General features: G+C 47.0%; 3 protein-coding genes and 1 long non-coding RNA gene across 5 annotated transcripts in view; 2 read left to right on the forward strand and 2 right to left on the reverse strand.

Annotated features, from left to right (window-relative positions):
• Positions 1 to 37,998: 37,998 nt before the first annotated feature.
• Positions 37,999 to 84,204, reverse strand: LOC144752043 (C-type Lectin CRL-like). Its single transcript, XM_078639992.1, has 5 exons — positions 84,078 to 84,204; positions 61,790 to 61,962; positions 44,916 to 45,047; positions 41,192 to 41,294; positions 37,999 to 38,274 (listed from the first exon to the last, which is right to left on the reverse strand). Exons 1-5 carry the CDS (start codon positions 84,136 to 84,138, stop codon positions 38,201 to 38,203), a joined length of 543 nt encoding a protein of 180 aa, XP_078496118.1. The 5' UTR covers positions 84,139 to 84,204; the 3' UTR covers positions 37,999 to 38,200.
• Positions 84,205 to 220,236: 136,032 nt separating this feature from the next.
• Positions 220,237 to 836,104, forward strand: LOC144752201 (C-type lectin-like). Of its 2 annotated transcripts, XM_078640149.1 has the most exons (8): positions 220,256 to 220,445; positions 244,960 to 245,007; positions 278,667 to 278,858; positions 498,945 to 499,008; positions 810,576 to 810,745; positions 817,457 to 817,588; positions 830,751 to 830,856; positions 835,304 to 836,104. In XM_078640149.1, the coding sequence occupies exons 2-8, from the start codon at positions 244,984 to 244,986 to the stop codon at positions 835,411 to 835,413; spliced, it is 798 nt and encodes a 265-aa protein (XP_078496275.1). In that variant the 5' UTR covers positions 220,256 to 220,445; positions 244,960 to 244,983; the 3' UTR covers positions 835,414 to 836,104. The 2 variants fall into 2 exon arrangements, with proteins under 2 accessions (XP_078496276.1, XP_078496275.1); XM_078640150.1 differs by lacking the exons at positions 498,945 to 499,008; positions 810,576 to 810,745; positions 817,457 to 817,588; positions 830,751 to 830,856; positions 835,304 to 836,104 and adding an exon at positions 391,033 to 394,997 and having other exon boundaries at positions 220,237 to 220,445.
• LOC144752199 (C-type Lectin CRL-like) lies at positions 508,878 to 548,189 on the reverse strand. The gene is made up of 5 exons (XM_078640148.1): positions 548,058 to 548,189; positions 544,448 to 544,617; positions 529,520 to 529,651; positions 511,258 to 511,363; positions 508,878 to 509,317 (listed from the first exon to the last, which is right to left on the reverse strand). The coding sequence occupies exons 1-5, from the start codon at positions 548,113 to 548,115 to the stop codon at positions 509,205 to 509,207; spliced, it is 579 nt and encodes a 192-aa protein (XP_078496274.1). The 5' UTR covers positions 548,116 to 548,189; the 3' UTR covers positions 508,878 to 509,204.
• A 57,630-nt stretch (positions 836,105 to 893,734) lies between the features above and the next one.
• LOC144752044 (uncharacterized) overlaps positions 893,735 to 1,153,433 on the forward strand; it is a 404,282-nt gene continuing 144,583 nt past the window's right edge. Inside the window, exons 1-2 of the long non-coding RNA XR_013594018.1 lie at positions 893,735 to 893,940; positions 957,916 to 958,093. This is a non-coding gene — a long non-coding RNA (uncharacterized LOC144752044). The remainder of the gene's footprint in view (positions 893,941 to 957,915; positions 958,094 to 1,153,433) is intronic.

Genomic DNA, 1,153,433 nt, shown 5'->3' on the forward strand with positions numbered 1-1,153,433 from the left:
ATCCAGAGAAGGGTATTTCCTGCGCCGAAAGGAGGGAGCTTCGGCTAAGTAGACCACAGACTAAGTTAAATCTCAGAACGGTGACCTAAACACCACCAAGGGTCACCTGGAGAGAAGCTAAACGAAGTCTGTGGCTCTGCCCGCTACCGAGCACCTTGAAGATGATGGAAGCGCCAGATAAGAAGATGATGGAAGCAACAGGAAATACCCACTACAGAAACCCAAGAACAGACAGACTCCACAGCTCAAAGACAATTGCACTCTTCATCACAATCCTTTTCTGCTTTCTCCTCGTGACCACACTCTGGATTATGGAAGAAAATGCACCTGCTCACGAAACATTCCTGACCACTGCTCAGCGTACCACCATGAAGGAACATTATCTGATTTCGCTCTCTCCTCAACTCAGAGAGAGACGAAAGGAGTTTTGGAATAACTCTTTCGTACAGCTACTTCACCAGCACAATCTCGCCACCAATGCCACCAACTGTTGGATCTGTGGGTTGCTACCCCACGCCACTGGACACTCGATACCATTCATCCCTTCACCCTTCTCAGTTCATGGCTCCTGCCTTGCTTGGCTGATCCTCCTGCAAGAAAGCTATAAGGACAATGCCACCTCCAGCAAAACCGTAACGCATTTCTTCCACGGGGTCTGGCGAAACAAAACAAAGACACACTTCTGCCCGCAGACCTCCAACGACTCAATCCACATGGACATCCCTGCTAAAGAGCGAATTGAAATGCAGGTGTTCAACAATCCAACCAGACCCACCTTCTCCTACCTGCGGAAACGAACGGCTGCCACCCTGACTGTGGCCCTGTCAGTCATCAACGTCACAGGCCACATGTGCATAGAAGGACTTGGGACACAGCTGGTGGGCCGCAGTGCTTGCCGTTTTACCAGAACTTTGGACTCCACGGATCCACCTTCCTTTGTGTCGTCCCCAAACATGTATTTCATCTGCGGCACAAAAGCCTACACCTGGCTCCCCAAAGGCTGGGGGGGCACTTGTTTCATCTCCTTCATCCTTCCTCCGACTTATGTGGCCCCAGCGAATCATCATAGACAAAAATGAGCCAAGGACGTTGAACAAGCCGACTCAACAGGAGCGCAGTTCCTCGATGCCATGAAGGGACTTGTTCCCCTCTGGGGCCCGATGGCAAACAGCCGTGCCATCCGACATCTGACTCAGGCAGTTGAGACAACAATGAACATCACAGCTGGTATCTTTGCTAACAACACCGCCGAGCTTCAAGCGGTCCGCTTGGTGGCCCTCCAGAACCGCCTTGTCCTAGATGTGGTTCTTGCGGACCGTGGTGGAGCATGCCGCATTATTGGGTCCAGCTGCTGTACATACATACCGGTCAACTCACCCTCAGTGTACAAAGCCATCGAACACCTTCACAGACTCTCTTCAGAAGTCCACCAGGATCAGGAAGAATGGTCGCTTGGTGGTTGGTTCTGGAACACCGTTAAGAACTGGGGCTGGAGACTGTTCACCATTATCCTGATTCCTGTAGTTGTGATATGCGGTCTATGCTTAGGAATTCAATGTCTGCCACCTCTGTGTTCATTATGTACAAATTGTATTTGCCCTAAGACTGTGGACTTTGGGAACGAACGCATGGGAGCATTATATGATGCCGAGGTTAGGAATTTGATGAAGATTGACATTAAGTAGGCAAGTTGGCTAGATATGTTGAAAAGGGAGGACTGTTAAAAGTTAGGCTGCAAACATCAACATTATCGGCGCCATCTTGCTCTTCTTGAATCCATCCGTGCACGTAAGCGGCAGCCATTTTGAGCACCATGGCCTCCCTGCCCCTCGCTGATAGCCAGCGCGTCTCTCTCTCTCTCTCTCTCTCTCTCTCTCTCTCAACCCCGCACGCTGACGACCCCCCCCCCGCTCTCACACGCCTTGGGTTGTAAACCCCTCTTCAGCACAGCTCTGCCCCGGAATCCCATCCTGTTCCCAGCGCGACACCTCCCTTCATTCCTTTCATGGCCCCAGGCCCTTCGATACAAACCCCCTTTTCCTGTGTGCCCGTTTGTCTTCCTCGTTCCCAGGCCGCCACCTGGCCCTGCGGATACTGTTTATTGCCCCCCCCTACAGTAGGAAGCTTCCCCCATTAAAGGACCCTCGAATTGATCAAAGCCCCTCCCTATGAGATCCGATCAACCCCACACATCCCGTGAATCGGCGGAATATCCAGCTGCGCGATAATCATCACCTGTTGTGACCGGGGTGGGGACTTCAACTGTGAATGTGTGTGGGAACGGGCCTGAAGGGGAGATTCCGAGGATGTCCTTTCATACTTCAAAGCATTGCAAGAATGTGTTACCTGCAATAAAGATCATAAACCTGTGTATAAGAGGCCAGGCCTCAGAGATGCGGTTAGAGCACCTCGTGACAACTTGCTGTCCGAACTGATGTGTTCTCCTCCGGAGAGAATAAACCCTTGTTTCCTGCCTTCCAGTCTCCAGCGCCTGCCTCTTCATTGATTAATATTTTGTGGGTTAAAGAGGTGATACCGCCGGGCAATACTTAAGGATCTTTGTTTATTGGTTGTTCCTGACCCCTTTTACAGCCCCTCTGCTCTGCGTCTGGAGCAGGGCCTGAGATCCTGCCCCTGCTGCTCTGTGTCTGGAGCAGGGCCTGAGATCCTGCCCCTGCTGCTCTGTGTCTGGAGCAGGGCCTAAGATCCTGCCCCTGCTGCTCCGTGTCTCGAGCAGGGCCTGAGATCCTGCCCCTGCTGCTCTGTGTTTGGAGCAGGGCCTGAGATCCTGCCCCTGCTGCTCTTTGTCTGGAGCAGGGCCTGAGATCCTGCCCCTGCTGCTCTGTGTTTGGAGCAGGGCCTGAGATCCTGCCCCTGCTGCTCTGTGTCTGGAGCATGGCCTGAGATCCTGCCCCTGCTCCTCTGTGTCTGGAGCAGGGCCTGAGATCCTGCCCCTGCTGCTCTGTGTCTGGAGCAGGGCCTGAGAGCCTGCCGCTGCTGCTCTGGGTCTGGAGCAGGGCTTGAGGTCCTGCCTCTGCGGCTCTGTGTCTGGAGCAGGGCCTGAGGTCCTGCCCCTGCTGCTCCATGTCTGGAGAAGGGCTTGAGGTCCTGCCCCTGCTGCTCTGTCTCTGGAGCAGGGCTTGAGATCCTGCCGCTGCTGCTCTGGGTCTGGAGCAGGGCCTGAGGTCCTGCCCCTGCTGCTCGTTGTTTGGAGCAGGGCCTGAGGTCCTGCCCCTGCTGCTCTGTATCTGGAGCAGGGCCTGAGATCTTGCCCCTGCTGCTCCATGTCTGGAGAAGGGCTTGAGGTCCTGCCCCTGCTGCTCTGTCTCTGGAGCAGGGCTTGAGATCCTGCCGCTGCTGCTCTGGGTCTGGAACAGGGCTTGAGGTCCTGCCTCTGTGGCTCTGTGTCTGAAGCAGGGCCTGAGATCCTGCCCCTCTGCTCTGTGTCTGAAGCAGGGCCTGAGATCCTGTTCCTGCTCCTCTGTGTCTGGAGCAGGGCCTGAGATCCTGCCCCTGCTGCTCTGTGTCTGGAGCAGGGCCTGAGATCCTGACCCTCTGCTCTGTGTCTGAAGCAGGGCTCGAGATCCTGCCCCTGCTGCTCTGTGTCTGGAGCAGGGCCTGAGATCCTGCCCCTGCTCCTCTGTGTCTGGAGCAGGGCCTGGGATCCTGCCCCTGCTGCTCTGTGTCTGGAGCAGGGCCTGAGATCCTGCCCCTGCTCCTCTGTGTTTGGGGCAGGGCCTGAGATCCTGCCCCTGCTGCTCTGTGTTTGGAGCAGGGCCTGAGATCCTGCCCCTCTGCTCTGTGTCTGGAGCAGGGCCTGAGATCCTGCCCCTGCTCCTCTGTGTCTGGAGCAGGGCCTGAGATCCTGCCCCTGCTGCTCTGTGTCTGAAGCAGGGCCTGAGATCCTGCCCCTGCTGCTCTGTGTTTGGAGCAGGGCCTGAGATCCTGCCCCTCTGCTCTGCGTCTGGAGCAGGGCCTGAGATCCTGCCCCTGCTGCTCTGTGTCTGGAGCAGGGCCTGAAGATCCTGCCCCTGCTGCTCTGTGTCTGGAGCAGGGCCTGAGATCCTGCCCCTGCTGCTCCGTGTCTCGAGCAGGGCCTGAGATCCTGCCCCTGCTGCTCTGTGTTTAAAGCAGGGCCTGAGATCCTGCCCCTGCTGCTCTGTGTCTGGAGCAGGGCCTGAAATCCTGCCCCTTCTGCTCTGTGTTTGGAGCAGGGCCTGAGATCCTGCCCCTGCTGCTCTGTGTCTGGAGCATGGCCTGAGATCCTGCCCCTGCTCCTCTGTGTCTGGAGCAGGGCCTGAGATCCTGCCCCTGCTGCTCTGTGTCTGGAGAAGGGCCTGAGATCCTGCCCCTGCTCCTCTGTGTCTGGAGCAGGGCATGAGATCCTGCCCCTGCTGCTCTGTGTCTGGAGCAGGGCCTGAGATCCTGCCCCTGCTGCTCTGTGTTTGGAGCAGGGCCTGAGATCCTGCCCCTGCTGCACTGTGTCTGGAGCATGGCCTGAGATCCTGCCCCTGCTCCTCTGTGTCTGGAGCAGGGCCTGAGATCCTGCCCCTGCTGCTCTGTGTCTGGAGCAGGGCCTGAGATCCTGCCCCTGCTCCTCTGTGTCTGGAGCAGGGCACGAGATCCTGCCCCTGCTGCTCTGTGTCTGGAGCAGGGCCTGAGGTCCTGCCCCTGCTGCTCTGTGTCTGGAGCAGGGCCTGAGATCCTGCCCCTGCTGCTCTGTGTCTGTAGCAGGGCTTGAGGTCCTGCCCCCGCTGCTCTGTGTCTGGAGCAGGGCTTGAGGTCCTGCCCTTGCTGCTCAGTGTCTAGAGCAGGGCTTGAGATCCTGCCCCTGTTGCTCTGTGTTTGGAGCAGGCCCTGAGGTCCTTCCCCTGCTTCTGTGTGTCCGGAGCAGGGCCTTAGATCCTGCCCCTGTAGCTCTGTGTCTGGAGCAGGGCCTGGGGTCCTGTTCTGCTGCTCCGTGTCTGGAGCAGGGCTTGAGATCCTGCCCCTGCTGCTCTGGGTCTGGAGCAAGGCCTGAGATCCTGCCCCTGCTGCTGCCTGTCTTGAGCAGGGCCTGAGATCCTGCCCCTGCTGCTCTGTGTCTGGAGCAGGGCCTGAGATCCTGCCCCTCTGCTCAGTGTCTGGAGCAGGGCCAGAGATCCTGCCCCTGCTGCTCTGTGTCTGGAGCAGGGCTTGAGATCCTGCCCCTGCTGCTCTGTGTCTGGAGCAGGGCCTGAGATCCTGCCTCTGCGGCTCTGTGTCTGGAGCAGGGGCTGAGATCCTGCCCCTGTTGCTCTGTGTCTGGAGCTGGGCCTGAGATCCTGCCCCTGCTGCTCTGTGTCTGGAGCAGGGCCTGAGATCCTGCCCGTGCTGCTCCGGGTCTGGAGCAGGGCCTGAGGTCCTGCCCCTGCTGCTCTGTGTCTGGAGCAGGGCCTGAGATCCTGTTCTGCTGCTCCGTGTCTGGATCAGGGCCTGAGATCCTGTTCTGCTGCTCCGTGTCTGGAGCCGGGTTTGATATCCTGCCCCTGCTGCTCTGTGTCTGTAGCAGGGCTTGAGATTCTGCCCCTGTTGCTCTGTGTTTGCAGCAGGGCCTGAGATCCTGCCCCTGCTGCTCTGTGTTTGGAGCAGGGCCTGAGATCCTGCCCCTGCTGCTCTGTGTCTGGAGCAGGGTCTGAGATCCTGCCCCTGCTGCTCCCTGTCTGGAGCAGGGCCTGAGATCCTGCCCCTGCTCCTCTGTAATTGGAGCAGGGCCTATGATCCTGCCCCTGCTGCTCTGTGTCTGGAGCAGGGCCTGAGATCCTTCCCCTGCTGCTCTGTGTCTGGAGCAGGGCCTGAGATCTTGCCCCTGCTCCTCTGTGTTTGGACCAGGGCCTGTGATCCTGCCCCTGCTGCTCTGTGTCTGGAGCAGGGCCTGAGATCCTGCCTCTGCTGCTCTGTGTCTGGAGCAGGGCCTGCGATCCTGCCCCTTCTGCTCTGTGTCTGGAGCAGGGCCTGAGATCCTGCCCCTGTTGCTCTGTGTCTGGAGCAGGGCCTGAGTTCCTGCCCCTGGTGCTCTGTGTCTGGAGCAGGGCTTGAGGTCCTGCCCCTGCTGCTCTGTGTCTGGAACAGGGCCTGAGATCCTGCCCCTGCTGCTCAGTGTCTGGAGCAGGGCCTGAGATCCTGCCCCTGTTGCTCTGTGTCTGGAGCAGGGCCTGAGGTCCTGCCCCTGCTCCTCTGTGTCTGGAGCAGGGCCTGAGGTCCTGCCCCTTCTGCTCTGTGTCTGGAGCAGGGCCTGAGGTCCTGCCCCTGCTGCTCTGTATCTGGAGCAGGGCCTGAGATCTTGCCCCTGCTGCTCCATGTCTGGAGAAGGGCTTGAAGTCCTGCCCCTGCTGCTCTGTCTATGGAGCAGGGATTGAGATCCTGCCGCTGCTGCTCTGGGTCTGGAGCAGGGCTTGAGGTCCTGCCTCTGCGGCTCTGTGTCTGGAGCAGGGCCTGAGGTCCTGCCCCTGCTGCTCCATGTCTGGAGAAGGGCTTGAGGTCCTGCCCCTGCTGCTCTGTCTCTGGAGCAGGGCTTGAGATCCTGCCACTGCTGCTCTGGGTCTGGAGCAGGGCCTGAGGTCCTGCCCCTGCTGCTCTGTATCTGGAGCAGGGCCTGAGATCTTGCCCCTGCTGCTCCATGTCTGGAGAAGGGCTTGAGGTCCTGCCCCTGCTGCTCTGTCTCTGGAGCAGGGCTTGAGATCCTGCCGCTGCTGCTCTAGGTCTGGAGCAGGGCTTGAGGTCCTGCCTCTGCGGCTCTGTGTCTGGAGCAGGGCCTGAGATCCTGCCCATCTGCTCTGTGTCTGAAGCAGGGCCTGAGAACCTGTTCCTGCTCCTCTGTGTCTGGAGCAGGGCCTGAGATCCTGCCCCTGCTGCTCTGTGTCTGGAGCAGGGCCTGAGATCCTGACCCTCTGCTCTGTGTCTGAAGCAGGGCTCGAGATCCTGCCCCTGCTGCTCTGTGTCTGGAGCAGGGCCTGAGATCCTGCCCCTGCTCCTCTGTGTCTGGAGCAGGGCCTGATATCCTGCCCCTGCTGCTCTGTGTTTGGAGCAGGGCCTGAGATCCTGCCCCTGCTCCTCTGTGTTTGGGGCAGGGCCTGAGATCCTGCCCCTGCTGCTCTGTGTTTGGAGCAGGGCCTGAGATCCTGCCCCTCTGCTCTGTGTCTGGAGCAGGGCCTGAGATCCTGCCCCTGCTCCTCTGTGTCTGGAGCAGGGCCTGAGATCCTGCCCCTGCTGCTCTGTGTCTGAAGCAGGGCCTGAGATCCTGCCCCTGCTGCTCTGTGTTTGGAGCAGGGCCTGAGATCCTGCCCCTCTGCTCTGCGTCTGGAGCAGGGCCTGAGATCCTGCCCCTGCTGCTCTGTGTCTGGAGCAGGGCCTGAGATCCTGCCCCTGCTGCTCCGTGTCTCGAGCAGGGCCTGAGATCCTGCCCCTGCTGCTCTATGTTTGGAGCAGGGCCTGAGATCCTGCCCCTGCTGCTCTGTGTCTGGAGCATGGCCTGAGATCTTGCCCCTGCTCCTCTGTGTCTGGAGCAGGGCCTGAGATCCTGCCCCTGCTCCTCTGTGTCTGTAGCAGGGCTTGAGATCCTGCCCCTGCTGCTCTGTGTCTGGAGCATGGCTTGAGATCCTGCCTCTGCTGCTCTGTGTCTGTAGCAGGGCTTGAGGTCCTGCCCCTGCTGCTCTGTCTCTGGAGCAGGGCTTGAGATCCTGCCACTGCTGCTCTGGGTCTGGAGCAGGGCCTGAGGTCCTGCCCCTGCTGATCTGTGTCTGGAGCAGGGCTTGAGATCCTGCCGCTGCTGCTCTGGGTCTGGAGCAGGGCTTGAGGTCCTGCCTCTGCTGCTCTGGGTCTGGAGCAGGGCTTGAGGTCCTGCCTCTGCGGCTCTGTGTCTGGAGCAGGGCCTGAGGTCCTGCCCCTGCTGCTCCATGTCTGGAGAAGGGCTTGAGGTCCTGCCCCTGCTGCTCTGTCTCTGGAGCAGGGCTTGAGATCCTGCCGCTGCTGCTCTGGGTCTGGAGCAGGGCCTGAGGTCCTGCCCCTGCTGCTCTGTGTTTGGAGCAGGGCCTGAGGTCCTGCCCCTGCTGCTTTGTATCTGGAACAGGGCCTGAGATCTTGCCCCTGCTGCTCCATGTCTGGAGAAGGGCTTGAGGTCCTGCCCCTGCTGCTCTGTCTCTGGAGCAGGGCTTGAGATCCTGCCTCCGCGGCTCTGTGTCTGGAGCAGGGCCTGAGATCCTGCCCATCTGCTCTGTGTCTGAAGCAGGGCCTGAGATCCTGCCCCTGCTCCTCTGTGTCTCTAGCAGGGCTTGAGATCCTGCCCCTGCTGCTCTGTGTCTGGAGCATGGCTTGAGATCCTGCCTCTGCTGCCTGCTCTGTGTCTGTAGCAGGGCTTGAGGTCCTGCCCCTGCTGCTCTGTCTCTGGAGCAGGGCTTGAGATCCTGCCACTGCTGCTCTGGGTCTGGAGCAGGGCCTGAGGTCCTGCCCCTGCTGCTCTGTGTCTGGAGCAGGGCCTGAGGTCCTGCCCCTGCTGCTCTGTATCTGGAGCAGGGCCTGAGATCTTGCCCCTGCTGCTCCATGTCTGGAGAAGGGCTTGAGGTCCTGCCCCTGCTGCTCTGTCTCTGGAGCAGGGCTTGAGATCCTGCCGCTGCTGCTCTGTGTCTGGAGCAGGGCTTGAGATCCTGCCCCTGCTCCTCTGTGTCTGGAGCAGGGCCTGAGATCCTGTTACTGCTCCTCTGTGTCTGGAGCAGGGCCTGAGATCCTGCCCCTGCTCCTCTGTGTTTGGGGCAGGGCCTGAGATCCTGACCCTCTGCTCTGTGTTTGGAGCAGGGCCTGAGATCCTGCCCTTCTGCTCTGTGTCTGGAGCAGGGCCTGAGATCCTGCCCCTGCTCCTCTGTGTCTGGAGCAGGGCCTGAGATCCTGCCCCTGCTGCTCTGTGTCTGAAGCAGGGCCTGAGATCCTGCCCCTGCTGCTCTGTGTTTGGAGCAGGGCCTGAGATCCTGCCCCTCTGCTCTGCGTCTGGAGCAGGGCCTGAGATCCTGCCTCTGCTGCTCTGTGTCTGTAGCAGGGCTTGAGATCCTGCCCCTGCTGCTCTGTGTCTGGAGCAGGGCCTGAGATCCTGCCCCTGTTGCTCCGTGTCTGGAGCAGGGTCTGAGGTCCTGCCCTGCTCCTCTGTGTCTGGAGCAGGGCCTGAGATCCTGCCCCTGCTCCTCTGTGTCTGGAGCAGGGCCTGAGATCCTGACCCTGCTCCTCTGTGTTTGGAGCAGGGCCTGAGATCCTGCTCCTGCTGCTCTGTGTCTGGAACAGGGCCTGAGATCCTGCCCCTGCTGCTTTGTGTCTGGAGCAGGGCCTGAGATCTTGCCCCCGCTGCTCCATGTCTGGAGAAGGGCTTGAGGTCCTGCCCCGCGGCTCTGTGTCTGGAGCAGGGCCTGAGGTCCTGCCCCTGCTGCTCCATGTCTGGAGAAGGGCTTGAGGTCCTGCCCCGCGGCTCTGTGTCTGGAGCAGTGCCTGAGATCCTGCCCCTGCTGCTCTGTGTCTGGAGCAGGGCCTGAGATCCTACCCCTGCTGCTCTGTGTTGACTCTCGTTGGTGTCAGGGATGCACTGAGGTGCGCCCTGAGAGACCCATCTTAGCAGATATACTGTGCAGCGTGGGGCATGCGCAGTATGTCTGCTAATTGAAATGGATGGTGCCTGTATGAGGGGATCTTAGTTGCATTATGACCCTCACAGCCACAACCCAAACATCCACCATAAAAGTGCTGTGTTTTATCAACAGCACTCTGTGGATGGGTCATACCTCAGCCCCCTGCGTCTTCTGTTATCAGGGGCCTCGAGCAGCCGAGAGGCCTGACATGCACACGGGCAGTGCTCACAAAAAGAGGAAAGTTATCTGTATGTGAACATAAATTATGAAGAGCATGGGCAGAGTCAAGGGGCAGCATGTGGCTGCAAACAGGTGGTAGGGCTGTGCCCTGACGCCCAAATGAGGAGCCAGCACTGCTGTCCCACTTTTCAACTTTTTTACCCACAAATCATTGTTTACAAGTGTGTTAGTCTTATTAGTTCAATGGGAGCAAGCAAGCCTACAACACCCAGAATGCATTAGATGACCAGACGAGGAATGTGAACAGTTTATGTAGTGACCTGGAAAATGTGGCCACTTTAGGTATAACTCACAACACCACTCCCCACCAGAGCAAGCCACACATAGAGATTCACACCCACCATCTTCTCCACTGTTTTACTACATGCATTCATCTTCTCTGGAATTGGACCAGGAATCAGGACTCCACGAGTGATAAAGGGCACAGTAAATCTGGGGCCAGCAGGTTAGTTAGCATTCAGGGCACAGAACACAGTGAATGCACGTTTCAATGGAGAAAATACCGCCAAGAATCAGTGATGCCTAGATGATGGTGGAGAACCCCCTTGGTGTTTCGGTGACGGAAGGACGCCTCACGAATAGTACAGTGTTTATAGTATCTATGCCTCTCCCTCCACTAAGCATGATATGTTATGTTATGTTATGTTAAAAAAAATTATAAAGCGCACATAGACCGATTGGTTTCTGGGCGCTAAACTTGAGGTACTGCTGGGGCCCCATGTATTTAGTTGTCTGCAAAGTCTAGAATTGGCATAATCCTGGTGTGACATTACTATAGCTAGGACCACCTGGATTAAGGCTTCCCGTGTAAATAGTCTCCTAATCTTCCTTATCGTCCTCAGCTGAAAGAAATAGGTGGATGTTACTGCTCCGATCTGAGATTTCATAGTGAGATCATTATTGATGATTACTCCCAAACTTTTAGCTAAGGAAGAAGGGTTGGGTGGGGAGCCTAGTTCATTTGGCCAAAACTGTGTGTTCCAGGGGTTCAGAGGGCCGCCTATCAAAATCACTTCTGTTTTGTCTGGGTTTAAATTTAACTCGTTATTATTCATCCAGTCATGGATCTGTAGCATCGTTTACTGGAATTCAGATAATGAATAAGATTAATTGTCAACAGAGAACACCAGTTGCAGGTCATCTGCATAATTATACGTGCACACCTTCCTATTTTTCAGGGAGTGGAGTAAGGGAAGAAGGTAAAGGTTGAATAAGTGTGGAGACAACGAAGAACCCTTGGGTACTCCACAAGTCGTTGCCATTTTAGGTGCGGAGAACTGGGAGAGACGCACCGACTGGTTACGTTCCTCAAGGAAAGACTCAACCCAACTCCGTGCCACCCCCTTGAGACCGGCCGTCCTGACACGGTCGATTAGGACATCATGATCGACCGCGTCAAATGCCGCGGACAAGTCCAGCAGCACCAAAGCCTGGGGGGAGCTCTTATCAGCTTCCTTTCGAAACATGTCCAGTACAGTGAGTATTACTGCCTTGGTAGAATGGGCTGGTCGAAACCCTGCTTGGTTAGGGTTGAGGTAATCAGACTGTTCAATGAATGCGCATAGACATTTGGCCACATGGGATTCCAATATTTTGGCCAAATAAGGAAGCAGGGAAATGGGCCGGTAGTTAGTCAATATCCCAGGGTCTGCTCCTGTTTTTTTTAGCAGGGGGACAGCTGTTGCCTCTTTAAAAGCTCTTGGAACATAGCCCTGTGCTAGAGAGTCATTAAGAAGCACCAAGGCGGGTCCAGGAAAGATGGTAAAAACTTATTTTCAAATATGGGGCGGCAATTGTCAGTAGGCGATCGTGATTTTACTTTAGACAAAAGATCTAAAAAAGTTTGACTATCTTTTACTTGGAACTGTTCAATAGAGCGAGGATTTTCCAGCATTGAGGGAGATAGTGCACAGTTATCACATTACATTAAGTACATGAGTCAATCGGTGCATCTCTGTGTGTCTGGCTACAAAAAAAACAAGACACAACTAGTGTCAGGAGCCTGCACTAAGCACAGGGCACTAGTGCAGTATTTACAGTGTGTCTATGCTGTCCTACACTAGTCACATGATACCAGTAATGGCAATGGGTACAGTGTGTCTATGCTGTGCTACAGTAGCCACATGATGTGCACACTGGCAGCAGATACAGTGTGTCTATGCTGTCGTACACTAGTCACATGATACGAGTACTGGCAGTGGGTACAGTGTGTCTATGCTCTCCTACACTAGTCACATGATATCAGTACTGGCAGCGGGTACAGTGTGTCTTGCTGTGCTACACTAGCCACATGACGCGCGCACTGGCAGCGGATGCATTGCGTATATGGTGTCCTACGCTAGACACATGACACCAGTACTACACTATGTCTATGCTGTCCTTCACTAGTCACATGATAAGAGTACTGGCAGTGGGTACAGTGTGTCTATGCTGTCCTTCACTAGTCACATGATAAGAGTACTGGCAGTGGGTACAGTGTGTCTATGCTGTCCTTCACTAGTCACGTGATAAGAGTACTGGCAGCCAGTACAGTATGTCTATGCTGTGCTATACTAGACACACTATACGAATACTGGCAGCGGGTACAGCGTGTCTATGCTGTGCTACATGAGCCACATGACGCGCGCACTGGCAACGGATACAGTGTGTCTATGCTGTCCTACACTAGTCACATGATAAGAGTACTGGCAGCGGGTACAGTGTGTCTATGCTGTGCCACAATAGTCACATGATACGAGTACTGGCAGCAGGTACAGTGTGTCTATGCTGTGCTACACTAGTCACACGATACGCGTACTGGCAGCAGGTACAGTGTATCTATGCTGTGCTACACTAGTCACACGATACGCGTACTGGCAGCAGGTACAGTGTATCTATGCTGTCCATACCATTTTGAGGTACAATATATTTCTGGTGGCAGGAATATAAAAGCTGATTGTCTGTTACGTCTACCATGTTCTAGTGATGATCTAGGAAATAATCACTGGATAAACAGAATGAAGATCGTTTGGTAGCAAACATTGTATGGGGTGAAACTACATGTATGAGTGAAGAAATCTGGAGGAAGGAATTAGATCAGAACAGAGTTTTAACAAAAATTTGGAATACGTGATAAAGGGGTGGCACAAAGAAAAAATGTACCTATTACTTTACAACCTTACAATAAGTTACAGTCACAGTTATCAGTTGAAGAAGACCTCTTGTGCAGAGAGGACAAATTGATTCCACCATGCAATGTTAGAAGAAGATTGATGCAACTTAATCATGAAGGCCATTTTGGAATGACCCTTAAGAAGAAAAGGTTAAGGGAAACCTATTGGTGATTGAGTATGGACCGCAACATTGAGAATTTTGTTTAAAAATGTTCTGTAGGTTTATAAAATGACTAAGGACTTAAGAGTGTGACGTCTCCTATGGTGGAATTTGGCAACTCATAGAATATTTGGAGCATAGTAAGCCTGGATTTTCTAGGTCAACTTGGGGAATTGCCTAGTAGCCAGCATTTTGCCATTGTATTGACTGACAATTTGTCTAAGTAGATTGAGGTCAAATATGTGAATGATGATAATACAAAAACTGTAATCACTTTTTGGTTGGATACATTCTCAAGAAAGGGTTTTCCATCGGAGATGATATCAGATAATGGGGTGCAATTTGTAAAGGATGATATTGTAACATTTTTTAAAGATGCTGGCATCAAGCACGAAAGATGCAGTCTTTATCATTCCCAAAGTAATGGACAAATAGAGAGGGCCAATAGATTAGTGAATGAGTGTGTCAGAGGTGAAATAATTGGGGGAGTGGATACTGTTGATGCGGTGCAAGCCATGTTATGGTCCTAGGTCTTATCGCAACACTCCCCATTGTGTGACTGGAATCTCACTTCTTCAAGCACTAAAGGGAAGGTTTCTAATGATAATCTGAAACCTGCATGGTTGAGCAAGTTATCTAAACTTGGATCAGGTATTGATGTCAAGCAACATGTTGGTGAAATGTGTGCAAATTGTGAACAAAATGAATTCAGTAGTAAAATAGGATATGATGAGTGCAGAAGGACGGAATAAATTAATTTTAAGATAGGAGATTGGAGGGCATATTTACAGGGCCCCTGTGACACTGGACCGTCACTTTTTTTACGCTCCTGTGGCACGTAATGCTGAATCATATTTACAAGGCCACGCAAAGCTACCCTGTGTGGCTTTTCTTGGCCTCACAAATATGGCCCCCTTTGACGCATTACTCTGCATGAAAGGGGTGCTCCCTGAGTGTTGCTGTGGTTGTTCCCAGGTAACACCCATGGATTCTGATGCATTCCCAGATTTACAAGGTTTCGTAAACCTGGGAATGCATCAGATTCTAACGCTTCCCCAGGGGAGGTATTGGAGAGGCATTAAAGTGGCACAACAAGGAGAAATACCTTAATTTCTCCTTGTTTCTTGCTCTCTCTGTTTGCTGCATTCTGCAGCACACATAGAAGGAGGAAAACGCCACCAATTATTGTTTTTGTGATGCATATATCCTGCACAAAAACTACCATGTAGGCAGCGAATTTTGTGCACATGCAGAGGTAAGAACAGGAATGCGTTGTATTGCTGTAAATACAATACATCCCTGCACTTTCCTAATGATGCAGCTCAGTGCAGCAAGATGGCTTGCAGTGCCGCGCTGCGTCACTTTCGAGTTCATATTCCCCTGGGTTCGAATTAGGTTACCTAGTGTCAAGGTAGTGAAGCGTAAACTGAAGCATCGTGCACCTCGTCAAGTGGATGAAGTGAATGTGATTGGAAGAGTGGTAAGGCTGGAAAATGGGCAATGGTGGTGAAAATTCCCCATCCGCATGTTTCCAAGAGAGAAAATGAATCAGTGAGTGGGAAAGTGCTTGTGTTCGTGAGAAGCGTGCAACCAAGGTTCTTGGAAATTTAAGGATTTTGTCATGATGTAATTTATTTTTAAGTGCAAAACAGAATGCTCATCATTTATGAGTATTAGCTTATTGTGGGGTACTGCAATATGTTTCTACCCTTGCCTGCATTTGTGTATTCCTTGTCATACCTCTTTATATTTTTCCTGTTCTATATTTTTGTGTATATTGTTGCTGGGATATTTTACTAGGTAAGATGTTACTATTGTGTTATTGTAAATAGGGTGTTTGCCCCATTGCTGTACACTTGCAATAAAGTAATGTGTAAATTTAGCTGGCGTGGGCTTACATTATACTATTTAACCATTTCTAAAGCTCTCTACCTCCTGCAGTTAGTCCTCTATGCACAGCCCTATGCAGGGTGATACACGAATAGATATGTGCTGTTGGTTAATCAGAGCAGGACCGTGGCTTCGCTGTGTTCTATTTGTATTATATTGTTTGTTGCAGTGTTTTAATATACCCCTCATGAAACAGATCAATTTATATTACAGAAGCAAATAATAATCATGGTGGATGCACGACCTAATCAATATCAGTTCATGCTGCACTTATATATTCCGGGAGGACATTGAGACAACTAAAATAAAGAAAAATGAATTATGGGGCAGATTTACAATAACTGGCGCATCCCTGCAAATCAGCAGTGATGCGCCAGTTATTGTGCACCACGGCTCCGCCAAAATGGATGCGCCATATTTACAATGCAAGCGTGACGCAGCTCCAGCAAGGCTCTGGAGGCCCTGTCTTTGCAATGCTGCGCCAATCCTTGCGCCTGCTTCAAGCAGGCGCAGGGTTTTGACGCAGCATGGGCTCAAAAGTGACTGAGTGAAATCTTGTAGATTTCACTCAGCTACTTTTAGGAGGCGTTCTTGCGCCGGAACGCCTACTTCTGGCGCAGGGCTTTACAACGTGACGCATTTCCCAGATGCGTCACGTTGTAAATACCCTGCACCATGGCGCCTCTTTTGCGCCGCCGCTGCGTCACAAAAGTGACACAACGGCGGCGTAAAAGAGGCGCAAGAGGCTTGTAAATCTGCTCCAAAATGTTTAAATTGCACGCTTGTGTGATACTGTACAAGACGTTATTATTGGCCTTGTTTAAGACTCAAGGCACCTTAAACAAGCATCTTGTCGGGCCCTGCTTGGGCGAAGGACCACAGCGCCCAGAGGTAGTTGCGCTCAGGAACGACATGTGGCGCATCACTAGGCTGACAAGCGCCTCCTTCAGCCTTCAGCGAGGGAGAAACAAGCTTCTTGTTGGGCCCTGGTAGGGCGAAGGACCACAACGCCCAGAAGCCCTTGTATTTGGATGGGGGGGGAGGGGCGGCGGGGAGGAAAATCCCTCCAGGGTCTAGTCCGGAATGGGCCACATCCAAGGCCCTGCATAAGAGTTGCCACAACCATGGGTAAGCGTAAGTCCCCACTGTCCCAAGTGGCACGAAGCGCCAATGAGAATATCTAATACTATATATTTTTTTGTCTTCTGCGATCAGGGCTTTTACCGAGGAAATTATATCTTCTTTGGGTTCTCAGACCACAGTCAATGATAGGAGCTGTGCAGCATTGAAGGGGGGCCGTGCAATACAAACTGGGGCTAAAGGCTCAGGGAGGGGGGTGCATGTCTCCTCCCCTTAGATAAAATACAGCAACTGGGTATGGGGACCCTGAGGGCTTGTAGGATCGCGGAGGGGACTGCAAGCCCCCTCTTCAGTAATTAAAAGAGAAAAAAAGAATGTCTGCCTTCCGCTGGCACCCAGAGACCTCAGATTTCCCAACATTCAAGCAGGGCATGAGAGGGGTTTAAGGCGCAGTGCATATTGCTAGACACAATGGGGCAGATTTACAAGCCACTTGCGTCACTTTTGCGCCGTCGTTGCATCACTATTGTGACGCAGCGGCAGCGTAAAACTTGCGGACCATTTACAACGTGACGCATCTAGGGAGATGCATCACGTTGTAAAGCCCTGCATGACATTATACCTGTGTCAGGTATAATGTATGTAGGGTAGGCGTTCCCAAACAGGAAAGCCTCGTAAAAGTGACGCAGTGAAATCTACAAAATTTCACTGCGTGACTTTTAGGACCTCACTGCGTCAAAACCTTACGCCTGCTTGAAGCAGGCATAAGGAGTGACGCAGTGTATTGGGAATAGGCCGCAACATGCATTGCTGGACAAGCACTGAAGCGGGCAGGGAAACAGATCAAAATAATGCTGCCACTTGGAGGAAACAGCATTAGGAACTGCTCCCCTTTATTTAAATAAGTGACCCAGGGGATGGGATCCCCAGGGCCGATAACGGGTCATAGAGGGCGGCTGCACAGCCCCCCCTGAAAAAAATAAACAGCCCTAGAGTCGGGGGTTCCCAGAGCCTAAAGAGGTTCGGAAAGGGGCCGAGCAGCCCCCCTCTCCTTTTATAGATATATATACGGCCCTGGGGTATTGGGTCTCCAGGGCTTAAAGAGGCTCTGGGTGGGGGATGGGCTGCACCTCTCCCCTTTATACAAATAAGTGACCACAGGGGATGAGTTCCCTAGGGCTTAAAAAGGCTCGGGAGAGGCCCCTCCGTGTGGGCCATGGAATAAGATCAAAGCTCCTGTATGGCGGGAGATAAAAAAATGCTCCTGCCAAACGGGAGCAAACACAGATTTCCTTACCCATGCCGGTGGAGGCAGGGAAACTGCAATGTCCCAGGGTTGGGCTCCCCAGGACACAGCTAACAAACTGGCCCTGTGGGATGCGGTCTCCGGGGCCATAGAAGGCTAGGGGAAGGGGGCTAGCTGGCCACCCTACCCTGAAATTTAAAATAACAACTGTGGGGGATGTCGTCCCCAGGATCTTTTCAAGGCAAAGGAAGGAGGATTGTGTGGCCCCCTCCCTTTTTTTGAGCATTTTGGCCCTGGGGGTGAGTTCCCTGGGGCCTTTAATGGCTCAGAGAGGTGGCCCATGTCATCCCTCTCCCCTTTCTTAAAGAACTCGACCCCAGGGAATGGGATCCCAGGGGCCTCTGGAGGCTCGGGGAGAGGGCCTGTGCGGCCCCCTTCCCCTTGAATGCAAATTTTGGCCGGCTGGTGGGCTCCCGGGGCCAATAATGGCCTAGTAGGGCTCCCTCCCCCTTTTTCATGATTTAGGCCTCGGGGTGGGCTCCCTTGGGCCTTTAGTGGTATTAGCTTGGGAAAAATAGGGATTTTTATGTGCGGAGACTGCGCACTTGTAAAGATACTACTCATAAATCCTTTGTGAATAGCAAACAATCATAAACTTATGGTACACTCCCAACAAGTCACTAAGATTGGCCCCAACCAAATGTGCGACTGTTCCTAAATTCAAATGTATGGCATGAGGAGGCCACAGCTTTGTGCTGGGTGCCTCTACTCCCTGGAACAATCGTCCACTCTATATCAAATCCTCTAGGAATCTTTGACAGTCAGAAAATCTCTCAAGACTAGGTTATTTAACTCTGCATAATTCTGACTTTCTTTCACTCTGTGTACAGCGTCAAGACACCCAAGGGTATTCATGCGCTAAATAAATGCATTTAACATAACGTAACATTTATGCAAACCTGTATGTTTATCTTTGTGAATCAGGGCTATAGTGTTCAGTTTTTATCGTGTTTGTACATCGAACCCTACAGTACTCTACCCTAAATCCTGTGCCGTAAATTCTTCTTGACCAGCAACCAGAGACTCGAAACATGCCTCAAGCTAATCTAGACCTGGGTGACAGGAACGAATGAAAAGCTGAACCCGACAAATGCAGAGTTCCTACTATCACCAATAACTCCAAACAACCACAAATCAAAGCTTAGGTGCCTAACATAAACCGAAACACACCCCTCAACTCACAGCAATACCAAATCACTCACATCCACATTTGACACAGACCACGCCTTTAAAAAAGCACATTGATAGGACAACCGAGATAGCAATGGTATCAGCTTTCTCACCTGAACAAATTGAAACTATCCCTTATAGACTGTGATTTCAGAAGTACAGTGCCAGTTTCTCACCTGTGCATTTCTAATGGCCTTGCAGGCGATGCATTTGGTCTTGAAGAGGGTGATTGCTTGGAGGGTGAGTTAATGGCTTTGTAGGGATGCATTTGGTCTTGAAGAGGGTGATTGCTTGGAGGGTGAGTCAATGGCCTCGTAGGGATGCATTTGGTCTTGAAGAGGATGATTGCTTGGAGGGTGAGTCAATGGCCTTGTAGTTGATGCATTTGGTCTTGAAGAGGGTGATTGCTTGGAGGGTGAGTCAATGGCCTTGTAGTTGATGCATTTGGTCTTGAAGAGGGTGATTGCTTGGAGGGTGAGTCAATGGCCTCGTAGGGATGCATTTGGTCTTGAAGAGGATGATTGCTTGGAGGGTGAGTCAATGGCCTTGTAGTTGATGCATTTGGTCTTGAAGAGGGTGATTGCTTGGAGGGTGAGTCAATGGCCTTGTAGTTGATGCATTTGGTCTTGAAGAGGGTGATTGCTTGGAGCGTGAGTCAATGGCCTTGTAGTTGATGCATTTGGTCTTGAAGAGAGTGATTGCTTGGAGGGTGAGTCAATGGCCTTGTAGTTGATGCATTTGGTCTTGAAGAGGGTGATTGCTTGGAGCGTGAGTCAATGGCCTTGTAGTTGATGCATTTGGTCTTGAAGAGGGTGATTGCTTGGAGGGTGAGTCAATGGCCTTGTAGTTGATGCATTTGGTCTTGAAGAGGATGATTGCTTGGAGGGTGAGTCAATGGCCTTGTAGTTGATGCATTTGGTCTTGAAGAGGGTGATTGCTTGGAGGGTGAGTCAATGGCCTTGTAGTTGATGCATTTGGTCTTGAAGAGGGTGATTGCTTGGAGGGTGAGTCAATGGCCTTGTAGTTGATGCATTTGGTCTTGAAGAGGGTGATTGCTTGGAGGGTGAGTCAATGGCCTTGTAGGGATGCATTTGGTCTTGAAGAGGATGATTGCTTGGAGGATGAGTCAATGGCCTTGTAGTTGATGCATTTGGTCTTGAAGAGGGTGATTGCTTGGAGGGTGAGTCAATGGCCTTGTAGTTGATGCATTTGGTCTTGAAGAGGATGATTGCTTGGAGGGTGAGTCAATGGCCTTGTAGTTGATGCATTTGGTCTTGAAGAGGGTGATTGCTTGGAGGGTGAGTCAATGGCCTTGTAGTTGATGCATTTCGTCTTGAAGAGGGTGATTGCTTGGAGGGTGAGTCAATGGCCCTGCAGGCGATGCATTTGGTCTTGAAGGTGATGTGGACTTGGGGGGTGAGTCAAAGTCATTCGTTTAGCATTGGCGTAATATGGCCAAAGGTCTTCTAGTCTTTGAAGAGACATGCCAAAGTAGGATGCCATTTTAGGGAAAGCCCTGTTAATTTCTTATCACTGTGGAGGTAATAACCAAAACCACGTTGGCACCCCTGAATGGTATCCTAATGACCTCTTCACATTTCAGCATGGGTTTCAAGACATGTTTGCACATCACTCTAAGACTAGACATATTCCATTAATTTTCTCTCCACACATCAAGCTGCATCACCTCCAAGTACACCCCTGTCTACCTTGCACAAAAAATCATCACTGCATCATTTGTGCTTCAAGCGCACGCCTATTATTCGTGGAAATTCTTTAGGTCCCTTAGCATGGATAGTATTTTACTTCCCCTAAGCCTAAAACCCAGCGAGGAACTGGATATGTGAGGAGACAGTGTGGAGCATCTTTGGTGAAACAGTGATGTGTTTTACTCTGAACACTCTCCACCTAACCTGAAAACGCAGCAGAGTTATTTTCATTGTCCAGCATGACTCCACTGAGCACATGATGCAGACAGTGAACTGCTTACAGTCTGCCCTTGTGCATGTCTGCACTAAGCACAGGATATAAATAGGGTATTGTTTACAGTCTGACAGAGAGCCTGATTGCAGTATGCACATGATGCAAATCATGAACTGATTACAGCCTTTGTGAGCCTGGCCACACCCGGCACGTGTGCAACTTGTGCATCATCTAGTCGTGTGCCTTGGACGCACTTAGCATGTGACACACGTCGTGCAGGGGTTCCTACCTGGGTATTTGTCTACCTGCACTGAGCAAAATATACAAATATGAATGTTTGAAGAATACAGCATATCTTGTGGGTATTGACAACGCTTGCTTCATGTTGATACTGTTGGTTTTTTTTTATACTGCGCATAGATTAGTCGTGCACTCGCCTCCCTCCCCCGAGTAGGGGGGTCACAGTAACAGGCAATTTAGGTGTAAATCATTAGGCTGCACAAGGAGTAGGGAGTGATGAATTATAAGAAAAATGTATTTATATGAATAAATGTAAATCTACACACAAGACTTTGGGGCTTATTTATGAGACCCCTGCGTCACTTTTGCACCATGTAAAATGGTACATGCATGACGCAGGCTTCTCATAAAGATTTATGAAGCCACACAAGGCCACCCTGCATGTTTCTGAGAGCATTCATAAATCACGAGTAAAGCAACACAGCGCAAATCCCTGCGTCACCGTACTCTGCGGCCAGGAGGCGTTTTATGGGCATTGCGGTGGGTTTTCCCACGCAGCACCTATGGAAACCTATTGTAAATCTGAGGAAGCGCCAAAGCCATACGCCTCCCGAGGTAAGGCATAACGAGGAGAAATATGTTTATCATTCTGCAGCACACATAGAAAGAGGAAAATGCCTCCTAGGATTATTTCTGTGCAGGAAGGTTACCCTTCCTGTTCAAACACAATTCTGCATGCAAAGGAGGCCCCCTTGCACCATGGTGCAAGGGTGTCAACGTCAGTGCTAGACTGCCGAAATGGCACCAGTGTAGGGGAAAAGGACAGGGATGCACCGTATGGCTTAAATACAGTGAATTCCTGCCCTTTCACTTTGGCGTATGGCAGTGCAGCAAGACACAACCCATAAGACCAAACTCACATAAATGAGGCATTTAAACAATTTTCGAAGCCCCCCATTGTAATCCTCAAAGCACTTTTCCAGCAGTAAGTGTCATGTTTTAGGGCTTAAAGGATAAAATCTCACAGAAAGTGAATGTTTCAAATCCGGCTTTAACCAGAATTGTAAACCAGACTGCTGCAAATTACAAAAATGGAGCATTTTAATTGGCTCCTAACCAGTCAATATCTACCCAAGAATTTCTTAGCTAGTACCTGAGACAAGCCTCATTACAGTATTAATCCAGCTATCATGGCACCTTCCCCTCCTAACAAGATCACTGAATTCTAACAAAGGAGAAGCCTGTTCACCAAGTTCCCAGAATGTGGCTGCACTGGGAGACATGCTGCTGGAGAGGGCATGTGCAAGCATTCACTGCACTCTGCAGAAAGCTGACAATTTACAGGAAAATTGCTCTAACATTTGCCTCTTCGAGTTCCAGTAATAAAGAAGCCCCCAAAAAGCCTGCATTTCCATATGTTTGTTTGTAATAGGTATTTAAATATTGTAGTGCATAACATTGTTTTAAAAGCGTTCCCACATTGTTCTGTCTGATTTACAATGTTTCTTATTTTAAAATATATTGAACTAATTACTGTGATTGTCGTTTTTTATAGAACTTTCATAGGAACATATTTCTAGATAGTAAATATATATTTTTAAAATGTTTTATTATCTCCTTATATTTTAACTAATGATAATAATGATTTCGAGTCCAGTACACTTTCATGCAGGAAGATGCAACTAGTGACAAAAGGATGTGGGTGAGGTAAAAAGGAATTGAAGTGGCCCAAACAGACACTAATTTGGAGGAGCACAAATCTATTCAAGAGCTCGGAAGTTTTCAAAATTCTTAAGTGTGGGAACTAAATTCCATAGTGATGATGCCACAGGTAGTGATGTCACACATTGACCATGATGACTTCACCGGAAGTCCTTTCTGTAAAATAGAAACATGAACAGAACCAATGTAAAATTAATACAATCACACCCAAAATGTATGTAAAGTTGGTTCTCAAAGAAAACTGTACTAAATAGATAATATGTGCAGGTGTTCAGCTTAAAAATCTATTGTTGCTAAAACGTGTACGTTTTTGCAGGCGCAATGCAGTTGCAGCATGTATTAAAGTAAAAAAACATGTGCAGGAATCTTGATTTAGGCCTGGGCACTGGGGCACTGTTGGGTCTGCTTTGCGACCAGTCATCTGCCTGGCCTCTCTGTGCACGTGGCACTGCTGGAGTCCAGTAAGTGGGTATGTGGTAGCACGAACCTAGCCAAAAGGCAGCGGAGCTCGGTACGGGTTTAAAGACAAGCATAACGCCAACAAGCCACATGAGAGGTACCTAGTTTGTGAACCCTTCGGGCCGATTTACTATTTACACAACACAATGCTGCGCTTCTCTGCGCTGCGTTGCGAGAAAGGGGGAGAGCTGAAATGTGCCATTCTTACAAATATTTGGTACCTTTCTGCTCTCTCCTAGTGCAGGCGAACTTGCAGCTGCCTAGCACCAATGGAGGCGCTCTTGCGCCATGTTGCAAGGGCGCCTGCGTATGGGGTAGTTTTGTTTTTCTGCAGGAAGAAACACTTTCCTGCATGAAAGCAATCCTTAAAGGCATTTTCCTCTTTCTATGCGTGCTGCAGAATATAGCATGTATACAAAGAGTAAGCAACAAACAGAAATAAAGATAATTCTCCTTGTTATGCCTAGGTTGGTGCAATCCTAGGTTTACATAACTTTGTACAGCTCGGATTGTGCAAAAAACCTGGGTGGATGCTTGGGTTTATCCATACTCCACCCATGGAACTCCTCCCTACGCAAGGTAATGCAAGGCTGTGATATGCGCTGTCTTGAGTTACTTTGGATTTATTAAACCAGCTAAAGCCGGTGACTTTGCGTGGCTTAGTAAATCCCACCAAAGGACTTGCGTTGCCTTGCAACGACTTACATCACACAAGGGCAACCAAAGGAGTAGCAACAAAAATAAAATAACCCCCGCTTTGAACCAAAGCTCTTATGGCACCTATCAAGCAAAGCAAGTCATTGCGATTCTCCCCAGAAGAGCTCTCATGTTTCTTCCTACCAGGCATCTATCCATTCATCCTTTCATCTTTCCATTCACCCACTGATAATCACCATTTCACCTTTACATTCTGTCTAGCATTCATTCTTTCATCGATCATTCTGTCTGTCTATCCATGCATCTGTCCTCTGTCCTCCATACTTAAACCTACCATCCATCCCCAAACCTATCCTTCAAACTCATTTATCTATCCATCCTTTCAGTCATCCATCCCTCATCCACCCTTTCAGTCATCCATTCCTCCATACATCCATCCTTTCACTCATCTATCCCCATCATCCCTTTCATTCATCCTTTCACTCAGCAATCCATCCTTCCACCCATGCATTGATCCAATCATGCATCTATTCATTTACTCTTTTACTCATTCATCATTCATCTATCCTTTCACTCACTGCTCCATCCATCCACCTTTTCACCCATTCTTTCATCCACCCATCCTCTTACTCCTTCAGCCTTACACCCATCCATTCATTCATACATACATACATACATCTAACCAGCCACCCTTTATCATATCCATCCATCCATCCTTCCATCCATCAAGTTGATTATGAGTCTTTGTCTGCACAGTTGCAGACAGAAGAGGCCCATCATGAACTCCACCCCCACTGTAGCTGCTAAAGCACAGGGTTCACAGTTATCCAGTCCAAACCTATCCATCCATCTACAAACCTATCCAGCCGTCCATTAGCCCACCCTTTCACTCATCCATCCTTTCAACCATCAATTCATCCTTTTGCTCATCAATCCATCCACCCTTTCACTCATCCATCCATTGATCCATCCTCCCTTTTGCTCATCCATCCATCCACTGTTTCGCCCCACTGATTCTCCCTTTCACTCATCCATCCATCCACCATTCACTCAACTATCCATCCATTCACCTTCCATCCACCAATCCACCCACCTACCCATCAACCCAACCATCCACTCATCTACCCATCCATATACCCTTTCACTCAGCCATTTGCCCTTTCACTCGCCCATCCACCCTTTCATCTATTCATCCATCCATCCACTCATCCATCAATTCACACTTGTACTCATCCATCCACCCTTTCACTCAACCATCCACCTATCCATCCATGCACCCTTTCTCTCAGCTATCCAACAACCTTTTAATTCAGCCATCCATCCATCCATCCACTCATCCATCCACCCATTCATCTACATCCATCCTTTCACTCATCCATCCTTACATCCACCCTTTCGCTCATTCATACAGCCATCTCTCCATTCACCCGTTCCCTAACTCATCCATTCACTCTTTCACTCACACGTCCATACTTCCTTTAACTCACCTACACCTAACCTTTCACATTAATTATGAGCCTTGGTTTGCCGAGCTGCCCATAGAGGAGTCCCATAAAGTAGTTCACCCCTTCTGTAGCTACTAGAGCGGGGGTTCACGAGTCACGACTCCCTGAGGGCAACGCAAGCCCTTGGTAAATCTGCCCCTGATGCATTATAATGTAGAATTCTTTAAACAGGTGTGCCTTCAACTCTTTCCTAAATTAGAGCAGCATTGAGGCGGTCCTAATGGACATAGGGATGTTGTTCTAGATTTGCATGGATGGAAAAGGATTGTTGCCTTTTTTTTGCTGTTTTTACACTTCTTAGTCTGCGGCCTCGGAGGATCCTGGCTGCAGGTATGCTGAGAAGCACTAGAGATAGTGAGCTTGTATGCTTGATAAGCCAGGGCGCTGGTCGTGATTGCTTCGTAAAAGGTGCAGCTAGTTTCAAAGATAGAGCGTGCCAGCAAGAGGAGCCAATGAAGTTCCATCAGGATGGGAGTGATGTGATCACACTTCCACTGACCCTGGATGAGGCCTGCTGCGGTGTGTAGGATGCCCTTACGAGGGTCTAGAGTGGAGACTAGGATGTCTTGGACCAGAGCTTTACTAGCTGCTGATTCAAGAGTACAAGGGCTAGAAAAGGAGTTCTTAAATCGCTTTCTGGAAAAAAAGGTTTTATTTTCTTCAGAGGAGTGAACTGGTATAAGGCTGTCTTTGTTGTTTTGGCAGCTTGTTCCTTGAGGGTGAGGTTGTTGTCCATGGTGAATTCAAGTGAGTTGACAATCATTAAAAGAGGGGGTTTGAAGCCATCAAGATTCATGTCATCAAGCCAGGTTTGTACAGTTGCTGGTTCTTTCTTCTTGGCAAATAACAGGAAATCTGTCTTGGTTGCATGAGGTGCAGGCAGTGCTTGAGGCACTGGATGTCTGGAGCAGAACCTTTTTCAAGCAGAGTTGTACATTGTTGACATATTGGTGAATCTTGATACCATTGTCTGTGAGTATAGGACAGAGTGGCTCCAAGTAGAGGTTGAGGACCGCATCAAGGGGACAGTAAGGAACCCTGGGGGACTCGGCAGGTGATAGAGATCTTTTGGTAACTGGAGGTGCACATGTGAACAAAGTGGTGTCATTTGGAAAATTAGGAAAATAACCAAATGGAGGACATTGCCAGTGAACCCCATTCGAGATTCCAGGGTGCGTATGAGGGTGGGACGGTGAATGTGTCAAAGGCAGCTGAGAAGTCCAGCAATGTCAGGAGGCAAGGATCGTCTTCATTAGTGGTCAGGAGCGTATGGGCTACGGTGTGTAAGGTGGTAGTAGCTCCTGTGATGCAGCATCATCTGATGCCAGACTGATAGTCATGCTGCAGATGGTTAGCATTTATGTGATCTTGGAGTTGAACAGAGACTGATTTTTCAATGATTTTTCCAATGAATAGTAGGTGAGTCATCGTGCTGTATTTGGTGAGGTCATCAGGGTATAGTGTAATTTTTTTTTAGGAGTGAAAGGATCTGTCCTGCACTGAGACCTTCTAAGACGATTTATTGAGTGAGGGAGGAATTGACAAAGGTGAGTAAAGGTGAGAAATGTCCAGAAAGAGATCTTTGATGTATCATGGTGATTCATTGTAGCATGCTGTTCCTTTCCTCCCCCCAATCCCCTTTTTACATTTTGTAAGACCTCTGTCTGGAAATATGGGCTTTCATAGCAGCTGAAATACCAATTTCAGACATGCATCCTGATGAGGTTGGGAAATCAGACAGATAGACTAACCTGACCTGGCTGCTGCACACAATACTGGCACTGTCCGGAGCTCGATCCTCGTACGAGAGTATTGAAGGTGAACCCTCAATTATGCCCTCCTAGAAAAAATATCAACACAAGAAAATACTTGAAGATAATATGGTCACCGCTGTTGATTTTCGGTTCAGACTTTAGGAAGAAAAGATCATCAAAAGACAATTGAGAGGACGTCTCATCCTTACAAATCAAGGCATGCTTCATCAACCTGTCACTCTGGTGTAGGAACAATACCACCCCAGCAGACTCAACTGAGGGAAAAAAATGCCCTGGGAGTTCTTATAAATCTAGTTTTAGGACAAATACCCAGGTTCTGCTGCAGGCAAAACCAATTATAACATACTTAGGGGTATACTCAGAAGTTTCCTTCATTATTGAGTATCCCTGGTATAATTTAAAATCACTAAAAATGGTCATTTGGTGAAATACAATGATTCACCTGCCCATCATGAATCCATAAGTTATCAACATGTTTCGACCTATACAACAGCGTAAAAAGGTCTATGGGTTTTTTTTGTAGGGTGTGAGGACTCCCTAGCTGTGGTATCCAATCAAAGCATGCAAAAACAAGGAATCAGTAAACCTTACCGGTCCCTCATTTGGATTGGTTTTGAACCTAAAGGAACAACAGAAAATATAAGAGTGACAAGCATAAGTATAAGTAACCCCATTCTTTTTCTAACTACTTTCACTACTAAATTAAGAAAGTGACAGTTATATATCTCAAAATATTACTGCGCACCACATGAAAATCAAATGCAGTAAGTTAATCCAATAGACACAACCATATTGTAAAAATAATTAGACAATCACAAAAAGTAGCATTTTTTGGGAAACATATGTACTGATGTCTATGTACATCCAACTTTGCACTTACCCGAGATATATTACACTACAGGCGTTATAACTGAGTGTGGTGGACGTTTTCTTTGTAGTCTACCGGTCCAGCGAAAAACTGTCTTGGCAGTTCAGGCTGGACTTTTCCCATGAGGAGCAGGGTCAAGACTGATTTGCATACGGCTGGGTCTAAACTGGGGTGGCATGGTGAGAAAAGGAACAATGGATTTAACCAAGATCTCTTGACTGGGGGTAAATGTATGATTTATTCAGCATTCCATCCATCATTTGTTTGCATAGCACTCTCTAAGGAGAGGAACAGTGCCCATCTGGTAGCTTGTGCCCTGCCTCATGCGTACCTCCCTCACGCTTGCCTCCCTCCAAGGAAATAGCCCCCTACCTTATCCCTCTGAGCTGCTCAACATTTCACTATTACCTTTATGCGCATTTCGCCTCTTGGCAGAGCTATTTTACCCTACAAACCACCCACAACTACCTTTGGGTACAGGTGGTCTATTAGACAGTTTCTAACCCATCTCCTTACCCAGATTATTCTTGTGGCCAGGTGGCAACCTCACTCTCTATAATTAACATTATACGCCGGTGACCCTCTGTCAGCCCCTGCACCGCCCACAACTACCTTCTTGCTTAAGTGGCTCAATGGTGGAGTTTTTATCTCTGCCACCCAATACTGACTTTGGCTTTAATTTATAGACCTTGCCTACCAGACAGTGCAAGCTATTTGTTTGCGAAAATACTTATTATCACATTACAGTGGGCTTAGAGCCCTCCCAATGCTTACCATTGGTTGGCTTTAAAGTCACTTTCTTTTGCTTGCATTCCATTAGTTAACTTTCATGGGCTTTCCTTCCTCTTCTTGTATTTTTACCCTATCTTGGAGCATAGCCTCATTACTTGTTTCCTTTCCCTGCTTTTGTTTCAAGCAACACTTTTTTTTCTTTTTGGTTAAGCACTCCTTATGAGTGCATGTGTTTTCCAGCTGACTCCCTTGTGTACTTTCTTCTATCCCCCTGCTGCACTCTCTACCTCACCCATGTGCTTTTCATCCACCCTCCGTGTGATGAGTTACCCCTCGTATGCTTCTCTCCCTTATGTCTTTGTTGCCTCTGTACCTCTCCTCTCCCTATTGCCACATTTTTCTCTCTCACCCTTGTGCTTCTATTCCTCCACCCTCCACGTTGCTCTCTCCCTGTGTTGTGTACCTCTCCCATGCCCTCCCTTTGTTCCCCCCCCAACACACAAGCCCTCTGTGATGTTTCTCTCATCCACGCCCTAAATGTTGCCCCTCTCCCCCAGCCCTCGGTGTTGCTTGTGCCCTCCCGGACCAAGTATTGTTTTCCTCCTCGTGTGTCTTACATATTGCTTCTGCTTTCCCACCCTCAATCTTGCTTTTCCTCCCTGCCCTCAGTGTTGCTTTCCACACCTGTGAAAAAAAAAGTTTTCAAGCTAACTTGTTTCTTTTTGTTTACTGATCGAACATGCCTGCCTGGTTTGCTATCCCACAAAATGACATGTCATAGGCTTTTCTTTTGTCCTCTTAAGCCCTCGCTGCACAGCAACAGGATCCTGCACAGCATTGGTAAAAAACACAGGGCCTCATTTATGAAAAGTGACGCATCGCTGCGTGAAAACAGTGGTGCGTCACTTTTCATTGCGCCCTCCTTGCGACACCAATGATGCGTCATATTCACAGTATGATGCATCATTGCATCAGTATTTCTGACGTATCTCTATGGCGCAAAAGTGACGCATTGCTGGAGTGTGTCACAAAAGTGACGCAACTCCAGCAATGTATCCTTTCACATGGGCAAGCCCCATGTGAAAGGGCCTGCGTCAGTCTTACGCCTGCTGTGAGGCAAGCGTAAGAAATTGACGCATTTGTGTCCTAGAAGGGGTGCAGTGAAATCACATAGATGACACTGCGTCACTTCCATGACCCTTTCTTGCGTTGCAACTCCCCTTGCACACATTATACCTGGCGCAAGTATAATGTGGCGCAGGGGTTTACAAAGTGACGCATCTACCTAGATGCGTCACTTTGTAAATATGGCGCAACAAGGTGCATTTTTTACGCCACTGGTGCGTCACAAAAAGTGACGCACCAGCAGTGTAAAAGTGACGCACGGCCTCATAAATGAGGCCCAAACATTGGGAAAACGTATAGCTCCTAAAGGTGAGTGCTCTTAAATGGCTTTGCCAGTTCTTGTTCAAAGTGTTGGGAAGATGCTTAAAGACGCTTTTCTTGTTATTTTTTGCAAGGAATAATGCCGGGACTTTGATAAAACGCTGTTTTTAAAATAGTAATCATAATAACCACATAAAAAAAGGAAGCCTTAAATATATGTTGCCTCCTCAGAGGTCTGTGGGGGAAGCACGTGGGGTGGCCCCAGAGAGACATTACAGGTTTCTGGGAAGAGAGAGGCGGCGTCTCTAAGCGCCGTTCCCAGTCAATTAGCGTGATTACGGACAAACACCATCAAACATCTCCAGGCAGCCTTCATTATTCATGGCTTCGGGCTGGATCCGCGGATATAAACACATTATAAAATGGGAAAATCAAATATGAATTGTTTAATCGATTGAGGACGGGGGGGAGGGAGGGCGCGCGCAAAAAGGATGAGGCCGATCTCTGGCACCGCCGAGGGCGCTCAGGGCCGTAAACAAAACAAATTAAGTTCATTACCTTCACTTTGTTTGGTTTAAAAGTCAGAATAAAAAAATCTCTGGGTCCTATTTACGAAAAGTCATGGACAGGGAAAGGACAGGAGTGCGCTGTATTTATGGCAATATGGCACCTTCCTGCCTTTTCCCCTCCGCTGGCACCCTTTTGGCAGCCTAGCGCCAACGCAGGTGCCCTTTCACCATGGTGCACGGGTGCCTGTTTCGCGTGCAGGATTGACCGGGGATCTTCCTGCACAAAAACAATCATGAGAGGCATATTCCTCTTGCAGCACACACAGAATGAGGAAGTAAAGAGGAGAAATAAAGACATTTCTCCTTGTTACGCCTTTCCTAAGAAGGCGTATCTTTTTGGCGTATTCCCAGGTCTTCCATTTCTGGTAATCTGGGAATGAGTCATAAACCATGGGAGAAGCAACATCCATGGAACACCTTACCAGGGCAGAGTAAGGCAACGCAGTGATTCGCGCTGCGTTGTCTTTCTCCAGATTTATGAAGTCACTCAGGACCACGCAACGTGGGTTTGCGAGGCGCCATAAATCTTATTAAGGTTTGAGTCGCACACGTACCACGCTGCGTGGTGCAAACGCGACACAAACCATTTCGGAAATAACCTCCCCTGTGTCACTTACCTTCTTAAATTCCACTTAAATTATCAAGAAATATTCTGCGTTCACATCTTGGAGCTTTCACTCAGCGGCGATCACTGCATTCAAACATGCTATGAACCTCGCGTGTGCAGGATCCAGATGGCCAGTACAAATGGTTTCTAGGTCTGGTTGTGACACATGGGGTTTCGGACAATGTGGTATATCTGCACTTTATAAAAGGCACAAGCAATTGACAGAAACCATTAGAGGCAAATGATATCTTGCAAGATTACCTGACCCCTCACAGCCCACTAAACTACCCCGACTCACCCCCAGTCCACAAAACTACCTGACCCCCTCACAGCCCACAAAACTACCCCAACCAACCCCAGCCCACAAAACTGCCTGACCCACCCCAAGCCCACAAAGCAACCCCCGACTCCCAGCCCACAAAACTACCCCAACCCACCCCATCCCACAAAACAACCTCCGACCCCCCCCACAGCCCAGAAAACATTACCCTCGACACGCCCTCCATCTCACAAAACTACCTGGACCCACCCCAGCCCAGAAAACCTCCCCCAACTCCCCCAGCCCAGAAAACTACCTCAATCCACCCCATCCCAGAACTAAGGCCCAGCCCCACTTACTTTGTTGCTTCCTGCGAGTTTCTTCCTGCTTCCGTCCAATGCAGCCAGCAGCTAGACTGCGCTTTGCCTTAACCACACATACGTGTGATTAAGGCATATGCGTGGTTAAGGCAAGCGTGGTTTAGTTTGCAGAGTTGGAACAATCGTGGTTTAACCCCTTGCATGCGGGGGTAATTCCCCCTGCTGTGCTGGGGGGGGGCGCGCACAGCACCCCCATGCTCATGACGAGCTCAGCTCATCATGAGGCACAGTGCTCAGGTGCTCATGACGAGCTGAGCTCGTCACGGCCACACCCGTTCCCATGGAACGTTCAGCACAGCAGGGGAATTATCCCCACGTGTGAGTGTTCCACAGGCCATGACGAGCACAGCTCGTCATGAGCACCTGAGCACTGTGCCTCATGACGAGCTGAGCTCGTCATGAGCACAGAACGGGTTAAACCGCAGTGTTTCACCCATGACATGCCTTTAACGCAAAATACTGCGTGAAAGAGGGCCTTATTTACAAGGCCGTGTTAAGTCACGCAAAGTGGCTTTGTGTGGCCTTGTAAATATAGGCCAGCCTACAGTGGCATCGGAGCGTAAAAAAAATGGTGACACAGTGTACATGTTAAAAAGACACTTGGCATTTTGCTCCTAAACATTTGGTGCGCCACATTCAAACCGACTCTAGGAATTTTGCAAGAGCAAACACTATTACTTGGGTTGTGTCTGTGCTCAGTATCCTAAAGGCATCCAGTTACCTCCTGGTTCCCAGTGACCTACAGACTGGCAATATCCATTTATTTCTTTGTGTAACATAGGCTGGGCAAAGGAATAGGATATGGATGACCTTTTCTTGCGCTCCCATGCAGGCTGGACAAAATTATTTACAACAAGGGGTGGTGAGGGACAGAGTCTCTGAATTAAGCAGAATACTCTCACCCAGTCAAGAGATCAGGGCTAGATCCAACACCGTTTTTTAGCTCATTGCACCATCCCAGTTTCAGAACCTGGCTGTATGCAAATTAGTCTGTTCCTGTCCCAGTGCATGATGGGAACAGGGCAAACCAAACTACCAAAGCCAATTCTTACACTGGGAAGGAAACAAGCTTCCGGGGACCGGTTTCTGGCATTACAGCCGTCTTCGGCCCGGCTTGCTTGAATCCTGATGGTGCAATGAGCAAGGGACTCATGTCTGAGTATACCCTTCCACGCTTAGGGTGGACAAAATTATTTACAACAAGGGGTGGTGAGGGACAGAGTCTCTGAATTAAGCAGAATACTCTCACCCAGTCAAGAGATCAGGGCTAGATCCAACACCGTTTTTTAGCTCATTGCACCATCCCAGTTTCAGAACCTGGCTGTATGCAAATTAGTCTGTTCCTGTCCCAGTGCATGATGGGAACAGGGCAAACCAAACTACCAAAGCCAATTCTTACACTGGGAAGGAAACAAGCTTCCGGGGACCGGTTTCTGGCATTACAGCCGTCTTCGGCCCGGCTTGCTTGAATCCTGATGGTGCAATGAGCAAGGGAATGATCTATGCAGGCTGGGCATAGATCATCTTTGGTTGCTACTTCTGACCTCTTAACAGCCTTAGTTGGTAATGACTTGTATCTAAACTGCATGTACAGTTAGCACACCCTCAGCAGAACTATGTTATCTATAGCGGGCTCATACTGTTGGTAGGGGTTTATAATCCATAAACCCCCCAGAAAGACTACTTTTTGAGCTGCCTTTGGAAACTAACAACAGATCATCTGTGTTTGACCAAAGACTCTCCAATCCCAATCTCATCAATTAAAGGCATGGTATTTTCATAGCCTTCCCTGACAACAATAACTCTCTTAAGACCACCCAATAGGGTTCAAGAGGTGGGAAAGACCCAAAGCCTATACCAGTAGATAAAAATTCTACACTCAATTTCTTTCCCTTATTTTCTTTTGTGCCAAATCAAGGAAAACTGGAACCAGTGGGGTACTCACCGGTAAGGCCAGGAGAGATTTTAGGAGCTTATTTTCAGCTGTCTCCAGGAGTTTAATATTTGCACAGCCCCAAAGTTCTGAGCTATCTAGAACCGCTCCTAATGCCTTCACATTGTAGATCTCAAGAGCTGAGGCCACCCTCGTTGAAAAGGTATTTTTTGCAGTTTCACAATATTGGCAGTTTGATAGGTTGATAATACATATGCTTTTTGGATTTGTAAATCCCAATTAAGGTTAGACGATAATCTAATATCCAGGTAATCAAAGCTGGCCACTTGCTCAATTTGGTTTGAGCCAACATGCGTCTACGGTCTACCTAAGTTCTTTTGATAAGATGGGCCCAAGGCCATGAACTTTGTTTTTGGGCTGTTTAGTTCAAGCCCCCATTCCCCACAAAATGCAGTAAAATCATTAAGCAACTGCTACGACCCCCAGGCGGATTTCAATAGCAGGAGTGTGTCTTCTGCAAAGAGCAAGGCGGGTACCAATCTGCCCCCCCACATCTTTGACGTGTTGCAACCCACCCTTGCCAGGTGATCTACAACCCCATTTATAAACAAAGAGAACAGGTTTGGTGCAAGGACACAACCCTGTCTTACACCTCGATTTACATTAAAGGAATCCGTCAGCTGTCCCTGCCCCCCATCTCAATCTGACACTATTGTCTAAATGAAGACGAATAGGAATATCCTGGAGATTTTTCGGTACGCCCATTTTTTGGAGCTCCCTCCATAAGGTATCCCTAGGCACAAGGTTGAATGCAGCACGCAGATCGATGAAGACTATATATAGTTTGCCTCCACCACTCACTGCAGTGTTCCAGAATAATCAATTAAATTGAAACACCTGGTCTATGGGACTGATGTTGCTGCAGAAACCCGCCTGGAAATCTGGTAATATATTGTTGTCTTGTATCCACAATTGTGAATGAGCCAATACCTGTTTAAAATTTTTTTTTTGAAGTGCCTCAATCAACTGATTGGTCTGTAGTTAGTTGGTTTCTTGCGTGGGCCCTTTTTAAAAATCAGAATAATCTCTGCAGACATCTAAGATGGAGGGATGTCCATTCCCTGTAATATGGCATTGGAGAGTGAATTAATGTAAAGCCCCATTCTTCAGGGTCAGCCAGATATAAATCAGTAGGTAGAATATCTGGCCCAGGTGCTTTAGAGGCATGACACAATTTTATAGTAACCACAATTTCACTGAGCTCAAATTTCATATCACTAACACTGTCTGTCCCACCACTAAGCAAAGGGGCCCCACTTTTCCTTCCTGATACATCTACACATGAATATATGTTACCAAAGTAAGAGACGTATTAATGGGGTTGGATAAAACATTACACATCCCATTTGGCCCCACTGGCCTTGTCCAAGGTGATTTTCCAAAAGGATCTGGTGTCCTTTGTTACTATAGCAGTATACATGTTATGCCACAATTTACTTTCCCACTCTCTTTTTGCTTTATTTAATACTCTTCTATAGACAGCTCTATGTCTTACCCAGTCGTCCCTACATTTTGATCTGATTGCCCTCACCAGATCCACTTTAGCTGCACTGCAGGCTTTGTTGTACCAGGCCATCACTTTGTTCATAGTGGGGCCAACTATTTTATTCTGGGCTGGGAGATCAGTCAATCTACTATAAAGAGTGGTATAAATTCTCTGCACCTCCTTTTGCAACTTTTCTGGGGTAGGTTGTGGATCTTTTCGATTTCAGATTTTACCATGTTGAGTGCATTTTCTAGGGCCTCCGGATGCTTGGATATCCACTCCCACTTAATATTTTTTCCCATTGTTTGTCTGAAGGATATCCCCTACCGCCCTATTTGCTTTGTCTGAATTTCTCAATATCAAGACACCCTCTAAAGACAAGGTATCTGCATTATGGTCACTGTCAATCGCTCTATTTAAGTGCTCAGTGTAATGTCCTTTTTTCTGTCCATGCTGGCGGTGAGGGATGGAAAATAATACTCTGGGAGAAAACTCCTAGTCTATGAAGTTCATTAGTTTTTCTGTTTTTCAGAAATAAACTCCAGCTTTCTGAAAAACAAAAGAAGCTAAAAGTTTGTGAAAGACCATCAAAACTTAAGGAAAGTGTCCATCAAACTTTTTTGTACCTTGAAGCGAACCACCATGAATGCAGTCCCATACAGGGTACAGCAATGACCACGTGGATGCCCGTCATCTCTAAATTTGACATATGGAATACTTTTGGGATGGTGAATGGAATGTCCTCTGACATCCCGAAGGCTGGTACTCAGTCTTTCAGGCCTCACGTTCTGCTTCATTGAGCACCTTGGAAGCACTGCTCAAAAGTATGCAAGCAAATACGGAAGATATGGAGGACTGATTTTGCATAAATAACATCACATTTATTGGAATATCAGAGATGACACCTCATGATAGCATAGACCTTTTATATTGCACTACTGTACTGTTCTTCAACTATCCAGAATTTGGTTGTGTGTTTATTTAGGAGCATTCCACATTGGCTAGCTAATGATCATGGTGCTGGGTATACTATATATCTGACAATGTCCCATATCATCGTAAGGAAGATGACTTTTATTATATGACCTGAAGTGGCAGTGGTCTACGTGGTGTGAAATGTTTATTTTCATCGGGTTCATCCGTCTAAGTCACATGCTCATCACCGCATTGAAAATAGGGGTGGGCCGAACTCATAAAGTTTCACTCCATGGAATTCCGCAGTTACATGAAAACTCAACGATATTCTGTGGAGTTCTGCAAGATTCCATGGAGTTCAGCGAGTCAGCGGAAATCAGTACATTGTGTTGCTTGCGCTGATTTTGTAGCACCGAAAGCTTGTTCTGTGCTGAGATTGCCAGATGGTGCTGCTTCTTTGCTGCTGCTCGAGTAGATTTTCTACTTGAGCTTCAGCTTTTTCAACATGAACGGCTGTGACTGCCCATGACTGCCCGTGTTGGGAAAACCTCACTGGGTGCCGTTCTAGAGCCTCAATTCACTTGAGTAGACTCAAATTCTCATACGCAAACTTAACGCTGGCGAACCGTGTGCTAGAAAAAAACTCTGCCACACAGCTATGTGGCGGAGTTGTGCTGGAACTCCATATTACAAGCGTAATACGGGGTTGGCTAAACTTCACGAACTCTGCCGGTGAGCTGAATTTATCGCCCACCCCTAATTGGAACCCAAGTAGCCAAACCACACATCCTGCCTGGTCTACTGAATCCTGAAATAAATTGCTTTAGTGCAGCACCCTCTGAAGTGCGAGTTGTAACTAAACACTCTGTCACAGTACATAAGGTTTCAGTAGCAAATGTATGTTTCAAGTTTCATTGGGTTGCTAAATGGTCTACTGCACTGGTGTATTCTCAGCCACTGTGTTATCTTTACATTGGTGAGGTAAAGAGTCATGTCGGAGAGGAGGGAACGTCTCACTAATTTGGTATTGTCAGTGTAAGTGGAAGAAGGGTGTTGAAGGGGTCATGAAAAACAGAGAAATGCACACAACTATTGTACCTGTGATACGCAAATATTTTTTTTGACCTGACTCTATATCTATATTTGACAGTCCAAATGCAGCTCGAAAATCTACCTCTCATATCTGATTATTGTCTCTGGAGCTTTTCTTGCATGATGCGCAATTTCCTGTTTAGTTTACTGGTTACATAGTAGACCTGTTTATATACTCCTCAGTTCCATTTTCACATTTCATTTGGCAAATAACAAGAGATTAAGTCAATCTGAGACTGACTAAAGGGCTGCTATGCTCTAAACGTTTTGCAGAATTTGGGAAGAGAGTTTAGCCTCGATCATTAAAGCATCACTGAATTCCTATCATAAACAAACAAATTGTTTTGTGAAATGCAATATTTTTATGTTCAATAGATACAACATGACTCTAGAGTAGGGGAAGAGGACTCCAAAGAACCTCCATGCTATGCTATCATGAGATCTTCTGATAATATTATCTCTGATTCTACAATGTAAGCAAATTGCTGTGGATAGAGCTTCTCCTCCTGAGCTGATGGGGATGAGATGTGTCACTATCAATTTTAGAAAGGTCTTGATGATCTGGAATGTGGCTTGTTCAAGACTTGTACAGAATTGCAAATGGGCCTGCTAGAATATTCATACTGTATATTACATTTAATAGATCCATTTCAAACAGAGAATGCCAGGAGTTGGACAGACTGCCTCTACAGTGCTCTGCACATAATACAGCTTTTGTCCTAGTCTATACATATTTGCTATTTTTTTTTTACCACGTTTTATCCACCTAAAACCATCAGCTTCTCCTTACCCGGTGGTCCTAAACCTTTATCTGCCTCCTTCCCCAAAGAAAATCACCAATTCTAGGATATTTGATATCAGGATTTTATTCAAATGCCAAGCAGTACAAGCCATCTCAGGTGCCAGTGATGTTACTAAGCGCGTACTTCATCCCTAGATATATTGCCAAGTGGACTTGCGAGTGGTCGATCGTTCATAAGCGGAGAAGCATCAGCATGAAGACAGTGGGGCTGAAGGAGCTCAGCGTGGACCTTCTCCTGGTGTGGATCTTCAGTAACTTAGACGGTATTCGCAGATATAGGCTTGCTTCGTGTGACAAGGTAGGTCATTCCATTTCCCGTTACCTGAAAAATAGGAATTGCAACGTCAAGAGTGAAATAAACTTTAAGCAACGGATGTGTGGGAGGGTGAGGATATGGAGGACTTTGGAAGAGTTAGGGGAGACGACCAGAACCTGAGAGGACATCTTGCAGGATTGACATCTATATGTATATGTATTTGTGTTCTATATAGCTCTATACCGTAGATTATACCTACCTACCTCTTATCAAGGGAAATGTTACTATATAGCTTATACTACCTACCTCACTCACTGTATGGCAATGTTTATGCGAAGTATACCCCAATACCATGTATATGTATCTGTGAAGCGCTCTGATACCCAAGGGTCACGTTCGCGCTATATAAACTCTCTAAATAAATAAATAAATCAGTGAGAAAGGAGTGAAGGCATTACCTACTCTCTCTGCAGAGCAGCATGAGGAGACAATAGCAGAACGTTATTTCACCCAAGACCTGGGGAGCAACCGGGGGTTTAATAGCAATAAGCAAGTGAGAGCAGACCTAGAGACCATGAAGTACCTGTGTGTCATAGTGCAATGGTTCTAACTTTCTAACATGCAAGGTATAGAAATATTACTCAAGTGGACTTAAGGATGTTGACAGTCAGTCGTCAGGGCTGATGGTGTGCTGTATCAGAGCACACTGCCTGAAATAAATGGACAAACAAAGCTATTCATAGGAACCAAACGTTGCAGCCATGTGAATAAGGAACTTCTGAAGGCATCAGAGCAAACCTGACTTTTTTAGTCTGCGGTGCGCCTTCCACTCAAGCCAGAAGCTCTCACATAAGTGCTGTTATGTGTCTGGCTGCATTTAGATAGGGTGACACATGAGCAGGTCTCTGGAGAGAGTAGAGCAGTGCTTGTAGGCACTGGCAGTAGGGTAGAACCTGCAGGTCCTCTGTCCTGCTCTAGAATGCTTGTGTAGGAAGGACCTGACTTCACCCATGAATGAAAGAATGACCCTGATAGGTTAGGACCCACAGGCTGGTAGGAAAACACAGACTTGACTTCATCCAGGCGCTTTCTGCCAGACACCAGTCCCAGAAAGTCAGCAGCTGACAGGTTCCTTGATGTTTTTAGTCTTGAAGCCCTTCTACACGAGGGATGGGATTTCAGAAGGTGGTTTCCAGGCCAGGCTTAAAGTTTCTTCATGGGTAGTAAGTTGGCAATGTTCAGTGAAGCACTTCTAATGACAAAGTACCTTGTGTGTGAGTTAAAGGCCATTTGGGAGGAAATGGGCCACACATCCTTGCAGGAGTTTGTAATCCTAGGCACCAACATTTACAGGCCTTCACATACCACGTGTCTTTCCACTCGCCTTTGCACTTCCCACCCAGAGGTCATAGGCATAGATTGACAGGTAGGTGGACCCCAGAGGGATGTTAGGTGACTCTTAATCACATGCATACTGTTCACACCCCCAGATTATTCTGCAACAGATCTCCATTCGGGGAGGATTGAGATGCTCAAGTCCTAGGTGACATGAAGGAAGAGATGGAGCACCCCACCTTACTGATATCTGATGTTAGCATCACTTTTAATGTGTCCTCTCCCAGAGGTAGCAGATCGGGAGTCTCGGTTCCAGGGAATACTGTCCCTTCCCTCTTGCACGGCTGACAGCTGCCACCTCAGTTCTTACTAGGAGTGGGCCCTGGGGGCTGTGACCAAGAGGTGACTCCCCCTGCCTTAGAGGAGAGGATCCCACTGATATTTGCTTCTATTGCTGAACTTACTCCTTCAGCCAGTCACTGATGGTGGCCCATGGGCTGCAGGTCTTACTCTTTTAGCTCATTTGGGGGTCCCCACTTTTTGCAGCCGACCTCCTGATGGAGATGTTCCCTGCCTGGGTCTGCTGCAGGTCTGGGCAGGAGACCAACCAAGGCCACCACCTGCCTGTGCTTCAGGGCCATATGCTTTTATTTTCCCACAGACCCTCCTTTGGGGGTGTGCGTGGGAGAAACAAAATATAATTACGCGCAGGCCTCTATGATGCGGTGGTCTGCCTGGCATTAATGTTTCACAAAAGTGTTTCCGCCATGTTGGGAACACATCCAAAGCACTACTAGGGCTGCTGGTCTGCCCTATGGACAGAGGAGACAGGGCCTCCGTCACCCCGGTATCCTCAGGGTCAGGGGAGGCAGGGCCACTGTTGCCCCGGTATCCTATGGGTCAGGGGACGCAAGTCCTCCTTTGCCACGGTAGCCTCAGAGTGAGGAGACAAGGCCTGTCACCCCGATATCCTATGGGTCGGGCGGTAGAGCCTCCGTTGCCCCTGTATCCTCAGAGTTAGGAGGCAGGGTCTCCATCACCATGGTATTCTCAAGGAGGGCCTGTGTCTCGCCGGTATTTATTTATAAAGTTTTATATAGCGCGAACAAGACCCTTGAGGGTATCAGAGCGCTTTAGAAGGTGGGGTATCCCATTATTGGTTAACAAATGGCAATCAGCTGTTGAAAACCAACAACAGATATCCCACAAGTACATATCAGTAGATGTAAACGGATGCTGTGTTTGGTAAGAAAACTCTTCTTCGTCTCACATTGTACCTGCCGTAATCCACCTATTCTGCGCACTCATTGGTTGCTAGAGGTGCTGCAGAGTGTTTAGGGATGGAAGCCAATCAAAGCCATGCAGCAGCATCTCCCCCTGTACTGGTAGCACCAAATCAAGACCACAAGGGGAGGTTAAAGGTCACTTAATGGGGAAGCCAGGTCACAGATGGACCAGAGTCCTTCAGAGGAAGGGTAAGCATCAGCAGTGAAGTCACACCTTGAAACCTCCATGCTTACACGTCCTGTTCCTCTTTCTCTGGGATGTGGTTACTCTTTTGAAATACCATCATTAATTCGCTTATAATATACTACCCTAAGGCTTGTGAACTAATGTCAGAGTGTGGGGTGTTTCTCTTTGCTCTTACCGAACATCTCCATGCAGAATTCTTTTGCAAGCAAGTTGGGCTCGCCAGTTGACCAGTTCTTGAAGTCCATTTCACTCCCGTCTGTCCAAACATAGCTTTTAGCCTGGGTGCAGAAAGAGAAGGAGACAAGAGGCTTAGAGCAGAGGTGCAGAGAAGTCAGAGGCAGAGAGACTGGTGGGAGAGGGTGGATTTCAAAGGAACACATAAAGATAGTGTAGTGATAGACTTAGTCCTTCATTTATGTCTATGTTTTTTGCTGCTGGCCTCCATTTACATTTTCTGCCTTGCCTCGCACTTTGTTTATGTTTGTAAGTGTTGACATTTGATGAGTCTCACGCACAGCATTCCTTCTCCATGGCACCCAACGACAGCTGAGTTAGTTGGAGGCAGGACATACTGGACATGGACGCCTGTAAATGTGATATTAAACTTAAACACTACTACAGCTGATGTCTCTGTGCTTTACCACAACATTTGGCGACGAGGATGGGATTCACCACAACAGTTAGCCTTGGAGATAAAGTCTGTTGCAGTGACAAAGAGGTCAATGACAATCAAGAAGAAAGGCATTAGTTCCAGAGGTGTCTCTTTCCACCCAGCAGTCATCCATGTGAGTTTTGTTGCCGGAGTGAGTCTCACATGGAAGGTGCCCTGGGCTCGCTGACCAGGATGGAGGCCCTATAGATGGTGCAGGACAATGCTTTAAGCTCCTATAGTCACACCTGACCAGCACATCAGACTGCTCTTGAACAGGTGAGAACAACATGGCCCAAAGGATGTATGACGGTACAATGCGTACAGTTACAACGCGTCCCTTTACGATGCAGTTTTAACAACGCAAGTCGTTACACCGACTTGCGTTGGGGGGGCGCTGATAGTGAATAGTTTAATTTACTATTCCAACACCAGTCCCCGTGGATAGTAGGAAAGGTGTTGGATAGTAAATTAAACTATCCCCTATCCTAGAGCGCCCACAGCGAAAGTCGTTGTAACGACTTTCGTTGTTAAAACTGCGTCGTAACGGTACCACGTTGTAACGGTTCCGTTGTAAAGGATGTTTCCCTGGCCCAAAGATAGATGTATGATTACTGAGGGGGTGGGTAGATAGTGCCCAAGTCAGAGCTAGAAAGGAGAGGTGGTGCGTGAAACTACAGGGGGTCCCCAGCATGTTCTAGGGAAATGAAAAGATAATGTCACATCCTGGTCGAAATAGATACTCAATTTTCCGATAGCAGTATCTCCTGGGTAAAAACCAGACCACTGACTTTAGAATTGCTGAACAAACCACACATCTAGCTACGCCTTGGCCCTAAGGGGGCATTCCCTCTTTCATTCATTTGCATGAGGGTGTGGCCCCATGCAAATGAGGGCAAACTTTGCCTCCGCCCCTGTGTCATACTATGAAAGAGGGAGCCGAGGCAAAGGAGCTGTCAGGAGGCGCACTGAATATGGGCCACAAAGAGGCGGGGCCTCCTGAGACTGCTCCTTGCAAAGGGATAAATGGGGCCCTACGGACCCCTAATACACCCCTCAGGCACTCTTTGCACACACCTGCAGAGGGATCTCTGCCCCCTCTCTGAAGTGAAGGCCACGTTGCCACCTTCACTGTGAAAAGGGAAATGGCGGCTTCAATCAGCTGGTCTGCCTTTCACTAATGCACTGTTCCAAGTGCAGGCGTGAGTTCACGGCTGCCCTCGGGGGCTGCACATTCACTGCTATAGTGCACACCTACCAGGTCTGCACCCGCACACCCAGTTGATGGTGCGCATTGGTGCATGCCAGTCAGTGCGCCCAATGCATGATACTGCCCACATGCCCTGAAGAGAATTTGAATGCTGCACGTTTTAGCTAATCCATTACTCCCCTTATCATAGTCTTCTTTCTCATGACTCCTAGGACCACCATATTTAATTTGCTCTATGCCAACGCCTGTGTGAAACAGACTCTAGACTGATCTCCCTTGTTCCTGCGCCTGTTCCCTTTCGAGAGCACCATGACAGATCTCACTACCCTGGTCCTGCCCTCCCCACCAGCCCAGGCTGCTCATCCTGTGCACTAATATTTCTGTAAATATTTCTATTCATCCATAGCATCTTTGCTTCCTGACTGAGCGGCCTGAGGTTTGTGTGTTTTAAGAGCAACAGGCACAACTTATTCCTGGCAAAAGTCCATAATTCTTCACCTATAACTCAGCAAATCCACTAAATTAGAAAGTCCAAGAGTTGCACATTTATAATTTATGCAAGTATTGAGTAATTATGAATTAGTAGGGTGTAAACAAGTGTGAAGGAGTTGTAGTCCAAGGGGCATCATCTTAAAAAAGGGGGTATCAGCAGGACGGTGGAGGACTTGCGATGCAAATGGTGTGACTGCCTACAATGTAAAAGATTTCAAGTGTACTCCCAAGGGTTTGGAAATGTCATGGGTACCACTTTGGAAATTCATAACTCAAAGGTTTTCAAAAATAGGTCCAAAGCAGCCAGGGTATGTTTGAATGTATGTATATAAGCATGTACATGTTTATGGTATTCTTGCAGCCCAACCTAGCCAAAAAGGCAGTGGAGCGCTGTATATGGGGTATATCACATCCTCTTAGATGCTATAGGGCAGATTTACAAGCCCCATGCAACACATTTACGCTGCCATTGCGTTGCAGCGACGGCGTAAACCATGCACCACATGCGTCTTATTTACAACATGACGCACCTAGGGTGATGCGCCACCTTGTAAAGCCCTGAGCCACATTAAAACTGCATCAGGCGTAATGTATGCAGGGTGGGCGTTCTGACGGAAAAAGCCTCGTAAAAGTGACGCAGTGAAATCTACAAGATTTCACAGAGTCACTTTTCAGAGGCCGCTGAGACGAAACTTTACACCTGCTTGAAGCAGGCGTAAGGAGTGGTGCAGCACGTTAGGTATGGGCGGTCCTGGAACTTTGCTGGAGTTGCGTCGCGCTTGCGACACGACTCCAGCAATGCACCTCCCTTACGCCATCAGATGCGACATGCATTTATCTATCCCTGCACCACGGTGCACCGCATTGTACATGCAACACATCCGTGGTGGCGAAACGGTAGAATTGCATGTCGCATATTTACTGGTGCATCCCTGCTGGATATGCAGGGATGCGGCAGTCCTTGTAAATCTGCCCAAGTGTATGCAAATCCTCGTGATGTGGTTGGTTGTCCTGCAAACCTGGCATGGATTAGCCTTGGTTGGCCTAGGTTAGACTCCCTTGTCTAGAAAGAATTAAGGTTATGTGAAAAATGGGTTGAAATGCATCACACTATGAAATTTGAGATGTGCCTAGGAGGGAGAGGGTCCTAAAGAAATATTGTTATTGCAAACAAGATGAAAGAAAGACATTTAAAATGTAGTACTTCCTAACTCAATGCACGTATCTTATGAGAAAACTCAAAATAAATCTTTCTTCAAGTTACTTTCGGTGTTTTGGTGAATAACCTATTTCCACCTGCTTTTTTCAAAGTAGGAGTTACCTTTGCATAGGTGATATACAAAAGGAATGGTTCTCAATAGGTTAAAATACCTAATGTTTGCATAGACATGAATTCCACCTGTTGCAGTTTATAGATGTTTTCCTTTGTGAATTAGCCCCAAATCATCTTCCAAGAGTGATATATGGACCAAAGAGGCCTTTCCATAACTTCAAACGCCCCCTTCTACAGGTGTCGCTACAATCCTCCTCCTGCTCATTTACATATACCTCATGAAGGTAGAGTCCGCCAACCCAGACACGCGGAGCATTGGCGTGGGTCATCCTTGCCAGCTGTATGTTGTCCGAATAGGAATGAATGGAAGCCAGGCGCCCACCACGGATGACCCCCCTGCAGTACATCTGGGGAAGAAATAGAGAAGTAAGAAGATCTGGAGGAAATGAGACCCACACATTTCCATTATAGCAAACCATGCATGATAGACATCAGCCCATAATTGACCTCACTGAAACTCCATAAATGCCATGGAACATCTCTTGTATAAAGCAGGAGACCTATATTCTGCCTCATGCTCTCCTAGTGTAGACACTCCTTTAGACAATTTTACAGAACATGGCTACATCTGGTGGTGGGATCAGAAACTGCTTCTCATGCCCAGCTACTACCATACAAGTTGTTTGCTCCATGCATGTGCCTGCCTGGGCATGCATGGAATGACGAAACTGTCTAGAAAGATTAGATTTGTGTTACGTTGTTCGAATAAAATAAAAGCAATGTAAAACATAATTTGTCTTTGTGCTCCTTATTCCTTCTGCATAGAAAAATATTTGTCACATGTACAGTTAGCACACCATATTAGGTACAATGCATTAGAAATTTCAAGTAAACATTAACCATAAATATTCATATACAAAAAGTAAATAAGCATTTCAAGTGTTTTTACAAGTGACTGTAAAATAATATGAGACAGATCCCCAAGTATATGCTTATGTACAAACTCTGTTCTAGTTTTAAGAGTGATGTATATAAAGTGGACCCACTCTAACCAGACTGACAAAAAACAGATGCAGTGTTTCGATCCGTTACATTTTTTATTGTATAGCCTTCTTCAGGACAAAAGACCTGCATAATTTGGCTATTCCTTGGTGCTCATTGTGTCACAGAGTTTAATTCCTCTGCTAAGTATGGCCTGGTTGGATGGTGCCCATACATTGTGAGCAATGACCTCTTATATTATTAGAGGTCAGACCAATACTTGGTAGTCACAACTTGAGTAGAACCTCCCCTTCACAAGTCTCGACAGCCGATTAGTCAACAAAGGTCGTTGCTCGAATCCTTCTATTACAGATTGAAAATCAAAAAGTGTCTTTTGGTAGCATAACAATATTAAATGATATGCAACTGACTTCTATATAAAAGATGTATAGCTAGGTTAAAGGGCTTAATTAATCTATGGGGATAATCTCGCTATTAGAGTGTGGTCTGTGATAAAGATTAGCATGGGAAACTTTCATCATGTACAATTAATTTCATAAAAGGTTTATAATTAGAGTGGAACGGTGAGAAAATACAATGTTATCCAGGGAGAAAACAACATAAGAATTTGTTTAAAAATGTTTTATTAACATTATAACTGAATTCAAGTACCATTTGTACATCCAAGGGGCCAAACAGAAGGATAACAAGTCAAGCCTTCTTGGAGACACCTTCTCCCTCATCCATCCCCTTCCATACTTACCCTATCTCATGACTCAACCCTATTGTTGGCCTCCCAGTGTCACCCAACCAGCAATCCTACCGATTATAAAGGTGACTAAAATTCAACCTATAAAACAACTGTATCCACCAATGCAGACAGCTTGGGCTCTGAGATCTGTGAATATTCCAGCATGAATGGAGTCTCCTCTATACTCACTCTTCCTGTAGCTCCACACTGGCAGTGTCTGTCTCCTACCTCTCTCACTAGCACATACACATGCTTCTAATGTCCTACTATCTATTTAGTCCTTTAAAAAGGGGCCCTATACAGCCTCAAACTTGTCTAACTGACCGGTCAGCTGGCAAATTATTTTCACAAAGGATGCCATGTAAAACATTCTTTATCCTGGTTTCAGTCTTTATTCAACTTCCACAGCTTAAGTACGCATATTGTGGCAACTGCGATAGCAGTCGCGAGGCATCTCTTTCCTGAAATGGGATCCATGGATATTGTGAGGTGTCATGGAATACGACAGCCTGTCCTCTCCTGAGACCTGACATTTCAAATGTTCTCTTCAGCACCCTCCATACACTCGCTCAATAATGTTGTTGTCTTTGGCATCCCAACAATAGATGTACTATGTCACAATTATTCTGGGCTCATTGTCACCATTCTGCCCTATAGTAAAGTTATGCCGCCACCAGCTTCTTGGGAGACCAAGGCCATCTTTGTAGGAGTTGGAAGTAACTGAACTTAAGTCAGCTTCTCGGAAGTGTCTTGAGCCTGTGGTAGGTCAAGCCAGTCTTCTGCTGCATAGTCCATTAGTCATCTCCTTGACCATCAGGCTCTTGATTGTGGGGTTACTGAATTGGATAAAATAGATTCTATTATAATCTGGTAGGGCCCTGAAACCACAACATTGTAGGTTTCCCAGGTTTGCAAATAAGTAAGAATCTGTGAGTTTGACAGTTCTATTGGTTGTGGCCTTAGAAGTTTTACAAATACAGTGGGTTAACCCTGTGTCACATGTATGTCATTGCATGAATAATGGGGTTCACTTGCTCATATTTCTGATTGTCCATCATGTAAAGAGACCATAGTCTGCCAAAGAGCTCAGGTTGCATTCTCAGTCTCTGGGTTTCCAGAAAATTATGTATTAATAATCACACTTGCTCCAGCTGAAGGACAGCCAGTATGATCCAGGTGTTGTGATCTCAGACCTCCATGTTTTGGGGCTGCATGTAATTTGACTACTTTGACCAAGTTTCAGTCTTCTCTTTCTTCCCTGACAAATGAAGGTGTTCCACATATTGGCCACTACGTTGAACAGTATCACAGACATACATAATAGTAGCGCTACAAAACTTTTTTTTTTTTTTTAACTTTTCAAAAACCTTTATTGGGTCTTCATACTATACACAGCTCATCGCCCACAACCCGGAGGCCGGCAGCAAATATCCAACAGTTAAACAATAACCACAGCTGTTTGGCCAACAACCTCGGGGGCAGGCAGCGTAGTATTGAAATGTGTGAATGTATTTAGTAATGCGAGTGGAGTCCGCTTATTGCGACATGAAGCAGTAGTTAGTACAGCATCGACAGTGTACATGTCCAGCAGTTAAAATTACAGATTGCAGCTGTCCATACATGATACAGTTTTCCGCATCACACATGTCGTTTATGTGTCTCCGTGGAGGCATACCGCATGTCTCTTACGAGTACCCTCCATTGAATATCCCTGGCTCCTTGTGATGACTAGCCAAGTATGAGTTAACCTGTCTAGGAGTCAACATCTCTCGTTCTCAGCCATTCTACAAATGGGGGCCATATATCTTTCGGTCTAGATCTTTCCGGCATCTGTTCCCAATACCCTTCAAGTTGATCTTTACAGTATAGAACCGCCTTTACCCAGTCTGCTGCTGCCGGGGGCTGTCTCTTCCGCCAGTGTATGGCCACCTGTCTCTTCGCCATCAGCAGCAGCATTGCCGTGAGTTTCCGACGTTTCACTGGAACATCTCCCACATATCCCACAAGCGCCAGGTCGATCGTCCTCTCAACAGTGGTGCCTATTATGCGTTCTATATGTGTGAGGACCTCCTCCCAGTATTGTGATACCCCCGGACATCCCCAAGCCATGTGTGTGAAGTTGGCGTTGTGCACATTGCATCTCCAGCACCTGTCATCCTCACTTAGTCCCATGCGGCGCATCTGAGTAGGTGTGCGGTATAAGCGATGTAGATAATTAAAATGAATGAGTCTGAGCCTATAATTGGGCGACACATACTTTAGTTGGGTGCAGCAATAAGACCACTGTTCCTCTGTGATGTCCAGACCTGCCTCTTCATTCCAAGCCTCACGCGATCTAGGACTTATGAGTGGGTTTTCCTTCTGCGTGATGCTATATATACGCGTGACTAGCTTGTAGGGCGATGGGTTACCTAGAATATTCTCAAGTGCCGGTAGCGAGGTGGGTTCATTTGGGAAGTCCCCATAAGTGGCCCTACAGGCGACTCTCAGCTGGTATTAAAGCAGGGTATCGGATGCCGTAGGGGCCTCCGTTCCGCACATATCCTGTAGTGTTAGGAATGTCCCCGCCGGGTACAGGTCCCTCCCTTTGTGTAAATTGTGCGTCTGCGCTCTTTTCGCTATCGCTTCTTCCATCAGCGGTGACAGCAATGGATTTCCCTTCAGGGGCATCGATGGGGCATATAGTTTGTCAATGTGTGCTCTGTTTGCTATCTTCCTCCAAGCCCACCTCACACTTTCAGCAGTGTCAACATCTTGTCGTGGGTGTTTGTACGGTTGAAAGACTGCCGCGTTTAAGGGGGTAGGGGAAACCCTATCTATTTCAATCGCTACATGTGGTTGATAGGGAACTGGATGCTGCCAGTAATGTAGGTACTGTGCTTGCGCGCTGTAAGCGTAGAGTTCGAAGTTCGGAGCCCCCAGGCCACCCTGCGATAATGGCAAAGTCAAAACTTGCCAGGAGACTCGAGGCTGTTTATTAGCCCATAGTAGAACCAGCACCGCAGTGCGTAAGCGTTTGAAAAAGTGCATATTCAGAGGTATCGGCAGATTTACAAAAAGATATAACAGTTTGGGAAGAATTATCATCTTTGCAATGGCGATGCGTCCCGTCAGAGACAACGGAAGGTCCTTCCATCTCGCCACCTTGCCCTCTATCCAGTCTATTATTCTGCCATAGTTCAGCGTCCACAATTCTTGCAGTGAGCGGCTCAGCTGAACGCCCAGATAGCGCACCCCCTCAGTCGTCCATCCTATAGGAAATTCCGAGGTAACCGGAGCTGTATCATCAGTCAGTGGAAACATAGTGGATTTGGCCCAGTTAATCTGTATGCCTGTCAGGCCACCGTATCTAATGAACTCACGCATGATCGTGTCAAAGTTGTCCCTGGGGTTATTTAGGTATACAGTTATGTCGTCTGCGTATAGGGAAATGAGGATTCCACGAGTAGTGAAACCTATACTTTTATGGGCATGTTGCTGTCTTAATTTAGCCGCCAGGGGTTCCATCGCGATAGCAAATAAAAGGGGAGACAGTGGGCATCCCTGCCTCGTGCCCCTGGTTATGCGGATAGGCTCAGATGTGCGACCATTTACTCGGATCCTGGCAGAGGGTTCAGTATACAATAGCTGAATTTGTTTCAGGAATAGAGGGCTGAAACCCAGCCGCTGCAGCAAGGTGAACAGGAAGCTCCACTCTAGTGAATCAAACGCCTTAGTGGCGTCCAACAGAGCCGCCGCCGCCTGCACGTGGGGGGCCAAATAGTGGAGCATACCAAAAAAAGTTCTCAGGTTATGCGCTGTGGATCTTCCCGAGACAAACCCCGACTGATCTGTTAATGCGATTTGCGGTACCATAGGCGTCAGCCGATCCGCAAGAAGTTTAGCATAAATCTTAGCATCAAGATTAATGAGGGATAACGGGCGGTAAGAGTCTGTCTTAGTGGGGTCTTTATCTGGCTTCAGGATCGTTATAATTATAGCTTCGCGAACAGTGGGCGGTAATCTACCAACCTCCAGCGCCTCTTGGTACATGTGATGTAGCCAGGGAGCCAGTATCTGAGCATATTCCTTATAAAAGGCAGCTGTAAGTCCGTCCGCTCCCGGAGCCTTGTCTCTTGGCATCGCACTAATTACCTTTTTTATATCTTCTATCGTGAACGGTAGCTCCTTGTATTGCCGTGCTCCGTCATTAAACCACGCAAGGCATATCTCATCTAGATATGTAATCAGATCGGCCTGTGTCGGGGATACTTTAGAGGTGTAGAGCTCCGAGTAGTAGTCAGTAAATTCCTTCAGAATGTCCGGTGGCGTACGCACCGTCTCACCCTCCATCGTCTATATCTCTGCTACATAAGAGGCGCCTCTGGGCGCACGAAGTAAGTTAGCTAGGGTCCTACCAGGTCTATCTCCTTCACCATATTTCCTCGCCTGCACGTGTTTATGTATGTATACCACCTCTCTTTCCGCCTCAGTTTGATATTCAGTAAGTTTGGATCTAATGTGTGCCAGAGTGTCATGTGATGGTCTTTCTACCTGCCTTCTTTCAAGGTCTTGCAGTTCTCTTTCCAACCTCTGCAGAGTGTTCCGTATGTTTCGTAGTACCCCTGTTTTCAAGGCTATGCAATCCCCCCTCACCACAGCTTTAAAGGACTCCCATAGCACTCCAGGAGAGTCCACCGAGCCCTCATTGAGAGTGAAGTAGTCTTCAATTGTGGTTCTAAGGCCCTCCCGGAATACCTGATCTCGCAAGGCCTCCGATGGGAACCTCCATGTATAAGGCTGGGCGTACGTCGGGGGTACCCTAATGTTGATCTGTACAGGGGCGTGATCCGACAAAGTGCGGGCAAGGTGTACGGTCTCAGTTACCCACGCATGCAGGTCTCCCGTAAGTAACCAGTAGTCCAACCGTGACCAGGCCCCTCTATGGTGTGTTATACAAGTGCCCTCCCTCCGTGTCGGGTGTGCTACTCTCCATGCGTCTACTAAAAGGAGGTCATCTATTATGTCATGTAGCAGCTCAGCTGCTTTAGGGTGGTGCGTCCGTATGGCACCCTGTCTGTCCAGAGTCGCGGATAAGGGAATATTAAACTCTCCACCCCACAGGATCGCTATAGGGCCCAGCTTCTGAAGTTCATGCCAGACCGTACTATATACCTCAGGGCTGTCAGTGTTAGGTCCATATATGGTCACTAGGGTGATAGCCGTATTATACAGTGCTCCCACTAATATTATGTATCTGCCCTCTTTGTCAGCAAGCGTGGAATGTGTTTGCCAGTGTATACCCTCTTTAGCATTATCGCCACCCCCCTAGAATAGTTGGAGAACCCAGCCGCGACAATCACCTCCCATCTCCTGTTCTTCAAAGTGGTTGTGTCTGTACGGAGTAAGTGTGTTTCCTACAAGAAACAGATATGTATAGCATGCCTGGCTAAGTACGATTGTGTAAGCCTAATTTTCTGGCTGTCGTTAAGACCTCTAACATTCCACGTAAGACATTTCAAAGTGTGCATAGAAGTTGCAGTCGTGCGTTCCGCCATTACATATGCAATACGCTAACATCCGTCGGCGGAACCCGCCAATGCCCCAAGTGTCGTGCAGATATGCCAATCAGCATTTCAAGGGTTTCGCAATTTACATACAGCAAACAAGTCGCATATGTCATGAATCTGACAGTTTCAACGTTCCATTGTATTGGCATGCATGGTTACCCAGAAAGTAACAACAAAGCAAAGTACAACAGTCGCCCCCTCCCCCCTCCCACACCAACCCCCCAACTAGGTTGTGCATCGCTTCCCCCCACCCCAGAACACATCCCATCTTGCAGTGAAATAACAATCACCAGGGATCATTTCAACTAGTGCAGTAACTGCGGGAATCATCCCAGAGGGTACGCAGGGTGTCCACCTACTCCCCTGTACTTGTGACAGGGTGACCAAGCTCTGCTAAGAATACCGCCTCTCCAGGACCCACCAAAGCCATACCGTACATCATGACGAGTGGTTAGTCCAGTCCTCTCCTCCTCTCAGATATGTCTCTCTTCCCTCCGCTCTGGCACAACGTCAGTCAGCGCGCTTCAGAGAATCAGTGCAGGAGGAGCAGCTATCATTCAACATCGCTGAGCCGGTCCGGTGTACTTTGCTCTCCCAGGTTTGTTCTTTGTTTTTGTTCTTTCGCCAAGTGCTTAGCGTATTGAAGTGCGGCCGTCGCATCTACGAAGAACGTTGGCTTCCCTGGGCCCTGTACTCTTAATTTTGCCGGATATATTAACGCATATTTCGTGCCCGTTTGCTGAAATATCTTCTTTGCGGGCATGAATTCTCTGCGGGCTGCCTGTACTTGGAGGGTAAAATCCGGATATATTGCTATATGATTGCCATTGTACTGTATCTTGCCTTTTTCTCTGGATAATCGCAGTATAGCGTCCCGGTCTCTGTAGTTCAGAATCCGTGCCAAGATCGGCCTCGGCGGGGCTCCCGGTTTGGGCGTAGGTCCCAGTGATCTGTGTGCCCTTTCCACCAAGAACATTGAGGACAAGCCGTCGCCAAATATATCCTTCAGCATTGTCTCCATGTATCACTCCATGTACGGAATGTCCGTGGATTCTGCCACGCCCGTGACGCGTATGTTATTTTGGCGCGATCTCGCTTCCAAATCCTCATTTTTTTGTTTAATTAGTTCCAGAACCTTATCCATGCCCCGCACCTTCTTTTCTAGTTCTGTCTGACCCTCCTCCATCTCAGTCACCCTAGTTTCCAGCACGCTCACCCTGCCTTCCTGCTTGTCCATGCGTTTAGTAATGCCATCCATTCGGGCGGCCAGGGTGTCCATTTTAGCATCTATTGTCTGCAGGGTCGTTTTCAGGTCCTGGAACATGTGGCGAATGTCTTCGGCTGGGTACTGTTGTGTGCTTTCATTCCCCGCTTCCGGTTCAGGTTGGTCCTGATTTGGAGCTTTCTGCTTCGCTTTGTCAAATGTTAGTCTCGGCTGCCTCGTGTCTGGCTTCCCCATGTTGCCAGAGGGCCCGTCTAGATGTGTCTCGAGCTGCGAGCAACTCTACGCAGTTATCCGGTTCGGGTAAGGCCGCCTCACACGCACATGCAACGTCCCACAGCAGTCTAAGTGTCTCCTCTCTGTAGGGTCGCCACTCAGAGCACGCTATTCACAAGGCCTACAGTCATCTGAACTGCAGCAGTTCCATAGTCTAAATACGTATACTTTTCCCTCCAAGGGCTTCTGCGTCTGTCTATGGGTGTCGCCGGTATCTACGCAGCCTGGTTTGTTCGACAGTTCTCCGCCTCAAGGCGCGGCTCACCCCAGGTCGTGACGTCTCCTTTTCTGTGGGTCCAGCCAGCCGTTAACTGTACTCCCTGGTGGGGTTCGAGAGGGGTCCTCGCTCCCGCCTCTATTAAGCGGAGATATGGCAGTTTGGCTGAACAGGCCAGTCCGCTCCAACATGGTGGCCCGAGTGCGGCGCTTCTCGCAGGGAAGACAGACCCTGTGCTCTCTTTTTTGTCGACGTGCTGTCCCAAAGGAGCTGATGTCGGCCCCCCGTTAGATCAGCATGGGCTCGGGCTGTTAACCCACTGCTTCCACTCTCCCACAATCACTGCCGGTCTCGTGCAGGGGTGTCGCTCGTTACCGGCTACCCCCGTGGCGGCCGCCCCATCTCCGCCCGCTCCGAGGCTGCAGCTTTAGGTCCTGAGGCAATAGCACTCACCCCTCCTCGCAGCAGTCACAAGGAGCCGCGCTCCGGCCAGCAGCTATCGCTCCACTTCAGTCGCCAGTGGTGATCCGCGGCAGCCCGTATCACAGCCGCCGTCCCAGTCTCTTCTCCCTCGGGTTGGGTGGAAATCCAGTCCGCGGCTCGGCTCCCGACGTAGGCCGCACCTCCTCAGCCCGTCATCTGCCAGCAGAGTCGTTCCCTTGCAGTCCGTGCACCGGGCTTTGTCAGAGAGCCGACCGGAGGATCATACAGGTAGGCAGGCTTCCTTTGGGTCCGAGCTGCAGCACCAGTTAACAGGATAAATGCCGGATTATTAGCTTGGTCGGCGGAGCCGCCGAGTTAAGTAGCCATTTCGCTCGGTGGTCAGACCACGCCCCCCTTGAGCGCTACACAACTTTAATTAAACGGTGGAGCACCCTTCTCCATGTGGACAGGTTTAGTGAGGACTGTCTTCTCAAGCCCCTCCTTGTTTTAGCAATAAATGGGTTCATATTAACTATCACCTTGTTATCCCGATCTCGATTGATTAGGATCCAGACGTATCCCTCGGTAAATCGGCATAGACCCATTCCATGAAACCAGGTAGTCCCGAGGTAGTCTCGAGGGACGGACCCTTGTGACTAAGGCTATGGCAAGGCTTCACATTCATCCCAGTTGATGTGATATCCTGAAAAGACTCGGAATTGGAATATTATTCTAAAACAGTGATTCTAAACCTGCGGTTCGGAGACCCCTTGAGGTCCGCGAAGTCTACCACCGGGGTCCGCAACTGTTTAGAAAAGTACATGATATTAACAGATTAAAAAAGTATATATAAAGAAAGAAGCAAAATGTTAATTTGAACATTTTAAAATGTTCTGCAAATGTGAAGGAATTTGAAATTGGAGGCTAAAAATTAATTTGTTGTCCATCAAAGAATAAGCAGCCTCAATTGAATTTATAGCAGCTCGCAAATTTCCCACTGAATTAAAATGTTGATATTTTTTGTATATTATTTTGTGACTTGAATAAAATGTATCATCATTTGTGTATTTATTTGTAGAATGCTTCTTTCTGTATTTTTGTATATGCGGTACAAATGTTTGGAAAAATGCTCAAACCGAGGTCCCCAGCTTTCAGTAATCACTCACTCAGTGGTGGTCCTCAGATTTCAACAATGATTAAGTGGGGTCCCCAGGTTCCAGTAATGATTAAGTGAGGGTCCACAAAAGTCAAAAGGTTAAGAACCACTGTTCTAATATTTCCAGGTATGATACGTCACTATTATATAATCGTCATCATCAAATAGGGCTCACTGGATGTCATCAGGTGTTGCTATCACCGTTTTCTCCGTACGCCTGCCTATCACCAACAATAAAGGCTTAATGGTTAGTAAAAATAATAAAGGGGAAAGTGGACGGTGCAACCTGGCCCCTCTCCACCACAAAGAAAGGTGACATGTAGCCATTGGAGGTCACCACTGCAGTCAGATTAATATAAAACCACATCTCCTTCCTCATGAACTTTGTTCCAATGTCCATCCATTCCATCTCTCTAAATATGTAGCTTCACTCTACCCTAACAAAGACTTTATTCACATCTAATTAGATTGCGACCCATTCTTCCCTGTCATTGCAGACCTGCCACGATACGTGGGCTAGCGATATCAATGGGCTGTGGATGATCAACGCAAAACTAACCCCACTTAATGTGGGTGGATCAATCCTGGCAAAACAGTTTTTAATTTATCTGCTAGAATTTTAGGTAACATCTTAATATCAGTACTGATCAGTGGGATGGGTCTGAATCCTGCAGATCAATGGGTCTTTAATGGGCCGAAGAGGAATTTTCAGGAATTTCGCATTACACTTGTTACGTGAAGTTCCCCAAATTATGCCATTACGTCACTTTGCATAATCATGCACCATTTGTGGTAAAAATGTACTAATACTGGCACAGTTTGCAGTAATTGTTGGGAAAAAGTGAACACAAATGCCAAGCAGCACCAGCTGTTGTTCATAGTGCAAAAATTGACAAGAGGATGCTCTAATATATAGGCAACATGACGGATTTGCATTTAGCATAATTACTCATAATTCAAAGTAATTTTGCATAATCATGCAAAAGCAAATAACACAAATTTCACACAAGGATAGTCTTTATCCAGACAGTTTTTGACAAGGGCAATCTTGGCTCTGTTAGATTCTGGCAATGAGCTTTAGCCTCCTTTTGCCTCATCAAAACTTTTATGTGTAAGAAGGGGGCCTGTTTTAATTTGTTGACCTTAGAAAATGTAGACGGAAATTCATCTAACCCTGGGGTTTTGCCAAATGGCAATCCATCTATCACCTTAATGATTTCCTTCTTGGTACTATACTCCTCCAGTATCTGGGCAGGTCACTCAAAAATGTTAAGAACATTAAGGATAAAAACTGGTCCCCCATGCCTTAGTATTCCTATGCTCCGAGGAAATGAATGGTCTGCAGAACACCTGGAAGCCCAAATGTGTCTCAATGGGATGTGTAATCATCATGCCCTTATGGCTGGTATACCTATTGTTGGGTATGGTTGTTGCCCTAAATATAAGGCTAGGACTCAACCAACGTATTCTCCCTTCATAATGTCGCTGTTGGAATTGAATAAAGCGTTCTCAGCTAGAGTCTAAAAAAGCTTTGTCAACTGGTAATTGGCTTTTAACAATGATTGTAAGGTATACTGCGAATGACTCCTGCGCCATCTGTACTCTTGGCTTATGTTCTAGAACAAGTTGGGTGCTTTCTTCCACCCGAAAGTAGAGTCCAATATAATCTCTTCTCTTAGGCATGCTTTGTTGACTGTCCACAAAACCTGATGTGAGACAACTGTCAGCATTCTCCTCTGAGTATGTAGGTAACACGAATAGCCACGCCTCCCTTCCAGTAAGATGTAGTGGTTGACCCGTCAATTCCTTCCTGTGCTCTTTTGATAGATTAATTCACTCTTCCAACCAGTCCATTTTAAGCTTCTCACTTTCTGCAGCAGAGAGATGGGTCTCTGGTACCAGGGCTACGTCTTGTTGTATTGTGTGGAGGTAACAGAGGCGTATCTTCATCTTGATATAATGGGTCAAGAGATGAACATTGAGGGAAAGTGCCACTAAAACTTGTGTATTCTGCATACTTTGTGGAGTGGTGAATCTAATGGCGTGTCTCTATTTGACTATATCCCTAGGAATAGTAGTGTGATCTGAGAAGTGGTATACGTGAGTCAATACTGACATATAGGAGGAGTGAGTAGTGTAGGGTAAAAGTCAGCGAAAACAAATTTTAGACAGAGTTCCAGTCCGCTCTGTTGATTGTCCACTGTAGTCAGGCTAACCTGATAACCACTGCTCTGGGTCCCCTTACTATGACTAGAATGTGGTAAACAGTGGTGGAGGCCTTTAGTGGTGACTGGTGTGTGATCGGGCATCGACACCGTAGTCGGACGAGTTGTTGGCAGTCTGGGTCTGACGACCAACCTCTACGAGTTTCATCTAACCATTACTCTTCCCTATCCAACGGGGGGACTAAACTCATACAAGGGGATGTTGGGTCTATTAGAAGTGTAGTTTATGTAGGCATTGTGGGACTCTTAAGTGTCAGTGTAGGAAAGCAAATCAATGCACGCCATGGGGATCCTCCCGGCCGTACCCCAACCAGTGTGTTATAGGCTCCCCTCTCTCGAGATCAATTATTGAATGCAAGCCAACCCTCTGGGCCTAAACCTTTCTCTCCAGTAATGTATATCTCTCCTTACTATCAAAGATTCCAACCTCGCCTCCCATGAGCTTTTCTCTCTTTCTGCAAGCCTGAGCCCTCCCTGAGGCTTCAGAGCTGAATACTCTACAGATCAGTTCTCTTACGTAGTCATTATGGTGCCTTTAGAGGGGATTATGGGCCATATGTATCATGCAAATTCGCAATCGCAAAGGCTGAAATTCGCAGAATTTCTGACTTTGCGAATGCGAATTTGATAACTGGAATGTATGAAGCAAAACTGGTGCAAAATAAGGAATCGCAAAATTTGCGATTCTTTATTTTGCAATTGCATTTAAGGAATCGCAAATTTTGCGATTCCTTAAATGCAATGTATGTAGCAAAATAAATTAGCAAAATGCCCTTAAGGAATCGCAAATTACCACCAACTTCTAGTTGGTGGTAAGTTGCGAATTCCTTGAAAAATGCACATTTTTGCATTTTTCGAAGTGCCATGTGGCACATATTCATGCCCTTAGGGCATGTATGTGCGCCACATGTGCACCCATGCATATTTCAGGGGTGCAACAGGGTGTCCTTTGGACACCCCTGCACCCTTGAAATTATTCTTAATTTGCGATTAGCAAATTGCGAATCGCAAATTGAGAATAATTTCCCATTCATTCCTATGGGCCTCCTCGCCCATAGAAATGAATTGGAAAGTATTCCTTAATTGCGATTCGCAATTTGCTAATCGCAATTAAGGAATTCTAAGGAATCGCAAAAAAATGCGATTTTGTACATACATACCCATTAGCGATTCTCAAATAGCGATTTCTTAAAAATCGCTATTTGAGAATCGCAAATGGGTATCTTGATACATATGGCCCTGTGTCTCTTGCCGGAGGACGAGGACTGGACTGTTAATACTTGGGCTCCGATGACCATTGTCTAGTGACCTCTTCTAGCCTCTTTCTCCTTCAATTGGCAACTGCTCCATTTGGGACTGATTCGCATGTGGACCACCCGTCTCTCCTTGCTGCTCTACTGCATCCAAGTCAGGAGATTCCAACATATCTAGTAATCTTTCCAGGTGTCTCTAAAACCTATGGTATGCTTCCCACAAATTATTAAAATGGTTGTTGGATCTAGCAAGCTATATTGAAGGCCCAGTTTTTTCAGTCTAAGTTTCTGGGCTAGGAGCCGCTTTCGCATTTGCAATGTTTCGTTGGAATAGTCATGAGAAATGAACATTTTGTACTCCCCATATGTAAACGGGCCATGTTGTTTAGATGTCTGGATGGGTTGGTGTTTCTGTTGGAGGTTGTAAAGCTGACTATCACTTGCCTGGGCCTTCTCACCTGTTAGTGGCCTGGGGTTGTGGCCCTTTGGGTCCTTTGCCGCTCTAGTAGTAGGTAGAATACGGAGGCTCTATGTTCTGGTATGAAGCACTTTAGAAAGAATATCTTGTTGTTTCCCAGCTTTCATGGGTTCCCCCAAAAAATTGCTGGTTGTCCCAACAATTTCTGTCCTCCAATTCCATGATTTTCTTCTCCATGTTCCAATGATCTTGCTCCCAGGCTAAGGCGCTTTCCATGTTTTGCTCTATAGTAGCTATCCTATCTCCAGCTGCAGCTGCAATCAGGTGCAAATTTAACGAGGCTGTATATGACATGACAGATACAATGATCGATGGCTTTGACGTGTTCACCTCAACTGAAGTCATGGACATTCTCAGGGCTATCAATTCTTTTTCAATATGGCCTCTTGGGCCGGCTTTTCTGCCATATTGTGGCGCCCTTTGCTTGGGTTTTGGGATTAACCTGCCACAACTTCTGTAAAAAGGATTTGTGTAGCTGATCACAACATCTGTCAATATCACTCTAGGTAGATGGCCAGTCTAACGCATACCAACCACCCAGGCAGCCCCAGATACAATGTCTTAGGGCTGCGGCCTTCAAATGTGTAACCAGTGAATCTCATTTGCCCTACGACATACAGTCGCTGGCTTCAGGGGTGCATCGAAGAAACTTTCCTTTATTTCTTGGTCGGTCCATGCACCTCTCATTGTCCGCAATCATATGGAATCTGGGAGCATGCAGTTGCCTCCTTTAATGAACATGTCACCAAATACCTGCAAAACAATGAGGGCCATATTTATGGGAAAGTCATGCAGTGCAGGAAGTTACCTTGCTGCGCGACTGGGAAAGGTCAGGAATGCACTGTATTTAGAAGAATACAGTGCATTCCTACCTATGTCCCTGCGCTGGGCCATTTTGGCTGCATTGAGTCAACGCAGGCCCCCTTGTACCAGGCTCCACGGGTGCCTGCGTTGCAGACAGGATTGTTTTTATGCAGGAAGTGGCACCTTCCTGCACAAAACAATGCTGAGAGTCGTATTCCTCCTTCCGTTTATGCCGCAGAATGCAGCACACAATGAAACAGGAAGTAACAAAGGAAAATAAAGATAGTTCTCCTCGGCCATTTTGGTAAAGTAAACCGGTCAGGAGCGTAATGTGCGCTTGGGCGGCCAGGAGCGGGGAACAGACACCCTGCAGACTCCAACATGCCCAACAAACGGACAGGAGCGCGGAACCGACACCCTGCGGAGTCCGACATGCCCAACAAACGCCACACGCACAACGGATAGTTACCGGACCTTAGGCGGCGTGTCTGGGGTGCGCGATGCTGGTGAGTACCTTTCACATCAAGTTGTGTCCTGCGTAGTACAACATGCCCAACAAACGGCCATGAGCGCTTACGTTGTGTTGTGCTGGTGCCCAGCCCATGAGATGCAGCGCAGCCGTGTTTGTGGGTGCGAGGTGCTGCACGTCCGAAGGTATCACGCACAGCTCCGCTTCAGCAGCATAGTCTCTTCTGAGGGAATGAATGCCTTGGTGGGGGGAAGAGCTCATGCAACGAGGCAGCTCTAAGCCAGCAGGGAACTAAGGGGGAAGGTAGGTGGCCCGAAGACCTTACAGTCAGGTCACCAACAGAACACGCTTGCAAAAAGTGAATGTAGTGCCCGTGTCCGGGGTGCGCAATGCTGGTGAGTACCTTTCACATAAAGTTGTGTCGCATAGCCTACCCGGACAACGTCGGAACGGGCTGCTAGTTTATTCATATTTGTGTGTGATGCTAATTAGAATCACGGGTGCTTATTGACTTTTGTTGGTGATGTCTAAATCGTTTTAATGTATGTAAGAATTTATTTGTTCTAAGTTGGTTTGTAATTGAACTCCACTGAGACCAATCTCTTCATGTACTATATGAATACCCAGGTCCAGTGGCCTTATAGGTCACCCCATTCATATGTAACTCCGGTCTCTTACATTGGCATTGGCACTAGACGTTACCTTGTCCAAATCAATAATCTGTAAAAGCCACCCATAACAGTGTCTCTCTTCTCCAGTATTGTACTAATAACATCATTTTCTCCATGCCCTTTGCATCCTAGTTTCTGTGATCTGGCTTCAACTGGACCCAAGAGACACACAATACTGTTGTGTGTAGTACACCTCACGCTTAAGATGCCTCAGCAGCAATGTGAATGCTCATTTTAAAGGGTTCCCCTGCAATTGGTAGCTATATCAGGAACCTAAAAAATATTTTGTTCAGCACTTACATCAGCCAGTTTACTGAAACCCCTTGTGCCTGCCCTGGTCCCTGGATCCCTCTCCTTTTGGGTCATTGTGCTCAGTCATGGAGTACTTACATCACCAAACCAACCCTAAACATTCTCACCACCCAAAACAGTCCTCCGTGTTGAACAAAAACCCATCTCCTTGCTAGTTGGGGAGTCTTATTGGCTCTTGGTGTGGATCAATCTATTGGTCTTCTCTTGGGTCGATGACTTTCAAGTAAAATCTTACCCCTACCACCCTCTTCCTGATTTCATTGAAAATTGGAAATCTGTTGGACCCTTTTACATGAAAGCCATGTTTAGCCTCAATATGTGTCTTCAGGCAAGAGAGTCAAGTAGAACCAATGTGTACATACCTCAGCATTGGAGAAAGAGATCTTGGAGGAGAAAATCTGGTAACACGTGTTACCGATTTTGGTCCACCTCTTGATTCCACACATGGGGCACGAGTAGGCATCAGAGATGGTCACTTTTGCGCATGATTCGGGCGCTGAGGGGTCGGCCACAGCATCTTCAGATGTCCTGTTTGCTAAAAACAAGAATGAAGAAGATCTCATTGCATTGCAGCGATTGCTGGTTCCAGTTCATGGCTTGTGCCATTGAATATCACTATTGTGCACATATTCCATATGCTAGATTCTTTTGTACCAAAAAGGCATGCTCCAGGTGTACAACTATCACTGTGAGAAACCTTTGAGGGAGATTCCTCACAAGTGCAGGATACTTACAACTGCATCAATTGTTTCCAACATGCAACATGTTTATCAATAATACCAGCAGGTTCACTGCAGTTCCTGTGGATTTTCCTTGCCCCTGCATGAAGCTGGCAGTCTTGCAGGCACTGGGCAATGCTGTCTGGGGTAAACAGACTGCCTGGCCTTTTCTGATGTACCCACATCACAGCCCACCTCAGGCAACTCCACTGGCTCCCCGTACAGAGGACATGCCAATACAAGCTGCTGAAATACACACACAAGATTCTACACAACCAAGGAACCGCTTACATTAACCACCGCCTGAACTTCCACTTACCGTCGAGAAGACTACGCTCTACCTCCCTTTCACTTGCCCAAACTCCCTGCATCTACTGGAGCTCAAGTAAAGGATTCTCCTTCTCCCACATTGCAGCAACTACCTCGAGGAGCCTCCCCACGCAGCTCCGGACCGTCACCTCACTTCCCGAATGGCCCTCAAGATCTGGCTGTTTGAATAAGCCTCCGGAACCTGCATCCGCCTGGATACCCTATTGGATGATTGAATGAGACCCATTCTCATTGGGGAGTGTCACCAATGTACCTATAGAAGTTGGGTAATTTATATCCATCCAGGAGCTAGATAATGTATAAGAAGGTTTCCACCACCCTCTTGTTAGCATTCCTAGAGCCCCAAAATAGACAACTGCTACCCACCACAGAGGGCAGAAGACTCATTGGAAGGCCCGATGCCAGTGTTTAAAGCCAACTTGAACTCTAGACAAAACTAAAAGACCATCAGTACGGTCCAACAGGGATAACCATACACCAAAATGGTCCATACAAGTGAAGGGACTCGGGAATCATACTTGAGGATGGCCCAGATAGTGAAGCCCCTTGTCAACTGTACATGTGGATGTGTTAGTGTGGGAATTTTACATGAAGATGGTGGGCCCCTGAATATCGAATCAACAATATTGATGGGACACAGTAGCAGCTGGTAGGAAATGGTGGGGGGGGGGGGGGAATTAAATAAATAAAAAAGAAAGCTACATGCTCTTCGTGCCAGTCACCAGTTGTCGCCTTTTCTTCACACGGGAACCAGGAAGCAAGCTCCCACCGAATCACAACACTGCAATGCAGCATTGTGATTGGTCTGTGCACCATGGTTGGGCACTCAGATGAGGAATGGGAGCCTGGGCATGTTCTCCACCCAAGCTGTAATGCAGCAAGTGCCGGCCAAACCTACATGCGCACTTAAGGTGCAGCCACCACTCCTCCCTGTGACGCGGGGAGCTCAGCCCCGCCCGCCGCTTTAACTGCAAGCTGAATACAAAAACAAAAATGATAATAACAGAGCGTTACCATCATTTCATTTTTTGTATTGAGCTTGCAGTTGGAGCAGTCAAAATCCATGTTCATTGAGCTCAATGTCACTGCATGACAGACCCTGCGGATTGATCTTACTGTCTTTGCATCACAATCCATGTGTGGTAAGCTCACATTCACTGCACTGCAGGTCATCTGGATTGAGCTCAGTGTCACTGCATGATAATCCATGTAGATTGAGGTCACTGTCACTGTAATACTGTTTCCTCAACAGGAAAGTGAGACAGATCCTGATAGTGCACCTCCGCGACCCATGCCGGAAGCACTTTTTACGGACGTACCCACCCGTCTTTTGGATCCCGTTACCCCGGGAAAAGGACCAACCCGTCCTTCCCTTAAATTTCTACCTGTACGCCGTTATCCTTTTCCAATTTCTTTTACCCGTCCTGACCGGGTTGAAATTATCACCGGTCCAATGATTCTACCACATTTTTCTTTCATCTCCATTCAGCCCTGAAGAGTCACGGGTGAATACCCAGGTGACGAAACACGTGCCGGCTGGTCAATAATACAATTCGAAATAGAAATATCTACTGGTGTCGACCCTTGCTGTTATTTCACGTATAATTCCATAACTGTGGATTGACACTCTTTAATGTTGCTTTGAACGTGTGCCCAGGACTTGGTTTGAATCACTGTAACTGTAAGACAGCTCGTGTGGATTGAGGTGAATACCACTGCATGACACCCTGTGGATTAAGCACCAAGTCACTGTCTCACTGTCACTGCACGACAGTCCATGTGAGCTCACAGTCACTGCATGACAGTCCATGTGAGCTCACAGTCACTGCAGACAGTCCATGTGAGCTCACTGTCACTGCTGGCAGTCCATAGGAGCTCACTGTCACTGCTGACAGTCCATGTGAGCTCACAATCACTGCATGACAGTCCATATGAGCTCACTGTCACTGCTGACAGTCCATATGAGCTCACTGTCACTGCTGACAGTCCATGTGAGCTTACAGTCACTGCATTACAGCCCATGTGAGCTCACAGTCACTGCTGACAGTCCATGAGTGCTCACAGTCACTGCTGGCAGGTCATGTGAGCTCACAGTCACTGCTGATAGTCCATGCGAGCTCACACTCACTGTTGGCAGTTCATGTGAGCTCACACTCACTGAATGACAGTCCATGTGAGCTCACAGTCACTGTTGACAGTCCATGTGTGCTCACAGTCACTGCATGACAGTCAATGTGAGCTAACAGTCACCGCTGACAGTCCATGTGAGCTCAATGTCACTGCTGAGAGTACACATGAGCTAACTGTAACTGCAGACAGTCCATGCGAGCTCACACTCACTGTTGGCAGTTCATGTGAGCTCACACTCACTGAATGACAGTCCATGTGAGCTCACAGTCACTGCTGACAGTCCATGTGTGCTCACTGTCACTGCTGAGAGTACACCTTAGCTCACTGTCACTGCTGAAAGCCCATGTGAGCTCACTGTCACTGCACGACAGTCCGTGTGAGCTCACAGTCACTGCTGAGAGTCCATGTGAGCTCCCTGTCACTGCATGACAGTCCATATGAGCTTACTGTCACTGCATGGCAGCCCATGTGAGCTCACTGTCAGTGCATTGCCGCCCATGTGAGCTCACTGTCACTACTGAGAGTCCATGTGAGCTCACAGTCACTGCAGACAGTCCATGTGAGCTCACAGTCACTGCTGACAATCCATGTGAGCTTACTGTCACTGCATGGCAGCCCTTGTGAGCTCACAGTCACTGCATGGGAGTCCATGTGAGCTCACTGTCAGTACATGGCAGCCCATGTGAGCTCACTGTCACGGCATGACAGTCCATGTGAGCTCCCTGTCACTGCTGACAGTCCATGTGAGCTCACAATCACTGCTGACAGTCCATGTGAGCTCACTGTCACTGCATGACAGTCCATGTGAGCTCACTGTCACTGCTGACAGTCCATATGAGCTCACTGTCACTGCTGAGAGTCCAGGTGAGTCCATGTAAGTTGAAAGTCACTGCATGACAGTCCATGTGAGCTCACTGCCACTGCTGAGAGTCCAGGTGAGTCCATGTGAGCTCACAGTCACTGCTGACAGCCCATGGGAGCTCACAGTCACTGCTGACAGTCCATGTGAGCTCACAGTCACTGCAGACAGTCCATGTGAGCTCACAGTCACTGCTGACAATCCATGTGAGCTTACTGTCACTGCATGGCAGCCCGTGTGAGCTCACAGTCACTGCATGGGAGTCCATGTGAGCTCACTGTCAGTACATGGCAGCCCATGTGAGCTCACTGTCACGGCATGACAGTCCATGTGGGCTCCCTGTCACTGCTGACAGTCCATGTGAGCTCACAATCACTGCTGACAGTCCATGTGAGCTCACTGTCACTGCATGACAGTCCATGTGAGCTCACTGTCACTGCTGACAGTCCATATGAGCTCACTGTCACTGCTGAGAGTCCAGGTGAGTCCATGTGAGTTGAAAGTCACTGCATGACAGTCCATGTGAGCTCACTGCCACTGCTGAGAGTCCAGGTGAGTCCATGTGAGCTCACAGTCACTGCTGACAGCCCATGTGAGCTCAGTCACTGCTGACAGTCCATGTGAGCTCACAGTCACTGCTGGCAGTCCATGTGAGCTCCTTGTCACTACTGAGAGTCCATGTGAGCTCATAATCACTGCATGACAGTCCAAGTGAGCTCACACTCACTGCTGGCAGTCCATGTGAGCTCACTGGCACTGCTGACAGTCCATGTGAGCTCACTGTCACTCCTGACAGTCCATGTGAGCTCACTGTCAAAGCTGAGAGTCCATGTGAGCTCACTGTCACTGCTGGCAGTCCAAATGAGCTCACTGTCACTGCTGAGAGTCCATGCGAGCTCACACTCACTGCATGACAGTCCATATGAGCTCATTGCCACTGCTGAGAGTCCAAGTGAGTCCATGTGAGCTCACAGTCCCTGCTGACAGCCCATGTGAGCTCAGGCACTACTGACAGTCCATGTGAGCTCACAGGCACTGCATGACAGCCCATGTGAGCTCTCAGTCACTGCTAACAGTCCATGTGTGCTCACAGTCACTGCTGGCAGTCCATGTGAGCTCACAGTCACTGCTGAGAGTCCATGTGAGCTCACAGTCACTGCATGACCGTCCATGTGAGCTAACAGGCACTGCTGGCAGTTCATGTGAGCTCACAGTCACTGCATGACGTCCATGTGAGCTCACAGTCACTGCTGACAGTCCATGTGAGCTCACCGTCACTGCATGACAGCCCATGTGAGCTTGCAGTCACTGCTGGCATTCCATGTGAGCTCACAGTCACTGCTGACAGTCCATGTGACCTCGCAGTCACTGCATGGCAGACCATGTGAGCTCACAGTCACTGCTGACAGTCCATGTGTGCTCACAGTCTCTGCTGACAGTCCATGTGAGCTCACAGTCACTGCTGATAGTCCATGTGAGCTCACAGTCACTGCTGACAGTCCATGTGAGCTCACTGTCACTGCTGACAGTCTATGTGAGCTCACAGCCACTGCTGACAGTCCATGTGAGCTCACTGTCACTGCTGATAGTCCATATGAGCTCACAGTCACTGCTGACAGTCCATGTGAGCTCACTGTCACTGCTGATAGTCCATGTGAGCTCACAGTCACTGCTGACAGTCCATGTGAGCTCACAGTCCCTGCTGACAAACGTTTACGTCAATTGAATACTACGCGGGAGAATTAGAGCATGTACTTTCAAACCAGTATGGGCTCATAAATGACAATCGGTCGAGGAGGATATTTTCAAAGTTACAGAACCCAATTACAGGGCAACATTCACCAACCACCATTCCATGAAACTCGGTTTCGATCTGGAGTTTATAAGGATATGGAGCCATCAGCTTGTTGCGTGTGAATTTTCCCCCCCTTCCACCACTCAGGGGACATCTATAATCCCTTGGTTGCCCCACTCTTTTATTGTCCTGATGAAGACTTCCATGGCCCAGGCATAAAATGACCGTATGGCCCTAAGACGAGTCGAAACGTTGACGCAGTATATATATAAACTGGACCCGATTAATTTTCTCTACATTGATGTGCGAAATTTATGATATATTCATCTACAATGTATGAGAATATTTCCTTCAAATAATCTGGTCGTCAGGTTTTGCAGGATGGGTTAATGATGATCCGTTACTGTTTTGCCAATTAACTTGAATATTTTGTGTCACTATCTATTTGATTTTTCATTTTCTCTCTAATCACTACCCACATCTTTCTTGGCACCCCTTTGCTATGTTGCACGCTCCTTTGGGGCAACCACTATGGACTGTAATGTTTTGCAACCATGCACTTTTGTAAATTTGTTTGACCGAGGAGCAATGAATTAAAAATATTGCTCTTTATAGATACTGTTGTTTATTATTTTTATGCCCAGACCATTGTATTATTTTATAAACATATGCATTTATGGACAGAGCTGATCAATGTATACATGCTCCTAAATTTGTTGAATTAATGAACACGTACTGATGAATTCAGTTTGTAAATTATAGAGGTCTTGAACCATTGTATTCTAATAACGTGTTATACCCAGGTCCTGTACCTTTTTGGGTTACCCCATTATCTTAATGGTTTGACAGTCCATGTGAGCTCACAGTCCCTGCTGACAGTCCATGTGAGATCACAGTCCCTGCTGACAGTCCATGTGAGCTCACAGTCACTGCTGACAGTCCATGTGAGCTCACAGTCACTGCTGACAGTCCATGTGAGCTCACAGTCCCTGCTGACAGTCCATGTGAGATCACAGTCACTGCTGGCAGTCCATGTGAGCTCACAGTCACTGCTGACAGTCTATGTGAGCTCACAACCACTGCTGACAGTCCATGTGAGCTCACTGTCACTGCTGATAGTCCATATGAGCTCAAAGTCACTGCTGACAGTCCATGTGAGCTCACAATCACTGCCGACAGACCATGTGAGCTCACTTTCACTGCTGATAGTCCCTGTGAGCTCACACTCACTGCTGACAGTCCATGTGAGCTCACAGTCCCTGCTGACAGTCCATGTGAGCTCACAGTCACTGCTGACAGTCCATGTGAGCTCACAGTCCCTGCTGGCAGTCCATGTGAGCTCACAGTCACTGCTGGCAGTCCATGTGAGCTCACTGTCACTGCATGACAGTTCATGTGAGCTCACTGTCACTGCATGGCAGTCCATGTGAGCTCACTGTCACTGCTGACAGTCTATGGGAGCTCGCTGTCACTGCATGGCAGTCCATGTGACCTCACAGTCACTGCAGACAGTCCATGTGAGCTCACTGTCACTGCTGACAGTCTATGTGAGCTCACAGTCACTGCTGGCAGTCCATGTGAGCTCACAGTCACTGCATGACAGTCCATGTGAGCTCACTGTCACTGCTGATGGTCCATATGAGCAGTCCATGTGAGCTCACTGTCACTTCTGACAGTCCATGTGAGCTCACAATCACTGCTGACATTCCATGTGAGCTCACTATCACTGCTGATAGTCCATGTGAGCTCACACTCACTGCTGACAGTCCACGTGAGCTCACAGTCCCTTCTCACAGTCCATGTGAGTTTACTGTCACTGCATGACAGCCCATGTGAGATCACAGTCACTGCTGGCAGTTCATGTGAGCTCACAGTCACTGCTGACAGTCCATGTGAGCTCACAGTCCCTTCTCACAGTCCATGTGAGATCACAGTCACTGCTGACAGTCCATGTGAACTCACAGTCCCTGCTGACAGTCCATGTGAGCTCACAGTCACTGCTGACAGTCCATGTGAGCTCACAGTAACTGCATGACAGCCCATGAGAGCTCACAGTCACTGCTGACTGTCCATGTGAACTTACAGTCACTGCTGACTGTCCATGTGAGCTCACAGTCACTGCTGACAGTCCATGTGAGCTCACTGTCACTGCATGACAGTCCATGTGAGCTCACTGTCACTGCATGACAGTCCATGTGAGCTCACAGTCACTGCATGACAGCCCATGTGAGCTCACAGACACTGCTAACAGTCCATGTGGACTGAGCTCACTTTCAATGCTGAGAGTCCATGTGAGCTCACAGTCACTGCATGACAGCCCATGTGAGCTAACTGTCACTGCTAACAGTCCATGTGGACTGAGCTCACTTTCAATGCTGAGAGTCCATGTGAGCTCACAGTCACTGCATGACAGTGAATGTGAGTTCACTGTCACTGCATGACAGCCCATGTGAGATCACAGTCACTGCTGGCAGTCCATGTGAGCTCACAGTCACTGCTGGCAGTCCATGTGAGCTCACAGTCACTGCTGACAGTCCATGTGAGCTCACAGTCCCTTCTCACAGTCCATGTGAGCTCACAGTCACTGCTGACAGTCCATGTGAACTCACAGTCCCTGCTGACAGTCCATGTGAGCTCACAGTCACTGCTGATAGTCCATGTGAGCTCACAGTCCCTTCTCACAGTCCATGTGAGCTCAAAGTCACTGCTGACAGTCCATGTGAACTCACAGTCCCTGCTGACAGTCCATGTGAGCTCACAGTCCCGGCTGACAGTCCATGTGAGCTCACAGTCACTGCTGACAGTCCATGTGAGCTCACAGTAACTGCATGACAGCCCATGTGAGCTCACAGTCACTGCTGACTGTCCATGTGAGCTTACAGTCACTGCTGACTGTCCATGTGAGCTCACAGTCACTGCTGACAGTCCATGTGAGCTCACTGTCACTGCATGACAGTCCATGTGAGCTCACTGTCACTGCATGACAGTCCATGTGAGCTCACAGTCACTGCATGACAGCCCATGTGAGCTCACAGACACTGCTAACAGTCCATGTGGACTGAGCTCACTTTCAATGCTGAGAGTCCATGTGAGCTCACAGTCACTGCATGACAGCCCATGTGAGCTCACTGTCACTGCTAACAGTCCATGTGGACTGAGCTCACTTTCAATGCTGAGAGTCCATGTGAGCTCACAGTCACTGCATGACAGTCAATGTGAGTTCACTGTCACTGCATGACAGCCCATGTGAGATCACAGTCACTGCTGGCAGTCCATGTGAGCTCACAGTCACTGCTGGCAGTCCATGTGAGCTCACAGTCACTGCTGACAGTCCATGTGAGCTCACAGTCCCTTCTCACAGTCCATGTGAGCTCACAGTCACTGCTGACAGTCCATGTGAACTCACAGTCCCTGCTGACAGTCCATGTGAGCTCACAGTCACTGCTGACAGTCCATGTGAGCTCACAGTAACTGCATGACAGCCCATGTGAGCTCACAGTCACTGCTGACTGTCCATGTGAGCTTACAGTCACTGCTGACTGTCCATGTGAGCTCACAGTCACTGCTGACAGTCCATGTGAGCTCACTGTCACTGCATGACAGTCCATGTGAGCTCACTGTCACTGCATGACAGTCCATGTGAGCTCACAGTCACTGCATGACAGCCCATGTGAGCTCACAGACACTGCTAACAGTCCATGTGGACTGAGCTCACTTTCAATGCTGAGAGTCCATGTGAGCTCACAGTCACTGCATGACAGTCAATGTGAGTTGAACAAACAAAAGTGTCAGAGGGTCTAAAATTGCAAGAAGAGTGCTATATGTTGTCCAAAGAAGACTAACAGTGATATACTTCAAAAAACAAACCAAAGAGACATGGGTCACCCTCAACAGAATCTAACTAGTGATCATATGAGGATTCCCATCAGTCACCACACGGAACCGCCCTTCATCATTTGGGTTCCTCTTTAAGGACCACTGATGTAGTTATCTATTGTATTTCTCATGGAGGGTTGCGATGGTAAAAAGCCCTCTCATGGATAAATAGATTAACGTGGTCTTACTCCTCGAATGAAGAGGATGTTAACAGGGGGACTGAAGTCGTAGTGCAAAAAGTAGTGAAACAAAACAAAACTAAATATAAGTGCAATAAAATTGGATGAGGGGGTGCTAAACTTAACTTTATTCTGTGGCTACCCACTCTACCAAGATTAAAAAGTAGACAAAGATAACCCAAATACTCTTGGGTCATCTGGTGTATTCTGGGGTCAATGTGAGTTCACTGTCACTGCTGGCAGTCCATGTGAGCTCACAGTCACTGCTGGCAGTCCATGTGAGCTCACAGTCACTGCTGACAGTCCATGTGAGCTCACAGTCCCTTCTCACAGTCCATGTGAGCTCACAGTCACTGCTGACAGTCCATGTGAACTCACAGTCCCTGCTGACAGTCCATGTGAGCTCACAGTCACTGCTGACAGTCCATGTGAGCTCACAGTCACTGCTGACAGTCCATGTGAGCTCACAGTCCCTTCTCACAGTCCATGTGAGCTCACAGTCACTGCTGACAGTCCATGTGAGCTCACAGTCCCTTCTCACAGTCCATGTGAGCTCACAGTCACTGCTGACAGTCCATGTGAACTCACAGTCCCTGCTGACAGTCCATGTGAGCTCACAGTCACTGCTGACAGTCCATGTGAGCTCACAGTCACTGCTGACAGTCCATGTGAACTCACAGTCCCTGCTGACAGTCCATGTGAGCTCACAGTCACTGCTGGCAGTCCATGTGAGCTCACAGTCACTGCTGACAGTCCATGTGAGCTCACAGTCCCTTCTCACAGTCCATGTGAGCTCACAGTCGCTGCTGACAGTCCATGTGTGCTCACAGTCACTGCTGATAGTCCATGTGAGCTCACAGTAACTGCATGACAGCCCATGTGAGCTCACAGTCACAGCTGACTGTCCATGTGAGCTTACAGTCACTGCTGACTGTCCATGTGAGCTCACAGTCACTGCTGACAGTCCATGTGAGCTCACTGTCACTGCATGACAGTCCATGTGAGCTCACAGTCACTGCATGACAGCCCATGTGAGCTCACAGACACTGCTAACAGTCCATGTGGACTGAGCTCACTTTCAATGCTGAGAGTCCATGTGAGCTCACAGTCACTGCATGACAGCCCATGTGAGCTCACAGTCACTGCTGACAGTCCATGTGGACTGAGCTCACTTTCAATGCTGAGAGTCCATGTGAGCTCACAGTCACTGCATGACAGCCCATGTGAGCTCACAGTCACTGCATGACAGCCCATGTGAGCTCACAGTCACTGCATGACAGCCCATGTGAGCTCACTGTCACTGCTAACAGTCCATGTGGACTGAGCTCACTTTCAATGCTGATAGTCCATGTGAGCTCACAGTCACTGCATGACAGCCCATGTGAGCTCACAGTCACTGCTGACAGTCCATGTGGACTGAGCTCACTTTCAATGCTGAGAGTCCATGTGAGCTCACAGTCACTGCATGACAGCCCATGTGAGCTCACAGTCACTGCATGACAGCCCATGTGAGCTCACTGTCACTGCTAACAGTCCATGTGGACTGAGCTCACTTTCCCTGCCTGGCACTTTACAAAGAGAGATGTAATTGTTGTTATAACGCACTTCAGATTGAATGAGCTCCTATCAACTCAAAGCACTCCACGTGATGTAACCTGACTGCAAGGCAGCATACATATTTTTCATTTTGACTTGTACATTAACTGATGCCGTTGACACTGCATGGCACCTTAGGTGAGTTACTTACGAAGTCGGCACACTGCTACTGCTGGCACTTCACATGCCATGTTTTCTCAGTCACTGTATGGCACTTCCGGTAAATTGATCTCCCTGTCACTGCATGGCACTTCACATTATTTGCACTTCACATTGTGTATCTGCCTGTCATTCACCAGCACTTTACATCGATTTATCTCACTGTGGCTGTATGGCACTTAACAAGGGGTATTTTCACTGTCACTGCCTGGCACTTCCCATGAACAGGTCTTTGCATGGTACTTCACCTGACTTACTCTCACTGCCACTTGATGGCGAAGCCCAGTGATTTATATCACTGGCACTTTGCATGGATGTATTTCACAGGCAGGGAGTGGCACATCACATGGATGTATTTTACTGTCATTGCGTGGCACTTCACATGACTTAATCTCACTGCCCCTGCATGACACTTCACAATAATTGATATCACAGTCACTGCATGGCACTTCATGTCGTTGTGTCTTCACATTGATCAATGTCATGGACACCAAATGACATTTCATTTGAATTGAGCATACAGTCACTGCTTGTCAAGTTACATGGATTGAGCGCACCGTCACTGAATGACACTTCGCAGGGGTAATTTCACTGTCACTGCCTGGCACTTCATATGGATGTATCTCACTGTCTGTGCCTGGCACTTCAACTGACTTGATCCCACTGCCACTTCATGGCACTTCATATGCATGTATCTCACTTTCACTGAATGGCACTTCTCCTGACTTGATCCCACTGCCACTTCATGGCACTTCATATGGATGTATCTCATTGTCACAGCATGGCACTTTACCTGGATGTCTCTCACTGTCACTGCATGGCACTTCATATGGATGTATCTCATTGTCACAGCATGGCACTTACCTGGATGTATCTCACTGTCACTGCATGGCACTTCATTTGGATGTCCCTCACTATAACTGCAAGGCACTTCATATGGATGTCTCTCACTGTCACTGCATGGCACTTTATATGGATGTCTCTCACTGTCACTGCATGGCACTTCATATGGATGTATCTCATTGTCAAAGCATGACACTTTACCTGAATGTCTGTTACTGTCACTGCATGGTACTTCATATGGATGTATCTAGCTGTCACTGCATGGCACTTTATATGGATGTATCTCACTGTGACTGCATGGCACTTCATATGGATGTATCTCGCTGTCACTGCATGGCACTTCATATGGATGTATCTCGCTGTCACTGCATGGCACTTCATATGGATGTTTCTCACTGTCACTGCATGACACTTTATATGGATGTATCTCACTGTCACTGCATGGCACTTCATATGGATGTATCTCGCTGTCACTGCATGGCACTTCATATGGATGTTTCTCACTGTCACTGCATGACACTTTATATGGATGCATCTCACTGTCACTCCAGGGCATTTCATATGGATGTATATCACTGTCACTGCATGGCACTTCACCTGACTTGATCCCACTGCCACTTCATGGCACCTCATATGGATGTATCTAATTGTCACTTCATGACACTTTACCTTGATGTCTCTCATTGTCACTGCATGGCACTCCATATGGATGTATCTCACTGTCACTGCATGGCACTTCATATGGATGTATCTCACTGTCACTGCATGGTACTTCACCTGACTTGATCCCACTGCCACTTCATGGCACTTCATATGAATGTATCTCATTGTCACTGCATGACACTTTACCTGGATGTCTCTCACTGTCACTGCATGGAACTGCCCATTGATTGACATCACTGTCACTGAGCGACACTTCACATGGCTGTACTTCACTGTCACTGCATGGCACTTCATACCGATTAAGCACATTGTCACTACCTGGCACTTCACTCAGTTTTGCTACATGACACTTCACGTGACGTTCTCTCAGTTTCAATGAAACATTTCTCATAGGATGGCCTCTCCGTTACTGCAAGATCCTTGTTACTGTGGCACTGTGTGGGCAAGGAAGGGAGGGCAGGGAACACCCAGTGAAGCCCACAAATGTAAAAAGGATAACACAGACATGATACGTTTTTGGCTGGGCAGTTTCATGCCAAGGTCGTGAGGTAAATATCACAGTGGGTGTTGGGAAGCTGGACTGTAGATATTGTGGAAACAGGAGTAACGTGATTGGACAGGAAATGGGACAGTCAAAACTGTATAAGACGAACAGACTAAGAAATCAAATGTAAGCAGAAGAATAAGTTAAAAGGAAGAGAAGAAAGAGAAGGAAGCCGGAAACATAGCTGTATTGTTCAAAGTGCTTGTAGGACGGACATATGTAGCCATCCAACACTCTGCAAAGTTTTCGTCTACGAGAGAAGTCTTGTGTGTCTCTGGAGTACCGCTCTAACCGCGCATTGCAGAGAATTGTGCTTTTACCCTATTTTTACTTCTTCTGTGCCACTGGCATCATTCTTCCATTCCACTCCCGCCCTTCCTCTCCGAACCCACCAACATGTAAATGTAAAATTGATACTTGTATAGCGCACTACTCACCCGCAAGGGTCTCAAGGCGCTTGTACGAATACCGCTGTGGAACCCATCCTGGCTTTCCCTGTGAGGTGTCCACTCCTGGGCACCCCCAAGGTGGAGGCCAGGCATCCTTAGCGTTGTGGGGGCCGTTGTGGAGATTAAGCAAGCTATTGCCCAGAGTTGCAGCGTGGGACTCCATGATTGGAATAGGCACCGAGGCGAGAATTATCAGGTCCGTGGAATTTTGAGCCCAAGACCCGCCGAGGTAGGGAATTGAACCCTGGTCCCGGGCTAGACCTCTGCATCAGGGTCTGCCGCTCTAACCATTGAGCCACACTTCTCCACTTCAACTGCGGAGTGCCCCAGGGCTCATCGCTCAGCCCCACGCTCTTCAACATCTACATGGCCCCCCTCGCCGCCATCGTCAGACAGCATGGGCTCAGCATGATATCCTTCACAGACGACACCCAACTCATCCTCTCACTCACGAAGAACCTCGTAGACACCAGACTCTGCTGCCAGGAGGGTATGAAAAACGTGGCAACCTGGATGAACGACAGCTGCCTCAAGCTTAACGCAGAAAAAACCGAGGTCCTCCTCATCCTCGGACCCTGCAACTCAGCCTGGGACAACTACTGGTGGCCCCCTGCCTTAGGGAACCCACCCACCCCTACTGACCACACACGCAACCTCGGCATCATCCTCGACTCTTCCTTCGCCATGAACCGCCAGGTGAACGCCGTCGCTTCCACTAGCTTCAACTGCCTGCGCATCCTCCGCAAGACCTTCAAATGTATCCTCCCCCGACTGCAGAAAGACCGTCACCCACACGCTCATAACCAGCAGACTGGAATACGGCAACACCCTATATGCCGGAATCAACAGATCTCTCCTACACAGACTCCAGACCATCCAAAATGCCACTGCCAGACTCGTCCGCGGGACACCACGCCATGAACACATGACCCAAAACCTTCGAGACCTCCACTGGCTCCCGGTCGAGAAGAGGGTCACCTTCAAACTCCTCACTCACGCCTACAAAGCCCTCAACAACGTCGGACCCAAATACCTCAACGAGAGACTATCCTGTAACGCACCCAAGAGGAACCTCCGCTCTGCCGACCTCGCCCTGACAGAAGTCCCCACACCCACAGAAGCCTAACAGGAGGGAGAGCTTTCTCCTACATCGCAACCAAGACCTGGAACAAGCTCCCCGTTAACATCAGATGCTCGCAAACCCTGCACACCATCAGAAAGGACCTCAAGACCTGGCTCTTTGACTGATCCGGAGCCCCCCCCCCAGTGCCTTGAGACCCTCAAGGGTGAGTAGCGCACTATATAAACCCCTGATTGATTGATTGACTGTGTCTGTGCCAGCATAACTCTTCCACTACACCGCCCTCTGTGCCAGCATCTCTTCCACTATACCCCCTCTGTGCCAGCATAACGCTTCCCCTACACCCCCTCTGTGCAGCATAATGCTTCCACTATACCCCCTCTGTGCCTGGATAACGGTTCCCCTATACCCCCTCTGTGCCTGCATAACGCTTCCACTATACCCCTTCTGTGCCAACTTAATGCTTCCACTTTAACCCTTCTGTGCCAGCATAATGCTTCCACAACACCCCCTCTGTGCCAGCATAATGCATCTACTACACCTCCTCTGTGCCAACCAAATGCTTCCACTACAACCTCTCTGTGCCAGCATAACGCTTCTACTACACCCCCTTTGTGCCAACATAACGTGTCCACTATTCCCCCTGTGTGCCCACATAATGCTTCCATTACAACCTCTCTGTGCCAGCCCAATGCTTCCACTATGCCCGGTCTGTGCCAGCATAACGCTTCTACAACAGCACCTCTGTGCCAACATAATGCTTCCACTGCACTCCCTCTATGCCAGCATAATATTTCCGTCATAACCGCATCAGTGGCAGTATAATGCTTCAACTACACCCCCTCCATGCCAACATAATGCTTCTACCATACCCCCTCTGTTCCAGGATATTGTGTCCACTACACTCCCATGCCAGCATAACCCTTCCAATACACCATCTGTGCCAGCATAACCCTTCGACTAAACCCCCCTCTGTACAAGCATAACTCTTCCACTACACCCTTTTGTGCCAGAACAAAGCTTCCACTACACCACCCCCTCGGTGCCAGCCTAACCCTCCCACTACACCCCCCTCTGTTCCAGGATAACGCTCCCACTACACCCCCCTCTGTTCCAGGATAACGCTCCCACTACATCACTCTGTGCCAGTATAACACTTCCACTACACCCCCTCTGTGCCAACATAATGCTTCCAGTACACCCTCTCTGTGCCAGCTAAACACCTTCACTACACTCCCTCTCTGCCAGCATAACACTTCCACAAGACCCTGCCTGCCAGCATTGCTCTCTCTCTGGACTCCCTCTGTGCCAGTATGGTGCTGCATTAGACCCCCTCTGTGCCAGTGTGGCACTCTCTCTGGGCTCCCTCTGTGCTGGTATGGTACTGCATTAGACCCCCTCTGTGCCAGTGTGGCACTCTCTCTGGGCTCCCTCTGTGCTGGTATGGTGCTCCATTAGACCCCCTCTGTGCCAGTGTGGCACTCTCTCTGGACTCCCTCTGTGCTGGTATGGTGCTGCATTAGACCCCCTGTGTGCCAGTGTGGCACTCTCTCTGGGCTCCCTTTGTGCTGGTATGGTACTGCATTAGACCCCCTCTGTGCCAGTGTGGCACTCTCTCTGGACTCCCTCTGTGCTGGTATGGTGCTGCATTAGACCCCTCTGTGCCAGTGTGGCACTCTCTCTGGGCTCCCTCTGTGCTGGTATGGTGCTGCATTAGACCCTCTCTGTGTCAGTGTGGCACTCTCTCTGGACTCCCTCTGTGCTGGTATGGTGCTGCATTAGACCCCCTATGTGCCAGTGTGGCACTCTCTCTGGGCTCCCTCTGTGCTGGTATGGTACTGCATTAGACCCCCTCTATGCCAGTGTGGCACTCTCTCTGGGCTTCCTCTGTGCTGGTATGGTGCTGCATTAGACCCTCTCTGTGCCAGTGTGGCACTCTCTCTGGGCTCCCTCTGTGCTGGTGTGGTACTGCATTAGACCCCCTCTTTGCCAGTGTGGCACTCTCTCTGGGCTCCCTCTGTGCTGGTATGGTGCTGCATTAGACCCCCTCTGTGCCGGTGTGGCACTCTCTCTGGGCTCCCTCTGTGCTGGTATGGTACTGCATTAGACCCCCTCTGTGCTAGTGTGGCACTCTCTCTGGGCTCCCTCTGTGCTGATATGGTGCTGCATTAGACCCCCTCTCTGCCAGTGTGGCACTCTCTCTGGACTCCCTCTGTGCTGGTATGGTGCTGCATTAGACCCCCTATGCGCCAGTGTGGCATTCTCTCTGGACTCCCTCTGTGCTGGTATGGTGCTGCATTAGACCCCCTCTGTGCCAGTGTGGCACTCTCTCTGGGCTCCCTCTGTGCTGGAATGGTGCTGCATTAGACCCCCTCTGTGCAGCATTGCTCTCTCTCTGGACTCCCTCGGTGCTGGTATGGTGCTTCATTAGACCCCCTCAGTGCCAGTGTGGCACTCTCTCTGGGCTCCCTCTGTGCTGGTATGGTGCTGCATTAGACCCCCTCTGTGCAGCATTGGTCTCTCTCTGGACTCCCTCTGTGCTGGTATGGTGCTGCATTAGACCCCCTCTGTGCCGGCATAGCTCTCCCTCTGTGCTGGTATGGTGCTGCATTAGACCCCTCTGTGCAGCATGGCTCTCTCTCTGGACTCCCTGTGTGCTGGTATGGTGCTGCATTAGACCCCCTCTGTGCAGCATGGCTCTCTCTCTGGACTCCCTCTGTGCTGGTATGGTGCTGCATTAGACCCCCTCTGTGCCAGTATGGCACTCTCTCTGGGCTCCCTCTGTGCTGGTATGGTGCAGCATTAGACCCCCTCTGTGCCGACATGGGATTCCCTCTGGACTCCCTATGTGCTGGTATGGTGATTCATTAGACCCCTCTGTGCCGGTGTGGCACTCTCTCTGGGTGCTGGTATGGTGCTGCATTAGACCCCCCTCAGTGCCGGCATGGCTCTCTCTCTGGGCTCCCTCTGTGCTGGTATGGTGCTGCATTAGACCCCCTCTGTGCCAACATGGGATTCCTTCTGGGATCCCTCTGTGCTGGTATGGTGCAGCATTAGACCCCCTCTGTGACGGCATAGCTCACCCTCTGTGCTGGTATGGTGCTGCATTGGATCCCTCTCACCTCTGTGCCGGTGTGGCACTCTCTCTGGACTCCCTGTGTGCTGGTATGGTGCTGCATTAGACCCCCTCTGTGCTGCATGGCTCTCCCTCTGGGCTCCCTCTGTGCTGGTATGGTGCAGCATTAGACACCCTCTGTGCCAACATTGGAGTCCCTCTGGACTCCCTATGTGCTGGTATGGTGCTGCATTAGACCCCCTCTGTGCCAGTGTGGCACTCTCTCTGGGCTCCCTCTGTGCTGGTATGGTGCTGCATTAGACCCCCTCTGTGCCGGTGTGGCACTCTCTCTGGGCTCCCTCTGTGCTGGTATGGTGCTGCATTAGACCCCCTCTGTGCCGGTGTGGCACTCTCTCTGGGCTCCCTCTGTGCTGGTATGGTGCAGCATTAGACCCCCTCTGTGCCAACATGTGATTCCCTCTGGACTCCCTATATGCTGGTATGGTGCTGCATTAGACCCCCTCTGTGCCAGTGTGGCACTCTCTCTGGGCTCCCTCTGTGCTGGTATGGTGCAGCATTAGACCCCCTCTGTGCAAGTGTGGCACTCTCTCTGGGCTCCCTCTGTGTTGGTATGGTGCTGCATTAGACTCCCACTGTGCCGGCATGGCTCTCTCTCTGGACTCCCTGTGTGCTGGTATGGTGCTGCATTAGACCCCTCTGTGCAGCATGGCTCTCTCTCTGGACTCCCTCTGTGCTGGTATGGTGCTGCATTAGACCCCCTCTGTGCAGCATGGCTCTCTCTCTGGACTCCCTCTGTGCTGGTATGGTGCTGCATTAGACCCCCTCTGTGCAGCATGGCTCTCCATCTGGACTCCCTCTGTGCTGGTGTGGTGCTTCATTAGACCCCCTCTGTGCCAGTGTGGCACTCCCTCTGGACTCCCTCTGTGCTGGTATGGTGCTGCATTAGACCCCCTCTGTGCCGACATGGGATTCCCTCTGGACTCCCTCTGTGCTGGTATGGTGCTGCATTAGACCCCCTCTGTGCCGACATGGGATTCCCTCTGGACTCCCTCTGTGCTGGTATGGTGCTGCATTAGACCCCCTCTGTGCCGACATGGGATTCCTTCTGGACTCCCTCTGTGCTGGTATGGTGCTGCATTAGACCCCCTCTGTGCCGACATGGGATTCCCTCCGGACTCCCTCTGTGCTGGTATGGTGCTGCATTAGACCCCCTCTGTTCCGACATGGGATTCCTTCTGGACTCCCTCTGTGCTGGTATGGTGCTGCCTTAGACCCCCTCTGCGCCGGCATGGCTCTCCCTCTGGACTCCCTTTGTGCTGGTATGGTGCTGCATTAGACCCCCTCTGTGCCGACATGGGATTCCCTCTGGACTCCCTCTGTGCTGGTATGGTGCTGCATTAGACCCCCTCTGTGCCGACATAGGATTCCCTCTGGACTCCCTCTGTGCTGGTATGGTGCTGCATTAGACCCCCTCTGTGCCGACATGGGATTCCTTCTGGACTCCCTCTGTGCTGGTATGGTGCTGCATTAGACCCCCTCTGTGCCGACATGGGATTCCCTCTGGACTCCCTTTGTGCTGGTATGGTGCTGCATTAGACCCCCTCTGTGCCGACATGGGATTCCCTCTGGACTCCCTCTGTGCTGGTATGGTGCTGCATTAGACCCCCTCTGTGCCGACATGGGATTCCCTCTGGACTCCCTCTGTGCTGGTATGGTGCTGCATTAGACCCCCTCTGTGCCGACATAGGATTCCCTCTGGGCTGCCTCTGTGCTGGTATGGTGCTGCATTAGACCCCCTCTGTGCCGACATAGGATTCCCTCTGGACTCCCTCTGTGCTGGTATGGTGCTGCATCAGACCCCCTCTGTGCCGACATGGGATTCCCTCTGGACTCCCTCTGTGCTGGTATGGTGCTGCATTAGACCCCCTCTGTGCCGACATAGGATTCCCTCTGGACTCCCTCTGTGCTGGTATGGTGCTGCATTAGACCCCCTCTGTGCCGACATGGGATTCCCTCTGGACTCCCTCTGTGCTGGTATGGTGCTGCATTAGACCCCCTCTGTGCCGACATGGGATTCCCTCTGGACTCCCTCTGTGCTGGTATGATGCTGCATTAGACCCCCTCTGTGCCGACATGGGATTCCCTCTGGACTCCCTCTGTGCTGGTATGGTGCTGCATTAGACCCCCTCTGTGCCGACATGGGATTCCCTCTGGACTCCCTCTGTGCTGGTATGGTGCTGCATTAGACCCCCTCTGTGCCGACATGGGATTCCCTCTGGACTCCCTCTGTGCTGGTATGGTGCTGCATTAGACCCCCTCTGTGCCGACATAGGATTCCCTCTGGACTCCCTCTGTGCTGGTATGGTGCTGCATTAGACCCCCTCTGTGCCGACATGGGATTCCTTCTGGACTCCCTCTGTGCTGGTATGGTGCTGCATTAGACCCCCTCTGTGCCGACATGGGATTCCCTCTGGACTCCCTCTGTGCTGGTATGGTGCTGCATTAGACCCCCTCTGTGCCGACATGGGATTCCCTCTGGACTCCCTCTGTGCTGGTATGGTGCTGCATTAGACCCCCCTCTGTGCCGACATGGGATTCCCTCTGGGCTCCCTCTGTGCTGGTATGGTGCTGCATTAGACCGCCTCTGTGCCGACATGGGATTCCCTCTGGACTCCCTCTGTGCTGGTATGGTGCTGCATTAGACCCCCTCTGTGCCGACATGGGATTCCTTCTGGACTCCCTCTGTGCTGGTATGGTGCTGCATTAGACCCCCTCTGTGCCGACATGGGATTCCCTCTGGACTCCCTCTGTGCTGGTATGGTGCTGCATTAGACCCCCTCTGTGCCGACATGGGATTCCCTCTGGACTCCCTCTGTGCTGGTATGGTGCTGCATTAGACCCCCTCTGTGCCGACATGGGATTCCCTCTGGGCTCCCTCTGTGCTGGTATGGTGCTGCATTAGACCGCCTCTGTGCCGACATGGGATTCCCTCTGGACTCCCTCTGTGCTGGTATGGTGCTGCATTAGACCCCCTCTGTGCCGACATGGGATTCCCTCTGGGCTCCCTCTGTGCTGGTATGGTGCTGCATTAGACCCCCTCTGTGCCGACATAGGATTCCCTCTGGACTCCCTCTGTGCTGGTATGGTGCTGCATTAGACCCCCTCTGTGCCGACATGGGATTCCCTCTGGGCTCCCACTGTGCTGGTATGGTGCTGCATTAGACCCCCTCTGTGCCGACATGGGATTCCCTCTGGGCTCCCTCTGTGCTGGTATGGTGCTGCATTAGACCCCCCTCTGTGCCGACATAGGATTCCCTCTGGACTCCCTCTGTGCTGGTATGGTGCTGCATTAGACCCCCTCTGTGCCGACATGGGATTCCCTCTGGACTCCCTCTGTGCTGGTATGGTGCTGCATTAGACCCCCTCTGTGCCGACATAGGATTCCCTCTGGACTCCCTCTGTGCTGGTATGGTGCTGCATTAGACCCCCTCTGTGCCGACATGGGATTCCCTCTGGACTCCCTCTGTGCTGGTATGGTGCTGCATTAGACCCCCTCTGTGCCGACATAGGATTCCCTCTGGACTCCCTCTGTGCGGGTATGGTGCTGCATTAGACCCCCTCTGTGCCGACATGGGATTCCCTCTGGACTCCCTCTGTGCTGGTATGGTGCTGCATTAGACCCCCTCTGTGCCGACATAGGATTCCCTCTGGACTCCCTCTGTGCTGGTATGGTGCTGCATTAGACCCCCTCTGTGCCGACATGGGATTCCCTCTGGACTCCCTCTGTGCTGGTATGGTGCTGCATTAGACCCCCTCTGTGCCGACATAGGATGCCCTCTGGACTCCCTCTGTGCTGGTATGGTGCTGCATTAGACCCCCTCTGTGCGGACATAGGATTCCCTCTGGACTCCCTCTGCGCTGGTATGGTGCTGCATTAGACCCCCTCTGTGCCGGCATGGCTCTCCCTCCAGACTCCCTCTGTGCTGGTATGGTGCTGCATTAGACCCCCCTCTGTGCCGGCATAGCTCTCCCTCTGGGCTCCCTTCATGCTGGTGTGGTGCTGCATTAGACCCCCCTCTGTGCTGGTATGGCTACTCCCACTACACTCCAGTTTGTCTCTTCCATTAGTTTCTCTGCTAACAGGTTTCTCCTGCTGTACCCTCTCTGTGCTGGTCTGTGCCTCCCATTAGTCGCCTTCTGTGCAGCCTGGTTCCCATTAACATATAGACTCTCTCAGTCCCTGCAGGAAAGCTTATGTAGCATTTCCCGGGTCCTGTAAGCGGCATGGAGAGGACCCTTTCCATCCTTTGGCGCAATCACATGTCGGTCCGGACAGACATTGTGCACTTACCCAGAGTGCCACAGGACACAGGCCCTAGCAGCATGAAGGCTACGATCAGGGGTGTCATCATAGCAGAGTGTGCAGGACCCCGTCCCACGTCAGTGGCTGCAGAAGACGAGAGATGAGTCTCCAACACCCTCAACCTTCTGTTTGACCCCTTCCTTCTTTAGAAGTTCTTATATGGAAGGAATTAGTAGGAGGTCTGAGATGTGTCAACCACAATGCGCCCTTCACCCTCTTCATGATCAGTATCTCCTTCCTGGGAGGCTCCACTGAAGCCCGGCGCTGTCACACCCAAGATGTGTGAACGGGGGCATCTCTCAAACCCTCGGCGAGGGGGGGGTGAAACAGTGCAGAGTGGGCAAAGTACCGCAGGGTGCACTGTGTCTCTGGAGAGCCCTGGCTGAAGTTCTTCAGACTTTTGCAGGCTCTGAATATGGCCAATGGACTGTTCTGAAACTTATGAACTAACCATTCACTGTGTACCTCCCAAATGGACACACAAATGTTCTTTCATTTACAATATGCATTTTCCACCAATATTTATGAACGCACAACTTTGCTTTAATTTAGAATAGGTATTTTGCACCAATATGCAAGCATGAACGCACAAATTTGCTTTAATTTAGAAAAGACATTTTACACCAATATTCATTTAGAATAGACATGTTACACCAATATTCATGCACGCATAAATGTGTTTTAATTTAGAATAGACATGTTACACCAATATTCATGCACGCATAAATGTGTTTTAATTTAGAATAGACATTTTTCACCAATATTCATGTATGCACAAATTTGCTTTCATTTAGAATAGACATATTACACCACTACTCATGTACACACCAATTTGCTTTCATTTAGAATAGACATGTTGCACCAATATTCATGCACGCATAAATGTGTTTTAATTTAGAATAGACATGTTACACCAATATTCATGCACGCATAAATGTGTTTTAATTTAGAATAGACATTTTTCACCAATATTCATGTATGCACAAATTTGCTTTCATTTAGAATAGACATATTACACCACTACTCATGTACACACAAATTTGCTTTCATTTAGAATAGACATGTGGCACCAATATTCATGCACGCTTAAATGTGCTTTAATTTGAATATAAATGTTTCACCAATATTCATGCACGCAATATTCATGCACGCTTAAATGTGCTTTAATTTGAATAGAAATGTTTCACCAAGCCCGTGCCTGGTTTGAGAGTTATCTGACAGGCCGGCACACCTATGTAAAGGTAGACACCCTGGAATCCAGTAAAAACCCCCTTTCCGTAGGAGTTCCTCAGGGATCAATTCTAAGTCCCCTGCTTTTTAATCTCTATCTTACCCCTCTGGCCAACATAATAAAATCCTTTGGTTTTTCTACAGTGTCTTACGCAGATGACACTCAGGTGTTGATTACCTGCAGTTTAGACTTCCTTGATACCCGTTCCAGATTCCAGAAATGTATGATTGCGATAAAGGACTGGATGAGTATCAACAAACTCCAACTGAATTGCAGCAAGACAGAAATAATGCTGTTTGGTAAGGCCAAGCAGATTTGGACACAAGATTGGTGGCCGCAAGAAATGGGACCCTGTCCAGAACCCAAAGAAGTGGTACGTGACCTGGGAATCATGATTGAACCTACTCTTTCTATGAAGTCCCACGTCAATCTAGTGTCTTGTACCTGCTATGGCATTTTGCGCAGGTTGCGTAAAATATTTAAATGGCTCCCCCTTGAATCTAGGAAACCCTTGATTCAGGGGCTCATTATCAGTCGTTTAGACTATGGTAATGCCTTGTTTGCCTCTATAAATGAGGGTCTGTTGACCAAGTTACAAACGGTGCAGAACACCGCAGCTCGATTGGTGCTTGGCCTGTCCCCCAGGTCACCAGCTCTGCCCAGTCTCAGGGAATTACACTGGCTCCCTGTGCGCCAATGAAGCCATTTCAAGATACTGAGTATCGTTCATAAGCTTCTTATGGGAACCGGTCCTTCCTACCTAGCAAAGAAACTCATCTGGTATAACCCTACCAGAGTCTTAAGATCCAGTTCTAAACGTCTCCTGGTCCAGCCGAGGACAAGGACCACGAGAAACGGCTGTCGGGCCTTCTCATACATAGCCCCCCTACTCTGGAACAAATTGCCCCTCCATCTGTCGTCCATGTCTAATCATTTGGCCTTTCGGAGGGGCCTGAAAACATGGCTTTTACTCATGGTTGTTGTCTCTTTCTGCCTAGCGCCTTGAGACCTTTTTGGTGAATCGTGCGCTATATAAGAACTTATGACTTATGACTTATATTCATGCACGCACAAGTTTGCTTTCATTTAGAATAGACATTTTACACCACTACTCATGCACGCACAAATTTGCTTTAATTTAGAATAGACATTTTACACCACTACTCAATTACACACAAAGTTACTTTTGTTTAGAATAGACATCTTGCACCAGTATTCATGCATGGACAAATTTGCTTTCATTTAGAATAGACATGTTGCACCAATATTCATGCACGCATAAATGTGCTTTAATTTGAATAGACATTTTTCACCAATATTCATGCACGCACAAGTTTGCTTTCATTTAGAATAGACATTTTACACCACTACTCATGCACGCACAAATTTGCTCTCATTTATAATAGGCTTTTTGCACCAATATTTTCGCTTTGAGCTGGCGAGCTCTTACCATTGCTGTGCATAGAAGATAATCAGATATATTGATGTAATGCAAAGATTTCCAAGATATCCCAATAATTGATGAAGATCACATCATACAACTGAGCACCCACGAACAGTAGCACAGTTTCTGTCTTGACACTGAGACTTCATATCCTGCACTTCTTTGCTGCTCTGGCAATGAGCATTCATATTAACCCAGCCTCGAGGTTTCTCTAGATCTGCAAACTCAGGACATTTAACACACCAATATGGGAAAAAGTGATGTTCTGGCGGCGCAATGGACTTGTAAATAAGCCCCAAGATGTTTCTTATGTGAAGCTGCCTGAAAACTAAGGCCATCTGGCAAATAGGTTGTGCCCTTTGTTAGCAGCATACTTCCGGTACTGGGATATCAAAGTCCATTGTGCTTCAATGCATTAACTAAGAAAAATAACAAGGTGATGGGTGGAATGCTTGATTTCATCTCAGCCACTGCTATTTACTAAAGGCCACAACTTAGTCCATTTATTTGCCCTCACGGCCGCTTCAGACAGCAAGCAGCCATATGCTAATTAACCTTAGTCTTTCTCCAATAGGAGCAGTGCGACCTGACCCAAGGGTTTCTGCAAAGCCACTGAGGCAGCGCTTAATTTGTGCTAGTGCTTGCCAGAGGTGGACACCAGCACTCATTATTGGGGACCATGATATTTTATCAACAGACTTTGCCACAGAAAAAGGTAAAAGGAGAATGAGTAAGAAAGATAAAGACTGGAAACAGTGAAATGGGACAAATCTGGAATGAAAGAGAACCCGCAAGAGTGAAATAAAGATGCAGGAAGAATAGGGTGGTGGGTATTCAGCAGCAATAGGCTCCTAAGAAAACCTTTTGGCTCCTCCACATATTATTATATAAATTAAGTACTTTAGGAGCCAAAGAGCAAACTGATGCCACTTTAGGTGTCTGCGTAAAGGCTCTACTTCAATGTATGTGCTCCTCTCACCTGTGCTCACCACAACCAAGCAGCGGGGACCGCGAAGAGTATTGGGCAGGAACATGACCAACTCGAGCGGTCCACCACAGATCAAGAGTCGAACCCAAGAAGAAGCTTTTGCAACATCCCTTTATCGGTCAGAGATGTTTGAGTGGTCTACACTCCAGGCTGGTATTAATGGGAAGCTGGGCGAGGTATCTTCAGGGGTTCAATGATCTTAGGGCAGTCCTATCGACACGGTTTCAAAGGCAGACCATGTAACGATCTCCTCACACACATCACGGTAGACTCCGCATGCCGATTGTGAGTATTGTACATCCCTGTTGCAGAACCTGTACTAAATAGTATGACAATACTTACAAGGGGGAGACAACTTTAAAGGGATGTGGTAGACCACCACTAAAGAGCAGAGCAGATTGTGGGGTCAATTAGAGGAGATGAAGATAAGTCTTCAAAGTACTCACATCCAGCGGACCTCGTCTCTTCAACGAGCGCTCCAGCCCTTGCATCGCAGAAGACCTTGAACAGTTCCTCCAACTCAGATCTTCAGGTCTCCAGGTGTTTTTTTCTGAGGTGGGACCTTCTCTCCCCCTATTTGTCACATCCTGGGGACATCCTGGTGAAGAGAACACTGATGGAGGAATGTTTGTGTCTTTAGACATTCCTATCAGGGCTGTTGTGCATAGGTAATGGAAGCACCAGACTCAGATGAGAGCTATGAGCAGCCAATTGTCACATCAGCTATGATGGGGAGGATGAGGGAACTGCTGGAGGATTACTGGGGCAATGCATGATCGAAGAGGTTTCAAGGAGAAGCCTAGGGGGGCTGAAACGTCAAACAACTCCTGCATCATGAGACGCGGTGGGCAGGTTAGGAATTGTCTCTCTTTGGGGAAGACGTATCTGAGGGTGGCTTTGAAGGTGTAGAGAAATGACATTTCAAAAGAGGGTGGGATGGCAGGAGTGAATGTCAGCAGGTGGCTCTGTGGTCCGGTTGGAATTAGATAAAAAAAAAGCTGGGACTGGTCTCCTTGGTGTGACTGCTGGGGCTGAAGCCTGAGATATTTCAGGCAATGTATGGAGACATCACTCATGATAAAGTGTAGGGAACAGGAGGCAATCCAACAAGAAAGAGATTCAAGATTGATGGTCTCTGCTGGCCTCAAAACGCCTGAATAACCTGCCAAACTAATGGGGAGAGTCAATGATGTCGGGGTGCACCAGAAGAGGATTGTACTAAGCAACAAGATCCTTTGAAAGTTTTGTACCCCAACTTTACAAGGCCCTCCCCTGTCACATCAAAGCAATCTCTTCCCTTTTCTAGTGCAAGCTTCCCCTATAACCCTTTGCACTAGAAAGTTGATTCCCTCTACCCTAGTCCTCTTACATTTTCCATTCCACACACACGTTGCCCCAACCTGCATATGCATCGTGGGGCAAATATATCAATTCCCTGTACATTGTTTGTAATATTTTACTAATTGTTTAGTACATTCTGCATTTTTTTCTAGCTACCCACCGATCCCCACCATCGGTGTTTCTGTGTATAGTCTCACCCTAAATTCGTATTATGAAATGCTTTGTTTGCCAAGTGCAAAACTCCTTGTTTGAAGGGATACCTATTTTACAAAAGTTCAACGAGAAATTCGATTTATGTCCCCACTGTGTAGGTTATTAACTGTTTAGCTTCCCATTGCAGTAGTGTCAATTGCTGCAGGCCAGAACACGAGAAGTAAGAACACACAGACCAGAGACAGTTCACAGGAAGAGACGGTCCACAGTCTGCACCAGGAATCTCACAAAGAGAGCTGCAGGGATTCGCCTGTTTTCCCAGTTGTTCATTTCCACAGGAACCTGTTTTTTGTTATTTCTTGTTCGTTTTCAGTCTTTGTGCACCTTTTTCCAAGTCTCCTACATTACAGAACTAGCTAGCTGTAATTCGACAGCTCAGGTGGCTGCAAATAATACATTTACACTTGGTTTTTCCATAACTCTTTCCAGTCAACAGTTAGTAGAGAAACAAGAACTGCCTTATCGGTCGATGGTGTTAAAATGGATATCTACTGATATCTGGAAGAAGAGGAATTCAGCCTAAAATGAATATTTTAAATGAAGCATTTAGCATCATCTCCGAAGACCCTTTGAAGGTAATGACCTTCCAACGATTGGGAATGGAGCCGGAAGATGCTGCATCTTCTTTAAACACCAGTTGCTCCTCTCTTCCTGCCTTCAGCATTCGTGTTTGAGGGCCACGCTGCACCCGAGTGGCCCTGTACCCCCTTTCCACAGACTCAAACACTCTCCCCGGGCAGGAAATGTATTTTGCAGTGAAAGAAGGCGTGACCTGAGCCGGGGATTATTTTGTGATTATAGAATAGGTTTCCACATCTGTTATAGGTCTGCAACCTTGAAATACTCTTACCAGGACCAGGCGGAAATGTTTAAAATGCACAACATGCCATTTAGAGCTCCAGTTATCCTGATGCTTAATACTCACAGGGGTCTTGGGCTGGGATGTCCCTTTGAAAGAGCCCCCATCAAAACTGATAGTTACTTATAGTCATAACATCATTTTATTGGCAAAAATAGCTACACGTGCCTCAAGTTAGAACCTCAGCTACGTGATTCAAATATATCCGTGTCACTGTACCCAATTTAATGACATCTGGCCAAACCTATTCAGGACCTGACAGCTGCCTATGAAAACCTAATGTGGTGAATGGACAGCAAACATTCGAATCTAGGTGACCTTATTTTGAGATTAATGCAAATGTCTTTGCATGTTACTTTGTAAATTATCGAAAAATAGTCTTGGGCAAATATTTGTGAATTAAAAATATAGAAGCTCTTAAAATCCCTTATTTTCAGCATTCCTGCAAAAAAGTGGAAAATACCTACTGTAAAACTGACAAGAAGGAGCCCTGGGCGCCGCCCAGAAGGGAGTTTGGGGGCATATTAGCAGTTTCCTGCCGCTAAAACGGTGATAATTTTTACGAGGTTCTTGCTAAGATGCCCCTTTGTTCTTGAACAGTTGGGCAAGGGATCAGACCTGATACAGGAGAGAACATGACTAACACATGGGTGTCACCGTGGAGAGTACATAGATCCGGCTTGCAACGGGACACAAAATAGCCCACCGCATGAACAACACATGAAAAAACTTCCTCTGTACTTCTTTGTATCTTTTTTCACATACATATCCCTGATCCAGGAGCATGCAACTAGTTGGTCACCTAAAGAGTACAAGAAGATGGAATAGATTAAAATGGAGTAACTGGAAAATGACCGCCCTACACCCTGTGCCTCTAGATTACTGATCTCTGGCCAATCCACAGCGAAATGTCAAACAAAGCAGAAGCCAGGCAACATAAACAAAGGTGAGTTCAACTTGGGCTCAAGGAAAAGTACCTACCACCTAAATCTCAGCTCCACCAGATTTCTAGCACAGCCTTACTTAACCCTTGGATCAGAGGCAGAAATTGAACCTAAGACATCTCAGAGGGACCTGCCGTTTATAGCACCCACTACTGTTTCATCACTAGAAGCCTGACTCAGAGTCGCCATTTCACTTGCTTACTCATCTTTTTAAAGCTCCTTCTATCCGCAAAGTAGGATCCGTGAGAGTTTTGACAATCTTCCGCACTCCAGACTTGCACCACTTTACTCCTCCATCTCTAAGCCGTCCCAGGGTTCGATCCATCTGAGTAGTGGCCAAAGGCTGATACTATTCCGATGCTAAATTCTCATAGCCTCCACCAGCCCCCTCATCCCTTATCTGTACTGCCCCTTACTTTCTCAATAGTAATACCTCAGAGGGCGTGAGAATCCCCCCTCATTTCTGACCTGGACTGCTCCATACTATCAGTGGCGGCTCCGCTGGTAAGGCGGGGGGACGTCACCCCACTGCTCAAAAGGAAAAATACAATAAAAATAACATATAGTTATTACCATTTTATTTTTCCTAGTGCAGTCATTGGTGGGCGGGGCTGGCCAGAGCAGGGGGAGGAGTGGTTTGCACTTCCTAAGTGCCCATGACTGTTTGGCCTGCCCTCTTGGGCCGGGCAAACAGTCATGCGCACTTTGCATCTTCCCCAACTGGCTGCATTACACACTCTGGTGAGGAACATGCACAGGCTCCCTGTCCCTGTTTGAGCGCCAAACCACGGCACTCAGACCAATCACAACGCTGTATTGCAGCATTATGATTGACTCAGGGGAGACTAGACTGGAGACAGGAAGAAGGAAGACGGAGGAGAGGCGGCGGGCCGTTCCAGGTAAGTCCTTTATTTTTTTCATTCTCCTCCTTTCCGCCCCCTCTGGTAGCAGCCACTACTGCATACTATCCAATAACAAGGCCTCATAGGAGTCCTCCAATCCCACTTATTCCTTATCTATACCTCCCCTTACTACTCCAATGTTATGGCCTCACTGGGCTCTGCCAATCTAACTCATCCCTGACCTGTACCATCCCAAACTACCCAATAGCAAGGCCAAATAGGGCACTCCCAATCCACCTCTGTCCCGGCCTCGATCTCCTGCTACTATTACAATGCTATGGTCTCATAGGCCTCTCCCACTTCACCTCATTCCAGGGCTGCAGCTCCCCAAGCTATTAGAATACTAAAGCCTTATTGACCTCCAATGCACCTCAATCCTGAGTGAGGACACCCCTTAGAATCTAATATGAAGGCCTCGTTGGGCTTTGTCGATCTGCATCATTCGTGGACTGTATCGCCCCTACTGCCCACACACCGAGGCCATACAGGACTCTGCCCGTCCACACCACTTTCCAGTCCTGTAGCTCTCATTCACAAACACTAGGAGCTATTGGAGCGCCTCAAACCCACCTCATTCCTGATCTGCACCAAACTATACTGTTCTAGTACTAAGACCAGAGAGGGCGCCTCTGATCCACATTGGTCCTACCCTGTAAAAATCCCTAGTACTTTAGACTTAAGAAGTCTGAAAACTCTGCAAGTGCATCTCATGCCCGATTTTGTCATGACACATTCGGAAATGATCACATCTAAGGAAAACATCCCATCAAAGCACTTAACAAGGCTGTTCTCTCAGAGATGGGCCAGTTCATTACATTCTGACCTATAGACGCCCTAAAATTCAATACTACAACCTTGTCTAATTTTTTTTCTAACCTTTTATAGCTACTAGCATGCAGGACACAGATGCTATACGTTATGACAACCCACCAAAATACTGGCACGTGTTAGAATTACAATTCTATGCCATGTAATGTGTTCCCCCTCCAGCTCTTGAAATGCTGGTACTTTGCAGAGAGCAGTCAATCCATTCAGCAACCAGGTCCAGCCACACTGTCATATTCATTCAAGCTTCACAGCCAAAGAAGGAACATTTCATCCCTGAGCCAGAGCTTCAGGCCCCTAAACACTCCACACTAAAGCCTTGCAGACCACCCTGTTCCTGTAACCCTCCAGCCACCCTTAAAAAAGATCCCTTTACCCTGCCCTCTAGCCATTTCAATGGCATTCCAACAGACATCCCCTCATCCAGAGTTTAGGGCACAGCAGGTCACAAAGTTTATGGTGAGTGCCTTCTGGTGATGACTAGCAGCAGTACCACTCACAGCTAGTGGAGTGGTCGAGAAATAGCCTTTTCAATGCTCCATTTACCACGCAATCCCTTTAACTTGCATCCTTTACCATGCAATGCCTTTACCATGCATTGTCTTAACCACACATGCCAGTAGAATATTTATATAAATAACCTACTAGTAGTTGCCAGTAGGTAGTTATAGTTAAGACCTAGTTTCCATCGGAAAAGTGCTTTTTGACGAACTTATAACTTTGGCACTCTTTCAGGAATCTTCTCAAAATTTCCTCCCAAAAAGTGACCTCCTGTTTCTAGTTGTGAAAGGAACGTTTCAGAGCAATCCGTGAAGCGGGAGCCACGAAAAAAGGGAAGGGGGGAATACGTTTTTTACGTTAATTACCATAGAGATTTTACACAGGACTACAACCCGAACTGCTGAACGGATTTACATCAAATTTGCCAGAGAGGTAGCTCTTGGTCCAGAAAGAGTCCTTTTTGTGATTTGGGGTAAATCCATGCAGTAGTTTACTAGATATTAAAAGAAAAACACATTTGTATATCTAGAGGCGTGAGATCTGATTGCCTGCCAACACTTCAACCAGGAAGTGTTGGCGCCCATTTTGGGACCCGTACTCAGTTTCAAAAAGCTAGAAACAAAAAAGAGAAGGGGACTGGATAGGAATGCCCTGACCCTCTATGCCTTGTGTCCCCCACAGACCCCACTTGGGCCAAAAAGCATTTTTTTGAATTTTCGCAATGAAAAAAGCAACAGATTCGCAAATCTGTGGCAATAATAAAAATTGAAAAAACAAGCGGCATCTCCTACGCTTGTTTTTTTAACCCTTCCCCCAGGGAGGGCCAGGTCCCAAGGGAATTGCTTTTAGTATTACCGTCTCCTTCCATGGTTGATTTCAGTGTCGGTACAGTTGCTGCTTTGCTGCAAGGGCTAATCTTTGTCTTGCAAGTTAAACTGTATTTTCCACATCTGTGACATGTGGGCAAAAGCCCGCTTGCACCAGATGAGAAAGTAAAAAAACATTGCTTGTTCAGAGTGGGCGATTGAAGCTGATGGAGGAGGATCCTTGTGACGGGAGCATCATGCTTTCGGCATTGGATTCAGACCAGTGCTTAATTTGAGCCTGTGGTTTCAGGTGCTCTGCACCTGCACTTAATTGTCAACACCAGTACCCATGACAGTCTGCCACATGGTGCCACATGGTATCCAAGATAACCACAACAACTGTTGTTTATTAATTAAATATACATTAAGAATGACTAATACCTGCTGTGGAAGCCGTTCTTTCAACTTTGGGGTCCTGAAACTGTCAGAATTGTAACACTTGTAGAAGTGTGACTTACTAGTTATGCTGTTACTATAATTGACAACAGCTATAGGCAGTGCAAGTGAAGTGGCCTGCTGACTAGAGACCTGGCATTCAGTAATGTAATTTGAGATGTCATCAGTGATGTAACAGACCATGTCATGAGTGATGTAATATGTGACGTCGTCAGAAGTGCATTGCAATTGCGCAAGTTATAGTTAGTGCCCTCTAATTCACATGCTAGGATGGGTACCCACATCTTCGGAGCTGTGCAAATAACCACTGTTTCTAAACTTCATATGTTGTTCCCATTTCAGAAATACATAGCTTTCCTTGATATCTATTTTTACTGTGTGTATTTTACTAAATGAATTGCTATATAGCCCAGTACACAATGAATAATCATTGCAAGGGGCGGCTCAGTTGTTGGCTCTGGGCACCTTAGGTTCTTGGTGAACCTGCAAGTCCTATATATCCAAGCAACTAGAAGGGTCCAGCAGACATAACAGTTTATTGCTTTTAAAAATCTGTCATACTTAGAAGAAGTTACAGGAGAAAATGCAGGCATGGCTGTTTTTTCAACTCATTTTCAATATTTGTTTATTTCAACTATTACTTTATATTGGAAAACCTTGAAGGATCTACACAAACAACCTCTTGCTGAATTCAGACGTTTTCTGCTTTCCGGAAATGTATAGGTTTCTGGGATCCATTTCTGGTTTCACACCCATTTCTACCATTAAGTGAAAGAAGTTGAAAGCACAAAAAAAATAGGAAAAATAGGCTATGTCGAACTAAAATGCCAAAACTGTGTAGAAAATTAGAAAAAATGTTTTTTCTGATAAATGTCTGCTTGTTCCTGAAAGCTGGGAAGATGGCGAATTTTGCACCACAAATCTTGCGTTGATACCATTTTCAGGGAAAAACCAGACACTTTCTGCTTCAGCACTTTTTTCCAATTTTTCTCCAAAACCCCAAATTTAGCTGCATTTTGGCTAATTTCTCAGTCCCTTCCAGGGGAATTCACAAAGCCTGGGTACCTTTAGAATCACCAGGATGTTGGAAGAAAAGGACACACATTTGGCGCGGATATGTTATGTGGAAAATAAGTTATGAAGCCCTAAGCACATACTACCCCAAATAGCCAAGAATCGCTCAGCGCTGGGAGGGAAAAGGCCCAGCAGTTAAGAGGCTAAATAAACAGACACTCTTTAACTTGAAAAATAAATGAAGTAAAAGAAAAGAGGCAAATAAAAGGTATACTACACCACTTAACTTTTGGAACACATTCATTTTTTAAAACATCTTGCAGCAAATATGTATAACAATGACAAAGTCTCTTCAAAATTCAAAAAGTTTATTCATTAACATGAATAAGCATTTTACCTTAGTACATATCATTATATCAGTGCATTTAGAAGTATTTTTTAAAAGTGATGCTTTTAAAAAATGAATGTATAAACATCCATGCCTTCCCCCAACCTGACAACAATGCAAGTAGTGAACTAAGATTCAAACAGGTTGTCCCACTGAACCCTCTGGGTGGCCTGGGTTCTTATTATACTTGAACATTATTTTAGTTAATCAAATCAAACTCAACAGAAAGTCTTGCACAGTGCATATCCTAAACATGTATATTTCAAGGTGCTCTTACATGTGAAATGAAGAAAAGGGAGGCAAAGTGAAATAAAACAATTGCCTAGGATTACACAATTTGGTCAAGTGAGTAAGTCGGGATTGGTCGTAGTTTTTTGGTTTTACATTGTGTAATACTCATTTCATTCCCATTCAATTATGAGGTTACTTCTTTTTTTACACTTGACTCTCCCATGGTAGTGATAGCAAGTAGAGAAGGCTGGTAGAGAGAAAGTGATTCAAATACTGCGTAACACAGAACTGTCAAATCCATGACTCTTCTAGCGATTAGGGGAATAATTTAGAGGGCCGTATGGAATTAAACCCTCAAAATAATTCCACAACTCACTGGCCACATCATGCATATTCTTTGCTTCCCCAATGCACATCTTGCCCGCAAAGCCTCACTGTAATCCAGCTGGCATCAGTGCGGCCCTCGGGCACACCACAGACCATATTTTGTGGCCCCTGGGAAAATGTTTGTGAGTACCCATGATCTAGACCATCCCTAATGAATTCATAGAAGAAAATGCATAGGCATACTCTCATGGCATTTTATTAAACAATAATCTACTGCACATACTTAAACTCTTAGGTTCTTTCTCTGAATACTCTGCGCTGAGTATTATTTTTACCTCTGTTCACTCTTAAACAAATTATTCTTGACACACTTCCTTCTTGTTGACTTAGGCTTTTTAGAGAACTTACCCAGGTTGCTCTCAGCCTATTTGCATAATGAGTGAGCACTCTAGGCGATTAGTGGGTGAAATGTCAACTCACCAAGAGGATCAGGCACATAATTTGCTTTTTATTCAAGCGCAGTTCATTTGATCTGCGTATGGCTTCAGCGATGTGTTAAAATAATATCCATGTCACTATGACATTTTATTGCTGCTACACACCGTATATTAATTTGAGCAATTCCTCAATTTGAGTGATCACAAGACTACTGATTATTTTTTACTCTATTTTTTTACTTAAATATAACTTTTCACGTATACTCATCCAAATGAATAATTATTTCCTGACATAATAACCACGCCATATGTTAAATCCAGGGCCACTGGAATTATGCAGCAGGAGAGGACCAAAATATGCAGTAGTGTTGACTTATCTTTTTGTCAAGAAAAGGCAAATTATGCAGTGTAATGCAGCACATGTTCTGATACTTTTACTTCACTATTTTGTCATTTTTACAATTGTTAACACTGTTTGGGCATAGGTTATACCCCATTGCTACCAGTTTACATGCAAACATAACAGTAGCAAAAGACACACAATTGAGGGACTGAATGATGAACAAATCACAGCATTCACCCCCAGTCAAGAGATCTGGGTTAAATCCATCCTTCTTTTGCTCACCATGCCACCCCAGTTTAGACCTGGTCATATGCAAATCAGCCTTGACCCTGTGCCTCATGGGAACAGTCCAGCCTAAACTGCCATGCCAGGTCCTCCCTGGACCAGAAACAAGCATCCTAGGACCGGTTTCAGGCTTTCAGCCCTCATCAGCCAGGATAGCTTGAATCCAGTGGCACAGTGAGCCCGAACCCACGTCTGGGCATACCCGGTGCACTTAGAGCGAGAAAGCAAAAGACACACAATTGATGGACGGAATGCTGAACAAATCAAAGCATTCACCCCCAGTCAAGAGACCAGGGTTAAATCCATCATTCTTTTGCTCACCATGTCACCCCAGTTTAGACCTGGCCATATGCAATTCAGCCTTGACCCTGTGCCTCATGAGAACAGTCCAGCCCGAACTGCCAAGCCAGGCCCTCCCTGGACCGAAAACTAGCATCCTAGGACGGGCTTTGGGCTTTCAGCCCTCAACACTTTTCACCCTTAGTGGGATGGGTATGCCCAGACGTGGGTCCCTTGCTCACTTTGCCACTGGATTCAAGCTGACCTGGCTGAAGAAGGGTGACATACCCTTAAACCGGTCCCAGGATGCTTGCTACCTCATATTTCACTATACTCATTTTCAACACTAATCCTTTATGGGTTCCAGAGTAGCGAGCTACTCGCCAGAAAAGCGCTTCAACACCCTTCAAGGGTAACAAGTGCTATATGAATGCAAACCTTTCTTCCCTTTTTTTATCCCTCCGCTATGCTTCTCACTTCAAATAACTGACTAATATCCACCACTGAAATTACCTTCATATTTCACCATACTAATTCACCACTAATCCTTTATGGGCTTCCTGAGTAGCGTGCTTCAACACCCCATCAGGGGTAACAAATGCTATATAAATACAAACCTTTTTTCCTCCTCTATCCTTCTGCTATCATTCCACATCCAAATAACTGACTAACCTATCCACCACTTAAAATGTACTTGCATGTTTCACTATAGTAATTCAACACTAATCCTCTATGGGTCCCGGAGTAGCGTGCTACTCGCCGAAAAAGTGATTTGACGCCTCGTCAGGGGGTAGTAAGCGCTATATAAATGCAATTACAATATATTTGTATATATACCATGCATATGCCATTACCACGCAGGTCTTTACAACAAAATGGTAAGTATTTATAAGGTAAGGTAAGGTAAGTAGAACCCTATATATATATATCATCATCTCTGTCATCAATAGTACGGGTGAACAACTTGCTCAATACATAGATTACTTTCTACAACCGCTGGTGGTAAAGTTGCCCACCTATATTAAGGACACGGGACATTTCTTGAACAAAATCAACAATACCACTTGGACAGAAGACTCTCTTTTGATTACGCTTGACATTGAGGCTCTGTATACGAGCATATAACATCAAATTGGATTAAGGGCTCTCAAATTCTTCCTGAGCACCAGACCTGTAGATTGCTATAACCACAGCAAAATGCTGGTTGCTTTAGCTGCATGGAGCCTTAATCACAATTTCTTCATGTTTGGCAAGGACATTTACTTACAAGAGAGGGGAGTGGCAATGGGGGCCTGCTTTTCCCCTGGCTACGCGTGCTTGCACGTGGGCTATTGGGAAAAGCAGGTCCTCATGGGTACGCATCACGACATCTTTACAGAAAATGTGCAAATGTGGGTAAGATTTGTTGACGATGTGTTTTTAATTTGGAGAGGGGATGAATTGAGTGCACTTGCTTTTATTGACAAACGTAACGCTAATGAGTACAACTTAAGGTTTACCCACCATATCAGTAACAAATCATTTGATTTCTTAGACGTTAGAGTATTCCACAAGTCAGGCAAGTTGGCTACCACCCTCCATAGAAAGGCTACTGCGGGCAATTCTACTCTGCACGCTAGTAGTGCCCATCGTCACCATACAATTGAAAATATCCCTTACGGGGAATTGCTCCGCCTTAAAAGGATTTGCAGCAGTGAAGAGGAATTGGAGAAGTGTACTATGGAAGCTCTGAGCAGGTTCAGAAGAAGAGGGTACCATGTTGACACTCTTAAAAAAGCAGTCAATAAAATGAATCAGAAGTCTAGAGACTGCCTCCTCCAACAGAAAGGACTGAATTCAACAATCAGTGAAGACCCTGAAAAATCAGTGTTGAGATTCATTACACCATACAGTTGCCAAAATAGGAAAATAAGATCAATCCTTACGAAGAGTTGGCCAATTCTCCAAACAGATAGTGTTATCTCACCTGAACTCCCTGATAACCCTAAAATCACATTAAGGAGAGGACCTTCCTTATGCAACCATGTCACCAATCCATTCCCTGAAATTCTAAAACAGAAACCCTGGTTCCCGCAACGTGGAGGTTTTTTTAAATACCAGCACCTACATGACTCCATTCAGTCCAACACCATTACAGATCAAGGGTAATTACAATTGCAGGACGGAGTTTGCTGTTTATGTCCTGGCATGTACTTGCGGCCTGAGGTACGTCAGTAGTACTCGGCTTGCGGTGCATGCCAGGATATTACAGCATCTCCGAGCAATTGTCAATAATGACATTTCTTATCCAGTGGCGAGACACTTCAAGAGTGTGCACAACAACAATCTGGAGTGTCTGAGCTATTACGTTTTGACATCTGCACCCCAACCACGTCGGGGAGGGGACAGAGACAAAATGCTTCGTCAACTTGAATCTAAAATGATATTAGAGCTGGATACGAAGGTCCCAAATGGTCTCACCACCACAGAAGACCTATATCATTTTCTTTAAGATTGTCTTTTCTATATATCCTTACCCTGTTTCTGTAACCCGCTGAGACCCTACAATTTGTGTTCATTTTTTGGAGTTTAAGTCCGCCTATTTGAAATCATACTGACATTTCTCGCAACCTAAAATCAAGATTTTTTGTTCCCTTCCTTTTTTAGTTTTTTTATTCCTCATTTACCCTGTTTATATATTTTCTCATTCTTTGAACTTAGGAGTGAACTCAAATTACTAGTCTTTATTGGACTATATAAAAAAAATAGATCCATTTAGAAAAAAAAAATCTTTTTCTTTTTCATTTGTTTATCTCACTTATTAGATGTTGGGCACACATTTCACTAAATTTGGAGATCAACTATCAGACGTAGGAAATGGGTTTGAGAAAGGAGGGGTTGCCATCATGTTTAGATGTCCCCTCAATATCAGCACCGAGTTGGGGTTGCCATCAATATAAGATGTCCCCACAAGATTGTAAATATGGCTGATGGTTTTTTGTATATATGTATAGTATTTATTGGCGGTTTCTACACATAATATATCATTTATATTGTATAGGTATATATTGTATTTTAGAACGTTTGTTCATAATAATACCTTTTAGTGATATAGTGTGTGTGCTTAGCGACATTACCTTATGCTTACATGCTCTTTTCCGTATTAAGTTTTATGGAGGTCAGTATGTATACATTATGCAGGCTGCTAATATATGTAATTGCCTATGAAGTATATATATATGTCAGTATTTTACCATCTTTTCCATATTTTTTTCAAGCATTTATGCAGAAGCAATCTTGTTTTTACACATTAATGAATTTATTCAGATATTAATTGGTGTTTGGGAGACTCAAAATGTGCATATTAATTGTTTTCCTTCCTGCCCCAAACCCATGCCAGTGATACATAGTAATAGTATTTTTTACTTCTCTATAGTTATCACATGGTGTGCACTAGCACTTTAAAAGTTCAGGCATGAGGGGTTAAGATTTGACTGTGATCAAGGGCATCCGCCCGAAACGCGTCAGTTTTCGCTTCTGCTCAGCTTTGCTCAATAAAATCAACTGCCTCAGATCGGATTCGTTGAGTCATCTGTCCGGCCCTGGGGATCCGGGGCTGCAGTCTGGCTTTTTTGTTCTGAAGATATATATATATATATATATATATATATATATAGGGGTTCTACTTTCCTGATATATACTTACCATTTAGTTATATATATATATATATATATATATATATATATATATATATATATATATATATATATAAAAAGCCTGTTTAGTTGATTTGAATGTACGACGGAACAACACATGCCTTTACCACACGTCTTTACCTTGAAGTCTTTACGAGGCAATGCCTACATCATGCAAATGCCTTTACCACACATGCCTTTACAACTAAATATATATTCACAAATATTGTGCAATGACTAATCAAATGTTAAATTATGAATATTCCCATTAATAATTGAATGTGAATTATTGACTTTATGTAACTATGTATTTAAGACACATGTATCTTTTAATTGTAAATATATTGGATTTTGCACTGTGTAAAATGGCGCTCACCGTTGTATGCAGGTGAGCAGTCCTACCTCACTATCTCTTTTTCTTTTACGTGTTGGGTCCCTTTAAAAATACGTTTCTGTGTTTCACGGCTGTGAACACATTGAGAAAGGGGTTTCCCGAAACGCGTCTGTGTCAAGTTTGTGGAATAAATCGAGTCTTGTGACATAAACTGCCCCACGAGTGCCGCTTCCTTCCTTCCCGGCCGGGATAGGGGGGGTTTTGGAGCCACGATATATATATATATATTATGTGATCAAGGGCTTCAGGGCCCGAAACGCGTCATGGCGGACGAGAGGTTGCACGAATAAAATACTCGCTAAATTTACCTGGTTGGGTCCGGTTCGTTTTTTACTTCCAGTTTCCTGGTGCATCAACGAAGTTCTTGGCATATATATATATATATATATGTAAAGTACCTGTTTAGTTGATTTGAATGTACGACGGAGCAACACATGCCTTTACCACACGTCTTTACATTGAAGTCTTTACGAGGCAATGCCTACATCATGCAAATGCCTTTACCACGCATGCCTTTACAACTAAATATATATTTACCAAATATATATCAGGTAAGTAGAACCCCTATATATCTACTTACCTGATATATATTTGGTAAATATATATTTAGTTGTAAAGGCATGCGTGGTAAAGGCATATGCATGACGTAGGCATTGCCTCGTAAAGACTTCAATGTAAAGACGTGTGGTAAAGGCATGTGTTGTTCCGTCGTACATTCAAATCAACTAAACAGGTACTTTCTCTCATACCCTGCTATGGTGCAAGTGGTGTGCTGGAGGCATACAGACCGCCGAATGCCCCCAGCCTTTCCCATCAACTGTGAAGAGGGGAAGAAACTGCATCGAGCTATGGTCATAGGAACTTTTGGCTCCTTTGTGTCATTGATTAGATGGAGAGGAAATCTTGAGACTGCGGTAGAAGGACCTGGTAATTGAGGGAAGAGAGCACCCCTAGCTAAACCAATCACAATACTTGCTTAGGGTGAGTGTTGTGGGTGGATTGGTTTTTCACTGCCAGGAAGAAGGCATAGCCTGGTATGGTGGTGAATTGGATCTGCATTTGACCCTCAAGGGCAAGGGCTCTCATCCCAATGGTTTCACTCAGCCTTTCATCCTTCATAAACTGGAAAAATTATTCCCATTGAGTTGGGTAACAATAAAGGTCCTTTATCTGCCACTAGCACCAAGTTTCTTTCTTTGGGGCTGAACATGCGCTTTACAGAAATCCCTGTTACGTTATTCCGTTTGGGCACGAGTGAGTGCTGGGTTGACTGACTGATTCAATAACTCATTCAGTGACTGATTCAATAACTCATTCAGTGACTGATTCAATAACTCGTTCAGTGAGCTGTGAGTGAATGCATATAACAAGCAGAGTGGATGACTCAGTGAGAGAAGCCTAACTTGGCCTTGTAAGAGTGCAAGAAGAAGATCGCCTAAAACTTTCTGATACTGTTAACAACTCGGTATTTGAGAAAACATGATGTACCAGAACTGGTTACACCTTCTTTCGCAAGAGAAGAACAGAAACAAGCTAACTCCTGAAAAAGAGGAACTAGATCAAGATAGTTATAAACAACTGGGCGAGTGTGACTGAACCGTGAACAGGAGGAAGAGGACATACAAGAGGGTGTCAAAGAAATATGTGACCTTTTGCAGTTGACATTTGAAAATATATGACACAAGTGTTTAGAGGAGTATAGTTTATCATTACAATGATGTTTCTGCCTCTTGGGCTATGTGTATAATATTAGTGTACTGTGGAGTTTGCATTATGTATTTTATAATGTTTTTACCATTGGAGAATCAAATGTCCTAAAAATGTAGACCCTACACTAATTTGTGTTAAACTGAAAGAAATATTTGAATGTTTTAGGATGATTGCTTGTATGCACCTGGTGACTGAAATAACATTGTGATGAAAGGGTGAGTAAGGTGACTCAGCTAGCGAGTGAGTGAATGAGAAAAATAAGCTGAGTGAGGGAACAATTAAATATGTGAGTGAGATAAATAAGTGAGGGGTGTGAGATAGGTAATACGAGCAACTGACTTTGAGATGACTAAGGGTCTGATTTTGAGTTCGGAGCACGGGCCACCCTTCCTCCTACACAGAGGGCCCCATTAAGTTGGCGGGCGGACTTTCGTCGGTCCGCCACCCTGGCGGTGCTGGGACCAGCGGCCAGTGGTGCGGCGATCCCGCACCGGCGATTCGGATGCCACCACCACCATGGCAGTGGCATCCTCCATTCCCAGCATTGTGTGCTGAGAATGCACTCTGTGCATTGTCATGCACAAGTTGACAGGCACCGTGAGGTGCCTGTCACCTTGTCCATGACAATGCAGGGGGGTACCATAGGTACCCCCCATGTGCACCCCCACCCCCCAAATACCCTGGGGGCCCGCAACAAGCCCCTGTAAGCAAAATCCATATGAAAGGCAGCTTCACCGCCACCATACATTGCCCCTTTTCCGCCCGGTCGACTGATCGACCGGCGGGAAACCGGCGGACGTTAAGACCGCCCGCCGGTCCCCCCGCCAGTCAACCCGTAATACTGATATGCCAGGGGGGAAAAGGGTGGCGTGCGGGGTAGGATGTAGGGCGGATCACCACTGCCTACATCCTAATGGACCCTAGAGTATTGACTCTGTCCACCACGCTGACGGAATTCTATTCGCTGTATTTATAGGTTGTGCTTAAGGCCCACCGGCCATCAAGGCAGAGTTGTCTATGCCAAATGAACCATATTACTCTGTTGTCTGTAACAACTCTGTCAGCATTGGTATAGTATATATCTGTTCACCATATTTAGAGTTGTACTCAAGCAAAGTGAAATGGATGGACCAGAACGACAGAGTATTTAAAGGTTGGATGATTTTTCATGGGATGGACACATCTTTAACAGATTTGTGTATCTTTATAGACACTCAGCTAGTTTGTATCGCCTAATCCAAATCGCCTCCACCTAACAGCATAAAAGCCAACGCTTCACTCATACTTCCCTTTTCTTTCTTTACACTCACACCAGGAGGGGCGTCAGCAGCAGCGCTAAAAATCCCTAATTTGAGATTAGATGTTTTATCTTTTTTGCTCAAATTGTGTGAGAGAAGAGCCTCTAGATTTTCAGAAAATGAATTCCCTGTAATGGTGAATGAGATTGTGAGGGTTGAGACACAGTTCTTTGGAACCCTGGTCCAAACCACACCACGAGTCAGAGACGGCAATTGTAGGGTATCCGTATCCAACACGAGGTGCTCACAGGAGGACATTTGAAAGCGCTGGAAGGGCCAGCGGGGGAGATTAGGACCTCTCACTTGCAGGGCATAATACAGAGATGCCATGGCAACTGGTGGTGGTTGTCCCAGGCCCCTCAAACTCATTTCCTGGAGGAGCTGGTGTTACCTGTACTCCACACTGAAGACATTATGGGAATTCCAGGAGTTGAGACTGGTGAGGCTAAAACATTTCAATATGTGCTGATACCCTGCTACAGATCACATATGTATGCTGGTCTTTAGGTAGCAGGTGGGTGGGTTTCCTATCTCATTCTTAAGCAAGGAATTATGAAAAAACATGCTACTCACACTGGTAGCATTTTGTTCTTGGTGTACTCCAAACTTTGACACTGTGCACCTCACTCCTGAAATTCCAAATAATGACCCTTCCTCCCTGTTCCAGGGTGATGTTGCCTTACACAGTTTTGCTCGGGGCATGAATGCACACCACCACTGTGTTTAAATATTGTTTTTGTTGTTCTCTACCTTCCCACAGTGATTGTATTCTGTGTGCCGACATGAACCAAAAAACGGACTTCCTGTCATAGTCCCCCAGTTTGCAGAGTCAGGTGATTCAGAAATCAAGTTTGAGTTTATCATGAGTCCTGAAGGTATAAGAATGGATGAGAAAAAACTGGCTGCTATAACTCAATGGAAGTCTCTGTTAAATGTAGAGGCTCTTCAAAGCTTTTTAGGATTTGCCAATTTTCACAGGCGTTTCATTAAAAACGTTTCAGCTATCGTTCAACCCACCACTCGCCTCTTGAGAAATAGAGATACATTTACTTGGACAGGAGAATAGGAAGACACATTTTTATACCCTGAAACAACTATTCGTTCAAGGCCTATCTTGAGGCATCGGGATATTAACCACCCATTCATACTTGAAGCAGATGCATCATTTTACGCAATGGAAGGTTCTCTCGCAGTGTCAAGCAAATACTGGTCAGATGCATCTGGTGGCCTATTATTCTTGAAAATTTACCCTATGTGAATTACACTATAAATTCACGGGCAAAGAGTTGTTTGAAGAATGGCACCATTATCTGATTGGGGCCAGACATACCATTGACATTTGTTCTGAAATTTACAATTTTTAAAATCAGTCAGGGCCCTTAGTCCTCAGCAGCTCTAATGGCCCTTATTTTTCTTGGATTTTGACTTTGTAATAAAATTCCATCCAGATTCTCAGAATGGAAAGGCAGATTCCCTTTCAAAGTCTCATGTCACTTCAGTAGAAAACAGGCAAAATCCAGTCTAGAAGTCTTAGAAGTTCCAGCTCCCTCCTATTCATCCCCCTGAAAACACGCAAACAAAAAACAGCAGCCCGCTCTTTTGCAGGCAACGCTCCTAAAATCTGGAACTCCATCCCCGTGGACATCAGAACTACCCCCTTCTTTCTGAAGTTCAAAATCCGCCTAAAAGTCCTCTACCTCAACCGTGCCTTCCCGATCCCAATTACGTGACTCACAAGCTCTCACCTGACAGTCACCAGACTTCACGCACCCTCAACCTACCTCATCCCCTCTCCCCATCCTATTGTATGGGGTCACCACCACTAGGAGAAATTCTCAGGATAAAACGTTGGCGCGTCATCAAGAATACATCCGGACCGCTCTACCTCAATGGCGACCTCAGATCCCTTGATCCCTTTACCTCAACGTCGCACCTCAGCCGCTCAATTCATGTGTACTCTCTGAACACGTATGATTGTGTGTATTTTGCTCTCTTACTCTGTATTTGATTTCTCCACATCCTGCTGTAAAGCGCTCCGATACCCTCGGGTCTGGCCAGCGCTATAGAAAACTCCTAAAATAAATAAATAAAAAAATAAATCCAATTTATGATCCATCATTAATTCTCTCAATTCCAGGAATGGTTCGTAATAAGGTGATGCTCATAGACAGCACACATAACTTTTTAACCAAACTAAAAGAGTGAATATGGAATATTGATAAGGAGACGTGGTTAAAAGCAGACCCGATCAGAGAAGAGAGAGCTGGGCTAGTGTATCATCAAAGTAATCTCTACGTCCCAAATCATGACTTGCAACATCACGTTTTAACCTGGGTACATGATTCTGATATGTGGGAATCCACAAATCTATAGCTACTGCTCAACGATATTTTTATTGGCCCACACTAAATTCTGATATTAAGAAACATATCTATCACAACTTGTGCAGTTTACGCTCAAGGTAAGGCAGAGAACAACGAACAGCAGGGTTGGTAAGCCAAATTCCCATTCTACCTAACCTGTGGCATGCCATTTCCATGGATATTATTGTTTAAATGCCTCTCTGTCAAGGAACCTTAGTCTTTCTACTAGTGGTGTATTACCTAATCAAGATGGGGCATTTCATAGCTTTCACTAAATTACCTACTGGTAGTGAATTAGCACAGATTTTTGCCCAAAATATTATCCGATTACATGGCATTACTAGAGTGATCATAACTGATGGAGGCACTCAATTCCTTTCACATTTCTGGCAAAAGTTATGTTCAGTGATGAAAATAGATGCTCACTTATCTTCTAACTTTCACCTAGAAATTGGTGGTAAAATAGAACCCTTAACTCCTTAACTGCGGCGTAAATTCTGCCGCGTTGCTGGAGTTTTATTAAGTGGGCGGGGCCGCGTCAGCAAACGGACGTGCGCAGCCTTACCGAGGTAGTGCTCTTGACGGCCGTTGGCCGACGCACGCATGCAACGGGTTACGTCAAATTTTAGAATAGTATTTTAGGTGTTTAGCAATCACTCATACTTAAGATTGGAGCAGGTATTTGTGGATGGTCAAGTTTGTTCTTAGTAATTCTGAATTTGCTTCCTTGGGCTATTCCCCTTTCTATTGCACGAATGGTAATCATCCCAACATTCTTCCATTTGAATGGCCAGCAACCTCCAATCACCACACAGTACAGGAGCATCACATGAACCTAGAGTCGAGCCAAAAATCTACTAAAGAACACCTTGAGTTAGCATAAAGCAGGAGTAAGCTTTATGCTGATAAAAAGCATTCCACAGAACCCGAGTATCAAATTGGTAACAGAGTTTGTTTATCCACCAAACAGTTGAAGCCAAAAGCTAAAAGAAAACTAAAATAAAAATTCATAGGGCCATACCATATCACAAGGATAATTAACCCAGTGGCTGTTCAATTGGAACTTCCATAAACATTCCAGATACATCCTGTGTCCAACATTTATTACTCAAACTCTGTCATTCAGAAATACTTCTAGAATGTGCCCCAGTTTCCATTGAAGTAGATGGTGAATTAGAATATGAAACCAGAAGTATACTTGATTGTAAGAAAATACGAGGGCAAGTTCACTTCTTAATTGGCTGGAAACGGTTCGGTCCTGAGGAAAGACCTTGGAAACCAGCTCGTCATCTTCATGCACCACAATTACTTTGCAACTTCCATAGCCAGGATTCCACCAAGCCTGGTCACCCGCCGAGACAGCGGTTATTACGGGGGAACTGTCATGGCCACCCAGTTTACAGAGTCAGGTGTTGTCAGGGGGTTGTTTTTTTTAGGTATGTTTGTGGAGATGCTACAAGTTGGCCCCCAAAGCTTTGAAGGTAGGGGGAGTCACAAGTGTTAAAATGTTATAGAACCGGGGCATGGCCAGCCAAGATGCAGAATGGAAGTGATCAACCGAGGATCTGCTGCATCAGCTACCGAAAATGAGGAAACAAAGTGAAGCACTCACCAATTGAAATCGTGGGGAAGGCACCTGAAAATTGACCATATCCAACACTCAAAGAGATCGTGTGGAGCCATACGTGTGAAGGATGATGGATGCTGTCGAGTGTGACTGTGCTCTCGAGGAGACCCTGCCCACGCGGGCTTAGACTCAACAGTTTGGCAGCCTGGTCAGCTGGTGGATGCAGCCTGCCGTGCCTGTTGGGGGTTTACACCGAGGTAAGCCCCGCACCCTGTGCATGGGACCGGCGAGGTGCAAGATCACTTAAAAAAAATATATCAAGCACTACTGCTTTTTTTATACATCCTGGACTTTGGGGGCCTGTAGCGGGCCCCCCTTAAGCATGGGCACTCCAGTTTTGCACTTGGGGGGCACCCATGTTGCCCCCCAACATTTCCCTTCACCATGTGGCAGGCACCGCGTGGTGCATGCCACATAGTGCAGTGAATTACGAAACCTGCATTTTTACCATTGTGACAAGTGCTGCAGCCAGCAGCACCCTCCGTAATGGTAAACATGCACAATGCGACTGCCACCGTGGTGGTCACAGTGTATTTCCATGTACGGGACTGCCGCCATATAGGTGGCCGGTCCCAATTCCTGTGACGATGGCGGCCGGACTTAAGTCTGTCCGCCATCGTAAAGACCCCCTAAGGTCTCAAAGCCTTTAAACATATGAAAACAAAACTATTTTACAGATTGGTCAAATTGGACAGATTGTGGTCTGCAGAAAGCATGTAATACATTAGTGTGACACACTATTGTAAAGGTCTATTGATTTGAAAATCTGTGTAATTTCACACACAATGTATCACATTTATTTTTTAAAGTACTGCATGGTATATTATGTGAGAAATAATACAACTTGGAATGAAGTAATTATTGCATGTAATGATGATGTTTTGTGATTTCCCCATGGCGGATTACTTTGCGCCATGGGTGCGTGCCAAGGGTGGTGCATGGGCGTTCCCATGCAACTACCCAAGGTTTCTCATGCTAAACCCAATTTACTAAACACAGTGGATTGGGTTTAGTGTGAGAAAACTGCACCCTTTTAAACTAGGAGCAAGGAAGGAGAAACGTTTTCATTTCTCCTTCCTTTTCCGAGTTTGCATGCGTGCTGCACTGTACAACAATTATGCAAAGTGGGAAAAGCTTTCCCTCATTCTAGGCATAGTATTTTGTACATGAAGGGTACCCTTCCTGTACAAAACCTATGCTTCTCTCACACACACACACCCTAGCGCTATGGTGCTAAGGTGGTGCGGCAGCTGTAATCTACGCCAGCGCAAGGGAAAGGGGAGAAGAGAGCCATATCTTTGAAAATACGGCGCTCTCCTTCTTTTTCGCTGTCACGCAACGCAGCGCCGACTCACGGGAGAATGCACTACGTTGCATGGAGATTTGGTAAATCTCCCCCTGTAGTAGAATATTTCAAAACAATTATGAGTGAACATCGGACTTTGTGTTATAATTTGTTAATAAGTGTAATTTTATATTTGGTGTTATTTATTAATTGTATCCATTCACGTATGTGTGTTGACTTTTGGCCACATTAAGAATTCTTTTTAGCTAAAATGACTATAAAGAATGTGCTAATATAGCCAGAATAATAAGGTAGCAGATGGTATTTCGATTTACAAAGGACATGGGCATCACATTTTAAATAAACAAAGTAAATTCTGTGTTATGCCAATTTAAAATATGGTTATGGGATGTACTTTCAAATTCAAATGTGGTATTACTTCCTGACCTGTAGCACTCTACAGTATTCATGTACTAGGATCACTTTGAGCACCTCTAATCAAACTCATTCCTGTTCTGCACCACGCTATACTGTTCCAATACTAAAACCAACAAGCACTGGCGTTGCCAATAGGTCTCGCAGTAGGAAAGTTGTAGCTATTACAATTGCAAATAACAATGCCTTTTATTTTTGTTTTCATTTTAAAAACATAAAGGGCTTTGTCATTTACAAAACCAATAGCTCCAACTTTCCTACTGCGAGACCTATTTTCAACATTGAATGATCCACCTCCAAGACGGCCTATTAATTAAAACAGGCTGGTAACAGCAAACGTGAAATTGTGAGGCACGTTTAAGAAAAGTACTTATAAACAACCAAATCACGAAAGCACACAAAGGAATAAAGCGTTTATTCCTGCTCTCGCATACCAGTAATTAACATTAAACCGCTTTTAATCCAAATATCGGTAGGAAACCCATTTGAGCTACAAATACTGTAACAAAACACGTTCTGAAAACGGATCCGTTCATCAATAATTCACAAAACGCCCCATGCAGCAATCATACCATGAGCTGAAAAGAAAACATGTACAACCGTGATCATACTGGGGCTAGTTCATCTGCCGTAACGACAATTTACATAACAAAATGTGACGTCAATACATTGCAGAAATAACAGACACCCAAGTAAAAAAAAAAAAACAGACCCACCAATCTCATGGTACATACTGTGCACCAAACGGATGTCTACTCATGAAGGAAATGGAACCCAAAATGTACGTTGGCCATCTGCTACACGTCGACTGCTTTAAATAAATATAACTGCGTTTATGCCAGTACTGTTTAATGGTATGCTTACATGTTTAAATTCATGACATCATCTTTGTCAGAATCCAGTATTATCATTCGTTGAGAAGGACATTATTATAGGAACATTTGCGATGCGTGTTTACCACCTTTGTAACGTTGCCTAAATACAATAACAACATCAAGCAAATCTATTATTTAATACACAAGTACGACGAGAGTATACATGACCAAGGAGTCCATTTAGAAAATTTAAAAACGTTAACACTGGAATTCAAAAAGGACCGTATGTGCTCAATATGGGTTCGGTGACTAAACACTGGTATGTAAAAGAAAAAAAAAAAAGAAGCCCTATAATTTATTTAAAAGGTAAAGTACAGAAAGGTTATGCAACAAAACCACGATGGTTAGACATCCTAGGTCCCACAATGTATAGACAACTTTGTATGGGCTTGACTGAGCGCAGACCCACGTAGGCAACCCACTGGGGACCCCCTAGAACCACAGGCAGCGTTAGGCCGCATAAATGCCATGCCATTCAATTTTGAACGGAGTTTATGAAAAGCCTGTGCATAGTGAGATGGTTTTATGTGGAGCTGGATACCACACTAATGCCGTTTCCAATTACACGTGCGTTACTATTATCCAATTTCATAGCACTCAATAACTTACTCTGGAAGTATTGCAAACTAAGCCGACCAAGCTTGGGCCATGAATTGGTGATCAGTGGAAAATAGCCAAGTCAGAAACGAGCATTTAGCGAAGTGAAGCCACTTATATCATCCGACAGAGGGGCCAAATTATGTGACACCGCTTACTAAATTATGCACCACGTTTTGTAGAATAGTAAATTAATTAAACTATTAATTTAAAACTTATAATCCGTTTGAGATAAAAACAACGTTTTTTGTTAAAAATCTGCAGGTTATAGGGAAAATGCAACCAATCCATCATTATGTGAACAAGCATTGGCGGTCCCTTTCAAGTGAAAGCGGGATGTAATTAGGGGGGAGGAGAAGTCTGGGCAGGCAGGATGACTCAGGGGAGGGGGCGGAGCGGGGAGAGCGGCATGTGGATTGTACAACAGACGGAGGGCATTGCTGTGTGGAGGGGGTGTAGGAGAAATGCACAAGGCGGGCAGGGGAGGGGGCGGAGCGGGGTGGGAGCATGTGGGTGTTAAGAAGCCGGGCCTTTGAAGTGAAGCTAAGCTTCACTTCAAAAGGTGTCGGAGGAATGCGGCTGACGGTGACGGTGATTGCGGCTGTGCACGCACTTTTAAGCTCAATGCACATGCGCATTGAGCTTAAAAGTCACGGGCACTGCAAGGAATCGCCACGATTCCTTGCTGCTTAGTTAAAAGTTGTTTAAGCCGCAATAGGCTCGCAAGCTCGATGCGCATGCGCATCGACAGGCGAGACCTAAAAAGGGCACCACAGATGCACCTCATTCCTAATCTTTAAAAAACCCTAATGTTCCAGACCTAAAAAGTCCTAAAGCTCTGCAGCTGCACCTCATGCCTAATCTTACCATGACACATATAGAAATTATCACATCTAAGTAAAAAGTCACATCAAAGTACTTAACTGGCACATTCTTCCAGAGATGGGCCAGTTCGGTACTTTCTGACCTGTAGACACCCTAAAATTCAATACTACAAGCTCTTTTAACTCTATCTTAATCTTCTGCATTCGCTAGCATGCATGAAACAGGTGCTATACGTTATGCCAAACCACGAAAACCCCTAAACCTGGAAGTAGCATAGTTCTAAAGCGCATAGTTCTAAAGCGCCTAGTTCTGTGCGCTATACAAGAGACTATGACCATGACTATGACTATGACTATGGAATGTAATGTGTTTCCCCTCCAGCTCTTGAAATGTTGGTACTCTGCAGAGAGCTGTCAATCCATGCAGCAGCCAGGTCCAGCCATACCACTGCCATATTCAGCCAAGCTTCACAGCCAAGACTGGAACATTCAATCACTGTGCTAGAGCTTCAGACCCTCACACTACAGCCTAGCCATACATCCATTTCCTGTAACCCTCGAGCCACCCATGCATACATGATTCCCTCCAAAATATCTCCCACTAGCGCCACGGTACGACCTTCAGGGTGGACATGCGCTTTACAAATAATCCTCTTCTGTTATTCTCTTAGGACACGATTGAGTGAGCACCGGGACGAGTGATTGATTCAAGGAATCATTCAGTGAGCTGTGAGAACATGCATATAACGAGCAGAGTGGATGACTGAGAGCAGCTTAATTTTCCCTTGTAAGAAGAAGGCTTTAAACATTCGATATTCTTATATTTTTGATATTGTTGAAACGGTTTGGTAGTTCAGAAAAGTGATATACCATAAGTGGCTAGGTCTTTTTTCACAAGAGGAGAAAAGGAAGAAACATCAAATCAAATCAAATCAGGGACATTTGTATAGCGCACACTTCACTCAGAAGTCTCATGGCGCTTGCAGACGGCTCTGATCGAGATTCTAGCTTAATTGTCAAATAGCCATGACTTCAGCTTCTTACGAAAGCGGTTATGATCACGGATCGTACGTAGGTGTGAAGGAGTTTTGTTCCATGATGCCGGGGTGAGAAAGGAGAAACACCTGCCTCCTTTTCTGGCTGTGCGAATTCTAAGAGGTGTAAGCAATGATTCGTTGCTGGATCTATAGGCACCCTACGTGGCTGGTACCAACATAGTTTTTTGGACCAGTATCTCGGGCCTTTTCCATACATATGCTTGTGTGTCAGACAAAGGATCTTAAAGAGAATTTGTTTTCTCACGGGAGCCAATGTAAGGATCTTAGACAAGGGGCAGAGGAAGATCTGGGCGGAAGGTCAAGAACCAGCCTAGCCGCAATGTTCTGCAAGATTTGAAGTCTGTTCAAAAAGTTTCCATTAATTGAGATTAGTTAATAGGGCATTTCCATAGTCCATTCGATTTATTATTAGTCCCTGGACTAATGGTTTCCTATCCTCAGTAGTAATCCATTTGAAAACCTTTCGTAGGCTGCGCATCACTCCGAAACAGGTGCTGATGATGTGGTTAATCTGGCTTTTCATGGACAATTGGTTGTCCATGTAGAAGCCTGTGAGGGGGCAGGGTCGGGGACCACAGGGGATGGTGATTCAGAAACACTAGGATCAGTTTCAAATGAGGCAGAGTCAGGAAATAGTGCACGAAGCGAAGGCTTTATTTTTAAATAGGCTTTTCTCCTCTTAGTAGTCACTCTCAGTCTTGCGAAGTCAGAGGTCTCCGTTCTGACTCCTCTTATAAAACCGGGGCTAGCCAGAATGAAGCAGGGCTGTAGACCAGTCGATCCGCTTGTTCCGGTCGTAAGGTGAGTGGATGACGGTCTGCTGACTGGCTCGTGACTCCGTCCGGAGGAATCCCCAAAAGCAAAGAAAAGAAAGGAAACAGTCAGTGGGGCGTCCGCACTGGACTTACAGGGGCCCGGGGAGTGAGGGAAACCAAGTGCACAATTACAAACAGCCGTCCGTGGTGCTCGTGAGGGGAAGGGAACTCGGCTATACAGTATTTACACTGGGTCTCGAGGTCTCAACGGCTCACTCCGTCCCACCCAGCCCGCAACTGCACCCCGTACCTTGTCCAGCCACGCTCCTCCCGTGGGACCGTGGCAGGGCGAAGCGCCAAATCGGTGGCCTCCTGGCTTGACGACCGCTGGGCTCTCTCCGTAATCTTCTCCTCCGATCTCCGTCTGCACCGCTCTCCGTCTCCACTCCAGTCCACCATCCGCCTCCAGGGAAACGCCGTCCGTCTTCTCCGTCGCTCTTCCGGCTTTTGGCTCTTCCGCGCTGTTGGTGGGCGTGGCCTCGCCGACCTTTAGTCCTGGGTTAAAGGGACCGTGCTCGATATCCGTAGGGTAGTCCCACACACCGGTGTCCTCCGTTGCACACCAGTCCCCTAGTCCTGTGGCATCAGTCTGTACAGGGACGACAGAAAGGGGGGTCAGCGGCAATGCGGACCACCAGTCCGAGGGCATATCAGCATTGTCATCCCCAGAGCCCGCCACCCCGTCACAAAGCCTAAATTTCGTACTGTTGGTTTGGAGATTGGATAAGGGCCAAGGTTAGGTGGCCCTCAGTTGTGGGACCAGTGCTCCTGAGACTTACCAAAAGCATGATCTCCGACTTGCCTCCATTCAGTTGGAGGTGATTGGAGAACATCCACCTGTCGATATGGGACATGCATTTTTTGAAACGCTGCTTTGTTTCTGCGGGGTCTGGGCCGATAGTGATCAGACCCTGCGTGTCATCTGCATGAATGAATACATCAATATTAAGATAAACAACTGTGAGTGAGAGAACTGTGAACAGGGAGGAGAGGACTTGCATAAAGGCTGCAAAGAGACGTGAGAGCTTGTGCAAATGTGTTAGACTGAGGGCCCGATTCACAAAGGTAAACTCAGACCAAAAATCTAAGTTTACGACTTTTGGTATTCACAAAGGTAAGTTACAAGTAGAATCTCTACGTCTACACTTGGGGTGGTGTTTCCGTACTCGGGCCAAAATATCTGATCCTCACCTAGTGCGGACATTCCACCCAGAGTGTGGGAATTCCACCCTGTTAGACCTGTCAGCCCTAGGGTGGTCTTTCCCTATTTTTTCACCCTTGCCTCATTTTTCCCACCCTCTTTTTCGTTGGCCTTAGGTCTCCGAACACCTTCCCATTGCTAACCTATGCTAAGGTGCAAGTGCTCTCTACTTCCAGCATGGCTGCCACAGGCCCCTGCTACTGCGGAGTGGTCTTTTTAGTAGCACCCTAGTTGCTAGGAGCTGGCTGGAACCCTTAAACATTGTTGCAACACCAGCCTGCCTTGCCTGCCGATAGCTAGAGTAGGGAAGCTCCTCGAACCTTCCAGAATAGGGGAGGGGTCTGCTTTTGCCGCCTTAGAGAGTGGTCACCTGACCTGGGCATATATAAAGAAAGGAGGGAAACGTTTTAGTCAGTTGGGGCATCACTGACCTGGGGGAACCTACGCAGGAGACTTAGGCGGCAGGACCTAGTCAGGAACCTATACCACTGGGGGTGACAGGGTTTAGGTGCTGCCCACCAAGCTGTGTGAGGAACACTGAACAAGCCCACTGATCTGGCCCGGCGGGAGGGGAACCCAGGGACCACCTGCAGTGACCTGCTGAGGAATCCTGTCAGCAGCCTTCAACTCAACGCCCCCTCCCTCAAGAAACCAAGAATCCGCTTCCAAAAAGGGAGTAGATACCATCAAGTGCCAAGAGAAACACCTACCTGTGCTGCCAAGGACTACTGGGGATCAACCAGGTACCGGGCTGTGCCATCTCTGCGCCCCTTGCCTCAATTTGTGCCCCCCAGTGAACTGCCTGGACGGCTAAACTGCCTGCCCTACCTACCCAGCGCTCTCCTACTGTGCCCCCTGAGAAGCGCTGTGATTCTAGGGCCCCTTGCTGCCCTGAAGCGCTATGTCCACGAAGCGCTACTGTTGAGACTGCCCCAAGCGCTAACTCTGCTGAGCACTCCCTTCCTAGCGCTCAAACTCCAAACTGCTGTGCCGAGTAGCTCTGTAGACTGCCGACCTGCTGACTGTCAAGCGCTGTAATCTGCACCCTGCCGCCCGCTGAAGCGCTACTGTGATCCCCGAGGCGCTATCCTCATCACGCACCATCCTGCCTGCCATCGGTGTGCCCCAAAGCGTTGTGACCTTGATCCGCTGCCGGAGTACTCACCGCCGCCACCTGGAAGCGCTGTCGACCGGCCCGCGTTGTGGCCCGTGAAGCGCTGCCGGGGAATCTCATCTCTGCGGCCCGGGAGTCCGTGGGGCCGCCGCATCGTCATCGCGACGCGACGCCCCTTCAGCGGAGCCTGCACCGACATCCTCGCCCCCCTTGGCAGCCCTTGGAGCCAGGAGAGGGCCACTGCATCACGAACCACTGGTAGGCCGCACTAGGGACCACTAGGCCCACCGAAGCCTTTGCCAACGCGGCGTCCCCGGCCACGCCCCCATCTGGCGCCACGCAGATATTGGCTGCAGCTGCCGCGCCCACCTTGCTGCATTGTAATTGGTTGCGGAGGCCGAGCCCCCTTCGCGCCCGCCTCCGGATTGGTTCCCGGGCTACTGACGTCACCACAGGCCCGGGAACAGGAATAAACACGACCGGAGGGCTCCGAGGGCAGTAAGAGCCCTCCCCTTCACCTGACACCACCGCAAGGGCTACCCGGAGGAGCCGAAGCACCAGGTAAACCCCCGGGGAGGAGGGTGGAAGGCCACGAGTTCGCCCCTCCCCTGGGGAAGACTGTAGTTGGGCCCCGTTGGCCCCCAATTGTTGTGGAAGGGTGACTGCAGGCCTGCCAGGCCCCTAAACTTGCCAGAACATTGCAGAGGCCCTAGTAACTTTTAAGCTAGAGGAGTAAACCCCTGTTGGGGGATTGGTAATTGATAATGTGACCTGTGTGGATGAAATGTTTACTTCTGCTTAATGCAATGGTTAATCTGGCCTAATGAACTGTTTGCCCTGCCTAATGAGATGCTTGTTCTCTTATAAGGAGATGTTGCTTGTTCCACTACACAAAAGGGGCTCTACTGCTGATTAATGGGAAGTTCATTCCTGCTCAATGAGATGGTTACTCCTATTCAATGAAATGGTTATTCCTGATTAAGGAAATGTTTTACCTATGCCTAAGGAAATGTTTTACTTCTACCTAATGAAACGTTTATTGCTGAGTAATGAAATGTTTATTACTTTAGTGAAATGGTTATAGAAAAATACTCCCTTCTTGAATTGCTCCCTTTGCTCCACTCGAATGAAATGTACTGATGGGATGTTGATACCTTGATTATTGAAAATTGCCTTGAATGATTTACCAGACGTGATCTTGATCTTAGACAAAACTTATTGATTTGAATCAAACTTACTGGTGTGGTCTCAGTCATTGTGTGCATTTCCCGCCTCAGTGGATGTATGTGCTGTATGGTCACTTTACACCTAAGCTTTCGGGTGCCTACCTGCTCGAGCCAAGCTACCCCCCCCGGGGAACTGGTGACCCCAGCTCCTACACACCCCCAAGTACAGACGTAGAGTCACTACATGTAGCTTACCTTCGTAGATACCAAAAAGTAGTAAAGATAGACTTTTGGTCTAAACTTAGACCAAAAGTCTAACTTTACCTTTGTGGATCAGGCCCTGAGTGTTTACAGCAGTAGGCCTGTGCCCATAGCAGATGTATCAATCTGGCTTTCTGCTGCCCATTGTGAAGCCTTGCCTGCCAACCTTCTGAACCTCATCGGGAATAGTAGCCTAGTAAAGAGGAACTCCCAGAAGGGTAAAAGGCATCATCAGCAAGTGTTGTGCCCTGCAGCATCTTGCGGGCTCCAGATGGGCCTGTGTGCCTCGGCTAGCATTGTTTTGTTTCTTGTTTCTCCACAATCCAGCTCTTTAGAGCAGCAGGAGGCTGTAGAGGACCAGCGATAATTGGTGATCTCTTACAAACTCTGTTGATGCCCTTGCCATGGTTGTCTGCATGACAAACAGGGCAAATCTAGCCAGCAACCTGGGACTGGAGGACATAGGTAGTGGAATGGGAATATCCCCTTTATGGTGAAGTGTACTGGCATTGACCCTTGAGTCCTGAATGTGGAACTGATATCCTGACTTTTACTTTGGAACTGACGAAATGCTTAAATGGCATGTGCACAAAGGCGAGTTCCAGGTGCTGTTATGTTGTATCCATTTAATTAAGCACAAGGAATCACACCCAAAGGTGTATCTCGGCGCTTGACCTCCTCATACGTCCGCAAAGTCGCATCTACTCATTAAAACAGCCAGGTTTTTTAACAATCTTTATGATTGAGCAAAGTCCAAACAGCTACGAAGATAGCCTGAAAGCTGAATTCATGCCTTTGGGGCAGTATGGGAGAAAGCTCTGCCCTCATATCTTGAGGCACGGACACAGGGAATGGACAGAAGGGCCTTATCGCTAGATCTCAAAGTGTGAGAAGGGCAGTAATATCATAATTTGTCATTAAGGTACAGAGGGGACCTGCACAATAGAGCTTTGTAGGGAGTACAACATATCTTAAAGATAATGCGCTTTATGACAATACGCCAAGGAAGGGATCTGAGGATGGGGGCAGAAGGGGAGCCAGCTGGAAGGTTACAAACTAACAGGGCAGCCGTATTTTGCACCATCTGTATTTTAGTCAAGAGGGTGTCATTATCTGCCATAAGTAAAGCATTGCTGTAGTGTAAAAGGCTAATTATCAATGCCTGAACCAGCGTTTTTCTAGCTGAGGCAGAACGACAGGGGAAAACATTTCTCAAGAGCTGCATGATGGCAAAACATGTCCTACTGGTGGCGGCTATTTCACTTTTCACAGATAATTTGTGGTCAATTTTGATAGCTGCATTTTTTGATGATTGACCAGAGATGTTGCCCTTTGTTAATAGTAGAACCTCCGTCTTTTCGCTATTTACCTGAAGACAGTTCATAGACATCCAAGCTGCAATGTTCCTCATTAAATCTTGAAACCTGTAAATAGTACCATCAAAGCCCTGTCCCAGAGAAATGATCAGCTGAGTGTCGCCGGCATAGAGGTCTGTGACTTTGAGAAGCACCCCAAGCATGCCCTCATAGTGGTCAGAGAACTCATGTCCCTGTCCTGGGTTTACTATTAAGCGCTGGCGGTAGTGTATTACGTTTTCTGATCATATAGTAAATGTAAATGTAAATGTAGTATACTTGTAAAGCGCACAGCTGCCCCAGCAACGGGGCGTCCCGGCGCTGTATAACTCTGGGGAACCCGTCCTGGCTTTCCCTGTGGGATGGTCCCTTGCTGGGAGTCCCCAAGGTGGAGCCAGGCATCCCCGGAATTGGTGGGGCCGTTGTGGAGATTAGGCAAGCTAATGCCCAGAGTTGCCGAGTGGAACTCCTGATTATAGTAAGCACCGAAGCGAGAATTATCGAGTCCGCTGACCAAGGTCCACGACCCTGCCGCGTCGGGAATTGAACCCTGGTCCCGGGCTGACTTCTGCTCTCAGGCCTGCCGCCTCTAACCAGTGAGCCACACTACTCCACCAGTAGACCAGACCTTTCTCTCTGTGCCAGTGAACATAGCAGTATTCACCTCTCTGCTCTAAAATTCCAATCTTATGTGAAATCCATAATGTAGAGTGCACGAGCGTGTATAGTATGTGTGTACTACCTGTGGAATGAGAAGACTCTGTGTGAGTATGAGTCTAATTACTGATGCCAGCGGGATCCACTGCAGATACCTGTTGTTTGCATTGGCACTGCACAAGACGGAGGCTGAGGACAGCACCCTAGACAGTGGAAGCATATTGCCTGCATTCTAGTGGCTGTAGGGTGGAAATCCAGACACTAAACAGAGCAGGATGGAGACTGGGCTAGAAGACTTGATTAGCAAGAGCTGCTAGTTAGTTCTTCATGAGCACAGCCATTTGGTCAACGGTAGCAGTATGGGGTGGGACTGAGGTTTCTGCTGCGCAAGCTGACGATGTTTCGAGTTCAGGTCTGGGCTTTTGTATATCCCTATTACTGCTTGAAAGGCTGATGACAGTCCAGTGCAGAAAACACATGCTTCATTTTGCCCCGGTCATGAGTGCTCTTGCATGGAAACAGCACACATGCTACCTGCTGTGAGAAACATCACTTTAGGCAAAGGATATGTCTGGAGAGCCATCTGAAAAGACACTTGAAAAGGCCCCAACTCAAACCTCAAAGGTTGGGACAGTGGATGTATATCCCCTGCGTAGAAAATGCGCAACACGGAACATGGTTCCAGTTCCAAGTTTTTCATGACCAAGGAAGGAAGGGAGAGTGCAGTAGAGTTCTCGAAGGACTACTGTGTGTTGAGCGTTGGTGTCAGAATGATAGCCAGTTTCTCAGAGGTGAGGGAATATCACTTGAAGTCTGCAATGTCTTCTATAGTAGCTGAGGGTCTACCTAGTGCCTAAAAGAATGTCTGCCTGCTGAAACAGGGAGTCTACAGGACTGCAGAAGGAGTGACTGGCTAGGAGGAAAAGCCTAATTTGTTCCCTTATTAAGGAACAAACAGAGAAAACTAGGAACAGACTGAGCTGTGAGTGGGCATCCTGGCCTCTCTCTGTGGTATCTTCTGATCACTGCATCCAAAAGACTGCTCAAATTCCACAATTTGTATGTGTACTCCACCTGCCTCTTAGCAGCTGTGGGCTGTAATTTTGCCCTACAACCACTAACGGTGTCCAAAGTTTTGACACTGCTAAGGCCACAACACTGCTAAGGGAGAGGCAATTGGCCTAGAAGGCTGCAACTGCTAGCAACAAACATCTTCTGACCCATATGCCCACTGGGCCCATCTGTAATCAGCCAGTACAGGACTGCAACTGCTGAAGAGGCTGTGATCACTCAATAAGACCCGCCAAGAAATATTCAACGGTTAACCCTGTTCCAAAGGCATGCCATGACTGCCAAAGACGCCAGCTGCACCTTACCACCCCATCAACCACAACAGAACCAATATGCAAGTACTTGGAACGAACTACCCCTCTGCATCAGGTGAACCCCCACACTGCAAGCATTCAGGAAGAGCCTCAAGACCTGGCTCTTCGGATGAGTCGGAACTGCCCGATATCGCCCCCCGCAGTGCCTTGAAACCCTCACAGGTGAATAGTGCGCTTCACAAATCATTGATTTATTGATTGACCGCGAGCTACGCTAGTGGTCAGAACTAAGAAACCGCAGTGCTGTGACTCAAATAGGAGGCCTTGAGAATGTTTATGCCCACATCAACAATGGGGATAAGAACCAACACACTGATTGTCCATTAGTAATGTGCGGAATGTACTGTGCACGCCTGCTTAATTCATGCATCTGCCAAAGACTACCGGGCACTACAACTGACAGAGTCACCTGAATGTGAGTAAGTGCTGGAGCGATGGGTGGTGTAGTCCCCACTGGGATGGTGGGGATATTTATCACTGATATCACCCTGTATTTGGAAATTGATTTGTTAAGTATTTAGTTCTGCTTTGTGATTAAACACTCTTTAAAAAAAAAAAGGCAAGCACTGAGTTTGAAATTAAGGATCAGAATTCTAATATGGCGGGCAGCGCGTTTCTCCACCAGGGTGAAGGAGTAAATTATTCCATCGCCCTGGTGGATTCAGAAATGACCGCCAACCTGGCGGTCATTTCTAAAATATTGGCAGGAACTTCTGTCACATCAGTTCCGGTCAATGCTTTTTGCAGTTTGAGCCCTTGACGTAGCCCTTATCAAACTGTTTTCAGTTTTCTTTTCAAAAAGAAAATACAGAAGCAGGATTTTCTTTTTGAAAATGAAAAAATAAAATCTTCCTCTCACCGTGGGAGTCCTTTCCCATGGCGAGGGGAGCATTTAGCAGTTTTAACTGCCCTTTAGCGCCAGATTATCCTGGAGGTGACGGGCAATGAAAACTGATCTAAATTAGGTGGGTGGAAAAAGATGGCCCTTACTCCACAGGGTCGTCAGAGGGGTTTAATCACTGCGAAGACGGAGTCGTTTCTACTGTGACTAAACCAAAGGTCCGCCCACATCTACATTCGGTGGGTGGACCATTATGTTGGGAGTAACCATACTCTGCAACAGTTACAACGGAATATGTTTACTGCCAACATATAATTTGGGCCCTAAATTACTCTACTTGTTGATTTATTATTAAGGTCTGAAAACTTTCTCCCTAAGAAACCTGTGGCTGTTTGTGCTCATTACCCTGAGAGTCAAGTGCGGAAAGAGTTGTATTTGGCCCAGTTTGCAGAGCCTTGGTAGGAGGGAACCCAAGACACCAATGGCAAATGACTTCAATCACCATGGGGTGCTCAGTAGCCCCTGTCTGCCCTGTGCATCCCCAAATGAGGTATGATACGAAGGTTGCCCTTTTCCATTATGTTCCAACCACAAGATCACTGTCAGATATACGTTCATCTAGCCTCTCTCATCCATCCATGTAGTTCTCATTTGTCCATGAATTTCACATAGCAGACCATTCTCTTTAATCCATTCACTCACCCATTTCCATCACCCATCCAACCAAGCACTCATTCTACTAAACATGCACTCATTCACTCACCATTCATGGCTCTTAACCCATATATTGCAACTTCTACTATATTGCCCTTTCCCACACATGCCACCTTTATTCCCGTCCCATATATTCAACAAAAATGTTCTGTGAGTGGAAATGCAATATAGTTGATAATTTAGGCTGTCTTAGGTTTAGTTATTAAATTAAAAATCAGAACATCTGAATGAGGGTAACAATGCCTACGTGGTTTGAATATATACTTTTGACTTTCAAGTGGGATGTACATTGTGAATGCATATAGGCTTGCAATAAAGCAACAACTTGAAAGCTTAACATTCTTTTAATTTGTGTGCTTCTCAAATGTTCCCTCACAGGTAGGTAAGTAAGTAATAGGCTTTATTTCGATATAATTCATACCTTAAAAAGCAGTACATATGCATAAAAACAATAAAAGCCAGTGTATGGAAGATAAACATACAATTCATAATGCAAGTGACGTGAATAATGTACATAAAAACAATCTAAAATACATATTAAACAAGGTACAAAAGCCTGGTAGATCTAATGCGCCATGCCCAGCCCAGAAATATAGCCAAACCTCACAGGTAGGGGAATCATGTGAGGTTGCTGGAGTTGCGAAATCACATTTTCATGCCCGCTACAGATCCTTCATTGCCACCAGTACACAGTTGCCAGGGTAAAGCTACCCCCCTGGATTGCCTGGCTCCTGGAGCTATTGGACTGAGAGGCCTGCAGGATACCCCTGTGATCTGGAGTGGTATTAAACCTGAGAGACACTGAGTAGAACCCCACTCCCCTCCAAACTGACTTTTCACTCTCTGCCGATGTTGGCGAAGAGTCCAAAAACACATTTGACTATAGCTACAGTGCACTGGCTCTATCAACCCACTACTACCTGTGATTAATTTAAAGTGACTGTCATGTTGAACTGCATATACCATAATTTATCTGGGAAAAATTGCATTCAGGCAAGCAGTGTACTCCCCTTCCCTACGTAAATGCAAAGGTATTATGCCATAAGTATTAACTTTGCCAACATCTGTATTTAAAGAATGGTGTATGTTCTATTGTTTCTTCTTCTTATAATTGTATTGCCAAAGCCAATAAATCTGGCTTATAACTAAAAATTCAAGTCAAACCTGCTGACTTTGTAATTTGTATTCAATATCAGAGGTGGACAGCTCTCCTCAAACAGCGAGAATGAAGACAGGCTGGCAAGAGCAATGCCTGGGATAGAGCCCTGCAGCAGATGGACTGGCTGGCAGCAGGCTAAAGCAAAAAATGGAAAACCAAAGAATTGTAACAACACTGTCAATTTTGGGGAACTGTTGAAATAATTTTCACACTGATGCACCAACATCACGAGAAAATGTGTAGGTTTGAAAAGGTTATTTCAGAGAAGAGCAACTTTCATTTAGCTTTTTAAAAAACAGGTGAAAAGTATTCAGCAAGAATTCAAATCTTTTCAGAAACTGAAGATAACCTGAATGGAACCAAAAATATTGCTGCTCAGTTGGCTAAAGACACCAAAGCCCTCTTAGTACAAATGTGTGTCTTTCAAGGTAAGGTTGAAGATCTTGAGACTTAGCAAAGGATAAATTATTTAAGGGTCCTTGAAATATAGGAAAGCACTGAGAAACGTGATCCCCAAGATTACCTCTGATCTGAAAACTATGAGCCTGATTTATAGTTTGGCAGACGGGTTACTCCATCACAAATGTGACAGATAGCCTGTCTGCCGTATTACAATGTCATTATATCCTATGGAACTTGTAATACAGGGACAGGATATCCGTCACATTTGTGATGGAGTAACCCCTACGCCAAACTCTAAATCAGGCCCTAAGGCTTTTCCTGATTTAACAGATTACAATTTTTCTAAAGAAATTCGGAAAACCCACCAGTTTCCATCACAACAATGAAAACACAATAGCCAGACTGTGATATCCTGTGGTTGTGTTTATAATGTTCCTTTGTACCTGGTTCCTAGCTGTTCAGCCAGAGTGAGTGTTCTGTATGGAATGTTAGTATGATGGACATGAGTGAAATGTTTGGGTGTCTGGTGTGAGTGCTGACAATTGAAGATGGGCTGGGCAGCAGGGAGGCTGCCCCTGGTGGGGCTCTTTACAGGATCTTTACAACTTGTTACTACGACTTAATACATTTTACTTAATGCGATTTTATATAGCGCGAACTTTACCTGAAGGTGTCAGAGCGCTTTACATAAAAACCAGTTGCAAAACATAAGGATTTAGGATTACATGCGTTACATAAAAGATGCAAATAAAAAAAAATTGCTAATGTACAAGATATAAAGTCACACAAGGAAGAGATACAAACAGAAAGAAAAATTGGAAATGTACAAATAGTAAAGTCACTCAAGGAAGAGATACAAATGGATATACTCTAAGAGTCACATAGGAAAGGTAGAAAGTACAAAGGTCTACTGCATATACTAGTGATTAGAGTTATCTCTATATACATAGGGAAGGGATACGAATGGATATACTCTAAGAGTCACATAGGAATGGTAGAGAGTACAAAGGTCCACTGCATATACTAGTGATTAGAGTTATCTCTATATACATATAAACACATAGTAGATTTTCTCAGGTCAATACCCCCCAAAAAAAAAAAAAAACCAGAAAAGCAGAGTTCCATTAAGTGGGGTTGGAGGGGGGACGCAATCACAGTACCAAGGGAGGGTGGGAGAGATACAAGGGTATGGAGAAAAGGCAAAATAGAACAGGGAAGAAACATTTGAGGATCATCAAGGGGGAAACGAGGGAAAAGGGTAAAAGATGAGGGAATGGACAAGATGGCGGGTCGGGGTCCAGAGAAAAACGGCAGAGAACAGCAGCAAAATTGAAACTAAATGAAACTACATCCTGGCCACTGACTTCATTACCACACAGACTCAACCCTTTCCATGTATGACTTTGTTTTACACAATGTTTTATACAAGGCAGCAGGCCCAAGGAATGAAGCATTTAATAGATAACTAGCAGCCCGTCTCAACGTTGTCCGGGTATCAATTGCTGCGGGCCAGTAGTATATTGTTTTGTAGGATTTTGTTTTGATAGCATTTCTTATCTGTGACAGGCCTGTGAAACGCTCCGATTCACAGTGCACTGCTGATGCACTTAAGAGTGCGCGTTCAGTAGTGTGTGAACTCGAGTTTCCCTACTTTATTTTTCCTTGCAATATTATATAGCGCCTACTCGACAACATGGCATGAGCACAATTTACATTACAGAAGAACACATTCATTTGTGGTAGGCACAGGGAGACAAAGCGATTTGCCTGGAATCACAGAATGTTGAGCTGATGCCGAGATTCGAACGTAGCTCCCCAGCTCTAAAGTTCGATATTTCTAGAACTTGTGGTGGGAGGTGTGTCTAAAAGTGTATGTCGGTGTTGGCCATCAATGAGAGAGACCTGTGCATTTTTCAAATCGGTGGTGAAAAAATATGAGTATGTTGCTGGAGATGTGGGCCGCCGTGCCACCAATGTACTTACCGGGGAGGGAAAACACCCATTATTCCGCAACTTTCTTTCCGCATACCATCACTCCGCATACTTTCATTACGAAAGTACCATGACTCCGCAATGCCATTATAATGCATGGCATTACATTTTATATGCTTTTACCACGCATACATTTACAACGAAATTCGTTGTAAATGTATGAATGGTAAAAGCATGTTTTTTTTAATGTTTGGATAAGGTGAGTATGGGTATATGTTTTGGGGTACTGAGGTATTTGTTTTGGGGTGTTTGGGTATTTTAAGGGTTCAGATATAGTTTTGGGTTATGGGGTACAGGGGTAGTTTTAGGGTTTAGGGATAGGTATGGGTTTCAGGGTACAGGGGTATTTTTAGGGTTCAGGGCTAGGTTTGGGTTTTGTGGTATGGTTTTGGGGTACAGGGGTATTTTTAGGGTTCAGGGCTAGGTTTGGGTTTTGGGGTACAGGGGTATTTTAGGGTTCAGGGGTAGGTTTGGGTTTTAGGGTACAGGGCTTCTCGCAGAAGATGGAAGTCCCGCCCCACGACAGGTTTCGTTTTCGTCAGTGCTATGCATGCGCACGTTTTTTTATACTTATCAGGCTCTTTTCTACATCCTCTCACCACTCTTCCCAGTGAATAATCAATCCCACTGAAACAGGACTTTGCACCAGTCCTGGCAGTGAGGCCTTGGGAGTCTTTATCGTCTGGGCTTACGGATCCTGCAGACTGTCTTGCACAACTCCCCGTGCACAAGTACGACTGTATATCGGTTTTAAGGACAATGACGAAAAGTGCAAGAGCACTGATCCCAAAGGTACTGTCACCAGGTGCATGCGAACTAGCGTTAGTTAGGATCGCAAAGGGCAAGTGTGGGTACTGCCAGTCACGGCCACATGCATTAATAATGATGGCAAAGGGCAAGTTGGTATTGGTAGTAACGGCGCTACCACTGGGTACATGGGCACATGCATTAATAATGATGGTATCGGCAAGTGGGTACTGGCAGCGCTGCCAGCAATACATAGCACACGCAATCCCTCAAGCACTCATAAACGTGATTTAACTCCTGGGGGAAGAAGATAGGCTGCATTAATTCCACGTTTGAGACGGAACAAAAAACAGACCCAAAGTCTCGGGATAGTGCCACAGGAGAAGGAAAATGAGACATTCTGTAATGTGGTTATGGCTGGTTTTATTTTGCATTGGGAAGTTTTTTCTTAACATCCGCTTAACAGTAACGCACTTTTACCCCTAATATACAAAATTTGAATGTTTCTCGTCCTCTCCCTCAAGCCCCGTGTTACTTTGCCATTTGGCCAGTAATGTCTCCCATGTTGGTCTTATGTTCCCACCACCTTCCATAATGATGCTTCCGCTCCCTTTGTCTTAAAGACATGCTTTTGCTCGTTTTCCTTTCTTTTTAGTTACAAATTCAACTCGGATTAGAAGGTAAAAAGAAAAAAAGCGCCTTTAACATATTCTAGGTACGCATGCGTGATGTGGGCATCGAATGCTTTTTTGTGTTTAACTTTTGTCACCCGTGGTGGATGCTGTGCAACTTGTTATTGTTAGTCTTTCACAGACGCAGTTCACGTAGACATTCAGAAATGGGGTGCACATTCATGGGATAGACTTGTCACAGACGGAGCTGCACATTTAAGATGAGTGCATGTTCATGGTGAAAAACTTTCACAGATGGTGCTGCACGAGTGCACATTCATGGTGAGAGACTTACACTAATGGTGCTACACATAAGTGCACATTCATGTGTGGTATATAAATAAATAATACCGGATCTATTTTTGGATGAATGAATGAATAACAGATAGCTCAATAAAATAAGAGTCAAGATTCGAGGTAGTAGGAGTTTCTGCAGGTTTATTACAGCATAAGGACGGGATCAGGACAACCTGCATAGGATGACCCAGCAGCTGCTGGGGCCGGGTCTGGGATGAGCGCGCTAACTTTTAATAACAATACATCAACTTATATACATAGCGCAAACACATAGTATTACATTGCAGTAGGCGTAACAGTGGGTGGAGCAGAAGGCGTGACGCGTAGCAGTCGCGAAAGATAACAGTAAAAAGGGGTGTAACTGGGAGTATACTTAGGCATGTGATGAAAACGTAACAGAATATGTCATGAATGGGCGGAAACATAGGAGGGGGCTACCTAAGGAGCCGGGACCTCTAACCTAATGGTGCGCGTAAACTGGCAATGACGTGTTACTAGGAGAAGCTGGGGGCTACGAACTCTGTGCTAGGAGCAGAGACTAGAGTCTGGAGGGTCGGAGCGACATGTACCTAAACCCTATCTGGTATCTGATGTTTAGGGAACATGTTGATATAAACTAGGAGTCATGAGGGGAAAAGCTAACTTGACTCTAAGACTGGACCATGCATTATTCTACATGTAGTGCGTGATGAAGAATATTAAATGACCATTAAATACAGTATTTCTCTAACGTGGAGACGAGAAGGCTAGACAATGACGGAAACTATTGATGCAGTTCAGTAGCTTAGGAATGCAGAAGAGGAGGACTGAACTGATAACTGGAACTATAACATACTTTTGGCAGACTCAGAGGCAGAGCCAAGCTGCACCGGGCACTGCGAGGCAGGAAGTAAGTGAAGGGTCGAGGATACAGGTGGGGGCTGTATCGCTCCTCAGCGAGGCTTTCAGGAGACAGGAGCTGAATCTGATGTCCGGGCCCTTTTGAGGCCTGGAAACGGGGACTTTACAATGGAATAACGTGCACACTAAGAAACGTGGCAACATAACTTTACATAGGCCTGATATTCGTAGTATTCACGAGGACTGGAAAATGACATATCAGAGGTGGACACAACTGTAATTGCGTCATTAATCAGACATGGGGAATAACATATGCATATTGGTCATGCACACATAACATATGATGGATGAGGCGTAGGGACACAGAACATGGCAAAATTTACTTTTCCACATTCCCTCCTTGTCACTACGTTTCCATCAGGAAACATCAATTTTCATGATACCATCTATCATTTCATACAGTACCATTTGCTCGTCTCGAATTGTCTTGGAACGGGATTTAGAACGGGGCTTGGAACTAGGAATACAAGAGGTAGCGCACATGCTGCAAATCGCAGGGCCACATTGTATACAGAGGCAGCAGCTAAATATGATCGCTACTGCAATACCTAGAAAGGACAGGACTTTCCATCCCCAGGCGGAAATTATATTCCAGAACCAACCGGACCATGTCCAGGTGCCTGGGTCTTGGTGTAACAGATGGGCAATTTTATGGAGTCTGGTTATAGCTGAATAAACGGACGGCGCGTTATTTGGAATGAAAATGCAGCAACTAGATCCGATGACTCTACAGGCCCCGCCCCTATCGGCCAGTATGACGTCAAGGACGAGACGATTTTGCAAAACGACAAATCTCATAGCAGATTGTTCTTCGGTTAAGTTACCTAGAGCAGAGGCAGTCTCATTTACTACAGCTTCAAGGGTTCTTGTTAACCTACGGATCAGTTTACTATTCTGGACAGGTCCTACAAAGAAGAAGAAACCTTTATTGAAATCTGTATACTGTTCTAGAGTAGTTTCAGTATAATCGACAATTGGGGACTCCCTTCTATGTCTAATGTGTACTAGATGTGTGTTTCTGTGATAATCAGATGGGGCTAGGAAAACAGGTGGCAGTAGGAAGGCAATGTAACAGGTTCCCTCCCAATCGAGGGGCAGACGGACATATGCAGTTTGACCACAAATAAAATAAGAATGACGTGAAGCTTTGAAAACAGATTTCCCACTGTCACTATACTGGACAACAGTAGTACATTCACTATGTCCTACGTGTACGGAACCATAATTACGGACACATAATTCGCCTTTGACTGGTAGTACTGAAATAGCAGGTAAGTCTGGAGTAGTATCAGACTGAACATTCAGGACCATGAAATTCGACGAATAATTACCTAAATTATATACTTCATTTTCTAGATCTAAACCTGTTCTGTGGGGGAAACCTTGCTTGTCTGGAAAACATGTACTGTTAAGAAAAGACATATCTGTTGAGGATGACGTTAACGTGGACCATGCTCCACACGAACCATTGTGTGAGAATGGATAAGGAAAGAGTGGCAGAACTCCCTTCGGCGTCTGGAAAGGGGGGAGTCGACCACACACCCAACAATTAGTAGCATTGCTGGTCTGGTGTGAATAATGTAACATACGGATAAATGTGTTGTTGCGCATAGCGAGGCGGTATGAATATTCGTGAGGAGGCAGATCACTAAACGTGTGCTCTACTGTAGCATTAGCAGACATATTTACATGAGGAACTGGAAAATACAGATAGAATGCATAGCTGGTGCAGGAAATCATTATGCTGATGAATAATACGAAACTCAGAAAAACGATACATCTGATTGAACTTCGACTGACTCTCTCACTATGGGGGTCTATTTTATACATGTCAGAAACAGTCTAACCGTTTCACCTAGGGGAGGACTTATACAATCAAACTGACTGACTTATTTTACTAGACCTGAGCTTTAACTTATACTCCTGCTGCGGAGTTTTCTCTAACAAGGGAGGGGTTGTAATAATGTCTTGTGCGGGACAGTCCTTAAGAGCAATGTTCTGGCAATCTTTCGAATCCTGGGAAATGTTTTTAGAAACGGATTTCAGTCCTTTAAAAAGTTTAACATGAGAAAGGTGGATCCATCCTTTTCTGCCTTCCAACTTGACGGCGGTACGGGTGGTCAAGAGGACCTGACGTGGCTCTTTCCAACGTGGTTCCAGCGGACTTGATCTGTCGAAATTCCGGACCATCACTAGGGAGCCTGGAACGATCTCGTGCGGTGCCACCTCGGTATTGTCTGGAAAGGCGGCAGCAACCTGTGAACGACATGAGTTGAGGGCAGACATCAAGGAAGCTAGGTAATCTGTCAGCATATTACATGAAACATCAGTAATACTTCGGGGTCTAGGAGTACCCCACATGTTAGGGGGGCGGCCGAATACGACCTCATACGGGGACAGACCTGATCTGGAATGTGCGACCATGCGCATATAAAACAAAGCGACTGGCAGAGCTACTAGCCAGTCCACACCTTTTTCTTTACAGATTTTAGCAATGCGGATTTTCAGGGTCTGATTATGTCTTTCGACTAGACCGGCTGCTTCAGGATGGCGTACACAATGGAACTTCCACTGGTACCCTAACAACAGGGAAACATGCTTCATGAGTTCGGATGAGAATGGCTGACCGTTATCAGAATATACGACTCTAGGGAGTCCATATCTAGGGAAAAATTCACGAACCAACTGCTTGGCAGTGGTCGCGGCTGTGTAATCTGGGACTGGATATGCTTCTGTCCACCTGGACAAAGCGCATACAACTACAAGGACATACTTGAAACCTCGACATCGCTCCATCTGAATATAATCCATCTGGAGGACCTCAAAAGGGTGGTCAGGGGGCTGGAAACCACCTTGTTCCACCGGGACACTTTTACCTGGATTAAACTGACAACATATCATACAGGTGCGGACTTTCTGCTTGGCTGCAGCTCGTAAATGCTTGTTGAACCAAATGTTCTGGATACTGTCTAACATAGCTTTTTCTCCTAAATGTGCTGGACTATGTGCGGTATTGATAATGACTTGAACCATAGAATCGGGGAGAAACCATGTGGCTCTACCCTTCGTTAACCATCCTTGATCTGTCTGGACCCCTCCTTGTTCAGACCATTTCTTGATTTCATCGGGAGTAGCATGTAACTGGATATCTATGACATCTTGTGTAGGGTCCTTAACTGTCATGCATGTAGTCGGATCTGGAGTATGTGTCATGTTAACTGGAATGTCTGGAGTCTGTGCTGTAAGCTTGGCTGTGCGATCTGCTAGATCATTACCTTGAGAAATAATGTCAGTAACTTTCGTATGTGCTTTGCATTTCATGATAGCAATGGATGTCGGTAAATGTATGGCTTCTAACAGGGCTTGAATAAGGAGACCATGCTGAATCTTGGTTCCATGAGAAGTCATGAAACCTCTCTCCTGCCAGAGCACTCCGAAGTCGTGTACAACTCCGAATGCGTAACGTGAGTCTGTGTAAACATTAACTTTCTGGTTCTTGGCGTGTATACAGGCTTGTGTCAGAGCGACTAGCTCTGCTGCTTGAGCGGACAGGGTGTCAATACGGTGTGTCTCAATAACTTCGGTGTCAGTAGTTACTGCATATGCGGCGACTAGTTCTCCTGTACTAGTTCTCATACATGAACCATCCACATAGAGTGTCAGGTCAGGATCTGGTAACGGAATGTCTGTCAGGTCTTGTCTTGGCTTAGTCGTAATGTTGACTACTTCCACACAGTCATGTGGGTCAGGATTTGGATTAACTGATGGTAACAGTGTAGCAGGATTCAGGACGTTGCAGCGTCTAATTTCTATGTGTGGCTGGAACAGTGTCAATTCATAACCTGTTAAACGTGCAATTGTCAAGTGCTGAGTTTGTGTTCGGTTTAAAAGAACTTCTACTGAATGTGGGACTTGTACTGTCAGAGAATGTCCTAAAACTATGGAATCACTTTGTCTGATAGCTAGTGCTGTGGCTGCAACTGACTTGAGGCACGCAGGCAACGCCTGGGCGACTGGATCTAATGTGCTCGAAAAATAAGCACAGGGCTTGTATTGTCCTGCTTGATCTTGTGTGAGAACAGATAATGCTGTACCTTCGCGTTCAGTAACGAAAAGTGTAAAAGGCTTACTGTAGTTCGGTGTAGCTAGAACTGGAGCTTGACATAGGGCTTTCTTTAACTCGTTGAAACTAAGTGTATGGTCAGATGTCCAAGGGAGGACAGTCGATACGGCTGCCTCCTGTGTCGTTAACTGTATCAGTGGCTTGGCTAGAAATGCATACTGGGGAATCCATTGTCTACAATAAGAAGTAAGGCCGATAAAGGCACGTACCTCCTTCTGGGTTCTGGGCTGGGGAAGACTCGCTATTAACTGGATGCGGTCTGGTGTCAACTGCCTACCCCTCTTGGACAGCAAGTGTCCTAAGTATACCACTTGCTGAACACAGAATTGAAGCTTCGAAGGTGACACCTTGTGCCCCATCTCGGCTAGAAAATACAGAACTGTAAGGGATGCTCGCTCGCAAGCACGTTCAGAACGGGCTGTGATCAGGAGATCATCGACATACTGGAGCAGGGCAGTGTCAGTTGGCATGTGAATGTTGTCTAGTTGTCTCTTGAGTGCTTGACTGTAAATACTAGGGCTTTCTGTGAAACCTTGAGGAGCGCGTGTAAACATATAGCTCCTTCCATTTAAACAAAATCCGAAAAGAAACTGGCTGTCTGGATGAATTGGAACACTAAAAAATGCATTCTTGAGGTCAATGACAGTGAAAAACATGGCTTCGGAATCAATAGCAGTTAACAGGGAAGAGATGTCTGGGACAACTGGGTATTGAGGAATAATACATTTATTAAGCTCTCGTAAATCAATCACTAATCGATATACTGGGGGTGCATTCGGATCAGTACGTTTCATGACTGGAATGATCGGAGAATTGCATACATTGGAGTCAGTTTCTACAACTACTCCTTGAGCCATGAGCTCGTCAATAATTTTGGATAAGGCTGCTACAGCCTCGGGTGGCAATCTGTACTGTCTGATTCGGGGTAACACTACACCTGGTTTGAGAGTCACACGATGGGGTGTGATTTGCACATAACCTACATCAGTTGGACCTTGCGCCCATAAATGCTGCGGAACATTAGACAATCTGGAATCAAAATCTCGTAATACATAGTGACCCTTAAAGTCACGTAGGAACAGACGTATTCCCTCTGGGGAGCAGCAAATAACTGCACCTAACTCTTTCAGTGTCTTAATGCCTAACAGATTTTCTGGACATGACTTAGTAAGTAACAGATCAGTAGTGCGGGACAATGGACCTAATTCTAGAGTAACTGGCTTAGATATCTCATTAACTATTGGCTTTCCCGAAAATCCAAGGGAAACATTTCTTGAGCCTGAGAGCGGAGCCCCTGGAACTTCGGCGTGACTAATTGTGGTCCTACTTGCCCCTGTATCGATCAAAAACTTTCTGTCTTTCCCTAATACTTGACTGTGAACATAGGGACCTTCTTGATCTACAGGTATCTCGATGAGAGGCAAGCCTACCTCCCTCTCTAGGCTGTTTCATGAATATGACTGGTACTCTGGATACTCAGACTGCGCATACTGGTACATCTGCGATGTAACGTGCTGTGTTGCAGCAATAGGCTGCGGTGCGGGAACTGTCTGTTGTGCATTCTGTGACTGAGGAATCTGTGAAACTTGTTCTTGTCTCGGCGGACGTGGTCTTTCTTTAGTCTTACCAGTAGCTATATTATGTTTCAGAACTGCACACTCGTTTATAAAATGACCTGGCTGTTTACAATAATTGCAGTTCCCTTTAACGGGAGCTGCAGGATGACTGGCTTGATTCGGACCCCTCTTCTGACTGTCTTGAGGAACAGTTTGTGCAACTAGCACTTTCATTTTCGTGTCTTTCATACGTTTTTTCTCGTGTTCTTGCTCTTCTCTGATTCTATTCTGGTGGTACTGGAGCATCTGGAGCATCTGGGACGGAGTATTTGCTTGCCAGGTGCTTTCGACTTTCAAAACTCGGTTTTTAATTTGTGGACTTGAATTCTCGACTAATTTAGTAACAAAAAGATGAGGGTATGACTCACTACTTGTCTTGAGACCACTGTTAATACTGAAACATTTCTCAAATCTAGAATAAAAATCACTAATATCTTCGTCTTGTTTCTGTTTACAGGCTGAGATTGCATCCCAGTCTTCTTTTCTCGTTGTCAATAATCTGGGTAAAACTTGAATCAATAATTCTGGTAATTCTTTACATTTATCTCCAAGACCGGTACCTGGTACTCGTGCCTTGTCTTCAGCTTCTAGAGCTGCCCAATCGATCTTTTTCTCTCCCACCTCCCATTCTTTTTCTTTTAATTTTTCATATACCCCTGCGGGTAACAGGACCTTTAACATTTTAATGATGTCTGGGTAAGTGTATTCTCCCATACGGAGCATGTCTTTTAATTCTCTATGGAACCCTGCTGGATCTTTATCATGACAGGGAATTAATTTCTTCATTTCAAGAAGTTCCATCTTTGAAATCGGAGTGTATACAAACACTCGTTGCATTACGCCACCCGCCCCTTGGACTGGGTGGACTTCTCGTAACGGATTCTGTCTGTCTATGTAGAATGATTTACTTTCTGGGGGTGAGACATGAACAAAATGCGGATTCAGAAACGTTCTATATTTGTGACGCTGTTCTAGAATGACACTAATTAAATCGGTACCTAGACCTCTCCATCTATACTGGAGTAACTCGTTCAGGATATCATGCAACGGACCTGGATCAGAATGTTGACCCTCATACAGAGTAATGAGGTGCTGGATCATATACATACCCACCAGTCGTTGCTCGGCTGGGGGCAGTTTCAGAAACATTTGTGCCACTATTTCGTCTGGAAAAGTGGTAGAATCAGTAATCCATCGGACTGCTGATCGGGCTAGTTCTTGTTCATGCATGGTACTTAATTCACTATAACCGATTCGTGATTTCAGAATGTGATCGGTAGCTTGAAATACTTGTTCTAGAGAACCTAGTTCTGGTGCTGGATGATGAAAAATAGACTTGTGTTCTAGACGTAAATGGCGATCTGGAAATCTAAATTTTCCTACATACGCTATTCTGGCGGAATTCTCGTCTTCCTCTTCAGGATCAGAGATACTTTCTTTCTCGCTTACTTGTGCTGCTTTACGCTGTTCGTGTATCTTTACTATCTCTTTACGGATTTTCTTGTACATACTCTCCATAGCACCGACGGTCTTGTGCTTACCCTCGGCTATATTATCACTCCACCTTGTCAGGATTCTCATTTCGGCGGAATCTTTAGACGGGTAATCTTGTTCTCTTATTAGACAATTGATCAGGAACTTTAATATCATGAGCTGAATCTCGGCTTTCCTTTGAGACATAATCTCGCCAATACTTTCTGGATCATCCCCTGTACGGATGAAACGATATATTCTGTCTAGATCTTCTTTCATATTCGGCAAGGTGGCTAGATACTCGGTCACTTTTCTTACGCGGAATGAATATAAAACCATATTATCCTCGCCTGGGACTGGATCATAGCAACATTCGGCAAGGGATTTTCTTATTTCTGCAACAGACTGATATCTAGGCGTACGCTGTGATGCTTGTGCATGTAATTCGGCTAATGTTAAACGCTTGTGTGGCGGCGGGGTTTGAGGAAGACCTCCTCCTGCGGCCCCTAGACTGGAATCGTCGACTGAGGCTCTTCGTCCTGGCAGAGTCGGTAATTGTAACGTGGGCTGGACTTGTATGGCGGACTGGACCGGGGGTACCGTAACAGGTACTCCGGTGTCTGGAGGAGCGGGAAGTGCCTGGTTTACAGGGACTGGCGGAGCGCGAACAGGATTTGCATATTCTGGGACTGTGTCGTCCAAGTAGGACGAAATAAAAATATCAGCTGCGGTCGGTTTGTGACGTAGCTTGGTCGGAACTAATGGTGGCGGGAAATTACTGGATGCCTCTGGGGTCGCTTTTGGCACACCCTCGGCAAGAAGAGGATACATACCCTTAATGAGGGCATGCCTCTGTCTGTCTGACTGTTCGGTTTTGACTTGTTCACCTATCTCGATTAATTCTCTTTCTTGGGCTCGTTCTTGGGATTCTCTACTTAACTCTGACTTTCTGACTTCCTTTTCCGTTCTTTTATGAGCTTCCTTACGCCATAACTCGATGGCATCTTTCTGTGACTGTCTGGCTTTCTTTTTCCATAATGCTTCTTCTACTCGCATGATACATTCGGCATCCCATGTACCCGATACGGGCCATCTATACTTTTCTTCTAACTGTTTGGTATACTCTACCCATAAATCTAGATACATTATGGAGCTTATGCCATGTTTCTGATACATAAAATGACCTGGACTGTCCCTAGGTGGGACAGGAACCGCTTCTTCTAACAGACCCTTTCTAGTTTTTAACTGACGTAACTTGGAAAAGAACGGCATGACTGAACTGTAATCTGGACACAATACAATACACAATGAAAACACAAAATCACATCACACTCATACCACAACATTAAAATACATAAAGAACATTATAAATAACAGTTCGAACAGAATATTACCTGAAATACTGAGAACAGAAACAGAACAGATTTTCTCGAGAACGGAACAGACTAGAGTTACTAGATGCACTGCTATAACAGTACGGAACATACCGGTCCCATAAAGGAACGCATCAAGACCCGTATCCACCTAGGTGAACACTTCGTTTGTGAGTCTGGGCACCACCAACCCACGGACCAGGAGTCAATTTAGATTGGTCCTGTCTAGATACTACCCCAGCAATGGTACTCACCGGGCAGCACGGAACGGAAGGCCTCGGACTGGACTGGACGACGGACGACGAACTTCGGACTTCAGTTACGGGTGGGCCTCCGGATACCTCGGACCTTGGACTCTCGGCTTGGGCTCTGGTCGGGACTCGCCGCGTTCCTCCACCGTCTCGTTCGGATGCTGGACCGCCTCCTCCGTCTCCTCCGTGGGCCTGAGGGATACTTGGAGCAGAAATATCTGCCAGTGCACGGTATGGTTCCGTCACGACTGCAGAGGGTCAGGGGGTCGGCGTGGCTTCACCGACGCGTGGGGAAAGGGCAAGTCCCTATTCGGGCGCCATTATGTGGTATATAAATAAATAATACCGGATCTATTTTTGGATGAATGAATGAATAACAGATAGCTCAATAAAATAAGAGTCAAGATTCGAGGTAGTAGGAGTTTCTGCAGGTTTATTACAGCATAAGGACGGGATCAGGACAACCTGCATAGGATGACCCAGCAGCTGCTGGGGCCGGGTCTGGGATGAGCGCGCTAACTTTTAATAACAATACATCAACTTATATACATAGCGCAAACACATAGTATTACATTGCAGTAGGCGTAACAGTGGGTGGAGCAGAAGGCGTGACGCGTAGCAGTCGCGAAAGATAACAGTAAAAAGGGGTGTAACTGGGAGTATACTTAGGCATGTGATGAAAACGTAACAGAATATGTCATGAATGGGCGGAAACATAGGAGGGGGCTACCTAAGGAGCCGGGACCTCTAACCTAATGGTGCGCGTAAACTGGCAATGACGTGTTACTAGGAGAAGCTGGGGGCTACGAACTCTGTGCTAGGAGCAGAGACTAGAGTCTGGAGGGTCGGAGCGACATGTACCTAAACCCTATCTGGTATCTGATGTTTAGGGAACATGTTGATATAAACTAGGAGTCATGAGGGGAAAAGCTAACTTGACTCTAAGACTGGACCATGCATTATTCTACATGTAGTGCGTGATGAAGAATATTAAATGACCATTAAATACAGTATTTCTCTAACGTGGAGACGAGAAGGCTAGACAATGACGGAAACTATTGATGCAGTTCAGTAGCTTAGGAATGCAGAAGAGGAGGACTGAACTGATAACTGGAACTATAACATACTTTTGGCAGACTCAGAGGCAGAGCCAAGCTGCACCGGGCACTGCGAGGCAGGAAGTAAGTGAAGGGTCGAGGATACAGGTGGGGGCTGTATCGCTCCTCAGCGAGGCTTTCAGGAGACAGGAGCTGAATCTGATGTCCGGGCCCTTTTGAGGCCTGGAAACGGGGACTTTACAATGGAATAACGTGCACACTAAGAAACGTGGCAACATAACTTTACATAGGCCTGATATTCGTAGTATTCACGAGGACTGGAAAATGACATATCAGAGGTGGACACAACTGTAATTGCGTCATTAATCAGACATGGGGAATAACATATGCATATTGGTCATGCACACATAACATATGATGGATGAGGCGTAGGGACACAGAACATGGCAAAATTTACTTTTCCACACATGGGATAGACTTGTCACAGACGGAGCTGCACATTTAAGATGAGTGCATGTTCATGGTGAAAAACTTTCACAGATGGTGCTGCACGAGTGCACATTCATGGTGAGAGACTTACACTAATGGTGCTACACATAAGTGCACATTCATGGGATAGACTTGTCACAGACGGAGCTGCACATTTAAGATGAGTGCATGTTCATGGTGAAAAACTTTCACAGATGGTGCTGCACGAGTGCACATTCATGGTGAGAGACTTACACTAACGGTGCTACACATAAGTGCACATTCATGGGATAGACTTGTCACAGACGGAGCTGCACATTTAAGATGAGTGCATGTTCATGGTGAAAAACTTTCACAGATGGTGCTGCACGAGTGCACATTCATGGTGAGAGACTTACACTAATGGTGCTACACATAAGTGCACATTCATGGTGATAGACGTTTTCAGACGGAGCTGCACATTTAAGATGAGTGCATGTTCATGGTGAAAACCTTTCACAGATGGTGCTGCACGAGTGCACATTCATGGTGAGAGACTTACACTAATGGTGCTACACATAAGTGCACATTCATGGGATAGACTTGTCACAGACGGAGCTGCACATTTAAGATGAGTGCATGTTCATGGTGAAAAACTTTCACAGATGGTGCTGCACGAGTGCACATTCATGGTGAGAGACTTACACTAACGGTGCTACACATAAGTGCACATTCATGGGATAGACTTGTCACAGACGGAGCTGCACATTTAAGATGAGTGCATGTTCATGGTGAAAAACTTTCACAGATGGTGCTGCACGAGTGCACATTCATGGTGAGAGACTTACACTAACGGTGCTACACATAAGTGCACATTCATGGGATAGACTTGTCACAGACGGAGCTGCACATTTAAGATGAGTGCATGTTCATGGTGAAAAACTTTCACAGATGGTGCTGCACGAGTGCACATTCATGGTGAGAGACTTACACTAATGGTGCTACACATAAGTGCACATTCATGGGATAGACTTGTCACAGACGGAGCTGCACATTTAAGATGAGTGCATGTTCATGGTGAAAAACTTTCACAGATGGTGCTGCACGAGTGCACATTCATGGTGAGAGACTTACACTAATGGTGCTACACATAAGTGCACATTCATGGGATAGACTTGTCACAGACGGAGCTGCACATTTAAGATGAGTGCATGTTCATGGTGAAAAACTTTCACAGATGGTGCTGCACGAGTGCACATTCATGGTGAGAGACTTACACTAATGGTGCTACACATAAGTGCACATTCATGGTGATAGACGTTTTCAGACGGAGCTGCACATTTAAGATGAGTGCATGTTCATGGTGAAAAACTTTCACAGATGGTGCTGCACGAGTGCACATTCATGGTGAGAGACTTACACTAATGGTGCTACACATAAGTGCACATTCATGGGATAGACTTGTCACAGACGGAGCTGCACATTTAAGATGAGTGCATGTTCATGGTGAAAAACTTTCACAGATGGTGCTGCACGAGTGCACATTCATGGTGAGAGACTTACACTAATGGTGCTACACATAAGTGCACATTCATGGTGATAGACGTTTTCAGACGGAGCTGCACATTTAAGATGAGTGCATGTTCATGGTGAAAAACTTTCACAGATGGTGCTGCACGAGTGCACATTCATGGTGAGAGACTTACACTAATGGTGCTACACATAAGTGCACATTCATGGGATAGACTTGTCACAGACGGAGCTGCACATTTAAGATGAGTGCATGTTCATGGTGAAAAACTTTCACAGATGGTGCTGCACGAGTGCACATTCATGGTGAGAGACTTACACTAACGGTGCTACACATAAGTGCACATTCATGGGATAGACTTGTCACAGACGGAGCTGCACATTTAAGATGAGTGCATGTTCATGGTGAAAAACTTTCACAGATGGTGCTGCACGAGTGCACATTCATGGTGAGAGACTTACACTAACGGTGCTACACATAAGTGCACATTCATGGGATAGACTTGTCACAGACGGAGCTGCACATTTAAGATGAGTGCATGTTCATGGTGAAAAACTTTCACAGATGGTGCTGCACGAGTGCACATTCATGGTGAGAGACTTACACTAACGGTGCTACACATAAGTGCACATTCATGGGATAGACTTGTCACAGACGGAGCTGCACATTTAAGATGAGTGCATGTTCATGGTGAAAAACTTTCACAGATGGTGCTGCACGAGTGCACATTCATGGTGAGAGACTTACACTAACGGTGCTACACATAAGTGCACATTCATGGGATAGACTTGTCACAGACGGAGCTGCACATTTAAGATGAGTGCATGTTCATGGTGAAAAACTTTCACAGATGGTGCTGCACGAGTGCACATTCATGGTGAGAGACTTACACTAATGGTGCTACACATAAGTGCACATTCATGGGATAGACTTGTCACAGACGGAGCTGCACATTTAAGATGAGTGCATGTTCATGGTGAAAAACTTTCACAGATGGTGCTGCACGAGTGCACATTCATGGTGAGAGACTTACACTAATGGTGCTACACATAAGTGCACATTCATGGGATAGACTTGTCACAGACGGAGCTGCACATTTAAGATGAGTGCATGTTCATGGTGAAAAACTTTCACAGATGGTGCTGCACGAGTGCACATTCATGGTGAGAGACTTACACTAATGGTGCTACACATAAGTGCACATTCATGGTGATAGACGTTTTCAGACGGAGCTGCACATTTAAGATGAGTGCATGTTCATGGTGAAAAACTTTCACAGATGGTGCTGCACGAGTGCACATTCATGGTGAGAGACTTACACTAATGGTGCTACACATAAGTGCACATTCATGGGATAGACTTGTCACAGACGGAGCTGCACATTTAAGATGAGTGCATGTTCATGGTGAAAAACTTTCACAGATGGTGCTGCACGAGTGCACATTCATGGTGAGAGACTTACACTAATGGTGCTACACATAAGTGCACATTCATGGTGATAGACGTTTTCAGACGGAGCTGCACATTTAAGATGAGTGCATGTTCATGGTGAAAAACTTTCACAGATGGTGCTGCACGAGTGCACATTCATGGTGAGAGACTTACACTAATGGTGCTACACATAAGTGCACATTCATGGGATAGACTTGTCACAGACGGAGCTGCACATTTAAGATGAGTGCATGTTCATGGTGAAAAACTTTCACAGATGGTGCTGCACGAGTGCACATTCATGGTGAGAGACTTACACTAACGGTGCTACACATAAGTGCACATTCATGGGATAGACTTGTCACAGACGGAGCTGCACATTTAAGATGAGTGCATGTTCATGGTGAAAAACTTTCACAGATGGTGCTGCACGAGTGCACATTCATGGTGAGAGACTTACACTAATGGTGCTACACATAAGTGCACATTCATGGGATAGACTTGTCACAGACGGAGCTGCACATTTAAGATGAGTGCATGTTCATGGTGAAAAACTTTCACAGATGGTGCTGCACGAGTGCACATTCATGGTGAGAGACTTACACTAATGGTGCTACACATAAGTGCACATTCATGGGATAGACTTGTCACAGACGGAGCTGCACATTTAAGATGAGTGCATGTTCATGGTGAAAAACTTTCACAGATGGTGCTGCACGAGTGCACATTCATGGTGAGAGACTTACACTAATGGTGCTACACATAAGTGCACATTCATGGGATAGACTTGTCACAGACGGAGCTGCACATTTAAGATGAGTGCATGTTCATGGTGAAAACCTTTCACAGATGGTGCTGCACGAGTGCACATTCATGGTGAGAGACTTACACTAATGGTGCTACACATAAGTGCACATTCATGGGATAGACTTGTCACAGACGGAGCTGCACATTTAAGATGAGTGCATGTTCATGGTGAAAAACTTTCACAGAGGGTGCTGCACGAGTGCACATTCATGGTGAGAGACTTACACTAACGGTGCTACACATAAGTGCACATTCATGGGATAGACTTGTCACAGACGGAGCTGCACATTTAAGATGAGTGCATGTTCATGGTGAAAAACTTTCACAGATGGTGCTGCACGAGTGCACATTCATGGTGAGAGACTTACACTAATGGTGCTACACATAAGTGCACATTCATGGTGATAGACGTTTTCAGACGGAGCTGCACATTTAAGATGAGTGCATGTTCATGGTGATAAACTTTCACAGATGGTGCTGCACGAGTGCACATTCATGGTGAGAGACTTACACTAATGGTGCTACACATAAGTGCACATTCATGGTGATAGACGTTTTCAGACGGAGCTGCACATTTAAGTGTGGAAAAGTCAGCCCATAACGCTCCTGATGCCCAGGCTGCTGGCTCAAGACGCCTCTTAGTTCCCATCTTGAATGATTACCAAATAAAGAGACGGGCACTGGAAGCAGGAAGACAAGGAAAGAGTTTTATTTCTCATGAGGAGAGCCAGTCATTTGGGACACTCGCATAGTGTCTTCGGGAGGTGCTCTAACAAGTTTCTCTGAGGCTTCGTCTTTTATACACCGGTTTATGGCACACACACATCCTTCATTACAATCAAGACATTGTGAAGTATGAAGATATTCCAACACGTGGCTACAGTAGGGGCCCTTATCCTCCATACAATAGGAGGGGCTGTCACGCAGCTGAGTGTTCTGCTGATTCCTTTGGAATGTGTGCGCCTGGTCGAATCTCAGGGGGTGGGGTGGTCATGATCAATAGTGGCTCCTTTCAAGAGAGGCGAGTGCATACAGTAGTGGGCAATAAACTGTATCCTCGGGCTAAGGGATGACCAGCGGTCCGTGCAGACATTCAGGCTCAGAGGTAGGGGTCATCAAATGAGGGGTATTCATGGAAGGAAAGGAGGTGTTGGTCAGGCGCGGGGGGGGGGTGTTTCTCAGAGACATAGTCATGCGGGAGGGGAGGGCTCATGACTTGTGCATGTGGGAAAGCTTGCAGGGTCAGGGAAGGGGCTGATGATCGATCGCAAACAGAGAGACCATAGTACCTAAAATGGCTGCTGTATATGTGTGTGTATGGGTCTATGCTGGCGGGATAACACAGTCAGTGTTTTGCAATATCCATTCTGCTTACGACAAGAGGTACAGTGAACACAAATGAACGCCGCTTATGTGTATATACATTGCCAATTTCAACAGTCGCCGCTTTTAAACATAGCTAGTACATTTGTGTTTACCCCAACTGATGGAGTGTACATATAGTCATGTGTGGCCAATGAAATAACGTTCGTCAAATGCTAGCAAATTGCGTGTAACCATATGCAGTCGATACAATTGGCGGAATGCGGTACATATGAATTTACATTCGTTGCGTTATTCATACAAATCTAGAGATCGGCATAACACTTAGTCGGGGTCAACCAAGGAATCAGGTTCTGACTTATTCTCCGATGACATCAACATACAGTAAAAGTGCTATATGAGACTTTTGGACTTGAGTGACCGATGAAACATTTTTGAAAGCAATAAAAATTGAGGGAGGAATTGAGTTCGATGCAAACAACTAGTCAAGGGGTGGGTAGAAAGTTCAGGAAGGGGGGGGTCTTAGTGAAAATGTATTTTTCAACGACGAGCCACCACTGGTAGACTCTGGTAGTCCGTTTTCTTTTCGTTGGCGCTTTTGAGCACCGGCGGTGGAGGTATAAGTCCAGCTCGGAATCATCCTTACGCGTTGCAGGGTGCGATCAGTCCTCTGCTGTTAGATCACAGTCCTGTTTCCTAACTGATCTTCTTAGGGGTGCCTTATGCTGGGCACCTGCGTGTCTCTCTTCTTCTGTGGCAAAACCTAATTCTATAGTCAAAGCTTATATGAAAGAGTTTGTTGAATAATCGAGGGAGGAGAGGGCGGAGTGGGGCCAGATCTTCGAACACACCAAGGGACCAAGGGAGCAAAGGACAACGAGCAGGCAAGCCCATCAGTCGGACTCAAAAGGGGGGCGGGGACTTCAGGCACGAGTGGGTCAGCAAGTCGAGGGCTTCAAGGCAGCCCTTCATTCCTTCATCTGCCGAGTTTGAGAGTTGTGCCTCGTCCCGCGTCCCGTTACTCTGCGGCTCCACCTTTGGTTGCGGTCACATGTGCTTCATGACCTGTGGCCAGGCTGTGCGTCACGTCCAGCTCCTCTCCTCCGGTGATTGTATCTTTGAATGGGTAGAAAACAAGTTTTAGAAAAACTGGCAGGAGAAGACATTTATACATCTCAATTCCGTCCCCAATCCTATGTAGGTGGGGGATAAGTTCATCGGTCACGGTCAGAAGTCGTCACTTATGGAGTCTGTAGGAGTGCATTGCTATGGAATTCATAAACCTGTTTGGCGTTCATTCGCGACGTATGGTGAGAGAAATTAGACTTTTATACATGGTGTTTTATATCAAACTCAAAATCGAGTCCTTATGTAGAGACTCGCCCCTCCCTTTAACCCAAGTATCGACAATCTTACATTTCCCTTCGGAGTCGGCTAACTCTTGCAAGCAGGGGCGTTATCGTGAAGAAGAAGGGGGAGGGGACGGATGTAAAACATGCTTTTCTTGGGGAGTGAACGTTAATCAAGGTCATCAATTTCGCTTTCGAGGGTAGATGACATGAGGCTGGGGTTAATTAGGGGAAACGGGGACGCTTTGGACAGGGAGCTGGGGTCGATCGGGAGAAGTGGGGTACTCTGGACATCCGCACTCAAGGGCAGAGGAGCGAAGTAATCTGTGCATTGGGAATTGCATTTTTAGCGAACCGAAAAACAGAAGGCCATTGACGTTATAGTCCCCCCATAAAAGGCCAGATTAGGGGACATCCGTCGTTTTACCTATCCTTTCCTTCATTACCAACTCGGGTTCTATCGTTTTACAGGAAAGGGGAGGTAGTAATATGGCGAGTCACAATCGTTTAGTTCCGGTCAATTTTTCCAAACACCTTTGTGTTCGAGGAGACCCAATTAGGTGTTGTGCCGGGGGGGGGGCACAACGTTACCATACAAGGAAGGAGGGAACGGGGGACTTTAGGGAGTGAGAGAGAGAGAGAGTGAGAGAGTGAGAGAGTGAGAGAGAGAGAGAGAGAGAGAGAGAGAGAGAGAGAGAGAGAGAGAGAGAAAGAGAGAGAGAGAGGGAGAGAGAGAGAGAGAGAGAGAGAGAGACCGCACTCTAAGTGGTCCATCTAGTACACGTATGACATGGAGAGAGAAAGAGAGAGGAAGAGAGAGAGAGAGAGAGAGAGAGACGTGTACAATAATGGATCATTCAGCGCGCGCACAACATAGAACAACAGGGGTTGAGTAATACGGAAACACAAGCGGAGGGATGACGTAGATCCATACATCACGTACACACAAACTCAGACGGGGAAGACAGTACATGTATTATATACAAAAATCCAAGACAAAACATAAAACAGTTATTGGCCAAAATTATCCTTTTCTGTATGCTGTGCATCCTTGTCATCCTAAGCTCTTTTTACCTTTTTCTTCTCTTTTATTCGTCGGCCGCCTTTACTGGTGGCTTTGATTGTACACACTTACGCCGTTGGCAATTGGTCATGAACTGACCTGGTCGGGCTAATGCTCACGGTGGTATTTTCGAGTCATTTTAGCAAACGTGTTTCCAGGCTGAGAGAACAGTTGGTGTCAATTGGAGAACAATGGAGCAGATTTTAGTTACATGTCTATGAGGATGCGAAAAGGAGGTAATAGTTTTTTTTTATATTGGCAATATTCCTAGTCTTCCCGGCGGAGGATACTTGTGTAAACCTTACCTCGGAATATTCCTTAAACTTTCCCTATTTAGTTAAACGTAGGAATGTATTCATTATTGTACGTCATTTTTGGTTGCATTATTCGGGGTTTGTCGCGGTTAGGTACCATGATCAGACCCTCTTTCCCGTCTCTTCGTCCGCTAGATCACCATTTTCGTATATTAATCGACATTCCGATGTGACCTGCAGAGAGAGGGAAAAAGAAGGGGGCAGGGGCTACATTGATAGACACATTAGCGTGCATAAACCCAGAAAGGCTTTTACTTACTGCATATTCGGCCTATCTCCACGGGATGCAGTCCTTGCCAACTGGGCGTTCAAGCCCAGGTGGACCATTAGTGTGACTTTTCTTATACAGGTAGCATATACAGTATAGGCTAAATACCAGGATCTTTTAGCGGTTGCTTTTGGCTGTACAAAAAGGAAAAATACACGACTAAAAATTGGACCCTTCATATTTGCAATATTTCTACGTATTATACTTTTTGACCCTTATCTAATCGCGCTGAGTCATTTCACCTATACCTACGTTATATCGGAAATAGTGGTCATTTATTCGAAATTTATCAATCTACGCGTGACAACTATGTTTGCTTTTTCCAAAAATCTTTATTAAGAATGTCGGTGCACAAATACGGGCCTACAACCCCGTGGGCCGGCCACGGAGCAGGCTGGAACTGTAGATGTGGGGATACTTTATTAGTGGAAAACTCTAATGGAGTCGGTGGTCGTTTATTTCATAATAAAAGTGCGACAAGTGCAATAAAATCATGTCGAGACTTCAGTGTGAGCGAGTGTCATGAGTGTTGGGCTTCCAACTTTCAATAATCATGATGCGTCAAACTTAACAACAATTCATTGTCCGAATGTTCAATCAATACCCATCTGATGTCAATTTACTGTCTGAACACATAATCAGTACCCATCCAATATCGATTCATTGTCCGAACATATAACCAGTACCCATCCCATATCAATTCATTTCCCGAACTGACAGTACACATCCTGAATCAATTAATTGTCCGAACATATAATCAGTACACATCCTATATCAATCCATGTGGTTAAAAAAACCCTGCATACATATCTCACGACACCAGGGCTGGACAATCGGGGTACAACAAGGAGTTGAAAGTTTCATTTTGCATCGGCGCCATTTTGGGTGCAGTCAAGCAGATCCAGGCATAGTCTAAATCTCCACTAACTCGTGGTTGGCCCAGAGCTTCTTTTGGCAGTCCAAAAGTTCCGTTAAAGGGCAAAAGAAAGGATCGGCGGTCTGAACTATCAGTCAAAAAGGGGAGGGAGGCAACAATGTTCCTACCGGGTCATTCTGGGTTTTCACCGGAACTGATCCGAACTGTAGTCTGCAGGATTCTAGTCATTCAAACTGAGGCTGGCGCCAGCATGGGAGCGCCCACGTCCTGCGGCTACATTTCCATCGTTCCGTGGGCAATCATGGCAGTCATTCCCCATCGGGGGTATCTGCGGGAGTCGGGGACTCCCGCGGCTCCTCTAGAATCTTCAAGGACGAGGAGAACTTTTATGATGGTGGCATCCACACGCAACCGGGCCATTCCTTCATGCTGGGCCCGCTCTTGTAAGGTCGACCGTCATTTTGAGAGTTCGGCAGCCACCTGCAATCGCTGGGTCAAATGAGCAGGCGGGCTCCAACCTGCCGGGCGAGGCGTCGCAGCATCGCCACAGTGGACGAACCCTTCGCTGGGTGCGAGGAGCGTTGGGGGTGCAGCTGGGGAGCCTTCACCTGGGGAGGTGGGAGAGACTCGTTCGCGCCGTCTCTCCCTCCCGGTGCACCCCACGGCGTCTCGCTTGACATTTGTTATGGCCGGACCAGGCGATGAGGACGGGGGGGGTCGGAGGCATGTGCAAGACATCCCCCCCCAGTGTTGTCACAGCCATTATTAAAGAAGTGGCGCCTAGTTCATTTCCGGGACGGGCCTCCGGTTGATGGTGGCCGGACGCTCTTTGCCACGGCCCCGGGAACGGGTCCCTTGGTTCATCCTGGGGACAGACCTTGGCGCGTGGCGCCGTCTTCGGGCTGTTAGCGTAGTGGCCTCTCCATCCCCAGGCCTCCCATGGAAGCTGGTCCAGACTGTCTGAGAGAGGGGAGGGTCGAGGACATGAACATTCCCCCCCCTGCAACTCTCCAGGGTTGTCGTAGCAGCCACCGCGGCCGGATCCCGTCGGCCTCGGCCTCTCCTCAGGCCCACCCCATGTGATGATCTCCGGCCGGCGGTTGGCAGCGGGACCCGCCCTACATGTGCTGCTTCCGGCTGGGCGTAGCCGCAAGCCTGTTGCATTTTGGGAGTTTCCAGAATGGGGGCGGATGTCTGCTGACTTGTATTTTTCCCAGGTTGCCGTTATTTGGGCGTGGCAGGCGGTGGGACAGACATGTTTGGGGCAGTGAGGGGCGATGAAGCCTTGCTGCCTCGTGGTCGCCGCACTGTCAAGCTTGGCTTCTCTTATCATTTTCATGTTTCTTATTACGGGCTTATTTCTAACGTTTCTTGTTTCTAGGACAATCATAGGTTTAATCATTAAGTATTGTTATCGTTTCCTTATTCGTTATTTTTAATAAAAATTTCATCAGTGGCCTACTGATTTCGTTTTCCTATTCCTTTCTTTCTAGTTGTTTCATGCTAAAGTTTCTGTTAACAGGTTACAGTGATCACTTCGTTATTATTGTATATGTCCTTTTCACGAGGGGTGCTCTCTGGTCGGGACAGATGACCTACCTCTAGTAAATGGTCCGGGTGGAACAGGTTTATCAATCAGTGGGGAGTAGATAGGCATGACAGATTACAACGGGGGACAAAGGTCCGCATTACCTACCCTTCATTACTTGCAAAGACTAGACAGAATATTTCTATTCCACGTTATTTGCAAACAGAGAATACCTCCAAAAAGAGCCAATTCCAAACAGTCAATGTTCGGACAAACAATCAATCAATGAGGAATGAAATAGGCACGACGGGTTACAATTGGGGGCAAAAGCCTGCGTTACCTACCCTTCACTATCTGCAAAGGGAGAGAGAATATTCCTATTCTTCCCCGTTTGTAGGCAGAGAAGATCCTTAAGAGAACCAACTTCGAACAATTCAATGTTCGAACAAACAATCAATCAATGGGGAGAAAAATAGGTATGACGGATTACAATGGGGGACAAAAGTCTGCATTACCTATCCTTCACTATCTGCAAAGACTAAACAGAGTATGGCGACTCTGTGCTTGTTTGCAAATAGAGAATCTCTCAGAGACAATAAAGTGAGTAATACTAGTATTTTCAAACAATCAAACAATCAATTTCGCAATTTGTCGTGTGTCACGACCTTACCCGGACCAGACCATGTGGGCAGTTCTTCGCCTTCCTTTTTCCAGCGCCCGATCGTTCTCTTTCTCCATGTTTTTACCGCAGCATTCCTGTGGGATTCCAGTCAGGACAATAGGTCACTTGAGAGAGGTCTGTTCGGAATCGGTGAAGTTCATTCAATCGGCAGCCGGACGAGGGCCCTCTCAAGGCAGGTATACTCCAATCATTTAGATGTTCACCTCATCGTCTGGACCTCTCTTACGGGACCTTATGTCGCTGATGGACCCCGCGTTGGGACGCCAATTGTGGAAAAGTCAGCCCATAACGCTCCTGATGCCCAGGCTGCTGGCGCAAGACGCCTCTTAGTTCCCATCTTGAATAATTACCAAATAAAGAGACGGGCACTGGAAGCAGGAAGACAAGGAAAGAGTTTTATTTCTCATGAGGAGAGCCAGTCATTTGGGACACTCGCATAGTGTCTTCGGGAGGTGCTCTAACAAGTTTCTCTGAGGCTTCGTCTTTTATACACCGGTTTATGGCACACACACATCCTTCATTACAATCAAGACATTGTGAAGTATGAAGATATTCCAACATGTGGCTACAGTAGGGGCCCTTATCCTCCATACAATAGGAGGGGGCTGTCACGCAGCTGAGTGTTCTGCTGATTCCTTTGGAATGTGTGCGCCTGGTCGAATCTCAGGGGGTGGGGTGGTCATGATCAATAGTGGCTCCTTTCAAGAGAGGCGAGTGCATACAGTAGTGGGCAATAAACTGTATCCTCGGGCTAAGGGATGACCAGCGGTCCGTGCAGACATTCAGGCTCAGAGGTCGGGGTCATCAAAGGAGGGGTATTCATGGAAGGAAAGGAGGTGTTGGTCAGGCGCGGGGGGGGTGTTTCTCAGAGACATAGTCATGCGGGAGGGGAGGGCTCATGACTTGTGCATGTGGGAAAGCTTGCAGGGTCAGGGAAGGGGCTGATGATCGATCGCAAACAGAGAGACCATAGTACCTAAAATGGCTGCTGTATATATGTGTGTATGGGTCTATGCTGGCGGGATAACACAGTCAGTGTTTTGCAATATCCATTCTGCTTACGACAAGAGGTACAGTGAACACAAATGAACGCCGCTTATGTGTATATACATTGCCAATTTCAACATTAAGATGAGTGCATGTTCATGGTGAAAAACTTTCACAGATGGTGCTGCACGAGTGCACATTCATGGTGAGAGACTTACACTAATGGTGCTACACATAAGTGCACATTCATGGTGTTAGACGTTTTCAGACGGAGCTGCACATTTAAGGTGAGTGCATGTTCATGGTGAAAAACTTTCACAGATGGTGCTGCACGAGTGCACATTCATGGTGAGAGACTTACACTAATGGTGCTACACATAAGTGCACATTCATGGTGATAGACGTTTTCAGACGGAGCTGCACATTTAAGATGAGTGCATGTTTATGGTGAAAAACTTTCACAGATGGTGCTGCACGAGTGCACATTCATGGTGAGAGACTTACACTAATGGTGCTACACATAAGTGCACATTCATGGGATAGACTTGTCACAGACGGAGCTGCACATTTAAGATGAGTGCATGTTCATGCTGAAAAACTTTCACAGATGGTGCTGCACGAGTGCACATTCATGGTGAGAGACTTACACTAATGGTGCTACACATAAGTGCACATTCATGGGATAGACTTGTCACAGACGGAGCTGCACATTTAAGATGAGTGCATGTTCATGGTGAAAAACGTTCACAGATGGTGCTGCACGAGTGCACATTCATGGTGAGAGACTTACACTAATGGTGCTACACATAAGTGCACATTCATGGGATAGACTTGTCACAGACGGAGCTGCACATTTAAGATGAGTGCATGTTCATGGTGAAAAACGTTCACAGATGGTGCTGCACGAGTGCACATTCATGGTGAGAGACTTACACTAATGGTGCTACACATAAGTGCACATTCATGGTGATAGACGTTTTCAGACGGAGCTGCACATTTAAGGTGAGTGCATGTTCATGGTGAAAAACTTTCACAGATGGTGCTGCACGAGTGCACATTCATGGTGAGAGACTTACACTAATGGTGCTACACATAAGTGCACATTCATGGTGATAGACGTTTTCAGACGGAGCTGCACATTTAAGATGAGTGCATGTTTATGGTGAAAAACTTTCACAGATGGTGCTGCACGAGTGCACATTCATGGTGAGAGACTTACACTAATGGTGCTACACATAAGTGCACATTCATGGGATAGACTTGTCACAGACGGAGCTGCACATTTAAGATGAGTGCATGTTCATGGTGAAAAACTTTCACAGATGGTGCTGCACGAGTGCACATTCATGGTGAGAGACTTACACTAATGGTGCTACACATAAGTGCACATTCATGGGATAGACTTATCACAGACGGAGCTGCACATTTAAGATGAGTGCATGTTCATGGTGAAAAACGTTCACAGATGGTGCTGCACGAGTGCACATTCATGGTGAGAGACTTACACTAATGGTGCTACACATAAGTGCACATTCATGGTGATAGACGTTTTCAGACGGAGCTGCACATTTAAGGTGAGTGCATGTTCATGGTGATAAACTTTCATAGATGGTGTTGCACGAGATTTGAGCTATTGGCGTTGCATTATTATTTGCAACGCCAATAGCTCAAACTTTTAGTAATGCAAGACCTATTTCATTGCAAATGCGTTCCCTTTTTTGGCAGGGAAAAACTGTCTTTTGTCCCTTTAGTACAGTTTGGACAAAAAGGAAGAAATACAGGGCTGCACACCAAGCACAGATTCAAATGTGAAATTTCAGAGCAAAAGCAGCCTGCCCTTACCAACTTTCCCCAGGGCTGCTCAAGGCTCACAGAAGGTGGGGGGAACCTAATGGAGATGGCTTTCCTGGGATTCCTTTCCAAAATCGAGCTGTGCTAGGAGGGAGCGGAGGAGGAAAGTCTGGTCAGGTTACTCTGGGCCCAAGCCCAATCAGTTAACCTGAAACTGGTATTCAGAGGGGCACGAACGTTGCTGCCCAGCTCGCACTCTCCTTGGTTGCAAACTGGCCCAATACAGACTTTTCAGTTCCTGCTCAATGCTGCAGGCAAGACCCAATTTAAAGCCACAAAAATTCTATCACAAGCTTTAAAATCCTTCTCTTACCACTCCGAATTCCAGTGTTTTCGCTGCCCTCAAGTACAGGAGTACAGTGGCAGGAGTAAAGTATTTCGTATTTCTGTTTTGGAAGTAGGGGAAGGTGGCACAACGTTTTGTACAATTACCTGTGTAATTTACATCTTACTGGCAGTCCAGTAACCAGGCCACCACTCGTCTTCAAACAAGTGTTCTGTTCATGTCAATGGTATCCAAGCTGTATAATAGTAGGTATATGGGTAATTGAATTGAAATTGGGTCCCAGTATTTCCCTCCACCAAAAGTGTGTTTGGCTTACACCATTAAAGAATATTTGGTGGAAAAAATACCTGCCTGTTTTTAAGTTGTCTGTGTTTAGCAGATTCAAAGACACTACTAGTGTAGTGCAGCATGTGACGTGAGCCACAAAATTGCTGACCACATGGAAAACCTTGGCCCACGTGTGGGGAAAGGAACACAACAATATAATTCCACCATGAAATTCTGTGTCCACTGCGAACACTCCCCGGAGATCCAGCACAATGTGTTTTACGGCGCCACAAGGACCTGACAGCTTTTGGTTGCTTGGTACTTGCAGGCATTGGAAAAAGGCATCTACGGTCAAATAAGACATGTGTAGCAGAGCTGTGCATTAGGGGGCCTATGTCAAAAATATCTAGTTTCTTTTAGATCGGATGTAAGTTCAGGACAGAATACTAGTCTTAGTCAGCCATCCCAAGAGTTCTGCTACCTATTGTATGTAAATTTGCTTGATAAGATTAAGAGGTGTTTTTTTGTGAAGGCATTGGTAGGCTAAATAGGTGTGTTTGAATATAACCATCTGAGAAACGATCTGGCCGAAGAAGGTGTTATTGTTCACAAGGGGGGCATTGATGCCCATGGAATGACATACACAAATTCTAACACAGGCAGTCCCCGACTTTTCTGTACAAACCCATCAACCCAGCTCCGATTTCCTCCAGCCCTTTAATGCTTGTTTTTTTACCTGTCGCCTGCCCAAGATCAGGAAGCAGGCACACCGAACGGGCACCTCCTCACCACTTCTTGTTAGCCAATAGCAACCCCCATGCCCAGCATACACAGAGAATTACACTGCTATGGCACAGCACTACCAACGGTCTGCCTTACTGCCCCTACACTGTTACCCCGCAGTGCAGCCACAGGACAGTGGCTACATTGCCCGTGTCTGCCCCGCAACACGTTGTTCCTGCTATGGAGGTTTCCCACAGCAGGGTGCAGTTAATAAGTACAGGGACCCAAAGATATGTGGCATCGCAGAATAGGAACGGACGTGGTACAGGTAGGCTTTTTTAAATTTATTTATTAGTTTTCACTTTTATATAGCGCAAACTTTATCCGCAGGTATCAGAGCGCTTTAAATCAGCATGCTTATAACAAGCACGACTAGCACTCTATATTACTGCCAACTTTGCTTAGCATAAGCAACAACTAACCATTCACAAACAATGCTTATATACAAATTGCAAATAAAAAAAAAATGCAAAGCATTGTCATTTACAATGCCAGTAACTCAAACTTTAATGCTGCGAGACCTATTGCATTGTAAATGCTTGTTTTATTTTGTCTTTACTCTCCCTTAAATTTGCATGTGACCTGCTACATGCACATGGTTGAAGTTCTTTGAGCACTGTACCACTCAGTGAACAGATTCTGAGACGTATAAAATGGGTACTTTGTTATAATAAGCAAGTCAATTTAAAAAAAAAAAATATGTGTTACTTGGGTGTTGCATGGACGGTCAGTGAGGGAGTTGGGTGGGGGAGAGCTGTCTGAAGGAGGTGGGAGGAGTAAAATAAATGTTATGAGGTGTTTGGGAAGGTTCGGGGAAGAGGAAATGTTAATAAATGTAGGATATTTTCTAATTATTTTAGAATTACAATTACATATTTTTACACAGGATTCTTGTTATACAATATATAGCTTGGAATGCTCAAGAATGAAATGATAGGTCAAAGCAAGAGTGGGTTTATGAAAGAGTCAAATATTTTCCCCCAGACAGCTTATGTCTGCAAGAGATATTTTTCACTAAAGCAAAAAATCCAAAGATTTAAAGCCGCAGCCGCTGGGTGTTGGACAAGTAGCAGTGGCACATCTATTCCCAGAGTTATTACTGTTTTACCTAACACAATGTCGAGAATTGTTAAAATCTAATATGGGCAATTGCTCAAGTTCAAACAGAAAAGTTCCAATTTGCCATTTGTTGTTTGAAGGCTTGCACTACAGATAATTAAGGTTTTTTTCAAGATTTTTAAAGTGAATTAGTGCATTGAGAAACCAACTATTTGTATGTGTAGATTTTAATTGCATGTGCATACAGTGTAAAAGGCTACTAATATTGCTCACACTGGAAGGATGAAAAGGGCAATGGCTGATATTAATGGAGTCGTAAGTACCTCACGACTAATTTATACCAGGTGATAGGAGTACCCTACTTGTATTGAATATACTCTGTATGCTGCCACCAGCATTGCTCCCCCTTGCATGTCCTTGCTCCTCCATTGCTTCCCCCCTTCCAATTTGTTTTACTTTGAAAGCAAGCTTGGCAGCTGCCATCTTGGCATTTTTTTATTCAGTATTATCACCAATATGATTCTTAACCCTGAACTGACTAGAATTGCTAGGTCACTATTTTTTTTTCTTTTGTGTTTAATTCTTTTATTTCAATGGTGTCATAAAACAGACTCCAGCCAACGTGTTTCGCTCAATGAGAATTGAACTTTATCAGGGCTTGATTAGTATAATGTCCCTCAATGTCAAAGGGCTTAACCACCCCATTAAACGCAGGAAGATCTTAGACTACCTAGCCAAAACTAAAGGAGATACAATCCTGATACAAGAGACCAAACTATCCATGGACGATGCCAAGCTATTGAGAGGCAACTGGATCTCACAGATGGCTTGCTCACCTGCCGAAAAGAAGAAGCGAGGGGTCATGACACTGTTATCTAAAAGGTCACTATTTTAATTTGACATTTTTAACAGATAAACTCAAGCAATTGTAGATGCAACTCAAATACACAATAGGAAGGCTGAGTATGCAAAGCCAGTGAAGGTGCACTGCTCCCTCCGGCCGCTCAAATGCGACCTTTGGAGAACTTTACCACAGACCAAATGTATTGGCAAGGATGAAATGGAGGTATACAAAGTTGAATTGTTTTGTAAAAACTCCAACAATATGTCCTAAAACACAGAAATAATGACAAGTAATTTGAAAATGTGGTTTAGTTCAGTTTCTGCTCCAGCAAAATTACAATAATATGTTGCCACTCTTCTGTTCTATTCAGCAGCAGTTATGTTTGTTTTGTTGTTCTCTGGTGTGCTATGTTTATTTCCTTTGTTCCCACCTACCACTGGATTTGGAGTGTGTGCATTTGCAACGCACTATTGAGTCTTCCGGGCATTACCTGGATTGCTACCTTTGAATGCAGAATGCCTCCCATGTCCTTATTGCAAGGGTTCGGGGTGTGAGGGTGCGGGGGGGGGGGGGATTGCTGAAGCATATTGGTGAAGACGGACCACACCAGAAGCTTTGAGCTCATGCATGCTTTGACACCTTTTGCACGCTGATAGTGCAGAGTTAGTTGTACAGCCATGTGGCATTCCTCTGCTTGACTGCGGAGCCCCTAGGGGGCTTATTTATGAGCCCTTGCGTCACTTTTGAGACGCCGGTGCATCACTTTTTGTGAGGCACCAGTGGCGTGAAAAATGCGCCTTGTTGCGCCATATTTACAAAGTGACGCATCTAAGTAGATGCGTCACTTTGTAAACCCCTGCACCACATTATACCTGCGCCAGGTATAATGTATGCAAGAGGGGCGTACCCCCGCAAAAAAGGGTCGTAGAAGTGATGCAGTGAAATCTATGAGATTTCCGTGCGCCACTTCTAGGACACAAATGCGTCAATTTCTTGCGCCTGCCTCGTGGCAGGCGTAAGCCTGACGCAGGCCCTTTCACATGGGGCTTGCCCCATGTGAAAGGAACATTGCTGGAGTTCAGTCACTTTTGCGCCATACAGATACGTCAGAAATACTGACGTATCTGTAACTCCTTGCGACATGATGCGTCATATTGTAAATACGACGCATCCCGCATGTCGCAAGGATGGTGCAATGAAAAGTGACGCATCGCTGTTTTCACGCAGCGATGCGTCTGTTTTCATAAATGAGGCCCCTAGAGAGGTCAGGCGAAGCAGAGAAGAGAGTGACTGTACCTGAAGCCCACTATCCTAAGCCACTGGGGGGCCCAAGTGTGAAAGCATTTTAGAAGTGTAGCAATAGAAGATGGGAAACAGTAGTGAAAAAAACAGGACCAATATCACGACCTATTTGACAAACATTTTCTCTGTTCATAATATATTCTTACAAGTCATAAGAAGGAGTTTGTAAAATTTCTTTTTTTTTAAATACACCTAACTTTTAAAGAGTTAAAGATTAAGGGCCTGGATTACAGTTTGTCAGATGGTGTTACTCCTTCACAAATGTGACGGATATCCCGTCCATCATATTACGAGTCCATTATCTCCTATAGACATCATTAGCCCTAAGTATTATAAAGTACTGCAACCATGCGTTACTCACCGTAGACACTCTGGGGCTCATTAGGATGACGGGCGGACTTTGTCCGCCCGCCATCCTGTCGGAATTCGGGACCGCCCGCCATAAGGGCGGGGGTCCCGTGGGGGGTATTAGGATGTGCCCGCCACAGTGGCGGGCACATCCTGCATTTTTAGCATTGTGGCGGACAGTGCTCTCTGCACCGCCCACAACAATGCTAAAAATGCATTGATGCATTTGCATAAACAAATCGGCAGGCACCGCCCTCTTGGCCCACATGTTTGGGTCCAGCTCCGCTACCCAAACCGCACATAAAGAGTTTGGGAGTGTGGCTTGATGACAAATTGACCTTGAATCACCAAGCCACAATATTATCATCAACATGCTACAGCCTGTTAAGGATGATACGAAAAATTCTCCCTCTACTCCCTTTTGGAGCACGAAGAATTATGATTCAGGCCTTAATTCTTTCCCGGCTGGATTATGGGAACTCCCTATACCTGGGAGCTCCTCTGTCCACCATCAACAAATTACAGGTGGTACAAAACAGTGCAGCCAGACTGCTCCTCCAAGTCCCTAGGAGACAATCGACCAAACAAGCCCTTCGTCAGCTACATTGGCTGCCAATGAATGCCAGAATTCAATTTAAAACACTGTGCATAGCAAAAAACACATTTGGAAAACAGGCCCTAAAATTCTCCACCCATTAATGCCACTCTATCTACCATCTAGTCCGCTTCGATCCAGCAACCAATTTTTAGCCTCCACCAGAAAGATAAAGAAAGCAAGATGGGGGGGCCGCTCCTTCTCACATTCAGCGGCTAAATTGTGGAACGCCCTTCCCCAGTCTTTAAGAGAGACACGTAGCCTGACTGTCTTCCGCAAACATCTGAAGACACATCTCTTCAACTAGTGTCTTCACTGAATTGACACTCTTGGTTCTGAAGCGCTACGAGGCCTCCGGGTAGTTAGGCGCTATATAAATACTCTTTCAATAAGACATGCTCCCGCTTTCATTCATGTACTCCCTGAGTTTATTCTAGTTGTAAACTCGACATGGCACCCAGCAGGGAGGTGTCCCGAGAACACAACCTATATCCCAAAAAAACAAGAGAAGTACATGTATCAAACTCCTCTTTGCATCATGAACAGTTGGTAAATCAGCCCCTTCCACGGACAACTCATCTTCAAGTTAACAAATCATGAGATGCAACGTGAAGTAAAAATAAACCCAGAGATATGAGCCTAAGTATACTGGTAAAAGTGTAGGCAAGCCCCTAGGAAGCCTCCTTACTGTTCCGAGGGAAAGGCCCAATGAAGAAGCATGTCACACACTTCGGTGTGTGAGTGAGGGCAGTTTTCCAAAACAGTTGTATTTTTTTCTGTTTTGTGGTGTTATACGTGTATTTGAGTCTCTCCACCCCTTCTTGTGTGTATAAAGAAGGGCAATGCACAAGGCCCCACCCTAGCAGCCCACCAGAGAAACTCCCGGTGCCCACTATGGCCGGTCTGGACCTGGCAATGCAGCAGGATACTGCCTCCCACACCTCTCTGCAAACACTAATGTGCCCAACATGTGTCCACAGTGATCACAGTTCCTGTGTTTTTTTTTGTCCTACCAGAATTGTAAGGGTTCCATTTGTGTAGAATGCTTGCCTTGCTGCTACCCATGACGTATCTATGTTGTATATGTGAGACGCTAACATTGCTGCTGCCTTTACTGTAGTTAACCTATGCTTGAGGTAAAGTTTGCAATAGTACAGTCAATGCTCTACCTGTTTTTGTGGGTAAAACATCCTTTCACTGTTGCCATCATGCTATTCCTGTACTTTGAATGACGACATATTCTTCTTCTGCTCTGAACAGCGCTGTGACTGGTTTTGTGTGTGTGAGGAAAGCTTGCACTAATGCTGCACTGCTTACATAGTTATACACACTTTCAATTTGTTGTCTGGATGAGGGGTCATGTTCCACTGACTACCATGTATTCCATCCAGTTCTACACCTCAAATGATCTCAGGTTCTATAGCAGTACTGACACCCATCATACACTATTCTCATTCAATGTATAGATATCCTTGCCACACTACCACTTGAAGGTCATATAAAGAGCTGTGTTTTAGGGCTTTCTTGAAGGAGAATCGATTAGACATAAGTTTCAGAACATGGGGCAGAGCGTTTCAAATGAGGGTGGCATAAAGCACATAAGCTTATACCTGAGAGGAGTTTAATGAAAACGAGAAGTGCATAGGCAGATGTAGACAGAGAAAAGTCTTCTAGGTGACCAGTACCTGTTTAATCTTTTTATTGATAAATTGTGGAATCTTTCCATACAGGGATCACTGAACGAAGCGATACAAAAGGGGATGATGGACGGAGCGTTTGAGCAAATCAAACACTCACCCCCAGTCAACTGATCTGGGTTTAATCCATTACCATTCTTTAGCCCACTCAGCCACCCCATTTCAGACACTGAACGAAGAACAGCGCCTTGAAGATAACGTGTATACTACTAAAAGGCACTATGAAAGTACAAACCCAAATTCTGCACGTCATACCCTGTTGGGGTGCCACAAGTCTGAAAGGGGATAATAGACCGCAACGTGGTGTTTAGGACCATCTGCCTCTGGTGTCATTTTGTCCATCCAACGATGGCTTTGGAAACTGGGCCAAATATACCACTTCAGCACTCAGGGTGGAGATGGCAGGCAGTTGAAGCATTCTCAGGAAAATAGTGTGGGGGCCAGGAGATTATTACTCAACAGTCAAATAACAGACACAATAATGCATTATCCAGCCCAGTGATTATCTTACGAAAATATACGTACCTTAACAGCACACCTAAAGATGATACTACACATAAGTATGGAACTCAAAAACAGGATTCTCCAACACTATTGGCTAAAAACAATCTGTGTTAATCTCACACCCAGTTCAAGAGTGGCAGCTCCCGCCCTTCTACATCGGTCTAGTGCCATGGCTAGAGCTGCCACCTGCCTACAGGGACATAATGGAGGAAAACCTAGAGTGAGAATCAGCTCAGGTATTCTTGAGCACGCTACACAGTTTTTGAGGATGACTGCCAGATGAGGGAACCCACTGATCAGATCATTTTGCATCTTGCAATAGAGAGCTTTGCAGTATTTCTTCCGTTCAATATGCAATTCAAGTGCAAGGTACCGTCTATCCAATATGGGCTTGTGTTTACTTGCCCATGTGGAGCACAGGCATGCATTACGGTGAGGGTGATGTGTCTTTGTGGTAACATAGCATTGTATCTGGCAGTTGAAGCAGGGTCACGGTATTGACCCCGCCTCTCAGATCACACCTCTGCAGGTGCAGAGTGGCAGCTTTAGTCTATTGTCAAAATTATTTGACAGTTACAGCATCCAGGCCTCAGGGGAGACCTCTGTAGGCAGCTCTTTGGCAGTGGCAGGCTCCTTGGGTCGCAGAGATGCTGGGCAGCACAATGGTATTTGGAGGTGTTGTCGCTTCTCGCACTTCACAAAGGGACCCTGTTTGGAGGTCAGTTGACTCCTCTCAGTTTGGGTAGGTGCCGGGCACACTCCCACACAGTAGTCCGTGTCTTCGTAGTATTTTCACTCATCTAGACTATGCTTCTCCTCCTGGACAGTCTCTCCTGACAGGTACTTTTCTTTCTTCTCTGAGCAGGCAAGCAGACAAGACCTCAAATTCTCCAGGAAATTGTGTAGAATTCAGGTGATGTCCCCTCACCCAGCCCTGGGAGACTATCTGCCAGACTGACACTTGCATTGGATTGTAGCAGCTCTTTAAGTAACCTGCTGAACATTCCTTTCCTTAGTCAAGGAGAACTTGCAACTGGTAAACCAGTAAGATGGCTTGGGTCCCACCGTGATACTCATTTTCTGGACAAGGGAAATGTATCTCAAGTCCTGAAATAGGAATGAAAAAGTTCCCTCAAGGTGTTGGCTCTCCCATCAGGTAGAGGTGATACTGGCTCCAAGAAGGAGTGTTTTCAGAGCAAACTCAACTGTAGGAATAGACTTACATTATACCTCCGCCCGAGTCCCTCTTACTGTTTGACATCCACTATAGGGTCTTGGCTGTAGGAATAGATCTTTTTTTCCCTGTGTTTGCACTAGCTCGGTCTAAGCACCCAGCAGACCGAACTTACATTATACCTCCGCCCGAGTCCCTCTTACTGTTTGACATCCACTATAGGGTCATGGCTGTAGGAATAGATCTTTTTTTCCCCTACAAACTTCAGGTACATCTGCATAATTAATTATGCATCATTTGCTCAGTTTGCTCGGAAAAGTATTATAGTGGCTGTGGTGTGCGCTCTAGTCTAGGTGCGCATACGCGATGACGCGATGACGCACTAGACTAGAGCGGAGAGGTCGCGCATGCGCAGAGGCGAGGAGAGAGAGGCGCGAAAGACAAGAGCGGCAGTTGGCGACCGGAGCTGGGGACAGTTAGACGCTCGGCGCCCTTAGCTCTACAATACATGCATAAATGTATGAAAATAAACCTGTGTTTATTACTATACTGACTCAGAGTGTTCAGTGGAGGAAACAACATTACAGTGGCGACGAGGCTGGGACTTGGACACCACCCGGTGCAAGGACGACAGCAGACACCCCCACAGCCATCCTCAAGAGTCAGCAAGGCTAATCACCGGCAAAGAAGAGCTAAAGGGCGTGGCAGCAGCGCAGCATCAAGGCAATAAGCTGATCACCAGCCACACAAGTCAGGTCAGTGTGGCCCTAGAATTCAGGAGCCCCCAGGCTGCATCCTGGCAACCAAGGGAGACTCTCCAGAGCCAGAGGAAAGGGGGGAGAGTGCACAGTCTGCGCACAGTGCGAGAAGTACAACCCCAGGGAGTCCAAGGGGCCAAATTGACACATCAGGGAGCGCAGGAGTGTCAGGTGAACCCACTCAAAGGAGGGTCCAGGCAGAAAGACCCAGAGGTGAGGGAAGAATGGCGAATCAGGCGTCGGCCCTGATGGCTCCAGTTCCGTTCCTACCGAGACCAGGTGAACCCCAACTCAAATGGGAAGACTGGAAAGATTATTTCCTAAATTACATTGAGGCCCTGGGTGATGAAAGCGAAAGTGAGTTCACGCCGGAAAGGAAAAAGAGACTGTTGCTTCACAACTTAGGCCCAGAAGGGGTGAGAGTGTTTAAGAACCTGGTGCCCAAAGAGAGGGGTGCAGCGGAGACGGATGTGTTTGCAAATGCGCTAGATGACCTGGACTGCCATTACCGCCCAGCGGTCTGCGTATCGATAGACCGCTATAACTTCCAGCAGCGGAAACAGGAGGCGGGAGAGTCCATTGATGATTACGTGGCAGCCCTTCGCCGTCTAGCAATCACATGTAGGTATGGCAACCTGCAGGATGAGTACATTAAGGACCAGATTGTAATGCACACCACCAGCAGGTCGGTGCAAGACAAGCTGTGGGCAATGAATGAGACAACCCTGAAAGAAGTGGTGGCGATGGTCAAAAAGGCCGAAATGTCGAAGAGAGGTGCAGACGCGGCGAAAAGGGAAAGTGGCCCAAGACAGATGGTCAACAAGATTGAGGAGGCACCACAATCCAGTAAACCCAAAAGTAACTTCGGGGACCCGAGGAAAGATATGAGAGGAGCTGGGAAACAGGTGACTCGCTCTGGCCAGGGATCAAAATTCGCATGCTACAGATGTGGTAGTGCAGCACACGCGGCCCAGGACCGGCGTTGTCCCGCGTTCCGCGCCAGGTGCTCGTTCTGTGGGCTGACTGGCCATTTCGAAAAAGTCTGCCGAAAGAAAGGGGCGAAGTCCATGGTTAAGTGCATAGATGCAGCAGCGGCCAACGTAAGTGAGGAAGACGAAGTGGATGATGATGATCTAGTCCTGTGCATAGAGGACCAAGTTTTGGACGTGTCCGGCAAGCGAAGAGACAAGCCCCGCACCGACATGCTCATAGGGGGTGTCAAAGTACACGTGGCCGTGGATTCTGGATCCCCCTGGACCATTGTACAAAGGTCGATATGGGAAGAGGACTTCGTGCCTGCCATAGGTCCCGACTTGAAGCCGCCGGACATCAGACCCATCTCGTATACCGAGAATACCATCCCCCTGGTTGGGTGCAGGGACTTGGAGTTCGAATTCCGAGGACGGTCAGCCACGTGCACCCTGTATGTAGCTGAAAAAGGCCCATCGGTACTGGGATGGAGAGATGCAGGTGATCTCGGTATCATCCTCAATCCTGGGGGGAAAGAACAGATCCTGCTAACAGACGAATGGCCCCTCTCGAAGGAGGAGGATTGGAAGGTGGCATACTCCAAAGTATTTGAGGGCACAGTTGGAAAACTGGACAAATTCGTGCACAAGATGGTCATCAAGGAGGGAGCAGTGCCAGTGGTGCATAAAGTGCGGAACATACCGATGTCTACGAGTGAGGCGGTGCGCCAAGAACTAATGAAGTTAGAAGAGCAAGACATCATTGAACCGGTGGACAGTGCGGAATGGCTATCGCCCTTGGTGGTAGTTAAGAAGCCGAACGGCAAGGTCAGGCTCTGTGTGGACCTAAGGGAGCTCAACAAAAGCCTTGTAGTGGAGAGATTTCCGCTCCCCAGGATAGATGAGATGCTGGCGAAGACTAAAGGGATCAACCATTTCTCCACCATAGACCTGACGTCTGCGTACTACCAGATAGAATTGCATCCATCGAGCAGGAAGTACACAGCCTTCATAACGCCCTTTGGATGCTATCAATTCAAGAGAATGCCGTTCGGCCTGGCATCTGCTGCGGCCGTGTTCCAGAAACTTATGCATAGGTTGTTCAAGGACATTCCGGGAGTGCAATACTTCCAAGATGACATATTAGTGATGGGCTCCGACAAAAGCGAACACGACAGGAAGCTACACCGCGTGCTGGGAGTGCTGCAAAGCAGGGGATTGACGGCGGAATGGAGCAAGTGTAGAATAGGGTCCCGCTCTGTGACCTACCTGGGGCACGAGATAGGGACGCACGGCATATCGCCGAAGGAACAAAATGTGAAAGCAATAAAAGATGCCAAGGCTCCAACTACCAAAGAGGAAGTGCGGTCATTCCTTGGAATGGCCGAGTATTACAGCCGGTTTGTCAGACATTTTGCCACCAGAACACACCGGATGAGACAGCTAATCAGGAACAATGCAAAGTTCGAATGGGATGCGGAGGCCCAATCCGAATTTGAGTCCATTAAAGACTGCATCAGCCACGCCATCCCGCTGCAAGGGTATGTCCCCACCGGAAAAACAGTGGTGACAACTGACGCAAGTGACAAGGGCCTGGGAGCTGTCTTGGCGCAAGAAAGGGAAGATGGTGCCAAGGAAACGATCTGTTTTGCATCCAGGGCGCTGTCCCCGACGGAACAACGGTACAGCGTAATCGAAAAAGAGATGCTGGCGGTCACATGGGCACTGAGCAAGTTTCGTCAGTACATATGGGGCACAAGATTCAGGCTCCAAACGGATCACAAGCCACTCATCAAGGTGTTGACGTCATCGGGTCATGACACGGCCACCCCGAGGATAGCGAAGATGACCTTAAAGTTGCTGGACTATACATATGATGTGGAATACCTTCCAGGAACACAGAACAAAGTAGCTGATTACCTCAGCCGGGCGGCAGCAATGGAGGAGGCGCCAGGTGAGGCCCAGGACACAGAGGAGATGGTGGCCAGCATGGAGGACCACGAAACGTCAATCAGTGCACAAGAGTGGCAGGCAGCTTATGAGCTCGATGAGGAAAAGATGGAAGTTAGGAAACATCTTACCATGGGCTGGCCGGACAAGAAGAAGCTCAAGGATGGTGTGCGACGGTTTTATGAAATGAGGGAGGAACTATCCCTGAGTGACTCAGGAATATTCTTGTACAGAGGAGAGAAAGTGGTGCCCCCAGTGACACTGATACCAAGACTGCTGAAATTGCTCCATGAGGGGCATTTGGGCATCGTGAAAACCAAGGCGTTGGTCAAACAGATGTATTGGTGGCCGGGAATGGATAATCACATAGAGAGACAAGTGAGGGAGTGTGAACAGTGCCAGGGCGCGGATAAGGTGCTTCGGCCACTCAGACCAGCTCTAGGGAAGTTCGACACCCCACGAGGCCCGTGGGAAGAAGTGGCCATTGACATTCTGGGGCCCGTGCTGGACAGCAGAGGAGTGAATAAGTACATTTGCGTGATAATTGACAAATACTCCAAGTGGCCGGAAATAGACTTACAAGAGTCGATGGACACGGAGACGATCCTCAAGTTTCTAACCTCGGTGTTCCTCAGAGAAGGAATACCAAAATCCATTCTTAGTGACAATGGACCGCAATTTGTGTCAGACAAGTGGGGAAGATACATGAAGAGGAATGGGATCGAGGTGAAACACACGGCCGTGTACCATCCGGCTTGCAACGGCCAGGTCGAAAGGTTTAACAGGGTGCTCATGGGCTCCATCCAGGCGGCCATTTCGCAAGGAAAAGACTGGGAGATGGAAGTGATGAACATGCTGTGGGCTTACCGGATAACGCCCTCGGTGGTGGGGTACAGTCCGTTCCAAGTGCTTAGGGGACGCCATCCCTTCACCCGGGACAATGTGGCCTGGAGGGAGAAGACCATCACCAGCAAGTGGTCCCCGGCGGTGGTGCAACACAACCTGGAGAAGGCCCAGAGGATCTACGCAGCCCACTATGACAAGCGACGAAGCACAAAGGACACGGCATTGGAAAAAGGGGAGTGGGTTAGGATCAAACTTCCCACTCTGCAAAAGAAAGGCGATAGTAAGTTCAGCCAGCCGCTACAAGTCAAGGAAGTGCGTGGTAGGGCGGCCCTCCTCAGTGATGGAAAGGTCTGGTCGCAAGACCGCATGGCCAGAGTCAACAAAATATTAGTTTGGCCCAAGGTTGAGGTGGAAGAGAGTAGCAGGAATGACCAGGAGGCCAGAGCCGTCTCGGAGCAAGGCACGGATAATCATGAAGAAGGCGCAAGGGCCGACAGTGAAATGGAAGCCTGGGGAGCCAGGTTGTCCGAGGGCCGTGATGAACAGGTGAACGCAGAACAGAGAGCAGATGCGAGAGAAGCCGGGGTGTCCCGAGGAGAGACAGAAGTGTCAGAGAGCATGCCGGTAAGACACACCCGCAGTGGAAGGGCAGTTATTGTGCCCTCTCGTTATAGAGACTTTGATATGGAAGGACATTAGATGGTGCTGCTCCCCCTGGGTGGCCCACCAAGACTATTCCCAGTTGAAGGACACCTTACCTGGTGGGAGGGGAGGAACACGCTTATGTTTTCAATTAAAGGAGGGAGATATGTGGTGTGCGCTCTAGTCTAGGTGCGCATACGCGATGACGCGATGACGCACTAGACTAGAGCGGAGAGGTCGCGCATGCGCAGAGGCGAGGAGAGAGAGGCGCGAAAGACAAGAGCGGCAGTTGGCGACCGGAGCTGGGGACAGTTAGACGCTCGGCGCCCTTAGCTCTACAATACATGCATAAATGTATGAAAATAAACCTGTGTTTATTACTATACTGACTCAGAGTGTTCAGTGGAGGAAACAACATTACAGTGGCAGCGATCTTTTTGCCACAGTAATACTGATCTAGACACTATTCCCTCAACATCTATGTCGGTCTGTGTGTATGGTAATTAATGAGTCCGTACCCAACGGTAAGGGGATAGTAAGAATAAAGAAAAATACCTATAAATGGGGTCCGATAACTCTCACAACTGGCAGTCCAATGAACTACAACTCCCATGGACACCTGGGTTATTGTGGCATAGGGCATAGAATATGCATCCCATTTTCGCATTTTTTACACTACTAGCGATTCACACCGTGTTTAACAATTAGCGCTTGGCCACTAGCCATTGAGGGTCTGCCATGAATATGACCGATATTGGGTTCACTAATAATGTGTCATGCTTAATATAGAAGAGAATCATCAGTTTTGGGGTGACGCTATTACTATGGACACAAATGCGGTGTTTGGTTTTTATCAACACCGAAAGCTTGACGTGCGAACATGTTAAAATCTAAACTCCAAATACGACACAGGAGTTTAACAGTTTATGGACGGTTCGAAACTACAACTCCCAATACCACATGGGATGTTTTTGTAGTTTTTGGTCACGTGCACTCGTTTTGTAGTTTTATGGAGATCTAGACTCCAAACAAATACGGAGAGTAAACTCACACCGGCGCCCCCCCAGATTGCTCAGAGGGACGCTCGGTGTACCGACGGAAAGTAGCGAGTGCTACTGACATTTCGTGGAACTTTATTTAGTGGGTGCGAGGTAACGTAAAATCGTTTCTTTAGGCATGTCTAATTCTAATTTAGTTTACATTTTCGGTCCTTATTTCACTTGCATAGAAGTTTTAATGGTAAGTATTTTGATGCTGTACAAACAGCATCAAAATACGTTTTGGGTTTTAGTAGTGGCCAGCTGGGTATTAGTTAGAAACCGGACAAAATTCAAACTTATTCCATGTCAAATTATAACTTATAATGATGTGCAAATGTCGGTGAAAATTTTAATTAAGAGATTCAATCAAGAAAGGGTCGTGGTGCTTGATAGACACTGCGTAGCTATAATGAAAATATTAGTTGTTGAAAATGTGGTAGAGTTTATGGGTAAAGTAAAGGAGTTAGTCTCAAAATTCGATTTAGGAGACCTGGCAGTTAGAAACATTCACGTTCATGTTTTAATATTTATTTCACATGCAAATTTAAAAAAACAATTATGTGTCAGTAGAAATCCAACATTGTCTGGGGTGATGGGTATTGAGCTATTGTTTAAAAACAGAAGATTTTGCCGATGCGGTAAGTTTTCCTTCTATTGGGAAAGAATGTACAAAATTCAAAGAAAAGAAGGTCATTTAGCAATTTTGCATAGGAATCTCAGCCTAAAATGTGACATTGGAACCAAAATGAGTTGGGTCAATGTTTTAAATGATATACATAAGTTTCATTTTTGTTTTAGTTTTAGTTACGGGTGAAAATCATATTGAGGATTTTATATCATCGTCATTAAGGCTCACTGTTCATATTAGGGGTTTATGAGCATAGTAAATAGCACTTTTTGTATCCTTTCTGCATAGGGTTTGAAATGGTTATGTTATACATCTTTAGTTATTTAGCATATAGGTATGCCAGCAACGTGTAAGTTTAACAAAGTCTGTTCTTTGTAGAACTGAGAGTAAATTATTATACATCTTTGTTTATTTAGCACGTAGGGCCGCCAGCAACGTGTAAGTTTAACAAAGGCTGCATTTCAAGTACTTTGCAGATCTGAGGGTAAAATATTATATGTGTTTAGTTAAAGAGCGTAAAAATAACTTTTCTCTTTTTTATAAGTGAATTTTAGTCTTTGCTTAGTTTACTCCCATAGGTTAAGTGCATCTTGCTTCCTGTCAATTCAAGGTGTGAACATTTCAACAATTCTGTTCAAGTTTCGTTCGTAATGTATGATATATTAGTGTTATATATTCTGTACAAGCACATAAACTAGTGTCACAATTTATATCAAATTTAAAAGAGAGTCAGTAGAGGAAAATCTAGTCAGATCCTGTGAAAGTATTTTCAATACCCCTGCTCATCCTCTTCTGTTCCAGTATTGTTCTTTAGCATTGGTCTAATGTGGATACTTGCTTTTCTTATTGATCCTACAGCATTCAGGAAATCGTAGATTAATATTTTGATTATTTCAAACATATTCTTTGCTTTAATAATAGAAGTATCAAAACCTAATTTGATGCGGCAGAAAGGGTTTATATATTATTATTTTTTCCCTCGTGCAGTAAGAGTAGAATATACGTGAGAGGTAAGTATATAGTAGCACGTTGTGATATTTCTCAGTTGATGTTATACTGAAAACCAGGATCTATTGCTCCAATTTATGTTTGGTAAAATTTCTGACAATCTTCTTATATTTATATTTTCATTAATAGAAGCTGGATTGTCATTTTATTGTGTAAGTATTTTCACTGTGCAAGGGTTCGAACAATGGTATTAAGTACATATTTTCAAAAAAGAGAAGTGTTACCAAGTGTTCCTTATTGTGAGCATAAAAGTTCAAGATTTGTGATCTGCATATATATATACTAGATAATTTTACCAGAACAAAGGGATATCTACGTGTTTTTACTTATTTATTTCTGCCTATTAATGTATTTCCATTTGCAGTTGGAATAGTACTCTAATTGGATTTGATGCAGTTCTGGACTTCCTAAACTCGTACTTTTCCACTATGGAGTACACAAATGAACCACATTTTTGATATTTAATCGTCCAGTCGAGAAACTTGGCAAGAAAGATCTTTTGGACATATTGAGAGAAAGAAAATCTTCTTCAAAAACGGAATCCGTATTCCGTGGCACACTACCGGCCTGTTAAGTTTTCTACAACTCTATTATGGACAGTGCCACACAGTTTCTCTCTTTTCTTGTTTATGTAAAGTTCAAGATACATATTTTCTTAAGTTTATTTAGAAGTACTTTACAACACCTTTTTGCGATTTATTAAAATCCTGTTTAGATCAGTTAAGTCAGTAAAATTGTAACAGGTCATCGGTGGGCCTAGTAGGTTTTATACAATCTCTTCCTATTTGTTTTCCTGGTATGCACCCTCACTCATGGGTATTAGTATATATGTGACGTAATTGGGGTTCTGCAACAGACTGCGTGGTTCCTCTCGTAGTCACGCCTCCATCCACATACTTGATAACTTGTTATTCTACACTTATAGGACCAGTATTTGAGAGCTCAAATGGAAATAGGAAATAACTGTTAATTATTTCTTTTATAAAGGGGATAGTCGTGATTAAGCCCATTTTCTTAAGATGTATTACATTATTTACATATTGTATCATCAGTTGCGGGTTAGCAATCGTTAAATAATGTTTGTATAAGATACTTATTAAGTCATACATTGGCTTAGGCCTGTGACATAGGAACTGTTTATGGATATCTTTGTAGCATCAGTTGTATAGCACATTCTAGGTAGTGCTTTAACCTTTTATCATTATATACCCTTTTTCTGGTTCCGTTAGAAACACTGTATTACTTTAATAGATGTTCTGTATTCACTTTACCTACATTCCTTTCCGCATACCTACACCCATTCAACGGTTGTTAATTTGAGCATATCAGATAATATGATCTTCAATCAACAGCTTAAGTTTAAGGTGAAGACTGTAAATGGTTAAATAATAGCAGTGCATTTCTCTTTTCAAATGTTTTCTGAGGATCTAACACTTTTGGGTTACATCTGTATTACCTCCTCCACCTCTTTGCCTTTTAACCCAAACCCCGTGGTTCATCGAGGTGTCTTATCATCCTATATAGGTCTTGCGCTTTTCCCATAGTTACCAGCACTTGGAGGACCATGCACTGATGTATTTCTTTTCATTTAGGAAAGGGAGATGTTGTGGGTCTAGTTCTCATGGCGGGAGCCTAGTTCTTATTGGCTGTTAACCAAACGTCATTTAGAATGTTTGTTCCCTACTTAAATGACGTCAGTGGCACTGTACGAGAGAAATGCTGTGACCTCCCTCACGACCTGCTTCCTTCCCCGCAAGCTCGTTACCTTTACTCTTAAATAAATATTTATATATAAAATACTTTCTCTGTTCGTGTATAATTACCATGACACAACAGTCAGTGACTAAATAGCGGGAGACAGAAAAGTTGTCTTTAAAAATGCCCGAGCTCAGGATCGCCATGAGTAGAGAGTTCTCCTTCCTTATGGCGCTAGATCATGGCTCTTTGTTTTCCTGGCAACATGGCCCCTTTGTTTGTTTTCCTGGCAACATGGCCCTTTTTAAAGGGGGATAGCTGAGGGAAATGGCATTTGCATTCTCACATAACAAGTTCTTTTCGTGTCGAAGGGTTGTACTTGGCATACCTTCTCGTCATTGTACCGTAAAGAAGAGTGCAGAACGATGCTAAAATAGTTGATTTCTATTTTTTGGTTCAAGAAAAAGAGGAGCTTTAGAGGGAAAAGCTAGTCAATAGGTCGCCCTCCACTCAATATGCAACTACTACACAACGAGACCTAGACTATGGAAGCACATGTAGAACTTCACCCTTATTTAGGATATTTCGTTTGTTGCTCTTCGTTAGCAAACATTACTCCCCTTCTTAAATAATAAATTGGGTAGCCGAAATACCTGAGGGTAGTGCTAAATTCAAACAATTGCCTGATTCTCATTCACCAGTAAAATACAGTTAAGAGACCAATCATGCCACACTTAATCTCGTGTCCAACATATATAGTGCTAAACCGAAAAAAAGTGTGCAGGAGCGAGATGGCGCCTCACGGGCGCACCACCAAACGGGGACCTGACTGGTACTCGCCAGGACAGCCCTGTTGTCATCATCGGTACCATCAAGCTCAGAACAGAAAATAGTGTCCAAATACACAAAAGATTTGTGAAGAAAAAGTGCAGTGAACATAAAGCAAAGAAGTGACCACTACAGTGTCAATCAAAACATTAAAACACTCATAACACAACACAGACAGTACAATTTTATTCAATTTCTTGTGTTGTGTATGGAAGAATAAAAAGAAAATAGTAGATGTGGTTATCACCTATTTAACCACTCATACTTTTACTTGCCGACATGTTTCATTGCCTGGTGTTAGACGGACCGGGAGGGTCGGCCGAGGATAAGGGGAGAGGTCTCCGGGGAGAGCCGTCTCCAGTGAATCGTACAGACAAGTAACTCCCCCCCCACAGACGGACACCACACAATGATAAAGTTCAACGATACTTTATAGGCAATTCTTCAAGTACGGTAGAATGGTACAAGGAGGTCTGGACTCAGGGGTCCCCTCTATTCTGGTCTCTGTTTGGGAAAAGGGTAGCGGGACAGTCTTGTTACCAAAGAGATGGAAATAGCTCTCAATCCTCGAGCTCGGTGGTGTAGATGAACGGGCCGCGGCGGAGCCAGCAGGTCCCGTGATGGATGAAGGAAGACGACGGTCCGCGGCAGAGCCAGCAGGTCCCGATGAAGGTGGTGGTTACAAACGGTCCGCGGCCACGCCAGCAGGTCCCGACGACGATGAAGGATAGGGTGGTTCCCAAAGCCGCGGCAGCGCCAGCAGGCAAGACGAGGGTGCACAAGACAGAGCTACGGCAGCGCCAGTAGTCCGTCAAGGATGAGTTCTTCTTTGCGTCTCTCGACTCCAAGATACAACTCCCGTCCGGCTCTGGAGCTGCCCCAGTTATAGGGCTGGTGTGCTTTGATGTCCGGACCCTCGCACTTGGAGGTCGGGAGGTCCGGGATGAGGGGGTTCAGACACCCAGCAGGGGGGTGGAGCCAGCGCCCGGGGAGGCGATGGGCGAGCGGTACTTGGCGGGGGAGAGCCATCGACACCTCTTGCTCCCATTGACTGACCAAGTAGCCCGCTCACCTCCTGGGTGGATGTTGGTGCCGGAATGTCTGAGGCCTGGCCAGGCCCAGGGTTGAGGTCGATCGGGGGCCAGGCGGCCTCGTGGTGGAGTGTCCAAGATGGCGCCCAGGATGGGCGCGCAGGCCGGTAGTGGGTCGGCCTACGCGGTCAACAGGTTCGAGTGTAGGGGTCCCTGCGGGGACGGTGGACGTGTAATGGTGGTGTGTGGTACTTGCGTGGCTGGTTCGGGCCTGGTTGGGCCGGGGGAGAGCGGCCCTTCATGTGGCCTGTCCAACATGCGTCCCCCCCAGCTGAAGGCGGGGAGAGTTACCCATTCTCTTGGGGACTCTTCTCGTCGAGGCGGAAGAACCGGGACAGGCCATCTGCGTTGGCGTGATCTGGCCCAGGCCGATGTTCAACTGTGAAGTCCATCCCTTGTAGGGAGATGGACCAGCGTAGTAACTTCGGGTTTTCCCCCCGCATCTGCATCAGCCACTGCAGGGGTCGGTGGTCGGTCTGTACCCGAAAGGGTGTGCCAAAAAGGTAGGGCCGGAGCTTCTTGAGGGCCCATACCACCGCGAAGGCCTCCCTCTCTATGGTGCTCCAGCGTTGTTCCCGTGGTAGGAGTCGCCGGCTGATGAAGGCCACCGGCTGATCACGGCCTTCGGTGTTCACTTGAGACAGGACTGCCCCAATGCCATGGTCGGAGGCATCCGTCTGGACGATGAACTCCCGGCTGTAGTCGGGGGCCTGGAGCACAGGGGCGGAGCACATGGCGGCTTTCAATTGTTCAAATGCAGCTTGACACTCTGGGGTCCAGTTGACTTTCTGGGGCTGATTTTTTGACGTGAGCTCTGTGAGGGGCCTCACGATAGTACCATAGTCTTTCACGAACCTTCGGTAATAGCCCGTGAGGCCCAGGAAGGCTCGTACCTCGGTCTGGGTAATGGGGGGCTGCCAGGACTGGATGGCGGCAATTTTTAGCTGCAGAGGGGCCACCAGGCCGCTTCCCACCTGGTGCCCGAGGTAGGTTACAGACCCTTGCCCAATTTGACATTTGCTGGCCTTGATCGTGAGGCCAGCTTGCTGAAGGGCGTGCAGCACTGCTCGGAGGTGGCGGAGGTGCTCGGACCACTGGTTGCTGTATACAGCGATGTCGTCTAGGTAGGCGGCGCTGAATCCTTCGAGCCCCGCCAGGACCTGATTGACGAGTCGTTGGAATGTTGCTGGGGCATTCTTCATGCCGAAGGGCATGACTGTGAAATGGTAATGGCCATCGGGAGTGGAGAAGGCAGAACGTTCTTGTGCCCGGGGTGTGAGGCCGATTTGCCAGTAGCCCGCCGTCAGGTCGAAGATACTGAGGTAGCGGGCAGCTCCCATGCGGTCGATTAGTTCATCTGCCCGGGGGATGGGATGTGCGTCTGTCCTGGTGACCGCATTCAAGCCCCGGTAGTCGACGCAGAACCGGAGTTCTGGTGTGGTGCCGGGGGCAGCTGCTTTGGGGACCAGTACTACAGGGCTGGCCCAGGGGCTGTCTGAGGGCTCGATGACCCCGAGCGTGAGCATTTTGGCTACTTCCTCCTGGATGCAGGCCCGTACCCGATCTGGCACGCGGTAGGCCCGGTGGCGGATAGGGGGGCTGTCCCCCGTGTCCACATCGTGCGTACACCAGGAAGTGACACCTGGGGTGAGGGAGAACAGGCTGGCGAATTGTGACAGGAGAACTTGGCACTCCTGGCGTTGCTCTCGGGTGAGGGCCTCTGAGAGTCGGACCCCCTCTACGGAACCATCTTTCTCCCGCGTTCGTAGGAGGTCCGGGAGGGGCTCGGAGTCCTCTTCAGCCCCATTGTCTGTGGCCATCAGGAGGCTGAGTTCTGTCCGTACAAAGTGCGGTTTCAGTCTGTTAGCGTGGAGGACCCGGAGGGGGTTCCGGGAAGATTCCAAGTCGATGAGATAGGTAGCCGGACCCTTGCGCTCGACCACTTTGAAGGGCCCTGTCCACTTGTCTTGTAGGGCGCAGGGTTCGGTGGGGGACATCACCCATACCTGTTGCCCAGGTTCAAATTCGATGGAGGAGGCATTCCGGTCATACCACCTTTTCATGTCCTCTTGACTGGCCTCTAGGTTGGCTTTTGCTAGTCCTCGGAATCGCCGGGTCTGGTTGCGGAGTGTTAGGAGGTAGCGGAAAACATCTGGTGGGTTCTTTAGAGGGGGCCTCTCCCAGCCTTCCTTAACTAGGCTGAGCGGCCCGCGCACGGGGTGTCCATATAGCAGTTCAAATGGGCTGAAGCCCAGGGACTTCTGGGGAACCTCTCGATATGCGAAGAGGAGGCACGGCAGCAGCACATCCCACTGGCGACGGAGGGGCTCTTCCAACCCCCCGATCATCCCTTTGAGCGTGCGGTTGAACCGCTCAACGAGGCCGTTTCCTTGAGGGTGATAGGGGGTCGTGAACCGGTAGGTAACCCCGCACTGTTGCCAGAGAGATTTCATATATTTCGAAATAAAGTTTGTGCCTCTGTCACTGACGACCTCCCGGGGGAAGCCCACCCGGTAGAAGATCCCCATCAGAGCCCGGCCGACTACCGGGGCTGTCACAGTCCGCAGGGGAACAGCCTCCGGGTAGCGGGTGGCGTGGTCCACTAGCACCAGGATGAATCGATGGCCTTGTTTTGTGCGCGGGTCCAGGGGCCCTACGATATCGATTCCGACCCTCTCGAACGGGGTGGTGACCACGGGAAAAGGTTGCAGGGGGGCTTTCAGTTTGCGGCCGCTCTTCCCACTGGCTTGGCACGTGGGGCAAGATCGGCAATGCTGGTGTACATTGTCCCTCATTTTGGGCCAGAAGAAGTGGGTCACCAGGCGGCTATAGGTTTTGTCTTGACCCAAGTGTCCTGCCAGGGGGACATCGTGGGCCAGGTTTAGCAGAAAGTCTCTAAAACGGAGGGGTACCACTAGGACTCGGCTGGCCCCCAGCTCCGCGATTCTTTGCTCACTGTACAGCAGATCATTGTCCCAGTAGACCCAGTGAGTTCCGGAGGTATCCCCTGCGCTTTGGGCTAGCGCTTGCTGGCGGAGTCCCTCGAGGGAGGGACAGGTCTTTTGTTCTTGGCGAAATTGTTCTTGCGTGGGCCCCCCCTCTTGAGGCCACTGGTCGAGGTTAGCGAGGTCTGGAGGTTGAGCTGGTTCGGGGGGGACGTCACGGTCGGTGGTTTCGGCGGGGGCGACCGGAGGCGGTGGCGCCGGCCATTCGAGTTCCTCTGGGCGGGTGTTGGCACGGGCGGTCATGGACCGGGTGGTGACGCACGCCCAGTCCGGGACGCCCAGCATCCCCAGGTGCTCTTTTCGTTCGACTGCTGCCCATGGAGAGCTTTCCAGGTCATTACCCAGGAGGCAGTCTACGGGGGCATCATCTCGGACCGTCACCTTCAACATGCCGGAGACCCCTCCCCATTCGAAGGGGACGCAGGCCATCCGACACAGACTTTCTGAGTTATCGGCTGAACGTACAGGGCAGAGAATGTTTGGTAAGTATTGTTCGGGGGTCACCAGGTGACAGCGGACGGCTGTTACACTGGCCCCAGTGTCACGAAGGGCTTCAGCCCGGCGTCCATTGATGCCCACCCATTGGCTGTACTTCTGGGTATTAGCGGGTAGGGGGACCCGCGGGACCATGTCTCTCCCCCCTAGGCAGGCGAGAGCCATGGCGGCTGGCTCCCATTCTTGGTGTTCCTGTTCATATTCTTCTTGTTCCTCTGAGATCTGTTCCTCCCCCAGAGCAGCAGCGGCTACTTGGCGGGGTCTTGGGCTCTGGTACTGGGGGCAGTTTGGGTCGTTTGCATAGTGTCCGACTCGTTGGCATCGATGGCAGGTAACATTGGCTCGATGTCCCGGTCGCGCTGGGGTGCTGCCCCGGTTGGCCGGGGGGGTGGGGCTGGTAGTGAGGGTGACCGGAGCGTTGCTTCTTCCGCGTCCTTGGCCTCCACCTCCTCGGGGACGGTGCTGACCATTGTTGTTCCGGTTCTGTTCGGAGGACCCATTTCGACTCACTCTGGTGATCTCCCACCGGTCTGCTTCGGCTGCGAGCTGCCGGGGATCCGTTAACTTGCTGTCGAGGAGGTGCTGACGAAGTTCAATGAAGCAATTGTTCGACAGATGCTCCCATACCATAAGATTGAACAGTTGTTCGTAGGTTGTGACCTTGCTTCCTTTGATCCAGCCCTCGAAGGCTCGGCTAAAGTAATTGACATAGTCCACCCAAGTTGTACCTGGGATGCGGGTGCAGTCTCGGAACCTCTGACGGTACATCTCGGGTGTGAGGCCATAGCGGGTGAGGAGTGCAGCTTTCATATGGTCATAGGAGGTCATCTGGTGGTACGGGAGTTGCAGCAGGGCGTCGCGGCCCTCATTGAGGAATCTCCCCCACAGACCGGCCCCCCAATCGCTTCTATCGATCCGGTGTGCAGTCATAGCGATTTCATAGGCCTTAAACCATTGCTGGATGTCGTCCTCTCGGAAGTATTCTCGAACGACATCCTTGGGGATGTGTACCTTCTTCTCTGTTGCCCCTGGAGTGTGGGGTTGCTCGGGCACCCCTGCTTCTTTATTCTGTTTGCGTAGGTCGATTTCAGCTAATTTCCGCTCATGTTCATATGCCAGTTTCTTTTCCTCGAGCTCCCTTTGTCTCTGTTTCTCCTCTCTTTCTTCTCGGAGACGCAGGTGCTCTAAGTTGATTTTCTGTTCGGCCAACTTTAGTTCAACGTCCATTTTGAGCCGGGCCATTTCCAGCTCGTGTAGTCGGGTTCTTTCTCGTTCCTGGATCTCGTCTGGCGAGAGACCCGTTCTTCGTTCTTCAGGGGCCATGGGGGTTTGTGCTGCGATGTCTTGATCGGGGGTTCCGGCAGCCCCGGTTTCTGCCCAAGATTCCAGGGCCTGCTTAAAGTCATCTTTGGTATTTAGTCCGGTGGTAGCGATACCTAATTCGATACAGAACTGTTTAAGTTCACGATGGCTGTACTCGTCCAATTTCTCCATCTGGAATTTCTCCGTTGATCCGCTGTCTTTAGTTGACATCGTGATTCGCCGTGGGGTGAGCTACTCTCTGTACGGTTTATGCGGTGATTCGGATCCCGTCGCTGGCCACCAATGTTAGACGGACCGGGAGGGTCGGCCGAGGATAAGGGGAGAGGTCTCCGGGGAGAGCCGTCTCCAGTGAATCGTACAGACAAGTAACTCCCCCCCCACAGACGGACACCACACAATGATAAAGTTCAACGATACTTTATAGGCAATTCTTCAAGTACGGTAGAATGGTACAAGGAGGTCTGGACTCAGGGGTCCCCTCTATTCTGGTCTCTGTTTGGGAAAAGGGTAGCGGGACAGTCTTGTTACCAAAGAGATGGAAATAGCTCTCAATCCTCGAGCTCGGTGGTGTAGATGAACGGGCCGCGGCGGAGCCAGCAGGTCCCGTGATGGATGAAGGAAGACGACGGTCCGCGGCAGAGCCAGCAGGTCCCGATGAAGGTGGTGGTTACAAACGGTCCGCGGCCACGCCAGCAGGTCCCGACGACGATGAAGGATAGGGTGGTTCCCAAAGCCGCGGCAGCGCCAGCAGGCAAGACGAGGGTGCACAAGACAGAGCTACGGCAGCGCCAGTAGTCCGTCAAGGATGAGTTCTTCTTTGCGTCTCTCGACTCCAAGATACAACTCCCGTCCGGCTCTGGAGCTGCCCCAGTTATAGGGCTGGTGTGCTTTGATGTCCGGACCCTCGCACTTGGAGGTCGGGAGGTCCGGGATGAGGGGGTTCAGACACCCAGCAGGGGGGTGGAGCCAGCGCCCGGGGAGGCGATGGGCGAGCGGTACTTGGCGGGGGAGAGCCATCGACACCTCTTGCTCCCATTGACTGACCAAGTAGCCCGCTCACCTCCTGGGTGGATGTTGGTGCCGGAATGTCTGAGGCCTGGCCAGGCCCAGGGTTGAGGTCGATCGGGGGCCAGGCGGCCTCGTGGTGGAGTGTCCAAGATGGCGCCCAGGATGGGCGCGCAGGCCGGTAGTGGGTCGGCCTACGCGGTCAACAGGTTCGAGTGTAGGGGTCCCTGCGGGGACGGTGGACGTGTAATGGTGGTGTGTGGTACTTGCGTGGCTGGTTCGGGCCTGGTTGGGCCGGGGGAGAGCGGCCCTTCATGTGGCCTGTCCAACACCTGGTAACTTGTAGGCAATTTCATCAGGGCGTCATGTATATTAAAGCCACTGCAGATGGACCCACACGTCTTCACAACTGTAAACACATAAAATCCGCACCAATGTGGTTAACCAAAGCACTTAGCCCGTGTATACTCTAACACACATTTGACCTTCTGATAGTTACCCTCATATGGCCATAGGTGCTCCTACCAGCCGGATGGAACATGGTTGTAATTTAAAAGACATGAAAAATCGCAAGGAGTCGATAATTCACTTCTCCCCTTCAAATTGCTAAAAAAAGAGAGATAGGAAAGTGCACTTATTAGGCAGATTGCAAAAGTGTATATTTATACACGTTGCTCACGATTAACTGGATGGCCCTACAAGTTATAAAACGGACCACCTGCACAACATACACCCGGTTGCGGTGTTCGCAATGCCTCCCGAGGTCAGAGGGCGCTTTTTAGTGCGCACTCCGTGTGTCTCTTACCCTAAACATGAGCCATGAAAAATGCCTCCTGTACCCAGGCGCTTGAACACCCCTTTGTCTTACCGGACAGTAGAGAAGCGGCCGCTGTGTCTCAGCCCGTGCATTATTGCCGTATGGATAGGGGAAGTACTTGTAATGCCATCCGTGGTCTCGCGTGAAAACGCGTCGGCCATCTTGGATTGGGCATATTCCGATTTTACACAATGGGGAGTGCTAAACGCGATCAACATCACGCGAGACTTTCGCGCGTGATCTAGGTCTCGCTTTTTCAGAACAACACAGTTCCAACTTTATGCACATTTCTGCAGACAGTCCCGTCTCGTTTACAGTTTTCAAAGGACCCGTTTACAGTATTCAAAAGACCAATGTGCATAATAATCGTATTACTCGTGGATCTAACAATTATTCACCTTGAATCAATCGAAAGGGAGCCACAAATAAAAACATATTATGAACCATTAAAAATTGAAATACAGCCTTTTTATCTAGTGGATAGAATACAGTTTTTGCTCACATTAAAAATCAATGTGTACATATACACACCAAAGAGAGGAGCCAATGTTTGTATATATATTCTCATGGGTACCTGTATACATACATGCACCAGGAATATATCATACCGCATTTAGAGTATAGATGTACCCTCATACAAATGCCAATACAGACTCAATTCTAATGGAAACCTCAATGTATCTTATTCCACTCCAGTAAATCGTTCAGCCCTCCCTTATCAGACTTCTCTTGAAAAATCCATTTTGCTTCTTTCCTAGCTAACAGGCGTTCCACTGAATACGTGTCTCCTGTCACCTTCTCAAGCACTACCCACTTGAATGCATGTTTGTTCGTGTGGCAGTGTTGCACTAGTTTCGTCGTCAGCTTTCCAGATTTTATAGTGCTTAGGTGTTCTTGAATGCGTGTTTTTATTTTACGTGTCGTAAGGCCTATATACTGAAGGCCGCATTCACAATTAAGTTTATACACCACACTTGTGGTGTTGCAATTGCTGAATTGCCTTAGCTCCCATTCTCTGCCTGACTGTAGGGTGACACGAGTTGTTTTTTCAGTAAGGTGACACACAGAGCAGGTGCCACAGGGATGGTGCCCTGTGAGGTGTGGTTTGCTGTTTGCTCTTGTTGTTTGTACCCGAGTGTGAACCAATTTGTCTTTTAAATTGCTGGTACGTTTAAAAGCAAATGTAGGTTGTGGCATTTTGAAGTCTTTATTGGAAAGAATCGTGTTTACGTATTGACTGTCGGATTTTGGAGGCTAGTGGGTTGAAAGTCATGACTACCGGTAAGCAGTCCTTTCTTTCTTTTTTATTTACTTCTAACAAAGCACTGCGTGGTGTATTAAGAGCTCTCTTTTTCGCAGTTTTAATAGTTCTTGCAGGATATTGTCTTTGTAGAAGTTTCTCTCCCAAGACCTGCGACTGTTCCACAAAGCTCTCGGTGCTAGAGCAATTCCTCCTGTACCGGAGGAACTGGCCCACCGGGAGATTGTCCCTGAGAGCCCGTGGGTGGTAAGACTGGTAAGATAATAAGGAATTCTTATCCGTGGGTTTTTGATGAACGCTTGTGGTCAAAATTTTGTCTTTCACTGTAATATCCAGGTCTAGATACACAGCGGAATCCCTGCTGTAGGACCAGGTGAATCTTAGGCTTTGGTCTTGGCAATTGAGCCAATTCAGAAACTCCAGCAGGGTAGTTTCCTCTCCAGTCCAAATACAGAGCACATCATCTATATATCTCCTCCAGAGATGCACATTGTCTCTGAAGGGATTGCTGGTGGGATAGATGATGTGCTCTTCAAACTGGCCTACATATATGCAAGCCAGGCTCGGTGCCATTGTAGCCCCCATGGAGGTCCCCGTGGTTTGTAGGTACATCTTATCCTTATAGCAAAAGAAATTGCGGGTAAGTGCTATTTCAATGCATTGAAGCACAAATGTTTGCGGAGCATCGTAAAACCACTCCTGGTCCCTCAGGGCCCTCGCTGCTGCCACCAGCGTGGCGTCCTGAGGGATACAAGAGTAGAGGGATTCGATGTCGATGGTGACCAATATTTCACGGGTGGGATCGAAGGAAATTTCCCCAATCACATTCAGGATGTCCATGGTATCTTTTACAAATGATTTTTGCGTGATTACAGATTCTCGTAAGAAGTAGTCTGCAAACTGAGACAAAGGCTCGAGGATGGATTGAATCCCGGATACAATAGGCCTGCCAGGCGGTGGCCGGGCAGGCTTATGGATTTTTGGTAGAATATAAAATGCAGGCATCCTGGGATTCATGTTCACCAGGAATTCTGCTTCTTTACTTGAAATCCATTTTTTCTCCTTAGCATCTGCTACCATTTTTTTGATTTGTTTCTGTAAATCTTGAGTAGGGTCATGTACTAGCGGTTGGTAGTTAGCCCTGACATTTAATAGTCGTAAAACCTTTGCCTCATAGTCTTGGGTATTCAGTATCACCACTGCTCCCCCCTTGTCAGCACTTTTTATAGTTATATTTGTGTTGTTTTGCAGGGACTTAATTGCTTCCCAATCAATTCTGGACATGTTCTTATAACCAGTATTCTGATTAAGAGATTCCAATTTTTCAATGTCCTCTAGGACCTTCGCTTCAAAGACAGCGATTTCAGGTCCTACTACTGCACTCGAGGGAGTAAATCCGGATGGTTTTTTAAGATCTGTATTAAAACCACACTGCTTCTCTTGGGGGTGAGTGGCAAAGAACTTTTTGAGTTTGATTTTCCGAATGGTCTCAAAAAACTCTACCCTACATTGAAAAGGGTCATGTGTAGGAGTCGGAACAAATCCCAACCCTTTGTTAAGGACACGTTCTTCACTTTCTGTAAGCTGGTAGTCAGAAAGATTGACCACAATATTGTTTATTGGGGTTGTCTGCCTCTGCTGCGGGTAAGTCTTGGGGAGTAGGTCTGCCATTGGGGTGGCCGATTGCCTCGTCCTCTTCCCCTTCCTGGTTGCCCTGTGCCCTTGTTGGTCCCCTGGCCTTGCTCTAAAAAAGACCGCAGTAGTGTTCCCAAATCGGCGTTGTTTTGTGGTTGTTCGTTAAACCTTACTCGGTTTCCCTGGGGTCTATCTTGCTCGTCCTCGCTTGACGTATTATCAAAGGACCAGTTGGCCGGAGTACGTTTCTGTTGTTGGAGACAGGGTTGTTGCCTACCTGCCCCACCACCACCTCTACGCTGTCCTGCTTGATTAGTTTGTTCTGGATCAGACTGATAATAAGTGTCAGTTACGTATGGAAATGCCCACTCGTGCGTATATCTCTGCAAGTTTCTTTGTAAACCCTTGATTTTCTGGTTTATCATATAAGTTTTGTATTCTGAGATATCGTCCTGTATTTTGCTCAGATGGTCTTTGGCATTCGTAAGAGTGTCGTCACGTTTAATCAAGGGTTTACAAAGAAACTTGCAGAGATATACGCACGAGTGGGCATTTCCATACGTAACTGACACTTATTATCAGTCTGATCCAGAACAAACTAATCATGCAGGACAGCGTAGAGGTGGTGGTGGGGCAGGTAGGCAACAACCCCGTCTCCAACAACAGAAACGTACTCCGGCCAACTGGTCCTTTGATAATACGTCAAGCGAGGACGAGCAAGATAGACCCCAGGGAAACCGAGTAAGGTTTAACGAACAACCACAAAACAACGCCGATTTGGGAACACTACTGCGGTCTTTTTTAGAGCAAGGCCAGGGGACCAACAAGGCCACAGGGCAACCAGGAAGGGGAAGAGGACGAGGCAATCGGCCACCCCAATGGCAGACCTACTCCCCAAGACTTACCCGCAGCAGAGGCAGACAACCCCAATAAACAATATTGTGGTCAATCTTTCTGACTACCAGCTTACAGAAAGTGAAGAACGTGTCCTTAACAAAGGGTTGGGATTTGTTCCGACTCCTACACATGACCCTTTTCAATGTAGGGTAGAGTTTTTTGAGACCATTCGGAAAATCAAACTCAAAAAGTTCTTTGCCACTCACCCCCAAGAGAAGCAGTGTGGTTTTAATACAGATCTTAAAAAACCATCCGGATTTACTCCCTCGAGTGCAGTAGTAGGACCTGAAATCGCTGTCTTTGAAGCGAAGGTCCTAGAGGACATTGAAAAATTGGAATCTCTTAATCAGAATACTGGTTATAAGAACATGTCCAGAATTGATTGGGAAGCAATTAAGTCCCTGCAAAACAACACAAATATAACTATAAAAAGTGCTGACAAGGGGGGAGCAGTGGTGATACTGAATACCCAAGACTATGAGGCAGAAGTTTTACGACTATTAAATGTCAGGGCTAACTACCAACCGCTAGTACATGACCCTACTCAAGATTTACAGAAACAAATCAAAAAACTGGTAGCAGATGCTAAGGAGAAAAAATGGATTTCGAGTAAAGAAGCAGAATTCCTGGTGAACATGAATCCCAGGATGCCTGCATTTTATATTCTACCGAAAATCCATAAGCCTGCCCGGCCACCGCTTGGCAGGCCTATTGTATCCGGGATTCAATCCATCCTCGAGCCTTTGTCTCAGTTTGCAGACTACTTCTTACGAGAATCTGTAATCACGCAAAAATCATTTGTAAAAGATACCATGGACATCCTGAATGTGATTGGGGAAATTTCCTTCGATCCCACCCGTGAAATATTGGTCACCATCGACATCGAATCCCTCTACTCTTGTATCCCTCAGGACGCCACGCTGGTGGCAGCAGCGAGGGCCCTGAGGGACCAGGAGTGGTTTTACGATGCTCCGCAAACATTTGTGCTTCAATGCATTGAAATAGCACTTACCCGCAATTTCTTTTGCTATAAGGATAAGATGTACCTACAAACCACGGGGACCTCCATGGGGGCTACAATGGCACCGAGCCTGGCTTGCATATATGTAGGCCAGTTTGAAGAGCACATCATCTATCCCACCAGCAATCCCTTCAGAGACAATGTGCGTCTCTGGAGGAGATATATAGATGATGTGCTCTGTATTTGGACTGGAGAGGAAACTACCCTGCTTGTGGTAAATAAATAATTAAATACCGGTTATATTTTTCGGAATAATCAATAAACAGGTAGCTCAATAAATAAGAGTCAGGATTCGAGGTATCTTGAGTTTTGCAGGTTTAATAAAGCATAAGGGACAGGAACAGGACAGCCTGCATGGGAATAGGATGGCAGCTGCCGGGGGCAGGGTCTGGGAGCATAAGGATAAGGATTAACTTTTAATAACAGTGCACAATATTTATAGTTAAACAATGACATTGCATTCAATACAGTAGGCGTAGCAGTAGGCGGAGTTTGTAGCAGTCGCGAAAGATAAGGCATAAAGTGGGTGTAACAAGAGGTGTGTACAGGGCGTATACATAGACATGTGATGCAAACGTAACAGAATATGTCATAAACGGGGCGGAAACATGGAGGGGGCTACCTGAGCAGCTGGGACCTCTAACCTAGTGGTGCGCGTAAACTGGCAATGACGTGTTACCAGGGAGAACTGGGGGGCTATGACTTCTGCACTAGAAGAGGAGACTAAAGTCTGGAGAGCAGAGCGACATGTACCTAAAGCCTATCTAGTATCTAGTGTTTAGAGAACATGTTGATAGAATCCAAGAGTTATCAGGGTAAAGGCTAACAGACACTAAGACTGGTGCATACATAACCCTATATGTAGTGCGTGTGCGGGGAATATTCTATGAATATTAATATAGTATTTCTCTTACATGGAGACATAAAGGCTAGACCATGACGGAAACTATTGATGCGATTCAGTAGCTTAGGAATGCAGAGAAGGAGGGCTGGACTGATAACTAGAAACATAACATACTCTTGGCAGACTGGGAGGCAGAGCCAGGCCGAGCCGGGCACTGTGAGGCATGAAAGTAAGCTAAGGGTCAGGGATACAGGTGGGGGCTGTATCGCTCCTCGGAGAGGGTTCAGGAAACAGGAGCTGAATCTGAGTCCGGGCCCTTTTGAGGCCTAGAAACGGGGACAATTCAATGAATTAACGTGCACACTGTAAAATGTGGCAACGTAGGATTACATAGGCCTGATATTCGTTGTATTCACGAGAACTGGAAACTGACATACTAGAGATGGACACAACTGTAATTGCGTCTTTAATCGATCAGAGGGGAATACATGCATATCGATCATGCACATATAACATAAGATGGGGAACACGTAGGCACATATAACATGGCAAAATTTACTTTTCCACATTCCCTCCTTGTGCCCTACGTTTCCATCAGGAAACATCTATATTCATGATACCATCTATCATTTCATATAGCATCATTTGCTCGTCTCGAATTGTCTTGGAACGGGACTTAGGACTAGGAATACAAGAGGTAGCACAAATGCCGCAAACCGCAGGGCCACATTGTATACAGAGGCAGCAACTGAATATGATCATTACCGCAATACCTAGGAATGACAATACTTTCCATCCCCAGGCAGATATAATACTCCAGAGCCAACCGGACCATGTCCAGGTGCCTGGATTCTGGTGTAACTGATGGGCAATTTTATGAAGTCTGGTTATAGCTGAATAAACAGACGGCGCGTTATTAGGAATGAAAATGCAGCAACTAGATCCGATGACTCTACATGCTCCTCCTCTATCGGCCAGTATGACGTCAAGAACGAGACGATTTTGGAGCACGACAAATCTCATAGCAGATTGCTCTTCGGTTAAGTTACCTAGAGCAGAAGTAGTCTCATTCACTACTGCTTCAAGGGTTCTGGTTAGTCTACGTATTAACTTACTATTCTGGATAGGTCCTATAAAGAAGAAGAAACCTTTATTGAAATCTTGATATTGTTCTAGAGTAGTTTCAGTTTGATCGACAATTGGGGACTCGATCTCCCTTCTATGTCTAATGTGTACTAGATGTGTGTTTCTATGATAATCAGATGGGGCTAGAAAAACTGGTGGCAGTAGGAAGGCAATGTAACAGGTTCCATCCCAATCGAGGGGCAGACGAACATATGCGGTCTGACCACAAACAAAATAAGAATGACGTGATGCTTTGAAAATAGATTTCCCACTGTCACTATACTTGACAGTAGTAGTACAATCACTATGTCCTACATGTGCGGAACCATTCTTTCTGACACATAATTCGCCTTTGACTGGTAGTACTGAAATAGCAGGTAAGTCTGGAGTAGTATCAGACTGAACATTCAATACCATAAAATTCGAAGAGTAATTACCTAAATTATATACTTCATTTTCTAGATCTAACCCTGTTCTATGGGGGAGACCTTGCTTGTCTGGAAAACATGTTCTATTCAGAAGGGACATATCATTTGAAGATGACGTTAACATGGACCATGCTCCACACGAACCATTATGTGAAAACGGATAAGGAAAGAGTGGCAGAACTCCCTTCGGTGTCTGGAAAGGGGGGAGTCGACCACACACCCAACAATTAGTGGCATTGCTGGTCTGGTGTGAATAGTGTAACATTCTGATGAATGTGTTATTACGCATAGCAAGACGATAGGATAACTCGTGAGGAGGCAGATCACTAAATGTGTGCTCTACTGTAGCATTAGAAAACATATTTACATGAGAAATTGGAAAACATAAATGTAATGCATAACTTGTGCAGGTAACCATTAAACTCAAAAATAGAAGAAAACTTAGAACAATGATACATTTGATAGAGTTTTGACTAACTCTCTCACTATAGGGGTCTATCTCATACATGTCAGAAACCTGTCTAACCGTTTCACCCGAGAGGGACTTAGACAATTAAACTGGCTGACTTATTTTACTAGACCGGAGCTTTAATTTATACTCCTGCTGCGGAGTTTTCTCTAACAGAGGAACTTTCAGTTCGGGATTGAGATTAATGTCTGATTTAGAGTCTTGTTTCAGGCAGTCTTTAGAAATGGAACAGTCTTTGGAATTGTCATTAAAAGTCTTTTTTCGGATTCCATGAAATTTCTTGATATGCGACAGATGGACCCAACCCTTGCGGCCTTCCAACTTCACGGCCGTACGGGTGGTCAGAAGGACTAGTCTCGGCTCCTTCCAGCGAGGCTCCAGCGGACTTGAACGATCAAAGTTCCTGACCAGTACTAGGTCACCTGGGATGACCTCATGCGGTTTCACTTCGGTATTATCTGGAAATGCAGCGGCAACCTGTGAACGACAAGAGTGTAGGGCAGACATCAAGGAAGCTAGGTAATCTGTCAACATACTACTGGAAACATCTGTAATACTGCGGGGTCTAGGTGTACCCCACATGTTTGGGGGGCGGCCGAATACGACCTCATAAGGGGACAGACCTGATCTGGAATGTGCGACCATGCGCATAAAGAATAAAGCAACTGGCAGGGCAACTAGCCAGTCTACACCTTTCTCTTTACATGTCTTAGCAATACGGATTTTCAGGGTTTGATTATGTCTCTCTACGAGACCGGCTGCTTCAGGATGGCGCACACAATGGAACTTCCACTGGTACCCTAACAAAAGGGAAACATGTTTCATGAGCTCAGAGGAGAATGGCTGGCCGTTATCAGAATACACGACCCTAGGGAGTCCATAACGGGGGAAGAATTCACGAACCAACTGCTTGGCAGTGGTCGCTGCTGTGTAATCTGGAACTGGATATGCTTCTGTCCACCTGGACAAAGCGCATACAACTACGAGGACATACTTGAAACCTCGACATCGCTCCATCTGAATATAATCCATCTGGAGGACTTCAAAAGGGTGGTCAGGAGGCTGGAATCCACCTTGTTCCACCGGGACACTTTTACCTGGATTGAACTAGCAACATATCATACAGGTACGGACTTTCTGCTTGGCTGCAGCTCGTAAATGCTTGTTGAACCAAAGGTTCTGTATACTGTCTAACATGGCTTTTTCTCCTAGGTGTGCTGGACTATGTGCGGTATTGATAATGACTTGAACCATAGAGTCGGGGAGAAACCATGTGGCTTTTCCCTTCGTCACCCATCCCTGATCTGTCTGGACCGCTCCTTGTTCGGACCATTTCTTGATTTCTTCAGGAGTAGCATGTAACTGTATGTCTATGACATCTTGTGTAGGGTCCTTAACTGTCATACATGTAGTCTGTTCTGGAATGAATGTCTGTGTCTTGTTAACTGGAATGTCTGGTGTCTGAGCTGTAAGCTTGGCTGTTCGATCTGCTAGATCGTTACCTTGGGAAATGATGTCAGTAACTTTCGTATGTGCCTTGCACTTCATGATAGCGATAGCTGTCGGTAAATGTATTGCATCTAACAGAGCTTGAATGAGGAGACCATGCTGAATCTTGGTTCCATGAGAAGTCATGAAACCTCTCTCCTGCCAGAGTACTCCGAAGTCGTGTACAACTCCGAATGCGTAACGTGAATCTGTATATATGTTTACTTTCAGGTTCTTGTCACGTATGCAGGCTTGGGTCAGAGCAACTAGCTCTGCTGCTTGAGCAGACAGGGTGTCAATACGACGTGTTTCTATAACTTCGGTTTCAGTAGTCACTGCGTACGCGGCTGCTAGTTCTCCTGTACTAGTTCTCATACATGAACCGTCCACATAAAGTGTCAGGTCGGGGTTAGGTAATGCAATGTCTGTCAGGTCTTGTCTTGGCTTAGTCATAGTATTAATGACTTCCACACAGTCATGTGTGGCAGGATTTGAAGTAACTGATGGTAACAGGGTAGCAGGATTTAGAACGTTGCAGCGTCTGATTTCTATGTGTGGCTGGAACAGTGTCAGTTCATAACCTGTTAAACGTGCAATGGTCAAGTGCTGTGTCTGTGTTCGGTTTAAAAGAACTTCCACGGAATGTGGAACTTGTACTGTCAGGGAGTGTCCTAATACTATGGAATCACTTTGTCTGATTGCTAGAGCTGTGGCTGCAACTGACTTGAGGCACGCAGGCAGAGCCTGGGCTACTGGATCTAATGTGCTAGAAAAATAAGCACAGGGCTTGTACTGTCCTGCTTGATCTTGTGTGAGAACAGATAATGCAGTACCATCACGTTCTGTGACAAAAAGTGTAAAAGGCTTACTGTAGTTCGGTGTAGCTAGAACAGGAGCTTGGCATAAAGCTTTCTTTAATTCATTAAAAGCAAGTGTATGTTCGGATGTCCAAGGGAGAACAGTCGATACGGCTGCCTCCTGTGTCGTTAACTGTATCAGTGGCTTGGCTAGAAATGCATACTGAGGAATCCATTGTCTGCAATAGGAAGTGAGGCCGATAAAAGCACGTACCTCCTTCTGGGTCTTGGGCTGTGGAAGACTCGCTATTAACTGGATACGGTCTGGTGTCAACTGCCTACCCCACTTGGACAGTAAGTGGCCTAAGTAGATCACTTGCTGGACACAGAACTGGAGCTTTGAAGGGGACACCTTGTGCCCCATCTCGGCTAGGAAATACAGAACTGTAAGTGACGCTCGCTCGCAGTCACGTTCAGAACGGGCTGTGATCAGTAGATCATCGACATACTGGAGCAGGGCAGTGTCTGTTGGCATGTGAATGTTGTCTAGTTGTCTCTTAAGTGCTTGACTGTAAATACTAGGACTTTCTGTGAAACCTTGAGGAGCTCGTGTGAATTTATAGCTCCTTCCATTTAAACAAAAACCGAAAAGGTACTGGCTGTCTGGATGAATGGGAACACTGAAAAATGCATTCTTGAGGTCTATTACAGTAAAAAATGTAGCTTCAGAATCAATAGCTGTTAATAGGGATGAAATATCTGGGACTACTGGATACTGAGGTATGATACATTTATTAAGTTCTCGAAGGTCAATCACTAATTGATATACTGGAGGTGCATTTGGATCAGTACGTTTCATGACTGGAATGATAGGAGAATTACATACATTGGAGTCAGTTTCTACAACCACTCCTTGAGCAATGAGCTCGTCAATAATTTTGGATAAGGCTGCTACAGCCTCAGGTGGCTATCTGTACTGTCTGATCCGTGGCAAGACTATACCTTGCTTGAGAGTCACACGATGGGGTGTGATTTGCATAAAACCTACATCAGTTGGACCTTGCGCCCATAAATGCTGTGGTACATTTGATAATCTTGGATCAAAATCGCGTAATACATAGTGACCTTTAAAATCCCTTAAGAACAATCGTATTCCTTCTGGGGAACAGCAAATAACTGCACCTAATTCTTTCAATGTTTTAATACCTAACAAATTTTCTGGACACGATTTCGTAAGTAACAAATCAGTAGTTCGGGACAATGGACCAACTTCTAGAGTAACTGGCTTTGAAATCTCGTTTACAATAGGCTTTCCTGAAAATCCAAGGGAAACATTTCTAGAGCCTGAGAGCGGAGCCCCTGGAACCTCGTCATGACTGATAGTAGTCCTACTTGCCCCTGTATCAATCAAAAACTTTCTGTCTTTCCCTAATACTTGACTGTGTACATAGGGACCCTCTTGATCTACAGGTATCTCGATGAGAGGCAAGCCTACCTCCCTCTCTAGGCTGTTTCATGAATACGGTTGATACTCTGGATACTCTGACTGTGCGTACTGGTACATCTGTTGTGTAACATGCTGTGTTGCAGCAATAGGCTGCGGTGCTGTAACTGTCTGTTGTGCATTCTGTAGTGGCTGAGAAGTCGGTGAAACTTGTTCTTGTCTAGGCGGACGTGGTCTTTCTTTAGTCTTACCAGTTGCTATGTTGTGTTTCAGAACTGCACACTCGTTTATAAAATGACCTGGCTGTTTACAATAATTGCATGTCCCTTTAACGGGAGCTGCAGGATGACTGGCTTGATTCGGACCCCTCTTCTGACTGTCTTGTGGAACAGATTGTGCAACTAGTACTTTCATTTTCGTGTCTTTCATACGTCTCCTTTCGTGTTCTTGCTCTTCCCTGATTCTATTCTGGTGATACTGGAGCATCTGGAGCATTTGTGACGGGGTATTAGCTTGCCAGGTACTTTCGACTTTCAAAACTCGATTTTTAACTTGTGGGCTTGAATTCTCGACTAGTTTAGTAACAAAAAGATGAGGGTATGACTCGCTACTTGTCTTCAGACCACTGTTGATAACAAACATTTCTCGAATCTAGAATAAAAATCACTAGTATCTTCGTCTGGTTTCTGTTTACAGGCTGAGATGGCATCCCAGTCTTCCTTTTTCGTGGCTAGTCTCTTTATGACCTATGTAATCTTGGCAAAACTTGTATCAATAACTCAGGTAATTCTTTACATTTATCTCCAAGACCGGTACCTGGTACACGTGCATTATCTTCAGCTTCTAGAGCTGTCCAATCTATCTTTTTCTCTCCCACCTCCCATTCTTTTTCCTTGAGTTTTTCATATATGCCCGCAGGCAACAGGACCTTTAACATTTTAATGATATCTGGATACGTGTATTCTCCCATACGGAGCATGTCTTTTAATTCACGGTGGAACCCTGCTGGATCTTTGTCGTGACAGGGAATTAACTTCTTCATCTCTAAGAGTTCCATCTTGGTAATCAGGGTGTAAACAAATACTCGTTCTAGATCGCCACCCGTTCCTCTAACTGGGTGGACTTCTCGTAACGGATGCTGTCTGTCTATATAGAATGGTTTACTGTCTGGAGGTGAGACATGAACAAAATGCGGGTTCAGAAACGTTCTATATTTGTGGCACTGTTCTAGAATGACACTAATTAAATCGGTACCTAAACCTTTCCATCTATACTGGAGTAACTCGTTCAGAACATCATGTAACGGACCTGGATCAGAATGTTGTCCCTCATACAGTGTAATGAGGTGCTGGATCATATACATACCCACCAGTCGTTGCTCGGCTGGGGGCAGTTTCAGAAACATTTGTGCCACTATTTCATCTGGAAAAGTGGTAGAATCAGTAACCCATCGGACTGCTGATCGGGCTAGTTCTTGTTCATGCATGGTACTAAGTTCACTATAACCGATTCGTGATTTCAGGATTTTATCGGTAGCTTGAAATACTTGTTCTAGAGAACCTTGTTCTGGTACTGGAGAAGGAACAGTTTTCTTGTAGTCTAGACGTGAATGTCGGTCGGAAAGTCTAGTTCTACCTACATACGCTATTCTGGAAGGATTCTCGTTGTCTACCTCTTCGGTAGAAGAGTTGTCTTCTTTCTCGCTTACTTGTGCGGCTTTGCGTTTCTCGTGTAACCTTATTATTTCCTTACGAATTTTCTTGTACATACTTTCTATACTACTGAGTGTCTTGTGTCTACCCTCAGCTATATTATCACTCCACCTTGTCAGGACTTTCATTTCGGTCGGATCTTTAGTCGGACAATCTTGTTCCCTTACTAAACAATTGATTAGAAATTTTAATAGCATGAGCTGGGTCTCAGCTTTCCTTAGAGACATGATTTCGCCAATACTTTCTGGATCGTCTCCTGTACGGATGAAACGATATATTCTGTCTAGATCTTCTTTCATATTCGGTAGGGTGTCCAAATACTCGGTCACCCGTCTTACACGCAATGAATATATAACCATATTATCATCGCCTGGGACTGGATCATAACGGCATTCTGTAAGAGCTCGTCTGATATCTGCAACGGACTGATGTTTGGGCGTACGCTGTAACGCACGTTCATGTAACTCGACTAATGTTACACGTTTGTGTGGCGGCGGGGTACCAGGAGGACCTCCCCCCGCGGCCCCTAAACTGGAATCGTCGACGGATACTCTTCGTGCTGGCAGAGTGACTGATGTAGCGGGTACTTGTACTGTAGGCTGGACCGGGGGTACCGTAACAGGTGCTGTAACAGGTGCCCCGGTGGCTGGAAGAACAGGAATTACATTATTTACAGGAGCTGGCGGAGCAGGATTTGCATATTCTGGGACTGTGTCGTCCAAATAGGACGAGAGAAAAATATCAGCTGCGGTCGGTTTGTGACGTAGCTTAATCGGAACTAATGGCGGCGGGAAATTACATGGTGCTTCCGGGGTTGCTTTTGGCAAGCCCTCGGCAAGAAGAGGATACATACCCTTAATGAGGGCATTTCTCTGTCTGTCTGACTGTTCGCCTTTAACTCGTTCACCTATTTCGATTAATTCCCTCTCTTGGGCTCTTTCTGAGGATTCTCTACTTAATTCTGCTTTTCTGATTTCTTTTTCGGTTCTTTTATGAGATTCTTTGCGCCATAACTCGATGGCATCTTTCTGTGACTGTCTGGCTTTCTTTTTCCATAATACTTCTTCTACTCGCATGATGCACTCGGCATCCCATGTGCCTGATACAGGCCATCTATATTTCTCTTCGAGATGTCTGGTATAATCAGACCATAAATCTAGATATATTATGGCACTCAAGCCATGCTTATGATACATAAAATGTCCTGGACTGTCCCTAGGCGGGACAGGGACTGATTCCTCGAGCAGCCCTTTTCTAGTTTTGAACTGACGTAACTTAGAGAACAGAGGCATACTTTAGGCTGAATCTGAACACAATACAATACACGATAAACACAATAATAACTTGAAGAAACAAATCACTCATACCACGACATTGAATACACATTGAAATAACCTATTACCTGGAATACTGAGAACAGAAACATATGAATTTCTCGAGAACAGAACTTACTAGAATTACTTAGATGCACTGCTGAAACAGTACGAAACATACCGGTCTCATAAAGAGACACGTCAGGACCCGCATCCACCTAGGTGGACACTTCGTGTTGGATTTGCGTACCCAAACCCACGGACCAGAGACAAATTAATTGACCCTGTCTAGATACTACCCCAGCAACGGTACTCACCGGGCAGCAAGAACGGAAGGCCTCGGACTGGACTGGACTGCTACGACGACGGACGACGAACTTCGGACTTCAGTTACAGGTGGGCCTCCGGATACCTCGGACCTTGAACTCTCGGCTTGGGCTCTGGTCGGGACTCGCCGCGTTCCTCCACCGCCTCGTCTGGATGCTGGACCGCAACCTCCGTCTCCTCCGTGGACCTGAGGGATACTTGAAGCAGAAATATCTGCCGCTGCGCAGGATGGTTCCGTCACGGCTGCAGAGGATCAGGGGGCCTGCGTGGCTTCTCCGGCGCGTGGGGAAAGGGCAAGTCCCTATTCGGGCGCCATTATGTGGTAAATAAATAATTAAATACCGGTTCTATTTTTCGGAATAATCAATAAACAGGTAGCTCAATAAATAAGAGTCAGGATTCGAGGTATCTTGAGTTTTGCAGGTTTAATAAAGCATAAGGGACAGGAACAGGACAGCCTGCATGGGAATAGGATGGCAGCTGCCGGGAGCAGGGTCTGGGAGCATAAGGATAAGGAGTAACTTTTAATAACAGTGCACAATATTTATAGTTAAACAATGACATTGCATTCAATACAGTAGGCGTAGCAGTAGGCGGAGTTTGTAGCAGTCGCGAAAGATAAGGCATAAAGTGGGTGTAACAAGAGGTGTGTACAGGGCGTATACATAGACATGTGATGCAAATGTAACAGAATATGTCATAAACGGGGCGGAAACATGGAGGGGGCTACCTGAGCAGCTGGGACCTCTAACCTAGTGGTGCGCGTAAACTGGCAATGACATGTTACCAGGGAGAACTGGGGGGCTATGACTTCTGCACTAGAAGAGGAGACTAAAGTCTGGAGAGCAGAGCGACATGTACCTAAAGCCTATCTAGTATCTAGTGTTTAGAGAACATGTTGATAGAATCCAAGAGTTATCAGGGTAAAGGCTAACAGACACTAAGACTGGTGCATACATAACCCTATATGTAGTGCTTGTGCGGGGAATATTCTATGAATATTAATATAGTATTTCTCTTACATGGAGACATAAAGGCTAGACCATGACGGAAACTATTGATGCGATTCAGTAGCTTAGGAATGCAGAGAAGGAGGGCTGGACTGATAACTAGAAACATAACATACTCTTGGCAGACTGGGAGGCAGAGCCAGGCCGAGCCGGGCACTGTGAGGCATGAAAGTAAGCTAAGGGTCAGGGATACAGGTGGGGGCTGTATCGCTCCTCGGAGAGGGTTCAGGAAACAGGAGCTGAATCTGAGTCTGGGCCCTTTTGAGGCCTAGAAACGGGGACAATTCAATGAATTAACGTGCACACTGTAAAATGTGGCAACGTAGGATTACATAGGCCTGATATTCGTTGTATTCACGAGAACTGGAAACTGACATACTAGAGATGGACACAACTGTAATTGCGTCTTTAATCGATCAGAGGGGAATACATGCATATCGATCATGCACATATAACATAAGATGGGGAACACGTAGGCACATATAACATGGCAAAATTTACTTTTCCACATGCTGGAGTTTCTGAATTGGCTCAATTGCCAAGACCAAAGCCTAAGATTCACCTGGTCCTACAGCAGGGATTCCGCTGTGTATCTAGACCTGGATATTACAGTGAAAGACAAAATTTTGACCACGAGCGTTCATCAAAAACCCACGGATAAGAATTCCTTATTATCTTACCAGTCTTACCACCCACGGGCTCTCAGGGACAATCTCCCGGTGGGCCAGTTCCTCCGGTACAGGAGGAATTGCTCTAGCACCGAGAGCTTTGTTGAACAGTCGCAGGTCTTGGGAGAGAAACTTCTACAAAGACAATATCCTGCAAGAACTATTAAAACTGCGAAAAAGAGAGCTCTTAATACACCACGCAGTGCTTTGTTAGAAGTAAATAAAAAAGAAAGAAAGGACTGCTTACCGGTGGTCATGACTTTCAACCCACTAGCCTCCAAAATCCGACAGTCAATACGTAAACACTGGGCGATTCTTTCCAATAAAGACTTCAAAATGCCACAACCTACATTTGCTTTTAAACGTACCAGCAATTTAAAAGACAAATTGGTTCACACTCGGGTACAAACAACAAGAGCAAACAGCAAACCACACCTCACAGGGCACCATCCCTGTGGCACCTGCTCTGTGTGTCACCTTACTGAAAAAACAACTCGTGTCACCCTACAGTCAGGCAGAGAATGGGAGCTAAGGCAATTCAGCAATTGCAACACCACAAGTGTGGTGTATAAACTTAATTGTGAATGCGGCCTTCAGTATATAGGCCTTACGACACGTAAAATAAAAACACGCATTCAAGAACACCTAAGCACTATAAAATCTGGAAAGCTGACGACGAAACTAGTGCAACACTGCCACACGAACAAACATGCATTCAAGTGGGTAGTGCTTGAGAAGGTGACAGGAGACACGTATTCAGTGGAACGCCTGTTAGCTAGGAAAGAAGCAAAATGGATTTTTCAAGAGAAATCTGATAAGGGAGGGCTGAACGATTTACTGGAGTGGAATAAGATACATTGAGGTTTCCATTAGAATTGAGTCTGTATTGGCATTTGTATGAGGGTACATCTATACTCTAAATGCGGTATGATATATTCCTGGTGCATGTATGTATACAGGTACCCATGAGAATATATATACAAACATTGGCTCCTCTCTTTGGTGTGTATATGTACACATTGATTTTTAATGTGGGCAAAAACTGTATTCTATCCACTAGATAAAAAGGCTGTATTTCAATTTTTAATGGTTCATAATATGTTTTTATTTGTGGCTCCCTTTCGATTGATTCAAGGTGAATAATTGTTAGATCCACGAGTAATACGATTATTATGCACATTGGTCTTTTGAATACTGTAAACGGGTCCTTTGAAAACTGTAAACGAGACGGGACTGTCTGCAGAAATGTGCATAAAGTTGGAACTGTGTTGTTCTGAAAAAGCGAGACCTAGATCACGCGCGAAAGTCTCGCGTGATGTTGATCGCGTTTAGCACTCCCCATTGTGTAAAATCGGAATATGCCCAATCCAAGATGGCCGACGCGTTTTCACGCGAGACCACGGATGGCATTACAAGTACTTCCCCTATCCATACGGCAATAATGCACGGGCTGAGACACAGCGGCCGCTTCTCTACTGTCCGGTAAGACAAAGGGGTGTTCAAGCGCCTGGGTACAGGAGGCATTTTTCATGGCTCATGTTTAGGGTAAGAGACACACGGAGTGCGCACTAAAAAGCGCCCTCTGACCTCGGGAGGCATTGCGAACACCGCAACCGGGTGTATGTTGTGCAGGTGGTCCGTTTTATAACTTGTAGGGCCATCCAGTTAATCGTGAGCAACGTGTATAAATATACACTTTTGCAATCTGCCTAATAAGTGCACTTTCCTATCTCTCTTTTTTTAGCAATTTGAAGGGGAGAAGTGAATTATCGACTCCTTGCGATTTTTCATGTCTTTTAAATTACAACCATGTTCCATCCGGCTGGTAGGAGCACCTATGGCCATATGAGGGTAACTATCAGAAGGTCAAATGTGTGTTAGAGTATACACGGGCTAAGTGCTTTGGTTAACCACATTGGTGCGGATTTTATGTGTTTACAGTTGTGAAGACGTGTGGGTCCATCTGCAGTGGCTTTAATATACATGACGCCCTGATGAAATTGCCTACAAGTTACCAGGCAATGAAACATGTCGGCAAGTAAAAGTATGAGTGGTTAAATAGGTGATAACCACATCTACTTTTTTCTTTTTATTCTTCCATACACAACACAAGAAATTGAATAAAATTGTACTGTCTGTGTTGTGTTATGAGTGTTTTAACGTTTTGATTGACACTGTAGTGGTTACTTTTCTGCTTTATGCTCACTGCACTTTTTCTTCACAAATCTTTTGTGTATTTGGACACTATTTTCTGTTCTGAGCTTGATGGTACCGATGATGACAACAGGGCTGTCCTGGCGAGTACCAGTCAGGTCCCCGTTTGGTGGTGCGCCCGTGAGGCGCCATCTCGCTCCTGCACACTTTTTTTCGGTTTAGCACTATATATGTTGGACACGAGATTAAGTGTGGCATGATTGGTCTCTTAACTGTATTTTACTGGTGAATGAGAATCAGGCAATTGTTTGAATTTAGCACTACCCTCAGGTATTTCGGCTACCCAATTTATTATTTAAGAAGGGGAGTAATGTTTGCTAACGAAGAGCAACAAACGAAATATCCTAAATAAGGGTGAAGTTCTACATGTGCTTCCATAGTCTAGGTCTCGTTGTGTAGTAGTTTCTATTTTTTGGTAACAATAATGAATGGGGCTGATTAAACTCCTGAATGGTCGCCACTAGTGGACTGTGCAATAAGACGGGCGTCATAAGGCTGTGAGATCGGCACAGACCGTCCTTCAACATAACGACCTACTTACCTGTGAATTGTGAATGTGAGTCTTGTTTGTTTTGTCTTGTTTCTTCACCAGAGCGGTGCTCCACACACGTGAGCTGCTGCCAGGTGGGGTGATACAATTTTCTCCTACCAAATAGGTAAGTGAGCTTCAATTGGGATAATGGAATTAATCACCATATTCTTTAGATATGCTGTGTTAACGACACTCAATGGTTGATCAAAATGTTAATGGTCATACTGTTCTGTTTCTCTGTGGTTCCCTGTGTTTCCTGTTTGGGCGTAACTTCTTCCTTAGCCCGTTGGAGGAGACTGATTAAGACCTGAAATTATACAGGTGATATCTTTCTTAATTTTTTGCAGTAGCTGTTAAACCTAGGTCCTGAAGAAAGCAGTGGCGTATTTATCGTCACAGATGCTGAAAAATGTTGACCCTACTTGCATGCAGATATTTTGTTAAATCTGTCAGTTTATCACACATTTTTAATGTTGGGAGAATTGAGAGAAATCATTAAAATTGTTTACCTCTACTCAATTTCTACCCAATTTTATAACACTATATCATTTCTTTTCACCACACATCCAAGCACTGCAATTCAGTTACCCAGATGCACTAACTTTTTCGGTCCTACCCATCACACAACTCTTTTATTCATCTTGAGTTGATTGTCTGTCATAACAATATCTAGTGACAGACCACACTCTCTCCTTGGTATGGAGAGCCCAGATGATGAATTGGGCGGTACCGTGTTTGAACTGATGGGCACTTTTTTCCAATTCAGGAATTGAGTGCTGTTTGTTGCACATTTTGCACTAAGTACTTATTTAGTCACATTCCTGTACACACAGTGGAACCCTTAGCCTCTCACTGACCCACAGACATTTCTTTGTTATAAATACGTAGTATTAGGGTACGTGTCTGTTTGGGTCGTTAATCTAGCCCTTGGACCCTTCCTCAAACGTTTGTTTATTGTGTTCAAAACATGTGCACAATTACGTGTGAACACTGTACCTGACTGCCATCAGGCAAAGTAGCAATAGGGGAAGGACAAACGGGCAGGCACTGCCAAAAAACCTCCTTATCCTGAGCAAGAAAATGCTAACTCACTCTAACCTTTAACAACCACCAATTAGCAGTACTTAGGAGGAAAAACTAATCAGCAATCCCTTACTAACAAAATGTATGGGCTTTATGTCGGCCGGGTCCTAAAAAGCAGGTGCTAAGATGGGTCTCTACTGGGCACTCCATTTTTGCCCTCACCATCAGGGTGAAACAAAAAATCTTACCTCTGCTGCAGTAACACCCTTCAGTGCCTGTGATGTAACTTCAAAGAGACTCGTTATAGTTTGTGCACAGTCGCATTTCACACCTGACGCTTTTTCAATATTATATACAACAAAGCCATAGTTGGTGCTTATTTATCTTATGCAAATAACAACCATTAACAAAGCCAATAGTCGGACTGCTGTTAGGAGGCAAGATGGCCGCTGAGGAGTTGTGCTGAGAAGTCGCACTACCTCCCTCTCCTGCTTATGCTTATCTGGAATACCTAAACGCTGTGGATTCTAGATGGCTAGATGGCTGGTGAACACTGGTGGCAGCAAGGATTAAAGGAATACATACGGCTAGTAAAGCGGCTATCCAGGGTTGGATTAAACTGGGACTGGCTGAGAGAGAAGCTGCTACGCTGGGCTGGCGGTGTGGATGGCGAAAAGAATCTAGGGCTGGTTCACAAGATGCCCCCTCGATCTACTAAGCCGGATAAAAGAAAGGAAATGTCGAATTTACAGGCGGCGAAGAAGCCGGTCACCGTGGTTACACCGAGCACTGATTCAGGTACTGGAAAGCCTGGAAAGTCTCTGGGGGCGATACGAAATGTCCCGGCTGTCTTAGCTCCCGCGGTAAAAAGAAAGACTGAGCAACGCGGCAAGGCAGTGGAGACAGCGGGAAGTGCATTAGCAAATAGTGCAGAACTTCGGGATCGAAAAGCGGACAGAGCGGATAAGCCAAACAAAGGAGCAGATACTCCGAAAAGCAGAGATCCAGCGATGCGGCAACCTACCCTGAATTAGGTTTTTTCCGCGAAGGTCCTCGGGCAGACCGAAGGTGCACAGGAACAGCTGGAGGCCGGTGGAAACGTCCTCGAGGACGCTACGGAAACAACGCTGAACACGGAGAGCCAGGTTGCCAGGCAACACTTGGATCCCGAGCGAGGCGCTGAAGCAGAGCAGACACCCGGGCAGCAGCCTGCTGAGAGCAATGGCTCGCAGATGGAGGAAGCGCCAGAGGCTTGTATGGCAGGATCAACACCTAAGGTGGCGCAAACAACGGAAGGAGGTAATGACGAGACTCTGGGGGGCACAGACCAGGGGAATGCGGATATGCTGGGGGCCCTGCTGTTAATGGAAGCCGAGATGAACTCCCATAAGCACACAAAGCAGACAAACAATACCTGGGGCAGTAGGGATAGTCTGATTGGAAAAAGTAAATGGGGGAGAACCGGAGATAGGAACAAAAAAGAATGGGGTGAAGGTGCATCAATAGAGGGGGTGCTTTTTTTCTGCGAATGAAGACACTGGTTCTGAATCCATAATCTCAGGAAGCCCAGAGGATGAGGAGGAGGAGGAGGAGGGTACAGACTCAGGCTCTGATACTTCTGGAAAAAACTCCACGCAACGAAAACAAATCCCTAAATCAAGGAGGCGGGTTTCTGGGTCTCCATCTCAACCTGAAAGACATTTAGAGTGGGACTATTCGGCTACTTCGCAGGAATATCAGGATAATGGTGCAGTTGGAGGCCCCCCTCGTAGTGATTCTTTTGAAATTCTATTTGCCACTCTCAAGCAGATGCAAGCTGAAGCAAGGGCGGATAGCCGCAGAGTAAGGCAGGACACTAAGAAAATCCAAGGATCCCTTAGGAAAGTTAATAAACTGTATAAAGAAGTAGTGGACAGAGTAACCGAGGTAGAAGAGTGTATAGGAAAATTGGAGGATGATGTTGGGAGCTGGCAATCATTTAAAACTGAACATGAAAAGATGGCGGAAGACCTACGTTGGAAGATGGAAGATTTTGAGAATAGACAAAGGCGGAACAATATCAGAATCTTGGGTGTGGCAGAAGGGACAGAAGGACAGGATGTAAGGCAGTTTGTTGTAGACCTGCTAAAGGGGGCCTTCCCAGAATCCCAGTGGCAATGGGAAAGGGAGGTGCAGAGGGCACATCGGTTCCCCTTTGTGTTAAAGAAAGGGCAGGCTACAGGAGGTCAGGGTGCTTTACCTAGGGCAATCCTTGTCAACATAGGGAACTTTTTGTTAAGGCAAGAGATTATAGATAAAGCAAGACCGGACAGTCGGCGATCATTTCAAGGTGTCACGTTTTTCACTAGGCCCGACTTCTGTCACATCACTGTAGAGCGCAGATGGAAAATGAGGCAAATGATAGCACCCTTTCAGGCCCAAGGGGCAGAAGCATATCTTCTTTATCCTTCAAGACTCAAGGTAGTGGTAAAAGGGAAGGCTTGGATGTTTTCCTCAGAGATCAAAGCCCAACACTTTCTAGACCAGATTAAGAATCAGACAGCGGGATCAGGGGTAGGGATGACGAATCCCTGATATTAGCTGAAGGGCTAGTGTATTTTTGGTAATCTTTCAAATTCTGATTCTATGATTTTGGAGAAAATTTTAAAATGAAACTGTTAAAATCTGGTTTGCGATGTCAACATTATCGGCGCCATCTTGTCCCCTTTCAGACTCACGCACACTTGCAGCAGCAGCCATTTTTTTTAAAACCATGGTCTCTCTGCCCACTGCCAATAGCCAGCGCGTCTCTCCCCCTCACTCCCCGGCCCCGCAAGCATCCCCCGCGCCCCGACAGCCCCCGGTCTCTCCTGCCTGGGCCATAAACACACCTCCAGCGCGACCCTGCCTTTGAGCCACATCCCGTGCTGAACCCCCTCACTCTTTCATCTCATTCATAGAACAGGCCCTTTTGATAACCTCTTCCTCCCTGCCCGATTGTCCGGCCTGATCCCAGGCCATCACCTAGCCCAACAGATGCAGTTTTATTGCCCCCTACAGTAGGACCTCGCCTCACATCAAAGGAGCGGGGATTAATCAATGCCTTCACACCCCTAGATCCGACCGATCGCCCGCATTCCTGTTCCCAGCGGAATGTCCAGCTGCGCGATAGCCATCATGCTGAGATTTGGGTGGGGACCCCTACTCTAGATATGTGTGAGAACGGGCCTGAACCGGGGATTCCAAAGATGCCTTTTTCGTACTTCAAAGCAATACCACGGATGTCATAAATGTAATAAAGCCATAAACTTGTGTATAAGAGGCCAGGCCTCAGAGATGCGGTTAGAGCACCTCGAGAAGATACCCTGTTGTCTGATTTGACGTGTTCTGCTCCGTCGGAATAAACTCCTGTTTCTTGCCTTCCAGTCTCCAGCGCCTGCCTCTTCATTTGGTAACCTTGAGTTGGGTGAGAGGCGGCTATCGCCGGGCAAACCTTGAAAAGGGGTAATCGATCTGACCTGCTTGCCCTTTTTCCACAATTGGCGACCCAAACGTGGGGCCCATCAGCGACACGTGGATCCAGTGGGAGAGGTCCCAACGACAGTGTGAACGACTGCAACGAACGGGAAAGAGCTCCTGCCCGATAGACCCTCGTCTGGCAGCCGATCATCCAAACTTCACCGGTTCCGAGCAGACCTCTCTCGAGTTATCTACGGTCCTGACTGGGAACCATCAGGAGTGCCACAGCAATTACGGAGAATAGAGGACGATCAGGCGCTGGAAGCGGAAGACGAGAAACTGTCCATGCGGTCCGGGTAAGGTTGTGTAACACGACGAATTGCGAATTGATTGTTTGATTGTCTTGGAAAATACTAGTATTACGCATTTGATTGTTTGGTTCTGAGAGATTCTCTGTCTACAAACGGGGAAGAATAGGAGTATTCTCCCTTTGCAGATAGTGAAGGGTAGGTAGCGCAGGCTTTTGCCCCCGTTGTAACCCGTCGCGCCTACTTCCCTCTCCATTGATTGATTGATTGTTCGAGCATTAACTGTTCGAAATTGGTTCTCTGAAAGGATCTTCTCTGCCTACAAACGGGGAGGAACAGGAATTTCCCTCTCTCTTTGCAGATAGTGAAGGGTAGGTAGCGCAGGCTTTTGCCCCCGTTGTAACCCGTCGCGCCTTTTTTATTCCTCATTTGATTGATTGATTGTTTGTCCGAACATTGACTGTTTGGAATTAGTTCTCTCTTTGGGTATTCCCTATTTGCGAATACTGTAGAATAGAAATATTCTGCCTAGTCTTCGCAAAGTAGTGAAGGATAGGTAGTGCAGACTTTTGTCCCCATTGTAACCCGTCATGCCTATCTTCTCCCCATTGTTCAGTAGTTGGTTCAGCCCGGACCGCTTATTAGAGGTGGATCATCCGGCTCCTCTGGAAGTCACCCCTAATAAGGATATGTTTTTAAAGTATGGACTAGTCGCCGTAGCTTATAGTAAGTTATGGCATAAATATACTAAAAAGGATCAGGAAAGTCATTGGCCACTGATAGGATCCTTCGATGATACTAAAATAAGCGTGCTGGAAACAGCCCTTCGTAACCATAAAACAACGCCCACTATGCTTGATAGTTTTGGCATGTGGCGCAAAGAAACAGAACAGCAAAAGAAAAGAAATGAAGTCAGACTAGAAAAAGAATTACAAAAAGCAGCTCATTTAGCCGCGAACAAGTTGAAAGAAGAAATAAAAGAAAGAGAGGAAGCTAAACTAAAACAAGAATCTGAAACATCAAGCCAATGTCCCGTTAGAACGCCCGCCACGCTTTACCCTGAGTTACCTTCGAAGCAGCGAGCGAACGATGATCTACTGCTAGGTCCCCCGATCATCTACATGCCCCCTCCATACGCCCCTTCCCAACCCCTAGTGCAACGCACGCAACCCCCAAGCACAGATGAGAGCGGTACCAGCGCCTCGGTCCTCACGGCCTCCGCGCCGGCCGAGCCCCTTGTACTCAGCGCAGCGCAAGCAGCAACAGTAGATGACCCCGACACTGAGAAGAAAGACTCCGCTAGATTAAATCGATTGAGTAAGAATGAACGAGCAGGGATTGATAAGATCGTAAAGACGCTAGTGGAACGGAAAGAAAGCGAAGATTACGTAACAGATATATGCAATTCGTATGCCAATAACCACAAACGACACTTTGTTACACGTTTCTGTTACCACACCCTTAATGCTTATGAAGATCGGTACCAAGCCAAACGTCCTGAAAGCCTAACGACTCTGTATAGAAAAGTCGACATTGGAGACGAAGGTGAGTGTGATGTGACGGACCTCTTCATGCGCACGCTTGAAGTCTCCCGCCACCTCACTGAACAAAGATTAGAAGCTAGCACCACGACCCCTGTAGCGACTGTACCTCAAACCGAGGGAACTGACACCATGATGCCGATAAGAGAAGCAGCTCCTTATTGGGTCCCCTCACGAGGACAGGGAACACACGACGATATTAACCACCAAGATGCAAGGGGGAGGGTAATGTACAACTGGGTCTACCAACCCTGGGATCGGCAACACATCCTGACTTTTCGAAAGTCCTTGCCTGATCTACGAAAGAACCCCACTGCCTTCTACACAGAATTAGGTACCGCCTTGGGGTCGACGATTATGACCCTAGCGGACATCGACTTGTTTTTCGGGCTATGTCTACCAGCTGATGTGCGGAAACTAATCCGGAAAGTCGACCACCTTGAGCTGTTCGGACATACCTGGTTACAACTCGATGGCATAGACAAGCAACGAGAGCCCGGACAGAAACCTTTGAAATCAATTCTAGACCTGCCAGACAAAATCGTACAAAAACTCAAAACCATAGTCCCAGAAAAGAAGGTGGACTGGTCGATAGTAACGGCCTGCTGCCAGAAACCCCAGGAAGACGTATCAGAATATTTTTCCAGGTTCGAAACGGTGTTCTCCGATTACAGCGGCCAGGACATGACCTCTGCAACCGGACATCACTTATTCGTCCAGAATTACGTAAAGGGCCTGACTCCAGAAGTCTCGCAGAAACTGCAGACTAGTGAAAGTAGTTGGGCTGCCTCCAAACCCGCGGCTATCCTTCAGATGGCTCAATACTACGAACGACAAAAGAATGAGAACGACAAAGCGACTGAGAGAAAGAAAAAGGACTTGAAAGAACTAGTAATGATCGCTCAATTGCAAGGAGCGACGATAGGTAGGGAACCGTACAAAGGACACTACCAGTCGACTGCCCCTAGAAATCCACCCCCTAAAGACCGTACCCCCGCGCCCTATGCTGGACGGACAGACATTGACGACAACCAGTGTGCGTTCTGCAAGAGATTTGGGCATTGGAAGTCCCAGTGTCCGGTCCTGTTAGAAATGTACAAAAATAGAGACACAAAAGACGTAGCGGATGGGCCGAAAAATAGAGGACAGGGACGAGGGCACACAAACGACGCTAGCAATGACAGACCAGGCAGACTGAACACTTTTGACCGCCCCCGACAGAACCAATGCCAGCAGGCTGACTATGACGATGCCCGCGACTTCGCATAGGACTGCCAAGGGCAAGGGAGGGATCCAGTCGAGCTCTATGTTGACCAGCAAGGTCCTTATGTCACCGCTAAGGTCCTAGGTACGAAGTCTCCATTTCTGGTAGACACTGGCGCGACACGTAGTGCGTTATCTAAACGACTGATTCCAAGGGCACCCTTGTCTGGCTCACACATAACATCAATAGGTTTTGATGGAACGCCCTCCACTAATCCCTTGTCCGCGCCGATCTCCTTCGACTTGGACAGTAACCCCACTGACACGACGTTTCTGCTTTCCTCCAACACCCCCGATGCCATCATGGGACTTGACTTACTGAAGCATTTCCGAGCTACTATTAGGTGTTCACAGGACGGAGTTCGAGTCATTCTGTACGATAACCCGACTCTGCTCAGACCTTATCCCTTACGACACATGTTCTCCATCTCTGACGCTGACTCATCCTTACTCGACTCTCTACCTCTGTATCTGTGGGCCAAAACTGACGCTGACGTAGGACGCATGATGATTGACCCTGTGCACATAACTGTTCGCCAAGATGCGATACTCCCAAAACTCCCACAGTATCGGATATCGCCCGAAGGTGAGAAGGCATTGGTAAAGATAATTCAGTCCTTGGTAGAGGCAGGAGTGGTAGAGGAAGTAGTCAGCAATATTTGCAACAGCCCTATCCTACCCATTGTAAAGAAGCAGGGTGAGGGAGACGAGAAAGCGTACCGCTTCATCATCGACCTTCGAGAGGTCAACAAAGTGGTTGTACCTCAGTACCCCGTAGTCTCGGATATCACCACCATTCTGACCCTGATTCCTTCCACCGCCACCACCTTCACTGTAATCGATCTCAAGAATGCATTCTTCTCCATCCCCATCCACCCAGACAGCCGCTACCTTTTCGGCTTCACGTTAAAATCCCGCTCATATAGATTTTGTAGAGCTCCCCAAGGTTACACAGAAAGTCCCAGCATCTATAGCCAGGCCCTCAAGAGACAGCTGGACGCCGTTCAGCTGCCGGATGGAGTGGTGTTGATACAATACGTCGATGATATCCTTTTGGCGGCCGACACCACTCCACTTGCAGTCACTACCACTGTCCAACTCCTGCACTTCCTTGCGGAAAATGGCCACAAGGTCTCCAAGAAGAAGTTGCAATTCTGCCAACCCCAGGTCACCTACCTAGGCCACCTCTTGTCCAAAGACGGGAGAAAGCTTACACCCGATCAAATTCAGGCCATTCTAGAAACCCCTGTCCCAAAGACCCAGAAACAAGTCCGCTCCCTGGTAGGCCTCACCTCCTTCTGCCGGCAGTGGTTGCCAAACTTCAGCCTCATTGTAAAGCCACTGCTTTCTCTACTAGCTAAAGATGTCCCCTTCCCACTCCCTTGGACCCCCGAATGCCAATCCTCCTTCAAAGAACTTCGAGACGCCCTTTGCTCTGCACCAGTCCTAGGAACCCCCGATTATACCAAACCCTTCTCTCTCTACACTCACGAAAGGGAGGGATGCGCTTTGTCCGTCCTGACTCAAACCATCGGCCCCAAGCAACGACCATGTGCCTATTTCTCTGCCACTCTTGACCCCGTAGCGAGAGCCTTGCCTGCCTGCCTTCGAGCCGTAGCTGCCGCTGCTGTCTCTATCCGACAAAGTGAGGGGATCGTACTCTCGAATTCCCTCACGGTATTAGTGCCCCATGCTGTTGACACCCTCCTGAACCAGACTAAGACGCAATACCTGACTAGCGCACGACTGACTGGATACGAACTGACTCTGCTTGCACCCCACATCACGCTGAAAAGATGCACCACGCTGAACCCAGCCACCTTGTTACCTCTGCCCGAAAATGACCCAAATGTCCCCCCTATACATGACTGTGTGACCCTCACGGACGAACAGACTAGGAGTAGAGTTGACCTCCGAGACACTGCCTTCCCAAACCCTGACGGAGAGCTATGGGTAGACGGCTCTTGCATTAAACTCCCCGACTGCACCACCTCAGCTGCCTATGCAGTTACCACAGCCCGAACTGTAGTTGAAACCGCCCGCATCACGCAACGATCCGCACAGGCGGCAGAACTGATTGCCCTCACACGAGCATGTATCCTAGCAAAGGGGACGACAGCAAACATTTACATGGACTGCCAGTATGCCTTCGGGGTGGTTCATCATTTTGGGCTCTTATGGAAGGAGAGGGGATTTCTGACATCTCATGGCACACCCATCCTGCACGGAGATCTAGTCTCCGCTCTGACTGAAGCGGTTCTCCTCCCCAAACGACTTGCCGTAATCAAATGCCAAGCACACAAAAAGGTGACAGACATCATTGGACAGGGAAATGCACTGGCCGACATCACTGCCCGAACCACAGCTGAGAATAGGACGACGACTCACATGTACGTGACTAGGTCACAAGCAGAAAAATGGACGGACGCTAGGGAAACTATTAGGGACATCCAAATGGCCAGCTCACCACACGAATTGACTGAATGGGCACGGGTGGGATTAAAAGACGATGAAGGCTGCTGGCGGACAAAAGACACGAACAAATGGTTGCTACCCAACTCGTATCTGATCCCCATACTGACTATGGCTCATTCCCCTGCACACATAGGATCTGCTCCTATGACCGAACTTGTCTCCCGAGTTTGGCATAACGATAGAATTGCAGACTCAGCCAAACGATTAGTCCAGCAATGTCTAGTCTGCCTGCAACACAACCCTGGGAAAGGAACTGTCGTACCCCGGGGAGGGTTTGGGGTCCCCAACCATCCATTTGAAGTCCTACAGATGGACTATATCCAGTTAGAGAGATGTCAAGGACTGAAGTATGTACTTGTTGTTGTATGCGCTTTTAGCAAATGGGTGTAAGCCTACCCGACGCGTGACAACACTGCCATTGCCACTGCAAAAGTACTACTGAAAGAGTTCTTCCCTCGCTACGGCCTTTGTCGTATTTTATGGAGTGACAATGGCCCCCATTTCGTAGCCGAGGTTATCCAGCTTATCCTGAAGGGGCTGGGGGTACGACAGAAATTCCACACAGTTTTTCACCCCCAATCTGCTGGACTGGTCGAGCGACACAACGCCACATTGAAACTAAAACTGGCAAAAATAGTGGCTACCACAGGACTAAAATGGCCAGACGCTCTTCCCCTGGCATTGCTGTCAATGCGTTCCACCCCCACCAAACACCACTTGACCCCTTACGAGGTCGTTTTTGGCCGACCCATGAGTATCTGGTCTGCACCCAAACCGACATCTATTCACGACGTCCCGGACGTCCTAATGTCTGACTATCTGTATAACCTAACTAAAACGCTGTCTGTTATTCATCATCAGGTGCTGCAGGCCATCCCCGATGCTTCCAGGGGCCCCGGACATACCATCCAGCCTGGAGATTTCGTCCTAATTCGGAACTTCCAGCGGGAGAAGAGTCTGGAACCCCGCTGGACGGGCCCCTGGCAAGTTTTGATCACCACCCGAACAGCTCTTCGAGTGGAGGGAAAGCGCAATTGGCTGCACGCACACCACTGCAAGAAGATCTAGTCGAATCTGACAACAACCGAAGGCGTGACCACGCAAGAAGAGCTCCTGAATAAAGATCGACCATCCCTGAGCTGCTACCCGGAAACAGACGTGCTTGAACTGACAACATATCCCGACCCCACTGTGCCATCCAGAGAAGGGTATAACCTGCGATGAAAGGAGGGAGCTTCGGCTAAATAGACCACTGACTAAGTTTATATTCTCAGAGCGGTGGCCTAACGCTACTAAGGTCGCCAGGAGAGAAGCCAAACGAAGTTTGTGGTTCTGCCCACTACCGAGCCCCCTTGAAGATGATGGAAGCGCCCGATACGAAGATGATGGAAGCACCCGACTTGAAGATGGTGGAAGCGACCGGATATCCAAAGACCCACTACAGAAACCCAAAGACTGACAAAATGCACAGTTCAAAGACTATTGCCTTCTTTGTTACCCTTCTCTTCTGCCTCCTCCTCATGACCACCCGCTGGATCTTGGAAGAAAGCTCACCAGCACATGAGACACTTCTAGCCACTGTACTACCTGTCACCGTGAAGGAACACCACCTGATCTCTCTCTCACCTCAACTCCGAGAAAGACGTAAGGAGTTCTGGAATAACTCCTTCGTACAACTTTTGCACCAGCACAACCTTGCCGCCAATGCCACCAACTGCTGGATCTGCGGGTTGCTTCCGCATGCCACTGGACATTCCATCCCTTTCATCCCCTCACCATTCTCTGTTCATGGCTCCTGCCTCACCTGGTTGATTCTCCTGCAAGAGAGCTACAGAGATAAGACAATCTCCAGCGAAACCATGTCACACTTTTATCAAGGGGTCTGGCTGAACGAAACAAAAAAAGCGGCTGCACCCTTTTGCCCACTGACGTCCAACACCTCTGTTCACTTGGACATCCCAGCCAAAGAGCGTGTCGAAATGCAGGTGTTCAACAACCCGGCCAGACCTACCTTCTCCTACCTCCGGAAACGAACAGCAGCCACCCTGACTGTGGCCCTATCTGTTGTCAATGTCTCGGGCCTTGTATGCATCGAAGGCCTCGGGACACAATTTGTAGGTCACAGTGCCTGCAACATCACCAGAACCTTGGACACAACTGACCCACCCTCTTTTGTCACTTCTCCAAACATGTACTTTGTCTGCGGTACGAAAGCCTACACCTGGCTCCCAAAAGGCTGGGGAGGTACCTGCTACATTGCCTTCATCCTTCCTCCGACCTATGTGGCATCTGCAAACCACCACCGACAAAAACGAGAGAGAGACATTGAACAAGCCGACTCTGCCGGAGCACAGTTCCTGGACGCAATGAAGGGACTTGTTCCACTCTGGGGTCCAATGGCAAACATCCGTGCCATCCGACATTTGACCCAGGCAGTTGAACAACCATGAACATTACAGCTGGCATCCTCACAAATAACACGGCCGAGCTTCAAGCGGTCCGCTTGGTGGCTCTTCAGAACCGCCTTGTTCTAGATGTGGTTCTAGCAGATCGTGGAGGGGCATGCCGCATCATTGGGTCCAGCTGCTGCACCTATATACCGGACAATTCACCCTCAGTGTACAAAGCCATTGAACATCTCCACAGACTTTCCTCAGAAGTCCACCAGGAACAAGAAGAATGGTCGCTTGGCGGATGGTTCTGGAGTACTGTAAAGAACTGGGGGTGGAGGTTGTTTACAATTATACTGATACCCATTGTTGTGTTATGTGGGTTCTGCCTAGGAATTCAATGCCTGCCGCCTTTGTGCTCACTATGTGCAAACTGTATCTGCCCAAAGACTCTGGACTTTGAAAAGGAACGCATGAGAGCATTGTACGATGTCGAGGTTAAGGATTTAATGAAGATCGATATCGACTAGACAAAATGGCTAGATATGTTGAAAAGGGAGGACTGTTAAAATCTGGTTTGCGATGTCAACATTATCAGCGCCATCTTGTCCCCTTTCAGACTCACGCACACTTGCAGCAGCAGCCATTTTTTTGAAAACCATGGTCTCTCTGCCCACTGCCAATAGCCAGCGCGTCTCTCCCCCTCACTCCCCGGCCTCGCAAGCATCCCCCGCGCCCCGACAGCCCCCGGTCTCTCCTGCCTGGGCCATAAACACACCTCCAGCGCGAGCCTGCCTCCGAGCCACATCCCGTGCTGAACCCCCTCACTCTTTCATCTCATTCATAGAACAGGCCCTTTTGATAACCTCTTCCTCCCTGCCCGATTGTCCGGCCTGATCCCTGGCCATCACCTAGCCCAACAGATGCAGTTTTATTGCCCCCTACAGTAGGACCTCGCCTCACATCAAAGGAGCGGGGATTAATCAATGCCTTCAAACCCCTAGATCCGACCGATCACCCGCATTCCTGTTCCCAGCGGAATGTCCAGCTGCGCGATAGCCATCATGCTGAGATTTGGGTGGGGACCCCTACTGTAGATATGTGTGAGAACGGGCCTGAACCGGGGATTCCAAAGATGCCTTTTTCGTACTTCAAAGCAATACCACGGATGTCATAAATGTAATAAAGCCATAAACTTGTGTATAAGAGGCCAGGCCTCAGAGATGCGGTTAGAGCACCTCGAGAAGATACCCTGTTGTCTGATTTGACGTGTTCTGCTCCGTCGGAATAAACTCCTGTTTCTTGCCTTCCAGTCTCCAGCGCCTGCCTCTTCATTTGCTAACCTTGAGTTGGGTGAGAGGCGGCTATCGCCGGGCAAACCTTGAAAAGGGGTCATCGATCTGACCTGCTTGCCCTTTTTCCACAAAACAACACAGCATAGCTTTAGTTGGAATAAAGCAGTGGAGGGAAGCGACTTGCACAATTTGATGCAGCCACACATAGGTCTTACGACCTATTTGCCTGTAAGGGGGTGGGAGGAAGGGGGGTGGGGGGAGGGAGAAGAGAGGGAAGGGCGGGGGAGGGCAGAGGGGAGGGGGTAGAAAAGGTTCACGAAGGTTTGGTGATTTAAGTTTGGCACTGCGCACTTGGACAGGAAATATGATAACATATGTACAAGATATACAGGATACAGAAAGAAATGTATGGTATCAAAATTCATATTCTTTATCATGCAGACTAGCAGAGGTACTTATTGGTTACAGAATCAACCCCAATGGCGTGTAGAATAGCCTCAATAAATGTATGCGGACTGAACGATATAAATAAAAGACTTAGAGTGGCTGCACTATTGAATACGTTGAAACTGGGCCTGGCCTGTCTACAAGAGACGCACATAGAAGGTATTAAGGCATATCTTATGGAACAGCTGGGGTTTGTAGTTTTAGCAAAAACTAACCAAGGGACAAAAACTAGAGGGGTGGTAGTGTTGGGTAGAAATAAAGACACAGAGGTGAAAAGGAAAAAAGAGGATCAATGGGGGAGGTGGGTACTGATGGAACTAGTCTTTAAAGGGGAGACGATTACGTTGGTCTCAGTTTATGGCTCCACCGAGGATGACCCGGATGTCTTTCAGTACTTGGATCTGGAGCTGGCACAATGGCCTGAACCAATTATTTGCTGTGGTGACTTTAATTTGCATGACCCAGTGAGCTCATTTTTGCAATCTGGGTGCCAATATCTAGGTAGGAAGAAAAAACCCATAGAGCTTTGTCAGAGATGGTGTTTAATAATGCATTAGAGGATCCATGGATAAAATGGCACCCGAATTTGGATGGCAGTACCTTTTTTTCAGCTCCCCATCAGGTTTTAGTTAGACTGGATTATTTTTTAATTTCAAACAGTTTGATAACCGGGTCAGAAATAGAAAAGCACCCACGCATTATATCGGATCACAGCCCGTTAGCACTAACAGTTAAACTGGGTCAAGTCCAAAGGAAAGAGATACAATGGACGTTTGATAGGGCCCTGCTCCAGGATCAGGAATATAAAGCAATCATGGCAAACTGAATTAAGTGCTTTTGGGATATAAATAGAGAGACAGCGTCCCCAGGAGTAGTGTGGGATACCTTTAAGGCTCAGGTAAGAGGGGAGACAATGAGCAATGTTTTCTCAAAACAGAGGAGGGAGAAGTTGAAGGCAGAAGAGATGCGTAGAAGCATCTTCAGAGCTGAAGAAGAGCTAGCATTGGCTATTAGACAGCATTCCCCGTTAGATCAGATACTGCTTAAGGGTATAGTACTCAGGGCAGAGGCGTTGGAAGGGATTGCCAAGAAAACAGTTGAAAAATATCTGGCCAAAAAGGAGAGCGTTTATGAATTCAGCGAACGGGTGGGACACATCTTAGCCGTTCGGACCAGGCCGAAAGGAGAGGCAGCGGATATTAAGGAGATCATAGATGCACGGGGAAGCATGGTTCAAGAATCAGATCAGATAAGGGAAGTATTCAGGCAATTCTACTCAGATCTTTATGGGTCAGATACTACGGCGGGTGTGGTAGATATAGAAGGCTATCTGAGCGAGGTACCCCCCTCAAAGCTTTTATTTGAGGATAAGGCTCAACTAGAAGCTACATTTCAGTTAGAGGAGTTTGCTACGGCGTTAGGTAGCCTACCATCGGGGAAGGCCGCAGGCCTGGACCAGATACCGCTGGAGTTTTACAAGTCATTTCAATCAATCCTTATGGGGGATATGTTTAATATCATGATATTGGCACAGAAGGGGGAGTCGATACCTGAGTCCTGGGGAGGGGCCGACATTATAGTAATTGCAAAGAAAGGCAAACCGGTAACCGCTCCAGGCTCATATCGACCGATTACTCTGATGAACTCAGATGTAAAGATATATTCCAAAATGTTGGCTAAAAGATTATCAATGGTTGTAGAAAGTCTGGTTTCTCCCTCCCAACATGGATTCATTCCAGGAAAAGGCACAACACAGCATATAAGACAAGTAATAACCATGTTTGATGCAGCAAGTACCCTAGGAGACCCTATGGCAGCGCTATTTTTAGACGCCGAGAAAGCGTTTGATAGGGTCTCCTGGGGGATTTTATGGTCAGTCATGAGGTGGAGTGGCATAGGGGAAGGCTTCATAAGAGCTATACAAACTCTTTATAAAAATCCAACGGCCAAGATCAGAATTAATAGGGGACATTCAGCAGCTGTTAGAATTAGCAGAGGGACCAGGCAGGGTTGTCCATCATCTCCCCTACTATTCGCGTTATATCTGGACCCTTACCTGCGTAAATTAGAAAGAAATACAGGCATACCGGCAATGAGTATAAATGGTTGTAGGGTAAAAACACTGGCATACGCGGATGATGTAGCTATTTTGACACCAAATCCCATAGATGCAATCAGGGCGACGGAAGTAGAGGCTCAGTGTTTTGGAAAGGTTTCCGGATACAGCTTGAATAGAAGTAAAACACAGATCATCGAGAATAGCTACCTGGACTGTAAGGATGATAGGGTTGTTGACTCAGCAATATACTTGGGGGTGGCAATATCAGCAAATTTGGATCAGGTGGTGGGAAATAATATGACCCCCTTAATGACGCAAGTAAAAACGGATCTGGAGAGGATGAATAATATGCATTTATCACTGGTGGGGTGAACCAATGTAATCAAAATGATAATCCTGCCCAAGTTTCTTTATTTTTTTAGCTCAATCCCCTTATTCTTCGAGGCCAGCTGGTTTAATACTCTGGAGGCCACTTGCAATAGATTCATCTGGGCACAGGGTAAGACATGCAGGGCTTATAGGTTTATGACCCTACCTAGAGAGAGGGGTGGGTGGCGTGCCCCGGATTTCAGACTTTATTATATGGCAGCCGCCCTACAATATATGCAGGGGTTGATAGGTGGAAATGATTGTGATCCAAGAGTTATTAGCTTCTCCACAAAAATATATACAGCGGTAGTAGGGTTGGATGTCGGAAACTGTTTATTAAATTGCATAGACTATGGATACTTTAAAAGAACGAAGTTCAAGACAATTTTGGCTGCTGTTAAAGTATGGAATACGTTTCTGAAAAAGTCCAAACAGGGGAGATATAATCGGTATGTTAGAATGTATAAAAACAGGTCATTCCCCCTGGAAATATTTGGAGATCAAACTATGTTGGATTGGGCAGGAAAAGGTATTGTACAAATGGGTGATATTCTGAAACCGGAGGGGATGGTGCAATTTATGGATCATAGAAATAAACATGATCTGAGCTATAGAGATTTTTTTAAGTACCTCCAGATCAGGAGTTTCTTTGTCAATAATCTAGGAGGACCAGTAGGATTTAACAAAAATGAAATTTTGGAAAAAATAAGAATAGCAGGGGATCGATCGATTCGTTCCTTTTATGCGAGCCTGCTAAAGGGGAAAACCGATGACTTGGAAAAATACAGCAATAGGTGGGTGGAGAAAACAGGTGGGGAAATATGCTGGTTTCAGGAATCATTAGATCTAGGTCGAACGATATTGTGTGCATCCCCCCTTCAATCTCAGCATTACAAAACCATATATTCACTTTATTTTACTCCAGCCAGGATAGCACAATGGGGAGGTACTACGGGAACTACCTGTTCGAGATGTAATGCCGCTGAAGCTGATAATATACATATATTTGGCACCTGTCCGCAACTCCATACGCTGCTTAGAGACATTGAGGGGTTTCTGGGTAGAGCATTAGGGATCCAAATTAAGATTACCCCGTCTTGGATATTATTAGGGGTTGGCAGGGATAATGGTGTACAGCGGGAATTCATGTTTGTGGCAATGGCGGTATATAGATTAATAATAGCTAGGGCCTGGCTGGATAAGAATCCGCCGACAATGGAAAGTTGGCTCGCTAATTTATTATCAACATATAACATGGAGAAGAATATATATGCTCGAAAAGGAAGGAGAGGGAAAGCGATGGGTTCGAGAATATGGGATCCTATAAGGAGATGGAAGGAGGGATTAGGTTGAAGGGGAGTTGAAATCGGTAGGGGTAAGATCGTCTTTGTAGATAATTATAAATAAGATAGCGAAATGTATTGGATACTGTATATCTGTATATCTGTGATTGACATGAATTAATGAAAATTTAATTAACGATGAATAATGTATAATGTTTAAAATGTGCGTAAATTGGAAAATAAAAAATATATTTAAAAAAACAAAAAAACAAAGCCAATAGTCCTGGCTTGTTGTAGGTGTAATGTTACGTGAAGTATTATATATCTGGATGCAATGAGAGAAACAGAAAAATACAAGTCGAGCGGCGCACTATGCTAAGCACAGATTCTTAGCTGACTTGTTTTAAGCCACGCCCTTAATTACATGGACCACAACACTTTGAGATACCCCCCCCAGTTTTTTCATCCCACTTAAACCCCTGCCAAATTTTATACGGGTAATCCTGCCTCCATCGTCTTTGACTTTTTGACTTCAGTGTCCGGTTATCATCCCTTCAACTTCAAACATTTCCTCCTTTTTGGCCATAAGAAACCAGGGTCTAAAAATAAATGATCACTGATCTTTGCAAGCAGACTTTTAGCACAACACAAAGTCCTACTGCCAACCATATAAAAATGCAACCACCCCCACACACACAGAAAAAAATCTATCCAGTGCTATCATTTCACAAAAATCAACAGCTACCACTACAGTTTCCTGTCAACAACCCAGAACGTGAACAGTGGTCTAATGTCAGATAAGATGGAATATGTGGTGCTTCCTTCCAGGTCACACATATTTTGGGCCTTGGAATCACCATGTACACTTGTACTCTAGAGAATGGTGCAAGCAAAATTCAGGATACCGGTTCGACATGCCATCGGGTCACCCAAAGCACGGATTACTTTTCACCTAAAATGCCCATTCATTGACTGGCAGCATCTATGTAGCACATAGCTAGATTCTGAAATGTATTGTGGGGGAACACAGAACAATTAGACCCTAACCTGTAGGAAGGAATGACAAAAATTTGCAATGCAATAGGTCTCGCATTTGCAAGAGTTTGAACCATTGGCATTTGTAAATGGCACTGCCTATGTGTTTTGAAAAACTGCAAGCCGCGTGTAAACACGCACTTTGTACTTACAGTTGTTGATTACGAGAAGCAAGGCTGGCAGTAACTGCACCTCTTTTACTGCCAGCCGTGCTTGTCGTAAACAAGAACTATAAGTACATAGTGCACTTTTATGCGGGCCACAAATTAATTGAAGTTCAGTGGGTGAAATGATAAATAACACACTGATGATATTTATGCGGTATTATGACTTTCTTTTAGAAGCTATTCAATCTTGAAGAAAGACATAAGGAGGGAAAAAAATGAAAAAGTAATAAAGGTTAACAAGAGACATGAAACATGACAAGAAAGGAAGAAAGATGGAATGAAAGAATGAAGAAATAAAGTAAGGAAGCCGGGAAGCAAAAGGAGTAAAATATAAAACAAAACAGGGAGAAAATAGGAAAGACAAAATGAAACGCAAAGTGATGGAATGTGGAAATGGGACAGAAAAAGGGGAAGAAAGGAAAGGAAGAAGAAAAGGGGTAGAAAAGAAAGAAGTCAAAGAAGAAAAGGGTGAGCAGAGGAGGAAAAACATGAGAAAAGGAGAAATGAGCGAGTGAAGGAGTGCAGGATATGGGAGAGAAGACAAAAAGAGGAGAATAAAAACGGAGAGAATTAGAGAAGAGAAGGAAGATGGAGATAACGACGCTTTAGCTGTGACCTTAAAAAAGGACTTTAATTGTTTCTGCCACTTTTGATGTATTGACTTACACTCACATAAATGTCATTTTTTCCGTTTAAGCGAGAGGAAATTGCCTACGCGCCAAAACTTGCGGGACTGCCCTCGTATAAAGCAGCATGCTCAGTTTGAGGTTGAGCTACACTGTGTGAGCCAGAGGGAGTCTCTTTGCAGCGCGCGGATTTGCGCCAGCCAATGACAGGGCTTTTCTTTTCAGGACTGCCATCTGCCTCAGAGGAAGATTGCTGCTGATTGGAAGGCAGGCCTTTGCGCATGTTTTTCGGTGAGAGGACCGTTACGCACGTTTGTGAAGCGCGCGGCCTTCTGGGATTGGAATATTTCTGTGAACGCATGTTGGGGCCTGGTGCCTTTTCTGAAACCAAACTTCCTCTGCGCTATGTTTATCAACGAATTTCATCTGGTTTTGGAGCACTCGTTAAAACTAAAAACGTACTGGCATGGCTCAGTGACTGCCTGACCCGGAGGTGAACTGCCCCCTTGAGGTGAGTGGGTTAGACTATGCGGTAAGCTTATGTTCCTCTGCACATTTACCACACTGAGATACCTGCCCACTTCTAGTGTCAGACCATAGCCACCATAAGTAGGGTGACCAGAATTTTAAAGCCAAAAACGGGGACATTTCACAAACATAGAAGAAGGACTACAATATTACCTCAAGCGATGAGAGAGATCCTCAGCACTGAATTACAGAAAAGGCAGTAAGAACATAATTAAAATGCTATGTTTAAACCCGGTAGCTTGCCTGTTAATTACATTGCTTTCTTGAAACAACTGCTAACTATCCCTGCTTTGTAAAATATAGAAAACACCTCCCACCATTTTTAGTCGACCCTCTCTAAAAACCGGGACATGAGCTAAATTTCTTGAAATCTGCTGGGACAGCTGGTTAAAAAGAGGGACCGTCCTGGCAAAACGGGAACGCCTGGTCACTCTAACCATAAGGAACTCCATACAGCATGCCACTGTAAAGTTGTGGGCGAAATAAAGACATTGACACACTGATTGTGGTAGCTGGAACTCGCCTCAGCACGTGCACTCATGATCTTATATTGGCAGGATCACCTGACCGCTGCCTGTGTTGTATGGGTGTGGGGTGGGTGTATGAACCAGTCCTCTTGAGAGAGACTGGTAAAAACACTAGACTGTGTCCAGCAAGCAGGACACATTGTTCCTCCCAAATTTTATTTAAAACATAATTAAAAAAACGAAAGTCTAACCTGTAGGAAGGAATGACAAACATTTGCAATGCAATAGGTCTCGCATTTGCAAGAGTTTGAACCATTGGCATTTGTAAATGGCACTGCCTATGTGTTTTGAAAAACTGCAAGCCGCGTGTAAACACGCACTTTGTACTTACAGTTGTTGAAGCAAGGCTGGCAGTAACTGCGCCTCTTTTACTGCCAGCCGTGCTTGTCATAAACAAGAACTATAAGTACATAGTGCACTTTTATGCGCCATTTACAGGTTTTCTAAATATATTAATAAGATGCATTAACAATGCCAATAGCTCAAACTCTTGCAAATGCAAGACCTATTGTATTTCAATATGCACCAATATGTGCATTTTGCATTCTTAGGTGTACACACTTATAGAAGCAGGGAATTCTTGCATAAATATGATGGTATCAGAGGAAGCGCAAATTACACAATAAGAGGATGTGTTATTCTCACAACTTGCGATTGATCTTGCCATATTCAGGAACTATTTTGCTGTTTTTTTACCTAGAAGTAACTGCATATAACATGTATGGCACATGTATTAAATAACAAATAAATGTGAGTTACGCTTATGTGTTGGAAATACATGGCTTCACTAGAAAAGCTCAATTGGTAAGGCACTGATTTGAATCCTGGTTGGCAGGTTGAGGAATAGTAATATGCATTTATTTATAGTGCTATGAGCGTCCAGCCCAAAAAAGAAAGCACTGTGAATATATGTCGGGATTTCAAATAGTATTACACAAGGGCTACCAAAGTTTAGAAAATAAAATGTATTACACACAGCAGAAGACAAGCTGCATGCAGTATAAGAAAGGCTGCCACAAAATGTGCAAAATGCTTCAGTGTGTAAATGCTTACATGGCCTTGCAAAGTTGAATAACAAAGTTCAACGAGCATGGCAACGGCAGAGAAGTGTGACAACAGGGGAGTGAGAGGATAATGGCAGAGGGACGCAAGATGGAAGGAAGGGTCATGGAAGAGGAGGTGGTGGTGACATTAAAAAAACTGTTGACAAAGCGAATAACAGGAGAATGGTAGCAGAGAAGAGAATACCAGAGCAGGCAGTTGACAGATATGAAGCGTCTTGAGAAATGATAATGCAAAATTCACCACCCTAGCTTTTACCTATTAATAATCAACAACTTTATGTGCTCGGTACAAAAGCAACATTATTAATAAAGCGCTGAACGTAGTGAATCACCAATATACATCCTATAGGAAACAGAAAAAGGAAAAATAAACATATGGATTTTACGAATAGCTTATGAAAGGGATGTGCTGTCAAGCAAACCCCCCTAGATGGATGAAGCTAAAAGTATAGCGGTGGCGGCATAGCGCTCAATTGCACCAGGCACCTGGGCAACGTTACTGCATGCACTCGGATTCCTGCTGCACCCAAGTGCTGCACCCTGCACACCCATTCAAGGACTCATGGTGCAATGCACTGATCCTGTAGGCTGTTGCCCCCGCCTCGCTGGAGTCGGGGCTGCCCCCCTTAGCGTCAGCAGCCAAGGGTAGAGTTAGCGCGCGGGCCCGGGCCAGCAGGACATTAAAATTAATAAACCCCACCTTCATTAAAAGAAGTGAAAAGAAACCCACGGCAATCATACGGCGATGTTAATAAAGGCGCACAGTGAGAACTGGTTGATTCTATCATAGGTGGAAGGGGTGTACTTTAGAGGCAATGCAAAAAAAGAAACATAAAGGCACCGTAAATAAATAATTAAAGCCGCACGATGAGCCTTCTCCACGCAGTTTCGGAGGTGAAAAGAGTGTGCTTTGCAAAAAAGCCTGTTGCCTGAAGTGAAAATATAATGCGTTCATCCAGCAGTGTTAAGCATTGCTCTATAGGGGCTTGTCCTGTGATTGTGTTTTTTCCTGTGGGGAATACGTTTTGTCATGACTGGATAGCAAGTATTTTAGGTTAAACAGGGGTACTTGTGGCAGCCTTTGAAGATGGTAAGAGGGCCGGGTGAAAACATTTCGTTGGAGGTGTGGGGGGGATGGGGTCAATGCAAGCGGCGCTGGAGGGAGGGGGAGAGAAGCGGAACACATGGGTCTGTGTAGGGAATCCACGAGACAGAATGCCGCGTGGGTGGGAGGGGGAGAAGCGGAACACATGGGTCTAATATGTCAGGAGTACCCTAGTACGTAAAATGTCTTTAATTGTTTAAATGACTGTTTGTAGCGCATACCTCTGCAGTGCTGCGGTGCCGGTTGGAGCGTCCACCTCCTTAATGCAGGTCAGGGCGGTGGGCTGTAGGCCTTGACTGCTTCTTCAGCTCTGTACTGCCCCTGGAGCCTTTTGCTTAGTGCCGAATGTAGGGCAAGCCTATATATTTTGTTTATACTACGGCCGCCATGCTCAACAGGTCCGAGGGACCATCACTTCCGGCGCAACCTTCCTGCAATGGAAGAGCTTTCTGTATGGGGTTCGAGTACAGCCGCTGGTGGCGCGGCACACCAAAGTCTATTTTTTAAATTATTTTAATCTTATGGTATGCAGTGCAGCACACCGTGTGTGCCGCGCTGCTTACTAAAAGCTTACAATATTGAACAAGGTGCAGTCGGACAGGAAATTGCAGCTCTTGTGCTCAAAATAAAAAAAAATATGTGATGGGGAAAACAGTGAAGTGGCCAGGGCGAAATAAGTGCAGACCAGTGGCAGGAGCAGCAGAGAGGAAGGAGCAATAGAGGTGCCAGGTTTACGGAGCCTCTGCAGAACTCAACACAGACCAGGAAAGCAAGCCAGGTGTTGCTATCAGACTCGCACTGCCCGCCCCGCCATCTTGATAGCTGGCCAGAGAGCGGTCCGAGCACCTAAAATTCGGAATATTGAAAAAATTGTTTGGTGAGCCGTGCCAGAGAAAAGAAAGGCGTGGCTTGCAAACTAATTTTTCAATATTGTAACTTTTTCGTATGCAGCGCAGCACGCCGCCTGTGCCACACAGATTACAAAAAGTGTTTACAGTTCAACACCCAGCCACGGCCAGAAAGCAGCAATTTAAAACAAGATGCAACAAGCATTAGCCGCGCGGCAGTAAAGCTGCGCGGCCGTGAAAGCCCTCATTTGCGTACACTGCAATGCCTCCTTCCACCAAGGAGAACGAGGCAACAATGACGAAAAGCGCACGCACACAAAATAAAAATAGGGGCGGGAACAGGATACTGAATCCCGCCCCTCCAGGACTCCCTGACCTGCCTCATGATTGCCAAGGCAATATTTCTAAAAATATTGTCGTGCTACCGTAAGGCAGGTCATGAAGTCCTCGAGAGGCGGTATCCAGAGCAGACAAATCTGCTAAACAGGAGCTTTTTCCAATGGCAGGCCTCCGTTTCGAGAGGCCTGCCAATGGAAAAAAGCGGCGTGGCTTCACGACATACTGAAATCCCCTGCTCACAATATCTCTTTGCCTGCAGCAGCGCATGCGCTGCAACGCAGGCCTCGACCTAAAAAACAACTAAAACAAATCAAGTCTAATCTCACAGCTGCGAGAGGCAGACTTCAGGACAACAGTGGACAGGTGCAGCTGGGAGCACCTAGGCATTTTAGCATGCATCCATAATTTAACTAGCAACTTCTGGGCACAAACACAGTGCTGATGAAGTTCGGACCCTTCTGTGTTACGTCAGTTAAGTGAAAGGCCACCTATGAGATGTTGATCAGTCCAGCATGCTCTCGCTGTGATGCTGTTGGGGTTTTTACTGTTCAAACTTGGTGCATCAGGAGCATCGATGGAGTCCATTGTGAATGCTTGATGATGGTGTTGCCTGATCCACTGACGACAGTCTTGGTGTGCTGTGACCTGTTGCAGTCTCTGTTGCACAACCTGTCCACCTCCAGGAATCCAGCCATGGGGCAAAGTCTAATCCATCTCTCACGCTTGGGGGAAGCCCGTGGTTGATTTACCATGGGACTGTCTGTGGGCCGCACTGGGGCTGCATTCATGTCTGCATCTGGACAGCTGCAAGACCACCTCGAAGCCCCTGCCTAGTCACTTGTGCAACGTTAGGGGTGGGTGTGTCCTGGTCAGAACATGCACCCGCTAGTGGGATCAGGATTCGTTTGTAAGCCTGGATGCTATTTACTCTAAGCAGCTGGTGACAGGTGGCTGGACGGCCACACTGTGAAGTGTTGTGCAGATACACAGTTTGCGCATGCAGGCGGCTTATGTTCGGTAGTCCCGCTGAGCTATCTCCCGTGACGTCACTGCATCCCGGTGGCTGGCTTATGTTATTAGATGCACTCAGATCGGGGTACGAGTCATCATTCTTGTCCCCTTGTTGATTTCTCCTGTGCATCTGTGGTTGTCCATTTTTTTGTGTAACTGGTGGCAGTGGAGTGTCTTTTCGAGTGTAAGGGTGATAAGAGAGAGACATGAAATACTGGGTGAATAGTTTATTCAGGGATAGGCGCAATTTCACATTGACAAGATTGAGTACCTCAGTTATATTGTAAGGGCCTATGAACCTTGGTCGCAGTTCTAATTGACAGTCTAATTAACAGTCTAATTGGAGATGTTGTGTTGATAACCATACAAAATCTCCTTTCTTCTATATGGGTGCTGTGGTGCTACGTCTATCAGCATATGTCTTCATGGTTAGTGTAGCCTTATGTCAGGCTATTTCTGGCATATTTCAGAATTTCATGTAGTTGTTCTAAGTGTTCCGCAACTGAGGGTTCTGGGCTTGCAGTGTTTGGGATCTCTATGGGAAGAGTTCTTGGATGGTATCTGGTTGTAAAGAAAAAAGGTGTGCACACTATGGCAGAGTGTGTGGTATTGCTGTATGCAAATTCTGTCAGTGGTAGAAACTGATCCCATTGCTCAGTGAAAGTGGATTGTAAATATTGAAGTGTCGTTTCAAAGGACAGGTCAAATCGTTCGGTATGACCCTCTGTTTGTGGGTGGAAGGCGTAGGACAGGGCTACCTCAATACCTAGCTTAGCGCAGAGCGCCTTCCAAAATCTGAAAGTAAATGGGGAGTCACGGTCAGAGATGAGTTTGGATGGCAGACCATGTAACCTCATTATATGGTTGATCAATATCTGACTCAAATCCAGTGCTCTGGGTAATTTCTCAAGTGGTATGAAATGTGCCATCTTGGATAGCTTATCAACTATTACTAGGATAGTGGTGAAAGTGTTGCTGGCTGGTAGATTTGTGATAAAATGCATGATTCTATTGTGCCGGGGGCAGGTGATATGGGTAGGGGGTAGAAGGAGACATGTAGGCGCTGCATGTGTGAAATTATTGCGTGCATAAACTGGACAGGTGGTTAAGTATTCTTCGCTTGATGAACTTGTAATGATTTTAGAATATTTATATAAAATGTTATGTTTTTACGTGGTTTAAAGACCAATGGTGTAAATTAACTTTATTTTTGAAACCTTTAAACCTTATTCTCCTATGTCTTTTTTCATGTTACCCCACCAGTAACCTTTTCTACAGTGCTGTAGTGTTTTATTAAGGCCTCGGTGTCCAGCTAATGCAGAGTCATAGTTTCATTGTATCACCTTCTTTCGCAATTCGGTGGTGGGAATAAAGAGTTTTAGGTCGTAAAGGAAAAGATTTTCTTTGATAGTATGTTTTGGAATATTTAGCCAGTCTAGAGAATCTGGTTTTTGGTGTTCCCTTTGTATGTCATGCAAGTATCAACTTCTGCTATGGCAACCAATTTTTCTGATGGAATAATACTGGGTGGCTCTGCTGAATGGCAGAGAGCATTGTCATGACCTAGTCTAGAAAGGATGTCTGGATGTATGACTGTAGCTGTTTAGCCCCAGGGCGATAGGTGATGATGATGTCAAAGCCGCTGAAGAAGCAAAGCCATTGCATTTGCTCATGGAGTAAGAGCTTTAATGGAGCTAAAGAATTGCAGATCCTTAAGATCATGTGTGTTTGGTCCCTTTAAAGTTGCCATTCTGTAAATAGCAATTTAATAGCAATAAGCACTCTTTCCACTAGTATAACTTTGTTCTGCAGTAAGGAGCTTTCTAGAATAAAAGGCTATAGAATGCAGTTGGCTAATGTCTGGGTTATTTTCTGATAACACTCCTCGTAGAGCTACCTGAGAGGTGTCAGCCTCCACGTAAAAGGGTTTATCTGATTGGGATGTTGGAAAATGTGTGCCCTAGTGAATTTTTCTTTAAGTGTGGCCAGCACACAATCAGCTGCTTGGGACCAGATAAAGGGTTAACCTTTTTTCAACAGTTGTGTTGTAGGTACCACAATTTCTGAAAAATGTGAAATGAATCGACGGTAAAAGTTGGTGAAGCCAAGTACTTGCTGTACTACTTTGATAGTTATAGGGTCTTGCCAAGTCATGATCGCTTCCACCTTCTTGGGATCCATTGTGATTCCAGATGGTGACAGGTGGTAGCCTAAGAATCCTACCGACAGTATATGGAAAGATCACTTTTCTACTTTAACGAATAGGGCATTTTCCTTGAGGCGCGGTAAAATAGTGCATATATACATTGTATGCGCTCTTGTACGGAGTTGGAATATATCAAGATATCGTCTATATAGACAATGGCACACACATCTAGGAACTCTTCTTGAGCAGTAAGAAAAGTGGAGAGGATACAGGGAGGTTGAGTGGTGTATAAATCCTGTCTCCAATAATTTGTCTATATTTTTTGATAAAAAATTGAGTCTTGAGCTTGGTTAGGGCACAGACCCTGCTACAGGGAAAAGTGGCCACAGGAAGGAGGTCTATGCGACAATCATATGCTCTGTGTGGAGGCAATTGAGTGGCTCTTACAGGATTCAAAACGTCCTGAAAACGGATGTAATCCTTGGGCAATTCCGGTGCCTCTGTTCCCTGGACAAGAGCACAATGTAAGGTGATCTAAATTCCTGAGTTTCCTGATAGCAAGTAGTAGTGCAAAGGGTGAATCTAGATTAACTTTGTGTCGTATCCAATCTATCTTGGGATTCTGATGTTCCAGCCAAGGCACCACCAGAATCAGAATGTGGGGGTATCAATTAAGTCAAAGATGATTCTTCTGTGTGCCCAATATAACCAACAAGGGCCAGAGGCTTGGTTTGGAAACAGATTAGATGTACCAATTGCACCGGTTCGGGTTCCTGTTTTGGGATTTGTGAGGCCAAGTTTAGCAGCCAAGGACGGGTCAAAGAAGTTTCCAGTAGCCCCAGAGTTAATGAGCATGGGCAGAGTATGCCTTTGTTGTGCTGTTAGAATTACTGTTACCTGTATGGTCAAGTGACGAGGAATTCTCATCCCTAAATCAAGTCAAGTATTATGAGATCTACATTGCTTCTCAATCAATCAATCAATCAATCATGGACATTTGTATAGCGCGCTACTCACCCGGAAGGGTTTCAAGGCGCTCGGGGGAGGGGTCCGCTACTGCTCGAAGAACCAGGTCTTGAGGAGCTTCCTGAATGAAAGGTGATCCTGGGTCAATCGAAGGTGGATGGGGAAGGAGTTCCATGTCTTTGCCGCCAGGTAGGAGAAGGATCTTCCCCCGGCGGTGGCTTTGCGGATGCGGGCGAGGCTGGTCGATCGTAGGTGGCGGGTGGGTGCGTAGAAGGTCAGGCGGTTGTTGAGGAACTTGGGGCCCAGGTCGTGGAGGGCCTTGTGTGCGTGGGTGAGGAGCCTGAAGGTGATCCTCTTGCTGACGGGGAGCCAGTGCAGGTCTCTCAGGTGGGCGGAGATGTGGCTGTGTCGGGGGACGTCCAGGACGAGTCGTGTGGAGGCATTCTGGATGCGCTGGAGTCTTTTCTGAAGTTTGGCTGTGGTTCCGGCGTAGAGGGTGTTTTCGTCCAGTCGGCTGGTGATGAGTGCCTGGGTAACCGTCCTGGTTTCGGTGGGGATCCATCGGAAGATCTTACGGAGCATGCGCAGGGTGTTGAAGCATGATGATGAAACGGCGTTGACTTGTCTGGTCATCGAGAGGGAGGAGTCCAAGATGAAGCCCAGGTTGCGTGCGCGGTCTGTTGGCTTGGGAGTGGTGCCCAGGGCAGGGGGCCACCAGGAGTCGTCCCAGGCGGAGGGCGATGATCCCAGGATGAGGACTTCCGTCTTGTCTGAGTTCAGTTTCAGGCGGCTGTTCTTCATCCACTCTGCGACGTCTTTCATCCCTTCGTGTAGGCTGGTTCTTGCGGTGGCGGGGTCGTTGGTGAGGGATAGGATCAGCTGGGTGTCGTCGGCGTAGGAGATGATGTTGAGGTTGTGTTTGCGTGCGATGGCTGCGAGAGGGCTCATGTAGAAGTTGAAAAGGGTTGGGCTAAGTGATGATCCTTGGGGTACGCCGCAAATGACTTTGGTGGCCTTGGATCTGAACGGGGGGAGGCGGACTCTCTGGGTTCTTCCGGCGAGGAACGAGATGATCCACTCTATGCTTTCTCTTGGACTCCGATGTTGCTGAGGCGCTGCACTAGGGTGCGGTGGCAGACAGTGTCGAATGCTGCAGAGAGGTCTAGGAGGATGAGGGCCGCTGTTTCCCCGTTCTCGAGCAGGGATCTGATGTCGTCAGTGGCTGCGATGAGGGCGGTCTCGGTGCTGTGGTTGGCTCGAAAACCGGACTGCGAGAGGTCGAGAGATCCGTTTGTCTCGAGTAAGGCGGCCAGCTGTCTGTTGACGGTCTTCTCGATGACTTTGGCAGGAAAAGGGAGGAGCGAGATGGGGCGGTAGTTCTTTAGGTCAGTGGGGTCTGCAGTTGGTTTCTTCAGGAGGGCGCTGAGCTCGGCGTGCTTCCAGGTCTCCGGGAAGGTGGCGGTGTTGAAGGAGGTGTTGATGACGTCCCGGAGTTGGGGTGCAATGATGGAGTCGGCCTTGTTGAAGACGTGGTGGGGGCAGGGGTCGGTTGGTGATCCGGAGTGGATGGTGTTCATTGTGCGGGTGGTGTCTTCGGTGCTGATCGGGGTCCAGGCGCAGAGGGTGGTGGTGGGGGGCGTTGGTTCGGTGTTTGGGCGCCTGGTAGATGCGCTGAAGCTGTTGTGTATATCGGTGATCTTGCGGTGGAAGAACGAGGCGAGTGAATTGCAGAGGTCTTGCGAGGGGGTGATGTCGTTGTTTCCGGCGCTGAGGTTGGAGAGCTCTTTGACGATGCTGAAGAGTTCCTTGCTGTTGTGGGCGTTGTTGTCCAGTCGTTCTGTGAATGCTGTCTTCTTGGTGGTGCGGATCAGCTGGTGGTGTTTGCGGGTGGCATGCTTGAGGGCAGTCATGTTGTCTGTGGTCTGGTCGTGGCGCCAGGCTTTCTCGACGGTACGGCAGTTCTTCTTGGAGTTCTTGAGTTCGTCGGTGAACCAGGAGGCTTTCTTGTTGCCGGGTCTGCTGGGAGGGTTCTTCAGTGGTGCGAGGTCATTTGCGCAGTTGGTGAGCCACTGTGTGAGGTTGTTGGCTGCTTCGTTGGGGTCCGTTGTGCTGGCGGGAGGGTTCTGGCGGAGGGAGGTGGTGAGCTGCTCGGTGGTGATCTTGCTCCAGTTTCTGTGAGGAATCTGTTGCGGGTGGTGGTGGGTCGTTGTTCTTCTGAAGCTGAAGTGGATGCAGCTGTGGTCAGTCCAGTGGAGTCTGGTGGAGTGGCTGAAGATGTGCTTGCTGGAGGAGAAGACGGGATCAAGGGTGTGGCCGGCGTAGTGGGTGGGGGTGTTGACCAGTTGCTTGAGTCCGAGGTTGGCGAGGTTGTCCAGCAGGGTGACGGTGTTGCGATCCTTGTTGTTCTCCAGGTGGAAGTTGAGGTCCCCTAGGAGGATGTAGTCGGCGGAGGGGAGAGCGTACGGGCTGATGAAGTCTGCGATGTCTTCGCTGAATTGTGAGCGTGGTCCCGGGGGTCTGTAGATGAGGGTGCCTCTGAGGGTTGTTTTGGGATCGGTGTGTATCTGGAAGTGGAGGTGTTCGGCGGCGGTGAAGATGTCGTCGGGGTTGGTCGTGATGTGGATGGTGTTCTTGTGTACGATGGCGATGCCTCCTCCAGTCTGGTTGACGCGGTCCTTCCGGGTGATCTTGTATCCGTCCGGGATGGCTATGGCGATGTCAGGCGCTGACGAGGCGTTCATCCAGGTTTCTGTAAGGAAGGCGACGTCTGGTGATGGCGTGTCTGTGAACGGAGCGGGTGTTGATCAGGATGCACTTGAGGTGGTTGCTGTTGGTGCTCGGCTTGTCGGGTGCGGTGCAGGTCTGGATGCAGGTGAACTTGCAAGCTTGGCAGGTAAAGGGTCCTTGGGTGCGTTTCGGGGTGGCTCAGTAGCAGGTGGGGTTCCGGCCAGGTTTGAGTGCGTTGAGCGTGGCGGCGTCGTAGGTCCGTCGCGTGGGCTGGCATTCTCGGGGGCCAGGGGTCCAGGCGCGGACAGGCGTAGGCGGGCTTGCCACTGGTGCGCCTTTGGCGCACAATCGGCGCGCCCGCTGCGCCCGTCCGCTGCGCTTCCGCACGCAACCTCCATAAATGTCGAAGTGGGAGGGAGGAGCAGCTGGGAGGCGGGAGCAGGGTGGCCAATGGGCGGTCGAGGGAGGGGTACAGAATACAAAAGGGGGCGGGGCTGCAGGGGAGCAGCGGCGGGAATCGGGGAGGGGAAGAAACGGCGGGAACAGACACGGGGAACAAGGGCTAAGCAAGAAATACGGCAGAGCACAAAGGTACTGGCACAACAATAATGGGCACAACAATATCACACTGAACCTGGCACTCAGATGGCGAGAGTGCGGGAGACACGGGCACGTGGACGCTGCTCTGGATCGAGACAGCGGCAAAGGGCTCACGGCAGCAGCGGAGGGGGCAGGAGACTTGGGCACCCACGGGGGGGGAGCCGCGCGGTGTGTGGAGCGACCGGACCTGCAAGCAGGGTCAAGGGTCACAACTTGACCATCTCTTGTCTCGACGAGGGCCCTATTTTCCTTGTTCCTGATTAGTAACTTCTATACTGGCCATCGTTGTGCTCTTTTTCGGTATGCCTGTGCATTCCAGGGCAAAGTGCAAGGCATAGATTTAACCTACGACGGCGCCCTTATTCTTCATGAGACAGGTGGCCTTTTATACCTCCATCTGCACAGCGGAGTTTATAATCTAGTTCTTTCTTTTCTGTTTTAAGGGCTACTATCCTTTCATTATTACAAGTCCTGTCTCCCTTCTGTTCTCCTAATTGATGATCAAGTTTGACCACTAGGTCAATAAATTCTGAGCAATCATCAGGGAGGTCTACAATATGCGAGAGTGAATCTTTTAAGTCATCCTTAGACCTTGATAAAACAAGGATGTTCTCTTTTCCTCTGGCCAGCGGGTCTCTGCTATCAGTCGGTTGAATGTGGTCACATAGGTCAATTGATCTCATGAACTCTGCCGTAGACTTAGCAGTTAGTTGTCACTGGATTGAATTAACACATGTCTTGCAAATAACCTAGTCATTGCTGCCTTAAAGGCGTGGAAATTATGCAAAATAGAGTCAATTTTTTTAACCATAGTAATAGATCAATTAGCTGCTTCTCCCCCTAGGTAAGAGATTACAAAGGCTACTTTAGCTGCGTCATTAGTGAAAAACTAGGGTATACCTAGGAAGTGCAACTAAGTGCAGCTAATAAAACCAATAAAGCACTAAGAACCGGTAACCATACCAGGGGAAGATAAAACAGGAGCCCTTTCGGGCATTGTATATTAATGCTAGATCTATCCCTAAACACTTTACGGAACTGTGGGATCTGCTGGAGGATCTGAAGCCGGACATATGCCTCATTTCTGAGACCTGGCTGCAAAGTCACTCCACCACAGTCCTGGCCTCCGCGTTCCCTGATGAGTACACCGTCACAAGATTAGATAGAGTGAACAAATGGGGGGTGGCCTGGCTATAGCCTTACGGGTCCCACACTACATTAAGGTACTCGATACAGTATTTAAAGATGGTATGGAACTGCTGGTGTTTCGACTGCAGTCTTGGAAAGGGGCCAGTGAGATTGGGGTGGTAGTATACCATCCATCCGGAGAAAGTAATAAAATGTTCTACACCTCATTATTAGAGACCCTCGCCCCGTATATCCTACAATCCGAGTTCTTTTTTTGGTTGGCCATTTAAATTACCCCTCTAATTCAAATACGAAATGTTTGCTGTCAATAATGGAGTCTCTAGGTCTCTCTCCAAGAATCCATGAACCTACTCACATCGCAGGGCATACTTTGGACAACATCTTTGCAAACATAGGCTTATCAGTAGAATCCCCGTGGCCACTAACCTGGACCGATCATTTAGCGCTTAAATTCATCATTAGCAGGGCGGATACAGGAAGCCAGCCCCAACGTAGAGTGAGTCCTCGCAGAGCTTTGAGGAAAGTCACCCCCACGACATTTTGGGGCATGTGTAGGTAAAACAATTTTTGCGATTCAAAAATTGCGATTTTCAGGGAATCATAATTTGAGAATCGCAAAACACAATGTAGGTAGGATTTGTAAAATATTCTGCGAATCCTACATATTCCTTATTTGCGAATCACAAATAGAGATTTGCAAATAAGGAATACCTTCCTATTCATTCCTATGGGTTAGAAGGCCCATAGGAATGAATGGGAAGACATTCTCAATTTGCGATTCCCAATTAGAGAATCGCAAATTGAGAATGCAATTTCATGTTCGCAACGGTGTCAATACGACACCCTGTTGCCCCCTGAAATAAGCATGTGAGCACATGTGGCGCACATACATGCGGTAAGGGCATGTATGTGCACCACATGGCACTTTGAAAAATGCAAAAAAGTGCATTTTTCAAAGAAAATGCAAATTACCACTAACCTGAAGATGGTGGTAATTTGCTATTCCTTAAGCCAAAATCGCACAACTTGGGTGCTTCCTACATTGCATTTAAGGAATCGCAATTTGGGCTTCCTTAAATGCATTTGCAAAATAGGGAATTGCACATTTTGCGATTCCTTATTTTGCGAGTGGGTTTTTGTCTGCTACATAGCACACTGCCCAAATTGCGATCGCAAATGCTGTGAATTTCAGCGTTTGCGATCGCAATTTGGCTTCCTACATATGGCCCTTGGTCAGGTTTTTAGACCCCCCTCCTTCTGCAAAGGAGAGGGAAGTGATAATGCCTTAGGAAAATGGGAGGCCTCTATTGGAGTCACGCTAAACATCATCGCGCCACTCAGGGTAGTTCGAACGCAGCAAAGGGCTGCTTCAGCCCCCTGATACTCAGAAAGTCTTAAGAAGGAAAAGACCCGGTGTAGAGGCAGAGAAAGAAAATGGAGGAAAACCAAGCGGCCAGAGGACAAACTGGCCTTTTCAGTAACACACAACGCCTATTTAACAAACTGTAACTCAGCAAGAAGAGACCACCTAGGCTCGCAAATACGGGAGGCAAAGAAATCTTCTAAGGAGCTCTTTAAAATACTCAAAGAGTTCACAAACCCTAAAGCTAACAGTCCCTCTATCCCCCCGACACAAACGCTATGTGATGACATAGCAAATCATTTTAGGGACAAGGTAGACAAGATCTACAGCTCTCTGGTGGCAGGAGCAGCACCGAAGGGGTTGGCCCCTCCGGGGAGAGATCCCACACTACCTAGACTCAACTCTTTCACAGCTATTACCACAGAGCAAGTGGAATCTGTGTTGGCACGGACGAAATCAGGTGCTCCCTTAGACCCGGTGGTGCCATTCATAATGGCTGAACTTGCCCCAATTTTAGCTCCATAGCTAGCAGAGGTGTGCAACATTTCCCTGGCTACGACCGTTTTTCCTAGGAAATGGAAAAAAGCGCATATAAAACCTCTGCTCAAAAAGGCACTGGCAGACCCGGTGGATCTGCAAAACTATGGACCAATCTCCCTCCTCCCTTGCAGTTTGATGGTCATGGAAACATTGGTAAACAAACAACTTACGGGATATCTGGAGCAGTACAGTTTATTGGACCCCCTGCAATCAGGTTTCCGTGCAGCCCATAGCACGGAGGCAGCATTGGTGGAGGTCATGGATACTATCAGGATGTCACTGGACAGAGGGACACCCACCATGCTGGTGCTCCTTGATCTATCGGCAGCCTTTGACACCATCTCTCATCGTGTCCTGTTGGACAGGTTGCAGGAGATTGGTGTCGAAGGCTTGGCCTGGACGTTGCTGCAGAGTTTTCTTAACAGTAGAGCACAATGTTTCCAATTAGACACATTTGTCTCTCATACCACGGCAGTAGACAAGGGGGTCCCGCAGGGCTTCATCTTAAGCCCCACATTGTTTAACATCTATGTGGCACCACTGGCCACCATCATTAGATCTTGTGTATTTGAGACAATCTCGTAGGCGGATGACACGCAGGTGATAATCCCCATCGAGATGGACCCAGCAGAATCCAGAGCAAAGTTTAAATCCTGCATGCTGAAAATTGCTACTTGAATGAACAAGAATTTCTGCAGCTAAACTCCAATAAGACGGAGATCTTTCTGTTTGGAAAGGAGACGGAATTATGGTCGTCGGACTGGTGGCTGGAGGAACTGGGGGAGGCACCTAATCCAACCACTCAGGCATGGAACTTGGGTATCCTGTTCGATAACAAGCTTTCAATGGAGGAACACGTGAAGTCCGTATCGGGCACCTGCTTTGGCATCATGCAAATGCTGAGGAAGATTTTTTCTTGGATCCCTTTGGAGGCCAGAAAGACCTTAGTAAAGGCACTACTAGTTAGTAGTTTGGACTGTAGGAACTCACTACTAGTAGGATTTAGGGAGGCCTTTGCATCTAGGCTACAGGTAGTGCAAAGTACAGCGGTATGACTGGTCCTCAACAAACCAGTACGTACCCCCTCCCGACCTCTCTTGCAACAACTACACTGGCTGCCCATGAGGAAGAGAGCAGTATTTAAGCTCCTGACGTAGATGTTTAAAGCAAATCAAGGGACTGGCCCGGTCTATCTAAGGAAAACGTAAATTTCCTATATAACTGCCCGCTTACTGAGATCTAGCAATCGCAATCTGCTCCGTCCCTGTAAAATCAGGAAAGCCAAAATGGGAGTTTGCGCATTCTCACATCTATTCCCGCTCCATTGGAATTGTCTGCCTGATGAGCTACACGTCTGCACATGTTTGGGGCAGTTTAAGAAGCAGTTAAAAACCTGGCTGTTCTAAATCCGCAAGTTTGTCCTAGCCTGCAGCACTGTGTAACCAAAAGCGCTGAGAGATCCCTGTGGGGATGATTCGTCGCGCGATATAAATTCTAAATAATAATAACTGCCACTGACTCTTGAAGGCCACAAAACGTTCTGGGTGGCTAAATGCACCGGGCTTGGTGTAGTGACTGATACATGTAGGTTCTATTCTGTGGAAAGACAGGTGATCTTGTGAAAGGGTTCTCCAATTGTAGAAGGGGTCTGGACAGGGTGGTTTTCTTTTTCATGGAACTGTTTAGCTTGAGCTGAATAATTAATTAGTCTTGACAGTTTCTCTTCATGAATTTGATTAATAGGTTCACCTTTCACTGTTACCAAGATTCTGAAGTGTTCTTATGGGTTTTTAATTAGCAGACTATTGAGTTTAGTCAACTGTCTGTTAAGGCCAATCATTTCCTCCATGCCATTAGGGAATGAACACACAGCAAGCCACACCACAGAGTGAACATGCAATTTGGGGAAGTAGGAGGAAAGAAGGAAAAAGGGGAAATGTCTATCTAAATCATAGGGGCATAGAGGGTCGTGCAGTGGCTGGGACCATGACTGCTAAGTATAGTAATGATCCAGAAAAGTTCATCCAGTGGTGGTTTACATCCTTTTTCCATCAGATCTCTCTTGTGTTCTGTAGGTAGACCCTCATATACAGATTGCATTGCGTGTAGTTGTTACAGATTATACATGTACAATAATAATAATAACATAGATTGCTTTGTCCCAAAAAGTGTTTACAAATGTGAGGTGGGTTCATATGTGCATTATCAGATGCCTGCTGCTTTCTTGAAGGCTAGAAGATGGGGGATACTTTTCTAAGGAAAGATACATTTCCAGTTAGTGGATAAAGTTCACTATTAAGTGAAGTGTGGCACTTGTTATTGCAAGTGATGTGTAGAGCTGGTGTGTGGCAAGTGACATGTAGAGATGCTATTGCAAGTGAGGTGTAGGGCTGGTTATTATAAGAAAAGTTTAGAGCTGGTTATTGAAAATGAGGAGTAGAGCTGGTTATTGCAAGAAACGTTTAGAGCTGATTATTGCAAAAGAATTGTAGAGCTGGTTATTACAAGTGAAGTGTAGAGCTGGTTATTGCAAGTGAAGTGTAGAGCTGGTTATTGCAAGTAAAGTGTAGAGCTGGTTATTGCAAGTGAAGGGTAGAGCTGATTATTGCAAAGGAGGTGGAGAGCTGGTTACTGCAAATGAAGTGTATAGCTAGTTATTGCAAGTGAAGTGTAAAGCGGATTATTGCAAGAGAAGTGTAGAGCGGATTATTGCAAGAGAAGTGTAGAGCTGGTAAAGTATAGGAATGAATACGGCATGTGAGATATAGAGCTGGTTCGTGCGAGTAAATTGTAGGGCTGAATTTGCAAGTGAAGTGTAGAGCTGGGTATTATAAGTCAAGTATAGGGATAAATCAACACTTGAGGTATGGAGCTGGTTATTGCAATTGAAGTGTAAAGTTAGATTCAGCAAGTGAATGGGACAACTGAAGTATAGAGCTGGTGATTGTAAAGTGTAGAGCTGCTTAATGCATGTGATGGATAGGGCTGAATGCGACATTTGAGGTGTAGAGTTCGGTATTGCAAGGGAAGTTTAGAGATGGTTATTGCATGTTAAGAATAGGGCTGAATACAGCGTGTGAGGTGTAGAGCTGGTTACTGCAAGTGAAGTGTAGAGCTGCTTATTGCAAGTGAACAGCTAGTTATTGCATGTGAAGTGTAGAGCTGGTTATTGCATGTGAAGTATAGGGATGGATATAGCGTGTGAGGTGCAGAGCTGGTTACTACAAGTGAAGTTTAGAGCTGGTTATTGTAAGTGAAGCACAGGGATGAAGTGACACATGAGGTGTAGACCTGGTTATTGCAATTGAAGTGTATGGTTGGTTGCAGCAAGTAAAGTGTAGAGCTGGGTACAGCAAGTAAAGAGCTGGTTATTATAAGTGAAGTGTAGAGATGATTACTGCAAGCAAAGTATATAGCTGGTTATTGTAAGTTAAGTGTATGGACTGTTACTGCAAGTGAAGTGTAGAGCTGGTTATTTCATGTGCAGGATAGGGCTTTTTATTGCAAGTGAAGGGTAGAGCTGGTTAATACAAGTGAAGCATAAAGCTGGTTATTGCAAGTGAAGTTTAAAGCGGGTTATTGCATGTGAAGGATAGGGGTGAAGGCGGCATGTGAGGTGTAGAGCTGGTTATTGCATGTGAGGTGTAGAGCTGGTTATTGCAAGTGAAGTATGGGGATGAATATGGCACATGAGTTGTGGAGCTGGTTACTTAAAAGCGAAGTGTAGAGCTGTTATTGCAAGTGAAGTGTAAGGTTGGATGAAGCTAGTGAAGAGTAGAGCTGGTTACTGCAAGTGAAGTTTAGAGCTAGTTACTGCAAGCAAAGTGCAGAGCTGGGTATTGCAAGGTAACTGTAGAGCTGTTTATTGCTAGTAAAGTATGGGAAAGAATACATCTTTTAATTTGTAGAGCTGGTTACTGCAAGTGAAGTGTAGAGCTGTTTATTGCAAGTGAAGTGAATTATGGGGATGCATATGGCATGTGAGGTGTTGAGCTGGTTATTGCAATTGTAGTGTAGAGCTGGTTATTGCAAGTGTAGTGTAGAGCTGGTTATTGCAAGTGAAATATGGGATGAATACGGCATGTGAGGGTTAGAGCTGGTTACTGCAAGTGAAATGTAGAGCGGGTTATTGTAAGTGAAACGTAGAGGTGGTTACTGCAAGTGAAGTGTAGAGCTGGTTACTGCAAGTGAAGGTTAGAGCTGGTTATTTCAAGTGAAGTGTAGAGCTGGTTCCTGCAAGTGAAGTGTAAAGCTGGTTTCTGCTAGTGAGGTGTAGAGCTGGTTACTGCAAGCGAAGTGTAGAGCTGGTTATTGCAAGTAAAGTATAGGGATTAATATGGCACGTGAGGTGTAGAGCTGGTTACTTAAAACAGTGTAGAGCTGGTTATTGCAAGTAAAGTATTTGGATGAATACTGCGCTTGAGGTGCATTGCTGGTAATTGCAAGTGAAGTTCATGGCTGAATTTGCAAGGCAAATGTAGAGTTGGTTATTATAAGTGTGGCATAGGGATGAATAAACACATGTTTTTTGCCATTGAAGTGTATGGTTGGATGCAAGACGTGAAGTGGAGGGCTAGATATGGCAAGTTAATGTTTAGAGATGGTTACTGCAAGTGAAGTATAGAGCTCGATATTGTAAATGAAGCATAGAGATTGTTACTGCAAGTGAAGTGTAGAGCTGATTATAGCAAGTGAAGTGTAGAGCTTGTTATTGTAAGTGAAGTATAGGGATGAATACGGCACATGAGGGTTAGAGCTGGTTACTGCAAGCCAAGTGTAGGACTGAATTTGCAAGTGAAGTGTAGAGCTGGTAATGATAGGTACAGCATTAGGTTGAATTGACATTTGAGGCATAGAGTTGGTTATTGCAATTGAAGTGTAAAGTTAGATGCAGTAAGTGAAGGGGGCTCGATACGTCAAGTTATATGTGCAGATGATTACTGCAAGTGAAGTATAGAGCTGGTTATTGTAAATGAAGTGTAGAGATTGTTACTACAAGTAAAGTATAGAACTGGTTAATATACGTGAAATGTAGAGACTTTTATTGCAAGTGAAGTATAGTACTTAATATGGCATGTGAGGTATAGCGCTGTTTACTGCAAGTAAAGTATAGACCTGATTATTTTAATTGAAGTGTAGAGCTGTTTAATGCAAGTGAAGTATAGAGATTGTTATTGCACGTTAAGTGTGGAGCTGGTTATTGCCAGTGAAGTGTATTGCTGGTATTGCAAGTGAAGTGTAGACATTGTGACTGCAAGTGAAGTGTAGAGCTGGTTATTGCCAGTGAAGATTATTGCTGATTATTGAAATTGAAGTGTAGAGATTATCTGATAGAAACATCTAGCTGTTGATTCATTACTTTTGAACTTCCAGGTGTCAGCCGGGAACTGGAAGATTTTTCTTTGCAGTACCCCAGTGTGCCGGTAGGTGGCATTGGGCGACTCCGTGTGACATCATCAGCATTGTGTTCATCGTCGTCGTGATGTCCACGTCATCAATATAACCACTACTCCAGCACGCTGACACCAGTTCTTTTCTTTCCGCACCAGCCAACACAGATCCATCGAAGAGAGCTTTCCCTATGTCATTTTTTGTCAGACTTTTTTCCACTTTTTGTCGACTTCTTTTGGTGTGCTAGGGATGCCTAGCAAGAAGACCTCGAGGTTTAAGCCATGTCGTGCCTGTCATCGCACCATGTCGGGTACGGACCCCCACTTAGTCTGTCTCTGGTGCCTGGAACGCCACCACCACACAAAGTCCTGCTTCGATTGCTGGGCCATGGCACCGAAAGTTTTGAGGGAGTGCCCCCTGAAGTTAATCGCAGCCTGGCGACCGGCACCTCGGAAGTCGCTCCGTCGATCTCGGTCCCGGTCTCAGTCCAGAGGAAGGTCCGAGCCCCACTCTAGTGGATCGTAGTCCTCTTCTTTCAAGTCAGGGAAGAGGAACACAAGAAGTCGAAGAGTGCTTCGACTCGCCACGCCTGTCACGTCATAAGAAAGAGCAACCTCAGCGTTTGAGGAGTGAGTGCCTTGGTAGGCTCCGCATTTCCCTTCCTTTCCAGGACTGGGAGCGACCCCCGCTCAACTTAAGGAGTTCTACAACACCATGTGCTCCATATTTGGCCAGCCTAACCGTGCCGGTGTGCATTCGGGTCCCGCAGGTTTGGATGAACGAGCCCCCACGGGTTCTGCGCCATTGGCTCCAGCCCTGGCACCACGGCCTCCTACTGGATCTCTATTGGATAAAGGCCGATGCCGGTCGCACCTTCCCCGGCATCCATATCCGCAGCTGTGATCCTCGGCATTGCCAGCACCCACCGCTACCCCTGCCCAATCCTCATTCCCGATGACACGGATTGTCATGCTGTTTAACCTGCCCTATTCTGAATGGTAGGAATGGATGAGGAGGATTGGGAGGGGGAGCAGGACCCCTTATAAATCCTAGGACATGAACTGGTATGAAGAACTGGGTGATGCCAGTTGCCTGGACACCTTCCCAGATTCTGGCATGCTGTCTCTCCCCAACCTGCCTACGGAGGAGGAGGCATCATTCGCTATGGTGGGCCATAGGCCTGCGGTGGTCTTGGGCCTGCATATTACTACAGTGGCAGTCAAGACTAACGTGTTGACAGAGGTCCTGCAGCCTGGTGTCTCCAGCTCGGAACCCTTGCTGCCTTTCAATTAACAAAACACGCAAGGTGATGGACGGAATTTTGCACAGTGGCAAAACATTCACCCCCAGTCACAGATCTGGGTTTAATCCATCGTTATTTTGCTCACCACACCACCCCAGTTCAGACATGGCCATATGCAAATCAGTCTTGACCCTGTGCCTCATGGGAACAGTCCAGCCTGAACTGCGAAGCCATGTCTTCCCTGGACTGGAATCAAGCATCCTAGGACCGTCATCAGCCAAGAGTCTTGTCTGAACTGGGGTGGCGTGGTGAGCAAAATAACGATGGATTAAATCCAGATCTGTGACTGGGGGTGAATGTTTTGCCAATGTGCAACATTCAGTCCATCACCTTGTGTGTTTTGCTGTTCACCCTATGTGGGAAGGGTTTGCCCAGACGTGGGTCCCGTGCTCACTGCGTCACTGGAGTCAAGCTATCCTGGCTGAAGAAGGCTGATAGCCAGAAACCAGTCCTAGGATGCTTGATTCCGGTCACATAGGACAATCCGGGGAGCTCTCAGTGTGAGATTTCCAGACAGGGCGCATGCATTTGGTAAAATCAAGCGTTGGCAGCATATATGTCTCATTTAAACATTAATGTACCACGATCGAAACAAGCACCCTTGAAAGAGCACTCGAGGGAGGGGGCGGAACAGCAGAGAGTGGGGTGGACGTAGAGTAGCGAGGAGAGGGAGGGAATTCCCCTTCTTTTAAGACTACAGAGTCTCGCGGGATCCCTCTGTCCTCTCCGTGAACCCCTGTGCCTGTGAGCTCCGTGCCTGGCCGGAGTAGTTAATAAATCACGCCTCCACTGATAAGAAACTTAGGGCCAGAAGTAGGTAATTCTATTTTACCGATTCATAAATACCAAATTTTACCGATTCGGTATTTATGAATCGGTAAAATAGAAGGTGGGAGATGTAGATAAAATTACATTTTCAATTACCGAATCGGTAACATTCGGTATTTACCGATTCGGTAAATACCGAATCGGTATTTCCTATTGATTCCTATGGGCTGTGAAGCCCATAGGAATCAATGGGAAATACCGATTCGGTAATTACCGAATCGGTAAATACCGAATCCTGCCAGGGTGCAGGGGGTGTCACTTTGACACCCTCTAGCATCCCAAATACAGGCATGTGTGACATGTAGCACACAGACATGCCCTAAGGGCATGTCTGTGTGTCACATGGCACAGGTGTGCATGCACACCTGAATTCGGTATTTTACCACCCAATAGGATTGGGTGGTAAAATACCGACTCTTAAGGGCCTGTGGCACTCCTAGGAGTGTCACCTACATCTGGGATTTACCGAATCAGTAAAAATACCGATACGGTATTGTACAGAATCGGTAAATTTACTGAATCGGTAAATTTACCGATTCTGTAAAATTTTGGCCCCTACATGCCAAATCCTAAATACCGGTCGGTAACGGACGAATTCGGCCATTACCGACCGGTATTTCGTGACCTACATCTGGCCCTTGGTTACTACAGCCGTAAAGCAGGCCATGTTGTCCGTAGGGGCTGTCTAAAAAGCGGACAGGGTGGCACCTGAAAACACTCCTTTCCATTGGAAAGCCAGCATTTACCATTAACGCTGGCGCTACCTAATGGAAAGGAGGGACGGGGCTTACAGTACCCTTTTTCTAACAACATCTCTCACAGGGCGTGGCAACTTCGCTGCTCCGCCCACCCGACACCTAAAAAATTAGCAGAACCTGCTGTTAATTTATTGTTATTTTCTCTCTATCTCAATATATATATGACCAATGTTTACAAGACACCAATTGCACTTTAAGGACGTTTTTGCACATTGCCAACTTTGCACTGTATTCTTGAAGTCTTGGATTATCCAATGAATGAATTGCTTCAGTGTTTTGCTCAGTATGATTAAGACTGCATTTGCACTTTATTTGCGCATTTCCACAGAGTCTGGCATATGGGATTATCCCAAGATGTAATTTACAATGACTAGTTGTCTATGTCTATGATACCAGTCACTCCACATGTGACTACGCTGCACCAATGGGTGTCCATTTGAATTAGCACTTGCACTTTAAAAATTGCCTCCTCCCTAGCATGCGTCATGTGATCAAGGCCTCTGTGAAGGCCGAAACGTCATGCTGTGGTGTGCCGTCTCCCCGAGGAAATAAAATACACTGCTCACCTGCACTTGGGTCTCCTCTCTTCTTCCGCTGCGCTGTGGTATCCAGGATTGGGCTCCAGGCGAGAGCAGGCAGGGACTGTTCTTATATATATATATATATATATATATATATATATACATATATATATATATATTTTTTTTTTCCAGAAAAATCACTGATGGCAACACCATCCTCCATGCCCTCAGTTGCCATCCAGACAATCTGAAAGGGAGTATTCCATACGGAGAACTACTGAGGGCAAGGAGAAACTGCAGTACTGAGGAAACATTAGACATTGAAAAAGAAAACATGATTGCAAGGTTTTCTAGTAGAGGTTAGCCCAAATGGGTACTCAACGGTGCAGTGGATAAAGTAAATTAAACCCGTAGAGTAGATATTTTGAGTGAGCACAACACTGACACTGCCACTGCCACTAATGTAGAGCCACAAGAGACAAGGCTCATTACCACGTATAAACGTAATTCTCAGCAGATACACAAGATCTTTGCTAAACACTGGCCAATACTTACAGGTGATTCCACTATTGGTAAATATATGCACACGCCCTAGAATCACCTATAGGAAAGGCAGAAGTCTAAAAGATATCCTGGTCCGTAACGATATCACACAAACACGAGAACAAGGGGACCATAACGGTTTCTTCCCTTGTGGTCACTGTAAGGCCTGCCGGAACAGCTACATGGTAAAAGAATACAATGTACCAGGGAGATCCAACAAGAAACAGATCACCCAATTTCTAACGAGCAATACCACTTTTGTAGTGTATGCCTTAGACTGCCCGTGTGGACTACGCTACATTGGCAGCGCAACATTCATGGCCAAAAAAGAGTCCTAGAGCGTATTTGCGCCATAAACAACAGGGATGCACACTACCCGGTTGCACGACATTTCCAAACGCAACATCTTTCCAACAGTGCACTGTTGAGCTATTTTGTCATTGAACAGGTACACATCGGCCCTCGGAGCGGAAATAGATTGCAACTGTTACGGAAACGAGAATCCAAATGGATTCTGGAACTCGAGACTAAACAGCCGGGAGGTCATAACTAAGATAAGCAACTTAATGTACATTTACATGAAAGTTAAACTGTTAGTCCCTAGTTTTCCCACTGTTGTAAGGAGCTTAACTTTTCTGTGAAACCATGTTTACATTAAGAGCATCTACATCTACATGTATGTTATTGTAAATAATGTGTATGACACACTATGTATTCTATCAGTTTTAATTTTTAGGTCTGATTTTCTTCCGTTTTATATTTTTACAGGAGGAAAGGAAGGGACCCCCTGCCATGGGACGGACAATTATTGCACAGGTACCCTACCCTTTTCTTCCCCATTATGGGCACACGTTATTCAGATAAGATTTCTTCATTCACTTATTTCACTTGCTTCTTCTTTGCTTGCAGGATTGTTTCCTTCTATCGTGTTATGGTCTTGTGTATTTTAAGGCTTGTTGTAAACTACATAGGTGTAGAAATCATTACGTTGTGTTCATGTACTATGGTGTGAATAGCCACTATGGCGTACAGTACACCATTGAATCTCCTTTCGTATGTATACCATAATCTGCCTTTATTACATCTATGCACCTCAGTCTGTCACTGAGACAAGCTTCCACCTTTGGTAGACGCTACATATGTTTCATGTGCTTTCATTTTTTAGGAGAATGTATCTTCTTTATTCCCCAGCAAGATATGTTGATTGCGCATTTTGCCGGTATGTGTATTTATCTTTGCTTTGCACTTGTATTGAATATATGTGTGGGGATAACAAGTATTTACCAGCGATGGTCTGTATGCACAGTCTATTTTCTATGTCTACTGGTGTTTTAAGGAAGGAGAGGGCTATATATACCTTAAAATGCATGGCGCCAATTAGATTGATAAAGCCTGCTGCGCAGGCGAAACGCGTCTCTCTTTCTTTGCGGGGTCGTGGGAGCCCTGACAAATATTAAAAAAGCCCTATACCTACACGCCTCAAGTACATGCCTATTATCCAGTATTAGGGTATCTTTCATAGATTCACATGCCTGAATCATTCCCTGTCGTCGGGATGGAAGTCCCCCGTACATAATTAAAGTAATGTCCCATTAGACATATAGAGTAATAGGCCAAAGGCCTTACATTAGTAACATATCCATGTCCTTTTGTAAAAAGGACCAAACTCTAGAGCAGAGCCAATCAGCTATCACCACCCTCTGGTACCTTCCTGGAAGGAGCTCTAGTCCCTCAGATTTTCTACCGCACGTCGTGCTAAGGAAGTCTCTTCTGAGCTCTGCTCAGTTTTCTTCATTTCTGGGTTTCCAGTGTTTCTTCTTGCTAATTCCATCTTCTGGGTGAAGTTCTTCAGTTCTCCATGGCAGATACACCTAAGAAAGGCCTTTTTAGGCCCTGTGGTTCGTGTGGTAAAAAGAGGCTTCATGTGGATGACCAACACAAAGATTGTCTCTACTGCCTTTACCCGGATCATTCTTCAAAGGACTGCAAGGTATGTCGTACCTTTTCTTCAAAGACTCTCAAAGATCGTGAGGGGCGCCTCTTGATTTGGCTGCAGAGGCTTAAAGACAAAGACCTGCTAGATTCTTCTGAGGAGAGTGAGGGTTCTTCCATATCCTCCAAGTCCTCTCAAAAAAGACCAAGGGTGGCTTCTCGAGACCCTTCGTCGAAGCCACCTCAAAAGAAGAGGCATAAAAAGTCTTCAAAGGTACATCCGAAGGCTCTACCACCAAAGGTTTTTCCTCAGGAGATTGTTCACACCTTTAAAAAACCTTCTTCCACTCCGTCGACGACAACCTCGTCGACGGTGGCTTCCACGACAAGGAAATCTACGTCTACGATGTTGTGTGTCACCTCATTGACGACGACTGTTTCCACTTCTGTCCCCTCTTCTTCACTGTCGACGACGACGACTCCATCGTCGGCGGCCGGTAGGTCAGTTTCATTGACAATAAAAATAAAGAAGTCATCGTCGACGTCCAAACAATCGTTGATGCTACGATCGCCGACGACAGTGTGGACGACGGCTTCGTCGACGAAGACTGTCCCATCGACATCCACTCCATCGTCGACGAAAGCTCCGTCGACGACAACATCGTCGACGACGGCTCCGTCAACGGGAACTCGATCGACCATGGTGCCTGTCGGCGCTTCACCGTTGACGGGCTCGTCGGCGACGACGGATTCCAATCTGAAAAGTACGTACGTCCATCTCAAAATCCCCAAACGTACATTGACGCCGGCCCTGACTTCCCCTAGTAGGGTCCAGCCATTGTCTCCAGCGCACCTCTTAGACGAAGAGGATTCTGACGAGGGTAGTATGTTTAGAACAGCGACAAGCCCTTCTGAACTTAACGTGAAGTATCAAGACAGTTCCGATTATGATGACCAACATCTGGAGGATCAGACAGTTTATCCTGAAGAATACCACCCGCCTCCACCTCCCATGGTTTGTCCACCAGCATCTTTGGTTTCCGACCTGCAATTCCTCATTACGGACTATAAGCAGAGATTCCCAACTTCTGCCAAGTCTCCACCTCCAGTTGTATCTCCACGGCCAAGACCGCAGCTTCCGCCTTTAAATCTACTGCTGGGGCCTGTCATTTCACCACCTCCGCTTTCCACAGACGATGAGGATCCATATGAAGAAGGGGAACTTCATGATTCCCAGTCTACTCATGATGAGTGGGGCGAGTATGTCATACCCCGTCCTGCTTCTCCCATGCCTACGCAGGCTGACTCGCCTCCTGAAGACATTGGGGGATTTCACAAGATAGTGAAAAGGGCAGTGCAACGTTTCAAAATACCTATGCCATCACACCAGCAAGATTGCTTCCTATATTATTTTAAGGAACCCTTTAAGAAATCGGTCAGATCTATACCCATTATAGAATATATATGGGATCAGGGTGTGAAAATAATGCATAACCCTTCCTCAGTGCCCCCAGTATTGCCTCGTCTGAATAAGAAATACAGAGCTCCAGATACTGCTCCAGCTTGCCTGACGGGACATCCCAAACCAGACTCTGTCATCACGCAGGCTGCGCAACGAAAATCAAAGAATCCTTCTGCCCCACTATACGCGCCTTTCGGACAAGGAAGGTCGAAAGCTGGATAAAATTGGGAAACGTTTCTCATCAATCGGCTTTGACAGTGCGTGCATCCAATTCCTTGGCACTGTTAGGGCGTTATAACAGACAGTTTTGGGAAGACATCGCTCCATATCTTGCGGCCTGCCAGATGATTCGAAAGAGGAAGCAAAAAAGATCTTGCTTGAAGGCGAACGTTCTGCATCCGAAATAATAGATTGCGCGATGGATATCGCCTCTACTGGATTTCGCCAACTAGCTGGCGCAGCTGTATTACAACGGCAGGGTTGGTTGAAAGCAACTTCATTCCTCCCGGAAGTGCAAACAAAAATTTTGGACATGCCCAATGATGGCCACCTTTTTTTCGGATCACACATTGACAAAGCTCTTCAAGATGTAAATAAATATACCGACACTGCCAGAGCTTTGGGTACCCTGCAATTCAAGAATCTGCTTTTTCGTGGCTCGAGAGGAAGAGGGCAATCCTCTACAAGAGGTAATTACCAAAACCGATCTTCCTACTTTTCTAGTCAACAGTATAGGCCACAATACCAGCAGCGTCAGCAGCAACAGTCATCCTTTACTAAATCCTCCTTACGTGGCAAAGGTGGTCAACAAAAGGGCGGTGCTCGGTGACAATGACCTTTCACTACCGCCAGTCTCCATTTCATCTCCGCCCTCAACAGTTGGAGGAAGAATTTCCCATTTCCTAAAAAATTGGAAACAAATCACAACGGACCGTTGGGTTCTGCATTAGTTCAATTCGGTCATTCACTAGAGTTCACTCAAATTCGTCCCCACACCCCTCCACGATCTATGCTTCACAAGAATCTACATATTCTACTCCAGGAGATTTCACTTATGCTCCAGAAGGGTGCTATAGAAAAGGTTCCTCTTTGTCAACGGGGGAAAGGATTTTACTCCCGCTTTTTCCTAGTACGCAAAAAGGAGAAAAAATGGAGACCGATCTTAGACCTGAGAAGCCTCAACAAATTCTTAAAAAAGCAGTTGTTTCGTATGGTTACCATCCAGGAAGTACTGCAACTTCTCAAGGCGGAGGACTACATGGTATCTCTGGATCTTCAGGATGCCTATTTTCACAACCCTATCCACCGGAATCACAAAAAAATGTTGAGGTTTGCAGTAGCGGGCAGACACTTCCAATTCCGTGTCCTACCATTCAGACTCAAATCGGCGCCATGCATTTTTACAAAATGCTTCTCTCCAGTAGCCGCATATCTCAGGCAACAACTCCATCAGGTCTTTCCATATCTGGATGGCTGGCTGGTCAAGGCACCATCTCTAGAAGACGCGTCCACGTCTTCCAACGCTTGTCTACTGCTTTTCGATCGCTTGGGGCTCACTCTCAATCGGGACAAATCTATCCTCCGGCCTTCCCAGCGTGTAAACTTCCTGGGTGCTACTCTCGACACGACCGAGAAGAAAGCGTTTCCTTCACAGGAGCGAAAAGACAAGCTTTTTTCATTGGCAACTCACATACGTTTCAAGAAGTCTTTAACAGTACGCCTTTTCAAATCCCTACTGGGGATGATGTCTTTATGCATTCTACTAGTTCCACACTGTCGTCTTCACATGCGCCCTCTTCAAGAGGCGCTATCAGCTCAGTGGGTCCAATGTACAGGTTCCTTCGACGATGTAATCCGAGTGACCCCTCAAATGATCAAAGCTCTAAAGTGGTGGATTTGCCCTCAGAACCTTTCTCAAGGCTTGCCTTTCTTGCTTCCAGCTTCGCTGCATATCATCACAACAGATGCGTCCCTGGAAGGTTGGGGAGCTTTCATCCAAGAACTACAGATCAGCGGGAAGTGGTCCCATTCCGAAACACAAATCCACATAAATCTCCTCGAACTGCGAGCTGTCTATCTCGCTCTACTGGCATTCCTACCAAGAATCAGAAATTCTCTAGTGCTCGTACATACGGACAATACCACGACGATGCACTATCTAAACAAGCAAGGGGGAACTTGCTCTCTAACACTCTCTCACTAGTCGCAAAAAGATCTGGAACTGGTTGCTCCTTCACAACATTTCTCTTCGGGCAGAGTACGTCCCAGGAACGGACAATGTTCTGGCCGATTCTCTGAGCAGACAACAGGAGGCGTGTCATGAATGGGAATTGAATCAGCGGACTCTCAACCACATATTCTCTCAATGGTGCTCTCCTCTCCTGGACTTGTTCGCTACAAGGCAGAACGCCAAATGCCAACACATCGCAAGCTGGCATCCCCAGAAGGGATCTCTAGGGAATGCATTTTCGATGGCATGGTGCAACGTCTTTGCATTCGCTTTTCCACCATTTCTACTGAGTCCCAGGGTTCTCAGGAAATTGAAAGCGGAGCCTTGCACGCTTATTCTGATAGCCCCAGCTTGGTCACGTCTGCATTGGTTCACGGAGCTTCACCTTCTCTCCCTGGAACCGCTGATCCAGTTGAAACCGTTTCCCTCTCTTCTCACAATGAACCACCAACAAGTCCAGCATCCAGATCCGGCATCTCTCAGATTATCCGCTTATCTCCTGAGTTCAGGAAATTCCAAGGCCTTGACATTCTGCCGGATTGTAGAGCAGTTCTGGCTCGAGCTCCAGCAGACAGTACTAACAAAACATACTCCTTACAATGGAAAAGGTTCTGCATCTGGTGCAAGTCAAAGAAGATACACCCTCTTTCATCTTCTCCAGTACAAATATTGCCTTACCTTCTCCATCTGGCGAATTCAGGTCTTGCTCACGCTTCCATTAAAGTTCACTTGGCAGCAATATCCCATTTCAGAAGATCTTCTGCTGGCCCTTCTCTTTGGTCTAACAGGTTGATCAACCAGTTTCTTAAAGGCCTGTTCAGGACTTTTCCTCCTGTAAAGACTTTACCTCCCACTTGGCAACTCAACACAGTTCTTGCTCAGCTCATGAAACATCCTTTTGAGCCGAGACACAGAGCTGATCTGAAGTATCTTTCCTGGAAAACGGCGTTCCTTCTGGCCTTTACCTCAGCAAGGCGAGTAAGTGAGCTCCAGACATTTTCAATTCAAGACCCTTTCCTTCAGTTCAAACACTAAAGGGTTATACTTTGAAAAAATCCTAAGTTTGTGCCTAAGGTCCCGTCAGACTTCCATCTCAATGAACCTATAGTCTTACGTTCCTTTTTTTCACATCCTCACACAATTGTAGAAAGAACTCTGCATTCTCTGGATCTTAAACGCTGCCTAAAGTTTTACATGACAAGACAAATACCTTACGAAGTCCAACCAACTCTTTGTGGCTTACAGTCAACTTCGAAAAGGTCTTCCACTCACTAAACAAAGTATATCTCACTGGATCTCTGCAGCTATTACGTTCTGCCACCAGCAAGCGGGCCAACCCCTAAGTTCCAAGGTCCGAGCCCACTCCACTAGGGCAATGTCTTCCTCCATGGCACTCTTTGCAGGTATGCCTATCACAGACATTTGCAGAGCGGCAACATGGAAGACGCTGCATACATTCACCAAGCATTACTGCTTAGATACGGAACTCATGAAGGATGCTGCAGTGGGACAGGCAGTACTTCGTCATCTATTTCGATAGAGGTGAGCCTTCATTTCATCCTACCATCCTTTCTTGTTTACGCACATTTCTCTATTGTGTTCCTTAATGGTTTCTTTGATTGCAATTTGGTACTTTCTATGTTTCACATTGATATGTTATTATCTGGTGAATTTGTATATGCTGTACCATCCGAAATGTGCTTATCGTTGCTTACTACTCTGATTCCGGCATGTGAATCTATGAAGATACCCTTATACTGGATAAGAAATGCATTACTTACCTGTAACTGCAGTTATCCAGTATTGGTATCTTTCATAGATTCACATACAACCCACCCACCTCCCCGGAAGGGCTCATCTAGTTCTCTCAGTGATACACCTACTTAGCACTGTGCTTACGAAAATCTGAGGGACTAGAGCTCCTTCCAAGAAGGTTCCAGAGGGTGATTAAAGCTGATTGGCTCTTTTCTAGAGTTTGGTCCTTTTTACAAAAGGACATGGATATGTTACTAATGTTAGGCCTTTGGCCTATTACTCTATGGGCCAGATGTAGGTAATTCTATTTTACCGACTCATAAATACCGAATTTTACCGATTCGGTATTTATGAATCGGTAAAATAGAAGTACCGAGATGTAGGCAAATCCAGATGTGGATTTACCGAATCTTTAAAAGTCGGTATTTACCGATTCGGTAAATACCGACCGGTAATGCCCATTCATTCCTATGGGCTTTGAAGCCCATAGGAATGAATGGGCATTACCGAATCGGTATTTACCGAATCGGTAAATACCGACTTTCACAAGGGTGCAGGGGGTGTCACTTTGACACCCTCTAGCACCCCCAAAAAAGGTTCGGGTGCCATGTGGCAGGCATACCTGCCCTAAGGGCAGGTCTGCCTGTCATATGGCACAGGTGTGCATGCACACATGTGCATGCACACCGGATTCGGTATTTTACCATCAAATTGAATTTGATGGTAAAATACCGAATTTGTAGGGCTTGTGGGACTCAGAAGAGTGCCACCTACATATCATATTTACCGAATCGGTAAAAATACCGATCGGTAAATGTACAGAATCGGTAAATTTACCGAACGGTAAATTTACCAATTCTGCCCCCTACATCTCAAAATCCTTTGACCGGTCGGTAACGGCCGAATTCGGCCGTTACCGACCGGTAAAACCCTACCTACATCTGGCCCGATATGTCTAATGGGACATTACTTTATTTATGTACCGGGGACTCCCATCCCGAAGACGGGGAATGATTCAGACATGTGAATCTATGAAAGATACCAATACTGGATAACTGCAGTTACAGGTAAGTAACGCATTTCTTCTTTGAGGAGTAGGAGTTTTTCTTGGATCTATATTTGTCTATATAGATAAATATATATATATTACCTGCTGGCGGGCGCCAGTAGGGAGTTATAGTTAGGACCTATTTTCCATAGGAAATTTGCAACATTCTATTCCCAGTAACTTTGGCGCTGGTTGATGAATTTTCACGAAATTTTTAAAACTCGTGGCCCGGTCTGGTCTGCTCCTATCGTGAAAGTTTCAGGGTGATTCGACAAGCAGGGGCTGAGAAAAAAGGGGGGTCCCAAAACGTGTTTTGTCCATGCAATTTCCCATAGGAAACTTTAGACATGGCTACAGCCCAAACTGCTGAACGGATTTACACCAAATTTGGCAAAAAGGTAGCCCTTGGTTCGGAAAGAACCCTTTTTGTTAAATGGTGTAAATCCGTTCAGTAGTTGCTGAGAAAATCAAAATTTTAAAAGTTTCGATATCTATGGCTGCGCAGGATCCGTGCACCCTCCCGATCACAAGCTTTATGCTAATTGGTTGTCAACACTCCAAACCAGGAAGTGTTGGCAGCCATCTTGTGCCTCTGTAGAACCGAGGCACAAGAAATCAGTAAAACGAATGCGCAAAACACGGAAAGGGGGCAGGGTAGAAACACCCTGGCCCCCTAGGCCTGCTTAGCGGTTCCTGCCCAAAAATAAAAAATAAAAATCCGCAAAATCCGCAGAGGAACCGCGGATTCGCGCGAAAGAAAAAAAAACAAAGCGCAGACTCCCGCGCTTCGTTAATAATTAGCCCCCGGGTGGGCCAAATCCCGGGGGCAATATTTGTATAGGGATGGGGGGCCCAAAGGGTGTTAAAACGGACACAGGGCACGTTTACACAGTGGTGAAGGGAGGGGACGGGGCCTGAGGTGATGTGTGCAAACACGCCCAGTGGTGTGTTTTAAGTTGGGGAAATAATTCCCCTTCAATCCTGAGAGCCCCTGGGGGCCAACTAGCCCACCAGGTGCTTCCAGTAAGCGCTATTGTGCTGCGTTGCAGAGAGGTGGTCCAGGCCGTGTCCCTTTTTACACGTCTCTGCAACGGCGCTTACTGGAGGTACCTAGTGGGCTAGTTTGATCCTAGGGACCCTCATGATTCAAGGGGACTTAATCTCCCAACTTTAAACGACCACAGGACGTGTTTACACAGTGGTGAAGGAAGGGAATGGGGCCTGGGGTGACGTGTGCAAACATGCCCTGTGGTGTGTTTTAAGTTGGGAAAGAATTACCCTTCATTCCGGAGGGGCCCTGGGGACCAACTAGCCCACCAGATGCTTCCAGTAAGCGCCACTGCGCTGAGTTGCAGAGAGGTGGTCCAGCCGTGCCCCTTTTTACACCTCTGTGCAACACAGCTCTGTGGCGCTAACTGGAGATACCTGGTGTACTAGTTGGACCCAAGAGACAGGATTCAAGGGGACTTTATCTCCCAAATTAAAGCGGCCACAGGCCGTGCTTGCTCACGTCAGCCCAGCCCCCCCTCCCTTCACCAGTGTGCAAACACACCCTGTGGCGCGTTTTAAGAGGTAGTTTTAATTCCCCTGCCCTATTATGTACTAGGGTCTTAAAGAGGAGGCCATGGTAATCACAGGGGTAGCCCAACGCATAGTGTTCCCTAGTGTATGTAGGTGTTTTAACTGTATTCTAAGTGTCTTTTAGCATAGCACTGGCTCTAGGACTGGTAAGTCAATCAGTTACCACCAGTACCCATCTTATAAAGTTGAGGGTACAGGATGATTTTGCAACAAGGCCTCTTTCTGCTCCTGTGTTTGTTCTTTCTGCGCGTCTTCCTTCTTCCTGCACTTTTCTTTGTCTTTGAGGACTTCTGTTGCTTCTTTCTGCATTTATTTTTCTTCTTTCTGTGTATTTCTTCTTCTTTCTTCACGTCTTACCTCTGTACACATAGTTAGAAACTATCATTTAAAAAACCTTTGAAATTAACTGAAAAAACTATAGGTTTCAGGCACTTTATAGTTACAAATTAGCATTTAAAAAACCTTTGAAATTCACTGAAAAAAACATAGGTTTCAGGCACGTTATAGTATGGAATTAGCATTTAAAAAACCTTGGAAATTCACTGAAAAAACATAGGTTTCAGGGGAGTTATAGTTATTTGGACATTTCACTCGTACAAAACCATTGACATTCCCCCGTTATAGTTAGTTCAGCTAACTATAACTCGCACGCCCGCAATGCACTGCTGATGACGTCACATATTACATCACTCATGACATGGTCAGTGACATCACTCATGACATCACTGATGACATCTCAAATAACATCACTCATGACATCACAATATATATATATCACACTTCTCCGTATGTTACAGGATTGCCTTCAGAGACAGACAAGGACCCAGGTATGGTGCAAAACGATATTTTATTGCTCCTCACCAGTCGCCATAACGCGTTTCGGCTCGCTTGAGCCTTGATCACATATATATACGAGACGGCTCTGAAAGGGACTACTTCAAGAGACATAACTCCCTTGGAACTGAGAAAATTTTATTTAGTAATCCATAGGTGGCGTGTGGGCAAGCAAACGTCGACGCATTTCGGGCTGAAACAGCCATGTTCACGATCCCACTCAGAGCACCCACAACCTTTTTCTAAAGTTAGGGTCCATGAGACTTCCGCTACAAAAGGGGATGATGGACGGAGCGTTTGAACAAATCAAACACTCACCCCCAGTCAACTGATCTGGGTTTAATCCATCACCATTCTTTAGTTCACTCAGCCACCCCAGTTCAGACATGGCTATATGCAAATCAGTCTGACCCTGTGCCTTATGGGAACAGTCCAGTCCGAACTGCCAAGCCATGTCTTCCCTGGACCGGAAACAAGCGTCCTGGGACCGGTTTCGGATTCATAATCCTCATCAGCCAGGCTATCTTGAATCCAGTGGCCAAGTGAACAAGGGACTCGCGTCTGAGTATACCCTGCCACACTTAGGGCGAACAAAGCGATACATAAGGCACAGGGTCAGACTGATTTGCATATAGCCATGTCTGAACTGGGGTGGCTGAGTGAACTAAAGAATGGTGATGGATTAAACCCAGATCAGTTGACTGGGGGTGAGTGTTTGATTTGCTCAAACGCTCCGTCCATCATCCCCTTTTGTATCACATCCATGAGACTTCCACCACAGCTTCTGAGACCCCTGCCAGCTGCCTAACTGGCATTCATTGCGAGTGCCGGCAGGAACTGCGGTTTTATTTTAGCACTGGGTGCCCTGTTTCCCACCTAGGGCACCCAGAACATAATAGTACTTGGGGCTGCCCCTGTCAGCTCACCTGGTGGAAGCCGGCCACATGTATTACAGTTGGGTGCCCTAATTGTCATCTGGGCACCCAGCAATGTCCCTCTCTTCGGGGGGCAGAGGGCGATCCCCAAATCCCCTGCAGCCCCAGCCACTCATTAGCCAGCACCATACTGTAATACAGTATGCTGAAGGGAGCAGGCTCCATCCCTTTGTTCTTGCCTGGGCAGGAGCAGCTGTTATCTCTGCTCACGCCTGGGCAGGAGCAAAGTTGTATTGCTTGCTCTGGAGAGTGCGGACAGGGAATAGTTCTCTTCCAGGGGATACTTATTAACGTCATAAGCACTGAATTATCTCCGCCCATGGGCGGGAACCCGGAACACATAACAATATACATATATATGTGTAAATATATCAAAAGTACATAGTACTAAACTAATTATACACATATACATGTATAATAACCATAATATGCAGCCTAACATATACATAGGCTAATAAAGCCAAAATTACACATGTTCTGAAGCATGAAAATATGCTGTATATAAATGCAATAAACAGGCATGAGCCCAAAATGCATTTCATAACCATGAAAAACTTTTATTTTCATTAAAGAACCTGTTGTAAACAGTTATTAGCCTAAAAGGCTGCATATGAAAAATTGTCTGTGTACAGAAAATCAGACTGGCACCCTGCCTTTAAGGCCCCAGAGAATCTGCACACTTTGCCTTTAAGGCCTCTAGGAGAACTCTGTTCCCATCATGCACCACAGGTGACAGTTAGGTCAGTTCTTTTTTCCGGCTTGTTCTGTGAGGAACCTGGAACTTGAGCTCTGCTCATTTGTAGTATTTTTCTGTCAGAAGTTGGTTTTTCTTACCTTTTTTTGGCAAAAGATTATTTTGGTGGTGTTTAATATCGTGTTCTGACTAACTGTTGGTGATTTTTTAGCCAGAATGCCACCTTTATTTTACAAATGTCCTTCCTGTGGGAAGATGTCAAAAACGGATCCACACTCTGTTTGTGTGGTGTGTCTTCCAGCTTCTCATAAGGTGGAAGATTGTTATCACTGCCTCAACCTTTCTAGTAGAACTTTAAGAGAAAGGGAGAAAATGAGGTTGCTGGGCCTTCTGGAGAGAGAAAACCGTGGTGAGAAAAGTTCCAAGGGCTTATTATCATCTGCTAAGCCATCTTCTTATCCTAAACGTCGAAGATCAGCGTCTCCAGAAGGTAGAACTAAGAAAAATCGACTCCAGGGAGCGTCGCCGTCAAAAAAGGTGCGTTCGACGTCGAGATCCAGATCGCCGTCGGCGTCGAAGAGGGCTCCGTCGACGTCGAGAACTTTGCCGGTGAGGCAAGGTTCAGCGTCTCGACAGTCGCCGCCGAAATCCTTGTCGACGTCGAGACATCTGGTGTCGATTGCTGTAAGGACGACGTCGGGGCGCCACGTTCGACGTCGAAGACTCGTGAGAGATCGATGTCGAGGGAAGAGAGGCGTCTGACGTCGAAGGATGGTGTGTCGACGTCGAAGAAAATGTCGACGTCGAAGGATAGACCGAGGTCGAGAGAGAGACTTACGACGTCGTCGAAGAAGAGGTCGACGTCGAGAGAAAGGACGGCGTCGAAGGATTCGACGTCGAGACCTAAAAAGAGAAGATCAAGGTCTCCATCGCGACATAAGTCGATGTCGAAGCTTGCTTCGGGCTCGAAGCATGGAGTGTCTAGGTCTCCCCCACCTGAACACAGCTCGGCGTCGAGACTATCAAGACCGGCCTCTCGGACCTCAATTAGGTCTTTGTCGAGGTCAGACATCAGTCCAGAACATATAGTGGTGTCTTCTCCGCGTGACCAGCAAGACGACAGGTCTGCGGTGGGGCAAGAGATAGTGCACCAGGACTCTTCTGTGGTGGCTCATTCGGGCTCAACCTCAGGGCAGGTGTCGGATGACAGACAATTGGTGCCCAGACAACGGACTCCATCTGGCTCATTGGTTTCTGAGCACAGTGTAGTTTCCAGAGCCTCCAAGTCTTCAACAGGACTGCATATTGTGCAGGTGTCACCTGAGGCTTCACCTGAGCGTGTAGGGCAGCCTATTAACTTGTCACCGAGGTGGCTGGAAAGCCTGAGACATTGGAAGATGCGTCCAGATGCAGGACTGATGGGGATGAGGGCTCCGGTCCCTCAGACGGAGCTGCATAGAAGATCACGCTCGAGGTCCTTAGTGAGAGAGAAATCACGTTCAAGGTAATGAAGGAGGCAGCGATCGGCAACTCCTCAGAGGCGGAGTAGAACTCCTTCACCATCTTCTACGTCATCTAAATCTTCTTTAAGATCTTCATATAGAGACTATTCTCCTACTATTTCATCTACTCCTCCGTCCAGAGTGTCTCCAGTGGATGATTTGGGCACATTTAATGATGTGTTGTGTCGTGGGGCGAATAAGTTCAAGATCAAGATGGCAGTTCCCCAAATAGCAACGTCAGTCATCTTTGAAACCCTGCATCACAAGACGACTGGTAGGCCTCTTCTGCCGTTAGTGCCCGGGTTGATAGAACCAGCAATGAGAACATTCTTAACTCCGGCCACGGTGGGTTCAGGTCCTTCTAGGATTGCAAAGAAGTACAGGGCTCCAGCAGAAGATCCTTTATTTTTGCGTTCTGACCCTCCTCCAGATTCACTTATTGTGGCGGCAGTCAGAAAAGCACATTCTGCAGCATCTACCTCTTCTGCTCCACCTGAAAAGGATAGCAAGAGTATGGATTCCTTGGGGAGAAGAATGTGCAACACCTCAGGTTCGGTCATGAGAGTGGCCAGTGCGTCAGCCTTATTGGGCCGCTATGATCGTCTGCTCTGGGACTCAGTGGCTCGTTTTGCAGATAAACTCCCTAAGGAGGATCAGAAAGACTTCCTAGAAATAGTGGAAGAAGGAGGATTGGTGGCTAACCAGAGTATTAGTGCGGCGGCTGATGCGGCGGATCTGTCAGCTCATGGTTATGCACATGGTGTTTGTGCTAGACGTACGGCTTGGCTTCGCCTTACGGGGCTAAAGCCGGAGGCTCAGAGGAAAATGGTAAATTTACCTTTTAATGGTTCGACTCGGTTTGGATCTCACGCTGACGACGAAATGTCTAAAATGAAAGTGGAGTTGGACACTCTGAAAGCCGTAGGTCTTGAAAAGAAAAAAGAATTTAGACGTCGGGGTAATTTTCGTCCCTTAGACAAAAGATCTTTTCAGCAGAGGGGCCAACAGACGAATTGGTCCTCGCAAAATCAAGGCCAGAATCAACAGAGGTCGTAATTCCAACAGCGACGACCTGGACGAGGCAGAGGCAATGGAAACAGGCAGCAATCATCTGCTACCAAGCAGCCTCAAAAACAATGAACGGATGCTTCCTCCACAACCGTGTGCCACTCCGGTTGGAGGAAGTATTGTGTGGTATCTGGACGAGTGGAAACCAATCACAAAGGACAGATGGGTGCTGAGTATCATTCAGAGCGGGTACCTTTTGAGATTCAAGAAGCCACCTCCTGTCATACGTCCTCTAAAGATGGTTCAGTGGAATATAAAGCGCTTGCAACAGGAAGCGAACGTCCTTCTGAAGAAGAACGCCATAGAACCAGTACCATCTCAACAGAGATGTCAAGGCCTGTACTCTCGATTTTTTCTCGTAAAGAAAAAAGGTCCAGCTACGGAGTTCAGACCCATTCTGGATTTGAGACGGTTGAACAAATTCATTCGGAAGGAGAGATTTCGAATGCTGGCTGTTCATCAGATCTTCCCTCAATTACACCAAGGGGATTGGATGTGCTCCATCGATCTGAAAGATGCTTACTTTCATATTCCGGTATCCAGAAAACATCGCAAGTTCCTCAGGTTCCAAGTAGGGGCTCATCATTACCAGTACTCAGTACTCCCTTTTGGCCTGAGATCAGCTCCCAGAACATTTTCAAAATGTATGGCGGTAGTTGCGGCTTGTCTTCGAAAGAGACGGATTTACATATATCTGTACTTAGACGACTGGCTTCTGAAGAGTTCATCCCCATCGCTACTAGAGGAGCATCTATCGATATGCCTCCAACTCATGTGCAAGTTGGGTCTGCAAGTCAACTACAAGAAGTCCATAATGAATCCCACCCAGAAGATCCACTACCTGGGTGCCCAACTGGACACAGAAAAAGAAAACGTGTGTCTTTCGGAGGAGAGATGGCCATCTATCAAGGCGAAGTGCGTGCTTCTCCTCCAGTATGCACGTCCGACAGTTCGGCAAGTGTCCTCTCTCCTGGGGTCCATGGCATCGTGCATATTCATCGTGCTAAACGCACGTTTGCAGATGCGTCCTCTGCAGCAGTGTCTGGAAGATCAGTGGAAACAGAGGACGGGATGCTGGGAGGATCGAATTCATCTCCAACAGTTGGCAAGAGATTCCATTCGGTGGTGGATGAAGAAGGCACACTTAATGAAGGGAGTTCCTTTTCATCAGGACGCACCAACGCAGACTCTAATCACAGATGCCTCTCTCCAAGGTTGGGGGGCACATATGGGCCCTCTGCAGGTACAAGGGCTATGGTCAGACTTCGAGAAAGGATATCGCATTAATCTACTCGAACTCAGAGCGGTCCATCTTGCTCTCAAGTCCCTGGCTCCATCTCTACAGACTCGGTCCCTCCTGGTGCAAACAGACAATACAACTACCATGTATTACTTAAACAAGCAGGGGGGGTACCAGATCCAGGACTCTGTCCATAGAAGCCCAGACCATCTGGCATTGGTTACTGGCACGAGACCTGTCCATAACAGCAGTTCACCTACCAGGGAGTCTCAACTCACAGGCGGACGGCCTCAGCAGAGACTTCGTCGAAGCGCATGACTGGGTTCTCAACGAAGACGTCGTGCACAGCATTTTCCAGGCTTGGGGAACGCCAGACATCGATCTGTTCGCAGACGCGGCAAACACAAAACGCCCCTTCTTCGCGTCCAGGTTCTCCCAGAAAGGGTCTCAAGGGAATGCCCTTTTGATAGACTGGTGTCAAAATTTGCTGTACGCCTTTCCACCGACACCGTTGATACCAGCAGTGATCAACCGGATGTACAAGACCGACTCCAGAATGATACTGATTTGCCCGGAGTGGCCACGCCAGTGGTGGTTCCCAGATCTCCTCCAGTTGTCAATCAGGCCACACAGGAGATTGCCTTGTCGCCCGGATCTTCTGTCCAAACAGGAGGGGCGAGTGTTTCACCCCAATCTGCCCTCCCTGCGCTTGGCAGCATGGCTCCTGAAGTCATCCAGTACGGGCATTTACAGCTGAATCCGGAGTGTATGAACATTCTTAAGGAGGCAAAGCGGCCTTCTACAAGACAATCCTACGGATTTTGCTCCCGTGCCCGCGTGTGTTCGCCTACCCCTCTCCGCCAGGACCTGATAGTACGAGTACCCTTCATAGGTCCTGATGAATCGCTGGTGATTAAACCATGAGCGAGAAACATGTCGACCACTATCTACACTTGTTAGTATAGTCTTGAGCACGGAAAACATTACTTTCCAGACCTCCAAGACTAACTTTTGTTTTTAGTTGACGCGTGGGACCACCCGAATAAAGTCACTTCCGTTACCCTAGCGCCATTTTAATTCACAAGTCCGTGGGCGTGCAGCGTTGTCAGAGGGGCGTGGACCAAATAAAAAAATAAAATGGCCGCGGAGTTCAGTAGTGCGGCTTTCACAAGCAATGTGCGCGACCATTCACGCTCCAGCTTGGCGTTGTGCTCAGTTATCACACGACCGTCTCCAAACACCAAGGTGCGCCGCATTCACGCCCATTGACATTCAGACAGCATTACTCCTATATAGTGCGGCACAACCTTTGTAGGCGTCAGCGTTGTCAGAGGGGACTGGACAAAAAATTGAAAAAAGGGGCGCGGCTTTCACAAGCAATGTGCGCACACATTCACGCTCCACCTTCGCGTTCTGCTGACTTCTGACACGGCCGTCTCCAAACACCAACGTGCGCCGCATTCACGGACCTTGCCATACTGCGTCGTAAATTGGAAACAAATACAAACCTTTACTCCTTTCTGGCCATCAGCTTTGACAAAGGGGGCTGCACAATAAAAATAAATAAAGGGGCGCACAAACACGCCATTCACTCAGCGCGCCATTCATGCTACAACGGCTCCAACGGACACTAAAGGTAGGCAGCGTACCACACGATAAAAGCCACTTCACGATTGAAATTTAGTCCGGGGCTCAGGGGAGGCCTCAAAGCACTCAAACTAACAGCGTGAATCGCACACGCATTCATCCCCAGACATTGTCGGGACGGGCTGCTAGTGAGGTTTATAAACGGACAGCAGAGAGCACGGAAGCAAAATAAAGACTATATCAGTTGGGTTAAATATGCCACACAGTCATAATCGTTCAACTTGTTATCAATAGTGTATCCAGTTTCCATACTGCTCAGCCAGTGCTAGAAACTTCATGACATATTAACTAACATTTAGCTTTTTGTCTGTGCCACGGAAGTGACACAATCCTGTGCCAAAAGTTTATTTTGGATTTCACTTCCAAATGTTGCCCGAAGCTAACACAAGGCAGCGCTTTGAGCCCTTTGCATTGCTTTGTATCAAGGCGGTGTTCCATGGGTAGTACAAGGGCGTTGTCATGCGACCACCTATGAGTTCTGATGCAAAGTTCTATCTACTAACAATAATCAAAATGGTTTTGTGCCAATAAGGAATGCCTCTTTGAGACAGGAGTTAAAAATGGAGAGAAAAAAAGTGTTTTTTTCTAATTTGCATGTGTGCTGCACTGTACAGCACACATCCAAAGTGGAACAAATTTTAAAGTTTGTTTATTCATAGTATTTTGCACTCGAGGGGTATCCTTCCAGTACCAAACCTGTGCTAGACATCGCTCAGACACCGTTTCACTATAGTGCAAAGGTGCTACATGGCACTAGGCAGCCTGATTGTGCTCCAGCACTATGGAAGAGAGCAGAGGTGCAGTATCTCTGTAGATATGGCACAGTCCTCTCCATTGCATGATAGCTACCCCTTACCATTAAATATAGAAATTCTATTATGCACTGTTCAAGCTTATAGGTAAACCTCAGACAGAAATATTCCAAACTTTTTCAGAGGGAAAAGCACTGGGTTCTATTCCTCAAGTCGGTGTTCATCATTTAAGAGTGCCCGGATGAGACCTGAAATAAAAAGTAAGTAACACAAGCCTGGAAATCACCATCTTAGACCACAGCCTAGAGGATGATATCAAGGAAAACAGGGATTTAGCTTTATGGGAGCTGAAAAAAGCACATTAGATAGGCCTCCCCCTGACTCAGCATTTGACTGGGGCAACGACGGAGAGAGCGTGGCCTCCCCTTTATTCCCGAGTTAGAGTCCAGGTGAGGTGAGGTCTACTCCCCGGCAGAATAGGATCACTTTTTGGAACCTTCTGCACGGCGGAGTTGTGAACCCAAACGCTGTATCCTTTTGTTTGGTTACTATACCGGATCTGTAAGATTTGAAAATAAATTATTTGTTTCTCACTACGCAGTAGCAACGTTGTGAACAGGGCCCTGATGAAAACCTTGGGTCCTTCCCTTTGAGGTTGAAACATGTTGGCCTGATATGCAGTGATTTGCTTCCATACTGCATCCTTGCACTGTTCATGCTGTTTTAATTAGGAAGAGGACAGCGTTCTAATAAATCTACTTTTATGTCCTCTATTCTATTTTAAATTCACCACTTTTTTTAGTTTTTTTTTAGTTTTGCACTGCACTTATACCCCTCTTTGGTCTATCACTGGTTACTGAGTGCTTGTGGGCATTGACCCCGCTCCACTACAGGGGATATCTGGGTCTCAATGATCTAGAGACACCAGACCCCCGAGGATGACCAAATGATAGAATTTGATCATACAAGTGTTTGATGGAATCCTCAAAACCGAGCGGGTTTCTTTGTTACAATCACTTACACCTCTTTATTTCCGATGCATCTGTTTTCCACCCCTACTAGTGTTTTCCAGCAAGCTGGTGCTGCGGTTTAAGTGTACGAAAGGTACCATACTCTAGACCCCTAGGTTTTCTTGTGTTTAAGTTCTATCTACTAACAATAATCAAAATGGTTTTGTGCCAATAAGGAATGCCTCTTTGAGACAGGAGTTAAAAATGGAGAGAAAAAAAGTGTTTTTTTCTAATTTGCATGTGTGCTGCACTGTACAGCACACATCCAAAGTGGAACAAATTTTAAAGTTTGTTTATTCATAGTATTTTGCACTCGAGGGGTATCCTTCCAGTACCAAACCTGTGCTAGACATCGCTCAGACACCGTTTCACTATAGTGCAAAGGTGCTACATGGCACTAGGCAGCCTGATTGTGCTCCAGCACTATGGAAGAGAGCAGAGGTGCAGTATCTCTGTAGATATGGCACAGTCCTCTCCATTGCATGATAGCTACCCCTTACCATTAAATATAGAAATTCTAGTATGCACTGTTCAAGCTTATAGGTAAACCTCAGACAGAAATATTCCAAACTTTTTCAGAGGGAAAAGCACTGGGTTCTATTCCTCAAGTCGGTGTTCATCATTTAAGAGTGCCCGGATGAGACCTGAAATAAAAAGTAAGTAACACAAGCCTGGAAATCACCATCTTAGACCACAGCCTAGAGGATGATATCAAGGAAAACAGGGATTTAGCTTTATGGGAGCTGAAAAAAAGCACATTAGATAGGCCTCCCCCTGACTCAGCATTTGACTGGGGCAACGACGGAGAGAGCGTGGCCTCCCCTTTATTCCCGAGTTAGAGTCCAGGTGAGGTGAGGTCTACTCCCCGGCAGAATAGGATCACTTTTTGGAACCTTCTGCACGGCGGAGTTGTGAACCCAAACGCTGTATCCTTTTGTTTGGTTACTATACCGGATCTGTAAGATTTGAAAATAAATTATTTGTTTCTCACTACGCAGTAGCAACGTTGTGAACAGGGCCCTGATGAAAACCTTGGGTCCTTCCCTTTGAGGTTGAAACATGTTGGCCTGATATGCAGTGATTTGCTTCCATACTGCATCCTTGCACTGTTCATGCTGTTTTAATTAGGAAGAGGACAGCGTTCTAATAAATCTACTTTTATGTCCTCTATTCTATTTTAAATTCACCACTTTTTTTAGATTTTTTTAGTTTTGCACTGCACTTATACCCCTCTTTGGTCTATCACTGGTTACTGAGTGCTTGTGGGCATTGACCCCGCTCCACTACAGGGGATATCTGGGTCTCAATGATCTAGAGACACCAGACCCCCGAGGATGACCAAATGATAGAATTTGATCATACAAGTGTTTGATGGAATCCTCAAAACCGAGCGGGTTTCTTTGTTACAATCACTTACACCTCTTTATTTCCGATGCATCTGTTTTCCACCCCTACTAGTGTTTTCCAGCAAGCTGGTGCTGCGGTTTAAGTGTACGAAAGGTACCATACTCTAGACCCCTAGGTTTTCTTGTGTTTAAGTTCTATCTACTAACAATAATCAAAATGGTTTTGTGCCAATAAGGAATGCCTCTTTGAGACAGGAGTTAAAAATGGAGAGAAAAAAAGTGTTTTTTTCTAATTTGCATGTGTGCTGCACTGTACAGCACACATCCAAAGTGGAACACATTTTAAAGTTTGTTTATTCATAGTATTTTGCACTCGAGGGGTATCCTTCCAGTACCAAACCTGTGCTAGACATCGCTCAGACACCGTTTCACTATAGTGCAAAGGTGCTACATGGCACTAGGCAGCCTGATTGTGCTCCAGCACTATGGAAGAGAGCAGAGGTGCAGTATCTCTGTAGATATGGCACGGTCCTCTCCATTGCATGATAGCTACCCCTTACCATTAAATATAGAAATTCTATTATGCACTGTTCAAGCTTATAGGTAAACCTCAGACAGAAATATTCCAAACTTTTTCAGAGGGAAAAGCACTGGGTTCTATTCCTCAAGTCGGTGTTCATCATTTAAGAGTGCCCGGATGAGACCTGAAATAAAAAGTAAGTAACACAAGCCTGGAAATCACCATCTTAGACCACAGCCTAGAGGATGATATCAAGGAAAACAGGGATTTAGCTTTATGGGAGCTGAAAAAAAGCACATTAGATAGTGGCGGACTGGTCTGCATGGCAGCAGGAGGTAGTGGGGGAACTATCTAGATCACTGGCAGGCCATGGCAGCTGCAATGTACAGGAAGGGGAGGGGCAACCCGTGAAGAAAGAGAGTGGTGGTGGATTAGGAGAGGTTAGAGTGTGGATGCACAAAAAGCAACCTGTGAGGGAACATGGTTGTTATAGTTTGGTCACAGTGTGCAGGAAAGTGAGTAATAGCAAATACAAATAGAGCCGGATTGATGGCGGAGGGCAGTTGGGAAAACAGAGGTGCACAAAAAATACAGCCTGCAAACACCAGAGCAACAGGATTTCATTGGAGCAACAAAATAAGGGTGATCCCGGGTTGGTCTTGTTTCTATTCAGAGAGGATCTGGCCTGGCAGGTTGGGCTGGGTAGAGCAAGGTCAATGCTGATTTGCATATGGCTGGGTCCAAACTAAGGTGACAATGAGTGCTAAATAATGATGGACTGAGATGCGGCCCGAGTAATTATGAGTGCCTGAGACTGATTCAAGCATTCCATCCATCGCTGTTTGCATACTTCAATGAAACAAAAAATAAAGGCAGGCAAGGGGGTGTAGATGGAGGGTTGCATGTCCACTTTGCCACTGGAACCAAGCTATACCTGGCTGATGAACCCTAATACGGGTGAAACCGGCCCATGGTTGCTTGTGTACCGATTTAGTGTGAGCCTGGAATTGCAGTTCAGGTTTGGATGGTCCTGTAGGCACAGGGTCAAGAATGATTTGCATAAGGCTGATTCGAAATAAAGGTGTCATTGGTTTTCAAAATAATGATAGACTGGGATGTGGCCCAAGAAATTAGCAGTGGCTGAGATTGATTGTAGTATTACAGTCATCACTTTTTGTATATTTCTGTGTGACGCCCTAAGTGGGAATGATGTGCCCAGAAGTGAGTCCTGTGCACACTGTGCTACTGGAACCATGCGATACCTGGCAGATGAGCCCATCATTTTGGAAATGGCACTCTTTGCTGGGTTACCCCAAACCCTTTGCCTTTCGCCTCTTTTACTGACTTTCTTTTTGTTGGCTTTAGGACTCCGGGCACTTTACTACTGCTAATCAGTGCTAAAGTGCATATGCTTCTTCCCTAAACATGCATTATTGGTGTATACCTGATTGACATATTTAATTTACCTGTAAGTTCTTTGTAAAGTCATATACCATATACCCAGGTCCTGTAAGTTAATGCTACTAGGAGGCTGTCACACTTAATACACCACCCACAGAAGTAGCCTTTCAAATGTGACTCAGGCCTGTCACTGCAGTACCTGTGTGCAGTTTACTGCCTCTTCAACTTGCCATTCAAAACTACTTGTCAAGCCATGAGCTCCCCTTTTTATTTTTAGGTAGCCCTAAGGACTAGGTGCTGTGTAAATGAAATTTAGGTCATGCACTTCTATGTTTTGCATGTCCTGGTAGTGACAAATAGCTACATTCGTTTTCAATACTGTGAGGCCTGCTCTTCTCACAGGTTAGCATTTGGAATTCCTTAATACTTTTTAAGCTCTAATTCCTGATTAGAAATGAGTTGCTTTTTCATGTTTCATCTGTTTGGAATGGTATTGATAAATTCTCCTTACTGGTGAAGTTGGATTTAATATTACTGTTTCAGAAATGGCGCTTTTGGAAAGTGGCCATTTCTCTCTACTTACTGCTCTCCAATACACGTCTGGGTTGGGCTGGATGACAGCAACATTTGTGCATTCCCTCTACTCACACATCACAGGGAACTCAACTGCACCTGTATTCATCTGCATACTGATGGGTCACCCTGGGCCGGGAGGAATGGGAGGTTCTGACACTTATTTATACAAAAACAGGGTTCCTTCTCCTGGGTTCACTATGACATAAATAGTATTCTTATACCATTCATGAGGGCGTTTATAACGGTGCAGGGGGTTACAATGTTACACCAGTTACCAAATGTACACCTTTGTGCATATGGTGCCTAATAGTATCAACAATAACATGAAACAGTAATATTTATAAAAACATTGATCAATCATTTATTGCAAAAAAGATTAAAAGTAAATAGTAACATGTACAGGGTCAATGTACAATTTATCATAAGATTTTTAAACAAAAACATACATCATACTTTAAAAGTTGCTAATATAGCAATGTATTACGCAAACATTATACCATCATCTTTACAATTAAAATTAAAAGAAGTTTATCATGGGAACGAAAAGTGTCGACGCAGCGTTTCGGTGCCTCTTTATTCTGCACCTTCTTCAAGGACTCGTTCGCAGCTCAATTTTAATCTATAAAAACATATAGTGATACATATCGTTAGGCCCATATTTTCGTACATTTGCACTTTGATAATAATGACATTTTTACTTCTATCCTAATATTTGGTAACTCTGAACACCTTGCAACCACCCTTGGATTCCTACGCATTCATATTGTTAGAGAATGCTGGGGATGGGAGAATACAGAAATTCTGTAGGAGGGTCTGATTCTTATTTAATAGACACCTCAGGATCTACTACAAACAAATTTTTAGTAGGTTCTCTTTAATCTTCACCTACTGCCTGTTTATTTAACTTACCCAGGTTTGTTCTTCCTGGTTGTATTTCTTATAATGTAGCTGAGCACGTTTTTCATCCGCTCACTTTATTCATCCTTTTATTCTAAAAGGGGTTGTACCATATATAAGGTTACTATGTTTATATTACATTCGTTTAGGTTTTGATTAGCAGTTGCAGGTTTTTTATAAATCTTTACCTTGTATAAACACCTTTGATGAAGCTTCACTTGGTTTAAGAAAAATGGGGGACATGCTTCAATCCTGTTAGAGGGATATATTTTTGTTATAGCGTTGGTTTTCTAGTAGACTGTTAGAGTTTAACAATTTTTATTTCCTTTTCCTAATCTCAGCCCTCTCGGGACTGCATATTTATAAAGGCAAAATTATATGTCTTACCGGTCCACCTTTTCTTGATCTTTTATAAGGTTGGGGGGACGCCTCTGGGAGCTACCTTCTGCTTGTTTCGTAAACCACTTACTCTGCGGAATAATTTATTATCTTTATTACTATTGCTAAATTATGTATTATTGTGAAACTAGTTGCATTTTTTATAAAAAAATTCTTACCTTTATGGTAAAAACGAAATGCTTGTGATCTGACACTTACACTTCAATAGATAATGTCCTGTCCACACACAAAGGGCTGATCACCCCCACAGATAGCCTGGCAGGCAGGAATGGGTTGAAAGGGATCCTTGTGCACTTCAGAGGGCTCCTTTGAAGCCACCCCCTACATCAGAAAACACTTTTGGGTATAAGTACTGGGACTCTGAACTCTTCAATTCAGACATTTTTTGGACTGTAAACAGATACTGCTGGTTCTACACCTGCACACTACCAGAAGGATGGCTGTGCTGCTAGGACGGACTGCCACTCTGTTAACTGCACTGCGGTGTTGGTCTGCTGCTTGTTGAGCTGCAGGAAGGACTGCCACTTGGCTACCTGTCTTGCTGTGCTGGCCTGCTGCTTGCTACCTTTTGTTCTCCATCGGCTTGCCCCTTGTTCATGAAATTTCAGAGCCATCAAAGATTTCACTTGCTTGCCATTGCTGTGGGACTCTGTCACTTGTGAGCCCGACAGTGGTACCCTCTAACAAACGATCAGAGCATGATGCGGTATTGGCAGCATCCCATGTGAGAAGAACAAGTGCTTTACTTGAGGGCAACTGAGCTCCTTGGTGCCATCACATACACTGCCAAACCAAGGTTAGCCCTTCCAGCATAGCCCCGCCTGACTGCCTAGAATAAGATCGAGTGCTTTCACCCGCTTGCACCCAAGATCCCTGCTGCCTCACAAGACACCGCATTTGATGCTTATTTCCTAAGGGGTCTGATGATGCATTGACTTGGCAACCCCAGGATTCACCAGCAACGTTGCATTTAAGCCCCTCCCCTATGGGGTTCCCTGACAACACTGAGCCTTGTTCCTCTGGGCCCAAGATGCTGCATCACAACCACCCCTCTGGGGACTGTTGGCGGTGAACTCCTCTCGAGATCACCGCCTTCCCCCCAGGTACTGTATGAGCCATTCGACCAATGAGGCCCTTGAAAGCCGAGCTGCATGCTTGCAGTCAGCAGAGATCCTTAAGCTACTGTGGTATTTGCCTGTATTCTTTAAATGCTTATAACTTGAAAAGTATTTGTCATGTTTTTATCGTTTTGCTTTTGTTTTGTGGATAATATACTAAGCTATCTCTACAAAGCTGTGTGGAGTCTTTTTGTGGTTTATTCATTGTGTTACTGTGTGTGTGTGTTGCACAAATACTTTGCACATTGCCTCTTTTGGTAAGCCTGCCTGCTCTGTGCCAAGCTACCAGAGAGTGAGCACAAGTTATCACAGTTCTGTATCTAGCTTACCCTGATTAGAGTGGTGGGTTCTGCCTGGTGGTAACTAGACATAATATCGAATCCAAAATATAGATTAGCCATAATATCGAAGTCAAAATATAGAATGGACAAAATATCGAATGGACAGAATATAATATCGATTTTCAAAATATAGAAAGTCAAAATATCGAAGTATATAATATAGGTATTAAAATATATTGAATTTTTAATAATATCACATTTTTTAAAGTGTTTTGTATGTTAGAATATGTGTAAAAAGTGTATATTATTTTTGTAATTTATTTTAAGTAATGAATTTTATGTTATTTAATTTTTGCGTAATTTAATTCTGTAGCGGGTTGTGGGTTTATAGGGGAATAGGGTGGGAAGTAACTTAATTATATTAAATTAAATATTAATTTTTAGAAATATTAATTATTTTTAATTTCATTTTGCGTTTTAGTTCTGTAGTGGGTTGTGGGTTTATAGGGGAATAGGGTGGGAAGTAATTTAATTGTAATTAATTAAATATTTTTATTATTTATTGGTATTCATTTTTAATTAATTGTTAATTAATTTGTAATTGGTAATTAATTTTTATTAATTGATTAATTGATAATTATGTTCATTTTATTAATTTATTTTCCGTAGCGGGTTGTGGGTTTTGTAGGGGAATAGGGTGGGAGGTAATTTAATTGTAATTAAGTAAATATTTTTAATTTATTTATTGGTATTCATTTTTAATTTATTGTTAATTAATTGTTAATTGGTAAATCATTTTTTAATTGGTAATTAATTTGTATTAATTCATTAATTGATAATTACGATTATTGTATTCATTTATTTTCTGTAGCGGATTGTGGGTTTATAGGGGAATAGGGTGGGAAGTAATTTAATTGTAATTACATATTAAAAATACTTTTTGTGTATTGATAATGAATTTACTGTTAATTATTAAATGGTATTCATTTTTATTATTAATTAGTTTTTGTTATTGAAAATTAATTAGTTGTTAATTGATTATGAATAGGTAATTAATTTTAATAACTAATATTTAATTGTATTTCTAAATTGAATTAATTATTACATAATATTAAATTGGTAATCATTTTAATTAATTTTTTATTGATATTTAATTTATTTTTATTAATATATTAAATTGTTACTTTCCCTACTGTTAAACTCACTAGAGTGGGAATAGTAATTTTTACCCCTAGGCTATCCAACGCTTTCCCTACTGTTGCGCTCTCTGGAGTGGGAATTGTAATTTTTACCCCTACGCTATCCAAAGCTTTCCCTACTGTTGCACTCTCTGGAGTGGGAATAGTAATTTTTACCCCTACACTACCCAACGCCTTCCCTACTGTTGCACTCTCTGGAGTGGGAATAGTAATTTTTACCCCTACGCTATCCAACGCTTTCCCTACTGTTGCACTCTCTGGAGTGGGAATAGTAATTTTTACCCCTATGCTATCCAACGCTTTCCCTATTGTTGTACTCTCTGGAGTGGGAATAGTAATTTTTACCATCCCGCTATCCAACGCTTTCCCTACTGTTGAACTCTCTGGAGTGGGAATAGTAATTTTTACACTCCCGCTATCCAACGCTTTCCCTACTGTTGCACTCACTGGAGGGGGAATAGTAATTTTTACCCTCCCGCTATCCAACGCTTTCCCTACTGTTGCACTCACTGGAGTGCTCCCAGGACACTCCCGCGCCGCACGGCCACCAGCTGTAGCATGTGCTACTCCCTCCCGCTGCCACCTTCAGCCTCGCTGAGCCCGCCCCGGCGAGCCCCGCCCCCCCGCTGCATCTTCGTCCTCTTGTCGCCTTGCTGCATTTTCACTGTAGTTTTCATTTGTTGCCTTGCCGCATTGTTACTGCTGTTGTACCTGTAGCCTTTCTCTCTGTGACTGTATTATTGTATTTTGTCCCCCTGCGCCGATCACCTCGCTCTGCCCCTGTGCCCCCCGCCCCGCTCCCCGCCGCCGTGCTCGCGGCCACACCCCCTTTGCCTTCTGTGCCCTCCCTGCTCCCGCCTCCCAGCTGCTCCTCCCTCCCTCGCACTTGGCCATATATGGTAAGCGTGACCTGCTCCCAGGACACTCCCGCGCCGCACGGCCACCAGCTGTAGCGTGTGCTACTCCCTCCCGCTGCCGCTTTCAGCCTCGCTGAGCCCACCCCAGTGAGCCCCGCCCCCCCGCTGCATCTTCGTCCTCTTGTCCCCTTGCTGCATATTCACTGTAGTTTTTATTTGTTGCCTTGCCGCATTGTTACTGCTGTTGTACCTGTAGCCTTTCTCTCTGTGACTGTATTATTGTATTTTGTCCCCCTGCGCCGATCACCTCGCTCTGCCCCTGTGCCCCCCGCCCCGTTCCCCGTTTCCCGCCGCCGTGCTTGCGGCCACGCCCCCTTTGCCTTCTGTGCCCTCCCCGCTCCCGCCTCCCAGCTGCTCCTCCTTCCCTCGCACTTCGCCATATATGGCGACCGTGCGCACGCGCAGCGTTGACGCGCAGCGGGCGCGCCAAAGGTAAGCCCGTCTGCACCCGTCCGCGCCTGGACCGCGCCCAGCTTCAGGACCCCTGGCCCCCGCACTCACCAACCCACCCGCCGGACCTACGACTCCACCGAACTCAACGCACTCAACTCCGGCCGAGTCCCGGGATGCTACCGAGCCACCCCGAGACGCACCCACGGACCCTTCATCTGCCACTCCTGCAAGTTCACCTGCAACCGGACCTGCACTACACCAGCACCCACCAAGCCGAACTCCAGCAGCAACCACCTTAAGTGCATCCTGCTCAACACCCGCTCCATCCACAGACACGCCATCGAACTCTGGAACCTCCTCGACACCACATCTCCAGACGTTGCCTTCCTCACGGAAACCTGGATGAACGCCTCCTCAGCACGCGACATCGCCATCGCCATCCCGGACGGATACAAGATCACCCGGGGGGACCGCACCAACCAGACGGGAGGAGGCATCGCCATCATCCACAGGAACACCATCCGCATCACGACCAACACCGACGACACCCTCACAACCGCCGAACACCTGCACTTCCAGATCCACACCGACCCCAAGACCACCCTCAGAGGCACCCTCATCTACAGACCCCCGGGACCACGCACACAATTCAGCGAAGACATCGCCGACTTCATCAGCCCGCACGCCCTCCCCTCCGCTGACTACATCCTCCTCGGGGACCTCAACTTCCACCTGGAGAGCAACAACGACCGCAACACCACCACCCTGCTGGACAACCTCGCCAACCTCGGTCTCAAGCAACTGGTGACCACCCCCACCCACTACGCCGGACACACACTCGACGCCGTCTTCGCATCCAGCAAGGACATCGTCTTCAGCCACGCCACCGGGCTCCACTGGACGGACCACAGCTGCGTTCACTTCAGCTTCAGAAGAACCACGATCCACCAGCAACAGGTGGCACGCAGAAGCTGGAACAAGATCACAGCCGACCAGCTCGCCGCATCCCTGAGCCAGCACCCACCCACCAGCTCACCGAACCCCAGCCAGGCCGCCAACAACCTCACGAAGTGGATCAGTAACTGCACAGACGACCTCGCCCCACTGAGGACCCCGCCTAGCAGACCCGGCAGCAAGAAAGCATCCTGGTTCACCGACGAACTCAAGAACTCCAAGAAGATGTGCCGAGCCCTCGAGAAAGCATGGCGCAGAGACCCGACACCAGACAACGTGACCACCCTCAAGCTCGCCACCAACTGATCCGCGCCACCAAGAAAACTGCATTCAAGGCACGACTGGACAACAACGCACACAACAGCAAGGAACTCTTCAACATCGTCAAAGAGCTCTCCAACCCCAACGCCGGAAACAACGACATCACCCCATCTCAAGACCTCTGCAACTCCCTCGCCTCCTACTTCCTCAACAAGATCGCTGACATACACAGCAGCTTCAGCACACAACCGACGCACCCCACGACCGCAGCAACGCCCCCCACCACCACCGTCCGCGCCTGGACCCCGATCACCACCGAAGACACCATCCGTACGAGGAACTCCATCCACTCCGGATCTCCAACCGACCCCTACCCTCACCACGTCTTCCACAAGGCTGACGCTGTCATCGCACCCCATCTGCGGGACATCATCAACACCTCCTTTTACACCGCCACCTTCCCGGAGAGCTGGAAGCACGCCGAACTCGGCGCTCTACTGAAGAAACCATCAGCGGACCCCACCGAACTCAAAAACTACCGCCCCATCTCGCTCCTCCCGTTTCCGGCCAAAGTCATCGAGAAGACCGTCAACAAGCAGCTGGCCGCCTTTCTCGAGACGAATGGATCCCTCGACCTCTCGCAGTCTGGCTTCCGAGCCAACCACAGCACCGAGACTGCCCTCATCGTAGCCACTGATGACATCCGAGCCCTGCTCGACAACGGAGAAACAGCGGCCCTCATCCTCCTGGACCTCTCCGCGGCGTTCGACACTGTCTGCCACCGCACCCTTGTGCAACGCCTCAGCAACGTCGGAATCCAGGAGAAGGCACAAGAATGGATCATCTCCTTCCTCGCCGGTAGGACACAGAGAGTCCGCCTACCCACGTTCAGATCAGAAGCCTCCGAAATCATCTGCGGCGTCCCTCAAGGCTCCTCGCTCAGCCCCACCCTCTTCAATGTCTACATGAGCCCCCTTGCGGCCATCGCACGCCAACACAACCTCAACATCATCTCCTACGCCGACGACACCCAGCTGATCCTCTCCCTCACCAACGACCCCGCCACCGCCAGAGCCAACCTACACGAAGGGATGAAAGACGTAGCCATGTGGATGATGACCAGCCGCCTGAAACTGAACTCAGACAAGACGGAAGTTCTCATCCTGGGCTCCTCTCCCTCCGCCTGGGACGACTCCTGGTGGCCCCCCGCCCTGGGCAGCGCACCCAAACCAACAGACCACGCATGGAACTTGGGCTTCATCTTGGACTCCTCCCTCTCCATGACCAGACAAGTCAACGCTGTCTCCTCGTCGTGCTTCAACATCCTGCGCATGCTACGTAAGATCTTCCTGTGGATCCCCACCGAGACCAGGAAGACGGTCACCCAGGCCCTCGTCACCAGCCGACTGGACTACGGCAACGCCTTCCACGCCGGAACCACCGCCAAGCTCCAGAAGAGACTCCAGCGGATCCAGAACACCTCGGCAAGACTCATCCTCGACATCCCCCGACACAGCCACATCTCCGGACACCTGAGAGACCTGCACTGGCTCCCGGTCAACAAGAGAATCACCTTCCGTCTCCTCACCCACGCACACAAAGCCCTACACAACCAAGGCCCAAGATACCTCAACAGCCGCCTCAACTTCTACACTCCCACCCGCCAGCTTCGATCGACCAGCCACGTCCTCGCCGCCGTCCCCCGCATCCGAAGAGCCACCACAGGAGGAAGGTCCTTCTCCTACCTGGCCGCCAAGACCTGGAACTCCCTCCCGATCCACCTCCGCCTGACCCAAGACCACCTCGCCTTCAGGAAGCAGCTCAAGACCTGGCTGTTCGAGCAGTAGCGGACCCCCCCTCCCCAAGCGCCTTGAGACCCTCCGGGTGAGTAGTGCCCTATATAAATGTTGTGATTGATTGATTGATGGAGTGGGAATAGTAATTTTTACCCTCCCACTATCCAACGCTTTCCCTACTGTTGCACTCACTGGAGTGCGAATAGTAATTTTTACCCCTACTCTATCCAATGCTTTCCCTACTGTTGCACTCACTGGAGTGGGAATAGTAATTTTTACCACTACGCTATCCAACGTTTTCCCTACTGTTGCACTCACTGGAGTGGTAATAGTAAATTGTACCCTCCTGCTATCCTACGGTGAAAATATTGAATATTTTTTATTAATATTACGTTAATATATATATATATGTATTAAAAAATCAAATTGTATGTTTTTTTATAACTTAAATTAATTATTTAATCATTTTAAGGTTATTTAAGTATTTTTCAGTATGTTTTAGTTAATTATATGTACTATTTCATTAATTTTAAATTACTTTTAAGACATTTTTTAAAAATCGATATTTTGACTAACTATATTTTTTACAATGCTATTTTTGATTCGATATTTTTGTACTTACCTGTTTGTAGATAGGAATTAGATATTTTTGCATTCTATATTTTTTCATCTATATTTTGGTAATTCTATAATTTTGTATTCGATATTATGTCAGTGATCCCTGCCTGGTCTGGGTTCATATCTTAGCCAACCACAACCCCCATTTCTAACACATAAGAAGGGCAAATCCGGTTGCTTGAGTTCTGGTTCAGGGAGGACCTGACCTGGCAGTTTGGGGCTGGACTGTTCCTATTTGAGCTGGGTCAAACCTGATTTGCATATGGGTGGGTAAAAACGGAGGTGGCATGGTGTGCAAAATAACGATGAACTGTGATGTGGACCCTAGTATTAACAGCAGCTGAGATTAATTTAAGAATTCCGTCCATCACTTTTATGTACTCTTTCTGAAGCATCCCTGAGGATGCAGCACTTCAGCTGTGGAGGAATGATAGATGCAAGAAAGCATGTGCTACAAAAGGCGAGTACATCCACATACCAATTGGGTGTTTGCGGGGTTCGTCATCAGCCTGCACTGCGCAGGTGAAGCTGACCTCAGCTTCAATGTCCTTCATTCTGTGGCTGGAGTGCCATGTCCCCAGGAAGGCCTGGTATATTGCTCTAAAGAGAAGATCTGTGATAAGCAAACTCAGGTAGACAGCGATTTGTGAGACTCCTTTCCCCCTGCCCCCCTCACCCCCATCCCCTCACAGGCGCGTTTTAGGTAATTGGGTACAATTTTGCAACTAATCAATTAATTCCAGGAAATGTAAACTCTAAAAAAACGATTGCAAAACAAAAACGGTTGGTAATATATTTATGAAAGCAAACAACCGAAATGTTGAGAAAATTAGAGCAATCATTGCAAACCATTAAGAGGAAGGGGCCCAGAGAGGGGTTGGAGGTTACCCGGTGTGGTTGTATTCCAATTTTCCAGGATTTAAAGAGAAGATTAGAACGTCAAGGGGGCAGAGACAGGTGATGTGAATCTCTATGGTCTTATGAGGTTTCACCCAGAAAGGAGCAAATGAATGCACAGCCAGGCAAACGTAGATTGCAGAAGGCAACTGCTTAGCAAAGGCGATTGTGGGAAAACAATCTCCTGGGGAGGAAACATGACCAAAATTGATTGACAAACAAGCAATGAATGGAGGTAAATATTAGTGGAGAAAAAAAGGACATCGAGCAATAAAAAGTTATTACTGAAATATATGCTATAAACTTTTATACCAAATCCTAATAAGAACACTCCGAATGTGATATCAAACTATTTTTTATTTTTACGTGAGTTGTTTGAGTAGAGTTAATGATTTGAAACCGATTCTCTTAAAATTATTATTATAACGGTTATATATATATATATATCTATATATATATATATATATATATATATGTATGTATGTATATATCAATGGGTAAGAACGGCGCAGAAAATTCATTAGTTGTTCGTTATAGGGGCATTCATAGTAAGCAGTATATTTTGTTGATTTAAGACACTAAAGGACACATTTTAAAAAGTGAATTCCATGATTTAAAGGTACTTCTGCACACTCAAATAATAACCAGGAACTGAAACAACTTTCCATTGGTCTTCCCAAACCCTGCTCCAATGTAGGACACAACTGAAGGCACACCTCCTGAAAGAAAAAGAATTCACAAGGCAGTAAGAGTCCTCTTTCACGCTCTCCTCTTAACTGTCTTTGACCCTGTACAGCGCTCCAGTGTCTTTTGAGCAGTTATGCACCATACAAATACTACAAGCATGCACACAACACAGCTTATGTCTGCAGATGTGACTCTGCCTTACAGTCCATGCCTCCCACATTAACCTATCAACCACTTCCTGCCTAGAAGGTCTCTTGCTGTCCCCTGCCACCAAAGAATACCACCGATTCTAGGATGTGATGCATAATGAAGGTTTTATTCATATACCAAGCAGCATAAGGCAGGAACAGATGGGTAGATTCACTCAGGGGGATGTGTTCTGTCTTCTCAGCCTAACCTACTCCTGGGTTACCCCAGCTAGTGCTGGAACCTCAAGCATCCTTAAGATACTGTGAGTGCTGGAGACATGCACATTCGTGGCTTTGGTGTCAATGCTTTGGCTCAATGTGTTGCTTCTCCTTAAAGGTGATATCGCCGAGTGGTCTTGCAAGGGGTGGATCACAGCAAAAGCGCAGAAACTTCAGCGAAGCGACGCAGGGAACCAAGAGGCTGCAGGATGGACCGGCTCTTAATCGGCAGTCTCCAGGGGTTCCTCTTGCTGGACCTCCCTGCGATTCAGACGGTGTTCGCAGATATAGGCTATCTGCGAGGTACAAGGTACGTCGTTCCATTTCCCTGTTTCTGAAAAAGAAATACTCAGTGTGAGGCAGGGACCTAACATCTAGGGGCAAAGAAAGTGTTGGGCTTGGAGATTGGTGGTTCTAGAAGGATTAGGGGTTCTAGTAGAGTGTGGGTTGGAATGAAACCAAGAGAAGAGTTTGTACAATAGTGACATCAGCTTCACTGAAAAAGGTGGAGAAGGCATGAAGCAAAAGTGCAAATTAGTATAAAGATGTCTAAGGATGGACTGATCATAATATGTATGTAAGGCAAAAGATGGAGAAAATGAAATACTTGTCTTGAAAGAGCAGATATGGTACATAAATTCTGGACTAAGATGCTTATTATCCAATGTAGTGAATCAGACATGCACAGTCATACATACACACATGGGCAGAGTCATGAATGAGAATGTGGTACACGCTGTACAACCCCACTCATAACAAAGTAACGTGTTCATTCGTGGAAACCCTGGTCAACTGTTGTGATTCGGATAGTCGCCCTGTGTATGGAAAATAGATATTTGAAGCTGTTGGTGCATAATACATTTTTATAGCTATCTAGAATACCATTCCCCAAATTTTGGAATATTATTTTCTATTAAAAAAGAAAGTGTTGCACTAAGATGGCGTCCTAAACCAGCCCTTTTGACATATTTCAAGCCTGGTGCAAATGGAAATAGATAGTTTTTCCCCCCACATGCTAGTAGCTGAACAATTGATTTCTGGGCTACTTCAATAGTCCAAGCCAAGATGGGTCTCAAAATTGGTGTCAGCGCCGCTACAAGGGGTTGGCCTAACGGCTAAGGCGCTCGACCTCGGACCTGGGGATCTGGGTTCGAGTCTCGGTAACGACGCCAAAAACCCCTGTGATTCTGGGCAAATCACTTAATCTCCCCGTGCCTAAAAAAAAATGAAAGTGTGTCCTCATGTAACGTAACTGGTGCTATGTAAAGCGCTCTGATAACTGATTCGGTTCGGTTCTAGTTCGCGCTATATAAAACTCCGGAAAAAAGAAAAAAAAAAAAAAACACAATCTCATTGCTACTTGTGTGTGGTTCCATCAGCAACTACACCTCTTATAATGAAAATGAATGAAATAAGGAACTGTGTGTCAGCGACTGCCTACCAGTCAGCTCCCGATCTGGGGGCATAGTTGTCAAATGTTCACATTATGCAGCACGCCACCTTCCTGTGCTGCACTGCATGAAATGGAGAAGGCAGGATAGCATTGTGTTTAACATTATATGGCGCATTCCAGCTTGTTCCTTGGTTAGCCATTCCATCACCCGTGGAGACCGCCGACTGGAAAACACGACCCAACTTCAACCTCGTTGCTGATCACCGCAGCCCGAAAATGCCAGGACGCACTTAAATGCCAAACAGTAGATGGGCCGTTTTATACTTTTGGACACCCTCCGGGTGCCTATTTAATCTTGTACCAGCCGGCGGCGCCCCGCCCCCCCCTCCCCCGAGAATCCATTGAGGAGAGCATCACCTGTTATTACCGGGTCTCCCACGCTTTCATCTTGTCGTAGGATCTTATCAGCCCCTTCTTGCCCGTGCATGCCCCCGGGGGCATTCCCTTTGCCTTGTCAAACAGAAACGCCACGGTGAATTTTCTGCCTTTTCCAGACGCAAGCTGATAGTAACTGTGCCTTCTCAAGATAGACTGCACCACCTGTGATAAACCAGAAATCCTACCTGATTGTGGTTCCCCTTCCGTCCTCTCACTGTGCCCTGATGAAGGTGTAGCCCCGGACGGGGCCATACACCGAAACGCGCGTAGGCGCTTGTTCCCACCCAGGAACTCTCAGAACCAACCTGGACTCCGAACCATCGGTCCCTTTGTTATTTTATAACCATCATCGCTTAGTGTTGTATGATTTGTGAATGATTGTTGTATGAATGTAGATGATATGTCAGAGCGGAATTTGAACCACTGTTTATATTTATTTATATTTTTGTGTCTATTTATTATGGTGTAGGTTTTCCCACAAAACATATTTATGTATCTGCAATGAAAGGCAGTCTAAAATATTTACTCATGAAAAATAAAATTTGATATAAAATGAATAAACCTGTATTTGTGGTGTAATTTGCCTGGGTTTAGGTGTTTCTATATTAATACATTGGACCTCTCCTAGGCCTTTCTGTCCAAATCTATAGGGCAGGTACCCGTTCCGTATTTGGCATTCCAGCTCTTTGCCTGCGCTGGCGCACAAAATTCTCCCTAGCACCAATGCAGGCGCTCTTGCACTATGCTGCAAAGGTGTCTGCGTTATAGGCAGAATTGTTTTTGTGCAGGAAAGGACACCACAGAGGCATTGTCCTCTTTCTATGCGTACTGTAGAGTGCAGCACAAATAGAAAGAGGAAAAAACGAGGAGAAATAAGCACGTGTCTCCTTGTTAAGCCTCTCCTGCAGAGACGTAGCATTTTGACGCATTCCCAGGTCAACCACTGATGGTAAATCTGAGAATGTGCCAAACTCCATAGTTGAATGCATGGGAACACCCACAGAATGTCTTCCTGGGGCAGAGTAACACAAGTCAGTGACTCAAACTGCCTTGTGCTACTCCACATGTTCCAGGTCAAGCTGGGACATGCAAGGTGGCTTTGCATGGCTTGGGAAATGATAGTCTAGGTTTTGCGCCCCCTTGCGTGGCGCAAGGCCGATGCAAAATCAGCATAACTATGGCCCCCTGATTTCTCCCACACAGGTGAACATTATCTTATCCTTAGCACAAACTACCCCTGCCAAGAGGAACGCAGCCCAAAACTCCTGAAAGAAGATGCGAGTATCTCCATTTCAAAAATTCAAATTTAGAGCTCTCTAATGTGGGCACAGTTAGACGTTGCAGTATTAGCAATAATTCTCGGGAAAATCGTTGTCACTGAACTCCAGTAGCATTTACAAAATGACATTTATTATGGTTCTGGACTGCTTCTCCCGTCTTCAATCAGGCTTCCACTCAAAGGACAGCACAGGAAGGGATTGGATAGGTTCCTGGTGCTGATGCCCTTCAGATTGTGTGGATGATGTCATGTCCGCCTCTTTGTCATGTTGGATCTGCCTGCTGCATTTGACACCACAAGAAGGTTATCTACAGTTGCAAGAGCTGAGATATCACCATCAGATAGTTCACACCTTTTCTCAGCAGAAGATCTCAGATGGTTTCCCTGCTTCGTTTTCTTTTGTTGCAATGGCCACATCACTGTCGAGCACCGGAGAGCTCTCCTCTTTCACTCAGAGATTTTATAATGTCTGGACAAATTTGACATTGTCCAGGGCCTCCCCCTTCCAAGGGCTCCCCTGTGAAAGTGAACGTTATCTCTATTTGAGCCCTATCTATTCTATTTCTCTCTCTTTAAACACCGCTCTCTCTGTAATCCTCTACCTCAGGCTCAGGCTCTCTACCCAGTGTCATCTTTTTAGTGTTCTGGGTAAAATATATTTTAACTATCTCCCTGTTAAAGCTTAACATATAATTTATTATTGTTTACCACCATGAATAGCATGAATTATCAGGAAATGGGCTATGAATTATTTTGTTTCCATACACAGACTCTAAAAACATTTTTTGGCTTGGGCCCTCAAAGATCTCAAGATGACACTGCTCTCACTGCCTAGTTCATCCCCTTGTTCAGTTGTTTCAGACTCCAACAGTGTGGAATACTTTGCAGTTGGCCTGGGCGGTAAATTTCGTTCCACTTGCAGAATTTGCGGAATTTGAGGAATTTTGCGTTCAGCGGAGAACGCCAAATTACCAAAAATTCTGCATTCTGCTGCTTCGCGGACTTTTGTGCTTGTTCATGTCCTCAAAATGCGTGTTCGCGAAATATTACCCCCGGGCATGCAAACAGCGTTCGCAAACAGGAAAAAAGCATTGCAAAGAAGCAATTCCGCGTGTTCGCAGAATTTCTGTGTGCACGAGGAGATTTTTTACCGTTTCGTGGAGCTTTGATGGTGATGCTCCAGTATACAGAAAATCTAGCCAAGAGAAAGAGCTTCAACACTGAACTTTATTTTCCTGATTCTCTCATAGTTAGAAATGGGTCGAACCACCTAATCACTCTCTTTCTTTCACTCAAATCATAATAGCTAATGCCTGATGACAAAGTGTGTTTCTCTGTTTACTTACTGAGCATCTCCATACAGAATTCCTTTCCATGCTGGTTGTTGGGTTCTCCAGGAGCCCAGTTCTGATAGTTGAAGTCAGTGCCATCGGTCCAACTATAGGATTCCCCCTACAGATAAAGAGAGAAGATGCTTAGACAAGAGGCACCCAGACACCAAGTGAAAGGATGGAATGAAAAGTCCAGCAAGAAGATAGCTTTGGAGGTCAATTGTTCCAGGCCTTGCAGTGATTTGCAGATTATTGGTAACCAAGAGGAAATATAAATGTGACAGGAATATTTCTTCATTCAAAACATCTTCTGCCACATATATTTATCCACTGGAAAAGTAACCTAATGTAACTGGCACCAGTGGTGTCTATTTTGGATCTCTCCTAGCGGTTAGTCTGCCACTTTATACCCATGATTAGATTTTTTAGACACATTTTGTCTGATGCACTACCTGGTGTTTTCCAGTCCTGTGATCTGTCTCTATAACTACACTGGCTCTATTTTATTGTCAAGAGATTCATTTTGAAGGATTGTTAGCATTTTACTGACACCAGTGGCCTTGTTTTCATTTTTAAATTTCAACCTAATAAAAGTGGCTTCATTTGCTATACATACCCTGAATATTGACTGGAGGCTTAGAAAGGCTGAAAAACATTTTAAAATCTATAGACTGGAATAAGAAATATTTGCAGTAGTACAAATGATTTTATTTTGATGCACGTTTGGTTTTGCACAAAATAAGCGAGATGCATATGCAGGGACACAATATTCATAAACCTTTGTTTGCATGAAAATTGGTGGGCTTTTGTGATTGAGCGTTCAACATATTGATGCATCCACACACAAATGTAACTTTTGTTCGGTTCTTGGCACAAGTGACAGCTCACAGGCAATAGGGGTCAAATTTTAAATTCGAGCCATGAGCCTGATTCATGAATTTTAAATGTACCCATTAAGTAGAGCTACAAATATACATGCTTGTAGTCTTCTAGGGGATATTACTGGGCAGGTAGATATTGACTGGCAGGCCAGATAAATAGTGTAAAGGAGAGCCATATTTAGCTGTCCATTAAGAAAAATGGAACAACAAGCAATGGTGGGATGGTGGCAATCTTGGTCTTGGGATGCAACATCTGTGAGGCATTTGCATGTAAGTGCATATCCAGATGTACAATAGTTTGTACAAAGGCGAGTGCATGAGTTATTTTCAGATTAAAAACAGTAAAATAAGTTTTGAATAAAAACATTTATATTATTTTAATATTCAGATAAGATGCATAAATTAAACTCCTGTTTCAGGAGCTTCAAGATATGAATGAGTATGGGTTTAAAGCACGTTACATATGTTTTATTAATTTATGATAATACATTTTTGTAAATGTTCATGATCTTCCTTTTGGTGATTTTTAAGGCCTGGACTTTTTGGACTTCTTATTGAAGGCCTTGTGCTAGCTTTAGGCTGCTTTTATGTTCAAACCTGGGAACACACCAGCAGTTGACAAGCACCAACCTGTCTGTACTGAGCCCTCATTTCTTTAATTTACCGTTCTGTCTCAGCAAACAAAATCTTTAAGCTAAAAAACAAAAGACTCTGAGTAACAGGATTGGAGGGTGTAGCTGAATAAAGCCATTGTAGAGTGGGTCCACTGGGGAAGGAAGGAGTAGGACCAGTAGGAGCAGGATGACGACAAGTAGAAGAATAAGGGCCAGAAGGAGGATCACAGGGAGGGCTAGTATGAAGACAGCCTCAAGGAACAAGACAAGAAAAAACAGGCTCAGGGAGACCTAATCCATTGGAATCAGTGTTATCAATGTCAGAAAGGACCAGGAAAAAAGAGACAATAAGGAACAGGGCACGGACAAACAGGACTTGGGGCATTAGGACATGGATGAGAAGGTTAAAGAGAGTCAGGATGATATGGAACAGGGGAATCTTGACTCCGTGGACAAGGGCCAGAAGGAACAGAAACACTAGGGGTAGAAGGAACAGAAGGCCAAGGACCATAACAACAAGGAGGGCTAAGAGGGCCTTGGTCACCAACCAGGACCAGAGGGATGCGGACAACAAAGGCCAGGAGTAGCAGACCTAGGTAGACAGATCAAAGAGGACCAGTACCAAGAGACCAATAGAAAGAAGGATCAGATACAAGAGGATCAAGACACACAGAGATCAGATCAAGGAGGACCAGTACCAAGAGACCAATAGAAGAGGGACAATACACACAGAGATCAGATCAAGGAGGACCAGTACCAAGAAACCAATACAAGCATTTGCAATGCAATAGGTCTTGCATTTTCGAAACTTTAACCTATTGGTATTGTAAACGACAATGCCTTTTATTACTGCAGTTTTTTTAAACAGAAATAAAAAGCATTGTCATTTACAATGGCAATAGCTCAATATCTCGCAATTGCGAGACCTATTGCATTGCAAAAGCTTGTTGAAAGATGCTGTTGAGGGTTTCATCCTGATTTCAGAGGCCAGAAAATTCCAAATTCTCGGGGCGATACTAGAAAAACTCGATTGTAACTTTTATTTTTATTGAACTATAAAGTCTTGAATTCTATACACATTGGAGGGTGGAACTATCTGTCCTGTACCTACATGTGTCTACCATAAATGATGGAATATGGTAAACTGAATGGCTCGGTGGCTGAAACTGCCCTTAAATCAGTATAGAAGGCCAACCCTTTCTTTTTCCTCCAGGGAGATGGTCCCTCTACCCTTAGAAACATTCGATGGTTGAGGAAGAGGAGTCCTTCACTGATAGAAACATCACCCGAGCTATTCAACAATAAAGATGCATGTTTGGCCTTTTCAAATCCGTACTGCTATCCCCTAATACTCCTCCCTAGCTCCCCTACCCTAACTGTGGACTAGTAGGGTAAATCCTTGATTCTCAGACACTGCTCCTGGCTGATGAAGCCAAACCCACACTTCTTGGAACCATCGGCGCAGGTTCGGTGATGAATCCCTACAATGCGCGTCATTTGGGACATCAGGAGGCTGGTGGTCATGTTCAAGAGACACTTCAGTCTGATACGAAACAATGTGTTTGTATGCTCACTCCGAGACACTTGTAACCGGGTCTGCTGAACCTTAAAATGCTTTATTGTGATCCCTTGTTTCTTGATAAGACTCACGCTGGGGTGAATCCGTCTCCTGGGAGCGGAGGTGAGGCTGCTTGTGGGACGACAATGTCCGTCCAACACCACCGCTGACACAGAGCACATGCGCCGGAGTGAGTCCCTTCCAGGCCCCGCAGCCCCCGAGGGGCGCTCACTGCACGCGCCTGGTTTGCATCAGAGATGCTGCGGTCAGAAATATGGTTTTACTCAGCGACTCCTGCCCCCGCCGTCTGATGCCCCCCCACACGATGTGTCAAGATACATATGCACGCACAGACACAGCAGGTAAAGGGAAGGAGACGCAGACACACAAACAGCCATGCACACTCGCGAACACACATACACACAAGCACAGACAAAACACACGACATCTGTCCCTGGGTGGCTTGAACAAGCTCTTAATTTGAAGCAGGGCTCTGTCCACTCAAGGACCCCTCTCAGCTTGTTGTGCGGGAAGACAATCTGAACTAAGAATTACAAGTGCCGGGAGGTCTAGGAATCAAGGGAGACGTCCAGCTGTCTCAGCGAGGAGTGCACACCAAGCGAGCAGATCCCTGTTTCATAGACTACTGTGATGGAAAACACAGGGTACGCCATCCGGTATCACACATAATGCCGACTGACCCCTACTGGAGTCAGAGACATTCACACGTACTCAAATGATATATCACATACACCAGCAACCATAGCAGCCTTTTATTTGTATGAAGCGCGAGACATTGTACACAATGGGCATCACTCAGTACCCAATCACTGTGCCGGGAACGTGCGTGCGGTGACGGTAGACGCAAACTGTGAATGATCGTTCAATAGACTGATAGATAAAGCGCCTCGAGATATGTACGTATGTTTGCACACTGTTGGCAAGATAGCTCTCTCTGGGTCAGACCTAAACATGCCAAGAAGGGCTTCAACTATGTCGGGAAGAAATAATTCTCAGAATCCCTCGTTGCTGTTACAAGTGAAGGAGAGCCTTCGCTTCGAAACTCACCTTCTTTTATGAATCTGTAGATCCGAAGGGCTGTACCCTGGGATTAACTGAAAATGTACCCCTTCGATAGCAAGTACAGGATTCAAGGGCTAGGGCGCTCGACCTCGGACCTGGGGAACCCGGTTCGAGTATCGGTCATGTCGCTAAACCTCCTGCGATTCTGGGCAAATCACTTCATCCCTCCAAGCCTAACAAAACGAATGTGTGTCCGAGCAACAACAAGCTTCATCGCTTATCAGCGATGCGCGACTCTCTGCAGACTCCCCCTGCATTCCAGAGAGGCGCGCGACGCGATCAGGTCTATGCTGTGGAGAGAAGACCTGGCCACGCACAACGTTATCCTATGGGGAAACGCTGCGCGCGGCCAGGTCTTGTCGAAACACTGGTTTTTGAGCTGAGACGACGACTATAGTTCTCGCAGCGAGAACGCGCTTTCAGCGCGTTCGTCGTAGCGAGACCTAATAAAGAAGGATCAGAGACAGGAGGGACAGTGCCAGAGAGATCAGATCAAGGAGGACCAGTACCAAGAGACCAATAGAAAGAGGGACAAGACACACAGAGATCAGATCAAGGAGGACCAGTACCAAGAGACGAATAGAAAGAAGGATCAGAGACAGGAGGGCCAAGACCAGAGAGATCAGATCAAGGAGGACCAGTACAAAGAGACGAATAGAAAGAAGAATCAGAGACAGGAGGGCCAAGACCACAGATATCAGATCAAGGAGGACCAGTACCAAGAGACCAATAGAAAGAAGGATCAGAGACAGATGTGCCAATACCACAGAGATCAGATCAAGGAGGACCAGTACAAAGAGACGAATAGAAAGAAGGATCAGAGACAGGAGGGCCAAGACCACAGAGATCAGATCAAGGAGGACCAGTACAAAGAGACGAATAGAAAGAAGGATCAGAGACAGGAGGGCCAAGACCACAGAGATCCAATCAAGGAGGACCAGTACCAAGAGACCAATTGAAAGAAGGCTCAGAGACAGGAGGGCCAATACCACAGAGATCAGATCAAGGAGGACCAAGGGGCCAGACGCGAATGGACCAGTCCCAGAAAGTCTATGATCGGAAAGGGCCTGGGCTAGTAGGACCTGGAGACCCTATATTAGAATGATCAGGGATGCTATAAAGACCAGGAAGTCTAGGCCCAGAGGGGCCAGGATCAGAAGGTCCATGAGGGTCAGACTCGGAGCCGATCCTATATCAGGGTGACAAGGACGACATTAACAAGTGTGACCATCAACATGGGAACCAGGAGGATCAGTGTCAAGGGGGTGAAGAAGTCCAGACCCAGGAGGACAATGATAGACGGGACCCGGGTAAGATTTACAAGAATAAGGTGGATTGGGCAAACCAGGAGGACCGGGGAGACATTTGTAGAGCTAGGGACATTAAGAGCAGTGGCTGCAAAAAATCTGATAGTTGAAGTCCAGAACTAAGACCAGGACTACATGGACCAGGATAAGAAGGAGCAGAAGGATTAGGAAAAGGCAATCCAGGGAAATATATGAACCAGCGGAGCAGGAGCAGGAGGACTGAAGGATGAGAATTAGGGTGAAGGGAGTGAAAAGGTCCAGGGGCGGGAACCTGTGAAACAGGAGACGTGGGATACAAAAGACTAAGGGCCATATTTATGGCCCGATTTGCGTTGTTCTTGAACCACGCATTGTGGTGCAAGAGCGAAGCAATCCATAAGTCATATATTTGAAGCCACGCAAACCCACTTTGGGTGGCTTTGAGTGGCTCAAAAAATATGGAGTAAGACAGGGCAGCACAAATTTATTTATTTATTTATGTTTTTGTATAGCGCAGGAAGTCAATCCTCGAAAGGATATCTCCGCGCTTGATTATTACCAAAAGAGCCAAGAGACTGATAACTGGGATAAGGTATAAAAGGCGTAACTAATAGGCTACAAATAGGAATGTTTTCAGGGACTTCTTGAAGGATTGGAAATTAGTTGTACTTTTGAGATCGCAAGGCAAAGAGTTCCAGAGGATGGGGCCTTTGTAGGACAGGGCTCGTCCTCCCTGTCTGGCTTTTTTTATCCTAGGGACCTGGAGTAGTTGATGACCACTAGATCGCAGAGTGCGACTGGGAATGTAGGGATTGAATATTTTTTCCAGATATTTAGATCCTTTGCCAAATAGACATCTATGAATAGTGCAGCATATTTTGAATTTGACACGCTGTCTAATTGGCAGCCAGTGGAGTTTTGACAGCAAGGGGAGTGGGGCAGATCTTGGTTGGGCGTTGAGGACTAGTCTCGCAGCAATGTTCTGGATCACCTGCAATCTCTGCAGTTGTTCCTCATTTGCAGAGATCAGCAGGCCATTGCAGTAGTCCATCCTGCTTATGACTAGGGCCTGAACGAGAGTCTTCCTGTAGGAGTCGGAAAGGAATGGGAAGACACGCCGTAGCAGACCTATGACTTGGAAGCAGGAGCCTGCTACTTAATGTATGTGTTCTTTGAAGAGCAGTGCTCTATCTAGGCGTACCCCAAGGTTTTTAACAGTTTGTTTGGGGCTTGGGGTTGGTCCTAAATCTAAGGGCCACCAGTCTGGAGACCACAAAGTTGAAGCCTCCCCAAACAACATTACCTCAGTCTTGCCTACGTTACACTGGAGGCGATTGCTGGCCATCCAGTGGGAGATTGCCCTCATTCCTTCTGCAAAAGATTTTTTTATTGCGGGCGTTAAGGTTTTAAAAGGGAACAAAAGCTGTGTGTCGTCAGCGTACGACACAGGGGTGAACCCGTAAGATCTTACAATGTCTGCCAAGGGAGCCACATACACGTTGAAAAGTGTGGGGCTCAAGCATGAGCCCTGTGGTACTCCCTTGGTGAGCTCCCTTGAGATAGACTTGTGGGAGCCCAATCTCGCCTCTTGTTGGCGATCCGAAAGAAAGCTCTCCAGCCAAGAGAGGGCCATCCCTTCCACTCCCCTCTCCTTCAAACGACCGAGAAGTATCTCATGGGAAACAGTATCGAAAGCAGCGGATAAGTCCAACAGCACTAGAATCACTGAGTTCCCTCCATCCAGTGACATCTTGATGTTATCGGTCACTGAAAGGAGGGCAGACTCAGTGCTGTGGTTTGGCCTAAATCCAGATTGTGAGAGGTCCAGGCACTCCGCTGCTTCGATATGCTTGGATAAATGGACGTTGACGTGTCTCTCGGTCATCTTACTGAGAAGGGGTAGGAGGGAAATGGGTCGGAGGTTGGAGAGATCAGTCCATGGAGTTGCTGCATTCTTTCGGATTGGATTCACCACTGCTTTTTTCCATTCTTTAGGTACGGATCCTTCCCTGAGAGAGTGGTTGATCAGTGTTAAATAATGGGGTTTAAGCAAATTTTGCAAAGAAACAGTGGTTTTGGCTGATAAGAGATCATCTGGAGATCCAGATTTTATATGATTCATTAAGGAAATAAGGAAATCACTGTGTTGTGTTAGTCTGCCCTGGCTTTGGCGCTGCATGGGGGTTCCCATGCTGTTCCCATGGTTTTTGACGCATTCCCAGACTTATAAGACATTGTAAACCTGGGAATGCGCCACAAGGATACAGGGAGGCATAATGAGGAGAAATACCTTTATTTCTCCTTGTTTTTTCCTCTTTCTCTGTGTGCTACATTCTTCAGCACGCAGCGAAAGAGTAAAAACCCTCTCAGTATTGTTTATGTGCCGGAAGGTACCCCTTCTTGCACAAAAACAATCCTCCCAAAGCGGCACCAGCGCAAGGGAAAAGGACCAGGAAAGCGCCATATTGGATCCATATGGAGCATTCCTGCCCTTTCCTTGTGACACCAGGTTGAGCAGCAAGCTGAATTGCTGCGCTGCCCTGCATCACTAAAGTCATAAATATGGCCCTAAGTGCAGGAGTAGATGGGACTGACGACTAGACAGACCAGTAAACACAGAGACAAAGACTTCTAAGGCTTGCATGCAGAACCATGAGGGCAATGTGCAGGGGGACTAGAGCAAGGAGAAACAGGACCCTATTGAAGAAGAGTTCAGGACCTGGAGGGTAATGACCAGTAGTACCAGTAAATCAGGATAAGCAGGACAGGGACAAGGAAGACCAAGGAGACCAGTAGCAAGGGCACCCAGAACACCAGAGCAAATAGTACTAGGTGAGCTAAAAGGATCATGACCAGGAGGACTGGAAACAGGGCTAATTGGACATGAAGTTTAGGACCTAGGGGACCAATGTTCAGATTACCAAGTGTGGCAGAGTAAAGGGAATTGGACAGTGTGTGGCAAAGAGGACCAGGACCACAATGACAAGGTTCAGAACGACCCAAATAAGGAGAACATGGATCAAGAGTCCAGGATCAATGGCCGCAGTACTAGTATGACTACAATGACGCAAAAAAGGAGGACTAGGACAACCCAAACAAGAAAGACTAAGAGAGTCAGAACCCAAGAGGCCAGAAGGGCATGGACCTGCAGTATCAGACGTAGGAGGGTCAGGGTGAAAAGAACCAGGTCAAGGTGACCAGGGCCAAGAGGACCAGAAAGATTCAGAGCCAGATGGGCCAAGGCTGGGGAGCCAAGAGGGCTAAAAGCCAAGGTTTCTGATAACACGCTCAATAGGACAAGAAGTACCAAGAAAACCAGAACATAGAGACCAAGGCTAGGATGGTTGGTGAACCAGGTCCATAAGAACTAAGCCTAGGAGAGACAAATCTTAAGAGCCAGGACTAAGATGATCATGATCAACGGGCACATAATCTTGAGAAAGGCTTTTATAAGCCAGGAATGTCAGGTAGGTGAGTCGAGGAATACAAGAAACCAATCAATCAATCAATCAATCAAACAAACAGGATTTGTAAAGCACTTCTATTCTCCTGCAAGGGTATCTAGGCGCTGCGAGCTGTGCTGTTCAGGAGGAATTAGTTGAATAACTAGTTCTTGAGTCCCTTTCTGAAATCCTCAAGGGAGGATGAGGTGGATGGGGAGGGTGTTCCAGGACTCAGCTACGAGGTAGGAGAAATAGCTTTAGTGGATGCAAGGGTGTGAGCGAGGGAGAAGGAGGCGAAGTGCCAGGTGTCGGGAGGGCTGGTGGAAACTCATGCCGTGCTTGATGTATGCTGGTCCTGATTGTGCAGGGCTTTGTACGCCCGGGTCAGCATCTTTAATTGACATCTCTTGTGGAGTTTCTTGAGGAGAGGGTTGATGTGGGTTTGTCTATTTAGCTCAAGTGGGAGCCTGGCTACTGAGTTCTCTATAGTCTGAAGTTTCTTCAGGAGGTGTGCGGTATTTACTACGTAGAGTGTGTTGCCATAGTGCAGGCAGCTAGGTCTACCACCAGGACTACTACCAGAGCCAGAAGGAAAGAATTTTAAGAGGACCAGGAAACAAAGACTAGGGGGGCGGGAAGATCAGGGCAAAGAGGATGAGGATCTTGAGTATCAGGACCAAGAGGACCAGGGCAAAGATGATCAGGAACAGGATGATCGCAGCCTGAAGGTCCTGGCCAGAGGGATAGGAACAGGATGGCCAGAAAGATAAGCAACACGATGGCCAGGCCCTGGAGAACCAGATAAAGTAGAGGATTGTGTAGAAACATAAGGACAATGAGCAGGAAGACAGGGCCAGAAGGATCAGGACCTGTTCCAGGAAGGCCACATTGAGGCAAATAGGACCAGGGGGTTGGAATAGTCAAAGAAAATGAGGGCAATCTGTACCAAAAATACCAGGCGGACCAGAGCCAGGAGGAACGGACCAGAGCCAGAAGGATTCAAAGGATCAGCACCAAGATGACCAGGAACTATCCTAGGAGCGCCAGGGGGATCATGATCATAGGACCAGAGTACTAATCGAAGCAGAAAGACTAGGACCTGTGGATAGCAGGACCGGGAGGAGGAAAATCAGTAGGACCAGAACAGTCAGTGTCAGGAAGACTAAGGGGACTTGACCTGGATGTCCAGAAGGATCACCAACCAAATGACAAGGCTCTGAAGGACGCAAGCAAAGAGAACCGGGACCAAGAGGGTCCAGACCATTGGATTTAGTGAGGACCATGAGGACAAGGCTCAGGGCCATGAGGATAAGGATGATCCAGACCAGGAAGACAAGGGCTAAGAGGGCAAGGCCTAAGAAGGACAGGACACAAAAATAAAAGGTAGAGTGAGGGGCCAGCAGGACCAGGAACCGATGTACTAGGAATCAGATGAGCAGGGTGTGAAGGATCAGAAGAAGCAGGTCAAATGGATGAGGGTCAAGAGGATCAGGAAAGAAAAGCAAGAGCTTGAAGAAGGAGGCCTGAAAGGATCAGGAAGGCCAGAAGAACCAGGATTAAGAGGATTAGACATACAAAGACCCAAACAAGAGGGGCAGAAACAAAAGGGCCATCAGGACCAGAACGAGGAGGAAAGGGAGGACCACGATGAGGAAAGCCAGGATGACAGGAGCCATGATGACCTAGCAGGGTGGCTAAGAACAGGATGACCTGAACAAGGAAAATCATGGCAAAGTAGACAAGTTACTCCAGGATGACAACAAGCAAGAGGGCCAGGTCCATGAGTTGCATGACCTGTTGGAGGAGGACCCAGAGAACTAATCCGGTTCATGTGGACTAAGGTAAATAAGTCCAGGGACCAGATGGGGGAGGATTAGGTGGGTTAGAAGGCTCAGAATAAGCCGGAACAGGTACATGGGGACCAGAGAGGTCAGAACCAAGGGAAGCAGGATCTGAAGTTCCAAAGTGGAGCAGGAGGACTAGGAACTGGGGTATTAGGATTAGGCAGATGAGGATCAGAGGAACTAGGACAACCAGAGCCACGAGGACCAATGGGACCAGACCTGGACCAAAATGACCAGGCCCAGCCCAGTAGGATTAATAAGGAGGACCAGGATCAGTGGGAGCAGTACCAGGTGGACCACAAGGACCAGGGCAAGTAGAATCAGGGTGACCCAAACCAAGAAAACTAGGCGTGCCAGTCTCAGGAGAACCAGGACAATGGTTCTAGGTCGATATGGACACAGCAGACCAGCAGGGTCAGGGTGAGGATCAGTAATAAAATGATCAGGAGGTCCAGGAAGGGCTAATGCAAGGATGATCCTGGAGCAGGTCCAGGAAGACCAGGGTCAGGAAAGACTAAAAACCAGATAACAGATTCAGGAAACCAGTACCAGGGTGACCTGAACTATTTAAACCAGAGCCAGGATCAGGAGATTCAAAGCAGCCCAAAAAAGTAGGACTTAGAGCAGGAGTAGGAGGAGGATCAGCACCTAAAGGAACAGAAGGACCTGGAACAGAAGAAAGAAGACAGAAGGCAGGAGGACACCTATGTTAGTCTAGGCCACATGTATTAGGATATCCCTTTTGTAAATAGTTCTAATTCATGCTTCTTATACTGCCAACCCTGAGAAATCCCACCTCTTCAGCCCACATATAGATCTGGTAAGTATTTGCTAAAAAATACGAAGATGCAATATGAGTAAAAAGCAGGGACTGTTACGCTCTTACTTCTGAGTGATTCTAAAAGTTGATACTGGCACAGTAGTCTGATGGTGGATCTGAGGGCATAGGGACTGAAACTTGGTTGAGGAGTTTAAAGGTGGATAGGTGAAAATGAGTGTGGTTTGTGAACGATGTCAGAAAGTGTTTGAGAAATGTAAATGGTTGATGTCACGAAAAATGGTTAACAAAGGGGGTCAAAGGGCTCTGTTAACCAGCAAAGGGGAGCTCAGGATCATAAAAAGGCTCTGATGAGCAGAAGTGTGGGGTGATGGATGCTCCACATAGATCGTCTTAGATGGCCTAAAAATGGATTTTGTGTAACTTATTTATTTATTTATTTTTATTTATTTACTTGATTTATATAGCGCATTATAACCCAGGGGTCTCTAAGCGCTTTGTCAGAATCGAAAACATCAAGTAGCGTGGAGGACAACTGTTCATAAAATTTACAAGCCACCCCATGCTTGCTGGAAAAGCACTGTTTTTAATTTTTTTCGGAAGGACAACAAGTTAGTCTCCTTCCGCAATTCCATTGGCAGCTTATTCCAGGCTGCTGGCAGTAAGTAGGAGAAAGCACGACCACCCACTGTGGCCAGTCTACAGCGTGGTTGAGTAAGGAGGGTGGCATCAGCAGATCGAAGCACTCTAGCTGGCCTATAGGGGATTAGGCGAGATTTCATGTAGGTTGGCGCCTTACCGTAAAGGGCTTTGTGAACAATGCACAGCCCTTTAAACATCACCCTTTGCTTAACCGGCAGCCAGTGCAGTTCTAGCATAAGGGGAGATGCATGGGTATTCCTAGGCTTTTTAAAAATAACCCCCAGATTCCATGTGTGTGTGTATGTGGGGTGGGTATGGAGCAAGTGCGTAGTAGTAAGAACTTTTTTGTGATGAAAGTCTAAGTGCATGGACCAGTGTGATGCATTTTGCATTACATGATAGAGAGCAGATACAGCTTCATTACATATAGGGCATGTATTGACAGCATCCCTGTAGGTCAAGGGTGGTGACCCTGAACTGAAGTGAGGGAGAATTGAGAAAAGGCTACCCAACGAAATTTTTGTGATGGTCCTTTTGCAGCAAGGGTCTGTTGATTAGCTCTTCCTGAGTGACGACATAGGGTAGATGTTAGGAGTACGGGATAGGTCATAGGTTTCTCTTGTTTAAAGGTGTCACAGTTTCTAAGTAGGGCTGCCCTTTAGCCTGTGTATGATGACTTCTCAGGAAGGATGATGCCAGCCAGGTGCTGAGATCTCATGCATCATTGTGTCCTTGTTTTGGATTCTTCTCCTTGGAGCCAGCGCTATTGCTCGTTATTGCTATTGCTGGGCGAGCCATCACATACCACCTAGACTATGTCTGAGCTGCAGCTAGAAAATTAGATTTGAAAGAATATCCCCCCAAATCAGTTCTGAAACCTCAAAAGTGGATTCACATCCCCTGTCTGGAAAATGAGTTTTAAGGTTGAACTGTAAAATGATCGATCTGTAGGCCGCAAGAATTGAGGTAACAAAGTGCCTATTTGATCCCTGTCTTATTTCTTACAATGAATACAAATCTCTGGGAGTTTGTTCTTCAGTGTCTTTTATGTCTATATGTCTTTTTCTGATTTACTGGGAAAATTAATTGATATTCCAATGACATTCAGGTCAAATAATTATAGTCCCATTCCTTTGCTTGCGGCTTCTCGACAGAAGAGTTACTCTGATGGCCAGCCGCGTAGCTAGGGGGGCGGACCGCCCCAGGCGGCACTATATTGAGGGCGGCGACAGCTGCGCAGCACTGGCCCGTTGCGGCGGCCTATATAATGTATTTGCGGCCGCGGTTTGAACTGGCCACGGGGCACGCAGCGGGGCTCACAGTCATTGGACAAGCTGCATGTCAATTAGGCCGGCCCAGGTGCAGTGGTTGACGCAGTCTCAGATTGGCCCGGCCGTAGCGCCGCAGGAGGACGCATGACGTCATGTCCTGCTTCCAGAGAGCGCAAATTAAATACTATTCGCAGTGGCACCTCACTAAGACCTGCTCAGCTGGGCCCATACTGAGCTGTGGGACAAGGCCATGCACTAAATGGTCATGACGCCGCCCGCCAGCAAATTATTTCCGGGAGCCCGGGAGGGCCGACTCAAGGCAACATGCAGTCAGTCAACTGAGCGCGGTGAGAGGATGAAGGCCGGTCGTCACCGGTGCACAGTTAGAGTCACGCTACCTCAGCATGGGGGCAGAACATTAATGCCAGAACGAACGCTGTAAGTTAACCAGCTACTAGTCATATTAACACAATGAATGAATCAAAAAGTAATGTTAGCAGAGCGTGTGATGTATTATTCTAGTATTGCTGCTGCGTGGTGCATTTAAAGTGATTGCCTGACGCCTTGTCTGCCTGTGACCATACTGGGTCTCATTTGCCTGAGGCAGATACAGGAGGCGGCAGTTTTGTTTTTCCTTGCTGTGCACGCAGGCGTCAAAACGGCGTCTTTCTTCTAGCTGTCATCTTCTGTGAGCCGGGGCCTGTCCTGTCCCTTTTTCGAGCAAGAGCTTGCCCGACCTCCTACTCCCACGTACTGCTCACCAGGTTGGTAGGCATCAAAAAGATCCATGCCCTGTGTGTTGCTAACAAGGCCCTCCTATCCGTGACCCCAGGCAGTATTTCGTCACGGGGCGTGCTGTGTGGCTGGCAAGTACAGTGCAGCTGCTCATATCACACGAAACAATTGAGTGATTGAGTCAGGTGTGTGCATGTTGTTTGTGGTAGTATAGGCACCAAAATGTAAAACAAGTGTACTGCTATTAGAAAAAGAAAAAGTTCCTGTGCTGATAAAAGGAGCACACGTACGAGTCCATTTTTGTTCGAATCAAACTGCTGAAGTGTATCTGCAAGCAGTACTGTCTATGTGAACGCACACCTCTTTTGGAAGCACTAACTTGTTTGTTTCAGTTTATTACGAAAAACTTAAACAATGCTTCTCCCGAAGTAACCTGAATTGTGTAGTCTCCCTAAACTTTTTTCAAGTCAAATGTACCAGTTATGCAGAGTTTGTGTAGTTCCTTTTAATATGCCCACAGATGGAATCTATACTGAAAAAAACACAATTTTATTCCACATGGTGTCAAGATACAGTTTGGGCCTGTGATATTTCCTTCCAGTTAGTAGGTACTCTACATGCAAATCTGTTTTTAACAGTGGTACTCCTGATCCTATAAAGGTTCACTTATCTACAAATATATTTAGTATTGAGGTGCATTCCGAGAGTCTGTGTAACCTCCAGACCCCATGAGTTGGTCCGCTGCAAGACTGTGGAGTAAGTACTAACAAAATATGACTGTGGAAGAAAGGTTAATAAAGTTCTTAGAATGAGTTCTGCTGTGAACCATAACTGAATCTCTTTAGTTTATGAAATATTGTTTTGCCCATAAAGTTTAGATTACATTCAGATTAGTAAATGTAGTGGTGTCGATGGTCTGTGCAGCTGGATTGCAAGGAGTCGTCGCCAGTTAGTGCCCTTCCATTTCTGGTGCTTTGAAGCAATATTCAAGATCTCCTTAGAGTTTTGCATTGCTAAAATGGGTGTCATTTCTGATATTTGTATGTTTCCCTTGTATTCATTGCTAAAATTTGATCGCAAGAAAGTGTCACTCATAGTCATTGAAATGTCACTCATAATTACACTTAAATTATGAAAATGTCACACAAGGCATTTTGAAACCTTGGCAGCTATGCAACACCAATATTGTTCTGACCTCTCAAACTATGCTCCTCGGGATACAGGAGGCAGGAATGGCTCGAGGGGGTGATTCCTTAATACATGTGGCCATGGCTGTTTTCGTATGAGCATCGCATCAGCGATGCACAGCCTCACACATTTCAGCAATGGCAGGGGGCTGGTTTTGTCTATCCTGAATTTACAAATCGCATTGAATGAGCACAAAGGAAGAAGGTCCAGGCAGAATGGAAAAAGAATATGGGGGCCTCTGTTGGATTGGGTTTATGCTCTCTGGCTGGCCCCGGATCCTTGGGTAGGATGACCTGGTTTTGAGCCTAAATGCAGGCATGGTTTTTGCACTGTATGGATTTTTCGGCTTACACATGTTGAGTACAGCACTTTATGATCAGATTCGTTTTGATATTGGTATATTATACGGGCAGGCTGCTCGAATCCTTTGCAGAGGTCTAATGGGGATTGTACTAATGTCTTTTTTTTAACATATTTTATTCATGTATTTAGTCTCAAAAGTCCATGGTTTGATAAATGAGTTCTAATGTCCCCTACAGTTTTTTAATACAGTATCAATTTTGCTCAGATGCTTTTTGTAGTTCTATTTTTGCTTAGTGAGTCTTTTGTGTGCTGTTTGATAATTGATTACTTACTGATTATGATTCGATTCTTGCTGAATGTGCACACTCTCTCTCCGTTTACTTATTGTATTGGTAAAGTATGTTGAAAAGCTTTAATAAAAATGATTGGAAAAAAAATATAGGGGTATTCAATTGAAAAAACAAGAGACCTACAAAGTTGAGGGAAAACAACTCGGTAGGAGATGGTTTGAATAAAAAGTGGTAATAGAATGGATAATTAAAGGAATGCGGAGGCAAATCGGACAAGGAATTAATTAAAGATTTAAGGGATACTCTACCAGCCACACATTTTACTTCAGCTTGTTCAAATGTTTTAAACTGTTGATGTCACAAACTGGGTAGGTAGAACTGATGTAAGTTTTGGGTTTCCTTCTGCTTTTCCTTCAGCGGTGTAGCTAGGTGGGGGTGGTCTGCCCCAGGTGGCACTATTTTGGGGACAGGGGCTGTCTAGCCCTGGACCATGTCATGTATGTGCATGTAACTTACATGATCACTCTAACTATTAGCGGCGATACTACGTGTCTCTCGGACCTCTTTCAGGTGCTCGACGTCCTTTTACCCTAGCACCAACCCAGGCGGGGGGGGGGGGGCGGCAATCTGAAGGATGGCCCCGGGCGCCACAAGCTCTAGCTACGCCCCTGCTGATGGCCCAACACAGTTGGGGCCGTCGAAAGAAGCGCTCTGTTCTGTCTACCGTTTTTAGAGTAAAACCTGGCTGTGAGGGACAGGGGAAATAATGATGACCCTGTAACACTGGGAGAAAGCTCCCAGTGTGTGTGGAACCATTAGCATTTTTGTTTTTCAAAAACAAACTCGTGCATTTAGGATTTTGTTTTTAAAAACAAAACCTGTTTGAAAAGTTTGCTACCCAGCCATCATGTCTGACAGTACTCTCCTGCAAACGTTTTGTGCATAGACCGGAAAGGACACCGGAAAGGACATGACAGCGGTTCCTGTCAATCTGGAGTGTTTGCCACAGGACCTGAAGACAACTCTAAATTTGACAGGCGGAGGTCCCTCAGGATGGCAAAGGTATTGTCCTCTGCTATGCTGAGAGAGTTAACTCCATCCTCGAAACTCTAAACGAGGCCCATCGTTTTTCATCGTTCTGTCATGAGATTGAAATGAATCCTCTCAATTATACTATGATGGTCATTTCTTAAGGAGCTCTAGCAAATTGTTTCTATTTTGATAAAATCACTCTGAATATTAGGTGGTTGTATGTCACTGGCAAACGACATTTCCATTTCTGGATTTTGCTTTTACAATCCATTGTTTTCAGTTGTTTTTTCTGATTTGTTTAATTGAACTGAACCAGAATGAATAATTCAAGAACACACTGGTTTGATGCAGAAAAAGAGATATTCTGATAAGATGGAACGTTTAGTAGACCGGTCTCTGGCCCTGGAGCAGTCCTATAGCTTTGTGAGTAAGAGCGAATACATAGCTATAGAAAGCTAAACAGCTTTAACTAGTCTTGCAAATGGTTCTCATCATCTTTATCAATAGTCGCCTCTGTGTTATAATTAGTCACCTCTGCAGGTAAACGTAAATGAGTAGGAGCATTTATGTGGCACGAGACAGATCCATAAAGGGCCTCTCAAGTCACAATGTCTTGACCTATTGGGTAGAAAAGTGACATTCTGTGCAATTTCTGTCAAAATAACTTGGAAACAGTCAATTATTTACAACTTAAAGGCCTATAAGTTAGTGCCTGGATCTAAGCCAGTTTTAGAACTTAGGGCCTCGTGTCGCAAAATCCTAACTAAGGTTTCTAACCACAAAAATGCTTATCATTATGTACAAAATCCTTTTTATGAGTTAACAATTATTTCGACTAGTGAAAGCACTTTTGCAATTGGTTCTAAATTGCAAATAGAATGGTTTATTAAAGGGGTTTCCTCCCATCTTTTCCAATTTGAAAAGGAATTTTTTGATAGTTTGTGACTGCAATTACTGTTGCAAACCATTTATGAGCTATCAACCCCTGAGTTGATGTGGTAACTAATATGCAAAGGGAAAGGGGTTTCTTTAGCACCCTTTTCTTTTGGGAATCATTTTGTCTGCCTCAGGGGAGAAATTTTCCAAAACTGAAAACTTTTTTTTTCGAACCATCACTGGTTCCTTTAAGAACATCAGCTGCTTTGGAAAAAAAAGAATGTTTTCCATTTTGGATTGCAGTCACAGAGATGATGATACGCTGATCCTTGCAAACCACCATCTCTGTGATTACAACCAATCACAGAGGGTTGCAAATTGGCACCTGACTAGTAAATATTATAGAGGCAGGTCACATTCAGTATTTTCTGGACCGACCAAATAGTACATATGTCAGTTTTAAAAAAACTATTTTGAATGTGGGGAATTTGTGGACACTATTTGTAAATAAAATAGTAATGCTTAAGAACCCTAATTTTCACAACGAGATGGATGCCAGTTGTGTTCACTCCTTGTTTGAAATTCTACCTGGTATACGTACCTGTTGAAATCTGCATAAGGCGTAATAAAACAAAATTATGCTGTTTAGGCTTCAGCTGGGTAAATAGTGAAGTTCCTCTGCTACCTGCATGTGTACTGGCCAGGTTGAGCACCCTGTCTGCTATTTAGCAAGAAACCAGGTAAATGAGTGAAGGTTTTTGTTTGCTTGACTGCTGGCCAAATAGTGCAAAGCCTCTGCTATTTAGCAAGTGGGCAGGTAAATAGTGAAGCTCCTTTTTATATGCATGGTCGCCAGCCGAACAGGGCAGAATCTATACTATTTAGCCAGAGGCCGGGTAAATAGGGACCTTTTTCCTCTATTTGCACGGCCTCCAGCTAAACAGTGCACAGTCTCTACTATTTGACCACGGCCGGGTAAATAGTGAAATTCTTATGCTATCTGCACGGTTGCTGGCCAAACTGTCATTATTTAGCCAGTGGCCGGGTAAATAGCACATTAAACAAAAAGTAGTCACCCGTATTGTGCTTTTGGAAATCTGGCAGCTTTTGCAACTTTGCGGGGTCCTTGTAAATGTGCCTGCTTGCGCTCGTAAGCTTGCGGGTGTTCCTGATGCTAGGCTACGAATTTCTAGGATTTGATCAAGGTAAAAGGTAAGGGTGTGATGAGAAACATCAGAGACATGCAATGCACTGTTTCCGAACACCCATACATTCTGGCTTTAAGGATTCCTTGAGTTCCACAATACACTTAAAGTTTTTAAGACATTTTTGCACTTAATGGACTTTGCGTGAATAGAGTGAAATGCATCTATCATTTGGAAATTCACAAGGGGCTGTAAGGAAGTGGAGGATCAGACAATTAGCGGGAGAGTAGAGTAATATTGAATTTTCATTGCACAAAAGGACAGTAAAAACGTAAATCATACAATTTGTAATTTCCAAGCTCTACGCATGTGTTCTTTACAGAATGTAGAATTTACAGGCGTACTGTTAGTACAACAGTTACATCTTTTGTTCTAAATGCAATATATATTTCCATCAGTATTACCTGCAACAGCACTTGCATAGTTAACGGACAAACAAAAATGTTTCTGGTTTAAGTGTTGACGTAAAGCACTCGCACCACAGTATGCACACTGACCGCACAGGTTTCAGCCAATCTCAAAAGATCTAGAATGCCCCCCTCACCCCGACCACAGTTGCTCCGACAGTAGTACAGGTGTGAAGTTAAACGTACCTGTTGTAAGTGGACTCCTCCCAACCAGGCACCTGCGACCCCGGAGGGGAACAACTTTGAAAGAAATTGGTTGACCCTGCTTGAATGTATGGAGGCCAGGCGACTACCGCTGTTGCGCCTCCTGCAGGACAACTGGCAAAGAAAGGGGGCATAAGATGTTAGGACACCACGTGGCAAATCGGATAGTCCTATAAGTGAAGAGTAAGATCAATAGAATATGAAACAATACACCTGCACGGGGCCTTATGTTCGACCGATCTAAACACTTCTTTCAAACAACTCACAGGATCCCTTCTCCAGCAAGGATGAATGGCAGCGCCCCTGTTTGCGCTCGCGCACCGTGCTGACGCAGAGACGCGCAGTGCGGCCATCCTACGTGTCACTTGCGCGGAGAGGCTAGAGCAGCACTCTTAGAGGCTCTGGCCCTTTTCAGCCGCTGCTTCATCCTTCAATGCAGGCCAGGGGCGGCTGGTGACATTTGAAAGTGGTGGGGGGCGTAATCTAATTTGCATATTGCACCGCAGCGAGCGAGCCCGAACTACCTTGCATCCATCCATACATCATTCATGCATCCACCCATCCATCCACCCACCCACCCATCCTGCATCCATACATCATTCATTCATGCATCCACCCATCCATCCATCATGCATCCACCCATCATGCATGCAACCATGCATCCATCCATACATCATTCATGCATCCACCCATCCATCCACCCACCCACCCATCCTGCATCCATACATCATTCATTCATGCATCCACCCATCCATCCATCATGCATCCACCCATCATGCATGCATCCATACATCCATCCATACATCATTCATGCATCCACCAATCCATCCACCCACCCACCCATCCTGCATCCATACATCATTCATTCATGCATCCACCCATCCATCCATCATGCATCCACCCATCATGCATACATCCATGCATCCATCCATACATCATTCATGCATCCACCCATACATCATTCATGCATCCACCCATCCATCCACCCACCCATCCTGCATCCATACATCATTCATTCATGCATCCACCCATCCATCCATCATGCATCCGCCCATCATGCATGCATCCATACATCCATCCATACATCATTCATGCATCCACCAATCCATCCACCCACCCACCCATCCTGCATCCATACATCATTCATTCATGCATCCACCCATCCATCCATCATGCATCCACCCATCATGCATACATCCATGCATCCATCCATACATCATTCATGCATCCACCCATACATCATTCATGCATCCACCCATCCATCCACCCACCCATCCATCCTGCATCCATACATCATTCATTCATCAGTTATGTGACCTGCAGGTTACAGAAAGATTACGGCTGTAGGTACATTACTCCCTGATCTATCTAGCTGGAATTCAAACCTGAGTCCTCCAATCCCGAATACACATTAGTACAGCTCAGACCTTATATTCTAGAGTGTCACAGTCATTTGTGTATTGTTCTAGATACTTTTAAATTTGTTACTATGTACAGGAACAACTATTGCCAGGGTGACGTTAAATACGTGGCAAGGGAGGACTAAATTATGTAGCAAGAAATGGCAAAATATGTGCCATAATGGATGTCATTTTGTGAAAGTATTAATGCATTATGTTGTCATTTTAACACTTGTTAACACAGTCGGGCGTAGGTTTCAACATTATTAGTACCAGTGTAACACAGAATGATGACAACAAGTCCGGGTCCGCACCTCCTCTTCTCCTCAACCCCTTGGCACCTTCACGTCGTCGAATGGCACTGGCAGCCCCTTGCAGCCAATCCTGGCGCTGCAGGGGCACAGGTTACTCTACGCCCACAGCACGCCCATTAGGAGTCCGAAGGGCTCCTAATGGGCATGCGCACGAAAGCACGAACACAAGTGCGCATGCGTAAGCACGGGTAAAAAATTCACCCTCCGTCCCCACGCATGCGCACTCATGTTGCTGCCTGCCTGGTGACAATCATGTCAATCAACATGACGCCTCCCGACGTCATGCTGACTGGCATGCATTGTCAGTTCTCCCTCGGTTTCTCCTGCGGGCGGCTGCGGGCGGGGGGGGTCCTTCGCCCCCACGCCCCTATGGACGCACCGCACCATTGCAGGCAGAGAGAGGCAAGGCTTACCAGAAGGAGAGTGAGGCCCTATCAGCCTGCATTTGGATTCAGGAGGAAGCTTGGGAGGAAGCAGGCGTTTAAAGGGCTTCACATCTAATGCTAAAAGGTCTTCCCAAAGCAGTCTCCTGCCAGTATCTTACAAGACACTTTTAGATGAGTCCCACACTTGGTTAAAAAAGATCACACTATATACCACTGGGATGTGCTATTTTGCATTGCATTGACCGATATACACTCTCAGCAGAGCAGCCGGGACATCCACCAAACCCTATATACCCTTTAAATCCCCTCTCTCCAGATCAACCTCCAAGGAGGAGAATGTGTCTCTACATCTGATGAAGACTCCATGATGGTTCTAGCTCCAAAAGAGCTTCCCTCGCTGCTCGGTCCTCTGCGTTTCTGGACATCAACGGAAAAGCCTTTCTCTTGAAGTACACGCCCTTAAGCCTAGGGACTGGTACCCTTCATCACCTGTGGCTAGCCCGCCCTTTAGGCGAGGATCCTGTTTGCCGAGCTGAGGGGCATATTACCAACAACTAGCGATAATTTTTGTCTCTAACTTGTTTAGAGACAAAAATTATCGCCGCACATCGGCGATTTTTATCGCAGATAAACCTTGCTATTAGCAAGGTTTATCGCAAATGCGATAAAAAACGGCCGCAATGCATGAATATCGCTGAAAAGTCAGCGATATTCATGCATTATCGAGCAAATGCTCTTAGCCATGTTATCCACCTCCCATTGGATAACATGGTGAAGAACTGCTCAGGGCAGGTGTTAGCTTTTGGAGATATTCGCGCTTAGAGCGAATATCTCCAAAAGTTGGTAATAGGAGATAGCGATGTTAGCGACTGTTTCCAGTCGCTAACATCTTGGCACGCCCACTTTGCATGTCATTAGTGATAAATATCACTGACATGCAAAGCAGGGCCCAAGATGGTGGCTATCTCCTATTAGCTGTCACTAACTGGTGTTAGCGACAGCTTGGTAATAGGGAGATAATTTTATCTCCGCTTTCTTGGCTTTTAAAGCCAAAAAAGCGGAGATAAACCCCCTTGATAATATGCCCCTGAGTTCCTGAGCAATCGATTGAGACTTTGCTTTGCAATGGAGATTGGTCTCCTTCCTTCTGGAGTCTGGTAGAGACACTAAGAGGAGCATTGGACCTTACTATGATGTCTCATTGCTAAGGGTGGCAATTAAAGATGGCATTGCTATATAATTTGCACCTCTATCTATAAAATCCTTTTTGCTGGCACATAAAATACTGTCCAGCTTCAATGGGAATGTAGGGTCTGCCCTGGGGCGCACTTCCAGACTATCTTCATTCACAAGCAGGGCTTGTAGTGCTTAAAAAAATATGTAACATTTCATAATGTAAAAGAAAATATTTCCATCCAATTAGCTTAACGTGCATTTCTTTTTCCTTTCAGGTTTCTGCATGATTTTATTTGGAAATAACTGAAAGTGAAAACAAGTCATTTATAGAATAGTTTGTTCCTTTTTAGACACATGTTTGACACTGCCACCAGTGGCTTATCGGATGGAAATACATTCTTTTACATTATGAAATTTAATTTGGTTAGTGGGACCTCCACAGATGTGGGGAATTGTTACTTGTGTATTTATAATGCTACGAGATCCCAGCCTGGAACTAAAAGCACTGTGAATATGCAAGTCATGATTTTGAAATTGTGTTATACTCAGTATAGGATTGCAAACTGATATGGTGTTTTAAGATAAAACAAGTTTTTTTACATATATAATTTAGTAATCGATAAACTGGACCTAGTGCAAACTTTTTTTATTGTGTCTATTAAGAGTATATTTTCTAGAATTCAGCTTATAACACCCTGACATTACATATCAGAAAGATACAGTGAAGCTTCGAGGCACTCCAAAAATTAAGGCATATACTGGCCCCCAAGTAGCCTTTACATTTGACAGTTAAAAAATTGCACACATTTACATTTCTTTCAGGTAGCAGGCACTCTGGTGAGAAGGCCTGTTTCTTCCTTAGCTCTCGGTCACTCCCTGAGCTTCACAGCACAGGAAAACCCCTCTCCACCCCAACCCTGTCCTCCCTTCCCTTAATCGTGGAGGCACCTCAAGGGTCTCAATTATTGTTCAGGAATGGGTTTTTTTTAATTTATTTTTTTATTGGTTTTTATAACAAATAAAACAGGTCATCAAAGTATTTCGTAATAGACAGCATTTTATACATTTAGTACAAGAAACACATTTCTGATGTGGCTTCTGGGGTGCATTGTGTCAGGTTTGGTTGCCCCCATCACTGTCTTTTCCCGCCATTTCGATTTGATGGGGAGATGCAGATTTCTTCTCTATATAGATTCCACTTACCCCCCTTTTTATCCCATTTTTTGGGACACCCTCTGTTTTTCAACACTTCCTTTTCAGCAATCCTACATTTATCCATTTCTTTTGCCCATCCCTTCGAGGTCGGTGCATCACTTGCCCCCAGCGCATCGCGATATTTCGTTAGTCCATTGTGACCCCCAATGTGACCAATTGTTGTTCTATCGTAGTGAGATCTGTGTCGTCCCATATATTGAGAAGTCTGACCTTAGATGTTAAATGGATACCTTTACCAATTGCGTTTTGTAAATGTCATGCGACTTTTTTTCCAGAATGGTACTATATTATGACAACTCCATAACACGTGATAGAATGTGGCCCCTTCCCTGCAGTCCTCGAAGCAATGTGGATTATCTCTACACCCTATAGGAAAGGTTCTTTTTTATTGAAAAATTTGGGAACTGCTTTTGTAAAATTAAAAAAGCATGGCCTTGTGGCTCCCCCTAGATCCTGTCCACTTCGACCTCTGTTTACATGCAGGTGTCCTTCAAGGTGTGTCGAGGGGGTTACAGGGAAGAGGCCAACAGGGTCGCCTTCAGATGCAGAGTTCTGATTCTTCAGACCCATCAGACCTCTGAGAAATGGCCCAGGAGAAGGAGTAAAGTAATGAGATTCTTGGATAGCATCGAAGCGATGGCCCAGAGGAAGGGGCTCTATATGGGGGAACGTTTTTTAGTTAACAAATGGCAAAGAAAGCTTTCTTTGAGAGATGATTAGAGGAAGATGGGAAGTTATTGGGGATTTTTATAAAGTGCCATTGGTGCAGCAGGTGCTGAGGCACTTGGGCCATGGTTGTGATGGACCACCACATTCCAGTTTATGGTGTCTTACTAGTAAAAAGGGGGTTGGAGCTATTTTCTTTGCTAGCGTTAGGGGCAAGGTCACTCTTGTTCACAGGTACCAAGCAACACAGGGTGGGAGGTGGGACTCGCCACCCACCCCCACCCTTTTTTATAGAAAGGGGTGGACAGCCTGCTTTGGGCCTGAGACTTAGGAGTGACAGTCCAGTAGAGTGGGCAGAGGACTCAACCTACTTTGCAGGACTGGAATTATCATTAGTGCTGAAGGTGGAGTGGCACCAGGGCCCAGTGATGCAAAGGGCCAGCTAAACCCCAGTTGTGGCTGTTGTGCTATGCTGCCTTGATTGCATTAGGGCCCAGTGCACATTTGTTTTGCCAGTGTTGCTTTGGGACTTGGACCAATGGCCCGATGGGGATGAAAACGGAAGCAGAGGAGATATCTTAGCTGGGGCTCAGAGAGATGGCAGAAAGGGGATGGGGCAAGATGGAGGCCCATGTTTTTAGCAGAAGAGACGTCCTGCTTCTCAAGGCAGTACCTTTAAATAGTGAAGCAGGAACAGCGGCACTGGAGCAGCAGTCTGTGAGGGCCCGCTGTATCACAGTTATGACTGTCTGCTATTACATAAGGGGCACGGGGCCTTATTTTCTTTGCTAGTGTTAGAGAAGAATGCCCCCTTGCGGCAAGGAGTTGAGTTGAGTTATTACTTATTAAGCGCACGAATGCCGCGGCGTCTTGGCGCTGAATGCAGTACATGGTACATGGTACATGGTAGAGCATCACAGGTAAGACATTAGACAAGGAGGGGTCAATACTTGGGGGCTCATTTTTTCTAATAGACACAGAGTTTGTTTCAAGATTGGAGTGATGGCCAGGCATGCAGGAAGGGGTGAAAGAGGCAAAGGAGACAGCCTGCTTCTCAAGGATGCAGCTGCCATTAGAGCAGCAGGTGCAGTTGCATTGGGACCCAGGCTCACAACACCCCAAGGTGGGGCCAGTGTTTTTGGCTGGTTTCTGTTTTTATCTGATATATTCGCAAAGTCTCACTTCCAGTGTGGATTATGGGCTATAGACAAAAAAACTGAAATGATCTCCTAAGCTCCGTCCCTGGTGCTCAACCTTTCCCCTCCTTCTCCCCCTATTCGTGCCGTACATTTTTGGAGGGGGGCCGGACTTCAAAACATTATTCTTAGGGGGGCTATGAGCAAAAATGTTTAAAGACCTCTGCGCTAGAGAGAACTATTTCCAGACCACAATAGGGGGTCTTTAAAGAAGAGAGATATGTAGAAGCGATCTGTACGTACCTTAGCGCCGGATTGTGAAACCCTGGAATTGAATAGTTTATAGCAAGTTTTGCCATACCGGCTCCAGTCTCGGATTCCGAACACCGGGCACCTGGTGGTATCAGAGAGGTTCATTTTTTCGCATGGTTCGGGTGCTGGGGCCTCCACCACAGCGTCTTCCATCATTATTTCTGCAGAAATCAATGGTAAAGACACTCTCATTATGCTGCATTGACCTCTGATTCTACTGCATGGCTTGTGCCATGGATTACCACCATCACTGCATATGCCCCTTACACTGTAGTCTCTGGTCCCCAAAGGTCGTGCTCCAGGAGGGGAACGACTGTCACCTTGATTGACCTCCTATCAAAGCTGCTCATTAGTGAAGGATACTTACATTTGAGTCCATTTGTTCCCACGTGCCACTCACTTATCAAACATCCCAGCAGGTGTAAGACACTTATCATGACCAGTTCTGCTGGCAGTCCACCAGATGTGGTGCTGCACTCTCGGAGGGCACAGGGAGGGCGCTCCACCAGTATTTGGACCATCCCTGTCCTGTATAAGCACCCTGGACATTTGTGGTGATGTAGGAGTGTGAACGTGTATAAGAATGTTTTTGTCTAACGTCTCATGGACATTCAGATAGTCCCAACACAGCAATGTATCACTCACAACAGTGGGCGTGGCCTGATGGGCAGACAAGGTGAGGCCATTAGCACTTTCTCTGCTGTACCAAAGAGGAGACTCGAGAATGCAGGATGTGGCACAGCTTCCTTCTCCTCTTGGAAAGAATGTAAACCATACTTCAGTCTGGATGTTGGCATGTTTTAGGATGCCCTCCGCTCTTGCTGATATGCAGCTGGGGTCATGCGTCCCTCCTACCCATGTCCAAAGCTTGAGGAACCTGGATCACCCTCTATGGAAGGACAAGCCCCCCACTAAGGAGGGCATTAAACCACCCATTCCCCTCCAGGCACCAGATGATTGAACAAATATCAATCCTTGCATCACTATAACCCTTGATAGGCATTCAATTTAAAGGGCCACAGATCACAATAGAAGAATGAACATTTCAGCTTAAATCAACATATAAATAGATATAATAGAGATAATGCACTTTTACTGTGCTTCTCTTATCCATGCATGCCACCCCTTCCCGACCTTTCCCTCCATTTTCACCACTCTATGTCATCATATTATGTCCTCCAAAGTCATGCTATGCCATGCAGAACCTTATGACATCCATAGGTCCCCATGAAGGTGCTAACAGGGGAGAAGAGAGATGAAAAATGGGGACCAGGAGAATGGAAACGCAGGGGTGAGTTTGATGGATTAGTATGTGACCGAACCTAGAAATAATATGTTAGGAGCTGCCCTAAGGCTTACGGCTGTTACTTGTTCTCAGTTGGCCAATCATCAGTGTAGGCGTCTAGGAGCTGACATGGTGTGTGCAGCTGCCAGAGATAAGAAAGTAACAGCAAGGTGGTTTTCCGTTATATACAAAACATTACACACTTGTCATTTTCAGAGATAAAATGATAGGTTAATCCACATTGTAGACACTTATATAGCTAAAACGATCAATTGGGATATATTGGGATACGGCTCAGTGAGAGAATAGCCAATAGAATAACGTGCCTTGTGAATCATACAAGCAGACAGACCAACAGGGAGAAGGGCCTATTGAACTGTACATGGAGATAGGCCAAGGGGGAGACGTGCCGTTTCAATCTAACACGAACATTGGCATATAGCGTGTAGCGCTTGTGAATAATACATGAACTAATATAGTGAAGATAGGCTGATAAGGTGAAGCGCCTTGCCTATGAGAATGGGCCAAATTGGCAAAGCACCTTGTGAACCTGCTATACTGATGAATCAATGTATGGCTTGTCAATCTTTTCACATAGTTAACAAATTTCAAATGTTTTGCTTGAGATTCCATGGCTCAATGGAACCCATACCTGAATCCATCTTTACCTCAGGGACATTTCCAGTGTTACACCCATGCTCACTCCATTATACGTCTTTTGAGACCTCCCTTATCCTTGCCCAGTACACACCATATTTGTACGTGAAAATTCCATTAATTTTCATGGCATGTCCTTGGCAGAGCCCTGTCTGAGTCCTCCTCAACAGTGTGAGCTTCTCATCATGCACACCATTGGGCATTATCCGGCTCCAGCCTGAATGGAGTTCAGTGCCAAGGTCCAATCAATCCTGGTCTCCCCAGAAAGAATGTCAACAAGTGTGTCAGTTCTGTGTTGGCTGTTATGAAGGTTTTGTGGGAAATAATATCCACCAGAGAGTAGAGAAAGATCAATACCAAAACAACAATTGATGGACAGAATGCAGAACAATGGCATACATTCACCCCATTACAGAGAACTGGGACTAAATACATTTTTTTTGTTCACCATGCCAGTCCAGTCTGAACCAGGCCATATTTATTTATTTATAAAGTTTTATATAGCGCGAACTTGATCCCGAAGGATATCAGAGCGCTTTACAATTTAAAGCAAAGGTAGCAAATCAGAACATTGAACCCATACACCCAGTACATTTTCCACTCACACATGTAGGCAGAAAGTCACCCACCCCCACCCACCCACACAAACACTGAGGCACCCATACAGATAGTCATGCAAACAATGAGTAACCCATATAGACAGTCATCTACCTACTCATCAACCCAGGCAGCAGCTTACACAAGAAGAGAGAGACTGATACAGACATTCACACAGTTAAGTCACTAACCCATGCATTCAGTAAGAAACAATTATTCACTCACTTATACAGTCAATCACACACAAAGTAACGTAGTCTTCTGCAGGATACTTCTAACTGCAGAGTCATGTGCAAATCAGTCTTGGCCCTGCGCCCAATGGGAACAGTCCAGCCCGAACTGCCAAGTCAGGTCCTCCCTAGATTGGAAACAAGCATCCTAGGACCGGTTTTGGGGTTCCATCCCTCATCAGCCAGGATAGCTTGACTCCAGTGGCATGGAGAGCACAGGACCCATGTCTGGGCATACCTGTACCACTCGAGGTGACAACTGCAAAAGCAACAATAGATGGACAGAATGCAGAATGCAGAACAATTTCATACATTTACCCCAGTACAGAGATCTGGGCCTGAATCCATCATCACCAGATACAAGGGAAATGGACCAGGGAAGCCTAGGGAAATCCTAGCTCCGTGCCAACTTCAATGGAAATTATGAAAACGATGTGATAAAGGTGAGGTTAGAGGGCATGGGGCACACCTGCCTGAAAAGAGTACACAAACACTTGCATATTGCTCCACTGCCAGCCTCCCAGAGAAGTATCCGATCACTTGAGAAAATGGCTCAAAGACATCAATTTCCATCCTTTTACCTCTATTCGTATCTGAAAATGACTGGTTCATATGTGCTCATGCTCCTCCATTTTGCAAACACCAAATCCAGGCCCTAGAATGCACTTTGCGCCTTCAGGTGATTTACTCTACTGAGTATGGTGCACAGGGAAACTCCTTCCTCACTGAACAGCATGATCATTGTTTTAGAATCAGAGCCATTACAGATGCAGTAGCACTGACATCTCTCAGACCCCAGTGTTACAGCATCTCACTTTGGAAGAATGATCTCCTATTACTGCCACTGCAAGGTTCTTCCCATGGGTGATCTTTTCTTCCTGCCAATTTACTGCACTTCACATGAATTGATCTCACGCTCACTGTCACTGCACGGCACTTCATATGAATTGATCTCACTGTCACTGCATGGCACTTCATATGAATTGATGTCACTGCATGGCACTTCACATGAATTGATCTCACTGTCACTACATGGCACTTCACGTGAATTAATCTCACTGTCACTGCATGGCTCTTCATATGAATTGATCTCACTGTCATTGCATGGCACTTCACATGAATTGATCTCACTCTCACTGTCACTGCATGGCTCTTCATATGAATTGATCTCACTGTCACTGCATGGCACTTCACATGAATTGATCTCACTCTCACTGTCACTGCATGGCACTTCATATGAATTGATCTCACTGTCACTGCATGGCACTTCATATGAATTGATCTCAATGTCACTGCATGTGAATTGATCTCACTGTCACTGCATGGCACTTCACATGAATTGATCTCACTCTCACTGTCACTGCATGGCTCTTCATATGAATTGATCTCACTGTCACTGCATGGCACTTCACATGAATTGATCTCACTCTCACTGTCACTGCATGGCTCTTCATATGAATTGATCTCACTGTCACTGCATGGCACTTCACATGAATTGATCTCACTCTCACTGTCACTGCATGGCACTTCATATGAATTGATCTCACTGTCACTGCATGGCACTTCATATGAATTGATCTCAATGTCACTGCATGGCACTGCACGTGAATTGATCTCAATGTCACTGCATGGCACTTCACATGAATTGATCTCACTGTCAATGCATGGAACTTCACGTGAATTAATCTCACTGTGACTGCATGGCACTTCACATGAATTGATCTCACTGTCACTGCATGGCACTGCACGTGAATTGATCTCACTGTCACTGCCTGGCACTTCATATGAATTGATCTCACTGTCACTGCATGGCACTTCACGTGAATTGATATCATTGTCACTGCATGGCACTTCACGTGAATTGATCTCACTGTAACTGCATGGCACTTCACATGAATTGATCTCACTGTAACTGCATGGCACTTCATATGAATTGATCTCACTGTCACTGCATGGCACTTCACATGAATTGATCTCACTGTCACTGCATGGCACTTCACGTGAATTGATCTCACTGTCAAAGCATGGCACTTCATATGAATTACTCTCACTGTCACTGCATGGCACTTCACATGAATTTAGCTCACTATCACTGCATGGAACTTCACATAAATTGCTCTCACTGTCACTGCATGGCACTTTACATCACTTGCTACAGTCTCCTGTTCCCACACAATGGAACATCCTTAGATTTTGTTTCGTAACTTCCAGGCCCTGCATGTCCCCCGCATACACATTTTGTGAAGTAAAACTTTCAGTGCCTTCACTCACAGCGATATCATGTGTGAAAAGGACAGGATACAAGAAATAGCCAGCCAGAAGGATGCATGATAAAATGTGATGCTCCCCAAGTGAGGACTTAGCAACCCGTGAAGAGTTGAAGGTATCAAGTGATGTGTAGAGCTGGAGATAACAAATCAAATGTAGAGCTGGAAACACTAAATAAATTGTCACACTGGATATATTTAGTGAAGTCTAGGGCTGGAGTGATGTATAGAGCTGGAGATATCAAGTGAAGACCTGGAGATATGATCCTTAGAGCTGGAGATATCAAGTGAAGTGTAGAGCTGGAGATATGAACCTTAGAGATGGAGATATCAAGTAAGGTGCAGAGCTGGAGATATGAACCTTAGAGCTGGAGATATCAAGTGAAGTGCAGAGCTGGAGATATCAAGTTAAATGTAGAGGTGACGATGGGAAGTGAAGCGCAGAGCTGGAGATGTCAAGTAAAGAGCTGGAGATATGAACCTTAGAGATGGAGATATCAAGTAAAGTGCAGAGCTGGAGTTATGAACCTTAGAGCTGGAGATATCAAGTAAAGAGCTGGAGATATGAACCTTAGAGCTGGAGATATCAAGTAAAGAGCTGGAGATATGAACCTTAGAGCTGGAGATATCAAGTGAAGCAGAGAGCTGGAGATATCAAGTTAAATGTAGAGGTGACGATGGGAAGTGAAGCGTAGAGCTGGAGATGTCAAGTAAAGAGCTGGAGATATGAACCTTAGAGATGGAGATATCAAGTGAAGTGTAGAGCTGGAGATATGAACCTTAGAGCTGGAGATATCAAGTGAAGTGTAGAGCTGGAGATATGAACCTTAGAGATGGAGATATCAAGTAAAGTGCAGAGCTGGAGATATGAACCTTAGAGATGGAGATATCAAGTAAAGTGCAGAGCTGGAGATATGAACCTTAGAGATGGAGATATCAAGTGAAGTGTAGAGCTGGAGATATCAAGTTAAATGTAGAGGTGACGATGGGAAGTGAAGCGTAGAGCTGGAGATATCAAGTAAAGAGCTGGAGATATGAACCTTAGAACTGGAGATATCAAGTGAAGTGTAGAGCTGGAGTTATGAAGTGAACAGCTGGAGATATCTAGTCAAGTGTAGATCTGGAAATATCAAGGGAAGTGTACAGCTGGAGATATCAAGGGAAGCATAGAGTTGGAGCTCTCAAGTGATGTTGCATGAAGTGTAAGGTTGAATGTACTCAGTGAAGTTTAGGACTGCAGTTATCAAGTGATGTGCAGAGCTGAATTCTCTGAATTGAAGTGTTCCGGTGGATGTGCCTACTACAGCGAAGAGCTGGATAAGAGCTCCCCTAGCCTGCAGCAGAAAGGAAAATGTCAAAATAACGAGTCTGGACTTTCTAATTAGGTGGTGGCACATTGTCCAATTATGCTTTGTCTGTGCTGGCATGGATATTCCTTAAACCCCCTCTGAACTTGCCTGGCGCTTCCATTAGGCACCCTGTCAGCTGGCACAAGTCTACTATTACACTCTATCTGTACTGGCATCGTTGAACCATCAGTGCCTTCTGACCTGCGTAATGCCACCCATGGTCTCCCTCCGAGCCCAGATTGTAGAACAGTGCATGCTGTATTCTGGAACGGGATCCTGGTTATCAGAACAAAGAAAATAAGATTCTGCACTTGTTCCATTAGACTCCCTTTCATGGCTTAATCCCAAAGCTGTGCTCTGGACACTCTGTGCCTGCAGATCACCTCCTATGCATCTCTAAGACGCTCTCGCCCGGGTTTACTAATGCTTTGCATCAGGTTTGAATTACTTCTGTAAATTAGACCAAACTCAAAATCCTTTTTGGGATTTACAGGCCAACACAAATTGATATGTGAGTTGGTTTGTGAGACCAAGTAACGCATACCAGTGCACTGTGCAACATTGTGTTACCCTGCATCAAAGAGGCATTCCATGAGTAGTGCATGGGTGTTTCCATGCAACTACCCATGGTTTTTGATGCAAAATCCTACCTAGTAGCAATAGTATACAGAACTTTGCATCAAAAATTAACTCCACTTGAAAGCAGATGTTGAAAGGGATGAATGCATTGTATTGCGCACATTCAAATAGGGAAACGTTTTAAAGTTAGTGTAAGCCTATAAGGCACAGGGAGGTGAAGGGCCTATGTCCCTAGGAGGACTTGGTTTTTGGACACAATCAGGTGATAAAACACACACTGTTATCTTACCCAGAGTGCGGCACACCCCCAGCCCCAGAAGGGTGAAGAGGATGAGCAGGGATTTCATCTTGCCAGAAGCTGGATGGTCCTGTACCACTGTAAGCAGAAGACGCTTGCCTCAGGAGATCAGTCTATGCCTTGCTCCTTCCCTCTTTTGTGGCAGTCCATTTATAGAAGAAATTTTCAGAAGTGTGTAGTTGAGCCACCTACGATAAGTCCTTTATCATCACCAGTATCACTATCTCCTCTCAGCCAGGCTTAACTGAAGGTGGAGAAACCCTGGCCAACATCCAAGGAGGTTAGGACATGCTAGGGGCAGAGTGTGGAAAGCACCACACACAGGACATGATGGGCTTCTTTTTATTTGATGACAGACAATATGTGAATGTCTCCAGCGCTTTAGCACGTTAGAATGGAATATATGTTGAGTTTGTGATCGAACCTGTGTTAATAGAAATATACATCCACTTAGAATGTACATTTATCACCAGCATTTTGGACACATAGCAGTGAACTCTTAACATACCTATACACAGGAGACACTGCTTTCGTAATAGAAAAAGTTATATTATGTCCTTAGAAATAGGGGTGCTCAGTGGAGTTAAGTGGATTGTGTGAGGTCTTGGAGATAGCAGAGGTTACTGGGCAGTAAGTATCCTGTGTGAATGCTGTCATTTACCACTGATGTGGTAGGCCCTACAACATTTGCATCCAGTTAGATACTCCACCCACCCTGGGAAAGGTAAAACATTTACACCTGGCAAGAGTAAAGCATTTTCATTGAGGGAGAGGGAAGTTCTCCAAGCGGGAAAATATTTACCCTGGAGACAAAAGGAGTGCAAGCTTTAACCAGTAAATTTGCTCAGTAGAGTTTTACCTGGACTAATATCCGTATAGACGTGCTGATGGAAAATTTTAATTTACCTAGATTTGTTAGGGCCCCTTCAACTCTCACAGGGTTCCAGGCCCACTTATCTTGTCGTTTCATGGAAGTTATAAATCTACACCAATGCGAGGTCATAGAATTGCAGGTGCATTTTTTTTAACTTTGAGTTGGGCCCTTACTAGTTGTACAAGCCCCATTTTGGTATTGCACTGATTCTTCAGTTATGTTTTTTTTTAACGTTGGCGTGCATCAAACACGTCTAATAATATGATGCTATAGAGAATTGTTAGTAAAGTAGCCCGTAGTTTAGTAAAACTGTCTGCAACCATTGCTGCTATAATATTTCAAATTGAAAATATTTTTGGCTGCAGTATTTGCTTTAAATATATATTGATTCTTTATTCCATTCTTCTATATGTATATTCATATAATATAGTAGCATTCTGGAAGTATTCTAAAAAAATAAATAGGGGTGCTCAGAGCACAGGTGGATAGAGTCCTTTGACAGTGGCACAATGTCCATTTTGATGCTGAGTCCTGCAGTGATCTGATGCCCTCACCTCTACACATCAACAGTTCTCCTGCACCGAGGTCCCATGAGCTCACAGCCATCCCTGCAGACCTAGGGTCCTAACACACAGGGTGTCTCTCGTCTGAATCTTCCAGATTGTTCCGGTGCTTAAGTCATTCCAATCCCTACAAGCTGAGAGCTTCTAGTATGCAAGTTGCCCCTCCCCTGAAGCTTCCATATTAATCAGGTATTGAGTCACAGACATGTCTACAACTCATTTTTATCTCACCTGAAGCTTCCATGTTGCTCCGGTAATGAAGTTAAATCCATTGCTTGCAAGCCAGGGATTCTGACCACAGGGTGTTTCCCCTGTTTCTCACCAGAAGGTTCCATATTGCTCCGGTAATCAAGTTACATCCATTGCCTGCAAGCCAGGGATTCTGACCACAGGGTGTTTCTCATCTGAAGGTTCCATATTGCTCCGGTAATGAAGTTACATCAATTGCCTGCAAGCCAGGGATTCTGACCTCAGGGTGTTTCTCACCTGAAGGTTCCATATTGCTCCGGTAATGAAGTTACATCCATTGCCTGCAAGCCAGGGATTCTGACCACAGGTTGTTTCTCACCTGAAGGTTCCATATTGCTCCGGTAATGAAGTTACATCCATTGCCTGCAAGCCAGGGATTCTGACCACAGGGTGTTTCCCCTGTTTCTCACCTGAAGGTTCCATATTGCTCCGGTAATGAAGTTACATCCATTGCCTGCAAGCCAGGGATTCTGACCACAGGGTGTTTCTCCCCTGAAGGTTCCATATTGCTCTGGTAATGAAGTTACATCCATTGCCTGCAAGCCAGGGATTCTGACCACAGGGTGTTTCTCATCTGAAGGTTCCATATTGCTCCGGTAATGAAGTTACATCCATTGCTTGCAAGCCAGAGATTCTGACCACAGGGTGTTTCCCCTGTTTCTCACCTGAAGGTTCCATATTGCTCCGGTAATCAAGTTACATCCATTGCCTGCAAGCCAGGGATTCTGACCACAGGGTGTTTCTCATCTGAAGGTTCCATATTGCTCCGGTAATGAAGTTACATCCATTGCCTGCAAGCCAGGGATTCTGACCACAGGGTGTTTCTCATCTGAAGGTTCCATATTGCTCCGGTAATGAAGTTACATCAATTGCCTGCAAGCCAGGGATTCTGACCTCAGGGTGTTTCTCACCTGAAGGTTCCATATTGCTCCGGTAATGAAGTTACATCCATTGCCTGCAAGCCAGGGATTCTGACCACAGGGTGTTTCCCCTGTTTCTCACCTGAAGGTTCCATATTGCTCCGGTAATGAAGTTACATCCATTGCCTGCAAGCCAGGGATTCTGACCTCAGGGTGTTTCTCACCTAAAGCTTCCATGTTGCTCTGGTAATGAAGTTACATCCGTTGCCTGCAAGCCAGGGATTCTGATCACAGGGTGTTTCTCACCTGAAGGTTCCATATTGCTCTGGTAACAGTGGTCACACCCATGCCTGCAAGCCAAGACCCCCAACACACAATCTGAATCTTCCAGATTGTTCCCGTACTTAGGTCATACCAATGCCTGCAGGCCGAGGGCCTCAAATACACAGGTTATCCCTCACCTGAAGCTTCCATATTGTTCTGGTACTGAAGTCACACCATGCCTGTAGCCAAGAGACTCTGACACTCAAGGTGGCATTCGCCTCAAAGAACCATATTCTGACAATACTGAGGTCTCAGCCAGGCCCGCAAACTGCTGGGTTTACTATGCCGGGTGCCTCTTCTGCAGCATTAATGTGTGTGTGGTACTGGGGCACCACATACCCCTGCGCCCAAATATTAATTCACAGGATATTCTGCATTTTTGTGGTTGTTACATAGTCACACCTCTAACAATAAGTCTGGCTGCAGTACTGAATTAGCTACCTGACTTAAATGGGTGTTGTACGGTAAGATGGCAAAATCCTGAGGGCACCTGGCACTGGTTGTCTACGGAGCTGAAAAAAGAAATGTCATAGAGGAAATGGATGGCATCTTTAATACCATAATTGCTGCCAATATGATCCACTCTGTGGAGTGGGAAACTCTCACTTGAGTCACAGTAGTTCTAGAGTCCCGCTGCTGGAAGGGCCTCTTTCCAGATGCTTTCATGAAACACTGAAGCCAAGTGCTCATGAGCCACAGGTCGGGCCCACCTATATACTCCTACAACAGGGAGTACATACTGCAGACTCGGTGTGATACCTGTGAACAATGGCCTGGGTCGTAACATAGCGGAGACAATTCTCCATCACCTAATAAGCACTCCCTATATCATTACTCTAGTACTCAAAAGGGGCCACTGTCAATTCTCTGACTTCCTGGGATGGAGCTTTGCTCTGCTTCCCCAGCTCACTGAGACACTTCATAAAACTAGTATAGTGCCTTTGGATCTTCAATGTGAGAAGTTGGCCTGGCATATGCCGTCCACTATTCTAGTGGGCACCTTGCACCAGTCCAAACGACCCTTATTAATGGTAGGTTAAAGACAACCTTATAGAAAGCTATCCTAGTGGTAGCAGTGGAGAGCAGCCTTCAGGCTAAGTCTTGGAGTAATGCAAAGCAGCTTGTTTTACCAGTCTATAATCTCGTAAATAACCAAATGAAAGGAGAACAACACCAGGTATATATATAAAAAATATATATATTTATTCTAAACACATCCCTCTAGTCCCTTTATGAGGCTAGAGGCAAAAGTACATAAGGTAAACTTAATATCACACAGTAAATTAGCACAATATTCTTTGAGCCCTAGGGGCGTACCATACCCACAGAGGACGAGTCCAGTGTGAGAACACAGCCGCGAATCACCATTAGCTTCTATGGTGAAAGTCGCAGTTGGAAATTTAAAGATAAAGGACACTTAGGAGAGGACTTTGAGCAAACCCCTTTAGACGTAAGGGGTTCTAGGGCCAACACCCACTGGAGCACCAGAGTACTCGAGTTATCTCACCCAGGGAAGACGGGTGCATAGGTGTCTTTTGGTGTCGGGAATCGTCGGCGTTTTCAATTGCCATCTGCTGCAAAGTGCTGCTGCCGTTCAATTGGAAAGTGTCCTGTGTGATCCAAGCCTGGATCTAAGATAAAAAGAACCTGAAAGCAGAGGGGACAGAGTCTGGGTCACTAGTCAGTGACCAGGAGCACGATAGACGAATGCCCACCGATGTCGGGTGATTTTAGGTAAAGAGGTGGAGATTGACTCTTCAACCACGAGGACCAGGAGGCATTGACGATGACCAGGATCTGTAAGTGAGCTGTCCCATGAAGGATGTCTAGTGCTGTGGTGTCGGTGCCCGGATTGGACCCAACACGCCTTGGCAACAACAACCCATGCAGGAATCAAAGAAATGCCATGGTGTGGACCAGCAAGGTCTGAGGGACTCACCACGCGGTGGGAAGTCAGGGTACGTCTGGAGCAACCAGGGAAGCCCAAGGAAAATCAGAGTTGCCTTCGTAGGGACCCACCAGTTGACGGACCAGGGATCGCGAAGGAGCCTCAAGCTGAAATGCAAGTAGCAGGCTCACGGAAAACTTGTGGAGTGTAGGCCCACAATTTTCGGTGCAGATGGTGCTCGGGGCTTGGGCTACAAGTAACCAAAGCACAACTTCATGAAATGTCGAGAAGTCAATGCACTTGCAAATGTGCACAGTGTCCAGGAGTTCCGGTTCCACATCACTCGTGAAGGCTGTGGGTCTCAACTTTGCTGGAGACTCGGGTCGGCCTCTGAGAAGTCTGGAAATCCTCTTCCTGTGTTGCAAATACTTTGGAGTCTGGCGGGAGCTTCGGAAGGGCAGACCAGCAAGATACTTTGTTGGTACCTGCCAAGCAGGGGAGTCACTCCTTGACCCCAAGAGACATTCTTCCGTCCTCTAGTCTTTAGTAGAGCATCAAAGTTCCTGGATTCTGTTTCAGAGTTTTGTCCAGGTGTAATCTAAAGTCCTGTTGCCAGGGGTTCCTTACTTATACTAAAGAAAGGGGTTGGACATACTCTGGGGACCCACCTATGGGAGGGTCTGGAAAGAGGGGTGGCTATACCCATTTCCTTTGTCTAGTTTTGCGCCAGAGCAGGGGCTCGTAGCCCCTGCAACCGGTTTGAACTAGGCTATGCACAGGGTCACCAAATGTGCCCCCAGTGCAGACTTTAAAGCACTCCCAGATTGCACCCACCTAGTCCCAATAAACTAAAGCCTGACTGGGAGGTGGTTACATGTCCCCGGAGGCCAGACTTGTATCTGTTGCTGCAGCATCCATTTTGTGATGCCAGGTCTCTTTTAAACTATTACCGGTTAGACCAATGTGTACATGTCTCTCTCTCTAGAAGGGTGGAATTCTACCCCCGCCACCAGGACTGGGGGGGGGGAGCGGGGGTTGGATTCCAAAGTGTTTGACACCAAACACAACATGTTTCCATGCAGCCATTCCAAAGTTAACATTTACCGCGAGGTTATAATGCACTTAAGAGTATATGGTCTGGCTGCATCACAGAACAGCCTCAAAAAATAGGCTCCGAAAGCTGCAGAGGGACCCAGCTCATGCATGGGCACCCTCTCACACAAAACCAAGCACCCTGCCTTCAGGATTGATGAGGCCTGCCATAGGGGTGACTGATAGGTTTCTATATGCAGTGATTAAAGGTAGATATAGGTAACCTATATCTTAAGGGTGCATGCACCACCATACCCAGGCTGCAACAGCAGTTCTGTGGTGTCATTTTGGAAGGCTTCCCAGGGGTGGCATAATACATGCTGCAGCCCCTGGTAGGCCTCTGGGGTACCTATGCCCTTAATACCTGGTGTACCATATAATAGGGACTGACAAGTGTGCCCCAGTAACCAAACTGGAGTGTACCTACAGAACATGCAATCAATTTAGTGAGGTAGCAGCTAGCCTGTGGTCCCGGATAGCAGCGCCCCAGCCAGACTAAAGTCGAAAAACAGTCAAACACTAGCAAAAAGTGGGGGTAACCATAGTAAGCAGATTGTACTCTCCTACTAACCCCTCCCCCCCCCTCCCCAAAACTCTATGTTCCACTTCTATAGTCCATCCCCTGTAGGGAAATGGACCACCTCAAAAGTTTGGAGTTTTCACCCTTCATCTGTTTTAGCCATAAGAGTAGCGTATGGTCAGTCTGAACAGGGAAGTGAGTGCCAAACAAGTATGGCCTCAGCTTCTTCAGAGCCCAAACCACAGCAAAGGCCTCCCTCTCAATAGCTGACCAACGTTTCTCTCTAGGGGTCTGCCTTCTGCTAATAAAAGCTACTGGCTGGTCGTGACCTTCATCATTCAATTGTGTCAGCACAGCCCCTACCCCCAACTCAAATGCATCTGTTTGGCCAATGAATTCTTTGGAGTAGTTAGGACTTTGCAGAATTGGTACAGTGCACATGACCTGCTTCAGGTCATCAAATTCCTTTTGACAGTTGACTGTCCACTGAGTTTTCTTAGGCATTGTCTTGGAAGTTAAATCATTGAGGGGTGTCACAATGGTTCTCTTCCAGGGGATACTCATCAATAGTAATAAGCACTGAATAGTCCCGCCCACGTGCGGGACCCCAGAGCAATAGCCAATAATATGCATATATCTATCTATCTATATATATATATATATATATATATCTATATATATATATATATATATATATATATATATATATATATATATATAGATATATATATATATATATAAATACACATAAATACCCATTACCTACTGGCGGTCGCCAGTAGGTATATATAGTTAGAATTTTCAAAAAACCCATAGAGAAAAAATCCTATGTCTAATAACTTTGGCGTTTGTGGACGGAATTAGCTGAAATTTTCAGGAAAATGGCACATTTTGTTTCTGAGCAGCCCCTGAAAATTGGGGGGGGTTTTGTCCAGGGGGGGTTGAGAAAAAAGGGGGGTCCCAAAACGTGTTTTTAACATTGAGTTTTCCATAGGGCGGTTGGCCTCACTTTTAGCCCGAACGGCTGAATGGATTTGCACGAAACTTGGCAAAATTGTAGGGACTGGTAGCCCGATGTGCCTTTTGTAGGTCTCCATATATGTGCTCCAGTGGATTTTGAGAAATTAACGTTTAAAAAAAGATATATATCTGTAACAGCGGACCGGGCAGCGTCCCAGGACGCGTACTTTTCGCGCAACGGAGCTTTGTGAAGCGAAGCTGATTGGTTCTCCGGCGTCTGTCAACATTCCAAACAGTCCGTAGCGGCCGCCATCTTGTCTCTCGGTAGGATCGAGAGACAAGAGGAGGCCAAAGCGAAGGGGCAAATGACCATAAGGGGGAATAGTAGATCCTCGCTGACCCCCTAGGTTTGATGTGGAGGTTTTAAAAGGGCCCCGCGGGGCAAAAAAAAAAAATAATAATAATAATCGAACGGCTGAATGGATTTGCACGAAACTTGGCAAAATTGTAGGGACTGGTAGCCCGATGTGCCTTTGCTAGGTCTCAATATATGTGCTTCAGTGGATTTTGAGAAATTAACGTTCAAAAAAAGATATATATCTGTAACAGCGCACCGCTTCGCGTACTTTTCGCGTTACGGAGCTTTGCGAAGCGAAGCTGATTGGCTCTCCGGTGTCTGTAAACATTCCAAACAGTACGTAGCGGCCGCCATCTTGTCTCTCGGTAGGATCGAGAGACAAGAGGAGGCCAAAGCGAAGGGGCAAATGACCATAAGGGGGCATAGTAGATACTCGCTGACCCCCTAGGTTTGATGTGGAGGTTTTAAAAGGGCCCCGCGGGGCAAAAAAAAAATATAATAATAATAATCGAACGGCTGAATGGATTTGCACGAAACTTGGTAAAATATTAGGGACTGGTAGCCCGATGTGCCTTTGCTAGGTCTCAATATATGTGCTTCAGTGCATTTTGAGAAATTAACGTTCAAAAACAAGATATATATCTGTAACAGCGCTCCGCTTCGCGGAGATAAAATTATATCTGTATTACCTAGCTGTTGCTAACACCAGTTAGCGACGGCTAATAGGAGATAGCGACCATCTTGGGCCCCACTTTGCATGTGAGTGATATTTATCACTAATGACATGCAAAGTGGGCATGCCAAGATGTTAGCGACTGGAAACAGTCGCTAACATCGCTATCTCCTATTATCAACTTTTGGAAATATTCGAGATAAGCGCGAATATCTCCAAAAAGTAACAGCTGCCCTGAGCAGTTCTTAGCCATGTTATCCAATGGGAGGTGGATAACATGGCTAAGAGCATTAGCTCGGTAATGCATGAATATCGCTGAGTTTTCAGCGATATTAATGCATTGCGGTCGTTTTTTATCGTATTTGCGATAAACCTTGATAATAGCAAGGTTTATGTGCGATAATTTCTGACGGTAAAAAAATCTTTGCAATGCATCGTTAGGGATAAATATCGCTTAACTTTGGTAATATGCCCCAACGTCTGTTAACGTTCGATTCGAAGGAAATCAGGAAGTGTTGAAAAACATTGTCTGCGCCATCTTGTCTTTTTTCAAATGCCACACTTTTGTCGTGCACGGCAGCCATTTTAGATGCCTTGACCAGACCCACTCTGTGCACGCTGTCGATCCTTAGCATGGCTCCCCACCCTCGCAAGCATCTCACCCAGGCAGTGGTCACCCCCGCTCTCTGTCTTATGCATGGGTAATAAACCTCCCCCCATCTGCGCTGCTCTTCCCTGAGAATCACACCCTGTGCGCGCCCGACACCTCCCTTTCGCCCTATTCACTACCGCACCCTCTGACACTCCTTTTCCTCTGTGTCCGATTGTCCAGGCCGGTCCTAGGCTATCAGCTAGCCCTGCAGATGTAGTTTATGGCCACAGCTGTAAAGAATCACCCCTCTTCAAAGGAGTTATAGTAGATCAAGGCCCACACTCGATGAGATCCGTCACAGCAGAAGCGTTGCTATTATCTGAAAACCATCCTGTATTGTGATTGGGGAGGGGACCGAGAGTGAAGCGGTAGATTCCAGGGATGACTCTTTGTACATCAAAGTTTTTACAATTATGTGTCACATTAAAAATATATAGCACTCCGACAAAGTAGTAAGATTATAAAACTTTAATAATTTATAAATATATAAAAGAAAACAAAAATAGTAATAACATATAAACATTTTTAGGGAAAAACAACGAAGTAGCGGTCGGCTGTGCGAATAGTCCCAACGCAGCACAACGTCCAGATTTCCGGCGTGGGGCGTCGCGGGGGGTGGGTCATCAGTAGCAAACTGTTGTGCGAATAGTTCCAAGGCAGCAGAACGCGCCGAAATCTAGATGACACGAAAGTGATCTCTAGTAAGTTGCCACCCAGCAAATAACGGCGTGGGGCGTCGCGGGGGGTGGGTCATCAGTAGCAAACTGTTGTGCGAATAGTTCCAAGGCAGCAGAACGATGGCACCAAGGTGATGTCCAGTAAGTTGCCGCACTGGTTTTGGTATCCTACAATGCTGCTCCGAATAACGGCGTGGGGCGCCCCGGGGGAGGCGGTGTGAACGGGCCTCTCCAGGTGGAGTGTCATCTGTTGTAGTGGGGCGCCCCTTTACCGTTTCAGTTGCCATTCCGTCCGTTTTTGGTCCACTGTGTCAAAAGCCGCAATTCAGCTGAGTTGCGCCCACTCTTGCGGTGCAGCGATAGGCGGCTGTCACAGGACTCTCAAAATGGCGGCAGGCTCTTTCCTTTTTGGGCCTGGTCCACTGAAATGGCCCTGGGACACCTTGGAAATCGGACGCTTGTCTGCTAGGTCTTGGACCCCATTCTCGAAAGCGTCCCCTCCGCATTGAGAATTCATCAAAAGTTTTGGGGGCCCCGACTCCTGCAGGCTTCTGGTGGGGAGCGGCTGCCATGATTGCTCGCGGAATGACCACGACGGAGCTACGAGATGGTGGTGCTCTCATGCTGACGCCAGCTTCAGTCTGAAACATCCAGAAACAAGGTGGGGCTTTCATCGTTTGGGAAAAAAAAAAAGTTTTCATCCAATGAAAAGTGTTGTTTTTAGGTCATATGATCAAGCCTTCCATCATTAGGAAACCAAAAGTAAAATGAACCAATGAAAAGTTTTATAAACAAGTCACATGACCTGTTATGCGGCATAGGGTATAAAATGCGGAGAAAATACGTTGGCACGTGAGGCGGCGTCAGTAGCGGACCGATGTGCGAATAGGCCGAAGGCAACACAACGCGCCAAGATCCGGATGGCACCGAGGTGGTGTCCAGCAAGTTGCAGCACTGGTGTGGCCATCCTACAATGCTGAAAGTCGGCGTGGGGCGCCCCGTTGGCCTGTGAGTTTGCGTCAGTAGCGGACCGATGTGCGAATAGGCCGAAGTCAGCACAACGCGCCAAGATCCGGATGGCACCGAGGTGGTGTCTAGTAAGTTGCCGCACTGGTGTGGCCATCCTACAATGCTGAAAGTCGGCGTGGGGCGCCCCGTTGGCCTGTGAGATGGCGTCAGTAGCGGACCGATGTGCGAATAGGCCGAAGGCAGCACAACGCGCCAAGATCCGGATGTCACCGTGGTGGTTTCATAGTTGAGAGGCACTTCATCTGCAGTGGGGCGCCGAGATCCGGATGGCACCGAGGTGATGTCTAGCAAGTTGCTGTACTGGTGTGGCTATCCTACAATGCTGATAGTCGGCGTGGGGCGCCCCGTTGGCCTGTGAGATGGCGTCAGTAGCGGACCGATGTGCGAATGGGGCCAAAGGCAGCGTAACAATATATTCTGAATTGAAGACACCACAAGGCGCTGAGATGCCAAGTTCCAGATGGCACCGAGGTGGTGTCTAGCAAGTTGTGGCACTGGTGTGGCCATCCTACAATGCTGAAAGTCGGCGTGGGGCGCCCCGTTGGCCTGTGAGATGGCGTCAGTAGCGGACCGATGTGTGAATGGGGCCGAAGGCAGCGCAACAATATTTTCGGAATAGAAGACACCACTAGGCGCTGAGATGTCAAGATCCGGATGGCACCGAGGTGGTGTGTAGCAAGTTGCCGCACTGGTGTGGCCATCCTACAATGCTGAAAGTCGGCGTGGGGCGCCCCGTTGGCCTGTGAGTTTGCGTCAGTAGCGGACCGATGTGCGAATAGGCCGAAGGCAGCACAACGCGCCAAGATCCGGATGGCACCGAGGTGGTGTCTAGTAAGTTGTCGCACTTCTGTGGCCATCGTACAATGGTAAAAGAGATGGCGTCAGTAGCGGACCGATGTGCGAATGGGGCCAAAGGCAGCGCAAAAATATTTTCTGATTTGAAGACACCACAAGGCGCTGAGATGCCAAGATCCGGATGGCACCGAGGTGGTGTCTAGCAAGTTGTGGCACTGGTGTGGCCATCGTACAATGGTAAAAGTCGGCGTGGGGCGCCCTGTTGGCCTGTGAGATGGTGTCAGTAGCGGACTGATGTGCGAATGGGGCCAAAGGCAGCGCAACAATATTTTCTACAATATTTTCGGAGTAGAAGACACCACAAGGCGCTGAGATGCCAAGATCCGGATGGCACCGAGGTGATGTCTAAGTTGCGGACCGATGTGCGAATGGGGCCAAAGGCAGCGCAACAATATTTTCTGAAGAGAATACACCACAAGGCGCTGAGATGCCAAGATCCGGATGGCACCGAGGTGATGTCTAAGTTGCGGACCGATGTGCGAATGGGGCCAAAGGCAGCGTAACAATATTTTCTGTATGGAAGATACCACTAGGCGTTGAGATGCCAAGATTCGAATGGCACCGAGGTGATGTCTAGCAAGTTGTGCCACTGGTGTGGCCATCGTACAATGGTAAAAGTCGGCGTGGGGCGCACTGTTGGCCTGTGAGATGGTGTCAGTAGCGGACTGATGTGCGAATGGGGCAGCGCAACAATATTTTCTGACTGACACCACAAGGCGCTGAGATGCCAAGATCCGGATGGCACCGAGGTGATGTCTAAGTTGCGGACTGATGTGCGAATGGGGCCAAAGGCAGCGTAACAAGATTTTCTGTATGGAAGATACCACTAGGCGTTGAGATGCCAAGATTCGGATGGCACCGAGGTGATGTCCAGCAAGTTGCTGTACTGGTGTGGTCATCCTACAATGCTGAAACTCGGCGTGGGTCGCCCCATTAGCCTGTGAGATGGCGTCAGTAGCGGACCGATGTGCGAATAGGCCGAAGGCAGCACAACGCGCCAAGATCCGGATGTCACCGTGGTGGTTTCATAGTTGAGAGGCACTTCATCTGCAGTGGGGCGCCGAGATCCGGATGGCACCGAGGTGATGTCTAGCAAGTTGCTGTACTGGTGTGGTCATCCTACAATGCTGAAATGTAGTGGGGCGCCCCTTTACCGTTTCAGTTGCCATTCAGCTGAGTTTCGGCTGCTCTTGATGCTACAGCGACAGGCGGCTGCAAGAGGACTCTCAAAATGGCGGCCTGTTCTTTGGATTTGGGCCTGGTCCACTAAAATGGCCCTGGGACACCTTAGAACTCGGACGCTCGATTTTTTTTTTCCTTTCCTGTACATGCAAAAAAAGGTAAATGCCCGGTACGTTACACGCTTCATCTGCCACGATGAACTCTCCAGAGGAACCGAAAAAAAATATAGTTGTGGTAACTATACCATGCATCGTCATATGGAGAGGTGGCACCAATTAATTATAGTGCTGCATAAAAGAGAGATTTGGAGGAGAACCCCTGACCTGCTAGTACATTCATCAAAGAAGTGGCACTGAGAGCTTCAGAGGCAAGGGAAACGGTCCCAAATATTTAGAAGAACTTTGGAAAGATTAAAATGACATGTTTAGATTGTGGCAAATTAATTTCATGTGGACAGATGAGTGTTACTCTAATAAATACAGCATATGAACGTCATCATAGTCGATGGTTGGTAGAGACATTTTGACTATATCCTGGACCTGCCCGTCCTCGCCCAAAATGGCGCCGGAATAAATGGGACTCGTAACTCCTTGTTGTGTACTGGTTGCAGAACCTTGAAATCACGAGATACGTATGCAGTTTTGAAGCACATGGCGGGCGGGGACGAGAATTGATTGAATATTTCGACATCCCTATTGATATTAAGTTCTGATGTGTTATTGATTACTGTACTGTTGAAAGTTCGAATTAACGTCACCCATGGTACTTGCCCGCAAATGTATATCTAGATAATTTTATTGTAACTGGCCCTGTCGTATTTTAATTATAAAATGTACGTCCACCGATTCCGTAACTGTTAGACACCTTAGTTCTTGCAACCTAATGGCCCGCCCGTTACGTTCTTCTACAGTGTAAATGTCTATTCATCATATACGATTACAGTTTGCTCTGTGGCAGGCCCACGTGGTTATAGGCTCGTATTTGTATAATGAAATTTTCACAATAAAGGTTTTTAAAAGAAAACATGGTAGTAGTATATACATTGGTAAAGTTTTTAATAATAGTCACTGTTTTAGAATCATTAAAAGGCAAGTGAAATAAAGCAGACCAATTACATGAAGGGTAAAAGGTATAATACGAAGGAACGTAGTAAAGATAAATGGTCAAGGGCTGTTGTGTTTTCTATTCCTGCAACATAAAGTGATCGATAAGAATCTCATATTCAGGCGTATCGGCGACTAAGACAGCAGGTCGACCCTCTTTTGCTCAACGGCTCCGTCATGGGACGAAGAAACGCTCTTTTTCTCGAAAAAAGAATATATTTTACTTGCAGGACAGTTGTAAATTTTCCGGGAAAGTACATTAGCCTGGAACATACAAACATATATTTAAGAAAAAATAATGTTCGGAAGTAATAAAAAGCGTAATTTTTAGGTCATATGACCAAGCCTTTCATCATTAGAATAAGAAAAGTAAAATGAACCAATGAAAAGTTTTATTAACAAGTCACATGACTTGTTATGCTTACGTTACGCGCTGCGCGCCCCGGATGACTTCCGGATGCGCTAACGCGGCGCGTCATATGACGCATTACGCGACAACGCAGGTCGAGAATATAGTCAAAATGTGTCCACCAACCAGCGGTCGGAACACAACCCCTTTCAGCAGGCTAAATAGTTCTGTTAAATGACAAGAGAAGGGACAGGCAACAAGAACCATTAGTCAAAGAGGGGAGGGCTAGTTCTTCTCTACCGGGTTACATTGGGGCGCTACCAGAACTGATCGAATTGGTAGTCTACAGTGTTTCTGGATGTTTCAGACTGAAGCTGGGGTTAGCATGAGAGCAGCACCATTTCGTAGCTCCGTCGTGGCCATTCCGCAACCAATCATGGCAGCCGCTTTTTATCGTTATTTTGGGCGGGGTGGGTGGCGGAGCCGAGCTGTTTTGCAGTCATCATTGTGTGGAGTTCAGTTCATTTCACTAGTTTTGTATTTGTCATGAGGGGTTGTTCCTAATGTTTCTATTTTAGCGAGGTCAAAAAGAGATCCTATTAGTGGCCTACTGATTTTGCTCGATTCCTTTTCTTTTTTTTTTTACACGATTTTTCGTTATCTGCAAAGACTAAACAGAGTATTGCGACTCTGTGTTTGTTTGTAAATAGAGAATGAACCAAAGAGAACCAATTCTAAAACAGTAAATACTTGGATAACAATCAATCAAATGGAGAGAGAAGCAGGCACGACGTATTACAACGGGGGCAAAGGCCTGCATTAACTACCCTTCACTATGTGCAAAGAGAGAGTACTCCTAATAGAAATGAGGGGGGGGGGGGCACCATTCAAAGCAGATCAGTGTGCATAAACACGAAAAATTTTTCACTTACCACGTACTTGACATTCGACAGCTTATGATATTTGCTATTAAAAAACCATTGAAATTCACTGAAAAAACCATAGGTTATAGACCATATATAGTTAGGAATTAGCATTTACAAAACCTTGAAAATTCACTGAAAAAACCATAGGTTATAGACCATATATAGTTAGGAATTAGCATTTAAAAAACCTTATTTTACTCACACAAAACCATTGAAATTCCATATATAGTTAGTTGCACTAACTATATATCGCGCACCCGCAATCCACTGCTGATGATGTCACATATTACATCATTCATGACATGGTCAGTGACATCACTGATGACATCACTGATGACATCTCAAATGACATCACTGATGACATCACTGATGACATCTCATTTGACATCAATGACCACATCACTGATGATATCATTCATGTGACAATACAATGCATCTCCTCACATTTTAATATAACCTCTGTTTCACCCAGTGTTAAAAACAGAGTATAATTTTTGAAACCATTGACACACCAATACTAGTTACTACATACGTACTCACTGATTCCTACGTCTACACACACATTCACTCATTCACCCATACAATCATTCATACATACAATCACTCATCTTTACAACACTATCATATGCACTCATACACCTATACAGACACTCACACTCTGCCACTCATCCATGGAGTTACTCACACACCTAGTCAGTCCTGTAAAGAATCAATCACACTTCCATTTTCTACTCTATACAGTTAAACATAGAGCACCTTACGTTTTCAACCATATACTAACACATACTTACTCTCTTATACAATCATTGATACAAGTACACATTGATCTGTACAGAGTCACACACCTCCCAGCCAGCCACACACACACTCAGTCTCCCATGCAAATACTTGGGCAATCAATCAATAACCCATATAGTTACTCATATAGCTACTGATCAACACATGCAGCAGTTTACAGAACAACAGACATAATGATGCACAAATTAAGACAGTTTAGTCACTAACCCATGCACTCAGTGAGACACATTTAATCACTCACTCATACATTCAGTCATGCACCTACTAAATCCTTCGTCCAGACACTTATACATCCACTCATTCTTCAATATGTAAGACATATTTTAACTTTACAGAAACATACAGTCACTGGATGTTGTCATCAGTGATGTCATCAGTGATGTCATTTGAGATGTCATCAGTGATGTCATCAGTGATGTCACTGACCATGTCATGAATGATGTAATATGTGACATCATCAGCAGTGGATTGCGGGTGCGCGATATATAGTTAGTGCAACTAACTATATATGGAATTTCAATGGTTTTGTGTGAGTAAAATAAGGTTTTTTAAATGCTAATTCCTAACTATATATGGTCTATAACCTATGGTTTTTTCAGTGAATATATATATATATATATAGATAATATACATATGCAGCCTGAAACACACCATACTAGGCTCAAAAACTGCCATTATTGCATGTAAAATTTCTACATTTGCCAAATAAAGAAATATACATTACATTATATGATAATGTAAAGAAGAAACACTGCCCTGGGTTTCTTTGAAACACACAACCTTTATTTTCAAAGGTAAAAACAGGCAAGATCATAGAGGCAGATTTAGCCTAGATAGGCTGCATAGTAGCAACTGAGAAAAATTGGCGCCGTGCCTTTAAGACCTCCATGTGCCTCCAGGCTCCCATCATGCACCACAGGTGACAGTTAGGTCAGTTCTTTTTTCTGGCTCCTTCTGTGAGAATCCTGGAGCATTGAGCTCGCCAGTTTGTGATATTTTATCACTTTCTTCTGGTATTTTTCTAATTTTTTCATCTTTACTCGACGTCTTTAGTCACTGTTTGACTAATTCAACAATTTTTTCCTGGTTTTTGACTATTTTTCCAGTCATAATGCCGGCCTTATTTGTTAAGTGTCCGGCCTGTGGTAAAAAAAATGGCCAAGACAGACCCTCATTCGGTCTGTATTGCTTCTTTACCATCTTCTCACAAGCCAGAACTCTGCTACCACTGCAGCAAGTTGTCTAACAGAACTCTCAGGGAGAGGGAGAAGAGCAGGCTACAGTCCCTGTATGATAGAGGAAAAAGAAACAGTGAGTGGAAGAGAAGATTTTCATTCCAAGAAGCCTTCTTCTCAGCACAAAAAGCGCAAGGACAAAGGGGAGAAGAGAAAACATCGGTCTCCTACTACGTCGAGGGACAGATCTTCTAAGGTACCTCTGTGCTCAAAATCGGCATCTAAATCACCGTCGAGGCATCCGTCCACTTCGAAACGTCCCTCGCCGTCGAAGAAGATCCCGCCGTCGAAGGAAGGTGAGAAGAGACATGCGCGTAGGCGGTCCAGGTCTGGCTCGCCTACGGATGCAAGAGAGCGGGACTCGACGTCGTCTCATCGACGTCGACGGTCGCCGCCGAGAGGCTCGGAACATATGTCAAGGTCGCCGTCGAGAGGTGCCATGATGTCGACGTCGAACCGGCCAGCAGAGGTTTCGACGTCGAAGAGCCCAAGCCATTTGGCGTCGAGGCACACCACACCGAGAAGGCCATCGCCGTCGAGGTGCACGACGTCGATGCCTAAGAGACCATTGCCGTCGAGGAAGTCGCCGTCTAGGAAATCGTCGCCGAGGAAGTAGTCGCCGAGGAAGTCGCCACTGAGAAGGTCTCCGTCGAGGAGGTCGCCGTCGAGGAGATCGCCGTCGAGGAGATCGCCGTCTGCTTCTCCTGCAGCTAAGAGGCCTAGGACGGTGTCTAAAGACCGGTCTAAGGTTTCTACTGTGTCTTCTGGGAGTTCCTCGTCTTCCCCTGGACTACAGATTGTGCAGGTTTCTCCAGAGCCCTCGAGAGCACTTTCACCTATTCAGCCAGCGACTAATATCTCGCCACGATGGCTGGGGGAGATTAGAGAGTGGAAGATAAGGAGAATTAATCTTCCAAGGTCATATTCTAGGTCACCTGTTTCTGCAAGACCTGCTTCAAGATCAAGATCGCCCCCAAGACAGTTGGTGCACTCTCCAAGGAGACGTGAGCGTACTCCTCCGAGAAAATCTCCATCAGTGAGGAGGCGGTCTTCACCCTCTCCTAGATCATCACTTCGCCACTCTTCGAGGAGGCGCAGTCCTAGATCCTCAACAAGATCTACAAATTCGAAGAGGGACTATTCACCGACACTGTCATCAACTCCTCCGAGTAGGATATCACCGATTGATGATGTGATTACCTTTAATGAGGTTCTCTGTCGTGGAGCAGCTAAGCTTAATATCGAAATGCCGGTCTCTACCACCAAGACAATGGTAATTTTCGAAACTTTGTATCAAAAGCTAACTTCAAGGCCCTTACTTCCTCTGGTACCAGGTTTGGTGGAACCTGCGCAGCACAAGTTCTTAACTCCAGCAGCGTTGGGTCCCTTCTCGGATCGCTAAGAAATATAAAGCTCTGGACAAAAATCCGTTCTTTCTGAGGGCTGAGCCAAAACCTGATTCTGTGATTGTCTCAGCAGCACGTAAAAATCAAACAGGAGCAGCGTCATCTTCTGTGCCGCCGGATAAAGACAGAAAGGCTATGGACTCAGTAGGGAAGAGAATGTGTGCCAACTCTGCTTCCTACATGAAAGTCGCCAGCGCTTCCGCTTTGCTGAGTCGCTATGACCGCGCACTATGGGACTCCATGTCTCGTTTCGCAGAAAAGCTTCCTAAAGAAGACAAACACGACTTTCTTGAGATCTTACACGAAGGTGGGCTAGTGGCTAACCAGGTGATTAGTGCAGCCGCTGATGCTTCTGATCTATCTACACATGGTTACGCACATGGTCTCTGCGCCAGGCACTCAGCTTGGTTGAGGCTCACGGGTCTTAAGCCTGAAGCACAACACCGGATACTTAATCTGCCTTTTAACGGAACATCGCTCTTCGGATCTCATGCTGACGATGAGATGTCACGAATGAAGACAGAACTTGATACAGTGAGAGCTGTTGGTCTTGAAAAAAGGAAGGATTTTAAGAAAAAATACCGTCCGTACGACCGGAGACAGAACCAGCAGAGGGTTCAAACCCCTCAATGGTCGTCACAGAAGAATCAGGGAAGCTCTCAGTTCTCCCAGCGTCGTCCTGGTAGAGGAAGAGGGGGCATTTCCAGGCAGTCTGCACCTGGAAACAAGCAACGGCAACAAAAACAGTGAGTTTTTGCTTCCCCTGGGCCCGTTACCCACCCCAGTGGGGGGAAGTGTTTGTTTTTGCCTGGAAGAGTGGACAAACATCATAATAGACAAATGGGTTCTGAATATTGTAAAGAATGGATATACCATCAGATTCAAGTCCCCTCCACCTTCCATTCCTCCTCAAAAGACTGTGACCCATCGTATTCCATAGAGGAGGTCCCAAGGACACAGCGTCGGCAAGGCATTTACTCTCGATATTTTCTAGTCCCAAAGAAAGGTCCAAACAAGGAGTTCAGGCCCATACTAGATCTCAGACGTCTCAACCGATTCATTCGGCGAGAAAAGTTCAGAATGCTGGCGTTACATCAAATAATTCCACTTCTGCACCAAGGGGACTGGATGTGCTCCATAGATCTTCAAGATGCTTATTCTCACATCCCCATCGCCCCAAAGCATTGGAAATTTCTAAGGTTTTGCATCCAAACAAGCCATTTCCAATTCACAGTTTTGCCCTTAGGGCTAAAGTCAGCTCCTCGCACTTTTTCAAAGTGCATGGCAGTCGTAGCGGCTTTCCTGAGGAAGAGGCACTTTTTCGTCTGTCCCTACCTAGACGATTGGCTTCTAAAGAGTGCGTCTCCGATTCTGCTACAGCAACATCTCACGTTCTGCATACATCAGCTGCGGAGACTCGGCCTGCACGCAACCTTCAAAAAGTCCATCCTCAATCCAACGCAGAGGATACACTATCTGGGTGCACTTCTGGATTCAAAGGACGCAAAAGCGTATCCTTCGGAGGAGAGACTATCCTCCATTCTCCTCAAGTGTCAAACTCTACTGAAGACTCCTCGACCCACGGCCAGGCAGATCTCGTCTCTTCTAGGGTCAATGGCTTCTTGTATTTTCCTTGTTCCAAAGGCCAGGCTGCACATGAGACCTCTGCAGCAGTCTCTGGAGGATCAGTGGTCCCAGTTTTCAAATCGTTGGGAGGACAAACTGTCACTACCCCTGTCAGTACAGATCTCCATCCGATGGTGGATGCAGCGGAGTCATCTGGTAGTGGGAGTCCCTTTCCAAGAGGACATGCCCAGACAGATGCGTCCCTTCAGGGATGCGGCGCGCATCTGGGATCTCTTCAAGTTCAAGGAGTGTGGTCAGAAAAAGAAAGACTGTATCATATAAACATATAAACATGTTGGAACTCAGAGCTGTCCACTTAGCTCTCAAGGCTTTCTTTCCCGCGATCAAGACATCCTCCCTGCTTGTTCAAATGGACAACACAACAACGATGTACTATCTGAACAAGCAGGGTGGAACGAGATCCAGACCTCTGTCGCTGTAAGCGCAAGCAATCTGGAAGTGGCTTCTGGCTCGGGGTATGAAAATATCGGCGGTCCATCTGCCGGGTGTCCTCAACGTCCAAGCAGACGACCTAAGCAGGCACTTCGCAGATGCACACGACTGGGTCTTAAAAGAAGAAGTGGTAAGAGATATCTTGCAGGCCTGAGGGACACCAGAAATCGATCTCTTTGCGGACGCCGAAAACGCTAAATGCCGCATCTTCGCGTCCAGATAGCCACAACGAGGGTCCAAGGGGAATGCTCTATGGATGGACTGTGTAAAAAGCAACAGGAGTAAAACCCATAAACCAATGTGGGAACAGGGTAGAAGGATATAAGAAACAAACAATATCCCACAAGGTAATATTTGAGAGGCAGTTAAATGTGCATGCTTGCAGCATTGCTAGCAAAGATACAAGGAGACTCAAATTCGTTTCTATGATGTGTGTATAGCATCATATATTCAAACAAGGGGTATACATTTAGTACAGTTAAAGCAGCACTGTATGGACAAGAGTACAAAAAGCAACCCAATTGCACTTGGTGCTAGGTGTATGTGAGTGATACAAAAAGGCGACGCAAGTGACAATTGTGCACAGCTAAAGACGGCGCAGGTGGAGTGAATGCAATTTATATACAGTTGTGGTGAGAGAAAATGGCTAGAAACACGAATTAAACAATATTTCAATTTAAAATTGGTAATTCTGAAGAGCTATTGTAGGTAGAGCGCCAGCAGATGCGCTGTGTGTTGCCGACGAACGTTTCGATCCTCAGTTAATAGGGATCGTCTTCAGGACAGGGATGCTGCGAATTAGTCAGTGCTGTATTGAAGAAGAATCCAATGTCCATAGGCAGTCAGGATTCTCAAAGTGGGACGTAATCTCAGTCAGGGATCGAAGGCTGAAGGGGAACAATTTTGTGGATCCCAGATAATTAACAGCTACGAGTCTTGGGAATCAGATGAATGTCCCGTTGTAGAAAAGTCAGCCCATAACGCCCCGGATGCCCAGGCTGCTGGCGCAGGGCGACTCTTCGTTTCCATCTTGAATAATTACCAAATAAAGAGACGGGCACTGGAAGCAGGAAGACAAAGAAAAAGGTTTATTTCTCATGAGGAGGGCCTGTCCTTTGGGACACTCGCATAGTGTCTTCGGGAGGTGCTCTAACAAGTTTCTCTGAGGCTCCGTCTTTTATACACAGGTTGGTGGCACACAGGCAACCTTTATTACAATCAACACTTTGTATAGTATGGAGGTATTCCAACACGTGGCTACAGTAGGGCCCTTATCCTCCATGAAATAGGAGGGGGCTGTCATGCGGCTGAGGGTTCTGCTGATTCCATTGGAATGTGTGTGCTTGATTGAATCTCAGGGGTGGGGCGGTCATGATCAATAGTGGCTTCTTTCAAGAGAGATGAGTGCATACAGTGGTGGGCAATAAACTGTATCCTCGGGCTAAGGGATGACCAGCGGTCTGAGCAGACATTCAGGCTCAGAGGAAGAGGTCATCAAAGGAGGGGTATTCATGGAGGGACAGGAGGTGTTGGTCAGGCGCGGGGTGCGATTCTTAGGGACAGAGTCATGCGGGAGGGGAGGGCTCATGACTTGTGCATGAGAGAGCGGGGGCAGTCAGGGTGCATGGGGGATGCTTGCAGGGTCAGGGAAGTGCGCTGATGAGCGATTGTGGACAGGGAGACCATGGTACCTAAAATGGCTGTCGTGTACGTGTGTGCATGGGTCTATGCTAGTGGGACAACACAGTCAGAGTTTTAGCGATATTCGTTCTGTTTACACCAAGGGGTACTGAGAACACAAATGAACGCCGCTTATGTACATACATATTGTTATTTTTAACAGTCCCCACTTTTTACATAAGCACGTTCAATTTCTACACAGTCGATGTGATAGGCAGAATACAATGCATGTCAATCTACGTCTGTTTGGCTCTTTTATACAAGCCTAGAAATCGGCATAATATTTAGTCGGTGTAGAATCAAGGAAAAATGTTCCGACACATAAAAATCAAGTTCACATTTTTCTCTCTAGTGGCATCACTTACAGAAAGAACGTTCTGATACCTTCCGGCTTGTCAGTATTATAGGGGATTTTCGGAAAACCTAACCACATGAGTGACCGATGAAACATTTCTTAGAAGGCAATACGAAATGGCTGAGGGAGGTATCCAATTCGATACAAGTGATTTAGTCAAGGGGCGAAATAGAAAGTTCTGGAAAGGGGGAGGGTCTTTGTCGCAATGCCTTTTCAACAGAGTCCGTCTTCTTTTGTTGGCGCTGCTGAGCACCGGCGGCGGAGCTATAGGTCCAGCTCGGATTCGTCCATACACGTTGCAGGGTGCGATCAGTCCTCTGCTATTAGATCACAGTCCTGTTTCCTAACTCATTTTCTTATGGGTGCCTTATGCTGGGCACCTGCGTGTCTTTCTTTTTCCGTGACAAAATCCCAGTCCATAGTCAATTTTTATAAGAAAGAGTTTGTTGAATAATCGAGGGAGGAGAGGGCGGAGTGGGGCCAGATCTTCGAACACACCAAGGGACCAAGGGAGCAAAGGACAATGAGCAGGCAGGCCCATCAGTCGGACTAAAAAAAGGGACGGGGACTTCAGGCACGAGTGGGTCAGCAAGTCGAGGGCTTCAAGGCAGCCCCTTATTTCTTCATCAGCTGAACTTGAAAGTTGTGCCTCGTCCCGCGTCTCGTTGCTCTGCGGCTCCATCTTTGGTCGTCACACGTGCTCCATGATCTGTGGCCAGGCTGTGTGTCACGTCCAGCTCCTCTCCTTGGGTGATTGTATCTTTGAATGGGTGAAAAACAAGTTTTAGAAAAACTGGTCGAGAGAATAGATATACATCTCAATCCATCCCCATGCCTGAGTAGGTGGGGGATAGGTTCATCGGTCACAGTCAAAGGTCGTCATTTATGGAGTCTGGAGAAGGGTATTGCATATTGAATTCATAGACTGGTTTTTGGCATACATTCGTGACATATGATAAGAGGAGACCATTTTTGTACACAATGTAATTTTCATCACATAAAAACATCGAGTCCTTATGTAGAGACTCGTTCTTCCCTTTAACCCAAGTATCGATAATCTTACATCCCCTTCCGGGGTCGGCTAACTCTTGCAAGCAGGGGCGCTATCATCATGAAGAAGGGGGAAGGGGGCAGATGTAAAACATGGCTTTCCTGGGGAATGACCGTTAATCAAGGTCATCAATTTCGTTTCGTGGGTAGCTTGACATGAGGCGAGGGTTAATCGGGGGCGCGTGGGTGCTTTGGACACGGAGCCGGGGTCGATCGGGAGAAGTGGGGTACTCTGGACATCCGCACTTAGGTGCAAGGGGGTGGGGCAATCGGGGCAGTTGGGGATAGCATTTCTAACGAACTGAGAAACAGAAGGCCATTGACGTTATAGTTCCCTTATAAAAGGCCAGATTAGGGGACATCCGTCGTCTTACCTGTCCTTTCCTTCATTTACCAACTCGGGTTCTATCGTTTGTAAAAAGGAGAGGCAGTAATATGGCAAGTCACAATCGTTTTGGTTTTGGTCAATTTTATTGAACACCTTTGCGTTCGAGGAAAATCCAATAATGTTTTGTGCCCGAGGGGCACAACGTTATTATACACAAAAAGAGGAAGCGGGGTTTTTGGAAAGAGAAAGAGAGGGAGGGAGAGAGAGAGAGAGAGAGAGAGAGAGAGAGAGAGAGAGAGAGAGACCGCACCCTAAATGGTCCACTCGGCACACGTATGAAGAGAGAGAGAGACGTGTATAATAATGGGCCATTCAGTGCGCGCGCAACATAGAACACCAGGGGTTAAGTAACATGAAAACACAGGCAGAGGGATGACATATATCCATGCATCACATACACACAAACTCAGACGGGGAAGACAGTACATGTATTATACACAAAAATCCAGGACAAAACATAGAACAGTCATTGGCCAAATTTATCCTTTTCTGTATGCTGTGCATCCATTTCATCCTGAGCTCTTTTGTTTACCCTTTTCTTCTCTCTTATTTGTCGGCTGCCTTTGCTGGCGGTTTTCATTATACACACTTACGCCGTTGGCAACAGGCCATGAACTGACCTGGTCGGGCTAATGCTCACGGTGGTATTTTCGAGTCACTCTAGCAAATGCGTTTTCAGGCCGAGACAACGGTTGGTGTCAGCTGGAGAACAATGGGGCAGCTCGGAGTTACATGTCTAAGAGGGTGCGAAGAAGGATGCAGTAGATTTTAAATGTACCTCACCTCATAATATTCCTTAAACTTTCCCTATTTAATTAATCGTAGGATGCTTATTCATTAGTGCACGTCATTTAAGCTGTACTATTCAGGGTGCCAAGCGAAGTTATATTTTGTGGTTTCCCTTTCAGGCTGCCCTCTCAGGTGCTAAGTTCAGAGTGAGAAAATAGTCATTGTTCGCTTGTTGTGGTCAGGTACCATAATCAAACCCTTTTTCCCGTCTCTTCATCCGTTAGATCACTGTTTTCTTTTTCGTGATCGATGTTCCAAGGTGACCTGCAGAAAGAGGGAAAGGGAGGGAGGGGAGAGCAGGGGGCTATATTGATAGACACACTCGAGCGCATAAACCCAGAAAGGCTTTTACTTACTGCGTACTCGGCCTATCTCCACAGGATTTAGTCACTGCCAACTGGGGCGTTTAAGCCCAGGTGGACCGCTCGTGTGATTTTTCTTAGACAGGTAGCATATAAAGTGTGGGCTAAATACCTGGATCTTCAGCGGTTGCCTTTGGCTGTATAAAAAAGAAAAATGCACAACAAAAATTTGACCCTTCATATTTGCAATATTTCTGCGTGCTATACCTTTTCAACCCTTTATCTAATCGAGTTTAGTCATTCCACCTACATTTCAGCTATATCGAAAAATAGGGATCACTCATTCAAGACATTATAAATCCACACGGACAACCATAGTTGCTTTCTCAAAAAATCTTTAATAAGAATGTCGGTGCATAAATACGGGCCTACAACCCCGTGGACCGGCCACGGAGCAGGTTGGAACTGTAAATGCGAGGATACTTTATTAGAACAACGTTAGTGGAGTCGGTGGTCGTTTATTCCATAACAAAAGTGCGAAAAGCGCGATAAAATTATGTCGAGACTTCAGTGTGAGCGAGTGTCATAAGTGTTGGGCTTCCAACTTTCACTAATCATGACGTGCGAAACTTAAATAACAATTCATTGTCCGAATGTTCAATTAATACCCATCTGATGTCAATTTACCGTCTGAACACATAATCAGTACCCATCCAATATAAATTCTTTTTTTTCCGAACATATAACCAGTACCCATCCCATATCAATTCATTTCCTGAATTTACAGTTTACATCCTATATCAATCCATTGTCCGAACTCATAACCAGTACACATTCTATATCAATCTATATGATAAAAAAAACTTCATACATATCCTATGACATCAAGGCTGAGCAATCGGGGTACAATAAAGAGTTGAGGGTTTCATTTGTATCGGCGCCATTTTGGGTGCAGTCAGGCAGAACCAGGCATAGTCTAAATGTCTATTAACTCGTGGTTGACCCAGAGCTTCCTTTGGCAGTCCCAAAGTTCCGTTAAAGGGCAAAAGAAAGGATCGGTGGTTTGAACCATCAGTCAAAAAGGGGAGGGGGGTGCAACAATGTTCCTACCGGGTCATACTGTGCTTTCACCGGAACTGATCTGAACTGTAGTCTATAGGACTCTAGTCATTCAAACTGAGGCTGGCGCCAGTATGGGAGCGCCGGCGTCCTGCGGCTACATTTCCATCGTTCCGTGGGCAATCATGGCAGTCACTCCCCATCGGGGTTATTTGCGGGAGTCGGGGACTCCCGCGGCTCCTCTAGAGTCTTCAAGGTCGTGGAGAACTATGACGGTGGAGTCAACAAGTGGCCGGGCCATTCCTTCATGCTGGGCCCGCTCTTGCCAGGTCGATCGCCATTTTGAAAGTTCGGCAGCTACCGGCGACCGCGGGGTCAAAAAGAGCGGACGGGCTCCCACCTGCCGGGCGAGGCGTTGCAGCATCGCCACAGTGGAAGAACCCTTTTCCGGGCGCCTGGAGCGCTGAGGGTGCAACTGGGAAGCCTCCACCTGGGGAGGCGGGAGAGGCCTGTTCGCACCGTCTCTTCCTCCCAGTGCACCCCACGGTGCCAGCTTGACATTTGTTATGGCCGGTGGCGATGAGGACGAGGGGGGGGGTCGGAGGCATGTGCAAGACACCCCCCCCCAGAGTTGTCGCAGCAATTATAAAAGAAAGAAGTGGTGCCTGGCGTGTTGTTGCTGCTATTACGAAGGAGAAAAGAAAAAATGTCCCGTCCGTCTTTGGGCCGGGCTTCCGGTGGATGTTGGCCGGACGCCCCTTGCTCTGGCCCCATGAACGGGTTCCTTGGTTTATCGGCTGCAGCCGGATTCCGTCGGCCCCAGCCCCCGGCCGTTGGTGGCCGGACCGGAAGAGCATGTGGCGGGACTACCTGCAACTCTCAAGGGCCACCGCGGCCGGACTGGGAGAGAGAGGGGAGGGTCGAGGACATAGACATTCCCCCCCCTACAACTCTCCAGTGTGGTCAAGGCGATCCCCTGGCTGGGTCCCGCTGGCTTCGGCCTCTCCTCCGGCTCCACCCTATGTTACGATTTCCTGGCCGACTGTTGGCAGCGGGACCCGCCTTATATGGGTTGCTTTTGGCTGGGCGTGGCCGCAACCCTGCCCCGCTTTGGAAGTTTCCAGAGTGGGGGCGGATGTTCTGCTGACTTGCATTTTCTACAGTTTACCGTTCTTATTTCTAACGTTTTATTGTTTCTAGGGCATTAATAGGTTTTATTATTACGTATTGTTATCGTTTCTTGTTCGTTATTTTAAATAAAAGTTCATGTTCATCAGTGGCCTACTGATTTCGTTTTCCTATTCCTTTCTTTCCAGGTTGTTTCATGCTAAAGCTTCTGTTAACAGGTTACAGTGATCACTTAGTTATTAGTGTATGTGTCCTTTTCACTAGGGGTGTTCTCTGGTCGGGCCAGATGATCTTCCTCTAGAAAATGGTCTGGGTGAAACTGGCGTATCAACCAGTGGGGAGTAGATAGGCATGGCAGATTACAACGGGGGACAAAGGTCCGCATTACCTACCCTTCACTACTTGCAAAGACTAGAGTATGGCGACTTCTGTGCTTGTTTGCAAAATAGAGAATACCTCCAAAAAGAACCAATTCCAAACAGTCAATGTTTGGGCAAACAATCAATCAATGAGGAACGAAATAGGTACGACGTGTTAAAGGTTTGCGTTACCCACCCTTCACTCTCTGCAAAGGGGGAGAGAATGTTGCTATTCTTCCCCGTTTGTAGGCAGAGAAGATCCTTTAAGAGAACCAACTTCGAACAATTCAATGCTCGATTCAATCAATCAATCAATGGGGAGAAAAAAATAGGCACGAAGTCGTTAAAGTTTTGCGTTGCCTACCCTTCACTATCTGCAAAGATTAAACAGAGTATGGCGATTCTGTGTTTGTTTGCAAATAGAGAATCTCCCAGAAGCTATCAATAGGTAATACTAGTATTTTCAAACAATCAATCAATCAATCAATTTCGCAATTTGTCGTGTGTCACGACCTTACCCGGACCGGACCATGTGGACAGTTCTTTGCCTTTCCTTTTTCCAGCGCCCAATCGGTCTCTTTTCTCCATGTTTTTACCGCAGCATTCCTGTGGGATCCCAGTCAGGACAACAGGTCACTTGAGAGAGGTCCGTTCGGAATCGGTGAAGTTCATTCAATCGGCAGCCGGACGAGGGCCCTCTCAAGGCAGGTATACTCCAATTATTTAGATGTTCACCCCATCGTCTGGACCTCTCTTACCGGACCTTATGTCGCTGATGGGCCCCGCGTTTGGGGCGCCAATTGTAGAAAAGTCAGCCCATAACGCCCCGGATGCCCAGGCTGCTGGCGCAGGGCGACTCTTCGTTTCCATCTTGAATAATTACCAAATAAAGAGACGGGCACTGGAAGCAGGAAGACAAAGAAAAAGGTTTATTTCTCATGAGGAGGGCCTGTCCTTTGGGACACTCGCATAGTGTCTTCGGGAGGTGCTCTAACAAGTTTCTCTGAGGCTTCGTCTTTTATACACAGGTTGGTGGCACACAGGCAACCTTTATTACAATCAACACTTTGTATAGTATGGAGGTATTCCAACACGTGGCTACAGTAGGGCCCTTATCCTCCATGAAATAGGAGGGGGCTGTCATGCGGCTGAGGGTTCTGCTGATTCCATTGGAATGTGTGTGCTTGATTGAATCTCAGGGGTGGGGCGGTCATGATCAATAGTGGCTTCTGTCAAGAGAGATGAGTGCATACAGTGGTGGGCAATAAACTGTATCCTCGGGCTAAGGGATGACCAGCGGTCTGAGCAGACATTCAGGCTCAGAGGAAGAGGTCATCAAAGGAGGGGTATTCATGGAGGGACAGGAGGTGTTGGTCAGGCGCGGGGTGCGATTCTTAGGGACAGAGTCATGCGGGAGGGGAGGGCTCATGACTTGTGCATGAGAGAGCGGGGGCAGTCAGGGTGCATGGGGGATGCTTGCAGGGTCAGGGAAGTGCGCTGATGAGCGATTGTGGACAGGGAGACCATGGTACCTAAAATGGCTGTCGTGTACGTGTGTGCATGGGTCTATGCTAGTGGGACAACACAGTCAGAGTTTTAGCGATATTCGTTCTGTTTACACCAAGGGCTACTGAGAACACAAATGAACGCCGCTTATGTACATACATATTGTTATTTTTAACACCGTGCTGTTCAGCTCTGCGTAGAGACGCTGGGTGCGTGGCGCCAAAAAGGGGGATGGCGCGGTAATTTGCCATCCTGTACTATCCAGCGCTGCGTGGAGACGCTGGATGCGTGGCGCCCTCGGGGGTAGCGCGATTGTTTGCAGTCCCGTAAAAGTCAGGTGATTGAAGCTGGATCGATCGCCTGGAAGGGAATGAATCCAAGCGGGGTAGTGATGGTATCCGAAGCGAGATGGACTGGTCAGAGACATTACTCTACGCTTTTCCACCGATTCCACTCATTCCCTTGGTGATCAAGAAACTGTACAAGTCCAAGACAGACATGATCCTGGTGGCTCCAGATTGGCCTCGCCAATGGTGGTACCCAGATCTCCTGTACCTGTCCAAAGTACTGCACAGGAGGCTGCCTTGCTATCCGGATCTGCTCACCAGAGAGAACGGCAGGGTGTCCCATCCCAACCTGCCGTCCCTGAAGCTACGAGTGTGGCTCCTGAGTTCGTCCTCTCGCAGGACTGTATGCACATTTTGAGAGAGGCGAGGAGAGCTTCTACAAGAAAGTCGTATGCTTTCAAGTGGAAGCGTTTTTTCATGTGGTGTACTGCTGAAGGTCATGACCCTATTCGAGGTCAAGAACAGGCACTGTTACCATACTTACTTTCTTTGGCCAAAGCAGGTTTACAGTATTCTTCTATAAAGGTCCATCTGGCAGCAATAACAGCATATCGAAAGTCCCCCACTCAGGTTTCTTTCTTTCAAATGCCAGTTGTGAAGGATTTTCTGGTGGGTCTCAAGAAAGTTTATCCTCCGGTGAGGGCTCCCTCTCCTCCTTGGGAACTTAATGTGGTTTTGTCCAAATTGATGGGTCCTCCATTCGAACCTATTCATAAGGCGTCCCTTCAACATCTGTCGTGGAAGGTGGCCTTCCTAGTAGCTATCACTTCTGCGCACAGGGTTAGCGAGATTCAGGCTTTTTGTTCTACAGAACCTTATCTTGTTTTCCATGCGAATAGAGTGGTGCTTCGGACTCATCCTAGATTCCTTCCTAAGGTAGTCTCGGATTTTCACATTAACCAGTCAGTTACACTGCCTACATTCTTTGCTAATGCGAACACTCCAGCTGAGAAAGCTCTACATTCTTTGGACTTAAAAAGAGTTCTGAAATGTTATCTTGATAAAACCAAGAGTGTTCGAAAGTCTGATCATTTGTTTGTGAACTACGGCCCTCTGAACACAGGCTTGCCTGCATCTAAGAGGTCCATTTCTAGATGGATTGTGTCATGCATTATGTTATCTTATCAGTTGGCACGGAAACAGCTCCCGGGCAAGCCGAGAGCGCATTCCACTAGAGGAAAAGCTGCTACGATAGTAATGCTTAAAAATGTTTCTATTCATGAAATTTGTAAGGCAGCTATGTGGCGTTCGATTCATAGCTTTGCACGCCATTACTGCCTTGATTCTGATACTCAGGCGGATGCTCAGGTTGGTTAAGCATCCCTGAGGAATTTGTTTGGGTAATATTTATTAGTATACTGTTTAGAGAGACTGGTATTCGTCCGCAGGGTATGGGATGGGCTTGCTATTCTATTCAGTGCTTATGACTATTGATGAGTATCCCCTGGAAGAGAAGGATAAGTTACTTACCTGTAATCCTAGTTCTCTTCCAGGGGTATACTCATCAAAGTCATAAGCAACCACCCTCCTCCCCGGGCGAATACCAAGACTGTCTATTTTACATGTTACCCATGCTGTTATTACACTGTTATACGCCGTCCAAAGGAACTGACCTAACTGTCACCTGTGGTGCATGATGGGAGCCTGGAGGCTCATGGAAGTCTTAAAGGCACGGCGCCAATTTTTCTCAGTTGTTACTATGCAGCCTATCTAGGCTAAATCTGCCTCTATGGTCCTGCCTGTTTTTACCTTTGAAAATAAAGGTTGTGTGTTTCAAAGAAACCCAGGGCAGTGTTTCTTCTTTACATTATCATATAATGTAATGTATATGTCTTTATTTGTCAAATGTAAAAGTTTTACATGCAATAATGGCAGCTTTTGAGCCTAGTATGGTGTGTTTCAGGCTGCATATGTATATGTATATGCATATTATCTATATATATATATATATATATATATATATATATATATATATATATGGGTATTTATATGTATTAATATATATATATATATATATATATATATATATATATATATATATATATATATATATATATATATATATATATATATATATATATACATATTATTGGCTATTGCTCCGGGGTCCCTATTCAGTGCTTATGACTTTGATGAGTATACCCCTGGAAGAGAACTAGGATTACAGGTAAGTAACTTATCCATCCATACCCCTTGACAAGTCTTCTGTAGTACCCAGTCAGGCCCAAGAAAGCTCTGACCTGAGTCTGGGTAGTTGAAGCAAACCAGTCCATGATGTTCTGGATTTTGCTCTGTAATGCTTGAACCTGGCCTCCACCTACAAGGTTGTCAGGTACACAACCTGACTCTGCCCCACGTGGCACTTAGTAGCCTTGATAGTTAGGCCTGCTTTCTGCAGGGCCTCCAAAGCATTTCTCAGGTGATCCTCCCAGGTGGAGCTAAAGACAGTACTATCATCTAGATATGCTGCACTATAGTCTTTCAGGCCTGTTAGGACTTTGTTCACTCACCTTTGAAAAGTGACAGGTGTATTCTTCAGACCAAAGGGAATTACCACAAATTGATAGTGCTCACTAGGGGTAGAAAATGCTGTCTTGGGCTTTGCATCATCAGCTAATCTGATCTGCCAGTAGCCAGCTGTAAGATCAAATGTGCTCAGAAACTTGGCTGAGGCCAACGTACCTATAAGCTCATCTGCTTTCGGGATTGGATGGGCATCAGTCCTAGTGACTGCATTGAGATCCCTGTAGTCTACACAAAACCTCATCTCTCTCTTACCACACTGGTTTTGAGGTTTAGGTACCAAGACCACTGGACTAGCAGAAGGGCAATCTGAGGGTTCAATAACTCCCAAATCCAACATCTTCTGGACTTCAGTCCTGATACAGTCCCTGACATGGTCAGGTTGCCTTTAAATCTTATTTTTAACAGGCGGACTGTCCCCAGTGTCCACTTCATGAGTGCACCAGGTAGTCTAACTTGGAGTCAGAGAGAACATGTTTCTGTACTGATTGAGCACCTGTCTACAATCAGCTTGTAACTGAGCAGTGAGGCTGCCTGCCAAGGCTACAATCAACTGACCCATCATCAGGGTTCTGTGAGAGCAGGTCAGTGAGTGGATTACTCTCTTCCTCCTGTCCATCATCAGAAGCCATGAGCAATCCCATGTCTGCCCTGTGAACATAAGGTTTCAGTCTGTTGACATAAAGCACCCTATGGGGGCTCCTGGGAGTTCCAAGCTCTACCAAATAGGTAACCTCTCCCTTCTGTTCAACAATTGTATGGGGGCCACTCCACTTGTCCTGGAGGGCTGCTGGGGCCACAGGCTCCAACACCCACACTTTCTGTCCCGGCTGGTAAACAGTCAGCACAGCCTTTTGGCCATGCCAGGCCTTTTGCACTTCCTGGCTAGCCTCAAGGTTTTTGGTTGCCTTTTTCATGTATTCAGCCATCCTGGAGCGGAGACTAAGTACAATGTCCACTATGTCCTGTTTAGGGGATTTGAGAGGTAACGTGCATCCTTCTTTCACCAGACACAATGAACCTCTTACAGGATGCCCAAACAGTAGTTCAAAAGGGCTGTAACCAACCCCCTTCTGAGGAACCTCCCTGTATGCAAAAAAAGGCAGGGCAGCAGGATGTCCCATCTCCACCTTAGCTTTTCTGAGAGACCCTTGATCATGCCCTATAAGGTTTTGTTGAAACTTTCAACTAAACCATTGCATTGTGGGTGATAGGGTGTGGTGAATTTGTAATTACCTTCACACTCCTTCCACATTGCAGTCAAGTAACTAGACATGAAGTTTGCATCTCTGTCTGAACCTACTTCCTCGGGGAAACCCATCCTAGAGAATACTCCATAGAGGGCCTTTGCCTACACAGGTGCTATAGTGGTCCTAATGGGAATGGCTTCTGGGTACCTAGTGGCATGGTCCACCACCACCAGGATAAATCTGTGCCCAGATGTTGTCTGAGGATCCATGGGACCAACTATATCAATCCCAACCCTCTCAAAGGGAACCCCCACCACAAGTAGTGGTATCAGGAGGGCCTTTGTTGTACCACCTGCCTTACCACTGGCTTGACAGGTGACACAGGAGCGACAAAACTCCTTGGTGTCTTCTGACATGTGGGGCTAATGAAAGTGAGGTACAATCCTGTCCCCAGTTTTGTTTTGGCCCAGGTGACCTGCTAGGGTAATATCATGGGCTAGTGTCAATAGGAAGCCCCTGAACTTCAGAGGTATAACCAACCTCCTGGCTGCACCAGGCTTGGAGTCTACTCTCTGAGTACAGGAGTCCATCATCCCAATACATCTTTTGGGTTCCACTAGCAGCCTCAGCAGCAGCCTGCTGTCTGAAGGGTCCAAGAGAAGGGCAGCTCAGCTGCTCCTGGCTCAGATCTGCCCTGGAAGGGCCCCCTGTCCCCAAGAACTCAACCTGATCAGGCTCAAGCTCATCTAGGACAGTTCCTTCTTCAGGACTAAGATCATCTCCCTCAAGAGAATGATCTGTATTCTGAGGCAGGGGGCAGTCTCTTATGTATTCAGCTTCAGATCTAATTTTTCTCACAGAAGCAAAGCTGTCGTCCGTCTACGCTCAGTCTTTTTTCTTGTTTATTAGGAGTCACACGTCTCATTTTTAAAAAATGAATTTGCGTAACTTTTTGGTTATAAGGTGAGAGAGGATTTGCATGCAGTCTGATCGCCACGTATGTGATTGGGCTATCTATGTCCGGTGCCAAGTGCGCTCTGGGACTGTATTTTTCTTACTTGACCATGTTCTCTTGTTAAGTACTAGAGGGGGCTCACCAGAGTACCGTTTTCAGACATGGCTCAGTCCTGGCTCTGAGCACAGCTTCTATTTTAATACTAGCGGAGACACGCAAACATACTGTGCTGTAACTGCGTTTATATAGTGCTTACTACTTCTGACGAGGCATTGAAGCGCTTTGCGGTGAGTAGCACGCTACTCCAGACCCAATGTAAGTGGTTAATCCATTGGCTAGGGGGGATCAGTCTAACGTTCTTGAAGAGACCTTTCATGCTTTTTATCCAGGAACCTTTGTATTGGATTAAGCAGTAGTAGACAGCTGTGGGCATTAATGGAGGATATCTATTAATAATGACCTCTGCGGCTCAAACACTTGAGTAACAGCAGAGGCGGTGCAGGCCCCGGTGCATCTGAGCGCCTGTGGCAGCACAGCCATAGGAGGGTGTACAGACTCCGCCATTGCTGGTCCAGTACTGAGGCCCTGTACGCCTCCATCACTGCTCCCCAGTACCTGCCAGCACCCCCTTTCACTGCAGTGCTAGGCACCCACGCGGTAGTGAACTGTTTCAGGAAAGGAGTGCATTGGTAGCACTTTCTTTGTATGAAAACAAGTTATTTCCAAAGTGAAAACGTGTTGAGCTTGTGTGGTCTCTTATCTAGAGTAAAGTTTCATCACAACTCCTTGTCTGATCGCTGTTGAGCAGAACATGATGTAGAAACTAAGATCTTATTCTGGTGCAGCGGCCTAGCCTGTGCTGGGAGACACAAGTTACACAACACCGAACAGTTCCACACTACACCACCTTGACTAAAGAATTGGTATAGGGCCCACCAGCAGGGTAATGGTGTTGAAGCGCATTCTGCCTGTGGGGCCATTTCATGTTGACTTGGCAGTGTCATCAACCTATGGTGTTTGTCGCCTGTTGAGGTTGTTTGTTGGTTGCTTGTGTTCAGCAGAGTTAGTTCAACGCTTAGTTAAGAAGTAGGTGGTTTGTTTGCAGGTAAACCGAGTGTGATCTTTGGAAATCGTTATAATGTGTTGTATGTATATTATAGTTTGGTGTTGCTAGGGCCTTTTTTGTGTTTTCTTGATTTCGGTGGTCAGTTGTGCATTGTGTCATTAAGATTCAATGCTGTTCACAAGAGAGTGTGCTCAATACGTGTTCATTTTATATAAGTGGTACTGAGGTTTGTGTGTATTGTAGTGCTTTTGGCTTGACAGTGCTCTGCGCAGGGACCTAACACAGCTCCCTGAAGCCCTTGTGGCACAGGGTGGTGGCCACTTTCCTTTAGGGAGCCCCCCGTTCACCGAAGGGCTATGAATATGAGATACGGGAGTGTGAGGGACCCTCACCTTATTCGGTAGGTGCCCCATCATTCTGCATTACTCTGCTGGCTCTGCCCTCTGTCTGGCTTTGGTGCCATGTTGTGTTCGTGAGATTGCGAAGGCCCTTGCCCTTGACTGAGGATGAACATTTGTAGGCGCTACTGCAGTGATGGCACGTGATGATGTGAAGTGGACAGTGCTGTTGGAATCCAGCAGGATCCAGATTATGGGGGATCTGGAGCATTGTTGGTGTTTTTAGTATGGTGGGAGTGTCTACAATGCACTGATAGCACTATATATCGAAAGTCTCCAGCTTCAGTGGTGTGTGCGTCCCAGAAAAGATGCTCTCTGTGCTATAGGCGGGCCACTGAATTTATGCAAATGTGCAGACGTGGCGATTTTCGCATAATTATAGTTTTGCCATATTTGCCACATAATCCATCATCTGCCTCATAATCTGCAGAGTTTAACAAAAACAGTTATGTTTCTAGCTCAAACAGATCAAAAGTTACTACAAATACAGCAGCAACTGTTGCAGCGCAGTGGAAGGTCCTTTACAAAGCTGGACTGATCACCTTTCTGTTGCTTATTGCTAAATTTGGGTATTAAACTGGTACTAATGAGGTGCAACCAATGCCCAGACCGTGTCACCAAGCTTAAAAATGATGAAATAATGAAGAAATACTATTACAAAATGTGCCTCATAATGTGACTTTTCTTGCCGCATAATTTACTCAACCCTGCCGTATAATGTGGCCCTCTCCTGCTGCGTAATTCCAGTGTCCCTGCCTTTAGGACTTAAAATGCAGTCCCTGATGAGGACTCGGGAGGCTGAAACTATTCTGGGATAGTTTGTACTCCTGTCCACAATTGGGAGGACCTGGCCTGGGAATGACTTAGTACATTCCCATCTGCAGGGCACCTGGAGTGGCAGCTCAGGACTCAGGAGAGCTGTCCACATTGGACCAGGGCCAGGATGGATTTGCTTATGTCTGGTCTCTGCCCGGAGTGGGCATAGTGGTTGTATAATGGGCACAGTGGTGGCGTCATTCTCCTTGGTTGAGATCATCTCAAGCATTTCGCCCAATACTTAATTTATAAGTTACATTTGTGGCAGTACAGCTGAGTTGTGCTGATACTGTTTGCATTTTTCATGTTTTTACTTTTAATATACATGAAATATGACAATCATCCACAGGTTCCCTGGTGCTGAAAATCCTCAATACAGAGTATCAAAAAGCAGGAATATACTTAAACAGCAAAGCACTATATAGCGCTAGAAAAAGAAAGGACATTACTGCAGCAGGCAGCAATATTAAGGCAATCCATATCCCCGCTATAGAATGTATACATTATCTCAACGCCTCTAAGAATATTGTGACTGTACAACAAAAGCATGATGGCCCTGCTAGTTGCTGACAGTAGGTCGGACTCATGGCCTTACTAGCCCCACCAGGACACAGTGTTTACAAGGCTCAAGGTTTGGTTTGGATTTCCCACAGGGCTACTGGAGGGAGGAGAGGAGAGAGCATCGCTGTAGAGGTATACTCTCCCAGTCCCAATCACTAAGGCACAGCTTTCCAAACTGTGTGGCGCGACACCTTACTGTGTCGCGCCCCATATGTAGGTGTGTCGCGCGATGTGATGATCTGACGTCTGCCGGCAATCGGCAGAGCCGGGCTGCAGGGGCTCTAGAAGGGGGTGAAACAACAACAAAGCCCTATTAACATTCACAAGGTCTTTAAAGACCTGTGATATGCTCGGGTGCGGCTGTGAGCGGTCCCGGGATGCCACACACGACGGCGCGGAGGGGGGGGGCTCTCATTTTAAACAAATCTCCTGGTCTGGATCTTTTTCTACAACTTGTGCTCTGTGAGGTATCATTGATGGCAGCACCCGCACTGAACATGATTCCCGCGCTAATTCAGCCCAGTTCCATACAGAGAGCCGCACTCCTAAACTCCAAGAAGCAGATTTATAGCGCCTTGACTGCAGAGCGGTGCACGGTGATTTACACATCGCATGTAAATTACGTTTCCAAATTTTCCAATCATGCAGGACGTAAAGTAGCAGATTTAAAACGCCTATGCATTACTTCCCATAAGTCATTGAAATTACCTCATTCTGATGAATTATGTGTGCCTCTGAATGTGAATGTAAGGCCTAATCTCGGTCTGATTGGCTTTTCACAACTCGTTCATCCCTAAACAGCACACTATATAAAAATGTTTAGTTTCTCTGGTCATTCTGCAGTCTTAGCCTCCTCATTTGGAGATTGTCTCTCATTCTACTGGAAAGTTCAGAAACCTGCGCCAGCGCCAAGAAACCTTTTTGGTGTACGTGCGATATATAAATACGGTATAACATACCAGAACCTTCAGCGCTCTCAGATCACTCTTGTGGTGTGATTTCACCCTTAAAGCAAGCCAGATGCCTCTCGTAGACTTCAATGACATCGCCGGTCTTTCCTCACTTTTCACTTGTTCTGTTATTTGTCACTGATGTGCCAAAATTTCATTAAGTTGTTGGAAGGCCTCGTCAAGCCGAAAAAGACGCTGCTATGGGAGCAGAGTGTTATGCTGCATTCCCAACTCCCCCCCCCCCCCCCCCCCAATAACAGTGATTTTCATTTCGTGGATAGGGGGGTTGTTCCACACTGTTGCAGTTTGTTATGCAAAGGAAGAGTGTTCACCTGCTGAAGTTCGGCACCCATATCAGAGAGCCTGTGATGGACCGAATATGTCAGCAGGCTGACAGCGCAGTAGTCTATTAGGTACCACGAAACGTGCCCAGGGCCTATCGGATAATTCTGCATGAAACTGTTAACCAGTGGAAGCATGTTTACCTCATTCCCGGCCCGAAACTGATTTCATTGCCCCCCCGCCCCCTCCCCCCTGAAAAAGACATTTGACCTCATCCTCATTCCTCCATGAGGGCCCAATAGGGTGGGAATCATGGATGTCCATCAAGGGTAGTCTGGCATGCCCTTGGTATCCCTGGTCTAACCTGTCATGAAGGCAGCACGAGGAACATGACATAAACAAAGGTTACCAAGGTTACAGAAGGCTTTTTTAATGTCTGTGGGGTGGTGTGTGGGGTGTGTGGGGGGTTGTGTGTCTGGGGGGTGGTGTGTCTGGGGGGTGGTGTGTCTGTGGGGTGGTGTGTCTGGGGTGGCGTGTGGGGTTGTGGGTGTGTGGGGTGTGTGTCTGTGGGGTGGTGTGTCTGTGGGGTGGGGTGTCTGTGGGGTGGGGTGTGTGTGTGTGGGGTGTGTGTGTGTGGGGTGTGTGTGTGTGGGATGGTGTGTGTGGGGTGGGGTGTCTGTGTGGGGTGGGGTGTCTGTATGTGTGGGGTTGTGTGTGGGGTGGTGTGTCTGTGGGGTGGTGTGTGGGGTTGTGTGTGTGTGTGGGTGTGTGTCTGTGGGGTGTGTGTCTGTGGGGTGTGTGTGTGGGGTGGTGTCTGTGGGGTGGTGTGTCTGTGGGGTGGTGTGTCTGTGGGGTGTGTGTGGCGGGTGGTGTGTGTGTGTGTGTGTGTGTGTGGGTGGGGTGTGTGTGTGGGGTGTGTGTGTGTGTGGGGGGGTGTGGGGTGTGTGTGTGTGGGGGGGTGGTGTGTGTGGGGTGGTGTGGGGTGTGTGTGTGTGGGGGGGTGGTGTGTCTGTGGGTGTGTGGGGTGTGTGTGGGGTGTGTGTGTGTGGGGTGTGTGTGGGGGTGGTGTGTCTGTGTGGGGGGTGGTGTGTCTGTGGGTGTGTGGGGTGTGTGTGGGGTTGTGTGTGTCTGTGGGGTGGGGTGTCTGTGGGGTGGTGTGTGTGGGGTGTGTGTGGGGTTGTGTGTGTGTGGGGTGTGTGTGTGTGGAGTGGTGTGTCTGTGGGGTGGTGTGTCTGTGGGGTGGTGTGTGTGGGGTTGTGTGTGGGGTGGGGTGGGTGTGTGTGGTGCTCGAACCCACCATAGGTGGTTCTGGCTCGCTCGCTGCACTTCCTCGCGTTACCGTGTCCCTGAAATTTTTGTGACAAAAAGGTGTGTCACCAAAATGAAAAGTTTGGAAAGCTGTGCACTAAGGTATAAGATCACCAAAAGCCCCAGCCCTTCTCCCTGGCACCCATCAATTACAAGGCTTGAGGCAGAGCTTGGATTTTGAATGCTTTATTATAGGGACCTGAAGGAGGAGCAAAAGCTATGCTCATCCTCACTTCTTTTAGAAAACCCTACAACAGATCCTGTTAGTTCACCACTTTCTTCTACTCAAAACCATCCAAAGCACAAGGTGGCAGAAGGGGAGGAAAAAAGGGTGAAGCAGAACCTGTGGAAGAGGAGGTAAGATGGACGCCAAGGAAGAGGAGAGGAAGAAACTGGACTGTAACAGAAATGGAACTTTCAAAATTAGTGCAATTGTAGGAAACTACCACCATCTCCCGGGAGCAGGCCCTACTAAATCAAAGGAGGGGGCCACACGCCACCCCCCTGGAGCCGGTAATGGCTCTGGGGACTGATACCTCCCAGGGCTGGCTCCTGCAGTGTCCCGGGGGCCCACCCCGGGACATAGCTGATTGCTGTGACTCACAGAACTGCTCAGAGACTCATGCAACCACTCACAGACCCTCCCAGACACTCATGCAGTCACTCCTGCATTCACTCACAGACCCAGCCAAACACTCAGGCACCCACTCACACACCCAGTGGGACACTTAGGCACCCAGAACCACTCAGACACTCACATACCCAGTCACACTCCCATGGAGACGCTCAGGCACTCCCTCACACATCCACCAAGATACTCATGTACTCTCAAAGGTTAGAAGTTTCAGTTAGAAAATAATATTTAAAAACCTTAGAAATTCACCTAAAGAATCCAAAACTTTTAGGAACGTTATGGTTAGGAAATAGAATTTAAAAAACGGTAGGAATTTACTGAAAAAAACAAAGGTTACAGGGATGTTATAGTTAGAAAATAGATTGAAAAAAACTTGGAAATTCACTAAAAAAAACAAAGGCTACAGAACATTGTAGGTAGGCTCAGATTTCAGTCATACAAAACCAGTGAAATTCAGCAGGAATAGTTACCTGAGCTAACTATAACATACTCCCTTGCAATGCGCTGCTTATGACCTCCCGTATAACAACGCTCAAGACATGGTCTGTGACATCACTGATGACAGGAGGGCATTTGCTGAGTGGTGAGAAAGGACCACCTCTCACCAATCCATCTGTGTGGGGCTTACTAGAGGTAACAGGAGGGCTAATTGATGCCCAGGGACCCTCAAGAGGCAAGGGGACTTCATTCCCCAACCAAGAGTACGCCAGGAGGAGCGTTTGCAGAGTGGTGGGGAAAGAGGGTGTGGCCTGCATCCACCTCTATGGAATCCAACTGTGTGGGACTTACTGGAGGTAACAGGTAGGCTAGTTGGCCGTTAAGGACCACCAACATCAAAGGGGACTTTATGAGGGATCATTTAGAAGTTGGCACAACACATGGGGCGCGCACCTGTGAGGTGAGTCACCTCCACATGTCCGGACCACACAAGCCCCTCGGCTCCTATGAGCCTGACGGCTGACCTCCCTACCATTCCCTGGTTCATGGCGGACCGACCCCCCCCCCCGACCCACCGAGTACATAACACCGCACTTCCACCATACTGATCACTGACCAGGGCACTCGCCCCCCCCTGCCTACACCTAGACCCGCATACTGACACTGTACATCTGTTAACGAGACCTGTCCCCCCCCACTTTTTCTTTCTACCCTATTCCACGATCACTTCGCGATCCCTGAGACCCTTTTTTTTCTTTTAATACCCTGTTCTTAGCCCTGATTAACCTCCTGTTCCTGAAGAGGTCTTGTTTGGGAGTTATCATGGCGACCCGGATTGCCGTATTTGTTGAATTATTGGATATGTTGAATTGGAGGTCTAGCCACAACTAGTACCCGCTACACTAAGGAATGCTTTGCGCCTGGCGCTGCCGCACGCTGGGAACCGAGACTTGGGTACACGCGGAACGAGGCCACCAGAGCATGCCACCTCCCACTACGCTTCACCTGCTGATATTCCACAGATACACAGCCCTGCACAAGTAGGCTGCTACTGCGCCCACTGCAGACAGGATATCTGTAGCAATAGTTACAACCTCGCTGTCTTACGACTCGATATGTATGTCATTTGCTACGCAGAGTGCTGCTACAGATTTACCCTACAACTTTGCCTTGTTTCCTCTGTAACTAAACGTAGATATATTCCTGTCTTGTTATGCTGAAATTGTATGACTGTGTACCATTTAACTGCATATTAAACCCAATAAAACATATTCAAACAAAAAAAATCAAAGGGGACTTTATCCCCCAACCAAGAGCGTGCCAGGAGACATGTTTGCAAAATGGTGGATAAACGTGCGTGGACTTCTATCAGAACTCAGCAATCCTACTGTGTTGGACTTGCTGGAGATAATAGGAGGGGCATTTGGCCTCCAAGGACGTCCTTGGGCCTCCAAGGACGTCCTTGGGAACCAACTACCCCTCCTTTTATATCCAGTAAATCCCAAACGGTGAGATTGGTAAGAGGTATTTGGAGGCCATGCCCCCTTTCTCCTCCACTCGGCAAATGTACCTCCTGGTGCAGTACTGGTTGGCGGAGGGAGTCCACCTTACTCTTGAGGGACCTTGGGGGCGAAGAAGCCCTCCTGGTACCACCTGTAAGTCCTACGCAGTGAAATTCCTAAGAGCTGGTTGGAGGCCCAGCCCCCTTTCTCCACCACTCTGCAAACGTGACTGGTAGTTAAAAAACCTTAAAAATTCAATAAAAAAACAAAGGTTACAGGGACATTATAGTTAGGAAATAGCATTTTTTTTTACTATTGAAATTCACTGCAAAAAAAAAGGTTACAAGGATGTTATTGTTAGCAAATAGAATTTAAAAAAACTTTAGAAATTCACCAAAAAAACAAAGGTTGCAGGGACGTTATAGTTAGGGTCAGATTTTACTCATACAAAACCAGAGAAATTCCACTGTAATAGTTAGCTGAGTTGACTATAACTCACGCCCCCACAATGAGTGCATTGTGGGGGCGCGAGTTCTAATGCTTATGACCTCATATATTACATCATTCATGACCTGGTCAGTGACATAACTGATCACATCACTGATGATATCCCAAATTACATAATTGATAACATCATCTAATGACCGTGAGGGTTTTAAACGGTTTATGAGTGTTAAATATATATACCAAGGTGTATTAGTGAATCAGTGGGTGTATGAGTGACTGTATGGATGACTCATTGGGTGCGTGACTGACTGTATAAGTGAATGATTTGATGTCTCAGTGAATGTATGGGTGAGTGACTAGTTGTGGGAATGTGTGCATCTGTCTGTCAGTTGATGTCTAAGTGGTTGTATGAGTGTGTTAGTGGGTACGGGACTGGCTATATGGCTGATTGATTGGTTGTCTGACTACATCTATGGTTGCATGGGTTGCAGGAGACCTTCCTGACATGGTCTGCAGGAGCCAATCCTGGCATGGGCTGCAGAAGACTGGCTGATTGATTGGTTGTCTGACTACATCTATGGTTGTCTGGGTCTCTGTGTTTGTGGGTGAGGAGGTGTGTGCCTGCCTGTATGGATGAGTGAGTGGGTGAGTCAGTGGCTGTATGGGGTACTGCTGCATATGTGAGACGTATGGGTGAGTGCGTGTCTGTGTGGCTGTGTCGGTGATTGATTGCATGTGTCAGTATGGGTGAGTAAGTGAGTATGTGAAAGGCAGTATATGTGAGTGACAGGGTATATGAGTGACTGTATGCATGAGTGAGTGAATGTGAGAGTGGCTATATGAACGAGTTCATGCTTCTGTCAGTGACTATAGCTGAGTGAGTATGTGTTACTATTTGTATGAGTAAGTAAGTGGGTGAGTGTGTAACTGTTTGGGTGAGTAAGTGGCTGTGTGATTGACTGTATGGGTGAGTGTCTAGGTGTGCGACTAGTTCTATGGGTGACTCACTCAGTGTGTGAGCGCCTGTATAGCTGTATAAGTGGACATGTCAGTGGCTGTATTAGTGAGTGAGTGGGTCTATGAGTGGCAGTATGGGTGAGCGAGTAGGTTTTTGTGTAGATCAACAAATCAGTGAGTGGGTGTGTAAGTACAAGTATCGCTCTGTGAATGAGTTTGTGAAAAGTTGTGTGGGAGTGGCAGTGGGTGTATAAAAGATTCTATAGGGGTGTGAGAGGGTGGGTCAGATATGCTATGGACGATCTCATCAGTGATGTAATTTGAGATGTCATCAGTGATGTCATCAGTGATGTCACTGACCATCTCAGGAGTGATGTAATATGTGAGGTTATAAGCAGTGCATTGCTGGGGCACGAGTTATAGTTAACTCCGCTAACTATAACGGCTGAATTTCTCTGGTTTTATATGAGTAAAATCTCACACTAACTATAACGTTGCTATAACCTTTTTAGGTTTCGAAACCTGGCGAGGGGCGAAGCCACTCCCAGATCGAAATCTATTGTTTTTAATAGTGAGGTTAGGACAGCCTCTGTTTCCAATTGGCTAGCTCCATAAATGGAGACTAGCCATTGGGAGACAGAGGCTGTCAATCGCGCTTTCTCACGAAAACGCGATTCGGGGGCGTTTCTGGTGCTTTTTTTAAGCCCCGCCCCTTTGTCCCGGGCCGCGCTGCGATTGGCTGCCGGCCCGGGACACCCCCGTGACGTCATTCCTGGGCCGCGCTGTGATTGGCTGCCGGCCGGGAAACCCCCGTGACGTCAGCCAATCACAGCGCGGCCCGGGACCTGACTTGTTTTAACAATGACGCTGGCTCATTATTCAGGCGAAGAGAATGCCTTTCCTGAAGAAATAATCTCGTTTTTAATTCCGTGCGACCAGGGCCGGCCCTAGGCATGTGCAAACTGTGCAACTGCACAGGGCCGCCAAACCCCAGGGGCCGCCACGACAAGGATCGGATCCACGACGAGGAGGATCAATGATCTCGTGGCACTGGCGGCCCCCCTGGCAGGATTTGGCGGCCTCCCGGCTTCCAATACTAAGTTCCGACGACGACATGAGTAGTTCCGAATCCAATCCAAGCCCTGACAGTCAGGACGAGTCACCCCCCTTCTCCCGAGTCCCTTTAACTTCCCTGGCTCTGCCCGCACCGACCTCGTTCGACGTTCCTGATTGGGCAGCAGGCCGCCGGGGTGTTTCAAATCATGACTGTCACCCGGCTGGCTCAGCTGGCACGCACAGACGCCGGAAACCAGCCAGGATAGAGTGATCTGCGCGGCTGCGCAGACTCAACCTAACCCTGCTTCCCCGCGACGTGCGTAACTTGTGGTGGCGTGGCGTATGTCGTACACTAGTACTCCAGCTCCTCGACGTAGTACTCTCTCTCTGCAGCCGCTGCCAGCCATTATTTGGTGGTCGTCGAGTCTGTCGGACAAAAGCGGAGCCTGAGTGAGCTCAGACTAGTGACTGAGAGAGAATAAAGTGAAGAAGAACCCACCTGCCGGGTAAGGGCAGATCCATTCTCCGTGATCTCTCAATGATGATATTTATTTTCTGCAGCAGCAGTGCTTGTGGGTACAGTAATCACCGCGTCACATGTGGCATTGGCAAGCAAGCGATTAATGAAGATAGGTTTCCGTTTAGCCAATACTGCAGCCGCCGTGTTTTGCCGCAATGCGTAGTATACACCGAACCCAACTTTTCCCAGCAGGCCCCATAAACAGTGCCCAGTCTAGTAGAGAACCCTTAGTGACATAAGGCACTCCCGATAAAAATAGACCCGGTTAAAAGGGGTAGAAAGGTCTCTGTGCAAGATTTGGAGGGGGACACATGAACAGAGAACGGGGCTCTCCAAGAATATGCAGTCGGCTCCACACTGCTTGTACGCATAAACCGCCCCATGTCTTGAAATCCAGACTGCGTGCACTCTGTGCATGTGTATGCATACGGGTCCCCAAGTGCATGCATGTGGTCTCAGGGCTAGACTGCAGACTTTGGAGCTGGGACACCAAGGTTCGAGCCTCGGGGCGACTCCACGCCCTGTGATTCTGCAAATCTTTAATCTCCCCGTGCCTACCAAATTTGAAGGCAGCGCCTCCTCGTGGCGTGTGCCGAGGGCCACTGACAGGGAGATACCTGCGCCGAGATTCCCGCCTCCTTGAGAACCAGCTGGAAGCGTGTCCGTGACCGTGATGAAATAAACAAGAGCGACCAGTCTGCACGAGCAGACCCTGCCGTGACGAGGGGGGCCACTGAATAACTCAACAATATCCGGTGGGTTGGTCTGGCCGTGGGTCTGTCCGGTCTGCAGAAAGCATGAGTGACCCTGCCTGGGAGCGGGGCTGCGGCCTCAGGTTTCAATATGTAATTGCATGCATTAGGAGTGACTCACACGGAAGCCCAGCCTGGTTCCGCGGTGTAAGGCTCTGTGAGCCCCCACTGTCACTCACACCCCATCCGCTCCCAGGCTCTCCTGCAAGGTGATGTTAAAATATAGGGCCACTGACACAAATCGGGGATGCAGCTGAACTGGGCACACACTTCCCTATACAAATAAAGACCGGTGCATAGCATTGAAAAATAAGCTCGGTGTTTATAACAGAGATTAAATGACTAATGTGTTGAACAATTTTATAGAGCAATTGAGTTATATTGTATGATAAATTCTTCAGCAGTGCGCGCTGCATCCAAGTTACAACTAGTATTTGGTTCACTAGAGAGATTACTTGTACGCATGTTTGGCAGCACACGAGTCAGGGTCGCGCGCAGTAGTTGTGTACTTCTGTTTTAAAACAATAGAAAGTAGAATTTAGTAGGCAAGGTGTCCACAATACATTCATATTTAGCCCCACACACGTGCCAGGTTCTTTCTTAGTTCATTAAAAGCGTGTTTTCTCAGATGTCTTAAATCCTCGGCCTCTTCCCTCCTCCTCCTTGGGCAGCCAGAGTGCATTTTCCTTAGTTTAGTCATTTCACTCCTACATTTTCAGTTTCTTCGTAAATCTAACAAGAAGTGCTCTTGTTTTATTGGTTTCCTTTATGGTTTTCTACAGCGGTTTGCGTTAACATGTTGGAATTCAAAACAGTCGACAATCAAATTTTTTGTAATCAAGTTACGGAAAGGTATTCAGTTCAAAATGTTCCGCCTGATGCTAGGAACTGATGAAATGTTCTCTCAAAATAAACCAAGAAACAAGTCTTTTAAAACGTCTTAGAGCAACCCTGAGCACAAGTGGCATTTCCAGGTGGCGGCCAGGATGCTTGTATCCGGTTCAGGGACGACCTGGCTCGGCAGTTCGGGCTGGACTGTTCCCATGAGGCCCGGGTTCAAGACTGATTTGCATATAGCTGGGTCTGAACTGAGGTGGCTAAGTGAGCTAAAGAATGATGATGGATTCAACCCAGATCTGTGAGTGGGGGTGTCTGAAAAGTTTCAGTTCTCCGTCCATCCTCTCCTTGTGTTTGCTCTGGATTTGTATTGTGCCCATTCTGTATGACGTATAAAAGAAAACTACAATTGTCCCATCGCAATAAACGTGTTCAAGGATAAAAAGTTATCCACAGAAAGTGCTACAAATGACATGAACGTATTAGGCAGTAACTTCCCATGAGGGCTGGGGTATCCTCTTTTGATAACGCATAGGTCTCAAATGACAGGACTTGCGTGGTGACTTAGCGATGCTTGCTGTGCTCTTGCATTGCACTGTAGGTAGGGTCCTAGGCTCTGATAGTTTTGGGCTACTGCAAGTATTGTCTAGAGTTTGAGTTGTCATTGCAGAGCTTGGAGTACCCATTTGAGGCTTCAGTTAATGGAGCTCTGCTGCTAGCGTCTAAGTAGGTAGCAGGGGCTCCTCTCAAGACTTGGCCTGGGTCTCAGGGGAGAGTGCACTGACTGGTGCCCTCTGCGACGACAGTCTATGGTCATCAATGGAGGCTGCAGAGGAGTCTGTCAGATCTTCAAACGCTGGTCTTTTAAAGACAGTGCGACACTGCTGGAATCAGTTGACAAGTGTGTGGCCCCACCACATGGGCAGGTCAGCTGATCATGTCATGTGGGCTCTTGGACCGCCCACATGATGGCAGAGTCCCACCAAGGTGATTCTCCGGCAATCATATTTTGCCTCTTGACACCTAGAAGTTTGTGTGGTGCTAAAAGTCATGAGGGGGTGACACCATGACTTACTCGCACTGGGTGACACCAACCCTAGTGACGCCACTGCCCATCATGTCCTTTACCGTCATCTGCCGGGGCCCCCGCCTACGCTCCCTGCACAGGGCCACCATGAGCCTAGAGCCGGCCCTGGTGCGACTATGACTTCCCCTTCTTCCCCTTCTTATCTCTTTTGAGAAAAATAGTTCGGAGCTCACCTGCCGCCGCCAACAAAGAAGCGAGACCCGGTTTAGAAAGGTGCTGGCGTCTGGGCAGGGAATCGTTGCAGCTACAAGCAAACCGCCGCAGCTGAATCCGCAGGAATTTGGAGAGAGTGGCTCTTGTTCTTGCCACTGCTTTGCTGATCTTTGCTGAGGGAAGACCTGCGGGGCCTCCTAGGACAACGCCTTCCGTTCTCCGTCCTCCGACTAGGCACCGAGAGGATTTTCGCCCCGGGAAGCATGAATTATATGCAGAAGACCGAAATGGACGCCGATAAACTGCCAGGACCACAAAATCCGCCGAACCGCCTCATCGAACTGCACAGGTTGCTCACATGAGGCAGGAGATGCTGAAACGCTGGCTACCTGCCGCCATCATCCTCGTGGGAGGGAGGAGCTAGGGTCACTTCCAAGCAGTTACCAGCGCCAGCAGCCCCGCTGTCTGCTTGCTCCCCCGGCACCCGCCTGACGATAGTCTTTAATCAATATTGCAATCTGCCATTGCCGATGTCAAAAGCTTTGCTGTAAAAAGACCTCCTGTCAGCTGCAACAGTTGCCAAGATCCACTACCAATTGACCGAGAAAAGTAATATTCACAAGGCCTACTGGTAGTCTTATAAGAACCAGGCATAGGCGTTTGTTTCAAAGCTTAGCTCCTTGTTTAAAAGAGGTTGCTAAATCAGGAGGGTATGCTTAGATTGGGGTTTTAACTAGCCGAAAATAAGTGTTGGGGTTTTATCCTTGATTTAAAGTGTTCTACCAAAAATGGGGAATAATTTGAAGCTACTGTCCGACTGGTTTTTATACATTCCTGGTTACGAAATGGACACACCCTTTTTAGTGGCAGCCGGGTATGAGTTTACTTTGCTGTAGGGAACTGATGCCCTCACTAATTAGATCGCTTGCCACATCCTCCACAAAAAGAATAGCCTGATAAGGAAAATGGCCAGATTCCTGTTTAACTACTCCATTCCAAACGAGTCAGCAAGATGGAAATTAAGTGAAAACACAGAATTGAAAGAATCCCCCCTTTTAGGCAGGCACTGTAATTTTTAATGTATACCTATATTTATATGGCATCACATGAAGCTGAATCAGTTGTGGGGCATATGTTTTTCAAACCATTTGTAGTGTGTTAGTATGCCCAAGTTCAGTCAATTTATCCAAAGAGCAGAATTGGCCATAGGCATCCATGTTGGGATGGACAGGCAGGCAAGTTAGTACATTACCCCTTTCTTGTTGATGGAGTCCGATTGCAGTACATCCCTGCGCGTGACTAGACATTAAGCACACTCACACTGGCAGTGTGGAGAAGATCATACCACCATGGATGAGTTCAATCTCCTACAATTCACCCAGAGCTACTAGCTGACATAAAATCAACCTGCCATTCCAATGCATCCCTAAACTCACGTCTTCAAGACAGGAAGCACATTAGCATAATTCATGACAAGAAAAGGAGATGTGGTTAACTAGCTCAGTAGCTGATCTTGGAACTTGGCTTAGGCACTTGATAAAACAAGCATTTACAATGCAACGGTTTCGCCTTTGGAAAAGTTTGAGCTATTGGCATTGTAAATGACAACATTTGTATTTGTGTTGGTTTTGAAAACAGATAAACAAATGGCATTGTCCTTTACATTGCCAATCGCTCTAACTTTTCCAAAGGCGAAACCGTTGCATTGTAAATGCTTGTTTTTTGTTGTTGTGAATTTCTAAGTTTTTTTAAATTCAATTTGCTAACTATAACGCCCCTGTAACCTTTGGTTTTTCCAGTCAATATATATATATATATATAACCATTATACTTACCTGCAAAATATTTACATTTTCGTGATAAAGGCATCCGTGGTAAAGGCATATGCGTGTTAAAGACTTTCATTGTAAAGGTATTCGTTGTTAAGACGTGGTTGTTTTTAAGACTTCATGGTTTAAGTCATTGCAGTGTTAAGACTTCGTGGTTAAGGATGCTTCACATCAGGAGGAGGTAAGACAATTTGGAGGAGGCGAAGCCTCAAGAAGCCCATTAATATGCACCATCCCTGACAATGAACAGGTGCTCTGCTGAATTTGCAGTGGTGCTGTGGCTGTGCTGCTTTTAATGTTGTATCTTTGACGTCACAGGAATTGTGAAAAAGCAAAGTGTCAGACAAAAGGCAGATGTAGCAAATTTTGCACGCCCATTCAGGAGGAGAATGGTAAGGGTGTGGTATGTAGCCGGTGATGCATTTTGTAGCAATGGTGTAGTAGCTCTCTGTCATTTACAGAGAGACACTTTCTGTTGAACTGGCCTCGAAATTTGCATAGATATGCAGTTTTACTGACAAAACTACACAATGCACAACAATTATTTGTGGAAATTGGATTTCAGCAAATGTTTATCATTTGCTTATCCCCAAGTAAAGTGTCTTGATTGGTTTTGTTCTGATTAAAATATTTGTTTTCACCACACCTCAGAAATACAAAAAACATGCTTCATTTGTGCTTTCCTAATTACTGATACAGTTTGAAACATGTTGTGTATAGCTCATTCACAGGCATTTACATGTTTCTGTATGTTAGGACATTTTTTTACATCCAACATCCACAGGTATTTAAATTTTGCTGTAAGGACATTTATTTCCATTCAACAACCTTTCCTTTCACGCTCCCTGTACCCTAGGAAGATTGTCACCTAGGTCACTTTTACAAATTTTCTCATTTGCAGTCACAAAAAGAAAAGTCAACCCTCTTGCTAAAGGAATAAACAGCAACTTGCCAGAAGATATATCCAAACATTTGGCTTTTGTATTTGAAGGCTCAACAAACAAGACAAGACAAACACAAACTTTAAAGGCCTCTTTATTGCTCATTCACCTTCTGAACTCCAGCATGTGTATGCAGGCGGTGCTGCAGTGTTTCCTGCACCCTTACCCCTACTATGTGCTGAAGTGTATCTGTGAAGTCAGCATTGGTTTACATGATAACTGTGAGGTATGAGATTCAGCGCTATGAACAGGGTTTCACACTCAGAGTCACTAACAAGGAATGTGAGCAGCCTCAGTGAATTGCCCTGAACCAACAGAAAAGCTGCCCACAATCAGCAGAGGACCATCCAAAGCCTTTACATTTGCCAGATAAGCAAATGACATGTCAGGCCCCACTGGACAACAACTGATGTCACGAATACCAAACTGTCTCCGGTTCATCTCATCATGACGATACTTCCTGTCAGTGATAGCTGATGAAAAATGGAACATTCATGAAACTGTTTGGGTAGATTTTCTAAAACCGTTGGACAAGTATTCTCCCACCTCCTCCTATACCCAATTGGTGATGTATTTCACTATTGTGAGGTTGTCCATTTTTGTAGCACTGGATAACAGAAACACTTTTATAACAATCTGGATCGCAAAGAAGCCTGCAAAAAGCTCTAAACAGTTTTTGTGCATTGAAGACTCCTATGACCATGCACCAACAGTTGCTGGTGACTAATCCTGATAGAGATTACGGGAGGAATCAAATATTGCTCTTCTTCTCTTCTGTCCCAGGTACCATGGTCCAGGGCTGGACTGGGAACCGGAACCTGCCCTGGTAAACTGCTCGGCCAGCTTCCCCTCCAGGGGGGAGGGGGTGCGGCTGAGCTGTTTTATAGGGTCGGTTTCGGACGATTTTGTTACCAGGGGCTGATATTCCTGGCCCCCGGTAACAAAAACGCCACCCCGGGGGCCCCAAAACCAGTCCCCACCCTGGCAGCCGACCGGGGAAATGCCCGGTGCCTGCTATGGCCAGTCCGGCCCTGCCATAGGCCACTTAATGCTGCATTGTGCCCCTTCTGAGTTATGAACCATGGATTGATGCTCCAATTAAGCTCCCAGTAAACAAAACACCCGGTGGGATTGATATTCACCAAGTGAGCAAATGCCAATGCCACTGGGGTTGTGCGAGCGGAGGAATGGGCCCCTCCATGTCCTGGCCAAACTACAGCCGCAGCCCAAGAAAAGCTGAGGTAGGTTAGCGAAAGCCACCATCAGTACATCCCAGACTCAACTAAGAAAAGACCTTTACAGCTCGGATTCGTCACTTCTCCATCTCAACATCCTTACTTGGAAGTGGGACTCTGCCAGTTCCATTCTGTTGTCTGCTTGAAGGCGTGCTAGGATCTTGCAACGACAAGGCGATTGGAATCTGCTTCCTTTTATCACAGGATTTACCTGGTACATGAATGATGACTTGGAATCATGTAATGTTCTTCAGTCGCTAATATTGAGTGTATGGGCTGCAGGAGACCTTCCTAGCATGGGTTGCAGGAGACCTCACTAGCTTGGGCTGCAGGAGACCTTCCTGGCATGGGCTGCAGGAGACCTTGATAGTATGGGCTGCAGGAGACCTCCCTGGCATGGGGACACAGGAGAACTTCCTAGTATTGGCTGCAGGAGACCTTCTTGGCATGGGCTGCAGCACACCTCCCTGGAATTGGCTGCAGGAGACCTTCCTGGCATGGGCTGCACAAGACCTTCCTGGCATGTGCCGCAGGAGACCTCTCTGGCATGGGCAGCAGGAGACCTCCCTGGCATGGGCTGCAAGAGACCTCCCTGGCATGTGCCGCAGGAGACCTCCCTGGCATGTGCGCAGGAGACCTCTCTGGCATGGGCAGCAGGAGCCCTCCCTTGCATGGGCAGCAAGAGACCTCCTTTGCATGGGCTGCAGGAGTCCTCCCTGGCATGGGCTGCAGGAGTCCTCCCTGGCATGTGCGCAGGAGACCTCTCTGGCATGGGCAGCAGGAGCCCTCCCTTGCATGGGCAGCAAGAGACCTCCTTTGCATGGGCTGCAGGAGTCCTCCCTGGCATGGGCTGCAGGAGTCCTCCCTGGCATGGGCTGCAGGAGTCCTCCCTGGCATGGGCTGCAGGAGACCTTCCTGGCACTGAATATCCTGTTCTGATTGGATTCAGCCAATGGTGGGTTTGAGGCTGGTCCTTGCCTGACATCTCCCTCACCTCCTCTGTCCCCAAGATGTAAACGTGGCATTGAAAGTTACAGAGTGGGCTAAGACAGTAGGGGGAAATTCTATAGAGTTGCATTTTGTTTTCTGTCAAATAAAGGTTATTTCACGCTCAGAGAATGACAACAGGGGTTCAATGGTGTTGTGATAAACAGATGCCGATTCTCGCAGTTTCTGGGTTTATAGCTCAGGTAACAGGTTAAATGTATCTCACACTGGTCGCTGCTTTGGTGAGGCCGTTCGATAGATCACTGCTTTTTTAACCCGTTCACTGCTCTCTAATACATTCGATTTATTCAGCTTCAGACCTTATTTCTCTCACAGAAGCAAAGCTGTCGGCCGTCGACGCTCATTCTCTTTTCTTGTTTATTAGGAGTCACACCTCTCTGTTTTTTTAGTTTCGTGTGTTCTAAGGTGAGTTTGCTATGCATTTTGAGTATTCGGCGAGTGAGGATTTGCATGCAGTCGGATGGTCACATGTGTCATTTTCACTATCTATGTTTGGTGCCAGGTGAGCTCTGGGACTGTATTTTCCTTACTCTACCAGGTTCTCTTCTTTAGTACTAACTAGAGTGGGATCATCAGAGTACCTTTTTCAGCCGTGGCTCAGTCCTGGCTCTGAGCACAGCTTCTATTTTAATACTGGTAGAGATACGCAAACAAACTGTGCTGTAACTGCGTTTATATAGTGTTTACTACTTCTGACGAGGCAGTGAAGCGCTTTGCGGTGAGTAGCACGCTACTCCTGACCCAATATAAGTGGTTAATCCATTGGCTAGGGGGATCAGTCTAACGTTCTTGAAGAGACCGTTCATGCTTTTTATCCAGGAACCTTTGTATTGGATTAAGCAGTAGTAGACAGCAGTGGGCATAAATAGAGGATATCTATTAATAATGACCTCGACGAATGATACACTAGGGTATCAGCAGAGGCGGTGCAGGCCCCGGTGCATCTGAGCACCTGTGGCAGCACAGCCATAGGAGGGTGTACAGACTCAGCCATTGCTGTTCCAGTACTGAGGCCCTGTACGCCTCCATCACTGCTCCCCAGTACCTGCCAGCACCCCCTTTCACTGCAGTGCTAGGCACCCACGCGGTAGTGAACTATTTCACGGAGGGGGTGCATTGGCAGCACTTTCTTTGTATGAAAACACGTTATTTCCAAAGTGAAAACGTGTTAGGTTTGTGTGGTCTCTTATCTAGAGTAAAGTTTCATCACAACTCCTTGTCTGATCGCTGTTGAGCAGAACATGATGTAGAAACTAAGAGGCATATTATCAAGGACGGGCGATACATTATCGCCGCTTTTATCGGCAGGAAACTGCCGATAAAGCGGCGATAATGGGCTTGATAATATGCTCTATGAATTCCTATCGAAGCCCATGTTAAATGTGAAGACATCTAACATGGGCTTCGATAGGAATTCATAGAGCATATTATCAAGCCCATTATCGCCGCTTTATCTGCAGTTTCCCGCCGATAAAAGCGCCGATAATGTATCGCCCGTCCTTGATAATATGCCCCTAAGATCTTATTCTGGTGCGGCGGCCTGGCCTGTGCTGGGAGACACAAGTTACACAACACGGAACAGTTCCACACTACACCACCTTGACTAAAAAATTGATATAGGGCACACCAGCACGGTAAAGGTGTTGAAGCGTATTCTGCCTGTGGGGCCATTTCATGTTGGCTTGGCAGTGTCATCAACCTATGGTGTTTGTCGCCTGTTGAGGTTGTTTGTTGGTTGCGTGTGTTCAGCAGAGTTAGTTCAACGCTTAGTTAAGATGTAGGTGGTTTGCAGGTGAACCGAGTGTGATCTTTGGAAATTGTTATAATGTGTTGTATGTATATTATAGTTTGGTGTTGCTAAGGCCTTTTTTGTGTTTTCTTGATTTCGGTGGTCAGTTGTGCATTTTGTCATTAAGATTCAATGCTGTTCACAAGAGAGTGTGCTCAACACGTGCTCATTTTATATAAGTGGTACTGAGGTTTGTGTGTATTGTAGTTCTTTTGGCTTGACAGTGCTCTGCGCAGGGACCTAACACAGGTCCCTGAAGCCCTTGTGGCACAGGGTGGTGGCCACTTTCCTTCAGGGAGCCCCCCGTTCACCGAAGGGCTATGAATATGAGATATGGCAGTGTGAGGGACCCTCACCTTATTCGGTAGGGGCCCCATCATTCTGCATTACTCTGCTGGCACTGACCCCTGTCTGGCTTTGGTGCCATGTTGTGTACGTGAGGTTGCGAAGGCCCTCTGAGGTTCCGTGAATTCTGAACCCGTTTCATAAAGGTCATGGTTTTGTTACGAATTTGATATTAGCGAACCGTAACCAGTTAGTACGGCACGTATGAGTGTTTTCGTCACGTTACACCGATGGATTCACTACGTATTTAGGGATTCGTTCTGAACCCTTGGGTTCCATTTTGTGTATGGCAGCCATTTTGTGGTTGCCCTCACATAGGCCGATGACTACGGCCGAACGAGTCTTTAGCACACGTACACTCTAGCTGACTTCTGAATGACTTGAGCGAACGGACCCTCTTGCCTGAAGCCAAACTTTTTAGGCCAGTTCCTTTCCCAGTAGCTGATCAAGATTGAGGATCAAGACACAAGACATCATAAACCTTTATTGCACACAAATATGTCTTATCTTACTCACATTGCACACAAATATGTCTTATCTTACTCACATTGCACACAAATATGTCTTATCTTACTCACACCTGTTTCTGCTCCTTTCTTTATGGCCTATTTACGATGGGGATGTGCCCGTTTTTATTATGGGTTTGTTCGACCTGTCTGATGAAGAATGTTGGGTTTGACCAATGATTGATCATGGGCTGGGCAACTGAAAAGTGGGTTTTACCGTCATGCGATACCTCTGATCTGGATGCATGTGATTGGACAGTTTGTAAATGTAAGGTATTTGTCTGGAATGTGATTTTTGGCATAAAAAGGGATGGCTTGCTTTGTAAAATCGAGCAGTCTCCTGAGAACTCATACCGTGTTGACTTCTAGGACTTCTGTTACTGGCTGCAGCCAATAAATTCGATCTTTGACGTCACCAAGAAGATTCCGTGTCTCTGTGTTCTAGGACAGGTGATACCCGAAGACTTTGGGCGTGCCCCTGGCGCCGCCGGGTCTTAAATAACCCGGTTTTTCAGTTGGCGCCCAATGTGGGGCGACTTCAGCGGTACCGGTCCAAGCCTGAAGATCGTGAGGAGCTTCGTGTGAAAATTCTGGAGGAAGGCCTACCACTACATTGACCCCTGTATGTCATCGCGATCCGAAAGTCTTTGCTGCGAGGTTTCTCGCTTTCCGACGGCTACAAAGGACTGCTGCCCTGACTGTCGCCCTGTCTTGGAGCCTTTTGATGATTTGTAGAGCGAGACGATAGATGGGTCTTCTGGCGACGTCATCGATACTTCAGTTAGGTATGAGTGGAGCGTCTCCCAGTCCTTAGTTTTTGGGTATCCCTTGGGATCTTTGATTTGGAACTTGCAAGCTCCAAAGCCGAGGGACTTGTGTATTCACGAGACTATCGTATTCGATACTCCCTTGAAGTTTGGAGCTAGACTAGTGAGTGAAGAGGCCTGGTCTTAGCAGACTTGGAAGGATATTTTGTTGTGGTCGTAATAGGGATTCCCGATTGGAGGAATCGTGTCCGGTCCCTCCGATTGGAACTCCAACCTATGAGCTCTATGTGAAACATGGCGTGGGCCCCATCACGTATAATGAAGTGTGGATTCGTTACACTAGAAAGGATGGTGTCCTCAAGTGGCCCCAATATGGTAGTTATGACACGGAAATTTTAGATAATCTAGAGGTTAGACTTTCTAAGAAGAAAGCCCGGCCGGCGATGTTTGACTCTTTCCGCCTATGGCGAAAGGAAGCCAAACAGAAAGAAATTAAATTAGCGAAGAGGAATTAAAGAGAAAAGGGTATCTCGATAATGCAAGCTGCTATACAGTATAAAGATAACTAAGAAGAACAAGCGAGTGAGCAGTTGCACAGGCAACGTAAAATGGCGATTGATAAATGCTATCCAGTTTTGCCGCCTCTTCAGCAAGATGCGATGAAGGACCTTGTGAAAGATCCTTTGATGTCACATTTGTTGACTTCGCCACCCCCTTATGCGCAGAATGCTACAGCACCTCCGCAACCTTTAGTTGCGCAACCTCCGGCTGCTTTGCCTCTTGCTATTGCACAGCCGCCAGCTCCTCTTCAGTTGGCTCCTACTCCTCTGGTGCAGCCTTCTCAAGGGACGCCGACTTTGTTACATGCTCCGTCTTTAATTCCTACGACTTTTCCGCCTGTTCTCACTGCCTCCTCTGCTACTGCTCCTATATTAGCTTCCTCTCAGTCCGCTGTATCTCCTGTCCTGTCACCTTCTCCTTCTGTTCGACAGAGAATGACGGATACTGTTACTAGTCTTTTGTCTCCTTTCTTTGGGTCATTAAGCACGACCCCCGTTTCAGAGCGTAAGCAGTTGCGTAGCCAAATACCTGGTCCCACAGAAAGGACAGTATTAGATCATGTAGCGCGTAAATGGGTTACTGATCCTGTAAGATATGATTTAGAATCTGTTATGGATGTCTTCCGCCAATGGGAAGCACCGAAGCAGAGATATGTTTTTGACAAAATGTGTGTTTTCCTTTGTGAAGAATGGGAAGATGGTGATCTGGGACAGACTCCGTCTGAGTTGTCCCGTCTACAGTCCGAATTTGCGAAAGGCACGATTGTGGGTCTCGACGTCGAAAGAGCGGTAGCGACACTGCTTTCGTTCAGGAGCGAGTCTCCTTCTCGGTCGTTGTTTGAGCCTGACCCTTCTGTTAGGAGAAAAGTGAGACAGTATCCCATGAGAGAAGTTCCTCCTGTATGGAAGGAAGCAGTTCAGACTGATGCCGCTCATAACATTGATGCCGTACCGGCTCATTTTCAATGTGTTTGGGTACATGTTCCGTGGAAACGAGCTGAAGTTTTGGCTCTTAAGCAGACTTTGCCTGACCCCCGTAAAAATCCTGCAGGGTATTATAAGGAGTTATCACAGACCGCAGACTCATGTGTTATGAATCTAGCTGATATAGACATGTTGTTTGGAAATGTGGTCCCACAACCTTTATGGGGATTGATTCGTCATACTGATCATGCGCCGGAGTTAGGTGATACATGGGTTAATATTGGTGCTGCGGATGGCTGACAAGTTGTTGGTGCTAAACCTGAGCCTTTAGTTGCAGAACTTCCTGGTAGGATCATTACTTACATGATGACTTTAATGCCTGCTATGCGAGTAAATTGGGACAAATTGTCTGTGTGTAAGCAGAAGAAAGATGAAAGTGTGTCTGATTTCTTCACTAGGTTTGAAGAAACGTTCATTGACCATAGTAGTCAAGACATGAGTACCGAGGGTGGTCAACGGTTGTTTGTTGATAAGTTTGTGCATAATTTACTTCCCGAGTTATGTACCAAGTTAAAGGATTCGGAGAGTTCTTGGGCTGTTTCCTCGTCAGCACAGATATTGGCTACTGCACAATACTACGAAAATAGGGATAAGGATGAGAAGGATAGAGCAGACAAGAAGACTAAAGATTTGAAGACGAAGGTTCTTTTACAGCAAGCGTACCCGCCTCGTAATAACCAACGTGATTATCAGCAACCCCAGCAGTTTCAGCGGAACTCGCAAAGGTTCGAGTCTTCTCAACCGCGTTTTCCTGTAGGCCCTAATCAATGTGCATATTGCAAAGAAGAGGGTCATTTAAAAATAGTTGCCCTGTTTTGTTACAGCGTATGAATGGTGTTTCTGGTGCAAGAGGTCGAGGTGCTCTGCAAGCCTCTAGAGGTAGGGGACGTGGTGTGTTTCCCCAGAATGCGCGTTCCTTTCCTCCACAAAATTCAGTGAATTGTTTTGATCAACAGAATAATGCGCCTGGTAGGACGACTCAGTACTATGCTGACGACTACTATGTCGAAGGTGAGAATATGGATGGTAATGATTGCTAGGACAGCCATGGACAAAGAGAGGGAGTTGTTTCAGTTCCAGTAGATCAGAGTGGACCTTATGTTGAAGTGATTACATCAGGTGTGTCAGAGCCTTTTCTGTTGGATACTGGTGCTGCGAAGAGTTCTATTATGCACTCTAGACTCCCTGGCGCACCTTTGTCTGGCTTAACGAATGTTTCAGTAGGTTTTTCTGGCGCCCCAGTTAGAGACCCGATTTCTAGTCCTATGTCTCTTTCTGTTGGACCTCATGAATTCGAAGCACCCCTTATTCTGACGACAGGTTGTGGTGAGAACTTGTTGGGATTGGATCTGTTGAAAAGATTGTATGCGACATTGAATTGTTCTCCTTCGGGAGTACAACTTACATTGGGTAAGAAAGTGGTACCTCCAATGTATTTGTCGAAGGATCAACTTCCGACAGAATTGTCTTCTCTTCCTAATACTATTTGGGCTACTGGTCCTAATGATGTGGGTCTTTTGGAGATACCGCCATATGTTGTGACGCTGAAAGCGAACGTTAAAATGCCACGTATTCCCCAATATAGGATCTCTAGTGATGGTGAAAGGGCGTTGCTAGCGATTATCCATGATCTAATTGAGAAAGGCGTGATTGAGGAAACAATAGGTAATGTGTGCAATAGTCCTGTTTTGCCTGTCTTGAAATGCACTGACTCTTCTCAGCCACCCGTTTACAGGTTTGTGATCGATCTTAGAGAGGTTAACAAAATCGTCGTGCCACAATTCCCTGTTGTCCCAGATATCACTGCCTTATTGACAATGATTCCAGCTTCGGCCACTTGGTTTTCGGTGATTGATTTGAAGAATGCTTTCTTCAGCATCCCGATTGCCGAGGGGAGTAGGAATATCTTTGGCTTCTCTTTAGGAGGTCGAAGTTTCCGGTTCAAGTGCGCTCCTCAGGGCTATTGTGAGAGTCCGTCAATATATAGTCAGGCTTTGAAAACACAGCTTGATACAATTATCTTACCTGATTGAGCTGCTCTTCTTCAATACGTCGACGATTTGTTAGTCGCTGCCGATACCGAGGAGATTTGTAAAGAAGCTACTTTATCGTTGTTGCGTCATTTGTCTAACTTGCATCATAAAGTGTCTCTTTCGAAGTTACAGTATTGTCGACTAAAAGTGACCTACTTAGGTCATCTCTTATCGAAGGAGGGAAGACGATTGAACCCGGAACTAATTCAAGCGATTGCGAGAATGAGTGTGCCAATTACACAGAGAGAAGTGCGTGCTTTTCTGGGTATTACGTCGTATTGTAGACAGTGGATTCCAAATTTTTCGCTTGTTGCGAAACCTTTGATAGCTCTTACTGTTAAGGATACTCAGAATCCTATTCCTTGGACCAATGAATGCCAGATACGTTTTTCTGAATTGCCCGATGCATTGTGTTCGGCTCCTGTGTTGGGTACTCCCGACTACAGTAAGCCCTTTACACTTTATGTCCAGAAGGATGTGCGTTGTCAGTTTTGACACAACAGTTCGGCGATAAGCAACGTCCATGTGCGTATTTCTCGTCGACCTTGGATCCGGTAGCTAGAGCGTTGCCTAGTTGTTTGAGAGCCATAGCGGCAGCAGCTGTTTCTATTCGACAGTCTGCTGGTTTGGTGATGAATAATACGTTGGTTGTGATGGTTCCACATGCAGTGGATACTTTGTTAACCAGGACCAAGACACAGCACTTAACTAGTGCTCGATTGTCAGGTTATGAGTTGACGCTTTTAGCGAGTCATGTGCACATAAAGAGATGCAATACGTTGAATCCAGCTACGTTGTTGCCGATTTCAGTAGAGACAGATGTTTCTGAACAGCATGATTGTTTTCTCAGGACAGAAGAGGGAACGAAAGGGAGAGTAGATCTTAGGGACACTCCTCTTGTGAAGTGTGATGGTACTTTATGGGTGGATGGTTCATGCTTCAAGCTTCCAAATGGTGATACGACTGCGGCATATGCTGTTACGACTTTGCATACGATTGTTGAAGCTGCACGTATCCCACATAATTCAGCTCAAGCAGCAGAGTTGATTGCACTTATGAGAGCGTGTGTGTTATCAAAAGGAAAGAGAGTGACCATATATACCGACAGCCAGTATGCGTTTGGTGTAGCTCATAGTTTTGGACGTTTGTGGAAGGAACGTGGGTTCCTCACGTCTCATAGAACGAAGATTCAGAATGGTCAGTTGGTGAATGAGCTTCTTGAGTCACTTATCTTGCCGTTGCAAGTTGCGATTGTGAAATGCAGTGCACACAAGAAGGTTACCGATGACGTTGGTCGCGGTAATGCGTTTGCAGACGAAGTTGCGAAAGATGTGGCGAGGGATGTGATGAGTCAAATGTATGCTTCAGGCCCTGCAAGATGGATTGGTGATGTTGGAATATATGAGGATACGATAGAAAGTGTGAAGTCTATTCAAGCTGAAGCTACAGAGAAAGAGTTGAGCGTATGGAGAGGGAGTATGGGTAAATTGGATGCGAATGGTTGTTGGGTTGAATTGTCAGAGCATCAGCGATGGTTGCTACCTGATGCGTACGTCCTTGCAGTGGTTACGATGGGGCATGGAATGGCTCATATCAGTGCGAAAGGGATTTGCAAGTTGTATGGCAAAATGCTGGAATTCCTAAGTGTGCAGAGAATGTGGTCAAGAATTGTATGGTATGTCTGATGTACAATCCTGGTAAGGGAACTCCAACTCCAGCTGGTCATTTTGCGCCTCCGACGTATCCGTTTGAGGTTTTGCAATTAGATTTCCTTCACATGGAGAGATGCAACAACCTGAAATACGTACTTGTGGTTGTTTGTGCCTTTTCGAGATGGGTAGAAGCATATCCCCTAAAAGATAATACTGCCTTGTCCACAGCTAAAGCCCTTGTTAAGGAGTTTTTCTCTAGGTATAGTTTGCCGAGAATGGTCTGGAGTGACAATGGGAGTGAATTTGTGGGTCAAGTGATGAAGAGAGTGTTTGATGGCTTAGGAATCCGACAACAATTCCACGCTGCAAATCACCCACAATCAGCTGGTCTAGTGGAGTGCTATAATGGCACTCTTAAGTTAAAACTTGCCAAGATACAGGCGAGCTCTGGTCTTAAATAGCATGACGCGTTGCCAATAGCACTTTTGTCAACGAGGATGACTGTGTTAGGGGTTTGAGAGCAGCTACGAGGGTTAGGCATTGACATGTGTTTACATAGTCACCCCGTGTCTCTTTTCCCTCACTCCCTCATAGGCCAACACATACTGCACTTTAGAGACGATCCCTTCATCACGTATAGGGACGCTCTACAGTGAAACAGACGCTTGGCTTACTGCCGTGACCACGCCCCCTTTCCAGTTCCTTGTTTGTTGATCGCCATTGCTCCTAGCGAGACGCATGTTTGCTGATTCCCTCCCTGTATTTCCCCGCTCTCCGAAGAATACATTCGGGGAGATTGCCGAGACAGCTTCATCGGCGCGGACTTCTCCGCCTACCTACTTTCCAATCCCCGGTTAACTTGGAAACCGGGTTCCTATTCCTCGTCGCACCGCTTGGTGCACCTCTCGGCTTGGAGGCCGAAGTTTGTTTTCTTTTCCATTTTGGCACACTTACCCTCCGCACGGTCGGTGCACGTTTAGGCTTGAAAGCCGAGTTTGCTTTTCCCCGCTATTGGTACGCTGTGCCGCGAGGTATCCCTGGTACAAGGCTCTTCGAGTCTTCTTCCACATTTTACGTTTCTTTTTCCCTGTGTGGGAGAGTGTTGCTCCGCCTAGTGCTTGGTCCTGGGCCGGGCTTCGCCTCTCTTGTGCGAGTAGATGCTCCGCTCTTCGGCGCCCCAGAAGAGCCGGCCATTGCTCCGCAAATCCCTACGTTAAGCCCATTGAGTTGCTTCTGTGGCACTTTATTTTTGGTCTGAATGGTTGTATGTCGTGTGAGTGAGATATTGAGTAGCCCTTCCCAGTCACTCAGGACTCCTATCTCCTGGAGTCCCATATATTACCCAAGCTACTCTTCAAGGACATTTCGAGACCTACTTGGGGTAAGTGGAATGCTATGCTAATCACATGTCAATGTATTGCTAGGTTGGTTTATAGTACAGTGTATTGGTATATTCTTATTGTTTCCTTTTCCAGCATCTTGAGACCAGACAGACCTGTTACCCCCCTGCACTAACCCACCCCACGTATGGGGAGAGTGGTGGACACTCCTTGGAATTTTCCCCCATACTTTTAGAGAAAAGCCCCTAGGAGTGTATGTTCTTCATCAATCCTGTGGTTGTTTTTTAGAGGTTAAGGGGATTTATCTTCACTCCTGTGGATTTTTGGGCATCTGGTTATCGAACATTGACAGAAAGCCAAGCCCACGTATTTTTTGTTCACCTGAGTGAAGATGAATCCTGACGGTACTGAGATAGACATGGACACCCGGATACACACCCCTACTATGGAAGACTTAGCTACAGCTGTAGTAGAACTCCAGGCAGAAGTAGGGAGATTGCGTCAGGAGAATCAAAGGTTACAAACAGAAGCATTGCAGCATAAACTCCCTGAGTACAGAGACCCTGGCACTATCCCAAAAAGCAGGAAAAGCTATATCCAACCTGCGAAATTCACATTACCCTCATCTCCCACTGGAGCGGAAGCCAGAGTAGAAGGAGAAGTGTCCCCGGTACAAGTAACAGTCCTTACTCCAAGTCCTGTTCCATTAGCTATGCCTGAAAGATTTTCAGGCGACAGCTCTAAATTCAATGTATTTTTAAACCAATGCCAGCTCCAGTTTTTGTGTAAACCTGCGTCTTTTCCCAATGACTCTGCTAAAGTTGCCTTTGTTATCTCTTACCTGGCAGGCAACGTGGCCGAATGGGCGGTTCCCTTGATAGAATCTAATGATCCTCTTTTGAATGATTACCCATTATTCCTAGACAAGATGAAAAGTCTGTTTGCCAAACAAACCTATATGCAAGCTAGTGACAACGAACTCTTAAATCTCAAACAGGGAAATAAAGACCTCTTGTCCTATATAACCAGTTTTTTTTTGTTTTTTGTTTTTTTTAAACCTTTATTGTACAGAGAAGGCTCACAAATACGGGCCTACAACCCAACGGGCCGGCCACCACATGTAAGGAACATAGTCATCAATACAGAAACGCATACAGAATATCTCAACAAAACATACAGGAAGTAAAGGCTAAAAGCCATGGAGCAACCAACAGGGGCAGGATACGAGAAGGTTGATTTTCTAATATAGAAACGGGAATAACAGGATAATAACAGGCAGTAAGTCTCGGAGGGCCGCGGTGGGCCGCGAACAAGCTGCGGTATGATATACAGGATAAATCAATAATGACAAACACATATCGGTAAAGGCAGAATAAAGGCAGAATAAGAGTCCCGCCATAAAAAGCAGCGACATCCGCCGTTCAGCTCCCACCCACCACAGCGAGAATATCTCACATCAGACAGAATCGAAAAAAGCTTATCAAATAAAGCCCTCCGTCACACAACCCAGGGAAAAGGAAAAAACCCACGAGAGGGGGGAGGAAGGGAGGAAAAAGAGGAAAAAGGGGACAAAAGGTGAAAGGAAGAACGCCACCTCAAGCATGCGCCCCATGGAAAACGAAGGCGGAAACCACAAATCGGAATACAGAACCAGTAGTAACCGAAGCAAAACTACGCAGTGAGCCAAAGTCACAGTAAGACCAAACGGCTAGCGCATCAAAAATAACCCACCCAGGGGGACACATGCCGAGACTGCGTCCCGAAAAAGGGGACACATAAGAGCCATAGAACCAAAAAAGTGAGAAAAATGAGGGGAAAAAAACCCCAAAGAAATGACAGACCCCCCCACCACCCGTCAAGCCCACCCTGCACCCCTGCAGAAGGCTATGGCCTACCCCCCAGCAGCGTGCCTGTCGCCCTAATCAGAACCCGAAATATAGAAGAACTAGAGCAAGAAGGAACCATAAAGACAAAAAAAGGGGAGAAGAAGGAACAAGGGAGGAAAGAACATGGGAGAGGGCCACAAAACAGAATCAGCGGCTCCCACCCTCCCGTCCGAAACATCTGTGTCCACGGGAAGACAAAAATTCTAAGGATACATTCCAGGAATACGACAAAAATACGACATGATCATACCGTTACAAGCCGATCATCCAACCAGTACAAGACAACAGTCCACAAAGGCAAGATCGTCTCATCCCTGTCCTTGTTTTTCCAAATCTGCAGCAGTCCGCCTCACAAAGAACCAGACCACGAGGAACAGGAGGCAGAGAACAGGGAGGTCAAACTCGAATCCGCATAAGATGCTTCGTGTACAACTCGGATGATCTGGAACAGTCAGAAACCATGGTACACAATGCAGGCACAGTTCCGAAGACAATCTGAGGAAAGCCGACCCAGCGGAGTCAGCACAGGATCTATGTTCGGCCATTCGAGGCGATGAAGAACAGGAAGAACCACCAGGACCGGGCCGGACAGGACCCGGCCCACCGACCAACAGCACAGGTGAGGACACAGCACGATGAAGGGCAGCAGAACTCCGCACATCCGCAGAAACGGCAGCCACCGGGTCCATAATTTCCAGGACAGTTCCAGCCGCACCCAGCAGCGACGTAGCAGCACACGCCAGGGGGGGCTCAAACGGCCCAGCGAAACGAGCCTCCTCCAGGTTAATTGCGGGTGTGGCCACAGGAGTACCCCAGGAGCGCAGGGCGGCGAGGATGTCGGCAAGTGTAGGAACACCTTTACAGTATCCGGCTTCCGCGCCACATCGTGGACCACCGCCGCCCATCTCGGCCCGGCTGAGATATACAAGGTCGGCCGCCATCTTGGAAGCCCGGCGGGGTCGCAGCGATCCTCGACCCCCGTCCGGGCCGCAGCAAGGCAAACGGAAGTCAGCCAACCACCAGCAGAGGCACGTCCAGAGCAGGAAGGGGGGCCACCAGAAGAAGGAGGATCGCCGGCCCCCCAATGCCACCGGCCCCGTTCTCCGAGTCCGGGCGGAGGGACTCAAAATGGCCGGACCGGAGAACAAAGGGGGGGACAAGCCACATATACGGTCAGCCCCGTCAACAGAAGGCAGCGCCTCCACCCCAGGCCGTGGGACCGCCCGACCAGGCCAGGAAGCCGCAACCGGCCTATCTGCACAACCGCCTCGTCGGCCGAGCCCACTGCGCCATCAAGTGCCGGCCATAGCGTAGCGCCCCGTCCGGGCGCCGCCGAGGAGACTCAGGCCAGTCTGCTCCGGAGGCCCCGAAGCGAGCGAAGGCACAGTTCCGGAACCACGGCACCCAGAGACAACCGGAACAGACGGTAAGTGCCTGTAGATCGCCTTAGATCCACAGCGTAGCAAAAATTGTCTTCCCGGGGCAGGATAAAAGCAGGATTTATGTTTCAAACAGGAAAGTATACGGAGCCGAGCTAAAGCGCGACCATCTCGGACGCGAGCTTGGCTCCTCCCCTATATAACCAGTTTTAACAGACTTGTCGCAGAAACACATTGGCCAGAAGATAAAAGAACTTCCTTATTTTATAGAGGATTAGGGGATGAATTGAAAGATATATTGTCCCAGATCGTAAACCCTCCTGAGGATTGTCCTTCTTTTATAGAAATGACAGTCAAATTAGACCATCGATTGCATGAACGACGTGGGGGAAAAGGAAGAGGGTTAGCATCCAAATATGTCCTGCTCCGTTCAGAGAAAAAAGAAGTTAAAGACACCGTAGAACCCATGCAGATAGGTAGTGTGAGAGGACCTTTAACAGCAGAAGAAAAAGACAAGAGACGCAAAAACAATCTCTGTTTATATTGTGGCAAAGGAGGACATTACGCCAAAGAATGTCCCGTGAGACCTAAGACCCCTATCAGAAGAAATGCCAGTGGCTCTCAGAAACAGGAAAACTAACGCACTTGAAGAATGAGGAGATCGCTTCTTCAAGTGGTAAGGAAAACCAGATCTCGCCCCCAAAACACCTTTCTCGCTCAATGTCACCTTTATTCATACTGCACAGTGTAGAGGTGACATGTCTGTACTTCTGGATTCGGGAGCCACAGGTAATTTTTTTGACATCAAACTAGCTCAAAAGTTAGGGTTCCCTTTCATCCCGAAAGAACACCCTGAACCCATAAGAGCAGTAGACGGTACTGATCTATCCTCTGGTTTAATCATACATCAAACACCACCTTTAGTAATGGTAATGAGTAATGGGCATTCAGAGCAAATAGTGTTTGATTTAATTGATGCTCCCAATTTTGGTGCTATCCTGGGTATCCCCTGGTTACAGGTACATAATCCGTGGATAAATTGGGCCACGAGAGAAGTGGTTCTGCACTCTCAATATTGTCGTCTGCATTGTTACCAGGAAGCAAGAGATGAGATACCACCTCTACAATGTGTCTTACATAACATAGCTGTGACCGAAAGTGTTCCGAAAGAATACAGGGAGTTTCAAGCCGTGTTTAATGAAATCGAAGCTACCAAATTACCCCCTCATCGCAGTTACGACTGCCGCATCGATTTAATACCCGGGGCAGATTTACCTAGCAGTAGAATATATGCTCTTACGCCTTCTGAGACCAAGTACTTAAGAGAATATCTTGATGACATGTTAAACAAGGGATTTATCCGTCATTCTACGTCCCCAGCCTCATCGCCTCTCTTTTTTATAGACAAAAGAGAAGGGGGTCTGAGAGCCTGCCTGGACTACAGAGCCCTCAACAAGGTTACAATAAAAAACAAATACCCTCTTCCCCTCATACCTGTTCTTCTCGACCAACTAAGAGGAGCAAAGATATTCACTAAAATAGACCTTAGGGGAGCCTACCATCTAATTAGAGTTAAACAGGGTGATGAGTGGAAGACAGCCTTCAGAACAAAATTCGGTCTTTTTGAGTACTGTGTAATGCCTTTTGGCCTTTGTAATGCCCCTGCGGCTTTTCAATATTTCATCAATGATATACTTAGAGAATACCTGGACATCTTTGTCATAGTATACATTGATGACATACTAATTTTCTCCCAGAATGAACATGACCATGTTAAAAAGATCCTGAGAAAATTACAAGAAAACCAATTGTATGCTAAATTGGACAAAAGCACCTTCCGTACAAAAGAAATCGACTTTTTGGGGTTTATCATCAATCCAGAAGGTATAGTCATGGATCCCCAAAATATTCAAGCCTTACTAAAATGGCCGAGTCCCTCTTCTGTTAAGGAAGTCCAATCCTTCTTAGGCTTCGCCAATTTCTATTGGCGTTTTATTGATAATTTTTCGGACTCGGTGGCACCCATAACAAGGTTGTTACGGAAGGGAGTCCCCTTTCATTGGTCGGATGACGCAGAACAAGCGTTCCAGAAGCTAAAGACTAAGTTCACATCTGCGCCTGTGATTAAACACGCAGGCAACACCCAACCCTTTTTTGTGGAAGCAGATGCTTCTCAGTATGCCGTAGGGGGAGTGTTATCACAAAGAGACATAGCTACTGGACAATTACACCCCATTGCTTACTACTCCAAAACTTTACTACCTGCTGAGCAAAATTATACCATTGGAGAACGAGAACTATTGGCTATTAAATTAGCCTTTCAGGAATGGAGACATCATCTATTAGGCTCCCCCCATACTGTTACCATCTACTCGGATCATAAAAACCTCCAGTTTTTCAGGACAGCTAGAGCCCTTACTCCTAGACAAATGAGATGGGTGTCTTTCTTTAGTGAGTACGATTTTGTCATCACATATCGCCCAGGACCCCAGCAAGGCAAAGCAGATGCACTATCTCGTTTGGGCCACACAATGGAAAAGACAGTGGATCATACTCTCCCGATCATACCGGTACACAAAATCATTGGTGTAGGAGACACAAATAGATCCTTCCTGGAAGAATTAAAAGCCTTGTATGGTACCATTCCTCCGGTACAATGGGTAAAAGACGAAGACAACACTATTGTGGATGATTTGTATTACCATGAATCCAAGTTGTTTATCCCCACTCAGGCTTTACAGAAACAAATTATAGAATGGTGTCATGACAGCGTGCTAGCTGGTCACCCAGGAAGAGTGAAGACTCAGAATCTATGTGACAGATGGTTTTGGTGGGAGAACATGGCTCAAGATATCCACTTGTTCGTTAAGGCCTGTTCTACCTGTACATCCTGCATCTTCCTAGTCCCAAAGGCTGAGGTGGCGGAGTTGGCATTATTCATAGAGCATCATGGCTGATCAACATCCTAGACTTAGATCCGGTCGCTGAGACCGAGCTCTTTGGCCTCTCCATTGACTGTCTCAATGGAGCCACGTTCACGGCCATTATTTGTTATCGCCCTCCAGGGTTTTTTAGCTCTCAACAACAGCAATTGCTACTCACCACCTTTACAAATATGGCGATCTCCCACAGTAAGTTAATCATCTTAGGGGATTTCAATCTCTGGCCAAACGGTAGTCTGGATACAGGACTGCACAACCTCCTGCTTTCTTGCGAAAGCGTGGGACTCTATCAACTGGTCAAAGAACCCACCCATAAAGCAGGTCACATACTCGACCTTATTTTTTCCACCCCCCTATTAGTACACCTGAACGAAATTCTGCCTATGGCCTGGACAGACCACGCCCTCCTTAAATTTCTTATTACCACTAAAGGGACTAGATCGCCGGCACACAGCACCTTCTCTGAATTTCTGTACAGAGATTGGAAAGCTTTGGAAAGGCTGAGCACCACTACCGATGCAGTGTTCCAGGTGCAAGACAGCTTTTCTTCTGCCAACTCGGTAGAGGGCAATTATGAGGCCTTTTGTACAAAAATTTCCTCTACGACGGATTCCTATGCTTCCTTAAAAAATGCAAACCTAAGGGCAGACCATCTGCCCCCTGGTTTGATGACTCTCTGAAAACTCTCGAAATCGCCTGTAAAAAGGCCGAGAGAAAATGGAGGCAAGGCTATTCCGATATAAACAAATCACTTTGGAAAGCGAAACTTCAGGAATACAAATCCCAAATTGTCAAAAGTAAATCTATTTACTTCTGCTCTACTATAACTAATGCTGCTAATAGTTCCAAGAGCATCTTTCAGATTCTCAATAATCTCATCCACCCTGACTGCGCTAAAAAAACCACTCCCCCGACACAAGCACTCTGTAATAACCTTGCACAGTTCTTTCATGATAAAATTGAGACCATTATCCATAACCTCAATACCTCCCCCTCAATGGACAGTCTCAATGCCCCCGGGACTCTCCTCCCTGACTCCGAGTCGACAAACCTAGAGAACTTAGTACAATTGCGGGATTTCCCCCCTATTCCAGAAATGGATTTTGTGAGACTGACGCATGGGATCACCTCAGGCTCCCCTCTCAACCCCCTGCCTCCCAAAATATGGAAAATGTTTGGATCAGAACTCTTTGGTATTCTTCGGAAGATCTGTAATCAATCCTTGCGTTGCGGACTTGTTCCGACGCTTTGGAAGCAGGCTCTCATCACCCCGCTGCTGAAGAAACCCTCCCTGAACCCCGAATGCTTATCAAACTACCGGCCTATCTCCCTCCTGCCATTCCCGGCAAAGATTGCCGAACGCTGGGTGAGCTCCTGTCTCTCCACACATCTGGCGCAGAATCACATGCTGGACGATATTCAATTTTTGTTTCGCCCAGCGCACGGGACTGAAACAGCTGTCCTTACGGCCATGGAAGATCTTCGTATGCGTGCAGACAGGGGCCAAGCAGCAGCTCTGATCTTGCTGGACCTGTCTGCCGCATTCGACACGGTCAACCATGTGATTCTGTTAAAACGACTAAGGGAATCTGGGGTTGATGGTACTGCCCTGCTTTGGTTCCAGTCCTATCTTAGAGACAGGAAGCAGGCTGTGTCCCTCTCCCCTTTCCAATCTGCCTTCTCCTCTGTGCCCCATGGGGTGCCCCAAGGCTGGTCCATCAGCCCCATTCTTTTTAATGTTTACTTAAAACCTCTGGTCACATTAATAAAAACCCATGGGCTAAAAACAATAAACTACGCAGATGATACACAGCTCATCTTTTCTTGGGATGGGGCAGAATCAATCCCTCTAGAATCATTTCATGATTGCCTGAGAGACACCGCTAGGTGGCTACACAACAACTCCCTGCAGTTTAATTCCGCCAAAACTGAGGTGTTGTTTTGCGCAGGAAGTAAGATTCCCCGCCCGCTTCCAACTGATTTCTGGCCCCCAGAGGCTCCAGAAAAACCACAGCCGGTGACTACTGTCCGCAACCTGGGGGTTATGATAAACAACAAACTTAGCATGGAGACTCAGGTTGCGAGAACAGTGTCCACCTGCTCGGGCCTATTACGCTCACTTCGCAAGATTATGCCACTCCTTCCGGTACAAGCTCGAGCGTTGGTAGTCAGGTGTACTATTCTTAGTCGCCTGGACTACTGTAACGTTTTGCTACTTGAGTCCCCAGCTGTTTTGACTCCAAAGGGTCCAGACGGCCGCCGCCAAATTAGCTCTTGGCTGGACAAGGAGATCATCGGCCACTGCAGCCTTAGCCGAACTGCACTGGCTCCCTTTGAAGCAACGAGTGGCTTTTAAGACACCCTATCTTGTGTTCAAGGCTTTGCACGGAGTCGGACCCATACCCTTGCAAGCTATGTTCACTTGGTATACTCCTACAAGAGCCCTCCGATCAGCCTCAGCCTACCTTGTCTCAGTCCCCAAATTCAACAAGGTTAGGACTGGGGGAAGATCCTTTGGAGTTGCAGCGGCGAAACTATGGAATAGTTTGCCCCTGGATATCCGCCAAACACCGCAACTCCTTCCCTTCAGAAAACGCATCAAGACCTGGCTCTTCCCCTAACCTGTCTACTTGACCTCCTCCCCGTAACCTCGTTTAAACCACTATTTTAGTTCACTCGTTCTCACCTCCCTATCTTTCCCCTCTGTGGAGCTACTTCTCTGTTTTAGCGCCAGGATGCCTGCAAGGCGACAGCTGCGCTCTATAAATGTTTTAAATAAATAAATAAATAAATACTTGCGCTAGACAAAAGGCGTCTCATTGTGCACCCACAGGATTATTAAAAACCATAGCTGTTCCTTCTTCACCCTGGCATACACTTAGCATGGACTTTATTACTGAGTTACCCAGATGTCAAGGTTACAACACCATATACGTAGTGGTAGATATGTTATCCAAAATGGCTCACTTCATTCCCCTGAAAAAGATTCCTTCAGCCAAAGAATTAACGCAGGTGTTCTTAGAGCAAGTTGTATGACTCCATGGTTTGCCTTCTGTGATTATTTCAGACAGAGGTCCCCAATTTGTATCCAAATTCTGGCGAGGGGTATGTTCAACGCTAGCCATTGATCATAGGTTATCGACAGCCTACCACCCACAAACAGACGGAGAGAACCAACCAAACTCTAGAACAATATCTCCGCTGTTTGCTTACCACTCTCTCTTCTACTTGGGTTCAAGCTCTGCCCTTAGCGGAATTTGCATATAACAATTCACAACATTCCGCTACAGGTGTGTCTCCTTTTTATTTTAATTATGCTCAACACCCTAGAATGCTTCCTTTAGTCTTGGATCAAACCCCAGCCTTAGTCCCAGCACTAGAACAACAACATAAGCTGATCAAAGATGTGTGGGAAACAGCGAAAGGTGAATTGCATAAAGCCAAAGAAGCCATGAAACAACAGGCAGATAAACATAGGAGAAAGGAACCCACTTATAACGTAGGAGAGAAAGTCTGGCTGTCCACTAAGAACCTTAGAATGGAAGGGTCGAGAAAGTTCCAGCCCCGATTCATAGGTCCCTTTCCGATAGTAAAAGTTATTTCCCCAGTGACCTTGAAACTACAATTACCTCCACCAATCAAGATACACCCCGTTTTCCATTGTTCATTGCTTAAAAAGTACCTACCCCCTGTGAACCCAGACACGCCTCCCCCTCCACTAACCATTCAGGGAGAAGAAGAATATGAAGTCCAGAAAATTTTGAACTCCCGTAGAGTCAGGGGTAAACTACAATATCTAGTGGATTGGGTAGGCTACCCACCTGAGGATAGATCCTGGGAACCAGCAGAACATATCCATGCTGCCAGACTGATACGAGAATTTCACACATTACATCCCACTAAACCTCGACCCATGAATAGGCCATTAGGGAGGGGTACTGTTAGGGGTTTGAGAGCAGCTACGAGGGTTAGGCTTTGACATGTGTTTACATAGTCACCCCGTGTCTCTTTTCCCTCACTCCCTCATAGGCCAACACATACTGCACTTTAGAGACGATCCCTTCGTCACGTATAGGGACGCTCTACAGTGAAACAGACGCTTGGCTTACTGCCGTGACCACGCCCCCTTTCCAGTTCCTTGTTTGTTGATCGCCATTGCTCCTAGCGAGACGCATGTTTGCTGATTCCCTCCCTGTATTTCCCCGCTCTCCGAAGAATACATTCGGGGAGATTGCCGAGACAGCTTCATCGGCGCGGACTTCTCCGCCTACCTACTTTCCAATCCCCGGTTAACTTGGAAACCGGGTTCCTATTCCTCGTCGCACCGCTTGGTGCACCTCTCGGCTTGGAGGCCGAAGTTTGTTTTCTTTTCCATTTTGGCACACTTACCCTCCGCACCGGTCGGTGCACGTTTAGGCTTGAAAGCCGAGTTTGCTTTTCCCCGCTATTGGTACGCTGTGCCGCGAGGTATCCCTGGTACAAGGCTCTTCGAGTCTTCTTCCACATTTTCCGTTTCTTTTTCCCTGTGTGGGAGAGTGTTGCTCCGCCTAGTGCTTGGTCCTGGGCCGGGCTTCGCCTCTCTTGTGCGAGTAGATGCTCCGCTCCTCGGCGCCCCAGAAGAGCCGGCCATTGCTCCGCAAATCCCTACGTTAAACCCATTGAGTTGCTTCTGTGGCACTTTATTTTTGGTCTGAATGGTTGTATGTCGTGTGAGTGAGATATTGAGTAGCCCTTCCCAGTCACTCAGGACTCCTATCTCCTTGAGTCCCATATATTACCCACGCTACTCTTCAAGGACATTTCAAGACCTACTTGGGGTAAGTGGAATGCTATGCTAATCACATGTCAATGTATTGCTAGGTTGGTTTATAGTACAGTGTATTGGTATATTCTTATTGTTTCCTTTTCCAGCATCTTGAGACCAGACAGACCTGTTACCCCCCTGCACTAACCCACCCCATGTATGGGGAGAGTGGTGGACACTCCTTGGAATTTTACCCCATACTTTTAGAGAACAGCCCATATGAGTGTATGTTCTTCATCAATCCTGTGGTTGTTTTTTAGAGGTTAAGGGGATTTCTCTTCACTCCTGTGGATTTTTGGGCATCTGGTTATCGAACATTGACAAACTGTACATTCTCGAGTGGGACTTAGTCCCTATGAAATAATTTTTGGTCGCCCGGCAAACATATGGGGAGTGCCGAGGCCGACGAAATTCAGCGAGATTGAACACCCTGTATTGCTTGACTATCTGTATGATTTGACGGCTAAATTGCGTGTCTTACACCAACAGGTTCATGATACACTGCCTCAGGCTTCTGAAGATCCAGGACATGCCATCGATCCCGGCACCTGGGTACTAATAAAGAATTTTCAGCGGACAAAGAACGATCAGCCCCGTTGGACTGGTCCCTACTTGGTGCTATTATCTACACGATCTGCAGTGCGAGTGCAAGGAAAGAAGAACTGGATCCACGGCGTACATTGTAAGAGGGTTCCTTTGCCTCTGCCGTACGACCGGTGGGTCCAGGAGGGTATTCCTGATTCGGAAACTGACACTGTGCCTCGTTTTCTGCCTTTTAGCGATGCACGTTTAATTGGGACAAGTTCTGAGCGTGAAAGTGACGATCTTCTGCAAGAATCTTTGCCACCGTCAGTTCGACTGGACACTACTGAGCCTGAACTTTTATTCCGCAACCAGACATTGCCTGATAAAGGCCGTTATAATTTACGACCAAGAGTCATGGGACAAATAAAATAAGAAATTTTCCTTTTTGCTATTTTTGAAATCCAGCTCTCCCATCTAAGAAAATGTTTTGGCTGATTTTTGTTTTTCGAACCGCCATCCGGGTTCAGCTGTAGGGTCGCGGTGCGAAGACTTGGGAGTGGAAGCCGAAGACACAAGGTCGAGGTTCTGGTTGGTCCTAGGGCGTTCCCTGGACTGACAGACGCATTCCTTAGAACCAACAGCCGCGAACAGCACGGTTAGAGGATGGAGTTTTTCAAGATGGGGAGACCTGTTAAAGAAATGAGTTTTAAGAGCAAAATGTGTCGAATTATTTTTAGAAAATGTTTTTTAATATTATGTCTTTTTATGTTACTTAGCTTAGTGATGTTTTAATGGGATATATTATATTCTCTTTTCAAGTGATGTTTGCACCCACTACACAACCCATACCTTCTTCTACTGTTTCTTCGCATTCTTTTCATCCTCTGCCTGAACATGAATCCATTAGAAGATTGGAATTCGTTAATAACTCCTTTGTTCAGCTTCTGCACCAACACCAACTAGTAGTGAACACAACTAACTGTTGGGTGTGTGGTCTTATGCCTCATACTACTGATAAAGGTATTCCTTACCTGGTCCTGCCATTCAGCTATAATGGTTCTGTGTGGGCATACAGAACGATGTTCATCTATGCTCGTGAAGTCTACCCCCTACGTTCTGTGAAGGACAATCCAAAGAATAATGCTCTAGTTAAGGGTATAGTCGATTTGATTAGAGGAGTTAGTTCCTATGAGACAATCCCGAGAGATTAGACACTAGCATATATTGGATGGAACGTGACTGGATATGGAGTTAGTCTGAGGGAGAACCAGCGAGCGAAAAGATCCTCTCCGATTTGGATCGTACCCCATCAGGGTCATCTTTGTCTGCAAGGTAATGGCAAGAATCAGAGAGCTCAGTTAGGGAAGAGTATCTGCACTGAGACGTATGTTTTTGCGTCCCAGACTTCCCCACCGTTTCTAGCAGCTAAGGGTACCTATTTTGTCTGTTACGAGAGAGCGTACTCATGGTTGCCCCCTGATTTCTCAGGCACATGTTTTGTCTCGTTCCTGTTGCCTCCCACCTACACCGCTGCGGCAGATTACCACAAGACGAGAGTTGTTAGAGGTGTCTTCAGTAAGGAAGATACTGCAGGACAAGAATTAGGAGATTTTTTGAAGGGTTTTCTGCCGTTTTGGGGACCTTAGTAACTTGACTGTTGAGCTCCAGTCGGATCGTCTTATGACTCTCCAGAACAGAGTTGCGTTAGATGTCATACTTGCAGATAGAGGAGGGGTATGCAAACTGATTCAATCGAGCTGCTGCGTTTTCATTCCAGACAATGCTCCGACAGTATACCAGGCCATTTTCAAGTTACATAAGATCTCCGAATCTATACACGTGGATAAAGGAGATTGGTCGTTGATGGAATGGTTCTGGGAACTGTTATCCACCTGGGGATGGAAGATTCTGATGATCATTGGGATGGCTCTAGCGATTCTTTTCCTGTGCTGTCTTTGTGTACAGTGCGCTCCTGCTATATGTGGCCTTTGTGCTACTACGTGTGCAAGGAGACCTGTCCCAAGGGAGGTACTAAGTAATAGGATTATGCTTCAGCGACATCTTGATGATCTGATGAATATAGACCTGGACTCAGATTGACGTGAGTGTAGGTTATTGCCTATGTAAGGGCAAAAGGAGGGTCTGAGGTTCCGTGAATTCTGAACCCGTTTCATAAAGGTCATGGTTTTGTTACGAATTTGATATTAGTGAACCGTAACCAGTTAGTACGGCACCTATGAGTGTTTTCGTCACGTTACACTGATGGATTCACTACATATTTAGGGATTCGTTCTGAACCCTTGGGTTCCATTTTGTGTATGGCAGCCATTTTGTGGTTGCTCTCACATAGGCCGATGACTACGGCCGAACAAGTCTTTAGCACACGTACACTTTAGCCGACTTCTGAATGACCTGAGCGAACGGACCCTCTTGCCTGAAGCCAAACTTGTTAGGCCAGTTCCTCGCTCATACCATGGAACTTGTATGTAGTCCTATATGTTTATATGTGTGTTAGTCTTGTACGTCATTGCACGATAACTCACGTTATTTAAAGCTATCGGGCACAATAGGCAGCGCCGACTCATTGTAATCACCAGGCAATAATTGCGCATCACTACGATAATTTCTATGTGCCCTCATTAAGACATACGAATCCATGCATGGTTGGAATGCATACACTGAGTTATTAATGCGCTTTCATTATCAAATATATTTGAGAGCTATAAACTATATTGCATGAAACTAAGCACGCACCTATTGATAAGTGCAAGTGTCCTCAAAAACCGCTATGGACACTCATTCACCCCACTATTTAGTCACAGGGAGGGCCAGTACCTCAATGGCACGAAACTTCACAGCACGGAGACACATCACGACGTTACAGGAGAGTAAGCATGATCATAATTAATTTATGTTTACATTTCTTTATTTACAGGTCTCTTTTTCATTTTTCAGCTCGTCTATTTGATTGAGCGAATATACCACTGGCTATTTTGCCACTAGGTACACAGGGGTACAGGATAGGGTGCGCCTTTTAGGGGGCCCACACCTTCCGTCCACCTGTTTTTTGGTCCTGAGGAAAACCGGGCAACCCGCCCATATGGTAGAAACATGTTGACCAACCCACACCAACACATATAGAGACTCTTTGGTCATAACCTACCTACCAGAGTCTCGCCAGTAATATTTTTAACATTGTTCAGTTGCTCCTAAATAAAATGATTTTTTGAGTTAAACCAGGACAATTTTTAACATTTCTTTTGCACCTACAGTCACAACCCGCTCCACTGTAGTACAGGTGTTGAAGCACATCCTGGTGACGCTAGGTCATCAGGGTGGACCCCGATGATGAAGCATGTCACCTCCAGGTTGGTGAGTGAGGGGTTTTAAACAAAAGGCTGAATTTTTCTTTTTTTTGCTATAAAAGGTCACCCTCCAGAGAATTTTTCCAAATTTTCCGTTGGGGATACTCCTCCTTTTGTTGTATTGAGGCCAGTTCCTTTCCCAGTAGCTGATCAAGATTGAGGATCAAGACACAAGACATCATAAACCTTTATTGCACACAAATATGTCTTATCTTACTCACACCTGTTTCTGCTCCTTTCTTTATGGCCTATTTACGATGGGGATGTGCCCGTTTTTATTATGGGTTCGTTCGACCTGTCTGATGAAGAATGTTGGGTTTGACCAATGATTGATCATGGGCTGGGCAACTGAAAAGTGGGATTTACCGTCATGCGATACCTCTAATCTGGATTCATGTGATTGGACAGTTTGTAAATGTAAGGTATTTGTCTGGAATGTGATTTTTGGCATAAAAAGGGATGGCTTGCTTTGTAAAATTGAGCAGTCTCCTGAGAACTCATACCGTGTTGACTTCTAGGACTTCTGTTACTGGCTGCAGCCAATAAATTCGATCTTTGACGTCACCAAGAAGATTCCGTGTCTCTGTGTTCTAGGACAGGTGATACTCGAAGACTTTGGGCGTGCCCCAGGCGCCGCCGGGTCTTAAATAACCCGGTTCTTCACCTCGCACGTGTTGACTGAGGATGAACATTTGTAGGCGCTACTGCAGTGATGGTACGTGATGATGTGAAGTGGACAGTGCTGTTGGAATCTAGCAGGATCCAGATTATGGGGTATCTGGAGTATTTGTGGTGTGTTTAGTATGGTGGGACTGTCTACAATGCACTGATAGCACTATATATCGAAAGTCTCCAGCTTCAGTGGTGTGTGCGTCCCAGAAAAGATGCTCTCTGTGCTATAGGCGAGCCACTGAATTTATGCAAATGTGCAGACGTGGCGATTTTCGCATAATTATAGTTTTGCCACATTTGCCACATAATCCATCATCTGCCTCATAATCTGCAGAGTTTAACAAAAACAGTTATGTTTCTAGCTCAAACAGATCAAAAGTTACTACAAATACAGCAGCAAATGTTGCAGCGCTGTGGAAGGTCCTTTGCAAAGCTGGACTGGTCACCTTTCTGTTGCTTATTGCTATATTTGGGTATTAAACTGGTACTAATAAGGTGCAACCAATGCCCAGACAGTGTCAACAAGCTTAAAAATTATGAAATAATGAAGTAATACTATTACAAAATGTGCCTCATAATGTGGCTTTTCTTGCTGCATAATTGACTCAACCCTGCCGTATAATGTGGCCCTCTCCTGCTGCGTAATTCCAGTAATAGGACTTGAAATGCAACCCTGATGAGGCCTAGGGAGGCAGTAACTATTCTGGGATAGTTTGTACTCCCGTCTACAGTCGAGAGGACCTGGCCTGGGAATGACTTAGTACATTTCCATCTGCAGGTCACCTGGAGTGGCAGCTCAGGACTCAGGAGAGCTGTTCACATTGGATCAGGGCCAGGTCGGATTTGCTCATGTCTGGTCTCTGCCCGGAGTGGGCATAGTGGTGGCATAGTGGGCACAGTGGTGGCGTCATTCTCCTTGGTGGAGATCATTTCAAGCATTCCCCATTACTTAATATATAAGTTACATTTGTGGCAGTACAGCTGAGTTGTGCTGATACTGTTTGCATTTTTCATGTTTTTACTTTTAATATACATGAAATGTGACAATCACCCACAGGTGCCATAGTGCTAAAAATCCTCAATACGGAGTATCAAAAAGCAAAAATACCACTGTAACAGCAAAGCATTATATAGCGCTAGAAAAAGAAAGGACAATACAGCAGCTGGCAGAAATATTAAGGCTATCAATATCCCGTTATAGAATGTATAAATTATCTTAACTCTTCTAAGAATATTGTGACTGTACAACAAAAGCATGATGGTCCTGCTAGTTGCTGACAGTAGGTAGGACTCATGGCCTTACTAGTCCAGCAGGGCACAGTGTTTACAGAGGCTCAAGGGTTGGTTTGGATTTCCCACAGTGCTGCTGAAGGGAGCAGAGGTGAGAGCATGGCTGTAGAGGAATACTTTCCCAGTCCCAATTTCTAAGATATAAGTTCACCAGAAGCCCCTGCCCTTCTCCCTGGCACCCATCATTTACAAGGCTTGAGGCAGAGCTTGGATTTTGAATTCTTTATTTTTCGGACCAGAAGGAGGAGCAAAAGCTATGTTCATTCTCACTTCTTTTAGAAAACCCTACAACAGGTCCTGTTAGTCCCCCTCTTTCTTCTACTCAAAACGATCCAAAGTACAATGTGGCGGAAAGGGAGGAAAAAGTGGTGAAGCAGAACCAGTGGAAGAGGAGGTAAGATGAACGCCTAGGAAGAGGAGAGAAGGAAACAGGACTGTAACAGAAATTGAACTTTCAATAATAGTGCAATTGTAGGAAACTACCACAACCTCCCCGGAGCAGGCCCTTCTAAATCAAAGGAGGGGGCCACACGCCACCCTCCTGGAGCCAGTAATGGCCTTGGGGACTGATACCTCCCATGGATGGCTCCTGCAGTGCCCACCCCCAGGACATAGATGATTGCTGTGACTTGGCGAGAGTTTTGACAGCTCCCCCAAGTCACAGCAAACACTTCACTTCCAGCAAGCGAGATCTGATAAAAGCTCTTGCTTGCTGGAAGAGGAGCTTTAGTCTATTACCCTGCCCCCTGTCAAGTGGGCAGGGAAACAGACAAAATGATTGCTCTGACAGAAAGGGGCTGCATGTTCTGCAGCTCCCAGTCTGTCTGAGCAATGCCGGCTCCCGCCAGACGCAGGCAGCCGCCAGGGACCGTCTGGGCCTTGAGACTCTCCCCTCAGTAGCCAACGGAGGTGACTGGGGGCACCAAGAATGAAGAGGCCAGGTCCCAGAGTATGGGGTCCACAGGGACAAAATTGACCAGGGGAGGTGGGCCACGACGTTCTCCTCCCCTATTAGAAATAAAAAAAAGTAAAAGGGTAGTTGATAGGGGGATGGGGTGCTGAAATCTGCCCAGGGAGGGGGGCGTGTGGTCCCCCTTCCCCATTTGTATATGGCCGGGGGATGGTGACCCAGGGCTGAAATTGGTCTGGGGAGGGGAGCCATGGGGCCTCCCTCGCCCCTTTGTTCATGGCCAGGCCCCTTCTTCCTGGGGCCAAAAGTGGCCCAGGGAAGGGGGCTTCACGGCCCCCCACCTTCATTTGAATATGGCCCGGCCACTCACAAACACTCATGCACCTACTCAAAAGTTCATGCACCCACTTACAGATCCACTCAGAGACTCACACACCCCCTCACAGACCCACTCACTAATGCAGTCAATCACAGAACTGCTCAGAGACTCATGCACCCACTCACAGACCCTCTCAGACACTCATGCAGTCACTCCTGCACTCACTCACAGACCCAGCCAAACACTCAGGCACCCACTCACACACCCAGTGGGACACTTAGGCATCCACTCACACATCCAGTAAGAAACTCATGCGCTCATTCACAAACTCACTCTCAAAGGTTATAAGTTTCAGTTAGAAAATAACATTTAAAACCTTAGAAATTCACCTAAAAGAAAATCTTACAGGGACATTATAGTTGGGGAATAGATTTTTTTTTTAAACTGTAGGAATTTACTGAAAAAAACCAAAGGTTACAGGGATGTTATAGTTAGGAAATAGATTTTATAAAACCTTGGAAATTCACAAAAAAACAAAGGCTACATGACATTGTAGGTAGGCTCAGATTTCAGCGAACCAGTGAAATTCAGTAGGTATAGTTACTTGAGCTAACTATAACTTCCTCACTTGCAATACGCTGCTTATGACCTCACATAGGGCTAGTTGATGCCCAGGGACCCTCAAGAGGCAAGGGGACTTCAACCCCCAACCAAGAGTGCGCCAGGAGGAGCGCTTGCAGAGTGGGGGAGAAAGGGGGTGTGGCCTGCATCCACCTCTCAGGAATCCCACTGTGTGGGACTTAGTGGAGGTAACAGGTAGGCTAGTTGGCCCTTAAGTACCCCCAGCATCAAAGGGGACTTCATCCCCCAACCAAGAGCGTGCCATGAGGCATGTTTGCAGAATGGTGGAGAAAGGAGTTTGGCCTGCTATCAGAACACAGCAATCCTACTGTGTTAGACCTACTGGAGATAGTAGGAGGGGTATTTGGCTCCCAAGGACGTCCTTGGGAGCCAACTACCCCTCCTTTTACATCCAGTAAGTCCCATACAGTGAGATTGGTAAGAGGTCTTCGAAGGCCATGCTCCCCTTTCTCCACCACTCTTCAAATGTACCTCCTGGTGCATTACTGGTTGGGGAGGAAGTCCACTTTACTTTTGAGGGACCTTGCGGGCCAAGAAGCCCTCCTGGTACCACGTGTAAGTCCTACGCAGTGGAATTCCTGAGAACTGATTGGAGGCCCAGCCCCCTTTCTTCACCACTCTGCAAACGTGACTGGTAGTTAAAAAACCTTAGAAATTCACCAAAAGAGGTTACAGGGACGTTATGGTTATGAATTAGCATTTTAAAAAAACCTTTTAAATTCACTGAAAAAAACAAAGGTTACAATGATGTTATTGTTAGCAAATAGAATTTTTTTTAAAACGTAGAAATTCACCAAAAAAACAAAGGTTACAGGGATGTTATAGTTATGGTCAGATTTTACTCATACAAAACGGAGAAATTCAGCCGTAAAAGTTAGCTGTGTTGACTATAACTCGCACCCCACCAATGAGTGCATTGCGGGGGCGCGAGTTATAGTGCTTATGACCTCATATATTACATCACTTATGACATGGTCAGTGACATAACTGATGACATCACTGATGACATCTCAAATGACATCACTGACAACATCATCCAGTGACCGTGAGTGTTTTTAAAAGGTTTATGAGTGTTAAATATATATACCAAGGTGTATTGGTGAATCATTGTGTGTATGAGTGACTGTATGGATAACTCAGTGGGTGCGTTACTGACTGTATAAGTGAATGATTTGATGTCTCGGTGAATGTATGGGTGAGTGACTGGTTGTGCGAATGTATGCATCTGTCTGTCAGTTGATGTCTAAGTGGGTGTATGAGTGTGTTAGTGGGTACGTGACTGGCTATATGGCTGATTGATTGGTTGTCTAACTACATCTATGGTTGTCTGGGTCTCTGTGTTTGTGAGTGAGGAGGTGTGTGACTGCCTGTATGGATGAGTGAGTGTATGTGTGGCTGTATCGGTGATTGATGGCATGTGTCAGTATGGGTGAGTAACTGAGTAGGTGAAAGGCAATATATGTGAGTGACAGGGTATATGAGTGACTGTATGCATGAGAGAGTGAATGTGAGAGTAGCTATACAAATAAGTTCATGCGGAATAGGTGAGACAATTTGGAGGATGCAAAGCATCAAGAAGCCCATGAATATGCACCATCCCTGACAATGAACAGGTGCTGTGCTGAATTTGCAGTGGTGCTGTGGCTGTGCTGCTTTTAATGTTGTATCTTTGACGTCACAGGAATTGTGAAAAAGCAAAGTGTCAAGACAAAAGGCAGGTGTAACAAATTTGCCACGCCCATTCAGGAGGACAATGGTAAGGGTGTGTGGTATGTTGCCGATGATGCATTTTGGAGTAATGGTGTAGTAGCTCTCTGTCATTTACAGAGAGACACTTTATGTTGAACTGGCCTCGAAATGTGCATGGATATGCAGTTTTACTGACAAAACTACACAACGCACAAGAATAATGTATGGAAATTGGATTTCAGCAAATGTTTATCATTTACCTATCCCCAAGTAAACTGTTTTGATGTGTTTTGTTCTGATAAAAATATTTGTTTTCATCACACCTCAGAAATACAAAAAACATGCTTCATTTGTGCTTTCCTAATTACTGAAACAGTTTGAAACATGTTGTGTATAGCTCATTCACAGGTATTTACATTTTGCTGTATGTTAGAACATTTATTTCCATCCAACAGCCTTTCCTTTCACTCTCCCTGTACCCTAGGAAGGTTGTCACCTAGATCACTTTTACAAATCCTCTCATTAGCAGTCACAAAAAGTAAAGCCAACTCTTATTTTGTTGCTAAAGTAATAAACAGCAACTTGTCAGATGATATATCCCAACCTTTGGCTTTTGTATTTGAAGGCTTAACAAACAAGACAAGATAAACACAAACTTTAAAGGCCTCTTTATTGTTCATTCACCTTCTGAACTCCAGCATGTGTATGTAGGTGGTGCTGCAGTATTTCCTGCACCCTTAACCCTACTATGTGGTGAAGTGTATCTGTGAAGTCAGCATTGGTTTACATGATAACTGGGAGGTATGAGATTCAGCGCTATGAACAGGGTTTTACACTCAGAGTCACTAACAAGGAATGTGAGCAGCCTCCGTGAAGGGCCCTGAACCAGCAGAGAAGCTGCCCTAAAGCAGATGAGGACCAGCCAAAGCCCTTTCATTTGCCAGATGAGCAAATGACTTGTCAGGCCCCACTAGACAACAACTGATGACAGGAATACCAAACTGACTCCGGTTAATGTCACCATGACGATACTTCCTGTCAGTGATATCTGATAAAAAATGGAACATTCTAACATTCTTGAAACTGTTTGGGTAGATTTTCTAAAACCTATGGACAAGTAATCTCCCACCTCCTCCTATACCAATTTGGTGATGTATTTCACCATTGTGAGGTTGCCCATTTTAGAAGCACTGGATAACAGACACACTTTTTGTAACAATTTGGATCACAAAGGAGCCTGTAAAAAGCTCTAAATAGTTTTTGTACATAGAAGACTCCTATGACCATGCACCACTAGTTGAGAAATGTAGGCAGTAATCACCCCTGCAAACCTGCTGGTGACTAATCCTGAAAGAACTGAAGTAAGTAAGTACATGTTATTGTACAGTTAATTAAAACCCTTACAAACGTCTATCTAATTACACATTTTTGAAATAAAAGTCCATATCGAGACACATTTCCATTATGAAAGTTCAAGAGTAAAAAAAATACTATTAAATACAAAAGGCAAAAGCTTTTAAAATGCGGCTAATGATTTATAGACCTAAAATGAGCCTGAGCACTGACCTGGTTAACTTCTTAAAGTGCAAAATTCGCAGCGGAGGGTTTTCAACCTGAAAGAGATTGGAATTAAATATTGCTCTCCTTCTCTTTGTCCCAGGCATGGAGGTGATACAGGCAACACACAACCTCTTATTTTGTTTGAAAAATAAAAGGAATTCTATCTGACTTACTGAGACCCCTTTAGAGATAGTGGGTTTTTTAGTCTCCGGTGAACCAAATGATGAAGAGGGCCCTGACATTTTGCCTGAATTGAGAAGGAAATGAGACCCACAAATAGGGTGAGAGGACAAAGCTATATGTGGGAAAGTGTCAAAAGATGCGACAGTTCCTTTCTGATAGTATGCGATTTGGAGGCTAGACGTTGAAGTTTGCAGGAAGTTGTATTCAACAGGAAGCCTAACACTTCTTCCAATTCGATTGAATAAAGAGAGCAAGTGATTTATATCTAAACCCACAATCTCGAAAATGGAGGCAGTAGTTTGAAGATGAGTCAAGAGACCAGTTCTGTCTTATTTTTTGTAAATGTAAATGTCCAGTATTTGTAAAGCGTGAACAATTACCCGAAGGTGTCAAGGCGCTGGGGGCCGTCGGGAAGATTAAGCGAGCTATTGCCCAGAGTCACATGGTGCTGGGCAGACCCCTGCCACCGGAGCCGGGGATCGAACCGTGATCCCCAGTGTCCAGAGTCAGTCACCCTGGCCACTGCGCCTTGTCTCATTTCATTAATGTTAAGAACGAACGAAGTACTAAACAATGTGCAGTAGATTAACTTATGCAGACAAAATAGATATATGATACTGAACAGCATAACATCAGTCACAATAGGGGGAATGGAGGTGGGATGGAGGAGGTATTTTAGTGGTGAGTATACTCACAAGAGCGAATAATGCCCCAAAGGGTGACAGAGCACCGAACAGCAGTGTAGCGTGACTGAGTCCTGATCTCGAAGAGTTCCCTCCATGACCATAAGCATATAGTACTAGTGCTTCATGTAGTACTTAGTCAAGGTAGACACAATTCAGATAGGACCTCAAGACTTGGCTCTTCAACTGAACCTCAACACCCAGATGGATCCGCAGCCCCCCCACAGCGCCTTGAGACCCTCGCAGGTAAGTAGCCGCACAATCCAAACTCCTGATTGATTGATTACTTGAATGAGGTAGTAGCATTGAAGAAGGTACAGTTAATAAACAAGAATTATCCAAATGAAATGTTGAAGAAGTATGAGTGAGTGTTCCATATTGCATATGTACATTAACAGGAAATGATCAACCAGGAGGTGGGTGTTTCATCATCCACTAGTTTGCAGCAGAGAAATAATAGCAAACAGTTTTCATAACATCCCAACAGAGGGGGGAGAGGGACAATCTCTAAACATCAGTAAGAGTATCCCGCTGACAACTCAAGCGGGGGCCCTTCAGTACTCAATAAAGGGGATACAGTATCGTACAGGACTGCTGCTTAGTGTGTAATCATGTTGAAGAACCTACTCCTTATCTCTTAAAATCACGAGAATCTGTAGTAAAGTTTCTATGTATTCAGTTTTTTGAAAGTTGCCATTTCAGACACGTCCTGTAACCAACCGCTCATGATAAGATGGGACTCTGTTTGTTTTCCAATGTCTCAGAATCCTAATTTTGGCGACCTATAGGGCGAGGCTACCCGTCATGTGAAGTTGAAAGGAAGCCTGAGAAGTCACTTGTGTCATGGAGAAGAGCTAATTTCTCAGTTAGATCCTGCTTGACCAATAGGCCATTTTCATACAAGCCCATATTTCAGTCCAGAAATTTTGTACATGTGAACAGGTGCAAAGAATATATTCAATGTCACAGTCCGAAATCTTACATTTCCGGCATGGCGAATTAGGACTTAAGATGGCCCTCTGGAGTCTGGCAGGGGAACAGTGCCATCTATGTATCAATTTATATTAACCATATTTCAGGTGGGACTCTTGTCGCCCCTTATTGAAGTCAACTAGGGTCGCCTCCCAGTCTCCGTCTCTGAATTGCAACTATAAATTCGCTTCCCACCTTGTACGCAACTCACTAGATGTGGAGGTAGAGAACCAGAAGTCAATCAACAAGGAGTAGAAGCCTGGTATTGTGCCTTCATAGCCTTCCACCACTGCAAAGAATTGACTATCAGTGAATATGGCAACATAATACCGTGGAGGCCTAGGAAACCATGTAAAGCATAGGATAGCTGAACATATCTCCATTGTTGTGAGTGAGGTATGTCAATTCCTGTTGGAGTTCCGGGAAAGTTTTCAGATGTCTGTCTTTGATCGTGTCATCAAGGCGTAGGAGTTAAGCCCATCTCCATAGGGCCTAGGTAATCTCCTCCCAATTTATTATATATATTTTTTTTAACAGATTTTTATTGATTTTCGTGCAAACATCTTACAATCATGCATCAAATAGAAATCCCCAACTCCACGATCCGGTTCAGGATAACCTCTTCATTAGTCCACAACAGCCATGCCCTATCAATCCCCCCCTCCACCCCCACTATCCCCACCCCCCCTTGTCAGTGTACCCTCCACAGTCTCTCCCACAGTGCAGCATAAACCTTCGTGTGATAGCGCGCGAATCCTCCTTCAGCTCTCCTATTCCCGGCCCCCCAGCCAGTTGAGGACCCAGATTTGCGCAAGGCCTTGCATGGTGCCCAGGCCACCCCTCGCACCCCTTCGGCATAGGTAATCTAACCCTCGCATGCTGTAGGTTGCGCAGGCCTAGCGGTCCTCACCCCCGGCCAGTATCCCAGCAGTCTCCGCCCTAATCTCCCCTGCCTGGCTCACCGGCACTTCCATCTCCTCTCCCTCATTACCTTCCGACAATGAATGAAGGTCTGCCACCAGCGCACCCCACGCACTGGCCGCATCCAGCGCTTTATCATTAGCAGTGCGTCTGGCTAGTTGCAATCGAAGAGACCCTTCACTAGTCGCCCATTGCAGGAAACACCCCCGCCATCTCAGGAAGCTGGCCCCCCCTAGATTTCCAGTGTAGCGTGAGCTCCCTCTTGGCCAGGATTAACCCCAAGTCAAAAAATGTACTTGTAATTTTTGTGGCTGGAGTGTGTGGGAACCAGAGTAAAAGGCAAGCCCCCATGCTTGCGTCAACTTGGCGGCCCGTAACCTCATTTAAGCAAGACATAACATCAGTCCAGTATGTACCAAGCCCCGCGCAGGACCAGAACATATGACCAAAGTCAGCACCCTCCGCGTTACACCGAGGACACACCGAATGCGCCCCTCCAAAAACCCGCTGGATGTCTCTCAGGTGTCCGGAGATGTGGCTGCGGCGGGGGATGTCCAGGATGAGTCGTGCTGAGGTGTTCTGGATCCGCTGGAGTCTTTTCTGGAGTTTGGCGGTGGTTCCAGCGTAGAGGGAGTTGCCGTAGTCCAGACGGCTGGTGACGAGGGCCTGGGTGACCGTCTTCCTGGTCTCGGTGGGGATCCATCGGAAGATCTTTCGTAGCATGCGCAGGATGTTGAAGCATGACGAGGAGACGGCGTTGACTTGTCTGGTCATGGAGAGGGAGGAGTCCAGGATGAAGCCCAGGTTGCGTGCCCTTCCAGGCCCGACGCACAAGCTGAGACCACGTCGTCTCTGATATCCGCTGGCCGAGATCTCCCTCCCAGCGCTCCCGCAACCTATCTAGGGGGGGCGGTCCATCCACGCCAGTCTCCTGTACAGGCAGGTGACAGCCTTGAAGGTGCCAGCGGCCATCGTGACGTACTGGCAGCCCAGCGACACGGGGGGTTCCGCCCGGCCCATCCTCCAGTGTTTCTGAATTCCGGACACCAGGGCTGCATGGAGCAAAAAGTCACCCCTCGGCAGGTCGAAGGCCTCTTGTAAGTCGTGAAACGGCAGCAAAGTGCCATCCCTGTATAGGTCCCCTATCATGTGGACCCCGCCGGTCCTCCCAAGCGGCCAGTGCTGACCAGTCCCTGCCATGCGGGAGGGCAGTGCACATACCCAGAGGAATCTCCGGGGCATATGGGGTAGGAAAGCCCGCTCGCCTCTGGCTGCGTAGCCAGCATTGGCGAAGGGTACGCTCCTCCAGAGTCAGCCGGTCCAGCCGGAGCCCCTGCTGGAGCACAATGAAGGACAGGACATGTCGCTGAATAACCCTGCCCTGCGAACCGTCTGGGCCCCTGAACTCTCGCGCCACTGCCTGCGTGAGCCATTGTAGCTGTGCCGCCAAATAGTACCATTCAAAATCCGGCACCGCCAGGCCTCCTTCCTCCCGCTATCTATGCAGAATGTTCAAAGCCACACGCCTCCTGCCTGAACCCCAGATGAACCCTATCACCATCGACCGCAGCATCCGGAAGAAGGAAAGCGGAATCCACACCGGCAATGTACGAAAAAAATAAAGCAGTCGCGGAAGGACCACCATCTTCTGCAGCGCTATCCGTCCGGCCACAGACAGCGGAAGAGTACGCCAAAAACCCAGATTGCCTCTAATGCCTCTCAACGCTCTGCCCACATTCCCCTCATACAAGAGCGAGTGGGTGTGGTAGACGTAGACCCCGAGGTACGGTAGACACTCCGATTCCCAGCGCAGTCCCTCAAGCTCCGCAGGTGGAGCACAACGAGGGGTCAAGGGGAATAAGCAGGTCTTGGACCAGTTTACACGTAACCCCGACAAGTCGCCAAACTCACGGAGCATGGTCCGCGCACCCTGCACCGAAGTATCCGTGTCAGCCATGTACAGCAGAAGGTCGTCGGCATACAAGGAAATATAGTGCGAAATGCCGCGCAGGAGCACTCCCTCATAGAATCGTCCCTGCCGAGACCTCGCTGCCAAAGGCTCAATCGCCAAAGCAAAGAGGAGCAGGGACAAAGAGCAACCCTGTCGGTGCCTCTTTCCACCGAGCATGCCGCAGATATTGAGCGGCCCATACGGACCCTGGCGGTAGCGGAATCATACAGCAGCTGCGCCCAGCAGACGAAACCGTCCCCCAACCCGAACCGACGAAGCACGCAAAACAGATACGACCACTCCACGCTATCGAACGCCTTTTCGATATCCACCGATAACACGGCCGCGCCCGAGGGGCCTTCCCCTTCAACTTCCATGACCCGTATCAGTCGCCTTATACACATCGAGGTGTTCCGCGTGGGGATGAAGCCCGACTGATCTGGGTGTACCTGAGTGCACATATGCATAGACAACCGCGTGGCCAGGATCCTGCTCAGCACCTTATAGTCCACAGTGAGCATCGAGAGCGGGCGATAAGCCGCTCTCGCAATAGGAAGCCCGCCCTTCTTCAGCAACGGCACTATGATCGCCTCCCTTGCCGTAGACGGCAACCTGCCCCGTTCCCACGCTTCTCCATACACCTGATGTAATTGAGGCGCCAGGAGGTCAACGTACGAGGCGTAGAACTCCACCGGCAGTCCGTCACCACCTGGCGTCTTCTTCCTGGCCATGTGTTTAATCGCCGCTCTAACCTCCCCCAGGGATACACCAGCCCCTTGCGCATTCCCCTGTTCTGAATCCAACTGCGGTAACTGCGCCTCATCTAAGAAGGCATTCAACTCGGCCGGAAGGACTGACAGTCTGCTCCGATAGAGCTCCGAGTAGTAAGCCAGGAACTGATTGTTAATCTCCTTTTGTGAATAAATTAAGTCCCCCGCAGGCGTGGCCAGCGACAGTATCGGTGTACCCCCAGATTGGGGGTTGGCCAGCCATGCTAACAGCGAGCCGACCCGGTCCCTCTCAGCATGTGCCCGCACCATGTACTCTCGATAATCATGGCAGCGAAGCCTCTCAACTTGGGTGGCTACCCGCTCCTGAGCTGCCAGCACCTCCTCCCTATCGCTCCCATCCACATGACTAGCCTTTTCCGCCTGCCGCAGTGAGGCCTCTTCCCGCTCTATATCATCTAGCAATGTCTTACGTATCCCCGCTGTGGACGAAAGACACGTGCCTCGCACCACCACTTTAAAGGCATCCCACTCGGTCGCCCTGGTAGTCGCGGACCCTGCATTCTCCTGAAAATAACGCTCAATGCACTCCCGCACCTCAGCGTTAAACACCGGGTCTTCCAGCGCCAACGGGTTCAGCCGCCATGTGGGGACCGGCTGCCGCTGCCTGGACCATAGGACCGTGAGCAAGCAAAGGTTGTGATCCGAGATGGTTCTCGCCAGGTATTCGCTGCCGTGCATGAGTTCCTGGGCCCCAGACGTACAAAGAACAGTGTCAAGGCGCACGTGGAGGTCATGAGGGGTGGAATAAAATGAGTAGTCCCTGTCGGCCGGGTGATGCGTCCGCCAGGCGTCTAAGTGACCCCACTTTTCTTGCCAGTTCTTCCGCGCCTTGGCCACCCTGCGCACCACTGATTGCTCCAGCGGAGGATGAGAACGATCCATCTCCACGTCCACCACCGAGTTAAAGTCCACCCCCATAAACACCGTGTCAAGGCGCACGTGGAGGTCATGAGGGGTGGAATAAAATGAGTAGTCCCTGTCGGCCGGGTGATGCGTCCGCCAGGCGTCTAAGAGACCCCACTTTTCTTGCTAGTTCTTCCGCGCCTTGGCCACCCTGCGCACCACTGATTGCTCCAGCGGAGGATGAGAACGATCCATCTCCACGTCCACCACCGAGTTAAAGTCCGCCCCCATAAACACCGTGCCCACCAGCAGAGTCGCTAACCTCCTCGACAACGCCGAGAAGAACGCAGCCTGATCAAATTTTGGTACATAAACGCTGCAAAGCGTAACGTCCCGGCCATCCAGGCGCCCTAGTACCGCCACAAACCTCCCATCTGAATCCACCACCGTAGTCATGGGCTGGAAGGGGACACCTGCGCGCACCCAGATCAGTGCTCCTCGTGCATGAGCGGAATAGGTAGTATAGAAGAGTTGCCCCCTCCATCGCCGCTGCAGCGCTTGCCCCTCTGCTTGAGTTAAGTGCGTTTCCTGCAAAAAAGCCACCTGGACCCCCCTGCAGACCAAATATGCATGCACCTTATATCGCTTCCTCATGGAGTTAAGCCCCGCACATTCCAGGTAATACATTTCAGTTCAAGTCTAGCCGCCATCTATAGGCCTGTAGCTGAGTCCAATCCCTCACAACCCTAGCGGTACACTGACAATCCCCTGCAACATGTAACAGCCCCAACCAACCCCCAACCCACCCACCCCCAGAACAGGCGTCAAACAGTTGCTACCCATCCAAACCATACCCCCGTCAACGAGGGAAACTCTGGAGACTACCAGAGACTCACAAGTTATGTGAGATAGAGGGGTGACTCCAGACCAGCCAGGCCGGACAGCAAGAGACCCACCACACCGTGATAGGCGGATCCCGACTAAAGAAGGCTCACCCTCCCAGCAGCGCCTCAGCCCAATTGAGTCCACAGTACACTAGGGCCCACATGCACCCCGGCAATACCCCGGCAAGACAGAAGAGATCGTCCCACCCAGCGCCCCAAAGAATGGTTCCCCATCGTCCCCCACAACGCCAACCCCGCAGGCTGAGCATGCCCCCTTACTGTACAGCGCTCAGTTTCATGAGTGTCATTCGCCCATTAGCCCATCGGCCGTCTGTGGGGTAACCAGAGGTAGCTCCCCAGGGTCCTTCTCCGAGCCCCCATCCGAACCTCCCGTGTCCGCCTCATCCGAGCCCAGCCGGGAGCCCGAGTCCACCAATGGGGCCTCCGTCGCCGCTCCGGATATGACCGATACCGCCTGCAGGGCGGCCTGCCTCTCTTAAGTCCGTCTGTGACGCTGACGGGGACCTCCTGTTCTGCACGCGTCTCCGGTTGCGCCTACTCCTGCGTGGCTTCGGTTGGTCCTCCGTCGCTACCGCCCAGGTACCAGCGCCATCCTTGCCCGCTCGGTACCGTTCCAGCCATTGCCAAGCATCTTCTGGTGTGTCGCAGAACGTCGCCACTCCATCCACCAGCACTTTCAGGCGCGCCGGGAACAGTAAGGAGTACTGCACTCCCTCCTCGCGGAGGGCCTTCTTGACTGCTAAGAAGGAGAAACGACACCGTAGGACCTCCTGGGAGTAGTCGGGGAAAAGAGACACAGACGCGTTGTCCACCTTATAGGGGCCAGCCAACCGAGCTTGCCGCAGGATAATGTCCCGGTCCCTGAAATGCAGCAGTCGAGCTATCACCGGCCAGGGAGGGCGGCCCGGGGCAGGAGGTCGGGCCGGCACCCTGTGAGCCCTCTCCAGTGTGTAAAAATGTGTCAGGCCCTCGGGGACCACTACATCCCGCAACCAGCTTTCCAGATAGGAGACCATGTCGCTCCCCTCAACATTTTCAGGCAAACCCACCACTCAGATGTTATTGCGCCTATTGCGCCCTTCTGCATCAGCCGCTCTCCTTTCCAAGTGCTGCACCCAGCGCATTAAGTCCTCCAGCGTGGCGTCCGTCGCTTTCTGGGCCGGTTCTAGCGTCTCCAGCGCCAACTCCGCAGATTTGACTCGATCAGCAAGCTTATCGTGGTCCGCCTTCAGGAGGCCTAGGCCTGTGGAGACCTGCGCAATGTCCTGACGCAGCGCTTCTCTAGTGTCCCCTATGGCTTTGAGGATCTGATCCATTTGCTGCTGTTGTAGCCCCGCCGTCTGGTTGTCCGTCGGGTGCTGTCCGTGAGCTTCAGGGGAGTCCTCCGTCGGGTCAGCCGGTACTGCGCCCGCTCCCTTCCGCGGCTTCCCCATGGTGCAACACTGGGTCTCGCCAGCTGGGCCTGGCGCCTGTCGTGAAACTTATGATTACTGTTAATAATTGTCTCTAGTAAGTGATCTTTACAGTATGTTTTTTTTTCTCTCTCTTCCTCAACATTAGTGCCCATGAAGAAGGGACAAGATCCCGAAATGCATTGGGCTTGACCAAGTTGATTTATTTAATGTGTCTTCATTTCACATTAAGCATGTTCTTTCAATTTGCTTGCACATGAGAACATTATACAATGCTTTTGTGTTTTCAATGTTTTTCCTTATTGTGCAATATTCATGATTCTCAAAATAATGAAACGTTTGTGAATTTGTTCGTTCAAGCACTTTATTGCTTTAATAAAATAACTGTGTTATTTGAAAAGTATTTGCTCTCTAACTATGTGTTAATGTCAGATACTTTACCCAGCAGTGCGTCTGGTATACCAGTGGTTCTTCCACTAGCTGTTGATCACATGTAATTAAGTGACATTTGTGGCAAAAATTTACAGCGAACCATCTCCATACACATTGTAGTGAACTCAGTAGCCATACTAAATTAAAAGGGTCACCACTCTACCATGCACTGCATTCTCACAAATAATGCGATTTGCGATGTCATAAGTGTTGTGATGCTATGATTTTAGATGGTTAAAGTGATGTAATATCAAAGGGTGTAAGCAGTAAACAGAGAAGGCTCAATTTATAGAGTGTAGTGCCACTGAGTGGAATACTGTAAAGTGGAGTGGTGTACAGTGGAATAGCGTAAAGTGGAATGTCATAGAGTGGTATAGAGTGGAGTGACGTAGAGTGGAATAACTTAGAGTGGAGTTGCAAAAAGTGGAATGGCGTACAGTGGAGTGGCATAGAGTTTAGTGGTGTTGAGTGGATAGGTGTACATTATATTAGCATTCAGTGGAGTGGTGTAGAGTGGAGTGGCATAGAAAGGAGTAGCGTACACTGGAATGGCATAGAGCATAACATAACGGTATTTGTAAAGCGCACATTCACACGTGGACATCTTGGCACTGAATCACCGATGTTTATTGTTACCCAACTCATTGGTACTCATATTATCGACCTCAAGAGGATGAAAGGCTGAGTGAACCCACCGGGCTTTTTACCTGTGACCATTGGTTCAAACACATGCCTCTACAGTGGACATATTAGTGCATAAGCCACTACACCCGAGCAGAGTTGCATTCAATGGAGTGACATTTGCAGGCAAGAGTGATGTTGCATCTCCCAGCCAGAACACATAAACATTTGGCTCATCGTGTGCTGGGAAAATGAGGCCTTTTTCAAAGACAACATAGGGGCCGATTATGATGGCGGACGGACATGAGTCCGTCGGCCACCATAGAGTAGGAGGGACCGTCCGCAGGGGCAGCGGCAGTCCCTCCGTGCAAATTAGGATGTGACCGCCACCCTGGCGGTCACATCCTGTATTTTTAACATTGCGGCGGGTGCAGCTTCAAGCTGCACCCGCCGCAATGTTAAAAATGTATGCACCGCATTTGCGTGCACAAAGCGGCAGGCACCGCGCGGTGCCTGCTGCTTTGTTCACGCAACTGCAGGGGGGTACCATAGGTACCCCCCATGTGCACCCCCCCACCCCGTCTTCACCCAGGGGGCCCGCAATAGGCCCCCAAGTTGAAGGTCTGTATGCTTTTCCACTGCGGAAAAGCCGCAGTGGAAAAGCATACATTCTACACCATCATAACATGGCTGGCGGTGTCTGATAGACACCGCCAGCCATGTTATAGCTTTTCCGCCGCGGTCGGAAGGCGACCGCGACGGAAAAGCAGCGGACTGAAAAACGATCCCCCAGCCATCCTAATCTGGCGGGCGGTCTTTTTCAGTCCGCAGCGGTTTTCCCGCATCTCCGGGCCGGCGGTGGCTTCCGCCGGCCCGGGGGATGCGGGAAAACGGCCACCATAATCGGCCCCTAAATTTGGAATTTTAAACAAAGAACACTTTTTCTACACTGCATGGCTTTCAGTCTCTCATTATTCTGACTATTTGTACGCACGTATTTAGTACAGACTTCTAGCGCATGCACTAAATTCCTTTGTTAGCATTTTTTTTTTTAGGAACTTTTACATTTTTTTAGTACAATTTTAATGGACATATTAATAGTTGTGTACCAGAATTTTTTGTATGTCCTCCAGTCGGATGAGTAGTGGGTGTTATGTTCCTTATCGGTACCCTAATATAGGCTCAGGTAGTCACCTAACCCTTCACCTATATTCTCCCTACCATTACAATACATAACAGTTCTTAGTACTGACCTTTTACTTAGTTACTGTAATGTCAAAAGATGAAATGGGCTTTTCTCCGAAAAGCTAAAGCCTCATTCATTATGCATGAGGATTCTTGGAATCACAGCAGGACAGCAGGCCTACCATCTCCTGCATAATAACTATGTATAAGGGTCATTCCTTCCATCATCCTAGTCCGACATCACACAGCAAGGGATATCCCCAGGGGGTACCACTTTGGGTATATATCAGTGGTTCCCAAACTTTTTCGGCCTGTGGCTCCCTTGACCTAATTGGCAGTTGGCCGTGGCTCCCCATCATGTCACTTTTTTTTTTACCGGTGGTAGGATGCATGCCTGACCTTGGTAATACTTCCAATTTTCTCCCTGAAATTAAGTGGGATGAAGCCGATGAAGGTATTACAATCATATTTGTAACAAAATAAAAAGATAAGTTGTTTAATAAAAACTTTAATTGGTTAAGTGAGAAACGATACAATATTAATTTGCCAAATATGTTTCCATGACTTGACAACCTTTTTTAACCACACATAATGAAGAGTCCAGACATAAGAGCTGGGTCAGTCAAGTGAGTGTAGACTCTGGTCACAGAACTAGAGCAGTCAGGTGACTGCAGACTCTGGTCATTGAACTAGAACAGTCAGGGAATGCAGACTCTGTGCATCCAGAACTAGAGCAGTCAGAAACTGCAGACTCTGTGCATCCAGAACTGGAACAGTCAGGTGACTGCAGACTCTGCTCTCTGGCACGTGTATCACAAGTTGATCATGACATTTTCTCAATCTTGTTTAGTGTAGCGCTACCTAAACACACACAGTAGGAGTGCTTTGATAAGGAAAGAGGTTTAGGAAACACCAAGATTTTTTGAAGATATGTATCTTCTACCAGGTATGTCCCACTTCATCTTGCACTTTGGTCATTTGCTCTGTCTGTAGTGTAAAAAACGGGTCCTCTCTTGTAATTACGTCAAGCTGTCTACTTTACCAACATTTTGCATTTCATCTTCAATCTGCAATTTATCACATTTATATTTTCCTGGCTCTATAGGTGGCTTTGATGTATTACCCTCTGTTTGCCACGTAAAAAAGATTCTGACTCAGTCTATCCTGAAGTTGGAGGGCATTCCCATGTTCTGTGTGAAGTACTTTTTTTAATTTCTTTTGTGTTTCAAAAAAAGGGGTAACAGAAGGAGAAAGTATTCAGGTGAAATGAAAATCACTCCTTGCCAGTGCTCCTTCCAATTCAAACAGCTACTTACTACATCTTTTCTTAAATTAGTATATTCTGTTTTGTGTGAGACATACTCCTTCTGTTAACCCCACCTTCGCTCACTATCGGGGACTCTATGGAATCCCCTTGCTCAAGGAAAAGTTTGAGTTGAGCATCTAAAATCAATCTCTGATCCTTATTAAGGAAATGTTTTTCTCTGCGCTTTTTATGAGCAGTGTGTTTCTCATCATTTAAATTTTAAAAAATTCTTTAGCATTTCCTTGTGCTTTGCAGGGCTAATTAATAGCTGAAAATCCGAAGTGACAGCCATTATTAAAAGTACCATCAGTCTTTAAGGGTAAATATAAATCGAAGAAAGAATTCTAAATAAAGCAAATCCCATATATTCTTTTTTCCTGTAAATAAGGGCCCATCTAGATATTTGTTGTAACAAAATTATACTTAGATCGTAGATCAGGTTTGAAATGCTAATTTTATTTGGGAGGCCTTACTCTTGTTACTAACAGGGAGAAATATCCAGAGGGAAGAAGGGGGAACTGCTTTCACTGAGGCTGAAGGAAACTGGGTTACGTTATTTATTATAATAATAATAATGACATGCTTCGTGCCTGGCCTTGGTTGAGGGTCAGACTAGGGCTGGAAAACGAATCCAGGTGCAATGCGGCCGATTTCCACAGCTGCAGTGAGTTTGCCCACTGGAATTTCTGTATTTTAAATTCTGGCGCGGACATGAACAAAGAGTGGGAACAGCAGCCACCATAATTACAGGGGCGTGGCCGATCACAAGTTTTTCATGTCCCCTTATTTTTTATTCTAATGTGCAACCAACCTGTGTAGATTGTGCAGGGTCCGCAGAGGCGCAGCAAAACACGGGCAGCAATAATGCTGGACAGTCTGCTGTGCATAAATGGAGGCTCCTTGAAAGCACCTCGTAAACGCGTCGTTGCGCTCTTGGGTCAAAGTGATTACAGATTACACAGGTGGCATTTGTAACACCCCCTGCGCCGCAGGCGGCTGGGTGTTAAATAAGATTGACTTGCTGCCTTCAAGCAGACCAGTCATTTGCGAGCATCCTTTCCTTAATTCAGCCACAGGCTATCTTTCACACATCGTGCCGCGGCGCCCCTGGCTACTCTCAACGGCGCACTGGGGTGCCGCGGCGCACAGTTTGGGAACCCCTGGTATATATATATACAGCGTCTCTGGCTGAGATAGAGGAGGAAAGGACTTCTATGCCGACACACTGACGCGAGACGCTGAGGCTCCTGCACGCAGACACTCCAGCTCGCAGTGGTATGACATCCCTTGTAGGGTGTCCATCTCGAGACCAAGACGGGGTCCCACAATCTCTCACTTCAGGTAATGGGGTTGGCTTTATCCTAGGGGGATTCTTGGCTTTACACCCACACACATGCTAGGTACATTCAGATGCAACGAGTTAGGGATGCATTGTAGGAGTACGCATTTTACTGTCCTGTATTTTATATACTTGCCTGTATTCATTGTTTTAGCATGATGGTAGAAATCTACCATCCTTTTACTTTGTTAATGCTTATAATCATTTATATCTGTTACTGTCTAATGGTTGTTTCAGCACACCTATTTTACACTAGAATGACGCTGGTTCAATAAATGCTTATTGAAAAACGTCCCCACCGTTCATTCTGTGTACCTCTCTGAGACAAAGTGAGCACGAGTTACTGGGGGAAAAGTAGTACACTGTTTCCACGATTCTGAGGGATCAGGGTTGTCATGTTCATTAGTTGCTAAGAACTATTCTCTCCTTGGTAAGAGTGGTTTCAAGTGGCACTGTGAGCTAGCTTGTATATAGGCTGACATATCTGGTTCGGGTGTCCAGAATCAGTCTGACTCCAATCTTACAGTATATGTTGTCTAAACTCGCAGATCCTATATTGGTTTGTAGGAACTACACGACAAATGGAATAGCGTAGAGTGGAGTGGAATACAGTGGACTAGCATAGATTGAAGAAGGGTAGAGTGGAGTAGCGTACAGTGGAGCGGCATAGAGTGGAATAGTGTACATTGGAATGCGTAGAGTGGAGGGACGTGTTCAATCGAGTGGCGTAGAGTGGAGTGGTACGATAGAGTGGAGCGGCGTGTCGGAGTGGTGTGTGGTACAGTGGCTTAAAGTGGAGTGTTGTAGAGTGAAGTGGTGTAGAAAGCACTGGGATGTTGCAGAGTAGATTGACATACAGTGGAGTGGCATGTCGTAAAGTGGTGTGATGTGGTAGAGTGGCATGGTGTGTCATGCAGTGGAGTGGCATATCTTACACTGGAGTATAATGGAGAGTTATAGAATGGAGTGGCATATCGCAGAGTGGAATGATGTGTTAGTATTGAGTGGTGGGGAGTGTTGAAGAGTGACGTAGAGTGCCATAGATTGGAATTGAGTGGTGTGTGGTAGAGTAGACTGACGTGTCATAGATTGGAGTGTTGTGTAGTACAGTGAAGTGGAATGGCGTGTTGTGTTAGAGCATGGGTACTCACAAACTTTCTGTCTGGGGGCAAAATTACAGTGTCGTTTGTGGCAGAGGGCCGCACCGGTAGGGGTGGGGTCAGTGGAGGCGGGGTCAGTGGGGGGTGGGGCTACAGTCCAGAAAATTAAACCTGTTTCAAAACACAAGACAATGTGACAATGCTGTATTTAAAAATCAGATGTAACTACAAAGAGCACATTTTGATAATACATTTTTATTAGCAGACAATAGCAATCTTAAGAGACATTGCATAGCTTCATACACACTTTGACGAACAGTTCCATCACAGTCTCTCTCTCTCTCTCTCTCTCTCTGTCAGTCTCTCTCTCTCTCTCTCTCTCTCTCTCAGTCAGTCTCTCTCTCAGTCAGTCTCTCTCTCAGTCAGTCTCTCTCTCAGTCAGTCTCTCTATCAGTCTCTCTCTCTGTCAGTCTCGCTCTCTGTCAGTCAGCCTCTCTCTGTCAGTCAGTATCTCTGTATCAGTCAGTCAGGCTCTCTTTGTCAGACAGTCTCTCTCTCTGTCAGTCAGTCTCAGTCAGTCTCTCTCAGTCAGTCTCTCTCTGTGTCAGTCTCTCTTTCTCTCTCTTCGTGCCAGTCTCTCTCTCTCTCTCTCTCTCTCTCTCTCTCTCTCTCTCTCTCTCTCTCTCTCTCTCTCCGTGTCAGTCTCTCTCTCTCTCCCTGTCAGTCTCTCTCTCTGTCAGTGTCTCTCTCTCTCTCTCTCTCTTAGTTAGTCAGTGTCGCTCTCTTAGTCAGACAGTCAGTCTCTCTCTCTCTTAGTCAGTCAGTCTCTCTGAGTCAGTCTCTCTTTCTCTCTGTCAGTCTCTCTCTCTGTGTCAGGCTCTCCCTATCTCTGTCAGTCTCTCTGTCAGCCAGTCTCTCTCTGTCTCAGTCAGTCGGTCTCGCTCAGTCAGTCTCTCTCAGTCAGTCAGTCTCTCTCTCTGTCAATCTCTCTCTCTCTCTGTCAGTGTCTCTCTCTCTCTCTCTCTCTCTTAGTTAGTCAGTGTTGCCCTCTTAGTCAGTCAGTCAGTCTCTCTCTGCCAGCCAGTCTCTCTGTCAGTCTCTCTTTACCTCTCTCTCTCTCTCAGTCCATTTCTCTCTCTCTCAGTCAGTCTTTCTCCCTCAGTTAGTCAGTCTCTCTCTTTCGCTCTCAGTCAGTCAGTCAGTCTCTGTCAGTCAGGCAGTCTCTCTCTCTCTCTCTGTCAGTCAGTCTCTCTCTGTCAGTCAGTCTATCTCGGTCAGGCAGTCAGTCTCTGTTAGTCAGTCAGTCTAGCTCTCTGTCAGTCAGTCTCTCTCTGTCAGTCAGTCAGTCTCAGTCAGTCAGTCTCAGTCAGTCAGCCAGTCTCTCAGTCAGTCAGTCTCTCTGTCAGTCAGTCAGTCTTTCTCGCTGTCAGTCAGTCAGTCTCTCTCTCTGTCAGACAGTCAGTCTCTCTCTCTGTCAGTCAATCAGTCTCTCGATCACTCAGTCTTTCTCTCTGTCAGTCTCAGTCAGTCAGTCTCACTCTCTTAAGTCAGTCAGTCTCTCTCTCAGTCAGTCAGTCTCTCTCTCTGTCAGTCTCTCATAGTCAGTCACTCTCTCTCTCTCTCTGTCAGTCAGTCTCTCTTTCAGTCAGTCTCTGTCAGTCTTTCTCTCAGTCAGTCATTCTCTCTCTGTCAGTCTCTCTCTCTGTCTCTCTCGCTGTGTCAGTATCTACCTGTCAGTCTCTCTCTCTCTCTATCAGTCTCTCTGTCAGTCTCTCTCTGTCTCTCTCCATCCATCTCACTCAGTCAGTCAGTCTCTCTCTCTCTCTCTCTGTCAGTCTCTCTCTCTGCCAGTCAGTCTCTCTCAGTCAGTCTCTCTCTTTGTCAGTGTCTCTCTCTGTCAGTCTCTCTCTGTCAGTCTCTCTCTGTGCCAGTCTCTCTCTCTGCCAGTCTCTCTCTCTCTGTCTCTCTATCTCTCTCCTAGTCTGTCTCTCTAAGTCAGTCAGTCAGTCTCTCTGAGTCAGTCTCTCTGTCAGTCTCTCTCTCTGTGTCAGGCTCTCCCTATCTCTGTCAGTCTCTCTGTCAGCCAGTCTCTCTCTGTCTCAGTCAGTCGGTCTCGCTCAGTCAGTCTCTCTCAGTCAGTCAGTCTCTCTCTCTGTCAGTCTCTCTCTCTCTCTGTCAGTCTCTCTCTCTGTCAGGCAGTCTCTCTATCAGTCTGTCTCTCTTAGTCAGTCAGTCTCTATCTGTCTGTCAGTATCTCTCTCTGTCAGTCTCTCTCTCTCTGTCAGTCTCTCTTCTCTGTCAGTCAGTCAGTCTCTCTCTGTCAGTCAGTTGGTCTCTCTCAGTCAGTCAGTCTCTCTGTCAGTCAGTCTCTATTAGTCAGTCAGTCTCTCTCAGTCAGTCAGTCACTCTCCCTCTCTCAGTCTCTCTCTCACAGTTGGTCTCTATCTCTGTCAGTCTCTCTCAGTCAGTCAGTATCTTTCCCTGTCAGTCTCCTCTCTCAGTCTCTCTTTCTGTCAGTCAGTCTCTCTCTCTGTCAGTCTCTCTCTGTCAGTCAGCCAGTCTCAGTCAGTCAGTCAGTCTCTCTCAGTCTGTCTCTCTCTCAGTCAGTCTCTGTCTCAGTCAGTCTCTCAGCCAGTCAGTCTCTCTCTCTGAGTCAGTTGGTCTCTGTCTGTCACTCTCTCTCTCTCAGTCAGTCTCTCTCTGGCAGTCAGTCTTTCTAAGCCAGTCAGTCTCTCTCTGTTAGTCTCTCTTAGTCAGTTAGTATATGAGTTCGTCTCTCAGCCAGTCTCGCTCTCAGTCAGTCTCTTAGTCAGTCAGTCTCTTAGTCAGTCAGTCTCTTAGTCAGTCAGTCTCTCAGTCAGTCATTCTCTTAGTCTATTCTCTCCACTCTCTCTCCACTGTCTTTCTCTCTCTCTCTCTCTCTCTCATCTCTCTCTCTACTCTCTCTCTCTCTCCCTCTCTCTCTCTCTCTCCACTTTCTCTCTCTCTCTGGGGGGCAAACGGTACATTCCCTGCAAGGTCCGTGGGACGCCAGCGGCCCATACTATGAGTACCACGGTGTTAGAGGGTCTGATTACGAGTGGCTCGTAATATTCCAACCCATGCCTTAACTCCTGTTTACGCTTGGGTGGGAAATACGAACTCAAAGGTATTTAACTTATCCAATAATTATCGGAGGTGTTAAATACGTCAACCTTCGTTAAATTTCAGCAGATCAAGCCTGCCAAAATGTAACAGGGGAAACCATACAGCATTTACCATAACATGAGGATTTTGGTGTGTTAAACTCCAGAATCTGCATGTTATTCCCCATGAACATAATAGGTGTTATTTATTGCACCCGATTGATAACGTACTCTGGTATCGTTATTTATCAGGGGCGATAAATAACGCCTTCACTCGTAGTCTGGCCCAGAGCATCTGGTTTAAACAGACGTAGTGTGTAAATGGCTAAACGGAAGTAAATGAAATTTGTGAAGAATTTAGAATATGGGGTGGAAAGGGTATCTAACATAGCTAGGTATTGTAAAAATCATAAGGCACAAAACACATTGGGGCAGATTTACTAAAATGTCACGCAACACAGCAAGACACTTTGCTGCACAAAGTTGTGTGACCGGGAGAGGGCAGGCGTGCATTATAGCTTTCAATATGGCGGCCCCAGCCGGCTCCCATAGTGCATCAGCTGCTATTACTCCAGCATGCAAGGAGCAGCTACTTATGCTGCTGCCTCCGGGTGGGAGCTACCTCTTGATCTGTTTAACTGCCCACATCAGTGCGGGCTGGGAAACTGATCCAAAGCCTGCTCCCAGCCGGCGGGAGCACTTTCAAAGCTCCCGCTGGCTGAAAGTATACTTTGGGTTTGCTCCGGCATGGCAAGTGATTCCAAAATGCTGCTGGTGAGGAAAGGGAAAGTACTGTGTCACCGGTGTAGGCTCCACGGAACATAGCATGCAAGCCGTCCCGGGGAGATGGGGTCCCAGGGGCCATTAATAGTTCAGGGAGGGGAGCCGCACAGCCCTCCTCCCTTTTAAGAAGTTTAGCTGCCCTGGGGCCTTTACATGCTTGGGGAGTGGAGGCCACATGGTCCCCGTCCTCTTAAAGAATACAGTGGCCCCTGCGTCCAAAAGCAGCCTAAGGGGAGGGGCTGTGTACCCTCCTTCCCAGAAAAATTAATGTAGGCCGCTGGGGATGGGATTCCGATGAGACAAAATTGGCCAGTGGAGGTAGCCACGTACCCACCTACCCTTATGAAATGCAGCTTTGGGGGTGCGCTCCCTCCTCTTAAGTAAACACCGCGGCCCAGCTGCCATTTTGTGGGTTTTTTTCCGAATCCAGAGGGAGTCCAGCGAGATCACAGCAGAAACTTATGATTTTGTTTTTATTTCGGCCCTAGGGGGTGTCCCTCTGGATCCCTCCATGGGGCCTAGGGGGGCAGGGTATCCCCACCATGCTCCTATTTTTTAACTTACTACTTCAGGACCGGGGACTAAGGGCCTAACTACGAGTTTGGCAGCATATGACTGCCGTTGCTTTTTCGGCGGTCTTCCCACCTGCTGCCATGGCAGTCCAACCACCCAATTGCAATTCTGGAGAGAACTCGGCAACAAGACTGCCGCCATTGCCGAGACTCCTGCTACCCCAGCAATGACAGGAGAGCCAGAGGCGGGTCTTGGAAAGCGTCCTGCCAAGCTTCCCGCTGAGCCATTCGTGGTGGGGACACAGAAATGCATATCTCAGTGGAACGTTAGAAGAAGAGGTGAAAACCCACCTTTTTGGGGTCACAATCCATGTTGGACGCCATTGTCTAGGTCCTTCCTCTGCTGCTGCCACCTGACCATGAGGCTCTTCAACCCCCTTGTCAACGGAATCGTAGGTATGCTTCACCTTCACTTCTCCTATGTAGTGCATGCTAACAGTTCTGGATATTTAACATGCAACAAAACATACAGTACACATAACCTAAATATGGATTACAGGGCATACATAACATATATATGTGTTCTGAGACATTCACACATAGTACTTACCTATCTTTAGAGCTGAGAAGCGTCACACCAACGGCACTCCGCAACCAAGAGACCGCCAGTCCATTGGGAACATCTATATCGGCTCGGTGGTATTCCGCCTCTCCTACAGCAGCGGAGTACTCCAGCCACAACATCGTAATACGGCAGGCAGAAGCCTGCAGACACCACGGTCTTCTTGGAACCGCCGCAGCGGGCTGAAGGTAAGACTGCCAAACTAGTAATCAGGCCCTAAGTCCCAAGTCTTGTAATGGCTGCCAGCAACATTTTTCTGATTTGCTGACAGCGAATCAGAATGCTCGCTCCCAAGGGAGTCAATTGACCCAAGGGGAAAAAAAGCTCCCTGGTCCAGTCATAATGCTCCATTTTTAAATTGTCACTCCAGCAACACTATCTCGAGCCTCTTGCGGAAGCAACTGTCCAGATATATAATTATTTCTAAACCTTAATTTCTCAAAAACTACTGAAAGAATTTACACCAAATCACAAAAATTACAATCCGCAGACAAAGAACAAGCTTCCTGCCAAATTCGGTGTAATTCCATTTCAGCAGTTTTTACGGTTGCCCTTCTTAAAGAGGTCTATGGAAAATGAATGGGGAATTTGCGTTTTGGGAGCAGCCTTTTTATTCAGCCGTGCTTGATGAATCACCTTGGAACTTTCCATGCACAAACTAGTTAAATTAAAATGTAGCACCCTTTCGGAAAGTTTGGTGGAGATTCGTCGAAGGGGGCCAACGTTTTTTTTGTTGCAGAAAGATATGCCTAGCTGTTCAGTCAGCGCGCTATAGTCTTCTTTGGGTGGTGTGGGGGCGGGGTAAGGGGCATAGTGGATGAGGGTTTGAGGTCTTTACATTAAGGGTTTCTGGATGCACACTTAGCTTTATCCACTCTGTCTCTGAAGTTTCTGGCGTATCACTGATGGTGTCTGTCCGTCTCTGATTGATGCAGTAGTCCATGTGGTCAGATCATACTGGAATTGGGGGAAGGACCGGCTCTCCTGCCCCTGTCACATGAATGGCCTTATCGGTATCGCTTATGATGGGAATTTGGAGAGTGGTGATTGGACACTTGAACCTGCTTTGTGATAATGCCTTACCCATAGGCTTGGAATTGCATCAACTCTCCTGGTGCATTCTTTCAAAAGGATGGGCTGGCCCTCGGCAGATATTGATGCATAGAGCAGGAGTTTCTCTCCATTACTCAGTGGACAATGTAATGCCATCTATAAATCAGACTGTTTGTGTCGATGTCTTCACCTGTTCTAACCATGGTTGTGATGATTCTAAAACGACAGTGTTGCAGTCCATTCTGGTGCCCTGGCTACCTTACGTCTCTCCTACAGGAGGGACTACAGCTCCTTCAAGAGATCATGCATAAACACCAGCTCTGGCTTGCAGAATTGCCATTTCTTCCGGATGTGCGGACAGCCGAAAGCAAAGACTGTCTCCTCCCATTCAGCACATTAGAAGTTGCAGTACAGTACTATGATGGAGTTAGGCCCAGATCTCTGTACTGGGGTGAATGTATGTTCTGCATTCTGTCCATCAACAGTTGTTTATGCATTTGTCACCCCGAGTTGGAAGTGTATGCTCAGACGTGAGTCCCGTGCTCTCCATGCCACTGAAATCAAGCTATCCTGGCTGATGAGGGCTGAAAGCCCGAAACCGGTCCTAGGATGCTTGTTTCCAGTCCCGGGAGGACCTGGCTTGGCAGTTCGGGCTGGACTGTTCCCATGGGGGACAGGGTCAAGACTGATTTACATAAGCTGGGTTCAAACTGGAACGGCATGGTGAGCAAAAAAAAAAATGGATTTAGGCCCAGATCTCTCTACTGGGGCGAATGTATGACATTGTTCTGCATTCAGTCCATCAACTGTTGTTTTTGCATTTGTAGTACAGTACTAGGCACACCCAAAGCACTCCAGATGCCCCTTAATCTGGGCTTCATCCGATAGCCAACATCAGTACCCATTTAACAATATCATCACACACCATCACTCCAGAAACACCTATAAATGTTCATCCTCTGGCAACACATAGTAGGGCCTTTACAACCTCATGCACATAACATGGCACAAAAGCCACAACGTTTGCAGGGTGCTGTGAAGTCAACAAAACAGTGCAAAACCAAACACACAAACAGTATACCGCTGATATACAGCCACCATGTATATAGAATACCTCCTTGTGTAGTTAATGACATCATAATTAAATTAAAGACTTTACTCTACCGAGAAATGGACCACCAGCCAATGAAACCTGGAAAACATAAATAAAAGTCCTTAGCAACACCAAGCTATACTGTACACACAACACATTATGAAGATCTCCAAAGATTGCACTCAGAGTTCCTGCACACAAACCAACACACTTTAAACTAAGCGTTGAACAAAGTCTCTGCTGACCACATGCACCCAACAAACCACAGCAGCAAACAACAAACACCATAGTCTGATGGCGGTGCCAAGTCAACATGAAATGGCCTCCCATTGAGAATGTGCTTCACTACCATTACACGGCTGGTAGGCGCATTGCCAGTGCTACAGGACTCTTATAATCAATTATCAAGATGCTGTGTTATGGAACCCCCAGTATAGTGTCCCTGCATGGGCCGTTGAAGGTTTCTGCATCAAATTCTGCTGAACAGCGATAAGGTAAAGAACTATAAGGAAACACTCCTCTAGATAAGTGACCACACAATGGCGAAACGTTTCAGTTTGCAAATAACGTCATAATGCACCGAAGCTGCAGTTAATAACTACACCCTCCCAACAATACACTACAAGACAACCCTATCCTAGGGTGACCGCACCCCTCAATCTAAGAGAACCAGTGTGGGTATCCAGTACTAGTCGGACGGGTGTTTCTGGTCATTATACGTTTGCATGTGTCTAACAGTACTATTATAGATGTAGTTCTGAGAGCCAGGACCGAGCCATGTTTGGAAATGTACTGTACTGGCCCAGTATTGAAATAAGGGAACCTGGTAGAGTAAAGAATGGCAGTCACAGGGGACATATGGCACTGAAAACATATAACCAATTGATATATGTGACAATCAGGCTGCAGGCACATCCTTCCTCACCATGTAACTCACACACTGGACAAATTCCCCTCACAAAAAGACAAAGCAAAAGCTGGGTGTAAGGGAAGTAACCGAAGTCCATAGCTCTGCTTCTGTGTCAGAAATACGATTTGAGGCTAAATAAATAAGGTAAAGTATCTCAGAGGAGTTAAGGGGTTAAAAAGAGTGTGCTATATCAGCAGCCTGACCAAAGCAACCAGCCAAACATCTAACATGTTACCTGGTCATTGCTCATCAAGACACTGTGAAGAACTGTTGTCACTCTTTGGTTGTAAAATAACGCATATTTGACTGAAGACAAAATGCAACCCCATAAAATGAACGCCATTATCTTAGCCCACCTTGGTTCCACTTTTAAATCTTGGGGGATACAGGAAGTTAGGAAGTGAGCAGACAAGAGCAAGCAACAGGGCTGCCATGGACTGGATCCAAAGAGAACAGAGGCTACCTTGTCAGCCATAAGGATGGGTGTCATTCTGCCTTCTTCGGAGCTCGCAGCTGCTCTTCAACATACACAGTGTGCCGGTGGCCTAGGTACTCTGACACCGATGACTCTGACAGCACACTGACCCCGCTCAGGTTTACCTCTACTTGGGACGGGAAGCTGTGAATTTATAATATCACAGACCATGATCACTGTCCTATGGAAAGTTTCCACTGACACCCAAAAAAATGTTCTGCTACTAGGCAATGCCAAAGACATAGCATTCCTACCTGTATGGCTTCCAACTATGAGGACAGCCGCAGCCTGACACTAAATGTGGGGGGCATTAATATGTTATTTGAATCCAATTTATCATTCGGGAAAAAGTATATCCCATGGTGGAAGGATCCAGTTTCCAACCATCTTTTCATGGCAAGGTCACCTGCAGGAAGACCACATAATTGAGCTGTCATGGCCCCAAGGACAGGCCTGGCACTGCAAATTGATCTACCTAGTTTTTTTCAAGAAACTCATAAAAAAAATGAAAATCAGGCAATAATCTTAATCCTAAATTCAAAGATCCATGTCCAAACCAAATCTACATTCCTTGCACTCCCCAGCCCCTCAAGTGCAAGCCAGGATTACATTCAAGGTACTGTGTACCATGCATGTGGTCTGCGAGACGTGCACAGGGTATCTGCTGAAGCCTCCTTACCTATTTGCTCCTAGCGGAATTCTCTCATGAGCCAGGGCACCGACGATCCACCACCTAGAGTTCACAGATGACAATATGGTTCACATCCTTAAGAGTACCAGGCTCAAAGCCTTTGAACTTCTTTCCCTCAGCTATGACACTGCACCCAAACTATCTGCTCTTCCAGAACCTGCTGAAATCTGAACTGTTCAAAGAGCTGAGGCCCGGATTTATTAAACTCTTGCACCATTTGTGGAGTGCACAAATTCACTCAGTCCACGCAAAATCCTAAATCATATTTACTAAGTGATGCACTGTTTGAATTGCATCAGGTTTCTCGAGTGTATGGTGCAAGTCCTCCATTGTGCTGGCTTCCGTCACACAGATTGTAATGTATGCAAAGTGGGTGTTCCCACTCAATTCATAAAGCAAGGCTTACAAAGTGGTATTTACAAAGCACAGGCTGTCACGCAGCCTCACAGAGTGTATTGCAATGCTCAAAATGCATCAAAATGCTATGCATACTTTAGTGTCCAACCCCTTCCCTAAATTGGTTTAGATTGGAGTGGGAATAGTAAATGTCACCCCTTATGCGTTCAACTCTTCCCCCAATATGGTTCGTTTTGAGTGGGTATAGCATATGTCACCCCTCTTGTGTCCAACCCCTTCACTAAATTATTTTGTTATTAGAGTGGGAACACTAAATGTCAACTCTTAAGTGTCCAACACCTTCCTCCAATATGGTTAGATTGGAGTGGGTATTATAAATGCCACCACTTTGTGTCCAATGCCTTCACTAAATTGGTTTAGATTGGAGTGGAACTAGTAAATGTCACCCCTTTAGTGTCCAATATGGTTAGACTGGAGTAGGAGTAGGAAATGTCCCCCTATAGTGTCCAACGCCTACCCCAAATTGGTTTAGATTGGAGTAGGAATAGTAAATATCACCCCTTTGGTGTCCAACGCCTTTCCTAAAATGGTATAGATTGGACTGGGAATAGTACATTTCATCCCTCTAGTGTCCAACACCTTCCTGCAATATGGTTAGATTGAGGTTGGAATAGTAAATGTCACCCCCTTAGTGTTCAATACCTCCCCCGATATGGTTGAATGGAGTGAGAATAATAAATGAAAATTATTAAACGTGTAAAACATGTAAAAAAAAATTGTAGGTATAAATTAAATAATAGTATAAAATACATACAATTATTAAATTTATATACTAAAACAGTGTTAAAATGATGTTGAAAATATGTATATAAAACAATGTAAGAAATGTAAGGAACTGAAAAAATGGAAAATAAAAGGGGAAAGTATACAACATAGAACAGTAATTAAATATATTTTTTTTACTAATAATAAAAATAAAGAAAAATATATGTAAAAACGTTTATATAAATGTTTCTTTTGAAGTTGAAATATATATGTTAAAAAATGTAAAATTATACAGTAAATAAACTTTGAAAAAATAAAGAAAATTAGGAAAATGTTGCGTCTTTATTCTATAAAAAAGTAATTCATGATATGATTGTCCACAAACATAGCACTATTTTGTTATTATGTTTCTAAACACTAGCAATACTAATAAAATAACACAAACTATTTATACTACATACAAAAACAATTTAAAAAAAAGAATTTCAGACTAAAGGTACAAGAATAAATAATCACACTACAGCATAAACCATTTTTAAAAAGTGTTGACACTAAGAGGGTGGCGGTCCGCATGCCGTATTACGTCATATTTATTTTGTAAGATATAAGGTTTGTGGGTTTTGATCACAAATTTATTTACATATATACTTATTATTATTAATGTTGTTGTCTAAATGTTTATACTAAATGGTAATCATTTTTTGGGTTGTATTTTTGTGATTTTAGGTATATAATTTGTTTTGGTGAATGTTAAAGATTTTGTTGATGTAATATATTTATATTTAGTTTTGACATGAGATAAAAGGTTTTAGGATTATTTCCAATATTTTTTTTATTTGAAAAGTGCTTTTTTAAATATTATAATTAAAAAATATATATCTTTATTCAAATTTTCCACCACTTAGCTCCCCCCCCCCCCACCCGCCTCCCCGGAGACAGACAGGTATACCATTAACTTCATAATACACATTAAATTATGAGCATTCCATTATAACTTGCAAAGGCATTCTTCTTCATCATCATACATTTGATTAATTTACATAAGAAAGCAAAGAGAAAATAAATCAATAATAGGGAAAAAGAATAAAAAACAAAAACAGAAAAAAGAAAAATACAATACAATGCAGTTAGCTTTGCGCGGCGCTTCATTGTATAAGAGGAGACCAAATCCTAAGCCCCCTTTTACGACGTTGTTTACCCTTCCGTTTGTAGATGCCAACCTCAATGTTGGACATGGCTAATAATCTGGCAAACCACTGTTGGAAAGAAGGTGCTATAGTATCTAACCATGCCAAAGCGATCCATAATCTCAAGACCGCCATCGTAACATGAGAAGCTCGTGGCCACTACCAGGGCTATCTGGATCATCGGCCCCTAATAGGATTAGTACGCTCAATAGAGCAATTTGTCTATGGAGAACAGACATCTAAAATTTCTCTATATCCTGTTTTAGAATTGTTAATCTGGTGCAGGTGGCAAAGATATGAATAGAGTCAGCATTAACCTTCATTGATCTAGGGCAGCAGGTTCCCTCGCCGCTCCCCCACTTGGCAATTTTATCTGGTGTGTACTATAAGAAGAGACAGGTTTTATAAAATTGTGCCTGGAGTTTAGTAGAGATTAGGATTTATTTATTGAAGTTTTGTATAGCGCTAGCTGGACCCGGAGGTATCAGAGCGCTTCACAGCAAATGCAGATAAAACAACAACAAGCAGGAAATAGAGTCTGTGCAACAGTAACTTGAGCGGAATAAGGGATGGTGATCTGGAGTGAATCAACCGTTCTGGGTTCCGATAGAAAGCGGACTTCCACCGTCACGTATGAGGTTCTCCTTAGGCACCAGAGTGTTCAAGGAAGAAGGCTTTGAGTAGCGATTTGAATTGCGGGAAGGAGGCAGTCATTCTGATATGGGGGGGATGGAGTTCCAGATCCTGGGGGCATTCCCCGCAAAGGATTTATTTGAGGTTTTTCGTTTCTGTGATTTCAGAGGGATGAGTAAAAGTGTGTTGGAGCTTCTGAGGTTCCTGGACTGACCCGCCCTTTTGAGTTTGGAAGCCAGGTATTCCGGTTTGCCTGTATGCAGGGCTTTGAGTGAGGCAAACTGTGCGGAAGTTGGCTCATTGGACAATCGGGAGCCATTTCAGTTCTTTGAGTGCTGGGGAGATGTGGTCAAATTTCTTTGTTCCTGTGACCATTCTTGCTGCTGCGTTGAGGGTGGAGGTGAGAGGTCCCAGGTGCGCCTTGGCAGTTCCCGTCAGCACTGCGATGCCATAGTCTATTCTGGAAAGCACAAGTGCCTGGGTGGCCTGTTTCAGGTCTTTGGGGGGGAGGAAGGGTTTAATTTTGTATAGAAGTTTCAGGTTCAGGAATGCGCTTTTGGCGGTTTTAGAGATGTGTGGTTGTTCATGTCCAGTTTGGAGTCGAGAGTGATTCCTAAGGATTTTGCGGAGTTTGTTGGTGTCAGAGAGACATTCAGAGCATTTAAGGCTTTGAGCCATTCCACTATTTGTGGGTTTTCATCTTTGTTCAATATTAGGAGAACTTCTGTTTTTTCTTCATTCAGTTTGAGGTGGTTGGCTGTGAGCCACTGTTGGACCTCCATGAGTGTCGCATTTAGTCTGTCAATGTCTGCTATCGAGGTGGTTTTCAAATATAGTTGAGTGTCATCTGCGTAGAGGTGGAATGGGATGTTGGAGTTCCTTAGAAGTGAGGTGAGGGGTTCCATGTAGATGTTGAAGAGTTGTGGAGAGAGTACTGACCCTTGGGGGACTCCTCTGCTGACGGGGAGGGGGTCAGATTCAAAGCTGTTGATCTTTATTTTTTAGGTGCGGTTGTTAAGAAAAGAGGAGAACCATTTTAAGACTGTCTTTTCGATGCCCGCTCTCTCTCAGAGGGCATTAAGTAGGAGGGAATGATCCACAGTGTCGAACGCAGCCGAGAGGTCAATGTGGATGAGAAGGCTGCATTGTTTGGAGTCGAGTGACATGTGCAGATCATTAAGGACATTTAGGATTGCGGTTTCGTTGCTGCAGCCCTTCCTGAACCCTGATTGCTGCGGGTCCAATAGATTGGAAATCTCCAGATGTTGGGTTAATTGTGCAAGCCCGCATCTTTCAAGAATTTTGGCTAGGAATGGAAGGTTTGAGACCGGGCGGAAGTTGTTCAGGTCAGTGAGATCAAGGACAGTTTTTTTTAGAAGAGGTGTGACTTGCCCTAGTTTGAGGCAGTCAGGGATGAAGCCCTCTTTCAAGGAGCTGTTGATTATCTTGGCCCAGATTGGGGCTAGAGTGAGTTTCATATCCTTTGTCAGTCTCGAGGGCAGTTGATTGAGGGAATGAGATGAGGGTTTAGCGGCAGCAATAAGATTGCTTATCAATTCTTCCTTAATCGGCTGGAAGGATGACCAACGGATAGACAGGGTTACTGGGGGGTTGAGGTTGGGTGTAGGATTCGTGCTGAATGAGCGATCAATTTTGGCGATTTTTTCATTGAAGAAACTAGCAAAGTTTTCGCACAGGGTCTTGGATGCTACTAGGTTGGCTGCCTTAGGGATGGAAGTTTGATTCCTGATGATGACGAAGAGTTCTTTGGGGCGGTTTTTGGCGTTATCTAGGGCGGAGCAGAAGAAGGATGACTTTTTGCTTTTGATGTGGGTTTAATAGTTTTTGCGAGCTGTCTTGAGTTGGTCCCGATGGAGGGCGGTAGGGTTGGTCCTCCAGGTTCTTTCCAAGAAACTTAGATGTCTTCTTTCCTCATTAATGTCAGTCGAGAACCAAGACCTGGAGGGGATGCTTCTGGTTTTTTTTAGTTGCAGAGGTGCCAGCTGATCCAGGGCGAGCTCGAGGTTGGAATGGTAGAGTGAGGTGAGATCTGAGGTTGAGAGGGACTCCTTCGTGTTCGGGAGGAGTGAGCTGAGACCTTCTTCTAGCTTGTCTCGGGGGATTCTGGAAGTGTTCCTGACCCACTTAGGGGGGGCTTGGGTGGGTGGGAGGGATAGGGCCGGTTGAGTAATATGAAAGAGAATGATGTGGTGGTCTGACCAGTCCACCGGGATGATGTGATCAATCGAGATTGCATTTTTGTTCGCAATGATGGCATCCAGGGTCGCTCCTCTGTAGCGCGTTTCCTCTGAGCAGTGTTGGATCAGATCGTTGGCTTGCAGAAGGGAGTTAAGAGATTGAATCAGCGGGTTATTGGATTCGTTCCATCTGAGGTTGAGGTCGCCTAGAATTAGATTGTCGTCGCTGTTAAGAGCTGATTGGGTGATGAGATCCGACAGTTGAGTTCTAAATTCGTTGGAGTTGCCTGGGGGATGGTATAGGAGATGGCATTGACGTGAGCTCTGACATGGAGATTTGATGTTGACCGACAGGCATTCAAAGGAACTGTACAGGCCGGAGGGAGCTTCGGAGATGGAGAGGTCATTTTTGTGGATAATTGCTATGCCCCCACCTTTGTGTAGGGTTCTGTCTTTACGGATGATTGAGAAACCGGGAGGGACCAGCATGTCCAGAATGGGGAGAGATAGGGTGTTTAGCCATGTTTCCGTGATGAAGGCTACATCCAGGTCATGGGAGAGGATGGCTTCGGCTATTTCCGTTGCATGTTGGACTGCGGACCGGCTGTTGATAAGCATACAGTTCATGGGGGGGACTTCTTTCGCTTTTATCTTGTCGGGTTTGGCTCTGGGTATGGAGGAAAGAAACGGCGGAGGTCTCGTCGCTCTGCTGGGGGGGGTTTCTACCTACTTCGGTGATGACTTGTATCGAAGAGGTGAGAGTCGAGTTCGTGAGTGGAGCCTGGGCTGTCTGGTTCGGGGGGAGTTCGTACGAGGCGATGAGTGCACTCACTTCCTGGGGAGAGAGGGAGTTGTTAGTTCTTCTGGGAATGATTGTTCGTGGTTCCGTCAGGCCCTTAGTGCGAGGATGCAGGGAACCTGGGTGTGGGTGAACCTGGATGGTGTTGGGATAGTCATTCCTGGGGGGGGGGGAGGGATGTGGGGTGGAGGGGACGGAGGGGGCGGCATCTGGAGATTCCCTAGGGCAGATAGGGTTTCTTTCAGGCCTAGGATCAGGGTCGCGATCTGCGCCTCAATAAGTTTGAGGCGATGCGCCATCTCGGGTGAGGGGGATAGGAGGGGAGGGTCTCTGTGGGGGGAGGATCTCTGCGGGGAAGGGGCTGAGTGCTAGTTGTGGTTTGGGAACTGGGGTGAGGGGGGGTGTGGTTCCTTTGGGGATGAGTGGGGGGCTGAGTACTTGAAGTTGGGGAGTGATGGGGGAGGACGGGGTAGGGGGAAAGGGGAAGCTGGGGAGTGAGAGGATGCAGGTTTGGTAGAGTTGGAGAGCAAGGAAGGTTGGGGAAACTGGGGTGGATCTCTAAGGGCGGCGGATTGGTAGCTAAGGGTGTTTTGGGAGCTGGGGAGAGGGGGGCTGGAGGTCCTTTGGGGATGAGAGGATGGCTGGATAGTGAGAGGTTGGGAGTGTGGGGTGGAGGACGGAAGTTGGGAAATAGGGGGAGCTGGGGCTGATGGTGACATCTGATTGGTGGAGTGACTAGAGTAGTGAGGGGCTGTCGGGGTGGCGGGAGCATGCTCTGTGGACTGGGAGTTAGTACGGAGCTAGTAGGTGGGGAGGGGGTGATTTTGTGGGGGTAATGGATAGTAGCCATCTTGAGGGTGGGGAAGAGAGAGTCGAAGAACTCTAGGTTCTCGTCTTTCGCCTGAATTAGAATGGTGCCATTCTCATAGATGGTGATGGAGATGCTCCGGTCAGAGATTGTTGGTTCAGAGGGGCGATGGTTAGTTTGCGATTATGTTCAGTGAAGGTGGTTTTGGAGACGGGGAGGGATGAGTAGAAGGTGGTTGCCCAAACGTCAGGTCTGTTGGTGTGGAAAATGAGGTCCATTTTCCTCTGTCCTCTGGTTGTGCAGTGGTAAGTGTCAACAACTAGCGTTTCGGGGTGTAGCCTAATTATATTCTTTTTGAAGCGTTTTTTTTGCTTTGAAGGAGAGGTTGCGTGGGAACGTTATAGCGAAGGTGTTCTGCCCTTGGGGAGAGAGGTGATTAGAGGAAGGGCAGAGATGCGTGTCTGGTTGTGGGGTCGGTGGCATCTTAGCTGGGCTGAGGGGGAGGCGAGACCTCCGGGGTAGGAGAGGGGTAGGGTCGGTGTAGAGGTAGAAGCGTGGTAAAGGTAGCGGGGACGCGCAGGGAGAATAGTGTCACGGGGATGGTTGCGCGGGATGTGGTCGGAGTACACGAGTGGGGTAGGGGAGGGCTGTCTAGTGGAGTAGGGGGTTAGCGCCGCGGTACTGGGGATATTAGGAGTCAGAGAACGGTGGTCAGCATGCCCTGGGGCGAGCTGTGTCATAGGAAGACGGGCGTGTTGTTGGGTAAGGTTGGGGACAGGTCTCTGGAGGAAGAGGCCCGTTGAATCTTGTAGGTGGGTGGTCTACTGCAGGTACTGGGGGAGGCACTGTCACGTGGAGCCTCTGAGGTTCCTAGGCTGGGAGAGATAGATACGCTGATGTTAGTGTCTTAGTCAGCCCGGTTTCCCTGGTCAGTTGCTGACTGAGTGGGCTTATCTTCACAGAAGTTAAAGACTTTGAGCTGGTAGAAGAGTCTAAAATTGGGTAGAGCAGGACCCTGAACCCTGCTCAAATATTGAGGTTGAGTCAGGTCCAAGAGTAGTGTTAGAACTGGCGAATCAGGACCCTTTTCTATGGTACAGAGATGTCCCGGATGGCGGCCATCTTAAGGTCAGGCAGCCCTGTATGAGAGCGAGTGATGTATATTAGCGTTTGGGGGCATGGGGAGCCGCCCCTGTGAAGTGCCCCTAGGGATCGTTCGCTGAGGCAGCGTGGAGCGTGGGGCTTATTTCTTGTTTAAGGATCACCTGTGCCTTTTTAGGGGGTTGTCGTTATTGGCGGTCGGCCATTTTGGGGCCAGGCAGCCCAGCCGGTGATGGTTGTCGGGACCGGCGTGAGGTCCGTCTTGGAGCGTGAGGACTGCCGCCTCTCGCCTATGCCCAGCTGCGGTTGCTGAGGCGTCGCTATGTTTGCCTTGCTTGCGGGCACTTTGTCTAGCGGTTCTGCACCGCTCCCAGGTGTCCCGTTGAAGCCGTCTCTGGCCGCCTCCTCGTCGTTGCCTCACCCCCAGGTAAGAGCGGGGGGGATTCGCTGCTTGCAGGGGTGGGGGTGCGGGGCAGCGCTCTGGGGCATGTACCGACCAGGAGGTTCCGGGGGCAGCCTGCTTCAGTGTACCGGGGGGGGTGGGGTTGTATTGGGGTCGCTCCGGTCGGGATTTGCACCAACAGTGATCCTTTGACCCGGAGCTCGCCCCTCTTACTCCTTCATCGCGGCCATTTTTGCTCAAAATGCTAGTTAGATAGTTTGAGATAACTGATAAGCATACATAAATCCCTCGGTTGATATTTCTAATTTGCCCTGCCACTTCTGTGAAACTTTAAATCATCAGGGAGCATTGCGATTAGAGAGGCGTAGACTCCTCCTATAGTGTGGATCCTAGTGTGAGTGATTGTCTCCCTAAAGCTATTTTTCCCCCCAATGCCCTCCCCCCTGGCTTGTGTATAAGAACATCTCTGATTTGCAGATATTTAAAAAAAAGTCCCGCCAATCCAAGTGGTATTCGCTTTTCAGATCTTCAATCGACTTTATCCCGGATGAAGTAAAGTGGCATCCTAGCTGTGTTATTCCTGCTTTGTTCCATTTGCTTATGCAAATATCACTAAAGATGGTTCCTGGGAGAATTGGGTTATCCATTAAGGGGGTATAGTGTGAGATTTGCCCTAAGCCTAACATTTTCCTTACTACCTTCCAAACCTTAAACCCACTATAGAGTGTTTTGAACTTGACTTTTTTATGATAACTGTCATGCAGATGTCTCCATAAATACCCTCTGCTTTTATTGCCAAGAATGAGTTGGAATATAGATGGTATATCGCCCCCACACGTTTTCTCCATCCCCATATTTTGTAATAGCTCACTGCTATAGAGTAGCACCAATGCCCAGTATTAAGCTTATAGATTAGGGAGAGCTAGACATCCTCTGTTCTTGGGGAGAGTAAGAAATGTATAGGCCCGCCGGGGTTTTTTTTTTTTTTTAATCCTCATATAGCGAAACGTTTATGTGTATGGAAAATTTGGATTCTGCCTCTGAAGCTTGTGTACCATCACTGCCCCATGGTCTCTCTTGTCTGGAGAGTTTTCCCTTATCTTGCTCGGTCAGAGGAGTTCCTTTGCCATTTACATATAAACATATCTGTAGTCGAGAGGAGGGGAGATAGCCACCTTGGCTACTCTATGAGTATCATACTCATTAACCTAATTATGCTTTCGCTTTAATCATAGGACAGTGCGTTCTGCCCTTTCCTCAGAGGTCAGATGTTTCTCCATGATCTCCCAATATTTAAACCTCTTGCTAGTTTTCCCCCTTCTATCTAGTTTATTTGTCTTAATGGCTGAGTTCATCCACTCTCCATGTGTTGGGGGTGATGGGCCAATCCACTTAATGCAGATCTCCCTTCTAGCTATCACCATTAATACAAAAAGTAGCTTTGCTTCCATTACTGTTAATTTAACTTTCTCTGTTGTGTTACCAATCCCAAAGAGAATAAGAGTTGTACTTACTTTTAGATGTTTTTGAAATATCGAGTTTAACGTCTTACCAACTTCTTCCCAGAATATTCTCAGGGATGGGCAGCTCCAGAACATATGGACATCGTCTGCCCTTTCTTCCCCACATTTAGGGCATTTTTTGATTCCTGCGTCTTTGAATTTTGAGAGTTTTTTCGGTGTCCAATAGGCTCTATGCAAAGTATAAAGATGATTCCTTTTCAATGCCGCAGATTTTAATGTTGACCAACATTTCTCTATTGAGTCTTCCCATATATTTACTAGGTCTTCTATAATCAGGTCTCTCCCCTAGATTTGGTCTACCATCTGGGAACTTTCATCTTCTTCCGTTATAAGGGTCCAGTACCATTTGGCTACCTCCTTGTTTATGGGTAGGATTTTTATCATTTCTTTTTCTAATGTCTTGCAATCTTTGTCATGTGTTGGTATTGTCTTTGCCCAACTGCTTAGTTGATAAAACTTGAATTTTGATATTGTTCCATTTGAGATCTTATACATTGCTTCCCATGAGATTAATGTTGACCCATTTAGGAGTTGACCCCAGTATTTAATATCGTTTTGTTTTAAGGGGGTGGCCATAGCGTCTTTTAAACAGTCTGGAGTTCCGGGAGAGTTCCATATCGGTGCCATTGTACTGTAATAAGGGATTTTTAGGATTGTTCTAATTTGCATCCAAAGTTTAACTGCTTCCTTTAATATCTTTAGTTTGATTTTCTTGAAGTATTTTTGGTGACCAAATTTAAAAAGAAAGTGGTCCTCAGATTCTGTCATTGCTTGCAGTTATTCCGGGTAATACTGGTGTGTTCTCAGAAGAGATCGTATATTTTTAAATTGAAAGGCCCTATAATATTCTGTTAGGTCTGGACTTGCTATTCCTCCTTTCTCTTTTTTCCTCCTAAGTTTTTTCCATGATATTCTGGTTCCCTTGGAGGCCCATATAAAACTTGCAAGCTCTCCCTGCAGTTTTTTTAATGCGAGTTTTTTGAATTCCAATGGAATGTTGTTGAACAAAAAGGTATATTTTGGGAGTATAGTCATTTTTATGATGTTAGACCTCCCTATAAAGCTTAGGGGTAGGCTAGACCATACTTTAAGCAGTTTTCTCACCTCTCGGGCCACTCTATTTAGATTGTTTTGTGGTATTTTATCTAAATTTTGATTTACCAAGATGCCCAAGTATTTTATCTCTTGTTTTATGTTGGGGCTGTTAAGGTGTGTGTTCCATGTCATTATTTCTGTTTTTGTGTGGTTGACTGAGTATCCTGACACTTGTCCAAAATTATTAATGATTTTTTCAATAGCTGGTTTAGATTTTACATAATTGTCTGTGATTAGCATCAGATCGTCTGCGTAGAGTGCTAACTTTTTTTCCCACCCTTGGTATTTAAATGGAGTTATTTCCTTACAGCTTCTGAGTTTGTTTGCTAAGGGTTCTAAATATAGGTTAAAAAGCAGGGGGGATAGTGGGCACCCTTGTCTAGTGCCTCTGCCAATTTTGATATTACTCGTAAGGCTGCCATTAACCAGGATTCTTGATCTAGGCTTTTTATAGATTTCTCCTACTGCGTGTTGGAAGGAGTCCCCTAGGTTATTTTTAATCATGAAACTATTCAGGAATGCCCAGTTTACTCTATCGAATGCCTTAGCGGCATCGACAGTTAGTATTGTGAGAGGGGTATTTTTTGACGTGGCTATGTCTATAGCGCTAATGAGTTCATGTGTCAATTCATGTAATTGTCTTCCTTTTGTAAAGCCCTTTTGGTCTAGGTGTATAATTTGAGATGTAAATTTTCCCAACCTTGTTGCCATTATTTTAGTAAATATTTTATAATCTGCATTGAGCAGAGATATCGGCCGGTATGATTCACATTTTTTGGGGTCTTTTCCTGGCTTTAAAATGATTGTTATTACTGCGTCGTTCCATGTATCTGGCAGCCTTTCCTTTTGTTTAAAGGATAAGTTTATCAGCTCTGTTATATGTGGGACCAGGGTATCCAATAAAGACAGGTACAACTCATTTGGCAGTGAATCTGGGCCTGCAGCTTTTCCTTTCTTCAGGGTTTTTATTATGTTTTTAACCTCGGTTGTTGAAATTTCCATATTTCGCTCGTTTTTCTCCTCTTCAGATCATTTTAACACTGGCATGTCTCTTAAATATTCCCCTATCTGTTCCTCAGATGGGTTGACATCTTCAGTATATAGTTCCGAGAAGAAGGTTGCAAATTCATTTCTGATTTCTTCTTCCGCTGAGGTCAGGCTTGCTTGGTCTTGTTTTATTAAGGTTTTTACCTTGTTTCTTACTGTGTCGGTCTTTAATTTCCATGCAAGCCATTTTCCGCATCCCTCTCCATATTCATGATTTGCCAACTTGCTTGCTTCCCACTTAGTTCTTACTCTTTTTTTTCAAGAATATCACTTAGGGAGTCCTTCTGTCTTTGTCTGTCTTTTTGCAAGCTTTCTTTCTTGTCTGGATCTTTTTCCACTAGTATTTGGGAGTCTAGGGTGTTTATGATGTTTTCTAAATCTGTTATTTCCTGTTTCGCTTTCTTTGATTTATGTGTTCCAAGGCTAAGTAGCTTGCCCCTTAATACGGCCTTATACGTGTCCCATACAATTTGATTTGATGTTCCTGTTTTATTATTTTCAAAAAAGGCTTCTGTTTCTTCTTTGAGTGCTTGTACAATTTCCTGATCTAAAAACATGGCTCTTTCCACTGTAAACCTTTTATGTATCTGAGTTACCTTAATTTGTAATGTTAACTGTACGGCGGAGTGGTCTGATAGGTGGGCTGGAATGTGGCTTAGGTTTGTTACACTTTCAAGTAGGCTTCTATCTATTAAGAAAAATTCGATTCTGGATCTATGTCCTAGTTTTTTATTGTGTAGTGTAAAGGGTTGGCTCTTGTCTCCTTTTTCGTTCCATATATCTGCAAGCTCTAAATCTCTCTTATAAAAACCAATCCACTCCCTCATTTTTGGTAGATTAGGAAGATTAGGATTTCTTCCTGGGGGGGACCTATCAGTTTTCGGGTCTAAGATGAGATTAAAGTCTCCGCCTAGAATTACTGGAGTGTTGGCTAGTAGCAGATGCGTATACAATTTTTGTAAGGGTTCAGGGTCATCAAGGTTGGGGCCGTAGTAGCCTGCTATTGTAAAAGCGGTGTTCCCCAATTTTATTCTTGCTATTGCCCACCTTCATTTACTATCGACTTCTGAAAATTCCATAATTGCATTTAAGGATTTTTTAAAAACAATGGCTACTCCTTTGATATTGCACCCTTGGTTTGTGCAAATATGCATATCCACCCATCCTAGATTTTTCATTATCTGATCCCATTCTTCTTTCAATAAGTGTGTCTCCTGTAGAATAATCATTTAGCTTTCGGATGCTTTAAGATATTCTAGGATTTTGTTCCTTCTACTTTTTATTTATTTTATTTTATTTTTTTATTTTATTTGCTTATAGAGCGCCTGACTAGACCCCCGAAGGGGTATCTCCGCGCTATAACTGCAGGTGGAGGTAAGAGTAATAGTATAATCAGATATGAAATGAAGTAGCGTTAATGGCTGGGAAACAGATAGGTTTTTAGATTTTTTCTGAACATTAAGTGGTTAGTGATTGACCTTAGTTCAAGCGGTAGTGAGTTCCATAATATGGGTCCAGTGTGGGCCAGGGCACGGCCACCTTGTCTGGTTTTCTTGATTCTGGGTGTTTTAAGAAGTTGCTGGTTACTGGAACGCAAAGAGCGTCCTGGAATGTAAGGCTGAAAGATGTCAGTGAAATACTTAGGGCCTATCCCAATTAGGCTCTTGTGTATAGTACAAAGAGTCTTGAACTGAACTCGTTTCTTCACTGGAAGCCAGTGAAGCTGAGACAGTAGGGGGCAAGAAGGTGTTCTAGGAGGAGCATTCACGACAATCCTTGCGGCAGTGTTTTGAATGACCTGCAATTTCTTGAGTTGCTCCTCGTTGGCTCCTTGGAGCAATCCATTGCAGTAGTCAACCCTACTAATAACCAGCGCCTGCACCAAGGTTTTTCTGTGGTGATCAGGAAGATAGGGAAAGACACGTCTTAGCATCCCTATAGCCCGAAAACAGGTGCCAGCTACTTGATTAACGTGGTCCTTGAAGGTAAGTTGTTGGTCAAATAATACTCCCAAGTTTCTGATCTTACTCTTGGGGGTAGGGACGGGGCCCAGTTCTTGGGGCCACCAGTCTGATGACCAGTGTGTCATCGCCTGACCGAACAACATCACTTCGGTTTTCCCGACGTTACACTGCAGACAGTTTGATGACATCCAGTCTGCAATGGCTCTCATGCCATCTGCAAATGATCTTTTAACTGCAGGCGTAAGATTTTTAAAGGGAAAAAGGAGTTGGGTGTCGTCAGCGTACGACACAGGGGTGAACCCGAAAGATCTCGCTAGGTTGGCAAGGGGGGCCACATATATGTTGAAAAGTGTGGGGCTCAGACATGAGCCCTGTGGCACCCCCTTATTGAGCTCCCTGTAGGTGGATGTGTGGGTGCCCAGCCTAACCTCTTGAGACCGCCCGGACAGAAAGCTCTCCAACCATGTCAAAGCCCCTCCCCCTATTCCCACCTCCTTTAGGCGATGGAGAAGCACCTTGTGTGACACCGTATCGAAAGCGGCGGAAAGATCCAGCAGCACCAGAATCATAGAGCAGCCCTCATCCAGTGCCATTTTGATGTTGTTGGTCACTGTTTGAAGTGCTGATTCTGTGCTGTGGTTCGGCCTGAACCCCGATTGAGAGTGGTCCAGGCCTTCCGTCGCTTCCAGATGTTGGGAAAGATAGGTATTCACGTGCTTCTCCGTGATCTTGCCCAGGTAGGGTAGGAGAGAGATGGGACGAAGGTTGGATAGGTCTGTCCAGGGGGAGGATGCCTTTTTTCTTATCGGGTTCACCACTGCCCTTTTCCAATCTGCCGGGACCTGGCCTGTCCTAAGGGAGATGTTGACCATTTCAAGTATGTGGGGACCTAAAAGAGGAATCAGAGGTCCTACCATTTTGGCTGGGACAAGGTCATTGGGAGATCCTGTTTTAATATGGTTACAGAGAGTAAGAAGCTCTGTATACGTAACGGGAGGGAAGGACGTCAGAGAGGGTTTATTGTCTATAGTGGTAGTCGTAGTAGGACATTGATTAGTGTTATTTTTATTGATATTGTTGGCAGCTACTATTTTTTCATATATAATGTTGATTTTATTCTCAAAAAACAATGAGACTTTGTCGCACAGGTCCTGCGAAAAGTCGTCTGAGCTTTCACAGGCCGTGGGCTTAATAAAGTTTTGGAGAATATTAAAAAGCTCCTTAGGGCTATTGCCTGCCTCTGCTATTTGCTGTGTTAATTGTTGTTTTCTTGCCAGCTTTATATTTTTATAGTATTCTGATTGAGCTTTTTTAAAGATCAAACGGTAGTCTACATTTTTAGTTTTTCTCCAAACTTTCTCCATATGTCTACACTTTTGTTTTTCTGCCCTCAGTTCCTTTGTATACCATTTTTCTTGTTTTGACACTGGATGTTGTTTGTGTTTTTTTAAGGGAGCTATAATTTCAATTGCTTTTTTTATGGATTCATTCAGCTTAGCTAGGGCTAGATCCGCTGTATCAGATTCTAAAAAGTTTGGATCTGTCCATGCTTCTTGAGCTGTGTTAGCATTGACTTTATGCCATTGACGTCTCCAGGAGGGGGGGGGAGGAGCGTTCTTAATAGGTCTCACAGGAGTTAGTAGCATAAATTCCAGTAGAGAGTGATCGGTCCATGATATACTTGCGGCCAGGGAACAGTTTATTTTGGCAGAATTGGAGAAGATAAGATCAAGCATGTGTCCTCCTATGTGAGTAGGTCCTTGATTTTTTAATTCCAAGCCCAGATTCGATAGATCTGTAAGTAGAGCCGTGGATTCTGTTAGCATTGGCTGATCTACGTGTATGTTAAAATCACCTAGAAGTAGGAAGTCTTCTTTGGATTTTATATGTGGGGCTAAAATTTCCTGAAGGGTGAGTGCAAAATTAGAATCTGCTCCCGGGGGACGGTAAACCAGAGCACCCTTCCAGGTGAAGTGATTAGTTAGGTGAATTTTAAAAAGCAAAATTTCTAATTGTGAGTTAGAGTGTTGTTCAATGATTGTACATTGTATATTATCCTTATATATAATTGCCACACCACCTCCAATTTTAATATCTCTGTCTAGATGTTTGATTTTGTACCCAGAGGGAATCCCCATTGCAATGGCTGTAACTGTATGGGGTTTCAGCCAGGTTTCCACAAGGAAACATACATCTGGTTGGATAGAATGTATTAGGTCCCAAACCTGATGTTGATGTTTAGGTAGGGAACGTACGTTCAGGAGAAAACTTTTCAAACCTTTGACAGAAGCATTGGAATCTGGGGGGGGCAAGTTGTTGTTCAGTAGGTGTCGACACAGAGGACAAGAGTAGGCCTCCTCAATGCGATGCCAGGGAATGACTGTGCTACAGCATGTAGGTGGTCTGAGACTACGTAAAGTGTGGGCTGAGTAATAAAGAGGTTGAGAATCCTTACCAATAACTGTTTGGGGGAAAAGACCAGAGTCCATCGCCCCTCGCCCCGTCCTGTCGCGGACGGGCGCAGACGGGCTTTTCTTCGGCGCTTCTTAGGCGCTTCTTAGGCGCGCTCGAAGGCGCCCCCTGCGCGCAACCGCTGCGCGCTTGTGGAAAGGGCGTGGCTAAATAGCCCGGAGTGAGGTAGCCACTAGAGCGCTAACCTCAGCTCCGGCTAACCGGAAGTGCAGCCTGGCTCTTGCCTGTCCGCCCTCCGCACAACGGCACTACTTGCCGAGTCGGACCGGGGCGGGCAGACTGTAATATTGAGCCCAGGCGAGCGATGAGAGTGGGAGAGAAAGCTAGATTTAAATGAGAGACCTGAGTAGTCTGTCAGGTAAGATAAAAAGCGCAAATGTAAAAATATTTCCTTTCTACTAAAAAGCTTCTCGCAGCCCAGATATTATCGCTGATAAGAGCCCTCTGAAGATAATAGTACTCACAGGCAGCAGCAGGTCCGGGAGACACTGCCACCGTCTCCCTACCGCTTTAGATGAGCACCAGATTACATTACACATGGTAAGTATTTAATTGTACTTTCTTTGCATTTTAAGCACAGGGATATTAAGAGATTTGCCCCAAATCACGGGATGTTGGGCTAAGAGTCTGGTTCTTCCTTTCCAAGGTCAGCAGCTCTAGCCGTTAAGCTCCAGCACCCCTTAAACAACACACCCTCCACTCTACGCACATTCACAATTAGAATCACCCCAGACCTACCATCAAATAATCTCGACCATCATGCAACCCCACGCCTACTAACCCCAGAAATGCCATTCGTCTATCTACTTTTTGTTCTCATGCCATTAACATTCCAGCATAATATTTTTATGCTTCTACTGGTGTCTCCCATTATTTTTGCTTATTTTTATTATCTTTTGTTTGTCGACTTCAATAGCTTTGGTAGTGGATTTTTGATGTTCCATTTTTTCCAATTTTTTTCAATATTGAGGATTATTTTTTTGGTTTTTTTCCCCCATTTTGCTCCCCACCCATTTTTTGTCTTGTGAGTTTTTTTACTTTTTTGATTTTGTGCTTTGTTCTTACCCTCCCCGAGGAAGCCTCCTTCTTCTTTTCTTGGGGTTTCCATCTTGACCCCTTTGGGCTCCTCAACTAGATCTGGAATGTTTATTTTATTTACTTTGCGCCGTCACCTAATCACGATTATTTACGAATATTTTGTTATTATTTTTTTTTTTCGATCTTTGCATCCATTTCAACTTGTGGGGTTTTCCATTCGGACATTGTCTTTCATTAAAATGAGCAGATTTTTCACTTCTTCAGGGTCTCTGATATTCCTCATTTTGTTGCGCCACATGATTCGTAGGGAGGGCGGGAACTTCATTTGTACTGTTGCCCCTAATGATTGTAATTCTGGCATGAGTTTTCCCAACTCCCATTGCCTGTCCTGAGATGCTTTGGACATATCTGATCTAATTCTGAAGGACCATGAGCCTTTACTAAAATTTCCCTTTTTCAGTGCCTCGCCTAGAATCTTTTCTTTTAATGTGTAGGTCTTGAAGTTTATAAGAATCTTCCTGGGTGTTTTCCTCTCTTTGGCCTTTCCAAACGGATCTCTGTGGACTCTCTGTATGTCTTCCTCCAAAGTCTCAGCGTCACTCCATGGAAAGTGCTCCACCAGGAGACCTACAATACATTTCTTTATATCAGTACCTTCTTGACTTTCTGGAACATTTAAGATTCTTATATTATTTTTCCTTGCTTGATTTTCGAGAGATTCCAGTTTCTCACTCATATATTTTCCCTCCTGTCTCAGCGTGTATAGTTCTTTCCTGTTACTTTCCACCCTACTGTTCAATCCACTTACTTCCCCCTCCACAGCTGTGACTCTCTCTCCTAAAGCGTTTAGTTTATAGTCCAACTTTTCGCACACTTCTTGAATCTTACCTTGCTTTGCTTCCGATATAGCCAATTTGTCTCTCATTTCGGTCCATATTTTCTCCAGAAACTCATCCGTAGTGCTTTTAGAACCTGTTTTTCCAGCCTTCCCGGTTTCCTGTTTCTTCTGCATCTCAACCGTATCTTTCTCCTTACAAAGTTCCATCTCTTCTGTACCTTCTGTTTCTCCAGTTACGACTGTTGTGCTGGATGTTGTGGCTGTTTCATCCATATCTTGAGGAGAGCAGTGGGTTCTGAGTTTTCCAACTTCTTTGTTTTCTAGTCTTATTTTAATTGTTGTTTTGGAGGAAATATTAGGACTTTTGCTCTGTAAAGTAGGGAGAGGTTCTACTTGGAGGGATTGATCTTTTTTCTGCTGTGGTAAGGCTAGCTCAGGCTTATCCACTAACATTTCAGGTCGGTTTATATCGTCCTTTACATAGTATGTCTGCTGCTTCTGTACCTTAAAGAAGGTTCTCAGTGAGGGTGTAATCTTTATTTTCGGGGGCGAGTCAAGTTTGTCTCCAAATAACTTCACCTTATCAGTATATTTTTTTATGGGCTCAAGAGGTGTTTTTTTGCCTTCCTTCGATTAACCTCTCTAGGAGTAATATTCTTGGGGTATTGTTCTTGTCTAAGGAATTTCCTATTTCTAAGACTATAGCTAGAGACCACAGTTGCCGTGTATCTTTTTTTCTCTCTGTCACTCTGGTTGGCTGATTTTTGTGATTCTTCACTTTTTTGGTGAGTATCTGTGTCCTTGTCCTTGTCTCTCCTACTTACTGCAATTATTCCCCCCTCCTCTGGCAATATCTCACTCATGTGTTGCCTAGTTGAGGTATCTTCCTCCCTTTTTTTATGCCAGTCTCTATCTGATTGCACTGAGTCTCTGGGTTCAAACCGGCAAAAGCGCTTCTCTCCTTCGCCTATGCTTCCTTTGTAAAATAAAACCTCCAAAGGGGCTTTCTCACGGGTCCCATGGTAAACTGAAAGTGGACTCTGCTCACCTCTATTGCTGCCACTGCCGCCGCCGCTAATGCCCCGGAACAGGAAACCGAGCCTTCCGGATGCTTTCCTGTGGGCCGCTCTCGCCCTCCCGGCCTCCGCCCAGATTCCGGAGAAGCTCGCGCTGCAGTCCGACGTCTCTCCTGCTGAAACCGAAGCTGAAGCCAAAGCCTGCTCACTTCGTCCGTTGGGCTTCCCTTGTGCCGAAAAACCTTCAAAAAGTAAGTAGCCGACCATCCCGGCTTCCCTACGTTAGTCGGTATTTAATTGTTTTTTTTTTTTTTTTGCTGTCGGAAACTTTGCAGGGAAGTCTTTGCTCTGCTATAGACCGCTCATGCTGTGTTGTGTACAAACAACCAGATTATGCCTCCATACTTTTCCGTGGTAGTCTCTTGTAAGTTGCTCAGGTTACTCTTCTGATTATTCCTGCAAAACCTTATGGTGTGCCGTGCTTCATGCTGTCCAAGTCTCTTAGTTGAGGAGCTCTCCGACCGAGCGTCCTACTCGGCCGCAATCTTCCTCCCAGCCCTGGCCCAGTAATAAGCTTATAGATTAGGGAGAGCTAGACATCCTCTGTTCTTGGGGAGAGTAAGAAACGTATAGGCCCGCCGGGGTTGCGAATATGCCCATATGAAGCTAGAGAACGTGTGTTCAATTGACTTAAATTAGTGATTTGTGAATTCGAGACAGATTGTTCTGAACAAATATACAATTTTCGGGAAATACACCAATTTAACTGCGTTTGCTCTTCCGATAATCGATAGATGAAGATTGTCTAAGCGGCGTAGATCTTTCTGTATTGAGCACAACATTGGTTTTAGGTTGATGTCTCCCAAATTCTCGCAATCAGAAGAGATGGCAACTTTTGTACTGCCCGAATGAAGCCTTCCTTGAATCCAGCCTTAGACATAGAATACCATAGAAACTGCCAGGAGACCCTATCGAAAGCCTTCTCGGCATCCAGAAGGATCAATGCCATAGGGTCTCCCGCAGCCTCCGTACCATCAAATAGCACATGATCACTCTCTTAATGTGATTGATGGTTGATCTCCCTGGCACAAAACCATGTTGGCTCTTCTCAATCACTTTGTGTATAATACGGGCTACCTTGTTGGCCAAAATCTTTAAATATATATTCGAATCTGCGTTGATGAGAGCTATGGGACGGTATGACCCTAGCTACTCTGGAGGTTTGTTCTTTTTGGGGAAAATAATTTGCTCTAGACCAGGAGTTTGGAGGATGGCCACCTTTAAAGACGTGTATAATTAACTCTACTAGTATGTTTTTGATTTGCTTCAAAATCGTTAAGTAAAACTCGGCAGGGATGCTATTCAATCCGGTAGCTTTCCCCTTCTGAAGATTTTTGACGGTGGTTAGGATTTCATCTGAGGTAGGGGTTCCTCCAGCATGATCTGTTCTTCCTCCTCAAGCTTATCCAACACACCCCCGTCAAAGTTTCTTTCAGTCTCAGCTAAGACCTCCCTTCCTTCTTCCGTATACAGATCTCTATAGAACTGCCAAAAGGCCTCTCTGATAAGTTCTGGATCGGTTAGTTGACCCTCAGCGGGATCATTTATTTCCCTAATCAGATTGGAAGTTGTTTGTTGTCGCATTCGCATTGCTAACTGGTGGCCCACTTGTTCGTTGACTTCATACACCAGTTCTTTTCGTGCTGTTGCTTTTCTGACGGATTTGTCGGTAAAGATATTGGTGATTGCCGCCTTAGCGATTGCTACCTGACTTGGTGATCTAGTGATTTCTTCGGTCGCACTACCCCCACTTGTAACTCTAATCAGCTCTTCATCCGCCAACCTAAGATTGCCTTGTAAGCCCGCATGATCTCCCTTTCTAGCCTGTTAGCCCTCAATGAGTACTGCGTCGTCTCTCCACGTATCCCTGCCTTCATGGTGCCCCAAATTATATCAATTGAGGCACTGCCGATATTATCGGCTAGAAAATTGGGGATCCATTCTCTCATATGAGTACAGTATTTATCATCAATCAACAGGGACTTTTCAAAGGACCAGGGTGTAGGTTCAGCATTTACAGGTGCCACGACCAGAGTGCAAATTAGAGGATTGTGGTCTGATAATATCCGAGGCAATTTATCAATTTGACAATTAGTTTTGAGTGAGTTTGACATTAAAACATGATCTATTCTTACGTGCGTAGCGTGTGGGTTAGAAAACTAAGTATACCCTGGGTCCTTAGCTTTAGATGTCTGCCAACCATCCACTAGTCCGTGTACGAAGCACATATTTTTCAGAGACTTAAATACTTTCGGTTTATGGCCTTTGTACAGCCAGTCATTTTTCAAAGACTAATCAGACGGAAGATTATTGTTAAAGTCCCCACAGACCATTACTAGAAGAGGCCAATGTGCAATCTCATTGGAGATTTCGTCAAAGACGGCTGGGTCATCATTATTACTCCCATATATAGCGCATAGCGCAGCTTCTGACCCTTTCCGTATTGGCATTCCGTAATAGCCCATCGCCCAAATTTATCGGTTTTAGAGTGGTTAAAAACATACCCACTGCCTTTTGCTAAGATTGCAACACCCCGCACCCCTGCCCTCTGAGAAGTAGCGCACACCAACCTATACCCTAATGTATTTAAGATATGGCTTTGAGATCCCTTAATGTGCGTTTCTTGGAGGCACACAATATTCGCCCCCCAGGCTCGTAATCCTATTGCTACCATTTGTCTTTTTTTAATGTCGGTCAATCCACACCAGGCGGTGTGCACTTCACGGAGGAAAAGGACGGCAAGGAATGCTCTGGATAGACCCCCCGCCAGCCCCCATATGTTTCTCTTACCGGCTCCTTGAGGCTCGAGCCGCAGAGTCTCCATCACCGCGAGGACGCTCACATGACTCTGACATCCCAGATCCTCACTGCCCTGCGTGCGCCTTGCCTGACATCGCCCGACACACTAACGCAGTGGAGCCGGAGAGACGCAGGGGGAAGCGACTGCTTTTTCCTGCCTCACAGAAGAAACCAGGCCCGGACTGGCCGTTGTGGGCACCGGGCAATCCCCCGGTCGGCCGCAAGGGTGGGGGCCGGTTTTGGGCCCTGGGGGCCGTTTTTGTTGCAGAGCCGTTTTTGCAGCATAGCTACAAAAACGGCCCTGTAACAAAATCGGCTGAAAAGCGGCCCTGGCAAAGCGCTCGCCCCCCTACCCCCGGGGGGTGGGGGGGCTGGCCGAGCACTTTGCCAGGGCCGGTTTTGGTTCCCAGTCCGGCCCTGGAAGAAACCAACAGACTTTTGCAGGCAGTAACGTCAAGAGGGACCTTGGCTTGACTGGCACTCTCGTAGTGCTACTTTGTCTCAATGTTGGCAGCGGACAAGGCAGCATGACCGGGAAGGGCAAAAAATGCCTGACGCCCTGGGAGGTAAACCCAAAGGTGGGTGGGAGAAGGGCGAGAGGATCGAGAGCATGGAGGGAAAAAAAAGTCCTGAAATCGACATTACAAAACCGGCGACAATTAAGAAAAATCAATTAAGAAAAACTCTTCACACCTTACCAAAGATAATGCAAACCTACAACCATTAATTACCTCAAGTTTTGGCTCCACAAGCAGGGCAGTGAACGGCTCCACTACAACTGGAAAATGTCCTGGAGGGTCTGAGGCGAAACAGGCGCAGGGTGAAAGGGGGCAGTGCGAAATTCGGCAATCCACTTCACAAGAAGCCGTAAATGAATCACAAACCCCTGATAGCGCAATGTCTACTGTAGCCACCTCTACTTCAAGCCGGACAGAAGGGGGCCTGACAGAGCACACTGGGAACCCCAGTAACGTTACCAGCAAGGCAACTCACAGCGCAGCCCCCCTTTCTGAGCCTTTGAATTTGTGTTGAAAACTCCTGACAATCAGGATAAATTCTTCTCCCTTACAGAAGAGTCAGAATTCTCTGACATTAACATTTCAGTTTCAAGCGAGGAGGAGGGAGCTAAGTGGTACAGTAGCTCAAACACTGATCCTCTGAAACACAGGCATCTCTCCAAAAAGGCACAAAAAAAGAAGTGCAAGGGCCAATGTAAAAAAGACTACAACTCTTCTGATGAAGAAGATAATACAGATCTGAAGTGTTTCTATGAAAAAAACCCTCTTACTGTCTTCTCTAATCCTGCGTCAACTTCTGGTGTTAACCAAATAATCACAGAACGCACCAAAAAGGGCGAGCACCAGGAACACTATGAACATAGCAATCAACCGGCTCTGACAGACATTCTATGTTATGTTAAATGTTAAATAAATTTGTATCGCGCTCAGCTACTCAGAAGAGTGTCCCGGCGCGTGCAAAGGCAAAGGCAGAAGGTACCAAAGACTCGTCTAAAAGAGGAATTTTTTGAGTTTTTTTTTTAAACATTGGGTGATCCTGAATACTCCGGAGCGCCAAGGGTAAGGCATTCCAAGCCAGACTCGCTTTCTTAACGAGTGAACAACCACCCAGCCTGTGACGATTAAATCTGAGGGTCTGCAACAAAAGTTGCGAAGAGGAACGCAGCTGTCTAGCAGGAGTGTAAAAGACAAATCTTTCCTGCAGATAGCTAGGGCCTGTGCCGTAAAGGGCCCTATGAGCAATGAAAAGCATCTTGAATTGAATTCGAGACACCACAGGGAGCCAGTGCAGGGAGCGAAAATATGCAAGCAACTACACTGTTTGGACAGGCATAGCAAGAGTCTGATGGCAGAGTTTTGAACAACCTGCAGTTTGCCCAGAAGACAGCCAGGAATGCCCATATACAGGGCATTCGCGTAGTCCAAGCGAGATAGAATCAATGAGCGGACCACTGTTTTTTAGACTGGTCCTAGAAGAAAGGGAATGAATTTTCTCAGGGCTTTCAAAGTGCCAAAGCACGTCCCAAAAAGTTTCTTAACTTGTGTCGAGCAATTCAGATTCTCAGAAAATTATATGCCAAGATTTTTCGCAGTAGTATTCCCTGCACTAGGCATGGGGAATCCGGGGGGGCATAGCTTCGCTCTGAAGTTGGCTGGAAAGGTCCCATACAAGAGAACCTCCGACTTCCCTTCATTGCACTTCAACTGTGCTTGGGCCAGCCACTGGAAAACAGAGGCGAGACAGTGTTGTGCCGACTGGACCGAATCGTCATCCCTTCCCCAAGAAAACAGCAGCTGAGTGTCGTCAGCATAGGCCATCACCTTAGCCCCCAATGATTCAGCCAGATACACCAGCGGAGTAACATAGATGTTGAATAAAAGGGGACTAAGTGATGACCCCTGCGGAACACCAGTAGCCAGCTGCTGAGGCCCGGAAACCAGATTGAGCTGGATGCAGCAGGCCAAATGTCTACAAAAAGTTGGTAAGCTGGTTAGTGGCCACTTTCTCACAGACCTTAGCTAAACTAGGCAGGAGAGAAATAGGCCTGTAATTCCCGGGTATTTAGGGATCTACTGACAGCTTCTTGAGGAGAGGGAGAATCAATGCTTGCTTCCATGAGGTTGGAACTACGGCATCGCTGAGGGACCTATTAATGATTTGATTGACTTCCGGATTAATAGTGTCCGCAACAGCTGCAAGGATTTTGGCAGCACACGGGTCATTAGGAGAGCCCGATTTCAAGGCTTTAAGAATTTTTACAGTCTATGAAGAGCTTCCAAGCTGAGGCTAAAGCGGATAGTTGAGATCTCACATAGCTGCAAAGAAACTGCAGGGAGCAGTCATGAAGGTAGGAAAGACATGTGCAGATATCGCTGACCACATGGCTTCAGTGGAAGTCAGAACTGAATAACTTGAAGAGGATGTCACTATGCTAACAAAACGGAATGATGAGCACGAGGGAATCATCAACGACCTGATGTGGAAGGTAGAGGAACAGGAAAACCGGCAGAGGCATAACAATCTGCGCTTCCTGGGGATTCCAGAAGGAGTCGAAAAGGATGAGCCTAGAAAGTTTATGATAACGCTCCTCAAAGGGGCATTTCCAGAGCTACAGGATTGGGACTGGGACAAAGAAGTTCAGAGAGCTCATATGTTTTCCTTATTCCCTAATAAGCATGCCCCGGTATCACAGCAACATCCTCGGGCCATGCTGTTATTCTTTGGCAACTTTTTGCTCCGGCAAGCACTTTACGATCTGGATAGACCCAATAACAAACGATCATTTGAAGGTATATCTTTTTTCACCGACCTGATTTCACGCACGCCACGGTCGAGCGCAGGTGGAGACTGCAGCAGCTCTATGATCCCTTTCAGAAACTAGGGGCTACGGTGTACCTACAGAATCTGGCTAGACTTAAAATTGTTTTTCAAGGGGCTACGCGAAGCTTTATCTCTGAAATACAGGCCAAAAACTATCTAGAGGAAATTGCAGGACACAAACAATGATCGCATTGGTTACAATGATAGTTGGGTCAGGGTAGGTGCACTGCACTAAAAAATCAGATGTTATGTTTAAGGTAGGTGCTCGCTATCCTATGCTCCCACTCCCCTGTTCTATCCTCCCTTTTTTTTTCTTCCTTTCCTTAATTTTTTCTTATCCCACTGTGTGCTTTATAAAATTGTTGGTATTATGATTCAGATTGTACGGGGGGATTTGATATGTATATGCATATGTATAGTTATAGCTGTAGTTGCTACAAACTCTTCAAGCAGATTCATTCACACGGGGGGCTCAGCGGGCTCACGGGGGAAAGGATGACGGACGTCAAAACCCTGGCCCAGCGACGGCCAGGCAGACTCCTTTTTAAATACTATTAATGAACATTTCATTATTTGGGTGATAATGTTGTAGTCAATACTGTGTGAATCAATATTTTTTGACATATTAAATGCTTATTATAAAGATAGCAATATTTTTGCTTCTGATATTTCTATTTTCGATAATCAATGAAAAAATCAATCATTTTAACTACGATATTTGTGTTCTTGATATATGTGGTTTTACTAATTAAGTAAAGGAAGTCAGTATTTGTATTATTGATATTTAATTTCCAATAATTTGGGGGTTTGATATTGTATTCATTGATATTGTGTCAGTGAACCAATTGTCATGCAAGGCACCGCAGCAAGTCACCTTGCTGCTCTACATTGTGTAGCAGGGAGGGGGCAGGAATGCGCCATATTTAACATTATATGGTGCATTACTGTCCTCTTCTTTACGCTGGCGCACAATGTGCAGCCTAACACCAATGCAGGTAGGATTGTTTTTGTGAAGGAAGGGGCACCGCCCTGCACAAAAACAATCCTTTGTGGCTTTTTCCTCTTTCTATGTGTTCTGCAGAATGCAGTAAATGCAGAAAGTGGGAAAAACCAGGAGAAATAAATATACATCTCCTCGTTATGCCTTCCCTGGGTAGATGTAGCAGTTTGACGCATTTCTAGGTAAACCACTCATGGTGAATCTGGGAATATGCCAAAATCCATGCGTGGATGCATTTTAACACCCACGCTCCACCCATGGAATGCCTCCGCATGGCAGAGTAACGCAAGGCAGTGACTTACACTGCCTTGTATTACTCCATATTTACCAAGCACCACAGGGCCACGGAAGGTAGCCTTGCATGGCTTGGTAAATCTCATCTAGGTTTTGAGTCACGCTTGTGTACCTTGCGTGGCACAAGGGTGACGCAAAAAGTCACTAGTCATGATTAATGCTGGCCCTTCTATCCTTGTATCCAGGGCAACTGAAGTTGCAATATTAGTTTTATTCCCTCTGCTGTTTAATATTTTTTGTATTATTTTAGTTAATGTAGTATATAATTAATTTTAACAATTTGAAATGTAAATGATTTTTTTTTAATTTGGTATACATAATTATTTAATTTCTATGTATGTTATTGTTTCATGTGTATAGATGTATTTGTAATTTCTAATATTTTTAAATAATTTATACGTTATTAAAATAATTATTAAAACTGATTATTAAGTAAGTTTATATGATGTATATTATGGGGTCGATTCGGGAAAAAAATCTGTCCGACGAATCGTATTCGTAGCCTTTTCCGTACGAATTGTAGAAATCTGTCCGAAGCACGTAGTACAATCCGTTTCCAAAAAATACGTCTGAATGTTTCCGAACCGTACGAAAAACAAGTGAAGCTCTTTACGATACTGACTCAGGAATTGAACCGTACGATTTGTAAACATGCCGTACGACCCACAAAGTACGATCCAGACCGGGCACCCAGAATGCCATACGTACGGAAAAACAACGTTGCGTATGAACAGTGATTTAGACGGAAAACATCGCGTATGAGCGAACCACACCTTCAAATAAAAAACGAACCCCACCTCAACGAAGCGCACGCGTGCCCCGTAAAAAACGTCGCGTATGAGAGCCACCCAATATTGGACTAAACCAACCCCCCAACAAGCGCACGCGTTCCCCGTAAAAACATCGCGTGTGAGAGAGCTACACAGTAATTCACGAAACGACCCCCCTCAACCAAGCGCACGCGCACCCCGCAAAAATGTCACATATGAGAGAGCTACACAGTAAATCACGAAACGAACCCCCCCAACCAAGGGCACGCGTACCCCGAAAAAACGTCACGTATGAGAGAGCTACACAGTAAATCACGAAACGAACTCCCCCAACCAAGCGCACGCGTACCCCGCACAAACGTAGCGTATGATAAAGCGACACAAAAATCAACGAAACAAACCCCTCCACAACCAAGAGCACGCGTACCCCATAAACAGCACAGGGAAGGTGCAAACTAGTCGCACAACACTTCAAAACATGTCTCATAAGTACTAACCTTTGCAAAAGAATGTCCTGTCCAGATCCAAACTGACAAACAGAGGGCCCAACTCAGACCCACCCCTTATAACGCACCCACCAAAAATTCAAAATAAGCCCTACCCACAAATGGACCAATAAAAGGGGCCCACACACATTAACCCCTTCCACACTCATGACGAGCTGGGCTCGTCATGCAGTAGCCTGCTCACACGCTCATGACGAGCCCAGCTCGTCATGTATAATGGGTTTTTGCATATTCCAGCACAGGGCTGGAACTCATCGAGCATCGATGTGGTTAACCAACATCCTTTGCAACATACACATTTTACAACAGAGACTGACAACACACCAACTGCTCACATCCACCTTCACACATACCACCAATCATTTTTTTTGTGTAAATATAGTTTTTATTGGCATTCTGAAATAGAAGGAACATCTAGTACCACATTACAGTAATACGCACCGGTTCCTAAATACAACATAATCAGTGATATTCATGCCTTTTATACTGTAATCTCTTTTTGCCCCCCCCCCCCCAGCGACCCTCCCCACCCCTGTCAGTGCGCCCCGCTCAACTCATATAAATGCAACAACCATGAGTACCCTCCTTCTAGTAACGTGCTCTATTTTACCCAATAGCGTTAGGGGGACAACGTCTGTGCAAGCCCACCAGTCCTATGTTAAAAAAAAAAAACAGTCAGCTGGAAAGCGGGCTACCCATCCGGCCACCGGCTCTACAGCACAGTCTCCTCCTCGTCACTCAACCCATCCGCCGTTCTCTGCAGCTCTGTCACCAGTGCCTCCCATGCCCTAACATACCACCAATCATATTCAGACCCACACACCCCCATCCATACACACCATCACCCCCACAATCACAATCACCCCACAACATGTCTGCACCAAAGAATCCAAAGTTCACAAACCAGGAGATGGAGATCATGGTAGATGAGGTCATCAGAGTTGAGCTACAGCTGTTTGGCGCATTGGTCAGACAGACCAGCATAGCTAAGAACATGCATGTGGGAGAGGATCGTCAATAGGTTCAATGCTGTTGCACCCATCAGGCGCACCAGGAAGGATTGCCAGTCCAGGTGGTATGATCTGCGGAGGATGGTGAAGCGGAAGATGGACGAGGACTACGCCAATAGTCAGCACACTGAAGGTGGTGGTCCTTCCAGACCAGTACAGTACCATGCCTGGGAGGAGAAGGTCATGGCCCTGCTACCACCAGTGGGAGTACATGGAATTGAAGGAGTCGTGGAGCCTGGTGAGTATACCAACAACTTATGTAACATGGGGGGACCCCCAGCAGTGGCCACACATATGAGGGGTGGGTGGATATGACTACCAGCAGTGGCCAACAGTATGGGGGTGGGTGGATATGACTCCCAGCAGAGGCCAACAATATGGGGGTGAGCGGATATGACTCCCAGCAGTGGCCAACAGTATGGGGGTGGGTGTATATGACTCCCAGCATTGGCCAACAGTATGGGGGTGGGTGGATATGACTCCCAGCATTGCCCAACAGTATGGGGGTGGGTGGATATGAGTCCCAGCATTGGCCAACAGTATGGGGGTGGGTGGATATGACTCCCAGCATTGCCCAACAGTATGCGGGTGGGTGGATATGACTCCCAGCATTGGCCAACAGTATGAGGGTGGGTGTATATGACTCCCAGCAGTGCCCAGACATAGGAGGGGTGGGTGCACAGGACTCCCAGCAGTGCCCAGACATAGGAGGGGTGGGTGGATATGACTCTCAGCAGTAGCCAACAGTATGGGGGTGGGTGGATATGACTCCCAGCATTGGCCAACAGTATGGGGGTGGGTGGATATCACTCCTAGCAGTGCCCAGACATAGGAGGGGTGGGTGGATATGACTCCCAGCAGTGCCAGACATAGGAGGGGTGGGTGGATATGACTCCCAGCATTGGCCAACAGTATGGGGGTGGGTGGATATGATTCCCAACATTGCCCAACAGTATGGGGTCGATTCCGATCCTGGAAAAAAAACGTCCGTACGATTCGTATCCGGAGCCCTCTCCGTACAAAAGGTAAACATGCCGTACAACCGGACGAGTACGATCCGGACCGGAGTATGAGGACGCGATTCATACAGTCCACGTCAGGTAAGGCCGATTTGTACAGAAAAGCACACAATCACATAAATACCGTACGGTCCGTACAACCCATGATCGCAGGGGTACAGTGCGTACCCCTGCGATCATGGGGTGTACGCACCGTACCCCGCGATCGCAGAGTGTACACACCGTACACCCAGCGAACATGGGGTACAGTGTGTACATCCCATGATCGCGGGGTACGGTGCGTACACCCCATGATCACAGGGGTACGCACCGTACCCGGGGGGCCGTTCCGTACCTATTTCGAGGCGAACTCTGTACGTTTTCGGCTCCCGTAAAAAAAGCGTAGTACGGTGCATACCCGACACGAATCGTACTTGCTGGGTTAGAGAAACCAGCCGTGAACCGTACGGATGTCGCGTACAGCGGGTTCCGAGGGAGATTCGTACGGGCGTTTGATTCGTACTGTCTCTGTACGATTCGTAAGGAGTCCAGCTCCTGGTACGAATCGTACTTCGTCGTACGTACGGGGAACGTTGCAGGGTACGATTCGTATGGGAAAAACGCTCCATACGGCTATTCGGAGCGGTTTTTCCAGAATTGGAATCGACCCCTTAGTGGATGGGTGGATATGACTCCCAGCATTGGCCAACAGTATGGGGGTGGGTGGATATAACTCCCAGCAGTGCCCAGACCTAGGAGGGGTGGGTGCACAGGACTCCCAGCAGTGCCCAGACATAGGAGGGGTGGGTGCAGAGGACTCCCAGCAGTGCCCAGAGATAGGAGGGGTTGGCGCAGAGGACTCCCAGCAGTGCCCAGACATAGGAGGGGTGGGTGGATATGACTCCCAGCATTGCCCAACTGTATGGGGTGGTTGGATATGACTCCCAGCATTGGCTATCAGTATGGGGGTGGGTGCAAGGGGCAGGGCCTTAAGGCATGCCTGGGGGAGGCTGAGAAGGGTGTAAGTGGAAGTTGAGGAGGGTGCAAGGGGGATTGTGAGTAATCTAAAAAGTTGGTCACCCCTATCAAGAATACTGTGTACATCCATGCACAATTGCACTCATCCCATATGTCCCAGGTACACACCAATGCCTCATGCTCAATGTACAGGGAGTGAGACAGTACTGACAACATAGCTGACACTGGGCCCTGGTGTAGGCAGCACAAGGCCCTCCTGTGACCACTGCAAATACCAACACCAGGACAACAAGGTCAGATATCTTGCACAGGAACTCACAACCACTGTCATGGCAGCATGCTCTATGGGATTAACAGCCACACCACGAGGGACGCCCAGTTGCAAAGCTGACTCAAACTACCAGCACGGCCTGTCACTCACACCCCTTACATATACATAGCCACCTAGGAAAGGCAATGGAGTGGCCCACTGTCACAATTGTCATGTAACACAACAAATACAGATTTGATGAAGCATCCAAGCGAAACATGCACTGTGCTGATTCACAAGTCCCTTGCGCTGATACCACAACACCGTAGCTTCACCGCAGTGAGGCAGTGGATGCAAAAAATCATGCCATGGAGCTGGGTAATGTCAAGTTTATGCAGCTTAGAGATGTGCCACGTTCTGAAGCCCAGCGCCAGAAGTCAGTGCACTGGGTGTGGTGTTGTGTGCGGTAGTTGCCTGTCATGGCGCAGCAACACGTCCTAAAAGTGGCTGACTGTAATCTTGAAGATTTCACTCACTCACTTCTATGCACATGCTGCCTCAAAACCCTGTGCATGCATGAAGCAGACGTAAGGATTGACACAGCATTGTGCAGATAGGTCCACACAGAGCGTAGCAGGATCTGCATTGTGCCAGCTACACAACTACAGCAATGTGCCACTTCCATGACACATATGTGTGACGCAGCTATTCTCATTTCCCACCATGGTGATCCATAGTGTTAATGTGTTGCATCCATGCTGGCATAGCTGTGGTGCATGATGAATGCCAAATCCCTGCTGATTTGCCCGGCTGTGCCAGTCATTGCAAATAGACCCTCACATGCCAATGACTCATGAGCACAGATCAATCTGACCCCACAAAATAAACATCCACAAGTGATCACTCTGAAAAAACCAAAGCAGGTGGCACAGTGACAAAGACAATGTATATGGAAATTTGATGTTGCATTACATGGCATTAACATCTGCTGTCTCTCAAACCCACAGGGCAATGTGCGGTATCTACCCCCAACCAGGGGGGAGATGGATCAAAGCCCAGGCTCCGCAGGATCCTGATCTCACCAACAGCGACGCCTCTCAACACTCCGCGGATGACACAGACCAACCTGGCACCTCTGGTACCCAAACCGGCGCAGCAGCTGCATCAGTGCCATCTGCGCCAACCACCACACCCACTCCTGCCACATCCCAGCAGACAGCTCGGAGGCCTGCCCACGATCCACATCTGAGCCAGTCTGACAATGAGGGACAAGGTTTTGCCGGACACCCAGGAGGTGTCAGACAACACCACCACTGTCAATCCTCAGGGGTCCCGGCGACCCGATGTGCCCACTACAGCAGGCCAGGCGCGTATGGGCAGGGGTGGTGGGAGGCGAGAACCTGACCAGCAAGCTGCAGGGCCCGGTATATCTGAGCTGAGAAACATCATGGAGGTATACCAGCGGGACACCAGGGAGTTCAGCCAGGGAGTGGGGGCCCTCATCGAATTAAAAAACCAGCAGGCGGAGCAATATGCCAGTCAACGATGACACCAAGGACAGATGGAGGCAAAACTGGCTGAGCTCTTGGCAGTGCAGAGGGACATAAGCCACTCACTCCGTCGGATTGCTGACAACATGCAGCACCCTCCCTGTGTCACCAGGCCTGAAACATCGAGGCAAAGACTGACAACAGGCACAGGGAGGGAGGAGGAGGTGGAATCCTCCGACAGAGCGTCCCAGGCATCGTCAATGCTTGCATATGAGGGTCCCCCAAAGAAGGTGGGTCCACGGAGAAGACGTTGAGAGGCAGAGGGCCATGCATATCTCCCAGGTCACCTGGTCTGGCATCTTGCCTTTGTGTGCAACAGCATCACCTTATTGACTTTCCAACTCTACTACATTGATTTGCTGGTCGCAGTCTGACCAATGATGCCAAGCAATGTGCTCTGGACTCTGTTGACTGAAACTGCAAGGCATCACATCTCCCTTTGTGAACTTTGGATTCCCAACCTTTTTGTACAGCACCTACCTCCTACTCACATTTCACGCACAAGATGGTTAAATAAATTTGACTAGCACTAAACGTATTGTTGTTCAAAGTATTTTACCCAGACTCAACAACCTACGTGTGGGGATATGTCAAGGTATGCCAGAGTGTAGAACAAACTAAAGCCATCCATACACTGGAGTCTGAGTCCGGTTGAGGACACACATAGGTCACAATGTATCATCAACAACAGACATGGAGGGCAATACTCACCTGTGATGGTTACCATATGCTGAGGCGGGGGTGGCTTGCCATACTGCTATGACAGACAGTTACGGTAGAGTCCCATGAATGTGTAGAGGTCTTGTGTAATGTGTAGGTGTCCAGGGAGGGAGTACCAGGTCTGTTTGTTGATTTGGGAGAACTATCACCCACATGCAGTTGTATTGTGGATGTGAAGAATGGTCCCCAGGGCAAGGGTGGCTGGACGGACTTAGGGCAACGGGGTGTAGGATGGCATACGTACATATTTCAGCTACTATTGGTTTGGGTTGTGGAGTGCCTACTAAGTGTGGTATAGGAGTATGAAGGTGTTCCTGCAGTTGACTGTGGGACTTGTGTATGTATCTAAGGTGGACGGTCATGTGGCAGGGGAAGTTGAGGATGATGTGTGCGCGTGCACCCTGTAGATGCACAAGTACTGCTGGAGTATGGCTCTTGTTTCTGCGTAGAGGTTGTTGCCGTAGTACAGCTGCCTGGTGTCGTAGACCTGGGTGGCTGTCTTTCTTGACTAGGAGTGGATCTATCTGAATATAATTTCCTGCATGTGGATGGACTTGCAGCATGAGGTAGTGATGATTTTGACTTGGAGAATTGGATGCAAAAGTTGACGTACCAATGTTGGATGGTGGTGTGCATCTCATCCAGCCAGAACTTGCTCTACCTCTGACCCATGTAGTCTGTGTAGGTGCAGGCCTGCGTGCTGATGTAGTACTCCAATGTCTGAGGAGCAATCAGTAATGTCGATTCCAAGCTCAGTAGTCTTAGATTTTGACACAGTTAATGGGGAAGCCTCTCTGCTCGATTAGCAGATGTGTCAATCCAGTTCCCCTATGGACCCCATGCCCACAAAGCAATACAACATCCTTGCTAAGATTCCCAATCATCATTTGGACACCATTTCTAACCTGTACCTCAGATTGGCCTCTAATTCGGGTGGCTGGAGATACCCGTTAGTCCTGCCCATTTTGAGTAAAGGCTACAACAGCCCGTCGGGTCAAATGTGCGCACAATTAATGACTATTAATATAATTGTAGATGGCCTAGCACATTTGTGAGTGTAGACTTGGAGAGCTGTTGATGATAGTTACACTGAGGGTGGTCCGAGTGTTGGTGTGAAAGGTGAAGTGCAGAAGTCTGACAATGCAGAGTGTGTCCTTAGTGTTGTATGTGACTGGAATCCTGGCCTTGTCCCTGCGGGTGATCCACTATCTGGCTGTGATGGCAATGTAGAAGTAGTGTGCTGAGGTCGTGGACAACAAGGTCACATGAATGAAGGCGATGTGTGGGGCTGTTGTGTTGATGACTTAACAGATCACAATGGGCTGGTGGTGGAATTAGCGTGTGTGCAGTATGAGGCACATGACCTGGTTGTACGGACATGCACTGTCATGTGGTGCAGCATGGTGTTGGCAGTATGAGTCGCACACACAGGCTGCGAAACTGTCATGTGTGCACCTAGGGGTTGCCTGATCACAGGTGGATGAATGTCTGGCCTACACTGTGTGGAGGGTGGCTGGAGCATGAGTCTGTTGTGTTACCTGCATCATGGAAAGCTCAGAGGGTGCTGCACTGTGCACGTAGCATGCACTCATGGTCAAAACTTTTGCACGGAGTTGGTGCAACAGTGGCATTGATAAGTTGAGGAATGCCTTTAAGAATGGATGGATGGAGGAACATCTTTGCGGCGTGTGTGTTGCATAATCAGGGCAGTTGGTGTTGTGGGGTTGCTGGGGAGGCAGTAGTATGAATGACTGAACACTTACGGCAGAAGGGTTGACACACCATGCAAAAGTAGTACACAAGAAGAAGGATCATTGCAAGGCACCCTGTAACATGTGTATGTAAAGGAAGGATTGTGTGGTTACTCATGGGTCACTGCACAAAAATTGTTGAACACTCACAAATTATTCCGGACACAGGATCAGGCACCAAAAGGGCAAGGGGGGGGCACAAGGCACACAGCGTCATCTGGTTTTGCCTTACCGTTGTGTGTAGCAAGCTAAACAAGACATACACAACCATGTAAGTCATGCACAATATGGACCATTAGCCATTTAAAAAACAGCATGCATGTTGGCACATTACATGTGTGTGGCAGTGCTACTCACACAAAGCCCACAACCTGTAGTTTTCCCTGGGAATCAGTGACAGTCATGAAGGCAATTTACACTTTACCCGCAAGAGCCGTAAGAAGCTCATCCAACAAGGAAGGGAATCATCTAAACACAAGGTAGCCTGTCATTTGCTCGTCCAACTGTGCCTTACAATGCCTGACATGACAAGCAGGTCACAACAAACTACAAAGACAGAAATGATTAACAAATCCAAAAAAACACCCCTACCGTGACCAGGATATGCAGCACGGCACAAAAGATTCCTGGGATTGGCGTCACCTGACTGGTGTCACAGAAGTGTTAACCTTTGCCACAGCACAACGTTGTGACGTCATCCGTGCTACATTCCTGCCATCATGGGAATATAACGTTAACATCAACTTACAGAGAAGGCTTGCACAGCAGTGTTCTTCACTGGCACTGGGGTAGCGACATGACTGTGACATGACAAACGGGCACAAGGGGCAATGCATCCATACGAACTGACTCACAGGACAGTTGACAGAACATGTAGGACATACACTGGCCCACAACTTCACAACATGGTTGTTTCCAGATCTAACTGTACTGACACACAGGATAAAGGGGATGAGCCATACATATCCTGCTGCACACAGTGATGCTGCAATTCCACACAGAGCCTGTGGTTGAGATGTCCCACACAATGTCAACCGGTGTAAGCCGCAATGTGTCAGGGGCAAGGTATACGCACATTGATGCATTCACCAGAGTCAAAACTCCACAACAGATGAGTGTCAAGAAGGGTGACTATTCTGTCATTGGAGTGGTGCAACAATGGAGTTGCACCATGGGAATGGCACATGTAGGTATAGTTCAATAACATGCACAGAAACAGTTCCCACACATTCCAAAGCCATACAAACCCATTACAGCCTGTTTGGTTTTCTTACCAGAACTGACATTTCCACATGTCCGTGCATGGAACGCTGGTTCGGAACATGTTGCAATCATCATGGGTAATAGCAGGTGGACTAAGATGACACGAACAGACAACAGGCAGAGCAACCTGGAAATAACAGGCACATAAGGGGTTACATTGAGAATCATTACCCTACATGCATGGACATGTAAAATACACCAACAATGTAGTACACATGTACATTCCACGATCACTCATTGTGCATATGTGTGTGGCATTACATCAGCACTTGTGTGACACATCACAACACACATCAAAGTGACTTTCCATACAGTCGGCTGGACACACAGTATGCAACACATGCCACTCTATGCTACAAGCTTGCACAATAATTCACAGTGACTCACCATTAAGAGAAGAAGTTGCATGTGAGCTGACTCTGGATATCATCCTCCTGCTCCTCATCACTTTCATCGTGGCCAAGGCCGCCATCCTCAATGGGTGGATGTTCCAGCTCGTCCGGATCCAGGATGAGTGGCACAGCCTCCTCAACTGCCATGTTGTGCAGCATGCAGCACACAATGAAGATGTTACACACATTTTGTGGGGCGTATGGGAGGGATCCCCCGGTCTTATCAAGGCACCGGAATCGGCTCTTCAGGAGTCCAAACGTCCGCTCTATCACTCACCTGGTCTGCCCGTGTGCATTGTTGTACCGCTGGTCTGCAGCTGTTCTGGGATTGCGGAGCGGTGTCATGAGCCACGGCATGTTGGGATATCCCGCGTCTCCTAAAAGTAGACATCATGCAAATAAGTGTGTAATGAGATGCCGTCATACAAATTTCACAAATGAGACATACAGGACAAACAGATAATACCCACCAACAAGACATGCCTGCTCGTTGTGCAGCTGCAGCATCATCAGTGGTACCCTGCTACGCCTCATGATGAATGCATCATGGCACGATCCTGGAAACCGTGCACAAACGTGGGAAATCAGCATGTTAGCAAGACACACCACCAGGGCATTTATTGAGTGGTAATGTTTCCGGTCACGTTCCATTGGAACCTATCAGAACCTGTTATACTATGTCCCTGAGATAGTAATTTTAAGCCCTACGCTATACAACTTTATATATATCAGAACCTATCAGAATGAAAACAAATATTGTCAAAATTATAGATGAGTGTAGCCATGTAGGTAAAACATAAATTAATCCAAATAATTCTTGCCTTTACTTTAGTTTGTAACTAATATTACAACTCCCAAAAAAAACAAGAGTAAAGATTATGTTGTATATATATATCTGATAGGTTCTGATATATCCCTGGAGTGGGAATAGTAATTATATCTCATAGCATTGCGGGCGCGCGAGTTATAGTTAGCTGAACTAACTATAACGGAGGAATTTCAATGGTTTTGTATGAGTGAAATGTCCAGCTAACTATAACATGTGTGAAACCTATGGGTTTTTTCAGTGAATTTCTAAGGTTTTTTAAATGCTAATTCCTAACTATAACGTGGCTGAAACCTATGGTTTTTTCAGTGAATTTCTAAGGTTTTTTAAATGCTAATTCCTTACTAGAATGTGGCTGAAACCTATGGTTTTTTTTTTGTGATATTCAAAGGTTTTGTAAATGATAACTTTAAATGTATTAATTGTTATTTTTTTATACTGATTTACTACATTGTTTTAAATGATTTATTTTTAGATATTTTATTTTTTAAATTACATTACATATGTTTAATATAAATTGGAAAAAAAATGTTTTTACAAATATTGAAATTGTAATATATATATTTTTTTATTTTATATATTTTTTAATTTATATATTTTTTATATAACAGGCAATGATATCCTATAGAAGGAAATTCAAGTTACTGGTGAGTACGGTTAAAATTAAATTTCAGGATCAGTAGTGGGCTGAAAGATGCAGCACTGAGGTCTCTCCTGATAACAGGTGAGTAAATCGGTATTCGTAGTTCGGCTGATTTTAGAGGAATTTTTTAAAGTTCCAAAACTCCACACTTAGAAGAATTTCCAAGTCAAACCGTCAATGTTAGCCTATGGAAAGAAATTCAAGTTACTATAAGTATGGTTAGAATTACTTTTCAGGATCAGTAGTTGGCTGAAAGATGTAGCACTGAGGTCTCTCCTGATAACAGGCGAGTAAATCGGAATTCGTAGTTCGGCTGATTTTAGAGGAATTTTTTAAAGTTCCAAAACTCACACTTAGAAGAATTTCCAAGTGAAGCCAGTCAATGTTAGCCTATGGAAGGAAATTCAAGTTACTGTAAGTATGGTTAGAATTACTTTTCAGGCTGCGAAAGAGGCTACCGCCGGTAACCCAACTTGTATTCCAGATTTGGAGGCAGGCACTGTGCCGCATGGGGTGGTGGGGCATGCTGACCGCGGGTATCCCATTATGGAATAACGGACGTCTGCCTGCCCTGGTGTCTCTCAGGGGCTTCAGGGGTTGGGATAATATCGGAATTTCGACATAGGGAATGTATTGTCGGGTACGACACTTAAATCCTTCCAAGACCTACGCGACGAATATGACATGCCACGGTCCCAATTCTTCCAATACCTGCAGTTCCGCCATGCCCATATGCCGAGCTCAGAAGGTATAGATTACCTCCCAGAGTTTAGTCCATTAGAGACCAAGGTCTTCATGGGGGACTTAGGAGAAAAAAAGATATCTCGCATATACCAGACACTTATCACACATTGCTCCTCAACACTACTGAAGCTCCGAGAGTCATGGGAGGGGGATGTGGGGGCATTGGAGGAAGAGGATTGGCGGGGGGCACTAGAGGCCCCAAGAGGCGCGGCCATAGCGATGCATTTGCGGCTCATCCAATTTAAATACTTGCATAGGGTTTACTATACCAGAGAGAGATTGTGGCTGGCAGGTCATATTGCATCTTCTGACTGTTTACGGTGTGGGAGAGAGGCGGGGTCGTTGATCCACACGGTACGGAGTTGTAGCTCACAAGCTAGATTCTGGAAGGGGGTGTGGGACTGTTTGGCTGAGGTCTTGGGGTGGGAACTCCCTCGCACATCGCGCTTAGGTCTGCTGCATGTGATGGACGGGGTTGGGGGAAACAGGTACTGTTATTGGGCCTGACCTTGGCCAAAAGAGACGTAGCCAAAGCATGGAAAGACCCCCGGGCTCCCTCAGTTCCGGTATGGAAGAAGGGATTAGATTTTTGTATGGGGCTGGAGCAGCCAATGTTTGTGGCCCGCGGTTGCCCACGTAAGCATTACAAGATATGGAAAAGGTGGGCTGACTATCGGGGCCTGTGGCTGGTGCCTCCGGTGGAGCGGGATGCCACTCTGGAAAATGTGTGAAAGGGCCATAATGAGAGGTGTGTGTAACCTTATCGACCAAACACTGATTTGTAGGAGAGGGGAGACGGTGTCGTGCGACTGGGAGGGGAGGGATCCGGGAGTGGGGAGTTGAGGGTCGGGGAGGGGTGTGAGGGGTAGCATTGTTCAGTTTGATATCCTCTATGGACACAAAATGATGTATCGATTGCTAATTCTTTGATGCTATGTATTTGATTGGCAGTTGACTCCGGAGTGCTGCGCTATGTGTGCAATCCATCATTAAAATCTGTTTAAAAAAAAAAAAAGAATTACTTATCAGGATCAATAGTGGGCTGAAAGATGCAGCACTGAGGTCTCTCCTGATAACAGGTGAGTAAATCGGAATTCGTAGCTCGGCTGATTTTAGAGGAATATTTTGCTCAATAGTGAAGGAAGGGGGCGGGGCCTGAGGTGACATGTGTGCAAACACGCCCTGTGGCGCGTTTTAAGTTGGGGAATTAATTCCTATTCAATTGTGAGGTCCCCTGTGGGCCAACTAGCCCACCAGGTACCTCCAGTATGTGCCAGGGAGCTGTGTTGCAGAGAGATGTTCAGAGGCCACGCCCCCTTTTTACAACACTCTGCAACGCAGCTCCGTGGCACTTACTGGAGGTACCTGTTGGGCTAGTTGGCCCCTAGGGAACCTCTGGATTGAAGAGGAATTCATTCCCCAACTTAAAACATGCCACAGGGCATGTTTGCACACATATCACCTCAAGCCCCGCCCCTACTTTCACCACTGTGGAAACGCGCCCGTAGCGCGTTCTAAGTTGGGGGATTAAGTCCCTTTGCATACCGGGGGTCCCTGGGGTCCAACTAGCCCACCAAGAACCCCCAGTGTGCGCCAGGGTCTGCGTTCCAGAGAGGTGTAAAAAGGGGCATGGCCTCATTACACAACTCTGCAACGCAGCCCCCTGGTGCGTTTTCGGAGTGGGAACTAAATCCCCTTGAATACTGGGGGTCCCTGGGGGCCAACTAGCCCACCAGGAACCTCCAGTATGCGCCAGGGGGCTGCGTTGCAGAGAGGTGTTGTTGGACAGGCCCCACGAAGGGCTCGCTCCCTCCCCGCATGACAGGGCCCAGACACCGGCTCTCCGGGGCCTACCCGCAGAAGCAACCTACAACCCGTCCCCTCCGGGACGCCTGCTCCCGGATATCTCTGTGTCACGGGCCCGGGCCCCCGGCAGCCCCATTGCCCGGCCCAGCCGCCATCTTGGACACTGCACCACGCGGCCGCGTGGCCTCAGCTCGACCCCAACCCTGGGCCCGGCCAGGCCCCGCCATCCCGGCACCACCATCCATCCAGGAGGTGAACGGACCACTTGGCAGGCTGATGGGAGAAAGAAGTGTCGATGGCTCTCTCCCGCCAGGTGCCGATCGCCCCCAGCCTCCCCGGGTGCTGGCTCCACCCCCCTGCTGGGTGTCTGGACTCCCTCATCCCGGACCTCCCGACCTCCCAGTGCGAGGGTCCGGACATCAAAGGGCGCCAGACCTATAACTGAGGCAGCCCCAGAGCAGGAAGGCAGTTGTATCCTGGAGTCGAGAGACACCGAGAAGAACTCATCCTTGACGGACTGCTGGCGCTGCCGCAGCCCTGCCTTGTGAACTATTGTCCTGCCTGCTGGCGCTGCCGCGGCCTTCTGCAACCTTCATCCTCGTGGGACTTGCTGGCGCTGCCGCGGCCCGTTGTAACCGTCATCCTCGTTGGGACCTGCTGGCGCTGCCGCGGCCCGTTGCCACCTACGACCTCTTCGGGACCTGCTGGCGCTGCCGCGGTCTGACCCGTCCGAACGCCGAGCTCGAGGATTGTGAGCTACCACCGTTTCCCCTCAGTACCTGTAGGTACCAAGACTGTCCCGCTACCCCCTTTCCCTAATAGAGACTAGAATTGAGAGGATCATCGTGTCCTAATCTCCTTGTATCGTACCACCTTACTCAAAGAATTGCCTATAAAAGGTGTTAAGCTGATCTTCGTGTGGCGTCCATCTGTGGGGGGGGAAGTTACTCGTCTGTACGATCGCTGGAGACTGCCCTCACCGGAGGCCTCTCCCCTTGTGCTCGGCCGACCCTCCAGGTCCCCGTCTAACATTGGTGGCCAGCGGCGCGATCCGAACCAACGCGTAACCGTACAGAGAGTAACTCACCCTACGACTAATCCACAATGACGACCAGAGAGAGCGGATCTGCAGAGAAATTCCAGATGGAAAAACTGGAAGAGTACAACCACCGAGAGCTAAAACAATTTTGCATAGAACTAGGCATTGCTACCACCGGTCTGAGCACGAAAGAGGACTTCAAACACGCCCTAGAATCCTGGGCAGAGACGAATACCGCCGAAGCCCCGGAAACAAACACCACTCTGACAGAAGAAAGGAGAACGGATCTCTCCCGGGAAGAGATCCGAGAACGAGAGAAAAATAGACTTCACGAGTTAGAGCTGGCACGGCTCAAATTAGACGGAGAATTGAAACTGGCAGAACAAAAAATGAACTTAGAACACTTACGGCTCCAAGAAGAGCGAGAAGAGAAGCAGAGACAGAGAGAACTCGAAGAAAAAAGACTGGCATACGAACACGAGTGCAAGCTAGCGGAGATAGAGATGCGCAAACAGAACAAAGACCTAGGGGTGCCCGAACAACCGCGCCCCCCAGGTACTACCGAACAGAAGGTCCACATCCCCAAAGATGTGGTCCGGGAATATTTTCGGAACGACGACATACAGCAGTGGTTCAAGGCCTACGAGATCGCCATGACTGCCCACCGGATCGCTCGAAGTGACTGGGGAGCCGGTCTATGGGGGAGATTCGTCAATGAAGGCCGTGATGCCCTGCTGCAGCTTCCGGACCATCAAATGACGTCCTATGACCACATGAAGGCCGCCCTCCTCAGTCGATATGGGCTGACGCCCGAGATGTACCGCCAGAGGTTCCGCAACTGCACCCGCATCCCGGGTACAACCTGGATAGAATATGTGAACTATTTCAGCCGAGCCTTCGAGGGATGGATCAAGGGTAGCAACGTAACAACCTACGAACAGCTCTTCAACCTCATTGTGTGGGAGCACCTCTCCAACAACTGCTTCGTCGAGCTCAGGCAGCACCTCCTCGACAGTAAATTGACTGACCCCCGGCAGCTCGCCGCCGAGGCTGACCGATGGGAGAGCACCTGAGTGGCCCGAAGTGGGCCCAACGAGCAGAACAGAACCAACCAAGGTCATCATCGTCCCCGAGGAGGAGGAGGAGGCCCGGGCCGGGGGAGAGACGCCGTCCCAGCCGCTCCCGCAAACTACACCCCGCCCCCGGCCGGCCGGGCAACCCCCCGATGCGCCCGGGGTTCCGAGCCAACGTTACGTGTCATCGATGCCAGCGAGTCGGCCACTATGCCAGTGACCCGACCTGCCCAAAGAACCAGACCCCCGGGCCCCGCCAGGTGGCTGCCGCCGCCCTAGGAGAAGAGCAAGTCTCCGAAGGATCTGAAGAGTACGAGCAGGAGCAGCCCGAGTGGGAACCTGCCGCCATGACCCTGGCCTGCCTAGGGGGGAGAGACCTGATCCCGCGGGCTCCCCTACCAGCCAACACCAGGAAGTACAGCCAGTGGGTGAACATAAATGGGCGTAAGGCCGAAGCCCTGCGTGACACAGGGGCCAGTGTGACGGCCGTCCGTTGTCACCTGGTGACCCCAGAACAAATCCTGCCAAATGTTCTTTGCCCCGTCCGATCGGCCGACAATTCGGAGAGCCTGTGTCGGATGGCCTGCGTCCCCTTCGAATGGGGAGGAGTGTCCGGGATGCTAAAAGTGACTGTCCGCGACGATGCCCCCGTGGACTGCCTCCTGGGGAACGATCTCGAGAGTTCCCCGTGGGCAGCCGTTGAAAGAAGAGAGCACCTGGGGATGTTAGGCCTCCCGGGCTGGGCGTGCGTAACAACCCGGTCCATGGCCGCCGACACCATCCCTAGATCTGAAGAACCCGCATGGCCAGCACCTCCTCCCCCGATCGCTCCGGAGGGAGACTCCATCCCTACCGACAACCCGGAACAATCCCAAGAAGAGCCCGCTCAGCCCCAAGACCTTCCGGACCTGGCTCAGTGGCGTCAGGAAGGGGGGCCCACCCAAGAACAATTCCGGCAAGAGCAAAAGACATGTCCCTCCCTCGAGGGACTGCCACAGCAAGCGCTCGCCCAGAGCGCAGGAGACACCGCAGGGGCCCACTGGATCTATTGGGACAATGACCTACTGTACAGCGAACAAAGAATAGCGGAGCTGGGGGCCAGTCGAGTGCTGGTGGTGCCCCTCCGTTTCAGAGACTTCCTTCTGAACTTGGCCCATGATGTCCCCCTGGCTGGACACTTGGGGCAAGACAAAACATACAACCGCCTGGTGACTCACTTTTACTGGCCGAAAATGAGAAATTACGTCTCCACCCACTGCCGGTCCTGCCCGACCTGCCAGGCCAGCGGGAAGAGCGGCCGCAAACTCAAGGCACCTCTGCAACCATTCCCCGTTGTGACCACCCCGTTCGAAAGGGTGGGAATAGACATTGTGGGGCCCCTGGACCCCCGAACAGCACAAGGGCATCGATTCATCCTGGTCCTGGTGGACCACGCCACCCGCTATCCTGAGGCGGTTCCCCTTCGAACTGTAACAGCACCAGTGGTAGGTCGAGCCTTAATGGGGATCTTCTCTCGAGTGGGCTTCCCCAGGGAGGTCGTCAGTGACCGGGGCACGAACTTTATTTCAAAATATATGAAATCCCTATGGCAACAGTGCGGAGTCACCTACCAATTCACAACCCCCTATCACCCGCAAGGAAACGGACTGGTCGAGCGATTCAACCGCACTCTCAAGGGGATGATCATGGGGCTGGAAGAACCCCTACGCCGCCAGTGGGACGTGCTACTACCGTGCCTCCTCTTCGCCTACCGAGAAGTCCCCCAGAAGTCCCTCGGCTTCAGCCCTTTCGAACTCCTGTACGGACACCCTGTTCGCGGGCCTCTCAGCCTCGTTAAAGAAGAGTGGGAAATGGCCCCCCTGAAGACCCCTCCAGACGTCTACAAGTACCTCCTGACCCTCCGTAATCAGACCCGGCGATTCAGAGAGCTCGCCAAAGCCAATCTTGAAGCCAGTCAGGAGGACATGAAGAAGTGGTACGATCAACATGCCTCCTCCATCGAATTCGAGCCTGGCCAGCAGGTATGGGTGATGTCCCCCATCGAACCTTGTGCCTTACAGGACAAATGGACGGGGCCCTTCAAGGTGATCGAGCGTAAGAGCCCCGTCACCTACCTCATCGACATGGAATCCCCCCGGAACCCCCTCCGGGTCCTCCACGCCAACAGACTCAAACCCCACTTCGTGCGTTCGGAGCTCAGCCTGCTGATGGCTACAGACAGTGGGGCGGAAGAGGACTCCGAGCCCCTCCCTGACCTACTGGGGGCCGGGGAAAAAGATGGTTCAGTGGACGGGGTCCAACTCTCCGAGGCTCTGACCCCGGAGCAGCGCCAAGACTGTCGGGCCCTCCTGCTGCAATTTGCAAACCTATTCTCCCTCACACCCGGGGTCACCCCCTGGTGTCTGCACGACGTGGACACTGGCGACAGTCCTCCTATCCGACACCGGCCGTACCGAGTACCAGATCGGGTACGCACCTGCATCCAAGAAGAAGTCTCCAAGATGCTCGCACTCGGAGTCATCGAACCCTCGGACAGCCCCTGGGCCAGCCCGGTTGTACTGGTCCCCAAAGCTGCGGCCCCGGGCACCACACCCGAGCTCCGGTTCTGCGTCGACTATCGGGGTCTGAACGCTGTCACCCGAACCGACGCTCACCCCATCCCCCGAGCCGACGAACTAGTTGACCGCATGGGGGCGGCCCGCTACCTAAGCATCTTCGACCTGACGGCGGGCTACTGGCAGATCGGCCTCACCCCCAGGGCACAAGAACGATCCGCTTTCTCCACCCCAGATGGACACTACCATTTCAGAGTGATGCCATTCGGCATGAAAAACGCTCCAGCCACGTTTCAACGACTTGTGAACCAGGTATTGGCGGGCCTCGAAGAGTTCAGCGCCGCATACCTGGACGACATCGCGGTGTATAGCCGCCACTGGTCAGACCACCTCCGCCACCTCCGAGGGGTCCTGCAGGCCCTCCAACGGGCCGGCCTCACAATCAAGGCCAGCAAGTGCCAAATCGGCCAGGGGTCCGTGACCTACCTCGGACACCAAGTGGGGAGCGGTCTGGTGGCCCCCCTCCAGCTCAAGATCGCTGCCATCCAGTCCTGGCGCCCCCCCGTAACCCAAACCGAGGTCCGAGCCTTCTTGGGGCTCACCGGATACTATCGGCGGTTCGTAAAGGACTATGGCAGCATTGTGGGGCCCCTCACGGAACTCACATCCAAGACCAACCCAAAAACAGTCAACTGGACTCCCGACTGTCAAGCGGCCTTCGAGAGGCTGAAGGCCGCCATGTGCACCGCTCCTGTGCTCCAGGCCCCCGACTACAGCCGTGAGTTCATCGTCCAGACTGATGCCTCAGACCATGGCATCGGGGCCGTCCTCTCCCAACTGAACCCCGAGGGAGTCGACCAACCAGTGGCCTTCATCAGCAGACGCCTCCTGCCCCGAGAACAGCGCTGGAGCACCATTGAGCGAGAGGCCTTCGCAGTAGTATGGGCCCTCAAGAAGCTCCGGCCTTACCTCTTTGGAACCCACTTCCGGGTACAAACAGATCATCGGCCCCTGCAATGGCTAATGCAAATGCGGGGGGAGAACCCCAAACTATTGCGATGGTCCATCTCCCTGCAGGGGATGGACTTCACTGTGGAGCATCGCCCTGGCCAAGACCACGCCAACGCGGATGGCCTGTCCCGCTTTTTCCGCCTCGACGAGGAGAGTCCCCAAGAGGATGGGTGACTCTCCCCGCCTTCAGCTGGGGGGGACGCATGTTGGACAGGCCCCACGAAGGGCTCGCTCCCTCCCCGCATGACAGGGCCCAGACACCGGCTCTCCGGGGCCTACCCGCAGAAGCAACCCACAACCCGTCCCCTCCGGGACGCCTGCTCCCGGATATCTCTGTGTCACGGGCCCGGGCCCCCGGCAGCCCCATTGCCCGGCCCAGCCGCCATCTTGGACACTGCACCACGCGGCCGCGTGGCCTCAGCTCGACCCCAACCCTGGGCCCGGCCAGGCCCCGCCATCCCGGCACCACCATCCATCCAGGAGGTGAACGGACCACTTGGCAGGCTGATGGGAGAAAGAAGTGTCGATGGCTCTCCCCCGCCAGGTGCCGATCGCCCCCAGCCTCCCCGGGTGCTGGCTCCACCCCCCTGCTGGGTGTCTGGACTCCCTCATCCCGGACCTCCCGACCTCCCAGTGCGAGGGTCCGGACATCAAAGGGCGCCAGACCTATAACTGAGGCAGCCCCAGAGCAGGAAGGCAGTTGTATCCTGGAGTCGAGAGACACCGAGAAGAACTCATCGTTGACGGACTGCTGGCGCTGCCGCAGCCCTGCCTTGTGAACTATTGTCCTGCCTGCTGGCGCTGCCGCGGCCTTCTGCAACCTTCATCCTCGTGGGACCTGCTGGCGCGGCCCGTTGTAACCGTCATCCTCGTTGGGACCTGCTGGCGCTGCCGCGGCCCGTTGCCACCTACGACCTCTTCGGGACCTGCTGGCGCTGCCGCGGTCTGACCCGTCCGAACGCCGAGCTCGAGGATTGTGAGCTACCACCGTTTCACCTCAGTACCTGTAGGTACCAAGACTGTCCCGCTACCCCCTTTCCCTAATAGAGACTAGAATTGAGAGGATCATCGTGTCCTAATCTCCTTGTATCGTACCACCTTACTCAAAGAATTGCCTATAAAAGGTGTTAAGCTGATCTTCGTGTGGCGTCCATCTGTGGGGGGGGAAGTTACTCGTCTGTACGATCGCTGGAGACGGCCCTCACCGGAGGCCTCTCCCCTTGTGCTCGGCCGACCCTCCAGGTCCCCGTCTAACAGGTGTAAAAAGTGGCGTGGCTTCATTACACCTCTCTGCAACGCAGCCCCCTGGCGCGTTTCCAGAGGGGAAACTAAATCCCCTTGAATACTGGGGGTCCCTGGGGCCAACTAGCCCACCAGGAACCTCCAGTATGCACCAGGGGGCTGCGTTGCAGAGAGGTGTAAAAAGGTGCCTGGCCTCATTACACCTTTCTGCAAGGCAGCCCCCCTGGTGCATACTGGAGGTTCCTGGTGGGCTAGTTGACCCCCAGGGACCCTCAGTATTCAAGGGGAATTACTTCCTCTCCGTTGGGGACTGTGGCGGGGGGGTCCCCAAGCCCCCAACGGTCCCTGCCGGCTCCCCGCATCCTGCGGGAGCCGGCATTGCTTTTCTGCAGGGAGTGCAGCTAAAATGCTACTCCCCATGCAGAAAAGCAATCAGCTTTGGTTTTTGAAAGAGAGAGCAGGTTTCCTGGGGGACCCCCACCCCCACAGGGCTTGTAAAAGCCCAGGGGGGTGGTGGTCCCTGGGGCTGGGGGGCTCGTCACGGTCCCCCCTATTTTGAATATTAGTGCCCCGGGGAGGCGGCGGTCCATGGGGCGTGTGGGGGGCTTGAGCCCCCCCACATAAGTTTTGTTTTTTATATTTAAAAAAAAAAGAAGCCCCGGGGGGTGGCGGTTCCCTGGGCTGTGGGGGGGCCGTGAGCCCCCGCATACATAATATTAAAGCCCCGGGGGGTGGCAGTCCCCGGGGGTGGGGGGCCCCTCAGGGCCCCCCATTATTATAATCAAAAGAAGCCCCGGGGTGACGGTCGCCGGGGCTGCGGGGGGCCGTGAGCCCCTTGCATAAATAACTTTAAAGCCCGGGGTGGCGGTCCCCGGGGCTGGGGGGCCCCTCTGTGCCCACCATTATAATTAAGAAAATTGCCCCCAGGATTTGGCACCCCGGGGGCTAATTACCAATAAAGCGGCTTTGGTTTTTTTTTCCGCGAGATACGCGTACCCTGCGCGTATCCCGCAATTTAAAAAAAAATTGTTGTTTTCTCTTTGCACCTCCTGCCTCATTATGCCGACGTCATGTGGCGCCAGCACCGATCCGCTTTATGTCGGCATAATGAGGCAGGAGGTGCGAGGAGAGAACAACAAGGGGCACCTCCAAAGGTATGAGACTGTGTCACCAACCCACTGGGGTGTTATATGCTTCATTTGAGGACGTTGCACAAGCTACTCACTGTAGTTACATTTTCCAGCACTACAAAGACCGTAGGGCAAAGCGATTGTTCACGCCCATCTGAGAGCGATTAATATGTATCAGGTCCTGGGAGTTTCAGCTTGTGCGTACCCTTCATAAAGCAGCATGTGATCAAGTGCTTCAAGAGCATGAAACGTGTTAGGTGGTACCTGGGTTGACACCGCCACGCCTTTGAAGCTGCTGTTTTCTTCAGAAATAAAGAACACATATACTTACCTCCTGTTGTGGGCTTCTGCCAAGGGGGCAAACTTTGTTGGATATTTGCAGCGGCCAGTCCTGGCTCTTTGGAAGCCTCGCCGTGCAAGCGGATCAGTGTTTCGCCACATGACGTCGGCATAATGAGGCAGGAGGTGCGAGGAGAGAACAACAAGGGGCACCTCCAAAGGTATGAGACTGTGTCACCAACCCACTGGGGTGTTATTTGCTTCACTTGAGGACGTTTGTTGGACCCGGCCTCATGGCGTGGTCCTACCCCTCCCGCATGGCGGGCCCAGGACGACATCGGCCCTCCACCCAGCATCGGTCAGCCCTTTTGCCCGACACTGCACACCCCAACATTGTTGGTCCGGTCACCATCCCGGACCCCCACTACCGGCCTGGCTCCATCATGGGCCCCTCACGACCTAAGCACGAGGCCGCGCCCGACTCCATCTTGGGCCCACCACGTCCCGACCACGTGGCCTCGGCCCCGGCCCAGGTCCAGCGAAGCCCAGACATTGAGGCACCAAGATCCACCCAGGTGGTCGAGTGGCCACTCGACAGATCCCGGAGAAAAGGGAGTTTCGATGGCCCTCCAGCCGTCCCCGGATGCCTGGTTGCGATCGCCCTCCGGCCTCCCTGGGCGCTGGCTCCACCCCCCTGCTGGGTGTCTGGACACCATCATCCCGGCCCCTCTGACCCCCAGGCGCGAGGGTCCGGACATCAAAGGACTCCAGTCCTATATCTGGGCCAGCCCCGGAGTAGGACGCCAGTTGTATCCTGGACTGGAAGCCCTGCTGACGCTGTCACGGCCGACACCAGAAGAACTCATTGCCTGTAACCTGAAGAGACCCTGAGAGCCTGCTGGCGCTGCCGCGGCCCACCTTTGCTGTACCATCCTAGGAGCCTGCTGGCGCTGCCGTGGCTGAACCACCTGAGAGCCTGCTGGCGCTGCCGCGGCTGAACCATCTTGAGAGCCTGCTGGCACTGCCGCGGCCTCCTCTCCGTTAAGACCACCTGTCGAGTCCTGCTGGCGCTGCCGCGGCTCGACCTCTCGGAACCCCCGGCTCGAGGATTGAGAGCTGTGCGCAGGGTATCCCTTCCTGTATCCATACCGAGACTGTCCCGCTACCCTGTCCCTTTTACGAGACTCTACAGATCCCTCGATCTGCCTGTATATACCGCTGAGACCCAGCAACCTTTATTCTTGATAAAGCCTAAGAACTTAACCTCTTGTGTGGTGTCCGTTTGTAGTGTTGTGGTTACCCTGCTGTACGATCCTAGGAGAGGACCCTCACCCAGGAGGCCTCTCGATAACGCTCAGCTACTTCTCGACGGAGGGGTGGACCTAGGGGTGGTCAGTCAGACATCTTCTGCCTCCCCCGGGATCGCCTTTCTAACATTGGTGGCAAGCGACGGGATCCGAGCCGACGCAGATCGTACAGAGGGTGATTCACTCACTACCGAGAAAAACACACTACGACCATGACTACGCAAGAGACAAGACCGACTACGGAATTCCAGAAAGAAAAAATGGAAGATTACAGTCACAAATAATTGAAACAATTCTGCAAAGATCTGGGCATCGCTACCACTGGGCTAAGCACCAAGGAAGACTTTAAATCAGCCCTACAAGCATGGGTGGACGCCGATGAGACACCACCCCGGAATGAAGACAACCCGGGCCCGAGCAGACGCCCGGAGACCGACACGACCCCAGCGGGGGAGAGACCCGCCAATCCAGGCACGAGCCCCCACGAAGACGCCCGAGAGCGAGAGAGGAACCGGCTCCACGAGCTGGAGCTCGCCCGACTCCGGTTGGATGGAGAACTACAGCTGGCGGAAAGGAAAATCGCACTCGAGCAACTACGGCTAGAAGGAGACCTGGAAGAGAAGAGAAGACAAAGAGACCTAGATGAAAAGAGACTCATGCTCGAGCATGAGCGCGGCCTAAAAGAACTAGAACTCAAGGCCAAAACGAATGATGCCAACGCCTCCGGGGGCAAGACCTCGCCCCCGCCCTTGGACACAAAGGTGCACATACCCAAGGATGTCGTCAAGGAATATTACAAGAACGACGACATCCAACAGTGGTTCAAAGCCTACGAGGTCGCCATTACCGCACATCGAGTACCCCTCAAGGACTGGGGTGCCGGCCTGTGGGGGAAGTTCGTCAATGAGGGGAGAGACGCCCTGCTAGAGCTCCCGGACGCCGAGATGACCTCGTACGAGCACATGAAAACCGCTCTCCTCACTCGCTATGGACTCACCCCCGAGATGTACCGGCAGCGATTCCGAGACTGTAAAAAAATCCCCGGTACCACTTGGGTGGAATACGTGAACTTTTACAGCAGAGCCTTCGAGGGGTGGATCAAAGGCAGCAAGGTCACCACCTACCAGCAGTTGGTCGACCTCATTATATGGGAACATCTGTACAACAACTGCTTCATCGAACTCCGGCAGCACCTCCTCGACAGCAAACTGACTGAGCCCCGAAAACTCGCTGTCAAGGCGGATAGATAGGTGAGCAGCCGAGTCCCCCGGAGTCCGATGGGAGACTACGGCCGGGGATCCCCGGGGATCCACCGACCACGGGGCGGCAGAGGAGGCCAGTGCAGGGGACGAGACACCCCCACGGGGTCCTCCCCTACCTCCACTTCACCAGCCCTGGACCGAAGGGGGGTTCCCCTAGCCCGACCCGGGCCCCGCCCGAATGTGACGTGCCACAGATGCCAGCGACAGGGTCACTACGCGAATGACCCCCTCTGCCCGATGAACCAGCGACCCGGCACCACCGGTCCTCCCAACCGCCAGATCGCGGCCGCCGCCCTGGGGGAAGAAAGAGGCGAGGAAGACGACAACGACCCCGAACAGGCCGAGTGGGAGCCCGCCGCCATGATCTTGGCATGCCTGGGTGACCGAGACATGGTCCCCCGAGACCCGATTCCAGGCAACACCCAGAAATATCGCCAATGGGTCACCATCAACGGCCGCCGGGCCGAAGCCCTCCGAGACACTGGAGCCAGCGTAACAGCGGTCCGACGCCACTTGGTGACCCCAGAGCAAATTCTCCCCAATATCATGTGCCCAGTGCGGACGGCGGACAACTCCGAGAGTTTGTTCCAGATGGCCCGCATCCCCTTCGAATGGGGAGGGGTGTCGGGTATGCTGAAGGTGACCGTCTGGGACGATGCCCCCGTAGACTGCCTCCTCGGGAACGACCTGGAAAGTTCCCCCTGGGCCAGCGTCGAGCGGAGAGAGCATCTGGGGATGCTAGGCCTTCCAGAGTGTGTCTGTGCGACCACCCGCTCCATGTCCGCCCGAGCCTTCGCCCCACCGGAGGAGGCTCCGACCAAGGAACCAGAGTGGCCCGCACCGCCACCGGCCGCCGTCCCCGAGGACGCCGACCCTGAGCCAGGCCCCCAGGGGCCCAACCATGAAGACCTCACCGAGCTCGGCCACCTTCCAGAACTAGCTCAATGGCGCCAAGAAGGTGGCCCCATCCGCGAACAATTCCGGCAGGAACAGAAAACCTGTCCCTCCCTCGAGGGAATCCGACAACAAGCCCCCACCCAAGCCGCGGGAGGCCCCTCGGGGTCCCACTGGGTCTATTGGGACCACGACCTTCTCTACAGCGAGCAGAAAGTCGCCGAACTAGGGGCCAGCCGAGTACTGGTCGTTCCCCTCCGTTTCAGAGACTTCCTCTTGAACTTGGCCCACGACGTGCCCCTCGCCGGCACCTGGGGCAGGATAAAACTTACAGCCGCCTGGTGACCCATTTCTACTGGCCTTAGATGCGCAACGATGTGCACAACCACTGCCGATCCTGTCCGACGTGTCAAGCCAGGGGGAAGAGCGGGGGAAAAGTCAAGGCCCCACTCCAGCCCTTTCCTGTGGTCACCACCCCCTTCGAGAGAGTGGGGATCGACATCGTGGGGCCCTTGGACCCTCGCACCTCTCAGGGGCACCGCTTCATCCTCGTTCTGGTGGACCAAGCCACCCGCTATCCTGAGGCCATCCCCCTCCGAACCATCACGGCCCCAGTAGTAGGCCGAGCCCTGATGGGGATCTTCTCCAGAGTCGGCTTCCCCTGAGAAGTCGTGAGTGATCGGGGTACAAACGTTATCTCCAAGCATATGCGATCCCTGTGGCAACAGTGCGGGGTCACATATAAGTTCACCACCCCGTATCACCCCCAAGGAAATGGACTTGTAGAACGGTTTAACCGAACACTGAAGGGGATGATCAAAGGCTTAGACGAGCCACTACGACGCAGATGGGACGTCCTGCTGCCCTGCCTCCTGTTTGCGTATCGAGAGGTACCCCAGAAGTCTCTGGGGTTCAGCCCCTTCGAACTATTGTATGGGCACCTGGTCCGAGGCCCCCTCAGCCTGGTCAAAGAAGGCTGGGAGACGGCTGTCTGGGGTGCCCCACCAGATGTCTACCAGTACCTCCTGACACTCCGCAACCAGACTCGGAAGTTCCGGGAACTTGCCGAGGCCAACCTCGAGGCCAGTCAGGAGGAGATGAAACGCTGGTATGACCAGAACGCCTTATCCATCGAATTCGAGCCGGGCCAGCAAGTCTGGGTCATGTCCCCGGTTGAACCTTGCGCCCTCCAGGACAAATGGACGGGGCCCTTCAAAGTGGTGGAGCACAAGAGCCCCGTCACTTACCTGGTGGACCTGGAATCCCCCCGGAACCCCCTCCGGGTTCTGCACGCTAACCGGCTCAAGCCACACTTCGCCCGCACTGAACTAAGTCTGCTGCTAGCGACCGATGACGGAGCTAAAGACGACTCCGAACCCGTACCAGATCTCATGAGCATCACCGAGAAAGACGGCTCCATCGAAGGGGTCACACTCTCCTCTACCCTGACCCCAGAACAGCACCAAGACTGCCGGGAGCTGCTGGGGCCATTTTCCCTCACCCCTGCAGTCACCCGGTGGTGTGTCCACGATGTGGACACCGGAGACAACCCGCCTGTAAGACACCGAGCTTTCCGTGTGCCCGACCGAGTTCGGGCCTGCATTCAATCCGAAGTGGCAAAGATGCTAGCTCTGGGGGTAGTCGAACCCTCCGACAGTCCCTGGGCCAGTCCTGTTGTCCTGGTCCCTAAAGCCACCGTCCCTGGCACACCCCCGGAGCTCCGGTTCTGTGTTGACTACCGGGGGCTGAATGCAGTCACCCGGACCGACGCCCATCCCATCCCCCGGGCGGATGAACTGATCGATCGCCTGGGGGCCGACAAATATCTCAGCATCTTCGACCTCACGGCGGGGTATTGGCAGATCGGCCTCACCCCTGGAGCACAAGAGCGATCGGCCTTCTCGACCCCTGATGGCCACTACCACTTCAAAGTGATGCCCTTCGGCATGAAAAACGCCCCGGCCACCTTCCAGAGACTTGTGAACCGGGTACTGGCCGGACTAGAAGAATTCAGTGCCGCCTATCTAGACGACATTGCGGTGTACAGCCGCCACTGGGGTGAGCACCTGACCCACCTCCGGGAGGTCCTGTCGGCCCTCTGACGGGCCGGACTAACAATAAAGGCCAGCAAGTGCCAGATCGGCCAAGGGTCCGTGACGTATCTGGGACACCAAGTGGGGAGCGGCCTGGTGGCTCCCCTCCAGCCAAAGATTGACGCCATCCGGGCCTGGGAGCCCCCGATCACCCAAACAGCCGCCCGAGCCTTCCTGGGGCTCACAGGATACTATCGGCGCTTCATAAAAGACTATGGAAGCATTGTGGGGCCCCTCACAGAACTGACCTCCAAGAGGCTACCCCAGAAGGTGAGCTGGACCCCAGAGTGCCAAGCAGCCTTCGAGGCTCTAAAGACTGCCATGTGCACAGCCCCTGTGCTCCAGGCCCCCCGACTACAGCCGAGAGTTTGTGGTCCAAACCGACGCCTCGGAGCACGGCATTGGGGCGGTCCTCTCACAAGTGAACCCTGAGGAAATCGACCTTCCCGTTGCCTTCATCAGCCGGCGGCTGCTGACCAGAGAACAGCGCTGGAGCACCATCGAGAGGGAAGCCTTCGCCGTCGTGTGGGCACTAAAGAAGCTCCGGCCCTACCTCTTCGGCACCCACTTCCGGGTCCAGACCGACCACCGGCCCCTGCGGTGGTTGATGCAGATGCGGGGAGAAAACCCGAAACTGTTGCGATGGTCCATCTCCCTGCAAGGGATGGACTTCATGGTGGAGCATCGCCCCGGCAACGACCACGCCAATGCTGACGGCCTGTCCCGATTCTTCCGCCTCGGCGAGGAGAATCCCCAAGAAGATGGGTGACTCTCCCCTGCCTTCAGCTGGGGGGGATGCGTGTTGGACCCGGCCTCATGGCTTGGTCCTACCCCTCCCGCATGGCGGGCCCAGGACGACATCGGCCCTCCACCCAGCATCGGGCAGCCCTTTTGCCCGACACTGCACGCCCCAACATTGTTGGTCCGGTCACCATCCCGGACCCCCACTACCGGCCTGGCTCCATCATGGGCCCCTCACGACCTAAGCACGAGGCCGCGCCCGACTCCATCTTGGGCCCACCACGTCCCGACCACGTGGCCTTGGCCCCGGCCCAGGTCCAGCGAAGCCCAGACATTGAGGCACCAAGATCCACCCAGGTGGTCGAGTGGCCACTCGACAGATCCCGGAGAAAAGGGAGTTTCGATGGCCCTCCAGCCGTCCCCGGACGCCTGGTTGCGATCGCCCTCCGGCCTCCCTGGGCGCTGGCTCCACCCCCCTGCTGGGTGTCTGGACACCATCATCCCAGCCCCTCTGACCCCCAGGCGCGAGGGTCCGGACATCAAAGGACTCCAGTCCTATATATGGGCCAACCCCGGAGTAGGACGCCAGTTGTATCCTGGACTGGAAGCCCTGCTGACGCTGTCACGGCCGACACCAGAAGAACTCATTGCCTGTAACCTGAAGAGACCCTGAGAGCCTGCTGGCGCTGCCGCGGCCCACCTTTGCTGTACCATCCTAGGAGCCTGCTGGTGCTGCCGCGGCTGAACCACCTGAGAGCCTGCTGGCGCTGCCGCGGCTGAACTATCTTGAGAGCCTGCTGGCGCTGCTGCGGCTGAACCATCTTGAGAGCCTGCTGGCGCTGCCGCGGCCTCCTCTCCGTTAAGACCACCTGTCGAGTCCTGCTGGCGCTGCCGCGGCTCGACCTCTCGGAACCCCCGGCTCGAGGATTGAGAGCTGTGCGCAGGGTATCCCCTCCTGTATCCATACCGAGACTGTCCCGCTACCCTGTCCCTTTTACGAGACTCTACAGATCCCTCGATCTGACTGTATATACCGCTGAGACCCAGCAACCTTTATTCTTGATAAAGCCTAAGAACTTAACCTCTTGTGTGGTGTCCGTTTGTAGTGTTGTGGTTACCCTGCTGTACGATCCTAGGAGAGGACCCTCACCCAGGAGGCCTCTCGATAACGCTCGGCTACTTCTCGACGGAGGGGTGGACCTAGGGGTGGTCAGTCAGACATCTTCTGCCTCCCCCGGGATCCCCTTTCTAACAACGTTGCACAAGCTACTCACTGTAGTTACATTTTCCAGCACTACAAAGACCATAGGGCAAAGCGATTGTTCACGCCCATCTGAGAGTGATTAATATCTATCAGGTGCTGGGAGTTTCAGCTTGTGCGTACCCTTCATAAAGCAGCCCGTGATCAAGTGCATCAAGAGCATGAAACACATTGGGCGGTACCTGGGTTGACACCGCCACGCCTTTGAATCTGCTGTTTTCTTCAGAAATAAAGAACGCATACACTTACCTCCTGTTGTGGGCTTCTGTCAAGGGGGCAAACTTTGTTGGATATTTTCAGCGGCCAGTCCTGCCGATTTGGAAGCCCCGCCGTGCAAGCGGATCGGTGCTGGCACCACATGACGTCGGCATAATGAGCCAGGAGGTGTGAGGAGAGAACAACAAGGGGCACCTCCAAAGGTATGAGACTGTGTCACCAACCCACGGGGTGTTATTTGCTTCACTTGAGGACGTTGCACAAGCTACTCACTGTAGTTACATTTTCCAGCACTACAAAGACCATAGGGCAAAGCGATTGTTCACGCCCATCTGAGAGTGATTAATATGCGTCGGGTGCTGGGAGTTTCAGCTTGTGCGTACCCTTCATAAAGCAGCCCGTGATCAAGTGCTTCAAGAGCATGAAACGCGTTTGGCGGTACCTGGGTTGACACCGCCCCGCCTTTGAAGCTACTGTTTTCTTCAGAAATAAGGAACGCATATACTTATATCCTGTTGTGGGCTTGTGTCAAGGGGGCAAACTTTGTTAGATATCTATATATATATATATATATATATATATAAGAACAATCTCCAAATCTCTCGCCAGGAGCCCAATCGCTGGATACCATGCGCAGATAAAGAGAGGCGACCCAAGGTGCAGGTGAGCAGTAGTTTTATTCAGTAACGTGGAGGGCCCACCTCGACGAATTAAGCACTTTAAACTATGAAGTCCTGGAAGTGGTCCGTACCTGCTTGATGGTCGTTTTCAGGATCGTGGAATATAAATATATATATATATATTTATATCTATATATATATATTTATATTCCACGATCCTGAAAACGACCATCAAGCAGGTACGGACCACTTCCAGGACTTCATAGTTTAAAGTGCTTAATTCAGTGAAAACAGCAGCATGACGCGTTTCGACCGGGGTACCCGGTCTTGATCACATGACATGCAAAAAATCACAAGACTTTATATATTGTTAAAATTAATCAATTGCTCCTCCTACTTTCATAGACCGTGACAAAACATTAATATGGGATTTGTAGTTGACAGTATACTAGAACACTTTCACTAAACGTTAAATGTCATTTCACATATTAAAAAGAGTCAACTATTGCATTTGTAAAATTTATATATAAATCATATATTTGAATTTATAAGAAAATACAGGGCAAGTGCCCAAGACAATGCAATAACAATAAAGAAATCCCTCATGTTAGAAATTCACTCCTGTGCTAGATATAAGGAACACAACTAAGGGGCCTATTAGGATGGCGGACGGAAACGGGTATCGTCCGCCATGGTCGCGGCAAAAATACTCCCGACCGCTCCGCGGATAAACCGCCGGTGCGATTAGGATATTTTTGTCAACACTCACCGACCGCGGCGGACGGATCACACGAAAGACCGCCGCAAGCGGACGGAACCACAGAAACACCGTCCGCTGCGGACGCAAAGGCCGGGGAAACAGGCTCAACCGCCGCCATACCTTCGGAGGTTCCGGACGCACGATTAGGATAACCCCGCCATCCCAACGGAACTCACCAACTTCCACGACCGCCGCGGAAAAAAGCATCGACAAACGGAGCTTGGCTGCGGAAGGACCAAACGAACATCACCCCTGCAGTCAAACCGAAGCAAAAATGGCGGATGGTAGTAAGTAGCAAACAAAAAATAACAGAAGACACACCCACCTGGAACACCCACCTCCAACAACGACACGCTCCAATGACACCCCCCCAGCACAAACAAGAGCACCCAAGTCAACACACCCACAAAACACATGACCGCCATAAACCATTGGGACACAACCACCACACATAAAAGGAATTCCTCCCATTACCACAATCCTTTGCATCACAGCACAGCTGGAACAAAGAGGCAGAACATCAGAAACAACAGAGACACACAAACACACATACAACCTGCACACCAACACACCCACCTCACCAACCCTCACAGCACCATCCCTACATACCACACACCTGCACACCCCACACCACCAACACCTTGCACATCACACACCATGGCACCCAAGAAAAACCCCCAAGTTCACAGGGAGTGAGTTGAAGGTCACGGTGGATGAAATCACCCGTGTTGAACCACATTTGTTTGGTACCCTAGTCCAGCAGACCACCTTGGCAACTAAAACCACCATGTGGGGCAGGATAGTGACCAGAGTCCAGCACTACAACTCCCAACAGGCCCACATGTCTCCTGGGAGGGTGGAGGTGGGAGTGGGGGTGGTGAGAGTCCAGCACTACAACTCCCAACAGGCCCACATGTCTCGTGGGAGGGTGGGGGGGGGGTCCAGCACTACAACTCCCAACAGGCCCACATGTCTCATGGGAGGGTGGGGGTGGGGGTGGGGGTGGTGAGAGTCCAGCACTACAACCCCCAACAGGCCCACATGTCTCCTGGGAGGGGGTCCAGCACTACAACTCCCAACAGGCCCACATGTCTCCTGGGAGGGTGGGGGTGGGGGTGGTGAGAGTCCAGCACTACAACTCCCAACAGGCCCACATGTCTCCTGGGAGGGTGGGGGTGAGTGGGGGGATCCAGCACTACAACTCCCAACAGGCCCACTTGTCTCCTGGGAGGGTGGGGGTGGGTGGGGGTGGGTCCAGCACTACAACTCCCAACAGGCCCACATGCCTCCTGGGAGGGTGGGGGTGGGTGGGGGGGTCCTGCACTACAACTCCCAACAGGCCCACATGTCTCCTGGGAGGGTGGGGTGGGTGTTGGGGTCCTGCACTACAACTCCCAACAGGCCCACATGTCTCCTGGGAGGGTGGGGGTGGGTGGGGGGGGGGTCCTGCACTACAACTCCCAACAGGCCCACATGTCTCCTGGGAGGGTGGTGGTGGGTGGGGGGGTCCAGCACTACAACTCCCAACAGGCCCACATGTCTCCTGGGAGGGTGGGGGGGTCCTGCACTACATCTCCCAACAGGCCCACATGTCTCCTGGGAGGGTGGGGTGGGTGGGGGGGGGGGGGTCCAGCACTACAACTCCCAACAGGCCCACATGTCTCCTGGGAGGGTGGGGGTGGGTAGGGGGGTCCTGCACTACAACTCCCAACAGGCCCACATGTCTCCTGGGAGGGTGGGGTGGGTGGGGGTGTCCTGCACTACAACTCCCAACAGGCCCACATGTCTCCTGGGAGGGTGGGGGTGGTGAGAGTCCAGCACTACAACTCCCAACAGGCCCACATGTCCCATCCCAGAGCAAGATGTAGTCCACCCACTATTTGGTGATCAGTGCATCTCCCCCTTCAAACTTACAGGTAGGTAGCCATCTGCACAGGGGCACCATCCAATAGCAGGACAGGAACACACATAGCCAAGTATTGTCTCCCCACCTCCACACCACCAAAATGTCCACTCATGTGTGCAACACCAATATGATGACACCAACAACCATGTCCTGATTCCATAGAGATTTGAAATGTAACTACAAGAAACCTGTCCTGTCCACAGCATTGATTCTTACATTCTTGTCCCTCAGGTGATCACGACTTGACACGCCAAAACACCAACCGCCAGCACCAGTCACCCCCTCACAGCCAGGTCTCTCCGGAGAGGATTCCCAGGACACCTCGGGTGCAGAGGACGATGCTGGGCCAAGCACACTTCCAGGGCCATCAGGCTCCCAGGACATCCCTGCCTCCACCACCTTGGCCAGGAGTACTACACAAACAACTGCCACTGTGAGCTGTGCAGCTACCACCACCACCCCTGCCAGTGCCACCCTGCCTGACCCATCGGACGATGATGGGCCATCAACGTCTCAGGCAAGCAGGGAGAGTGGACGTGGGAGGACACAGGTGAGGCCACAGCTCACCAACAGGAGTGGAGGTGTAAGGGGAGGTCGGGGGCAAGACCCTGACCATCATGGGAACGAGACCCTGGAAGCCATTGCCAGAGTGAATGCCTCCTACGAGCGGTCGCAGGCACAGGCTGATCAGGCACATCAAGATTCGCAACAGACCTGCCAGCTGTTGAGGTCCATGGACACCCTTATGGGCCAAATTGTGGACCTCATGGGGCAGCAAACTGCACTTTGGAGGGAGTGGTTATCCCGTGCCACACCACCTCCCCCTCCCCCTCCCCCAAGTGCCCAGAGGGACAGGTCACCAACACCACCGCCACCATCACCTGAGGCCACTGACAGGGAGGTGGACCCTGAACAACCTGCCCCCACAGCTGGGTCTGCTCCGGCTCCAAGACGGAAGGGCCGTCCAAGGCTGGACCCAGCACAGAGCAGTGGCAATGCCCCATCCACCCGCCTGAAGAGGGGCCGAAAATGACTTCACCCTTCCTTGACCCTGGCATTGACCCTGCAAACTATCTTGTTCTACATTGCCAAGCATTGTCACACGCCTGTTGGACTAGGTGTACATCACACAATGTGGTGTCCCCATCGGTGTTTTCATCTGACATGACTTTCAACTCACTCTTCCCCACCACCACCTTTTTGTAAATATGCACAAACACTTATCCACACCCTCTAAATAAAATTCACTGTAACGCTCAATGCTGTGTGATCTCCATGTTTATATACAGGTATGTCTCAGTTGTTGTCATCAGCAGGTGCAGGGGTCAATGTTGTTTTGAATCCTGGCACGGTGCGAGTGACCTAGGGACAAACAGAGAACAACAAGCACAGGTCAGGAAACTGAATCACAACCATCACAAAAGAATGTACTGCAACATCCCACAAACCACAATCATCACAAAGTAAGCGGATCACAGGACACACATCAGGGAGCATTGCTCGTACACCATGACCCACACCCATGTGCAAACATAACATAACAGGCAGCATTCACACACCACATCAAACCATCTACAGCAGACATACGTCACGCATTGAACAGCAGCACAAGAGGTAGTTACTCACATTCAAGGAAAGTAGCGAGCAATGAGCTGACGCCTCTGGTCCACACCTTCTTCCTCCCCACTATCCTCATCACTGGACATGGGTGTGATGGGAGGCGGAGCAACCTGTTGGTCTGCAGGGTCCATGATCAGTTCAATATTGTTGCGTAAGACCAGGTTGTGGAGCAAGCAGCAGGCAATCACTATTCTGCATACTTTGCCAGGTGAGTATGGCAGGGCCCCTCCGGTTTTATCCAGGCAGCGAAACCTAGACTTCAGCAGTCCAAATGTACGTTCCACCACCCGTCGTTTCTTCCCATGGGCCCCATTATAGTGCATTTCACCTGGGGTAGTAGGATTCTGTAGGGGGCTTAGCAGCCATGGCCGGTTTGGGTACGCAGAGTCGCCTAGGTGGGGGGATGACAGACACATACATCATTACCAGGATTGTTGGGAACAGCATGGCACACATACAACACAATAGTCATCACAGCACACTCACCTACAAGCCACGCATGTTCTTGACGCAGATTGGCCATCAGTTGGGGGAAAATGCTGCTCCGCAGGATGTGGGAGTCATGTGCGGACCCGGGAAATCTGGCACACACATGGGAGATGATGTTGTCAGCCAGGCACACCACTTGCACGTTGATCGAATGGTAGTGCTTCCGATTGCGATATACGGGTTCACGTGCCTGGGGCGGAATGAGACCAATATGTGTGACATCAATGGAACCCACTACGTGTGGAATCTGGGCCAGGGCATAGAAGTCCCCTTTGACTGCTGCCAACTCTGCCGGCCGTGGGAAATGGATGTAATCATCCTTGTAATGCATCATGGCATCCAGCACATCCCGCAGTACCATGCTGAACATGGATTGTGACATCCCCCCGGCATGACCAACTGTGTACTGGAAAGTGCCTGTTGCGAAGAAGTGAAGTGCCGCCATCACCTTTGCTGTGGGTGTAATAGCTCCTGGATATGTCCTGCGTGGCTGCAGATGAGGTGCCAATTGGGCTACAAGCTCCTGCAATCTACGTCGGGCAAGCCGGAATTTGAGGATCATGTCCTCCAGCACAGTGTAGGGTCGATGCACATTTGGAGCCCTCCTGTGTGGGAGTAGATGGGAGCAGATGTCAATTGACCAACAGCGCATAGCTGTGCCACAATATCACATCTTGACCAACACAATACAAATGATACATGTTGCAGACACTGATTGTATGTGTGACGTGACCGAAATATAAGGCACTACAGCTAACTACACACACAATGTTCACCCACAAACAACATCCTGTGTGCAAACATATCCAATGTAACATGCACACATGTTGAGAGAACAGCCAACATCACATGACGGAGGGCACAATTGTGGACAAGCGTTCCCACAGACACACATGGACATGCACACACAACACGAACATGGAACGCACCCTCCTTGTCTTCATGCACCCATGACCCTACCTACAATGCTGGGCATCCTCACATGACATGCATGGGCCCACAACAGGCGACACACATACGCATACACAGAATGCATGTATACCCCCATCATTGCTACTTCCACACACAAACAACACACTCACAACAGCTTCTGAATGTGGGTACACAGCCTTGATGTACTGTGTAGATGTGTACAAATAGAAACGTGTGTCCGCAAAACCAAAACGCAACACATCGCCAGGCACATCTGACGCAACTTGGGTGCACATCACTGGCCTTTGTTAACCACTGGCAAGGTCAATAGTATGACCATACATGTAACAAATGGACATGAATGACACACGTGGACACAGGCCATTAACTTGACATAATGATTCTTGATGCATCCCGGACATGTCCTGACACACATGTACAACTATTAACATTACATGTGTGTGGAGACATGCAGTGTGTGTACATACGCCATCCGGGTACGCCTTCCCCCAACACAGAAGATGATCCTTGATACTGCAATTGTGCATAACATATGCTGCATGGTCAAGGACCATCATGGTCACACCCCGCCAAACGCATGTGCGCACTACCGCGACGGTGCATCTTTTGAAAATCATCACTCACTGGCATCGCAATGGCGGAGCTCGCATTCCGCGGGGGCGGGGCCGGCTAACACATACATTTGAATATGCAAGTGGAAATGGCAGTTGTTACCCCCCCTTACAGTCACATTGCAGCACCCACCACAGACCGCCGGCCCTGGCCGGTCACCCACTGCTGGCCATGGCCATTCACCCACCGCCGGGTGCTGGCCGGTCACCCACCGCCGGGTGCTGGCCAGTCACCCACCGCCGGGTGCTGGCGGTCTGTGAGCGCCCTGTGCATTGAGGTCACCCTGGCATGGATGGCCCTGGCCGGTCACCCACCGCCGGGTGCTGGTGGTTGGTGGGCGCTCTGTGCATTGAGGTCACCCTGGCATGGATGGCCCTGGGCGCCCACCCACCGCCAGCACCCGGTGGTGGGTGACCGGCCAGGGCCGGTGGTGGGTGACCGGCCAGGGCCGGCGGTCTGCGGTGGGTGCTATCCAACAACTGCTGCCTACACCCATCACCTCGACCTGCTGCTGTTGAGCTATCCAACAACTGCTGCTGTAGTGCCACAGTCCAGGACCTTGCCATGCCGAGAGTGCGAGAGATCCGGTCTCGTCCATTCACCGCAGCGGAGCTGGATGTCCTTGTGGACGGTGTGCTCCGCCACTATGAGCGGCTCTACGGTGCCCCCGGACAGGTGGTAAGTGCAGTGGGGGACATGTTGGTGTGCATGAGGTGGTCACTGACTCCTGGCTTCTGCAAGCTTGGCGGTGTGCTGTGGGACCTTCACATGTGTTGTACTGTGCACGGCTGCTGAAATATACGTGTTGCTACTATGTTTGTGAATGGCCAACTGTCCACTGACGTTCCCCTCTTGTCTCCCATCATGGTAGGTCAAGCTGCACCTTCGCAAGGCCGTGTGGAGGACCATAGCACGTGATGTACGGGCAGTGGGGGTGTGAAATAGACGACACACACACTGACACAAGCGCTGGGACGACATCTCCAGGCTCAGCAAGAATGTGGCGGAGATGACACTGGGGCTGATTCCAAGATCAACCCGGCTTGCACGACGCACCATGACCCCTCTAATGCACCGTATCATAGCTGTGACGCATCCTGACCTGTCGCCCGGCTGAGAGGGGATCAACATCAAACTAGCAGTAGGCAGACTGTATGTGTCTGTGACTTGTGCGTGCATGCATGTATTGGTGCTCACACACAGTAGTGACATCCGTGGTGCGTATGTTTTGCTGCAATTGCATGTTGGTGCCATTAGCGGAGTGAGCGTTAGCATCCATGTCCGCCAGGTGTAGTGCAGGGTCCCAGGACATGCCGTTGAGGTCTGTGGTCCCATGGCATCACATGTGTGGTGGTCTGCATGCACTTGCCCTGTTTGTTTGATGTACATGTTTCACAGGCCCCCCCGGTTCTTTGACATGAGGATGTCTGGTAGGGGTGGTTTGTGTGCAGGATGGGTGCCACATGTTAGTCGACTGTGAGGAAAGTTGTGATTTTGTAACCTTTAACGTGAGTGTGGCACTTAGGTAAACCTCTTTTCTCTCTCTTTCAGCTTAGGCAGAGGGCACTGACCCACAGACGACGGAGATGAGTGGTGGCAATGCATCCGGATCCGAGATCACACACACGCAGACTGAGACTGAAGAGAGCAGCCCGGGAGAGGGGGACAGAACTGTCCCTGAGGACTCACATGTGGAAACACCATCGTCCTCATCTTCAGACAGTGTTGGTGACTCAGCACTGTTGGTAGTCACAGGGAGTGGGCAATCAACACCTTCAGTCGGTACACAGCACACAGGGCCCACACTGCCACCAACTGCAACAAGTACTGCTCGTGCTCGCCAGAGTAGGGGGAGCAGAGTTGCCTTCGGTGCAGGCACCGCTGCCCCTGCCCCTGTGACAAAAAGTGCACTTTGTGCTGAGGCTGTTGATCTGCTGCGACAGCTGTGTGTTGGGCAGACCAACATGATCAATGCATTCCAAGACCACGATAGGAAGTTGGGGCAGGTGGTAGCATTCATGGAGGGGATGCATGGCGATGTTGCTGGTCTCCACAGAACAGTTCAGTCATTAGCAAACAGTGTCTGCAGCCATTCTACAGTCGTATGGACAAGGTTCTACTTCAGTTCCCCCATCCACACCACTTGATGTCTCAGGGGAGAGTGATATTGCAGACCAGGCCTCATTTTCTGGGTATTGCACTAGAAGCAGCCACAGGCAGAAAGGCAGAGCACGGAGGGCACAGACACCATCCCCTAGGACAAGTCCCTATATTTCTGTTTACTCAGTGCATCGTAGTTCCTTCTCCATTTCCTTTCTAGTCTTTTGCAGACTTGTTTGCACTCATGCAGCTTAGGAGAGTACCACGGAGAAGTGTTATCTCTATATTTTTTATGAATATATTTCTTTGGGAGGACTAGGTTCAAAGAGGACTCAATCCAATTGTTAAAATTTCTGTTAGAATAAATTGGACTAGAGTCTAACGTAGGCCTAGTGTTTTCCACAGCTGAAATCCATGGTTCTATGGGGAGTTTGGACCACGTACATTCCCAGCTACTGACGGAACTAATAGAGGGAGGTGGTCTCGAAGTATTCCAGGACAGAGGAATCAGGAAATGGTCTGACCAAGACAATGGAGTAGGATCCTGCACTAAAAGTTTGTTGTTATTGTTAACGATTGGGCCTAGTAAGTGAACTTTGGTATGGGTGGGACCAAAGACTTTTTGCTTTATCTGAATACCTAAAAGATTTTGAACAAAATCAGATGCAACTGAGTTAGAGGGGTCATCTAAATGCAAATTAAAATCACCAAATTACAATTAGAGGGGGAACTAGTCAAATTGGCTGCAATTTCAGGTACATTTTAATCCCTTGCATGCTTATGATGAGCCCAGCTTGTCATGAGGCACAGTGGAGCTGTGCTCATGACGAGCTGGGCTCATCATATCGGAAGCGTCACTCCCCCGCGCGGCGAATTCCACACCTGTGCGGACGTTCTACGAGAGTGGGCGGAGTCATGATGAGCCCAGCTCTTCATGAGCACAGATCCACTGTGCCTCATGATGAGCTGGGCTCGTCATGAGCGCCGCGCACAGCCCCTCCGCCCCCGCACCGTGGGGGAATTACCCCCACAGCGAAGGGGTTAAAAAGTTGTCCATGAGCTCCAGGGAGATGATAGATTAAAACACCCGAAAAATAATGGGCGGGTGAAAACGTGACTGCAAAAGAGAGATTTTCGCAATCAGGTATGGGGTCGGGTACAATATGGCATTTAAACCGATCTTTAAGCACAATGGTAATACCTCCACCTTTCCCTTTTTCGCGGTCTTTCCGCTGAACATAGTACCCAGGAGGGAGGGATTGCATAAGATCAGGTTCAGACTCATTATTGAACCAAGTTTAAAAAGAAACCGAGCATCAGGACGTTCCTCTTCAAGTTAGAATGGAAATTTTTAAGGAATGTTTGGATAAGGATCTGCAATTTACTAGCATGTCTGCTGGGAGCTATTTTAACGCTAGTAAACGCTCTCTGGGGTTACCCCTCTTGGCTCATTGCTCCCCCCGTCCCTCAGAGTATTATCTGCTATGAACTGGGACTACTGACTTTATAGAATTTATTGGGACTTTCAAATATTTTGTCCATGATTGGACATCTTTCTTCAAAGGACCTCCTGTGTTAGCAGACTTCTTAAGTGAAACCCTTGCTGTCTGGCGCTTTTTTGCCTCTTGATATAGCTGAATGTGCTTGGGCTGGGTTTCTTCACCAGTTAAAATCTGTCGTCTTTTATTGTATTAATACTGTTTGGGCGAGAAAACTCTTTGAAATTACTGCAGCTGCCTACTCTTGGTGTGTCCATCCAGAGAATTGATGTTTTTTGGTCAAGTGTAGAAGCAGATGGGAGGCAGTATTCTGGAAAATAATACCCAATGGGAGCGAACGATAGATAACCACCCCAATGCGGGTGATGTGGCCAGATTCATAGGTCACTCACTTCTCAGACTTATACAGTATGTCAGCCACTTACCCACCTCCCTTCTGACAGTGGGCCTGATTCACAGAACTAACTTAAGACAAAATCATAAACTTACTACCATTTTGGTATTCACAGAAGGCACTTACTCATTTTGGTATTCACAGAAGGCACTTACTCATTTCGGTATTCACAGAAGTTAGGAGTCCTATCTTTAGGACTCCTAAATGCCTTCTGTGAATACCGAGAGTCTTAAAGTTAGGATTTTTCTCCGTTTAGGAGTAGTAAAGTTAGGACTCCTAACTTTAGGACTCCTAAATGCCTTCTGTGAATACCGCAAGTCTCAAAGTTAGTTTTCTTCTCACTTTAGGAGTAGTAAAGTTAGGACTCCTAACTTTAGGACTCCTAAATGCCTTCTGTGAATACCGAAAGTCTTAAAGTTAGGATTTTTCTCAGTTTAGGAGTCCTAAAGTTAGGAGTCCTAACTTTACTACTCCTAAACAGAGAAACATTCTAACTTTAAGACTTTTGGTATTCACAGAAGGCATTTAGGAGTCCTAACTTCTGTGAATACCGAAATGAGTAAGTGCCTTCTGTGAATACCAAAATGAGTAAGTGCCTTCTGTGACTACCAAAATGGTAGTAAGTTGGTAGTAAGTTTAGGATTTTGTCTTAAGTTAATTCTGTGAATGAGGCCCGATGACCCTACTAAAGATCACATGGAGTCCAATGAGGAGATTGAGGTCGGCTGTATTGTAAAATTGGATTTGGCAGAAACGGTCCAGGCATCACACCAAATGAAGAGGGACAAAGCGCCCAGCCTCCATGGCATTCCAGGTGATTTATATCTATCTAAACCTGCAATATGGGCCCCTTACCTAAACACCTTAAGTAACGCCATATTGAGAGGGGAGCACAGCCCAACTTCTTGGCAAGCGTCTACCATCGTCCCCATCTACAAGAAAGGGGAGGTGGGATGCCCCCGCCAATTATAGAGCGATCAGTTTGATTGACAATAGAACATTTACTGCAGACAGGTCCTGTCAAGATTCCAGTCATGCATAACAGATCACCATATTCTCTCTGATTGCCAAGCAGGATTTAGGAGCCAGGTCGGCACCTTGGACCAAGTCTTCTGCTTTAAGATGATGTGCTGCAACAATGGCCGGACTGGCTACCGGACGTTTTGGAATGCTGCTGAGCTGGGGGCTGATTTCGTAGATGGGGACCTGCGTGTGCTGAACGAAATTCGTTTTGCTTTGTTTATTTCTAAGCACACGCAGGTCTCCATCAACGAATTCAGCCCCCACCACAGTGAAATCAGCCCCCAGCTCGGCAGCATTCCAAAATGCCTGGTAGTCAGTCCGGCCCTGGCGGCAAATACATGACCTTGAAGAGGGACCATTTATCTGAGGCAAGCCTTTGATCTGGTCCCTAGGGAAAATCTATGTAGCGTGTTAGAAGATTATGGCATTCCTGGGGGCATTTTCAGAAGTTAGAAAATCTTGCGTTTGGAGACCTTTGCTGTGGTCAGGTTGGAGCATCGGTGGGGATCTTATGCCCAGATTACAAATAAACTGTGGCGTGAGACAGGGATGTGTGCTTGCCCCAACACTGTCCAGTCTATTAATTAATGGTGTAGTGGAGGGGCTGCAAACTGCAATCATGACTCGACAACATCTGCAGGTATTATTAGCACTCATGTTTGCAGACGAAATGCTGCTGCTTTCTAGAACCCACTAGGTCTTCAGTCTCTCCTGGATTGCTTTACATCCGTCCCGTAACGTCCACATTTATGGCACTGAACACTCATTGTTCCTGTAGAGGTAGGATGTTAGTGGAGGGGACGCCCTTGGAACTAGTGAAAAACGTTGACTTCTGGGCGTTAGATTTGCTGATCATTTGTCTTGGGTTCCCCACATAGAAAAAAAGCAAAGCCATATTACATCATAGAGCAGTAGTTGTAATTAGGAATTATAAGGCCACCACTAATGGAATGGTTTCTCCAGTCCTCCAAGTACACAGGGCCACTGCTGGGGCAGAGCTTCTTATGGAGCAGAGAGATGGGGTTGTGCTGATGGGGGTCTCTCTAGTTCTAAATGAAAACACATTTACCAGGTCACGGTTTAGTTTGCCTTGAAGTAAACCTTTATCACCATTATACTTTGATTTAGCATTAAGTAAGGTAGACTCTGTGGTCCTTGTGAGAGTTCAGATATACTGGATACGTCTCTGGACAACACCGGAATTGGCCCTTACTGGCATGCCCTTCTGGAACTTATTAATTTAGACAAAAGTGTATGCATCCGGTGGCTCAAGAAGATAAAACGCCTCTGTGTAGCCATTACAATGGCGGGAGTATGGGAATCCCCAACCATGATAGGCAAAGACATAGCTATCAGGGTGAAGATTGCCTTTTGGTAACTCATACTTTCCAGAGTATGGAATGACCAAAATGAGGGGAGTATCACTGAAAAAAGTCTTCCGCATAAATGTATTCCCAGTTTTGAGTCCTATTTGGTTAGGATCAGGACTGTGCATGCCACAATTCTGTATATTAAATTTAGAATTAGTAATTTACCGTTCAGAATTTTCACAGGCAAATGGGATTTCGGTATCCCGTCGCCTACTAATAATAATAATAATAATATAATAATCCACATTTGTAAAGCGCACAATCACCCGTAAGGGTCTCTAGGCGCTGGGGGCCGTCGGGAAGATTAATCAAGCTATTGCCCAGAGTCACATGGTGCTGGGCTAACCTGCCGCCGGAGCCGGGGATCGAACCCTGATTCCCAGATTCCAGCGTCAGTCGCCCTGGCCGCGGCGCCACACCACACCCACTAATTGCTCTTTTGGGCCAGTGTCCCCAGGGATAGAAGAATATTTCTTATTTTTTTGTCCGGGTTATGTTTTTCCTCAAAGAAGGTGGACCATTCCAATTTGTAAACTAATGGGCCCAATAAACTATTGGGAAACCCATAGCTCTTAAGATGTGACAAAAAGAAACAAATTGTTTTTGCCACCTCTAGGTTTCTACTGAGCATGGAGAATTAGATTGTGTAAGCTCAAATTGGGAAGTGATGCTTTTAATACATTCAGTTTCCCTCAATATGTTGCATTTGCACTTTAAAAAGTTTGCTCTTGTTATTTTAAATTATGTCCTTTCATGACGGTCACTTTTTAATAACGTGTTTTTAGTAATGAGTACTGATTGGTATGTAATAATATTTTTAATTATTTGTGAATGTACTACTTTTATGGGTTTTGTGGTCACACTGTGCCACGGGAACCAAGCTATATCCGGCTGATGAGGCCATAACAAGGTCGAAACCAATGCTAGGTTGCTTATGTTCCTAGTCAGGGAGGACCTGGTCTGGCGGTTTGTGCTGAACTGTTCCTGGAGCAGAGTTAAGACTGATTTGCTTTTGGTTGGGCCCAGACTGAGGTGCCATGCTGTGCAAAATAACAATAGTCTGTGACGCGGCCCTAGTAATTCAGCAAACACAAGGAGATGATGAACAGAGCACTGAGACTTTGGCCTTAGTAATTCAGCAAACACAAGGAGATAATGAACAGAGCGCTGAAACGTTTCAGACACTTACTCCCAGTCACTATTAGATCAGGGTGGAATCCATCATCGTTGTTTAGCTCACTTCGCCAACCCAGGTCAGACCCAGCCATATGCAAATCTCTCTTGGCCCTGTTCCTTGTGGCCTGCCAAGCCAGGTCTTCCCTGGACCGGAAACAAGCATCCGGGGACCAGTTTCGGAGTAACACCCCATATAAGCCAGGCTAGCTTGAATCCAGTGGCAGAGTGAGCAAGGGACCCACGTCTGGGCTTATCCTACCAATTTAGGGTGAACACAACAAACACAAGGAGAGTAATTACCTGTGGCTGAGATTAATTCAAGCATTCCGCCATCACTTTTTTGTATTCTTCAGTTAAACAAAAAATAAAGGCAGACAAAGGGAGAAGATGGGAACAATCTATGGCAGGACAACTGAAAGCAGCCTACATGTTGTGACTGGGATTCAAAAACCACAGGAGTATTCCACACTGAATGCCTAAATTGTTTCTAGGAGCTCTTAAGAGAGGGTTTTGTCTCATTGCATTTTTAATTGTGTCCAGTTCCGCGAATGAGCTGTGAGTTACATAACTGAGAGGCATCATCATTCATTTGTCAAGGTTTGTCAAAACCCTGCGCCTGCTTGAAGCAGGCGTAAGGATTGACCCAGCATTGTATAGATAGGGCACCCCAGAGCCTTGCTGGAGCTGCTTCACGCTTGCGAGGCAACTCCAGCAATGCGCCTCCTTTACGGCACAGATGCGTCACACATCTGTGTTATGGTTGTTTTCCCTGAGAACGTTTGCTATGTCATTTCTATGATGCACTGTTGGTTCTAGATTTTGATGTTAAGTGTTCTGTGTGGAACCTCACTTGGGCAGTTGGAAGTTGGATCCAGGTCCGTGAGGGTTGTATGTTGTACGCTACGAATAAACCACTAATCTGACCATAATTGTCTCAAAAGCATCATTTTAACATTGGCGACGAGGTCATACGATGAAGAAACAACCCTACACGATATTCCTTACAGAAGCGAACCTGCAAGTGTTACGCATGAATTTGTAACATTGCCTTACCGCTTGTCTCGGAACTCTGCCTTGACTCTGGAAACCTGAACAAGAGAAAACATCGACTCATCAAGTACTGTTTGGTTTCCTGCGTGGATGGTACTTGTAGTGGAGAGTTTGGTGTTGTGGCCTTTGATCCGTAGCGGAGATGTGCTCAATGTCAATCCCAATGAAGAATGATGACGTATTGGTGGATTAACGGTCGTTCCTGTGGAATCCTGGAGTCAGACTGCATATCATCATTCTAGTCATTAAGATCGCAACATGCACACTCTCGTTCACTGCGTTATGACGTATGACGCAACCAGCCATTTTGTCTGATTAACATTTGCCTGTCAGTTCGCCGTCGCTGTTGCTGTTTCTTCTCAACGAAATTCAAGGTATGCGAATAATAAAAAAAAAAGGGGGAGCGTGTACTGACAGTTCATACTACGGAACGTAATTACCATAGTAGTATGTGCCGGTGCTCATCGTAATTTCTTCACTCTGGGTGAACGTTGACAGTTCATAACAAGTGTTGTCATCCTCTTGACAATTTAATTACGAGTATTTAGACGTCACGTACTCACCAAACTTTGGCAACAAACAACAACTACACTTTATATTAGCGGAAGTGCACACAGTGATGCACACACTATGCCTTATTGACAATCTACAGTGATTTACATACTGTTGGAGAGTTTTATATTAGAGGAAGTGCACAAAGTGATGCACACACTATACCTTATTAACAACCTGCAGTGATTCACACACTATTGGCGGACACTGAATTACTTGTGTATCATTTCTTTTTTTATTATTTCAAAGTGCATATAATTTATGCACACAATATTATATGTATTGAATTTTGCAGCATTTTACACAAACGTATAGTTTTACCTTGAGCATGTTTTGAATATTTGTGTTCTTAATTTCATTATCATCCACAGGATCAACATTTTTTTTGTACTATAGCAATTTCATCTGAACCTCCCCATTTTCTATCTGAGAAAGGTGAGCCTGTTTTACCGTGGAAGAGATGGAAAGTAATTTTTGATTCTTACCTCAGCCATTGGAGGTGAGAAGTTTTCTTCAGTTCGTAAACAAGCAATTCTTCTACACAATTTGGGAATCGAGGGAAGGTGTATTTATGAAAGTTCAGATGAAATTGACATTGGTAATGATACTGGTGAACCAGGTAATGTCTATGATATGTCCGTGCTAATACTTGAGAGACATTTTGGAACACACATTAATGTGGTTTTAGAGAGGCACAAATTATTTTCTAGGATTCAGGGGAAATGTGAAAGAATTTCTAGCTATGTGGCTTCTCTTAAAACATTAGCGCGTACACGCGAGTTTGAACATTTAATGGATTCCTTGATAAGGGATCAGATTGTTAGATGTACAAAGAATGTCAAGGTACAAGAGAAGTTGTTAAGCAAAAATCCTAACCTAAAAGATGCTGTTGCTATCATTGAAGGGATGGAAAACACAAGTATGTGGGTGCGTGAAATGTGTGTTGAAAAAAGTAAAGATACCACAAACTCATAGACAAAGGAGTAATTGAGGAGATTGAGAGCTCTGAGTGGTTGGCTCTGGTGGTTTTGGCACCCAAAGATGGTGGGAAAGAGATACGTTTATGTGCAGATTTGAGAGGACTCAACAAATTCATTTGGGTGGATAGACAACCTTTACTAAACATCAATGAAACACTTACTCTCATTAAGGACACAAAAATGTTTAGTGTTATGGATTTGTCTTCCGCTTACCACCAGGTTAAGCTACATCCGGAGTCTAAACATTTAACTTCATTTGTCACCCCTATTGGAACTTTTCAGTTTCTAAGGGTGCCCTTTGGACTTGCTTCCGAAGCGGCATGTTTTCAGCGAATAATGAAGCAAGTGTTAAATGGTTTAGATGAAGTTCTGTTTTTCCAAGATTATATTTTGGTTTATGGAAAGGATTATCAGGAACATAATGGTATTTTATGGCAGGTATTGGAAAGATTACAGTCTGCAGGATTGGTGTTAAAAAAAGAAAAGTGTAATTTTATGGTTACTTCTGTAACATATCTTGGACATACGATTTCTGATGAGGGTGTTAGTCTTAAACTGGAGTTAACTGAAAGCATAGTTGAGGCACCTAAACCCACTAACAAGGACCAAGTACGTTCATTTCTTGGACTCGCTGAGTTTTGTTATAAGTTTATACAAAATTTTGCTTTGATCTCTCAGCCATTGAGATCTCTTTTGAAGAAAGGTTCACAGTTTGAATGGACTAGTGATTGTGATGTGGCTTTCACTAATGTGAGGAAGAGCATTGCAAAACTACCAACTTCAGGAAATTTTGATGTGAATAAAAAAACAATCTTGTCTACTGATGCAAGTTTGTGTGGACTAGGGGCCAGATGTAGGTAGAATAGATTTACCGATTCTTAATTACCGAAAATTACCGAATTTTACCGATTCGGTAATTAAGAATCGGTAAATCTGAGGGGTGGATATGTAGGTATTCCAGATGTGCTGGAATAACGAATCGGAAAAATTCGGTATTTACCGATTCGGTAAATTCCGAATCGGTAATGCCCATTCATTCCTATGGGCTTTGAAGCCCATAGGAATGAATGGGCATTACCGATTCGGTATTTACCGAATCGGTAAATACCGATCTTCACAAGGGTGCAGGGGGTGTCACTTTGACACCCTCTGGCCCCCCAAAACAGGCTCGGGTGCCATGTGGCAGGCATACATGCCCTAAGGGCAGGTCTGCCTGTCACATGGCATAGGTGTGCATGCACACATGTGCATGCACACCGGAATCGGTATTTTACCATCAAATTGGATTTGATGGTAAAATACCGATTCGGTAAGGCCTCTGGGACTCAGAAGAGTCCCACCTACATCTGGGTGCCTCAGATTCGGTAAATTTACCGAATTTTTATTTGACCGAATCGGTAAAATTACCGATTCGGTAATTTTACCGAATCGGTAAAAAAATGCCCCCTACATACCTGTCACCCATTTACCGATCGGTAACTGCCAAAGTCGGCCGTTACCGGTCGGTAAATGGCCTGAAACGGCCACCTACATCTGGCCCCTAGTGCTGTACTGTCCCAAGTTGTTTATGGTGAATTGAAAGTAATTGCTTTTGCGTCACGTGCATTGAGAGGAGCAGAGAAAAGGTATTCCGTGGGGAGGGAGGTGCGAGAGAGGGGGAGAGGGGGAGAGGGAAAGGGAAGAAGGCAAAAAATGGAAAAATGAGGGAATGGTGCAGATACGATAATGGTCAAAGGATGCCAGCAGGGAAAAAGATGTCTGAAAGGATTTCCGATATAGGTTGCTACACTCAATTTGATGGCACACATTAATATTTGTACAATAAATGTGGGGGGATTAAACGATTGGAGGAAAAGACAGAAATTAGCATACGTGGTAAAACATAATAGAATAGATCTTCTCTGTTTACAAGAGACCCACCTTCCCTGGTCTAAGAGAAATTTGCTTTTTATAAACGGATTTGAATTATTAGCCTGTACAACACAAACATCAACTATTAGGGGGGTCGCCATTCTAGGAAGGAAAAGTCTAGGGAAAGCGAGGAAAGTGAAAGTAGATAGCAATGGAAGATGGGTGATTATCGAGATGGAATTGGGCCTTACTATTTGTACGGTATACGGCTCTAATGAGGACGACCCGGAAATTTACGATTTTCTAGAAATAGAGCTCGCAAACTGGCCCTCTCCTTTGGTTTTTACAGGAGATTTAAATATCTCATCTGAATGGGGGATGGGCATATCATATCAGGGGAGAAAACCCAGAGTTTTTAAGGCGGTTCAAGCTATGTTAGCTTCTCATGGGCTTCAGGATCTATGGAGAGCTAAAAAACCCTTAAATGCAGGATATACTTATTTTTCAAACCCAGCCCAGAGATATTCAAGATTGGATTACTTTTTTGTCTCTGTTTTAGACTCTGAAAAAGTTAAGATATGTAGACTCCCAAGGGTTTTTCAGATCACAACCCTCTGTTTCTAAACTATGTTATGCGAGGGTTAGAACGGTCTAAGACAAACTGGACTTTTGAAAGAAGGCTGCTGGCAGATAGTAGATTTGTTGACCATTTGAAGATATGGGTTGGTGAATTATTTGCGGCAAATAGATACAACACGTCTCGGAATGGGGTCTGGGAGGCTTTTAAAGTTGCTTTGAGAGGAGAAACGATCAGTTGTGCCACCAGGCTTAGAAGAGAAGATAGGAGCGAAGTAGAGAAATTAATGGATAAATTGGTTGAGGCGGAAGAACAACATATAAAGGATATTGCTTCAGGTGGTAATAGTGAGGGTAGTCAGGGTGTCTTGCTGGCAGTAAAAGCGGTATTAAAGAAGGAGGTCACACAGAAAGCAATCGGGGAGTATCAATCCTCAAGGGCAAAGAGGTACGAAACGGGAGAGCAAGCTGGTAGAGCACTTGCTCTTCGGATTAGACAGGAAAGATCAAAGAATGCGATTGTGTGTATAGAAGAGGAAGGGATAACATATACTGAGATAAAGGATATTCTGTTGGTGTTTAAAAAATATTATCAGAAATTATATGAGGAGGATCCTTTTAATAATAATCAGGAGGAGGGATGTATTGACAATGCACTCTGCTTGGATGAATTGACAAGAACAGCCCTCGATAAGGATATTACGCTTGATGAAGTTATATCGGCCCTGCGAGAGTTAGCGCCAGGGAAAGCATCTGGCCCTGATGGTCTCCCCTTGGAGGTATATAAAGCAATGGAAAAAGAGATCGCTCCTCTTTTAGTAGATCTATTTAACGGGATACTATATTCGGGGGTGGTCCCGGATTCGTGGAAAGAAACTAGTTTTATAGGCTTTCATAAGAAAGGTAAACCAGCGGAGAAACCGGGGTCATATCGGCCTATAACCTTAATAAATGCCGATACTAAACTATACTCGAAGATCTGGGCGAAGAGGTTGGGCAGGATCATAGGCGGTCTCGTCTCCCCGTGGCAACATGGTTTTGTTCCTGGGCGTGGTACGACAGATCATACCTGTAGAGCGATAACTTTGTTTGATGCCCAGGAAGCCGCGAGCGGAGAGATGGCCATGATCCTGCTTGACGCAGAAAAAGCTTTTGATCGGGTGGGGTGGAGCTTTCTCTGGAGCATTTTGGCCGGGAGAGGTTTTGGTCCGAATGTCATCAGGGCTATCAAGGCTATGTATATAGATCCAGTGGCAACAATTACGGTTATAGGGGAGAAGTCAGATAAGTTTAAGATAAGTAGAGGGACACGGCAGGGCTGCCCCTGCTCCCCCATACTATTCGCTCTGTACATAGACCCTCTTATTCAGAAAATTTTAGAGTGCCCTAGAATATCTCCAGTAATCTATAATGGCTATGAAAATAAGATCTTAGCCTACGCTGATGACCTGGCGGTTATCACAACAAATCCGCAGCAGGCACTCCCAGGAATTGGTACAGATGCCTAAAGTTTTCGGTCAAGGCTCTGGATATCTTTTGAATGAATCCAAAACCCAGATAATTTGCTCTAGGAATATACCAAGACCCGATTTAAGGTATGTTGATTCTGCTATATATTTAGGGGTAAAGATTAATGCTTCAGTGGGTAAGATAGTAGAAGAGAACTACCCCCCTTATTAAATCCTTAGAGACAGAACTGAAAAGGATGGATGTTCTTCATCTTTCTCTGGTTGGGAGGGTAAATGTCTTAAAATGGTGATGTTTCCCAGGGTGCTGTATCTATTTAGAGCCATTCCCCTATATATTGAGGAGAAAATTCTGAAGAAATTAGAGTCTGCCTTTATTAGGTTCATATGGCAGTACGGTAAGGTAGACGATCAACAACCCATATGTCCCTTCCGTGGGAAAGGGGTGGGATGGCACTCCCGAACCTTAGACTGTATCACTGGTCTTGTCTCCTGATCCAGATGTCAACTCTGTTTCAATGCGACACTGGCGCGACTAATGTAGACAGTCAGGGTCCCCCTCCAATCTTCAAATTGTTGATTGGGGGCAAAGCAACGGGCCTATTGTTGACGGAACTGGAATGTAGGTTCTATAGGAAGGCACGATTTAAGACCCTACTGGGGGCATGGCAAGTATGGAAATCAATCTTAAAATTCTTTCATGTCCCTAAAATTAACCCTTCTCTTCTTTTGGAAAATTCGAGTCTTTTTCCTCAGTTAAGTAATGATGGGAACCTACAAATATGGAAGGGCTTAGGGGTTAAGACTATTGGAGACCTAATGGTAGGAGACAAGATAAGTGGGTTTGAGGACATGCAAAGGAGATATGGCCTCCCTGTAAATCAGCGGCTTATATATGGCCAAATCTCGGGTATCATACAGGCTTTTAGGCTAAAACTTAAACCCCTGGTAGACTTCCCTGTGGTTGAGGGCATTGGAAGAGGATGTAGGAAGATAAAAGAGGTTTATAATATGCTGGCATCCAGATTACAGGATGATGTAGGAAAAGTAGAAAGTGACTGGGCAATTAAATTGGGAAACCCGGATGTTGATTTGCACCTAGCATTATGGTTGAATAAAAAGATCTTTCGGGCGTCCAATTTACGGGCACAACATTTTAAAACAGTTTTTAATCTGTATCATACACCGGCAAACTATTTGCCTGGGGTGTCAGGAATGATGATTGCTGCCCGAGATGCAATAAGGGGCAAGCAGACTTATTACATATGTTTTTTACTTGTGAGCGGCTGGCCCCTGTCCTGGATGGAATAACAAAATGTTGGGATGGGAATGTCCCCTGGGAGGTATACTGTCATGTTGCCCTATCCTGAATGCAAAACTGTAAATATATGTTTTCCCAGATTTTGGTAAAAAAAAAAAAAAAAAGAGAAAAGGTATTCCGTGATTGAGAGGGAGGCGTTGGCGGTATTTTGGGGAATCCTCCATTTACATTTTTTTTATGGGGATACCATTCACTGTAAGGTCTGATCATAAACCATTTTCAAGAATTTTGACTTCTAGGGAGTTAGACAATCTTTCTCCTAGAATTTCGCGTTGGCTAGATGGGCTGTCAGATTATAATTTTGTGGTTGAGTATGTACAAGGTTCTAAAAATTGCTTGGCAGACTGTATGTCAAGATTACCCATTCATTGTAATGAAGTCAATGTGGATTCTCCAAGCATAAATTGGATTTGTGAATCAGCTCTAGAAAACAAAGAATGGGATGACTCTTATGTGAATGATCCTAATTTGAAAACTTTGAAAGATTTCATCGTGAAAGGATGGCCTGATAGGAAAATGTTAGCTTCCTCCATGGCAAACTATTTTTGTGTGAGAGAGGATTTATGTATTGTTGATAAGAAGATTTTGAGAGGGAGACGTCTAGTTCCTCCTTTCAATCTAAGATCCAAAATTATAAATTTGGCACATGAGGGTCATTTAGGCCGCAATAAAACAAAAGCTAGACTTCGTCAGTGGTACTGGTGGCCCAGGATGGACCATGAGGTAGAAAGTGTTGTGAAAGATTGTTGGCAGTGTGCCAACAATGATAAATCCCAAAAAACTTTCTCAGCACCAATTTCACCCATTGAGATACCTAGTGAACCATGGACGAAATTGGGATTGGATATTGCGGGTCCATTTGAGTAATTGAACCAAAGTGAAAGTTTCGTGATTTTACTGGTGGATTATACTTCAAAATGGGTAGTGACCAAGTGTGTTTCATCTGTTAACTCTCAAACTGTTATCGATTTTCTAAAAGATGAATTTTCCAGAGAAGGAATTCCAAAGACTTTAATTACTGATATTGGTACACAATTTGTGTCTTCATATATGGAGCAATTTCTTTCTAGCTTAGCAATTGTCCATTTTAAGACTGCTCTGTATTCACCTCAGTCTAATTGTTTAGCAGAGAGCATGACATTTTTTTTAAAAAATTGTGCTCAACGTGCCATTCAAAATAAAATATCTTTGAAAGTGGCTTTGAGAGAAACTTGATGGGCACATAGAGTAACACCTAATAGCGCCACAAATGTTTCTCCTTTTTCTGTACTCAGAGGTAGAAAACCACATTGTAAGTTGAATCATGTCTGGTTAGGATTAGACAATACCATCAGTGACCAACCATCAATAACTGATATGGTTGTACGAAGGAAGTTTTACCAAAACAAGTACAAGCTTAATGTTGATAATACACACAGCCCTAGGGTGACTGTATGGAACATTGGTGATACTGTTCTAGTGAAAAAACCTGGTATTGTAAAAAAAGGACATTCTAAATTCATGGGTCCTTTTAAAATATCGGATGTTAAGAAAAATGTGGTTGTGTTAGATTCAGGAGAAGTATGGAATATGTCTTGTTTAGTGAAAGCTGATAGCTATCATTCACAACTTTCTCATCGTGTAACACATAACTCATTTGACAACACACCAAACAGAGATCTTAGTAGACTAAGATCAACACCAGTTTGGCACAAAAATTATGTGATGCATTCTCGTTAAATATACCTTTCATTGTATGGCTCTTTAACAGTTGATTAATAGTGTTACTATTATACTCCTTGCCACATTTTTTTTTATTTATCTTGCATCAAACTGTTTTGTTCTTTTTTGTAGGGGAAATGTGTTATGGTTATGTTTTCCCTGAGTACCTTTGCTATGTCATGTCTATGATGCACTGTTGGTTCTAGATTTTGATGTTAAGTGTTCTGTGTGGAACTTCACTTGGGCAGTTGGAAGTTAGATCCAGGTCCGTGAGGGTTGTATGTTGTACGCTACTAATAAACCACTATTCTGAGCATAATTGTCTCAAAAGCATAATTTTAACAATCTGTCCGTTTTTGCCCCATGGTGCGGCGCACAAAAACTCAACACTAAAAAAAAAAACTTCTGCAAAGCAAAATGTTTGTTAATGTATTTATGAAAGCAAATCCATCCAAATGTGGGGAAATGATAGCAATCAATGCAAAGCATTAAGAGTAAGGATTACAGTGCTTAACTTGAGCCAGTGGTTTCAGGTGCCTGGCACCTGCGCTTAATCGCCAATAGTGGTACTCATGAGAGTCTGCCACAAGGTGGCACTGTTTGTCTAAATTAAAAATGAGCACATAACAGTTGTTTATTAGTTAAATAAATATTTAAAATCACTAATACCTGCTGCCCAAGCCATTCTCATAGCTTTGGGGGCCTGGAATAGTCTGAAGTGTCACTCCATTAGGAGTGCGATAGTCACTAGTTGTGTTGTTACTATCATTGGCTGGGCTGGCACGGGCAATTTTCTGCAGTGGCCTTCTGAGGAGGGCCCTAGCATTTATTTTTTTTACAAATTAAGCACTGACACACAGAGAGGGTTGGAGGTTACGGGGTGTATTCTAGTTTTCCAGGATTTAAAGAGAAGATTAGAACGTCAAGGGGACAGAGGCATGTGATGGTGGCGCTCTATGGTTGTATGAGGTTTTACCCAGAAAGGAACAAATTAATGACCAGCCAGGCAAAAGTAGCTAGCAGAAGTGTAGTAAACAAGGGCTACTGCATAGCAAAGGCGAAGGTGGGAAAACCATCTCCTGGGGAAAAATGACCAACATTAATAGACAAACTATGAATGGAAGTAAACATCATTGGAGAAAAAGGAAGGCGAGCAATAAAAAGTTTATTACTGAAACGTTTGCTTTAAACTCTTACAACGAACCTTAATAAGTTTGTATACTCGGAATGAGATCAAATGTTTTATATTTTAAGTGAGTTGTTTGAGTAGAGTTCATGATTTGAAATTAACTCTCTTAAAATTATTTTAAGGGTTAGTATATACATATCTGTGTGTAAGACGCAGTAAATTCATTAGCTGTTCGTTATAGGGGCATTAATAATATGTAATATGTTTTGTTTATGTCAGATACTAACAGACACATACTAAAAAGTGAATTCCATGATTTAAAGGTACATCTTCATACTTATATAATAACCAGGAACTGGAACAACTTTCCATTGATCTTCAGTTCTGCCCCCAACCCCTCCTCACAAAAGACACACCTCTTTAAAGAAAACTAATTCACACCGAAGTAAGGGGCATATTTACAAGGGCTTTATCTCCGCTTTTGTGGCTTAAAAAGCTAAAAAAGCGGAGATAAAATGATCACCCTATTTACAAGAGGGTGCTAACATGTATAATCGCATGTTAGCACCCTTTTTCCCAACGCCTCCCTTTGCATCTCTATTGAGATGCAAAGTGGGCGTCACTGGGCGTACACCGGATGGACAACCTTGCAAATATCGCTGATGTTCACATCACGATATTTACAAGGCTTCCCCAGCATTTTAGCACACGTTAGTTTTTGGAGAAAACAGCTGTTTTCTCCAAAAACTAATGTCAGCTCAAATGCAGACTTACCTATCCCCAACATTGGGGTGGATTATGCTGATACGACCCTGTGGGTCATATCAGCAAGGTTATCGCCGTTTTGCAGAGAGTGTCGCTGTAAAACCAGCAATGTTCCCTGCAAAAGGACGATAACCTCGCTATCTCTGGAATTTTTATCGCCCTGGAGTAACGCATTGTTAATATTCCGCTACCAGGGTGATAAATTCCGAAGATAGCTTGCGATAATATAATTATCGCTAAGCACGGCCAGCGATAGTTATCGCTGGCCGTTGTTAATATGCCCCTAAGAGTGCTCTTTCACTCTCTCCTCTTAACTGTCTTTGCCTTTGACCCTGTACAGCGCTCCACTGTCGTTTGAGCAGTTATGCACCATACAAATACTACACGCATGCACACAATACAGCTTACATCTGCACCTATCACACTTCCTCTAAGCCTCTCACCTTAACCCATCAACCACTTCCTTGCTAGAAGATCTCCAGCTTCCACCAAAGAAGACCACAGATTCTAGGATATGCAAAATGAAGGTTTTATTCATATACCAAGCAGCATAAGGCAGGAACAGATGGGTAGTTCACACAGGGAGATGAGTTCTGTATCCTCGGTTTAGCCTACTCCTGGGTTACCCCAGGTAGTGCTGGAACCTCAAGCATCCTTAAGATACTGTGAGTGCTGGAGACAGGCACATTCGTGGCTTTGGTGTCAATGCTTTGGCTCAATGTGTTGCTTCTCCTTAAAGGTGATATCGCCGAGTGGTCTTGCAAGGAGTGGATCACAGCAAAAGCGCAGAAACTTCAGCGAAGCGATGCAGAGAACCAAGAGGCTGCAGGATGGACCGGCTCTTAATCGACAGTCTCCAGGGGTTCCTCTTCCTGGACCTCGCTGCGATTCAGACGGTATTCGCAGATAAAGACTCTCTGAGTGTAACAAAACAGGTCATTCCATTTCCCGCTCTCTGAAAAAGAAATGCTCAGTGTGAGACAGGGACCCAACATCTGGGGGCAAGAGAAGTGTTGGAATGGGTAAGAGAGTGGGGTTCTAGAAGAGTGTGGGTGGACAGAACCCAAGAGGAGAGTTTGTACAACAAAGACATCCGCTTCACTGAAAAAGGCAGAGAAGGCATGAAGCAAAAGTGTAAATTAGTATAAAAATGTTTGGGGGAGGAGGGGTGGATCATACTAAGTATGTAAAGCGAATGAAGGAGACAATGAAATACTTGTCTCTAAGGAGCAGACACAACACACGACTCCTGTATCTAGATCCTTATTATGCAATCATACATGGACAGACACACACGGTCACATTCATACCTAAGAATGTCATACATGTTATAAAACACATTCTCTGAAACAACCTCACTCATCAAAGTAACGTGCTCATTCGTAGGAACCCTGATCAACTGTTGTGAATGTTATGGTTGAACGGTATATCGAAAATGGACATTTGAAGCTGCTGGTGAAAGGGGGCCTTAGGCTGAACGTCGCCCTTGCTTTAACATTTCCTAAATCGCAAATTTGGAAATGCAAACCATTTCGTTCTTATGGGCCTTTTGGCCCATAGGAACGAATGGTTTGGTATTACCTACACAGCTATTGGCAATTCCTACACTGTAGAAATCACTATTAGGGAATCTCTATTTTTTGTACATACCATCTTGCATTTCCTAAACAGCCATTTCTAAGGAGTCGCTTTTTAGTAAATGCAAGTTAAGTATTTCGTACATCTGGCCCTGCGTGTCAGCGACTGCTTAACGGTCAGCTCCAGATACGGGGCATATTTGTCAAATATTCGCACAACGCAGTACTGCAAGCCACATTGCTAAGCTGCATGAAATGGTAGGGCACAAATACGCAGTATTTAACATGATACAGCACACTCCTGCTCTCTGCCTGCACTGGCGCACAAACTGCAAGCTTCAAGGGAACCTAAGTTGTAGGCTGAATTATTTTTGTACAGGAAGGGTCACCTCAGAGACATTTTCCTCTTTCTACTTGTGCTGAATTATGCAGCACATGCATAAAGTGAAAAGAAACAAGGAAAACTCTGTATTTCTCCTCGTCACGCCTCTCATGGGGAGGCATAGCTCCCCAGATCTACCACTAATGGTAGTCTGAGAATGCCCCAAAACTCCCTGAGACAGAGTAATACAAGGCGGTGACTTGCCCTTACTTGTGTTACTTCACATTTATCAAACCACGCAGGGCCAAGCCAGGTGGCCTTGCCTGGCCTTTTAAATGTCATTCTAGGCTTTGCGTCGCCCTTGTGTCCGTTTGCGTGGCTCAAGGACGTAGCAAAACTAAGATAAACATGCCCCCCTGATCTCTCCCACATAGGTGAACAATATCTTATCCTTAGGACTAACTACCACTGCCAGGGTCTAGTTCATCATGGAATCTAATTAAAGAACGGATTGCCACTCTCCCTCTGCCTACTTCTACCCCCTGACTCAATCTCTCTACCCAGCATCATCCTAATTATTTTTGTGGTCTCTGGTAAAGCATATTTCAACTGCCTATCACCTAGTTAAAGCTTTACATGTAATTTAGTATTGTTTGGCATCACAGGTGGTATTAATTACCCCAAAAATATTTCTTGACACTTTGTCCCCAAAGACGACATGACCCTGCTTTCACTGCCTAGTTTGTCCCTTGTTCAGTTGTTTCAGATTCCACAAGTGTGGAATCCTCTGCAGGCGAGGCTCAGGAGTCCAGAAAATCTACCCAAGACAATTTCACAGTGACGGATCTGGGATAAATCGCTCTTCAAGAGCTTCAACATTGAACTGGATTTTCCTCATTCCCTCAAAGTTGGAAATTGATCATACCACCTAAATACACTTTCTTTCATTCAAATTGCTAACAACTCGCAACAATGTTTGTGTCTCTGTTTACTTACTGTACATTTCCATACAGAATTCCTTTCCGTTTATATTGTTGGGTTCTCCGGGAGCCCAATTCTGATAGTTGATGTCACTGCCATCTGTCCAAATAAAGGATTTCCCCTTTTGATAAAGAGAGAAGATCACACACGAGTCACACAGATTTAAGTGAGAGGATGAAATAAAAAGACCAGAAAGAAGATAGCTTTGGAGGTAAAGACTTTAAGGCAATGTAGCGACATAGAGATGAATTGCAACCAAGAGGAAAGATAAAAGTTACAGGAATAGTTGTTCATTTTCTGGTGCATTCAAAACACCTTCCTCCAGTCCTGCGCTTTATCTCTGAAACTACACGGGCTCTATTTTATTATCAACTGAAATGTCTTTTTAAGGATTGTTAACATGTTACTGACACCAGCAGCCTTGTTTTAATTTACACCATTAAGCCTAATGAAAGTGGCTTTATTTGCTGTACATAGCCTGAATAGTGATTGGAGGCTTAGAAAGGCTGAACAACATTTAAAAATCCATGGAATGAGTTAAGAAATATTTGCAGCAGTACAAGTGCTATTTACGTTGATGCACGTTTGGTTTGGCACAAAATAAGCTAGCTGCATATTCAGGGACACACCAATACAAGTACATGAACAGATGTGTATTGACAAATATTCATTAACCTTGATTTGTGTGAAAACCAATGGGCTTCTGTGATTAAGCAGTCAACATACTGATGCATCCGTTCACACGTGTGCTGACATAGTAACTTTTGTAAGGTTCTTGGCACAAGTCACAGCCAACAGGCGATTAGGGTCAAATTTTAGAGTTGAGTCATAGGCCTTATTCATGACTTTTATATTTACCCATTAAAAAGAGATAGAAATGTACATGCTTGCCTTAAACAATACTCTTCTATTGGATGTTACTGAGCAGTCAGAGCGAACAGGAACTGTGTTCCACTACTTTGTACTTCAGAAAATATCAAGACTCACCTCTTCTCCATAATCCTACCACCATAACACTTACTCTGCCTTTCACTTTTCCGTTGCATTACAAACATTAATTAGACCCACATAGACAAACAATTTAGGGGAGTGTTGCATTTTCCATATAAGTGTGATGTTTGAACATATGTCAAATCGCTGCAGTCGGATGTCTCATCAAAAAAGAAAATCAGACACCAGCATTTTTTGAGAGGACAGTGCATAACTTGTTCATTCTTCCATCACCAGCAGAAGATTTGCATGATCAAGGAATGAAGAAAAACAGTGTGGCTATTTACCCGGGTGCCGCAAAATAGTACATATATAATAGAGACGATGTACAAGTTGACTGGCGACCAGAAAAATAGTGTGAAGGAGATCTTTATTTAGCTGCCCATAAGAAAAAAAGAGAAAACAAGCAATGGCGGGATGCTGGCCATCGTGTAATGGGGATGTGTTGGACTTGGCCCTTTTCCCCCAAACTTTTTCGCTTTTTGCCCCCCCCCCCTAATTTGAAATGTCTCCCCCATGGTAATAAACCTGTATAGGCCATGTGTGGTGTGAGACACCTTGTTAATATGTAATGTCATGCAATGGTGTGAGCACTTGTCAATTTCCCCCGTGAATGCTTTACACATGTCCTCTGAAGGTTGGCCGGCTCGCTCTGCTCCATGCCACCCCCTGTAGAATTGGTAACCCCATTTCTAACATTGTTGGCGAGCGGTGGGATAGGACTTGTGTTTGCGCAGTACCACGGCGACAACAGGTTACGTTGCAAATAGAGATCTGAAAAGTAATCACAGTTTTGTGGGGATTATTGTTTGCCTGATTATTGTGTTTTTTTAGCATTATTGCTTCCTCCTAAAAAGTGTTTTGAATCGTGTCCCCCTTGTTCCACTGTTGGTGTGTGCCGGGTGTACCTTGCCACGATGGGGATGGTTTATGACGAGGACGACTCATGGAGTACATCGAGCAGGAAGTGGTAGATTTCTTCAAGGAGAGAGGGATACCCCCAGTAGGCAACATTAGAAGAAAGTTGTTTCTCTACGAGGCCCTCAATAGGGGGGAGCCCTTAGAGATCGGTGGGGACCTGTCTGATTACCCCCCCGAGTATTTGAAGGGTGGATTTGGTAGAGGCCAGAGGGAGGGCTCCCAGTCCATAACCCCAGAGGGTGGGTATTCCGATGGAGAGGAGGAAGAGTTTGATAGGGCGGAGACGCCCGTAGCTGATGAGGACACCGTAGATAGGGAGTCTCGCACTGGGTCCAGTCCCGGGGGCACTGCCCCATCCCTTTCCCGGTCCCCAGAAGAGTGGGTAGACAGGAGATAAGAAAGGGAGCATCGGCTGGCGCTGGCAAAGCTCATGCATGCCAAGGAGTTAGCGCGACTGAGGGTGGAAGAGCAGAGGCTAGAGGCAGAAATGGTCCTAGCCCAGGAGAGAATGGCAGAGGCAGAGAGGGCCTTTGCCAGGGAGAGAGTAGCTCAGGTGGGTAGGTTGTCCCCTGAGAGTGGTTTTAGGAGTCTGGATACACCGGTGAGGGTGGGATCCAGTGGTGGCAGCGAATGTAGGTCCAGTGCAAGGAGTCCCACTCCCGAAGCCCAGGAGACCGTGCCTGATTCCCAGGAAGAGGGGGACGGGCTAGTGTTCAGGGGCAGGGGAAAACTGTCCCACCAGTCCTGGGGAGAGTTTGAGGAGGAGTGTTGGACTGCATTGGAGGATTGGGTGGTGAGGAGAGCAGTGGATGATTGGGAAGGGCTGTGCCATGCAGTCATCAGAGAGCACATGCTGAGGAGTTGTTCCCCAAGTCTGCGTCACCATTTGTTGCAGTGTGGGTTCTCAGACCCCAGGGAACTTGCACGGGAGGCAGAACTTTGGGTACGTGCCAGAGAGTCTGAGAGGACATTGGGGAGTGATCCTAAAGGGAGTGGTGCAGGGATCTTCCGACCCAGCGAGGTGGGAGAGTTGAGGAGTAGCCCAGCTAGGTCCCAGGATAGTGAGAGGGTTGTAGGGCCTCACCCATCTACAGGAGGGCGTGAGACGGGGAGGTGTCCTGAGTTGCCCCAACCACAGTCACAGGGCCTGGAGAGTTTGGTAAGTGAACCCCAGGTTGGGAGCCAAGGCTGTCCTGATGTGCCTTCCCGTGAAGGGGATCCCCTCGTGTCAGGAGAACCTGGAGCATCAGTAATCAGAGCTCCAGGGGTTCGGGGGTCTGACCAGTCACAGGGTTTAGATCCTGGACTGGGATTCCAGGTTCAGAAGTTACCTGACCTGGAGGGTGGGGTACCTGTAATTAAGGTCCCTACCAGTTTAACCCCCAGGGATACTTCTCCCGGTGGGAGGGTGCGGAACTCTGGGAGGGGGTGCAGAGGGAGGAAGGTCTCTCCTCTGTCACCGGCTCAGCCACAGGGCGCAGATCCCGGGTTGGGTGGCCAGGTTAGCGGTTGCCGGATCTGGCGGGTGGGACATCTATAATCAGAGTCCCCCCAGATTTGACTCTCAGGGGTACTACTCCAGTTAGGAGGGTGCGAAACTCTGGGAGGGGGTGCAGTGGGAGGGAGGACTCGCCCCTGTCACCGGTTCAGCCTGAGGGTTTCGACTCCAGGTTGGGGAGAGAGTGGGTGTCTGAGGGTGTCCCCGGGAGAAGGAGAGGGTGGAACCCCAGAAGGAGAGGTAGGGGGAGGAGAGCCTCGCCCCTGGTGGCTGGTCAGCCTGAGGGTTCGGACCCCAGGTGGGGAGACCAGTGGCAATTTGGTAGGAGGAGAGTGGTCAAAAGGTACCTCGGGCCTGAGGCTGGAGTCTCCCACTCTGTGAGAGAGCAAGGGCCAGAGACTTCTGGATGGCCTAGAGGCCAGTCCTGGCCACATCCCACTAGAGAACACCATTGGGGTGGTTTGGTTGTTGAAGGGAGGGTTGCAAGAGTGAACCATCGGGTTCCGGAGTGAAGAAACTGCAGGTGCTCCTGTAGTTGCAGGCCTGCGTCCACCTTTTTCCGCCCCAAGCAGGGAAGCTCATCAAGGCATTGATTGGTCTACCCTGGCTTTTGGCTGGGGGGAGTTGTGCTGGACTTGGCCCTTTTCCCCAAACTTTTTCGCTTTTTGCCCCCCCCCCCCCCCCCTAATTTGAAATGTCTCCCCCATGGTAATAAACCTGTATAGGCCATGTGTGGTGTGAGACACCTTGTTAATATGTAATGTCATGCAGTGGTGTGAGCACTTGTCAATTTCTCCCATTGTAAACATGTACCCTGGTGAAATGCTGCATTTGTGTTTTGCATTTAAAATGGCTGCCAAGGCTATGCGTTGTGCCACCTGACTGCAGGAGGTTAGCAGTCTAGTTGTTAGGTACCCAGCCACCCCTGCATTTGGAGGGAAAGCCTGGCACCCAGGGTGCTCTACTCCTCCCTCTGAGCCAGTTAGAACTAGTTTGCCTGTCTGAGGTGGGTTAGCGGTCTAGTTGTCTGGTACCCAGCATTTGGAGGGACCTTCTAGAAGCTTCCAGCCTTTCTGGTATAGGGAGAGCAGTAGAGATGTGATGTGCAGAGACAGAGCAGGGACAGGAATGCGAGGGGACCTGCTGCAGGGGATACCGTCACTTGGGCCTGTGTGCTGGACCCTGCACCCATCTAGGACCCCCCCTAATGTCCCCAGGGCTAGTGAAGCCCCACTTCAGGAGTTCAGGCGGCCGTGTGGGAGGAGGGCCACGCTGCAGTGGGGATGGTGAAAGCCTACCACCCTGCTTTGATGATGCCCCCACTACCTGCTAACCTGGCCCAGTAGTGCTACTGCTCTGTCCCCCGGGCCCCTGAGGAAGGAGGGCCCCCCTAGGTCCCTGGATCTGCCGGGACCCTGCGCTACGCAAGCGCTGCGCCAAGAAGCGCCGAGAAGGGAAGGAGTGTTGTGGACTGGACCCTCCAGGAGGTGAGAAGAGTTACCCTGGGACCCCTGGGTGTGTTACTGGGATTGTCCGCCCCCCCCCCCCCCCTGCGCTGTGTGCCTGGAAGCGCTGGCCTGCAGAAGACTGCTTGTGTCCCCAGAGTGCTGTGACCAAGACTGCCCTGCTGATTGCCTGCCAAGCGCTATAATCTGGAAAGCGCTGTGCTGCAGAAGCGCTGTATGGGGAGGATTGTACCCCCAAGGAGCTGTGCTGTGAGGAGCTGCCTGTTAAGTGCTATAACTTCAAAGCGCTGGAGAAGGGCTGCTGGCCCTTTGAGCCCCAGGGCCCTGAAAGCTGTGTGGCCTGAGAGAGGAGCTGAGCGCTGTGAATAGCTCTGTGGGTGCCTACCCCACGTGTTTGCGCCCTTTTGTGGAGTAAATAGTGCCGCGGGAGCCCACCCCGCGTGTAGGCGCGCTTATGGCGTGTTTAAAATAATTACCAGAAGGGTGCCTGCCCCTACAGCCAAGGGGAACCCCACAAGGACATCAGGAGCCCGGTGAGTGAGGGCTCGACTGAGTGGGTTGGGGGTGTGCCGGGGCACAGGGTCGGTGCCTGCCCCCAGGACTGGTGTTTTGGGTCGACGGGCGGAGGGACTGAGATCGCCCCCCCTGGAAAAACTGTGACTGGGCCCTATTGGCCACTCGCAAGGCTTGTGCTGACTTGGTAAATAATGCCCCCACGTTGAGGAGAAGGCCCTATGCCCCAAGCTAAGTCTAGTGGTTAATGCCCGGAGGTCCCTCTACTGAAGTGCCAGGCCTGATATTAAAAATGTTGTGGCTGGTATTCCATTTTCTTGCAGGAGGTGCTCGTGAATTTCTGCCTGATGTTCTAGGCCTGATATTGAAGTTGTGCCTATTCAAATGCCATGCCCCAAGTGAATGCTAAGGTTAGGCTTCTGTGTTCTTTCTATGTGATGGAGCCTGATGTTAAGGTCTTGCACCTAACGTTGATTTGATGGTGTACTCACTTGCCCCAGGATGCCCCAAAGAGTTATTGGTGGCCATGGTAAATGCGAATATGCCTTTCTAGGCCTGATGTAATGTTGTGGGCTCCATGTTCCTTTCGTTACAGTGGATGCAGATGCCATGCAGGAGTTACCTTTATACCTAATAATAATAATAATAATAAAACATTTATTAAGCGCCTGGCTGCACAAAAAACTGTGTATCCCCGCGCTAACTGCAAGTGCAAACCAATCCAGAGCAGCAGAATCCGAGACTCGGCATAGGGATTCCTATTTAGGGAATAGGTGAGTTTTTAATCTAGCTCTGAATCTCAATTCTAATGTGTATTTTATGCCTAATGCCTGAGTTTACGCCTACAGCTTACTTCTAGGTTGGGCCAAGGATGAAGGTCTGAGTTTGCCCTGCAATATCTATCATATGTTTATGCATTTCCTGACATTATTTTTATTTCAGCTGGACACCCATGGACTTACCTTTTATTCTTTTCCCATTTCCCATGTGAATAATCCCCCCTTGCATTCATTGCCCTGGCACCAGTTAGCGCCCGTTTGTGATTACTGCTATTATTGTGTTTTTACCTTTTGCAGGTTGGAGGTAATGCACAACTTATTCTTTTTCCAACCAGAAGCAGTGTTGTGTCTCTTTTGTGGTGTGCCTGGTGTATCGTCTGTGGGTACTGCGTGAATGCTTTGCACATGTTCTCTGAAGTTTGGCCGGCTCGCTCTGCTCCATGCTACCCCTTGTAGAATAGGTTACCCCATTTCTAACAGGATGTAACATGTGCAAGGCATTTAAATGTAAGTGCATATACAAATGCACAATAATTTTGGCAAAGACAAGTGCATGAATTCATTCCAGAAGAAAACAATTAGTAAAATTAATTTTTAATAAAAACATTTATGTTATTCGAATATTCTGATAAAACATGTATGAATCAAACTTCTGTTTTAGGAGCTTCAGGATATGGCACACAGATATTTTACACTGCAGAGAAGGAGTATTTGGCTTCCTGCAACGAATAATTAATATGGTTTTAAAGCATGTCACATGAATGTTGTATTCACTCATGAGCATATATATATATTTTTTAATATTAATGATCCTCCTTTTGATGACTGTGGAGGGCTGGTCTCTTTTTTAGACTTCTTATGGAAGGCGCGGTGCTAGCTTTAGACTTCTTTTTAAGGGGGGTTGTGCCTGCTTAGTATTTTGAAACCTGGCAACACACCAGCAGTCAACAAGCACCATCAAACAGGAAATGCAGCAGACAGGTGATATCTGGACCCTAGAGGGAGGCACACGTACAATAGGCAATTGGTTCTTGGGGACGGACTCAGTGCTTTGTGACTCTTAAAAAATTGGGTAACTGGGCTTCTGTTGAATGGGGAAGTGAAAATAGGAGACAGGTTAGCAACATCTGGATTATTCACAGGAGTTCATGTTGCTGCTTGTGAATAAACACACTTGTTCATAATATCCGCCTAGCAGAGTGGGTTTCAGGCATAGATGCTTATTAATCCAATGGCCCTTTCAGTCACACTGATATTTTAGTCACCTGCCCAATGTATCTTGGGAATGGTAGTTTTGATTTTTAACATGCTGAGCACTGTTTTAAGTGGATAAGGCCCTGTCTCTACTGAGCCCTCATTTCTGTCCTTGACAGTGTGGTATCAGCAAAAGAAATCTTTAAGGCAAGAAAAAAATCACCTGGGTGAAAGTATTGGAGGCTGTACCTGACTAAAGCCATTGTGGAGGGGGTCTGAGTAGGACCAGTAAGAGCAGGATAGTGACAAGTAGGAGAATAAGGCCCAGATGGAGGACCACCAGGAAGGCTAGAACAACCACAGCCATGAGGAGCAGGACAAGCAAAACTAGGCCCAGGCAGAACTAATGTACAATAACCAGTTTTATCTGAAAGATACAATTAGATGTAGATTCCTTACTTTAGAATTTCCCCCAAGCCTCAGTCCGGAGCTGGAGATTTTTCTTTAGCAGAGCCCCTGCGCGTTGGTAGGTGGCGTTGGTCGACTTTATGTCGGTTGTCGGGGGTCACCAGTATGACATCGAGGTACCTACTTAGACGTGGCCCTGCATGCTGACATCAGTTCTTTCTTTTTCCGCGCCAGCCTAGAACAGATCCAAAGAGATCTACCCCTTAGCCACTTTTTGGCTAGCCTTTTTGCGTCGTTTTGTCAACTTCTTTTCTAGTCAGTCGACTCCTAGTGCGCGAGGGATGTCCCGACGTCGGACCAGTTTCTAGTCACAAGATAATGTTGGTGATATACCCACATCTCGTGTGCTTGTGCTGTCTGGAGCGCGACCACAACCAGAAGTCGTGCTCCGACTGCCGGGCCATGCAGCTGAAGAATTTGCGGGAGCGGTCCCAAAAGTTGTTGGAGGTCAGGCGGTCGGGTCCGCGTCGTTCCCGGTCTCGTTCGAGAGGAAGGTCTGGAGGCCGTTCTTGGAGTCCCCACTCCTCGTTGCACTCCAAGTCATCAAGGTCCTTGGGTAAGTCCAAACAACAGAAGAAGGTGAACCAGTAGGAACAGGACCAGAGCAAAGAGGGTTAGATGGATCATCACCAAGAGGCCAAGAACAGGCCTAGTAGTGCCAGGGGGACGATGATCATTGGCCAGGAACCAGAGTACTGAGTGAAGCACAAAAGACCTGAACCTCTGGGTAGCCGGTCCAGGGGTGGAAGATCAGGAGGACCAGAACAGCCAGAGCACAAAAGGCTAATGGGACTGAACCTGGAAGTCCAGGAGGACCAGGACCAAAGTGACGAGGCTAAGAAGGACCCAAACAAAGAGAACTAGGACCAAGAGAGCCCAGACCATTGGGTGCAGTGAGTACTATGAGGACAAGGCTCAGGGCCACGAGGAAAAGGATGATCCAAACCAGGTAGACAAGTGCTAAGAGGGCAAGGCCTAAGCGGGCTAGGACACAAAAGGTCAGATAAAAGTGGACTAGCAGCACCAGGAACTGATGTATAGGAATCAGATGAGCAGGTTTTTGAGAATTAGAAGAACTAGGTCAAATGGACGAGGGTCAAGAAAATCAGGAAAGAAAAGGATTAGCTAGGAGAAGGGGGCCTAGAAGGACCAGTATGGCCAGAAGGACCAGGGCCAAGAAGGGTAGGCATACAAAACCAAACAAGGAGGAACTGGCAAAAAAAAAAGCAGGACGAGGAGTAAAAGGAGTACCACCACAAGGAAAGTCAGGATGACAGGAGCCATGATGACCACATTTGGTGGCTAAGAACAGAATGACCTGAACAAGGAGGATCATGACAAGTTAGTCCAGGATGACGAGCAGGAGGACCAGGTCCAAGAGTATCATTACATGCTGGAGGAGGACCCCAAGAAATAGTTAGGTCAGGGGCAGGTGGACTAACACCATTAAGTCCAGGAACCAGATGGGGGAGGATTAGGTGGACTAGAAGGATCAGAATAAGCAGGGCAGGGAATAGAACCAATAGGACCAGAGAGAACAGAACTGAAGCGACCGGGACCTGGAGTTCCACGTGTAGTAGTAGGACTCGGAACTAGGGTATTAGGACCAGGCTGGTGAGGATATGGGGAACTAGGACAACTAGAGCCACTTGGACCAATTAGACCAGGCCAGGACCACAATTACCAGGCCCAGCCCATGAGGACCTAATAAGGAGGACCAATGGTTGCAGTACCAGGTGGACCAAAAGGACCAGGGCAAGGTGAATCAGGATGACCCAAGCCAAAAAGACTAGGAGTGCCAGGCCTAGGAACTAAGACAACAGGGTAGGTTGATAAGGACACAGTAGACCAGCAGGATCAGGTTGAGGATCAGTAATATCAGGATCAGGAGGCCCATGAAGGACTAATATAAGGATGAACCTGGAGCTTATACTTCTTATGCTGCCAGCTCTGAGAAACCCCGCCTCTTCATCCCACGTACAGAACTGGTAAGTATTTGCTGAAAAATCAGAGCATACAATGTGAGTCAAGAGCTTGGAGTGTTACACTCTTACCTCTGACTGATAAAATACGCTGCCTGTTACTGGCACAGTAGTCTGATGGTGGATCTGAGGACATAGGGACTGAAACTTGGCAGAGGAGTTTAAAGGTGGATAGTTAAAAATGAGTGTGGTCTGTGAACGATGTCAGAAAGGGTTTGAGAAGCTCAGATGGCTGATGTTAGGGAAAATGGTTATGGTTAACAAAGAAAGGGGTCAAAGGGCTATAGCAATAAGCAAAGGGGAGCTCAGGATCATAAGAAGCTCTGAAGAGCAGAGATGGAGACTCCAGATGGATCGTCTCAGATGGCCCAAATAGGGATTTTATGCTACCCAAAATTTCATGTGTGTAGTTGTGTGGTAGATATTTAGCAAGTGTAGTAGTAAGACTTTTTATGAAAGAGTAAGGACATGGACCAGTGCAATGCATTTTGCATGATGTGATGAAGAGAAGAAACAGCTTCATTACACACTGGGCGTGCACTGACTGCAGCCCAGTGGATGGAGGATAGAGACTCAGAACTGAAACGACAGAGACTAGAGAAAAAGCTACCCAAACAAATTATGTGAGGGCCTTTTTAGCAAAGGGCTGCTGATTAGTTCTTCCTGACTGATGACATAGGGTAGATGGTAGGAGCAAGGGGTAGGTCATAGGTTTCTCTTTTTAAAGGTATCAGAGTTTCTTAGCAGGGCTGTCCTTTGGTTTGTGCCTGATGACTGCTCACAAATGTGGATGACAGCCAGGTGCTGAGATCCCACGATTCATTGTGTTCTTGTTTTGGATACTTCTGCTTGGAGCCAACACTATTTCTACTGCTGTGAGAACCATCACTTAGCACCTAGGCTGTGTCTGAGCGACAGCCAGAAAATGATCATTGAAAGAGAATCACCCCAATTCAGTTCTGAAACGTCAATGGTGGATCCACATCCCCTGTCTAGAAAATGAGTATTAAAGCGTAACTGTGAAATGATCGATCAATAGGTCTCAAGAATGTCTCTATTTATCCAGTGTCTTATTTCTTACAATATCAAGGATCAAGAAAAAAACCAGACAGTACTCTTGCACCCACTAAAACTAGGACCTGTAATATAAGTAAACCGTCAGCACCCTGGTTTAATGAGAACCTTAGAGCCCCTAAACAAGGTTGTTACAGGCAGGAAGGAAGGACTACAACTTCCTAGAAAAAGAAAAATACAAATGTAGTATCGCAGAGTATAAGCACCAGTCCCTAAAACAAAAATCTATGTATTACACCTAGGAAATTGAATTGGCCAAAAACTCCCCCAAAAAATCTTTTTCCAGACAGTTACCAAGCTTAGTTCTACACCTATTAGTAAGTCGGCAGGATGTAGTCAGTTTTTCTGTAACTCTCTCGCCAACTTCTCTCTTAAGAAAGTTGAGGACCTATTTATCAAAGTCTCTACAAGCAAATCCACTAGTCTTCTTAGTAACAGCATTACATCTATAGTTCCAGTGAAACCGCTCTCGGAGGAATTTGAGCTCCTCGCTACAGATCCGGTAAAATAGGCCATTATTACCAACAAAGTCTGGTTCTCTTCTTGATCCTTGCACACCAGCAGTTGTTCAATTGGCACCAGAGACGGTTGCATTTTCTTGACTATTATCTATAATCTTATGTTTAGTTCAGGCTCTTTCCCTAAACCCTGGAAATCATCTTCAATTCTACCTTTACTCCAAAACGTCAAAAAAAGGCAAACTTTAATCCTACAGATCCTAATAATTATCAGCACATCTCCTGTCTTCCTTTCCCAGCTATAATTGTGGAGAGGGCCATGAACCAACAACTTGCATCAAGAGTAACCACTTATTGGATGACACCCAATTTGGCTTCAGATGTGGCCACATCACTGAAGCGGCGCAGATTTTGATCAATGAAGAAATCAGGTCAACTTTACATAAGGGCGGTAGAGCAGCCCTTATCTTACTTGACCTGCCTGCATATTTCGACACAGTCAATCATGACCTTCTGACGGACTGGTTACATGATCTTGGGATCAAAGGCACAGCTCTGTCTCTGCTTCTTCTTTTCTCTCTGAGCGTGTTCAAAAGCTCACCCGTGCGAAATTCACCCCTGGTCCATTCTTTCTGTCCTGTGTGGTTCCCCAGGACTCATCATTGAGCCTGATCCCTTTTAACCTTTATGTCACATCCCTAGCTAGTTTAATTAAGTCTTTTGGGTTTTCGTTGGTGTCTTATACCGACAACGCCTACATTGTTGTTTCGCTCTCGAACAACAATCATAACTTGGGTGAGGCTTTAAGGAACTGCATGTCTGCAGTCAGCAACTGGATGAACGACAAATCTTTGAAGTTGAACTTTTCAAAGATGGAAGTTCTGCTATTAGGGAACAATGTTTCTTTCTGGTCCCCCTCCTGGTAGCCACAAGATCTTGGAGCTCTTACTCATTCCAGCAAGGAAGGTAAAAAAATGTTGGCGTCATAATGGATGAGAAACCTACCTTTAAAAGCCAAGTGACCAAGCGATTATTTCCACTTCGTTTTATATGCTTAAGATCATAAAGAAGATTGCTAATTTTATCCTTCCGACTTACAGAAGACAGTTGTCACTGTACTAGTCTTGGCCAGATTGGATTACTGTATGGCCTCTATCAGAATCTGCAAAAGATCTCAGTGAATCAACTACACATCTTGCAAAATTCTGCAGGCCAGATGCTTTTTGATATTCCTAGATTAATAAATCACACTCACTACCTGTTAAGAAATGCATCCCCTTTAAGGCCTTATGCAATGCATTTAAGGCCCTGCACGGATCTGGCCCACTGCTTGAAAGGTTCAAGTGGTATTCTCCCAACAGAACTCTTCGTTTTCACTCTGCCAACAATTTGATTGTTTCATCTTTTAAACCCGCCTCCTGGGGAGGCAGAAGCTTTGATAGATGTACAGCTCTTCAGTGGAACAGCCTCCCTGAGAAACTAAAATCTGCTACTTCATTATTAGCGTTTAGAAAAATGCAAAAAACCTGGTTATTCAGAACCTACCTTGGTTCTTCTCAGCCAGATCTTTGTTTGTTTCAGCTTATAGCTTGGTTCTCATCCTTGTTCACTTACAGCGCCAAGATGTCTCTGGGCAATCGAGTGCTCAATAAGTTCTATAATCATCATCAATATTAATTAGGCAGGTCGTTCTGCAACCCCCTGTGATTCAGTATTTTGAGGAGCGACCGAACAGTACATATGTCAGTTTTGTAAAATACAATTCCATTCACAAAATGTATGTGCAGAATTTGTGGCCACATTTTGTGAATGAAATAGTAATGCATCAGGACCCTAATTTTCGAAAAGAGGTGGATGCCAGTTGTGTTAATTCCTTGTTTGAAGTTCTACCAGCCGCGACTGATCCTTAGGGGCTGACGGGCCACGCCCCCTCACCTTATTACACTCAGCCTGACAGACACTCTTCATTTTCAGTCCAGGCAGCCAGGATCTAGACATGCACTAAATGTGCAGGCTCCTGGCATCATGAGCGGAACTTTGCTGGACTGAAATCATCACAGCTCCTTTGGGCGTGACATCCCCAGTTCAGCAAAAGACCCTCCCCCTCGGTGATAAAGGGTATCGTCACTCATTGCCTCGGACCTGGACACTTCGGTTTTAAGCCCTGAAGCGCCAAGGGCTGAGTGCCAATCAGTGACACTTCGTCACAAACTGGGGTGGGGTCAGCAGTCTCACTGACCCCATACCACTGTGTGACAACGTTGGGACTGCTGCCTTCCCTCCTTGGCTGACCTAAGGCCAACCATTGAGGGAAGGCAGCAGTCCCAACCCTCCTGGGACCTCTGTGGCAGAGCTGCAGGTAAGTGTGACTTTTTAGGTAAGTGTGATTTTTTTTAATAATTAATATGTCATGTTATGTTATGTTATGTTATTTTTATTTTATATAGCGCGCGGATGCCGCAGCCAAGTGGCGTCCCGGCGCTTTGGAGGATTGAATAACACAACACATCAGAGATGATCAGAGAAAACAGGGTCTAAACTGTGGAAAAGAGGAAGGTTTTTAAAGCCCTCCTAAAAGAGAGCAAGTCAGGGATGGAGCGGAGAGGAGCCGGCAGAGAGTTCCAAAGGGCAGCCGCCTGCACAGAAAACGAACGTCCACCCATTCTGGCTTTTTTAAAACGTGGCACAATGGCAAGATTTAATCCAGCAGAGCGAAGGGCTCTGGCAGGGACATAATGAAGAATCGTCTGAGAAAGGATAGGAGGGGAGGCTAATTTAAGAACTTTAAAAGTTGGGCATAATGCTTTAAACTTAATACGTTGCCCTACCGGTAGCCAGTGGAGATCTTGAATAGTTCGACGAGCCGAGACAAACTTTGGGAGGCCGACTAGCATCCTGGCCGCCGCGTTTTGGACCCTCTGAAGGCGGGAAAGCTCGGCCTGATTTAAGCCCAAAAACAGAGAGCTGGCATAGTCCAGTCTGGTAAGAACCAGAGCTTGGACTATAATCTGTCTAGTCTCCGCATCGAAGAACTTATAGGCCGAAGACACTGCAGAGTGCCTAAACATGTACCAGCCACACGTTTAGTGTGGGAGGTAAACGAAAGCTTATCGTCAAACCACACCCCGAGGTTTCTGACTTCAGTCACGGGGGTGGGGACAGGGCCTAATTCAGAGGGCCACCATTGATCTCCCTATAATCCGCTTTCCCTAACAAAAATAATGACCTCAGTCTTGGAGGCATTAAGTTGGAGCCGATTGTTCGCCATCCAGCCAGCCACGGCTTTTAAAGCTGACTAAAAGGTGGGGGCATCCATGTTGGAATCGCCATTAAGTGCCACCGCCAGCTGCGTGTCATCGGCGTATGACACCAAGGAGAGACCAAAGCGCTGGACTACCTCCGCCAATGGCTGAACATACAAATTAAATAAGGTAGGGCTAAGAGCCGATCCTTGGGGGACGCCCTGAAGTATGGGGCGAGGAGCAGAAACAAAAGGGGGTGTAGATACTTTGAAGCCCCGATCCTTAAGAAAGGAACGAAACCACTCAAGTGCCACCTCACCAACTTCGGCCTCCACCAGACGATGTAAAAGAATCTGGTGGGACACCGTATCAAAGGCGGCACTGAGATCCAAAAGGATCAGTGCCGCCGTCTGCCCCTGGTCCAACAGCTTCCTAATGTGCTCCACCACAGCCAAGAGAGCAGTCTCGGTGCTATGACCTGCACGGAATCCGTTCTGGGAGTTATCCAGTATATTCGACTCCTGCAGGTGGGATGATAAAATATAATTAGCATGCGCTTCTGCTAACTTGGCTGACCAGGGGAGTAGGGAAATGGGTCGATAGTGTTCTGGCTTAATAGGATCCAAGGCGGGTTTTTTAAGAATAGGAATAACCGTCGCCTGTTTCCAAGCCTTAGGAACACTGCCCATGCTGAAGGACATATTGATGAGATTATGCAAGGCAGGATAGCAGCATTCAGCAAGTTCCCGGAATTGAATAGGTCTCATGGGGTCATCCGGGGAACCGGATTTGACTTTAATCGTCAGTGCTTTAAACTCATCCAAAGTCGGGCTGGGAATAATCAGCAATGGTTTGGAAACCAATGATGTAGGCATATTCTCCCTGATGGGAAGATGAGAGAATAACCTATAAATGGTCTCCACCTTTTCGACAAAGAATGAGGCCAGATCCTCGCAGTGTGCCATAGAGGGTTCGAGAGTAGCAGAGGTAGTCCTATTGCTTGTGAGATCCCTACACACCCTGAAGATGACCTTGGTGGGATTAGTGCTGTTCTTTATCTCCTGGGAGTAAAAAGCAGCCCTAGCTGCGCATATGGCCCGATGATACACTCTAGTGCAGGCCCTATAGGCCGCCTTGAGGTCAGTATTATAAGTTTTGCGCCATGCGCGTTCCGCTTTTTTACAGGAGACTTTGAGTTTTATGAGCGAATCATCATACCAAGGACTGGAGGGGCTGGATCTAGTCTTACTCCACTTGGCCGGAATAAGCAAATCTAACGAATGATTTAGCCAATCACAGAAACTGCGTATATGTTTGAATATTTGGTAATGAATGCTGTGAATGGATGTGTGTGTGCGCGCATGTGTGAATGCGCAGGTGTGAGTGAGTTTGTATGTGTGTGTGTGTGTGTCTGTGTTTTTGTGTGTGTCCGTCCGCCACTCTCCCTCCTAAAATTACCGGATGTATGACGGTAAGACGCGTACCGTTACAACACGTCCCTTTACGATGCAGTTTTAACAACGTAAGTCGTTACAACGACTTGCGTTGGCGGGCGCTGATAGTGAATAGTTTAATTTACTATTCCAACACCAGTCCCCGTGGATAGTAGGGAAGGTGTTGGATAGTAAATTAAACTATCCCCTATCCTAGAGCGCCCTCCAGCGAAAGTCGTTGTAACGACTTTCGTTGTTAAAGCTGCCTCGTAACGCAACCGCGTTGTAGCAAATGCGTTGTAAATGATGTTCCCCAAAATTTCCAACTGCCACTGAGTTTTACCTGGTGTAAGTACCTGTTGAAATCTGCATAAAGCATAACAAAACAAACTTTTAGCTGTTTAGACAGCAGCTGGGTTAGTAGTGAAGTTCCTCTGCTATGTGCTTGGCCCCCGGCCAAGTCATGCACCAGGTAAATCATTAAGTTTATTTTCAAGTTATTTACAAGGCCACTGGTAAAGCAGTACATCATTCCTGCTATAACCTGCTTGGTAAATAGTGAAATTTCTTTGCTACTTGCTTGGCTACTGGTCAAATAACATAATATTTCTGCTTTTTAACTAGCAGTCAAGTACGTCATTATATTTATTTGCTATTTTTTTGGCTGCTGACCTAACTGTACTTGTCTGCTGTTTTTCCAGCAGCTGGGAAATTAATGACGTTTTATTGTTTGCTTGACTGCTGGCTAAATAGTGCAAACCCTCTGCTATTTAGCAAGTAGCCGGGGAAATAGTGAAGCTCCCTTTTATTTGCACGGTTGCAAGCCAAACAGTGCAGAATCTAAGCAGCAGCTGGGTAAATAGTAACATTTCTCTGCTATTTTCAAGGATGCTGGCCAAATAGTAAATAATTTTTATTATTTGGTCAGCAGTTGGGTAAATAGCAGAGAAAATTAAATATTTACCCAGCGGGCGGGTTAATAATCGCTACTTAATGCATCAAAAAAAAGAAAATTCACCCATTTCGTGCTTTTGAAAAACCATTCAAAGCTGCAAACTGTCAGCTTTCGTAACTTTGCGGCATTCCTGTAAGCGTCCCTGCTTGCACTCTGCAGCTTTGCAGGTGTCCTGTTGCTAGGTTATGAATTTGTAGGATTTGATCAAGGGAGAAGGTAAGGGAGCGATCAGAAACATCGGGAACATGCAATACACAGTTTCCGAACGCCCATAAACTCCGGCTTCTGAAGTGTTTTCTTGAGTTCCAAAATCTGTAAAGTTTTTAAGACATTTTTGCACTTAATAGACTTTGAGCGAATAGAGGGTGAAATACATTGATTATTTTGAAATTCACAAGACGCATGTGGAGAGGTGTGCAGACAAATAGCGAGGGAGTGGAGAAATATAGAATTTTCATCGTACGAAGGGAGAATAAAACACATAAAACATAGGGGCATATTACCAAGGGGGCGATAGGCAATTATCGCCGGTTTAGCGGCTGTTTTCGGCCGCTAAGTGGCGATAATTCTATCACTATTTTAGCAAGCTGCCGCTAACTGATGTTAGCGACAGCTTTTAGGCGATAGCGAGCGGTTTGGGGCCCGCTTTGCATGTCAGCGATATTTATCGCTAATGACATGCAAAGTGGGCGTACCCAACCTGTTAGTGACTGAAAGCAGTCGCTAACGTCCCTATCGCCTATTAGCAAGGCGGGCTTAGTGATGGAACTATTCCCGCTATCGCCAAAAACGAACGCCTGCTCAGACCAGTTCTTAGCCATGTTATCCAATGGGAGGTGGATAACATGGCTAAGAGCATTTCGTAGCTATTGCGTGAATATCGCTGTATTCTCAGCGATATTCACGCTATCGCCGGAAAAATTATCGCTTTGGAGATAAACGTTGCTAATAGCACGTTATCTCAGCGATAATTTCCGGCGATGCTTAGCGATAAAAAAATCGTTGCTGAGCCTAGTTAGCGATAATAATTTGTAATTTCCTAACTCTACACCTGCGTGCTTTACAGAATGTAGTATTTACAGGTGTGCAGTTAGTGCAACAGTTACAGCTTTTGTTCTGAATGCAATATATATTTCCATCAGTATTTCCTGAATAGTCAACGGATAATATAAATATTTCGGAATAACCCACATCACAGTATGCGATTGACCGCACAGGTTTCAACCAATCTCAAAAGATCTAGAATGCCCCCTCCCCCAATCAGAGGTGCTCCGACAGCACTAAAGGTGGGATGTTAAACGTACCTGTTGCAAGTAGAGTCCTCCCACCCAGGCACTTGGGACCCCGCAGGGGAACAACCCAACAAGCACCTGGTTTTCCCCTGAGGAATGTATTGAAGCCAGGCGACCACCGCTGATGCGCCTCCTGCAGCTCAACTGGCAAAGAAAGGAGGAATAAGATGTTAGCACACCACGTGGAAAATCGGATAGTCCTATAAGTTAAGAGGAAAATCTATAGAATATGAAACAGTACACCTATATGAGGCCTTAAGTTAGACCACTCTAAGACACTTCTTTCAAACAACTCACAGGAACCTGTCTCCATCAAGGGTGAATGACAGCGCCCCTGTTTGCACTTGCGCACCGTGCTGACGCAGAGACGGACAGTGGCCATTTTACATGTCATATGCACCAAGAGGCTAGAGCAGCTGTACTGGAACTATCCTCCGCCTGCTTTAAACTAAGCACTGTCTTGGAGGCTATTGACCGCTCCTGAGCTCACTTACCTGGAAGCATGAAACCTAAGCCCGCTCCTCCCAGGGCTCAAGGAAAAGGATCAATGACCTTAATGATACGCGGAGGCTCAGGGATGGAAGGTGCTAATGCAGCAATGACTCGAATTGATGCGGAGCCAGGTACTGCAACTACGCGGCACCCAGGACAGTGAGCTCAGGGATTTAACGGGAATGAGTTGGCCCTGGAGGGGAAGGGGAGAGGTGGAGCTACTCGCCAGCAACGTCTGCTCCGCCACACAGTTGCGGATCTGCTGAGGGGAACAAAGAAGCGTGTAGCGCTCACGAGTCAGGCGTAATTTCGGATGCAGGCGTTTTCGATGGGAGTTTGGAAGCAACTAATGGGTGCGAGGTGAAGGTTGAAATTACCTTGGACAGCTGGAATGTGGAACTTGCGATCACAGGTACTTGGCAGCAACAGCAGGTCAGCGGGAATGGAGGGGAGATTATGGCAGGTTTCAATGGCACAGAAGCAGTAGAGGGGGGACAGCAAGGCTAAGAAAGATGTCTTGTTAAGCACTGACACCCCCCACAACCTCAACCAGAAGCTGCATTTGACTGCCTACAGCAAGTAAATGGCAAGTTGGGGACACCAGTGGCATTAGGGAACCCCTAAAAAAAAATTTACACATGAAGGCGTACAATCCCTACAGCAGGCTTCTGGCTCTCAAGATGGGATAGGGCTGGACACAGCACAATGCAGCAAGGAAAGCCGGGCAGGAAGAAAAGGGAATGACTCGGAAGCTGCTGACTGTTTCTATTCCCTGTCGGATGGTCCTTGCTAAGCGGATGAATCTATATCACTGACAGGCTCTAGTTAAAGCTACACTAGTGAGGTAGACTCCGCTGCAACTGTACACAGTTCTAGCCGAGCAAAGAAGGCAACAAGCAAGAGGAAAGGAGGGTAATAAGATCTCAAATAGGACTATTCTCCAACTTCGCAACTGGTCGGCGCTGCTGCTGGGAAACTAGATATCGAGTCTCAGGACAATACAGTCTCGACGTTGGATGTCATATTACAAACAATTATGTCTCATCGTGAAGAGACCTGGAAAGACAGCAAGCGATCGCAATCAGCTCTCCGAGAAATGTAGGGTACTGTTAGAAAAGTTGCTAACGTTTGCAATAACATCAGTGAGCGGCTAACCAAGTTGGAGATGCGAACTAGAGTCCTTGAGGGTGACATTACAGGTGTTCAGACACAAACAGAAGCGCATGAGGTCAGACTGACAGACATCCAAAGGAAGCTGGAGGGGCAAGAAAACCGGCAGCGGCGCATCAATCTGCGCTTCATAGGCATTCAAGAGGGTTGGGAAGGCACCGATGTGCGACTGTATATGATTGATCTGCTTGGCAGGGCATTCCCTGACCTGGAAGGTTGGAACTGGCAACAAGAAGTTCAGCGCGCTCATCGAGTTCCCTTCAACATGAAACCCGACACAAAACCCAGGGCCATCTTGGTATATTTTAGGAACTATTTACTACAGCAAAATATCTGGGAAAAGGCTAAACCAGAAAGCAAGCCGACTGTAGATGATGTTGCCTTCTTTGCGAGGCAGGATTTTTGCCACATTACAGTCGAAAGGCGTTGGAGGCTGAGGCAGATGATTGCCCCTTTTCAAACCAAGGGAGCCCAGGCATAGTTGATGAACCCTGCAAAACCGAAGATAGTAGTAGGAGACCGTTCCTATTTTTACACTTCGGAGATTAAAGCGAAGGAAGCTCTGGCAGAACTAAGGGGATAGGGATGGCAAGGACTTGATATCTGGCAAGGGGATTGTAAATATAGGAATGAGTCCTAGGAAGATGTTAAATGAATTAGCTGTGCTTTAACAGAGGGGGGAATTGGGGGGCTGGTTGGCTGAATTTAAGTAACAACGGCAATAAGAAAATTGTTGATCTAATACGGGTTACAGAACCCTCTGTGTCTGAATATGGAGTTGGTTTGCCTGTTTTTCTGTATCTGTAACCAGTTACTCAGCCAACATCTTCCCACTGCTCTTCTTTTTGTGTTTTCTTTTTAGGATAATAATCAGGGTTTCACTGATCATGGTGCTGCGCTGCTTCATCGCACACACAGACCTTCGGTCTGGAAGCTTTCACGGTGGAGGGTGAGCAAGGGGGTTGGGTACTTGGGGACCAGGGGGAGGGGAGACAGGGGTGAGGAATGGGAGGGAGGGTCGGGGGCCACGGGGGGCAAGGATAAGAAAAAGCCAGGTATAAACATTAAAGAAGGAAAAAAAACTATTGGGAAAATGTAATAAGCAAGGGCCTACAATGAGAAAATCTACAGGTCAATATGGATAGACTTAAGATCTGTTCAGTTAATGTGGGCGGGCTAAATGATAAAAACAAGATAGGAGAGTCTATGAAATACGTAAAAATTATTAATTCTGATGTAATCTGCCTGCAGGAAATACACATCCCCTGGAACAATAAAAGCGTCCTTGAGATTAGGGGATATAACCTGGCGATATGCTCTACCCAGATATCTATGATCGGAGGAGTAGCTATATACACTAAGCACTGCATGGGAATAGCTAAGCGGGTAGTAGCTGATAAATGGGGGTGCTGGGCAATCGCATCACTAGCCACAGGGTTGACAGTGAGGACTACATACGGGTCAAATCAGGATGATCCAAAAAATTTGGGAGAAACTTGAAGTAGAGTTTGCCTCCTGGCCAGAGCCAGTGTAAGTGTGCAGCGAATTGAACATACATTTAGAGGCTGAAAAGACTCAGACCCAGAAATACGGGGGGAGGAAACCCCAAGTATTTAGGGCACTGACTGCCTTTAAATCTAGCCATGGGCTGATTGATGTATGGGCGGAGAAAAACTCGAGCGACCCTGGATATACTTATTACTCTCATCCCCATAGGAAGTATGTGCGCTTGGATTATTTTCTAGCCTCATGTAAAATACTGATGAGGTGGAAAATAAAAAACGACCACAACTCTTTTCAGACCATAATCCTCTTCTGCTTGAGATAGCAGGACAGGGATGTGACAAGAAGCAGAGCGCTTGGTCATTTGATAAAAAATTGCTTGCTAATGAAGAGTCTTGTACGCCCATAAACCTGTGGACTACAGAATTTTTTGATATAAATAGAAACAGCGCCTCGCGCAGGACAGTGTGGGATACTTTTAAAGCTGGTCTGAAGGGAGAAGTTATTAGTTATGTGGGGCAACACCAGAAACAGCTTAAAGTAGAGGTCGACTAATTAATCGAAAAATTTGCGGGACTGGAGGCAGAGCATGTGAAAGTGATCAGCAAGGGAGGGCAGGAAAACCTAATCAGAGATCATATGGTGAAGCTAGCTGTAGTAAAGGTGAAAATTAATAGCTATTTTCAGGAAAGGCTGGCCCAAATCTATCAAGTATATCGGGGGAGATGTATGAATATGGCAAGACAGTAGGAAGGTTACTTGCACTACGTTCCAGACAGAAAAGTGCCAGGAATAATATTGTAAAACTCAAGAACAGTAAAAGCCAATATGTGACTTACCCCGACAAGATCATAGATGTTTTTGAGAAGTTTTATAAAAAGCTGTATCAAGCTGAGTCTCTAGAAACCAATCCGATAGATCAAGATGCTGGGTGGCCAGTATTAACAAGAATTGATGAAGCAACAGCTCAGGAGCTGGATAAAGAATTTACTTTGGAAGAGGTCCAGGAGGCTATAGGATCTCTCCCTATGGGAAAAGCAGCAGGCCCTGATAAAAATCTGCTAGAACTGTACAAAATACTTGCATACGAGGTTGCTCCGATTATGCACTACCTGTTCCTGGTTGTGCAGTATAACGCGATCCAGCCCTTACATGGCAGGGAACGGACGTGGTGATATTTCCCAAAAAAGGCAAGCCAACAGAATTACCAGCCTCTTATCGCCCTATCTCACTTTTGAACTCCGACGCTAAGGTATATTCGAAAGTTATAGCCAAACGGCTAAAAGGGATCATAGCGGCAATAGTATCACCTTGGCAGCATGGCTTTTTCCCAGACAGGGGGACCACAGACCACATCAGGCGGGCCATCGCAATACTTGACATAGCATAAGTAGAATCTAGCATTGTGGCTGTGGTCCTACTGGATGCTGAAAAAGCCTTAGACTGGGTATCATGGCAAAATCAGTCGGGTGCCAGGGTAGATGCTATTCAAGCCATGTATTATAAACCATATGCCCGAATGCAAGTAATGGGCAATACTACAGGGAAGATTGAGATAGCTAGACGGACGCGACAGAGGTGCCCCAGCCCCCCCATTTTTTCACCATTTATTTAGACCCATTTATCAATCAAATTATACACAATTAAGCAATAAAACCCGTAACAACTAAAGGATATGAAACCAAGATTTTAGCGCATGCTGACGACATCTCAATAGTTACCTCAGAAACGAATATGGCAATTAGGGAGATAGAAAATATGGCTGAGGAATTAGGGAAGAAATCTGGATACCATTTGAATAAGGGGAAAACTCAAATTATATGTTCTTCCCAGTGCCAGCTACAAGACACCCGTAAAAGTGAAGTGGCTACCTACTTAGTGGTAAACATAACACCCTGTATGGATACTCTGTGGGCGATGAATATTGACCCTGTTCTGGAAAATATAAACACAGAACTCAAAGGATTAGACAAATTACATCCCACAATAATTGGAAGAATTAATATGAACAATGAAAATATTTCCTAAATTATATCTTCTTCAGGCAATACCATTGGAATTGTCAGAAGTCAATATAAATAAAGTTAATTCCCTGTTTACCAAATTGATTTGGGGCAACCAGAAGATGCGGCGAGCAATGAAGTTTATGGTACTCCCACGTGAGCGTGGCGGATGGGGAGCCCCAAACATTTTATTCTATTATTGGGCCACCACTCTGCAGCAGATGGGCATTTTTCTTCTGCCAGATCAAGGTAGAACCGAGGTTCCGGGCTTACCCACAATATATCAGCTATCTATAGGGAGTGACGCAGAAGGTTTTTGTTAAGGCAACTTAAACCAAGCTACTATAAAAAAAACACGGTTTAAGTGTGCCAAGGCGGCCTGGAAGGTCTGGAAAAAGTTTAGTAAGATCTTGAAGATTCCCAGTTACAATAGATACACTCCTTTGTGGTGCTCAGCTCTACTACCGGAAGCATTACATGACGGCATGGCTAGGATCTGGGAACAGGCGTGTATAGATAGGGTGGAAGATCAGCTTCATTGGTGATTTTTTTTTACAGCAGATACATGTTTTTCTCCATGTTGTGGCCTGGGGCTTTCTCAAGGCTCTTAAAAGACTTAGCACATCTTATTTGTCAAACATTGCACTTAGCTTCATTAATCAAATGTTTTATGGCAGAAAGTCAAACTGGAAAACTTTCTAGAGAACATTCATCAGCTTGTATTTCATCCTGGGTCAAACCCCTTGCCACTGGTCCATGCCAGTTTGACTTTAGGTCACAAAACATTTAATTAATGATGCTAAGTGCAACGTTTGAGAAATAAGATGTGCTAAATGTTTTTAGAGCCTTGAGAAAGCCCCGGGCTAATGGGCCACAAGGGGCGAAACACGTTCCAGCTGTCAAAAAAATCACCAACCTGTCTAAAAATACTATGAATAGGAGGAATATCATGATCTGAGAATTAAAAAGCAATACCACAAATGAAACAAGATACAATGTATCTCTTTGTATGATAGATTCGAAAAAACAGATAAATAAACAAATAACATCTCTAAATGAAATAGGAGGACAAACTCAACCATTTTACAATTACTAATGACAGGGGCAAGGAAGGTCCAAACCCCCAGCTACCGCCTACCACATATATAACAGAAAGGGGCATTATCTACCCAGTGAGAGAATACTTGGACCGTAACAACTTGAATACTACTATCCAGATTCACTGGGAATGTAGGGTGTGACCTAGTTCTCAGTCGAAGGAATACAAACTGTTGAGCGCCTCCAAAAGGGGTCTGTGGCTACATTCCCATGGTGTGCATGATGATGGCCTGGAAGCGCGACTTTGTTTGTTTGGCGCATTTCCAGGCTGGCTTTATTACATGCTGAACCTTAAAGTGCTTAAAAAATATATGTGAAAAGTCATGAAGTATTAATTTCGATTTATTTTCCGTTTAAGGTTTCTGTATTATTCTATGTGCAAATAATTTTAAAGTAAAAAAACAAGTCACCTATAGAACATTTAATTCTTTTTAGCCACGTTTTTGACCCTACCATCACTGGCTAATCACATGGAAATACATTATTTTACATTATGGTATGTAATTTGGTTAATGTGACCACTACAGACGTGGATAATTGTGAATTGTGTATTTATAGTGCTATGATGTCCCATTCTGGAAGAGAAAGCACTGTAAATAAGCAACTCATTTCATTTAATTTATAATCTTTATTTCGGCACAATCGAGCCATAAAGACACATAAAACATAAGATACACAATACAAGGTTCATATAAGGGAATTAGTGGTTTTACAGATAACATGGGTACGGTTAGGACATCGTTACGCTAAAAACTTGATTTAAATAGATTAAAAAGGCATCAAAATAAAAAAGATATAAAAAACACATGGATTTCATTCCTTCAGTCCAGCTCATCATCATTTCTTATTATGGATAATGCTTTAAAAACTATGAACATATATATACAATTGATCTGTCCAAAGTGGCAGCAACATTTTATAGTCAATTTCTTTAAAATTGCATCACAATTCCATTTAGAGCTTCAGACCCACTTTATCACGTATGAAACTTATAGATAGCAGAAATCTACTGACACCGAAAACTATCACCTGTCTGGTATCGGTCTTTAAAATTCTTTCCGCTTCTTTATATGAGCGTACTCCCAAATTTAAACAGAGAGGTTTAATCCATCTTTTCCTGATTGCCTCATAGGGTAGACAAATAAAGAGGATATGCGACTCGTCTTCTATTGTGTTACATGGGCACATGATGCATAGGTCACTAGTCTTTACAGTTTGGGCACTTGTCCATCTGGCTAAGGTCTTTTTTTGTTTTCAGGGTTCCATAAATAAGTTTCATATATAATGTTTTAGCCAGGGATGGTTGGACCTCATCCAAAAACTGCTCAAAGGAAGCAAAATCTTTAAATATAAGAAAGTTACTTATCAAGGTTCCGCCTGTTTTTTCATTTAGCAAACTATGATCAATATATACCCAGAATGCAGATTTCAGTAGCTACTTCGAGTTTCGGGTCAGTGTTAGAAGCTCGTCCCAAAACTGCGCCAAGCCAATCCTTTTCAGCCATGTACGCACATGTTTTAGCCAGACGATTGTATTATTACAGTTCAATTCCATTATTTCTTGCAGGCCATCTTTATAAACAACTAACTCAGTTGTAGACCAGACTCTCACCCATAAGGATAGTGGTCTCAAGATAGCATAATGGTCCGTGCGTTTCATATTGAAATCTAGCATTACTGGTATTAATGGCGTACTTTTCGGCAGTCTCAGAAGGGCCCTGTAGAATTTGTTTTCACAATTCATGAAGACATTCCTACTCGATGCCCCCCATATTTTCGCCCCATATAGCGCAGCGGACTGTGCCTTAAATTTAAAAACCTCAAGTGCCGGAGAAACAGCCTTACTGTTCTGTGTCAGTATCATTTCTACTTGGGTTTTCCACGATAATTTTGAATCTAGTAAACCGCCCAAGTATGTAAAGTTCTGCACATGTTCTAGCTTTTGCCCGTTTAGAAACAAGTTCGCCCTGAAGGTTTTATGAGGGTTTATGGCCATGTATTTAGTCTTATTTGTATTTATCTTAAGGCCCTTTCCTGTGCAATATGTTTGGAATGTATTTAATAAGTGCTGCAGACCTCTGGGCGTTTGAGATATCAATATAGTATCGTCTGCGAATAGGAGGGCTGGAACCCTTTCTCCATTCAGTTTCGGTGCATGGTTGTTACAGGCCTCCAAATATGTAGGGATGTCATTAACAAACATTGAAAATAATGTGGGTGCCAGCACACAACCTTGGCGAACTCCCCTCTTAATAGGGATAGCATTTGTTAGTTCGCCATTCGGGCCCCATCTTACTTTGCCGTAATTATTTTCGTGCAACCTTATAATCTGCTGCAAAAGGCAAACTGGAAGCCCATGACAGTGTAATGACTCCCATAGCAAATCGCGTGGGATAAGATCAAAAGCAGCCTTAAGGCCTACAAATGCAACATACAATTTCCCCTTCCTTATCTTAACGTACTTCCAACATAAACAGCAAAATCTAAAAACCTGGTCTATGGTACTTATTTTGGGTCTAAAACCTGACTGGAACTTCGTGAGGACAGCTTTCTCCTCTATCCATGTGTTCGGGGAACATCCTTTACAACGCAACCGCTACAAAGCGGTTGCGTTACGACGCAGCTTTAACAACGAAAGTCGTTACAACGACTGTCACTGGAGGGCGCTCTAGGATAGGGGATAGTTTAATTTACTATCCAATACCTTCCCTACTATCCACGGGGACTGGCTTTGGAATAGTAAATGAAACTATTTACTATCAGCGCCCCCCCAACGCAAGTCGTTGTAACGACTTGCGTTGTTAAAACTGCATCGTAAAGGGACGCGTTGTAACGGTACACGTCGTAGCGTCATACATCCATGTGTTCATACGATTTAAAATATGCAACTCATTCTTTTAAAATTGTGTAATACACAGTAAACAATTAATGATTGCAGGGAGCTGCAATCATTAATATCATTACAGTCAACAAATAATCTTGAGATAATATATGAGAGAATACTCATTTATTGAGCCCCCTTATTAGAAATGAACAGTGATGTAATCAGGAATTAGTCATTTTTAATGGACAACAGTTTGTAAATCGTTTTATTTTTATTTTGCGTTAACAATATAGAAGTATTCTCTCACATATTATCTCAAGATTATTGGATGAATGTAATGCTGTGTCAATAGTTCCCTACAGTCATTAATTGCTTATTTAGAATTTCTCGGCCAAATTTGGTAACTGGCCCAATAGGCTAGTGCAGGGCCATTGTCATATTATTACCCTAATATTTTATACACAGTATAAGGTTGCTGAATGATATGGTGTTTTAAGATATAGCAAGTGTTTTCAACGTATATAATTTAGTAATCTGCAAACTGTACCTAGTGCAAACATGTTTATGTGTCTATTAAAAATACATTTTCTAGAACTCAGCTTATAACACCCTGAAATTACATATCAAAAATAATAACTGGTTGTCACCATGAAGCTTCAAGTGACTATCAATTAAAACCTATGTTGCCTCCCAAGCAGCCTTTACATTTGGTGATTAACAAATTGCACACATTTGCATTTCTTTCAGGTAGCAGGCACCCTGGGGAGAGGTCCTATTTCTTCCTTAGTTCTCGGTCACTCCCTTAGCTCTCTGTCCCTCGCTGAGCCTCACAGCACAGTGAAACCCCTCTCCACCCCAACCTTGCCCTCCATTCACTCTAATGTGAAGACACCTCAAGGACCTCATTGACTGTGGACCTCTGTCTTTTTTTTAACGAAAAGTAAGGGAACTCGTGGAGTAGTGTGGCTCACTGGTTAGAGGCGGCAGGCCTGAGAGCAGAAGTCAGCCCGGGACCAGGGTTCAATTCCCGACACGGCAGGGTCGTGGACCTTGGTCAGCGGACTCGATAATTCTCACTTCGGTGCTTACTCTAATCAGGGGTTCCACTCGGCAACTCTGGGCATTAGCTTGCCTAATCTCCACAACGGCCCCACCAATTCCGGGGATGCCTGGCTCCACCTTGGGGACTCCCAGCAAGGGACATCCCACAGGGAAAGCCAGGACGGGTTCCCCAGAGTTATACAGCACCGGGACGCCCCGTTGCTGGGGCAGCTGTGCGCTTTACAAGTATACTACATTTACATTTTACATTTACAACTGCATTTGTAAAATGAACAAAAGCATGGTCCTATGGGTTACCATAGATCCCGTCCACTTTGACCTCCGTTTACATGGTGATGTCCTTCAAGATGAGTTGAAGGGGTGTCAGGGAGGCGGGCAGCAGGGTCACATCCAGATGCAGAGCCCTGATCATCCGGTCTCCTTTGGCCTCAGAGTAATGGCCCAGGAGAAAGAGGAAAGTAATGAGAAACTTGGATCGCGTCAAGGAGTTGGGCCAAAGGAAGGGGCTTTATATGGAGGATATTTTTTTAGTTTACAATTGATATAGACAGCTTTCTGGGAGACATGTCTTGAGGAAGGTAGGGAGTTATTGGGGGTCTTCTTTTTACTAAAGTGCCATTGGTAAAGCAGGTGCAGTGGCTCTTGGGCCATGGTTGTGAGGGACCACACCCCAGTTTATGGTGACTTACTAGCAAAAAAGGGACTGGGAGCCATTTTCCATGCTAGCATTAGGGACAAGGTCACCCTTGTTCACATGAAAGAGGGACCAAGCAACCCAGGGTGGGAGATGGGTCTCCCTCCCTCTTATATATTATAGAAAGGGGCAGGCAGCCTGTTTTGGCCTCCAGCCTAGGGGTGATGTCCCAGTGGAATGGGAAGAGGACACAGTCTACTTCGCAGGGTTGGAGTTTTAGTGCTTCGAACTGGTCAAACACCAATCCAACAAATTGGCCAAAACTTCTAAAGAAACCCCCAAGTCTCTTGTATCCTCAGAGGAATTCTCCTCCTTCTTCGCTGACCAAATCTCAGCCCTCAGAAATGAAATCAACTCCATCACATACCCCCAAACACCTCTCAGCCCGCCTCCTCCAGCCATGTAGCCCCCACAGGCATCACCCAAAAACCATGCTCACTGGACTGACTTCAAACTCTAAGACGACGACTCAGTGTCCAAAATCCTATCTTCCCTAAACCCTAATAACCATTTTAATGACCCGCTTCCTTCCAACTGCCTAGCTGCCGTCGCCCAATCCATCAATCCTAGCTGAACTACAATAATTAACGCCTCTCTCAGGCAGGCAACGATGCCCGACTCTCTAAAAGCCGGCCAAGTTCTCCCCATTTTGAAAAAGCCGTCACTGGATCCAGCCTCCCCTGACAACTTCAGACCCATCTCCAACATCCCACTCTTAGCCAAAGTGATGGAGAAATGTGTACAGCAGCAGCTAAGTCAACATCAACAACTTCCACCTGCTCGATGACTTCCAATCTGGATTTAGACCAGGGCACAGCACCGAAACCACAATGCTCCACATCTTTGATGATGCTCTCCAAGCCCTTGACCAAGGCAAAACCTGTCTCCTAATCCTCCTATCCTCGGCCTTAGACATGGTCAACCATGAAAAACTGCTTGAACGCCTCAAATTCAGGATGGGTTTGGAAGGCAGGTCCTTCCTCCAAAACCGGTCCCAGAGATTCCTTGTCAACGGCAACCTATCAGCACCTTCCCCGGTCACGGTTGGAGTCCCTCAAGGATCAACACTTTCCCCCACCCTCTTCAATCCTTACCTGGAACCGCTTACCGAAGTACTACGCACTGCTAATATCTCCTATCATATGTACGCTGATGACACTCAGATCTACATCAAAACCTCATCTCTCGAAGAGATCCTCTCCCTGAACGAAGCCTTGAAACTCACTGTCCAATGGCTCGCATCCAATCAACTCAAACTCAACGGTAACAAAACTGAATTTCGCCTGATCGCCCTACCAACCCTGAGATTCAATCATGGATTAAGGCTATCACAGCCTTGAATTGCCCACCAACCATCGTGGATTCGGCCAAATCCCTGGGAATCACCCTCGAAAGCAATCTGAACATGCGAGACCACATCAATTCAATGGCCAAATCAGCCAGATTCCACCTTAGCTATCTTAGGATATTGAAACCCTTCCTTGATGCTCCCAACCTAAAAATGGCAGTCCAAGCACGTGTCATCTTTAGACTGGAATATGGCTGTTCTACCCTCTCAGGTCTACCCAAGATCTCCCTGGCACCTCTAAAAGCCTGCCTCAACGCGGCCGCCAGACTACTCACCGGCACAAGGAAATACAACCATATTTCCCAGCTCTTGAAAGCTCTCAACTGGCTTCCCCTGGAGGCAAGAATACAGCTCAAAGTAGCATGCATCACACACAAGGCCTTATATTCTAACTCCCCTGCATATCTGAGGCAGAAACTTGTGCTTTCCGGAGGAATCATAAACTCCCGATCTGCCAGTGACCTCCTGTTCCAACCTGCACGCTTTTGGGGAAAAAAACCTACAACCGGGGCTTTCTCTGGGGCTGCTCCAAGAATATGGGTGTCTCTCTGGGCACACCAACAAGGCATTGAGGCAGTGGAAAAGGCTTTACTAAACACAGATTATGAAGAAGGCATGAAGGTATTTTAATGGAACTGCTTGAATTTACCCTGATGCACAGTTATTTTAAATGGCAGGATAACTGGTATCTACAAAAGAGTGGTACATCTATGGGGAATTGTGTGGCACCCACATATACCAATATCTTTATGAATGAGTATGAGGAACAACACATCTTGAACACACCTGAATGAAATGACAACTTACGGTTATACCTGCGGTTTATCGATGATATTTTTATCATATGGAGGGGCACAAAAGATGCACTGGAGGCTCAGATAGGACAACTAAATGCAACAAATGAAAGAATACAACAGACCTAGCTTTTTGACCGATGCCCGGTGGAGCTACTTGATAATTAAAGAGGAGATGGGTTTTGGACTACCCCTTCAGTCGTCACCTACCGAACCGGTCTTTGGACAGAACTTACTTCGTCTCTCTGTTGTATTCTCCCTCCTACCCCTTTACTCCACCCCCTTTCTCCTTTACGCTCCATTTATCCCACCTCTTTGCTCTTTAATTGTTTTCTAGTTGAGACCTAGCTGTTTGGCTGATGCCCGGTGGAGCTACCCGAAAGAGGAGATGGGCTGTGGACTACCCCCCGGCCGTCACCTACCCAGCCGGACTTGGAGCAAACTCTCCTTTGTCTCTCCATCCTATCTACCTTCTACCCGTTTACCCCACCCCCTTACCCTTCTAAGCTCCATTTATTTTGTCTTCTACTCTCTTGAAATGTTTTTCTAGTAACTGATGTAACGTGTGACTGATGTAATTTTGTAATTTCTGTGGAACCTTATGTAAAGCGCTCTGATACCTCCGGGTCTAGCCAGCGCTATATAAAACTCTCAAAATAAAAAATAAAATGCCCAAACATTCCTCATGGGTACATTTCTCGTTTAAACTTTGCCTCTACCACCACTACGGCCCTGATCTATAGCCATCTATTGCCTCCCTTCAGATTATCTAGCTCACCCCATCAGAAACCGGGGCCTTGTCGCCAACATTGGTTAACGTAATCTGTAAATATGTTATCTCGTCTTGTGTATTTGGATATTTAATCTGTAAATGCGTGCCCTATCTCCCTTATGTATTCTGCACCCTGCCCTCCCTCATTCGATCCGTAACTGGATGATGCCATGCCTACTCTGTACATGACTATGTTCTCCTGTAAAGCGCTCTGATACCCTAACGGGTCAAGTTCGCCCTCTATAAAAACACATAAATAAATAAATTAGGTGCTGTGGCACCAGGGCCCAAGGCTGTGAAGGGCCAACTAAACCCCAGTTGTGGCTGTTGTGCTATGCTGCCTTGCTTGCATTAGGGCCCAGTGCACATTTGTTTTACCAGTTCTGCTTTGGGACTTGGACCAATGGGGATGAAAATTGAAGCAGAGGAGATATCTTAGCTGGGTCTTATAGAGGCAGCAGAAGGGGGGGGCAAGATGGCCCCCGTGTTTTTAGCAACATCCTGCTTTTCAAGGCAGTAACTGTCATTAGTGAAGCAGGAGCAGTAGCACTGGAGCCCCAGTCTGTGAGGGCCCCACTGTGTCACAATGATGACTGTCTGCTATTGCAAAAGGGGCACGGGGGCTTGTTTTATTTGCTAGTGTTAGGGCAGAGGGCCCCCGTGCGGCAAGGGGAGGGCAAAACTTGGGACTCATTTTTTTTCTAAGAAACACAGAGTTTGTTTCAAGATTGGAGTGATGGCCAGGCATGCAGGAAGGGGTGAAAGAGGCAGAGGAGACAGCCTGCTACTCAAGGATACAGCTACCATTAGAGCAGCAGGTGCAGTTGCATTGGGACCCAGGCTCACAACACCTCAAGGTGGGGCCCAGTGTTTTTGGACAGTGTCTGTTTGATATATTTGCAGTTGCTTAAGTCTCACATATGGTGAGGATTTTGGGCTACAGAGACATACCCCTGAAATGATCTCCTAAACTCTGTCCTCGCTGCTCACCCTTTACCCTCCTGCTCACCCTATTCTTGCAATAAATGTTTGGAGGGTGGTCCGACTTCAAAATATTTTGCTTAGGGGGCTCAGTTCAACTTTGTTTAAAGACCTCTGCTCTAGAGCGATAACAACTATTTCCAGACCACAACAGGTGCTCTTTAAAGAAGAGAGATATGTAGAAGCGATCTTTACGTACCTCAGCGCTGGCGTATGAAACCCTGGAATTGAATAGTTTATAGCAAGTGTTGCCAACCCGGCCCCAGTCTTGGATTCCGCACACCGGGCACCTGGTGGTATCAGAGAGGTTCATTTTTTCGCATGGTTCGGGTGCTGGGGCCTCCACCACAGCGTCTTCCATCAGTATTTCTGCAGAAATCAATGGTAAAGACACTCTCATTATGCTGCATTGACCTCTGATTCTACTGCATGGCTTGTGCCATGGATTACCACCATCACTGCATATGCCCCTTACAAGGGAGTCTCTGGTCCCCAAAGGGCGCGCTCCAGGAGGGGAACGACTGTCACCTTGATTGACCTCCTGTCAAAGCTGCTCATTAGTGAAGGATACTTACATGTGAGTCCATTTGTTCCCACGTGCCACTCACTTATCAAACATCCCAGCAGGTGTAAGACACTTATCATGACCAGTTCTGCTGGCAGTCCACCAGATGTGGTGCTGCACTCTCGGAGGGCACAGGGAGGGCGCTCCACCAGTATTTGGACCATCCCTGTCCTGTATAAGCACCCTGGACATTTGTGGTGATGTAGGAGTGTGAACGTGTTTAAGAATGTTTTCGACTACCATCTCATGGGCCTTCAGATAGTCCCAACACAGCAATGTATCACTCACAACACTGGGCGTGGCCTGATGGGCAGTCAAGGTGAGGCCATTAGCACTTTCTCTGCTGTACCAAAGAGGAGACTCGAGAATGCAGGATGTGGGACAGCTTCCTTCTCCTCTTGGAAAGAATGTAAACCATACTTCAGTCTGGATGTTGGCATGTTTTAAAATGCCCTCGGCTCTCTCCGTGTCCAAAGCTTAAGGGGCTCGGGACACCCTCTACTCTACGGAAGAACAAACCACCAGCTAAGGAGGGCATTACACTGCTCATTCACCTTCAGACACCAGATGCCATGTGGGGTAATTGACAAGATATCGCTGCTTTTGTAACTAAAACTCTTGATAGACTTTCAATTTAAAGGGCCACAGATCACAATAGAAGAATAAACATTTCAGCCAATCTATACATAGAAATAATAGGGAAAATGCACTTTCACCGGGCTTCTCTTATCCATGCATGGCACCCCTTCTCCATCTTTCCCTCCATTTTCACCACTCTATATCACCATGCTATGTCCTCCAAAGTCATGCTATGCCATGCAGAGCCTTGTGACATCCTAAGGTCACCTGAAGGTGCTAAGATGGGAGACGAGAGATGGGAAATGGGGACCAGGAGAATGGAAACGCAGGGAAAATCGAGTAAAAGAGGGATGAGTTTAATGGATTAGTACGTGACTGAACCTACCAATATTATAATGTTAGGAGCTGCCCTAAGGCGTCCGGCTGCTACGTGTGTCTATTGACCAATCATCAGTGTAGGCTTCTAGGAGCTGATATAGTAGGTGCAGCTGCTAGAGATTATAAAGTAGCAGAAAGGTGCTTTTCCGTTGTATACAAAACATTAAACACTTGTCATTTTCAGAGATAAAATGATAATTAGTCCACACTGTAGATGCTTATAAAACTAAAACGATCAATTATAAGAGACAGATCACAGTGCTTCTGTTGGGATACAGCTCAGTGAGAGAATAGCCAATAGAATTAGGTGCCTTGTGAATCATACAAGCAGACGGACCAATAGGGAGAAGGGCCCATTGAACTGTACATGGAGATAGGCCAAGAGGGAGACAGGCCCCGAAGAATTCAGTTAATGAAAACATGGAAAAATGGCAAAAAAGCATGGGGGTGTATATCCTGATTCATTTTTAGTGGATGGAGCAGGGTTTGATGAATGACTGCTTAAAAATTATTCTAACCAAACATTGTTTTCTTTGCTTACGTGGTAGGGCTCTGTGTTACTGTGTGTATCTCTGCGTCAAGTAGTCATTACATGGGTGGCAAATGGGCGTTCCCCTGCATTCATCCATGGTTTTTGATGCAAAATCCTATGTACTAACAATAGTATACAGAGTTTTGCATCACAAATTAATGCCACTTGAAAGCAGGCATTAAAATAAGGAAAAGCTTTTATTTCACCAAACATTTCCCGCTTACTTATTTATTTATTTATTTATTATCACATTTGTAGAGCGCTCTGTTACCCGGAGGTGTCCTGGCGCTAACATGATTGTACAGGTGAGTGTTGGTGTCAGGTAACTTAGTGGGTAAAGAGCCAGGTTTTAAGCTCTCTCCTAAAGGCCATCAGGTCCGAGGATTGTCTGAGTTTGAGTGGCAATTTGTTCCACGCCTCTGCTGCTCCAAGGGAGAAACTCCTGCCGCCCCAACGTGCTTTTTTAGCTCTGGGGACTGTCACCAACGCCAGCTCCCCGGACTTCAGGGTTCTGGCTGGTTTGTGCCAGTTAAAGAGCAGTTTCATGCTTCTAGGGCCAGTATCATGTAAGGCCTTGAAGACCATGCAGAGTGCTTTAAAAGTAATTCTCTTGCGGATTGGTATCCAATGAAGGTTTACTAGGTCCTGGGCTACCGAGGCAAATTTCGGAGTATCTGTGATCAGACGGGCGGCTGCATTTTGCAGTAGCTGGAGTTTGTTGAGTACTCCCTGCTGTGCATTTAGCATAAGGCTGTTACAGTAGTCCAAGCGTGACAGGACTAAGCCCGTCACTATCGTTTTCCGGTGCTCTCTCTCTTACCATGTGTGCGGCAGTGTACAGCACACTTCCAAAGTGGGAAACGTTTTAAAGTTAGTCTAAGCATAGGGCCTCATTTATGAGAAATGACGCATCGCTGCGTGAAAGCAGTGATGCGTCACTTCTCAGTGCGCACTCCTTGCGACATACCTGATGCGTCATATTTAATGTATGACTCATCATGTCGCAAGGAGTTACAGATACGTCAGTATTTCTGACGTATCTGTAAGCGCAAAAGTGACGCATTGCTGGAGTGTGTCACAAAAGTGACGCAACTCCAGCAATGCGTCCTTTCACATGGGGCAAGCCCCATGTGAAAGGGCCTGCGTCAGTCTTACGCCTGCTGTGAGGCAGGCGCAAGATTTTGACGCAACGGCATCCTAGAAGTGACGCAGTGAAATCTCACAGATTTTACTGCGTCACTTCTGCGAGGCTTTTTGCGGGGGATGGCCCCCCTGCATACATTATACCTGACGCAGGTATAATGTAGTTCAGGGGTTTACAAAGTGACGCATCTGCTTAGATGCGTCACTTTGTAAATAGTGCGCAACAGGAGGCATGTTTTACGCCCCCGATGCGTCACAAAAAGTGACTCATCGGAAGCGCAAAACTGACGCAAGGCCTCATAAATGAGGCCCATAGTTTTTTGTACTGGAAGGTTAAAAAAGATTACAAAATCAATGCTAGACTCAAACAGACATCTTTGCCCTACGATGCAATGGTTTGTTAAGAGCCAGATAGTGCCACATCTCTGTTGATAGCCCTCTCCCTGCCACACAACGCAGCACAGCAAATCTGGGTGCTGTGCTGCGTTGTGTGACAGTTTTGTAAATCTGTTCCTCAGTCTCTGCTAGGCACAGGGAGATGAAGGCCCTAGGTGCCTAGGAGGACTTCTCTTTTGAACACAGTCACAAGATACAACAGACACTTGTTCTTACCCAGAGTGCGGCAGGCCCCCAGCCCCAGAAGGGTGAAGAGGATGAGCAGGGATTTCATCTTGCCAGAAGCTGGATGGTCTTGTACCACTGTAAGCACCGGTAGAAGACGTTTGCCTCAGGAGATCAGTCTATGCCTTGCTCCTTCTCTCTCATGTGGCAGTCCATTTATAGAAGGAATTTGCAGAAGTGCTAGTTGAGCCACCTACGATAAGGCCTTTATCATCACCAGCATCACTATCTCCTCTCGGTCAGGCTTAACTGAAGGTGAAGAAACCCTGGCCAACACCCAAGGAGTGTCAGCATGAGGCATTTCGCAAACCCTCGCCTAGCGTAGAACAGGCACGGTGCACAGGGTGGAAAGCACTGCACACTGGACCTGATGTAGTTCATGTTTTTTGATGACAGGCTATAAGTGAAGGGCTGCTGCATTTTAGTAAAGAGCGGAATATACGATGAGGTTGTGATTGAACCAACACACTATGGTTGTGTAGAGACTGAGTGCTGGTTAATAGAAATATACATTCACTCAGAATATACATTTAGCACTAGCATTTTGAACATGAAGTGGTAAATTCTTAACACTGCTGTACACAGAATACATTTCTCTAATATTATTTGTAATAGTTTCAGCCATACAATAATAAATAGATACAATTTAGAAAATACATGAAAACAACAGTTTTAGAACAAGTTCTATGATGTCCTTAGTTGTAGGGGTGCTCAGAGCACAGGCGGATAGAGTCCTTCAACAGTGGCACAATGTCCACTCTGATGCTGAGACCAGCATATCCTGCAGTGATCTAATACCCTCACCTCAAGCATCAACAGTTCTCCAGTACTGAGGTCCCGTGAGCTCAGAGCCATCCCTGCAGACCTAGGGTCTCTAACACACGAGGGGCCTCATTTATGAAAAGTGACTTGTCTACAGTGGCCACTTCTACCTTATCTCTTGGATTAGCTTTAAGGCAAACTTTTAGGTTCCTTAATGCTTTGGAGCAACTTGTGTCAAACCATCTTGGTTGCTTAGAACCTTTTCTTGGACCTTTTACTTTTAATAATTTGTCAGCCAGATTTGTCAGGGATCCAAATGTTGCAACTAGCTCAGGTCCTTCTATTAGGGGGTCCAGACAATCTTCAACTTGTTTTTCACCTTTTTGGATTAGAGTTTTATAAAACTCCTGAGGGTTTATTTTTGCCCACCTTAGTCGCCTCCCCTGATCTGTGGGCTGCAGGCTTATGTCCCCTTGTTTGTTCTTACCCCCCAGCCAGTGTGTGTTATTTCCATGACTAAGGGGGTGTGATCACTAAAGGTGCTCCATTCCGTACTAACCTTTGTGATCCTAGTGTTAGCAAAGGTAGATATCATTATATAATCTATAGTGGTGGAGCAGCCTCTTCCTTTAAACGTTGGGACATAAGTGCCCTCCACCTCCGGGACTGTCAGGTCGATGATATGTGCTAATGAATGGGTTTCTATCAATGTAGTTAGCGCTGTGCCCTTGTAGTTATGTTCAAAATGCGGCCCATTTTTAAGCGGGCAAGTGTCCCAGTCTGTTAGAATGGGGACAGGTTTGTGCAGAGGTGGCAATTAAGATCACCCATTAATAGTACTATTGGTCCCCCCCCTTTCCTCTGTTCCACCTCTTGTGTGAATCTTTCATCTAACTCCCGTAGGACAGCATTTTCCCCACTCATTGGCCCTGAGTTATAAACATTAAACACCTGTAGCCTCAACCCTCTACCTTGGAACGTTGCTGCTTGAAGCGTATGTGACGTCCATGCTGGTACTGACCATCTGCCTTCTAAGCTTAAGCTGACATAAAGTGCTAGGCCACCTTTTGCTCTTCCCACTCTGCTTTCTTTTGCTGGCACAAAGAAGCACTTATAGCCATCTATTTGGTAGGGCGAGGGGTTAACTGCCCATGTCTCCTGAAAAGCTAATATATGAAAGCCCTGTAGTTGTTTCCTCCAATCTGTGTTTTTAAAATTTTCCGGCTAGGCCCGCTATGTTCCATGACATAATATTCAACTTTCCTCCTAGCTCCACCCCTTCTTTTGTACCCAGCTCACTTAGCCTGAGTTTGGCCCTCTTCTCTAGCCTATCCCTCTGTTTTTCACTATTTTGGCTGAGTGGGTATTCTACAGATTCCTTCCTTTGTTCACTCCCTTGGGCTTCTATATCACTCTCGACCGTTATCCCCCTCCTGTCCTTCTCCTCGCTTTGTTTCCCTCCTTGCAATAGTCATTCATTTTCATCCAGGGACTGTAAGGGGCTAAATCTGTTTGTCCACTCTAACCCACCCTGATGTAATAATGGTTGGGCGCCCTGCTCGTTGTACCTTGCCCAGTATCCATCTGTCAATCTTCCCCTTCTAACCTGTTTGAAGTTTGACTGATGAGTGACAAATGTTCTGGGATAGAAGTACCCTAGTGGCATAGTCCTTATCGTACTAGTTGTGTTTCTATTGTAGTTATCTAATATGTACTCCACTAGGTTCGGATTCCTGAAATTTGCAATAATACAATTCCCTTCTATGTCTTTTCTTCTAGTGCCAACCCAATTTGCCCTCCTTACGAGTAAGATTTCCCCTACTTCCTCCCCCTGCAGTGGCCTGTGTATATTTAGCCAATTGGTAATCTTGCTTTTAAGTTCCATGTGTGATTCTCTCTGCCCCATTTTGAGCTCGGGTACCCCAGCAAAGATGACAACATAGGGGCTCGCTTCTGGGGGTAAATTTAAACATGGTAAGGGGCCCTGAGATCTATCATTTCGCTCCCTACTTGCTTGGGAGGTATCAGTTTGTTGGGAGTAGCCTGGCCCTGTGCTTTGTCTCTGCCCATGTTTCCATGTGATTGTGTCCTTCTATCCCCCACCTCTTTTACCGCTTTGGGCTCTGCATGCACCTGCGCCATAATGCATTGCTCATTGCTTACACAGTTATTAGTTACTGGTAGTTGTTGAGCTGGTAGAGTTACTACTGGCAATACATTATCCAAGTGATTGGCAATTAAAGTCTCGTTAACCTTGCCCTGTCTCTACAATTCACTGGCGATTTTATCTAGTTTACTAACTAGGGGTTTAATTTGACTGGCTATGAAAGCCTCCAGGTGCTTTTGTAGATCTAAAATTACAGCATCGAGCCACCCTGGGGGGTTTGAGGGAAATCTAGGTTCTATTATCGAAACCTCATCCTCCGTGTCTTTGGATTTGTTACCCCTAGTGAGATTTTTCCAGGTTTTTGTTTGCATATTCTTATTACCACGTTTTTTGCTTCTCTTCCTGGGTGTTCTATTTCCCCCTTTACTTGTCAGTTCTTCATCCCCTATCGCTAGCTGGGCACAAGGAACAGCGTCGGAGGAATTATCCCGGCTGCCATTGTCTGGAGTTTCACTAAGGTTCAAATCTCCAATTTGTATAGGGGTCAGGGGCAAACTTGTTAAAGTCGTGGATATGCGCCTCTCCGTGCGCTCTATCTTCCCGGCTACCTTCCTTAACATTAGATCGATTACAGTCGGAGTGGCTTTATGAGCCACTACATCACTTGTCTCGGTCCCTGAATGTTTCGCTTTGAGGGGAGTTCCTAGTTTGCCCTTGGTTGAGCGGGTTTTCGGTTTGGTAGCCATAATTTTCAAACCGTACTTTACACTATTTCCTCTTTCCTCCCAGAAATCTGAAGAGAGTAGTGATAATAATATCCAATATATCTGTATCAATTTCCGCTAATGTTCCAGTCTTGGGACCTCTTGTTATATAGTTCACTTATAATAATGTAATACAATACCCAAGTCCACCGGCGAATAGTCTCTCTGTTTCGAAAAGCAAATGGCACGGCAATGTCTAAGAGCAAGTCCAAGAGGGGTGGCCCGTCCCGTCCCTGGTCGTCCCCTGACGGCCACAGACGGCCCGCCCTTGTCCCAGGCTTCTCCCGGCGACGCCCGCGCGCGTCCCGCGACGCGGGGGCTGCGCTGTCCTTTCGTAGCGCCTCCAGGCGCGTGATTGGTGGCAGGCGGCTGTTTGGAATGCCGCTAGGGGGTCTGGGTAATGTAGTTCTTCCTCCGCACGGCGGCCTCTAGAGTGGAGTAGCGCGGCGGGAGGGAGAACGCAGGCAGGCAACAAGCAATAGATGACCAACGTTTTTCGTAGCCCCAACCAGTAGGTAAGCAGCCCCCGCTCCACCGGGGCTGCACTGTCCTTTCGTAGCGCCTCCAGGCGCGTGATTGGTGGCAGGCGGCTGTTTGGAATGCCGCTAGGGGGTCTGGGCAATGTAGTTCTTCCTCCGCACGGCAGCCGCTAGAGTGGAGTAGCGGCAGCGGGAGAGAGAACACAGGCAGGCAACAAGCAAGAGATGACCAGCGTTTTTCGTAGTCCCAACCAGTAGGTAAGCAGCCCCCGCTCCACCGGGGCTGCGCTGTCCTTTCGTAGCGCCTCCAGGCGCGTGATTGGTGGCAGGCGGCTGTTTGGAATGCCGCTAGCGGGTCTGGGTAATGTAGTTCTTCCTCCGCACGGCGGCCGCTAGAGTGGAGTAGCGGCGGCGGGAGGGAGAACACAGGCAGGCAACAAGCAAGAGATGACCAGCGTTTTTCGTAGCCCCAACCAGTAGGTTAGCAGCCCCTGCTCCACCGGGGCTGCGCTGTGCTTTCGTAGCGCCTCCAGGCGCGTGATTGGTGGCAGGCGGCTGTTTGGAATGCCGCTAGCGGGTCTGGGTAATGTAGTTCTTCCTCCGCACGGCGGCCGCTAGAGTGGAGTAGCGGCGGCGGGAGGGAGAACACAGGCAGGCAACAAGCAAGAGATGACCAGCGTTTTTCGTAGCCCCAACCAGTAGGTAAGCAGCCCCTGCTCCACCGGGGCTGCGCTGTGCTTTCGTAGCGCCTCCAGGCGCGTGATTGGTGGCAGGCGGCTGTTTGGAATGCCGCTAGCGGGTCTGGGTAATGTAGTTCTTCCTCCGCACGGCGGCCGCTAGAGTGGAGTAGCGGCGGCGGGAGGGAGAACACAGGCAGGCAACAAGCAAGAGATGACCAGCGTTTTTCGTAGCCCCAACCAGTAGGTAAGCAGCCCCCGCTCCACCGGGGCTGCGCTGTCCTTTCGTAGCGCCTCCAGGCACGTGATTGGTGGCAGGCGGCTGTTTGGAATGCCGCTAGGGGGTCTGGATAATGTAGTTCTTCCTCCGCACGGCGGCCGCTAGAGTGGAGTAGCGGCGGCGGGAGGGAGAACACAGGCAGGCAACAAGCAAGAGATGACCAGCGTTTTTCGTAGCCCCAACCAGTAGGTAAGCAGCCCCTTAGAACGAGTCAATAGTTTGCATCTGTCCTTTATTGGCAGGGGGAATGTCTTAAAAATGAACATACTCCCCAGGGCACTGTATTTATTCCGAGCAATCCCTTTGATTTTCGAGGACAACATTTTAAAGGCTCTCGAATCTCAGATGTCAAAATGTATGTGGCAGCATGGCAAAGTCAGGAGATCTCTGAAATATCTATCCCTGCCACAGCACGGAGGCGGTTTAGCAATCCCAAACATGCTATTATACTTCTGCACCACTCCGTCCACTGGCAATACAGGGGATATAATAATACCTTCTATTTATGAATTGTCAATAGGGATAAAAGCTAAAGGCCTTTTGCTAAAACATCTAGAACCGAGCTATTTAAAAAAAGTTAAATTTAAAGTTATTTTTAGTGCCTGGAAATTCTGGTTAAGAATGGTTAAATACATGCAGATCTCGAGGATTAATCGGTATACTCCCCTGTGGCACTCTTCTGTGCTCCCTAAACTGGCCAACGATGTTATCGCTAAAAAATGGGAAAGTATAGGAATTACTACAGTTGGTGACTTTTTGGACGAGGATATGTATACCACCTTCTCGGGTTTACAGAGAAAGTTTAATATATCTAATGGTGATTGTTTTAAGTTTATTCAAGTTTATACTATTCTAAGGCTTAAAGCATCTAACATTAATTTAGAAAGGATTCCAATCATAGAAATCATATCCAAAAGTGCTACCAGAATTGGATCAATATATGGGTTGCTTCTAGAAAAATTACAGGACGATTTGGAGCAAACTGAAGTAGAATGGGCAGGCAAGTTGGCCAACCCAAATGTAGATATTGACATGAGTCTATCTTTATCATCACACCTGCTCATATCGTCCAGCTTAAAAGCTCAGATGTACAAGACTATTTAAAATCTGTATTTCACTCCAGCCAAACTATATGCATGGGGGAAAAGGATAAACGACGAATGCCCAAGATGCGGCTTCGCTGATACACATGTTTTGTGAATGTGATAAAGTAACATTGATTAAAACAATGATGCTAGAGTTTTGGGAGGAGGTGTTTGGGCATAAAATAGCCGATTCTCCCACTCTATATATGCTAGGCTATGATAGCACACTTAAACTTAACTTGGAGGAAGAATCAATTCTATTTATTGGCACAGCTGTGTACAGAATAATACTTGCAGCTCGCTGGAAAGACTCAGATCCACCGAGCTTTCAGATGTGGCTGAACCGCTTCCTGGGGGTATTTAATCAGGAAAGTGCCAGCTATGCCACCAGGGGAAGACAATCTAGAATGCGGGCAGTAAGACCTGGCCGCCTATAACAACATGGAGCATGGGGGTTAGCCTAACGTAACACCCCCCCCCCTTCTTTTTTGTAATCTTTTTTATGTATTGCTATATACTCTAGATATAAAATCAGAAGTATAACTTAATCTAGCTATTCAGTATGAGTCAATGAAATCTCTTTATATGTGTTAAACTACCTGTCTTTGGTGTACATGTATCCTGTCTGCTACTGTATAATCATGTGTTTTTTTCTTTCTTCTTCGAATGACCTCTGTACTACCTGGATTTGGTCAAAAAAAAAAATTTTTTTAAAAAGGGAGTTTGACACATTGTAGGCGTAGAATGACGCAGTGAAATGTTGTAAATGTCACTGCTTCAGTTCTACATGGCTTTTAGCATGGGAACGCCCACCCTGCATACATTATACCTGATGCAGGTATAATGTGGCGCAGGGCTTTACAAAGTGGCGCATCTCCCTAGATGTGTCACGTTGTAAAATGGCCGCATTGTTTGTGCCGCTGTTGCATCAAAAAAAGTGATGCAATGGTGGCACAAGGAGGTGCAATGGGCTTGTAAATCTGCCCCACAGTCACTTTCCATAGTGAGTATTTTTTTTCATGTGAACATGTTATCTACATTTTTGGACATTCACATTTATAACAATTTCATATTTTTTCAGCCTACTGGATTACAAATAATGCCAAACAAATAACATTAGAAAAATAACTTTGGGATCATAACGTTCTGGAACCTCTGATGGGTGAGGTTTGCCTGTCTCTCAGTTCTGAGAATCAACTGTGTTGTCTGCACAGATATAACCCCCACCCCTCACCCACCAATCTCAAAACCAATGTTTCACAGGTGCTACATCTACCTGTTGTAAATCTCTACAGGGGGAAGTCAGAATGCAACCCACCCTACTTATGTATGAATGTATGTCTGAGGTAGCACCACAGTGCGAGTCCACGCAAAACGCAATGGAGTGCAGAAAAACGATAAAAAAACACCTTTCTGTTGAACCCCTTGGTTTTTCTAGAGTGCCTTATGTACCCATGTGGTGCAGGTGCACCATGTACAACTGGTAAATAACTTTCCAGTCGTAAGTAGCTCCCTTTGAAACCACTTATTTTACATCAACTGTACATGCAGACGCCCAATCAACAAACACTCATACACCCAATCTTGAATGAGTCAAATGCGTACAGTAAATCAAATCTTATATCTCCAAAGTTTCATTAAAAATGCAATCAGTATGTCAAAAATCGTTACAGTTGTTTCATAGGCTTTCCAAATCCCCTCACAGCAAAGACATTTCAATTCCCACATCTTGCAGAAGACCACGCGTGTTCCACACTTAGATGACTTTGTGGGCATCATGCACTTCTTCAAATTCGTATTCACTGAGCAGTTAATTAGAAAACCAGGCACCTTATAGTTAATTTGTTAATGCATGGATTTGGAAGACCGGCTTAGAAGTCACCTAACACAGGGCCACCTCTCGGAATGGACTGAGGTAATTGCATCCATGCTGACTTGGTATCAGTGGATAAACACTGATGTGCTTAGGTTGGAAAAAATATTTAGAACGGCTACTTGGACACCTTTTCCTACCATCTGAACTGCAAGGATAGTACTTCACTCAGTGGGGTTGTCAAGTTCATGAGAGCTAAACTGTTGATGCTTTTGATTGTATAAACATCTGTAAACAATAAATACAGCTGCAGTTATAAAGAACCACTTGGTTGGTTACAAGGACCGGCAAAGTTCATTTTAAAGTGCTTGATGTATTTTAAATAATTTATTGTATAATAGTTTTATATTGATCTGCTTTTAGTTAACTATCAATAAAAAGTTTTTTTTTTCTTTCATTAACATATTATCTCATAAAGCGTCGGTCTCAAATTCTCCTCGAGGAGGTAGGAGCAAGTTGGTCAAGGAGTTTCAGTGCAATATGTTTGTCTCAATCTTGTTTTTTTTTCCAATTAATTTGCTTTATTGAGTTGGAATAATGAAGTATTGAGGTGTGTAACGTTTTTACCTCATTTGTAGAATTTGGGGAAATGCACAACTTTTGCACATGCTTATATTAAACTTTACAATTCTTGTAAAGTTCACCAAGGCCTCCATGTTGGGACTAGGAGACCAGACTACTGGTCCCAAGCCTTCATTTACCAACACCATCCTTCCAACCTCTCCGTGCATCAGCCACTGCCTGCTGCAGTAAGAGCACCATGGAGGGAAGCGGCATGAGGGAACCAGAATCATGCCTTGTTTGGAGATGCACTCGCACAGTAAACACGCGAGGAGCGCGTGCAGCAACAGTGGTGCAAGGGAGTGCGGCGAGAGGAGCTCAGTAGAACACTTTCTGACACCAGAATGGTCACAGTTAAGAGGCTAGGTATGGCAACTTCCAGCCTGAAGGGTGGCCATCCCTGTTCCATCAAATAAATCTTTCCGAAGGGCACCACTCGGATGTCCAAATCCAAGGGACCCCTCGAGATCAGCAAAAGTGTCTCCTTTGATTATTTTAGGAAACTACAGCCTATATATAGAAAATGGCATCTTTGCCTCGGGTCGAGATTGTAATAGGGTAGCTATTGTTTGTGTTCTGCAGACAGCTGTGCTGCCATATGGATGTAATAATAGAACACATTTGTATTATGCACGTAAGAGACCTTGCACCAAATGCTAATGCAGTGTGATAGCATTCTCGCAAAGTGTTCGGTGTCAGCAAGGCCGGTGTTTCTGCGAAACCAAAGGAAGCGTCTTGAACGCAAGATGAGTTCAAACGTTAATGTGGCAAGGAGAAGGCAACTTTAGGAAGAAGGATTCGTGTATGTGTAAGAATGATACTGATTCCTACCAGGCCTTACTCATGCACATGACACCTGCATGGTTTGTGTAGTACACAAAATATAAAGTGCAGATAGCAAAGATGCTTCTTAGAGCTCAGTTTATGACATTGCCTTCTTGACCACTGGAGCTTTAGTTTCTTGAGAAAATAAATTTGGGTTGAAGAGTGTGCCATGTTGGCCGCCGTGTCTGTTATTTCAAAATTATCGAAAATAGCTTTATTTAATTTAAAAATGACAAAAAGTGAGAAAATATTGCCCCAGGCCAAAACTTACCCGGGCATTTCCAGATCGGTAGTCATTTGACAAGGTGATGACACTCGTGGGATTCAACTCAAGCCGCTGTGCAGCCCCCACTAATCAGTGGCAGCTGGTATCTACGGGGAGGGGGGCGGGGGCACGCAAAATATAAAATAATGAACCTGTATTTGTAAAGGGCACAGCTACACAGTTAGTGGAGTAGTGTGGCTCACAGGTTAGAGGCGGCAGACCCAGGAGCAGAAGTCGGCTCGGGACCAGGGTTCAATTCCCGACGCCGCAGGGTCGTGGACTTGGGTCAGCGAACTCGATAATTCTCGCTTTGGTGCTTACTCTAAGCAGGGGTTCCACTCGGCAACTCTGGGCATTAGCTTGCCTAATCTCCACAACGGCCCCATCAACTCCAGGGATGCCTGGCTCCACCTTGGGGACTCTGAGCAGGGACCATCTCACAGGAAAAGCCAGGACGGGTTCCCCAGAGTTATACAGCGCCAGGAAACCTACGGACGGGTAGCAGTGCGCTTTACAAGCTCAAATACATTTACACCTTTACATACCCCTAGGTTTCCCTGTGCTGGGGGCCGTCGGGAAGATTAAGCGAGCTATTGCCCAGAGTCACATGGTGCTGGGCAGACCCCTGCCGCCGGTGCCAGGGATCGAACCGTGATCCCCAGCGACCAGCATCAGTCACCCTGGCTGCTGCGCCGCACCTCTTACCTAATGCGACATCCTTGCTCCAGACCAGAACTGGAACCGGATGTTGGATCTCTCTTTTCCGAACCTGGCACTGCTCACATGCAGCATGATTTGAGGAAGCCGCCTCACTCTACACGCGATACCTCAATGGAGTCCTGCACTTACTCTCAACAGACAGCTGGGTTGAGAGGTTTAAAGTGTGCATGTGTGGCTGGCCATCGCAAGATGGCCAGCTAAAATCAGTGCATTAGACAATGCTGCTGTTAGTCAGCACCGCACCGCCTGCTTTCTGACGCTCGGGACGGGGGATGAAAAATAAAATGGTAATGAACTACCATTTTATTTTTCATCCCTGGGGCTTTGGGAGGGATTTTAAGTGGGGTGACGCTCCTCCGCTCCAACAGAGGAGACGCTCGCAGAATAATTTTTTAAGGGCAGGCAGTGGTCCCAGGGACCACTGTCTGCTCAAATTGAATGAAAACGTTTCATTTTAATTTTTTTTAAATGCATCCTGTTTTCCGTTGAGGAAAACGGGCTGAATGTAAAAGAAAAAAGCTGCTTTATTAAAAAGCAGTCCCAAACATGGTGGTCTGCTGCGCCCAACAGGCCACCAGCCCTGGGAGGGCTGGCATTCACAATGGTCTCGTAAATTGCGAGAGGCTGATTAATATTAATGAGCCTCGCAATTTACGACCACACCGTTGTACATTTCTTTTAGTGTCTCACTATTTGTGGTTCGCAATGTGTCGCAAATTGGAAGGCGCTAAATGAAAGGGTCATACATCTGGCCCTTGGTGATTATTCATAATTAGTATTAAGACATTTCTCCTCGAATTTCCTCTTTCTATGCGTGCTGCATTCTGCAGCACACATAGAAAGCGGAAAACCCCTCTTGTGATTGTTTTTGTGCAGGAAGGTGTTCCTTCCTGCACAAAAACAATCCTCCTCGAAACACAGGCACCCTCGCACCATGGTGCAAGGGTGCCTGCATCGGGGCATGGCAGCCCATTGTGCGCCAGCATTAGGGAGAGCAAACCGAACCTTTTTTAGATATTGGCAGATCTGTTCCTCCATCACAAAGGTGACGGATAATCCCGTCTGCTGAAATCTAAACCCCATTATAGCCTATGGAATGTATATTTCAGTGGATGGGATATCCGTCACCGTTGTGACGGAGGAACCCGTCCGCCGATATCTAAATCAGGCCCGTTGTCACCCGACCCCATCATAGCAGACAATCCTGTATTCCCATCTCCAATCTTCAACTTGGTCCTTTATCCCTCCTTGTTTGAAATACTTGCTACTCTCAGCATCCTTGGCTCGGCACCAGTTCCCTAGACCCTGACTAGGCAATATAAGTCATAAGTTGGGGTGTAATGCCCTCACACATCTGTGCCACAACACCTGCTGCAGTAGTGCTAGAAAGGCCCTCCTCTGAAGAGGCTGCTTGTAGCCTTCCCTTGAAATGGCTGTACTACTTATTTCATTCTCTCAGCTAATGGCTGTTTAATATTTGCAGAGTACATTACTTAACCAAAAGAATAAAAAACAACAGGGCTTATTATCAAGGACCGGTGTTAAAATTATTGCCGTTTTATCGGCAGGAAACTGCAGATAAAACGGCGATAATGGGCTAGATAATACGCCCTTGTTAATTCCCATAGAAGCCCATGTTACATCAGAACATGGGCTTCTATGGGAATTAACAAGGGCGTATTATCAAGCCCATTATCGCCGTTTTATCGGCAGTTTCCTGCCGATAAAACGGCAATAATTTTAACACCGGTCCTTGATAATATGCCCCACCATTATTGTATTGCTTATAATTGGCGGAGGTAGAGATATTCAGTGAGTAAAGTACAGGCCTTTAAACTTTAGGATCTAGGTGTTAATCCCAGCTCTGATGCTTCACTGAAAATCATGTGATCCTGGGTAAATAAATTAATATTTGAAATGCCTAAAATTGTGCCTAAAATTGTGCATATATTTTAAAAAAATGTATGCATTTACAAATTCGAAAAACTGTAATAGTTCATTAAAAATGTAAATCTCCCAGTAGAGGCCTGGGAAAAAGAACCTTGACTGGTGCATGCAGAGGGAAAAGCCAGTTTATGTGGCATGGGGCTGCCCTAAAAAATGGACCCGAATATGGGGCCTGTGGAACTCCTACCGTGGAGATATATGCCATCCGCCTTGTAATGTTGATTATGATGATAGCCCCTCCCCGTAGATCTTCCTTATGATGTACTACTAATATTGTCCCATGATGTATGATTTTGCTATCTCCTCTGTATCGAATCTAAGATGCCGATATATGTTAATAAAAAGATTTGGTTTTTTTTAAATGTAAATCCCCATAAAGGCACATCACTCGATTGTCCCCCTCTGGGTTTCATAGAAATATGCCTAGCTATATTAATGTTATTAGTGAAGACACCCTTAAACCGGAGAAAATGCAGAGGCTTAAAGCGCGGGTTGCTTGCCTAACACTAGCAGGGCTGATAAAAGTTGGTGAATTTTGAAACATCTCTTCAAAGTTCCTCAAACCTTGCTCGATAAACTTAGCAGTAAGTTCCCTCTAGATTGTTAGATGTTGCCACATGAAAACAGTTCCTCTATCATATCACAGACGTTTTTAGCTGAAGAATTTATAGAAATGCACTTGTTAAGGATGTAAAATGTTTGTTTTAAACTAGCATGAGATACAGCACATGAAGTTTGTAGATTCATGGAGACTAGAACAAACTTGCTACATGAACACAAAGCATGCCCATAAGTGATTGCTTCAACAATTACAGGGTCGCTGAAGTGCATGCGGTGACTGTGGATGATAAAAAACCACCTGGCAATTAAAATGGGTGCACTCCAGTGGCAAATTGATAGGAAAGAAGTCCATGCTCCTCAGTTGTTGGGCCACTGCCATGTGTTGGGAGTCTGGAAGATGTGTGTGAGTGCAATCAGGGGCATATTTACAAGCCCCTATTGCCACCACATTGTCACTTTTTTTGGACGTTATGGTGGTGATAGTAGCTTTGCCTTATTTACATGGCAGAGTTGAGCCACTTAATGTGGTTTAGCGCTGCCTTGTAAATAAGGCACCCTTTCACGCTGTACTTAGTGTGAAAGGGTGGGCAGTTGGTGATGCTGTGGGTGTTCCATCACAACACCTATTGATTTTAATGCTGCCTCCTGTTTACAAGGGTGGCATAAATATGGGGCAGTGCCAAAATTAAGACCAGGGAAAACCTGGTCTTACCCTGGCGAAACCAGGAGACAATTTTAATTTCTCTATTTTTTTCTGTTTCCATGTGTGCTGCGTTGTGCAGCACACATAAAAACAGCAAATTACAATTGATTGTTTATGTGCAGAAAGGGACTCCGTCCCCCACATAAACAATCATTAAAAAAAGAAATGTTGTAACTGCTATGTGTGCTGCATCAAGCAGCACACATAGAAGTTACAAAAAGCCATTTAAATACACCTTCCTGCACATAAAAAATATTACCCTGAAACGCAGACACCCTTGCACTATGGTGCAAGGGTTCCTGCGTTGGTGCTAGGCAGCTAAATTTAGTGCTAGCGCAGGTGGAAAAGCAAGGCTGCACAATATTGTTGTAAATATGGTGCAGCCTTTTATTTCTGTTGCGTGGCGGAGTGCGGCGTTAAAGCAGGAAGGCTAATGCCACTTTTCGTCACTTCCATTGTAAATATGCCCCAGAGTCATTTTAGGAGTATTCTGATAGTTTGGTACAGCAGTCTCACCTGGGGCTACCAATACTGAAGGAAAGGGGGGGGCGCTCGGCCCCCACGCACGCATGGCTGGGCCCGGCCCCTCCCCTAACCCTTTGATTGATGGGTCCCGCCGTTGACCCGGAAGCGATGTGAGTGCTTCCGGGACAAGTGGTGGGACCATTAGGGTTTAAAAGGCCTGTGGGGCGCGGGAAGCGCCCTCTTGTACCTGCGCTCCCCAGGCTCGCTCCTCGTCCCGGTGTGGGGCCGTTAACTTTTTCTCCACCCACCATCCCTGTTAGCAGAATTTCAGTTTGAACGTTGGTAAGTATCACCGGTGATGATATTGAGCGTTGTATTTAGGTGTGTCATTTTCTTCCTTAGGCCTTTTTCCAGTTTAACAGGCAATATTAGTGTATGATGCATAATTTGATATGTGATGTGTATTTACCTGTTTTCTCCTTAGGCCTTTTTTCCCTTCATAGGTTTCTTAATGTCGTATTTATTGCACTGGTCAGGTGGTAAGGTCATAATCGGTGAGCAGCAATTTAAGGTCCTTAGGGGGCAACACCAGTTACGAATGGGGTTGCCCAAGGGATGGGGCCACTGGTCTCTCCTAGAACTTCAGGGGCAGGATATCCGCTTGCTTGGAACAGTGCGGGGGAGGGAGTCACGCTTTTCTCGGGCTGGTAGCCACCCCGCACATTCACTATGACGTCAGCAAATGGCGCGAGTGAAAGGGCCCTCCTTTTTGGTTAAATGGAGTTCAAGGTGCGTACGAGGGTAACTGGGAGAGGGACAAACTCTCCCGGTAACCGGGCCCTTGTTGCGCATGCGCACTCAGACGTAAGGGCGCAGCTGGAAAAGGATCTGACACCGGTTAACGACCTTGCCGTAGGCCCAGAAAATTATTAAAATATAAAATTGATACATAGGATGTTAGATTTATTTATTATTTATTTATGGAGCTTGTAGAGCGCACGGCTACCCCCAGCGGGGGTGTCCCGGCGCTATAGACTGTAAGCTAGAAAGGAAAGGAGTACTTATGCAGAGGAGAATAACCAGGTCTTCAGTCGGCTACGAAAAAGTGATTCAGATGGAATGAACCTAAGGTCTAAAGGAAGGCTATTCCAGAGTTTGGCCGTCGTGACTGTAAAAGCTCTGCCGCCCATTCTGGAGCGACGGAACCGAGGAACAGTAATGAGACGTAAATTGTTAGACCGCAGGGATCTAACCGACTGGGAGAGTACCAATCTCTTTCGTAGATAGCCTGGTCCTGACCGTTTAAGGGCCCGAAAGGCAAGAGTCAGCATCTTGAACTGGATGCGACTGGAGATTGGGAGCCAGTGTAGCTCTTTGCGGTAGGATGCAACCGACTGACGGTAAGGGATATTGCCAATTAGCCTCGCCGCCGCGTTCTGAACGATCTGTAAGCGTTCAATTTGATACAGGGGGGCTCCAGCGTAGAGACTGTTGGCATAATCCAAGTGTGATGTTATTAAGGCATGAGTAACCGTTCTGCGGGCATCCACTGGCAGATATGGGAAAATCTTTCTCATCATGCGCAGTTTCCAAAAACAGGCTGCAGTAACCTTGTTTATTTGGGATCTACACGAGAGAGCATCATCCAACTGAAGGCCCAAATTGCGAACAGTTTGAACAGGAATAGGGGGGGGGGATTGAGAACAGTCGGCCACCACAAAGTCGGAGGTATTGTGATTTTTTGGTTAAAAAACAAGACCTCCGTCTTATCGGTGTTAAGCCTAAGATGGTTAGCAGTCATCCAAGAGCATATTTCGCCAAGACAGTGGCGGAAGCTGGCGAAGCTAGAGTCAGAGTGATCTCTAAAAGAAAACATTAGCTGTGTGTCATCAGCGTAAGAGATCACTCTGACCCCCCACGACTCAACCACCTTAGCCAGAGGGGCCAAATAAACGTTGAAAAACAATGGGCTCAACGCAGAGCCCTGCGGAACTCCACAGACGAGGGGCTTACTCTCAGATTGAAAAGGTCTAAGGAGAACCCTCTGCGTTCGTCCTTTAAGAAAGGAGCTGATCCACGACAAAGCGAACCACCCAATCCGATCTGCTCCAAACGATCTAAAAGTATCCTATGGGACACCGTATCGAAAGCGGCGGATAGGTCGAGGAGGACCAGCATGGCCTCCTCGCCCCTATCCACACACTCTCGAATGGTCTCAGAGCAGGTTAGGAACACGCTGTATTAGACATTTGTTAAGGTTAGCCCTTCATACCTGTCTACCTTGCTGTAAATCTAATGTCTGAATTTTGCATTTAATAATTATGTAAATAATGTTTTATTTAATGCCAGTTTTATTTGTTTTCATATTTTAATAAATACGGCCGGGGGTCGTGAGACCCCCTGCCTTCCAAAGAATTCTCTCTCCTGTCAAAATTACTACGGGGATTGTATGTGTTGTTTGCATGATGGGGAGGGGGTGGGTTGGTAGTCCCAGACCATGTGGATGCCAAACTTCTCTGGGTCAGAAATTGAATTACCAAACAATTCACGGCAGGTGAGGTTGGAATTGGCAATATCATGCAACCCCTACATTTGCACAACTGATTTCCAATGTTGCCGAGTTTTTCCTTTTGGTAATCAAACATGGAAAACAATTCGGGAGCCATTGTTTTCACCCCTGCAATCCTGATTCAGCAACAAACTTCATTTGTGCCTAAATCAGGGGTTACCAGGGTAATTGCCTGCAGTCTAGGTCTGATTAGGAGTCAAATCACTGGATGAAAAGAGTTCTGCTCCGACTTACTGAAGCCTTGTGCAGAGCGCAGATCTACCTGTGGGGAAATGTAATAAAAACTAACAAGCAATGGCAAAGCCCATGGGGCTCACTATTTCTGACAATGCAGTGGCGTGCGCATTTTCATGCCCTTCAAAAACTGCAATCAGCACTTCCCTGATGCAGGCCTCAGCGCTGCAGGCGTTATTCGAGGTCCCTGGAGTTAGACACAAGTGCTTTGCAAGGCAAACTGCTGAGCCTTCTGCCATTACGAGAGATCCCTTCATAATAATAACAATAATTACTATTACTGGTAATTATTATACTTTATCAATACTATTATCATTGCTAGTAGTATTTGTGCTGGAATTATTACAATGATAAAAAGAGTATCAATATAAGAAGCAGATATAAAATAATAAAAATAGTAACCATAATAATAATATTATTAAAGTCCTCTGCCATAGGGTTGGATTACCTCTGCCTGCCAAACTCTAAACCAACCCCATAACTGTATCACGATTGCGTTCTAGGAGGGCGCTATTCCCTCCCACTCCAGAATCCTCTCCCACCCAGGGAACCGTATGAGATACAGCCCCCTCGTATCACTGTTACCCCCCTCACCACGCAGGGCTTAGAGCGCAGCTGGACCCCTTGTTCTTGCCTCTGGTTTACTTTGGGCAAAAAGTCTTTCCTCCTTTGGAGAGTATCTCAGTCCTCCTGCCCCTATCGTGGAGAAGCCTTGCGATACCTGTGCACCAGTTCTTGCCGGTTGAGTGGTGAGGCGACGCAGCCCGCGTCTTCTGTCTTTGCACTGGCCTCTCTCTATTTCTAGCATCGTCGATCATAGGCGGCATCGCTGGTCCCGGACCATGGCACGGCTCTTCCAGCAGTTGCATCCTCCCATGGTGACCAGGACCACAGTGGAGATCTGCAGTCATGGCCTCCAACACTAATTTAGCTCACGATGGTAAAGTCAAGGTGAGACCTTGAGGCCGGTTATGCTCACACTGGTGAGATGCATTCGCGACCTACCGGCCCAGCCTCCCCAGCAGTGTGGTGCCTTCTCGATCTTCCACCATCAGCACCAGCAGGGCTAGTACATGGCCCACAGTGGCCACCTTTGACTTGGTGTAGTCTTTGGGGCAGTTCTCAGGCGGGAACTGTGCACAGCGATTGAGGGACCTACTCACGATACGGGTCACTCCTGGCTTCGCTCTTTGAAACCGGATGTATGACGTTACAACGCAGGCTATTACAACGCCTGCCTTTACAACGCGGTTTTTACATCGCATACCTTTACAACGCATAGTGCTTTTGGGTGCTGGATAGTGAATAGTTTAATTTACTATTCCAACTCCAGTTCCCGTGGACACTAGGGAAGGTTATTGGATAGTAAATTAACCTATTCCCTATCCTATAGCGCCCCCCAGAGCAATGCGTTGTAATAGTTTGCGTTGTAATGGTTGCGTTGTAATTGTAGTGCGTTGTAAAAGTTTCGTTGTAAGTGATGTTTACCTTTGAAACCGTCTGCTTTCTCTGGGTGCTCAATAAACCATGAACATGCTTCTTCTGTGTGTGTGTATTTGTGTAAGGGAAGCTTACCGTACAGCATGCAGGGCTACACACACTCCTTCCATCCCTCAACAGGCAGACAGGCTTCAAGGCATCAACGAGGTCCTCCAGCAGAAACCGCAGTCTTCAGATGGTGCTCTCTCACCTGTGCGAGACTGGCTGTCATGCAGACACCAGCCCTGGTTAGTGCTCTCTCACCTGTGCGAGACTGGCTGTCATGCAGACACCAGCCCTGGTTGCACAGCAGTTCTATGAGTACTCTGCAGCATACGCCTTTACTTGATCAAGAACTTGGAACTGGAACAAATTGTTTGGTGTGGGTCCCACTTTTATCCACATTGTCAAGACATTGGATCCACTGTCTCAAGCCTCAGAATCAGTTCTATTTGATCCTCCTTTCAGAGGTCAGGGTACCAGATTCTCATTCTCTTTTTGTGGAACTAGTTGTATTGGCAGATTAAGACTGTGCCCTTGAAGAACTGTTATTATTTGAGACAGAAGATTATGTTTGTGTTGAAATTGATGAACCTAAAAGGCATACTCATCATATTACATAGCATTTACTTTTGATGATTTGCACTGCTCTTTAAGAAAGCTTGTGTGCATCTTTACATTGTCAGCAAAATAGCTGTAAATCCAGCAATGTGTTATCATGAAAGCAAACTAGAACAACTGAGCATGCAATGTTGATTAGTGAATGGCACTTTCACTTTAGTTTGTGATGGGTCGAAGAATCGAAACAGCAGGCAATAGAACAATATTTATTTATTTATTTTTATTTTGACACTTTTGTATAGCGCGAACAAGACCCTTGCGGGTATCAGATCGCTTTACAGTGCAGATATATCAACATAAAAACGTAAAAATACAATGAATTAGGTGAATACAGTAATGGTAAACATTAGAGGACAGCACATATTTACCAGAGAGTATAAATGACCCAAGTGAATTTGGCCATAAGAATCGATTTAACTTCTTTTTTTTAAAAAAGCTTCGGATGGATTAAATCTCGTTTCTGGGGGCAAGGCATTCCAAATCCTGGGAGTCATTCCTGAGACGGAACCGTAGTATGTTTTCTTTTTGGAGAAACGCTGTGGTTTAAGTAGAAGATTGTTAGAGCTCCTAGTAGATCTGGACCACCCGATAGTACCAGTTTCTCCGCTAGGTATCTCGGTGTTTTGTGATGTAAGGCCTTATGTGTCAATAGTAATATCACTGTGCCAGCAAAGTAAAAATATCAACAAACAGACACTGGGTAGAAACTTTACTTACTAGTCATGCAACGCAACTAGACAAATTTCTGTGCTGCACTGCACGAAAGGCAGACCCTTCTCCTTCCTCGCCGCCAAAACCTGGAACACTCTCCCCACCCACCTGCGACAGACCCAGGACCTGCTCTCCTTCAGGAAGCTCCTCAAGACTTGGCTCTTCACGCAGTAGCAGCTCCCCCCCTCAGCGCCTTGAGACCCTCACGGGTAAGTAGTGCACTTTACAAGTTACTGATTGATTGATTGATTGAAAGGAAGAGGTCTGAAATGTGCCATATCTATTAAGATGTGGCACCTTCCGTCCCCTCTCTGCGGTGGCACACTGAGAGCAGACTAGCGTCAATGCAGGCACCCTTGCGCCATGGTGCCAGGGTGCCTGCGTTACAGCCAGGATTGTTTTTGTTTAGGAAGGGACACCTTCCTGCACAAAAAACAATCCTTTGAGGTTTTCTCCTCTTTCTACATGTGCTGCAGAATGCAGCACATGTAGAAAGAGGAAAAATCAAGGTGAAATAAACATATTTCTGCTCGTTGCACCTCACCTGTGAAGGCATAGCTTCCCAGGTTCGCTAGTCTTAGTAAATCTGGGAATGCGCCAAAATCCATGGATAGATGCAGGGAAACACCCAGGCTCTACCCATGTAACACCTTCCCAGGGCCGAGTAACGCAAGGCAGCGTCTTGCACTGCCTTGCATTACTCCAGATTTACTAAGCTATGTCGAGCCAAGCAACAAAACATGAATGTGTCTGCCTGTAACGTAACTGGTGCTCATGTAAAGCGCTCTGATACCTTTGGGTCAAGTTTGCGCTATATAAAACTCCAGAAGATAAAAAACTTGGCATTTCGTGGCTTAGTAAATATCACTGAAGCCATTGCGTTGCCTTATGTGACGCATTGCCAATGGAAGGGCTTTGTGGATCTGGGTCTCAATTCAATCTACATATCATGCTGCCTCTGCTCTGTCTGTCACACTCTCTCTCCTGTTTTGCACCAAAGGTCACTCTTTTGTCTCCTATTGTAGGTGCACAATGAGAAAAATGACACAGACGTAGCAGACCTCAACCAGGGCCCATAGACCCAAGTCTCAAGCCAAAAAAAGAATGTATTTGGGGGGCGGAGGGTGGGACAACATCAAAAACTTTCAGCGGCAGCTAAAGCTGCTGCAACTACATTGCCAACAGCTTCTGGCATAACAGGGTCAACGGCAGCAACAACAGCTACTAGTAAGACAGAGGCAACAGCATGGAGCACATTTGTAAAAATAGTAAAAGGCCACAGCAACAATGGCAGCTGCCACAATAACATGACCCACAGCAGCTACAGCAGCTGCTTTGACAGCACCGACATCAGCTGCAACAAAAACTACCAGTAGACCATGATTGTGACAACAAAGAACAACACAAAAGTGATGCATGGAATGCTTCATTTAATCTCAGCCACTGTAAATTAGTCTAGGCCATATTCCAGTCCATTGGTTTTTGCTCATTGTGCCACTACAGACAATGACATTCAAAAGCAAATACACCTTCGTTCTGCTCGGTTTGGAATGGCCCAGCATGAACTACTCCTTGAATGGGTGCAAATCTACTACTTTTTTGGAATTCCCAAACACTGACAGTATCTCCTCTGAAAGGAAATACAATTGTACTATTTTCTTATCGCACTGTTGGGTCTGGTATAATATTCCCTTTCACGAACCAGGGATGTGCAAATTGCACACTGGTTTGTGAAAGGGAACGCAATTTGATATAAATGATGTACCAATCGGTTACTTCACAACTTGTTTATTTGCAGCTGGTTGTAAAATGGTCTGCCTAATTAGTAATAATTCGTCAGGTCGCAATTTAAGACCCCCTGTGATTGGTTACAACTGCACAGACGAAGGCCTGCGAAGGACAGCAGACTTCCATCTTGGCAATATCATTTTTAAAAAGAAGGCATGTCCATTAAAGGGTCCTGTTCTGCTTTAAAAAAAAATCCGTTTGGAATGACATTGGGCAGAGCAGGAAATGATTCACTGGGCCATTGCCTGCTATTCTTAGGGACACCATTACAACTTCCAAAGGGCAAGCTCACCCGTGGATCCCACACCTATTGATTAGTCGGCATCTGATCAATGGTTTGAAGTAACAATGGCAATCAGAAAACGTTGATAAATTCCTCTCCAAATTGCAGACAGAAGGAAGATGCCCTTTTAACACCCTCTTCTATTTGTGAGTCACACAGATTTTATTTTACTGGTTGGAAAGACTTTTCCTACAGATAATGTGGCTTTTGTCACTAATAACAGGGTATTTGTGGACATGAACCCTGTGATTTTGGGTATAGCAAAACACATTGTACCTTGTGTTCCCTTTTCCTGCCAGTTACTCCTCTAAATTTCAATTCAATTTCAATTTTTTATGTTTTGGAACTCAACAGAGATTCACATAAAGAATACAGCATTACAAACTTAAAACATAAATAAAACAGCATAAAAACATTCCCCATGGAGCACGGGCCCTGTTCAGCAACTCCATCGCCGACCTCGCCAGCACCCATGCACTCGCCTCCACGGATTACATCCTCCTCGGGGATCTGAACTTCCACCTCGAGAACAACGACGCCAACTCCACCGCCCTGATCGACAACCTCTCCAACCTCGGCCTCTGACAACTCATCACCGAACCAACCCACACCGCCGGCCACACGCTCGACCCCGTCTTCTCCACAAGCACCCACGTCGCCTTCAACAACACCACCGAACTCCACTGGACCGACGCTGCTGGAGCAAAGTCACCGAGGACCAGCTGACCTTCACCCTCACCCAGAAAAAACCACCGACCCCACCGACCCAGATGCCGCCGCTCGTATCTTCAGACAGTGGATAGACGACTGCGCCAACACTCTCGCCCCGCTCAAGAAACCCTCCATCAACCACCCCAGCAAGAAAGCCGCCTGGTTCACCAAAGAACCCCAGACCTCCAAACGGTCATGCCGGAAGCTGGAAAAGAAATGGCTTCACGACCGCACAATAGACAGCAGCGCAGACCACAAGGACGCCACCTGCAGACACCACCACCTCATCAGAACAACCAAGAGATCGTCCTTCAAATCCCGACTGGAGAATAACGCTCATGACAGCAAAGACCTCTTCAACATAGTGAAGGAACTCTCCAACCCCAGTGCCAATACCAACGACATCCCGCCCTCCCAGGAACTGTGCGAATCACTGGCCACCTTTTTCCATTGTAAGATCGCAGACATTCACGACAGCTTCAACTCCTCATCCTCCCAGACCGCAACATACCACCCCCCGAACACTACATGCACCAACAGGCTGACCGCCTGGACCCTCGTCAACGACGAAGAAACACGCAAGATCATGAACTCTATCCACTCGGGATCTCCATCAGACCCCTGCCCACACCACATCTTCAACAAAGCTGATGTAACCATCGCACCCCAACTGCGAAGAATCATCAACATCTCCTTCAACTCCGCAACATACCCGGAAAGCTGGAAGCACGCCGAAATCAACGCACTCCTCAAAAAACCCAAGCGGACCCCAAAGACCTCAAGAACTTCCGGCCCATCTCCCTGCTCCCCTTCCCGGCGAAGGTCATTGAGCAAATCGCCAACATACAGCTGACCCAGCATCTTGAGGACAACAGCATCCTAGACCCATGCCAGTCTCGATTCAGACGCAACCATAGCACCGAGTCTGCCCTCATCGCCACCACAGACGGCATCAGGCGCCAGCTGGACAACGGTGAAACCTCAGCCCTCATCCTCCTGGACCTATCAGCCCCCTTCGACACGGTCTGCCACCGCACACTCAGAACATGCCTCCAAGAAGCCGGAATCCAGAAGAAGGCCCTCGACTGGACCTCGTCCTTCCTCTCCGGCAGATCCCAGAGAGTCCGGCTCCCGCCCTACCGCTCCGAAGCCACCAACATCATCTGCGGCGTACCCCAAGGCTCATCCCTCAGCCCGACCTTGTTCAATGTCTACATGGCCCCCCTCGCACAAGTGGCCCGCCAGCACAACATGAACATCATTTCCTAAGCGGACGACACCCAGCTCATCCTCTCCCTCACCAAGGACCCACACACCGCAAAACCAACCTCCACGAGGGAATGAAGGCCGTCGCCGAATGGATGAGGAGCAGCCATCTGAAACTGAAGTCGGACAAGATGGAGGTCCTCATCCTAGGTCCCACCCCCTCAGCCTGGGACGACTCCTGGTGGCCGACCGCATTGGGAACAGCTCCGACACCCACGGACCACGCGCGCAACCTGAGATTCATCCTCGACTCCTCCCTCTCCATGTCGAAGCAGGTCAACGCCATCTCCTCCTCCTGCTACAACACCCTCCGCATGCTCCGCAGGATCTACAAGTGGATCCCGACCGAAAAAAGAAGAACAGTTACCCAGACCCTTGTCAGCAGCAGGCTGGACTACGGCAACACACTCTATGCAGGAATCCCAGCAAACACCTGCAACGACTACAACCCATCCAGAATGCCTCAGCCCACTTGATCCTCAACACAAAGCACTCCACAACGCCAGTTCCGCTCCGCCAGCCTCGCCCTCTCCTCCGTCCCGCGCATCCAACGAACTAACTCAGGCGGCAGATCCTTCTCCTACCTCGCCGCCAAGACCTGGAACACCCTCCTCACCCATCTATGACAGACCCAAGACCTGCTCACCTTCAGAAGACTCCTCAAGACGTTGCTCTTCGAGCAGTAGCAGCTATCCCCCTCCCCCTCCCAGCGCCTTGAGACCCTCACGGGTAAGTAGAGCGCTTTACAAATCCCTGATTGATTGATTTACAAAAAATACATACAGCTACAATAGTGAAATACATTGTTCCATCCATTCAAGATTGGATTACAAAAATCCGTAGGCATAACTCTCAAATAGCCCAAATCTGGATGAATGACAAGTATCTTGCAATACTGCATCGCAAAAAAGCAAAGCTTTACTATGTGCAAATAGGCAATATCAGTACATAATACAGTACTATTATGAAGCGCGGAGTCCTAAATGTTGAAATGCACAGAAAGATTCAAAATAAAACAGTGATCTTAAAATACTCTAAACAATACAAAATACAGTTCAGCCTATATTAGAGCACAAGAGTGTGAATAGGCCGGTAAAGTGCTAAAGGGACAAGCAACTGCAAGAAGGAAAAATGCAGTTCTTCCCACTCAAATAATAAAGTGCACTTATATAAATGTATGCATTAAACATCCAATTTAGCTCAAAGCATATAGAGTGCCAATAGAACATGCAATTGCATAGTTACATTTGCGACCCTCTTCCATTCAAGTAAGGTACGGAGAGGAATTGCACATTTACATATGAAAATTGAAAGCACATTTAACCCCTTCCATGCTGCCGTCGGCCATTACCTCGCTGGTGCTGCCGTCGGCCAATGGCCGACGCGAACGCGCCCGTTTTTTAAAACGGCCGCACTGCCGCGAAATTGCGGAAGCAGCCAACGGGTTAAAAAACTTTTTTTTTTTTAATTGTGCAAACCATTTTATTTGCGATGAGGTGGGGGGGGCCCAAAAAACCATTGAAGAGCCTCAACTACCTAAGTTATATTATATTTCTAAAAGTTTGACCTAAAAAAATGGCGACGTGCAAAATGAAGAAATGGGCATACAGAGATCACATATTTTAAATCTTGAACATAATCCATGGAAAGATCACAGAGCCTCTCATTCTTCAATCAATCTATCAGGGGAATTGTAAGCGCGCTACTCACCTGTGAGGGTTTCCAGGCGCCGAGGAGGGGTGGGGGTCCGCAGATCTGTTTAGCCAAATAGCCAGGTCTTGAGGGTCTTCCTGAAGGTGTTCAGGGAGGGGGCCCGTTTGATGTCTGCTGGTAGCTCATTCTATGGAATACCTTCCCATATCCCTGTGATAACTCGTTATGGTAACAAGTTTAACCTTAAAAGCAAGATAACTCTCCGTTCACCGTGTGACATTCCGTAAGAGATAGGTTCGTGTTTTTTTACAGATGCTACTTTCTATTAATATCTCATTCCTTGACTCCTGTAAACAAAGCGAAATTGCCCTTTTCCTACTCACTATGTAAAACATTTTTATATCAGATTTTCTAAAATAGGTTTTGGGACAATCTCAAACATTCTCAGAGTAGAGTAAAGTGAACTTTTTCCTTTCAAACTATGGGAAATTTCAAGCTTTAATGCAGCTCGAATTGAACCCTTTTCACTAACCAGCAGACTGCACCCCCACCTCAGGACAGCTGCCATAGAGAGCACAACAGTGGAGGGTGACCCAAATTTAATCCGGAGAGCAGGTGGGGATGCCAGAGAGTTCAAATTACAAATTTGGCACCATCTGCACCCCTCTACTGTCTCAAAAAAAGACCAGTGCCGCTCATCCATCACTTCACAAGCATAACTCAGTGTGGTGGGGATACTCTTGTAAAACAATAGAACATGAGCTAAGTGCCTTTGCCCACAACACTTATACAATCTATGAATAACAGAGGCCTGGGACAACGCCTTCATTTTCCAATAATTGATATGATCTTTATTTAGGCAGTTACTTGAAAAAGTTCTACCGAGGTAAGAATAGATCTGCACTACTTCCATTGTGGCATTCCCGGAGACCAATTAAGGTTTTGCCTAATTCTGCACCCCTTAGTTCTAAAAATCATAACTTTACTCTTGGATATGTATATTTTTAAAAAGTCCTCTGTGGCATATTTCTCCAATGCTCAGAGACATCTTTGAAGGTCTATTGGGGTTAGATGCAGCAAAATCAGATCCTCTGCGTAAAGTAGACCGCCGACATTCATTACTCCGAGTCTAGGTGGATCCCCTTTACCAGACCAATTCTGTGAGCAGGTCATGAGCATAAAGCAAGAGAGAAGAGTCTCAAGCAGGCACCACTGCATTAAGCCATTGTGCGTCACCACTCTACTTGACAACCATTGGTTCCCTCCCATTAAAACCTGAGTCCAAATATTGGAGTGCAGGGCGATTATTAGCCTCAAAAGATGACCAGGAATCCCTAACGATGACAATTTTCTTCACGGCATCCCCCAGTCAACCATGTAGAACGCTGTGGAGAAGTAGATGAAAGCAGTGTAGATGGGCATACCCCTGTCAGTGAATACTTGTCTATTAAGGTTTGAAGAGCAGTAATGTTTTCAAGAGTAACACAGCTCTTACGAAAACCCGCCCATCTCGGCGAGTAAAAGGTCATTGCCAAACACCCAATCTTGAAGATGAATTAATATACTTTTGGCACATCATTTGCCTTTCAGGTCCAGAAGGGCAATTTGTCCATAACTGGCGGGAGAGGCTTTTGATCATTTGTTACATAAGGTTACAATGATACTCCCCTTCCAGGAAGATGGAATATCACCAGATAGATAGCAGTACTGGAACAATGGGCATAAAAAAGTAGCCCATAAGGAAGCCTCCTGTTTAATAGGTGCTATTGGGAGTTCATCAGGGTCCATAGTGCCTGATGTTCTTGCACCGTTAATAAATTTGTCAATCTCCTTACAAGATGTTAGACCATATAATTACTTACAATTTGCTCTTCAACACTAAGTGCTAACTGGTCACTGCTACTTAATTGACATGCATATAATTGGGAAATATACTGTGTCCTCACATCATCTGATATCAAGATTGCCTGGGCTGTAACTCTAGAATCGCAGTATTTGGGTATTAGAGCCCAATATTTGCAAGCATTATATGAGGTGGTGACTTCCCTCAAATCGATCTCCTTTTTTCATTCTTTCACCTTCAGTCTTGTTCTTTTACCCGTAAGACAATTAATTTCCCTCTGCCTTGTGAACAAAATCATTTTTAATTGCTTCCTAACGGAGTTTATTTCATGATTTCCCTTTTTACAGCTTAAGAGCTCTTATTAAAGGATTTAGGTCTATTACCTCGATCTTTACTCCCAAAAGTTTGAAAGAGGGTTAGCAGCTGCTTTTCAAACCAGTAGCTAGGATCATCTGATGACAAATCTAGAGGGCCCAAACTTGCTATTTTGATACTGTAGCCAAAATTCTTTATTTTATCACGTGACCAAATGGTGTGCCCATTAGATTTATTATAGACAAAGTTGTCTTTCCCAGAGTTCCAGGAATTCAGAGCCTTAAACTCTATGTCAATGGACACAGAAATAATACTATGATCACTTAAGTCAGTCACCAAGATCTGAAACTGTGAAAAAACACTGACCATTTCATGGGACACTACCATATAATCGAGTGATGATTGATCACAAAGGGAATGAAACATATAGGAAGCAGGGGAGTCTTCGGTGAATCTGCTATTTAAAGAAAATACATTTATACATTCTCAGACTTTCCGGGATATTTAAGCCCCGCCTGTGTAATCTGGTATTTTCTGGCAAAACTGCCTCAGGGATAGGAAGTCGGCAAAGAGGCCCTCAAAGATGGTGTACTACTGTACAAAGCAGGGAGAGATAGGTGGCTATGTAAACATTGCAAGACCTAGCCAAGGCTCCCTCTGCTGAAACAGCAGACAATTTCAAACGTGCCTCCCTCAGCCGATTCTTGTCATTAAAAACCCCTACGTCTGGCAGGGTAAAATCCTCTAGCCCAACAGGGTCCTCAACGGGATCCACAGCGGGGTCCTTGCTGTGTACCTCACAATAAGGCGAGGTAAATTTTCCTTATGAGACAAGTTTACTAAATCTAGAGAGTCATCTTGTCCAAGGTGAGAGTCCAAAGTATATACCTGAGCAGGACTCAAGCCTAGTCCCTGAGTGCGAGGCGAGCCACATGCAGAGTTCAATTCTATATGGCTGTTTGAAACAGGACCCAATATTGCAGCCTCTACAGAACCCGTCTCTTAAGATACTACAAGTGTCAATTTCCCTGACTCAAGCCTCTACTTCAGCAACGCAAGGAGCCCCACCAAATGGACTTCACTTTTGTGAAAGGAGAAAACTTTGGCCAACCTGAGCTCCCTGTCATAAAAAGCACAATGAGTAGGTGTAGGAGAGTAGGGTCTGCTTTCCTAAGGTCACCACACTTTTTGGTTTTTGCTTCACTGGTTTTCGACTTAATGTGGCTGTGGGCCTGCTAATCAGACCCACAGCCTGCTGTTCTCTCTCTAAATTCACATCCATGTACTTTAGGTACATCACCAATTGGGTATTGGGTCACCTTATGAGCCCTTGTACAGAGTACTATAGGTACCCAGGGCATAGGTGCATCCAAGGCCTACCAGGGGCTGCAGCATATCTTTTGCCACCCCTGGCTGGCCATCCAAACTGACACAACTGGCTGATCACTCAGCTGGGGCAAGGTCGTATAATCACCCCTTGCTTAGAGATAGTATACCTATGTCTAAACCTATATCTGGACACATATTTTTTTATTTTTTTTTTATTTTATGTAGTTTGTAGAGCGCACAGCTACCCCCGAAGGGGTGTCCCGGCGCTAGAACCTGAATCTCCAAAGGAGAGGAGAGGAGCAAGAAGGGAAAACAGAGGAGTAGATCAGAGTCCAGAGAAGAGCCAAGTTTTGAGTCTGGCCCGGAAGATGGATTCGGAGGGACAGAATCTAAGATCGACTGGCAGAGCGTTCCACAGTTTTGCCGCAATAACACTGAACCCTCTGCCACCCATTCTGGAGAGTCTGAAACGGGGAGAGATCAGAAGGCGGAGGTCATTGGATCTCAAAGATCTGATAGAACGGGATATTGAGACACGTTTTTTTAGGTAGTTTGGTCCGCGATCGTTGATAGCTCGGTAGGTCAGGGTGAGGGTCTTGAACTGAATACGGCTGGCCACTGGTAGCCAGTGCAGTTCCTTACGATATGCAGATACTGATTGACGGTAGGGAATATTGCCAATCAGTCTGGCCGCCGCATTCTGAACAATCTGAAGCCGGTCAATCAGGTATTGGGGGGCACCAGCATAAAGGCTATTAGCATAGTCCAGGTGGGACGTGATGAGGGCATGGGTAACTGTACGGCGGGAATCCAGAGGGAGATAGGGGAGTATCTTTTTGATCATGCGCAACTTCAGGAAGCAGGCAGAGGTCACTTTATTGACCTGAGTTTTGCATGAGAGGGAGTCGTCAAACTGGAAACCCAGGTTGTGGGCCGAGTGGACGGGAGAGGGAGCAGGATCAAGTGCCGTGGGCCACCACCAGGAGGAGGGGATGGAATTTTTCTGGTTAAAAAACAGCACCTCTGTCTTGTCTGCATTGAGTCTTAGGTGGTTTTCAGACATCCAGCCACTGATGTTGTTGAGGCACAGGCGGAAGTTAGTGAACGTGGAGTCAGAGTGGTCTCTGAAGGAAAACACTAGCTGGGTATCATCAGCATAGGAGACCACCCTGACTCCGTAGGACTCCACCACGCCGGCAAGTGGGGCAAGATAGATGTTAAAAAACAGAGGGCTGAGGGCAGAGCCCTGTGGCACACCGCACAACAAGGGTTTTTCCTCCGATTTAAAAGGCCGCAACAATACCCTCTGACTTCTTCCTGCAAGGAAGGACTCGATCCAGCTAAAGGCAGTGCCGCCAATGCCAATCTGTTTTAGTCGGTCAAGGAGGATGGGGTGGGAGACCGTATCAAATGCAGCGGACAGGTCGAGGAGGACAAGCATGGCCTCCTCGCCCCTGTCCACGCATTCCCGAATTGTCTCCGATACTTCTAGCAAAGCCGTCTCTGTGCTGTATCCCGCCCGAAATCCAGATTGTGAGTCGTGCAGTAGGGAGTTGCTTTCCAAATATTCCGTGAGTTGCAACTGCACGGCTTTTTCCAAGACCTTTGCAGGTTTGGGGAGAAGGGAAATGGGGCGGTAGTTGGCGAAAACAGTGGGGTCAGCATCTGCCTTTTTTAGGATGGGGATCACCAAGGCCTCCTTCCAAGTGGTAGGGAAAAAGCCATGGTGCAGGGAGGCGTTCCAGATGGAGAGGAAGGAGCAGGCTAACGAGGGGGCCAGCTCTCCCATGAGTTTGGCAGGGACGGGGTCAGAGGGTGCACCAGATTTGCAGTGGATGAGTAGCCTGATAGCATCCTCCTGGGTGAGTTTATTGAAGGCGAAGAAGGACGGAGAAGCACCTATAAGTCACTTCTATGGCAGGCCTTAACAATCCTGGAGGCAGAGTGCTTGGTTTTATGTGAGATGGTGCTCTAGCATGAGCTGAGCCTGTCTGCAGCTTTCGGAACCATGTCCTTATAGCTGTTCCAGGGTATTGCCATACCAAATACTCTTAAGTGCATTATATTCCTCGCGGTTATTGCTAACTTTTGTTTGGCTTTATCAAAACATGTCGTCTAAGGTGTCATACGCTTTGGAATACTACCCCCTCACCAGTTCTGGCGACGGGGGTAGCATTCCACCCTTCTAGAGGGATAAGACATGTGGGTAACAGTAAACACGGTTAAAACTAACCAGAGCCTCAGCATCACAAAATGGATGTTGCTGCCACAGACACAAGTCTGGCCTCCTGCTGCTGACCAAAACTCCGGCAGGGGAGGCCTGGACAAATGGTATCCTGTCACAGGGAGGTGTTACACCACCCCAGACAGGAGATAGTGGATTGAGGCAGGCAGGGCGAGTGAAACTAGACACTGCCTGGGGCGCACAAGGCTCCCCATGCATAGCCCAGTTCAAACCGGTGCTGGGGCACTCCAGCCCCAGCTCTGGCGCAAAACTGGACAAAGGGAAAGAGGTGTAACCACCCCCTTCCTGGGTCCCACCCATAGGAGCGACCTAGCAGGTAATCCAGCCCCTTGATTTGGAATAAAGGTAGGAGCTGTGTCCATAGATTTTAAATATCCTGACTGAAACTTTGAAACAAAACTCTGGACCCTTCGACATCCCACTCGACGTGGAAGACTGAAGAATCTCCCTTGTGGTCAAGGAGTGACCACCCTGTGCAAACAGGCACCATCCAGCGCCCAACGGTGTGCTTTGTTGCAGCTCCCGCCGGAGCTCGAGTGACAGAGATCGACAAGAACTGGATTTCCAGACATCCAACAGCCTGATCCACAGCCACAGCAAAGCTAAGACCCGTGGAGGCGACGTGAGACGTGGGACCGGCCATCTTGAAAAGACTGTGAAGTGCTTCCCATGCAGCTCCCGAGGCACCCTTGAAGCTGTGCATTGGGGACTGAGAAGCCCGAGCCCCGAGCAGCTCTTGCACCGAAGAACACCTCTCCACACTCACCGAGTGCTGCGTGGGGCCCTTTTGCATTTTCCTGCTTGACACGCCTGTCCGGTCACTTGCCCGTTGGCTAGTGGTCACTACGACGATGAACCTTTGAATTTACACTGCTGGTCTGGTTGCTCCAGACTGGTCCTCGCTCCCCTGAAAAGGAGCAGCCTTTCTGACCTTGCTGGTCCGAGTAAGAAGCGATCTTCAAATCCTGCATGAGTTGCATTTGCCAAGGCCTGTTGACTCCGATCCAGAAGCCAACACCGCCGTCAGCGAGAGCCTTCGTGGGACAGTCCGTGATCCACTCCTGGTCATCGCCGATGCCCCCGAGTCCACGTGGCAGCGGAGACAGGCTTCTAGACAACCACCTGATTGCGCCCGACATCGCCTTGTTCCTTCCTGGTTCCATCCTGGTCACTGGCTAGTGACCCAGACTCTGTCCCCTCTGCTTTCAGGTACTCTACATCTTCGATCCACCCTTGGATCCAACCGGACTCTTCTCTCCTGGCCGCCTGCAGCATCTTCATCTCCAGGCTCCATAGAACTCCACGACGAAACCCGACACACTTTGACACCTATGCACCCGCTTCCTGTGGGTGAGGTAACAAGAGCACTCCGGTGCTCCTGTAGTGGTTTACACCTCTAGTGTCCTAGTTTAAAGTGGGGAAGTTCTAGTCCAGTCGGAAGACTTCTAAAACAGTAACTTTGTAACTTTTACGCACCATTGACTTTGCATTGGTGCATGCGTGTGCTTTTAGCGCTGCACCTGAATCCCGCGGGCCTCTCCCGTCCTAACTACTGTTAGACCAGTGTAGCCCCAGCGATTCCCAAGGCCCTAGGCCTTACCATTGTTCGAGACGTGGTACTTATACCACTATTTTAGTATATGGTTTAAGTGGCCACCGGCCCTATCCATAATTGTGCAACTTTTGTATCTTTAACTGTGCTTTTGTTTAAACGCTTGTGCCTCTGTCCTCATAAAGAGTACAGAGGATTATTCTAGTAATACATACATATATTTTTTATAATATATAACTTGTGTGGTGTCCTTTCATTTGGTATTAAAAGGATTGCAGATGGTAAAACAGCTGGCTTCACATGCCCTCTTGAGTTAAGCCAAAGACTGCTTAGGTCCATGCTACCCCTAGGATAGCTTGTCTATAAGGTTGACTTTACAACCACCACCATAAGGGTTGTTTGGACTGATACAAGGTGCTCACTAGAATAGTGAACATCATACATCAGGCCAACTTCTCACATTGGTGTGCAGCGGTTGGGATTTGAGCTTGCTGTTGTTTTACCAATTGTAATCTTTGACAATATCATTTGAAAGATCACATTAAGTACCATAGGTACATATAAACAAAACTAAAATACTTAAGTTCTACTGAACTTAGTAGTTGTAGACCAAAGGGCTTAGTACACCCTGACTACAACTCACTAGCAAGGTTCTAGTAGGTAAACACCTTGTGTAGGTAGGTGCATACACCCACACCTCACTAGCCATGTCTGGCACAGGTGAACAGTCCAGTTCTCTACCTGTGACAGGTGACCTTCCACAGGCACCTACCAGCTATGGAAAACTCAGCTTCAGAGACTTGAGTGCCTTGTGCACTTCAAGGGGGCTGAAAAAGGGTCACAACCCTACCATTCCTATCCTGATACATGTCCTAGAGACAGCTGATCTAGAGAAGTCTGCTACAGACCCCTCAGGTGCTACAGGAGAAGGAGTAACCCCCCCCCCCCCAGATGATGAGACCATCACCCCAGAGGTAGAAGATGAGGAGGTGGAGGAGGAAGAAGATTCAGATGATCAGGGGGATAGCCAGGTCCAGGTCAGAAGACTTAGCCAGGCTAACTTAAGATTACATGGGAATGGAGAGGTGAACCACCTTTCCAGACCTAATAGTAGATTAATCCCTGGAAATAGAAGAGAGAGAGATCCCTTTCCAGGGAATCTAACCTTTCTAATGCCTCAAGGGCTTCTCAAAGGGGAATGACTTCCCCTCAGAGAAAATAGCATTAGGCCAGGATGAAGGCTGTCCAACTCTAGATAGAGAGGGAAGAGATAGCCCTGGCCCAAGCTAAACTTGCTTTAGCAAGGGAACAAAAATTGAGTGGATTAGATTCCATTGGTGGCAGCAATATCCCTAGAGATAAAGACAGGTTCTATGAACATAGAAACCTGAGTAAGATTGTGCCCCCTACAAAGATGGGGATGACATCCACAAATGGATGACTGCTCTGGAGAGGGCCTGCATGGTACAGCAGGTTCCCCAAGATCAGTGGGCAGCAATCTTGTGGTACTCCTTTTCTGAGAAAGGGAGAGATAAGCGCCTCACAGTTAGTCCTGGGGATGCTAAAAACTACACTGTCCTGAAGAGTGCTCTTATTGATGGGTTTGGCCTAACCACTGAGCAATACAGGTTGTTGTTCGGAGATACCCAAAAAGCTCAGACTCAGGACTAAACTGATTTTGTTGATTGTGCCACTAAGGCTCTGGAGGGTTGGTTACTGGGAAGTAAAGTTACAGACTATACAGGATTGTACAATCTAATAATGAGAGAACAGATCCTTAATAATTGCCAGAACCAGCATTTGCATCAACACCTGATTGACTCAGATCTGACCTCTCCCCAAGAATTGTGAAAGAAGGCAGACAAATGGGTCAGAACCAGGGTTAAGCAGAAACCCCAGAACCACGGAGGTGATCAGAAAAAGGCAGACCAGAAGGGTGGAGATCAGAAACAAAAAGACCAGAAGTCTTCTTCAGGCCCCCAAAATACTTCTAATGGGGCGGGGGGGATCCTAAACTGGAAAGAAAAAGAAGAAGAATGATGGGCCAAAGAAACCTTGGTGCAATACCTTTAAATCAGTTTCTCATTGGGGTAGTGAATGCACTAAGAAAGGTACATCCCCTACCACTGCAGCCCCTAAGGCACCTGCACCCCCTAGTACAGTTAGCAGTGGTAGTGCACAACCCAAGGCTATAGTGGGGTTAACTGGGTACTGAGATGGAGTCTGGCCTAGTCAGGGTCCCTACTCAGGCAGTTCTGATCTGTGATGTGGACATGGCTATGTCCACTACTATGAGTTCCAATATTTTGGGCAAGTATAGGCAGACGACTTTAATAAATGATAAAGTGGCTCAGGCCTACAGGGACACTTGTGCCAGTATCACTATGGTGGCACCTAACTTTGTGGACCCTGGACAAATTGTACTGGGTGATAATTACCTAGTGACCAATGCTAGCAATGTCACTACTACACATAGGGGTCGATTCCGATCCGGTAAAAAGCGCTCCGAATCGTCGTACGGAGTGTTTTTTCCCCGTACGAATCGTACCTGTAAACGTCCCGTACGTACGACGAAGTACGATTCGTACCAGGAGCCGTACTCCGTACGAGTCGTACAAGACACCGTACAACTCTAATCTCCGTACGATTCTCCCTCGGAACCCGCTGTACGCGACATCTGTACGGTTCGCGGCTGGTTTTTACGACCCAGCAAGTACGATACGTGTCGGGTACGCACCGTACGACCCTTTTTCTACGGGAGCTGAAAACAGCCGTAAAAGCAGAGTTCGCGCTGAAACAGGTACGGAACGCCCCCCCCCGGATACAGTGCGTACCCCCCATGATCGCAGGGGTACGCACCGTACCCCTGCGATCATGGGGTGTACGAGCCGTACCCCCATTGTACGATCGGTGTACGAGCCGTACCCCCATTGTATGATGGGTGTACGGCTCGTACACCGTTCGTACATGGGGTACGGCTCGTACACCGATCGTACAATGGGGGTACGGCTCGTACACCCCATGATCGCAGTGGTACGCACCATACCCCTGCGATCATGGAGTGTACGGACCGTACGGTGTGTATGTGTTTGTGTGCTTTTCCGTACGACTCACACTTACCTGACGTGGCCGTACGAATCGCGTCCTGATCACCCGGTCCGGATCGTACTCGCCGAGTCGTACGGTGTGTGTACGAGTCGTACGGAAACGGCTCCAGATACGAATCGTACGGACGGTGAATTTACCGGATCGGAATCGACCCCATAGTGTGGCAATTGTTAACTTCTCCTGGGTAGGGGTAACTGGCCTCAAAAGGGTTCTGGTGAGTGCAGACCTCCCAGTTGAATGTCTTTTGGGCAATGTTATGTTATGTTATTCTAAACTTTTTAAGCACACAGGCACCCAGGGGTTTCATTGCGCTGACAGTGAGGAAAATTGAAAAGCAGTTAACCTATCCAGAAGCTTGATCTAGAAGATTCAGTATGGTCAGAAGTAGAGTATAGGACTCATGCAAAGATGCTAGGTATTTCAGCACATGTCCTTGCTGTAACCAGGTCCCAGGCCAAGAAGTGCCTACCTGAACCTGTGCTGGATCTTGAAACTATAGACCAGACACAACCCAAGAGAAAGAGCAAGAGGGTTAAGGCAGTGCTTTCCACCTTGCCCCAGGTTGAGGATCAGCCCTCTCAGGAGGATGATTCTGTGATCCAAGAGGAGACTGTCCTGGAAGAGCTTGAACCTGATCAGGTTGAGTTTCTGGGGACAGGGGGACCCTCAAGGGCAGATCTGGGGCAGGCTCAGTTAACTTGCCCTTTTCTTGAACCCCTCAGACAGCAGGCTGCTGCTGAGGCTGCTGGGAATGCTCAAGGTACCCATAAAACATATTGGGATGATAGGCTCCTGTATTCAGAGGCTAGAGACCCCAAGCCTGGTACAACCAGGAGGTTGGTCATACCTCTGCAATTTAGGGGCTTCCTTCTTACCTTGGCCCATAAAATTCCTCTAGTAGGACACTTAGGCCAGAACAAGACTTGGGACAGGCTTGTCCCTCACTTTCACTGGCCTCATATGTCAGGAGATACCAAGGAGTTTTGTCGCTCCTGTGACACCTGCCAAGCCAGTGGCAAGTCAGGTAGAACCACAAAGGCCCCCCCTTATACCACTACCTGTGGTGGGGGTACCCTTTGAGAGAGTTGGGATAGACATTGTTGGACCAATGGATCCCCAAACAGCATCAGGGCACATATTTATACTGGTGGTAGTGGATCATGCCACCAGGTATCCAGAGGCAATTCCCCTGAGGACCACAACAGCTCCTGTTGTGGCAAGAGCTCTACTTGGAGTTTTCTCCAGAGTGGGCTTTCCAAAGGAGGTACTGTCAGACAGAGGTACCAACTTCATGTCTGGATATTTGAAAGCAATGTGGAAAGAGTGTGGTGTTAACTATAAGTTCACCACACCCTACCATCCACAGTGCAATGGGCTTGTTGAAAGGTTCAACAAGACCCTAAAAGGGATGATAAAAGGGTTACCTGAAAAGCTTAGGCGAAGATGGGACATCCTTTTAACCTGCCTACTCTTTGCTTACAGAGAGGTCCCACAAAAGGGGGTTGGCTACAGCCCTTTTGAGCTTTTGTTTGGATACCCTGTAAGGGGTCCCCTGTGTCTTGTGAATGAAGGATGGGAGTTACCTCTAAAAAAGCCTAAGCTTGACATAGTGGACTATGTACTTGGTCTCCGCTCCAGGATGGCTGAATACATGGAGAAGGCTACCAAAAACCTTGAGGCCAGTCAAGAATTACAGAAAGCTTGGCATGACCAAAAGGCTGTGCTGACTAAGTACCAGCCAGGACAGAAGGTGTGGGTGTTGGAGCCAGTGGCCCCAGCAGCCCTCCAAGACAAATGGTCTGGACCCCACACCATACTTGAGAAAAAGGGAGAGGTCACCTACTTGGTAGACCTTGACACCCCTAGGAGCCCTCACAGGGTGCTCCATGGCAATAGATTGAAGGCATATGTGGACAGGGCAGACATGGGCTTGCTCATGGCAACAGATGGGGACCAGGAGGAAGAGAGTGACCCTCTCCCAGACCTGTTATCCCAAAACCCTGATGATGGTTCAGTGGATGGAGTAGCCTTGGCAGGCAGCCTCTCTGACCAGCAGCAATGGGAATGCAGACAAGGTCTGCAGGCTCATAGGCATATGTTTTCTAACACCCAGTCAAACTAACTGGTGCACCCATGAGGTGGACACGGATATATGATGTTACCACGCATACTTTTACCACGCATACTTTTACAACGCATTTTTGACCACACAAATACTATTACAACACATGTTATTACCACGACTACCATTACAACGCAATATAGTATTATAAATAGATAAATACTATTACAACGAAAACATGTACTACGCATACCATTACAACGCAAATGAAAAATATATATATATATTTTTTTGTACAATAAAAACTGGGACGGGATGCAGGGAAAATAGGGGTTTTGGGTGGGGAAGTGTTTTAAAAAATGTAAAAAAAACTATAGCGTTTTAATCAAATTATCGATTATTTGAATAAATTAATACTCGAGTATTAAAATTAATACGCGAGTATTTTAAAAAAATTACTTTTACATATTTTTTTAATAAATCGAAAAATATAAATATACAATTATCCCAAATTTTATTTTTTTTAATTTATTTTGTACAATAAAAATTGGAACGGGATGCAGGGAAAATAGGGGTTTTGGGTGGGGAAGTGTTTTAAAAAATGTAAAAAAAACTACAGCGTATTAATCAAATAATCGATTATTTTAATAAATTAATACTCGTGTATTAAAATTAATACGCGAGTATTTAAAAACATTTTATTTTACTTTTTTTTTAAATAAATCGAAAATTATAAATATACAATTATCCCAATTTTTATTTTTTTTAATCTATTTTGTACAATATAAACTGGGACGGGATGCAGGGAAAAAAGGGGTTTTGGGTGGGGAAGTGTTTTAAAAAATGTTTTAAAAAAACTACAGCGTATTAATCTAATAATCGATTTATTTTATAATGTAATACTCGAGTATTAAAATTAATACCCGAGTATTTGAAATTTTTTAATTTTACATATTTTTGAATATATCGAAAATTAGAAATATATATTTATCTCAAATTATATATTTTTTACTATATTTTATATAATAAAAACTGGGACGGGATGAAGGGAAAATATGGTTTTTAGGTGGGGAAGTGTTTTATAAAATGTTATAAAAATTATAACGAAATAATCAAATAATCGATTCCATTAAAAATTAATACTCAATTATTAAAAATAATGCTCGAGAAATTAAAATAAATGAAATGAAAATGTTTTCCAATATTTTAATAGAAATAGAATTTTTTAAATACACAACGAACCATATTTATAACAAAAATTATATTTATTTAATTTTTTTATTCAAATAAATAATATGCAACGAGATATAATTAAAAATGGTTTTTGAAGAAGAAAAATAATTTATTAATCTAAATTCAATTATAACATAATAATAAAATATTCTAATGTGTAACAATATTAATACTCGAGTATTACAATTAATATATATTAATACTCATTTATCATATACATATATCTTATTACATTGACAACACATGCAGAAATAAATAGAACTACTTTCTTATTAAAATATATGGTATTATTAAAAAAGATTTAAAATAAAGTCATCATATTCCATTATTTACGTTCAGAAAAGCAATCGCCATTTTAAGTTAGTAAGTCAAAGATTAGTCCTACAACAATTTCTATGAAAGATAAATCATAACACTACATACAAAATGGATGCCAAAACGGCATGAAAAACACTATTTACGTATCTTTTAAAAAAAATAAAAATTATATGTTTACACAGAAATAGATTAATTATAAATTTTACATTACAGCACTCTGTTTTTTTTAAAAAACAGAAACATTAACCCAAACATATAAATACGAGACAGGCACCATTTGTAAACCAGTTGATCCGCAACTACCAGAGTGAACCGACGACAAACCTGACCACCTTCCTGCTGCTTCCTCCAACGATGCTCTTCAAAATGGCCGCTTACGCACATGTTAACGTCATGACGTCATGGATGTCTACAACGAAAATAAAGGGACTACTTTTTTAAAGAATATTATTACTTTGTTTTATTTTTTATAAATTGTACATTCAGTCTAAAATGTTTAAAAAATATGTAATAAATGTAATAAAAAAACTACTTAAAATAAAAAATATATTTATGAATAATAAAATTCTCGATTACATTTCTGCATCTGTTGTTTGTATTAATTTATTTATTCTTTATATAATTAATCGACTAAATTTTATATATATTACCTATCATGTCTCCTTACCTGTTTTCTTGATTCTTTTCCTTTCTTTTCTCAGTCTATCCTCTTCTTTAATTCATCTTATAACTGTATCGCGGGACCCATATGCAATGTCATAGAAATAAATGAAGGACAATTTTTACCATAGAAAACAGTGTTAAACCGTGGGAACCAAAATTTTCAATAAGGTTTAGAGTAATTTATTAATGTTTAATTTACATTAAATAATGATAAAAAATTATTTTCATTATTTTTATATGTTGATAAAATTATAGACATTGTAATAAAATTAAATTAAAATTTTAAAAATATTTTTTATATAAATTACTATTAATTAATTTGAAATTAAATATAAAACTAATAAAATCAAATAAATTAATACCAATATATAGTAACTCTTATCATACTTATTTTTAAAATATATTTCAATATTAATAAATAAATAAATTTAATTTTAATTAATTAATTCATGTCTAAAATTACAATAATTTTATGTAAAAATAATAACATATAATATTACACATTAAATATATTACTATTATTTAAATTAATTAATTAAAATATTATTTAAAATATTTATTACATTTTACCAAAAACACAAATATTACTAATTATTATATTTATAAAAATAAATAATAAATAATATTACACATTAAATATATTACTATTAATTTAAAAATTATGAACATTATTTTTTTTTAAAACACCACATTTATATTAAAAATTCGTTGTAAAGTATATGCGTTGTAATAATACATGCGTTGTAAAAGTATGCGTTGTAAATGTATGCGTGGTAAAAGTATTTGCGTGGTAAAAGATGCGTGGTTATGGTATTGCGTGGTAAAAAATGCGTTGTAACAGTTGTATACCGGTGGACACTGGTGACAGTCTGCCTATGAAGAATAAAATCTACAGGCAACCTGACCATGTCAGGGATTGTATAAAGACTTAGGTGCAGAAAATGCTTGAACTTGGAGTGATTGAGCCATCAGAGAGGGTCAGCCCAGTAGTCCTTGTGCCAAAACCTCATGCCCAAGATGGAAAGAGAGAAATGAGGTTCTGTGTGGACTATAGAGGTCTCAATGCCGTCACTTGATGCTCACCCCATTCCAAGAGCAGATGAGCTCATTGATAGATTGGCTTCTGCCAAATTTCTGAGCACATTTGATTTGACAGCTGGCTATTGGCAAATCAGGTTAGCTGAGGAATCCAAGGCCAAAACAGCTTTCTCAACCCCTGGTGGTCATTATCAGTTTGTGGTGATGCCCTTTGGTTTGAAGAATGCACCTGCCACTTTCCAAATGTTGGTGAACCAAGTCCTTGCTGGGTTGGATGAATTTTGTGCAGCTTATCTAGATGATATTGCTGTCTTCAGCTCCACCTGGGAGGATCACCTGATCCACCTGAAGAAGGTTCTAGAGGCCCTGCAAAAGGCAGGCCTGACTATCAAGGCCACAAAGTGCCAGATAGGGCAGAGTAAGGTTGTGTACCTGGGCCACCTTGTAGGTGGGGGTCACTATAGGTACTCAGGGCATAGGTGCATCCAAGGCCTACCAGGGGCTGCAGCATATCTTTTGCCACCCCTGGCTGGCCATCCAAACTGACACAACTGGCTGATCACTCAGCTGGGGCAAGGTTGTGTAATCACCCCTTGCTTAGAGATAGTATACCTATGTCTAAACCTATATCTGGACACATATACACCTATAAGTCACTCCTATGGCAGGCCTTAACAATCCTGGAGGCAGAGTGCTTGGTTTTCTGTGAGATGGTGCTCTAGCATGAGCTGAGCCTGTCTGCAGCTTTCGGAACCATGTCCTTATAGCTGTTCCAGGGTATTGCCATACCATATACTCTTAAGTGCATTATAATCCTCGCGGTTATTGCTAACTTTGGTTTGGCTTTATCAAAACATGTTGTGTAAGGTGTCATGCGCTTTGGAATACTACCCCCTCGCCAGTTCTGGCGACAGGGGTAGCATTCCACCCTTCTAGAGGGATAAGACATGTGGGTAACAGTAAACACGGTTAAAACTAACCAGAGCCTCAGCATCACAAAATGGATGCTGCTGCCACAGACACAAGTCTGGCCTCCTGCTGCTGACCGAAACTCCGGCAGGGGAGGCCTGGACAAATGGTATCCTGTTACAGGGAGGTGTTACACCACCCCAGACAGGAGATAGTGGATTGAGGCAGGCAGGGCGAGTGAAACTAGACACTAGCATAGCCCAGTTCAAACCAGTGCTGGGGCACTCCAGCCCCAGCTCTGGCACGAAACTGGACACAGGGAAAGGGGTGTAACCACCCCCTTCCTGGGTCCCTCCCATAGGAGGGATCTAGCAGGTAATCCAGCCCCTTGATTTGAAATAAAGGTAGGAGCTGTGTCCATAGACTTTAGATATCCTGACTGAAACTTTGAAACAAAACTCTGGACCCTTCGACATCCCACTCGACGTGGAAGACTGAAGAATCTCCCTTGTGGTCAAGGAGTGACTACCCTGTGCAAACAGGCACCATCCAGCGCCCAACGGTTTGCTTTATTGCAGCTCCCGCCGGAGCTCGAGCGACAGAGATCGACAAGAACCAGATTCTCAGACATCCAACAGCCCGATCCACAGCCACAGCAAAGCTGAGACCCGTGGAGGCGACGTGAGACGTGGGACCGGCCATCTTGAAAAGACTGTGAAGTGCTTCCCGTGCAGCTCCCGAGGCACCCTCTAAGCTGTGCATTGGGGACTGAGAAGCCCCAGCCCCGAGCAACTCTTGCACCGAAGATCACCTCTCCCACACTCACCGAGTGCTGCGTGGGGCCCTTTTGCATTTTCCTGCTGGACGCGTCTGTCCGGTCACTTGCCCGTTGGCTAGTGGTCACTACGATGACGAACCTTTGAATTTACACTTCTGGTCTGGTTGCTCCAGACTGGCCCTCGCTCCCCCGAAAAGGAGCAGCCTCTCTGACCTTGCTGGTACGAGTAAGAAGCCATCTTCAAATCCTGCGTGGGTTGCATTTGCCAAGGCCTGTTGACTCCGATCCGGAAGCCGACACCGCCGACAGCGAGAGCCTTTGTGGGACAGTCCATGATCCACTCCTGGTCATCGTCGATGCCCCCGAGTCCACGTGGCAGTGGAGACAAGCTTCTCGACAACCACCTGATTGCGCCTGACATCGCCTGGTTCCTTCCTGGTTCCATCCTGGTCACTGGCTAGTGACCCAGACTCTGTCCCCTCTGCTTTCAGGTACTCTACATCTTTGATCCACCCTTGGATCCAACCGGACTCTTCTCTCCTGGCCGCCTACAGCATCTTCATCTCCAGGCTCCATTGAACTCCACGACGAAACCCGACACACTTTGACACCTATGCACCCGCTTCCTGTGGGTGAGGTAACGAGAGTACTCCGGTGCTCCTGTAGTGGTTTACACCTCTAGTGTCCTAGTTTAAAGTGGGGAAGTTCTAGTCCAGTCGGAAGACTTCTAAAACAGTAACTTTGTAACTTTTACGCACCATTGACTTTGCATTGGTGCATGCGTGTGCTTGTAGCGCTGCACCCGAATCCCGCGGGCCTCTCCCGTCCTAACTACTGTTAGACCAGTGTAGCCCCAGCGATTCCCAAGGCCCTAGGCCTTACCATTGTTCGAGACGTGGTACTTATACCACTATTTTTGTATATGGTTTAAGTGGCCACCGGCCCTATCCCTAATTGTGCAACTTTTGTATCTTTAACTGTGCTTTTGTTTAAACGCTTGTGCCTCTGTCCTCATAAAGAGGACAGAGGATTATTCTAGTAATAAATACATATATTTGTATAATATATAACTTGTGTGGTGTCCTTTCATTTGGTATTAAAAGGATTGCATATGGTAAAACAGCTGGCTTCACATGCCCTCTTGAGTTAAGCCTAAGACTGCTTAGGTCCATGCTACCCCTAGGATAGCTTGTCTATAAGGTTGACTTTATAACCACCACCATAAGGGTTGTTTGGACTAATATAAGGTGCTCACTAGAATAGTGAACATCATACATCAGGCCAACTTCTCACAGTAGGTGACAAGTCTAAGAGCACATCGAATACTTGATGCATAACAGTGACTGTCTGTATTTTGTCCTCGTTACCATTCATTGGAACAAAGCTCAACATTGAAGAATAGGACTTCAGAGGAGACAACTGAGACTTCTTTCGACAAATGAATTTTTGAAATTTCAGGATGTTATTAGTTGACTTGGATGTAGAAATCAAACGACCAGAACGTAGCCTCCTTAATGTCATTTTAAACAGGCCAGCTAAAGGGAAGGTGGCCCTGACTCCGGAATTCTGCTTCCGCAAGCAAATAGGACTAACCAGCCAAAATGGGTAGGAAAGTTGGCAAGCACTATGATGCATACTAGTACAGATGTGGATGCTGATACTGAAGCTGGTGCCAGTTACTGGTGCTGTTGTAATTTGTTGAATTTGCTGTAACCAGGATGACAATTTCACCCATCTTCTTCAGACACCTGACTGTCACCCACAGGCCTCATCCAGGCCGCCAGCCATGCCCTCCGCCCCAGCAAACTCAGCTTCAACCACTTCTCAACCTCCTGCCCTCCTGCAGCCGTACAGTGCCTACCCCATCTGAGGCTCACCCAGCCCAATCGTCCCACAGCAGCGCTTCAGCCCATCTCACCATGCCTCATTGATGTGAGGGGAGGGCGTCACCACAGAAGGGTGAAAGACTGGGAGAGCGCAGTGACATGGCAACAGGAGGAGAAGTAAGGAAGGCGAAGGAATGCTCCGGGGAGGATTGTGGTACGCGCACCCCAACTGCTTCCATGGGCCTCTGCGGAATCTCTGCAGACTCACTGCAGATCTGCACACCCGTTCACCTGCTCCACCAATGAACTCCTCAGGCAGCAGAGGCGAATACTAAAACGGCCGAGATAGAGGGCGAAGGAGGAAAGTTTACCTGACCAACTTCATCACATCTCTGCATCACTTCAAGGCGGCCACCTCCGCCTTGCCACACTGCTTGCTTGTCGCACTGCCGCTGCTGCAGGTAGAATAGCGTAGCAAGTAGACTCTGAGTCTTCATCGTACATAAGTATCCCATAAAAAGACTAAAAGTAAAAGGACCAATATCCAATGTAAATGGTAATATTAACTTTATATATATTCTCAATTATTTGTGCCTCCAGATAAATGAATGTCGTCCATTCAGGTTTCCAGCAGAACACCCAGAATTCCTTTGTTATATAACGTGACAAAGTCATTTGACCGTCATAATGACATGTGTATCAAAATCCATACCCGGGCACCACTAATGCAAAGTCAGCAGATAGTGTTACTACTCTCATACTTTGCTTGCCTCTTAATTCTCGTTATGCACATGGGTATAGTACTTTTATAGCTGAACATTTCATGGTGAGCATTGGTAACATTAGGTCCACATTACAGGATAGTTGAATCTAGGGAAGGCCAGGGCCATCATTTGAGGCATGTATTTTGTTCAGTAATCATGGAGACAAAAACACTCAACAAGTGCAGTGCCTTGAGATGTCTAATGGAATAGGACACGTTACAACGCAAACTTTTACAACGCATGCCTTTACAATGCGGTTTTTACATCACAAATATCCTTTACAACGCATGGTTTTACAGCGCATGCCATCACAGCTCATTTTTAGAAACTACATTTACAATGCATTCCATCACAATGCATACCATTACAACACATAATACTTTTAGGGCAAAACTAGTGTAAGTGTTGGATAGTGTAGGGGTAAAAATAACTCTTGCAACTCCAGTGAGTGCAACAGTAGAGTAAGTGTTGGATAGTGTAGGGGTCAAAATTAAAATTTTCCATTACTTACCTTATAATGCATTGTAATGGCATGCGTTGTTGTGACATGTGTTGTAAAGGTAGTGCGTTGTAATGACTGTTGTAATGGTTGTTTCCCATTGTCAGTCAGACAGGGTGCTGGTCAACATACTCTCCAACAGTGAGGTGTAAGCCATATCAAAGAAGGGAGTTGTGATGTATGAGCAGGAAGAAGACACAGGCAGGGCAGCCAAAGAGTGTGCATTTAATTAGTAAATCGTGGGGTGCTATATTTGTGTGTTAGAACACTCACCAGGACATTTTGTCATGGGTGCTCTGTGCATGTCCAGCTTCTGACCTCTTTATGCCTTACCAGTGGATGCGTCTACACTGAAAGCTCCTTTGCCAAAGCAGAACAGGTACCCCAGGGGCAGTCAGGAGAGCTTCCTACATGCAGAGACATGTATACTACAACAGCTTCTTCTGCTATGTACACTTCACTTAGATATAGAGAGAAGTACAGAAGAGACATGGGCACCAGGCATTTCCCTTATCACGGAAACAGGTATATGAGAGAGCAGCACTCTCCACTGTACGTTTCCTATGCACACAGAGGAATGGCAAGGGAAGATGCATTATAAGCTTCCCTTACACACACACGTACACATCTGGCATGGGCTAAGCATTATGTAATGTAATCATTTTATGATTTAATTTCCTCACCTTTCATTTTGTTGATTTGTTTTACCAGGAAACAGCTTTTAGTGGGGAGCCTGTGACAGCTGTGGGTGTTGCTGGACCCCGCTACATTTTTCTACGAGCCTTGCACATGCTATGAGAATTCGCTCTGGTCTCTAGCGTTCAGATAGCTGCTTTGATTAAGCTGGCAAAATGTGCATCTCCTTTAGATCCTTTCCCTCCCCCCATGGTTTTCAAGCAGGTCTCTGAAATTCAGGGGAACAGTCTTTCCACTATCTTTAACTCTATGTTCAAGGAAGGAGTCTTTCCTTCCATGTGGAAAAGGGCCTCCATATCGCCTCTCCTGAAGAAACCCAACCTGGATTTAGTGGGACCCAACAACTGTAGACCTATCTTGCGTCTCCCACTTCCGGGCAAACTGGTGGAAAAGGTAATGAACACACAGTTAGCCAACTATCTACACAAGAATCACCTCCTGGATGACAGAGTCTGGCTCTAGGCCAGGCCATAGCACAGAAACGGCCCTGATCAAAGCCACTGATGAAATTAGGGCTGTATTAGAAGACGGGGTGCAGCTGCTCGCATCCTTCTCGATCTGTCGGCAGCGTTCGACACTGTCAATCTCAAGCTGTTGATTAACCACCTGAGCTTCCTATGAATCAAAGATAAAGCACTATCTTTAATCTCTTCCTTCTTATCAGGAAGACTTCAGTCTGTAGCCCTTGGCACATATGAGTCCTCTCGCTTCTCACTCCCTTGTGGGGTTCCTCAGAGCTCATCAATCAGCCCACTCTTTTCAATATTTATGTCACAGAGTTGGCCACTCTGATCAGATCCTTTGGGTTGTCTTTGACGTCATATGAGGACAACACCCAAATTGTCTTGTCAGTTCACAAAAACGGCGCTAACCTTGCCACTTGATTCCATGATTGCATGCTGGCCCGCAGCTCTTGGATGAGTTCACACTGCCCCAAACTGAACTCAGGAAAGACCGAGATAAGTATGTTCGGAAATCTCTCCCCTAACTGGTTGTCGGTATGGTGTTTGGATGAACTGGGGTCCTTACCTACCCCAGTGACAAAGGTAAAAAACTTAGGAGCAATAATTGATGACAAACTAGACTTTGAGCTCCAAGTCAATGCGGTCACCTCTTCCCTTTTTTTTACTCAAAACATTAATAGAAATTCTGCCAAATTTTCTTGAGCACAGTAGAAAGATCATAATCACCTCCCTAGCCTTATACAAGTTAGATTACTGCAATGGCCTTTACCTAAGCATATATGAGGAACTGCTGAGAAAGCTACAGACGGGAAACATCCTTTACGACGCAACTTTTACCACGCAGTGCCTTTACAACGCAGGTTTTTCAACGCAAGTCATTACAACGCATTGCGCTGGGGGGCGCTCTAGGATAGGCAATAGTTTAATTTACTATCCAACACCTTCTCTACTATCCACGGGGACTGGAGTTGGAATAGTAAATTAAACTATTCACTATCCAGCACCCCCCAACGCAAGTCGTTGTAACGACTTGCGTTGAAAAACCTGCGTTGTAAAAGCATGCGTGGTAAAAGCATGCGTTGTAACAAAGTACATCCGCTACAGACGGTTCAGAATGCGTCTGCCAGGCTGCTGCTGGGTATTTCAAAGTTCCAATTGGTGGCTAAGCACATTCAGAATCTATATTGGCTTCCGGTAAGACCCTGCATCAAATTCAAGGCCTTATGCATCACATAGGAGGAATTGCACAACACAGGCCCGCAGTTTTTGAGGCGGTCGTTGAAGTGGTACTCCCCCAACTGAGCATGGCGCATGGAAAGGGCGAAACTCATGCTCCTACCCAGGTTCCGAAAAGCCAATTGGGGTGGCAGAGGCTTTACAGTAGGCTCCATCAAACTCTGGAATAGCCTTCTGATCTTTATCAGGGCCTTGCCGACATTAACGGCCTTCAGGAAGGAACTCAAAACCTGCCTATTCTGTAATCAGGGCAAGCCCCTCTTACTCAGGACTGCTAGCGCCAAGACACCGATTGGTATTTGTGCTCTTAACAAATCACTGTAATATAACATAACATAGAGAACAAGTAGAAGCAGTACACACCTCAGTAATGCACAGAGAACCGGTACAGCACAGGTATAAAGAGTGCAAGCTCCTGTTATATGCAGAGAAAGGGCAGAACGCAGGTAGAAACAGTACAATCTTCTGTCATACACAGAGAACCGATAGAGCACATATATAAAGAGTATAAGCTTCTGTCATACACAGAGAACCGATAGAGCACATATATAAAGAGTATAAGCTTCTGGCATACACAGAGAACCGATAGATCACAGGAAGAAACAGTTCAAACTTCTGTCATGCACATAGAACCAGTAGAGAACAGATATAAACAGCACAAGCTTCTGTCATACGCAGAGAACCGGTACAGCACAGGGAGAAATACTACAAGCTTCTGTCATATGCCAAGAACCAGTAGTGCACAGGGAGAAACAGTACAAGCTTCTGTCATATGCCGAGAACCGGTAGAGCACAGGGAGAAACAGTACAAGCTTCTGTCATGCGCAGAGAACCGGTATAGCACAGGGAGAAATACTACAAGCTTCTGTCATATGCCAAGAACCGGTAGTGCACAGGGAGAAACAGTACAAGCTTCTGTCATATGCCGAGAACCGGTAGAGTACAGGTAGAAACAGTACAAACGTCTGTCATATGCCGAGAACCGGTAGAGCACAGGGAGAAACAGTGCAAGCTTCTGTCATATGCCGAGAACAGGTAGAGCACAGGTAGAAAAAGAGCAAGCTTCTGTCATATGACGAGAACAGGTAGAGCATAGGGAGAATCAGTGCAAGCTTCTGTCATATGCCGAGAACAGGTAGAGCACAGGTAGAAACAGAGCAAGCTTCTGTCATATGACGAGAACCGGTAGAGCACAGGGAGAAACAGTACAAGCTTCTGTCATATGCCGAGAACCAGTAGAGCACAGGGAGAAACAGTGCAAGCTTCTGTCATATGCCAAGAACCGGTAGAGCACAGGGAGAAACAGTGCAAGCTTCTGTCATATGCCGAGAACAGGTAGAGCACAGGTAGAAACAGAGCAAGCTTCTGTCATATGACGAGAACAGGTAGAGCATAGGGAGAATCAGTGCAAGCTTCTGTCATATGCCGAGACCCGGTACAGCACAGGGAGAAATACTACAAGCTTCTGTCATATGCCAAGAACCAGTAGTGCACAGGGAGAAACAGTAAAAGCTTCTGTCATATGCAGAGAACCGGTAGAGCACAGGGTGAAACAGTACAAGCTTCTGTCATGCGCAGAGAACCGGTATAGCACAGGGAGAAATACTACAAGCTTCTGTCATATGCCAAGAACCGGTAGTGCACAGGGAGAAACAGTACAAGCTTCTGTCATATGCCGAGAACCGGTAGAGTACAGGTAGAAACAGTACAAACGTCTGTCATATGCCGAGAACCGGTAGAGCACAGGGAGAAACAGTGCAAGCTTCTGTCATATGCCGAGAACAGGTAGAGCACAGGTAGAAAAAGAGCAAGCTTCTGTCATATGACGAGAACAGGTAGAGCATAGGGAGAATCAGTGCAAGCTTCTGTCATATGCCGAGAACAGGTAGAGCACAGGTAGAAACAGAGAAAGCTTCTGTCATATGACGAGAACCGGTAGAGCACAGGGAGAAACAGTACAAGCTTCTGTCATATGCCGAGAACCAGTAGAGCACAGGGAGAAACAGTGCAAGCTTCTGTCATATGCCGAGAACCGGTAGAGCACAGGGAGAAACAGTGCAAGCTTCTGTCATATGCCGAGAACAGGTAGAGCACAGGTAGAAACAGAGCAAGCTTCTGTCATATGACGAGAACAGGTAGAGCATAGGGAGAATCAGTGCAAGCTTCTGTCATATGCCGAGAACAGGTAGAGCACAGGTAGAAACAGAGCAAGCTTCTGTCATATGACAAGAACCGGTAGAGCACAGGGAAAAACAGTGCAAGCTTCTGTCATATGCAGAGAACAGGTAGAGCACAGGGAGAATCGGTGCAAGCTTCTGTCATATGCCGAGAACAGGTAGAGCACAGGTAGAAACAGAGCAAGCTTCTGTCATATGACGAGAACAGGTATAGCACAGGGAGAAACCGTACAAGCTTCTGTCATATGCCGAGACCTGGTACCGCACAGGGAAAAATACTACAAGCTTCTGTCATATGCCGAGAATCGGTAGTGCACAGGGAGAAACAGTACAAGCTTCTGTCATATGCTGAGAACCGGTAGAGCACAGGGAGAAACAGTGCAAGCTTCTGTCATATGCAGAGAACAGGTAGAGCACAGGGAGAAACAGTACAAGCTTCTGCCATATGCTGAGAACCGATAGAGCACAGGTAGAAACAGTACAAGCTTTTGTCATATGCCAAGAACTGGTAAAGCACAGGGAGAAACAGTACAAGCTTCTGTCATATACAGAGAACCGATAGAGCACAGGTAGAAACAGAGCAAGCTTCTGTCATATCCCGAGAACAGGTAGAAACAGTACAAGCTTTTTTCATATGCCAAGAACTGGTAAAGCACAGGGAGAAACAGTACAAGCTTCTGTCATATGCAGAGAACCGATAAAGCACAGGTAGAAACAGTACAAGCTTCTGTCATATGCCGAGACCCGGTAGAGCACAGGGAGAAACACTACAAGCTTCTATCATATGTCGAGAACCGGTAGAGCACAGGGAGAAACAGTACAAGCTTCTGTCATATGCAGGGAACCAGTAGAGCACAGGTATAAACAGTGCAAGCTGCTGTCATGCGCAGAGAGCCGGTAGAGCACAGGGACAAGCGGTACAAGCTTCTGTCATATGCAGAGAACCAATAGAGCACAGGTAAAAACAGTGCAAGCTTTTGTCATATGCCGAGAACAGGTAGAGCACAGGGAGAAACAGTACAAGCTTCTGTCATTTGCCGAGAACCGGTAGAGCACAGGTAGAAACAGTGCAAGATTCTGTCATATGCCGAGAACAGGTAGAGCACAGGGAGAAACAGTACAAGCTTTTGTCATATGCCGAGACCCGGTACAGCACAGGGAGAAATACTACAAGCTTCTGTCATATGCCAAGAACCGGTAGTGCACAGGGAGAAACAGTACAAGCTTCTGTCATATGCTGAGAACCGGTAGAGCACAGGGGAAACAGTGCAAGCTTCTGTCATATGCAGAGAACAGGTAGAGCACAGGGAGAAACAGTACAAGCTTCTGTCATATGCTGAGAACCGATAGAGCACAGGTAGAAACAGTACAAGCTTTTGTCATATGCCAAGAACTGGTAAAGCACAGGTAGAAACAGTACAAACATCTGTCTTATGCCGAGCACAGGTAGAGCACAGGCAGAAACAGTACAAGCTTCTGTCATATGCTGAGAACCGATAGAGCACAGGTAGAAACAGTACAAGCTTTTGTCATATGCCAAGAACTGGTAAAGCACAGGGAGAAACAGTACAAGCTTCTGTCATATACAGAGAACCGATAGAGCACAGGTAGAAACAGAGCAAGCTTCTGTAATATGCCGAGAACAGGTAGAAACAGTGCAAGCTTCTGTCATATTCCGGGAACAGGTAGAGCACAGGGAGAAACACTACAAGCTTCTGTCATATGTCGAGAACCGGTAGAGCACAGGGAGAAACATTACAAGCTTCTGCATTATGCAGAGAACCAGTAGAGCACAGGTAGAAACAGTGCAAGCTTTTGTCAAATGCCGAGAACAGGTAGAGCACAGGGAGAAACAGTACGAGCTTCTGTCATATGCCGAGACCCGGTAGAGCACAGGTAGAAACAGTGCAAGCTTCTGTCTTATGCAGAGCACAGGTAGAGCACAGGGAGAAACAGTGCAAGCTTCTGTCATATGCCGAGAACAGGTAGAGCACAGGGAGAAACAGTACAAGCTTCTGTCATATGCCGAGAACCGGTAGAGCACAGGGAGAAACAGTACAAGCTTCTGTCATGCGCAGAGAACCAATAGAGCACAGGTAAAAACAGTGCAAGCTTCTTTCTTATGCTGAGCATAGGTAGAGCACAGGTAGAAACAGAGCAAGCTTCTGCCATATGCTGAGAACAGGTAGAGCACAGTGAGAAATAGTACAAGCATCTGCCATGCGCAGAGAACCGATATAGCACAGGTAGAAACAGTGCAAGCTTCTGTCTTATGCCGAGAACAGGTAGAGCACAGGTAGAAACAGGGCAAGCTTCTGTCATATGCCGAGAACAGGTAGAGCACAGGGAGAAACACTACAAGCTTCTGTCATATGTCGAGAACCGGTAGAGCACAGGGAGAAACAGTGCAAGCTTCTGTCATATACAGAGAACCGATAGAGCACAGGTAGAAACAGAGCAAGCTTCTGTAATATGCCGAGAACAGGTAGAAACAGTGCAAGCTTCTGTCATATGCCGGGAACAGGTAGAGCACAGGGAGAAACACTACAAGCTTCTGTCATATGTCGAGAACCGGTAGAGCACAGGGATAAACATTACAAGCTTCTGCATTATGCAGAGAACCAGTAGAGCACAGGGAGAAACAGTACGAGCTACTGTCATATGCCGAGACCCGGTAGAGCACAGGTAGAAACAGTGCAAGCTTCTGTCTTATGCAGAGCACAGGTAGAGCACAGGGAGAAACAGTGCAAGCTTCTGTCATATGCCGAGAACAGGTAGAGCACAGGGAGAAACAGTACAAGCTTCTGTCATATGCCGAGAACCGGTAGAGCACAGGGAGAAACAGTACAAGCTTCTGTCATGCGCAGAGAACAAATAGAGCACAGGTAAAAACAGTGCAAGCTTCTTTCTTATGCTGAGCACAGGTAGAGCACAGGTAGAAACAGAGCAAGCTTCTGCCATATGCTGAGAACAGGTAGAGCACAGGGAGAAATAGTACAAGCATCTGCCATGCGCAGAGGACCGATATAGCACAGGTAGAAACAGTGCAAGCTTCTGTCATATGCCGAGAACAGGTAGAGCACAGGGAGAAACACTACAAGCTTCTGTCATATGTCGAGAACCGGTAGAGCACAGGGAGAAACAGTGCAAGCTTCTGTCATATGCAGAGAACCAGTAGAGCACAGGTAGAAACAGTACAAACGTCTGTCTTATGCCGAGCACAGGTAGAGCAAAGGGAGGAACAGTGCAAGCTTCTGTCATATGCAGCGAACCAGTAGAGTACAGGTAGAAACAGTACAAACGTCTGTCTTATGCCGAGCACAGGTAGAGCACAGGGAGAAACAGTACAAGCTTCTGTCATATGCAGAGAACCAGTAGAGCACAGGGAGAAACAGTACAAGCTTCTGTCATATGCTGAGAACCGGTAGAGCACAGGGAGAAATAGTACACGCTTCTGTCATATGCAGAGAACCAGTAGAGCACAGGGAGAAACAGTACAAGCTTCTGTCATATGCTGAGAACCGGTAGAGCACAGGGAGAAACAGTACAAGCTTCTGTCATATGCAGAGAACCAGTAGAACACAGGGAGAAACAGTACAAGCTTCTGTCATGCAGACAGATCAGCTAGAGAAGAAGTAGAAGCAATGCAAGATTCTACCAAATGGAGAGATCAGGTAGAAGATTGGTATAAACAGTGCAAGCTTTCTACTAAACCCATAGAATTGGTAGAACAAAGGCAGAAACAGTACAAGCTTCTCTCACAACCAGAGATCTGGTAGAGCACATGTAGAAACAGTACAAGCTTCTGTCATTCGCAGAGAACCATTAGAGCACAGGGAGAAACAGTGCAAGCTTCTCTGATATGCAGAGAACCGATAGAGCAGGAGTAGAAACAGTAAAAGCTTCTGTCATCCTCACCGAATTAATAGAGTACGGGTAGAAACAATTCAAGCTTCTGTCATACATAGAGAACCGGTAGAGCTTTGGTAGAAACTGCACAAGCTTCTGTCATACGCAGAGGACTGGAAGAGCACAGGGAGAAACACTACAAGCTTCTGTCATATGTCGAGAACCGGTAGAGCACAGGGAGAAACAGTACAAGCTTCTGTCATACGCAGAGAACATGTAAAGCATGGGTAGAAACAGAGCAAGCTTCTGTCATATGCAGAGAACCAGTAGAGCATAGGGAGAATCAGTGCAAGCTTCTGTCATATGCAGAGAACCAGTAGAGTACAGGTAGAAACAGTACAAACGTCTGTCTTATGCCGAGCACAGGTAGAGCACAGGGAGAAACAGTACAAGCTTCTGTCATATGCAGAGAACCAGTAGAGCACAGGGAGAAACAGTACAAGCTTCTGTCATATGCTGAGAACCGGTAGAGCACAGGGAGAAACAGTACAAACGTCTGTCTTATGCCGAGCACAGGTAGAGCACAGGGAGAAACAGTACAAGCTTCTGTCATATGACGAGAACAGGTAGAGCATAGGGAGAATCAGTGCAAGCTTCTGTCATATGCCGAGAACAGGTAGAGCACAGGTAGAAACAGAGCAAGCTTCTGTCATATGACGAGAACCGGTAGAGCACAGGGAGAAACAGTACAAGCTTCTGTCATATGCCGAGAACCAGTAGAGCACAGGGAGAAACAGTGCAAGCTTCTGTCATATGCCGAGAACCGGTAGAGCACAGGGAGAAACAGTGCAAGCTTCTGTCATATGCCGAGAACAGGTAGAGCACAGGTAGAAACAGAGCAAGCTTCTGTCATATGACGAGAACAGGTAGAGCATAGGGAGAATCAGTGCAAGCTTCTGTCATATGCCGAGAACAGGTAGAGCACAGGTAGAAACAGAGCAAGCTTCTGTCATATGACAAGAACCGGTAGAGCACAGGGAAAAACAGTGCAAGCTTCTGTCATATGCAGAGAACAGGTAGAGCACAGGGAGAATCGGTGCAAGCTTCTGTCATATGCCGAGAACAGGTAGAGCACAGGTAGAAACAGAGCAAGCTTCTGTCATATGACGAGAACAGGTATAGCACAGGGAGAAACCGTACAAGCTTCTGTCATATGCCGAGACCTGGTACCGCACAGGGAAAAATACTACAAGCTTCTGTCATATGCCGAGAATCGGTAGTGCACAGGGAGAAACAGTACAAGCTTCTGTCATATGCTGAGAACCGGTAGAGCACAGGGAGAAACAGTGCAAGCTTCTGTCATATGCAGAGAACAGGTAGAGCACAGGGAGAAACAGTACAAGCTTCTGCCATATGCTGAGAACCGATAGAGCACAGGTAGAAACAGTACAAGCTTTTGTCATATGCCAAGAACTGGTAAAGCACAGGGAGAAACAGTACAAGCTTCTGTCATATACAGAGAACCGATAGAGCACAGGTAGAAACAGAGCAAGCTTCTGTCATATCCCGAGAACAGGTAGAAACAGTACAAGCTTTTTTCATATGCCAAGAACTGGTAAAGCACAGGGAGAAACAGTACAAGCTTCTGTCATATGCAGAGAACCGATAAAGCACAGGTAGAAACAGTACAAGCTTCTGTCATATGCCGAGACCCGGTAGAGCACAGGGAGAAACACTACAAGCTTCTATCATATGTCGAGAACCGGTAGAGCACAGGGAGAAACAGTACAAGCTTCTGTCATATGCAGGGAACCAGTAGAGCACAGGTATAAACAGTGCAAGCTGCTGTCATGCGCAGAGAGCCGGTAGAGCACAGGGACAAGCGGTACAAGCTTCTGTCATATGCAGAGAACCAATAGAGCACAGGTAAAAACAGTGCAAGCTTTTGTCATATGCCGAGAACAGGTAGAGCACAGGGAGAAACAGTACAAGCTTCTGTCATTTGCCGAGAACCGGTAGAGCACAGGTAGAAACAGTGCAAGATTCTGTCATATGCCGAGAACAGGTAGAGCACAGGGAGAAACAGTACAAGCTTTTGTCATATGCCGAGACCCGGTACAGCACAGGGAGAAATACTACAAGCTTCTGTCATATGCCAAGAACCGGTAGTGCACAGGGAGAAACAGTACAAGCTTCTGTCATATGCTGAGAACCGGTAGAGCACAGGGGAAACAGTGCAAGCTTCTGTCATATGCAGAGAACAGGTAGAGCACAGGGAGAAACAGTACAAGCTTCTGTCATATGCTGAGAACCGATAGAGCACAGGTAGAAACAGTACAAGCTTTTGTCATATGCCAAGAACTGGTAAAGCACAGGTAGAAACAGTACAAACATCTGTCTTATGCCGAGCACAGGTAGAGCACAGGCAGAAACAGTACAAGCTTCTGTCATATGCTGAGAACCGATAGAGCACAGGTAGAAACAGTACAAGCTTTTGTCATATGCCAAGAACTGGTAAAGCACAGGGAGAAACAGTACAAGCTTCTGTCATATACAGAGAACCGATAGAGCACAGGTAGAAACAGAGCAAGCTTCTGTAATATGCCGAGAACAGGTAGAAACAGTGCAAGCTTCTGTCATATTCCGGGAACAGGTAGAGCACAGGGAGAAACACTACAAGCTTCTGTCATATGTCGAGAACCGGTAGAGCACAGGGAGAAACATTACAAGCTTCTGCATTATGCAGAGAACCAGTAGAGCACAGGTAGAAACAGTGCAAGCTTTTGTCAAATGCCGAGAACAGGTAGAGCACAGGGAGAAACAGTACGAGCTTCTGTCATATGCCGAGACCCGGTAGAGCACAGGTAGAAACAGTGCAAGCTTCTGTCTTATGCAGAGCACAGGTAGAGCACAGGGAGAAACAGTGCAAGCTTCTGTCATATGCCGAGAACAGGTAGAGCACAGGGAGAAACAGTACAAGCTTCTGTCATATGCCGAGAACCGGTAGAGCACAGGGAGAAACAGTACAAGCTTCTGTCATGCGCAGAGAACCAATAGAGCACAGGTAAAAACAGTGCAAGCTTCTTTCTTATGCTGAGCATAGGTAGAGCACAGGTAGAAACAGAGCAAGCTTCTGCCATATGCTGAGAACAGGTAGAGCACAGTGAGAAATAGTACAAGCATCTGCCATGCGCAGAGAACCGATATAGCACAGGTAGAAACAGTGCAAGCTTCTGTCTTATGCCGAGAACAGGTAGAGCACAGGTAGAAACAGGGCAAGCTTCTGTCATATGCCGAGAACAGGTAGAGCACAGGGAGAAACACTACAAGCTTCTGTCATATGTCGAGAACCGGTAGAGCACAGGGAGAAACAGTGCAAGCTTCTGTCATATACAGAGAACCGATAGAGCACAGGTAGAAACAGAGCAAGCTTCTGTAATATGCCGAGAACAGGTAGAAACAGTGCAAGCTTCTGTCATATGCCGGGAACAGGTAGAGCACAGGGAGAAACACTACAAGCTTCTGTCATATGTCGAGAACCGGTAGAGCACAGGGATAAACATTACAAGCTTCTGCATTATGCAGAGAACCAGTAGAGCACAGGGAGAAACAGTACGAGCTACTGTCATATGCCGAGACCCGGTAGAGCACAGGTAGAAACAGTGCAAGCTTCTGTCTTATGCAGAGCACAGGTAGAGCACAGGGAGAAACAGTGCAAGCTTCTGTCATATGCCGAGAACAGGTAGAGCACAGGGAGAAACAGTACAAGCTTCTGTCATATGCCGAGAACCGGTAGAGCACAGGGAGAAACAGTACAAGCTTCTGTCATGCGCAGAGAACAAATAGAGCACAGGTAAAAACAGTGCAAGCTTCTTTCTTATGCTGAGCACAGGTAGAGCACAGGTAGAAACAGAGCAAGCTTCTGCCATATGCTGAGAACAGGTAGAGCACAGGGAGAAATAGTACAAGCATCTGCCATGCGCAGAGGACCGATATAGCACAGGTAGAAACAGTGCAAGCTTCTGTCATATGCCGAGAACAGGTAGAGCACAGGGAGAAACACTACAAGCTTCTGTCATATGTCGAGAACCGGTAGAGCACAGGGAGAAACAGTGCAAGCTTCTGTCATATGCAGAGAACCAGTAGAGCACAGGTAGAAACAGTACAAACGTCTGTCTTATGCCGAGCACAGGTAGAGCAAAGGGAGGAACAGTGCAAGCTTCTGTCATATGCAGCGAACCAGTAGAGTACAGGTAGAAACAGTACAAACGTCTGTCTTATGCCGAGCACAGGTAGAGCACAGGGAGAAACAGTACAAGCTTCTGTCATATGCAGAGAACCAGTAGAGCACAGGGAGAAACAGTACAAGCTTCTGTCATATGCTGAGAACCGGTAGAGCACAGGGAGAAATAGTACAAGCTTCTGTCATATGCAGAGAACCAGTAGAGCACAGGGAGAAACAGTACAAGCTTCTGTCATATGCTGAGAACCGGTAGAGCACAGGGAGAAACAGTACAAGCTTCTGTCATATGCAGAGAACCAGTAGAACACAGGGAGAAACAGTACAAGCTTCTGTCATGCAGACAGATCAGCTAGAGAAGAAGTAGAAGCAATGCAAGATTCTACCAAATGGAGAGATCAGGTAGAAGATTGGTATAAACAGTGCAAGCTTTCTACTAAACCCATAGAATTGGTAGAACAAAGGCAGAAACAGTACAAGCTTCTCTCACAACCAGAGATCTGGTAGAGCACATGTAGAAACAGTACAAGCTTCTGTCATTCGCAGAGAACCATTAGAGCACAGGGAGAAACAGTGCAAGCTTCTCTGATATGCAGAGAACCGATAGAGCAGGAGTAGAAACAGTAAAAGCTTCTGTCATCCTCACCGAATTAATAGAGTACGGGTAGAAACAATTCAAGCTTCTGTCATACATAGAGAACCGGTAGAGCTTTGGTAGAAACTGCACAAGCTTCTGTCATACGCAGAGGACTGGCAGAGCACAGGGAGAAACACTACAAGCTTCTGTCATATGTCGAGAACCGGTAGAGCACAGGGAGAAACAGTACAAGCTTCTGTCATACGCAGAGAACATGTAAAGCATGGGTAGAAACAGAGCAAGCTTCTGTCATATGCAGAGAACCAGTAGAGCATAGGGAGAATCAGTGCAAGCTTCTGTCATATGCAGAGAACCAGTAGAGTACAGGTAGAAACAGTACAAACGTCTGTCTTATGCCGAGCACAGGTAGAGCACAGGGAGAAACAGTACAAGCTTCTGTCATATGCAGAGAACCAGTAGAGCACAGGGAGAAACAGTACAAGCTTCTGTCATATGCTGAGAACCGGTAGAGCACAGGGAGAAACAGTACAAACGTCTGTCTTATGCCGAGCACAGGTAGAGCACAGGGAGAAACAGTACAAGCTTCTGTCATATGCAGAGAACCAGTAGAGCATAGGGAGAAACAGTACAAGCTTCTGTCATGCAGACAGATCAGCTAGAGAAGAAGTAGAAGCAATGCAAGATTCTACCAAATGGAGAGATCAGGTAGAAGATTGGTATAAACAGTGCAAGCTTTCTACTAAACCCATAGAATTGGTAGAACAAAGGCAGAAACAGTACAAGCTTCTCTCACAACCAGAGATCTGGTAGAGCACATGTAGAAACAGTACAAGCTTCTGTCATTCGCAGAGAACCATTAGAGCACAGGGAGAAACAGTGCAAGCTTCTCTGATATGCAGAGAACCGATAGAGCACGAGTAGAAACAGTAAAAGCTTCTGTCATCCTCACCGAATTAATAGAGTACGGGTAGAAACAATTCAAGCTTCTGTCATACATAGAGAACCGGTAGAGCATGGGTAGAAACTGCACAAGCTTCTGTCATACGCAGAGGACTGGCAGAGCACAGGGAGAAACACTACAAGTTTATGTCATACACTGAGAACCGGTAGAGCACAGGGAGAAACAGTACAAGCTTCTGTCATACGCAGAGAACATGTAAAGCATGGGTAGAAACAGAGCAAGCTTCTGTCATATGCAGGGAACCGTTAGAGCACACGAAGAAACTGTTCAGACTCCTACCATGCACAAAGATCCAACAGTAGAGGTAGACATGGCCCACTTGTCTGCCATTCACAGAGATCAGGTAGTGGAGAGGCAGAATCTGCAGTCGTTTCTCTAATATGGTCACCTGCAGCCAAGACTCACAAAACAGAAAAAGCATGGTCAACAACTTGGATGTTATCCGAGAGAACGGGTTAAACATGGGCAATGGTAGTGAGAAACTGATTCAGATAAAATGTGCCTTTTCTTTTTTTAAGATAATCTGCAGGTGTTTCATAATTAATTCCCTAGTACTCTCACAGTGGAAAAACTGAAAGGTTCTCTTCGTTAGAATCCCTAAATTATCACGGGATTTATCTCCGCTTTTTTGGCTTTAAAAGCCAAGAAAGCGGAGATAAAATTATCTCCCTATCAGCAACAGGGTGCTAACACGCAAATTCGCATGTTAGCACCCTTTTTCTCTACGCTTCCCCTTGCATCTCTAATGAGATGCAAAGGGGGCGTTCCAGAGAAAAATAATAGGTGAAATGTTGTTAAGCGACATTTCTCCTATTATCAAGGATTTCGCTAACCCTGTTAGTGATAAAAAAAAGCAGCGCTAACCGCGGTTAGCGCTGCTTTTTTTACACCTGGTATTTTCCTGACTTAGCCATGATATCCCATAGAAGGTGGATAACATGGCTAAGCTTGTGAGCCCCTATCATCAAGCTAACGCCAAACTTCGAGAGATTATCGTTGGTTTTCCAGCGATAATCTCTAATTTGGCAGTTAGCGCGAGGATTTTTATCACTTCTGAGATAAACCTTGCGAATAGCAAGTTATCTCTGCGATAATTTCTGGTGATGCTTAGCGTTAAAAAATTCGTTGCTAAGCTTCGTTAGCGATAAATATGGCTAATCGTTGGTAATATGCCCCCTCGAGTGTCCTACAATTAACATCCCCGCCCCATCATAGGACAGAGGAAACTGCATCGCATCACATTTACTCAAATTGACCAAGCTGTTCCTGATGCCTGCATCTTCTTCAAGACCCGTTGCATCAGCTGCAAGCCCCTGAGGGCCTATTCACTAGCATAGATAGCAGAGAGACTGTCATATCTGTGTCTTAAGACAGCACCAGAAGTTATAGGATCACCAGTTTGAGTTCAAAGTGCAAGAAAAGAAAAATGCTGGATGAAGTCCTTCTCTGAGGCTACAGGAGACAACATCGCACCACATAGAACCAGCCATGATCCTCAGGAGCACTCCCATGACCTCTTAAAACTGCAAATCTGACCTCCCCGTGATACACCATCATCCCACTGCTCAGTTTCTTGTTTAATCTTCCAGGAACCCAGCACCTCTCCTCCCCTACTTAAATCCACTTGGGCACCATGTATGCACCTTTCAGCTGCAACTCCTGATCTTGTTGATTCCTGTTTTTAACGTGCTCTGCTGCCCCCTGCCTGGGTTTGCACTATCTTAATTTCAGATCCAGCTTTATGTATTTAATATTTTAGATTTTGTGCCCATAATTAGGAGAGGAAAAAAAACATAATTTTAATTAGTAGTCTAAGTTATCCCAAAGAATCAAATATTAGCTTTTATAGAAGATGTGGTCACCTATCCATCAGCTATCTAACCTTGTCCAAATAGTGAAATATGCTACTTTGTGCTCCTCCAAAGTAATGTGACATAGAATAGGGCCAGGGTGAAAACCGAGGTGGAATTAGGACGAGGAGGGGGGGGAGCAGGGGGATATGAAGAATTTGCTGGATTTGAGGCAGGACAGCTCGGCATTGATCGTGTCTGTGCTTTGCTCAAGGAGATGATACTCAGCGATGCCAAGTTAAATATTAAAATGCCATTAGCAGCACGCGCGCTCTCCCGTCCCAGAGCCCTGGGAGGAAGTTGATAAGGTTTCGCAGTTATTGGATTCTAATCACTGCTGGGCGCGAGGCGCCGCTCCCCGGAAGCGCCTACATTTCTCCCAGCAGCACCTCAATTAGTATCTATCATGGAAAATGAACTCAGCTGCCCTCACTGTTCAGCACCTCAGAGGGGCGACTCGTGATGGAGCCTCGCTGGAGGGAGCCAGGGTCGGGGCCAGAACCAGAGACCCTGCTGGGAAATGTTGAACCACCCAGGAGTGGCGCCAGCTTTTGGAAGCCTGGGGCCAGAATTTGGTCGGTTCTAATGTTTTATTAAATGCAACATGGAGATGGGAGAGGAACCCATATGTGTTTGTTTAAGTCATTGTGACTTTTAGCTCCTACCTCTCCAGTGCTTAATTTGTAGAAGATTAAGTGGTGGGGCCCAAAGTTTTGCTCAGTAGCCCACGGCCACCGCTACTGAATGTCAGGGATGCCAAAAACCAGGGGCCTCATTTATGAAAAGTGACGCATCGCTGCGTCAAAACAGCGATGCGTCACTTTTCACTGCGCCCTCCTTGTGACACCAATGATGCGTCATATTTACAATATGATGCATCATTGCGCAAGGAGTTACAGATACGTCAGTATTTCTGATGTATCTGCATGGCGCAAAAGTGACGCATTGCTGGAGTGGTCACAAAAGTGACACAACTCCAGCACTGTGTCCTTTCACATGGGGCAAGCCCCATGTGAAAGGGCCTGCGTCAGTCTTACGCCTGCTGTGAGGCAGGCGTAAGAAATTGACGCATTTGCGTCCTAGAAGTGGCGCAGTGAAATCTTATAGGTTTCACTGCGTCACTTCTATGACCTTTTCTTGTGTCAGAACGCCCCCCCCCGCTCCTGCGTACATTATACCTGGCGCAGGTATAATGTAGCGCAGGGTTTACAAAGTGACGCATCTACCTAGATGCGTCACTTTGTAAATATGGCGCAACAAGCGTAAAAGTGACGCAAAGGCTCATAAATGAGGCCCCAAGGCTGTATAGTCTTGACTCCGTCTAATGCCCCGTTCATCCCCTACCAACCACACATTGTCCCTTTAGCACCTTTTTCGAAGTTCGTTTTCATCCCTGCTTTCTCCCAAGGAAGGGAAATAGAGGGACACGGACCTCTATCCCTGCATTCACAAGCATTCGCAGGGGGCGGGGCTTACAAAATGCCTCCTGCTTCCTATACACTAATGAAACAGGAGGCTTTGAACCCTCATCAGAATATATATTTTGCGATGTTACTGATTAGTGCATGCGTCGTATTGAAAAATGAAGCCCAGCTAACATATAAGTGTAAACTGCTTCAAATGGTTTTTGAGCTGGGCTTGATACTTTAGGGTCTGAGTTCCCATTTGTTCCCACTCACTTCGACCACTGCCTCTGAAGTATTTACATGTCTCTGTCATATCTCCTATGTGCTTGCTCAGCTGACTTTATACTGCTGCTGTCTACACGAGTCACTCTCTTTCCCTTCTTCTCTTGCAGCCTGCATACCCAGACAAGCACTGCCAAAGTCAGTAGGTACGAGCTAAAACCTTTTACAAACATTTGCAGAATGCTAAAAAAAAAAAAATGCTCAAATAAAAGCGTGGCCAGCAGACATGCCATGTCTGTCCCGGCACACCTTTTCAGGTGGTAGTGCGCATGCGATCAGGAAAAATGTTGTCACTCACAGTGCAAGACAGCCAAGGGAGCCTGCTCCTGCATGATTTGTGACGTGTTGGGAGGAGCTAAAATGTAAATGGCACTTGGATATGCCAATGGTTGAAGAGGATTACTCCCTTTATCTATCTATATATGTTTTATTATCAACTTTTAGAATACCTGAGGCTCAGGGTCTATAAATATGTAGGAAGGAGACAGTGGGGATCTGTAAAAGAGACAGGGCCTACCATGCATAGCTAGGAATCCTTTCTAAGGGACATGGCCTATATGGTTAAGGGCGTGGTTAAAAAATGTGAAATACGATCCTGTGTTTTTCATAGTACCACTCAAACAGTATTTTGTGACCTCTCTGACAGCTTTCATAAAAGACATATCGCACTGTAACCGGAACATCCATAAAACAAAGAAAGCCTATTGGTTTTCAATTCAATTCAATGTAGTCTTTATTTCGATCAGTCAGATCATAAAAAACACATAAAAATATACATTACCACAATAAAAAAGTCATAGGATTAGACATAATCGCTAAGATAATACAACATAGTGCATCAGAATTAATAAGGGCTCATAAATATTATAACGTGGTTAAAAACAGTCAGTTACAAAGCGACACATAGATCATTATAAAAGTCAAATCTTCGAAGAATACTATACTAACGCCAGGGATAGCAGCAACAGTAGGTTAGAGCTGGTCTATAGCATCAGTTAATTTAAAAAAATAAAAAACGAATTCTCCACATCCAGCAAAAAAATTTCGCTGGGGCAATCACAATGGGCTCTTGAGTACCGGTCTTCAATAATCTTAGAGCAGTTGCACATGACCTAGTGCCCATATTAGGAAAGATTGGTTTAAGCCACTTACTGCGTGGCGACTTATAGGCTGGACATGCAAATAGTATATGTGGTATCATTTTATCCTGGTCCTGACAGAATACACATTTACTATATGGGATCTTATTCCATTTGGCAGTAAAAGATTTACCTGGTAAAATCACTACTCGGAATTGATAAAAAAAAATTCAAATCGCCAGGCTTCGTGATAAAATCCCAGAAGTTTTCAAACATGGGCACCGGCTTATGTTCAAGAGAGGTGCTGGTCAGTATGATTACCAGTGGAACACATGTTAATTACTTTGACCATAGACCAATAAGCCTCTTTGAAAACTTTTTTAGAGGGGAAACATATTGCCACCCGCGTTTTCCCATAGATGGGACATGCCCATATTCACGAGGGAACATTTTATCTATTGCAGCCAACTGATCTTATCTGATGTATCTGTATCTCTGACATCTTTGAGCACATTAGCATAACGTATCCGCTCCGCAGTTGACCATAGTCTACACCATAAAGCAAGAGGTCTAAATCTTACCACCTCTACCAGCGTGTTGCATCCCAAGTCATAGTAAAGTGGTTTAAGCGGTGTATTCTGGGGAAGGCCACTAAGACTCCTCACAAATTTATACTGGGCTAGAGTGAATGATGAAATGTTATCAAAGCCCCAGAGTTCTGCACCATAAAGGGTAGAGGCCAAAACCTTAGTATTATAGATCTTTAGGACAGGGCCTATCGGCTTAGTGTAGGAGCGCCTATGCTCACTTAATAGTGCTCCTGTCATAAGTGCTTAAGTGCCAGTAAATCCATCTGGGGCTTCCAATCTAGCTTTCTACTCAATGTGATCCCCAGGTAGGTGAATACGTCCGTTTGTTCCACTGGGGCTTCGTTCATAAAAGCCCTACCCATAACCATCTTGTGCTTATGCAGTACCATGAGCTTGGTTTTATCCACATTAGCCTTTAACTCATGATCTCTGCAGAAGTCCTCAAAACGCCAGAGTGCTAACTGCAACCCCATTTGATTTTTAGATAGTATTAGGGTGTCGTCAGCAAACATGAGTATTGGGACCTTTGAGCCAGCTAGTGACGGAGCATCAGTAGGATGTGCTAGGAAGTAGTTAACAACCCCATTTATAAACAAAGAAAATAGGGTAGAGGCCAAAACACACCCTTGACGTACCCCTTTTAGGATTGAAAGCCTTGGAGTGGTTTTTGCCTTGAGCTCCCCATCGTATCTGTGCAAATTTAGCTTTGTGCAATGAGGCTGTAAGTGATAAAAGTTCCAGAGGCATTCGTGGGACTGTGTTGAATGCTGATTTTAAATCAACAAAGGTGGCATATATAGTGCCGCCGGCTCGTATTATGACACGCCAGTAAATTAAAATAAAATAAAAGACCTGTTCGATAGTGCTTACGTGAGCCCTAAATCGTGCCTAAAAGGGAGATAGTATGTTATTTTCATCAATACACAACTGGATTCTATTCAGTATTAGCCTGGCCATATTTTTTTTGTGTTGAATCGATTAAACAAATGGGCCTATAATTACTGGGGCTAGAACGATCCCCCTTTTTATAAATCGGTAATATTTCAGCTCTTCGCCAGGAGTCAGATGTCAGATATATTTGCTCCACTAGCAATCGCATTCACGAACAACTGGAGATACTGTAACCAAATATCTTTGTCATGAGTGAACAAGTCCACCGGAATGCCATCTGGACGGGTGCCCTGTCCTTTGGTGCTGCGTTCAAGGCAGTTTTCACCTCACTCTTTGTGAAAAGCAATGCTGAATCTGGCTGTAATGGTTGGAACAGTTCATCGCCAACGTCACTAACCCCAACAGCAAATTGCTCCTCAAAGAAGGAAACCCACTTATCAGGAGCAACATGGTTTTGGGGTGCTTAACCTATTCCCCCTCTGCCCCATTTGACTAACTGCCAGAATTTTTGCATATTCTTCTCTTTGCTGGCTTCCAGAAGGTCCAACCATCTTAGCTCGTCCCAGGACTTTTTCGCAACCAATTGAGTATGCTCATACAACTTCTGTTGAGTTTGATGGTTCCCAAATCTTTAAATCTAATAGCATGGGACAATTGTTTGTATGCATCTCTGCATGACTTATTGTACCAATGGTAATGCTTTGGGGAGGTCCTATTTCTAGTTTTATAGGTTTTAATAAAAAAGCTCTTGATCTTATCAAACATGTCTGCATGGGCTTGGGTAATACTAACATTCAATTCAGCCTGCGTAGAGAATCTGTGAAGATCAACTAATGTACTCTCTACTTCAACCTTCATATGGGCAAGTAAATCTTCATTCTCGACAGCCCTTGTCCATTTAACCCTCCTCATCTCATTACACATGATAACATCAGCTTTCTACTCAATGTGATCCCCAGGTAGGTGAATACGTCCGTTTGTTCCACTGGGGCTTCGTTCATAAAAGCCCTACCCATAACCATCTTGTGCTTATGCAGTACCATGAGCTTAGTTTTATCCACATTAGCCTTTAACTCATGATCTCTGCAGAAGTCCTCAGCAGTCGTTGTTTCAAGATTGTCAGGTTGCGCAGTAGCAAAACGTGGAACTATCATTGTTAGCAACAATGGGTTATGGTCACTTTCATTTCTGGTGTGTACCTCCATATCCATTAGAGAGGACCAATTCTCAAGATTTAAAAGGATATAGTCAATATGGCTGCTTCTCAGGCCATTGCTGTATGTTTGTGAGCCCTGGGGATCTGAGGATGGTCTCCCATTCACAGCCCTTATGCCCTTTTCCAAGCTCAGTGCTTTAAGCTGAAGAGCAGCCTCCGTCCATTTCCTAATTGGAGGCAGATCAAGTGGAGGAATACCCCACTGCTCTTCTTCTGCGGCGATGAGTTCACTATCCTCGCGGTCAAGGGGCTCAAACGTGGTATTAAAGTCACCTACTATGACCAAGTTGTATGAGCCTCTGTTTTTTTCTATAAAGCTATCAAGTGTGGAAATTGTCGTGGACATTCTACCTCCCACGTTGCCTCTCGCAAACACATTAATCACCATTAGGTGGGGGGGGGGGGGAATATTTACAGTTTAGAAGGACTGCCAGAATATCGGGATGATCAATCAGGATCTCCTCGATTTTGGAACGGATACATTGCCCAGCCCAGATGGTAAGGCCACCCGAAGGTCTACCTTTACGCCCTCCAAATGCCGGTTTTGAAAAGTTAAGATAACCATGATGGTATACTGGATTGAGCGCCCAGGTTTCTTGAAAGGCTAGTATATCCTGGGCCTCTATAAAGAATATCCAATCCTGAGATGAAATCTTGGATGACAGGCCTGCTATATTCCATGAGGCTAGTGCCAGATGTGTGGAATCCTGATTGGTAACTGTACAGCAGGGCTCAATCTGAGTGCAGTTTCCCCTGACCTGATGTAGCTGCCCATGGTTATGATTTTCTAAGGAGCACAAGGGATCAACCTGTGAAATCAATTTGGACCCTAATGTCCCGTCAGCCACATCGAGCCCTCTGGTTCTACTAATAACCAGCGGGGCAGAGCTGCTCCTATCTGCTGCCTCAAGAGATACAGGTTCAACTACTTCTTCTGTACAGGGTGATGGGATGGAGTTCCTTTGGCATCAATCTATACTTTGTAATGTGGAAGCCTCAGTACAAGTTACAGTTGAATTACTTGGCAATAGAGGGACAGAGCTTACGGGGGGGATTAAGTTTCATCCTGATGTTTGTTAAAATCATATATGATGTCCTCAGGTCAAACGCCACCAGGTTCTCTACCAGGTCAGCGAATACAAGCTTAAGGCAAACATAGTCAGCGTTATGACCTATGGGTGTGAACCTTCTAGCAGAAGATATGTCTTCTATAATTATAGCACAACATTTTCGTACGTGTCTTAACCATTGCATACATTTATTGATTAGAGATTGTTTGTCTTCTCTAATTGAACTAGAGGTGAGTTTAGGAACATTAATCAAAAAAAGTTCAATTTTGCCAGGCCAGTCGGGGTCTCCCATGGCTAGCAAATTTATTGATTACAGAGGTTCCAAATTACTGGCCACGTCGAGCAGTGTTACGTTGTTCCCTTCTAGGGCCCTCATTGTGTGGGCAGTGTCCTCTATATGCAGCAGGAGTGTTAATAATGGAAGACTGTGAGTTTGACGGGCCAAAGTAAACTCTCTTTTCCCTTAGAGTGTGGGGCCCTGTGATATCACTATCGCTACTTGTTGAATCTGTGCCTACCTTAGTCTGAATGCTAGAATTAAGATGAGAGACCTGAGACTGTATGTTACTACTATGTGTGTTTGCTTGGCTAGTAAAAAACTTCAGTGAGGTGGAGAGCACATCAATCATACCCTTGAGCATGTTCACTTCATCTGAGAGGGATCTAATCTTTGCTTTTAATCCCACTAGTTCACCAATAGACTGGTCGGTACACAAGGTCTTACACAGGCAGATCAAAGTAGCACTTCTAACAACACCTCCTATTCTGTCTCCTTAGAGGAACATGGTTCCTCTTTTAATTCCACTAGTGGGAGAAATCTATTGGCGCATTCGATAACATGATCAGCTTGACTGTTGTTCACTGTGTTGTAACATGGCATCCTATGATCATCATTCACAGTACCTGATTGTGCTGATGCTATGGAACCTTTTGGTAAAGATCTTTTGAACATATCAGGAATTGGTAAAGCTCCGCTAGGAGTAGTAGAAAAGAGAGGGTAATTCTCGACATTAGAGCAGCTATCAAGGCACACAGGTGCAGTTCAAATCTCGTGGCCGTTACTCACCAGGCTATCAATGCGACTCATAACGCTGTCCTTACTTTTTGGATTTGGCTGTTTGAACGTCTTTTTATCCTTCTGGCCCTTCCCCAAAGTGCACCCTCCCAAGCAATCTGCAGCTTTCCTTTTCCCATGTGACTTGGGACAAAATATCAGTGGGTAAACAAAAGAAGTAGCAGTATAGCACAGGAAGGGAAGTCAGCACGCTGAACAGTATGGCGTAACCGGGTGCCTATAGCCGGAAAACTTAACACTCCTCGGGCTTTGATGACGACTGAACAGTGAAAAATGACTCCGGTTATGTTAACTCAGTGTCTCGGTGTCCATACCAAGGACTTAGATGAAAAAGTCCCTTTGGTGCTGCAGGGCTCGTCTGGAGACCGAAATGACAAGGGGGTAGCCCTGGCCTGGCTCCTCCTGGCGCTGACGGGTGCAGGTGGGCCCGTCCTTGGCTCGGGCTTTTCCCGGGTGCTGCCTGCGCGCGTCATGCGCTGCGGTGTAGAGTTGGTGCTTTTTAGGTCTCGGACCGACGGCTGGCTTGCCAGCCGGAAGTCGGAGATTTTATGACTTTGAGTAAGGGGGCTTGAACCCGCCTCTCTCCTCCATTCTCTTCCATTGGCTGGCTTCCTAAACGGAGGCCAGCCATTGAAGGAGAAGGGAGTCACTCCAAACAAGCCCCGTCTCTTTCGGATTCGGGGGCGTAAGTTTTGCTGTTCTTTCGACGGTGACGTCATCCGTCACTCAGAACAACAAATACACGCCCCCAAATCCGCAAATTTCGGAAGCTTGCGGCCGCCATTGTTTTTTATGTGCTATGCGTCGCTGCCACAGATAAATCTACGGCTTCCAGGCTGGCCCATGTAAGGAAGGGGCTGCGGGGGTGGCGAAGTAAATGGGCTTGTTAAGTGCTGCCCACGGGTGTTGCTAATTACAACCCTGCATCGAATGAAGTTGCTGCCGCTTTCTGAAGCTTACAATTTTAAAGGTACATTTCTATTTCCGAGCACACGGCTGCGGTAAAGCAAAACATTTCATTTACATGTTCAGCAGTTTTAAAATCGAAGACGTAAATGTGGTATTTCTCAAGTTGGTGGGCGCCGCAGTCTTTGTGTTTTGTGTTTGTCTGCGTCTTTCTAGCCATTTCGAGGAAAGTGCTGCCTAGGATAACCAGACCGATATCAGTTAAAAGCCCACTTTCTATGTTTTTTTTTTTTGCCGTGTATGTCAATCAGCTCACTGCTCGGGCGGGAACTTCTTCTGAGGAGGAGACTGCGAGAGGTGTCAGCCAGGCTTGTATGTCCGCCGCCTGGGAAACGCCGAATGAGGTAAAAACCACTTGACTTTCTTCCCAATAATTTTTTTTTTGTTGTAAATATTGACCGGAGCAGGAATCTTTGCCTCAAAGAGTCCACTTTAACGGACTATTGCTGCGCTGCTGTTTACTATGTTCCGAACGCGTCTCCTCACTCCAATGTCTACACCCATGAACAAACACCCCATCCGCAGCTCTCCACATGCTGCCACTGTGCCCGACCTGACACACGAGTTGCCATGAGCTCCACACCACTGCTAACACACCATCCGCAGCTCTACACTCGCCGCCCCTGTGCCCGACCTGACACACGAGTTTCCGCAGCTGCCCCTTACGTAGCCAGATCACCTCACCTGGCTCTTCACAGCTTCCACTCCTGGGGGTGGTTGCGCCTTTCAGCCTCTGGAAGAATGCTAATACAGGTCCCCCTTAAACAATGTCGCTCCTCACGCAGCCCCAGTGTCCGACCTGACACTCGAATTCCGGCCACACCACACCGCACTGCTCCTACGGAAAATACTCTCGAGCAGGTCTCCGCTCCTACGGCCAGGCTTCTATGAACTTCCGCAAAGGTTGGTGGCCGCACCACAGATGATTAAAGTAACCACCAATCCAAACCCAAGACCGCATAGGAAGGAGCTCCTTTAAATTTGTGGCAATAAAAGTCCTTGAAATACCGGAATTCGTCGCTCACGTTTAAGATGAAGAGTAACTTCTTCAAAACTCCCGTCCTCTGGCAAGAATTAATAACTTCAGGGGAAGGCACCACACTGTCCCTGACACAGCATCTCGTCCTCTGTCGCCAAATTGTGGTAATAAATCACAAACAGCTTCTAGGTAACACCTTTGTTTATTGTCACCAGTATAAAGCAGTTCAGTGCCTCCAGTGCCAGAGGGGAACAAACATTCAGTCAACATTCTAATGCAGCCTTCCTCTGAAGGTTCTAGGAACAAACCACTGGACGTATGGCCACAGGGGGGAAAGGAGGGAAGGCCAGAACCAGAGGGGAGATTACAACAGTACCACTCTGTCATCTGTTTATGGGCGGACGGGGTTTCTCATTTGTGTGTGTGTGTTTGGTGTACACCCGTTCTACTCTGTCTTTAGCTTACAAGTCGGACGTGGTGTGTGTACTTCGCGCTTACTCAATGGGGTTTTTGGCATTGCAAATGTACATATCCATTGTGCACATCTTCCTACCCTTCTGCAGACACAACTGGTCTGTCCGTGCACACGGTTCGTGATTCTGTACATATAAGAATCTTCATTGTGGTCACTTTTTGCAGGCGCCACTAATCTCCAATTATTAAAGGGTCCCTGATCTGCTATAATAAAGGGATTGCTGTGTTGTACATTTTTCTGCGCATAGCTCCTGCCTGTTCAAGGATTGGAAAGGATAGTGTGGTCAGCGTTCTGCAGACTTCTACTGGCTTAATATACAGGGATTGTAGCTGGATCTGACATTTAATGTTGTCATCTCTCTGCAGTCCCAGTCTATAATAGCAATGTTGGACACGACACAGCTGATATGCAGGCATTGTGGCGTTCCCTATTTTGACATCTGGAATGCAAGCGAAGACATCTTTTTGCTGATAGTGCAGATTGCGCTGCTGCATATATTTACATCTAGGATGTTAGTGTCATGTTCCTGCACAAAGTTCAATTCAATTGTGGTTTTCTACCTTACATCTGATTACTGGTCTGGGTACCTCCTCCTTAGAGCTCGGCTCAGTTACTATGCGCGGATTGTGGCATTGTACTTGCTTTCATCTGATATACTGGTGTGGTATTCTTTCTCCAACCAGCATTTCGTTGCTGGATGAGGATTGTGGTGTTGCAAGTGTTTACATCTGAAAGAGCAGGGTGTCTGCACTCTGTACTGGGTTACTAAGCACAAGCTGTGCTGCATGTCACCCCGGTTTTTCTCTGCCTCTGTTCCCCGGTTTTTCTGTGCCTCGGTTTCCCCCGATTTTTCTGTGCCTCTGTTCCCTGCTTGTCATCCCGGTTTTTCTGTGCCTCTGTGTGCGTGGCTCTGTCTGTGTGTGTGCGTGGCTCTGTCTGTGTGTGTGTGTGGCTCTGTCTGTGTGTGTGTGCGTGGCTCTGACTGTGTGTGTGGCTCTGTGTGCATGGCTCTGTGTGCGTGGCTCTGTGTGCGTGGCTCTGTGTGCGTGGCTCTGTCTGTGTGCGGGGCTCTGTCTGTGTGCGTGGCTCTGTCTGTGTGTGTGGCTCTGTCTGTGTGCATGGGTGCGCGCGGCTCTGTCTGTGTGCGTGGCTCTGTCTGTGTGCGTGGGTGCGCATGGCTCTGTGTGCATGTGTGCGCGCGGCTCTGTGTGTGTGGGTGCGCGCGGCTCTGTGTGTGTGTGTGCGTGCGGCTCTGTGTGTGTGTGCGCGGCTCTGTGTGTGTATGTGCGCGGCTCTGTGTGTGTGCGCGCGGCTCTGTGTCCGCGAATACTCTCTACTACTCTCTAATGTTCACCTTTTGCCATTGTAAATGACAATACCATTTATTTATGTTTTAAAAAAAAAATGAAAACAAATGTCATGAGCAATGCCAATAGCTCTACCTTTAATAATGCCGAGACCATTGCATTGTAAATGCTTGTTAAGCCTGGTGTCAGCAAGGCTCCTCCCTCCTGTAGTGAGCCACCCGGGGGCTTGGAGTCCCAGTTGCAGCTGGTAGCTGGTGGCACTGGCAGAATAGCAGCGAGATTTGCGCTGCGGTGTAGAGTTGGCGCTTTTCAAGTGCAGTGTCAGCAAGGCTCCTCCCTCCTGTAGCGAGGCACCCTGGGGCTTGGAGTTCCAGTTGCAGCTGGTAGCTGACTACACGGGGCCTCGGTCCTCTTTTTCGCCTATTGGTTTTACCAATGCTTGTTCCCAGCATCAGATATATGAGTAACAAGGATTTTGTTGTGGATAATTAGTATTAAAAAGAGTTACAGTTTCGAAAATAAGAGTGAATTAAACATTGAAAGCACTCTGCTTTTCCAGTTATCTTCTGTAGTCTCTGTGTTAAGCACCCATGACCCTTTCCTCCACACATCTATCTGAAATCCTCTATTTGTACAGTTTACACTTTATCTATTTCCTCTTCAGCATCCTCTTCTGCCTCTCTCCTGCATATACTTCTTGTCTCGCCTTTTCATCCCCACCCCCGAAACATGCTGTGCACCCACACATCTGTAAGCACTGCATTTTCTTTTACATTCGCACTGTCAACATTTTGACAGCTGTGCACTCAATCACACACATCCGTATAGAATCTCAATTGCAAATGGTGCACATGATCATTGGTCCGTGCGACCTGCAGAGAGAGGCCAAATATTGGATGACCATGTATTCTAATCTGAACCCGCTTTTTGATGCACTGACAGGAACTGTGAAAAACTAGCACTGCCTTCGCCTCAACTTCTGAGCTCTCAATGGTAGCACGTCATTAACACCCACCCACAACCTGAACTCACACAGACACCTCGAGATGACTCTATACACTCATTAAGAGCTATAAATATAAAAATGCTGCACGATAACAAATTACAAACACACATCATGCTTGAAACAGCAAACACTCTTAGGGAATGCAAGATTAAGTGAAACACATCAAATGTGACCAGGAGCGGCAGGGCTGATATGGACTACATTAACACTTTTTAGTCATTGCTCACCTGATCGGTGTTTTTTTGCCTGTAAACTTAGGGACATCATTATAGGGCCAAACGAGACCCGTTTAAATGTCGATTTGAATTATGCCAGGCAGGAGACCCGGATGAAAACAGCCCACTTAAAGCCGAGATGAGGCTGATTAAACTCCTAGGCCCTCATTCAGAGGGATTTGGCGTAGGGCAGTGCAGTAAGTCACCTTCCTGTGCTGCCCTAAGTCAAAGTGAAAGGGAAAGAATACATCACATTTATCCAGTAGGGTGTATTCCTGTCCTTTCTCCCAGAGCTTCCGCAGTTTCGGTACCCTAGCACCAACGCAGGCACCCTTCCACCATGGTGCAAGGGGGCCTCCATTACAGGCAGGATTGTTTTTGTGCAGGAACGGAAACCTTCCTGCACAAGAACAATCCTGGGAGGCATATTCCTCTTGCTATGCATGCTGTATTCAAGGAGGAATAAAGATATTGCTCCTCGTTACACCTGCCCTGGGGAGGCGTAAGATTTTGAGGGATTCCCAGGTTTACTAGTCCTTGTAAATATTTGAATGTTTCAAAACGCATAGGAGATGCGTGGGAACACCCACCGCCAATCCCATGGAACTCTTCCCTGGTGCAGAGTAAGGCGACGCAGAGGTTTGCGCTGCGTTGCCTTATTCAAGATTTATGTGGTGCAAACGTGACGCAAGGCTCTCATAAACAGCCCCCGAAAGCAGCTTTTAGGCCAGACCTAAAAAGTCTTTGCTTCTTCGAGCTGGCAGGACCTCAGGCTCTCCTCTGATGTGGACAGCAGGATGCTGGGGAAGCAGACACTTAACGGGTTCCATATTTCCCACCCAGGAGCCCTTTGAAGGCAGAAGCTGTCTGTCACTCCCCACAGGGCAGGGATGGAACTAGAGCCCACGGGGTGAGAGGTCCTCGGAAATATTTCAACTTTTGTCTCTTTCTCTTAACTGCTGACAGACAGGGAGGGAGAGAGGAGGAAGAATGCAGGCCGAGAGAGAGGGGTGGAAGGGGAAATACATTAGAAAAGAATGCTGGGGGGAGGCGAGTTTCTGAGAGCTCCCAAATGTAACCCACAGAGGGAGAGTCACTAACCAAGAATCAAGCAAATGAAGTCACCGTGATTCTTAAAAATACAAAATATAAGCATGAAAATGTAAGATAAAAGGGGATAAAAAATGGAAATAAAGAGAGACAGAAACAAACAGACCTATTGAGAGGGTAAAAACGAGAGAGAGAGAGAGAGAAAAAGAGAGAGGGTGGATAAGGTGTAGGAGGGAAAAAGGGAAGTCATACAAAAATGGGAAGAACGAGAAGCAACAAAAGAGATAGCGAAAAATGATGGGACGAGGATGAAAGAGCTTGCAGACTAGAAAATAGGAAGGAAGTGAGTGTCAGAGATTGCTATCAAGAGAAAAAGAGTGAAGTGACAGAGACTGAGAAAAGGAGAACAAAAACGACTGAGTTAGAGCAAGAAAGAAGAAATGGAGGAAACTACGACAAAGGAGCATCGAGAGTCAGAAACCAAGAATAGATAGCATGACAGAGAGTTAGAGTAAAAGAGAAAGATGGAGAAGTAACGACAAAGATAGAGAAAGAGATGAAACTAGGGTTATAGAGCGGCTGAGACAGAGAAAGGGATAAAAAAAGAGTAAGTGATGACGGTGTGGAATGATAATAAGAACAAGTATTGGCAAAGCAAGTAGGTCTGACCTTGGCAAGCTGGTGCAATGGTTATTTCATTTTTATTGCAGGCATATGCCACAAAAAGAAAAAGAAAAAAAGAAAATATGCTGTCACCTAAACATGCCAGCCTCTTGTTTCCGATAAAAATACGAAATTTAAAAAGTATTCACTGATGTAGATATTTTGCTTTTTGCTGGTGATAGTTTTAGAAAAGCAAGCTATGCAGTTGTACAATGCATTTTATTAGTAATATTATATGAGACAATAATAAGTCCCACCTAACCACGAATTCAGATTGCAAACAGCTACAAAATTACAATGTGTCTTTAACTTTATAATATAACTTTATAAAGGAGTGAAGCAAAAATATAAGGATGTTATGAACAATAAATCAAACAGCACACTTTGAACCCGCTTAGAAATTGTAGAGAACGGAACTATTTTAGGCAGATGTGAACAATGTGCACAAGCTTTGTGCAATCACTGTAAGTGAATGGTGCCAGTGGGTAATGGGGCTGACCCATTGCCCCATGATGTATGCTGAGATGGGCAAGAGAAAAATGTGACTCATATTCTAACAGAACAAGCATTGGAAAAGCAAAAAGTTCTCACCTTTATGACCTATTGGATGACCCAATGGGTTTTCAGAAACACAGCACAGCATCTGTAATGCTGTGCAGCATGGCTCAGGATAAAGAAACAAAATGCCCTGGTTACTTACCGCTAATCTTCATTACTCCGAGTCCTTGTCTTCATCGCCACAGTATGGTTTCCCTTCCCTCCTAGCCATGTCGTGTGGGGATTCATGTATTTATGTGACTTTGATTGCACGTTTCCTGGGGGGTGGTCGCTCCTTTTATATGATTGGTGGATAGAGGAGGCGGTCTTATTGGAGGGATGGGGGGCTAGCATGCTGACCTTTACCTTGGGGTTTCTGTGGGAAGCTAAAGCTCATGCGCAAATTACTGTGAGGGGGAAGACGGGCGAGGAGGCAATGCTTTGGATGTGGCCACCAGCATGATTTTGTATGCACACACACCACATATATGCACGCTACTAAATTAGGCACTTTTTTTTTTTTTACTTAATTTGAGTTGAATTGGTAACTAAAAAGAGAAGGTAATGCGCAAAAGTGAAAGCAACATGGCTGAGAATGGGGGGATGATGAAGCAAACCATGGGAGGGTGGGGTAGCGAATGGTGAAGCAACACAGAGGTTGGTGAGGGAATGCCAATACAACATGGGCGGGGGCGTACAAGCAAAAGGGGAGGGTCAGAAATAACAAGCGGAATGAACATTTTACTGTTAAGAGCAGGCAGCTCTGCAGCTGGCCGCAAACATAACCTAAATGAGCATACAAATGCTTCTGAATTATCCAGCATTAACTAGAACTACCGTAGTTAGGGCCTGACTTCGATTTTGGCGGATGGGTTACTACGCCACAAACCTGACGGATATTCCATCCTCCATACTATGATTCCCACAGGATATAATGGGATTGGAATACGGCGGATGGGATGTCCATCACTTTGTTATAGAGTAACCCCATCCGCCAAACTCATAATCAGGCCCATAGAGGCACATGCATCAATGTAGGATTTTGAGAGTCCTTAATTGCGATAATTAAGGAATCGCAATTAAGGACTCGCAAAAACCTATGCATGTAGGAATCGCTGTAAAAATAGCGATTCCTACACATTCCTTATTTACGACTCGCAAATTTCGAGTCGCAAATAAGGAATGGCTTCCCATTCATTCCTATGGGGTACAGTCCCATAGGAATGAATGGGGAATTGCATGCGCAATTTGCGAGTACCAATAGGTCCTCCCAAATTGCGCATGCAATTTCAGGGTGCAAGAGTGTCAAAAGGACACCATGTTGCACCCCTGAAATTGATCTGTGCACATTTGTTGCGCACACGTGCCCAACATGAAACTTTGAAAAATGTACAAAAGTGCATTTTTCAAAGTTTTTGCAAATTACCATGACATTTAACTTCATGGTAATTTGCGCCCCCTATTAGCGAAATCGCGGACTCTTTTTACTTTAATGCATTGCGGAATCTCAATTTGCGATTCCTTAAATGCAATCACAGTTTAAGTAATTGCAATTTAGAGATTACTTAAATTGGGATTTTTTCATTTGGGATGATGCATCCCAAATGCAAAAATACTGGTCGCAAAGGGACAGATTCTGAGAATCTGCCCATTTGCAACCATTTTTTTTTTGGGATGCATGTGCCTGATAGTGTGTTTTGCAGGTCTGTCAGTGTCCCTGTAAAGCTCGTGAGATTTTTATGGAAATAATTGTGAATTCACAAATCTAAGGTATTCACTTTACAAATACACATAACATAGCAACATAGAGTATTACATTGTTGTGTAGTGCAAGTGAGGTAAAGCACTGTGGGTGTCAATCTGCAATCGTGGTCCTTGGTATGTCTAACCCATGATTAGAATTAAAAATGAACATTTTGATGTCCCAGGAGTGGGGTAGGGCTCAGCCGCCCTGCTGTGGGCCTGTAGACCCAGTATTGACGGGCAGGAGTCTTGCCTTAGCGCGGGAAGAATCCCAGTGGTAAAAATAGGTTCGGCAGAGAGACAAAACTTCCTCTTTGTTTGCTGCTCTCCAGCAATGGTCTGTCAAAGGAAAGTTGTTATTGAAGTATCCTCTCTGTGATTAAACTGAATGATTCAACATGTGTTTTTAATTGTCTAGTTGATGCTTAAAGAGAAGCCAGACCTGGTCTAAGCTCAGTATTTGTGTAACGAGGCATGGGTGGGGCCTTTGCAGTGTGAGTGTCTGTAATTCCTGTCTCTTTTCTTTGTTTGTTACATACTTATCATCCATTCCATTTCTTTATACAGCTTTCTCTCTTTTTCCCTATCTTGCTTTCTCATATTCTCACAATCTTCTGTTCTCATTGAGTTTCCTCTTTTGGCATCTTTGTCTTTTGTTTTTGATTTTGTCATCCTGTGCTTGGTTATCTGTTTTTCTCTTCCAGAGTCTCAAAAGTCCCTGAAGACCTGGCTATTCAGCTAATCAACTGGACCCTGCCAGCGCCTGGATACCCTCATGGGTCACATTAAGCTCCCTACAAATTACTAAATGATTTAATGACTGATTGAGGGGGGGGGGGCAAAAGCACCACAGGGGCTTGGGGAAAGTGACAGGAGGACAACGGTGGTGGAAGCAATTGGAAGTATCACACAGGAGGGCAGGAGAGGAAGGGGAATGGGAAGAATCATTTGGGCAATAGAGTGCGGGGGGAGATGTACACAAGAGAGAGGGCTCATGAACATGCACTCTAATTGAGTGCTTCACGCAAAAGAAATGAGTAGAGCTTGAAAAACAAGCTGTGGCTGCAGTGATGCCAGCACAACAGATTGTATACAGGCAACTCTTCATGGGAGGGACAAACACAAGATTGCCAAGCTGGGACACAAATAAGAAGCAGGCAAATGAGAGTGACAAAGAAAGACAACCAATTGTAAAAGAAGGCTCCAAGCCCCTCTGCGTTCTTTTAAGCCACAATATGCCTTGCAAGGCATTGCATGCGCTGTCTAGCAGGTTTGACCTAAAAATGGAAGAAACTCATCTATGTATGCGTATTATGTGTGTTTTTTGCCAAAAAACAATAGTCTGGGGAAACAGCTAAAGCTTTCTTACGGGCCAGAGTTATAAAGGAAAAGAAGAAGAGAGATAGAGTGTGAGACAGAGAAGAGAAAAGGGGGAGAGAGTTTCAAAATACCTGTTATGTTTTGTCAGCATTTGCTAGCGAAAGAGACTCATTAGTGAAGCCTGCTTGAAGTGGACTGGGAGGAGTATCTAAAAAGGTGACACAAGGAAAGGGTAAAAAAAAGAGGCTGAGGCACAGGAGACACAAGCATTAACAAAAGACAAAGGCGGCAAAAGAGGAGAATTACGATTCTCCAATTATCATACAGAGAGAATCTTGATTTCATTAAAGACAACGGCGGCTCACATTATGCAATATACTTTTATTGCTGCCCCAACTGCAGCCCTTTAAAGAACACATTACATCATGAATGCATTACATCATGAATAACAAAGTTCCAAACAATAGTATATAGCGCCATAACAACAAGTCAACATCCTCTTAGAGCTGCGACGGAGAATCTTAAATGTATAGATGAGGAGACGTATTTCACAAAGATGAAGAATCTGAAAGAAAAGAACAAATCAAATTGGTAGTTCCATTTAAAACGGATACAAATCCTGTAAACAAGAAAGGAAAATTAAATCGTTAAAATTTAATATGAGATACATAAAATATCTCAATTTGAAACCTATAAAGAATATTAGAACACAAGAACAAATGTAAATTTAATAAAATGCTTAAAAAAACAAATAGTTAGACTTCCACCAGTGTGGTGGTGAAGGACTAGGCTATTTAAGGCCCAGCGGTGCCAGGGAACAACACCTATAACCTTCGTGGGATACCTGTTTCGGCGCACAAGTGACAGAGACACGGGATACTTCCTTCGGCGTCAAAGATCAGCGTTTATTACTGCAGGGAGGCAAAAGTCACTAGAAGTACAACAGCGTGTAGGTTCTACGAGTCTGCTTCCAATTGCATATGTGAGTCGCTCTCTTTTATACAAGATTTTGCCATTGCACAACATGCGAACAAAAGGTTACAACCCAGTTCCCACAATAAACTTCAAAAAGGGTCGCTTTCATGCTTTCAGAACCCCGGAACATAATCACAGTAACATTACCGGTTCCCAACTGTAAAAACACATCTTCCCACCGTTAGGCACATTCCACTTGAGTTGTAAATGAGCAAGAGAAAAGGGACAAGAACAGCTGCTAGGAAGATCAGACACACCTAGAGAAAAGAGTGTGGGGGTAATATCGGAAGCATGATCATAGGATCAAAGAGCTTGATCCCAGCACATGCACGGCTGAAACAATAGGCCGGCACGGCAAGATTACCCTCAAGCTGAGCCATTTGCCTCTGCAGTGTCATTCCTCTGGTCATAAAGACGCATGAAAGGAATATGCGTCTTCCGTATGGCTTGGGAACTAAAAGGGTCATGAAGCGAACAGTTGCCTGCTCGCTGACTACGTGAGGGCAAGAAACAAAATGGATGCCGTATCTAAAATGGAACCCAAGGGTTCAGACGAAGAAAACACGTAATTTAGGCGAACCGTGTCAAATAGTGTAGCGAAAACGCGTACACTTACCGAACTCGCCATTTACGGTTCATAGATACCAAACTCGTCCATATTCGGCAATGCCCAAAACACCGTAACGATTTTCACGGAACCTCAGACGCTCCTTTTGCCCTCATGTAGGCAAGCACTAGTCGAAATCAGAGTCGATCTCGATATTCATCAGATCATTCAGGTGTTGCTGGAGCATTATTCTATCCATCAATGCCTCTTTGGAAACAGATGGCCTTCTTATACACGTTGTAGCACAAAGGCCACATAAGGCAGGACCACACTGTACACAAAGACAACACGTGAACAGGAACGTCACAACAACCCCTATAATCATCAAAATCTTCCAACCCCAGGTCGACATCAGGCCCCAAAACCATCCTAGAAGCGTCCAATCTCCCTCGTCCACGTGTATGGACTCCGAGATTTTGTGCAACTTGGAGATGGCTTGATAAACCGTTGGAGCGTTATCAGGTATGAATATGCAGCAGCTCGAATGGATGACCTTGCACACACCTCCTCTATCTGCTAGAACAATGTCTAGAACCATACGGTTCTGTAACGTCATAAGCCTATCCGCTTGAAGCTCTGATGTCAGATTACCAAGGGCGCTTGCAGTTATGTTAGCAATTGACTCTACTACACGAGTTAACTGTCTCAGATTTCTGCTATTGACCATAGGGCCCCGAAAACGGTAGAAAACCCTTGAAGAAGTCTCTGCCTTCTTGGCCGGAAGTATCCTCTTTACTAATGACACCTCTCACAACTCTGGTTTTGTGATAGTCGGCAGCAACAGTGAAAGTCGGGGGCAAGAGATTTGCAATGTAGCAGGTACCTGAGAAGTCATGTGGTAACCACGTATAAGCTCGGTCATAACATACAAAATAGGTACCCTTGGCAGCCAGAAAGACAGGGGAAGAGAGCATAGGTAGAACGTAAGTATCCACACAAGCACTCTTCCCAAGCTGGTCTCTTGGATTTCGGCCACGACCTTGCAGACAAAAGTGGCCTAGGTGAGGTACAATCCAGATTGGAGATGAGCTTTTAAGCTGCCTATCACCCACTGATATACTATACTCAGCCTCACTAAGGTACTTATAGGCCTGCACTTCCTCCCCTGGGATAAGTGACGTATCGAAGATATCTCTATCTAGATCGGCAATAGCTATCATTAGAGACTTGTGATACGGGCCAGGACCAAAGTTTGCTGAGCGTGGCTCTCGATGGGGGTAGGAATCTAGTGCACTATGGAACATGATTTGGAATGCCCGAGCTGACCCTTGGGGGCTGTACGGAAGAACAAAATACGGGATACCCCTGTCCATGGTATGTGGCATTAGCCCACACACCCAACAATTTGTAGTATTTACCACCAACTGATGCTGATGCAAAAGTTGCACAAAGGAATTGTTTCTAAATTCCGCACGTCTGACTTGCTCATGTTGGGGCAGTATGTGAAAAGAATGTGGAGAAACAGTAGAGACAAAATTTAGATCATGAGAAGGAGAGGTAGGTAAGGCAGAAGGCAGTAATGATTGAAAACCAAAATATACTCCACCCACCAGCAGCATAGAAACAGTTAGGAACAACATGAAAACCTGTAGCAAAAAACATTTTGTACACAACACCTTATCTAATGCAGATCTTTGCGCCAACATTTTCTCTCTTTTCGACAGCTTAGAAAATTCCATCCTCTAACGACCGTCCGCGACGTTCTTGACGCACTTCGTTCTGTGTAGCGATTATCAATTCCCAGGAGTTCCCAGAAATTGACAAAAGAAACCGACCTAGTGTCGATAACTGCTAAACAGAAGAAAGTACCCGCATGGCCCTACGGCCATCCCGGATGATAGGTTCTAGATAAATTGAACATTCAATTTACTATAAGGTTCTTGGCTGCACGAAAAAGGGAAAAAGGTACACAATATAAAATGTCCACAATGTTCAGGGCAAATGTGGGATCCAAAAATAACAAAAAATTATTTTATTAGTCTTTTGTGCGTGGACGAAGAAAGTATCGGCTGCTCCCAGGGCGAGTCTGATCTTCAAACAGTGGATTGGACGGCAAATGAGTGTTCGATTGTTCAGACAATTGTTCAGCACTTGAATTTTTCAGGGTTGATGGAAAGGAAATTGTTTGAGGGGAATCAACAAGGGTGTCAGATATGGGCTGAGCTTCGCTGAACGGGACAAAGCGTTGTGGAGCGTCGGTCTCAGACGAGGAAAAACCTTTTCTTATCCAAGTATCCGCCGGCAAGGAAACGGAACCTTCTTGGTGTGGGTGGCATGCACCCAGTGCTTCCGTCCCTCCAGCCGAACCGCCGTCCTTGTTGCCAGTAGCACCTGGAAGGGTCCCACGAACCTCGGCTCAAGGTTTCGTTTTCGTCCGAAGTTACGGGTGAGGACCCAGTCCCCTGGTTGCAGCCGATGACCAGGACCCTCTGTTTGTGACGGCAGAGCCTCAAAGACCTGTTGATGAATCAAACTCAATTTAGCAGTCAGATCATGGAGATAATCAATCAGCATGGGATATTCACTTCTATCAAATTCTTTAGGCCTCGGGACTCCCCAAATATTAGCAGGACGGCCGAACACAATCTCATATGGGCTAAGCCCTACTCGAGAGTGCACAGTTGCCCTGGTCGATAAGAGAGCTAGAGGCAAAGCATCTGGCCATGATAAACCAGTTGTTGCCTGAATTTTAGCAAGTTTCAGTTTCAGGGTGCCATTGTATCCTTCCACCAAACCCGCTGACTGAGGATGATTAGCGCTATGGAATTTTTGAACTATGCCCAGGCCACGGCACACACTCTTCATTACACTTCCCACAAACTCACTTCCGTTGTCCGACCATACAATCCGAGGCATGCCGTATCTGGGGAAATACTCTTTGAGCAGAATTTTTGCTGTGGATAGGGCAGTATTATCCTTAAGGGGGTAAGCCTCAATCCATCTGGAGAACGCACATACTACAACCAAAACATACTTCAAATTGTTGCATCTCTCCATGTGGATGAAGTCCAACTGGATAACTTCGAAAGGGCATGTAGGAGGGGCAAAATGACCAGGTGGAGTGGGAGTGCCCTTACCGGGATTATACATCAAACACACCATGCAATTCTTAACCACTCTCTCTGCACACTTAGTAATCCCATCATTCTTCCATACAGGAGACAACAACTTGCATATGCCTTTTGCGCTTATGTGTGCTGTACCATGAGCCATTGTAACAACAGCGAGCACATATGCATCCGGTAACATCCATCTCTGTTTCTCCGACAAATCAACCGAACATCCATTCTCATCCAACCTCCCCGTGCTCTCTTTCCACTTTGTCTTTTCCGTCTCAGTGGCCTCATTCTGTATTCCCTTCACACTCTCAACTGTGTCTTCACACATACTAGTCTCCGTTGGCCATCTCACTGAACTCGTAACATACATTCGATTTGTCAGATCTTTAGCTGTCTCCTTAGCAATCTCATCTGCAAACGCATTACCACGACCAACATCATCCGTCACTTTCCGATGCGCACTACATTTGATTATTGCCACCTGCTTAGGAAATGTAAGTGCATCTAGAAGGTCATTCACAAGCTGTCCATGCTGAATCTTCGTGCCATGCGACGTAAAGAATCCTCTTTCTCTCCACAATCGCCCAAAACTGTGCGCCACACCAAAAGCATACTGGCTGTCGGTAAACACATTCACCCGTTTCCCTCTGGACAACACACACGCTCTCGTCAAGGCGATCAGCTCAGCAGCCTGAGCCGAATTCTGACTCAATCTTGCAGTTTCTACAACCGTACTCAATGTCACTACAGCATACGCGGTCGTCACATCACCATTCGGCAACTTAAAACACGAACCATCAACGTACAAAGTACCATCGGGATCTACCATTGGAGTATCTTTCAGGTCAATACGACCCTTTGTTTCCTCCTCAGTTCTCAGATAACAGTCATGTGGTGCTTCACCCCTTGACTCCGTGTTGATCGGCAACAATGTAGCTGGATTCAACACATTACACCGTTTTATGCGTATGTAACTAGCCAGTAACGTCAACTCATACCCAGACAACCTTGCGCTCGTCAAATGTTGAGTTTTCGTTCGGTTCAAGAGAGTGTCAACTGCATGCGGAACCATCACCGTGAGCACATTATCCATGACCAGACCTGCGGACTGTCGAATGGACGCCGCAGCTGCCGCTGTTGCTCTTAAACAACTCGGCAAAGCTCTAGCTACTGGGTCTAAGGTCGAAGAAAAATATGCGCATGGGCGCTGTTTGTCACCAAATTGTTGCGTCAAGACACTCAACGCACAACCATCCCTCTCGTGAACGTATAGTGTAAACGGCTTACTGTAATCAGGAGTACCCAACACAGGAGCCGAACACAACGCATCACGCAATTCAGAAAAACCTTTCTGACACTCTTCAGTCCAAGGCAAAGGAGATGAAACATCCTTGCACGTAAGGGCTATCAATGGTTTCGCCAACAATGAAAAATTTGGGATCCATTGTCTGCAGTATGACGTAATACCTAGAAAGGCACGTACATCTCTCTGAGTTTTTGGCACAGTCATTCGGGTAATCGCTGCAATTCTTTCTGGGGTCAACCTTCTCCCTTCTTTTGACAATAAGTGACCTAAGTAGGTTACTTCTTGGCAACAATATTGCAGCTTGGAAGGTGACACCTTGTGATGTAAGTCATGTAGATAGTGCAATAATGATACTGTAGCCGTTTTGCAAATAGCCTCCGTATCAGCTGCCACTAATAGGTCGTCAACGTATTGAATCAAAGCCGCACCCGTCGGTAACACAAATGCATCCAGTTGACTTTTAAGTGCTTGGCTATAGATCGACGGACTTTCACAATAGCCTTGTGGTGCGCGTTTTAGTCTGAAACTGCGACCACCTAATGAAAATCCGAATAGGTCTCTGCTTTCCTCAGCGATCGGGATACTAAAGAAAGCATTCTTTAGATCGATCACCGTGAACCAGGAGGCAGAAGCTGGAATCAGGGTCAGCAAAGCCGTGATATCAGGGACCACGGGAAATTGTGGAATCACGATTTTATTCACCTCTCTCAAATCGATTATGAAACGGTACACAGGAGGTTTAGATGGATCAGTTCGTTTTAAAATGGGTAACACGGGACTATTACACACATTTCCCCGAGTTTCTTCAACGACATCCTTGACGATCAGGTCATGTACAATCGTTAATAGCGCCCGTTCTCCCTCAATGGAGATACGATACTGTGGTATACGTGGCAATCGCACATTTTGTTTCAGCTTGATCACATAAGGTGGGATGTCCAAGAGACCCACGTCATTGGGACCTGTGGCCCATAGAGACGCAGGAAGGGAGCTCAATTCCGGTGGGAATTTATCGATCGACAAGTACATAGGAGAGATTACTCTCCGACCTAATGTAAGCTCCACTCCTTCGGGAGAGCAATACAAAGTCGCATATAACCGTTTTAACAAATCCAAGCCCAACAGATTCTCACCACAACCAGTAGATAGAATCAATGGAGCCTCCAGCTCACGAGGGCCAATCGTAAGTGGCAAAGGGCTAGAAACAGGAATGCTAACAGGGGCACCAGAGAATCCAACTGAAACATTCGTTAAGGCAGACAAAGGTGCGCCAGGGAGTTTCGAATGCATGATGGAACTTTTCGTCGCACCAGTGTCTAACAGAAAAGGCTCAACTACGCCAGATGTAGCAACTGCGACGTAAGGCCCACTCTGATCAACCGGAACTGATACTACTCCCTCTCCGTGTCGGTGGCTGTCCTAGTAATGATCGTTTGCAACAGTCTCATGTTCAACGTAGTAATCGTCCACATGATACTGTGTAGATCTAACTGACCCCGCATTTCGCTGGTCAAAACAATTATTCGCATCTGCTGACGTATTAGAGCGCTCAGTTTGATTTTGGGAGGTACCGCGGCCTCTACCTCGAGATGCTTGTTGAGGACCACCACGACTTCCACGTGCCGATACACCATTAAGTCGATCACGCAAAGCCGGACAATCATATTTTATATGTCCCTCTCTTCTACAATATGCGCACTGATTATACCCAAGCATAGATCTATAGTCGGAGGAATCAGATCGTGACTGCGTTCTGGAGGACTGTGACTGCGGCCTATTCTGCTGTTGCGAATCATTTTGATTCGAACGTGGAGGATACGCTTGTTGCAACAAAACCTTCGTTTTAAGCTCTTTCGTTTTCTTGTCTGAACGATCACTTTCTTCTTTCTCCCTATTCTCATAATATTGAGCCGTTGCTAATATCTGTGCAGTGGTTGAAACAGCCCATGCACTTTCTGAATTTTTCAATTTGTTGTATAGTTCAGGCAACAAATTCGCTACAAATTTGTCAACAAATAACCGTTGACCTCCCTCAGTACCCATGTCCTGACCACTATGATCAACAAATGCCTCTTCGAACCTCGTAAAGAAATCGGAGACACTCTCATCCTTCTTTTGTTTACAAGCTGCTAATTTATCCCAGTTTACCCTCATCGCCGGCATAAGCGTTTTCATGAACGTAATTATTCTCTGGGGCAGATCCGAAATTACCTGCTCAGGCTTAGCCCCACCAACTTGTCGGCCATCAGCCGCTATTATTGCAGCCCAATCACCACCTAATTCATTCGCATGATTTTCCTGACGAATTTTCGCCCCAAACCGGCTGTGGTACAACATTACCGAACAGCATGTCGACGTCGGCAAGGTTCATAACAGTAGCATCTACCAATTGAGACAACTCCTTATAATAACCTGCCGGATTCTTACGTGGATCAGGCAAGGACTGTTTGACCTGCAATACTTCTGATCGCTTCCATGGGAGGTGTATCCAAACTCGTTGGAAATATGGAGGAACCACAGGATTAGCATTAGGATTACCTGGCATCCATACTGGCGGAACCTCTCTCATAGGATACTGACCAGGAGTCGCGTAGTGTGGAGTGGAGTAGTGTGGCTCACTGGTTAGAGGCGGCAGGCCTGAGAGCAGAAGTCAGCCTGGGACCAGGGTTCAATTCCCGACGCGGCAGGGTCGTGGACCTTGGTCAGCGGACTCGATAATTCTCGCTTCGGTGCTTACTCTAATCAGGGGTTCCACTCGGCAAAATCTGGGCATTATCTTGCCTAATCTCCACAACGGCCCCACCAATTCCGGGGATGCCTGGCTCCACCTTGGGGACTCCCAGCAAGGGACCATCCCACAGGGAAAGCCAGGACGGGTTCCCCAGAGTTATACAGCGCCGGGACGCCCCGTTGCTGGGGCAGCTGTGCGCTTTACAAGTATACTACATTTACATTTACATTTCCAAGTTTCTAGGTCGTTATCAAACGATACTTGAGAAGGCACGGTGGATCTAAATGCTAACAAGCGCTCCAAAGCACGTCGTACATCTCCACCTACAATCATACCGTTCGAAAATTGACTCTGAAGTTCAATCATATCGGGCGGTACGGTATCTAAATCATCATTATACCATTGTTCTCTCAAAGAGTTACACATTTCTTCGAACACGAATCTCTGTGTAGGCTCATTAAACTGAGAAAACGTGTCGAAGACCACACGTGGAGGGTAATTAGCAGGATGTCTTATCCACCTATGTGCCATTGTCACTAACGTCTCTTTCTCCCTTCCACTAGGGATCTGGCTCCGTCTTTGGGGAGTTTCGGAAGTATCGGATGGAAATAACTGACCAGAAAGCGGCGAATAAAGGGTAGCAACAGTGTTAGGGATACGATTACGAACAGAAGGGGAAAGGAGAACAGGAGCCACAACGTTTGAAGTGAAGGTAGGAACAGCAGAAACAGGCAAGATAGTCGGGGTAACAGAGACTGGAGTTTGCGAAGGCACAGACAAAGGAGCAGTAGGAATAGGAACAGGTGGTGAGACAAACGTAGGATTAACAACGGGCTGACCAGCAGCCGCCGGAACAACAGGAGGGACAACAGGAGGAACGACAGGCGGGACTACAGGAGGAACTACAGGGGCTGTAGCACCCTGTGCATAAGGAGGTGGCGATTTCATCAAATACGCTAACAAGGGATCCTCCTTTGAATCCTCTTCTTTCTTATCAAGACTAGCCGGTAAAACCGGATAACATTTGTCTATCCTCATGTGATGTAGTCTAGTGGAAACTTCTATTTCTTTCTCTTCTTTATCTCGCTGACATTGTTGTACAACTTGCATTATCGGAACGAACCCTTCTCTTCGATCCTTTTTAAGCTGTTTGATTTCTTTCTGCTTGGCCTCTTTACGCCACAACCGAAAGGAATCAAACATAGCTGGCCTAGCTTTCTTTTTAAACAACTTAGCTTCTAGATTATCTAAGATCGTGAGGTCGAAACTTCCATGCGGTGGCCAACTAAGGACACCATCTTTTTTCGTGTAACGGACCCAATATTTATTATATATAATAGGACCCACACCATGTCGACTATAGAGCTCATATATCGGAGTTCCAACCGGAGGTATCGGACACGAGTCCTCCAACCGGGAATCCTTGTTGCAACATTTAAAGAAACCAAGAAATCCACTATGGCTAGGCATCGTGCACACTAACCTAGTATCAAACTTCAAGGGTTACCGAAGCACTAATTCTTCGTGGAAGACAAAACCCTCGGTTTTTGGCAATTGCAATTGTCAAATAACAACTAAGGACCAACAACTAAGAACCACAAATGCAATGGAACCATGCATACAACAAAGCTTCAAAAAAAGCTCAACAACAACTAAGGACTGGGAGCGACCCACAAATACTTAACTGAGAGCTTCAATGGCGTCACCAGGAAGGCCCGTCATCGTCTCGCTTGTACGGAAGGTCTACACCAGGCGTCGAAAACAGGTCGACAGTCAGGGCATCGGTCCGTCGCAGCCGTCAGGAGGCGGAAATCTTCGCGGGAAAAGTCTTCGGACCACTTATTTCGACAACAGGATCGATGAAGCGGGGTGCACCTTTTCCTCGGAGATTTCACACGAAGTTCCTCACAATCGTCAGGCTTTGGACCGGTACCGCCGATGTCGCCCCACGTTGGGCGCCAACTGAAGGACTAGGCTATTTAAGGCCCAGCGGTGCCAGGGAACAACACCTATAACCTTCGTGGGATACCTGTTTCGGCGCACAAGTGACAGAGACACGGGATACTTCCTTCGGCGTCAAAGATCAGCGTTTATTACTGCAGGGAGGCAAAAGTCACTAGAAGTACAACAGCGTGTAGGTTCTACGAGTCTGCTTCCAATTGCATATGTGAGTCGCTCTCTTTTATACAAGATTTTGCCATTGCACAACATGTGAACAAAAGGTTACAACCCAGTTCCCACAATAAACTTCAAAAAGGGTCGCTTTCATGCTTTCAGAACCCCGGAACATAATCACAGTAACATTACCGGTTCCCAACTGTAAAAACACATCTTCCCACCGTTAGGCACATTCCACTTGAGTTGTAAATGAGCAAGAGAAAAGGGACAAGAACAGCTGCTAGGAAGATCAGACACACCTAGAGAAAACAGTGTGGGGGTAATATCGGAAGCATGATCATAGGATCAAAGAGCTTGATCCCAGCACATGCACGGCTGAAACAATATGCCGGCACGGCAAGATTACCCTCAAGCTGAGCCATTTGCCTCTGCAGTGTCATTCCTCCGGTCATAAAGACGCATGAAAGGAATATGCGTCTTCCGTATGGCTTGGGAACTAAAAGGGTCATGAAGCGAACAGTTGCCTGCTCGCTGACTACGTGAGGGCAAGAAACAAAATGGATGCCGTATCTAAAATGGAACCCGAGGGTTCAGACGAAGAAAACACGTAATTTAGGCGAACCGTGTCAAGTAGTGTAGCGAAAACGCGTACACTTACCGAACTCGCCATTTACGGTTCATAGATACCAAACTCGTCCATATTCGGCAATGCCCAAAACACCGTAACGATTTTCACGGAACCTCAGAGGGTGGAATAATGTTAGCCTCCGTTTTCTTTAATAAAATCAAGATTCTCTCTGTATGATAATTGGAAAATTGTCATTTCATTACAAGACCGGAGGCTACCAATATCCATGTTTAAAGCTTTTTAACGCTGAATTGCTCACATGTTCCACAGGTCTAAGGTAAAATTGAGAAAAAGTGGAAACACTTGACCAATCAGCAATTTTTAATAGGTGAACCTCCAGCCCAGAACACTTTACTGGCCATAGCTCCACGAGAAGAGTGAGCCCCAAACTTAGATAAATATATTTCTGCTTGTGACATTATAAACTTAACCCATCTAGCAATGGTAGCAGTGGAAACTGCTTCAAAATGTTTTTACAAACGAAATTGAGTTGTTTTTCATCAATAGGTCTAAGGGTTTGCATTAAAGTATCATAAGATTGCATGCAGTCAACTACACATAACTTCTTACAATCTGGGAAACAGGGATAAAAGATCTTTTCTGTCATAGTTTTAGTTCTTTTCCAAATTTCAAAATGTATTCCGTCTGGGGAATAAAATCTACTAGATATATCTAAAGCCTTAAGGCCTGAAACCCCTTTAAATGATATTAAACAGAGTAAGGTTGCTAGTTTAGTCGTTAGTTGTTTTCTTGAAATGGAATGATTATCTGGCCATGAAGAGAAAAGTTCAAAAATGAGGTTAACATTCCATAAGGAATCATACCTTGTCCTAGGGGGACGTTTAAGTCTAATTCCTTTCATTACTCTCCGGATCAGAGGGTCTGAACCAATTCAACAGTCATTAATTAAGGAGTGTCCTGCAGATATGCCCGATCTATAACAGGTGATTGTTCTATAGCATAGACCTGAATTAAATAAACTAGCCAGGAAGTTTGCCAAACCCACTACAGGAGCTTCCACAGAATCCAGATCCCGTTCCAGGCACCAACTACACACTTTTTTCCAAACTCCAATGTATCTTCTCCTTGTGCCTGGTGCCCATGACTCATCCAGAAGGTATTTAGCCTCTCCTGAACGGTCTGAGTATCTTTTGTATCTCCTGAAATCTTCCTAGCAAGAAGGTTCATGTTGCCTTCTAGGAGGAGAGGATGTTCTTCTCCATCTTGTCCCTGAAGAAGACCACTGTTCCCGGGGATAATACGTGGAACATTCCTTGCTAGTTCCATTGCTCCTGGGAACCAAACGTGTGTATCCCAAAAGGGAGTAATTAGGACTATCATGCACTGTTCTGTTCTGACTTTTAGGAGAACTCTCTGAATCAGGGCAAAGGGGGGAAAGGCATAACAATCCAGATTGTTCCAAGATTGAGCTATGGCATCCACTGCTTGTGTGTTTGGATCTGGTCTCCAAATGTAATAAGTTTCGATCTGAAAGGTAAGTCTGCTGGCAAAAAGGTCTACCTGAAAAGGAGCCCACAGGTTCTGGATCTTTCTGAAGACAAATGGATTCAGTTTCCAATCGCTTGAGTCTTTCAGGAACCTTGAGTTCCAGTCGGTTCTTGTATTCTGATGACCAGGAATAAAATCTGCTTTTAAAATAATTTTCTGGTTCCAACAGCAGTACCACATCCTTTTGGCTAGATCGCAAGGATCTTTGATCTTGCACCCCCCAAGCGGTTGATATAAGAAACTGCTGTGAAATTGTCTAATTTGATCAGAACAACAATGTCCCTCGGGGTGATTTTGAAACGCATAGGAGCATTTAGGCAAGCTAACATCTCCAAACAGTTTATGTGGAGAGGAAGTTCTTCTTGGGACCGCTTCCCACCTGTTTCTAACGAACCCATCCTGGCACCCCATCCTAGATTGCTCACGTCTGATTTCACTGTGTGCTCAGGGGTGTTCCCGAAGATTGCCTTCCCATTCCAGCTGTCTAGGTTGTTCCACCACCAAAGAAGATCTTCTCGAGCCTCCTCCGAAAGAGGGAGTGTATGTGAATAGCATAGCCCTTTCCTTAACCCTAAGGATTTTAGTCTTTGTAGGACTCTGTAATGTAATGGGCCTGGTGAAACTACTTGAATAGAAGAGGGTAGGAGCCCAGCTACTCTGGCTAAGTCGCGTAAGCTGACTATCTTCTTGGGCCTCACGTAAGAAACCTCTTTCTTTATCTTGGAAATCCCAAGAATTCTAAATTCTGAGAAGATGTCAGAATAGATTTTTCTATATTGATGATGAAGCCCAATCTCTCCAAGAGATCTACTCTCCATTTCATGTGTTTCAATAGTCTTTCTGGTTTTGCGACATCAAGAGGATATCGTCTTGATAATTATTAAACAGACACCCTTTCTTCTTAAGGCTGCGACTACTGGTCTTAACATTTGGTGAAACGCCAGGGTGCAGAGGAGAGTTGAAAAGGAAGGCTTTGAAATTGGTACGTTATACCTTTCCAGGAGAATCTTAGCAACCTCTGACAGTCTTTGTGCATTGGAATTGTGAAATAAACGTCCTTTAGGTCCAGCTTCACAAGCCAGTCCTTCTCTTGTAGGATGTCTCTTAGGAGGTGAATACCCTCCATTTTGAAGTGTCTGTTAATCAGAAAAAAATTCAGGGCTTTTAAGTTTATAACTGGTTGCCAACCCTTGTCTTTATTTTTTACTTAGAAAATCGTGCTCATGAAACCTTGTTTTGAGTCTGACACCCTGCAAATAGCAGTCTTTAACAACATCTGACTCACTTCTGTGTCTACTAGGGTGGATTGTTCCTGATTCAAAATTAACTCTCTGAGTAGACGTGATTGGAAGGGTGTTGAAATAAAATCTACTTGGAATCCTTTTACGGTTTTGTAATACCCAAGGATCGTTCGTTATTGCAAACCAATTGTGATAAAAAAAGTCGGAGTCTTTCCCCAACCGTTATATGGGAAAAAATAGGAGGATTTTGAAATCTTACCTTGTTTTCCAAAGCTTTGAGATCAGTTTCTGCCACCACCACAGTTATGGGAGTTTCTGCCTCTTTGTGGGAAGAAGGGGGAATTATGACCTCTGAAGGGGCTTCCATATCCACGTTGGTTTCGGTAATACGGGGAACTGAATTGCCCGCGGCTAGCAGCTAGTCCCCTCCTGCCAGCCCATCCAAAAACTCTATTGCCTCTGAACATCCTTCTCATATTGAATTGTGCCTTACTAAAGGCAGAAAAGTTGGCAACATATTTCCCTTGGAGTTTAACGACATTTTCGCAAAATAGCAAGCCCTTGGGGTCACCTTAAACTTCTTTAGATGCGAGGTCCCCCAACTTGGGGTTGATTCTCATAAGAATTTCTCTTCTACGATCTGAAGTTAGGCCTGCGATAGCATTACCAAGCGAGCATAGTGCGCGTTGGCTCCAAACCCTTAAAAGCTCTACATCTACTGGGGTGTAATTCAGGGATGCTTCTTCTGCCAAATCCAATATTTTGGCTAAAGGACCAAGTATGTTGAGTACCTTATCTTGGCACTGCTTGAGACAACGTTCGAGACCTTTTCTAGGGTCTCGGCCTGCTTTGAAAAGAAAGGTTAGGAGTTCAGGATCCAGGTTAGGGGTAAGGCACATTTATTTTCTAGAAAAGGTCTAAGGCACTCAGCCCTCATGAGGTTTCTGGTTTCACTTTCAAGGGGTTTACGGATCCAGAACTTGATGAGATTGGATACGTGGTCCATTGGCCACCACTCAGATCCCCTTGGGTGAGTAATAAGAGTAGGGTTAAACATCTCTACTCCTGAGGGGTCTTTAATTGTATTGCTCTTAGATGACATCGACTAAATCCACGTCAAGGAGGTCAATGTCTAAGGTCTCAAGTGGGTCAAAAATGTACTCGTATTTGTCCCCATCAAAACTACTAGTGGAGAGGAAATCAAAGTTATCAGTATGCAGAATGAGGTCATTTGTGACAGAAGGGTCACTATGTCTCCTTGTGTCGCAAGGGACACCTCTACTTGTTGCGCCAATAAGGCTGCTCTTTCTAGTTGTGTCGCTTTGGGCACCTGGTCTGACAGTAAATGGATCGCGTAGGCTACCTTTTGGTAAAGTACGGTATTTTGTAGCGCTTAGGCTACCTAGCGAGAAGGCTTGGTCCTTTGTAGCGCATTGGCTACCATGGGGTTCAAGGTGTTTTTTTTTAAGCCTTTCCTCCTTTTTTAGGTGAGGGTTCATCTTCTTCAGAGAGGATCACTGAGTCCTCTTCGGTTACAAAATCCCTTTTTCTTTTTTTCATGATAGAGTCAACAGCCTCTTTTAATGAGGACTTAAAATGTTTCTCCAGGTAATTCATTAAGCTGGTTTCATCAGGAAAGGTATTGTCATCTTCCTCATGTGAGTCGCTGCCATTGCCATTTTCCATTCTTTCCCCTTTTTATATTTCAATAGGAGAATTTGTTAGTAGGTATAATCTTCTAGCGAGTGATAAGGAGGTCTTACCGCTTAAAAGTCGTGGGAGGGCGTTGGCTGCTTGCGCTGTGTGTTGCTATGGAGGCCCAGCGCGAGCATTTGGCATTTCTCTCCTCTTCGTTTGGTAATTATTTCCCCTTTCCGTCTTAATTTCACAGGAAATTGCTGTGAGGTAGTGCGGGGGAGTGGTCACAAACGCAACCTGACCTCCGACGTGTGCGTCGTGGTCCAAGGAGAGTTGGATGATTTGATGGAGCCCTCTCCTCGAACGAGTAAGGGCTGTCGCCTCTCGCTGCACGTAAAAGGAAAAATATTCCCAGTGCGAATCGTGAGGCCCGGCGGCAGAGGCTCCTAGGGCCAGATGTAGGAGCCGAAATACCGGTCGGTAACGGCCGATTTCGGCCGTTACCGACCGGTATTTAGAAATTGGCATGTAGGGGCCTTTATTTTACAGAATCAGTAAATTTACCGATTCGGTAAGTTTACCGATTCTGTAAAATACCGAATCGGTATTTTTACCGATTCGGTAATTGCCAGATGTAGGTGGGACTCTTCAGAGTCCCTAAAGCCTTACAGATTCGGTATTTTACCACCCAATCCAATTGGGTGGTAAAATACCGAATCCAGGTGTGCATGCACGTGTGCATGCACACCTAGCCATGTGACAGACAGACATGCCCTTAGGGCATGTCTGTGTGGCACATGGCACACATGCCCGTCTCTGGGGTACTAGAGGGTGTCAAAGTGACACCCCCTGCACCCTTGCAGGAATCGGTATTTACTGATTCGTTAATTACCGAATCGGTATTTCCCATTGATTCTATCAATAGGAAATACCGATTCGGTATTTACCGAATTGGTAAATAACGAATATTTACGAATCGGTATTTCAAATTCTGTAAATACCTACATCTCCCCCCTTCATATTTACCGATTCATAAATACCGAATCGGTAAAATTCGGTATTTATGAATCGGTAAATACAATTTACCTACATCTGGCCCCTAGTGCGGAATCAGCCTTGCGGGTCAGATCAGGGAGTCTGAGGCTCGGCAGTCTCCAGCGCAGAACGTCTCAGGCCGTCCAGAGCTTGCACCGTAACTCTCTTCAAGGCATGATAGATCGTATGACCGAAGCAAGGTAAACGGTCATATTTCTAGTATTTGGTGGGCAATAATTAAAGGGAATAACTAAACCATACATTGGAGGGGTGCTGATTGAAATAAGGTTAGGCAATAACTTACCTGAGGGGGGTTATAGAGGATTCACAAATATAAACAAGTTATAAAGGAACCACCAATATGAAAATTTAACTGTAACTAGTTAAGGGTTACTTACCTTGGTAACGAGTTAAGTTAAGAGAAAAGAAGAATGTGAATCTAAAAGTTTCATAAATGACATTGAGTAGGAGAGTAGGAAAGAGTATACTTAACTGTCCAGGAGAAGCAAACAAAAGAGTGTTGACTTGTTGCTATGGCTCTATATACTATTTTTTGGAACTTTGTTATTCATGATGTAATGGATTCATGAAGTAATGTGTTCTTTAAAGGGCTGCAGTTGGGTAGCAATAATAAAATATTGCATAATGGTAGCCTCCGGTCTTGTAATGAAATCAAAGGGAAGAGGAGATAATGAGATTATGAGAAAGCAAGCCAGGTAAAAAGAAAGAGATGGAAAGAAATGGAAAGGAACATAAGCATGTAAGACACAAACAAAAGAGACAAGAATTACAGAAACTCTCACTACACAAGCTCTACCCCAACCCCTGCTTGGTTACACAAACACTGAGCTTGGACCAGGTTTGGCTTCTCTCTGAACATCAATTAAACAATTAAAATGAAGAATCATTCAGTTTAATCACAGAGAGAATACTTCAATAACAACTCACCTTTGACAGACCATTGCTGGAGAGCAGCAAGCAAAGAGGAAGGTTTGTCTCTCTGGAGAACCTATTTTTACCACCGGGATTCTTGCCGCTCTACAGCAGGATCCTGCCCGTCACTTCTAGCTCTACAGGCCCACAGCTGGGCGGCTGAGCCCTACACCACTCCTGGGACATCAAAACGTGTGTTATTCCTTATTCTAATCTTGGGTTATACATACCAAGAACCACAACTGTAGGATGGCACCCACTGTGCTTTACCGCGCTGCTCTACACAACAATGTAATAGTTTATGTTATGTATATTAGTAAAGCGTAGTCCTTAGGTTCAGGAATTCACAATTATTTTTATAAGAATCCCACGAGGTTTAAAGGGACAGTGACAGAGCTGTAAAACACACTCACTGTGGTAGGCAGATCTACTTGCGGCTGGATAATTCAGAAGCATTTGAGTGGTCTCATGGGTTCTGTAGAGCAGCCATGTGGCCAGCTGCAGAAGCTGCTTGCTCTTAACCCCTTCCATGCTCATGACGAGCTGAGCTCGTCATAAGCCACGGCGCTCCGGTGCTCATGACGAGCTCAGCTCGTCATGGCACGTGGAACGCTCATGTGAGGGAGAATTCCCCTCCTGTGCTGAACGTTCCACGGGAGCCAATGCACCTGTGACGAGCTCAGCTCGTCAAGAGCACAGGAGCGCCGTGCCTCATGACGAGCTCATCATGAGCATGCGGACGCTGTGCGCCCCCCTCCCCCCCAGCACAGCAGGTGAATAATCCCCACAGCGAAGGGGTTAAAGTAAGATGTCCATTCCGCTTATTTCTGACACTAACACTTTCGCATGAAGAGTGCATTCACTCTTTTCACTCAGCTTTTCCAGCCTTTCCAATGTCTAGATACATGGAGGAGAACCTGTAATGTCCACAATGGTAATTACTAGTGGCTGAGATAAATTCCATCCACCACTCTGTTTCAGTATTCTCAGTTAGGCACCCATAGTGTGGCAAGTATGACCAGATGTGTGTCACATCCTTAATCTACCATAGGACCAAACAGGCTCGAACCAGCCTGATTGCTTTTATTCCTGTTCTTAGGGAGTGTGACTGCGCAGTAGAGATTGGACTATTCATCTTAGAGAGGTACCAAGACGGATTTCCATAAGGTGATCCCTGTCTGTAGCAGCACAATGAACATAAAATGATTGTTTGGAATGTGGGCCAGAGAAATTACAAGTGGCTGAGATTAATTAATGCTTTCCACACATTATTTCCTTAATTTTGTTTTTGGTTTTCTCATATAGGACACTTTCTGTCACTTTTGTCAAATGGAAGATGTTAAAAAAGAGTTCTTTATTGGCAATTCACTCACTGCACTATCTCATTGCATCTATTGCTCACTCCCACAATTCATTCAATCACACATTTACATTCACTCACCTCATGACTGAGTCATGATGTCCTTCCCCTAACAATGGTAATACATACTATATTATAATCTGCATATCTGCATACATGGTTATGCTATGACGGTTATTCATGTGTATTCCTTTTAGCTGTGTTAGCATATATAATTAACTAAAACGAGGATGCAAATAGGAAAATTTGTGCAGCAAGGTGGCCTCACTCTCAAGAGGTGCCTTGAGCAATGGAAAAGTTGTTTTCATGTGTAAAATAATTGTTATATAAAGTCTTTGAGGGAGTTAAACCTGTTTTTGCGTTTCAGTAAAAAAAAAAGTGACTGCAGTGTTTCTTAGTACAATTGCTCTAAATAACGTGTTATTCGGCCACATCTATTTCACTGCCACGGAGTGTATGTGTGTATGTATGTATATATATATATATATATATATATATATATATATATATATATATATATATATATATATATATCGTAGATTTCCGTTTTTCATCCTCACTTGTGCAAGAAGCGGAGACGGACCACTTAGATAGTGCCAAATGGATTTATTTAATGTTGCCTGGTCGGCCCTGACGCGTTTCGGCTCGGGGTGAGCCTTGATCACATGACACGGTACAGCCACCTTTTTTTCCTTTTTTTTTTTTTCTTTTTTCAAGTGCAAGTGATAGTGCTCACGTGTTCCTATACAACAATAGACATAGTGGATATATATATATATATATATAGTCACTGAAAAAAAAAGGTTACTGCGACGTTATAGTTACGAAATAGAATTAAAAAATCCTTAGAAATGAATTGAAAAAAACAAAGGTTACAGAGACGTTATAGTTAGGCTTAGGTGTCACTTGTATAAAACCAGTGAAATTCAGGAGCTACAGTTAGCTGAGCTAACTAAAGCTCACGTCCCCTGCAATGCACTGCTTATGACCTCACATTATACATCACTCATGATATGGTACTAATGACATCACAAATTGGAGGAAGAAGTCCACTTTAGTCCCCTCAGGAGTAAAGTGGAATTCATTTCTCAACCAGTAGTGTGCCAGGAGGTGCATTTGCTGAGTGGTGGAGAAAGGGGGAGTGGCTTTCAAAGACCTCTGAGCAATCCCCCAGTGTGGGATTTATTGGAGGTAACAGACGGGCTTGTTGGCCCCCAAGAACCCTTTGGAGCCAAGGGGACTTAATTCCCCAACCAGCAGCACTCCAGGAGGTGCATTTGCAGAGAGGTGGAAAAAAGGGGCGGGCCTCTGGCAAGTTGCCAGGCTTTAAAAAAACTTTTTTCTTATCTGTTTTTTAGCGAAGAGGGGCTGCATAGCCACCCTTTCCTGGACTGATTTCGGACCCTGGAGACCCCATCCCCGAGGCCCAGCCTATTCTTTCAAGTTTGTTTTAATTAAAGGGAGGGGGGCTGTGTGTCCTCCCTCCCGGGCCTATTTTGGCCCCGGGAACCCCATCCCCCGTGGCCCAGTCTTTTTTTTTAAATTTCTTTATTTTATTAAAGTAAGGGGACCCCATCCCCGGCCTCTACTGTGTGTGCCCTAGTCTCACCTGTAGCATCTTGCTACAAGTAAATACAGACACTTGTTGTACTTCAACTGGAGCTTTATTATCTGTTAAAAGTTAGGCTGAAAACCGTCAACATTATCGGCGCCCTCTTGCTCTCCTTAAACCTTTTGTGCGCGTAAAACAGCCGCCATTTTGGACATCATGGCTTCCCTGCTCTCGCCGAGAGCCAGCGCGTCTCTCTCTCTCTCTCCTAACTTCGCTGGCAACCCCCCTGCTTGCACCTGCCCTGACTCATAAACCCCTCTTCGGCGCTGCTCTACCCCAGGCCCTCATCCTGTTCCCAGCGCGACACCTCCCTGCTTCCCCGTCATGACCTCCGGCCCTTTTGATGCAAACCCCTTTTCCCCGTGTGCCCGTTTGTCTTCCCCGTTCCCAGGCCGACACCTAGCTCTGCCGATACCAATCTCTTGCCCCTCCCCATACAATAGGAAGCTTCCCTCCTCAAAGGACCCCCGAGATGATCAAAGCCCCCCCCCCATCCCACGAGATCCGATCGAAACCCGCACACTCCGTGAATCGGCGGAATACCCAGCTGCGCGACGATCATCACCTGTTGTGAACGGGGCGGGGACTTCCACTGTAGCCTTGCATGGGAACGGGCTGGGAAAGGGGGAATTCTGAGGATGTCTTTCCGTACTTCAAAGTATCAACGAGAATGTGTTACATGCAATAAACAGATAAACTTGTGTATAAGAGGCCAGGCCTCAGGGATGCAGTTAGAGCACCTCAGAACGATACCTTCTGTCCGTTTTCGTTGTGTTCTCCTCCGGAGCGAATAAAAACCTTGTTTCCTGCCTTCCAGTCTCCAGCGCCTGCCTCTTCAATAGTTTAACTTCTTTGTGGGTTCAAGAGGCGACATCGCCGGGCAATAATTAAGGATCTTATATTCTGGTTGGTAGTGCCCCCCCAGTTTGTATTTTTCCACAATTGGCGTCCCAAGCGTGGGGCCCATCAGCGACCCATGGATCCAGTGGGAGAGGTCCTGACGACAAAGTGAACGACTGCAACGATCGGGAACGCGTCTGTCCGATAGACCCTCGTCTGACAGCCGATCATCCGAACTTCACTGGTTCCGAACAGACCTCTCTCGAGTGATCTACGGTCCTGACTGGGAACCATCAGGAGTGCCGCGAGGATAACGAAGAAGAGAGGACGATCGGGCGCTGGATTCGGAAGTCCGGAAACTGTCCATGCGGTCCGGGTAAGGTCGTGTTACCACGACGAATTGCGAAAAAAATTGCTTGATTGCTTGTTTGTTAAATACTAGTATTGCTCTTTTTGTTTATTTGGAGATTCACTGTCTGCAAACGGAGAAACAACAGGCTCTCTCTTTGCAAGCAGTGGAGGATAGGTAGGGCAGACAACCGTGCTTATTTTTCTCCCCCACTCAATAATCACCTGAAACTGAGCTGTTGTTCACAAACTATTGTTTCCTGGAGATTCCCTGTCTGCAAACAGGGAAGAGACCACCCTTTTTGCAGATAGTGAAAAGGGTAGGTAACGCAGATCTTTGCGGACCTACTCATTCTCCCCATTGTTATTTATCGGTCTTTTGTTATCTTGATCTATGAGGGATTCACTGTCTGCAAACGGAGAAACAAAGGTCTCTCTCTTTGCAAGCAGTGGAGGATAGGTAGGGTAGCAGCCGTGCTTATTTTTTTCTCCCCCACCCTATAATTGCTTGAAACTGAACTGTTGTTCGCAAAATTATTGTTTCCTGGAGATTCCCTGTCTGCAAACAGGGAAGAGACCACCCTTTTTGCAGATAGTGAAAAAGGTAGGTAACGCAGATCTTTGCGGACCTACTCATTCTCCCCATTGTTATTTATTGGTCTTTGGTTATTGTGATCCATGAGGTATTCACTGCCTGCAAACAACGTAGAATAGAAATATTCTGTCTAGTCTTTGCACCTAGTGATAAGATAGGCAGTGCTGACTTTTTAGTCCCTCGTTACGAGCCGTCATGTCTGTCTTCTCCCCACTGATTAGTAGCCTGTTTAGCCCGGACCGCTTATTAGAGATGGACCATCCAGCCCCACTGGAAGGCACCCCTAATAAGGACATGTTCATGAAGCATGGATTGACCGCTATTGCCTATAGTAAACTATGGCATAAATATACAAAACAGGGTCAAGAAAGTCAATGGCCCCTGATAGGATCCTTCGATGATGATAAAATAAAAACGCTAGAAACTGCCCTAGGTAAAAACAAGACAACACCTACTATGCTTGATAGCTTCGGCATGTGGCGAAAAGAAACTGAACAGCGTAAAAAGAAAACTGAGAGTAGGTTGGAAAAAGAGCTGCAAAAAGCAGCCCACCTAGCTGCTCAGAAACTAAAAAAGGAGATAGAGGAAAGAGAGAAAGCTAAACAGAAACTAGAAAGGGAAACGCCAAGCCAGTGTCCGGTTAGAACCCCCTCCATGCTCTACCCTGATTTACCCTCGAAACGACAAGCCAATGAGGACCTGCTGTTAGGTCCCCCTATCATCTACATGCCCCCTCCATATGCCCCTTCTCAACCCTTGGCGCAGCACGCGCCACCCCCAAGTACAAACGAAGGTACCGCCACAGCGTCGGCCCCAATGGCCTCTGTGCCAGCCGAACCCCTTGTATTAAAACCCGCATCAACGACAACGTTAGACGAGCATGAGACTCGAGGGGCTGGCCTTGCAAGAACAAACAGGCTAGACAAAGATGAGCGAGCGGGGATCGACAAAATAGCAAGGACACTGGTAGAAAGGAAGGATGATGAAGAGTACATCACAGATATGTTCAGCTCGTATACAGGGAGTCACAGACGACATTTTACCGTACGACTGTGTTATCATGTCTTGAATGCATACGAGGACCGATATCGAGACAAAGGTCCCGAGAGCCTAAGGACTCTGTACCGGAAGGTCGATATCGGGGATGAGGGCGAGTGTGATGTGTCGGACCTCCTTACGCGTACGCTTGAGGTTTTCCGCCACCTCACTGAACGAAAGCCGGGAGCTAAATCCGCGGCCCCCGTAGTGACCGAACCACCAACCGAGCAATCTAACACCATGATGCCGATACGTGAGGCTGCCCCTTACTGGGTTCCCCCTCGAGGTACAGGGACTCACGATGATGCAAACAACCAAGATGCAAAGGGAAGGGTAGTATACAACTGGGTCTACCAGCCATGGGACCGGCAAGAGATACTGACATTCCGGAAATCTCTACCCGACCTACGTAAAAACCCCACTGCCTTCTATACTGAATTGGGTACAGCCCTGGGTTCAACTATCATGACCCTGGCTGACATCGACTTGTTCTTCGGGTTATGTCTACCAGCTGATGTGTGGAAGCAAATCCGGAAAGTCGACCACCTTGAGCTGTTCGGACATACCTGGTCACAACTCGATGACTTGGACAAACAACGGGGACCAGGACAAAAGCCGTTGAAATCCATTCTAGACCTCCCAGATAAAATTGTAGAGAAATTAAAAACCCTAATCCCAGAAAAGAAAGTGGACTGGTCGATAGTAACAGCCTGTCGCCAAAAACCCCAGGAGGATGTATCGGAATACTTCTCCCGGTTTGAAACGGTGTTCTCCGATTACAGCGGCCAGGACATGACCACTGCAACCGGACACCATCTGTTTGTCCAGAATTATGTTAAGGGCCTATCATTGGACATCTCCCAGAAACTACAGGCCAGCGAGAGTAGTTGGGCAGCCTCCAAACCTACAGCGATTCTCCAAATGGCCCAATATTATGAGCATCAGAAAAATGAAAACGATAGGGCGACAGAGAAAAAGAAGAAAGACTTAAAAGAGAGGGTGATGATCGCCAAACTGCAAGGGGTGACTATAGGACGAGACCAATACCGGGGAAACTACCAGACGAACGTCCCTAAGACTGCATTTCCCCAGGACCGCATTCTGACTCCCTACAGTGGACGCACAGACCTTAGAGATGACCAGTGCGCTTTCTGCAAAGGGACTGGCCATTGGAAATCCCAGTGCCCAGTTCTCCTGGAAATGATCAGGAACAGAGACCCCAGGGATGTAGACACGAACAGATGGTTGCTACCTGATTCATACTTGATTCCCATATTAACCATGGCACACTCCCCTGCCCACATAGGATCAGCCCCCATGATCGAACTTGTCTCCAGGGTTTGGCACAATGGCAAGATCCCAGATTCCGCCAAACGCCTGGTCCAACAATGCTTAATATGCCTGCAACACAACCCCGGGAAGGGAACTGTAGTACCCCGGGGGGGATTTGGGGTCCCAAACCACCCATTTGAAGTCCTGCAGATGGACTACATCCAGCTAGACAGATGCCAAGGCCTGAAATATGTACTTGTCGTGGTGTGCGCATTTAGCAAATGGGTGGAAGCATATCCAACCCGTGACAACACCGCTATGGCCACTGCAAAGGTCCTGTTAAAGGAGTTTTTCCCCCGTTATGGCCTCTGTCGTGTTTTGTGGAGTGATAATGGCCCCCACTTTGTAGCCAACGTTATCCAGCTCATCCTAAATGGGCTGGGTATTAAACAGAAATTCCACGCAGTCTTCCACCCTCAATCTGCTGGGCTTGTCGAACGACACAATGCCACACTCAAGCTTAAACTGGCCAAAATAGTGGCTACGACGGGCCTGAAATGGCCAGACGCCCTCCCACTGGCATTGCTATCGATGCGCTCCACCCCCACCCGACATCACTTAACCCCTTATGAAGTTGTCTTCGGTCGACCCATGAGCGTCTGGTCTGCACCGAAACCAACTTCCATTCATGACGTTCCGGATGTCCTAATGTCTGATTATCTGTACAAATTGACTGAAACTTTGTCTGTCCTTCATCAGCAGGTGCAGCAGGCCATCCCCGATGCTTCCAGGGGTCCGGGCCACGCCATCCAGCCGGGGGACTTCGTGCTGATCCGAAATTTTCAGCGATCAAAGAGTTTGGAACCCCGGTGGACGGGCCCCTGGCAAGTGCTGATCACCACTCGGACCGCACTTCGAGTGGAGGGGAAGAAACATTGGCTGCACGCCCATCACTGCAAAAAGGTCTCTCCAACCCTGGCCACGACAGACACCGTCAACACCCAAGAAGAGCTCCTGAACCAGGACCGACCATCGTTGAACTGCTATCCTGACACAGAGACACTTGAACTTTCAAAACATCCTGACCCCACTGTGCCATCTCGAGAAGGGTATTTCCTGCGTCGAAAGGAGGGAGCTTCGGCTAAGTAGGCCACGGACTAGGTTAAAGAATCTCAGAACGGTGACCCAAACTACCAAGGGTTACCTGGAGAGAAGCTAAAACTAAGTCTGTGGTCCTGCCCACTACCGAGCACCTTGAAGACGAAGATGATGGAAGCGCCAGATAAGAAGATGATGGAAGCGCCAAACAAGAAGCCGACTGAGACAACAGGAAATACCCACTACAGAAATCCGAGAACAGACAGACTCCATAGCTCAAAGACAATTGCACTCTTCATCGTAATCCTCCTCTGTTTTCTCCTCATGACTACGCTCTGGATTATGGAAGAACACGCACCTGCTCACGAAACATTCCTAACCACTGCTCAGCCTACCACCATGAAGGAACATTATCTAATTTCGCTCTCTCCTCAACTAAGAGAGAGGCGAAAGGAGTTTTGGAACAACTCTTTCGTGCAGCTACTTCACCAGCACAATCTTGCCACCAACGCCACCAACTGCTGGATCTGTGGGTTGCTACCCCATGCCACTGGACATTCAATACCATTCATCCCTTCACCCTTCTCCGTCCACGGCTCCTGCCTTGCCTGGCTGATCCTCTTGCAAGAGAGCTATACGGGAAATGCCACCTCCAGCAGAGCTGCAGCACATTCTTCTCATGGGGCCGGGCGAAACAAGACAAAGACACACTTCTGCCCGCTGACCCCCAGCGACTCAATCCAAATGGACATTCCGGCCAAAGAACGAATCGAAATGCAGGTGTTCAACAATCCAACCAGACCCACCTTCTCCTATCTGCGGAAACGAACGGCTGCCACTCTGACTGTGGCCCTGACGGTCATCAACGTCACAGGCCACATGTGTGTAGAAGGACTTGGGACACAGCTGGTGGGTCACAGCGCTTGCCGCTTTACCAGAACTTTGGACTCCACGGATCCACCTTCCTTTGTGTCATCCCCAAACATGTATTTCATCTGTGGCACGAAGGCCTACACCTGGCTCCCTAAAGGCTGGGGGGGCACTTGCTACATCTCCTTCGTCCTTCCTCCAACTTATGTGGCCCCAGCGAATCACCACAGACAAAAACGAGCCAAAGACGTTGAGCAAGCCGACTCAACAGGAGCACAGTTCCTCGATGCTATGAAAGGACTCGTCCCCCTCTGGGGCCCGATGGCCAACAGCCGTGCCATCCGACATTTGACTCAGGCAGTCGAGACAACCATGAACATCACAGCGGGCATCTTTGCCAACAACACTGCCGAGCTCCAAGCGGTCCGTTTGGTGGCTCTTCAGAACCGCCTCGTTCTAGATGTGGTTCTGGCGGACCGTGGAGGAGCATGCCGCATTATTGGGGCCAGCTGTTGTACATACATACCGGACAACTCACCCTCAGTGTACAAAGCCATCGAACATCTTCACAGACTCTCTTCGGAAGTTCACCAAGAGCAAGAAGAATGGTCGCTTGGTGGTTGGTTCTGGGACACCGTCAAAAGCTGGGGCTGGAGACTGCTCACCATTATCCTGATTCCCGTAGTTGTAATATGTGGCCTATGCTTAGGAATTCAATGTTTGCCACCTATGTGTTCTTTATGTGCGAGTTGTATTTTTCCCAAAACTGTGGACATTGGAAGCGAACATATGAGGGCATTGTATGATACCGAAGTTAGGAATTTGATGAAAATTGACATTGAGTAAGCAAGTTGGCTAGATATGTTGAAAAGGGAGGACTGTTAAAAGTTAGGCTGAAAACCGTCAACATTATCGGCGCCCTCTTGCTCTCCTTAAACCTTTTGTGCGCGTAAAACAGCCGCCATTTTGGACATCATGGCTTCCCTGCTCTCGCCGAGAGCCAGCGCGTCTCTCTCTCTCTCTCCTAACTTCGCTGGCAACCCCCCTGCTTGCACCTGCCCTGACTCATAAACCCCTCTTCGGCGCTGCTCTACCCCAGGCCCTCATCCTGTTCCCAGCGCGACACCTCCCTGCTTCCCCGTCATGACCTCCGGCCCTTTTGATGCAAACCCCTTTTCCCCGTGTGCCCGTTTGTCTTCCCCGTTCCCAGGCCGACACCTAGCTCTGCCGATACCAATCTCTTGCCCCTCCCCATACAATAGGAAGCTTCCCTCCTCAAAGGACCCCCGAGATGATCAAAGCCCCCCCCCCATCCCACGAGATCCGATCGAAACCCGCACACTCCGTGAATCGGCGGAATACCCAGCTGCGCGACGATCATCACCTGTTGTGAACGGGGCGGGGACTTCCACTGTAGCCTTGCATGGGAACGGGCTGGGAAAGGGGGAATTCTGAGGATGTCTTTCCGTACTTCAAAGTATCAACGAGAATGTGTTACATGCAATAAACAGATAAACTTGTGTATAAGAGGCCAGGCCTCAGGGATGCAGTTAGAGCACCTCAGAACGATACCTTCTGTCCGTTTTCGTTGTGTTCTCCTCCGGAGCGAATAAAAACCTTGTTTCCTGCCTTCCAGTCTCCAGCGCCTGCCTCTTCAATAGTTTAACTTCTTTGTGGGTTCAAGAGGCGACATCGCCGGGCAATAATTAAGGATCTTATATTCTGGTTGGTAGTGCCCCCCCAGTTTGTATTTTTCCACATATCTACATCCAGTGCCTTCCCTGTCCCTACTCTAACTGCCCTCATCCTGTCCCTACTCCGCCTCTTCCTGTCCCTGACCACCTAGCTCCTCCCACCCAGCTACTAGACTGCTAACACACAACATCTCCCCCTTTCTTAACAAAACTGCTAACATATTCAATCATATCTCTTCAATGAGTCTCTTTGGTCGCTGAGCATTGCGGCGCGGCCTTATGTTCATTTCGACAGTGTCCTCTTCAGTCTGGGGTACATCCAATTTATTCAGAGCCTCTAGATCATATTGATCAGGGGTTCCAGGATCTGGTGACACAGTGGGGTCAAGCAATGATCCGGTCGAGTCCTGGGAGCACTTCTTAAAGTGAGACACGTTTCTCGTAACTCGACGGTGGTCACAGACTCCGCCGTCAGCATGGTGCCTTTCTGCCGAGTGACTAGTAGTGGTTCATTACGAAAACGACAGTCTGTTTTCTTCTGTTGGTCTTGTTTCACTAGTACATAGTCTCCTTCGTGCACAGAAGGTGATCTTGCTCTTCGCTTTGCGTCGGCATACGACTTCATCTTGTCCTTATTTCTCTTGTCCATCTCTGCCATCTCTAGATGGTTGCGGGTGGGTGATATAGCTCGCAGTGCTCCATCCCAGGTTGGGATCCGGTTTCTCATGGGGCGACCTAACATCAGTGTGGCAGGACACTTGCCAGTGGTCGAGTGGGGAGTTGTCCTGTAGGCCCTGAGGACCTCGTTGAGAGCGATCTGTAGGTCCTTCTTTTCGGCACAGGCCTGCGGAAATGTTTTCTTGATTGTGGCCATGAAGCGTTCAACGGTGCCGTTTGCTTGTGGCCAAAGGGGTGTGACTTTCCTATGATGGAAGTCCAGGTGTCGGGCATATGCTTCAAAGTCATGTCCATTGAAGGGAGGACCATTGTCTGTCTTCACCTCTCTAGGGACACCCCAGGTGGCAAATAATTCATCCAGCACCTTAAGAGTACTGGAGGCACCGGTGGAGGGTACGAACTGTGCGAATGGGAAGCGAAAGTACTCATCGACTATGACTATCACGTACTTGCCAGAAGACAATGGTCCGTAGAAGTCCACAGCAATTTCTTGCCATACTCCCGCTGGTAAGGAGGTCATTTGCAGTGGGGCCGGGGGATCACCTTTGCTTGTCAGTTGGCACGGGTGACAGTCTTTCAAGGTGGATTCCACCATTTGATCTAGTAGGGGAAACCACACACGCTCCCTGAGCGCTCGCTTCGTGGATACGCCTCCCCTGTGACCTTCATGAGCAAGATCAATGACACCTTGCTGTAGAGTTCTGGGAATCACGATTCGCTGTCCCCGCAGTATGATTCCGTCTGAGGTCACCGACAGTTCTTCATGTACATGCCGGAATGCTTGCAGCTCGTGTTTGGTGTCCAGCTCACTGTCTTCATCCTGAGGGTCATGCCTCCACCTGTTGGCTCGAATCTTGCTGAGAACCTTTTGCAGGATGGTGTCCTGTGCGGTGGCATCTCGGATCACATCCATTGGAATGGCAGGAGGTAGTGCCTGGTCAGCTACAAAATGGATGTATTCCTCAGCAATCGAAGGGTGAGAGTTGGTTGACGCAGGCGGATGTCGAGACATGTAGTCTGCTGGGTTTTCAGACTTCCCCGGCTTGTGTACGATCGTGAAGGTATACTCCTGAAGCCTCAGGCCCCACCTCTCAATTCTGGGGGGCATTTTTGCACGGGGGTTGCCGTAGATGGTGACTAGCGCCTGGTGATCCGTGATCAGGGTAAAGTGCTTGCCGTAGAGGAAGACATGAAAATGTTCACATGCCCAGACCACTGCAAGGCTCTCCTTCTCAGGCTGTGAGTACGCCTTCTCGGGGTCGGACAGGCTGCGGCTAGCATAAGCAACAATACGTCTCTGGTCAGAGTCATGGTCATATTGCGCTAAGATGGCCCCCAACCCTACGGGGCTGGCATCTACGGTGACTTCAGTCATGCGTCTGGGGTTGAAGTAGGAAAGGTTATCGGCCGACTCCACAGCCCTTTTGATCTCTGTGAATGCTTGCTCACACTGAGGAGTCCATTCAAAGGGTTGCCCTTGCTTGGTTAAGGTGCGGAGCGGGTGGCTGATGGTCGCGTAGTCCCGGATATACCGGGCGCAATAGCTAGCCATTCCCAGGAAGGATCTCAGATCGCTGACGTCCTGAGGACACTTGGCGTTGTTCAAGGATGCCACTTTTTCCGGGTCAGGTTTCATTCCCGCTCCTGAGAAGATGTGACCGAAGAATTTTAGTGTAGATTGGTGAAATTCGCACTTGTCCTTGTTCAGGGTTAAGTTCGCATCAAGCAGGGCATGACAGACGCGGTTAAGTGCAATGTCGTGTTCACGGGTGTCGGAGCCATAGACTAGGATGTCAGCGCTGTAATTGAGCGTATTGGGGATGTTTTGGATGATCTGCCTGATAGCTTCTTGGAAAATTTCAGCAGCTGAAGACACACCAAAGCTTAGTCTCTTATATCGAAAGAGTCCCAGGTGTGTAGCAAAAGTTGTGATGGGGCGTGACTGGGCGTCCAGTTCCAGCTGGTGATAGCCCTTGTTTAGGTCCAATTTAGAGAATACCTTGGCACCGTTTAACGCCGAGATCATGTCACATAGAAGTGGCCCTGGATGGCGTTCACGTTCTATCGCAGTGTTGGGGATGCGCATGTCGACGCACAGTCTCACTTTGCTGGTGTTGCCCTTTTTTGGTACGACGACTACCGGCGAAACCCACGGGGTCGGACCGTCCGTGCGTTCAATGATGTCGGCAGACAGGAGGTCATTGATCTCTTCTTCGACAGCCTTTTGAAGGTGGAAAGGAACGCGCCGGGGGTGCTGAGCAACAGGCCTGATTTGCTTGTTGACATGTAGGTGTATCTGACGGTTCTTCAGCTTCCCTAGCCCAATGAAAAGGCGAGGAAAACGATTGACGATGTTCTGGTCATCACAGACTTTGAAGAGGATCTCCACGAGACGAAGACGCTCCGCAGTCGGCAGGCTGAGCAAGCAGTCAGCCTCGGGTCCTTTGATGACATGAATGACTGCATCAATAGTGACGTTGTCATGTGCAAGTGTAGTCGGGAATTTGCCAAGACATTGCAGGGGTTTCTTTGACATCCAGGTGTAGACGCGGACGGTTGCATGAGCAAGCGACGGTTTGGGGCGCATCCTCTCGTACTCGGTGACAGGGATGTAGTTCAGCGAAGCTCCGCTGTCCATCACGAATTTGGTGTCGTGATTCCCTACTTTGATGTGCAACCGAGGGTACTTCTTCAATTGATCTGGGTCTGCGATCATGTTTGCATAGTGCTTCGTGTATTCGGAGCCTCGAGATGAAGATCTGGAGCTCCAGGACGGGGATCTGCGGTCCCATCGCGATCTGTGCGACTCCCTGCTGGAATGAGGTGAGCTGGAGGACTCGGCGTCGGTGTCATTGACGGCTCTAACATGGTGCTTTCTGGTGTCCGATCGGGACGACCTCCCAGTTCCACTTCGCCTTTCTTTGTTGTATTCGCCACACATTGCTTCGAAATGGTTTGTACGACCACACTTTCTGCACCGCTGGCCCATGGCAGGGCAAACATCCACGTGAGGGTAGTCATATCCGCACCTGAAGCACCTCCGTGCCCTTTCAGGTTTCTTTTCTCTCCGGCCGGTTTCCCGCCTCCTGTGATCTGAGCGCCTCGAGCGAGACGACGGTCGCGATGTCCACTGCCTGTCTCTCGAGCGTCTTCGCCTGCCACCCCTGTCTTGAACTCGATGTGCTTGCTCATTGCTCACTTTGCGTCCCGATTCAATGGTGGCAGCATGCTCTTCAGCCTGATCGTAGACGCGAGTCAGTTCCTCAATGTCGTCCAGTTCTTGCGGTTACCTCAGTAGTCGTCTCCTGAGGGATTCTGAGTGGCACCCCTCTATGATCTGAGATTTGATGGCGGCGTCAGTTGAAAAATTGTCGAAGTCGCAGTGCCTCGATAGTCGCCGCAGTCGAGTGATGAATGTGCTCATTGCCTCGTCTTTTCCTTGACGTGCCTGATGGAAGGCATGGCGCTCGTAGTCTACGTTCCTTTTATGGAGGACTCTCTTGTTTAGTGCGTCGCGCACTTTGTCATACGTTCCGGTGTCTGCGGCAGGGAGATCTTTGATCAGTTTACTGATTTCACGCCCAGCTAGATTTCGGAGAGCTATCAGCTTGTCCTTGTCTTTTTTTGAAAATCTTTTTATTAGCATAGTTTGTAGAGCAGTAACATGCACACATTTTCATATATACAAACTCAGTATGAACCCCGGTGGTACATGCATGCGGTTGCTCAGAGCATATGTATAAGCACAGTGTATTCGATTTTTCATTTTTCGATGTATCAGAACAAACTAACAAATCCCGTTCATACCCAAACCCACCCCCCACCCCTAGGAAATCCCACCCGACACTCTCAAACAGGCACATAATCAAAATATCAACAAGTGGGTCACTCCCAATGTATGAAAAAGTAGTGTACGTTGAACACACAGGTAGGGTGGGTTAGCGTGTTCGATGGGTCGGGGTCCCCCGTACCCCATCGCAGTGCACCGTAGGCAGTGTTCGTGCATGAGTGAGTGAATCAAGGCATAGTGACGTCATAGGTGTCTATTCACTTGTATCTCCTTCAACCTCGTCATTAGCAGTCTCAAATGCCCCCAACGCGGCAAACCATTCCAGTGAGATCGGAGTTTTCCGGTGGCCCTTACTTTCCTCTCTCTGTAGCGCTTCACCCTCAGCTTTACCCCAACGCACTACTTCTGCCCGCCACAGGTCAGGGTTGGGCGGCTTAGATGATTTCCATCTTATCGTGATGGCGCGCTTCGCCAGCAACAGGGCCAGATCTGAGAAGCGCGTCGCCACGGTTCTGGTGCGTGTCGATGGCCCCAGCCCCAGCAATGTACGCTCCAGTGTAGGTGACCTAGGCAGAGTACCAGCCTTCTCGAGTGAGTCATAGACAGTGTTCCAGAAATACCCTAGTTTAGGGCAGTGCCACAGCATATGTACCAGTGATGCGTCGTCAGCATCGCATCGGGGGCAGTTGCTCTTGGTTGCAGGGAACATCACATGTAGGCGGTGTGGAGTCAGGTAGGCTCTATGTAGTAACATCAGCTGGATAAACTTGTATTTGGGGTTCCTGGCTACTTTTTGGGGGAACTGAAGTATGCGCTCCCACTCCTTGTCTCTCAGTGGCCTTCCAACATCTGTTTCCCATGCCGCCCGCAGTGGTGACAGTGTAAGTGCCCTCCCCGTTCTGATGCTAGCTGTGAGCCACCTGGTCAGATGGCCGCCCGTTCCCATGAGGTAGACCATTGTAATGAGAGGGTTCGTAACAGTCTCCCGCCCGTCAGGCGACCACTTGCGTGTGATATAATGGCGGAGTCCGGAGTGCAGGAGAAAGGAGCCTCTGGGGACGCCCATCCTGGTTCTGAAGTCTTCGAAAGATAATAGGTGCCCCTCCGCAAACAGGTCACCCACGTGTGTCACACCTGCGTCATGCCAGGGCTCCAGCAAGGTCGTCGTGAGTGTGCCCGAGCCTAGAGGTATGCCCATCAGTGGGACTGTGGGGGCATAAGGTGTCCCGGGGGACGTGTACTTTAATGACTTCCGCCAGTATGTTACCGCCAGCTTGAGAAGCGGCGGGGCGTTTCTAGGTAGATCCGAGCCAGGCAGGAGTAAGATGTGCACTCTCCCCCTAGCATGGTCGTCCCTCGAAACATTGATCTCATGAAGATTGCGGCCTGCCACCCAGTAAGCTAGCCATTGTAGCTGACACGCATAATTATAAGCCCTGAAGTCCGGTAAGCCCATGCCTCCAGAGCCAGAGGGGAGCTGCAACTTGGCCAGACTTATGCGTCTACGGCCATGCCCCCACACAAGTTCTGCGAGGAGGGAGTCGAGGGTCGTAAACGTCACCGCTGGGATCTGGAATGGCAGATTGGTGAAGTAGTAGATGAGACGGGGGAGCATCACCATCTTGGAGATTGCCACCCTGCCGGGTATTGAGAGCGGCAATGTTAGCCAGAACTGAATTTGTGACTTCAGTGTTCTGATGGCCCTTCCCAGGTTGCCGTCTATCATCATGCCCGCCTCTCTGTATATCTGCATCCCAAGATATCGGAAAGTGGTTTCCGCCATCTGGAATTCATGAGGGGCAAAAGGCAGGGGGGCCGACTCGTCTGCGGCTACAAAGGTGAACCCATAGGATTTAGACTCACTGATGGTGAGGCCAGAGATCTCTCTGAAGTCCTCGAAAACCTGGGAAACTGGACTCAAGTCGCCCCTCAGGTCTCGGAGATATAAAATAATATCATCCGCGTAAGCAGATACGATGTGCTCCGTACCATGTCGGCGTATTCCATATTGGGGGGCCATCGACCGAAGCTTGCAGAGCAACGGTTCGAGGGCAAGGACGAATAGGAGAGGGGAGAGCGGGCAGCCCTGCCTGGTTCCTCGTGCTATAGCTATGGGACCAGAGATTTGCTGGGAGGTGCGCACCCTGGCCGTGGGGATGGTATACAGTAATCTGACCCAAGCGAGAAATTCGGGCGGTATCCCGAATTTTGACAGGGTGGCGAACATATAGTCCCACCTCAAGGAATCAAACGCTTGTTTTAAGTCTAGAGATATGCAGCCTTCGGAGGCCGTGTTCGCATTAACCCCGAGCATGAGCTGGGCTAAGCGCCTAAGGTTCATGGCCGTATTACGGCCCGTCACAAAACCACACTGATCTGGGTGGACCAGCTGTGGCAAATACTGCACGAGCCTCGACGCCAGCACCTTGCTCAATATTTTAGAATCAGTATTGAGAAGGGACAGGGGTCTGTAATCGGCCATCTGCAGACCATCTTTGGCCGGTTTCAAGAGGGACGTGATCAGTGCTTGCATGGATGATTGCGGTAGAGAGGAAGTACGCAGAGCTTCCAGATAAACAGTGTGTAACCGTGGGGCCAGGAGGTCTATATATGTTGCGAAGAATTCAGCTGGCAGGCCATCCGTTCCGGGGGCCTTGCCCTTCGGGAGGGCTCGTATCGCCTGTCTAATTTCCGCCACTGAGATAGTACGCTTCAAGTCTTTGTTCTGGTTGGCAGTAAGTTGTGGCAGGTCCAGTCCCTCCATGAAGGCCGCAAGTGCGGGTTCTGATAGGGGCTGTGGGGGACCGTACAGCGTGGTGTAATAGTCCTTGAACGCCGTATTAATCCCTATTTGGGTGGTAGCCGGGCGGCCAGTTTGGTCCAGGACCCTCAAAACGGGATGGCTGATCGGGGAGTCCCGTAGAATGCGGGCTAGTAGGGGACCGGCGCGGTCTGCCTGTGTATGTTGCCTATTCGTGTATTCCCTATAGTCTATAAGCCGCAGGTCTTCCAGAAGCTCTGCGAGTCTAATATGTGCCTCTTGCAGTGGTGTAAAGGGAGCATTGGTGCCCGCTGCTTCGTTCTCTAGGGATGCTAGTGAGCCCTCCACCTCCTTCAGCTGGCTGATCACCTCTCGCTTCCTTCCCACCCTAGTGGTCATAGCAGTCCCCCTAAGACAGACTTTGAAAGCGTCCCATTCCATCTGTCGGGAGCTGGCCGAGTTCGCATTCGTGGAGAAGTACGAGTCGATAGTGTCGGACAGGGAGGACCGGAAGACCGAATCCTCGAGGAGATCTGGGGACAGTCGCCAAGTCGGAATGGGAGCCAGCCTCTTACCCCACCGCCACGTAACCTCCACGGGGTTGTGGTCCGATAGAGTTTTCCCCATGTGCTGAGTCTGGACAATCATTGCCGTAAGGGAACGGGAGCAGAAAACATGGTCAATTCTGGTGTGAAGCTGGTGGGGAGGGGAGAAAAAGGTGTATTCCCTTTCCAGAGGGTGTATGCTGCGCCACACATCCGCTAAATCCCAGCCCTCAGCCCAACTCGCAAGCGCATCTGCCTGTTTCCTGCTCTCGGTAGCCTGTAAGGGGGGGTGTGATCTATCTAGCAGAACATCAAGTACAGCATTGAAATCGCCCCCGATGATCCAGCGAAGATCAGCCCAACCCGCAAGCACCTCGTTGACAGTTAACAAAAAGTCCGACTGGTTTGCATTAGGTGAGTACACACAGCCAATGACAACCGCCTCCCCATCCAACAGTCCCCGCACAAACACATAGCGACCCTCCCGGTCAATCCGTTGCTCCAGCATCTGGAAGGGAAGAGAGCCACGAAGCCAAATCGTCGCCCCCCTTGAGAATGCTGAATATGAGGTAGCAAAGAGTTGCCCCCTCCATTTCTCGCGCAATTTCACCGCTTCAGAAGCGTTCAAATGTGTTTCTTGCAAGCACGCGATCTGTGTCCCCCTGCGGTTAAGTTGTGCAAGGATTCTGTGTCGTTTGTGCACTGATCCCATGCCACGCACGTTCCAGGTGCACAACTGGTAATTGTTAAGAGGTCCCATTACCATCTGTGCGGTGCGACAATGTGAAACAACTGGGTGACCCCACATGTCCTGCTGTGCTAGAAAATGAGAGTGTCTCGCAAACAGTTAACCCCTGAACAAAAGGGTCCCTGAGCAAACGTACCCAAGGGCCAAACCATGGTGCCCAACGTGGGCACAAGTCCGCCAAGTTCGTGTGCATACCGGGGGTGGTAGGCCTCCGTCGACTGTCACTGAACGGACTGCGCGGGCTTGATAGCCCATAGCACAATGGGCCCCTGCACATACAACCCACCATATGTGAAGGAGGGGGATTAGCTATACGTTACCACCCGGAGGGGATCAATCTTGCCGTGGCTCAGAACTCTGCTGCCATCTGGGCCGTGATCTTCGGGAATAGCTGCAGGCTGTCAACTGAACCGGACACCTCAGTGTGGGTGTTGGTGGTGCCAGTGTGTCTTTCTCCGGGTGCTCCCGCGTCGTGGGCGGCCAGTGCCTCCTCAGTTAGACGTTGTTGCGGAGATGATGGCGAGTGGTCCACCGCCAGGCGTCCAGGGGGATGCGCCATCGCTGATGCTCCGTGGGATGAACGGTGGCCGGGGCTGTGATTGTTGTTCCGTCGGCCTGGCGAGCCCCTGCGGGTGTCACTGTGGCGGTCTACGAATGGGTCCTGTGATGCCGGCGGTGTCAGAGTGACCTCCATCCACTCCGCCGCCTCCTCAGGCGAGTCGAAGAAATGGGATCTGTCGTTATGCAGGATTTTGAGCCGAGCAGGGAACAAAAGTGCATATTTCACATTCCTGTCCCGTAATGTGCGTTTCACCCCCATGAAGGTGGACCTGGCCCGCTGCACAGTGGGAGTGAAATCAGGGTAGACCGATATAGTCTTATCCTCGAAGCGTATTGGCGCTTCCTCCCTGGCCGCTCGCAGGACAGTATCTCGGTCTCTGAAGTGCAGGAGACGAGCGATCAGGGGGCGCCTGCCCCTGTTTGCGGGGGCCGCGATGGCATCCTGTGGGCCCGTTCCACACTGTAGAGGGGGGTGAGGTCTCTCTGGCCCACTAGCTTCCGTAGCCAATCCTCCACAAATCGCGTGGGGTCCCTCCCTTCGCTTCTCTCCGGAATGCCCAGGATGCGGACGTTGTTGCGGCGGGCACGTCCTTCCGCATCGTCCACTCTACCCCATAGTTGCTTCAGCTGCTTCTCTACGTGTTCCAATTTCGTGGAGTGTTCCGTCTGCTGCGGGATTAGGTCATCTAGCGCTATTTTTTGCTCTGCCACCCGATCCGCCAACTTGTTATGATCAGGCTTCAGTAGGGACAGTCCAGTCGCCATGTTGTCTATGCGCGTTTCTAGCGCTTCCCGTGTCGCGCGTATTTCATTCAGGATCAGATCTAGCTTGGCGCCCTGCGAACCCTTTCCGGTCGGCGGGATGATGTCCATGTTGGAGGAGGCCAGAGGGTCGTCAGAGCCCGTGGACTGCACGTCCGTCTGAGCGCCCTGGCCCCGAGGTTTGTCTCTGTTTTTTCCCATGGATCTCGTTAGCAGGGTGGCGCTGTGGTGGATGCAGCAGACCGCTGCAGTCCCTCCGAGTGTCCGGCAGTGGTTATGGGGGGACCACTACGTGCTGGGTGGAGGCGGATGTAGGGAAGACCCAGGTCTGGTAGGGACAGCGCAGGCCGCCAAGGCGAGGTGTCAATGCAGGGTGGGTCAGTGTGCTCCTGGCGTCTCCTCAGGCAGGGTGGGCCCCGGCCCGTAGTGGCGGCTGGGGGGGAGAGGTGGAAGGGTCCAGGCCGCTGCAGGGCTTGTCGCATCTGCCGGGAGCGCGGCAAGGGTCGGGGTTGTAGCGCCGTGATAAGGCGCCAAAGCGCGCGTCGCACCCCCCCTTTTCAGACCCCTGTACCTGGGGTTTGTGAGTCCTCAAAATGTGCCACTCCGCGTAGTGCTGCAGGTCTTCCGGTCAGCGGCTCGGGGGCAGGCGAGGCGAGAGTGTCAGGGCCCGAGTGTCTCGGTCAAGCCCCGGTGCGTTGGCAAGATGGCGCAGGATATTATTGAAGACGGGCCGATCCGCACTGTGACACAGTCAGCCTGCGCAGGGCGAAGCCAGTCCCGTGGTGGTGGCAGCGGACTGTGTGTGCCGTCCGCTCCTCTGTCCCCGTCTTTGTGGCGGAGTGCCGGAGTCTCGCTAGCCTCGTGGGTGGGCGGGGGGGGACGGCCCGGCAGTAGGCTCGCGTCCCGAAGGGCCACGTAGCAGGGCAGCCGGTCTGCAGTGAAGTGACCGGGCGGGCTGCAGCGGGGCCCGAGTCAGGATGGGACACCACACCGCACTCCGGAGCCCCGGCTGGTAACACAGCAAAAGTCCAATCCCGGGTCCCGACCGGACCGCGAAGGAGGCAGGGGGTAGGCCGGCCAGGCCGATCACTTTAGGCCTGGGCTCCACTCCGACTCGCAGGCCGCAACAGGCTCCGTCGTTGGAATTTGCCGGAGGAGCGATCCGAGAGGGGCTAAACCTCACCGCTCCACGTCGCTCGCCCCCGGAGACAACTTATGTAGAAATCAGGTGAGCTGCAGGCAGGGGAGTGCAGGATAATCAGCTAGTATTCAGGGCTTAGGACGGAGCTGGAGAATTACACGTCCACCATCGACGGCTCCAGGCCACGCCCCCCCCAGCTTGTCCTTGTCAACAGTCACTTTGGATCCTTCGAGGTAGTCCTCGAAGTCTTCGAGCCATTCCTGCCACTTGGGGCCCATGCTTCCACCCGTTGTTATGGTGACTGGTTCTGGGGCCCTCAAATGCGATCCTCCTGCAAAGAGGGGCTTGACGTCATCTCGCCGCGGTTATTGCGACATTGTGGGACACAAAAGGTAGTGTTGGAGACTTGTCGATGCTTGTTTGTACCTTTTCTTGCCAGTGCTTGTTATTTGCTCTCGTCAATGCTTGTTTGTCTCTTATTGCCAATGCTTGTACATTTGTTTTTGACAGTGCTTGTTTCTTTATCGTTACCAATGCTTGTTTTATTATGTTCGCCAATGCTTGTTGAACTTGGTTCGCCTGACCTCAAAATGGCTGCCTACAGTTTGCACAGGGAGGCTGTCCCAAAAGTTGCCTGACTCAAAGATGGCTGACGTAGTTGTCTGCAGGCACTACTTTCTCTCTCTTCACTCGACCCTGTTTCTGCACACAGGACTCACCGGCAGTCGCTTCCAGGGTCCACACACTCCAGATTTGGCTCCCTTTGGTCTTCGCCACCGTCAGGTGAGGTTGGGGTGGGCTCCCGCCTTACTTTGCAGGGTCCCGCGTTTTTCCAGCGACAGCGTGCCGATACTCACGCATCAGGCGTGAGGTTTTCCGACGTCGGGCCGCACTCCCGGCTCAAATTTTACCGCGCTCGGCAGCGCTTGACAGGAGACCTTCGTGGGGGCAGCAGGCCTTCGTGGGGCGACGTCCTCCACCCCGAGGCACTTCTCTTTCACTCTTGGGGCTTGGCAGAGTCGGGGCGGGCTCTCGACTTCTGCATGCACAGTTCTCACCCGTTTTGCACACTTCACGCGTGAGTCGCGCTTCGGCGCGAACAGCGTCTCCTCTTCGAGCGATTCAGCGCTCGGTGTTTCGGCTCCCTCTCGGGTCCCTCTCAACTGCGGGGAGGGTTAGGGTCACCTGCTGCTGGTTTCTTCATCAGGCAGCAACTCTGCACGGCCGCGTTTTCTCCTTTTCGGCACGGGACAGGACACTCTCGTGGGGTCTTGTGGGCTGCTTTCATGCCCATCCCACCCTCGTCGCCAGTTGTAGCATCTTGCTACAAGTAAATACAGACACTTGTTGTACTTCAACTGGAGCTTTATTATCTACATCCAGTGCCTTCCCTGTCCCTACTCTAACTGCCCTCATCCTGTCCCTACTCCGCCTCTTCCTGTCCCTGACCACCTAGCTCCTCCCACCCAGCTACTAGACTGCTAACACACAACATCACCCAGGGCACAAACTCTCCACTGTTGGGGACTGCACCAATTACCACACCATTAAAATTCTTTGTGGACTAACCCACCTTTTTTAATTCACTATCACTTTTTCACGACTACACATTCATCTGCCCTCTCACACGCATGCACCATATGGCTGGAACAAAAGATCTCCGCTAAAGAGCCCCTTCGCGGGTGCCCGTCAGACATTGCAGCGCCAGTCTGACGAGGAGCAGGACCCATATGATGAAGCATGACACCTAGCTTGCTGGGTATGTAAGGGTTCTAGTTCCCAAGAGGGAAATTCCCCCTCCCCTTCCCCTTTCCCCTTTCCCCCTTTCCCTCTTGAATATTTTCCTCTCTACACTACACATACACACACGCCTTTTTACTTAGTCCTATCGGGGAACTTTATACTTCTTTTTGATACATGCAATTTTGTCTGCCAGTAAATAACACCAACAGGGTTGTTACTTTTTTTAGGTCGAGCTCTGCGAGGCATGCTGTATTCAGGGATGTATGACGTTACAACGCATGCTATTACAACGCATGCCTTTACGACGCAAGTTTTACAACGCAAGTCGTTACAACGACTTGCGTTGGGGGGCGCTGGATAGTGAATAGTTTAATTTACTATTCCAACTCCATAGGGAAGGTGTTGGAAAATATTCCCTATCCTAGAGCGCCCCCCAGCGCAAGTTGTTGTAAAAGTTGCGTTGTAATTGTTGCGTCGTAAAGGTACTTCGTTGTAAAAGTTGCGTTGAAAAGGATGTTCCCCTGTATTCAGGTATGAACTTGAAGCTCCGCCCATTTTTCATCCATCTTTTCAAATGGTCCCTGTTACTTCTTTTCTAAATGGTTGCTTTTAATGTAGGACTAGGCTTAGTAGTCTCTCCTTAGCAGCGCCTTGTCTACATTATTAACCTCCTTTAGCTCCTTCGCTGCGGCGGCTATTCCGCCGCAGCGCTAAGGGGGCGAAGCGGCCGCGCGGCGGCCGCATGCTGGTGACGGAATCGCTCCGTCACCAGCCGCGGTTGAGCTGTGCTCATGACGGAGCGGTTCAGTCATGGCCCCGCCCGCTCTATGGAACGCCCAGCGCAGGCGCGGAATCCACGCCGCGCAGGCGCGGCGAGCGGGCAATGACAGAACCGCTCCGTCATCAGCACAGCGCCACCGCAGCTGATGACGGAGCGGTTCCGTCATCAGCATCGAAGGTGATAAGGACTGGCCTTTTTACTTGTGTTGTTTATCTATATTTTTTATTTAGTCTGTGAGCACTATTTTCTTTTATTATTTCTCCTATTCCACCCACGACGTGTTCAACTAAGTGTTGAACAAAGTCTCTGCTGACCACACGCAACCAGCAAACAACAAACACCATAGTCTGATGGCAGTGCCAAGTCAACATGAAATGACCTCCCATTGAGAATGTGCTTCAATAACCTTTCGTTGCTAATAGGCGCTTTGACAGTGCTGCAGGGCTCTTATAATCAATTATCAAGATGCTGTGTTATGGAACCCCAAGTATAGTGTCCCCATGGCCCGTTGGAAGTTTCTGCATCAAATTCTGCCGAACAGCGATAAGATAATGAACTCTAAGGAAACACTCCTGTAGATAAGTGACCACACAATGTCGAAACGTTTCAGTTTTTCAAATAACGTGTTAAAACGCACAGAAGCTACATTCAAAACACCCCCTCCCGACCTATACAATACAGCCCTATCCTGGGGTCAGCGCACCCCTCAGCCTAAGAGAACCCGTGTGCGTGTCCATTGCTGTTGTGACAGGGGTGGGTGCTGGTCATTACACATGTTTGCATGTGTCTAACAGTACTATAATCAAAGCGGTGCTGAGAGGCAGGACTGAGCCATGCTTCAAAATGCACTCTCCTGACCCAGTACTGAAATAAGCAAGCTGGCGGAGGAAAGAATGGCAGTGACAGGGCACATAAGACACTGAAGACATATAAGCAATGGACCATCAGGCTGCAGGCACATCCTTCCTCACCATGTAACACACACACTGGACAAATACCCCTCACAAGAAGACAAAACAAAAGATGGGTGTAAGGGAAGGAGCCGACAGCCTTAGCTCTGCTCCTATAACAGAAATAGGTTCTGTAGCTAAATAAACGAGAGAACATATCTCAGAGGAGAGAAGGAGTTAAAAAGTGTGCGCTTCACCAACAGTATGACTAAAACAATCAGCGATTGGGACATACATTTAACATGTTACCTGCTCTTGCTCATCAGTACAGCACCATGAAAACCTGTTGTCATTCTTTGAATATGAAATGCCTCCATAATACTAGTCCCCTTTGGTTCTCTTGTTTCCACATGGGAATCTTGGAGAAACACAGGAGGTCAGAGAGTGAGCTGACAAGAACAAGACACAAACCTGCCATGGACTGGGTCCAATCAGAACAGGGGCTCCCGCGTCAGCCGTATGGATGGTCTCATGCTGCCAACTTTGGGGCTTGCTGATAGCACTAATTCTGTTCCACATAGACAGGTGCCACTGGCCCAGGTGATCTGACACCACCACCTATGAGTCTAGGTGTACATTGGCACCCCTGAGGTTTACCTCCATTGTGTATGGGTAGATGTGAACCTAATAACATCAGAGGCCCTAAGTGGACAATCACTGTCCTGGGAAAGTTTCCACTGACACAAGAAGGATTTTCCGTAACTAGGCAGGGCTGAAGACAAAGCAATTCTACTTTTATGAGTCCAACCAGGAGGACAGCCGCAGCCGAACACTAAGGGGGATATTTACTAACATTTCACACAAGGCAGGGCAGCAGGCAAAGATACTGCCCTGTGTTGCATGAAGCAGGAGAGCAGGAATGCACCATAGGTACTGTGATATGGTGCCTTCTGCTCCCTCCTTGCGCTGGTGCACTCTGCGCAGCCTAGCGCCAATGCAGGCACCATTCTGCCATGGAGCTAGCATGCCTGCGTCACAAGCAGGATTATTTTTGTACAGTAAGGGATACCTACCTACACAATAACAATCCTTAAAGGAGTTTTCCTTTTTCTGTGTGTGATGTCGAATGCATCACACATTTCAAAAGGAAGCAACAAGGAGAAATAAAGATATTACGGATATTACTCCAAGTTAAGCCTTTGAGGTGCACCATTTTGATGCAATCCCAGGTTTACTGACCATAGTATTGCGTAAACATCCATGGGTGGATGCACTGGAGCGCCCATGCTCCATCCATGGAATGCCTCCCAGACGCAAGGAAAACAAGGCAGCGGTATGCTCTGCCTTGCGTTACTTTGTATTTACTAAACCACGCAAACTGCCTTTGTGCGGCTGGGAAAATCCCTGACAAGGACTTCTGTTGCCTTGCGACAGCTTGCGTCACACTAGGACAATGCAAGTCCTTAGAGTATCTGAGCTTAACTTTGAGGGACATCCGGATCCCCATCCGACCCCTGCCCCCACCACGTCTTCAACAAGGCCGACGCCATCATCGCACCCCATCTCCGGGACATCATCAACACCTCCTTCCACACCGCGACCTTCCCGGAGAGCTGGAAGCACGCCGAGCTCAGCGCCCTCCTGAAAAAACCAACAGCGGACCCCACCGACCTCAAGAACTTCCGCCCCATCTCGCTCCTCCCTTTTCCTGCCAAAGTCATCGAGAAGACCGTCAACAGACAGCTCGCCACCTTCCTCGAGACGAACGGATCCCTCGACCCCTCGCAGTCCGGTTTTCGAGCCAACCACAGTACCGAGACCGCCCTGATCGCAGCCACCGATGACATCAGATCCCTGCTCGACAACGGGGAAACAGCGGCCCTCATCCTCCTGGACCTCTCTGCAGCGTTCGACACTGTCTGCCACCGCACCCTAGTACAGCGCCTCCGCAACATCGGAATCCAAGATAAGGCACTGGAGTGGATCATCTCGTTCCTCGCCGGAAGAACCCAGAGAGTACGCCTCCCCCCGTTCAGATCCGAGGCCACCGAAGTAATCTGCGGCGTACCACAAGGATCATCAGTCAGCCCAACCCTCTCCAACGTCTACATGAGCCCCCTCGCAGCCATCGCACGCCAGCACAACCTCAACATCATCTCCTACACCGACGATACCCAGCTGATCCTCTCCCTCACCAACGACCCCGCCACCGCCAGAGCCAGCCTACACGAAGGGATGAAAGACGTCGCCGAGTGGATGAAGAACAGCCGCCTGAAACTGAACTCAGACAAGATGGAAGTCCTCATCCTGGGATCATCGCCCTCCACCTGGGACGACTCCTGGTGGCCCCCTGCCCTGGGCACCACTCCCGAGCCAATGGACCACACACGCAACCTGGGCTTCATCCTGGACTCCTCCCTCTCGATGACCAGACAAGTCAACGCAGTCTCCTCATCGCGCTTCAACACCCTGCGCATGCTCCGCAAGATCTTACGATGGATCCCCACCGAAACCAGGAAGACCGTCACCCAGGCACTCGTCACCAGCCGACTGGACTACGGGAACACCCTCTACGCCGGAACCACAGCCAAACTTCAAAAAAGACTCCAACGCATCCAGAACGCTTCCGCACGACTCATCCTGGACATCCCCCGACACAGCCACATCTCCGGCCACCTGAGAGACCTGCACTGGCTCCCCGTCAGCAAGAGAATCACGTTCAGGCTCCTCACCCACGCACACAAGGCTCTCCACGACCTGGGCCCCAAGTACCTCAACGACCGCCTGACCTTCTACACGCCCACCCGCCAGCTACGATCGACCAGCCACGCCCTCGCCGCCGTACCACGCATCCGCAGAGCCACCGCAGGAGGAAGATCCTTCTCCTACCTGGCGGCCAAGACTTGGAACTCCCTCCCCATCCACCTTCGGCTGACCCAAGACCATCTCTCCTTCAGGAAGCAGCTCAAGCCCTGGCTGTTCGAGCAGTGACGTACCCCTCTCCCCCAGCGCCTTGAGACCCTTCCGGGTGAGTAGCGCGGTATACAAATGCCTTGATTGATTGATTGGCATCGGTACATTTTTTTAATCAGATTTATTATTCAGGTATCAATTAAATCCCACAGTGGAAGGAATAGTTTCCAAACATCTTTTCATGGCAAGGTCTTACAACACATTCAGGCAGACAACAGAATGGACCTGGGGATCCCAAGGAAAGGCCAGGCTGGGCACTGCAAACTGGTCTACCAGGTTCTAGCCAAGAAACTCATAAAAAATGACAAAATCAAGTAATAATCTTAATCCTCAATACGAAGAACCATGTCCAAATCACTGCCACATTCCATGCAGTCTTTTGCCCCTCAGGTGCAAGCCAGGATTAGATTCAGAGTACTCTGTACCATTCATATGGTCTAGGAGAAGTGCACAAGGTTTCTGCTAAAGCTGCTCTCCTCTGATGAGCCAGGGCACCGACCATCTGCACTTAGAATTCAAAGATGACAATATGACTCAGATCTTGAAGAGTTAGACGCTCGAGGCTCTTGAACATCTTTCCTCCACCTACGAAGGTGCCCCAAAATACCCCCTCTTCAAGAACCTGCTGAAAACTGAACTCTTCAAAGAACTTTAGCCGCGATTTAGGGCAGATGTATCAACGCAAATTTTAGTTGCAAATGCTGCGATTCGCAAAAAAGCAGCGTTTGCGACAAAAAATTCGCAAAACAGTATGTAGTAGGGAAATCACATCGCAAAATTAAGGAATCGCAAAATTTGTGATTCCTTAATTTTGCGTAAGCATTTAAGGAATCGCAAATTGCGATTCCTTAAATGCTATGCATCGAGCATTCAATTTTTGCGATTTCTCCTTAAGAAATCGCAAATTACCACCAACTTCAAGTTGGTGGTAATTTGCGATTTCTTTCACAAATGCACTTTTTTGCATTTGTGAAGGTGCCATATGTCGCACATACATGCCCTTAGGGCATGTATGTGCGCCATATGGGCACACATGTTCATTTCAGGGGTGCATCAGGTTGTCCTTATGACACCCTTGCAGGGGTGCATCAGGGTGTCCTTATGACACCCTTGCACCCTTGAAATTATTCTCAGTTTGCGATTCTCAAATTTCGAATCGCAAATTGAGAATTACTTCACATTCATTCCTATGGGCCTCCTGGCCCATAGAAATAAATGGGAAAGTATTCCTTAATTGCGATATCGCAATTTGCTAATCGCAATTAAGGAAAACTAAGAAATCGCTAAAATATTGCGATTTTTTTACATATATCCCTTTTTGCAATTCTCAAATAGAGATTCTCAAAAAATCGCTGTTTGAGAATCGCAAACGGGGATTTTCATACATATGCCCCCAACTAAGCTTTTGCATCGTCCATTCCTTCAGCAATTCGGCACAAGTTCACGCGAGGATAAGTCACATTTACTAAGCGATGCAGTGTGCACATTGTCTGTTCTTGCGGACAGCATGGTGCAAGTCCTGCATTGCACAGGGTTGTATCACACAGCTTTTAATGTATTCAAGGTAGATGTTCCTACTCAAATCAAAACACAAGGCTTACACAGTGGTATTTAAAAAGCACAGGTTGCATCACCAGCCTGACGCTGTGTGTCAGAATGCTCGAAATGCGTCAGAATACTACTCATGCTCCTCTCAGGTGCAGGAAGTCACACAATTGCATGCCTATGTAAAAAAGAGCCACCGATCGATCATTTCTAACCATTTCCCAGAATAGAGGTAATTGTACTTAGAGTGAGCCATCATCTGCGTCAAGATCTGCTACAGTGAAGGAGTTTAGCAGGTATATCTCTGGCTGCTACTCGTCATTTCTGCTAACCGTACTGGATGCCATCATGAGGCTCACATCTCAGTGTCTTCACTTTTCCAAATACAACGCAAGATCAGATTTTGACCAAAGCAGGATTTTATCATATTGCTGGCTTTCCACATGTTCTGGGAGCAATAGACTGCACACATGTTCAACTGGTGCCACCTACAAATGTATCACACATATACCACAGTCTCAAAAAAACATTTTGGTTAATGTTCAGGCAATCATTGAGTATAATGGACACATTACAAATCAACAAAGACAAATATCTTGGAAGTGCACACTATTCATACATATTCTGGCAATGCATGATTAGTCAGCGTTTCCACGATGACCTCTTTTATTTTCAATTATTGATGTTGTATTGATTTTTTAAGATTTAATTTTATTATTTTTATTTAATTGAACTATTACTTCCCTAACGTAACAATGTTTCTTGCGATGAGAGCCAGAAAGCCAATTCAAGTTGGTGTGTTGTGATTTGTGACACTGAGACAGCACAAATGCACCATATCTACACAGATACGTATTACTTCAGCTTCTTCCTAGCACGGGCTCACTATGTGCTGCGTATTTGCCAATGCAGACACTCACGTGCCATGCTGCAAGGGTGTCTATGTTATGGGCAGGAATTTCTTATCTGCAGGAAGAAATACATTCCTGCACCCATTAAAACCCAAGAGGTCATGTGTTGTTTTCTCTATTTGCTGCATAATAATGTTGAGAATACAAATGTTTTTCATCTTTAGGCGTATCAATATTAGGCACACAATTTGAATATAATCACATGTGTACACACTTTATTTTAATTTGAATTGCATTACTTTTCCTTGCTTGGATGTACGTAAATGGCACAGCATTGATCTATAGCCATCTATTGTCTCCCTTCAGATTAGCTAGCTCACCTCATCAGAAACCTGGCGCCTTGTCGCGAACGTTGGTTAACGTAATCTGTAAATATGTTATCTCATCTTCAATATTTGGTTATTTATTCTGTAAATACGTGCCCTTTCTCACTCATGTATCCTGCACCCTGCCTTCCCTCATTCGATCCGTAACTGGATGATGCCATGCCTACTCTGTACATGACTATGTTCTCCTGTAAAGCGCTCTGATACCCTAACGGGTCAAGTTTGCGCTCTATAAAACACATAAATAAATTAAATTTCACTAACAAATATCACACCACACCCTGACATCCACTGGGTTGTATTACATTTCTTTGTAAAGTCATTGAAGGCATTGCAAATAGTCCCTTGAGCGTCATACATATAGCAATATTCTTTCTTTGTGTTGCCTTGTGTGGCCATATGTAAAGCAAGGACAATGCAAAGCCTTATTAGTTCAACGCCGTAATGTTCACAATGGGTTAATACAAGTTTATTCCATGGTTATGTAGTATTCGATGTTTAATTATTATTCATTTAGGTGATCAAGGATATGGCCTTCAGCCATGGATGTTGACTCTATGTGCCCAACCTCGACATGATGGGCAGAAAGGATTTGATACATCTTTAAAGAAAACTGTGTAGAGGGTATTTGGGGTTTTAAAATTGAGATTCCGATATCTGGAGGGTGGCAGTTTCATAGTCCACTTTTTGTCAGTAAAATCATTGTGGTCTGTGCTGTGCGACATATATGCATGCAGAATAATGCATCATGGGAAACTGAGACTTTGTACATGAATCAAATGAAAAACATAGTAGGCCTAAGAACTTGGCGCAAAATATATTTCTTAAAACGTATTCTTATCATGACTTTTTTATTTATTGTAAACGATGATGGAGAGTGTTGTTTTTCAGAAAAGAAATTATGTCTACTACAAGGTTGTCAATTTAAAAATACATGATGCATAAATATAAATTGTAGTTTACTGTTGACCATTGCTGCACTACAAACGGTGAAATATTATGAATGTGACTAAAATATTGATGTAAGGCTTAATACATGTTTAGAATTTTATCATATCCTTGAGTAGATGTTTTAGACTGGAGCAAACATAAAACGCAATTGAGTATTTAGGAAAATGTACAACATGTGATTAGACAAGTCTTTAATGGCAATAGGCAAACAAAGGTGGTGATGCAGAGACACACTACACAACCACACTTGTCTCTTGCATCAAAGCATATAAACATTATTATTTTTACATTTTATTTGTCTATACACATTTAGACGTCGTGTTGCAGACAGAAGAGGTCCATAAGACCTTCAGCACCCCTCTACCCTATCTTCCATCACCTGTTGTGAGTGCTGACGTCCTCTCAGGTCAAGGACTATGGGGCAGATTTACAATTACTGGCGCATCCCTGTAAATTAGCAGGGATGCGCCAGTAATTGTACGCCGTAGCTCTACCACCCATGATGCGCCGCATTTACAATGCGGTGCATCATGGGGCAAAAACGGCACAGATGCGTCACGCATCTGTGCCGTAAAAGCGGCGCATTGCTGGAGTTGCATCGCAAGCGCGATGCAGCTCCAGCAATGCTTTGGGGGGCCCTATCTGGACAATGCTGCATCAAGCCTTACGCCTGTTTCAAGCAGGAGCAGGGTTTTGACGCAGCATTGGCCTAAAAGTGACTGAGTGAAATCTTGTAGATTTCAGCCACTTTTAGGAGGCGTTCCTGCGCAGGTACGCCCCCCCCCCCCTGCGCCGGAACGCCTCCTTATGGCGCAAAACTTTACAACGTGACGCATCTCCCATCTCCATCACGTTGTTAAAAGTGACGCAACGGCGGCACAAAAGAGGCGCAAGGGGCTTGTAAATCTACCCCTCTGTACTTTGCCCTCTTGTTAGTTTATTTAGCAACCTTGACAGGATGCCATGCTGGCTGTAGGCAGCCCATCTTTAACGTGCAAATGTGGCTACACTTTCAGACGCAATGTTCAGCTTTAAGTGTGTTTTCTGGTGAACACATACTCCATAGGGGCGGGAGCAAGGGCTTCCATGCACATTCTATAGAATGTGCACCAAGCCTTTTTTTGCACATAAACATAGACACATCTCTGTGTTTCAGCTGTGAGCTCAGATCACTGTTTACAAAACAAATGTACATATATTTTATGGAGCGAGAGCATTAGTAGTATAATTTCCTTTTAAGTAATGCTAATTCTCTTGAATATTTGTGTAGGCCTTTACAAAACAGTTGATGTACTTTTCTGGCTTTGCACATACCCTTGACTGACAATGATACAAAGTGTGATAGTTTCATTACCCTCAACAGAATAACGTTTTATTTGTTGATGGTACAGATTAAGGGCTTCTCTTGTGTCAGAAGTCATGACGAATACTGGTCCTTCAATCATTGTACCCAGGACAACTGGAGTAAAGGCAATATTCACTTGGATTCACTTGTATTACATACATGACTGCACTCATCTACACTTTGACAATATTTGTTTTTATGCAGACTGGCTTTACTTGAACATGACCATGTCACTTATGTTGATTTTTGCTGGTTGTATGCCTTCTCCACCTAGACTTGTGCTCAAGGTAAAGAACTCTGTGTTGGTGACACTGTGTACTTCTACATGCCTGTTTCACAAACTGCTCTTTGTTTTACTTTACTTAAAAAAAATCTAAATACAATACAATATACAAATATTAAAAAGGAAGGTTTGGATCTGGCAAAAGGTTAAGGTTACCAGGTCAAAATGTCAGTTTACAACTGCTTTACATGTTGTAGTGGCAGGCCTGAGATATGTTTTACAGTGTTACTTTAGTGGGCGGTACAATGAGTACTGCGGCCCACAAGGAGCATTTAATCTAGAGGGACTGAGCATATAAATAAATTAAATGTGCCAATTAGGTGTGGACCAATTTTACTATGATTAAGGGAGAGAGCATAGGTACTTTACCACTGGTTAGCAGGGGTAAGGTTTACAGAGTCCTAATACCAACATGTACAGGTTCAGCAAAAACAGTTAGTGAAAGCAAAAGGTCTAGAGGAATACCACTCCGAGGATGTCAGATCTAATAGTGAGTATCTACAAATGAACTTAAACGGTTTAACTTTAATTACTATTTGGAAAATTAACATGTTAGTCCAACAAACCTGGCCTCAAAATCGCACTGGCCAGAATTTTCAAACTTTAAAAATTATAGTGATTTGCACTTCTTTCACTATGAGTTCTCTGTATTTTTTAACATTTGAATGTGAAAGGTACCATAAGCAGACATAAAAAATGGTTTTCAATACTAAATGCACAGATCTTATTTCTTCAATAATATTTTTCTATTTTATTCTATATCTTTAAACCCCTCTGCTGATGTCAGACTATAGTTCTCAAAAGGTTGGCATATATATTGTCTAAACTTTACACAATGACTTGTGTTTTTTCAAAACCCTGTGGCTGTGTGCCCTGCTCCATATTTACAAGGTGGCATTAAGCCACTTTGGGTGGCTTAACGCCGCCTTGTAAAAATTGCCCTCCTCAAAGCAGTTTTCTCTGGCAAAGGGGCATACAATGAGTGTTGCTGTGGGCAACGCTCATTGTTTTTTTACACCGCCCCAGATTTATAAGGATCTGTAAATATATTTATTTACTTTATTTGTCGACTTTTGTATAGCTTGAAATTGACCCAAAGAGCGCTTTACAGAGTTGGAAAAGCAGCAGTTACATGACTTACATATGGAGTAAAAATAAAAACATGGAGTAAATCTGAGGCAGCGCCAAAAACTAACACCTTTTAAAAGGAGGCGTTAATGTGGCGCAACAAGGAGAAATACTTTTAATTCTCCTTGTTTTTTGCTCTTTCTATGGGGCATATTTACAATGACATGGCACGGCACTGCAAGCAATTTAGCTGCACCGAGCTGCAACATTTAAAAAATGGAGGGATGTGCTGTATTCACAAGAAAAAGGCACACCCTTGTGCTCTCTCCTCCCCCAGCGCTAAAAACACTGCCTAGAGCCAGTGCAGGCACGCTTGCACCAAGGTGCAAGGGTGCCTGCATTCCAGGGATGTTTGTGTTTGTGCAGGAAGGAACAACTTCATGCACAAAAACAATCATTAATGGTATTTTGCTCCTTCTATGTGTGCCTCAGTATGTAGCACGCCTGGAAAGAGCAAAAACAAGTACAAATAAAAGTATTTCTCCTCGTTGCACCACATTAATGCCTCCTTTTGAAAGGTGTTAGTTTTTGGAGCTGCCTCAGATTTACTCCATGTATATTTTTTTTACACTCCATATGTAACTGCTGTACCCGCTGCTTTTCCAACTCTGTAAAGCGCTCTTTGGGTCACAGAGGACGGCAGCTTCAGCAGAAACCATGTGCACTTCTCCTAGACCACATCAGGGCCGGCTTTAGGAAGAAATTATGTCTACTACAAGGTTGTCAATTTAAAAATACATGATGCATAAATATAAATTGTAGTTTACTGTTGACCATTGCTGCACTACAAACGGTGAAATATTATGAATGTGACTAAAATATTGATGTAAGGCTTAATACATGTTTAGAATTTTATCATATCCTTGAGTAGATGTTTTAGACTGGAGCAAACATAAAACGCAATTGAGTATTTAGGAAAATGTACAACATGTGATTAGACAAGTCTTTAATGGCAATAGGCAAACAAAGGTGGTGATGCAGAGACACACTACACAACCATATATCATATATCTATATAAATAAATAATACCGTGACTATTTTTGAATTACATTAACAATAACAGATAGCTCAATAAATAAGAGGCAGGATCCGATGTGTCCGAGTCAAAAGGATTTATTCAGGCAAAAGGGAAGGGACTGGAACGGGACAGCCTGAAATAAAACAGGAAGGAAGGAAGGAAGCTGCCATGCTTCATCCACAGTGCAGCATATATATATAGTAATACATTTCCAATACATTACATACAGTAGGCGTAACTTATGACAAACGTAAGATAAGAGTACATGGGTGGAGAAAGAAACATGTGGTATGAAACGTCACAGAAGTGTCATGAATGGGGCGGAAACATGGAGGGGGCTACTCGAGCAGCTGGGACCTTTAACCTAGTGGTGCGCGCAAACGGGCAATGACGTGTTACCAGGGAGAACTGGGGGCTATGACTTCTGCGCTAGAAGAGGAGACTAAAGTCTGCGGTGTCAGGACGACATGTACCTATAGCATATCTGGTATCTGGTGTTTGGAGTACATGTTGATAGAATCCAAAAGTTATCAGGGCAAAGGCTTCTTGACACTAAGATTGGTGCATGCATTATTCTACATGTATTGCGTGTGCTAGGAATATTCTATGAATATTAATACAGTATGTCTCTTACATGGAGACAGAAAGACTAGACCATAGCTGGAACTGTTGATGCAGTTCAGTAGCTTAGGAATGCAGAGAAGGAGGGCTGGACTGATAACTAGAAGCATAACATACTCTTGGCAGACAGGCAGGCAGAGCCAGGCCGGGCCGGGCACCGCGAGGCAGGAAATAAGTGAAGGGTCAGGGATGCAGGTGGGGGCTGCATCGCTCCTCGGAGTCGGTTCAGGAGACTGGAGCTTGAATCTGATGTCCGGGCCCTTTTGAGGCCTAGGAACGGGGACAATTCAATGAATTAACGTGCACACTGTGAAACGTGGCAACATAGGCCTAATACTCTATGCTTTCACGAGAACTGGAAACTGGCATACTAGCGTTGGACACAACTATGATTGCGTCTTTAATCGATCATAGGGAATACATGCATATCGATCATACACATATAGCATAGGATGGGGAACACGTAGGCACATACAACATGGCAAAATTTACTTTTCCACATTCCCTCCTTGTGCCCTACGTTTCCATCAGGAAACATCAATATTCATGATACCATCTATCTGTTCATATAGCATCATTTGCTCGTCTCGAATTGTCTTGGAACGGGATTTAGGACTAGGAATACAAGAGGTAGCACACATGCCGCAAATCGCAGGGCCACATTGTAAACAGAGGCAGCAACTGAATATGATCATTACTGCTATACCTAGGAATGACAATACTTTCCATCCCCAGGCAGATATGATACTCCAGAGCCAACCGGACCATGTCCAGGTGCCTGGATTCTGGTGCAACTGATGGGCAATTTTATGAAGTCTGGTTATAGCTGAATAAACAGACGGCGCGTTATTAGGAATGAAAATGCAGCAACTAGATCCGATGACTCTACAAGCTCCTCCTCTATCGGCCAATATGACGTCAAGAACGAGACGATTTTGGAGCACAACAAAACGCATAGCAGATTGCTCTTCGGTTAAGTTACCTAGAGCGGAAGTAGTCTCATTCACTACTGCTTCAAGGGTTCTGGTTAACCTACGTATTAACTTACTATTCTGGACAGGACCTATAAAGAAAAAGAACCCTTTGTTGAAGTCTTGATACTGTTCTAGAGCAGTTTCAGTTTGATCGACAATTGGGGACTCAGTCTCCCTTCTATGTCTAACGTGTACTAGATGTGTGTTTCTGTGATAATCGGACGGGGCTAGGAAAACTGGTGGCAGTAGGAAGGCAATGTAACATGTTCCATCCCAATCGAGGGGCAGACGAACATATGCGGTTTGACCACAAACAAAATAAGAATGACGTGAGGCTTTGAAAATAGATTTCCCACTGTCATTATACTCGACCACAGTAGTACAATCACTATGTCCTACATGTGTGGAACCATTCTTGCTGACACATAATTCGCCTTTGACTGGTAGTACTGAAATAGCAGGCAAATCTGGAGTAGTATCGGACTGAACATTCAGAACCATGAAATTCGAGGAATAATTACCTAAATCATACACTTCATTTTCTAGATCTAACCCTGTTCTATGGGAAAGACCTTGCTTGTCTGGGAAACATGTTCGATTCAGAAGGGACATATCAGTTGAGGAAGACGTTAACGTGGACCATGCTCCACACGAACCATTATGTGAAAACGGATAGGGAAAGAGTGGCAGAACTCCCTTCGGTGTCTGAAAAGGGGGGAGTCGACCACACACCCAAAAATTAGTGGCATTGCTGGTCTGGTGTGAATAATGCAACATTCGGATAAAAGTGTTGTTACGCATAGCAAGACGATAAGATAACTCGTGAGGAGGCAGATCACTAAATGTGTGCTCTACTGTAACATTAGAAAACATATGTACATGTGAAATAGGAAAACATAAATGTAACGCATAACTTATGCATGTAACCATAAGACTTAGGAACAACAAAAAGAATAGGACGATAATACATCTTTTAGAGTTTTGACTAACTCTCTCACTGTGTGGGTCTGTCTCATACATGTCAGGAACCTGTCTAACCGTTTCACCCGAGAGGGACTTAGACAATTAAACTGGCTGACTTACTTTACTAGACCGGAGCTTTGCTTTATACTCCTGCTGCGGAGTTTTCTCTAACAGGGGTATTTTAGATTCATAGTCTGGACAGTCCTTGGGGACGGGGCAGTCCTTGAGAAATGTCTTATTTCTGAGTCCATGAAATTTCTTGATGTGGCTCATATGTAGCCACCCCTTGCGGTTTTCGAGCTTCACTGCAGTCCTGGTGGTGAGGAGGACCAGGCGGGGCTGCTTCCAACGGGGCTCCAGCGGACTTGAACGATCAAAATTGCGAACCAGAACGAAATCCCCCGGAACGACTTCATGCGGTTTCACTTCGGTGTTGTCTGGAAATGCAGCGGCAACCTGTGAACGACAAGATTGTAGTGCAGACATCAAGGAGGCAAGGTAATCTGTCAGCATATTACTGTCAACATCGGTAATGCTACGGGGTCTAGGTGTACCCCACATGTTAGGGGGGCGACCAAATACTATCTCGTAGGGAGATAGACCTGAACGGGAGTGAGCGACCATTCTCATGTAAAAAAGGGCAACTGGCAGTGCTACTATCCAATCTACACCTTTCTCTGCACACACCTTGGCGATGCGGATTTTCAAAGTCTGGTTATGTCTCTCTACGAGACCGGCTGCTTCAGGATGGCGTACACAATGGAACTTCCACTGGTACCCTAACAAAAGGGAAACTTGTTTCATGAGCTCGGATGAGAATGGCTGGCCGTTATCTGAATACACGACCCTAGGTAATCCATAGCGGGGAAAATACTCACGAACCAACTGCCTGGCAGTGGTCGCAGCTGTGTAATCTGGAACTGGATATGCCTCTGTCCACCTAGACAAAGCGCATACAACTACGAGGACATACTTGAAACCTCGACATCGCTCCATCTGAATATAATCCATCTGGAGGACTTCAAAAGGGTGGTCGGGAGGATGAAATCCACCTTGTTCCACCGGGACACTTTTACCTGGATTGAACTGACAACATATCATACAGGTACGTACTTTCTGCTTGGCTGCTGCTCGTAAATGCTTGTTGAACCAGAGGTTCTGGATACTGTCTAACATGGCTTTTTCTCCTAAATGTGCTGGACTATGTGCGGTGTTAATAATGATTTGAACCATAAGTCGGGGAGAAACCATGTGGCTTTTCCCTTCGTCAACCATCCTTGATCTGTCTGGACCCCTCCTTGTTCGGACCATTTCTTGATTTCATCGGGAGCAGCATGTAACTGTATGTCTATGACATCTTGTGTAGGGTCCTTAACTGTCATACAAGTAGTCTGTTCTGGAGTGAGTGTCTGTGTCGTGTTAACTGGAATGTCTGGAGTCTGAGCGGTAAGCTTGGCTGTTCGATCTGCTAGATCGTTACCCTGGGAAATGATGTCAGTGACTTTCGTATGTGCCTTGCACTTCATGATGGCAATAGCTGTCGGTAAATGTATTGCATCTAACAGAGCTTGAATGAGGAGACCATGCTGAATCTTGGTTCCATGAGAAGTCATGAAACCTCTCTCCTGCCAGAGCACTCCAAAGTCGTGTACGACTCCGAATGCATAACGTGAATCTGTGTATATGTTTACTTTCAGGTTCTTGGCACGTATGCAGGCTCGGGTCAGAGCGACAAGCTCTGCTGCTTGAGCAGACAGGGTGTCAATACGATGTGTTTCTATAACTTCAGTTTCAGTAGTCACTGCATACGCGGCTACTAGTTCTCCTGTACTTGTTCTCATACATGAACCATCCACATAAAGTGTCAGGTCGGGATCAGGTAATGCAATATCTGTCAAGTCTTGTCTAGGCTTTGTCATGATGTTAACAACTTCCACACAATCATGTGTGGCAGGATTTGAAGTAACAGACGGTAACAGTGTAGCTGGATTTAAAATGTTGCAGCGTCTGATTTCTATGTGTGGCTGAAATAATGTCAGTTCATAACCTGTTAAAAGTGCAATTGTCAAGTGCTGAGTCTGTGTTCGATTTAAAAGAACTTCCACGGAGTGTGGAACTTGTACTGTCAGGGAGTGTCCTAACACTATGGAATCACTTTGTCTGATAGCTAGAGCTGTGGCTGCAACGGACTTGAGGCACGCAGGCAGAGCCTGGGCCACTGGATCTAATGTGCTAGAAAAATAAGCACAGGGCTTGTATTGTCCTGCTTGATCTTGTGTGAGAACAGATAATGCAGTACCATCACGTTCTGTGACAAAAAGTGTAAAAGGCTTACTGTAGTTCGGTGTTGCTAGAACAGGTGCATTACATAAAGCTTTCTTTAACTCATTAAAAACAAGTGTATGTTCCTGGGTCCAAGGGAGGACAGTCGATACGGCTGCCTCCTGTGTCGTTAACTGTATCAGTGGCTTGGCTAGAAATGCATACTGAGGAATCCATTGTCTGCAGTAAGAAGTGAGGCCGATAAAAGCTCGTACCTCCTTCTGTGTCTTGGGCTGTGGAAGACATGCTATTAACTGGATACGGTCAGGTGTCAACTGCCTACCCCTCTTGGACAGTAAGTGTCCTAAGTAGACCACTTGCTGGACACAGAATTGTAATTTGGAAGGGGCCACCTTGTGCCCCATCTCGGCCAGAAAATACAGAACTGTAAGTGACGCACGCTCGCAGTCACGTTCAGAACGGGCTGTGATCAGTAGATCATCGACATACTGGAGCAGGGCAGTGTCAGTTGGTATGTGAATATTGTCTAGTTGTCTCTTAAGTGCTTGACTGTAAATACTAGGACTTTCTGTAAAACCTTGAGGTGCTCGTGTGAATTTATAGCTTCTTCCATTTAAACAGAATCCGAAAAGGAACTGACTGTCTGGATGAATGGGAACACTGAAAAATGCGTTCTTGAGATCGATAACTGTAAAGAACGTAGCTTCAGAATCAATGGCTGTCAAGAGGGATGAAATATCTGGGACCACCGGGTACTGAGGTATGATACACTTATTAAGTTCTCGAAGGTCAATCACTAATCGATAAACTGGAGGTGCATTTGGATCCGTACGTTTCAGGACTGGAATGATAGGAGAATTACATACATTGGAGTCAGTTTCTACAACCACTCCTTGAACAATAAGTTCATCAATAATTTTGGATAAGGCTGCTACAGCCTCAGGTGGCAATTTGTACTGTCTGATTCGTGGTAAAACAACACCTTGCTTCAGAGTCACACGATGGGGTGTGATATGCATACAACCTACATCAGTTGGACCTTGCGCCCATAAATGCTGTGGTACATTCAATAATCTTGGATCAAAATCACGTAATACATAGTGACCTTTGAAATCGCGAAGGAACAGACGGACCCCTTCTGGGGAGCAGCAAATGACTGCCCCTAATTCTTTCAATGTTTTAATGCCTAACAAATTTTCTGGACAAGACTTCGTGAGTAACAAATCTGTAGTTTCGGGACAATGGACCAACTTCTAGAGTAACTGGTTTCGATATTTCATTAACAATAGGCTTTCCTGAAAATCCAAGGGAAACTTTTCTAGAGCCTGAGAGTGGAGCCCCTGGAACCTCGTCATGACTGATGGTAGTTCTACTTGCCCCTGTATCAATCAGAAACTTTCTGTCTTTCCCCAATACTTGACTGTGTACATAGGGACCCTCTTGATCTACAGGTATCTCGATGAGAGGCAAGCCTACCTCCCTCTCTAGGCTGTTTCATGAATATGGCTGATAATCTGGATACTCTGTCTGTGCATACTGGTACATCTGCTGTGTAACATGCTGTGTTGCAGCTATAGGCTGCGGTGCGGTAACTGACTGTTGTGCATTCTGCGGTGGCTGGGAAGTCTGTGAAACTTGTTCTTGTCTAGGCGGACGTGGTCTTTCTTTAGTTTTACCAGTAGCTGTGTTATGTTTCAGAACTGCACATTCGTTTATAAAATGACCTGGCTGTTTACAGTAATTGCATGTCCCTTTAACGGGAGTTGCAGGATGACTGGCTTGATTCGGACCCCTCTTCTGACTGTCTTGTGGAACAGATTGTGCAACTAATACTTTCATTTTCGTGTCTTTCATACGTCTCCTTTCGTGTTCCTGCTCTTCCCTGATTCTGTTCTGGTGATACTGGAGCATTTGAAGCATCTGTGACGGAGTATTAGCTTGCCAGGTACTTTCGACTTTCAGGACTCGATTTTTAACTTGTGGACTTGAATTCTCGACTAGTTTGGTAACAAAAAGATGAGGGTATGACTCACTACTTGTTTTCAGACCACTATTAATAATAAAACATTTTTCAAATCTAGAATAGAAATCACTAGTATCTTCGTCTTGTTTCTGTTTACAGGCTGAGATGGCATCCCAATCTTCCTTTTTCGTGGCTAATAATCTTGGCAAAACTTGTATCAATAACTCGGGCAATTCTTTAGCTTTATCCCCAAGACCGGTACCTGGTACTCGTATATTATCTTCAGTTTCTAGAGCTGTCCAATCTATCTTTTTCTCTCCCACCTCCCATTCTTTTTCTTTGAGTTTTTCATATATGCCCGCAGGCAACAGGACCTTTAGCATTTTAATGATATCAGGATACGTGTATTCTCCCATACGGAGCATGTCCTTTAATTCACGGTGGAACCCTGCTGGGTCTTTGTCATGACAGGGAATTAACTTTTTCATCTCTAAGAGTTCCATTTTTGTGATAGGGGTGTAAACAAATACTCGTTCTAGACCACCACCCTCTTTCTTGACTGGATGTACTTCTCGTAACGGATTCTGTCTGTCTATGTAGAATGATTTACTTTCTGGGGGTGAGACGTGAACAAAATGTCGATTCAAAAACGTTCGGTATTTGTGAAGCTGTTCTAGAATGACGCTAATTAAATCGGTACCTAGACCTTTCCATCTGTACTGGAGTAACTCGTTCAATACATCGTGTAGAGGACCTGGATCAGAATGTTGATCCTCATACAGCGTAATGAGGTGCTGGATCATATACATACCCACCAGTCGTTGCTCGGCTGGGGGCAGTTTCAGAAACATTTGTGCCACTATTTCGTCTGGAAAAGTGGTAGAATCAGTAGTCCACCGGACTGCCGATCGGGCTAGTTCTTGTTCATGCATTGTACTAAGCTCGCTATAACCTATTCGTGATTTCAGAATGTGATCGGTAGCTTGGAATACTTGCTCAAGAGAACACTGTTCTGGTGCTGGAGGAGGAAACACTTTCTTGTAATCTGGGCGTGAATGTCGATCGGAAAGTCTAGTTCTACCTACATACGCTATTCTGTTGGGATTCTCGTTGTCTACCTCTTCAGTAGAAGAGTCATTCTCTTTCTCGGTTGCTTGTCTTGCTTCTTGTTTCTCGTGTAACTTTATGATTTCCCTACGGATTTTCTTGTACATACTCTCTATACAATTTTGTGTCTTGTTGTTTTCCCTCGGCTATATTGTCACTCCACCTAGTCAGGGCTTTCATTTCTTCCGGATCTTTTTCTGGAGTATCGTGCTCTCTTATTAAACAGTTAATCAAAAACTTTAGAATCATGAGCTGAGTCTCGACTTTTCTTTGAACCATGGCTTCGTGAATTCTTTCTGGATTCACTCCTGTACGGCTAAAACGATATATTCTGTCTAGATGTTCTCCCATATCGGGCAGGGTGTCCAAATAATCGACAACCCGTCTTAAACGTAATGAATATATGACCATATGACCTTCGCCTGGAACTGGATCATAACGGCATTCAGTAAGGGCTCGCTTGATATCTGCGTATGTAGTCATTTTTGGCGTACGCTGTAACGCTAGTTCATGTAGCGTCAGCCGTCTGGTTTGAGGCGGGGTACGAAGAGAACCTCCCCCCGCGGCTCCTAAACTAGAATCGTCGGTGTATACTGTACGTGCTGGTAGAGTGACTGGCAAAGCGGGTACATGTACTGTGGGCTGGGTCGGGGGTGCTGTAACAGATGCTGTAACGGGTGCTGTAACCTGAACTGAACCCACGGAACCAGCGGCTGGAGGAACAGGAATTACATTATTAACGGGAACAGGCGGAATAGGATTTGTATATTCTGGGACTGTATCGTCCAAATAGGACGAGAGAAAAATATCAGCTGCGGTCGGTTTGTGACGTAGCTTAATCGGGACCAATGGCGGCGGAAAATTACAGGGTGCTTCCGGGGTTGCTTTTGGCAAGCCCTCGGCAAGAAGAGGATACATACCTTTAATAAGGGCATTTCTCTGTCTGTCTGACTGTTCTGCTCTAACTCGTTCACCTTCTTCGATTAATTCCCTTTCTTGGGCTTTTTCTGAGGATTCCCTACTTAATTCTGTTTTTCTGAATTATTTTTCGGTTCTTTTATGAGATTCTTTGCGCCATAACTCGATGGCATCTTTCTGGGACTGTCTGGCTTTCTTTTTCCATAATGCTTCTTCTACTCGCATGATGCACTCGGCATCCCATGTACCTGATACGGGCCATCTATATTTCTCTTCTAGTTCCTTGGTATAATCCGCCCATAAGTCTAGATATATTATGGCATCCAAGCCATGCTTGTGATACATAAAATGTCCTGGACTGTCCCTAGGAGGGACAGGAACTGCTTCTTCGAGCAACCCTTTTCTGGTCTTTAACTGACGTAATTTCGAGAATAAAGGCATTACAAGAATATACTTGGAACACAATACACAATAACCACAGTAATAAAACAGCGAACAAAGCACTCATACCACGACATAAAAATACATTGATAACAGTTCGAACAGAATATTACCTGATACACTGAAAACAGAACACATGAATTTTTCTCGAGAACGAAACTTACTAGAATTACTGGATGCACTGCTAAAACAGTACAGAACATACCGGTCCCATAAAGAGACACGTCAGGACCCGTATCCACCTAGGTGAATACTTCGTACTGGATCTGCGTACCCAAACCCATCGGACCAGGAACAAACTAATGCTCCTGTCTAGATACTTCCCCTGCGACGGTACTCACCGGGAAAGCAGAAACTGGAAGGCCTCGGACTGGACTTGACTGGACTGCTACGACGTCGGACTACGAACTTCGGAAACTTCGGTTACAGGTGGGCCTCCGGATACTTCGGACCTTGCTCTCTCGGCTTGGGCTCTGGTCGGGACGAACCGCATTCCACACCGCTTCGTCTGGATGTCGGACCGCAGACGCCGTTTCCTCCGTGGGCCTGAGGGAGACTTGAAGCAGAAATATCTGCCGGTGCGCAGTAGAGTTCCGTCACGGCTGTAGAGGGTCAGGGGACCTGCGTGGCATCGCCAGCGCGTGAGGAAGGGGCTCGTCCCTATTCGGGCGCCATTATGTGGTATATAAATAAATAATACCGGGACTATTTTTGAATTACATTAACAATAACAGATAGCTCAATAAATAAGAGGCAGGATCCGATGTGTCCGAGTCAAAAGGATTTATTCAGGCAAAAGGGAAGGGACTGGAACGGGACAGCCTGAAATAAAACAGGAAGGAAGGAAGGAAGCTGCCATGCTTCATCGACAGTGCAGCATATATATATAGTAATACATTTCCAATACATTACATACAGTAGGCGTAACTTATGACAAACGTAAGATAAGAGTACATGGGTGGAGAAAGAAACATGTGGTATGAAACGTCACAGAAGTGTCATGAATGGGGCGGAAACATGGAGGGGGCTACTCGAGCAGCTGGGACCTTTAACCTAGTGGTGCGCGCAAACGGGCAATGACGTGTTACCAGGGAGAACTGGGGGCTATGACTTCTGCGCTAGAAGAGGAGACTAAAGTCTGCGGTGTCAGGACGACATGTACCTATAGCATATCTGGTATCTGGTGTTTGGAGTACATGTTGATAGAATCCAAAAGTTATCAGGGCAAAGGCTTCTTGACACTAAGATTGGTGCATGCATTATTCTACATGTATTGCGTGTGCTAGGAATATTCTATGAATATTAATACAGTATGTCTCTTACATGGAGACAGAAAGACTAGACCATAGCTGGAACTGTTGATGCAGTTCAGTAGCTTAGGAATGCAGAGAAGGAGGGCTGGACTGATAACTAGAAGCATAACATACTCTTGGCAGACAGGCAGGCAGAGCCAGGCCGGGCCGGGCACCGCGAGGCAGGAAATAAGTGAAGGGTCAGGGATGCAGGAGGGGGCTGCATCGCTCCTCGGAGTCGGTTCAGGAGACTGGAGCTTGAATCTGATGTCCGGGCCCTTTTGAGGCCTAGGAACGGGGACAATTCAATGAATTAACGTGCACACTGTGAAACGTGGCAACATAGGCCTAATACTCGTTGCTTTCACGAGAACTGGAAACTGGCATACTAGCGTTGGACACAACTATGATTGCGTCTTTAATCGATCATAGGGAATACATGCATATCGATCATACACATATAGCATAGGATGGGGAACACGTAGGCACATACAACATGGCAAAATTTACTTTTCCACAAATACATGATGCATAAATATAAATTGTAGTTTACTGTTGACCATTGCTGCACTACAAACGGTGAAATATTATGAATGTGACTAAAATATTGATGTAAGGCTTAATACATGTTTAGAATTTTATCATATCCTTGAGTAGATGTTTTAGACTGGAGCAAACATAAAACGCAATTGAGTATTTAGGAAAATGTACAACATGTGATTAGACAAGTCTTTAATGGCAATAGGCAAACAAAGGTGGTGATGCAGAGACACACTACACAACCACACTTGTCTCTTGCATCAAAGCATATAAACATTATTATTTTTACATTTTATTTGTCTATACACATTTAGACGTCGTGTTGCAGACAGAAGAGGTCCATAAGACCTTGAGCACCCCTCTACCCTATCTTCCATCACCTGTTGTGAGTGCTGACGTCCTCTCAGGTCAAGGACTATGGGGCAGATTTACAATTACTGGCGCATCCCTGTAAATTAGCAGGGATGCGCCAGTAATTGTACGCCGTAGCTCTACCACCCATGATGCGCCGCATTTACAATGCGGTGCATCATGGGGCAAAAACGGCACAGATGCGTCACGCATCTGTGCCGTAAAAGCGGCGCATTGCTGGAGTTGCATCGCAAGCGCGATGCAGCTCCAGCAATGCTTTGGGGGGCCCTATCTGGACAATGCTGCATCAAGCCTTACGCCTGTTTCAAGCAGGAGCAGGGTTTTGACGCAGCATTGGCCTAAAAGTGACTGAGTGAAATCTTGTAGATTTCAGCCACTTTTAGGAGGCGTTCCTGCGCAGGTACGCCCCCCCCCCTGCGCCGGAACGCCTCCTTATGGCGCAAAACTTTACAACGTGACGCATCTCCCATCTCCATCACGTTGTTAAAAGTGACGCAACGGCGGCACAAAAGAGGCGCAAGGGGCTTGTAAATCTACCCCTCTGTACTTTGCCCTCTTGTTAGTTTATTTAGCAACCTTGACAGGATGCCATGCTGGCTGTAGGCAGCCCATCTTTAACGTGCAAATGTGGCTACACTTTCAGACGCAATGTTCAGCTTTAAGTGTGTTTTCTGGTGAACACATACTCCATAGGGGCGGGAGCAAGGGCTTCCATGCACATTCTATAGAATGTGCACCAAGCCTTTTTTTGCACATAAACATAGACACATCTCTGTGTTTCAGCTGTGAGCTCAGATCACTGTTTACAAAACAAATGTACATATATTTTATGGAGCGAGAGCATTAGTAGTATAATTTCCTTTTAAGTAATGCTAATTCTCTTGAATATTTGTGTAGGCCTTTACAAAACAGTTGATGTACTTTTCTGGCTTTGCACATACCCTTGACTGACAATGATACAAAGTGTGATAGTTTCATTACCCTCAACAGAATAACGTTTTATTTGTTGATGGTACAGATTAAGGGCTTCTCTTGTGTCAGAAGTCATGACGAATACTGGTCCTTCAATCATTGTACCCAGGACAACTGGAGTAAAGGCAATATTCACTTGGATTCACTTGTATTACATACATGACTGCACTCATCTACACTTTGACAATATTTGTTTTTATGCAGACTGGCTTTACTTGAACATGACCATGTCACTTATGTTGATTTTTGCTGGTTGTATGCCTTCTCCACCTAGACTTGTGCTCAAGGTAAAGAACTCTGTGTTGGTGACACTGTGTACTTCTACATGCCTGTTTCACAAACTGCTCTTTGTTTTACTTTACTTTAAAAAAATCTAAATACAATACAATATACAAATGTCAAAAAGGAAGGTTTGGATCTGGCAAAAGGTTAAGGTTACCAGGTCAAAATGTCAGTTTACAACTACTTTACATGTTGCAGTGGCAGGCCTGAGATATGTTTTACAGTGTTACTTTAGTGGGCGGTACAATGAGTACTGCGGCCCACAAGGAGCATTTAATCTAGAGGGACTGAGCATATAAATAAATTAAATGTGCCAATTAGGTGTGGACCAATTTTACTATGATTAAGGGAGAGAGCATAGGTACTTTACCACTGGTTAGCAGGGGTAAGGTTTACAGAGTCCTAATACCAACATGTACAGGTTCAGCAAAAACAGTTAGTGAAAGCAAAAGGTCTAGAGGAATACCACTCCGAGGATGTCAGATCTAATAGTGAGTATCTACAAATGAACTTAAACGGTTTAACTTTAATTACTATTTGGAAAATTAACATGTTAGTCCAACAAACCTGGCCTCAAAATCGCACTGGCCAGAATTTTCAAACTTTAAAAATTATAGTGATTTGCACTTCTTTCACTATGAGTTCTCTGTATTTTTTAACATTTGAATGTGAAAGGTACCATAAGCAGACATAAAAAATGGTTTTCAATACTAAATGCACAGATCTTATTTCTTCAATAATATTTTTCTATTTTATTCTATATCTTTAAACCCCTCTGCTGATGTCAGACTATAGTTCTCAAAAGGTTGGCATATATATTGTCTAAACTTTACACAATGACTTGTGTTTTTTCAAAACCCTGTGGCTGTGTGCCCTGCTCCATATTTACAAGGTGGCATTAAGCCACTTTGGGTGGCTTAACGCCGCCTTGTAAAAATTGCCCTCCTCAAAGCAGTTTTCTCTGGCAAAGGGGCATACAATGAGTGTTGCTGTGGGCAACGCTCATTGTTTTTTTACACCGCCCCAGATTTATAAGGATCTGTAAATATATTTATTTACTTTATTTGTCGACTTTTGTATAGCTTGAAATTGACCCAAAGAGCGCTTTACAGAGTTGGAAAAGCAGCAGTTACATGACTTACATATGGAGTAAAAATAAAAACATGGAGTAAATCTGAGGCAGCGCCAAAAACTAACACCTTTTAAAAGGAGGCGTTAATGTGGCGCAACAAGGAGAAATACTTTTAATTCTCCTTGTTTTTTGCTCTTTCTATGGGGCATATTTACAATGACATGGCACGGCACTGCAAGCAATTTAGCTGCACCGAGCTGCAACATTTAAAAAATGGAGGGATGTGCTGTATTCACAAGAAAAAGGCACACCCTTGTGCTCTCTCCTCCCCCAGCGCTAAAAACACTGCCTAGAGCCAGTGCAGGCACGCTTGCACCAAGGTGCAAGGGTGCCTGCATTCCAGGGATGTTTGTGTTTGTGCAGGAAGGAACAACTTCATGCACAAAAACAATCATTAATGGTATTTTGCTCCTTCTATGTGTGCCTCAGTATGTAGCACGCCTGGAAAGAGCAAAAACAAGTACAAATAAAAGTATTTCTCCTCGTTGCACCACATTAATGCCTCCTTTTGAAAGGTGTTAGTTTTTGGAGCTGCCTCAGATTTACTCCATGTATATTTTTTTTACACTCCATATGTAACTGCTGTACCCGCTGCTTTTCCAACTCTGTAAAGCGCTCTTTGGGTCACAGAGGACGGCAGCTTCAGCAGAAACCATGTGCACTTCTCCTAGACCACATCAGGGCCGGCTTTAGGCATGTGCAAGCTGTGCACCTGCACAGGGCCACCAAACCCCAGGGGCCACCACGCCAATATATATCCTTAATATATTAATCCTCTGAGGATGGATACATATTTGCGTGGTGGCCCCTGGCAGGGATTTGGCGGCCTCCGGCTCTGTTCCACTTCTAAACACCCTGACCCCCTCCCCTCTTTACTGGCCTGCGCGCTCCGCCCCGCCCGGACCCCCTCTTCTGGGCCCCCTACCTACGCTCCTTGCCCAGGGCCACCATGAGCCTAGAGTGGGCCCTGACCACATGAATGGGACAGGGTGCTCTGAATATAATCCTGGCTTGCACCTGAGGGGCAAAAGACTGAAAGGAATGTGGCGGTGATTTGGACATGGGTCTTCGTATTGAGGTTTAAGATTATTACTTGATTTTGTCATTTTTTATGAGTTTCTTGGCTAGAACCTGGTAGACCGGTTTGCAGTGCCCATCCTGGCCTTTCTTTGGGATCACCAGGTTCATTCTGCTGTCTGCCTGAAGGTGTTGTACGACCTTGCCATGAAAAGATGATTGGAAACTGTTCCTTCCACTGTGGGATTTTATTGATACCTGAATAATAAATCTGGATAAAACAATTGACTGATGTCCCTCAAATTTAGGCCAAGATTCTCTAAAGACTTGCATTGTCCTTGTGTGACGCAAGCTGTCGCAACGCAACAGAATTCATTGTCAGGGACTTACCAAGCCGCACAAAGCCAGTTTGCGTGGTTTAGTAAATACAAAGTAACACAAGGCAGAGCATACCGCTGCCTTGTGTTCATTGCGTCTGGGAGGCATTCCATGGATGGAGCATGGGCGCTCCAGTGCATCCACCTATGGATGTTTACGTAATACTAAGGTCAGTAAACCTGGGATTGAATCAAAATGGTGCCCCTCAAAGGCTTAACTTGGAGTAATACCTTTATTTCTCCTGGTTGCTTCCTTTTGAAATGTGTGATGCACTCGACATCACACACAGAAAAAGGAAAACTCCTATAAGGATTGTTATTGTGTAGATAGGTATCCCTTACTGCACAAAAACAGTCCTGCTTGTAACGCAGGCACGCTAGCTCCACGGAGGAAGAGTGCCTGCATTGGCGCTAGGCTGCGCAGAGTGCACCAGCGCAAGGAGGGAGCAGAAGGCACCATATCACAGTACCTATGGTGCATTCCTGCTCTCCCCGCTTCATGCTACACAGGGCCTTAGCTTTGCTTGTTGCCCTGCCTTGTGTGAAATGTTAATAAATATCCCCCTTAGTGTTCGGCTGCGGCTGTCCTCCTGGTTGGAACTCATAAAAATAGGATTGCTTTGTCTTCAGCCCTGCCTAGCTACAGAAAATCCTTCTTGTGTCAGTGGAATCTTTCCCCAGGACAGTGATTGTCCGATAAGGGTCTCTGATGTTATTAGGTTCACATCTACCCATACAAAATAGAGGTAAACCTGAGGGGTGTCAGTGTACACCTAGACTCATAGGTGGTGGTGTCAGATCACCCGGGCCAGTGGCACCTGTGTATGTGGAACAGAATTGGTGCTATCAGCGAGCCCCAATGCTGGCAGTCTGAGACCATCCTTACGGCTTCCGCGGGAGCCCCTGTTCTGATTGGACCCAGTCCATGGCGGGTCGTGTCTTGTTCTTGTCGGCTTACTCTCTGACCTCCTGTGTTTCTCCAAGATTCCAATGTGGAAACAAGAGAACCAAAGGGGACTAGTATTATGGGGGACATTTTATAGGTGTGGATTTTGTCTTCAGTCAAATCTGTGTTATTTCACATTCAAGGAATAACAACAGGTTTTCATGGTGCTGTACTGATGAGCTAGGGCGGGTAACATGCTGAATGTATGTCCAAATCCCTGTTTTTTTTAGTCGTACTGTTGGTGAAGCGCACTCTTTTTAACCCCTTCTCTCCGCGGTAATACTTTCTCTCGTTTATTTAGCTACAGAACCTTTTTCTGTCATAGGAGCAGAGCTAAGGCTGTCGGCTCCTTCCCTTACACCCAGCTTCTGTTTTGTCTTCTTGTGAGGGGTATTTGTCCAGTGTGTGTGTTTTACATGGTGAGGAAGGATGTGCCTGCAGCCTGATGGTCCATTGGTTATGTGTCTTCAGTGTCTTATGTGCCCTGGAACTGCCATTCTTTCCTCCGCCAGCTTGCCTGATTTCACTTCTAGGTTAAGCTAGAACATTTACATGGATGGCTCAGTCCTGCCTCTCAGCACCGCTTCTATACTAGTACTGATGCAAACATGTGTAATGAGCACCAACAACCCCCGTCCCACCAGTACCGGGCACCCTCGCAGGTTCTCTTAGGCTGAGGGGTGTGCTGACCCCAGGATAGAGTTATACCCCCGTTGGGGGAAGCTGTGCACTATATAAGGTTCTATATAAATAAATATTGTATGGCCCGGGAGGTTAATGGGTGTATTGGCTGCAACTTCGGTGCATTATAACACGTTATTTGCAAGCTGAAACGTTTCGCCATTGTATGGTCACTTATCTAGAGGAGTGTTTCCTTAGAGTTCCTTAGAGTTCATTATCTTATCGCTGTTCAGCAGAATTTGATGCAGAAACTTCCAACGGGCCATGGGGACACTATACTGGGGGTTCCAGAACACAGCATCTTGATAATTGATTATAAGAGTCCTGTCGCACTGGCAAAGCGCCCACCAGCAATGAAATGGTAGTGTAGCACATACTCAATGGGAGGCCATTTCATGTTGACTTGGCACTGCCATCAGACTATGGTGTTTGTTGTTGTTTGCTGGTGGGGTTTGCTTGTTGCATGTGGTCAGCAGAGACTTTGTTCACCACTTAGTTTAGAAGTTTGTTGACTTTTGTGCAAGTGACCTGAGTGCGATCTTTGAACATTTTATAGTGTGTTATGTGTGCACATCTCGGTTGCAAACGACTTTTATTTATCCATTGTAGGTTTCATTGGTGAAGCTGCTGTCAGTCTGAGATTAACTCTTCCTACTGCAGCAGGACTAAGACTCATCTGACTGCAGCGGCCTAGTGGGGAAAGCTGCAAAAGTGGGCAAAAAAGAAGGTCTGGGGTACGGTCCTGAGTAACTACTATTGTCTGTCTAAGTGAGCCGGTTCACAATCCCCCTCATAACTCTTCATTTTAACCACAGCACTCCTTAGAAATGCGACCCAACTCCATCACTCCTCTACACACACCCATCAGATGGCCCATCTGCCAATGTGAGCGTCCTCTGCCCTCGGCTGATGCTTGCCAACACAACTCCTTATCCTGTACCTGGGGCACAGAAGGTCAGTAAGGGACAAAGGACGCCCCCTGTTCTCAGGTGGTGACCCTAGGGCGCTCACCAGCCAGAGTCCTCACCTGGAGGCAGTGGCAGGGAATGAGGATTAGGGGAGCACAATATTTTTCCTTTCACCAGTGAAGTTTTGGGAGGTTCCTGTTCTCTCCTTTCGTGACGTGCAATGGTTCATCTGCACCTCACTGACGTTTTTCTGCATAAAGTGCAATTATTTTCCCTTTGATTCCAGCCAGCCAGGCTGACACACTCGCACAGATGCATCCTGCTGATTTCATAATAGATAAAACAAGCATTTGCACTCCAAAAGGTCTCACATTTGCGAGAGTTTGAGCAATTGGCATTGTAAATTACAATGCCTTTATTTATATTTTTTGAAAACCAACACATAAATAAAAGGCATTGTCATTTATAATGGCAACAGCTCAAACTATAGCAAATGCGAGACTACTTTAATGGTGACTGCACCCCTTTCTTTAGACGCTGCTCGCCGCATTTCAGGTTACAGTGAGCCACGTCTAAAGTGAAAGCACGGCATGGGACGCTTTTAGAAAAAAAGACCATTTGTTTGTGAAACAAAAACAACGCTCATTTAAATGAACGCTCCCAGCACGCAGCCGCTATAGTTAAAGTGGACCGCTCTGGCAAACAAAATAAAGAAAGGAGCTCAGGTGCTATAGTTGAAGCGGACGGCGCTGGCAAAGACAAAACATCATGTCGATGAAAGTTGTAGGGTGAGCCGTGCATTTTGTAAATATGATGCAGCCCCAATTACTAATAAAAATATAAAAGCCAGTGGCCTGCCGCGTTGTAGGAAAGCATGTCGTGGGTGGAATAGGGGAAATCATTAAAGGAAATAGTGCTCACAGGCTAAATAAAACAAACCGAGAAACAACACAAGAAAAAAGGCAGTCCTTATGGGAGGTTACTAATGTAGACAAGGCGCTACTTGGGAGGGACTACTAAGCCTAGTCCAGAATCGAAAGCAACCATTTAGAAAGGACAGTAACAGGAACCAATTGAAAAGATGGACGTAAAATGGTCAGAACTTCAAGTCCATACCTGAATACCGCATGCCTCGCAGAGCAGCGCATGCGCTGCCCAGACTCGACCTAAAAAAAGGAGCAAACCTGTCTGTGTTACTTACTGGAAGACAAAATTGCATGTTATGTGTGCTGACCTAATACTCCAGGGTATATAATAATCAAAATCTCAAAGGAGCCAAACATCACCCTCAGGTATTTGCAGGGCTTTCTTTTCATCTGGGGTTGTTCATTCTTTTTTTCTTGCTCATGAGCCCAAGAGCCTTAGGGTTTAGTGGACAGGGTACACAAGATAGGCTATTAAGATTCTTGTTTGTATACGTATCCTGCTGTCTATCGTATAATACTTTTTATACTGTTACTATGTACTGTTATTAGCTTTTATGTAGCTCATGTAATTGTGCTGTGCTAACTCTGTAAAACACTCAGACACCTTTGGAACATGTTCACGCGATACAAAACTTGATAAATCAATAAATGAATACATTATTTCTTCCCAGGACTTCCTCAAGCACATCTTTTTTTGCATTGCACAGGAGACGAACACTGCTTTCTGTGAAGCAGAACCATTTTGTCAGAGTGAAATAAGACAATATGAATCATCAATTTGTACCCACTTGCAAACTATACACAGGGTGAATGCTTTTCACATATCTTTGCAGAGAATGAAATTCACCCCCTGTACCTTCACCACCCCGTATGGCTTCGCCTTGCTCTACCTGCCCTACTGACCCTCACCCAGGAACCCATTACAGCCCTCTCCGCCCCACAACCATGGGCCGCATCTGAGAAGCGGTCGGAGTAGGGACAGGTGGGTATATTACCAACAACTAGCGATATTTATCGCTAAATGGGCTTAGCGAGTTTTTTTTATCGCCGGATATTATCGCAGAGATAACGTGCTATTAGCAACGTTTATCTCTAAAGCGATAAAATATCGGGCGATAGTGGCGAAATGCGTGAATATCGCTGAGAATACAGTGATATTCACCATTAACACCAGTAAGGTCTTGGCCATAATATCCACCTCCCATTGGATATAATGGCTAAGAACTGGTCTGAAAGGCGTTAGCTTTTGGAGATATTCGCGCTTAGCGCGAACATTTCCATCGCTACGCCTGCGTTGATAATAGGCGATAGCGATGTTAGCGACTGTTTTTAGTCGCTAACAGGTTGGGTACGCCCACTTTGCATGTCATTAGCGATAAATATCGATGACATGCAAAGCGGGCCCCAAACCGCTCACTATCGCCTAAAAGCTGTCGCTAACTGATGTTAGCGACAGCTTGCAAATAGGGCGATGAAATTATCGCCGCTTAGCGGCCAAAAATGGCCGCTAAAGCGGCGATAATTTCATTTCGCCCGCCTTGATAATATGCCCCAGTGTCTTTGGTCTTGAAAAAAAGTTAGGACTCCCTTGTCAAAGGTGCGCAGATTGTGATGCTGGGGCGTGGACAGAGGTAGCAGGGTGTGGTGTTGTAGTGCACAATGTACCCACAACTGAAGCAGCCACAGAGACCTGATCTTTGCTGCATGGAACGGGGGCCCAGATGAGGGGCACTGTGCTTAGGACGAATAGTGTGGGTTTCCAGGCTTTGTACAGTGCCATGCTGAAGGCAGCAGCATGGTGTAGTGTGGCTCACTGGTTAGAGGCGGCAGACCCGAGAGCAGAGGACGGCCCGGGACCAGGGTTCGATTCCCGGCGCGGCAGGTTTCTGGACCAGGGTCAGTGGACTCGATAATTCTCTCGCCTCGGTGCCCACTCTGATCAGCGTTCACACTCGGCAACTCTGGGCATTAGCTTGCCTCATCTTCACTAACGGCCCCACCAGACCGCCGGGGATGCCTCGTCTCACCCTGGAGATACCCATTAAGGGACCATCTCTCAGGGAAGCCAGGAAGGGTTTCGCAGCGGTCGAAGCGCCTTGGGACCCTACGGGTAAGTAGTGCGCTATATAAATGCCTATACATATACATATACATATACATATACATGGGACCTAGTGAGTGGATGCGTCCAGTAGGGACTGGAGGGAGAAGCTAGGTGAGCGAATAAATGAGACAAAAGATGAACTTGTGAAAATGTGTGAGTTAATGAGTATTTAGAGGAATTACCTAGTGAATGAGTGAGTGGAGGTTTGAGCAAGTGACTGGCAGAGCAAATGAGTAAGTAAATGTTGGGTGACAAGTTACTGGGTGAGTGAAGTAGTGGGTGAGCAGTGGTTTGAATTATTATACAAATGCTCTTGTTCTAGTGTGATTGAGTAGTGAGATGAATGAGTAGAACGTGGGGGAAATTATCTTTTAACTGGGTTATGAGTGGAGTGAGCTAGTAAATTAAAGTGTGACTGTGTGGGTGAAGGTGTGAGGGAATAGTAAGAATAGTGATGGAGCAAATTAATAACACATCGAAGTACCTCGACAAGTGAGTGAATTAATTAATAAGTAGTGGGATGAGTGAGTGAGTGAGTGAGCAAGTGGTGGGATGACTGTGTGACTGATTAGGTCATTGAGTTGTAGTGCAGTATAATGGGTGAATGAGTGCATATACTGTTTACAGTGGATGACTTAGTGAAAGCAGCTTATACTGCACTTGTCAAATAGAAAAGGTTGTTTAAAACTTGCTGACTTCGTTGAAAATATTAAAGTAGTTCAGTAAAAGAAAATAGACAGATGAAACAAATGTGTATGTATTACCTACTGGCAGTCACCAGTAGGTAGTTATGGTTTGGACCAAGTTTCCACAGGAAAACCATTTATTTTGCGGATAACTTTGGTCTTTGACGAATCTTCGCAAAATCTTCAAAACTAATATTACAATTACTTTAGCTGCTGTCTTGAAAGTGTCTTGAAAGTTTGGTGGTAATCCGCCAAGTGGGGGCCGAGAAAAAGGGGACCACAGGGAAGCTTGAAGGCCCCTGCGGTCCATGCCGGCTCCGTGTGTCCTGCAGGAGCCGGCATTGTTTTTGGACAGAGGGAGCTGCTAACATGCAGCTTCCTCTGTCCAAAAGCAATTCTGCTCTGCTTCGTGCAAGCAAGAGCATTTTTTGCTATCGCCATGGGCGTCCGCAGGGGGGGGGGGCAAGGAGGGGCGATTGCCCCCCCTGGAGCGACCCTCCTTGCCCTCCTGCAGACGCCCATGAAAACCGTGACTTCAAGACGGGGTTCTCGCTCTCTTTCCTCTCCTTTCTTTTATTTGCTTCCCTGTGAAATGAATCCAAAAAAGAAAGACGCTTTTGCTGGAAATGTCGTATTTTTCTGACATTTTAATTCCAAAGTGCAGCATTGGGAATAAAAGGCTAAAAATATGAAAAATAGATAAATAACTAAATAAAGTAAGACAGAGAGGTAGCAAACTGGCCAAATCTGATTTTATTCACACTGAAACACATTAGCGCCACTTTTACAGACTTTGCCAGTGAAGCGCTATTTTTGTTTTCTTGTCTTTGTTTTCCCTGGACTTGGAACTAGTGCCCAATCCTGGAGGTACTGCAATGTGTGGATTGGAAAACAAAATGTGTGCTGCGGCTCTGTGTCCAAGGATGTGGTCTTTTTACCCTACTGCTTACGTTCTGTAAGGATATAAGCAATGGCCATTGAAATGGGTCCATTCAGGGCCCTGTAATCGTGTCCTTAACTTTTCAGGTAAAAGTACTCACTGATTTCTGAATAGTGAGTGTAAAAGCATTAAGGTAACCATGTTCTTCCTGCTTACATTTCCCATGGTTTGCTAAATTTTGCATTCCCTATAAGTGTTTTTCCAGGATGTTGTTACTTTTTTTTTTGTAGGCCGCATATTGCTCTTGTCTACTGCGTAATTTAAATTGAGCCGCATCCACGTGTTTATAGCGTGCAACAATTGGGTTGTAGTTGAAGACAGTGGGAGTTTTTCTCAGTGGGGCAGTACGGTGTTCAGTGGGGGAGAGGATGTGGCACTATTGTCAGAGCTGCTGAATTTGGAGCTGGGAACCGGGTTCAGCGTTAATAACCAGCCCACCAGACCACTCTCCTGCGAGAGCACAATCACATGCTAGACCTTAGAAGGCCTTAGAAGGCTTTGCAACACCTTAGAAGTCCTGGTGTCTTCGCACCAGCAGGTGGACCCTAGCATGACAAGTGTAGGTTAACCTACAAGGCTTGTCCACCACTTTCCATACTGAAGTTCACCTCTAGTCTTGCGTGCAGGTCTCTGAAGCAGCACACCCTAGAACAACAGTCACTGAGGTCACAGGACCCTTGAGAAGGGCCAGCTCTAGGGCGGTGCAACCAGTGTGACCGCACCGGGTGCTGACTTTAGGTGGAGGCATCATGTTTGCAAGTATATTATGGTTTTAAAAACGCTTGGTGCCTCCTTCCTGGCCTCCAGCAAATTTCGGCAACAATAACAATGTCATGATGACTCTGGTGATTAATGTTCTTCCTAGAGAGAGATCAGAATTTTGTCTAGTGGAAGTTTTGACTCATGGAAAGGTTAATGTACCGGCTGCAAAGAACATGCGCCATGCTGATCACCAAGTGCACGTAATGTTAATAGGTCAGTGGGCTACTGCTTTTGTCGTAGAGATCTTTTTGTTACTTGCAGTTTATAAGTTAAAATCCTAACTTAGAACAGTGAGCTATTAACTGTCATCTAAGAGCTGCAGGCAAACTGCAAGGTATAAATTAGAGCCTTATGTCCCCCCCACCCCAAGTCTTTGATTATCCTAATGTCCCAAAAAGTGTTCTTTTGAACAGAAATAAATTCTGATTATTAAGGAGGACCCCCAACCATGGTATTACGTTTTAAATTCCGGGTATTGTGTTTCTCCAGACCAATCACTATAAAACTATACGGGCTACTAGTATGGTTGTCATGTGACTCCCACACCTCGTAGTCCTTAGTCTTATGTAACATTTTCTATACAGTGATTTACACACATATTGATGGTCTCTGTGTAATGTGTGTGATGTAAAGTGCTCTGACACCCTACAATGGTATGAGTGGCGCTGTAAATGAAATTAAATGCATCCGAGAGAGAGTGGTTATGGAAACTTGGGGGGCCCAGTTAAAGGGTGGTAGTGAGGGAATCCATGGCAGAGGGGGTCATTGGGGGTCATTAACAAACATTAATGCACAGGGCACCACCAGTGCTATGGCTAGCCCTGCCCTTGAGGCCAGTCTGCCTCACCCATAGGTACCTCCATTGGTCTTGTTTCAGCAGTAGTAGCTGCAACTCACCAGGGATGGGCAATGGAGGATTTGCACGCACACCAAACTAAGTTCGCAAACTTACAGTCACCCGGCTTCATTCACAAGCCCTTTTAACATGTGCTGCCTGCTGTGGGGCCACTGGAATTAATTATGCAGCATAGGATGACAACATTATGCCGTAGTGTTGACTAAATTATGCATTTAAAAAAAGGCTGCAACGTAATGCAGTATATTTTCAGATATTTTATTATTTTGACGTGTGTACACATGCTAACAGTCTCTGGAAAGATTTTCCTTATTAGTACCAGTGTAACATACAAACGCAGTCGTGAGAAAGGTGACCAGTCAACCTTTACAATAGGCCATCCACTCCGTAGCAACACAAGTCACATTTTACATTAACTTTTGATATGTTTGAGCTGCAAACAATTTATTAGTTTCAATGGTCAGATCACGCAGCAGATCTTGCATTATGAGCCAAATATGGCAGAGCGATAATTTTAGAGAAAACATTTGCAAACTAGGATATTTTGCCATTCCTGTTTGAACTGCTGTTGTGCAAAAAGGGAGTAGTGCTGATGAAAGAAACTCCATGGCTCGGAGACAAACGGCTTGTGTTTCCACATTTTATCCTATTTGGTACATTCTGTGATTAGAAGCATATCCCACTTTGTGAATATATTGTAATGTCAATAACTCATTATAACCTTAAATAATCATGTGTATCCATTGGTTGATTAAACTGAGCAGTGAAATGCCAATCAATTACAAAAAATTGGGATGTCTGTGCATTCTGGCCACACCTCTGTCTCCACCCACAGATCCAATCCTTGGGTTATTCCCACCCTCTGATTCTCCGCCCACTGTTCCCCTACTTTTTTTCTCCCACTTCAAGCACTGTGTAAGACTCAGCATCCCTGGACCTGTGATGTGCCACCGCTGCGGGCGGCGCATGTGCCACACATTTACGGTGCCGGGCTTCCGCATAAGGGAGCTGTCCATTATTGTATCCCTAAACGTGCGCAGTTTGACATTGACTACACGTAGAGGAACTCTAAGTTTCTTTTAAAAAATATAGCTAACATTTGGACCTATACATTTTATTTTGTATAAATTAATTGAAGGTGTGTAAAATTAGCAATGCCTAGGGAATTCTAGTAAAGGGAGCACCCATTGGCAAATCACTAGCGTGCGTGATTGTTGCATTATTTATTACTAACTTTGTCGTTGTGCTTTAACTTTGGATATAGTTATCATGAATTCTAGCACCAAGAAGCCAATATTGGTAAATATGTGTGCTACAAATAATCCCTAACATACACTGTGCATACAGTATATTTAATCTGGTGCTTTAATCATAGGCTGTTTTAAAGTATTCTGATAAAAATCGAATCGTGCTGAAGACAGCCTTGATTGGTGTTGGATCGAGGACCCGTAAGTCTGCACACCTAGCAGACAGAGATAAAGCACCTTGTCAGAAAGTTTCGCGTTTTCCCTACAGGTGGTGTTTGTTGGCCTGTGGCAGGGTCAGTCACATGTCCTGGATTCCTGGCATTTAATTGAGTCTATCCCAGTTCTGCGCCCCAGTGTTTCTTGTGCCCCACCTGGCACACATCATGTCAGAGGACGGTGATGACGTTAACATTTCCCCCCCCTGGAAAAATGTCTGCGGACGCCCATGTTTCAAACACTCATATGAGAGCCTTAGAAAGGCAGCACCGTGGGAAACCACAGCGCATGCTGGCATAGCCACCATGTGCCCCCCTGCATGCATCTCCTGGCCCAGAGGCAACAGGTAGCCCTGTAGGGCCCCCTTAGCTTCCTCACCAGCACACTTTTTATGGGGGCTAACCAACTTGAAAATTGTAGCAGCGAGGAAACTTGAATATGCTTTGCACTGCCACAGCGGCACCGTTAGCATATTGTGGCTAGAGGGATAGCAGAGGTCCTCTGGCAGTCCGACCGCCAAACTCGAAATATGGCAGTTGGACCACCAATGCAGCAGTAGCCGCGTGCCACCGTGATGGTCCGCCAGACTCAGAATAAGGCCCTTAATGTCCTGTGCTTACCAAAAATTAATGTGTCATGTGAAATGTAACTGGTGCTTGTGTAAGGCACTTCAATACCTTTGAGACGAATTTGCACTATGAAAAGTGCAAAACAATATATATAAGAGTGCAAGAGGGGCCCATGTGTCTGCGGTGAAGGCATATTTCAGTATAGTAAGGCAAACAGGAATGATTCGGGACATGCCATTGCTTTGGAAGAGCAGTTATAGCCGGGTCAGAGTAAGTGTCATGTTAGGCTCATGTCTCTACGGGGCTTGATGGGCTATCATAAAGGTATATTGCCATCTCTATGGAGCTTCTTGGGCTGGAGCACAGTAATGCACAGGTTGGGTTGGAATCTCAGTGGGCTTAATGGGCTGGGGCACAGTTAGCGTACAATTTGGTGCAGAGCGCCAACACAGAACTAAAGAACTAAAGAACTTAAAGCTCCTGAGGCGTTCAAGCCGGGAGTTAGGTCACACACGCACTCACCTGCCCGCCTGTTTTAATTTCGCTGTAACTTTTAAAACTTTCACATTTTGTGGTGCTTGCTTAAAAATAATTTTTAAATTACTGACCTAGCGGACTGATTGAAGCGGGATCGCTCCGGGTCCCCTCACTGCTCCGGTGATAAGCGAGGGCCGATTTAGGGCTCTGACAGCTTGCAGCCTCCCCACAGAATTTGGGCGCCATCTTAGGACAACAACAGCAGGTCAGCGCACTAGTGTCCGGGCGATTGTCGGCCCAGACACTACAAAATGAACGTCACTTCCTGCTCGCGCATCGGGCGGGCGCAGCGGGCGCGCCGATGGCGCGCCAGAGGCAAGCCCGTCTGCGCCCGTCCGCGCCAGATCGGGCCATGGGCCAAATACTCTGCCCTTTACCACCTCTAAGGACTGCAGGACATACACCAGGGGCGAACTTCTTCAGCTAAATCATAAGGTAGGACCTCAGTGCGGTCAACGGGAGACTTATGATATACAATTCAGACAATGCCAGTTCTGTCCTAAAATCACCCAGGCCAATAGAACGGTTGACATGACCTGTAGTCATCTTAGTATGGCACTCCTTAATTGTAGGTCACTACCAAAGCACGCTATCGAGATAAACCTTATGCTCCAAGAGGGGAACCTAGATATACTGTTTCTATCTGAGACATGGCTATCCTCCAACTCAGAGTTTGATATTGTCAGCGCCCTTCCAACTGGCTTTCTTATTCAGTGCCAACATAGGGCGCAGGGGAAGGGAGGTGGCCTGGCCATAATTTATAAAAATACGTTTTCATGCAGAATAAAGGACAGTTGCATTGCTGACTCAGAAAGTTGTTATTTTATCATCCAAATTACCCCTAACAACTCCCTATCAGGTCTCCTAATCTACCGCCCCCCGGGCAGCATAAAACAATTCAAAGAATCTCTTCTCGATACCACTATAGCCGCAGCTGCGTCCTCATCCAACTTTATGATATTAGGGGATCTCAACTTACACTTTAACGATCCTGACGATAGGGTGGCAGCAGATCTTAGGCTCGATTTTAAATCTTTCGAGCTTAACCTCATAAATAAGGAGGCCACCCACATTAAACGACATCTATTGGACCCCATATTTACTAATATCACCCAGCTTGATTCCAGCCCCCCTCTCCCTATTCCTTGGTCCGATCATTTTTTGGTCCATTTTACTTGGAAAACTCGCACTGACACACCAAACGCCACACTATCCCGTACATTAGAGAGAGCCTGGTCTAGACTACCCCTTGAGTACTTTATTGGGACACTGGAACAAACAGTTCCCATGCCCGATCCGGACCCACTAGTGGCTGACACCAACTTTCATAGTTAGCTGAATAATTCTCTAGACGTGGTACTGCCTAGGAAAAGTATAACTAAGAAGAGCAGTCCCTTCAAAACACCATGGTATACTTCGGAACTCAGAATTTTGAGGAAAAAGTGCAAGAAATTAGAACGCACATGGCAAAAAGACTGGTCGGCCAAGAATAAGGCAGCATACCGTTCTGCTATGAGGCTTTATAAAACTGCCCGCAAAACAGCCCAGTCAGCCTTCCTGGAGGAGAGAATTAAAACCGCCTCCCACTCATCTAGGGAAACCTTTAAAATAGTAAAAGAACTGCTGAAAGTCCCCTGGCCCTCAATTAGGCAGGAGAACTCAAAAGCAAGATGCAACCAACTAGCCGACTTCTTTGATATGAAAATCCCAAAAATCTTAGACAGTCTTCCGCATAGTGGCCCGGCTCCTCACTCTGCCGACCACTGTTCCCGTACACCTGGTCCATCGCTGGACTCCTTTTCCGCTTTAACCATGGACGACTTCCGCAAAACCTTGTCTTCTCTGAAAAGCGGTTCCCCAACTGACCCCGCGCCCATCCACATCCTCAAACTCATCCCTGACACCATCGCCCCTGTAGCCACGGAGCTTATAAACGTCTCCCTTACATGTGGTGTTGTCCCACCCAGCTGGAAGCAAGCTAGGGTGAAGGCTCTTCTCAAAAAACCAGGTCTTGATCCTGTAGACCTGGGAAACTACCGTCCAATATCACTACTACCGGGGCTTAGCAAAATTGCGGAGAGAGTGGTTAACAAGCAGCTCTCCTCTTTCCTGGAAAACAACATGCTGCTGCGTAATTCACAAACAGGCTTTCGCCCGGGTCAGGGTACCGAATCCGCCCTGATAGCAGTAGCGGAAGAGGCAAGATGCATTTTAGATTCAGGGGGATCTGCAGTTGCGATCCTCCTGGATCTCAGTGCAGCATTTGACACGGTGGACCATGGTATTCTTATCCAGCGACTCGCGAGATTGGGAATTTCTGGCATGGCGTTACAATGTCTGTCATCCTTTCTGAGCTGTCGATCTTTCCAGATCTGCGAAAGCAGCGCAACCTCGAAATCCATCCCTCTCCAGTGTGGAGTGTCCCAGGGCTCTTCATTGAGCCCTACCCTTTTCAATGTTTACATGTCCCCACTGGAGGAGGTAGTTAATCCTTTTGGGATAAAAATAGTCACCTACGCTGACGACACCCAACTAGTCGTCTCGCTATCCCAACAAGAGAGTTGCTTTGAAAATCTTTCCGCCTGCCTCTCGGGAATCCATGCCTGGATGTCCAGCTCTCGGCTCAAATTAAATGGAGCCAAAACAGAGATCATGCTCCTGGTCCACCAACTAACAGCGCTGCCTAAGTCCATCTGGCCTCCCTGCCTGGGTGACGCTCCCGCCCCTAAAGATGAAATCAAAAGCTTAGGGGTTTGGTTTGAGCGGGACCTTACCTTCAAGACCCAATCAAAGAAAACAGCAGGCATATGCTATGGGTTGCTTCGGTCTGTTCGAAAGGTCCTTCCACTTCTGCCCTTCCAGTCCAGGAAGCTGTTAGTCCAAGGTCTAATACTATCTAGACTGGACGACAGCAATGCCCTGTTTCTAGCGGCACCCGAAGCAACCATCAACACCCTCCAGCGTGTCCAGAACTCAGCAGCTAGGCTGCTTACTGGCTCCTCATTAAGAACTTCGGCCAAGCCAGCATTAAGAGCTCTTCACTGGCTCCCAATACGGGAAAGAATAACATTTAAATCTCTTTGCATAACACACAAGTCCCTTCAGGACAAGGGACCCCCCATCTTGAGGAGTCTGATCCGCCCTTACAAGTCCTCTCGGTCTCTACGATCTGACCGGGGAAACCTCGCCATTGTCTCCAGAGTGAGGAGGGCACGCTCGGGGGGGGGCGTCGCTTCTCAGTTAACGCGGCATCGCTGTGGAATTCCCTTCCTGTGACGATCCGAACTGAACCCAATCATTGGAAGTTTCGGAAACTTCTCAAAACTTTTCGTTTTCCCATTGACCCTTAACTAACGTTGCCCATCTTAGGTTGCTTTTTGTTCTGCAGCGCTGGGACGCTTTCGGGCAGCCATGCGCTTTATAAATCAAATTTCTTTCATTTCATGTCACAGGCACCCTTGATACCATGATACAAGAATGTCTGCGTTGTTGGCACACATTTTTGTGCAGGAAGGGACACATTCCTGCACAAAAACAATCCATGGCGGCGTTTTCCTTGTTCTATGTGTGCTGCAGAATGCAACACACATCGAAAGAGGAAAAAATTAGGATAAATGAAAACATTTCTCCTCAGTACGCCTGCTCTGGGAGGTATAAGGTTTTGTCACTGTCCCAGGTTTACATGACTTTGGTAGGGTGATGATGCCCCTGATGCAGGCAGAAGCCTAAGCCCATAGTCACCTTTTAGTCCACTAGTCCAATTGTTGTCCGGAGCGTCAAGACACCTCTGGTAATCGTGCGCTGTATACATTTATAACATAACAAGGAGTCGAGATAAGGAAGCACTCTCTCATGCTCAGCTCCATAATGTTTTTTTTTCTAATATGAAAGCAAATGCTAAACACGTGTTACTGCAAGAAGAGCATCCCCCTGCACCCCTACTACAGCCCGCCCCGCTGTGATGATCAACAAATTGATGCCACCAACCCCCATACATGCCAACCCTCCCGATCCAATTATAAATTAATGGGGTAACCCAATGAGGTCCTTGGGCCTGGGTATCGTTTAGTACGAAAAACAGTTGGTCCAAGACCCTAATTAAAAGACAAAACACACTCGAAGAAGTATTATGATTTCAGTTTTCTGCATGCATACAGTCAGCAACAATGGGTTATCTGGATCCCAACAAAATGTATTTGATGTGCTCCAGGTTGACACACGGATTAGGCAACTATTTGTAGAAAACCATTGGTTTTTCTTTTCAAATTCCTTTAGACAATTGGTAGCTACCGTCATTATAGTCAGGATAGAGTGGTTGCTGCAAGAGGGGCGTGAGAAGAAAGTGCTCGTGCAAAAGGTAGGGGAAAATTAGGGAAAGGAAACACATTTCAAAGATATTCAAGTACACATTAATAGTCACTACAAAAAACATACAACTAATCAAAAAGACAGTTATATACAGCCTGTCCACAGTAAGTTCATTTAATTATGGTTGATTTAAATAAATCACGGTTGATTTAAATAACTTGCAAATAACAGAGCATTTGTCATCTATAAACTCGGGCGGGGGAAAGGTGACGCGTTGTCCAGGCCCACTGTGGGAGAAGCGTCGACGTTTCTGTGCTCCTGACAGGTTTGGAAACACATATATTTTAATTTCTGATAACCGATCCTGCAGCAGCTCACTCGCAAGTCCCATAGACGCGAATCGACCTGATGCAGGCTGCAATAGAAAGCAATGAGAGCAATACGTTCTCCCGATTCTTTAAAAAAAAATCGCCCACTTTCCTCTTCCAAAATGTTGGCATGTATGCACTCCCTCCTTGTTATCATCGGCCTGCCCCTATCCCAGCCACTGAGGCGAATGGAGCTTTGTTAACTTCTTCATGGGCCACTGTTGATGCGCACCAAAAGCAACGGGATCAATTGTATTTCAATTCAGAACTCCCTCTTTTGTGGTGTCACTGCTGTAGCTTGTACATGCAGGTCGAAGAAAACCTCGCCTGGCTGGCGCACGCGCAGTAGGACATCTGCAAGGTTCACTGGAGTTCACCCAGGAGATTCCGCACACTGCCTAGGAGCAATAATTTCATTTCAGCTGCTCTGTGTTTTTCCCTGTTTTTGCCTCTCCCCAGAGGGTGGCAGGGCAACGCCCCTTGTGCCCATGAGCACCAGTCGCACCAGCTACAATACCTCCTCATAGTTAGTAAATACCATATAAATGTTGCAATATAGTGGGGGCATTTATTATTTCACAGTCTACATAATAAAAAAAAATGATGCAATTTTATTATGATGACATGAAAGTCATTGTTGTTACTCATTCATTTATACAGCTAACACCCACTGACACAGTCAATAGTCCTTGCTTGCTTTAGGTGAAATTCAGTTGTATTGTGAATGTAATAACAGAAAGAGGCAGCAGAATAGCTGGGGGTGCAGATTTTTTACTTACAATGTTTAAGCCACACGTTAATTACTTTGGGCCACACCCCTTCGAGACACTCCCCAGTTTTTTTAATCTTACTTAAAGCCCCGAGGTGCCACATTTACAGATAGTCAATTACCTACAGGGGCGTATGTCTCATAAAGGCACAATAACAGTCCTTTACTCCCTGCTGATTGACTTCTAGTTCTCTACCTCCACATTCAGCGAGTTGCGTATATGGAAGGAAGCGCGTTTACAGTTGTAATTTGGAGACGGAGACTGAGAGGCAACACAACTGGCTATCAGGCGCTACGAGAGTCCCGCCTGATATATGGTAATTAAAATTGAAACATAAATGGCACTGGCCCCCTGCTAGACTTCATAGGGAAAATGTAAGTTTTGACTTGCCATGCTGGAGATGTAAGGTTAAGGACAGTGACATTGTACATAATATTTGGACCTGTCCCAAGTACACAGTTTTCTGGACTGAAATATGGGCTTGTATGAAAATTGCTCATTGGTCCACAAGACCTCACTGCAAAATCAGCTCTTCTCTATGACATAAGTGACCCATCAGGCTTACCTTCCAATTTCCACCACCCTAACGATGCCAAAATGAGGATTCTGAGATATTGGAAAACAAACAAGAGTCCCATCTTATCGTGAGCATTTAGAGGACATGTTTCAAATGGTGACTTTTGAGAAACTATTATATAAAACTAATGGTAGACTATTGCAATTTGAAGAGATATGGAGTAGGGTCCTCGACATGACAACACGCTAAGATGAACCTTCAACAGTTGTTAACAATGCTGCATTCTCTCCATTGAGGTCTGGGGGCCCCTCGCTGTACTCTTTGCTAGGAAACTCTGTGGCATATGTACAAGGAGTTAACGCCGCCGTAGTGTAATTTTTTTGACTTTACGGTGGCTCTCTTTTTATCGCCTTATTTACAAGTTGCAGCTAAACTCAGTTAGCGTCAGTTTTCTGGCAAAAACATGAATTTTTAAGATCGCCACTTCTGTTAGCGGGAGTTAACAAAAATGAGATGCAGGGTAGGTGTTCCCGTGAAAAAGCTGCTTGTATGGCGCAAAACCCAAAAAACTGCCTCCAACTGCAGTTAAGAGGCAATTTTTTAAAAGCAGAAAATAGCTGGTCTTAAAATGGTGAGAACCCTTGGGGCCTCATTTCAGAAGTTTTTTGGTGCTGGACAACGCTGAAAGGAATGTTGCTGCGCTGCCCTGCGACAAAACTACGAGGCAGGAATGCGCACCATCAATAATATAGGGTGCATTCCTGGGACTCATTCATAAAAAGTGTTGCATCGCTGCGACAAAACAGCGTTGCAACACTTTTCACTACGTCCTTCTTGCGACACCATGTCGCAATTAATTACAGATACGTCTGGAATCCTGACGTATATGTCAGCGCTAAAGTCACACATTGCTGCAGTTGTGTCACAAGTATGGCACGGGGCCAGCCTATCCCTGTGGCATTGTGTCACCCTTACGCCTGCCACGAGGCAGGCATAAGGTGCTGATGCAGTAGAATCCTACAATTGTGCTGTGAAATCTGATGGCTATCATTGCGCCACTCTTATGAGGCTTTTTTGCGTGGGAACGCCCACCCTGCATACATCATACCTGATGCCGGTATAATGTGGCCCAGGACTAGATGCGTCACTTTGCAAATACGGTGCAACGTGGTACAAGAATCACGCTGCAAGTACACCAAGGAAATGAGGCACTGGCGGGGTGAAACTGAATGAAGGGGCTCATGAATAAGCCCCCCTGTCTTTTTCTTCTATGCTGGCCCACAATGGCTGCCATGCGCCAACGCAGACTCCCTTGCGCCATGGTTCAGAGGAGAGTGTGTTGCGGAGTTGAAAATTGTTGTGGCTCCATCACTTCTCAAGACGTCTACAGGTGCATCTGGACTAGTGGAGGGTGGGAGTGAACCAGTTGGACTTCTTGAAGTGTTGTTTGCCTGGTCTTTTCTTGAGGGGTGCTAGGGTGTCAGTGCAGTTGGAGATCCATCAGTAGAGGCTGCGCACTGTGGTGTAGGCATCTGTAAGCGTTGGTGGAGTGGTGGTGCTGAGGGAGTTGACGAGAAGTTCTTCGGTGGCATCGATCCAGCTGCGAGGGGTAGCATGATGGTGGTGGTGCACAGTGGGCATGGTGAAGACGAGATGTATACAATGTTGGTCAGTCCAGGAGAGTACAGTGGTGTGGCTGTAGTTGAAGTTCCCACTGGCAGAGAAGACGTGCTTGAGTGTGTGTCCAGCTATGTGTGTTTGTGCACTAACTAGCTGCTTAAGTCCGATGTTGGCGAGGTTCCCCAGGAGGGGAGTGTTCTGGTCACTGGGGTTGTCCAGGTGGAACTTGAAGTCTCCCATTAGGATGTAGTTGGTGGATGGGAGAGCCTGGGGTGCAATGAGTCCTACAATGGCATTGCTCGGGGGGCCTGTCGATGAGGGTGCCGCAGAGGATAGTGTTGGGGTTGGTCCGGATCTGGAAGTAGAGGTGTTCCATGGTCACCGTTGGGTCATTATAGTGCTTGGTCAGTCAGAATGTGCTTTTGTAAATGATGGCAATGCCTCCTCCTGGACGGCGTTCCTTGTGGGAGATTTAGTAGCCATCAGGGATGGCGATGTCCGGTCTGGAGCAGAGGTTGGTCCAGGTTTCTGTGAAGAAGGCAATGTCTGAAGAGGTGGCGTCGAGGAGGTCCAAGTTATCTGTGGCGTTTTTGTGAAAGAACGGACGTTTAGGAGGATGGAGTTGAGCCGGTCGGGCTCGCTAGTGGTCGGCTGGGCGGCAAGAGGCGCTGGTGTGCTGATGTGGCAGAAAGTGCATTTGCAGTTTCAACACACGCAGGGTGCAAGGATATTCTTCGGTGATGCTAGATGACAGGTGGCGTGGCGTCCATGGTTAAGGGCGAGGAGGGTGCTGGCGTTGTAGCGGTGGAGTGTCCAAGAGGCAGGGTCCCTGGTGCTGGGCACGATACAGTCCGGACAGACAGAGACAGGTTTGCCTTTGGCTTCCCTTCGGTACACCAGTGGCATGCCCACTGCGCATGGCCGCACAGCTTCCACCATTAAGTAGTGCTGCAGGGGGGGCTGGACAGCTGTGAGGCGGGAAACGTGGGAAAGGACACTGGAGGGGGCGGGGACACGGGAGATCACACCGGCAACAAGGGAGAGGATAGGTATAAAGGAACTACAAAAAAGCACAGGAAAAACAAAGCCAAACACACCAAAGAGAAAAAAAATAAAGAAAAAGGTAGGAAAGCAACGGAGAAGAGCAGAAAGATGAACAGGAACAGTAGACGAGAGGGACAGGAGGGCAGTCAAACTGTAGAGCAGTGACGCTCTAGCACTGGACCACCTGGGCCTGTGGTGGAGGAGGGACTTGAACACCTGACCTCCGTGTCAGAGGAACCAGCAGCTGCAGATGGGGACAGCAGCAGCAGCAACCAAATGGCGCAGCGCTGTGGAAAGAGGAAGTCCACTAAGGGTTAGTCCCCCGTACACCCAAAAGCAAACTAACAGGGGGCCAGGGAAGGCAGCACCACCAGATTGCCTCTTCCGATCTGACAGTCGCGACCAGATTCAGTGTTCCCCAGTTCCCCAGCAAGTAACAGTGGAACAAGCTGCATAACCAAGGACCTGGGCCAGAGCCGGCCCGTGCCCCAGGTACCAACTGCCACCAGTGGCCGCTCTCCGTGAATTGAGTGAGTTAGTGGAGTCCCCCACCAGTCTTGTGCGGTGATGTCGGTCACCGGAGCACAGGGATTCCTCAGGGCACTTGTGCGTCATTCACAGGCACTAGGCCTGGACCCGACTCACCCTCGGGCCTCCTCCGCGACACCTTTCACCTTTTTCTCACCTGGATATTGACAACGGGGGCTCAATACGCTGCACTCTCTCCAAATCTGTGACTCAGCCAGCAGGAGCCTTAGCCAGGTGGGATTTCACAAGCTTGGGTACAGCAGTCGCCTCCAAGTCCAGTGGGGAACCTCCCAATGCAGGTGTGGCAACTACTGCACGTTGTTTGGTTCTTCCTTCACTCTTAACAATAAAGAAACGTGAGACAAAAAAATAAGACAGAACTGGTCTCTTCACCTATCTTTAAACTACTGCCTCCCATTTGGAGATTTTGGGCTTTGTAATAAATCAGTTGATTCCTTTGCTTAATCTAATATAAGAAATCCCTAAGTTTCCTGGTGAATGCAACTCGAGCCTCCAAATTGGACACTATCAGGAAGCAACTGCCTCATCTTTTGACACTTTCACATATCTAGCTTTGTCCTCTCTCAAAGTTCTGGGTCTCATATCCTTCTCTATTTAGGCAGTCTTTCTGGGCCCTCTTCAGTATTGGGCTCTCAAGAGAATAAACAACCGTCTCAAAACAGTACTTAGTTATTCAACTGGAGTTCCACCCCTGATCTATTTCAGAGCTAGTTACCATGAACTTCAATTCACCAAAATGTATGGGGTAGTGGAAGTGACATCGCACGCCATTTAATCTTTAATTTCACGGAGACATGCATGCTAACACATTCACACATACGCATTTGCTCTCACTTAAACACTCACCCACAAGCACTCACACAGCATACATTTAAAAGCATTGTTTACTTACCTCAGCTGCCAAGGAGGGTTATATTCCAGCTAATTGTAACTCCTTCTTTATTACGCTAATAGTGAATATTTAAACATTACTCACTATTAGTGACATAGAAAATTGACAGAAAACAAAGAGAGTGGAGTCCTAACTAAGGTCCATAAGGAAGAGCTGCCCATGTGTTCCTGGCACTGATTTTGCCACCTTTGATGCCCGGGGTCGCAAAGGTAGTGCCAGGTGTCAAAAGGAGCAATCCAGGGGCTACAGCTGTGACCCATGGTGGCCCCTAAATGACATCCATGTCAGTTACCAGCATTTTTGGAGGGGTGATTACTGCCTGCATTTCTCAACTGGTGGTGAGTCTGGTGGTGAGTCTTCTATCCTGAAAAACTGTTTAGAGTTTTATGCAGGTTATTAGAAGTGGGGGTCTCTAGTTGGTAATGGTTTGCACCTTTGTCCAAGTAGGGACCCTTCTTCCTAGTCAGGGTAAGGGGGATACACTTCTAAAATAGCCCTTGCTTACCCCCTTGGTAGCTTGGCACAAGCAGACAGGCATATCTCAGAGGCAGTGTGTAAAGCATTTGTGCATGCATACAGTAACACAGTGAAAACACTACAAATGGACACCACACCAGTTTAGAAAAATATGTAATATTGACCTAAACCAAAAAAGACAAAAATAAAACAAATCCACAATACAGTAAACAAAATATGACTTTTAAAAGGTAGAAACAGTCCTGCCATAGCAAACTATAGTTGTGACACTTTCAACACAAAGTACCTTGGATGCGTCAAAATCGTAAACAAAAACAGCCGCAGCGAAGGTGATACATTTGTTCCTTTCGCCGAGGGAATGTGATGCGTCGGTTCCTTACTTCAGGGGAGGTGATGCGTCGGTTCCTTACTGCCACGCAGGGGAGGTGAGGTGTCGATTTCGTACTGTGCAGGGAGGTGATGCAGAATTGTGCACTCGATGCGACGTGCAGTTATTTCTTGAGCTGCGAGCAGGCGCTGTGTCGGTTTCTTCGACGATGCATCAGAAACAGGTGCGGATACGTCACACTTCTTGAAGGTGTGTTTCTTTTCCAGCTCCCAATATCAGGAACAACCTCGAAAGGCCCAATTCAGCAACAGTCACCTTCTGACAGATCAGAACTCCCAGCAAGGAAGTTCAGAGGAGCTGGAGGTGAAGCCTTTGTATCCCTGAGACTTCAAAACAGGAGACAATCTCTAGTTCAAGCCCTTCCTTAAGCGGGGGACACAGCAAAGTCCTTGTCTTTTCCTTGGCAGAAGCAACCACTGCAGGCCAACCCCAGACAGCACACAGCAAAGGGGCAGTACTTCTCCTTCAGTTTCTCCAGCTCTTCTCATTGGCAAAGGTTCCTTTTAAATTCCACAAGTTATCTGAAGTTCAGGGGTTTGGGCCACTTTTTATAGTACAAAATCCTTTAATCTCTGGAGGCAGAGAGTGTCTTTGCTAAGCAGAAACCAGTTCTGTCCTCTCTGGTGCAGCTTTCCGGCAGGAGGTGGAGACAGCACTGTCCAAGTCAGTCCAGGCCCATTCAGGTGTAAAGGAAATCTCCTTCCCCCAATCTAAATGTAGCCCTGGTCCATTTAGCCTATCCCTGACTCACCTTGGAAAGGTAGGACACACCTATTCCCCCCCCCCCCAAAGTTGCTGTCTGAACAGAATGCACATCCCCAGCCTCTGTCGCTCCAAAGCCAGACAGTAAATCAACAAACCTAGCAGAGGCACACTGGATGGCTAACAAGGAAATACCTACTTTCTAAAAGTGGTCTTTTCAAAACCAGAATGTAAAAATCATCGGACCCGATTCACAGAACTAACTTATTACAAAATCCTAAACTTACTTCCATTTTGGTATTCACAGAAGGCACTTACTCATTTTGGTATTCACAGAAGGCACTTACTCATTTCGGTATTCACAGAAGTTAGGAGTCCTAACTTTAGGAATCCTAAATGCCTTCTGTGAAAACAGAAAGTCTTAAAGTTAGGATGTTTCTCAGTTTAGGAGTAGTGAAGTTAGGACTCCTAACTTTAGGACTTCTAAATGCCTTCTGTGAATACCAAAAGTCTTACAGCTAGGATTTTTCTCAGTTTAGGAGTAGTAAAGTTAGGATTCCACTTTACTACTCATAAACTGAAAAAATCGTAACTTTAAGACTTTCGATATTCACAGAAGGCATTTAGGAGTCCTAAAGTTAGGAGTCCTAACTTTACTACTCATAAACTGAGAAAAATCGTAACTTTAAGACTTTCGATATTCACAGAAGGCATTTAGGAGTCCTAAAGTTAGGAGTCCTAACTTTACTACTCCTAAACTGAGAAAAATCCTAACTATAAGACTTTCGGTATCACAGAAGGCATTTAGGAGTCCTAAAGTTGGGACTCCTAACTTATAAAGTTGGGACTCCTAACTTATGAGAATACCAAAATGAGTAAGTGCCTACTGTGAATACCAAAATGGTAGTAAGTTTAGGATTTTATCTTAAGTTAGTTCGGTGAATCAGGCCCATCCTTACTAAAAGATGCATCTTTAGATTCTGAGTTCAGGCCTACAAAACTTAATTTTCCTATCTTGTTCCCTTGGGCAGTTATACATATAAGATGTTATAAGTAAACTCCCCATTCTATCCTATGGGACAGATACCTTTCAATAGTGAAAAACATGTCCTACCTTTCACATTCGCTGCACCCTGCCCACAGGGTTATCTTGGGCCCACCTTACAGGTGACTCACATGTAAGTAAAGGGAAGGTTAGGTCCTGGCAAGTGGGTGCACGTGCCAGGTCGACATGGCAGTACTACCTTGCACACAGACGATGCAATGCAGCCCTGAGACTCTTTTGCAAGGCTGCTTGTGTGCGTTGCACAATCACTGCTGCAAGCCCACCAGCAGCATTTGGTATACAGGCCCTGGGCACACACAGTGCACTGTACCAGGGACTTAACAGTAAAACAAATATGACAATCATGGAATCCCCAATCCATAAACACAATTTACAGGAAGAACATATGCACGTTAGCACTGATCACCAACAAAAACAGGGTCCAAAATGAGGGGGGGGGGGGCGTAAAAGCAAAAAGTCTGGGGATAAACCCACTGGAAAAGCCAGGTCTAATGCAGGCTCCTTTGCGATCCAGCTTTTCACAAAAGTGTGTCTGTTTTCCAGTGCTACTAAATAATGGGCAACCTCATAATGGTGAAATACATTAACCATTGGGTGTAGAAGGGGGTGGGAGAATACTTGTCCAAAGGTTTTAGAAAATCTACCCAAGCAATTTCTGGAATTTTACATTTGTCATGAGATATCATTGGCAGGGAGTGTCGTCATGATGAGTTTAACAAGGAGACAGTTTGGTATTTCCGTCACCAAACAGATTCCAGTGATTGGAAACCTCTTATGTCAGTCTTCTGTACCATACAGCAGCAATGGGGTCTTTTTTTCAATGGCTCTTTTTGCCTCCAGAGTGATTGACCAACTCCCAGTAATCTGCAGCCGACCCACTAGATCTTGTGAGATATCTCCTACAACCCAGACCAGTGTCCGCCCTCTGCCCTACCTGCATTCCTAATTATCTCTCATTGTCAGTCCAAGATCAAATAATTAAGCACATTTTTGTTATGGCCGTCCAAAATGTTGTCTCTGCCTCTTTCACAGATGTTCACAGATATTCTAATCATTCCTCCCTATACCAAGACTTTACTTCCAGATCCTTTCTGGAAATCTTCATCTCATGGCACAGAAGATGCCAAGTACTACATACATGTATTAAATAAAGTAGTGTTCCCCCACTGGGTTCGTCCCCTATTGCACTGCCTTGTGTTCCTATCAAAGGGATTGCATTGAGGTAATTACTGTAAATTACGAATCATTGATCAAAGATCAATCTGTATTTATTTTTCAATGGTGGTATTGGGTATTCTTCATCCCACCAAATGTGTATTCAAAGTTATTCATATCACAGCTTTCCAGAATAAGAAACGTTGATTTTATATTTTTCATCCAATCCCAATGCATTTCGGACTCGTATAGCCCTTGTCAGGGGATAAACAATCTGGAAAAAATGTAAATGAGGATTACAACGAATAACAGCCATCCACCTTCTCTAAGAACAGTATTTTTACCATACATTATCTCAGGCACTTTTAAACGTGATAACCCAGTAATATAAAAGGTCAACCTGTTACAATGTTTATGTCATCAGCGAAAAAAGCGTAAAAGCTAAATGTAGCTTAAACTCTATAGAACACGACAATAATCTTTAACTCCAAATGAAGACCGCACAAACGTGCTGCGACTATAAATAAAATAGTGAATCAAGAAAACCTTTTGGTGAATACAGGTTTGTTCAACATGCATCTGTGGTTCACTTACGGGAATCTCCGGTCGAAAAAGATGCGTCAAAGCGCTTCAACTACAAAGTAGATCAGCTACTCCATTAGCCAAAGTACTTTATACTTTCGGGTGACTAAACCTAGATGAAGGACAATCTTTGACCGTGGGAGCCATCTTGCAAACGGTTACCATGCGTCTACGACAGGGTGTTGATCATGCAAATAACAAAACAAGTGACTAACCATTAAGAAAAGTGACACCCGAAATTGAATTAAGGTGAAAAGTACCCATCATGGGATTCCAGTGCATGTAGTTAGAATTCAGATCAAAAATTAAAATCAAAGCGATATGTGTGACACTAATATCCCAGTGAGTATACTTAAATACACAATGGTGTCAGCCATCTTGAAACGTGTAACACTGTTAAAGAAAATAATCTAATCCGTGTGTTGAATGACAGGTTAGAAAAGCTGGAAAGCTTTTCTTTTACAATCTTCCCTCTTTTATAGGCAAACAGTGGTTTTTCTGAGAAAATCCCTTTAAAACCAGGTTTGATTTGAAGCGTTGGCCAATGTTTTAAAATAAATTTCTTAAACTGCGTGCTCATGGTTGAAAATTTGGAGATTAGGACCACTCTTTTGTTTTGCTCTTTCCTCCGTGTGGGAGCAAGTAATTCTTGCCGTGTTTTAGTAGCACTGCTTCCTTTAGCTTCATCCAAGATCTTCATGGGATATCCTCAGTTCTTAAATTTGTCAATCACCTTATCAATTTGTTCATCTAAAGTGTCTGGATTAGAAACTATGCTTTTATCCCTTAATAGTTGTGAGTAAGGTAGATGGTTCTTCAATGTGTTTTTAGTGAAAGCTGTTATAATGAAGCAAGTTGTTGCGATCTGTTTCTTTTCTATATATGTTTGTTTCTAGTTTGTTATTCTCCTTTGAGATAAGGACGTCTAAGAATGCAATACTGGTACTGTTGAATCATAGGTAAATTGTATCCTCTCATTGATGGTGTTAAGGTCATTCAAAGCTACTGTTAATTCCTCTTTTGACCCTTTCCATAAGGTGAATATATAGTCAATGTATCTCACGAATGGTATGGCATTTGTTTTCCAGGTCTCTTTATTAAGGATAGGGTCCATTTCAAATTTGTGTATGAACAAATTTGCATGCGCTGGAGGTGCCCGGTTGCCCATAGATGTTCCTGTTAGTTGTAAGTAAAATTGATCATCCCAACTGAAATAGCTCTGATACTGTGTAAATTGTAAGAGTTCCATTAAGAATACTTTGAAATCATTGCCTAACACTGAATGCATTAGAAAATATTCAATAGCTTCTATGCCCAAATTGTGAGGAATTGAAGTATAAAGTGATTTTACATCAATAGTACATAGTAGAATCGGTTCATCTATGTCAATATTAGTCTGATTGATTTTCAGTAGAAATCCGTTGTGTCCTTGATGCAAGTAGTCATCTTTTGGACGTGGGGTTGCAAGTATTTGTCTAAGAACTTCCCACGGGTTAATGAAGACTACCTTTCGTTGACACTATTGGTCTAAAAGGAGGGTTGCATAAACCTTTGTGTACTTTAGGTAGCATATATAGATTGGGGCTCTTTGGATTTTTTTGAGTGAGAAAACGTCTGACTTCTTCTGTGATTATGCCATTGTTAATGGCACTAAGATGTTCTTTAATGTATTAGAAAAAATTCTAGTTGGGTCATGATCCAATTTAGAGTATCTCTGAATGTCGGATACATGTTCATTCACGGTTTCCTTATAGAACAAAGTGTCTATAATAACCAGTGCTCCCCCTTTATTAGCTTTCTTTATTAGCTTTCTGGCATGTTAAATCAGGATTACGTGCAATGTTTTTGATAATCCCAAATTCCTTGTTGGTAAAATTACGATGTTTAAAGTTCTGATGGAAGTTCAAATGTTGAATTTCTTGTTTCATCAAGATCTCAAAGGAATGTGAAATTGTGTGGCTGACTTGGGCCATAAATGTACTTTTGGGTCTTAAGTCTTTTAAGATGCTGCACGTGGCCCGGAGAAAAGGTCTCACAATATTCTATGTTCATCCCTAAATCGTGAAATACTGGAAGCAATTTGAAACATCTCTGTTAAGGTACTGAGCGTTGCAAAACAAATAACCTTGAAAAGAACCCCCCAAAAAAAGGGCATTTCACCGGGGTGAATAGACTCCACCCCCTCACCCTCATCAGATGTTGTCCATTGGGGCCTGCCAGATCCTTTGCTCATCTGGCAAAAGTAAGGGCTTCAGATGGTGCTTAGCTGATTTAGGGCAGCTTCTCTGCTGGTTCAGGGCAATTCACTGAAGGTGCCCACATTCCTCAATAGTAACCCTGTAAGGGTGAATCCCTGTTCCTGAAGCTGCATCTCAGACCTCCCCTTTCACCATGTCAACCAATGTTGACTCCTTATATGCACGTCAGCACTGCTCTTGTTCTATGTCATTGTAGGGCATCTTCCTCAGCTTCTCAAGGCTTCACATCCGCCATCTTGTCTCACCTCCTCCTAATTGATGAGCCGCTCTCTGAAGATTAATCTGTCTTTTCTGGATGCTGCCCAAGTCCTTCGGAGTTGTCTGTCTCCATACAAGCAAAAAGTGGCTCATTCAACATTTAGCATGAGTTAAGTTCAGCATGCGAAGAGTCCTCAATTCTATGCAGTTTTGCATAAATTGGCACAGTTGGCCACCCTACATAAAGGTTCATGTTGTATGGTGCCTCCTCTCACCAGTTTTGCAAACTTTGCCCTATGAACTTTTTTCTTTGTTTCTTTTCCTGTGAATCCTTGCCTCTGTGAGGAGGTCGTGGTGAATGAGGTACCACCTCATAAAACATTTGGAAATCCTGAAGCTGAATGGATATTTTAGAGTGTGCTTTTAAATGTGAGGGCTAAAAATACTTTGATTTTCAGGTTTCTGTTAGAATACGGGTAAGATTCTCCCTTACTGTCACATTGGTGGGAGCACCCTTACCTGCTGATACCTTTTCATGCAAATGCCTGAGAGAAATGTGTGCGCCCAGGCAAAAAAAACCTGATTATTCTCTTTGTGCTACAAGACAAGTGAAAAACAGGCAATCTGAAAAATTAGACGCATTTTAAATACTGTGCCAGGACACAAGGCCCGTTGAGGTTTCTGTAGGAATTAATAACCCATGAAATTTCCCTCTAAATTAAAATATCATCAGAATTTATTTTTTTTTCAGAGTTTTTTATATAGCGCGAACTAGAACCGAACCGAATCAGTTATCAGAGCGCTTTACATAGCACCAGTTACGTTACATGAGGACACACTTTCATTTTTAGGCACGGGGAGATTAAGTGATTTGCCCAGAATTGATGCAATTATGTACTAGTGCGTTGCCATCATGTGCCAGGGCACATCCAAACGCGATAGGTGTGTTGCTCAAATATTCCAAAGTGCTATTAATGAGAGGATGCTCATTATATAAACTGTTCAGATATGTCAGAGTGTGTTCAGTGTTATTAGTGTGCTAGAAAGTCACTGACAGTCACTAATGCTTACTTAGGTCAGGGCTGCTGCAATGGTCTTTATGTAAAACTTACATTACAAGGCCAGTGTCAGCACTGATCTACCTGTCCATATGTCGCACATGGTTGTGCCAGAGTCACCCCCACCAACAGGAAATACAAGCTATATTGTTGTTATCTGAAAGAAATAGGTTAGTATTAGATTCCTTACCTTAGAATATCCCCAGGCGTCAGTCTGGATCCAGAAACTTTTGCGTAGCAGTACCCCTGCGCGTCGGTAGGCGTCGTCTGCAGGCGTCCCCTGCGGCTCCGCGTCGTCTGCGTCGTGCGCCGTGATGACGTCGCTGGAGTATATAGACGCCGCCTCCGCGCGCTGACGTCAGTTCTTCTTTTTTCCGCGCCAGTTAGCGCAGATCCGAAGAGCAGTACTCCGGTCTTTTGACCAAAGTTTTTGTTACATTTAACTGTTTCAGGTGCCGGTAGGATGCCCGGTTTTAAAAGTTGCGACGGGTGCGACCGCCTGATGTCGGTCACCGACCACCATCGACTTTGCCTCCGGTGTCTGGGCGCGGACCACGACGTGGAGTCCTGCGTCGACTGCCGGGCCTTGACGAGTAAGGCTAGGCGGGAGCGGTCCCGCAAGCTACTCGAGCTCCGGGTGTCGGCCCCGCGTCGAGAGCGGTCCCGGTCCGGCCGGAGGTCAAGGGAGCGGTCGAGAGAGCGATCGCGGAGCCGCCATGAGCGCTCCGGAAGTCGTCACCATTCCTCCGGTTCCTCAGGTAAGCGACACAAGAAGTCGGGGCGTCATCATCGTACCCCCGACTCCCCCCGACGCCCGCGTGATGCGGCCGGGGGTTCGGGTGGCCCCACCCCCGCGGCCCCGCTTGGGTCGCCGACGCCGTCTGCCCCATACCCGTCGGTCCCTGGGGAAGGCGCGTCGCGCGAGGAGATTGAGGAGTTCCTCATGGCTATGAGGGCGCTGTCTCCTCCGGCGGGGCCTGCGGCGCCTGCGGGCCCGTCGGTCCCGTCTGGGAGCCCGAGCGGTTCGGGTGCACCTGCCCCGACTCCGCCGGGTGCTCCGGCCTCGACGCCGCCGGCGGCTCCGGCCCCGGCGCCGCTGGGCCCTTCAGGGTCGTCGCCGGCTGGTCAACCGGCCTCTCCGGCGCCGATTCCATCGGGGCAACCCGCGGTGCCGCCTCCGCGCGGCGCCGTGACTCCGCCGTCGGTTCCAGCCGGCGTCGGGGCTCCGGCACCGGCGCCGCGCGGTGCCACCCCCATTCCCTCTTCGACTCCTGACGCGGAGTCGGACCGGCATCGTCCGACGCCGAGTCCGGCGCCGTTGGGGCCCATTGGCTCCGAGGAGCCGGTCTATATCGTTGACTCTAACTATGGAGATGAAGACGATTATGGAGAGGGTTGGGAGGGGTCTGAGGACCCTTTGTCACGGGACTGCCAGTACGACGTGGACTGGGCAGGTGACTTGGGTGATGCCAGTGGTCTGGACGAGTCGCCCAACCCTGGGTTTGTCTCGCCTCCCACTGTGGCGTCGGAGGCTGGGGCTGCCTATTCGGTGGTACTGATGAGGGCTGCCAAGGCCTTGAGCCTTGAGCTCCCCGTCGCTAAGGAGAAGCCTAACATCCTCACCGAGGTATTCAAACCGCAGTCATGTCCTCAAGAACCTCTGCTGCCGTTTAATGACGCCTTGACGGATGTCCTTTTGGGCACATGGTCCAGGCCCGCTTCCGGTTCACCGGTTGATCGGAACGTTGCCAGGCGTCACCGTCCATGTTCGGACGACCCTGCCTTCCTGTCCACCCATCCCTCCCCGGAGAGTCTGGTGATCCAGGCATCCACTTCCCAGTCCGCATTCCCGACGGCCCCGCCCGATCGGGAATCTAAGCGGTATGACCAGTTTGGCAAGAAGGTCTTCTCGTCTCTGAGTGCAGGACTGCGGTCTTGCAATACCGCATGCCTCTTAGGCCGCTACACCCACTCTCTGTGGGATACGGTCGCGGAGTGTCTGCCGCAATGCCCGCAGGAGGTGCGGGACAAGCTCAGCCAGGCCTTGGTTGAAGGCCGGGACGCGGCGAGGTATTCAATACGGTGTGGTCTTGACACGACCGACTCGCTGGGCAGAGCAATGTCCACGTCGGTGGCGATTCGTCGCCATGCTTGGCTGAGATCCGCCAACTTCTCGCCGGATGTCCAGAATGCCCTGATGGACATGCCATTCGATGGCAGTCACCTGTTCGGCGACAAAGCGGACAACGCGCTTGAGCGCTTCAAGGACTCCAGGGTCACGGCCAAGTCCTTGGGTCTCTCGACCCAGCGCCAGCAAACGGGTTCGTTTCGCTCCTTTCGTGGTCACGGAAGGGGCGGTCCCACACGTGCTGCCAGCCACGCACCGCAGAGCGCTCCTCAGCGCGGTGGCGGCCGTGGATTCCGCCGTGGTGGCGGTCGGGGACAGCGGCGAGGTCAGTCCACACCTCCCCCCGCAGCAGCCTCCAAATCCTCCTAGTTCGAGCTTTCGGGCCCATGTGACGCCAGTGGGTGGCAGGGTTCGCCATCACCACTCCCGCTGGCGCACTATCACGTCGGACAGGTGGGTGCTGCAGCTCGTCCGAAGGGGCTACTTTCTCCCCTTCGAGACCGCTCCTCCAGCCATGCCACCGCAGAACCACCGTGTGTCGGGGGACCACTTGACACTTCTGCAGGAGGAAGTTACGGCCCTCTTGGCCAAGGGGGCCATCGAGCGCGTTCCTGGGCCAGAAGTAGGGTGTGGTTGCTACTCCCACTACTTTCTGGTACCCAAGAAGGACAAAGGGGGCCTGCGTCCTATCTTGGACCTACGGAACGTCAACGGCTTCCTCCGGAAGGAGAAGTTCAAGATGTTGACTTTGGCTCAGGTCTTGGCTGCTCTAGACCCACAAGACTGGATGGTAGCGTTGGACTTGCAGGATGCGTATTTTCACATCCCCGTCCTGCCGGCCCACCGGCGTTACCTGCGGTTCACGGTAGGCCACGAGCACTTTCAGTTTATCGTGCTCCCATTCGGCCTTACCAGCGCCCCACGGGTGTTCACGAAAGTGATGGCGGTGGTCGCAGCTCATCTGCGCCGGTTAGGGGTTTCAGTCTTCCCCTACCTCGACGACTGGTTGTTGAAGGCGGGCTCGCCCCAAACAGTCGTCCACCACCTTCAGATGACGGCAGACCTCCTGCACGAGCTGGGGTTTTCCATCAATGTGCCGAAATCACACCTGTGTCCCTCTCAAAAGCTCCTTTTCATCGGAGCGGTTCTCGACTCGGCGCAGTTTCGGGTTTATCCTCCGGAACGGCGGGTCCGGGATATTCAGGCTCTGATTCCCATCTTCCAGCCGTTGTCCCGGGTTTCGGTCAGGTTGACGCTGCGGCTTCTGGGGCTGATGGCCTCCTGCATCCTTCTGGTGCATCACGCCAGGTGGCGGATGCGGGCTCTGCAGTGGGACCTGAAGTTTCAGTGGGCCCAGCATCAGGGCAACCTGTCCGACCATGTCCTGATCTCGGAGGGCACTGCGAGACAGTTGCAGTGGTGGCTTACGGACCGCGATTGGGTCAGAGGCAGATCCCTCTCCCTTCCCCAACCGGAGCACGTAGTTGTGACGGACGCGTCCCTCCAGGGCTGGGGTGGCCACTTGGGAGAGGCGGAGATCAGAGGCATCTGGTCTCCGGTGGAGTCCCGGCTCCATATCAACATGTTGGAGCTGCGGGCGATTCGCCTGGCACTGAAGGCATTCCTCCCCTTTGTCAACGGGAGTGTAGTGCAGGTGTTCACGGACAACACCACCGCCATGTGGTACTGCAACAAACAGGGCGGTGTGGGGTCGTGGACCCTTTGCCACGAGGCTCTGCGCCTCTGGCAATGGCTGGAACGTCAGGGCGTGACTCTGACGGTTCAACACCTGGCAGGTTCTCTGAACGCCAGGGCGGACGAACTCAGCCGTCGGTGCTCGGTGGATCACGAATGGCGTCTGAACTCGGACGTGGCGAAAGGTCTCTTTCTGCAATGGGGAGAGCCTTAGTTAGATCTATTCGCCACAGAAGAGAACGCGCAATGTCATCAGTTCTGCGCGTTGGAGTTTCCAAGACGGCACTCGCTCGGCGACGCCTTTCGGCGCGAGTGGAGTTGCGGTCTGTTGTACGCCTTTCCGCCTATACCACTTCTGCCCAGAGTGCTGAAAAAGATCAGGCGCGACCGGGCCCAAGTTATCCTTGTGGCTCCGGACTGGGCTCGAAGGTACTGGTATCCCGAGCTACTCAGCATGACAGTCGGTCCCTCGATCCGCCTGCCCCTTCAGGAGGACCTTCTGTCGCAGCAGCAGGGGACGGTCCTCCACCCGAACCTGTCCAGTCTCCACCTCCATGCTTGGAGATTGAGCGGCGACAGTTGAGGCCATTTGACTTGCCTCCTGAAGTCTGTGATGTGATTCTGGCAGCCAGGCGTCCCTCCACAAAATCGGTATACGCCTGCCGGTGGAAAAGATTTGTGGCATGGTGCACAGCAAAGGCTGTGGATCCCCTTTCTGCCCCTCTTTCCGAGGTTCTCCTCTTCCTTCTTTCCCTTGCCCGGCAGGGCTCTGCTCTGGGCACTATCAAGGGCTACCTTTCTGCCTTTTCCGCCTTCTTAAGGCTACCTGATCAGCCATCTTTATTCAAGTCCCCTATTGTACTGAGATTCTTGAAAGGCATCACGCACATGTATCCACCTGTTCCGTTCGTGATGCCTCAGTGGGACTTGAATCTGGTTCTGACATTCTTGATGTGTGCTCCCTTTGAGCCGCTTCATTCCTGTCCTCTCCGTCTTCTCACTTTAAAGACGGCCTTCCTGGTTGCCATCACCTCTGCCAGGAGAGTGAGTGAGCTCCAGGCTCTTTCTGTCAAACCTCCTTTCTTGTCCGTTCATCCTGACAAGGTGGTTCTTAGGACTAGACCTTCTTTCCTGCCCAAGGTAGTTTCTGCTTTTCACATCGGGCAGTCCATCACCTTACCCTCCTTCTTCCCGCCTCCGCATCCTTCAAAAGATGAGGAGCGGCTCCATCGTCTGGACCCAAAACGTGCGCTTTCATTTTATATGGATCGCACACGCCAGTTCCGGGTGGATGACCAACTGTTTGTTGGCTACGTGGGTGAGAAGAAGGGAAGGGCGGTACAGAAACGAACCATCTCTCGGTGGGTCGTCCTGTGCATCAAAGCATGCTATTCTTTGGCTCGGAAGGAGCCTCCTGTTGGGCTGAGGGCCCATTCCACTCGGGCCACGGCGGCTACTACTGCCCTGGGCCGGGGAGTCCCTTTGCAGGACATTTGCCAGGCGGCTACGTGGGCCTCGCTGCACACCTTTGCGAGGCACTACTGCCTGGACAGTCAAGTCCGGAGGGATGGCTTCTTTGGCCGTTCGGTCCTCCAGGACTTTCTGGTGTAGGGTTGTATTGGTTCGCAGACCCACCACCGGGGTTGGTATTGCTGGGGTATCTATTCTAAGGTAAGGAATCTAATACTAACCTGTTTCTTTCAGATGAACAAGTTACTTACCTTCGGTAACGATATATCTGTAAGAAACAGTAGTTAGTATTAGATTCCTTACCGCCCCACCCATCCTCCCCGTTCTGCGAACTGATACCTAGGGTTAAGGTCATCCCTTTCAGGGCCCTAGTTTCACATGGCACCAGTGTTAGTTCTCACATGGCTCTGCGTGTTCTGGCGCGGAAAAGCTGTGTGCAAAGAACTGACGTCAGCGCGCGGAGGCGGCGTCTATATACTCCAGCAACGTCATCACGGCGCACGACGCCGACGACGCGGAGCCGCAGGGGACGCCTGCAGATGACGCCTACCGACGCGCAGGGGTACTGCTACGCAAAAGTTTCCGGATCCAGACTGACGCCTGGGGATATTCTAAGGTAAGGAATCTAATACTAACTACTGTTTCTTACAGATATATCGTTACCGAAGGTAAGTAACTTGTTCTTCAATTCCACCTTGAACCTAGAGGTAAGACATACATTTCCACACTCTTTTTTTACACAGTACTCGTCTTTAAATCCCCATTGCTTCCTGCAGCACCATTGACATTGCAGTTTCTTCCGATCGCCCTGTTAATGAAAGGTCTATTTCTGTTACAGTCCTATTTCCTCCCCTCCTCTTCCTGGGTGTCCTTCCTCCCTCCCCTTCCATGGCTTCTGCTTCCTTCTTTTTCACTCCCCTTCCGCCACCCTCTCCTTTGGATGGTTTTGAGTAGAATACAATGGGGAATAACACGGACTTTGGTGGGTTGTTTATATGAAATGAGCCTGGCCACATCCTTTGTTCCTCCTTCTGCTCCCAATAATTAGGCTTCTAAAATGCCAGCTCTTGCTCCAACCTTGTTTTTGAGGGGCACCAGGGATAAGGGTGGGGGTTCTAGTGTAAACAAATCTTGATGATTGGGATTGGGAGAATTCTTCTGCAGTCCATGCTCTCTCCTCTGCTCCCTCCAGCTGCATTGTGGGAAATCCAAACAAGCCCTTGATCCTCTGCAAACACTGTGTCCTGCTGGGCCAGTAAGGCCATGAGTCCTACTGTCAGCAACGAGCTGGACCATCATGGTCTTGTTGGACAGTCACAATATTCTTAGAAGAGTTGAGATAATGTATACATTCTATAACGAGCATATTGATTGTCATAATATTGCTGCTAATGGCATTATTTCTCCTGGCTTTTTAGGGCTACAGTGCTTCTAATTTGTGTTCCTGCTTTTTGATACTCTCCGTTATAGATTTTGAGCACCAAGGCATTGTTGGGTGAATGCCACGCTTCATGTACATTAAAAATAAAAAACATGAAAGATATTTACAACCAACAGTATCAGCTCCACTCAGCAGAACTGACTGCCACAAATGTAATTTAGAAAACAAAAAAGTAATGAGTGGAATTCTTGAATTCATCTCCATCACTGATAATTCCTCAGATCACTGTGCAGCCTTCAGGCAGAGACCAGACATAAGGACATCCCTCTTGGTCCTCCTCTATTATAGGCAGTTCTCCTCAGTCCTGAGCTGCTAGTCCAGTGCCCTGCAGATGGGAATGCACTAGGTCAACCTCAGGTCAGGTCCTCTCTTCTGCAGAAGGGACCCCAAACTATCCCAGAACGGTCTCAGCCTTGCTGGGCTTCATCAGCGACTGCAGCTGGAGTCCTACAGCAGAGTCCATGGGACCCACATCTGGGCATGTACATTAGTCCTAGGGAGTCTGGCTTAGAAGGACAAAAAAGTGATGGGTAAAATCCTGAATTCCCTGTGGCTGCTGGTAATTACTATGGACAAGCATTCCAGGACATCTTTTCTGTCCCTTTCGCCACTCCAGATACATAGCATCCAAGGCAAATCAGTCTTGGTTCTGCTCCTGTGGGAACAATGTTTAGCCCAAATTGATAGGCAAGTTCTCCTCTAGGTAATCAAGGAACATTGACTGGTTTGGTCATTTTTGGACTTCATCGGTGAGGTGTAGCTTGAGTTCCACCGTGAGAGAGGACAGGGCCTCAAAGAACAAGGAACATTGACTGGTTTGGTCATTTTTGGACTTCATCGGTGAGGTGTAGCTTGAGTTCCACCGTAAGAGAGGACAGGACCTTAAGGATCAAGGAACATTGACTGGTTTGGGCATTTTTGGACTTCATCGGTGAGGTGTAGCTTGAGTTCCACCGTGAGAGAGGACAGGACCTTAAGGATCAAGGAACATTGACTGGTTTGGGCATTTTTGGACTTCATCGGTGAGGTGTAGCTTGAGTTCCACCGTAAGAGAGGACAGGACCTCAAGGATCAAGGAACATTGACTGGTTTGGTCATTTTTGGGCTTCATCAGTGAGGTGTAGCTTGAGTTCCACCGTAAGAGAGGACAGGACCTTAAGGATCAAGGAACATTGACTGGTTTGGGCATTTTTGGACTTCATCGGTGAGGTGTAGCTTGAGTTCTACCACAAATGAGGACAGGATCCTCATCTTGAAATCCACGCCATACTAATGGCGTCTATCGCAGAAAAAACAAAAAGTGATGGGTGCAATCTTTGAGTCAATCTCAGCCACTGGTTATTTCTTGCGGCTGAATTAATAATGGGAGTGGGACAGGACTAGCATTTAGAGGAGGGCATAACACTACCATTTCTAAGCAGAGGTGTTGTTGCTTTTACAAGACTAACTTATTTGTACATATCACCCAATGCCTCAGCACACGTGTTAGCTATTGATACGAAATGTAAACAATAAATATCGCCCTATTAAATGGTACTCAATTAATCAGCTTTGGGAGGATGAAAGGCTAAGTTGGCACAGGAGAGATTCGCAATTATGGCATGCAGTGAACAGCAGATAACAGCAGCCAAGACTTCACTTACCTGCAACTGAATCAGATGCACACTTTTCACCTTGAGCACCATAACTTTCCTGGTGAGTACATGCTTAGGAACAGAGCTCCTGTAGGTAGAAGGCTTTTTCCATCCTTTCTAACCAGGGCTGCTGCCTTTTTTCATGGATATATCAACAACTCCCAGTGGCTGCTTCTTATTTGGGACAGGGTCATCACTTCGGACAGGGTGGCTATTCTTTTAAAGGGACCACATGGGGAATTCCTAACAGGATGAAGATATTTTATGAGTTATAAGTAATTGCATCTCTTCTCGTTTCACAAACCATAGGAGTTAAACATAGCCGCCCCTCACTCCTTGTACTCTGCTGCTGGCCCATGAGTGAATAAGATCTTCATTCTTCATGGCCAAGTCTCTGAACAAGGGGACTGATGGGAAACAGAGTGCGTGACCCACCGTGGAGCGAGAGAGGAGAGGCGACGTAATCTAAGAAAGGGGACAGAGCTCAAGTGGTATCAAGGAATCAAAGATTAGAGCAAATTATCCTTAAGGTTGTTTTCCTGCTTTATAAATACAGTTGCAACCATGCTTGGGTCTTCTCAGGTTTATCCAGGTTGCCACACGGGAGCTAAATTGTTATTCCATGTCACATACTAAACAAATAGACATTTTCCTTTCCTAGAAATGTTTGTTGTTTGAAGCTCACAGCTGCTCCTACGAAAGTGTTACCCTGGTCATTGGTGATTGCAGTAGCCTTTAACAAACACTTTTCATCTGCCAGCATTGTCAGGGTCCTTTGGGAGGGGGCAACCATAGATAGGTCAGACTGTCAACCCCTCTCCCCCGCTACCATAATTACTACAGCGCTACGGAGTTATGGGGGGGGGGTTGAGAGGGCAAATCTGTCCAGGGTGATATTGGGGATATCTGGAGGATAAACCTGGATGGAATCCATGAGAAACCGCCCCACACCAGGCTCTCCTTATAAGGGGGTATGGTTTATATGGAGTATATGGAGAGTGTAAGCCGATGTAGGTGGCCACAGATGCCCTGGTCACAAGCAAGCTGGACTATGGGAATTCCTTCTGTGCTGGGGTCATCAAAAAACTCATCTGAGTGTGCAGACCGCACAGAATTTGGTGGTCAGAATCCCTGTCAACCTTTATCACGAAACACCACCACTGGGTTTGGGCTCCCAACAGTAAGGCCAAGTCACTGACCAATATAAAATAAAACAAATGCCAATACTGTACTACTTACTCTAGTTCTTATTTCTCAATACATGCGAATTAAACACCATGTAGACCAACGGCTTCTTGGACAGAATTAATCCCTTTTTTTATTCTTTACTTCAGATTCATTTTTTGGTTGAATTTCACCAAATTTATATTTCAAACATCTATACAACAAATAAAAAAATTGTTCACATTTTCCATAAAACATTACCCTCTACATAATCAAATTCATTCCATACTCTCAGTATAAAACGCCACACCTGAAGGAGCTTCACTGCCTCCCCTCAACAATTGGATTGCTTTCACAAAGCTTCCAGACACCTTCGCTCATCTGAACTCCTTCGTGCACTAATCCCACACGTATGGAAAATCAGATGTGGATTTCGAGCTTTCTCCTAAATTGCTTCTAAAGCATTGAATGGGCAGGTAGTACTGCAGTGATACGGGGTACTGGCAGGTACTGAGAAACACTACCCCCTCAACCCTGTCAAAGAGAACCTGTGTGGGCGTCTAGTACTGCTGTGATGGGGGATACTAGCAGGTACTGAGGAGCACCACACCCTCAGTCTAAGAGAACCTGTGTGGGTGTCTAGTACTGCAGCAATAGGGGTTCCTTTCAGGTACTGAGGAACACTACCACTCCAGTCTAGGAGTACCTGTGTGGTTGTCAGTACTGCAGTGATAGGGTGTACTGGCAGGTACTGAGTAACACTACCTCCCCCCACCAGTCCAAGAGAACCTGCGTGGGTGTCCAGTACTGCAGATATAGGGAGGTACTGGCAGGTAGTGAGGAGCACTGATGGGCAGGTAGTACTGCAGTGATACGGGGTACTGACAGGTACTGAGAAACACTACCCCCTCAACCCTGTCAAAGAGAACCTGTGTGGGTGTCTTGTTCTGCTGTGATAAGGGGTACGGGCAGGTACTGAGGAGCACTGATGGGCAGGTACTGAGGAACACGATGGCTGTTGAACGAAGGAGTTCGTACACCCCCCTATGGCTGCGCTGTCACATGTACTGCAGAAGTACGGGGGCCTGCACCATCTCTGCTATTACCCAAGTATTGATCCGAAGAGGTTATTAATAATAAATATCATACATTAATGACCACACCTGTCTACTACTGTTTATTCCACTACAGAGACACTGGAGTAAAGAATGGAATTGTCTCTTTAAGGGTGTGAGTCTAATCCCAATTACCAATGGATTAACCACTAACGTTGGCTCCGGTGCAGCGTGCTACCTGCGGTAAAGCTCTCCAGCGCCTCATAAGGGGAAGCAAGCACTATATAAAAGCAGTTACAATACAATGGGCCATATGCATGAACACATTTTCCCATAGACACAGAATGGGCAAAACCCTTTGATGCATCTGCCCCAATATGTTTCATGTCTCTGCCATTATTAAAACGAAATCTGTGCTAAGAGCCAGGAATAAGCAATATCAGAAAATGAACTCTGGTGATCCAGTACTCTAGTGCTAAACAAGGGACCCTGGCAGAGTAGCGCCCTCATCTGCAGCAGAATGTTAGTCAACAGAGACATCTAGCAGAGCAGTCACAGTGTAATGGGACATGGCAGAAACCAGGCTGCAGATGTGAAAGAAGAGCATCTAAATAAACTGATGGTTGATTCTGATGGGTTCTGATGGAGTTCAGATGTTTGGAAAGGGAGATGACAGATGGGGTGAAGGTTTGTGGCCATAGAGAGGTTGAGGGACTGTAGTTGTTGAGAAGAGCTGGGACACCAGCATGTGTGGTTGAGTCCTTCAAACAGCCAAAACATTTCACTCTCCTCCAACACCCACCCTCAAACTCCTTATGCCAGCATCGCCTTACCACACCACAGCACCTTCTACATATTTTTGCTCTTGGCATCCTCTCTTCTGAAAAACCTTCCTTCCAGATCTTCTGAGCTGATTGATCTCAAGATCTAACTGCTACACTGACTACTATGCTTGAGCTTCAGGGACCAGGAGCCCCTGAGCAGCTACTTGTAAATTCACACATAATTTTTTGGCTCGCTAACTTTCCTGTAGCCCACTCTAGAAATGAAATTAAATTAAAGTAGTTATTGTATAGTGCGGTGGCTACCCTGAGGCGTCCTAGCGCTTCGGACACAGGCTTCTTGTCCACCAGCTTGGTTTAAATGAAAGTCATCTGTATTTGTACTCTAATGTACATCTACTATTATATAAGTACAGCTTTTGTGGTAGAAATCTTGACAAATATAAGAAGTGAAAATACTAATCCATTAGTCTTCTCATTGCCAAAATGAAGCAGTGACACCGGAAACAAGGGTCAAAGTCTCCTGCCTTCAGGAAGATGCTACCAGGATGTAGAGACCAGGTCTCCCAAAACTGTATGGGCCATATGTATCATGCAAATTCACATTCGCAAAGGCCGAAATTCGCAAAATGTCAGCCTTTGCGAATGCGAATTTGCTAAATGGGATGTATGAATGAAAATCCGGTGCAAAATAAGGAATCGCAAGATTTGCGATTCCTTATTTTGCAATTGCATTTAAGGAATCGCAAATTTTGCGATTCCTTAAATGCAATGTATGAAGCTAAAAAAAATTGCTAATTGTCCCTAAGGAATCGCAAATTACCACCAACTTCAAGTTGGTGGTAATTTGCGAATTTCTTGAAAAATGCCCATTTTAGGCATTTTTCAAAGTGCTATGTGACGCACATACATGCTCTTAGGGCATGTATGTGCACCGCATGTGCACCCTTGCTTATTTCAGGGGTGCAACAGAGTGTCCTTTGGACACCTCTGCACCCTTGAAATTATTCTCAATTTGCGATTAGCAAATTGCGAATCGCAAATTGAGAATAAATTCCCGCTGAGCCTACTACCAGGCGAGGTCGCCCCCACTCACCGCTGCTCCCTGCCGACTCCTGCCTCGCTTTTTTGCCGCTTTGCCGCTCCTGCCTCGCTGCTGCCCAGGACGCCCCAGCCGCCGCTGAGCCGCCACTTTCCCGCCGCTGACTCCCGGCAGCCCCGCCCCCCTCCTGCCCATTCGCCGCCCCGCTCCCGCCACCCAGCTGCTCCTCCCTCCCGGTTCCTTACTTAAGGGGACCGCGCACGAGGTGAAGGGAGCGACCGCTGAGCCTACTACCAGGCAAGGTCGCCCCCACTCACCGCTGCTCCCTGAAGACTCCTGCCTCGCTTATTTGCCGCTCCTGCCTCGCTGCTGCCCAGGACGCCCCAGCCGCAGCTGAGCCGCCACTTTCCCGCCGCTGACTCCCGGCGGCCCCGCCCCTTCCTGCCCATTCACCGCCCCGCTCCCACCACCCAGCTGCTCCTCCCTCCCGGCTCCTTACTTAAGGGGACCGCGCACGAGGTGAAGGGAGCGATCGCTGAGCCTACTACCAGGCGAGGTCGCCCCCACTCACCGCTGCTCCCTGCCGACTCCTGCCTCGCTTTTTTGCCACTTTGCCGCTCCTGCCTCGCTGCTGCCCAGGACGCCCCAGCTGCTGCTGAGCCGCCACTTTCCCGCCGCTGACTCCCGGCGGCCCCGCCCCCCTCCGGCCCATTCGCCGCCCCGCTCCCGCCACCCAGCTGCTCCTCCGTCCCGGCTCCTTATTTAAGGGGACCGCGCACGAGGTGCAGGGAGCGACCGCTGAGCCTACTACCAGGTGAGGTCGCCCCCACTCACCGCTGCTCCCTGCCGACTCCTGCCTCGCTTTTTTGCCGCTTTGCCGCTCCTGCCTCGCTGCTGCCCAGGACGCCCCAGCCGCCACTGAGCCGCCACTTTCCCGCCGCTGACTCCCGGCGGCCCCGCCCACCTCCTGCCCATGCGCTGCCCCGCTCCCGCTACCCAGCTGCTCCTCCCTCCCGGCTCCTTACTTATGCCACCCACACGTACGGCAGCGTTCACGCGCAGTGGGCGCGCCGATTGTGCGCTGAAGGCGCGCCAAAGGCAAGCCCGTCTGCCCCCGTCCGCGCCCGTCCGCGCCTGGCCCGCGCCCAGCGCCAGGACCCCTGGCCCCCGCTGATGCAAGACGACCCGACAGACCTACGACGCCGCCGCCCTCTACGCACTCAATGCCGGCCGGAACCCCGCCTGCTGCCGGGCCACCCCGAAACGCATCCACAGACCCTTCACCTGCAAAACCTGCAAGTTCACCTGCCTCCGAACCTGCACCGCATCCGCCAAGCCAAGCACCAGCAGCAACCACCTCAAGTGCATCCTACTCAACATCCGCTCCGTCCACAGACACGCCGTGGAACTCTGGAACCTCCTCGACACAACATCACCAGACATCGCCTTCCTCACGGAAACCTGGATGAACGTCTCCTCAGCCCCCGACATCGCCATCGCCATCCCGGACGGGTACAAGATCATCAGGAGGGACCGCGTCATCCAGACCGGAGGAGGCATCGCCATCGTCCACAAGAACACCATCCGCATCACGGCCGACTCCAACGACACCTTCTCTGCCGCCGAGCACCTCCACTTCCAGATACACACCGACCCCAAGACGACCCTCAGAGGCACCCTCATCTACAGAACCCCGGGACCACGCACACAATTCAGCGAAGACATCACGGACTTCATCAGCCCGCACGCCCTCCCCTCCGCCGACTACATCCTCCTAGGGGACCTCAACTTCCACCTGGAGAACAACAAGGACCGCAACACCGCCGCCCTGCTGGACAACCTCACCAACCTCGGACTCAAGCAACTGGTCAACACCCCCACCCACTACGCCGGCCACACGCTTGACCCCGTCTTCTCATCCAGCAAGCACATCACCTTCAGCCACTCCACCGGACTCCACTGGACCGACCACAGCTGCGTCCACTTCAGCTTCAGAAGAACCACGACCCACCACTACCCGCAACAGGTTCCTCACAGGAGCTGGAGCAAGATCACCGCCGACCAGCTCACCACCTCCCTCAGCCAGAACCCACCCGCCAGTACAACAGATCCCAACGAAGCAGCCCGCAACTTCACGCAGTGGCTGACCGCCTGCGCCGATGACCTCGCACCACTGAAGAACCCTCCCAGCCGACCCAGAAGCAAGAAAGCCTCCTGATTCACCGACGAACTCAAGGACTCCAAGAAGACCTGCCGCACCCTCGAGAAAGCCTGGCTCCTCGACCAGACCACTGACAACATGACCGCCCTCAATCACGCCACCCGCAAGCACCAGCAGCTTATCCGCACCACCAAGAAGAAATCACTGAAGGAACGACTGGACAACAACGCCCACGACAGCAAGGAACTCTTCAGCATCGTCAAGGAGTTCTCCAACCCCAGCACCGGCAACAACGACATCACTCCTTCACAAGATCTCTGTGACTCTCTCGCCTCGTTCTTCCACCGCAAGATCGCCGACATCCACAACAGCTTCGGCGCACCATCCACGCACCCAACCGTCGAACAAACGCCGCCCACCGCCACCCTCCGCACCTGGACCACGGTGACCACCGAAGATACAGCCCGAACGATGAACACCATCCACTCCGGATCTCCAACCGACCCCTGCCCCCACCACGTCTTCAACAAGGCCGACTCCACCATCGCACCCCAACTCCGGAACATCATCAACACCTCCTTCAACACCGCCACCTTCCCGGAGAGCTGGAAGCATGCCGAGCTCAGCGCCCTACTGAAGAAACCAACAGCGGACCCCACCGACCTCAAGAACTTCCGCCCCATCTCGCTCCTGCCTTTTCCTGCCAAAGTCATCGAGAAGATCGTCAACAGACAACTTGCCGCCTTCCTCGAGACGAACGGATCCCTCGACCCCTCGCAGTCCGGTTTCAGAGCCAACCACAGCACCGAGACCACCCTCATCACAGCCACCGACGACATCCGAGCCCTGCTCGACAACGGGGAAACAGCGGCACTCATCCTCCTGGACTTCTCTGCAGCGTTCGATACTGTCTGCCACCGCACCCTAGTTCAGAGCCTCAGCAACATCGGCACCCAAGAGAAGGCACTGGAGTGGATCATCTCGTTCCTCGCCGGAAGAACACAGAGAGTCCGCCTCCCCCCGTTTCGATCCGAGGCCACCGAAGTCATCTGCGGCGTTCCTCAAGGATCATCACTCAGCCCCACCCTCTTCAACGTCTACATGAGACCTCTTGCAGCCATCGCACGCCAACACAACCTCAACATCATCTCCTACGTCGACGACACCCAGCTGATCCTCTCCCTCACCAGAGACCCCGACACCGCCAGAACTAGCCTACACGAAGGGATGAAAGACGTCGCCGAATGGATGAAGAACAGCCGCATGAAACTGAACTCAGACCAGACGGAAGTCCTCATCCTGGGACCATCGCCCTCCGCCTGGGACGACTCCTGGTGGCCCCCCGCCCTGGGCACCACTCCCAAGCCAACAGACCACGCACGCAACCTGGGCTTCATCCTGGACTCCTCCCTCTCGATGACCAGACAAGTCAACGCCGTCTCCTCATCATGCTTTCACACCCTACGCATGCTCCGCAAGATCTTCCGATGGATCCCGACCGAAACCAGGAAGACGGTCACCCAGGCACTTGTCACCAGCCGACTGGACTACGGAAACACCCTCTACGCCGGAACCACTGCCAAGCTACAGAAAAGACTCCAACGCATCCAGAACGCCTCCGCCCGACTCATCCTGGACATCCCCCGACGCAGCCACATCTCCGGCCACCTGAGGGACCTGCAATGGCTCCCCGTCAGCAAGAGGATCACATTCAGGCTCCTCACCCACGCACACAAGTCTCTCCACGACCTGGGCCCCAAGTACCTCAATGACCGCCTGACCTTCTACACGCCCACCCGCCAGCTACGATCTACTAGCCTCACCCTCGCCGCCGTACCAAGCATCCGAAGAGCCACCACCGGAGGCAGATCCTTCTCCTACCTGGCGGCCAAGACATGGAACTCCCTCCCCATCCCCCTTCGGCTGACCCAGGACCATCTCGCCTTCAGGAGACAACTCAAAACCTGGCTGTTCGAGCAGTAGCGGACCCCTTCCCCCAAGGGCCTAGAGACCCTTCCGGGTGAGTAGTGCGCTATACAAGTATTATGATTGATTGATTGATTCCTTCCTATGGGCCTCCAGGCCCATAGAAATGAACGGGAAAGTATTCCTTAATTGCGAATCCGCAATATGCGAATTCGCAATTAAGGAATATCAAGAAATCGCTAATAAAATTGCGATTTTCTTGATACATACCAATTAGCGATTCTGAAATAGCGATTTCTTAAAAATCGCTTTACAGAATCGCTAATTGGTACCTTAATACATATGGCCCTTAGTCTTTATGGTGCAATGTCTGTAGATGATGCTTTGATGAATTTACTAGGATCCACAGACATATCTGATTGTTGCTTGTGCATCACTTGTGACTAGCTTCTGCAGCCTGCTTTCCTTGCTGAGCTCTGCTCTTAATGGACATGCCATCAGACTCGTCTTCAGCATTCTTGATCAAACTTTTACAGCTCTTTCACCTTATCTGATGGCCCGCATCCTTAACTTTCTGTCGTGTTTTGGAACTCCCAGATTTCCAACTGACTCCTCTGAGGCCTTGATTTAGATCTTGGTGAGGGATGTCATTTTCTCCCACTGCACGGTAAACCCATCTAACTCCGGGATGCTAAATGTAAATTAAATTACATTTGTAGATTTATACAGCACAGCTTATCACCCATGAGGGTATCCAGGCGCTGTCCATGTGCAAGGGGAGATTAACTGATCTGCCCAGAATCACAAGATGTTGAACCGACGCCGAGACTTAAACACAGATCCCCAGCTCCCGAGTCAGCAGCTCTGAACGCTGCACTACATCCTCTCCCCTGGAAGATGGAGAAAAGGCAGGAATTATAACATTTGGATGGCGAGTTCCCTTTTTTTATTTCTGCCAGCAGCCCATAAAACACCTGATTGGTGGGCAAGGGAAGGTGATGCTCTCTGCAATTCGAATTTGGGGGGGTGTCGAAGCAGGATGGTGATGGGTAGCGATGGGACTTACCAGATCTTAAATGGCTCTATCCTCATTTCCTTCTACTTATAGTCCCAGGGGTCGTGCCCTCAGTCTGCCTCACATGTGATAAGATGGTTCTGCTTCTACACCCTGGGACACCTCAGCAACTCTAAGGATCACCATCTACAAGGTCTGCAGTTTCCACCCAGAGCTATGCAGCCAGTGGCAGAGTGCCCCAGGTCACAGGGGTGCAGGCACTTTTCTAATGCGACCCCCCCAGTTCAGAGTTTAGCTAGGCAGCCTGCAGGGTCATTCAGCATAATTAGGCTTTCCTGTTTTCAGTTTCTATTTTTGGTAAGTTCTGGTGGGGTTTTTTCAGTGTTTTCAATATCTTAAAAAACAGTTGTTATCAGTGGTTACACATTTTCGCGCCACTGAAAACAACAGAAAAAGTGTTTTTCCGGTGTTTATGGAATGTTTTGCTTTTATTATTGCTTGCTTTCTGCACTGAAAGAACATGGTAAATAGACAGTGTACTTATAGTGTATATGCGGTCCAAATAGATTTTTGCCAATTAATCTTATTGTAGTACACCATACAATACTTCTTCAATGAGTCTTTGGGTCATGTGCGCTCGCTCTTTCCTTCCCATGTAAACCTCTGTGAAAAGGCCCTCTCAGCATTCTTAGCCCATTAGGCTGAGAACCATCAGTTAAGGGACACAGTTGGGATGACTCTTTCTTTGATGCCACATAAAGCACAAAATGATAAATATTTGCGTTTTAGTTCCTGTGCATTAGAAACCAGTGCACCAGAATGGACTAAAAAGTCAATAGCATCCCTCATTAACTCTTAAGATTGTAAAGATGCTTTCAGCATACCATCTAACAAGTGGCAAGGATCTACTACAGGGAATCACTTCAGCTCGAATATCAATTTTGACAGGTCATCACACAACTTTTTTATATACGTAGCTGAATCACTGCAAATACAAACAATATCACTCCAATCTTTGTTGAACTTGGAAAGAACCTTTTTTGCAGAGCATTACAAGTGACACTGCGTTTCATGTTTTCCAAAAGTCAGGTGTCATGTTTTCATCACTATCCCAGATGCTTGGGGATATATATACTTGCCACTATACCTTGCATTGAATGTTTAAAGCCTGAGGTGTTGGCAATTCACTTACTATCAATACTGACCCACTAGAAACTATGGTCTGATGTATTAAGGGTTTTTACCCATTCTCTGTGGGTAAATGTGATGACACATATTAGGAAATATTTGTATGAAACCGGCCACTTTACCTATTGGTGAAAGAATCAAATGCAGCCAAAATATCAAATATGAGTTTGATATTTCCTGATTCTCTATAGTTTATAAAATAATTAAACTAGACCTAAAACATGAAACTAAACCCTGCATCTTTAGACCAAAGGCCACAAAAGTGAAAAAGTAAAAGGAAGAAGAAACAATATTATCGTGGCATCCCTAAAGAACAAAACTCAAGCAGAATAATGTTAGCCAGTCTTTCTTACTGCTACTTGTATAACACAGTGACATTGTATTGACCCCTTCAGGAAGAAAGAAATTACTCTTTCACTCTCTTTTTCCTTTCTTTGAATGGCATTTAGTTTGTGGTTGTCCAGGTGTTTTTTCAGTGTTTGTATGTTTTCACCAGTGAGGGCTATTTTTCTTTCAGTGGGGTTTTATCAGTTATTATAGGTTTAAACCTAAAACCCCTCAGCCTAAGCATAATGTTATTCAGGATGATGGAGCATTCATTGCATTGCTGATATCCACCAATTTCATCCCTCCCTCTGTCCTGCTTATGGCCAGCACATCCCTTGGGCAGTGGTGGCAGATGACAGGCTTGATGGTGGAAGACTTAAAGCCTAAGTGGAGATGCTCATTGACTAAGTGTGTGTGTTAGGACCTTATTGCAACATAGCGAATGTTAGGATTTTTCTCCAATTGTGGTTACCTCGCAGTATCACGGGTGAGAGTGGAAGTAGTCCAAATAGAAGGCCCAGTCAGAGCTTTTACTTGAAAGTAAAAGTAAGTCTATAATAAACACCTTCAAATTTAGAGTACAGTAAACATTGACAAAGATGTATTAGCATCAAGACAGCCATAAATAGTACATAGAGATTGTAAACATGAGGCTTGATGCGAGGGGATTACACTTTTCTACACTTTGTAGACTTGTTTGGCTTACTGTTTTGCAGCTCAGTTTTGAGTCATGCCTGTTCAATTCTGGAGTCTATTGAGAAGCCCTGGAGGTGTGTTAGAGAGAAGACACAGATTTTAAGGTGGAAAGTTACCCCTGGAAACTCACTGGAAACTTTCCACTTTCTTCTTGGATTATTTTGAGAAATAGCAATGGATACATGCATCAAGGGGCTCTAATGATTACATAACTTGTTCCCCAAAAGTGGATCTCACAGGGTCAATGATCCAGGAACACAAGAGTCTCTTTAGATAATACAAAAGCTTGAGACTGCCTTCAGCCCCTAATGAAAAGAATCACAATCCAAACCTGAGTCAGTCACGAATTGTATTTTAGAATAATGTCAAGAAGCTCGGGATTAAAGACGCAGGAGCGGGCACCACTCGGGGGAGGAGGAGCTCACGTGTCATTTGGAACTTTTCTAGCACTCTGGCTCACGGCTAGGGTTGATCCATTAGCATGCTTTGCCAGATGAACACTGGTGGATCCCTGTGGTTAGCAAAAGGTCACCCAATGCAGGTGAGCATCTTCACTAGCAACACTCACCGCTTAGGGGGTCAGCTCATCTTCACTTTGTCATCGCTGTCTCCCTCCCCACCATCTCTGCTGAAGGCTTTCTAGATTTAATCTGTAGGATCATGGCAGTTCTTCACATTTCCTTGGGATGGCTGGTGGCCACCCCTAGGGCATCACTTCCAGACAGCAGTCAGATAAATCTAAAGCCAGAGGCTGACATGGCAGTGCTAGCTTGCACACAGACACCGCAATGTCAGGCCTGAGACCCTTTTGCAAGGCTGCTTGTGTGCGTTGCAAAATCACTGCTGCAAGCCCACCAGCAGCATTTGGTATACAGGCCCTTGGCAAACACAGGGCACTGTACCAGGGACTTAACAGTAAAACAAATATGACAATCATGGAATCACCAATCCATAAACACAATTTACAGGAAGAGCATATGCACGTTAGCACTGATCACCAACAAAAACAGGGTCCAAAAAGAGGGGTGGGGGCCTAAAAGCAAAAAGTCTGGGGATAAACCCACTGGAAAGTCAGGTCTAACACAGGCTCCTTTGCGATCCAGATTTTCACAAAAGTGTGTCTGTTTTCCAGTGCTACTAAAAAATGGGCAGCCTCATAATTGTGAAATACATTAACCATTGGGTGTAGAAGGGGGTGGGAGAATACTTGTCCAAAGGTTTTAGAAAATCTACCCAAGCAATTTCTGGAATTTTACATTTGTCATGAGATATCATTGGCAGGGAGTGTCGTCATGATGAGCTTAACAAGAAGACAGTTTGGTATTCCCGTCACCAAACAGATTCAAGTGATTGGAAACCTCTTATGTCAGTCTTCTGTACCATACAGGAGCAATGGGGTCTTTTTTTTCAATTGCTCTTTTTGCCTCCAGAGTTAATGACCAACTCCCTGTAATGTTCAGCCGATCCACTAGATCTTGTGAGATATGTCCTACAACCCAGAACAGTGTCCACCCTCTGCCCTACCTGCATTCCTAATTATCTATCATTGTCAGTCCAAGATCAAATAGTTAAGCACATTTTTGTTATGGCCATCCAAAATGTTGTCTCTGCCTCTTTCACAAAAGCTCACAGATATTCTAATAATTCCTCCCTATACCAAGACTTTACTTCCGGATCCTTTCTGGAAATCTTCATCGCATGGCACGGAAGATGTCAAGTACTACATACATGTATTAAATAAAGTAGCGTTTCCCCACTGGGGTTCGTCCCCTATTGCACTGCCTTTTGTTCCTATAAAAGGGATTGCATTGAGGTAATTACCGTAAATTACGAATCATTGATCAAAGATCAATCTGTATTTATTTTTTAATGGTGCTATTGGGTATTCTTCATCCCACCAAATGTGTATTCAAAGTTATTCATATCACAGCTTTCCAGAATAAGAAACGTTGATTTTATATTTTTCATCCAATCCCAATGCATTTCGGACTCGTATAGCCCTTGACAGGGGATAAACAATCTGGAAAAAATGTAAATGAGGATTACAACGAATAACAGCCATCCACCTTCTCTAACAACAGTATTTTTACCATACATTATCTCAGGCACTTTTAAACGTGATAACCCCGTAATATAAAAGGTCAACCTGTTACAATGTTTATGTCATCAACGAAAAAAGCGTAAAAGCTAAATGTAGCTCAAACTCTATAGAACACGGCTATAATTTATAACTCCAAATGAAGACCGCACAAACCGAAACGTGCTACGACTATAAATAAAATAGTGAATCAAGAAAACCTTTTGGTGAATACAGGTTTGTTCAACATGCATCTGTGGTTCACTTACGGGAATCTCTGGTCGAAAAAGATGCGTCAAAGCGCTTCAACTACAAAGTAGATCAGCTACTCCATTAGCTAAAGTACTTTATACTTTCGGGTGACTTAACCTAGATGAAGGACAATCTTTGACCGTGGGAGCCATCTTGCAAAGGGTTACCATGCGTCTACGACAGGGTGTTGATCATGCAAATAACAAAACAAGTGACTAACCATTAAGAAAAGTGACACCCGAAATTGAATTAAGGTGAAAAGTACCCATCATGGGATTCCAGTGAATGTAGTTAGAATTCAGATCAAAAATTAAAATCAAAGCGATGTGTGTGACACTAATATCCCAGTGAGTATTCTTAAATACACAATGGTGGCAGCCATCTTGAAATGTGTAACACTGTTAAAGAAAAAAATATAATCCGTGTGTTAAATGACAGGTTAGAAAAGCTGGAAAGCGTTTCTTTTACAATCTTCCCTCTTTCATAGGCAAACTGTGTTTTTTCTGAGAAAATCCCTTTAAAATCAAGTTCGATTTGAAGCATTGGCCAATGTTTTGAAATGAATTTCTTAAACTGCGTGCTCATGGTTGAAGATTAGGACCACTCTTTTGTTTTGTTCTTTCTTCCGTGTGGGAGCAAGTAATTATTGCAGTGTTTTAGTAGCACAGCTTCCTTTAGCTTCATCCAAGATCTTCATGGGATATCCTCAGTTCTTAAATTTGTCAATCACCTTATCAACTTGTTCATCTGAAGTGTCTGGATTAGAAACTATTATTTTAACCCTTAATAGTTGTGAGTAAGGTAGAGGGTTCTTCAATGTGTTTTTGGTGAAAGCTGTTATAATGAAGCAAGTTGTTGCTATCTGTTTCTTTTCTATATGTGTTTGTTTCTAGTTTGTTATTCTCCTTTGAGATAAGGACGTCTAAGAATGCAATACTAGTATTGTTGAATAATTGGTAAATTGTACCCTCTCATTGTTGGTGTTAAGGTCATTCAAAGCTACTGTTTATTCCTCTTTTGACCCTTTCCATAAGGTGAATATATAGTCAATGTATCTCACGAATGGTATGGCATTTGTTTTCCATATCTCTTTATTAAGGATTTGGTCCATTTCAAATGTGTGTATTAACACATTTGCATGCCTCGGAGGTGCACGGTTGCCCATAGATGTTCCTGTTAGTTGTAAGTAAAATTGATCATCCCAACTGAAATAGCTCTGATACAGTGGAAATTGTAAGAGTTCCATTAAGAATACTTTGAAGTCATTGTCTAACACTGAATGCATTAGAAAATATTCAATAGCTTCTATGCCCAAATTGTGGGGAATTGAAGTATGAAGTGATTTTACATCAATAGTACATAGTAGAATCGGTTCATCTGTGTCAATATTAGTCTGATTGATTTTCAGAAGAAATCTGTTGTGTCCTTGATGTAAGTGGTCATCTTTTGGATGTGGGGTTGCAAGTATTTGTTTAAGAACTTCCCACGGGTTAATGAAGACTACCTTTCGTTGACACTATTGGTCTAAAAGGAGGGTTGTATAAAGTTTTGTGTACTTTAGGTAGCATACATAGATTTGGGTTCCTTGGATTTTTTTGAGTGAGTAAACGTCTGACTTCTTCTGTGATTATGCCATTGTTAATGGCACTAAGATGTTCTTTATGTATTAGAAAAAGTTCTAGTTGGGTCATGATCCAATTTAGAGTATGCCTGAATGTCGGATACATGTTCATTCAAGCTTCCCTTATAGAAGAAAGTGTCCATAATAACAAGTGCTCCCCCTTTATTATCTTTCTGGCATGTTGAATCAGGATTACGTGCAATGTTTTTGATAATCCCAAATTCCTTGTTGGTAAAATTACGATGTTTAGATTTGTGATGGAAGTTCAAATGTTGAATTTCTTTTTTCATCAAGATCTCAAAGGAATCTGAAATTGTGTGGCTGACTTGGGCCATAAATGTACTTTTTGGTCTTAAGTCTTTTAAGATGCTGCACGTGGCCCGGAGAAAAGGCCTCACAATATTCTATGTTCATCCCTAAATCGTCAGATACTGGGAGCAATTTGAAACATCTCTGTTAAGGTACTGAGCGTTGCAAAACAAAAGACCTTGACAAGAACTCCCAACAAAAAGGGCATTTCACAGGGGTAAATAGACTCCACCCCCTCACCCTCACCAGATGTTGTCCATTGGGGCCTGCCAGATCCTCTGCTCATATGGCAAATGTAAGGGCTTCGGATGGTCCTCAGCTGATTTAGGGCAGCTTCTCTGCTGGTTCAGGGCAATTCACTGAAGGTGCCCACATTCCTCAATAGTAACCCTTTAAGTGTGAAACCCTGTTCCTGAAGCTGGATCTCAGACCACCCCTTACACCATGTCAACCAATGTTGACTCCTCAGATGCACTTCAGCACTGCTCTTGTTCTATGTCAGGGTGGGGCATCTTCCTCAGCTTCTCAAGGCTTCACATCTGCCATCTTGTCTCACCTCCTCCTAATTGATGACCCGCTCTCTGAAGATTATTCTGTCTTTTCTGGATGCTGCCCAAGTCCTACAGGGTTGTCTGTCTCCATACAAGCAAAAAGTGGGACATTCAACATTTAGAATGTGTTAACTGTGGCATGGGAAAGAGTCCTCAATTCTATACAGTTTTGTATAAGTTGGCACAGTTGGCCACCGTACATAAATGTTCATGCCACATGGTGTCTTCTCTCACCAGTTTTGCAAACTTTGCCCTAGGAACCTTTTTCTTTGTTTCTTTTCCTGTGAATCCTTGCCTCTGTGAGGAGCTCTTGAGGAATGAAGTACCTCCCCATAAAACATTTGGAAATCCTGAAGCTAAATGGATATTTTACAGTGTGCTTTGAAATGTGAGGGCTAAAAATACTTTGATTTTCCGGTTTCTGTTAGAATACGGGTAAGATTCTCCCTTACTGTCACATTGGTGGGAGCACCCTTACCTGCTGATACCTTTTCATGCAAATGCCTGGGAGAAATGTGTGCGCCAGGGCAAAAAAACACTGATTATTCTCTTTGTGCTACAAGCAAGCAGTGAAAAACAGGCAATCTGAAAAATTAGACGCATTTTAAATACTGTGCCAGGACACAAGGCCCGTTGAGGTTTCTGTAGGAATTAATAACACATACAATTTCCCTCTAAATTAAAATATCATCAGAATTGATGCAATTATGTACTAGTGCGTTGCCATCATGTGCCAGGGCACATCCAAACACGATAGGTGTGTTGCTCAAATATTCCAAAGTGCTATTAATGAGAGGATGCTCATTATATAAACTGTTCAGATATGTCAGAGTGTGTTCAGTGTTATTAGTGTGCTAGAAAGTCACTGACAGTCACTAATGCTTACTTAGGTCAGGGCTGCTGCAATGGTCTTTATGTAAAACTTACACTACAAGGCCAGTGTCAGCACTGATCTACCTGTCCATATGTCGCACGTGGTTGTACCAGAGTCACCCCCACCAACAGGAATTAGAAGCTATATTGTTGGTTTCAATTCCACCTTGAACCTGGAGGTAAGGCATACATTTCCACGCTCTTTTTTACACAGTACTCGTCTTTAAATCCCCTTTGCTTCCTGCAGCACCATTGACATTGCAGTTTCTCCCAATTGCCCTGTTAATGAAAGATCCATTTCTGTTACAGTCCTATTTCCTCCCCTCCTCTTCCTCTGTGTCCTTCCTCCCTCCCCTTCCATGGCTTCTGCTTACTTCATTTTCACTCCCCTTCCGCCACCCTCTCCTTTGGATGGTTTTGAGTAGAATAAAATGGGGAATAGCACAGCCTTTTGTGGGGTTGTTTATATGAAATGAGCCTGGCCACATCCTTTGTTCCTCCTTCTGCTCCCAATAATTAGGCTTCTAAAACGCCAGCTCTTGCTCCAACCCTGTTTTGAGGGGCAGCAGGGATAAGGGTGGGGGTTCTGGTGTATGCACTTCTTGATGATTGGGATTGGGAGAATTCTTCAGCAGTCCATGCTCTCTCATCTGCTCCCTCCAGTTGCATTGTGGGAAATTCTAACCAGCCCCTGATCCTCTGCAAACACTGTGTCCTGCTGGGCCAGTAAGGCCATGAGTCCCACTGTCAGCAACGAGCTGGACCATCATGGTCTTGTTGGACAGTCACAATATTCTTAGAAGAGTTGCGATAATGTATACATTCTATAACGATCATATTGATTGTCATAACATTGCTGCTAGTGGCATTATTTCTCCTGGCTTTTTAGGGCTACAGTGCTTCTAATTGGTGTTCCTGCTTTTTGACACTCTTCGGTATAGATTTTGAGCACCAAGGCATCGTTGGGTGAATGCCACGCTTTATGTACATTAAAAATAAAAACATGAAAGAGATTTATAACCAACAGTATCAGCTCCACTCAGCAGAGCTGACACAAGTGTAATTTTGAAAAACAAAAATGGACTGAGTAGAATGCTTGAATTCATCTCCATCACTGATAATTCCTCAGATCACTGTGCAGCCTTCAGGCAGAGACCAGACATAAGGACATCCCTCTTGGTCCTCCTCTATTATAGGCAGTTCTCCTCAGTCCTGAGCTGCTAGTCCAGTGCCCTGCAGATGGGAATGCACTAGGTCAACCTCAGGTCAGGTCCTCTCTTCTGCAGAAGGGACCCCAAACTATCCCAGAACGGTCTCAGCCTTGCTGGGCTTCATCAGCGACTGCAGCTGGAGTCCTACAGCAGAGTCCATGGGACCCACATCTGGGCATGTATGTTAGTCCTAGGGAGTCTGGCTTAGAAGAACAAAAAAGTGATGGGTAAAATCCTGAATTCCCTGTGGCTGCTGGTAATTACTATGGACAAGCATTCCAGGCCATCTTTTTTGTCCCTTTCGCCACTCCAGATATAAAGCATCCAAGGCAAATCAGTCTTGGTTCTGCTCCAGTAGGAACAGTTTTTATCTCAAATCGGCAGGCACGTTCTCCTCTAGGAAATCAAGAAACATTGACTGGTTTGGGCATTTTTGGACTTCTTCGGTGAGGTGTAGCTTGAGTTCCACCGTAAGAGAACCTCAAGGATCAAGGAACATTGACTGGTTTGGGCATTTTTGGACTTCATCGGTGAGGTGTAGCTTGAGTTCCACCGTGAGAGAGGACAGGGCCTCAAAGAACAAGGAACATTGACTGGTTTGGCATTTTTGGACTTCTTCGGTGAGGTGTAGCTTGAGTTCCACCGTAAGAGAACCTCAAGGATCAAGGAACATTGACTGGTTTGGGCATTTTTGGACTTCATTGGTTAGGTGTAGCTTGAGTTCCACCGTAAGAGAGGACAGGACCTTAAGGATCAAGGAACATTGACTGGTTTGGGCATTTTTGGACTTCATTGGTTAGGTGTAGCTTGAGTTCCACCGTAAGAAAGGACAGGACCTCAAGGAACATTGACTGGTCTGGTCATTTTTGGACTTCACCGGTGAGGTGTAGCTTGAGTTCCACTATAAGAGAGGACAGAACCTCAAGGATCAAGGAACATTGACTGGTTTGGGCATTTTTGGACTTCATCAGTGAGGTGTAGCTTGAGTTCCACTGTAAGAGAGGACAGGGCCTCAAGGGTCGAGGAACATTGACTGGTTTGGGCATTTTTGGTCTTCATTTTTGAGGTGTAGTTTGAGTTCCACTGTAAGAGAGGACAGGACCTCAAGGATCAAGGAACATTGACTGGTTTGGGCATTTTTCAACTTCATCAGTGAGGTGTAGCTTGAGTTCCACCGTAAGAGAGGACAGAACCTCAAGGATCAAGGAACATTGACTGGTTCGGGCATTTTTGGACTTCACCGGTGAGGTATAGCTTGAGTTCCACCGTAAGAGAGGACAGAACCTCAAGGATCAAGGAACATTGACTGGTTTGGGCATTTTTCAACTTCATCAGTGAGGTGTAGCTTGAGTTCCACCGTAAGAGAGGACAGAACCTCAAGGATCAAGGAACATTGACTGGTTTGGGCATTTTTCAACTTCATCAGTGAGGTGTAGCTTGAGTTCCACCGTAAGAGAGGACAGGACCTCAAGGATCAAGGAACATTGACTGGTTTGGGCATTTTTCAACTTCATCAGTGAGGTGTAGCTTGAGTTCCACCGTAAGAGAGGACAGAACCTCAAGGATCAAGGAACATTGACTGGTTCGGGCATTTTTGGACTTCACCGGTGAGGTATAGCTTGAGTTCCACCGTAAGAGAGGACAGAACCTCAAGGATCAAGGAACATTGACTGGTTCGGGCATTTTTGGACTTCACCGGTGAGGTATAGCTTGAGTTCCACCGTAAGAGAGGACAGAACCTCAAGGATCAAGGAACATTGACTGGTTTGGGCATTTTTGGGCTTCATCAATGAGGCGTAGTTTGGTTTCCACCGTAGGAGAGGACAGGACCTCAAGGATCAAGGAACATTGACTGGTTTGGGCATTTTTGGACTTCATCGCTGAGGTGTAGCTTGAGCTCCACTGTAAGAGAGGACAGGACCTCAAGGATCAAGGAACATTGACTGGTCTGGTCATTTTTGGACTTCATCGGTTAGGTGTAGCTTGAGTTCCACCGTAAAAAAGGACAGGACCTCAAGGAACATTGACTGGTCTGGTCATTTTTGGACTTCACCGGTGAGGTATAGCTTGAGTTCCACCGTAAGAGAGGACAGGACCTCAAGGATCAAGGAACATTGACTGGTTTGGGCATTTTTGGACTTCATCAGTGAGGTGTAGCTTGAGTTCCACTGTAAGAGAGGACAGGACCTCAAGGATCAAGGAACATTGACTGGTTTGGGCATTTTTGGACTTCATCGCTGAGGTGTAGCTTGAGCTCCACTGTAAGAGAGGACAGGACCTTAAGGATCAAGGAACATTGACTGGTCTGGTCATTTTTGGACTTCACCGGTGAGGTATAGCTTGAGTTCCACCGTAAGAGAGGACAGGACCTCAAGGAACATTGACTGGTCTGGTCATTTTTGGACTTCACCGGTGAGGTATAGCTTGAGTTCCACCGTAAGAGAGGACAGGACCTCAAGGATCAAGGAACATTGACTGGTTTGGGCATTTTTGGACTTCATCAGTGAGGTGTAGCTTGAGTTCCACTGTAAGAGAGGACAGGACCTCAAGGATCAAGGAACATTGACTGGTTTGGGCATTTTTGGACTTCATCGCTGAGGTGTAGCTTGAGCTCCACTGTAAGAGAGGACAGGACCTCAAGGATCAAGGAACAATGACTGGTCTGGTCATTTTTGGACTTCATTGGTTAGGTGTAGCTTGAGTTCCACCGTAAGAGAGGACAGGACCTCAAGGAACATTGACTGGTCTGGTCATTTTTGGACTTCACCGGTGAGGTGTAGCTTGAGTTCCACTATAAGAGAGGACAGGACCTCAAGGATCAAGGAACATTAACTGGTTTGGGCATTTTTGGACTTCATTTTTGAGGTGTAGTTTGAGTTCCACCGTAAGAGAGGACAGAACCTCAAGGATCAAGGAACATTGACTGGTTTGGGCATTTTTCAACTTCATCAGTGAGGTGTAGCTTGAGTTCCACCGTAAGAGAGGACAGAACCTCAAGGATCAAGGAACATTGACTGGTTTGGGCATTTTTGGGGTTCATCAATGAGGCGTAGTTTGAGTTCCACCGTAGGAGAGGACAGGACCTCAAGGATCAAGGAACATTGTTGGTTTGGGCATTTTTGGACTTCATCGCTGAGGTGTAGCTTAGCTCCACTGTAAGAAAGGACAGGACCTCAAGGATCAAGGAACATTGACTGGTCTGGTCATTTTTGGACTTCATTGGTTAGGTGTAGCTTGAGTTCCACCGTAAGAGAGGACAGAACCTCAAGGAACATTGACTGGTCTGGTCATTTTTGGACTTCACCGGTGAGGTATAGCTTGAGTTCCACCGTAAGAGAGGACAGGACCTCAAGGATCAAGGAGCATTGAATGGTTTGGGCATTTTTGGACTTCACTGGTGAGGTGTAGCTTGAGTTCCACCGTAAAAAAGGACAGGACCTTAAGGATCAAGGAACATTGACTGGTTTGGGCATTTTTGGACTTCACCGGTGAGGTATAGCTTGAGTTCCACCGTAAGAAAGGACAGGACCTTAAGGATCAAGGAACATTGACTGGTCTGGTCATTTTTGGACTTCACCGGTGAGGTATAGCTTGAGTTCCACCGTAAGAGAGGACAGGACCTCAAGGATCAAGGAACATTGACTGGTTTGGTCATTTTTGGACTTCACTGGTGAGGTGTAGCTTGAGTTCCACCGTAAAAAAGGACAGGACCTTAAGGATCAAGGAACATTGACTGGTCTGGTCATTTTTGGACTTCACTGGTGAGGTGTAGCTTGAGTTCCACCGTAAAAAAGGACAGGACCTTAAGGATCAAGGAACATTGACTGGTCTGGTCATTTTTGGACTTCACTGGTGAGGTGTAGCTTGAGTTCCACCGTAAAAAAGGACAGGACCTTAAGGATCAAGGAACATTGACTGGTCTGGTCATTTTTGGACTTCACCGGTGAGGTATAGCTTGAGTTCCACCGTAAGAGAGGACAGGACCTCAAGGATCAAGGAACATTGACTGGTTTGGTCATTTTTGGACTTCATCGGTGAGGTGTAGCTTGAGTTCCACCGTAAGAGAGGACAGGACCTTAAGGATCAAGGAACATTGACTGGTTTGGGCATTTTTGGACTTCATCGGTGAGGTGTAGCTTGAGTTCTACCACAAATGAGGACAGGATCCTCATCTTGGAATCCACGCCATACTAATGGCGTCTATCGCAGAAAAAACAAAAAGTGATGGGTGCAATCTTTGAGTCAATCTCAGCCACTGGTCATTTCTTGCGGCTGAATTCATAATGGGAGGGGGACAGAACTAGCATTTAGAGGAGGGCATAACACTACCATTTCTAAGCAGAGGTGTTGTTGCTTTTACAAGACTAACTTATTTGTACATATCACCCAATGCCTCAGCACACGTGTTTGCTATTGATACGAAATGTAAACAATAAATATCGCCCTATTAAATGGTACTCAATTAATCAGCTTTGGGAGGATGAAAGGCTAAGTTGGCACAGGAGCGATTCGTAATTATGGCATGCAGTGAACAGCAGACAACACCAGCCAAGACTTCACTTACCTGCAACTGAATCAGATGCACACTTTTCGCCTAGAGCACCATAACTTTCCTGGTGAGTACATGCTTAGGAACAGAGCTCCTGTACTTAGAAGGCTTTTTCCATCCTTTGTAACCAGGGCTGCTTCCTTTTTCATGGATATATCAACAACTCCCAGTGGCTGCTTCTTATTTGGGACAGGGTCATCATTTCGGACAGGGTGGCTATTCTTTTAAAGGGACCACATGGGGAATTCTTAACAGGATGAAGATATTTTATGAGTTATAAGTAATTGCATCTCTCCTCGTTTCACAAAACATAGGAGTAAAATATAGCAGCCCCTCACTCCTTGTACTCTGCTGCTGGGCCAAGAGTGAGTAAGATCTTCATTCTTAATGGCCAAGTCTCTGAATGAGGGGACTGATGGGTGCGTGACCCACTGTGGAGCGAGAGAGGAGAGGCGACGTAATCTAAGAAAGAGGACAGAGCTCAAGTGGTATCAAGGAATCAAAGATTAGAGCAAATTATCCTTAAGGTTGTTTTCCTGCTTTTTATAAATACAGTTGCAACCATGCTTAGACCCTTCTCAGGTTTATCCAGGTTGCCACGCGGGAGCTACGTTATTATTCCATGTCACATACTAAACAAATAGACATTTTCCTTTCCCAGAAATGTTTGTTGTTTGAAGCTCACAGCTGCTCCTACTAAAGTGTTACACTGGTCATTGGTGATTGCAGTAGCCTTTAACAAACACTTTTCATCTGCGTGCATTGCCTGCAGTCAGGGTCATCTGGAGGGGGCAACCATAGATAGGTCAGCCCTGTCAGCCCCTCTCTCTCCCGCTGCCATAGTTACTACAGCGCTACGAGTTATGGGGGGGGGGGGGTTGAGAGGGCAAATGAGTCCAGGGCGATATTGGGATGTCTGGAGGCTAAACCTGGATGGAATCCATGAGAAACCACCCCACACCAGGCCCTCCTTCTAAGGGGGTGCAATTTACTAGGAGAGTCGAAGCCGATGGGGGTGGCCACAGATACACCCAGATTGGGCCAACTTGCTAATGTCTTCTTGTGGAACACGCAGTGGAATCGGAGGATGGTTAGAGGTCGGTATTTTGGGATTCCTATGTGTGCAGTTAGGGTTACCCATTGTGCCCCTGAAAATAGTGACCTGTAACTGATGGTTCCTGCTCTTCCCGCAGTACTAAGACAGGCAAGACGGGCAGGCCCTGGCTGAGACTGGGGGAAATACGAGAGTGTCGCTGACTCACTTGCACCCATCACACAAAGGTCCACCAGACGTTGCATGGGATCTGACAGTGGGAGAGATGTTTGAACCTCCCACGTGATAAGGCCTCACCTGCATGGTTGGCCATACATTGCCTCTTCTGGTACATCCTTCCACAACATGGCCCACCCGTCAGCAGATCTGCATGTGTATACAGCATGGGCGTCTCGATCAGTAGACACTGTAATGCGATCTCTAAATCATGCTCTGTTCACACTGATGGCTCTGCCTCTTGTAGCCAAGATGCGAGGATTCTAAAACTACAATGTTGTCGTCTATTCAGTTGCCACACCTTCCTTCCTTCTCTACCAAAGGATGGACGACAGCATCTTCAGTTGATTATACATAAGCAACAGTTCTGGTTTATAGAAATTGCAATTTTTTCTGGCATGCAAAGATGACCTAAAGCAAAGACTTTCCATTCCTCCTCCCAATCAGTACAAGAGATGCTGTAGTACAATACTAGGAGGACCTAAAACACTCCAGATGCCTCCTAATCTGGTTTCATCAGGTAGCCAACACCAATTTCCGGTTAAAAAAATCATGACAGACCATCTCTCCAGAAATACCTACAAATGGCCATCCTCAGTCAACACGTGCTAGGGCTTTTATTACCTCAAGTCCTTAACATGGCACCAAAGCCAGATAGTTGGTAGAACCAGATGTATAATGCACAATTATGGGATCCCCTACAAAATAAGGTTAGGGGTCCCTGACATTCCCATATTTTCCATGGATGACATTAGCGTGAGTCTGGACAGAAGAGATATGGCGGGCCTCATTGTACTGTACCTCTCACAACATTTGACACAGTCTCCCACCCCATCTTAATCCAATGGTTACACGACATCGGAATACAAGAACATGCACTCCGATGGATCTGCTCCTTCCTGACGGGAAGGACGTAGTTGGTCAGCCTGACATCCTACACCTTGGATGCCCACAATCTCATCTGTGGATTTCTGAAAGGATTCTCCAAGAGCCCAACCTTCTTAAACACATACACAATCATGGCATCATCCGGTCTCAATATATCAACGTCTCCAGCTATGCTGATGACCAACAACTTGTTATTTCTCTCACAGATAAAGCTGAATACCGACAAGACTGAAATTGTGATTTTCGGGAAGAGCACATCACCGTGGGACTCCACCTAATGCTCAACAAAGCTAGGACTGGCACTCACCACCACCCACATCAAGCACCTCGGGCTCATCATCAACAGCAAACTCAACATGACTGCCCAAGTCTCATCTCATCTCAGCTCATAAAACTTTATTCGATCCTAAAAAAGAAAGATCATAAAAGTACCCTACATTAACATCACAGAATATAAAATCATTCTTTAAATTTGTAACCTAAAATACAAGTATACAATTTCATCATAATCATGCTTAAAATGTCTAGGAGCTCATTTTCATTTTCCTTAAACAAGCCCAAAGGAAACTAGCTATTGCAAAGCTAATAGACGGATTACTAAGTTTTTAAAGAAAACTAAAAGCCACTCTACATTGTCTAAAATTATAATATCTTAAAATCGCGTTCCGGCGTGGAGACCGTAGATTGAAACTGTTACTCTCCAACCGCCTGATTTGCCTGATGCTGTGTAACCTATTACGAATATATATTTTCTTGTGCACGTTACTGACTCGAACTTACAAATGTAATGACCGTCCTTGTTCTATGCAAGCTGCAAATAAAAAGAGTTTAAAAAATATATATATCTTAAAATCGGTAAAATGTATCTTGCTCTTTCTGCTTTTTGTAGATCACCCAATAGGATGATATGAAGTTCTGATTGTTCAGAGCCACCATCACAAGGGCAAACAGTCAAGTCAGAGGGCTTACATTTTCCTGCTGGGTAACCCACCATCAAAGGATGAAGTCCATAGGAAACCTTACTAAGATATAACGATGATGTCAATTCTGGATTTCCTCTAGGTAACAATATTCTCCCCCTGCTAAAGGTGGGAGGTGACAGTATATACTTACTGTTGGTTTGTCTTTATTTTTTTCAAATCTTTCATACGCTGACTTTGCAGGAAATCTTTCCTCTAAATCCTTTTGAGATATTTGAAGGGATGCAATAGTATTTCTAAACAAGTCCTCCAAACCCAATGAGTTTAAAGTCGATCTTACCTGGTGCAGTCATTCTATTTTGTTCACCTTGTCTAGTTTGAGGCAATCCTTTTTAATGGCTTGGGTCAAAGCTACCATGTTCCTCCTCTAGATTGAGTGCTATAAAGCTATTGGCGCAAACTTTACTAAGTTGCCAAAGTAGGGAAGATCTACTTCTGCATGACAGTTCAAATTGGAGCATGATACCAGGAGAGAAACTAAACGTTTTAAAAATGTATCCTCAAGGTTTCGTAACTGCTTAATTGGACACATCCCCCAAACCCCTGCTCCATAGATAGTAGCTGGAATTGGTTTAGCCTTGTATATACTCTTTATACCTTTTATGGGTTTTGTGACCAATTTCTTGGTAAATTTAGTGATTGCTGCCATGCTACTTTCCATCATTAACGCCCTATTTTTAACCATTTTAGTCCAGGTCTGACATTTGTCAAACATGCCCACCAGATAGGAGAACAAGTCAACTACCTCTAATCTGCGGGACCTTAGGTGAAAAGAAGGAGCTTTCCCACACCCTGTAGGGTCTGCTATTAGTATACAGGATTTGGATTCATTTACCCTTTTTTTTGTTGCATATTTATATAGAGCGAACTCGACCTGAAGGTATTGGCGCGCTTTACACAAGCACCATATTTACATTACACATTCAGGAATGGGTAGATTAAGTGATTTGCCCTGAATCACAGGATGTGGACGCGACCTAAGGCTCGAACCCTGGTTTCCAGCACCAAAGTCAGCGGTCATAAAAGAGGCATAGGTTGTTATCATACATTGCAAGTCAATACCGTCACCACCTTATGCTTCCATACTATGAAGATGCTGAGGAAGATTTTCAAAATTCTCCCAATCAGCACCCAGAAACCCGTCTGACGCCCTGGTCATAAACACGCTACACTATGGGAATTCCTTCTGTGCGGGGGTCATCAAAAAACTCATCTGAGTGTGCAGACCGTACAGGATTTGGTGGTCAGAATCCCTGTCAACCCCCCATGTCATACTCACATCACACCACACCTGAAGGAACTTCACTGTCTCCCCATACACAAACAAGCCCAATTCAAACTCCTCACCCACTCGTTCAATGCACTACACAACACTAGCCCAGCATACCTCAACAATTGGATTGCTTTCACAAAGCTTCCAGACACCTTCACTCATCTGAACTCCTACGTGCACTAATCCCACACGTATGGAAAATCAGATGTGGCTATGGATCTTTCTCCTAAATTGCTTCTAAAGCATTGAATGGCCTGCTGCCACACATAAGAGTCTCCTCCTCACTTTTTGAATTCTGTAAGAAGCTGAAGACCTGGCTTTTCAAGTAGTCCCACTAGGCCCGAATTGTGCCTAGACTCACACCTGCTCAGTGCCAGGATAAACGTCTGGGTGGTAGTGTACTCTACAAATATGCAATACACAACAGAACATAAGATAACAAGATAACATAACATAAACTCATAGGCCTTTGGCTGAATTGGGGGGCACTTAAAGGGTAGTTGTCACCCTGTTCCACAAGGGCCGAACAGTCTGTATTATGCCCCTGTGCAGAGCACTGTCAAGCCACACGCACTGCTATACACACAAACCTTACTACCACTTATATAAAATTGGCACAGGGATCATCGTTTACAACGCGGTGTTTACATCGTATTGCCTTTACAACGATGCCATTACAACGCAAGTCGTTACTACGACTTGCGCTGGATGGCGCTGTTGTATAAAGAATATTGTAATTTTATATTCCAACACCTTCCCTACTGTTACGTGAACTGGTGTTGGAATATACAATTATAATATTCCACAATCCACGCCCTCCAACGCAAGTCGTGGTAACGACTTGCGTTGTAATGGCAGCGTTGTCATGTACGGCGATCTAAAAGATCACGTTGTACTGATATACATCCAATTGGCAGATGCATAGCACACTCCCTTGTGAACTGCATTGCATCTTAAGTAGATATTCCTGCACGTGGTGCATAAAGAGAAATCACTTCATTCCTGCTGAGCAATGCACAGCTGATCACTGATATTAAGAAAAAACTAAAAAAGTCCTTTGTGACACCGATCTATACATACACCACACTGTAAAGATCTTCAAAGCTCAAACTCAGTTCACCTGCACTTAAACCAACACACTTCAAAACTAAGCATTGAACAAACTCTTTGCAGACCACACACAACCAACAAACCACACCAGCAAACAACAAACACCGTAGGCTGATGGCAGTGCCAAGTCAACATGAAATGGCCCCCCACTGAAAATGTGGTTCCGTACCATTACAATGCTGGTTGTTGAAAATTAGTACGTTTTGGTGAACATTATCTGCGCCATCTTGCCTCTTCCCCTGATGCCACACTTTTGTCGTGCGCGCCCGCCATTTTTTTAAGATGCCCCGAGCAGAACGAACCCATTTGCATGCCGCTGGCCCCTGACATAGCCCTTCGCCTTCACTAAGACCACCCCCTGCTTGCACCTGCCTTGAGTCATAAACCCCTCTTCGGCGCTGCTCTGCCCCAGGCCCTCATCCTGTTCCCAGCGCGACACCTCCCTGCTTCCCTTTCATGATCTCCGGCCCTTAGATGCAAACCCCTTTTTCCCCGTGTGCCCGTTTTGTCTTCCCCGTTCCCAGGCCGACACCCAGCTCTGCCGATACCATTCCTTGCCCCTCCCCGTACAATAGAAAGCTTCCCCCATCAAAGGATCCCCGGGTTGATCAAAGCCCCCACTCCATGAGATCCGATCAAACCCCCCACACTCCGTGAATCGGCGGAATATCCGGCTGCGTGATACTCATCACCTGTTGTGACTAGGGTGGGGACTTCAACTGTAAATGTGTGTGGGAACGGGCCCAAAGGGGAGTTCCGGGAATGTCTTTTTCATACATCAAAGCTTTAACATGAATGTGTAATCTACAATAAAGTCATAAAACAGTGTATAAGAGGCCAGGCCTCAGAAATGTATCTAGAGCACCTCAGAACGATACCTTCTGTCCGTTTCGTTGTGTTCTCCTCCGGAGAGAATAAAAACCTTGTTTCCTGCTTTCCAGTCTCCAGCGCCTGCCTCTTCATTGATTAATTAACTAGAGGGTCACAGAGGCAATACCGCCGGGCAAATATCGATTGTCCCCGACCCGACTCAGGTTTTAACAATTGGCGTCCCAAGCGTGGGGCCCATCAGCGACTCGTGGATCCAGTGGGAGAGGTCCCGACGACAGAGTGAACGACTGCAACGATCGGGAGAGCTCTTGCCCAATAGACCCTCGTCTGGCAGCCGATCATCCGAACTTCACTAGTTCCGAACAGACCTCTCTCGAGTGATCTACGGTCCTGACTGGGGACCATCAGGAGTGCCGTGAGAAATACGAGAAAAAGAGGACGATCGGGCGCTGGATTCGGAAGACAAGAAACTGTCCGCATGGTCCGGGTAAGGTCGTGTAATCACGACAAGTTGCGAAATGATTGCTTGATTGTTTGATTGTTTAAAAATACTAGTATTGCTCTTTATTTATTTGGAGATTCACTGTCTACAAACGGAGAAACAACGGGCTCTCTCTTTGCAAGCAGTGGAGGATAGGTAGGGCAGCAGCCGTGCTTATTTTTTTCTCCCCCACTCAATAATTACTTGAAACTGAACTGTTGTTCGCAAAACTATTGTTTCCTGGAGATTCCCTGTCTGCAAACAGGGAAGAGACCACCCTTTTTGCAGATAGTGAAAAGGGTAGGTAACGCAGATCTTTGCGGACCTACTCATTCTCCCCATTGTTATTTATTGGTCTTTTTTTTGTTATTTTTTGATCCATGAGGTATTCACTGCCTGCAAACAACGTTGAATAGAAATATTCTGTCCAGTCTTTGCACCTAGTGATAAGATAGGCAGTGCTGACTTTTTAGTCCCTCGTTACGAGCCGTCATGTCTGTCTTCTCCCCACTGATTAACAGCCTGTTTAGCCCGGACCGTGTATTAGAGGTGGGCCATATAGCTCCACTAGAAGGCACCCCTAATAAGGACATGTTCATAAACTATGGATTAGTCACCATAGCCTATAATAAATTGTGGCACAGGTATACCGAAGAGAGTCAAGACAAACAGTGGCCACTGGCAGGATCCTTTGACCTTGATAAAATAGAAACGTTAGAAATAGCCCTTCGAAATAATAAGACAACGCCAATTATGCTCGACAGTCTCGGTATGTGGCGCAGAGAGGCTATGCAACGACAAGACGAGGACAGAGCAGGTAGAGGAATATACCGACAGGACAACCCCAGGACATCGCTACCCACAACTTATCCCCCGACACTATGCAAAAGACGACCAGACTTAGGGCCAGACCAATGCGCTTTTTGTAGGTATGTCGGACACTGGAAAGCCCAATGCCCGACTCTACTGAGCGTGAGTAAAGGCAAAGGGCCGACAGGAACGACAGACCGGCAGTACGAGAAAAAGCGCGAGACAAAGAAGAACCCGACTTACATAGACAGACCAGACAGAACCACCACGTTTGATTATGCCCGATGGCACAGATTTCGCCAGGACAATTTCAGCGGCATGCTCAAGTTCTCCTAGGTCGGGCAACGTCAAGACGGGAACCCAGTCTCGTTTCAAATTCACAGACGGAAAGAGATAATTATAACCAATAACTGTTTTATATTCGTCTTGGGTCTTTGTATGTCGTACTTGTACTGTCCCCCGTCTGAGTTTGTGTATGTAATGTACAAATCTGCGTCATCCCTCTACACGTGTTTCCGTGTTACTCAACCTCTGTTAAGCAGAAACTTAGCATAAAAGCAACCTGGAAAGAAAGAAATGGTAAAACAAAATCCGTAGACCATTAATGAACTTGAACTTTTAATTTAGCACAACAAACAAGGAATAATAACGGTAAACTGTAGAAAATGAAAGTCAAACAGAACATTCGCCCCCCCCATTCTGGAACCTTCCAAAGTAGGGCAGGGTCACGGCTACGCCCAACCAACGGCAACCCATATAAGGCGGGCCCGGCCGCCAACTCTTGGTCAGGAAATCTTAACGTATGGGGGAGCCGGAGGAGAGGCAGGAGCCAGCAGCCCGGGCAGTTGTAGGTAGTCCCGCCACATGTCTCCTCGGCCAGCCGCAACGGGCCTGGATAGACTTAAGTAGTCCCGCCACATGTCCAGAGAAGAACGAGGCACCTCTTCCTTTTCCCTTCCGTAACAGCCGCAGCAGCTCTGGACGGCGGGATGTCCTGCACGTGCCTCCACAACAATTTGTCCAAGTTGGGCTGGGAGGGAGAGGCGACGCGGACGAGCCTCTCCCACCTCCACCGATAGGAGGTCTCCCAGCCCCCGGCCCGACGCCGAACACCCCCAGTCAGGCGATGGTGCCAATACTTCCACAGCACCGAACACACCATGGTGGCACCCCAGTACTTGCGCAGCACCGAACGTGCAATGGTGGCCATATTTTCGGAACACCGAACCTGCAATGACTGCACTGATACTCGTGCCACGCCGAATGCGCGCCACAGGTGGCCATACTCCCACAGCACTGAGCACAGGACCTGGGGAACACCGGATGTGGAGAGACCTTCATGCGGGGCGATGAAAAGGAGCGGCATGGAGTGCACCGGGAGAAGGAGACGATGCGGACGAGTCTCCCTCGCCCCCCCCCCCGGGTGGGGGCATCACAGCTGCACCCCAGCTGAACGTCCCGCTTTCACACAACAGGGACCTCTTCCTTTCACTCCGAAGGATCTCTCCCACTCTTGCAAACTCGACGAGAGTGGCCCCTGTAGGGCCTCAAAATGGCGTCTGGGTCCGCTGGAAGGCGGGCCCCGGCCACTAGAGTAACTTTGACCAGCAATATAACTCGAACATTTGCCCCCTGGAGCACGAGCCCCCATCTCCGACAGCATCTCCGCAGCCTTGAAGATCCTACAAAGGTCCCCGGCGGAACCTTCGGCCTTTGCAGGCTTCCGGTAAGGGACGGCTGCCTTGATCGCCAACGAAACAAACATGACATTGCCACTCCTCTGTTAGCATGAATTCTAGAACTGCCGAAAAGGACTCTGGTCCAAACTGCCAGAAATGGGAAACATTTCCCCCCGATGCTGCTTCCGGACTGAGCCGGCCCCGCCCAAAATGGCGCTGGTATCAATCGGAACTTACGAACACCTCGTGGTGTTCCTTCGCACTAATATAAACTTGATGTTCTGAGATTTTATATGATCCTTTGTACACTTGGCTAGAAAAGACAAGGAGAACTCACTCGACGAACAGTACGAAAGGATCCCCGTTACAAATGTTGATTACAAATGTACAATGTATTATATTTTTATAACTGATGTAAACCTCATTTACGACGCACACGTACGGTATGCATATAGGAAATCTGATTACCACTATTATGATTATGCTTCTACATTATGAAAATAAATGCCCCCGAACCCCCAGCCAATTAATAGACGTTTTAGTCTCTTACAAATGAATGAGTAAAACTTTCCGATGTTTTTATTGCTGCAAACGACACCCCCCACTGTACGCACTTTAGCCATTGCCACGACCGGCCAAATACGACCGCACCCTCATAATCCTCATGCTGAAATGATTTTGCAAAATAAAGTTTTTGAAACTATGGACGGGTATTGCATGCTTTATTTTAAAAATGTGGGATCGGTGGGAAAGTTCTTTTCTGTGCACCCTACTCTGCTCTCTCTTTAAGGTTAAAAGAAGATGGTTGCCCAGCCCTGGAGGACGGATCGGATCGACAACACGACACTCCGCCTTCAAAGTACGCGACTGACCCATGAACTCTCGCGTAGAGGAAGACCTTGACTTCCAAGGATGGGTAAAACGAACGGTGTAAATGAGGGAATGTAAAAGGAGGGTGAAATGAAATAATGTAAATGTTATAAAGTACAACGTTCCAAAGTATCAGGGAACGGAGCTGACCCAAGAACCGAAGAACCTTAGAACGCCACAGCGTTGAAAGAGGTTTAAGGATCCCGATAGTGAGATACATCCTTTTACTAGATACCTCGCACTAAGCACCTCTGGTTTCCTTTTTACGTTTCCCCGCACACGACCTATATGGACACACTACCCCCCTCGACTCCAGAAACCATATCCCCGGGGACCCTGCCCCGAGGAGGAAAGACGAGTAAGAGGTAAGTAAAGGACTTATGAATCCATGTGTTTGAATATGCGCGAATGCTGTCTCCCCCACCCCCTTTTTTTCTCCCTCTGCAGGTTACATCAGAGATTACAGCCGAGGTGTGGCGAAGATCTGAAGCCTTGCCATGTCTAATACACGAAGCGGACTAGCGCCGCAAGGTGGTGTCTAAGCACGCCTGCAAACTACTCACGTATCGAACAAACCCGGAAAATTAGCACAACCTGATAAAAAGTGATCACCCTTAAACCAGACCGGACGAATGAACCCATGTCACGTATGATGCGAAACTATGAGGGAATGTGTGTGTGTGACTGAGGCGTCGACCCAACTGGTCGAAGGACCGAGAATGCGAGAAGTGCGACAAAATGGTACCTCCTTTCTTCTTTCCTTTTTCTCAAGGCACGTCCCCTCTACCCTGTCTAACTGCATGATTACAAGATTCTAACGCAGACCCGTGAATGCCCTTTACTGTGTAATGCACTAAATAGCCTTTCTTGAATACACCGCCACCCTCTCTGTTGCACGTGTACTATTTAGCCTGCCGTTGCACTCTCTCTCTCTCTCTCTCTCTCTCTCTCTCTCTCTCTCTCTCTCTCTCTCTCTCTCTCTCTCTCTCCTCTATTTTTGCACTCCCACTCTTCCGAGTGATTAGCCCCGAAATTGGCAGACTGCCACCCCTAGCACACCACCTAATTGGCTTCAAATACCGTCAGTATTTGCACAAAAACTTGTCTTTAATACAATCACCCTGAGGCCGCGTTATTACCTCTCCTTTTCCGCTAGAAGTCAATGAACCGAGGTTGGGCCGTAAGGGAAAGGACAGGTAAGACGACAGAGGTTCCCTAATCTGACCCGAAATAAGGGAACTACATGTCAACGGCTCCTATGGTATAAAACAAGGACCTCAGAATACGCGACCCTCCCCTCCCCGAATTGTCGCAATACCCAAACCGGAAAAATGATCACCCCTGTTACCTCCCCTGTATCAGCCGCCCAAAAACTGGAATTATGAAACTACCCCTCATTTCCGGTTGTGAGAGATGGGTCGATTTATGCCCTTACCACAAGTTTCCTATGTCCCTGGTTGTTTCCCATAAAACCCCTGTCCTTCCTAATTAAGTAATCGGGCTGTAAAGGGTTACGTAGGATCCAGAATGATGTTTTACAAGGTTAACAGACTAGTCCAAGGTAAAGAAATCATCGAAATGAACCCCGTAGTAGTTGAAAACCAGGTAGCCATGTTCGTCTCTCAGCAAAATACCTGTGTAGTACCATGTTGACGACTCACAGTACCCTTTGTAAATGTAAAACTCTAGAGAACAGCATATCTTTGCCAGGTTCGTCTCACGAAGGTGGGTCACCATCAGATGAACTGTCGTGACTGTAGTAAATAATTGTAAAGGAAAGTCATAGTAAATCCAACAGGCCCGTCACCGGTCATTCATATGCCAGTTGTGAACACTAATATAACGGGCATTTTCATTCTTTGCCTGGAGCTGGGAGAGAAATAGACTTTTTGATTATCTTCATCTGCAAATTCTCTAAAGACTGTCTTTTCAAACTTGTTTAAGGGTACTGCTGTTGGAGGAGAGAAGGACCGGATGTGGGAGCACGAGGCCTGACTGCAGACTAAGGAACACCTGCGACATTAGCCAAGGCGAGACCACGACAGAAAAGAGCTGCAGGACGAGGCACTGTTTTCGACAACATGAGAAGAAAGGGTCGACCTGATGCCCCTGCTCGATGTCCAGTGTTGGTCGACAAGTCCCCGCTCTCTGAATTCGGTCACACGCCCGCCTATTTGAAGTCTCTCGTTTCCCTAGTTTGTTCCTAATTTGGCCTTGCTCCATCCCCCTTTTCCTCTGACCTACCCTATGGACTGTTTTGTACGCTCTTCTTCCATCTGAGCTTTCTGACAATCACCTCAAAGGACACAGGGTGATAAGGACCTTTCCGACCAGAAACGCGAGGAAAGGGTCGTGCCCTGCAACGCAGAACTTAGAACAGAGCTGGACTTGTAGCTCCACCGCCGGTGCTCAACAGCGCCAACGAAAGGCAACAAAGAATGATGAGAACTCGTTAAACTTCGAACATTTGACATCCCCAATCGCCGTTTCTGCTAGACCTCATTTCTCTCCCAGCCGCCATTGTATTGATCATGCTCCAATCCGAACCTGATATATATGTAATAACCTGCCAGTATGAAATATGCTTGCTGCTCTCGCTACAGAATCGTTTTTGTATTGCATTCCTATGACTTTCCTGCTAAACAAATTGATCAAAGTTTATCAAATAGGCCCACCTCCTAAAAACTAGAAATGTTAAAATGTATTGTTTACAACTCTTTTCCTCTAGGGTTCCTACCGTTTTCTTTCTCATGCCCACCACAATAGAACCGAGTAGAAAATGAACCAGCAAGATGTCTTGAATATGTTAAAGGGAGGACTGTTGAAAATTAGTACGTTTTGGTGAACATTATCTGCGCCATCTTGCCTCTTCCCCTGATGCCACACTTTTGTCGTGCGCGCCCGCCATTTTTTTAAGATGCCCCGAGCAGAACGAACCCATTTGCATGCCGCTGGCCCCTGACATAGCCCTTCGCCTTCACTAAGACCACCCCCTGCTTGCACCTGCCTTGAGTCATAAACCCCTCTTCGGCGCTGCTCTGCCCCAGGCCCTCATCCTGTTCCCAGCGCGACACCTCCCTGCTTCCCTTTCATGATCTCCGGCCCTTAGATGCAAACCCCTTTTTCCCCGTGTGCCCGTTTTGTCTTCCCCGTTCCCAGGCCGACACCCAGCTCTGCCGATACCATTCCTTGCCCCTCCCCGTACAATAGAAAGCTTCCCCCATCAAAGGATCCCCGGGTTGATCAAAGCCCCCACTCCATGAGATCCGATCAAACCCCCCACACTCCGTGAATCGGCGGAATATCCGGCTGCGTGATACTCATCACCTGTTGTGACTAGGGTGGGGACTTCAACTGTAAATGTATGTGGGAACGGGCCCAAAGGGGAGTTCCGGGAATGTCTTTTTCATACATCAAAGCTTTAACATGAATGTGTAATCTACAATAAAGTCATAAAACAGTGTATAAGAGGCCAGGCCTCAGAAATGTATCTAGAGCACCTCAGAACGATACCTTCTGTCCGTTTCGTTGTGTTCTCCTCCGGAGAGAATAAAAACCTTGTTTCCTGCTTTCCAGTCTCCAGCGCCTGCCTCTTCATTGATTAATTAACTAGAGGGTCACAGAGGCAATACCGCCGGGCAAATATCGATTGTCCCCGACCCGACTCAGGTTTTAACATGGTGAGTGCTATACAAATGCTATAGTCATGATACAGTGCTGGTAGGCCCTATGCCAATGCTACAGTCATGATTGTCAAGGTATTGTAGTGTGGAACTGTTCCGTGTTGTGTAACCTGTGTATCACGGTACGATCCATGCCCAGTTTGCGTTGAGTTAGCTCTTGGTTTCTACATCATGTTCTGCTGAACACTGATAAGGCAATGCAATATGAAGAAACTTTCTTCTAGATAAGTGACCACACACTGTCAACACTTTTACAGTTTTGAAATAACTTGTTTTAATACAAAGAAGCTGCTCTCAATACACTCCCCCTAAAACAATACAAGACAACCATATCCTGGGGGAACCCCATTTCCCTCAGTCTAGAAGCACCAGTGTGGATGTCAATTACTGCAGATATGGAGGGTACTGGCAGGTACTGAGAAACACTACCCCCCCTCAGTCTAAGAGAACAAATGTAGGTGTCTACTATTACAGTAATAGGGGGGTACTGGCAGGTACTGAGTAACACTACCTTCTCCCACCTTTCTAAGAGAACCTAAGTGGGTGTCCAGTACTGCAGATATAGGGAGGTACTGGCAGGTACTGAGATACACTACCCCCCTCAACCCGACTAAGAGAACCTGTGTGGGCGTCTAGTACTGCTGTGATGGGGGATACTAGCAGGTACTGAGGAGCACCACACCCTCAGTCTAAGAGAACCTGTGTGGGTGTCTAGTACTGCAGCAATAGGGGTTCCTTTCAGGTACTGAGGAACACTACCACTCCAGTCTAGGAGTACCTGTGTGGTTGTCAGTACTGCAGTGATAGGGTGTACTGGCAGGTACTGAGTAACACTACCTCCCCCCACCAGTCCAAGAGAACCTGCGTGGGTGTCCAGTACTGCAGATATAGGGAGGTACTGGCAGGTAGTGAGGAGCACTGATGGGCAGGTAGTACTGCAGTGATACGGGGTACTGGCAGGTACTGAGAAACACTACCCCCTCAACCCTGTCAAAGAGAACCTGTGTGGGTGTCTTGTTCTGCTGTGATAAGGGGTACGGGCAGGTACTGAGGAACACTGATGGGCAGGTACTGAGGAACACGATGGCTGTTGAACGAAGGAGTTCGTACACCCCCCTATGGCTGCGCTGTCACATGTACTGCAGAAGTACGGGGGCCTGCACCATCTCTGCTATTACCCAAGTATTGATCCGAAGAGGTTATTAATAATAAATATCATACATTAATGACCACACCTGTCTACTACTGTTTAACCCACTACAGAGACACTGGAGTAAAGAATGGAATTGTCTCTTTAAGGGTGTGAGTCTAATCCCAATTACCAATGGATTAACCACTAACGTTGGCTCCGGTGCAGCGTGCTACCTGCGGTAAAGCTCTCCAGCGCCTCATAAGGGGAAGCAAGCACTATATAAATGCAGTTACTATACAATATGTTTCAGGTCTCTACCAGTATTAAAATGGAATCTGTGCCAAGAGCCAGGATTAAGCAATGTCTGAAAATGTACTCTGGTGATCAAATACACTAGTACTAAACAAGGGACCCTGGCAGAGTAGCGCCCTCATCTGCAGCAGAATGATAGTCAACAGAGACACCTAGCAGAGCAGTCACAGTGTAATGGGACATGGCAGAAACCAGGCTGCAGACGTGACAGAAGAGCATCTAAATAAACTGATGGTTGATGGGTTCTGGTGGAGTTCAGATGCTTGGAAAGAGAGATAGGAAGAGAGGGGTGGTAGACCCAATATACCCCTGCGGGCTCGGGCAGATAATATTGTCTTAGAAGAAAGCAACACGGGAACTTTATAGTATTCACAAAAAGATTTTTATATAAATGCAATAATTGAAATTGATAGGGTACATATATCAGAATAATATCACACAAGACCGAAGCGTCGACGATCATACCCATCTCCTAATTACTTTTTATTACACAAGTGATCGTTATTTTTGAAAAATAAGTGTCATTTGTCTTCTATTTGTATTTGGTTTGGGTTGATTTATACAAATGAGATATAGGAATAAGTCAAATTCTCCTTGTTCATTTGTAAAGAGTACTGATTAATTCACATGGTTGATATATGTACCCTATCAATTTCAATTATTGCATTTATATAAAAATCTTTTTGTGAATACTATGAAGTTCCTGTGTTGTTTTCTTTTACATATCCTATAAGTCATGGTTATTTGCTCAAACAATTGGTTAATCATTGGTAAAAATACAAATTAAGTTGAGACAGACATATAAGTAGATACAGATAGTCTGTTATTTGTGATTCACTCTTTTAAATAAAATCCCTTGCAGGCATCTTTCTAAGACAATAGAAAGAGAGATGACAGATGGGGTGAAAGTTAGTGGCCAGAGAGAGGTTGAGGGACTGTAGTTTTTAGAAGAGCTGGGTCACCAGCATGTGCGGTTGAGTCCTTCAAACAGCCAAACCACTTCACTCTCCTCCGACACCCACCCTCAATCTCTCTATGCCAGCATCGCCTTACCACTCCACGGCACCTTCTACATATTTTCGCTCTTGGCATCCTCTCTTCTAAAACCTTCCATCCAGCTCGTCTGAGCTGATCTCAAGATCTAACTGCTACACTGACTACTGTGCTTGAGCTTCAGGGACCAGGAGCCCCTGAGCAGCTACTTGTAAATTGACACATAATTTTTAAGCTCGCTAACTTTCCTGTAGCCCACTCCTGAAATGAAATAAAATGAAAGTAGTTCTTATATAGCGCGGTAGCTACCCTGAGGCGTCCTAGCGCTAAGGACACAGGCTACTTGTCCTCCTTCTTTGTTTCAAATAAAAGTCATCTGTATTTGTACTCTAATGTACATCTACTATTATATAAGTACAGCTTTTGTGGTAGAAATCTTGACAAATATAACAAGTGAAAATACTAATCCATTAGTCTTCTCATTGCCAAAATGCAGCAGTGACACCTTCCTGCCTTCAGGGAGATGCTACCAGGATGTAGAGACCAGGTCTCCCAGAACTCTATGGGGCAGATTTACAAGCCCCTTGCGCCACTTTTGCGTCACTTTTAACATGGGAAAAGTGACGCAAAAGTGGCGCAAGGGGCTTGTAAATCTGCCCCTATGTCTTTACGGTGCATTGTCTGTAGGTGATGCTTTGATGAATTGACTAGGATCCACAGACATATCTGGTTGTTGCTTGTGCATCACTTGTAACCAGCTTCTGTGGCCTGCATTTCTTGCTGAGCTCTGCTCTTAAATGACAAGGCATCAGACTCCTCTTCAGCATTCCTGATCAAGATTTTACAGCTCTTTCACCCTATCTGATGGCCCGCATCCTTCACTTTTATTTATTTTATTTATTTTAGGGACTTCTAAAGCGCATGGCTACCCATGGGCTTCCCAGCGATAGCGGTCGGATGCTAAGTACAGGCAGGGCAGGCCTTTTAGGGACTTTCTATCGTGTTTTGGAACTACCAGATTTCCAACTGACTCCTCTGAGGCATTGATTTAGATCTTGGAGAGGTGTGTAATTTTCTCCCACTGCAAGGTAAACCCATCTAACTCTCCGGGATGCTAAATGTAAATGGCATTTACATTTACAATTACATTTGTAGATTTATATAGCGCAGCCATGAGGGTATCCAGGCGCTGTCCATGTCCAAGGGGAGATTAACTGATTTGCCCAGAATCACAAGATGTTGATCCGACGCCAAGGCTTAAACACAGATCCCCAGCTTCAGAGTCAACAGCTCTGACCGCTGCACCACATCCTCTCCCGTGGAAGATGGAGAAGAGGTTGGAATGATAACATTTGGATGGCGAGTTCCCTTTTATATTTCTACTAGCAGCCCATAAAACACCTGCTTGGTAGGCAAGGGAAGATGATGCTCTCTGCAATTCGAATATGGGCGTGTGAAGCAGGATGGTGGTGGGTAGCGATGGGTCTCTCACCAGATCTTAACCGCGGCGACAATTCCGCCGCGTTGCGGCAGTTTAATCAAGTGGACGGGCCGCTTTGGCCAACGGACGTATGCTGCACTACGGAGGTAGGGCGCGCGACGGCCGTTGGCCGACAGAAGCACGCAACGGGTTAAATGGCTCTAGCCTCATTTCCTTCTACTTATAGTCCCAGGGTTCGTGCCCTCAGTCTGCTTCACATGTGAGAAGATGGTTCTGCTTCTACACCCTGGGACACCTCAGCAACTCTAAGGATCACCATCTACAAGGTCTGCAGTTCCCACCCAGAGGTTTGCAGCCAGTGGCGGAGTGCCCCAGGTCACAGGAGTGCAGGCAATTTTCTAATGCGACCCCCCCCAGTTCAGAGTTTAGCTAGGCAGCCTACAGAGTCATTCAGCATAATGTTATTCAGGATGATGGGGCATTCATTGCATTGCTGATATCCACCAATTTCATCCCTCCCTCTGTCCTGCTTATGACCAGCACATCCCTTGGGCAGTAAATCCACAAATGGCCATGGCAGATGACTGGCTTGATGGTGGAAGACTTAAAGACTAAGTGGAGATGTTCCTTGAATAAGTGTGTATGTGTGTGTGTGTGTGTGTGCCGGGACCTTATTGCACCATAGCGAATGTTAGGATTTTTCTCCGATTGTGATTACCTCGCAGTATCACGGGTGAGAGTGGAAGTAGTCCAAATAGAATGCCCAATCAGGGCTTTTACTTCAAAGGAAAAGTAAGTCTATAATAAACACCCTACCTAACATTTAGAGTACAGTAAACATTGAGAAAGATGTGGTAGCATCAAAACAGCCATAAGTATTACATAGAGATTGTAAAAATGAGCCCTGAGGGACGGGGATTAGACTTTTCTTCAGTTTTTTGAGGTTGAAAGATACCCCTGGAAACTCACTGGAAACCTTCCAATTCCTTCTTGGGTTATTTTGAGAAATAGCAATGGATACATGCATCAGGGGGCTCCGAGTTTGCCCTCTAATGATTACATAACTTGTTCCCCAAAAGTGGATCTCACAGGGTCAATGATCCAGGAACTCAAGAGTCTCTTTAGATAATAAAAAAGCTTGAGACTGCCTTCAGCCACTAATGAAAAGAATCACAATCCAAACCTGAGTCAGTCACAAATTTTATTTTAGAATAAGGTCAAGAAGCTCGGGATTAAAGACGCAGGAGCGGGCCCCACTCGGGGGAGGAGGAGCTCACGTGTCATTTGGGACTTTTCTGGCACTCTGGCTCACGGCTAGGGTTGATCCATTAGCATGCTTTGCCAGATGAACACTGGTGGATCCCTGTGGTTAGCAAAAGGTCACCCAATGCAGGCGAGCATCTTCACTAGCAACACTCACCGCTTAGGGGGTCAGCTCATCTTCACTTTGTCATTGCTGTCTCCCTCCCCACCATCTCTGCTGAAGGGTTTCTAGAATGAATCTGTAGGATCATGGCAGTTCTTCACATCTCCTTGTGATGGCTGGTGGCCACCCCTACGGCAGCACTTCCTGATAGCAGTCAGATAAATAAAAAATCAATAAAGCCAGAGGCTGAATTTCTGGCTAGGATCTAGGCTTGAGGGTCTAGGGTGTATCTCTTGTCCAGTAGCACCAACTTATTCTTCAAGGCCTTCTTCAGGAATAGATCTGCCAACTGCTGATAATGCGGTTTATTAAACTACTCAAAGCACTGATGACAGACAGTCAGTCGTTGTGGGCATTCTCCAGGGCAGGAATTGTGGAATCACTGGCCAGATATCCTGATCAGGGGGTTCTTATGTTCCTTACAGTTCCTCTTGCATGGAACATTCAATATGGTTGTTTTCCAAGGACTGTATCATGATAATCAGAGTCCCTGTTTTTTTTAATGAGGGGTCTAAAGATCAAACATATAACTCAAAATATCTCCAAGGCAATGTATGGACTTTAGACAGAAGAAGTGAGAAACAGAGCGAGGCAGTCCCTGCTCACTAGTTCCGATTTCTTCTGTGTTAAGTTCATGCAATAACTGAGAAACTCTGAGTAATATGTTAGAACTTTAGACACCTCATACACAACAAAACATGAACTCGGACCATGGATTGCTCCATAATTTGACAAACCTTATGGAGGTGACACTGTTCCACCACAATGCACACTATTGTCCTCAGCTGGAGAAAGAACTTTAGGGACGCTGTGGACATTTAATAATGCCGCCATGAACACAGCTAACGTGCCAGAAATGTTTTATAAGTCTATCAGACATAGCTTCCTGTGGGGTTCACCATGGTGCTGCACCAATTCACCATTTCGTTTCACCAGCAACACGTCCACATAACCACAGCAGTCAAACGACACAGCTCTTTCTACCAGATGCCGCACATTGCACTTTATCTGGTTTGAGAATGGATCCTGACATGAAGACAATCCTATAGAATGTCTAGATGTTGTACACTCCAGCAATAAGGAAAGGTGCCTACACCCAACAGTGCCAACAGGTCTTGGGAGTCAAAGGTGCAAGTGGCAGATCTCTAAAGGTAAAGAGCATGTCCTTCAACCATCAATGCTCGGAAAACCCTGCTGTTGCTCCAAACCACCCGTTGAGTTGCACTCATTTTTCTTCGCCTAGCTGAAATACTATAACATGTTTGACATCCACACCCCATAATTTACAAACTTCAGCCAAATTAATCTTTGAGCTAAAAGGTAGGACCAATCTAAGCATGCCAGTAAATCCTTTTTCTGGCTTTAGGGCTTACATTCAGTGTCCTCCTCATTATGCGCAGGACCGACCCACCGATCAACACGATCCACTTGAGTGATCTGAAATATAACAGATATGGGACAAGACTCCTCAGAGTCTAAGGCACAAGATTGCCGAATCCTCAGAGTCGGATTCTGTGAAACTAAAGCCAGCCAGGTGGCTATCAAATACTGGCTACCAAATCAGGTGGTGAGTGTTCCATTTATAAATAAATAAGTGCCAGGTTCCAGACTTTTTCTCAGGATGTTGAACCTAGGGAAGGTATGGGCCAGGGAGTGGGGTGAAGGCCTTGCATTCCTCATTCCCGCAAACACCTGCGTTGCCTGTCTTCCCTGCTCTTCATTCAGCCTGCCCAGAGAGCGGCATACACACATCCAAAATGAAGCACTGCAGCTCTTCCTTATGTCAATTATGGGCTGCTAATATAACAAATTATAAAGTAACTTTGAATTGGACATCTTTCTTCTGTTTCCATGGCCTATTGTGGAAATGAAAAAAGGACTGTTCAACTGTCTCCAACTGCTCGTGACTAAAAAATCTTGTATAGTAGACCGGCCATCACATTTTTTTGTGGAAAGTGCTCCCTCTTTGTGATGAAGCAAAGCTTCGCATTTGCGACTTGCTTTTGTCATGAACCTCGTGTATGTGTAACAAGGTAATAATTTGTACGTCTTACTAACGTTTATTTTATAATTGAGTGAAGTCCACGAAGCTTGCATATGTGTTTTACTAAAACGACTTATCGAGTCGATAAACATGGCCGCTGCTTGCAATTAGTTACTGCGCCTGCGTCAGTCACACTCACGTGTCCTGATGTGTTTGCAGGTTTGGAGGGAAATTGATGCGCATGCGTAATACATAGCTTTGCTTGTAACGTGGTACTGCTCGTGCCACTGCTCTTGTACTTGGTTGTATGTAGCTAACATTTAGACTGCATAAGTATATTTCTTAATGATAAGTTGAAAGTACAAACCCTGTGATGTGTTTTCATAATGACATTACTATGTATTAATTTGTTCTCGCTTACTTTTCATGTACCGCGGGGAATGGGGGTCTGACTGAACCAAAAGCCATTTTGGAGGTCCCTTCTACGCATGTACGACTTTCTGGGGCACCGACAACCTTGGCTGATGGAACACCGCCAGTTGGCAGTGATGGGCAAGATGCTCCTGAGAACCGACCTGCAACCTCAGCAGGACGGAATCACGTGTTCTTATTCTGAAACAATGTAATTTTCTATTGTATTGCTCTGAGTTTTCTCATGGGAACCCCAATCTCGCTAGGCGGTACCCAGATATGTAAATCAAGCATCCAAATAGTGTGTTATGATTGGTGTGTTACCCAAATCCTACCTTAGGACCAATCCCAATTGAGGGATTCTGACACTTTGCAACATTGGGGGGTGGTACACTGTCCCCAAAGAGTATAACTACCCTGGGTTCACCTAGGGAAGTCGTCCGACTTGTCTGGTTTAGCTGACCTGTCACTGACCCAACGCACTCAATAGGTGACTGAAGATACAGAGAGCTGCGGAGCACTCTGTCCGAATTTGACCATAGACTAAGGTTTTACTGAACCTTAAAGTGCTGGCGGAGCACCTTGCTGGGAGTTCGCTGACCCAATCGGGGTCTTGATCGATAGCTGCAGAGAGGGTGGAGCGCAGGCGTTCCTTCCGAACTGTGGGTTCCGGTCCTGTCCTGAGGGGTTCCTGTCCTGAGGTCCTGTCCTGAGGGGTTCCTGTCCTGAGGTCCTGTCCTGATTCCTAATCCGAGGGTATCCTGTCCTGTCCTGGGTGTCCATTCTGCACCTGCTGTCCTCTGAGGGGTATCCTTCCTTGAGGGTTTCCTGTCCTTAACTGACCCGTGGCCAGGGTTTGGTTTCCACACCAGTCGATGTAAATATTGCTCTGAAATTCTTAAACCTTGCACCTTCTGAATTTCTGTCTTTCGCTTAAATAAAGACACATCTTTGCATATGTTATATTTTTCCATGCTTTCCGCAAACCGTTGAAAGTCAATTGCATTTTTCTCGTAACGTGTTCCTATGTTACCCTACCTGTTAGAAATTATATTTTGCATTGCGGTTTGTCATTTGCTGATATGGTCTAGAACAATCTTATTTAGACTGTCGAAAGAATTTTTACCTTAAACATAGTGTGTTTTTCTTTTCATAGGCCCTCTTATAGTTACACGTGCATAGACTGTTCCATGCTTAAAATATTTCTGAACTGCATAGTATTTTCCCGTTGCATTTCATATCAGCATTTAAATGGTTACCCTGTCTTTATTTCTCTATAGCTATGTACTTTTCATTATCTTGGTTATTGATTGCCTTATTCTTGTAAATCTCATGTTAGAAGAAAACGAACTTTAGATAAAGATTTTAAACCTTCCAGTTGTCCGTGGTCATTTACAAAGTATTTTGAACGTTACTGGGGTTGGTATATATTTTGCTGCCTTTCCTTTAGAGCTAGCTCCCTGACCCGTTGTGGTCATAGGTACCCGTGTCGGTGGATGGTAAGTCGGGTACGCTGAAGTGTCACAGTAGGGAACTCACCCAAATTGGTAGAGCCCGTGAAGTCGCCTGACCAATGTATATGGTAAATTGAAGTATATGGGCCCGAAGCCGGAAACGGCGAAATTATTGGTCGGGTGGCCTCGCGCGCTCTATCAGTTTTCTGGTAGCAGAGGTATGGTTAGGGACTAGTTGAAGGTTAGGTAGGACTAATTAGACTAGTTAAGTCGGTAGCTGCTAGTATATTGATGCTGCTAAAAGGGTGGCCGTTCCAAAAGATCTGATCAATCTCTTGTGAATACGCTGCTTTGGAATTCATGAATTGTTTTATCATTGTTATTCTTGTTCTTATATTGTTATATGTATTAATCCATGCGTTTGTAAACCGTCTTATTCAGTGTTGTCCGAACTCCCCGGGGAATTGAAAGGGCAAGTGGTGAATAGAATCCATTGCCTTGAGGTCGCAGGCTTAAGGAAAGTTAGGTGCAGGTTAGGATAACCGGGAAGCACTAACTAGGGTTTTTCTGAATACGTGCGTGAATAAATGTTAGTAACGAGGTTCATTGGCAAAATTCCCATAGTGGCGTAACCTAGTAAGGGTCACATCGGAAGAGTAGCAGGTTCATCGGAGCTTGAGTGAAAGCAAAGGGGTCCGCTGCGAAACCCTAGACTCGGATATATCCCGGAGAAGTGGATGAGTTTAGGGGAATAACAGGTTCACTGATGCTAGAGTGAAGGGTAGGCGGAAGAGATCTACTCGCAGCGTGTGAAAAGTAAATGGAAGTAGTTTACTTGCAGTAAAAGAAATCTTTCCTGTCTAGACACTTGAGCACTGTGGCGAATGTGTATTCGTTGTAAAATAACCAAGCACTGAGCACTTTAGAAAGAAAGAAAGTTTCCGTTACCTTGTGAAGGGAGGGAGTCAGCCGCGAAGCGTTTCTGACGTCACTCCGTGCCGCGCTGGGATTGGTAGAAGCAGCGGGCGGGGTAGCGGGGCTGGAATTGTAAAGGAGGGGTGAAGCGCCGGAGCGTGAGAACTGTCTCACGAAGGGGCCGCGCACCCATTGGCCGAAATTTTTTTTAAGCCGCGCACCCATTGGTCGAGGCTATTTGAACACGTGCACCCCATTTGGTCACGCGAAATCGCAAAGCGCGTTCTGATTGGAAGTGATTTTGTAAACAAAGTTAAGCGTAGAAATCGTATGTGGCACTCGCAGACTACAGGAACTAGACCTGATCCAAGGCACCTAGGGTTTGAAAGGGATCAGTGGAAGATCAATAGATACGATATTATGTACGGAACTAAGAGAAAAATGTCCCTTGTAAGTAAGGTGAAAAATTATTTCAAAACGGACAAACCGATTAAATCTAGAGAAGGTGTTATTGTCCCACCACCCAATACTCCCGCCTCATTTATGATGTTTGACCGAGGGTACAATACCTGTGTGTGGTTGGAAAATTGGGTGAAGTACACAAAAGATGACGGGATATTGGCGTTCCCGTTAGACGGTACTTTCAATGGTAGGGTTTTGTTTAATTTGAGAACCAGAATGAATGAATTGCATCCCAGACCGAGATTAACGCAGTATGAGGCATTAGAGGAATGGGAAATTGAGGCTTTTGAAAGAGAAAAACCCCGAATGGACAAAGGTCTGACAAAATGGTACCCAAAACTGAAACAAGAGACCAGGGATAAAAAGATGAAACAGTGGAGGCAGAGCATGATTGTTGAGGGTCTGTTTCCAATGATGCCAGCATGTAACCCTTCTGCGGGGGAGAAAAAGACAGAAAAATGTAAGCATTGGGGGGCCCCTGGGGAGTCAGACGATGAATTGATAGATGACATATGTTCAAGAAGTCCGCCCCCTTATAATGAGGGAGCCCGACCTTCCAGTATAGGAGAGAATGTCCAACGCCACTCTCTTAAGGAGGAGGGCAGATCGCTAGGTACGGGAGGGGGTCAGGTACTGCCCTATTTTGAGAATCCCGGACCCGCGGAGGCACGAGATATATATCCTAGACTGCCCGTGAGCCCGGAAGAAAAATATTCCCGTGAAAGAACATTTTTCCCCAGACCTATTTATGAGAACGAAGAAAAACCATCAAGTTCAGGAGTGCCTTTTGTACAGCCTCCATATGGAGAGGAGCGCAGGTCATTTGGCACGGGAACTTTGTTCCCTAAACCAAATTATGGTGAGGGACCAAGTGAAACGCATCCTACTGCCCCGAGCTTTACTCCTCAATTGACCCCACAGATATTGCATGACACGACATTAAGAAGGATATTAGTCGAAAAAGAGCAGGAGGCTCTAGCTAAACAGAGAACAGAGATAATTCAGAAAATCTCCCAGTTAAATACCAGTCCTGAAGCTTTGACTATTCCAGTAACAATCGGACCCGTGGTTCCGTTGTATGGGAATAGTCAAGGAAATATAAACCCTCCAGTTATGAACCCAGTCATGGCAACCCCGAAACAGGAACCGATAATAATAGATGATCAGTCCAGTGAGTGTGAGTCTGAAGTTGCGTTCTTGGACCTGCCAAACAAACAGACCGGAAAGGGAATGCAGCAGAGGCATAATCCTTTCAATACGAAAGAAATTAAAATGGAGTCAGCGACAGGTACTAGGAGTGTCTCTTTGGTAACTCCGGAAGAAATTGAAAATTGGAGTCGTGAATTAGAGAAACAGACTCCGCAAACGAAACCTTTAGACCTCTACAAACTGAGGGTAGAAGTAGAATAATTAATGGCAGGTAATGTGGGATTAGACAGGCTGAATACCTACTCTGAAGAAGAATTGCTGTTTATGTGTAAGAGCCTTACCCGAAGTACCCGAGTGCTCCACGAAAAGCTGACAGACACTGCAGCTAGTATGGGGATAGATATTTCCAGATCCAAGCCCTTACAGAAACCATACCGAGCTGAGTTCTCAGACAAAGATATAGAGAATCTGAATGTGTCAGGGAAAAAGTTGCAGATTAAAGAGTTGCTAGCAGTTTTGCAAAAATGGGGAGACGTGGAAAGGTGGAAAACAAGGTGGGCACGAAAGAAAGATGAGGCACGATCCAGACAAGCGACCCCTGAATTCCCTCTGAGAGAAGTAGACAAGCCCGAACAATTATGCCCCATGCGTGAAGTACCAGGTGGGAGGTATGTACATGTCCCATGGTCCAGACAGGATATTGTGTCCTTTACGAACGATTTCCCGAAATTACGTGAGAAGCCAGTTGACTGGTATAGGCAGGTGGAAAGGTTCGTGAAGGTGCAAAAATGCCTGTGGAAAGACCTGGATGGGTTTTTCGACATTGTGGTCCCGGTAGATCTGTGGACCGAATGTAAAATAGCGATAGCTTGGCCTAGTGAAGAATATCCGAGAGATGAAAAAACAGGGGAACCATCAAAGGAAGTGATGAGAAAATATGAGCAGGTAATTCAGCATCTGAAACTAAAAGTGCCAGCAAAGGAAACTGATTGGACCAAGATAGATAGAACCACGCAGGAAAGAGACGAGACAGTGCACTCCTATTATGAAAGGCTGCTGCAGGTGTTTAAAACATACAGCGGTATAGATAACATCGAGATGAAGGATATGACACATTTTATTTACAGGTTTGTAAATGGTTTAAGACCCGAAATTTGTCAGTGGATAAAAGATAATAAAATCTGTTGGCACTCCAAAAAGATGGATGAGGTCCTGCGGTATGCAAAATACTGCGAGGACGAGATGGCAGAAAAGAAAAAGGCCCTGAAGGAAAAGGTCATGTGGGCTCAAGTGAAGCTCGCAGAACAGCAGGAAAAACAGTTGAGTAATATGGCCAAAAACACTCAGAACCAAGGTCCTGGGGGTGGGGGAGGAGGTAAGCCCCGGCCCAAAATGAGCAGGGAAGAGGCTATGAAGAAATTTCCCTGCCATCAGTGCGGCGAAATTGGACACTGGCGCAACGAGTGTCCTTACTTGCCAGATGATAACCCCAAAACACCTGATTTAACTCCACAGACGCAGAAAGAAAGACCAAGAAAGACCCAATCACAGGTAAAAACGATTCAGGTGCCTCGAGCACCAAAACAAGTATACAAGGGAAAACAAGCAGAGGGTGATGAGATAGAAGTCTGGGAAAGCAATGAGAACAGAAATGCAGCAACTTCGCAGTATTTATTAAACGATACCTTCCTTTGTGATGACCAGTACTGACGGGGCCTGAGAGGGGAGGACGGGGAGTGCGTACTTGGCGCATCCTTGCCGGTAGACCAGTCCGGACCATACATTGAAGGAAAGGTTGACGGAAATGATGTCACTTTTCTGTTGGACACTGGCGCTACCCGTTCTACTGTGAGAACAGTGGACGTTCCAAACCTACCCCTCTCGGGAGAAAATATCCAAGTAGTGGGTGTATCTAATCAACTCATTAGTACTCCTGTTACCGAGCCCATGGAGATCTCAATTGGAAACTTTAAACAAATGCATAGATTTGTCGTTTGTGACACCAGTCCAGTGAACCTACTGGGACGTGATTTGCTGTGCAAAATGAATTGTACCATCTTTTGCACACCAAAGGGTGTTGAAATTCAGACCCCAGACGAAGATGGCATTTATAAATTAATGCTGATCAGACCTGACTCAGAAAATAAACGAATGACTATGCAGGACTTGCCCCAAGAACTCCAAGAAGCAGTGAAGCCAGAAGTATGGGACTTTACTGGGAAAGATGTAGGGTTAATGAAAAACGTAGACCCCATACAGATAACCATCAAGGACAATGCAGTATACCCAAATACTAAACCCTACAGAATGAATGCAGAAGTAAGAGCAGGTGTCACACTGGAAATACAGAAATTGCTAGAAGGAAACATCATTCAGGAAGTAATGAGTAGCCCATGTAACTCACCGATTATGGGTATCAAGAAGCCCAGTGGTAAGTACAGGGTAGTGCAGGACCTACGAAAAGTCTACAAGATAGTAGTTCCCTGCTGTCCTATTGTCCCGAACCCAGCCGTGATTCTGTACCAGATTCCCTGGGATGCTGAGTGGTTCACGGTGATAGACCTATGTCATGCATTCTTTTCCATTCCCTTGCATCCAGATAGCAAATTTCTTTTCTCATTTGCCTTCGACGGTCACGTGTATTGCTGGAACCGGGTCCCTCAAGGGTACACAGAAAGCCCCTCTATCTTTAATCAGATCTTGAAAAAATGTTTGGAAACTTTGGTCTTACCTGGAAACTCTGTCCTAGTACAATACATAGACGACCTCCTGGTGGCGTCTAAAAGTCATAGAGATTGCGTGATTGACACCATTGCCCTACTGAATCACCTGAGTGAGAAGGGACATAAAGTGGCCCCTGACAAATTACAGTTCTGTGCAAAATCAGTAAAATATCTGGGGCACCAGATAGAGAAAGGTGTCAGGAAAGTGACATCCGAAAGAGTGCGAATAATTCAAAAGATGCAGTTGCCCCGTACTCAAAAAGAGATCAGAATGTTCCTGGGAGTGATAGGATACTGCAGGCAGTGGATTCTGGGATTTGCAGTCCTAGCTAGGCCCTTGATAAAAATGACCAAGAGAGGAGCGCCAGATGTCGTAGAATGGGATGATGAAAGCTTAACAGCCTTCACCAAATTACGAGATTGTCTGTGCACAGCACCTGCGTTGGGAATGCCAGACTATTCCAAGGAATTTGCCCTGTTCTGTGACACTCGCGATAATTGCGCATTGTCAGTCCTAACACAGGAACATGGCACCACCAGAAGGCCTGTGGCATATTTCTCTGCCACCCTGGATCCAGTGGCTGCTGGATTACCAGGATGTCTGAAAGCAGTAGCTGCTACCTGTGCAAGTTTAGAACAGAGTGAGTCCATTGTCATGGGACATCCTGTAACTGCGTATGTTCCACATGGAGTGGTAATTTTGCTGACCAGAACAAAAACTCAGTATCTCACCCCTAGTCGGCTGACTAAATACGAGAGGATTCTTGTGGGTGCTGCAAATGTAAACATTGTTAGGTGCAGTATTTTGAACCCTGCCACCTTACTCCCCGATCCCATGGCTATGGAAGGTGGGGTGGATGATGAGCATGATTGTATTGACCTAACAGAATTTAACACTAAACCACACCCAGACATTAGAACAACACCGTTGCCTGTACATGACATGGAATTGTTTGTGGATGGTTCCTGCCTAAGGCATGAACAAGGAGGCTTGAGTGCTGCCTATGCGGTAGTCTCCTTAACCAAAATTGAAGAAGCAAGTTATCTATATTATGTAAAGTCTGCACAGGTAGCCGAATTGATCGCTATGATAAAAGCTTGCAAATTGGGAAAAAACTTACGCATAACAGTGTATACTGACAGTCAGTACTGTTATGGAGTCGTGCATGACTTTAGCCAGTTGTGGCTGCAGAGGGAGTTCCTGACTTCATCAGGTACCCCTATTCGAAATGGAAAAGTTGTTCAAGACCTTTTAGAGGCAATCCAGTTACCAAAGGAACTGGCAGTGGTAAAATGTGTTGCTCATAAGAAGGGCAATGACACTGTATCACTGGGAAATGATTTTGCAGATCGAGTGGCCCAATGGTGTGCCAGAGATCGGTATATCATAAATCCAAAACGAGGGGGGCCTGGAACCAGCTGCCAACTTCAAGTGTTTGAAGAAGTGCCTACATGGGATGAAGTGAAAGAGTGGCAGCAGGCGGCACCTTGGCAAGAGAGAGAGAAATGGAAGGAAGATGGGTGTAGACCAAGACGTGTGGATGGTGTCATTTTGGGCCCGACTGGTATGCCTGTGTTACCTAGACACTTACTTAGCACAATGGCGAGATTAATACATGAGGGATCACACATTGGAAGGGACGCCATGATTTTAGTGTTCCAACAGACTTGGTACAGTAAAAAGTTCAGGAAAGTAGCAGAGTCCCTCTGCCAGAGGTGCCTGTCATGTCAAAAGATGAACCCAGGCAAGAAAACAGTGGTGGAACTGGGGAAAATTGGGAGGTCCGGGGGTCCCTTTGTGAGAATACAGGTTGATTTCATCACCATGCCCCGTTGTGAAGGAAAACGATATGTCCTTGTCATGGTCTGTTTATTTTCGAAGTGGGTGGAAGCTTTCCCTACTCCCCAAAATGACGCAAAAACAGTAGCCAAGTGTTTACTAAAAGAACTGATACCTAGGTTCGGGGTTCCAGTCACTATTGAATCAGATCAAGGCTCACATTTTCAGAATGAGGTGATCGCCGAACTCTGTAAGGCCTTTGGAATATCACAAAAGCTCCACTGTGCATACCGTCCAGAGGCTTCTGGAGTAGTGGAACAAATAAATGGAACTATCAAAAACAGACTAGCCAAACTGTGTGATGCATCTGGCATGACCTGGGTGAAGGCCCTGCCCCTGGTCCTGATGGGACTCAGAAGTGTTCCTGACCGCAAGACAGGCCTAAGTCCCCATGAAATCATTATGGGAAGAGTGATGAGACAAGCATGGGTTACAGGAAGCAAACTGTTGAGTATTACTGATGATTTGGTGCTTGAATACTGCAAGAGATTGGGTGACCAAGTGCGTTCTATCTCTCGCCAGATCGGAGAAGACGCCATCCTCAATCCAACGACTCCTCTCCACAAACTGGTCCCTGGAGACTGGGTAAAGATAAAGAAGCATACTCGGAAGAGCTGCCTGGAGCCAAGGTGGGGAGAGAAACGCCAGGTGATCCTGGTAACTACCACAGCAGTAAAGTGTGCAGGGGTTCCACGTTGGATACACGCCAGCCACACCCAGAAGGTATTACCAGACGAGGAGCCTGAAGAAGAAGGGCGTCCAGCAGAGGACTCTGCAGGAGCCAGACCAGAAATAGCTGACGACGTACAGCCCAGTACCAGTCAAGCTGCAGGATCCGCAGATGTTGGTCCAGGAGTAGTTGATTACGAACTGCCAAGAATCCAGCCTGCTGAAGAGGTCCAAGAAACTGAGCCAGCGGTAGCTGAAGACGAGCTGCCGAGCATATGGCCCGAGGAGTGGATACCATTGATTGATCTCACCGAAGATCCCATCCGAACAAGAGAGCGACTTTGTGAAGGTAGGGAGTGGACTAGTGAGGAAAAGCAAGGCACAGGCGAAGAACCTCAGGATCTTGAGATTCACATCAAAACTGAGGAAGGAGAAGGTCAGACAGGGATAGAACAAGTGAAGGATACGGAACAAGTGAAGGATACGGAGCAAGTGATTGATACTCCTCCACTAACTCCCGATGCTGAGAAGGGACAGACTAGACATAGCATAATAGTTCGAGCAGAAGAAAGTCCAGAGATCGAAGTGCTTGAACAGGATCAGACAGGATTAGAAGAACGTGTTCAGGAAATAGAATCAGAGACCTTTGAAAACCAAAAACAAGACAATACTGAACAAGGCCAGATTAGTGACCAGGCAGAAGAAATAGATGCTAGCCCTGGAACTAGTCAGATAGGAGGGGAAGAAACTGAAGCGGAATTGCCACAAACTAAAGAAAATAAGAGGGCAAGAGATGAAAACGAAGTCCAAGTGCCAACTAAAAGACTAAAGAAAAGGAAGCACCTTGAGCCTAGATTCGTAAAGAAGTTAAGGCTAAGGATAAAGACGGTGGAAGAAAAACGTGCAGAAGAAAGGAGAAGTGCTCGCATAGCTGAACAACAGGAAAACGACTCCAAAAGAAGGAGTGATCGAATAAAGAGACAAAACAAAAAGTACAAGTCTCCTGAATGGACACTAGTTTTGGAAGAACTTGAAGATCTTGATATAACTGACGTAAGCGACGGAGAGCCCGTCCCTGAGTACTCTGCCGAAGAAGAAGACGAACCACCGTGAAGTTGCACAAAGTAAGCTACTTGTGTTAAACGCACAAAATAGGGGTCGAGAAACTTCTTCTGAGCCAAAAATGTCTGATTCAAACGTGAATGGTAGACCTAGTCGCAGTTGTTGCAAAACATGCTGCAAAGTGTGTATATGTAGTATAGTGGTACTGATATTAATTTGGATAGGACTAACAGTTTTCATTCCCTTTGCTGTGAGCAAAAATACTAATATTGTCCCTACTGAAATTGTAAATACTGACAGTGAGGAGCTGACAACACAGACTGTAGCGAGACATGAAGAGCACTGAAACAGACAAAACGAGACATAGAAGCATCAGATGAGGGAGGACTACATTATCATGGAATTAAGAACAGGACACATTTAAATGTTTTCGCAAACTTGTTAATACACTATGTAGAGACTATGGAAATTGAAGATTGCTATGTCTGCATGAAGCTACCTACCTCTGTAGCTGAAGGCGTGACATACCATCACCTGCCCCTGACATATGGAATCTCCTGTAGCATTTTAGCTAGTTTATTTTACAAAAGAGGACCGTTACAGTACTATTACTCTAACAATGACGTGATCTTTTCTGAATGTCCTATACGTGGGAACTTGAATCCTGTACATACCAAAAGTGCCATTACTCGCTATATGGGCGAATACTTTCTGACTATAGGTAATATAGACATAGGTGACGCACACAGAGATAACTTGACTTGTTCTTTGCGTGAGCAGGAAAAGATGTTCCTGAACATGGCAGAGAAAAGGAGAATTAAGATACAAAAGAAGGCAGATGACGAAAGTCAGAAAAGGCCGAAGTGGGCTGAGAACATGGAAGGCACCTCAAATGATGGGGCGGGACCTGCTCTGTTGCTGGATTTTGAAAAGAAAGGCAAGCTATGTCTTCACCGCGAGAAGACTAGCTATTATAATAACATTTTCATTGGTTCCAGTGAATGCGAACATAATTACAAGGTAATTGGAGGTTGGGGTTTTAAAAATGGGTCAGAGCCTGTGTTTCCTGGAATTTATTATATTTGTGGGGACAAGGCTTATTTCAAATTGCCGGATCACTGGTATGGAAGTTGCTATTTTGGCATTGTCTTCCCGAAAATATACCACGTGAATGGAGTTGCTGGAAGCAGTGAAAATACTAATGGCTTAGTGCGTAGTAAAAGAGAAAGTGTAGGTGAAATAATGGGTAGTATTTTCAGTGCACTGATACCTGGAGTGGGAGTGGTTCTGAACACTCACAGAATTTGTAAATTGTCTACAATAGTAGATGTGTTGTCTACTGACACAGCTCATGGATTTCTGCTGGTCAATACCGAAATGGTTGCGATCAGATCAATGGTTTTGCAGAACCGACTTGCTCTTGACACCTTATTAGCGAAAGAGGGCGGAGTCTGCCGGATGTTGAAGTCGCAACATTGTTGCACTTATATTCCGGATAAAAGCGTACAGCTAAAACGATACGTGAAAAATATTACTAATTTGGAAAAGGAACTCAAACCACTCGAGGTTGATAGTGCCTGGAAGAGACTGGTAGATGGTCTCTCAAATGTAGGTCATTGGCTTGCTGGCTTAGGTAAAAGCTTATTGTTCAAGGTACTGATGCCAATTGGAATTATAGGTCTTATCCTATTTTTCATCTTTGTCTGTTGCAAATGCCGTAAGCGCACCCGAAAGCATCAAGTGAATGCTAGAGGAGTGAAACGAAGTGTGGATGAGCTGGAATTGGAAGAAATGAATAATCAGATATATAAGAGGGTGAAGAATTCTCACCCTACCAAAACTGAAAGAGAGAAACTGGAACGTTTGCTGGAAGAGATAGAATTGTATAAAGTGTGAAAGAAAGTTGGCATCTGGTTCCAATTTTAGTGATGATAGTAAATATCATCAAAGAGGGGATTGATGAAGCAAAGCTTCGCATTTGCGACTTGCTTTTGTCATGAACCTCGTGTATGTGTAACAAGGTAATAATTTGTACGTCTTACTAACGTTTATTTTATAATTGAGTGAAGTCCATGAAGCTTGCATATGTGTTTTACTAAAACGACTTATCGAGTCGATAAACATGGCCGCTGCTTGCAATTAGTTACTGCGCATGCGTCAGTCACACTCACGTGTCCTGATGTGTTTGCAGGTTTGGAGGGAAATTGATGCGCATGCGTAATACATAGCTTTGCTTGTAACGTGGTACTGCTCGTGCCACTGCTCTTGTACTTGGTTGTATGTAGCTAACATTTAGACTGCATAAGTATATTTCTTAATGATAAGTTGAAAGTACAAACCCTGTGATGTGTTTTCATAATGACATTACTATGTATTAATTTGTTCTCGCTTACTTTTCATGTCTGACTGAACCAAAAGCCATTTTGGAGGTCCCTTCTACGCATGTGCGACTTTCTGGGGCACCGACAACCTTGGCTGATGGAACCCCGCCAGTTGGCAGTGATGGGCAAGATGCTCCTGAGAACCGACCTGCAACCTCAGCAGGACGGAATCACGTGTTCTTATTCTGAAACAATGTAATTTTCTATTGTATTGCTCTGAGTTTTCTCATGGGAACCCCAATCTCGCTAGGCGGTACCCAGATATGTAAATCAAGCATCCAAATAGTGTGTTATGATTGGTGTGTTACCCAAATCCTACCTTAGGACCAATCCCAATTGAGGGATTCTGACACTTTGCAACATTGGGGGGTGGTACACTGTCCCCAAAGAGTATAACTACCCTGGGTTCACCTAGGGAAGTCGTCCGACTTGTCTGGTTTAGCTGACCTGTCACTGACCCAACGCACTCAATAGGTGACTGAAGATACAGAGAGCTGCGGAGCACTCTGTCCGAATTTGACCATAGACTAAGGTTTTACTGAACCTTAAAGTGCTGGCGGAGCACCTTGCTGGGAGTTCGCTGACCCAATCGGGGTCTTGATCGATAGCTGCAGAGAGGGTGGAGCGCAGGCGTTGCTTCCGAACTGTGGGTTCCGGTCCTGTCCTGAGGGGTTCCTGTCCTGAGGTCCTGTCCTGAGGGGTTCCTGTCCTGAGGTCCTGTCCTGATTCCTAATCCGAGGGTATCCTGTCCTGTCCTGGGTGTCCATTCTGCACCTGCTGTCCTCTGAGGGGTATCCTTCCTTGAGGGTTTCCTGTCCTTAACTGACCCGTGGCCAGGGTTTGGTTTCCACACCAGTCGAGGTAAATATTGCTCTGAAATTCTTAAACCTTGCACCTTCTGAATTTCTGTCTTTCGCTTAAATAAAGACACATCTTTGCATATGTTATATTTTTCCATGCTTTCCGCAAACCGTTGAAAGTCAATTGCATTTTTCTCGTAACGTGTTCCTATGTTACCCTACCTGTTAGAAATTATATTTTGCATTGCGGTTTGTCATTTGCTGATATGGTCTAGAACAATCTTATTTAGACTGTCGAAAGAATTTTTACCTTAAACATAGTGTGTTTTTCTTTTCATAGGCCCTCTTATAGTTACACGTGCATAGACTGTTCCATGCTTAAAATATTTCTGAACTGCATAGTATTTTCCCGTTGCATTTCATATCAGCATTTAAATGGTTACCCTGTCTTTATTTCTCTATAGTTATGTACTTTTCATTATCTTGGTTATTGATTGCCTTATTCTTGTAAATCTCATGTTAGAAGAAAACGAACTTTAGATAAAGATTTTAAACCTTCAGTTGTCCGTGGTCATTTACAAAGTATTTTGAACGTTACTGGGGTTGGTATATATTTTGCTGCCTTTCCTTTACAGCTAGCTCCCTGATCCGTTGTGGTCATAGGTACCCGTGTCGGTGGATGGTAAGTCGGGTACGCTGAAGTGTCACAGTAGGGAACTCACCCAAATTGGTAGAGCCCGTGAAGTCGCCTGACCAATGTATATGGTAAATTGAAGTATATGGGCCCGAAGCCGGAAACGGCGAAATTATTGGTCGGGTGGCCTCGCGCGCTCTAAAGGTAAAGAGCATGTCCTTCAACCATCAATGCTCGGAAAACCCTGCTGTTGCTCCAAACCACCCGTTGAGTTGCACTCATTTTTCTTCGCCTAGCTGAAATACTATAACATGTTTGACATCCACACCCCATAATTTACAAACTTCAGCCAAATTAATCTTTGAGCTAAAAGGTAGGACCAATCTAAGCATGCCAGTAAATCCTTTTTCTGGCTTTAGGGCTTACATTCAGTGTCCTCCTCATTATGCGCAGGACCGACCCACCGATCAACACGATCCACTTGAGTGATCTGAAATATAACAGATATGGGACAAGACTTCTCAGAGTCTAAGGCACAAGATTGCCGAATCCTCAGAGTCGGATTCTGTGAAACTAAAGCCAGCCAGGTGGCTATCAAATACTGGCTACCAAATCAGGTGGTGAGTGTTCCATTTATAAATAAATAAGTGCCAGGTTCCAGACTTTTTCTCAGGATGTTGAACCTAGGGAAGGTATGGGCCAGGGAGAGGGGTGAAGGCCTTGCATTCATCATTCCCGCAAACACCTGCGTTGCCTGTCTTCCCTGCTCTTCATTCAGCCTGCCCAGAGAGCGGCATACACACATCCAAAATGAAGCACTGCAGCTCTTCCTTATGTCAATTATGGGCTGCTAATATAACAAATTATAAAGTAACTTTGAATTGGACATCTTTCTTCTGTTTCCATGGCCTATTGTGGAAATGAAAAAAGGACTGTTCAACTGTCTCCAACTGCTCGTGACTAAAAAATCTTGTATAGTAGACCGGCCATCACATTTTTTTGTGGAAAGTGCTCCCTCTTTGTCAGCAGGACAACTATCAGCAAAAGAAATCCCAATTTAAATGGAGGCCTACATGAACCCCTGCTTTCTGCAAAGAAGATCTCTACAAAACAATGTTGACTGCTAAACAAAGATAAATGCAACATTATATCCTGTAAAAGTTATGATTTTCATCTGGAAGTCCAGATGTTTCAAATTCAATCAATCAATAAGGGGCTTGTAAAGCACGGCTACTCACCTGTGAGCTTCTCAAGGTGCTGAGGGAGGGGGCTCCTGGTCCCTCTAGGTGTAGGATCATTCGAAGATCCAGATCTTGAGGTCCTTCTACAATTGGGTCAGTGAGGCGGATTGACTGAGGTGGAGGGGCAGGGTGTTCCAAGTCTCGGCGGCGAAGTGGGAGAAAGAACTTCTGCTGGTTCTGGTCTTGTGGATCCTAGGGATGGAGGCTAGGGTGAGTTGGGCAAAACTGAGTCGTCTGACGGGTACGTAGAACGAGAGGAGGTGGTTCAGGCATGCTGGTCCTTCATCATGGAGAGCTTTGTAGGCATGTGTGAGGAGCTTGAAGGGGATTATCTTGTTGACTGGGAGCCAGTGGAGTTGTCGGAGGTGTTGTGTGATGTGGCTGCAGCTTTGGAAGTTGAGGATCAGTCTGGCTGTGAAATTTTGGACGTTCTGTAGTTTTTCGAGCTGTTTCTGGGTGACGCAAGTGTAGAGCGCATTACAATAGTTACATTTGCTGGTGATGATTGCGTGGGTAAAAGTCTTTCTGGATTCTGTGGAGATCCATCTGAATGTCTTTTGAAGCAGGCAGAGCGTGTCAAGACAGGGCTGAGCGAGGTCTTGCCAGGAGACATCCCCTGACCCTGCGCTGCAGCTGGCGGACTCTCCGTGATGGGCGAGCGGGCTGTCATTGGCAGGGGTTGGGTAACAGGTGGAAAGTGTCACCCTGGTATCAGTGATACAGAATCTGTGGCAGAGGGGCGGGCAAACAAAAGGCCCAGGTCTAGGACCAGGCCCAACAGTCCACAGCCTCTGCGACACCTTGCCCCAGTGTGCCAAGAACCTCCAGGCAGCCACTCCGCTCGGGACGGTATCGTATGTCATGCAGGGGGGCGGCGCCATTATTCACACGATGTGGGGCGTGCAGGGTCCCTGGTTGCCTCCATTGGGGACCCCAGATAAAAGGAAGGCAGTGGTGTCTTCACCCAATCTGTGGTGGAAGGGCCACAATGACTGCAAATGACCGCTCTGGTTGGACTGCCGCCAGATGAGGCCGGCGATTTTGTGGGTGTAACAGGAGCAACGACTCTCAGGCTCAGGCAGAAGAAAGGGGCACAGCAACAGCGTCCAGGAGGTGCCCCCTCGTCACACCGCACCCCTGGGGCCACTTACTACTAGTCCTGCCGTGTGGTGTGCGGGTAAGTCATGGATCTTGCTGGTGGAGGCCCAGCTTGTGGTGAGGTCCAGCTAGCAGAGGAGCGGTCCTTCTAGCAGGTATGCTGGCCATGGGCAGTGTCCATTGCTGGGTTCAGGCGAGATCCATACCGGGCGGGGGTAGGAGAAATGTGCGGAACCCTGCCTGGGGCAGGCCACAGGTCTGCGCAAGCCACCCGCTCAAGACGCACCCAGTATTGCCAGCGGCATCAGGCCGGAAATTTGTATGGGGCGTGTCAAGGTCCTCCGCTGTGCCCCGCAGTGGGGGTGTAGTGGTGATTCAGCTACCGACCGCTATCAAAGTAGAAGCGATTGCCATCTTTGAATGCCGGGGAGGCGGCCCGCTGATGATCGGCCCAGCCAGGTCTCCCCTGATGCAGTGGGGCGTGACCCCTTAGGCAATGTGCATGGTAGGAGCGGTGGTGGTGCAGTGGTGATTCAGATCCCCACCGATCTCACAGGAGAAGCGTTTGCCATCTTTAAATGCCGGCAGGCAGCCCACTAATGATTTGCCAAGCCGGGCCTCCCTTGGTGCTGTGGACGGCTCCACCCCAAGGCTTAGGCCCTGGTCGCCTCGGGCGGTGCCAATGGCATGTGTTGTTTTTGGCAGGAGAGGTGGGGGATAAAGTTGCAGGAGCACCCACGTGATGGGAGACGCCGCAACCACCTTCCGGGGCCCGTCCTTGCACAGAGCTCCTTAAATCAAGCTGCAATCTCAATTCATGGCCAGACCACAGCCCCCATCTGTGCAGCTGTTGAAGCACTGAGGTCATATCAGGTCTTCTGGTACTTTCAGCATAGTCCATGAACGGTCTAGCTGTCTGTGCAGATGTTGAAGCACTGGGGTCATAGCAGACCTTGTTAGCTCCTTCAGCAGAATCTCAGCAGGGTCTCACAGCCTGTGCAGTGGTCCAAGGACTGACGCCATTTGGGATCTCCTATGAACCATCACTAAGATCCACCCAGGACTGACAGCCAGCACAGCTGTCAAAGCCTTGGGATCATTTCCAACCACCCTGCTAACATCATTGCAATCTGGGCCAGGCTGGTAACCAGAACATCCATCGAAATGCTGGGGTCATATGGGATCCTTGTCCCACTCACAGGGCATGCAGCCAGTGTGTAATGTGTTGTGAATGCATTATTTAAACAACTAGTCATATCTAATAGCAGTGGACTAGCATGTCTTTCTCGTTCTATTGCTAAATATGGTTGGCGCATATCAACACAGATGCGATTGTTTTTGTCTCTCTTCTCTTATGCCTTTAGGTGGGATCTCTTCTCATATTACTTTCAGTGGGGAGAAGATGTAACGTATTGTGAATGCTTCCTTTAAAATGAGAGGTTTTAGTCTAGAATGTAAAAGACTGGAGGGCCAGTACAGAGAGGCTGCGAGGGAATAAGGACATACATGATGTTGATGCTGACAATAAATTATATTTAAATAATTCAACACTTCATGACTACTAATGGACACAGTAGAGCTGTCGAAACACAGGGATCATATGTGATCTGGATACCTTCACCATTGTCCGTGCCTGGACAGACAAACAGATATAATGTTGCTGGGTGATTGTTGAGTCCTGGGTTTGTGCACCCCAATACTACCTCCCTGAGAAGCCTGTGACTGCTTGCCATCACTACCACCAACAGTCAAAAGAGACTGCACTTGACCCCAGTTTGCATAGCAATGGTAGGCCAGACTCTGGCACATCTGAGGGAAATGACTAGTTCCTGCTTGATCTGTGAACCCTCCCAAACGGGGTCAGACAATGCTCTTCCCTTTGTGCCCCTTCTGGATTTAAATATTTTCTTATTCTTGCCATTAAGCTCTGAAACTCTTCTTCCGACTCCTCCATTTCTCTCCACATTGTTGTGCCTCTTTGAAAGCCCATCTTGGAGCTGCGTATATCGTCACACTTTCAAATATTACAACTGGCGACGAGGAGAAACATCAAGTTGTTATGCGGGAACAAGGGACGCTGGGGCAGATTTACAAGCACCGTACGCCACATTTGCACCGCCGTTGCGTCACTTTTGTGACGCAGCGGCGGAGCAAAGCCAGCGCCATGTTGAGTGGCATTTACAACATGACGCATCTAGGGAGATGCGTCACGTTGTAAAGCCCTGCGCCACATGTGGGCGTTCCGGCGCAGGAGGGGGTGCATTCCGGTGCAGGAACGCCTCCTAAAAGTGGCTGAGTGAAATCTACAAGATTTCACTAAGTCACTTTTACGGCCATGCTGCGTCAAACCCCTGCGCCTGCTTGAAGCAGGCGTAAGGATTGACGCAGCATGATAGGCATAGGGGCACCCCGAGCCTTCCTGGAGATACGTCGCGCTTGATACGCGACTCCAGCAATGCGTCACCTTTACGGCAGCAGATGCGTCACGCATCTGTCTATTCTTGCCCCATGCGGCGCATCCATGGTGGAGCAAGAGGTGTCTGCCGTGATGCAAAATAACTGGGGCATCCCTGCTGTTATGCAGGGATGCGTCAGTTATTGTAAATCTGCCCCGCTGTACATAACTATGTGCAATAACCTTTTTATAGTCACTTAACTGCCACAACGTTCTAAATGTAATACACATACAACGATACCGAAATTCTAGAAGACAAGTGCTGGAATACAGAGTTTCTTTCTAGGTGAAGTCAGGCCCTTTTGAAATGTTAAATACGTGAACAGTGACTTGGGTGCCTATTATGGGGTCTATCGCAGTTTAAAAGTGAAACTCAAATTACGAAAACAAATTGCTGCAAAACAAATATTCAGTGTAAACGTACCCTGATTTTGCAGTGCATAATTTAAACGTTACAGCTAAGATATATTTTTTCGATCACAGTCTCTAACACACATGAAGACTTGAGCATTTGTCTGTCATGCCCTGCCCCAGCGAGGGCTTGAGAAATACCTCCTGTTGGCAACTCGTGGGTGCTTTCAGGGATTGCCCCACATTCAATCAAGCCTGGCGGTGAGGACATTTTGATGAAGGTGCTGATAAGGGATGTATCATAGGTAGCACGTGTGAGTACTTCTGCAAAGTTCTCCTTTAAAGGGACTGCACCAGAGCAGAGAAGAAGGAAGTCTGTGCTGTGCTTGGCTCAGACTGAGCTTCTGCAGACATTCGCTTTGGGACAGGAGTCTCCATCCGCTACCACCATGAAATCTCTGCTCATAGTCTTCTCCCTGCTGGGACTGGTGACCTGCAAGGCTCTGGGTAAGTGACTGTGCAACACATGGTTGTGTCTGAAGCTGGGGCCCTGATAGACATTATCCTGTAGTGCCCTCAGGGACTGAGAGATATTTGGAGGCCTTCCATGCAGGGACTGAGGGAGTCTCTATGAAGATTTATGCCAGAAGCGTTGGGTTGTATCTGCTGAGCCTCGGTGGTACAGAGACACTCTGATAAAACAGCTAAGAGGCAGAGAGGGAGTCAATAAGGAAGATGCACAGAGGGGGGGGGGGGCATGTTGAGTACAATGTTGGCGTACACCAAGAGCAGTGGAGCGAGCCATTCCAGCACGAAGGGCTATACTGAGCGAGCCATGCCTGCACAGAGGGGTCTTCAGGGCATAAGCTGTGGCACAGTGGGAGTCAATGCGGAGTGCTGTGCCTCCCCATATGGGGCTCCATAGGGCTAGCAATGTAAGCACAGGAAAGTCTAATGTGAGACTGTGGGGCAGATACTGGGACAGAGGTTAACCCCTTGCCTGCGGGGCTAACTCCCCCGCTGTGCTGGGGGGTGGGGGGCGCGCACCACGCCCCAGTGCTCATGATGAGCTGAGCTCATCATGAGCCACGGTGGCCGTGTGCTCATGACGAGTTAAGCTCGTCTCGGCCACATCTGTTTCTTCAGAACGTTCAGCACAGCAGGGGAATTAGCCCCGCGTCGAGCGTTCTGATGAGCTCAGCTCATCATGAGCACACGGCCACCGTGGCTCATGAGGAGCTGAGCTCGTCATGAGCATGGGAGGGGTTAAAGGTGAGAGCCAGGGTGGCAGAGAGAGGAGCTCAAGTGAGCCCTACAGACTACACGGGTTATGTAGAGTGAGGGAAACATAAAAGTGATGGGTGGATTGCTTGTAGTGATCTCAGTGCGTGGGAATAACTCTCGGCCACAATTCAGTCCACCTTTTTTGCCCCCCCATGCCACCTCAGACATTAGCAATATGCAAATCAGCCTTAGTCTAGCCACAATACTAACAGTCCAGCCTGAACTGTAAAGCCAGGTCCCCTCCGAGAGGTATACAAGCAACATTGGCTTCTCTGGACTTCGTCGTTAGAGCAATGATTGAGTCCTATAGCATAGTGAGAACTGGTCCGCGTCTGGGCATACACGCCGCACTTAGCGTGTTATACCGAGGAAAACAAATAGTTATGCTCAGACATGGGTGCTGTGGTCACTATGTCATGGGACTCGAGCACCTTCATGATAAAGCCCAAATGGGACAAAGAATCAATAACAAACCTTGTGGTCCAATCCATCACTTCTCCATGCATGAGGATTGGGTCTGGCAAAGCCCAGTAAATTAAGATAGGACCTACATTTGTGGCAGGGTCTCTCATCCAGTAACTAGACTGGTAGACATCCAGTCTGTGCACTAATCCGCTCAGAGGATAGGGTACTTGAGTTGCCTAAAGTGGGAGACAAACATTCAGGAAAATGTTTGTGGGTGCTGTATGGGATCAAGCTTGTCAAGCTTCCTACAGGTTTCCAGTATCTCTGATTAGGGTCTCTGGAGGACTTTAATGCACTCCATGGAGCCCCTCTAGTCTCTTTCCAGTAGGTCTGGGACTACTCTCGGCCAGCTTTGCCAGGCAGCAGAAGGCACCAGGGCAAAGGGAAGAACTTCAGGCTTTGATCTCGGCAACCAACCAGGCCGGCTGAATTTATCAGCCTATCTCCCACTGTTGAGAGTGAGACACTGGCTTGGGCTGGATCACTTTGTGTGTCCCACAGCTAAGCCAGATAAGAGGGAACAAAAGTTTCATCCTGCCTTTGCAAGACTTGTAAGAATGGGACAGTCCAATTCTGAGGGAGGCTGGTTTTATACAAGCCAGACCAGCTCTTCTTTACCTTTAGTCCATGAATAACATTTGCACTATATTTTGTATGGGAAATTATTTGGTAGCAGCATCACGCATTAAATCAAGTAATACAACAACAGACAGTCCCTAATGACCGCCTATCCCCTGCAGCCCATATTGTTATCTAGTATGTGGTATTTTACCTTTTTGCACAAAATCCCTTTTTAACAGTTTTTTACTGAATGCACTGTGCCGAAACAATCTTTGTAAATGCATTTAAAAACATTTTTTTATATGTATGGAATGTATGTCTTTTTATGATTTTATCTAAAATCGAATAACGTATTTTGACTGACTGACTGACTGACTTGTAAGAATGGGACAGTCATTGTGCAGAGGATTATAAATGATTGTCTACCTACATTCAATCGTGTTCACAGCAGAAGGAAAGTGAAGTAAGGCATGCTTGAATTAATGTTACCCATTGGCAGTCGCTCTGGACCTGTTTCCAGACCTACGTTTTTCACGCACACTGCCGCTCTAGACGAGGACCACCATGATCAAATAAGTCCTGGACCTGCTCCAATAGGAACAGTCCTGCCCGAATTCCTATTGGATCATGGTCAAGACTGATTTGTATTTGATAGGTCTCTCTCAGGTGTGGAGTAGTTGGAAGAAACAAAGGCACGGGAAGCTGCCCGAGTGGTCACCAGTGGCTGAGATTTATTTAACCATTCCTTCCGTCCCCTTCCAGGCCCAGGTGGGAACGGAGCCTTTGTAGAAGGGACTTTGGACCTGATTCACAAACTGCACTTTATAGTATGTTTTGTAGAACTAGAAAATGTACTGTACGTTGCAATTCCCATACTAAGGGCCCTATTAGGATCGCGGACGGACCTGTGTCCGTCTGCCATCCCAGAGGTGGAGGCACCGTCCGCAGGGGCAGCGGCGGTCCCTCCGTGCAAATTAGGATGTGACCGCCACCCTAACGGTCACATCCTGTATGTTTAACATTGCGGCGGGTGCTGCTTCAAGCAGCATCCGCCGCAATGTTAAAAATGCAAGCAGTGCATTTGCATGCACAAAGCGGCAGGCACCGCGCGGTGCCTGCCGCTTCGTGCATGCAAATGCAGGGGGGTACCATAGGTACCCCTCATGTGCACCCCCACCACCCCTTCACCCTGGGGGCCCGCAACGGGCCCCCAAAGAAAAGACGTATGCCTTTTCGTGGCGGCATTGCCGCCACGGAAAGGCATATCAAAATGCAAATCCTAATATGGCTGGCGGTGTCTGATAGACACCGCCACCATATTAGAGCTTTTCCGCTGCGGTCTTGCGGCGGACGGTCTCCACGTCCACAGATGACCCCCCTGCCATCCTAATCTGGCGGGGGGTCATTTCTCACAACGCAGCGGTGAATCCGCATCCTCTGGGCCGGCGGTGGCTTCCGCCGGCCCGGAGGATGCGGATTCACCGCAATCGTAATCGGGCCCAAAGTGCAGAGTTTTGCGTTTCTTCATTGCCTATAGTTATGTGTGCAGAGTTCTTCGTCTGGACTGCAGAGTCTCTGCACAATAAGTATACAGTGTAGTAGTAAATGTGGGTGGGACTGGAGGGTCTGGGTGGGGACAGGGACAGACTTACTGCAAAAGGGGCTGGGATTAGGGATGAATAAGAGGGGTTTAGGGATGATCTGGGAGAGGTTCCGGGAGGGTGGTCACTCACCCACACAAGAGTAAGCCAATTGCATTACTCTGGGGTTGCATACCAAAACTTGTACACTTATTCCAAGGTGTTTGGACAAAGTATCAAGGAAAACATATTGCGTGGACAACATTTTGTGTCAAGTATATCAAGGACAAAAATATTGTGTAGGTAAGTTTTTATGGGAAAATACATTTTACTATACTTCACTCCACAATTACGTACTTTAACTGTCTCTCTCTCTCTCTCTCTCTCTATATATATATATATATATATATATATATATATATATCTGTAATGCTGTACATAGCTGTGGAGCCAAGAATAGTTAATAGTTAATCTCTACTTACCTATTTCTACTTACCCTCTCTATATTTTGGGCCTCGATATTTTTGACATGATATTCTGTCCGCACAATATTTTTGCCATCTATATTCTATCAGCTATCTCACTCCAAAGTGTAAATTTACTCAAAAGGGTAAGTTACCTTTGTTACCTTTGCGTAACAGGCCCAATACCTTTAAATATACAACCGTCGTGTTGACATAGATCTCAAAACACAGGGGCCTTATTATACTAAGTTACCCGGACACGCAACAGATGTTTGCACCCGCTTTCCGCACTCCCAGGGCAATTTGGTATTACAGAAGGGGCGGCAGACGCAGGTGCGGCCACTTCTGTAATACAGATACCGCTGAGGCACATATAGCGCCATCACTATAATCAGAGGGTGTTCCCTCGTTTGCATGGGGGCATGGCCCCATGCAAATAAGGGAATCTTCTTTCCTCTGCGTCATATTATAGATGTGGGCGCAAAGGTAAAGATGTCAGGAGGGGCGTTGACAGTGCGCCACTTAAAAGATGGTGCACTCTCAGTGCGACCCCTGATGGAAGCCGTCAGGAAGAGGCGAAGGTGTTTCTATGGATCCTCTACACATCCCCTTGCAGGCAGGAGAAGTCACTCACTGCACCTGCCTTCGAGGTAATCTCTAATCACCTTTGAGACCGTTGCGGCCTGCACAGTGAAACACGGAGCGACTGCTTCAAAGCCGCTCTCTATTTCACTTGAATATGCTACCCCCAGGATAGCGTGAGTACGAACTTCCCTGTTGACAGCGCATTCAGTCTAATACAGTGCATTCTACTTGTTTACGCTGAGCGTACCTTTTGAAAGACTGCAGATGGTACAGAACCAGGCATCAGGTTGAAACCCCAACAACCCAGATGAGAACACATCTCTCCTACTATGAAAGAGCTACATTGGCTTCCCATCCCTACATTGGCTTCCCATCCCACAAAGATGTGCATTTAAAGTTGGCTGCCTTATTTTCAAAACCCGGTGCTAGCCCAAAATATATATCCAGACTTGTTCAGAAATATTTGCCTGCACGTAGCTTACGCTCTGCCCACAAGAACCTTCTAACCATTCCGTCCTACAAACGGAAACGAATAGGTGGCTGCAGGTTTGCAGTATTGGCACCCAGCTTCTGGAACACTCTTCCTTTAGACATAAGAACCTGCACTGAATTCTCTAGATTATGTAGGCTTCTTAAGACTTGGCGCTTTCCCCAAGCTCATAACTAGCTTCTGCAGACAACTAAATATACGGGGTCCGAGCAATACCTTAGGTTCAGTGCCGAGAACCCAATTGGCGTATGTGCGCTTTATAAGAAATTTTAACATAACATAACAAAGATGCACCCTGGCCAAACAAGGAAAATGCGCTGCACTGTACAATACGGCCCCTGGTTTACAAACAGTCTATCCCCACTAAAACAATAATCACTACACCAGCCTTCTTGAATGCCCACCATAACAGAGAATGACAACAGCAGGGGTACTTATTGTGTTATATTGCTTGTCCTCCTAAGATGTCAGACTAAGGTGTGGCAGAGTGGGCCACTGGCATGGAGAAGGTTCCTTGAAATTGACACCACAAGGAAACATCACAAGTAAAATACAGGTAACATCAATAAATACATACTAGGATGGGACAGCTGTTACGACCAGCCTCAGACTGTTTTCCCCTAAACTAGGACCCAGCTTAAGTAAGACCATGAAATTTACTTTCAACCAAAACTATTAACAGTTTTTCCTGTCTAGGTAGGAACCACATACCCTTTGTAGCTCAAACTCTTTCCGCACTGCAATGCTGGTGTAGAAGAATGGATAGAAAAGGGAGATTACTAGTTTGGGATTCATACTTACATTGTCTGGTGAGGTCCCCATCACATAACCTAGATAGATAAATATTATTTGATAACCTCATGTGAGATTTTAAACAAGATGAAATTATATGATATTGCACACAGCGTGGTTCACCGCCATTGCAGTATGAGTGAGGCCTCTGGATCCCTTTGGTCCCACGGGAATGTCATTTAAAATACTCGAATTATGCAATTCTAGTGCAATTTAGCAATTCTGGAAGACAGTATGGACATATTTGCCATGCCACAGACCAATCTAAAGACAGGGGAGGTAAAAGTTGGGGTGAAGGAGAGCCTCAGTTAGCAAAGCAGGTCAAATATATACAGAAGTGATTCAAAGGCAAGGTACAGAGAGGACCCGCTCTCCTATTGGGAAGTGGATAGAATATGTTTTGAGTCATATTTTTAGAAGTGTATAGATCGAATATATACACAGAGTGATACTAGGAGAAGTAGAGAAGTGTGGCTCAATGGTTAGAGCGGCAGACCCTGATGCAGAGGTCTAGCCCGGGACCAGGGTTCAATACCCGCCTTGGCGGGTCTTGGACTCAATTTCCCCAGACCTGATAATTCTCGCCTCGGTGCCTATTCTAATCATGGGTCCCACTCTGGGCAATAGCTTGCTTAATCTCCACAACGGCCCCAACAGCGCTGGGATGCCTGGCTGCACCTGGGGGGTGCCCAGGAAGGGTTTCTAAGCGGAATACGGACAGCGCCGGGACACCTCCGGTGGAGGTAGCTGTGCGCTTTACAAATTCCGACATTTACATTTTTAAATTTTTACTAACTTACACGGGCATTAGTACTTCCATAGAGAAAAACTTATCACAAATCTGAATTATTTTAAAAAGTGAAATTAAGCTTTACTCGCTGATCACCCATGATAAATATTTGAAGTCAAGCATTCCATGCAAGGAAGTAAGTGTGAGTCAAGCAGGACATTGATACGATCACAGAAAAAGGTCAAATATTTTCATGCAAGCAGCACTTGACTTGGCATTAAGGAAGAACTTTTGACGAGATAGAACTCGGAAGCAGGAATTCTAGTGGCAGCATAGATGAATAAGCATTGGCAAAGCTAATAGCTCTGGCATTTTCTGCCAGACTTTTGGCCTTGTCAGTGTTTGTTTTGTTTTAGTAATGGTTTTTGTAAAAAGTTGCAGTTGAAGGAGCTGCCGGCAGGCCTCAAAAATATTGCTAAAATCAAAAAATAGTTTTGGGTCTGAAAAATCACACATTGCTGTTGTAGTTCTTGGCACTGAAGGGAACTAATTGACACGGGGATGCACTCCTTGAGAAGGAGCAGAATGCAGTCACTCGCAGTGAAGTTAGCCAATGACAAATGGGCCGACCCGCTGCCTATGCCGACACAACAACAAACCAATGGATGAAAAGGGCTGGCTGAAAGACCCGATCAAGTTAATTATACATATAATTGTAGTAAAATCAAAAGGTCTTGGCTAATAGAAGGTCTAAAAGGAGGCACAGGAGAGCAGGACATGATAGCATCATTCTGCTATGTCTGTATTCTCACATGAGAGGTACACAGACATTTGTAATGCCATTTGTGGATTTTTAAAATGGATTGGAATGTGAATGATTTTCTGCACCTGATCTAATTCTGCAAATACAAACAGTCAACATTCAATGAGATACCAAGCTTACACCATTTTTAAACTAAAGGAAACATTGGGTCTGATTTAGATCTTGGCGAGCGGGTTACTCCGTCATAACGGTGAAAGATATCCCTTCCGCCGAAATATCAATCACATATTATCCTATGGGATTTATATTTTAAGGCGGACGGGATATCCGTCACCGTTGCGACGAAGGATCCCATCCGCTGAGATTGATACGCCAAGTCGGTCAAGTTACTGCGACCGGTCTCCGCAGTGGCAACGAGAAACTCCCGATTCACACGGGACGTTTCAGTTTGATTAAGAGCCGTTTTTTTGTCGGCACGCCATTGCTACCGCTGGAATCGTTATTCTATCCTGGACCTCATTGAGTCAGCCACCGCTTACGTGCACTAATTGATGTTTACAGTCAGCATCAGCCCTACGGATTAATTCATGATTTCACAACGAAGACTCGTCTTCAATATTTAGACCTGGAATCTGCCTACCTATTTGAAAGAGCACAGAATTCCATTTAAGTAACCAATGTCCTGATGATGACCTAAAGTCATAAAGGTTGAAACGCCGTCGACCCTGCAACGCCAATTGCGGCTTTTCCTTTCCTTTTTTGTTTGGTCAATTTGTGAATAATAAATGTAATTTTTGTAGATATATGTAAATAGTGTATTTTGACCAATTGTATGTTAATTGTTTATCTTATGCCGCCTCACGTTGTCACATAATCACTTGTGTCACAGCGCCGTTTATTCACCTTCACTTTGCCAGTACACTCTTGGTTATTCTTGGTTACTGTAATTTATTTATTTTTCCAATGTGCTCCTTACATGCAAAATAATAATTTTGTATTATTCCTTGGTCTCCCTTGTCCCTTATTTTCCCTGATGCATTGTGATTAATTCACCTGTAATTTGTCCGTCTATAAGATATCCTTGTTGAGACATTGTATTATTGATATTATCACTACCCGGTCTCAATTGGGTTTACGGGTTTACTCCTGTTATATGTTTTTTTGAGATCTAAATCAGGGCCATTATTTTATACACGCAAGTGAGGACTTCAGCAGCACAAATACAAAAGGGAAGAGTGTGAGGGTTTTCAGTGTTTCAAGCCTGCTACACCAATAAACAGACCATTCTTTAGTCTATATGTTGTAATTTAGTACTACAACAGGCTGTGCCATAACGCTGCTGTTTAACCCTGCTTCACAGATACAGAGATGCCATGTGCTCTATGTCAACATGAACACGATTTCCAATCCCTGGGTATCAATTTACAAATCACTGCTCTAAGGTGTCATAGTCTTACTAGTTCAATGGAAACAAATCACAACTACAATAACCTTAATTTCTCACATGGAACAGTGAAATTGGGTCTGCAATGACATGCAGTAAGGTGGCCTCCCTATTATATAGTGCACATACCTTGAAGAACTCATAATAATGAAACTAGGCCAACAATGTTCCTTCATTTAAGCAACTTTGAATCAGCTACCATATTGAAAGATGAGCATATTGGTGATATCACTGATGATGTCATCAATAAATGTATTTGAAGTATCGATGATTTCTTTTTTTTTGTCAACGATTGGGTAATACAAGATACAAACAAATACATCAAAGCAATATCAATGCTACATATAACCAATATCAAAGCATAATATCACAGATAAAGTAAATAATCAAGGAGCGCATAAAAATAAATAGCAAATAAAGAAAGGGGAAAATCAAGCATAAATTAATATCAGACATATAATTATTGGACCTGCCCTCCTATTTACACCTCGATGGAAATCCTGGTATTTCCAGGAATTTATCTAAAGCCAAGACCCCCATATTGCATTACATTTTGCGACTGAGCAGGTGCCTCTTGATTTGGCCAAGGCCTGTTCCATATTGTGCGTCTGTCGAGCAAGAAGCAGCCAGTCCATCACATTTGGGGGCTTTGACAATATCCATTCTCGGGCAATAGTCTTACCTTGCAAAAATACTGTCAAATCGGCTTGCTCCGGCGATGTCTAGTCTGGTTTCTCCCCAACAACATGGATTTATTCAAAATAGAGATACAACTACCCATGTAAATACGGCGGTGACAACTTTCGATGTGGCTAATATAACACCTACCCCATGATTCTATTAGATGCTGAGGAAGCGTTCGACCGAGTGGGGTGGGAGTTTTTATGGGCTGTAATTGATGCTTTTGGGATTGGGAGTCGATTTAAGAAATGGGTACAAGCCCTATATGATAAGCCTAGTGCTAAATTGGCATATTCAGGTTTACTGTCATCTGCATTTCCGGTGGCTTGTGGTACGCATAAGGGGTGCCCTCTATCACCCCTATTATTTACCCTATATATAGAGCCATTTATTTATGCTTTACAAAATAATCCTCAAATTAGTGCTTTTAGCAATGGAACAACCTCCTTAAATGTCATTGCATATGCGGACGACTTGGCAGTATTTTCTACAGACCCAGGACAAGCATTAGGGGAAATAACAGAGGCGGCTGCCGGGTTTGGTCTGATATCAGGGTATAAATTAAATATTAATAAGACTCAAATGTTAAGTAATCATAAACCGCTAGATTTTATGCAGGGGTTTTGCCCAGTCGTTACTTATCTGGGGGTGTGGTTATCAGCGGAAATAGAGAAAATTGTCTCTTTGAATTATGATGAGTTGCTGAAAGGTACAGTAAAATCTTTTAAAAACTGGCATAAGCTACCGATAGGCATTATAGGCCGTATTAATACAATTAAAATTAAAATTCTGCCTAAGTTCTTATAGCTTTTTCGTTCTATCCCACTACGGTTTCCCAATTCTTTCTTCAAACGACTAGAAGGGGCAATTGGCAGCTTCATTTGGGGATACAAGAAATCTAGGCGAGCGATAGAACGATGAAAGCTACCATTTGGTCAAGGAGGCTTAAAGCTACCATATTTTAAGATGTACTTCTGGTCAGACTTCTTTGGCCGCTTCCGAAGTCTGATTAATCCTGCGAGTACCTTATTTCTTCATACATTTATGTGGGGGGAAGAAAGTAGAAAGTTCCTGTATAGAATAATGGATCCTAATTAATTTAAAAGGGTTACATTTAAGACTGCTAGAGACAGCATATTTATTTGGCGGGCGATTTTGCATAAAGGTAATATATCTCCATATCATGATACATTTCTTCTGTATTATAATCCTGCTTTACCTAGCATATTTCACCATGGGGTGGGGAAAACTGGGCCAGATTGGGAGTAGGATGCTTGGGCGGTCTTTTCGATTACAATAGTATTATCTCTTTTGAGAGACTACAGCTCATCTATATGCTGAAGTATGAATTATTTCATATGTGAGACCATGGTCAGTTTATGGTGGGAGTTTGATTAGTATAGCATATCATAACTGATGAGTTGTTTATGTTTTGTAAAGGAACTTAATTTCTCTCTCTCTCTCTGTCTCTCTCTCTATCTATCTTTCTATATATTTATCTATCTATATATATTCATATATAGATATATTAATATATATATTTTATATATATATATATATATATATATATATATATATATATATATATATATATATATATATATATAATATATATATATAGTAGGTAGTTATAGTTAGGACCATGTTTCCACAGGAAAAGTGTTTTTTGACTTGCCTATATCTGTGGCGCTGTTTGACGAATCTTCACAGAAGTTTTTTTCCTAATAAAGTGCACCGGTGAATCTTGTTGCACACAGAAAGTTTTGGGGCGAAAAATGAAGCGGGGACCGAGAAAAATCGAGTTCACAAAAGGGTGCATTTGCAATGTTATTTCCCATACGACCTGTCAACACGTCTACAGCCCGTACCACTGAAAGGAATTACATCGAATTTGGCAGAAATTAAGATTTGGTTATGCAGATCACACTTTCAGTTATTTGGTGTGAATCCATTGATGGGAAATTTAAGAAAATAAAGTTAGTGATATCTGTGGCCGCGATGATTTTGCAAAGATAACAAGCTCAAGCAGGGAAATGCAGAGCTCTGAGTTGCTGCCAACACTTCTGCTTGGAAGTGTTGGCAGCCATCTTGGGACTCGGCTTAAAAAAAATGTAAAAGAAGAAAAAGGTGCAGGGTAGAAATACCCTGACCCCATAAAGTTGGTCCTCGGGTACCAGGGGGACATTGTCAGGTCAAAAGAGCATTTAAAAAAAGAAAACAAATACAGCGAAATTGCCATATCGCTAATTTGCAGGAAAAATAATTTAACAAAAGAAGCGAGGGATCCTGTTCTTCTTTAGTCATCGGCCCCTGGGTGGGCCAAGTCCCATGGACATGTTGATAATAAAGGAGGGGGCGGCGCATGAGCCCCCCTCCTGGGGCTTATTAATGCCCCAGAGAGCTCCACCTCCGCAGGGCTTATTTCTCCTTTAAATTGTGGGGGCCTCTCTGACTCCCCCAGGTCCCTGGGACTACCACCTCCCAGAGGCCACATTCTAAAAATGAATCTAGGGGGCCTTGTAGACTCATCACCTCCCCAAACAAGAGTTTGTATGGGGGTGTTAGTGGGTGTGTGAGTGGTTCTGTGGATGATGTCATCAGTGTTGTAATTTGTGATAATCCTTCAGTGGTCATCAGTGATGTCACTGACCATGCCATGAGTGTTGTAATATGTGACACCATAAGCAGTGCATTGCGGGGGCATAGTTATAGTTAGCTCAGGTAAGTATAACTGCTGCTGAATCTCTATAGTTTGTACGAGTGAAATCTGAGCCTAACAATAACGTCCCTGTAACCTTTGTTTTCTTAGAGTGAATGTATATATATATATTTATACACACACACATACACACACACACACTGAGGTGGCAGAGTCATTCGATTAAGGTGTTTTTTGCTCCTGTAATTGCAGAAATGATGACCGAAGATGACCTGATGGACCACTCTGGATCTGATCTCTTACCGAAGCTGAACACTTCTGATGGCTGCGGGTGCCCAGTGTGTGGAATTCATGACTGGATCAAGTTCGGAAAAACCTGTTACAAATTCTTCCCTCAAAAGCTTACATTCGCCAGGGCAGAGGTGTGTACGGCTATATCTTATTTTAATCTATGTTTAATGAGCACGCATTTGTGGAATAGAAACACAATCAGGTTGATCAGCTAGGCTACTCAGGTTAAAACATTCTGTGAAGGAAGCTGGGAGGAAGTTGGGATCTTGAGACCTGTCCTGAAGATTAGTGATCTTAGATTGGGCTGATGGAAGGTTGTAACAGTCCACTTAACCCACATTTAGGGAACCACTGGTCAAGGGGATGCCTAATGTTCTAACCCTGGAAGACTGTTCTTTATACTCCACCTGCCAGCAGGTAGACTTTAGAAATGCCAGGTCTCTTGAAGGAACTCAGGGCTCATTTATGAAAAGTGTTGCATCGCTATATGAAAACAGCAATGCAACACTTTTCAGGGCGCCCTCCTTGCGACACCATGGATGTGCCGTATTTACTGTACGGTGCTCCATGTAGCAAGGATTGACAGATATGCCAGAAATCCTGAGTAAAACCCACACATTGCTGGAGTTATGTTGTGAGCATGACGTAACTCCAGCAATCCATGGGGGAGGCATATACCTATTGCACTGCATCACCCTTATGGCAGCTGTGAGGCAGGCATAAGGTTTTGGCGTAGTGGTGACAAGAAGAGGCACAGTGAAATCTGATACATTTCACTGCGCCACTTCTACGAGTTTTTTTTTACGCGGGAATGCCCGCCCTGCAAACATTATACCTGGTGCAGGTATAATGTAGTGCAGGAGTTTACAATGTGGCGCATCTGTCTCTCACAGAAGAACTGAGCAACTCTTCGGGCTGTAGCGCTACCTTCCACTGCTCCGCTTTCGCAAGAGTCAGCTCTAACTCAGAGAGGACAGTATTCTTGTCATCCACCAAGGCCTCTTCGTTAAGGGCTGTGGACCTTTCTCTTGAGCAGCTCTCCTCTGTGAAGTTGTTTCAGAGCAGGAGGAATCAACTTATATTTAGAAGGATCCAATCCATTCAAGAGTTTCAGTGATTTTACGTAGACCGTGGTTACTAGTAAATCTGGCATGAATCCACGCCTCCTGGTTCTAGGGTCTAAGCCTTTCTTGAAAATAGCCATTGGTATGATAGCGCTCAGATTTTGAATTCACCACCAAATAATTGAATTTTTGGTTGTGTGTGCTGACGGCACTTTTTATGCCTCTGAAGTTCCTTCTCTAAACTAGCAGAGTACATTGCTGTGTTTAATTTGGAAAACACAGAGTAGAGTCTCTTCCCTTTTTTTCCTGCTGGACCAGATTTAGAAGTTGGTCATTAATTGTGACATTTCTCTTCTTGCCTTCCAACTGGTGTGACATGAACCCTGTTGCTAAAATAAATGGGAGGGCGACATCCAGCTCTGGCTCTTCAGGAACTAAGGGGCCGATTACGATAGCGGGCGGACAAAGTCGTGGCGCCATAGGTGCGGCGTCCCGCAAAACAAATTAGGATGCGCCCGCCACACTGGGAGGCGCATCCTGTATGTTTACATTGTGGCGGGTGTGTAAAAATACATGTTTCACATTTGCATGTACAACGTGGCAGGCACCGTGCGGTGCCTGCCACCTTGTACATGCAAATGTAGGGGGGTACCACGTGCAGCACCCCACCCCCTGGGGGCCCACAACGGGACCCGAAGGCATTTTCCGCCTGGCTTTTTGCGGGGGAAACTCCGCCGCAAAAGACAGGCATCTAAATACCCACGGCGGTGCCCGCACGGCACCGCCTCCATTGACCCCCTGTACCTGGTCCCGCAAGGCGGGCGGTACAGGCCCGCCTTGCGGCACCACGGCGGACGGTCTTTCCGTCCGCCGCAGTACCTTTTCCCTTCCCACCACCATCCTAATATGGCGGTGGGAATTTTAAGGGTGATGGCGGTGAATCCGCGACCGGCGGGCCTCACCGCCGGCACGGCGGTCGCGGATTCACCACCATCGTAATCGGCCCCTAAGGTCCCACCAAGCATTAGCTGTTCAGTGATAAGCACCCCTTCCAATGTCATATAGTTGCATCGTTGATAGGTAAGCGGCAGGACTCCCTACAGAATTTCAACATAATTGGCTGATCAGAAGGATGAAGTTATACCGAAGACAATCTTGAAGCTCTGCCAGCTTTCAAAAGTTTCCTGATTGCCCCCGCTGCAGTGCTTTCTTTATTCCGTGCTGTTTTACCTTAGAGGCAGAGTTCCCAGACTCTTCATCAAATAAATTAACTTCCAAACACAGGGGGATTCACCTTTTTGGACCATCTCTCAGCTTGACACTTTCTATCGTGAAGAGCAGCCTTCTTCCAGAACTTTCCAAAATGTATCAGTTCAATATATCATTCTATCGTGGCCAGGGGCAGATAATTATCGTATCATGCTTCTGAAAATCAATCAATCAGGGAATTGTGAAGCGCGCTACTCACCTGTGAGGGTCTCAAGGCGCTGTATGGGGCTAACTTTATATTTCAATAAAGTACCAATTGAAATTATTAGGAGCAGATCCTAAGATAGTACCTGCTGTATCCTGGTAGACCCGTTTATCGCCTTGACTGAAAGCCAATGCAGTTGGGGCAGAAACATGTCAACCAGTTTAGGATGACGAAGGAGTTTTCACAATTTACTGCATACCCATCACCTAAATGTTATAAGTGATCTACAACATTAATAAAATGTAAACGGTAGCATATACAATTTTAGTAATTATGAGACCAAGATATTATGCACACATCCCATGCTGGAAGAAAATACATCTAAGAGCTCTTAATGAATCAGCCAAGCAACTTGTGTGCTAGCAAGGACCAACATCTGTGATGAAGCATGCCACTTGGAGTGGGTGAAGGGTCCACGTCCTTTTTAAATAATATCTGGTCTGAAAATTGCATTGTTGTACAGTCTACAATGCAATAATATGTATTTACATAGGAACAGTATAGCCATCAGAATTGATGTACTCTGGGTGAAAAAAACTGGAATGTTCCCTTAATAAACCTCCCTCTCCCCCATTCTGTCTTGTTAATCAGTAGCTTCATGCCAACCTGTTTATGCTATGGACATATGCAAGGCAGCAACCTGGGTTTGTCTTAAGTCTGTCTTCAGTCTGTCCTAAGTTTGTATTAAGTTTATCTTAAGACTGTCTTAAGTCTGTCTTAAGTCAAACTTAAGACAAAATTCTAACTTTACTACTACTAAATGCCTTCTGTGAATATCAAAAGTAGTAAGTTTAGGATTTTGTCTTAAGTTAGTTCTGTGAATCGGGCCCTTGGCTCATCGGCTGTTGAGTTTCCATTATTAACTCCAACGGAGTGACGTTATTGGAGGCGACAATTAGAACACTATTTGTGTCAGAAGATATTCTGAAAATGATATTCTTGTACTGCAACTTAATGATACAAGCAAATATATCAGTTTTGAATCCTAACAAGATAGGATGCCCATCACGGTTCCTATGCCAGTTAAGAGTTCAGCAAACCTTTTTGTGATGCCATGCATATGGTGCCAAGGCGCTAGCTTTCAAGTATTCCAGAGTACTTCAAAAAGTGCCAGCTTGTCAGGGGTAATCACTGATGCTCAGCAAGGTCAAAGAAGGTCAGGAAGCAGTTCACTATTTCAGGGGTGTCATAAAGGTGCCAGATCCATTGTTCACGGGGCATGTAAATTACCATTGAGGCTCAAGAATAGGAGTTATTGACTAGGGGGCAGGGGGACTGACCCAGTAAAAAACACCAATTGTCATTAAGAAACCATCTCGTCGGGGGCGTGTAATCAATGTTCTACTGTCGTAGCAAAATCAACCTTGTACTGGTGTGTAGAGGAAGCTGTCAAGCCAGAGTACCTATTGCAAAGGTATATATAGTAACTGTCAAGCCAGAGTACCTATTGCAAAGGTATATATAGTAACTGTCATGCCAGAGTACATATTGCAAAGGTATATATAGTAACTGTCAAGCCAGAGTACCTATTGCAAAGGTATATATAGTAACTGTCATTCCAGAGGACATATTGCAAAGGTGTGTGTATATAGTAACTGTCATGCCAGAGTACATATTGCAAAGGTATATATAGTAACTGTCATTCCAGAGGACATATTGCAAAGGTGTGTGTATATAGTAACTGTCATGCCAGAGTACATATTGCAAAGGTATATATAGTAAATGTCATGCCAGAGTATATATTACAACGGTATATATATATATAGTAACACTGTCATGCCAGAGTAAATATTACAAAGGTATGTGTAATAACACTGCCATGCCCGAGTACATATTGCACAGGTATATATAGTAAATGTCATGCCAGAGTACATATTGCAATGGTATATATAGTAACTCTGTCATGGCTGAGTACACATTGCAAAGGTATATATAGTAAATGTCATGCAAGAGTACATATTGCACAGGTATATATAGTAAATGTCATGCCAGACTACATAGTGCAACGGTATATATAGTAACTGTCATGCCAGAGTACATATTGCACAGGTATATATAGTAACTGTCATGCCAGAGTACATATTGCACAGGTATATATAGTAAATGTCATGCCAGAGTACATAGTGCAACGGTATATATAGTAACTCTGTCATGCCTGAGTACACATTGCAAAAGTATATATAGTAAATGTCATGCAAGAGTACATATTGCACAGGTATATATAGTAACTGTCATGCCAGAGTACATATTTGCACAGGTATATATAGTAACTGTCATGCCAGAGTACATATTGCACAGGTATATATAGTAACTGTCATGCCAGAGTACATATTGCACAGGTATATATAGTAACTATCATGCCAGAGTACATATTTGCACAGGTATATATAGTAACTGTCATGCCAGAGTACATATTGCACAGGTATATATAGTAACTGTCATGCCAGAGTACATATTGCACAGGTATATATAGTAACTGTCATGCCAGAGTACATATTGCACAGGTATATATAGTAAATGTCATGCCAGAGTACATAGAGCAACGGTATATATAGTAACTCTGTCATGCCTGAGTACACATTGCAAAAGTATATATAGTAAATGTCATGCAAGAGTACATATTGCACAGGTATATATAGTAACTGTCATGCCAGAGTACATATTTGCACAGGTATATATAGTAACTGTCATGCCAGAGTACATATTGCAAAGGTATTGTAGTAACACTGTCATGCCAGAGTACATATTGCAAAGGTATATATAGTAAATGTCATGCCAGAGTATATATTACAACGGTATATATATATATAGTAACACTGTCATGCCAGAGTAAATATTACAAAGGTATGTGTAATAACACTGCCATGCCCGAGTACATATTGCACAGGTATATATAGTAACTGTCATGCCAGAGTACATATTGCACAGGTATATATAGTAACTGTCATGCCAGAGTACATATTGCACAGGTATATATAGTAACTGTCATGCCAGAGTACATATTGCACAGGTATATATAGTAACTGTCATGCCAGAGTACATATTGCACAGGTATATAGAGTAACTGTCATGCCAGAGTACATATTGCAAAGGTATATATAGTAAATGTCATGCCAGAGTATATATTACAACGGTATATATATATATATATATAGTAACACTGTCATGCCAGAGTAAATATTACAAAGGTATGTGTAATAACACTGCCATGCCCGAGTACATTTTGCACAGGTATATATAGTAACTGTCATGCCAGAGTACATATTGCACAGGTATATATAGTAACTGTCATGCCAGAGTACATATTGCACAGGTATATATAGTAACTGTCATGCCAGAGTACATATTGCACAGGTATTAAGAGTAACTCTGTCACAGCATAAACCAATTTGCCCCAGTGTTAAAACCACCATTGCAATGAATGCTTCCTCATTGCTTTGGTTCATACAGCATCATTGAGAGTAATGCCAAAATGCCCATTACCCAGAAATGAACAGCAACAGTGTAATGTGAATAATGTAAATTCTCTGTTAATTAGGAAGAACTCTTTTCAATAGACGCACACTTCCCAACCTCCTACCCACCCCAGATATCTTTGCGCTCTTCCCAACCTCCTACCCACCCCAGATATCTTCGCGCTCTTCCCAACCTCCTACCCACCCCAGATATCTTGCTTGGCAGGGGGCGGGCAATGGCAGTCACCTACGGTTAGGATGGGACCTTAGAGTCTTGCAGGGTTGACTTGTAGTCACATTTGGTTTCATGGCGAGGGCGAGGCCGCCAACCTCGCCCTCGCCACCGTCCCATGGATCCGCAGAACCACCGCCGGAGGAAGATAATTCTCCTACCTGGCGGCCAAGATATGGAACTCCCTCCCCGCCCACCTATGACTGACCCACCTCACTTTCAGGAAACACCTCAAGACCTGGCTCTTCGAGCAGTAGCGGCACTCCCCCCTCCTCCCCCAGCGCCCTGAGACCCCTACGGGTGAGTAGCGCGCTCTACAAATGTTCTTGATTGATTGATTGATGAATATAGAACCCAAGCCTGCAGCCCAGTGAGGAAGCGCCAGAATAGCCAATTCGCACAGGCACTTGTCCCAACAGGAGCCCCTCAACAGCCTGGTTACCCCTGATGGCCATCTTTCTGATTCTTGTCTTCATGAAACAAAGTAGGGGACTCTGAGATGTATCCATGAGATGTTGGAAATGCATAAATCATATTATGTTTGCTTCTACTGATCTTCTTTCTTTCTCCCACTCTTCCTCTCTGCTCTCACTTTACTTGAACCCACGTTGATGCAGATGTTCTGCAGGCACAGGATCCGTGGTGGGCGCCTGGCCTCCGTACACTCCAGAAGTCAAAATAATCAACTAAATGGCTTGTTCCAGGCTCAACCCCAACTTGTCTGGTTAGGGGGGCTCTATCTCCAGCAGGTATGTTTCTCAGAGCGATGCAGTGCATTGAGCTGACATTGATGGGAATGGAAGGGACAGGTGATTTTCACACCAATGGGAGGGAACAGTTGTCCACTCATGCTAGAACCATATTAGAAACTTTTTTTTGCCATTGATCAAACATAAACGAAAAGAGTGATTTTCATCAATATTACGAACTTTAAGTCTTGAGAACAGAAATCTGAGCTGAAAAGTGTGGTACCACTTTGGCCTTCTTTTTAAGGTCATCTTACTGAAGAGTACGAAAGGTGTTTTTAATTTTTAAGAATTTTGTAGGAAACCACTTTTGCTCCTACACAACGCTTGCGAACCTGGCCACGCTCTGCCCCAGCCCTAGCGGACCTCCACCGTCCTCGCCCCCCACGTCTCACAAGTACAACCCTCTCAAAGGATGGGTGAATAGCTACTCCTCACAACTCTTCAAGTACATGTGGCTTAGTAGTGGCACCACAATTGCACAACATGCAGCTGACCCATACAATTTCCATGCCTCATAGTTTCACTGTGATCACACCCGACAAGTACCCCATACAATAAACTCGCTATGCAACACCTTCAGACTTTCATAGCTTCCTTATGACTTTCCACTTATAGATTTTCCTCTAACTACTCAAAACATCTCCATTCATACCCGCTCTAACTCAGAAAACAAGTTTCAATTTTCACAGGAATCTGAGCTGCAAGACACGACCTTGGACCAAGGTAACATCTGACCAGAACTGAGGAACTGAAGCCAAGTGGATGCAGCGAAAGACAGGAGGGCAAAAGGCTTTATGAAGCCACACAAAGTCACCTTGCGTGGGTTTGAGTGGGCTCAAATCATGAAGAAGCCGACGCAGCGCAAATCGCTGCATCGCCTTACTCTGCGCTCGGGAGGTGTTCCATGGTTGCTGCGGTGGATTTTCCCATGCAACAACAATGGAATTTGACGCTGGCCAAGATTTATAAAGTGATGTAAACCTGGGGATTATATATACAAAACGGTATCCCAACTGGTATGATTTTAGGACAGTTAGTGGGGACATGAATACAACATTGTCCATGAAGGAGCAAGGAGTCTCAATATGATTACACATGTGCTCAAGGCATCATTTTACTCAACATGTTTAAAAGGGGGGGGGGTAAATAAAATTACAGTTAATATCAGCACTGCAATTTTCAATTTGAGAATAAACAACCCAAAGTTGTACAAGGTGCATGAGTGAACAAGGTGAAAAACACTGCGGCGACACAAGTGACAGAGTGATCAGCGTGAACGGCGCGAAGTGCTGGTGCATAAATATACAGTGAGGTAAAAACACAGAGTGGCTTGTAAATGATTTCTAGAAGATTATTTTTCAATTGTCATTCTTGGTGATAGCCACTGTGTTGAGGGCGCCTAGGATCTTGCTGATAAGTCGACGGCGTTTCGATCCGTGCAATTTCGGATCATCATCAGGACTGGGAGGGTTGAGCGCAGTGCATGAGTAATGGTTGAAGGCCCAAGATGCAGGGGTCAATCAGGTGGGTCTGTTCAAATGGGTAGGCAGAATAGCGGGGGCCAGGACGGTCACCCGGGTGCTGGTAACTAAGGAGCCGATCGTATCAATATACGTGCTCCTTTGGTCATGGATCCAATCGAGCGTAGTATCGGCGAAGGGGGGCTACCGGCGTCGGGTAGTCCGGGGAAGAAGTCGACCGATCCGGGCGTGATCGGGGGGACGGGGGGAATTAATCTGCTTAGTTCTGGAAGGAATCAGCATTTCGTCTACTTCATTCGTGAGATTGTCTTCTGGGGAAGCATCAAATCCATGTGCCTCCTGAGGTGAGGCGTGAGGAGAAATATGTTAATTTCCCTTGTTTTTCTTCTTTCTGAGAGGAAGAGCCCTGTAGTATTGTTTTCGTGCAGGAAGGTGCTCTGTCCTGCACAAAAACAACCTTGCCTGCAATAGAGGTATCGGTGCAAGGGGTCTATGTTGCCGCTAGGCTGCCAAAACGGCACCAGTGAAGCCAGAAAGGACATGAATTCATGCTTAAATATGGATCATTCCTGCCCTTTCATTTTGGAGTAGGCCAGCACTGCAAGGTGCCTTGCTGTGCTGCCCTGCTTCAAAATGCTGTAAATGAGGCCCTTGGTGTGAAAACACTATGTTAAAGGAAGCTCTGTCAGAGACAGGGAGGGGCAGGAGGATGGCATTGTAGAACAGAGCAAAAAGGAGCACTGCCAGAGAAATGCAGGCTGCAAGCTGGTGATCTTTGAAAGTGATGATGCAGCAACGTAGCGAGCTAGCAATGCCCACTTTCTCAAGGGTACGGTACATTTTTCATATAAATTTACAAAAAGACGACAGGCTCTGAAAGGACACTAATCATTTTTTGAAACAATTATATTTATGTAATTATTTTAATTTCAGTACAGTTTTGATTCTCTTAAAATTGGTAAAAAAGTCATAGGTGGATTATATATATATATATATATATATATATATATATATATATATATATATATTCACTGAAAAAACCATAGGTTTCACACCAGTTATAGTTAGGAATTAGCATTAAAAAACCTATTAAATTCACTCAAAAAAACATAGGTTTCACACCAGTTATAGTTAGCTGAAAGTTTTACTCGCATAAAACCATTGAAATTCCCACGTTATAGTTAGTTGGACTCACTATAACTTGCGCGTGCAATGCACTGCTGATGACGTCACATATTACATCACTCATGACATGGTCAGTGACATCACTCATGACATCACTGATGACACCATCCTTGTGACAGAGTGACAGACCTCCTTTCACTGTAATGTAACCTTTGAAACACATATTCAAAAATAGAAACTAAAATTTTCAAAAAAATGGACATACCCATACCAGTTACAACAACCAATTCAGTAATTCCACCATCTATATACACATACACTCATTCACCAACAGTTGTATGTAGTCACTCATACATATACTCACTCATCATATATAGTGATACACCTATATATCCTGTTACACAACGACAGTGTTCCAAAAGTTACTCGCACACATACTCACACATGCAAATAAACAATTGAACATCCATTTATTTGCATATACAGCTATACACACACTACCACCTTACGTCTAAGAAAACATACACATATTTACTCTGTTAAACAATCATTTATAGAAAAACATAGTTATTTAAACAGGAACTCTTACAATCCCTCACTCTCACATTTACTCACTTATATACATCAATATTCACATATACTAGATTAAAACATATGTAGTTACTGATAAAGACACTAGTGAGACAGTCATTCACTCACTCACACACACATATACACACTTATCCACCCATACAGTCCTGCACATATGCTGTCTTCAAAAGACATACAAAGAGAGAGTCAGTCATTCATGCATCTATGTGCTAAGTAATACCCCGACCAAACCATACAAACACTCATACTGATACTAAGGAAAACATCTAATAACCCATATACATACACATGTAGCCACTCACCAACCCATGCAGCCACTTACACACAAAGTGAAACACTAATCCATATATTTAAATATTTAAACATTACTCACTAATATATGTATTCACTAAGATATTCAATAACATATACATATATAACACATATTTATTTTTCAGAAAGACACACATTCACTGGATGGTGTCATCAGTGATGTCATGAGTGATGTCACTGACCATGTCATGAGTGATGTAATATGTGACGTCATCAGCAGTGCATTGCACGCGCAAGTTATAGTGAGTCCAACTAACTATAACGTGGGAATTTTAATGGTTTTATGCGAGTAAAACTTTCAGCTAACTATAACTGGTGTGAAACCTATGGTTTTTTCAGTGAATTTAATAGTTTTTTTTTAATGCTAATTCCTAACTATAACTGGTGTGAAACCTATGGTTTTTTCAGTGAATTTCAATGGTTTTTTAATAGCAAATCTTTATAGGTATAAAAAGTGAAAAAATGTAAAACGAATTTTATATTGTATAAATATGTTAATTTTTAAAAAAATGTATTTTATTTTTCACTTCGGGGCGCTCCCGGGGCACGTACCGGTGAACGCACGGGTAAGCGCAATGTTACGGCGCGCCCCGGGGCGCGTACCGGTAAGCGTCCCGATAGCGCTATTGCCGCGAACGAAAACAACATCGTGACGTATCGCGTAGCCGTCACGCCTTGCATCATAAGACACGTATCACGTAGCCGCGAGATGCATCTTATGACGCACCGCGTAAGCGCACCCGGAAGCGCATACGATCGCGCAACGTAAGCGCCCCGACGCGCTTATGCTACGCGCCCCGGGACGCGCCCCAAGGCGCGTAGCGTAAGCGCGTCAAGCCATGTGACTTTAAAATAACACTTTTCATTGGTTCAGAACTTTTTTTTTCAAAATTTTGAGAAAACCACCCATTTCTCTCACTATTGCTTTGTACTTGGAGAGAGCAAGAGCTGTTCTGTGTATTGTCTTCTTTTCCTAATTGCTGCAAGGGAGTCATCCAGCAGTGATTCAGAAGGTTTTTTGCCTGAGGACCCTCCTCACCAGAAAAAAAAGAACCACTTCATCTGGAAATTTTATGACATCCCTGAAGGACAAAAAAAAGTTAATGCTGCAAAAGTAACCTGCAAAATATGTGGCAGTATTTTATCGAGAGGCAATCCTCTAAAAAAATATAGCTTTGGAAATGCCAATTTAATTAGACATGTCAAGAGAAAACACCAAAACAACTTTGCCAGGGAGAGTGTCAGGGAGCTGGCATGGAATTTACCAACAGATGGCGGCAGCACCTCCACTGGTGGAGCAACACCTTCGGGACCACCACGTGGAAGAATGGTCCCTAACATACAGCCGGTGTTTGCAGGCATTACATTTCTGTGCGTGGAGTGTGAGGAACTGCTCTGTTATGGGGAGCAGAGCGTTGAACTCATTGCTATAAAGAGACAGGAACACCACTGCCCTCCCCGTCCCTAAATTTTCACATTTTTTTGCTCCTGTTGAGCAGTTTTGGAATCCCTGTTTTTGTTTTTCCCCTGAAAAAAATCCAAAAAATATATAAAATCATTTTAAAAAGTATAAAAAAATATAAAACAACAAAAACAAAAAAAAGTTATTTTCAGAACTACCTCCAATTTATAAAAAAATGCTATTTAAAAAAAAAAAGTCTGTCGTTCTTTTATCTTCATGGTACGCTCCCTGTTACGCTCCCCGGTGCGCGTACCAGGCGCTCCCCCCGCGAAAATCGAAAAAAATATATATTTTTTTTACCCGAGGGACCCTTTTATGGCCCCCACATCAAACCTAGGGGGTCAGGGGGGGTCTACCCTGCCCCCTTTTGATTATTTCCCCTTTTGTTTTTACCACCTCTTGTGTCTCGATCCTACCGAGACACAAGATGGCGACCGCTGCGGACTATTTTGAATGTTTACAGACACCCGAGAACCAATCAGCTTGCCGTGCGCAAGTCGCGTCGCGTGCCCGGAGCGCTCCCCGGTACGCGTACCGGGGCGCGGCTCTAGATATATAAATTTTTTTGAACCTAAATTACTCAAAATCCTCTGGAGCACATATCTTGAGACATAGCAAAGGCACATCGGGCTACCAGTCCCTACAATTTTGCCAAGTTTGGTGAAAATCCATTCAGCTGTTCGAGCTAAAAGTGTGACAGACCGCCCTATGGAAATTAACATGGGGAAAACATGTTTTGGGACCCCCCTTTTATCTCGGCCCCCGCTTGACGAATCCCCCCCAAACTTTCAGGGAAGGAGCGGAGAGCCGCGAGGCAAAGTTGCTGAAAAATTCAGGCTGATTCCTCAACCGGCGCCAAAGTTATTCCAAATAGAATGTTGCGATTTCCCTATGGAAATCAATCCTAACTATAACTACCTACTGGCGACCGCCAGTAGGTAATATATATATATATATATATAAAATCCACCTATGACTTTTTTACCAATATATTGTACCCACTAGGGGTCGCCACTGAGTAGTTATAGTTAGGACCACATTTCCATAGGAAAAGCATATACCTTTGGTGCCATTTGATGAATCTTCATGAAACTTTCCAAAAACAGTCTCATCCATGTCAGCTCCTTCCTGGAACATTTTGGGGTGATCCGTGAAGTGGGAGCTGAGAAAAGTGGGGTCTCATATCCTCGTATATTTTCCATAGGATGATTGGCCACAGCTACACCCAAAACAGTAAAACGGAATTACGCCACATATTGAGGAAAGCAAGATCTTTGTCGAGTAAATGTGCTTTTTGTGTGTAATTCTGCTCACAAGCTTTAGAGATACTGAGGTGCAATATATATGGAGGATCTGCAGAGTCAACATATCTTAAGATCTGATTGGCTGTCACCACATCAACAAAGATGTGGCGACAGCCATTTAGGATTCAGTGCCGCAGTCCCAGTCCTGCAAAACAGTTTAGACATTCATTCAAGGGGACAGGGAAGGGACTGAAAAAACAAAATTTTAAGGTACATTATATTTAGATAAAAATGTCAGCCAAAACATACATTTTAAGCTAACAAAACCTTTGTAATTCACCAATTGTAATTATCGCAAGTAACTATAACTTGTGCCATTAAGTAATTATAATTGGGCCCCTGCCATGCACTGTGTTGTTATCAGTGTTCTTGTCAAAGTTGTCATTTGGGATATCATTAAGGATGTTATCAAGAATATGTCATGAGTGATTTAATATGTGAGTGAGGATAAAATGTAAAACCCATGGCACTAACATGGGTTCTGGGAGCAAGTAACCCTAACATGGAACAGTGGTTCCTCAAGCCACAGTAGTGGTGAGGATACTCGCTCGCAAGGAACCCGGGATCCTTAAGACTGTGGTTAACAACAAATTTAAACCAGCTTCTGTGTGAAGCAAGGTTCAAAGGCTGCCAAGTGCAGGGCTCTCCACCGCTCCCTCTGTGCACTGCCTTTGGTAATGGGTGTCTACAAAGCGTGGGGTGCGGGCCTGGCTGCAGGTGAGGCTTTTGCCCAGCCGAGCACGGCCCAATGGTGTGCATAGAGGGGCATCCGCGGAGGGTTGGACACAAGGCCTGACCACAAGCCAGGCCTTGTGCTTTTCCTTCACTACACACGGCTGAAGGCGGTGCATAGCGGGGACAGATCCTCACAGATGGCCCAGCAGGTTCTGAGCCCCACCACTGCTGTACACAGGCATAGGGGTTAGGGCATCCATAAAATATGTTGATTTAAAAAAAAGTACTGAAATTTGCTGAAAAAAACAAAGGATAAAGTGCAGTTGTAGTTAGGTTTGGTAATAAGATGTCCATGTACCTTTGGATATGTGGAGGTGTGCCAATGTTAAACGGCTGTTTTGCAGCACTATTGACAAATTCTATATAAAGTGGACGTTTATAAGTGGGTGTTTTTTTCCAGAACTTCCCTGAAGAATTGAGGCTCTGCAGATTGTTGAAAAATGTAGAAGGTAGGCATGATCCACTGGGGTTCTAAGAATATCTCTATAGTTGTATGTTGCAAACCATTGTGCTCATTCCAGAAATATGTGCAGTGTGTTTTGCTGAACTCTGGAAGGGTGTCCATAGGGCCTTGCTGATGTGCCTTATCAAAGGTTAGGCATGCCTGTCAACCATTTGACTCAAAATTGAGGACCTTATGACGTCTTTAAGAGGGTGATCCAGTTAAGGTATATAGAGAGCCAACACTTTTTTAGAAGGTTTAAAAAGTGGGTGCCCCATGAAATTCACTAAACTATAACTTATGAATGATATTGTTTTTTTCATTTTTCTAACATACGGTCATATCTCATTTCAACACCTACCTGCAATGTTACTTTATCCTTTGGTCTATTTTAAATTTAATAAAGTGTAAAAGGTCAAGAAAATTATAGTAATCCAAAAAATGATTTGAGACACAACAAAGGTTGACAAAGGGGTACACTGTCCCCCACGATCACCATGAATTTAGGGGACTTCATCCCCCATTGAGCCCTGCACCAGAAGGTGCACCTACTGACTGGTGCCTGAAGTAGGTAGGGTCTTGCATAGCGCTCTAAGCGCTCTCAGCAATCCTGCTGCATGGAACTCATGCTGGCCACATCCGGGCAAAGTCCAAGCCTAGGGCATACCCGTCTGTGCCCGTCAGCGACTGGAAGAGGCGGAGCAGATCCATTCCCCCCAGTTCTCTGAATACTGAAACCAAGTACAAGCCTACCCCGAGGAGAAGGTCCTGAAAATCCAGTCAGTATCCTACAAATGTGACAATAAATGAGGAAAAGAAATGCCACTGAGCTTATTAGGGGACCTGGAAAGAAATTAAAACAAGCAAAAACACATGCTTCAGAGAACTGTACTTGGCTGATATTAGCTATCTAATTGGAGAGATCGAGGATCTGTTAGCTCAGGGTAAAGCGCGAGTGGAGGGGAAGGGCGCCAAGTCTAAAATAAACTATTTTCTGAAAAGTGAAGAAAGTAAGACTGGCGTTAGCACCACTGACCTGACTCAGGGGTTTGCAGCTTCAAATGCCCCTGAATGCATCAGCTTAACACTCCCCTCTGAAACCCAGTTAACTTTTACCAATGGAAAATTACCTGTCAGAGCCTTCAGATAAACAACCAGCCCTCACTCCCAACATCTTATGATCAAACCGTTATGCCCCATTGATCGTCTTGTTTTCTGAACAAACTACACAAACTACCCTACCTACATCATCTGCAATCTAAAAGCATGCCAGCCAACAATCTGGGAGTTATGAAACCGCTTATCGGTACATTAAAGAATGACATAGCTGATATGATGGCCACCATGAAGTTGACAAATTAAAATGGGTAAACACCCAAAATATCGAATTTTAAATATCGACTGTCCAGAATATCAAATCAAAAATATAGAGAGGCCAGAATATTGAATTCCCAAAATATAGTTGCGTAGAATATCGAATTTGAGGTAAGAAAGATTCTTTTCCATAATATCGAATTTAGAAATATCGTTTTCCAGAATATCGAAAAAAAATGTAGTGTTATATATGCTAGTATATGTGTGTTAAAATTATATATTATTTTTGTAATGTATGATTGAATTTTTTTTAAGTTATTAATTTTATGTTAGATATATTTTTGCGTATTTTACTTCAGTAGCGGGTTGTGGGTTTATAGGGGAATAGGGTGGGAAGTAATTTAATTATAATATATTTTTTATATTTATTTAGAATTAATTATTTATACGTAAATTAATGTTTGTGTAATTTAATTCTGTAGGTTGTGGGTTTACAGGGGAATAGGGTGGGAAATAATTTAATTGAAATTAATATTTTTTTATTATTTAATACTTTAAAATGTAATAATTTATATTGTTATTTAAGTTAATTAATACATTTTTAATTAAATGTTAATTGATTAATAACACGTAATAATTAATTTTAATTGTGTTAGTTGTGTTACAAATATTATTAATTAGTAATTAATTAGATATTAATTATTAATAATGAATATGTTAATATATTAATTGTGTACATTTTTTTGGGAGCAGGTCTGAGATTTGATGGGGGAGTAGGCTGCGCAGTAATTTACTTTTAAATCACATTTTTTTATATAATATTTATTAAGTTATTTTATAGTGTTAATTGTGTGAATTATTTTAGATATGATGGTTATTATTTGTATTATTAATTGTCATTAGCTAATTAATTAATTGTTAAATAACTATGTTAATTGATTAATATTTTACAATATTGGAGGTGACGTTTATAGAGGAAAATGGCGGGAGGTAAATAAATTTTTATAAATGAATTAATTGTTAATTAACTTTAATTATATTGCAGGAGTAGGTATACTAAGTTATTCCCCTATGCTGTCCAACACTTTCCCTACTGTTCCACTCACTGGAGTGGGGAATAGCCATTTTTACCCATCTGCTGTCCAACACTTTCCCTACTGTCCCTCAAAACCCTACTCTTTCCCTGAGCCATTTTCTCCACTCTTTCCCTGAGCCATTTTCTCCACTCCCGACTATCTCCCCCTGGTGAGTAAAAGGTTCAGCGCTGGGATACCCTTTGGGTGACTACGCGCTTTAAAAATCCTTAAATAAATAAATAAATACTGTTCCACTCACTGGAGTGGGAATAATAATTTTTACCCACCTGCTATCCAACACTTTCCCTACTGTTCCACTTACTGGAGTGGGAAGAGTAATTTTTACACTCCCGCTATCCAATACTTTCCCTACTGTTCCACTCTCTGGAGTAGGAATAGTAATTTTTATCCACCCGCTATCTAACACTTTCCCTACTGTCCCACTCACTGGAGTGGAAATAGTAGTTTTTATCCACCCGCTATCCAACACTTTCCCTATTGTTCCACTCGCTGGTGTGGGAATAGTAATTTTTACCCACCCGCTATCTAACACTTTCCCTACTTTTCCACTCACTGGAGTGGGAATAGTAATTTTTACACTCCCGCTAGCCAACACTTTCCCTGCTGTTCCACTCGCTGGAGTAGGAATAGTCATTTTTACTCTCCCGCTATCCAACACTTTCCCTACTGTTCCACTCGCTGGAGCCGGAATATTAATTTGTACCCACCCGATATCCAACACTTTCCTTACTGTTCCACTCGCTGGAGTCGGAATAGTAAATTGTACCCACCCACTATCTAACAAATTCCCTACTTTAGCAGTTGTTGGGGTGTAAATACTAATTGGATTCCCTTAGCTAAGCAACGTTTTTAATTTTGTTATATTTAATGTAGTGTAAGTTATTAATTAACATAAAAAAGTATTTTAATTATTATATATTTTTTTATAGTTATATAATAGCTTTATTTATATATTTATATGTAAATATATTTTAATAATGTTTAAATATTTTATAATTAAGATTAATAATTATTTTATAATATTATTAAGTAAATATATATCTATTACAAAATATTTAATATGTTTTATTAATATTACATTTATTATTTTTACATTTTAAGCTTTTTTACATTATTTTAACTGTTTTATTTAATTGTGTTTATTATTTAATTACTTTTATATTATTTTTAATACATTTTAAAAAATCGATATTTTAGTTAACTATATTCTAAACATCAATATTTTGTCCTCGATATTTTAGTACTTACCTGTTTGTATATAGGGACTCGCTATTCTGCCCCTCGATATTTTGCCATCGATATTCTGAACAGTCGATATTCTGTCCCTCGATATTTAGTCACTGATCCATTAAAATGTACTAGAGCTCCCCAAGACAAAGGCAGACCTCCTGAAAGAACTTAAAACCCACATATCAGGGCCTTGTGCATTGCTATATCGCTGCCATGGCCGTGGACAAACCCCCATTTCACAGGTCTGATAAGAAAGGGGCACAGCCTTACTTTCATCCATCTCATGTACCCCAAGCCAGGACCGTACCTGAACATTCCGCAAGTATTGACCAACAAAGCGGGGGGTAGGGTTAAATACCCCACACCTCAGATTACATTTAGAGCACCTAGAGGGTACGTGCCCAACTAAGGGACCTATTACACCTTGCCCCACACCTGTGAGCTTTCTAACCAAACAATTGCGGTCAATAACTCTTTTTGTCTCCCAACTCGAACATAAATCAGGAATCCGAAAAATGTTCCCAGGCTATTACAAAAAGGCCTTCTACTCTAAGTAGGCAGCGTAATCACTCCTTAGTATACATGTCAAAAGTTCTCATACCCCATCTACTCCTACTTTTTTCTCTTCCCTGCTGACACCCAGACTACAACTCCTTAGGAAAGGGACTTTAGTGTGGTGTTCAGCTCCAGCTCCCTAACTGTGCCTTTGGTCTCCACTCCTGGTACTTACACCGGCTTTCAGGTAACTTGACCCATTTGCTTCTAGCACACAAGGAATATATTACCTGTCTGTAATCACTAACATGAACTTACTTAAATTACATTAAATCTAGCTTGATGTAAAATATCTCCCTGCAACTCCCTCAACATCCCAAAAACATTAATCATGTTGCTTGTAAAGACAATATCGAGAATTGCAAAAAAACCTCATGGTTGGTCTCCCACAGTACTCATTCTTCCCTTTGACCTTTTAACCTCATGCTCTGACAATTCCTTGCAATTAGTCCAATCTTTCCAAGATGGGGCCTCACCCAATATACTCCAGGTCAGTATCTCCAGTCTGCTAATCTGCCCCTCCTCTCCATCCTGAAAACCAGCCTGTGCTTTGTGTGAATTCCAGTCTTTAAGCCTCTTAGGATATCTCCACTGGAAATCTCTCCCCATTTACCTAAGGCACACCTCCTTCTTCCCTTTATTAAAAGAAGCCCCCAAAGATCTCCTCCCTCTGCTGGTGAAGCAGCAGCCCTGATAAAACAGGATCCCCACTCACATGCCCAGCAGGCACCCTTCCAAATGACTTCTAGTTTAATCAAAATATGGAACGTACACAACAGTCGCGGCCCGTGGAGGGAGTTGCGGTGGGGCAGAAAGGCGGGGCGGGAGAGGGGCAGGGTGGGGGGTGCTAAAAACCGGAATATGGATAATTGGAGGTAAGTAAACAATTTAATTAATAAAACCAATTTCGAGGCGCGGGATGCATCGCATTTTGCATTTTGGCGATGTCTCCAAATGTCTTATACCAATGCAAGGGCTTGGTGTCAAGATGTTGTGCTGGATTAAATGGTTGCTGCTAACAGGTCAACATTTTGAATTTCGACACAGCACACCGTTAGATCCAGCTACGGTCGGTAAATTTACCATTCAGCATAGGAACAGTAAACTGAGTACTGTAAACTGAGTACTGTTAAATTGGTTAATAGTGATATCTTTGATTTACAGCATTTAGATATAACTGACCGAAGTGTGGATTTAAGACCTTTATGAAAAACAGTATTCACTTGCCACACACACCAGGTTTCAGGCTCTAAACTAATGTAAAACCTGTCCCCACATCTCCTACAACGCGTTTATCAGGTTACTGTAATGGCAATCTTTACTTTTGTAACAGCCTCCTGGTTGATCTCCCACAATTCTCATTAGAAACAATTCCCTGCCTAATAAATACAAATAAAATATAAAATACATCTCATGAGTGATGTTAGGGAGTTATGTTCTTTTTCTTTACATCTTTCCCCGTCACCTGATCTCTCTCTAACTCTGCTTTAAACTACATTTCTCTCTCTCTCCAGGACAAAATTTTTATTTGGTCAGATGGGTCTGAATTCAACTACCAGAACTGGGGAAAAGGACAGCCAGATTTCTACGGCAAATATGAACATTGTGTTCAAATGCATGGTAAGAAAGAATACCCACCGCCATTTCCCATCATTTAACATGTTTTATAATATCATATGAGTGAATGAGTGAGAGAATTTAAAGACTGTATCCACTAGGATGAAATCCATCAGCACACCTAAGTATCAGACGGCATTCACCTTAAGATCAGCTCGAAAATACCATTTGACAATAATATTTTGGTCAAAATACTGTGACTACAAAAACTGCATGAATTAAAATATCAAAGACAGTTTTTTTGTGTTTTTACTGTTTTATGATATATTGAAGCTTAAAATGTTTTACTTTAATATATTTTTAATATGTTGTTTAATTGTATTTTATTATGTTTTTATTTTACGGCAACAATTATGCTCAAGTGCGATGGGGCAGGAAGGGGGAACTGATGGACTGTATTAGTATCAAGAAGGGGAATCCGTCAGGGATGTGTTCTAGCCCCTATCTTTTTTTACACTATATATTAACAGGCAATTGATATACTACATAACTGCACTGCCAGCACCCCCCTATAAATTGGCCAGCCAGCGAATTCCTGCTCTGCGGTTCGCATAAATTATGTTATTAATCACAAAAACTCCAATGGGATTACAGAATTTAATAGATAGGTTCTCTATCACCTTTGAACCGTTTGGCTTGGAAATAATGCCACTAAAACAAAATGTATGGCTTTTATTCCACATAGATCCTTTAAAGGGAAGGTAAATTAGTGAACCACTGATTTGGAGCAAGTCAAGTATTTTGTATATCTGGGTGTGCGGCTTGTGAACGCACTGTCATGGACACCCTAAATATTGAAAAGCCTAATGACATTGCTCCACACAGGGTCGGCTGTCGTGAAGATTTTTTGGATTGGAGTCTGCCCTACACCCAAGCATGCACTTCCCCCAATGTTTGTTATGGAGTAAGAACAGTAAATTTGACCCCATGCAATATATGCACTGTCATCAACAATTGGTGATCCAGAGGTAGAATAGTAAATCTGCCCGCACCAAATGTATGCATTTTCCATCATGTTTCTTAGACTTGTGTTAGAATAGCAAACCCCCCTCCCACCAATGTGTGCACTTTCCTTAACATTTGTTCGACTGGCTCCACTTCATTTAGGCACTTTCCACAGTACAGTGTTTGTTAAACTAGAGTTGGAATACTATATCTGGCCCCCACAAAGTATGCAGCTGTTGAACTGTAATTAGAAGAATATGTCTCTTTACATTGCGATTTTACTCCGCGATGCATTCACAACGCGGTTGTTACAACGACTGCGTTGTCACAACACACTGCCATTACAATGCAAGTCGTTAGGAATAGTAGGAATACTAGTATGATTAGTATGATTTACTATTCCAACTACAGTGTGTGCAACACTAGGGAAAGTGTTGGGATAGTAAATCATACTATTCCTTATCGCAGAGCGCCATCTAGCGCAAGTCGTTGAAACAACTTGCTTAGGAATGGCACTGCGTTGTAACAATGCAGTCATTGTAACGGCTGCATTGTACTTGCACGCAGCGCAAAACCCGCGATGTAAACATTGTCTCCCTTTTGTCAGATCTGTTGAGGATACTAATGTAAACACATATTCACTTTTTAGTTATATGATTTCTTTTATTTATTTTTATTTTGTTTTTGTTATTAGTTTCTATTTTTTGTTGAGTGTTTTAGGGGCTCATTAGTATGGCAGGCGGACTTTGTCCGCCCCCAATACCAGTGAGGTATGGGACCACCCGCAAAGGGTGCGGCGGTCCCGCACATCCCATTAGGATGAGCCCGCCACACTGGCGGGCGCATCCCGTATTTCTGACATTGCAGCGCGCGCGCCGCAATGCCAAAAATGCATGCTGGGCTTTTCAATGCACAAGATGACAGACACCGTGCGGTGTGAAGCTGGTGAAGTATTGGCTCTAGTATGCAAAGCTCTGTTACTTCATTGCTTTGTTGCTGTGCATTTTATGAAAGTCTGGACTTTGAATTTCAGTCTGCAGAGTATAGTAACCATAGGCAGATTAGCCGGCATACTAGAAGGATTTCAGAGCTGCCAGTAATCTGGAATTCATTTGAGTAGTGCTGGAAAGAAGTTTGTCTTGGTACACTCCTCTTGTTGAAATGCAGTTCTAGAATAAACAGAGGTTACAGATGCATAGTCAGAGGTTCTAATTGCAAATGATTCATATTCAATTCTATTCAAAACAGCTTTATTTGGTGTAAGTTATAAAACCGTAAAAGCATACTTATAATACACACAAAAAGAAAGAAAAATCAAAAGTCAAATCAAATCACATTTGGCGATGCAGCGTGGGCAACGAAATTCGTTTTATTTATTTTTATCGGTACTTACCTCTAATGGTCCATATCCCGCATTTTACAACCCACCACCCTGACCCTCCCCTGCCTGACGTCACTGCCCCAGTATAACGCCCGGCACGGACCGTGCCTGTCTGACAATAGGCGTTAACGCTATATTTTTGTCTAGCCTCATCAGTTCTAACACAATCCCTGGCCTAGATGTATCTAGACTTCAGCTCATTTTTACTAATGCCTTGTATAACTGACGGGTGTCCTTTCTCAAAGTCTATCATACAGCATAATAGTAGGTTTTGTATATATTCAAGCCATTGGGATTTTTTTTCCAGTGATCAAGGGCCAAACAGTCCTTTATTATATCCGTAGTAAATTTTGTCTCTTCCTTTGCCCACAACCCTCGCCAAAATGTAAGTCCCGCTATACTATTAGTATCATTTATATAAGGTACTGCCAATTATTTGTGCACAATATAATTGGCTGTAGAATTAGGTACTGCCAATATTCTTCTTAAAAATTATTTTTCTTCTATTAGAAGGGCTGTGGAGTTTGCTCTCCCCCATATTGCAGCCTCATAACAGGCACCTGTCACACACTTAGGGCCCCATTAGGATTGTGCGCGGATCGCCCACACCGGCCCGCGGGGGGGGGGGGAGATCCACCCACCATCCTTGCAGCAAAGACCCCCCGGTATATTACAATGGCTGGGGGGGGATGTGGCGGACGGAAAGACCGTCCACCGCTTTTCCCGCCCTGTCGACAAGTCGACCAGGCAGAAAAGGGTTCAATATGGTGGCCATATTACAATGGGGACGGAAACATGCCTTTCACGGTTTTTCTTGTTTTCCGTGGGTTTGTTGGCTGGATGCACGCCAAAATCCATGGCAGATTGACAAGTCTGTCTGTGATAATACGAAGATACATACCCTCTCAGCATTCATGTGGGACATTTATTAAGAGCAAACCTACCTACAGAAGAACAAAGCCATGCACAGAATATGACCTTTGAACTGTGTGTAGAGAAAGGGTGCGGACAGGCAGGTGGGGATGTGGGCAGGGTACAGAGGTCAGAGGTCAGAGGAAGTACAGTAGTTTAGACGAGAGAGGTGGAGAACGGAGGGGACTCCAGTGGGATGCTTTTGTGTGTAATTTCTATATTTCATTTTTAGGGATGAGCATCTAAACATAGAATTGATGGTAGATATGAGCTATTGGGCAATTCTAGCTTGCCGATTTGCTCTTGGCTCTTGACACACGGGGGCAGATTTACAAGCCCCATGCGCCATCAGTACGTCACTTTTTGTGACGTACTGGTGGCACGGGGGCTCCTCCATATTTACAAGGAGAGGAAAAGCCACCCTGCGTGGCTTTTCCTCTCCTTGTAAATACGGCCCTTCACTAGCAGCACTTTGCGTTGAAGGGACTTCCATGGGTGTTGCTGTGGGTGTTCCCACGCAACACCCAAGGAACAAGACACATCTCCAGATTTACGAGAAATGGTAAATCTGGAGATGCGTCTGAATGCCATGCCACCCTAGAGGTGGCGTAGCGAGGCATAACGAGGAGAAATGTTTTCATTTCTCCTCGTATTTTCCTCTTTCAATGCGTGCTGTATTTTACAGCATGCATTGAAGGAGTAAAGTGCCTGTAGTGATTGTTTTTGTGCAGGAAGGTGCCCCTTCCTGCACAAAAACAATCTCCCCACGGCGCAGGCATCTTTGCACCATGGTGCACCGATGTCTATGCCGATGCATGGCTGCAGTTTGTGCGCCAGCGCAGGGGGAAGCACAGAGATGCGACATATTCTTGTAAATATGTCGCATCCCTGTGCTTTGGAAGTGCCGCAGCGGGCGCAGCCAAAGGGTTTGCGGTGCTACGCTGCAGCACTTCCTCGTAGATCTGCCCCACAGGTCTTTCATGGTCCTCGTCGCTACTCTTGCTTCCTGAACACTCTCCGCGTCACTGCCCAGGCTTTTCTTTAAATCACTGACTCTTTGTGCATCCATCACTTTGTCTTCAGTGAGGCTGTTCCATTTAGTCCTTACCATATCAAATCCAGGGTTCTGTTCCCTTCTCCATCCATAACAACCTTCTCCAGCCTTAAATCCCTCTTCCCTCCCTCACATGACACTATGGCTTTCTCTTCCAGCAACCGGCACGTGGAACGACCTGAGTTGTGCATCGGAGCTTGCCTTCATGTGCGAGTACCACCTATCAAAACAGGAGCAGGCCAGAGGGGAAGAGAAGCTGCTCTGTTAATCACCCGCCCCTTGGATGCTGATGCTGATAGCCCTCATGTTGATGCTGATAGCCCTCATGCTGATGGTGATAGCCCTCATGTTGATGCTGATAGCCCTCATGCTGATGGTGATAGCCCTCATGCTGATGCTGATAGCCCTCATGCTGATGCTGAGAGCCCTCATGCTGATGCTGATAGCCCTCATGTTGATGCTGATAGCCCTCATGCTGATGCTGATAGCCCTCACGCTGATGCTGAAAGCCCTCACGCTGATGCCGCAACTGTCAACCACTTTCCTGAATGCACTCCCACCACAAGGCCAGTAAAAACTCCCAGAAGAAATGCAGATACTGCGCAGTCGCACCACTTCCAATGGTACTTTCTAATACAATTCTGAACTTTACCAGTCCAAATGGGGAATAACATGCAATTTTGGCCTTACTAATCGGTAAAACAATGTGGTATCTCACTTTCAGCATTGATTTCCCCACGCAGATGTCTCCATCTCATGCGTGGAGGAATTTGTGTGGAGAAAACCCTCAGGTCTGAGCACAATTTGCACTCAAGAGGCAATCTTAAAGTCTAGATTTACCACACACTTAAGAAAGCGCTCCTCAGTGGGAGGCAAAGATCACATCTGTCAGCGCCCGTTGCTTTTTCCCCCTCCTCACACTGCATATTCTCTTAATAAAATGCTTGCTAGCATATCAACATCCTTTCAATTTGATTTTTATTTGCCATGAATGGGAAACTTTCTTGAGCCAGTACAAATGGAAATGTAGTAACCACAGAGGCAGTGGTTAATGAATAAAAGGTCTTTATTCATATAAGTACAGCTACACAAGTGTACAGCAACCACCAGCTTCATCAACTGACCATTCTCTCAGAATCTCCCAGTGATGTCATACTATGGCGTCACTGGGTTCTACAATGGGAGAATGAAATCTCCACACAATGTATTGTGTGAAAATAGAAAACGAATATGCGAGGAACAATGGAATTATTTATATGACCGAATTATTTCACTGATGTAGATAACGTTGGTACACTCCTGACATGAGAGCATGACTTCAATAGTAACTCAAGAGTAAAAACTAGAAAAGGAAAGATTTGTCAAAACAATAATAGGAGGACGTCTGGCCAACCGTGTTGTTTCATTGTAAGCAGGGCCACTGGCATTATGCAGCAGGACAGACCCAAATTATTCGCCAAGGCGGCGTAAATTTTGTGGCCAGAAAATGCAAATTATGCAGCACATTGCTGCACATTTTGTGATATTATTACTTCATTATTTTGTGATTGTTATGCTTGTTAACACTGACTGGGCATTGGTTGCATCTCATTAGTACCAGTTTAACACCCAAAAATATAGCAACAAGCAAAGGAAAGGTGACCAGCCAACCTTTGCAAAGAGCCTTCCACTGCATGGAAACACACGTGGCTGCTTTTTTAGCAACTGTTAAGCAGTTTGAGCTAGAAACATTTTTTTTGTTAAAATCTGCAGATAAGGCAGCAGATGATGAATTATGTGGCAAATGTAGCCAATCTTTAATTATGTGAAAAACGCAAAGGGCTGCACAGTAGCATATTTCATGTTGCCCTGGTTGTAAATCAGAAAATCGAGGGCAAACATATTGTGGGGCAAAAGAATCAAGGCGTGAAATATTGAGAAGGTAAGAACATACAGCTACGTTTAGGTTCACTATTCTTAACTTTACAGATATAAATATTGTTACAGTACATATATGGAATTATGTATAGTAAACATAAACTTATGTGTACATACTTACCTTCATGGTATTTTGGTGCTCGATATTTTGGTCACATGACATTTCAAACTCGATTTTCTGGTGGACAGCCTTGTCGCTCCACCCCTGAAACTGATGTGGGTGCCATGTCCCATTTGGAAGGACACCACACTGAGGCCATTTCCAGTTAGCAAGGAGGCGGGTACAATAGCTGAGCAGTCAAAGTCCACATTCAATTCCAGTTAGAGGATAATCTGCATGCTGTCAGGGTAGCTGTTTTAGAGAGAAAGGAGGATTCAATTAGACAGAGCAGGGTTTAGAGGTAGAAGGGAAATAGATTTGGAGCAAAACCCTCCAGTGAGATGTGTAATGGGGTTAGACAACACAGTCTATGTTAGAAAGAAAACATCTAATCCAAGGTTATATACTGAAGATGAACCAAGCCACAACAACTGAGAGAGTAAAGCAGCACAGAAATCATCTTGTCAAGATACTGAAATGAAATGAAGATTTTATAAAGCGTGTGTTTGTCAAGGCGTCTTATTGCTAGCTGTCATTGAGACTGGACCAGTGGGAAGGGTGAGGACTATGGTTTTGATGCAAAAAGCCATGTTTTTAATGATTTCCTAAACAATTGTCTGTTGGCTTGGTTTCTCAGACTGATGGGCAGAGTGTTCCATAGTTTCGGGGCCAGATGGAAAAAACGTCTGCCACCCCATTTTATAGTTATCACCCACACAATTCAGCTTTAGACTGACGGAGAATCTGAAGGACGCTTTGGATTGGAAGTGTTTACCAGCAGTGCGTACATGCGTTGGTTTTGCTGGACTCAACTTTAACATTGGAAAGACAGAGGCCTTGATCGCTGGCTGTTTCCATCTCCTCTTCAATCTAGACTTTGGCCAACATATTTAGGCTCTTATGAATCTCCAGTGAAGACAGTTGAGAGCCTTGAAGTAAACATACATAGCATGCTGCAAATGGAGTTGTTTCGGTTAGCTGCACTTCTTTTCCATTCTCTGGAAAGTAGCCAGCTGGCTGTGGATGACCTTATCTGTTGGGTTACTGCCACAGTCTTTATCTGGGTACCAAAAGACCATTTATTGGCCATTTGCAATCAATGCAAAACCAACACAGGCTCAGATCCTAGGTCCCACATCCTTAAATCGCTACAGTGGCTCTCTATTCAAACCTGTGTTTAATTCAAGGTGATGTACCTTCTACACAGATCTATTTATGGTAGAATCCCTCAGTTTCTGTCAAAACATCTTGTTACTACTATCCAGCTAGACCCCTCCAGTCAGCCAAACTCTAAACGTCAACTGTTTTAAGATACTGTACATGTCACTTGGGTGGATGCACTTTTTGCAGGATTCACTGGCACTTCTCTATGGGGAATGTTGCCTACCAAACTTTAATTGATTCACCGTCTCCTTTCGTTTAGGAGAGCTCTTAAAATGTGAGTGTTCTCAAAGTCATCAGTACAATGTTCCACCACTTCTCTCCACTGCATCAGTTCTAGTGCCAAGGGACCATCCTTGTGTTAACTATATGAAGACTTGTATAACATAAAATGAAATGTAGACAAATGATCTAATCCCATCCACTTGGTTCTGGAGATTAGCTCATGTAGCGATAAAAGAAGACTCTACCCAATGGTAGGTGTGGAATCCAGCCTTGAGTTCTGGCAGTTGAGTGTGTTTAATGAGCTGCATATATAGCTTACCTAGTAATGGCCTGTTCACATCTGTAATACAGTTGTCTGAGCTTTTGGCATCAGCAGTGGTTCAGGTTCAGAAACAAGTTTATTTAGACATTTGTCCATAAACATTCTTTAAAAAACCACAGTAGACAATTAAAACATTAAAACTGTTAAAAACATTTAAAAGGACCCCCCTCCTAGCTACCATACCCCCCTTACACTACATTGCATGATTAAGATTTTGTTTTGCAGATCGTAGAAACCGGGCAATTCCAACTGTCACATCGAGATGGCACATTTCAGACAATAACTCCACAGCTTTATCCCTATGGAGAACATCATATTTAAAAAACAGAGGTCTTAAAAACTTTATTCTATTTGTAAAATAAAAGGCACAGTCCATAAGAATATGCATAAGGGTACTTGATTTGAGGTTCTTTAGATAGATTCCATCTTGAATGTTAGCAGTAAGGATAATGCCTGTTACTAGTGATGTTGAAGAGAAGGTCAGGAGCTCCTTTAAATTCACTGAAGTTCAATGATCATCAACAGAACCCAATTTCTGAAAATTGCATCTAGCCTAGAAAAAATACAACCAGACAACTGAAAATAAGGGTGGAGCATTGCAAAGGGATTCAGCGATAAAGGCAAAAAAGGAGGTCAACAACTCTTGTGCAGAGTCGTCACCTGTTCAATCATCCAGCCTAGTAATACCACAACCAGACAACTGAGAATAGGGGGGAGCACAGCAAAATGATTTAGTGATAGAGGGGACAAGAATGTCAACAACTCTTGTGCAGAGCCATCACCTGTTCAATAATGCAAGACTCAAGCTACAGAATTGTTTTCACAAAGTTGTCTGCCAAAGTATTGCAGAAAAACTGTGAGGGGTTTCATTTAGTAGCGTTTGATTCCAGATTATGTCGTTGGGGAACCGGCATTAGTAAGGAAGTTGGCTGAGTACTATTCTTTGTATTCTAGGTCAGGATTCCCATAACATCTGCTATGCATAGTTGCTTGTTAGCTGGATACCATATGTTCTTTCATTTATGCTTCTTTCAATGTCTTTTTCTATTTCTATTGATATAGCTCACTTATACCAACTGTCTTTAGGTGATTTCTAAGCATAAAAGGACTGGCATGTACGAGTTTACCATAGGCCTTCATAAAGAATTAAGGGCCTGATTATGAGTTTGGCAGAAAGGGTTACTCCTTCACAAACGTGACGAATATCCCACCCGCCAATTTAAAATTCTATTATATCCCAGGATATCCATCACGTTTGTGACGGTGTATCCCTTCCACAAAACTTGTAATGATGTCACATCTGAATTAGAAAAGGTTTGTTTCTGCTCACAGACAGAATAGAATTGAATTCCATAATTTAGTAAAAACAACTGAGAATGTGCGCCCGCCGATGCAGGTCTTGTGATCCTTGAGGATATAAAGTAGGGGGTCAATCATTGATCTCAGTCTTCTTGAGGAAATGTACTGTCAGTCAAAATTAAAGAAGCAATAGCCATGCCATACCAAGATTTATGAATAATAGAAACAACCTGAAACTGTGTTGTCTGCTTAATCAGCAACCGATGTTGTTGTTCCAAAATGGGAAGAATGTGACTATGTCTGGGGGCACCAGTGACAAAACAAGCTGATGAAATTTGAATAATCTGTAATATTTGAATTCAAAAGAAATGCGATGCTAAGTAGACTGTTTTGGCATGGCCTAGTCTGGACCCTCTCCAGGCTTGAGAGACTAATCGCCTGGTGTCAGTAATAATAGTTGCCAACACCTGCTCAACAATAGAGAGTCCAGTATTAATTTTGACCACAAATCACAGTTGTTGTTCACCACCAGTACTTCCGTATTACCTGCGTACAACTGGAGCATGCCATTCCTCATCCACGCTAGGATAACTTGGATATTTTGGTGAAGTGATAGATAGGACTCTTCCTGGGTCTCAAGTTTCAGCATTGACTGTGTGTTGTTGGCGTACATGTACTTCATGATTTGCTGACTGATCAGCAAGGGGTGTCACATAGATGTTAAAGAGATGGGGAGAAATTGAGGATGCCTGCGGATCCCTGCAGGAACTAGTACTTACGCAAGAGATGCATGCATCAAGATGGACCACTTTAGAATGACCTGTTAAAATGAGCTAAACCACTACAGGATAACACCCACAAAATTTCGGTTGCCGTAATATGGTCGGATAAGATGGTATAATCCAATGTATTGAAGGCGGCAGACAAGTCGAACATTATCAAGGCAGTAATGTGTCCTAGGTTCAGTTCCAACCCCAAGTTATCAAGAACAGAGACCATAACAGATTCTATACTGTGACCTGGGCGAAAGCATGCCTGCATCCCACCCAGTACCTCGTGAGTCTGTAAAAACATACTAATGGCGTTGGCTACAAACCTTTACACTACTTTTGCATTGAACAAAAGTAAGGTTATTGGGCAGTAGTTCTTTACTAAAGTAAGGTCAGGCCCAGATGTTTTTCAGCAATGGAACTAATGTTGCCTGTTTCAAGAACTGGCAAACAAAGCCTTTCTCCAAGGATGAATTAAAGAGGTGACAATAAGGCTGATCAATATCAGAGGCCAGGTGATTAAACACACATGGAGGACAGGGACCATCCGGTGATCCTGATTTCACCAACTGCATCAAAGTGTCCTCATATGTGTGCATTAATTTTCATTTCATGAAGCTTTATTCGGTTCATAACAATTAATGACCATAAAAGCACATAGCAAAATGCAACAAGAAAAAATACAGGTAAATTAACAGTAATGTTTAAAAGATCATACTTTTCCTAAAAGCCATAGATTTACAGATAAAACTCGCAACATAAAAACATATATAGGGGCAGTCCATGTTATATAATAAACACATTGCATCCTCCACAGTAAGAATACCATACTTAAGAAATATTGGTTTTAGATATGTGATCCTTACATTCTGGAACAACGTACAAATGAGCATGAAGTGCAAGGTGCTTTGTTTAGAATGCCCATCGCAGGGACAAGGGCCAACCGGGTACTTTTTTGATGTGGGAAGGCCACCAAAGCATGAGCAATTCCAGCTCTTAATCTAGTCAATACAAATCTGTGCGCAGGCCTAGTTACCACGCTCAGATAATTCTGGAATCCCTCGGTAACAATATACTTATTATAAAGATTAACAGTGACGAGAGAATTGATCACAGCTGAGCGTTTTTGAGCTCTATATAACTTAAAAGAATTTTTCATGTCCTGCTTGGCAAGACCTCCAGGAGGGCAATGATCTAGCAGCAGGTTGATATCATAGATACTCAGGTAACAATCCACAACATATTTAAGCCATGGTATCATCAAACAGTTGTCTAAACCAAGGCAGTCCCTAATTACAAGTTGATTAAACTCAGTCTCTTCCTTGAGCCAAATAGCTCGATAGAGTAGTAGAGGCATAAGTAAAGCAAGGTCGCCCAAATAAGCAAGCCGTACCTCTTTATGAATCAACTCTGTTGAGGCAGATTTAGGGAGGCACAGTAATTTCTTTAGGAAGTTATTTTCTTCCCTCTGCAGGCACTCAATATTGCAGTTGCCCCAAAGCCCCGCCCCATAGAGGGCGATGGATACACTACGCGCCTTGTAGATCTCCGTCATATCTTTGATTCGCCTATCCCCCAACTTAGAGGCAAATTTAAAAATGCCATAGGAGCTTTTGCTCATTTTGCTCCTAACATTGGTTAATTCTTGCCCCCAACTGCCAGCGCTGGAAAAGGTTACCCCCAGGTAGCAAAAACTATTGACATGCTGTACTTTTACCCCTTCTATAAAAAAAAGGCACGATTTTTCCCTGTCTTTGTCCCGCAGGTCATAGTGTGGGTTTTGTTTTTATTAATCAGCGGTCTCCTACTCCCAATAAAATCAGTAAATCTGTCCATCAAGCGCTGCAGGCCAACAGGTGTTCGGGACAGGAGCACCGCGTCATCTGCATAAAGCAGAACTGGAACACTATTCCCAGCAACCTGTGGGGCATCAGCTTTGACAGTTTTCAGGGCGGATTCAACCTCATTAATAAAAAGAGTAAACAACAGGGGGGCAAGAACACACCCCTGTCTAATTCCCCGTTTGACATTAAAATTTGGGGTGCACTCCCCACTAACCCCATAGCGGACACATGTTTGCATCTTACTATACAATCTTGCAAGGAAAAAGATAATTTCTTTAGGGGCACCCCTATCAAGCAAAACTGACCACAGGAGTGAATGGTTTACTAAATCAAAAGCACTTCTAAGGTCGGCAAAGCAAAGATAAATATTACCGGGCTTGGCTCTAGTGTACTTGCTAATCAATAATTCTAGATTCAGGCACTGATCTAAGGTCCCTCGTCCCTTCCTGAATCCGTTTTGGGAGTTGGCAAGAATCCCGTTCTCATCCGCCCACTCTTCTAATCTATACAGCAATACTCGACTCATGATTTTAACCGATGAGTCAAGCAGACTAATCGGCCGGTAATTGCAGGCTGATGCCTTATCCCCCTTTTTATAAATGGGGACAATGATGGAGTCACCCCAAGAGGGTGGGATCAAGGTGGTTACCGCAGCATTGAGTGCCAAGGTGAGTATTGGTCCCCAAAGCTTCGGTTGAGCCCTGAACACATCAATTGGGACTCCATCTGGCCCCTGGGCCTTACCACCCTTACTGGTTTTAATACTACTTTCCACTTCCTTCAGGGCGTTATCTAAAGGCACCACGGGCCAAAGCCTTTGCTCTTCGGATGTCTGGGTATTATCCTAGAAAATTACGGAAAAGTGTTTCACCCAGTCCTCGCTGCCAACATTGGAGGAGAGCTGTGGATTTTTATCATCTTGGAGGAAAGGGGAGTTAACGGTGGACCAAAACAGGTGACTATCAGCGGTTTCTACTGCCTTGGATAAGTGATCCCAGGCTTCCTGCTGTAATTCCATCTTCCTTTTGGATAGCGCCTTTTTATATTCAATTCTTAAAAGTCTGACTCTATTCTTATGTCTTGGAGTAAGGGCTAAAGCGTGTTTAAGTTTTGGAGAGAAGGGTCGTACAGGTATGGTCAAACCATCCGTTCCCTTTTCCGCTTCTGCCCGATTTAGTCCCCGTAAAGATATTATTAATAACGTTGGTAATGTTAAGAAAATGAGTCATAACAGAAGCAGGCGGACATCCTGGAGTCAGGATAATATCAATGTCCGCCAGGCATTTATTTACAATTATGGGTTCCACTATAGCTGCTTTTTCCCCTTTCCACCTAAGCCTAGTCCCATTAGCCCTGTGTGGCTCAATGTCATCCAAGATTCGTGTTGGCAGTTCTACTCTGCACTTCCACGTAGTTATTTGCATTGTGATATAATTATGGTCGCTCAGGGTGGAAGCATCCCTTACCTTGGTCAGGCAGTGAGGTACCAAACTAGATGAAACCATAATATGGTCGATAGTGGATCCGCTATTCCGCCCAATAAAGGTTGGAATTGAACGCTCGCTACCCCCTAGGTCAGTACTCGCTAGCTCTAAATCATAGGAAGCCATGACGTTATTGATAGCCTCCCCATAGGCATGATGTGGGAAATGCGACATGCTCTCCCCGCTATTGGTCTGAATCCCACATGCCCAGGAGGAGGACAAACTACAGACTGTTAAATTAAAATCCCCGACCAAATATAAGAAAAAGTGCATTTTGCCTCAGATATCAGCTTCATGAGGGCACAGTCTAACTCCTCTATCACTTTGTGCCGTAAGTTGTTAAAAATATTGTTATAAAAATTTATTAAAAGCACATCAGTACCATCCTGTGCACGTACCCAAAGAATTTGTGAGTGGGGTTCGACTAGCAAATGTTTGATAATTGTCAACTTTAAATCTACAGAAATAAGAAAAAGTAGTCCTCCCTTTGCCCTGCCATGCCTTGATTCAGTAGCTTCTAGACTATAGCATGTGTACCCTTCAAAACTAGGTTTGGCAACACACCATGTCTCCTGTAGGCATAGGATGTCGTAGGACCTAACAATGCCCTCCCACTCCAATTTGTGTACCTTAGAGGCCCAACCGGCAATATTCCAGCTAACAATAGAAATCCCCGTGGTACAGTCACTATTGGGAATGCCATGTGCATTGATGGGATTTTTGCCTTTACTACTTCGTTCAATCACAGACCTCCCTATATAACTACCTACAGCCTTCCCTGGGTCCTCGGAAGTCTCAGTCACACAGGGCACTGTTGTCCCGCTACTCGTATTACCTATAATATCATTAGTATATTGGCTCTCAGCGACCACCTTTTCTTTACTAGGATTATTCAGATTAGCATCCCCGGTGATGTCCCTCCGAAGCCCAGGTCCCTTATGAAGTCAATCATTCTGGTCCAGAGAGCTCAGGAGTTGATATCTGTTCTGGACCGGGACTTCATAAACCATCCCATGAGTTGGTTGAAAAAATCTGTCACCAATAGGTACAAAATTAGGGTTGGGTGGGAAAAATCTATCACCAGTAGGTGTAAAGTTTGTTGTAGGCAGGAAAGATCTATCACCATTAGGTACAAAGTTAGGGATAGGTTGAAAAAATCTCTCACCGTTGGGTACAGAGTTAGGGGTGAATGCCCTATCTCTGCTAGTGGCAGGTGGAATCTTATTAAGATGGTTATAAAAATAACCCAAAGGACGTGCAGTTACATTGGTCTCGTACTGTGTAATAGCAGCAGCTCTTAGTAGGACCCTCGCCACATACTGGGGGTATTTAAAATTGATGATCACACAGTCTCCCCTGCAGTTCTTTCTAGTGTTGCCAATCCAGTTAACCCTTCTGGTAGATAGAATTTGATCCGAAAAATTAACTGGAAACCCACAATGACTATGTAGCCAGGAGACCGTTTTGTTCTTTAACGAGTCCCGCGGCTCTTGGGAGGGTATGGCCTGACTAAGTGCTAAGGAGGGAACGTTGGTTAAAACCACTACGTAGGGTACACACTCGGGTGGGAGATCTACCGGGCGATTGTTACCAACAGATGCCCCTATAGACCCAGCAGCCGCAGCCGGCATAACTGGTGCCTGCACTGCCCCGCCTGTTTTAGGAGCTGGTATTGTGTTTTTACAAATAGGTCCCACTACAGACCCCACAGCCGCAGCCATCACAGGTGGTGCCTGCCCTACCCTGTCTAAATAACATGCTGATAACGTGCTCGTACTTGGCAAGGCAGATGGGACCTGCAAGCTACCCATGTTGGAACCAGATGTAACATTGTTCGTGGAGCAGGGCCTCCCCTTAACTGGTTTTGGGGCAGATTGAATATTACGAGCATCCTTACTAGCTGGTCCTGTGTTAACTATCTTGGCTGCGTACACATCTAGCTGGGACCCCAATCTAGATACTTCAGCTAATATGGCATCAATTTTGGCAAGTAACAGTTCAACAAACAACTTCAATTTACCATCTATGCAGCCCACTAACAAATCAAATTGGTCATTATTAATAGTAACACAATTGTCTTTAGCTAAAGTCCCTTTGTAACAAACATTTTTCTTAGGTGTGGATTCCTTTTTCCTCCTGGTCATATGGCCTCCCCGCTTGGTAGTTAATTTCCTACCTGCTCTCATAGAACGTGTAGCCCTCGTGCATGGTTGTAAAGTACTATCAGGGCTTTCAGGTTGGTCTTCCACAGGGATAGAGGCATCTAACACCTCTACGGAGGTAGTTCCGTTGTTACAACTGGTGTCCTTAGGCTCGACTGTCGCAGTGGAAAATCTTTTATCCTCGTTAGTGGGATCCAATGATAAATCAGGTGGTGGGTCAGGTAAATTGCCTTGACCTAGGGATTTTCTTCTGTCACTGTTAATCCTACTAACAACTTTAACCAAATAGTTATCCATTAGAGAGGTTTGTTTTGACATTGTTTGCAGCAATTTAAGAATATAGGGCACAGGTTACGGCAAAAGGTGGCGTTCGGAAATGTCATAAACCACACAACACGTAATTAACTTCTCGTTGTCCAAAATATATAGTTTTATGAAAGTCGGGGCACTTACTCGGAAAACAGCCAAGGGGGGTGGCCCAACCCTGCCTACTCCTGCCTCGGATGGCCACAGACGGCCCGCCCTCTGCCCGGGCTCAGCCCGGCGACACCCGCGCGCGTCCCGCGACGCGGGGGCTCTGCAGTGGTTTTATCTCGCCTCCTGGCGCGAGATTGGCGGCTGCAGACGATGCCGTGAGGGAGTCTGGGGAGTGTGGTCCGTCCCCTCTGCTCGGCGGCCGCTCTGCTGGTGTGGCGGCAGCGGGAGGGGAAGCCGGTCAGACCCCGTAGGTGAGCACAGGCGGGTAGGGGCAGCAACAACCCCCAAGTAACGCTGGAAACTGTATTTCTATGATGTGAGCCCAGACAAAAAGTAGGAGAGAGCTGTACAGGGTCAAAGACAAGTACAAGTCAATGAGAAACAGAACACGTAGTGGGTTGTGGACAGGTAATGCATTGTGATGTAGTGTTCATTAAAAAGGTGTCTTCATCTCTTTACTAAATTGAAGCAGAGTTGGGACTGTCCTGGTGGATATCGGGATGTTGATCTACATCCTTGGTCTTCTTCTTTATTCCTTCTTTTTTACACTTGAGTGATGGAAGCATTAACAATAATGAGTACGGTGAGAGTGTCCTCGGAGAAAACGTAGATGAAGGATTGTGGGTAAGAGATCATCTTCATAAGAACTGGTTTAGGGGAGTTGAATATGGAGTCATGAGTGTGGTTTTGGAGCCTAGTTGCCACCAAGGTGTTGACGTCACTGGTGTTCCATCTGTTGAGGTTCAGTACTATATGCTACACTGAGATGAAGGTCTCCAGAGAAGGAACTGACTTGTTCAGGAGATCAGTAGCCTGGAGTCACATCATTTCTTTCAGGGCCGGGTGATGCCCTGGAGGAGTGGAGGAGTCCTGGATGGCACAGGTTTAATGAAGGGCATGATGTGATGGGATGTGGGTATGGCTTACTGTCTTCAATGATCACAAGAAATTACATTATGGTAAAGTGATTAGGTCCAGAGAAATGCTACTGAAGGTTGAGTGCTTTTTTTACTGAAGGAATGGTAGATTTTGTTGGACCGTGGTTAGGAGGATTGTACCAGATATTAAAATAGAAGTAAATGAAACTAAAGACAGGGTTAGATGTACATGATTGTTAGCTCTGAAGGAAAGAGAGAGATGATTAAGAAGAGAGATTGTTAAGAGGTCATTAAGTGCTAGAACTGAAAGTAAAGATTTGTGGAAACAGACCTCACTGGCTTGCTTGTTTGTTAAGTTTCAAAGGACAATATTGTATCCAGGTTGGATAGTCTTTTTTATGATGCAAGCCACAATACAAGCCACTTGTTCACTTATGTGAATAATTTAGGGGAAAATATTGTATCTCACTTATTAATGGGAGCCCCAGGATTTGGCAATGAAGCATACCTCAGATCTATTATCAAGAAGACTGTGTTTTTATTATCAATGTTTTGACATTGATCTAGCATTGATGAGGGTACAAGGGATGGGTGGAGAATGCTTAGTTGGACAAGAGCGGGAAGAAGATGGAGGTGAGGGTGGAGGACAGGCAACATAAAAAATTGGGAAAAGGGGTTGGCTGTCTCGAAAGAGACAGAAACTGAATCTTTTTCATTGGGGTTTGAAAGGAATGAGGTGTCTGGACATTCAAGAGTGAAAGCCTGAGAAAGAGTAATTGTGGTGAGGTGCCAGGGCATATCTGGGAAGGAGTGGAGGCAAAGGGTGAGCGAGAGGTGATAAATGAGTAGATAGCAGACTTTGGAATGGTGGGTTCAAGTTGATGTTTTAGGGACAGAAAGGAGTAGTAGTCAGAGAAGAGTATATGCTGGAGTGTGGCTTGATGCAACTTAGACTGGTGAAGAGTTTGAGATGATGTAAACTGTAGGAATAATTTCGAGAGGCTGAAAGTGTTCCAAGGCTGAGTCGGTGGATTTGGAGAAGGTAGTGTGGAGGCATGTGGTATGAGAAAACACAGCAGGAAGGGGCAAGGTTTTAAAATGACATCATGGAGCGAAACAGAGGAGGACACAGAAGGGGCAGGAGTGTGTAAGAGAAGCAGGGGCAGAAGAAGCTTTTGGAATAGAAGGAGCAACAGATGGGAAACCGTTGTATGGGTGGGTGACATTTAATGGGAAGGGGGAAATTGGTAGACACGAAAGAAGGTTATGGTGTGTTTGTTGGGGAAGGGAGGGTGCACAATGTATGTGGAAGTTGTGAAAAGGAGTGGCAAGGCGGCTGACAAGATAGGATTGAAATGGTCATGATGTGGGTGGGTTGAGCTGAGGGAAGGATACAAGAGAGGTGGTAAAGACGAAGGATAAATGAGGTGGAAGAGGTGAAGAGCTAAAAAGAACCCACTCACGTGCAATGCTGATGGAGTGGATGTGGGCATGCCAAAGTGGGATCCAACTTTGTATTAGGAACAGGATTTGCCAGTTCCTATAAGTGAGAGTAGGATCAGTGTAGTGAGTAGCACCCAAGGGCAGGTAGTCCATTAATATACATGAGTATCACCCAGCTGAGATAAAACAGGTGCCATACATTTTTTTGCCTTTTTCTGGACCCTATTTGTTTCTGGACTTAGACCTCTGTGCCCTGCTACTACTGATTAATGATTAATGTGCCTGCGCTCCACCTTTAAACATGACTACATTGGCTTATCACTGATTGACCAACTTGCCTATAAGTTTCGGATAAATGGTATAGAAAATGCACCCATGTCCTGGAAGTTAAATGCCATCTATGGAGTGTAGCACCTATTGTGCCAGCCACAGAGTGGGCCTGTAAAACATGGCTTTGTGCCTATCATATGTAGAACTGAAAGTAGCAAAAAGTTATTCTGATTGAGGTAGATTGAAAGACACATGCAAGAACTGCGGCTAATGGAAAATGCAGCTAGACACAGGAATTTCAGATGCAGCAGTGGTAAAATAAATATCAAAGAATAAGACAAGAGAAATGACAAAAGACTCAGGGGAAGAGACATGAGTAGTAAAGCTGTGTCCATGACATATGCAGGAATTCAGACTCATTGGAAATCTATAAAGTTCTGCACATTGTCATGGAATTCAAATACAGATTTTAGCTATCTCTTACCATACAAGAGATATAAGTGAAACACTCGTTAGCTCTCTTTTCCAGCTCAAGATACATTAAAGTGAAATAACATTTCTGATTGGGAAAGCAAAACCTAATCAAAGAATGCAAAAGAGAATTGAGGCAGGGAAGGAAGTCACCTCTGAATCTGCTCTCCCACCATGTCAGACAAAGTGATTTTCAGTCACAAGCCACTCACTCAGGGAAGGAAATATGCCATTTTGAAAAAGAGTAGGTGTGGTCTACTGTGGGAAATATGAGGTGCTATAGATAGTCGTTTTTGACCATAAATAAATAGTTACATAAAGATCTGTAAGCACCTAAAGAAAAGTTGAATGAATTGTAAATTGTTTTAAGAAAATCAGCTGCAGCAGAGGTCAATAGTGATTCGTGGGGATGCCTGCCCACGTTGCGCCTTCGCTGACGCAGATCTGTTGTACATGCTCTGGGGCTGCGCTAATCTTCATACATACTGGGAAAAATCCTAACTTCAAGACTTTCGGTATTCACAGAAGGCATTTGGGAATATTATCAAGCCCATTATCGCCGCTTTAGCGGCATTTTCCTGCCGCTAAAGCGGCGATAATTTTATCGTCATTCTTGATAATATGCCCCTAAGTGCCTTCTGTGAATAGCAAAATGAGTAAGTGCCTTCTGTAAATACCAAAATGGTAGTAACTTTAGGATTTTGTCTTAAGTTAGTTCTGTGAATCGGGCCCGCAAGGAATCATGGGGAGTGGAACACAATTTAATTGTTGACTCAAACCATGGCAATCTGCTTGGAACCATCTTGATCGCTTGGAGAACCTTAGGCTTAATGGGTGTCCAATTAACTGCTTCCCGTTTTGATTTTGATATGGTTTGATTCTACCACTAGTAGTTTGGCCTGACAAATTCAATTTCACAAAGAAAATAGGTGAATATGATTATTATTTTTATCCAACCATCTTTTCCCCATTTAAAGACCATTCGAGTAGCTGGACCCCTAATTCTCTTGGAGCAGTGTCTAATGATTTGTAACTCTTGAAATAAATCTCAAGTTTAAGTATGGCTCTTAAAATTCTTTACTTCCAATGACAATGTTGCTGTGTAAACTATGACACATGTACACCTCTTACACCAAAGGCTAGCCTGGCTTCAAAGGTCAAGTTGACAAAGGTGAGGCAAGGTTATCTAATGGAAGACTGGTTGGGCAGTTCAGGAATGGACTCTGGAGGTACCCCATGAAGGGAGTTCCTTCCAGAGGAGAAAGAACAGGATACAGGCAAATAACACAAGGACTCTAAGAAGAGGAAACAACCAAAGTGAATCCCATGGGGCATTGCCAAATGACATTGGAATTTCATATATAAAAGGGGTAATAAGACATCATGTAATAGTAGATGGTAGAATGAAACAGATACTCAAAGAAGGACAAAGAGACACAGGAAGTGCGGCACAGCGATTGATAAACACAGATACACAGGCCATAGCAATGAAAGCAGTATAAATACCAAGGATTATCTGATGGGATGGGTTACCGGAAGATACAGTGCTACGAGAAGATACATGGCTACCAGAAGATACAGGGCTGCCAGAAGATACATGGCTACCAGAAGATACAGGGCTACAAGAAGAAACAGTAGAAGGGCATGGTGAATGTCACAAGCTGTAAGGTCTGTAGGGGGGAAATGTGACAAAATGGAATACATGTTGGATATATGTAGGAGGTAAAAATAAAATGAAAGAATAAAACTATGGAGGAAGAAAAAAAGATGGAATCACGAGGAAGTGTTGAGACCCAGGGAACCGGAAACACAATGATTTAGTTTGGAAGAAAATTATACCTACTCAAAAAAGTTATGGCAGAACCACGTATCAGTGTTATATTTGGAAAATATTACAGAATAAAGCAGAAAGAATGGAGGTGTTGAATGACAAGTAAGTGTTCAGCACTTCAGACCCAAGCAACGTCAAGACTGGACTGCAGCTAGGCAGGTGGATATCAGACAGTTGTGAGAACTATTGTCTTTCCCTGAGGTCCCAGAAGGTATGAACAGTCTTGTCGTACACAGACAAGGAAGCACTAGCCCATAGCTATGAGTCGAGATGTCTGAACGACAGAGCTAGTCTGTACTCTCGGCTTCTTTAAGCTGGATGTGGAGGCCCCAACCAGGGTACAATGTCTCTACTTGAGCCCTAAGACACGCCGCGCTCATGAGCCTATAACCCCATGTAGGAAGGTAGGATTCTTCTGCATGGTTACCCCCCCCCTTTTTGCCTGGTGCTAAGCTGTTATTGATTATTCCGACTGGGATCCTGCTAATCAGGACCCCAGTCTATCTGCTTTCTTCCTAAATTGTTATGTTCGGTACAGCCCAGATTGGATACTGGGGTACCCTTATAAATCCCTAGTACGTGGTACTAAGGTACCCAGGGCATAGGTACTCAGTCAGTCTGCATGTGGAGCACATTTGGTGTCCCCATGCATAGTCCAGTTCAAACCGGTCCTGGGAGCCGTCGGCTCCCGCTCTGGCACAAAACTGACAAAGGACATGGGAGTAACTTTCCCACTGTCCAGACCCTTCCCTCGGAGGGTCCCCTGAATCATCCCAACACTTTCCTAAGGGTACTTAAGGGCTTACCTGTGGGCGGGTCCCTAGATTCATCGTGGGATAAGATTTAGATCAGACACTACTTCTTCTAGCATCTGGGCACTCTGGACTTTGATGGACTTCGTTTGGGTTCGACTTAGTCTCCCTTCCAGTCTGCTGCATCGTCTGTGCTTGTGCGCCATACCAGAACCTTCCAAGATCTGTGGGCATCAAAGACACCTGAAGGAATCTCCCTTGGATTCGCAGGCACCCCAACTAAGTCGACTGGTCTGCTGATCCTGAGCTCCTCCGGACTCTGAAAGGTTCTGTAACACAGGTGGTGGTTTCTCCAGCTCCTGGGGCTTGCTCTCTCACCAAGTTTGAGGCCAGTATCCCTCGTGGGGTTTGCAATAAACAAACCCCTATGCACCTTGTCAACTTGCAGTTGCAAAGGCTTGTTGACTTCCTTCAAAGAAGATCGTCAGGCTCCAAGTAGCCCCACCCTCGAGCACCTCCAGTGATCAGAATCTTGGGCCACACCACATTGTGTGCATCGTGGAATGCATCTTTTGGTGAGCTGCTTGAGGTCCTCTCGCGACTCCAGAGCGTCCGGCCTGTGGGTCCATTTGAGGGTCACCTTTGCTTCTCTTGGGCTCCACTTATTGCTCTGGGCCTGCCCTGACTCCCCTGCTTGTGGTGAGTCCCCTGGACCTTGCTAGTCCCAACATTGCTCCTTATTCAGCTCCTGCGTTGGTTGCATTTGCCAATTCATGTTGGTGCTCCCGCCGGACACTGACCCCTCAGCACTCCACATCCTTTGTGTGACTGTTCATGCATGGCTCCTGGTCTTCCTCAGCCTCACCTGGTCCTCACAGTTGCAGAGTCAAGATCCTCCTCAACTCTCCTGCAACACCAGACATCGGTGGGCATTCATCTTTCAGATCTTCTGGTCACTCCTGAGTGACATAGACTCTGTCCCCTCTGCTTGCAGATACCTATCAACAAGAATCCACTTTCGGATTCCAACGGACACTTTCTCCTCCTTCAGCAGCAGTTTTTTCCTGAAGTCCTCCATTGGGTTCGATGGCGGTTTCCAACACCACTTCACACCTATTTACCCGGCTTCCCTGGTGTAGGTAAAGTAGGGTATCCATGGGTAGGGTGCCTCTCCAACCTTCTGTCTTCCATGGAGTTTGTTCAGGGTCCACTAGGAAGAGTCCTTAATCTTTAAAAATCCAACCGCAACTTACACGTAGGCTTGTACGGAGCACGCTATCGTGTTCTCACACTGCACACGCTCTCCATGGGGTTCCTAGTCACTCACCTTGGTTGGTTCCTTGGGTCCCCAGCACTTCTATGTCCTCTCGCCCTTGTCTTGACCCGAGTTGTGGCTCTTATACCACTTTCTTAGTATATGGTTTACTCTCCACCTCAGATCCACTGTGTATTAAGTGCTATTTACTGTGTTTCTTTGCAAAATATTGTGTACATTGTGCATATCTCAGGGTAGGAGATATTTGTATGTGTTAGAGAGTACTTTGATTGGTTCTTTTTCACTTAATCTATACTATAAGATTGCATTCTGGTAAAACAAGCTGCTTTACACTCCTTCTGGACTAAGCCTGAAGGCTGCGCTCCACAGCTACCACTTAGAGAGCTTTCTAAGATTGTGTTGTCTGGACTGATGCAAGGTGTCCACTTACATAAGTGTACGTCATATACCAGAGAAGAAGGGTAGCAATTGTAAGTGTCAGCATTGCAGCAGGAGCGACACAGGCACAAGCTGGGAAGTGAAACTAAAAACAGGCACAAGTCTTCAAAACTCCCTTTCATTAGAAGAGCCACCTGACCTAGTGAAGAAGTGTGAGGGGATAAGTGTACTGCATCCTAGGTGAGTGCCAGCCCTCCAAGAGAGGGCACTGTCCTAAGTGAATGTCTGTGTGGGTAGAGCATTACGGCATATGGAGAAGCTGTAGCATCTCTGAGTGACTATAATCTTTATGTTGTTTAATGTTACTAAACCAAGTCCTCCTTCCCGTTGGTTTGGCGACAAGACCTATATATATATGTGTGGGTTTTCCTTTGACTTTTATCCTGGTTTGCCCATCCAATTCAGTTCCAGTGGAGGAGGTGGGGAGAGCTGTAACACTGAAAACAAAAAAGAGCTAAAGTAAGTGGCTCAACAAAATCCAAGCTGGCAGGAAATACCCTCCTGCCAAGAAGAGAAGCAGCCCTGGCACCCCTGGGCCTGCGGCCCCTGAAATATACCCCTGGACCAGCGCCCCCTGGCGTATACCCCTGGACCAGCGCCTCCTGGCATGGACACTAAGTGGTGTGGCCCACTGCAGCTTCGTATTTATGCCTGCAAATAATATTACCGTCTTCAAAAATTAGTGGAGAGAGGACATCTGGGGTGAGCAAGTTTTGAAAGGAAGGATATTTTTCGTGAAATCATAAGCAAAGGAGTTCCCATAAATCCCACAAAGAAATTAAGAAGAAGAAAAATGGCTTCTGGCCGCCTTTCTAAGAGCTTCAGATCCAAACTCTGCCAGATGAAATTCCAGGGGATTATCAAACATTTGAAATGAAAACACTGCCCGTTTCCTGTATACTGATCACAGTGAGACTTGGCATGCCTACCCAAAGGACTTCCGGCTGCCTCTGGTGGGCAATGCCAGCCAGGTCACACAGTGATTGGCAGCATCTGCCACAGGCCAGTATCTCTGAAGGACAGAGAGAGACAGGAGCAGTGTTAGTCCCATGTAAAGAATGGTCTGACTCTGTACCACTCCTTGGCTTCCCATGCACCCACCACATTTATTCAACAGCTCTCCATGTTGGAGAGTAAAGTATGGTGTGCCCCACGGCGATACACCTTGGTTTAGGGGGCCCAATGTGGCCCAACGCCAACTAAGTGAAGTTTTGGGGTTCCCTCAACACATTTTGTAGAGGATTCACATAATTGTGAATTATATTACTTCTCCCTGAGCTCATCAAGTCTCCCTATCGGGTTCCCAGCTTTCCATTCTACCCCTTTTGTCTCTCTCTGCAATCAGTGTCCGTGCTATGCAAAGTGCCTCAGGGGTGACAAGGCCATGTGCATGTTTTTTTGTGCGTATCAACAACGGGGTCGCAGAGGTTTCCGCTACCCTTTTTGTCATACAGACTGCTCTGGCTCTAAATGTGCACCACCATTTTCAGAAGAAGGTCTTCCCTCATTTGCAAGGGGGCATGCCTTCATACAAATGAGGGTACTATTTCCCTTTGCATTCTTTCTATATTACAGATGCGGGCACAGAGGCAAAGAGGCACACTATCTGTGAGCCACCAGGACGTTCTGCTCAGTGCATGCCTGGAGTAGTCACAGGGTGCCACCCAGGCATCACCCTGCAGGCGGGTGCCATCACACATTGCTCAACCTATGGAGGGATTCCTGCCCCCACCGGCAGCTTCAAACAACACAAGCAATGTCAATGGCACAATTGCTGTGAACGAGCGCACTGTCCCGATCTGCGGTTTGTGCGCACACTTAAGGGTACGTGGACGTAGAGTGGGACTGTGCGTTTCGCATTGCACGGGCTTTAAGGTATGAGCCAGGGGTCTCTATCAAAGGTCTAATGCATGGAAGCAGCCGGGAGGCACCCATGGGCGTCAATTCACCAAAATGCCAGGGGTAGCAGAAACGACATCACACGCCATTTGGCATTTACTTTCACGCACACACTCATGCATACACACACTGCCTCTCGCATAAACACACTCTCACCCAGAAGCACGCACACAACATACATTTAAAAGCATTTTTGCTTACCTTAGCTGGCAAGTAGTCATATTCCAGCCAATTGTACTCCATTTATCACACGAATAGTGAATCATCTTATATTATTCCCTATTAGTGTAATAAACAAATTGACAGAACACAAGGAAAGTTGGGCTCTAGCTCTCCCTTCGTTTCTGTCTCTGGTTTTGCCACCTGAGGCCAGGGGTCGCAAAGGCAGTGCCAGGGGTCGCAAGGGGCAAGCCAGGGGTCACCGCTGCGACCCCTGAATGACGTCCATGGAAGCACCGCTGGCCGACGGATCTCCATGTGAGATAGGCAGTGACGCCTGTCCAAGGCCAGTAAAATTGGTTGAACTCTTTGGACTTTCAATATTTCCATGCAAACCTACTGTGAAAATATTAAAAACGTGCAGGTAAATTAAGCTGGAATTGCATGATAGTATTGCCGGCCATTTACCACAATAATTTCTGCAGAATTTTGCAGCCAAACTGGAATTTACAGGAAGAATTTGAGATAGCTGCAAAAAATGTACCTACATTTATGTAGTGGTACTTGTGAAACAGAGGAAAGCAACAGAGTTTTTAAGAAGAGGTGGAACCCAAGAGCTGATACAGTCACATAGGGGAGGTGGGGAAGACAGTATCAAGAGGTTGGGGTAATGACCTCCAGTAAACATGTAATGAAGGTCAACCACATCAGCCCAACATTGAAGGCCCTACACTAGAACCCATATCCGGACTCTATCATCATAAAGGTCAGCTTCATCACCTACAAGGCCATGAGGACTAATACTCTCACATACCTGGCCATAAACTAACACCGTCTAGAGGACACCTGTGGCCGGGACAAGGCTAATCTCACGGCCAAAAGTGGGAGGAAAGCAAGAAACCAGAAGGTGTGCTTTCTCCACCCATGCAGCCAGCATCTAGACATGATCTCAGTGCATCACTGCATCACATGTGATATTCCAGGCAAGCATGTGTATTAACCCCGCTTTAGATGCGTGGCAGTGCGGGCATTTATCACTTGCCCCGGGAACATAGCACTTAGTCTGTGTGGAGTTAAATACGCCCTGTGTAGTAACATCAATTGGATAAATTTAAATTTGAGATTATGAGAGACCTTTTTGGGGAACCCCAATATAGTATCCCGTTCCTTGTCGGTAAATGCACGACCCACTTCCCCTTCCCACTTGTCGCATAGCGACCGTAATGAGATCGTTCTCTCCACTCGAATCCCGTGGGTTAGCCGCTTTGTCAGTCGAGCCCCATTGCCCATTAGATATTGCATGGTAAGGAGTTTGTTCGTGGGTGGTTCTGTATCTTCGGGCGACCATGTGATGTGAATATATCTGGAAATATGTGCGTGTAATAGGAACAACGTATCAGGGGTCCCATGTATGCGTACAAACGTCTCATGCGACATTAGTACACCTTCTGTAAAAAGGTCCCCTACTGTAGTAACGCCCGCCTCAGTCCACGCCTGAAGGGTACGGTTAGAGGTTAGACCCACATGTGTGGGGATACCTAGCAGAGGGATGGTGGGGGCATATGGTGTAATCTGTCCAGTGTACCGCACCGCACTCCGCCAGTAAGCAATAGCTAATTTCAATAAGTGGGGTGTCGACGACAGCAGGGGGGCGTGTGGTAGTAAGAATCTGTGGATGATCCCTTTATTCCAATCACGTGATGTCATATCTATTTTGTGTAGATTACATTCCGCAAGCCAGTACACCAGCCACTGCAGCTGGCTAGCATAACAATACGCACGCAGATCAGGCACCCCGATCCCTCCCTGCTTGGCGTGAAGTTGCAATTTCGCCAGACTAATACGTCTACGCCCTGCCCCCCGTATTAGCGCCGTCACTAGAGAATTCAATACTGTAAAGGATCTCATGGGGACAAGTAGCGGTAGGTTGGTGAAAAAGTAAAGGAGCCGCGGTAATAGCACCATTTTCGTGATGGCCACTCTGCCCGCCACTGACAGAGGCGATGAGACCCAGAACTGGACTTGGGATTTGAGAGCTTCAATTGCACGCCCTAGGTTGCCATTCAGCAGGTCCGAGGCATTGCGATAAATTTGTATACCAAGGTATTTAAAGGTGTCAGGTGCTATTTGGAAGGCCCAGGGACCGAACGGAAGGTATCCGTTCCTCTCAGTATTATCACAAAAATATGCTTACGACTTTGCAGCATTGATGGCCAGGCCAGAAAGCCCTTGGAACGACTCAAAAATGGAGGGCATTGGATGTGGATCAGCACCCATATCCATAATGTACAGTATGAGATCATCCGCATATGCCGAGACAGCGTGGGACGTACGACAGACTGCGAAAGTACGGAGTCTGTGTAGAAGTTGCTCCAACGCTAGGATGAACAACAGCGGTGACAAGGGGCAGTCCTGTCTTGTCCCCCGAGCCACTATTTATTGTCCCGAGATGTGCCGACCCGTGCGTGCTCGCGCCTTAGGGTTCGTGTATAATAAGCGCACCCATGCTATGTAATCCGCAGGTATGCCAAAGTGTACGAAAGCATAGAGCATATAATCCCAACGTAGGGAGTCAAACGCCTGCCTCAGGTCAAGGGAGATGCAACCCTCCATTTCTCTCATGGCGCTCGTGCCTAACATAACTTGGTGTAGCCGTCTGATGTTGAGCGCCGTACTCCGACCAAGCACAAATCCACACTGATCGGGGTGTATTAGCGTGGGAATAAACTGGTTAAGGCGAGTGGCCAAAAATGTACTCAGGATTTTATAGTCCGTATTGAGGAGTCAATAGCTTGAAATAAGCAAAGCATCCCTCCCAGGCTTTAATAGCGAAACCACCAATGCTTGCAATGTAGAAGCAGGGAGCTCACCTCCCTCCAATGAGTTGTGATAAAGACATTGCAAATGAGGAGTTAAGCCCTAATCGCCTGCCTTATTTCCGCCCACGTTTTTGGTCGTAGTAGGTCAGCACGTTGGTGTTGCGTAAGTTGGGGTACACATAGACCCTCAAAGAGTGGTTCAAAGTCAGTGTCAATAAGTCCAAGCATTGGACCATAGAGATGTTCATAATAGTCCCTAAATGCGGTATTTATATCCAATTGCGTGTTCACCACCACATCTGCGTTGTTCCGAATTTCTAATATCGGTGTGGGCAGGGGTGCGTTTCGGACCAACCGTGCTAGCAGTGGCCCTGGCCTGTCAGCTTGTATATGTAGTTTTTGCGTGTATAACTGGTAATCCATGACACGTAACTCCTCTAGGAGCTCCGCGTACTGGATGTTAGCCTCCTGCAATTGTGTCAATTGTTATTTCGTCCCTGCTGCCTCCCCTCCAATGCAGCAAATCTCCACCTCTATAAGTCGCTCAATAAGGTCGAGTCATTCTCCTGTCTTAGCACTGATTGCCACTCCCCTGATGACCGCTTTGAAAGCATCCCATTCTATTTGTCGGGAGCTAGCAGTGTCCATATTGTCCGAGAAATAATGGACCTGATCTTCTAACATCTCAGGTTGTAGTTTCGAAGTCGGCATTGCCCTGCTAATGTTAGAGGTGATGCCCTGCTGTTAATATACTTACAGCCTACTTGTATGCCTAATGTGCCTGTGTGGGGTTAATGTTGCCTCCTCTGCCAAATGCAAGGGTGATTTAGGCTAATAGGATTACGCCCCCGGTCAGGACATGCAGTACTAAGGTTATGCCTGTGTGAAGGCGTTATGCATAAGGTGATTCATGCTATTGGAAATAGAGCCCCTATGCTTAATATGTTTCTGATGCCCTGTGCCGAGATGATTCAGCCCCTTTTATTCCCCTAGGCTTTCCTGTGTTGGCCCAGGGTGATGTGGGTTCCTGGTGTGCCCCACCGGAATAAGGTGGTGCCTAATGTGATGTAGACTCTGGTTATTGAGGCCACCGAAGTAATGTTGGTCTGCCTAATATTCGCAAGTTGATGCTAATGATAATGCTTTCCCCCACAGACTTACATTGTTGGAGTTCTGCCTACTGTTGAATCTATGCGTATGATTATGTTGACGCTAATGAAATGCTCACCCTGCTGACTAATTTATGCCTGATGTGCTAGGTTCATGCCAGATTACGTTTATGTCTAGGGAGATGCATCCTGATTCATGCGCTGAGTTCTAGTACTAATGACATGCCGTGATGTTCTATTCTATGCCTCCTGCAACCATGCATTTATGCCTGATGGGGGCTATGCCCAGGAGGATGCATAATGTGTTTCCCCTATGGTATTGATGCTAATAAGGTGTTTGATATGCCTATTGCAGATGTTCCTGCCGGATGCCATGTCAGGATGCTTCAGGTTCCTAACTTATGCCAAATGATAATGTCGTATGTCTATGGCGATGTTGGTAAGGCTAGGCATGATGGACTGTACATTTATTCTCAGTTGACTCGTGATGTTTTCATTGCAGATGTTCCGGCCTAAAGCTCTACGTTAATGATAAGGTTTCTTTTCCCCTAGGACTAAAGCTGATGGACTTTGCATTTATTCTTTACACTATTCTTGGTATCTAGTGATGGTTCTGGCAGCTGCCCGATTGGCCCTGCCCTGTATATAATCCCCCGTAAATATTGACTTGGGCGCCAGTTGGCGCAGTGTAGAGAATTCTATGATTATCCTGTGTTCACATGATACACAAGTTATTTTTCACCCAAAGTGGTGTGGTCTCTTTTCGTAGTGTGCCTTGTGTGTCGCCTGTGTGTGCTGCGCGGATGCTTTACACAATGCCCTGGAGTTTAGCCTGCCCGCTCCGCACCACGCTACCCCTTTCTAACAGACTTTTCCATCTATGCTCCATGATCTGGAACAACATCCCTGTATCCATCAGGATCGTCCCAGCGCTGCTCCAATTCAGGAAAGAGTTTAAGATGCACTTCCTTAAGGAACACTGCATCACAATGCATTAACCGTCCACAACCCAGGTGAGTCTTCTTTCAGGTCCGGACTTAATGCTTGTATTTGACCCTGTACTGCACTCTGCTGACTTGGGGCTATGTTTGCGCTTTAGAAATGCCACTTATAGATACATACATTAGCTTTAAACTTCTTATGGTGTGGGTGCCGAAGAGGTTCAACCCATGATATATCAAACTGCCTACACAACTCTTCACTCGCCTTTCCTCCCTCGATCTACATACATGCCAACAGACCTGATTTAATTCGATTTATTTAGGCTGTCCCACTCTTAAATACCTCTGCTTCCATGTAAGTCAATGACGAAAACTAATTTCCCAATTGTCCCTTTAGGATCACTGATCCTATATTAACTCCAATCCAGGACACTCACACGGCAACCATTCATCACTCCAACCCTGAATGAGCAAAATGCTACACGTTTACTAAATATTCACATCACAATTTTATTTTAAAACATATCCTTATATCAAATATCATTACAATTTATCAAAGGATTAAAATACATTCACTAACGCATTTGTTGTGACAAGTTTGAGGAACAGATGACCACATTAGAAATGGAGTTGGTTGTCATGGGTCGTGTTAAATGATTCCTACAAACTAGCTTAAATCAGTGACAGATATAATATTCTTGTAGGTTCTTTCTCTTTTTGAAACACATTGGCTATGTGTATTGTTTATGTATTTTTAAAGTGAAATTTGAATTCAGTCCTCCTTTATTGAATGTATTTTAAACATTTGATAAACTGTAATGATATTTGATATAAGGATGATTTTTATTGTGATATGAATATTTTGTAAACTGTGTAGCATTCTGCTCACTCAGGTTTGGGGGATGAATGTTTTCAGCGTGAGTGTTATGGATTGGCGTTGATGAAGGATCAGTGATCTTAAAGGGAACTATTTTTCACTTGATAGTCTCACGGAGCAATGCTCATTGCATTACATGTATGTGTCTGGTACACCGAGTATCAAGCCCTGCCCCTTTCCTCCGCTCTCATCGTACTTACATGTATGTGTCTGGTGCACCGAGTATCACGCCTGCCCCTTTTCTCCGCTCTCATTGCACTTACATGTATGTGTCTGGTACGCCGAGTATCAAGCCTGCCCCTTTTCTCTGCTCTCATTGCACTTACATGTATGTGTCTGGTACACCGAGTATCACGCCTGCCCCTTTTCTCTGCTCTCATTCCACTTACATGTATGTGTCTGGTATGCCAAGTATCAAGCCTGCTCCTTTTCTCTGCTCTCATTGCACTTACATGTATGTGTCTGGTACACCGAGTATCAAGCCTGCCCCTTTTCTCCGCTCTCATTGCACTTACATGTATGTGTCTGGTACGCCAAGTATCAAGCCTACGCCTTTTCTCTGCTCTCATTGCACTTACATGTATGTATCTGGTGCACCAAGTATCACACCTGCCCCTTTTCTCTGCTCTCATTGCACTTACATGTATGTGTCTGGTACGCCAAATATCAAGCCTGCCCCTTTTCTCCACTCTCATTGCACTTACATGTATGTATCTGGTGCACCGAGTATCAAGCCTGACCCTTTTCTCTGCTCTCATTGCACTTACATGTATATGTATGGTACACTGAGTATCAAGTCTGCCACTTTTCTCTGCTCTCATTGCACTTACATGTATGTATCTGGTGCACCGAGTATCAAGCCTGCCCCTTTTCTCCGCTCTCATTGCACTTACATGTATGTGTCTGGTACGCCAAGTATAAAGCCTGCCCCTTTTCTCTGCTCTCATTGCACTTACATGTATGTGTCTGGTACGCCAAGTATCAAGCCTGCCCCTTTTCTCTGCTCTCATTGCACTTACATGTATGTGTCTGGTACGCCGAGTATCAAGCCTGCCCCTTTTCTCTGCTCTCATTGCACTTACATGTATGTGTCTGGTACACCGAGTATCAAGCCTGCCCCTTTTCTCTGCTCTCATTGCACTTACATGTATGTGTCTGGTACGCCGAGTATCATGCCTGCCCCTTTTCTCTGCTCTCATTCAATTTACATGTATGTGTCTGGTACACCGAGTATCAAGCCTGCCCCTTTTCTCTGCTCTCATTGCACATATATGTATGTGTCTGGTACACCGAGTATCAAGCCTGCCCCTTTTCTCTGCTCTCATTGCACTTATATGTATGTATCTGGTGCACCGAGTATCAAGCCTGCCCCTTTTCTCCGCTCTCATTGCACTTACATGTATGTATCTGGTGCACCGAGTATCAAGCCTGCCCCTTTTCTCCGCTCTCATTGCACTTACATGTATGTGTCTGGTACGCCAAGTATCAAGCCTGCCCCTTTTCTCTGCTCTCATTGCACTTACATGTATGTATCTGGTGCACCAAGTATAACGCCTGCCCCTTTTCTCTGCTCTCATTGCACTTACATGTATGTGTCTGGTACACCGAGTATCACACCTGCCCCTTTTCTCTGCTCTCATTGCACTTACATGTATGTGTCTGGTACGCCAAGTATCAAGCCTGACCCTTTTCTCTGCTCTCATTGCACTTACATGTATGTATCTGGTGCACCGAGTATCAAGCCTGCCCCTTTTCTCCGCTCTCATTGCACTTACATGTATGTGTCTGGTACGCCAAGTATCAGCTTGCGCCTTTTCTCTGCTCTCATTGCACTTACATGTATGTATCTGGTGCACCAAGTATCACGCCTGCCCCTTTTCTCTGCTCTCATTGCACTTACATGTATGTGTCTGGTACGCCAAGTATCAAGCCTGCCCCTTTTCTCTGCTCTCATTGCACTTACATGTATATGTCTGGTACGCCGAGTGTCAAGCCTGCCCCTTTTCTCTGCTCTCATTGCACTTACATGTATGTGTCTGGTGCACCGAGTCTCACGCCTGCCCCTTTTCTCTGCTCTCATTGCACTTACATGTATGTGTCTGGTACGCCAAGTATCAAGCCTGCCCCTTTTCTCTGCTCTCATTGCACTTACATGTATGTGTTAGGTACACCGAGTATCAAGCCTGCCACTTTTCTCTGCTCTCATTGCACTTACATGTATGTGTCTGGTACGCCAAGTATCAAGCCTGCCCCTTTTCTCTGCTCTCATTGCACTTACATGTATGTGTCTGGTACACCGAGTATCAAGCCTGCCCCTTTTCTCTGCTCTTATTGCACTTACATGTATTTGTCTGGTACGCCGAGTATCAAGCCTGCCCCTTTTCTCTGCTCTCATTGCACTTACATGTATGTGTCTGGTGCACCGAGTATCACGCCTGCCCCTTTTCTCCGCTCTCATTGCACTTACATGTATGTGTCTGGTACGCCGAGTATCAAGCCTGCCCCTTATCTCTGCTCTCATTGCACTTACATGTATGTGTCTGGTACACCGAGTATCAAGCCTGCCCCTTTCCTCCGCTCTCATCGTACTTACATGTATGTGTCTGGTGCACCGAGTATCACGCCTGCCCCTTTTCTCTGCTCTCATTGCACTTACATGTATGTGTCTGGTACACCGAGTATCAAGCCTGCCCCTTTTCTCTGCTCTCATTGCACTTACATGTATGTGTCTGGTGAACCAAGTATAACGCCTGCCCCTTTTCTCTGCTCTCATTGCACTTACATGTATGTTTCTGGTACACCATGTATCATGCCTGCCCCTTCTCTCTGCTCTCATTGCACTTACATGTATGTATCTGGTACGCCAAGTATCAAGCCTGCCCCTTTTCTCCGCTCTCATTGCACTTACATGTATGTATCTGGTGCACCAAGTATAACGCCTGCCCCTTTTCTCTGCTCTCATTGCACTTACATGTATGTGTCTGGTACACCGAGTATCACACCTGCCCCTTTTCTCTGCTCTCATTGCACTTACATGTATGTGTCTGGTACGCCAAGTATCAAGCCTGACCCTTTTCTCTGCTCTCATTGCACTTACATGTATGTATCTGGTGCACCGAGTATCAAGCCTGCCCCTTTTCTCCGCTCTCATTGCACTTACATGTATGTGTCTGGTACGCCAAGTATCAGCTTGCGCCTTTTCTCTGCTCTCATTGCACTTACATGTATGTATCTGGTGCACCAAGTATCACGCCTGCCCCTTTTCTCTGCTCTCATTGCACTTACATGTATGTGTCTGGTACGCCAAGTATCAAGCCTGCCCCTTTTCTCTGCTCTCATTGCACTTACATGTATATGTCTGGTACGCCGAGTGTCAAGCCTGCCCCTTTTCTCTGCTCTCATTGCACTTACATGTATGTGTCTGGTGCACCGAGTCTCACGCCTGCCCCTTTTCTCTGCTCTCATTGCACTTACATGTATGTGTCTGGTACGCCAAGTATCAAGCCTGCCCCTTTTCTCTGCTCTCATTGCACTTACATGTATGTGTTAGGTACACCGAGTATCAAGCCTGCCACTTTTCTCTGCTCTCATTGCACTTACATGTATGTGTCTGGTACGCCAAGTATCAAGCCTGCCCCTTTTCTCTGCTCTCATTGCACTTACATGTATATGTCTGGTACGCCGAGTGTCAAGCCTGCCCCTTTTCTCTGCTCTCATTGCACTTACATGTATGTGTCTGGTGCACCGAGTCTCACGCCTGCCCCTTTTCTCTGCTCTCATTGCACTTACATGTATGTGTCTGGTACGCCAAGTATCAAGCCTGCCCCTTTTCTCTGCTCTCATTGCACTTACATGTATGTGTCTGGTACGCCAAGTATCAAGCCTGCCCCTTTTCTCTGCTCTCATTGCACTTACATGTATGTGTTAGGTACACCGAGTATCAAGCCTGCCCCTTTTCTCTGCTCTTATTGCACTTACATGTATTTGTCTGGTACGCCGAGTATCAAGCCTGCCCCTTTTCTCTGCTCTCATTGCACTTACATGTATGTGTCTGGTGCACCGAGTATCACGCCTGCCCCTTTTCTCCGCTCTCATTGCACTTACATGTATGTGTCTGGTACGCCGAGTATCAAGCCTGCCCCTTATCTCTGCTCTCATTGCACTTACATGTATGTGTCTGGTACACCGAGTATCAAGCCTGCCCCTTTCCTCCGCTCTCATCGTACTTACATGTATGTGTCTGGTGCACCGAGTATCACGCCTGCCCCTTTTCTCTGCTCTCATTGCACTTACATGTATGTGTCTGGTACACCGAGTATCAAGCCTGCCCCTTTTCTCTGCTCTCATTGCACTTACATGTATGTTTCTGGTGAACCAAGTATAACGCCTGCCCCTTTTCTCTGCTCTCATTGCACTTACATGTATGTTTCTGGTACACCATGTATCATGCCTGCCCCTTCTCTCTGCTCTCATTGCACTTACATGTATGTGTCTGGTACACCGTGTATCATGCCTGCCCCTTCTCTCTGCTCTCATTGCACTTACATGTATGTGTCTGGTACACCGAGTATCAAGCCTGCCCCTTTCCTCCGCTCTCATCGTACTTACATGTATGTGTCTGGTGCACCGAGTATCACGCCTGCCCCTTCTCTCTGCTCTCATTGCACTTACATGTATGTGTCTGGTGCACCAAGTATCACGCCTGCCCCTTTCCTCCGCTCTCATTGCACTTACATGTATGTGTCTGGTGAACCAAGAATCACGGCTGCCCCTTTTCTCTGCTCTCATCGCACTTACATGTATGTTTCTGGTGCACCGAGTATCATGCCTGCCCCTTCTCTCTGCTCTCATTGCACTTACATGTATGTGTCTGGTACACCGTGTATCATGCCTGCCCCTTCTCTCTGCTCTCATTGCACTTACATGTATGTGTCTGATACACCGAGTATCAAGCCTGCCCCTTTTCTCTGCTCTCATTGCTCTTACATGTATGTATCCGGTGCCCCTTTTCTCTGCAGTCAGGTTTACAGCTCAGTGGGTGTGCTGCCAAGTCTTCACATTCCTTTTCCTAATCCTCGTCTGGATCATGGCCGGCGTCCGCCTCCTGTGGAAGCCTGTCACCTTCTCCATCACTTACCTGCCCGGCCCTCACTCTCCGCGCCCCTGACCTCGGGCCTCCGTCTTTCAGCTGCCATTTCAGGGGCGGCCGGGACACAGTGGGCACTTTCTTTGCCCGGGAGGAGGTTGACTCCGTATGTCATCGAGGCGGAATGGGCCTGTGTTGAAATGCGTCCTTGGCTCGAGCACAATGGCTGAATGGCATGCGGCCTATGCGTGTGCCGAGGCGGGGCGCTCCGTGTGCCTCTGCCCGGGCCCCGCCGCCCCCGCGGGCTGAACAAACCTTTGAAAGTGCCGGCGGGTCAAAGCGTTCGAATGTATTAAACGGGGTCAGATGGATAAAAAGCCTCCCTGATGGAACGTCGCACCTGAGCTCACCTGCGCGGGCCAGCGTCGGCTGCGCCAGTCTCTAGGCCTCACCCAAGGCATGCTGGGAGATTCCTGGGCATGGTGCAAGGGATGCTGCGAGATTCCTGAGCTGTGACTCTTCTTTCAGTGCTGAGAGGCGTCCTGTGTGGTGTTGAATACGTGTCCTGTGGTACTTGGCTTTAGCAGGGGTTTGTACCTAGAAAGCCTCTAAAACACACATCAAATAGGCTATAGGTCACGTGACCAAAAAGAGTTCAGCAAACTCGACTCACGGGTCAGGGGAGCCTGCATTTAGTGCTGCACTAGTGACATACCTAACTGCCGCGATTAATGGGCACTCCCGTGTTACCAAATTCCTCACACAAATTCCTCCATGTTATATATACCGGGTGGAATTTGCTCCAGGAAAACGTCCGGGCCCAAGTGCAATCAGAGCTCAGAGTCTCAAATCAGCGTAAACATCATTTACACCTGATTGTAGCATTCCCACTTCACTCACAGTGACCCCTTAGAGTTAGCTACATACCTGTAGACTGAACCGTATTTGCCTTCGTTTCAGCACTAGCACAGTGTGTAAATTACACGTGCCTATTTGTGCTCACACTTCCTGTCAGGATCAAGCTTGCACTAAATGCAAGCCTAAAACAAGAAACAATTTAAAAACAAGCATTTACAATGCAACGGTTTCGCCTTTGTAAAAGTTAGAGCTATTGGCATTGTAAATGACAATTTTTTTATTTATGTGTTGTACTTGTCGCCAGGGCCCCTCTGGACCAGGCTGCGGGGGCTGGCACTGAGTGGGCTACCGTTGGGGCTAGCTGCAGGGCTCCGCGGATCCGGGCTGGTGGCAGGACTTCTGCAGACCTCCTTCCTTCTGCTGGGGGTGTCAGAGAATCCATTACACTCGGAAATACCACACAGGGGCATCACTCAGGAGTGACTGGCGTCGCCATTTAATGTTAACTAAAACACCGGCAGTGAGAGGGTTAATTCCATATGTCAGGTTGCCTCCAAGCTCACTGCCAAATTCAAGGGGGTGTACATTAAACTACATCCTAGGGACAGAAAATGCGCGCGGGCCTCATACTCTATGGCGAAGTGAGGCTATCTGTCACAGGCTCAGTGCTCCACACAGTAAACAGAGGCTCGAGCATGTTTATAAAAAGCGAGCAAACCCACACCACATAGCTTACTATGAGGTGTTAGGAGACAACAGACAGCCAAGAAGATTTCAAACGTCTAGTTAAAAACAGCCTGAAACAAGTAAGGGGGCCTGCTGTGCTTGGTGGGCGTCACCCCCTACAGTTCCAGGCAGCAGCAAGAGAGTTTGAGGGAGGCTGGAAATGTATACATTGTCTTTCCAGGCGAAGGAGATATGTGAGCTCTTTCAGAATGATGAAAGGCGGAGTTGGGGAAATACAGGGTGCACCATGGCATTTCACGCGGTTCTACACTACAGAGGGGGCGACTCCGCTAATCGCTAAAATACAAACTCACGGTCTCAGGGAAGACCCCCCCCCCCCAAAAAAAAATAATTAGGAGGGGGGGAGGGAGGGGCGTAAACCTCACTTTCAGATAAACAACCGGCGGTTATGTCACGCCGGATGACTGGGAGCATCGTGTGATCCGCACAAGAAAAAAAGTCAGCATATTTAATGTTCCCTTCCTGCAGTGGGCAGGGGATACTTTTCTCAAGAAGGGTGAGCGCCCAGCAAAATAAAACCCGGCGTCGCTTCCAAGCACTGTAGTGTTACTTTAAACGGACAGGGATGGGGTCTTCGAAAAGGGTCGTAATCTCTTATTTATAAAGCTGCGGGGATGGTCGTCGCTTTTAAACGCTTAGATGAACCGGGACCAGTGCCGCCCCGCCCCCCCGGGGGGCATGCTGCTTGTGGGCAAGAGCGGGCCCCCTCGTGACAGCCCCCAAAGGACAAAACACCTTCACCTTCGAACAGCTTTGGGAAGTCACCTACATCCCCAACCCCTCCGGAGACGAAAGACGCTTTCACATAACACAGCCCCAGGCCTGAAGGCGCTGTGCTCGGCCAAGGGGCTGAGGAGCTGCGCCCGACACCCGTGTCAGAGAGGGGGGAGCGCACACAAGTAGGGCTTCTCTCCGCAGTGGACGAGAGAGGTGGCCACTAGCGGGGGGTGAACGAGCTGCTTCAGAGTATATTCTGCTGAGTAAAGATGCATTTTTCAGTCTTGTTTTATTTCTTGTGGGGTGGAGGGGGTATACAAGGGGAAGGCGCTGTCGCTGTTTTCACAAATTAAGCAACCCCCGCCCCTTACAGAGGTCTTCTCGGGGCGGGGGCAGACATTTGCCCGAACACGTACACTGGATCTAGGGCTGGTATCTACAGCTACAAAGCTGCAGATTAGAGGTGGACGTGGGGGTACACAAGCGGAGTATTCTTACCTCCACCCCCGAAGCCAGGAGCGGAGACGGGGACTGCGGATAAATGAAATTTATATTGGGATTCTGAAGTATGATGCAGCGTTGAGTATGCGAGACCACTCCAGCTAAAGGCACTTGCAAAAAGACGGTTTCTGTATCAGTTGACTGGGGGTGAGTGCTTGCAATGTTCAACACTCCGTCCATCATCCCGTTTGGTTTTGCTTTGTTCGCCCTAAGTTGGCAGGGTATGCCCAGACGTGGGTCCCTTGCTCACTTTGCCACTGGATTCAAGATAGCCTGGCTGATGAGGATTATGAATCCGAAACCGGTCCCAGGATGCTTGTTTCCGGTCCATGGAAGACATGGCTTGGCAGTTCGGGCTGGACTGTTCCCATGAGGCACAGGGTCAGACTGATTTGCATATAGCCATGTCTGAACTGGGGAGGCGGAGTGAGCTAAAGAATGATAATGGATTAAACCCAGATCAGTTGACTGGGGGTGAGTGCTTGCAATGTTCAACACTCCGTTATCATCCCCTTTGGTTTTGCTTTGTTCACCTCTATTGCGATGTCTTAACCCCTTCCATGCTCATGACGAGCTGAGCTCATCATGAGTTGCGCCGCTCGCATGTTCATGACGAGCTCAGCTCGTCATGTAACGCGGTAAATCGAAAAAAGCCGCACAGCGCAAAAATGACCGCAGCACGCATGCGGTTAATACATGGGTACTCGCAAACAATTGCTTAGTACGGTATGCGGTGTGACCAAGGGCCGCACAGATGTCAGCAGGGTGGCGGTAGGGGGTCTGGGTGGGTCAGGTATTGTAGGGAGGTCAAAAAAATGTTAAATAAACAGGCAAGCATTTATTTGCAGGTTAATTAATGCTTACCCGTTTAATTAACATTTTCTTCTGGATATTCGTGCTCAGCAACGAAACAGAGGCTAGTGCTTCTGTTCACCAGTGGGCAGCATGTAAAGGTAAAGAGGGCCGCAAGCAGCCCCCGGGCCGTACTTTGAGTATCACTGCCTTAATACCTTCTTTCCCATTTTTTATGGAGCCCTCTAACTTTCCTCCGAGTCCTTCTATCTCTTCGATTGCTGCCTTGTGGTAGCCCTTTTTTTACTGTTCTTTATCCCCCTTTCATCATTTTGTACAGGTTACCTTCCCTTTGATCTTCTGACATGTTTATGATCTATTTGTACAGTTTCTGTAAAGCACGCACTCTGATGCTCTTGAGCAGTGTGCACTTTATAAAATGTTTAAATACAAATCCAACATAGTACGAGTGTACCATTATTTGTTAAATACACGTATAAATATACTGTTTGCAACCTAATGCGGATTAATAGAGGGTATTGTACAAAAACGACTACCCTAAAACCGGGCACTTCTATTATGTTACTTGCGAAAGGACTTTGGAGGAATCCAGTATTACTCGCCGCGTTCCTGGATAACGTGATGCCTCCATATCCTGGAAGGTTCTTTATTCCCAAACTGTGTTCTTGATGAAGAGCGCACAGTTTACTCCCTGCTTTGGACCGAGGTGACGGTTGTTTCCTACATATGGAGGGTTCAGTTCCGCAGTAATTGATCCTCGATCACTGGGAGTGACAGACGAGCTTTCTAAGGTTTTGGGCAGATGTGTTTGAAGACACTGCTACTGTATTACTGCATTGTTCAGTGGAACAAATGGTGGCGTGAGGGGATTGGTGCCACAGTCACTGGCCGACAGGCACTTGCGGGATGTAGTGTCTGTTAGCGGTCTAGTTTCATCACGCACACGCACCCATAAATCCGCAGGCCAGGCGTGGCCTGCGGCGTACAATAAAAGGGGTGCGCGCGCTCGAGCACGTCACTTCCGACAGTGCCATTGTGTCGGTGTGTCCTTACTGCTGCGGCGCTGCCAGCCCCTGTGCAAGGACACCAATCACCTAGGCCTCTGGTGGCCACCAAAAGGTCAGGGCACAGCACTGGCGACGAGGATGGGATGTTGATAACCGGCACCGGTGCGTCTTCCTCCGTCATGGTGGCGGTACCACAGGGTGTCAACAATGAGTCTCTTTTCCCTCCCTGCGCAGGCACTGCGATGTCGCGTAGCTCACCTCAGCGTCGTCACGGTGATCGTAGGCCTCGGGGCGCCTCGCGAAGAGCGGGCTGCGGGGCGCGTTCCTCCCCAGGTGACGATGAGCCTGATGACGCACACGGGCGTGGCGCGTTGGTCCCAAAGCTACACAGCTGCCGTCCACAGTGGGGCACCCAGGAAAGTGGCTGGCACGTCCTCCGCTGGAGTCCTCTGTTCCCAGGCACTGAGGAGGACTCTCCCTGGCAGTCTGATGCCTCTCACGCGCGATGCGTGAGAAAAAACAGGGTGCCGGGCCGATCCGCGGCTCACGCGCAATGCGTGAGATATGGCAGGCAGTCGCGGAAGGCGGGCCGGCTCCGCACCCGGCAACGCCGCTTGATGCCCCTCGATGCAGGGGGGGTCCTCCGACCCAGGCGGCCTCCTCACAGTGCACCAGGGGGTGGAGGGGCCCGAAGCCAAGGCCCCGACAGTTGAACAGGCCCCCAGCGCGGCCAGATGCAGAAGGCCGTAGAGGCGCGGTAGGCACCGCGGGGCAGAGCGGACCTGCTCCGAAGTGGCACGGGTGATGCGAGCGAGGGTTGGGCCCCCTCCGCTCGCAGAGGGGATTAGTGGTGTGCAACCCTCCAACGTGCACCAGGATACATTCCACTGTTCCTAAAAGGCACACACACCTTCACACTCCGCCGCCTGCACATCCATTGTATGTGCGGGCATGCTCATTGAAAACCTCGCAAAACGTAACATTTTAAAAGTGCACAGTGCGCACACGGCACAGGGTTATACAAGCTGCATTTTAAAAGTGCACAGTGCGCACACGGCACAGGGTTATACAAGCTGCATTTTAAAAGTGCACAGTGCGCACACGGCACAGGGTTATACAAGCTGCATTTTAAAAGTGCACAGTGCGCACACGGCACAGGGTTATACAAGCTGGTCCCGATGATCAATACAAAACAAGTCAGGTCCCGGGCCGGCCAGCCAATCACAGCGCGGCCCGGGAATGACGTCACGGGGGTGTCCCGGGCCGGCAGCCAATCGCAGCGCGGCCCGGGACAAAGGGGCGGGGCTTAAAAAAAGCACCAGAAACGCCCCCGAATCGCGTTTTCGTGAGAAAGCGCGATTGACAGCCTCTGCCTCCCAATGGCTAGCCTCCATTTATGGAGCTAGCCAATTGGAAACAGAGGCTGTCCTAACCTCACTATTAAAAACAACAGATTTCGATCTGGGAGGGGCTTCGCCCCTCGCCAGGTTACGAAACCTAAACAGTTGAAAAATCCATTATTCCTCACTTTTTTTTTAACCATTGTGAAAGTTGCATGCAACACCTGTCAAATATTCTGTTTAAATTCCAAATAAAGGTTGGTGCGTCCCTCTGTCTCAGACAATCATTCAACTTATCTTCTGTTCAGAAGGAGTGCTTATTAATAATTATTTTCATTTCATTTTTTTTATTTTATGCGATTGCACTGGTGCTGGAAGATCCGGTTTACCCAACGTATACAAAAAAAGACAATTTTCAACAATTTGTGAAATATCAGATGGATATATATATAGAGAGATCACAAAGGACAAATCGGGGGAGGGGGGTGTTAGTTTTTTTTATGTCTGGCTTGATGGCAAAGTTGTTCTTTACCTTATGTAATCAATTTTATGGAGTACCGCATTTGATTGTGTGCTGAAGATGTGAGCCTCTGCTTAAAAAAGTGCTGGTATTGCACTGTTTGTCTTCTGGGAAAGCTTATGCTCACTACAACAGAACTTAGTTGGTTATGATGCCAACTTCGTGATCAAGACTATGCGCCCGATCTGTTTATTTTGTAAAGTTATTGCAAAGGGGTAGGCTTGGTATACTTAATGTCAGGTTGTACGACAACAAAGCAGAGAAATACATTGTATGCCTTAACCACACCTTTTTTACCCCACATTTCTTTACAATGCTTACGCTTTTACAACGTATGCCATTACCAGGCTTTGTTTATATATATAAAAACAATGTATTTGTGGGGGGAGACCCCCAACTTACCATAAATGCATTGTAAAGGCTGTTGTAAAACATACAAGTGGTAAACATGCGTACCAAAAAATGCGTGGTAAAGGCACAGCATGGTAAAAACCTCATTGTAAAGGCTGATTCTAGTGAAAAGAATATGTCAATGCCAACAGGCGTTGAAGGATTTAACTGCCAATAGAGAGGCATTTTCTTGGAATCCCATAGATTAATATTACCCACTCTGACAAACTCTGGGTAGAAAATCTACACTGAGACAATCCTGCGCTACGGATTCATCCAGGTACCCCACAAGAGACCTCTATTGGACGTATTTCAAAAACTGGATGTTTTAAATATATTACCTTAAAAAATATTGAAAATGTACAGATTACTCGTCTGACACCACGACGCTGGAACAAAATGACTAGCCTTGAGAAAGCCCTGGCTCAACTTGCCACATAGGGCGAAACACGTGTCGGCTGTTATCTTTCTCTAATAACTCATTCTGTGAAAAGCTAAAAATGAGTGAAATGGATTTAACCAAGTGGTGAATAAAAAGAACTATCCGCACTCAAATCAACCTGGATTACTGTGTTGTATCTAAATAAGGAATTACCCTACTGACCAGAATATACGAAAGGAGGAACAGATGCTCACACCCCCACTCTTAACTGTGACAATCCTTGTTAGGCCCTCTTTTTAGGATTGCATTTTGTTTTGCTACTGTACTTGTATACATATTTATAAATCAATGACTGTATGCCGGGTGGGTGTCTTGTGGGTATACTTGTACTCAATACAGCAGTACTGGGGTGGTTTTGGTGACAAGCCAATGGTAACAGCTACATTGGTTCTTTGTGAAAAGTTATGTTGGGATGCACAGGTCAGATTTGTTTTTTTTAATAAAAAGTTATGAGAAAAGCATTAGGCCTGAGTTGTTTATTGTGAAAAGCATTTGTTAAAGTAGATAGGCCGTTAAGGGTAGATTAGTATTAAACTGTTGTAAAGGACGTAGATTGCTATTTAAAGGGGGAATCAGCAAAATCATTAGGTGTGACACTGGACAGAAACCTAAAGATGCAGAAGCATATCAGCGCCTCCACAAAAGGAGCACATTTCCACATGAACACCCTACGAAAACTAAAACCCTTTATGCCAGCTAATGACTTCGAACAAGCAGTTCAAGCTCTAGTAATCCCAAAAGTGGAATATGGGGCGGTAACCCTAGTAGGGCCTCCCCAGGAGGACGACTGCTCCGCTAAGGGCAGCGATCAACTCAGCTGTGAGACTCATCACAGGTTCAAAAAGAACATCGTACCTCTCTCCTGACCTTAGAGCACTCAACTGGCTACTGTTTAAAGCTAGAAGCCAGCTGAAAATTGCATGTATGACACACAAGGCACTACACTACAATTCCCCGAGCTGTCTAGCTCAGAAATTGGTATTCTTGGCCGGTAATTGAGCGTCCAGAAGTTCCAATAATCTTCTGCTGAAACCACAACGTTTTGCCAAGAAAAAAACATACAACCGGTCCTTCTCTGAAACAGCTCCCAGGATCTGGAATGCTTTGCCTACAGAAACAAGACTGAACCCTTCCACTGCTTCCTTCAAAAAAGAAGTGAAAGCGATTCTCATGGCGAAATTCATGTGAATTATTTACCTACGACTGGACGTTAATCACTAGTAGATATTAGTGAGCACCGTATTTAATTACTAGTTTGTATTATGGAGCACCCTATTTCTGACTCACCTACAATTGTATTTTTTCTATGCTTATACTTGTTGTCAAACATATGACATGTAAAGCACTCTGATACCCGTAAGGGTCTTGTTCGCGCTATATAAAACCTTTTTTTTTTTTGCAGAGTTTTATATAGAGCGAACTAGACCCGAACCGAATCAGGTATCACAGCGCTTTACATAGCACCAGTTACGTTACATGAGGACACACTTTCATTTTAGGCACGGGGAGATTAAGTGATTTGCCCAGAATCACAGGAAGTTTTTGGCGTCGTTACCGAAGCTCGAACCCAGATCCCCAGGTCCGAGGACGAGCGCCATAGCCGTTAGGCCAACTCCTCTCCCCTAAAAACAAATCTAATCCCCTAAAATCAAACCTTCAAACAAATAAATAAATCTTACATAGAAAGTCACAGATTACAATACTTTTCAAGGATTCTCGTATTGGTTACCCCATTTGACAAACCATGGGGGTAGAAGATTTGCACTATGAGAATTAATGTTAGCCCCCTAAGAGCAAGTCCGCCGAGTAGAGTTGGCTATGATGGCCAGCCAATTTGAAAAGATATAGGCCTGATACGTTCATTGAGAAAAGTTATGAAAGTTGCCTTAGCTCTGATTCGTCATGAAAGTTACGAAAAAGGGTGTAGGCCAGACTTTATTTATTATAAAAAAAACATATGTCAAAGTTGACTGGCCTTGATGGTGCACAGTTATAACATCATGGGTGTGAGAGATCCTCGCGGGAAGCTACTGATGATAGCAGGGAGGATACAAGGGGGGGTTGCGTGGACGACGGTCTGCCGTCTGGCACTTTACCAGTGTTAACACGGGATGGTGTAGCCATAGTCGTACCACCTCTAGCAGTTAGGGGGGCATCAATACAGAACTGGAGGTGGCAGAGCACAACCAGGCCGGACTGTATCCTGATGGCCTACCAGCTAAGAATGACAGCTGCACTGAGGTAGACCAGAATACCCGATTGCTAGAGGCTAAGGCTAATATTAAAATGTTGTTCTGGATTCTGGCTGGTATTAAGAATAAACTATCTTGTCCAGACTGGGGTCTTTTCATAGAAAACTGTGATGTTTGCCTGTTTCAGGAGACGTGGGCCCGGGAGGAATATTAAAGAACAGGCTTTGCTCCTTTCAATATACTGGCCACCACGAAGGGTAGCGGAAGACCCTCTGGTGGCCTAAGTATTTGGGTGGGTACCCACCTTGGTGTTAAAGCCGAACAGATTTCAACTAATTCTGATGATGTACAATGTGTTCTCTTAACAATGCCCTCAAAAACACAAATTGCCCTACTAAATGTTTATTCAAGACCTGTACAGAATGGGCATGAATCCGGAGCCGTTGAATATCTGAGACAGTTTATACCAACTCTTGACCCAGCAGTTGTCCTGATAGTAGGGGGTGATTTTAATTGTCAGTTTGAGCCCCTAAACACTCCAATTCTAGATGGCCCTGCTGATGAGGATCAGTACTGGCACATACCTGATCCTCAGATTCCACCTGTTAAAGCTTGGACGCCGCTGGTCTTACAACTAAATTCACTTACCCTGGCATCTTCACTGAGGGCATGTAATGGGAGGACTAAATCCGATAGACCAGGTCAGCCCACTTTTAATAGAAAAGGGCAGAACTCGCTCCAGGACTACATCTTGGTCGAAACCAGAACGTTGGATAGGGTTCTCGCCTTCCAGATCTACCGGAGACAAGACAGTGATCATAATGCCCTAGTAATGAACCTCAAACCGGGGAGTTTGGGTCTGTCTAACCCTCTACCAGTGCCAAATCCAGCACAAAATGTATTGTCTCTAGCGAATAACAGGCAGAGAGTAAGGTTGTGCCATATTCAGAAATCCCCAATTAAACTGGCAAATATTTACCAACAGGCCCTACCATATTTAATAGAAAGGGGTGAGGTAGGTGGAATGGACACACAAATAGGGATTGCGGACAGGCCCCTAAAAATCCACAAGCAAGTTGACGTCAAAATTGCTTGATGTGTTCTATCCGGTAGGAAAGCAAAGGGTGAAGATCGACTTTGCCCACCCTTGGTACAATGCTAATTGTCGTGAGGCTAAGTTAGAACTGCTAACTGCAGTCAAGGCAAAGGGTAGATTAGCAATTAAGCAATGTAGGACTAGGTATAAACAGATTACTAATCTAGAAAAGAAAAATTGGAAAGCCGAGAAGTGGGAAGATCTTAGGAATGCCCTGCATGAAAAAGACTTGAAAACATTCTGGGCAATAGTCAGCTTTAGGGGCAGGGCCGTAGAACCCAATATAGCCCCAGCAGTTTGGGAAGCACACTTTGCGGCATTGTATGCTGATTCGGGCAAAGATGGTCCTTTCTTTCCTTCCTTCTCCGAACCCCTTCCATGAGTATCGATTGGAAGGGATTTGGTAGATCACCATACGCGAAGTAGAATCCGCCATTGACAAATTGCAACCTAATAAAGCGCCAGGTTTAGATAGGATACCCGGGGATCTGTGGTAAATAAATAAATAATACCTCTTTTTTTTGACTAGACATATATCATAACAGATAGCTCAATAAAATAAGAGTCAAGATTCGAGGTAGTGGGAGTTTTTGCAGGTTTATTACAGCATAAGGACAGGATCAGGACAACCTGCACAGGAATAGGATGGCAGCGCTGCCGGGGGCAGGATCTGGACAAGGGAAGGATAACTTTTTTTAACAAATCACGAGCATATATACATAACGCAAACACATAGCATTACATTGCAATAGGCGTAACAGTGGGTGGAGCAGTAGGTGTGACGCGTAGCAGTCGCGAAAGATAAGGGTGAGAAGAAGGTGTAACAGGGCGTATACATAGACATGTGATGCAAACGTAACAGAATATGTCATGAATGGGGCGGAAACCATGGAGGGGGCTACCTGAGGAGCCGGGACCTCTAACCTAGTGGTGCGCGCAAACTGGCAATGACGTATTACTAGGAGAAGCTGGGGGCTATGAACTCTGTGCTAGGAGCAGAGACTGAAGTCTGGAGGGTCGGAGCGACATGTACCTAAACCCTATCTAGTATCTGATGTTTAGGGAACATGTTGATATAAACTAGAAGTCAAGAGGGGAAAGGCTAACAGACTCTAAGACTGGAGCATGCATTATTCTACATGTAGTGCGTGATGAAGAATATTAAATGACCATTAAATGCAGTATTTCTCTAACATGGAGCCCTGAAGGCTAGACAATGACGGAAACTATTGATGCGATTCAGTAGCTTTAGGAATGCAGGGAAGGAGGGCTGAACTGATAACTGGAATCATAACATAGTCTTGGCAGACTCAGAGGCAGAGCCAGGCTGCACCGGGCACTGCGAGGCAGGAAGTAAGTGAAGGGTCGAGGATACAGGTGGGGGCCGTGTCGCTCCTCAGCGAGGGCTTCAGGAGACGGGAGCTGAATCTGGTGTCCGGGCCCTTTTGAGGCCTAGAAACGGGGACTTTCAATGAAATAACGTGCACACTGAGAAACGTGGCAACATAACTTTACATAGGCCTAATATACGTAGTATTCACGAGAACTGGAAACTGACATACTAGAGGTGGACACAACTGTATTTGCGTCTTTAATCAAACATGGGGAATAACATATGCATATTAATCATGCACACGTAACATATGATGGATGACACGTAGGGACACAGAACATGGCAAAATTTACTTTTCCACATTCCCTCCTTGTCACTACGTTTCCATCAGGAAACATCAATATTCATGATACCATCTATCATTTCATACAGTATCATTTGCTCGTCTCGAATTATCCTGGAACGGGATTTAGAACGGGACTTGGGACTAGGAGTTATACTAGGAATACAGGATGTAGCACACATGCCGCAAATCGCAGGGCCACATTGTATACAGAGGCAGCAGCTGAATATGATCGCTACTGCTATACCTAGAAAGGACAAGACTTTCCATCCCCAGGCGGAAATTATATTCCAGAACCAACCGGACCATGTCCAGGTGCCTGGATCTTGGTGTAACAGATGGGCAATTTTATGGAGTCTGGTTATAGCTGAATAGACAGACGGCGCGTTATTTGGAATGAAAATGCAGCAACTAGATCCGATGACTCTACAGGCCCCGCCCCTATCGGCCAGTATGACGTCAAGGACGAGACGATTTTGCAAAACTACAAATCTCATAGCAGATTGCTCTTCAGTTAAGTTACCTAGAGCAGAGGCAGTCTCATTTACTACAGCTTCAAGGGTTCTGGTTAATCTACGGATTAACTTACTATTCTGGACAGGGCCTATAAAGAAGAAGAAACCTTTATTGAAATCGGTATATTGTTCTAGAGTAGTTTCAGTGTAATCGACAATCGGGGACTCCCTTCTATGTCTAATGTTTACTAGACGTGTGTTTCTATGATAATCAGATGGGGCTAGAAAAACAGGTGGCAGTAGGAAGGCAATGTAACAGGTTCCCTCCCAATCGAGGGGCAGACGAACATATGCAGTTTGACCACAAATAAAATAAGAATGACGTGAAGCTTTGAAAATAGATTTCCCACTGTCACTATACTTGATAATAGTAGTACAATCACTATGTCCTACATGTACGGAACCATTATTTCGGACACATAATTCGCCTTTGACTGGTAGTACTGAAATAGCGGGTAAGTCTGGAGTAGTATCAGACTGAACATTCAGGACCATAAAATTCGACGAATAATTACCTAAATTATACACTTCATTTTCTAGATCTAAACCTGTTCTGTGGGGAAGACCTTGCTTGTCTGGGAAACATGTACTGTTAAGAAAAGACATATCTGTTGAGGATGACGTTAACGTGGACCATGCCCCACACGAACCATTATGTGAAAAAGGATAAGGAAAGAGTGGCAGAACTCCCTTCGGTGTCTGGAAAGGGGGGAGTCGACCACACACCCAACAATTAGTGGCATTGCTGGTCTGGTGTGAGTAATGTAACATGCGGATAAAGGAGTTATTACGCATAGCGAGGCGGTAAGAGAGTTCATGAGGGGGCAGATCACTAAACGTGTGCTCTGCTGTAACATTAGAAGACTTATTTACATGTGAAACTGAGAAACACAGATAAAATGCATAACTGGTGCAGGAAATCATAATGCTGAGAAACAATATGAAACATAGAAAAACGATACATCGGATTGAGTTTTGACTGACTCTCTCACTATAGGGGTCTATTTTATACATGTCAGAAACAGTCTAACCGTTTCACCTAGGGGAGGACTTAGACAATCAAACTGGCTGACTTAATTTACTAGACCGGAGTTTCTGTTTATACTCCTGCTGCGGAGTTTTCTCTAACAGGGGGGGTTTTGAATCAATGTCATTTGCGGGACAGTCCTTGAGAACAATATTCTGGCAATCCTTTGAATCCTGGGAAATGTTCTTTAAGGCGGGTTTCAGTCCATTAAAAAGTTTAACATGAGAAAGGTGCACCCAGCCTTTGCGTCCTTCCAACTTCACGGCTGTACGGGTGGTGAGGAGGACCTGTCGGGGCTCTTTCCAACGAGGCTCCAGCGGACTTGATCTGTCAAAGTTGCGGACCATCACCATGGATCCTGGAACGATTTCATGCGGTGCCACCTCGGTATTGTCTGGAAATGCGGCGGCAACCTGTGAACGACATGAGTTGAGGGCAGACATCAAGGAAGCTAGGTAATCTGTCAGCATATTACTTGAAACATCGGTAATACTTCGGGGTCTAGGAGTACCCCACATATTTGGGGGGCGGCCGAATACGACCTCGTACGGGGACAGACCTGATCTGGAATGTGCGACCATGCGCATGTAAAATAGAGCAACTGGCAGGGCTACTAGCCAGTCCACACCTTTTTCTTGACAGACTTTGGCGATGCGGATTTTCAGGGTTTGATTATGTCTCTCAACGAGACCGGCTGCTTCAGGATGGCGTACACAATGGAACTTCCACTGGTACCCTAACAAAAGGGAAACGTGCTTCATTAACTCTGAGGAGAATGGCTGGCCGTTATCAGAATATACGACTCTAGGGAGTCCATAACGAGGGAAGAATTCACGAACCAACTGCTTGGCAGTGGTCGCGGCTGTGTAATCTGGGACTGGATATGCTTCTGTCCACCTGGACAAAGCGCATACAACTACAAGGACATACTTGAAACCTCGACATCGCTCCATCTGAATATAATCCATCTGGAGGACTTCAAAAGGGTGGTCAGGGGGCTGGAAACCACCTTGTTCCACCGGGACACTTTTACCTGGATTAAACTGACAACATATCATACAGGTACGGACTTTCTGCTTAGCTGCAGCTCGTAAATGCTTGTTGAACCAAATGTTCTGGATACTGTCTAACATGGCTTTTTCCCCTAAATGTGCTGGACTATGTGCGGTATTGATAATGACTTGAACCATAGAGTCGGGGAGAAACCATGTGGCTCTACCCTTCGTTAACCATCCTTGATCTGTCTGGACCCCTCCTTGTTCGGACCATTTCTTGATTTCTTCGGGAGTAGCATGTAACTGGATATCTATGACATCTTGTGTAGGGTCCTTAACTGTCATACATGTAATCGGATCTGGAGTATGTGTCATGTTAACTGGAATGTCTGGAGTCTGGGCTGTAAGTTTGGCTGTGCGATCTGCTAGATCGTTACCCTGGGAAATAATGTCAGTGACTTTCGTGTGTGCCTTACATTTCATGATGGCAATAGATGTCGGTAAATGTATTGCATCTAATAGAGCTTGGATAAGGAGACCATGCTGAATCTTGGTTCCATGAGAAGTCATGAAACCTCTCTCCTGCCAGAGCACTCCAAAGTCGTGTACGACTCCAAATGCGTAGCGTGAATCTGTGTAAACATTAACTTTCAGGTTCTTGGCGTGTATGCAGGCTTGTGTCAGAGCAACTAGCTCTGCTGCTTGAGCGGACAGAGTGTCAATACGGTGTGTTTCAATAACTTCAGTGTCAGTAGTCACTGCATACGCGGCGACTAGTTCTCCTGTACTAGTTCTCATACATGAACCATCCACATAAAGTGTCAGGTCAGGGTCTGGTAACGGAATATCTGTCAGATCTTGTCTTGGTTTTGTCGTAATGTTAACTACTTCCACACAGTCATGTGTGGCAGAATTTGAAGTAACTGATGGTAACAGTGTAGCAGGATTAAGGATGTTGCAGCGTCTGATTTCTATGTGTGGCTGGAACAGTGTCAATTCATAACCTGTTAAACGTGCAATTGTCAAGTGCTGAGTTTGCGTTCGGTTTAAAAGAACTTCCACAGAGTGTGGAACTTGTACTGTCAAGGTATGTCCTAAGACTATGGAATCACTTTGCCTGATAGCTAGAGCTGCGGCTGCAACTGACTTAAGGCACGCAGGCAAAGCCTGGGCGACTGGATCTAATGTGCTAGAAAAATAAGCACAGGGCTTGTTTTGTCCTGCTTGATCTTGTGTGAGAACAGATAATGCTGTACCTTCACGTTCAGTAACGAAAAGTGTAAAAGGCTTACTGTAGTTCGGTGTGGCTAGAACTGGAGCTTGGCATAAAGCTTTCTTTAACTCATTGAAACTAAGTGTATGTTCAGATGTCCAAGGGAGAACAGTCGATACGGCTGCCTCCTGTGTCGTTAACTGTATCAGTGGTTTGGCTAGAAATGCATACTGAGGAATCCATTGTCTACAATAAGAAGTAAGGCCGATAAAGGCACGTACCTCCTTCTGGGTCTTGGGCTGAGGAAGACTCGCTATTAACTGGATACGGTCTGGTGTCAACTGCCTACCCCTCTTGGACAGTAAGTGTCCTAAGTAGACCACTTGCTGGACACAGAATTGAAGCTTAGAAGGGGACACCTTGTGCCCCATCTCGGCTAGGAAATACAGAACCGTTAGTGACGCTCGCTCGCAAGCACGTTCAGAACGGGCTGTGATCAGTAGATCATCGACATACTGGAGCAGGGCAGTGTCAGTTGGCATGTGAATGTTGTCTAGTTGTCTCTTGAGTGCTTGACTGTAAATACTAGGACTTTCTGTGAAACCTTGAGGAGCGCGTGTGAACATATAGCTCCTTCCATTTAAACAGAATCCGAAAAGAAACTGGCTGTCTGGATGAATTGGAACACTAAAAAATGCATTCTTGAGGTCGATTACTGTAAAGAACGTGGCTTCGGAATCAATGGCTGTTAATAGGGAAGAGATGTCTGGGACAACTGGGTACTGCGGAATAATACATTTATTAAGCTCTCGTAGGTCGATCACTAATCGATATACTGGGGGTGCATTTGGATCAGTACGTTTCATGACTGGAATGATCGGAGAATTGCATACGTTGGAGTCAGTTTCTACAACCACTCCTTGAGCCATGAGCTCGTCAATAATTTTGGATAAGGCTGCTACAGCCTCTGGTGGCAATCTGTACTGTCTGATTCGTGGTAACACTACACCTGGCTTGAGAGTCACACGATAGGGTGTGATTTGCATGTAACCTACATCAGTTGGACCTTGCGCCCATAAGTGCTGCGGAACATTAGACAGTCTGGGATCAAAATCACGTAAAACATAGTGACCCTTAAAGTCACGTAGGAACAGACGTATTCCCTCTGGGGAACAACATATAACTGCACCTAACTCTTTCAGTGTTTTAATGCCTAATAGATTTTCTGGACATGACTTAGTAAGTAACAGATCAGTAGTACGGGACAATGGACCTACTTCTAGAGTAACTGGCTTTGAAATCTCATTTACGATAGGTTTTCCTGAAAATCCAAGGGAAACATTTCTTGAGCCTGAGAGCGGAGCCCCTGGAACTTCGGCGTGACTAATTGTGGTCCTACTTGCCCCTGTATCAATTAAGAACTTTCTGTCTTTCCCTAATACTTGACTGTGAACATAGGGACCTTCTTGATCTACAGGTATCTCGATGAGAGGCAAGCCTACCTCCCTCTCTAGGCTGTTTCATGAATACTGCTGGTACTCTGGATACTCGGACTGTGCATACTGGTACGTCTGCTGTGTGACATGCTGTGTTGCAGCAATAGGCTGCGGTACTGTAACTGTCTGTTGTGCATTCTGTGGCTGAGGAGTCTGTGAAACTTGCTCTTGTCTAGGCGGACGTGGTCTTTCTTTAGTCTTACCAGTAGCTATGTTGTGTTTCAGAACTGCACACTCGTTTATAAAATGACCTGGCTGTTTACAATAGTTGCAGTTCCCTTTAACGGGAGCCGCAGGATGATTTACTTGATTCGGACCCCTCTTCTGACTGTCTTGAGGAACAGATTGTGCAACTAGTACTTTCATTTTCGTGTCTTTCATACGTTTTCTCTCGTGTTCTTGCTCTTCCCTGATTCTATTCTGGTGGTACTGGAGCATCTGGAGCATCTGGGACGGAGTATTAGCTTGCCAGGTGCTTTCGACTTTCAAAACTCGATTTTTAACTGGTGGACTTGAATTCTCGACTAATTTAGTAACAAAAAGGTGAGGGTATGACTCACTACTTGTCTTGAGGCCACTGTTGATACTAAAACATTTTTCAAATCTAGAATAAAAATCACTAATATCCTCGTCTTGCTTCTGTTTACAGGCTGAGATTGCATCCCAGTCTTCTTTTCTAGTTGTCAATAATCTGGGTAGAACTTGTATTAATAATTCTGGTAATTCTTTACATTTCTCTCCTAGACCGGTACCTGGTACACGTGACTTATCTTCAGCTTCTAGAACTGCCCAATCGATCTTTTTCTCTCCCACCTCCCATTCTTTTTCTTTTAGCTTTTCATACACCCCTGCGGGCAACAGGACCTTTAACATTTTAATGATATCTGGGTAAGTGTATTCTCCCATACGGAGCATGTCTTTTAATTCTCTATGGAACCCTGCTGGATCTTTGTCATGACAGGGAATTAATTTCTTCATTTCGAGGAGTTCCATCTTTGTAATCGGGGTGTAAACAAACACTCGTTGCATTTCACCGTCCTCTGTCTTAACTGGATGCACTTCTCGTAACGGGTTCTGTCTTTCTATGTAAAAGGGTTTACTTTCTGGGGGTGAGACATGAACAAAATGCGGGTTCAGAAACGTTCTATATTTGTGGCGCTGTTCTAGAATAACACTAATCAGATCGGTACCTAGACCTCTCCATCTATACTGGAGTAACTCGTTCAGGATATCATGTAACGGACCTGGATCAGAGTGCTGACCCTCATACAGAGTAATGAGGTGCTGGATCATATACATACCCACCAGTCGTTGCTCGGCTGGGGGCAATTTCAGAAACATTTGTGCCACTATTTCGTCTGGAAAAGTGGTAGAATCAGTAATCCATCGGACTGCTGATCGGACTATTTCTTGTTCATGCATAGTACTTAACTCACTGTAACCGATTCGTGATTTCAGAATGTGATCGGTAGCTTGAAACACTTGTTCTAGGGAACCTTGTTCTGGTGCTGAATGATGGAAAATTGACTTGTGTTCTAGGCGTAAATGGCGATCTGGAAATCTAGATTTTCCTACATACGCTATTCTGGCGGTGTTCTCGTCGTCTTCCTCTTCAGGATCAGAGTTACTTTCTTTCTCGCTTACTTGTGCTGCTTTACGTTGTTCGTGTATCTTTATTATTTCTCTACGGATTTTCTTGTACATACTCTCCATGGCACTAATGGTATTGTGCTTACCCTCGGCTATATTATCACTCCACTTTGTCAGGGTTTTCATTTCGGCCGGATCTTTAGACGGGTAATCTTGTTCTCTTATTAGACAGTTAATTAAAAACTTTAATATCATACGCTGGATCTCAGCTTTCCTTTGAGACATGGCATCACTAATACTTTCTGGATCATCCCCTGTACGGATGAAACGATATATTCTGTCTAGATCTTCTTTCATATTGGGTAGGGTGACTAGATACTCGGTCACCCTCCTTACGCGTACTGAATATAAAACCATATTATTCTCGCCTGGGACTGGGTCATAGGCACATTCGCCAAGGGCTTGCCTGATTTCTGCAACAGACTTATTACTCTTGGGAGTACGCTGTGATGCTTGAGCATGTAATTCGAGTGCTGATAAACGCTTGCGTGGCGGCGGGGTTTGAGGATGACCTCCTCCTGCGGCCCCTAGACTAGAATCATCGACTGATATTCTTCGTGGTGGAGCGGGAAATTGAAATGCTGGCTGGACCGGGGGTACCGTAGCAGGTACTGCATGGGGTGCCCCGGTGTCTGGAGGAGCAGGATGTGCCTGATTTACAGGGACTGGCGGAGCGCGAACAGGATCTGCATATTCAGGGACTGTGTCGTCCAGATAGGACGAAATAAAAATATCAGCTGCGGTCGGTTTGTGACGTAGCTTGGTCAGAACTAGTGGTGGCGGGAAATTACTGGATGCCTCTGGGGTCGCTTTTGGCAAGCCCTCGGCAAGAAGAGGGTACATACCCTTAATAAGAGCATGCCTCTGTCTGTCTGACTGTTCGGCTTTGACTTGTTCACCTATCTCGATTAATTCTTTTTCTTGGGCTCGCTCTTGGGATTCTCTACTTAATTCTGATTTTCTGATTTCTTTTTCGGTTCTTTTATGAGCTTCTTTGCGCCATAACTCGATGGCGTCTTTCTGTGACTGTCTGGCTTTCTTTTTCCATAATGCCTCTTCTACTCTCATGATGCACTCAGCATCCCATGTACCCGATACGGGCCATCTATACTTTTCTTCTAACTGTTTGGTATACTCTACCCATAAATCTAGATACAATATGGCGCTTATGCCATGTTTCTGATACATAAAGTGACCTGGACTGTCCCTGGGCGGGACGGGAACTGCTGCTTCCAGCAGACCCTTTCTAGTTTTTAACTGACGTAACTTGGAAAATATGGGCATGACTGAACTGTAATCTAGACACAATACAATACACAATGAACACGATACTTATTCCCCATTCATACCACGGCATTGAAATACATGAAAAACATTTAAAATAACAGTTCGAACAGAATACTACCTGGAAATATTGAGAACAGAACACATAAATTTTCTCGAGAACAGAAACTGACTAGAACAGAAACTAGATGCACTGCTGAAACAGTACAAAACTTACCGGTCTCGTAAAGAGACACGTCAGGACCCGCATCCACCGAAGTGGACACTTCGTTTGTGGGACTGTGTACCACCAACCCACAGACCAGAGTCAATTAAATCGACCCTGTCTAGATACCACCCCAGTAACGGTACTCACCGGGCAGCAAGAACGGAAGGCCTCGGACTGGACTGGACTGCTACGACGACGGACGACGAACTTCGGACTTCGGACTTCAGTTACGGGTGGACCTCCGGATACCTCGGACCTTGGACTCTTGGCTTGGGCTCTGGTCGGGACTCGCCGCGTTCCTCCACCGTCTCGTCTGGATGCTGGACCGCCTCCTCCGTCTCCTCCGTGGGCCTGAGGGATACTTGAGCAGAAATATCTGCCACTGCGCAGAAGAGTTCCGTCACGACTGCAGAGGGTCAGGGGGTCGGCGTGGCTTCACCGACGCGTGGGGAAAGGGCAAGTCCCTATTCGGGCGCCATTATGTGGTAAATAAATAAATAATACCTCTTTTTTTTGACTAGACATATATCATAACAGATAGCTCAATAAAATAAGAGTCAAGATTCGAGGTAGTGGGAGTTTTTGCAGGTTTATTACAGCATAAGGACAGGATCAGGACAACCTGCACAGGAATAGGATGGCAGCGCTGCCGGGGGCAGGATCTGGACAAGGGAAGGATAACTTTTTTTAACAAAACACGAGCATATATACATAACGCAAACACATAGCATTACATTGCAATAGGCGTAACAGTGGGTGGAGCAGTAGGTGTGACGCATAGCAGTCGCGAAAGATAAGGGTGAGAAGAAGGTGTAACAGGGCGTATACATAGACATGTGATGCAAACGTAACAGAATATGTCATGAATGGGGCGGAAACCATGGAGGGGGCTACCTGAGGAGCCGGGACCTCTAACCTAGTGGTGCGCGCAAACTGGCAATGACGTATTACTAGGAGAAGCTGGGGGCTATGAACTCTGTGCTAGGAGCAGAGACTGAAGTCTGGAGGGTCGGAGCGACATGTACCTAAACCCTATCTAGTATCTGATGTTTAGGGAACATGTTGATATAAACTAGAAGTCAAGAGGGGAAAGGCTAACAGACTCTAAGACTGGAGCATGCATTATTCTACATGTAGTGCGTGATGAAGAATATTAAATGACCATTAAATGCAGTATTTCTCTAACATGGAGCCCTGAAGGCTAGACAATGACGGAAACTATTGATGCGATTCAGTAGCTTTAGGAATGCAGGGAAGGAGGGCTGAACTGATAACTGGAATCATAACATAGTCTTGGCAGACTCAGAGGCAGAGCCAGGCTGCACCGGGCACTGCGAGGCAGGAAGTAAGTGAAGGGTCGAGGATACAGGTGGGGGCCGTGTCGCTCCTCAGCGAGGGCTTCAGGAGACGGGAGCTGAATCTGGTGTCCGGGCCCTTTTGAGGCCTAGAAACGGGGACTTTCAATGAAATAACGTGCACACTGAGAAACGTGGCAACATAACTTTACATAGGCCTAATATACGTAGTATTCACGAGAACTGGAAACTGACATACTAGAGGTGGACACAACTGTATTTGCGTCTTTAATCAAACATGGGGAATAACATATGCATATTAATCATGCACACGTAACATATGATGGATGACACGTAGGGACACAGAACATGGCAAAATTTACTTTTCCACAATAGTAGGGGGTGATTTTAATTGTCAGTTTGAGCCCCTAAACACTCCAATTCTAGATGGCCCTGCTGATGAGGATCAGTACTGGCACATACCTGATCCTCAGATTCCACCTGTTAAAGCTTGGACGCCGCTGGTCTTACAACTAAATTCACTTACCCTGGCATCTTCACTGAGGGCATGTAATGGGAGGACTAAATCCGATAGACCAGGTCAGCCCACTTTTAATAGAAAAGGGCAGAACTCGCTCCAGGACTACATCTTGGTCGAAACCAGAACGTTGGATAGGGTTCTCGCCTTCCAGATCTACCGGAGACAAGACAGTGATCATAATGCCCTAGTAATGAACCTCAAACCGGGGAGTTTGGGTCTGTCTAACCCTCTACCAGTGCCAAATCCAGCACAAAATGTATTGTCTCTAGCGAATAACAGGCAGAGAGTAAGGTTGTGCCATATTCAGAAATCCCCAATTAAACTGGCAAATATTTACCAACAGGCCCTACCATATTTAATAGAAAGGGGTGAGGTAGGTGGAATGGACACACAAATAGGGATTGCGGACAGGCCCCTAAAAATCCACAAGCAAGTTGACGTCAAAATTGCTTGATGTGTTCTATCCGGTAGGAAAGCAAAGGGTGAAGATCGACTTTGCCCACCCTTGGTACAATGCTAATTGTCGTGAGGCTAAGTTAGAACTGCTAACTGCAGTCAAGGCAAAGGGTAGATTAGCAATTAAGCAATGTAGGACTAGGTATAAACAGATTACTAATCTAGAAAAGAAAAATTGGAAAGCCGAGAAGTGGGAAGATCTTAGGAATGCCCTGCATGAAAAAGACTTGAAAACATTCTGGGCAATAGTCAGCTTTAGGGGCAGGGCCGTAGAACCCAATATAGCCCCAGCAGTTTGGGAAGCACACTTTGCGGCATTGTATGCTGATTCGGGCAAAGATGGTCCTTTCTTTCCTTCTCCGAACCCCTTCCATGAGTATCGATTGGAAGGGATTTGGTAGATCACCATACGCGAAGTAGAATCCGCCATTGACAAATTGCAACCTAATAAAGCGCCAGGTTTAGATAGGATACCCGGGGATCTTTTTCGGATGGAACTGAAAATTTAGGGTCCGTATCTGTGTGCACTGTTTAATGCTATCTTAAAGGGTATGGATCCGCCGGATACTTGGCGTAGGGCAGAGATAGACCCCATATACAAAAAAGGTTGCTCTCTCTCACCGTCCAACTATAGGCCTATTAGTCTAATAGATACCACTCAAAAACTGATGGGACGGGTCATTTTAGACAGCATTCAGGGCTGGATAGAGGAGATGGAGATCCTGAGTCACTTTCAGTCAGGCTTCAGGTCGAGTATATCAACTATCGATCAGATATTTAGACTCCAGGTTTTATACTGGAAGACGGTGAGTGTAGAGGGTGGCAGCCTCTACCTCATCTTCGTCGACCTGAAGTCTGCCTTCGATCTAGTTCCTAGAGAAAAGCTGTGGAAAGTACTGTGTGATCTTGGGATCCCACTGTACCTTTTGGATGTGTTAGTAAGGTTGCACAGGGAGACTTACGCCCAAGTTAAGTGCAGGAAATATGGAGAACTGTCAGCACGTTTTCCGGTGAAGCAGGGGGTTCGCCAGGGGTGTGTCCTGGCCCCCACTCTATTTTGTCTGTACATCAATGAGCCTATTGACCATCTACTTGGTGTTAAAGACAGTGATGCTCCAAGGTTAGTCTCGGGGAGGGTGCCTGCGTTGATGTTCGCGGACGACAGCCTGTTGTTGTCTAAAACATCAACGGGCATCCAACGCACTCTGGATGGCTTTGCTGACTTTTGTATCTTGAGAGGCTTGGAGATCAACTTATCCAAAACCAAATTTATGATCTTCAACCCCCCCAGGACCACTCGTCCGAATCCATCATTAGACGGCACTCCCCTGGAGAGAGTGAAAACTTTCGAGTATTTGGGTATCACTTTATCGGAACAGCTGGAGTGGGACACCCAATTGGCCAGGGCAACCCTAAAGTTAACCCAAACAGCGGGGGGGATAATGACAATTTACAGACTGGCCACGTTTAAGACAGTTGCCCCTATCATTGAAATTTATAAAGTACAGACTAGGGGGGCCACTCTATATGGGGCTGAATTGTGGGGGCACTCTAGGCCCTCCAACCTTATGAAGGTAGAGCATTCATTCATGAGGAATTTGGTGGGTCTTCCGCCTAGCACGCCTTTAGTTCCCCTCCGCATGGATTTAGGGATACTGTCCATTGATGAAGAGATTTCTTTAAGGCCCCTTATGTATTGGCGAAGGTTATGGGTAGTACCAGAACTGTCTCCCTATAGAGACGAATTTAGGGAGGTTTTGCCAATCCTGAGCAGTAAGAAAATTCCTTGGCTTAACCACGTAAGGGTACTTAGTAACAGAATAGGAAGGCTAGATCTTTGTGAAGCACCGGATATAGCGTGCCTATCAACAACTAGGGTAGACCTGGTGCAACACTATAGGTACCATAACTTGTCAACCCTCCAAGTAAGTTCCACTGCTGGTCACTTGACAACAGAGTTTTTTCAAGTGAAAGCGGATATATAAAATAGAAGAGTTTCTAGATTTGATTTACCCTCCCCTGGCCAGGAAATTATACATGCAATTCAGATTGAGGACTCTCCCTCTTATGTCGTTCACTAGTAAATGGGACAATGAAAAGAATTTTGAATGCCCGGTGTGTAAACATAAGATAGAGTCCGAAATTCATGTCTTTTTCCTTTGCCCTGCTTATCATGTATCCCGCAAACGATGGGTAATCCCAATTTGTAGAAACCTAGGATTTAGACACTGTTTTCAAGCTTTTAGGATTTTAAAGTACTATACTCATCCCACTATTGTTTTTGCTGTCTCGCATTTTTTGAACGGGATGTGGCATAAGCGTAGGAGTTTTAAATAAAAGATTATCTGTGGAGCTGTATATTCGCCTGTCTGTTAAAAGAAATTTTTGAAGGCATTTATAATCTGGTTATTTGTAGCATTTATTAATTTAGTGTTTAATATTGATAACTTGTAAGGAATCTTGATTCTGTTCTTATCAAGGGTTGGCTAAAGCGTAGTTTTAAACTGGAAAAATGTAGAATATATGATTGTATTGTATTATTTTATGCTATTTATTAACCTGATTGTTGTTTGTATGAATGTATTAATGTGCTTTTATGGCCCGAAGTGGCCTAAATAAAGTTATCAAATGGAATGGATAACATCATTTTAAAGCTGGTAAACAGGTATTTAGTTACATGAAATCAAATTAATTCTCTTAATCTGCAAGGGTTTTGGTGCTGGTTACCCCCTTTGACAAAACCATGGGCTAGAAGAGTTGCGCTGTCATAACCCTAGCTAGACCCACGTAGGAGGACCTGAAGGTGTAGTTGTCTGCAGGCTCTCTAACAAAATGTAGCTAAAAAAACATACCTACAAACCCATACATACAGAAATATGCTTACATACACCTGTAAAGAGGGGCTTTGGAGAAGCAACCTCCTAGTTACCTGTGCACATTACGCCTACAGGGGTAACTCCTAACCTACGAGTTTTTTACTCTGCCAAGGGTACCACCGTATTAAAGTATCATTTTTGGTAACCCTTAGACAGTTTTAATTCCTTGCACACACGTTGTCACCCTCTGCATGGGACTCTTTCCACACACCTACATGCACCCAACGGCAGTTCTCAAAAGATCTCAGAAAAAGTGGCCCTTCAGGGGACCCTTAGGGCATTGCAGAGCCGGCCCGACAAGGAGCAACTGCCCAATCATGAAGCATGACATCCTTCGGGGTGTGTGAGGGCTACAAGAGGCAAGACTTGTTCTTCCCCACTGAGCCCAAGACCTAGGATAACCCCCCTCCTTCTTTTTCATTTCTTTCTTTTCCTGCAGTGTGACAACTTGCACCACTCACCTTGGAACAGTGTCCCCCCTTTTTGTGTTATTGCTCTAGTAGTGTCATCCTCACTCTGCTTCCGTCCATTACAGCATACATCATGGGGAATGGGTCTGCCTGCTATAGGCATTGGCTCTACTACCAATGAGTGACAGCATTTTGTCTGATCATGTGTGCACTTCTTCCTAAACATGAGTGTGCTTCAGTGCCAGGGTTGACAGACCAGTGCTTTAGTTTTCCATTTTCTGTTTTAGCAGCCTGGCTATGGAGGAGCGAAGATCTCTGTGAGGCTTATGAACTTCAAAGATGTTTTGAAGACAACTGGGACCAATTCCAGTCATGGCCTGTGACAAGTGCATGTGGTGGTCTTATTCAAAAGTGCTTCTCTTAGCCACCGAGAGCAAGTGAAGTCTGGCTAAGTGCCTCGAGGGAGGTCAAGAAATACACTTGAAGGTGTATAAAGTGCAGAGGGCTTACCAAAATCCAGGTAATACATAAAGATACCTTTAAATTCTGTATTTATCTGTCACATTTGAGAGGTCCATAGGGGTCTACAGTAAATTCTGTTAGAATCATGAGGGACCATCAAGGGTCTGTTGGAAGGTATCCAAGGGTTAGATAAAGACTACACATCATGTCTGTTGGGATGAATATGAGGGACTTCTATGAAATAAATGAAGGTGCCCTGCGAGGTGGTGACACAAGACAGGTGTGAACTAATTGAGGATTTGCTGGTTGGTATGTGATGGCAGGCAGGAGCTATATATAAGGCTGCTTTGAGGTATGTGATAACAGGCAGGGACTTCATGAGAGTCTGCTGGGAGATATGTGATAGCAGGCAGGGGCTACATGAAGTCTTATGGGAGGTATGTGATAGCAGGCAAGGACTACATGGAGTCTGATCGTAGGTATGTGATAGCAGGCAGGGGCTACATGGAGTCTGCTGGGAGGTATGTGATAATGGAGTCTGATGGGAGGTATGTAATAGCAGTCAGGGGCTACATGAAGTCTTATGGGAGGTATGTGATAATGGAGTCTGATGGGAGGCATGTGATAGCAGGCAGGGGCTCCATGGAGAATGACGGGAGGTATGTAATAGCAGGCAGGGGCTACATGGGAGTCTGATGGGAGGTATGTGATAGCAGGCAGGGGCTACATGGAGGCTGATGGGAGGTGTGTGATGGCAGGCAGGAGCTATATATGAGGCTGCTTTGAGGTATGTGATAACAGGCAGGGACTACATGAGAGTCTGCTGGGAGATATGTGATAGCAGGCAGGGGCTACATGGAGTCTGATGGGAGGTGTGTGATAGCAGGCAAGGACTACACGGAGTCTGATCGGAGGTATGTAATAGCAGGCAGGGGCTACATGGAGTCTGCTGGGAGGTATGTGATAGCAGGCAGGGGCTACATGGAGTCTGCTGGGAGGTATGTGATAATGGAGTCTGCTGGGAGGTATGTGATAGCAGGCAGGGGCTACATGGAGTCTTATAGGAGGTATGTGATAATGGAGTCTGATGGGAGGTATGTGATAGCAGGCAGGGGCTACATGGAGTCTGCTGGGAGGTATGTGATAATGGAGTCTGATGGGAGGTATGTAATAGCAGGCAGGGGCTCCATGGAGAATGACGGGAGGTATGTAATAGCAGGCAGGGGCTACATGGGAGTCTGATGGGAGGTATGTGATAGCAGGCAGGGGCTACATGGAGTCTGATGGGAGGTGTGTGATGGCAGGCAGGAGCTATATATGAGGCTGCTTTGAGGTATGTGATAACAGGCAGGGACTACATGAGAGTCTGCTGGGAGATATGTGATAGCAGGCAGGGGCTACATGGAGTCTGATGGGAGGTGTGTGATAGCAGGCAAGGACTACACAGAGTCTGATCGGAGGTATGTGATAGCAGGCAGGGGCTACATGGAGTCTGCTGGGAGGTATGTGATAGCAGGCAGGGGCTACATGGAGTCTGCTGGGAGGTATGTGATAATGGAGTCTGATGGGAGGTATGTGATAGCAGGCAGGGGCTACATGGAGTCTTATGGGAGGTATGTGATAATGGAGTCTGATGGGAGGTATGTGATAATGGAGTCTGATGGGAGGTATGTGATAGCAGGCAGGGGCTACATGGAGTCTTATAGGAGGTATGTGATAATGGAGTCTGATGGGAGGTATGTGATAGCAGGCAGGGGCTACATGGAGTCTGCTGGGAGGTATGTGATAATGGAGTCTGATGGGAGGTATGTAATAGCAGGCAGGGGCTCCATGGAGAAGGACGGGAGGTATGTAATAGCAGGCAGGGGCTACATGGGAGTCTGATGGGAGGTATGTGATAGAAGGCAGGGGCTACATGGAGTCTGATGGGAGGTGTGTGATGGCAGGCAGGAGCTATATATGAGGCTGCTTTGAGGTATGTGATAACAGGCAGGGACTACATGAGAGTCTGCTGGGAGATATGTGATAGCAGGCAGGGGCTACATGGAGTCTGATGGGAGGTGTGTGATAGCAGGCAAGGAATACACGGAGTCTGATCGGAGGTATGTGATAGCAGGCAGGGGCTACATGGAGTCTTATGGGAGGTATGTGATAATGGAGTCTGATGGAAGGTATGTGATAGCAGGCAGGGGCTACATGGAGTCTTATGGGAGGTATGTGATAATGGAGTCTGATGGGAGGTATGTGATAGCAGGCAGGGGCTCCATGGAGAATGATGGGAGGTATGTTATAGCAAGCAGGGGCTACATGGGAGGCTGATGGGAGGTATGTGATAATGGAGTCTGATGGGAGGTATGTGATAGCAGGCAGGGGCTACATGGAGTCTTATGGGAGGTATGTGATAATGGAGTCTGGTGGGAGGTATGTGATAATGGAGTCTGATGGGAGGTATGTGATAGCAGGCAGGGGCTACATGGAGTCTTATGGGAGGTATGTGATAATGGAGTCTGATGGGAGGTATGTGATAGCAGGCAGGGGCTACATGGAGTCTTATGGGAGGTATGTGATAATGGAGTCTGATGGGAGGTATGTGATAGCAGGCAGGGGCTCCATGGAGAATGGTGGGAGGTATGTAATAGCAAGCAGGGGCTACATGGGAGTCTGATGGGAGGTATGTGATAGCAGGCAGGGTCTACATCCAGTCTGATGGGAGGTATGTGATAGCAGGCAGGGGCTACATGGAGTCTGCTGGGAGGTATGTGATAGCAGGCAGGGGCTACATGGAGTCTGCTGGGAGGTATGTAATTGCAGGCAGGGGCTACATGAGAGTCTGCTGGGAGGTATGTATTAGCAGGCGGGGGCTACATGGGAGTCTGATGGGAGGTATGTGATGCCAGGCAGGGGCTACTGGGAGTCTGATGGGAGGTATGTGATAGCAGGCAGGGGCTACATGGAGTCTGGTAGGAGGTATGCAATAGCAGGCAGGGGCTACATCCAGTCTGATGGGAGGTATGTGATAACAGGCAGGGGCTACATGGAGTCTGATGGAAGGTATGTGATAGCAGGCAGGGGCTACATGGGAGTCTGATGGGAGGTATGTGATAACAGGCAGGTGCTACATGGAGTCTGATGGGAGGTATGTGATAGCAGGCAGGGGCTACATGAGAGTCTGCTGGGAGGTATGTATTAGCAGGCAGGGGCTACATGGGAGTCTGATGGGAGGTATGTGATAGCAGGCAGGGGCTACATGGAGTCTTATGGGAGGTATGTGATAGCAGGCAGGGGCTACATGGAGTCTTATGGGAGGTATGTGATAATGGAGTCTGATGGGAGGTATGTGATAGCAGGCAGGGGCTGCATGGAGTCTTATGGAAGGTATGTGATAGCAGGCAGGGGCTACATGGAGTCTTATGGGAGGTATGTGATAATGGAGTCTGATGGGAGGTATGTGATAGCAGGCAGGGGCTGCATGGAGTCTTATGGAAGGTATGTGATAGCAGGCAGGGGCTACATCCAGTCTGCTGGGAGGTATGTGATAGCAGGCAGGGGGTACATGGAGTCTGCTGGGAGGTATGTGATAGCAGGCAGGAGCTGCATGGTCTGCTGGGAGGTATGCAATAGCAGGCAGGGGCTACATGGAGTCTGATGGGAGGTATGTGATAGCAGGCAGGAGCTGCATGGAGTCTGGTGGGAGGTATGCAATAGCAGGCAGGGGCTACATGGAGTCTGATGGGAGGTATGCAATAGCAGGCAGGGGCTACATGGAGTCTGATGAGAGGTATGTGATAGCAGGCAGGGGCTACAGGGAGTCTGCTGAGAGGTATGTGATAGCAGGCAGGGGCTACATGGAGTCTGATGGGAGGTATGTGATAGCAGACAGGGGCTACAGGGAGTCTGATGGGAGGTATGTGATAGCAGGCAGGGGCTACATGAGAGTCTGCTTGGAGGTATGTGATAGCAGGCAGGGGCTACATGGAGTCTGCTGAGAGGTATGTGATAACAGGCAGGGGCTACATGGAGTCTGATGGGAGGTATGTGATAGCAGGCAGGGGCTACAAGAAGTCTGCTGGGAGGTATGTGATAGCAGGCAGGGGCTACATGAGAGTCTGCTGGTAGGTATGTGATAGCAGGCAGGATCTGCATGGAGTCCGCTGAGAGGTATGTGATAACAGGCAGGGGCTACATGGAGTCAGATGGGAGGTATGTGATAGCAGGCAGGGGCTACAAGAAGTCTGCTGGGAGGTATGTGATAGCAGGCAGGGGTTACATGGAGTCTGCTGAGAGGTATGTGATAGCAGGCAGGAGCTGCATGAAGTCTGGTGGGAGGTATGCAATAGCAGGCAGGGGCTACATGGAGTCTGATGGGAGGTATGCAATAGCAGGCAGGGGCTACATGGAGTCTGCTGAGAGGTATGTGATAGCAGGCAGGGGCTGCATGGAGTCTTATGGAAGGTATGTGATAGCAGGCAGGGGCTAAATCCAGTCTGATGGGAGGTATGTGATAGCAGGCAGGGGGTACATGGAGTCTGCTGGGAGTTATGTGATAGCAGGCAGGGGCTACATGAAAGTCTGATGGGAGGTATGTGATAGCAGGCAGGGGCTACATGGAGTCTGCTGAGAGGTATGTGATAACAGGCAGGGGCTACAAGAAGTCTGCTGGGAGGTATGTGATAGCAGGCAGGGGCTACATGGAGTCTGCTGAGAGGTATGTGATAACAGGCAGGGGCTACATGGAGTCTGATGGGAGGTATGTGATAGCAGGCAGGGGCTACAAGAAGTCTGCTGGGAGGTATGTGATAGCAGGCAGGGGCTACATGAGAGTCTGCTGGTAGGTTTGTGATAGCAGGCAGGGGTTACATGGAGTCTGCTGAGAGGTATGTGATAGCAGGCAGGAGCTGCATGGAGTCTGGTGGGAGGTATGCAATAGCAGGCAGGGGCTACATGGAGTCTGCTGAGAGGTATGTGATAGCAGGCAGGGGCTACATGGAGTCTGATGGGAGGTATGCAATAGCAGGCAGGGGCTACATGGAGTCTGCTGAGAGGTATGTGATAGCAGGCAGGGGCTACATCCAGTCTGCTGGGAGGTATGTGATAGCAGGCAGGGGGTACATGGAGTCTGTTGGGAGGTATGTGATAGCAGGCAGGAGCTGCATGGAGTCTGCTGAGAGGTATGTGATAGCAGGCAGGAGCTGCATGGAGTCTGGTGGGAGGTATGTGATAGCAGGCAGGGGCTACATGAGAGTCTGATGGGAGGTATGTGATAGCAGGCAGGGGCTACATGGAGTCTGATGGGAGGTATGTGATAGCAGGCAGGGGCTACAGGGAGTCTGATGGGAAGTATGTGATAGCAGGCAGGGGCTACAAGAAGTCTGCTGGGAGGTATGTGATAGCAGGCAGGGGTTACATGGAGTCTGCTGGTAGGTATGTGATAACAGGCAGGGGCTACATGGAGTCTGATGGGAGGTATGTGATAGCAGGCAGGGGCTACATGGAGTCTGCTGGGAGGTATGTGATAGCAGGCAGGGGCTACAAGAAGTCTGCTGGGAGGTATGTGATAGCAGGCAGGGGTTACATGGAGTCTGGTGAGAGGTATGTGATAACAGGCAGGGGCTACATGGAGTCTGATGGGAGGTATGTGATAGCAGGCAGGGGCTACATGGAGTCTGATGGGAGGTACGTGATGGCAGGCAGGGGCTACATGGAGTCTGCTGAGAGGTATGTGATAATGGAGTCTGATGGGAGGTATGTGATAGCAGGCAGGGGCTACATGAGAGTCTGCTGGTAGGTATGTGATAGCAGGCAGGGACAACATGGAGTCTGATCGGAGGTATGTGATAGCAGGCAGGGGCTACATGGAGTCTGTTGGGAGGTATGTGATAGCAGGCAGGGGCTACAAGAAGTCTGCTGGGAGGTATGTGATAGCAGGCAGGGGCTACATGGGAGTCCGGTGGGAGGTATGTGATAGCAGGCAGGGGTTACATGGAGTCTGCTGGTAGGTATGTGATAACAGGCAGGGGCTACATGAGAGTCTGCTTGGAGGTATGTGATAGCAGGCAGGGGCTACATGGAGTCTGATGGGAGGTATGTGATAGCAGGCAGGGGCTACATGGAGTCTGCTGGGAGGTATGTGATAGCAGGCAGGGGCTACAAGAAGTCTGCTGGGAGGTATGTGATAGCAGGCAGGGGCTACATGGAGTCTGCTGAGAGGTATGTGATAGCAGGCAGGGGCTACATGAGAGTCTGCTGGTAGGTATGTGATAGCAGGCAGGGACAACATGGAGTCTGATCGGAGGTATGTGATAACAGGCAGGAGCTACATGGAGTCTGCTGGGAGGTATGTGATAACAGGCAGGGGCTACATGGAGTCTGATGGGAGGTATGTGATAGCAGGCAGGGGCTACATGGAGTCTGCTGGGAGGTATGTGATAACAGGCAGGGGCTACACGGAGTCTGATGGGAGGTATGTGATAGCAGGAAGGGGCTACATGGAGTCTGATGGGAGGTATGTGGTAGCAGGCAGGGGCTACATGGAGTCTTATGGGAGGTATGTGGTAGCAGGCAGGGGCTACATGGAGTCTTATGGGAGGTATGTGATAGCAGGCAGGGGCTACATGGAGTCTGATGGGAGGTGTGTGATAGCAGGCAGGGGGTACATGGAGTCTGCTGGGAGGTATGTGATAGCAGGGAGGGGCTACATGGAGTCTGATGGGAGGTGTGTGATAGCAGGCAGGGGCTACATGAGAGTCTGCTGGTAGGTATGTATTAGCAGGCAGGGGTTACATGGAGTCTGCTGAGAGGTATGTGATAACAGGCAGGGGCTACATGGAGTCTGATGGTTGGTATGTGATAGCAGGCAGGGGCTACAAGAAGTCTGCTGGGAGGTATGTGATAGCAGGCAGGGGCTACATGGAGTCTGCTGAGAGGTATGTGATAGCAGGCAGGGACAACATGGAGTCTGATCGGAGGTATGTGATAACAGGCAGGAGCTACATGGAGTCTGCTGGGAGGTATGTGATAACAGGCAGGGGCTACATGGAGTCTTATGGGAGGTATGTGATAGCAGGCAGGGGCTACATGAGAGTCTGCTGGTAGGTATGTATTAGCAGGCAGGGGCTACATGGAGTCTGCTGAGAGGTATGTGATAACAGGCAGGGGCTACATGGAGTCTGATGGGAGGTATGCAATAGCAGGCAGGGGCTACATGGAGTCTGCTGAGAGGTATGTGATAGCAGGCAGGGGCTGCATGGAGTCTTATGGAAGGTATGTGATAGCAGGCAGGGGCTAAATCCAGTCTGATGGGAGGTATGTGATAGCAGGCAGGGGGTACATGGAGTCTGCTGGGAGGTATGTGATAGCAGGCAGGGGCTACATGAAAGTCTGATGGGAGGTATGTGATAGCAGGCAGGGGCTACATGGAGTCTGCTGAGAGGTATGTGATAACAGGCAGGGGCTACAAGAAGTCTGCTGGGAGGTATGTGATAGCAGGCAGGGGCTACATGGAGTCTGCTGAGAGGTATGTGATAACAGGCAGGGGCTACATGGAGTCTGATGGGAGGTATGTGATAGCAGGCAGGGGCTACAAGAAGTCTGCTGGGAGGTATGTGATAGCAGGCAGGGGCTACATGAGAGTCTGCTGGTAGGTTTGTGATAGCAGGCAGGGGTTACATGGAGTCTGCTGAGAGGTATGTGATAGCAGGCAGGAGCTGCATGGAGTCTGGTGGGAGGTATGCAATAGCAGGCAAGGGCTACATGGAGTCTGCTGAGAGGTATGTGATAGCAGGCAGGGGCTACATGGAGTCTGATGGGAGGTATGCAATAGCAGGCAGGGGCTACATGGAGTCTGCTGAGAGGTATGTGATAGCAGGCAGGGGCTACATCCAGTCTGCTGGGAGGTATGTGATAGCAGGCAGGGGGTACATGGAGTCTGTTGGGAGGTATGTGATAGCAGGCAGGAGCTGCATGGAGTCTGCTGAGAGGTATGTGATAGCAGGCAGGAGCTGCATGGAGTCTGGTGGGAGGTATGTGATAGCAGGCAGGGGCTACATGAGAGTCTGATGGGAGGTATGTGATAGCAGGCAGGGGCTATATGGAGTCTGATGGGAGGTATGTGATAGCAGGCAGGGGCTACAGGGAGTCTGATGGGAAGTATGTGATAGCAGGCAGGGGCTACAAGAAGTCTGCTGGGAGGTATGTGATAGCAGGCAGGGGTTACATGGAGTCTGCTGGTAGGTATGTGATAACAGGCAGGGGCTACATGGAGTCTGATGGGAGGTATGTGATAGCAGGCAGGGGCTACATGGAGTCTGCTGGGAGGTATGTGATAGCAGGCAGGGGCTACAAGAAGTCTGCTGGGAGGTATGTGATAGCAGGCAGGGGTTACATGGAGTCTGGTGAGAGGTATGTGATAACAGGCAGGGGCTACATGGAGTCTGATGGGAGGTATGTGATAGCAGGCAGGGGCTACATGGAGTCTGATGGGAGGTACGTGATGGCAGGCATGGGGCTACATGGAGTCTGCTGAGAGGTATGTGATAATGGAGTCTGATGGGAGGTATGTGATAGCAGGCAGGGGCTACATGAGAGTCTGCTGGTAGGTATGTGATAGCAGGCAGGGACAACATGGAGTCTGATTGGAGGTATGTGATAGCAGGCAGGGGCTACATGGAGTCTGTTGGGAGGTATGTGATAGCAGGCAGGGGCTACAAGAAGTCTGCTGGGAGGTATGTGATAGCAGGCAGGGGCTACATGGGAGTCCGGTGGGAGGTATGTGATAGCAGGCAGGGGTTACATGGAGTCTGCTGGTAGGTATGTGATAACAGGCAGGGGCTACATGAGAGTCTGCTTGGAGGTATGTGATAGCAGGCAGGGGCTACATGGAGTCTGATGGGAGGTATGTGATAGCAGGCAGGGGCTACATGGAGTCTGCTGGGAGGTATGTGATAGCAGGCAGGGGCTACAAGAAGTCTGCTGGGAGGTATGTGATAGCAGGCAGGGGCTACATGGAGTCTGCTGAGAGGTATGTGATAGCAGGCAGGGGCTACATGAGAGTCTGCTGGTAGGTATGTGATAGCAGGCAGGGACAACATGGAGTCTGATCGGAGGTATGTGATAACAGGCAGGAGCTACATGGAGTCTGCTGGGAGGTATGTGATAACAGGCAGGGGCTACATGGAGTCTGATGGGAGGTATGTGATAGCAGGCAGGGGCTACATGGAGTCTGCTGGGAGGTATGTGATAACAGGCAGGGGCTACACGGAGTCTGATGGGAGGTATGTGATAGCAGGAAGGGGCTACATGGAGTCTGATGGGAGGTATGTGGTAGCAGGCAGGGGCTACATGGAGTCTTATGGGAGGTATGTGGTAGCAGGCAGGGGCTACATGGAGTCTTATGGGAGGTATGTGATAGCAGGCAGGGGCTACATGGAGTCTGATGGGAGGTGTGTGATAGCAGGCAGGGGGTACATGGAGTCTGCTGGGAGGTATGTGATAGCAGGGAGGGGCTACATGGAGTCTGATGGGAGGTGTGTGATAGCAGGCAGGGGCTACATGAGAGTCTGCTGGTAGGTATGTATTAGCAGGCAGGGGTTACATGGAGTCTGCTGAGAGGTATGTGATAACAGGCAGGGGCTACATGGAGTCTGATGGTTGGTATGTGATAGCAGGCAGGGGCTACAAGAAGTCTGCTGGGAGGTATGTGATAGCAGGCAGGGGCTACATGGAGTCTGCTGAGAGGTATGTGATAGCAGGCAGGGACAACATGGAGTCTGATCGGAGGTATGTGATAACAGGCAGGAGCTACATGGAGTCTGCTGGGAGGTATGTGATAACAGGCAGGGGCTACATGGAGTCTTATGGGAGGTATGTGATAGCAGGCAGGGGCTACATGAGAGTCTGCTGGTAGGTATGTATTAGCAGGCAGGGGCTACGTGGAGTCTGCTGAGAGGTATGTGATAACAGGCAGGGGCTACATGGAGTCTGATGGTTGGTATGTGATAGCAGGCAGGGGCTACAAGAAGTCTGCTGGGAGGTATGTGATAGCAGGCAGGGGCTACATGGAGTCTGCTGAGAGGTATGTGGTAGCAGGCAGGGACAACATGGAGTCTGATCGGAGGTATGTGATAACAGGCAGGAGCTACATGGAGTCTGCTGGGAGGTATGTGATAACAGGCAGGGGCTACATGGAGTCTGCTGGGAGGTATGTGATAACAGGCAGGGGCTACATGGAGTCTTATGGGAGGTATGTGGTAGCAGGCAGGGGCTACAAGAAGTCTGCTGGGAGGTATGTGATAACAGGCAGGGGCTACATGGAGTCTGCTGAGAGGTATGTGTTAGCAGGCAGGGGCTACAAGAAGTCTGCTGGGAGGTATGTGATAACAGGCAGGGGCTACATGGAGTCTGCTGAGAGGTATGTGATAACAGGCAGGGGCTACATGGAGTCTGCTGGGAGGTATGTGATAACAGGCAGGGGCTACATGGAGTCTTATGGGAGGTATGTGGTAGCAGGCAGGGGCTACAAGAAGTCTGCTGGGAGGTATGTGATAGCAGGCAGGGGCTACATGGAGTCTGCTGAGAGGTATGTGATAGCAGGCAGGGGCTACATGGAGTCTGTTGGGAGGCATGCGATAGCAGGCAGGAGCTACATGGAGTCTGATGAGAGGTATGTGATAATGGAGTCTGATGGGAGGTATGTGATAGCAGGCCGGGGCTACATGGAGTCTTATGGGAGGTATGTGATAATGGAGTCTGATGGGAGGTATGTGATAATGGAGTCTGATGGGAGGTATGTGATAGCAGGCAGGGGCTACATGGCGTCTTATAGGAGGTATGTGATAATGGAGTCTGATGGGAGGTATGTGATAGCAGGCAGGGGCTACATGGAGTCTGCTGGGAGGTATGTGATAATGGAGTCTGATGGGAGGTATGTAATAGCAGGCAGGGGCTCCATGGAGAATGACGGGAGGTATGTAATAGCAGGCAGGGGCTACATGGGAGTCTGATGGGAGGTATGTGATAGCAGGCAGGGGCTACATGGAGTCTGATGGGAGGTGTGTGATGGCAGGCAGGAGCTATATATGAGGCTGCTTTGAGGTATGTGATAACAGGCAGGGACTACATGAGAGTCTGCTGGGAGATATGTGATAGCAGGCAGGGGCTACATGGAGTCTGATGGGAGGTGTGTGATAGCAGGCAAGGACTACACGGAGTCTGATCGGAGGTATGTGATAGCAGGCAGGGGCTACATGGAGTCTGCTGGGAGGTATGTGATAGCAGGCAGGGGCTACATGGAGTCTGTTGGGAGGTATGTGATAGCAGGCAGGGGCTACAAGAAGTCTGCTGGGAGGTATGTGATAGCAGGCAGGGGCTACATGGGAGTCCGGTGGGAGGTATGTGATAGCAGGCAGGGGTTACATGGAGTCTGCTGGTAGGTATGTGATAACAGGCAGGGGCTACATGAGAGTCTGCTTGGAGGTATGTGATAGCAGGCAGGGGCTACATGGAGTCTGATGGGAGGTATGTGATAGCAGGCAGGGGCTACATGGAGTCTGCTGGGAGGTATGTGATAGCAGGCAGGGGCTACAAGAAGTCTGCTGGGAGGTATGTGATAGCAGGCAGGGGCTACATGGAGTCTGCTGAGAGGTATGTGATAGCAGGCAGGGGCTACATGAGAGTCTGCTGGTAGGTATGTGATAGCAGGCAGGGACAACATGGAGTCTGATCGGAGGTATGTGATAACAGGCAGGAGCTACATGGAGTCTGCTGGGAGGTATGTGATAACAGGCAGGGGCTACATGGAGTCTGATGGGAGGTATGTGATAGCAGGCAGGGGCTACATGGAGTCTGCTGGGAGGTATGTGATAACAGGCAGGGGCTACACGGAGTCTGATGGGAGGTATGTGATAGCAGGAAGGGGCTACATGGAGTCTGATGGGAGGTATGTGGTAGCAGGCAGGGGCTACATGGAGTCTTATGGGAGGTATGTGGTAGCAGGCAGGGGCTACATGGAGTCTTATGGGAGGTATGTGATAGCAGGCAGGGGCTACATGGAGTCTGATGGGAGGTGTGTGATAGCAGGCAGGGGGTACATGGAGTCTGCTGGGAGGTATGTGATAGCAGGGAGGGGCTACATGGAGTCTGATGGGAGGTGTGTGATAGCAGGCAGGGGCTACATGAGAGTCTGCTGGTAGGTATGTATTAGCAGGCAGGGGTTACATGGAGTCTGCTGAGAGGTATGTGATAACAGGCAGGGGCTACATGGAGTCTGATGGTTGGTATGTGATAGCAGGCAGGGGCTACAAGAAGTCTGCTGGGAGGTATGTGATAGCAGGCAGGGGCTACATGGAGTCTGCTGAGAGGTATGTGATAGCAGGCAGGGACAACATGGAGTCTGATCGGAGGTATGTGATAACAGGCAGGAGCTACATGGAGTCTGCTGGGAGGTATGTGATAACAGGCAGGGGCTACATGGAGTCTTATGGGAGGTATGTGATAGCAGGCAGGGGCTACATGAGAGTCTGCTGGTAGGTATGTATTAGCAGGCAGGGGCTACATGGAGTCTGCTGAGAGGTATGTGATAACAGGCAGGGGCTACATGGAGTCTGATGGTTGGTATGTGATAGCAGGCAGGGGCTACAAGAAGTCTGCTGGGAGGTATGTGATAGCAGGCAGGGGCTACATGGAGTCTGCTGAGAGGTATGTGGTAGCAGGCAGGGACAACATGGAGTCTGATCGGAGGTATGTGATAACAGGCAGGAGCTACATGGAGTCTGCTGGGAGGTATGTGATAACAGGCAGGGGCTACATGGAGTCTGCTGGGAGGTATGTGATAACAGGCAGGGGCTACATGGAGTCTTATGGGAGGTATGTGGTAGCAGGCAGGGGCTACAAGAAGTCTGCTGGGAGGTATGTGATAACAGGCAGGGGCTACATGGAGTCTGCTGAGAGGTATGTGTTAGCAGGCAGGGGCTACAAGAAGTCTGCTGGGAGGTATGTGATAACAGGCAGGGGCTACATGGAGTCTGCTGAGAGGTATGTGATAACAGGCAGGGGCTACTTGGAGTCTGCTGGGAGGTATGTGATAACAGGCAGGGGCTACATGGAGTCTTATGGGAGGTATGTGGTAGCAGGCAGGGGCTACAAGAAGTCTGCTGGGAGGTATGTGATAGCAGGCAGGGGCTACATGGAGTCTGCTGAGAGGTATGTGATAGCAGGCAGGGGCTACATGGAGTCTGTTGGGAGGCATGCGATAGCAGGCAGGAGCTACATGGAGTCTGATGAGAGGTATGTGATAATGGAGTCTGATGGGAGGTATGTGATAGCAGGCCGGGGCTACATGGAGTCTTATGGGAGGTATGTGATAATGGAGTCTGATGGGAGGTATGTGATAATGGAGTCTGATGGGAGGTATGTGATAGCAGGCAGGGGCTACATGGCGTCTTATAGGAGGTATGTGATAATGGAGTCTGATGGGAGGTATGTGATAGCAGGCAGGGGCTACATGGAGTCTGCTGGGAGGTATGTGATAATGGAGTCTGATGGGAGGTATGTAATAGCAGGCAGGGGCTCCATGGAGAATGACGGGAGGTATGTAATAGCAGGCAGGGGCTACATGGGAGTCTGATGGGAGGTATGTGATAGCAGGCAGGGGCTACATGGAGTCTGATGGGAGGTGTGTGATGGCAGGCAGGAGCTATATATGAGGCTGCTTTGAGGTATGTGATAACAGGCAGGGACTACATGAGAGTCTGCTGGGAGATATGTGATAGCAGGCAGGGGCTACATGGAGTCTGATGGGAGGTGTGTGATAGCAGGCAAGGACTACACGGAGTCTGATCGGAGGTATGTGATAGCAGGCAGGGGCTACATGGAGTCTGCTGGGAGGTATGTGATAGCAGGCAGGGGCTACATGGAGTCTGCTGGGAGGTATGTGATAATGGAGTCTGATGGGAGGTATGTGATAGCAGGCAGGGGCTACATGGAGTCTTATGGGAGGTAAGTGATAATGGAGTCTGATGGAAGGTATGTGATAGCAGGCAGGGGCTACATGGAGTCTTATGGGAGGTATGTGATAATGGAGTCTGATGGGAGGTATGTGATAGCAGGCAGGGGCTCCATGGAGAATGATGGGAGGTATGTTATAGCAAGCAGGGGCTACATGGGAGGCTGATGGGAGGTATGTGATAATGGAGTCTGATGGGAGGTATGTGATAGCAGGCAGGGGCTACATGGAGTCTTATGGGAGGTATGTGATAATGGAGTCTGATGGGAGGTATGTGATAATGGAGTCTGATGGGAGGTATGTGATAGCAGGCAGGGGCTACATGGAGTCTTATGGGAGGTATGTGATAATGGAGTCTGATGGGAGGTATGTGATAGCAGGCAGGGGCTACATGGAGTCTTATGGGAGGTATGTGATAATGGAGTCTGATGGGAGGTATGTGATAGCAGGCAGGGGCTCCATGGAGAATGGTGGGAGGTATGTAATAGCAAGCAGGGGCTACATGGGAGTCTGATGGGAGGTATGTGATAGCAGGCAGGAGCTACATGAAGTCTGGTGGGAGGTATGTGATAGCAGGCAGGGTCTACATCCAGTCTGATGGGAGGTATGTGATAGCAGGCAGGGGCTACATGCAGTCTGCTGGGAGGTATGTGATAGCAGGCAGGGGCTACATAAAGTCTGCTGAGAGGTATGTGATAGCAGGCAGGGGCTACATGGAGTCTGATGGGAAGTATGTGATAGCAGGCAGGGGCTACATGGAGTCTGCTGGTAGGTATGTGATAACAGGCAGGAGCTGCATGGAGTCTGCTGAGAGGTATGTGATAGCAGGCAGGGGTTACATGGAGTCTGCTGGGAGGTATGTATTAGCAGGCGGGGGCTACATGGGAGTCTGATGGGAGGTATGTGATAGCAGGCAGGGGCTACTGGGAGTCTGATGGGAGGTATGTGATAGCAGGCAGGGGCTACATGGAGTCTGGTGGGAGGTATGCAATAGCAGGCAGGGGCTACATCCAGTCTGATGGGAGGTATGTGATAACAGGCAGGGGCTACATGGAGTCTGATGGAAGGTATGTGATAGCAGGCAGGGGCTACATGGGAGTCTGATGGGAGGTATGTGATAACAGGCAGGTGCTACATGGAGTCTGATGGGAGGTATGTGATAGCAGGCAGGGGCTACATGGGAGTCTGATGGGAGGTATGTGATAGCAGGCAGGGGCTACATGGAGTCTTATGGGAGGTATGTGATAGCAGGCAGGGGCTACATGGAGTCTTATGGGAGGTATGTGATAATGGAGTCTGATGGGAGGTATGTGATAGCAGGCAGGGGCTGCATGGAGTCTTATGGAAGGTATGTGATAGCAGGCAGGGGCTACATGGAGTCTTATGGGAGGTATGTGATAATGGAGTCTGATGGGAGGTATGTGATAGCAGGCAGGGGCTGCATGGAGTCTTATGGAAGGTATGTGATAGCAGGCAGGGGCTACATCCAGTCTGCTGGGAGGTATGTGATAGCAGGCAGGGGGTACATGGAGTCTGCTGGGAGGTATGTGATAGCAGGCAGGAGCTGCATGGTCTGCTGGGAGGTATGCAATAGCAGGCAGGGGCTACATGGAGTCTGATGGGAGGTATGTGATAGCAGGCAGGAGCTGCATGGAGTCTGGTGGGAGGTATGCAATAGCAGGCAGGGGCTACATGGAGTCTGATGGGAGGTATGCAATAGCAGGCAGGGGCTACATGGAGTCTGATGAGAGGTATGTGATAGCAGGCAGGGGCTACAGGGAGTCTGCTGAGAGGTATGTGATAGCAGGCAGGGGCTACATGGAGTCTGATGGGAGGTATGTGATAGCAGACAGTGGCTACAGGGAGTCTGATGGGAGGTATGTGATAGCAGGCAGGGGCTACATGAGAGTCTGCTTGGAGGTATGTGATAGCAGGCAGGGGCTACATGGAGTCTGCTGAGAGGTATGTGATAACAGGCAGGGGCTACATGGAGTCTGATGGGAGGTATGTGATAGCAGGCAGGGGCTACAAGAAGTCTGCTGGGAGGTATGTGATAGCAGGCAGGGGCTACATGAGAGTCTGCTGGTAGGTATGTGATAGCAGGCAGGATCTGCATGGAGTCCGCTGAGAGGTATGTGATAACAGGCAGGGGCTACATGGAGTCTGATGGGAGGTATGTGATAACAGGCAGGGGCTACATGGAGTCTGATGGGAGGTATGTGATAGCAGGCAGGGGCTACAAGAAGTCTGCTGGGAGGTATGTGATAGCAGGCAGGGGTTACATGGAGTCTGCTGAGAGGTATGTGATAGCAGGCAGGAGCTGCATGGAGTCTGGTGGGAGGTATGCAATAGCAGGCAGGGGCTACATGGAGTCTGATGGGAGGTATGCAATAGCAGGCAGGGGCTACATGGAGTCTGCTGAGAGGTATGTGATAACAGGCAGGGGCTACATGGAGTCTGATGGGAGGTATGTGATAGCAGGCAGGGGCTACAAGAAGTCTGCTGGGAGGTATGTGATAGCAGGCAGGGGTTACATGGAGTCTGCTGAGAGGTATGTGATAGCAGGCAGGAGCTGCATGGAGTCTGGTGGGAGGTATGCAATAGCAGGCAGGGGCTACATGGAGTCTGATGGGAGGTATGCAATAGCAGGCAGGGGCTACATGGAGTCTGCTGAGAGGTATGTGATAGCAGGCAGGGGCTGCATGGAGTCTTATGGAAGGTATGTGATAGCAGGCAGGGGCTAAATCCAGTCTGATGGGAGGTATGTGATAGCAGGCAGGGGGTACATGGAGTCTGCTGGGAGGTATGTGATAGCAGGCAGGGGCTACATGAGAGTCTGATGGGAGGTATGTGATAGCAGGGAGGGGCTACATGGAGTCTGCTGAGAGGTATGTGATAACAGGCAGGGGCTACAAGAAGTCTGCTGGGAGGTATGTGATAGCAGGCAGGGGCTACATGGAGTCTGCTGAGAGGTATGTGATAACAGGCAGGGGCTACATGGAGTCTGATGGGAGGTATGTGATAGCAGGCAGGGGCTACAAGAAGTCTGCTGGGAGGTATGCGATAGCAGGCAGGGGCTACATGGAGTCTGATGGGAGGTATGTGATAGCAGGCAGGGGCTACATGAGAGTCTGCTGGTAGGTTTGTGATAGCAGGCAGGGGTTACATGGAGTCTGCTGAGAGGTATGTGATAGCAGGCAGGAGCTGCATGGAGTCTGGTGGGAGGTATGCAATAGCAGGCAGGGGCTACATGGAGTCTGCTGAGAGGTATGTGATAGCAGGCAGGGGCTACATGGAGTCTGATGGGAGGTATGCAATAGCAGGCAGGGGCTACATGGAGTCTGCTGAGAGGTATGTGATAGCAGGCAGGGGCTACATCCAGTCTGCTGGGAGGTATGTGATAGCAGGCAGGGGGTACATGGAGTCTGTTGGGAGGTATGTGATAGCAGGCAGGAGCTGCATGGAGTCTGCTGAGAGGTATGTGATAGCAGGCAGGAGCTGCATGGAGTCTGGTGGGAGGTATGTGATAGCAGGCAGGGGCTACATGAGAGTCTGATGGGAGGTATGTGATAGCAGGCAGGGGCTACATGAGAGTCTGATGGGAGGTATGTGATAGCAGGCCGGGGCTACATGGAGTCTGATGGGAGGTATGTGATAGCAGGCAGGGGCTACATGAAGTCTGATGGGAGGTATGTGATAGCAGGCAGGGGCTACAGGGAGTCTGATGGGAAGTATGTGATAGCAGGCAGGGGCTACAAGAAGTCTGCTGGGAGGTATGTGATAGCAGGCAGGGGTTACATGGAGTCTGCTGGTAGGTATGTGATAACAGGCAGGGGCTACATGGAGTCTGATGGGAGGTATGTGATAGCAGGCAGGGGCTACATGGAGTCTGCTGGGAGGTATGTGATAGCAGGCAGGGGCTACAAGAAGTCTGCTGGGAGGTATGTGATAGCAGGCAGGGGTTACATGGAGTCTGGTGAGAGGTATGTGATAACAGGCAGGGGCTACATGGAGTCTGCTGGGAGGTATGTGATAGCAGGCAGGGGCTACATGAGAGTCTGCTGGTAGGTATGTGATAGCAGGCAGGATCTGCATGGAGTCCGCTGAGAGGTATGTGATAACAGGCAGGGGCTACATGGAGTCTGATGGGAGGTATGTGATAGCAGGCAGGGGCTACAAGAAGTCTGCTGGGAGGTATGTGATAGCAGGCAGGGGTTACATGGAGTCTGCTGAGAGGTATGTGATAGCAGGCAGGAGCTGCATGAAGTCTGGTGGGAGGTATGCAATAGCAGGCAGGGGCTACATGGAGTCTGATGGGAGGTATGCAATAGCAGGCAGGGGCTACATGGAGTCTGCTGAGAGGTATGTGATAGCAGGCAGGGGCTGCATGGAGTCTTATGGAAGGTATGTGATAGCAGGCAGGGGCTAAATCCAGTCTGATGGGAGGTATGTGATAGCAGGCAGGGGGTACATGGAGTCTGCTGGGAGTTATGTGATAGCAGGCAGGGGCTACATGAAAGTCTGATGGGAGGTATGTGATAGCAGGCAGGGGCTACATGGAGTCTGCTGAGAGGTATGTGATAACAGGCAGGGGCTACAAGAAGTCTGCTGGGAGGTATGTGATAGCAGGCAGGGGCTACATGGAGTCTGCTGAGAGGTATGTGATAACAGGCAGGGGCTACATGGAGTCTGATGGGAGGTATGTGATAGCAGGCAGGGGCTACAAGAAGTCTGCTGGGAGGTATGTGATAGCAGGCAGGGGCTACATGAGAGTCTGCTGGTAGGTTTGTGATAGCAGGCAGGGGTTACATGGAGTCTGCTGAGAGGTATGTGATAGCAGGCAGGAGCTGCATGGAGTCTGGTGGGAGGTATGCAATAGCAGGCAGGGGCTACATGGAGTCTGCTGAGAGGTATGTGATAGCAGGCAGGGGCTACATGGAGTCTGATGGGAGGTATGCAATAGCAGGCAGGGGCTACATGGAGTCTGCTGAGAGGTATGTGATAGCAGGCAGGGGCTACATCCAGTCTGCTGGGAGGTATGTGATAGCAGGCAGGGGGTACATGGAGTCTGTTGGGAGGTATGTGATAGCAGGCAGGAGCTGCATGGAGTCTGCTGAGAGGTATGTGATAGCAGGCAGGAGCTGCATGGAGTCTGGTGGGAGGTATGTGATAGCAGGCAGGGGCTACATGAGAGTCTGATGGGAGGTATGTGATAGCAGGCAGGGGCTACATGGAGTCTGATGGGAGGTATGTGATAGCAGGCAGGGGCTACAGGGAGTCTGATGGGAAGTATGTGATAGCAGGCAGGGGCTACAAGAAGTCTGCTGGGAGGTATGTGATAGCAGGCAGGGGTTACATGGAGTCTGCTGGTAGGTATGTGATAACAGGCAGGGGCTACATGGAGTCTGATGGGAGGTATGTGATAGCAGGCAGGGGCTACATGGAGTCTGCTGGGAGGTATGTGATAGCAGGCAGGGGCTACAAGAAGTCTGCTGGGAGGTATGTGATAGCAGGCAGGGGTTACATGGAGTCTGGTGAGAGGTATGTGATAACAGGCAGGGGCTACATGGAGTCTGATGGGAGGTATGTGATAGCAGGCAGGGGCTACATGGAGTCTGATGGGAGGTACGTGATGGCAGGCAGGGGCTACATGGAGTCTGCTGAGAGGTATGTGATAATGGAGTCTGATGGGAGGTATGTGATAGCAGGCAGGGGCTACATGAGAGTCTGCTGGTAGGTATGTGATAGCAGGCAGGGACAACATGGAGTCTGATCGGAGGTATGTGATAGCAGGCAGGGGCTACATGGAGTCTGTTGGGAGGTATGTGATAGCAGGCAGGGGCTACAAGAAGTCTGCTGGGAGGTATGTGATAGCAGGCAGGGGCTACATGGGAGTCCGGTGGGAGGTATGTGATAGCAGGCAGGGGTTACATGGAGTCTGCTGGTAGGTATGTGATAACAGGCAGGGGCTACATGAGAGTCTGCTTGGAGGTATGTGATAGCAGGCAGGGGCTACATGGAGTCTGATGGGAGGTATGTGATAGCAGGCAGGGGCTACATGGAGTCTGCTGGGAGGTATGTGATAGCAGGCAGGGGCTACAAGAAGTCTGCTGGGAGGTATGTGATAGCAGGCAGGGGCTACATGGAGTCTGCTGAGAGGTATGTGATAGCAGGCAGGGGCTACATGAGAGTCTGCTGGTAGGTATGTGATAGCAGGCAGGGACAACATGGAGTCTGATCGGAGGTATGTGATAACAGGCAGGAGCTACATGGAGTCTGCTGGGAGGTATGTGATAACAGGCAGGGGCTACATGGAGTCTGATGGGAGGTATGTGATAGCAGGCAGGGGCTACATGGAGTCTGCTGGGAGGTATGTGATAACAGGCAGGGGCTACACGGAGTCTGATGGGAGGTATGTGATAGCAGGAAGGGGCTACATGGAGTCTGATGGGAGGTATGTGGTAGCAGGCAGGGGCTACATGGAGTCTTATGGGAGGTATGTGGTAGCAGGCAGGGGCTACATGGAGTCTTATGGGAGGTATGTGATAGCAGGCAGGGGCTACATGGAGTCTGATGGGAGGTGTGTGATAGCAGGCAGGGGGTACATGGAGTCTGCTGGGAGGTATGTGATAGCAGGGAGGGGCTACATGGAGTCTGATGGGAGGTGTGTGATAGCAGGCAGGGGCTACATGAGAGTCTGCTGGTAGGTATGTATTAGCAGGCAGGGGTTACATGGAGTCTGCTGAGAGGTATGTGATAACAGGCAGGGGCTACATGGAGTCTGATGGTTGGTATGTGATAGCAGGCAGGGGCTACAAGAAGTCTGCTGGGAGGTATGTGATAGCAGGCAGGGGCTACATGGAGTCTGCTGAGAGGTATGTGATAGCAGGCAGGGACAACATGGAGTCTGATCGGAGGTATGTGATAACAGGCAGGAGCTACATGGAGTCTGCTGGGAGGTATGTGATAACAGGCAGGGGCTACATGGAGTCTTATGGGAGGTATGTGATAGCAGGCAGGGGCTACATGAGAGTCTGCTGGTAGGTATGTATTAGCAGGCAGGGGCTACATGGAGTCTGCTGAGAGGTATGTGATAACAGGCAGGGGCTACATGGAGTCTGATGGGAGGTATGCAATAGCAGGCAGGGGCTACATGGAGTCTGCTGAGAGGTATGTGATAGCAGGCAGGGGCTGCATGGAGTCTTATGGAAGGTATGTGATAGCAGGCAGGGGCTAAATCCAGTCTGATGGGAGGTATGTGATAGCAGGCAGGGGGTACATGGAGTCTGCTGGGAGGTATGTGATAGCAGGCAGGGGCTACATGAAAGTCTGATGGGAGGTATGTGATAGCAGGCAGGGGCTACATGGAGTCTGCTGAGAGGTATGTGATAACAGGCAGGGGCTACAAGAAGTCTGCTGGGAGGTATGTGATAGCAGGCAGGGGCTACATGGAGTCTGCTGAGAGGTATGTGATAACAGGCAGGGGCTACATGGAGTCTGATGGGAGGTATGTGATAGCAGGCAGGGGCTACAAGAAGTCTGCTGGGAGGTATGTGATAGCAGGCAGGGGCTACATGAGAGTCTGCTGGTAGGTTTGTGATAGCAGGCAGGGGTTACATGGAGTCTGCTGAGAGGTATGTGATAGCAGGCAGGAGCTGCATGGAGTCTGGTGGGAGGTATGCAATAGCAGGCAGGGGCTACATGGAGTCTGCTGAGAGGTATGTGATAGCAGGCAGGGGCTACATGGAGTCTGATGGGAGGTATGCAATAGCAGGCAGGGGCTACATGGAGTCTGCTGAGAGGTATGTGATAGCAGGCAGGGGCTACATCCAGTCTGCTGGGAGGTATGTGATAGCAGGCAGGGGGTACATGGAGTCTGTTGGGAGGTATGTGATAGCAGGCAGGAGCTGCATGGAGTCTGCTGAGAGGTATGTGATAGCAGGCAGGAGCTGCATGGAGTCTGGTGGGAGGTATGTGATAGCAGGCAGGGGCTACATGAGAGTCTGATGGGAGGTATGTGATAGCAGGCAGGGGCTATATGGAGTCTGATGGGAGGTATGTGATAGCAGGCAGGGGCTACAGGGAGTCTGATGGGAAGTATGTGATAGCAGGCAGGGGCTACAAGAAGTCTGCTGGGAGGTATGTGATAGCAGGCAGGGGTTACATGGAGTCTGCTGGTAGGTATGTGATAACAGGCAGGGGCTACATGGAGTCTGATGGGAGGTATGTGATAGCAGGCAGGGGCTACATGGAGTCTGCTGGGAGGTATGTGATAGCAGGCAGGGGCTACAAGAAGTCTGCTGGGAGGTATGTGATAGCAGGCAGGGGTTACATGGAGTCTGGTGAGAGGTATGTGATAACAGGCAGGGGCTACATGGAGTCTGATGGGAGGTATGTGATAGCAGGCAGGGGCTACATGGAGTCTGATGGGAGGTACGTGATGGCAGGCATGGGGCTACATGGAGTCTGCTGAGAGGTATGTGATAATGGAGTCTGATGGGAGGTATGTGATAGCAGGCAGGGGCTACATGAGAGTCTGCTGGTAGGTATGTGATAGCAGGCAGGGACAACATGGAGTCTGATCGGAGGTATGTGATAGCAGGCAGGGGCTACATGGAGTCTGTTGGGAGGTATGTGATAGCAGGCAGGGGCTACAAGAAGTCTGCTGGGAGGTATGTGATAGCAGGCAGGGGCTACATGGGAGTCCGGTGGGAGGTATGTGATAGCAGGCAGGGGTTACATGGAGTCTGCTGGTAGGTATGTGATAACAGGCAGGGGCTACATGAGAGTCTGCTTGGAGGTATGTGATAGCAGGCAGGGGCTACATGGAGTCTGATGGGAGGTATGTGATAGCAGGCAGGGGCTACATGGAGTCTGCTGGGAGGTATGTGATAGCAGGCAGGGGCTACAAGAAGTCTGCTGGGAGGTATGTGATAGCAGGCAGGGGCTACATGGAGTCTGCTGAGAGGTATGTGATAGCAGGCAGGGGCTACATGAGAGTCTGCTGGTAGGTATGTGATAGCAGGCAGGGACAACATGGAGTCTGATCGGAGGTATGTGATAACAGGCAGGAGCTACATGGAGTCTGCTGGGAGGTATGTGATAACAGGCAGGGGCTACATGGAGTCTGATGGGAGGTATGTGATAGCAGGCAGGGGCTACATGGAGTCTGCTGGGAGGTATGTGATAACAGGCAGGGGCTACACGGAGTCTGATGGGAGGTATGTGATAGCAGGAAGGGGCTACATGGAGTCTGATGGGAGGTATGTGGTAGCAGGCAGGGGCTACATGGAGTCTTATGGGAGGTATGTGGTAGCAGGCAGGGGCTACATGGAGTCTTATGGGAGGTATGTGATAGCAGGCAGGGGCTACATGGAGTCTGATGGGAGGTGTGTGATAGCAGGCAGGGGGTACATGGAGTCTGCTGGGAGGTATGTGATAGCAGGGAGGGGCTACATGGAGTCTGATGGGAGGTGTGTGATAGCAGGCAGGGGCTACATGAGAGTCTGCTGGTAGGTATGTATTAGCAGGCAGGGGTTACATGGAGTCTGCTGAGAGGTATGTGATAACAGGCAGGGGCTACATGGAGTCTGATGGTTGGTATGTGATAGCAGGCAGGGGCTACAAGAAGTCTGCTGGGAGGTATGTGATAGCAGGCAGGGGCTACATGGAGTCTGCTGAGAGGTATGTGATAGCAGGCAGGGACAACATGGAGTCTGATCGGAGGTATGTGATAACAGGCAGGAGCTACATGGAGTCTGCTGGGAGGTATGTGATAACAGGCAGGGGCTACATGGAGTCTTATGGGAGGTATGTGATAGCAGGCAGGGGCTACATGAGAGTCTGCTGGTAGGTATGTATTAGCAGGCAGGGGCTACATGGAGTCTGCTGAGAGGTATGTGATAACAGGCAGGGGCTACATGGAGTCTGATGGTTGGTATGTGATAGCAGGCAGGGGCTACAAGAAGTCTGCTGGGAGGTATGTGATAGCAGGCAGGGGCTACATGGAGTCTGCTGAGAGGTATGTGGTAGCAGGCAGGGACAACATGGAGTCTGATCGGAGGTATGTGATAACAGGCAGGAGCTACATGGAGTCTGCTGGGAGGTATGTGATAACAGGCAGGGGCTACATGGAGTCTGCTGGGAGGTATGTGATAACAGGCAGGGGCTACATGGAGTCTTATGGGAGGTATGTGGTAGCAGGCAGGGGCTACAAGAAGTCTGCTGGGAGGTATGTGATAACAGGCAGGGGCTACATGGAGTCTGCTGAGAGGTATGTGTTAGCAGGCAGGGGCTACAAGAAGTCTGCTGGGAGGTATGTGATAACAGGCAGGGGCTACATGGAGTCTGCTGAGAGGTATGTGATAACAGGCAGGGGCTACATGGAGTCTGCTGGGAGGTATGTGATAACAGGCAGGGGCTACATGGAGTCTTATGGGAGGTATGTGGTAGCAGGCAGGGGCTACAAGAAGTCTGCTGGGAGGTATGTGATAGCAGGCAGGGGCTACATGGAGTCTGCTGAGAGGTATGTGATAGCAGGCAGGGGCTACATGGAGTCTGTTGGGAGGCATGCGATAGCAGGCAGGAGCTACATGGAGTCTGATGAGAGGTATGTGATAATGGAGTCTGATGGGAGGTATGTGATAGCAGGCCGGGGCTACATGGAGTCTTATGGGAGGTATGTGATAATGGAGTCTGATGGGAGGTATGTGATAATGGAGTCTGATGGGAGGTATGTGATAGCAGGCAGGGGCTACATGGCGTCTTATAGGAGGTATGTGATAATGGAGTCTGATGGGAGGTATGTGATAGCAGGCAGGGGCTACATGGAGTCTGCTGGGAGGTATGTGATAATGGAGTCTGATGGGAGGTATGTAATAGCAGGCAGGGGCTCCATGGAGAATGACGGGAGGTATGTAATAGCAGGCAGGGGCTACATGGGAGTCTGATGGGAGGTATGTGATAGCAGGCAGGGGCTACATGGAGTCTGATGGGAGGTGTGTGATGGCAGGCAGGAGCTATATATGAGGCTGCTTTGAGGTATGTGATAACAGGCAGGGACTACATGAGAGTCTGCTGGGAGATATGTGATAGCAGGCAGGAGCTACATGGAGTCTGATGGGAGGTGTGTGATAGCAGGCAAGGACTACACGGAGTCTGATCGGAGGTATGTGATAGCAGGCAGGGGCTACATGGAGTCTGCTGGGAGGTATGTGATAGCAGGCAGGGGCTACATGGAGTCTGTTGGGAGGTATGTGATAGCAGGCAGGGGCTACAAGAAGTCTGCTGGGAGGTATGTGATAGCAGGCAGGGGCTACATGGGAGTCCGGTGGGAGGTATGTGATAGCAGGCAGGGGTTACATGGAGTCTGCTGGTAGGTATGTGATAACAGGCAGGGGCTACATGAGAGTCTGCTTGGAGGTATGTGATAGCAGGCAGGGGCTACATGGAGTCTGATGGGAGGTATGTGATAGCAGGCAGGGGCTACATGGAGTCTGCTGGGAGGTATGTGATAGCAGGCAGGGGCTACAAGAAGTCTGCTGGGAGGTATGTGATAGCAGGCAGGGGCTACATGGAGTCTGCTGAGAGGTATGTGATAGCAGGCAGGGGCTACATGAGAGTCTGCTGGTAGGTATGTGATAGCAGGCAGGGACAACATGGAGTCTGATCGGAGGTATGTGATAACAGGCAGGAGCTACATGGAGTCTGCTGGGAGGTATGTGATAACAGGCAGGGGCTACATGGAGTCTGATGGGAGGTATGTGATAGCAGGCAGGGGCTACATGGAGTCTGCTGGGAGGTATGTGATAACAGGCAGGGGCTACACGGAGTCTGATGGGAGGTATGTGATAGCAGGAAGGGGCTACATGGAGTCTGATGGGAGGTATGTGGTAGCAGGCAGGGGCTACATGGAGTCTTATGGGAGGTATGTGGTAGCAGGCAGGGGCTACATGGAGTCTTATGGGAGGTATGTGATAGCAGGCAGGGGCTACATGGAGTCTGATGGGAGGTGTGTGATAGCAGGCAGGGGGTACATGGAGTCTGCTGGGAGGTATGTGATAGCAGGGAGGGGCTACATGGAGTCTGATGGGAGGTGTGTGATAGCAGGCAGGGGCTACATGAGAGTCTGCTGGTAGGTATGTATTAGCAGGCAGGGGTTACATGGAGTCTGCTGAGAGGTATGTGATAACAGGCAGGGGCTACATGGAGTCTGATGGTTGGTATGTGATAGCAGGCAGGGGCTACAAGAAGTCTGCTGGGAGGTATGTGATAGCAGGCAGGGGCTACATGGAGTCTGCTGAGAGGTATGTGATAGCAGGCAGGGACAACATGGAGTCTGATCGGAGGTATGTGATAACAGGCAGGAGCTACATGGAGTCTGCTGGGAGGTATGTGATAACAGGCAGGGGCTACATGGAGTCTTATGGGAGGTATGTGATAGCAGGCAGGGGCTACATGAGAGTCTGCTGGTAGGTATGTATTAGCAGGCAGGGGCTACATGGAGTCTGCTGAGAGGTATGTGATAACAGGCAGGGGCTACATGGAGTCTGATGGTTGGTATGTGATAGCAGGCAGGGGCTACAAGAAGTCTGCTGGGAGGTATGTGATAGCAGGCAGGGGCTACATGGAGTCTGCTGAGAGGTATGTGGTAGCAGGCAGGGACAACATGGAGTCTGATCGGAGGTATGTGATAACAGGCAGGAGCTACATGGAGTCTGCTGGGAGGTATGTGATAACAGGCAGGGGCTACATGGAGTCTGCTGGGAGGTATGTGATAACAGGCAGGGGCTACATGGAGTCTTATGGGAGGTATGTGGTAGCAGGCAGGGGCTACAAGACGTCTGCTGGGAGGTATGTGATAACAGGCAGGGGCTACATGGAGTCTGCTGAGAGGTATGTGTTAGCAGGCAGGGGCTACAAGAAGTCTGCTGGGAGGTATGTGATAACAGGCAGGGGCTACATGGAGTCTGCTGAGAGGTATGTGATAACAGGCAGGGGCTACATGGAGTCTGCTGGGAGGTATGTGATAACAGGCAGGGGCTACATGGAGTCTTATGGGAGGTATGTGGTAGCAGGCAGGGGCTACAAGAAGTCTGCTGGGAGGTATGTGATAGCAGGCAGGGGCTACATGGAGTCTGCTGAGAGGTATGTGATAGCAGGCAGGGGCTACATGGAGTCTGTTGGGAGGCATGCGATAGCAGGCAGGAGCTACATGGAGTCTGATGAGAGGTATGTGATAATGGAGTCTGATGGGAGGTATGTGATAGCAGGCCGGGGCTACATGGAGTCTTATGGGAGGTATGTGATAATGGAGTCTGATGGGAGGTATGTGATAATGGAGTCTGATGGGAGGTATGTGATAGCAGGCAGGGGCTACATGGCGTCTTATAGGAGGTATGTGATAATGGAGTCTGATGGGAGGTATGTGATAGCAGGCAGGGGCTACATGGAGTCTGCTGGGAGGTATGTGATAATGGAGTCTGATGGGAGGTATGTAATAGCAGGCAGGGGCTCCATGGAGAATGACGGGAGGTATGTAATAGCAGGCAGGGGCTACATGGGAGTCTGATGGGAGGTATGTGATAGCAGGCAGGGGCTACATGGAGTCTGATGGGAGGTGTGTGATGGCAGGCAGGAGCTATATATGAGGCTGCTTTGAGGTATGTGATAACAGGCAGGGACTACATGAGAGTCTGCTGGGAGATATGTGATAGCAGGCAGGGGCTACATGGAGTCTGATGGGAGGTGTGTGATAGCAGGCAAGGACTACACGGAGTCTGATCGGAGGTATGTGATAGCAGGCAGGGGCTACATGGAGTCTGCTGGGAGGTATGTGATAGCAGGCGGGGGCTACATGGAGTCTGCTGGGAGGTATGTGATAATGGAGTCTGATGGGAGGTATGTGATAGCAGGCAGGGGCTACATGGAGTCTTATGGGAGGTAAGTGATAATGGAGTCTGATGGAAGGTATGTGATAGCAGGCAGGGGCTACATGGAGTCTTATGGGAGGTATGTGATAGCAGGCAGGGGCTACATGAGAGTCTGCTGGTAGGTATGTGATAGCAGGCAGGGACAACATGGAGTCTGATCGGAGGTATGTGATAACAGGCAGGAGCTACATGGAGTCTGCTGGGAGGTATGTGATAACAGGCAGGGGCTACATGGAGTCTGATGGGAGGTATGTGATAGCAGGCAGGGGCTACATGGAGTCTGCTGGGAGGTATGTGATAACAGGCAGGGGCTACACGGAGTCTGATGGGAGGTATGTGATAGCAGGAAGGGGCTACATGGAGTCTGATGGGAGGTATGTGGTAGCAGGCAGGGGCTACATGGAGTCTTATGGGAGGTATGTGGTAGCAGGCAGGGGCTACATGGAGTCTTATGGGAGGTATGTGATAGCAGGCAGGGGCTACATGGAGTCTGATGGGAGGTGTGTGATAGCAGGCAGGGGGTACATGGAGTCTGCTGGGAGGTATGTGATAGCAGGGAGGGGCTACATGGAGTCTGATGGGAGGTGTGTGATAGCAGGCAGGGGCTACATGAGAGTCTGCTGGTAGGTATGTATTAGCAGGCAGGGGTTACATGGAGTCTGCTGAGAGGTATGTGATAACAGGCAGGGGCTACATGGAGTCTGATGGTTGGTATGTGATAGCAGGCAGGGGCTACAAGAAGTCTGCTGGGAGGTATGTGATAGCAGGCAGGGGCTACATGGAGTCTGCTGAGAGGTATGTGATAGCAGGCAGGGACAACATGGAGTCTGATCGGAGGTATGTGATAACAGGCAGGAGCTACATGGAGTCTGCTGGGAGGTATGTGATAACAGGCAGGGGCTACATGGAGTCTTATGGGAGGTATGTGATAGCAGGCAGGGGCTACATGAGAGTCTGCTGGTAGGTATGTATTAGCAGGCAGGGGCTACATGGAGTCTGCTGAGAGGTATGTGATAACAGGCAGGGGCTACATGGAGTCTGATGGTTGGTATGTGATAGCAGGCAGGGGCTACAAGAAGTCTGCTGGGAGGTATGTGATAGCAGGCAGGGGCTACATGGAGTCTGCTGAGAGGTATGTGGTAGCAGGCAGGGACAACATGGAGTCTGATCGGAGGTATGTGATAACAGGCAGGAGCTACATGGAGTCTGCTGGGAGGTATGTGATAACAGGCAGGGGCTACATGGAGTCTGCTGGGAGGTATGTGATAACAGGCAGGGGCTACATGGAGTCTTATGGGAGGTATGTGGTAGCAGGCAGGGGCTACAAGAAGTCTGCTGGGAGGTATGTGATAACAGGCAGGGGCTACATGGAGTCTGCTGAGAGGTATGTGTTAGCAGGCAGGGGCTACAAGAAGTCTGCTGGGAGGTATGTGATAACAGGCAGGGGCTACATGGAGTCTGCTGAGAGGTATGTGATAACAGGCAGGGGCTACATGGAGTCTGCTGGGAGGTATGTGATAACAGGCAGGGGCTACATGGAGTCTTATGGGAGGTATGTGGTAGCAGGCAGGGGCTACAAGAAGTCTGCTGGGAGGTATGTGATAGCAGGCAGGGGCTACATGGAGTCTGCTGAGAGGTATGTGATAGCAGGCAGGGGCTACATGGAGTCTGTTGGGAGGCATGCGATAGCAGGCAGGAGCTACATGGAGTCTGATGAGAGGTATGTGATAATGGAGTCTGATGGGAGGTATGTGATAGCAGGCCGGGGCTACATGGAGTCTTATGGGAGGTATGTGATAATGGAGTCTGATGGGAGGTATGTGATAATGGAGTCTGATGGGAGGTATGTGATAGCAGGCAGGGGCTACATGGCGTCTTATAGGAGGTATGTGATAATGGAGTCTGATGGGAGGTATGTGATAGCAGGCAGGGGCTACATGGAGTCTGCTGGGAGGTATGTGATAATGGAGTCTGATGGGAGGTATGTAATAGCAGGCAGGGGCTCCATGGAGAATGACGGGAGGTATGTAATAGCAGGCAGGGGCTACATGGGAGTCTGATGGGAGGTATGTGATAGCAGGCAGGGGCTACATGGAGTCTGATGGGAGGTGTGTGATGGCAGGCAGGAGCTATATATGAGGCTGCTTTGAGGTATGTGATAACAGGCAGGGACTACATGAGAGTCTGCTGGGAGATATGTGATAGCAGGCAGGAGCTACATGGAGTCTGATGGGAGGTGTGTGATAGCAGGCAAGGACTACACGGAGTCTGATCGGAGGTATGTGATAGCAGGCAGGGGCTACATGGAGTCTGCTGGGAGGTATGTGATAGCAGGCAGGGGCTACATGGAGTCTGTTGGGAGGTATGTGATAGCAGGCAGGGGCTACAAGAAGTCTGCTGGGAGGTATGTGATAGCAGGCAGGGGCTACATGGGAGTCCGGTGGGAGGTATGTGATAGCAGGCAGGGGTTACATGGAGTCTGCTGGTAGGTATGTGATAACAGGCAGGGGCTACATGAGAGTCTGCTTGGAGGTATGTGATAGCAGGCAGGGGCTACATGGAGTCTGATGGGAGGTATGTGATAGCAGGCAGGGGCTACATGGAGTCTGCTGGGAGGTATGTGATAGCAGGCAGGGGCTACAAGAAGTCTGCTGGGAGGTATGTGATAGCAGGCAGGGGCTACATGGAGTCTGCTGAGAGGTATGTGATAGCAGGCAGGGGCTACATGAGAGTCTGCTGGTAGGTATGTGATAGCAGGCAGGGACAACATGGAGTCTGATCGGAGGTATGTGATAACAGGCAGGAGCTACATGGAGTCTGCTGGGAGGTATGTGATAACAGGCAGGGGCTACATGGAGTCTGATGGGAGGTATGTGATAGCAGGCAGGGGCTACATGGAGTCTGCTGGGAGGTATGTGATAACAGGCAGGGGCTACACGGAGTCTGATGGGAGGTATGTGATAGCAGGAAGGGGCTACATGGAGTCTGATGGGAGGTATGTGGTAGCAGGCAGGGGCTACATGGAGTCTTATGGGAGGTATGTGGTAGCAGGCAGGGGCTACATGGAGTCTTATGGGAGGTATGTGATAGCAGGCAGGGGCTACATGGAGTCTGATGGGAGGTGTGTGATAGCAGGCAGGGGGTACATGGAGTCTGCTGGGAGGTATGTGATAGCAGGGAGGGGCTACATGGAGTCTGATGGGAGGTGTGTGATAGCAGGCAGGGGCTACATGAGAGTCTGCTGGTAGGTATGTATTAGCAGGCAGGGGTTACATGGAGTCTGCTGAGAGGTATGTGATAACAGGCAGGGGCTACATGGAGTCTGATGGTTGGTATGTGATAGCAGGCAGGGGCTACAAGAAGTCTGCTGGGAGGTATGTGATAGCAGGCAGGGGCTACATGGAGTCTGCTGAGAGGTATGTGATAGCAGGCAGGGACAACATGGAGTCTGATCGGAGGTATGTGATAACAGGCAGGAGCTACATGGAGTCTGCTGGGAGGTATGTGATAACAGGCAGGGGCTACATGGAGTCTTATGGGAGGTATGTGATAGCAGGCAGGGGCTACATGAGAGTCTGCTGGTAGGTATGTATTAGCAGGCAGGGGCTACATGGAGTCTGCTGAGAGGTATGTGATAACAGGCAGGGGCTACATGGAGTCTGATGGTTGGTATGTGATAGCAGGCAGGGGCTACAAGAAGTCTGCTGGGAGGTATGTGATAGCAGGCAGGGGCTACATGGAGTCTGCTGAGAGGTATGTGGTAGCAGGCAGGGACAACATGGAGTCTGATCGGAGGTATGTGATAACAGGCAGGAGCTACATGGAGTCTGCTGGGAGGTATGTGATAACAGGCAGGGGCTACATGGAGTCTGCTGGGAGGTATGTGATAACAGGCAGGGGCTACATGGAGTCTTATGGGAGGTATGTGGTAGCAGGCAGGGGCTACAAGACGTCTGCTGGGAGGTATGTGATAACAGGCAGGGGCTACATGGAGTCTGCTGAGAGGTATGTGTTAGCAGGCAGGGGCTACAAGAAGTCTGCTGGGAGGTATGTGATAACAGGCAGGGGCTACATGGAGTCTGCTGAGAGGTATGTGATAACAGGCAGGGGCTACATGGAGTCTGCTGGGAGGTATGTGATAACAGGCAGGGGCTACATGGAGTCTTATGGGAGGTATGTGGTAGCAGGCAGGGGCTACAAGAAGTCTGCTGGGAGGTATGTGATAGCAGGCAGGGGCTACATGGAGTCTGCTGAGAGGTATGTGATAGCAGGCAGGGGCTACATGGAGTCTGTTGGGAGGCATGCGATAGCAGGCAGGAGCTACATGGAGTCTGATGAGAGGTATGTGATAATGGAGTCTGATGGGAGGTATGTGATAGCAGGCCGGGGCTACATGGAGTCTTATGGGAGGTATGTGATAATGGAGTCTGATGGGAGGTATGTGATAATGGAGTCTGATGGGAGGTATGTGATAGCAGGCAGGGGCTACATGGCGTCTTATAGGAGGTATGTGATAATGGAGTCTGATGGGAGGTATGTGATAGCAGGCAGGGGCTACATGGAGTCTGCTGGGAGGTATGTGATAATGGAGTCTGATGGGAGGTATGTAATAGCAGGCAGGGGCTCCATGGAGAATGACGGGAGGTATGTAATAGCAGGCAGGGGCTACATGGGAGTCTGATGGGAGGTATGTGATAGCAGGCAGGGGCTACATGGAGTCTGATGGGAGGTGTGTGATGGCAGGCAGGAGCTATATATGAGGCTGCTTTGAGGTATGTGATAACAGGCAGGGACTACATGAGAGTCTGCTGGGAGATATGTGATAGCAGGCAGGGGCTACATGGAGTCTGATGGGAGGTGTGTGATAGCAGGCAAGGACTACACGGAGTCTGATCGGAGGTATGTGATAGCAGGCAGGGGCTACATGGAGTCTGCTGGGAGGTATGTGATAGCAGGCGGGGGCTACATGGAGTCTGCTGGGAGGTATGTGATAATGGAGTCTGATGGGAGGTATGTGATAGCAGGCAGGGGCTACATGGAGTCTTATGGGAGGTAAGTGATAATGGAGTCTGATGGAAGGTATGTGATAGCAGGCAGGGGCTACATGGAGTCTTATGGGAGGTATGTGATAATGGAGTCTGATGGGAGGTATGTGATAGCAGGCAGGGGCTCCATGGAGAATGATGGGAGGTATGTTATAGCAAGCAGGGGCTACATGGGAGGCTGATGGGAGGTATGTGATAATGGAGTCTGATGGGAGGTATGTGATAGCAGGCAGGGGCTACATGGAGTCTTATGGGAGGTATGTGATAATGGAGTCTGATGGGAGGTATGTGATAATGGAGTCTGATGGGAGGTATGTGATAGCAGGCAGGGGCTACATGGAGTCTTATGGGAGGTATGTGATAATGGAGTCTGATGGGAGGTATGTGATAGCAGGCAGGGGCTACATGGAGTCTTATGGGAGGTATGTGATAATGGAGTCTGATGGGAGGTATGTGATAGCAGGCAGGGGCTCCATGGAGAATGGTGGGAGGTATGTAATAGCAAGCAGGGGCTACATGGGAGTCTGATGGGAGGTATGTGATAGCAGGCAGGAGCTACATGAAGTCTGGTGGGAGGTATGTGATAGCAGGCAGGGTCTACATCCAGTCTGATGGGAGGTATGTGATAGCAGGCAGGGGCTACATGCAGTCTGCTGGGAGGTATGTGATAGCAGGCAGGGGCTACATAAAGTCTGCTGAGAGGTATGTGATAGCAGGCAGGGGCTACATGGAGTCTGATGGGAAGTATGTGATAGCAGGCAGGGGCTACATGGAGTCTGATGGGAGGTATGTGATAACAGGCAGGTGCTACATGGAGTCTGATGGGAGGTATGTGATAGCAGGCAGGGGCTACATGGGAGTCTGATGGGAGGTATGTGATAGCAGGCAGGGGCTACATGGAGTCTTATGGGAGGTATGTGATAGCAGGCAGGGGCTACATGGAGTCTTATGGGAGGTATGTGATAATGGAGTCTGATGGGAGGTATGTGATAGCAGGCAGGGGCTGCATGGAGTCTTATGGAAGGTATGTGATAGCAGGCAGGGGCTACATGGAGTCTTATGGGAGGTATGTGATAATGGAGTCTGATGGGAGGTATGTGATAGCAGGCAGGGGCTGCATGGAGTCTTATGGAAGGTATGTGATAGCAGGCAGGGGCTACATCCAGTCTGCTGGGAGGTATGTGATAGCAGGCAGGGGGTACATGGAGTCTGCTGGGAGGTATGTGATAGCAGGCAGGAGCTGCATGGTCTGCTGGGAGGTATGCAATAGCAGGCAGGGGCTACATGGAGTCTGATGGGAGGTATGTGATAGCAGGCAGGAGCTGCATGGAGTCTGGTGGGAGGTATGCAATAGCAGGCAGGGGCTACATGGAGTCTGATGGGAGGTATGCAATAGCAGGCAGGGGCTACATGGAGTCTGATGAGAGGTATGTGATAGCAGGCAGGGGCTACAGGGAGTCTGCTGAGAGGTATGTGATAGCAGGCAGGGGCTACATGGAGTCTGATGGGAGGTATGTGATAGCAGACAGTGGCTACAGGGAGTCTGATGGGAGGTATGTGATAGCAGGCAGGGGCTACATGAGAGTCTGCTTGGAGGTATGTGATAGCAGGCAGGGGCTACATGGAGTCTGCTGAGAGGTATGTGATAACAGGCAGGGGCTACATGGAGTCTGATGGGAGGTATGTGATAGCAGGCAGGGGCTACAAGAAGTCTGCTGGGAGGTATGTGATAGCAGGCAGGGGCTACATGAGAGTCTGCTGGTAGGTATGTGATAGCAGGCAGGATCTGCATGGAGTCCGCTGAGAGGTATGTGATAACAGGCAGGGGCTACATGGAGTCTGATGGGAGGTATGTGATAACAGGCAGGGGCTACATGGAGTCTGATGGGAGGTATGTGATAGCAGGCAGGGGCTACAAGAAGTCTGCTGGGAGGTATGTGATAGCAGGCAGGGGTTACATGGAGTCTGCTGAGAGGTATGTGATAGCAGGCAGGAGCTGCATGGAGTCTGGTGGGAGGTATGCAATAGCAGGCAGGGGCTACATGGAGTCTGATGGGAGGTATGCAATAGCAGGCAGGGGCTACATGGAGTCTGCTGAGAGGTATGTGATAACAGGCAGGGGCTACATGGAGTCTGATGGGAGGTATGTGATAGCAGGCAGGGGCTACAAGAAGTCTGCTGGGAGGTATGTGATAGCAGGCAGGGGTTACATGGAGTCTGCTGAGAGGTATGTGATAGCAGGCAGGAGCTGCATGGAGTCTGGTGGGAGGTATGCAATAGCAGGCAGGGGCTACATGGAGTCTGATGGGAGGTATGCAATAGCAGGCAGGGGCTACATGGAGTCTGCTGAGAGGTATGTGATAGCAGGCAGGGGCTGCATGGAGTCTTATGGAAGGTATGTGATAGCAGGCAGGGGCTAAATCCAGTCTGATGGGAGGTATGTGATAGCAGGCAGGGGGTACATGGAGTCTGCTGGGAGGTATGTGATAGCAGGCAGGGGCTACATGAGAGTCTGATGGGAGGTATGTGATAGCAGGGAGGGGCTACATGGAGTCTGCTGAGAGGTATGTGATAACAGGCAGGGGCTACAAGAAGTCTGCTGGGAGGTATGTGATAGCAGGCAGGGGCTACATGGAGTCTGCTGAGAGGTATGTGATAACAGGCAGGGGCTACATGGAGTCTGATGGGAGGTATGTGATAGCAGGCAAGGACTACACGGAGTCTGATCGGAGGTATGTGATAGCAGGCAGGGGCTACATGGAGTCTGATGGGAGGTGTGTGATGGCAGGCAGGAGCTATATATGAGGCTGCTTTGAGGTATGTGATAACAGGCAGGGACTACATGAGAGTCTGCTGGGAGATATGTGATAGCAGGCAGGGGCTACATGGAGTCTGATGGGAGGTGTGTGATAGCAGGCAAGGACTACACGGAGTCTGATCGGAGGTATGTGATAGCAGGCAAAGGCTACATGGAGTCTGCTGGGAGGTATGTGATAGCAGGCAGGGGCTACATGGAGTCTGCTGGGAGGTATGTGATAATGGAGTCTGATGGGAGGTATGTGATAGCAGGCAGGGGCTACATGGAGTCTTATGGGAGGTAAGTGATAATGGAGTCTGATGGAAGGTATGTGATAGCAGGCAGGGGCTACATGGAGTCTTATGGGAGGTATGTGATAATGGAGTCTGATGGGAGGTATGTGATAGCAGGCAGGGGCTCCATGGAGAATGATGGGAGGTATGTTATAGCAAGCAGGGGCTACATGGGAGGCTGATGGGAGGTATGTGATAATGGAGTCTGATGGGAGGTATGTGATAGCAGGCAGGGGCTACATGGAGTCTTATGGGAGGTATGTGATAATGGAGTCTGATGGGAGGTATGTGATAATGGAGTCTGATGGGAGGTATGTGATAGCAGGCAGGGGCTACATGGAGTCTTATGGGAGGTATGTGATAATGGAGTCTGATGGGAGGTATGTGATAGCAGGCAGGGGCTACATGGAGTCTTATGGGAGGTATGTGATAATGGAGTCTGATGGGAGGTATGTGATAGCAGGCAGGGGCTCCATGGAGAATGGTGGGAGGTATGTAATAGCAAGCAGGGGCTACATGGGAGTCTGATGGGAGGTATGTGATAGCAGGCAGGAGCTACATGAAGTCTGGTGGGAGGTATGTGATAGCAGGCAGGGTCTACATCCAGTCTGATGGGAGGTATGTGATAGCAGGCAGGGGCTACATGCAGTCTGCTGGGAGGTATGTGATAGCAGGCAGGGGCTACATAAAGTCTGCTGAGAGGTATGTGATAGCAGGCAGGGGCTACATGGAGTCTGATGGGAAGTATGTGATAGCAGGCAGGGGCTACATGGAGTCTGATGGGAGGTATGCAATAGCAGGCGGGGGCTACATGGGAGTCTGATGGGAGGTATGTGATAGCAGGCAGGGGCTACTGGGAGTCTGATGGGAGGTATGTGATAGCAGGCAGGGGCTACATGGAGTCTGGTGGGAGGTATGCAATAGCAGGCAGGGGCTACATCCAGTCTGATGGGAGGTATGTGATAACAGGCAGGGGCTACATGGAGTCTGATGGAAGGTATGTGATAGCAGGCAGGGGCTACATGGGAGTCTGATGGGAGGTATGTGATAACAGGCAGGTGCTACATGGAGTCTGATGGGAGGTATGTGATAGCAGGCAGGGGCTACATGGGAGTCTGATGGGAGGTATGTGATAGCAGGCAGGGGCTACATGGAGTCTTATGGGAGGTATGTGATAGCAGGCAGGGGCTACATGGAGTCTTATGGGAGGTATGTGATAATGGAGTCTGATGGGAGGTATGTGATAGCAGGCAGGGGCTGCATGGAGTCTTATGGAAGGTATGTGATAGCAGGCAGGGGCTACATGGAGTCTTATGGGAGGTATGTGATAATGGAGTCTGATGGGAGGTATGTGATAGCAGGCAGGGGCTGCATGGAGTCTTATGGAAGGTATGTGATAGCAGGCAGGGGCTACATCCAGTCTGCTGGGAGGTATGTGATAGCAGGCAGGGGGTACATGGAGTCTGCTGGGAGGTATGTGATAGCAGGCAGGAGCTGCATGGTCTGCTGGGAGGTATGCAATAGCAGGCAGGGGCTACATGGAGTCTGATGGGAGGTATGTGATAGCAGGCAGGAGCTGCATGGAGTCTGGTGGGAGGTATGCAATAGCAGGCAGGGGCTACATGGAGTCTGATGGGAGGTATGCAATAGCAGGCAGGGGCTACATGGAGTCTGATGAGAGGTATGTGATAGCAGGCAGGGGCTACAGGGAGTCTGCTGAGAGGTATGTGATAGCAGGCAGGGGCTACATGGAGTCTGATGGGAGGTATGTGATAGCAGACAGTGGCTACAGGGAGTCTGATGGGAGGTATGTGATAGCAGGCAGGGGCTACATGAGAGTCTGCTTGGAGGTATGTGATAGCAGGCAGGGGCTACATGGAGTCTGCTGAGAGGTATGTGATAACAGGCAGGGGCTACATGGAGTCTGATGGGAGGTATGTGATAGCAGGCAGGGGCTACAAGAAGTCTGCTGGGAGGTATGTGATAGCAGGCAGGGGCTACATGAGAGTCTGCTGGTAGGTATGTGATAGCAGGCAGGATCTGCATGGAGTCCGCTGAGAGGTATGTGATAACAGGCAGGGGCTACATGGAGTCTGATGGGAGGTATGTGATAACAGGCAGGGGCTACATGGAGTCTGATGGGAGGTATGTGATAGCAGGCAGGGGCTACAAGAAGTCTGCTGGGAGGTATGTGATAGCAGGCAGGGGTTACATGGAGTCTGCTGAGAGGTATGTGATAGCAGGCAGGAGCTGCATGGAGTCTGGTGGGAGGTATGCAATAGCAGGCAGGGGCTACATGGAGTCTGATGGGAGGTATGCAATAGCAGGCAGGGGCTACATGGAGTCTGCTGAGAGGTATGTGATAACAGGCAGGGGCTACATGGAGTCTGATGGGAGGTATGTGATAGCAGGCAGGGGCTACAAGAAGTCTGCTGGGAGGTATGTGATAGCAGGCAGGGGTTACATGGAGTCTGCTGAGAGGTATGTGATAGCAGGCAGGAGCTGCATGGAGTCTGGTGGGAGGTATGCAATAGCAGGCAGGGGCTACATGGAGTCTGATGGGAGGTATGCAATAGCAGGCAGGGGCTACATGGAGTCTGCTGAGAGGTATGTGATAGCAGGCAGGGGCTGCATGGAGTCTTATGGAAGGTATGTGATAGCAGGCAGGGGCTAAATCCAGTCTGATGGGAGGTATGTGATAGCAGGCAGGGGGTACATGGAGTCTGCTGGGAGGTATGTGATAGCAGGCAGGGGCTACATGAGAGTCTGATGGGAGGTATGTGATAGCAGGGAGGGGCTACATGGAGTCTGCTGAGAGGTATGTGATAACAGGCAGGGGCTACAAGAAGTCTGCTGGGAGGTATGTGATAGCAGGCAGGGGCTACATGGAGTCTGCTGAGAGGTATGTGATAACAGGCAGGGGCTACATGGAGTCTGATGGGAGGTATGTGATAGCAGGCAGGAGCTGCATGGAGTCTGGTGGGAGGTATGTGATAGCAGGCAGGGGCTACATGAGAGTCTGATGGGAGGTATGTGATAGCAGGCAGGGGCTACATGGAGTCTGATGGGAGGTATGTGATAGCAGGCAGGGGCTACAGGGAGTCTGATGGGAAGTATGTGATAGCAGGCAGGGGCTACAAGAAGTCTGCTGGGAGGTATGTGATAGCAGGCAGGGGTTACATGGAGTCTGCTGGTAGGTATGTGATAACAGGCAGGGGCTACATGGAGTCTGATGGGAGGTATGTGATAGCAGGCAGGGGCTACATGGAGTCTGCTGGGAGGTATGTGATAGCAGGCAGGGGCTACAAGAAGTCTGCTGGGAGGTATGTGATAGCAGGCAGGGGTTACATGGAGTCTGGTGAGAGGTATGTGATAACAGGCAGGGGCTACATGGAGTCTGATGGGAGGTATGTGATAGCAGGCAGGGGCTACATGGAGTCTGATGGGAGGTACGTGATGGCAGGCAGGGGCTACATGGAGTCTGCTGAGAGGTATGTGATAATGGAGTCTGATGGGAGGTATGTGATAGCAGGCAGGGGCTACATGAGAGTCTGCTGGTAGGTATGTGATAGCAGGCAGGGACAACATGGAGTCTGATCGGAGGTATGTGATAGCAGGCAGGGGCTACATGGAGTCTGTTGGGAGGTATGTGATAGCAGGCAGGGGCTACAAGAAGTCTGCTGGGAGGTATGTGATAGCAGGCAGGGGCTACATGGGAGTCCGGTGGGAGGTATGTGATAGCAGGCAGGGGTTACATGGAGTCTGCTGGTAGGTATGTGATAACAGGCAGGGGCTACATGAGAGTCTGCTTGGAGGTATGTGATAGCAGGCAGGGGCTACATGGAGTCTGATGGGAGGTATGTGATAGCAGGCAGGGGCTACATGGAGTCTGCTGGGAGGTATGTGATAGCAGGCAGGGGCTACAAGAAGTCTGCTGGGAGGTATGTGATAGCAGGCAGGGGCTACATGGAGTCTGCTGAGAGGTATGTGATAGCAGGCAGGGGCTACATGAGAGTCTGCTGGTAGGTATGTGATAGCAGGCAGGGACAACATGGAGTCTGATCGGAGGTATGTGATAACAGGCAGGAGCTACATGGAGTCTGCTGGGAGGTATGTGATAACAGGCAGGGGCTACATGGAGTCTGATGGGAGGTATGTGATAGCAGGCAGGGGCTACATGGAGTCTGCTGGGAGGTATGTGATAACAGGCAGGGGCTACACGGAGTCTGATGGGAGGTATGTGATAGCAGGAAGGGGCTACATGGAGTCTGATGGGAGGTATGTGGTAGCAGGCAGGGGCTACATGGAGTCTTATGGGAGGTATGTGGTAGCAGGCAGGGGCTACATGGAGTCTTATGGGAGGTATGTGATAGCAGGCAGGGGCTACATGGAGTCTGATGGGAGGTGTGTGATAGCAGGCAGGGGGTACATGGAGTCTGCTGGGAGGTATGTGATAGCAGGGAGGGGCTACATGGAGTCTGATGGGAGGTGTGTGATAGCAGGCAGGGGCTACATGAGAGTCTGCTGGTAGGTATGTATTAGCAGGCAGGGGTTACATGGAGTCTGCTGAGAGGTATGTGATAACAGGCAGGGGCTACATGGAGTCTGATGGTTGGTATGTGATAGCAGGCAGGGGCTACAAGAAGTCTGCTGGGAGGTATGTGATAGCAGGCAGGGGCTACATGGAGTCTGCTGAGAGGTATGTGATAGCAGGCAGGGACAACATGGAGTCTGATCGGAGGTATGTGATAACAGGCAGGAGCTACATGGAGTCTGCTGGGAGGTATGTGATAACAGGCAGGGGCTACATGGAGTCTTATGGGAGGTATGTGATAGCAGGCAGGGGCTACATGAGAGTCTGCTGGTAGGTATGTATTAGCAGGCAGGGGCTACATGGAGTCTGCTGAGAGGTATGTGATAACAGGCAGGGGCTACATGGAGTCTGATGGGAGGTATGCAATAGCAGGCAGGGGCTACATGGAGTCTGCTGAGAGGTATGTGATAGCAGGCAGGGGCTGCATGGAGTCTTATGGAAGGTATGTGATAGCAGGCAGGGGCTAAATCCAGTCTGATGGGAGGTATGTGATAGCAGGCAGGGGGTACATGGAGTCTGCTGGGAGGTATGTGATAGCAGGCAGGGGCTACATGAAAGTCTGATGGGAGGTATGTGATAGCAGGCAGGGGCTACATGGAGTCTGCTGAGAGGTATGTGATAACAGGCAGGGGCTACAAGAAGTCTGCTGGGAGGTATGTGATAGCAGGCAGGGGCTACATGGAGTCTGCTGAGAGGTATGTGATAACAGGCAGGGGCTACATGGAGTCTGATGGGAGGTATGTGATAGCAGGCAGGGGCTACAAGAAGTCTGCTGGGAGGTATGTGATAGCAGGCAGGGGCTACATGAGAGTCTGCTGGTAGGTTTGTGATAGCAGGCAGGGGTTACATGGAGTCTGCTGAGAGGTATGTGATAGCAGGCAGGAGCTGCATGGAGTCTGGTGGGAGGTATGCAATAGCAGGCAGGGGCTACATGGAGTCTGCTGAGAGGTATGTGATAGCAGGCAGGGGCTACATGGAGTCTGATGGGAGGTATGCAATAGCAGGCAGGGGCTACATGGAGTCTGCTGAGAGGTATGTGATAGCAGGCAGGGGCTACATCCAGTCTGCTGGGAGGTATGTGATAGCAGGCAGGGGGTACATGGAGTCTGTTGGGAGGTATGTGATAGCAGGCAGGAGCTGCATGGAGTCTGCTGAGAGGTATGTGATAGCAGGCAGGAGCTGCATGGAGTCTGGTGGGAGGTATGTGATAGCAGGCAGGGGCTACATGAGAGTCTGATGGGAGGTATGTGATAGCAGGCAGGGGCTATATGGAGTCTGATGGGAGGTATGTGATAGCAGGCAGGGGCTACAGGGAGTCTGATGGGAAGTATGTGATAGCAGGCAGGGGCTACAAGAAGTCTGCTGGGAGGTATGTGATAGCAGGCAGGGGTTACATGGAGTCTGCTGGTAGGTATGTGATAACAGGCAGGGGCTACATGGAGTCTGATGGGAGGTATGTGATAGCAGGCAGGGGCTACATGGAGTCTGCTGGGAGGTATGTGATAGCAGGCAGGGGCTACAAGAAGTCTGCTGGGAGGTATGTGATAGCAGGCAGGGGTTACATGGAGTCTGGTGAGAGGTATGTGATAACAGGCAGGGGCTACATGGAGTCTGATGGGAGGTATGTGATAGCAGGCAGGGGCTACATGGAGTCTGATGGGAGGTACGTGATGGCAGGCATGGGGCTACATGGAGTCTGCTGAGAGGTATGTGATAATGGAGTCTGATGGGAGGTATGTGATAGCAGGCAGGGGCTACATGAGAGTCTGCTGGTAGGTATGTGATAGCAGGCAGGGACAACATGGAGTCTGATCGGAGGTATGTGATAGCAGGCAGGGGCTACATGGAGTCTGTTGGGAGGTATGTGATAGCAGGCAGGGGCTACAAGAAGTCTGCTGGGAGGTATGTGATAGCAGGCAGGGGCTACATGGGAGTCCGGTGGGAGGTATGTGATAGCAGGCAGGGGTTACATGGAGTCTGCTGGTAGGTATGTGATAACAGGCAGGGGCTACATGAGAGTCTGCTTGGAGGTATGTGATAGCAGGCAGGGGCTACATGGAGTCTGATGGGAGGTATGTGATAGCAGGCAGGGGCTACATGGAGTCTGCTGGGAGGTATGTGATAGCAGGCAGGGGCTACAAGAAGTCTGCTGGGAGGTATGTGATAGCAGGCAGGGGCTACATGGAGTCTGCTGAGAGGTATGTGATAGCAGGCAGGGGCTACATGAGAGTCTGCTGGTAGGTATGTGATAGCAGGCAGGGACAACATGGAGTCTGATCGGAGGTATGTGATAACAGGCAGGAGCTACATGGAGTCTGCTGGGAGGTATGTGATAACAGGCAGGGGCTACATGGAGTCTGATGGGAGGTATGTGATAGCAGGCAGGGGCTACATGGAGTCTGCTGGGAGGTATGTGATAACAGGCAGGGGCTACACGGAGTCTGATGGGAGGTATGTGATAGCAGGAAGGGGCTACATGGAGTCTGATGGGAGGTATGTGGTAGCAGGCAGGGGCTACATGGAGTCTTATGGGAGGTATGTGGTAGCAGGCAGGGGCTACATGGAGTCTTATGGGAGGTATGTGATAGCAGGCAGGGGCTACATGGAGTCTGATGGGAGGTGTGTGATAGCAGGCAGGGGGTACATGGAGTCTGCTGGGAGGTATGTGATAGCAGGGAGGGGCTACATGGAGTCTGATGGGAGGTGTGTGATAGCAGGCAGGGGCTACATGAGAGTCTGCTGGTAGGTATGTATTAGCAGGCAGGGGTTACATGGAGTCTGCTGAGAGGTATGTGATAACAGGCAGGGGCTACATGGAGTCTGATGGTTGGTATGTGATAGCAGGCAGGGGCTACAAGAAGTCTGCTGGGAGGTATGTGATAGCAGGCAGGGGCTACATGGAGTCTGCTGAGAGGTATGTGATAGCAGGCAGGGACAACATGGAGTCTGATCGGAGGTATGTGATAACAGGCAGGAGCTACATGGAGTCTGCTGGGAGGTATGTGATAACAGGCAGGGGCTACATGGAGTCTTATGGGAGGTATGTGATAGCAGGCAGGGGCTACATGAGAGTCTGCTGGTAGGTATGTATTAGCAGGCAGGGGCTACATGGAGTCTGCTGAGAGGTATGTGATAACAGGCAGGGGCTACATGGAGTCTGATGGTTGGTATGTGATAGCAGGCAGGGGCTACAAGAAGTCTGCTGGGAGGTATGTGATAGCAGGCAGGGGCTACATGGAGTCTGCTGAGAGGTATGTGGTAGCAGGCAGGGACAACATGGAGTCTGATCGGAGGTATGTGATAACAGGCAGGAGCTACATGGAGTCTGCTGGGAGGTATGTGATAACAGGCAGGGGCTACATGGAGTCTGCTGGGAGGTATGTGATAACAGGCAGGGGCTACATGGAGTCTTATGGGAGGTATGTGGTAGCAGGCAGGGGCTACAAGAAGTCTGCTGGGAGGTATGTGATAACAGGCAGGGGCTACATGGAGTCTGCTGAGAGGTATGTGTTAGCAGGCAGGGGCTACAAGAAGTCTGCTGGGAGGTATGTGATAACAGGCAGGGGCTACATGGAGTCTGCTGAGAGGTATGTGATAACAGGCAGGGGCTACATGGAGTCTGCTGGGAGGTATGTGATAACAGGCAGGGGCTACATGGAGTCTTATGGGAGGTATGTGGTAGCAGGCAGGGGCTACAAGAAGTCTGCTGGGAGGTATGTGATAGCAGGCAGGGGCTACATGGAGTCTGCTGAGAGGTATGTGATAGCAGGCAGGGGCTACATGGAGTCTGTTGGGAGGCATGCGATAGCAGGCAGGAGCTACATGGAGTCTGATGAGAGGTATGTGATAATGGAGTCTGATGGGAGGTATGTGATAGCAGGCCGGGGCTACATGGAGTCTTATGGGAGGTATGTGATAATGGAGTCTGATGGGAGGTATGTGATAATGGAGTCTGATGGGAGGTATGTGATAGCAGGCAGGGGCTACATGGCGTCTTATAGGAGGTATGTGATAATGGAGTCTGATGGGAGGTATGTGATAGCAGGCAGGGGCTACATGGAGTCTGCTGGGAGGTATGTGATAATGGAGTCTGATGGGAGGTATGTAATAGCAGGCAGGGGCTCCATGGAGAATGACGGGAGGTATGTAATAGCAGGCAGGGGCTACATGGGAGTCTGATGGGAGGTATGTGATAGCAGGCAGGGGCTACATGGAGTCTGATGGGAGGTGTGTGATGGCAGGCAGGAGCTATATATGAGGCTGCTTTGAGGTATGTGATAACAGGCAGGGACTACATGAGAGTCTGCTGGGAGATATGTGATAGCAGGCAGGAGCTACATGGAGTCTGATGGGAGGTGTGTGATAGCAGGCAAGGACTACACGGAGTCTGATCGGAGGTATGTGATAGCAGGCAGGGGCTACATGGAGTCTGCTGGGAGGTATGTGATAGCAGGCAGGGGCTACATGGAGTCTGTTGGGAGGTATGTGATAGCAGGCAGGGGCTACAAGAAGTCTGCTGGGAGGTATGTGATAGCAGGCAGGGGCTACATGGGAGTCCGGTGGGAGGTATGTGATAGCAGGCAGGGGTTACATGGAGTCTGCTGGTAGGTATGTGATAACAGGCAGGGGCTACATGAGAGTCTGCTTGGAGGTATGTGATAGCAGGCAGGGGCTACATGGAGTCTGATGGGAGGTATGTGATAGCAGGCAGGGGCTACATGGAGTCTGCTGGGAGGTATGTGATAGCAGGCAGGGGCTACAAGAAGTCTGCTGGGAGGTATGTGATAGCAGGCAGGGGCTACATGGAGTCTGCTGAGAGGTATGTGATAGCAGGCAGGGGCTACATGAGAGTCTGCTGGTAGGTATGTGATAGCAGGCAGGGACAACATGGAGTCTGATCGGAGGTATGTGATAACAGGCAGGAGCTACATGGAGTCTGCTGGGAGGTATGTGATAACAGGCAGGGGCTACATGGAGTCTGATGGGAGGTATGTGATAGCAGGCAGGGGCTACATGGAGTCTGCTGGGAGGTATGTGATAACAGGCAGGGGCTACACGGAGTCTGATGGGAGGTATGTGATAGCAGGAAGGGGCTACATGGAGTCTGATGGGAGGTATGTGGTAGCAGGCAGGGGCTACATGGAGTCTTATGGGAGGTATGTGGTAGCAGGCAGGGGCTACATGGAGTCTTATGGGAGGTATGTGATAGCAGGCAGGGGCTACATGGAGTCTGATGGGAGGTGTGTGATAGCAGGCAGGGGGTACATGGAGTCTGCTGGGAGGTATGTGATAGCAGGGAGGGGCTACATGGAGTCTGATGGGAGGTGTGTGATAGCAGGCAGGGGCTACATGAGAGTCTGCTGGTAGGTATGTATTAGCAGGCAGGGGTTACATGGAGTCTGCTGAGAGGTATGTGATAACAGGCAGGGGCTACATGGAGTCTGATGGTTGGTATGTGATAGCAGGCAGGGGCTACAAGAAGTCTGCTGGGAGGTATGTGATAGCAGGCAGGGGCTACATGGAGTCTGCTGAGAGGTATGTGATAGCAGGCAGGGACAACATGGAGTCTGATCGGAGGTATGTGATAACAGGCAGGAGCTACATGGAGTCTGCTGGGAGGTATGTGATAACAGGCAGGGGCTACATGGAGTCTTATGGGAGGTATGTGATAGCAGGCAGGGGCTACATGAGAGTCTGCTGGTAGGTATGTATTAGCAGGCAGGGGCTACATGGAGTCTGCTGAGAGGTATGTGATAACAGGCAGGGGCTACATGGAGTCTGATGGTTGGTATGTGATAGCAGGCAGGGGCTACAAGAAGTCTGCTGGGAGGTATGTGATAGCAGGCAGGGGCTACATGGAGTCTGCTGAGAGGTATGTGGTAGCAGGCAGGGACAACATGGAGTCTGATCGGAGGTATGTGATAACAGGCAGGAGCTACATGGAGTCTGCTGGGAGGTATGTGATAACAGGCAGGGGCTACATGGAGTCTGCTGGGAGGTATGTGATAACAGGCAGGGGCTACATGGAGTCTTATGGGAGGTATGTGGTAGCAGGCAGGGGCTACAAGACGTCTGCTGGGAGGTATGTGATAACAGGCAGGGGCTACATGGAGTCTGCTGAGAGGTATGTGTTAGCAGGCAGGGGCTACAAGAAGTCTGCTGGGAGGTATGTGATAACAGGCAGGGGCTACATGGAGTCTGCTGAGAGGTATGTGATAACAGGCAGGGGCTACATGGAGTCTGCTGGGAGGTATGTGATAACAGGCAGGGGCTACATGGAGTCTTATGGGAGGTATGTGGTAGCAGGCAGGGGCTACAAGAAGTCTGCTGGGAGGTATGTGATAGCAGGCAGGGGCTACATGGAGTCTGCTGAGAGGTATGTGATAGCAGGCAGGGGCTACATGGAGTCTGTTGGGAGGCATGCGATAGCAGGCAGGAGCTACATGGAGTCTGATGAGAGGTATGTGATAATGGAGTCTGATGGGAGGTATGTGATAGCAGGCCGGGGCTACATGGAGTCTTATGGGAGGTATGTGATAATGGAGTCTGATGGGAGGTATGTGATAATGGAGTCTGATGGGAGGTATGTGATAGCAGGCAGGGGCTACATGGCGTCTTATAGGAGGTATGTGATAATGGAGTCTGATGGGAGGTATGTGATAGCAGGCAGGGGCTACATGGAGTCTGCTGGGAGGTATGTGATAATGGAGTCTGATGGGAGGTATGTAATAGCAGGCAGGGGCTCCATGGAGAATGACGGGAGGTATGTAATAGCAGGCAGGGGCTACATGGGAGTCTGATGGGAGGTATGTGATAGCAGGCAGGGGCTACATGGAGTCTGATGGGAGGTGTGTGATGGCAGGCAGGAGCTATATATGAGGCTGCTTTGAGGTATGTGATAACAGGCAGGGACTACATGAGAGTCTGCTGGGAGATATGTGATAGCAGGCAGGGGCTACATGGAGTCTGATGGGAGGTGTGTGATAGCAGGCAAGGACTACACGGAGTCTGATCGGAGGTATGTGATAGCAGGCAGGGGCTACATGGAGTCTGCTGGGAGGTATGTGATAGCAGGCGGGGGCTACATGGAGTCTGCTGGGAGGTATGTGATAATGGAGTCTGATGGGAGGTATGTGATAGCAGGCAGGGGCTACATGGAGTCTTATGGGAGGTAAGTGATAATGGAGTCTGATGGAAGGTATGTGATAGCAGGCAGGGGCTACATGGAGTCTTATGGGAGGTATGTGATAGCAGGCAGGGGCTACATGAGAGTCTGCTGGTAGGTATGTGATAGCAGGCAGGGACAACATGGAGTCTGATCGGAGGTATGTGATAACAGGCAGGAGCTACATGGAGTCTGCTGGGAGGTATGTGATAACAGGCAGGGGCTACATGGAGTCTGATGGGAGGTATGTGATAGCAGGCAGGGGCTACATGGAGTCTGCTGGGAGGTATGTGATAACAGGCAGGGGCTACACGGAGTCTGATGGGAGGTATGTGATAGCAGGAAGGGGCTACATGGAGTCTGATGGGAGGTATGTGGTAGCAGGCAGGGGCTACATGGAGTCTTATGGGAGGTATGTGGTAGCAGGCAGGGGCTACATGGAGTCTTATGGGAGGTATGTGATAGCAGGCAGGGGCTACATGGAGTCTGATGGGAGGTGTGTGATAGCAGGCAGGGGGTACATGGAGTCTGCTGGGAGGTATGTGATAGCAGGGAGGGGCTACATGGAGTCTGATGGGAGGTGTGTGATAGCAGGCAGGGGCTACATGAGAGTCTGCTGGTAGGTATGTATTAGCAGGCAGGGGTTACATGGAGTCTGCTGAGAGGTATGTGATAACAGGCAGGGGCTACATGGAGTCTGATGGTTGGTATGTGATAGCAGGCAGGGGCTACAAGAAGTCTGCTGGGAGGTATGTGATAGCAGGCAGGGGCTACATGGAGTCTGCTGAGAGGTATGTGATAGCAGGCAGGGACAACATGGAGTCTGATCGGAGGTATGTGATAACAGGCAGGAGCTACATGGAGTCTGCTGGGAGGTATGTGATAACAGGCAGGGGCTACATGGAGTCTTATGGGAGGTATGTGATAGCAGGCAGGGGCTACATGAGAGTCTGCTGGTAGGTATGTATTAGCAGGCAGGGGCTACATGGAGTCTGCTGAGAGGTATGTGATAACAGGCAGGGGCTACATGGAGTCTGATGGTTGGTATGTGATAGCAGGCAGGGGCTACAAGAAGTCTGCTGGGAGGTATGTGATAGCAGGCAGGGGCTACATGGAGTCTGCTGAGAGGTATGTGGTAGCAGGCAGGGACAACATGGAGTCTGATCGGAGGTATGTGATAACAGGCAGGAGCTACATGGAGTCTGCTGGGAGGTATGTGATAACAGGCAGGGGCTACATGGAGTCTGCTGGGAGGTATGTGATAACAGGCAGGGGCTACATGGAGTCTTATGGGAGGTATGTGGTAGCAGGCAGGGGCTACAAGAAGTCTGCTGGGAGGTATGTGATAACAGGCAGGGGCTACATGGAGTCTGCTGAGAGGTATGTGTTAGCAGGCAGGGGCTACAAGAAGTCTGCTGGGAGGTATGTGATAACAGGCAGGGGCTACATGGAGTCTGCTGAGAGGTATGTGATAACAGGCAGGGGCTACATGGAGTCTGCTGGGAGGTATGTGATAACAGGCAGGGGCTACATGGAGTCTTATGGGAGGTATGTGGTAGCAGGCAGGGGCTACAAGAAGTCTGCTGGGAGGTATGTGATAGCAGGCAGGGGCTACATGGAGTCTGCTGAGAGGTATGTGATAGCAGGCAGGGGCTACATGGAGTCTGTTGGGAGGCATGCGATAGCAGGCAGGAGCTACATGGAGTCTGATGAGAGGTATGTGATAATGGAGTCTGATGGGAGGTATGTGATAGCAGGCCGGGGCTACATGGAGTCTTATGGGAGGTATGTGATAATGGAGTCTGATGGGAGGTATGTGATAATGGAGTCTGATGGGAGGTATGTGATAGCAGGCAGGGGCTACATGGCGTCTTATAGGAGGTATGTGATAATGGAGTCTGATGGGAGGTATGTGATAGCAGGCAGGGGCTACATGGAGTCTGCTGGGAGGTATGTGATAATGGAGTCTGATGGGAGGTATGTAATAGCAGGCAGGGGCTCCATGGAGAATGACGGGAGGTATGTAATAGCAGGCAGGGGCTACATGGGAGTCTGATGGGAGGTATGTGATAGCAGGCAGGGGCTACATGGAGTCTGATGGGAGGTGTGTGATGGCAGGCAGGAGCTATATATGAGGCTGCTTTGAGGTATGTGATAACAGGCAGGGACTACATGAGAGTCTGCTGGGAGATATGTGATAGCAGGCAGGAGCTACATGGAGTCTGATGGGAGGTGTGTGATAGCAGGCAAGGACTACACGGAGTCTGATCGGAGGTATGTGATAGCAGGCAGGGGCTACATGGAGTCTGCTGGGAGGTATGTGATAGCAGGCAGGGGCTACATGGAGTCTGTTGGGAGGTATGTGATAGCAGGCAGGGGCTACAAGAAGTCTGCTGGGAGGTATGTGATAGCAGGCAGGGGCTACATGGGAGTCCGGTGGGAGGTATGTGATAGCAGGCAGGGGTTACATGGAGTCTGCTGGTAGGTATGTGATAACAGGCAGGGGCTACATGAGAGTCTGCTTGGAGGTATGTGATAGCAGGCAGGGGCTACATGGAGTCTGATGGGAGGTATGTGATAGCAGGCAGGGGCTACATGGAGTCTGCTGGGAGGTATGTGATAGCAGGCAGGGGCTACAAGAAGTCTGCTGGGAGGTATGTGATAGCAGGCAGGGGCTACATGGAGTCTGCTGAGAGGTATGTGATAGCAGGCAGGGGCTACATGAGAGTCTGCTGGTAGGTATGTGATAGCAGGCAGGGACAACATGGAGTCTGATCGGAGGTATGTGATAACAGGCAGGAGCTACATGGAGTCTGCTGGGAGGTATGTGATAACAGGCAGGGGCTACATGGAGTCTGATGGGAGGTATGTGATAGCAGGCAGGGGCTACATGGAGTCTGCTGGGAGGTATGTGATAACAGGCAGGGGCTACACGGAGTCTGATGGGAGGTATGTGATAGCAGGAAGGGGCTACATGGAGTCTGATGGGAGGTATGTGGTAGCAGGCAGGGGCTACATGGAGTCTTATGGGAGGTATGTGGTAGCAGGCAGGGGCTACATGGAGTCTTATGGGAGGTATGTGATAGCAGGCAGGGGCTACATGGAGTCTGATGGGAGGTGTGTGATAGCAGGCAGGGGGTACATGGAGTCTGCTGGGAGGTATGTGATAGCAGGGAGGGGCTACATGGAGTCTGATGGGAGGTGTGTGATAGCAGGCAGGGGCTACATGAGAGTCTGCTGGTAGGTATGTATTAGCAGGCAGGGGTTACATGGAGTCTGCTGAGAGGTATGTGATAACAGGCAGGGGCTACATGGAGTCTGATGGTTGGTATGTGATAGCAGGCAGGGGCTACAAGAAGTCTGCTGGGAGGTATGTGATAGCAGGCAGGGGCTACATGGAGTCTGCTGAGAGGTATGTGATAGCAGGCAGGGACAACATGGAGTCTGATCGGAGGTATGTGATAACAGGCAGGAGCTACATGGAGTCTGCTGGGAGGTATGTGATAACAGGCAGGGGCTACATGGAGTCTTATGGGAGGTATGTGATAGCAGGCAGGGGCTACATGAGAGTCTGCTGGTAGGTATGTATTAGCAGGCAGGGGCTACATGGAGTCTGCTGAGAGGTATGTGATAACAGGCAGGGGCTACATGGAGTCTGATGGTTGGTATGTGATAGCAGGCAGGGGCTACAAGAAGTCTGCTGGGAGGTATGTGATAGCAGGCAGGGGCTACATGGAGTCTGCTGAGAGGTATGTGGTAGCAGGCAGGGACAACATGGAGTCTGATCGGAGGTATGTGATAACAGGCAGGAGCTACATGGAGTCTGCTGGGAGGTATGTGATAACAGGCAGGGGCTACATGGAGTCTGCTGGGAGGTATGTGATAACAGGCAGGGGCTACATGGAGTCTTATGGGAGGTATGTGGTAGCAGGCAGGGGCTACAAGACGTCTGCTGGGAGGTATGTGATAACAGGCAGGGGCTACATGGAGTCTGCTGAGAGGTATGTGTTAGCAGGCAGGGGCTACAAGAAGTCTGCTGGGAGGTATGTGATAACAGGCAGGGGCTACATGGAGTCTGCTGAGAGGTATGTGATAACAGGCAGGGGCTACATGGAGTCTGCTGGGAGGTATGTGATAACAGGCAGGGGCTACATGGAGTCTTATGGGAGGTATGTGGTAGCAGGCAGGGGCTACAAGAAGTCTGCTGGGAGGTATGTGATAGCAGGCAGGGGCTACATGGAGTCTGCTGAGAGGTATGTGATAGCAGGCAGGGGCTACATGGAGTCTGTTGGGAGGCATGCGATAGCAGGCAGGAGCTACATGGAGTCTGATGAGAGGTATGTGATAATGGAGTCTGATGGGAGGTATGTGATAGCAGGCCGGGGCTACATGGAGTCTTATGGGAGGTATGTGATAATGGAGTCTGATGGGAGGTATGTGATAATGGAGTCTGATGGGAGGTATGTGATAGCAGGCAGGGGCTACATGGCGTCTTATAGGAGGTATGTGATAATGGAGTCTGATGGGAGGTATGTGATAGCAGGCAGGGGCTACATGGAGTCTGCTGGGAGGTATGTGATAATGGAGTCTGATGGGAGGTATGTAATAGCAGGCAGGGGCTCCATGGAGAATGACGGGAGGTATGTAATAGCAGGCAGGGGCTACATGGGAGTCTGATGGGAGGTATGTGATAGCAGGCAGGGGCTACATGGAGTCTGATGGGAGGTGTGTGATGGCAGGCAGGAGCTATATATGAGGCTGCTTTGAGGTATGTGATAACAGGCAGGGACTACATGAGAGTCTGCTGGGAGATATGTGATAGCAGGCAGGGGCTACATGGAGTCTGATGGGAGGTGTGTGATAGCAGGCAAGGACTACACGGAGTCTGATCGGAGGTATGTGATAGCAGGCAGGGGCTACATGGAGTCTGCTGGGAGGTATGTGATAGCAGGCGGGGGCTACATGGAGTCTGCTGGGAGGTATGTGATAATGGAGTCTGATGGGAGGTATGTGATAGCAGGCAGGGGCTACATGGAGTCTTATGGGAGGTAAGTGATAATGGAGTCTGATGGAAGGTATGTGATAGCAGGCAGGGGCTACATGGAGTCTTATGGGAGGTATGTGATAATGGAGTCTGATGGGAGGTATGTGATAGCAGGCAGGGGCTCCATGGAGAATGATGGGAGGTATGTTATAGCAAGCAGGGGCTACATGGGAGGCTGATGGGAGGTATGTGATAATGGAGTCTGATGGGAGGTATGTGATAGCAGGCAGGGGCTACATGGAGTCTTATGGGAGGTATGTGATAATGGAGTCTGATGGGAGGTATGTGATAATGGAGTCTGATGGGAGGTATGTGATAGCAGGCAGGGGCTACATGGAGTCTTATGGGAGGTATGTGATAATGGAGTCTGATGGGAGGTATGTGATAGCAGGCAGGGGCTACATGGAGTCTTATGGGAGGTATGTGATAATGGAGTCTGATGGGAGGTATGTGATAGCAGGCAGGGGCTCCATGGAGAATGGTGGGAGGTATGTAATAGCAAGCAGGGGCTACATGGGAGTCTGATGGGAGGTATGTGATAGCAGGCAGGAGCTACATGAAGTCTGGTGGGAGGTATGTGATAGCAGGCAGGGTCTACATCCAGTCTGATGGGAGGTATGTGATAGCAGGCAGGGGCTACATGCAGTCTGCTGGGAGGTATGTGATAGCAGGCAGGGGCTACATAAAGTCTGCTGAGAGGTATGTGATAGCAGGCAGGGGCTACATGGAGTCTGATGGGAAGTATGTGATAGCAGGCAGGGGCTACATGGAGTCTGATGGGAGGTATGTGATAACAGGCAGGTGCTACATGGAGTCTGATGGGAGGTATGTGATAGCAGGCAGGGGCTACATGGGAGTCTGATGGGAGGTATGTGATAGCAGGCAGGGGCTACATGGAGTCTTATGGGAGGTATGTGATAGCAGGCAGGGGCTACATGGAGTCTTATGGGAGGTATGTGATAATGGAGTCTGATGGGAGGTATGTGATAGCAGGCAGGGGCTGCATGGAGTCTTATGGAAGGTATGTGATAGCAGGCAGGGGCTACATGGAGTCTTATGGGAGGTATGTGATAATGGAGTCTGATGGGAGGTATGTGATAGCAGGCAGGGGCTGCATGGAGTCTTATGGAAGGTATGTGATAGCAGGCAGGGGCTACATCCAGTCTGCTGGGAGGTATGTGATAGCAGGCAGGGGGTACATGGAGTCTGCTGGGAGGTATGTGATAGCAGGCAGGAGCTGCATGGTCTGCTGGGAGGTATGCAATAGCAGGCAGGGGCTACATGGAGTCTGATGGGAGGTATGTGATAGCAGGCAGGAGCTGCATGGAGTCTGGTGGGAGGTATGCAATAGCAGGCAGGGGCTACATGGAGTCTGATGGGAGGTATGCAATAGCAGGCAGGGGCTACATGGAGTCTGATGAGAGGTATGTGATAGCAGGCAGGGGCTACAGGGAGTCTGCTGAGAGGTATGTGATAGCAGGCAGGGGCTACATGGAGTCTGATGGGAGGTATGTGATAGCAGACAGTGGCTACAGGGAGTCTGATGGGAGGTATGTGATAGCAGGCAGGGGCTACATGAGAGTCTGCTTGGAGGTATGTGATAGCAGGCAGGGGCTACATGGAGTCTGCTGAGAGGTATGTGATAACAGGCAGGGGCTACATGGAGTCTGATGGGAGGTATGTGATAGCAGGCAGGGGCTACAAGAAGTCTGCTGGGAGGTATGTGATAGCAGGCAGGGGCTACATGAGAGTCTGCTGGTAGGTATGTGATAGCAGGCAGGATCTGCATGGAGTCCGCTGAGAGGTATGTGATAACAGGCAGGGGCTACATGGAGTCTGATGGGAGGTATGTGATAACAGGCAGGGGCTACATGGAGTCTGATGGGAGGTATGTGATAGCAGGCAGGGGCTACAAGAAGTCTGCTGGGAGGTATGTGATAGCAGGCAGGGGTTACATGGAGTCTGCTGAGAGGTATGTGATAGCAGGCAGGAGCTGCATGGAGTCTGGTGGGAGGTATGCAATAGCAGGCAGGGGCTACATGGAGTCTGATGGGAGGTATGCAATAGCAGGCAGGGGCTACATGGAGTCTGCTGAGAGGTATGTGATAACAGGCAGGGGCTACATGGAGTCTGATGGGAGGTATGTGATAGCAGGCAGGGGCTACAAGAAGTCTGCTGGGAGGTATGTGATAGCAGGCAGGGGTTACATGGAGTCTGCTGAGAGGTATGTGATAGCAGGCAGGAGCTGCATGGAGTCTGGTGGGAGGTATGCAATAGCAGGCAGGGGCTACATGGAGTCTGATGGGAGGTATGCAATAGCAGGCAGGGGCTACATGGAGTCTGCTGAGAGGTATGTGATAGCAGGCAGGGGCTGCATGGAGTCTTATGGAAGGTATGTGATAGCAGGCAGGGGCTAAATCCAGTCTGATGGGAGGTATGTGATAGCAGGCAGGGGGTACATGGAGTCTGCTGGGAGGTATGTGATAGCAGGCAGGGGCTACATGAGAGTCTGATGGGAGGTATGTGATAGCAGGGAGGGGCTACATGGAGTCTGCTGAGAGGTATGTGATAACAGGCAGGGGCTACAAGAAGTCTGCTGGGAGGTATGTGATAGCAGGCAGGGGCTACATGGAGTCTGCTGAGAGGTATGTGATAACAGGCAGGGGCTACATGGAGTCTGATGGGAGGTATGTGATAGCAGGCAAGGACTACACGGAGTCTGATCGGAGGTATGTGATAGCAGGCAGGGGCTACATGGAGTCTGATGGGAGGTGTGTGATGGCAGGCAGGAGCTATATATGAGGCTGCTTTGAGGTATGTGATAACAGGCAGGGACTACATGAGAGTCTGCTGGGAGATATGTGATAGCAGGCAGGGGCTACATGGAGTCTGATGGGAGGTGTGTGATAGCAGGCAAGGACTACACGGAGTCTGATCGGAGGTATGTGATAGCAGGCAAAGGCTACATGGAGTCTGCTGGGAGGTATGTGATAGCAGGCAGGGGCTACATGGAGTCTGCTGGGAGGTATGTGATAATGGAGTCTGATGGGAGGTATGTGATAGCAGGCAGGGGCTACATGGAGTCTTATGGGAGGTAAGTGATAATGGAGTCTGATGGAAGGTATGTGATAGCAGGCAGGGGCTACATGGAGTCTTATGGGAGGTATGTGATAATGGAGTCTGATGGGAGGTATGTGATAGCAGGCAGGGGCTCCATGGAGAATGATGGGAGGTATGTTATAGCAAGCAGGGGCTACATGGGAGGCTGATGGGAGGTATGTGATAATGGAGTCTGATGGGAGGTATGTGATAGCAGGCAGGGGCTACATGGAGTCTTATGGGAGGTATGTGATAATGGAGTCTGATGGGAGGTATGTGATAATGGAGTCTGATGGGAGGTATGTGATAGCAGGCAGGGGCTACATGGAGTCTTATGGGAGGTATGTGATAATGGAGTCTGATGGGAGGTATGTGATAGCAGGCAGGGGCTACATGGAGTCTTATGGGAGGTATGTGATAATGGAGTCTGATGGGAGGTATGTGATAGCAGGCAGGGGCTCCATGGAGAATGGTGGGAGGTATGTAATAGCAAGCAGGGGCTACATGGGAGTCTGATGGGAGGTATGTGATAGCAGGCAGGAGCTACATGAAGTCTGGTGGGAGGTATGTGATAGCAGGCAGGGTCTACATCCAGTCTGATGGGAGGTATGTGATAGCAGGCAGGGGCTACATGCAGTCTGCTGGGAGGTATGTGATAGCAGGCAGGGGCTACATAAAGTCTGCTGAGAGGTATGTGATAGCAGGCAGGGGCTACATGGAGTCTGATGGGAAGTATGTGATAGCAGGCAGGGGCTACATGGAGTCTGATGGGAGGTATGCAATAGCAGGCGGGGGCTACATGGGAGTCTGATGGGAGGTATGTGATAGCAGGCAGGGGCTACTGGGAGTCTGATGGGAGGTATGTGATAGCAGGCAGGGGCTACATGGAGTCTGGTGGGAGGTATGCAATAGCAGGCAGGGGCTACATCCAGTCTGATGGGAGGTATGTGATAACAGGCAGGGGCTACATGGAGTCTGATGGAAGGTATGTGATAGCAGGCAGGGGCTACATGGGAGTCTGATGGGAGGTATGTGATAACAGGCAGGTGCTACATGGAGTCTGATGGGAGGTATGTGATAGCAGGCAGGGGCTACATGGGAGTCTGATGGGAGGTATGTGATAGCAGGCAGGGGCTACATGGAGTCTTATGGGAGGTATGTGATAGCAGGCAGGGGCTACATGGAGTCTTATGGGAGGTATGTGATAATGGAGTCTGATGGGAGGTATGTGATAGCAGGCAGGGGCTGCATGGAGTCTTATGGAAGGTATGTGATAGCAGGCAGGGGCTACATGGAGTCTTATGGGAGGTATGTGATAATGGAGTCTGATGGGAGGTATGTGATAGCAGGCAGGGGCTGCATGGAGTCTTATGGAAGGTATGTGATAGCAGGCAGGGGCTACATCCAGTCTGCTGGGAGGTATGTGATAGCAGGCAGGGGGTACATGGAGTCTGCTGGGAGGTATGTGATAGCAGGCAGGAGCTGCATGGTCTGCTGGGAGGTATGCAATAGCAGGCAGGGGCTACATGGAGTCTGATGGGAGGTATGTGATAGCAGGCAGGAGCTGCATGGAGTCTGGTGGGAGGTATGCAATAGCAGGCAGGGGCTACATGGAGTCTGATGGGAGGTATGCAATAGCAGGCAGGGGCTACATGGAGTCTGATGAGAGGTATGTGATAGCAGGCAGGGGCTACAGGGAGTCTGCTGAGAGGTATGTGATAGCAGGCAGGGGCTACATGGAGTCTGATGGGAGGTATGTGATAGCAGACAGTGGCTACAGGGAGTCTGATGGGAGGTATGTGATAGCAGGCAGGGGCTACATGAGAGTCTGCTTGGAGGTATGTGATAGCAGGCAGGGGCTACATGGAGTCTGCTGAGAGGTATGTGATAACAGGCAGGGGCTACATGGAGTCTGATGGGAGGTATGTGATAGCAGGCAGGGGCTACAAGAAGTCTGCTGGGAGGTATGTGATAGCAGGCAGGGGCTACATGAGAGTCTGCTGGTAGGTATGTGATAGCAGGCAGGATCTGCATGGAGTCCGCTGAGAGGTATGTGATAACAGGCAGGGGCTACATGGAGTCTGATGGGAGGTATGTGATAACAGGCAGGGGCTACATGGAGTCTGATGGGAGGTATGTGATAGCAGGCAGGGGCTACAAGAAGTCTGCTGGGAGGTATGTGATAGCAGGCAGGGGTTACATGGAGTCTGCTGAGAGGTATGTGATAGCAGGCAGGAGCTGCATGGAGTCTGGTGGGAGGTATGCAATAGCAGGCAGGGGCTACATGGAGTCTGATGGGAGGTATGCAATAGCAGGCAGGGGCTACATGGAGTCTGCTGAGAGGTATGTGATAACAGGCAGGGGCTACATGGAGTCTGATGGGAGGTATGTGATAGCAGGCAGGGGCTACAAGAAGTCTGCTGGGAGGTATGTGATAGCAGGCAGGGGTTACATGGAGTCTGCTGAGAGGTATGTGATAGCAGGCAGGAGCTGCATGGAGTCTGGTGGGAGGTATGCAATAGCAGGCAGGGGCTACATGGAGTCTGATGGGAGGTATGCAATAGCAGGCAGGGGCTACATGGAGTCTGCTGAGAGGTATGTGATAGCAGGCAGGGGCTGCATGGAGTCTTATGGAAGGTATGTGATAGCAGGCAGGGGCTAAATCCAGTCTGATGGGAGGTATGTGATAGCAGGCAGGGGGTACATGGAGTCTGCTGGGAGGTATGTGATAGCAGGCAGGGGCTACATGAGAGTCTGATGGGAGGTATGTGATAGCAGGGAGGGGCTACATGGAGTCTGCTGAGAGGTATGTGATAACAGGCAGGGGCTACAAGAAGTCTGCTGGGAGGTATGTGATAGCAGGCAGGGGCTACATGGAGTCTGCTGAGAGGTATGTGATAACAGGCAGGGGCTACATGGAGTCTGATGGGAGGTATGTGATAGCAGGCAGGGGCTACAAGAAGTCTGCTGGGAGGTATGTGATAGCAGGCAGGGGCTACATGAGAGTCTGCTGGTAGGTTTGTGATAGCAGGCAGGGGTTACATGGAGTCTGCTGAGAGGTATGTGATAGCAGGCAGGAGCTGCATGGAGTCTGGTGGGAGGTATGCAATAGCAGGCAGGGGCTACATGGAGTCTGCTGAGAGGTATGTGATAGCAGGCAGGGGCTACATGGAGTCTGATGGGAGGTATGCAATAGCAGGCAGGGGCTACATGGAGTCTGCTGAGAGGTATGTGATAGCAGGCAGGGGCTACATCCAGTCTGCTGGGAGGTATGTGATAGCAGGCAGGGGGTACATGGAGTCTGTTGGGAGGTATGTGATAGCAGGCAGGAGCTGCATGGAGTCTGCTGAGAGGTATGTGATAGCAGGCAGGAGCTGCATGGAGTCTGGTGGGAGGTATGTGATAGCAGGCAGGGGCTACATGAGAGTCTGATGGGAGGTATGTGATAGCAGGCAGGGGCTACATGAGAGTCTGATGGGAGGTATGTGATAGCAGGCCGGGGCTACATGGAGTCTGATGGGAGGTATGTGATAGCAGGCAGGGGCTACATGAAGTCTGATGGGAGGTATGTGATAGCAGGCAGGGGCTACAGGGAGTCTGATGGGAAGTATGTGATAGCAGGCAGGGGCTACAAGAAGTCTGCTGGGAGGTATGTGATAGCAGGCAGGGGTTACATGGAGTCTGCTGGTAGGTATGTGATAACAGGCAGGGGCTACATGGAGTCTGATGGGAGGTATGTGATAGCAGGCAGGGGCTACATGGAGTCTGCTGGGAGGTATGTGATAGCAGGCAGGGGCTACAAGAAGTCTGCTGGGAGGTATGTGATAGCAGGCAGGGGTTACATGGAGTCTGGTGAGAGGTATGTGATAACAGGCAGGGGCTACATGGAGTCTGATGGGAGGTATGTGATAGCAGGCAGGGGCTACATGGAGTCTGATGGGAGGTACGTGATGGCAGGCAGGGGCTACATGGAGTCTGCTGAGAGGTATGTGATAATGGAGTCTGATGGGAGGTATGTGATAGCAGGCAGGGGCTACATGAGAGTCTGCTGGTAGGTATGTGATAGCAGGCAGGGACAACATGGAGTCTGATCGGAGGTATGTGATAGCAGGCAGGGGCTACATGGAGTCTGTTGGGAGGTATGTGATAGCAGGCAGGGGCTACATGGGAGTCCGGTGGGAGGTATGTGATAGCAGGCAGGGGTTACATGGGAGTCTGATGGGAGGTATGTGATAACAGGCAGGGGCTACATGAGAGTCTGCTTGGAGGTATGTGATAGCAGGCAGGGGCTACATGGAGTCTGATGGGAGGTATGTGATAGCAGGCAGGGGCTACATGGAGTCTGCTGGGAGGTATGTGATAGCAGGCAGGGGCTACAAGAAGTCTGCTGGGAGGTATGTGATAGCAGGCAGGGGCTACATGGAGTCTGCTGAGAGGTATGTGATAGCAGGCAGGGGCTACATGAGAGTCTGCTGGTAGGTATGTGATAGCAGGCAGGGACAACATGGAGTCTGATCGGAGGTATGTGATAACAGGCAGGAGCTACATGGAGTCTGCTGGGAGATATGTGATAACAGGCAGGGGCTACATGGAGTCTGATGGGAGGTATGTGATAGCAGGCAGGGGCTACATGGAGTCTGCTGGGAGGTATGTGATAACAGGCAGGGGCTACATGGAGTCTGATGGGAGGTATGTGATAGCAGGAAGGGGCTACATGGAGTCTGATGGGAGGTATGTGGTAGCAGGCAGGGGCTACATGGAGTCTTATGGGAGGTATGTGGTAGCAGGCAGGGGCTACATGGAGTCTTATGGGAGGTATGTGATAGCAGGCAGGGGCTACATGGAGTCTGATGGGAGGTGTGTGATAGCAGGCAGGGGGTACATGGAGTCTGCTGGGAGGTATGTGATAGCAGGCAGGGGCTACATGGAGTCTGATGGGAGGTGTGTGATAGCAGGCAGGGGCTACATGAGAGTCTGCTGGTAGGTATGTATTAGCAGGCAAGGGTTACATGGAGTCTGCTGAGAGGTATGTGATAACAGGCAGGGGCTACATGGAGTCTGATGGTTGGTATGTGATAGCAGGCAGGGGCTACAAGAAGTCTGCTGGGAGGTATGTGATAGCAGGCAGGGGCTACATGGAGTCTGCTGAGAGGTATGTGATAGCAGGCAGGGACAACATGGAGTCTTATGGGAGGTATGTGATAGCAGGCAGGGGCTACATGAGGGTCTGCTGGTAGGTATGTATTAGCAGGCAGGGGCTAGATGGAGTCTGCTGAGAGGTATGTGATAACAGGCAGGGGCTACATGGAGTCTGATGGTTGGTATGTGATAGCAGGCAGGGGCTACAAGAAGTCTGCTGGGAGGTATGTGATAGCAGGCAGGCGCTACATGGAGTCTGCTGAGAGGTATGTGGTAGCAGGCAGGGACAACATGGAGTCTGATAGGAGGTATATGATAACAGGCAGGAGCTACATGGAGTCTGCTGGGAGGTATGTGATAACAGGCAGGGGCTACATGGAGTCTGCTGGGAGGTATGTGATAACAGGCAGGGGCTACATGGAGTCTTATGGGAGGTATGTGGTAGCAGGCAGGGGCTACAAGAAGTCTGCTGGGAGGTATGTGATAACAGGCAGGGGCTACATGGAGTCTGCTGAGAGGTATGTGATAGCAGGCAGGGGCTACAAGAAGTCTGCTGGGAGGTATGTGATAACAGGCAGGGGCTACATGGAGTCTGCTGAGAGGTATGTGATAACAGGCAGGGGCTACATGGAGTCTGCTGGGAGGTATGTGATAACAGGCAGGGGCTACATGGAGTCTTATGGGAGGTATGTGGTAGCAGGCAAGGACTACATGGAGTCTGATCGTAGGTATGTGATAGCAGGCAGGGGCTACATGGAGTCTGATGGGAGGTGTGTGATAGCAGGCAAGGACTACACGGAGTCTGATCGGAGGTATGTAATAGCAGGCAGGGGCTACAAGAAGTCTGCTGGGAGGTATGTGATAGCAGGCAGGGGCTACATGGAGTCTGCTGAGAGGTATGTGATAGCAGGCAGGGGCTACATGGAGTCTGATGAGAGGTATGTGGTGGTAGGGAGGGGTTACATGGAGTCTGATGGGAGGTATGTGGTGGTAGGGAGGGGTTACATGGAGTCTGATGGGAGGTATGTGGTGGTAGGGAGGGGTTACATGGAGTCTGATGGGAGGTATGTGGTGGTAGGGAGGGGTTACATGGAGTCTGATGGGAGGTATGTGATAGCAGGCAGTGGCTACATGGAGTCTGATGGGAGGTATGTGGTGGTAGGGAGGGGTTACATGGAGTCTGATGGGAGGTATGTGGAGTCTGTTGGGAAGTATGTGGTGGTAGGGAGGGATTACATGGAGTCTGTTGGGAGGTATGTGGTGGTAGGGAGGGGTTACATGGAGTCTGCTGGGAGGTATGTGATAGCAGGCAGGGGCTACATGGAGTCTGCTGAGAGGTATGTGATAGCAGGCAGGGGCTACATGGAGTCTGATGGGAGGTGTGTGATAGCAGGCAGGGGCTACATGGAGTCTGATGAGAGGTATGTGGTGGTAGGGAGGGGTTACATGGAGTCTGATGGGAGGTATGTGGTGGTAGGGAGGGGTTACATGGAGTCTGTTGGGAGGTATGTGGTGGTAGGGAGGGGTTACATGGAGTCTGTTGGGAGGTATGTGGTGGTAGGGAGGGGTTACATGGAGTCTGATGGGAGGTATGTGGTGGTAGGGAGGGGTTACATGGAGTCTGATGGGAGGTATGTGGAGTCTGTTGGGAGGTATGTGGTGGTAGGGAGGGGTTACATGGAGTCTGATGGGAGGTATGTGGTGGTAGGGAGGGGTTACATGGAGTCTGATGGGAGGTATGTGGAGTCTGTTGGGAGGTATGTGGTGGTAGGGAGGGGTTATATGAAAGTCTCCTGGGAGCTTTGTCATAAGAGGTAGGGAGTAAATGAGGGGTATATGAGGTATGTGATGCGAGGTAGGGGACACGTAAAGCTCAGCCTGAAGTATTGGAACCCCGGTAGGCAGCATGTGATGGTTTGCTGGGGGGTACCTGGGGGCCGGGCAGAGGCCCATCTGTTTGTTCATCAGATATACAGAAATAGAAATAGGTTCAAAATATTGAAGAATCCGATTTGTGGAGGAAGTGGTGTATCCTCTGACTGAGGATTTTTCATTGACTGAGAACGATGGATTTGTACCCGGAGAACTTTTCTTTGCACCCAGTGCTATAAATTCAACCTCTTAAAATTTTGAGTCTCCAAGGAGGATCAAAGCGACTGCTGGTGGAGCCCTGGCCCATTGAAATCCATGGAGTGTGAATATTCTGACGGGTGAGAAAGTCTTTCAGGACAGGTTGCCCCAATGAAGTCCATGAAAGGGATTGTTCTTGTTTGGAGGGTGGGGATAAGTCCACAGAGGGTGACAGCTGCCAAATGAGGGGGACTTGAGAGATTTGTGAATAGAGTTAGTTACACTTGATATTTTTTGAGGGGGCGGGGGCTTTGGGTCACATCTTCTGAAAGATCATAATAGAGATCGTTTTATGTGATGTACACAATAAATATCAATCTTTTCTTGATCACTAAAGCAGCTTTTTAGGTCTAGTACCAGATAGTACAATCTGACGGGTTGCCGAATACTTTTTTGAACTTACAGTGGGCTCAGAGCCCCGCCCCCATTCCTTAGCATTGGTTTGCTTTATTGTCACTCTCCTTTACTTGCTTCGTATTCAATAGCTTGCTGTGTTTGTCCCTGCCCTGGAGCATGGCCTTTTTCTGATCCTTTTGATTAGTCGACTTGTATCCTTCCACTGCTCACATTTAGGGAACTACTTTTTTCTTTTACTTTCAGCATTTCATAAGAGTGTGTCAGTTTTTTTGGCAGCGCCCACTAGTATCTTCCCCTGCTGCTTCACCTCTCAAATATGCACCCAAGCTGTTTGCTCCTCTCATCGTCTATCTTGTCTGGAAAATTACAGCCACATAGATTTTTTTGCTGGGGTATGGTTGAAGAGCAGACTTTAAGAGTTGTTTATGTTTTCTCCACTGCAGTCCACATATTGCATGAAAGCACAAAGGCTATATTGGTGCTTGGGAAAGGACGACCTGCTTCACTTACTCAGCTGGCGCCTGAGGCAGAAGGTGTACTTAGCATGTCACTTCTCTTAGAGGCCCATAAATCTGCTTCCGGGGCTACTGCAGAAGACCAAAAGGACTAAGCCTCTAGAAGGTAAATTAGACCCCGGCAAACATTTCCCTTTATATTCTGATAGTACCTTATTCTGTTTAAATTCTATTCAGAGTATTCAGTATTCTGAAATGCATTATGTTTAATTTTTTTAACATTACTTTACAGACAAATTTTGGCAATGTCAGCACCTTGGTACTCGCACAGTGGTGTTGGAAGAATTTCTAACATGGGGGTGCTGGACAACAATGAAACCTCACTAAAGGCACAAAAGTTATGTGATAGTCTGTCTTTGAAAACACAAAGAATGCTGCAAGAAATAAAACATTTAAAGATTGTAAGGGCTCTTTTATAGTTTATTCTCAACCTAAACTCTTTCAAGTTTTATGGGGGTGCTGCAGCACCTCCCACACCCCAAGTTTCAACATCTCTGCTCTTGCATAAGATAGGCAAGACCACTGTTGGCTTTACAATGACTTATTTCTAAAACGTCCAAATCTGGGCAGATAAGAGAAATGGAGCCCAAAATGTTTAAGTGATTTGAGCAAGATCACACAGTATGGTTATAGTTGGAATTAACACTTAGATTTGCTTTTTCTGAGCATGACAGTTTCCAAGGGGCATATTACCAAGGAGTTGCGATAAATATCGCAAAGCTCGCTTAGCGCTGTTATTTTTATCGCCGGCTATCGCTGGATTAAATCGCTGAGATAGCGTTGTATTATCAATGCTTATCTCAAACGTAATAAGAAATCCAGCGATAGCAGGGTTTTCCATGGAACATCGCTGGTTTTCCAGCGATGTTCCATGGAAAACGGCGGTAGGCTTGATAATAAGGACCTGTGGCCTTAGCCGCACAATCCACCCCCCATGTTAGGTATGCCTTAGTCAGGAAATTAACAGACGTTTAATTCCTGCATTAAGGCAGAGTTAGCGCGATTAAAATTCTCGCTGCAACTCGTTGGTCATATCGCGAAGTTGCCTTTGCGATATTTACCCGTGTTGTTTCGACAGCGACGCCTACTTTGCATCTCATTAGCGATGCGATGGTAGGCATGCTGGAAACGGGCACTAAGTATGGAAAACACGCGCTAGCGTGTCCTTGATGATATTGCGATATAATTATTGCCGCTTTTCGTCCAAACACGGACGCTAAAGCGGCGATAATTATATCGCCAGCCCTTGATAATAGGCCCCCAAATTTGTTGCAGAAAGCTCCAGTGGATAGCTTCCTCTCTGTCAGGGCCCCTGGAATTATGTGGTTGTGTGGCTGCGGCGATTTTCGCATAGGTGTATATTTGCCGCATTTGCCCCATAATCCAAGGAAGTAGCCAGAAAATTCAAATATCCCCCCTCTCCCCCCCACTTTGAAATGAAAGCTCTGGTGGCAAAAAGCAAACAAAGCAAGTGAGCCGACCCCTCCCCTTAACTTTCTCTTCGATCCAGACATCTATTCATTCATCCTGTTACCCTTCCATCCACCCACTGATATTCACAATTTCACCTTTACATTCCTACATTCATTAAATTTTTACTGCATCAGTCAATATTTCCCCATTCCATCATCCATCCACTCTACCATTCACCTACCCATCCATTCAATCTGCCATCCATTCACTCTGCCATCCATCCAACCATCTTGCCATCCATCCATCCCTCTGCCATTTATTTATCCATTCACCCTGCCATCCATCATCATCCTTCCATTCACTCTATCATCCTTCCACTCATACATCCACTCTGCCATCTATTTGCTCATCCTTTCACCCACTCATCCATCCATCCCTTTATTCTGCCATCCTATCACCAACTCATCAATCACCCAATCTGCCATCCATTCACTCTGCCATCCATCCAACCATCTTGCCACCTATCCGTCCACTCTGCCATTCGTCTTTATCAATTCACCCTGCCATCCATCAGCATCCTTCCATTCCCTCTGCCATCCCTACTCTCATTCATCCACTATGCCATTCATTTGCTCATCCTTTCACTTACTCATTCACCCATCCCATTATTCTACCATCCTTCACCCACTCACCCATCCATCTATCCATTGATTCATTCATCCATCCATCCACGGGGCCATCCTGCCACCTGTCTATCCACCTATCCATTCACTTATTATTTCACCCATTCATCCCTCTACCCAGACATTCATCCGCCGACTCATCCCTCCATTCCTCTCTTCACCCTGGCTTCTATTCAATATTCCGTCCTTCTTTCTCTTTTCTGTTTACCATCTTTTGTTTGTCCTTGCTCCTGCATACTTTTCTATTGACCCTGAATTCCTCCATGGTGTTAAATATGGGGTTTTGTCTGTTGAGTTGCAGACAAAAGTGGCCCATAAAGTGCCCCACCCCTGCTGTAGCTGCCAAAGCGAGGGGTTCACAACGCCCCAGCCTGCTGCATAATCTCCAGATTAAAAAGAAATGTTGGGGCATATACCAAGCAATAGCGATATATATTGCAAAATGCGCTTAGCGCATTTTTTCTTATCGCTGCCTATCGCTGGATATGTTAGCGGAGAAAACATGCTATTAGCAACGTTTTTCTCCATTGTGCTAAAATATCCAGCGATAGCGGCGAAATGCATGAATATCGCCGAGAATACAGCGATATTCACGCATTAGTGACGTAATGCTCTTAGCTATGTTATCCACCTCCCATTGGATAACATGGCTAAAAACTGGTCTGGGCAGGTGTTAGTATTTGGAGATATTAGCGCTTAGCGCAAATATTTCCATCGCTACGCCTGCCTTGCTAATAGGCGATTGCGACTTTAGCGACTGCTTTCAGTCGCTAACTGGTTGGGTACGCCCACTTTGCATGTCATTAGTGATAAACATCGCTGACATGCAAAGCGGCCCCCAAACCGCTCGCTATCGCCTAAAAGCTGTCGCTAACATCAGTTAGCGACAGCTTGCTAATAGAGCGATAGAATTATCGCCGCTTAGCAGCCGAAAACGGCCGCTAAACTGGCGATAATTGCCTATCGCCACCCTTGATAATATGCCCCTGTGTTTGTTGCTCAAATGGTTGAAAAGTTGTTAAAAAACGAAGTGCCATGTGTTGCCTCGCAGTGGAAGGACCTTTATAAAGCTTGACTGGTCACCTATTGTAGCTTATTCTAACGAGGTACACCTAATTGCCAGACATTGTTGACAAGTTTAAAAATTACTAAATACGAAATAATACTATAACAAAATGTGCTGCATAATGCCGCATAATTTGCCTTTTCGTGCCGCATAATTTACTCAACCCTGTGACATAATTTGCTCCTCCCATGCCGCATAATCCAGTGGCCCTGCTGTCTTCTCATGCCATACCTGCTGCAACACAACCGATATTAAGCCCCTAGGCCTGCCAGCCCCCTGTCTTGTCTTTGCTCCTGTTCTGCGCGTGCCCCAGCCCTCCTGGGAAGCTTGGAGACCCCTTCCCTCCTCTTGTCACCGCCACTCTGCTGGGGTCTGGATCCGCTGACAGCACAGAGAGTATTTTTCCCTATTGTGCCCTCGTGTATGCAAAGAATGCATAACTTGGCCCAGTGACAACGTTCTCATGTGAAAGCGCCTCCCTTGCCAGTGAACCTCAGGAATGCGGGCACTCTAGGAACACAGGGCTGCTAATTGGGTGCAGTGGCCCTCCACGCTTTGGCACCGGCGTGCGCGGGTCTCGGTGCCAGCTGAGGCCCAGCGGACACGGCACGGTCAGGCCCCACTGGCAGCATGGCTCCTGGTACCCAAGGCGCCCCCTCCCAGCCTGCCAGGCGCCAGGGCTGCAGGCTGAAAGGCTCTGCTCTGTCAGCAATGGCGGTGGAGGGGAACGGGACACACGAGAGCGCGCAGAGGGCGCGTGAGGCAGGCAGGACAGGCAGCAGGCACCAGAGGCCTGTACCAGAGGCCCAGTACTGTGCTCCCTGTATTAGGGTACCTGCTTGAAAACAGGGGGGGGGCATATTTACAACAAACTGAAGCAACGTGGCACCGCAAGCCAGCCTGCAGCCCTGTGCTTAAGGAAAGGGGAAACATCCTTTACAACGCAACTTTTACCACGCAGTGCCTTTACGACACAACTTTTACAACGCAAACTATTACAACGCATTGCGCTGGGGGGCGCTCTAGGATAGGGAATAAGTTTAATGTACTATCCAACACCTTCCCTAGTGTCCACGGGACTGGAGTTGGAATAGTAAATTAAACTATTCACTAACCAGCACCCCAAAGCGCTATGCGTTGTAAAGGTTTGCGTTGCAAAAACCGCGTTGTAAAGGCATGCGATGTAAAAGCATGCATTGTAATGTCATACATCCTAAGGAAAGTGCAGGGATGTGTCCTATTTCCAACAATACGATGCAGCCCCGTCCTTTCCTTTGCGTTGGTGCAAAACTGGCTGCCTGGTCCCAACGCAGGCACATTGCACCATGGTGCAAGGGTGTCTGCATTGTAGGATTGATTGTTCTTGTGCAGGACACCTGTTGATCAAAAACAATCCAGAATGCAGAATGCAGCACACATAGAAAGAGGAAACAACAAGAAGAAATAAAGATATTTCTCCTTCTTACACCTCCTCTGGGGAGGCAGAGGCTTCTGATGCATTCTCTGGTTTACAAGTCCTTGTAAAACTGGAAATGCGTCAAAATCCGTAGGTGTTGCGTGGGAACACCCACCGCAATGCCCAAGGAACACCTCTTTGATGCAGAATAAGGCAACGCCGCACTCCTCTGGGGAGGCGTATGTTTTTGTTGCTGCCCCAGATTCATGCAATGTTATAAATCTGGGCCAGTGTCAAAATGTATCGGTCCTGCGATGGAACGCCCACAAAAACACCCATGGCACGCCTCCCTGCCGCAATGTAAGGCAACGCAGCGACTTGCGCTGCATGGCCTTACACCTTCTCTACCAGGCCATGAAAAGCCACACAGGGTGGCTTTGTGTGGCCTTGTAGATATGGGCCTGCACTGTGCACCACCGGAGCGTTAAAAAAAGTGACGCACCGGTGGCGCAAGGCTTGTAAATACGCCCCTGCGTGTGACCTGGAGAAAGGTAATGAAACTACTTTTACATCGAACCCCTGCCTGGCTTGCTAACAACTTCTTGTGGGCATTCTGAAAGCTTCCCTGGGATTGCATCCAGCCCATTCTTTCCAATTGGCTCTGTGGTTTGTAACTCACAGTTGCTTGCTTTCTGTTTGCTGGCTTTATTTATTTTAGGCTGTCCAGATTGAGTTCATCCCTCTCATGGCTCAATACCGGTTTACTGCATTGGTTTACTGTATCCTTCCAAGTACTCACTTTCTGTAAACAGGCCTTTAAATCTTGCTCTTATCTTGTCACATTGGCTGTGCATTCAAAGACAGAGGTCAAATGTCAGACTGTCTCTTTCAAGGAAGCTTGGTGTTCACTTTTCTGTCCCTGACTTCAAAGTGAGAGAAGTAATGTGACAATCTTACCTGGAATCCATGTAACACAATTTCTTGTAAATATATGTTACTAGGGTAGCCATTGACTTAAAATGTGTACCAGTAAAGGGCATGATTTGATGTAAGACTTATTTTTATTTTTCAACATTGCAGGATATATTAACAATTATTGTTTACATTAATAGTCAGTGTGGTCATTAGTGACATAGTGTACCAGAATATACAGTTTAATATCACCCTGCAAAAATGTTACAATCAAAGTATATTCAAGCACATACATAGGTAAATCTAAGTTTACTATACCAAACTACGCCTAGAAGCTATAACACTAAATACAGAAATCAAAGCATCCAAAGGGATAACTCAGAATAAGTAGAAGGATTGGAGCCTTCCAGAAATACTCACATGCCTGATATGTATCCACAAGAAAATTCCACCAGGGTTAACATTCCATACATGAGCATTTGCAAATATCATTTTTCAAATAAAGAAATCCCTATCACTATAGCAATATCAAATTTGGAGGTGTTATGTCCGTATTTTAGCCATGTAAATGCACATACTCCTTTCCATAGTATTTCTCCAAGCTTTCCAGGCTTAAAACTGAAAACTTTTCTTTGCGAGGATGACGCCCAGTGTGCGGTGCAAGAGTGGGTTGCTTTGATGATGGAGATGCTGAAACATAGCTCCTTGGACCAGTCTCCAAGGAAGTTCTTGAAGAGATGATCTGTTACAGAACTATGCTGCCTCATGAAGGTCCTGGCCAGGGAAGAGTGCTTGGAAGTTGTCCTCTAGAAATGGACAAATGGCTGCTATGGCCTCATATCAAACACAAGGAGATGATGGACGGAGCGCTGAAACGTTTCAGATACTCACCCCCAGTCACAGATCTGGGTTGAATCCATCATCATTCTTTAGCTCAGTACGCCACCCCAGTTCAGACATGGCTATATGCAAATCAGTCTTGACCCTGTGCCTCATGGGAACAGTCCAGCCCGAACTGCCAAGCCATGTCTTCCCTGCACCGGAAACAAGCATCCTGGGACCGGTTTCGGGGTAACACCCTTCACCAGCCAGGTTAGCTTGAAACCAGTGGCAAGTGAGCAAGGGACTTCAAAGCAGCATAAACCTAATATCACACCACACTGGGAGCCAATGGAAACAAGTCAAAATGGGGAGGCTACTCTGACATGCATTAGTGGTGCAGCGTAGATGTAATGCAGCCTTATACAGAAAGCAGAAGATACACCATCCTCAACCGCAATCTGCAGCAACTTACAAGAGAATACGTCTCAACAGAACTCATCATGTCCACCCAAACCAGACCAGGGGCATCAGCAGATGGATATCAAGGCTCACCAACACACGCTTACTATTTCCAGTTAATACATCCACTTCATAACCAGCCTCGTATTAACTCAGTTATGTTGCAAGCATCTTGCAAAGACACCAGACACTCCCTGCAAACACATAACACAGTGAATATCAATAATGAAACATCAACTGTAAACCACCTGGATCTCAAGGGTGCAAATACAAGGTACAGCTAATAAAAACATGTTGTTCCCTGGTGGAATCCTGTACATCAGAGGTTGGAGGCAACAGACTCAGTTGGCACTGCCAGGCCATCCCAACAGGAGAATGTGACCATAAATTACCTGCTCAATAGATAACACTGAAGACGGCTGTAATGCCAGAAACCGGTCCTCGGAAGCTTGTTTCCGGTCCAGGGAAGGCATGGCTTGGCAGTTCGGGCTGGACTGTTCCCATGAGGCACAGGGTCAGACTGATTTGCATATGGCCATGTCTGAACTGGGGTGGCAGAGTGGGCTAAAGAACGGTGATGGATTAAATCCAGATCTTTAGACTGGGTGTGAGTGTTTGATTGGTTCAGATGCTCCGTCCATCACCACCCCCTTTTATACCAATAGCTAACACCAGCTCAGAGATACACGGTAAACAAGTCCCACTTTCTTGGATGGACTTCTTCACAAAACAAATTTTACTTCTAGGCAAACTTGAGCCTTCTCCAGCAGACTCTTCCTTGCAGGCTCTTTCTCTGGCTCTCGGCTACCAGCGTCAAGGCACTACTCTAAGTACCATTGGATGCTATTGAAGATTAGTAAAGTAAAATCTTACTTGCAGGCTCCCGTTCTGGCACTCGGCTACCAGTTTCAAGGCACTAGTCAAAGTACCAAGGGATGATGTTGAAGATCAGGAGAGTAAACTCTTCCTTGCAGGCTCTCTCTCTGGCACTCGGCTACCAGCTTCAAGGCACTAGTCAAAGTACCACGAGAAGCTTGTTGAAAATCAGGAAAGTAGACTCTTCATTACAGGCTCTCTCTCTCTGGCACTCGGCTACCAGTTTCAAGGCACTCCTCAAATTACCATGGATGGTGTTGAAGATCAGGAAAGTATTATTATTATTATTATGCGTTCTTATATAGCGCTCGATTACCCGTAGGCATCTCGGCGCTTGCCTTGGGAACCCGTCCTGGCTTTTCCCTGTGAGATACCCATACTGGGCATCCCCAAGGTGAAAGCCAGGCATCCCGCCGCAGGGGGGCCGTAGTGGAGATTAAGCAGGCTGATGCCCAGAGCTGCAGAGTGTGAACCCGTAATTCGAGTAGGCACCGAAACGAGAATTATCGAGTCCGTGGATATGTTGGGCTCAAGACCCTGCCGCGTCGGGAATTGAAACCTGGTCCCGGGTCTGGCCTCTGCTTCAGGGTCTACCTCCTCTAACCAGTGAGCCACACTTCTCCAAGTAAACTCTTCCTTGCAGGCTGACTTTCTATTACTCGGCTACCAACTTCAAGGCCCAGTCAAAGTACCATGGGATGCTTTTTGAAGATCAGGGAAGTAAACTCTTCATTACAGGCTCCCTCTGGCACTCGGCTACCAGCTTCAAGGCACTAGTCAAAGTACCATGGAATGCTGCTTGAAGATCAGGAAGTTGTTTAGTTTGGGTCATTAAAAAGCATAAGGAAAAGTACTCATTCCTGATGAAAATACCTGACACCCAAGAATATTTTATTAAAAGTCAAGTTTGAGTTTCAGTGGAGCCCTGAAGTGAAAAAAAAATCAAGTGAGGGATGTTCACCAGGTTTTAGGTGATTTATATATGTTTCACATATTTTTGTACTCTATTATCCATAAATTAGATGGACTATAGGAGTCAGTTAAGGTTCATCAATCGATGTTTGCCAAAACGGGCTAATTGGAAGTGTATTGAGCGGAGGAACAACACGCTGACGTAACCAGCTTTTGAAAAGTTTATATTAATATGATAAGAATTTAAGGAGTACAGGGGAGTCTTCGACCACATCTGCCTTGGAACTGTGTGTTAACAGCATGTCAATAAATAGAATGTTTAAAACCCAGTGAAAAAGCGCGGCTGATTTTATTGTGTCCAGTAATGACACTAGACACAGGGCTTCCAGGGTCTGTAGGTGCAGCTTTAAACTTTAGTGAATACAATTAATAGGCAAAGTAGAGGCGCTAGAATTGAGGAACTATTCCAGAAACTGATTTATTACCCAATGTATAGGTAATGCAAGTTAAAGCCCTACGTGTTCCCTACATATCCCCCCCATCATGAGATAGAACAACCAACAGCAACACATACCCTTGACCCCCAGAGCAGCGTGTTGCCCGCTGTAAAGCGCTTCAGCGCCTCGACAGGGGGAGTAAGCGCTATGTAGATGTAATTGCAGTAAAATACGAATGTGATGTGACAGTGAGTTGGCATCACAGCAGCATGAGAGGAGTGCTGCATACTTTTCATGTTTTCAGTGCTGGCTCTCTCCAGTGAGACATGAAATGAACTTGAAGCAGTAAACCTGCCAGCCTCAGTGCACTGCTGCTGCTTAGAAGTGGTTTCTCGTTGCCCTTTCTCTGAGTCAACTCTTTCTTGTTTTTCAAGTGTTCTCATAGCTTGAGTATTTCACAAGCCTCCTGCTATTTAAGGGCAGAGCCGCAAAGAGCAAGCCACAGGAAATAACCATTGCTACACTTAAGATTCACATCCTTTGCAAATGAAGACAAGCATTAGCAAAGCCATGGAAGGGCGAGATTTTGATCGATACCTTATCACTATTGATCTAAACCCCGATCTGGTCGACTGAACCTTTGTTGCCTGTCATTGAGGGAAGAAAGTGCATCTCTTACCAAGTTAGTTCACCCAATAAAGGACTCCGCTTCAAAAGATCACAAACAACTTCTAGCTTTCAAAAGTTTATTGTAAGGTTAGGATAAGCTGCAAATACAGGCATCTCAGAATGAGATTCACGAGATACACAGGTCCAACTACATACATGTGCTCTCTGAAAGCCCTCAGACGAGCAACGGAAATTACCAACACAAGTTCTAAGAATAATAAAGCTATCAGCATTGACGCATATTGAGATCTCTCCTTCATTTAAGTTGGAGGAAAAACACACAGGTTAGGCTGTCCCTACCCTGCTCTAGATGGTATCCCTACTTAACCAAGTCTCAACCTAACAAAAGGTGTCAGCAGTGAATGACCCCCAAGGGAAGTCACTCACTCTTAGTCTCTTGGTGAAAACCTATAGTTCTCCAGTCATGACCCCTCTCTGCCTACCCATCCGCTCTCTAAAGGGTCCTCAGGCATCTGCTCTAACTCCACCCAGGGGTGCTGTCCCTAATACAAAACAGTCAATAACATTTGAGACGCCCCTCGTGAGACGCCCCTCACGTGGTGTAGCTTCTGGCTTTTTCCATGCTGCTTTGTATTGGGCCTCATACGTTGGAGTTGACCTTGCTTCTCAGACTCTTCTCCGGCCCGCTGATACCCCTTAAAACATTCCGGAACCCTCCTCCATGTCTGGGCCGTCTTCTGAACAGACCTCTATTCATATTATTTATAATTGGATCCCCCCTTTTCTCTTGCAGACAGACATCTGCAGCCAAGATCCCAACTCTCATAGACTTCCAAAAAGGTTCGCAACATTTCTCGGCCCAGACCAGTGCGTGTAAATCAATGTTAAAACATTTCAGGCCTACAGCATTTCTCATAATGATTATAGCATTCAACTTCTTCATTAATTAAAGCATGTTAATACTTTTATTCTATTATTCAGTAAACACATCTATAAATCATGGCCCATTAATGCAATGACCAAAACATTAGTGCAATCCATATCGTGAAAAGAAACACCTTCCCCTTCCCTTCTAGCTCTGGCCCTGAGGCCTACCACATTCTGCGTTTAACCACATGCCATCTTACATTTTAGCAGCTACACGACATGGATTCAGGAATAATCACATCTAATAAAATCATATAGTGTCACACATTTCTGTATTAGTTCCACTTCTTCTTAAATCTCTACATTAGCTATACATTCAGAATATAATTGCAGATACTACTAGCACTCATGGCATTTCTCCTCATGATTTGTGCTTACTACGGGTAAGTGTGATGCACTCATACATTTAGGTCAGTTTGCGCTCTCTCAGTTCCCCCCTTTGATGACCTCTCGGGGTCATCACTAACATTTAAACTGCAGTTATTGCTAGCATAACTTGTCTCTGCGTTTCCAGAGCCCTCAGACTCCTGTACTGATTATCTTGTATGGCAGCCAATCTCTGCAGCTGCTCTCTTTGGGCCCTTTCTGACCTTTTTGCTCTGTACCATTTGAATACCCTCACCAATCCCCACAATATGATCCCACAGATCAATATTATGATGATAGGTTTTAGTATATACCACACAAAGCTTTTGCCTAGGGTGGAGATCCACCCTCCAACTTCACTCATTCCGTGGCCCACCTTTTCCCAGACATTTTCTCTACTCAAGTCTTCGATCTCCTTGTGAATATCAGTTATGTTCCTAATAACTTTCTCAAGGGGCTTTGAATTGTCTGGAATGTAAGTACAACATTCCTGGACCTTCAAAGCCTTACAGACTCCGCCCTCTTTTGCTAGTAGGACGTCTAACGCAAGACGGTTCTGAAGAACCATAGCCCTTATCGATTGCATCTCTCCTTCTACCAGCATTAAGGACTGAGCAGTGCTGGCAGACAACCTGTCGACGACTGTTGCCAGTCGTCTAATTTTAACATCATTAAGGATTAGTCCCAAAAGAGGGAACACAGCTCCAAAGACATCTCCAACCATTTCTGCATCTCCTATATCTCTCCTTCCCCTCGATGATGTCTTGCCCTCGATGATCTCTAAGTCTTGTGCATGATATATTTTGGGGAAGACAATTGCTAGGTAACATGATCCATACCAGTTGTCAGGTAGTCTCACGTAGGCATTTCTTCCACATACAAAATACACATTTGGAATCACTTGCATTCCCTTCAGGAAATCTTTAGTATAGTACTCTATATTGAAAGCATGTTCACAGCTGACTTCTCCCACGTATACATTTTCGTAATACGTTTTGGCTCGGTGAAGACATAGCTTTCCTCTCTGCGTCTTATCTAAAGCTATTGGACCACTACTACCCTTTCTCTTGTGTGCCTTCTCTTCCTCGGTCCAATCTGTTTTCCATTGTCCTGATTTTTTCAAAATCTTTTGTCTCCTGTAACGATCATCCACCTGCCCTATGAACTTCTTCTCGACTTCTGACACTTTGCATGTCAGGTTATTTCTACGGGCATGTGAAGTATCTAAGGTAATCCAAGGAATGAAGAACTTAGCCAATCTGTCTTCACTCTTCCAGTAGTCCCATTTGTTCATCTGCTTATAATTTGGGACTTCTGGCAACACTGAATCATAGTTGGAGAAATAGTATTCAAAACTATCTCTCCCATAAAATATACTAAGCAATAAGCTACATGTAATGCCATATGTCAGCGGGAGGTGATGATATCTAATGCCTTCATCTACAGACGCCGGCAACTGCATGCAGACGTAACAGTCCTTAACCTCCATGGCATCCACGTATTCATATAAGAGTTTAGCATAAGCATTTGACCTAAAGTCTCCTTGGGACTCATCTACGTGTAACCTGCGGGCTTCTGCAGCTAATAACGCTTTCTCTTGAGTGTTTTCCCTTTTCTCACCAGCAACAGTGGGTGTAAGCGTTTCTACAGATTTCACATCAGTTACCTTCGCCTCTTCCTCATGTCCCTTTACATAAGAAATTGTTACCACTAAAGCTATTAATATTATCACTCCTACTATTAGTGTACCTATTATACATTTAGCTCTGCGGTTCTGGGTGCCGGCTTCCATTTCGTCAGACAATATAGCTCTCTCTTATCTTGGCACAAAGTTCTTTTCTTCTCGTTCCTTTACAGTCTCTTTTTACTCCTTTTGTCTTTAGAATCCACACAACTGGAAGCTGACAACCTTCTTCGCAAAGGTCCTGTAACAGTTCAATAAAGACAACCCTAGCCCTTTTCCATCAACTCAAGGGAAGGTCCCTAATATTCTCTGCTTCCTGGGCGCTAGGTAATCTTCTTGTTCTGCTCGCTTTATTTACAAAGTCCTTTAAGCATCTACTATCAGGTTTGTGCCTGCAGCTTCGATAGCAAAGTTCAGTATTTCCAAACGAAGATTGTGCTCTTCATGGGCTGTTATCGTTGTACCAAAGTCGGGGAATTGCAATTCTGAGAGAAACATGTGTTTTAACTTGCTGAGGCGGGGAGGTCTGGGGAGCATGAATGTTAGTGACCCTTCTTGTTCGACTCCGGGTACCAACAGTCGTATTTCCACGGTGACAATGGGCTCAGAACTGGACACCACCACCGCTCGAATCCTCCCTGTCTCCTGTTTCAAAGACATTTGTCGCCAGATATGTCCACTCAGGGGTGGAGTATCTTCTGCTAGGCACACGCACTCTTCTTGACCTTCTTCGGTCCGGTGCTTCAGCGCCCTGAGCACCTTCTTCCGGGTCTGAGTCTTCTGATATCGGAGGAAGGGTTATCTCTGGAGTTGACCTCAGGCTAGAGCTCCTTCTTTGCGGCCAATTAGCTTCTCCACGTGCCCTTCTACTCCTTCTTCTTCTTGTCTGTTCTCGCTCTCTGTCAGACCTGTCAGTGTCTGACTCGTACTCCCAGCTACTTTCTCCTTCTGTAGCGTCGTCTGTTTCGCTGTTGTACTGACCGTCCTCAGCTTGGTCAGACTCGTTCCCTGCTTCCGCTGGCACCTCTACAGCTTGGCTAGCCCCCTCTATGGCTTCTCGGTCCTCTGCTGGACGTCTATCCGAGAGAGGAGCTGTTTCTTCCAGAGGTGCTGGAACCCTTCGCGTATGTGACGCGTGGATCCAATTGGGCAGGCCTCCCACCTTCACAGCCGTGTTCGCGATCAGGATGATCTGGAAGGGCCCACGCCAACGAACATCCAGGCAGTTTCTTCTCACATGTTTTTTCACCAGGACCCAGTCCCCAGGATACAGGTCATGGCACGGGCCCTGGCACGATGGAACCTCGGCAGCCTGCACCTGAAGGGACACAGAATGAATGGCGTCAGACAGCCCCTTACAATAGTCCAGGATCATATCATCTGTGATATTTAACAGTGCAGTAGTTGGGACAGATGGCAGCCTCATTGCTCTTCCCATTAACACCTCATGTGGTGACAACCCCGTTCTTCTGTCTGGGGTACTACGAAGGCTCATGAGGACCAATGGCAGGGCGTCAGGCCAACTCAGGGTCGTTGAGGAACACACTTTTGCAATTCTGGCTTTGATCGTGCCATTGATCTGCTCCACAATTCCTGAGGCTTCTGGTCGGTAACTGCAATGCAATTTCTGATCTATGTTCAGAGCCGCACAAATCATCTTCACAAGCTCGCTGTTGAAATGCGTTCCCCTATCTGATTCCAAAGAGGCCGGCACCCCGAAGCGCGGAATGAGTTCCCTAAGCAGTAACTTGGCCACTGTGAGGGTGTCGCACCTACGTGTAGGGTATGCCTCAACCCATCTGGAGAATACACAAACAACCACCAGGACATAGCGGAGGCGGTTGCACCTCGGCATTTCAATGAAATCTATCTGCATTCGATTGAATGGACCTCCAGACCTTCCTATGTGGCTCAGTGCAACTGGTGTTCTTTTCCCTACGTTCAGCTGCTGACAGGTCACACAACGCTGGCACACTGCTTCTGCTGCTATTCTAAACTTAGGATTGTACCAGGTCTGTCTAAACACTCTCAGCATAGCGTCTCTCCCTAGGTGTACGGGACCATGTATGTGTCTGGCCATTGGGCTCACCATCTCATTGGGCAACACTGCTCTGCCATCTGCTGAGACCCAAAAATGGGACTCACCCACTACACATCCTGCCTTTTCCCATGTTTCTTTTTCAAAATCAGGAGCATTTTCTTGCATGTTTGTCAGTTCGTCCCAAGTATCAACAGTTTCCAATATCATGGCTAATTCAGTCCTTACATTTATTCCACCCACTTCCACCTCTGTGAAAGAGTACCCTTGTTCCGCGCAATACCGCGCGACTTCGTCGGCATATCTATTGCCTTGCGAGACGAAGTCCACATTTCTGGTATGTGCGGTGCACTTTACAACTGCGATACCTGCTGGACATTGCAACGCCTCTAACAACAGGCGCACAAACTCTCCATTGCGAATGGGAGAGCCTGAAGAGGTCATGAACCCTCTTTGAGACCATAACTGCCCGTAATCATGAACCACCCCATAACCATATTGGCTGTCGGTGTATATGGTGACTCGAATTTGATTGCTTGCCAAGCAAGCACGTGTCAAGGCAATAATCTCGGCTACCTGAGCGGAGTGTACTCCTTCCAGGCACCCAGCTTCCACAACTCCAGTAATTGTACAAACAGCGTAAGCTGCTCTCAACTGCCCAACTTCGTCTCTTACACATGAGCCATCGACAAAGAAAATTTCGTCTGGGTCGGTCAGTGGCTCATCTACGATGTCGGGTCTGGGTTTGGTGCATAGTTCAGTCACATCGAGGCAGTCATGGTCTGTACATTCATCATCATCCTCGATATCATTTGGGAGTGGCATCAAGGTGGCAGGGTTCAAAACAGAGCATCTCCTGAGGGTCACATTCTCTGCAGCAAGAATAACTTGCTCATAGCGCGTGAGCCTGCTGTTGGTCAGATGCTGTGTTTTGGTCCTGGTCATCAACAGTTCAACAGAATGGGGCACGTACACCTCTAACGGGTGCCCCATGACGATATTTTCACATCTCTCAATGCTGACACCCGTTGCAGCAACGGATTTGAGACATCCGGGCAACGCTGCGGCTACTGGGTCTAAAGTAGCCGAGAAATAAGCAACCGGTCTACGGGCATTCCCATGGATTTGGACTAACACAGACAACGCGCAACCTTCTCTCTCACAACAGTAAAGCAAGAATGGTTTATTGTAATCAGGCATTCCCAATGCCGGAGCACGACACAGGTCCTCTCGCAGCTGTAGGAATGCCATCAAACAGTCTTTGTCCCATGGTACCGGATCGCTCACCTCCTTATGCGTCAGTTTTTGCAAGGGCTTTGCTTTCAGTGAAAAGTTCGCGATCCACTGTCGGCAATAACCCACCATCCCTAGGAACATCCTGACCTCTCTCTGTGTCTTAGGCGCATTCATTTTCATGATCGCCTCTATCCTGTCTGGTGACACCTTTCGTTTGCCTTTCTCTATTCGGTGTCCCAAGTACTGCACTTCTGTCAGGCAGTACTGCAACTTTCCCGGGGACACCTTGTGCCCATTGGCAGCTAGGTGATTTAACAAAGCAATGGAGTCCTCCCTGCAAGCTTCTTCTGTTTCTGACGCCACGAGGAGGTCGTCTATGTACTGGACCAGAACTGACTTCTGGGGCAGCACTAGACTTTCAAGATTTTTCTTCAAAAGCTGGTTGAAGATCGATGGGCTTTCTGTATACCCCTGAGGAATACGACACCATGTTAGGACGCGACCTTCCAGCTTAAATGCGAAAAGAAAATGGCTTTCTTCGTCCAGAGGGATCGAAAAGAAAGCCTGACAAAGATCAATCACAGTGAACCACTCAGCTTGGAATGGAATCTGAAACAGTATCACTGATGGATTCGGTACCACTGGACAACACGAAACGACTATGTTATTAATCTTTCGGAGGTCCTGCACTATCCGGAATTTCCCATTTGGTTTCTGCAGACCCATAATCGGGGAGTTGCATGGACTACCCACGATTTCTTTCAGTATTCCCTGTTTAATCATGGACTCGATCACGGGTTTTATGCCTGCAATCGTTTCTGGAGTCAATTTATATTGGGGTGTTCTTGGGAACTCAGCATGCGGTTTCACTACAATTTTCACTGGGTCCACCCCTTTGACCAATCCAATCTCTTCCCCAGTGAAGTCCCATACTTCTGGTGCCACTGTCTCTCTCAAGTCCCAGGGGAGCTCATCTACTGTCAAAGTAGGGTACAGCTCCACGCATATTCTTGAGTTTGCAACTTTGAAGTCTGCGTCATCATCATTGGTCAATACCTCCACTCCCTGAGGTGTACAGTATATTGTACAATTCAATTTACACAACAGGTCTCTGCCTAGCAGACACACAGGACTTGAATCGCAAACCACAAACTGGTGCTCATCGCTGTACTTCCCTATTTTCACCTGTACCGGTTCTGTCAATTGGCTGGTTATTCTCCTGTTTGCGACCCCCACCACTTGTATGGTCTCTCCAGACATGGGCAGGTCTGGAACTGCAGCTGATCTGATCGTGGATCTAGTGGCTCCTGTGTCCACCAGAAATGTCGTGGGGCACCCTGCTACTTCTGCTTCGACATAGGGTCCCCTCTGGTCCACCTCTAAGGCTGCCCCGAGGGTGCAGTCTTCTCTTTCCACTCTCTGTCCGGTTAATGGGTCCACATAATAGCACTCTTCTCCTTCTACAAACAGGGGCATCTGTCTATAGGTCTTACCCATAGTCCCTACTCGGGGAGGTTGCGGGAACTGGGCTCGGGGAGGAGCCCCCCCCCCTTTGAGCACCTTTCCCTGGTATGGCGTCACCCCTCTTGTAGGCGCGCTCTGGACCTCTTCCTCCTCTATCTCCTGTTCTCCTATCTCTACATTGTAGGGACACTCGCGTTTCCAATGTCCCACCTCGTTACACTGGTGGCACCTAGTCGTTTTCTTCAAGGCAGCTATGTCTATTCTGGGTCTAAAGGTGGAACTCTCCTCATTGCCCTTGTTCTGACTGTACTGCTTCTTTCCTCCTGTACCTGTTCCTTGCTGCTGTTGCTGCTGTCCCCCCTTCCCTGCTGCCTGCATCTGTACCACCATCAATTTTTCTTTTAGTTTCTTAGCCTTGGAGTCTATCTCATCACAGCAGTACCTGGCATATCTCAGTATTTCGTCTAGGGGTTTATTTTGCCAACAAATCAAGTGTTGCTGAATCATTAAACTAATATCCGGTCTCAGTCCCAGGACGAACTTGGACACAAATTGCCCTATGTCTTTTGGATCCATTACATCCAGACCGCTATACTGTTTAAACGCCTTCAGCAATCTCTCGTAATATTCGTGGACTGTCTCTTTGGGTTCCTGTCTAGTTCGGTCTATTCTGACCCAATCTATGTCTTGCATTGGCACTTTCTCTTTCAGCCAAGTCATCACTCTCTCGAATTTTGCCATCACAATCTCGGACGGCCCATTAGTCTTAGCATCTCTCTCCGGCTCCGTTGTGGGCCACTCAGCGCTAACCTTGCATGCTGTCCACAGATCTCCTGGTACTACAATGTCAAACAGCGTGTTCAGATCTATCCATAGGACCTTTGAGATTTTTACAAATCTCTCAACTTGCTTGTACCACTCCACTGGGTTTTCCCGCAATTTGGGGAAGGAGGTGGTAAAAGCAGCTAAATCTCCCCTACTCCAAGGGACATGCACATAGTTCCCATTTGCGACTTCGCGCAAAGGGTATGCTCCTATTCCCTGCAGCCTTCCTGGTGTCGTACCAAGCGTGCTTCTCCTGACGGTCCCTTTCTTGGACCACCTCTCTTCCCACTTATCTAGTGCCCTCCATGTCCTTATTCCAGTGATCAGTTCCCTTATGTGCGTTTTCAGCCCGATCGTTCTCCTCTCATCTAGGTCTCGATCTGTGTAATGTAGCCTGTGGTTACCCTGTAATGCTTTGGTTCTTGACAGGTCCACCATATATTTGCCTGCTAGTTCGACTAACTTCTCATGGATTGCTCTCGCCTTTCGAGTGATGTCCTTTGCCATATACAGTATTTCATCCTGCTCATACATTTCCATTCTTTCTAAAGGCAGGGTACCATCTACCATGTCATCCAGGTCTGACCTTAAGCTGGCGACATCGAGTCTCTTGGCTTTTATCTCAGCTCGCAATATGTCTTTCGAAGGGGGCTCACTGGTCTCCCTACCATCCCAACTCCGAGCTCTACGTTTGGGCTCGGGAGAGTTAATGAGTGCTCTCCCTTGCTCCCATCTCTCCAGGTCCCATGCTCGGCCATCCGATCTTGGAAGGTGATGGAACACGGGCCTGTTACCCCCACTCTTGCTCTGCCCACTCTCTCCTTCTTCTCTCCTTTCACCGTACGCCTCTCTGTTATTTTCCCTTTGGTTGCTACTCTCCCTTTGCCTAGTATCGCTCAGTATCCGATACGATCCTTCCTGGTTCCCCATATTCCCTGGGCTGCGCTCGTGTCCGTCATCACAGGGACTATGGTGCGACCTCTCACAACTCCCATTCTGTTCTCTGGTGCCGGGCACACAGTGGGTACACTTAAAGCTGTTTCTGTACTCTTGCGTTCTCCTCTCCCCTTCACTGAGTATTGGGCGCGCCACCCCTCCACTCCCGGGGCCCCCGTTTTCCAGGTCCGTTCTATCTCCACTCCGGGCCCAATGGGTGACTCCCCTACTATCTCTCTCTCTCCAGTCCCACTCCGGGCTGCTCTCCCCAGCCCCGCAGTGAGTCCGAGCTCTGCTGTCCTGACTTTCCCTTCCAGCTTCCGCAGCTATGATGCTCTTGTGAGCCTCCACTGCCTCATCCCACTTCTTCATGTACTCATTTAGCTCTTGAAAGGATTTTCGTCCAGATCCCCTCATATCCACTGGCCATCTAGGGCCCCCAGGATCCCCTCCTGGATCCCCTGCTGTGTGCACCGGGGTGCTCCACTCTCTTGGTATCGGCATCTGACTTGGGAAATTGATCGTATCGTTCCTCCTTGCCGTCTCTGCTCTTTCTCCATCCTTCCGTACCCGTTCTTCCCCTCTTGCTCTCTCTGGGTCATATATCGATATTATAGGACCTATGGTAACAGGTACCTGTAGTGCATCTGGTAATGCGTAGGATGTGGCGCACTCCGTTTCCGGCGCTCTTTGTACCACAAACCTCCCGACTACCTGTTGCACCTGACTAGGCTGGGACAGCTCTTTCTTTGCCTCAGGATCCCACTCTGAACTGGGAAGCGGTCCATGCTCTCCTGCATTGCCCCCCTTTTCTCTTTCACTATGCTCGACCTCTCCCCCTGCTCTATTATACGGGGGTGGCCTGTCTGTCAATAATCTGTTTATCAGGCTGTCCTCTGTTTCGCTCTCATCATCTTCTTCTAGGGGGCTTTTATTTCCGGGCACCTCTAACACTGGGTACAGTTTATTGACTTCCATGTTATGCACTCTCCATCTTTTAGCATCCGCATCCCATCTGGCATCCTGTACTGCCCTTACCGATCGTTTCACCCTTTCTTGTCGTCTGTTCATATTCTTTACATGCGCTGCCCTAATCCATGCATCAAGGGCTTCAAACTGAGTCGGTCTAGGCAAGGGTCTCATTGAGGTCATGACTGATTTTAATCGATGTAACACCTCTAATCTGAACGTCCCGTACTTCGGGAACGTCAGTTCCTCATTTCCTTCCGTAATCTTACTCCACTCTGTTATCCAAAGGATCGTATGCAGCCCAACATTCACTGCCATGTAACGAGCCGGCGTACCCTCCGGCGGGGCTTCTTCCCCTTCATCCGATCCCCGCTTCTCTTTTTTAAACGCCGCTCTCAGCCATTTAAAACACTTCATAATTATACGCACAATATCCAGCCTCGCTACTCTGTTTACTTCCTGATGACAATCCACCAATCCTAGCGCGGCTTTGCTACCTTGGCCTATCGCAGCGCGGTCTTTCTCCGGTCGGCCAATCCCAGCTCAACACTTTCTGACGTCTTTGCTAGCTGGCCTATCACAGCGCGGTCTTTCTCCGGTCGGCCAATCACAGCGCGACACTTCCTGACGTCACTTTTCTCCGCTTCGCAGCAGCACCCCTCCTTTCTCAACTCGTCTCCCGGTCATGCATGCGTCCCATTCATACACCGAAAAATGACTACTTCCGACCAAGCGGTCACTTCCCTCGACTGTACGTCCACAGTCTATATGTAATTGTCAACACAACTGACGAAATGTCTATCGTCTCTCTGATAGGTTGCTTACACACACAGTAACCTCCGACCAGCGTCCGTTACTCACGCACTCACTCTTACGTTCCCCCTATCTCGGTCTTTCGGGTGATCAATGGTACCTCATGACCCCCTTCACACTAGTTGACAATTACTCTGGGTGTCCGATACACCCGAACCACTTAAGCTCTCCTTGAACTTAAGATTTCCACCGGTTGCGCGCGCTCACAACCTGTTCCACAGTCACTCTACAGACATTCAACTCCGCCAGACATTACAACATAGATACAATACAAAAACACCGCAATCTAACACGCATGACCCTTTATACTCACTCTCGACCGATACTGCTGCTTTTTCTGTCTCACGTCATCCGGATCTTCTTCGGCGGGCGATTCTTCCGATCATCGATCTCTAGGGGCCTTGGGGTAAGCTAACCTGGCCTAGGTCACCGTCCTCAAGAAGGCAACCATCCTCTATAGCTACCAACTGGAAGGGCGAGATTTTGATCGATACCTTATCACTATTGATCTAAACCCCGATCTGGTCGACTGAACCTTTGTTGCCTGTCATTGAGGGAAGAAAGTGCATCTCTTACCAAGTTAGTTCACCCAATAAAGGACTCCGCTTCAAAAGATCACAAACAACTTCTAGCTTTCAAAAGTTTATTGTAAGGTTAGGATAAGCTGCAAATACAGGCATCTCAGAATGAGATTCACGAGATACACAGGTCCAACTACATACATGTGCTCTCTGAAAGCCCTCAGACGAGCAACGGAAATTACCAACACAAGTTCTAAGAATAATAAAGCTATCAGCATTGACGCATATTGAGATCTCTCCTTCATTTAAGTTGGAGGAAAAACACACAGGTTAGGCTGTCCCTACCCTGCTCTAGATGGTATCCCTACTTAACCAAGTCTCAACCTAACAAAAGGTGTCAGCAGTGAATGACCCCCAAGGGAAGTCACTCACTCTTAGTCTCTTGGTGAAAACCTATAGTTCTCCAGTCATGACCCCTCTCTGCCTACCCATCCGCTCTCTAAAGGGTCCTCAGGCATCTGCTCTAACTCCACCCAGGGGTGCTGTCCCTAATACAAAACAGTCAATAACATTTGAGACGCCCCTCGTGAGACGCCCCTCACGTGGTGTAGCTTCTGGCTTTTTCCATGCTGCTTTGTATTGGGCCTCATACGTTGGAGTTGACCTTGCTTCTCAGACTCTTCTCCGGCCCGCTGATACCCCTTAAAACATTCCGGAACCCTCCTCCATGTCTGGGCCGTCTTCTGAACAGACCTCTATTCATATTATTTATAATTGGATCCCCCCTTTTCTCTTGCAGACAGACATCTGCAGCCAAGATCCCAACTCTCATAGACTTCCAAAAAGGTTCGCAACATTTCTCGGCCCAGACCAGTGCGTGTAAATCAATGTTAAAACATTTCAGGCCTACAGCATTTCTCATAATGATTATAGCATTCAACTTCTTCATTAATTAAAGCATGTTAATACTTTTATTCTATTATTCAGTAAACACATCTATAAATCATGGCCCATTAATGCAATGACCAAAACATTAGTGCAATCCATATCGTGAAAAGAAACACCTTCCCCTTCCCTTCTAGCTCTGGCCCTGAGGCCTACCACATTCTGCGTTTAACCACATGCCATCTTACATTTTAGCAGCTACACGACATGGATTCAGGAATAATCACATCTAATAAAATCATATAGTGTCACACATTTCTGTATTAGTTCCACTTCTTCTTAAATCTCTACATTAGCTATACATTCAGAATATAATTGCAGATACTACTAGCACTCATGGCATTTCTCCTCATGATTTGTGCTTACTACGGGTAAGTGTGATGCACTCATACATTTAGGTCAGTTTGCGCTCTCTCAGCCAATTAGTCTCGCCTGTGTAAGAGCTACTGGCTTTGCCAATGTGTTTTAGCCACTTTGTACACCGGGGTGGCTGCTATTCAGCATGGTTAAAAGGTATTAGCGGAGAGGGGAGGGAAGTGTCGTAAAGAGAAGTGGCATAGAGTGGCGTAGAGTAGAGTAGACTACAGTAGAGCAGAGCAGAGTGTCATGGAGTAGAAGGGCACACAGTGGAAGAATGTAGAGTGGAGTAGAGTGTCGTAGAGTGGTGTAGAGTAGAGTGGTGTTGAGTATACTCTTGTAGAGTAGAGTGGAGAGGAGTAGAGCAGAGTGGTGTAGAGAGGTGTAGAGTGTAGTCTTGTGGAGTAGAGTGGGGTGCAGTAGAGTCGAGTAGCAGAGAGGAAGTTGCATACAGTGGAGTAGAGTGTCGTAGAGTGGTGTAGAGTAGAGTGGTGTTGAGTATACTCTTGTAGAGTAGAGTGGAGAGGAGTAGAGCAGAGTGGTGTAGAGAGGAGTAGAGTGTAGTCTTGTGGAGTAGAGTGGGGTGCAGTAGAGTCGAGTAGCAGAGAGGAAGTTGCGTACAGTGGAGTAGAGTGTCGTAGAGTGGCATAGAGTGGAGCAAATTACCGTGGAGTAACATAGAATGGAGTAGAGTGTCATGGAGTGTTGCAGAGGGAATATAGGGGCATATTACCAACGATTAGCGATATTTATCGCTAACGAGGCTTAGCAACTAATTTTTTAACGCTAAGCATCGCCGGAAATTATCGCAGAGATAACTTGCTATGAGCAAGGTTTATCTCAGAAGTGATAAAAATCCTCGCGCTAACTGCCAAATGAGAGATTATCGCTGGAAAACCAACGATAATCTCTCGAAGTTTGGCGTTAGCTTGATGATAGGGGCTCACAAACTTAGCCATGATATCCACCTTCCATAGGATATCATGGCTAAGTCAGGAAAATACCAGGTGTAAAACAAGCAGCGCTAACCGCGGTTAGCGCTGCTTTTTTATCACTAACAGGGTAAGCAAAATCTTTGATAATAGGAGAAATGTCGCTTAACAACATTTCTGCCATTATTTTTCTCTGGAACGCCCCCTTTGCATCTCATTAGAGATGCAAGGGGAAGCGTAGAGAAAAAGGGTGCTAACATGCAAATTTGCATGTTAGCACCCTGTTGCTGATAGGGAGATCATTTTATCTCCGCTTTCTTGGCTTTTAAAGCCAAAAAAGCAGAGATAAATCCCTTGATAATATGCCCCATAGTCAGTATGGTATAGTGTGGATCAGAGTCTTGTAGAGTGGGTGGGCACAGAGTAGAGTAGAGTGTCGTAGAGTGGAGTGGCGTAGTGTGGAGCTAGCTATAGCAGTGAAATCTGGGGTTATACTGCTGCGGATTCTCTCCAAGTGGCCAAGAATGACTTTCTGAAGTATCTATTGTGTGTTCCGCACGGAACCTCTAACTTAGCGGTCCATGAGGAACTGGGGGTCCCCTATTTAAGTGATGTCCTAGCGCTACACCCCCTGGTGTTTTGGCTGAACTGCTGGCTGAATAAAGATTTATCCCTTAATAATTTAGTTTTAAGGGAGTGTATGTCCCTCGATTATGCAATCCGAATCCCTTGGTTTAAATACATTAAAAGCAGTCTGGAAGGGGTGGGCGTGCTGATCTATTTTCTAAGCCTGAACCCATTGTCAAGAAGGATGTGGAAACAATCAGGGAAGCCTTCTTGACTTCAAGGAAATCAGACAGGGATGCACAGGAGTTGCTGAAACCGAGTGTTCATATGCTTTTAATGCTTAAAACCAACTCCGACAACAGAACCTTATCTTATGGGGTCTTTATCGGGCCCGGACTGGCCATGGCGGGCACCGGGCAATCCCCCGGTGCGCCGCAAGGATGGGGGCCGGTTTGGGGCCCTGTGGGCCGTTTTTGTTACAGGACCGTTTTAGCAGCATAGCTGCAAAATCGGCCCTGTAACAAAATTGGCCGAAAACCGGCCCAGCAAAAAGCTCGGTCACACCCCCAGGGGGCCGGCCGAGCACTTTGCCAGGGCCGGTTTTGGTTCTCAGTCCGGCCCTGGTCTTTATCGTCAAACGAGAGGTTTTTACTTACTAGGTTTCGGTTGAACCTTTTTCACCTCTTGTTAGCAAGGCCTAAAGGTTATAGTAGAGGTCAAGTGCTAGATCCCTGCGGCTGCGACAGACAGTCTCCGCAGGATTTGCTACATTTTATGTTTTTATGTAAGCTGTATGAAACCCCTCGAAGGCAATTTTTATTTCCCATTTTAAAAAGAATGAATTTTTGGCAGGCTCATCCTGCCCTTACGTATCTCCAATTGATGAAAGAGGACTGCATTGGTTTTATAGTGGGGTTTATAAAAGCTACTGTGAAATTCAGGGCATGTGTGGATGTGTAGACAATGGTCGATCGAGGTTTGCTATATAATTTTAGCAGGCTTAGCTTGCGCTACTAAGTTAATGTAATAGGAAGTTTTATTCTTCTGGCACGATGCACTTTCACCCTTTTAATAATTTGGGGTGGCTGGATACTGGGTTTTTATTCATAAACTGTGTAGTGGGTTTGACTTTTTTAACCATGTTTAATGTATTCTTGTCTTTATGTACGTGTAAATGTGTAACTTTTATGGTTTTCTGCTGTAAAACCGAATAAAGTTTATATGATGATGATGAGTACAGTATTGTATAGTAGCGTCAAGTGGCCTGGAGTGGTGTAGAGGGAGTTGCGTAGATTGAGGTAGAGTAGAGTGGTGTAGAGTGAAGTAGATTGTTGTAGTGTAAAGTGGCATAGCGTGGAGTAGAGTTTCGTAGAGTGGAGTGGCATAGTGTGGAGTATCATAGAATGGAGTGGCATGGTTTGGAGTGCCACAGAGTTGAGTGAAGTAGAGTGAAGTGGCGTTGAGTAAAGTGGAACAAAGTGTCATAGATTGGAGTGTCATAGAGTGCAGTGTCATAGAGTGGCATAGAGTATCATGTCATATTGTTGTGTCATAGAGTGTCATTGTGTAGAGTGGAGGTGTAAAAACCTGAGGCGGGTCGGGGACAATCGATATTTGCCCGGCGGTATTGCCTCTGTGACCCTCTAGTTATTTAATCAAATGAAGAGGCAGGCGCTGGAGACTGGAAAGCAGGAAACAAGGATTTTATTCTCTCCGGAGGAGAACACAACGAAACGGACAGAAGGTATCGTTCTGAGGTGCTCTAACTTACGTTTGAGGCCTGGCCCCTTATATACAGTGTTTGTGGTTTTTATTACAGTTTACATACATGTGACAAAGCTTTGATATACGGAAAGACATTCCCGGAATCCCCTTTTGGGGCCCGTTCCCACACACATTTACAGTTGAAATCCCCACCCTAGTCATAACAGGTGATGAGTATCACGCAGCTGGATATTCCGCCGATTCACGGAATGTGGGGGGTTTGATCGGGTCTCATGGAGTGGGGGCTTTGATCAACCCGGGGATCCTTTGATGGGGGACGCTTCCTATTGTACGGGGAGGGGCAAGGAATGGTATCGGCAGAGCTGGGTGTCGGCCTGGGAACGGGGAAGACAAAACGGGCACACGGGGAAAAGGGGGTTTGCATCTAAGGGCCGGAGATCATGAAAGGGAAGCAGGGAGGTGTCGCGCTGGGAACAGGATGGGGGCCTGGGGCAGAGCAGCGCCGAAGAGGGGTTTATGACTCAAGGCAGGTGCAAGCAGGGGGTGGTCAGCGTGCAGGCTTAGTGAAGGCGAAGGGCTATGTCAGGGGCCAGCGGCATGTAAAAGGGTTCGTTCTGATCGGGGCATCTAAGATGGCGGGTGCGCACGACAAAAGTGTGGCATCAGGGGAAGAGGCAAGATGGCGCAGATAATGTTCACCAAAACGTACTAATTTTCAACAGTCCTCCCTTTAACATATTCAAGACATCTTGCTGGTTCATTTTCTATTCGGTTCTACTGTGGTGGCCCTGAGAAAGAAAACGGTAGGAACCCTAGATGAAAAAGAGTTGTAAACAATACATTTTAACATTTCTAGTTTTTAGGAGGTGGGCCTATTTGATAAACTTTGATAAAACTTGTTCAGCAGGAAAGTCATAGGAATGTAATACAAAAACGATTCTGTAGCGTGAGCAGCAAGTACATTTCATACTGGCAGGTGATTACATATATATCAGGTTCGGATTGGAGCATGATCAATACAATGGCGGCTGGGAGAGAAATGAGGTCTAGCAGAAACGGCGATTGGGGATGTCAAATGTTCTTTGCTGCCTTTCGTTGGCGCTGTTGAGCACCGGCGGTGGAGCTACGAGTCCAGCTCTGTTCTAAGTTCTGCGTTGCAGGGCGCGACCCTTTCCTCGCGTTTCTGGTCGGAAAGGTCCTTTTCGCCCTGTGTCCTTTGAGGTGATTGTCAGAAAGTTCAAATGGAAGAAGAGCGTACAAAACAGTCCATAGGGTAGGTCAGAGGAAAAGGGGGATGGAGCAAGGCCAAAGTAGGAACAAACTAGGGGAACGAGAGACTTCAAATAGGCGGGCGTGTGACCGAATTCAGAGAGCGGGGACTTGTCGACAGACACTGGACATCGAGCAGGGGCATCAGGTCGACCCTTTCTTCTCATGTTGTCGAAAACAGTGCCTCGTCCTGCAGCTCTTTTCTGTCGTGGTCTCGCCTTGGCTAATGTCGCAGGTGTTCCTTAGTCTGCAGTCAGGCCTCGTGCTCCCACATCCGGTCCTTCTCTCCTCCAACAGCAGTACCCTTAAACAAGTTTGAAAAGACAGTCTTTAGAGAGTTTGCAGATGAAGATAATCAAAAAGTCTATTTCTCTCCCAGCTCCAGGCAAAGAATAAAAATGCCCGTTATGTTAGTGTTCACAACTGGCATATGAATGACCGGTGACGGGTTTGTTGGATTTACTATGACTTTCCTTTACAATTAGTTACTACACAGGTATTTTGCTGAGAGACGAACATGGCTAAACATTTCCTTTCTATTGATGCATCCTGCTTTTCAACTACTACGGGGTTCATTTTGATGATTTCTTTACCTTGGACTTAGTCTGTTAACCTTGTAAAACATCATTCTGGGTCCTACGTAACCTTTTACAGCCCGATTACTTAATTAGGAAGGACAGGGGTTTTATGGGAAACAACCAGGGACATATACAGGGGAGGTAACGGGGGTGATCATTTTTCCGGCTTGGGTATTGCGACAATTCGGGGAGGGGAGGGTCGCGTATTCTGAGGTCCTTGTTTTATACCATAGGAGCCGTTGACATGTAGTTCCCTTATTTCGGGTCAGATTAGGGAACCTCTGTCGTCTTACCTGTCCTTTCCCTTACGGCCCAACCTGGGTTCATTGACTTCTAGCGGAAAAGGAGAGGTAACGACGCGGCCTCAGGGTGATTGTATTAAAGACAAGTTTTTGTGCAAATACTGACGGTATTTGAAGCCAATTAGGTGGTGTGCTAGGGGTGGCGGTCTGCCAATTTCGGGGCTAACCACTCGGAAGAGTGGGAGTGCAAAAATAGAGGGAGAGAGAGAGAGAGAGAGAGAGAGAGAGAGAGAGAGAGAGAGAGAGAGAGAGAGAGAGAGTGAGAGAGAGAGAGAGAGAGTGCAACGGCAGGCTAAATAGTACACGTGCAACAGAGAGGGTGGCAGTGTATTCAAGAAAGGCTATTTAGTGCATTACACAGTAAAAGGCATTCACGGGTCTGCGTTAGAATCTTGTAATCATGCAGTTTGAGCATTAGACAGGGTAGAGGGGACATGCTTTGAGAAAAAGGAAAGAAGAAAGGAGGTACCATGTTGTCGCACTTTCTCGCATTCTCGGTCCTTCGACCAGTTGGGTCAACGCCTCAGTCACACACACACATTCCCTCATAGTTTCGCGTCATACGTGACATGGGTTCATTCGTCCGGTCTGGTTTAAGGGTGATCACTTTTTATCAGGTTGTGCTAATTTCTTTCGGGTTTGTTCGATACGTGAGTAGTTTGCAGGCGTGCTTAGACACCACCTTGCGGCGCTAGTCCGTTTCGTGTATTAGACATGGCAAGGTTTCAGATCTTCGCCACACCTCGGCTGTAATCTCTGACGTAACCTGCAGAGGGAGGAAAAAAAGGGGGGGGGTGGGGGAGACAGCATTCGCGCGCATTCAAATACATGGATTCATAAGTCCTTTACTTACCTCTTACTCGTCTTTCCTCCTTGGGGCAGGGTCCCCGGGGATATGGTTTCTGGAGTCGAGGGGGAGGGGGGTAGTGTGTCCATATAGGTCGTGTGCGGGGAAACGTAAAAAGGAAACCAGAGGTGCCTAGTGCGAGGTATCTAGTCAAAAAGGGTGTATCTCACTATCGGGGTCCTAAAACCTCTTTCAACGCTGTGGCGTTCTAAGGTTCTTCGGTTCTTGGGTCAGCTCCGTTCCCTGATACTTTGGAACGTTGTACTTTCTAACATTTACATTATTTCATTTCACCCTCCTTTTACATTCCCTCATTTACACCGTTCGTTTTACCCATCCTTGGAAGTCAAGGTCTTCCTCTACGCGATAGTTCATGGGTCAGTCGCGTACTTTGAAGGCGGAGTGTCGTGTTGTCGATCCGATCCGTCCTCCAGGGCTGGGCAACCATCTTCCTTTAACCTTAAAGAGAGAGCAGGGTAGGGTGCATAGAAAAGAACTTTCCCACCGATCCCACATTTTTAAAATAAAGCATGCAATACCCGTCCATAGTTTCAAAAAACTTTATTTTGCAAAAATTATTTCAGCATGTGGATTATGAGGGTGCGGTCGTATTCGGCCGGTCGTGGCAACGGCTAAAGTGCATACAGTGGGGGGTGTCGCTTGCAGCAATAAAAACATCGGAAAGTGTTACTCATTCATTTGTAAGAAACTAAAACGTCTATTAATTGGCTGGGGGTTCGGGGGCATTTATTTTCATAATTTAGAAGCATAATCATAATAGTTGTACTCAGATTTCCTATATGCATACCGTACGTGTGCGTCGTAAATGAGGTTTACATCAGTTATAAAAATATAATACATTGTACATTTGTAATCAACATTTGTAACGGGGATCCTTTCATACTGTTCGTCGAGTGAGTTCTCCTTGTCTTTTCTAGCCAAGTGTACAAAGGATCATATAGAATCTCAGAACATCAAGTTTATATTAGTGCGAAGGAACACCACGAGGTGTTCGTAAGTTCCGATTGATACCAGCGCCATTTTGGGCGGGGCCGGCTCAGTCCGGAAGCAGCATCAGGGGAAATGTTTCCCATTTACTGGCAGTTTGGACCAGAGTCCTTTTCGGCAGTTCTAGAATTCATGCTAACAGAAGGAGTGGCAATGTCATGTTTGTTTCGTTGGCGAACAAGGCAGCCGTCCCTTACCGGAAACCTGCAAAGGCCGAAGGTTCCGTCGGGGACCTTTGTAGGATCTTCAAGGCTGCGGAGATGCTGTCGGAGATGGGGGTTCGTGCTCCAGGGGGCAAATGTTCGAGTTATATGGCTGGTCAAAGTTACTCTAGTGGCCGGGGCCCGTCTTCCAGCGGACCCAGACGCCATTTTGAGGCCCTACCGGGGCCACTCTCGTCGAGTTTTGCAAGAGTGGAAGAGATCCTTCGGAGTGAAAGGAAGAGGTCTCTGTTTTGTGAAAGCGGGACGTTCGGCTGGGGTGCAGCTGTGATGCCCCCACCTGGGGGGCGAGGGAGACTGGTTCGCATCGTCTCCTTCTCCCGGTGCACTCCAGGCCGCTCCTTTTCATCGCCCCGCATGAAGGTTTCTCCACATCCGGTGTTCCCCAAGACCTGTGCTCGGTGCTGTGGGAGTATGGCCACCATTGCACGTTCGGTGCTGCGCAAGTACTGGGGTGCCACCATGGTGTGTTCGGTGCTGTGGAAGTATTGGCACCATCGCCTGACTGGGGGTGTTCGGCGTCGGGCCGGGGGCTGGGAAACCTCCTATCGGTGGAGGTGGGAGAGGCTCGTCCGCGTCGCCTCTCCCTCCCAGCCCAACTTGGACAAATTGTTGTGGAGGTACGTGCAGGACATCCCGCCGTCCAGAGCTGCTGCGGCTGTTATGGAAGAGAAAAGGAAAAAAGGTGCCTCGTTCTCCTCTGGACATGTGGCGGGACTACCTACAACAGCCCGGCTGCTGGCTCCTGCCTCTCCTCCGGCTCCCCCATACGTTAAGATTTCCTGACCAAGAGTTGGCGGCCGGGCCCGCCTTATATGGGTTGCCGTTGGTTGGGCGTAGCCGTAACCCTGCCCTACTTTGGAAGGTTCCAGAATGGGGGGGGCGAATGTTCTGTTTGACTTTCGTTTTCTACAGTTTACCGTTATTATTCCTTGTTTGTTGTGTTAAATTAAAAGTTCAAGTTCATTAATGGTCTACGGATTTTGTTTTACCATTTCTTTCTTTTCAGGTTGCTTTTATGCTAAGTTTCTGCTAACAGAGGTTGAGTAACATGGAAACACGTGTAGAGGGATGACGCAGATTTGTACATTACATACACACAAACTCAGACGGGGGACAGTACAAGTACGACATACAAAGACCCAAGACGAATATAAAACAGTTATTGGTCATAATTATCTCTTTCCGTCTGTGAATTTGAAACGAGGCTGGGTTCCTGTCTTGACGTTGCCCGACCTAGGAGAACTTGAGCATGCCGCTGAAATTTTCCTGGCGAAATCTGTGCCATCGGGCATAATCAAACGTGGTGGTTCTGTCTGGTCTGTCTATGTAAGTCGGGTTCTTCTTTGTCTCGCGCTTTTTCCCGTACTGCCGGTCTGTCGTTCCTGTCGGCCCTTTGCCTTTACTCACGCTCAGTAGAGTCGGGCATTGGGCTTTCCAGTGTCCGACATACCTACAAAAAGCGCATTGGTCTGGCCCTAAGTCTAGTCGTCTTTTGCACAGTGTCGGGGGATAAGTTGTGGGTAGCGGTGTCCTGGGGTTGTCCTGTCGGTATATTTCTCTACTTGGTTTGTCCTCGTCTTTTCTCTGTCGTTTCGTAGCCTCTCTGCGCCACATACCGAGACTGTCGAGCATAATTGGCGTTGTCTTATTATTTCGAAGGGCTATTTCTAACGTTTCTATTTTATCAAGGTCAAAGGATCCTGTCAGTGGCCACTGTTTGTCTTGGCTCTCTTCGGTATACCTGTGCCACAATTTATTATAGGCTATGGTGACTAATCCATAGTTTATGAACATGTCCTTATTAGGGGTGCCTTCTAGTGGAGCTATATGGTCCACCTCTAATACGCGGTCCGGGCTAAACAGGCTATTTATCAGTGGGGAGAAGACAGACATGACGGCTCGTAACGAGGGACTAAAAAGTCAGCACTGCCTATCTTATCACTAGGTGCAAAGACCGTACAGAATATTTCTATTCGACGTTGTTTGCAGGCAGTGAATACCTCATGGATCAAAAAAAATTATAATAACCAAACGACCAATAAATAACAATGGGGAGAATGAGTAGGTCCGCAAAGATCTGCGTTACCTACCTTTTTCACTATCTGCAAAAAGGGTGGTCTCTTCCCTGTTTGCAGACAGGGAATCTCCAGGAAACAATAGTTTGCGAACAACAGTTCAGTTTCAAGTGATTATTGAGTGGGGGAGAAAAAATAAGCACGGCTGCTGCCCTACCTATCCTCCACTGCTTGCAAAGAGAGAGCCCGTTGTTTCTCCGTTTGCAGACAGTGAATCTCCAAATAAAAATAAAAAGAGCAATACTAGTATTTTTGAACAATCAAGCAAACAAGCAATTATTTCGCAACTTGTCGTGATTACACGACCTTACCCGGACCATGTGGACAGTTTCTTGTCTTCCGAATCCAGCGCCCGATCGTCCTCTTTTTCTCGTATTTCTCACGGCACTCCTGATGGTCCCCAGTCAGGACCGTAGATCACTCGAGAGAGGTCTGTTCAGAACTAGTGAAGTTCGGATGATCGGCTGCCAGACGAGGGTCTATTGGGCAAGAGCTCTCCCGATCGTTGCAGTCGTTCACTCTGTCGTCGGGACCTCTCCCACTGGATCCACGAGTCGCTGATGGGCCCCACGCTTGGGACGCCAATTGTAAAAACCTGAGGCGGGTCGGGGACAATCGATATTTGCCCGGCGGTATTGCCTCTGTGACCCTCTAGTTATTTAATCAAATGAAGAGGCAGGCGCTGGAGACTGGAAAGCAGGAAACAAGGATTTTATTCTCTCCGGAGGAGAACACAACGAAACGGACAGAAGGTATCGTTCTGAGGTGCTCTAACTTACGTTTGAGGCCTGGCCCCTTATATACAGTGTTTGTGGTTTTTATTACAGTTTACATACATGTGACAAAGCTTTGATATACGGAAAGACATTCCCGGAATCCCCTTTTGGGGCCCGTTCCCACACACATTTACAGTTGAAATCCCCACCCTAGTCATAACAGGTGATGAGTATCACGCAGCTGGATATTCCGCCGATTCACGGAATGTGGGGGGTTTGATCGGGTCTCATGGAGTGGGGGCTTTGATCAACCCGGGGATCCTTTGATGGGGGACGCTTTCTATTGTACGGGGAGGGGCAAGGAATGGTATCGGCAGAGCTGGGTGTCGGCCTGGGAACGGGGAAGACAAAACGGGCACACGGGGAAAAGGGGGTTTGCATCTAAGGGCCGGAGATCATGAAAGGGAAGCAGGGAGGTGTCGCGCTGGGAACAGGATGGGGGCCTGGGGCAGAGCAGCGCCGAAGAGGGGTTTATGACTCAAGGCAGGTGCAAGCAGGGGGTGGTCAGCGTGCAGGCTTAGTGAAGGCGAAGGGCTATGTCAGGGGCCAGCGGCATGTAAAAGGGTTCGTTCTGATCGGGGCATCTAAGATGGCGGGTGCGCACGACAAAAGTGTGGCATCAGGGGAAGAGGCAAGATGGCGCAGATAATGTTCACCAAAACGTACTAATTTTCAACAGAGGGTGAAGATTACAGGGAACTAGAGTCGAGGGGTGCAGAGTGGAGTGCCTTAGAGTAGAGTGGAAATTACAAAAAACACAGTTGATGGACAGAATGTAGAACAAAGTCATACATTCACCCCAGTACAAGGATCTGGGCCTAAATCCATCGTTTTTTTCACTCCACACCACCCTGGGTTAGACACTGGCTATATGCAGATCAGCTCTGACCCTTTGCCTCATGGGAAAAGTCCAGTCCGAACTGCCAAGCCCTGTCTTTCCCAGACCGGAATCAAGCATCCAAGGACAGGTTTCTGGCTATCAGCCTTCATTCAGCCTGGATAGCTTGACTCCAGTGGTGTGGAGAGCCTGGGACTCACGTCTGAGCATACCCAGCCCACTCGGGGTGAAAATTACAAAAAACACAGTTGATGGACAGAATGTAGAACAATGTCATACATTCACCCCAGTACAAGGATCTGGGCCTAAATCCATCGTTTTTTTCACTCCACACCACCCTGGGTTAGACACTGGCTATATGCAAATCAGCTCTGACCCTTTGCCTCATGGGAAAAGTCCAGTCCGAACTGCCAAGCCCTGTCTTTCCCAGACCGGAATCAAGCATCCAAGGACCGGTTTCTGGCTATCAGCCTTCATTCAGCCTGGATAGCTTGACTCCAGTGGTGTGGAGAGCCTGGGACTCACGTTTGAGCATACCCAGCCCACTCGGGGTGAAAATTACAAAAAACACAGTTGATGGACAGAATGTAGAACAATGTCATACATTCACCCCAGTACAAGGATCTGGGCCTATATCCATCGTTTTTTTCACTCCACACCACCCTGGGTTAGACACTGGCTATATGCAAATCAGCTCTGACCCTTTGCCTCATGGGAAAAGTCCAGTCCGAACTGCCAAGCCCTGTCTTTCCCAGACCGGAATCAAGCATCCAAGGACCGGTTTCTGGCTATCAGCCTTCATTCAGTCTGGATAGCTTGACTCCAGTGGTGTGGAGAGCCTGGGACTCACGTCTGAGCATACCCAGCCCACTCGGGGTGAAAATTACAAAAAACACAGTTGATGGACAGAATGTAGAACAATGTCATACATTCACCCCAGTACAAGAATCTGGGCCTAAATCCATCGTTTTTTTCACTCCACACCACCCTGGGTTAGACACTGGCTATATGCAAATCAGCTCTGACCCTTTGCCTCATGGGAAAAGTCCAGTCCGAACTGCCAAGCCCTGTCTTTCCCAGACGGGAATCAAGCATCTAAGGACCGGTTTCTGGCTATCAGCCTTCATTCAGTCTGGATAGCTTGACTCCAGTGGTGTGGAGAGCCTGGGACTCACGTCTGAGCATACCCAGCCCACTCGGGGTGAAAATTACAAAAAACACAGTTGATGGACAGAATGTAGAACAATGTCATACATTCACCCCAGTACAAGGATCTGGGCCTATATCCATCGTTTTTTTCACTCCACACCACCCTGGGTTAGACACTGGCTATATGCAAATCAGCTCTGACCCTTTGCCTCATGGGAAAAGTCCAGTCCGAACTGCCAAGCCCTGTCTTTCCCAGACCGGAATCAAGCATCCAAGGACCGGTTTCTGGCTATCAGCCTTCATTCAGCCTGGATAGCTTGACTCCAGTGGTGTGGAGAGCCTGGGACTCATGTCTGAGCATACCCAGCCCACTCGGGGTGAAAATTACAAAAAACACAGTTGATGGACAGAATGTAGAACAATGTCATACATTCACCCCAGTACAAGGATCTGGGCCTAAATCCATCGTTTTTTTTCACTCCACACCACCCTGGGTTAGACACTGGCTATATGCAAATCAGCTCTGACCCTTTGCCTCATGGGAAAAGTCCAGTCCGAACTGCCAAGCCCTGTCTTTCCCAGACCGGAATCAAGCATCCAAGGACCGGTTTCTGGCTATCAGCCTTCATTCAGCCTGGATAGCTTGACTCCAGTGGTTTGGAGAGCCTGGGACTCACGTCTGAGCATACCCAGCCCACTCGGGGTGAAAATTACAAAAAACACAGTTGATGGACAGAATGTAGAACAATGTCATACATTCACCCCAGTACAAGGATCTGGGCCTAAATCCATCGTTTTTGTCACTCCACACCACCCTGGGTTAGACACTGGCTATATGCAAATCAGCTCTGACCCTTTGCCTCATGGGAAAAGTCCAGTCCGAACTGCCAAGCCCTGTCTTTCCCAGACCGGAATCAAGCATCCAAGGACCGGTTTCTGGCTATCAGCCTTCATTCAGTCTGGATAGCTTGACTCCAGTGGTGTGGAGAGCCTGGGACTCACGTCTGAGCATACCCAGCCCACTCGGGGTGAAAATTACAAAAAACACAGTTGATGGATAGAATGTAGAACAATGTCATACATTCACCCCAGTACAAGGATCTGGGCCTATATCCATCGTTTTTTTCACTCCACACCACCCTGGGTTAGACACTGGCTATATGCAAATCAGCTCTGACCCTTTGCCTCATGGGAAAAGTCCAGTCCGAACTGCCAAGCCCTGTCTTTCCCAGACCGGAATCAAGCATCCAAGGACCGGTTTCTGGCTATCAGCCTTCATTCAGCCTGGATAGCTTGACTCCAGTGGTGTGGAGAGCCTGGGACTCACGTCTGAGCATACCCAGCCCACTCGGGGTGAAAATTACAAAAAACACAGTTGATGGACAGAATGTAGAACAATGTCATACATTCACCCCAGTACAAGGATCTGGGCCTAAATCCATCGTTTTTTTTCACTCCACACCACCCTGGGTTAGACACTGGCTATATGCAAATCAGCTCTGACCCTTTGCCTCATGGGAAAAGTCCAGTCCGAACTGCCAAGCCCTGTCTTTCCCAGACCGGAATCAAGCATCCAAGGACCGGTTTCTGGCTATCAGCCTTCATTCAGCCTGGATAGCTTGACTCCAGTGGTGTGGAGAGCCTGGGACTCACGTCTGAGCATACCCAGCCCACTCGGGGTGAAAATTACAAAAAACACAGTTGATGGATAGAATGTAGAACAATGTCATACATTCACCCCAGTACAAGGATCTGGGCCTAAATCCATCGTTGTTTTCACTCCACACCACCCTGGGTTAGACACTGGCTATATGCAAAACAGCTCTGACCCTTTGCCTCATGGGAAAAGTCTAGTCCAAACTGCCAAGCCCTGTCTTTCCCAGACCGGAATCAAGCATCCAAGGACCGGTTTCTGGCTAGCAGCCTTCATTCAGCCTGGATAGCTTGACTCCAGTGGTGTGGAGAGCCTGGGACTCACGTCTGAGCATACCCAGCCCACTCGGGGTAAAAATTACAAAAAACACAGTTGATGGACAGAATGTAGAACAATGTCATACATTCACCCCAGTACAAGGATCTGGGCCTAAATCCATCGTTCTTTTCACTCCACACCACCCTGGGTTAGACACTGGCTATATGCAAATCAGCTCTGACCCTTTGCCTCATGGGAAAAGTCCAGTCCGAACTGCCAAGCCCTGTCTTTCCCAGACCGGAATCAAGCATCCAAGGACCGGTTTCTGGCTATCAGCCTTCATTCAGCCTGGATAGCTTGACTCCAGTGGTGTGGAGAGCCTGGGACTCACGTCTGAGCATACCCAGCCCACTCAGGGTGAAAATTACAAAAAACACAGTTGATGGACAGAATGTAGAACAATGTCATACATTCACCCCAGTACAAGGATCTGGGCCTAAATCCATCGTTTTTTTCACTCCACACCACCCTGGGTTAGACACTGGCTATATGCAAATCAGCTCTGACCCTTTGCCTCATGGGAAAAGTCCAGTCCGAACTGCCAAGCCCTGTCTTTCCCAGACCGGAATCAAGCATCCAAGGACCGGTTTCTGGCTATCAGCCTTCATTCAGCCTGGATAGCTTGACTCCAGTGGTGTGGAGAGCCTGGGACTCACGTCTGAGCATACCCAGCCCACTCGGGGTGAAAATTACAAAAAACACAGTTGATGGACAGAATGTAGAACAATGTCATACATTCACCCCAGTACAAGGATCTGGGCCTATATCCATCGTTTTTTTCACTCCACACCACCCTGGGTTAGACACTGGCTATATGCAAATCAGCTCTGACCCTTTGCCTCATGGGAAAAGTCCAGTCCGAACTGCCAAGCCCTGTCTTTCCCAGACCGGAATCAAGCATCCAAGGACCGGTTTCTGGCTATCAGCCTTCATTCAGCCTGGATAGCTTGACTCCAGTGGTGTGGAGAGCCTGGGACTCACGTCTGAGCATACCCAGCCCACTCGGGGTGAAAATTACAAAAAACACAGTTGATGGACAGAATGTAGAACAATGTCATACATTCACCCCAGTACAAGGATCTGGGCCTAAATCCATCGTTTTTTTCACTCCACACCACCCTGGGTTAGACACTGGCTATATGCAAATCAGCTCTGACCCTTTGCCTCATGGGAAAAGTCCAGTCCGAACTGCCAAGCCCTGTCTTTCCCAGACCGGAATCAAGCATCCAAGGACCGGTTTCTGGCTATCAGCCTTCATTCAGCCTGGATAGCTTGACTCCAGTGGTGTGGAGAGCCTGGGACTCACGTCTGAGCATACCCAGCCCACTCGGGGTGAAAATTACAAAAAACACAGTTGATGGATAGAATGTAGAACAATGTCATACATTCACCCCAGTACAAGGGTCTGGGCCTAAATCCATCTTTGTTTTCACTCCACACCACCCTGGGTTAGACACTGGCTATATGCAAAACAGCTCTGACCCTTTGCCTCATGGGAAAAGTCTAGTCCAAACTGCCAAGCCCTGTCTTTCCCAGACCGGAATCAAGCATCCAAGGACCGGTTTCTGGCTAGCAGCCTTCATTCAGCCTGGATAGCTTGACTCCAGTGGTGTGGAGAGCCTGGGACTCACGTCTGAGCATACCCAGCCCACTCGGGGTAAAAATTACAAAAAACACAGTTGATGGACAGAATGTAGAACAATGTCATACATTCACCCCAGTACAAGGATCTGGGCCTAAATCCATCGTTCTTTTCACTCCACACCACCCTGGGTTAGACACTGGCTATATGCAAATCAGCTCTGACCCTTTGCCTCATGGGAAAAGTCCAGTCCGAACTGCCAAGCCCTGTCTTTCCCAGACCGGAATCAAGCATCCAAGGACCGGTTTCTGGCTATCAGCCTTCATTCAGCCTGGATAGCTTGACTCCAGTGGTGTGGAGAGCCTGGGACTCACGTCTGAGCATACCCAGCCCACTCGGGGTGAAAATTACAAAAAACACAGTTGATGGACAGAATGTAGAACAATGTCATACATTCACCCCAGTACAAGGATCTGGGCCTAAATCCATCGTTTTTTTCACTCCACACCACCCTGGGTTAGACACTGGCTATATGCAAATCAGCTCTGACCCTTTGCCTCATGGGAAAAGTCCAGTCCAAACTGCTGAATTGCTCAGACATGAGTCCCAGGCTCTCCACACCACTGGAGTCAAGCTATCCAGGCTGAAGAAGGCTGATAGCCAGAAACCGGTCCTTGGATGCTTGATTCCGGTCTGGGAAAGACATGGCTTGGTAGTTCGGACTGGACTGTTCCCATGAGGCACAGGGTCAGAGCTGATTTGCATATAGCCAGTGTCTAACCCAGGGTGGTGTGGAGTGCAAAAAAACGATGGATTTAGGCCCAGATACTTGTACTGGGGTGAATGTATGACATTGTTCTACATTCTGTCCATCAACTGTGTTTTTTGCAATTTCACCCCGAGTGGGCTGGGGATGCTCAGACGTGAGTCCCAGGCTCTCCACACCACTGGAGTCAAGCTATCCAGGCTGAAGAAGGCTGATAGCCAGAAACCGGTCCTTGGATGCTTGATTCCGGTCTGGGAAAGACATGGCTTGGTAGTTCGGACTGGACTGTTCCCACGAGGCACAGGGTCAGAACTGATTTGCATATAGCCAGTGTCTAACCCAGGGTGGTGTGGAGTGCAAAAAACCGATGGATTTAGGCCCAGATCCTTGTACTGGGGTGAATGTATGACATTGTTCTACATTCTGTCCATCAACTGTGTTTTTTGCAATTAGAGTAGAGTGGAGTAACATGTCATAGAGTTGGGCACCACCATCAAACTCATGAAAAGACTCCAGACGATCCAGGACGCAGCCACCAGACTAATTCTCAACCTGCTCAAGAGAACCCACACCACCCAGGACCTGAAGGACCGCCTCTGGCTCCTGGTCCAGAGGAGATGCCATTTAAAGCTCCTGTTCCACACCTACAAAGCCTTCCACAACCAAGGACCCACGTACATGAACCACTGCTTGCATTTCCACCGACCTCACAGGAACCTCTGCTCTGCACACCTCGCCTTCGCACAGACACCTTGCATACCTCGCCTCTGTTCCAGAGGAAGTTCCTCCTCCCATCCCTCCTCCAAAGTTTGGAAATCCCTTCACCTCCGCACCCTTGCTGACACACTTCAGGAAAGGCAACAAGACCTGGCTCCTCAAATGATATCTGCATGAAGTGTCTGGAAACCCTCTCAGGTGACAAGCCACACTTTACAACTAAGACTTGATTGATAGTGGGGAGTGTTAGAGAATGTCTTAGTGTGGAGGGGTGTGGAGTGGCGTAGAGTGGAGTGGCGTAGAGTGGAGTGGTTTAGAGAGGACTAATGTGTCATTGAGTAGAGTGTAGTGACATGGTGCAGAGTGGAGTGGTGTATCGTAGAGTGGAGAGGCATGTCTTATCGTGGTGGAGAGTGGTGTGGATTGGCATAGAGTGGAGTGGCATGTTGTAGACTGGAGGGTCATAGAATGAAGTGGAGTGTTGTAGACTGGAGTGTCGTAGAGTGGAGTGTCACAGAGTGGGGTGGTGTGGTGTGTGTCATAGAGTGGCCTAGAGTGGAGTAGAGTAGAGTGGAGTGGTGTAGTGTGGAATATTCATGGTGTGGTAGCGCACTGCCATTATGAAAACACATTTTTAATTGAAATGAGCTTTACATGTGCACAGATGTACAGTTTTACTACTAAAACTATCCAGCACACAAACAATAATGAGTGGAAATTGCATCACCTCGTGTATTGATTTGTTCTGAGTGTATTAAAATATTTGTTTCCTCTACACATCAGAGTTACAAAAAAATGTGCTTTATATGTGCTTTTCTAATTCTGATATATTCTGATATATCTGCACAGTGCATTTACAAACATTTAACTGTTGTGTGCTAGAAAAAAACGATTTCCTATCACACCCTCAATAGCCAGGAAGATTGCCACATAAATCATCTCACTTTGAAGGAAGAGAAGGAAAAGTAAACACCAAGCTTCTTCAGTGAAGGAAAAAAAGTAAACACCAACATTCCCCCTAAGAGAGACCCTCACATTTGACCAATGTCTTTGAATGCACAGCAAGTGTGACAAGATAAGGACAACATTTTAAAGCTTGTTTACAGAAAGTGAGCTCTTGTGGAAGAATTCAAGGAGTGGTGGTAAACAGGCTATGCTCCACGGGAGAGATTAAACTCAAGCTGGACAACCTAAACAAACAAAGGCAGCAAATAGAAAGCAAGCAATTGTGAGCTACAAAACACAAAGCCAATAGTAAGCAATGGGTGGAATGTATTCCCAAGGAAGCTGTCATAATGTCCCCAAGAAGTTTTTAGCAAACCAGACAGCTGCACTATCTGGTGGGCTTCGACCTAAAAATTGCTACTGCTTGCAAACATGCTTTCAATTTCTTTGTGTTGGAAAAAATGTAAATGTTGCCAGTGGCATAAGAAAGGTTCCATAGACCCTAACGCAAACAAAGAAAATGGGGCCCGTCCCTGTTTTGGTGGCAAAAATACCAATAATTGGGCCCAGTGGGCAGCGCAATCCCTGGCCCCGGTAATACTGCACCTGTTGCACTACTGATAGCTACACCTCTGCATATTGCTTTACAAGTGGGATTACCAATGAAAATATTCCCACTGATTGTAACATTTGTTTTTGTGAAAGTCATTGAGAAAGGCTGGGATTCTGTTCTGCGGTGTATTTTTGACTAATAAATCACTAACTCTCCTTTTCATCAGGACAGGATTTTTAACCGCACCGGTTGGATTAAGACAGCCATTTGCATTAAATGCATTTATTTTTATGACCTGCTTTGAATCTGGTTTTATATGTGCTTTTACAGTTATTTTAACCAAAATAAGCTACAGCTTGAAAGATGGTTTGTGTATTTTCTTCACAACATTTGAAAACGTCGGCTATAAAAGAACATACTTTAAGGGAATGACTAATGGCCAAATGGAGAATATTGTGACCAGAAGGATGGTTTTTAAAAATGCACTTTGAAGCTGTGGTTTTCAATGGGCTTTCAGAAATACAAGGGATAGAAACACAAGCAGAAACTGGCTTAGGTACAAATGGTGAGCTCAGTTGATTCCCTGTTTATGTAGAAATGTTACCTTGCTTTTCATTTTGGATTCTGGGACTTGCAGTTCTGTATTCCTGCTAGGAAAAAACACCAGAATGCCAGGCAAACACAAAATAGGACCTACTTATGCCTGGCGTGAGGCAAATTTAGATTGCTTAAAGGAGATAATCAGTCTATTAGAATGAACAAAAAACCTCTTGGTGCTCCGAAAGAATGCTCACCAAACTCAGATAGTTTGCCCAGCACTTTGGATAATGTGAATTCCATCAGCCAACCCTTTTGGCGGAGCCTCGTCATCTGGAAATCCATTCGGCTCGAAGTCCGTGAAGGGGTACAGACGGACAGAGCGGGGCCTCAACAACCGAGCAGTTGCCGGGTGAGGTGAGGCATACTCCCACAACAAGTTGGGGAAAGAAGAGTAATTTCCTATCTATATGCACACGCCAACCAAGTCTGGTAGGGTGGTATTTGACCACAGATCTACTCATTCTCCTTTGCGTGAAACATTTCACTGATTTAAGAAAATTTTCAACACATTGTTATGTTATGTTATGTTATGCGTTTTTTATTTGGCGCACAGATGCTCCAGCTAAGGAGCGTCCTGGCGCCCGACAAGGCAGCTGCACAACACAACTTAAACAAAAAAGACAAAATAAACAGCTAAGGGAATAAAAAGGTTTTCACCGCACGGCGAAAGGAAATCAGATCCCTCATAGCACGAATCGCCGGGGGCAGGGAGTTCCACAGGACCGCCGCTCGCACTCGAAAGGAGCGTCCTCCAGCTCTACTCCGCTTGAAACGCGGCACCACAGCTAGTTCTAGGTCCACAGATCTTAAGGGTCGAGCTGGGGTGTAGTGGGCGAGGAGGGCCATGAGAATCGTTGCTGGGGACCCTTTCAGAATTTTATAGGCGACACAGAGGACCTTAAACTGGATCCGCTGAGCCACCGGGAGCCAATGCAGTGACCGCAGGGTACCAGAAGTGGGACAGAATCTGGGGAGGCCTACCACCGCTCTAGCTGCGGCGTTCTGTATCCTTTGTAAGCGCCCGATCTCTGCCTGATTCAGACCAACCAGTAAGGAACTCGCATAATCCAGCCTGAAGGTGACAGTGGCTTGGATCATGAGTTGTCTGGTGGAGGCATCGAAGAACTTGAGCACTGGACGGAGCCCGCGCAGGATGCCAAAACAGCATGCTGCCGTGCGTTTGGTATGGCACACAAACGTAAGGGAAGGGTCCAGCCAGACCCCGAGGTTCTTGAGCTCGGCGACTGGGATGGGAGCAGGACCCAGATCCCCAGGCCACCATCTCTCTCCCCATAGCTCCGGCTGTCTGCCAAAAACCATGACCTCGGTCTTACTAGCATTCAGCTGGAGACAGTTGGACGTCATCCAGCTGGCGACCGCCCGCAGTCCTTGTTGAAACCTGAGAGCATCGACTTCGGCATCCCCGCTGATCGTAACCGCTAGCTGGGTGTCATCGGCGTATGACACCATCGTCATACCCCATTGCCTGACAACCTCAGCTAGCAGCCTTACGTACAGATTAAATAACGTAGGGCTCAGCGAGGAGCCTTGGGGGACCCCCAGGTTCAACGGATGGAATTTGGACTGATACGGTGGGACGGTCACGCTAAAGGCCCGGTTGGCTAAAAACGACCGGAACCACTGGAGAGCGATACCGGTGACCCCAGCCTCCTCTAGGCGCCGCAGAAGGATAGGGTGCGAGACGGTGTCAAAGGCAGCGCTCAGATCTAATAGCACAAGCGCTGCCGTTTGTCCCGCGTCAAGCACGGAGCGAAGATGCTCCACCATGTAAAGCAGAGCCGTCTCCGTGCTATGACCAGCCCTAAACCCATTCTGCGTAGCGTCGAGGAAATCTGCGCGGTGGAGATGTTCCGAGAGGACAGCATTTACATGCGCCTCCGTAACCTTAGCCGGCCACGGCAAGAGTGAAATCGGCCGATAGCTCTCAGGCTTGCTGCCGTCCAGACTGGGTTTCTTAAGGATCGGCCGAACCATGGCTCGCTTCCACCTCAGTGGAACCTCGCCCGATGTTAATGACGAGTTGATCAAAGAGCGTAGCGGTAAGATATCATGTACCGCCAGGTCCTTGAACACATCTGGGCAAAGTGGATCCTCTGGGGACCCGGACTTCACTTGACGAGCCAATGTGACTAGACTATCAGCTGTTAAAGTAGGCAATGAATGCAATCCCTCAGATGGTAACGGCTTAGGAGATGGATTAGCCGAGGGAGTGGCCGAAGGAAAGGCCCGATAAATGGCATTCACCTTTTCCAGGAAGAACTCTGCCAATTTTTCACAGTGCTCAACAGAGCTCTGGTACGTCGTTGTTACCTTTTTGGCAGTAAGGTCTTTCAGTACCTTAAAGATAGCCTTAGCCGGGTTCGAGCTAATCCTGAATTGTGCGGCATAAAATGCGGCACGAGTTCTACATACCGCCCGGTGATACACTTTCACAGTAGACAGGTAAAGGGCTTTCTTCGTGCTATTGTAGGCTTTACGCCAGGCCCGCTCTGCACGCCTACAAGAGACCTTCAGTGCCCGCAGTGAGTCGTCGTACCAGGGGCTGGCCTTACCGGCTCCAGATTTACGGCCTACCAAGGGAATAAGAGTGTCCAGAGCCCTGGACACCCACTTACAAAACCTGTCATACACCTGATCAGGTGATCCCATTATGTCAAATGGGTCAGCCGATAGGAGGTGGAAAAACTCATCCAGCTTAAGTTTGTTCCAGCGGCGTCTTGGAATCGAGCACACTACTGGCTTAGGTTGAATAGCCGGAGTAGGGCAATGGATCTGTATCAAGTGATGATCGGTCCATGCTAGAGGTGTGTAGCTAATAATGCAGGCTTCCGTGAGATTAGTAAAAAATGGATCTAGGGTATGACCCCCTGAATAGGTGGGCTGTGTCACCAGCTGATTCAGCTGGAGCGCCTCAAGGTCTGCCACAAAACTGGACACCGAGGGACTGGTAGAATTGTCAAAGTGCAGATTTAAATCTCCAATGATAGAAAAATTGGAGCACCCCGTAACCAGATTACTAATGGCATCAGGTAGCGCCGCTCTGAAGGCCACTTCACTCCCCGGGGGCCGATAAATCAATAGACCCGACAGGGTGAAGTTAGATGTAATAGCTACCTTGAACAATGCGCTTTCACAACCCGGAATTTTTTGCCCATGCCACGTACAGGAATAGCAGGATTTAACAGCGAGAGCTATTCCTCCGCCTCTAGAAGCTCGGTTTAAAGTAAATACCGAGTATTCCGACGGGAAGGCCAGATTAACTATGGCCGTGTCGGCATCCTGCAGCCAGGTCTCCGTCACGCAGAATAGGTCAGGCAACTCCTCATCTAGCAGATCATGAATATCTAGATGATGCTTAACGAGCGACCTGGCATTTAGATTCATTGTGTTATATTTTTGCAGTAGCATATTCTATCTATTAGGTCCTGAAGAAAGCCGGGCTGAATAGCCACAGCGGTTGAAACATGTCGACCTTATCTATTGTTAGGAGATAGTATATTTGTTCCATACTATCAGGTTGTTTTTACTCATGACATTAGGACGATCCTTTAATAAACATATTTTTCGCCCTCATAGTCATTTTTTATCTCTCACGTTTTCACTAGCACTGCACACCACCAGCTCTCATATATTTTGGAAAGCACTTTGGCCGAGAACATCTGGAGTATGTGGTCAGGTATCCAACATTGTTAGCCTTAGAGCAACATTGGCTACATAGACTATACTCCCTTGGACTTCCAGATGACGAGGCTCCGCCAAAAGGGTGGGCTGATGGAATTCACATTTATCCCAAGTGCTGGGCAAACTATCTGAGTTTAGTGAGCAGTCTTTCGGAGCACCAAGAGGTTTTTTTGTTCATTCTAATAGACTGATTATCTCCTTTAAGTGGTTTAAGTATTGTATTAGGGGTTTGGAGTATAGTCGGTCAATAAATACTCCCCCTCTGACCCTCGTGTATACCGTTATATGTTTTGCAACTTTAGTTTGCACAATAAATAAACTGTAAAAATATATACTGAGACATGCTTTGTCTTCAGACACAACTTGTTTCGTTATTGGAAAGAAAAAGTGCCAGATTTACCAGCTTTTTGCTGCGCTGCGTGAGAAGGAGAGAGCGCCAATAAACAAGTTTAGCGAAGGAAAGAAAATCAGACAAAACAATTTTGCGCCGTTTTGCATCACGTTTGTGATGCAAACATGGCGTAAAATCTTAGTAAACCTGCCCCCAAGTGTTTAAGCTTCAAAGAAAGAAAGAGGCTGAGATACGAAACGTGATAACTTCAGCGTTCTTGAGTTTTTACGGTTCACCCATGGCTGGTGGTAGAACGTATTTAATTCAGAATATATTTTTTATAGCATTCTGGTGCTTGCAGTTTTGATCCTTTTAAATACAAACAGAAAACTACATTTCCCTTGACGCAAAAAGAAAAAAACCATACACGCAGTAGTAGCATTGGCAATATGTCTAACTTGGTAAACTTGAAATGTTTCTTAATATTTTTGGGAAATATGTATAGTAGGCAGAGGAAGTACTAAAAAGTAAAAATTTTGAAGTCTGAAGGAAGAATGTATATGTGTACATAAATACATAAATAAGTACTAATGGCCTATCGCACGTATAATTATAAAAAATGACATGAAAAGAGAAGTGGAAGCATCATGGTGGTAGGGTTCCTCCTTTGCAGACAGGTTTGTTTTTATCCTGGAAGCGGCTCCTTCCTGCACAAAAACAATCTTGAGAGGTGTTTTCCTCTTTTGATGTGTACTGCAGAATGCACGACACGTGTGAAAGAGGAAAAACAAGGAGAAATACAAATATTTCTGCTCGTTACGCCTGCTCTGGGCAGGCGTATAGTTTCGGCACTGCCCAAGGTTTACATAACATAACGTGTGTATTTGTAAAGAGCGCGTTTACCCCGAAAGGGGCCTCTTGGTGCTGAATAGCAGATGTTTATTGTTACCCAACTCAATGGTACTCATAAAGTAAATCAGGGGCAGCGTTAAAATCCATGGGTGCCGCATAGGAAAACCCACCTCAACGCCCATGGAACGCATCCTTGAAGCAGAGTAAGGCAAGGCAGCGACTTGCGGCGCTTCGTCTTACTCCATATCTATGAAGCCGTGCAAAACCATGCAGAAAGGATTTGTGTCACCTCATAGATAAGATTGAGAGGCTTGCGCTGCCGGAGCAAATAAAAAAGTGACGCTGCGGAAGGATATGCCTCTTATAAATAATCCCTAAGAGGCAGTTTTATGTTGCCTGACGCTTCTCTGCAAATCGGCTGAGATGCGCCAGGAAAGATACGGCACGCAAGTTTATCCTTGCCCCACCCATGATGCCCCGCATTTACAATGCGGCGCACCATGGCGCAGCAATAAACAGATGCGTGTCGCATCTAGGGCGTGAAGTTTGCGCAGTGCTGAAGTTGTGTTGCGTGCGGCACGCAACTCCAGCACTCTTCCAACTTGCTCTATCTGTAACATGGTGCGTCAAGCCATACGCCTGCTCCAAGCAGGCGCAGGGTTTTGACGCATTAGCGTTGGGAAAGTGAGTCACTTTTCAGGGGCGTTCCTGCGACGGAACGCCCACCCTGCGTGGAAACGCCCACATGAAACCTGACTCAGGTTTCATGTGGCGCAGGGCCTTACACCGTGACGCATCTCCATAGATGCGTCACAATGTAAGTATGTCGCAACGTGGTGCAGGGTTTACGCCGCCGCTGCGTCACAGAAGTGACGCAACGGCGGCACAAAAGTGCCGCAAGTCCGACATAAATCTGCCCCTAAGTATCTATGCATAACTAAACTAAAATTAAAATAACTTATTTCAAGCTCCAAATATGAAGGTTCCATGGATCTTAGGTGCAAATAAGCGCAGTCCCTAAAGCTGTGATAGTCCAGGCCTGTTTTAATGTAACTCTGGAGGTCTGGGAGAAGTGAGGGCTTGGCAGGTTTCCAAGAGATCTGGCACTTTGGCCACCCTCCCTTGGGGCGGACCTGATTACCAGCAGGGACTGAGTGACGAGTCCACCTTCCCTGACAGGAGGACACAGGGATGGAAAGGTGTGACGCTGGACCCCTGACCCTGAGCCTTGGCAGGCTGCCTGCTGAGCTATTCTTGACAGCGGGGAGTGGCCCTTGTCTCATCACGCCTCACTCCTGACACCATCTGAGCCGAGGGAGACTGCTGGTGTGTTTCATCTCTGCGGCCTGGTCATTCAGCCTCTTGAGTGTGCTTTGCTGAGGTTTTTTGTTCCATTGAGGGCAGGGAGAGCCTCTGCTCAGCCTCAGAGACAGTTATGTATGTGTGAGAGATGAGCTGGACTGTGGCTGCTGCTGGAAACATCTGCTCACCAACAGAGCACAATCATTCTCACTATGGCCCTCTGACACTGTGTTGGCTGGTGAGAACTTTATAATCCTAAGGAGTTAGGTCCATCAGGGCATGGAGTAGGCTGGACCCTTTTTAAAGTACACAACACAAAACGTGCCTACACCACCCTTATTTTTACACAGCACAGTTTATATAGGTCAAAAACTATTTATTGAATTTCGACCTGGTATTTTTATTTTATACCATTCATTTTTTTCTTTTTTCTTTCAAAACTTTTTTGGGCATTAATTTGCAAAAAAGGAACAATTGCACATTCATATATTTACACTATAAGAAAAAGACAAAAATGAATGGTATAAAATAAAAATACCAGGTCGAAATTCAATAAATAGTTTTTGACCTATATAAACTGTGCTGTGTAAAAATAAGGGTGGTGTAGGCACGTTTTGTGTTGTGTACTGGCTGGTGAGAACTGGCAAGGGTGCCAACTTACCCCTTGGTATCATGCATACTGTTTCAAATCCTGTTCTTTAATGTGACAACCTAATGCATTCTGGGCAGGGCTCGAGTCGGGGTACCACGCAGGTGGACTGCATCCCCCCACTTATTTTACCGGGGGGACGACATCCCCCCCTGCCAAACAGCTGGACTTCACTCTTTGGCCTCTCTGGGACGAGGAGCTCGGCACCTTTTGTGACGTCACTTACGGCCGTGACGTCACTTCCGGTGACAACGTCCCCCCACTTCTTTTTTTACGACTTGTGCCCTGATTCTGGGTGCTGTAGTCTTGATTTGCTTCCCTTGATGGTCAGTTTTTGCCATATGTACTGCTTGCGACTGGACAATTCTCCAAGTGCAGGACGTTAGAGTGCAAAGTTAATGGGAAATTCAGACCAAAAGGGATGGGAGGAGGAAGTAGAGGTGGGCAAGCCTACAAATTAAGAGCGAGAGTCGGGCCAAAGGCTGGCTCATATCTTAGAGCCTGTGCAGGAGGCGAGCCCTGAAAATGTTTGCTTTGTAAATCATACAACAAACATCAGGTAAAATACGACAAAGTCTCTTGAAATAGTGTATTGGCGTGGCAGCTTTAGCATTAATAGATCACATTATACAAGATCACATTTAGATTTTGAATAGCCATGGATATTAAGTGTTGTCCCTAGAATCACAGAATGCTGAGCTGATGCCAAGACTCGAACCTGGGGGCACATTAACAAGCTAAAGTATCGCCGCTTTCTCGGCACAATTCGCCGAGAAAGCGGCGATACTTCCAGCGCCCTATTAACAAGGGCATTGCAATGCCTGCCACAAGCCCACTTTGCATGTCAGCGAGAGACATCGCTAATGACATGCAAAGTGGGCGTTCCCATGTCCAACCACATGTAAAATGTGGTTGGAGGTGGTAACACCCTATCACCAAGGCAGGCGTTGGGAGGAAAAGACCTGCGATAAACTTGTTTATCGCAGGTCTCCCAACGCCTGCTCTGACCAGGTGTTAGGCATTGTTAACATGGTGGTGTGGATCATAAAGCTGAATCCACCCCCCCATATTATCAAGGCACACATTAGTGCGTGAAAACAACTCTTGTTTTCACGCGCTAATGTTCACTATCACCGGCTATCGCAGGATTTACTATCGCCTACGTGTTGCGCGTTGATAATATCGCCCTAACACGGTGAGAAAATCCGGCGATAGCCGGCGATAGTGAAATGTGTGATGTGCATTTTTTAATGCACATCTTGTTAATATTCCCCCTGGTTTCCCAATTACTACATCGGCAGCTCAGGTCATAACTCCACATCCTGGGTTGAGAGAGGCTGACAGGCCCAACCCACATGAAAGCTCTGTTCGTTTTGGGCTCAAGTTTCCAGGACATCCAGCAGAGCCAAAGGAATGCTTGAGGCTAGAGCCTGGCTCGAGCTTTTAATGGCTCACCCACCCCTAGACGAGGAATAGTGGGTTGGCAGTGATCACAAAAACAAGCACTGGCAATGCCAGCAGAAAACATTCAAAGCAATTTTGTATAGTAATGTGAAGCATTACAAGCACATAACATGGAAATGGATATGTATTTGTGTGGAAGCAAAGAACTGTAGGGTAATATTGGTGTGGTTAAAAGGTTAGTTGGGTTGCTGTCAAACCAGAACTAAACATCCACGTAGGTTAATGACTGTCCTCTTTCCATCTGTTCTGCTGCTAGAGAAAAACACCATCAATTAGTTAGCTAAGACACTTTAATAGCATTACAGTGTTATGTGTGTGCCTCTTACATTTCAAGCTCAGGCAGCTGGATAAATAAATAAAATGACCATAGCCGTGAGGAGGGCGAGCAGTTTTTTCTGGAAGTGCACAACTTCTGTCCAATCAAAACATGTACTCTTGGCTTCCAACATGTGGATGGAGCCAAAGCCCTGCTCTAGTGATGCTCATATAATTGTCTGGTGACAGCTGTGCTGTCAATCCAGACCATAAAAAGGGGGCACGAAGGAACCCCCATTAAAAAAAAGCCAGAGCCATAGTAAAAGCGGGGAACATCCTTTACGACGCAAATGTTACCCCGCGCTACCATTACGACGCGTCTCTTACAACGCAAGTCATAACCACGACTTGCTCTGGAGGGCGCTCAAGGACAAGGAATAGTTAATTTACTATTCCAACACCTTCCCTACTATCCACGGGGACTGGTGTTGGAATAGTAAATTAAACTATTCCTAAGTCCGCACCCTACAGCGCAAGTCGTGGTAACAACTTGCATTGTAAAACATGCGTTGTAACGGTACGCGTGGTAATAGCCCGCGTCGTACCGTCATATATCCAGTAAAAGCACCTGAGCATGCCCTGCCCACCCAAAACAATATAAAAGATGTCACCATTACCAGAAAGCAGACAAACAAGCCAATGGAAGGGTGACACGTCAAACAAAAACAAGGTGTGTGGAGGAGATGTGTGTGATGTACAAAGGAAATGGAGACTTTACCATGGTAAAGTCGCTGACGAATAGCGTGTCGGGAAGTGCCAAACAGAGAGATGTCCTACAACTGCTTCCATCAATGTTATTTGATTGACACACTTAGGGGCATATTTATTATGGACGGCGATAAATAAATGCTAAGCGCGCCTAGCGCTTGTTTATCTATCACTGTCCACCGCAGGAATTTATCGCCCTGGTAACGCGTTATTAACAACGCGTTACTCCAGGGCGATAATATTTTAGGGTAATGGGCCAACATCGCAGGAAGACCAGCGATGTTGCACCCAAAACGGAGATACCCGTGGTGATATGACCCTGTGGTCATATCACCATAATCCACATCCCATGTTAGCTATGCCTTAGTCAGGAATTTAACAGACGTTAAATTCCTGTGTTAAGGCATAGTTAACGGGATTTAAAATATCGCTACCCCTGGTTGATGATAGCACGAAGCTGGGGTAGCGATATTTTCCCATGGTGTTTTGTTAGGCACGCCTCCTTTGTATCTCATTAGACATGCAAAGCGAGTTGTGAACAAAACGGGAGCTGAAGCAAGGAAACACGCGCTAGCGTGTCCTTGCAAATAGTGCGATATAATTATCGCCACTTTTTGCCCGAAAACGGACGCTAAAGCGGCGATAATTATTTCTTCAGCCCTTGATGATATGCCCCTTGGTTACAAATATTTATAGGTTGAAAGAAGAGAACTGAAAAAAGACTCTGGGGCAGATTTACAAGACCCTTGAAAAACGTTTGCGTCACCTTTAACATGGGAAAAGTGAGGTAAAAGTGGCGCAAGAGGCTTGTAAATCTGCTCCGCTGTGTTGCTACCCACTGGAGCATCTGCAGCGGACTGCAAAAATGACCTTGGTGAAGAGGGCGCTACAGCACACGTCAAGAAAATGTAAGCCTTTTCTTCATCATCAGATCATGAAACAGGGGGCGTGGAGGATTGAACCAGTTCTGGCAGCCCACTTCCATGCCAGGCCTGTAAGTTCAAAACATCTCCCAGCAACTATTCAATGAAGGTCCACTCTACAATGCATTCCACGTTATTTTCATTTATACAGGGCTCTATGGGTGTGGCCATCCATACGCCAATAGAAAGAAATAGTGAAGAAAACATCTTCTACTTTTAACAGGGAACAGGTCTTCTAAAGTGCAGAGCACATCCTTTCCTTTTGCTGGCCATGCAGATGTATCCCACAGTAACCCCAAGTTCTTGTTCATTAGTCAGTTATGATTCTCTTCTGCATTGATGGACATGTGTTGAGTGAAGTCACTACCTCTTCCCTTTAGCTATGTAAATAGTCGTGGGGCATGATGTACCAAGCTATCTTAAGGTCACAAATGCTGCTATTTACAAAATCACATGGTGTGCAACTGTAAAATTTGCTTTTTGATATGTTTAAATGCATTTTGCCTGTGGGAAAAGCATTTGTGACTCGTAAAATGGGTTTAACTCATGCGGAATTACAGTTAGGAAGGGCGTAAAAGAGGCATTTCTTTCTAATTCAGTTCTGTTATGTTATGTTATGTATGCAGGGTGTACAACTACATTTGTGATTGTAAACCATTGAACAGTGACCAGCTTCTCAAAGGAGGATGCTACTAATTCACAAAGGGGAAAATACCCCCATTGGACAGCTTCACCTTTGGGAATCATGTCATGCAATCTTGGGGCAGAAGATACCAGTCCAAGGGGATCCTGATGGTATTTTTTCAAAAAGTGCAGCTTCATGTAAGGAATGCAAACATAGAGATGGAAGTCTGAAGTTTCTTACAGGCTGCCATCCCTGTATTAGAAGCCAATTCAGTGCTTAATTTGAGCAGGTGCTTTAGTTGTCAACACCGGCACTTATGACAGTCTGCCACATGGTGGTGCAGTTTGTCTGCTTTTGAGACGAACACAACATTCGTTGTTTTCTCATTTAATATAAATTAAAAGTGACTAAACTTGCTGCCCAAACCATTCTTATAGCTTAGGGGGCCTGGAATTTTCTGAATTGTCACACTTGTAGGAGTGTGATGGTGAGTAGTTGTGTTGGTGCTGCTGTCATTGGCAGCGCTGGCAGGAGCAATGGGATGTGCAAGCTGCAGTGGCCTCCTGATAAGGGCATAGGCTCTTCTTTTCTTTTTACAAATTAAGCAATGAGGCAATTCCGGTGGGTCACAAGTAGGGACCTTCTTAATTAGTAGTAATCTTCAAGCAGGCCATGTTGTGACCCCTGTGACTGAAGATTTTGTGACACCATCAAATAATACATAGGTTGCGTTGCAAAATTAAAAATGGTCTCAAGTGGCTGAGGCTCAATCTGCAACCACTTTTTGCAACCATACAGTTAGCACACCAGGCCCAAAGCCCATTTCTGTGACACATCTTTCAGGGGGCCTGATGTTGTGGTAAGAGTACGAAGCTTGAGGTTCCGAGGTGGAGGCCCCAGGGGATCAGTGGTGTGAATGTTGACAAACAGATATGAAGTTGTTATTATGGAAATCGATGCATACATCAAAGAAAATGATCTCTCATCCTCATTATAAGAATTGCCAGTTGTGAACTCTACATACATTCTCGACTCACAAATATGTAATCAAGCAGACTAGTTCGGTCTGGACTGTTCCCTTGAGGCACAGGGTCAAGACTGATTTGCATATGGCCATGTCTGAACTGGGGTGGCTTGGTGAGCAAAATAACGATGGATTAAACCCAGATCTGTGACTGGGGGTGAATGTTTTGCCATTGTGCAACATTCTGTCCATCACCTTGTGTGTTTTGCTGTTCACCCTATGTGGGAAGGGTATGCCCAGACGTGGGTCTCGTGCTCACTACGCCACTGGAGTCAAGCTATCCTGGCTGATGAAGGCTGATAGCCAGAAACTGGTCCTAGGATGCTTGATTCCGGTCCAGGGAAGACATGGCTTGGCAGTTCGGTCTGGACTGTTCCCATGAGGCACAGGGTCAAGACTGATTTGCATATGGCCATGTCTGAACTGGGGTGGCGTGGTGAGCAAAATAACAATGGATTAAACCCAGATCTGTGACTGGGGTGAATGTTTTGCCATTGTGCAACATTCCGTCCATCACCTTGTGTGTTTTGCTGGTCAAGCAGACCCTAAGACCATGTCTGATTGCTGATTGATAGGTCACCAGTGTGGGGGGGAGAGGGGGGGTAAGGGGGGGGTGTGAAGTGCGTAGCTGGCAGGCTAACGCTCTGGCAGGAAACTCTTGATCATTCCCACAGATAGGCTCTGCAACATTACAAGGGTCAAGGAAAATTGCCCCAATAAAGGACACATGGCCCGAGAGGGGTATGTGCGCTCCTAAAAAAAACATTAAGTCAGATGCCACATGAGGTAGGAACACATAGCCAATCAGGACCTACCACACATAGTGATCATACACTCCCCATGTCGGACGTCTGGACACGTCATTCACGGGCCACATTGTGTCTATGCAAGGTCAAAACACATCTGTGATAACCATTAGACAATAAATGTATGTCTCCAAAGGCAGCAACCAACATTCCTCACCATGTATGGTACGCCTGAAACTTTTACAACCTATCATGTTTTGTATATAAGAATAACACAGACTGACTGTAAATAGTCTTCAGACCTTGTGCCTGTAACTGTTCTCCCAGCCATAATGTTTAATTAAATAAACTGTTTCTGTTTTGCCAAATGCCTCGTCTTCTGTTTCTTAAGGGATTTCGAACTCAAGCACCAAAGTGATTGTCAGGAGATTCCTCATCTTTCAGATCATTAAGATCTGTCTCGTCACTCTCAGGCGGTACACGACAAAGGCCTGCCTTCAAAAGTCTGAGCCAAGATGAATTCCTACTTAGAAAATGTCTCTGTCTCCAAACTGTGAACATGGAGCCTTTAACATTAATCAGAATGTAGGGATCAGAATACAAAAAAACAATCATGACCAGAACAGGATATTCTTGACTGATGTGCAGAAACATGTCTTTCCTCTTCATGCAGACTGAGGGACAGATGTAGGAAGGCAAATACCGGTCGGTAACGGCCGATTTCGGCCATTACCGACCGGTATTTGGAGTTTGGGATGTAGGGGCATATTAAAATACAGATTCTGTAATTTTACCGAATCTGTAATTTTACCGATTCAGTAAAATACCGATTCGGTGAAATTACCGAATCTGTATTTTGACATGTAGGTAGCACTGTAATCAGTGCTACAGGGGTTTAAGAATTCGTTATTTACCACCAACTAGAAGTTGGTGGTAAATAATGAAAACCCTTTAAAAAGCATTTTGTTTGCTTTTTAAACAGTGCCTAAGGGCATGTATGTCTGCAACATGTGTACCCATGCACAATTGAGGGGTGCAGCAGGGTGTCAAAGTGACACCCTGCCACCCTTCAATGTTTCCCCCAATTACCGAATCGGTATTTACCGATTCGGTAATTGACATTCATTCCTATGGGCCTCCAGGCCCATAGGAATGAATGTCAATTACCGAATCGGTAAATACCGATTCGGTAATTACCGATTTGTACCGATTCGGTAATTAAATCGGTAAAATTACCTACATCCCGGTTGTCAGTTCTTAAATACCGAATCGGTATGATTCGGTATTTAAGAATCGGTAATCTGGGATTACCTACATCTGGCCCATAGTCTTCTATCTTTTGTTTCTTTTATTGGTCCTGATACTCTGCTTCATCTCCTGATGATGGGCAAGTGCTGTTTCCAGAAGAATTCACATAAACACCTTGCTCTGAAAGAATGTCTCGGCTGGATTGGCCATTGGTTCTCTCTGTCACAATAGTCTCTCAGTGACTAACATAGTACCTGAAAAATAAGCTTTTGCATCATCTTGACAGTTTGCACATCTTTGTTTAGCATGGCCATAGATGATATATTGCTGATATGGGGTTGAAGCCACAAAGGCATAATCTCCAAATGATTAAACCCATTTATTGTCTAGGGTCTGCAAGTTTCTTGCCATTAAACAGATGGCTATTGCCATATTTGACATTACTTGATGTTTCATTTGTTGTGTGCTAGAGTCACATCTTCAGCAGATGTGCTGGGAGTGCGATCATCTCCGAGGATCGGGAGCATTCATCGAAGTCAACGTCAGGTTCTGTCCCACAGTAACTAACCTATAGTAGTCTACAATTACATCTTCCCAGATCATCTGTAACAGTGGAAGCTTCTCTAGAGATTCCAGGGCTGACTGCATGCTTGGATCTTTACACACCAGGCACCAGAAGGAGTTTTGTTGCCTCATTGCCACGGTGACCCAGGCTCATCATCAACAGTGTCTCACTGCAGGGACTTGGGAATGTTCACGGTGCTGCCTCTCGGAAGCAGTCCTTTCCTGTGGCTTGTCAGATCACCGTGCAACATGTCCGAACATCTGTAGTGCCCAGAAACACTACAACAGTGAGGTTTCAGAACCCTGTCCAAGTCTCCCAAACACCGACTGTAAATGAGGTAATTCGCAGGAAGTGTCTTCATTGGAGGTTTTAATAATTCCCCTTCTGTAAACGGAAAGAGGATTGGAGCACACTGCCTCACATATCTGCACCAACTTTGGTGAAATACTACTACTAATATTCAAGTAAGCGCTAATTGTGAACTGCATTTTCCATAATGCAAAGGGGTGCACTCTGATGGGATGTGAGGCAGTGTGCTCCCATCCCCCTTGTACTTAAAAATGCACACTTGAGCGAGTGAGCTAACGAGCTTTTGAAGAAGCACCTGTGCTCCTGTGAGAGGTAATGAGACCTGCGAGGACAGTGGCAGCATTCTCAGCAACCCCTGATAAAATTTCTTTCTGATCTCTAATGATGAAGGATAAAATTCAGAAACATGTGTCTAGAGATGAACAGCACTACCTGCACCAACTTTGGTGAAATACTACTACTAAAATTCAAGTAAGCACAAACTGTGAACTTCATTCTCCATAATGCAAAGGGGTGAACTCTGCTGCGATGTAAGGATGTGTTCTCCCATCTCCCTTCTCTTCTTTAAATGACAGGTTGGTGAGCCTGTTTCAGGAAGTAACAAATATACTCCTCCACAATGGAAAGTCAAGATTGTGTGGATGGAAGAAGAAAGAGGAAAAATCAGCCAATCATAGTCTTGCCAAAGCTTGTGTATAGTGTGACACTGTTAGACCTGGAGATGCAGGCACTACCTGTCTATTCAAGGTGGGATTTTAGTGTCAGGGTTGAAACAAATGGTGACAACTCTGTGGAATTCCTGGCACTGGCCTGGAGATTGATTCCTGATATGATTTGATGGAGCTTTTTCAGAACCCTGGATTTGCAACACACTGTGCATCCACATTGCAACTCTCTCTCTCTCTCCATATATTATATTGTAATTGCATTTATAGAGCACTTACTACCCCTGACGAGGCATTGAAGCACTTTAACAATGAGCTGCACACTGCTCCAAAACCAAGGTTAGTGATTAGTCCAGTGTTATTGGTGATTGTTGATTATTGATACCAGTCCCGGTAGCTCAAACAGACCCATCCATGCATTTACTCCAAGCTGTTTGCAAGGAGAGGAAGAACTAGAGGAGAAGTTATTGATAACTGAACTAAGGAGCTACTATTGATTGCTCACCAATGAAAGAGTTATTAAAATTCACCCAAGGAGAAGTCATTAACATCTCTGAGCACTCAGAGGAGATTATTTAGCACTGCATACTTTTTTCCCAGGGTTTATTAAAAGTGGTAGAGAGGGGCCTTCTTTTTAGCCCGGAGATGTACTCTTAATATACCTAAGCAGATGTGAATGATATATGTAACGAAAAAATAAATATCTCAAATGAACTTGTTGATATCTCACATGAGGTGTGGTGATTTATTTTCTTTATAAACTTATTTGTATGCATATTTTTAAAGTGCTTATTTTTGTGGCTCCCTAAAGCGAGAGCGAGGTCTTATATGGTGTCAAGCAATATCCGAGGTATCATAGAGATTTTAGCGAATCGACCAAACCCAATGCAAATGATTTAGATATTCAAAGTACAACATAATCTGTGCATCTACAGAAGATTAATCCTGAAAATACTGAGGGTTCAATTAGGAGTGACCATGGGGATAATATGTAGAAGGGAAGAGGGAAATCATCTGGATCCATGTCCAAGAAGTTTGAAGATGGCAGGAACTGCCATCTTCCAAATCTTGCTTCTATTTAATATTTAATTTTTCGAAAGCCAACACGATCGAATGGTTGAGGCGAGCTTACAGTTGAGTTGATGATCGACTTCTTGAGGTCACTGATGGAAGTGGTAGTGGTAAGAGGGAGAGGGAAGAGAAGAATGGCCCGCCCTCCAAACACAGCTGATGAGGTCATTGATATGACCTTCAAGGAGAGGTCATTCATATTTCCAATAACTTGGGATGTTGAGAAACCACTGTAAGGTAGGTCAATGATGTGTTCACTAATGAGATCATTGGAATGACACGCAAGCAAAGATTATTTGATATCTCACCCTCTGGGATCTCATCAGAATTTAAAGGTCCCACCTAAAAAACAACAATGACCTTCAACTTGTCACTTCTTTATGAGAATGCAGGAGATTCTAAGGGAAAACAAACACCCCCTGCACGCTTAACTCCTACCGCTGGAGAAGGCCTGATATTGCGGCCTCGTTAGACACGTTGAACTTTTATTGAAAGGTTGTAAGTACCACCCACCAAGACCCTTGTGATCCTTGGTGCCTCTTTGTCAAACAATATTCCTACAACCCCAATTTACTCAACAGGAACAACAGGCAGAAACAGTGGGGCCTCAAAATGAGAAGCAGAGCTTGTAATATGATGAGACAGCCCTGATCTCTGCAGCAGCTTGTTGGCCGAATGCTTGGCACAGTGATCTGTCAAAACTTATTTCAGAGCTGAATGTGAGATTTTCTTTAGAAACAAAACCGCGCCCGCCTGCCTAGCCCATCAGAAGCAGTCCTTTCGTGAGCTCGAGTGGTGGGCTGAACCGTACAATGCTGAGGGTTATGTGTACACAGCATACTCTGGAGGGATAATCTAATGGCCGAGGATCCACACAACGGCGCCTTTGTCCCCCGGCATGTGCGCATCACAGGGCGCTGCTTGGAAGAAGAAGCCGGCCTTTGTGTCCACCATCCGAGCCCTGGGATGTCTGCTGTATCCTCACTTGGCTCAGGCCAGGAGAAACACAACGGCAGCTAGCCCTGTATTCCAGGGAAAAATTGTGTCCCTGTTTTCAGCTCTTCTTACGGATCACTTTGCAGCTAGTAATCAGATGCCCTCAATCAAGGTTTTTATTGTATATATGAATATTATCTAAAAATCAATGTGTCATAATTTAGAGCCATAGAGAATTTTTTTAATTCATAGGGCCATATTATCAAGAATGGGCCTTCCCACCAGAACCTGGGCTTCTATTGGAATTCTCTAGGGCATATTATCAAGCCCCTTATCGCCGTTTTAGCTTCAGTTTCCTGCCGGTAATGCGGCGATAATGTTATCGCCCGTTCTTGATAATATGGCCCATAGACTTTTACTAGCTTATTTTTCTAAACTTACTTTCACTAAATGCTTTGTCGTTTCCTATCTTCCTTGGTTTGTCTACTAAAAGAATCTGGATTTTCAGAGGAAGGAGGCAGCATGGCATTAGCACGTGGTTACCTATATTATGGAAGGGGGCACCTGCCCCGCCCATCATCTGGCAGGAAGTAGGCGTGGCAGTGGGGTGGACAGCCCCGTAGCCCTGCACATCAAGCAGGGACATGAACAGTGAACCTCATCTAGTTGGTTGTCATCTTGGCCATCTAGCCTTGTTTTGGTTATAAGACAAGAAGAGGGGAAGAGGGAATGAAGAAAATGTTTTAAGTATGTATAGGACCGAGTTATGCATTAAAATAGCAAGTGTTACGATTAGACAAGTAGAGACAGAAGGAGAAAAGAAATGCTTTCCTCCACTTGTAGTTTGTATTTTTTAATTCTTTCTGTGATTTGTAGAACAGTCTTTACAGTTCTGGCCCTGCTCCTGTGACATTTTAAGTGTACCCGGGGTCCTTGTATTGTAGAGCTCAATAGTGTATTTGAGAATTACTGTCGCATTCATGAGATTCTGGACTCAAAAGAGGCCTGTGTGCAAGTTTGCTATCTTTATTTTATGCCAAGAACATATCTAGTGATGTATAGCTTCTTCTGAGGCCGAAACTAATACTGCTAATGCTCTAGTCGTCATGTGATATGCATCTTGTAAGAGGGATGGGAAGGCCTTAAGCTTTGTCACAGTGAAGGTGACAGTGATTTTAGTAATAACCATGGTATTGTATCTAAAGACATAGGGGCATCTTACCAACAAGTAGTGATAATTATCGCTAAATAGGCTTAGCGACAATTATTTTGTATCGCTGCCTATCGCTGGATATGTTAGCGGAGAAAACATGCTATTAGCAACATTTTTCTCCATTGTGCTAAAATATCCAGCGATAGCGGCGAAATGCGTGAATATCGCTGAGATAGCCATGTTATCCACCTCCCATTAGATAACATGGCTAAGAACTGGTCTGAGCAGGCGTTCGTTTTTGCCGATAGCGGGAATATTTCCATCGCTACGCCTGCCTTGCTAATAGGCGATAGCGACGTTAGCGACTGCTTTCAGTCGCTAACAGGTTGGGTACGCCCACTTTGCATGTCATTAGCGATAAATATCGCTGACATGCAAAGCGGGTCCCAAACCGATCGCTATTGCCTAAAAGCTGTCGCTAACAACAGGCCCAGAGTATTAAACACATAAGGCAGGGGGTGTCCAATATAGGTCCGACAGGAGAGATCTATGCTATTTTTACGGGATTACCATTGGTTGTGCAAAAGAGCTCCATTTAGATTCATTGTAATTAATATGAATATTTATCATGTATCCGGCACTCCTGGACCTTCGCACCCCATTCATTAATGCTCTCTTTGTAAGTTGAAATACGTAGACGGGGCTGCGTGTGTGTAAATGTGGCATTTATCCCAAAATGCCTTGTGTGAGATTGGGAAGATGGGTCAAGGCTGGTCTCTACTAGAAAAAAACCTTTACAGGAAATGCTGTGACAGCCTTTTTTCAGCAAACAAACCCAGAAAATTGAGTAATGCGCATGCTCAGTCAAAGCCCCTACGTCATAAGCAGGGCACAAGTCCTAAAAAAAGAAGTGGGGGGACGCTGACGTCACGACAGGAAGTGACGTCACGAAAGGTGGCTTGCACCAGCAGACACATTGCCTCCCCTCGCTCACCCCTTAGATACGATTGTTTTAGAGAAGCCAGCGCGTGAGCAGCCTACTGAATGGGCTAAAATCTCGCCCCAGAGAGGCCAAAGAGTGAATGTGTGGCTCCATTTGCTCCAGTTATCGAGCTCCCGATAAAATAAGTGAGGGGACGCCGTCCACCCCGCGTGGTACCCCGACTCAAGCCCTGGATAAGGACATCTCGGGAAAGGAAATGCTTCAAAAAAAGTCTGTATCCTTCATGCCACGTCATTGGGATTGGTTTCCAAAGAGTAAATGAAAGGCAGGGGTCACACTTTGGGCAGGTAGTATGCCAAAAGAGGCCTATTTGATGTGTTTCGTGTATCCAGCTCCAAAATCCAGCCTACAAAAATGACCCAGACAGATTTTGTAGCACTTTGGGATCTTGTGTGTTTGCTTGGCAGGGTCATGTAGTGCCTTGTTCAGCACCTGAATGGTCTTCTGTACAGGCAAGCATGGTGTCAGCAGTGAGTGCAGTCTTTGTGTACACCCCTGTGCAGCTGACAATACTGGGCAGGACCAGGAAGGAGCTCATTCAATGAGCTTCTGCCCAGGGCTTAATTTGTGAAAAAATAAGTGCCAAGGCCTTTTCGGAAAGAAGCTGCTGTCTGCACCAGCCATTGCCCCTGCAGGCTCTGCCAATGGCAGTACCAACATAACACCTAACCATCACAGTCCTACTAGTGTGACAATTCGTACTATTCAGGCAACGCAAAGTTATAATAATGGCATGAGAGGCTGGTATTATTCATTTTCAATGTATATTCACATAATAAACACGCTTGTGCTCGTCTCAAAATTAAAAAGACAGCGCCACCATGTGGTAGACTGTCACTAGAGCCGGGGCTGACAATTAAGTGCCGATGGTGAGCACCGGAAACCACCAGAACAAATAAAGCACTGCTCTGACCTGAAGTCGAACGTGATCATAAAGCATGCCTGGGCCAAGTCCAGATTGAGTGCTGCCACTTGCAGGGAGATGACTGAGCTGCCCTACCCCGGAGTGGTTGCAGAATGCTCTGGATGCTTGCTAGGCTGATGGTTGTCAAGCTGCTCTCACTGTTGGGAAGCACTTCTTGCCGTGACCCGGCGAACCTCTCCTGCAGGGTTGACAAGACACTCATCTACCAAAGCTCGGTTTGGCACTAGGCTTTATCTAAAGCACCAGCGAGCAGGCTCTCCTGGGGTCATCCTGGTTCTAAGAGCTTATCTTCACGAGTAATTTGAGAAGGCGGCCAGAGAAGCCCGGACACAACTAGATGACCACTGCAAGGGCTACCAACCCCAGAAAGTGGGTTAGAGCACCAGGTGGGATACTCTACTGAAATAGCTACCATCCCTGCAGAGTGGATTAGAGCACTAGGTGAGACACTCTACTGCAGGCGCAACCAACCCCGTAAAGTGGGCTAGAGCACCAGGTGGGATACACCACTGAAAGAGCTCCAACCTTGGTGAGCCATTTAGAGTATGTAGAGGACCACATCACTGAAATGACTATCAATCCCGGAGAGTGGGTTAGAGCACTAGGTGGTACACACCACTGAAATGACTATCAACCCCGGAGAGTGGGCTAGAGTGTGCTATGTGGGCCACACCACCAAAAGGGCTACTAACCCCGGAGACTGGGTTAGAGCACAAGGTGGGCCACACCACTGAAAGGGCTACTGACCCCAGAGAGTGTGTTAGAACGAATATAGCTCTTTGTCCCGCAGTCTTTTTTCCCGCATGGAATCACAATGCGGTCATTACCAAGACCGCGTTGTGATTCGCATACCAACACTCCGCAAGTCGGAACAACGACTTGCGGAGGGGGGGCGCTGGATGTTCGAATAGTATAATTTACTCTTCCAACTCCAGTCTGTCCGGACACTAGGGAAGGTGTTGAATTTTAAATCCAACACCTCCCCCCCTCCGCAAGTCGTTGTTCCGACTTGCGGAGTAATGGTATGCAGAATCACAACGCGGTCGTGGTAACGACCACGTTGTGATTCCAAGCGGGGAAAAAAAATTGTCATTAACGCTGTTTACCGTTAGAACACCAGGTGGGGCACACTACTTAAAGGGCTACCAACCCCGGAGAGTGAAACTCCCTCTCTTCTTGCATTTTACTTGCCTATCAGCCTACACTCCCAACTCTTTGGTATGTAACCAGTATTATCAGGCCCTCGCGAAACATGACCCCTAAGATCTCTCGCTGATACAAGCGAGATAGAGTGTGATCCACCGCTTCTATAAAGATGATCCGCCACCGTTGATTGATGCCGTAGTTCGGACATCCAGTCGTATACTCCGCCCTGGTGCTAGGCTGTAGTGCATGTTTCTTGATACCAACGCCCGGCCTGCCCTACCCCACAGCGCCCAACCAAACAGCACATTACATGCAATTGACAACACTGAGATAAGCATGACTGTTCAATGGTGGCTCCAGGCAAAGTTGCTTCCCTTGTCCTCCATCTCTCCCGCTAGTGCTTTTAGGGACGTAGGAAGCAGTTCTCTGGGCTCAACAGGTCTACCTCACCTGCTGAGCAGATCCTTCACCTGAGCTCTCTGGTAGGCAGGCAGCGGTCAGCGGAGACTTGCCTTGGCGAGGCAGTGTTCACCATTCTTGGAGATACTCTGTTTCACCTCTATCCATGCCGGCTGGCTCAGTAGAGACGATCACGGTATGGGACACCATGTAGGGAGATAGTGGAGAGAGATTCTTAGAGGACCTCCTTCCCATCACCATCTTTATATTTTCATAACCCAATGTTCTCTCCTTTTCTCTATACATGTTTCAGTCTTTGCATTGACTCACAGGACTTGAGGGTAAGGCCTCTCATAATTTACCACCATATGTAGCTTGTGGCTAGTGTATTCTTCTCCACGTGTAGCATGTGGCTAGTATATTCTTGTCCACGTCTAGCTCATGGCTACTGTATTCTTGTCCATGTGTAGCCCGTGGCTACTGTATTCTTGTTGACGTGTAGCCTGTGGCTAGTGTGTTCTTGTCCATGTATAGCCTGTGGCTAGTGTGTTCTTGTCCATGTATAGCCTGTGGCTAGTGTGTTCTTGTCCATGTATAGCCTGTGGCTAGTGTGTTCTTGTCCATGTATAGCCTGTGACTGGTGTATTCTTGTCCACGTGTAACTTGTGGCTAGTGTATTGGCTAGTGTAGTCTAGTCCACGTTTAGCCTGTGGGTAGTAAATTCTTGCCCATGTGTAGCCTGTGGCTAGTGAAAGGAGAAAGGAAATGAACAAGAGCTAAATAAAGAGAAGTTGTGACTTCAGTTGCCCAGTCTGCACCTGGTTCTGCCTATCTGGTGTAAACTCCAATAGAAATGCCCGGGTCTTATGAATATAGTAACAATGAGGGTCACCCTTGGTAGAGAAGGAAATGGGGCACTAGGAAATAAAGCAGCTTGCATGGAGCTCAGGGAGAAGCTGGCAAACTGCTGGGGCAGGGGACGTCCCGCCCCAGTGGGCTCTGCGGCAGCCGCCTACCCGCTTTAGTTTTCCCTACATCATGCTTGGGGAAAATGGTCACCAAAACAGCTTCCACTCACGCGGCAGGAGCACTTTCAAAACAATGTAGTGCCTTCCTGGTTTAGACATCCTGCACATTATTTATGGAAAAGTTTCAACAAAATTGTTTCTGCAGACATGGCAAGACACCTTCTGCAACTTCGTAATGCTAAGTCATGGTGGCCTCACCTGCATTTATTAGTTTATCGGAAACAAGCCCTTAAAGAGGCTTATTTCTTAAAAACAAAAAGGAAAGGCCTCTGATGTGCTGACAGAGGTGGTTTCTCCACAAAGGCGGGGAGCCTTGCCTTCCGTCCCCTGCGTGACGCACGTAAAGAAATTAAATGGCAATGAAATGATTTCGAGTCGAGAGACATGCGGGCGTGTCCTCTGCTGTCGATTGGCAGCATGGAGGACTGGGGCAGTGGCTGGTTGGACGAACCAAAGTGTGCATGTCAGTTTGGACGGCTGTGTTTCGACAGCCAGCCTGACGCGCGCTTTGAAGCTCTCCATACCGAGCTGCCTTAGACAGCTGAGTGGAGAGCAAGCACAGGCCTCCAGGGCCTGAAGACGCGTAGAGCCAACCTGCTCCATCCAATCCTGGTGCTTCTCTCATACTGGTTAATAGTATAAGAGCAGCGTCTGGATTGTTATGTGAGCTCCACCTGGTTTATAGCATGAGAGCAGCATCTTGATTGGTTATGTGAGCTCCACAGCAGCCTGCAGATTCAGAACACAGAGGAGAACGTGCAGCTGTGGGAAAGTACCATTTATTTTGATTTTATTTATTTTAAATCTTAGTGTAGTTATTTTGTTTTGGGCTTTTGGAGGGAGGGGCTGTTTTATTATGCACTTTTGAGGGTGTGGGTGTTTTATTTTTGTTTTTTGGGAAGCAGTGGGGCACTTTGCTCGCCCCACCACTTTCAAAGGTTACCAGTAACCCCTGTGTGCTGAGGTTTATTTCCAAGTGCATAGGGAACATTTCTGCTTTTTTCTGGTATGTGACAGCTTTGTGCTTCATGCTGGTGGTGAAGAGAGATAACTGTATCAGAAGGCGGGCACTAAAGCGGGCGGACTGTCAGACACTGCAAAGACTGACTCTTGCTAGCCCAAAATGGGGCTCCCCTGCCCCCCCATCTGAAGCTAACTCTTTCTCCACCTCCAAGTGAGGCGAGGGGCTGGCTGGATAGGTAGCTGGCAATGTAGGCAAAAGTACACATCCTCTTTCTGGGTGAACAAAAAAGGCATCTTCTTTCTCTAAATTCCCTGAAATATCAGGAGCATGGGCAGATGGTTTAGAACAATATGTGCACATCCTGTAGGGAGGAGACAAGCCAGTTTCAACTCAACGGGGAATATTCTCAAGGACTTATCGCCGAGTTATCAGCACTTTATCGCAGCCAAAGTGGTGAGAAATGTATCGCCCAATCCACAAGCTGGTACTAACAGCCCATATCACCAGTTTACCTGAGCTAGCATCCGCAAAAAACATCGCCACAGATGACCCGGCAACTATCGCTAATGAGGTGCAGAGTAGGCGTTCCCGTGCAAAAAGCTGCGACAACAGCACTCCGTAAAATTCACAATGGCCAGCCAGATCGGCGATAAGAACCCAAAACAGGCGATAAGGCGCATTAGCAGCAGGAACTTAACACCTGCTCTGACCTGGTGTAAAGTCGGACGACAACCTGCACCATCAAAGGGAGCCCAGCCCAGAGCCACACCTGAAGAACAACAGATGCCATGAAGCCACTGACCATGCAGCTGGGACACCCAAGAGGGCCACAACACCCTTCGCCTCCACCACCCTCCGCCACCACCCCAGGACCCTCCCCCCCACCCCCCAGGTACCTCCCCCTCAGACAAAGATATGTTACATCAACTTCACGAAATCATGAACAAAACAATTCGCCTGATGTAGCACAATTACAACAAGTAACATGCATGTGTTGTCACAAAAAAGAGAATCACTCATTCACCTTCGAATTACCAAACAAAACATTTTATTCAAATAAACTTAAAACAACAATTTTGACTCATGGCGAGTCTCCTCGGGATAATCTGTAGGTCACAGCCTGCAAGACATGCGCTCATCAAAGGACAGAGACAAAGAGAGAGCAAAAGAGAAAGAAACAGAGAGAGAGAAAGAGAGGGAGAGGGGAGAGAAAGATGTTAAGAGAGGGAGAGAGAGAGGAACACGGAAAGAGAGGAAGTGCGAAAAAAGAGGGAGAAAGAGAAAGAGAGAGAAAGACAGAAAGAGAGGGAGAGAGAGAGAGAGAGAGAGACAGTGAAAAGAAGAGAGGGATAGGGAGAGAGAATGCCAACACTGCACACCCTGGCCTCACTGCTCACCTGCTGGCACCGGTGTGTCTCCAACCATGTGCTGGTATGCACTGCAGTTCAGCAGGTCCCTCATCTGAAACACAGTCTAGATTTATGAAAGGCAGCGTACATACATTTACACACGCCATCTTCGCTTGTCCGTCCCTGCGCACCCAGGCTGCTGGACCCCAGCCCCTTCCACTGCCCAGCGGTGACTGCCCGCCTCTGCGCACCCAGGCTGCTGCACCCCAGCCCCTACTGCCGCCCAGCAATGACTGCCCGCCCCTGTGCATACAGGTTGCTGCAACCCAGCACCTCCTGCCGCCCAGCGGTGATTGCCCGCCAATGCGCACCAGGCCTCACTGCTCACCTTCCTCCACCGGCGTGTCCCTAAGAGGGCCCAGCACGTGCCAGTGCAAACCCCAAGCCCGGGGCCCATGAACATGGCGCCCTCCACATCATGCAGCCCCGCTCCACGGGCTACCAGGTTTCACACTTGATTCTGGGTCTTGATTTCGCTATGGTAGAGATCATATCAGTTCAAAGGGTATCATCGCATGCTGCACACCTGCTCAGCCCTTTAGGTGCCACTAACTCTGTGACTCGTGTGGTAACGCCATGTGGCGGTAGACCAGCACTGCCTGCTGGCTCAGGCCTACACTGCGGTCCAGCAGGGCTCACAATAATCCTCACCAGTCTGGACCGCCAGGACGGGGCATCATCGCAGGCTGCACACCCGCTCAGCACTTAAGGTACCCCTACCTCAGTGCACCGAAAGTCACCGTCCCGTGGCGGTGTGCCTGTGCTGGCCACAGTGTGCCCGGTGCCACCAAGTCTGTGCCCCGCAAGTCATGGACCATCTATGATTGAGTATCATAGTGCAGACACCATCATGTCCCTGGGAATGTGATGTTGCAGGGCCCTAGGCCCTCATGCATAAATAATAACCGCAGCAATACACTCAGATAGACAGTGGAAATGGCATCGAGCACGTGCGCCCGGCCCTTTTTATTGGCAGGGTCACATGTCCTGTGATGCATGTGCTGGATGGGTGTGGTGTGGTTGTAAACCAGCCATAAGGGAGTGGCTGTGGCATGCTGACAACTAGAACTGTGATCAGCAGATCACTACAGGGAAGACCTGGGAACTGTAGCGTCCCCCTCCCCCTGTGAGCGTAAGCAGAGTGGGCTGGCCTGGCGTATGCTAGTCCAGCGTAAGGGTGTGAAAAATGACCACGGGGCTCTGGGCGTGGTTCCGTACTGGGCTGGACAAGGAAGTAACTAATGCGTAGTGTGACCCAAGTCCAACGACTTGAGCAACATGGACGTAAGGGGGAATCATTGACCCTACATTCTTCCATACTTCCACACTTGAAAGATCATAGACTTAACACATCTGTGTGAATATGAATGTTTATTGCACATTCAGTGGAGTGTTGAAACTGGAGCAGTACAGGGCCGTACAAACCCCACTTTACATTGTTGGCCCGTGGAGGGCCAGCCGGAGTCTTTCAGGGAATGATAAGTCCAACGGAACATGAAGAGTTCAGTCCACAATCTGAATGCTGTGTCATTGGTGACCAAACAGAATATGACAGTCCATGTCGAGGTCCAAGGTGAGTCTCGCAGAGTGTATCAGGGGACAGTGGAAGGTGATGATGCAGATGGCAGAACCAAGCAGAAACCGGCCATATGGCGGAGATGAATGCTACTGCGTCCTTCTTACCACAAAGGCAGGTTCATCTGCATTTTTATCCTCTGCTGTGGTGTTCTGTCTCCAGCACTTTGTGGCAGTGATAAATCAGGGGCCGGAGGTGGAATGTCTGCCGCACTGTGTGGCACTGACACTTCAGGGGGCGGAGATGTGGATGTAGTGGTAGCAGCAGCATGCATCAGCGCCAGGCCTTTTGGCAGCAATGCCATCAGTATGGTCTTTAGGTCATTGCGGAACACAGCTACCTCTCGCTGGTGTGCAGCAGTGGCAGCTGCTCTTTCCGCCTTTGTCTGCTCTATGGTCTCCATTATCCTCTACATGTGTCCCAACTCCCGGGTGACATCGCCGGAGCTACTCTGACTAGACAGTTGTTCTTGTCTCAGAGTCAGGACTCCAGCGATGTCAGCCATGGTTCGTTGGAGAGAATGGAGCAGACTATGAGTGTCTGTTAGGGACTATGAGTGGTCCCTGATGAGACTTAGACACCCACGTATGGCATCTAGTTTGGCTGCTATGCGATCGAACCCCAACCGCACCTGTTCAGCCAGCTTCTGGAAGGCCATGTTTTCTTCGTGGGGGTCCTGAGAGGCAGCCGTGGTGGTGGGTTCTGCCTGCTGTGTGGTCTGTGCAGGGGATGGGGTCTCATCGATGCAGCTGAGCTGCCCTGCTCCTGGATGTGGGGTGCGGAGGCTGTCCATGAACTCATGGAGGGCATCGGTGTCGAAGGTGTAGTGGTCCTCTTCATCTTCAGAGAAGAGAGGTTCGGCCTGCTCAGCAGGAGGTGTTGATTTTCCCTCTGCAATGTGAAGGGGATATGCAGTTTAACATTGTGTTCACATGTATGTTGTTCCATTGTACAGGTTTACATACAGACTGCATGACAGTGTACATTGTGACTGTTTGGGAGGAGCTGCCTATTTGATGCGGGACAGTGGACATTTTGACAACATCATGGATGTGTGTTTGTACTTGTACATTATCAACTCACATTTCCCTTCAATGCCAAATGTGATTGCCCAGTTTCTACACACAAGCAGCACCAGTAGTGACCTCTCTTCTGTTGTGGATGTGTTGCGGTTTGCACCACATCGTGGTCAATGTTGATGTGCTCTGCATGTTATGTGTAGCATTTTGGGGGAGTCGCCCCTGCAGCTCTGATTTTGCTGGCCCTTATCTCTTTCATGCCTTGTGCCTTTGACTTCTGTGCGTATACAGTGCTGAGATGTTGCATACTTGGGTACATTGGTCTCTTGGCGGGAGTTAGAGCTCTGGGGCATGGTTTGTCTGTAGTTATGCTCTACTTTATTGAGCATGTGTGCCATTGTGTCCATCTCCCCCGCCCCCCTGTCCCTGGGTGTTACTCACCCTGGTGCTGTTGTGTCCGGTCATGTTCAAAAGTATCTAGCCCTCCAACTCCTGCCACGTCTCCCCACTGATGACTGTGGACACCATTTCCTCCATCTCATCCAGCTCCTGTAGCGCTGAACTCCCACCTCCAATATGCATTGCTGCCTTCCTGTTGTTGGCGAGTTTCTGCTTGGTTTTGCGCTTCACATTATTCCAGCGCCTCTTGACCTCTTCCATTGTCCTCTTCCGCATTCCAACTGCATTTACCTTGTCTACGATGGACTGCCATATTCCATTTTTGTTGCCAATGACACAGTGGAGGTGACGAACCGTTGTTGATAGTGTTCTACCACCTCTGTTATCAGGATCCTGTTTTCCTGCGGACTGAACCACTTCTTCCTACTCTTCTTGTCCTTGCCCTCCCTGACCTTGAAGTCCAAGGCTGGTCCTCCGGGGGGCTTGTGGGGTTCTGGTTGTCCTCTGTACTTGCTCTGGCAACCTCCGTTGGGCTTTGCTGTTGTTTGGCTTTTGTTTGTATGTTTTTTTTCTACTTTTATAGTGATTTTTCCCACCTGACGTATGTGATTTGCAGGCCTGGCGCAGCTTATCGCTGATTTTTTTATCGTGTTTGGGCCCATCGCAACTTTTTTTGCGTTGGGGTTTACATTTTTATCGCCGTCCCGATGACTTTATCGCGGACATTTGACGCGTTATCGTGGGACTATCGCATGGTACTGCCGTGTTATGAATACAACATTAACTCGGCGTTATTTTCCTGCGATAGACTGCAATGTGCAGAGTTGCGTTAAGCTAATTTGCAACAATTATCACATGTTCTTGAGAATATCCCCCATTCTATTTTCAATGTGGCTTGTCAACAGAGAGCACAACACAGATGGTACACTCGTTGCAACGTCACAAAGCACAATTCCAATTGTAGCACTGAAAAAAAGATCCAAAAACTCAACGGCAAATGTGCCTCAAATATTTGGTCCAGCCATACTAAACGTTTTGGTGAGCTCATAAAACACACTTTTTGATACGGTGAAGAAAACAATAACACCACTTCAGCGTGCAGTAAAAGGGATCTTTCCACCCATAGAAATCTGCCCCCTCACAGCTGCCGAGTCTATTCTCAAGAGATTGGGCCCAAAACAAGTAAAAGGTGAAAAATGCTAATTTCCATGTTTATAATCCAATCATTAATTATTACAAGAAAAACAAACATCATTTAGGGGACACAATACCCCTCCTGTACATTATAAGGGTACTGCGATTCACTGAGGAGTATTGTGACCATATAGGAAGACAAAACACAAGTTCTTTTATAGGTCACAGAACTCCGAGATGACTTGCAATAACCTTTTAACACACAGCAGGGCGTAGTTTGGGGCATATTAGCAAGGGCACTATCGCCGCTTTAGCAGCACTTTGTTCCGCTAAAGCTGTCGCTAACAGCAGGTAGCGATAGCTTCCAGGCCCGCTTTGCATGTCAGCAATATTTATCGCTAATGACATGCAAAGTGGGCGTACCCAAACTGGTAGAAACTGAAAGCAGTCGTTAACACAGCTATAGCCTATTAGCAACGCAGGCGAAGCGATAAAAAAAGTCACGCTAAGCGCGATTATCACTATTATTTAACACCTGCTGTAAACCTGACTTACCTGTATTCCTCAATGGGAGGTGGATCTTCAGGCTAAGTCCACCATGGTGTTAATGCGTGAATATCAATGGATTTCCAGCGATATTCAGGCATTACGCCACTATCGCTGGATATTTTATCACAGTGGAGATAAACGTTGCTAATAGCATGTTTTCTCTGCTAAAATATCCAGCGATAGGCTAAGCGCGTTTTGCGATAAGTATCGCAGATTCTTGCTAATTTGCCCCTTTATTCCTTAAAATAGATTAACGCTATTGCCCTTGCCCAGTAAATCTTAGATGAAATCCTTGGTTTTTAACTCGTTTATATGAACAAGTTTAGTTTCAGAGGCGTAGAATAAATGAAGAAGCCATAATGCAACTTAAAAAAGACAACAATATTAAGCTATTAAATTATTGAAAAAACATATTCTAAGCAGTTAAAGGTATTTTTTTCAAAATGTGCCTTTACATGGTAATTGCTGATTTCTTGGAATCAACTATAGCCATAACCATGCTGCTATAAATGTCTCATTGTTGCTAGTGGCTTTAACACAGAGAGGCAGATCAGAAAAGCTGAAAAGGCAATTCTCGCTTTCATTGTTTCAACAGCAATTGTAATTCTGCTCCATGGTCTCCCTTTCACACTTTTGGTTCTGAGAACAGGCGCTGGGACATCGCCACTCAACTGTAATACCGTATTACAGTCAAGCACCTACGTCAGTTTCTTATTACAGGTGACTAGTTATGTCACAATTAGGCTGAAATAAGAAAAGTACAGATAATTTTCACTCAAGGAATGTTGGCTTGCATGTATTATAGAGACATAAAAACAGCTTTATTTATCTTAAATGAGAAGAAATAGGATTACAAAATGCATCCCAGTAAAAGAGCAGCCCCCAGCCCTCTGTAGGGCTTGTATCCCTCTCTCAGTTGTGTACTCCTGTTGCCATGGTGTTGGTTTCATTGGCACACACAAGTTTGGGTCTTTGCGGAGGTGGGGAACAACCCCCTGATTGAGGGGAGTTAAGGTGCCAAACTTTCATAGGAGAGGAAAGAAGCAAGCCTATGAACAGCTGTTAATCTAGAAGGATTAAATGGGTGAACAAAAGAACAGGTGAGCACATGGGTCACCATGTCTTTTGGTGATTGGGTGTCTGGGCAAGTAGCCCGCTGCTATCGGAGTATTCCATTGGTGGTGGTCTGTCGCAGCCGTGGCGGACTGCCAGTTGAAGTTACAGATAGTCCCCTACACCTCAACCACCGCCAAACTCTTCTGTGAAGTACCCAAGGATCTTCCTTCAGCCCCATGCTGTTGAACGCCTTCATGGCACCTCTCGCTAACATCATCCAGATCCATGGATCCAAAATCATCTCCTTTGCCGATGACACCCTGCGCATCCTTTCCATCTCCTGTGAAACATCCATCACCCAGACCAATATCACCACCTGAAGTCCGAAGTCACCAGCTGGATGAAGACCAACCGACTAAAACTCAACACAGACAAAAGAGAAGTGGTACTCTTCGGCAAGGTCACCTCCCTTTGGAACTCTATAAACATAAACACAGCTTTATTTCCCCAAAATGAGAAGATACAATATTACAAAGTGCATCTCTGTATGAGAGCTGCCCCTTGCCCTCTATAGCGCTTGCATCCCTTGTAGTGTACTACTGTTCCCTGGTTTTGGTGTCATTGGCAGACACAAGTTTGGGCCTTTGAGGAAGTGGGGAACAAACCCATGATTTAGGGGCCAGGTGTTGTTGCAGGTAAGGTGTCACATTTTCATAGGGGAGGGAAGAAGCAAGCCTATGAACAGTTATTACTTTAGAAGGAATAAAACGGGTGAACAAACGAACAGATGAACAAATGGGTCACCATGCCTTTTGGTGATTGGGAGTCTGAGCAAGTAACCCTCTGGTATTGGAGTATTCCTTTAGCGGTGGTCAGTTGCAGCCATGGTGGACTGCCAGTCAAGGTTGCAGTCAATATGGGCCCTACACCTCAACCACCGCCAAACTCTTCTGCAAAGTACCAAAGGATCTTCCCTCAGCCCTATACTGTTGAACGCCTTCATGGTGTGAACCAAAGAACAGGTGAGCACATTAGTCACCATGCCTTTAAGTGATTGGGTGTTTGGGCAAGTAGCCCGCTGGTATCGGAGTATTCCAGTAGCGGTGGTTTGTTGCAGCCACGGCGGACCACCTGTCGAGGTTGCAGCAACACGGTGTGCAGGGGCATTCCAGGAAGTGAAGTATCCTGTAGTCTCTGGCTGTGATGGCAAGGAGGTTCAGGGGCATGTAGACCTGTGAGTTCTGGGAGGCTTCTTCTCCCAAAGTCCTTCCTCAGTACAACAAATGTCACTCATTCATCCTACAGGAGTGACTGGCAGACATCTATTTAATCCCTCTAGACCTGTGCATTTCTCAGCTATAAAGGGACTGAGCAATACGTCTAGGTTCCCTCTCCAGGTTGAAGAATCTTCCACGAGAGGTCATCGGACCACTTGATCCGCCATTAAATGTAGCATCGGCTGCTTGTGCTTCTCTCTATGTCTCACCTTCTGCTAGGGGTCCAGCTGTCCATTTGACCCCCATGAAAACAGGATATGGAACCATGTAATGATAAGCCCTGCAGGTGGAAGTTCTCCTGGTCCAAAAACATGCACATGCATCATGGGAAAACAAATGGGCTGCTTTATGTAAATAACACACTGGGACTAGTTGCACTCAGTACAAACAAATACAATTGGCCCGATTCACAGAACTAACTTAAGACAAAATACTAAACTTATTACCATTTTGGTATTCACAGAAGGCACTTACTCATTTTGGTATTCACAGAAGGCACTTACTCATTTTGGTATTCACAGAAGGCACTTACTCATTTTGGTATTCACAGAAGGCACTTACTCATTTCGGTATTCACAGAAGTTAGGAGTCCTAACTTTAGGACTCCTAAGTGCCTTCTGTGAACACCGAAAGTCTTAAAATTAGGATTTTTCTCAGTTTAGGAGTCCTAAAGTTAGGACTCCTAACTTTACTACTCCTAAACTGAGAAAAATCCTAACTTTAAGACTTTCGGTATTCACAGAAGGCATTTAGGAGTCCTAAAGTTAGGACTCCTAACTTACGTTGAATTCCGAAAAGAGTAAGTGCCTTCAGTGAGTTACTGCTGCATGTAACAAAAAGCCTCCCCTGGGGAGATCATACCTCTCCTGCAAAGCCCCATATGGCATCAGCACTCCTTCCTCTTACAAGTCCCCTACCATCTGTATCCCAGCATCCTCCCATTCCATCAATGGCGTCCAGTCATTCCCGTGTGGCAACGCTGTGAGCATCCCCAGCGTAATCTCTGGCGCATAAGGGTGTAGTACTCCCGCCCTGCGCAGGGTGCGGTTCCAGCACAATCGTAAAGTTTTCTCCTCCTGCGTCAATTCAGCCAGATCCAACTTTTGTTGTAGTATTATGTAAGATAGCACTTCTGCACTTCTGGGCCCCGAAACTCCCTTGCGACCTCCTGCGTTAATACCTGCAATTGCGCCGCCAAGTAGTACAGCTCAAAATCTGGGACCGCTAGTCCCCCTTCTGCTTTTGGGTGCATTAAGGTGTTCAAAGCCACCCTCCTTCGACCTGTGCCCCATAAGAACCCTATTATAATAGAACGCAGGGAATGAAAAACCGAGGTCGGTATCCAGATCGGCAGCGTCCTAAAATAATACAGCAGTCGCGACAGCGCCACCATTTTCAACAAAGCTATTCGGCCTATCACTGAGAGCGGCAGCGCCGACCAGAAGGCCACATTACCCTTCAGGGCCCTCACACATCGACCAATATTGCCCTCTAGTAATTCCGTTTTCCCATGGTATACATGCACTCCTAAATATTCCAGACAGGCCGGTTCCCATCGTACCATTCCTCCCTGCCTCGGTGGGCGCCCTCTGGGCCTCACCGGAAACAGACAAGTCTTGGTCCAATTCACTTGCAATCCAGACACTCCTCCAAACTGTGACAACAAAGACGCTGCTCCGTCCAGTGACGCTTCAGCGTCTCCCAGAAACAGCAGCAAGTCGTCCACATACAATGATATGTACTGCTGGTCGCCTCTAAAAACTAAACCGTCATAATACGTTCCTAATCTCGCTCTCGCGGCCAGGGGTTCCATCGCCAAGGCGAACAGCAACGGGGATAAAGAGCAGCCCTGCCTCATCCCTCGCGCCACACCATATTGACGCGATACCAATCCTCCAACCTTCACTCTGGCTACTGCATCCGTATATAACACCTTCGTCCATGTCACAAAATCACCACCTAATCCAAAACGTTCCAGAGCCGCATTCAGGTATCGCCATTCTAAGCTATCAAAAGCTTTTTCTATATCCACCGAGAGCACCACCGGGTTCACAACCTCCTGATCCATTTACCCATAATCCTAATTAACTTCCGTATATTGTTGGCGGTATTCCTAGTCGGGATAAAACCAGCTTGGTCCTCCCTCACCAGTTCCGTCATATGCTGCATCAAACAGGTCGCCAGTATCCTACTCAAGATCTTATAATCCGTGGTCAACATTGACAACGGTCTATAAGCCGTAACAGCCCTACTGTCCTTCCCCGGTTTCAACAGCGGAATAATCAGCGCCTCTCTCATAGTGTTAGGGAGGTAACCCAGTCCTCTCGCCTCATTGTAAACCGCCAGTAATCGAGGAGCCAGAAGGTCAATAAAATAGAGATAAAATTCTATGGGCAAACCATCTACTCCAGGAGTCTTATTACGTGCCATTTGTTTGATAGCACACCTTACCTCGTCTATTGTGATTTCCATACCCAAACACTTTGCCTGCTCTTCCTCCAACTGTGGCAAGCGGGTGGCCTCCAAAAAGGCCTCTATATCCAATTCTGTTGCCTGCAGAGTACTTTCATACAATTTTCCATAGTAGGTCAAGAACCCGTGCAGAATTTCCCGTTGCGTAAACACTGTGGCCCCTTCCCGATCCTTCAAAACCAAAATCGGAGAGCCCCACACTACCGGGTTAGCCAGCCATCCCAATAACTTTCCAGCCTTATCGCCCTCAGCATACATTCTCGCAGTATACTCCTAGTAATCATAACTCCTCAATCGTTCCACCTCCACCGCCACTCCCTCCCTGGCCGCCAGCAAATCCTCCTGCCTATCTGGGTGGCCCGGGCGAGCCCGCTCAGCCTTCTTCAACTTATCCTCAGCCTTTTCCACGTCTTGCAACAAAACCTTCCTGACCCCAACATGTTTACTAATACAAATCCCTCGTATCACTACCTTGAATGCGTCCCATTCTACCGCCCTTGTAGTGGCTGTATTCTCATTTTCTACGAAGTAAAGTGTGATTACCTCCTCTACAGCACCACGAAAGGCCATATCCTCCAACATGTCTGGTCTCAATCTCCACATTGGGATATCCGACCGTGTCGTCATCCAACGCAAGTCAAACATCAGTAAGTTATGATCTGACAACGTTCACGTGAGGTATTCCATGTAGGCTACAGACGTGGCCATCTGCGGTGAGCACAATACTGCATCCAAACGCACATGCAGCTTGTGTACTGCCGAGAAGTACGAATAGTCCTTCTTTTGAGGATGGTGTGTACGCCATATATCTATCAGCCCCCATTTGGTCTGCCAGTTCGCCCTGCTCCTAGCTGTTCTGCGCACCGGGGAGTCCAGTGAAGGTGGATGCGATCTATCCAAGGCCACATCCACAATGGAATTAAAGTCTCTCCCCACTATCACCGGGCCGGCTAGATAATGCGCCAGCACGCTGGACAATTTCTCAAAGAAGGACCCTTGGTCTGTGTTTGGGGCATAAACACTGCACAGCACAATCTCCTGCCCTCGCAGACTCCCTTCCACCGCCACAAATCTGCCTTGAGGGTCTATAATGTGCTTCGTAACCTGAAAGGGCACCCCTGCTCTCACCCATATCAATACCCCTCTTGCAAATGCTGAGTATGCTGTACTATATACCTGCCCCCTCCATCTTCGTTGCAAAGCCAATCCCTCTGCCTTAGTGAGGTTTCCTGAAGCAGCGCAATATGTATACCTCTCCTAACCAGATAGGCGTGTACCTTATGTCTTCTTGTCATTGTGTGCAAGCCCCTCACATTCCAGGTAATACACCTTAAATCAGGTATCGTCCCCATCATTGTTCAATACCAGTAACTGTATCTCCTTGCCCTTTTCTGACACACCAGGAACCCCCCCATTTCCCCGTACATCCCCAACATCCCTCAACCCCCCCCACCCAAGAACAGGACCTAGAACAACATCGCTAGCCCCCATCTAAACCGTGCATTAACTCAAACGTCACGTAATCCACCAGTCGTCACTGATGGCGTACCATAAGGGTAACGGAGGGTGCTTGGTGCCAAACAGGGGTAATATGCAGTTTTCAATTCCAATCTCGCATCAACCCCTCTCCAGAAATATTCTGCATCCTAATCCTCCCCTCCCCCCTCCAGACATCAAAGCAGCCTATAAGGTGATATGGCAGCCTGATCCCGGGTTCTCTACATTGTCACTAGTCCCTGGATTCACAGTTAGAGCCAGACAATCAGCAAAGTTACCTTTCAGGCAGCAAATCCAACCGACCACCGCCCGCCTCCCAGATCCCCAGGTCGCTCCGACTATATCCAGTCCTACTCATCCAGCAGTTCGTCCGCTGTGCCCAGAGTGACCGTCGGCGCCTGTACACTATCAGCTCCAGATGAGTTAGTGTCCGAATGGTCGGCGTCTTTCTCGACATCCGTGTCCTCCTGCAAGTTTTCAGATTTTCGTCACCTCCTTCAGAACCACCTGCCTTTCCACCTCCGTTTGTTCCACTCTACCTCTGTTAATACCAAAAGTCATAAAGTTAGACGTTTGTCTCAGATTGCCTTTGCGTATCGAGCCCTGTGTCTCCACCGCAGTATAAATAGCTCATTGTGTTTCCTAGCCTCTGTTATGTTTTGAGCATTCTAGTAGTTGGGCGTGGGCGGAGTCATGGGGTGGAGGAAGAGGAGGGGCACGAGCAGGAAAGGGGCAGTTAGAGTAGGGACAGGGACGAGGAAGGAGTGTGTCAATAAAGCTCCATTAACCTCAAGTAAGTGTCTGTTATTATTGAATGCACGACACTACAGCTGGCGACGAGGATGGGATTAGGCAACCTGCCGTCCCCACACTGAGAGAGAGAGTGCCCTGTCCCTGGGCAGCACCTAGAAGTAGTCGCCGTCGCGACACGTGTGCCCCCCCTGAGAAGATCACCGCCTGAGGACCCAGGCCAGCGACAGTTGGGACAGCTCCGCGATCCGTCGATCGTGTGGAGTGCTGCCGAGTGAGTGCTGGAAAAAGTTTGCTGCCGAGAGTCACTTCGCGCCAAAACGGGAGCTCACCCCAGATGCGTGCAACTTGGCAAGGCGTCGGGAGTGGTCGCGAGTGAAGCGACAGAATCAGGAGCTTACCCTGACCCCATCGTGAAGAGGTTCCAGTGAAAGTGAGTGGAGCGCGGCTGTTACAGTGCTGCTGGCAAGATCGGCGATTCGGTGAGTCTCAGTGACTGGATTCGAGCGAACAGAATGAATGAAGTTGAAGTCTCGCGGGAGCTGGGATTTCACTAGCGGCGGCCATTTTGGAGTCAGGCATCCAACGGGACAATCCCCATGTGCGAGTGGAAAGCGGCCCTTTTGAAGTCAGGCGGCTCATGGCTCCAGCAAACAAGCACTGGCCAATGCAAAACAAGCAGTGGTAAATGAAAACAAGCATTGGTAAATGAAAAACAAGCACTGGCAAATGCAAACAAGCATTGGTAAATAAAAAAACAAGCACTGGCACATGCAAACAAGCACTGACAAATGCAAAACAAGCAGTGGTAAATGAAACCAAGCACTGGTACGTGCAAAACAAGCACTGGCAGAAGCAAGTGGCAGGTCAGCGAGAATTGGCGAATACCGAACAAGCATTGATAAAGGCAATCAATACCAGTGAAAAGAACGGTGACGCTGACAATCACTTGCAGAGATGTCAAATCCACCACAGCAAGATGGTGGCAACGCTACGGTGGCTACCCCCGCTGAGCCTCAAATATCACACCTGCGTCCCCCTGAACCACTAACGCTGGTGGCTGGTGGAAGCATGGGCCCCCGATGGCAGGAGTGGCTAGAAGATTTTGAGGACTATCTTGAAGGGTCTAAGGTCACTGTAGATAGAGATAAACTCATTGCATTGCGTAATTTGGTTGGCAAGGAAGTCAGCAAAGTAATTAAAGAACTGCCGGCAGACGACAAAGGAACATATGACAAAGCAAAAGAGGCGCTGAACAAGAAATTCATACATAAAAGGAATGTAGACTATGAGAGATATGTATTTCATCAAGCTCGTCAAGACAAGGAAGAAAGGATGAGCACCTTCATCTCCAGGCTCCGTCGACTATCTCAGTATTGCAACTTTGATGTGTTCTCAACGGAAGATGCTATCCGACTACGAGTGATCGAGGGCTGTCACTCCGAGACACTGCGGAGGATATTGCTAAGAAAAAGCCATAATCTTGATGAGATAGAAGAAATGACAAGGGTCCATGATCAAGCGGAGGAACACGCCAAATGCATGGAGACAGGAAGAAGTGAGAGGAAAGAACAAGCATTCTGGACGCAAAATACCAACTCTCACAGGAGTTCAGGTGAACGACCGAGAAGATCCCGACCCGCCTCTCGTCATCAACACAAAGGACGTCGACGCTATGGGTCTAGCCGGAGAGACAAGAAGGCCGAACATGCAAGAAAATCAGAACGGTCGAGAAAATGCTATCGATGTGGGTACGATTATCCGCATGCAGATGTGTGTCCGGCGATGGGTCAACAGTGCCAGAAGTGTGGGCGAAAGAATCACTTTGAAGCGATGTGTGGAGTATACAACAAGGAAAGAAGAGGTGAAACGAACAAGCGAAGTCTTCTGATCCCAGAAGACATCACGCCCAAGCAGTGCAAGACAGGGTGATGTCATCCTCTGGATCGTCCCGTTCCAGCCGAGATTCTCATGGATCCCAGTGGACCAGAAGGTCACCGAAACGATCACCGTCGAGAGAATCAAGATCGACGTCTGCAGAGTCTGATTATACAGATGAATATGTTTGCATGGTATCAGACCCAGATCAACTCAAAAGGTATCCCCCATTGGACATAAGAGTGGGGACCCATGCAACACAATTCATGCTCGACAGTGGGGCATCCCTAAACTACATGCCCGTGACAGAATATAACAAAATGAAATCACCACCTCTCTTGAGTCCAGCACACGTAAGAGTATTCACCTGGATGGCGAAGAAACCACTTACATGTTTGGGTAAATTTAAAACGACTCTCACCCATGAAGACAAGTCTGTGACAGCATACATCCATGTCATTGAAGGTCCTGAGGCTGAGTGCCTCCTCAGTTTGCCGACTGCGGAACGTCTCCGCCTTGTGGAGATCCTCTATAGAGTCAGCGATGATCCAGACATAACCCGTAAGTTCCCTAAGCTGTTCACCGGGCTTGGAAAGATGAACAAATGTCAGATCCGTCTCCACATCAACGATCAAGTGCGCCCCGTAGCTCAACACCCTCGACGAGTGCCCTTTCATCTTCAGCAAGCGGTGGAAGATGAGATTCAGGAGTTGTTGCAAACTGACATTATTGAAAAAACAGATGGTCCCACACCATGGGTGTCACCAGTTGTCATAGTCCCAAAGAAAGGCACTCCGGACAAAGTGCGCCTATGTGTGGACATGAGACTTCCCAACACTGCCATAGAAAGAGAGCGTCACCCAGGATCCCACCTGAGTGACATGATAGCCACCCTGAATGGAGCCCGAGTATTTTCTAAGCTTGTCTTGAATAAAGGCTATCACCAGCTGGAACTCCATGAGAAATCAAGATATATAACCACTTTCGCTACTCACTTAGGTCTGTTTAGATACAAGAGGCTGAGTTTTGGCATTTCATCAGCAGCTGAAATATTTCAAGAAATGATTCGTCAGACCATCAGACACATACCCAACTCGCTAAATTACAGCGATGACATCTTGATATATGGGTCGAATATACAGGAGCATGACAAGGCGCTGGATCGTGTATGCCATGCCCTTCTGGAGGCCAACCTGACCCTAAATAAGGACAAGTGTGAGTTCCACCAATCCACTCTCAAGTTCTTTGGCCATGTGTTCTCGGGAGCGGGCATGAGGCCTGACCCGGACAAAGTGACTGCACTCAATGCCACTAAGAGTCCCCAAGATGTGAGTGACATTCGTTCATTTCTGGGCATGGCGAGCTATTGTGCCAGATATATAAAAGACTACGCCACTATCAGTCATCCATTGAGAACCCTCACCAAGCAAGGACAACCGTTTGTGTGAAGCTCCCAATGTGAGAGGGCCTTTCGGGAAATCAAACAGGCCGTTGAGGCGACAGACAACCTGGCATACTTTAGCCACAAAAGGAAGACTGAAATAACGGTGGACGCCAGTCGTGTGGGTCTGGGTGCCATCTTAGCCCAGTACGACAAAGACACTGATCAACGGCACATCGTGGCCTATGCCAGTCGCAGCCTATCTGAAACCGAAAAGGCCTATTCTCAGCCAGAAAAGGAAAGCCTTGCAGTCGTCTGGGCTTGCGAGCAGTTTCATGTCTTCATATATGGTAAGCATTTCACCATGATAATGGACCACCAGGCGCTGGTCACCATATTTGGCAACCCCAACGCCAAGATGCCACCCAGAATCGAACGATGGGGCCTGCGCCTGCATGAATACACATACACAATCATACACAAACCGGGGAAAGGGGAGAACCCTGCGGACTATATGTCCCGACACCCTCCGGCATCCCAGGCTTCGCCTCCGTCAATAGCGGAAGAATACATACACTTTGTAGTAGGATCAGTCCGACCTCCAGCCATTCCATTAGAGGCAATCCAGGAAGCTACTGCCCAAGATAATATTCTTCAGAAAGTGATGCGCCGACTGCGCTCCCATAGATGGAGGCATGACAGTGAGGAAGAGAAGACCGATCCTCAGGTCCGCCAAGAAATGCGAACGTTCAGGCACATCAGTGATGAGCTATCTGCCACCTCGGAGGGGCTCCTCCTGAGAGACCATCGGATTGCCATCCCGAGGCAGTTACGACAAGGAGTCATTAACCTGGCTCATGAAGGCCACAGGGGAGTGGTTGCAACCAAAAGAAACCTCCATGAGCGAGTCTGGTTCCCGCTGCTTGACTCCATGGTGGAGGCCACCCTCAATGATTGCCCCCAGTGTCAACTAGTTAGTCATGGAACACCCCCAGCTCCGCTTCAAATGACTAAGTTACCCAGCGGGATATGGCAAGAACTAGCCATGGACTTTTACGGTCCCCTCCAATCTGGCAAGTATGTGATGGCTATCATGGATGAGTACTCAAGGTTTCCTATAGCCCAATTCGTGCCATCCACTAATGCTTCCTGCACGATTGCGGTGCTTGATGAGGTGTTTGCCGCATGGGGTGTTCCAAAGGAACTCAAAACAGACAATGGTCCTCCTTTCAATGGCCAGGAGTTTAGCGAGTTCGCGAGACACCTTAACTTTAGACATCGAAAGGTCACGCCTCTGTGGCCACAGGCTAATGGCACCATTGAGCGGTTCATGGCGACTCTGAAGAAAACGTTCAAACAAGCTACGCTCGAGAAGAAAGACTTGCAAGTTGCCCTCAGCGAAGTCCTGCGAGCCTACAGAACTACCCCACATGCCACCACAGGAAAGTGCCCGGCCACTCTTATGCTGGGGCGACCCAACAGAACAAGGATTCCGACATGGGAGGGTGCTCTACGACCAGTGTATCCGGCACATGTCCACCAAGAAGTGGCCCTGGCTGATCAAACCAGTAAGAACAAAATGAAATTGTATGCGGACACTCAAAGGAGAGCTAAGTCTCCTTCACTACAGACAGGGGACTGTGTGGTTGTCAAACAAGAACAATCCCGAAAGACAGATTGCACATTCAAAGACGAACCCTTGGTTGTCACCCAACAAAAGGGCACCATGGTCACGGCGGCGTCTGAAAAGAGAAGGATCACCAGGAATGTGTCTCATTTTCAAAAGTGCACGCCTGGCATGAAAGAGGCGATTGAGCCGGATGGAGGTCCACCGGAAACATCAGGAACCAATCAAACAGGCACAGTCCAGAGACCTGATCAGAGGACTGAAGCTGAAGTGGATGATGGTGGCATGAATCTGCGACCTAGAAGGAACATTCACAGGCCTCAGAGACTGATTGAAGAACTCTAATAAAGTCAGCTCATTCTTTTGTTAACAAAGGGGGAGGTGTTATGTTTTGAGCATTCTTGTAGTTGGGCGTAGGCGGAGTCATGGGGTGGAGGAAGAGGAGGGGCACGAGCAGGAAAGGGGCAGTTAGAGTAGGGACAGGGACGAGGAAGGAGTGTGTCAATAAAGCTCCATTAACCTCAAGTAAGTGTGCGTTATTGAATGCACGACACTACAGCCTCCCTCTGCAGTCTCTCTCTTGTCACTGTCAGTGGTGTGGTGCCTGTCAAGTCACTTTGTCTACATGGGAGAGGGGCTCCACACTCACATGCACCCCTCAGGGGTACAAGTGAGGACCTTCCGCACATGGATGACGAAAGAAGCGCCTGCTTCTCCTCTCTGCCGCCTGACTCAACTTCCAGCTGCTCTCAGACTGCTGCTGCCCAGGGGAGAGAGGGCTCCTGGCTGTCCTCCCAAGAGACACTGTCTAATAATAGATGCAGGAAATAAAAAAATAATGTCATCTTTATTTCCACCTTCTGCACGCATCTAGCTGCAAGGTTTAAATGCAAAGGCCTTAAAATATCTCACAATGAGTCATTTCATCTCTTAGCTCGCTCTATGATTTGGTTTGTCTGGAATTAGCAACCACTTCAGCATCCTCACTTCCAAAGCAGACCCATCACTGTACGTGAAGCTGACACTGTTTAACGAGAGGAAAACACGTGTCTGCTGCTGTCGGACAAGCCTGGGAGATGCCTGTCTATATCAAAGAGGGGTTAAAATGACCCTGCCTTTACACCAAGACCTCATGTACTGTTGTGATGTATTCCTATAGGTTCTGAATCGATCCCCCTATTCCTGACCCTATTCTGGTTAAACAAACCAACAAGTTAACTAACAGTCAGCCCATGAGGCAGAAAACCCCCATGATGCAGATACCGTTATCTGACGCAGTCACACTACGGCACAGGAACGTGTTATCTGATTAGGTCATAACGCTTGCGATCTAATTAGACAAGCGATATTCCTCCAGCCCCTGATAAGGCATACGGAGTTCTCATAACAAATCAAACCTATGACAACCTGGGCAAAACCCTGCGGCCATTGTTTTGATTTCACCGAGAACTTCAGCAAAAGAATGTGCTAACGAGCAAGTCGTATGACATCCTTATTGACGTATCTATGTCCATCCTTACGTCAATCTCGGCACCTTAAAGGTATAAATATTACCGATATTGCCCTATGCAAACACACGCGGTGGTGACGAGACGGAGCAGCCATACTTGCCGAAGCCCAGAGCAGAGCAGACCCCGCTGGCGCAGCCCCGCCTTCCTGACGCGCTGAGAGAAGCTGCTTTCTCCTGCCGAGAAATCCAGCACCGGCGTTTCTGGGTAGCCCTCGCAGGCAGCCTGGAATATCGAGACCAGAGACGAGAGATACCATCCCTCATTCAACCTAGATTCCAGGTACAGAACTGAATAACCCCTCACAGAGAATTCTTTACTTATTCACTTGGCAAAAACAAACTTAACTTAAACTGTAACTTTCTATTCCCGCCCACGTATTAGGCTTAGGTCAGGTACACGGGGTAGGCGTATTTAGAAACACCAGTTGAGTACGTTTAGTCAAATGTATATGTGTATGTAATATATTTTATTCATTTTAAAACATCTTATGGCTTAGAAACCATATCAATGTTTTTACAATATTATTTTATACTATTGCTTTTAATGTATGCACTTTACTTAGCTATAAGTATTGCAATAATATCGATCCATTTCTCTTGTATGAGAAAAGAGACTGATCAATAAATAACACCTTTTTATTGAACACGCCCGTCTCTTCCTTTTCTCTACAATCTGATGAGACTAAGAATGCACGTACTGACTGAGTAAAATAAATTGCCTTTTGTTCACACGACTCTCGAGATATACTCTTGATTAGGGGAGAGCAAAGTTGTCATGTTCTATGGTTGTCAGAAACTAAATCCCTTCTTGTCTAATCAGGGAAGTTAAGTCCTTCCTGAACATTCAAGAAAGTTTCTAGTGAACTCTGAGCTAGCTGGCAAACCCAAAACTTGAAGTCTAGTATCGACAGTAGTAGACCTAGTTAACGTCTGGTCTAGGCCTTTACTGCTGTAGGTATTATTCCAATGCGCAGAGCCTATTGGGATGATAGGAACTACACTACATGGCGCCCAACGCGTTTGGAAAGGGCGATAAAACTAACGTAAGACATTTAAAGTAACTCAGTCGTGCTTTCTCACTCAGACCCCTTTTCCCATAATACTCCAAAGACGTCTGGAGTGGGTGAAAGGTTATATCCGCCAGACCTCGCAGGAGGGAACTCCTATGTATGGTTCTTGGTATAAGTCAACGTTGAAGGATACACTGTTCCAAAATATTGTGCATCTAATCTTTGTTTCCATAAGAAACCTGATCTGCAAACAAACAGAATAACCATCCTGTCGGTAAAATGGTAGACAGTGATGAAGAAAGAGAGGCAGTTAGATTAGCAACTGAACTCGCGGCAGCTGATGCTACCATGCAAGAAGCAGACCCGGATATAATACTCATCCCGGTCATCAAAAGGAAATCTATAACCATAAAACTTATAGAAAATGGACTGACACCTAGAGGTGGTACAGTCATATTCGTAATTGAGGCACACGAATATCGGCAGACAGAGGTATACTATTCATGGATAAATTTTCCAGCAGCAAATCCTGTAACAAAGTACTTCCACTATTACAAAATAGAGGAACCTCCTGAAACGTACACTCCTTTCGAGGAGGTGGAAGTACCACTCAAATTTCAAGAGCATTTGCTCTTATTTGATGGCGCCCTAAAACATAATAATCACATCACCAGGCTCGGTCCTTTAGGTAGACCAGGAGCAACGTGGCCGGTCCTAGCCGGATACACACCACATCCAGACATCGACGGGATGTCTGCAGCTAACCTGTTAACACAGCTAAAACAATTAATAAAAATACATAGACAATTAGTCCAGTATGTGATGCGGACTTCAACAATTCAGCCAGCGATTAAACTCCCACAGCTGACCCCTCACCAGGGGAACACAAATAAAATTACACCACAGAACATCCAGTCCTGCCTAGGTAAAGTACCGGCTAAACGGGAACAAATACCATTCTGGCTAGCGCAGAAAATCACCCAAATAGAGGCGGTGTTTCCAGACACTACCCCGCTAGAAAAGCACAGGATTCTGACTATCTGTCTTCCAATGGGAATCGCACCACACATTGAAGACTGTGACACTTGGGGTACAGTCTTTGCTTCCATCTACACAAAAACGCACGGTGTTCCATCCATTTCGGTAATACCAGATGTGCTAAAACAAATTCAAGATGAATATGGTCCAGAACCCGCTTTAACTCTTGGTATGAAATTACTGAAAGACTTCAAGCAGGTCTCGGCTATATTATTAGCCAACATAAAAGGTGAAGCAGCAAACGTGGCGATCCGCCAGAGGTTAAAAGAGACAGATATAGCAGACCAACCAGCTGAAATTGCCAGAATCATAGAAAAATCCTATGAGGAACTAGGTAGAGATAGTTTAGGTGGAATACCAGTAAAACAACAACTAATTGATAGTCCAGAAAAAAGATTTTTTAATAATAATTCAACATCACAGAAAAAGAGCTGGGATGGAAACAAACAATCCAATCCCTAAGAAAAGAAATTCCAGTCCAGAGGAAGGTCTCCTAGGCGAAGAGAGAAATCTCTGAACCAAAGACACCCTCTGGGAAAAAATATAACCTTAGAAATAGGGATAATATTAAAAAACCTGATAGATATCAAGACATTGATACACGTCCCTCTCAATCTTTTCAGACTTCCTCGCAGAAATCGGAAAGAAGAGGACGATCAGAACAAAGAGAAGAGCACGCCAAGTCCAAAGACAAGGAACCTGCTCAGCTAAAAAAGAAATTACAATTTCCAAAAAAGAAGGTAGCCAGTATCAAGGTAGTTAACAATGCCGAGAATACTGAGGACACAACTGAAAAACGGAGAATGGGCTCAGACAATGCTAGACAGCGCAGCAGAAGTGAGCATAGCTCGCAAAGTCCTTATGAATCATCTGGAGACAGTGGACACGAATGAATATCTTCAAGTGGAAACTGCGGACACCAGAGTTAGCAAACCTCACAAAATATACGAAATAACATTGCGTATAGAGGGGGATAAGACTAGAAAAATAAGGGGACTATTTTGGGATGTATTCCTATAGGTTCTGAATCGATCCCCCTATTCCTGACCCTATTCTGGTTAAACAAACCAACAAGTTAACTAACAGTCAGCCCATGAGGCAGAAAACCCCCATGATGCAGATACCGTTATCTGACGCAGTCACACTACGGCACAGGAACGTGTTATCTGATTAGGTCATAACGCTTGCGATCTAATTAGACAAGCAATATTCCTCCAGCCCCTGATAAGGCATACGGAGTTCTCATAACAAATCAAACCTATGACAACCTGGGCAAAACCCTGCGGCCATTGTTTTGATTTCACCGAGAACTTCAGCAAAAGAATGTGCTAACGAGCAAGTCGTATGACATCCTTATTGACGTATCTATGTCCATCCTTACGTCAATCTCGGCACCTTAAAGGTATAAATATTACCGATATTGCCCTATGCAAACACACGCGGTGGTGACGAGACGGAGCAGCCATACTTGCCGAAGCCCAGAGCAGAGCAGACCCCGCTGGCGCAGCCCCGCCTTCCTGACGCGCTGAGAGAAGCTGCTTTCTCCTGCCGAGAAATCCAGCACCGGCGTTTCTGGGTAGCCCTCGCAGGCAGCCTGGAATATCGAGACCAGAGACGAGAGATACCATCCCTCATTCAACCTAGATTCCAGGTACAGAACTGAATAACCCCTCACAGAGAATTCTTTAGTTATTCACTTGGCAAAAACAAACTTAACTTAAACTGTAACTTTCTATTCCCGCCCACGTATTAGGCTTAGGTCAGGTACACGGGGTAGGCGTATTTAGAAACACCAGTTGAGTACGTTTAGTCAAATGTATATGTGTATGTAATATATTGTATTCATTTTAAAACATCTTATGGCTTAGAAACCATATCAATGTTTTTACAATATTATTTTATACTATTGCTTTTAATGTATGCACTTTACTTAGCTATAAGTATTGCAATAATATCGATCCATTTCTCTTGTATGAGAAAAGAGACTGATCAATAAATAACACCTTTTTATTGAACACGCCCGTCTCTTCCTTTTCTCTACAATCTGATGAGACTAAGAATGCACGTACTGACTGAGTAAAATAAATTGCCTTTTGTTCACACGACTCTCGAGATATACTCTTGATTAGGGGAGAGCAAAGTTGTCATGTTCTATGGTTGTCAGAAACTAAATCCCTTCTTGTCTAATCAGGGAAGTTAAGTCCTTCCTGAACATTCGAGAAAGTTTCTAGTGAACTCTGAGCTAGCTGGCAAACCCAAAACTTTAAGTCTAGTATCGACAGTAGTAGACCTAGTTAACGTCTGGTCTAGGCCTTTACTGCTGTAGGTATTATTCCAATGCGCAGAGCCTATTGGGATGATAGGAACTACACTACACTGTGTGAGACTGTTCTGCTGTCAGGGTAGTGTATTGTGCAGGAGCTGTCTTCTCACAGATAATTTATACGTATTTACTGGCTTTTCTTCTCATTTACAATAGTGAGGTACATTCACCAGGTGCACCCCAGAGTGCATAACACAATGATGTTAGTGTACTTGTAGAGCACATGGTTCACCTTGGAGGGAATCCTGGTGTTAATAAAATGTGGTCTGTGATGGCCATGCCTGGGGCTTGGGCAAAGAGCCCGGTCTTCAGTTTCCTGCCGAATTCAAGAACTGAGGAGGTGGCCCTGATATGTAGGGGAGGTTTTCAGGCTTTTGGAAGGAGGTAGGAGAAAAAGGCATCTCTCGCTTTGCCTTTGCATATGCAGGAGATGCTTGCGAGTGGGAGGCTGGACATGCAGAGGTTTCTGGGAGGGATGTGGAAATTGATGCGGCTATTGCGGTAGGATGGAATTAGGTTGTTCAAGGCTTTGCATGTGTGTGTGACGAGTTTGCGAACAGGGAGCCACTGGAAGTCTCTGTGGTGTGAGGTGATGGGTCTGCAGGGTGCGTACCTGGCTGCAGCATTTTGTAAAGTCTGGAGTCTTCTGGGTGATGGTTCTGTGTGTATTGATCGGCAGCTACTTGAAGATTTTTCTGAGGATCTTGAGGGTGTAGAAACAGGAAGAGCCGACTGCATTCACTAAACAGGTCATCAAAAGTTGGCTGCCTGTTGAAAATTAGTACGTTTTGGTGAACATTATCTGCGCCATCTTGCCTCTTCCCCTGATGCCACACTTTTGTCGTGCGCGCCCGCCATTTTAAGATGCCCCGATCAGAACGAACCCTTTTGCATGCCGCCGGCCCCTGACATAGCCCTTTGCCTTCGCTAAGCCTGCACGCTGACCACCCCCTGCTTGCACCTGCCTTGAGTCATAAACCCCTCTTCGGCGCTGCTCTGCCCCAGGCCTTCATCCTGTTCCCAGCGCGACACCTCCCTGCTTCCCTTTCATGATCTCCGGCCCTTAGATGCAAACCCCTTTTTCCCCGTGTGCCCGTTTTGTCATCCCCGTTCCCAGGCTGACACCCAGCTCTGCCGATACCATCCCTTGCCCCTCCCCGTACAATAGAAAGCTTCCTCCATCAAAGGATCTCCAAGTTGATCAAAAGCCCCCACTCCATGAGACCCGATCAAACCCCCCACATTCCGTGAATCGGCGGAATATCCAGCTGCGTGATACTCATCACCTGTTGTGCCTAGGGTGGGGACTTCAACTGGAAATGTGTGTGGGAACGGGCCCAAAGGGGAGTTCCGAGAATGTCTTTTCCGTACATCAAAGCTTTGACATGAATGTGTAATCTACAATAAAGTCATAAATGTGTGTATAAGAGGCCAGGCCTCAGGGATGCAGTTAGAGCACCTCAGAACGTTACCTTCTGTCCGTTTCGTTGTGTTCTCCTCCGGAGAGAATAAAAAAACCTTGTTTCCTGCTTTCCAGTCTCCAGCGCCTGCCTCTTCATTTGATTAAATAACTAGAGGGTCACAGAGGCAATACTGCCGGGCAAATATCGATTGTCCCCGACCCGAATAAGGTTTTTACAATTGGCGTCCCAAGCGTGGGGCCCATCAGCGACTCGTGGATCCAGTGGGAGAGGTCCCGACGACAGAGTGAACGACTGCAACGATCGGGAGAGCTCTTGCCCAATAGACCCTCGTCTGGCAGCCGATCATCCGAACTTCACTAGTTCCGAACAGACCTCTCTCGAGTGATCTACGGTCCTGACTGGGAACCATCAGGAGTGCCGTGAGAAATACGAGAAAAAGAGGACGATCGGGCGCTGGATTCGGAAGACAAGAAACTGTCCATGCGGTCCGGGTAAGGTCGTGTTACCACGACAAGTTGCGAAAAATTTGCTTGATTGTTTGTTTGTTCAAAAATACTAGTATTGCTCTGTTTATTTTTATTTGGAGATTCACTGTCTGCAAACGGAGAAACAACAGGCTCTCTCTCTCTTTGCAAGCAGTGGAGGATAGGTAGGGTAGCAGCCGTGCTTATTTTTTTCTCCCCCACTCAATAATTGCTTGAAACTGAACTGTTGTTCGCAAAACTATTGTTTCCTGGAGATTCCCTGTCTGCAAACAGGGAAGAGACCACCCTTTTTGCAGATAGTGAAAAGGGTAGGTAACGCAGATCTTTGCGGACCTACTCATTCTCCCCATTGTTATTTATTGGTCGTTTGGCTTTTATATTTTTTTTGATCCATGAGGTATTCACTGCCTGCAAACAACGTTGAATAGAAATATTCTGTACGGTCTTTGCACCTAGTGATAAGATAGGCAGTGCTGACTTTTTAGTCCCTCGTTACGAGCCGTCATGTCTGTCTTCTCCCCACTGATAAATAGCCTGTTTAGCCCGGACCGCGTATTAGAGGTGGACCATATAGCTCCACTAGAAGGCACCCCTAATAAGGACATGTTCATAAACTATGGATTAGTCACCATAGCCTATAATAAATTGTGGCACAAGTATACCGAAGAGAGTCAAGACAAACAGTGGCCACTGACAGGATCCTTTGACCTTGATAAAATAGAAACGTTAGAAATAGCCCTTCGAAATAATAAAACAACGCCAATTATGCTCGACAGTCTCGGTATGTGGCGCAGAGAGGCTACGAAACGACAGAGAAAAGACGAGGACAAACCAAGTAGAGAAATATACCGACAGGACAACCCCAGGACACCGCTACCCACAACTTATCCCCCGACACTATGTAAAGGACGACCAGACTTAGGGTCAGACCAATGCGCTTTTTGTAGGTATGTCGGACACTGGAAAGCCCAATGCCCGACTCTACTGAGCGTGAGTAAAGGCAAAGGGCCGACAGGAACGATAGACCGGCAGTACGGGAAAAAGCGCGAGACAAAGAAGAACCCGACTTACATAGACAGACCAGACAGAACCACCACGTTTGATTATGCCCGATGGCACAGATTTCGCCAGGAAAATCTCAGCGGCATGCTCAAGTTCTCCTAGGTCGGGCAATGTCAAGGCGGGAACCCAGCCTCGTTTCAAATTCACAGACAGAAAGAGATAATTATGACCAATAACTGTTTTATATTCGTCTTGGGTCTTTGTATGTCGTACTTGTACTGTCCCCCGTCTGAGTTTGTGTGTATGTGATGTACAAATCTGCGTCATCCCTCTACACGTGTTTCCGTGTTACTCGACCTCTGTTAGCAGAAACTTAGCATAAAAGCAACCTGGAAAGAAAGAAATGGTAAAACAAAATCCGTAGACCATTAATGAACTTGAACTTTTAATTTAACACAACAAACAAGGAATAATAACGATAAACTGTAGAAAATGAAAGTCAAACAGAACATTCGCCCCCCCCCATTCTGGAACCTTCCAAAGTAGGGCAGGGTTACGGCTACGCCCAACCAACGGCAACCCATATAAGGCGAGCCCGGCCGCCAACTCTTGGTCAGGAAATCTTAACGTATGGGGGAGCCGGAGGAGAGGCAGGAGCCCGCAGCCTGGGCATTTGCAGGTAGTCCCGCCACATGTCTCCTTGGCCGGCCGCAACGGGCCTGGAAAGACTAAGGTAGTCCCGCCACATGTCCAGAGGAGAACGAGGCACCTCTTCCTTTTCTCTTCCGTCACAGCCGCAGCAGTCCTGGACGGCGGGATGTCCTGCACGTACCTCCACAACAACTTGTCCAAGTTGGGCTGGGAGGGAGAGGCGACGCGGACGAGCCTCTCCCACCTCCACCGATAGGAGGTTTCCCAGCCCCCGGCCCGACGCCGAACACCCCCAGTCAGGCGATGGCACCCCAGTACTTGCGCAGCACCGAACGTACAATGGTGGCACCCCAGTACTTGCGCAGCACCGAACGTACAATGGTGGCACTTGGGGAACACCGGATGTGGAGAGGCCTTCATGCGGGGCGATGAAAAGGAGCGGCATGGAGTACACCGGGAAAAGGAGACGATGCGGACGAGTCTCCCTCGCCCCCCCAGGTGGGGGCATCACAGCCGCACCCCAGCCGAACGTCCCGCTTTCACAAAACAGGGACCTCTTCCTTTCACTCCGAAGGGTCTCTCCCACTCTTGCAAACTCGACGAGAGTGGCCCCTGTAGGGCCTCAAAATGGCGTCTGGGTCCGCTGGAAGGTGGGCCCCGGCCGCTAGAGTAACTTTGATCAGCAATATGACTCGAACATTTGCCCCCGGGAGCACGAGCCCCCATCTCCGACAGCATCTCCGCAGCCTTGAAGATCATACAAAGGTCCCCGGCGGAACCTTCGGCCTTTGCAGGTTTCCGGTAAGGGACGGCTGCCTTGATCGCCAACGAAACAAACATGACATTGCCACTCCTTCTGTTAGCATGAATTCTAGAACTGCCGAAAAGGACTCTGGTCCAAACTGCCAGTAATGGGAAACATTTCCCCTGATGCTGCTTCCGGACTGAGCCGGCCCCGCCCAAAATGGCGCTGGTATCAATCGGAACTTACGAACACCTCGTGGTGTTCCTTCGCACTAATATAAACTTGATGTTCTGAGATTTTATATGATCCTTTGTACACTTGGCTAGAAAAGACAAGGAGAACTCACTCGACGAAGAGTATGAAAGGATCCCCGTTACAAATGTTGATTACAAATGTACAATGTATTATATTTTTATAACTGATGTAAACCTCATTTACGACGCTCACGTACGGTATGCATATAGGAAATCTGATTACCACTATTATGATTATGCTTCTAAATTATGAAAATAAATGCCCCCGAACCCCCAACCAATTAATAGACGTTTTAGTTACTTACAAATGAACGAGTAAAACTTTCCGATGTTTTTATTGCTGCAAGCGAAACCCCCCACTGTATGCACTTTAGCCATTGCCACGACCGGCCAGATACGACCGCACCCTCATAATCCATATGCTGAAATGATTTTGCAAAATAAAGTCTTTGAAACTATGGACGGGTATTGCATGCTTTATTTTAAAAATGTGGGATCGGTGGGAAAGTTTTTTCTGTGCACCCTGCTCTGCTCTCTCTTTAAGGTTAAAGGAAGATGGTTACCCAGCCCTGGAGGACGGATCGGATCAACAACACGACACTCCGCCTTCAAAGTACGCAACTGACCCATGAACTCTCGCGTAGAGGAAGACCTTGACTTCCAAGGATGGGTAAAAAGAACGGTGTAAATGAGGGAATGTAAAAGGAGGAAGAAATAAAATAATGTAAATATTATAAAGTACAACGTTCCAAAGTATCAGGGACCCAAGAACCGAAGAACTTTAGAACGCCACGGCGTTGAAAGAGGTTTAAGGATCCCGATAGTGAGATATATCCTTTGACTAGATACCTCGCACTAGGCACCTCTGGTTTCCTTTTTTACGTTTCCCCGCACACGACCTATATGAACACACTACCCCCCCCCCCCTCGACTCCAGAAACCATATCCCCGGGGACCCTGCCCCAAGGAGGAAAGACGAGTAAGAAGTAAGTAAAGGACTTATGAATCCATGTATTTGAATGCGCGCGAATGCTGTCTCCCCCACCCCCCCCCCTTTTTTTTTTCCTCCCTCTGCAGGTTACGTCAGAGATCACAGCCGAGGTGTGGCGAAGATCTGAAGCCTTGCCATGTCTAATACACGAAGCGGACTCGCACCGCAAGGTGGCGTCTAAGCATGCCTGCAGACTACTCACGTACCGAACAAACCCGAAAAATTAGCACAACCCTGATAAAAAGTGATCACCCTTAAACCAGACCGGACGAATGAACCCATGTCACGTATGATGCGAAACTACGAGAGAATGTGTGTGTGTGACTGAGGCGTTGACCCAACTGGTCGAAGGACCGAGAATGCGAGAAAGTGCGACAGAATGGTACCTCCTTTTTTTCTTCTTTCCTTTTCTCAAGGCACGTCCCCTCTACCCTGTCTAATGCTCAAACTGCATGATTACAAGATTCTAACACAGACCCGTGAATGCCCTTTACTGTGTAATGCACTAAATAGCCTTTCTTGAATACACTGCCACCCTCTCTGTTGCACGTGTACTATTTAGCCTGCCGTTGCACTCTCTCTCTCTCTCTCTCTCTCTCTCTCTCTCTCTCTCTCTCTCTCTCTCTCTCTCTCTCTCTCTCTCTCTCTCTCTCTCTCCCTCTATTTTTGCACTCCCGCTCTTCCGAGTGGTTAGCCCCGAAATTGGCAGACCGCCACCCCTAGCACACCACCTAATTGGCTTCAAATACCGTCAGTATTTGCACAAAAACTTGTCTTTAATACAATCACCCTGAGGCCGCGTCATTACCTCTCCTTTTCCGCTAGAAGTCAATGAACCGAGGTTGGGCCGTAAGGGAAAGGACAGGTAAGACGACAGAGGTTCCCTAATCTGACCCGAAATAAGGGAACTACGTGTCAAACGGCTCCTATGGTAAAAAACAAGGACCTCAGAATACTCGACCCTCCCCTCCCCGAATTGTCGCAATACCCAAACCGGAAAAATGATCACCCCTGTTACAGAGATGGGTCAATTTATGCCCTTACCACAAGTTTCCTATGTCCCTGGTTGTTTCCCATAAAACCCCTGTCCTTCCTAATTAAGTAATCGGGCTGTAAAAGGTTACGTAGGATCCAGAATGATGTTTTACAAGGTTAACAGACTAGTCCAAGGTAAAGAAATCATCAAAATGAACCCCGTAGTAGTTGAAAAGCAGGATGCATCAATAGAAAGGAAATGTTTAGCCATGTTCGCCTCTCAGCAAAATACCTGTGTAGTAAATAATTGTAAAGGAAAGTCATAGTAAATCCAACAAACCCGTCACCGGTCATTCATATGCCAGTTGTGAACACTGATATAACGGGCATTTTCATTCTTTGCCTGGAGCTGGGAGAGAAATAGACTTTTTGATTATCTTCATCTGCAAATTTTCTAAAGACTGACTTTTCAAACTTGTTTAAGGGTACTGCTGTTGGAGGAGAGAAGGACCGGATGTGGGAGCACGAGGCCTGACTGCAGACTAAGGAACACCTGCGACATTAGCCAAGGCGAGACCACGACAGAAAAGAGCTGCAGGACGAGGCACTGTTTTCGACAGCATGAAAAGAAAGGGTCGACCTGATGCCCCTGCTCGACGTCCAGTGCCTGTCGACAAGTCCCCGCTCTCTGAATTCTGTCACACGCCCGCCTATTTGAAGTCTCTCGTTCCCCTAGTTTGTTCCCAATTTGGCCTTGCTCCATCCCCCTTTTCCTCTGACCTACCCTATGGACTGTTTTGTACGCTCTTCTTCCATCTGAACTTTCTGACAATCACCTCAAAGGACACAGGGCGAAAAGGACCTTTCCGACCAGAAACGCGAGGAAAGGGTCGTGCCCTGCAACGCAGAACTTAGAACAGAGCTGGACTCGTAGCTCCACCGCCGGTGCTCAACAGCGCCAACGAAAGACCACAAAGAACAATGAGAACTCGTAAACTTCGAACATTTGACATCCTCAATCACCGTTTCTGCTATGCCTCATTTCTCTCCCAGCCGCCATTGTATTGATCCATGCTCCAATCCGAATCTGAAATATGTAATAACCTGCCAGTTCACGTTATGATATGTACTTGCTGCTCGCTACAGAACCATTTTTTTGTATTGCATTTCTATGACTTTCCTGCTGAACAAGTTTATCAAAGTTTATCAAATAGGCCCACCTCCTAAAAACTAGAAATCTCAAAATGTATTGTTTACAACTTTTTCATCTAGGGTTCCTACCGTTTTCCTTCTCATGCCCACCACAATAGACCCGAGTAGAAAATGAACCAGCAAGATGTCTTGAATATGTTAAAGGGAGGACTGTTGAAAATTAGTACGTTTTGGTGAACATTATCTGCGCCATCTTGCCTCTTCCCCTGATGCCACACTTTTGTCGTGCGCGCCCGCCATTTTAAGATGCCCCGATCAGAACGAACCCTTTTGCATGCCGCCGGCCCCTGACATAGCCCTTTGCCTTCGCTAAGCCTGCACGCTGACCACCCCCTGCTTGCACCTGCCTTGAGTCATAAACCCCTCTTCGGCGCTGCTCTGCCCCAGGCCTTCATCCTGTTCCCAGCGCGACACCTCCCTGCTTCCCTTTCATGATCTCCGGCCCTTAGATGCAAACCCCTTTTTCCCCGTGTGCCCGTTTTGTCATCCCCGTTCCCAGGCTGACACCCAGCTCTGCCGATACCATCCCTTGCCCCTCCCCGTACAATAGAAAGCTTCCTCCATCAAAGGATCTCCAAGTTGATCAAAAGCCCCCACTCCATGAGACCCGATCAAACCCCCCACATTCCGTGAATCGGCGGAATATCCAGCTGCGTGATACTCATCACCTGTTGTGCCTAGGGTGGGGACTTCAACTGTAAATGTGTGTGGGAACGGGCCCAAAGGGGAGTTCCGAGAATGTCTTTTCCGTACATCAAAGCTTTGACATGAATGTGTAATCTACAATAAAGTCATAAATGTGTGTATAAGAGGCCAGGCCTCAGGGATGCAGTTAGAGCACCTCAGAACGTTACCTTCTGTCCGTTTCGTTGTGTTCTCCTCCGGAGAGAATAAAAAAACCTTGTTTCCTGCTTTCCAGTCTCCAGCGCCTGCCTCTTCATTTGATTAAATAACTAGAGGGTCACAGAGGCAATACTGCCGGGCAAATATCGATTGTCCCCGACCCGAATAAGGTTTTTACATGCCGTCCACTATTCCTAGGTTCTTGTCTTGGTTGGCTGGCTGGGTGGGGTGAGGCCCACCAGATGGAGTTCCTAGAGAGGTGACCTTGCCGAAAAGTTCCACTTCTGTTTTGTCTGTGTTGAGTTTTCAATCAATCAATATGGATATATAGAGCTTGGTTGCATCAACCATGAGAGTCTCAAGGTGCTGGGAGGGCAAGCTGCCTGTCCTCCTATTGGTTGAACATCCATGTCTTCCTGAGCTACTGGAGCGATGGTGAGGATCTGAGGTGTAGTGTGGGCGGGAGGAGATTGAATGGCACCTTGCATTTTTCTCTCTCGACACACGGAAATGTTCCTGGTGCAACTTTACAAATTCTCGAGACATTTCTCAATTTTCTTTAAGACATGGGTCTGTCTCTGAATCAACCTTTGGAGCCGTTCATGGTGGGTTTTGATCTTGCACCTGGTCTCCACCAATTCACAAACATTTCCCCAGCACAGAATATTGTTGATGGACAAACAGATCCCCAGAGGACTTGCTTTGCCATCTTTCTCCTTCCCTCGCAAGCATGGCTATCTGATAATGCAGTGGGTAGGTCCTTGGACATATTGCGTCCTACGCAAGCTATATGGGGAAGTTCCTCATATCTTGACCCGCCGGGGATTGATGAAGCAGTATTATATCCCAAATAGGGTAGAACCAGTACTACCAGTCATTAGACAGAGTAAGTCACAGTGGCATAAATCTCAAACATTTGTTCATTATTGTTTTTCGGTCCACCTTAGTGTCCATAGTTTTTAACTTTAGGTCCTGACGAATTGCCTCTAGACTTGTAGAATTGCGAAGAAACATGTTGACCAACCACCCATAGAGGGCCACACCTAAGACATTAACTTAGCATTGCGCCTTTCTTCTTTATGTTAATCAGGGTAGGAGACCCCACAATTAAAAAATGTTTTGCTGGTTCTCCCAACCCTGTTTTAATCACATAAACATCACACACCACTAATTCATCTACACTCACTAAATCTCTCACCCCACGGCACCAACGGCTATTTGGAAAAAGATCTCTCCCAAAGTGCCCCCCATTGGGAGCCCATCAGGCATTGTAGCGCCGGCCAGATGTGGAGCAGCCCGATGATGAAGCATGACACCCAATTGGGTGTGCAAGGGCATTATATTCCAAATAAATGGATTCCCATCTCTTTGACTCTGTAGCCTACTGTCTTTTGTATATTGCTACATTCTAGATAATTCAGGAACACCACAATTCTTATTTTTATATCTGATAATGGAAGCAGGTTGTCCCTTACGTTGATGTTAGAAATCTGGGCTGTTGTGGCAGTGGCATGGTTGAATGGAGAGGTGGATTCCTCCTCACCAGAGGTTTCTTTTATTTCAGAAGACTGAGATAAGACTGGAGTTGTACTTGCATTGGAGGGGGTAGGAGGGGACTCAACTAAGGTACCTCTAGGCTGAGGAGAGTGCTGCAAAGCCTGGCTGTGCATCTGTGGTTTTGGTGCTGTTGCCTGGAGGCTTACAATCTACTGAAGTTTCTGAAGATAGAGGCTGCTGGATGGCTTTGAGGTTGTTCTTGAGATGTTCTCCTGGGTACAACCAACAATCTCCTCCACCTCCTCTTCAGCGGTGGAGGCTGCAGACATGGCCGCTTGTAAGGAAATAGGGCTTTCTTTTAGGACTGCGTGCCGCCTTCTGCTCGTGCATTGAATGGCATCATCTATAGGCCCTTCAGCTCCACAAGCTGAAGAAATGGTATTAGCAAGGTTTATGTTAGACATTGCGCATGATAATAGCGCAGAGATATTGTACTATAGTTGTAAGCAACACTTCAACGCATACATAGGATACATTAGAATATTATACAATGTTAGTTGATTGTTACTGTACGCCCCCACGTTAGATATATTAGGGTCTTATCTGCTACTGCCAACCATGCTTCTTTTGCTAACAGACCCCTAGCTATCCCTGCCCAAACATTGTCCTCTAAGAAGGTAGTGATAATGTTTGACTTCATTTGGTAACTGGTGAAAAAAGTAAATGCAGAATTGTGAAAATGGGACTGAGGACAACAGTGATTGGTGACACAAATGGTGTCATGGCTGAAAAATAGTTAAACAGATGTGCAACAAATTGCTTACAAATTGGACAAACGAACAGAAATTTGTTACAGGGGTGTAAATAAGTTATAAATGGGTCTACATTGTGGCCACAGACTTAACTGACTGACAGATGGCAAAGGGCCTAATTCCTGCTTGTAGAATGGTCCATGATGTTGTCTTTTTGGTATGCAAATCTGAACCCCCGTGGCCGTCGTATCATGGAAACTAGTGCTGTTGAGAGAGACTCATGGAGAGTAAGGAATTATCCCAACACAGCTAGGATGAGGTGCATAGTAAGATGTCATAGATACCAAGCAATTCAAAAATCTACATAAACACCACCTGGTTTTCAACTGGTGGGATAACCTTGGGACATATTAGCAAGAAATTGCGATATTTATCGCAAACTGTACTTAGTGGTTTTTTTTTATCGCTGCCTATCGCTGGATATGTTAGTGGAGAAAACATGCTATTAGCAAAGTTTTTCTCCATTGTGCTAAAATATCCAGCAATAGCGGCGAAATGCGTGAATACGCATTTCGCAAATCCAGCGATAGTCACGCATTAACGCCAATGGGAGCTTAACCTGACAATCCACCACCCATTAAATACATAGGTAAGTCATCCTATTAGCAGGCTTTTGACTCTAGCGATAATCGCGCTTAGCACAACTTTTTTATTGCTAAGCATGCGTTGCTAATAGGCGATAGCTGTCTTAGCGACTGCTTTCAGTCGCTAACAGTTTGGGTACGCCCACTTTGCATGTCATTAGCGATAAATATCGCTGACATGCAAAGTGGGCCCCAAACCGGTTGCTATCACCTAAAAGCTGTTGCTAACCCCTGTTAGCAACAACTTGCTGATAGGAAGATAAATATATCGCCGCTTTAGCAGGAAAAAGTCCAGCTAAAGCAGCGATATTGCCCTGGCTATTATGCCCCCTTGTTATTTTAGCATATACTGACATGAGGTCCGCTCTGTGGGTGGCATAGGGAGGGCAGGTTAGGTGAAGAGGGTCATTTGCTGTTCATCCAAAGCTCTAGAAACCAAGAGTGGTCCAGGTACAGCAGCTGTCTTCACTCCATGGTCCTGTATCTCCAAGCCTGGAAGATTCGGTAATTCCGGGCCCGCATCCACCGGCAAATGCGCAGAGCCAGGCGCGCCAAGGAGGACGCTAAAAATTACAATGAAATTTATTAGGAGACAGTAAGATAAATGTCAACTTTGCAAAATGTAGACAATGCTAAGTTTAGATGTTATTTGATCTTACCTCACTTGTGTGCCTTTATCAATAACTTCAGATAAGAATTCACTGACGACATTAGGGTATAAATAAATCTGTAAGACAACCTATAAAAATGGTGAGAATTAAGCATTTCGCCTCATAAAATGTAAGTTGGTCTCATAACAATCTTCTACGAACTATCAGATAACATTAAAATGTTCCATGCATGAAGGATATGTTGAGTTATAAATACAGGCGCATCGCTAAGAAGTGAGGGTAAAAATATCCATGCTTATTAAAATAAGCACATTGATATATAGCTCTTCATAAAATATAAACCAGAAAAAGGATACAGTTACTGAAGAAGTGGCCTGGGAAGCATGCAAGATGCCAGAAAGGGCTCCGGCAGATGTGCAAGCGTTGACGGACAGATGCTGCGCACCGCTACATAGCGAAGGCACTAGGCATCAGGGGGTAGGTGTAGGGGTAGGATGGGCACCTTTGTGAGCTTTTTCCCCACTGCCCAAGAGCAGGGGCTTTCAGCAGAAAAGGGTGACTCCAACATGGATATTGTTTTGTCCTATCAATTTTTTACACTATTTTTAACACTAAAGGCACTGGTTACATCTGGTGGCCCCAGATTGTCAGAGGAAAATGAGAGATTCTGGGGCATATTAGCAAGGGCAATATCGCTGCTTTAGCAGCACTTTTTGCCGCTAAAGTGGCGATATTTTTATCGTCCTATCAGCAAGCTGTCGCTAACAGGAGTTAGCGACAGCTTTTAGGCGATAGCGACCGGTTTGGGGCCCGCTTCGCATGCCAGCGATATTTATTGCTAATGACATGCAAAGTGGGCGTACCCAAACTGTTAGCGACTGAAAGCAGTCGCTTACACAGCTATCACCTAATAGCAACGCAGGCTTAGCGATAAAAAAAGTCGCACTAAGCGCGATTATCTCTAGAATCCAACTCCTGCTAATAGGATGACTTACCTGTGTATTCAATGCGAGGTGGATTGTCAGGTTAAGCCCCCATTGGCGTTAATGCGTGAATATCGCTGGATTTCCAGCAATATTCAGGCATTTTGCCGCTATCGCTGGATATTTTAGCACAATTGAGAAAAACGTTGCTAATAGCATGTTTTCTCCGCTAACATATCCAGCGATAGGCAGCGATAAACAAATAATGCTAAAACGCATTTTGCGATAAATATCGCAATTCCTTGCTAATATGCCCCTCTATTTTTATCATACAAGTCCGTTAATTAGAGGCCCCTAGGGTTAGCAGCTTCTGCCACTGGTTCGCCCTTTGGTAGCCTTCACAATGCTGTGCTAGCCCTGCTTTCAAGGGTCAACAAGCATTAACAAAGCCAATGTATCTGGGTTTCATGTACTAGAATGAGGAAACCGCATTTGTGCATAGCTGTGTCTGCATTCTGCATGTATTAACTCATTGAAGCCAGACCCAGAGTACATGATGGTTCGCTTGCTTCAGTGCTTGGTGTACGCTTTTACATACATTCACAGCAAATGTGACAGTCTGTCTGATCACTTAGAGCTTGATTACGAGTTTGGGCCGCCACACCAGCGCCTGCTCCAAAACCGACACACCTGTAGTGTAGCTGCCTGCCCTACTCCGATTGGAATACAGTTCGAGCGCAACTGTCCTATGCAAGCAGTCCGAAGGACCCCCAGGGAGAAGCAGAGGCCTGATGCTTTTAATCTGAGCATCCCTGCAAGGGAGACCTGAACCACCTGTCAGTACCTGAACCATCAGAGGGACTGCTGAGGAGGCTGAAAGCAACTTACTCAGAGGTAGGAGGTCGAAAGAGGAGGGACTGCTGCATAAGGAGGTTGAGGTAGAAGGATAGGAAAGCAGCTCTTGTGATATTCAGGGGGGAAAGAATTTATGATGCAGAGGCGTGGAAGGGCGTTGTCTTGAATCCACCTCATGCCTCTCTAATCCACTACCAGACACTTCTTGCCCATTTATCTCACTATGCAGGTCCCTGCTTTCTTCCTTGATTACATGTTTTTTCTTTTTCTCCTTTATGTGTCTTCCCTCTCTTGCTCTCAGTAAATGTTTGATGAGGTAAAATAAGTGCTGGTCCCCAAAAATGAGTGCCGGTGGGCCCCTCCATCAACCAAGACTCAAATTAAGCACTAGTTTGGTGGGAAAGTCACTTCATAGAAGAGCACTGGTTGGCGAGGGGACTTCAGGCATTCATCACCATCAATCAGTCATTCAATCAATCAGGGGTTTATAAAGCTCCCTACTCACCCATGAGGGTCTCAAGGCACTGGGGGAGGGGAAGGGGCGCGGCTCTGGTTCAGTTGAAAAGCCAGGTCTTGAGGTTCTTCCTGAAGTTGTGCAGGTTCGGGGAGCGTCTTCTGTTTGGTGGGAGACTGTTCCAGGTCTTGGCTGCCATGTAGGAGAAGGCTTGTCTCCCAGCTCTGTTTCTGTGGATCTGGGGGGGTCTCTGACAGGGCGAGGTCGGCGGAATGGAAGTTCCTTTTGGGTAAATGGAAGAAGACTCTTTCGTTGAGGTATTTGGGTCAGATGTTGTGGAGGGATTTGTAGGCATGAGTGAGAAGTTTGAAGGTCACTCTCTTCTCGACAGGGAGCCAGTGGAGGTCTCGTAGGTGTTGGGTTATGTGTTTGTGACGTGGTGTCCCTAGGACAAGTCTTGCTGCGGCGTTCTGGATGGTTTGGAGCTTGTGCAGCAGAGTTTTGTTGATTCCGGCATAGAGGGCGTTGCCATAGTCCAGTCTGCTGGTTATGAGTGCGTGGGTGACGGTCTTTCTGCATTCGGGTGGTATCCATTTGAAGGTCTTTCGGAGGATGTGAAGGCAGTTGCAGCTGGTGGAGGCGACGGAGTTGATCTGGCGGGTCATGGTGAGGGAGGAGTCCAGGATGATGCTGAGGTTCCTTGTGTGGTCTGTAGGGGTGGGTGGACTCCCGAGGGCAGAGGGCAACCAGGTGTTGTCCCAGGCAAGTTGGAGGGTCCTAGGATGAGGAACTCGGTCTTCTCTGAGTTGAGCTTAAGGCAGCTGTCTTTCATCCAGCGCACAACATCCTTCAGGGTTCTTAATAAGGGAGAGGATGAGCTGGGTGTCTCCGGCATATGAGACTATGCTGAACCCATGCTGTCTGATGATGGCGGGGAGGGGAGCCATGAATTTTGTTGAAAAGCGTGGGGCTGAGCAACGATCAACTACTCCGCAGTTGATCTCTGTTGGTTCGGAGAGGAAGGGAAAGAGTCTGATCCTCTGGGTTCTGCCAGAGGGGAAGGATCGGATCCAGTTGAGAGCGGTTCCTCGTATACCCACGTTGTGAAGTCTAGCTGAGCACGTGCGGTGAGAGATGGTGTCGAAGGCTGGTAGGATGAGGGTCGTGGCATGTCACTGGTCGAGTAGCATGCAGATGTCATCGGTGGCGGTGAGGAGGGCAATCCCGGTGCTGTAGTTGCTGCGGAATCCAGACTGGGAGGAGTCTAGGATGGAGTTCTCTTCGATGAAGGTGGTCAGCAGAGTGTTTACGAGTCTCTCGGTGACTTTGGCAGCGAAGGGGAGTAGGGAGATGGGCGGGTAGTTTTTAAGGTCCATCGGATCGGCCGTGGGCTTTTTGAGGAGGGGCTTGACTTCCGCCTGCTTCCAGTCATCTGGGAAGATGCCTGATTTGAAGGAGGCATTGATGGTCCATCCTAGTTCGAGTGCGATGATGGCGGCGGCCCTGTGGTAGATGTGTGGAGGGCAGGGGCCCGTGGGGGCTCCGGAATGAGTGTTGTTCATGGTTGCAGTGACATATTCTAATGTGGCGAGATTCCTGGTAGTGATGGTCGGCTGGTTGTCGGTGGTGGGGAGGGGAGTCGTTCGTGTCTGGTGTCTGTTCGCTGAAGTTGTCGTAGAGGGCCTTGATTTTCAGGTGTAAGTAGGAGCTGAGCTTGTTGCAGAGTTTCTGGTATGGTGTGACGTCCATGGCTTTGCTTAGTGGTTTGGTGAATTGCTGTACTATGTTGAAAAGTTTTTGGGCATTGGTTGAGCTGGTGTGGATCTTGTTCTTGATGAAGGTTCACTTGGTGTCCCTTATTTGCCGGTGGTATTCCTTCAGGGCGTTCTTGTGGTTGTTCCAGTCTTCTGTGGTTTTACGGTTCTGCCAGGTTTTTTCGAGGCACTTATTATTGTTTTATTTTTCACCTTTCTGAGGGTGCTGGGGGGGTTGGAGGGTGACGCTCCTCCGCCATAGTGCAGAACTCAGATGTGATTGTAGGGTTTTATAGAATTGTTACTATGAGCCTTACGATTCTTAGCTTTGTGTAGATTGCTGGAGTGATTTATGTACAAATAAACTTGAGAACAGGTGTTAATGTTTTTTAGGCAATCGTTTTTGTTGTTGTTGTATGATTGTATTTCTACTATTTTATGTTTATTTTAAACTGAATAAGGATTTATTGACTGGCTTACTAGTCTCTAACCGAACGGTCTGGTTCAAAGCCTTGGTGAAGGAGTCTTCAAACTTTTGAACCAGGGGTTCCACCCTTTAGTAAACAATAGCACCACCCACTGTCCAAATGACACAACCTCACACCTTTTTTAATTAAATGTACACAATTCTTAAATTGAGGTAAATTAAGTAAAATAAGGCGAGCTTGCAAACCAGTCACTGTGTTTTGCACACTATTCACTTGGAGTGCAAAGCACCAATTTCCAGCGAGTTGCATGAGTTCTGTCTCATTAAAATATGTATGAGACAGAACAAGCCCCTTTTTAATTTCCTTTGAATGGCTGCCAATGCGGAATGGACAGTTGGGACAGCAGAGGGGCCCCTAAATGACAGGGGGTCACTGTGTGTAGGACATTGAGGCGGCACGCAGGAGTCTAATGGACCCCATGGGGGACGGCTTCATTTTGACAATCTCTTACCACCTTCTTTCATGTGTCCATAAGAGATCATCATTTTGCTGCCAGAAATTTGATTGCAAACAATTAACACATTGATTAAAGATTTGCGAAAGACAGGGCGCACCTTTACTTTGCAAGTTGGTATGGGTCACAATGTGTATTTCGCGAGACGCTAATTTATGATTCGCAATGTAGAATTTGTATACGGTGACCTAAATTTTTGCGGTTGCAAAGTAAATGATTTTGCAAACCAAAGGCTTTGCATCAAACCGAAAGGACAAACTCAGTTTGCTCTATTTTTTCTAGTGCAAAATGTGTGTAATATAGGCATTAATTCGAAGCTCTGTGCTTCAGACCTTAATTGTTATGTCCAGCATAACTTTTTCAGCATTGCATCCACCCTATACCCCCTGATCACCAAGATGCAACATTGCAAATCTCTGCTGGGAAAGAAAAACTTCACACTGAAAATTAAAATATATTTTTATTGGAAAACATTGCTCTTCTTGCTGTAGCCCCCATCTTCTTGTTAGCAATTAGTTTCTGTGTCTGAAAATGTATATTTATACTGTAAATGGTAGCAAAGTACAACAGCGCCCCTTGCGGTGAGATACTGCTGTTGCTAGGGACCAGAAAATACAAATGGAGCCAGAACAGACTATGGCCCCGATGTAGGTAAATCTAATTTACCGACTCATAAATACCGAATTTTACAGATTCGGTATTTATGAATCGGTAAATTGGAAGGAGGCAGATGTAGGTAATTTTTAATTTACAATTACCGAATCTGTAATTTACCGATTCCGTAAATACCGAATCGGTATTTCCCATTGATTCCTATGGGACTTGAAGCCCATAGGAATCAATGGGAAATACCGATTCGGTATTTACCGAATCGGTAAATACCGTATCCTGGCAGGGGGAACGGGGTGTCACTTTGAACCCCTGTAGCACCCCAAGTGCAGGCTTGTGTGCCATGTGGCACACATACATGACCTAAGGGCATGTCTTTGTGTCACATGGCATAGGTGCACATGCACAGATGTGCATGTACACTGGAAATCGGTATTTTACCACCCAATAGGATTGGGTGGTAAATACCGACTCCTAAAGGGCCTGTGGCACTCTTTGAAGTGCCACCTAGATCTTGATTTACAGAATCGGTAAATTTACCGATATGGTATTTTACCGATTCTGTATATTTACCGAATCGGTAAATATACCGATTCTGTAAATAAGATGCCCCCTACATGCCAAATCCAAAATATCGGCCGTTACCGACCGGTAAATGGTGACCTACATCTGGATCTATATCTGCACCTGCTTATTTTATTTGCTACGAGTGTTCTTATATTCTCTTTGGTGTTTGTGTGATTTTAGAGAGTTAAATTAAGTTTTATTGAATGACACAAAGAGAAAACATTAAGAAAAAATGACAAGTAAAAATATATGCCATTTATTTTCCACCGAATGACGCTGATTCTGCAGCTCAGCGGTTCCCTCTGGGACCCTCACCGTGGGCTGCTGGCTGCAAGCATCCCAGCCGGTGCTGACCGCTCTCCTCCAAGCTGATCATGTATCGATGCGAAAAGCAGATCAACAATTCTTCCCTGGTTGGCTAACTCTACTTTATGTGCTGTTGGTGGCCATTATACATGTTCTCTGGGGACCCACCAATCAGCGCTGAGCTCACAGGCCTCAGCACTCTCTCCAGCCCGTGCACACGTTCCGGCTTTCAATCGGAGATCAATATGGCTGCACTCTGCGGCTGTGTCATGTGAAACGGATGGAGTTCCCATCCCTCTGCTAGGCTTGACCCATGACTGTAAGAGGCAGCTGGGGGTGCATGCAGACAGAGGGGTGCATGCTGAGCACCCCTGCATGCACCCCCTGGCCCAGAGGCACCGCTCACCGCCATGAAAACTGTAGTGGTGAGGAAACTCATAATCTTCTTGGTGGTGCCGCAGCAGCACCATCAACATATTGCTGTACCAAACTGCCGCACCACAACCGAGGGAGCACGGATCCCCGGCGGCTGCAGCGGTCCTGTGGAGGTGGGACTGCCGCGCTCGTTCCCGCCACACCACTGCGAGTTTGGCCGTCTGATGGACCACTAAACTCATAATCAGGGCCTCGGTCACCAGTTATCACACCCATAATCATTGTTATGTTATTCACCCAAACTTCATGACCTTTGTACCTTGAGCCTTGCTTCTATCCACAGTGCCTGTCCATTCATAAATAAATTAATTAACTAATAAACACACAGACAAATCATCCGACTTCTCCTCTGTTGCAGAAGGCTGTGGCTGAGGCAGGGAAAAAGACTGTGTACATAGTCTGTGAAGAGCGCCAGTTCCCCTTTATATCAGTGGAGGGGGAAAGTAGTAGCAAGAATTTGGGGTTAAGAAGTTGCTAAATCTCCCGTGACAGTGTTTCTCTAATATATTCAGGCAGGACAAATTGATTGGGTTAAAAGGCACATAAAAAAAAGCAACACATGCAGAATTCCGGGTGTTAACAATAGGGGTGTGTGAAATGTGTGTATTTTGCTTTTGCGTAATTACACAATATTTCTGAAAAATGACACAACATTATGCATAATTATGTTAAATGCAAAACAGGCATTTTGGTGCTGTAGTTTACTGCAAAATATGTCGATGTGTCCATTTTTGATGCAAGAATTCATTTCTTGGTAAATAAGTAGTGCAAACAAACAAAGGCCATGCACTCAAAAGGAGCTCATTTTCTGTTGTTTGTGATGCTCCCAAGAACGGCACATTCACAGTAAATTATCACCATGAATGGTGCATAACTGCATGAAATGGCATAATAGCATAATTTCAGGAATTTCACATCACAAGAGTAATCCAAAATTACTAAAATTAGTCTAGATTACACCAAAGTAACAAAACTTTCACCCGGGTCCAGTTAAAAAATGATTCTGCATGCTATGCCTTATTCGCCTATTGTAAACTCTGAATAGGAGGTATTTACCACATTAGGTAAAGACGTATCCCTGGGGTAAAGTTATGTACTGTGCATGGTAAATACCCCAATCCATCCAACAGAAATGGCAAACCTTGTGTTACCAGATCAAGATGTGAGAGCCCCTGCCTTCCCTGTGCTTGCACTTGTGAGTTTGAGTTGGGCCAAAGACTTGGGTGGGACTTGACCTCCTAAATTAACTCCTTCACTCCCTGATGTACACCGCTCGTGTTCACCTTCTTCGGTATGGAGTCCATCCCTCCTGCATGGGATTTCTATTCTTTCTTTTTCCCATGTGGAGAGATTAGGGGGAGACAAGAGAGCAAGCACAAATATCCAGCATACAATTCACCGGTAATCTCTACTGCTCAGGCCTCAGAAGCCACTCCTGTTTCCAATCATAGGTGACACTAGCCCTGGATGTTCTTAAATTGAGTTAAAAACTCTGTGCCAGTCCTGGGGCAAGTATTGTTACATAGGGGCACCAGGAGGTACTAAGAATTACAACACTATCCAAGGCCGCATTAAAATTAAAGTGCAATAGTCTAAAGGCCTTATTAAGAGTATGGTGGTCCTAGGTCCGCCATACTCACGTTGGATGTCCGACCGCCACCACCCTGGTGGTCCGTCCGGCATATTGTGACAGTGGCAGTGGGACTGCCACAAGTCCGCTGCCTCGGTCCCGTGACAGTGGTGAAAAAAGGGGCTGAATATGCAGCAATCAAAATACGACCTGCATTTCCACCGCCCATTTCACTGCAGGGATCCCACCATGAAAAGGATGGTGGAAATGCAGGTAAGGGGGCCTTTACAGGGCCCCAGGCTAATCTGTAGATGGGGGTGCGTGCGGGGGGATAGGGGGCACATATGTTGTGTCCCCCTAGAATTGCACCTTTGTTCGTGCACTGTGTGCATGCATGACATGGTGCATGCCACACAGTGCATGGATGTGCTGTAGGTGCTATCACAGTGGCGGTATGCTGTTACGGCTCTCCTATGAGCCTAATGTAACCGCCACCATGACACCGCCGCAGCACCACCTGCCCACCCTGGTTTCAACCTGTAATCCGGCAGGTGGGTTCATCATGAGCTTGGCAGTCTTCCTGGAACCACTGCGGTAGCAGTCCCAGGGGAAGACCGCCAAAATCATAATAATGCCTTAAGTTACTTGCTAGGAGGAGACCCTAAGGCACTATAGGGGGACTGGCTTACCTGGGGCATCTATGGACCGCAGCTCTCCCTAAGGATCATTCTGACTTTACACCTTTGCTCTCCGGCAGTCAGCAGGACGAGGGATGGTACCTCCACTGTGGGCTCTTGATTCCTTTCTCCCAGGTCCAGGCAGGCCCAGGAGGGGCTGGGGAGTCTACCTAGTGTACTGGAGTAGGATCTGTGCACTCAAGTATTTTGGTGTTCCTGATCCGAGGAGGCTGGCAGCATGTCCTTCTGCAGGGGAGCTCACTGGATGGGCAATAGTATATTCCTGAAGTCAATGAGTGCCCTATTAGGTCTGCGGGTTGACAGTGCAATTGCCAAACAACTTACTGCTATCAGTATACATTGAGCAGGCTGTGGATACGCCTCTTTCAAGCTCTTTGGCTTGAGACATTGTCAATCACATTTTGGCTCAGCCCAATGGATCGTTTATCTCTCACCAAATGCTATTGGCTGTTTTATTGTATCCTTCCATCTCCCCTCGAATGCCTGTACTGCGCAGCAGGAGGGACTATTTTACAACCACAGCCCTCTATATTTGAAATAATAACAAAAAGGACATTATTGAAGGCAAAGGAGCCTTGAATACAATTCCCCTTTCAGTTTTTTCTAACCTTGATGTGCTTGCACCGCATGCTTTACAGATGCTTGTTGTACGTGTACAGAGATTGTCTTTACAGTCACCTTTTGCATACTAATCCTGCCAGGCATCAGGCCACATACAGCCTCCTGCTGGACTGGCTCCTTTTTGAGTACTTTGGAGTCTGGGGTGTTTTACCTTCAGAGACTGCACTCCAGCTTACATATGGTAAAGATTTAAATGAATATAGAGAGAACACATTTTGCTAATTATCTCTGTTGATATGCAGTAGCACTGCTAACTCGAGCACTTCCTCCAGCTTGCACATGGGACATTATGCAAAGCAGCAAAATAAGCTTTGTCAGCTGACTTTCCTGTGCAAACTCTCTTCTTCCCGGGAAAGTTGAGGCGGGCGCCGTACAGAAAGGTTTGAATTGTTGAGCATCAACCTACAGTCCTCCATTATCTGTCAAAGTGTGCATAAGAGGGTTGGAAAAAAGCAAACGCCATCATTTTTTTCTCGTAAAGCAGCATCTACTACAACAGATTTACTCAGAAATACCTGAAATCCTAGCACAAAAGAAATCAGGTGCAAATAAGTGTAGTGTTGTACTGGACACATTCTAGTGTCTCAGCAATCACTTGGGGGCAGATTTACAAGCCCCTTGCGCCACTTTTGCGTCACTTTTAACATGGGAAAAGTGACGCAAAAGTGGCGCAAGGGGCTTGTAAATCTGCCCCTTAGTTTGCAGCCACTCCCTCGAGGGCTGGACATGCTTGCACCCCACACCCATCCACCACGAGTGACGGAGCTCTGCAAATAAAAGGGCCCGGGTGCACGTGATCGTGGCCTGTTAATCACTATACTCCTTTAAGTAGCATGTGGGCCTATGGCCCGCAACACTAGACTGGTGCCATGCCACTTTGAAGTCTACCTCTGTGATTAAGGAGGGGATCGGAGTAGACGCCGCCACTGCAGCGTACCTGTGACCGTGGGCATGTCGCACCGAGAAGAGAGCAAACCTTAACCTCGCTTTGGAGTAGGAGGGCCCCGCTCATCTCCTACACCCGACGCTACTGCTTTTCAACCACCTTGTGGGCTTCCTCAGGGTTCCTCACTTAGCCCTACCTTGTTTAATGTCTAAGTCTCTTCCCTGGCCCCAGTCATCCGCTCCCATGGGTTTGAACTTACATCTTACGCAGATGACACACAGATTGTGGTGTCACTGCTGCCAGGGAGGGAGGTTGACGTGGCCAGCAAGTTCCAGGAATGCATGAAGGCTGTGAGCAAATGGATGGCTGAAAATTGTTTAAAACTCAATTCGGCTAAAACCGAAGTGATACTGTTTGGCTCTACGGTCAATTTTTGGGGCCCGAGCTGGTGGCCAGAAGAGATGGGGACTCTTCCTACTCCGGTTAATAAGGTTAAGAACCTGGGGGTCATTATAGATGACAGACTCTCCTATAGACCTCAGGTAAACGTCTTGGCCTCATCCTTCCACTGGACACTGAAGGTTCTTCCGTTTCTCCCAGGGGAATGTAAAAAAACAGTGGTGACGGCCTTGGTGCTCTCACGATTGGATTACTGTAACAGTTTGCTCCTTGAATCCCAGCAAGGAGTACTTGAAGTTACAGATACTGCAGAATGCAGCAGCGCGCCTTCTTACAGGCTTGCCTAAGTTTGCGTCTATCTCTCACGAACTGGTGAAACTACATTGGTTGCCAGTAAGTAAGCGGATCCTATTCAAAAGCATGTGTATTGTCTTCAAGGCGATCCATGGTATAGGTCCAGCATTCCTGGGGCAATACTCTCACTGGTACAAACCAGGTAGACTTTTGAGGTCAGCTACTCTGGGACTGATCAAGACCCCACGTATCAGGAAAGTGTGTTGGGGAGGCAGGAGTTTTAGCCGAGGGGCGGCGGTGTCCTGGAATGCCCTTCCAGCGGTACTCCGACGGTCCCCTGAGCTGATGACCTTTCGGAGAAAGCTAAAAACATGGCTTTTTGTAAATTAACCTGGGTATTTAATTTCAGGAGCTATCAAGACAGCGCCAGGACACCGTACGGTAACAGTGCGCTTTACAAGTGTTATAAATAAATAAATAAACTGCTGTTATACACCTGATGCAAGATTGAGTGAGTTAAGGAGCAGCACTCAGAAACCCTAGGGTGGTCGACCTCGAATCTGGGGAACTGGGTTTGAGTCTCGGCAATGACGTTGAACATCCTGTGATTCTGGGCAAATCACTCAATCTCCCCGCGCCTAACAAAAATAAATGTGTCCTCATGTAACGCAACTGGTGCTATGTAAAGCGTTCTGATACCCGATTCGGGTCAAGTTTGCGCTATATAAAACTCTATAAAAGAAAAATAATCGCTATCGGCAGTACGCCGATGTGAGACACAAGGCCCTTTAAGGTGAAACAAAAAAAACACAAAAGTGAGCCTGGTATGGTGCAGCCCTGAAGGCAGCTAACTGCGCTCGTGAGGGGAAGCGGCAAGCTTGACCAGCGAGGTGAGACTCTGAGCAATGTTGTGAGTTTGAGCTGGAGGGCGAAAAACATGTAAAGCAGCTGTGCCGCTGAAAACTGTTCTCTGCCCTATCTACACTCACCTGGTCCAGGAAAGGGGTCTGCTGGTGGGAAGAAGTGTTGTGGCCGGGCAATACGCATCCCGCTGTGTGAAACTGCTGCCGGCAGTCAGAGGGGCGCAGCTGCACCGCTTCGAGAGCTACCCCTACTTAAACTTGCCCTCGCAGCTTCCGCATGGGCAGGGCCGGACTGGGAACCAAAACCGACCCTGGCAAAGTGCTCGGGCACCCTCCTCCCCCCTCCGGGGTTGGGGGTGTCACCGTGTGGCCGAGCTCTTTGCCAGGGCCGGTTCTCGGCCTATTTTGTTACAGGGCCTATTGTGCCTCTATGCTGCAGAACCGACCCTATAACAAAAACGCCTCAGGGACCCCAAACCAGTCACCACCTGTGCTGCGCACTGGGCGATTGCCCGGTGCCCGCTATGGCCAGTCCGGCTCGGCACATGGGGCTAAATGCCTGCAGCATCAGTAAAGTTGCCACAGCACTCATACATGTGGCTGCAGTGCCACTGACTGATTGTCTGGTGTGACTGAGGAAGCAGACTCAACTGTGTACACACGACGCTACAACGCTGGCCCTACAGTCTGCAAACCTCTGCACCTGACCCAGCAATGTGCTGGAAGGTCAGCGGCCACAGTGAAGCTGCTCTCGGCCGGCAGGAAGTGATAGCTGCAGCGCCACCTAGCTGCCACTTCACCACACCGCACCCGGCGATTGAAAAACCCTCAAGCAGTCCGGGTCTACGCCTGTTTAAAGGGACATGGCGCCTGGCATGTGTACAGAGCCTGCAATGCATCCCTGCGACCTCACAGCAAGCAGCACATGCAGAGGCTGCAAAGAGGCCTGTAGTGCCATCACTCATGGACCTAGGGGAAGAGAGATGCCATGGCCTGTCCTGCAAGAAGTGACTGCAGTGCCACCTACAGAACAAATGAGCAAATCCACACCCAGCCAGAGTGGCCTGCTGCAGTAGCCCCCGATTGGGATAGCATTTTTAAAAGGGACTTGCGGCGGCCCCGCTAGTGAGCAAAGGTGCAACACCAGCACAGTGAACATTAACCCCTTGGGCGCGGCCGCGATTCTGCGCCTGTGCGGCCGTTTTTAAGAGTGGGCGGGATCATGACGGCCCCCAGCCGTCATCAGCACACGCCCACCGTGATGCATGACGGACGGGGGCCGTCATCAGCATAAAAGGGGTTAAACATTTATTTATTTATTTATAAAGTTTGTCTTCACATGTCTGCAGTCGCCTGAAGGGCGTGATAGGCCTGCAGAACCACCCATCAATTTCTAGGCCGGCTGTGACATCAAGGTTCAGCAAAGCGCCCGAGAAGCCCACAGTGGCGTCAGCAAAGCTTTCGCAGCTTCTCAGAGTGAGCATTGAGGACCGCAAGGAGAAAAGGTGAGAGGGGCATACTGCATTGACAAAGGACAGTGTGCACTCCCTGTGAGGAGAAAATGGCAACAAACCCTAAACCCAAGTGAGAAGATGGAAGCAAACAGGTAGCAAGTCAAGGAGACTGCATGTGCAGACACAAGGCACTGTGCACCATCTGCACTCCCCCGTAGAAGAGAGGGGAGAGAAGGCATAGCGTAGCCCGGATGCAGGAGGGAGAGCCTCTACAGCCCCACTGCACTAGCATCGCCTGCAAGTGGGCCAAAGACTGCCAAGAGATTATGCAGGAAGTGCCCCCAAGACTGCAGTAAGCCTGTGTTGCACATCAGCTCATTACAGGCATAAGGAGAGCCGCCCGTCGCCAAGCGGCAAGCTGCCACCACCGCAATACGGAGATGAGAAGTTGCACGACGCCACATCAAGAAAGAAAAGAAAAGGGACAATCCTGTCACCCTGAAGAACCAACGAACACTGTTATGCTGGAGAGCTCAACAAGGTGAGAAGAAAGAGGACTCCTACCACCACAATACAAAAGTGCACCCGCAGACACGAGTCAGCCACCAAGAAGGAGCGACATTCCTAGAGACAGCTCAATGGGAAAACCAAGAGTAAGCTGCAGCAAGAGTGAACTGCGTCTCTGAATTTGAATTTGAATTTAAAATACTTATAAAGCGCTGCATTCACCATGCAGTTTCTTGGCGCTAGCACTCAACACTTCCCAGTGCGACCGTCAATTCCAGAGCATTGCCATTCTAAGTCATACAGCATCCCTGTTCATGACCGCAGATGCCACCGGTTAAGAACAGCCTCAGCTAAGACACAGAGTAAACGTGGCTGCAAAGTCCAGCCAGTCAGCTTCACTCCCGGTGAATCATCACCACCTGTCGTCCAGGTCTACTTGCAACCACACATCATCACCATGAGCATCACCCAATCCAGCGAAGGAGCTGATCAACACCAGGGTGGAGCCATGCACCTGCAAAGCACCAAGCGACTGAGGCACCCCTAGTTAAGGGAGAGACCAAGTGTCCAGGGGCTCTCTGACAACACATCTGCCCCTGTGTCTTGTTAGCAAGCACGCCGACCGTTAAGTCACCTACCCTGGTGGTTGCACAAACAATGTCGTCAGATCCTGTCAGTGATCCAACAGCAACCCACAAGTGGCCTACAAGCAGCCCTGCACAGACCACACGGTATTGTGGCAGCCTCAAGGACATTCCTCAAGGACATTCCTGCACCCAGGGATCCTGGTCCAGAGATGGTCTGGAGGCAGAGGTAGCGAGAGGCACTGGGGCTTCGGAGGATAATGTCCTAAGCATCATTGACCCCCATTCCAGTTCTGGCAGATTGGTCATCGTAGTGCCCAGGTGCCCCAAGCGAAGATGCTGTAGTGGAACTCCACAGACCCTCCAGATGCACCATGTTTAAGTTGTCCGACACCAATAGCATCACCGCAAGAGCACACGTTCATCCAACAGTGTATAAGTGGACATTGAACAGATGGACAGGCTGCCAAAGAATCCATACTCCATTGACACATTGTAAAATGTAAATGTAGTATACTTGTAAAGCGCACAGCTGCCCCAGCAACGGGGCGTCCCGGCGCTGTATAACTCTGGGGAACCCGTCCTGGCTTTCCCTGTGGGATGGTTCCTTGCTGGGAGTCCCCAAGGTGGAGCCAGGCATCCCCGGAATTGGTGGGGCCGTTGTGGAGATTAGGCAAGCTAATGCCCAGAGTTGCCGAGTGGAACCCCTGATTAGAGTAAGCACCGAAGCGAGAATTATCAAGTCCGCTGACCAAGGTCCAAGACCCTGCCGCGTCGGGAATTGAACCCTGGTCCCGGGCTGACTTCTGCTCTCAGGCCTGCTGCCTCTAACCAGTGAGCCACACTACTACTTTATTAAAACCAAAAAAAGTCCAACCTATGGCAATAAACTATGCACATAAGACACCGCTCAGTCTCTCGGTCTTGAGAGGCAGTCCGCAGGTGCCCAGTATTAGCTGGTTAAATTATGAACCTGTGCCAAGATGTCTGGGTGTTCCCAGCTGCCCCTGTCCGCCGTTGTCCTGCGGACTGCCTCTCAAGACCGAGAGACTGAGCGGTGTCTTATGTGCATAGTTTATTGCCATAGGTTGGACTTTTTTTGGTTTTAATAAAGTTTGGGAGGAATGTAGTGTCATGCTGTACACATTCTAGGGTCTCAGCAGGCACTTTGTTTGTCAGCCATTCCATCAGGGGCTGGATGCACTTGCACCCCACACCCATCCACCACAGGCATTATAAGTGACGTGACCCGGCAAATAAAAGGGACCGGGTCCACGTGCTTGTGGCCAGTTAACCCCTATACCCTCAGTGTCCGTGTCACTCCTTTTAGCAGCATGTGGGCCTATAACGCTACAATAAGGACCAAGCAGACTGTTGTGTGATATTCCTGCGCATAAGATTTATAATTTCCATGAAATTAAACATTTAATGCGTCTACTGAGATGTTTCTAGGGGAAAGGCGACAAGCCCTCCATGGTGGTGGGTGGGGAGGCTGTATAGTGTTGTTCTAACGCTCTACCATCCATCACCACGTATGCATCACTAGTTTGTGCAGAGTTCTATGATGTCGGAGGCGTCGCTCAGCCCACACCCAGGATTTACGCTTCATTTAAAGTTTGATGCTAATGCCAAATCCTCAGAATTCTGAAAGAGGTGCTACATCCGGAGGAGAACCCACTGGTGACATGTCCTCTAACAGTGATAGCATGGTGAAGCCCATTCCACAGGTTGCCAGGAATTAACCCCTTCCGTGCGGGGGTAATTCCTCCGCTGTGCTGGGGGGCGGGGGGACGCGTGCAGCGCCCCATGTGGCACGGCGCTCGTGTGCTCATGACGAGCTGAGTTCGTCATGAGCAGACCCGCTCCGTGGAACGCTCAGCACAGCAGGGGAATTATCCCCGCATGCGAGCGTTCCACGGCTCATGACGAGCTGAGCTCGTCATGAGCACCGGAGCGCCGTGCCTCATGAGCATCGATGGGGTTAATACTCCTTTGGAAACTAGAGGAGTTTTCATTCCCAACAGACTCTGCATCAGGACCGAGAGACAGTTCAGCTGACACGTGCATTGTGTGCAGACATGCCAACAGACCAAGTTCAGGCGGGAGACTACCGAATTTTCAAGCCAAAAATGGCTTTATTTTAGCTGTCTCCCGCCTAAATTTAACATTTTCTACAATAGAAGTCAATGGGGAATTTTCATTCTTCCGATTTTTTTATTTTAAATCCCCCAACTCCCTGTCCTAAAATGTTGGCATGTATGTGTGTGCATGAACTTCATTAATGTCCCTCTGGCCCAGGCTTGCTTCCTCTTGGAAAGGACGTGAAATAAATGAACTGTGCCAGCGTCATTCACCTCTGGGTACCACTGGGAGAAACACGGTAACTGCGGCTCTGCCAAGCTTCTCTCGCCTCTGAGGCCGGAAGTCCCGCCCTCGGACTTCCGGTGTCGGTGAAAGGTGATAAAGCTTGCTATTACCTCAAAAACCGCTAAGTGACAGCCCGTCCTGTACAGCATTCATGTTTTTGCCAACTGTTTCCAAAATGCTTTCTTCACAGGCGCATTTTAAATGAAAATTCTGACAAGCTCTGCAACCTATGTCGTCACAATTCTCCATCGCTCCGTATCACCACCTCCATCCGGATCTTCAAAGCAGATCTCAAATCTCTTCTATTCCAAAGACACTTTCTGAACTAAGTCCTTCATTCTCAGATGCCGACAGGAAGTCCGCTAGTCATTGTAAATTTGTAATATTTATTTATTTTTGTACATTCCTTGCTTGCTGTGTTGGATATTGTGTTCCTCTTGCCTGCTGTGTTCGATTCTGTGTCTTGCTATTTTTGTACGTTATATTTTTTAACATTTCTCTCATGTAACGTAACTGGTTCTACTGTACAGCGCTCTGACACCTTCGGGTAAAGTCCGCACTTTATAAACATGCATAAATAAATTAATAAATAGTGTTAAAAACACTGCCGAAATAACGCCTGTCTCGGAAGGGTCGTTTAAACAAGCTTTTGTTCCACCGCTTTTTCTGACAAATGTATTATTTTTCGATAACTCAAACCTGAGCAAAAATTAAACGCAAATAGTTGTAATATTCCTGAGTTAGTTTACCATATAACGAGACATTGGTAACGTCTAAATGTGTACGGCAGTGAGTATTCCAAGTGCGGCTTTGCCACTTCCTGCACAAATCCAAGGAGATCCCATCCCCATTCAGACCTATATGTGGCCCTAAGGATATTACCTGCTAGACAAAGTGTGGCCTTGGCATGGTGGCTTTGGTGTATGCCTAGTGGCTAGACATTTCACAAACTACAGTAGTTGCAATAGTTTAGAGCCACTCCTGAATCCCCATGGTCGCTGAGGACACAGAGGCATATTATCAAAAACAGGCGATAAAATTATCGCCGCTGTAGCGGCAGGAAATTGACGCTAAAGCGGCGATAATGGGCTTGATAATATGTCCTTGTGAATTCCCATAGCAACCCAGGTTCTGGTGTTAAGTTAAAGTATGGGTGAATTTTGCGGATCTGCGGTCTGCGAATTCACGGGAAATCGCAAAAAAATCCATGAATTCGCGGATTTTCCTGAGAACTCGTGGATTTTTTGCGATTTGCACTGGAGTACTTTCTACTGGCTAATCCAGTAAGTGCTACCTCGTTGGGTAAATGTACAGTGCTTCCACTCGGGCACCTGCTATATCTGTAAGTGCTTCCTTTTGAGGTTTAATTTTTCTGAGAGGAGCCTCGTGCCAGAATTAATCCTGCCCTGCATAGTTATCCACGAAGATGCCACCGTTTTGTGCAATACCTCTACTCAACTAGAGTACTTTCTACTGGCTAATCAGTAAATGCTACCACGTTGGGTAAATGTAAAGTGCTTTTCCTACACTGCAGCTGCGTAAAGGGCCAGAAGATTTGTCTCCACTGACCATGTGTGCCTGTAACTTTGCCACCGCGCCAAAAGGCGCCGAGGTCCCTTGAGTGAGCTGTCCATCATAGTTGGGAAAGGGCGGAAAGACATTTGATACTGCTAGTGTGTGGTGCGGGGCCAAACGGGTGGGCTTCTATGCATGTCAATATGCCTCTTGTGTATAAAGGGTCAGAGAGCGAGCAGGGCAGCAGGTGAGGAGAAAGCAGCCTCCTGGTTACAGGAACTACACGGGGATTGCGCTCGAGAAACTCATGGATTCAAAGACCTCCCTCGAGTATTACAGCTAATTTTCGACTGCAGATATGGGGTTAGGGCACACTTGCCCATCCTCGACCGTGCTCACTAATGTTTTGGGCTGATTAAAACGTTACTGAATTTGAGCTTCAACTCGGGCACCTGCTTTATTTATATCTGTAAGTGCTTCCTGTTGAGGTTTTGTGACAGGAGCCTCGTGCCAGAATGAATCCTGCCCTGCATAGTTATCCACGAAGATGCCACCGTTTTGTGCAATACCTCTACTCAACTGGAGTACTTTCTATTGGCTAATCAGTAAGTGCTACCTCGTTGGGTAAATGTATAGTGCTTTTCCTACACTGCATCTGTGTAAAGGGCCAGAAGATTTGCCTCCAGTGACCGTGTGTGCCTGTAACTTTGGTCCCTTGAGTGAGCTGGCCATCAAAAAAAAAAAATCCACCCGCGAGCGAATTTGCGAATTTTGCTGCAATTTCGCAAGATTTGCGGATCGCAAAATTGCCGAAAATCCATACATTTCGCGAGCGGAACGGATTTTTGGCCCATAAGTGTTAACCTGGACTTCTATTGGAATTCACAAGGGCATATTATCAAGCCCATTATCGCCGTATTAGCGGCGACAATTTTATCGCGGTTCTTGATAATATGCCCCACAGTGCCCACAGCGTCTAGACTTCTCCGCTGATGCAGTAAAGATGCCTCGCGGAGTGGGAATCAGACATCCAGACGGTTGCGCCAGCCTGAGCCGGGCTACCGCCCCCATCCTGAGGCCTCCCTGGTGAGCAGGCCTGAAGATTGAAGGAAATATCTATTGATATTTGCAGACGGAAAATTGAACTGCTGGGACCTGCCGGAAGGGATGGCGAAAAATTTGTCGCTGGCAAATTGCATGCTGAGATGTCCTTTGATCGTGAAATTTCTTGCCTTTTGCATATTTTATGGTCACCTTTTCAAATATTAAACCATGCAGTGTGGAGCGGACGGACACCTTTGATGGTGGGGGATTGAGGACACAGCGATGGGACTAGCGAATACTTTGAACGTTGAGGGAGGACGGCTGAGGATAAGCACACATGTGGCATGACCACATGACGTATTCCTTCCACATCTTATACTCACATTTTAAGACCGCACCGCCATTCAAAGAGAAGAGATTAAGCACAGATGGGAGAGCTCGGATAAAAATTTTTATTTCACCTAAAGCACCCCCAAGGGTGAAGATTCCACACACTGTAAACTTTTGATCACATCTCTTCTGACTGTTTCCTGCCCTTTACCTCGTTCATGCCGGCTGGCTTGTACAATCTAGTTGTACAGGGCTTTAAGTGGGCCGGGTCTCACCGGGTCTGAGTTTTTTTAAGGAGGCCTCAAAACAGGTCTCTATCGGGCTCTGTTTTGTGCCCTGGCACAGGTGGTCCATTTTTTTCAAGCGTTATAGGGGAAGGGAAATCCTTTAAAGAGAGTCATTTTCTCTCTGGATTTCCGTTCTCTTTTTGAAACTCAGGAGCAGCAACATTGTTGTGGTGTCACCAGGGTTTTAAGTGGAAGGATTTTCAATTTAAGTCATAGTTTCTGCTTATTTATCTTATACAACCATTGACAAAGCCAATAGTCCTGACTTGTTGTAGGTATGATGTTACTTGTTGTATCATATATCTGGATGCAATGACAGAAACAGCAACATACCGGTCGGGCGGCACACTATGCTAAGAACAGATTTTTAGCTTATGTGTTTTAAGCCAAGCCCTTAATTACATTGGCCACACCCCCTTGAGAGACCCCCCAGTTTTTTTCATCCCACTTAAAGACCTGCAGTTATATATGTATTTATGCTAAGCTAGAGTCATGTCTGTGGCAACTATAGAAAGGGTTGTTGGGGACCCTTGCGACTTGCTGTTTTTCCTGTGAGGATCTACGTCGTGCACCCTGCTTTGGTGTGTCTGCTGGGCGGAGGCGGCTTCCGTGAACAACTCGCCGGACCCGCTGCGCGGGTCCCGCAGCGCGCCTGAGGCAGAGGAGGCGGTTGGGCACAGGCTGCTGAGGACTGCGGGAGGAGCGCGAGAGAGGCGTTGGGACCAGCGGGGTTGCGAGTGCCAAGCAGGGACTCCAGTATCCAGGAGCCCCTGCGCGCCCAATTAGTAACACCTGGGCTGCTCTCCCCGCTGGCCACGCCCCCCCGCCGAGGAAGTGAAAACCGGCATCCTCCCCTTCCCACCCGGGACCCTTGCGACTTGCTGTTTTTCCTGTGAGGATCTACGTCGTGCACCCTGCTTTGGTGTGTCTGCTGGGCGGAGGCGGCTTCCGTGAACAACTCGCCGGACCCGCTGCGCGGGTCCCGCAGCGCGCCTGAGGCAGAGGAGGCGGTTGGGCACAGGCTGCTGAGGACTGCGGGAGGAGCGCGAGAGAGGCGTTGGGACCAGCAGGGTTGCGAGTGCCAAGCAGGGACTCCAGTATCCAGGAGCCCCTGCGCGCCCAATTAGTAACACCTGGGCTGCTCTCCCCGCTGGCCACGCCCCCCTGCCCATCAGCCAACCAACAAATCGGTCCTGTGTACTTAGGCCTGCGCAGTAGCCGCTACGCGGGAGCGTGCGGGAGCGCGCCGGGAGAAGCCCGGGACAAGGGCGGGACCGTCTGTGGCCGTCCGGGGCAGGAGGAGGCAGGGCAGGGCCACCCCATTTACATCTACCGTACTGGTTTCAACTTGTGGTGCCGTAACTCAGCATGTCAACTCGCTCCGGTAAGGCCTTGAGGGGTTGCGGGGAGAGTGCCCCCGGGGGTGCTATGTTCGGCTCTATGGACAAATTTCTGACAAGGGTGGCGGCTGTCATCGACAATGAACTTGCAATATCTGAACGGCGCCTTTCTCTTGACTTTCCTCCTGCTAAAAGTCCTTCTCCAGCAATAATGTTGTCCCCCCTAAATCCTACTTCCCCTGCACCCTTGCTTGGGGATCTACCTGGGGATTCTTTTATTACACCATCAGTGGGTGGTATAGAAGGGTTAGAAAGCTCACTGACCGGTAACCACGGTACTAGCCCTTGTGCCGTGCTTATAGATCCATGCAATGAGTTCTCCTTAGCAGGCTCACCTGGCATTCAGTCCCAACACTGCCCTGAGGTTCCTGCTCCCGTCCCACAAGCTCCGACTAAAAAGCGACCTAACCAGGAGCCTATCAAAAGGAAGGGGAAAAGGGCAATTTACACTCGAAAGGGCGGCTCATCCAAGATTACTAACCATCCCAGGTACCCGCCCCTGAGGGGTCCTTCCCCCCTGAGCGCCGCAGGACCTGTATCCTCAGGGATACCTATTTGCGCTCCAGCTGTTATTGATACAGTACCACCTTCCTTGTTGGCCCCACCAACGCCTGACCAGGCCAACGTGGGTCACTCTTTGGAGGCGATTGAGAAGCTGGTCAAGTCTCTTGTGTTGCCACTTATAGATCAGGTCAAGAGGTTGGGGGACAGGCTTGACTGCTTTGAGCAGGTTACTAGGGACAATTTTTTTGCCCTAAAAACCCTTCTCAAGCACCAGCCAAAGCTCAGTGAGGATAGGACAGATAGGTTAGACAAGTCCAATAGGATAGAGGTTCCAGTGAGTCCCCCCTTGGGAGACCAGCTGATGCAGCCGCCCAAGCATCCAGCCCCTGGGAATACTATCTTGGCTGCTCCTAAGGTTGGCCCTAGACAGATAAAGCCGAAGGCTCCCACTCATGCTGCTCACGTGCATGCTACCCCTCCCCCAGTAGTAATAACCCCGGTGGCTACCCAGGACCTAAGGCAACACCAGAAGGGAGGGACGGGCCCTACTTCGCAACCTGGGGCTGTTATATCTGATGCAACTGGCGGTGTTGCATCAACTTCCAAGGTTGCATCTATTCCCGTCCCACCTACAAATCGTCCCCCTCTAGGTCCTCCTCAGAATAGTAGACGAAAGTGCCCCCCAGTTAACCTCCCCCCTGAGTGCCACCCGTACGTTGTCATCCTTACGAAAGTCCCTCCTATTGGGAGTACCCAGCGGGAAAACCATCAGGCACTCAAGAATAAGGTCATCCACTGGCTGAAAGCCAACAGGCCCCTGCCTGCGGGAGTGGATGGTATTATTCTTGGTGTACGCAGGGTGGGATGGATTGGACACGGGAAAAAATCGCTCGAAGGGGATTGCGTGGTGGTAAACTTCCAAGATGCTAGGGTTGCCCATCTAATATGCTCTCAAGGTCAACCCACGGTTGGATCGGGTATCGACATAGTCGATTTGACATTTTTTTACCCACGGTCTATGATGACCACCCCCACCATCCACCTTGGACAACCCACCTATATTAGCAGCCCTGGGGGCCAATTTTCTGTGGAGAACACTGCCCACGGCCTTTCGACCCCGGGAGTTTTTTCCCAGCAGCTATGCCTAGCTCCAGTGATACCAAACTGGGGACCCTGGAGCTGTTGACTCAGTTATGATCCGGGGGAGGTCGCTGTGGCCCCAGGCTTTGTCGCTGAGTCAACACCATACCCCAGATCCAATGGCTCCTCCTCCCCTCCGCAGACTCAGGCTACGGCCGAGTCTGTAGAGGGGAAGGGGGAGACTGGGGCATCCTATAATTTTCTGGCTGGTCCCCCTGGTGCGGGTTCTGTGGTCTTATCACCCCCTGTCGAGGATTGTAGCATTGCAGCTGTGACGGACCCCCAGATTAGGGTTTTCAGCTGGAATGTGGCGGGCCTCGAGAGGAAGCTGGCGCTGCCGGACTGGAGCGAGCGTGTGGAGCAATACTCCATATGCCTGTTCCAGGAAACCTGGAGTCGGGTGCCCCTACACAAGGCGGGCTATTCCACCCACTTTTTGCCGGCAGTAGAAAGTGCAACTGGCAGGGGCCGCCCCTCTGGTGGCCTGTTAATCTGGGTAGCCACTGAACTCAACTGTAGGGTGGAGGAGAGGGACACTAATTGCCCTGACCTCCTAAATATTTTGCTTAGAAATTCCCAGGGCAGAGTTATTCTTAATATTTTTAACATCTATGCCCGTGGCACTAAGGGGGGAAGAGAATCCCCAGTTATAGCTTGCCTGGAAGCGCAACTCCGCTCATCTCCACACAGGTCCTGTACCTTGTTGGCTGGTGACCTGAACTGCACTTTCGAGCCCCTGGACCTGGACATCCTAGCAGATCAAGAGGAACTTGATAATGGGTGGGGGATTCCGCCCCTCGAGCTTAGTCCTGTTAAAAAGTGGACAGAAGTGGCCCTCCAGATTAACTCATTAGTTATGGAGTTTGGTCTTAGAGCTGCCAATGGCAGGACCAGGTCCGACAAAGTAGGGGCGCACACCTACAACAGGCCAGGACACACGTCACGGATTGATTATTTCCTCCTTGACATACACCTGTGGAGCCTGGTGGAGGACATGGTAATTGTACCTTCTGTGGAGAGTGACCACAATCTCCTGTCCCTCACCCTGTCCCACAGGTGTGTCAATAGCACCGTGAGTAGTTCTCCTCGTAACCCCGCTCCGGACCTGTCAGTGGTCACGAACTGTGGTCGAAGGCTAAAGTGGGCGAAGCTAGCTCTTTCGGAGGAGAAAACCTCTGCGATTAGGCAGCTTCTGGTCTCAGCCCTAGCCAATCTTGACTGCCAAGAGGAAGGGCTGATGGAGGTGGCACCCAGGTTTTGTGTCATAATTCAGGCCATTGGCGACCTCTTTGTAGTTCCAGCTCACCCGAGCGGAAGGAAACCAAGCCTACGATCGGGTCAGGGCTGGTACAACCAGAAGTGTAGGGAGGCGAAATCACTTCTTATCGAGGCAGTCAAGTCCAAATTACCGTCTAGGACTAGGGAGGCCAGGAGACACTATGCACTCTGCCAGAAAAATGCAAGGATGGAGTGGGAGGTTAATTTCTGGCAGGACCTCCTGGCTGCCAGTCGTGGGAAAGATGCCAAAGGTTTTTGGGACATGGTGGGCAAAAGGAATCGTCCCGACGATTCCCGGAGGACTTGTGCCATCAACGCCCAGACTTGGTTCTCCCATTTCCAAAATCTTTATTCTGCTGTCGAAGGCCCACTTAATGATTCCTTTAATATCCCACCCTTTACTCTAGTTCGTGACCTGGACCTGTTTTCTCCCCTGGATGTAACAAAGCAGATCAAAACCTTGGTCCCTTTGAAAGCAGCTGGTCCGGATGGCCTACCGGGGGATATCCTCCGCGCTTACCCGGAAGAATGGGGGGCACTAATCTCTGCACTCCTCAATGCAATCATGGGGGGAGGGCCTGTGCCTGACTCCTGGAGAGGTGCGGAGGTGGTCCCCATTTTTAAAAAGGGAAGTCGGGACTTACCCGGGAACTATAGGCCTATAAGCCTAATAGACTCCAGCCAGAAATTGGCCGGGAAAACCATCTTGGGGAGAATCACTCAATGGGTGGACGACAATCACATTCTGTCCGACATGCAGGCTGGGTTCCGTTCGGGTACAGGAACTATTGAACAGGCCTTTAGGCTTTTGTTGTTACACTGGAAGGTGGTGGTGCTGGGCAAAGGCAGTCTTTACTTGGCCTTTATTGACCTTAGGACTGCCTTTGACCTGGTACCAAGGGAGGAACTTTGGAGGGTGCTTCATGGTTTAGGGATGCCCCCGTACCTATTGAACCTCCTTATTAACCTGCACATCAACACCTATGCTCAGGTTAGATGGGGGCTGAATGGGGAAAAGACCGATAAGATCAGGGTCGAGAGGGGAGTAAGACAGGGCTGTGTCTTGGCCCCTACCTTATTCTCCCTCTATATTAACGGGGTGGTAGATCATCTACTGGGCGAACCATCAGACGCTCCCAGCCTGGGAGGAGTAAAAATTCCAACTCTGTTGTTCGCCGACGACACCCTCCTCATTTCCAAAACCCCCCAAGGTCTACAGACATTGCTGAACCGCTTCCAGGACTTCTGTACCACTAAAGGCCTCGTCATCAACATAGACAAGACCAAGTACCTAGTCATGCATCCACCTCGCAAACTTGGCCGCCCTCCAATTCTGAACTCTATACCCCTTGAAAGAGTGGCGGAATTTGATTATCTGGGAATCCGACTGAATGATGCAATGAGCTGGACTGCCCACATTGATAAAATGACTCTGGCCCACAAAAGGGTGGGGGGCGCCCTTCTTAAGGAGTACAATAACTCCACAAAACATTGTGTTGCTCCTATACTCGAGATCTACAAAGCTCGTGCGGTCCCAGCTTCACTCTATGGATCGGAACTGTGGGGCTTGGGCAAAGTCGACTCACTGAGTAAGGCCGAAAACAAATTTATCAAGGATCTTCTTGCCATTCCATCGAGCAGCCCGACCATCCCAGTGCTCATGGACACTGGCTGTAAAGCCATAAGGGACCAGGCTCGGCTTCGTCCCCTTCTGCTCTGGGCACGCTTGTGGAGGGTCCCGGAGCTACAATCCTATGCCAATGGGCTGGCAGAAGTGATGCATGCTGATGGTTGGAGTAGCATCAAATGGCTGAAGGACATAAAACATCTTTTAGGGGAACTTGGTTTGGACTCTTGCTGGCATAGTCACTCCGCTCCTCCAAAGAAGATTCTAAAAAAACTTTTCTGGGAGTGGGTTAGTGTGAAGCGCTCTAGAAGCCAGCAGCACTGCAAAACCACCGCAGCTTTCCTGCTGTTCAAAGACGCTGTCTTGTATGAGCCATATATGGATATTATATCAGTTGCTATGGATAGGTCCTTGTACATTAAATTTCGGCTAGGAACCTTGCCCTTGGCCGACCACTGTTCAAGGTGGAATAAAGCCCAGCCCACATCACGCTTTTGTGCCTTTTGCCAGGACAAACCAGAGACGGTGCCACACTTCCTTTTCGAATGCCCGGACTATGGTCGCCCCAGATCACGTTGGCTTGGTCCCATTTGCAGAGAACTGGGGACTCGTCAGTACTCCGTTGCCCTTCGGATTCTTTTAACTAATACAGCCCCTCCTATTGTTTGTGCTGTTGCTAAGTTTTTAAAATGGGCTTGGTTGATTAGACTTAGAAGACTGACCATAACAATTTAATTCCTTTTTATCTAATTTATGCTGATCTAACGTGTTTTAATTTTTATTCCATTTGTACAGTCTTACTTATTTCGACATGCTGTTTTTATCTTTTTGTACTGCTTTTATGATATGTGCATATCGAAATAAAGCAATCAATCAATCAATCAATCAATCAGAAAGGGTTGTGCCCATCTTACACCACGGTCCACGAGCTAGGAAATATTAAAAAAAGGTTTGGTATACTGTAGGGACATATTCATAAAAACACTCATTCTACATTGAAACACATTTGCACTGGAATTATGACTCAATCATAGTATTTTTTGTATCAATCACTATTGTAAACCATTCTGTGTATGAATTCACATTCTATAGTTTTTGGTATGATCTCTGGTACGTAGACTCAACTAACGAAACGTTAATAACACACAAAGACAAGAGATCACCATTTAAAAATAATACAATCATTCTTGTGCAGTGCAAGAATAGTGCTTAATTTGAGCCAGTGGTTTCCGAGCTTGGCACCGGCACTTAATTGTCAACATCGGCGCTTATGACAGTCTGCCACATGGTAGCGCTGTTTGCGTAATTTAAAGATGAGCAGAACAACAGTTGTTTCTTAATTCAAAATACATTAAAAACGAATAATAGTTGTGTTGTTACTATCTCTGGCAGGGGCAATGTGTGGTGCAAGCTGCAGTGCCCTCCTAACGAGGGACCTGGCACTTATTGGTTTACAAATTAAGCAACTGATCATAGTCTATATCCTGTCTGGTGCACAATAATTGCTGTATTATTGTTAGATAGTGATGTCTTGTCTTTGTGTGTTATAAATGTTAAAAATACTCTAATTGAGTTATAATTCTGGTGGAAATGTATTGTTCCCACTGGGACGAGAGAGTCACGTCTGTAGCACACAACCATCCATCAGTATGACTTTACAATGCTAACGCAGCCAGGATCCTTCCAAACTTGCTTTCACTGACCCCACAGAAGTTTTGTATCATCGGTGCTGTCTGAGATTGTTTTACTGTAAGAAAAGGTGTCATATAGGTTGATGTGTCAGTGATTTAAAGCATTTTTTGGAGTGTGGTAGTTGCAATTTCCAAACCGATTGTGCATTCTTTAGATAGGTTTTTGGGCGTGTGCTTTACCGCCATGAAGCCTGTGATTATCAGAATGCTTCGAAAAGAACCTACAACTTCTCCTAAACTTGTCCTATTCTGCAAATATATGCTCAGCTAACTTTTGATTTACCCTCGCGTGCCACGCCATCTTGTGATAATTGTAAATTGTCTCGCCGTTGAAAAGATCCTTGTTTTAACTCCTACGCCCCCTCAATCATTTGCAATAGGCAACTCCTATATATTATGTCACTGTTTTTTATTTCATTGTAAAGTGCTTCGATGCCTTTTACGTGCTATATAAACTACAAAAATAACACATAGAACTGTAGTTGCTATGGATATCTTTTATATACTGTGATCCTAGATGAGAAACTGCCCATGAGAAATCCTGGGCGAAATTTAAATGAAGCTGGTGAAGTTTCCAAAATTCCAGAATTTCACATCTTGTGAAATGTGCATATTTCTTTGAAAATGTGCATTATACAATTTTGTGAAATTATTGTTCCTGCGAGATTTGTTGCTGCAAAAATGCCTTGCCAGGAGACATTTTCTGCTTGAACCATGGTCCTGCCGATTTCTTGCGAGAGTTATTGTAGGTGAAGTATGCCACGTTGTGGAAAAAGGCATGCAACATAGCGGAAAGTCCCTTCTCGCGTTAAAAGTGTAATTTTGCAAAAGTTTCACTAAAGTTCACAATTTTACAAAAAAAAGCAATTTCACACATCCATGCGGCTCACTTCTTGAAACCTATACTGAGTTCAGCCTTGCCTCATGCAGATGCAATGCGTGCAGCCTAAGCTCTGTTCTGTGTACCAGGCCCCAGGGTGACTAAGTGCTTTGCTTGAGAGCACATCACAGGTTAGAAGAAGGCCTATAGCTGATGGTTGGACAGCGGATCAAGTATGTATACAGAAGGAGAACATGTAATAATATAGCCTTATAGCCCGCCGTAGAGGGCTATACCGGCTATTAAAGGCCTATCTAGCGTTAAAGGCCCCGAGCCGAAGGCGAGGGCCTTTAACAAGGGAGAGGGACTTTAATAGCCGGTATAGCCCAGCTACGAATGGCTATAAGGTTATTCGAACATTCTGACACGAGCGGGCAGAATATTCTAACAAAAAAGAACAAAACCTTATGGGAGCGTGAGGGGATCGGAATCCCCTCAGGGTCCTTGGCGCCTTTGTCACAGCCAGAGCTCTGAACAAAGAAACATTGGAATGATGGAGCTCCGGGCTTATACCAGCCATTAGAAGCCCGGAGCACTCCATTGTTTTCAATGGAGCTACCAACATTCCAATGTTCTAATATATTATATTTAATTCAAAATAATATGGATGAGTTCTTGGAGGAGATCCACGCTGGCCAAGATCTGTACTCTTTGTAGGTGGGTAATAATAATAATAATAATAATCCACATTTGTAAAGCGCACAATCACCCGTAAGGGTCTCTAGGCGCTGGGGGCCGTCGGGAAGATTAAGCTTGCCCAGAGTCACATAGTGCTGGGCTAACCTGCCGCCGGAGCCGAGGATCGAACCCTGTTCCCCAGATTCCAGCGTCAGTCGCCCTGGCCGCGGCGCCACACCTCTCCCTTTGGGTGGGATGCCAGGGCACTAGGCATTTGAACTCTGTTTCGAAGGTGTCATAGCAGGAGGTTGTGCTAATATTTGGAGGACGAGAGTCACTTCCTGTAAATGATTAGTTGCTGTTTCTGGAGTGATGTGCGCTCAAGAAGAAGGATGCCGGTGCTATTGAGTTGGCTTTACCCACCAGCGATGGCCGGCTTCTGTGCAAGATAGTGAGAGAGCGCAAACTGACTTAAATGTATGAGTACATCACACTTACCTGTAGTAAGCACAAATCATGAGGAGAAATGCCATGAGTGCTAATAGTATCTACAATTATATTCTGAATGTATAGCTAAATGTAGAGATTTAAGTAGAAGTGGAACTAATACAGAAATGTGTGACATTATATGATTTTAGTAGATGTGTTTATTTTGAATCTATGTCGTGAAGCTGTTAAAATGTAAGATGGCAGGTGGTTAAACGCAGAACGTGGTAGGCCTCAGGGCCAGAGCTGGAGGGAAAGGGAAGGTGGTTCTTTTCACGACGCAGATTGTATTAAGGTTTTTGGTCATTGCATTAAATAGGCCACGATTTATAGAAATGTTTACTTAATAATAGAATAAGAGTATTAACATGCTTTAATTAAATGAAGAAGTTGAATGGTATAATCATAATGAGAATATTGTAGGCCTGAAATGTTTTAGCATTGATTTACACGTACATGTCTGGGCTGAGAAATGTTGCAAGCCTTTTTCTTTTAGAAGTATATGAGAGTTGGGTTCTTGGCTACAGATATCTGTCTGCAAAGGAAGAGGGGGGATCCAATTATAAATGAATGAATAGAGGCCTGTTCAGTAGATGGCCCAGACATGGAGGAGGGTTCTGGAATGTTTGAGGGGTATCAGCGGGCCGGAGAAGAGTCTGAGAAGCAAGGTCAACTATAACGTATGAGGCCCAAGACAAAGCATCATGGAAAAAGCCAGAAGTTGCACCACGTGAGGGGCGTTCCGCAAGGGGCGTCTCAAATGTTGTTGACTGTTTTGTATTAGGGACAGCACCCCTGGGTGGAGTTAGAGCAGAGACCTGAGGACCCTTTAGAGAGCGGATGGGTAGGCAGAGAGGGGTCATGACTGGAGAACTTTAGGTTTTCACCAAGAGACTTAGAGTGAGTGACTTCCCTTGGGGGTCATTCACTGCTGACACCTTTGTTAGGTTGGGATTTGGTTAAGTAGGGATACCATCTAGAGCAGGGTAGGGACAGCCTAACCTTTGCGTTTTCCTCCAACCTAAATGAAGGAGAGATATGCGTCTATGCTGATAGCTTTATTATTCTTAGAACTTGTGTTAGTGATTTCTGTTGCTCGTCTGAGGGCTTTCCGAGAGCACATGTATGTAATTGGACCTGTGTATCTCGTGAATCTCATTCTGAGATGCTTGTATTTGCAGCTTATCATTTCTTTACAATAAACTTTTGAAAGCTAGAAGTTGTTTGTGATCTTTGGGAGTAGAGTCCTTTCTTGGGTGAACTAGCTTGGAAATAGGTGCACTTTCTTTCCTTACAGACAGGCAACAAAGGTTCAGTCGACCAGATCGAGGTTTGGATCAATAGATATAAGGTATCGATCAAAATCTCGCCCTTTCAGTTGGTAGCTATAGAGGATGGTTGCCTTCTTGAGGACGGTGACCTAGGCCAGGTTAGCTTACCCCAAGGCCCCTAGAGATCGATGATCGGAAGAACAGCCCGCTGAAGAAGATCCGGATGACGTGAGACAGAAAAAGCAGCAGTATCGGTCGAGAGTGAGTATAAAGGGTTATGCGTGTTAGATTGCGGTGTTTTGTATTGTATCTATGTTGTAATGTCTGGCGGAGTTGAATGCCTGTAGAGTGACTGTGGAACAGGTTGTGAGCGCGCGCAACCGGTGGAAATCTTAAGTTCAAGGAGAGCTTAAGTGGTTCGGGTGTATCGGACACCCAGAGTAATTGTCAACTAGTGTGAAGGGGGTCATGAGGTACCATTGATCACCCGAGAGACCGAGATAGGGGGAACGTAAGAGTGAGTGCGTGAGTAACGGACGCTGGTCGGAAGTTACTGTGTGTGTAAGCAACCTATCAGAGAGACGATAGACATCTCGTCAGTTGTGTTGACAATTACAGATAGACTGTGGACGTACAGTCGAGAGAAGTGACCGCTTGGTCGGAAGTAGTCATTTTTCGGTGTATGAATGGGACGCATGCATAACCGGGAGACGAGTTGAGAAAGGAGGGGTGCTGCTGCGAAGCGGAGAAAAGTGACGTCAGGTGGTGTCGCGCAGTGATTGGCCGACCGGAGAAAGACCGCGCTGTGATAGGCCAGCTAGCGAAGACGTCAGCACAGGGTCGCGACGTGATTGGCCGACAGGAGAAAGACCGCGCTGTGATAGGCCAAGCTAGCAAAGCCGCGACAGGATTGGTGGATTGTCATCAGGAAGTAAACAGAGTAGCGAGGCTGGATTTTGTGCGCATAATTATGAAGTGTTTTAAATGGCTGAAAGCAATGTTTAAAAGAGAGAAGCGGGGATCGTATGAAGGGGAAGAAGCCCCGCCGGAGGGTACGCCAGCTCGTTATATGGCAGTGAATGTTGGGCTGCATACGATCCTTTGGATTTCAGAGTGGAGTAAGATTACTGAAGGAAATGAGGAACTGACGTTCCCGAAGTACGGGACGTTCAGATTAGAGGTGTTACATCGATTAAAATCAGTCATGACCTCAACGAGACCCTTGCCTAGACCGACCCAGTTTGAAGCTCTTGAAGCATGGATTAGGGCAGCGCATGAGAAGAATATGAACAGACGACAGGAAAGGGTGAAACGATCGGTAAGGGCAGTGCAGGATGCCAGGTGGGATGCGGATGCTAAAAGATGGAGAGTGCATAACCTGGAAATAAATAAACTGTACCCAGTGTTAGAGGCGCCAGTAAATAAAAGCCCCATAGAAGAAGATGATGAGAGCGAAACAGAGGACAGCCTGATAAACAGATTATTGACAGACAGGCCACCCCCGTATAATAGAGCAGGGGGAGAGGTCGAGAATACTGAAGGAGAAAAGGGGGGCAATGCAGGAGAGCATAGACCGCTTCCCAGTTCAGAGTGGGATCCTGAGCCAAAGAAAGAGCTGTCCCAGCCTAATCAGGTGCAACAGGTAGTCGGGAGGTTTGTGGTACAAAGAGCGCCGGAAACGGAAAGCGCCACATCCTACCCATTACCAGATGCACTACAGGTACCTGTTACCATAGGTCCTATCATATCGATATATGACCAAGAGAGAGCAAGAGGGGAAGAACGGGTACGGAAAGACAGAGAAAGAGCAGAGAAGGCAAGGAGGAACGATACCACTAATTCCCCAAGTCAGATGCCGATACCGAGAGAGTGGAGTACACCGATGCACACAGCAGGGGACCCAGGAGGGGATCCTGGGGGCCCTAGATGGCCAATGGATCTGAGGGGATCTGGACGAAAATCCTTTCAAGAGCTAAATGAGTACATGAAGCAGTGGGATGAGGCAGTGAAGGCTCAAAAGAGCATCAATGCTGCGGAAGCTGAAAGGGAAAGTCAGGACAGCCGAGCTCGGACTCACTGCGGGGCTGGGGAGAGTAGCCCGGAGTGGGACTGTAGAGGGAGTAGGGGAGTCACCCATTGGGCCCGGAGTGGAGGTAGAACAGACCTGGAAAACGGGGGCCCCGGGAGTGAAGGGGTGGCGCGCCCAATACTCAGTGAAGGGGAGAGGAGAGCGCAAGAGTACAGAAACAGCTTTAAGTGTCCACACTGTGTACCTGGCACCAGAGAACTGAATGGGAGTTGTGAGAGGTCGCACCATAGTCCCTGTGATGACGGAAATGAGCGCAGCCCAGGGAATATGGGGAACCAGGAAGGATCGTATCGGGTACTGAGCAATATGAGGCAAAGAGAGAGTAGCGAGCAGAGGGAAAATAACAGAGAGGTGTGCGGTGAGAGGAGAGAAGAAGAAGAGAGTGGGCAGAGAGAGAGTGGGGGTAACAGGCCCGTGTTCCATCACCTTCCTAGATCGGATGGCCGAGCATGGGACCTGGAGAGATGGGAGCGAGGGAGACCACCCATTAACTCTCCCGAGCCCAAACGCAGAGCTCGAAGTTGGGATGGTAGGGAGACCAGTGAGCCCCCTTCGAAAGACATATTGCGAGCCGAGATAAAAGCCAAGAGACTCGATGTCTCCAGTTTAAGGTCAGACCTGGATGACATGGTAGATGGTACCCTGCCTTTAGAAAGAATGGAAATGTATGAACAGGATGAAATACTGTATATGGCAAAAGACATTACTCGAAAAGCGAGAGCAGTCCATGAGAAGTTAGTCGAACTAGCAGGCAAATATATGGTGGACTTGTCAAGAACCAAAGCATTACAGGGTAACCACAGGCTACATTACTCAGATCGAGACCTAGATGAGAGGAGAACGATTGGGCTGAAAACACACATAAGGGAACTGATTACTGGAATAAGGACATGGAGGGCACTAGATAAGTGGGAAGAGAGGTGGTCCAAGAAAGGGACCGGCAGGAGAAGCATGATTGGTATGACACCAGGACAGCAGGGAATAGAAGCATACCCTTTGCGTGAAGTCGCAAATGGGAACTATGTACATGTCCCTTGGAGTAGGGGAGATTTAGCTGCTTTTACCACCTCTTTCCCCAAATTACGTGAAAGCCCAGTGGAGTGGTACAAGCAAGTGGAGAGATTTGTAAAAATCTCAAAGGTCCTTTGGATAGATCTGAACACGCTGTTTGACATTGTAGTACCAGGCGATCTGTGGACAGCATGCAAGGTTAGCGCTGAGTGGCCCACAACGGAGCCAGAGAGAGATGCCAAGACTAATGGGCCGTCCGAGACTGTGATGGCAAAATACGAGAGAGTGATGACTTGGCTGAAAGAGAAAGTGCCAATGCAAGACATAGATTGGGTCAGAATAGACCGAACAAGACAGGAACCCAAAGAGACAGTCCACGAGTATTACGAGAGATTGCTGAAGGCGTTTAAACAGTATAGCGGCTTGGATGTAATGGATCCAAAAGACATAGGGCAATTTGTGTCCAAGTTCGTCCTGGGACTGAGACCGGATATTAGTTTAATGATTCAGCAACACTCGATTTGTTGGCAAACTAAACCTCTAGACGAAATACTGAGATATGCCAGGTACTGCTGTGATGAGATAGATTCCAAGGCTAAGAAACTAAAAGAAAAGTTGATGGTGGTACAGATGCAGGCAGCAGGGAAGGGGGGACAACAGCAACAGCAGCAAGGAACAGGTACAGGAGGAAAGAAGCAGTACAGTCAGAACAAGGGCAATGAGGAGAGTTCCACCTTTAGACCCAGAATAGATATAGCTGCCTTGAAGAAAACGACTAGGTGCCACCAGTGTAACGAGGTGGGGCATTGGAAACGCGAGTGCCCCTACAATGTAGAGATAGGAGAGCAAGAGATAGAGGAGGAAGAGGTCCAAAGCGCACCTATAAGAGGGGTAACGCCATACCAAGGAAAGGTGCTCAAAGGGGGGGGGGCTCCTCCCCGAGCCCAGTTCCCGCAACCTCCTCGAGTAGGGAGTATGGGTAAGACCTATAGACAAATGCCCCTGTTTGTAGAAGGGGAAGAGTGCTATTATGTGGACCCATTAACCGGACAGAGAGTGGAAAGAGAAGACTGCACCCTCGGGGCAGCCTTGGAGGTAGATCAGAGGGGACCCTATGTTGAAGCAGAAGTAGCCGGGTGCCCTACGACATTTCTGGTGGACACAGGAGCCACTAGATCCACGATCAGATCAGCTGCAGTTCCAGACCTGCCCATGTCTGGAGAGACCATACAGGTGGTAGGGGTCGCAAACAGGAGAATAACCAGCCAATTGACAGAACCGGTACAGGTGAAAATAGGGAAGTACAGCGATGAGCACCAGTTTGTGGTTTGCGATTCAAGTCCTGTGTGTCTGCTAGGAAGAGACCTGTTGTGTAAATTGAATTGTACTATATACTGTACACCTCAGGGAGTGGAGGTATTGACCAATGACGATGATGCAGATTTCAAAGTTGCAAACTCAAGAATATGCGTGGAACTGTACCCTACTTTAACAGTAGAGGAGCTCCCCTGGGACTTGAGAGAGACAGTGGCACCAGAAGTATGGGATTTCACTGGGGAAGAGATTGGATTGGTCAAAGGGGTGGACCCAGTGAAAATTGTAGTGAAACCGCATGCTGAGTTCCCAAGAACACCCCAATATAAATTGACTCCAGAAACGATTGCAGGCATAAAACCCGTGATCGAGTCCATGATTAAACAGGGAATACTGAAAGAAATCGTGGGTAGTCCATGCAACTCCCCGATTATGGGTCTGCAGAAACCAAATGGGAAATTTCGGATAGTACAGGACCTGCGAAAGATTAATAACATAGTCGTTTCATGTTGTCCAGTGGTGCCGAATCCATCAGTGATACTGTTTCAGATTCCATTCCAAGCTGAGTGGTTCACTGTGATCGATCTTTGCCAGGCTTTCTTTTCGATCCCTCTGGACGAAGAAAGCCATTTTCTTTTCGCATTTAAGCTGGAAAATCGCGTCCTAACATGGTGTCGTATCCCTCAGGGGTATACAGAGAGCCCATCGATCTTTAACCAGCTTTTGAAGAAAAATCTTGAAAGTCTAGTGCTGCCCCAGAAGTCAGTTCTGGTCCAGTACATAGACGACCTCCTTGTGGCGTCAGAAACAGAAGAAGCTTGCAGGGAAGACTCCATTGCTTTGTTAAATCACCTAGCTGCTAATGGGCACAAGGTATCCCCGGGAAAATTGCAGTACTGCCTGACAGAAGTGCAGTACTTGGGACACAGAATTGAGAAAGGCAAACGAAAAGTGTCACCAGACAGGATAGAGGCGATCATGAAAATGAATGCGCCTAAGACTCAGAGAGAGGTCAGGATGTTCCTAGGGATGGTGGGTTATTGCCGACAGTGGATCGTGAACTTTTCACTGAAAGCAAAGCCCTTGCAAAAACTGACGCACAAAGAGGTGAGTGATCCGGTACCATGGGACAAAGACTGTTTGATGGCGTTCCTACAGCTGCGAGAGGACCTGTGTCGTGCTCCGGCATTGGGAATGCCGGATTACAATAAACAATTTTTTCTTTACTGTTGTGAGAGAGAAGGTTGCGCGTTGTCTGTGTTGGTCCAAATCCATGGGAATGCCCGTAGACCAGTTGCTTATTTCTCGGCTACTTTAGACCCAGTAGCCGCAGCGTTGCCCGGATGTCTCAAATCCGTTGCCGCAACGGGTGTCAGCATTGAGAGATGTGAAAATATCGTCATGGGGCACCCGTTAGAGGTGTGCGTGCCACATTCTGTTGAACTGTTAATGACCAGGACCAAAACACAGCATCTGACCAATAGCAGGCTCACGCGCTATGAGCAAGTTATTCTTGCTGCAGAGAATGTGACCCTCAAGAGATGCTCTGTTTTGAACCCTGCCACCTTGATGCCACTTCCAAATGATATTGAGGATGATGATGAATATACGGACCATGACTGTCTTGATGTGACTGAACTATGCACCAAACCCAGACCCGACATCGTAGATGAGCCACTGACTGACCCAGATGAAATTTTCTTTGTCGATGGCTCATGTGTAAGAGACGAAGTTGGGCAATTGAGAGCAGCTTATGCTGTATGTACAATTACTGGAGTTGTGGAAGCTGGGTGCCTGGAAGGAGTACACTCCGCTCAGGTAGCCGAGATCATTGCCCTGACACGTGCTTGCTTGGCAAGCAATCAAATTCGAGTCACCATATACACCGACAGCCAGTATGGGTATGGGGTAGTTCATGATTACGGGCAGTTATGGTCTCAAAGAGGGTTCATGACTTCTTCAGGCTCTCCCATTCGCAATGGAGAGTTTGTGCGCCTGTTGTTAGAGGCATTGCAGTGCCCAGCAAGTATCGCAGTTGTAAAGTGCACCGCACATACCAGAAATGAGGACTTTGTTTCGAAAGGCAATAGATATGCTGATGAAGTTGCGCGGTATTGCGCGGAACAAGGTTACTCTTTCACAGAGGTGGATGTGGGTGGAATAAATGTAAGAACTGAATTAGCCATGATACTGGAAACTGTCGATACTTGGGATGAACTGTCAATCATGCAAGAAAATGCTCCTGATTCTGAAAAGGAAACATGGGAGAGGGCAGGATGTGTAATGGGTGAGACCCATTTTTGGGTCTCAGCAGACGGCAGAGCAGTGTTGCCCAATGAGATGGTGAGTCCAATGGCTAGACTCATACATGGTCCTGTACACTTAGGGAGAGATGCTATGCTGAGAGTGTTTAGACAGACTTGGTACAATCCTAAGTTTAGAATAGCAGCAGAAGCAGTGTGCCAGCGTTGTGTGACCTGCCAGCAGCTGAACGTAGGGAAAAGAACACCAGTTGCACTAAGTCACATAGGAAGGTCTGGAGGTCCATTCAATCGAATGCAGATAGATTTCATTGAAATGCCAAGGTGCAACCGCCTCCGCTATGTCCTGGTGATAGTTTGTGTGTTCTCCAGATGGGTTGAGGCATACCCTACACGTAGGTGCGACACCCTCACAGTGGCCAAGTTATTGCTTAGGGAAATCATTCCTCGCTTCGGGGTGCCGGCCTTTTTGGAATCAGATAGGGGAACACATTTTAACAGCGAGCTTGTGAAGATGGTCTGTGTAGCGTTAAATATCGACCAAAAGTTACATTGCAGTTACCGACCAGAAGCCTCAGGAATCGTGGAACAGATCAATGGCACGATCAAGTCCAGAATAGCTAAAGTTTGTTCCTCAACGACCCTGAGTTGGCCTGATGCCCTGCCATTAGTTCTCATGAGTCTTCGCAGTACCCCAGACAGAAGGACAGGGCTGTCACCACATGAGGTGTTAATGGGGAGAGCAATGAGGCTGCCATCTGTCCCAGCTACTGCACTGTTAAATATCACAGATGATATGATCCTGGACTATTGTAAGGGGCTGTCTGACGCCATGCGTTCTGTGTCCCTTCAGGTGCAGGCTGCCGAGGTTCCAGCGTGCCAGGGCCCTTGCCATGACCTGTATCCTGGGGACTGGGTCCTGGTGAAGAAACATGTGAGAAGAAGCTGCTTGGATATTCGTTGGCGTGGACCCTTCCAGGTCATCCTGATCACGAACACTGCTGTGAAGGTGGGAGGCCTGCCCAATTGGATCCACGCGTCACATACGCAAAGGGTTCCAGCACCTCTGGAAGGAACAGCTCCTCTCTCGGATAGACGTCCAGCAGAGGACCGAGAAGCCATAGAGGGGGCTAGCCAAGCTGTAGAGGTGCCAGCGGAAGCAGGGAACGAGTCAGACCAAGCTGAGGACGGTCAGTACAACAGCGAAACAGAAGACGCTACAGAAGGGGAAAGCAGCTGGGAGTACGAGTCTGACCCTGACAGGTCTGAAAGAGAGCGAGAACAGACCAGAAGGAGAAGGAGTAGAAGGGCACGTGGAGAAGCTAATTGGCCGCAAAGACGGAGCTCTAGCCTGAGGTCAACTCCAGAGGTAACCCTTCCTCCGATATCAGAAGACTCAGACCCAGAAGAAGGTGCTCAGGGCGCTGAAGCACCGGACCAAAGAAGGTCAAGAAGAGTGCGTGTGCCTAACAGAAGATACTCCACACCTGAGTGGACATATCTGGCGACAAATGTCTGTGAAACCGGAGACAGGGAGGATCCGAGCGGTGGTGGTGTCCAGTTCTGAGCCCATTATCACCGTGGAAATAAGACTGTTGGTACCCGGTGTCGAACAAGAAGGGTCACTAACATTCATGCTCCCCAGACCTCCCCGCCTCAGCAAGTTAAAACACATGTTCCTTTCAGAATTGCAATTCCCCGACTTTGGTACAACGATAACAGCACATGAAGAGCACAATCTTCGTTTGGAAATACTGAACTATGCTATTGAAGCTGCAACAACAAATCTGATAGTAGACTGTTAAGGACTTTGTAAATAAAGCAAGCAGAAAAAGAAGATTACCTAGCGCCCAGGAAGCAGAGAATTATAGGGAACTTCCCTTGAGTTGATGGAGAAGGGCTAGGGTTGTCTTTATTGAACTGTTAAAGGACTTTTGCGAAGAAGGTTGTCAGCCTCCAGTTGTGTGGATTCGAAAGACAAAAGGATTAAAAAGAGACTGTAAAGGAACGAGAGGAAAAGAACTTTTTGCTAAAGATAAGAGAGAGCTATATTGTCTGACGAAATGGAGGCCGGCACCCAGAACCGAAGAGCTAAATGTATAATAGGTACACTAATAGTAGGAGTGATAATATTAATAGCTTTAGTGGTAACAATTTCTTATGTAAAGGGACATGAAGAAGAGGTAAAGGTAACTGATGCGAATTCTGTAGTAACGCTTACACCTACTGTTGCTGGTGAGAAAAGGGAAAACACTCAAGAGAAAGCGTTATTGGCTGCAGAAGCCCGCAGGTTACATGTAGACGAGTCCCAAGGAGACTTTAGGTCGAATGCTTATGCTAAACTCTTGTATGAATACGTGGATGCCATGGAGGTTAAGGATTGTTATGTCTGCATGCAATTGCCGGCGTCTGTAGATGAGGGTATTAGATACCATCACCTCCCTCTGACATATGGCATTACATGTAGCTTATTGCTTAGTATATTTTATGAGAGAGATAGTTTTGAATACTATTTCTCCAATTATGATTCAGTGTTGCCAGAAGTCCCAAATTATAAGCAGATGAACAAATGGGACTACTGGAAGAGTGAAGACAGATTGGCCAAGTTTTTCATTCCTTGGATTACCTTAGATACTTCACATGCCCGAAGAAATAACCTGACATGCAAGGTGTCAGAAGTCGAGAAGAAGTTCATAGGGCAGGTGGATGATCGTTACAGGAGACAAAAGATTTTGAAAAAATCAGGACAATGGAAAACAGATTGGACCGAGGAAGAGAAGTCACACAAGAGAAAGGGTAGTAGTGGTCCAATAGCTTTAGATAAAGCGAAGAGAGGAAAGCTATGTCTTCACCGAGCCAAAACGTATTATGAAAATGTATACGTGGGTGAAGTTGACTGTGAGCATGCTTTTAATTTAGAGTACTACACTAAGGATTTCCTAAAGGGAATGCAAGTGATTCCAAATGTGTATTTTGTATGTGGAGGAAATGCTTACGTGAGACTACCTGACAACTGGTATGGATCATGTTATTTAGCAATTGTCTTCCCCAAAATATATCATGCACAAGACTTAGTGATCATTGAGGGCAAGGCATCTTCGAGGGGAAGGAGAGATGTAGGAGATGCAGAAATGGTTGGAGATGTCTTTGGAGCTATGTTCCCTCTTTTGGGAGTAATCCTTAATGATGTTAAAATTAGACGACTGGCAACAGTTGTCGACAGGTTGTCTGCCAGCACTGCTCAGTCCTTAATGCTGGTAGAAGGAGAGATGCAATCGATAAGGGCTATGGTTCTTCAAAACCGACTTGCTTTAGATGTCCTATTAGCAAAAGAGGGCGGAGTCTGTAAGGCTTTGAAGGTCCAGGAATGTTGCACTTACATTCCAGACAATTCGAAGCCTCTTGAGAAAGTTATTAAGAACATAACTAATATTCACAAGGAGATAGAAGACTTGAGTAGAGAAAATGTCTGGGAAAAGGTGGGCCACGGAATGAGTACAGTTGGAGGGTGGTTTTCCACCTTAGGCAAAAGCTTTGTATGGTACATTCTAAAGCCTATCATCATAATATTGATCTGTGGGATAATATTGTGGGGATTGGTGAGGGTATTCAAATGGTACAGAGCAAGAAGGTCAGAAAGGGCCCAAAGAGAACAGCTGCAGAGATTGGCTGCCATACAAGATAATCAGTACAGGAGTCTGAGGGCTCTGGAAGCGCAGAGAATGCCAGCAATAACTGCAGTTTAATTGTTAATGATGACCCCGAGAGGTCATCAAAGGGGGGAACTGAGAGAGCGCAAACTGACTTAAATGTATGAGTACATCACACTTACCTGTAGTAAGCACAAATCATGAGGAGAAATGCCATGAGTGCTAATAGTATCTACAATTATATTCTGAATGTATAGCTAAATGTAGAGATTTAAGTAGAAGTGGAACTAATACAGAAATGTGTGACATTATATGATTTTAGTAGATGTGTTTATTTTGAATCTATGTCGTGAAGCTGTTAAAATGTAAGATGGCAGGTGGTTAAACGCAGAACGTGGTAGGCCTCAGGGCCAGAGCTGGAGGGAAAGGGAAGGTGGTTCTTTTCACGACGCAGATTGTATTAAGGTTTTTGGTCATTGCATTAAATAGGCCACGATTTATAGAAATGTTTACTTAATAATAGAATAAGAGTATTAACATGCTTTAATTAAATGAAGAAGTTGAATGGTATAATCATAATGAGAATATTGTAGGCCTGAAATGTTTTAGCATTGATTTACACGTACATGTCTGGGCTGAGAAATGTTGCAAGCCTTTTTCTTTTAGAAGTATATGAGAGTTGGGTTCTTGGCTACAGATATCTGTCTGCAAAGGAAGAGGGGGGATCCAATTATAAATGAATGAATAGAGGCCTGTTCAGTAGATGGCCCAGACATGGAGGAGGGTTCTGGAATGTTTGAGGGGTATCAGCGGGCCGGAGAAGAGTCTGAGAAGCAAGGTCAACTATAACGTATGAGGCCCAAGACAAAGCATCATGGAAAAAGCCAGAAGTTGCACCACGTGAGGGGCGTTCCGCAAGGGGCGTCTCAAATGTTGTTGACTGTTTTGTATTAGGGACAGCACCCCTGGGTGGAGTTAGAGCAGAGACCTGAGGACCCTTTAGAGAGCGGATGGGTAGGCAGAGAGGGGTCATGACTGGAGAACTTTAGGTTTTCACCAAGAGACTTAGAGTGAGTGACTTCCCTTGGGGGTCATTCACTGCTGACACCTTTGTTAGGTTGGGATTTGGTTAAGTAGGGATACCATCTAGAGCAGGGTAGGGACAGCCTAACCTTTGCGTTTTCCTCCAACCTAAATGAAGGAGAGATATGCGTCTATGCTGATAGCTTTATTATTCTTAGAACTTGTGTTAGTGATTTCTGTTGCTCGTCTGAGGGCTTTCCGAGAGCACATGTATGTAATTGGACCTGTGTATCTCGTGAATCTCATTCTGAGATGCTTGTATTTGCAGCTTATCATTTCTTTACAATAAACTTTTGAAAGCTAGAAGTTGTTTGTGATCTTTGGGAGTAGAGTCCTTTCTTGGGTGAACTAGCTTGGAAATAGGTGCACTTTCTTTCCTTACAGACAGGCAACAAAGGTTCAGTCGACCAGATCGAGGTTTGGATCAATAGATATAAGGTATCGATCAAAATCTCGCCCTTTCAATAGCCTGAGTGTCAGACCACATTGCAGTAACAAGACCCTTTCCATCCAGGTTACGCGTCATGCCTTTCATCAGAGACATCAGTGGTTTCCTGGTCCTGTGTGAACTCTCCCGTTTCCAACAGTGCCAAGTATCGAGCCTTGGTCAACCTCTTGGCATCACGCATGGGATTCGACAGCATGGTACTGTATTCATTGTCCTCTTATGTCTCAACTGGCGCCAGCTTATCCAGTTTCGCCCCCTCCCCCCCCCCTCGGCCTAGGTCTGAGTCAAACCTAAATTATGCCAACATAATTCGACTCGTTTTCGTAACTCACATTACGCGTGTTATGCAAAATTACTGAAATGATGCCATTATGCCATGTCACACAATTATGTGGTGTTCACGGCAGAATTTTATCAGGAATACATGGGAATAAAATGAGTGACAGTTGCTCACGCCACTTGCGTATTTTTCTAGTTTTTTTTTTTTTTTACCACGAAATGGGTTCTCACGTCAAATATTAACACAAGGATGTATTTCTAACAGAAAAACTAAGCGGACGCAGGGCGCTGCTCCCCGGACCATACAAACGGGAGTTTATCCATGAACACAAGGGATTAACGGATTGAGGTAACGAATATTGTCCTGGGAAAAGAAGATATATAAAACGGATTTCTTACAAGGGACGTCTTCTGAAACTATTTTAAAGGGAACAATATTCGGGGCTTTTAATTACGAAAAAGAAACATGCTCTGATCCTTGGAATGTTTAAGTGAGGCAAAAACAGCTAAGAAGCCAAAGTGAGACCCAAGCCCGAGATCCAACCAAAGTGGAACACAAGCATATATACTCTATACGGCCCATATCGTTTTGGGACCTAGGAGCCATATTTGTATAAGGCAATCCACCTGTTGCTCTTAAGGTGAATGTTTGACACCAATACAATAAGAGAGCGATTAAATTGGTCTTGATAAAGATCGATTAACTTAGGAAACCATCGAAACGCGTCGACGCCCCAACTTTATACACAATCCATTTCCTCAGCACAGTTTGAATAAGGAATAACGAGACAACTATTTTTCAGTGCGAGTTTATTCTTCTTGAATATGGATGTGTTAACCCTTCAAGACTAATTGTATTGGTGTTTGCCTTTAGCTCTCTAAGATTGTCTTGTATGGTTTTCTCTTTTTTTAATCATAATCGATTGTAATGAATTTGTTTGGATTTTTTAATTTTGATATGTCGAGCTAACTGTTTAGCCCTTTTTAATATGTTGTTTTTTAACTATGTGTTATCAAATAAATGTTACTGAATTTTTAACTTGCACAAACGTTCAATAGTTGTATGTGGTAGAACTTGTATCCCAGTTATATATGGCACAAAAACGGTTGGGGTGAATGTTGAATGAGAGTGGTGAACGTGGTAAGACAACTCTTGCATATTAAAGGCTGAGACAGAAAATATTACCCTTTGGGAATGTAATTATTTTATTTCACTGTATTTCTTGCTAAACATAGAGCTAAATGGTGGGTTAATTTTTCACATAACTTTCCAAAATTTTCTGTAATTGCAGAAAAAGTATTTATGCGAATTTCGCACACCACCAACCAGAACCCAGCAGCTACTGTTAATGTGTGGATCCCCGGAATGACCCTTTCACATGTGATCTTCAGTTTATACATGTTGCATCTCTGGTTCCTCCTGGCCACCCACAAAATTGAAATTCAACAGTACATTGACAACACACAACTCAATCTGAAAGTCTGTGCAATCAAGGACATCACCCCAGCTCATAGAGTGTGCCACCCATACACGCAAGCTAGCGGTCACCCTCAAACAGGGCCAGACGGACTACCGGGCATTTTGGAATGCTGCCGAGCTGGGGGCTGATTTCACTGCGGTGGGGGCTGATTTCGTACATGGAGACCTGCGTGTGCTTCGAAATAATTAAAGAAAAACATATTTCGTTTAGTACACGCAGGTCCTAATCAACGAAATCAGCCCCAAGCTAAGCCTCATTCCATAACGCCCGGTAGCCAGTCCGGCCCCGCCCTCAAACCGAATCCAAAGACCAATTTCTTCCTTATCACCGAGAAGTCCTGCTCCGGGACGAGCTTCCAGACATGCGGTTGAGCGGATCTACAGCCTAACTCACTGACAGTGACTCATCCCAGGGTGCGGTATGTGTGCTATCGGCCATAATGCACGGAAATTCAATGCCAATGGCAGCTGGTGGGTAGGAAAAGACAGTAATATTTGGGACCTTTTGGGCCCCTGGTGACTCCAACGGCTGCTGCTCCCTTGCAAGCAGTTCAGCCTGTTGGGTCACCACGGGCCATGATGTGGGATACTCTTTTGTTTCCCACACGTTTTCTAATGCCCAAGAGATCAATCAACCAATCAATCAATCAATCGGGATTTTTAAAGCACGGCTAATCACCCTTGAAGCTACCCAGGTGCTGAGAACAGTGCTGCAGAGAAGGGTTCAGTTGAACAGCCAGGTCTTGAGCCCTTTACTGAGTTCCAGGAGCGAGGAAGAGGTCTGGAGGTAAAGTGGGAGGTCGTTCCAGGACTTTGCTGCGAGGTAGGAGAAGGAGCGTCCTCCACTGTTGCTGCGGCAGGTGCGGGGACTGCATGAGGGAGAGGGAGGCAGAGCCCAGGATGCATCTAGGGCGCTGGTGAGCTGTCTCGTTGCACTGGACAGGGTTAGGAAGTGTGTCACCTCTGTAGGCTGATTCACACGGTAAACATCCTTTACAACGAAACTTTTTCCACACAGTACCTTTACAACGCAGGAATTACAACACAAGTCGTTACAATGACTTGCGCTGGAGGGCGCTGTAGGATAGGGAATAGTTTAATTTACTATCCAAAACCTTCCCTACTATCCACGGGGACTGGAGTTGGAATAGTAAATTAAACTATTCACTATCCAGCGCCCCCCACCGCAAGTCGTTGTAACGACTTGCGTTGTAAAACCTGCGTTGTAAAGGCATGTGTGGAAAAAGCATGCGTTGTAACGACATACATCCCCTTCACACATTTAAACAGAATTTTTAAATAAACCCTTGTTTGCATCTCTTCGTTGAGCAGTCTTCGCCCATGAGGGTCCCCATAACAAGGATGTCTTGGGATGAATTGCAACCAAGGAAATTGGGTTCCTCTCACCCAGAGGCATTATAAAAGACAGTCACACCTGAGGTGCAGTGGGACCCTCACACCACTGGGACCCAGGATAGTGCAGCTGCTGCCTTGAAAACAGCCACACCCCTGAATTCACCATTTCCAGAGATTCCTTCCTCTCAATTCACATTATCAGGAAACCCCAGATAGTGTGGTACCAGCTACAGCGCGTGCTCAGAAGAAAAAATACAGCATCGTGAGTGGAACTTCAGACCTTCCCTTCTTGCCGTCACCTTTTCCGCGTGAATTCCACCTTGCCAGCATCTCTGACTAAGACAGTACCAGGAGCAAAGCACAGAGCAGCAGACATGTGAACTCATGACCAGCAAGATGGACGATAAGAGCTGCAGACTCCCTACTGAATTGCAGCGTTTATTGCACTCCATTACAGAGGGTCCAACTCAAAGAATGAACAAGTATTGGCAAAGTATTGTATTGGAGGAGTGTGGCTCAATGGTTAGAGCGGCAGACCCTGATGCAGAGTTCTGGCCAGGGACCAGGGTTTGATTCCCACCTCGGCGGCGTCTTGGGCTCAATTTCCTCGGACCTGTTAATTCTCGCCTCGGTGCCTATTCTAATCACGGGCCCCACGCTGCAACTCTGGGCAATAGCTTGCTTAGCCTCCACACCGGCCCCAACAGCGCTAAGGATTCCTGGCTTCACCCTGGGGGTGCCCAGGAGTGGACACTTCACAGGGAAAGCCAGGAGGGGTTCCACAGCGGTATGAGTATCAGCGCCAGGAAACCGTATAGGCAACACTGCAAGGTGACCGTCTGGTGACAGTGCGCTCTATAAGTACCATGACATTTACAAGTCAATAGGTCCAGCCTGCAAAGTTTTCATTTTTAGATGTGTTTTTTGCAAGCCATAATCAATATCCATCTATATTACAAGTAAAAAAGCTGCAGTTAAAAGTGGTGTACTTGTCTCCATATGTTTGATTAAAAAAATAAGTGAAAATGACCCATCACAAAAATATATTAAAAACACACAAAATGGAAACTGAAATGAGAGCAGCTCTGGCGCGGGATGGACTTCTTTTTAGGCGGCGGTGTACATGTGCACAAGTGAAATGCCCTCACTCACAGTGAAGAGAGCCAGAGGCTGAAGTGGGCGGCCCATTACTCCATGCTGTATGCCTTGGTGGGCAGAAGCAAAATGTGAGTGACTCATGAATAGACCAATGGATGAAGAGAGCTGACTGAATTCCTCTATATACATTTTTATTACGACTTTATTGTACACATGCTGCTTCTCTAAGCCAGACATAAAACAGTGGGGCATATTACCAAGGGCCTTATCGCCGCTTTAGCGGGAATTTTTCCCGCTAAAGCGGCGATAATTTTATCGCCCTATTACCTAGCTGTCGCTAACACCAGTTAGCGACAGCTAGTAGGAGATAGCGATCATCTTGGGGCCCACTTTGCATGTCAGCGATAATTATCGCTAATGACATGCAAAGTGGGCGTGCCAAGATGTTAGCCACTGGAAACAGTCGCTAACATCGCTACCTCCTATTACCTACTTTTGGAAATAATCGCGCTAAGCGCGATTATCTCCAGAAGCTAACGCCTGCCCAGAGCAGTTCTTAGCCATGTTATCCAATGGAAGGTGGATAACATGGCTAAGAGCATTGTCACGATAATGCATGAATATTTCTGATTTTACAGCGATATTCATGCATTTCGCAGGATTTTTCCCGCTTTTGAGATAAACCTTGATAATATCAAGGTATCTCAGAAGTAAAAATCGTCGGAGCGCGGCGATATTATTATAGCCGCTAACCATGCATAGCGATAATTATCGCTATTGCTTGGTAATATTCCCCAGTCTCCGGTCTGTGGCAGACTGCTAGAATGCCGACAGCATTGTACAGCCTTACCAACAACAACACAACACCATACAAATGTGCACAATAGGGTTAATTTACTTTATATGAATAAAACTGGAAAATAACACTGCCACTGCTATGTTTTCTACTTTGACATACATACATATAGCCATACAGTATATCACAGCCACTTTAAAGGTTCATGGAAGGTGTTTGGGAATAAATCAGCACACGAAAGCAATACTATAAGCATCCTACGAGGAAAGTGTGCAAGGAAAAATCGAGTGTGAAACTCATGCAAAATAACACAGCGAGTTCGTAGCTACAAGAATGAATGCGCGAGCAGTGATTCAAGGCCTCACACTTGAACAGCTGAGGGGGCTCAGGAGACACCGGTAACAGATGGTGGCCGCTCTGGGGGTTCCCAGAGGAATATATTAGTGTAGAAAGCAATTATAGAAATACCGCTGGAAACGCTGCCTGGGCCTGCAGGCAGGTCCCTTCTAGGCGTTGCCTTGGCTGTTGAGACAAACAGCATTTTATGATGAAAACCTGTAAAAAAAAAAAAGAAAGTGACGTCAGGCGTGCACCCGGCGGTGCCATGTCGTGGACAGACAGCTGTACAAGGGAAGACGTGTGCATAAAACCAGAGCCACTCGAGGGCCCACCGCATCATGCCAAGTAGGATTAGCCACTTGACCAGGGGTCAAGAGGTCAAAGAGGGAACAGATATGGGGGTTTAGGTGTCACTGAAGGATACATTTTAGGGTTGTCGAGCAAGAAAAGTACAATCACTGTAGAGTGTAGAGTGACAGAGTAGATAGATAAATAAATAGGTAGCTAGATAGACGCTAGATAGATAGATAGATAGATAGATAGATAGATAGATCGATAGATAGATAGATGTAGATAGATAGATAGATAGATAGCGACAGATAGATAGATAGATAGATAGATAGATAGATAGATAGATAGATAGATAGATAGATAGATAGATAGATAGATAGATAGATAAATAGATAGATGACGACAGATAGATAGATAGATAGATAGTTAGATAGATAGATAGATACATAGATAGATAGATAGATAGATAGATAGATAGATCGATAGATAGATAGATAGATAGATGTAGATAGATAGATAGATAGATAGATAGATAGATAGATAGATAGATAGATAGCGACAGATAGATAGATAGATAGATAGATAGATAGATAGATAGATAGATAGATAGATAGATAGATGACGACAGATAGATAGATAGATAGATAGATAGATAGATAGATAGATAGATAGATAGATAGATAGATAGATAGATAGATAGATAGATAGATAGATAAATGGATGGCGACAGATAGATAGATCGATAGATAGATAGATAGATAGATGTAGATAGATAGATAGATAGATAGATAGATAGATAGATAGATAGATAGATAGATAGATAGATAGATGACGACAGATAGATAGATAGATAGATAGATAGATAGATAGATAGATAGATAGATAGATAGATAGATGTAGATAGATAGATAGATAGATAGATAGATAGATAGATAGATAGATAGATAGCGACAGATAGATAGATAGATAGATAGATAGATAGATAGATGACGACAGATAGATAGATAGATAGATAGATAGATAGATAGATAGATAGATAGATAGATAGATAGATAGATAGATAGATAGATGGATGGCGACAGATAGATAGATCGATAGATAGATAGATAGATAGATGTAGATAGATAGATAGATAGATAGATAGATAGATAGATAGATAGATAGATAGCGACAGATAGATAGATAGATAGATAGATAGATAGATAGCGACAGATAGATAGATAGATAGATAGATAGATAGATAGATGACGACAGATAGATAGATAGATCAATAGATAGATAGATAGATAGATAGATAGATAGATAGATAGATAGATAGATAGATAGATAGATAGGTAGGTAGGTAGGTAGGTAGGTAGGTAGGTAGGTAGATAGATAGATAGATAGATAGATAGATAGATAGATAGATAGATAGATAGGTAGGTAGGTAGGTAGGTAGGTAGGTAGGTAGGTAGGTAGGTAGGTAGATAGATAGATAGATAGATAGATAGATAGATAGATAGATAGATAGATAGATAGATAGATAGATAGATAGATAGATAGATAGATGGATGGCGACAGATAGATAGATCGATAGATAGATAGATAGATAGATAGATAGATAGATGACGACAGATAGATAGATAGATAGATAGATGGATGGCGACAGATAGATAGATTGATAGATAGATAGATAGATAGATGGCGACAGATAGATAGATAGATAGATAGATAGATAGATAGATAGGTAGGTAGGTAGGTAGGTAGGTCGGTAGATAGATAGATAGATAGATAGGTAGGTAGGTAGGTAGGTAGGTAGATAGATAGATAGATAGATAGATAGATAGATAGATAGATAGATAGATAGGTAGGTAGGTAGGTAGGTAGGGAGGTAGGTAGGTAGGTAGGTAGGTAGGTAGGTAGATAGATAGATAGATAGATAGATAGATAGATAGATAGATAGATAGATAGATAGATAGATAGATAGATAGATAGATAGATAGGTAGGTAGGTAGGTAGGTAGGTAGGTAGGTAGGTAGGTAGGTAGGTAGATAGATAGATAGATAGATAGATAGATAGATAGATAGATAGATAGATAGATAGATAGATAGATAGATAGATAGATAGATAGATAGATAGATAGATAGATAGATAGATAGATAGATAGATAGATAGATTGATTGATTTTCATTTTGCTCTAGGTGCTAAACTAACCGACTGGCCTGCAGATGGGAAGCTTCATAACTTGGGTACTTTGCTTTTTAAGTTTGTTTAATTCATGAATACAATCGCATTAGTAACTGACTGTCCGCGTTGATTGCGAACATTTGTTATTTGGAAATAAGATCCTATTTGGATTTAGTGAAAGTCTAACCAATCAACCTCAACTCTGTTTTAACACTGGAGTTGGATTGGGCTGGAGATGAGAAATTTAATGATTCAAAAAGAATTTCATGAAGGTCACAGTTCCTAGTCCTTGAGAAAGGCAAGATATTTCTTCCCAGTGAGCATAACATTCCCTGCATAGGCAATGTGTTGAAAAAGCAAGCAGCTTTGTGTGGTACACTCAAAGGACTACATTGTGGTGGAGCAAACAGTTTTATTAAGGGGATTTATTTATGAGCCCTTGCGTCACTTTTACGCCGCCGGAGCGTCACTTTTTGTGACGCACCAGCAGGGTAATAAATGCACCATGTTGCGTCATATTTACAAAGTGACTCATCTTGGTAGATGCGTCACTTTATAAACCACTGCACCACATTATACCTGCGGCAGGTATAATGTATGCAGGGGGGGGGGGGCGTTTTGACGCAAGTAAGCCTCGTAGAAGTGACGCAGTGAAATCTATAAGATTTCTCTGCGTCCCTTCTAGGATGCAAATGTGTCAATATGTTATGCCTGCCTCACAGCAGGCAAAAGACTGACGTAGGCACATTTCACATGGGACTTGCCCATGTGAAATGACCCATTGATGGAGTTGCGTCACTTTTGTGACACACTCCAGCAATGCGTCATTTTTGTGCCTACAGATACATCAGAAATACTGACGTATCTGTAACTCCTTGCAACATGATGCGTCATACTGTAAATATGACGCATCCAGCATGTCGCAAAGTGGGCGCAATGAAAAGTGACGCATCGCTTTTTTCACGCAGCGATGCGTTTTCATAACTGAGGCCCTTAGTGTTTGGCAGACAGGGTACTCCATTGCAAATGCCTCCTCCGCTGGTGGACCTTATGTTTTCTTTCAATGGAACCCTCATTGGCTTTCTGTGATGAGTAGGGGCCTTCGAAGGAAGAACATTACACCGTCCGCCTTACTTAAGGTGGATGGTGTAATGTCCTTTTTTCCTGTCCGTCACCACCAGGAAAAATCTGACAGGGAGGAACAAAAGAAAATAAATAAATACCCTGCACACTTGGAAGAAAACTCCCAGGTATTGAGGGTTATACGTCTTTGTCTTTCTGAGACAAACTCCCAGTTTGGAAGTTTGATTGTAAAAATCAAAAAGCATTGACAAGTTAAAACTGACAGTCGTCATCCACCAAACTTTTTGTACATTGAAATAAAATGTGTGACTGTGGTTTCTTTCCATGTACAGAGATGGCCGCTGGGCCGGCGGGCATCTCTAAATTTAACAAACTATGGGGCATATTATCAAGGGATTTATCCGCTTTTTTGGCTTTAAAAGCCAAGAAAGCAGAGATAAAATTAAATTATCTCCCTATCAGCAACAACGTGCTAACACGCAAATTCGCATGTTAGCACCCTTTTTCTCTACGCTTCCCCTTGCATCTCTCATTTGGCAGTTAGCGCGAGGATTTTTATCACTTCTGAGATAAACCTTGCTAATAGCAAGTTATCTCTGCGATAATTTCCGGCGATGCTTAGCGTTAAAAAATGTGTTGCTTAGCATCGTTAGCGATAAATATCGCTAATCGTTGGTAATATACCCCTATATTCAATCAGGATGGTGGAGGTAACGCTCTCTGCCACCGTGATGGGTAGAGCACTGTCCATCAAACCATAAATCACCCTTAATATTTATAAAGACAAATGTCGAGGAGGGGAGCTTCATTCTGGTGAGAAGGTGTTTAAGGTGAAATAAGTTTACAGTAAAGATTTGCTTACAAGATGCATATTTTCATACATGAAGGCAAATCTGCTTTTAGAGTCTTTAATAGTTTGTGAGCCTGGATTGTATGTGCCACTGCAGGTCTTCTGTTGTGAATAAGGCAATAAAGGGTGGGCACGTTGGTAGTTATTCAGAGAGTTTTAAAGAGCAGGAGTCGGATCCTCAGTGAGAGAGGTCTGACTGCTGGTGGTTGAGTGGCCAATGGAAGTTCTGGAGTTGTAATAGCTGCAGACCCAGAGTCCGGGTTGTCGGGCGGGTGGCGCGAGAGGAGCATGTGCTGCTAAGGGATAGTTTTATTAATTAGAGTTTGGGGTTGTTAGATTATAGATTTTTGCCTTCCTTTTTCTGGGCATGAATATACATTGCCTCGCTTAAATGATCAAGCGATAGGAAATAATTAAATTTCTTAGGATGTGTGATGATCTGTTCTGCAACTATCTTAGAGCCTGACATAGTTTGGTGGTAACTGGAAATTTCTTCAGTGTCTCGCGAATACCCTGGGGGCCATATTATCAAGAAAGGGCGATACATAATTGCCGCTTTTATCGGCAGGAAACTGCTGCTAAAGCGGCGATAATGGGCTTGATAATACGCCCTTGTGATTTTCCATAGAAGCCCAGGTTAACACCAGAACCTGGGCTTCTATGGGAATTCATAAGGGTATATTATCAAGCCCATTATCGCCATTTTAGTGGCAGTTTCCTGCCGATAAAAGCGGCGATAATGTATCGTCCTTTCTTGATAATATGGCCCTAAATGTGAAGTGGAATCCACCGGATGAGTACGCTCCACAACACTGTCTCTGTTTTGAGAAAATTTAGCGAGTGGATTATTCACATTTGTCACGCAAGTGGCAAAAAACAAAGGGGCATATTATCAAGAAACGGCGTTAACATTATCGCCGCTTTAGCGGCAGAAAACTGCCGCTAAAGCGGCGATAATTGGCTTGATAATACGCCCTCATGAATTCCCATAGAAGCCCATGTTCTGGTGTTAACCTGGGCTTCTATGAGAATTCTCTACGGCGTATTATAAAGACCATTATCGCTGCTTTAACAGCAGTTTTCTGCCGCTAAAGTGGCGATAATGTTAAACGCCGTGCTTGATAATATGCCCCAAATATTGTTGGATTACAACCACACTTGCGACAGAAATAAATTTAGCAATATGGACAAAAGTACAGAAAACTGAGTGACACACTGATATTCAAACAGAGTTCCCAAGAAGTCATTCCCTTGTTAGTGCTCGTGTTATGGTTCTGGGCCAGCAAAGAGGACAACTGTGAGCAGGAAGCTGCGGTCCAACCCCCTTTAGTGGCTTTGCCTTCCAAGGTGTCCACCAAACATCCACGCCATTCCAGTAGGTTCCTTTCTGAGACCAGCGCCTCCTGGCAGGCGGTTACTGTCCTAACAGTGCATGAAGAGCCTCTTATCAGAGTGCCCATGCGTCACTACTCTTCCGGCTCCCTCCTTCGATGATCTCATTGCTCCAACTCTGCTCCAGTCCTGGTCTTTTCCCGGATCGGTTCCTGAGCTGCCACCTCCAACTCTGTTCCAGTCCTGGTCTCACTCCAGCTCGGCTCCACACCTGGTCTTACACCAGCTCTGCTCCAGTCCTGGTCTCACTCCAGCTCGACTCCACTCCTAGTCTTACACCTGATCTGCTCCAGTCCTGGTCTCACTCCAGCTCGGCTCCACACCTGGTCTTACACCAGCTCTGCTCCAGTCCTGGTCTCACTCCAGCTCGGCTCCACACCTGGTCTTACACCAGCTCTGCTCCAGTCCTGGTCTCACTCCAGCTCGACTCCACTCCTAGTCTTACATTAGCTCTGCTCCACTTCTAGTCTTACACCAGTTCTGCTCCAGTCCTAGTCTCACTCCAGCTCGGCTCCACACCTGGTCTTACACCAGCTCTGCTCCAGTCCTGGTCTCACTCCAGCTCGGCTCCACACCTGGTCTTACACCAGCTCTGCTCCAGTCCTGGTCTTACACCAGCTCGACTCCACTCCTAGTCTTACACCTGATCTGCTCCAGTCCTGGTCTCACTCCAGCTCGGCTCCACACCTGGTCTTACACCAGCTCTGCTCCAGTCCTGGTCTCACTCCAGCTCGGCTCCACACCTGGTCTTACACCAGCTCTGCTCCAGTCCTGGTCTTACACCAGCTCGACTCCACTCCTAGTCTTACACCTGATCTGCTCCAGTCCCGGTCTCACTCCAACTCGACTCCACTCCTAGTCTTACATTAGCTCTGCTCCAGTACTTGTCTTACACCAGCTCTGAACCAAGTCTGTTTTTTTAGGCCTGCAAGCTCTAACTTAGTCCAAGTCCTTGTCTTACTCTACTTCAGACACGGTCTTACTCCAGCTCCACTCCATTCCTGGTCCTCCTGCAGCTCTGCCCCAGGCCTGCCAGCTTCAGCTCTGCTCCCTTCTTGATCTTACTCTCTGCTCTAGTTCCGTTCTTACTCCAGCAATTCTCCAGCCTGTCAGCTTCAGCTCTGCTCCTGTCTTGGTCTTACTCCAACTTTGATCAGGTCCTGGTCCTACTCCAGCACTGACCCAAACATGGCCACTCCAGCTCTGCCCCAGCCCTCATCTTACTCCAGCTCTGTCTCCAGCCTACTAGCTCCAGCTCTGCTCCAGTCCTGGTCTTACTCCAGGTCTGCTTCAGGCCTACCAACTCCAGCTCTGCTCCTGTCCTGGTCTTACTCCAGGTCTGCTTCAGGCCTACCAACACCAACTCCAGCTCTGCTCCGGTCCTGGTCATACTCCTGTTCTGCTCTAGGCCTGCCAACCTGAGCTATGCTCCACCTATGCTCCTGTCATGGTCTTACTCCAGCTCTGCTCCGGTCCAGGTTGTACTCCAGGTCTGCTTCGGGCCTACCAACTCCAGCTCTGCTCCAGTCCTGGTCTTACTCCAGGTCTGCTTCAACTCCAGTTCTGCTCCAGTCCTGGTCTTACTCCAGGTCTGCTTCAGGCCTACCAACTCCAGCTCTGCTCCTGTCCTGGTCTTACTCCAGGTCTGCTCCAGACCTACCAACTCCAGCTCTGCTCCAGTCCTGGTCTTACTCCAGGTCTGCTCCAGACCTACCAACCCCTCCTCCAGTCCATGTTGTATCCAGATCTGGAGCTTCAACCTGGCAAGAACTGCTCCACATTTGGTATACAGGACTTTGGAGGTTTTCTACCTGTTTCCTCCTGGTCCCGTCGGGCGGTATTTCTGTCGGACATCCTCTCTGTACCCCGTGTTACAACCGGGACAGACAGAGTGGCTTCTGTAGTGAGATGTCCTTCCCACAGAGCCTTCAAGCAAGAGGTGAAGGCTCGGCCTTCACATGCAGTCCCTGACAGACCAATGTGGTGACAAATGTCAGTGACATTTTGGTTCTTTAACACAAATCCTGTGAACCATCATCAGGGTCTACAAGAAAAACCCTCAGTCCTGATCAGACATCCAAGGAAGCAGCCATTCTGCTGGAGGAACAATGGTCTGACACAATGGCATCCCATCCACATAGAACCCAGGCTGATCGCCAGACCAGGCATGACGGGCCATGCTGCCCCCTTCGTAGGAAGTAGGGAAAGGAGCACAATCTTCATCATAGAAAAAGAGAGACATTGTTGAGATCCTAATGATCCTGCAAGAGTGGAAACCTGCAGATCTCCACTGGATTCTAGAAGCTTTCACTGTAAAAGGTTGACTCCTGATCTTAATCCAAACATTTGACTTATTTCCATTTTGTCATCTTGCTTTTCTTTGCTGCTAATCCTCTTGGAGGGGCAAAGATCATCTGGGGAAGCGTAGATCCTATGTGGGAGGCGTAGATCCTCTGGGGAAAGCTTGGATCCTCTGGGGGGGGGCGTGTAGATCCTCTGGGGAAGCTTGGATCCTCTGGGGGGGGCGTGTAGATCCTCTGGGGAAAGCTTGGATCCTCTAGGGGGGGGCGTGTAGATCCTCTGGGGAAGCTTGGATCCTCTGGGGGGGGGGCGTGTAGATCCTCTGGGGAAGCTTGGATCCTCTGGGGGGGGGGGGGGCGTGTAGATCCTCTGGGGAAAGCTTGGATCCTCTGGGGGGGGCGTGTAGATCCTCTGGGGAAGCTTGGATCCTCTGGGGGGGGGCGTGTAGATCCTCTGGGGAAAGCATGGATCCTCGGGGGGGGCATGTAGATCATCTGGGGGAAGCTTAGATCCTCTGAGGGAAGCCTAGATCCTCTGGGGTACCACACAGAGGCTTGACTGTCAAGAGCCCGGGATAAGCTTCGGAGATGCATAGAGGAGTAGTGGTCTATTATTCGTGGTGCATGAAGGTTGGCTGGTAAAGGCCAAGGCTTAATCATAAGAAGGTTTCAAGGGAACAGCCTTGAGGGGTTGAGGTTTGTCCACAAAGAGGTCAGGATCCGCGTATCGAGAACCGCGAAGCAATAGTGACTTCCAGGTGGCATGCAGAGCCTTGAAGCCAAGGCTCAGCAGAGGGATGTCCACATGGTGAATAGAGGAGCTATGGGTTTCCTGCTGTTGGTTGCGTAATACGGGCAAAAGCGAGGATCACCTACCTTCTTAGAGATTAGTCCATCGTGAGGGGCCACTCCTCCTCTTGTAGCCGCGAGACGAGTCCGTCTTCCTTCCCCGTTCTGAGACAGATTTACCTCTCTTGTTGGCATGTGGCGAAGGGAGCAGCCATGACTCCAGGGCACACCCTTCACTTTTTAGGGCAGAAACAAATTAAATGGACCAGATATTTGCCTTGATACACCACGCGTCTTATTTCATCTCCTCCATCTATGCAAATGTGCACCGCTTACAGACAGCAGTACTCTTTAAACATTTACAGGCAGTATTAATTATAGAGAGGAAAAACACAGCCACCTTCATATTAATTTCAGGAAGGGGAAGCCTCTTTGTCATGTCTTTGAACAATTTACTACAAGCGACAACATTCCAAAGTATGTGGAGCATAAGGAATAGGTGGATCGCTACAGAAGTGTGGCATGATAAGATGTATAAAGTGCCATTGTGGTATAGTGTCAACATTGTCTTATGTTGTGCTGCTGTGTTATATTATGCAATCCTATGGTGTTGTCTTTGCCTTGCCCAACTATCCTAAGTTGTATTAAACTATGATGTGCTATTTCAGATAATGCAGAGTAGTTATGCTATGCCATTCCATAATAGGTTGTGTGTTTTATGATATGTTGTGCAACACCTAGTTGCATTATGCTATTGTATGCTTTGTTCTGTTATGTACGTATGTAAGTGGTATTTGTGTAACACAACCCTAGCTGAAAGACAGCTCAGTGCTCTACATGGCTGATATGTTCTGTTTTCATTTTATGTTATGTTTTGATGTGCTTAGCTTTCTTACATTATACAGTGTTATGCTATGGTTTGCTTCGCTATATTATGTTATGTTGTGTTGTTCTATGTTATTTTATGTCATGTTTTACAACACAGTGTGACATAGTCTGTCATGTTATGGTTTTATATGTTTTGTTCTGTTACAATGAGCTGTGTTGTGTTCATCTGGTTAGTGTTATGCATAAGGGGCCTAATTCACAAAGGTAAACTTATAAATTTGTGTAAGTTTAAGATTTTTGGAGATATTCACAAACAGGGAGTTAGTAGGAAGTTTACAAGTGTGGGGGCTCGGCAGCTGGGGTGCAGAACTCCACACATAAAAAAATAAAGCATGTTTTTCGTTTTATATGTAGAGTTCTCCGCCCCAAATGTTGAGCCTTCGCACTCGTAAACTTACTATTAACACCCTGTTTTTAATATAAAAAAAGGAAACTTACACAAAAGTGTACGTTCATCATTGTGAATCAGGCCCTCTGACTTGTTATGCATTGCTGTGCTATGCGCTTGTATGTTATTTTACATTACTCCACATTGCGTAGTTACACCACTGTTTGCACCAAAATTATATCGCAGGAACAATGCAAACAACCAGAACACGATTTGTTGTTGATCCAGGCTGATTTATTTTTTGTCTTTTTTCAGCCTAAAATAGGCCCTTGTGTCCAAATTTGAAATTTCGCGCCAAAATATAGTGCTAAATGACAGATTTGCATTTTACAAAATGAGACATAATTGTTTCTGATATTGTGCACACTCCTATACAGCAGCAGCTTCTTCTCTGATCTCCCAGCATACTCCTTCCCACTCTAGGAAAAAGTCCTCAAAATTGTTGATATTACTTCATGAAGTAAAGCACCTGGCTATTTGCCACTAGCACCCTGCTCTTTCCTCCATGAAGACAGTGACCACACTAAGGTCTTGCACTATTGTAGAAAGGTAATTTTTGTAATAGTGCCTCAAACCACAAACGTACCGCGTGTTAACTCTGAATGTAACAGATATGCCTACAATCACAATAATAGTGGACAGGCGAAGCTGGGATTAGCACTCAGATGTCTAGATTCTAAGTTTGGATATTTAGCTGCAGGGTCACAGCTCCTCCCTAAACCACAAACCGAGGGGATGGTCTACCACACTCAAGATGTGTTGGCATTTGTGACAGGGTTGAGTGTGCCCTCCCACCACGGTCCTGCCGTGAGTTCACAGTGGAGTGAGCTTGTGCTGGCACAGGGAGGGGGAGGTGTCACAAGGTGCGATCTGTGCCGCGTGGAGAACGAAAACAGGGAACGCGCAGATTCAGAATGCAAGAATGTGCAGAAATTGCTAGAGAATTTTCAGGGAAAAAAATAAAGCAAAATCATGTAGGGCAGAGAGGACGGACCATAGAGTGTGTAGAAATATCTGCAGAAATCCCAGTAAACCAGGACCATCAGCAGAGAGAAGATGCTACTTCTCGCGTGGATGTAATTCATGGCGACAGGGCTCATGGACACTCCTGCCACGACAAGCCCTAGGTCCTGTTAAGGCACACAGTTAAAAGGATGCTACAGCGACCCCACTGGTTGTAGGGACAGGCTCCCCTTTAAATCCCAGCCATGGCCTGGTCACTATGCGGCACAAAGTGCTGCGCACACTCTACATAAGAGGGACAGGTCGCGGGCTCAATGTACAGACCTTTGAGAGTAAAAGCCTGTCGTAAGCTCGGGTGCTGCTCTTGAGTACTTAACTCGCTGTGGGTGCAGGCCTTATATATATATATTTTTTTTTTTCTGTACCATAAAGGCATATTTGAAAAGCACCTGTTCAGCCCAAAGTGACTCCTGGTGCTATTGACTGATAACAGATGGTTATTGTTTCCTAAATCAGCTGGAATAAATTTACCAACATTGGAAAAATGAAAGGCTGAGTGACCCACCAGGACTTCCATCGGTGACCATGAGGCTCGACATAGATCAGTGCAAAGAATCTAGTAGTCCACTGAGCCATCCGAACCAGCTGGTTTACAAGAAGTTAAAGGTGCTCCACGCTACAAGGTGCTTGAATTTTTCAGTTCGAAAGATATAGAGTGAAGTGAATTCTGGCATACAGACATTTATTACAGGGATTGTGCTGTTTGTTTCCTTACCCCGCCTCTCACTTTAGCAGATGCCCCACCCCAGTTAAGCATGACAGATCATATGTTAGAACTTTGATTTCTTAAACCACATTTCACTCTGCAGCGCCACATCACCGCGGATGGTAGCCTGGATGCAGAGCGCTGTCATCAGAGCACTAACGAGCGAATCTGGAGCTGTCCTCAGCTGTTACCGTCAAACCCCTTGCTGAAAGGAAGTCCGCCGTGGCTTCAGAGGCCAGCAGCTGGCGAGTGTGCGTGTACAGTACCTGCATCCATCCAAAAACAACAAGTCCCTTCCCCTTGAGTGGCGCTGGCACCTCCCAGGTAATTATAGCTTGGTTACAGACATGGCTCTCACCTGGCCCTCGTGGGAGATCTCCCACTGGGTGAAACCGAAGCTGCAACAGGCATCCAAGCAGGTACAAACCCTGTCCTTTCACCAACAAGGGGAGGGCAGGCCCCGTCCCTCCCCAGGGAGGTCGCCTTTTATTTTAACATTTTTAAGCCTTTGAGACAATTTCTATGGAACTTTCCCCTTCGTGTTATTCCTTTTATTGTGTCAGTCACGAGAAAGAGCTTGTGTGTCGAGTTTGAAAGGGCCCCGCCCCGGTACCGGCTGAGAGGAAGGTGTTTCTTGAAGGCGAATTCGGGGGGGGGGGGGGGCTGAGGGGGGTGCTCGGATGGTGCTCACGTTTCCAAATCCCTGCCAATACCAAACACTGCGATCATGGAAGACAAAGCCGTAATTGGCGCCTTTGTGTGTTTTGTGGCCCTTTCATGTTCCAGCGGATTCGGTTTCAGCGGCGGGGGCCGCGGGAGCCCTGAGACCGGAGGGCGCTTCCTTCTCCGGGGATAAGGCTCGGTTTCACCTCGTCACAGTGGTGGGAACGGCAGGCCTTTGTGATGGGCGCTGTTATCACCAAGGGTGGGGCCCAGCAGAACCTTCTGGAAAGAGCTCAGTTCGAGGAAAGGGCCGAAGATCTGAAGCCACATAATGGAGAGAAAAAACAAATTATTAACAATCACCGCCCATCCCAAGACCAGTGTGACGTCACACCTCACAGCGAGGCAGCAGTGACCGCTTTTAATCGGATCACCGATGCAAAAACAAACAAGCATTAGAAAAGCGCGAGGTAAACAGATTATTTTACCACCAGGATTACCGCGCAAGTAACGAGTCGACAAGTGGCGGTAAATTCCATTGAAGTGCTAAAGCAGGGGTCACACCGCTTCTTTTACGGCACTTAAATGTTATTTGATATGTGGTTATCACTTCTCTCTGCCCCCACCCACTTCCGCTCTCCCTCGTCGCATCCTCACTCAGATGAGGGGGATAGACGAGAAATACCTGCGTTTCTCCAGCGATCTATGCGCCAATCCCTCCCGAATAGAGCCAGTTTGAGTGAAATTGCACCCCTTGGGAGGTTACTTCTTCTGTTTCCACTTGCCTCCTGTTTTCAGTGTACCCAGGAGAGCTTCGAAACTACCGCCGACGCGGTGATGCTCGGTGCAGCCTGTATATCTGCACGTTTTTCTTGTGCCCTCTGATGCCCTTTGTTCTGGGGACTGCTCATCTTGAAACCATGAATCATTGACTTAATGACTCACTAAGAAACAAAAAAGTAATAAATAGTTTAGCATGCCTCCCGAATATGCTCTGGTTTGCAGTGAATAATGCATGCATCGAAGCCGTTCTTCAAGACAAAAGCTTGTATTTATCTCGATAAAGAAGGCCCAGGCCGGACTGGCAGGACGGGCATCAGGCGATCCCCCAGGAGGCTGCAAAGGTGGGGGCCACATTTGGAGCAGTGCAGTAGTTTTAATAGCACCGCAGAGTTCCTTGTATATCCAACAGTTTTCAGGCAACAATAAAAGTGCCAAGATTACTCTGGGAATTAATGTACCTGCTGGGGAGAGATGGGAGTTTTGACTCATCTAAGGTAGCACAGAGGGTTAATAGGCCTGCTGCAAGGAGCCTGTACTATGCAGATCACAGGACAGTATTTTATTCACATATCACAGTGGGTTATTGATTTTGTCACAGAGGTCCTTTTGTTTCTGTGCAGTTCATGAATTGCAATCGTAATCTAGGTTAGAAAGTTATGTTTTTTTCCCAGTCTTTCAATCAATCAAACATTTGTATAGCGCAGCACATCACCCTTGAGGGTTTCGAGGCGCTGGAGTTGTTTTCTGCTGCATGGAGGTTCATCAGGGTTGGTGTTGCATCTGGGGTCCAGGGCTCGGAAGTCAGAAGTGGTATACCTAAGTAGGTGCTGGAACCAGGGGTTCTTGCACTGGGTGCTGTCCAGGCACGGACATGCGAAGCGGGCATACTTTTGGGGCACCGCCAATGCGCATCCGCTCAGGGCACAAGTCCTAAGAAAAGAAGTGGGGGGATGCATGACATGAAGTGACATCACAAAAGGTGGCTTGCACCATCAGACTCATTACCTCCCCTCACTCACCTCTTAGATGTGATTGCATCAGAGAAGCCAGCACGTGAGCAGCGTTCTGAATGAGCTCCGATCTCGACCCAGAGAGGTCAAAGAGAGAATGTGTGGCTCAATTTGCTCCAGTTATCGAGCTCCCGGTAAAATAAGTGGGGGGACGCCGTCCACCTGCGCTGTCCTGGGAGGCGGTGGGTGGGGCTCGGCAGTAGGCGGGAAAACAGGCGGCAGGCAGAAGTGGCAATAGGAAAAACAAGGGAAAACAGTGAAAAGCAAGGCAAGAGCAGGAGAAAGTGCTGCACAATTCTGCACTGTTTTACTTGATTAAAATTATTACTTGCAGTGCTACCTCGAGCACTGCATCCGGGGCCGGACTGGGAATCAAAACCGGCCCTGGAAAGTGCTCGGCCGGCCCCCTGGGGGTGCGACCGAGCTCTTTGTCGGGCCGGATTTCGGCCGATTTTGTTACAGGGCGTCTTTTGCAGCTATGCTGCAAAAACGGCCCTGTAACAAAAACGGCCCCCTGGGCCCAAAACCGGCCCCCACCCTTGCGGCGCACCGGGGGATTGCCCGGTGCCCGCAACGGCCAGTCCGGGCCTGACTGCATCCCTCTCGGTCCTGATGATGGTCCACATCTATAATGGGATCAAAGTGTTGTTGGCCATATTGCAGACCCTGAAGAATTATGTACTTTTACTTAATGAGCTGTGCTATTCTTAAAAACATGATCTGCACTTGACCACTTTCATTACATGTGTATCACGTAATAAGAGAGCACAAGCTCGTTGTTCACTGGCACCCACTGTGTCATCATTTTGTTTTAGTGTATATAGTTTTTGCTTGTAACTAAATTACCAATTGATTTTAATGTGTTGCTATTGTTTACTTGGGGACCACTGTTTCTTTACTACATAAGCACCCAAGGTCCCTAGTGATTCTCGGGTTCCCCTTGTTACTCTACTACTACTGATATTGCAGTGAAAAACCCCTGAGAAGTTACTGACACCTCAAATAAGGAAGTAACTCATTTGCAAAGCCTAATGTCCCCGTGGGACAACTTCCCCTTTCAGAATTCATATGGTGGCCTTAAGAGGAATAGGAAGTGGTTCATGGGTTCATTACAAGATTCCCCAGATGTCTAGCCAGACAGAGAGCATTCAGCATCTATTTCCTAAAGGTGCTTGGGTTGTTTTAAAAAATTTGTTTGGGAATGTGAATGCAGAGATGGTGGTCTGCTGTTGCGTGTAAGGAAATATTCCATTAATATTGAACTAATATTCATCAGGCAGGTGGTCCGGCAACCTCCTATGCTCATGTTAGCTCATAGGTGGGATTGTAAAATTCAAAGCAGATGAGAAAACATACGTGTGCACGATGCACCCACTATTTGGACCTGCTTGATCGTCCATCAGGCCCATAGGTTTTTGGGGCATGCTGCTTGAGAGAATTTCAAGGTTTTTAGATTTAGATGCCACAATACAACAAAACATAGTTCAAACTATACACAATGATTTTATTTTGAATATTCGAAAATGATAAGAAACCAATTTGAAGTGAAGGATTCTGGACTAAGTTGTCAGTGGATACATAAAAAAAGTCAAAGGTTTGTTCCTGAATAGCTACTTGCAAAGACAGACCTGAAACCATCCAAACTAACTTCTACATCAGTTCTACATTATTCTTTGAACGTTCAGTGATGCATTTGTACTGCTTTATACCTCCTATTTCCTGGAGTGTTCTCTCTCACGCTACTATTTAACTGACTACTTACATGTTGAATTTGCTACTTTTCCTGTTCATATTGTATGCTTTGTGTACAGCGCTCTGATACCCAGATGGGTCATGTTCGTGCTTTAAAAAAACCTTTCAAATAAAAATAAATAAATAAATCCACTCTGACCCCTAAATGTAGCTGCTGAGTAAGTCAACTGAATCTATCAGCACATGCGCAATGAATGCTTTCTGACCTGCCCTGACCTGATATGTGCAAAGTTTAGTTCAACGTAAATCGCTATGGGGTAACCCAGTATCCCTCAGAACCTGGGCAATACAGTTTGGTATAAACAATGGTTCTGTCGGGTATTCAACCTGATTACTTCAACATGTGAATGCAAATCCAAACCAAAGAGAGTGTCACCAGTGCACTATATGTCACAATATACTCACTCTAATTAAAAGCACCATTCTGTATAAAGTATATATACGTTTTGAATATTTTTGAATCATTAATCTTCATATGTAAAAATCAGGGTGTTTATGAATGAAAACAATTCATAGATTAAAAACAGACTGTTACCCTAAACTCTCTTTGGTTTGGATTTGCATTTTGAACACGCTCTTAGTGGAGTTTTGTCTTAAGTAACCATAGGACTAATCAAAATTTGGAATGATTTATTCACATTTTGAAGTAATCAGGTTGCATACCCAACAGAACCATTGTTTATACCAAAGTTAGTTCAACAGCAGAGGCTGAAGCAGCTACTCATTGCTACAGCCTGCTTACAAGAGGCACTGTGAGCTGCTTTCTGCATCCAAGTGCAGTGGAACCGAAGTGTGGACTAGGGAGGGGTTCCACCAGAGTCTGCACTCACCCCATTGAACCAAAAGCCTGGTGGTTCACCTCTGACCCACTAGGCTAGGACTGAAATGGGTTGAGCATGGGGTTTCTGTGTGGCTTTTCCTGAAGTAGGTGTCGACCGAGAGACGTTGTTGGATTGAGTTGCCCAGCAGTGTCTCCCCCCTCAGCAGACTCGGACACAGTTTCTACTTGGGCCTGGAATCAGGGAGAGGAGAGGGAGAGTATTATGGAAGTCAGTGGTTCTACGCAGTTCCACTCAGTGGTTCTACGCAGCCGTCTCTGAGTTCCCCTGCAGGGGTACGACTAGCTCTCAGAATTGTGGGACAACTGTCCTAGTATTCAGGTAAGTGAAGGGTTGTAGGGGTGAGCAAGTAATTAGGATGTAATTTTTGTGCATGCAAGTGTACATGTATGTTAATGTCTCCCTACATGTATGCACAATCAGTGTGCCTAGATTTTCAATAGTAAGAGCTGACGTGATTGATTCTAGAAAAAGAAACAAATGATGGATGGAATGCTGGACAATGCAAACATTCACCCCCAGTCACAAAGATCTGGGTTCAATCCATCATTCTTTTGCTCACCACACCAACCCAGTGTGGACCCAGCCATATGCAAATCAGTCTTGACCCTGTTCCTTGTGGGAACAGTCCAGCCTGAACTGCCAAGCCAGGTCCTCACTGAACCGGAAACAAGCATCCTGGGACCGGTTTCAGGGCATCACCCTTCATCAGCCAGGCTAGCTTGCATCCAGTGATGTAGTGAGCATGGGACCCACGTCTGGGCATACCCTTCCCACTTAGGGCGACATATGCAAAAGAAACAATTGATGGACGGAATGCGGCACATTGCAAACATTCACCCCCAGTCACAAAGATCTGGGTTGAATCCATCATTGTTTTGCTCACCACACCACCCCAGTTTGGACCCAGCCTTATGTAAATCAGGCTTGACCCTGTGCCTCATGGGAACAGTCCAGCCCGAACTGCCAAGCCAGGTCCTCACTGGACCGGAAACAAGCATCCTGGGACCGGTTTCAGGGCGAGGACCTGGCCTGGCAGTTCAGGCTGGACTGTTCCCATTGGGCGCAGGGTCAAGACTGATTTGCATATGGCTGGATCCAAATTGGAATGGCATGGTGAGCAAAAAACAATGGATTTAGGTCCAGATCTCTGTACTGGGGTGAATGTATGACATTATTCTGCATTCTGTCCATCAATTGTTCTTTTTGAGATTGATTCTAGGGCATTCAATTCTAATTCCTGACATGAATAGTAATATATGGCAAATAAAAGCAATACACAGTATTTAATGGTGATACTTGGGATACGGTGGTGATTACCACAATTCTACGGAAATTCTACGGAAATTCTAGGACAGCACTTTTTTACACATAATAGCACACCGAGCATGCTGCAGTTGTACGTGACGCATGTTGTCAATCCACACCCTACCACATTGATATCAAACATACAATAGAGTTTTTTGTTAGATCATGGATGCATGTTGCATGTGAGAGTGATATGCGGCACATAATAGCAATTTCTTGCATGTACTATGATACCAGGCCTTCGATGATGTTATCAGGCATATGAAGGTGATATTTGTCATAAGGCAGAAACCCATGGGATATTGATGTTAATTTCTGCCTGTCAGAGGGATAGTTAGGATCTGATGGAGAGGTATAATTTATGGTGGGGTCACCTGGAAAATGATGATAACTGGAGTAAAATGAGGAGCAATGGCATTTGATGAAGAAATTGCAGATGTTATGGAGCCAATTGGCACATGATGACAATACATAGCATTTGGGGGGAGGCTTTCTGAATCTGAGGCTGGGTTGGGCAGACCATACTCCCTTATTCCCTTTGCCACATCATCCAACAGAAGAAACTGTGCATGTTTGGAGTCGGTGTCATATGCTTTAGACCTACCTTTTCTCCTGGGAGGTGGACCTATTTATCTCAGATGTGCATTTAGAGCTTTGCGCATTGTTTTTAAAGTGCCCTTTCTCAGACTGGGCCAGCCTACATCCCTAAGGACAGTTTCGAGGCATGTGGCACCTGCTCTGGTTCTTCTGTTTGAAGGCTATTGGAGGGGAAGTCCGCCATCGGCTGATGATAGTTGGTGCACGATGGGATACCTGCCACCTGATGGGGATACCTGGTCTTGGGGAGCTATGAGTTCCACTATCTAAAGTCTTCCGGTGGTTCCTGCCTTCCGCTCTGCTTCTGCGGTGAGCTGGTTTCAATATACAGCTAGGTGTGGTTTGATTTAGACAGTGCAAACACAAGGAGATGCTGGACGGAGTGCTGAAACTTTTCCGACACTCACCCCCAGTCACAGATCTGAGTTGAATCCATCATCGTTCTTTAGCTCACTCCACCACCCCAGTTCAGACACAGCCATATGCAAATCAGTCTTGACCTTTTGCCTCATGGGAACAGTCCAGCCCAAACTGCCAAGCCAGGTCTTCCCTGAACCAGAAACAAGCATCCTGGGACCAGTCTCTGGGTAACAGCCTTCATCAGCAAGGCTAGCTTGAATCCAGTGGCAAAGTTAGTCTGGGACCCACGTCTGGGCATACCCTGACAACTTATGGCGAACAAAGCAAACACAAGCAGAATTGAAACCTAGACAGTACCATCTTAAATTCAGTAAAACCTTAAAAACCTAGCACTTCATGATGGAAAGACCAGGCTGTCCATTTGGGCTCATTCTTGCTGTTTTCCACAGTGACATACCTGTCAAGCTGAACAAGCACTTTAGAAAAAACACCTGGCGCATTGATGTCGACCCCGGGTATATGATGATAATATCTGACATATCTTCCCAGCTGGAAGGGGTATACAGGGTATCTTAATTGGGAGTCCAGTGAACAAAATAAGAGGTGATAAGGATTTGGAGTGAGGAATGGTTGGTCTGCAATAAGGGTGGTACGCCAAGACTCTATCTAAGCAGACACGAAGGGTGAAGCCAAGAACCCAAGCTCAGCCTAGAAGTCTACTCTCAGCTCTAACTGGGTCGCCACATAGGCTGCCATCCTGAGGGGGAATTGTGCCCCCGCCAGCCAAACAAAAGAAGAACCAACACACACGAGTAAGCCAAGCAAGCTGTAGCTAAGGGTAGGATATTGGAGATGTGCTGTGAAGGGAGGAGACACCCCTAACCAGGGTGAGGTCAAGTCTTGGGCCAAACTCTAGGGGCCTCATTTATGAGGCCGTGCGTCACTTTTACGCAGCCGGTGCGTCACTTTTTGTGACGCACCAGCAGCTTAAAAAATGTGCCTTGTTGCACCACGTTTACAAAGTGACGCATCTAGGTAGATGCGTCACTTTGTAAACCCCAGCGCTACATTATACCTACACCAGGTATAATGTATGCAGGGGGGGCGTTCTGACGCAAGAAAGGGTCATAGAAGTGACGCAGTGAAATCTATAAGATTTCACTGCGCCACTTCTGGGACACAAATGCGTCAATTTCTTACGCCTGCCTCACAGCAGGCATAAGACGGACGCAGGCCCTTTCACATGGGGCTTGCCCTATGTGAAAGGACACATTGCTGGGGTTGCGTCACTTTTGTGACACACTCCAGCAATGTGTCACTTTTGCGCCATACAGATACGTCAGAAATACTGACGTATCTGTAACTCCTTGCACCATGATGCGTCATACTGTAAATATGACGCATCATTGGTGTCGCAAGGAGGGCGCAGTGAAAAGTGACGCATCGCTGTTTTCACGCAGCGATGCGTCACTTTTCATAAATGAGGCCCTAGGTGTGCTGAGAACCGCATCATGGAATCTAGGACATTGACCGCAGAGATGAAGGTATGTACATCAGTTGAAGACGAGAGGCACCCGGTGATTGAAAGGTACCCAAATGCATGTAAAGAGATGCTAGGGATGTCATATTAAAAGTGCTCATGCCCTGTCAGACGCAAAGTGGGTCTCAGTCCCCAAAATGTGCCAGTCGGCTGAGTATTCCTGCCCAGATCAAAGCACAGGCTGCATAACATCTGGCTGTACTGTAGCCGTGTAAGGGGTACTTAGAGAAGGTAGGTGGTTGCGTCCCATACCTGGATGAGCACACGCCAGCCGCTCAGGTAGGAATCCAATATACAGAGGACGTGTGCTCTGTGCAGAGCTTTGTGCAAGAGAAGCTGGCAGAATGTGAGCCAACCGGGATTGGAGCTGTACGTAGTCACTTTTTACTTATGCGGCTGGCACAGGAACAAAGTTTAATAGTATGTATTCAAGACCTCGATTGGAGGTCATCAATTCCTACACAACCGGTCTCAGAAGTTCAAGATCAACAACGTGCTGTTCTCACCTGTGCCTGTAACTTTAGGCATCCCACAAGGATCTTCCCTTTCCCCCACATTGTTCAACTTCGTCATGGAACCACTCACCACCCTGCTCCAAGCATCTAATGTACACTTCCATATGTACGCCGATGACACTCAACTTTACCTCAAGCTACAATCCCTGGAAGACATCGAACTTCTGAACTCCACACTTAGAAACACCCAATCATGGTTGGCCGATAATCACCTCAAACTAAATGCTCTGAAAACTGAGTTCCTTCTGATCTCACCTCCTGCGAAAACTGCCATCACCCAAGTCTGGCTCAATCACCTAACTGCGCTCAATGTCCAACCCATCATCGTGGAATCTGCGAAATCCTTAGGCATCACACTTGATGCCAAGCTCAACATGCAGCAGCACATTAGCAAAGCAACGAAAGGAGCTAATTTCCAAATCAACACTTTGAGGAAACTTAAACCCTTCCTCCCAGCCAAGGACTTCCAAACTGCTGTACAAGCCCTAGTCATCCCCCGCATAGACTATGGAAATGTGGCCCTCAGCGGACTCCCCCTATCAACAACCGCACCCCTAAGAGCCTCCTTGAACGCTGCCGCGAGACTCATTACTGGTTCAAGAAAACATTCACACATATCCCCTGACTTAAAATCCCTGGAATGGCTGCCTATTGAAGCCAGAATACAGCTGAAAATTGCTGTCATGACACACTCGGCCGTACACCACAAGTCACCCAACTACCGCTATCAGAAGTTGACTATATCAGGAGGTTCGAGATCCAATAGAAGTACAAAAAATCTACTCCTGAAACCTCGTAGATTCCGGAAGGAAAAAACATACAAACGCTCCTTCTCAGGAATGGCACCCAGGATCTGGAATGCACTCCCTCCTGAAACCAGGCTTATATCCTCCACTGCATTGTTCAAGAAAGAGGTAAAAGCCATCCTTATGGCCAAGTTCACCTGAACTCTATTGTTGCTGGATCAGAGACTCTGCACCGCTTTTGTATCAATTGGATACATGATTGTTTATTGTTAATATATTTTTACATGATTGCGATCCTATTATGCTACTCACTTCTACTGACTACTATATTGTACCCAATAGCTTGTTTAACCACCCTCTTGATGCCCCTACCCCGTATTTTTTCTGTAATTTTTAAGAAAGAGGTATAAGCCATCCTTATAGCCAAAGTTCACCTGAACTCTATTGTTGCTGGATCAAAGACTTTGCACCGTTTTTGTATTATTGGTTACCTGACTGTTTTTTTTTTGGTATTATATCTTTACATGACTGCTATCCTATTATGCTATTCACTTATTACTGATTACTATATTGTACCCAATAATCTGTTTAATCACCCTCCTGTTGCCCCTACCCCCTGTTTCTGTAAAGCGCTCTGATATCTGCAAAGATCTTGTTCGCGCTATATAAAACTTAAAAAATAAATAAATAAATAAACAAAAGCACAAAAGATAAACATAGGTCTGTAGTAGGGGATCTCTGTGTATAGTCATAATCTAGTGAATAGTCCCGCCCATGTGCGTGGACCCCGGAGCAATCAAAAATAATCTCTTATAGTGTCGAAAAATGCAGAAATGCACAGACACTTAAGAGAGAATTTAAAGACAGATAATGCAGCCTAAAAAAGGCTACACTGTCCAGTACTTCAACTAGAAATTCCACCAATAAAATCCACAAAACAGCAAAGCCTGTACAGATTTCCCTTGCTTAAACAGCAAAAACCCTCTGGAATGATAGAGAGGAGGACCTGGACAGACAAGCCCCATAGGCTGCCATTATGTGGCTCAGAACAGGATACTGTGCCTTTAAGAGAACTTTCCAGAACTTCACAGTATCCCAGAATGCACTGCAGGTCCCAGTTACTTTCAGTTCTTTTTTCCGGCTCCTGCAAGCAGGACCCTGGAGCATTGAGCTCTCCCTTTTCAAGGGTTTATTGGTGTTTTTTCACTGTAAACTCGATTTGAGTACTTTCTAAGTACTTTTAGGCTTTTCTTCTTGTTGTTTTGCACTCTTTTGTTGTCAAATATGCCTGCATTATTTGACAAATGCCCGGAGTGCTCCAGGAAGAAGGCAAAGTCAGACCCTCATGAGGTGTGTATCCTCTGCCTGCCCTCTTCCCATGTTCCAGAGGAGTGTGAGATCTGTCAAGGCTTCTCTGGCAGGACCCTGAAGGACAGAAGGAAGATCAGACTTCAGGGCCTTGAGGAAAGGAGGCTGAAGGCGCAAGGTGGGTCTGGAGGGGCTTCATCTGCCCATGCTGAGGCCTCTGGGGGGCTCCCCAGGGGCAGGAAGCCCAGCAAACGTCCACATTCTCCGTCTGGGTCGGTGGCACTGACCACGACATCGAGAGGGAGGTCCACGGCGTGCTCCCGGTCTCCCCTGGGCTCTCGGTCGAGAAAACGTCGCCCGTCGACGTCGAGGGATTTACACAGGCCGCCGTCGAACCCAGTGACGATTTCTTCGTCGTCGTCTTCGGCGTCGACGTCGAGTGATCGGCGTCGACGGGCCCGGCGTCGGCGCTCGCCTTCGAGGCGACACCGCCGGTCGCCGTCGACGAGCAGGACATCGTCGTCGTCGAGGGGATCCTCGTCGTCGAGGCCGCCGTCGAAACGGAAGAGGTCGCCGTCGAGGCAGAAGAGATCTCCGGCGAGGAAAAAGTCGCCTTCGAGGCGGTTGAGGTCGCCATCGAGGTGGACAAAGTCGCCGTCACGGCGTTCGAAGAGGTCGCCGTCGAAGCGATCGAGGTCGCCGTCGAGGCACAAAAGATCTCTGTCGAGGCATAAAGGATCGTCGTCGAGATGGTCGGACTCGACGTCGAGGCATGGAGGCCGTTCGACGCCGAAGCATAGAAGACGGTCGACGCCGAGGGGGCGCTCGACGTCGAGGGACCTACGTTCGACGCCTGGTCACCGTTCTTCGGCGTCGAGGGGTCATGATGACAGGCCTAGGACTGTGGGGGGCTCCCCTCAGTCCGGGAAGGATGGCGGTTCACCGGGATCGGTGGGCTCGAAGGTGTATGCCCCGAAGAAGGCTGTTCCACCTCCTCCTCTGTTGCCAGGAGGTTTACCTTCGAGGGCTCCAACCCCTTCTCCGTTGCCTCCTCTGCCTCCGCTTCCAACAGGACCTAGGACCCCTGTACCAAGGTCGGTCTCGTTGCCCAGACTTCCGACCCATCCCAAGAAGACTCCTAAGTCTAAGGTACCGCTCCTACCCAAGACGTCCGCCCCGGGGAAACTGGCAGAATGTCCCAGACCTAGGAGGTCGAGGTCACGCTCCAGGCAGAGAGACAGGTCGAGGAGCAGACACAGGTCCTCCACCAGATCTAGACATCGCCACAGGAGGCATAAGTCCAGATCCCGTACAGCATCATCTAGGACCCGTTCCTATTCGCCTACTCTATCGGACTCTCCGGAGACTAGGGTGTCCCCGGTCAACGACATTGGCACTTTCCAGGAGGTGCTCCTGAGGGGGGCTGCGAAGTTGGGTATCACGGTGACGGCTCCTACACCTACGACGTCCGTGATATTCGAGACGCTTCACAAGAAGCACCTGTCTCGCCCGGTTGTACGACGGTACGACGCATGGTTTTACCACGCGTACCGTTACAACGCGTTTTTTACAACGCAAGTCGTTACCACGACTTGCGTTGGTGGGGTGCGGACGTAAGAATTTTTTTATTTACTATTCCATCACCAGCCTACGTACAGTAGGGAAGGTGTTGGATAGTAAATTAAATTATTCCTTGTCCTGTAGCGCCCTCCAGCGCAAGTCGTGGTTACGACTTGCGTTGTAAAAGACACGTTGAAAGGGTACTGCGGAGTAAAATCCGCGTGGTAAAGGATGTTCCCCGTCTCGCCCTCTTCTGCCGTTGGTCCCAGGATTGGTCAAACCGGCAGAAGTGCTGTTCCTTACACCGGCGGTGGTGAAGGCTGCTCCTTCAAGACTCCTGAAAAAGTACCGGGCTCCTGACTCGGACCCGGCCTTTCTCCGTGTGGACCCGGTGCCCGACTCGGTGATAGTGACGGCGGCCAGGAAGTTGCATTCTACCTCCCCGTCCTCCACAGTGCCACCGGATAAGGAGAGCCGCTGGATTGATTTGGTTGGAAGGAAAGCCTGTGGGACTTCTTCTACCACTATGAAAGCCTCCAGCGATTCGGCTTTGCTAGGGCGGTACACCCGTGCGCTATGGGACTCCCTGGAACAGTTTGCGGACCTTGTGCCACGCGACAGGAGGGAGGACTTCCTGGAAATTGTCTCGGAAGGGATGCTGGTTTCCAACCAGGCCATCAGTGCCGCTGCGGACATAGCGCTGTTGGCCGCACATGGCTACTGTCACGGAGTCAATCAGCGCCGCCATGCCTGGCTCAGGCTTACGTCGCTCAAGCCTGAGGCGCAACAGGGGGTGGCCAATCTGCCGTTTTCCCGTGAAACACTCTTCGGGAAACATGCCAACGACGAAATGGCCCGGATGAAGGCTGAGGCTGAAACCCTGACGGCTGTGGGTCTGGAGAAACCCAAGGACAAATAGCCTTACCGCCAGTTCCAACGGTGGTTCGGCTCGCAGGGTAAAGGAAGAGGACAGTCTTCTGGACAACAGCAGCAGCAACAACAGCAGCAGTTCCGAAGACCCTTCCAAAAACGTCAGAGGGGTAGAGGTGGGCAGCAGTCCTCTACCGCGAACAAAGGCCCGGCCGGGTCTCGACCCTGAGCGGTTACTTCCCCTTCATCCGTTACCCGCTCCGGTGGGGGGAAGCGTTCAATTTTTTCTGGCAGAGTGGAGAAAAATTACTCAGGACAAGTGGGTGCTGAATATTGTTTGTAATGGATACAGTCTTTGGTTCGTCAGCCCTCCTCCATCGATCCCTCCGGTCAGCTCGCAGTATCAGCTGCGCGAGCTCCAGGCGGAGGCCGATATCCTGTTAAGGAAAAGGGCGATAGAAGATGTACCTCTGTCTCAAAGAGGAAGAGGTCTGTACTCCCGGTTCTTTCTGGTCCGCAAGAAGGACAAGAACGAGTTCAGGCCCATTCTGGACTTGCGGCAGGCAAACAAGTGGATTCGCAGAGAAAAGTTTCGCATGCTGTCGTGTCATCAGATTTATCCTCAGCTGCAACAGGGGGACTGGCTTTGCGCCATCGACCTACAGGATGCATACTTCCATGTGCCCATTGCACACAAACACAGGAAGTTCCTGCGATTTCAAGTCGGCACCAATCACTAGCAGTACACGGTACTTCCGTTCGGGCTGAAGTCCGCGCCCAGGACTTTCTCGAAGTGCATGGCAGTGGTAGCGGCACACCTACGGAAGAACAAGGTGTTTGTCTACCCGTACCTGGACGATTGGTTGATCAAGGCCTCCTCCTTCTCTGAAGCTCAGGCACACTTCCAGAAGACGTGCGTTCTCTTGAACAAGCTGGGGTTGCACATCAACATGTCCAAGTCTGTCCCGACTCCGGTCCAGTGCATCCAGTACTTGGGAGCCTCCATCAATACGCTGTCAGCAAGCGTGTCTCCTTCGGAGGAGCGACGATTATCACTCCTTCGGAAGGCTCAGGCTCTCATTTCCACTCCATCTACGACAGTGAGGACGGTGTCTTCTCTACTGGGATCGATGGTCTCTTGTATCTTCCTGACGCCACATGCGCGGCTGCACATGAGACCGCTGCAGGAGTGCTTGGAAGATCAGTGGGACCAGAGGAGAGGATCTTGGGACGACAAAATACGACTGTCTCTACATGCTCTTCAGTCTCTGAAGTGGTGGTGTTCAGCGGAGAATCTCCTCAGAGGGGTTCCCTTCCACAAGGACATTCCCACACAGACTATCGTGACGGATGCTTCTCTCCAGGGATGGGGAGCGCACTCCGGAGACCTACAGATTCAAGGGACGTGGTCCCCGACGGAGTCCACGTACCACATCAATTTCCTGGAACTCAGAGCTGTTCACTTGGCACTGAAGGCTTTTCACCCGTCCTTCCAGACCAACTCTCTGCTTGTACAGATGGACAATACGACCACGATGTATTACCTCAACAAGCAGGGGGGCTCGAGATCGCGCACTCTGTCGCAGGAGGCGCAGGCGATCTGGCACTGGCTTCTGGCCCGAGGGCTGTCGATAACGGCCACTCATTTGCCAGGTGTGCAGAATGTTCAGGCAGACGAGCTGAGCAGACTGATACAGGAAAACCACGATGGGTCATAAACGACGAAGTACTAGGAGAAGTCTTCGCAAGGTGGGGAACTCCAGACGTAGATCTGTTCGCCACCGCCGAAAACAGCAAATGCCGAGACTTCGCCTCCAGGTACTACCAGCCAGGGACGCTGGGGAATGCGTTATGGATCAACTGGTCGAACAGCTTTCTGTACGCTTTTCCACCCATTCCCCTGATTCCGACGGTTCTCATCAAGCTGTCACAATCCAGGGCGAAGATGATCCTGATTGCCCCGTAATGGCCCAGACAGTGGTGGTTCACGGACCTGCTTCACCGGTCTCTCCTTCCTCACATGAAGCTGCCGTGCAGGCCGGACCTTCTCACGAAGTTCGGGGGGCGAATGGTGCACCCCAACCTCTCGTCTTTGAGTTTGGCGGCATGGCTCCTGAAATAGTGCAATATGGCCTTCTGAATCTCCCAGAGGATTGTATGGACATACTGAAGGAGGCTAAGCGGCCTTCCACTAGGACTTCTTATGCTTACAAGTGGAAGAGGTTTTGCATCTGGTGCAAGTCTAAGAACTATGACCCTACGACATGCAAGGAGGATGTCATCCTTCCATATCTGCTACATCTGGCGCAGTCTGGCCTTAATGTCCATTCCATTAAGGTTCATCTGGCTGCTTTGACTGCCTACAGGAAATGCCCTTCACAGACTTCCTTCTTCCAGATCCCTGTGATCAAAGATTTTCTGGAAGGCTTGAAGAAAGTATTCCCTCCTGTCAGGCTTCCTTCGCCTTCGTGGGACTTGAATGTGGTGCTGTCCAGGTTGATGAAGGAGCCTTTTGAACCCATTCATAAGGCTTCGTTGCAGCACCTGTCCTGGAAGGCGGCGTTCCTCGTGGCCATTACATCGGCCCGCAGGGTGAGTGAAATTCAGGCGTTGTGTTGCCAAGAACCTTATACTGTATTTCATGCTGCTAAGGTTGTTATGCGTACTCACCCTAAGTTTCTTCCCAAGGTTATTTCTGATTTTCATATTAACCAGACTATAACTTTACCTACGTTCTTTCAGAATCCTTCATCTCCAGCGGAAAAGTCTTTGCATTCCCTGGATGTTAGGAGGGTGCTGGAATTTTATCTGGATAAAACCAAAGATATTCGTAGGTCAGACCAATTGTTCATCAATTATGGATCAGTCAGGACGGGTCTTGCTACCTCTAAACAGTCCATCTCGAGATGGATTGTGCCCTGCATACAATTGTGTTATCAAAAAGCTAATAAGACCTTAGGGGGCAAACCTAAGGCTCATTCCACCAGGGGCAAAGCTGCCACGACAGCTTTGCTTCGTAACGTGCCTATTGCTGAAATATGCAAGGCAGCCACTTGGAAGTCGGTCCATACCTTTGCTAAGCATTACTGCCTGGACGCTGATGCTAGGGCAGACGCTCAGGTTGGGCAGGCTTCGCTGCGAAATCTGTTCGCACAATAGTGGTGTTATTTCTCGTTTCTCCACCGCCTCTTTGGTGTGGGGATGGGCTTGCCATTCTATTCACTAGATTATGACTATACACAGAGATCCCCTACTACAGAAGGAGTAGTTTCTGTCCTGTAACTCCAGTTCTGTAGTGGGGGTATCTCTGTTATAGTCATAAGCGCCCGCCCTCCTCCCCGGTGGAGAGAGATATTCATGTAAGGAATGCTACCGGTCTGGCGTGTTACGCCTTCAAAAAGAACTGAAAGTAACTGGGACCTGCAGTGCATTCTGGGATACTGTGAAGTTCTGGAAAGTTCTCTTAAAGGCACAGTATCCTGTTCTGAGCCACATAATGGCAGCCTATGGGGCTTGTCTGTCCAGGTCCTCCTCTCTATCATTCCAGAGGGTTTTTGCTGTTTAAGCAAGGGAAATCTGTACAGGCTTTGCTGTTTTGTGGATTTTATTGGTGGAATTTCTAGTTGAAGTACTGGACAGTGTAGCCTTTTTTAGGCTGCATTATCTGTCTTTAAGTTCTCTCTTAAGTGTCTGTGCATTTCTGCATTTTTCGACACTATAAGAGATTATTTTTGATTGCTCAGGGGTCCACGCACATGGGCGGGACTATTCACTAGATTATGACTATAACAGAGATACCCCCACTACAGAACTGGAGTTACAGGACAGAAACTACTCCATTATTATAATAATACAAATATTTCCATAAATTAAAAAATACGGATGTATGTCATGACAACGCAGGCTTTACCCCGCGCTACCATTACGACGCATCCATTACAACGCAAGTCGTTACAACGACTTGCGCTGTAGGCGCTGGATTGTGGAATAGTTTAATTTTCTATGCCAACTCCAGCCCACGTAACAGTAGGGAAGGTGTTGGAATAGAAAATAAAACTATTCCTTTACCAAGAGCGCCCTCCAGCGTAAGTCGTTGTAACAACTTGCGTCGTGATGGCAGCGTCGTAATGGCAGCGCGGTGTAAAGCCCGCGTTGTCATGGCTGTCTCCCAAAAAATACGACAACAATCAGTAGAAATAGGGAAGTCATCATGCAGTTCAAAGGCTCTTTTGTACTTTATTTTGGAGAAACACTCGCTTAAGAAACCATAATTGTGCCTTTATGTGACATGTGGCGAGGAAAGCGAACACAAGTTGTGTCTTGTACAGAACAAGAACAGAGCTAAGATACCTCCACGCGGATGCTCCACCCACTGCCCCCCTTATACCCGCCACGCACTCTATGGCAGGTTTACGCTTCTTAGAACCAAGAACAATCTTCCACAAGGGGTTCTTGCAGAGAATAGATACCAGTGTTTACTTTTCAAACCTGCCGACCCAGCTATCGCTGCACGGGATTTAATATTATTATTTCTACAGTGTGCAACATCTGACAGGGGGCTTGCTTTTGGCACTGGAACATTAATTTGAGGCTGGAGGCAGCGCTCCAGTTTATCATATTACAGGATAGGAAATATCCAGTCCTTAATTTGTAAAAATAATTAAAAAAAAAAAAAAAGGTCTGGGGCCCTCATCAGGGGTGCCACTGCCGCTTGGACCACCCATTGCCCCTGTCAGCGTTGCTAATGACAGTAGCAACACAACTACTGACCATTACACTCCCATGCGTGTGACAGTTTGACTATTTCAGGCCCCCCAAAGCTATAAGAATGGCTTGGGTGGTTTTAGTCATTTTAATGTACATTGAGTTAATAAACAAGCGTTGTTGTGTTCATTGCCAAATTAGACAAACACTGCCCCCATGTGGCTGACTGTCATAAGTGCCAGTGCTGATAATTAAATGCAGGTGCTAAGCACCGGAAACCTCTGGCTCAAGTTAAGCACTGATTTAGCCCTTCCAATGCAAACTTTAAAGCTAGCTAAAACTTACAATTGAGATGGATGATGACAGCTAAAGTACCACCAGTGCCAATGTGTGAAAGATGGAGTCCCTGGAAAGATCTTCTCGCTGAATCCAAGGCTTCTTAGTGCTGAGTCCACCTCAAGCCTCTTTAATCCACTACCAGACGCAGTTTACCTTTTATCTCTCTCTTTGCGTCCCCTCCTTTCTCAATTTTTGACCATTTCCATCTTTGTTTATCTCCTTTTCTCTCGTTTTTGCATTTTCTCTTTCTTGTTCGAGGGCAATATCTATGAGGAAAAATAAGTGCCACTGGCTCAAATTAAGCACATGTTGTCACCCTTATTAGGAAACCCTCGGCTTGGCACTGTTCCACATGCAGACAGCTGTCAGCCCAGACATACTATCAATAGCATCACCCCTGACAAGCTCCTTCTAGTGACACTCAAGTGAGCTGACTTCAGAGTATAAAAGAGAAACAGAGATACTGATCAAGAGATTCAAATGAAGACGTTATCCAGATAACACCTGAAAGTGATCAGATACCCCCAGCCTCTTTTGCTTGCTGAGTAATCGCAAGCTGAGATCAAAGATAGAAAATCCCATTAGACTTCTGGCTCAGCATGACACTTGCAGTTAAAAATGAGTGGGTTGTAAAGTATCCTTGACAGATATTTAAAAAAAATCACCTTACAGTCAGTAAAGGCATACAGGAAAGAGCAGCTGTAACTACAGAAGAGCACACAATCTCAGAGAAAGACACACATCCAGCTTGCTATCTCTCGTTCATCTAGGACTAACTGGTTACCTGAGTGTGGCTTTTAAAAATATGATAAGTGTCATGAATGTAGTAATTGTCGAATTGACAATTTATGACTAAATATACACAAACACAATCCATCAAGAATTGAAACCAAGAGTTTCATCAAGTGTCACATTTAGGGGGAGGGTGTAACTCGTGCAACTTTTTGTAGCGGAATTACAGCAAAAGAACGCAAGATTACGCAGAATTACGCACGGAGCATCACCCTGCATTTAGAATTATTTTCATAGGGACAAATTCACCCTTGTCTCTAAAATGCCCCTGAGCCTGCATCTTGTGCTAAGAAAATAGCAGGAACTACAACACAGCATGATCAGCAGCAGCCACTCCCTCTCTGTTCCTGTGCCCTTGCGGTAGGCAGTTTTGATCACAAATTACCCGAACTCACGCGAGCGGGCTTAATTGCATAATTTTCAGTAATTCGAAAGTCACAAAAGTAACACAAAATTACTTTGATTAATCCAGTGTAATTAAAACTTCACCAAGGCCTACTTCCTCTATGGTGTAAAATCTACTGTGCCTCTAGAAATTGCTTTATGTAGGCAACACCATATGGTGGTTAAAACTGACACACAGGTGAAATATGACAAAGAAATGAGAAGTACACGGAAAATCTGCACTTCCTAGAATCCATAAAATTTACCAAACATATTGAAATTTGCTGTAACAGCAAGCATACAGGATGGAGCGACGTGGATCTCAAGTGAGTCAATTGGATTCAAATACCCAGGTGGCTTAAATATAGATGAGAGTCTTCGTGTTCACTGTCTGTGACTAATGGTGGACATTTTATATTTACATTTAATTGACAACACTGTTTCTCTTGATAGACATTATGTTCCTTTGTATACTTAGAGCTGAATAATGATACTTTTTAGGAACATGTGAATTTGTTTTTGGTGTAATGGACCATTGGGCGAGCGAGCTGAAGTTGCTTTTGGGTGTAAAACTTTAAAAAGTTCACAGGTGGCTGAAGCTGCATCAGCTTTATCTTAACTGAGCCTGTGGAGTCAGTTGGGTGGTCAGTTGCTGGCTCTGCGTAGCCTGGGAGCCACCCTACTTTTAAACCTTGTTCAAATAAATAAGGAAGAAACATATGTTTCGCCTGCACCAGAATTGTGAAGTTGAAATCACAATTCTTGATCACATTGAACAAGCACATGTAATCGAACACACCTGGTTGGTGATTCAGACTCAAACGAACAGAATCCGTAGACGGTGATGGATCTGTCTGTCTTCATGATCTTTGTAGCTTTTTAAGTAGGTGCTGCCTCCTCCAAAATGCATCACCAACTCTGAAGATGTTCGTTGGGCCATAACTGCCACAAGCCTAGTTAACAGCCAGTGCTTAATTTGTAAAATACGTGCCAATGCCCAAAGCTCAACTCAGAAGCCTCCGGATGTTGCACCGAAAACCAAGGCTGCTTAGTATTAAATCACCCTGGGCCTCTTTAATCCACTACTAGACAGCCCCTGCAGCTTTATCTCACTCTTGCGGGTTCCTGCTGGCAGTCTTCCTGACGTTCTTTTCATATTTCTCTTCCTCCGTCTTTCTATTTTGTGAATTTTCAATGCTGCTCTTGTGAAATGTCTAATGCAGAAAAATAAGTGCAAGTCCCAAAAAGGAGTGACGGTGGTCTTCACCGGCAGCCACAGGCTCAAATTAAGCCCTGTTAACAGCCATTAAACGTCACAGGTGAAGGAAATAATAATTAAAACATTGGACTGTTTAGAGCTCAAGTGAAGACAACGGAGTGGCAGAGGGCCAATAATGGCTGGTATGGACCTTCTGCTCCAATATTCCAATGCTGGAGTCCAGTGCCTGGATACCCTCACGGGTGACAAGACGCGCTCTACAAATCTACTGATTGATTAATTGAATGCTGGTCTTTCTGTTTTTCCCAGTTTAATTTAGAAGATTACATGTTCACTGGATGAAATGCTCTAATAACCATACAGTAAAAAGAAAGGGAGGACTCCTTATTGATCCAATAGGGGACAAGGAGAAAGGAAAACAAGAAATGTATCGAGTCCCGTGAGCACAACTCTTGAGACCCTTTACTGTACTACTCTTATAACTCAAAATGCCGACTATGTAGAAGCATATACCTGATTATGCAGTAATAAAAATAGAAATAGTGAAAATACAAATATGTAAATAAAAAAACATAGTTTGGTATATTAAAAAATAAACAGTTTATTACGAATCAATAAAATCACAAATAATTCACATCAATAAAGTGCCATGTGTTAAAATAATTTCTAAGTCTTTTTGTTAAGAAAAAAGGTAGTCCTTATACACATGTAAAATCACACAGAATCATGTCATTCACAGTTTTTACAGTTATTGTAAGCCTTAAAAAGTAGTGACTTTTTAAGGCTTACAATAACAGTAAAAACTGTGAATGACATGATTCTGTGTGATTTACAGTTATTGTAAGCCTTTTTAAGGCTTACAATAACTGTAAAAACTGTGAATGACATGATTCTGTATGATTTTACATGTGTATAAGGACTACCTTTTTTCTTAACAAAAAGACTTAGAAATTATTTTAACACATGGCACTTTATTGATGTGAATTATTTGTGATTTTATTGATTCGTAATAAACTGTTTATTTTTTAATATACCAAACTTTGTTTTTTTATTTACATATTTGTATTTTCACTATTTCTATTTTTATTACTGCATAATCAGGTATATGCTTCTACATAGTCGGCATTTTGAGTTATAAGGGTAGTACAGTAAAGGGTCTCAAGAGTTGTGCTCACGGGACTCGATACATTTCTTGTTTTCTAATAACCATACAGCCTATTGTCTTGGGTGCTACACAAGCCTCTGGCTCAAGTCTAGAGCTCTGGTAGAGGGCATTTAGCAACCTTATAACACTTAGAAATGGTCTTCAATCCTAGTTTACTGTATGACTCTGGCTGAATTTCAATGTATGTCAGCTGGCTGAAGTGTGTTCAATAAAAACAAACACAGACCATGCCAATTACCTTTACTGGTTGCATTGGGGCCTGTATTCAATCGATTAAGGCTGGAACAGAATTCCTCCCCCAGCTCCCATGACAAAAGAGACCAACTCCCATGACCACATGTATGCATGGGGTTTCTATAGGACAACCTTTGATGTATAGCTTTTGAGTTCCATTCAGAGGTGGCCACAGAATGTAGCAGGGCAGAGAAGAGGGAGTAAGGGAAGGGGTGTGGGAATGAAAAGGTAGATTAACAGCTGGGGGCCATAAGCAGAGGATCACACATGGATGAGAAGGGTCTGTGCTTCCTTCCTGAAGAGCAGGAGTGGTGGAACCTGTTTGATCTCTGTAGGAAGTTGTTGCAGCATCACGGCTCAGGACCACAGTGGGTACCATTTATTGCTTGAGTACTGCGTCTCATCTTCTACCTGCTGGATGTGGTTGTGTCCACAGTGACCACAAATAAAGCATATGTTAGCGTTAAAAGTTTCTTTTTAACATTTTTCATTCTCATAGTCCCTGGTTTTGTCTTCTGCTTTACATCAAGTTTATTCTGAGACACGGATAGAAGCCAGAACAGCCTGTCTTCCATTGTTTTCGCATAATAAAGTCAGACGTCTTCCAGTCACCTTGTGTTTTCTATATTCTGATTTTAAAATGTGTCTTATCATTGGCGTAACTTCTATTTCATAAGCAGTATTCATATCGAACCCTGAGCTTTGCATTATGTGAATAAATCGGTTGCATTAACCGATTCATTTTTGATCTGTGAGCTAACACTACTTTGCTTTTAAGGCAGAACTTTGGGTAGCTCAGATATTTAAATTGAAGTAAAATTAAAATATGACAATTTTTCCAGTTTCTTTATTTTAGGGGACAGCGGTAACCTCTTCTCCAAAGTCCGATGTAGAGTGTTGGGCTGACCCTACATTTTTTAATCTTTCATCAGCACACCACACACTAATGGCGAATTACATTTCTAACCCATTTCCTTTGGGAATTGGGTTATACCATACAATCTGGTCCTTTCTTTCAAAACGTTCTTGTTGTGAAGAGTCCCTAAACACCTGCTTGTGAGAGTTGCGTGCTCTGCAGACTTTGAATCATGGGTGTTCAGCAGAGGTGTCTGTAAAACCTGTAGCTGATAGAATAATTCTAGTAAAATACAGTGGTGTACTGCACCACTTGGAGCACTTTTTTTAGGTCTCGCCTGAGCCAGAGCATGCGCTGTTTGGAGAGACATTTAGTATATAGGTTTTCAAAGTGATGCCACAGCCGGCCTAGCTCTTGCGTTCACACGAGCGTGCATGCGCTCAGCCGCCATCTGCCTCCCTTCCAGCACAATCACTGCTGCGCGCGCACCATTCACGTGATTACCACAGAGCGATGCACTTTCACTTTCGCGGCACGCGCACATACAACTACTGGGCTTGTGTCTCATGCGTCGTCTGCTCGAACTTTTCCTCTTTCCTTTCCCAGACACTGCAGTGTGTTTTTTTGCTTACCTTTCTCGTTCTGTCTCTAAGACTGACACACACCCACACACCCTTTTCTGTTCCTCCCCATCTCAAACATTCTCACTTTTTTCTATTTCTTTCAGTTTTTCTTTCCCTTCTCCATCATGCTCTTTCATTGCAGAGTCGTTCACTAAAGAACCGGATAGGAGATCTGCTAACAGCAGAACCGGCAAGATATCCGCCGACGCTACGGAACCCTGCAAGATCCGCCTGAAAACTAGAGCCCTGCAAGACCTCCATCTGCGACAAGATCGAGCAGGAGGTTTTACACTGCAGTGCCGGACTTCCATGACTGGGCGATAATAAAAAACACCACCCCTCATTGCAGAAGAAGGCAAGCAGTCCACTTCAATGCAGAGCTGGATAAGAGAGCCGCCTCGCTGCAGATCCTGACGAGATCCGTTGGCACTGAGGAACAAGACCAGAAACCAGCCTCAGTGCAGTGCTAGACAAGACAACTACCTCACAGCAGAACTGACAACCAAGTCGACCTATGAGGGCTGATACAGCCCGGGACCTGCATCGGGCTTTCTAGGCCTCTTCCACACAGCAGACAGATCGTCGTCCCCTAAGGTAAGCGCAGCGCATTAGTGTACATGTGTGACACTGGAGCCCCTCCAGTGTCACAATAGTGTGAAACTGGCGACCCTCACGCTCCAACACCAGGTCTGTCCCGGTAGAACGGCACTCATTTCATCCCTTCTTTGAGGGTCAAAGGTTGAGTTAGTTGTGCTGGTGTTTGAATCGGTGTCCCTCAAGTTACACATGACCTGTGCTGTTGGCGCCTAACCCACTAAGCTGTTTTAATGGGCATCCACGGCGAACAAATTTTAACCAGGTAAACACACATTTTACAATAATGATCCACTCTTCGCGTTTGTGTTTTCCTGCTAATCCACCCAACCAGCTTTGGGGCTCCTTATCAAGTGCCTCAAGGACTCAAAGTTATGGTATTATGAAACAGCCTTCCTTGTTTAGTTGAGTACTCTTTCCCAGTAGGGGAGTGTCACACCGAGCCCCTTCTGGTTTCCTTGGTGCAAAGAACCCAACCAGGAAGTTTCTCTGTGATTCCTGACTTTAACAAAGTTAATTTTGAAAACTCTGAATACTATTGATAATTAGTGTAAGCGGTGATTTAAATGGGCAAGGGCTGTCCGGTACTCAGCACCTACACTACTTTTATTTCAGCAGTAAAATAACAGCACTTCTCAGCAGAAATGCAGTACTTTTATTTATTTGCTCATTCATTTTCATATGCATTTGTTTGTAGAGAGGAAACTGTCATCCGCAGGCATCCTAGCACCTGAACTGCGGAGAGACACATAGGGAGGGGGAACAAACTCAAACAGTGACAAACTAGAGCCAGAAAGACACACCAAACTGGAAAAACAAGCATTGGCATAGCCAATAGGTCTCACATTTGTGACCTTATAAGTGTTTAGCCATGCAACACTTGATGTTGTTGTATCAAGGATATTGTGCTGGATAACTTCAGCACAATATCATTGGTGCAACAACATCAACTGTTGCATGGCTAAACACGTATAAGGTACAAGGTTTAGCCATGCAACAGGTGATGTTGTTGCACCAGGGATACTGTGCTGCAAAACTAAATTCTTATAAGGTCCCAAAAGCGAGACCTATTGGCTATGCCAATGCTTGTTTCAACTTTTGTTAGGAACGAGAACCCCCTGACTGCTGGTAGGGAGTTGTCTGACTTGCTTTATTTCAAAGATTTTAACAAATATAATTCTGGAAAAAAATAATGTTCTGCAGGAAAATCTGTGCCAGATACTTGAACTGCACCCACTCATGACTAGGGCTGAGTGAATTTTTCTGAAGGCCTCATAAAAAAGGTCCTGTGGGAGAGGCGTCCTGAGAAAGATGTTTTTTGCAGGAGAGTCCCCATAACGTTTTTTTTGTGGAGAATATCTCCCACGAAATAGGTTTCTCTTGGCTCCCCTCCCAGAAACATTTATTAGGTATGTTTTCACCAGGTCTTTTTTTACAACCTTCCCACAGAGAAATCACAACAGGCAGGCAAGGAACACCAGACTAGTTCTGAAAAACACATAAGGCTCATTAAATATTTCTTTAGGATGGGCTAATGTATTATACAACCTAATAAAAAACACCCGTACAGAACATTGCAATTACTTCCGGGTCTTCGAGCGGAAGGCAAGCTGTAGCCTGGCGCCCTCTGCTGCCCACTGCTGGTGACACCATAGGAAAGCTGCCTCACTTCGAATTATGGACGTGCAGGCCCGACCACCGCAGAACAATGAAGTTCAGTAGCTCTTCAAAGGGGCAGAAAATAAAGGATCTTTCAGAATGACACCTGGTTGCATTTTTTTAGGGATTGTTTATGTGAAATATTACAGGTCTGAGTCCAGTGTTGTTAGCACAGAATTGGCCTTAAAGAGACACTGCACGCATCCTCCTGTCCTGACATACCTTCCATGTGTCGGGGCCACACCTCAATATGCATGCTGATGGTGAAAAATATCTGGGTCACAGCTCACCTAGGGAACACTCATGAGACTTGGGTGACCTTGGAGTGTGAAGAGCCCAGAAATGGCTTATAAATAGTAGCATTGCAGTACTCGCTTAAGCACCTGCACAGAACCTTGTAAATTATTTTCAAATAAGGCCCATCATCAGTGGCAAAGTGAGCATTGGATTGAACCCAGATCTGTTGACTGGGTGTGAGTGTTTGTTTGGTTCAGATGCTCTGTTCATCACCACCCCCTTTTGTACCGCTTTGTTCTCCATAAGTTGGCAGGGTATGCTCAGACGTGAGTCCCTTGCTCACTTTGCCACTGGATTCAAGCAAGCCTGGCTGAAGACGGCTGGAATGCCAGAAACCGGTCCTAGGAAGCTTGTTTCTGGTCTAGGGAAGGCGTGGCTTGGCAGTTCGGGCTGGACTGTTCCCATGAGGCACAGGGTCAGACTGATTTGCATATGGCCATGTCTGAACTGAGGTGGCAGAGTGGGCTAAAGAACGGTGATGGATTAAACCCAGATCTGTTGACTGGGTGTGAGTGTTTGATTGGTTCAGATGCTCCGTCCATCACCACCCCCTTTTGTACTGAGCACGGTATCAGGCAGATGATAGCATCCACAACAGGTGTGAGCAACTCCGTTAGTCTGGCAGTACCACTGTTTCGACTCTGGCAGATGGTGGTTGGAGTTGGTCCTGGCGATGGTGGGGTGTGACTCCTACGGTGATGCGACGCCCGGGCCGGTCAGGACTCGATTTGATGTGTGAGCCCTGGTGGGCCGCAGTTGAGGCCGGAGGCATTGCACAGCGCAGGGCAACATACACATGGCGTCAATGACCCCAAGACCATCATCTCAGAGGCCATCCAATATCTCAGAAGAAAGGGTCCCTGATTTGACAAGCACAGAGTTAGTGGCCCCGGATGCACAGCAGCCGGGACCGGCACCCCGCAACATGACTGTGCCTGATAACAGACAGCAGGTAGTGGCTCTGCCGCCTTTTAAGTCGGATGTGAGGAAAGTTGGGCAGGGGGTATCACAGGGCTCGGCCATCAGCCCCATACTTTTCAACCTGTATCTCCGCCCTCTGATCCAACTGATAAAATCTTTCGGAATTTCGGTGTTTAACTACGCCGACAACACTCAGTTGGTTTTCTCATTGGAGGGTAAAGATGCCGTCTCTTTAGAGACTTTGCACCGCTGCCTGACTGCCACTTCGAACTGGCTGCGTTCCAACTCCCTCCAGTTCAACGGATCTAAGACAGAGGTTCTCTACTGTTCAAATGATCGTGTACCACGCGTTCTACCGGATGAATTCTGGCCTCCTTCTTTCTCTGGGAACGGTGACGGCCGCAGAGTCTGCCCGTAATCTGAGGGTCATGTTTGGCCCCAACCTTCAACTGGATTTTTTTGTAAATAAGTCCGTGGCCACTTGCATGATGCTGCTTCGGATGCTGCGGAAGGTTCTACCACTTCTTCCAGCGCAGGCTAGGCCAGAGGTAGTGCGGGGTCTGATCCTAAGTAGATTGGACTATTGCAACGCACTACTTCTGGAGGCGCCTAAAATGCTGGTGGGCAGGTTGCAGCGGGTCCAGAACATGGCAGCCAAGCTGGCACTATCTCGACCACGCGCTGCCTCTTCTACTCTGGCATTACAAAATCTACATTGGCTGCCGGTTCACCAGCGGATCCTCTAACAAACTCCTGAGGCGGAAAGCCGGGAGCGCCGTCCTTTTACTCGCTTTTAAAATTGTATTTTACTGCTGTGTGCTCACAACCTTACCGGCATCTTGCCAAGATCCTTGTCTACTTTGGAGGTCCCAGACAGCCGATTTGGGCGCTGTCTTGGGGAATCCTCCCTCGCTGCCGCCATCCACCGCGAGCGAGTAAGCTCCGCCCACCTTGCAGGCCACGCCCCCTTCCATCTGTTAAAAGCACGCGCTGATTGCTAGCGCGACCCTCTAACAAACTCCTGAGGCGGAAAGCCGGGAGCGCCGTCCTTTTACTCGCTTTTAAAATTGTATTTTACTGCTGTGCGCTCACAACCTTACTGGCATCTTGCCAAGATCCTTGCCTACTTTGGAGGTCCCAGACAGCCGATTTGGGCGCTGCCTTGGGGAATCCTCCCTCGCTTCCGCCATCCACCGCGAGCGAGTAAGCTCCGCCCACCTTGCAGGCCACGCCCCCTTCCATCTGTTAAAAGCGCGCGCTGATTGCTAGCGCGACCCTCTAACAAACTCCTGAGGCGGAAAGCCGGGAGCGCCGTCCTTTTACTCGCTTTTAAAATTGTATTTTACTGCTGTGTGCTCACAACCTTACCGGCATCTTGCCAAGATCCTTGCCTACTTTGGAGGTCCCAGACAGCCGATTTGGGCGCTGCCTTGGGGAATCCTCCCTCGCTGCCGCCATCCACCGCGAGCGAGTAAGCTCCGCCCACCTTGCAGGCCACGCCCCCTTCCTTTTCCTTTCTCCCTCTGATCCCCGCATAAAAGGATGTGCCTTGGCCGGAGGCGCAGCGGACGGGCGCAGCGGGCGCGACGATGGCGCGCCGAAGGCGCGCCTAAGGCAAGCCCGTCTGCGCCCGTCCGCGACGGTCCGGGGCTAGGGGCATGTCACTCTGCCCCTCATATCACCTATACCCCCGACCAACTATGCTGCCTCCAGGGACCATGGCCCATCCCAGCTTCCATTCACTCCCATATTTCCTCTCTTGGTCTTTCCCTAGCCGCTCTCCATCACATTCTTTCTCCTACTGTTGGTCCCCTACTCCCGCCTGGAGACAATGTTTCTCCGACAATCCCCAAAGCCCTCACGGCACTTTATCTCAACACCCGGTCCGCTGTCGCCCACGCGCATGAACTCTCGGTCCTCCTGGACCTTCATGCACCAGATCTTCTCTTCTTAACGGAGACCTGGCTCTGCGATGACTCCCTCCCCGCCCTTCTAGCCACCTTACCGACCCAATATTATGCCCTCCGAGCAGATCGCTCTACTGGCAGAGCCGGGGGCGGTGTAGCGGTCATCGCACGTACTGACCTTCCCTTTCAAACCTTGTCCCTGCCAGGCATCGCGACCACCGAGTACCTGGTTATTCGCACTACCTCCACTACTCCCCCTCTGACTTGCTTTCTCACTTACCGCCCTCCTCAATCCCCGTTACAGTTTCTCCCTGACTTCTTGGAAGTCCTGGCTACCACTACTGTCAACAATTCCTCCATTTTACTTCTCGGCGACTTCAATTTCTGGCCCTCTGACCCTGCCGAATGTTCATCCTCAAAGGAATTTTCCGAAACCCTTCAATCCCTCAGTTTCATACCCCATGTTCACTCCCCTACCCACATTAAAGGTCACGTACTTGACCAGATTTGGTCCCTGAACTGCCCTGTGGAATCCCTTTTAATTTCGCCTTGTACCTGGTCCGACCACCATATTATTTCATTTTCCCTACCTATTCACCCCCCAGCTAAGCCCCCTCGCCCTAAAAACATCTGGGTCCGAGCCTGGGGCCGAGCTAACCTGGAAGATCTTTCTTCCCTTCTTACCACCTCCCTCCCCTCTTTGCAGGGTCTATCCACCCTCTCCCAGGTCAAGGCCATAGAACAGTGGCTTTCCTCACGCTGCGATTCTGTTGCCCCGCTTAAACGTATCACCTCTAAGCGCGAGAAGGACGCTAACCGGTGGTTCAACAAAGAGCTTAAGGCCACCAAATTAGCAGTACGTCGCGCAGAGCGGGCCTGGAGGAGAAATTATTGCCCCACCTTACGACTGGAGTATGTTAACATCCTGACCCAGTATAAAAAAGACATCTTGGAGGCCAAAACCACCTATTTCTCCTCCAAAATCCTGGCTGCAGAAAACCATTCTAAGGAAATATTTGCTATTGTCCATAACCTGGCGTTCTCGGACAGATCTACTCTTAAGCCCGTTCCGTCCAAAGAACTTTGTCATTCCCTCAACAATTATTTTATTCACAAAATTGCGACTATTAAAGCTAATATCCCTCCCCCTTCTCCTTCCTTTGTTGACCCCCAATGTCCCTCTCCTAAGGGAGAACTCACTTCCCTCCCCCTCATAACTAGGGAAACTCTGACCACCTTAGTATCTTTGGTCAAATCCGGCTCTCCACTGGATCCCTGTCCCGCTCACATTCTCCGCCACATTTTTGTCACCTGTCCAGACCCCCCCTTCATCTCCTTAATAGCTCGCTTGCTCAAGGCGTGGTACCGAACCCTTTGAAATCTGCGGTTATCGTGCCTATCTTGAAAAAACCCGGTGCGGATCCCTCTATTCCTGCTAATTTCCGCCCCATCTCCCTCTTGCCATTTTTGGCAAAGGTGCTCGAGTGCCACGTCACCTGCGCCCTGAGCTCCTTTGTGGAGATGCATGGAGCTCTTGCCCCCCGTCAGGCCGGCTTTCGCCCCGCACACTCTACGGAGTCCGTTGTCATCTCGGTCCTGGACAACCTCAGGGAGGGTATGGATACCAACCAACGCCAGGCCCTGGTGCTCCTCGATCTCTCAGCCGCTTTTGACACGGTGGATCATACCATCTTACTCTCCCGTGTCAAGGCGGCGGGGATCGGGGGGACCGCTTTGGTCTGGCTATCCTCCTTCCTGAGTGACCGCACCCAGGCTGTCCGCCTGGGTGATTTCACAGCGGACGTCCGGAAAGTCCAGTGCGGGGTTCCCCAAGGCTCTTCCCTCTCCCCCCTCTTATTTAATCTTTATATTGCCCCTCTCATTTTTTCCTTGCAACAAATGGAGGTCGCCGTGTTTAATTATGCGGACGATCTCCAGCTTGTTTTCGACCTGTCTTCTTCTCCCTCTTCTGCTCTTAATTTTCAATCTATTATGCTTCATATCCGGGACTGGATGAACCACAACCACTTAAAACTCAACCCCGATAAGACCGAGCTGGTGTTGACGGGTGGTTCATCCAGCCCCTGGTCTCCTCTGTTCTGGCCCCCCTCTCTTGGTACTTCTCCTGTCCCCGCTACCTCAGTTAAAACTCTTGGTATAAAAATCAATTCTCAACTTTCCCTTCACTCCCAGGTTAGCTCTGTGGTTTCTTCCTCTTTCCTTTCACTGCGTACTATAGGCAGGGTGTCCCGTTTTTTCACCTTCACCGCTCTTAAACTTATCATCCTGGCCATGGTGGTGTCCCGCCTGGACTACGGCAACGCCTTATATGCAGGTATTCCTGCATATAGCTTACGGCGTTTGCAACTGATACAAAACCAGGCGGCCCGCCTGGTTTTCAATCTCCCGAAATTCCACCACTCTACTCCCCTCTTGAAGTCTCTACACTGGCTCCCTGTGCGAGCCCGGGTCCAATTTAAGATCGCCTCCATTACCTTCTTGGCTCGCCTTGGCTTAGCTCCAGCGTTCATCTCATCCGAGATTACCCCTTACGCTCCCAGCAGAGAACTACGTTCGTCTTCCCAGTCCCTCCTCACCATTCCACGCTACCGGAGAAAGAAGTGGGGTGGCTCGAAATTTGCCACCCTTGCCCCGTCCCTATGGAACTCTCTTCCCCTGGAACTCCGAACCCTTACCCTGTACCCACAATTTCGGAAACATCTCAAGGCCCACCTATTCATGAAGTCCTTTGAATAAATTCCCTCGCAGTTCCCCTGTTTTCTGGCCCCGGATCTTTGTTAGCTGTAGCGCCAAGAAACCGCTGGTGTATGCGCGCTTTTATAAATAATTTTAAACTCAAACTCAAACTCAAAGCATCCTGTCTGGTTTTTAGAGCTTTACATAGACAGGGCCCAGTGCTGTTACAGAACCTTTTCTCCTGGTATACCACATCTTGGAGCCTGCGCTCCTCGTCGGCGTACTTGGTGTCGGTTCCTAGAGTGCAGAGAGTAAGGATGGGTAGACGGTCGTTTAGTTTTGCGGACGCCAGACTTTGGAACTCTCTCCCGCTCTCGTTAAGAAGCCAGGGTGAATTCCTAGCCTTTAAAAAAGGGCTGAAAACCCATCTGTTTCCCAGAATAGCCTAACTTTGCATCTGTTTTTTAGAGTAGCCTACTTCCGCTTCGATAGTTGTGGCTTATCTAGTCAAAGCGCCAGGATGCCCTTTGGGTGACAGATTTAGCGCTATATAAGTATGCCAAATAAATAAATAAATAAATAATTGTGGTGCACTGAGGTAGGGCCATGCGGACTGAGCGGGTGCTCATCGATGTCCTAGTTGAATGGGGTGGAGGGTCGTAGGGGACAGTGGAAGGTGTACTCCAGTGCATGATGCAGAGGGCATAAGCCGTCTAGAAGCAGCAAATGGAGGAGTGGAGTGCCACAGCCTCGTTTCCACCAACATTTCGGTATTAGCTGCATGAGGATGAAGACAACCCCCGTCCATT

This window comes from Lissotriton helveticus, chromosome 4_2, assembly GCF_964261635.1.
Source record: "Lissotriton helveticus chromosome 4_2, aLisHel1.1, whole genome shotgun sequence".
NCBI classification, from domain to species: Eukaryota; Metazoa; Chordata; class Amphibia; order Caudata; family Salamandridae; genus Lissotriton; species Lissotriton helveticus.

Excerpts from the sequence above, each read along its gene's own strand:
- LOC144752201 (XM_078640149.1), top strand. The coding sequence starts at position 244,984 with ATGGGACGGACAATTATTGCACAG. Across the intron at positions 810,746-817,456 it reads TTACATTCGCCAGGGCAGAG|ATGTTCTGCAGGCACAGGAT; the intron begins GTGTGTACGGCT and ends ACGTTGATGCAG. Across the intron at positions 817,589-830,750 it reads GGGGGCTCTATCTCCAGCAG|GACAAAATTTTTATTTGGTC; the intron begins GTATGTTTCTCA and ends CTCTCTCTCCAG.
- LOC144752199 (XM_078640148.1), bottom strand. The coding sequence starts at position 548,115 with ATGAAATCCCTGCTCATCCTCTTCACCCTTCTGGGGCTGGGGGCCTGC. Across the intron at positions 529,652-544,447 it reads TTTCATACGCCAGCGCTGAG|TTGAGCTGCAGGAGGCGCAT; the intron begins GTACGTAAAGAT and ends TTTCTTTGCCAG. Across the intron at positions 509,318-511,257 it reads ATTCTGTATGGAAATGTACA|AGAGCGGGAAATGGAATGAC; the intron begins GTAAGTAAACAG and ends TTTCTTTTTCAG.
- LOC144752043 (XM_078639992.1), bottom strand. The coding sequence starts at position 84,138 with ATGATGACACCCCTGATCGTAGCCTTCATGCTGCTAGGGCCTGTGTCC. Across the intron at positions 61,963-84,077 it reads TGTGTCCTGTGGCACTCTGG|CAAACAGGACATCTGAAGAT; the intron begins GTAAGTGCACAA and ends TCTTGTTTTTAG. Across the intron at positions 41,295-44,915 it reads GCGGACTCTACCTTCATGAG|GCTAAAAGCTATGTTTGGAC; the intron begins GTATATGTAAAT and ends TTCTGCACCCAG.